Raw genomic sequence first — 1,153,433 nt, 5'->3', positions numbered from 1 at the left:
TCTCAAAGAGTATGAGTTTCCTGATTGGGACTGTTAATCTGATCCAATCAGGGAGCCCTGGCTGTCAGATAGGAACAGGAGGTGCAGGGAGTGGAGTGCATTATTTCTCCCTCCAACTCTATTTTGATTTAGTCCCTACCCTCCCCTTCACTGTTTTGATCACACAGCACTGCCCTTTGATGTGAAGGGCAGTGTTTGTCACTGACCACCCGGGTGTTTTCCTATCTTCCTGGTGGTGGAAATTGAATAAAGATTCGTGCACTTTGTGTCTTTCACTGTGTCTCACACCTGCACACACACACCATGGGGGCTGGGGGAAAAAATAAGCACTACCGCACTAAAAAAAAACAGGAGATTCCAGTTACGTTAGAGCTCGGGTGTCCTTGGAGAAGGAGCACGCGGTGTCAAGAAAGAAAAAAAAGGAACAGGAGGTGCAGGGAGTGGAGTGCATTATTTCTCCCTCCAACTCTATTTTGATTTAGTCCCTACCCTCCCCTTCACTGTTTTGATCACACAGCACTGCCCTTTGATGTGAAGGGTATTGTTTGTCACTGGCCACCCGGGTGTTTTCCTATCTTCCTGGAAATTGAATAAAGATTCGTGCACCTTGTGTCTCTCACTGTGTCTCACACCTACACACACACACCATGGGTGCTGGGGAAAAATAAACGCTACCGCAGTTAGGCGGTAGTGTGGGAGTTAAATTTAAAAATAAATAAATCTATATACTGATCAAAGAAAAATATAACCAGGAGGAGCATTGCCTTTTGATGTGAAGGGCAGTGCTTGTCACTGGCCACTTGGGTGTTTGCCTACCTTGAGAGAAAAAAAAAATAAAAAAAATAAACAGGGGATTTCACACAGCATTGTCAACAAAAAAGGAGTGTAAAGGCACTGCTTGTCACTGGCCACCTGGGTGTTTTTCCCTTTTGAGAGTTGGATCAGTGTGAGAGTGTGTGTACGTGCAAGGACTCCCCTCCTTAAAAGAAAAAAAAAGGAACAGGTGGTGGGCGCTGCAGGGAGTGGAGTGCATTATTTCTCCCTCCAACTCTATTTTGATTTAGTCCCTTCACTGTTTTTGATCACACAGCAATGCCCTTCGATGTGAAGGGCAGTGTTTGTCACTGGCCACTCGGGTGTTTTCCTATCTTCTTGGTATTGGAAATTGAATAAGGGCCCCAAGCCTCTGCCGCCCGACGACCCGAATTCGGGGCGTTCAAGGAAGGGGTGCGCCGAGGAAGGTACCGCCGGTGACCCTGGGGGTGGGGTCGCCGGGGGTTTGAGGCCAGTTGGCGGCGCCGGACCAGCCCCCATCCTCTCGGTGGGGGAGGGGTCGGTGACCGAGGGCGACCTCCCGGAGGAGGGTTCGGGATCGGTGGCGGACACCGGGGACGATGCGGACTCTGTCTGCAGTGACATTTTCGAATCCCAGGTGCCCCCCAACGATCTCCCCCTCATCCCTGTGTCTGGTTAAAGTTAACGGGACCCTAATGGCGCCCTTCGCTTTGGGAGGGGAGTGCGTCAAGGCTGCCCCCTGTCCGGCCAGCTGTATTCCCTGTGCGTGGAGCCTTTCCTGCGCCTCTTGCGGAGGAGGTTGTCAGGGCTGGTTCTGCGCAGTGTGGGCACGAGGGTGGTCCTCTCGGCCTACGCCGACGACGTGCTCCTCACTTTCACCGACCCGGCTGACCTGGGGAGGATGCGCGAGTGCCAGGCCAGGAGTGCCTGCCTTCCGCCAGAATCAACGGGGCCAAATGTTCCGGACTACTGGCCGGTCCGTGGCGGGTGGACTCCCTGCCGGAGGAGTTACGGGGGTTCAGCTGGAGTACCACCCATCTCCTCTACCTGGGGGTCTACCTCAGCCCGGCTGAGGAATCCTGGCCGGCCAACTGGCAGGAGCTGGAGGCCAAAGTCTGGGCTCGCCTAGGCCGCTGGACAGGGCTGCTCCGAGTGCTATCTTACAGGAGTCGAGTGCTGGTCATAAACCAGCTGGTGGCCGCCATGCTGTGGTACCGGCTGGTCACTTTGGTCCCTCCTCCTGGCTTTGTCGCTGACATCCAGAGAACGTTGGTCTACTTGTTCTGGGAAAAAAAGATGCACTGGGTCGCCGCGCAGGTTCTGAGTCTCCCTATTGAGGAGGGCGGTCAGTCGCTGGTGTGCGTCTGCACCCAGGTCGCGACGTTCCGCCTTCAACCTTGCGGCGATACCTTTACGTCAAGCCTCCTCCTAGGTGGTGCGCCCTGGCGACGTACTTTTTCTGCCAGGTGCGTAACCTCAACTACGACACGCAACTCCTGTTCGTCGACCGTGACAGTTTGGAGGTTGCCCTCAAGACGCTGCCTGTCTTTACCAGGACCTGATCACTGTCTGGAACACGGTCGAATCGTGCCGAGCCTACCCTCCGGCTGGAGTAGCGGCTGTCGTCAGGGAGCCGTTGCTCAGGAATTCGCACCTCCATACTCGCGGGTTCGAGTGGCTGTCGGAGGGGAGGGCCGTGGCGGTGAGGGTGACCAGGGCCGGGGACGTGCTGGGTGCCGGGGGCCTGGGCTGGACGCTGCCGCTGGACATAGCGAGCAGGGCAGCGGCAGATGTCCGATACGTGGCCACCGCCATCCGGCGCCTTAAAACGGCGGTGCTCGGACCAGACGTAGTGCACCAGTTGGAGGACGCTCAGGTGTGCGGTGGGATCCCGTCCGCGCTCACCCCAGCCCAGACGGAATTTCACATTGGCCCCAAGGTTCCATACTTCCCGCGGGAGCCCGTGCTCCACAACCTGAGCCGCCTCCGGAATTTTAATTTTATTCCCTTTCAGGAGGTAAAAAGGCGGGTCCTGTATAGACTGCTGCTGCACACCGTCCACCTCTTCTCCCTCATCCACCATCCGGACACGCCTTGGCGTGCCCATTTGCCACCGGGCGGTGGGGATCCCCAGTGGAGGGCTTTCTCTCGGGGATCTGGGGTGGAGGATGCTGCACGCAGCAGTCCCCTGCAACCGCAGATTGCGGTGGTTCACGGACTCCCAGCCCAACTGCTTGTTCTGTGGCGCTGTGGAGTCCGTGGACCATGTGTATATTGGGTGTGGGCGTTTGCACTCCCTTTTTGATTTTCTTAAAAATCTTCTCCTCTGCTTTTGGTTGCACTTCAGCCCCACGCTCCTGATCTTCGGGCACCCAGTACGGAGGAGGGAGGGCAGGTCTGAAGACCTCCTCGTGGGTCTGCTCCTGGGCCTGGCCAAACTGGCAATCAACAGGTCCAGGCAGCGGGCCGTGGAGGGGGTCGTTAGGGCCGACTGCCTGCCCCACTTCCGCGGTTATGTTAGAGCCCGGGTGTCCTTGGAGAAGGAGCACGCGGTGTCGACCAACACCCTGGAGTTGTTCAGGGAGAGGTGGGCGCTGCAAGGAGTGGAGTGCATCATTTCTCCCTCCAACTCTATTTTGATTTAGTACCTACCCTCCCCTTCACTGTTTTGATCACACAGCACTGCCCTTTGATGTGAAGGGCAGTGTTTGTCACTGGCCACCCAGGTGTTTTCCTATCTTCCTGGTGGTGGAAATTGAATAAAGATTCGTGCACCTTGTGTCTCTCACTGTGTCTCACACCTGCACACACACACCATGGGTGCTGGGGGAAAAAATAAGCACTACTGCAGTTAGGTGGGAGTAAGAAAAAAAACAAAAAAAAATAACAGGAGTGTCAGAAGTTCTGTTCGGTCTGAGAGAAAAAAAGTAAAGGGTTGTATGTTGACAGGATACTGGCCTCTGGAGCTTGATTAGATTAGATTAATTACAGTGTGGAAACAGGCCCAACAAGTCCACACTGACCCTCCGAAGAGCAACCCACCCAGACCCATTCCCCTACATTTACCCCTTCACCTAACACTACTGGCAATTTAGCATGGCCAATTCACCTAATATGCACGTTTTTGGACTGGGGGAGGAAACTGGAGGACCCGGAGGAAACCAACTCAGATACGGGGAGAATGTGCAAACTCCACACAGACAGTTGCCCGAGGCAGGAATTGAACCCGGGTCTCTGGCGCTGTGAGGCAGCAGTGCTAACCACTGTGCCACCCTTAGTTCGCTCTCCTTCTACGCACTTGGCTCTTTGACAAAGTTTTGACTCAGAATCTGCTCAACTTCCTTTGAAGTGCTTTAGAATGTTTTCCTTTGTTAGGGTGTGATACAGTTCCATGAATCTTACATTTTTTGTCTATGTCTAAGATGTATCAAGTTTTTGGTGGGTTTGTTGTTGAGGTCGAGCATGTTCTTTCATCATTTCTGGCTGAATCCACCCCATTAATCACCCACCCTGGCCCATGATATCCCTCATGGTTGCTTTCTACTCCCATGTTACCATGCACCATTCCCAGAATACCTTGCCACACAGCTGATATCTGCCAAAGACCAGCATGCCTTGTGCTTGTGCCATCTTTCAAAGTCCATTGTGCACCAGCCAAGCACAGTCAGTGTACAACTGTCCTGTATGTCCCTGGACATGGCAGATGGGGTGAAATGAGCAGCCTTTTGTAACTTGGAGATCCTACTGGATGGGCTGATGTTGACATGGCCTTTGTCCTCCCTCAGGTCTAGCAGCATAGGCCTCTAAAGCTAGAACATGCCAGCCTTGCCCGAGGTTGCCACTGGGTTGAAGCAATCTCACCTATCTGGAGGAATGCCTAGCACTGTGGGAGAAGGACAATGTCCTTTTCATCTCTGCCAGAATAAATGTGACCACGATAGCTCCGATGCACTCTGTTACTGTACTCATCTCCCATCAAGGCTCACGCTCTAACATTCTCACGGTTGTTTGCAGCATCTTCCCTCATTCACTGTCACCCAAACCAACCTCTGACACCATGAACCCTGCATGCCCTCTTCGCTGCCTATTCTCTTGAGCAGGACACGGCACATCAGAACCAATACTCGTCACTGTCCCATCCAGGAAAACAGATCAAAATAGTGCAGAAAGAGTCAGGATGGGCGGTGTGCTGTCCCCTCGCTTTGAAGAGAGGATCCTAATTCTGACTGCCCTGGGTCAGACCTGGACTGGTATTGGAGGCTGTCCTTGAGTTACTGTGCCAGAAGATCTGGCACAACATATTGAGTTGACTGGGACCTGCAGACAATTATGACAAGCTTCCTTGGCACTGTTAAACAGCATGGCAGGACAGCAGTAACACAAAGCCCAAACCTCTGTCTGAGGGAGCAAAACACAACATGAAAGGAAGGTAGGACAATGATAGCCAGTGTAGGCTCAGAGTGAGGGAGCACTGTGAGAGTGAGTGAGGAGCCTGGAGATACAGCCTGGCAAAATCACTGAACTGCACAAGTGTCCCTGAGCTTGCTGCAATGTTACAATGAGAGTTACTGGGGCAACCTGAGGTGCAACATTGAAATGTAGAACCACCTGGTAAGAGATATGGAAATATGTCATGTGAGTTTTCAAAAAGTGGCACATGTCAGATGCCCAATGTGCATGGATGTGGGAGCATGTAGCCAGTCCTGATAGAGGGAGCTCAGAACGTTGGTGCCCATGTTTGAAAATGGAAGTGGTTTGGAGCAAGCAGTGAGCTGAATCCATCGAATCATAGAACCCCTACAGTGCGGAAACAGCCCATTAGGCCCAACAAGTCCACATCGACTCTCCAAAGATTATCCCAGCCAAACCCATTCCCCTACCCTATTACTCACATTTGCCCCAACGAACACATCCCTGAACACTGTGGGCAATTTAGCATGACCAATTCACCTAACCTGCACATCTTTGAACTGTGTGACGAAACCCACACATACACAGGGAGTTCATACAAACACCACACAGGCAGTCACCCAAGGCTGGAATCAAACCTGGGCCCCTGACACTGTGAGGCAGCAGTGCTAACCACTGAGCCACTGTGCTGCCCTATCCACCAGGAGTTCTTTCCAGTTTCCATGTTGAAATTTCCCGACATTGAGTTTATTTGGTAAGTCTATTAAGATGGGAAGCTGAGTACTAATGAGGTGTGTTGTGCCATTCACTTGGAATTAAACAAGCTGTAATTGCCATTGACTGGCAACTCCATGCTGCCTCGTGAAAACCTCACCTAAAAGGTGGAGTGAGATGTTCCCATAAATTGTCATAACTATTACCCAATTCCACCACATATTTTGCCATAGCTCATGTATAATGCCACCCAAGAAATGATTGTCACCTCAGTTAGCTATGTTGGAAACTCTCAATCCAACTGATCTGAATAAGCTACTCCAAATGCTTTTCCAGGGCTGATTGGGAGCCTCAGCGTTAGACATGGCAACCATTTCCTCCATTCAATTCATTTGTGGAGGCCAGTTCTATTTGCTTTCAAATTCGCCAGTAGCAATTCTTGCCTTTCTGTCACTTTCGCTTTCACCAAAAGTGTATTTAAAGCTCACCTCTTTGACCGTGCATTCAACATCTTAACCTGTTTAACCCTTCTCATCTGCTGCTTGGAAACCATCTTCTCTCTTAGATTAGATTAGATTAGATTACTTACAGTGTGGAAACAGGCCCTTCAGCCCAACAAGTCCACACCGACCCGCCGAAGCGTAACCCACCCAGACCCATTCTCCTACATTTACCCCTTCACCCAACACTACGGGCAATTTAGCATGGCCAATTCACCTCACCTGCACATTTTCGGACCGTGGGAGGAAACTGGAGCACCCGGAGGAAACCCACGCAAACACGGGGAGAATGTGCAAACTCCACACAGAGAGTCACCTGAGGTGGGAATTGAACCCGGGTCTCTGGCACTGTGAGGCAGCAGTGCTAATCACTGTGCCACCGTGCCACCCACGATGCTCTTCTACTGATCATGTGTTAGCTAACAAATCTCACTTTCTCATCATCCCAGTGCTTGCTTATTTACAATAATTTTCATCCTTACTTTCAATTTATGCTGTAGTTTCACCATTCAACTCTGCCCCCATTTGAGTAACACTTACCTCAAACCCTTAAATCCTCACATATCTCAGCCACTTGTCTTCTTGCACTGTGTGTGGCTGTTTGTTACTTGTCAGATCTGATTCTTTGAGAATTTAAGTGGCCCAGTGAGTGTTACCACTTTCTAGTTTAACAAAAAGAGTTTTCTAATGCAGATGAAATGTCGTTTCTTGCATGTCTGCAATTACTTACAGGCTATAAGAATAGACGCTACATTACTACAAATGCTCTGAGGGGGAAGGTGGTCCTAACCTTTGATCTGTCCCCTCTGAGGTCCTCTTTTACTGTCTCATCAAGTCCCTGTTGCATTAATACTGTGGATGGTATTCATTGTACTCAATCTGGTGTGAACCCTTTAAAATCCTTCCATACACATGGACAATAACTCAGAACTCTATATAATATCCCCAATTGTAACTTTTTCCATTATTTGTGGCCATACCTTTATTTGCCTGGACCCTAAGAATTGTAATCCCCTCACTCGGCAGCATGGTCCCTCACAATGCCAGGGACCCAGGTTCGATTCCTGCCTCAGGCAACTGTCTGTGTCTACATGGGTTTCCTCCGGGTTCTTCAGCTTCCTCCCACAATCCAAAGATGTGCAGGTTAGATGAATTGGCCACACTACATTGCCCATAGTGTTCAGGGATGTGTAGGTTAGGTGCATTAATCAGGGGTAAATATAGGATAAAGGAATGAGTCTGGGTGGGATATTCTTCGGAGGGTCGGTGTGGACTTGTTAGGCTGAAGGGTCTGTTTCCATACATTCAGGATTCTAAATCTAATCAAACTAAACCTCTTTTCCTCCCTACTTCATTTCTTTCCCATAAGGCACTACTTTTGTGATCTATTGCCTCTTTATGTGACTGTATCATATATAATGCTCTCCAATGCTCCTGTAAAACAACACGGGACATTTCCTGACAATAAATCTGTCACTATTGTTGTAATGCTGCACTCTCCAGCATCTGCAGACCTCACTTTCTCCTCTTCAATGACTCTGCTGTTCTAAGTTTAAAAAAAGAAATCAAATTAGAAGGAACTTTCAAGAAGAATGTTAGAAAAATTACATAATACCTACTAACTGTTGTGTGACACTTTAAGGATGGTTGGTCAATCCACTCAGTGCAATATGGATGATGAAGTGGCTCAGTGATTAATGCTGCTGCCTCACAGCATCAGGATCCTGGGTTTGGTTCTAGCTTTGAGTAGTTGTCTGAGTGGGGTTCGTACATTCTTCCTGTGTCTGTGCTGGTTTCCTCCTACAGTCCAAAGAGGTGTAGGTTGGGTGGTTTGATCATGATAAATTGTCCAAGGATGTGTAGGTCAGCTGGATTAGTCATGGATATACAAGGGGGGTCTGGGTGGGATGTTCTTAAAAGGTCAGTGTGGACTTGATGGGCTGAATTGTGGTCTGCTTCCACACTACAAATATTCTATGATTTTAAATGTCAGACCATTGTATTGGAGCTCTATTTACTTTATAGAAGGCTAACTTAAATGAGGGCTTCCTGTTTAGAGTTGGAACTGGAATTTTTCAATTTGGAGACTCCAACATTGTAGCAATGACAGTGATGATTTCCACCACATTCCCACTGGAAAAGGAAAGAATCTTCAGGAACTTGCATAAGCTGCTCCTACACGGACTGTTCAAATCAATGGACCCACTGTGATGTAATTCTTTGAGGATCAGAAGGAGAGAAAAAGGTAAGAGGGATCATTTGGATTGTGAGGAAAAATGGAAGACAGGAAGTGAGAAAAAGAGTGAGCATGAAATGAGAACGGAACAGAGAAAGGGTGAAAGAAATGAGAAAGGAGAGTAAGACAGCTGGAGAGGAAGGGAACCAAAGTGAAATAAGGAAATATACATCAGGGGGAAAAAAAAGGACAGATCTCATCAAGTGAACAGAAGAAATGAATGAGGGAAAGAAAGAAATAAAAACAAGAAGTAAAGAATTGTTTTTTTTTTGGATTGGATTTAAAACAATTGGGAAAAACAGACTGAAAAGGAAAGGAATTTGAAAGAGAATGAAGGCAGTGACAGATAGGGGATGGAGAGGAGGGGGAAGTCGGACCACAAGAATGAGCAAATATGAGAGAGAAAAATAATGAGAGGAAAGTAGATAAGAAAGAAGAATAGAATTGAAAAGGAGTGCTTGAGGGGAAGAAAGACAATAAATTCTAATATCAAATATATATATTTGGAAATGAAACGTCAATAGTTTTCAATGTTCACACAGTTTGTTTACAGTTCCAGTCAGGCTGTCAATCAATTCTATATTATATCTAAAATTTACAGCTTTTCATCTGTATTAATTTCCTTTCCTGATTCTTGAGGTTTTAGAGATTGACCAGCCTTGCCAAGCATTGTTGGAAAGTTATAAAATGACTCAATTGCTGTTAGGTATTATAAATAAATGGTCTTACAAAGCAAAGATTGAGTAACTAACTAAAAACAGGGAGAGCGACTGGGGCCATTTTAATAAACATTTTCTATCGGTGAGATCTTTAGCATTGCTTGAAAATAATGGAGAGAAATGGCATGCAGGGAAATGTGGAAAAGGTAAGAGATTGGCATAGATATTAAACCCGTAATGAACTAAATGGTCTCATTCTGCTCCATAGTTCTATGATTCTGACATTCTGAGATTCTATGACAACAGGAACATGTGCAGCATATTTTTCTCAATGACTACAGAATTAGAAGCAGATTGTATATCAATTCAGAATTGATGTAGTTAACAATCACACAACACTAGGTTATAGTCCAACAGGTTTAATTGGAAGCACTAGCTTTTGGAGCATCACTCCTTCATCAGGTGGTAGTGGAGGGCACAATTGTAAGACACAGAATTTATATCAAAAGTTTACAGTGTGATGTAACTGAAATTATACATTGAAAAATACCTTGATTGTTTGTTAAGTCTCTCATCTGTTAGAAAGACCATGTTAGTTTCACTTCTTTCATATGTAAATCACAAAACATTTTTTTTAATTTACATTCTCAGATTAACTTTAACAATTGATATCAGCCTAGATAATGTGTTGAAGGTGTTCGCCCCCTATGTGCTGTTGTCTGTGCCCTGGTGTTGTGTGATTTTTAACTTTGTACACCCCAGTCCAACACTGGCATCTCCAAATCATGATGTAGTTAACGGAAGAGATTCCTGATTGGGACTGGGGATCAGTAAAGTTGTCTCCCCTTCTTTGGCATTCCGACAAAAATGTTCCACAGACTGTCCTTTATCATCACTTTCTGAATTGGCTGGATTGGCTGGATTGCTGATTTGTCATGCAGTCATCCTAATATTGCAGTTCAGTTCCTGAATGAGTCACCCTGAAAGGTCTAATTTGTCGATGTCACCTGAAGAGTAGTGACCCTCAGGCTAAACTCACCATCAGTTGTCATTGCTCTCATGAAAGAGTTACCCAGGCACCACTGGGATTCTGGCAGTTTTCACCATTCACGTCCTGAACCATGTTTCATTATCGTATGTTCATACTCTTCATTTGTTTGGCTCCTACCCTGATTTCTGGACGACCTTCTTATCTCTTTGATCTGCCTGTACATTTAGGAGGAAAATCCAGGTCTCACATTTCCATGAATAAGAGTGAGCTATTCAACCTCTTAAACATGTTCCACCATTGTTTGGATTGCAACAGTGCATTTGCTTGCTGTTAGCCCAGCTTCTGGGTGGCATGGTGGCTCAGTGGTTAGCACTGCTGCCTCACAGCACCAGGGTCCCAGGTTCGATTCCAGCCTTGGGGGACTGTCTGTGTGGAGTTTGCATATTCTCCCTGTGTCTGTGTGGGTTTGCCTCCCACAGTCCAAAGATGTGCAGGTCAGGTGAATTGGCCATGCTAAATTGCCTGTAGTGTTAGGAACATTAGTCAGAGGGCAATGGGTCTGGGTGGGTTACTCTACAGAGGGTCAGTGTGGACTGGTTGGGCCAAAGGGTCTGTTTCCACACTGTAGGGAATCTAATCTCACAAAATCTATTGGTCTCAGTCTTTATGAGTTCAATTAATCCAACGTTCTTGGGTCAATAAAAAAAATGCACACTTCCACTAGAGTTGCTGTGAAAATGTACTTCCTGATTTCACTGGGGTATTAAGGAGATATCCTTTTAACCTTGAATTCTGCCCATAAGACCATAATAGCCAATAAGATATAAAAGTAAAATTAGATCATTCGGCCCATTGAGTCTGCTTCACTATTCGATCATGGCCGAGATGTTTTTCAACTTCATTCTCCTGCCTTCCCCCATTAACTATTGATCCTCTTAACAATGAGAACCTATTTATTGCTGTCTTAAAGACACTACAGCCTTCTACAGTAATGGGTTCCACAGATTCACCACCCTCTGACTGAAGAAATTCCTCTTCATCTCAGTACTGAAGAGTCATACCTTAAGTCTGAGGCTCTGCACTTGGGTCTTAGTCTCTCTTGTCATCTGAATCATCTGATCCCCATCCACTCTATCCAGGCCTCCTTATTCTGTAAGTTTCAATGAGTTCCCCCTGATCAATGTTGGGTAAAATTCAATGACCTCATCAGTACATACAAACTGGACATTCTTGCTTCACTCTTTGATAACCCATGCACTATCTGTGACATGAGGGCTTAAGAGCTGTATTGCTAATGGTCAGGGATCATCATCAGTGATGTAGATCAGATGAAGCTGGTTCCTGAGAGAGAAAGGTTCTGACAAAACCCCATAATATTCTACCTGATAAAGCATATAGACAGCCAATGACTATTTGCTGCTTTGTAGCTATGAGGTTCCCAGCTCACTTTGTTTTTTTTATGTAAATACTTACCGAAGAAAACTCTTTCATTTTTTTAACAAAAACACAAACCAAAAGAATAAATGAAAAACAAAGTCATGAAAGTCCAAAAGTACAGAATAGTAGGAATAATATCGCACTTTTATGTTATATTACAATAACGTGAACAATAAACTGCTTACTATTCTCCAGATTGTAGTAGACTCTTATTTACTTTATTTAATCCAAACTAGCACAAACTTAAATTAAATTAAATAAATAACATTAAATTAAATTACAATCCACCAAAAGTAAATTCCACTACATTGTACTTTATTACATTACTCCAATCGCCACACCTCTATCAAGGCTTTCATCCAAGGGGACAACAGTGATTATACCTGTATTTACTCGGCCCCCCCGGGGTCCCTGGACAGCCATATATAGCCCTGGTGGCTATACAAAGGGCCTAATCAATACCGCCGACAGATCCATGTCTATATAATTTAGAAAGGGCCCCTATGTCTTAAGAAATTTCTCTGTTCTGTGGTGCACCATACTTGTCAGGTAATCCTGAGGGAAGTGCTCCAACACAAGTCTGCACCACCCTGCAAGACCTGGAGGCTTTTCTGATACCAAATTCATTAGGATGTCTTTCCTCGCACAGTGTGTCAGAATGTTGAATAATCTCCTCCCATGTTCATCCAAAAAGGGAAGCTTCAGTAGTACTAAGAGGAGGGTCACTGGATCCTCCCTAACTACCATTCCCAGGATTCCCAGCTCACTTCTATTGAAGAAATACAGATCCTAGCCATGACATCAATACCTAACTAACTCTTAATTCTAAGCACTACTCAATTCCAACTCATTCTTGCTACATGACCACCCAGTACTTTTAAAAGCAGTGACTTATAGACACAATTCTAAATCCCAGATCTCCACTTTAATGCCTTTCAATCCAACACAAATCCAAAGTCAGCATGCCCATGCTGTTAGGTGCATTCCCCTTACCTGTTGGCCCTCTCCTCACTCCCTCTGCCTTTTTGCAGGTTAGGTTAGTGTCTGATTTCTGTGAATGGTGGGGCACCAAAGGGGGCATCACCATCTATAACAACCTCAATTACTTTAAGAAAAAAATGATGGAAACCCTGTGCAGGAATCTCTACTTTTGTGTTTGGAAACATTACTATGTTTGAATCTCAGTGGCAATAAAATGTTAACCAAGCATGACAAGATGTTGTCTATTCAGTCAGCGCAGACTTCCACAGATATTGGTCTCTGGAGATGATGAGGAAAACATTCCTTAATCAGAGAATAACTGGGAATCAATGAAAAATGACACATAAGTCAAATATTTACATCACAACATTTCACAAAAAAATGCCAGGTTAATGCAAAGCAAAAGACAATTGCAGTATGGCAGGTGAGTAGTGACTGGTTGGCAAGTGGACTATGATTGGCTTTATCGTGGGAGATGCAGCAATTATAGTTTATTGACAGTTGGATTGCCAGGCAATGACTATCTCCAACAAGGGAGAATCAAACCAGGATATTCAACAGCATTACTGAATTCTTTGCTGTTAATATCCTGGGAGCTACCATTGACCAGAAACTGAACTTGACTAGTCAAATACTGTAAATACTGTGCCTACAAGAACAGCTCAAAGACTCAGAATCCTGCAGTAAGTAAATCACCTCTTCAAAATTTGTCCCTCTACGAGTTGCCCATCAAATGTGTGATGAGATACTCCCCACTTGCCTCTTGGTATAAATCCAACAACACTTAAGAAACTTGACACTATGCAGGACAAAAGCAGCTCAGTTGATTGGCACCATACTCACATACATCTAATCCTTCACCACCGATGCTCAGGAGCAGTAAAATAATTCATTGTTGTGGGCTCCGAGTAAACGCTTAGCAACTTTGAAAGTGATTTTGAAAATCCAAGAATCAACTTCTTCACAATTCTCCTGCATTATTTTCTGACTTTGATGTATCTAGTTATATGAAAGAGACAAAGACCAACCCTTAAATATGGGCAAGAGTTCCAACTCACTATAGGACCAGTCTATGGTACTTTTGGATAAGTCAGATCCCAGAATGAAATTTAGCTTGATAGATCATGTTATTTTAATTTTAGTTATTGAAACATCGTCACAAGTAGATGCCAAGTTTATTTCGCAAAAAAACAGATATTTATCGAACGTAGAACAGGCAGTACAGGCCCTTCAGCGCAGTACAAGCCCTTCAGCCCACGATGTTGCGTCAACCTGTGGAACCAATCTGAAGCCTATCTGTCTTACACTATTCTATTTTCATATATTTATCCAATGAACATTTAAATTCCCTTAAAGTTGGTGAGTCTATGACTGTTGCAGGCAGCACTATCCACACCCCTACTACTCTTTGAGTGAAGAAACTACCTATATCAATCACCCTCAATCACCATCCAAGGAAAAAGGCTCTCACTGTCCACCCTATCTAGCCCTCTGATTATCTTATATGTCTCAATTAAATCAATTCTCCACCTTCTTCTCTCCAACGGAAACAGTGTCAAGAGCTCAGCTTTTCCTCATGAGGCCCTTCCCTCCATATCAGGCAGCATCCTAGTAAATCTCCTCTGAATTCTTTCCAAAGCTTCTACATCCTTCCTATAATGCAGTGACCAGAACTGAATACTCCAACTGTGGCCACACCAGGGTTTTGTACAGCTGCAGCATGACCTTGTGGCTCTGAAACTCAATCGGTCTACCAATAAAAGCTAACACACTGTATGCCTTCTTAATAACCCTATCAACCTGGGTGGCATATACATGGGCATCATATAAAATATCATACAAAAGACAAAATAAAATTAATAAAGGTTATCTAGATATAGACTGCAGTTAGAAATAAGTTTAAAATGCACAGCAAAACCAACTTTCAATCTGTCCCCCATTACTTTAAAGTTATCCAACTCAAGATAAATTAAGTCTCACCGTATGAAAAAGATTTTACTCATCACATTAGTTTGCACATCACTTGAAATCTATGTCCTCTCATTCTTTTTCATTTGGGGACTGTTTCTCCCTATCTACTCTGTCCAGCTCACTCATGATTTTGAAAACCTCTATCAAATGTCCTGCCGGCCTTCTTCTCTTCAAGGAGAACAGACTAAACTCTTCAATCTATCCACATCACTGAAGTTTCTCAGTTCTGGAACCAATCTTGAAAATCACTTCTGTTTTTTTAAAATCATTCGTGAGGCGTGGGTGTGACTGGCTGGTCCTAACGGCCCTTGAGAAGGTGGTGCTGAGCTGTCTCCTCAAACCATTGCAGTTCACCTGCTGTGGGTTGACCCACAAAGCTGTTAGGGAGGGAATTCCAGGATTTTGACCCAGTGACAGTGACGGAACAGTGATATTTTCATGTCAGGATGGTAAGTAGCTTGGAGGAAACGTGCAGATGGTGGTGTTCTCATGTATCTGCTGCCCAGTGGTTATTGGTTTGGCAGGTGCTGTCCAAGGACCTTTGATGAATTTCTGCAGTGCATCTTGTAGGTAGTACATACTACTAATATGTACTAGCAGTATCAGTGGTGGATGGAGTGGATGACTGTGCCTAGCAAGCAAACTGCTTTGTCCTGGATGGTGTCAAGCTTTTTGAGTGTTGTTGGATCTGCACTCATCCAGACAAGTAGGAAGTATTCCATCACACTCCTGACTTGCACCTTGTAGATGATGAGCAGGCTTTGCTGAGGCAGGAGGTGAGTTATTTGCTGCAAAATTCCTAGCCATTGATCTGTTCGTATAGCCACTGTATTTATGTAGTGAGTCCAGTTGAGTTTCTTGTCAATACTCACTCCCAGGTTGTTTATAGTGTAGGATTCAGGGATAGTAACACCATTCAATGCCAAGGGGTGGGGATTAGATTATCTCTTATGGGTGATCATCTTAGACAGGCATTTGTGTGGCATGACTGTGAGTTGTCAGTCCTAGACTGGATATTGTCCAGATCTTGTTGCATTTAAACATGGACTGCTTCAGTATCTGAGGAGTTGTGAATGGTTCTGAACATTGTGTAATCATTGGTGAACAACCCCACTTCTGACCTTGTAATGGGGGAGGGGGGGTGGTGAAGATCATTGAGGAAGCAGCTAAAGACAATTGCGCCTAGGACACTACCCTGGGGAACTCCTACGGAGATGTCCTAGACATGAGATGACTGACCTAAAACAACCATGGTCATCTTCCTATTGCAAGGTATGACTCTAACTAGCAGAGACTTGGTCCATTGATACCCATTAATTTCAGTTTTGCTAGGGCTTCTTAATGCCAAATTTGGTTGAATGCAACCTTGATGTAAAGGGTTGTCACTCTCACCTCACATCTAAAGTTCAGTTCTTTTGTACATGTTTGAACCAAGGCTATAATGAGGTCAGGAGGTGAGTAGTCCTGGTGAAACCCAAATTGGACATCACTGAGCAGGTTATTGCTGAGCAGGTGCTGTTTGATAACATTATTGATGACACCTTCCATCACTTCACTGATGATCAAGAATAGACTGATGGGGTGTTAAATGGCTCGGTTAAATTTGTCCTTCTTTTTATGTACAGGAAGCACCTGGGCAATTTTCCACAATGTCAGGTAGATCTGAGAGGAAGTCAGATCACAGGCAGGAATCTGACTTGATAGGTCGCATTTTGATTTGTTTTGGTTTTAACAAAGCCACCTCTAGCTGAAACATTGAAACACCGCTGCAAGATTTGCTTTATATCTAATATTTATTAAAGTAAGAAATGAAGATAAAATAGAACAAAATTAACATCTAATTGTTAGGTAGTTCTTCAGAAGAAAACAGTTATGGCTTTTAACATCTATTTGAGCATTTATGGGTTAAAGGTGAAAATTCGACAATTGCACAGATATTTTCCCAACCTACGGAAATCTAATTTGGGATAGTTATTCTCACAAGCTAACTGTTAAGTGAGTCGTGGAAGGAAATTGTGTATCTGCTTCTGTTGCCTCATCTGAATGACATGCACTATTGAAAGCCCTGGGGCATAGGCAAGCAGATAAAATGTATTCCCTCTGAAAAGGTCACACATTTAACATTTATTCTCTTGTCCTACTCTTTCTACTCCACTGTCTTTTCATCTCCATCTTTCATACCATCTACTTTTCTCATATTCACTGATATTTATGAATTGAATTGAATTGAATTGAATTTATTGTCACGTGTACCGAGGCACAGTGAAAAGCTTTGCCTTCCGAGCAATACAGGCAGATCACAGAGTTAATTAACATAGATAAGTAAATAATAGATAAACGGAGGCAGAAACAAAAACACAGGTACAGGTGAATGTTAAGAGTTTGTGAGTCCATTCAGTATTCTAACAACAGTAGGGTAGAGACTGTTATGAAACCAGTTGGTGCGTGTGTTCAGGATTCTGTACCTTCTCCCCAATGGCAGAGTTTATAGAAACACATTGCCAGGGTGGGATGGATCTTTGAGAATGCTGGTGACCTTTCCTTGACAGCGGGCCTGGTAGATGGATTCTATAGATGGGAGGTTGGCCTTTGTGATTGTCCAGGCCGAGTTCACCACTCTCTGTAACCATCTCCGATCTTGAATGGTACAGTTGCCATACCAGGCAGTGATACATCCAGACAGAATGCTCTCGATGGCGCACTTATAAAAGTTGGCAAGGATATTCGCCATCATGCCAAATTTCCTCAGCTGCCTGAGGAAGAAGAGAAGTGTTACAGTGTTACAGTGAAGCATACAGTCGTGTTCAACTTTTTCATGCAAGGCAGCAGGTTAAGTACAGTGCCAGGGAGGAAAGCAATAAACTAGAATTAATTAATAATTTTGAAACCACATTAATAATTGGCAGAGATCATGAAGAGGTTGTTTTTATTTGCGTTTCAATTGCCGCGCATGAAAGTCTGAAAGTGTGTATTGTTGCATCGTGCAGTTTAACTTTCATGTGACTTCACTGAATGTAGAGTAATCCTTGCTCATTGCCCATCAGGATCAGGCACCAAATTTAAATAGTCAATTCTGTAATGATGCTGTGTGAGCTTTTCGTGAGAGGTGTTGAAGGGAATGTGTAAAGCTGTGGGAGTTCGACTAAGAAGTTGGTTTGTAAGTTTTTATTAGTTCTATATTTAAACACTCAATGAGGGTCAAAGAACACTTCAGCTTTCACAGAGCAATGATGAAATGAGGATGAGAGAAGCCTTCGTGAAGCTTTTCTACTTCCCCTACTCATGCATTATGAGTAGAAGAATTTTATGTAAATGTCCATGCAGCGAGCAGTATCTCTAGGTGTGATCTATATTCTATGACATTTTAATGAAGGTTCTTTTCTCCATAAACCTTATCACATCATTAAAAGCATGAGAAATGAATAATACATTCTGCATTTCATGTTTGTAACACACAAACTGGGGCATTGACCTATTTTAAGATCACCAGATCCCAACTAAAATTCTGATGTTCTGCTTCTCTACCTCCATCAGTGAATTGAAGTTGACCAGCTCCTGCAGCTTCACTCTTTCAAGTGAATTGGAGGGATAGCTGAGTTTGGTTATGCTCATACATCAAGATAATTCACTTCTACAGCAATCAAACTTGGAATTATTTTAGAAAATCTAAAGGAAGACCTGCATTAACACAGCGATTGTTGCAAACACAGGATGCATCCGCTGTGTTTTAAATTCAATGGAGCACATCTGACCTGGAGTCAGTTTCATAATATAGGAAGCTAATTCAGACACAGCAAGATCCCACAAAGAACAATGTGGTAATGACAAAATCATCTGTGTTTGTGATGCTTACTGAGGGATAAAGTTGACCAGGACTTTGCGAGAATTCCACCACTTTCCTTTCAAATAGTGTGGGGATTTTTTACATAGATGGGGCCTCGGTTTAACATCACACTGAAAAAATATGTCATAAAACAGCAATCCCTCAGTACATTCCAGCCTTGTTTTTGTGTGCAGTCTGTGGGGTAGGATCTGAAGGTTCACACATGAAGACTATCATTGGGAGAATATGAACTTATCAGTCAATGTGACTTTCCATTTGATGTGGTTAAAGGCAGAAGTGATTAAAGTTTGCAAATGGAAAGGCATGTGTGTTTGTCTATATGTGTATGTGTGTGTGCCTGTTTCTATAACATGCGCGTGTGTCTATGTGTTTACCTGCCTGTGAGTATCGAGCTTAATCCCCGCTGAAAGCACACAATGTTTGTGGAGAATGATTACAACACTCAGAGGGGAAATGACGGTCAAAGCTAATTTCAACAATTGTGGAATACTCTTGTGAAACAAAGTCTCTGGATGGGGAATGGATAAAGAAGCTGGTGGAATCCAATTGTAGCAAGGCCAAAGAGCATGCAACCCTGCCACAACAGCCACTGCAAGATGTGCCACAGTACCGGCATGGGTAACACCATTACACATGGGGGCACCTCCCATCATGTATGCAGCAGGTACTCATGTGACTCGGCCAACGTTGTCTATCTCATGCAGACAAGGATGCCCTGAGGCAATGGTACATTAGCGAGACCGAGCAGATGCTCCGATGGATGAATGGACACCGCACAACAATCAATAGACAGGAGTGTTCTCTCCCAGTCTGTCTTGGACATTCGGTCTCGGACCTTCGGGTGACTGTCCTTTAAGGCGGACTTCAGGACAAGCAGCAATGCAGAGTGGCTGAGCAGAAGCTGATAGCAAAATTCAGTACTCTTTGGAATGGTCTCAACCGGGACCTTGGTTTCATGTCACACTACAGGTGACCTCCTGCACCATGCACTCTCATACGCACACATGCACACATACGTACACAACACACACACATGCACACGCGCACACACATGTACACGCGCACATACACATACGCACACACACAGACCCTCTGTTCATACACAAGCTCTCTCACATATGCAGACACATACACGCCCCCGCACTCACACTGACACAGGCACCCTCTCACACATACTCCATCATACTCACACGCATTTAACCATGCTTGCACACACTCTATCACGAGCACTCACACCCACACGTGCATACTGACATGCACACTCACTATGTCGCTCCTACATGTGCACACATATAGGCCATGGGGTGAATTTGTTTTTGCAAAATTACATTTCGTTCTGCTCAAAAATGGCATGAGTCCATGTCACACTCTGTAAAATATACAGAGGGTTTGTCAGTCTGATGTAACATTGGGACACAGACAGACTTCACACCAATTGTTTAAAAACCGGAGACAACTTGAGAATATAATTGAAAAGAAGTTCTGGGATTTACATATCAAAGTACAGAAACCAACATATCCCATTATAAAAGATGGAAGTTTTAACCTAAGATTGTTTACTGAATCACTTCTCCATGACACTGGACTCCTTTGGCTATAAATTCTGTGAGCATGATCTTAATCTCCACAACCACCTGCTGTAGGAGCAGCACACCAAAAGCTAGTGCTTCCAAATAAACCTGTTAGACTATAACCTGGTGTTATGTGGTTTTTAACTTTAGAAACACATTTACAGTCTGATATACTCCCAGGAGATTACAAGTTCAGCCTGTGATGCATTCTCTCCCTTGGAAGCTTCTTGGACACCTTATCAGGTATGACTTGTTAAAATCTCTCACTCAGGCAGCTACTGCAATCGACTTTTGCCTCTATGTCCATTTGTGTTAAAGGCTGTAATTAAAGTTGAGATGTCCAGTGTTGATCAAGGATTATGATTCATCCTCATGACAGTATGTAGCTCCAGAAAGTGCCCAGAATGTATGTAAAATGCTGTCTTCATTCATCTTCACTTGGCGGAAAATCCTTCACATTAAAGGGAGCAAAAACCTTTATCTTGGCAAGATGTAGCAACATTTCATCAATGGTTAGCATGATGTAGAATAATCTCTTTAATGATTTATTATGATTCTTTGGATCTATGCATATTTTTAGCTTTCCAAGTTTTTCACTGCTCCCATGCTGTTAATTCCAACAGCAAGAGCTGTCACTTTCTTCAACATTCCCTCTTTTCCCAACTCTCTCATCTTGACTTTCAGGCTGGCCTTGAGGGCACCTGGAACACACCTTGACATGTGCTGATTTGGTTTCAGAGCCTCTTCAGAAGGCTTCCAAGACTAAATATCTGCCAAACAGAGAGTGGGCATAATGGTCAAGTTCATTCTAAAAGATTTAATAGCAGACCACTTGGAAAATAGAGACATGATTGGACAAAGTCAGCATAGACTTATGAAAGAGAAAAAGGTTTGAAAATCTACTGGAGTTCTTTGAGGGTGTAACTAGTGGAGTTAGTCATAAAGTTATATAGCATGGAAGCAGACCCTTCGACCAATCAATCAGATATCCTAACTTAATGTCGTCCCATTGCCAGCATTTGGCCCATATCCCTCTAAACCCTTCCTATTCATGTACCAATCCAGATGCCTTTTAAATGTTGTAATTGTACCAGCCTCCACCACTTCCTCTGGCAGCACATTCTATACACACACCACCCTCTGTGTGAGAATGCTACCCCTTAGGTCCCTTTTTAGTTGTTTCCCCTCTCGCTTAAACCTCTAGTTTTGGACACCCCCACCCTGGGGAAATGACCTTGTCTATTCACTTTATCCGTGCCCCTCATGATTTTATAAACTTCTACAAGATCACGCCTCAGCCTCTAGAGCTCCATGAAAAATAACTCCAGCGTATTCAGCCTCTCCCTATAGCTCAAAACCTCCAATCCATGATAAGGAGAAGGTAAGGAGAAGGATGTTGTTTATTTGAATTTTCAGAAGGCTTTTGATCAGGTCCCATGTAAGAGCACATAAAATGCTGTGCTTGGGATTTGGGGGCATTGAACGGACATGGATAGGGAACATGGGTAGAGAGCTGGTTGGCAGACAGGAAACAAGGAGGAGGCATAGACAGGTGCTTTTCTGAGGCACTGCGGGGATCAGTGCTTGGACCCCAGCTATTCACAATATATACTAATGACTTAAATGAGGGAACTAAATGTAATACCTCCAAGTGTACAGATCATACAAAGCCAGGTGGGAGGGTAAACTATGAGAAGGATGCAGAGATGCTTCAGTGTGATTTGGACAAGTTGAGTGAGTGACAGATGAAGTATAATGTGGTAAGATGTCATGTTATCCACAGTGGTAGCAAAAAGAGGAAGCAGATAATCACCTGAATGTGATAGATTCTGAAAGGAGTGGGATTGAACTGGCACTTGGATGTCCTTGGACACCAGTCACTGAAAATAAACATTGCAGGTGCAGCAGGTGGTCAAGAAAATTACTTGTATGTTGGCCTTCATAGTGAGAGGATTTGAAGACATAAACATGGATGTTTTACTACAATTGTAAAGGGCCTTGGTGAGACCACAGTTGGAGTGCAGTTTTGGTCTCCTTATCTGAGGAAGGATGTTTTGCCTGTGGAGTGAGTGCAATGAAGATTTGACAGACTGATCCCTGGGTTGATAGGACTGACATATGAAGAGAGACTGGATCATTTGGACTATATTCACCCATGTTCAGAAGAATGAAGGGGGAGCCTCATAGAAACTTAGAAAATTCTAACAGGACTAGATAGGTAAATGCAGGAAGGAAGTTCTCAATAAGCAGGGAATCAAGAAGCAAGGTCATAGTCTATGGATACAGGGTGGGCCAGTTAGGACTGCAATGAGGAGAGATTTCTTCCCACAGAATGTGGGGAGCCTGTGGAATTCTCTACCAAAGAAAGCAGTTGAGGCCAAAACATTGAACATTTTCAAGAAGGAGTTGATATAGTTCTTGGGGCTAAAGGGTTGAAAGGGTATGAGGGGAAAGAGCAGGAACAGGGTATTGAGTTGAATGATCAGCCATGATCATATTGAATCCCACAGTAGCCTTGAAGGGCAAAATGGCCAACTCCTGCTCCTACGTTTTTTTTGTTTTTTGTTCTGTTCGGCAGCCTAATGTCCTGCAATTATCTTACAAATTTATTCTGACACATGTAGGATTGTCTGCATTACTTAGACTTGTTTTAGCTGAGATGGAGTGGATTTTATTGAATATCTACTGTCTGGAAATTCAGATCTTCATTCTTCTCATTGGGCAATGGACTTTTAGTTTCATTTGATCCCTTGTAATGGTCATCGGTCCATCATGTAGCCTCAAGATTACTTTCAAGTGCTTCCTTTTTGAGGGATCATCCTGCATCACTCAACACAGGTCTTGGCAGCTCATGATGTTGCACTCATGGTGTAAGAGTCGCATGTTGAGGGTCTCATGGTGATGTAACATTTCACATTTATGCTCTCCTTCTGCAATAATTGTTCAAACAGTCACAAACCAATTATCACCTTAAGACCAGGTCAGAAGTCACACGACATAAGGTTATAGTCCAACAGGTTTATTTGAAATAACACGCTTTCAGTGTGCTGCTCCTTCACCAGGTAAAGTAAAGGGAAGCACACGTGCAGTGTTGTCTATCGCATACATTGCAGGCAAGGATGTCACGATGCATGGTATATTGGCGAGAGCATGCAGATGCTATGACAACAGGTGAATGGACAACATGCAACAGTCGCCAGACAGGACTGCTCCCTCCCAGTCGGGTAATATTTCAGCGGTCTGGGACATTCACCCTCCGATCTTCGGGTAAGCATTCTCCAAGGTGGCCTTCAAGATACGCGACAATGTAGAATCACCGAGCAGAAACTGATAGCTAAGTTCCATACTCATGAATACGGCCTCAACTGGGCTCTTAGGTTCATTTCGCGCTACATGTAACCCCACCAAACTGTTCTGTATTTGTAAAATCTTCCTTACTGCCCTGTTTTGACACCATCAACTTGTTATGATCTCTCGACCTTAATTAGCTTGTTCAGTTTTGGTTTACTTGTTACCTTTGGTTAGACCCTCAGCATGCGACTCTTAGACCTATTATGTTATTCGTATTTGTCTCAAGTGGCATCTTATTTTTAAGTTTTTGTAATTATCTCTCTCCTTCAATTAATCAGATTATAAGTCATCCCTTCATGCTATTCATAGAATCCCTACAGTGTGGAAACAGGCCAACAAGCCCACATCAACCCTCCGAAGAGTATCCCACACAAACCTGGACCCCTACCCTATTACTCTACATTTCCTCTGACTAATGCATCAACACATCCATGACACTATAATTTAGAATAACCAATTTACCTGACCTGCACATCTTTGGACTGTGGGAGGAAGCCGGAGCGTCTGGAGGAAACCCACGCAGTCACTGGGAGAACGTGCAAATTCCACACAGACTGTTTCCCGAGGTTGGAATCGCACCCAGGTCCCTGGCGCTGTGAGGCAGTAGCGCTAACCACTGAGCCACCGTGCTACTCTTATTGACACTTTACTCACACCATCTGACACTTTTGATCACCTGCAAAGACTTGTTATTCGGCCTGTTGACATTCCAGTCACATCATTTGTACCATCTTTTGATCTCTCTCTGCCTATAAATTCTATGTCAGTGTGCTTCCCTCCATTTCACCTGACGAAGGAGCAGCACTCTGAAAACCTGTGATTTCAAATAGATCTGTTGGACTATAACCTGGACATGTGATTTCTGACCTTGTCCACCCCAGTCCAACACTGGCACCTCCGCATCACCTTTGATGCCCACCTGTGGAGAGTGATTCACCACAATAAGGAAAGCCTAAACAGGTTGGGCCTGCATTGTCTGGAGTTTAGGACAGTCAAAGTTGACTAAACTGAAACATATAAGATCCTGAGGGGACTTGACTGGGTGGATGTCGAACGGATTTTACTGCTTGAGGAAACTTTTTTTTCTCTGAGGGTTGTGAGTCTTTGGAATTCCCTTCCTTAAAAAGCAGTGGATGCAGAATTTTTAAATACTTTACATCCAGAGGTACACAGATTCTTGATTACTGAGGGGAGGAAATATTATCAGGGATTTGCAGGAATGTAGATTTGAGGTTAAACTCAGATCAGCCCCGATCTTATTGAATGGGAGAGCAGGCTTGAAGCTTTTAGTGTCCCATTCTTGTTCCTTGTTTGCACGTTGGGATATAATTATCATTCTACTTCACCCCAGCAGCCTCATCATGCTTTCCTTCTCTTTCAAGTGGTCCCCTACATCATATTTAAATTCTGTAATCTGACCTTGATCCTGTTCCTGTCCCGTTTCAAATATTTCTTCTCTTCTTGAGCTTTTAGTTGTCCATCCCTAGTAGCCCTTGAACTGAAAGGTTTACTGGGGCATTTCAGAGGCAACTAGAACTAAACCACATTGCTGAGGGTCTGACCGAGTTAAGATGACTGATTTTTTTTGTGTATAAAGGACATTAGGAAAACCAAGGCTCTTTACGATAATCAACAATGGTTACATAGCTGGCAATTATTGTGTTTGGCAGCATGCAACAATTATAGTGGTGAGCAGACAGGATGATGCCTCTCTGTACTGTCTGGGTACAGGGGAAATCATACGTCGCAGATTTAGGACTGAATTGGGGAGGAATTTCTTCACCCAAAGGATTGTGAATCCATGGAATTCCTTGCCCAGTAAAGCAGCTGAGCCTATTTCTTTGAATGTTTCTTAAGGGAATGATAGATTTTTGAACAGTAAAGGAATTAAGACTTATGGTGAGCAAGCAGGTAAGTGGAGCTGAGTCCACAAAAAGATCAACCATGATCTTATTATATGGCAGAGCAGGTTTGAAGGGCCAGATGGTGTACTCCTGCTCCTAGTTCGTATATTCTTATCCTCTTATAAAAAAGCCTTATTGGATTGTCAGCCTCATGAATCCTGAGTGAACAACTGAAGGAGGGAATGAGAAAGGAATGGAGAGAGAGAGAGAGAATCAAACTGGGAGAAGAAGGAGAGAGAAACCTAGAGAAAGAGAGAGCAACAAACTGGGGAGGACTGGAGGATTGCAGTCAGCTTCCGATGTATGCTGTTGTACAATGTGATTTGTTCTCGGAGTTAGAACAGCTTTGATGCTCCTTCCTCAGCCTGGAGTCTGCAACTCCCTGAAGCTCTGTTCATGTGATGGAATCTGGAATCAGTTAAATTGAATTGAGGATTCGGCTTCATTTATTACTTATTGTGTGCTGTAAAATGTTATTAAATGTATTTGTTATTTTTGTAATTTGCTGCAAATTGTAAAATGTTATAAACTTTATTTATTTATATAATTTGCTGCAAGTTGGAAATTGTTATAAACTTGATTTGTTACTGATGTAATTTGCTGCAAATTGTAAATTGTTCCAAAATTGTAGGCATTTAATTAGAAGTTACTTACACCGATGGTATCTTTGATGAATTAATGGAATTTGCCTGGTGTTTTACATTGCAATCAATACTGGAGAATGAATACAGGAGAGCTTTTCTTTTTAAACAATACTTATCCTTCAATCTTTCTGTCATGTTGCAATCTTTCTTTGGTTTATAAATTAAATTATTCACTTAAACATGAAATGAAAAGTTAAATATTTTATTGAGACTTAATGGGAGTGAAACTCAAGGATGTTGTGATAATATTTGCAAACAACAGGAGGATGTCATTTGATTAAACATCAGATTATTCGTAATTATCTCATGATTGAATGCCATGTGACCAAATGTCCAGAATTTTGTCAGGCCAGAATTGACAGCCCTGGTGTGAGCTAAGGTCTCACCTCGCATGAAATCCCATCAATTTCATTAGGTATGTATTCACCATTTGGGAATAAAAGGAGTTGATTGAAAATGCTGCAGAAATCTGGAAAGATATAGAGATACAGGAAAGATATTGTGAAACTTGGGAGGGTTTAGTAAAGATTTATAAAGATGTTGCCAGGGTTGAAGAGTTTGACCTATGTTAAAAGGCTGAATAGGTTGGGGCTCTTTACTCTGGAGCACCGGAGGCTGAGGGGTGGCCTTATAGAAGTTTGTAAAATCATGAGGGGCATAGATAGGGTAAATAGTCAAGGTCTTTGTGGGCGGCACGGTGGCACAGTGGTTAGCACTGCTGCGTCACAGCGCCAGAGACCCAGGTTCAATTCCTGCCTCAGGCGACTGACTGTGTGGAGTTTGCCCATTCTCCCCGTGTCTGCGTGGGTTTCCTCCGGGTGCTCCGGTTTCCTCCCACAGTCCAAAGACGTGCAGGTCAGATGAATTGGCCATGCTAAATTGCCCGTAGTGTTAGGTAAGGGGTAGATGTAGGAGTATGGGTGTGTTGCACTTCGGAGGGGCGGTGTGGACTTGTTGAGCTGAAGGGCCTGTTTCCACACTGTAAGTAATCTAACCTAATCTAGTGTTTTTCCAGGATAAGGGAATCTAAAACTAGAAGCCATAGGTTTAAGGTGAGTGGGGAAAGATTTGAAAGAGAACTATGGGGCAATTTTTCACGCAGAGGGTGGTACGTGTATGGAATGAGCTGCTAAAGGAAGTGGTGGAGACTAGTACAATTACAACATTTAAAAAGCATCTGGATGGGTATATGAAAAGGATGGGTTTGGAGGGATATGGGTCAAATGCTGGCAAATGGGACTAGATTAATTTAGGATATCTGGTCAGCATGGATGAATTAGACCGAAGGGTCTGTTTTCATGCTGTATATCTCCAAGACACTATTTACATAACACCGTTCTGGTTCTGACCTGAAGCAGTTCGGATATCCATGGGGAAAAGTGTGCAGGAACCTGGAACCTATTTTGCAACCTGGAAGCTTACCTCTTCAGCACATTCATGAAAACTGATGGGATAGTATAATAAAAGGTGAGATAGGTCGTGAAGGGGCCATTTAGCCCAGCTCTTTGTAAAGATATTGGATAGGCTTGCAAGCTAAAAGACATTTGAAATGTCCATGTGTTTACAAGGTGGGTGCAATATTCATTTTAAAGTCACATGTCTTAAATATTTCCTTTGAGTTAGCATTCAGACAAATCATTGTACTGCTGCTGTTCTTTATTCACAGAAAATTCCACAAACATACAGACACAGAAAGGTGAATGTAATACTCCATGTGAGCATGCTCTTTTTAAAATCTTTGTATGGGATGTGAGTTTTGCTGGCAAGCGTTTGTTGTCCATCAGTCTTGCCCAACCATTTCTGAGGGCATTTAAGAGGCAACCACATTGCTGTGGGTCTGGAAACATCTGTCGGTCAGACCAGGTAAGAGCAGCAGATTTTCTCCCCAAAAGACATTAGTGAATTGAATGGGTTTTTAGACAAAATTTGGCAATGGTTATAAGGTTGCCATTAGGCTGGATTTTAATTATTGAATTCAAATTTCCCTATCTGTTATGATGAGATTCAAAGCCAGGTCCAAGGACACTTGCCTGTGGCTCTGGGTTGCTAGACAAGTGACATTACCACTGCATCATCACCTTGCCTGGGGTCTGCCATTGAACTATGCCAATACCCTCTGGCAAGGGCTGCCCTTGATCCAGAGGCAGGACATGCCAGACAGCGGCAGCACGGCACTGATTTGATACCCACAAGTCAGCTGCAACATTCAAATGACAAATGAATCTGAAAATGTTTTAAATCTTCTGACTATTTGAGACAGGGATTCGCTCCCTATCCCTGTTCCTGGCAGAATTCAATCATTTATGATTAAATCAGATCCACGGAGTAACCAACTTGCAGCCTCTGTAAATTGAAAGCCATAGGAATCCCACAAACGTAATTGTATATAAATCTCACCAGCAGTCATGTTTGGACAACAGTGAACAGAAGATTATAATATGTGAGAAGGAGCAATGTACACGACAGGAGCCACAATTTGCTGATTGCTGTTATGTTAACACCAGCACCATCTCATTTGTTTCAAATGAACTATAGCCGCTCTGAGATAACTCAATGGGAAAACCAAGCTGGTGTCAGCTTCAATTGTAAGCATCTTTACTCACTGTAGTGCAGTTCATGCCCTCGGAGAAGAGACCTGCATTTCTAATGACTGTAGTGGGTGGAATTTTCATTAGGGATTGTCTTGATCTCCCACAGAGACTGCAGTCAAAGATCAATGGAAAATAGTTTTCCAGCACCACTCTAATCTAGACTCTGGTTTCCAGCATCCGCAGTCCTTGTTTTTACCTGGCATTTCTTTGGGTTTAGTCCCAAGCTGTGGGAGGAGGATGGAAGGACATCTGTGGAAATTCTAGCCAAATCATGGAATGCTGCAATTAGTAAACTCAAACTGGGATAAATAATCTCTTGAGTAAGTTATCTTTTCTATGGTTCAAGATATAGGGCTTGTTCAAATCTCCACTGATCAGATCATGTTTAAAGTATACAGCAAGCTCCCAGGTTAAACTTTACTGTGGGCTTCAGGCTTTCCAAATTCAAGGATGTGAAAAGCATGTAGGCATTTTTGAAAGTGTTGCACCTGGATATGAGCCTGTTAATTCCAGGTAACATAGATTCATAGAGATGTACTGCACAGAAACAGACCCTTCGGTCCAACTCGTCCAGGCCGACCAGATATCCTAACCTAATCTAGTCCCATTTGCCAGCACTTGACCCATATCCCTCTAAACCCTTCCTATTCATATACCCATCCAGATACCTCTTAAATGTTTAAATTGTACCAGTCTCCACCACTTCCCCTGGCAGCTTATTCCACTCAAAGAGCTCTATTGATTTTCAATCCGCATTTGCCTCAAATTTTAAACCTTCACTTACATGTTCATTCCTTCCATGGCTTTCATCCTACATCTGCCTGTGTGTCCCCTCTGACGAGCAAACCTCTGAAAGCTCAGCATTCCTCTTCCTTTCATCTCTTATTGCCTCAGCTTTGATTCCTCACTTCAATATTGGGCTTCCTGTTCTTCGGCAGTCTGGCCCTCAAGCTTTGGAATTCCCACTTGCAAACTTTTTTCTTCACTCAAACTTTAAAATTTTCCTTAATTCACAATTCCTTATTCATCTGTCCCCCAAACACTCATAACACCCTGTGTGACCTTAAACTGCCTATGATTTGCCATTAGCCTACATCTCTGTGGACTGCCTTTAGAAATTTTCCTCGTTAGAGGTGATACATAATTCTTGTGGCAGCTTATGTGCTAAAGTCTCGAGAGAAGGTAGAGAGCAAATTGTTGTAAAGTGAAAGAGTAGATGAATGTGTCCTAACTAACCTTGACCAGTTTGTCGTGCCATTTTTAACTCAGGCATATTACACAGTAAGATAAACAAATGGGATAACAGTCAGGGCAAATGTCCAACACAATTTTATTGAACACTTTATCAAGAAAAAAACAACATTTATCAGACTTTATTTTGATTATACTTTATCAAACTCTATCAGGCAGTTCAGTAAACCGTCTTAAATCTCTAACAGTCTCAAAACTACACTATCTACTTCTGAGATGCACTTCAAAGGATTCAGTACACCCTATCCACAGGTTCCTGCTACTGTATTTGAATATTTGTCCGAAAGGACTGGTAATACTTTTTCAATAAGGCCACCAAAAGTTGTTCCTCAGTCTTTGAGGGTTAGCTGATCATTCAGGGTCTGCAGTTGTCGATGTGGGCTTCCACTCCTGCCTCAGGCTGGTTCTGTTCTTCAAGTCGTCTCACTGAGGTGGTCTTCTGGGTCTGGTCAGTCTGATGATACTCACCAAGCGGTACAAGGAGCTGGAGATGCTGTGGGCAGCTTGGCTGCCAGGTGAAGGCGCTCTCTGAAGGTGCTGTGGACGCAAGTGCAAAAGGCAGAGCAAGCTGGGTCACTAGTTTGACCCTTTCACCTCCTTCTTCATGGTTTGAAGTGTCCAGACCATTGAATATAGGAATTGGGATATCATGTTTTGGCTCTACAGGATATTGGTGAGGCCATTTTTAGATTATTGCATACAGTTCTGGTTGCCCTGCGACAGAAAGGATATTATTAAATTGGAGAGGGCACAGAAAAGATTTACAAGGATGTTGCTGGGAATGGAGGATTTCAGTTATCAGGACAGGCTGAATATGCCGGGACTTTATCCTCTGAAGCTTAGGAGGTTGAAGAGTGCCCTTTTAGAGGCGTGTAAAATCATACAAGGCATAGATAAGGTGAATAGCAAAGACCTTATCCCTCGGGGAGGGGAGTTCAAAACTAGAGGAAAGATTTTGGAATTTTTATCCACGCTCATGAAAAAATGTTAATATTTCTGTAACAATTCTGGAAAAATTGGTCACCTGACCACATTGATTCAAAGGTGAAAAGTCTTTGGTGAATGAAGGTTGATATTTAAGAAAAAATAATGTATTTTTGTTCACTTTGGCTACTTGGTTATGAATTTGTTTGAATTTCGAGTTACCAGGTTGCTAATTTGGATGGTTTGCTACTTGGTTAGTTGGTCAGTAGAGTGGTTACATTGTTAATAGTTGGAGCTATCACTGCTCATCCAGCTCTTCAGGAGCAGAGCTCTTTTGAAGACTACAATTCAGCAGTCAGGAATTGTTGGGAATATGTTTCTTGATGATATTTGATGCGCTCGTCCAGCAGTTTGCTGATGATTGGATTGAATTTTACAATGTACTCAGTGACTAGACTCGATTTGTATACTTCAAGCAACCAACTTCATTATCTTAAAGCATATAGCAATAAGGCTCTAGTCTTTTTACATAATGGCTGGTTCGTCTTTTTTATAGATGGATATCATGTTACCCTGTTGTTAATTCAAAAACAATCTCCAGCAATTTATTACTTTGCTTCATCAGCTCATTTTCCTTTATCGCTTGATGCTCTGTGCCAACTATCATCTTCACGTGGGCATTTATTTGTTTTGAACTCTGTGGAAATGCTGGCCTTTATTGCCCATCACCAATTCCCCTTTGAGTCATCCACACTGGCGTCCATCTTCTTGACATCGTCAGTGCCAATTCCTGCAAGTTTTCACAACTTAAGGCGTCTATGGCGTTCATTTATTTCTCCTGCTTTTTAAAATTCCTGTTTTGTAATGAAGTGTGCAACCTTGATGGTACTGGGTACATCAGTGGAGGCTTTCCAGTGCTGAAGAGTAATGATATTCTTTCAGAATGTCAGCAGCACAGAGAAGGAGGCTCATGCCTGACAGCCAGGCCCATGGCCCATACCATGGCACTAAGCAAGAAGGTCTGGAAAGGTGGACCCTTTATTTATTTCTTCATTTTCTGCCTTTATATTCTATTTTGGTTAATTTCCTGTGTTTTAGATGCTGCTGGAGTGTGGCAACACTTTTTGCTGTATTTTGAAACAAGATACAAGTGACAATAAATAAATGAAGTCAAATCGAGTTGAAATGTCTTTTGTAATTAGTACGAGGAAGACATGATCATTTTATTCGATTTTCTTTTGCTAAGTAGGAATTAGGAAAGCTAAAGGAAAGTTATCATTTTTCATGAGGGGAATTGAAGATAGAAGTATGAATATCATGCTTCAATTATACGGGACTTGGGGAAAGGCCACATCTGGGCCACTGTGCACCAATGTTGGTCATTGTGGTTCTGTTCGCCGAGTTGGGAATTTGTGTTGCAGGCGTTTCGTCCCCTGTCTAGGTTACATCCTCAGTGCTTGGGAGCCTCCTGTGAAGCGTTTCTGTGTTGCTTCCTCTGGCATTTATAATGATTTGTCTCTGCCGCTTCCGGTTGTCAGTTCCAGCTGTCCGCTGCAGTGGTCAGTATATTGGGTCCAGGTTGATGTGTTTGTTGATAGAATCCGTGGATGAGTGCCATGCCTCTAGGAATTCCCTGGCTGTACTCTGTTTGGCTTGCCCTATAATAGTAGTGTTGTCCCAGTCGAACCCATGTTGCTTGTCATCTGTGTGTGTGGCTACTAAGGATAGCTGGTCGTGTCGTTTTGTGGCTAGTTGGTGTTCATGGATACGGATCGTTAGCTGTTTTCCTGTATGTCCTATGTTGTGTTTTTTGCAGTCCTTGCATGGGATTTTATACACTATGTTGGTTTTGTTCATGTTGGGTATCGGATCCTTTGTCCTGGTGAGTTGTTGTCTGAGTGGCTGTTGGTTTGTGTGCCGTTATGAGTCCTAGTGGTCGTAGTAGTCTGGCTGTCAGTTCAGAAATGCTCTTGATGTATGGTAGTGTGGCTAGTCCTTTGGGTTGTGGTATGTCCTCATTCCATTGTCTTTCCCTTAGGCATCTGTTGACGAAATTGTGGGGGCATCCGTTTTTGGCGAATGCATTGTATAGGTGTTTTTCTCCCTCTTTTTGCAGTTCTGGTGTACTGCAGTGTGTTGTGGCCCTTTTGAACAGTGTCTTGATGAAACTTCTTTTGTGTGTGTTGGGGCGAGACAGGCCTACGGGCGAGAGACACTAAGACAAGCTAGGAAATGTGAATCCTGTGCCAACCGCCTAAGCGCCACATACGAACAACTCCGGTTCCTGCACGAATGCCGAAAGAATCAAATCCTCCCACCATGTGTCACTTACAGACCACCAGTCAACAACCCACAGGCCAGAGACACAGCCAGACAGAATGGATTCAGGATGATCCAGATAATGATTACAGGCGCACACAACAGACTACACAAATACAGACAAGAAATTGCGCGCCAAAAATCATTAATTTCAAAAGCCACCAATCAGGAATGGACCCGGACCATAGAACAGGCTGTCACCATAGGACAGAACAGGACCACACACCGCAAAAAAATGGCACTAAAAGAAAAAAGGCCAAACTAACACACAACAGAGAGGACACCACAACACACACCTGGGTTAGAAACCTCTCCCACAGACAGCTCACAGACACGGAAGGAACAATACTGGCCAAGGGACTCAACTACAACCACAGGGACGCCAAGACAGCAGACTTCCTAGCAGCACTAGAATGCACACTCAGGAACAATGGACTGACAGAAGAGACACAACAAACAGTGAGACAAAGTATCGTACCTCTGATAACAAGGAAAAGACAAACACATAACCTCAACACCAAGGAGAGGGAAGCACTAAAATCACTAAGAAATGATAAGAACATAATCATACTACCAGCAGACAAAGGCAGAATGACGGTCATCCTGGACAAAGCAGACTACATCCAAAAAGCGCGACAACTACTTGCAGATACCAACACCTACCAAAAGAGGGAGTTTGACCCCACCCCACAGCTCACCAATAGGATAAATAACACACTGAGGAATCTACAAAAAAACGGACAGATAACCAGGTCTGACCTACAGAGAATGAAACCTGAAAACAACACCACCTCCAGATTCTATGGATTACCTAAAGTGCACAAACCAGACATCCCATTCAGACCCATCGTATCGCTACCATCACACAAACTGGCTAAAGAACTACAACAGAAACTGAAACATCTGATCAGAGAATCCAGACACTCTATACAGTCAACACAGGAATTGTTGGACATCATCAGAAATATACACATAGACAAGGAAGAAACTATGGTCTCATTCGATGTAACGGCACTGTTCACCTCTATCGACAAAACCCTAGCCAGAGAAACAATAGCCAACCTGCTGGACATACAGAACAGACAACAAGATTGGGAACCTATCAACAAAGACTGCATACTCAAACTACTGGACCTGTGCCTCACAACACACTTCACATTCAACAACCAAATGTATGAACAAATCAACGGCACACCCATGGGCTCACCCATCTCTGGACTCATACCAGAAGCTGTAATGCAAAGATTAGAGCAAACAATCTGACCGCAAATTCAACCCAAACTCTGGGTCAGATATGTGGATGATACCTTTGTAATCATTAAAAACACAGAAATAGAAAACACACACCGGATCATCAACGCCACACTGACAGGAATCCGATTCACTAGAGAGGAAGAAAAGGACAACCAACTCCCATTCCGAGACGTGATGGTACAGAGAACACCGAACGGAGAATTCACCACAAAGGTATACAGGAAAGCCACACACACAGACCAAGTCCTAAATTACAAAAACAACCACCCCAACACACACAAAAGAAGTTGCATCAAGACACTGTTCAAAAGGGCCACAACACACTGCAGCACACCTGAACTGCAAAAAGAAGAAGAACACCTATACAATGTATTCGCCAAAAACGGATACTCGTGCAATTTCATCAACAGATGCCTAAGGGAAAGACAACAGAATGAGGACATGCCACAACCCAAAGGACTAGCCACACTACCATACATCAAGAACATTTCTGAACTGACAGCCAGACTACTGCAACCACTAGGACTCATAACAGCACACAAACCAACAGCCACTCTCAGACAACAACTCACCAGGACAAAGGACCCGATACCCAGCATGAGCAAAACCAACGTAGTGTACAAAATCCCATGCAAGGACTGCACAAAACATTACATAGGACAAACAGGAAGACGGCTAACGATCCGTATCCATGAACACCAACTAGCCACAAAACGACACGACCAGCTATCCTTCATAGCCACACACACAGATGACAAGCAACATGAATTCGACTGGGACAACACTACTATTATAGGACAAGCCAAGCAGAGAACAGCCAGGGAATTCCTAGAGACGTGGCACTCATCCACAGATTCTATCAACAAACACATCAACCTGGACCCAATATACCGGCCGCTACAGCGGACAGCTGGAACTGACAACCGGAAGCGGCAGAAACAAATCACTATAAATGCCGGAGGAAACATCACAGAAGCGCTTCACAGGAGGCTCCCAAGCACTGAGGATGTCACCTAGACAGGGGACGAAGCGTCTGCAACACAAATTCCCAGCTCGGCGAACAGAACCACAACAACGAGCACCCGAGCTACAAATTTTCTCACAAACTTTGAACAATGTTGGTCACCTTGTTAAACGAAAGATGTAAGCACATTGGAAGCAGTTCAGAACAAATAGCTTATCTTGTATGGAAAGTTTCGGACACGTTCGGTTTGTATTGGCTGGGGTTAGAAGAGTGAGAAGTGGCTTGTTTGAAGCAATTAAGATCCCTGAAAGATTTTTACCTGGACGGAGGTGGAGAGGATGGTTCCGTTTGTGGGACAGTCTTGAACTAAGGTTGACTGTTTGAAAATAAGGGTTGTCTGCTTGAGACAGAGATGGAACTCTGCTCCTCAGAAGGTGGTGAAAGTTGAATCTTCAAATATTTTTAACGCAGAGCTGGATCGGTTTTTGATAAGCGAGAGGGTGAAAGGTTACCAAAGTAGGCCGTGATTCTGGATTGATCATCTATGATCTTATTGGATGATGGAGAAAGCTTGAAAGAATGAATTATTTATTCCTGATCCAAATCTGCCTGTTCAAAGTCTACTACTGTATTAGCCATACTCCATAGATGGTCACAAGATGGCGGTGGTTAGGACTCCTGAGCCAGAATTCGTCCTCTCCAAACAATTTTCTTTTTTTTTTTTCTCTTTTTTTCATTCTTCTTAGTATTTTTTTTCCTACTTACCTTCTGGAGGGAGCTCAGTCATGGAGGCAGCAGCAGTGTTGACAGTGGCTGGGGCAACCAGAGCAGGAACTTTGCCAGATGGTCACAAGGAGATTGGTGTACCCGCGGAGAACTCTGGCAATCAGTGGAATCTTAGAAGTGGCTAGGGGCCCAGAGCACCACCAAGGAGGAACTCTGGTGGTGAGATATCAGCACGGAGGCAGGGGGTTCGAGAGATCGAGCTCAGTGCGAGAGAGAGATTGAGTTCTTGTGCAGAAAGTCCAGCGTAGAGCAATTATACAGGCATATTCCCTGTGGAAACTTGGAACTTTATATTTTATTTACTATGTAACACTGACAAGATCTGTAATGTTGAACTTTTAACTTCTTTCTTTACTTTTTATCTACGATTTTGTACCTAGGTAGCTTGTATTTTTGTTTCTTTATTCATTCAAGGGATGGGTGTGGCTAGCTAGGCAGCATTTATTGCCCATCCCTAATTGCCCAGAGGACACTTCAGAGTCAACCACATTGCTGTGGGCCTGGAGTCACATGTAGACCTGTTCAGGAAAGAATGGCAGTTTTCTTTCCTAAAGGACATTAGTGAATCAGATGTTTTTTTCCCAACATTCGACAACAGATTCATGGTCATCATTAGATTCTTAATTCCAGACATTTATTGAATTCAAATTCCACCATCTGCTGTGGCAGGATTTGAACCCGGGTCCCCGGAACATTACCTGGGTCTCTGGATTAACAATTTAGCGATAATACCGCTAGGCCATTATCTCTGCAAGATGCACCTAAAATGATGCTTTAAATTGTGACATTATAAACTTTTCTCATTGTATTCTTGTATCCCTGTACCTGAGTATATGTTACAATAAAACTTAATTCTAATTCCTTTGCTTACTACTCACTCACTGTTAGATAATGGAAGGAATTCCTCACCGATCTGTGCTGCAGAATCCAGTCCAATCTGTGACCCCCCCCCCTCCCTTTGTCATCATAAAGCTCCACCATAGATCTGATTCCACAAGACACTGTACCTTTGTTAAGAATGGAAGCAAATTGAAGCTAAAGCAATCAAGGGAGGAAAATCACAAGTCTTTTTCTGTTCAGATGGTAATGAATCTTTTATAATTAATATGAAAAGTTAATTGAATTGTTTGTGCTGTTCTGTCTGTCGTGCCATGTAAATGCAATGCCCCATCAATCACATCCCAGTAACACAGATTTAATTCCAATATTCATGAATACTTTTCAGGAAGGATTTCCCTCATCAGTAGGCAGTAAGATGGGCTGATCCTGAACATGTGTACACCAGGGAAAGACAATCAAGAGTGGGAAAATAAGAAAGATTATACATCAAAGGAAGCAACTAAATAATCAACTGGATTGAAAAATAATCCGTTTAGCAGCTACATTATTATGCTTTAGAAGAGAAAATAGGCAGAGCGTAGTTGGCTTGTTGTACAGAGACTGTTTCCTGTTGCAGAGCTGTGATGTGATTGGTCATGTGCAATCTATTTACTGGTGATGTTCTGTGAACCTGCAAATGTTGTTCACAAAAAGTTAAAACAGGAATTGAGGTCATTTGGCCCAACCATTCTCTGCCCATGTCATTTACCCATCGTGTGAGTAACCAGTTCTAATCACATTTATCTGACCTGTTCTTATCTTCTGACAACTCTTTTTCATCCATCCACCTTTACTGATTTTTTCTTAAATGTTCATAGTTATAACCCCTGGGTCTGGAAGTTAAGATCCACAATCTCATTGTATTTTGTATTTGATATCTCTCGCATTTGATGTCTCTTGCATATTAGTGCAAGATAGCAGACGATGGCATGTCCCTCCCAGATCGTCTCAATGCCTTCTATGCTCGCTTTGAGCAGAATTTTGGCGGAGAGGTAACATCTATTCTGACAGGTCCTGATGAATCTATCCCAACAGTCACTGCATCAGAGGTCAGATCAGTTTTCCTTCGTGTGAATCCAAGGAAAGTGATGGGACCAGACGGAGTACCGGGCCGCGCACTCAGGGCATGTGCAGATCAACTGGCAGAGGTTTTCTCAGACATCTTCAACCTCTCCCTGCAGCAGGTCACTGTCCCTGCCTGTTTCAATAGGGCAAACATCATCCCTGTGCCTAAGAAGGCTCATGCAGCATGTCTCAATGACTACCTCCCAGTGGCCCTAATTTTGATAGTCATGAAGTGTTTGAAAGGCTGGTCATGACATTAATCACCTCCAGCCTCCCCATAACTCTTGACCCACTGAAATTTTGAGAAAGTGAGGACTGCAGATGCTGGAGTAACAGAGTTGAAAAATGTGGTGCTGGAAAAACACAGCAGGCCAGGCAGCATCTAGGAGCAGGAGAATCAACGTTTCGGGCATAAGCCATTCCTGAAGAAGGGCTTATGCCTGAAACATCGATTCTCCTGCTCCTCGGATGCTGCCTGGCCTGCTGTGTTTTTCCAGCAATACATTTTTCAACCCACTGAAATTTGCCTATCGGACCAACAGATCCATGTCAGATGCCATATCATATGCCTTTCACTCCTCCTCAGAACATCTTGACACCAAGAACAGCTACGTAAGAATCCTACTCATTGACTACGGTTCATCCTTCAACGCTATTATCCCCTCGAGACTGATTGCTAAACTTAGCGATCTCGGACTAAGCCCCACTCTCTGCAACTGGATCCTCAGTTTCCTGACCCCCAGGCCACAATCAGTGAAGATTAGGGACAATATTTCATCCTCACTAACACTCAACACTGGAGCCCCCCGCCCCCCCAGGGGTGTGTACTCAGCCCCCTACTGTACTCACTGTATACCCATGGCTGTGTCGCCAAATACCAGACAAATGCCATTTACAAGTTCGCTGATGACACCACCATAGTCGGTTGAATCTCAGTTGGTGATGAAACAGACGGGAGGAGGAAGACCTGGAACACTGGTGCACTGAGAACAACCTAGCTCTCAATGCCAGCAAAACCAAGGAACTCATTATTGACTTTCATATTCCCCCCCCGACACATGAACAGCACAGAGGTGGAACGAGTGGAGAGTGTCAAGCTCCTGGGAGCGGTTATCCACAACAAGCTTTCTTGGACTCTTCATGTGGATGCACTGGTTACAAAGGCCCAACAACATCTCTTCTTCCTCAGGCAGCTGAGGAAATTTGGCATGACGGTGAATACCCTTGTCAACTTTCATAGGTGCGCCATCGAAAGCATTCTGTCTGGATGTATCACTACCTGGTACGGCAACTGTACCATTCAAAATCGGAGACAGTTATGAAGAGTGGTGAACTTGGCCCGGACAATCACAAAGGCCAACCTCCCATCTGTAGAATCCATCTACCAGGCCCGCTGTCAAGGAAAGGCAGCCAGCATTCTCAAAGATCCATCCCACCCTGGCAATGTTTTTCTACAACATCTACCATCGGAGAGGAGGTGCAGAAGCCTGACCAGTTGGTTTTGTAACAGTTTCTACCCGACTGTTAGAATACCGAAAGGACTCACAAACTCTTAACATCCGCCTGTACCTGTGTTTTTGCTTTTGCAGCTGATGTACCTATTATTTACTATCTATGCTACTTAACTCTGTGATCCACCTGTATTGCTCGCAAGACAAAGCTTTTCACTGTGCCTTGGTACACGTGACAATAAATTCAATTCAATTCAGTTTCATCTCTGGATTTTGTGTTTGTTTTTATTCATTTATAGGAAGTGGGTTTGACATTGCCAGTAACCTGAATTTAGAAGCTTTTGGTGATTTACATTCTTGAACCACTCATCAGACGCTACAACAAAAATCAACAAACAACAATGTATTTTCATGTGAGGATGGGGATAAGCTTGAAGATAAGCTTGATAATGTTTCTCTGTATCTGCTGTAGAGGTCGTTTTTCTCTTTATTCATTCACAGGATGGGGGCATCACAAGTTAAGATAGCATCTATTGCCCATCCCTAATTGCCTAGAGGGCAGTTAAGAGTCAACCGGGGGGAGGTGAGGGGGGTGGGGGTGGGTCTGGAGTCACATGTAGGCCAGCCCTAATAAGAATGGCATTTTCCTTCCCTAAATGACCAGATGGTTTCTTCTGATAATTGATAAAGGATTTGTGGTCACTATTTAGACTCTTAATTCCAGATTTTTATTGAATTCAAATTCCACCGTCCGCTATGGAGGATTCAAACTCATGTCCCCAGAACATTTCCAGGTCTTTGGATTGACGGTCCAGCAATAATATCACGAGGCCATTGCCTCCGATAGATTTAAAGAGACCAAAGGAGCAGCTTCAGTGAGTTGCTGCAATGCACCTTATGATGACACATGCTTTTTGACAGATCCCCACCAGAGTTCAGCTTGGTGAGAAATCCATCTGGCAGACTTCCTGGTTGCAACATGCAGGGCTGCTCAATCTACTCTGATCAAGGGGATTCACTGCATCGTCGAATGAGAAGAAGCTCCTGGTGTAAAGAAGATTTCTTTTTTTGCATGTCAGCAGCTAGGCACAAGTTACACTGTTATGATAGACAGTGGGTGGAATCCTTTCAGGTCTGAATAATACGGACTGTGGTGAGATTCATGGCAGAATTGCCCAAGAAATCCTAACTTTCAAGAACAGATGATTGCATCTTTTTAACATTTGAAAAAGGAAGACTGGTTAGCAAGGTTAGATCTCATAGAATACAGGGATACAGAACTGGCTCAAAGATAGAAGACAGAGTGTGGTGATGGAGGGTTGTTTTCCAGACTGGAGGCCTGTGACCAGTGGAGTGCCACAAGGATTGGTGCTGGGTCCACTATTTTTCATCATTTATATAAATGATTTTGATGTAAACATAAGAGGTATAGTTAGTAAGTTTGCAGATGAGACCAAAATTGGAGGTGCAGTAGACAGTGAAGTAGGTTACCTCAGATTACAATTGGATCTTGAGCAGCTGGAACAATGGGCTAAGAAGTGGCAGATGGCGTTTAATTCAGATAAATGCGAGGTGCTGCATTTTCGAAAGGCAAATCTGGGCAAGACTTATAAAGTGTATGGCAAAGTCCTAGGGAGTGTTGCTAAACAAAGAGACCTTGGAGTGCAGGCTCATAGCTCCTTGAAAGTAGAGTTGCAGGTAGATAGGATAGTGAAGAAGGCGTTTGGTATGCTTTCCTTTATTGTGTACAGAAGTTGGGAGGTCATGTTGGGGAATGGGTGGGTTGCGCTTCGGCGGGTCAGTGTGGACTTGTTGGGCCAAAGGGCCTGTTTCCACACTGTAAGTAATCTAATCTAATGTTGCGGCTGTGCAGGATATCAGTTAGGCCACTTTTGGAATATTGCATGCAATTCTGGTCTCCTTCCTATCGGAAGGATGCTGTGAAACTTGAAAGGGTTCAGAAAAGATTTACAAGGATGTTGCCTGGGTTGGAGGATTTGAGCTCTATGGACAGGCTGAATAGGTTGGGGCTGTTTTACTTGGAGCGTCGGAGGCTGAGGGTTGACCTCATTGAGATTTATAAATCATGAAGGGCATGGAAAAGATAAATAGACAAAGTATTTTCCCTGGGGTGTGGGAGTCCAGAACTAGAGGGCATAGTGAGTCAAGGTGACTTCAGCTCATTGCTGCCTGGGAACAGCATCAAACAGTATCTCAGGGAATGATCATGGGCACTGCACAGATGGATAATGGCATCAGACAGTTGCCAATCCCTTATGTTCCTAAAGCACCTTTCCAATCCACTTGAGAGAGTCTTAGAGTGCTGAGGCCTCCATTGTAGGGCCCACTGGCAGCCAGCATTGAGAGAGGAGGAGAACTTCCTCAAGGTAGGCATCCTTGCAAGAGGATTTGCAGTAAGGTTAAAATCAACTAGGCAAGCTCCTTGGATGCTGCCTGACCTGCTGTGCTTTTCCAGCACCACTCTGATCTAAACAGCCAGCATTGAGAGGCTGCTGCAAGGACATTTTATGCAGGGTCAGGCCCCCAGCACATGGATTGAACTGGGCTGCACCTCAGGGCTGCTCACTCGTTCACTTAACAAAACCTGCATGCTCTCAGCCTCGCTATGCTTAAACATCATGCCTGTTGGCATATTGACATTACGGCCAGAGAAAGGCTATCAATGCCACTGTGTCAAGGTGCAGATAGGCAATGTGTCAGCAGCAATTTGAAGCCGAGGTGGGGAAAATCTGTTGTGCGTATAAGTCTAACACCCTCAGCATGTACCAGCCACCTGTGCAGGAAACACACTGTCGGTGATTCAGCCTAACAGCCATGTCAGAAAGTGGATGGGAGATAGTCCTCAATCCTCAGTCAAGGGAGGGTCAACTGTCTGTGAGGGGGTTCTCAACACTCACATGCACATTCCGCACACAGTGCAGGGATTGGGCCATATTCAGTTGTCCACTCAGGCTGTGTAGGGAGTGGGCAGCGGTCAGTCTGGTCAGGCCAGCAGCTGCAATCAGGGGGGATCATGTGGCATCAGTCAGGGAGCAGGCAGGGCTCTGCTCCGTCATGTCCAGAGGCAGGTTTTCAAAGTTGCTCAGTGATCTGGGGTAAACACAGTCCTGGAAGTGTGCACACTAATCCTTGGGAGGGTTTGGAGGGGCGAGTAGGGACAGTGGGACTATGCGGGATGTGGAATAGCAGAGTCATGTTTTGGGTGGAAAAGCAGAGACATGCATGGACAGTGATGGGTGGGAATGTCCAGGTGGGTAGTAGACTACAGAAGGGGTTGGGTATTGGTTGTGCATACCATCATGACCTCTATACAGGGAGGGTAGAGCAGCAGGGTGGGCATCATCAGGGCTGAGGGACAAGGAGATAAAACGCAATGGGGTAGTGAAGGGAATGGGTGGAAATGAGCTGTTAGTGTGGAGCGAGGTGAAAGGTGACATGGAGGCTCTGGGATGTGGGAGGGATGATGGGAATGTGGGATTACCTGGTGATTAGCCGGACCCCAGTGCTGACGGTGTTCACCATGAGCTGTGTTCCTTGCATCATTAACTGTTCTCCTGACACTAACTGGAACTGGAAAGTGCCTGGACCAGTGCCCAGAGTGGGCACAGTCCATGTACCTTTGATGGGCAGAAGTGCGGGCTCTACATCCGCTGGACATTTCAAAATTACAAGAGCAAATTCAGGAAATGTGTCTTAAAACAGCGACATAACTTTTGTGATCATTTCATCGCCCATTTGGAATGCAGAGTAAGTGTATTTAGGCTTCAAATGCTGAATGAAGGTGATTTGCCCCATGTCACTGTTAAGTGTAAATCTAACATTGCCAGCTCAATGATGCTCACGTTAGCAGCAATGAATTAAAAAAGAGGCAACTGCTGGCCAATAACGACCCATCGATTGTGAAATTTCCAAAGGGGCTGTGGTGGGAGAGGAACCTCACTTTACCATCTGCCGTGTGAGTGTACTGATGGCCAGAACTGAATGTAATGGGAAGTTTCAGGATCGATGTGGCTCTGGGGTGGGAAGTGGTCTGAGTGGAGCCAATGCCCCCTTTTAATGGAATGTGTTGGTCACTCAGCCGGAATAGCAACTTCACCAAGTTGGTCACATCCTTTGAGCAGGGCCATGGGGGAGCAGCTGATGGAGCTGCTGAAGATGCTTAGACTGTTCTGGGGAGATGATCCTCTATACAGTCTGGGCAGAGTGTGCTGCATCATCCTGGTGTGCTGTGCCCTACACAATTGGTGCAGGCATTGAGCTGATGTGATGGACACTGAGGAGTTGGGTGTCATTTTCCGAGGAGGTGGAGGATGAGGACATTGAGGAGGAGGGAGCTCTCCCTGTCCATGTCAGAGCCCAACTGTGCTGGATGCTACAAACCAGACAGGAGCTACTGAGCCCCGGTTCCGGTCGCTGAGAGCTGGGTACAACAGACTATCATGGAATGTACAATCGCCACTGGGCATAGTGCCAGCGCATTGTGGAGGTGAACTGCAGTGACTGCTTGTTTTGTTAGTGTTCACCTTTGCTGTGTGTAAATAAAAGCTCATGTCTGGAATTGTCTGATTGTTTTTCTTGATCTAAGGTGCCCCCTAGTGGATGATGACAAGCTGGGGTCTCCAGTGGGCACTGAGGGCAGAGTAACAGCGTTTAAGAGAGTGTGACAAGACGGGATAGAGCTAAGGTCAGGGAAATTGTGTGACTGAATGTTGGGTGAGAGCAGCATGGCTTTGGGGGTGGTGCGCCAGGGCATGGCCGGTGATGGGCAACACCAGAATGGCAACATTTGTCTGGATACAGAGCAGCTTTTAAAAGGTGGCACAAGAACAAGGGACAATGGGATTTCAGTCAATGTCTGCTGTGTGGTGAGCTGTTCTGGGAATGATGTATGGTAAGAGGAAGCTAGAATCAGGTGAGAGGGAGACTATCAGTGTGGGGCGGATTTAGATAGTTGTTAAGACAAGTCAAGAAATCTCCATGATGCTTTTCATTGAAAAGCTTTCCAAACAACTCAACACTTTATCAAAACAAGTCAGATTTTGTGACTGAGACAAAGAAGATGATCTTAATGATGTGTCTTGCTCCTTCATGATCCAAACCTATTTCTCCACCTGTCTCCATGTGAGATCATTGTGTCATGTTTCAGTTAGCTCAGTTTGTTAGGTATCTGCTTTACAGTACAGAGTGATGCTAACAATCTAGATTCAATTCCTATACTGGCTGAGGTCACCATTTTAGACCTATTTGCTAACCATTGCCTGGGTTGTGGTGACCCTCAGCTAGATTCTCCATCCATCATCATCACTCTAATGAAAGAGTGTACTATGGTGTCTTCCAATTTCAAACTTCCAATTTCAAACTTATATAACAGCAGGCACTGCAGCCACTGTATCCTAATGATAGAGTGAGCGAATATCTAAGTTGCTGGATGGGCTGCCCACTGAGCAGATTATTTGTCCTTGATAATGTTGAGCCACTCAGCTGTTTTTGTTGCTGCGCTCATCCAGATAAGTGGAGCGTATTCAATCATTCTCCTGACTTGAGGATTGTAACTCATGGATAGGCTCTGGAGATTTAGTAGGTGAATTATTTGCTACAGAATTTCCAATGTCTAACCTGTTCACATTGTCACAGCATTATGAGACTGGTGCACTTATATTCCAGGAAAACAATAACCTCGGATAATGGAGTATTTGACAATGAAATTGAGATTGAATGTCAAGAGGAACTGGTAAGGATCTCTCTTGTTAAAAATAGTCATTGCCTGGTACTTTGGAGGGAGAAAAGTGTAAATGTGAAGTCCAGATCTTTGTGCATGTGGACATGAACTACTTCAATGAATGTCCACAACACGTCATTATCTGTGAGCATCCTCATTTCTGGCCTGATGGTAGAGGATTAGCCATTAATGAAGCAACTGAACTAGTTTGAGCACTGAGGAACTTCCTGCAACAACAAACAGAAGGTGAAACTATTGCTCCTTCAAGGAATTCAACCACTTCCTTTGATTTAAATGTGACTGCATCAGTGGAGAGTCTTTCACCCGCTATTCCCAAGGACATCAGTTTTATTCTAGAGTTCCCTGATGCCACACTCGACCAAATATTGGTTTGATGTCAGAGGCAGTCTCTCTTAGCTCTGTCTAGATTCAAGGGCCTGATGTTTACGAAGTTCAAAAGCATCTCCCTCATTATGAAAATGGGTCTGCAGGCCCAAATCTGGAAGTCATGAACATGGCGCTCACCATTTTCACTGACGGGCATGGAGGGGCAGGTTCGAATTTGCCCATCTGTGGTTTACAGAGGCAGCCACACAGTGCAACTGTGTAACAGGATCAGCCAGACTGTTTTGGGGGTGATCATGCACTTTAGAACAAGTAGGTAAATGATTCAAGCTACTAGAAACCATTGGAGAAATGGGATGCCATCTTGAAAAGAGAAGATGCAATTTTGGATATGGTCCTGGAACATCTTTGAGTGAGGTTAGGTACCTTCAGAAGAGGTAAGGCTCTGTTTGAGAGAAGTAAGGTGTCATTGGACTTGTTAAATGTAGACATGAATATACATAAACTGACTGGAAACATAAAGCTCATTGGAAATACCAAAAAGGAATTATCAAAAGGAACTATCGAAAGGCTGTCAAGGCATTTAAAACTTCTTCCCTTTAAATATTTGTAAGAATCAACTGCCAGTGGTTTTTAACAACTATCAATGTTTGCTGCTTTAAACTCTATCTGTGGACATAAGCTTGAGGTTGATCTTTGCTGGAGTGGTGTTGAATGACTGATTTCACAATCTCCTATTATCATAGTGAGGTTCCTCTCACTTCACAATTTGATTGACAGCCCCAAGTTCTTTGAAATGGAACCATGAATTGTAATGCTTGCTTTAATTGAGTCATAAAGCCATACAGCACAGAAACAGACCCCTGCTGCCCAACTTGTCCATGCCAATCACATATCTCAAACTTAACTCGTCTCATTTGCCTGTGTTTGGTCCATATCCCTCTAAACATTTTTTATTCATGTACCTGCCCAAATAGCTTTAAATGTTGTAATTGAACCCACCTCTTTAAATTTTGTAATTGTACCACTTCCTCTGGTACCTCATTCCATATTTGCAGTGCCATCTTTGGTAAAAGGCCTTGGCTGCTCACCCTGTCCATGCAAAAGTGAGGACTGCAGATACTAGAGATTTAGAGTCAAGACTGTGGTGCTGGAAAAGCACAGCAGGTCAGGCAGCATCCGAGGAGCAGGAGAATCAACGTTTCAGGAAAAAGCAATTCATCAGGATTCAGGGCTTTTGCCCGAAATGTCGATTTTCCTGCTCCTCGGATGCTGCCTGACCTGCTGTGCTTTCCATATGAGGACAGTCCTCAGCCTCTGATGCTCCCAGAGAAAAGTGTCCCAGCCTATCCAGCCTCTCCTTATAACTCAAACTCTCCAGTCTCAGTAACATCTTTGTAATTGTTTTTTTCTGCACATTTTCTAGTTTAACTAAAGCAATTTAAATGTGATGAATGGCTTATTGTCAATGACAGGGTTTTGTTTTAAATAGTGAATTCTTCAATAGCTCTTAAGAACTTTATTTCATCCCATCTCACCATTTCAATGGTGGATAATGGAAGTTGTAGGGTTTTTTGGTCTAAAACCATAGTAGGTTTCAGGGCAAAAGATGCTGGTTGCAGGTGGAGGTGGAGGTGGAACGGGCGGAGGGGGGGCGCGGGGGGTGGAGATGAATGGAAAGGCTTGAATTGATAGCAACTTTGCATAGGGCTCTAAAGGCCTATGGGTTTGATACAGCCTCATAGTTTAGCATGGAAGGTATGAGGACTCATGGAGTTGTGTAGAGAGTATGAGGTGACAAGAGGTGGTATGGATTGTCATGTGATGTTGAGTGAGATGGTGAGGACTAGAGGACTGTTTGTTTTCTTCCTTTCTTTCATACCTTTAACAAAGTGTCAGTCCATCAAGGCAGGCTCACCACCCAGCGGCCGCATTATCCTATGGTCACCCACAGCAACTCCCATTTTCATCTGTCCCCAGAATTAAATATTCAACCTGCTGTGGCATTTCCATCTGGGCAAGAGCTGAGGCTGTCATAAGGTCTGGAGTGGGTGATCCTGGAAGAATCCAAATTGAACACTGAGGAGCAGATTGACAGCACCTCCCATCATTCACTGGATGATTGAGATGGGCCAAAAATGGGCTAAGTTGGATCTGATCTCCTTTCTGTGTACTGCACATAATTGGATATTATATGTAAGTATTGTTGCTGTGTTGGGGCAGCTCAGCCTTGTCATTGTCATTCATGGGATGTTGGCATTGACAGTAACGCTTATATTCAATGCTCATCCCCAATTGCCCTTGTGCTGGATGCACAACTAGTTCTTAAGAGTAAGTCTTCAGAATTAGAGCTGAGATGTAATTGAGGTTCCTCGCTTTTATTGCATCCAATGCACATCACCATTTTTTTTCATGTTAGAGGGAGCAAATCACATTGTGTGATGATTGGTATCAATGCTGGTGAGACTTCAGGAGGAAGCTGAGCTGGATTATTAAATCCACATTTCTGTCTGTAAATAGTTTGCTTTTTGCAGCCACTTGCTGGGCTCCTCTGGCAAAGAAGGCAATGTTCAGAGGATCTGCTCCTTCTGTTAATTAGTGGTCAGTCTTCAGATCTTTGAAAGATCCTCAGCTAATGGAATCAAGACTGCTTCTAACAACCCTGTCTTGAGTTCTGGCAGCTATAGTCAGAACCCCTATAGTATAGAAGCAGTGTACATCGAATTCACACTGTTCCTCTGAAGAACATCCCTCCCCGACCCATCCCCTTACCATATCCCTGTAATTTCCATGGCTAATCCATCTAACCTATACATCCCTGGACTCTCTGGGCAACTTAACATGGCCAATCCACCTAACCTGCACATCTTTGGATTATGAGAGGAAACCCCATGCAGACTCAGGAAGAATGTGCAGATTCCACAGTGACCTGAAGCTAGGATCGAACCCAGGTCCCTGGCGCTGTGAGGCAGCAGTGCTAACCACTGAGTCACCATGCTACCCTCTCACCTGCAGAGGGAAGAGAAAGAGGAACAAAGTTCAACAAAGAAAGATAAAATAAATTTAAGAAGAGGGGATGGGTACTGGGGAAAAGAAGATGAAGATAATGCTCTAGTTTTAACTACAGGAGCCTCTGAATTCACTGATGATTGGTAACTATTGTAAAGGAGGGCAGTTTAACAACTTTCATTATCGACACACCATATGATGCATCACACAATTTTGGAGCTTAAGTTGAGTTTAGAATTCATTTGCCAGAAATTGACTATCAATACATTGGCCACACATGAAAAAGTGCATATTATATCAAGTTTTGTTTCAGTATGGTGACTGAGAAAGAGAGCTAATACAGTAGTATGGATTGCATTACACAGCAGGATTTTCTCTTGTTTAAATTCATGAAACAATTAAAGCAAATTCCCTATGTCTGCATGGGTTTCCTCTGGGTACGCTGGTTTCCTCCCACAGTCCAAAGGTGTGCAGTTTAGGTGAGTTGGCCATGCTGAATTGCCCATGGTGTTCAGGGATGTGTTGGTTAGGTGCGTTAGTCTGGGGTAAATGAGTCTGGGTAGGTTACTCTTCAGAGGGTCGGTGTGGACATGTTGGGACGAAGGGCCTGTTTCCACACTGTAGGGATTCTAATTCTAAAATAAAAGGGAAAAAACTTTTCAATTTAGGGAATAATTCTGATTTGGAATTGTCTGCCTGAAAAGGTGATGACAACAGATTCAAAGGGGGCTTTATTCTTTCAATGAGGTTTATTTAAGAACCATCAGCAGAAATGCTGTACTCCAAAAGGTAACCATTTTAAAAGCATTCAAGTTGACATTTTTATATGAGAGATTTATTTCAGTTTGCCATGTTCATATCCCACTGGGTATAGTCTTCCCATATTTCGACAGCCAATTCAAACCCAGTTACCTTTCAATCAATATCTCCATCACTTGAGACCTTGTTCCATTTGGTCTCAGGCATTCCTTTGGACAACATTAAATGATAACAGCCTTAATTTAGAAATAAGCTAAATTCCATTTAAGATGGAGATGAGGAGAACTTTTTGTCTTCCTGCGGGACTTGGGTCTTTGAAACTTTCTTCTGTGGAGCTGGTGGAGGTGAGGTCATTGGATATTTTTGAGGCGGAAGCAGAGAGATTCTTGATTCACACATTTATCAAGCATAGCTGGGAACGTGGAGTTCAGGCATAAATCTGTTTGAACGTTGAATGGTAGAGCAAGATTGAGAGACCGAATGGCCCACTTTTCCTACTCTGTGTGTTTGTGTATTTAATATCTGCTTGTTCTATATTACCATGTGCCTTGTATTAAGACTGTAAGACCATAAGAAATAAGAACAGAAAAAGACCATTCTGCCCCTTGAGCCTGCTCCACCATTCAAGAGGATCATGGCTGATCTGGCATTCTTCATGTCTACTTTCCTGTTCTTTCCCTATAGTCATTGATTCCCTGACTGATCAATAATCTATCTATCTCAGTCTTAAATATACATAAGGACTCTGCTCCCACAGTTCTCTGTGGTATTTACTTCCAAACACATACAACCCTCTGTGAGAAGAAATTCCCCTCATGTCACTTTTTAAATAGTGTCTATTATTTCAGGGACTATCCATTCCTTGTTTCTGTAACACAGTGAATAGTAAAAAGCCAGAATCATCACACAGGGCCATGGTTTTGTAATGTTGGATACATATCTTCAGTTTTCCAGATTGGTATGTGGGTAGTGTGGATAATCCAGACAGTATAAAGTTGAGTGGTATGGCACCAGCTTTCCAGATGAACATCCATGGCTCCATCACCTGTTTATACAATAGCTTTATGTTGGTCTGCTCAAATTATAGAGTGGTTACAGCATTGAAGGAGGATAATTAGCCCATCAAGCCCTAAGCCAATCTGGAAGAGCAATCTGACAAAAGAACATGAAATTTTGTAAATTTGACATCTAGTGAAAAAATTAATGGGAGGACCTAGCTTTAGGTCTGTCTCCCATGATATCCAACTTTACGACTTTACTACGTCCATATGGCATGATCACAGTGGGTGGTGTTTAGTGTACTCAATCAGGTATAACTCTTGTCACATACTTACTTCCAGACCCATCGGCAATACTCTTGCTCCTCGCTGACGTGGTGCAGTGCGAACAACCTCTCTCTCAAAACTAAAGAACAGATCATTGACTACAGAAAGAAAGTTGGATAACACACCCCATCTACTTCAACAGAAGTGAGGTTGAGAGGATGGAGAGCGTCAGGTTCCTCGGAGTGATGATAACCAACAACCTGTCCTGGAACCGCCCCCTCCCCCCCTTGTAGATGCGATGGTCAAGAAAACACAACAAGGCATCTTTTTCTTCAAGTGGCTCAGGAAATTTGGCATAAGGACCCTCACCAACTTCTACAGACGCACCATTGAAAGCATACTGTCTGAGTACGGCAATTGCTCTGTCTACGACCGATCTAAACTCCAGAAGTATGTGTGCACAGACCAGACCATCACAGAACCAACCATTGCCACAGAAAGGCTGCCAACATCATCAAAGATCCATCACACCCTGGTAATGATCTCCTACAACCTCTTCCATCAGGCAGAAGATACAGAAGCATGAACACATGTACCAGCAGGTTCAGGAACAGTGTGTTATTAGACTGATGAATGGAGTTTCTACTTTCAACTAATCTTACTAATGTTGACCTTGCCCAGTGCATTGTCCTGTGCAATGTAACCTGTATATTTCTGTCTGAGTTTTTCTCACCCTATGATCTGTATGTCCTTGCTTACTATGATCTGCCTATACTGCTCGTAAACAAAGCTTTTCACTGTACTGAGGTACATGTGACAATAAACCAAATCAAATCCTGGAGAATCTAGAAGAAAGCCTCCAGACAGGTGCTGATCATGCAGTCATTGGTTAACTATACAATACACAACAGCAGAGGCTGCATTTTCTCTGGGGAGCTCAGATCTGTAGCAACCAAAATCTTTAAATGTCCACTTAGATAGCTAGACTGATGCATCTGCATTGTCAGGAGTGCAGCCCTGTCTGATGCGTTTTAGATTTAACGCCCAGACTGAGAACACCATGGAAAGGAGGCTGGATCCTATACTTCCTGCAGGTTCCACCCTCCACCTTGCGCCTTACAAAACTGTCTGGGCTACCTGACTCAAAATGTCTAATGGGTTGGATGTTGTGGGATTTCAAGTGTCCATTCCACCTTGAAATAATAGTCTCTGCCACGTCTTTCCCAATAGTCCCAATGTCAGGATGCTCAACATGCCTCTCAGATACCACTACAAATGTGTCCAAGTAAAAGACACTGTTTGCTCCTGTAACTGCTGAATCCCTAATACAGGGCTCTCTTCACAATTGCAGGATATCCCACATTACAGCACAATAACTACTTTTTGTAGTATAGTTACTGTGGTTATATATTTGCTTAAATGTCCCACTTCACACAAATCTGTGATTTACATCCAACAGACAATTGGCTATCATTTTTTGATCTAACGTCACACAGATGGACAAACAAGAATACTTTCATTAACAATAAAGGCCAAGAAAGACAGATACTGGAAGTCTGAAACAAATCTGAAAAAAAAACAGTGCAGAAAGTGCTGGAGGAACATAACAGGTGTGACAGCACCTGTCGAGGTATGGAACAGAGTCAAACTTTCAAATTCAGTGATCCATGCACTCGAACTGCATACTTTCATCACAAATTGTTCCAGAATCAATTCGAACAAAGTCAAACATGAAATAACAGCACTGGCTCCCCACAACAGTTAGTCACTTGGCTTCATTTGCATTTTCGGAGGACTGCAAGTTTTTGTTAAAAGGGGTGGCACAGTGGCTCAGTGGTTACTACTGCTACCACAGCACCAGGGACACAGGTTCAATTCCAAACCTTAGGTAACTGTATGGTTTTCATGTTCTTCCTCTATCTGCATTGGATTCCTCTGGATGCTCCAGTTCCCCCCCCCATAGTCCAAAGATATGCAGGTTCAGTGGCTGAGCCATGGGAAATTACCCCATAGTGTCCAGAGATGGGCAGGCTACATGGATTAGCAATGGGAAATTCTGGGTTACAAGGTCTGATTGTGATGCTCAGTGGACGGTGAGGGTGGGCTCACTGGGCTCAATGGCCTGTTTCCATACTATAGGGATTCTATGATTTTAAGTACATTTCCCAAAGCTAGAAGGAAGGTATCTCAGTCATCATGCACAGAGAGAGTGTTGGAATCACTCCAAAACAATTTCCTGTGCTGTGTTGACAGGGCAATATTGGAAAGCGTTGAAAAAGAAAACCTAACACATCAAACAGGAACTATTCTATTTTCAACAACCTGTTGAATTTTTTTTAGGATTGGACAGATTTTAAGATGAGTCGAGAGTGTGGTGCTGGAAAAGCGCATCTAGTTAGGCAGCATCCGAGGAGCAGGAGAATCGACATCAGGAATTTCCTGATAAAGAGCTTATGCCCAAAAAATCATTAAACATTATTCAATCTGAACAATTTTTTCTTTTGTTATTACATTCTCACCATTTCAACAGCTCAGAAGCAGCCAAGATGTAAATGGTATTTAATCACCTCATTCAGTCTGTAGTCTATGATGCTCAATCTTCATCTCATTGCATATTCATCCCATTCTTTGTTTAAAGGCAATCATTAATCATCTTTAATGAACTGATTTTGGATAAAACTTTATTCAATATGTTCACTTGGTTAAGGAAAAGAAGGAAGCATATGTCAGGTATAGACAGGATAGATCGAGTGAATCCTTGGAAGAGTATAAAGAAAGTAGGAGTATACTTAAGAGGAAAGTCAGGAGGGCAAAACGGGGACATGAGATAGCTTTGGCAAATAGAATTAAGGAGAATCCAAAGGGTTTTTACAAATACATTCAGGACAAGGTGTCCCATGGGAGACTGATTAGCAAGGTTAGATCTCATGGAATACAGGGAGAACTAGCCATTTGGATACAGAACTGGCTCAAAAGTAGAAGACAGAGGGTAGTGGTGGAGGGTTGTTTTTCAGACTGGAGGCCTGTGACCAGTGGAGTGCCACATGGATCGGTGCTGGGACTTCTACTTTTTGTCATTTACATAAATGATTTGGATGCGAGCATAAGAGGTACAGTTAGCAAGTTTGCAGATGACACCAAAATTGGAGGTGAAGTGGACAGCGAAAAAGGTTACCTCAGATTAAAACAGGATCTGGACCAGATGGGCCAATGAGCTGAGAAGTGGCAGATGGAGTTTAATTCAGGTAAATGTGAGCTGTTGCATTTTGGGAAGACAAATCTTAGCAGGAATTATACACTTAATGGTAAGGTCCTAGGGAGTGTTGCTGAACAAAGAGACCTTGGAATGCAGGTTCATAGCTCCTTGAAAGTGGAGTCGCAGGTAGATAGGATAGTGAAGAAGGCGTTTGGTATGCTTTCCTTTATTGGTCAGAGTGTTGAGTACAAGAGTTGGGAGGTCATGTTGCGGCTGTACAGGACATTGGTTAGGCCACTGTTGGAATATTGCATGCAATTCTGGTCTCCTTCCTGTCAGAAAGATGTTGTGAAACCTGAAAGGGTTCAGAAAAGATTTACAAGAGTGTTGCCAGGGTTGGAGGATTTGAGCTACAGGGAGAGGCTGAACAGGCTGGGGCTGTTTTCCCTGGAACGTCGGAAGCTGAGGGGTGACCTTACAGAGGTTTACAAAATTATGAGGGGCATGAATAGGATAAATAGACAAAGTCTTTTCCCTGGGGTGGGGGAGTCCAGAACTAGAGGGCATAGGTTTAGGGTGAGAGTGGAAAGATATAAAAGAGACCTAAGGGGCAACTTTTTCACGCAGAGGGTGGTACGTGTATGGAATGAGCTGTCAGAGGATGTGGTGGAGGCTGGTACAATTGCAACATTTAAGAGGCATTTGGATGGGAAGGGTTTGGAGGGATATGGGCCGGGTGCTGTCAGGTGGGACTAGATTGGGTTGGGATATCTGGTCGGTATGGACGGGTTGGACCTTAGGGTCTGTTTCCATGCTGTACATCACTGTGGCTCTGTGACTATGTTGGGTTAATCTTGATTTATGTATTGTTGTTCATCTAGTCCATCTAAATAACAAAGAGCAAAGACCAATACAGCATGGGAACAGGCCCTTCAGCCCTCCAACCTGCACCAACACATTTTGCCCTTCTAAACTAAAACTGTGTTCAATTACAGGATCCGTATCCCTCCATTGCCGTCCTACTCATGCAATCTGACAGGTGTTTCTTGAATGCTGCTATTGTGTCTGCTTCCATCATCTTCTGTGCAAGCCAGGCAGCATCAGGAGGTGGAGAAGTCAACATTTCAAAACATTGACTCTTCCACCTCCTGATGCTGCCTGGCTTGCTACGTTCTTCCAGCCTTCTGCTTGTCTGTGTTAGATTCCAGCATCTACAGTTTTTTTGTCTCCACCATCTCCTCTGACCATGCGTTCCAGGCACTCACTATCTTTTGTGTGAAAAGCTGACCTTACACACCTTTTTTAAACTTTCCCCTGCACACCTTGAACCTGTGTCCCTTAGTAATTGACCCCTCCACCTGGGAAAAATGCCTCATACTTTCCACTCTATCCATGCCATTCACAATCTTATAAACTTCTATCAGATCGCCCCTCAACCTCTTGCGTTCCAGTGAAAATAAACCCAGTCTATTCCAACTTTCTTCATAGCTAAAGTCCCCCATACAAGGCCACATCCTGGTAAACCTTTTCTGTACCCTCTCCAAAGCATCCATGTCCTTCTGGTAGTGTGGTGATCAGAACTGTCCATATTATTCCAAATGTTGCCTAACTAAGGTTCTACAAAGCTGAAGCTAAAGACAAGCATAACTTGTCATCCTTACACTCAGTGCCCCTTCCAATGAAGACAAGCATGCCACAAGCCTTTTTTACTACCTTATCAACCTGCGCTTCGACCTTCAGTGATCTGAGAACCTGTACACCCAGATCCCTCTGCATATCGATGTTCCCTTGGGTTCTGCCATTCATATATCATTTCCAGTTATACTTGACCTTCCAAAATGCATCACCTCACATTTGTCCGGATTAAACTCCATCTGCCATTTTTCTGCCCATTGCCTCCAACTGATCTATATCCTGCTGTATCCTCTGACAATCCTGCTCACTATCTACAACTTCACCAATCTTTGTATCAACCACAAATGTAATACTTAGATCAGCTACATTTTCCTCTGAATCATTTATGTAGATCATGAACAGCAGAGGTCCCAGCACTGATCCCTGTGGAACACCCACTAGTCACAGATCTCCATTCTGAAAAGCATCCTTCCGCTCTACCCTTTGTCTCCTATCATGAAGCCAGTTCTCTATGCATCTTGTCAGCGCACCCCTGATACCATGTGACTTCACCTTTTTGTGCCAGTCTGCCATGAGGGACCTTGTCAAAGGTTTTACTGAAGACCATGTAGATAACATCAACTGTTTTTCTCTCATCAATCATCATTGTCACCTCCTCAAAAAACTCCTCCCCCCACATAAAACTATGCTTTCTTGTCTCGGTATCCCAGCTTGCCCAGGTTTGACAATGGACAGGGGAATTAGCAGGCTCGTGATTGCCAAAATAAACCCCAATACAAGTCTTTCCTCAATCTCCATCATAGTATACTCAGATGATTAATTTCATCTTCACATAAGTTCAAACATTCCACTGAATAAATAATAACATAAATTCTTTACCTCTTCACCTTGTCAGTGACTACCCTTTTAAAAGGGTGACCATACTTTGTCTGCTGTTGGATTCTAGATTGCTTCAGGAGCAATTACTGTCTGGTTAAGAGGTCGCCCGTGACACAAGGTTTCGCTTGTACTTTTTGGGCAAATTTAAAGCTTACCCACTCTATGGGTACACACCATTACGACCCCATGAGGTTCCACTGTTGACTGTTCATGTGAGTGACTCTGTATGTGCTCTCTCTAGAATCTTTTAAATCTGTCCACACCGTGCTATTTATACTCAGAGTTGCAGCTCAGTGACATCAACACAAGGTTGCTCCAGGGTCCAGCAGCCCTTATATGATGATGCTAATATTGGGCAGTGATGGTGGCAGAAGCTTTGGAACACCCTAAAAGATTTATGTTGCTATAAATGCTTTGAAAATACTCCCGCATTGCCATTATATAACCCATTTGTCTTTGACTATTCTAGCATCTCACTATTTTCCGAGACTGGAGTGGTGCATTTGATAAATACTGACAACCCCCCCATCACCTATAGTTCCTTCTTTATCTTTCCTGACTATTTTGGAGCCAAGGATATCAATTCCCATTCTTGCCCCTGCCTGAGTCAGGTTTCCATTATTCCCATTGTATCACAATTCTAAGCCTTGGTTTGTGCTATAGCTCACCAGAATTATTGCCAACACTCCCTGGGTGAAACCTTGTGAAGGCATTGGCATTGGCAGTGGGAAGCTGAAAAGAGTCCATTTTGCTTCTCTGCTGAAGGACCCACCACACCTTATGCAAATCTTGCATTTTCTGGACAGCGGTGGACATCCCCGGAATCAGGGAACCTTGGGATGTCTAGAGTTCCATTTGCTGAGAGTTGATGGCCACTGAGAGATTGGCAGCTCTTCTGTACTCAGTAGCCTTGCATACATCTTGATGGTGTAACTGTTATTGGATTCTGTCCTTGGACAAAGAGAAGACACTAATCTAGAAAGAGGATATGAAGACAGACGATTTAGACACTACGCGAGAGAGCCATGTTTGATAACCTACAGTGTACAGATATCGTTAACAGTGTGTTTCAGTTGCCTAGTAGCTGAAGAGTCTGTAGTGCGTGTGCAGCCACTGAGTCTGAGAGCCTTGAGACCAATATTTCAATGTGCTGGCAGCAGGACTGGCTAAAGCTGAAAATAAAACAACGGCTGCTGCCAAGGCCTCAGATCAAAGACACGATGGTGGCAGAAGAGCATGAGAGGTGAGCAATTGTGAGAGTGGCAGAAAGTGGGTTGGCATCAATGACAGGGATGTCCCTCAATGGTGAAACCATTCACAATGGTTAATCAGGCATCAGGAACCTCCTGACCCCAGACACCCACAAACAAATAAGTTTGGGTTTTCATGTTGTGCACTCTGAATGGTGGGGCTCCTCCATATCACTGAGTCACTAGGATAAGACATTAATCACCAAATCTTTCCATAATCTTTTATGCTCCAAGCAAAGGGGAAGTGCATGTGACTCCAGACACACAACAGTGTAGGTGATCTCTTAAAGGCCAGCCAAGCAATTAGGAATGGGCAATAAATTCTGGCCAAGCCAGAGATAGCCACATCTCATGAACAAGTTAATAAACTTAATGGGGGTAGGGATTGGTAAAAGTGCTGAGGTATGCCCATCCATGGATTAAATGACTACTCCATGTCTCCAAATTCACTATCATAGAGTCACAGTCATAGAGGTGTACAGCATGGAAACAGGTCCTTTGACCCAACTTCTGCATGCCATTTTCGCCATTAAACTAGGCCATTTGCCTGTATTGGATCCATATCTCTATCCCATCCATGTGCCTGTCCAAATGTTTCTTAAATGATGAAATTATACTCATCACCTCGAGTTCCAGACACTCACCACATTCTGTGTAAAAATTGCCTCTCTGGACCCTTTTGTATCTTTACCCTATCACCTATGCTCTCTAGTTTTAAACTCGCTACCATTGGGGAAAGCTGTTGGCCATCCATCTTATCTAGTCCTCTCATGATTTTATAGACATCTATAAGGTCATCCCTCAGTTTCCTACACTCCAGAGATAAAAAGTTCCCGCCTATCCAACCCCTCCTTATAACTCAAACGTTCCAGTCCAGGTGGCATCTGAGAAAATTATTTCTGCATTCTTTCTGGTTTAATAATATCCTTTTCTATAGTCAGGTGACCAGAACTACATGCAGTATTCCAAAGTCTTGTGCAGCTGCAACAAGAGGTCCCAACTTCGATACGCAATGCTCTGACCGATAAAGGCAAGCATGCCGAAAGCCTTCTTCTCCGCCCTGTCTACCTGCGACTCTACTCTCAATGAGCTATGAACTTGTACTTCTAGATCTCTTCATGCTATAACACTCCCCAGGGCCCTATCATTGATTTTATAAGTCGTGCCCTGGTTTGCCTTATCAAAATGCAATAACTTGCATTTATCCAAATTAAACTTCATCTGCCATTTCTCAGCCCACTGACCTACTTGATCAAGATCTCGCTGTATTCCTTCTTCACTGTCCACTATACCACCAATATTGATGTCATCTACTAACTATCAAACCATATCTCCTAAATTCTCATCCAAATCATTTATATAAATGATGAGTAAAAGTGGACCCCCACACACCGCTGGTCACAGGCCTCCAGCTTGAAATACAACCGTCTGCTACTGCTGACTTCTCCCATCAAGCTAATTTTGTATCCAATTGGATAGTTCTTTCTGGATCCCATGAGATTTAAGCTTGCTCAGCAAGCTACCATAGGCCTTGTTAAATTTCATGTAGACAACGTCTACTGCACTACCCTCTCCGTTCTACATTACCCCAGCAAATAACTCAATCGGATTCATAAGACACAATTTCCCATGCACAGAGCCATACTAACGATTCCAAATGAGTCCTTGCCTCTCTAAATGGCTGTGGATCCTATCTCTCAGAGAATCCTCTAATTACTTACTCACCATAGATGTAAGACTCACTTGTTTGTATATTGCAGGGGAGTGTGCGAGACTTTGCTCTTTATATAATATATACTGCAAAGCTGCCTTGCATCATGTCTGATTCGTTGTAATTCTGAGCTAATCTGTATTTAAGCATTAATTATCTAATCCGATCCTCAGTGCACCATGTTTCTCTAATGTCTCTTCCAGGTTTCGTTGCCCCTCAGCGAAATTAATTTAATTCCTGCCCACAGTGCAGGTTAAATATTCTAAGAGTTCTCCAAATTTGTAATCCCACTAGGGAGATGTGGTTGCAAGGAGTTCCGATCGGTAAAAACGTGGAGGTTCTTATTTCTATGACTCACTTTCCCTGAGGGCACAGCACTTTACTGAGACTGTGCGATTGACAACTTTGCACTTACCTTTTCAAAGTGGTTCGCACCAAATTAGTATGGTCTCATGTCAAAGTCAATGGAACTCAAGAATTAATTTTCCTCCACAGTGAATATCAAGAGAAACCGCTCAAAAGGGCAAAAAGCAATGAATTTGAAACCATTTGTGTCGCTTCAAATGTTTTGATGTAAGGACTGGGCAACTTGCCATATGGTTTTCAAGCTCTGCAAAGCCTACTAAGTCCCTGAAATGACAGGCAGTTACCATGCAGATGCTTTTATCAGGCATTAGACTCTTTGGAGATGTAATTAAGAGACCTAATGCCTGCGTGAATTTGTCTTTTCAAGGTTGGTTTGCTTTGAGGCAGCCAGTGTATTCACAGCTTGGTTCAGAAAAAGCCCAATTTTGGGATCGCCTGCAAAGCCTTTGTTTTATTCATTCCCAGGATGTCAGTGTTGCTGGCTGGGCCAGTATTTATTTCCTGTCTCCAGTTGTCCTTGAGAAGTAGTGGCGAGCTGTCCATGTGCTACAGGTAAACCTACAATGCCATTAGGGTGGGAGTTACAGGATAATGACCCAGTGACACTGAAGGAAAGGCAATATATTTCCAAGTCAGGAGGATGAGTGGCTTGGTGAGGAAGATGGAGGTACCTGCTGCCTTTGTCCTTCTGGACAATAGTGGTTGTGGGATTGGAAGGTGCTGTCAAATGATTTTGGTGAATTTCAGCAGTGCATCTTGAAGATGGCACACACTGTAGAGACTGTGTACTGGGTAGAGAGAATGCATGCTCATGAATGTGGTGCCAATCAGATTGGCTACATTGTCCTTCTTGTTGTTGGAACAGCATCCATCCATGAAAGTGGGGAGTGTTCCATCACATTCCTGACTTGTGCCTCATGGACGGTAGGTAGGCTTTGGGAGTCAGGATGTGAGTTACTCATTGCAGGAATCCTAATCTCTGACCTGCTGTATTTCTATAGCATTTATGTGGTTAGTCCAACTCAGTTTCTGGTCAACGGTAATCTCCAGGGTGTTAATAGTGGATGATTCAGTGATGGTAACACCAGTGATATCAAAAAGTAATGGTTAAATCCTCTATTTGGTGATGACCTTGTTGAGATCTTGGTGCATATGGACACAGATTGCTTCAGTACCTGAGGAGTCATGAATGGTACGAAATATTGTTTAATCATCAATGAACATCCCTCCGTCTGACATTATGATGGAGAGAATGTCATTGATACAACAACTGAAGGTTTTGGGCTTAGAACATTACCTTGAGGAACTCCTGCAGATATGTCCTGGAGCTGAGTTGCTTAACTTCCACAATCCATAGCAATAACTACAATAGGCTTCCTAACGGTCAAGCATGGCTCCAGTCTCCTCCAGTGAATTGTTTAATTGTTCACCACCTTTCACAACCAGATATGGCAGGATTATGGAGCTTAGATCTAATCTATTAATTATGTAATCACTTAGTTCTGACACTTGCATTCTGCTTCCACTGTTCAGTATGCATGTAATTTTATTTTGTAGCTTCACCAGGTTGACATCTCATTTTTAAATGTGCCTGGTGTTGCTCCTGACCTGCCTTCCTGCACTCTCCATTGAAACAAGGTAGATCCCTTGGATTGATAGTAATGGCTGAAAGGAGAGTGGGCCAAGCCTTGAATTTGCAGATTATGCTGGAGTACGATTCTGTTGCTGTCATTGACCCACAGTACCTCACGGATACCAAGTCTTGAGTTGTTACATCTGTTCAATATCATTTAGCATGTTGATAGCGCCACACAACTGATGGAGGGCATTTTCAATGTGAAGAAGGGACTTCTTCTCAAAAAGAACTATGCAGTGGTCACTTTCGCTGATACAGTCATGCTCAAATGCATCTGCAGCTGGTCAGATGAATAAGGATATGTTCTTCCTATTGTCGTTATCTCACCACTTGCTGTGGACTCAATCGAACAACAACATCCCTTAAGACCCCACAAAGCCTGATCAGTAGTGCTGTTGCTGAGTCACTCTTGGTGGTGGGCATTGAGATCCCTTTCTACACCCTTTCCATCCTTAGTGCTTCCTCCAAGAGTTGTTCAACATGGAGGAGTGCTGATTCATCAGCCAAGGGAGGGAAATACATGATAAACAGCAGAAGGGTGCCTTGCACATACTTGACCCGATGCTATGAGACATCATGGTGCTTGCATCAATGTTGAGGACTCTCAGGGAAATTCCCTCCCAACTATTTACTACTGTGCCTCTACCTCTGCTGGAAATGACCAGCCACTGGGACAGAACATATCTGAGGATGGTGATGGCGGTGTCTGGGACATTATCTCTAAGGTATGATTCTATGAGAATGATCATGTCAGGCTGTAGCTTGACTAGTCTGTGAGACAGCTCTCGCAGTTTTGGCACTAGCTCCCAGGCATTACTAAGGAAGGCTTCGCAGGGTCAAAATGCTGTTTCTGTTGCTGTTGTTTCCGGTGCCTAGGTTAATACCAGATGGTCCATCCAGTTTAATTCCTTTTAAGCTGTTAATATGACAGAGTTGCTTGCCAGGCAATTTCAGAGATCAATCAAGAGTCATCCACGTTCTCTGGGTCTGAAGGACCATGTATGCCAGACCAGATGAGGACAGCTGTTTCCATGCTGAAAGGATGTTAGTGAAAGAACTCTCCCAGTTGTCATCTTCTCTGAGGACTCTCACAGCATCACAAACATCAACACCAAGTGCCCAAGAACCAGCCTCTCCCATTGGCTCCAGGAGCTGCAACCACTGATCTCCTATCTCACACTCGGAGCTGACATTTCCCATTGTCCCAGGCCCAGGAGAGCCCCACTGCCATGATTTCTAAGCACCTCTCTTGGCTGTTCACTTGTGTCTCTAGTAATATTGTCTACTTCACAGCAGTGGGATTCTCAATCCCATATTAGGATTGATGTAGACCTCTTTGTGCTCTGCCCCAATGCCTTCCCAGCCTTCCACTCAGCCTTCCCAGCCACACCCCTCCCCACAGCACTCACCTCCCACTGACTTAATGACAAAGATTTGGCTAAAGCACTGCTGCCAATATCTTAGCTCTCACCACTCTATTCCCTTGTTATCTTGCGTGATGTACATAAAAGTAAAAGGGAATTGAGTTGTGAGGAGACTTACAAAGAGAAGAGGAGTGACTGAGGTAATGAACACAAACATGGTAGATGGAGCATAATGTGGGTAAGCGTAAGTATGTGATAAGAGGATCGGAAGAGATACATATTGAGATATTGGGAAAGGTTTCTGTCTGAAGTCCTTGAAGTCCTTGTATAAGGTCACTAACAGCTGGTTATGCGGGTGCATCGAGCACTTAGGAAGATAAATAGTTTGTTGTAAGAGGATTTTAGTCTGCAAGTAAAGGTATTTTGCTTCAATTGAATAGAATCTTGGTGAGATGAGATCTGGAGTATTGCATGCAGTTCTGATCTCCTTGCTGATGGATGGATATAGTTGCCACAGAGAGACAGCAGAAGAGATTCACAAGGCGGGTTCTTGAGATGGTGGGACTCTCCTATGAGGAGAGATTGAGTAGATTGGTCCTGTATTCTCCGGAGGTTAAAGAAATGAAAAGCGACCTCATTGAAACTTAGTAAATACTTAAAGGGCTGGCTTGAGTAAATGCAGAAAGGATGGCTGTTCCCTTGTTAGAGAGTTCTAGAAGAAGGGTGCACTGTCTCAGGTTAAGGGGCAAGCCATTAAGACTGAATGAGGAAGAATTTCTTTGAACATAATGTCATGAACCTTTGGAAACCTTTATCCCAAAGGGCTGTGGAATGCCAGTTATTGTATGTGTTCCAGATAGAGATCAATGGATTTATAGATCCTAATGACATCAAAGGAGATGGAGAATGTGTCAGAAAATGGAGGTGAAGTTAACAATCACAGAGTCATAGAATCCCTACAGTGTGGAAAAAGCCATTTGGCCCAAGTCCACACCAACCCTCTGAAGACTATCCCACCCAGACCCATTCCCCTCCTCTATTACTCTACATTTCCCCCGACTAATGCACGTAAACTTCACATCCCTGAACACTATGGGCAATTTAGCATGGCCAATTCACCTGATCTGCACATCCTTGGACTGTGGGAGGAAACCGGAGCACATAGAGAATATGCAAACTCCACACTGACAGTCGCACGAGGCTGGAATTAAACGAGGCTGGCAGTATTAACCACTGAGCCACTGTGCCTCCCATATCATCTAGAATGGCACAGCAGGCTCAAGGCTGAATGGCTTACTCCTGCTCCTGTTTTGATTTGATTTGATATTTCCACATTCATCTGAAGTTTATCCATGATTCAAATCCCTCCATGGCCTATACTGTCCTCCTGCTCCACATTCCACTGAGATATCTATTCTCATCTAATTCTGGCTTTTTCTGCATCCCTGATTTCAATCACTCTACCATCAATGTCCATGCCTTCAGTGCCTAGCTCCCAAGTTCTAGGACACCCTCACTCCACTTGTCTCTCTCTCTCTCTCTCCATATCACTTTTCTCCATTAAGGTATCCCTTAAAACCTACTGAGCCTTTGGTCAACTGACCTAATGTTACACTTCATGGCTCAGTATCATGTTTTGTTTTATAATGCTCCTGTGGAAGAATTTGGGGCTTTTCACGACATTAAAGGTGGCTTTCCATGTATAAGTTGTTCTTATAAAATTAAACTGAGGCCCTATTTACCTTCGGCTGCAGTTATATTTGAAGAAACAAAGAAGAATTTGTGCCAGCTAAATTTTTGCACCATCAGAAGTTGCTTTTCTTGTGCTCAACTCACCTGTTGCTCTGCCTCAGCTGCTGTCATTGTCCAGAAAAAAATGAGTGGCTGCAAGTCTGCAGCTTTTTTGAAGGGTTTTGGGATGTGATAAAGTGCTTTAAAAACACATTGAGTCTCAGGACTGAAACTCCCAAATAAATTAAAACTATTCTCACCTTTGTCAAATAGAGCCATGGAGATGTACAGCAAAGAAACAGACTCTTCAGTCCAAATTGTCCAGATATCCCACCCCAATCAAATCCCACCTGCTAGCACAGGCCCACATCCCCCTAAACCCTTCTTATTCATATACCCAACGAGATACCTCGTAACTGTTACAATCGTACTAGCCTCCACCACAACCTCTGGCAGCTCATTCCATACACGCACCACCGTCTGCATGAAAAAGTTGCTCCTTAGGTCTCTTTTATATCTTTCCCCTCTTACCCTCAACCTATGACCTCTAGTTCTGGACTCCCCCACGCCAAGGTAAAGCCTTTGTCTATTTATCCTATCCATGCCACCCATGATTTTATAAACCTCTATAAGATCACCCCTCAGTCCCCGACGCTCCAGGGAAAACAGCCCCAACCTGTTCAGCCTCTCCCTGTAGCTCAAATCCTCCAACCCTGGCAACATCCTTGTAAATCTTTTCTGAACCCTTTCAAGTTTCACAACATCTTTCTGAAAGGAAGGAGACCAGAATTGCACGCAATATTCCAACAGTGGCCTAACCAATGTCCTGTACAGCCGCAACATGACCTCCCAACTCCTGTACTCAATACTCGGACCAATAAAGGAAAGCACACCAAACGCCTTCTTCACTATCCTATCTACCTGTGGCTCTATTTTCAAGGAGCTATGAACCTGCACTCCAAGGTCTCTTTGTTCAGCAACACTCCCTAGGAACTTACCATTCACTTTATATGTCCTGCCCTGATTTGCTTTTCCAAAATGCAGCACCTAGTGTTTATCTAAATAAAACTCCATCTGCCACTCCTCAGCCCATTGGCCCATCTGATCAAGATCCCATTGTAATCTGAGGTAACCTCCTTCACTGTCCACTACACCTCCAATTTTGGTGTCATCTGCAAACTTACTAAATATACCTCCTATGTTCACATCCAAATCATTTATATAAATGATGAAAAGTAATGGACCCAGCATCAATCCTTGTGGCACTCCACTGGTCACAGGTCTCCAGTCTGAAAAACAAACCTCCACCACTACCGTCTGACAAGAGGTGATAAGAGCTGACTTGATGTATGTGTGGAAACATTGAATGATGGATTACTCACTATGGATTTACATTATGAAATCAATGCACTACATTCCTTTCTTTAATAAAACAAACTCTCACATGAGCCAATACTCAATATCTGCATCATAATACCAACAGTACAGCCAAGATAATGATCATGATGTGGATTGCTGGGAGCAGCTAAGGCCAGAATACAATAAATGTGTCTACTGTGGTGCAGTGATATTGTACCTACTTTGGGCCAGGTGGTATGGGTCTGGGTTCAAGTCCCATCTCCTCCAGAACTTCTCTGGGAAGGGTGATTAGAAAACATCTTCAACAAATGCATGGTCACCTTTCCTGGTAGTGATTGCTTTAAAAAATGCATTAAAATTTAAAAGTGTTTTCCTGGAAATATTGCAAACCAGTGAAAGCAATAATTGATTATTAATGGGAGCTGTACCCACTGCATATTAACAAAATGTGAGAACTTACAGAGCACCAGGAGAATGCGATCGGGCAAACTTCATTAGCTTTTCTGTTTTAGCCAAGAACTCTGACTTATAATCTAGTGTTTCGTGATTGTCACAAGCATCACCTCTTTCATTACAATTCAGGGACTTAAACTTTGCCCAGATACTTATAAGTGATGATGTAAATATTTTGGATCATAGCAAATGTTTTATGTTTCAGCATTATGGTGAAAAATTGACTGCTGATACCGATGGAACTGGTCACCTGGAGGCTTCCTATGGGCAACCAAGCAGTTCAAGGCTTCTGAGGAACTCATTTCACTGTTTTTGCCTGAAACAACTTGCAGGTAACTTTCACTGGGATAGTATATTTGGACAAGAGCTGGCAGATATGCCAATGAGGAGCAATGCCTAGTGTTAAACCCTGAATGTAGCATTCTAGAAGCAGTGATTGGGAATGAATGCCGTTGTGCTAGTTCCCATTCTCCAGCTGTTGTTAAAGGACTCTGGTGACCTTCCCAAGATGTGACAAACTGTTTTTATTTTCAGGTTTTGTGGAACTGGGAAGAGCCATGGCTCATAAAACATTTCTGCCATGCTGCCCACTGCCTTTTCCCCTTTCCTGGCACCCACTCCCTCTAGTTCACCAAACCTCATTTACACAGACATAGAGTCATAGAGGCCTACAGCATGAAAACAGGCCTTTTGGCCCAACTAGCCCATGTGGCCCAGTTTTCACAGTTTAAACTAGCCCCATTTGCCCGTGTTTGATCCATATCCCTCCATACCTATCTCATCCATGTACCTGTCTAAATTTTTCTTAAATGACAAAGTTGTACTTATTTCTACCACTACCTCTGGCAGTTCGTTCCAGGCACTCTGTGTGTAAAGTATTGTCCCTCTGGACCCTTTTGTAGCTCACCCCTCTCACCTTAAACCTACGCCCTCTAATTTTGACTGCTCCACAATGGGCAAAAGCTGCTTGCTATCTATCTTATCTACACCTCTTATAATTTTGTAGACGTCTATAAGGTCACTCCTCACTCTCCTCTGCTCTAGGGAAAAAACGTTCCAGCCTATCCAACTCTCCTTAAGCCCAGTGTACCATATGGTTTCCTCCTGAATGGGTGGTTGAGCTGCCCCTTGGTACCAAAAGGTTCACCAAGACAATGCTAGTGATGCCCAAGTCTGGCATAAACTTGTGGTACAATGCCAATGCTATGCTTGTTCAAGGTTGAACACAGGCGTATTCTTCACTCTGTCCCCTTTCCTTCTTCCCGGAAGCTTGTACCGAGTAATGGATATCAGGAATCCTCAATTCATTATCAACCTGCCTATTCCTCCCGTCCATGCCCCAGCAGATTATGGTGAATAGCTTAAAATCACAAACCGAGTCCCGTCCTCAGCCACAATCCACACATACTCCTATCCAGACAGATGCCAACCAAAGGCCAGGACTGGGCAATAACACTGTCTTGCTTTTGATAGAATCCTTAACCTTGCAAAATAACCTAAGGTGCTTCACAAGAGTAATAATAAATTAATAAAAGCATCCATCAAGCCACATAAGGACATACTAGAACATAGGAAATTGGAACAGCAATATGGCATTTAATAAGATTATGATTGAGTTTCAAATCCCTCTATCCTCTTTTAATCTAAAAATCTATCACACTCTGTCTTAAGTACACTCCATCTTAAGTACACTGAAACAAAGATCCACAGTGATAGAGAATTCGAAAGATTCATAGTCATCTCAGTGAAGACATTTCCCTTCATTTCAGTCCTAAACAATTGGCTCCTTTATCCTGAATCTTTGACCCCTGGACCTAAATTCTCTAACCAGGGATCATATATTCCAGCACATACCCTGTCCAGTCCCCTCAAAATCCTATCTGCTTTAATGAATTCACTTTGCATTGTTCTGAACTCCATAAAATATTAGATCATTCCACTCCATCTCTTCCCATAATACGGCCCTCTCTGCTTCAGTCAAGTTAGTGAACTTTGGTTGCACCCCGAAAATGCAAATACATCCTTCTCTAGATATCAACACCACAGCTGTCTAACACAGTCTTCCAGTTGTGTGTAGCTAATCTAGGTAAAAGTTCTGTGTGATGACAGTCAAAAATCCTTAAGCATTTAATCTATCCCATTGCAAGGAAGAAGAACATATAATTTACATTCCTAATCTCAGGCGACATTCCCATTTTAATTTCTGTGTTCTTTTCACAATACATAACCACATCTCTCTGCAAACTGAAAACAAAAAATTCTGGAAATCATGCTGGGTCATGCTACATCATTGGAGGGAGAGTTGGCTAACAGTTTGATTTCAGATGCTCTGATGAAGAGTCATCTAGGCTCAAAACATTAGCTTGTTCTCTCTCCACAGATGTTGCCTGATCCATTATGATCTCCAGTATTTGTTGTTTTCAGTACAGATTCCAGCATCTGCAGTAATTTGCTCCTACTCTCTGCACATTGACTTTAATCATTTCTCCATTTATGAAAAAAGTGTTTTTGAACTTCTTCCAGCAAAAATAAATAATTTCACATCATTCCACATTACACTCCATCTGCCACCTTCTTGCCTGCTTCACAAATCTATCTATCCCTTTGCAACCTCTTGTTCTTCTCACAAATTCCTTGCCCACATAGCTTGGTCTAGTCAGCAAACTTAGTTTCTTTTTCAAACTTAACAATTATAGATAATATGTGGTCCTAGCATTGATTGTGCAGCACCATACCAAAAACCCATTCATTTCAATGTAAGGGATTTTAGTTGAAAACTTCAGACCAGAAATGCCTGTGTAGTACCCTGAAAGGGTTATTTGAACCTGAGAAAGCTTGAGCTCAATTATGTGGTTAATCAAGGAAAAAAGTTATCAAATGATTAAGACAAAATTGAAAGAAACAGATAAGTCAAGCCCATAATTGAGAAATGAACTCTCCCTGGTGTTTGAGGACTGTAAAAAGGTGGTGTTGGATAGGTGGGATTTTTTCCTACTTTGTGTGTTGAAATCCTTCAAGTTGTGCTGTATGAAATAGTTTTGTTTAGTCAGTTATCTTCCTTTGTTTTGCATGATAAACTTTTGTTTTCTTATTAAAGCCAGATCAGCAGCATTGAGTGCTTATGTTTCAGTGAAAGATGACCTTGGGAAAAACATATCAGTCTATGACACAAAAAGAGAAATTGCTGGAAATACTCAGCAGGTCTGGCAGTATCTGTGGAGAGAAAGTAGAATTAAAGTTTCAGGTCCAGTGACTCTTCTTCAGAACTTCTGCCCCAACTCTGTTTATAGGTTTGCTGATGGCACTACCGTTATAGGTCAGATCTTAAACAATGACGAGATAGCGTGCTGGGAAGAGATTGAGAACTTGGCAGCATAGTGTAAAGACAGCAATCTCTCCATCAACGTCAGCAAAATAAAGGAGCTGGGCATTGACTTCACAAAGCAGAGTGGAAGGCACACACTTGTCTGTATCAATGAAGCTGAGATGGAGATGGTTAATAATGCCAAGTTCCTGGGGTAACAATCATCAATAATTTGTCCTGGTCCACTCAGATCAATGCAACAGTGAGAGAAAACACAGCAATGTCTCTACTTCCTCAGGAGGTGCAGGAAATACAGTATGTCCACAAAGTCTCTTATCAACTTTTATAAATGCACCCCAGAAAGCATCCTGTCTCGATGCATCACAGTGTGGTTTGGCAACTGTTCTTCCCAAGACCACAAAACCTGCAGAGAGTTGTGAAGTCAGCCCAGTCCGTTATGCAAACCAACCTTCCATCCATTAACTCTGTTGATACTGCCAGCTGTCTCAGGAAAGCAACCAACATAATCAAAGATCCTTCCCAGCCCGGTTATACGCTCGCCCAACCTCTTCTGTCAGGCAGAATGGATAAACGTTTGAATATATTTAAGAACAGATTCATGAACAGCTTCTTCCCTACTGTAATCAAACTTTGGAATTAACCTCTCAAAACTCTCTGTCTGCACCTTCTCTGTGGCTGTAACACTATACTCTGCACTCTGTTTTGCTACTTGATACACTTTTGTAAGGTTTAATCTACCTGTAGAGCATGCAAAACAACACTTCTCACTGTATCTGGATACATGTGACAACAATAAATCAAACCAAATCTTACTGGACCATAGGATTATTCTCTCATTGGACAGAGACAGTTGGTAATGTTTTAACCTGAGGGTCATCACACCTCAGATAAGGAGAGAGGTTGAGAAAGTGAAGTTAAGTGAGTGAGCAAAAATTTGTCAGATAATTCATAATAGAATATAATATGGGAAATGTGAGGTTATGCACTTCGGCTGGAAGAATAGAGGAGCTTAATATTTCCTCATGGCAAAAGACTGCAGAAACCTATAAAATAAAAGGGATTTGGGCGTCAATGTCCATGAATACCATAAAAGCTAGTATTCAAATTCAGCCGGTAAAAAGGAAGATAGAATGTTGTTTTTTTAAAGAAAATTAATTATAAAGGTAGAGAAGTTTTGCTGAAACTGTATAAGACATGAATCAGACAACAACTGCAATACTGTCAATAGTACCCATTTATCGAAGGAAAGATACATTGGCATTGGAAGAAATCTAGATAGAAGCATCACTTGCCTAATACTAGGTGTGCAGAAACTGTTTTATGAGAAAAGGTTGAGTCGATTAGGCCTGTACTTTAGAATGTAAAAGAATGAGAGGCTAACTTATTGAAACATATAAGATTCATAGAGAACTTGACAGTGTAGAAGTGTAAAAGTTCTTTCCCCTTGTGGGAGAGTCAAGGGCCAGAGGGTATCATCATAGATTAAGGTGTCGCACATTTAAGACAAAGATGAGGAGGAATATTTTCTCTCAAAGGGTAGTGCATTCATACTTCTCAAAGGCCTTCAGGTTGTGCCTATACATACTCCAGGTTTTAGAGCTGGATAGATTAGATTAAATTCCCTACACTGTGGAAACAGGCCCTTTGGCCCAACTAGTCCACACCGACCCTCTGAAGAGTAACCCACCCAGACCAACTTCCCTCTGACTAATGCACCTAACACAATGGGGAACTTAGCATGGCCAATTCACCTAACCTGCACATCTTTGGACTGTGGGATGAAACCAGAGCACCCGGAGGAAACCCATGCAGACATGAGGAGAATGTGCAAACTCCACATAGGCAGTCGCCCGAGGCTGGAATCAAACTAGGGACGCTGGTGCAGTGAGGCACCGTGCCACCCTCATATAGTACAGTTGCAAGGATGACTCCTCATACACAAGGGTCTTACTACCAGGGCAGATATCATGGTCATCGAAGACTCTCAGCCTTACAGATCAAAAAACAGTGCTCACAGATTAGATAAGAAATTGAGTTTCTGTAACCAAAGCAAATCATCTTTGGCTAGCTCAAGGAAGGCACTCGAACAAGAGGATGACAAAGGAAGTGTTTCGACGATTCCATAAGTGCTTCCCTCAGGAAGTGCAACATACACATCAATGCATGGGAGACTCTCGTTCAGAAGAAACTAATTTGAAGGAAGCTTCTGTATGAAGGGACACTATTCTTTGAGAACATACATCTGCAAGTGAATTTTCCAAAAGGAACCAGACAAAGGAATGTCAGTGATCTCCAGGCTAAAGACCCAATTTCACCTCCCGGAACACCTACCGAATGTGTGATGGGAGATGTGGCTCTGGGATCAGGCTCATCAGCCACACAAAAACATACCGAATCTATGATCAGTGATGTGGAATTTCCTTGGTAGGTAATCATACCCAATAGTAAGTGATTGCTGACGTTAGGCAGAATGGCTCTGGGTCTGTACACAATGGAGTTTAGAAGTAGCATGCAGGGCTCTGACTGAAAAATACAGAATACTGAAAGGCATGGATAAAGTGGATGCAGGAGAGATTAGGACCTGAGGGCACAACTCAGAGTGAAGGAACCAGCCTTTCGAACTGAGATGAGGAGGAATTTCTTCAGCCAGCGTGTGGTGAATCTGTGGAACTAATTATTGCTGAGGATTGTGGAGGCCAAGTCATTAAGTGGATTTTAGACAGAGGTAGAAAGGTCTTTAATTGGTAAGGGGATCAAGGGTTACTGGGAGAAGGCAGGAGAATGAGGTTGAGAAACATATCAACCATGATCAAACGGTGGGAGAGACTTAATGTGCTGAATGGCCTAAGTCTGCTCCTAAATCTTAAGGTCTTATGGATCAATGAATCTGTGGAATTCTTTACCACAGAGGGCTGTTAAAGCTGGGTCATTGAGTATATTCAAGACTATGATTAGATTTTTAATCAGTAATAGAATCAAGGATTTTGGAGATAAGACAGGATGGTGGAGCTGAGGATTATCAGATCAGCCATGATCTCATTGAAAGGAGGAGCAAATGCGATAGTCTGAATGCCTAATTTTGTCCTATATACAATGGCCTAAAATCTTTGACTTCTGCGATCCTATTGTAGTTGCTCCTGTAACAGCAGGTATGTGGCTTTCCCAGGCCCAGTGACCTGCAAATGACCTGATGAGACAATGTGTGCCCCTGAACATTTCCTCTGGATCTTTGGCTGCACTGCCCAATGCTATATCCTTGGTTCACTAGGTTACAAGGCAAACAGACACACACATATCTGGTGTCGTGAAACAATCAACAGTGACCTGACTAAGGAGCTGCATCTCCTTATAAAGGGGAAGAATACAATACTGCTTTCACTACAGACAACCATGTCACTACTCAATGAGGAACTGAGGCTCCAACAAATGTTAGACCAATAAAAGTTAACAGCCACTAGAGTGGGATGAGAACCTTTAATTTCTACAGAAGTTGCTGCCAGATGAAATAAGTTGGAAAGTGGATGATTGTGGGAGAAGGCTTGCCATCAGCCTTGGATGATGTGAAGCATTCTAAGATGCCTGCCCCATAATGAAAGAATGAAAAATCCCAGAAACAATATATATTTATTGTCTTTACCAAATGTTATTTCCCATTCTAACTTCTTCTGGCTCTGCCTCTAATGAACTCATTTTGCATTTCTTCCTGCATTTGATTGTACTTTCTGATAGAAGCGCCTAAAATCTTCTAGTATTAGCTTTCTGCTAGTTTATTCTCAAGTTCTATTTTCTCCTTCCCAATATTATAAGGCTCTTTAAACTGAGTCTATCACATTAATCTCTTTGATTCACCACGGATGGTTAATTTTTTTGAATGGAAATGTTATTTTGCAATTGAATGCAGGTTCATTGAAAATTATGAGACATTTCTTTAAATGTTCAGCATTGCTCATCTGCCATTATACCTTGTAATCTACTTTCCAAAACTTTCCCCTGCAGCGACATAGTTAGTTTTATTGAAGTATAACCCTCTCGCTTTAAGTTTGACTATGTCACAGCGCCAGAGACCCGGGTTCAATTCCCGCCTCAGGCGAATGTCTGTGTGGAGTTTGCACGTTCTTCCCGTGTCGGCGTGGGTTTCCTCCGGGTGCTCCGGTTTCCTCCCACAGTCCAAAGATGTGCAGGTCAGGTGAATTGGCCATGCTAAATTGCCCGTAGTGTTAGGTAAGGGGTAAATGTAGGGGTCTGGATGGGTTGCACTTCGGCGGGGCGGTGTGGACTTGTTGGGCCGAAGGGCCTGTTTCCACACTGTAAGTAATCTAATCTAATCTATGTCACTCTCAAACTCAATATCACACTATGATCGCTCTTTTTTTTGAGAATATTCCAGTGGACATCATTATCAAAACCAGATCCACAATGCAGGAGTAAATTACTGTGGATGCTGGAAATCTGACATAGAGTCAGAGGATGTTGGAGTTACTCAGACAGAATGGTTAGCGTTAATCTTTTAGACCCATATCCCTTTCTAAATAAATCACCATAGCCCCAGGTGGTTTTCATAGATCCTCTACAGCATGGAAGCAGACCATTTGACCCATTAAGTCCACACCAGCTCTCTGAAGAACATTCCACCCAGACCCACCCTGTTCCTGTAACCCTGCATTTCCCATGTCTAATCCTCCTAGCCTGCACATCCCTGGACACAATGGGCAATCCACTTAATCTGCACATCTTTGGACAGTGGGATAAAACTGGAATGTCCGGAAGAAACCACACAGACACAGGGAGAACGTGCAGGGAGATAGTCACCCGAGGTTGGAACCAAACCCAGGTCTCTCATGCTGTGAGGCAGCAGTGCTAACCACTGAGCCACTGTGCCACCCCTCATATTTTTCACATACCTTTTCAGGAAACTGCTGCAACTGTGTTCCATAAACTCATGTTGCAAACTAGTTTTGTCGATTTAATCAATACGAAGATTAGAGTGAGCCAAGACTTTGCAGTGCCCTTGTTTCAAGATCTTTTTATTTCTTGATTAATGTTCTATCCAACAAAATAGCAGCAGTGAAGGTGCTCAGAAAAACCCACTGTGCATTTATCCCTTATTATGCTTTATTTCTGTGCATCCCAATTTTATTTCCTGTACCTCCAAACTTAAATTCTTCTCCTCTACTGTCCTTATTTCATTTTTTTTTTATTATCAGTGTTAACCTTATCCTCCTACACCATTTTGTCTGTCTCCTTGAAATAACTATCTGGAATATTTAGTTCCCAACTTTGCTCCTTATGCAATCATGTCTCTATAATGGTAATTATATGAATCACATTTATCTCGATTTGTGCCATTAATTTATCTAAATTGTTATGAATGCCTCATGTATTCAGATTAAAGAATCCTTTAATTTTAATACTTTATAATTTTCCCCTAGTTTGACCTTCTTCACTGATGCCCAACTGTGTTTCAAATTTTTCTCCCTTCCTGTCACACTCTAATTATCTTTAGTCAAACTGTAACCTTGAATTTTCTCTTCAGCTTTATAAATGTCTCCACATCGGATCCTGGTCTTTTTAAAGTTTTAATGTTTTATTTAAACTTATCATCTCATCTACTGTCCCAAAATTTGCTAGCACGCTGGTCCCAGTCCAGTTTAAATGTAGCCCCTATCAATAGAATTCTTCATACTGAATGCCCTGTGAATCAAAGTCCCAGCATCCTATACTAATCTTTAAGCATTCAATTCTCTGAATTACTTGATTATGTTCCAGCTGGCATTTGGTTCAGGTGGCACTCCAGAGGTTATTCCTTTTTTGAGGCTCTGCTTTTGGTTATTAACTCTTCAAGTTCTCTCTGTGAAGCATCAGTCCTGGTTTCACCCATGTTGTATTTGGCTGGTACAGTGGTCAGCACTACTGCTCCTCAGCACCAGACCTTCGGTTTCAATTCTGCTTTCAGGTGACTGTCTGTGTGGAGTTTGTGTATTCTCCCCATGTCAGCATGGTCTTTCCTTTGGACGCTCGGGTTTCCTCCCACTGTCCAAAGATGTGCAAGTTAGGTGGGGCTGGCCATGTTAAATTGCTCATGATGTGCAGGTTAGGTAGATTAGGGAAATGCTGGATTACAGGGATACAGTAGGGAGCTGGGTTTAGGTGGGATGCTCTTCAGAGTGTTGGTGTGGACTCAACGGGTTGAATAGTCTACTTCCACACTTTAGAGATTACATGTTTCTAATTGGGCCATAATAACTCCCTGTTCTATTCCAAATCTTCTAGAGCTGTGAGAATGTGCCTTTCACCTTTAAAAGTCTCTGAATACGCAATCATGGTCTACACACACAGTACCTATTCCCCTGAACAGGTGGTCCCCTATCCTCACCAAATTCCTTTACATTGCGCCAACTTGAATGGCGTCCTGAACTGTGCTCATCAGTTTGATCATCCATCTCACAAATCTTGCTTTGTCCACATGAGGAGCAACAATATTGAATTGCTACATTAGGCCAAAGGCTGAGGTTCCCCTGGCGCTGAGATCTGGGATTCCCATACCTGCCTGACTCGCAGTTACATTTAATGCAACATTGCCTCCAGCAGGGTGTTTTACCCAGTGTGGCAATGCTTATATTATCCATCATAACATAATAAACTGCATGTGGATATTAAAAATTCCAACAGATGCTCATTACAGCTAACTATTACATTCAAATAATACATACCTCTGACATCTCAATGTCTGGCTAACATGAAACCAATATGTTATAATGGAGGAAAATGCTTCCAAGTAGCATGCCATTTTGAAATGTCTGAGGTAAGATGGAGTATGACATCTTTATGCCCTCACGTCACATGCTGTGATATATTATTGCTGTTCTGAGCTGTCTGTTACAGATATATTCACATATTGATAATAAAACATAGCACAACAACACTTTCCTTTCCCTAATTGCTAACCAGGTCTGCGACAACTCATAATATATGTATGTGACTGTCTTCTGGATCAAGTCATCAGGTAACACATTAACATCTCTGTTAACTTCGAATGTCTCTATCTCAGGTTCCGTTCATCCACTGTCGGCACTTAGCATCAATGTGGTTCACTGGGATGTTCATGCTTTCCACGAGCCAGAGTTGGTAAAATGCCATCTGCACATATATCAACCCTTATATCACGGGATCATATTGGTATAATTAGTTTCTCTGTGTATTCTACTTAACATTAATTATTTTTGCAAATAGAATTGCATTTTGCAAGTTAGATATATGCTTGCAACATGAACTAGAATGAGTATTAAAGGCAGAAAGTTCTCCCTCCTTCCATCTCTGCGCTGAGTTCCGACTGACACCAAATTTCCCATCTTTGCAATGTGCTCTGATGTGCCCACGTTTTTCTGGTTTTTTTGGAATTAGCTTGAAGGAGCAATAGAGAGGCATTGAGGCTTCTAGAGGTTTCATCCAGAGACTGGGGCCTTGCCGGCTGAAAGTGGACTTTCCAATGATGCAGTCATAAAAACTGAGGATGCACAAAAGGTTAGAATTGAACAAGTGTATGAAACCTCAGAAAGCTGTAGGGCTGTATGACAAAGGATAAGATCATAGATCTCCAAGGTCATTAATGAAAACAAAGAATAAGTCCGGAGGTGTTGATGGTCCAGACATTTATGTAGGACAGACAGATCGGGGGATGGATGAGAATTGTAGAGTTTGGATCCAGGCAGGAGTATAAAAACATTTTACAGAGGGTAATGAATGGGAGGGAAGCTAGGAAAACATTGGAATAATCCAGATTAGACTAGTCCAAGTACTCACATAGATTTGATCCTCATAGTTCATAAAAGATTTAGAAACTTTTGGGAAAGAGTGAAAAGAAGACCTTGTAAAGGTAATTCAGCACTCAGAACATGCAACTGTAAGAGGCCTGATGAGGAGGAATGGATCCTCAGGGTGCAGGAATATGGGGCAGATTTGCCAAAGACAGTAAGAATGACACTCTGTCTGTTGAAATCACTGGCCAAATCCCAGCGACTGGGGGACTGAGACCAATTTGTCCACTTAAAGTACTCAGTTAGTGGATGGGTAGAAAGACTGACCCTGACAATTCATGCACCCTGATTCTTGGGCCATCTTTTCTTGAGAATGAAGAATACTGAGAGATGACCGAGAACCTGTTTAAATAATGAAAACATTTGCAAATGTATTCATGAGGAAGATAGATTGAATTTAACGTCTATCGCAGGATTGGACATTTGTGAAGGGAAGGTGGGGGATTGTATTTGTTGTACAGTGGTGTGGGCAGGTAGAGAGTCTCGCACTTCATCGGCAGGGTGCATGAATTGTCAGGGTCAGTCTTTCTACCCATCCACTAACTGAGTACTTTAAGTGGACAAATTGGTCTCAGTCCCCCAGTCGCTGGGATTTGGCCAGTGATTTCAACAGGCAGAGTGTCATTCTTACTATCTTTGGCAAATCTGCCCCATATTCCTGGACCCTGAGGATCCATTCCTCCTCATCAGGCCTCTTACAGTGCCTGCAGTGGCCACCAATCCTGGTGGCACTGTTGATACTAAGGAGCTGCCAGCATATTGATTGGGCAGTACCTCTTAAAGGTTTGAGATCCAAGAACCCTCGCATTGATCAGGACTCCTAAGGGCCATGAATCACATCATGTTTCCCAGGAATAGCCATGGCAGGGTTATCATTTGACCTGAGGTGATAGAAAAGCCCATCACTGTGACCACTACCTCCAAGCCAAGTCTTCTGATTCTAGGACAGTTCAAAACTAGGGGCTGTAACTATAAGGTGGGCACTTATAAGCTCAATTGTGTACTCAAAGAGAGTTGAGAACACACAATTAGCTTCTCCACAATAATGAGGGAGTGACATAGCACTAATATCACTGAACTAGTCATTATGAATCTCAAGATAATGCTTTAGAGGACTCAGTTTTAATCCTGCCACAGCGGATGGTCAAATTTGAATTCATTCTAAAATAATCTGATGGAATGGCAATCCTGTAGCTACTTTCAATTGACATTAAAAATATGCCATCTGATTCATTAATGCTCTTTAGGGAAGGAAATCAGCCTGGTCTGGCCTACATGCGACTCCAGAGCCACAGCAATGTAGTTGACTCTTAACAGGCCTCTGAGCAATGAATGAGGAGAAAGTGAGGTCTGCAGATGCTGGAGATCAGAGCTGGAAATGTGTTGCTGGAAAAGCGCAGCAGGTCAGGCAGCATCCAGGGAACAGGAGAATCGACGTTTCGGGCATAAGCCCTTCTTCAGGAATTCCTGAAGAAGGGCTTATGCCCGAAACGTCGATTCTCCTGTTCCCTGGATGCTGCCTGACCTGCTGCGCTTTTCCAGCAACACATTTCCAGCTCTGAGCAATGAATGCTGACCTTGCCAGTGATGCTAACACCGTATGAATTACATACAATGTAAGTATGGCTGAGGGGAACATTGTCAATGTATTTTAAGGGAAAGCTAATGAGGGAGAAAAGAATAAAAAGAGGTGACTATAAAATTAAATGCAGTAAATCGAGTGGGAGGAGGTTTGTGTGGGGAATGAACACTGACATGTTCCCGTTAGCTTGAATAGTCACTTTTTTTAATCTTGCAAATTTTATGTAACTCCAACTCTGATGAATTGGCTGGTTTACTAATATAGTTTTTAACTTACAACTGGCTACATTCCTTTCATAGAACTCATCTCCTGATCTCTCAGCCTGGGGCTGGAAGGGAAAAGCAGAGCCCAAAGTTGTGTCTGCAAATCTCATGATAATTTACCATTGTCTATTAGTGCCTCTGTCTTTGTGTTTGAACTCCAGGGGTTGATAACACTGCTGATCACTATTTTTAACTTGTATATTAACTGCAGCCTATACCCATTAGGATCCCGCTGAACAAATGTTAGTGCCACTTTACGCTATATAGTTCCAGGGAAAGCTTGACTAAATCACATCAGCATAAATCACAAAAGTGCCAGCAACCCATTAAAAAAGCATAACATTGTCATCGGCTCAGGATTTATCTTTACTTGACACTATCTTCAACACCAAATGAAAGCTAACACATTGGAGGCCAACTGCTTTATTAATCTCATTTTGATAATGATATACATTTTCATGGTGATGTTATTCTCTGCACTGACTCCATTTCTAGTTCGCTGCTCTCCAGAAAGCTTTGATCCTGCATCTCAGGGCCTACATCAATAATCCCTGGGTCACAGCTGTCTGAAAAACACATCAGGAATTCCTTCCAATAACTCCCTTTGCTGTGGGCAACATCCTGAGGCCTCAGGCCATTGGTTTGCAGTGGGGTAACTGCTCAAACTCTCAGTTGACATGGCAAGTTAAAATGAGGCCAGGGCCTCAAATTGATGGGGACCTCTTTTCTACTGACCAACTACTTTGTCTTATGAAAGGCTCACTACAAAGTTAAAATCAAAGTGATGATATGGGTATTGTATATAGGATCATCATAGATAGAATCCCTACAGCATGGAAACAGGCCATTTAGTCCAATAATTCCATACCGTCATTCCGAAGAGCATCCCACCCTGACTCACTCCCCTGTAACCCTGCATTTCCCATGACTAATCCATCTAACCTATGAATCCCTATTAAACAGAACCAATTTAGCATCACCAATCCACCTAACCTGCACACCTTTGGACTGTGGGACTGAAGCATCCATAGGAAACCCATGCAGACACAGGGTCTGCATGGGAAAATGTGCAAATTCCACACTGGCCACTACCCGAGACTGGTATTGAACCCATGTACCTGGCACTGTGAGGTAGCAGTGCTAACCACTGAGCCACTATGCCACTGTGAATCCACCTTTGTGAAAATAGGAGGGGGAATATTAATACCTGTGCGAAACATTTGGCTGGCAGAAAGGAGATGAGTACCAGTGTTATTTGGCACTTGCATTGTCAATGTGCCAACATATTCATTTGGCATTACACGTCATGATGAGTATGTCAGTAAACCTTTAAGAAACACAGTTACATCAGTCTCACCACTGCATCATAGAGTGTGACCTCAGGTTTAAAATTCTCTTGCTCCATCTCATCCCAAAGACACTTGCGGGCGGCACGGCGGCACGGTGGCACAGTGGTTAGCACTGCTGCCTCACAGCGCCAGAGACCCGGGTTCAATTCCCACCTCAGGCGACTGACTGTGTGGAGTTTGCACGTTCTCCCCGTGTCTGCATGGGTTTCTTCCGGGTGCTCCGGTTTCCTCCCACAGTCCAAAGATGTGCAGGGCCAGGTGAATTGGCCATTCTAAATTGCCCGTTAGGTAAGGGGTAAATGTAGGGGTATGGGTGGGTTTCGCTTCGGTGGGTCGGTGTGGACTTGTTTCCACACTGTAATGTAATGTAATCTAATCTAATCTAAATCTAAAGCATGACACTCTACCGAAATCCCATTGCTATTTTGTAATATATTAATAATAGCCCAGATGTTTGGGTATCTGAGAAATGTAATGTCTGTATATAGTAATTAATTGCAATAAAAGTCTGATTTTTCAATACCATGATATCCATGCCTAGTTTCTTATATTATAAGAGAAAACAAAGGTCTGTTGGATCCAAACTCACATGATTATCATCATGCCTGTCTCCATAAGTTCTTCTCAGATACTCTGCCACTCCAATTCCTACCAAAACATTTACTACTGTGTGACCTTCCTGCCATCCAAATGTGGATCAAACTTTGACTCCCTCCTAGATCAGCTATCAGCTTCCCTGTCACACTCATCACACTGTGAAGTCTTAATGAAACCTCCCCTGGCCACTTCTACCTTCCAGCATTACCCTGCCCAGAAAACCAGGGTGATAGCAATAAAAACAATCATCAGACCACTGTCACTTTACTCCTCTGAATCTTTTCCTTTTAACACCTTGCCTTGTGCTACTGTGCTCCTATTAAGTCTTCATGTGTCATATTTCCCACTGAGATATTTCCACTGACTTCCTCCCGAACTCTCTGTCCTTTCTATGGCTACATTGTCAATCCTCTTATCATCTTATCTACTTCAGCTACATCTCGTCTAATGTCTCTAACAAAACACGATGGTCTCTCCTTGAATTCTTTGAACTGCCTGACTCTTAACCCCTCTACCCCCTTCCCTAAAAACTGCTCTGCACTTCCATCACTTGGACATTGTTTTCATTTGCTGCTTTTGTGCTGCCAACTTGTTAATCACAGATAAAGCCACCCCTATATCATTCGCCTATATTTTCCCATACTCTCCGGTCTACTTCACTCTCTATCTTTTGTCGTGGCAAAACAAATTTTCCTCAATTCAGTTTTAGTATTTTTTTACAGTGCTGTGTCTACAAGAATAAATAAAAAGCTGTAAGTTCTGCAGGGAATAACATGTCTTCGATCTCCCAAATACTTGTTGACCATCTATAAGGCATAAGTCGGGAGTGTGATGGAACATTTTACACTTGCCTGGTTAAGTACAGCTCAAAGAACACATAAGAAACTTTACAAAGCAGCCCACTTGACTTGAACCCCATCCACGACCTTCAATATTCACTCCTTCCGCACCAACACACAGTGGCTGGAGCGTTTGCCTCTACAACTTACATTGTAACAACCCAACAGCACCCTCCAAATCCACAACCAAGACCATCGAAATGACAAGAGCAGCAGGTACTTGGGAGCACAAGCTCCCCTGAAAATATATCTGTTGCTAGGTCAAAATCCGGGAACTCTCTTCCCAACAACATTGTGAGTGTACCTTCACACCAATGACGTAGTTGTTCAAGAAGACAGCTCACCATCACTTTCTCCAGGGCAATTAATGCTGGGAAATGTCTGAGCCAGTGGTGCCCACATACCATGGACAAATATAGAATTTTCGTGTAGAATTTGGCTCTTCCTTTGCTGTAATACCTCTGCAGTCGAGTATCTGTGAAATCACAAGCCCTTCTCCATTTTTGATGCTCCTATCCTTGTAAATCTCTTTTGGTATCACTATGAGCAGTGCCCTGACACAGCCTCTATTCTGTGCCTTAGTACATCCAAGGTACAAAACTTGAATATTTATGATAGTGATACAATAATTAAAGCAGATAATGTTGGGCAAATTAAAAAAAGGCAGCAGTTCAAGTCTAACAGCGATATTTTTCAGCAGACTTCACTACGGCTTCAAAGGACAGGAGTTCCTTCATTAAAACTGCAATAAATGGAATAATCCAATAAAGCCATGAAGAAAAGTGGGGATCTGCCATTAAAGATGGAAAAGGTGGGGAAACACCTCAGTATAACAGCAAAGTGCAGGAGAACCAGCATCACCACCAAGTAAAAAGCTTCGAAGCAGACAAAAAGTTCTGAGCACATGTAGCTTTCCAAAAGGCTCTGTAGCATTGAGCCAAGAGGTCTAGGTTGAAGTCCCACCTGCCTCAGAAATGTTTCATAACACACCTGAACAGCCTTATTAAAACTATGTGCATCCTTGGAGCGCTTGTAAAACCTAATAACATCCCTATCGCTTAACCAGGAGACTCAAGTTCAAGTCCTATGTGCCCTAGAATTGTATAATAACATCTTTGAACAAGTCGATTAAAAAATATTAGTATATTGGAAGGAAGATTTATTTTTGAAGATGGGCCAAATAGAGCACTTCTTAAAGTATAGAATAGCTGGACAGTAAATCAGAAACTAAACAAATAAATGCACTTCTATATACAATTCTGAGTAAAGCAGATTATGTCATAGCACATCAAGAGGTGACAGAGGTAATAGACACATTCAAAGAGATAGTTAAAGGCTTTGAAAATAATTCCATACTCTGAACTAATAAAACAAGTGAAAGAACAAGATTTAAAAGAAGAGTTCAGCAAGTAAGGGAATTCATAGATGATTTTATTAGATTAGATTAGATTAGATTACTTACAGTGTGGAAACAGGCCCTTCGGCCCAACAAGTCCACACCGACCCGCTGAAGCGCAATCCACCCAGACCCATTCCCCTACATGTACCCTTCACCTAACACTACCGGCAATTTAGAATGGCCAATTCACCTAACCTGCACATTTTTGGACTGTGGGAGGAAACCAGAGCACCTGGAGGAAACCCACACAGACTCGGGGAGAATGTGCAAACTCCACACAGTCAGTCGCCTGATCTCTACAAATTAATTGGAAAGATGTAACTATGGTAACTTCAATTCAGAATTCATGAGAGACTGAATTGTTTTAGATTTTACTGCTAAATCTCTGTCAGATTAACTACTGACCAAAGAAAATCTGACTCACTTTAGCTCAGTAGCTGAATGCAACAGTGATGCAGAAGCAATCTAGCACTTATTACTAAAGGAACAAAGTATAAAATTAGGAACTATGGCCGCAACTGTACAAGGTATTAGTGAGACCACACCAAATGAATTGCATTCAGTTTGGTCTGCTTACTTGAGGAGGGTGGTAGTTGAATTGGAGTTGAATTAAGTTCAGAGGAGGTACACTAGATTGATTCTAAAGATGAGGGTTTTGTCATATGAGGAAAGATTGACCCCATTTAGGCTTATAGTCTCTGTCGTTTCAAAGAATGACATGTAATTGAAGTGGATCAGATGCTAAAGGGGAGTGTCAACAATGTAGACATAGAAAGGATATTTCCACATGTGAGGTAATCTAGGATGAGAAGTCAGAATTTTAGGCTAAGAAGATAAATCGCTTCTCTCAAGGGTCATAAATCTCTGCAATTTGCTACCCTGGAGTGTGGAGGATGGTGGGATACGGAGTAAATTTAAAAAGGAGATAGCCAGATGTTTAATTATTATTGGATTTGAGAGTTACAGAGAATGGAGAGGAAAGTGAAGTTGAGGCTGAAATGAGATCAGCCATGATCAAATCAAATAACAGAGCCAGCTCAAGGAGCTGAATCAAGTATTTTTGCTCTTTATCCCTATGGCTCTGGAAAACCAACCTTGGCACAGGACAGTATTAGAATCCATTCAATTCTTAGGCTACAGAACCACAAAAGACATAGAAATAATCCACTGCAGCAGTTTGTATCTGCTGCAGACACCAAACATACTTGCTCAAGCTGTGGAGCAAAGAAACCTCACAGTGAAGAACAATGCCCAGCTATTAAAAACCGGATACTTTTATTGTGAAACAAATCATTATCTTCATTAAATTTGCTAAGAAGGACTCAGCCATAGAAAATCAAAAGCCCAAAAAACTGCCAACACAAAAGGTAAATGAAATAGAACAATCTCCAGTAGAAGACAATCGCAAAGAATTTCTGAGAGAATAGGAGTTTTTGCCTTTTTTTCCCAGGAGTTGGGTTTCACTGGCCAGGCCAGCATTTATTGCCCATTCCTAATTGACCAGAGGGAAATTAAGAGTCAAAGACATTGCTGTGGGTCTAGAATCACATGTCGACCAGACCCAAGTAAGGATAGCAGCTTCTTTCCCTTAAGGACATTAGTGAGCCAGATGGGTTTTTCTGACATTCAGCAATGGATTCATGGCCATTATTAGACTTTCAATTCCAGATTTTGTATTGAATTCATATTCCCCCATCGACGGTGACGGGATTCAAAGCTTGGCATCCCGAGACGGTATCAGGGTCTCTGGGTGATAATACCACAAGGCCATCACCATCAGACCAGCGTCCCTAATGCAGCATATTGGCAAAGTGATGTTTATGTCAATGGGTGTTGCATGAATTACAACCACATACTGGAAATAATGTTTTTAGATAGTAAGCCTTGGGCTGAGACACGCAGTAGCCATAACTAATGGAAGTCCATCGATATTGTCCACGGGACATCAAATATATATTAAAGAAATGCTGGGAGGCAGCATAGATCTTGCAGCTGCTCCTGGGATTGCAGACTTAGTTAAAGATTTATTATTGTTTTATTACAGTTATTACAGTTACATTTGGATAAGTACATGAATAGGAAAGGTTTACAGGGATATGAGCCAGGAGCAGGCAGGTGGACTAGTTAAATTTGGAAATATGTTAAGCATGGACTGGTTGGACCAAATGGTCTGTTTCCATGCTGTATGATTCTATGACTCCATATGTTACAAGCAGCTGTCCAATTTAAATGACACCATATAGGAGAAAAATCATATACCTACTTCGCAACCAGGAACTGTCACTCAAAGAAGAAAGACTTCAACCTTATTCGAAAAGTAGAAGATATTTTATTACAAAAGATAACTGATAAAAAAAACGGTTCTTTAAGTTCATGGTGAAACTTAAAACAATATGATAGATTCCCTTGTGATTAGTTACATTCGTATAAGAAATTTGTTTCAGACCATCAACGAGATGGAAAACTCTGCATTTCACTGGCATCAGCTTTGAAGCGAGTTTGAACTCTTCAAGAAAGCAATGTTCATGAGGGAAAAAACAAGTAAAGTGACAGCCAGTAAGCATATAATCCATTCAGACAATTGAAATATTTGCAACTGAATTAGCTCAGATTACATCACAGTGTAGTAAACAACAAGTTGTGGCAGATTCAAGTCTGATGCCAGATGCTGAGGTAGAGAGAGAAATTCAAGTAGAACATCTGAACTGCTTATCCCCCACAGGAGGATAACAGAGTTCACACCGAGAAAGAACAAATTTACAAGACATGGAACTGTGGAAGTGAAAATATTGGTTTCACAAATAATTCAGTCATTGAGGGCAAATGAGAAAGTGCAGACTAATCGATAGGTTGAAGTCATAGCTCTACATTCTTTAGCATAGATCGGCAGGAATATCGATGATGTGGTGCAAACAGCTCCATGGAAACCAGCAGTAAGAAGGAACCAACAATCCAAAGATGTAAGATGTTTCAAGAAAAAAAGGTCTTCCACAGCAGTAAGTAATCAAAGATCCTCCAGTTTAGAAACAACATCTGACCACAAACTGTCAGGAAGACGATGAAAGACAATTATTTTCTCTCTAACAAACTAACATTTTTCTAGATAAAAACCGAAAGAACTGCAGATGCTGTAAATCAGAAACAAAAGCAGAAATTGCTGGAAAAGCTCAGCAGGTTTGGCAGCATCTGTGGAGAGAAATCAGAGGAAAGGTCACTCGATCCGAAATGATTTCTCTCCACAGATGCTGCCAAACCTGCTGAGCTTTTCCAGCAACTTCTGACTTTGTTACCATTTCACTAAGTCTAAAAAGAACATGTTCAGGGAGATTTGTGAAATCTTTGGATTGTCCTAACTTGCAGAGGCAAATTTTTGAGGGATCGTGGAGCAAGTGGTAAATGTAATTAAATAAACAACAGTAACAATAATGCCAGGCAAATCATGCTGAAGCCCCATGAAATCACGTGGCATTGTGCCAAACATGGCGAGGAACCGCCTGCCAATTATTACATAGCTGATCACCCCTCAGCTGATGAATCAGTCCTCCATTTGGGGACCAAGCACGGAGGGTGACAAGGGCACAGAACATACTTTGGGTCAACGATGTCAAATGTCCATTTTCTGGTGCCATCACAAGGAGTGTCCTGGTAGCACCATTACTGACTGAGCTGTCCGAGTGCTAAAGGATGTAATTGTTAGACTGAGTGTGCACAGGAGTGAGGGAATGAACAAAAGGGCAAAAATCTTGCTTTCACTAATTTACCTGTTGTAAATAAACCTTGACTGTATTGTTTGGAATGAAAAAGCACAGCAGGTCAGGCAGCATCTGAAGAGCAGGAGAGTCAATGTTTCGGGCACAAGCCCTTCATTAGGCATGTAGGGGGACGGGTGCTGCTGAGAAACAAATAGGAGGTTGGGGGTGGGGCAGGGGGGAAGGTAGCTAGGAAAGCAGCGGGGAAGGTGACAGGTAGATGCAAGTGGGGGCGATTGTGATAGGTAGGTGGGGAGGGTGGAGTGGATAGGTGGGAAGGAAGATGGACAGGTGGGACAGGTCAAGAGGAGAGTGCCGAGTTGGAGGGTTGGCTTGAGGGTGAGTTGGGGGATGGGATGTAGTGCAGTAGACATTGATGCCATGTGTTTGGAAGGTCCCAAGTTGGATGATGAAGCATTTGTCCTCCAGTTGTCAGGTGACCTGGATTTGATGGTGGAGGAGGCCCTAGATGTGTGCATGTCCTTGGGAGAATGGGAGGGGGAGTTGAAGTGGTTGGCCACAGGGCAGTGGGGTTGTTTGGTGTGTGTTCCTAGAGATGTTCACTGAAATGCTCCATGAGTTGGCGTCCTGTCTCCCCAATGTAAAGGAGACCACATTGAAAGCAACAGACATGGTAGATGAGATGGTTGGTGCGCAGGAAAATCTCTGCTGGATGTGAAAAGATCCTTTGGAGATTTTCCTACATATCTATCCACCTCATCTACTGTGCCCCTTGCTCTCAATGTGGTCACCTCTACATCAGGGAGACAGGACGCCAACTCGCTGAGAGTTTCAGAGAACATCTCTGGGACACACGCACCAAACAACTCCACCACCTCGTGGCCAACCACTTCAACTCCCTCTCTCATTCCACCAAGGACATGCAAGTTCTGGGCCTTCTCCACTGCCAAATCAAAGCCACCCAATGACTGGAGGAAGAAAGCCTCATCTTCTGCCTTGGAACCCTTCAACCACACGGCATCAACATTGACTTCACTAGTTTTCATATCTCCCCTCCCCCACCTCATCCAAGATCCAACCCTCCAACTCAGCACCACCCTCTTGACCCGTCCTACTTTCTATCTTCCTTCCCACCTATCTGCTCCACCATCCCCACTGACTTACCAACATCACACCCAACCTGCATCCACCAATTGCCTTCCCAACTACCTCCCCACCAGCCAGACCCCCACCATCTTATTGATTTATTTGCCTCCCCCCGCATTCCTGATGAAGAGCTTATGCCTCAAACGTCAATTGTCCTACTTCTCGGATGCTGCCTGACCTGCTGTGCTTTTCCAGCACCACACTTTTTGATTCTGACTCTCCACCATTTGTAGTCCTCACTTGCTCTGCTTGGAATGACTACCATACAGTTCTGGTAGAGGCGAAGTCCTGCCTTCACTTTGAAGATGCCATTTATTGTTTTGGGTGGCACAACCATGGCACTGAGCAGACAGAATTGTAGCAGATCTAGCTACTAAATACTGGACATCCATGAGGTACCATAGACCATCCGCCACAGCAGAAATATATTAAGCCACAATCATTAACCTCATGGTCCGGTATATCCCACACTCTACCATGTCATCTAGCTAGGAGATCAACTCTGAGACAATGAAAAGTGCAGAAGGGCATGTGTAGAGCAGCATGAGTAATATGTGGAATGGAGGTATCAACAGTAACTACAGGACCAAACAGTACAAGCAATAGGCAATGTCAGGCAATCTCACAATCAATGGATCATACCTAAGCTCTGCAGTCCTGTGACATACTACTTTGAATGGTAGTGGATAATCGAACAACGTAATTAAAAGAGGAGTTTCCAAAATATTCTCATCGTTGATGGTGCAGCCCAGCACAATTGTGAAAGGGACATGGCAGAGGCATTTGCAATACCACAGATGTGGCCAGTGGAAGATCCATCTTGGCCTTTTTCTGTTGTCCACAGCATTACAGATGCTAGTCTTCATCCAATTCAATTCACTCCATATGATATCAAGAAACAGCTGAAGATTTGCACACTGTAAAAGTGATGGACTCTGACAATATTCCAGTGATACAAGTGAAGGAGTGTGCTCCCGGATCATCTATTCTCCGAGTCAAGCTGTTCCTGTGCAACTTCAAAGCTGGCACCTACACAGCAATTTTTTAAAAATTGGCCCATAAAACCTATACAAAAGGAAACAAGATAAATTAAATATTGCCAATTACCATCCCAGCAGTATACTTTGATCTTCGACAAAAGGGATGTGATATTGTAGCTGCATTATCACAGGACCATTAATCCAGAGACCCAGGTAATGTCCTCAGAAGGTGAGTTCAAATCCCATCGTGGCAGATGGTGAAGATTGAATTCGGTAATGATTTGGAGTTAAGAGTCTTTGATAACCATGAAACTGTTCTCGATTGTTTAAAAAAACCTATTTAGTTCATTAAAGACCTTTAGGGAAGGAAATCTGCCAACCTTGTCTAGTCTGGCCTACAATGTGAGTCCAGATTGACAGCAATGCGGTTGATTCTTTAATGCCCTCTGGGCAAGTAGTGATTGGCAATAAATACTGGTCTACCGATGATAACCACATTACATCAATGAATTTCAAGAAGTGAGGGAAGATGTTGCTGACAATGCTATCATGGAGCACTTACTCATTAATAACCTGCATATCGATGCTGAGTTTGTGTTTCACCAGGGCCACTAGCTCCTGACCTCATTATAGCCTTGGACACAAAGACTGAATCCAAAAAGGACATGAGGTTGACTGCCCTTGACATTAAGTCCACATTTGACCAAGTGTGTCATCATGTAGCCCATAACTGGAGTCAATGGGATTCAGGAGATGATTGGAGTCATACCTGGCATAGACGAATATGGCTGTGGTTGCTGGAGACAGTCATCTCAGTTCCAGGATATTTCTGCAGCAGTTTTTCAAAGCAGTGTCCTAGGCCCAACCATCTTTAGCTGCTTCATTAACGACCTTTTCTCCATCATAAATTCAAAGTTTTGCTGATTTTTGCTGTACAATGCACCATTCACAGCTGAAAATGTGTTGCTGGAAAAGCGCAGCAGGTCAGGCAGCATCCAAGGAACAGGAGAATCGACGTTTTGGGCATAAGCCCTTCTTCAGGAATGAGGAAAGTGTGTCCAGCAGGCTAAGATAAAAGGTAGGGAGGAGGGACTTGGGGGAGGGGCGTTGGAATTGCGATAGGTGGAGGGAGGTCAAGGTGAGGGTGATAGGCCGGAGTGGGGTGGGGGCAGAGAGGTCAGGAAGAAAATTGCAGGTTAGGAAGGAGGTGCTGAGTTCGAGGGATTTGACTGAGACAAGGTGGGGGGAGGGGAAATGAGGAAACTGGAGAAATCTGAGTTCATCCCTTGTGGTTGGAGGGTTCCCAGGCAGAAGATGAGGCGCTCTTCCTCCAACCGTCGTGTTGCCATGGTCTGGCGATGGAGGAGTCCAAGGACCTGCATGTCCTTGGTGGAGTGGGAGGGGGAGTTAAAGTGTTGGGCTACGGGGTGGTTGGGTTGGTTGCATCTGCAGTCCTCACTTTTTCCTCGACCATTCACAGCTGCTCAAGTACTGAAGCAGTTTGCATCTAAATGTGGCAAGACCTCGACAGCATTCAAGCGTTAGGTGATAAGTGCTCAGTTTTGTACCACACAAGTGCCAGATATTGACCATTTTCCACAGTGAAACTTGAACTGTAAAGCCTCGACATTCAATGCCATTTTCATACATTTTATCCCTGACTATGGATGTCCTGGGGCGTCCCACTGGGTAGAACCTAACTGACTCCGTTATATAAAAGCAATGGTTACAAGACCAGGTCAGAGGCTACAAATCTGTAACTCACAACTTGACATTCTAAAGCCAATTGTCCTCTACAAAATCAAAGTCAGGAATGTGGTGAATGCTGTGAACTTACCTGGATGGCTGCAACTCCAACAACACTTAGGAAGCCATCAACAACATGCAGGACAAGGTTTTCTGTTGATTTTTATCCCATCTAACACCTTCAACATTCACTCCCTTTACCCCTTGACGTACAATAAAAGGACCATCAACAAGTTTCTCTGTAGTAACTCATTAATGTCCTTTGACAGATTATGCATAGAAACAAAGAAACTTAGAAAATAGGTACAGGAGTAGGCCATTTGAGCTTGCTCCATCATTCAAAATGATCATCCCACTCAATATCCTGTTCCCACTTTCTCCCCAAACCTTTAGCACTAAGAACTATATCTAATCCTTCTTGAAAACATTCAATGTTTTGGCCTCATGTGGCCAAAATTTTATGTGGCAGAGAATTCCATAGGCTCTCCCCTCTCTGGGTGAAGACATTTCTCCTCATGTAAGTCCGAAAAGGCCTATCCCGTATCCTTAGGTTACGACCCCGGGGTCTGGACTTCCCGGTCATTAGGAACACCCTTCCTGCATTTACCTTATCTGCTCCTGTTGGAATCTTGTAGGTTTCTAAGAAATAGCCCCTCATACTTCTAAACTCCAGTGAATATAATCCTAGGAGAAAAGTGAGGACTGCAGATGCTGAAGATCAGAGCCGAAAATGTGTTGCTGGAAAAGCGCAGCAGGTCAGGCAGCATCCAAGGAGCAGGAGAATCGACGTTTCGGGCATGAGTCCTTCTTCAGGAAAGGCTGAAGAAGGGCTCATGCCCGAAGCGTCGATTCTCCTGCTCCTTGAATGCTGCCTGACCTGCTGCGCTTTTCCAGCAACACATTTTCAACTCTGAATATAGTCCTAACCAATTCAGTGTCACTTCATATGTCAGTCCTACCAAGCTAGAAGGCAAAGGGCAGTAGATGTATGGTAACTCTACTACCCTTGAGGTGCCCTGAGAGACAAACAAGTGAACTCTATCAACCACTTTCCTTTGTGGTAGATGTAATTAAACCATGGAGATTTTTTCTCCAAATCTCACACCATCCTCATTTGGAACGATATTGCTATTCCTTCACTACCACTGGGTGGGAATCCTAAACTCCTTTCCCACCAGCATATGGATTCTCTTCCGCTGAAAGTGGTTGAGGTCAAAAACATTGAATGTTTTTCAAGAAGGTGTTAGATATAATTCTTCGCGCGAAAGGGATCAAACAGTGTGGGGACAAAACACAAACAGGAAACTGTGGATGCATAAAAAGCACAGAGGTTCAAATAGGCAACTCCCACCTTCTCAAGAGCAGTTTGGAATGGCCTTAAATGTGGTCTAGCTAACAACACACATATTCCATGAAAGAAAAATTAAAATCACGTGTTATGGTGTGGTACTGATAAATGAAAGCCTAAGACATTAAGTTTAAAACCATTGTAAATGAACCAAATACGTAAATTATGTGTGATTCTCATAAGTCATCCCACGCTATTCTGTGCTGACGTTTTTCAGACCTACTGAACAATAATCAAGCTTTAGATACATAAATATCAAACTGAAACTATTCATGTTTCTGTAGTAAATAGTTAATGTCCCTATGAGTTATTGCTCTCTTTGCTCCCCATATTAAACAGACTGATCTGCTGCCGTCCCTTGCTGCTGATAAGATTTCACCAGCCTGAGACTGTCATTCCTCATGGATTTTATTGCTTCAGCTTCAGTTTGAAAGAACTGCTGCTTCCCCTACAACTCTGACAGGACTTTTACAATCAAAGCACTTTGCAAAAATTCGACACGGAGCAATAGAAAATATGCCAAGAAGGTTGGCCAAGAGCTTGGTCAAAGACGTAACTCATTATGACATGTCATACAGAAGGAGGGGGGGGGTATCAATACAGTTTAAAGAGCAAATGCAGGATGGAAGTGGCGAGAAGTGTTCCATTTAGAAGCCCAGAGTAAGGACAACTGAGAGTTTGAGAGGGAAGTAGGAATTTCAGAGCTGAAAGATCCATGACACCATGAGACGTAGGAATAGAAATAAGGCCATTTGACCCATAAAGTCTGTTTCAACATTTGATAAAATTATGCGTACAGTTCTGGTTGCCACATGAGCAAAAGGATGTGGATGCTTTGGAAAGGGTGCAGAGGAGGTTCACCAGGATATTGACTGGAGGTGCTAGCTCTGAAGAGAGGTTGATTGGATTAGAATTATTTTCATTACATAGGTGGAGGTTGAGGGGGGAACCTGATTGTGGTCTACAAAGTCACGAGAGGTTGGATAGCAAGAAGCTTTTTCGCTGAGTGGGGAACTCAATTACTAGGAGTTCATGGTGAGAGGGGAAATGTTTAAGGGAGATATGAATGGCAAATTCTTCACGCGGAGTGTGATGGGTGCCTGGAATGCGTTGTCAGTGGAGGTGGTAGAGGTGATCAAAAAATCGTCATTTAGGTTGCATCTAGACAGATACATGAATGGGTAGGGAACAGGGATACAGATCCTTAGAAAATAGGCAACAGAGGATCTGGATCAGTGCAGGCTTGGGGGGCTTAAGGGCCTGTACTTGTGCTGTAATATTCTCCGTTCTTTATGACAGAGACAGGAACACATTGACCTGAATTTGAATAGAAGGGCTAAAAGTTAATTTTAAAACGTTAGAATACTGGGGAAATGGGCATCTCTAGAGGATAAGAGGAAGCTGATCCCACATAAAGATGATATTATCAAGAACAAAGTACATATGAGAAAGAGGATGAGGTCAAGAATGGGTTCATTGAAGACATGAGATGCTGAAAGGCAGTCATTGGTTTTGATGATGCAGCAATGATCACGTGATCAAAAAGGAGCTTTGTGGAAATGAAAAAAATGGAATAGATTTGCATCATTTTTTTTGGGAGCTTGTTGCACGCAAGCATTATTCATAAGGCAACTGTGTGAATCCAGTGCAACATTAACTTTGGAAACCTAAAATAATTCCATCTTTATGTTATAAACATGACTGGACGTCTATGCCTCTTACTTCAAAATTGTTTTGTTGCAGTAACCTGATTGTTTAATTCTTGACAGTGTAAAAAGGCTTAAGGAAAGATTTTTTTTTTCCTTACAAAAGTAGAATTTAATTAATCAGTAGTATTCTGTCAAGTCATTCCATAATGCTTCAGAAAGTGTCTCCCAATACTCTGAGGAGATTAAGTCCATTGTTTTCCCTGCCTATTCAAATTTTCTTCCTGTTGGTCTGTTACTGAGCTCCATCCAGCTTTGATCCAAACTGTTTCTAACTATGGCATAGTCTTTGACCCAGGGTTGAGCATTAAATGTCAGATCCACTCCATGGACAAAATCAAACCAATTTTATTTCCATAAAATAATAATTTATCTCTACTATAGAGCAAAGAGTCATCTATACCATCGAATACCTACAGTGTGGAACAGGCCATTCAGCTCATTGAGTCCATACCAAACCTCCAAAGACCATCCACCCAGATCCACTTCCCTATCCCATAACCCTGCCCATCTACCTACACTGCACAATTTAGCATGGCCAATCCACCTAACCCACACATTATTAGACTATGGGAGGAAACTAGAGCATCCAGAGGAAACCCAGACAGTCACACAGAAAGCATATAAATTCCACACAGACAATTGCCCAAGAGTGGAATTAAACCTGGATCCTTTGTGCCGTGGGGAAGCAGTGCTAACCACTGAGTCACTGTACCAATACCACTAATCGTTAGTATCCAATTGATAAGTAACCACCAATAATTACTGAGTAAATGAGTAAGGAGTTATGTCATGACAATATCAGGTAACATGGGACAGAGACTTGATGGAAATAAGTACAAGTGAACTCTGTTCTAACTGTTGTACTAGCACCTTTAACATAATATCCCTTTAAGAACGCAACACACAAATATACCAAATGTTATCACATAGCCACAGGCCACAGTCTCTCTGCACTGTAGCACTCAAGGGACAGGCTATGTCTGGAGATTACTCTATACCGTTTGAGTAAGTTTAGCTATAAATAAACCTGTCAGACATTTTCAAGTGAACAGAATGCATGTACCTCACTGTGTTATATTTAGATAACACCAGAATATTATTGCATATTACACAACTGGGACTTTTTCTGCTAAAAAGTGGAGAACAGAGAAATAAACAGGCTTACAGGCTTAAAGACCGACGGGAACAGTAGCGAAAACAAAAACGATCGTTATTCAGAAGTTTTCACAATACAGAATGCAGAAGGAAATGAGATTTCTTCACAAACTATATCTCTGAATTGACCAGTTCATGCAGCCAGCTGCTTCAAACCCATCCTCTCTAAAGGCTACTTCAAATGTGAACAGCCATCAGACCTCAGTCCCACACTGAATTAAAATAAAAACACATGCCTAGAATGAAAACACAGAAAATAAAATTTAGTGTGCTATATTTAGGAACAGTGCAAACCAAGAGAATATTTTTTTAAATGATTTTAAAGTTAAGAAGTAGAAAGCAGCATAAAGTATGTTGTTGAAAACACTAAAGAAATGCACAAAATTCAATAAAAAGTGAAAAGACAAGGAACAGCAAAAGGATGAATAGTAAATTCCCCACTGTGTGCAGGCACCGTGATCTATCCATGTTCAACATTTTAAAACAAAGAATGCAGCTTATCTTCATTGACCAAGTGGGTGTCAAACTGAAAAACCAAAGAACTCCAGATGCTTGTCATCAGAAACAAAAGCAGAAATTGGAGAAACTCAGCAGGTCTGGCAGTATCTGTAGAGAGAAAGCAGAGTTAATGTTTCTGGTCCCGTGACCATACCTTAGATTGTGAAAATACTCAAGTTGGTTGTAACAGAAGGCTGTACAGAATCAAGAGGACCAGAAAGATCCCAAAAATGTATGGAAGATGCCAAAACCTCACCTGCATTAACAGTCAACTTTACAATTCATTGCTTTGAATTGTTGCACAATGGGTACAAACCTCAGGAATCAACAAATCAATTCATCAGCAGAGACCAGGATAGAACATAGAACATAGAAGAATACAGCGCAGTACAGGCCCTTCGGCCCGCGATGTTGCACCGATCCAAGCCCACCTAACCTACACTAGCCCACTATCCTCCATATGCCTATCCAATGCCCGCTTAAATGCCCATAATGAGGGAGAGTCCACCACTGCTACTGGCAGGGCATTTCATGAACTCACGACTCGCTGAGTAAAGAACCTACCCCTAACATTTGTCCTATACCTACCCCCCCTTAATTTAAAGCTATGCCCCCTCGTAATAGCTGACTCCATACGAGGAAAAAGATTCTCACTGTCGACCCTATCTAAACCCCTAATCATCTTGTACACCTCTATCAAGTCACCCCTAAACCTTCTTTTCTCCAATGAAAACAAGCCCAAGTGCCTCAGCCTTTCCTCATACGATCTTTCTACCATACCAGGCAACATCCTGGTAAACCTCCTCTGCACCCGTTCCAGTGCCTCCACATTCTTCCTATAATATGGCGACCAAAACTGCACACAATACTCCAGATGCGGCCGCACCAGAGTCTTATACAACTGCAACATGACCTCAGTACTCCGGAACTCAATTCCTCTACCAATAAAAGCCAGTACGCCATATGCCTTCTTCATCACACTATTTACCTGGGTGGCAACTTTCAAAGATCTGTGTACATGGACACCAAGATCCCTCTGCTCATCCACACTACCAAATATCCGACCATTAGCCCAGTACCCCATCTTTTGATTACTCTTACCAAAGTGAATCACCTCACACTTAGCTACATTGAACTCCATTTGCCACCTTTCTGCCCAGTTCTGCAGCTTATCTATATCCCGCTGTAACCTGCCATATCCTTCCTCACTGTCTACAACTCCTCCGACTTTCGTATCATCCGCAAACTTGCTCACCCAACCTTCTAACCCCTCCTCCAGGTCATTTATAAAAATGACAAACAGCAATGGTCCCAAAACAGATCCTTGCGGAACACCACTAGTGACGGCACTCCAAGATGAACCTTTGCCATCAACTACTACCCTCTGTCTTCTTCCAACCAGCCAACTCCTAATCCAAACCTCCAACTCACCCTCAATGCCATACCTCCGTATTTTTTGCAGTAGTCTACCATGGGGAACCTTATCAAACGCCTTACTAAAATCCATATACACCACATCTACCACTTTCCCCTCGTCCACCTCCTTAGTCACCTTCTCAAAGAATTCAATAAGGTTTGTGAGGCACGACCTGCCCTTCACAAAATCATGCTGACTATCCTTGATCACATTATTCCTATCCAGATGTTCATAAATCCTATCCCTTACAATTCTCTCTAAGATTTTGCCCACAACAGAAGTGAGACTCACCTAGTTACTAGGGTTACTAGGGTTATCCCTACTCCCCTTCTTGAACAAGGGAACCACATTTGCTAGCCTCCAATCTTCTAGCACTACTCCTGTAGACAACGAGGACATAAAAATCAAGGCCAATGGCTCTGCAATCTCCTCCCTTGCTTCCCAGAGAATCCTAGGATAAATGCCATCAGGCCCAGGGGACTTATCTATTTTCACCCTTTCCAGAATTTCCAGCACCTCTTCTCTACATACCTCAAAGCCATCCATTCTACTTAATTGTGACTCAGTACTCCCATTGACAACAATGTCCTGTTCCTGATTGAATACTGACGAAAAGTATTCATTCAGTGTCTCCCAAATCTCTTCAGCCTGCACACGCAACTTCCCACTACTATCCTTGACTGGACCTATTCCTACCCTAGTCATTCTTTTATTCCTGACATACCTATAGAAAGCCTTAGGGTTTTCCCTAATCCTACCAACTAAGGACCTTTCATGTCCCCTCCTTGCTGCTCTTAGCTCTCTCTTCAGGTCCTTCCTGGCTACCTTATAACTCTCAATCGCCCCAATTGAACCTTCACGCCTCATCTTTACATAGGCCGCCCTCTTCCCTTTAACAAGGGATTCCAATTCCTTATTAAACCACGGCTCCCTCACAAGACCCTTTCCTCCCTGCCTGACAGGTACATACTTATCAAGGACACTCAATAGTTGCTCCTTGACCAAGCTCCACATATCAATTACGCCCTTGCCTTGAAGCTTACTTTTCCAAGCCACACATCCTAAGTCATGGCTCACCGCATCATAATTTCCCTGCCCCCATCTATAACTCTTGCCCTGTAGTGCACACTTATCCCTCTCCATCACTAGAGTAAAAGTCACCGAATTGTGGTCACTGTCCCCAAAGTGCTCACCTACCTCTAATTCTAACACCTGGCCTGGTTCATTACCCAGAACCAAATCCAGTATGGAATCATCACAACTAATGGGACTTTTCAGAAACTGAGCTTTTGGACTGGCCTTTTGGTTTTGGTGATTGGTTCAATCCTTGAAGTGCTTCATAAAACACTTCACCTGACCAAGGAGCAGTTCTTCAAAAGCTTGTGATTTCAAATAGACCTGTTGGACCATAACCTGGTGTCGGGTGACTTCTGACTTGCTTCAAAAATACTTCTTCTGAAAAAAGAAAGAACTCAGCATGATGGCAGAAAGCATAAAGCCATTGTAGCTGGAAAACACCTTGTCAGCATTTCATAGAATCATTATAGCGCATAAAGAGGACATTCAGCTGATCCTCTGAAGAACAGCCCAGCAAAACCAACCCTTTCCTGATATTTACCATGGCCAATGGACCTAACCTGCACATCCTTGGACGGCAGGAGGAAACTAGAGCACATAGCAGAAACCTACTGAAGGCTGGGATTGAACCCAGGTCCCAGGCACTGTGAGACAGCAATGCTAACCACTGTGTTGCCCAATTTCATGCAGCAAGTAGTGGTTGCTGCAGCCAGGACATGCAAAGCAAGACAGTTGCATGAGAAGTGCAGTCTATCACAACCACTGTGAAGTGATCCTGTGTTCAAGAAAGGAGGACATTGGATCTCTCTGTATATGAAATCTGGTTTCAAAGCTGTATCTGGAAGCAACAGCAGGAAACAACCAATAGGAAGACAGGCACAACATGAGGGCATCAGCAGCACGGAATGTGTCAGGGAGCTGCATAAGTGTAGGCCGATGCATGCAGTTCACAGCAAGACAGACCTGAGACAAGACCCAGAGTGGAACAACTTGCAACCAGAGGACAAATAGCTTTTCTACACAGTGAATGTAATGTATTGTGTGGGTGGAGTCAACCAACAAAATGTCATCATCACACTCAGTACCATTTATCAAAACCAAGGCTGACACAGGAGCAAATACAAATATTGTTAAAACTGAATAGCACAACCAGCAACTGATAAATTAACTACATACACTCAACAGTCAACTGTCTCTTGCATTGATCCATTAACAATGCAATGTAACTGTGGCCAGTATCACATGGAAACCATAAATACTTTAGTTGGCAGACAAGTGGCAAGCAGTATAACTCCCAGCATGCGTAGCTCTCAACACTGTGACTGTCCATGGGATCAACCAAATCAACCTGGAAGCAGAAGGACCAAAGTGCCTAGTCCAACAATTATACCTGAACTGGTTTGACACTACAGGAAATTTCAAAATCAGGGTCATATTAACCACAGGGAAGCTGCAATGACACGTGAATCATCATACAAACTGGTGCAGTTAAATTATATGCATATTAAAGAAGGATTGTACCACCCTCAACTGAGGATCCCTCACTACAGTTGTTGACAAGGCCCTCAGCCATGTCTGACCTATCTCCCACACTTAGGCCCTCACCCTATCTCTTTCCTCCCACAACAGCAATAGGGTCCCCTTCATCCTCAGCTACTATCTCACCAGCATTCACATCCAAATGAACATGAGCGCCCATCTGTACCACTTCCAGTGGCAAGCCACCACCACCAGACACATGAATGTAAACTGATGCACACATTTATGGGTGAAGGAATTGAATGCTATATCTCACACTAAGCTGAGTGGCAGTGTGCACTGTGAGAAGGATGCTGAGAGGCTGCAGGATGACTTGGACTGACTGGCTGAGTGGACAAATACTTGGCAAATGTAACATAGTGTGAATAAACATGATATTAACTACTTTGGTCACAAAAATAGGAAGACTAGTTTATTATCTGAATGGTGGCAGTCTAGAAAAAGGGCAGGTGCAACAAGACCTGGGTGCCATGGTGGAACAGTTGCTGAAGATTGTCATGCAGATGCAGCAGGTGGTGAGGAATGCTGGCCTTCAGAACGAGAGGATTTGAGTATCGGAGCAAGGATATCTTGCTGCGGTTATATAGAGCCTTGGTGAGACCACACCTTGAGTATTGTATGCAGTTTGGTGTCCTTACTGAGGCAATCCAGCGAAGGTTTACCAGACTGATTCCCTGGATGGCAGCATTGACATATGAAGAACCATTGGATCAACTGAGCTTGTATTTGCTCTAATTTAGAAGAATGAGAAGGGAACCTGTAGAAACATATAAAGTCCTGTTGGGACTGGGCAGGCTAGGTGCAACTTCCTGATGTTGGGGAAGTCCAGAACTAGAGGTCACAGTCTAAGTATAGGGAGTAAGCCATTCAGGACTGAGATGAGGAAGACATTCTTCACTCACAGAGTTGTGAACCTGTGGAACCTGGGGCCAGTTCATTAGATATATTCAAGAGGGGAATGGACCTGGCCCTTGCACCTAAAGGAATCAAGAGTTATGAGGAGAGGATGGGAATGGGATGCTGAGATTGCATGATCAGCCGTGCTTACATTGAATGGTGGTGCAGGCTCGAAGGGCTGAATGGTCTACTCCTGCATCTATTTTCTATGTTTCTATGCCACTTGGCCACCAGGAGGCAAATTGTAAGGGCAGCTGAGTGATTGGTGCAGACAGCATCACAGGAGACCCAGACTTCAACTCTTTTGAACAATGAACTCCAATCTACCCACCCAGGAACTTTCTGGAATGTAGGGGACCCGAGACAGGCCAAGTAAGTGTAGTACTGGTATAAGCTGAACTGAAGGTACTGTTGTAGCAACTGTGGAAATGAACAAAGAGGTGCCAGCCACAAATGCTCACAGTGGAAGGGAGAACGCCCAACTCGAACCACTAAAAGCTATGAATGTGGCAACACTGGTCATTTTAAAATGATAGATCTCTCAAGGAAGTCTGTGTTTAAAGAACACTACTCAAGGGCTATACTTTTCTTGGAGCAATCACAGAGAAAGACAACCAAGACTGGAGTGCTAACATTTTAGTCAATAATCATACAAGCATCAGATTAGACACTCTAGCCAGAGTCACTGTTCTGTCTGAAGACTTAAATGGCTACAAAATATGACAATACAGCCTTTACCTCATAAATTGTTAAGAATATGCACCAAAGGCCAAAGAAAAATGCAAAATTTGTCCAAAATGTCAAAGCTTTCACAAACTTGAGGTTCCCCCAAATGCTACTTCAGCTCAGCTTTCAAGCTGCTGTAACTTCTCTGAAGATATTTTTCATGCACAGACTTCCCAAGATTGTCCCTCTGACATTGGGTCATAGTACACAAATCTGTGTTACCAGTTTCAGAATAGTTTCTACTAGTCTTCCACTCATTCCTCATCTGACTCAAGCCCCCAGAGCTAACTATTAACAAGTTTCCTAGACCTGTCGCAGTTTATCTGTCATTGAAACTCTTATGCTTCCCTGTGTTACCTTAACTATTCCAATACAGTCATGTCTTCCAGTCTGCATAAATTAAAGCTCATTCAAAACTCTGCTGCCTGCGCCCTAAGCAATACTAAGACTCCTTCAAATGTACATACAAATTTGCAATCACAGAATCACAGAACCCCTATATTGTGGAAGCAGGCCATTCAGTCCATCAAGTCAACACAACCCTCTGTATAGCATCCCACCTAGGTCCAAATCCCTGACCTATCCCTGTAACCCTGCACTTCCCATGGCTAATTCATCTAACCTACTCATCCCGAGACACAATGGGCAATTTAGCATGCCAATCCATCTAACCTACACATCTTTGGACTGTGGGCGGAAACCAAGTAGACATAGGGAAAATGTACAAACTCCATCAAGACAGTCACCGAAGGGTGGAATTCAACCCAGGTCCCTGACGCTGTGAGGCAGCAGCACCAACAAATAAGCCACTATGCCATGCAATGCGGAACAGGAGCAAGGCAGTTTGAACCTGATCCACCACTCATTAAGATAATTTCTGATGGTGGCTCCAATACCACTTGAGTTTCTTGTTAGTCAAGAGTCTATCTTCCACTGCCTTAAAAAATATTGAATGTCCCTTCCTCATCTGCACACTAACAAAGAGCATTCCAAAGGATAGACTCACAGTTTTCTGAGCGGGAATGGGCTGTAGATTGATTAGCTCAGTTGGATTGATTACTGGATTGTGATGTATAATAAAACTGGCAGTGTATGTTCGCTCCCTGGTCCAGCTGCCATTGTTCATGAAGGACTCTGCCTTCTCAGCTGATAAACCTACAGCTGTGGAATGGGGTGCAAACACTGTTTAGTCAACTGGCTCCTTCTAATGGAGGCAGAAACTTTATGGGCTATAGCACCTGACCTTAAATGAAAACAAAATTCTGATCTTCAAGATAAATGGGAGATCCATTATTTCTAAACTGTATCCTCTAGCTGTAGTTTCTGCAACAAGAGAACATATTCCTCAACATCCACCTTTTAGTATTACCCCACTACTTGCTGAGCGACATTTAACTTCTCATGAGGGAGTGTCTCTGTTGTAAAATTCTAATTTATCTAATTCAAACAAGGCCTCAACAAGCTCCTTCCCACTTCTAGTTAAATCTCCTCCACTGGCCTCACAGAATTTTGGGCTCCTTCAATTCTGGGCTCTTGTCTATGAAGCAATTACTCTGTACTAACCCCTTACCAATTTCAGTTATGTTAGCCCTAAACACTGGCGTTCTATCTCCAAACCTCTTCTCCTTTAAGGCACTCCTTAAATTTTACATTTTTGCCCAAGCTCTCTGTCACCTGCCCTGATGTAATCCTCTTATGCAATCTGTCAAATGTTTTGGCTAATTGAGTTCCTGTGAGTTTCTTGTGACAGCTTACCATGATGAAGGTGGTGCATGAAATAGTATAGTTGCCGACTGTTGTGCTGTATAAATGATTAGCAGGCTGCTATCAAAGCCTTCACAGCTCTATTTTAACAGAGGCAATAACCACTTTATCATAAATTGATTCATTGCTCTGTTAAAATACCCAAGGGATACATTTGTCCATGGCTGTTCAGCATTTATCCAATAACATCAACAACACTAATTTGCTGTCTGTAGCACTGAATGAATGAATTGGTGACATCTACCTATGGTTGGCATTATCTGTTAGTGTATAGTCAAAGCACCTTGATCCCTTTGATTCTTTCTGTGCACCAAAGGTCAAATGTCACGACTTGTTTGTCTGCCCAACTCACTAAAGCATTGGGACCTGTTGTTAAACCTCCCTTGCGCCAATCACATATGGCAGTGATAACCTTCTGAAAAGGTTGAATATTTCATGCTTGCCTATTCTGTTTTACTAATCCGATGAAGATCCTATTTATTCCAGTAGCAGTGTCTATCATCTGAGAGGGGCCAGAATAAAGCTTCTTATAAATCTGAGCAACTTTTTAAATCCATATTGTTATATTTCCTGCAGATTATATTCCTTGAATGCTTTGATCAAAGTAACTAATGGCCTCAGAATAATCATGCCAGGGACTACCCCAGTGTTCACAAGAATTCTGTTTAAATGAAATAACATTGGCAGTCTGTCTGCCACAACAAGGACCATTAATATCATTCACAACTTTTCATGCACGGTCACGATTCCCGTTTCCAGGCAGAGACAAAGGTTCTGCTCACAAGCTTCATTTCACCTGATGCTGTAGGTGAAGAGAAGCTGTAATATAACTGGTAACAGTGTGGAAATGGAATAAGTGCAGGAGTGACCGAATTGAAATCTCCCAAATTATCAAGGGTTTTCTTCAGGGCCAGCTGAGGGAAGATGTTTCCACTTGCAAAGGAATTTGAAAAGTAGCAGATGTTATGTAAGATAGTGGCTAATGAATGCAGAAAGAACTAGAAGAGAAGCAGCTTTATCCAGAGAGAGAGGTTAATGTGATACTCATTACCTCTGGGAGTAGTTGAGATAAATTGCAGCTATATAAAGGAAAACTGACACAGGTTGAATCTTACCATATTTTAGCATAACATAGAGTTTCAGGAAGGGTTTTTCTTGCAAAGCTAATTTCTCACATAATCATCTCCAACCTACCTTATTTAATACCTGCTACACCCAATAGAGCTACTCAGGTTCCCAATCTTTAAAAGGTTATAGTGCACTCAGACAAGTAACTTTGGCTTGCACCTGAACTGGAGGGGTACCAATATCCTGGGCGGGAGGTTTGCCCAGAGCTCTTCGGGAGGGTTTAAACTAGTTTGGCAGGGGGATGGGAACTGGAGCTACAGATCAGAGGATGGAGTAGCTGATGAACAGGCAAATACAGCGTGCAGAGAGCGCAGGAAGGATAGACAGTTGATAGGGCAAAGTTGCAGTCAGAGTGTCTATTTTAATGCAAGAAGTGCCAGGAATAAGGGTGATGAACTTAGAGCGTGGAGCTAAGATGTTGTGATCATTACAGAAACGTGGATATCAAAGGGGCAGGAGACAGTTGATTCCTGATGAAGGGCTTATGCTCAAAATGTCGATTCTCCTGCTTGTTGGATGTTGCCTGACCTGCTGTGCTTTTCCAGCATCACACTCTCGACTCTATCACAGGGGCAGGAATGATTTTGTTGGTTGTTCTGGGGTTTAGATGTTTCAAAAGGAATAGGGAGAGAGGCAAAAGAAGTGGGGGAATGGCATTGCTATTCAGAGATACCATCAGAGCTGCAAAAAGGGAGGTCGTTGAGGAGGGTTTGTCTATTGAGTCATTATGAGTGGAAGTCAGAAACTAGAAAGGAGCAGTCACTTTATTGGGAGTTTTCTACAGACCCCAAGTAGCAACAGAGACATGGAGGAGCAGATTGGGAGGCAGATTTTGGAAAGATGCAGAAGTGACAGAGTTGTGGGTGACTTCAACTTCCCTAATATTGATTGGAACCTTCTTCGTGCAAATAGTTTGAATGGAGCAGATTTTGTCAGGTGTATCCAAGAAGGATTCCTGACTCAATATGTAGATAGGCTGACTAGAGGGGAGGCCATGTTGGATTTGGTGCTGGGCAAAAAACAGGTCGAGTGTCAGATCTCTTAGTGGGAGAGTGTGTCAGTGATAGGGATCACAACTCCCTGACCTTTACTATACCGTGGAGAGGGATAGGAGAAGATGGTGTGGGAAAGTATTTAATTGGTGAGGAGGAATTACAATGTTATTAGGCAGGAAGTGTGGAGCATAAATTGGGAACAGATGTTCTCAGGGAAATGCACGACAGACATGTAGAGGTTGCTTAGGGAGCACTTGCTGCTCGTGCTGGATAGCTTTGTCCCACTGAGGCAACGAAGGGATGGTAGGGTGAAGGAACCTTGGGTGACAAGAGATGTGGAACATCTAGTCAAGAGGAGAAGGAAATTTACTTAAGGTTGAGGGAGCAAGGATCAGACAGGGCTCTGGAGGGTTACAAGTTAGCCCGGAAGGAACTGAAGAGTGGACTGAGAAGAGTTAGAAATGGGCATGAAAAAGCTTTAGTGGATAGGATTAAGGAAAACCCCAAAGCGTTCTAACTTATGCGAGAAACAAGAAGATGGCCAGAGTGAGGGTAGGGCTGATCAGGGATAGTGGAGGGAACTTATGCCTCGAGTTGGAGCAGGTGGGGTAGGTCCTTAATAAGTACTTTATTTCAGTATTCACCATTGAGAGAGATCTTATTGTTTGTGAGGACAGCATGAAACAGGCTGTTACACTTGAACAGATTGATGTTAAGAAGGAGGATGTGCTGGAAAGTTTGAAAAACCTAAGGATAGATAAGTCCCCTGGGCCAGATGGGATATAACCAAGATTTTTTTCAGGCAGTGAGGGAAAGAGATTGCTGCACCTTTGGTGATTATCGTTGCCTCCTCACTGTCCACTGGCGTAGTACCAGATGATTGGAGGGTGGCAAATGCTATTCTCTTGTGAGGAAAGGGAATGGGGATAATCATGGGAATTACAGACCAGTCAGTATTATGTCAGTGTTGGGCAAATTATTGGAGAGGATTCTGAGAGAAAGGATTTATGATTATTTGGAAAAGCATAGCTTGATTAGAAATAGTCAGCATGGCTTTGTGAGGGGCAGATCATGCCTCAAAAAATCTTATTGAATTCTTTCAGGATTGACAAAACACATTGATGAAGGTAGAGCAGTTGATGTGATGTACATGGATTTTAGCAAGACGTTATATCATGTTCCCCATGTTAGGCTCATTCAGAAAATAAGGAGGCATGGAATACAGAGAAATCTGGCTGTCTGGATACAAAATTAGCTGGCCATTAGAAGACAGAAGGTGGTAGTAGATGGAAGGTATTCAGCCTGGAGCTCGGTGACCAGTGGTGTTCTCTTGGACCTCTGCTCTTTGTGATTTTTATAAATGACTTGGATGAGGAAGTGGAAGGGTGGGTTAATACGTTTGATGATGACATGAAGTTGTGGATAGTGTGGAGGTCTGTTGTTGGTTGCAACAGGACATTGACAGGATGCAGAACTGGGCTGAGAAGTGGCAGAAGGGGGCTCAACCTGGAAAAGTGTGAAGTGATTCATTTTGGAAGGTCAAATGTGAATTCGCATTACAAAATTAAAGGCAGGATTCTTCGCAGTGTTGTGGAACAGTGGGCTTTTAGGGTCCACGTCCACAGATCCCTCAAAGTTACCACCCAAATTGATAGGGTTGTTAAGGTGTATGGCTTTCATTAGCAGGGAGATTGAATTTAAAAGCTGTGAGGTTATGCTGCAGCTCTATAGAGCCCTGGTTAGGCCACATTTGGAATATTGTGTTCGGCTCTGTTTGCCTGATTATAGGAAGGATGTGGAAGCTTTCAGGAGAGTGCAGAGGAGATTTACCAGGATGCTGACTGAACTGGAAGGCAGATCTTATGAAGAAAGGTTGAGAGAGCTAGGGCTTTTTCATTAGAGCAAATAAAGATGAGAGGTGACTTAATAGAGGTGTACGAGAAGATGAAAGTCCATAGACAGAGTGGATAGCCAGATACTTATTCCCAGGGCGGAAATTTCGATCACGAGGGGGCAAAATCTTAAGGTAATTGGAGGAAGGTTTAGTGGAGATGTCAGAGGCAGGTTCTTTACACAGAGAGTGGTGGGTGTGTGGAATGCCTTGCCTGCAATGATAGTAGTATCAGATACATTAGGAACATTTAAGCAACTCTTGTTTAGGCATATGGATGATAGGAAAATGAAGGGTATATAGCTTAGCTTGATCTTAGAGTAGGACAAAAGGTTGGCACAACATCGAGGGCTGAAGGGTCTGTACTGTGCTGTACTCTTTTATGTTCTACATTTTATGTTCAATGCAGAGCTGTTCTTCACAGGGGATTACCAACGAGCACCTTTCACCGAACAGAGACAACATGACTGATGCTTCCTCGCACAAGTAACGGTCTATCTTTTTATAATTCATTCATGGGATGTGGGTGTCATTGACATCTTTTGCCCATCCCTAATTTTAAGAGTCAACCACATTGTTGATGGTCTGGAATCATTTTTAAGACAGACGAGGAGCCTACCTTAACCCAACATTTTTGTTCAATGTGGGACCGACAATGTGGCAGAATCCTACTGCCTGGACTACATGAGAAAACTAAATGAACCGGTGTAACTTAGCAACAGGAAATGGCCAATAGTCACATCCATTTGAAATGATGGCTAAAACTGGGGTGTGACATGTTGCAATCTGACAATGAAGGCAATGAAAGGACTTGTCTTGACTTTGACATTGGACCTGAGAGTGTTCCACCACTCGTGGCAAAGAGAGAGAATGAAGCTAAGTGCTGCAAGACTCCCCCAGCCCACACACCCTTAAAAGGCATCATTATATGGACCAGAGTGTCTCCTGACTCTTACAGATCAGGAGTAGATTGACTCTGTACATACCCCAATGGATCCTGGGAGGTTTTGCATTTGCTATGTACATTTTAGATATTAAGGACCAAAGTATATTAAGGATGTAACTCAGACCCTAACTTTGGGGCGGCATGGTGGCTCAGTGGTTAACACTGCTGCCTGTCAGCGCCAGGAACCCAGGTTCAATTCCTGCCTCAGGTGACCGTCTGTGTGGAGTTTGCACATTCTCCCCGTGTCTGCGTGGGTTTGCTCTGGGTGCTCCAGTTTCCTCCCACAGTCCAAAGTTGTGCAAATTAGGTGAATTGCCCATGCTAAATTGCCGGTAGTGTTAGGTGCATTAGTCAGAGGGGAATGGGTCTGGGTGGGTTGCTCTTCAGAAAGTCGGTGTGGACTTGTTGGGTTGAAGGGCCTGTTTCCACACTGTAGGGAATCTAATCTGTTTCTCAGTTTAAAGGCAAGTACCAGGCATTGCATCCTGGATGCAATTCAATTGCTCAAAGTACCAGGCTTGAAGCAAAGCACACGTTATTCATACAATCCAGTTAAAATATAAGAAAAGAAGGGAGAATTGGGATAACAACTCTATTGAAAGTCTTTACAGAATAATCAATTATTTATCTACTAAACAGTAATTGTTCCAGTATATTAACATCCTAGAAACACATCCTTGGCAAAGGCAAATTCAGTAAAATAGATGATCTCACAGGCAATTCTCTAGGCCAGGAGGAAAAACATCAAGAGAAATCTCTGAGAGAGAGAGCACCAGGAAGACATATACTGCAGTTTCCAAAGATCACCCCGATCATTTCTGCTTCACAGAAATTTCTACCTGCAATTTCCAAACCCAATTGACATAGTCAACATTTTCCTATTCATTGCCCAGTATTTGTACTCTACATTCTTTTACACCATATGGGTTTTGTACACATGGCCATGTGATGGCAAGTGATGTGAACCTGAACTATGTAAAGTACCTGATTGATGCAATTGTCTTTGAAGGTCCTCCCCATTATGCACATGTTTGGGCCATCAATCTGACCTGAACCCTGCCCATCCTGGATGTAGGTAGCAGCCATTCTCCAAGCGCAGGCCACTATAGCTAATGGCAGATCACAGAAACAATGCAGGTCATACTGAGCAACATGTAACTTTGTGATCAGTTAAAATGCGGCTGAGGAGTTAAGGAGGAGGGATTGCCCCTATCTACATCAATGGAGCTGAGGTTGAGAGTATCAAGTTCCTGGGAGTGATGATCACCAACAATCTGTCATGGACCATCCATGTTGATGTGATGGTCAAAAATGCCAACGGTTCCCCTTCTTCCTCATGAGGCTAAGGAAATCTGGCATGTCCATAAGGATGCTCGCCAAGTTTTATAGATGCACCATAGAAAGCATACTATCTGGATGCGTCATAACTTGTTGCATCAACTGCTCTGCCCAGGACCGTAAGAAACTACAGAGTCGTGAGCACAACCCTGTAATGGATCAGGCCAGACCCCACAAAACATTTCAAGAAGGAAGCCTAGATGCTAGCTTTACAAGTTGTTTTGAGCAGATGCAGAGTGGATATTCCGGGATTGATGCAGCTGGTCAAAACCTCTTGATTTTAAACAAAACAGAGCTTACTTACAGAGTACTGAATGAAACACAAACAAAAGAGAAGAGAATGCAGAATGACTTAACTTATCCGAAAACTCAACAGGCTATCTAAACTTAATTATGCTATTCCAAATGCCTGCAACCGTCCCCATAAACACTCCCTTGGTGAAAAGGTAAAATCAGACACATCAGAACCTAGACATTTGTGACCCCTTTCAAAAACAAACCAACGACTGAATAATCTTGTCAAAGGAGTGGCATCATCACACCTCCCCCGTTAAAACACAATTAGCCATTAATATCCAAAGATGGCTTCATTTTAGAACCTCTCGTCTTGTACATTAAAACGCTAGTACACCACAACATATGCATTACATTGACTATAAACTACATTCTGTTTCAGTCCGTTTACTCCTGCCACCAAATACCTCCACTTCTAATATAAGTCTTGACAATATGTCAGCAATCACGGTTCCTGTCCTGGCACATGCACAATTTTCAAATTGATTGGCTATAACAACAAGCTCCATCTAAACAGTCTGGAATTCTTGTCCTTAAATTTCTCCATAAACATCAATGCGTTATGGTCAGTGTATACTATTGTCTCAGATACATTACTGGTAACATAAACATTGAAATGTCACGCCAACACCAATTTCAAAGTCTCCTCTCATCTGTCGAATATTTCTCCTGATGAATTTTCAACTTCCTGGAGAAATACCCAATAGGTCTTTCTATTTTCTCGCCGTCTTCCCTGTAAGAGCACAGCACTGACACCCACATCTCTCACACCGACAGCCACCTTGAATGGCTTTGTATAATTAGGTGGGGTTAACACTGGGGCAGTGGTTAACACAGCGGTCAGGTTGTTAAGTGCCTTCTGACAGCCTGCTGTCCACTGAAACTTCTTGCCTTTCTTTAGTAATTCAGTGAGTGGAGCAGCCACCCTGCTAAAATTTGGTACAAATTCATGAGAAAATCTACTCAATCCCAGGAACCTTGGTACTGCTGTTTTGGTCGATGGTATGGGAAACTCTCACAATTACTTTTGTTTTTGCATTCTAAGGGGTCATTTGCCCATGTCCAATATCATGGCCCAGGAAGGTGACTTGGGCTTTAGCAAATTCACTTTTAGCCCGGTTTATCACCAAGTCTGGGTGATAGTGAGGACTGCAGATGCTGGAGATTAGAGTTGAGAGTGTGGTGCTGGAAAAACACAGTAGGTCAGGCAGCATCCGAGGAGCAGGAAAATTGACATTTTTGGCAAAATCCCTTTGTCAGTAATGAGGTCTTCTTGATGAAAAGCTTTGGCCCAAAACGTTGATTTTCCTGCTCCTCAGATGATGCCTGACCTGCTGTGCTTTTCCAGCACCACATACTCGACACATATCATCAAGTTTGCCTCTCAAAGTCAATCGAACAATTCAGATAAATGTTGCAAATGTTCCTTCCACGTATGACTAAAGATCACCCAATCATCTATATATGACATAATTGGGTAACCTGGAAATGACTTTATTGGTTAGTCTCTGAAATGTGGCACGCACATTTTTCTTACCAAAAGGCATTACTTCAAATTTATACAGTCCATGTGGTGTTCTATGTTTGATCTTTCAGACAAAGGTACCTGCCAGTATCCTCTGAGCAAACACAACTTAGAAATATAAGTTGCTTGTCCAACCTTTTCAACACAGACATCCAAACACGAAATCGGATATGCAGCAGTCTTTGTAACTGCATTGACTTTGCAATAGTCGACACATAACCGATGGTTACCATCTGGTTTTGGCACCGTTACAATGGCTGAGCTCCAATCACTGTAGGTCACTTTGATTATGTCATCTTGGAGCATGCATTCAATCTCCTTTTGAACCTGTGCCAACTTTAGAGGGTTATACCGATAAGGATGTTGCTTAATCAGAACAGCATCTCCTATATCTACATCATGCATAATTAGGTTAGTACTTCCCAGCTTATTTCCACATATCTACCAGTACAATAGTAATAACTTTTCCAGGTCATTTGGATTTTTCTTTGCAAGGTAACTCAATAATTTATCCCAATTTTTAACAACTTCCTCATTGTCCAATTTAATTTGAGTAGTGTCCAATTCAGAATCCTCTGAACTTAGCTCTTCACTCTGCGTTGTAACCAATAACAGTCTTGTTTTGCTTTCCTTTCCTGTAAAAATATCTTTTGAGCATATTCCCATGTATGAGATGTCCTTCTATCTAGAGTCCACATCAAATAGTTTACCTCACTCAATTTCCTTTCAACTCGATAAGGTCCACTAAACCTTGCCATTGTTGGAAGTAACACTAATACCTTATCTGCAACAGCGAAATTGTGAGTTTTTGATTTCTTGTCTGCTTCCTTTTTTATTGTACACTGTGATACTTTTAAATGCTGTTAGCCAACTCCCCACTCTATTTAATCATTCCCTAAAATCTGACATATAGTTCAAATGTGTGGGCTCTGAGCTCTGATCGACTAATTTTTTCTTAATCAATTTTAGTGACCGTCTCACTTCATGCCCAAAAACTAATTCAAATAGATTGAATTTGGTCAATTCAATTGGGTGTATCTCTGATCGCAAAAAGAACAAATGGATTTCCGTTATTCCAATCATCTGGATAGTCTTTACTATAAGCCCTCAACATTGTCTTTAATGTCTGATCCCAACTTTCTTTTGCTCCCTGTGATGCTGGATGGCACACAGTAGATTTAAATTGATTTATTCCTAAACTGTCCATAACTTTCTGGAATAATCTTGAGGTAAAATTTGACACATGATTTGATTGTATCTCTGTGGATAATCTATATCTAGTGAAAAATGTAAGTAACTCGTCTACAATCCTTTTTGCTGTGATATTGTATAATGGAACAGCCTCTGGAAATCTAGTGGACACATCTATTATTGTTAACAAATACTGATTCCCACTTTTTTTTTAGGTTATGGTCCTATGCAATCAATTAAGACTATTGTAAAAGGTTCCTCAAGTGCAGGAATAGCTATTAAATGTGTGGGTTTTAATGCTCCCTGTGGTTTTCCAATTCCCTGACATGTATGACATGTCTGGCAAAATTTAATTACATCCTTGTGCAGTCCAGGCCTGTAAAAATGTTTTTATATTTCAGCTTGAGGTTTTCTTACCCCTAAATGACCTCCTATTGGTCATTCATGCACCACCCACAACACCTCCTTTCTATAACACACTGGCTATATGACTTGATGAACTTCTACCCATTTCTCATCTGAATATGTGATGGTCTCCATTTCCTCATTAAGATGTCATTTTTAAGGTAGTAACATTCAGGGATATATTTGTATTCTTCTTCCGTGTATGCCTTTTGATACAATTGCTTTAAATTTTCATCTTCTGCTCTAACTCAGTTAATTTATCTGAGCTAAAGATTTCTACTTTGTCAGCCATTTGTACCTGTTTTGTGTCAACCATTTGATCAAACATGGTCTCTGCTAATTCCACTTCAACTATACTCCTTGGTCTCTCCTGTTTCAACAGGTGACTTTGTGACCTTCAGAATAGTCCTTCAGCAGTACATATCTCCTCACCTTTCAACATCAAATATCGAGACGATCCTGTGTCTCTTAATATTGTAACCTCTTTACCTACTTCTCCTGATCCGTGTGAATAAACTTTACCTTCTCAAGTACGTGGTTTAAGAAGATCTGACACTTCCTTCTTAAACAACCTCTGACCAGGTTGTACATTTTGGTGCAGCTTGTCAGTCTCCACTGTGCTTTCCATTATTACTCCAACAAAATTCACTGGCTTACCCTATTTTCCTATATCTGGCTTCACTCTGCTTTTTTTAATCCACCAACACTGTGATTTCACATGGCCTACTCTATTGCAGTGAAAACGTCAGATCTTTTTAAGGTCTCTTCGCTTTCCACTTCAAGGGTTTCCTTTGTACCCTGTTGTAAGTTAACCTTATGACGTTCACCAGGATCTACCTTTCCCTCACCATGTGAGGATTTCTCTTTTTCCAAATTTCTATCCCTCATGGATTGAAACTGATGTTGGAAGCCAAACTTTGATTTATGAACCCACTCATAATCATCAGCCACTTCAGCTGCTAACCTTGCTGTTTTAACTCTCTTCTCTTCCACATGAATTCTCACTACTTTAGGAAGTGAATTTTTGAACTCCTCCAAAATAATCATCTCTCTAAGACCTTCATAGGTTTGCACTGTTTTTAATGCCCTTGGCCATCTATCAAAATTACTTTGCTTGATCCTTTCAAACTCAATATAGATTTGACCAGGGTCTCTCCTTAGATTCCTGAAATATTGTCTGCAGGCTTCTGGCACAAGCTCATATGCACTTAAGATGGCTTTCTTCACCTCCTCCTACTCTCCAGATACCTCCTCTGATAGTGATGTGAATACTCACTAGCTCTACCTATAAGTTTTGTTTGGATCAACAAAACCCACATGGTCACTGGCAACTGCAGTTGTTTAGCCACCTTTGTAAATGGGATGAAAACGTCTTCCTCATTCTTCTCATCAAATTGAGGCAATGCTTGAATATATGTAAACAGATTCTCACCAAGTCTTTGGCTACCTCTCTTCCTAACTCAGCTTACTTTCAGCCTTCATCTCCATCCTTTTCAGCTGACATTCCTGTCTAAGTGCCAATTTCTGAAGTTCAAACTCTCTCTCTTTCTTCCTTTCCTCTCTCTCTCTCCTTCTCTCTCTCTCTTTCTTTTTGTTCTGTTCAAGGGATTGATTATTTTTCTCTTTCCTCTGTTACGGCCTTCCTCTTCTTTTATTTTGTTCAAATAAAAACTTCTCTCCCTTTCTTTATCTTCTAACTCCTGTTGCCTCACTTGCAATTTTGATTTTTCCAACTCCACTGCACTCCTCTGTTTCCCTGATAGACCCAAGCGTTTGACCAACTCCATTATAATTTTAGCTTTCCTTTTGTCCCTGGTTATACCCAATTCTAACCTGTTTGTTAATTAAAAAGTATATCCTTCCTCTGTCTTTCTAAACATTCTGTCAAATTTGGGAAGCATCTTCAAACCCCAGAACCTCTTGAAAGCAATGTTAAGAGCCATTTCCAAAGTTCCAAATGGCTTTTCCAGCATATTTAAAAGTTGAGCTATTTTGATAATTCCCACATCTTTTTTGGGAGACACTGGTAATTTTAGTTCCAGCCCGGTTGCTAATTCCAGTAGTTTTGTCATGTTCACCTTTTGTAAAACCCCCAAAGTCACTTCTTCCAACCTGAGAAAACCCTTAGTGTCTGATAATGTCATTACTACACCAAGAACTGTTTAAACCAACCGAATTCAACACCCAGAACAAAACATATTAACAATTACTACTCACTGCCTGTGAATCCAGCAACCCTAATCCCAAATCAGAACTATTGAACAAATCCCGCAAAGAGCTCCCAATCTGTTATGCACCAGACCAGACCCTCTCAAAATATTTCGAGAAGGAATCCCAGAGCCAAACTTTTCTTGTTGTTTTGAGCAGGTGTAGAGTGGATACCTCAGGAGTGATGCAGCTGCTCAAAACCCCTCGGTTTTAAATGAAACAGAACTTACTCACAGAGTACCGAATGAAACACAAACACGAACAGAATACAGAATAACTTAATCTCACCAAAAACCCAACAGACTATCCCAACTTAATGATGCTGTTCCAAATGCCTGCAACAGTCCCCATAAATGCCCCCGAGCAAAAAGGTTAAATCAGACACATCAGAACGTACATGTTTATGACTCCTCTCAAAAAAACAAGGACAGAATAACCTTGTCAAACGAGCAGTGTCATCACAGCCCAGACCATCATGCAAGGCAATCTTCCATCCATTGACTCCATCATACATCATGATGCCACAGAAGCTGAAAACGTTTGAGCTCAATCATGTGGTTAATCAAGGAAAAAAGTTTTTTTTTAGATTAGATTACTTTACAGTGTGGAAACAGGCCCTTCGGCCCAACAAGTCCACACCGACCCGCCGAAGCGCAAATCACCCATACCCCTACATTTTACCCCTTACCTAACACTACGGACAATTTAGCATGGCCAATTCACCTGACCTGCACATCTTTGGAACTGTGGGAGGAAACCGGAGCACCCGGAGGAAACCCACACAGACACGGGGAGAATGTGCAAACTCCACACAGTCAGTCGCCTGAGGCAGGAACTGAACCCGGGTCTCTGGCGCTGTGAGGCAGCAGTGCTAACCACTGTGCCACCGTGCCGCCCACTAAGTTATCAAAGGCTTAAGACCAAAACTGAAAGAAACAGATAAGTCAAGCCCATAATTGTGGTTGAGAAATGAACTCTCCCTGGTGTTTGAGGACTGTAAAAAGGTGGTGTTGGGATACGTGGGATTATGTCTTACTTTGAGTTTTGAAATCTTTTAAGCTGTGCTATATTAAATAGTTTTGTTTAGTCAGTTATCTTCCTTTCTTTTGCATGATAAACTTTTGTTTTCTTGTTAAAGCCAGATCAGCAGCATTGAGTGCTTATGTTTCAGTGAAAGACGACCTTGTTGAAAGCAAAGTATGATCTATCAAATCAGTCTATGACACAAAAACAGAATTTGCTGGAAAAACTCAGCATGCCTGGCAGTATCTGTGGAGAGAAAGCAGGATTAAAGTTTCAGGTCCAGTGACTCTTCTTTAGAACTTCCGCCTCAACTCTGTTTATAGGTTTGCTGATGGCACTACCGTTATAGGTCAGATCTTAAACAATGACGAGATAGCGTGCTGGGAAGAGATTGAGTACCTGGCAGCATAGTGTAAAGACAGCAATCTCTCCATCAACGTCAGCAAAATAAAGGAGCTGGGCATTGACTTCACAAAGCAGAGTCTGCATCAATGGAGCTGAGATGGAGATGGTTGATAATGTCAAGTTCCTGGGAGTAACAATCATCAATAATTTGTCCTGGTCTACACAAGTGAGGGAAAACACAACAATGTCTCCACTTCCTCAGGAAGCTAAAGAAACTTGGTATGTACACAAAGGTTCCGAACAATTTTTCTAAATGCACCCTAGAAAGCATCCTGTCTGGATGCATCAAAGTGTGGTACAGCAACTGCTCTTCCCAAGACCGCAAGAAACTGCAGAGAGTCGTGAACACAGCCCAGTCCATCACACAAACCAGTCTTCCTTCCATTGACTCGATCAATACTTCCTACTGTCTCAGAAAAACAACAAATATCATCAAATATCCTTCCCACCCCAATCATAACCTCTTCTAATCTATTCTGTCAAACAGAAGATATAGAATCTTGAACACCAACAGGTTCTTCCTTGCTGATACTAGACTTCTGAATGGACCTTTCAAATTTCAACTCTAATGTTGATCTTGCTTTTTGTGCATCTTCTTTGCAGCTTTGACTTTGTGTTCCTCCCTCTGTTCTATCATCTAATTATCTATGTTTGCTATGATCTGCCTGTACTGCACATAAAACAAAGCTTTTCACTGTGCTAAGGTACATGTGACAATAATAATAAATCAAATCAAATCAAATCAAATAAAACATTAAAAAGCAAGGCAAAGCAGGGGCATTCATGGAGGTGTTAAATGAATGAGAGCAAATGAGCAACCCTGAGATGCAGTTTAGTCCAGGCAGTGAACTGAATACAAGTCCTGTGAATAAAGTGTCCTTTGCCCTAGCTTTCTAATGATAGTTGCTGGGGCATCCTAAAGTACAGTATGACAGTGAAGAAGCATTAGTGGACGGAAGCTATGCTATGATGATGTGAAGGCACCCACACACATTAGATGCCAACATCTGTGGACATGTGGTGTCCGTGGCCACTGCCCTAAGACATAGGTGCCCAATGTCTGAGATGGTGATGTGCAGGAGCAAGCCATGAGTGGGGCCTGACTATTAGAACATAGAACATAGAACAGTACAGCACAGAACAGGCCCTTCAGCCCACGATGTTGTGCCGACCACTGATCCTCATGTACGCACCCTCAAATTTCTGTGACCATATGCATGTCCAAGAGTCTCTTATATGTCCCCAATGACCCTGCCTCCACAACTGCTGCTGGCAACGCATTCCATGCTCTCACAACTCTCTGTGTAAAGAACCCACCTCTGACATCCCCTCTATACTTTCCTCCAACCAGCTTAAAACTATGACCCCTCGTGTTAGTCATTTCTGCCCTGGGAAATAATCTCTGGCTATCGACTCTATCTATGCCTCTCATTATCTTGTATACCTCAATTAGGTCCCCTCTTCTCCTCCTTTTCTCCAATGAAAAAAGTCCGAGCTCAGTCAACCTCTCCTCATAAGATAAGCCCTCCAGTCCAGGCAGCAACCTGGTAAACCTCCTCTGAACCCTCTCCAAAGCATCCACATCTTTCCTATAATAGGGCGACCAGAACTGGATGCAGTATTCCAAGTGCGGTCTAACCAAAGTTTTATAGAGCTGCAACAAGATCTCACGATTCTTAAACTCAATCCCCCTGTTAATGAAAGCCAAAACACCAAATGCTTTCTGAACAACCCTGTCCACTTGGGTGGTCATTTTAAGGGATCTATGTACCTGCACACCAAGATCCCTCTGTTCCTCCACACTGACAAGAATCCTATCCTTAATTCTGTACTCAGTTTTCAAATTCGACCTTCCAAAATGCATCACCTCGCATTTATCCAGGTTGAACTCCATCTGCCACCTCTCAGCCCATCTCTGCATCCTGTCAATGTCCCACTGCAGCCTACAACAGCCCTCTATACTGTCAACGACACCTCCAACCTTTGTGTCATCTGCAAACTTGCTGACCCATCCTGCAATCCCCTCATCCAAGTCATTAATAAAAATTACAAACAATAGTGGCCCAAGGACAGAGCCCTGTGGAACACCACTCACCACAGACTTCCAGGCAGAAAATTTTCCTTCTACTACCACTCGCTGTCTTCTGTTGGCCAGCCAATTCTGTATCCAGACAGCTAAGTTCCCCTGTATCCCATTCCCCCTGACCTTCTGAATGAGCCTACCATGGGGAACCTGATCAAATGCCTTGCTGAAGTCCATATACACCACATCCACAGCTCGACCCTCATCAACTTTTCTAGTCACATCCTCAAATAACTCGATAAGGTTTGTGAGGCATGACCTGGCCCTCACAAAGCCGTGTTGACTGCATTTAATCAAGCCATGCTCTTCCAGATGGTCATAAATCCTATCCCTCAGAATCCTTTCTAACACCTTGCAGATGACAGACGTGAGACTGACTGGTCTGTAATTACTGGGGATTTCCTTATCTCCTTTCTTGAAGAGAGGAATTACATTTGCCTCTCTCCAGTCCTCAGGTATAACTCCAGTGGAGAGCGAGGATGAAAAGATCTTCGCAAGTGGCGAAGAAATTGTATTTCTTGTTTCCCAAAGCAGCCGAGGACAAACCTGGTCCGGGCCTGGTGACTTGTCAATCTTAATGTTTGACAAAAATTTCAGCACATCAGCTTCCTCTATCTCTGTCCATTCCAGCATGCACACCTGCTCTTCAAATATTTCATTCACTACAAAGTTTGTTTCTTTCATAAAGACAGAAGCAAAAAACTCATTTAGGGCTTCCCCTACCTCCTCAGACTCCACACACAAATTCCCTATGCTATTCCTGATCGGCCCTACTCTTTCTTTGACCATTCTCTTATTCCTCACATAAGTATAAAATGCCTTTGTGTTCTCCCTAATCCGTTCTGCCAAGCCTTTCTCGTGCCCCCTCCTGGCTCTCCTCAGACCATTTTTAAGCTCCTTCCTCGCCTGCCTGTAATCCTGTAGAGCTGAGCTTGACCCTAGCTTCCTCCACCTTACGTAAGCTACCTTTTTCCTTTTGACGAGAAGCTCCACCGCTCTCGTCATCCAAGGTTCCTTTATCTTACCCCTTCTTGCCTGTCTCAGAGGGACATATTTATTCATCACTTGCAACAACTGTTCCTTAAACAGTCTCCACATGTCTATCGTGCCTTTACCATGGAACAATTGCTCCCAATCCATGCTTCCTAACTCATGTCTAATCGCATCATAGTTTCCTCTTCCCCAATTAAATATCCTCCCATTTTGCCTAATCCTCTCCTTCTCCATAGCTATGTAGAATGTGAGACAGTTGTGGTCACTATCACCAAAATGCTCTCCCACCACAAGATCTGATACCTGCCCCGGCTCGTTTCCGAGCACCAAGTCTAGAATGGCCTCTCCCCTCGTCGGCCTGTCAACGTACTGAGTATTATGTTGAAATTTTTGAGCATCTAGTTTCTATCTGGCGGGTGGTAGAACAGACAGAGCATTTTTAATGAGGTGAGATGAATGAATAATCGAGGTGATCATGAGCGATAGATAATCCCAAATAATACTCACTGCTCACTAGCAAGACTTTTGTCTTGTTATCCAGAATCTGTTTGGAAAAATTAAACTTGTTGCTCCCAATGACTAGAAAAGCCTCACTCAACTTCTCACATGGATCTCCCAGATTTCTTACCAATAGCCATGCCACCCATTGCATGGGATGATTCAGTCCCTGATAAACATTTTCTGTCGAGAACCTCTTCCTTTTCAGCAGCTCTGTAACTATATGCAACCTCTGCCTTTAACTTCTGTTTGGTTTTGAGACAATTCTATCTCTTTTCAGTTGCCACCTCTACAATATCCAATCTTGTTTTTAAATTGTCAGACCTTGAATTTATTTTTTTTTTCATTTCTTCTCAATGTGCTGGTTAATCTTATTACTGTAAAGGTATTTTAAATTTGTTCCATTTCACTATTGTTTTAATTCACTTGTCCTTTAAACATATGTTATTGTATTTAATGGTGTTGTTTTATATTGAATTATTGTAGAGTTTGCCAGATTCTGTAATATAGCAATATTGCAGTATTTCCTTTATTTGCCAGTTTTTAAAATTCTGCATTCCAGAAATACTGTATGGAATTCTTTAATACTGCTTTAAATTACATTACTGGCTTTCAAAGGTAATTTCCTGCTTTCAATCTAATTTCACATCTGCTTCTTTGTCATACTGTACCTTTGCACTGGTTTACTGGGTTATCAAGACTGTACCTGGATTATCCAACCACTTTCCCACCTTTCCTCGGATGTTCCCACTTTCTGCAGCCAAGTCAAAGTTCTCATACTACTACTCCTAAGTAAAGTGGATTCTTCCTACTCTTTGGAGATTTTTCTGCACAATTATCTTGCAAACTCCTGCTGAAATCACAGCTTAATTTCAAATTCCAAACTTTTAAAATTTTTAATTTTAATTTCACCCAAATTTTCTTCTTCTCTTTAACTGTAATTTCTTTAAATTTGCTCATTTTCAATTTAAGTCAAATCTGACATCCTGATCCAAACTTTTTCTTGACCTTTCATTGTCCCTTACAGCTGCCTGTCACGGACTCTAATGTCAATGGTCGTGATAGTTATTTTGAGGAGTGGGAACACTGTTTTACACACATTTGCTTTTTCTTGTGGTCTTTGTATCATTTTGCATGATGTCATTTCCGTTCCCTCAGAGATTTCTAACTTTGTCTCCTGGAATCTTCAGTTGTTCCTTACAGAACCTCCTTTACTTAAGCATCTGTATTTTCGAAGCATGCTTAGCTTTTCTGTCTTTTACAAGCCCATGCTCTTGGTCCAATGAGTCCTAACAACTTCTGAAATTTTTTTTTGAGAGAGCTGTGCTGGTCTTTTTGCTTCTTCAAGTGACTACTACTGTCTCTCTTCATCAGTGGCATTGCTCTTAATATGGCAAACTCACTTCCTTATTTTTTTTGGGCATTTGAGATATTTTTTCTCTTCCATGCTGGGATCTGCACTGCTGTAGCCAGATGCCTTGTAGCACTTACCACCTGTAACTATGTGTGGTGCTGACTTGCTGTCAAATATAATTTGCTGCCCAGATTCTCTTTTGTCTTTGCTTTTTCTTGGGTATATCTAGTGATGAGTGATAGAGAAAACAACATTTCAAATATCCACAGAAGAATTGTTGTGAAATAATTAGCTTGTTGCAAGGGGAAACAATAGCTTATGGTATTATAGAACATATAGCATAGAACAGTACAGGCCCTTCTGCCCTGGATGCTGTGCTGGCCTTTTATCCGACTCACTGGACTGTTAGCCAAAGACTCAAGTAATGTTCTGAGGACCTGGGTTTGAATCCCACCACAGCAGATGCCGAAATTTGAATTGCGTAAAAATTCTGGAAATAACCATCTGATAGTGAACCTGAATCCATTGTCAATGGTCGGAAAAACCCATCTGGTTCACTAATGCCCATTAGAGAAGGAAACTGCCATTCTTTATTGGTGAGGCCTACGTGTAACCCCAGACACACAGCAATGTAATTGATGCTTAATTCCCTCAGGGCAATTAGGGATGGGCAATAAATGCCAGCCTAGCCAGTGATGTCCTCACCTACAAATGAATAAAACAAAAAGATAACAGTATGAATAACTCCATTAATTCTTGGTATGACCACTAGGATCTGAGAGAGCTGGCATCGATGCATCTGCCAGAGAGGAACTGTATGAGACATCAGTAGAATGGTTGGAACGAAGGTATCATGAATTTAACCCCTTCAGAACCAATACCTTATTAAACACAATACATCACTCACACAAAAAAACTGCATTGCTACATGAATCCCAAATCAGCTCAATAATTTCTTTTTCTCCCCCTCTTCAAGCCCAAGACAATTTAAAAGAAAACATATTTCTGCTCAAACAACAAAATCATCACAGCTGCAATACTTTTTAAAACATTCAATTCTTATGAAAATTACTCAATGTAAAAACCCAGCCTGCTTTGGTGGTGCAACTGGAGAATGCAATCATCTGTTAACCAAAAGGTTGGCAGCTCGAGAAAATCCAGGGATGGCGTTTCTGGTGTTTTACCCAGACAGGGTCCTCTTTTAGAAAAGAGAGAGCTTTCATTCAGAGTGGACATGGTAAAGGGAGATTTCACCATCCTTTTCCAACATATTTTTCAGCTCTGATCTCCAGCATCTGCAGTCCTCACTTTCTCCAAACTGGATCATGCCGACCAAAATGTCCATCCACACAAACCCCATTTCCCTGTTGGCCCATATCCTGCTGATCCTTTTCTATCCATGTATTTGTCCAATTGCCTTTTAAGTTATCGAGTCATAGCGTCCTATAGTACGGAGACAGGCCGTTTGGCCCAAACTGGATCATGTGTTGCTGGAAAAGCGCAGCAGGTCAGGCAGCATCCAAGGAGCAGGAGAATCGATGTTTCAGGCATAAGCCCTTCTTCCTGAAGAAGGACTTATGCCCGAAACGTCGATTCTCCTGCTCCTTGGATGCTGCCTGACCTGCTGCGCTTTTCCAGCAACATATTTTTCAGCTCTGATCTCCAGCATCTGCAGTCCTCACTTTCTCCAAACTGGATCATGCCGACCAAAATGTCCATCCACACAAACCCCATTTCCCTGTTGGCCCATATCCTGCTGATCCTTTTCTATCCATGTATTTGTCCAATTGCCTTTTAAGTGTTGTTAACGTACCCACCTCAACCACTTCCACTGGCCAATCATTCCATATGGGTACCACCCTCTGTGTAAAAAAAGTTGCCCCTCAGGTTCCCTTGTATTCTTTCCCCTCTAACTTTAAACTGATGCCCCTTGTCATCAATTTCCCAACCCTGGGAAAAAGACTGAGTGCATTCAACCTGTCCATGCCTCTCATGATCTTAAGGTCCTCCATAAGATCACCTCTCAGTCTGCTACGCTCTAAAGAAAAAAAGCCTAGTTTGTCCAACCTCTCCCTGTAACTCAGGAGATGGGTGTCGTTCTCAATGAACATTTCTCCTCTGTGTTTACAATGGAGAAAGACATGAAGACTTGGGAACTTGGGGAAGTTAGGGGTCATATCTCGGGGACAGTCCATACCACAGTAGAGGAGGTGTTGGATGTATTAGAATGTATGAAAGTGGATAAATCTCCTGGTCCTAAACAGGTATATCCAAGAACACTGCAAGAGGCTAGAGAAAAAAATTGCAGAAGCCCTGGCTGATGTTTTTGCATCATTAGCCATGGGTGAGGTCCCAGAAGACTGGTGGGTAGTGAATATTGTGGCACTATTCAAGAAAGGTTGCAAAGAAAAACCTGGGAACTATAGACTAGTAAGTTTAATATCTATGGTCAGTACATTACTTGAGAAGATGCTGAGAGATAAGATATGCATGCATTTGGAAAGTCAAGGTTTGATTAAGAGTAGTCAGTGTTTGTGCGTGGGAGATCATGCCTCACAAATTGTTAGAGTTTGTTGTTGACGTAACCAGGAAGGTTGATGAGAACAGAGTGGCAGTCTATTTGGATTTCAGTCAGACCTTTGATAAGGTTCCACATGGTAGGCTGCTCTGGAAGGTTAGATCACATGGAATCCAGGGTGAGCTGACAAATTGGACTCAAATTTGGCTTGATGGTAGAAAGCAGAGGGTAACAGTGGGAGGATGCTTGTCGGACTGGAGCCCTGTGACTAGTGGAGTGCCTCAGGGGTCAGTGCTGGGCCCATTGCTGTTTGTTATCGATATCAATCATTTGGAAAAGAATGTATAAGGCATGATTAGTAATTTTTGCCGATGGTTCTAAGTAGGTGGTATCGTGGACAGTGAGAAAGGTTATCAGATATTGCAGCAGGACCTTGATCTGCTGGGGAAGTGGCCAAGAAATGGCAAATGAAGTTTTATATAGATATGTGTGAGATCTTGCATTTTGGAAAGTCAAACCAAGGTAGGAGTTTCATGGTGAATGGTAGGGCCTCAAGGAGTGTAGTGGAACAGAGGGACCTTGGAGTTCAGGTGTATGGTTCTCTGAAAGTGGAGTCACAGGTAGACAGGGCAATGAAAAAAGCTTTTGACACACTGGTATTCATCAATCAGGGCACTGAGTATAGAAGTGCCTGAAGATATCCAAATTATCCACATAACTGAAGCCTTCAGTCCTAACAGCTCTTTATCCATGTATTGAACTACACTACCTTCGCATTCCTATCCTCACTGGTGTATGGATCAGGAAGTAATCCCAAGATTAAAACCTTGGATGTCCTGCTTTGCAGCTTCCTACCCAATTCCCAGAACACTTCTCGCAGGGCTGATCTCTCTTTAAATAACAATAAAAAAACACATTCAACAGGAGTGAATATTAATGAATATTTCAAAATCAGAGTTCGATTATGATATCAATAGATATTCAAATACAATTTAATCTCCCCTAGTCCACCCCATTTACATTTTGTCATGATTGTAACACAGCAAAGCAGGTGGGCCTCATAGAATATGAGTTCCCTGATTGGGGCTGTTAATCAGTTCTAATCAGGGAGCTATAGCTGACAGATATAAGCAGAAGTGTCAGACATCTTGTTCACTGTGAGAGCTGGCTCTGAGGGAGCTGGATCAGTGTCAAGGACTTAACAACTGTCAATAATTTGCATTAGAATTAGATATTATTGTCGCGTTTATTCAAGTATAGGAATACATGAATCTGGTGAAACGTGTACAAAGTCATCATTCTCCAGCGTCACCATGGTTACAAAATCAGAGTCTTAAAAAACAAGCAGCCGAAATTAATGAATACCAAAAGGTAGGAAAAATGTCCAGATCTCAAAGTCTAAGTCTTATCTCCATAAAAGTGTTTGGAATCCCAGGCCGAGCCACAGCCTGGAGCCTTGGTCAGTCTGTGAATCCCACATTGATCACTGGGAGGAGCTGTGTTCCTGCTGCTGCTGCCTCCAATGGCTGGAGGAGCCTTGCCCCCACTGTCACCCCATTGTTCCCGAATGCCAGAACGGCATCCTTGCCACCACCTCCAATCGCCGGGAGAAACTGCATCTGCCTTCCCCCCCGCAGACTGCCAGGAGCTGCCACCATTTCACTCACAACCCGCTCTCGCTGCTGTGCTGATACTGCTGATTAACCCAGCAGAACAGGCATTAAAGAAAAGAATAACGAGAAAAAAAGGCTAGTGCAGAGCCAGGGACCCGGGTTTGATTCCACCCTTGGGTGACTGTCTGTGTGCAGATCGCATGTTCTCCCTATGTCTGTGTGGGTTTCCTCCCACAGTCCAAAGATGCCTAGGACAGGTGGAATGGTCGTGCTAAATTACCCATAGTGCCAAGTGATGTGCAGGCTCAGTGGTTTAGCCTGGGATAGAGTAGGGGCATGGGTCTGGGTGGGATGCTCTTCAGAGAATCGGTGTGGACTCAATTGACCAAATGGCCTGTAGGGATTCGATGGAGGAAAATCAGGCACAAGCTAAAAGGAAACGAAGCGGGCCAGCCCCAGGCTCAGGAGCCCACACACAGCTCTGCTATTCTGCCACCAGCTACTGAAAATAAAAGGTGACTTGGTGATGGAAAACCAACCTCTGTGGAGTTATTTCACATTTTCTTAGTGGCACCAAGGTAAGTGACATATTTGTTGTTTTCCTTGTTTCTATTGTTGCGACTGCTGGCAATTGAAAGCAGCAAACCAAACTAATCATATTTCATAAGACTACAGCTTTCTGAGTTACAGTTGTGTAAAGTGATTTCGTACTTTTTTAACATTCTGAAGGATCCCTGAGATATCGGGAAGGATGCAGCAAGCAGGCCGACGTTGCTTAGAAACAAAAATAATATTTAGTGAAACTATTAGGAAAAATGGAGGCCACAACAGATGTGATAAATGTCTGGGTGCCACATCTTAGACTGAAAGAGAAATAAGATTGGATTAATAAGATTGGTTAAGAAACAGACGGAAGCATATGTCAGGTATAGATAGGACAGATTGAGTGAATCCTCAGAAGAGTATAAAGGCAGTAAGAGTATACTTAAGAGGGAAATCAGGAGGGTAAAAAGGGGACATGAGATAGCTTTGGCAAATAGAATTAAGGAGAATCCAAAGGGTTTTTAAAAATACATTAAGGAGAAAAGGGTAATAAGGGAGAAAATAGGGCCCCTCAAAGATCAGCAAGGTGGCCTTTGTGTGGAGCCACAGAAAATGGGGGAGATACTAAATTAGTATTTTGCATCAGTATTTACTATGGAAAAGAATATGGAAGATATAGACTGTAGGGAAATAGATGGTGACACCTTGCAAAATGTCCATATTACAGAGGAGGAAGTGCCGGATGTCTTGAAACGCATAAAAGTGGATAAATCCACCGGACCTGATCAGGTGTACCTTAGAATTCTATGGGAACCTAGAGAAGTGATTGCTGGGCCTCTTGCTGAGACATTTGTATCATTGATAGCCACAGGTGAGGTGCCAGAAGATTGGAGGTTGGTTAAGGTGGTGCCACTATTTGAGAAGGGTGGTAAGGACAAGCCAGGGAAATATAGACCAGTGAGCCTGACGTCAGTGGTAGGCAAGTTGTTGGAGGGTACCCTGAGGGAAAGGATGTACATGTATTTGTAAAGACAAGGACATATTAGGGAGAGTCAACATGGCTTTGTGTGTGGGAAATCATGTCTCACAAACTTGATTGAGATTTTTGAAGAAGTAACAAGGAGGATTGATGAGGGCAGAGCAGTAGATGTGATCTATATGGACTTCAGTAAGGCATTCAACAAGGTTCCCCATGGGAGACTGGTTAGCAAGGTTAGATATCACGGAATACAGGGAGGACTAGCCATTTGGATACAGAACTGGCTCAAAGGTAGAAGACGACGATAGTGGTGGAGGGTTGTTTTTCAGACTGGAGGACTGTGACCAGTGGAGTGCCACAAGGATCGATGCTGGGACCTCTACTTTTTTGTCATTTATATAAATGATTTGGATGTGAGCATAAAAGGTACAGTTATTAAGTTTGCAGATGACACCAAAATTGGAGGTGTAGTGGACAGCGAAGAGGGTTACCGCAGATTAAAATAGGATCTTAGCCAGATGGGCCAATGGAGTAAGAAGTGGCAGATGGAGTTTAATTTAGATAAATGTGAGGTGCTTCATTTGGGAAAGCAAATCTTAGCAGGTCTTATACACTTAATGGTAAGGTACGAGGGAGTGTTGCTGAACAAAGAGACCTTGGAGTGTAGGTTCATAGCTCCTTGCAAGTGGAGTCGTAGGTAGATAGGATAGTGAAGAAGGTGTATGGTATGCTTTCCTCTATTTGGTCAAAGTATTGAGTACAGGAGTTGGGAGGTCATGTTGCGGCTGTACAGGATATTGGTTAGGCCACTGTGGAACATTGCGTGCAATTCTGGTCTCCTTCCTATCAGAAAGATGTTGTGAAACTTGAAAGGGTTCAGAAAAGATTTACAAGAAATTTGCTAGGGTTGGAGGATTTGAGCTACAAGGAGAGGCTGAACAGGCTGGGGCTGTTTTCCTTGGAGCATCAGAGGCTGAGGGGTGACATTATAGAGGTTTACAAAATTATGAGGGGCATGGATAGGATAAATAGACAAAGTCTTTTCCATGGGGTTGGGGAGTCCAGAACTAGAGGGCATAGGTTTAAGGTGAGAGGGGAAAGATATAAAAGAGACTTAAGGGACAACATTTTCACACATGGGGTGGTGCGAGTATGGAATGAGCTGCCAGAGGATGTGGTGGAGGCTGGTACAATTGCAACATTTTAAAGGCATTTGGATGGGTATATGAATAGGAAGAGTTTGGAGGGATATGGACCGGGTGCTGGCAAGTGGGACTAGATTGGGTTGGGCTATCTGTTCGGCATGGACAGGTTGGACTGAAGGGTCTGTTTCCATGCTGTACATCTCTATGACTCTGAAATAGATCAAAGTTCAAAATGGTGGATGGCAAAAAGGCAGATTGAGAAATTTAGTGAACTGAAATGGGTCAAAGAGAATCCTCTGTCTGATTAAGGTCGATGAGGATGAAAACTAATCTGAAAACTGCATCATGGGGCAGGAACTATTCCATTTCAGCTACATGGCAAATTATTAGCCAAATATTTGGGGACTGCAGAATATGTTCAATGAAATTATGAAGGGCACCAGTGGTTTGAGTTTACTCTGAGCATATTCTATCACTGCCCGATTCATACTTTCAATTCAGCAGATTCAAGGAAAATGGTAATGAAAGGGTTGATAGTAATCCAGAAGTCTGGCCCAATATTCTGAAAACATGAGCTCAAATACTACCAGAGAACCTGCTGAATTTAAATTCAGAGAAAGAAACAAATCTGGATTTAAAAACCTATCAGTAATGGTGAGCATGTAACAATCTGATTGTTTTAAAATCCATCTGGTTCACTAATCAAATAACTTTCAAGAAAGAAAATCCCCTACCCTATCCAATTCTGATAAACGTGTAATTCCTGATCGACTGTGATGTGTTTAATTTGCGAGAATGATATCAGGACTGCAATGACGTGGAGCAGCAGTCACTGTACTACTTTAGAATAGAGATGTCTGTGATTCAATAAAGATATTCGAAATTATTCAGGGTTTTGAACAAAAAAAGCGGAGAAATCATTTCTGGTGGCAAATGAATCGGTAATCAGAGGAAACAGATTTAAGATAATTGACAATAGAATCAGATGTGAGATGGGGAGAATTATTTCTATGCAATGAATTGTTATGATCTGGAATGCAGTGTCTGAATGGATGGTGGAAGCAGTTACAATAATTACTTTCAAAAGGAAATTGGATAATGCTTGAAGGAAAAAAGATTTGCAGTGCAATGGGGAAAGAGCAGGTAAATGGGATTAATTAGGTTGCTCTTACAAGGAGTTGGCACATGCATGGTGTGGCAAATTATCACCCTGTGATGTTTCTGTCTTTGACTCTGCATATTGTGTGGGTACATTGTTGAACGAGCAATAAAGGTATTAGGTGGAATCTGATGTTGCCATTATATCGGAAAGTGGGAAGGGGGGAGAGTGAAAGTGACTTCCTGCACTTGATTCTGTGACATTGATGACTCAGAGCAATATGTGGGTGACAATAAGCAGAAGTGTAAGACGTTGGACGTAGCAGGCTGTGGCAATAGCTGTTTTAATCATATTCTTTTTCCGATAATCTGTGCAACTAGATTCAGAATGTTTCTGTTGCTGCAATATTATGGGCAGGTGAAGACCACAGGAATGTTGAGAGAAGCCAGCATGAGAAATCTTGACATTGTTGGAAATGTTCAGTGTTAACATGAACTTCCAGAGTGTCACATCACTTCCGCACTCTATTTTCATCCAGGTTACACAGGAGTGTGAAGTTTAAGTCTGCCGAGTGAATCAGACTTTGAACCATGGGAAAGACATGAGATACCCTTCCAGAAGAACTGCATGTTTGATCCCATTGCCATCTGTTCCAACAGTGCCCTTGCTAGTTGACCCTCCGGTTAAATTTACCATCAGCCGTTGCTCTCTCTGTAGTGAGGGAGCAGCCAGATTGCTCTTTGCATCTGTCGTGATTTTACCTTTGTTCGTGCCACACAGACTGATGGATTAGATTATCCCAGTCTTAACCAAGATAGTAGGGCTAAAGCTATGGTTAAGGTTAGGTTTAGGGTCAGGGTAAGGGTTGGGTTTAGGTTAAGGGTTAGATTGAGGGTTAGAATTAGGGTTAAAGTTAGGTTTAAGGTTAGGTTTATGTTAGAATTAGGGTGAGGGTTAGGGTTAGAGGTAGGGTTAGGTTTAGGGTTATGGTTAAGTTTAGGGTTAGGGTAAGGTTTAGGGTGAGAGTTAGGATTTGAATTACGGTTAGGCTTAGGGTTAAGGTTAGGTTTATGGTTGGAGTTAGGGTGAGGGTTAGCATTAGGTTTCGGGTTAGTGTTAGGTTAAGGGTTCAGTCAAGCTCTAAATGTTCGGTGCTGCTTGAGTTCACCTGCAATAATCTTCTAAATTGTGCTCCATAAAGACTGCATCTCTTCAGAAGTTCCTTGTGGTGACGATATTATAGAGGACATGGAAGGTCAATCCATACAGTGATTCATAATTGTCTCTTCTGAACATTAAACACAAATAAAATGATTTGTGTCAGTTTACAAATCTGGTGTTGTTATCAATATTTGTGAGGTGAGAGGAAAGCTGAGGAAAGCAATCAGATTGTGATGTTATGGACTGTTTGTTGCTGGTGAAATGGGAATGGGAGGAATCATTGGCATTAATCACCCTTAGAGGAGTCTGTAAGAGAGGTTTCGCTGAGGTGCTGGTGGTGCATAATTTTCCTGTTGCGTCAAGTAATACACTTTAAAGGGTTAATCTGTAAGCTAAGGATATATAACGCAACCCCTTGTGGACCATTATGCAATTAGAACTAGGTAAAAACAATGACTGCAGATGCTGGAAACCAGATTCTGGATCAGTGGTGCTGGAAGAGCACAGCAGTTCAGGCAGCATCCAAGGAGCTTCGAAATCGACGTTTCGGGCAAAAGCCCTTCATCAGGAATAAAGGCAGTGAGCCTGAGTGTGGAGAGATAAGCTAGAGGAGGGTGGGGGTGGGGAGAAAGTAGCATAGAGTACAATGGGTGAGTAGGGGAGGGGATGAAGGTGATAGTCAGGGAGGAGAGGGTGGAGTGGATAGGTGGAAAAGGAGATAGGCAGGTAGGACAAGTCCGGACAAGTCATGGGGACAGTGCTGAGCTGGAAGTTTAGAACTAGGGTGAGGTGGGGGAAGGGGAAATGAGGAAACTGTTGAAGTTCACATTGATGCCCTGGGGTTGAAGTGTTCCGAGGCGGAAGATGAGGCGTTCTTCCTCCAGGCGTCTGGTGGTGAGGGAGCAGCGGTGAAGGAGACCCAGGACCTCCATGTCCTCGGCAGAGTGGGAGGGGGATTTGAAATGTTGGGCCACAGGGCGCCTGGAGAAAGAACGCCTCATCTTCCGCCTCGGAGCACTTCAACCCCAGGGCATCAATGTGGACTTCAATAGTTTCCTCATTTCCCCTTCCCCCACCTCACCCTAGTTCTAAACTTCCAACTCAGCACTGTCCCCATGACCTGTCCGGCCTTGTCCTACCTGCCTATCTCCTTTTCCACCTATCCACTCCACCCTCTCCTCCCTGACCTATCGCCTTCATCCCCTCCCCCACTCACCCATTGTACTCTATGCTACTTTCTCCCCACCCCCACCCTCCTCTAGCTTATCTCTCCACGCTCCAGGCTCACTGCCTTTATTCCTGATGAAGGGCTTTTGCCCGAAACGTCGATTTCGAAGCTCCTTGGATGCGCTGTGCTCTTCCAGCACCACTAATCCAGAATGCAATTAGAACTAGTTGGAGTCTGGCATGATCTATTTTTGGCGATTGATATGTTTTATCTATCTGTTGTTAATAATAATTAATATAACCTGTGTTTAGTTACTGAGATGTAATAAACTGCATTCCATATCTAAGACAAGAACCGTTTTTGCTGAGATTTAATTGTGGTTGATCCTTCACCACACACTCCAAAGCACAGCCTCAGACGAGCACAACAAGATGAGTGAGAGCACTTTACTCCAACCACATGATTGCTATCTAGGGCCTTCTTGTCACTGCTTAACTGTTTTTGTTCCTCCCCTTCATCGTGTGACCCTACTTCCAATTTTCATGATACCCAAGACAATGGCTACAAAGTGTTTCAGTGTCGAGCACCTGACCACAAACCAGAATCCTTAGTGAAGCTGACCTACAAAGTTTCCTGTGGACAGATCAGGTTGTGGACGTTTTGCTTATATATGATGATTGCTGTGCCCAGTTATTTATCTGGTCACAGCATTGTGTTTACTGTCGGCCTATGGTGCAGGCCTGAGCTCCTGACTGGAATTGTGAAGCATGCCCAAGGTGGGATGAGTCTTTTTCTCAGTTGTCTGTTTGTTTCCTGACGGCCTGACTGAAATCAAGACACATGATAAATAAACGATTCATGACTGTCCTCCAGAAATGATACATACCTCATAATGCACCCAGTACCTGTGATTCTGGGCTGCCTCTCCATTGAGGCAGTAGCATGCTTTTGTATTGTTAGAAATACCAGGCTTGTGATTGAGAGCACACAAGCAATGCATAATTAGTGACACCCATACCCTAGTGAAACTTGGCGCAAATGTGTACTACAGATGCTGGAGATTAGAGTCAAGAGTGTGGTCCTGGAAAAGCACATGTTCCTCGGATGTTGGCTGACCTGCTGTGCTTTTCCAGCACCACACTCTTGACCCTAGAGAAACTTGGAATTCAGTCCAAACCTAATGCTTTTACATCCTTTCTCACTCAGTTCACGGACAAACAGATATTTGTGTTCTGTCATACTGCACAGAGAAAGAACCAGTGCCAGTATGGTGGGCTGAATGACCTCCTGCATCATAACAATTCTGAGATTCTCTCAAAGGAGACTCTGTGATTTTCCAGACCCAGTGGATCATGAAATGGCACTGATTGGAAGGAATTGGTTGAAGAAGAATTATGATTGACAGTGTGAAGGTGAGTGGGCAGTTCTGGCTGTGCCTCGGTTCAAAGTTGCTGTTGTGGCTGCAGTAGGTAATGTCTTGCATTCATAGCCTCCCTGTTGAAGCAAAGAGATTGCTCCTGAGATATGAGAAGTGGCCCACAAAAAGGTGCTGGCCTTCTGCATAGTGATATCCCTGAACTCCCAGCTCCACCTGCCCTTTCCTGACATCTCCCACACCCTCCAATTGCTGGCCTACCAGACAATCTGCAATGAAATTGTTCTGGGGGCAGCTGTATGCAAATCTACACCAGTGTAAAATCGAACAAGAACTAATATTTTTCCTACAAACAAATAGCAAATATATCTGTAAATTATCCAAACAATGTTGAGGTATAAAATATAGATTCATTACAGATTTGCACAACTCGTGTTCCACTCTAATAAATGATGATTAAAATTAAGTCTACATGCTAGAAATAGATTTTAAAATTCCATTGGATTAGATGATGAGCTTCATACTAAAAATTAATTACCCGGAACTCAAAAAAATATAAAACTGACAGTTTTCTCTCTTCACCAGTATATTACTAATGCAGAACCTGTTGGGATTAAAGAGGTCCCATTTATCTAATGTATCAATGTGAAAGTCTGTTTACACAGACGTACTTCAATGATAAGACACTCTTTTGCTCCTCTCATCTGTTCCTTGTTGTTCCTCCCCATGGGCAGAACCTGCCAAGGAACTGAAGAATGTGGGCATTGGTGAGGATCTAACGAGATTGGCAGCAAAGAGACTCCTGTCGTGAAGAGTGGAACGTCCCATTTGCCATCAGTGATGAACAATGAAATGAAATTCTCACTTGTGAGTGTTGAGAGATCTATTTGCTGCATTGACATTCTGATTATGAACATCTTGTTTCATTGATGTACAGTTTCCTATTAAATAAAAACCAAAAGGACTGTGGATGCTGAAATTCAGAAACATGAAATAGAAATTGCTGGAAAAGCTCAGCAGGTCTGGCAGCATCTGTGGAAAGAGATCAGAGTTAATGTTTTGGGTCGAGTGACCGTTATTCAGTTCTGAGCAAGGCTCACTCAGCCTGAAACGTTAACTCTGATTTCTCTCCATAAATGCTGCCAGACCTGCTGAGCTTTTCCAGCAATTTCTATTTCATGTTTCTGATTTTCAGCCTCCACAGTTCTTTCGGTTTTTATTTCTATTTTTGTTGCAGTTTCCTATCCTCCAACTTGCTGGATAGAGACGATCACAATTCCCAATATGCGAAAGTCAGAGCCATTCCCTGGTGACTCCAGATCATCACGTGCTCTTACAGACCTCCACCATCAGTCACCACCATCCCAGCGTCAAGCATAAGGTCAGTGCGTCTTGACCAGCACCATCTTCAGCTCCCTGTAAGCAAAATAGGAAGTGCTGGCTTATACCTATACCTCTGCCTGTGAGAGGGGGAGAATTCAATGAGTGGGCACCACATGGACGTAAAGCATAGGTAATGAAGTTAATTTGGGAAGAAAGCATGAAAAAAGTCACTCGGAGTCACTGAAAGAAACCCTCCATGAAAATTGTTACATTTCACACTTAGCCAGGTTCTGGGTCGATTCGTCCTTCTGTAACTCTCTCTGATATACGTGGGCACACATCACAGAATTGCAGAAGTGTTACAGTGTAGAAGGAGACTTTTTGACCCACTATGCTTGCACTGGCTCTCCAAACAAGCATCGTTCCTAGTGCCAATCTTCCCATATCATCGCACTCTACTTCTATCCAAACAATTATCCAATACCTTAATTGAATCCGCCTCCACCACTTTTCCACAAAGTATTCCATTCTCTACTTGTAGTGTGAAACAAACACAGAAGTTGCTGGAAAAGCTCAGCAGATCCGGCAGCATCTGTGAAGAGAAATGAGAGTTAATATTTCGGGTCCGGTGACCCTTCCTCAGAACACCAGTGTGAACAAGTTTTTTTATTATAGCATCTTAGGACTTTGCAGAATGAGGTCACTTGACCCATCATCTCTGTACTGGCTCCTGAAAGAGCTATCAACGAGCCCGATTCTCCAGCCCAATCTCTATAGCATACTAAACTTTTCACTTTCAAATATATATCCAGCTGTTTGGTGAAACCTCCTCTGGAGTCCACTTCCACCTCTTTCCAGGCAGCACATTCCAAATTCTAACAACTCTCTGAGGAACTCAATTTCTCCTCATCCCACTCCTAGCTCTCTTGTTGACAATCTTGAAATTGTGTCCCTTAGTTACTCCCATACCAACTAGTGGAAAGAGAAAATCTTTCTTATGCTGCTAAAACTGTTCATCATTTTGAACACCTCAATAAGATGTGTCACCTCTTAATCTTCTCTGCTCTGAGGAGAATGAGCCAAATTTCTCTAATCTTTCCCTGTATGTAAAATAGTAAATATCCTTTAAACTCTCTCCAGGGCTTTAACGTCCTTTTTTTAAATTAAGGTGCTCAGAACTGAACATAACACTCTGAATGTGGTCTGACCAATGATTTGTCAAGGTAATCATATTACCCTTGCTTCTTTTGCGCATCATTTTAAATCCAAGTCCTCTCATTCTTTTTTCTTTTACGAATGGGAACAGTTTCTCTCTATTTACTCCGTGCACTGCATTCATGACTTTGAGAAGCTCTCTCAAATTTCCTCTCAGCTTTTTAAATCTATCATCATGAGTGAAGTTTCTTATAAATCCTTTCTGTACTGTCTCCGATGCATTTCTATAATGTGATGCCCACAGTTGTGCACAATACTCCAACTGATGTCTAACAAGTGTCTTATACAAGTTCAACATCACCTACTTACTCTTGCACTCTATGATGCTATAAATAAAGCCAAAAGCATTATATGCATCATTTACTGCACTCTTCACCTGTCCTCCCACCTTCAATGAGTTATGTATATGCAGCCAGGACCCTCTGTTCCAATATTCCCTTTAGAATTGTACCCCTATTTTACATGGTCCTTTAATGTTCTTCTGAACAAAGTGCATCTCCTCACAATTCTTTGCTTTCAACGCCATGATCACCTTTCTGCCCACTCCACTGTCAATGTCCTTCGGGAGTTCCATGTGATCCTTCTTGCAGTTTACAGTACTTCTAAGTTTTGTACCATTTGCAAACTTTCAACTGTCGAGGAGAAAGTGAGGTCTGCAGATGCTGGAGATCAAAGTTGAAACTTTATTGCTGGAACAGCACAGCAGGTCAGGCAGCATTCAGGGAACAGGAGATTCGACATTTCGGGCACAGGCCCTTCTTCAGGAATGACTGAAGAAGGGCCTGTGCCCGAAAGGTCGAATCTCCTGTTCCCTGGATGCTGCCTGACCTGCTGTGCTGTTCCAGCAATAACGTTTCAAACTTTCAACTGTACCTCCTTCAACAGTAAGCCAACATGAGAAATGACATAAAACCATGTGACACACATATGATGTCAAGGGAAGGCTGTGTGTTGCTTTTTAGGCATTACTCCTGGTCTCCTACATTCCCTCTCATTTATCAAGATGTTCCACAAAAATGAGAGACACTGAGATTTGCATTTGCATTGCATCTTTTATGATCTTAAGATTTCCCATGGTGCTTGATAGCCTTTGAAGTACTTTTGAAATGTAGGACCATAAGAACAGAAGACATAGGAGCAGAAATTAGGCCATTTGGCTCATCAATTCTGCTCTGTCATTCAGTCATTTTCCCACTTTCTCCCCAGAACCTTTGATCCACTTGGCAACCAAGAACTCATCTATCTCTGTTTAAATATCCTCAATGACCTGGCCTCCACAGCCTTCTGTGGCAATGAATTCCACAGATTCACCACTCTCTAGCTGAAGAAGTTTCTCCTGATCTCTGTTCTAAATGGTCTTACCTTTATTCTAAGAATATGCCCATGGGTCCTGGTCTCTCCTGCCAATGGAAACATCTTCCCAAAGTCCATTCTGTCCTGACCATTCAGTATTCTGTAAGTCTCAATCAGATCCCCCATCATCCTTCTAAACATCATCGAGTATAGAGCCAGAGTCCTCAAACATCCCTCATATGTTCGGCCTTTCATGCCTGGGATCATTCTGGTGAATCTCCTCTGAACTCATTCCAGGGCCAAATACATCTTTCCTGGGGCATGGGGCCTAAAATTGCTCACAATTCTCTAAATGTGGTCTAACACGAGCCTTATAAAGCCTCGGAAACACATCCCTGCTTTAATATTCCAGTCCTTTCAAGATGAATGACAACATTGTATTTGCCTTCCTAACTACTGACTCAACCTGCAAGTACACCTTAAGAGAAACCTGGACTAGAACTCTCAAGTCCCTTTGCACTTCAGAATTCTGTATTTTTTCCCCATTTAGAAAATAGTCCAGGTCTCTATTCTTCCTACCAAAGTTCATGACCTCCCACTTTCCCATATTTATTTCAGCTGCCATTTCTTTGCCTACTCTCCTATCCTGACTAAATCTTTCTGCAGCCTCCCTGCCTCCTCAATACTACCTGCCCCTCCCCCATCTTGGTAATCTGCAAATTTAGCCAGAATGCCCTCTCTTCATTCATCCAGATCATTAATATACAAAGTGAAAAGTTGTAGTACCAACACCTACCCTTGTGGAATGTCACTAGTCATCGGCTTCCATCCTGAGAAGGACCCTTATATCCCCACTCTCTGCCTTCTGCTCGGCAGCCAATCGTCTATCTTTAGTACCGTGCCTCTTAGGGAGGGAGTTTTTAAAGGAAAGTGTGTCCAGCAGGCTAAGATAAAAGGTAGGGAGGAGGGACTTGGGGGAGGGGTTTTGGAAATGCGATAGGTGAAGGGAAGTCAAGCCCTTTCTGAAGAAGGGTTATGCCCGAAACATCGATTCTCCTGTTCCTTGGATGCTGCCTGACCTGCTGCGCTTTTCCAGCAACACATTTTCAGTACCGTGCCTCTTAGTCAGCAGCCTCCTGTACAGCACCTTCTCAAAGGCCTTCTGGAAGTCCACATAGATAACATCCATTGGCTCACCTTGGTCTAACCTGCTTATTACCTCATCAAAGAATTCTACCAGATTTTTCAGGCATGACTCCCCTTGATGAAACCATGCTGATTTTGTCCTGTTATCTATACACTTCCAAGTATTCAGAAATCTCATCTTTCACAATAAACGTCAAAACCTTACCAGTGACTGAGGTCAGGGTGATTGGCCTGTAAGTTCCCTTCTTAGCAAGCTTAGCAAGGATTAAAAATGGCATGAGATCTCAGACCCTTGTTATGCTCCTCTTGCTCAATGTGGGAGCTCAGGAACGCGGCTGATGCCCCTAACTCCTTCACGTGCAAGACATATGTCCAGCTGCAGCTCTTGTTATACCACATGACAGCTCTGGAGCTGCAGATGGACACGCTTTGGAGCATACACGATGCTGAGGGTATCGTGGATAGCATGTTTCGCAAATTGGTCACACTGCAGATTAGGATTACTGAGGGAGAAAGGGGATGGGTGACCAAAAGGCAGAGAAAGAGCAGGAAGGCAGTAAAGGTGTTCCCTGCGGTTATCTCCCTCCAAAACAGGTATACCGTTTTGGATACTGTTGGGGGAGATGGCTCACCAGGAGAAGGCAGCAGTAGCCAGGATCATGGCACCATGGCTGGCTCTGCTGTACAGAAGGGTTGGAAAAAGATTAGAAGGGCTATAGTCACATGGGAGTCAATTGTAAGGGGAGTAGACAAGCGGTTCTGTGGTCGCAAACCAGACTCCCGAATGGTATGTTGCGTCTCAGGTGCATGGGTCAGGCATGTTCCAGATTGACTGCAGAAAATTCTCAAGGGGGAGGGTGGGCAGAAAGTTGTCATGGTGCATGTAGGCACCAATGATATTGGTAATAAATGGGATGAGGTCCTACAAGAAACAGTTAGAGAGTCCAGAAGCAAGTTAAAAAGTAGGACTCAGAGGTAGTGATGTCAGGATTGCTACCAGTGCCACATGTGAGTCAGAGTAGAAATGAAAGAATAGGCAGGATGAATGTGTGGCTTGAGAGATGGCGCAGGAGGGAGGGGTTCAGATTTTTGGGTATTGGGACCGGTTCTGGGGGAGGTGGGACCATTACAAATCATACGGTCTGCACGTGGATCGGACTGGAACTTGGGGGTGCTTTTGCTAACGCTGTTGGGGAGGGTTTAAGCGAGCAAGAGATAGAGGTACAATTATATAAACAGATTATGGAAAGAATTCGGAGCAACAGGGTGGTAATGATGGGAGATTTTAATTTTCCCAACATTGACTGAGATTTGCTTAGTATTAGAGGTTTGGATGCAACAGAATTTGTGAGGAGCATCCAGGACGGTTTTCTAGAGCAGTATGTAAATAGTCCAACTTGGGAAGGGGCCATACTGGACCTGGTGTTGGGAATGAGCCTGGTCAGGTGGCTGAAGTTTCAGTAGGGGATTACTTTGGGAGTAGTGACTGCAATTCTGTAAGTTTTGGAATACTCATGGACAAAGACGAGAGTGATTCGAAAGGAAGTATACTTAACTGGTTGAAGGCCAACTATAGCAAAAATCAGGAGGAGCTGGGGAATGTGGATTGGGAGCAGCAGCTTGAAGGGAAATCCATATTCCATATGTGGGAACCTTAATGAAAGGTTGACTAGAATTCAGGGGATGTATGCTCTTGTGAAAATAAGGGATAGAGATGGCAAGATTAGGAAACCATAGATGACAGGTGAAATTGTGAAGCTAGCTAAGAGGAAAAAGGATACAGACATAAAGTCTCGGTGACTGAAGACGGATGAAGCTTTGGAAGAATATCGGGAATGTAGGACCAATCTGAAATGAGGAATTAAGAGGACTAAAAGAGGCCATGAAATATCTTTAGCAAACAGAATTAAGGAAAACCCCAAAGTCTTTTATTCATATTTAAGGAGCAAGAGGGTAACTGAAGAAAGGGTTGGCCCACTCAAGAATAAAGGAGGAAAGATATAGGTGGAATCAGCGAAAATGGGTGAGATTCTTAATGAGAACTTTCTATCGCATTCATCGAGGAGAGGAACATGGCGGCTGTTGAGGTTAGGGATAGATCTTTGATTACTTGAGGTCAAGTCAGCATAAGGAGGGAGGAAGTGTTGGGTATTCTAAAAGGCATTAAGCTGGACAAGTCCCCAGGTCCAGATATCCCAGGTTCCTGAGGGAGGCAAGAGAGGAAATAACTCGGGCTTTGCAGCATCCTTGAACATGGATGAGGTACCGGAGGACTGGAGAATTGCTAATGTTGCCCTCTTGTTTAAGGAGGCGCGCAGAGATAATTCAGGTAATTACAGACCTGTGAGCCTGACGTTAGTAGTAGGGAAGCTACTGGAAAAGATAGCAAGGGATAGGCTATATACCCATTTGGAAGAAAATGAGCTTATTAGTGTTAGGCAACATGGCTTTGTGCAGGGAAGATTATGTCTTACAAATCTAATAGAATTCTTTGAAGAGTTGACAAAGTTGATTGATGAGGGAAGGGATGTAGACGTCATATACACAGATTTCAGTAAGGCGTTTGATAAAGTTCCCCATGGTAGGCTGATGAAGAAAGTGAAGTCGCATGGGATCCAGGATGTTCCAGCTGGATGGATAGAGAACTGGCTCAGCAGGAGGAGACAGAGTGTAATAGTGAAAGAGAGCTTCTCAAAATGGAGAACTGTGACCAGTAGTGTACGACATGGATCTGTGCTTGGACCACTGTTGTTTGTGATATCCATAAATGATTTGGAGAAATGTGTAGATTGCATAATTAGCAAGTTTGCAGATGACACTAATGTTGGCAGAGTAGCAGATAGTGAAGGGGACTGTCAGACAATACAGCAGAATATAGATAGATTGGAGAGTTGGGCAGAGAAATGGCAAATGGAGTTCAATCCAGGCAAATGTGAGGTGATGCATTTTTGAAGATCCAATTCAAAACCAAACTATGCAGTAAATGGAAAAGTCCTGCGAAAATTTATGTGCAGAGAAATCTGGGTGTCCAGGTCCGTTGTTCCCTGAAGGTAGCAATGCAGGGTCAATAGAGTGATCAAGATGGCATACAGTATGTTTTTCTTCATCAGACGGGGTATTAAGTACAGGAGTTGGGAGATCATGTTACAGTTGTATAGCACTTTGGTTCAGCCAAATTTGGAATATTGCATATAGTCCTCGTTGCCACACTCCCAAAAGGATGTGGATGGTTTGGAGAGGGTGCAGAGGAGGTTCACCAGAATGTTGCCTGGTGTGGAGGATGCGAACTATGAGGATAGTTTGAGTAAATTAGGATTATTTTGATTGGAAAGAAGAAGGTTGAGGGGGGATCTGATTGAGGCCGACAAAGTCAAGAGAGGTGTAGGCAGGGTGGATAGCAAGATTTTTTCCCAGAGTGGGGGATTGAATTACCCATGAGTCATGAGTTCAAAGTGGGAGGGGAAAAGTTTGGAGAGACATGCATGGAAAGTTCTTTACGCAGAGGGTGGTGGGTGCCTGGAATGTGTTGCCAGCGGAGGTGATAAGGGAGGGAATGATAGCATCATTGAAGATGCATCTGGATAGGTACATGAATGGGCAGGGAGCAGAGAGATACAGATTGTTAGAAAATAGGCGACAGGTTTAGATGAATGATCTGGATTGGTGCAGGTTTGGAGGGCTGAAGGGCCTGTACCTGTGCTGTAATATTCTTTGTTCTTTGTCTTTTGCCTTTCTATCATTTTAATTGGGGGGACAGGGTTTACATAAACAATTTTCCAGTCCTCTGGAACCCTTCCTGACTCCAGCGACACCTGGAAGAACACTGCTAGAGTCTGCACTATCTCTTTGGGTATCTCCTTCAGAACTCCAGTGTGTAGCCCATATGGTCCAAGAGATTTATCCACTTTCATACCTTTCAGTCTTTGTAGCACCTTCTCTGTGGTGATGGCCACCATACTCATATCTGCCCCCTAACTGTCTTTAATTTTTTTGATATTTTTCATGTCTTCCACCCCGAGGACTGATAAAAATCAATTATTGAGTTCCTCAGCCATTTCTTTGTTCCCAATTACTATTACTCCAGCATCATTTTCCAATGGCCCAATGTCCACTTTTGCATCTGTTTTGTCCTTTATATATCAAAAGAAACTCTTGTAATCTTCTCTAACATTACTGGCTAGCTTACCCTCATATTTAATCTTGTCCCTCCTTATTTCTTTCTTTGTTACCCTCTGTTGGTCTTTGTAAGCTTACCAATCCTCTGGCTTCCCACTGCCTCTCACCACATTACAGAGGAACCTCAATTATCCGAATATCAATTATCCGAATATCAATTATCAGAATATCGGATTATCCGAAGGAGATCTCAGGGTCCCGATAGAAACATTGCGTCAAAGACGTATTTCCAACAGTGATAGAGTCTTTTGTTTACAGGTACAATGATTAAAAACGAGCTCAGCTCACTGAAATGCTGCTGAGAACAGCCCTGGACAGTCCTGGATGGTCTCTAAAATGACTAACCTCCTGCGCTCTCTCTCTCTCTCCCCACACACTTTCCCTGAGTTCTACACGGGGACATAGCCTAAACCCACCCTCCCCCCTCTGCCCCCAGATAGTCTCTCTAACATTGTTCTGTACAGGGCAGAGGTGGAATTTGTCAAAACGTTTCGGTAAAATGTTGTGTGTGTGGCTGCATGCGTGTGTGCGTGTATGTGTGTGTCTGTGTGCATGCACTATTTGGAGACTTACACCACAAAGGCAGCAGCAGTGTTACTGTTGGTGTATAGTTCGGCTGTCCCGGGGTGGGGAGAGGACAGCTGGCGGGTTGGGGAGGAGGGGGGGCGTGGTTTGGCCGGGGGTCGGGGGTGCGGACAAGGGTTGGACGGTGGCTGGGGTTGGGGGGTGGATGGGGGAGCCGAGGTTGGATGGGTTCGGGGCGGGTGGGGTTTGGAGGGGTGGGGTGGGAGCGGACAGGGTTTGGGGGCGCGGTGTTGGGGGCAGGGGCTCACGCGCAGTGTGATGCTGTCTAGTCTCCTGAATGGGGAGCAGACATCACAGAAAACTCCGAGCCCCAAAGGAAATCAATTAACTGAATAATCAATTATCTGAACAAAATAGTGCCCGCCCATCTCATTCGGATAATTGAGGTTCCTCTGTACATGTTTTCTGTTTTGCTTTTATGCTGTCTCTGACTTCCCTGATCAGTCATGGTTGCCTCATCCTCCCTTTAGAATGCATCTTTTTCCTCGGGATGAGTTTTTGCCGTGTCTCTTGAATTACTCCTAGAAACTCCTGCCTTTGCTGTTCCACTGTCTTCCTTGTAAGTCTCCTCTCCCAGTCAATTCTGGTCAGCTCCTCCCTCATGCCTGTAGTTGCCTTTATTCAACTGTAATACCGTTACATCTGATTCTAGCCTCTCCCTCTCAAATGCAATCATATTATGATCACTGCCACCGAAGGGCTCCTTCACCTTCAGCTGCCTTATCAAGTCTGCCTAATGGCACAACACCTAATCCAGTATTGCCTGTTCCCTAGTAGGCTCCATCACAAGCTGCTCCAAAAAGCCATCACATAGACGTTCCACAAATTCCTTTTCTTGTGATCTGCTACCAACTGGTTTTTCCAGCTCACCTGTCTACTGAAATCTTCCATGATCACTGTAACTATGTAGTCACAGTGAAAAGCACAGCAGCTAATTTGTGCACTCCAAGTTCCCAAAAAGAACAATGAGATACTAAACTAGATCCTTTGTTTGGGATAAAATATAAATATTAGTTTGAACATTGAGGTGAATGCCTCTTACAAATAGTTTCATGGGATTCTTCAAGTCTAATTTAGACAGTAGGTGTGATCTTGGTTTAACCGTTGAGCTAAAAGCAGTACCTCTGGCAGGAGACTCCTTTACTGCTGCTGAGGGACATTCGATTATGTTTTGTGCTCAAGTTTCTACAGTGATTTGAACCTACACCACCATGCTCAGAGACAAGAGTCCTGCCTACACAGCCTTGACAGATCCCCTGAAAATTTACTTCCAGCACGTTGGTGATCACAAGCAGTTTCTGATACAGACGAGAATGGCTGTCTGGAGCTCTCACACCCAAAACGCTGGGAATGATGAGCAGTCAAATAAAATTTTAAGAAGGCGAGTTCATGGATTTTCATTAAGTTGTGACATTGTGGAATAGGGAGCATAAATGGTGCAGATGTTACTGACTCGCAGATGAAGCTGGAGACTTACTCATCGAGTGCTAAGACTGGAAATGCAGTCACTGCATTTCTGTTGTACTCTCAATAGAGAGCTTATAAAACTTATGCTGATAAGTACACTCATCCAGATCAGTACAGTATCATCATTATGTTGTTCATTCTATATTTTCATTCAATCAGTATGCGTATCTATATAGATGTGATGTTTTGAACAAGCCATCGAGAATCTGATTATTACGTTATGTACCATTCATTCATTTTCACTTTCAATCCACACAGAAATAGCATACTAAGACTCCCTGAGCTCTCTCCCACAGTCCTCAATTCTCAACAACACCAAGAATATAGACTCCACTATATTTTTAAAATGTGCTACAGTGCTTTAAACAAAAGGGAGTGAAGGGGAGCAATTAGACAGATAATGAGTTGTAGGGAAAGAAACAGTCATAGAAAGTAATTAAATTCAAAGAAAACAGTCTGAAACACGGTGACTGTATAATTTATACCTTGGATCTCTAGAGACATAGTATTACTTTCCTCAGACTGGCTCTTTTGTTTTGTGGCTGTCTGTATCATGTAGACTTTTTTGTCGGGTTTTACACTGCAAGGCTTGGTGAACTTTCTTGCTCTGTTTTACCAAATTCTCTACATTACTTACCTCCCCTGCTTCTATGGTATCCAATTTCTGCCCCAGCTCTCTACATGTCATTACCAGAGCAACTCACTACTCAGTGATATCCACTGAAGCGGGAACATCCCCTGTGGCTGCACCATCTTTTAAAAAAATGTTACTGTGCACCCAGACAACTACTGGCATCCTGAAGGTCCCATTCTCGGTCAAAACCATTTGCATAAGATGTCAGAGAAAGGGAAAATGGTACCGCGATTCTCTATCACCTCAGGTCTTGGTTGAGTGGTGGTGCAACAAAAAGGACTGCCAGAGGACACGATGCCCACAGACCCTGCCAGGTCAGGGGTCACTACCTGGTTCAGTGTCATCTCAAGGCTGTGAAAAATTTGCCAACATTCTAGAAAGAAGATCAATTACTTTCTCTACTCTACCAGGGTAAGGGGCACACTCTTCTGCTCGCTATCTCACTCTGTCTCTGCCACTGCACACCCTCCCATCAAGCTTAGACCTTGTCACGCTCACGATTACCTGCGGCACCTTCCATCACATGTCCTTTCCCCAACACCACTTCACACCTGCCCCCAACCTCAAAATCACCAGTGAACAACTTCCTACCCCATTAACATGCATGTCCTCTGTGCTGCCTCCTCAGTTGTTTGGTACATCTCACCAGCAGTACTACCAGCCATGCCACCCACTGTAATCTCACTCATCCCCCCTGTTCACGTTACAGAAGAAGATAGCACACAAGAGGACAGAGACTAGCTCTACAGTTGGAAAACACTCAACATTTGTGTCCTCTATCCCTCACAGGGTCAGAACTCTGACCCTCCCAGGTAAAGACTGGAACCATTCCTGTGGGGATGTAGATACATATTTTGTGCAAAATGTGTCAGAACCACTATGCATTCTTCTTCCTCTCCTAATAATCTCAGTATCACTCTCCATAATTCCACAACGTCTCTAACCATTGACCATGATGTCTTCTCTCTCTCCTCCTTGTAGGTTCTGACAGTCTCTCTCCTGTAGTTCAGCCTTCCCAGTCATGCATCTCCTGCTTGCAGATCAATGTTGTAGTGTATCCTTGCCCACTCGCAGAGACTGAACTGCCTCCTCGCAATGTCTACGGAGAAACGCCCAATTCCAAAGATGTGTCCTACTCGATTGCTGAGGTTGAGAGTACCAAGGCCTCAGCGCAAGCATCCGACAGCCCCTAACGCAGATACTGACACGTCGAGGGGACCTGTCAATACAGAGAGCAGAGCACAGTCTGGTGTATCATCTCACAGTGACAGCTCCACAGCTGGTCAAGGAAGAAATGACCAGGCCATTGGCACTTGGAGACATGCCAGAGACAAGGCCCCTGCTCAGTCCCAGGTAGGAGAGGAGCCTGCGGTGTCAGTAAGCAGGAACTTTGCCTGCATCCACAGGGAGGGACAGGAACAGCAGACAGGAATGTGGGAGTCAATGACTCTCAATGGCCTCCTCCACCACGAAACCGTTACGATCCGATGCCTGGAGGAAGAATGCCTCATCTTCCACCTTGGGACCCTCCGACCACATGGGTTCAATGTGATTTCACCAGTTTCCTCATTCACCCTCCCCACACCTTATCTCAGCTCCAACCTTACAACTCTATATCGCCCTCTTGACCTGTCCTACCTGTCCATCTTCCTTCCCACCTAACCACTCCACCCTGCTCCCTGACCTATCACCACAACCCCCCACCTTCATCTACCAATCACATTCCCAGCTACCTTCCCCCCAGCCCCACATCCCTCCCATTTATCTCTCAGCTCCCTTGGGCCACCACCTCATTCCTGATGAAGAGCTTATGCTCGAAACGTTGATTGCCCTGCTCCACGGATGCTGCCTGACTGGTTGTGCTTTTCCAGCACCACACTCTTCGACTCAATGTGCAGAAGCTGAAGGAGGCAGTGAGTCATGTGACCCTCTGTCTGCCTTCATGGACAGGTTAGTGGTTGCCATGGAGAGCTAAGCATAGCACCCTCAGGTTCTGCTGGGCAGAAACACACACACCACCCTCCATCCCACAGCCACTGGTGCTCAGGACCAAGGGCATGGTGACAGGAGTCTGGAACCTGGTGTGCACTCCAGGTGCCCCCTCCTCATTTGGTGACAGGGGAATGAAGATTCCCTGACAGTTCAGCACCAGGCAGTTCTCAGTAGAACGTGGACCCACAAATATTTGGCATTTTTACTTGGGCACTGCAGTGATGGTTGAGCCCTCCACCTGCACCCTCCCTGATCCATTTGACCCTTGGAAATTCAAGCTGAGGGGGGTCAACTTGCCTCAGGCAAGTCTAGCTGGGGTTAGACACAAGCAGGCCCATTAGATTAGATTAGATTAGATTAGATTAGATTAGATTAGATTAGATTAGATTAGATTACTTACAGTGTGGAAACAGGCCCTTCGGCCCAACAAGTCGGGGGACGTTAAGTGAGTAAATGTAAAGACAGCAAGCAAGCATCCCGGAGCTACAGCCTTGTCCAATCTACAAGGTGGGACCCTATACCTGTGAGCAATGTATTCCCACTGCAGCATTTCAATACATCTTCCTGGTGTGCCCTGCAATACAACTCTGTGCTTCCACAGCTCACTGCCAGTGCAGAGGAGAGACATCAGGATGGCCCTGACATGTTGGCTGATGCCACAGAAGAAGGGCACTTTTCGGTAATATTTGTTGTGTGTGGCCTGGGCTATGGTTTGTTCACAGACAATATGGAGATTGTTCAGAATAAATAGCGAGCTGAATTTCCCTGAGTACCTGCTCTGGTTTGTTCATTGAGTTTTCCCGATGTTAAGCTTTTTTTGATGATTTTGGAAAATGGGAGGCTGAATACCAATAAGGTCAGTTGTGACATTAACAAGGCTTTTGACAAAAGTTAATCTCCATCAAATGGGATCTCGCTGCTGTGTTGAAAGAATCTCACTACATAGCTTGTGAAAATCACACAAATTGATCTTGATGTTGAGATGGGCCTCACTGCAATTAGTGCCTGACTCTCCCACACATCCCTCCACAGCCCACATCACTCAAACAGGTTCCACCTTATGTGTGTAGTGGATTTTATTCCCAATGCTGTAAAACATCTAAACCATACTTTAGCTCTGGCATCCAACTCTTCCTGAAGCAAGCTTTACTAACCTCTGAATCCAAACAATGTCTTAAACAATCAAGCACAATGGGCACCAATAGTAAACAGCCTGATACAATCAAACACAGAAAATTTAAAAAAAGCTGTTGTATTTTACATGTTAAATTGGTGGAGGTCAGAGAGGAAATAGCAGTTGGAGGAGAAGGGTGTGTGGAGTTGGGAGATGTGATGATCTGACCATAATCTTTCAAATACACCTTTATATGGGGGATATTCCATAAGATTGGAGGGTTGTCAAATTAATAAATCTGTTCAGAAGGAGATAGATATTCATTGATGACATTCAAGGTTATTTAAGGTAAACCACAACATTCCAGAGGCATAATACAGAAGAACGTTAGAACTCACTGAGATGACTTATACCATATTATATTACATGAAACCAATGTAGTTTTTTAGAAGGAAAGTAAATCTAAAGGGGAGTATTGACAGAAGGAATTATTCTTTTGATAAAGCACATTTGATAAATTCCCATCTAAGAGGCTCACTGGAAATGCTGGCATATTATAATTCTGGCATGGTAGTGAGGAGAGCCTGACTGCTGGAAAATGAAGCTGGTGTAAGGTCAGAATTAGGAGATCAGTTCCGTAAAGGTAAGTAAACAGTAAAGTAAACAGTAGTGTTTCCCCATGACCATTATTAGAATCTTCCAATTTCAGGCTCGGGACTTTGTATAAACAACAGAATGTCAGAATTTGCATCTCATTTACTTTTGAAGAGGCCTGTCAAACAATTCAGAAAGAGATAAACTGAGTAGTGGTTTGGGAAGGTAGATATAAGATGATATACTTATACTTAGGTTGGTATGGTGGCTCAGTGTTTAACGCTGCTGCCTCACAGCATCAGGGCCCAGGTTTGATTCCACCCTCAGGTGACTGTGTGGAGGTAGCACGTTCTCCCCCTTGTCTGTGTGTGTTTCTTTCGAGTGCTCCGGTTTCCTCCCACAGTCCAAAGATATGCAAATTAGGCAGATTGACCATGCTAAATTGACTATAATGTCTAGGGATGTACAGACTGAGTGGATTAGACATGAGAAATGCAGGGTTACAGACACTGGGGAAGGGTCTGGATGTAATGCTCTTTGGAGTGTTGGTGTAGATTCAGTTGGCCAAATGGCCTGCTTCTGTGCCATAGAAATTCTATCATCTCATGAGGCAAATTAATAAGGAAAACATTTTCCTGGCCCACAAACATTCACTGTGCCCAAACCTGATAGATTGTTCCATTTTAATGACCCAATTTTCCCTGCCCCAAGCCGAGGCTCCATGCCTGACCTCTCTGAGTCCCAGAAAGTCACCAGCTCAAGTGGCAATGACTGTGATTGTTGAGCCTTGTTTGCTAATGTCTAACAGGCCAGTTAACTCCAGCACATGTCTGGACTCCCTGCACACAAATAAAGCAATCTTTCATCAAGGCCGCTCATCAATAATGTTTGACAGATGAACAGCTGAAGTTGGAGCATTTGAAATATGTTCTCTCACCTCATTTAAATCCCTATCTTTGGTTTGCAGCTGGTGTAAATGGGGTTAGCTAATCCCTGCCACCCACCTGTTGTCTAAGGCACTGGGTCTCAAATGAGTTAATTCGCTTCTTAACTTGAGCTCCACAAACCCTGATGATGTTACACACTGTCACTGGATGGAAATAGTGAGCTCTACTCTGGCTTTCATAGGGAGCAAAGGTACTCCCAAAATCCTCATGATTACACCTGACCAATTTTAGTTTTTATACACTTATTCGGTACCTATTGTTATTATTCCTTGTTATCTAAGAGCAGTGCCTCTTCTGTAGATACTGTACAGTGGAGCATCCTCTACACTAGTCACAAGATAGACACAAGAACAAGGAGGATGGGTGACAGTGAGCTACCATGAACAACCCTTACCCAGGATTATGTGCTGGTAGAGGTAGCAAATAGCCTAAAGTACTGCGAGTGGTCATCTAGGAGAAAGATTCAAGTGTTACCAGTGGATAGTTGCAGAGTGTGGATGAGTAGCACACTAGCCACTGTGCCAGCAGAAAGCGTCTGCAGGCCAAGAGCTGCCGTGTGACTTATTATGATGGTTGACATATGGCGCACACAGAGAACTGCTGCAGTATGAATACATCATGATGTTGCCATGGTATCCATCATAGAGCTGAATGACATGCAGTCTGGCATGGGGCCACACACCCACTGCATGGTGTAATAGTGGAATCTCTTTTGGTTCAAGCATTTGACACATTCTGTCAGCAAAATGTATATGCAGGCAATTGTAAGCTGCAATGAGGAGAACTCGGGAACCTTGCAATTCCCTACATTCATGCTGGTTGTTACTGGAAAAAGCTGTCTGCCTTTGCCTGGAGAGCCTCAGTAGTCCCTCCTATGTAAGAGTCCATTGTAAACTGGTAGTTATTGCTGATAGCTTATAAAAGTCACTTCAACAGCCACATGCGAAATAATTCTTATCCTGCTCATTATAACTGAACCATGATCAGATTTCAGGGATAGGTTCTTATTGAAGCATTTGTTTGTCTGGGCATTGTTCCTTCATGATCGAGGGCTGATTTGATCTCTCGCTGAGATCCTTTCTCACTCATCTCCTCCTCCCTCTTCAAGCACCATATTCTAATCTGTGCAATCTCTGTTCATTCTCTCAGTCATGTTTTATTGTAGAAAGATACTCATGACTGAAGGTAATATTTTTTGTTTAGTCATGGAATATGAGCTAGGAAACAAACATTTAATCCCTATTCTCTACAAAATTGACGGTGTACCATTTCAAATTCAATAGAACAATTGAAAGAATCAAAATGCAATCATTTAGCAACAAGGACATGAAATCAAACAGCAACCATCTTGAAAGTAGTTAGCCCATAAAATCATTTTGGGATGTGGGCTGGGGTTACTTCACTTTGCTTAATATCCTGTTCAGATTTTTAAGGTGAGATACCATCCACTGGAAGGTGCAATTCCAAAGTAGCAACACTGACTACAAATCAATTGATGCAACAATCTGTTGATTTAGTTTTCTGCCAATAGTTATTAGGCGTGCACGCTAAGCCATTTACAAGGAAGGTGCCTGGGACACATCCCTTTGGAAGTTGGTGGGGGTGGATTACAGACACAGTCTTGGATGTTTGAACAGGCTTGTATCTCAAAATGATAACTGTCAATCCCAATTCCATTGCCAGTGAGTACCTAGTTAAAAAGGTACATTTTAAAAATGGTCAATTCAGGCCAGGAATCGCAAGTTGAGAACTATATACAAACTTCCCCTTACAACTGATATTGTGTTGTTTTTAGCAAATGTAACATGTTGGAAGGCACAAGAATAAATTGCTCCTTTGGAGAATCTGTCTTTGGCTCATTAAAACTGTTGCAAGTGCACTGCAGACGTCCCTGTTAATAAAACCATTTAGTTTGCACTTTGGCTTCCCTTTTCTTCCCCATAGCTTTTGCCAACTGCAATTCATCCTTTACAACAGAAGAACCTATTATCAGCAAGAGCCAAGCCATTAGCTGAGAGTTAGAAGAGACTGGTGACAGTGACAGGGACTCATAACCCTGTAATAGGTGCAATTCGCATGGCTAGCTCTAAATAGAGATCAAATTGAAATTGTAGGAGCAACACAAGACCATTACCATACAACATAAACCTAAATTGGAACTTTTGAATCATTGATATGAGTGCACAAATCGACCAAACGAGTTCATTATTTTTTATGTTTTGGAAAAAAGAGGAAATTCCATGGCTTCCTCTTCTACATCCATCAGATACTTTAGTTCATCCAAAACCTAATCAGAGCACTGTCTCCTTCACTTCTCAGCCTGGAGTGTTCGTTTCCCAACAGAGGTGTGGAAATGCCCCAGATTTAGAACTCTCACCTTGTTTCCTCCTTGTACCTCGCTACCCACCCACCCTCATCCCCATACCCCCACCCCCGCACCACTCCCACACTACTCTGTAACATCCTCCAGGGCTATAACTCTCTGAAAAGTTATCCCGTGTTAAAATCACTGGTGTTAGTTCTGCTTCAACTGATAGCACCTTCTCGTCTAAGTGACAACCTTACAGTGTTCACTTTCCATTTGAACACATCATCTGGTTGGGTCTTCCTGTGAAATGCAGTGCTGCCTTTGGGAGTGAAAGGATATTTCTCTAACTTGGATATAAAAGATCCCATGGTGGTATTTTGAAGAAAATCAGCAAAAGTGGTCCCCAGTGCTTTGGTTCATGTTTACTTTTCAATCAGCATCACAGAATAAGGATCGTGTTGCTGTTTATGTGTTCCAGCTGCCACAATCCGGACTCTACAATAATAACTGCACTTCAAAAGTACACCATCAGTGTTATTGTGCTTTGACACTTCCAAAAGTGCTTTAGAATTGCATGTCTTTATTTTATAAAAGAACATATAAAGTCGCAACATTAAGTGGTGTACAGGAATGTCATTAGACAAGCAATGCAGAGCCCTAATGCTGACGTGACATGGGTTAAATCCCATCACGGCAGATCATAGCATTTGCTTTCAATAATAAGGCAGAAAACAATTGTCTAATGGTGACCATGCAGTCACTGTCATTTGTCCTAAAAACGTATTTGGTTTATGAGTACCCTTTTTGAAAACAAAATCTGCCATCCTTACCGATCTGACCCATATTGGACTTCAAACCCACAGCAATATTGTTTACTTTAAACTGCTCTCTAGGCAATTACGATAGATTACAAATGCTGTCCCAGCCAGCGACATCCACATTTCATGAACAAGTTTGAAAAATTATTTATAGAACCACTCAAGCTTGTTCTATCATTCAATATAGTCACTGTTAAACAATCCCAGTTACCTCCTGACCCCATTTCCCTTGATTTCCTTTGTGCCAAAAACATCCATCAATCTAACCCTTGGATCCAGTAACTTTGGTTTTCATTCAACGATGTGCCCTTTACAAAGGTAACTGGGAATGTGCATCATTGGCTGGGCCAGTGTTTATTGACCATCCCTATTTGCTCTTGAGAGGATGGTGGTGAGCTGCTATTTTGAATCACTGCAGTCCATGTGCTGTCGGTAGACCCACAATGCTCCTGGGGAGTGAATTCAAAGATTTAGATCCATTAACAGTGAAGGAAAAGTGAAATATTTGCAAGTCTGGACAGTGAGTGGCTTGGAGGGAAACTTCCAGGTGCTGATGTTCTCATGTATCGGTTGCCTTTGCTCTTCTACAAGGAAGTGGTCATGAATTTGAAAGGTGCGTCTGAGAAGCCTTGCTGAAGTCTTGCAATTCATCTTGTAGATAATACACACTGCAGCTCAAGAATGTTGGTGGTGGAGGGAGTGATACTTGCTAGAGAGTCATAGAGTCATAGAGTGCTATAGCACAGAGACAGGCCTTTTGGCCTGAACTGGTCGATGCCGACTAAAATGTCCATCCACGCTAACTCCATTTCCCTGCTCTTGGCCCATATCCTTCCAAACCTTTCCTATCCATGTATTTGTCCAAATGTGTTTTAAATGTTGTTAATGTACCCACCTCAACCACTTTTGCTGGCAGCTCATTCAACATGCGTACCACCCTCTGTGTAAAAATGTTGCCTCTCAGTTCCCCTTTTATTCTTTCCTCTCTAATCTTCAACTGACATCCTCTAGTGCTTGATTCCCCAAACCTGGGAAAAAAGACTGAGTGCATTCACCCTTTCCATGCCTCTTATGATCTTAAACACTTCCATAGAATCCCCTCTCAGTCTTCTATGCTCTAAAGAAAAAATTCCTATCTTGTCCAACCACTCCCTATAACTCAGTAGCTTGAGTCCTGGCAACATCTTTGTTAATTCCTTCTGTACTCTTTCCAGTTCAGTAACATCCTTCCTATAGCAAGGTGATCAAAACTGAACACAATATTCCAAGTGCAGCCTCACCAGTGTCATGTACAACTACAGGGAGAAAGTGAGGTCTGCAGACGCTGGAGATCAAAGCTGAAACTTTATTGCTGGAACAGCACAGCAGGTCAGGCAGCATCTAGGGAACAGAAGATTCGACGTTTCGGGCACATGCCCTCTTACAAGGATGCCTTCCTTGAAGAAGCTCTCTGCCTCTCTCTATAAAGATGAAGGGCATGTGCCCGAAACGTCGAATCTTCTGTTCCCTAGATGCTGCCTGACCTGCTGTGCTGTTCCAGCAATAAAGTTTCAGCATGTACAACTACAACATAACTTCCCAACTTCGATACTCAATGTCCTGACTAATGATGGCCAGTGTGCCAAAAGCCTTCTTCACTGCCCTGTCTACCTGTGATTCCACTTTCAGAGAACCGTGCACCTGAACTCCAAGGTCCCTCTGTTCCACTACACTCCTCCAGGCCCTACCATTTACCATGAAACTCCTACCTTGATTTGAATTTCCAAAATACAATACCTCACACTTACTGATATTAAACTCCATTTGCCATTTCTTGACCACTTCCCCAACTGGTCAAGGTCCTACTGCAATTTCTGATAACTTTCCTCACCATCTACAATACCACCTATTTTAGTGTCATCTGCAACCTTACTAATCATACCTTGGACATTCTCATCCAAATCATTGATATCGATAACAAATAGTAATGGACCCAGCACCGATCCCTGAGGCACTCCACTTGTCACAGGCCTCCAGACCGGCAAGCATCCTTCCCTCTGCTTCCTACCATCGAATCAATTGTGTATCCAATTTGCCAGCTCTCCCTGGATTTCATGCGATTTAATCTTCCAGAGAAGCTTACCATTTTAACCTTATCAAAGGCCTTACTGAAATCCACATGAACTACATCTACCACCCTGCCATCGTCAACCTTCCTGGTGAATGTGATGGCAAACAAGTGGGCTGCTCAGGATTGGCTGGTTATTTGGTGGATGGCTGCTCAGTGGCTAGTCATTCTGGAAATGGTGTGTACTAAGATGGGTTTGGAATCACGCAATTGCAAATAGAGGTAAGCGTTCTTGAAAATACCATTCCCTAATTCTTCAGCGACATTGTAGCCAAATTGCACTGCTGAAACACGCTTTATATGAGAACCACCTGTATGTTTGATAATTTGTAAGTATATAAGAATCACAAAATCTTACACATCTCTTTCAATTCATCCAATTCCAATTCAAACAATTAAATATGCCAATTTTTAAGTCATTATTTTGCTTAGAAATTGATTCAATTGTGCTTTGATTACTTCAGCAGAACCTATTTTCACTGCATTGCATGACAGTTTGTTCCATACGTCAGTGACATTGCATTTGAAAAATATACTCCTGATAGGACACATAGCTGCAACATCTTCACATTGCCTCCATTACCCTGCTGGTTTTTTTTGCTGAAGATGCTTTATCATGCCTGTCGTTTTTCAGACATTCCGATGAATCCGCAGAAAATCTTGTGCAGCACACCCACTTTTTTACAATGCCTCCAGTCAGCAGATCTTCATCCAATATCGTCCCAGAATTCCCAGGCTCCTATTTGGAATTTTTTGAACAACTGACACAATTTTACCTATTTCCTGGTCATTGAATGGTGTTCCTGAAACTAGAGGAGAGCACAACTCGTTTACTTTGAATTTCGTGCTAACTTCTCATGAGCTGATCAGACTGCTCCTTTCTCACTCTGTTTTACATGTTTCCTTCCACAACTTTTATCCTTTTCAAAGGTTATAGTCTCTGCCTCAATAACTTTAAAAGTTGAATTTCATTTATGTAATTCATGGATTTAGTGTATAATCTGACTAGAAGCAAAGAAACGGGTATTGAGTTGACTAATTTCTTGCTGAATCGTAAAAAGCAATGGTGGAATAAGAGTCAGGACACCAGATGATCAAACCATTGTCTAAGTGTCAAGCATCTGTAGATTTTATTTTTGTGAGAAGTGACCAGAAGTGACATTATGACTGGAACATTTTCCATTAGAAAGTGAACCGATTTGCTAAAATTATTTCACATGACATTCCAACCTCCTGCAAGATTCATGGCAGAAATTCACCCCATTCCTACACAGTCACTGGGTTAAAATCCTGGAACTCCCTCACCAACAGCGTTGTGGGTACACCTTTAGCATATGGACTGCAGTGATTCAAGAAGACAGCTCACCTCACCTTCTCAAGGACATCTAGGTATGGGCAATAAGTACTGACCCAGTCAGTGGCACCCACATCCCGTGAATTAGTATTTGAAATATGGTCACTCAGGCAAGAGTGAGATCCCATTCCCTGCTGTGGGGCAATGCACAGACCATTTTGCAGCCAATGCCCTGGTGGGAGACTTTGAACCATTCGAATAAGTATAACTATTAGACTTAACTCCTTCTCCAGATGGCAATAAATCTCCTGCAAATGTTGACTTGTGAAGGGAAACATTCTAACTCAGATGTTAGGGTTTGGAGAAGAATTAAAGCAGTTGGATTCTGACCTGTTGGGGAAAAGAAACATTTGAAGTTCCCTGGATGAATTTGAAGATTACGAACGGAATTGGCAAACTGTTCTGGACACATTATTCACTGCAGTGAAGGACTCAGAGCCGGGGAACAGAACTTAAATCCAACAAGAAAGCAGGCTGCTTGAGAAAGATAATGGAGCTGTGGATGATACTACCTCTCAAATTGTGACCAGCCCACAGTATAAAGATGATTATTAGCCTCAAACGAAAACTCCTAATTTGCAAAAAAAGTAATTTGGACTTGTAAAAGGTCAAAAGCAGCAGATTTCATTATCTACTTTAAAAATAATCATAAAAGCTATTCTGAGGCACTTACCATCTGAAAAGCCATCAAACCAGCCGAATGAAAGTGATGTAAGCCAGGTAATATACAGCTATACTTTCAAAGTAGGAAAAGGACTCTCCTGACATACCCCACATTCGTTTCCAACTTCAAATTCACCTGAACATTAATCTCTTGACAATTCAAATCCTAAGAAGCCTTGCAACTTACTGAAATTCTTGTTTTCACACTAAAGCATCCACTCATCTAAGAATCTGGTTAAATAATTCCAGATGATAACCATATTGTTCTTCCCTCAATCTGAATTGAAAATATTTTTGTGATCCTGTTGTGTTTTAATTATCTGGGGTAGACATGTCCTGATAAATAATCTTCTTTTTAAATTCACAAAAGCTTACTACTGGCATTAGTTAAATTGTAATGGACAACTTTTGTGGGTAAGAAAGCCTACTAAACTCACGTGCAAAAACATTTTAATTGCAAACAACAATCAAATACATCAGTATGGATTTTCATCAAGTCAGGAAGACTTGAGAGCTGTTTAGAAAAGGCCAGTGGGTGCCAATTCTGGGACCTCTGACTCCATTCACAATTAACACTAACCCTATCACAGAGTTCAGATTATGCTTTTCAATTCTCAGGGCTGTGTTTTTTAAGTAAGTGGGTCCCTTTGGGCTGTAAGCCAACAAATTGCGCTCCCAACCTGGACAACGTGCTGGTGGGATAACTATCCTACACCTTCATAATTTTCATTGACTCAGGTCTGCTTTTAAAGAGGTATGATTCAGTGGAGATGTCTCAAACCATAATCTGCATGAGGGTACCTCTTAAAGGTAAATTCAAAATATCTTCCTTGTGCCCTCAGGCCTCCTTCTGCTCCCCTGTCCTCTCATGCATCTCTACTCACTTACCCAGGGTCATGTCAAGGTACAGTATCCATTCCAACTGAGAATCCATCACAGCACTAGGCTGAGAGCCCAGAAATCCGTTAAGGCATTAAAGCATCTAGACCCCAGTGAAAACACTGCTTGATCAGTAACTCCAATTCTCTGATGCTTCCTGTCAATTGCACAATTACTCAAAAGTAAGAGGTATCATGTCCTTGCAGTTTCTATTATTGACACTGTAGAGGCCCTGAATGATTGATATGTTTATTGTTACATAATAGGTGAAAAGTAAGAAAAGCAATTACATATCCTACCATCCATGCCAGGTTCCTTATTCCCATGCAGTGTATGGTGAATGGTCGGGGCAGTGTCATAGCCTTTAATGAGGAGCATGACGATCTGTTGGAGATGGATAAGAGGCCATAGCCTTCCAGGGGGCACGTGGGGTCTAGCAGGTTGGGGCTAGTGGTATACCTTGGGAAAGAGGGAGCATACGATGGTTCAATTGTTAGCAGCACTGCCTCATACCGCCAGGGAGTTGGGTTTGATTCCATCCTCGGACGAAAGTCTTTGTGGAGTTTGCATATTCTCCCTGTGTGTGCATGGGTTTCCTCCCACAGTCCAAAGAGGTTAGGAGGATTGGCTGTGATAAATTGCCAATTGTGTCCAGGGATGTGCAGGCTAGGTGGTTTAGTCATGGGAAATGCAGGGTGACAGGGATGGGGTTCTGGGTGGGATGGTCTTCGAAGGGTCAGTGTGAACTTGATGGGCCAAGTGGCCTGCTTGCACAGTATAGGGCTTCTATGAGGAGGAAAGGAAGAGCTTGGAATGTGGTTAGGAGGAACTGTGCAGCTGCATTGGAGGTGAATGAGGTGGCACAAGGGGACGAGAGAGTTTGTTGGGGGTGATGCAGTATAAAAGTTGAGGTCTTACACACTTTTCATTACAATGAGGACACAGCCCAAACATTCAGCTCCAGCACTCGGCAGCTTTTGTGACTGCCTCTGGCGTCTTTTCTCGGTCAGCTGGCCAGACTGCAGCCCCCTAAACACATCCCCGAACCCCAGTCTCGAGCTAAAAGCGACAAAGTGAAAATCCAGGTCATTCCTCTGTCCATTTCCATGACAAAAAGACTTCAGGATGAGCAAAACAATCAGGGAGATGTGGAAAGAAGGTGATGTGTTAGGGATGAGAACAGTTAAAAAGTGAGAGGGATATTGAGCCAAATTACCATTCCCCATCACGATAAATCACACTGTAAAACCTCCAGTGATTACACTCGGATCAATACAGCAAGCAATAACTTTCCCCAACATGACTTCTAATGAAGCAATGTTTGTTATTGTTGATTAAGATCTGTGTACTGATGTATCGGAGCTTGTTTCGCAGAATGCTCATTTTAATCTTTCTTTCATTCCACAAAACACATAGAATGTGCAGTCTCCAGTAATAAAATGCATGAAATGTTCCACCATTTGAATAATTTATTCACCATTTTTAATGCTTCATTGAAGAAAAGGAATAATGAACAGGGAGATGAACTGAGCGAAAAGCATTCCAGGCATGAGGGTTTGATCATGGATTGAGTTTGTTGGAGACTCCTTCATCTTCCTGCCCCATATTTCAACCCTGTAAAAAAATATTTTGCATTTATGTAGCGCCATTGACATGCTGAAATTTCCTGAAGCATTTCATTGGCCTGCTGTCAAATAAAATGTAGGCACTAAGCCTCTGATGCATTAGGACAGGTGGCCAGGCACTTGATCAAAGCTATAAGTTTGAAAGAAAATGTAAAGGGAGAAAGTAATGCAAAGAGGTGGGAGGTTTAAAGAGGGAATAGCTGAGTTTTGGCTCCAGTGGTTGAAGACCAATAGTGAAGTGGTTCAAAACGGGAAGGTACAAAGAGATCAGAGATGGGAGGGCACAGTTACACAGTAAACCATTCAGCCCTTCACGTCCCACCGCCATTCAGTATGATCATGGTTAATCAATTACCTCGGTCAGGCTTGAGTTTTCCATCTCTCCATTGGCCATGGGTGACATTCAACATTTGAAGTCTTATTTCCTGCTCAACTAACAGGGCAGTCCTTGAAATGCCTCACTAGGAGATAGGAATCTCAATGAAGTCTAATGATAAATCAAAGAGCACGTATGAGAGGATCAGGCTCAGCTCTGACACTCCTCCTATTCAAAGATCATGGTCACGTGCTGAGCTTATCGTTGAAGAGTGGAGGGGAGGGGACTGATATCTGTCAGACCATGCCCAGCTTAAAATCAACCTTTTCGGAAGACGAGACAAGAGAATGAGAAAAGCAACTGGGACAGAAATGCAAATTAATTGAGTTGATCAGACAACAAGCTGTCCTCCCTCCCTCCAGCTCTGAATGTGAGGCTATGAAGATTATCACCTTGAATGCACACTGATGAATATAATAAGGTAAGAAAATGTGAATTCCATCAATCAGGAGAATTTAAATTATTTATAATTTAGGAGGATTTCACACATTTATTCTGATTTGCTTTTTTCTATGATTAATTTTGCAGCAGTGTATTTGTGGCACAGAATTTGGATCATTATGCTCATACTGAATTGCCATTATCTGGACTCTCCTGCAGGACACAACAGAGAAAATGTCAAGATGTGTCCAGGGCTGTCACAGACCACAAAACCTCATCAAAAAGCAGCTGAAGAGCAGGCAAACGAAGAGAATGAAGATTAGGAAAAAGAGCAAGAGAAAAGACAAACATTATAGATTTCTTAAGGATGGTCTAGTCCTGAAGAACATATCCAAATGAAATACTTGTATCATTCTCTCAACAAATCCACTAACTGGCCAAAGTCCACGAACTGGTTAAAACCATCCCTATGACACCTCACTGTGTTGAAGAAAGGTCACTGCACTCAAAACGTCAGCTATGCTTTCTCTCCACAGATGCTGCCAAATCTTCTGAGTTTTTCCAGCAATTTATGCTTTTGATTTTGTTGTTCTCTCTCTCTCTGGGCTCCAACACCACCTTTCATTTACTCCTCCCCACTTCCCTCCCCCCGCCCGGTACCTCAGCAAGCACACTAACCTTTCCTGGTTACAAGCAGTTCTGAAGAAGGACCATTGGACATGAAGCATTAACTCTGCTTCCTCTTCATAGATGTTGCCAGATTTCTGAATTTCTCCAGTATTTCCTAGGTATTTTTGCATATTTTTCCCTGGGAGTATCATGTGTCACAGTAAGAGATTTGAAACTGAGTTAATGATCTGACAGGGTGACAGTGCTGCTTTCATACCTTCATGCTGTTGATGGGAATAGTGTGCAGTATTGGAAGGAGTTGCAAACTGATTCATAGCCTGATGTGCTATAGTTGAGCCTCCTACCATTGTAGTAACTATCTGGATACCAGCCAATAGTTTGAGTATTCTGATACACTGGGTGGATTTTGTCATCTGCCAACATCAAAACAATTAGCAATCTGTGTGACATACTGAAATGACCCTATGACCCTCTCCATTGCTTATTTCCAGCTCTGTGTTTCACCTCTTGTATCTCAGTTTGGTTACAGCTCGCTGTAACTCAGGTATTCAGGAGGATTCATCTGAGCCACTCAGGATTTTAATGAATCAACTGAAATTCCTGATTAAATTTTGTTTGTTTAAATATTGATTGATATACAGTAGTGGTATTATTAATTAATTCCATGATTTATTAATGCTTCATTTCAAATGGTGCCTTTCTTAAAATTTGATTGTTAACCTTTCTTAATTCATACAGACATATAGTTAAAAATTGGCTTAATTTTAAATAATATACTCAGTCTCTGTGTTATGACAGGAAGGAATTTGTCAGCTGCATTGCGTACCACAAAAACACTTCATATCATCACCACCTCAAGCTCAAAAATTACAGAATCCATCTGGAAACTATGCAGAAGTTTGATCTGATTTTATGTATTCGGCTCTGGAATTTAAATATGAAAAATCCAGTCCTTTGCATTAAACGTGGTTTTAAATGCACAACAGAGGCTGCTGATTGTGAAGGAGTAAATTAAAATGAGGCTTCTTTAACAAATCATATCCACAATTTATCAAAAGCAGAAATAAAATCTAAGGTTGCTGATGTGTGTTAACGATGGCTCACTTGACAGAACATTTGCCGCTATTTCTGATAATTAAATTTTAAATCTCACTTCAAGAGGCAAGCTCAGAAGTCCAGGTTTTTGACCCAGTGTAGTGCTGGGGCAATGCAACATTGTCAAAGATTCTTTCTTTGAGGTGCGGTGATAAATCTGTCTGCCACCATGAAGTGGTTGCATAGGATAGCCTGGCAATGTTTAGACAAGTTTGGGGAAGTTGTGAAATAAAAACAGATAGTGCCAGGGAAATTCAGCAGGTGTTGACAGCACCTGTGGAGAGACAAATAGAACTAACATCTTGTGTCCAATGACTCTTCTTCAGAATTGAAGGAAGCTGAAAAATTGTGTTTCTTTTAATCTGTTTGTGCTGACAAGGTGGGAGGAGCAGTGATTGGAACAGAGTGCTCAAAGGAAAAGGCAATGGGAGTACTTATGGTAGTTAACTATACATAGAAGCAACGTAGGTCTGAATAGTGGGAATGAGGCTAGCTCTGCTGAGGACAATCCCATGCCATTGAGAAACTATAGGGAGAAGGGGGGAATGGGTAGGGTAACCAAGATAGAGTAGAGAGTTCATGCTCTGAAGTTGTTGAACTCAGTGTTGAGTTCTGAAGTCAGCAAAGTGATTAAATAGAAAATGAGGTGTGGTTCCTTCAACTTGCGTCAGGTTTCATTGGAGCACTACAGCAGGCTGAGGACGGAAATGTTAGCATTTAGCGACAGACAGAATGGTGCACACTTAACAACTTGTTGGAGGAGGAGGCTACACAAATATTGTCTTCCTCAGCACATCAGTACAAAATGAAGTACTGAAACAATCTCTTCAGTTCATAATCATTCATGCCGAGTGGATGATCCACCTCAACCTCCTCTGGGCGCCCTAGTATCACAGATGCCATTTTTCAACCAACTTGATTCCTTCCATGTGATATCACAAAATGGTTGGAAATACTGGATAGAACAAAGAACAAGGAAAATTACAGCACAGGAACAGGCCCTCCAAGCCTGCACCAGTCCAGATCCTCTATAGAAACCTATTGCCTATTTTCTAAGGGTCTGTATCCCTTTATTCCCTGCACATTCACTTTGGAGACCCCTGGATGGCCTTGGGTAGACTTCAGCAGCGACCTTCACTCGGGATCGTCACTGTTGCTCCCCGGAATTATAACCTGTCCTATATTATGATCTAGTCTCTCCAGGTCCAAAAAAGGTTCAATTCTCATTGTGACACCCTTTTGGATTCCCAAATCACCACCACCCTGCCAGGATGGATCTTTCTGTGTCCAAAGTCAGATATTGTCAGCTGTGGCTGGAAGTGTGTCCAGAAAATTTAAAAGCATAACAGACTCTTCCAGAGGCAAGACCACTAGCGGTGTATCTGGGAGGCGGCTCAATGCATCTGCATTATTACTTTGCCTCCCGCATGGCGTTCAACTAGTAATTACATGCATTTAGAATTAGAGCTCTCTGCTGAATTCAGCCTGAAGTTATGGGTGGCACTGCTTTGGCCTTTTCCATTATTATGACAAATGTACACAATGTAAAGGAATTGGTGGAGCTTCCTGACTCTAAATATGACTAGATTAGATTACCTAAAGCATGGAAACAGGCCCTTTGGCCCAACAAGTCTATACTGACCCTCCAAAGAGTAATCCACCTCCCTCTCATTAATGCACCTAACATGAAAGGCAATTTAGCATGGCCAATTCACCTGACCTGCACATTTTTGGACTGTGGGAGGAAACGGGAGCAAACCCGCACAGACATGGGGAAAATGTGCAAACTCCACACAGACAGTCACCGAGGCTGGAATCGAACCTGGGTCCCTGACACTGTGAGGCAGCAGAGCTACCATGCCACCCTATGACTGCCAAACATTCCTTCTTTATCTGGATGGTATTGTATTCTCTATTGTATTTACACTCTGCATTAGCCAAAACCCTGGTTGCATGCGCTACTGGGCATTCCTCTCCACTGGGCCACCTATGAGTTAATACTACCCTGATGCCATGCAGGGTGGCATTGCATGTCAATATCCGATCTCACTTGGGATCATAGTGTGCCAACACCAGAAGGAATGATAGCTGTTTCTTCACCTCCGTGAAGACTATGGCTCGGTGACACAACCATTTCCAATACTGACCCTTTTTAAAGTGTTTTTTTAATATAGAAGTGCTAGGAAGGAGGCCAGGTTATGTATGAACTTTCTGGAATAACTCAGCAGCCCAGGGGAAAATCTAAGCTCTGGTACAGACTTGGGAGCCTTTGATCACCCTCATGATGTGCAGCCCAGATGTAATATAATCCAAATGTAATCCAGCCTTGTCGACTCTGTTGCCCAAGTAGGTCAGTTGGGGTGCCTGGCGCGCACATTTTCCCTCAGGTGTACACCCATGTGGGAGAAACCTCGAAGGACTATGCCCAAGTTCTCTTGCTGCACCTTATTGGTCTTCCCTATTATTAGCAGGTCATCTAGAGAAATGGCGACCTGAGGTAGATCTTGTAAAATGTTCTCCATTTTACTGAAAAACTGCACAGGCTGACGATATTCCAAGTGGCAGTCTTGTCATCGGTACAAACCATTATGGGGTTATCGCATGCTTCTGAGAATCCTCATGTCACCACAACTGGAAGTACACATGTTCAGCTTCGTGAAGGACAGCGTCCCCAGTCCCTCCAAAATGGCAAATGGTTAGCCATTTATTTAAAATCTCCACAAAGGTGAACTGACCCATTGGACTTCACAGTCAGTAATACCAGTGCTGCCCATTCTGCAAACTGGACTGATTGAATGATTCCTTCACTTTCCAGCTTTCTGATTTCTGCCCCTACTTTTACTCATAAGGCAAATGATAGTGGACAGGCCTTTCAGAATTGTAGATTTGCTTCCTGGTCAACATACAAGGTGGCCTTGACCCCTTTGGTGTCCCTGGACACTCTTGAAGAACATCTGGCTATTTAATTAGGACTCCACTCAGGTGGCCATTTTCTTATCGAACAATGTTAAGCCAATCTGGGTGAATCTTTCTCAAACAAGCTTGAGCCTGAGTCTTTCAGTACAATCAATGGGAACTGAATCAGCTGCTTCTTAAAAGACTGCAACCACAGTTGTACCCGCAATCTGTAAAGTTCCCCCAATATAGCTTCTCAGTTTAGCCAAGGCCTTGCACAAATATAAGGACTGGAGTCCACAGTGAATTCTGTTAAAGACTGGTTCTGCACTTACAGAAATGGTCACGTTGACCTCCATTAGAACCAGGTGACCATGTAACTAGACATTTATTTTGATTGGTTCAGGTGTGGATGTCACTAAGAAATTTGGCTGTTCCAAACCAGATGTAGGTGAACTCTCCAGGGTGTGTATTCTCCTGCATACTGGCCTATGGTGTGAATTTAGGTCTGGTGGGAGTCTTTTACAGTCTTGAGTCTGTATACCAGCAGAAAACACAATGGCTTGCCAGCACAGATCCTGAAGAAAATTTTAAACATTTGGCCAAGGCTTGGCTTTGTTTTGGGGTCTTGCCATGGGCTGACCTATATGTCCTGAGTGAGACAATACAATACAATTGCAATTTGAAATCCCTGATTGTGGCTATTAACCTGGAACAATCAGGGAGCCCTGGCTGACAGATATGAGGAGGAGTTTAGAGTTTCTGGTCACTCTGAGAGCTGGCTCTAAGAAGCCAGGCTAGTGTTAAGTACTATGCACGTGTAAATAAAGTGTGACTTGGTGACAGGATACTGGCTTCTGTGAAGTTATATCAAATGTGATGGGAGAAAATAAAATGTTCTTGAAGAAATTCACTTGCAACAGTCATCTTTGAGTTAAGTTAAACATTTCTGGCATCATGTCATTATATGAGAAGCTTCACTCATTCAATCCTGCCATCAAAGATTGAGCCCAGTGCATGGAAAGAATGGGTTACTTTTTCTGATAAATAACATAGTGGCAAATAAAAGGCAATGAGTAACTCTCCTGACAATTCACAGGTATTTTTTTCAGTTATTAGGAGCCTCACATTTCCTGAGGGACCAGATACTAAGATTTGATAGATTTAGTCATGGAACATTTGATCCCTCTAATTCTGAGACACTATCAGTTTTACTCAGCAGTTCGAGAACCAAGGGAACCCATGCTGGAGGTTAAGATGACTGCCAGAGGCATGTGACTTTGATTTAACCCATCATGAGATGTTGATATATGGGATTAATATTGTAACCATGTAGAAACACCTACTAACTGAAACCCAAATAGACTTCAAACAGACAACTGGCTTTGTCACTGAAAAATGCAACAAGTGGAGCAAATGAGTTACCGGGTATTCCGATGGAAGTGGACAGCCTCACTAGTCTGACTGAGCTTGGGGAACACTATTTCACTGAGGCAATTGCATAGCTCTGTCAATATGAAGCATTTGAAACCAAACATCTGAACTGACAGCACAAATAGAAATTAATAAGAGCAATCTATGAAACATTAGAGAGATGTAGTTGGGGGAGGACGAGAATTGGCTCCTGAATTTTGAAGAAACGGGGCATTTGGAAGAACAAGAAAGTAGGGGAAGGTGGAGAGGTGGTTCTGTTAGTTAATGATATTGCTAGGACAATACAGAATTAAGGAGCTAAGTTCAGGAAACTGAGATGAGCAAAACGTTTAGTTAGACATAAGATATGATAAATAATCTCCTTGGGTTACCTTGGGTCAAACAGTGTGGGATCTCACTGTGTTACTGTGTGTCAGACAGTGTGGGATAACTCTGTGTCACTGTGGCTCAGACAGTGTGGGATATCTCTGTGTCACTGTGTGTCAGACAGTGTGGGATATCTCCGTGTCACTGTGGCTCAGATAGTGTGGGATATCTCTATGTCACTGTGGCTCAGACAGTGTGAGATATCTCTGTGTTACTGTGGATCAGAGAGTGTGGGATCTCCCTGTGTTAATGTGGGTCAGACAGTGTGGGATATCTCCGTGTTACTGTGGGTCAGACAGTGTGGGATATCTCTGTGTTACTGTGGGTCAGATACTGTTGGATATCTCTGTGTTAATGTGGGTCAGACAGTGTGGAATATCTCCGTGTCACTGTGGCTCAGACAGTGTGGGATATCTCTGTGTCACTGTGTGTCAGACAGTGTGGGATATCTCTGTGTTACTGTGGGTCAGACAGTGCGGGATATCTCCGTGTCACTGTGGCTCAGATAGTGTGGGATATCTCTACGTCACTGTGGCTCAGACAGTGTGAGATATCTCTGTGTTACTGTGGATCAGAGAGTGTGGGATCTCCCTGTGTTAATGTGGGTCAGACAGTGTGGGATCTCCCTGTGTTACTGTGGGTCAGACAGTGTGGGATCTCCCTGTGTTAATGTGGGTCAGACAATGTGGGATCTCCCTGTGTTACTGTGGGTCAGACAGTGTGGGATCTCCCTGTGTTACTGTGGGTCAGACAGTGTGGGATATCTCCGTGTCACTGTGGGTCAGAGAGTGTGGGATCTCCCTGTGTTAATGTGGGTCAGACAGTGTGGGATATCTCTGTGTTACTGTGGGTCAGACAGTGTGGGATATCTCCGTGTCACTGTGGGTCAGAGAGTGTGGGATCTCCCTGTGTTAATGTGGGTCAGACAGTGTGGGATCTCCCTGTGTCACTGTGGGAGCTCCCTGTGTTACTATGGGTCAGACAGTATGGGATCTCCCTGTGTTACTGTGGGTCAGACAGTGTGGGATCTCCCTGTGTTACTGTGGGTCAGACAGTGTGGGATCTCCCTGTGTTACTGTGGGTCAGACAGTGTGGCATATCTCTGTGTTACTGTGGGTCAGAGAGTGTGGGATCTCCCTGTGTTAATGTGGGTCAGACAGTGTGGGATCTCCCTGTGTTACTGTGGGTCAGACAGTGTGGGATATCTCTGTGTTACTGTGGGTCAGAGAGTGTGGGATCTCTGTGTTACTGTGGGTCAGATAGTGTGGGATCTCCCTGTGTTACTGTGGGTCAGACAGTGTGGGATATCTCTGTGTTACTGTGGGTCAGACAGTGTGGGATATCTCTGTGTTACTATGGGTCAGACAGTGTGGGATCTCCCTGTGTTACTATGGGTCAGACAGTGTGGGGCTCCCTGTGTTAATGAGGATCAGAGAGTGTGGGATCTCTGTGTTACTGTGGGTCAGACAGTGTGGGATCTCCCTGTGTTACTATGGGTCAGACAGTGTGGGGCTCCCTGTGTTAATGTGGGTCAGAGAGTGTGGGATCTCTGTGTTACTGTGGGTCAGACAGTGTGGGATCTCCCTGTGTTACTATGGGTCAGACAGTGTGGGGCTCCCTGTGTTAATGTGGGTCAGACAGTGTGGGATATCTCTGTGTTACTATGGGTCAGACAGTGTGGGATCTCCCTGTGTTACTATGGGTCAGACAGTGTGGGGCTCCCTGTGTTAATGTGGGTCAGAGAGTGTGGGATCTCTGTGTTACTGTGGGTCAGACAGTGTGGGATCTCTCTGTGTTACTATGGGTCAGACAGTGTGGGGCTCCCTGTGTCACTGTGGGAGCTCCCTGTGTTACTATGGGTCAGACAGTGTGGGATCTCCCTGTGTTACTGTGGGTCAGACAGTGTGGGATCTCCCTGTGTTACTGTGGGTCAGAGAGTGTGGGATCTCTGTGTTACTGTGGGTCAGATAGTGTGGGATCTCCCTGTGTTACTATGGGTCAGACAGTGTGGGATATTTCTGTGTTACTATGGGTCAGACAGTGTGGGATCTCCCTGTGTTACTATGGGTCAGACAGTGTGGGGCTCCCTGTGTTACTGTGGGTCAGACAGTGTGGGATCTCCCTGTGTTACTATGGGTCAGACAGTATGGGATCTCCCTGTGTTACTATGGGTCAGACAGTGTGGGATATTTCTGTGTTACTATGGGTCAGACAGTGTGGGATCTCCCTGTGTTACTATGGGTCAGACAGTGTGGGGCTCCCTGTGTCACTGTGGGAGCTCCCTGTGTTACTATGGGTCAGACAGGGGTCAGACAGTGTGGGGCTCCCTGTGTCACTGTGGGAGCTCCCTGTGTTACTATGGGTCAGACAGTGTGGGATCTCCCTGTGTTACTATGGGTCAGACAGTGTGGGGCTCCCTGTGTTAATGTGGGTCAGAGAGTGTGGGATCTCTGTGTTACTGTGGGTCAGAGAGTGTGGGATCTCCCTGTGTTACTATGGGTCAGACAGTATGGGATCTCCCTGTGTTAATGTGGGTCAGACAGTGTGGGATATCTCTGTGTTACTATGGGTCAGACAGTGTGGGATCTCCCTGTGTTACTATGGGTCAGACAGTATGGGATCTCTCTGTGTCACTGTGGGTCAGAGAGTGTGGGATCTCCCTGTGTTAATGTGGGTCAAACAGTGTGGGAGCTCCCTGTGTTCATGTGGGTCAGATAGCGTGGGATCTCCCTGTGTAATTGTGGGTCAGAGAGTGTGGGATCTCCCTGTGTTACTGCGGGATCTCCCTGTGTTACTGTGAGTGAATCATTTGGGGTCTGAGTGACTTGGTTACAGAAGCATAGAATCCCTATAGAATGGAATCAGGCCATTTGGCCCAACAAATCCACACTGACCCTCCAAAGAGTAACCCACCCAGTCCCATTATTAGTTTGCATTTACCCATAAGAAATGCACCTATACTCCATATCCCTGGACACTATGGGCAATTTAGCATGGCCAGTTCACCTAGCCTGCACATTAGATTAGATTACTATTAGATTACTTACATTTTAGATTACTTACAGTGTGGAAACAGGCCCTTTGGCCCAACAAGTCCACACCGACCCGCCGAAGCACAACCCACCCAGACCCATTCCCCTACATTTACCCCTGCACCTAACACTACGGGCAATTTAGCATGGCCAATTCACCTAACCTGCACATTTTTGGACTGTGGGAGGAAACTGGAGCACCCGGAGGAAACCCACGCAGACACGGGGAGAACGTGCAAACTCCACACAGACAGTCGCCTGAGGCGGGAATCGAACCTAGTCCCTGGCACTGAGAGGCAACAGTGCTAACCACTGAGCTACCATGTTGCACTTATAGTAAAGTGATTGGGAGAATCGAAATCTGGTGAAGTCCAACTCAATGTCAACCTCACCTTTCATTTTGTGCCTTTCAAAGATAAGTGTTGTGGTGAGATTCTTGCTTGGCCATGGTGAGATGCCAATTCACTCTGATTATTGCTTGTTAAACACCTCGTCAACTTGCCCTCATTAATATTCAGCTTTCTATCTTCCCAAACTTCTCAAACAGTCAAACATTCTCAATATCCAGCGTGGGACCTGATAGATTCAGATCATGCGTGATCCAAATGCCATCCATATTTCCCAACAGCGAAACCTGCAGCCCCTCAGCACGTTCACTGGGCACCAGCCTCAAGTACCATTCTTGAAAAATGTGGTGCTGGAAAAACACAGCAGGCCAGGCATCATAGATTCCTGAAGAAGGGCTTATGCCCAAAACGTCGATTCTCCAGCTCCTCGGATGCTGCCTGGCCTGCTGTGTTTTTCCAGCACCATGTTTTTCAACTCTGGTACTCCAGCATCTGCAGTCCTCATTTTCTTCAAGTACCATTCTTCCAAGGATGGTGCAATCAACTATCATGACCTTCCTAGCACTGCTCTCACTCACTTAGCGCTTGCCTGCAGCATCCTACCTTTCCTTATATGGCTCTGGAGGCACCTATTATTCAGGGGATCTTGGCATAAGAAGTCAGAGGCAGCCTATGTCAAGGGAATTGGCTCAGTCAGATATGAGTTGGGGTCTTCTTGGTCAGGGAGTCTGTGCCTCAACAGTCCAGGGAGTGGGTCATGGTCAGATTACCAGGTCTGCTATCAGGAGCTAAGAAGAAAGTGGAGGGAACCAAGGACAGTTTGCTGTGGGACTAAACCTTGCCAGGTTTATCTTTGAGAAGCAGCAAAGGGGGCAGAACAATTATTAATGGTGGTAGCAGCATTTACCAGACGGGCTATGGTAAAGCGTGGCAGTGAAGCATTATTGCGGGATGGAGTGTTGCCCCCAGTTACGAGCACACTGGTTTCAAGGAGGAGGTAATGAATGATGCCCACAGACACAGTCATCGCATGTGCCAGGGTCTGGGTATGAAGGGTGGGTAGGTGTCAGCACATATAGACGGTGAGTTGGGGATGTGTGCAGTCTGTGGGGCTAATGGGATGGACTACCCAAGAAGGGGATAGAGATCTTTGGAGCTCACTGACACTATCAGGCTGAGGTCAGAAGCCACGAGTCAAACAGTACTCACTGTCGCCTCCCATTGGACTGGATGTCAAAAACGCGCAATGAGGGATGAAAATGGTTTTGAGCTCAGTGGAAGTGGGTGGGGTAAGTGACCTGATCTATGAGGGGGGGCGGCTTGTAGCAAACACTGCTCCATTGGGCTTTTGGAAGGAGGAGAGTACATTGGTCACAGGTTCATGCAATGTGCAGCATACAGGCTGCCTACTCCCTGGCATTGTTACACCTCCCTGGCACAGACGGAGTCCAACATTTGGGATACTGAATGAGGACGTACACTGATGTCACATGACCCAATGCTACATGTACACATTGTTCCTCCTGCTTTCTGATGGTGTAGTAGGCTCTCAGTGTGGACCCCAATCTGTAGAGCCTTATCTATGGCCCTGAGTGTTAGCAGATGGCAGCACGGTGGCTGATTGGCTAGCCCTGCTGTCTCGCAGCACCAGGGACCTGGGTTCAATTCCAGCCTCGGGTGACTGCCCACATTGTAGAGTTTGCATTCTCCCTGTGTCTGCGTGAGTTTCCTCCTGGTGCTCAGGTTTCCTCCCACAGTCCAAAGATGTGCAGGTTAGGTGGATTGGCCATTCTAAATTGCCCATAGTGTCCAGGGATATGTAGGCTAGGTGGGGTAATTATGGGATATGCAGGGTTACAGGGACAGGATAAGGGGGTGAGTCTGAGTGGGATGCTCTTCGGCAGGTCGGTGTGCACTTGATGGGCTGAATGGCCTGCTTCAGGTATCCTATGAGATGGTGCGAAGATGCAGGCAGACCCACACACAAGTGAAAGTTAATATCAGGATCAGAAGGGGCCATACAGGGTGGAGGTGGAAGGCCTGCCCAGCTCCTGAGCTGGTCCTGAGTGACAAGCACAGTGGGACCCAGTGTGCTGGTCCTCCTCTAGCTTGGTGCCTCCTGTCATCATTGTGTGCCCTTTTAAGAACGTTACTGTACCTTTGTCATAGACACCAATGGGTGGGCACTGAGGGGATTGGACCTAGTTCTACTCAATGACAAGTTGTGGGAATGCGTGTGGTAAGATGGGGTGAAGTCTGATGTAAGAGGTGCCATAGCATTTGGGATAAGTAATTAATGAGATGAATTTGATAAAATGGGACATGACCCATAGTGAATAAACCCTTAAAAAACATTGACAGAACCCGGACACAGTCAGGAAATCTTAAGATTTAACGTGTGCGTCAAACGGATTCGCCTGTAATATTGGGGGACAGGCATTCTGACGTTGTTGTGGTAAAGTTAACAATGTCACGCTGTTAATGTCACAACCAGACCATGAAATTTGCAGATTTGAATTGTCACCATTTACTGCTAAGTAAATCGGGTTAATTACTGGAGTTTGAAATTTTACACAACCCTCCCGAAATGATGTCCCCTGTATTGGCAGAGGAGGGAGGAGGTCAACATATGGGTCAAAGGGTATGGCATCTTAGGAACAAAATACTGAATAGACCTGCGTCACTGATTCACAGATATCCAATTATAGTGATGCAAAAGATGTGACTTGTGTCCCTCTGAGAGGAAAGAGACCAGGCTATTCATCCGTCTCCCTTTGCATCTACAATAGATTTGCCAAGTACGTTTCTCTGAGAGCGGAACTCCTTTAAGCTCCATTTAGCTGAAGGATGCCTTCATTTCTAATGTAGTTCACTCCCTCTCCTTGGACTTGTAGATATTGAAATGGGGATTATGGAAAGTCGAGGTGACTAAGCAAGTGTGACATTCAGTCAAGATTGGAAATGAGCCCTAATATATTTCATATTCTATAGTCTCAAGAAAGATGTATCCATTAGAAGAAAGGCGTTATTTAAAAGGAGAGAGAGGCACAAAGAGCTCGCTTGTATTTCCTGATGGACCATTACATTTACCAGCTATCCATCATCGCTGACATTACACACACCCACAAACATATTACAGTTTCATTTTGCATCGCCTACACAGCTACACTCATGCTGTCCCAGGGAAATTGCTCCACCCTGCGTCATGGCAAGATTAGCAGCTCCTCTCTCCACAGCCTCTTTAGTCAAATCAGTGATTGGCAAAAGGCTTTGTGGATTTGCATTCAAATCACTTGCTCTGCATATTGGCTGCTTAAGAGATTCTAGGTCATTGAGCAGCCCTTCTACTGGGAGAGTACCATTCAGAAGCGCTGTTATACTTTCGCTTCTGGGACTTGCCACATGAAAAAGCACCAGAACAGGAGGAGGCCACTCAGCCCATTATGACCTTGCTGGCTAACTATAAGAGCTGAAAATGTGTTGTCGGAAAAGCGCAGCAGGTCAGGCAGCATCCAAGGAACAGGAGAATCGACGTTTCGGGCATAAGCCCTTCTTCAGGCTTATGCCCGAAATGTCGATTCTCCTGTTCCTTGGATGCTGCCTGACCTGCTGTGCTTTTCTAGCAACACATTTTCATCTCTGATCTCCAGCATCTGCAGTCCTCATTTTCTCCTGGCTAACTATAAGAGCAATTCAGCTGGTCCAAATTCCCTAGTTTTTCACTATAGTCCTGGAAACCTTCACTTCAGAAAAAGCTAGACGCTCTCTGGGCAGTCCGAAACCTGCTGAGCTTCCAGCTGACGGAGTCGATCCCGACTGAGTGTTGCAGACTGGCAGATTCCAAGGTCCAGGACTACGTGTTGAGGGACGCGCTGAAGCTTGGGGCAGCTGCCGCCAAGGCGCGGTGGGGAAAGCCCACCATGTAACGTCTGCCTGCCTAACGAAGAACAGGGGGCCCACGCAGTCATTTGGGCTCTGCTGACGTCTCAGCAGAACAGCTGGATAGTAAATGTACAGACATGTATATAGGAAAAATAAATTTCGATGTCTGTATGTTAAACAATGTAATGCGTGCACAAGAATGGCATGACTGATTGTATAGAGATCCAAATAATTTTATGAATAAACTATATTTTTGAAATAAAAAAAATTCTGAAAATCATGATATAGATGTATGTCCACCACTCTGTTAGTGGGCCATGCATTCTACATCCAAATCACTCACCACATTGACAAAAAACATGTTTTCTTCTGTTTGCTCTGATGCTTTCGCCTTTCATCTTGGCAGAATGTTTTTAATCAACATTAGAAAAACCAACATCAGTTTTCCCCTTGAATTGGTATTTTTTTGCGAATTGTCCCAGTAAGTACAAGATGAAAAACTTCTGATAAAATTCGTCTTTCAGAAACACCAAGAGAATTGTATCAAGTTTTAGGAGGGCACAGACAGGGGGGAATGGATGGATGCAGGGTGGTTGAAATTTAGTGGAGAGAACAATGAAGAATTTTGAGAGCTATTAAAATCTAAGCAATATAATTTTTAAGCTAGTGTATGAATAGTGAAACCTGGAGGTGCCTGTACACAATTCTTTCAAAGTGGAAAGAGAAATGGAGAATGGAATAGTTTCACAGAGGCTGGTATTTTGTCACAAGGTGCATAATACTTGACACTGACCCAGCTTCCTCAGAGCCAGCTCTCAGAGTGAATGGAATCTCTGACACTGTTTATATCTGTCAGGCAGGGCTCCCTGATTAGACCAGGTTAATAACTTCAATCAGGGAACTCATATTTTAGGAGGTCTACCTGGCTGACCTTCTTACAATCAATAAGGAGAGGACTTAATAATCAGATAATACACTTCGTTTTACAGTAGATACAGAGTTAACACTAAGCCACTGTGCTGCCAAGGACCCAAGTTTGATTCCACCCTAGGGTGACTGTCTTTGTTAAGTTTGAATGTTCTCCCTTTGGCTGCATGGGTTTCCTCTGAATGCTCCAGTTTCCTCCCTCAGTCTAAAAATGTGCAGATTAGATGGTTTGGCCGTATTAAATTACCCATATTGTCCAGGGATGTGTAGGGTAGGTGAGTTAGCTATGGAAAATGTGGGGTTACGGGGATAGGGTAAGGTGGTGGCTCTGGGTGGGGTGATCTTTGGAGGGTCAGAGTGGACTTGATGGGCCAAACAGCCTGCTTCCACACTGTTGGGATCCTATGAGTCTATAAACCTGATCTGGTGTATTGTGATTCCCTTCAAGCCAAGATGATAAGAAGGACTTCAATAGGTATGTTCAGAACCATAAGGGTTTGGTTGAAGTAAATGTAGACAAACTAGTTCCCTTGGTAGGAGAGTTCAGGCAGAATTAATTTCCCAAAGAACCAGAAATTACCATTTTGTCCTTTACCCAACAAATTGTTGTGATCTGGAATGCATTTCCTGAAGAATTAATTAATCAGATTCAAAAATAAAATTCAAAAATCAATTAGATAATAGTGTGGGGAAGATCTTGAAGTGTTATGGGTTAAGAATGTGAAGGTGGAGCTAGTGTGATATGTTGACAATGGAGGTAACTCAGGTCTGATGAGCTGGTTGGTTTCTTTCTGCCTTCTATCATTCTGAGGGTGGATGATTATTTAGGACCTGTTTTAGTAAAGCCAAGGAAGCATAAAGGCCTCTTTACCTTGACAACTGTTTAGTCTCTTCACTAAAATAACTGCCCACAGTTCATATAGATCTTTCAGTCTGGAATTTAGCAAATCTGCAGTGGTGCTGTCATACTTTAGGACCCCATTGCAGACAACATGTGAATTGAAATTGCTCCTTCCATTCAGTTGGATTTCAATTTGTTAAGAATAAAATGGAGGGTTTGAGATATAAGGAGTGGTTGGGCAGGTTGGGGCTATTTTCACTGGAGCATAGGAGGTTGAGGCATGACCTTGTAAAGGTTTACAACACATGAGAGGTATGGATAAGGTAAATGGCAGATGTCTTTTCCTGAGGGTGGGGGATTTCAAGTCTTTTTTTGGAGTGACAGGAGAAAGATTTTAAAAAGACGTGACGTAGAAAGTAGTGCAGGTGTGGAATGAATTTCCAGGAGAGATGTTGGATGCGGATATGACTTTTGAAAGACATTTGGATAAGTACTTGAGTAGGAAAGGTTTGAAGGGATATGGGCCAAGTGCAGGCAGGTTGACCTAGGTTAGTTTGAGATTATGGTCAGCATGGAAAGGTTGGACTAACGGGTCTGTTTCCATGCTGATTGACTGTATGACACTATAACAGGTCGACCTCATATAAACATTCCAAGCCCCCTCTGAAGAAGACCTTCTGTGTGAGTGTGAACAGATTGTCAATAGGAAGTGCAGGCCACAGATCATGATGCCTTGAGATGCACATTAAGGTTCCAAATGATAGCTTTGAGACTGAGTGAAGAGTCAGCATAATGGGAAATGGAGAATAAGCTCAGATCTATATGTTCTCAGCGGAACTACACCTTCACCTGCACCTGTGACAGCACGTCCAGGCCTGACTAGTCAGCAGCAGATCCGCAATCAGTGAACACAACATTCCAAAACTCTTCGCCGGTGAAGAATAGTAAAGAAAAAAATTACATCAAGTGAAATGGAGACAACTTTGGAAAAGTAGCCTTGATATAAATGCTTCTCCATGATCTACTGAAATGACAGAACAGTCTTAATGAGTTGAATGGCCTATTCCTTTTCCCATGTTCCTATGTGTGGACAGGATATCCTGCCCAGGTCAAGGAAAAGCAGCTTATTGTGGAACTCTGTAACTGCACTATACAAGTCATACAGATGGGGAACACTTTTAATAGTCCTAAATATATTACAGTGTAGCTTGGTCACCATATCACGGTGGCTCAGTGGTTAGCACTGCTGCCTCACAGCACCACGGTCCCAGGTTTGATTCCAGCCTTGGGTGACTGTCTGTGTGGAGTTTGCACATTCTCCCTGTGCCTGTGTGGATTTCCTCTAGGTGCTGGGCTTTCCTCCCACAGTCCAAAGACATGCAGGTTGGCTGAATTGACCATGCTAAATTGCCCATAGTCAGAGGGAAATGGGTCTGGGTGGGTTACTCTTTGGAGGATCAATGTGGACTTGTTGGGCCGAAGGGCCTGTTTCCACACTGTAGGGAATCTAATCATACCTTCTATGTACTGATAATATAAAGTGCACTTTGCCTTTTTTAATTGAACTATCATTTACCTATTAATTGATGTTTAATGTGCATTGCTTCTGATTCATGTTGAAGTACAAGTCAGTAAAACTGAACTCTTATTGGCAACTTCTTCCTTTGGGGGTCCTTTAGTAAATTTAACTCCCCATAGGGATCGTAACAATAGTGAAAGATTATATCTTCCAGTTGATTCACTGACAAAGGGATGCAGTCTGAGGATTCTCATTCATATAATAAAGGGGAAAATTAGAAGCAAGGTTTTCACAGAGTGTTATTTGATCCACACTTGTGATTCAGTTAACTCACAATCCTGGCACAGACTACACGGATTTAAAGGTTATAACATTCAGAGAACTAGAATATTACGCTTTAACTCCGATTTATCTTGATATCTGTGATTTTTTTGCTTCTATCCATCAAGCCCCATGTTTGATAGCATTTGCAGCCTGCCCATAGTGCTGGCCATATGAATCACTCTATTGCATTTTTTGAGGGTCTCCCTGTATTGTAATAAGCACTTCAGGCACTGCAAGAAACATAATCATTTTTCTGATGTTTTAATAGTGCTTTTATGAGCATTTTTTCTTAAATTTATTCTCACAGAGACCTTACTCTGTGTTATCTGTATCATTTAACAGATTTTTATAGCTAAGTACAAGTCACATTAAAAATTAAAAATCTACCCTGCTTGCAGCTCCTTAAACATACTCTCCCTGATGTGCATGATTGATGGTAAAGTGAGTTGAGACTTTTAATTTCAAGGCACAAAGAAGGAATAAGCTGGTATGGGTTCAATATTTCCTTGGACCTTGATAGTTCATGCTGATTTATGGCACTTTGAGTTCAGGCATGTTCCGATGAGAATGCGAGAACATCAGGCCATTTTTGTCACGATGGGAAATGATCAGAGCTTTGGGTGAGCTTTCAGGGATATGCAAATGAAGACAATTTCAAGTTTGGAATGCTTGATTAATCAGGTTGAGACATGGACAGTTGTTGGAATATGGGATTTCTTGACAGCAAAATAATTGAGGTAAAGACAATTGTGTCTTACAAGGAAAAGCCACTAATATGCATGCAATGACAGGAAGGCTGCTGATGCAATGATAGTGTTCCAAGCTACAAGGCAGCAGGCTTGGGTTTAAGTTGATTGATTTAGTATTGTCACATGCACCGAGATACAGTGAAAGGTGTTGTCTGGCGTGCTATATAGGCAGGTCATACCATACAGCGGAGCAAAACAGGGTGCAGGATGCAATGTTACAGCGCAGAGAAGATGCAGAGAGAGAGAGATGAACATTAACATTTGAGAGGATCTGTTCAAAAGTCTGATAACAGTGGGGAAGAAGCTGTTCTTGAATCTGTTTATACATGCATTCAAACTGTTGTATCTTCTGTCTGATGGAAGAGGGTGGAAAAGTAAATACCAGAGTGGGAGGGCTATTTGATTATGTGGGTTGCTTTCCTGAGGCAGTGGGAAGTAGAGATGGAGTCAATGGATGGAAGGCTGGATCACGTAATGGACTGGGCTGCGTTCATGACTTTCCATAGTTTCTTATGGTCTCAGGAACAGCAGTTGCCAAACCATGTTGATGCTTTCGATGGTGCACCTATAAAAATTGGTAAGAGTCCAACTGTGGACATCTTGAAGTTCCTTAGCTTCTTGAGGAAGTAAAGATGCTGTTGAGCTTTCTTGACCGTCGTGCCAAATTGGTGGACCAGGACAAATTGTCGATGATTGTCACTCCCAGGAACTTGACGCTGTCGCCCATCTCCACCTCAGTTCCATTGATGCAGACAGAGCTGTGCCCTCCACTCCACTTCCTGAAGTCATTGACCAGCTCCTTCATTTTGCTGATGTTGATGGAAATTTGTTGTTGTTTTACACCATGCTGCTAAGCTCTGAATTTCAGTCCTGCCTGCTCCAGAGATGCATCACACCATGTCTGAACAAATGTCACCACGGCAGAACAGATCGAGAGGGAGCGTGCAGTATTGTAGAATTTGTTTAGGATGTAATTCGCAAAGAGCCCATACTAAAACAATTGGCCAAGTGCCTTCGTGGGCTATGAACCTGCACAGTTCCACTCAAGGTTGAAATTGGTAAAGAGGAATCAGCTGTGAATTCATGTGCAGGTGAATATAAATGAGCATGTAATGATGTGCTGGCATTGTGCATGCAGATGCTAATTTTCTACTATTTTGTTTGCTTGCCCTTACTAACCGGCTGTTAGTGGTTGCCAGGCACTGTCCAAACATAAATCAATCTAATGAGATTGTGAGATTAGACTGTCACTGAAGTTTCCATTTTGTTTGTTGCTGGTTACACTGAAGAGTTGGAAGAGTTGCAAGACTATCGCTGTGTTGTTGTCTTGGCCTCACTCTTACCAACCGCAGCATCCGAGGAGCGGGAGAATTGACGTTTCCGGCATAAGCTCCTTCATCATCAGTATCACAACAGACTGTTGTTCATTTAGCAGAAAGAGAAAGACTACTGGAGTTCAAACTATGAAAGGATTAGCTCTGGTGAATAAAGCATCAAACAAAAGATGTTTTCCATCCTAAACTTAGAATTAGCAGAGAAATCGAAATAGTGAAAAGTTGGAGCGTACTCCCAAAAGACTGTTGGATGTAGAGACTCCATTGAAATTTTTAAACTCTAAGATCTGTGGACCTTTCTTGGGTAAGAATTCCCCTATCAACATCAACTGACCAGAGACTAATGTGTTCTATCCAGATAAATACTGGGGCCATAAAAGCAGCTCAGTGGCTATAAATCTTGTAGCAAGGAACTCACCTTCAGTATCCCCAAAACCTCTCCACCATCTACAAGCATATGCCAGGGGTCTGATGGTATACTGTCAAATTGCCTAGATCATTGGAACTCCAGCAACACTCAAGAAATTCAAAACCATCCAGGGCAAAGTAGTCAAATTGACTGGCAACCCATCAAATATTTTGAACATTCATTCCACCATTAATGGATTGTAGCAGCAGTGTACCCCAGCTACAAAACACACTGCAGAAATTTGCCAAGGCTCCTTCAAATACACTATTTGAACCCATGATCTATCTTACCTAGAAGAACAAGACCAATGGGAACACCACTATCTGCAAGTTCCCCTCCACACTATCCTGACTTAGACATATGTCTTGTTCCTTCATTCCTGTTGATCAAAATTCCTGGAATTCCTTCCTCAAACGTTGCTATAAATTCTATGATTCCATAAACTACCTACACTGAGTGGCATGAGTTCAAGCAGGCAATTCACCACCAGTTCTGCAGGGCAAACAGAAATGAGCAATAAGTGCTTGCTTATCCCATGAACAAATTAAAATGGATTTGAAAGCAGAGCTGAGTGACTGCAGTTGAGGTACACATCAGATATGATTGAATTGTACATCGGATCAGAATGGAGGCTAATTGCTAAGTCCCAGTCAGCAACATGAAGCTAGATGTGCCTTTGTCTTCAACTTCAGGTTGTCAATAACACATCAATACAACAGGCTGAATGGCCTGATCCCGTTCTTCATTTCTATCTTGCAAAATTGGCCAGAATTCACATAGGAAATCATAGCGAGATCAGTGAATCCGCCACAAATAAAGCATAAACAATCAAATAATTTATGGCAAGAAAGTGATACATGTGGGACTGACGCACGTTAATGGACAATTTGCCCTTTTAGCTCTCAGAAAATGGAACTTGCTGTCATTCTCCTCTTGACTGTCAAGAAATTGCTGGATTCACACCATAAATATAAATTAAACTTGCTGCAGAAACTTTGAGCTTTCATCTCACAATGTAAGGATCTTATTAATGGGATAATTTATGTTTGCAATTGTGGTCCACTTTGAAACTAGTTCACAATTTATGGAAATTATTCCACAAATGCCAGAAATAAAAGTACTAGGATGGAAGCTAGACTGGAGAAGTAATAACAGCAAGTCTCCTTCACAAGGGAAAAAGACAATAGAACTGAAAGGAAGCAAGGAGACAACTGATTATAACTTTTTTTCTCAATAGGACTCAAGTGTTGCTAATTGAGAATAAACAAGCCAGAAGTTGGGTAGTAAAGAACAAAATGGTCCTGGGGAGGAGAGGGGAAGATCGCCAAATTTGATTTTCTGTGAGTGCTGTAAAATATATATATTGCATATTGGCAGCTGCTGCACTTGTCCCTGAATTAATAAATTCAGCATGAATTTTAAAAACACACTCTGTATCCTGAGTAGGAAGCTGTCTGATTCATATTTCTAGCTGTCAAGATCCATCGACAAAAACAACTTAAAAATCACACATTCTCCTTGCTAAGCATTCTATTCTTAAATTTCATTGATAACAGTGACAGACAAATGGTATCGTCATTCAGCAAGTTCCCAGGTGCCGTCTCAATCTTGCTGTGCTATTAAAAGCTTGTATTTTGAGAAATTTCCAGGGCAAAAGTCATTGGTACAGAGGGGCCAAAATAAACATCAACCTAATAATACAGATAATGTTCATCTAGTCAAAAGTGGCCATTGGCAGGCAGTTTATTCCTATGTATATTGTGTACAACCAATACCATTACTGGTCATTACTAACCATTAATTTAGCTAGTATTCATATTTCTAAAGTCTTTGTAAAGCCTCCAACTCAAACACTTCAGTTTACACATCTTTATTGGCACTTTCAAATACTTTATGTGACCCACGTGCATCAAGATAGTCATGTACAGTCAGATGCATATGAATAACGTTATCTATTCAAAACATGACTGAAATGCAACTTGAAGAGTCGGGGACACAGAATGGATACGGTGCTTGAGTGAGACCTGGGGTAGAATTGGCGCATACCTCAGAGGCATGGGAAATTGTAAGAATGTTGGAAGAATTTGGTGAGTATGAGGGAAAATCAGATTTTCACATTAAGAGAAGTTTTCATTTTCCCTTGGAGATTCAAAACTTGAGTCCTGAATCTCACTAATGAGCAGTGACTACCTTTTCTTCCATGCATCTGCGGCTCATTATTGACTGATCTCACCTAATTTCTGTGCAGCTTCTAATTTCTATGCAGCTCCCAGTTCTCCCCTTCTTCCCTGGGAAACTAAAATATGCTTGGAATGAAAACCAGAGTGGTTACTTGCTGGCACAGCTCATTGTTTGCTTCTCCAGACTAATATCCAGCTGTACTGTCACTGCCATTTCCCTATACGTTCCATGGACTCATCAGCTTCCACCCGTCGTCTAAATAAGTTGGCTTTGCCAAACCACCAATCCCAAAATTTGACTGTTCTCAGACCAACTCATATATCACTTCAGCCCTTTAGGATTTCCTTTTAGAAATAAATCCCTACGCAGGATTCATCTTAAAACTTTTAGATGATTTTCTTAGCACTAACTCTATTTCCGCTGATTGGAGATTGCCAGGATCTCGAGCTTGTATTGCTCTTTAGCTCATAGGCTCTTTGCTGCTAACTTATAGCTATCAGTCTCTGTTACTTGCATTGCTGAACAATGCAGAGAGAGAGGCAGTGAGACCATATAGTCAAGAGGGTGGGCTTGTTGATGTTCAGCACTTGGCTACAACAATGTCACACCCACAGCATGTGCTTCAACCAAAAGGAAATGTCTGAAAGTCAGGTGGGACCAAGTGAAGTGAAGAGGGGACTCTGTTGTCAATCAGTGCATTACACCATACTTATTCAAGAAACATATCCAGTCCCAGTCAGCCAAGGGATGAACATATTGATGGTGATTGATCCAACCAGAATCCACTTTGTTCAGTGGACTGGGCCATACTTTGTCGAGGCTGTTCTCCCAGGGTCAGTAGGGCGCTTGGCTACGTTCAGTCTTGAGAGTTAATATATTAAGAGTCAGGAAGCTTGTCAGAGGGTAGTCCTTCAAAGTCTTTGGGCAAGGCCTCAAGTTTGGGAATGAAGTTCATTGGACTGGTGAGCTGAGGGTATGTTGGAGGTGAAAGGTGGTGCAATTCAGAAAGAAGGGTGGGATCTAATGGAGTATGGATGGGAATGGGAAGCTGTGTGGAGAATTCATAGAATCCCTACAATATGGAAACAAGCCACTCAGCCCAACAAGCCCACATCGATCCTCCAAAGAGTAACCCACACAGACCCATTCCTCTAACCTATTACTCTAAATTTCCCCTGACTAATGCACCTAACCTACATATCCCTGAATACTTATGGGCAATTTAGCATGGCCAATTCACCTAATCTTCACATCTTTGGACTGTGGGAGGAAACCGCAGCACCCAGAAGAAACCCGTGCAGACACAGGGAGAATGTACAAGCTCCACACAGACAGTCACCTGAGGCTGGAATTGAATCTGGGTCCCTGGCGCTGTGAGGCAGCAGGGCTAACCACTGAGCACGTTGTGGGAGAGGGCAGCCTTCTCACAATCCACAATCTCCCTGGCCCCATTAGGTGGATAGCAAACAGTTGGCAAGGGCAAAGTGAATGATTGCTTTTCTTTTCTGGGCAAAATATAATCATTTGAAAGTGATGGGCAATGGCATTAATTATACATTCACTGATTGTGTAATGCCATTTATTTGCATCGAAATGGATTTCATTAAAAGGGCAATAATGTTTTGCAAAAACTGATATTAAAAATCAAGTAATTATGATCATTATATGCTTTGTGTAATTTGACCCCCTATCACCCAAGTTAAGTCAAGCTGTGCAGGCATAAACATATATGTTTTACGTGGTTTTGCCATTTCTGCTTGACTTTTCATACCTGATGCTGGAACACGTAGCTTCAGAGCTGTTACATTCTCATAACTAACTGTAAATAGAATAAAGAACAAGAAACAAAAAACACTACACCATAGGAATAAGCCCTTCAGCCCTCCAAGCCTGTGCCAACACATTTTGCCCTTCCATATTAAAGCTGTCTTCATTTACAGGATCCATATCCCTCTATTCCCTTCCGATTCATGATCCGTAGTGTTCAAGAGGTGCGATTATGCTGAAGAAGGTCCTGAATTATAAAGCTTTATAAAGCTCTGGTTAGGCCCCATTTAGAATACTGTGTCCAGTTTTGGGCCCCACACCTCAGGAAGGACATACTGGCACTGGAGCGTGTCCAGCAGAGATTCACATGGATGATCCCTGGAATGGTAGACCTAACATACGATGAACGGCTGAGGATCCTGGGATTGTATTTGTTAGAGTTTAGAAGGTTGAGGGGAGATCTAATAGAAACTTACAAGATAATGCATAGCTTAGAAAGGGTGGACACTAGGAAATTGTTTCCGTCAGGCGGAGATACTAGGACTGGTGGGCACAGCCTTAGAATTAGAGGGGGTCAATTTAGAATGGAAATGAGGAGACATTTTGTCAGCCAGAGAGTGGTGGGCCTGTGGAATTCACTGCCACAGAGCGCAGTGGAGGCCAGGAAGTTAAACGTCTTCAAGGCAGAGATTGATAAATTCTTAATCTCGCAAGGAATTAAGGGCTACGGGGAGAGTGCAGGAAAGTGGCGTTGAAGTGCCCATCAACCATGATTGAAAGGCGGAGTGGACTCGATGGGCCAAATGGCCTTACTTCCACTCCTATTTCTTATGTTCTTATGGTCTTATGGAATTTAACTCGCTCAACATAGATCCACAACATACATCTGGGTAAAGTTGTATAGTTCATGTATCGAGTCATATATGGGCTGAAGAGATGCTTGCAGTGGGAAAGGGAGAGTTCAGTTGTCAGTAATGTTTATGGTGTAAGAGCAGCTAGAGCCAAAATATAAAAGCAGACTTTAAAAGTAATAACCTCTGGATTATTATCTGAGCCAGGAGCAAATTAGCAGAGAGTAAATAAGATTAGAGAGGTGAATGTGTGATTTAAAAACTATTGTGGGAGAAATGTTTTTTAATTCATAGGGCTCATGTAAGTGGGAGCTATACCTTTTAAGAGTCTTCACTGAACCATACCAGGACCAATATTCTCTCTAATCCTGTAACTAAATCAGTATAGAGGGAATATATTAAACAGTGGGGAGATGTGATTGTGTGAGGTGAGATGAGATACATCAAAGTCTAATAACAAGCTGATAGAGCACAGAAGAATTTGGTTTGAAATAAAGAGGAAAGGAACAGAACATAAAAAAAGTTCTCTGCACTAACAGATAAAACCGAAAATAGTGAAAATGACAGCATTCAGTTAGGAGGAAAGAATGAAGAAACTATCCCAATTTCTTCAAGCAGTTCCATAGTGCCAAGCCGGGACAAGGTTGTTCTGGGTCTTATAAAGCACAATGAGACAAGATTGAGCAATTACTTTGTGGTAAAGGAGCCTGCCGGTGACAGCAATCATAACATGATGACATTTCAGGTTGAGTTTGTCGTTGAGAAGTTTGGGACCGAGATTAGCATTTTGAAGCTGAATGAAGGCAATTTAGAAAGGCATGAATGCTGAGGTGGTGAAATTATATCGAGAAACAAGGTTAAAATGTAGGACAGTACAATCGCAGTGATAGGCTTTTAAGGAGCTATTTAATAACATTCAATGAAGATTTATCCCAGTGAGAAAGAAAGGCTCTTTAGGAAGGCTGCAACTCTGTGGTTAAGTGTAATATCAAATTGGAAGAGATAGAAAAGGCATGTAAAAAAGGCACTATTATAATAATCACAGGAAACTTCAATTTGCAGGTAGACTGGAAAATGAGGTTGGTAACGGATCCCAAGGAATTTTTTTTTATTTTTAAGATTTCCCTACAGTGTGGAATCAGGACCTTCGGCCCAACAAGTCCACACTGACCCTCCGAAGAGTAACCCACCTTGACCCATTTCCCTCTGACTAATATACCTAACACTATGTGCAATTTAGCATGGCCAATTCACCTGACCTGCTCATCTTTGGACTGTGGGAGGAAACCCATGTAGACACAAGGAGAGCAAACTCCACACAGACTGTCATCCGAGGCTGGAATTGAACCCGGGTGCTTGGCGCTGTGAGGCAGCTGTTCTGACCCCTGAACCACCGTGCTAACCACTGAACCACCATGCCAACCACTGAACTACCATGCTAACCACTGAACCACCATGCCAACCACTGAACTACCATGCTAACCACTGAACCACCATGCCAACCCCTGTGACTGACTGTCACCCATTCCTTCGTCTGCCCAGTGTCTGTTTTCTCGCTCTCTCTCTCTCTCTGGCCTCCATCTCCACCTATTGTTTGCTCCTCCCCTCACCTCATCTTCAGCATATATACCAACCTTTTCCAAGCTACAATCAGTTCTGAAGAAGGGTCACTGAATGCGAAAGGTTAACTCTGCTTTCTCTGCTGACATTCTGTTGCTAGCAGTGGTGGTGGAAGCAGAGTCATAAGGGACATTTAAGCAACTGCTGGACACGCACATAGACAGCAGTGAATTGAGAGGTACGTAAGTTAGGTAATTTTATTTTAGACTAGGATTAATCCTCAGTACAACAGCATGGGCCGAAGGGCCTGTTCTGTACCTTTCTATGTTTTATGTCCTACTGGCATTTTCTGCTTTTTTTTTCTGATTTCCAGCATCTACGAGTCTTTGGTTTTTCATGCAAGGATTTCATGGAATCTCTACAAGGTGTTTTTTTTTTGGAGAAGTTTATGGTGGAGCCCACGAAGGAATAGACAATTCTGGATGACGTGATGTGCAATGAGTCAGACTTGATTGGGGATTGAACGTTGAAGGAACCACCAGGGGGCAGTGACCATAATATGATAGAGTTGACCCTGCAGCTTGCGAAGGAGAAGCTGGAATCAGATGTAACGGTATTACAATTGAGTAAAGGTACATACAAAGACACGAGGAAGGAGCTGGCCAGAATTGGTTAGAAGGAGAGCTTAGCAGAGATGATGGTGCAACAGCAACGGCAGGGGTCTCTGAGGGTAATTTGGGAGGCACAGCAGAAATTCATCCCAAGGAAGAAGAAATATACTGAGGACCACAGCTGACAAGGGAAGTCAGGCACAGCGTAAAAGCAAAAGAAAAAGCACACAATATGGTGAAGATTAGCAGGAAGTCAGAGAATTTGGAAACCTTTAAAAATCAGCAGAGGATAAATAAAAAAACAATAAGGGGACAGCAGTTGAAATATGACGGTAAGCTAATTAGTAATTTAAAAGAAAGTTGCAAGAGTTCTTTTAGATATATAAAAGGGAAACGAGAGATAAGAGTGAACATTGGACCACTGGAAAATGAGGCTGCAGAACTAGTAATAGGGAACAAAGAATTGGCAGAGGAACTGAATAAGAACTTCACACAAGATTTTCATGAGAGTCAGAGGCAGAGGTGATCTTAGTGGCCAACATGAAGGAAAAGCTCCTAGGGAAGCTGAAAGGTCTGAAGGTGGTTAAATCACCAGGGCAAGATTGACTACAACCCAGAGTTCTGAAAGGGATAGCTGAGGAGATTGTAGTGGTGGTGATCTTTCAGGAATCACTGGAGTCAGGGAATGTCCCAGAAGACTGGAAAATGGCTAACTTAACACACATGTTTAAGAAGGGAGAGAGGCAGAAGACAAGAAACTATCGGTAAGTTAGCCTGACCTTGGTCATTTGTAAGATTATAGAGTCTAATCTTAAGAATGAGATTGCAGAGTACTTGCAAGTGCATGATGTGATCGGGTTGAGTCAGCCCGGCTTCATCAAGGGGAGGCTATAGCTGATAAATCTGTTAGAATTCTTTGAGAATGTAGCAATCAAAATAAGCAATGTAATACCTTGGATAAAGTATTGTAATCAAACATAAAGCGGAGAGAAAAGGAAAGGTTTATTTTTAGGTTGTCAAGCTGTAACTTGTGGAGAGCCACAAGAATTAGTGCTAGAACTACAACTGTTTACAATCTATCAATGTTTTGGTGAAGAAAAAGGACTTATGGCTTACTTTATTGACATTCATTCACTTTACTTCGCTCACTTTGTCAGAAAGAATAGAGGGGATGAATATTATTTGAATGGACAACGACTGCAAAAAGCTACAGCGCAGAGGGATCTGGGAATCCTTGTGCATGAATCACAAAAAGCTAGCATCTACCGTGAAGAGTTTTGGGCCCCTTACCTAAGGAAAGATAAACTGCACTGGGGTCAGTCCAGAGAAGGTTCACTAAGTTGATACCAGGACTGTTTTGTGAGGAAAGGTTGATTAAGATGAGCCTGCACTCACTGGAGTTTCGGAGAATGAGAGACAATCTTATTAAAATGTAAAACTTTTTCGGGGAGTTGTCAGGGTTGATGTAAAAAGAGTGTTTCCCTCAGCCAGTATCTGGCCAGAGGGCAAAATGTCAGAATGAGGAGTTGTATATTTAAGATAGAGATAAGGAGGTATTTCCTCTCTCAAATTGTAGTGAACCTGTGGAATGTTTACTGAAGAAAATCAATTGATTTGAATCAATTTAGGGAGTTAATCTCAAATAAAAAAAAACAAACATTTGTATTTGTAGCACCATATCAAGGCAGCTAGACCTTTAACAACCCTTGTGAACATACAGAACCCTACTGTGATACTGATGGGTTGTGCAAAGTAATCCATAACAATACTATAATGATAATACATATGGTGAGGTCAACATTTAACTATTGAAACTCTCAGCACTCCATTTTTTCAACTCATAGGGGCCAGGTGGCAGCTTGGTTTGAATTTTTAAAGGGGATTGAAATAACTTGAAAACTTGTCAATTCCAGAGAGCTTATCTCTTTTTGTCAGTAGTTAGGTCCACTCTAAACATTCTTAACTGACACAAGATTTGGAGATGCCGGAGTTGGACTGGGGTGTACAAAGTTAAAAATCACACAACACCAGGTTATAGTCCAACAGGTTTAATTGGAAGCACTAGCAAACACCTGATGAAGGAGCAGCGCTTTGAAAGCTAGTGCTTCCAAATGAACCTGTTGGACTATAACCTGGTGTTGTGTGATTTTTAACTTTAGCTAACACAATTTGGCATAAGAGTCCTGCTTCAGAGACAAGGGGTTTGTTTGAGCTCAAATAGCTCAGCTAAATTTGGGTTTCCCATAGGTTGCAGTCCTGCTCCACTAACACTTACCCCTTCCCCCAACACTGATGGCAGTTAGCTATCAGCTACTGAATTCCAGCTCCAAATCTGCCCACCATTTTTAAAGTCCAAATTCTCTACAACGCTGAGAATTTAGGCCAGTGAGTGGGTGGTCAATGGATCGACAATCAGCTATTGAGACTCCCCAATTCATCTGAATCTTGACTCGCTACCACATCCCATGTTCTTTTCTATTGTCAGGACACTCTTAATATCTTGCAAGCCTAGCCTCCAGGGGTGCAACCGTGAGATCTGAAAGTGAGAAAACGGTGACCTAAGCCAGTGGCCAATGCATCCTCACTTGATAGACAATCAAACAATTCTTATTATCACTCAAAGAAATATTAAGCCTCAAGTTTGTTTTAAAGGTTTGGCATTTTACATTTGAACACCATTGACTTTGACACTAAGTGGAAAATGTTTGTGTTAATACTAAGAACAGATCGCAGGAAATTCTTTGCTTCAGTCAATGTATTTTTTTCCTTGGAATAATACATGACTAAATTTCAGATATCTGATGCAGTGATTATCAGCAAATCAAGGAGAGGGTTTCAACTCAGAGTAGTCTTCTGCCATATAAACAGCCATTGCCTGTGGCAGAGGAACACCATGACGATTTGTAAATATGATTATTGACTTCAGAATTCTAATGTATAATGTAGATGGTGGCTGGAATAATAATACCAAAGGATGTAAACTGCACTAGAAGGAGTGTTAAATTGAAAACTAATCTACAGAAATACTATTTCAATGAACAAGTTCCAAATCCATTGAGCACACTTACTGTGGAGACCGTGGAAGCAGATAATATTCGATTGATTCAAATGTAAATGATATATTTCATAAAGTATTTCTTTGGAATAGATACATAAGCAACTGGAGACATGGCAACATACAGGTGATATAGGATCTATAGTAAATAAGTTCCCCCTCAGCATTGGGGTTTTATTGTGTCTGGGTGTTTAATAGCATAATTGATAGATTGCTGTGGTTAGTGACTAACTCGTTTGTCAAAACAATTACTTTTGTAAATGTTTTTCTAATCAACCTTTTCAGAGGTGATACTACACAACTCCGGAGCAGGTGAGATTTGAACCCAGGCCTCCTGGCTCAGAAATTGAGACAATACCACTGCAGTTGAAACTTTATTGCTGGAACAGCACAGCAGGTCAGGCAGCATCCAGGGAACAGGAGATTCGACGTTTCGGGCACAGGCCCTTCCTCAGGAATGAGCAGAGAGTGTTCAGCAGGAGAAGATAAAAGGTAGGGAGGAGGGACTTGGAGGAGGGGCGTTGGAAATGTGATAGGTGGAAAGAGGTCAAGGTGAGGGTGATAGGTCGGAGTAGGATGGAGGCGGAGAGGTCAAGAAGAAGACTGTAGGTCAGGAAGGCGGTGCCGGGCTGGAGGGATTCGGCTGAGACAAGGTGGGGGGAGGGGGGATGAAGAAACTGGTGAAGTCCAAGTTCATCCCCTGTGGTTGGAGGGTTCCCAGTCGGAAGATAAGACGCTCCTCCTCCGACCGTCGCGTTGTTGTGGTTTGGCGGTGGATGAGTCCAATGACCTGCATATCCTCGGTGGAGTGGGAGGGGGAGTTGAAATGCTGTGCTACAGGGTGGTTGGGTTGGTTCGTCCGGGTGGCCCAGAGGTGCTCTCTGAATCGCTCCGCAAGTAGGCGGCCTGTCTCCCGAATATAGAGGAGGCCACACCGGCTGCAGCGGATGCAGTAGATGATGTGGGTGGAGGTGCAGGTGAATCTGTGGCGGATATGGAAGTTTCCTTTGGGGCCTTGGAGAGAAGTGAGGGGGGAGGTGTGGGCGCAAGTGTTGCACCTCCTGCGGTTGCAAGGGAAGGTGCCGGGAGTGGAGGTTGGGTCGGTGGGGGGTGTGGATCTGACAAGGGAGTCGCGGAGGGAGTGGTCTCTACGGAAAGCTGATAGGGGAGGGGAGGGAAATATATCCTTGGTGCTGGGGTCTGTTTGGAGGTGGCGGAAGTGATGGCGGATGATGCGCTGTACATGGAGATTGGTGGGGTGGTAGGTGAGGACCAGTGGGGTTCTGTCCTGGTGGCGGTTGGAGGGGCAGGGCTCAAGGGCGGAGGAGCGGGAAGTGGAGGAGATGCGGTGGAGGGCACCGTCGACCAAGTCGGGGGGGAAATTGCGGTCCTTGAAGAAGGAGGCCATCTGTGTTGTACGTATTTTGAACTGGTCCTCCTGGGAGCAGATGCGGCGGAGACGAAGGAATTGGGAGAATGGGATGGCGTTTTTACAGGGGGCAGGATGGGAGGAGGTGTAGTTCAGGTAGCTGTGGGAGTCGGTTGGTTTGTAGTAGATGTCCGTGTTGATTTGGTCGCCTGAGATAGAAACAGAAAGGTCTAGGAAGGGGAGGGAGGAGTCCGAGACTGTCCAGGTGAATTTGAGGTTGGGGTGGAAGGTGTTAGTGTAGTGGATGAACTGTTCAACCTCCTCGTGGGAGCACGAGGTAGCGCCGATACAGTCATCAATGTAGCGAAGGAAAAGATGGGGGGTGGGGCCAGTGTAGTTGCGGAAGATGGATTGTTCCACATACCCTACGAAGAGGCAGGCATAGGTGGGGCCCATGCGGCTGCCCATGGCTACTCCTTTTGTTTGGAGAAAGTGGGAGGATTGGAAAGAAAAGTTGTTCAGGGTGAGGACCAGTTCGGTCAGTCGAGTTCCGCAACTACACTGGCCCCACCCCCCATCTTTTCCTTCGCTACATTGATGACTGTATCGGCGCTACCTCGTGCTCCCACGAGGAGGTTGAACAGTTCATCCACTACACTAACACCTTCCACCCCAACCTCAAATTCACCTGGACAGTCTCGGACTCCTCCCTCCCCTTCCTAGACCTTTCTGTTTCTATCTCAGGCGACCAAATCAACACGGACATCTACTACAAACCAACCGACTCCCACAGCTACCTGGACTACACCTCCTCCCATCCTGCCCCCTGTAAAAACGCCATCCCATTCTCCCAATTCCTTCGTCTCCGCCGCATCTGCTCCCAGGAGGACCAGTTCAAAATACGTACAACACAGATGGCCTCCTTCTTCAAGGACCGCAATTTCCCCCCCGACGTGGTCGACGGTGCCCTCCACCGCATCTCCTCCACTTCCCGCTCCTCCGCCCTTGAGCCCTGCCCCTCCAACCGCCACCAGGACAGAACCCCACTGGTCCTCACCTACCACCCCACCAATCTCCATGTACAGCGCATCATCCGCCGTCACTTCCGCCACCTCCAAACAGACCCCAGCACCAAGGATATATTTCCCTCCCCTCCCCTATCAGCTTTCCGTAGAGACCACTCCCTCCGCGACTCCCTTGTCAGATCCACACCCCCCACCGACCCAACCACCACTCCCGGCACCTTCCCTTGCAACCGCAGGAGGTGCAACACTTGCGCCCACACCTCCCCCCTCACTTCTCTCCAAGGCCCCAAAGGAAACTTCCATATCCGCCACAGATTCACCTGCACCTCCACCCACATCATCTACTGCATCCGCTGCAGCCGGTGTGGCCTCCTCTATATTCGGGAGACAGGCCGCCTACTTGCGGAGCGATTCAGAGAGCACCTCTGGGCCACCCGGACGAACCAACCCAACCACCCTGTAGCACAGCATTTCAACTCCCCCTCCCACTCCACCGAGGATATGCAGGTCATTGGACTCATCCACCGCCAAACCACAACAACGCGACGGTCGGAGGAGGAGCGTCTTATCTTCCGACTGGGAACCCTCCAACCACAGGGGATGAACTTGGACTTCACCAGTTTCTTCATCCCCCCTCCCCCCACCTTGTCTCAGCCGAATCCCTCCAGCCCGGCACCACCTTCCTGACCTGCAGTCTTCTTCTTGACCTCTCCGCCTCCATCCTTCTCCGACCTATCACCCTCACCTTGATCTCTTTCCACCTATCACATTTCCAACGCCCCTCCTCCAAGTCCCTCCTCCCTACCTTTTATCTTCTCCTGCTGAACACTCTCTGCTCATTCCTGAGGAAGGGCCTGTGCCCGAAACGTCGAATCTCCTGTTCCCTGGATGCTGCCTGACCTGCTGTGCTGTTCCAGCAATAAAGTTTCAACTTTGATCTCCAGCATCTGCAGACCTCACTTTCTCCACAATACCACTGCAGCTCAACTTTGTTTCACAACACTGATTAATCAAACAGTTAAAGGTGAATCAAATGGATCTTGTCCTGTTTACATCTCATAGGTCCTATCCTCATTGTTGGGTCATATATGAAAGCTGTAGGACACCTTACCACTCATTGAGATTAGGGTGTATACCTGAATGTGATGCAGGCATGTTGTGCCTGACCTGATTCCTAAATAGAAAGCGACCATAGCTGTTGCTGTACAGGTCACAGGCATCCTTAAGAATAATTGCGATTTCCTTGAGGGTTTGTGAAGGAATATTTCCATTATGGTATCAAATATGGATGGCCCAAGTCCATCCATGAGCATCCAGTTAGAAACCCATTGCTCTTTATTACATTCCCCTCAATCAAAGTTTCAAATTGAACCTCAATTGCATCTTATGATATAATTTTATCCTTAAATAGTATATTGCGTTACTTTTATTTTATTGTAACGATACCTTTTGATCGTGGTGCTTTGCAAGATAATGACTTGTTACTGCCACTCATTGCTTTTAGTGCAATACTCAAACCTCAATCAGATCAGTTTAATAATGTTCTGGATTTTGGATTAGTGGTGCTGGAAGAGCACAGCAGTTCAGGCAGCATCCGAGGAGCAGCAAAATCGACGTTTCGGGCAAAAGCCCCTCATCAGGAATAAAGTTCTGGAGTGTTCCAGTAACATGTTTTGTTTTGCTCTCTCTCTCTTGTTCAATAAGCATGCTCAAAGCCAGAAGTGTGTCCCTTCCTTACAGGAGCAATGTAGCATGCACAGTCACTTTTCCAAGTGCAACCGCACAGTCAGTCACAAACAGGAAACACACAACTGACTGCTGCAGGCATCAAATCTGCTGCTTTGACACATAATCCATCCTCAATTCCTTCGAGTACTAACTAAAAAGAGTAGTAGCCTTCCATTGCGAAGATGTATGTTGATGAAACTCTGGCACACATCGGATTTAAGAATCTTTATGCACATGAACAGAACCTTGGCTGCTGCAAGTCTGAAATAATGACGAACCGAGCTGGAGATGCTCAGGTGGTCAGGCAGCAAAGGACAGAGCCAACGTTTCAGATCAGCAACCTTTGCAAGAGGTTTTAAGCCATTGAAGGGGGAGGGGGCAGGAACAATAAAAGAAGGAACAACAAGGTCGTTCAAGAATCTTTATTGAACTCAGTGAGACAATGAGCTGCAACTATCCAATAAAAAGAGTCAAATCGAAAAATCTTTGTTATGCATTGAACGTAAAATGTATTGATGGTGCCAAATGTCATCAGTCTTGACTTAGTGGGAGCCCTCAGAAGGTCATAAATTCCATCTCAACACCAGAGATTTAAGTTTATAATCTAGATTGACATTTCAGTGCCATACTGAGGCTGACTGAACTGTAAGAGGAGTCACTTTACAGATGAAATGTTAAACTGAGACCCACCCCACTTGTTCACTTAGGAAGACAAAAACATTCCTCTGGTATTATCTGTGGAAGAATAGGAGGGCTCTTCTCATGTCTTGGCTTGGAGAGATGGTATATGATGGCAACCCCCCCCCCCCCCCCCCACCTCCAAAAGCAATGTTTTGACATCAGTTTGAGATTGTTTTTTTTCCAGTTGAAAGCACACAGCATTGAGTATCTCATTCATCCAATAGTCATAAAAAAGCAACTGTAGTTGTCATATGTTATCATGTCTGTCTTTTTTGGTTATATTAATCCATAGGTTTATGATTAAGGGATTGTCAAACCACAAGTTGAGTATAAATTTTTGTATCACATGTATAGACCTCGTGCTCACTTGTCAGATTGAAGTACTCTGTGTCTTATCCTATCCACGTTCTGTCAGCCTTTATCAATTTATTGGATACTCATTGTTTTGTTTATATTTCAGGCATTTGCCAGAATCTTTACTCACTCTGATAAACTCTACCTGGAACACTTTTCAATGTTGACTCTCATCCTGAGTAGCGTCAGTACCAGCTATGTGATATTGTCTTCATCTGGGGGAGGTCAGAAAGACCATTCCCTATTTGCCATTTGTCCAGTACCCCAGTTCATTTCAACCATTTCTCAAGCTGTTCTTTATTAATGAATGAAGAGTTTCTTTTTTTTTAATCATATTGCCCAGATCCTCCATCATTCAGTGCGAATGATACATACAGGCCATGCTTTAACCTTCTTGTAAAGTCTGCAAACTTGCTATTCCAGTTTATTTATTTTTTTCTGAATCTTCACCAGCTTTCTCTCACCAATTCTCCTGTTGACAGTAATGCATGTCGATTCTCCCTCCGGTTATCACTGCCTTGATGATTCATGTTCGCCAATAACCCTTTTAATTGCCTCTTTGCTGCCTCATCATGCTCCCAGATCAATTCGCTTTGCTCCTGCTGACCCTGTTATGACTCTGAAACCAGCTATTCTGCCAACACTGGCAGCTGATTCACCTTCCACCCTCGGCCCTCTTCTTAACTTTTGGTTTCTGTTTCCTATTTCTTAATATGAAATTCTGTCATCACTCTACCACCATTTATCTCTTCATTGCAAATAGCTCGCTTCACTTAGTCCAGATGGCAGATTCAAACTCATGTTAAACACAACAAATATGATTTTAAAATGCATTATTCTGTTATATTCCTGATGCGATCTCTTTTAATCCATTCACATTTGGGATTTGCTGTTGTTTCCTGGAAGTAGTGTTTGATGTTTTGGTTTCACAGTTATTTTTAACTGCACCGAAGAGATCACATTGTCCATCCCTCCCTTGCCGTCACAGCCTATGTTTCTCCTTCCCTTTTCTCTCATTTTCATAACCAATTTTCTGTCTGGGTCAGGGGATAGCCCATCACAGCAGATTCGGGAGAGATTCCCTGCTCGCTGTTGGTATGAAAGTTCCACTCAATTCAGTGAAGTCAGGACTCTTTCCACATTACTGTCAAATTCTGTTTTTGTAAGGCTATAACACAATTAATCACAGGTTTATAACTATTACGTAGTGGTGGAATTTGTTGTCATAAACTAACATTGCCTTGCGTAGGTTTGGTTAGCTCAGTTGACTGGATGGCTGGTTTGTGATGCAAAGTGACACCAATAGTCCCATTCCAACTCTGGCTGAAGTTACTGTGAAGATCTTACCTAACCTGACAGATGGTGACTTTCAGGTTAAAGCACCACCAGTGTCTCTCTCCAACAACAGATCAGCCCTCCAGGACAGTAAGAGCATGATGACTATACTTTACTTCCTCAGGTTGACTGTTTCACATTTGGACCTATATTTTGTTACGTACAGTGTCTCCTTGCCATCAACAATTGGTTCTCAGCAGATTTCATTGCAATACAATCCTGGTCTCAATGTCCAGACAGAGTCAAGTTCCAATCCTCACTTATTCCTGTTTCTATCCTCACAGCAAGCTTCTTTTGATAATTCCTGGTGAATTGAACCTAATAACTGAGAAAATCCTAACTTGAAACATGTTCTATTTATATTTAATTTGACTCCCTCTGATATGTACCAGTATATTCCACTCTACCTGAATCAGTTCAAAGTTGATTTCTCTGTGATGAATGTATCAGTGTCTTGATCATATTTTTTAAAAAGTCTCACTATCCTTGAAAGCAGCAATTTTAAGTCATGCTGTAGACAATAACTGCCTGGGACCAATTCAGTGCAAATTTGACATGTGCTTTTGCATGCTTGCTGTCTAACATGTAATATTTCATATTTGTATGTACAGTGCTCTGCCTGTAGTACATCACAATTGTTATCTAATTCAATCGATTTAGTTTTTCAGCCGAACTTCTCAAACTGTAAGGCAGTGGGGTGAGGGGTTAATACTGGTGACTCATGAATGGACAGTGAACAGAGGGATACAGACCTTGTGTAGATGTGACTGGCTTAGAATGGCATCATGGTCAGTACAGGCATAGTGGACCGAAGGGCCTATACCTGTGCTGTACTGTTCCATGTATTTTTTTATTAGATTAGATTCCCTACAGTATGGAAACAGGCCCTTTGGCCCAACAAGTCCACATTAACCCTCTAAAGAGTAACCCACCCAGCCCCATTCCTCTCCTCTATATTTACCCCTGATTAGGGTTCCAATGTCTCATGAAGTGGTCAGGCTACCAAATGATCAGAGGACACCAACATTAACACTTGCAGGAGAAAGCTAACAATTTACCATTCTTAATGACGCTAAATTCACGATGTGCATTGAAACCTGTTTGATGTCTTGCTGCATTCCAGTTTTTTAACAAGATCAATGTAAGAAAAAAAAATTTACTTTACATTTTGTAACTGGTAGCCTGAATCATCCTGAGTTTCATTCGTTTTACACCGAAGTTACCATTGCATCTCATAGAGTCATACAGTCATAGAATCATACAGAACAGAAACAGACCCTTTGGTCCAATCAGTCCATGCCTACTAAGTTTCCCAAACTAAACTAGTCCCAGCATTTGATGCATATCCCCCTAAACCTTTCCTTTTCATACATCAGACCAAATATCTTTTAAATGTTGTAATTGTACCTGCATCTACCACTTCTTCTGGCAAGTCAATCCACATACAAACTATTGTCTGTGTGAAAAAGTTGCCTCTCAGATCCTTTTTAAATCTTTCTCCTCACTTTAAAAGTATGCCGTCTAGCTTTGAACTTCCATACGCTAAGGAAAAGAACGTTGCTATTCACCTTGTCTATACCCCTCGTGATCTTATAAAACTCTATAAGGTCACCCGTAAACCTCCTGCACTCCAGTGAAAAATGTCCCAGTCTAGCCAGCCTATCCTTATAACCCAAACCCTACAGACCTGACAATGTCCTTGTAAATCTTTTCTGCATCTTCTCCATTTTAATAATATCTTTCCTTTAGCAAGGCAACCAGAATTGTCCACAGTTGTCCAATAGTAGCCTCACCAACATTCTGCACAACCTCCGATACTCAATAGCTTCAGCAATGACAGCAGAAGTGCTGAACGCCTTCGTAACCTGCCTATCTGTGATGCAACTTTCAAAGAACAATGTACCTGAACTCTTAGGTATCGCTGTGGCACAGTGGTTAGCACTGCTGCCAGAGACCTAGGTTCAATTCCTGCCTCAAGCAACTGTCTGTGTGGAGTTTGCATATTCTCCCCTCGTCTGTGTGGGTTTCTTCCGGGTGCTCAGGTTTCCTCCTACAGTCCAAAAATGTGCAGGTTAGGTGAATTGGCCGTGCTAAATTGTCTGTAGTGTTAGGTGAAGGGGTAAATGTAGAGGAATGGGTCTGGGTGTGTTGCTTTTTGGAGGGTCAGTGTGGACTTGTTGGGCCAAAGGGCCTGTTTCCACACTGTAAGTAATCTATTTGGCAACACTACCCAGGGCCATACAATTAACTGTATAAGTCCTGCCCTTTTTCATTCTACCAAAATGCAACACCTCTCATTTATCCAAATTGAACTTCATCTGCCACTCCTCAGCCAATGGTCCAATTGATCAAGACTTCTTAGAAAACCTTTTTTCACTGTCCACTACTCTAAATATTTTGGTGTCATCCGCAAACTTACTAACTATGCTTCCTAACTATACTAACCCTCTGTCTCTTACTGACAAACTAAATTTGTATCAAATTGGCAAGGTCTCCCTCAATCCCATATGATCTAACCTTACTAAACAATCTGCCACGCAGAACCTGGTCAAAAGATTTCCGAAAGTCCATGTAGACGATGTCTATTGCTCTGTCCTCATCTATGTTTTTGGTCACATTCTCTAAGTTTGTCAGACATGATTTCACATGCACAAAACCATGCTGACTATTCTTAATCAGTCCTTGTCTCTCTAAACGTATGGAAATCCTGTCTCTCAGAATCCTCTCCAACAATATCCCCACCTGTGACGTCAGTCTCATCAGTCGATAGTTCCTCGGCTTCTCCTTATAGCCGTTCTTAATAAAAGCACAACATTATCTCATTCATGACTCCTGGAAGAGCTTTATTATCCAACACAATATCCCCATAACACCTTTAAAGAATAGATCAAACACTTGTAGAGGTTTCATTACATTGTTAGTTTAAATTTTACATAAATTAATCTCCTTTTGGATGGTTATCCCACAAAATAACCCATTAAATTGTGCCTGAATGCATGTTATAATTTCAAAGTAATCTCAAATGCAAATAGCAATCTTGCTGGACTGACAGGTCTTGTTGAAGTTTAATTTTATATCCCCACAAAGCTTTCTTTAATACTCAGGAACTACCAAAGCTGCACATTAGCTGTAATGAAGATTTGTTTATCCCCTGAAATAAAGGTTAAGTTTCCATGCTTGATTGTTTGAAGCAATCGGTCATATCTTTAGAACATAATAATTATAATGTCAGATATATTTATAACTCCAAATAATGCCATGCCCGGTTCCTTTTACATTCAAAGCAGAATCACTTATAGTTAACTTGGGGGTAACTTCCTCTGCTCCACATAAAGCAAAAGACTCTTTATGGCTTAAACAGATTCTTTGAAAAGCAAGGCCTTTAGTCCAAATTATAATTAATTTGTGCTACTTGACACAGATAGTGTCTTAAATTCTTAAAATGGATGGCTCGTTTGCTATATTATCAACTTCTGAGTGGTGGGGGGAAACGATGGTTCCTGATTAAAAGGAAATGAAACTGAGAAATTGTAATTCTGCTTAAAAGCGTTTTATTTTTCAACTTCAGATTTCCTTCTGTTACTGTGGGGAAATAGCTATTCAAATTTAAGGAATTAAAATTTACGTTCAGCAATATGGAATTAGTTGCCCGGTGAATTTAAGACAACCTGTCAGCAGAAAGGGTTAACTCCTTTACAATCTGAGAGTAGTTGGAACACAACATTTTCAGACGCTTCAGTGACACTTCACCTCAACGCATTTCTCAACTGGAAAAGGACCAAAATCATTTTCCAGCTCCATATCCAATCTTTTAACCTTGCACACCATTTCCTGCTGCAATTAATTTCAGAAAGAAATTTCAGCTTCTGCTTCACTTCTCGTTTTGATAAGATGAAAACAGGTGCAGTCTGAGGAATTTAAAATGTTGATCGCCAAAAGAAACAATAACAGAAATTGCTGGAAAAGGTTGGTGAAATAACTCCATGAAGGTTGTTATCCCATCACCAAGTCATCATTTATTTACATGTGCATGTTACATGACACTCACCCTGCTAGATCAGAGTCAGCTCTCAGAGTGAACAGAACACCTGACACTCCTGTTTATATCTTCAACCAGGGTTTCCTAACTGGATGAGATATACAGCCCCAATCAGGGAACTCATATTCTATGAGGTCCACCTGGCTGGCCTCATTCCAAACGTGACATCCCTCCCTCTCTAAGTCCTGGGACATGAGTCCATTCTTTTCCTGTAGCTTCTCCTGGGGTGTTTTCACAACAGGTCCAGTTAATCCGATTCTGCCTTGGATGCTGGTAACGTGTACAGGAACATAGCCTGCCTCTACTCCCCTGAAAGTCTTGGCTGAAATTCATTCTCTTCTTGAGGCAGTAAAGGTATTGTGACTGTAACATCTCCCATGCCCATTCTCATCCTCAGAGGTTTCTTCAAAACTAGCTAGAGGGGATGAACCCATGGGTTCTGACAGCCTTTCTGGATGTTCTGAGGGGCTGGGTGTGTTTTTCACTTGTACCGTTTGTGTGGTTGCAGTTTTTATGTGATCCATGTGCTTGTTCAGGTCTACCTCTCAGAACTGAGCTTTGTAGGTCACGTGACCTGCTCTCACGTCCACCATGCCTCTTACCCATACAGTGCCATTCCTATGATTTTGACACCAACTTCGTCCTCTGAAGTAAATTACCTCTCTCATTAAATTGAGACTTGTGTCTGGGATTGGGATTCCAGATGCCATTTCACCCTCCCTCCCGCAGTGTCCAGATGATCAGATTTATCCTGGTGCAGAATCTTCTCCCCAGTCGCAACTCGGCTGGAGCTATCCCTGTGATTGTGTGACGGCTGATCCATAATAGAACAAAAAACAAAAAAGAAAGAAAATTACAGCACAGGAACAGGCCCTTCGGCCCTCCAAGCCTGCACTGATCCAGTTCCTCTACCTAAACCTGTTGCCTATTTTCTAAGCATCTGTATCCCTCTGTTCCCTGGTCATTCACGTATCTGTCTCAATACATCTTCAATGATGCTATCGTGCACGCCTCTATCACATCGGCTGGCAACACATTCCAGACATCCACCATCCTCTGCATAAAGAACATTCCACACATATCCCCCTTAAACTTTTCTCCTCTCACCCTGAATTTGTGACCCCTAGTAATTGAGTTCCCCCACTCTGGGACAAAGCTTCTTGCTATCCACCCTGTCTATACCTCTCATGATTTTGTAAACTTCAATTAGGTCCCACCTCCACCTTCATCTTTCTAATGAAAATAACCTAATTTAGTCAACCTCTCTTCATGGCTAGCACCCATCATACCAGGAAACATCCTGGCGAACCTCTTCTGCACCCTCTCCAAAGCATCCACATTCTTTTGGTAATGTGGTGACCAGAACTGTACTCAGTATTCCAAATGTGGCCAAATCAAAGTCCTATGCAACTGCAACATTACCTGCCAATTCTTGTACTCAATACCCTGTCCGATAAAGGATAGCTGTATGCCTTCTTGATCACTCCATTGACCTGCATTGCCACCTTCAGGGTACAATGGACCTGAACACCCAGATCTCTCTGTGCATCAATTTTCCCCAGGGGTTTTCCATTTACCGTATAATTTGCTCGAGAATTGGATCTTCCAAAATGCATCACCTCGCATTTGCCTGGATTGAACTCCATCTGCCATTTCACTGCCCAACTCTCCAATCTATCTATATTCTGCTGCATCCTTTGACAGTCCCCTTCACTATCTGCTACTATGTCAAGCTTAGTGTCATCTGTAAACTTGCTAATCAGACCACTATACCTTCTTCCACATCATTTACATATATCACAAACAACAGTTATCCCAACACGGATCCTTGTGGAACACCACAGGTCACAGTTCTCCATTTTGAGAAACTCCCTTCCACTACTACTCTCTGTCTCCTGCTGCTCAGCCAGTTCTCTACCCATTTAGTTAGTATACACCCTGAACCCCATGTGACTTCACTTTCTCCATCAGCCTGCCATGGGGAACCTTATCAAACACCTTACTGAAGTCCATGTATATGACATCTACAGCTCTTCCCTCATCAATCAATTTTGTCACTTCCTCAAAGAATTCTATTAATTTAGTAAGACATGATATTCCCAGCACAAAACCATGCTGCCTATCACTGATAAGCCCATTTTCTTCCAAATGTAGATAGATCCTATCCTTCAGTGTCTTCTCCAGTAGCTTCTCTACCACTGATGTCAGGCTCACCAGTCTATAATTACCTGCATTATCCCTGCTACCCTCCTTAAACAACATTAACAATTCTCCAGTCCTCCGGGACCTCACCCGTGTTCAAGGATACATCAAAGATATCTGTTAAGGCCCCAACTATTTCTTCTCTCGCTTCCCTCAGTAACCTGGGATAGATCCTGTCTGAAACTAGGGACTTGTCCACTTTCATGCCTTTTAGAATACCAAACACTTCATCCCTCCTTATGCTAACTCGACCTGGAGTAATCAAACATCTATTCCTAATATCAACATCCATCATATCCCTCTCCTCAGTGAATACCAATGCAAAGTGCTCATTAAGAATCTCACCCATTTTTGCTGACGCCACACATAACTTACCTACGTTGTCCTTGAGTGGTCAACCCTTTCTCCAGTTACCCTTTTCCTCCTTATATATGAATAAAAGGCTTTGGGATTTTCCTTTACCCTGTATGGTAAAGATACTCTATGACCTCTTTTAGCCTTCTTAATTCCTCATTTCAGATTGGTCCTACATTCCTGATATTCTTCCAAAGCTTTGTTTGTTTCCAATCATTTACACCTTACGTATGCTTCCTTGTTCCTCTTAGCTCGTCTCACAATTTTACCTGTCATCCATGGTTCCCTAATCTTGCCATTTCTATCCATCATTTTCAGAGGGATATAGCACAGTACAGGCCCTTTGGCCCACTTTATTGTGCCAAGCATTTATCTTAATCTAAGATCTACCTAACTTACACACCCCTCAATTTACTGCCGTTCATGTGCTTGTCCAGCAGTCGCATAAATATCCCTAATGCCTCGGTCTCTACTACCACCGCGGGCAATGCATTTCACGCACCCACCACTTTCTGCATAAAAAATTACCTCTGACATTTCCCCTATTCCTTCCTCCAATCACCTTAAAGTTATGACCCCTCATTACAGCCATTTCTGCTCTGGAGAAGAGTCTCTGGTTATCTAATCTATCTATGTCTCTCATTACTTTGTACACCTCTATCAAGTCACCTCTCTTCCTTCTTCTCTCCAGTGTGAAAAGCCTGCGCTCACTCAACCTCTCTTCATAAGACATGCCCTCCAATCCAGGCAGCATCCTGGTAAATGTCCTCTGCACACCTGTAAAGCAGTTACATCCTTCCTATAATGAGGCGACCAGAACTGGACACAATATTCCAAGTGTAGTCTAACCAGTGTTTCATAGAGCTGCAGCAAAACCTCACGGCTCCTAAACTCCATGCCCCTGTTAATGAAACCTAAAACACCATATGTCTTCTTAACAACCCTATCAACTTGGGTGGCAACTTTGAAGGATCTAGGGACATGGGCCCCAAGATCCCTCTGTTCCTCCACGCTGCCAAGAATCATGTCTTTAATCCTGTATTCAGCATTCAAAATCGACCTTCCAAAATGAATCACATTGCATTTATCCAGGTTGAACTCCATCTGCCACTTCTCAGCCCATCTCTGCATCATGACAATGTCTTGTCACCTGCAACAGCCTTCGACACTATCTACAACACCACCTTTGTGTCATCAGCAAACCTACTAACACTACCCTTCCACTTCTTTATCCAAATCATTTATACAAACCAGAAAGAGTAGCAGCCCAAGAAAAGATCCCTGTGGGACACCACTGGTCACTGACCTCCAGGCAGAATACATTCCTTCCATTACCACTCGCAATCTTCTTTCACCTAGCCAATTCTGTATCCAGACATCCACATTTCCCTGTATCCTATACCTCCTAACTTTCTGAATTATTGTCCTGCACCTTAATCAACCTCTTTTTAAAAGCCTCCCACATATAAAATGTCGATTTACCCTCAAACAGCTACATTCCCGATATTCTTCCAAAGCTTCGTTTGTTTTCCACATTCCCCAGCTCCTGCCAAATTTTGCTATCATTGCCCTTCCCCCAATTTAGCACTCTTCCTTGAGAACCACTCTCATCTTTGTCCATGAGTATTCTAAAACATACAGAATTGTGATCACTATTCCCAAAGTAATCCCCTACTGAAACTTCAGCAACCTGGCTGGGCTCATTCCCCAACACCAGGTCCAGTAGGGCACCTTCTCAAGTTGGAGTATTTATATACTGCTCTTCAAAACCGTCCTGGATGTTCCTTACAAATTCTGCTCCATCTAAACCCCTAACATGAAGTAAATCTCAGTCAATGTTGGGAAAATTGAAATCTCCTATCACCGCCACCCTGTTGCTCCTACATCTTTCCATAATCTGTCTGCATATTTGTACCTCCACCTCACGCTCACTGTTGGGAGGCCTGTAGTACAGCCCCAACATTGTTATCTCACCCTTCCTATTTCTGAGCTCCACTCATATTGCCTCACTGCTTGAGTCTTCCATAGCCCCCTCCTTCAGCACAGCTGTGATATCCTCTCTGACTAGTAATGTAACTCCACCACCCCTTTTCCCTCCCTCTCTATCCCGCCTGAAGCATCGATATATTGGGATATTTAATTGCCAATCTTGCCCTTCCCTGAGCCAAGTCTCAGTAATAACAATAATATCGTACTTCCAGGTACTAATCCAAGCCCTAAGTTCATCTGCCTTACCTACTATATTTCTCGCATTAAAACACATGCACCTCAGACCACCCATCCCTCTGTATTCATCATCTGCTCCCTGCCTACTCTTCCTGTTAGTCACACTGACTTCATTATCTAGTTCCTTACCAGCTTTAGTTCCTACCTCCTTATTGTCCTCTAACCTCCTCATTTGATACCCATCTCTCTGCTACATTAGTTTAAACCCTCCCCAATAGCATTAGCAAAAACACTCGCAAGGACATTGGTTCCAGTCCAGCCCAGGTTTGGACCGTCCAATTTGTAATGGTCCCACCTATCCCAGAACCAGTCCCAATGTATGAAAAATCTGAACCCCCCCACCTCCTGCACCATCCTCTCAAGCCACACATTCATCCTGCCTATTCTTTCATTTCTACTCTGACTCACACATGGCACTGGTAGCAATCCTGAGATTACTATCTCTAAGGTCTTACTTTTTAACTTGGCTCTCAACTCCCTAAATACTGCTTATAGGACCTCATCCCAATTTTTTTACCTATGTCATTGGTGCCTATATGTACCACGACAACTGGCTGTTCACCCTCCTCCTTCAGGATGTTCTGCAGCCACTGCCCAATTATATTAGTTCACTCACCTTCCCAGAGTGCAATTTGACCACTCCCACTCAGCTCCTTACTCTCACTGCTCCTACTGCTGCTGCAACATGGACGCCGCTGAATCCACAAGGTAAGTATTTAAATGGGAAATTTATCTTCCCAGCAAGCCCCTGGTCCTCGCTCTCACTGGTCCCACAGATGCTGCAAAACTGGTTTTGATTAGGAACCAGGACAGTTTGCTATTGAGTGAAGCTGCAGGCTGTTTCTTGAATCCTGCCTTCAAAGTTTGGAACACTTTTCCCGCCACACCATTGGACAATGGATGGTATGGAGCTGTCATTATATGCCGAATGCTATTCAACTTTCGGAAATACTCAAATTCCCTGCTGGTAAATAATGCCCTGTTGATTGTGACCAACACATCCAGGAGTCCACGTATTGCAAAAGATACTCACAACTTTTCAATTATCATCTTGTGTTTGATGACTGAAGTCTGTGCGCATCCACCCACTTTAAATGGGCATCCACAATGACTAGGAACGTGGAGCCCATTAAAGGACCGGCATAGTTGAAGTGAAACTGAGTCCAGGCTTTACCCAGCCATTCTGACGAATGTGAGGGAGCTGCTGGTCGTGATTTTGTTTGTTCTTGTTGGCACTCTGGGCCCTACCAATGCAGCGATCCAATCCTGGCCACCAGACACAACTTCTCGCCAACGTCTTCATTTTGGACATCCCTGGATGACTCTGGTGAAGTTTAGCGAATATCCAGTGGCACCCTTTACTTGGGACAATCACGTTTGCTCCCTGTAATAGTATTCCATTCTCTACAATGATCTGGTCTCACTGGGTCCAGCAAGGTTACAATTCTGGGTTGTTGTGACAGCCCTTTGGTTTCCCCCATCACTACCAGCTGTTTCAGTTTTGCTCGGGCGGAATCTTTACATGTCCACGGCCTGATATTGTCAGCAGTGACCGGAAGGGTCTCCAGAAAGTTTAAAACTAGAATGGACTCTTCCAGTGGCATCATCACAGGTGGTATATCTGACAGTGGGAGGCAGCTCATGGAGCCTGCATTTGTCACTTGTTCTCCCAGATGGTGTTCCAACATATATTTGTATGCACTCAGAATAAGAACCGACCACTGAATTCAGCCTGAAGGTATGGGCAGCATAACCCTGACTTCATTGAGGATCCCTTGCTGGGATTTGTAGTCCATTACTATTACACATTTCCTTCAGAAAGGTATTGGTGGAACATTCTCACACTGAAGGTGACCACCGAACCGCCCTTTTCTATTTGGGCATATCTAATTCGACAAGCAGAAGTCCAGGAAGTATACATTATTGAGCGTTCCTGTCTGCTGGGCCACCGGTGAGTCAACACTATCCCAATAGCGTACAAGGAGACATCGCATGTCAGCGCCACATCTCGCTTGTGATCATAGTGAGCCAACACCTTCGATGACGATAACTGCTTCTTCACTTCCCTAAAGGCTACACCTTGGCTGCAAGACTATTTCCAAGGCTGACCCTCTCTCAGTAGGGTGTGAGGATGCAGGCCAGGGTACATACGAATTTTCCGTAATGATCCACAAACCCAAAGAAAGACCTAAGCTCCCACTCTGAGCCACTAACGGCCCCCATTAGAGTCTATTCATTTTCCTAGGCTAATTGTTATGCACTCCTATGCCTAGCTAACTGTTCTTCCCTCCTCTTTTGCTCTATCTCTGCCTTCATTTGCACCTTATCCTCTCCCCCACCCTATCTTCTGCATCAAACCCAACATTTTCATAGCTATCATCAGTTCTGAGGAAGGGCCTCTCAACCTGAAATATTAACTTTGATTTCTCTCCATAGATGCTGCCAAACTTGCTGAGCTTTTCCAGCAATTTCTGTTTTTGATTCTGATTTTCAGCATCTGCAGCTCTTTAGGTTTTTACAACCAAAAGAAATGGGTGCACATTAACTTTAACCATTCAAAGAAACCATTCTGTGGTAGAATCCAATGATTTGGATGAGAATATAGGAAGCATGGTATGGAAGTTTGTGGATGATATCAAGATAGTTGGCAGTGAAGAATGTTATCTAAGATCACAAAGGGATCTTCATCAAACTGGCCAATGTGCTGACGAGTGGCAGATGGAATTTAATGTAGATGAATGTGAAGTGTTGCACTTTGGAAAGACAAAATAGAGCAGGATTTTTACACCAAATGGTCAGGCCCAGGTGAGTATTATTAAATGGAGAGACCAAAGGGTTCAAGTACATCGGTCTTTGAAAGTCATTTCACAGGTAGACAGGGTGGTGAAGAAGGCTTTGGCACTCTTGCTATCATTGGTTGAAGTATTGAGTATTGGAGTTGGAATGTCATGTTGTACAGGACATTAGTGAGGCCACTTTTGGAGTACTGTGTATAATCTGGTCACCCTGCTATAGAAAGGATATTATTAAATTGGGAAGAGTACAGAAAAGATTTACAAGGATGTTACTGGGATTGGAGAGTTTGGCTGAAAAGGAGAGGCTGGATAGGCTGGGACAATTTTCCCTGGAACATAGAATGTTGAGGGGAACCTTGTGGAAGTTTATGTGGGACATCGATAAGGTGGATAGCAAGGTCTTTTCCTTAAGGTAGGGGAGTTCAAAACTAGGGAATATATTTTTAAGGTGAGAGGAGAAAGATTTAAAAAGGACATGAGGGGCAGCTTTTTCACACAGAGGACAGTGCATTTATGGAATGAATTGCTCGGAAATAGTGGAAGCAGGTACAATTACAACATTTAGAAGACATTTGGACTGATACATGAATAGGAATAGGAATTGGAGGAATATGGGCCAAGCACAGGAAAATGGAACTAGATTAATTTCAGATACCTCCTTAGCATGGGGTGATTTGGACCAAAAGGTTTGTTTGTGTGTTGTGTGATGCTCTGACTCTATAACAGACCTTCAGCTGTTGCTAATGAGCATTAGACCTTTTGTATAAGCCACAGGTGGAACCTAAATCTGCAACTGAAGATAGAAAAGAGAAAGACTCTTTCAATGTTAATCTTGTCTTCTTCCAGTAGAGATGAATTAGTTTTTCTCTTCCTTCTCAACCCAATTTATAGCTCCCAATTAAACAAAATACAACATGTTGGCTCAGTGGTTAGCATTGCTGCCTCACAAGACCAGGTACCTGGGTTCGATTCCACTCTCAGGCAACTATCTGTGTGGAGTTTGCATGTGTCTGCATGGGTTTCCTCTGGGTGCTCTGGTTTCCTCCTACAGTCCAAAGATGTGAAGGTTAGGGGGATTGGCTATGGGAAATGAAGGGTGACTAGGGTGCGGTGCAGGTTCTGGTGAGATGCTTTTTGGGTGATTGGTTCAGACTCAATGGGTCAAATGGCCTCTTTCCACACGGTAGAGATTCTATGATCTGATATTTTTTTTAAATGCAATGGAGAAACTCACCATCTGTGGGAAGAGATTAAACATTGCAAGTTGAAAGTAACCTTTCTTCTGGATTCAGTGGTGGTAGAAACCTAGAATTATAGAGATATTAATCTCATTCAGCTCTTGTGTTTTGCTTTGATTACTTCTACTTTATCAAAATCTTAATGGGAAGAATCGGTCACAGTAGAAGGCTATCCTGAATCCAGGTAGAAACCAGGAGCAGAATAATGCAATTTTTCCCCTTGAGCCTGTATTCTACCATTCCAAGAGATTGTAGCTGAGCTGTAACCAGCTCCATATTGCCTTCTTTGCTCCATATCCTTTCATACCAAAGGTGAGCAAAATTCTACCTTGGATGAAATTTCATAATTGTGGTAGCATCAGCCCATTAGTGGAAATGAGTTTCAAACTCCACACCGCCGTCTCCCCAGCCTCACATACAAAGGTGTTTCCCACTCCCTGGCTTAGATGATACATCCTAGACATGGCAGACTCAATGGACAGAAGGACCTCTTCTGTATTGTGTGACTCTATAACCGCAGCACGGTGGCTCAGTGGTTATCACTGCTACCTCACAATGTCAGGGACCCGGACTTGATTTCGCCCTCAGGTGACTATCTGTGTAGAGATCTTCCCCCGTCTGCGTGGGTTTCCCCCGGTTTCTCCGGTTTCCTCCCACAGTCCAACGATGTACAGGTTAAGTGGATTGGCCAGGCTAAATTACCCCTTAATGTCTGAGTGGACTAGCCATGGGAAATGCAGGGTTTCAGGGATGGATTAGAGGGAGTGGATTTGGTTGGGATGCTCTTCAGAGAGTCAGTGTCAACTCAATGGACCGAATGGTCTGCTTCCAAATTGTAGGCATTCTATGATGACTGAGATTCTCTAAAATATAGAAGGGTTGCTTTCTGCTGATGTGAACTGCGATCTGATCCTGACCACTGCAATCAAACCAGCCCTTAAACATTCTAATATTTGGGGAACACAATCCTAGTTTGTTTGAAATGTCATTGTAATTTAACATTTCAACTATCATTCTGGAACAAGTACCCTTGAAAGTTGATATGTTCTTTGATGTGTTTTGTTCCCAGGACTACTCACAGTAACTCCATGTGTTACCTAGAAATATAGGAATCAGGAGCAGGAATAGCCTATTTGACTCATCAAACCTCCTGTACCATTGAAACTGACCATGGCTGACCATTCAACTAAGGGTCCTGTTCCTGCTTCCTTCTCATGCCTTTTCATTGCTTTAGCCCTAAGAACTCAATCCAACTCCTTGAAAACATTCAACATTTTCACCTCAAATACTTGCTGTGGTACAGAATTCAGCAGGCTCACCATTTGCTGAGGAAAGAAGTTTCTCCTTACCTTTGTCCTAAATGGCCTGTCCTGTATCCTTAGATTTGTGATGCTTTGTTCTGGACCGCCTAATCTCTGGGAATATCCTTTCCTACAATAGAGTCATAGAGGTGTACAGCACAGAAACAGACCCTTCGGTCCAACTTGTCCCAAATCAACCTAGTCCCACCTGCCAGCACCCGGCCCATATCCCTCCAAACCCTTCCTATTCATATACCCATCCAAATGCCTTTTAAATGGTGCAATCATGCCAGCCTCCACCACTTCCTCTGGCAGCTTATTCCATACACGTACCACCCTCTGCATGAAAAGGTTGCCCCTGAGGTCTCTCTTATATCTTTCCCCTCTCACCCTAAACCTATGCCCTCTAGTTTTGGACTCACCCTCCCCAGGAAAAAGACTTTGTCTATTTATCCTACCCATGTCCCTCATGATTCTATAAACCTGCACTCAGCCTCTGACACCCCAGGGAAAACAGCCCCAGCCTGTTCAGCCTCTCCCTATAGCTCAAGTCCTCCAACCCTGGCAACATCCTTGTAAATCTTTTCTGAACCCTTTCAGGTTTCACAACATCTTTTGGATAGGAAGGAGACCAGAATTGCACCCAATATTCCAACAGTGGCCTAACCAATGTCCTGTACAGCTGCAACATGACCTCCCAACTCCTGTACTCAATGCTCTAACGAATAAAGGAAAGCATGCAAAACGCCTTCTTCATTATCCTATTTACCTGTGATTCCACTTTCAAGGAGCTATGAACCTGCACTCCAAGGTCTCTTTGTTCAAAGCCGTGTTTTGTCGTGTTATTTCTATACAGAGCTTTGTATAGTTCTTGAATAATGTTTATCCTTTTATTTTTAATCCTCTGCATTTAAAGGCCAATATGCAATTATTCTTTTTAGACTCCTAGAGATGTACAGCATGGAAACAGGCCCTTCGGTCCAACGCGCCCATGCTGACTAGATATCCTAAATTAATCTTGTTCTGTTTGCCAGCATTTGGTCCACATCTACCTGAGCACTTCCTATTCATATACCCATCCAGATGCTGTTTAAAGTTAGTAATTGTACAAAACTCCACGACATCCTCTGGTAGCTTGTTCCATACATGCATCACTCTCTCTATGAAAAAGCTACCCCTTAGCTCCCTTTTCACCTTAAACCTATGCCCTCTAATTGGGGATTCCCTTACCCTGAGGAAAAGACCTTGGATGTTCACCCAATCCATGATTTTATAAACCTCTGTAAGGACACCCCTCAACCTCTAACACTCCAGAAAATATAGTCCCAACCTATTCTCTATAGCTCAAACCCTCTAATGCTGGCAACATTCTTGTAAATTTTTGATTAAATGTCCATGACATTTAAAATCATTTCTAGGTATTGAGCTCCCAATTTTCACCACCACTTCTGGTATTTTACCATTTAGAAACAATCCTTTTCTATCCTTCCTAAATTCAACACAGATCATCTCACATTTATCCACTTTGAAATTCATTTGCCACCGTTTTGCCCATTTACTTCATCTATTTATATCTTTGTAATTTTGGGTTTCCACTTACAAAGCATTATGACTCCATGTCTGTTCATAGTGCAAAGAATGACATCAATGTCAGTAGTAAGCATTCAATCTGATTTTAAAAAGGCCACACATTCTTGATCTAAATGGTATAGTAGTTTGTTTAACCCTGATTCAATTAAAATAAAATGTCTGAAGAGTTCAAATTAAATTCCTACCAGAAACCATAGCAACTATAACCTCTAAACTGAAGCTTACCTCCTGGAAAACAAACTCTTTAATCCTTTATAGTTACATGAGCACCTTTTACTTAAAGTGTAATGCAAAGCCTTCCTCAATTATGGATACACAATTGCAAACTGAAATGAATATAAATTAGTGTTATTCACACTGCCATGCAATTTAGAAATGTTAATCCTGTTATGGGTTATGGACTCAAAATGCCAAAATATTATGTGATATTCCCGAGCTGCCAGCCGATAAAACATTCACACCTTAGGAAATATGTGCTTTAAATTAATAAAAAGGGGAAAAAAAAGTGCTGTAACCATTTTTGGTCTCACAGCCAACCTACACTGGTTATGGCTTTTACTTTTTTTCTTTCCTATCTCTTGTGACACATCACTCTGGGTTTTTGTATCCTGGTTTTTCTTTAAGTGTTATCAAACAACCAGACTGTTTTTTTCATTTCTTTAATTTTTTTCTTCATTTCGCTATTCTGTAACTGAGGATATTTTAATGTATTCTGTATCTAAGATGGCAACGTGCTTCTCTGACATTAGTTACAACATAACTAATCTGTAACCAAAGAAGCTGTACCGAGGTACGTTTGTACCTAAGATGGCACTGTAAATAGCGACTTATAAACTTTTCACTATACTCATTTGAGTACATGTGACAATAAAGCCAACTCATTCATTCATTGCACTTAATTGTAAATCCTACATAAGGAAAAAACTGTTTCCCCTTCTCAAAAATTCCTTTAATCCAACACTTCTAAACATAATTTCTGGCTCACCACCTCCATGATAGAGCACCTTTAAAAGAAAAAGAAAAAAAAACCCTCTCATTTATTTCACACTTTTCATGACAGTGAGACTTCCCAAATGAAATATGCTTGGTGTGCAGTCACTATTGTAGGAAATGCAGCAGCCACCTTGTGCACAACAATATGATTTAGAATCAAACAGTTTTATTGATGAGAGTTTGATTCAGGGATGAATGTTGACCAGGCAACACAAGAGAGACCTCAAAGGTTTTTGTCCTCTCTTCCAAACTGCAGTATCAAACAGAACAATACTTCCTCAGTGAATTTGTTAAGTGTGTACAAGAAAACTTTCTGAATCACTATGTGGATGTACATACCAGAGAAGGTGCAAAGCATGACCTATGCTTGGGAAATAAGGCAGGACATGTGATTGAGGTGTCGTGGGGGAGAACTTTGGGGCCAGTGACCATAATTCTATTAGTTTTTATACAGTCATGGAAAAAGATAGACAGGATCTAAAATTGGAGAATGACCAATTTTGGAAGTATCAGGCAAGTTGATTGGGGCAGATGTTCACAGGTAAAGGGACAGCTGAGAAATGGGAAACCGTCAAAAATGAGGTGAGAGTCCAGAGACTGTATGTTCCTGTCAGGGCAAAAGGCAAGGCTGGTAAGTGTAGGGAATGCTGGATGAATGGAGAAATTGACGGTTTGATTAAGAAAAGACGGAAGCATGTGTCAGGTATAGACAGTAGAGATCGTGTGAATCCTTAGAAGAGTATAAAGGCAGAGTGTACTCAAGAGGGAAATCAGGAGAGTAAAAAGGGGATATTAGATAGCTATGGCAAATAGAGTTAAGGAGAATCCAAAGCGATTTTATAAATACATTAAGGACAAAAGGGTAACTAGGGACAGAATAGGACTCCGCAAAGATCAGCAAGGCAGCTATAGAACCGCTGGAAATGGGGTAGATATTAAACGAGTATTTTGCATCAGAATTTACTGTGGAGAAGGACATGGAAGATACAGTATGTGGGGAAATAGATAGTGACATCTTGAAAAATGTCAATATTACAGAGGAGGAGGTGCTGGTTGTCTTAAATGCATAAAAGTGGATAAATTCCCAGGACCAGCTCAGGTATACTCTGTGGGAAGCTAGGGAAGTGATTGCTAAGCCCCTAGCTGAGATATTTGTATGCTTGATAATCACAGGTGAGGTGCTGGAAGATTGGAGGTTGGCTATTTAAGAAAGGTGGTAAGGAAAAGCCTGGGATCTATAGACCAGTGAGATAGACATCAGTGGTGGGAAAGTTGGTGGAGGGAATCCTGAGGGACAGGATTTATGTGCATTTGGAAAGGCAAGGACTAATTAAAGTTAATCAGCATGGCTTTGTGCTTAAGAAATTATGTCTCACAAACTTGATTGAGCTTTTTGAAGAAGTAATGAAGAGGATTGATGAGGGCAGAGCAGTGGATGTGATCTATATGGACTTCAGTAAGACTTTCAAAAAGGTTCCCCATGGGAGACTGGTTAGCAAGGTTAGATCATATAGAATATAGGGACAACTAGCCATTTGAATACAGAACTGGCTCGAAGGTAGACATCAGAGGGTGGTGGTGGAGGATTGCTTTTCACACTGGAGACTGGTAACCAATGCTGTGCCACAAGGATGGATGCTGGGTCCATTGCTTTTCATCATTTATATGAATGATTTGGGTGTGAACATGGGAAGTATAGTTAGTAAATTTGTAGCTGACACCAAAATTGGATGTGTAGTGGACAGCGAAGAAGGTTACCTCAGAGTACAATGAGATCTTGATCAGATGGACTAATGGGTTGAGGAGTGTCAGATGGAGTTTAATTTAAATAAATGTGAGGTGCTGCATTTTGGAAAGATAAATCAGGGCAGGATTTATACACTTAATGGTAAGACCCTGGGGAGTGTTGCTAAACAAAGAGACCTTGGCATGCAGGTTCATAGTTCCTTGAAAATGGAGTCGCAGGTAGATAGGATAGTGAAGAAGGCATTTAGTATGCTTTCCTTTTATTGGTCAGAGTATTGAGTACAGGAGTTAGGAGGTCATCTTGTAGCTATACAGGACGTTGGTTAGGTCACTTTCGGAATATTGTGTGCAATTCTAGTCTCCCTCCTATAGTAAGGATGTTGTGAAACTTGAAAGGTTCAGAAAAGATTTACAAAGGTGTTGCCAGGGTTGGAGGATTTGAGCTATAGGGAGAGGCTGAATAGACTGGGGCTGTTTTCCTGCAGCATCGGAGGGTGAGGGGTGACTTTACAGAGGTTTATAAAATCATGAGGGGCATGCATAGGGTAAATAGACAAGGTCTTTTCCCTGGAGTGGGGGAGTCCAGAACTAGAGGGCATAGGCTTAGGGTGAGAGAGAAAACATTTAAAACATTTTCACGCAAAAAATGATGCGTGTATGGAATGAGCTGCCAGAGGAAGTGGCGGAGACTGGGTACAATTACAACATTTAAAAGGCATCTGGCTGGGTACATGAATAGGAAAGGGTTTAGAGGGATATGTGCCAGGTGCCAGCAAATGGGACTAGATTAATTTAGGATATCTGGATGAGTTGGACCAAAGGGTCTATTTCCATGCTGTACACCTCTATGACTCTTTGACTCTATTGCACTGAAATTGTCAGCCTGTATATATAGTTTCAAAAAGACCATCGGTGTTCATATGCCAGTTTATTTGCAATACAGCAGTGTTTGGTCCTCTCCAATTTGGTCTCAACTTTTATTCAAAGTATCATGTGCCAGTATTTCTTCTCTCACCAAAATATCTGATTTCTATAATGGATAGAGTAACATTAAAAGAATATACAGCATTGGTATTCTTTAACAAGCTGAATGACTCACCTGCACGTGTCTTCCTTTTGCTGTCTAGATGTAGCACAGCCCAGTGTCACCCCTTTTGATTTTCAAACAGACACCACTTCAGTTCAATGTGTGGCTTGCCAAGTGTTCTATAACAGAATCGGCAAATAAAAATACATAACATCGGTTATTGTGACATCAGGAGAAGAGAGAAAGAAGCATATAAAGAGATGGTCCTGGACACTATAATAGACAGTTATGTTCAGCTGTAAAGTGATGTAAGTAAAGAGTATTACAATATTGGAGAAAGTAAAAGAGTCATACTCTAGGATTAGAATAAACAAGAGATTCTAGAAACCAAGATTGATAACTAATACAAGCCAGCAACCTGTAAGTGTGTAATTGTGTGTGTATAAGAAGCTGATAAACACTGGAAGAGAAGTGTTTGAGCAAACTCCAAGTCCCCACTTTTAGTGAGAGTTTTATTTCAGTTAATTTTACTCCATAATTCCCATGACCCTCTTACATGACTAATAAGTCCCCATATATGTACAAGTAATTCACATCCAATTATACCTTAATGTATCCATCAGCTGTTTCTTCATTCTATGCATCAGATTTGATTTGATATACTTTTCTTAGATTTCTTACAATGTGGAAACAGGCCCTTCAGCCCAACAAGTCCACACTGACCCTCTGAAGAGCAACCCACCCAGACCCATTCCCCTACATTTACCCCTTCACCTAACACTATGGGCAATTTAGCATGGCCAATTCACCTAACCTGCACATTATTGGACTGTGGGAGCAAACCGGAGCACCCGGAGGAAACCCACGTAGACACGAGGAGAATGTGCAAACGCCACACAGTCAGTTGCCTGAGGTGGGAATTGAACCCGGGCCTCTGGCACTGTGAGGCAGCAGTGCTAACCACTGTGGCATATTGTTGTCACATGTACCTAAGTACAGCGAAAAGTTTTGTTTTGTGAGCAGTACAGGCAGACCATAGTAAGCAAGGACACACGGATTATAGGGTGCTCAGAGTGAGGCATGTAGGGTGATGGCAGTACAGAAGGTGCACAAAGCAAGATCAGCATTACCAGGATCAACATTATTTGAAGTTAGAGAGATCCATTCATCAGTCTAATAACATCAGGGAAGGAGCTGCTCTCAAACCTACTGATTCATGTGTTCAAGCTTCTGTATTTTCTGCTTGACATAAGAGGTTGGAAGAGAATACTACCAGGGTGGGAGGGGTTTTTGATGACATTGGCAGCCTTTCTGTGGCAATGAGAAATATGGATGGAGTCCATGGATGGGAGGTTAGCTTCCATGATGGTCTGAACTGTGTACATAACCTTTTGTAGTTTCTTAAAGATTTCGGCAGAGCAGTCACTGTACCAGGCATTTATTCCACCCGGACAGCGTGCTTTCTATGGTACATCTGTAAAGAGTTGTGAGGGTCCCTATGGACAGTCTGAATTTCCTGAGCCACCTGAAGAAGAGACATTGTTGCGCCTTCTTGACTGTAACTACAAGGACAGATAGTCAGCTATTGTCTCTCCTAGGAACTTGATGATCTCAACCCTCTCCACCCAGACCTTTTGATGTATAACATGTTCCATTTTATCTTTAAGTAAGTTAGTATGCATTATGTTAAAAAAAACACAACATATTACAACCCCTTTATTATTTTTCCTTTGCACCATTAAAGTTCTGTGCATCCTTTTTCCAGTATGTCCAGCTCTTAGAACTTGCTCCTTTCTCCATAAAGCAATCAGACTGCTGCTATCCTCCCATTTCAATGTAGGGATTTCTCCACTCTTCAGCCTCTGTTTTAAAACTGTGATGTTGATCCTCAGCCCTTTTTCATTCACACATTACATTGAAAGTTATCCCACAGTGATTTATTACTAAAGTAACACTCAGTTGGTATTTCTGCTGAATCTATTTTTAGAACTTCTTCCAATATTTTTGCAAAGATAAATGCCACATTTACCTCCTTAACAAAAGTGAGGATTTCTGCTGCTAATGATCTTGACTGTTTTGATCTTTGTAGCTTCCCAAACTAAACGACAAAATTTACCTCCTTTGCCCACAGGAAAAGAAATATAAATCATCTGGTACTTGAATGCACAGTGAGTTGCATTCCTGGCATCACCAAATGATGCAAATTTCAAAACACAATGCTTTATTTTGGATATTTCCAGTGTTTTTATCACAGGAACATTTCACACCTTGGCACTTTTCATAGTTTCCTAATTCCAAATACTTCAAAACTGGATTTATACTTGTTTAGGCCCAGGACTGGAACCTGTGATGCTGGAGACCACTGGCAGAAACCAAGGTAGATCCTCTACTTGGCACGTCTGGATGAAGATCATTGTCAATGCTGCAACCTTATCTTCTACACTGATGCGCTGTGTTGCCTCATAGATGAGGATGGATATATTTGAGGAGTCCTCTTCTCCAGTGAGCTGTTTTATTGTCCACCACTAGTTATGACAGAATGTGGCAGGATGGCAGAGCTTAAATCTGATCCATTGGTTGTGGGATCGATTTTTTTAAAAATTATTCATTTGTGTACTGTGGGCATCACTAGTTGGCCAGCATTTATTACCCATCCCTAGCTGGCCTTGAGCAGGTGGTGGTGAACTGCCTTCTCGAACCACTGCAGTCCACCTGCTATTGGTTGACCCATGTTGTCATTGAGGAGAGAATTCCAGGATATTGACCCAGTGACAGTGAAGGGATATATTTCCAAGTCAGGATGGTGAGTGGCTTGGAGGGGAACTTAAAGGTGGTAGTGTTTCCATGTATCTGCTGTCCTTGTCATCCTAGATGGAAGTGGTCATGTGTTGGGAAGGTGCTGTCTGAAGTTCTTCAGTGAATCTCTACAGAGTATCTTGTAGCTGTACACCATGCTGCTACTGAACATTGGTGAAGAAGGGAGTGAATGCTTGCAGATGTGATGACAATCAAGTAGACTGCTTTGTCCAGGATGGTGTCAAGCTTCTTGAGTGTTGTTGTACAGTCTGTACCCATCCAGGCAAGTTGGGAGTACTCCATTACACTTCTGTTAGATGGTGGACAGGCTTTGGGGAGTACGAGGAGAAAGTGAGGACTGCAGATGCTGGAGATCAGAGATGAAAATGTGTTGCTGGAAAAGCGCAGCAGGTCAGGCAGCATCCAAGGAGCAAGAGAATCGACGTTTCGGGCATAAGCCCTTCTTCAGGAATGAGGAAAGTGTGTCCAGCAGGCTAAGATAAAAGGTAGGGAGGAGGGAGTTGGGGGAGGAGCATTGTAAATGCGATAGGTGGAAGGAGGTTAAGGTGAGGGTGACAAGGTGAGGGTGATAGGCCGGAATGGGAGTGGGGGCGGAGAGGTCAGGAAGAAGATTGCAGGTTAGGAAGGCGGTGCTGAGTTCGAGGGATTTGACTGAGACAAGGTGGGGGGAGGGGAAATGAGGAAACTGGAGAAATCTGAGTTCATCCCTTGTGGTTGGAGGGTTCCTAGGCAGAAGATGAGGCGCTCTTCCTCCAACCGTCGTGTTGCTATGGTCTGGCGATGGAGGAGTCCAAGGACCTGCATGTCCTTGGTGGAGTGGGAGTTGAAGTGTTGAGCCACGGGGTGGTTGGGTTGGTTGGTCCGGGTGTCCCAGAGGTGTTCTCTGAAACGTTCCGCATGTAGGCGGCCTGTCTCCCCAATATAGAGGAGGCCACATCGGGTGCAGCGGATGCAGTAAATGATGTGTGTGGAGGTGCAGGTGAATTTGTGGCGGATATGGAAGGATCCCTTGGGGCCTTGGAGGGAAGTAAGGGGGGAGGTGTGGGCGCAAGTTTTCCATTTCTTGCGGTTGCAGGGGAAGGTACCTGGAGTGGAGGTTGGGTTGGTGGGGGGTGTGGACCTGACGAGGGAGTCACGGAGCGAGTGGTCTTTTTGGAACACTGATAGGGGAGGTGAGGGAGATATATCCCTGGTGGTGGGGTCCGTTTGTAAGTGGCAGAAATGATGACGGATGATATGCTGTATATGGAGGTTAGTGGGATGGTAGGTGAGGACCAGTGGGGTTCTGTCCTGGTGGCAGTTGGAGGGGCGGGGCTCAAGGACGGAGGAGCGGGAAGTGGGAGAGATGTGGTGGAGGGCATCGTCGATCACGTCTGGGGGGGAAATTGTTGTCTTTGAAGAAGGAGGCCATCTGGGTTGTACGGATTTGGAACTGGTCCTCCTGGGAGCAGATGCGGCGGAGACGAAGGAATTGGGAATATGGAATGGCGTTTTTACAGGGGGCAGGGTGGGAGGAGGTGTAGTCTAGGTAGCTGTGGGAGTCGGTCGGTTTATAGTAAATGTCCGTGTTGATTCGGTCGCCCGAGATAGAAATGGAAAGGTCTAGGAAGGGGAGGGAGGAGTCTGAGATGGTCCAGGTGAATTTGAGGTCGGGGTGGAAGGTGTTGGTAAAGGGGATGAACTGTTCAACCTCCTCGTGGGAGCACGAGGCAGCGCCGATACAGTCATCGATGTAGTGGAGGAAAAGGTGGGGGGTGGTGCCAGTCCTCAGCACAGGCCTCACCTTCATTCCCCTACGCTCCCGGATTAACGAGTTCAACACGCGGCGTGACATCGAACAATTCTTCCACCGCCTTTGCCTCCGTGCCTACTTCTTCAACCAGGACTCTCGCCCACCCTCTGATGACCCCTTTTCAGGCCTCCAACACACCCCATCCACCTGGACACCCCGTGCTGGCCTCTTACCCGTCCTCAATCTCTTCCAATAACTTGAATAACTTGAATACCTCTAGTATTCAACTAGAGGTGCCAACTAGTCCATTTAGTTTCATTTCTTGAAGCTGTATTTTACTTAACAGAATGAAGCCATTTCAGAGGGCAGTTACAAACAACTATTTTGCTGTGGGTTTAGAGTCACATGAAGTCCAGACCAGCTAACAATGGTAGCTTCCTCCCCCAAACAGCATTAGTGAACTGATCAGCTTTTCCCTTGACAATTGACGCAGTTCCATGGTCATCATTAGACTCTTATTTCTAGATTTTTTTTTAATGAATTCAAATCCCACCATCTGCCATGGTGAGATTCGTACCTCGGCCTCCAGAATATTACTTGGATGTCTGGATTAATAGTCTATGGGATAAAATCATTTGGCTTAGTCCCCTTACACCTTGGTCCTCTAGGTTTTCTTTAAAACTTCTTATCATTAGTCTTTAATTCTCATTAGGAGTTACATCTTGATCAGATTTGCTTCTCTCTAATAGAGTTTGGTGTCCCTATCTGGTACTTCTGTATGTATCTCAAATTCTTTTTAGCTTTGTAATTCTTATTGGTTGGCATCTTCTATTAACTTGATTTCTAGTTTGTTTCTGAGTACAGAAACTGAAAGGAAGCTCTTGCAGGCCTGGTCCCTCATGTATTATGGATGTGGGAGTGACAAAGAAGAACCAGAGCAAGAATCAGAATGTCAGGGAGTTCAAGAAAGTAGCTGTGAAGAGATTGAAATTTCTGGACACTGTGGCAGATTGAGTTCAGTGTAAGCAAGTGTGAGCTTATCCATTTTAAACTGAAAAAAAAATCAAACAGGGTATTTTCAAGATAGTCTGAAGTTAAAGACAATGGGTTCAGCAGCATTGATTTTGAAAATATCATGAGCAGGTGCAGAAAATAATCGAGAAAGCTCATCAAAGGCTGGCCTTTACATCTAAAGGAGTGGAATATAGAGTTGTAGGCATTATGCTGCAATTATACAAAACCCAGGTTAGACCCCACTTGGAGTATTGTGAGGAGATCTGGGAATCACGCCTTGGGAAGGATGTTTTGGATCTGGAGAGAGTTAAACACAGGTTTACAAGACTGATACCTGAACTTCAGGGGTTAAGTTATGAGGAGCTATTATATATTAGGCCTATTTCTCTAGAACTTCGAAGGTTAATTGATGGTCTGACAGAGGTATTCAAGTTATTAACAAATAAAGAAAGGTAGATTAAAGATAAAGATTAAAGATAAGGTGGGCGGCACAGTGGTACAATGGTCAGCACTGCTGCCTCATAGCGCCACAGACCCAGGTTCAATTCCCACCTCAGGCGACTGACTGTGTGGAGTTTGCACATTCTCCCTCTGCGTGGGTTTGCTCCAGTTTCCTCCATGTGCAGGTTAGGTGAATTGGCCATGCTAAATTGCCCGTAGCGTTAGGTGAAGGGGTAAATGTAGGGGAATGGGTCTGGATGGGTTGCGCTTCGGTGGGTTGGTGTGGACTTGTTGGGCCAAATGGCCTGTTTCCACACTGTAAGTAATCTAATGTTTCTCCTTTTGGGGATTCTAGAACTAGAGGGCTAGTCTGAGGATTAATGCCAACCATTTAGGAGATGTTAGGAAGCACTTCTACACAAAAGGGTGTTAGACGTTTGGCACACTCTTCCAATGGACATAAGATCAGTTGTTAATTTTAAATTTGAGATTGACACAGTTTTGTTAAGCAAAGGCATTAAGGGATATGGGCCAAAGGCAGATCTGGAGTTAAACCACGGATTGGCCATAACCTCATTGAAGAGCAGAATAGACTTGAGGAGCTGATGGCTTACTCCTGTTTCTATCTTCTTATGTTCCTGACTGTTACAAAGAGAAGAAATAAATTGTGAATGATGGAGGTGTGACCACCAGGAAGGGGGAGGACAAGAGGAAGGCTTAATAGCAGACAAGTCTAGTCGCAAGAGACACACGTGCAGGGAGATTGGAACAGTAGAACATCAGAACAGGAGCAGTAGCTGAAAATTCAGCCACTTGAGCCTTTAATATGATCATAACTGAACTCACTGGGCTTCAACTCCACTTTGCTGCCTGCTCTTTATAACCCCTCAACCCGGGACTAATTACCAAACTGTCTTTCTCCTCCTTAAATTTACTTAATGTCTCATCATCTACTGCATTCTGGGGGAGTGAAAGCCACAGGTTCATCACATTTTGTGAGCAACAATTCCTCCCCAACTCCATTTAAATCTGCCCTCTCATTCTAAATGACCCCAAATGAGGAGACATTCTCTCTATGTCTACATTGTCAATGCCTTTTAATTTCTTATATACTTCAATTAGATCTCCCCTCATTCTTCTAAACTCCAGTGAGTATCAGCCTAAACAGCTCAATCTCTCTTTATTAGGCAAATCCTATATCTCTGGAATCAATCTAGTTACCTTTGAACTGCCTCCAGTGCAACTACATCCTTCTTCAAGTAAAGGAACTAAAGTCATCCTCATGACTCCAGCTGCTGTCTCATTAATGCCTTGTACACTTGCAACAACACTTCCCGACTTTTATATTCTATTTCATTCGCAATAAATGACAAGATTCCATTTGCCTCCATTATTAGTTGCCATACCTGAAGATGAGTTTTCTATGATTCATGCACCCAGATCCCTCTGCACCAAAGCACTCTAACATTTCTCTTCATTCAGATGATAAGTTGCCTTTCTATTCCTCTGACCAAAATGAATTACCTCACACTTATCCACGTTAAACTTCATCTGCCAAACTTTGGAAAAGTTAGGATGATTGACAGGTGCTGAGGGAGAAAGATGATTAATCTGAAAGTCACATTGGAGAAGCTTAAAGAAGTGATTTCAATGATATATTTCAGGTGATGTTGTTTATTAGAGCACCAAAATAAAAGTGTGGGTATCAGAGCTTTGTAATCGAAGTGTTTTAATGCAATGCAAATGCTTGTCTGAACACCTCCTTTCTATCTTGATGGAGTTGTTAGCCCATAACCCCCTCAACTGTGACAGAGATCCAGGTTTTAAAGATTTAGTCAGTGAAAAGTGAGAAATTGAGATCATGTGCACAATGGATGTGCAATCTAATTAAAGGAAAGGAATGTGGAACTATCATTAAAATAATAGTTTGGGAATGTTGAGTCGATAGCTTCCTTCGCGCAATTAAGGAATAAAGTGAAAGAACCCTGGAGTTCGTGAAGGGAAGATCCATCAACCACAATACAGATGCTACATTTTGAGAGGGAAATTGATCACTATGAACATAGTAAAAGAAAATTTATGCATCTGCAAGAAAAATGCAGTAAAACAGGTTGTCCATTAGAATGTCAAAAATGGGAATAAAATGCAAAAGGTAGAGCAACAGAATTAATTAGAATCATTTGAGGATGAAATAGGAATCAATAGGGAAAAAAATAGATAGAATATAGTTGACGTTCAGGAAGGCATTTGATAAGGTACCAAATTAGGCTACTTAATAAGAGCTTGTACATTGGAGATAGTGTATGACTATGGATACAGGACTGGTTAACGTAAGACGGAAGTGGGATAAGGAAAAGTTTTTTTCAGGATAGTAGCCTGTAACCATTGCTGGGCAATGCTCCCTCTCAGTCATGGGGTTGGTCTGAGGATCCACACACAGAGATCCATGTACAGATTTTGTTCACGGCATTAACTTCCATTTCTGGAATTTGGTGTTGCATATGGACCTGGGAGGTCTGCTCAGAAGGTGGGACTATTGGTGTTGGGGCCACTCTGATATTATGCTGTCTCACCCCAAAAGGGAAAAACAACCTTTCTACACCTACCCTGCTGTGTCCCCTAAGAGTTTTATATGTTTCAATAAAATCACTTCTCATTTTTCTAAACTGCAATGAGTGGATCAACCCCTCCTCACAAGACAGTGTTCCATATCTGGGATCAGCCTTGTGATCCTTCTCTGCAGTCCATCCAATAAAGTATATCTATCCTTCGGTAAGGGGGCCAACTGTTCATTGTATTCCAGTTGTGGTCTGACTGGTGTATAGCTTTAGCAAGGCATCCTTATTTTAATGTTATAATCTCTTTGAAATAATGAGTAGCATCCTATTTGTCTTTGCTATTACCTGCTGAACTTGGATACTAGATTTTTGTGATTTACACATGAGGTTTTCTAAATCCCTCTGTGCTGCAGCTTTCTGCAGTCTTTCTCTGCTTAAATAATATTTATTTTTCCAACATTTTATTTCATCTGCCAAGTTTATGCCCACTCACTTGTGTCTCTTCTTGGGACTAGAGGGCATAATATCAGAGTAAGGAGTTACACATTTATACAGAGCTGAGCACAAATTTCTTCTCTCAGAGTGAATGTGTAGAATTCTTCACCAAAGTGCTGTTGGGGTTGAGTTTTTAAAAATATATTCAAGACTGACATATGCACATTTTTAATTAGTAAGGGAGTCAAGTGTTATGGTAAAAAAATGAAAGTGGAGATGTAGACTATCAGTTCATTGAGGGGTGAAGCTGACTTGATGGGCTGAATGGTCATGCTGTTTTCCTACATCTTATGGTCTTATGTTTGAACACCTACTTCTGCTAATAAGATTTGTTCTAATGGTTTGTGATCTCTTTCTGGAGGAGCGTTCACACTAGGATTCACTGTTGGAGCTTCCACTGCAGCTTCTTGCCTTCCATCTTTGTATTGTTCCCAATCCATGGACCTGACTTACTGTCCCCCAGACTGCATTATTAATCTAGTTTTTATATTTCCAGTGGCCTTCCCTACTTACATTAGTTACAATGAGTTGCCTTCTGGTAAATATTTGATTTCAATATCTGCTTTGGACAGTTCTTTTTCAATGGCCTTATAATGACCATTAGAACTAATCCATTTCTCAAACAAACTGTCAGTTGCAGCAGTCTGATCCTCATAGCTGTGCAATATTTGAGCATGAGCAAAGAGAAGACCTTTTAGAACAGAGATGAGGAAACACTTCTTCAGCCAGACTGTGACAAATCTATGGAATTCATTGGCATAGAAGGCAGTTGAGGTCAGGTCATTGAGTATATTTAAGACTGAGATAGATAGGTTCTTGAGTATCAAGGATTATAAGGAGAAAGTGGGAGAATAGGATTAAGAAATGCATCAGCCATGATTGAATGGTGGAGCAGACTCGATGGGCTGAATGACCTAATTTCTGCCTCTATATCTTATGGTCTTATGGTCATATAGGTACTGACTCCTCATTATTTTTGATAACTTCTTCAGATTCTGCACATTTTCAATGAATACAGAGCAATCTGAACAGTCTGATTCCCTGCTCGCTATTTCATTACTTAAAGGCCATATGCCTAAATATTATGTTGACATTTGCACAATTATTTTTAAATTCAAGGTTAACAAATTCCCCTATTATCAGTAATAAATGTTGCGAGTTGTTCAAGTGTGATCTCTATCCATTCTTCCGTTAGTTTAATTCATAACTATTTTCTTATCGTTACTATGTATTATTATTGACTGACATAATCATATTTCCAAATGTACAAAATGAAAAATGATTTTTGTTTCCTTATTCCATACATGTACTTTTTCCAACTTTACCAACACCATGCTCAGGGCCCTTTTCTCTTGTAATAAACCATATCTCTCTGAAATCAGTTTCCAATGGTCTCACCTTATACCTGAGGGCTTGCCAAATTTGATAAGACTTAAGCTTTAATGAAAGCCTTTCTGCCTGTTGGCAGTGTATCCAAAGGCTCTGACAAAGTAACACTAATTGTCTCCCCTTTCTAAACTGGGGGATGATCACTTATTAACTGATGAGACTTTAGGTTTCCTATCAAATACTGAGAGTGACTATAGCCTCTCACCATCTGCAACAGACTTTTAGCATGTACATCCCGCACCAGCGCAGACAATAATTTACACTTTGGCTGATCTGCCAAAATTTTACAAACCATTTCATTTATTATTGGATAGTTTCATTCACATATCCCATTGCTCAAAGGGCTTTCTATTGCCATATAGCCAATTGCTATGTTCATATTTGTACACATATCTCGAAATTCAGCATTAACAAATTTGCCATTATCCGTGCGGACTGTCGTGAATAGTCCAAGCACAAAAGCTATCCACTTTTCCATTTCATTATGCACAATTATTTTCTTAACTTTACTATGTTTAATATGCTGACTGTCAAAATCGAGTTGCCAAATGTACAAAATGTAATTTTTTTCTTTACTCCATAAAATGTAATTTTTTTTTCTCTTTACTCCATACCCTAATCAATTTCCCATTATCTTGTTGAAATATCCTGCTGAGGGTAATCATCACTGTTTTCAAAGATTTAAATACGCTACCATTGTCCCCGATTCAGAAATCTCAAAATGCTTAACTTAATCCAGATCGAGGTAACATTGAAGCCAGTCTACTGCACGCACATATGATCCACTATGTAATACTACACAGTTGAAAGGCTCTACCAGCAACATATTCATCACTGGGTTGAAACTTCATTTGGCCAATACAGTAAAACTATTTTTGATCTATATCTCTACCTTCTTCCTCTGAATCCTTTGTATCCTGTTAAATTTCAAATACTATACTGTACCATTTTAGACAGTTCATGTCACAATGGTACTTTAAATCACATCTGAAACATCAATTAACTACATTCAACAGATTTGGTGTTTCATTTTCATCTAATTAACCACAAATTCATAAAATCCCTACTGTGTGGGAGCAGGCCATTTAGCAGATGGAGTCCACACCAACCCTCCCCAGAGCACATGACCAGGCCTACCCCATCTCTGTAACCCTGCATTTCCCATGGGCAATCTACCTAACCTGCACACTATTGGACTGTGGGAAGAAGTCCACACTGACCCAGGGAGAATGTACAAGCTCCACACAACCAGTTGCCCAAGGGTGGGATCAAAGCCAGGTCCCTGGTGCTGTGAGGCCACAGTGCTAACCACAGAGCCACCACATCACCCTTCCATCCCTTCAATTCTCAAAATTATCAATAGTATTTCTCTCTTTATTTCTCGAAATTGCAGTTCTCTTTTAATACCGTGGCTTGTATTTAGACAATCTCTAGAACTTGTTAATATTGTGCCCTACAGTTTCCCTTGTATTGCTGATTATTATAAATGTTGTTGGAAACAAATGCTTTCCTAGGAGATTTTTTTAAGTGCTTTCAATATTTGCTGCCACTATGGATGCTAATCTATAGATTTAGCTCTGACGAAAATGGAAGTCTGTCCACACTTGAGACTTTGGCACAGCCCAATAACTTCAATAATTTGAATGCCAGCACATATTGAGGAACTTCCAGGTGAAATCGCTGCAGTCTGACTTGCAGTGGACTGAATTTCCAGCCAAGGTCTCAGCCTATCTAGCCTCTCCTTATAACTCAAACTCTCAATTCCCAGCAACATCTTGGTATTTTCTTTTGAATCTCTTCAGCTTAATGATATCTTTCTTATAACAGGGTGACCAGAACTGGATGCTCTACTCCAGAAGAGGCGACATCAACATTCTATATGACTTCAACATGATGTCCCAATTTCAGTATTCAACACTGACCAATGAAGGCAAGCATGCTAAATGCCTTCTTAACAAACCCTGTCCACATGTGACACAACCTTGAAAGAACTGTGTACCTAAACCCCTAGGTCTCTCTGTTCTACAACACTACCCAGGGACCTACTTTTAATTTAAAAATGTGTTGCTGGAAAAGCACAGCAGGTCAGGCAGCATCCAAGAAGAAGGAGAATCGACGTTTCGGGCATAAGCCCTTCTTCAGGAATTATGCCCGAAACGTCGATTCTCCTTCTCCTTGGATACTGCCTGACCTGCTGCGCTTTTCCAACAACACATTTTTAAGCTCTGATCTCCAGCATCTGCAGTCCTCACTTTCACCTACTTTTAATTATATACACCCTGTCCTTGTTTGTTTTATCAAAATGCAATATCTCTAATATTTCTGGAGCTATGATGATTTATTTTAAAACACAGTACCTGAGAGAGACCTTGAGTATATTTTTTTCATTAAATGAATATTACAGTAAACAATAGAAACTAATACCTCTCAGGTAGAAGAGAGGTATTATTTTGACTTAGGAAAAGCAGCAATAGTTTGAAGAAATCTCTTTTTTCTGCAGTTTGCAGGGGTCTTGACTGAAGTTGGGTATGCAAGACGGTTGATCCTGAAGAAGGGAGCAAGTTTAGAATTATTAACATATAGATTACCTCACTGAAAGGAGTTAGTTTGGAAATTCCAAACCAGAAATGCTTGGTTAAAACATTGAAGAGCTTATTTGAAGCTGAGAAAGTCTAAAATTGGTTGTATGAAGACTCAGTGAAGAAACTATTAGATTCTCAACACAAGAAATAGAAGCTAAAATTAGTTTAAGCTCCATAGATGTGATATCAGTAAATAGAGAACAGTTCAACAAAAGAATGCTATTGGGAATAATGGAATTGCATTTCACCATTTGTTTTAAAATCTTTAAACTGGTGTCAATAATTTGGTTTCTTCTATTTTTTTCTTAATTTCTTCTAAGGAATAAATGCTTATGTTTCAGTGAAGAGCTACCTTGGTAAACCAAAAGGGAAAAAAAGATTTGTTCAGCCAGATTTCAGTTTAGGATCTGACTTGGTCAGTAATATCATCAGAAGGGATTTTAATACTTTGCATTGGCTAGTCACATGTTAGCTTATGTAGGTAAATGTTATCTTTCTCCTCTCAGGATTTGTTTATGTATTTCCTTGGTTCTTGCTTCCACCATACTTTAAATAGTTTTCTCCGATATTGAATCTTCCTTGGATGCAATAAAACTGACAGAGCTTTGTCAATAATTCCAGCAACAATTTTGTTTCTCATGAATTTCAATTTCAAAGCTTCTTAAACAGTTTTTCATTTATCAGTTGAGGTTATTAATTGTATTATCTTCAGATTCCCCTGAATGTGAAACACATTTGTTAAATCTTGCACTTTTATATCTTCCCAGAATGCAGTAATTATCAAAAGCTGCCAGTAGTTCTTTAAAACAATCTGTGTTTTTGTTTATACCTTGACAATTTTTAATATCATCAGCTGTATGATGGACTGAATTCAATAATTTATCTATTTGTGTAGTTCATTTTGAAGCAATTTGTCAACTTCACAAATGTTTTCTCCAAGTTGCTTAATCTTAAACTATGTTTGGACATTCCCATTTCTGATATTAAATCTTAATGGCACTATTGTTTCTTCTACCATTATTTATTCATATCACTTTGAAGCTGTGACAAATTCTGTAACAGCTAAATGCTGATGTTATTTTTGATTGTCCTTCTACAGAGAGGCAGTGACCTAGTGGTATAATTGCTAAACTGTTAATCCAGTGACCCAGGTAATGTTGTGGGAACTTGGGTTTGAATCCCACCATGGCAGATAGTCAAATTTCAATTCAATAAAAATCTGGGATTAAGAGTGGACTGATGATCATGCAGACACACGAGGACACCACCAGCCGCAAGTTTTCCCCAAGTTAAACATCATCCTGATTTGGAAATATATTCCCATTCCTTCACTATTGCTGGGTCAATATCCTTTTGTAAGGAACTCTACCTCACAACACTGTGGGTGTTCCTACACCCCAACAACTCCCATTAGGGAGTGTTGGAAAATACCATTTGGTTCACCAATGCCCTTTAGGGAAGGAACATAAAAACTAGAAGCAGGAGTAGGCCGTCTGGTCCTTCGAGCCTGCTCCGCCAGTCAATAAGATCATGACTAATCTTTTCATGGACTCAGATCCACTTACCTGCCCTCTCAAAGTATCCCTTCATTCCTTTATTGTTCAAAACAAAATCTATCAGAGCTTTAAAAACATCTACTGAAGTAACATCAACTTCTTCAGGCAGGGAATTCTATAGATTTACAGTCCTCTTGCTGAAAAAGTTCCTTCTCAATTCAGTCCGAAATCTGCTCCCCCTAATTTTGAGGCTGTGCCCTTTTGTCTTTGTTTCATGCACCAGTGGAAAGGTCCTCTCTACTTCTATCTTATCTATTCCCTTTATAATTGTATGTGTTTCTATAAGATCCCCCCTCATTCTTCTAAATTCCAATGAATATAATCCCAGTCTACTCAGTCTGTCCTCATAAGCCAAACCTCTCAACTCCGGAGTCAACCTAGTGAACCTCCTCTGCATCCGCTCCAGTGCCAGTACATCCTTTCTCAAGTAAGGAGATCAAAACAACACACAGTACTCCAGGTGTGGCCTCATCACCTGGAACATAACCTCCCTGGTGCAGCTGCAACATAACCTCCCTGGTTTTAAACTCAATCCCTTTAGCAATGAAGGACAAAATTCCTTTTGCCTTCCTCATTATTTGTTGTACCTGCAGACCAACTTTTTGCGATTCATGCACAAGGACACCCAGGTCCCTCTGCATAGCAGCTTGCTGCAACTTCTTACCATTCAAGAAATAATCCTTTTTACTGTTACTCCTACCAAAATGGATGAGTTTACATTTATTAACATTGTATTCCATCTGCCAGACCTTTACCCACTCACTTAAAGTATCTATGTTCCTCTGCAAAGTTTCACAGTTCTTAGATTAGATTAGATTAGATTAGATTACTTACAGTGTGGAAACAGGCCCTTCGGCCCAACAAGTCCACACCGATCCGCCGAAGCGCAACCCACCCATACCCCTACATTTACCCCTTACCTAACACTATGGGCAATTTAGCATGGCCAATTCACCTGACCTGCACATCTTTGGACTGTGGGAGGAAACCGGAGCACCCGGAGGAAACCCACGCAGACATGGGGAGAACGTGCAAACTCCACACAGTCAGTCGCCTGAGGCGGGAATTGAACCCGGGTCTTTAGCGCTGTGAGGCAGCAGTGCTAACCACTGTGCCACCGTGCCGCCCACAAAGGACCTGGGTGTCCTTGTGCATGAATCGCAAAAGGATGGCCTGCAGGTACAACAAATAATGAGGAAGGCAAAAGGAATTTTGTCCTTCTCTGCACACTTTGCTCTGACACTCATCTTAGTGTCATCTACAAACGTAGGAACACTACACGTGGTTCCCAACTTCAAATCATCTATGTAAATTGTGAATAATTGTAGTTACAAACTGATCCCTGAGGCACACTACTTGTCACCACGAGCCAGAATAGCACTAATACATCCCTACACTTTGCTTCTTATTAGTCAACCAATCATCCATCTATGCTAATATTTTCCCTGTAACACCATGCATCTGTGTCTTATGCAGCAGCCTGTTGTGTGGCACCTTGCTGAAGGCCTTTTGGAAATCTAGGTACTCCACATCTACTGGGTTCCCATTGTCCACCTTGCTTGTGACACCTTCATAGAATTCCAAAAGATCTGTTAAGTATGACCTGCCCTTCATGAACCCATGCTGCATCGGCCCAACAGGACAATTTATATCGAGATGCCTTGCTATTTCTTCCTCAATAATAGACTCAAGCATCTTCCCCACTACAGAGGTTAAGCTAACCAACATATAATTCCCCATCTTCTGTCTACCTCCCTTTTTAAACAGTGGCGTCAAATTTGTTGTTTTCTAATCTGCTGGAACTGCCCCAGAGCCCAGTGAAGTTTGGAAAATTACCACCAGTGCACTTGCTATTTCTCCCGCAATCTCTTTTAGTAGCCTGGAATGCATTCCATCAGGTCCAGGAGACTTAGTTATCCTTAGCTCCATTAGCTTGCCCAACACTACCTCTTCCATAATTACGATTGTTTCCAGACACTCACCTACCTTTGTCTCTTTGTCAATTACTGGCATGTTATTAGTGTCTGCCACTGTGAAGACTGACACAAAATACCTGTTCAGTGCCTTGGCCATCTCATCATATCCCATAACTAAATGCCCCTTCCCATCCTCTAAAGGACCAAGGTTTACTTAAGCCACTCTTTTTTGTTTTATATATTTATAGAAACTTCTGCTATCTGTCTTTATATTCTGCGCTAGTTTTTTTTCTCATGTTCTGTCTTACATTTCATTATAGCTCTTTTAGTGGCTTTCTATTGACCTTTAAAGTTTTCCCAATCTTCTAGTTTCCCACTGATGCGGGCCACTCTGTATGCCTTCTCTTTCAATTTGATAGCCTGCCTTATTTCCTTGGACACCCATGGCAGATTACCCCTTTTCTTACAGCCATCCTTCCCTGGTGTGGACTACATGTGACTCCACATCCATAATGGTGTGATTGATTCTTAACTGCTATCTGTGAGAGGCAATAAGTGCTTGCTGAACCAGTGATGCTTTCATCCCATACGAATAAAAAGAATAGTTAAATAGAAATAGATAAGTGCTGATGACTTTCAATCCTTGAACTTGGCACTGAAGAAATACTCATTTAAAGATCTTAAACTCAAATATTTAAACTCTATATAATAACAATATTATACAGTTCTTTATGCCTGTGATGTTTTAAGCATTATATGAAGCAAAGCCTGTAGTATTTTCTTCCAATAAAGCTTGATGTTCTGTCTTACAACAATGCTGCTGTATTTTAGTCTTTTGTTCGTCAGATATGGCATCATTGGCTAGGCCATCATTTATTACCCATTCATTATTGCCTTGGAGAAAGTGGGGTGAACAACTTTCTTGAACTGCGACAGTTCTTGGGGTGTAGGGATGCCAGCAGTGTTGTTAAATGGAGTTCGTTACAAAAGGATATTGACCCAGCAGTAGTGAAGGAATGGGAATATATTTCCAAGTCAGGATGGTGTTTGGCTTGGGAAAACTTGCAGCTCGTAGTGTTCTTAAGTATGTGCTTTATTTGTCTTTCTCATTGCAGAGCTTGCAGGGTTGGAAGGTGCTGTCAAAGAAGCCTGGGAAAGTTTTGCAGTGCATCTTAATGGTAAGGTCCTAGGTAGTGTTGCTGAACAAAGAGACCTTGGAGTGCAGGTTCATAGCTCCTTGAAAGTGGAGTCACAAGTAGATAGGATAGTGAAGAAGGTGTTTGGTATGCTTTCCTTTATTGGTCAGAGTATTGAGTACAGGGGTTGGGAGGTCATGTTGCGGCTGTACAAGATATTGGTTAGGCCACTGTTGGAATATTGCATGCAATTCTGGTCTCCTTCCTATCGGAAAGATGTTGTGAAACTTGAAAGGGTTTAGAAAAGATTTATAAGGATGTTGCCAAGTTTGGAGGATTTGAGCTATAGGGAGAGGTTGAACAGGCTGGGGCTGATTTCCCTGGAGCGTCAGAGGTTGAAGTGTGACCTTATAGAAGTTTATAAAATCATGAGGGGCATGGATAGGATAAATAGACAAAGTCGTTTCCCTGGGGTTGGGGAGTCCAGAACTAGAGGGCATAGGTTTAGGGTGAGAGGGGAAAGATATAAAAGAGACCTAAGGGGCAACTTTTTCACACACGGGATGGTACGTGTATGGAATGAGCTGCCAGAGGAAGTGGTGGAAGGTGGTACAATTGCAACACTTAAAAAGCATTTGGATGGGTATATGAATAGGAAGGGTTTGGAGGGATATGGGCTGGGTGCTGGCAGGTGGGACTAGATTGCGTTGGGATATCTGGTCGGCATGGACGGGTTGGACTGAAGGGTCAGTTTCCATGCTGTACATCTCTATGACTCTATCTTGTACATAGTACACATTGTTGCTACTGTGCATTGGTTATGAGGCTGCATGACACCTTTGATCTAAAAATTCCTTTGAAAAACAAAATAAGACCTTGGCATTATTCAAATGGTGTGTCTATGTGTGTGTGCCTGTGTGTGTCTCTGTGTGCGTGTCTGTATGTGTATCTGTGTCTGTGTGGGTTTCTGTGTGTGTGTGTCTGTGTGTGTCTCTGTGTGCATGTCTGTATGTGTATCTGTGTCAGTGTGGGTTTCTGTGTGTGTGTGTCTGTGTGTGCGAGTGTATTTGTGTGGGCATGTGTGTGTATGTATGTGTGTCTGTGTGTGTGTGCCTGTGTGTGTCTCTGTGTGCGTGTCTGTATGTGTATCTGTGTCTGTGTGGGTTTCTGTGTGTGTGTGTCTGTGTGTGCGAGTGTATCTGTCTGTGTGCGAGTGTATCTGTGTGGGCATGTGTGTGTATGTATGTGTGTCTGTGTGTGTGTGCCTGTGTGTGTCTCTGTGTGTGTGTCTGTATGTGTGTCTGTGTCTGTGTGGGTTTCTGAGTGTGTGTCTGTGTGTGCCAGTGTATCTGTCTGTGTGTGAGTGTATCTGTGTGCACATGTGTATATATGCGTGTATGTAAAATGCTGACTGGCATATTATTTGCCTTTCCTGCTTTCTCGGGAATGAGAAGAATGCCATTTGAAGATGAAGGTGTCATTCCAAGCTGATGTATATAATGGGATATATTGCTGAAGCAGGAACACTTCTCTGCTGGTTAATCAATGAGCAAGGTCAGGTGTTTAAAATATCAAGTTAAATTAGAGATCCAATTAATACCTGACGATTAACACCTAATTGTGTGAAGGGATCCTGTTCTCAGGACAAGGTTGGAAAGAGCGCAATTTGTTGATGAGGATGAGAAACTTTCTGTGATTTAATTAAGTGTCTTTGATAATTCACTTCTGTAACACTTTCTCATTTCCTTCTGCAACTGTCCCTCAGCCTCATGATATAATTGACAGATATGGCAAGAGCGAAACTACAGACAAAATAGCATGCTATGAGATGATTTTCAATTCAATTATGGAGCTTGAGTGTGTCTGGCAATACTAGTTGGTTGTTATCACAGAATCATACAGGATAGAAGAAGCCCTTTGACCTATTCATACTGTACTGCTGAAAATACATTCCAAGCTACAATATTCCCACTTTCCCACACCAGGCCCAAATGTTATGGCATTTCAAGTCCTCATCTAAGTACTTTAGAATTTAGAATTTATTTCATATGTATTTTTACAAGAAAAATATAATGAAAAGTGTTCTCAGTCAACCAAACGTGGCGCCTATAATGGCAGGAATCATGGTAAAATCATAAGTTACAAAATTAAGTAAATATAAGACAAGTTAGTTAAAGTCCATTTTAAGGCTCCTGGTCTCAAAGAAAGCCGATCCAAGATGAGAATAACACGCCGGGACACAAACCAAAACACCGGGACACAAACTAAAATGCCAGGACACAAACCGAAACACCGGGATGCAAACTGAAATATTGGGATGCCAACCGAAACGCCGGGATGCAAACCGAAATGCCGGGACGCAAACCGAAATGCCGGGACACAAACCGAAATGCCGGGACACAAACCGAAATGCCAGGACACAAACCGAAACGCCAGGACACAAACCGAAACACTGAGATGCAAACCGAAATGCCGGGAAACAAACCGAAACGCCGGGACACAAACCGAAACACTGGGACTCAAACTGAAATGCCGGGACACAAACCGAAATGCCGGGACACAAACCGAAATGCCGGGACACAAACCGAAACGCCGGGACACAAACCGAAACACTGGGACTCAAACTGAAACGCCGGGACACAAACCAAAATGCCGGGACACAAACCGAAACGGCGGGACGAAAATCGAAACGCCGGGACACAAACCGAAACGCCAGGACGCCACTCCATCTCGTCGAAATCCTCTAAAGAAAAGCCACCGGCAAGAACACCACTTTAAAAAAAATGCTGGAATGTGGGATTGTTGGGTACCGACAGATAAAATAATGTGCCGACACATCGGGGCACCGAGCTGGAATCACTCACCAGTGATTAAGATTTGAGCCAGACAGCTGTTGAGATCACAAACCGGGACAACCACTCCAACAGAGACTGCTCCACAGGGCAAGGTTAACGCATTGGGAAAGACCATCCCTTTGGACTGCTGGAGGCAACTACTGCTTAGGAGAGGCTCATGGCTGAATCTTTTCAAATGAATCAGCGGTGTATTTGATGTTATCTATTCAACCTATACTAACTGAAAAACATTAAAAATAGAAAAAAGATAAAGGAAAATGGAAAGGCGACCGGAGTATATAACCAACATGCTCCTGGGCTGAGGAGGTAATTCTTCTGTAATTCTTCTGCATTCTTGTGCAATCCGCGTTATAGAACAATCACATTTAAGAAACAGCGCTTAAAGTGTTGGCACTGTAATCGCATTATGGCCAACACACGTTTTAAAAGTTTGCAATTTAGAAACAGTGTCCCCAGTTCGAAAAATTGCCTTACAGCAAATTTGTATTAACAGAATGCATGCTATAGCAGAACGACGTGTACGCTGCTACTCCATCGTTGTTGTGAGGTTACCCATCTCAACTTTCCTCCCAGCCAATGCATTCCATAAGCCCAGCAACCTCTGGGTGAATTTTCTTTTCTTCAAGTCCCCTCTAAACTTCCTGCCTTTCACCTTTAATTATTCCCCTGCCTTGTTATTGACCCTATTTATGTCTAAGGGGAACAGCTGCTTTCGATTCACTATGTCCATGCCCCTCATACATCTCATACACCTCATCAGGACCCCCTCAACCTTCTCTGCTTCAAAGTAAACAACCCAAGCTTACACAGCCGTTCTGCATTGGTCTTTGAGAAGGGAATAGTTAGCCACCTCATTAGAAAGCTTAGGCACACCGCAGTGTTGTTATGAAGGAAGTTCAGGATTTTGACCCAGTGACAGTGAAGGAATAAGTCGGGATACTAGGTCGGGACGGTATGTGGCTTGGTGGTGTTCCCATCAGCTGCTCTTGCTTTATTAGGTTTTGTATTGGGATTGGGATTAGGATTAGGATTGGGATTGGGATTGGGAGAGGGTTTGGGAGAGGGATTGGGATTGGATTGAGAGGTGTTATCGAAGGAGCTTTTGTGATTAGCTGCAATGTATCTGCTACACAATGGTACCACTGTGCACAGGGTGGCAAAGGGAGTGAATACTTAAAGAGGTAGGAGGGATGGCAATCAGAGTGATTTGTTTGTCCTGGATGATGCTGAGTCTCTTGAGGGTTAGTGCAGCCATCATTCAGGGAACTCCTGACTTGTGTTTCACAGATGTGGATACATTTTTGGAAAGTTTGGAGACTCATTGCAGAACTCCCAATCATCTTTGCTTACAAAAGTGATTTGATTACATATCTGGGGCAGTGCACTGGAAATGAAGCTGCAATATCCCGAGAGTCATCACAATGGCATACAAATTTAATTAACAGCTGGGACCCATCACCACGATTTCTGCTGGTGTGCTGTACACCAAAGCTTGATCAGATCCAGCACCAAGGGTGTATTGCTGGGAAAGCGCGGCAGGTCAGGCAGCATCCGAAGAGCAGGAGAATCGACGTTTCGGGCATAAGCCCTTCATCAAGAATGAGGCTTGTGGGCCGGGGCTGAGAGATAAATGGGAGGGGGGTGGGGTTTGTGGAAAGGTAGCTGAGAAAGCGATAGGTGGATGAAGGTGAGAGAGATGTTGATAGGTCAGAGGGGGCAGTGATGGACAGGTCCGGAGGGCAGAGCCGAGTTGGAGGCTTGGGACTGGGATAATGTGGGGGGAGCGGAAATTAGGAAGCTGTTGAAATCCACATTTATCCAGAGTGGTTGCAGGGTTCTAAGGCAGAATATGAGGCATTCTTCCTCCAGGCGTCGGGTGCTAATGGTTTGGTGGTGCATGTCCTTCATAGAGTGAGAGGAGGTGTTGAAGTGTTCAGCCACAGGGCAGTGGGGTTGGTGGGTGTGGGTGTCCCAGAGATGTTCTCTGAAACAATCTGCAAGAAGGCATCCTGTCTCCTCGATGTAGAGCAGACCACAATATCTGCAACAGATGCAGTAGATGACATTTGTAGAAGTACAGGTAAATTTCTGACGGATTTGGAAGGATCCCTTGGGCCCTTGGTCAGAGGTGAGAGGAGTGGTGTGGGTGCAGGTTTTGCACTTCCTGTGGTGGCAGGGGAAGGTGCCAGGAGTGGGGTGTGGGCTGGTGGGGGATGTGCACCTGACAGGGGAGTTGCAGAGGGAATGGTCTCTCCGTAATCCTGATAGGGGAGGGGAGGGAAATATACCTTTGGTGATGGAGTTCATTTGGAGGTAGCGGAAGTGGCAGAGGATGATGCAATATATACAGAGGTTGGTGGGGTGGAAGGTGAGGACCAGGAGAGTTCTGTCTTTGTTGTCTTGGAGACGGTGTGGTTCAAGGGCAGTGGTGCGTGAAGTGAAGGAGATGCGCTGGAGGGCACCGTCAACCACGTGGGGAGGGAAGATATGATCATGAAGAAGGAGGCCATCTTGGACTTTCTGAGGTGGAATTGGTCCTCCTGGGAACAGATGCAGCAGTGGCGGAGGAATTGGGAATAAGGGATGGCGTACCTCCTGTAAAAACATCATCCCTTATTCCCAATTCCTCCGCCTCTGCTGCATCTGTTCCCAGGAGGACCAATTCCACCTCAGAAAGTTCCAAATGGCCTTCTTCGTCCATGATCGCAACTTCCCTTCCCACATGGTTGATGATGCCCTCCAGCACATCTCCTCCACTTCATGCACCACCGCCCTTGAACCCCACCTCTCCCAACGCAACAATGCAGAACGCCCCTTATTCTCAACTTCCAACTCACCAACCTCTGCATGCATTGCATCATCCTCCGCCACTTCCGCTACCTCCAAACGAACCAAAGATATATTTCCCCTCCTACCCCTATCAGCCTTCCGGAGAGACCATTCCACCTGCTACTCCCTCGTCAGGTCCACGTCCCCCCCCCCCCCCCCCCCCCCCCCCCACCCCCCCCGCCCCCCCACAAGGCCACACCACACTCCTGGCACCTTTTCCTGCCACCACACGAAGTGCAAAACCTGCACCCATACCACTCCCCTCAACTCTGTCCAAGGCCCCAAGGGATCCTTCCACATCTGTCAGAAATTTACCTGCACCTGTACCAGTGTCATCTACTGCACTTGTTGCAGATAGTGTGGTCTCCTTTATGTCGAGGGGACAGGACATCTTCTTGCAGATTGTTTCAGAGAACATCTCTGGAACACCTGCACCCACCAACCCCACCACCCTGGGGCTGAAAACTTCAACTCCCCCTCCCACTCCATCAAGGACATGCAGGATCTGGGCCTCCTCCACCGCCAAACCGTCACCACCCAACGCCTGGAGGAAGAACGCCTCATATTCCGTCTTGGGACCCTGTAACCACATGGGACAAATGTGGGTTTCCACAGCTTCCTCATTTCCCCCCCCCCCCACATTATCCCAGTCCCAAGCCTCCAACTCAGCATCGCCCTCCAGACCCATCCATCACTGACCTATCACCATCTCCCTCACCTTCATCCACCTATCGCTTTCTCAGCTACCTTTCCACAAACCCCACCCCCCTCCCATTTATCTCTCAGTCCCGGCCTTCAAGCCTCATTCCTGATGAAGGGCTTATGCCCGAAACGTCAATTCTCCAGCTCCTTGAATGCTGTCTGACCTGTTGTGCTTTCCCAACAACACACTCTCGACTCTGATCTCCAGCATCTGCTGACCTCACTTTCTCCCAGATCCAGCACCAAGAGATAAAAGAGAGAAACTCATGAAAATTGAAAGTTAAGGAGTCAGGTAGAAAGGATGCTTGGATGGTTTCAGTAAGGTTGGGGTTGTGGAAGAGAGAGATCAAACAGTTATGTGGGAACACATTAGAACACATAGGGGCAGCATGATGGCTCAGTGGTTAGCCCTGCTGCTTCACACCAGCCCTGATGAAAAGTTCCAACCTGAAATGTTGATTCCCTCCCTCCTCTGATGTTGCCTGACCTGCTGTGCTTTTTTCAGCTCAACTCTTTATGGAAGAGAGAGATCAAACAGTTGTGTGGGAACACATTAGAACACATAGGGGCGGCAAAGTGGCACAGTGGTTAGCACTGCTGCCTCACAGCGCTAGCGACCCGGGTTCAATTCCTGTCTTGAGCAGGTATCTGTGTGGAGTTTGCACATTGTCCCCGTGTCTGCATTGGTTTCCTCCGGGTGCTCCAGTTTCCTCCCACAGTCCAAAGATGTGCAAGTTAGGTGAATTGGCCATACTAAATTGCCCGTAGTGTTAGGTGAAGGGATAAATGTAGGGGAATGGGTAGAACATAGAAAAATACAGTACAGTACAGGCCCTTTGGCCCTCGATGTTGCGCCGATCCAAGCCCACCTAACCTACACTAGCCCACTATCCTCCATATGCCTATCCAATGCCCGTTTAAATGCCCATAAAGAGGGAGAGTCCACCACTGCTACTGGCAGGGCATTCCATGAACTCACGACTCGCTGAGTAAAGAACCTACCCCTAACATCTGTCCTATACCTACCACCCCTTAATTTAAAGCTATGCCCCCTTGTAATAGCTGACTCCATACGTGGAAAAAGGTTCTCATGGTCAACCCTATCTAAACCCCTAATCATCTTGTACACCTCTATCAAGTCACCCCTAAACCTTCTTTTCTCCAATGAAAACAGCAAACCCATCCAGGGTCTGGATGGGTTACTCTTCGGAGGGTAGGTGTGGACTTGTTGGGCCGAAGGGCCTGTTTCCACACTGTCAGTAATCTAATCTAATCATTACTCTTTATCCACTCACAGCACCAGAGGCCCAGCTTCAATTCCATCCTCAAATGTGTGTCTGTGTGGAGTTTGTAAATTCTCCCTGTGTCTTGGCGGGTTTCCCCCAGGTACTCTGGTTTCCTCCCACAGTCCAAGATGTGCAGGTTAGGTGGATTGGCCATGGGAAATGCAAGGTTACAGGGATGGGATAGGTCTGGGTGGGATTCTCTTCGGAGGGTCAGTGTGGACATGATGGGCTGAATGGGTTACTTCCACAATGTAGGGATACTGTAAACATGCTGAGACTCTCATTGGGGTCAATCAGGATTAACCAAGAAGATTGAAGTCAAATCTAAAAGGAGATCTGGAAGTCGATTTTTTTTTTCAGGCACTTTCTTCAGCTCACAAAGACCCTGACACCTTCAGAACAGATAACCTGCTCAAAAGAGTCAGTCAATGTCAGAGGGATCAGAAGGTCAAAATGATTGTCAATGCTCTTGCCACTGCTTCGTTTTGATTGGTTTTGAACATCTGAAATCAGGGCCAGAGTTTCCATGGGTGAATAAAAAAGCAAACTCTTTATTTTCTTGACATGTTGCTCAGTTTATTAGACAGATAAAATCTCAGTACAGATGTGAGGCTTAAAATTATTCTGAAAATATCAAGGCTTCCTGATTCCTGTTGATTTCCAATACAGGCAGATATTTTCAATCATTGATTTATTTTTGAGAAGTAGAGATCTGTGTTGATTTCCCTAAGAGCTCACTCCCCACCAAACCTCTTAATAAATCACTGCTATGGAAAATAGAACAGGAAGTATATTTTTCTTGTATTTTATCATGGAGAGTAGGCACTCATTGAATCAAATAGAATGTCAAATAACAGGAGACATCTGAGCTCAAAAGCACTTTTCATCCAGAAAGTTTGTATCAAGGTGTTTCCCAGGAGTGTAATGGAAATCAAATAGCAAGTCGAAGTGGGACATTTTAGCAGTAGTGACAAAATACTTGCTCAAAGACATTTATTTGAGGAAGAACCTTAAAGGAAGAGAGATCTTAAGCAAGGAGTACAAGAGCACAACTGACAAAACAAGTGGCCATGCACAAAAACCCAGAGAGGAATGTTATAAATAGGAACGAAAATGGAAGATTTGCACCTTGAACCTGCCTCATCATTCAATAAGATCATGACTAATCTTCTACTTCACCCATTCAGAAAGAAAATCGTACTGGACCCACTGAAGGCAAATCCCCAGACTGGAGGCCAGTTCCCAGACTGGAGGCCAGTTCCCAGACTGGAGGCCAGTTCCCAGACTGGAGGCCAGTTCCCAGACTGGAGGCCAGTTCCCAGACTGGAGGCCAGTTCCCAGACTGGAGGCCAGTTCCCAGACTGGAGGCCATCATGAGGAGGCGAGGTCTCTTTGTGAACTGATGGAAAAGCCTAAAAGTTCATGTAGTCTGGAGAGTTGGTCTGGTGTGGTCTGGAGTTTAGGTGCTGGCACAGACTGGTGTGGAAGAACTGTACATTTTGTACTTTCTTCAATGTTTTTATTTTCCTTTTTATTCTGATGCAGACTTTTTTTTTCTATTTTGCATCAAATACTTAAATCTCTGTACCTAGGTGTCTTGTACCTAAGACGGTGCTGTTAAGTGTGGATTGTAAACTTTTCACTACTTGTTTGTGTACATGTGACAATAAAGCTCATTCAATTGAATTCAATTCCATTATGGATTAACACTGCTTTATCTCTACAATTTCTGCCAGACCTATTGAGTTTCTCCAGATCATTCTGCTTTTGCTTCTAGGTCATCATCAAAATTCCACATTATTCTCAATTTCCTGATGCCCGGAAAGTCTGTCTGTCCCAAGATCATAAGACCCAGGAACAGAGGTAGGCTATCCAGCTTACCAATGCTTTCTTAGTGAATGAAATCATGGCTAATCTAATAATCATCACCTCACGTTTTGTAGAATTCCTGCAGTGTAGAAACAGGCCATTCGGCCCAACAGGTCCACACTGACCCATTAAAGACTAACCCAACCAAACCCATTACTCTACATTTACCCCTAACTAACACACCTAACCTACACATCCCTGAACACTGTGGGCAATTTAGCATGGCCAATTCATCTAGCCTGCACATCTTTGGATTGTGGGAGGAAACCCACACAGATACAGAGAGAATGCACAAACTCCACACCAACAGTTGCCCGAGGCAGGAATCGAACGTGGGTCCCTGGCGCTATGAGGCAGAAGTACTGACCGCAGTGGTTAGCGCTGCTGCCTCACAGTGGTTTCCTGCCCTTATTCCCATAATCCTTGATTCCCTTCTGATTAAAACCTGTGTACCTCAGCTTTGAACATACTTACCCAACCAGCCTCAACAGCCCTCTGTGGTAAAGAATTCCAGTGATTCACTACCCTCCGCGAGAAGAAATTCCTCCACATTTCCAGTTGAAAGGGCCATCTGTTATTCACAGCCCCAGGTCCTAGACTCTCCCACAAGGGGAAACAACATTTCCACACTGATGCTGTCAAATCCCCTAAAAAAATCTTTATTTCAATAAGGTCATCTCTCATTCTTCTAAATTCCAATGAATACAGGCTCAACACGCTTAATGTCTCTTCATAAGACATCCCCTCCATACCTGGTATGCCAAATGCTGGCAAATGGGACTAGATTTATTTAGGACACCTGGTCAGCATGAATAAGTTGGACTGAAGGGTCTGTTTCCATGCTGCATAACTCTATGGCTATACAACACTCTATAAGTGAACTATCTCTGTACTGTGTCCAATGTCAATATATCTTTTTCTCATATAAGGGACCTAAAGTTATTCAGTCTTCCAGCTGTGCTCTGGTCAATGTCTTGTGTAGATTTAACAAAAGATCTCTACTCTTATATTGGACTCCCCAATACTGGCTGAACTTGAGTGTCGGCTTTTTGTGATTCATGGACAAGAACTCTCAAATCTCTCTATAATGCAGCTTTCTGCAATCTTTCTCTACTGAAATAATACTTGGTTCCAATCTTCCCACCAAACTTCACGTTTTCTCACATTGCATTCCATTTGCCAATGTTATGCCCATTTGCTTAACCTGTCTTTATCCCTGTGCAGACTCTTTGTGTCATCCTCACCAGTTGCTTTCCCAGCTATTTTGGTGTCATTCACAAACATGATAATAGCAAATTCACTTGCCTCCTCCAAGTCATTCGCATATATTTTAAATAATTGAGGCATCAGCACTGATCCTTGTGGCACTCCATCCTGAAAATGCTCTCTCATCCCAACTCTCAGTTTGCTTTTAGTCAATCCATGCTGAGATGCTACCTCCAACACTATGGGCTTTTACTTAATCAGTAGACTTATGAGTCATGAATAGATTCAGTGACTGCATACGCCCAGTAAAAGTTAAGAATTTTGATGATTTAAAACCCATAGAGTGAATAAATATCTGCTCATCTGAGTCTGAAATGATCAATCCCTTATTTAAATCTCTTTGTCAGTGGAGTGTTTTTCTCAGCATTTATGTTTTAAGAGTCTATTCATTTAATTTGATTGTTGCTCACTCCTGTAAATTCTGGTTAATATAAGTCTAGTCTTTCATTACATAACTGGATCTTGGATCTGAAAACATCCTCATAAACATCTTGTTTCTTTCTAATACCATGCTTTTATCCTTCCTTACCATTTGTGCCAGCATTGAACACAATACAACAATTGTGGCTTAACTATGTTTAGTAACGCTTCAGCAGAATGTCCTTGTTTTTGTATTCTATGCTTCTTCTTCTTATGCCAAGTCTTTTTAACAACTTTAACAACTTGTCCTGCCACCTTCAAGGATTTATGTACATATGCCCTCAGGTCTCTCTCTTGCTGCATGTCCTGAAAAGTGGTACCATTTAGCTTATATTTCTAGACCCTCACTGATCCCATAAGATTAATCACATTGCACTTTTCTGTTATAAGTTTCATATACAGCTTGGAAACAGACCCCGGGTTGTGCCTACCAAACATCCCAATCTGACCTAGTCCCATTTTCCAGTATTTAAGAGGAGATAATGGCCTAGTGGTATTATTGCTGGACTGTTAATCCAGAGACCCTGATAATGTTCTGGGACTGCATTTGAATCCTACCAGGGGGGAGGTCAATAAAAATCTGGAGTCTAATTATGACCACAAATTGATTGTTGGAAAAAATCATCTGGTTCACTAATATCCTTTAGATAAGGAAGCTACCTTGCCTGGTTTGGCCTACATGTGACTCTAGACTCACAGCAATATGATTGACAATGTGACTGCTCCGTGGGCAATTAAGGATGGGCAATAAATACTGTCCTAGCCAGTGATACCCACATACTGTGAATGAATTTTTGAAGAATTGGTGCATATTCCTCTAAATCCTTCCTATCTATGTGCCCATCTACATGCCTTTTAAATGTTACAATTGTACCAGCCTCCACCACTTCCTCTGGCAGCTCATTCCATGCACACACCACTCTGTGTGTGAAAAAGTTGCCCCTAAAAATTTTTTAAATCCTGCCCCTCTCACCTGAAACCTATGCCCTCTAGTTTTGGACTACTTGTTCATTTGTGTAATTTGTCCATGTCCTCTTAAAGCCTGTTACTATTCTCATTGTTTATTACAGTTCAAGATCTCTTTCATTTGCAAGCTGACAAAACATGACCCACAAATCCACATCCAGCTCATAAATATATTAAAAATAGCAGTGGTCTTAATATCAGCCTCTGAGCACACCACAATGTAAACCGAAATAGGTATTTTCAAAATAGGTTGAAGCTATGGACAATCTTTCCATGAATCTATAGGGAAAATAAAGGCAGGCAGATAAGAGGAGTACCTAATGGATGATGAAAACTCAAGATGTTAATCTGTCTTCTCCCTTTATAGATGTTGAAAGAGCTGACGTGTGTTTCTCACATTTCCTGTCCTTTCTCTCAATGCAACTTGCATTGATATCCAATAGATCAGCAGTAAAACGCTGCTCAGCCCCATCAACTTGTTCAAAGCTTGTCAACAATATGCAACATTGCACACAGAAATCCAAAGTGAAACTCTAAAGTGTAAAGCAGAGAATTTGCATTCATACAACAATGACCCATTGCATCTGAAAGCCAATGAAGTACATTTTAAAAAGAAAAAAAATCTCTGCTGCAATGTCGAAAACAAGGAATCCAATTTGCCTGAACAGGTTCCCACAAAAACAAAACCACAATGACCAAATAGATTGTTTTAGTGTTGTTAAGGGAAGGATAGCATTTTTAAAAAAAAATAGGAATGTGCAGACTTTTATGTCCACCCATGAAAGCAGACAGCGTAAGGCACCTCTGACACAGACAATATTCTTTCAGTATTGCCTTGATGTTTCAACCATGGTTATACACCTGGAGTGGAGTTTCAACTTATACTTTCAACTCAGAATGCTTCCTGTGATCAAAGTCTAGCAAGATTTGCAGCTAGAACTGACCTGTATTCATGAATTGGACGTATTGTATTGAGGCTTACAGATTTTACAACTCTGAAATCATTTCTTTTTCTTTGAAGGGAACTTCTCGTGGGCTTCTTTTCTGCTATTGGGAGCTCTGTTTTTATTCTCAATAATGGGCAGCACAGTGGCTCAATGGTTAGCACTGCTGCATCACAGTGCCAATGAATCCAGGTTCAATTCCAGCCTCAGGTGACTGTATGGAGTTTACATGCTCTCCCCGTGTCTGCGTGGGCTTCCTCTGGGTGCTCTGGTTTCCTCCTTCAGTCTAAAGATGTGCGAAGGAGCAGCATTTCAAAAGCTTGTGATTTGAAATAAACCTGTTGGACTGTAACCTAGTGTTGTGAATTCCAACCTTATCCAGTCTAGTGTCAGCAGGTCCTCATCAAAGATGTGCAGATTATTTGGATTGGCTGTGATAAATTGTCCAGGGATGTGCAGGCTAAGTGGAATAGCCATGGGAAATGCAGGGTTGCAGGGATGGGGAGGTTCTGGGTGGGATGCTCTTCAGAGGGATAGTGTGGACTTGATCGACTAAATGGTCTGCTTCCACACTATATACAGATTCGATAATCAATTAAATGATGTAGTCAGGTGATAACAATACCTGCTATATTCATATTAACCTTGGAATATTTGGATTCTATACAAAGCCAGAATTAAAATAATTCATCAATATCTTTGATAATTAGCCATGCTCCATTAAACACTATTCCGCAACACAGAACAAAATCATTAATTTCTTAAAAACACAGTACTTTAACTGGCACAAGACAAGATACGTAAATAATAACAACTGTTTTAAAATTAACATAAAGGCAGTCACCCTCAACATATCTTTCATAGACTGGTGAGGTAACAGCTCGTAAGTTTTCATTGCACATACACAAAGCTGAAACATTATAATTAAATAGATGATACCTATGTTACTGCACCTGAACTTTCAATCACAGATTTAATTTTAACAGGTGATACACAGTGTTCTTTACAAGAGTGCCGTTACAGTTTTCCCATATAGTTATTTCTGAACTTTTATAACATTACGCTAGAGGCTCCATATTTATTTGCAAGGAATTCGCTACCTTCAGTGATTTCATGTTTTAATGGCAGCCAGTTCTGGGAGTTTTTTTTAGCTTGACAGGTTTATAACTGTTCTTTCAACTTTGTTGCCTCCCTTTTTGCAGCTTGCTCTCTGTCGCTGCAGCTATAGGTGATAATCAGCAGGAAGTTTCTTTGCTCATGTTTAACCCGACCTATTGTGACTCAATAGGTTTCAAAGTCAATGTTGAGAACTCCCTGGACAACTCCCTCTTGACATTGTGCCACAATATTTCTGTGACCGTACTCAGGAACATTGATGGTGAGGTCTGCGATAATGGTTATAAGATATGATTTAGTCAGTAAGGCTATGTCAGACTGTTCCTTGACATTTCTTAATATTGTATCACGGCCCAGAATGACCATAAGTAGCATCAAGGAATCCCAATAACATTTAAATCAGTAGAATTTTCTCCAATTGAAGTTACATCTAATATAAAGAAAGAAGTTTGAGGCTAATCATTCAATCCCAGGACATAATTGTGGGTCTTCCTCAGTGTCGATAATTTCTTATGAAATTGCTCAAAGATGTTATTAACTTCTGCAGTAGGTAGGACTGGAACCTAGCCCCTTCTGGCTCAGTGGTAAGTACATTACCACTGCACAACAAGAGCCTGTCCTTTCACAGGGTGGTGTCCCAGGTTGAACTACCTTCAGCTGCTTCATCAATGACCTTCTTTCCACTGAAAAATGAGAAGTCGGGATGTTAGCTAATGATTGCACAGTGTTCAGCACCATTTATAACCCGTCAGATATCATTGTAATCTGTAACAAAACTGAAATTACTGGAAAAACTCAGAAGTTCTGGCAGCTTCTGTGGACAGAAATCAGATTTAATATTTTGGTTCCAGTGACCCTTCTTCAGAAGAGTTCTGACGACTTGACCAGAAATATTAACTCTGATAATCTCTCCACAGGTGCTGCCAGACCTGCTGGGTTTTTCCAGTGATTTTGTTTTTATTTCTGAGTTCCAGCATTTGTCGTTCTTTGTTTTTTTTAATCAAGGTAATCCGTGTCTCTCTGCAGCAAGACCTGAACAACATCCATTCTTGGGCTGACAATTGGCAAGTAGCAAAGTAATATTTGAGCTATATAGGTGTCAGGGGATAGCCATTTCCAACAAGTGAAAATCACATTTTTTCCACTTGACATTCACTGGTATTAATATCAATGAATCCTTCATTAGCACCATCGTCAAGTGTGAGCATTGTCCAGAAGTTAAACCAGACCAATCTTATGAATAACATAACTACAAAAGGTGGTCAGAGGCTTGGATTTCTGTGATGAGTAGTCCAGCTCCTGTTCTTTGGTTCAAATTATAGATTGGACCAACAACACTGTAAAAGACAAATCTGTTTAATTAACAGGAGCCAGTCAGTTTGGGAACTGGTCTCCTTGCTGCATGTCATTTAAAATTACAGTCAGTCAGACATGAGTGGATATATCCTCACTAAACCTTTGCAAATATATCTTCAGCCCCGTCTGAAAGAGTTCAATTTCTGTTCACATGAAGTCGTATTCTTACTTATTTATGAGATGTGGCACTTGCTGACAGGCTGATCACTAATTGCTCATCTTTAACTGTTCTTTCAAAAAACTGACAATAGCCACCATCTGGTACTATAGTCAATACAGTGTGAGTAATTACACGACCCTGTTTTAAAATGAGTTTGAGGGTTCGAAACCAGTGACAGTGAAGAAATGGTGATATTGTTCCAAGTCAGTATGACCTGAAACTTGCAGGAGAACGTGAATTTGGTAGTGTTCCCATGCTCCTGTCCTTCTCGCTCAAAGAGATCATGAGTTGGAACGTGCAAGCCGAGGAGTCTTGGCCTGTTAGAGATGATACAATGATTAAGACTGGAACTTTCAGTGATACCCTCAAGGCCTCACTGACAAAGTGCAGTATTTCCACAGGCACCTGGAAATCACTGGCCCCAGATCACCCAAAGTGGAGGTGGAGCATCTGGGAATACATTGAGCACCTCGAAACTAGCTGTTGGTAAAATGCGGAAGCCAGTCAAAAATAGCAAAAGGAACGTGATGCCACACCAACGCCCCTCCCACCCATTTCTGAGACCACCAACTATCCCAAGTGTTTCAGGCCTGCAGATGCCACATCGGTCTGTACAGCCGCCTATGGACTCACCCTAAGAGTGGAAGAGAGGCATCTTCATCGACGAGGGACTACCGATGATGATGACAAATTTTTAAAGTGGTTGTAGATGCGGTGCTGATCAGGCTAGTTGTTCTGTACTGTGTGATGAGAAGCTGCTTGAGTGCTGCACTCATCAGGCAAGATGGGAGTATTGGATCACCCTTTGCTTTTGCGTCTTGAAGATAGTCATTATTCCTCATTATTGACCTGGTATTGTAGCCAGTGTATTTACATATAAGCTTCAGTTAAATGTCTGGTCAATGAGTAACCCCAAGGATGTTGCCTGTAGGAGATGGGGTGATGGTAATGCCATTGAATGTTTGGGGAACATGGTTAGATTATTTCTTGCGGCTGGTGCTCATCGATATTACTCAGTGGTTCATTAGGTTATTTCAGAGGGAAGAGTCAACCACATTACACTGAGGTCTGGTGTCACATCTAAGCCAGATATTTAAGATTGCAAATTCCTTAAGTACATGTTGGACTAGATGAGTTTTTTTAATGACAATCCAGTCATTTTGCGATCATGACTGAGACTAGTTTCTTTATTTTGTTTCTTTTGTTTTATTCATTCATATGGACATTAATGGCGAAGACAAACTTGGGAAGATGGTTCATAAGACCATAAGACACAGGAGCAGAATTAGGCCATTCGGCCCATCGAGTCTGCTCCCCCATTTGATCAGGGCTGATATACTCCTCACCCCCATTTTCCTGCCTTCTCTCCATAGCCCTTCAACCCATTACCAATTAAAATTCTGTCTAACTCCTCCTTAAATTTACTCACTGCCCCAGCATCCACCACACTTTGAGGTAGTGACTTCCACAGATTCACAATTATTTGGGAGAAGTAATTTCTCTTTAACTCTGTTTTCAATTTGCTACCCCATTTCCTAAGACCATGACCTCTTGTCCTAGAATACCCCAGAGGAGGAAGAATCCTAAAACATCTATTTTATCCACATCTTTTAAGATTCAAGATACTTGAATACCTCAACTTGGTCTCCCCTCATTCTTCTAAATGGTGAGTTGGTAATGGTTCATTGCCTTCTTGAACTGCTGTAGTGCAGATGGTATGGGCACATTTTGAGCCTAGAAGGGAGGTATGCATCAAGGTCCAGTATCTGGGCTTCTGAGCCATCAAGGGCTCGCTGCATTCTGACTGAGTGATGGCTGACTGAACTTGATTCAGCGGTTGGGTCCATGGGACTTGGGCCTAGTCCTGGAGTAGCCCTGGAGCCTGTGATTTCTGCCCCGTCCTTACATGTGCCCACAATATTGATAGGGAGAGAGTTCCACTACTTTGTCCCAGTAACACTGAAGGAACAACTATAGTTCGAGCTTTATAAATTTGTTGAGTGAAAGTCCGACAGCCGCAATGTCAGGATTTGGACAATTTGGCCAGACCACTGGCCTGTTCTGAGGCAGATGGAGTTGGGGTAGTGTTAACCCAGAGCACATAAAATACTGAGACTGAGCATTCGAATGGACTGCAGAATTTTAGAAATGACAGGAGATGTCTTCACATGAAATAAGGCCTCACTCTTATAAAATGAAATAATAAACTAAACTTGTGGCAGGAAAATTAAAGGGACTGATCATACATAAAATAAAATTTTATATGACAAAAATCCTTTAAGTGTGTAATTGCTTCATGTCAGCTGCTGCTGTTATTAATCCCTCTCTTCATATTTATAACAGCAATTCCCATGTAAACATGTCACGATGAATTTACACTTGTTTCCTTCAATGGAGGTGCTGCAGAGCTTCTGCTGATGAATAGTTATCATTGCAGTTATGACACGCTGATAGAGGCAATTCCCATTATAAATGTGGCCAAAAGGACTTATAACCTGGTCTAATTAAATCTTGATTGCCAAAGTGATAATCTGAAAGATCAGCTCGCCTATCATAAAATTGGAATTGAATTGTGACAGTGCTCTTTTGGTAGGGTTAACATTGTGAGGTTTTCCGTAATGTATAGGGAGGTTGTTTCCACTGGTAGTTGAAATGAGATTTGGGGTCAAATGCCCAGAATAAGGGGGGGAGCAGATTTAGGACTGAGTTGAGGAGGAACTGCCTCACCCAAAGGGTTGTGAATCTGTTGAATTCCCCGTCCAGTGAAGCAGTTGAGGGTACTTCATTGAATGTTTTTGAGGTAAAGATAGATTTTTGAACAGGAAGGGAATTAAGGGTTATGGTGAGTGGGTGGGTAAGTGGAGCTAAGTCCATGGAAAGATCAGCAATGATCTTGTTGAATGACGGACCAGGCTCAAAGGGCCAGACAGCTTACTCCTGCTCCTAGTTCTTATGTTCTCATTTCCAATTCGCTCAACTGTCTTGCCAGGAAAAGAACAAGTCAGGGGAATCACATTTGATCAGGGAATGTAGTTGAATTATGATTTTGTTGTAAGAGTAGCACTGAATTCACTTGGGCTTCCTGCTGCTGTGCCTGTCATATCTACATCAGAAGTAAAGTGGAGACATCCCACTCTGTCCCCATCGATCTACTTAAACTGGGGTCCATTGCAATCCCGACGTAGAAACAAACACAGAGAATGCTGGAGAAACTCATTGTGTCTGGCAGCATCTGTGGAAAAAGAAACAGTGCCTTCACTCCAGTTTTTCTGATGTGCTGTCCCTCTCTCCACAGATGCTGCCAGACACAGTGAGTTTCTCCAGCATTCTCTGTGTTTGTTTCTATGTCGGGATTGTAATGGGTTGGCACGGTGGCTCAGTGGTTAGCACTGCAGGCTCACAGCACCAGGGTCCCAGATTCGATTCCAGCCTCGGGCGACTGTCTGTGTGGAGTTTGCACATTCTCCCTGTGTCTGCGTGGGTTTCCTCCGGGTGCTCCGGTTTCTTCCCACAGTCCAAAGATGTGCAGGTCAGGTGAATTGGCCATGCTGGGTGGCACGGTGGCAGTGGGTGGCACGGTGGCACAGTGGTTAGCACTGCTGCTTCACAGCGCTTAAGACCCGGGTTCAATTCCCGCCTCAGGCGACTGACTGTGTGGAGTTTGCACGTTCTCCCCATGTCTGCATGGGTTTCCTCCGGGTGCTCCGGTTTCCTCCCATAGTCCAAAGATGTGCAGGTTAGGTGAAGTGGCCATGCTAAATTGCCCGTAGTGTTAGGTAAGGGGTAAATGTAGGGGTATGGGTGGGTTGCGCTTCGGCGGGGCGGTGTGGACTTGTTAGGCCGAAGGGCCTGTTTCCACACTGTAAGTAATCTAATCTAATCTAATCTAAATTGCCCGTAGTGTTAGGTGCATTAGTTAGAGGGAAATGGGTCTGGGTGGGTTACTCTTCGGAGGGGTTGGTGTGGACTGGTTGGGCCGAAGGGCCTGTTTCCATACTGTAGGGAATCTAGTCATCTAGACCTGTTGAATTTCTCCATGTTTGTTTTATATTTCTAACATCTAAAGTATCTTCCTTTTAAGTGAAAAAATGTCCTTGAATCTTTCACAATGAAACATAATTGTTCTTTTCTCTGCTCTTGCAGCAGAATTGGAGACAGAAAGCAGATTTAAGGAAATTCTCACTGGTTTATGACTGAAAACTGTCAATGACTTCCTGGAGCTACTTGCACCCCGACTGTTACAGTGCTGTCACAAGTGCAGAACAAAGTTGGTTTACAAATTTCAATAGGATTCCCCTTCCCTTCTACTAATGCTAGAAAGCTAGATCCAGGGAAATTCCTAACCATTGAGGAAAGGAAGCAAACTGGTTTCCTGATTGGATGCATTGCTGACTCTACAATGCCTTAACAAGGGGAACTGTCACCTTGGGGGAGTAATTATAATCATCAAACCACAAATTATCAAATCAATATCGAAGATAACAATTTGTAAACTGGCCATCATGTTTTCAAATTATAATAGTGACAACATGTCAGAATCTTAAAGCATCCAGAGACACGGGAGGTTGTGAAAGATGCTGAATCAGTGCAGCTGTTACTTTTTTCCTTGTAGATGGTATACACTGCTGTTACTGAGCACTGGTGGCCGAATGACTGATTGCTTGTGAACCTGGTGTCAATTGAGTGACTGTTTTGTCCTTGATGGTATCAAGCTTCTTGAGTGTGACTGAAGCTACACTTAGTCAAGCAAGCGGGAAGTATTCCATCACATGCCAGACTTGTGCTTTGTCGGTGGTGGGCAGGATTTGGGGTATCAGGAGGTGAGTTACTCACTGCAGGATTCTTAGCTTCTGACTTGCTCTGGTGCACACTGTATTTGTACAGAGTCATAAAGATCTCAGCCTTGAAGAGATCCGTTGAGCTGCAGCATTCATTGCTTTTTGGAGAGAGTGTTCCACAGTTCTGTTACCAGTTGTATGAAAAAGTGATTCTTGACATCAGACCTGAATGACCTAACTCTAATTTAAAGCTACAGCCCCTTTCTTTTCTGGGCTCTGCCTCCAGAGAAAACAATATCTCATTTTGTGTGGAATACCTCAATTAGGTCTCTTACCAAACTTTTACATTTAAGGATACCTCTTCTCATAAACTATTCAATGCAAGCATATCCTACATCCATGTAATCAACATCAATGAAGTTTACAAGTATCCCTAGCCAATACCAATCACAACATAGAAAGGGAAGGTGAAAAATAAAAAGTGATACATTGGTACAAATGAGATTTGAAGGGGATGAGAACAGAACCAGGGAATATAAACTGAAAACATCTATCAACAAATAGAAGCCGCAGTGGGAAACATTTACAACAGTGATCAATGAAGTGCGAAAAATATATTTCTCATTAAAAGACAAGAATGGACTAGCCAGTAATGACACACCATGGAAGAATAAAGAGTTATGAGCAACATTAAAACGGTGAGAAAGGTATTTGTTAATTACATGGACAACAAAGACAAGCAGGGTTCAAGGGAATATGGCAGAAGAAAGAAGTCAAAAGCAGCAACGAATTTAATGAAGGAATAAAGAAGATGAAAAGTTTTCTCCAGACGCATAAGTGACAAAAAAATGTCAGAATACGGAGAGCATAATTAAGCAATGCACAAGATAAAGTCAGAGCTATTGACAGCAACATTTTACAAATGTGAATAGATCGTAGAACAGTACAGCGCAGTACAGGCCCTTCGGCCCTCAATGTTGCACCAACCTGTAAAACCAATCTGAAGCCCATCTAACCTACACTATTCCATTATCATCCATATATTTATCCAATGACCATTTAAATGCCCTGAAAGTTGGCGAGTCCAGTACTGTTGCAGGCAGGGCATTCCATGGCCTTACTCCTCTCTGAGTAAAGTACCTACCTCTGACATCTGTCCTATATCTATCACCCCTCAGTTTAAAGCTATGTCCCCTCTTCATGCTAGCCATCACTACCTGAGGAAAAAGGCTCTCACTGTCCACCCTATCTCACCCTCTGATTATCTTATATGTCTCTACTAATTCACTTCTTAACCTCCTTCTCTCTAATGAAAACAGCCTCAAGTCCCTCAGTCTTTCCTCATAAGACATTTCCTCCATACCATGTAATATCCTAGTAAATCTCCTCTGCACCCTTTCAAACGCTTCACAATACTCCAAGTGTGGTCACACCAGAGTTTTGTAAAGCTGCAGTATGACCTCATTGCCATTTTATCCTCATCCACATGTTTGGTCACCTTCCCAAAAAACTCAATAAGGTTTGTGAAGCACGACCTACCCATCACAAAATCGTGTTGACTATCCTTAATCAAATTATTCCTTTCTAGATGATTATAAATACTATCTCTAATAATCCTTATCAACAATACCCACTACCAAAGTCAGGCTCACTGGTCTATAATTACCAGGATTGTCTCTACTCCCCCTCTTGAACAAGGATTTGCTATCCTCCAGTCTTCTGGCACTATTCCTATAGACAATGACGACATAAAGATCAAAGCCAAAGGATCTGCAATCTTCTCCCTGGCTTCCCAGAGAATCCTAGGATAAATCCCATCCAGCCCAAGGACATTTCTATTTTCACACTTTCCAGAATTGCTAACACATCCTCCTTGTGAACCTCAATCCCATCTAATCAAATAGCATGTATCTCAGTACTCTCCTTGACAACATTGTCTATTTCTTGTGTGAATATGAATGGAAAATATTCATTTAATGCCTCTCTTATCTCTTCAGACTCCACACACAATTTCCCATTACTGTCCTTGACTCACCCTAATCTTACTCCATACTTTTATTCCTGATATACCCATAGAAAACTTTAGGGTTTTCCTTGATCCTACCTGCCAAAGACTTCTCATGTCGCCTCCTGGCTCTTCTTAGCTCTCTCTTTCGGTCCTTCCTGGCTAAATTGTAACTCTCAAGCACCCGAACTGAGCCTTCACGACTCATCTTTACATAAGCCTCCTTCTTTCTCTTGACAAGAGATTCAACTTCTTTTTCCTGAAGAAGGGCTAATGCCCGAAACGTCGATTCTCCTGTTCCCTAGATGCTGCCTGACCTGCTGCGCTTTTCCAGCAACACATTTCCATCATTCAACTTCTTTTGTAAATCACGGCTCTCTCGTTCGATCACTTCCTCCCACCTGACAGGTACATCCTTATTAAGGGCACATAGCAGTTCCTTGAATAAGCTCCATATTTCAATTGTGTCCATTCCCTGCAGTTTCCTTTCACATCCTATGCATCCTAAATCTTGCCTAATCGCATCATAATTGCTTTTCCCACAGCTATAACTCTTGCCCTGCATTATATACCTAACCCTTTCGATCACTAAAATAAACTTAACCGAGTTTGCTCACTATCACCAAAATGCTCACCTACCTCCAAATCTAACACCTAGATTACCCAGTACCAAATCTAATGTGGCCTCGCCCTTTGTTGGCCTGTTTACATACTGTGTCAGGAAACCATTCTGCACATATTGGACAAAAACTGACTCATCTAAGGTATGCCTGTCCTCGGATGCTGCCTGAATTGCTGTGCTCTTCCAGCACCACTGATCCAGAATCTGGTTTCCAGCATCTGCAGTCATTGTTTTTACCATAGCATTTCCAGTCAATATTAGGAAAGTTAAAGTTCCTCCATAAAAACTATCCTGTTACTCTCGCTCCTATCCAGGATCATCTTTGCAATCCTTTTCTCTACATCTCTTGAACTTTTTGGAGGCCTATAGAAAACTCCCAACAGGGTGGCCACTTCTTTCCTGTTTCTAACCTCAGCCCAAATTACCTCAGTAGACAAGTCCTCATCAAACATTCTTTCTACCACCGTAATACTATCCTTGACTAACAATGCCACACCTCCCCGTCTTTTACCCCCTTCCCTATTCTTACTGAAACATCTGAATCCTGGAACGTGCAACAACCATTCCTATCCGTGCCCTATACATGTCTCTGAAATGGCCACAACATCAAAGTCCCAGGTACCAACCCATGCTACAAGTTCACCCACCTTATTCTGGATGACCTGGCATTGAAATGGACACACTTCAAACCATCTTCCTGCTTGCTGATACACTCTGCGAACTTCAAACCTTATTCCTGACCTCAATACTCTCAACCTCCTGTACACTGGTTCCTACCCCCCTGCTGAATTATTTTAAACCCTCCCAAAGAGCATGAGCAAATTTACCCCCCAGTAGCCCTCTGGTTCAAGTATAGGCCATCTCACCTCTCCCAGAATGAGCCCCAATTATTCAGGTATCTGAATCCCACCCTCCTGCACCACCCCTGTAGCCACGTGCTCGACTCCTCTCTCTCCTTATTCCTCTCCTCACTAGCACACGGCATGGGCAACAAACCAGAGATAACAACTCTGTTTGTTCTAGCTCTAAGCTTCCAACTTAGCTCCCTGAATTTCTACCTTAAATCCCCGTCACTCTTTCTACCAATGTTGTTAGTGCCTATGTGGACCACAACTTTTGGCTGCTACCCCTCCCCCTCAAGGATCCCGAAAATTTGATCTGAGACATCAAGAACTCTGGCACCTGGGAGGCAACCGTGAGTCTCTCTCATTCTCACAGAATCTCCTATCTGTCCCCCTAACTATGGAGTCCCCAAAGACTAATGCTCTGCTCATCGCTCCTCTTTCCTTCTGAGCAACAGGGACAGAATCTGCACCAGAGATCTGTACCCCATGGCTTACCCCTGGTAAGCCATTCCCCGCAACATTATCCAAACTGGTATATTTGTTATTGAGGAGAACGACCACAGACGATCCCTGCACTGTCTGTCTGTTCCCATTCCATCCCAAGACTGCAACACATCTACTTTCTTCCTGTACCTGAGGTGTGACTACCTCTCTGTAACTCCTCTCAATAACCCCCTCTACCTCCCGAATGATCCAAAGTTCATCCATCTCCAGCTTCCCTCACACTGTTTCCAAGGAGCTGGATTTGGGTGCACTTCCTGCAGATAAAGTACAATAAAATCATGATACAACAAATCGTAGGGGCGTGGCCACAAATTTGTGAGAAGCAGAATTTGAGATAGCTCTGGTTTGCTGACAGACATCCTCCGTGTAAAAAGAAAATGAAAACAAAGTGCCATTGTAAACATATGAAAAATGGTTGTGTTTCAATTTGTTCACATCATGCAATCACCTGACCTCTTACAGTAAAAGAATTTGGAAAAGGTTGGGAGTTATCCCATATTATGTTCTGCTCAGCATGCTGTCTTTGGACAACGCTGATACAGACTTTCAAATCATCAATGTTATCAAAACTGTTTTCGTTGTTTACATGAGGCTGTGGGAAGCCTAGGAGCATCTCCATGGCCTTTCCCCAGATGGGTGAGTGGGTGAGCATTCACCATATGCTTTGGGTTTATCCCTCTCCTAGGTTGAGGAGCATACTACAGCTGTAATTGGCTTGGAAAGCATACAGTATTGTTCACCTCAGTTTAATTTTCCATGGTTTTCTCTGCTGCCTCCCACGGGTGTCCAATATCATTGGGTTGGTCAGCCTCATCCTTTTGGTCCCATATCGTACACAGAGCTAGCCTATCTTTTGTCACCTATCTTCTGTCACCATCTTCTGCACATTCTTCATCCCTGTTTCTTATTGATGAGTTTGTTAACTGAAGGGGTCAGTTGTGCGTTTACAAATTCTTAATCACCCCTTGATTTGGAGATTGGCTATGGCATTAGGAGACAAGACTATTAGATTGATACTCAGAAGCCAAAGATATTATTGTCCTTGCTGCAGTTGCCTGGAATGATGATAGCCTTTCTTTTATTTTGTTGATATATTTTATCCATATTCCTGATTTTCACCTCAACAATACATAGGGACATCCAGACAGTTGTGTTCGCCTCTTAGAGAAAGATGGTGTCTTGACATTTTTTGGACTTCCCTATCACAAAGCAGTAAGGGTTGGAGCTTTTATCCCTGGAGCATCAGAAGCTGAGGGGGTGACATTATCGTGGTTTATAAAATCATGAGGGACACAGATAGGGTGAATGGCTAAGTCTTTTGCCCCAGGGTAGGCGAATCCAAATCTAGAGATCTTAGATTTAAGGTGAGAGAGGAAAGATTTAAAAGGACCTAAGGTGCAACTTTTTTCACGCAGAAGGAGGTGCATGCATGAAATGAGCTGCCAGAGGAGGTGATGGAGGCTGGGACAGTTACAACATTTGAAGGGTATCTGTGAAAACTTTAAAAAGCATTAAAGAACCGCAAAGCAAACAATAAAGAAAGGAAAGATAGATTATGAATGTAAACTAATATAAAATATAAAAACAGGTAGGAAACATTTTTATAAATATATAAAATGGAAATGGGTGGCTAAAGTGGATGTAGGTCCCTTGCAGGATGAGAAAGGGGAATTAATACTGGGCAATACTGAAACAGCCGAGGCCTTGAATAATAATTTTGTGTCAGTCTTCACAGTGGAAGATGTGTCTGGCATGCCAAAGCATGATGTTAAGAATACAATGGGAAGTGAGGATCTCAGTTCAATTATTATCACTAAAGAGGTAGTGTTGAGCAATCTTGAAGGTCTCAAGCTAGATAAGTCCCCTGGTCCTGATGGAATGCATACTAGGGTGCTGAAAGAAATAGCGGAACTTATAGTCAATACATTCTTGGTAATTGTCAAACCTTCAGTGGACTCCGGGCAGGTCCCAACAGATTGGAAGACAGCAAATGTCACGCTGCTGTTTAAAAAAGGGTGTAGGCAAAAGGCAGGTAATTATATGCCAGTTAGCTTAACATATGTAGTCAGGAAAATGCTGGATAGAAAGGGTTCCATCAGGCAGACACAGCATGGATTCAGAAAGGAAAGGTCATGTTTGACAAACTTATTGGAGTTATTTGAGGATGTACCAAGCGTGGTGAATGGAGGAGAATAGGTGGATGTTACCTACCTGGATTTCCAGAAGGGATTCGACAAAGTGCTGCATAAAAGACTTATTCTATAAGATAAGAATGCATGGAGTTGTGGTGCATGTACTAGCTTGGATAGAGGATGGGTTAACCAATAGAAAGCAGAGAGTTGGGATCAATAGATGTTTGATGGAAATGTGTTGCTGGAAAAGCGCAGCGTCAGGCAGCATCTAGGGAACAGGAGAATCGACGTTTCGGGCATTAGCCCTTCTTCAGGCCCGCCTACTTGCGGAGCGTTTCAGGGAACACCTCTGGGACGCCTACTTGCGGAGCGTTTCAGGGAACACCTCTGGGACGGGCCGCCTACTTGCGGAGCGTTTCAGGGAACACCTCTGGGACGGGCCGCCTACTTGCGGAGCGTTTCAGGGAACACCTCTGGGACGGGCCGCCTACTTGCGGAGCGTTTTAGGGAACAGCTCTGGGACGGGCCGCCTACTTGCGGAGCGTTTCAGGGAACACCTCTGGGACACCCGGACCAACCAACCCAACCACCCTGTAGCTCAACATTTCAATTCCCCCTCCCACTCCACCAAGGATATGCAGGTCTTTGGACTCCTCCATCGTCAGACCACAGCGAAACGACGGTTGGAGGAAGAACGCCTCATCTTCCGGCTAGGAACCCTCCAACCACAAGGGATGAACTCGGATTTCACCAGTTTCCTCATTTCCCCTCCCCCCAGCCTGTCTCAGTCAAATCCATCAAATTCAGCACCGCCTTCCTAACCTGCAATCTTCTTCCCGACCTCTCCGCCCCCACCCCAGTCTGACCTATCACCCTCACCTTGACCTCTTTCCACCTATCACATTTCCTGAGAATGCAACTTTTTTTAAAAAAGGTTTTGTGATTTACACATGAAAGAAGTGGAACTATCACTGTATTCTAACAGATGAAAGGCTTAACTGACAATCAATTTTTCAATGTATAATTTCAGTTACTTCACACTGTAAATTTTTGCTATAAATTCTGTGTGTTACGATCGAGCCCTCCACTATCACCTGATGAAGGAGTGTCGCTCCGAAAGCTACTGTGCTTCCAATTAAACCTGTTGGACTATAACCTGATGTCATGTAATCTTTAACTTTGTACACCCCGGTCCAACACCAGCATCTCCAAATCATAGATTTAGGACAGAGGTGAGGAGGAACTGCTTTTCCCAGAGAATAATGAATCTACAGAATTCTCTGGCCAAGGAAGCAGCTTCATTAATCATAATCAAGACACAGTGAGATGGGTTTTTGCATGGTAGAGGAATTAAGGGTGATGGCAATAATGCAGGTAGGAGGAGCTGAGACAATGGATAGATCAGCCATGATCTTAATGAATGGCAGAGCAGGCTCGACGGGCCAAATGGCCTACACCTGCTTCTATTACTATGAAACTATGAAACGATGGATAGTTACATGGATAGAAAGAGTTTAGAGGGACATGGGCCAAATGATAGCATATGGGACTAGATTAATTTAGGCTATCTGGTCGGCATGGATGAGTTAAGTTGAAGGGTCTGATATCTTGCTGTCTATCTCTACAGCTGTATGACTCTAAATAGAAGCTTTTCAGTGCCATCCATGTTGGCGTAGGTCATAACAATGACACGTTCCCTTCTTTACTTTCCATAATTAAAGATCAATCTCGTAAAAGATAGTCAAATACTCATCACAAACATCCCTTGATGCATACTCATTTAAGACATCGATGAGACCTTTGAGCAGCTAATCATCTGTCAGTGCTGCCATAGCTGCACTCCTTCGCTGTTTACTATGTAGCCGACTATGCCCATCCTGATCTTGAATCAGTCTGGTCATCCACTATTACAAAAGAATTCTTTGTGGCATGGCCTCTTTGCCAGGGAAATGCCCCTTACCTACAAGATTGGATGGGAAGTGGGAATGTTTTCTGCTTGAGTGCATTGAACCATATGAGGACAGTTTCTACAACTTTAGCATAGACAGCTGTTTTCATCTTCTTTGGTGGACAGAATGCGAGCTTGTTGGACTGTTCCATGGTGTTCCCCTTGTGCTTCAGAATAGTTGGCAACCGCAATGGTGGAATCTTTAATGTTGTCTGCTCTTCCCTTCACATGAGTATTTTCCACTTGCTGTGTCCACTTCATTTTGTCTGTAATCAACACCCTGTCACAGATAGGTTTAGCCACACTAAATTTTACACACCATTATGGCCTAATTCCATTCCAATTGGCTGATGAAGGGTTTATGCCTTAAATGTTGACTCTCCTGCTCCTCGAATGATGCCCTGGCCTGCTGTGCTTTTCCAGCACCACACTCTTGACTCTGATGGCCAGCATCTGCAGTCCTCACTTTCTGCAGTGAAAATGTAAAGGATCTCTTAAAATCCTGAATTAAGACAAATTGACTTTTAATTGTAGAATGTTGTGGACTGTCTCAGCTGCTGTCAAAATATAAGCAGAATTTGCAGGGCTGGTTGTTGGATTTGGACTGGCCTGAAATCTCAGTGAGATGGAAGTGCTTCATAAAAAATGTTACTTTTTCTCAGCTCTGTGATTGCAGGGTAAGTAAACAAATTCAAGGAAGAGCTTTGTCATTGAAATAATGTTGATTTAACACAGCATAGAGGAGTTATGTGCTGTACTGAGTTCCCTTTACATTCATTTAACCTGTTTTTATTCAACCATTATTTTAAAGCGGTAATGATTAGATTCCCTACAGTCTGAAAACAGGCCTTTCGGCCCAACAAGTCCATACCAACCCTCTGAAGAGTAATCCACCCAGACCCATATTCACCCCTGACTATGGGCAATTTAGCATGACCAATTCACCTAACCTGCATGTCTTTGGATTGTGGGAGGAAACCGGAGGACCCTGAGGAAACCTACACAGACACGGGGAGAATGTGCAAACTCCACACAGACAGTTACCCAGAGCAGGAATCGAAGCTGGGTCCCTGGCGCTGTGAGGCAGCAGTGCTAATCACTGAGCCACCGTGCCACCCTGTTATGGTCACTATTTCCTCATTTCTAATCAGTGTAATAATTTCATCCCTTCTATTCTAAACCTTTCCAAGTATATTAATCCTGCAATGTTTAACTGTCAGGCTTCTTATTTCTGTAGCCAATGTAAGGGGTTAATACATTTGGTCATCATTTGCAAATTTGGGAGTGAGCCTATTTATGGTGGTCATGGAAACTGTTTGTGGCTTTTACCCTCCCTGAGACAGGATGATAGGCCTCTAAGATGAGCTAGCCAATATGAAGACTAGCAGTTTGTTTTTAGTTCAGTAGTGATCCCCCAGACCAGAAGCAAGACTGGCCCAAACTCTCACAGCCATGCCACATCCAGTGGCAGCAAGGTGAGGGATATGAGGGTCCATTAATCAACCAAATTTCTATTCCATTGCTTTTCTTAATCTGAGTTTTATTCTCATCTTCTCATTTTTTTTTTACTATTTTCAACAACTGCTGACTCCCCTATACCCCACATCCAATCTGTACCCTCCCTGGACCCTGCCACCCACCTGTCTTAATGGTTTAACCTTCTTTGAACAAGGTCAGAATTAAACATGAGAGGCACACTTTCCTCCAATAGGATTTCTCTCCTCCTATCGTCAACCATGTGGAGCACTGATCTTTCTTGGAGAAGCATCTAGATCCCCTCCAAGACTCTGCTTCCAACAAAAATGCTCTTTGTTTCCGGATCCAGTCATTAACTTTGGTTGATTACACCTTTTAAATCATTAATTCCAAATTAACTTCTGAAAGTTGTTAGCTTCAGGACGCACTCTTTCCATTCTTCAGGAGAAAACGGTCAGCAGCCCCACACGAAGAAATGGTGAATGAACCAATTTCGCATTGTCCAACAGCTAATGTGAGTGTTACAGACAGTCAATGGATTCCTTTTAGAAAAGGGATGTTGGCATATACAGTTTTTATTATATGTTCCAATGTGTCCATTGAAAAGGCTCGAGGAAGCCAAGTTTATGAATGTCTGCACTGTGTCATGATGGTGGCTGCTCCCACAGTACCTAGGTATAAAGTAGGAAAATAAAGAAGTAAAGTTAAAATTTCAATAGTTTTCATAAAGTGCTTAGCCATGTTGGGCTCCCGTTCTCTACAAGGGCTCGATTTCCTCCCGTTTGGCTCACTCTCCAGGAGACCTGGATCTGCCTGCTCAGCAGCCGTCACAGATGCTGGGGCATCCTCATTGCTGCAGTGGGCTCACACTTCCTGCATTGTGCTCAATCTCCAACCATCAAAGTCCTTGCTCTAGTTCCCCCAGCTGCTGCCATGCTGACCTCTAGCTGACACCCAAAATCCCAATCCCGAACCACCACCCCCCCCCGAAACCTGCTGTTGTCATGCTCCGAATCTGATGAAGCTGTGATGCTGTGGCCTCCAATGTTTCCATGACCAAGTTCTCTCCAGAAGTTTAAAAGAAATAAAAAAGCAAAACAAAAAGCAAAATGAGAAAAGAAGAAGAAAAAGAAATTAAAGAGAAAGAAAAGTGGACAGAGTGAAGGACCCTACTCCGCCACTGCCATCTTTATGTAATGGAATCAGATTGTCATGTAATGTGCATGTGTGTGGAGGTGCGTCAGCATGTCTGTGTGTGTGAGTGGCTGGGTGTGTGTGGGTGTGTCTGTGTATGTGCGTGTGCGTGTCTCTGTGTCTGTGTGTGTGAGTGGCTGGGTGTGTGTGGGTGTGTCTGTGTATGTGCGTGTGCGTGTCTCTGTGTGAGTGGCTGGGTGTGTGTGGGTGTGTCTGTGTATGTGCGTGTGCGTGTCTCTGTGTCTGTGTGTGTGAGTGGCTGGGTGTGTGTGGGTGTGTCTGTGTATGTGCGTGTGCGTGTCTCTGTGTCTGTGTGTGTGAGTGGCTGGGTGTGTGTTGGTGTGTCTGTGTATGTGCGTGTGCGTGTCTCTGTGTCTGTGTGTGTGTGTGGCTGGGTGTGTGTGGGTGTGTCTGTGTATGTGCGTGTGCGTGTCTCTGTGTCTGTGTGTGTGTGAGTGGCTGGGTGTGTGTTGGTGTGTCTGTGTATGTGCGTGTGCGTGTCTCTGTGTCTGTGTGTGTGTGTGGCTGGGTGTGTGTGGGTGTGTCTGTGTATGTGCGTGTGCGTGTCTCTGTGTCTGTGTGTGTGTGTGTGAGTGGCTGGGTGTGTGTGGGTGTGTCTGTGTATGTGCGTGTGCGTGTCTCTGTGTCTGTGTGTGTGTGTGAGTGGCTGGGTGTGTGTGGGTGTGTCTGTGTATGTGCGTGTGCGTGTCTCTGTGTCTGTGTGTGTGAGTGGCTGGGTGTGTGTGGGTGTGTCTGTGTATGTGCGTGTGCGTGTCTCTGTGTCTGTGTGTGTGAGTGGCTGGGTGTGTGTGGGTGTGTCTGTGTATGTGCGTGTGCGTGTCTCTGTGTCTGTGTCTGTGTGTGAGTGTCTATGTTTGTGCGTGTGTGTCTGTGTGTTGTGGTATGAGTAGTGGGGATCTTTTACTTGAGAGACAAGGACCTGTACTACAGATCACCAAAGTCTATGCCTCATCTCAGGGATTAAGTGAAATTATATTTACATTTTCTTCCATCTGCTGTACGCCACTTGTTCTCTTCACTGTTCCTCTGCCACATATAAACACAACTTTCCTTTTTCTTTCAATTCTGAAGAAGAGTCTCACTGGATTCAGAACAGAATCCCTGTAGTGTGGAAACAAGCCCTTTGGCCCACTAAATCCACACTAATGCTCCAAAGATTAACCCATCCTCCTACCCTATATTTACCTCTTACTAATGCCCCTAACCTACTCATCCCTGAACACTACGGGCAATTTGCCACAGCCAATTCTCCAAACCTGCACATTTCTGGACTGTGGTAGGGAACCAGAGGGAACCCACACAGACACAGGGAGAACATAGAAACTCCCTCAGACAGTGGCCTGAGGTGGGAATTGAACCCGTGTTGCTGGCACTGGGTGGCAGCAGCAATAACCACTGAACCACCGCGCCGCTTGATGTGTCAATGCTGTTTATCTCCCCACAGATGCTGCTAGACCTGCTGAGTTTTTCCAGCATTCTCTGTCTTTGTTTCAGTATTGCAGAATCTGCAATATTTTACTTTTATTTGAGATGTTTCTGAAGCTCAGTGTTGTTGGATCACGATGTATAACACATAGTCAATAGAATTTGATCTAAAATGTACAGTGCACGGTGAACAAGATTACGATCTGAAGTTGTTGCATTCAATGCACATTATGCTCTTCATCAGCTAACTAGTTAAGTGATGAAAAGCCCTTTTTTATAGGGCTAGGAGGAAACTAAATTAATCCAGAAAAACAATATGAGGAGCTCCTACACAGATTCCCCCATCACACAGTGCCAAAAACAGATTCCACCTTGTGTCTTTTACGTTGGGACACCCTGCAGTTTACCAGCTCAGTAGGAACAAGCCCCTCAAAATGAGCTCCCTGACTCCCTAGAACTGCGAGTTGCTTATCCTGCTGATAGTCTTCCGATATTTCATCATCTTGCTTCCAAGCTTTCTCTCTGCCTCATTCTGTATGTCTCTCACTCTCTCAACATTTTCTGGCATTCAATCACACTAATACACACAAACAAATGTTCCAAAGCTTGAGCTGTGATTGGCATGCAATTCCCTTATTTAAGTCTTTAGGTCCCTGCACTCTCTCCCACCCATCCATGGGGAGTTGTCGAAGAGGTCAACATCATGAGGCTAGAAACATGCACCACACACACACACACACACACACACACGTGCGCGCACGCACACAAACACACGCGCACACAAACACACACGCACACAAACACACGCACACACAAACACACACACACTTACTATATCAGTTCACACAACTCAGTTGAGAGTAAAATCTGTACAATAATTTACCCTTCGACTCAGCAAACCCACCAAAATTTGAGAGGAGATTGCTTTAGTTAAAAAACCTCAGTCAAAATATGAAGCATGTGGGGCAACATGGTGGCTCAATGGTTAGGATGAGTTCAATTACAGCCTTGGGTGACTGACCATGCAGAGTTTGCACATTCTCCCCATGTCTACATGGGTTTTCTTCCATAGTCCAAAAATGTGCAGGTTAACTGGATTAGCAAAATGCAGGGTTACAGAGGAGGTGTGGGTCTGGGTGGGATGCTCCTTGCAGGGTCGGTGTGGAGTCGATGGACTGAATGGTCTGCTTCCACACTGTAGGAATTCTAAGAGTTGCACAATGGAATTAGGCTTATAATAAATATGCTCTTTCTGTCTTAGTGAAGAAGAGGAGCAAATTAATGTCTCCGTGGAGAGACAGGAAGCACAGATATTTGTTAGAGTGAAAATAGATGTTTTAAAAATGAGGTGTTAACTACATTAGCATCACTCAAAATGAACAAGTCACCAATTCCAACTGGGATGGTAGTTGGTTGCTGAGGAAAGCACAGAAGAAGATCGAAAAACTCCCATCAACAGGTTTCAATTTTCCTTGCAATATGGGAATGGTATCAGAGTACTTGTGGTTCCAAATATTACAATCCAGTTCAAATGGGGTGGATGGTGTGAGAGATACACTTGTTAATTACAGGCCAAACAGATAATATCAGTGATGGAAAAATTACTAAAATTCATTACAGCGGAGAATATTAATCCTTGCTTGAAGAAGGCTAGGTTAATGAGGGATAGCCAGCATCTAAAAATTAGGGGAAAGAGTCAGAAATGTCTTCATTTTATATTGTAGATTGGAGTAGATTTAACAGTCTTTGTGCAATAAAACAAAGGAAAGACTCCTCCATTCTTCTCTATCATGCAAGCATAACAAGCATTGGCGAAACAGTCCTCTGGGTTCTTCATCTGAAGATAAAACCATTTAAAGATAATGTCCACTGAGAGCTAAGTATACTACATCTCACTTATCTTCCTGCTACTGATGAATAAATCATGGAACGTTTATAACCTGACAAGATATGCAATGATTGACATATTTAAGAAGTAAATGTACATGCACATTATATCACAATAATGACAAAATGATTATCATCAACAAAATTATGAAGAATGGATGTACTTTGCATTTCTATACTTCCCACTGCCTCGCGAGAACTGCCAACAGCCCTCCCACCCCGGTTACTATCTTCCACCCTCTTTGTTCAGGCAGAAGATATAAAAGTTTGAATACGTGTACCCACAAATTCAAGAACAGCTTCTTCCCCACTGTGACAGACTTTTGAATGGACCTCGTTAATGTAATAATGATCTCTCTCTGCCCCTTCTCAGTAACTATAACACTGTATTCTACACTCTGTTCTGTTACCCATATGCACTTGTGTTGTACAATCTGCCTACAAAGCACCTAAGACAACAGTTTGTTGTACTTCAGTAGATAAATCAAATCAAATTAAACAGAACCACATTGGGGGGCATCAACAATGTTTCTATCCGATAATAGCGGGAATTGACTAATAAAGGTTTCAGAGAGATGGGGTTATAAACACTGTGCTCATGATTGTCACAGTTTAAAGTTCATTCATCAATACACTTTGTGAAATCAATCATACAGCGATGCATGAAATGCTGTAATAAATTTCATAGAATCGAAATACAGAAAAGGTCCTTCAGCCCATTGAGTCTATATTGCCAAAAATACGCTACTATCCACAGTCGTCCTACATTCCCACACTAGGCCTATGGCCTTCAATGTTATGACATTTCCAGTGCTCATCCAAGTACTTTTTAAAGGTTGTGAGGTTTGCTGCCTGAACTACCCTCCCAGGCAGTGCATTCCAGATCCCCACCATCCCCACGGAGAATAGATTTCTCTTCAAATCCCCTCTGAACTCCTGCCTTTTACTTTCAAATTATTCCCTCTTGATAATCAAATTCAACTAAAGGGCACAGCTTCTTACTATTCACCCTTCCCATGCCCCTCAGAATCTCATAAATCTCTACCATGTTCTCCCTCAAACTTCTCTGCTGCAAAAGAAACAACTTGAGCTTTTCCAACCTTTCTTCATCACTGAAATATTCCATTCCAGGCAACTTCTGGATGAATGTGTTTTGTGCCCCCTCAAATGCAATCACATCTTTCCTGTAGTGTGGTGGGCCAGAACTGCATACAGTACTCCAACTATGGCCTGACCAAAATTTTCAAACATGAACCACTCCCCCCCACAACTATGATTGATAAAGGTAATTGTCCCTTTGCCTTCTTAACTGCCCTAGCAACCTGTTCTGCCACCTTCAGGGACCTGTGGAAAAGATCACACTCTTCCTGTGAGTATCCTTATCTGATAATATTGTTCACAGGTTGACCAAACTACGAGCATGGACAGTTCATGCAAAGAATTCACTCCAGATGCTTGGAAGATAGGGACCTTTTCAGTAGATCTCTGGGTGAAATTTCAAATTGCCTCCTTTTCAATGCGATAGTCCTTCGGCTGCAAAACTTACTGCAATTAGTTGCACTTATTCTGCACACGTTGATGAGTTTTCAGCAAAACTGAAGTCTTCATGGATCTTCTGAGCATGCTGACGTTCAGGCCATCTGAGACAGAATATAGTTCAGGAAATTTAAAAGGTGAGGTCTTAACGCAAAGATCCTGATCACAGTATAACAGGATTTACTAAACAGTCAAGGTTCGTGTTTCATCACTAATCATAATTAGATATTTCTAAGTAGTTCAGAAATGTGACGACACACCCGCGGAGAAGGTGAGATTGAACCCGGGTCTCCCATCTCAGCAGTAAGGGGTACTGCCATCGTGCCACATTTAATCAAAATTAAGCAAAAAAATCTCAAACTCTGAGCAGTTGAATTAATTATGACCTTGATGATTCTAGAGAAGTCCATTGTGGGAGATAGAGAGCTGGGTGGTCATAATGTAAATGATGATGGCACACTTTACAGAATTATCTCATCCATGGGTGAATTATGTAGTGTGTGTACTCAGGAGGATATGCCACAGGGGTCTCATGAATGGACGACTATGACAATTGTGAGAGATGCAGGAAAAGTGATTGACTATTTGAAATGCTGATTGAATACTCAGAATGATGATCATTAAAATAAAGCTTATGGAATGACAGAATGGCTGAAAGAGTAATGAGTGAGAAAATGCAGTGCCAGTCAGAACACTAAGTCTGGAAGTGACTGTTGAAAGTGATCACACAGCAGATGATTGAGTCTTTAATAGTGCAAGAGAGAAAACTTAGTCATAACCCTGGCAGACATATACGTGCAAGCAGATTTTATACCATGAATAGATTAAATGATGAAAAGTCTCACAGCAAGAGCTAAAAGCAAAAGTCCTCAAGCGCACGATATTCTGATGGCTGCTTATAAACTTAATGATGAACTAATTAGAGAAACAAAACAACAGAGTTAGCAATGGGAAAGATTGTGGACTTTATTCTGAGAGCAAGGGTTAACCAGCATTGTCACATGGGTGGATTCACACTGGGAAATTCCCTATCAGTGAGACTTACAAAGCTAAAACTAAATTAGTTGTGAGGGGTTTTGAAGTGCAGCTGGGGATACAGCTATTACAGTGAGTTATCCTAGATCATAATCATGTTGCCATTCTTAGCTGAGTCAAAGAATATGAAATTTGTCATTTTTAGTGAGGCTTTGAATGCTAATCTTCTTGATGGGTATTCAAGTGCAGCTGGGTTTATAATATTTCTATTTAGTAATCACTAACACAATGTAGACTTATGAACTGTAATTGTCAACTTATAAAAGCCACTGTAAATCTGAAATGGGTATTTTCCTGTAAAATAACAAGGTCAGGTGACCAGTCTCCTCCCCTGCACATGTAACTGTAAGAACAATGAGCTAATTTTCATGTCTGGACAAGTCTTGGTAAAGTCTGGAAAATGCCAACAACCCTTCCTGTGAGAATTGATATGTTTCTCAAACAAATTAAAAACAATTTATTTGCAAGATTGTGGCAGCTGAGACGATTCCAGACTTGAAATCCAGAATCAAGAGTGTGAAAAACCTTGTTTTATCAAGGTGAATGATATCAGGATTCTATTGTCTAATACTGACCTCCTAACAGAAACCATTAGAATGAAAAGTGAATCTATACTACATGACTGAGACAAGGCTCCTGATTTTCACCATGATGTTTCCACCATACTAAAATTGTTAAAATGATTTGGGAATCACAAGCCCTGCCCCAGAATCCACCATATTCATTTTCATGGGGTTGAGACTGGGGGCAGTCTATAGTTCAGACATGCACAATTCTCAAAGGACGCTGGTCATTTAAATGACCAGTTGCCTCCACAATGACCAGACTTCGATATACCTGGTTTCTGGAACCTGGAATGGGAAAATTAGACTTGATAAGAGTAAATCTGTTCAGTGAATTCCATTGGACAGTTACGGTACACCAATGGATTTTTGATATGGTCCCAACAGAACATGGGTTGAGGGTCAGGGATGGGGTGTTGAATCTTTACTTCAGGGTCAGGAATCTCTTTGTATTGTGAACTGAGGAGGGAATTGTGTGCAAAATGCCAACTCGTCAGAACATGTGAAACAAATGTCAAAAAGCATTGACCTGCTGAGCAAGGGGGAGTGACAAATATGTCAACAAGTGTCAGGATCTGTGAAAACATGTCAAAATATGTAGTTATGAATGAGAATTGTATTCACACTGTGATGCAGTCTGTAATTTAATAATTATAAGTAGTGGGACAATACTTTTTTCGCTGTTGCATGGGTACTTGTCTTTATGCAATGAAGTGGCATGATGTGTGAAGGTGCAAAGAGTGGCAGGGAAAATACAAATTAATATTACCACGAGACTATTAATCCAGAGATGCAGGTAATGTGCTGGGGACCTGGTTCAAATCCTCCTACACAGATGGTGGAATTTGAATTCAATAAAAATCTCAAATTAAGAGTCCAATACAATTCAATATGGAATAGGCCCATTGGCTGACCAAGCCTTTGCCAATTCTAACCCTTATTTAGACCTGCTACTTATTGTCCACCTGCAATTTCTAACCCTCTGTCCATATCCCATGACGACTATGAATCCATCGCCAATTGTTGGGAAAAACTCATCTGGTTCACTAATGTCCTTTAGGGAAGGAAACTATCTTCCTTCCTTGGTCTGGTCTACATATCACTCCATAGAAATTTCACACAGAGAGGAGTGTATAAATGGAATGAGAAACTGGTAGGCACAGTTACAACATTTAAAAGACATTTGAATAAGTACATGAATAGGAAAGGTTTAAGGGGGATATGGGCCAAATACCGGTATGACTCTATGACTCTACAATGTGGTTGACTCTTCTCTCTGGGCGGTTAGGGATGGACAATAAATGCTATCCTAGTTAGTGAAGTCCTCATCCTGCAAATGAAAAAATAAAGTGTTAACTCAAATATGTCAACAAGTATCAGGACCTGTAAGGAAATGTCAAAATATGTATTTATAAATGAGAATTGTATTCACATTGTAATGTAGTCTGTAATATAATAATTTAAATAATGAGACAATACTTTTTTCGCTGTGTGCATGGATATTTGTCAATATGCAATGAAGTGGTATTGTATGTGAAGGCACAGAGTGACCGAGAAAATAGGAATTGATTTGGCTTAGTTAGGAGGGATCAAGGTTTTGCATGGGTTGACATGAATTGGGACATGGAGAGATTGTGCGTGTGAGGCAGGTGTATGGGTGGAGTGCTGAAGAAATTGTGACAATACTATGGCTTTTTTTTAACAAGAGGATTTAAGGCAGAGGTAGCAAGCAGTCTTTGTAGAGCTACTGGAGTAAGCAGTTTCTGAGATCTTGGGTAGATATTTTAGAATTGGAACACTGAAGCAGTCTGAATAGGTGGGGTCAAGCTCCCAGAAAATCGGGATTTTTAGTTTTTTAAAAGTTTTTCAGTGGCAGTTATTGCTGGGGTCTCAGCAGTGTTTGGAAGCTGCTATACTCTCTCTCAGAGTTTTCTCCTGGTGTTGTTTCTCCTACTGCAGGAGTTGCATATAAGACAATCTATAGTTCTGAATTGGCCTTTGCCAGGGATGTGCGAAGGGTAGTTGAAGGTGGGGGAAGAAGATGGTAGGTCAGAGAGGAGGATGGAGCAGATAGGTGGGAATGCAGATGGACAGGTAGGACAGTTCAAGAGGATGGTACCAAGTTTGAGAGTTGGATCTGGGATAAGGTGGGGGGACAGGAAATGAGGAAACTGGTGAAATCCACATTGATCCCATGTAGTTGGAGGATTCCAACTCAGCCTTCCAACTCAGCACCACCCTCTTGACCTGTCCTGCCTGTGCACCTTCCTTCCCACCTATCCGTCCCCTCTCCTCTCTGACCTATCACCTTCACCCCCATCTTCATCTACCTATCGCTTTCCCAGCTAGTTTCCCCCCAGCTCCACCCACCTCCCATTTATTTCTCAGCCCCTCTGGGCCATAAGCCTCATTCCTGATGAAGTGCTTGTACTCAAAATGTCAACTCTCCTTCTCCTCGGATGCTGCCTGACCGGCTGTGCTTTTTCAGCGACACACTCTTTGACTTTGATCTCCAGCATCTGCAGTCCTCAATTTCTCCAAGCAATGTTGTCAGGCAACTTTCCAAAAATGTGGGCTGATGAAGACAGTGACAGAGTGCCTTTCTAGGAATTATGCTGAATAGTTATTTTAGCAGACTCTTATTTTCAGTATGGTGTGTTGATTGATGCAGAGCCCCAACTGCTCATTGAATGGAAATGTTAAGATCATAAGACCATAAGACATAGGAGCGGAAGTAAGGCCATTCGGCCCATCGAGTCCACTCCGCCATTCAATCATGGCTGATGGGCATTTCAACTCCACTTACCCGCATTCTCCCCGTAGCCCTTAATTCCTTGTGACCTCAAGAATTTATCAATTTCTGCCTTGAAGACATTTAGTGTCCCAGCCTCCACTGCACTCTGTGGCAATGAATTCCACAGGCCCACCAGTCTCTGGCTGAAGAAATGTCTCCGCAGTTCTGTTCTGAATTTACCCCCTCTAATTCTAAGGCTCTGTCCACGGGTCCGAGTCTCCTCGCCTAACAGAAACAATTTCCTCGCGTCCACCCTCTCCAATTCATGTATTATCTTGTAAGTTTCTATTAGATCTCCCCTTAATCTTCTAAACTCCAATGAATACAATCATTAACAATTGTTAATGTAAATATTAAGCAGATAAAGGTAAACTCTTGAAATGCTCTTTTCAAACAAAACATTAAGCACGTGAATGAAGGTTTTGTTTTCATAAAGGATTAGTTGAAGCAATTTCAGTGTTTTGGTTTTTCTTTTCTGTATCGATGGATGCATTAATTTCAATAAACTGAAAATTTCACCTTCCAACAGGTACCTCTTGAGTTACACTTATGCTGGATTTTAAGTAAATTGGCATGGAAATGGAGGGACTAAAGGTGGTAGATGGGGGGGGCATGAGTTGGCAGCAAGTTGGTACAGGAACTATAAATGGCCACAGGAATCATTGAGGGCATATGTCAAATAGAGGTCCATGTGGGCATAATGGGCATAAAGTGACATGGGGAGCATGTGAGGACATGGGGATGGTTACAAGGGCATAGATTTTCATGAATCAAACATGGAGAGTTAGGAGCGTAATGGGAGGTGAAAGCTGAGGCAGATGTTTTCCATTTCAACCTTTATTTTTAAACTTTGAAAGAACAGTGTTAGAGACTCAAGGTCATCAGTATACCAAGGGAGTTAGAAGCCTCCTTGGTTATTCCCGGGTCACCCAAACTATTCCCATTCTAGCTTTCTTCTTTGGGAAGTCTTTGTGGTGATTTAAAAGGTTGGATTTGCAAAGCTGGGATTTCTCCTCTTACCCGACCTGAAAACAAAAATTAGGGGCAGGTTTTCTGTACAGTAACAGGCAGGAATTATCCATGTCAATTAATGGATAATAAGGGAATTGGCATGGACATGGAGGGTCTAAGAGGGGTAGGTCGGGTGCATGAGTTGGCAGCAAGTTGGTGCAGGACCTATAAATGGTCCCTCTTAAGGGACACTAACTCTTAAATACATTTAGGCAGAGACTTGACTTAGCCTTGAACTCTTTACCTGAGGAACCAGACCAATGCTATCGCACCTTGACCAAGGTTTGGAAAGAGAAATATGCTACTGTGAAGATAAAACATCAGCAACATCCTTCTAAACTCAGATTTTTTTCCATTGGACAAAAGGTCTGCATCATTTCATCACCCCAGGAAGAAACAAATGAAACAAAGAACTCTTGAAGTCACGAATTCTAAATACATATTATTTCTGCAATCACAATCTTTTCCTCTGTGTGTGTGTGGCTGTGTTAATGAGAGAGTATGTGCAGTCTTTTCTTTACACTTGCCTGTCCCTGATAATTAAAGTACTGAGAAGTAAAAATAATTTTATTTAAAAAAGCACTGGATTCAGACAGTAGCCATGTAAAAGTAGAATGGATCTGCTGATTATTACCTTGTCACAACCATGGCATGGGTGTGAATGAAATTATTGCCCTTTAACATGGGAAACTAATAATCCAGCTTTTTAAAAAACACAGTTGTTATAAGTACCTTAGCTGCTGAAACACTGGTCCCTATAAGTACAGTGACAATGGGATGCAGTATGTTAAATTCTATGCAATGAATGAGATTTTATGCAATGAATTTACTGAAGATCATAAAGATACTGAAGATACTCAGTGCATGTTATGTTGACAATGGTTCACAGTCAGATAACAAACACACTATGCAAAATGTGAACGAGAAAAGATTACGGATTAACCTTCTAGACTTGAAATAAAATGCTGGCTACAAAATGAATAGATGGCAATAAGCCATGAACTGTTAGATTGTTTTATAAAATAAAGTGGATGCTATAAGAATTTGTAACTTGGAATGTAATGTATTTTACAGAATATAAAGTTTTTGATTTGATTTATTGTTGTCTCATGTAACTAGGTACAGTGAAAAGTTTTATTTTGTGTGCATTACAGGCGGATCATAATATACAAGGACATACGGATCATGGGATGATGGAACAGAATGAGGAATACAATGTTACAGCTGCACAGGATATGTATAAAAGCAATACCAACATTAGATTTGAAATTTGAGAGGTCCATTCAGCAGTCTCATGATGGCATGGAAGAAGCTGTTCTTGAACTTGTTGGTATGTATGTTTAAGCTTGAGTATTAGAGTAAGGACTGAGATTGCTGCAGTTATACAGGGCCATGGTGAGGCCACACCCTAAATAATGTGTGCAGTTTTGGTCTCCTATTCTGAGGGAAGACACTCTTGTTTTTGAGGGAATCCAGCAAAGGTTCACCAGACTAATTCCCGGATGACAGGACTGACATATGAGGATAGATTGGATCAATTGGGCTTGTCCCTGCTGGAATTCAGAAGAATTGAGGAGGATCTCACAGAAACATATAAAAGCCTGATGGAAGTGGACAAGCTAGATATGGGAAGAATGTTTCCAATGCTGGGGAAGTTCAGGACTAAGAGTCACAGAATAAGAATAAGGGGCAAGTCATTTAGGATGGAAATGAGGAAGAATTTCTTCACTCAGAGAGTTGTGAACTTGGGGATCACAGAAAACTGCTGGGGGCCAATTCATGAGATATATTCAAAAGGGAGCTGCATGTGGCCCTTGTGGCTAAAGGGATAGAGGGGTATGGAGAGAAAGTGGGTGTGGGAGACTGAGATTGCATGATCAGCCATGATCATATTGAATGGTGTTGCAGGCTCAAAGGGCTGATTGGCCTACTCCTACATCTATTTTCTGGATTCCCATATATCTTCTACCTGTTGGGAGAGGTTGAAAGAGATTATCACCGGAGTGGGAGGGGTCTTTGATGACATTGGCTGCTTTTCTGCAGAAACAAGAACTGTAGATGGAGTTGATGGATGTGAGATTGGCTTCTGTAATGGTCTGGACTGTGTTCACAACTTCCTGTAGTTTTTTTACAATCCTAGGCAGAGTAGTTACTGTACCAAGTTGCTATGCCGTCAGAATGCTTTTGCTGGTATATCTGTAAAAGTTGGTGAAGATCCTTATGGACATGCCCAATTTCCTTAGCCTCCTTTTGACTTAATTTATTTTGAAATTGTGGTTGGGCATACAATCACATTTCTTTAAAGAGAGAGAGAAGCAAATCTACTAGAGGTCATAGAGTCATAGAACCATAGACATGTATAGCATGGAAACAGACCATTTGGTCCAACTCATCCTTGTTGTCCCCCAGATATCCTAACCTAGTCTGGTCCTATTTGCGAACACCTGGCCCATATCCCTCCAAACCCTTCCTATTCATATACCCATCTAGATGTTTGTTAAATGCTGTAATTGTACCAGCCTCCAACACTTCCTCTGCCAGTTCATTCCATACATGCACCACCCTCTGCATGAAAACTTTGCCCCTTAGGTCCCTTTTAAATCTTTCCCCTCACAACCTAAATCATTGCCCCTAGTTCTAGACTCCCCCACTCCAGGGAAAAGATCTTGTCTATTTACCCTATCCATGCTCCTCATTATTTTATAAACCTCTACAATGTCACCCTTCAGCATCTGAAGCTTCGAGGAAAACAGCCTCAACCTATTCAGACTTTCCCGATAGCTCAAACCCTTTAGCCCTGGCAACATCCTAGTAAATCTTTTCTGAACCCTTTCATGTTTCACAATATCCTTGTTTTAAGGGGGAGGCCAGAATAGCACACAATTTTCTAAAAGTGGCATAACCAATGTGTTGCACAGCCGGAACATGATCTCTCAATTCCTATGCTCAATGCCCTTACCAATAAAGGAAAACATACCAAGCACCTTTTTCAATACCCTATCTACCTGTGACTCTACTTTCAAGGAGCTATGAACCTGCACTGCAAGGTCTCTTTGTTCAGTAACACTCCCCAGGATCATACCATTAAGTATATAAGTTCTGACCTGGTTTAGCTTTCCAAAATGCAGCATCTCACATTTACCTAAATTAAACTCCATCTGCCACTGCTCGGTCCATTGATCATTTGATCAATATCCCATTGTACACTTAAGGTAACCTTCTTTGCTGTCCACTACACCTCAAATTTTGCTGTCATCTGCAAATTTACTAATTATACCTCCTACGTTCACATCCAAATCATTTATATAAAGGACAAAAAGTCGTGGACCCAGCACCAATCCTTGTGGCACTCCACTGGTAATAGGCCTCCAATCTGAAAAGCAACCTCTACCACCACTCTCTGTCTTCTACCTTAGAGCCAGTTCTGTATCCAAATGGCTAGTTCTCCCTCTATTCCATGTGACTGAACCTTGCTAACCAGTCTCCCATAAGGAACATTGTCAAACTTATTACTGAAGTCCATATAGATCACACCCTCGCTCTGCCCTCATCAATCTTCTTTGTTACTTCTTCAAAAAACTCGTCAAGTTTGTGAGACATGATTTCCCACACACAAAGCTATGTTGACTATCCCTAATCAGCCCTTGCCTTTCCAAATACATGTACATCCTGCCCCTCACGATTCCCTCCAACAACTTGCCCACCACCGACGTCAGGCTCACTGGACTATTGTTCCCTGGCTTGTCCTTACCACCCTTCTTAAACAGTGGCACCATGTTAGCCAACCTCCAGTCTTTCAGCACCTCACCTGTTATTATCGATGATCAAAATATCTCAGCAAGGGACCCAGCAATCACTTCCTTAGCTTTCACAGATTTCTAGGGTACACCTGATCAGGTCCTGGCGATTTATCCACCTTTTTGCATTTTAAGATGTCCAACACCTCATCCTCTGTAATATGAATATTTTTCAAGACATTACCATCTACTTCCACACTTTCTCTCTCTTCCATATCCTTCTCCACAATAAACACTGAAGCAAAATACTCGTTTCGTATCTCCTCCACCTCCTGCGGTTCCACCAATAGGCCGCTTTGCTGATCTTTGAGTGGCCCTATTCTCTCCCCAGTTACCCTTTTCTCCTTAATTTATTTATAAAACCCCTTTGGATTCTCCTTAACCCTATTTCCCAAAGCTATCTCGTGTACTCTTTTTGCCCTCCTTATTTCCCTCTTAAGTATACTCCTACTATCTTTATATTCTTCAAAGAATTCACTCAATCCTTGCTGTTAATTCCTGACAGGTGCCTCCTTCTCTTTCTTGACTAAAAGCTCAATTTTTATAGTCATCCAGCATTCCCCACACCTACCAGCCCTGCCTTGCACCCTAACAGTAATATACTGTCTCCAGACTCTCGTTATCTCATTTTGAAAGCTTCTCATTTTCCAGCCATCCCTTTACCAGCGAACATCCGCCCCCAATCAACTTTTGAAAGTTCTTGCCTAATACAGTCAAAATTTGCCTTCCTCCAATTTAGAACTGAATCAGAAACTTTTCTTGTCCACACGCAACAAATTCCTCTCCATCTAAACCCTTAACACTCTGGCAGTCCCATTCTATGTTTGGAAAGTTAAACTCCCTTCCATTACTTCACTATTACTCTTACAGATAACTGAGATCTTCTTCCAAATTCATTTCTCAATTTCCTATTGGCTTTCTTATTTCTCAGTTCCACCCAACTAATTTCCCTGAATGTATTCCCAGGAATATCTTCCATAAGTGCTGCTGTAATGTTATCCCCTACCAAGAGTGCCATTCCCCCTCCTCTTTTACCCCACTTTCTATACTTCCTGTAGCATTTGTATCCTGGAACATTAAGCTACCAGTCCTGTCCACATCCCTGAGCCACGTATTATGCTATCCCAGTCCCGTGTTTCTAACCATGCTCTGAATTCATGTGCCTTTCCCGTTAGGCTTCTTGCAATGAATAAATGCAATTTAATTTATCAGTCCTACCTTGTTCTCTGCTTTATTCCTACCTACCCTGACTGTTTGACTTGCTCGTTTTCCCAACTGTATCAGTCGCAGACCGATCTCTTTCCTCACCACCCACCCCACCCCAACCTTACACGTTTAAATCCTCCCAAGAAACTCTAGCAAATCACCCTGTTAGCTTATTATTATATTGGCTCCCTTCCAATTCAGGTGCAATCCGTCCTTCTTGTACAGGTCACTTCTACCCCAGAAGGGATTCCAATGATCCAAGAATGTGAACCTTTCACTCCTGCACCAGCTCCTCAGCCATGCATTCATTTGCTCTATCCTCCTATTCCTACCTTCACTAGCTCATGGCACCAGGAGTAATCCAGATATTACTACTCTTGAGGACCTCTATATTCTCCCTTCAGAATCTCATCTTTTTTCCTTACTACATCATTGGTTCCAATGAGTACAATGACCTCTTACTGGTCCCACTCAGTTTTGAGAATATTCTGCACTGTCTCAGAGATATCCTTGATCCTGGCACCAGGGAGGCAACACACCATTCTGATTACTCGCTGTCAGCCACAGAAACATCTGCCTGTGTCTCTGACTAGAGAATCTCCCATCACAATCGATCTCTTGGAACCTGACGTACCCCTCATTACATTAGAGCCAGTCTTAGTATCAGAAACTAAATTCATGCTAAATTTCCCTGAGAGTCCATCACCCCCTACATTTTCCAAAACAGCATACTTGTTTGACATGGGGATAGCCACAGGAAACTCCTGCACTACCTGCCTACCCTTCCTATCTTTTCAGTAGCTAACCCATCTACCTGACTGTATCTGCGGTTTATCCCCTTTCCTATAATTGCCATCCATCACACCCCCATCTCCTGTAAATTCCTCATTACCTCTAACTGCCGCTTCAACTGATTCATACGATCTGATAGGATTTGCAACCAAAGATACTTACTGCAAACATAGTCATCGGTAACATGGAAATTCTCCCTAACCTCCCACATCCAACAGGAAGAGCATATCACTCTACTAAAAGGCCATCTTTGCACCTTAACAATCTACAGACTAGAAAACACACAGTCTTACTGCTCTAAAACATTGCTCCAGGCTAACTTAGTACCCGTGTTTTATATTTTTTAATTTTAATCAAGAGACATATCTCAATAAAACATCTAAGCAAAAAGAACTCTCTCTACTCACTATCGTAGATTTACAAAAAAGAACAGCAAGGTTACACTTTAAAACTATGTACTTATCCACTCCCATGCAATGAGCTCTTCCACACAGGTTCCTCCAAGGTCAGCTGTGATTTTTGCTGTTTGTTAATGTTTCTTAGATGCACTCTGTTGTCCAGAAGTACTTGAACTCAAACAGCAAAGGCATTAGCTGTGCAGATTCACTGCTGTCTCATTTGATTCACTGACCATGTGGTCTCTACCTTTGCCTCTCTTTCTCCTTTTTAAAGACTCTTAGTTTTGATCTTTTTTCCCCAAAGTTCCAACACAATGCGACAGCTTATAAAACAGTAATCAAGGAAATCAGCTCCAACACTTAAAATACCTCCAAAAAGAGGCCGCAATTTTTCCCATCCTCCATTTTGGATTACCCAGAATCCTTTTAGTGAGAGCTAACTGTGGATTCCTTTATTCTTCCCTAAATGCACATAGACTGGAACTGTGGTTGTTGAGTTCAGCGATAAGTTTTTCATTGTGCATCATTTGGCTAGCGAGAGTACAATTTGAAGTTTACAGATAATATATAACTTGACAGCATAGCAGACACACTAGTTGAATAGACAGGCACATGCGATTTAATACAGATAATTGCGAAGTAGTGTATTTTGGAATGAACAGCATGAAGAAGCTGATCTAAATGCTACTAGTTTGATTCAGGTACATAAGCAAAGGGATCCAGGGTTGCACATCAAACACTTTTGAAATTGGCAGGGTAAGATAATCAGGCATTTAGTGAAACAGAAATCTAATTGGCTTTGCAAATAGTGTTACATAACATAAAAACCAGAGGTTGACAATAAATTTATGGAATTCAAATATGGAATATAATATTTAATTCTGATGAACTGCAATGCAAGAAGAGTGCTAAGGCCACAGAGAAGGAACAACAGGAGGCTTACCACTGTGATACTAGGACTGAGGGCCTCGAGTTAAGTAGAGAGGTTAATGAAACTAGGATTGTTCTTTTTATAGCAGAGAGGATGATGGGAAACCTAACAGATCAATTCAAAATTCTTAGCAGTTTTCACAAAGCCAGTAGGGAGAATATATTTCCATGACCAAATGGGGCAATAAATAAATCGATTTGAGGTAATTGGTATGAGAATGAAAAGATAAGTTAGGAGACTTTTCTTTGTGGACAACTGGTTCTTAAGTTTTGAAATCCATTCCTTGAGAATGTGGTGCAGTCAAGTTTCATTGGAGCTTTCCCAAAGTATTTGGTCCTATACTTAACTAATCAACAACATTTTGGGGTGAAAGTTGTGATGCAGGAATAAATTGGATAGCTCTTTCGAGGAGTTGGCACAGGCATAATGGACCAAATGGTGCCTGTCTATACAGAATGTGCCATGATTCTATGATTTTATCTTGGGTCTGAAGTTTTCAGTCACAACCACGGTAGTTTTATGAGGGACAATAAACGGAGGGCTCTAAGGTGTTCTCCCGTTTCATGTTTAGCCTAATTGTATTACACTACAAATTATTATTTCATTACCACAGATTTTATGTTACTTAGGCCTCCCTTGAGCCAATCTGTGCAACAACAGTGTCAGTTAAAATTCCAGTGCCAACTGTATTCTAAGTCTCTGGTTGAACTCTCATCACAAACTTTGCACCAAGTGAGATGTGAGTTTTATAGCTACCTGTTCACAGTTAAATGCAGGTAGCAAAACCAATGATCAAACAGAAACATAATATCGAAAGTCAGATTTAATTGAAGTTAAACTCCCAAAAACAGTTGAGTTTAGATGTTAAAATTCAAAAGCTCTGAAACAGGTACCTGGCTTGCACAATATACACAGAATTTGGGCAATTGAAGGGTGACCAGTTGGTTTACAATACTTTTGTTGGTAATGTAAATAATATTACACTTCAATTCATAGAATTATAGAATCCCTACAGTGTAGAAGCATGTCACTCGGCCCATCAAGTTCACATCGACTCTCTGAAGAGCATCCTACCCAGACCCACCCCCTACTCTTTCCCTGTAACCCTGCTTTTCCCATGGCTAACCCATCTAATCTGCACACCCCTGGACACTTTGGGCAATTTATATGGACAATCCAACTAACCTGCACATCTTTGGACTGATTGTCTTAATTTTAACATTTGTTTTATTTGTTACTTATTTCAACTAGTTTCCAGGCCTCATTTTCACCATTACATTCTGGAGGGGATAAGGTCTAATACATTTGAATTGTTTTTACAGCATACTTGTGGTCCTGTCGGAACTGGAATGTTTACTCCCCATCACGTTAACCGCCGTGCAGGGTTCATCACCCTCCAGAAATTTGTCTACTCACTGAGCAAACTTTGACACTTACCCAAATACCATCAGAATGCCTTGTCTCCTCTCCACATCCAACCCGCCAAAGGAAAGGCAATCACCATGACTGTCATCACCAGCAGAATCCCTGGACAACAACAGATGCTTTCTCACTAGCTTATTCATTAACTTTGAGCTTGAATTAAAGTTCAAAAACAGTATGAATAGAACTACTTGTGAATCCCAGAGCATGGCAAGGTCTAGTTCCTGAGAAGAGATGTCTCTTGCTGCATTTCTGATAACAGTAAACTCACAACATCGGAAATTGAGGCAATGGAAGAGACAGACTGTGTACTGTATTGTATGCATTCTGTATCATGAACAGTGTGTGATATACACTACACATTGCTGCAGGAGTTTCTCATTGCAGTACCCTAAGTCCAACCATCTTTATGTGCTTCATCAATGTCTTTCCCCCATCCTAAGGCCAGAAATTGGGATGTTTATTAACAATCACACAGCATTCAATTACATTCATAGTTCCTCAAATGCTGTCAGGAGTGGGTTGGGTGGTTTGCCTGGTTGTCTGTAGCACAGACTACATTCAAAGAGCTCAACATTTCCCAGGACAAAGCTGTCAGTTTTATTGAAACCCCTCCCACCAACTACAACATCAATTCAACTGGATTTGCCGCAGAAACACAGTGGCTATAGGAACAGGTCAGAAGCAAGGAATATCACCTCCTGACTCCCCAAAGCCTGTCCACCATCTACAAGGCACAGGTCAGGAGTGTGATGGAATATTTCCCACTTCTTGAGCGGGTGCAGCCCCAACAATACTCAAGAAACTTGACACCATCCACAGCCTGCTTGATTGGTATCACATCCACAGGCATCTGTTCCCTCCACCACCGATGCTCAGCAACAGGAGTGTGTTATTCACCAAAGATCCTCAGAAAGCACTTTCTAAACCCACAACCACTTCCATCTAGAAGGACAAGGGCAGTAGGTACATGGGAATGCCAAGACCTCAAGTTCCCCACCAAGCTGCTCACCATCCTGACATGGAAATTTATTGCTGTTCCTTCACTGGGTCAAAATCCTCGAACTCCCTTTCAAAGGCAATTTGGGTCTTCATACAACACATAGATTACAGCTGTTCAAGAAGGCAGCTCACCATCACCTTCTCAAAGGCAACTAAGGACAGGCAATAAATGCTGGCCAGCCAGCGACATTCACATCCCATGAGTGAATTAAAAAATCAAACTCCCTCGATCATCTGGGCACAGTGGTAGCAGTGTGTGCCATCAGCAAGTCATCTTTGGCAGCACTTTTCAAACCAGCTGCCACATAGATGCACAACATCAACAGATATCAGGAAATATCCCATAACCTGTAAATTCCCCATCAAAACCATTCACCATCCTGACTCAGAACCATAATAGTGTTCTTTCACTCTCCCTGGATCAAAATCCTAGAACTCCTTCCCTAATAGCAGTCTTCACTTTACTATTTCCTGGCACCATGAATGTCATCAGTGTACAAACTGCAATATTAATATGTTACATTTCCAATTGAATGGACAATCTGATTTATCTTCCACTAATAGCAAAAGTTTGTTGAAGGAGGTATTGTCCAGCTCAGCTGTATATAAAAATATTTTCACACACGTCTCTAGTGCTTTCACACCTCACCCAAGTCAATCATTAGGTGATGATTATATTCATCTCCAAGGAAATATGTGAGTGCCCTCCTGATTATCAAGGAGAAAGTGAGGACTGCAGATGCTGGAGATCAGAGCTGAAAATGTGTTGCTGCCCTCCTGATTATCGACAATGTAAGTGGTCCCAGTGAGAACATTAGCTTTTCTGCAGCAATCTTTAATAATTTCATCCAGTCTGAAAGCCATGCATTTCATTTCCCTCTGTTTGGAAGAAGCTGATGAAATTGTGAAGTTATTTCTATTTTACTCTGTTTTGCCATTTTGTGACATAGTTATGGAGAGGAGGTCTTTTTTATTGCAGAGCGGATATTACTGAAACAAATAGCCAACTTATTTCATTGTGGTACAGAGTGTCATACAACCCCACAGGGAGACACAGGGTGACATACACACACACACGCTCACATACACACATACGCATGGACATAACGTGATACACACACTCACTCACTCACAGGTACGTGGACTGACACACCTGCACAAGAACACAATGTGACACACGTACCCTCTATGCGTGGACCGCGACCAAACACATACCTGCGCAGGAACATAATGTGCTACACACACTACACACACACTCCAATGGGACACATTAGTCTGAATCTTACCAGATATTGGCCAAGGTTCACTTCTGGTAAATTTCATGGAGGGTTTCTCTCTGTGAGGCCCACTGTGTTTTCTCACATTATTATCCTGAACTCACCTCATTAACCATGCACCAAATCCCCATGGCACCGTACTCATTCCAACCAGCTACTTGCTGCAGATGGAAGTACTCAACATTATCTGAAGCCTGAGAATTGTCCCCGAGGTTGCAGATGAGGGTAATTTTATACCGTACTGTGTGTGGACAATGTCCTGAGGGAATAATGATGGACAAAGAGGCCATCTCCATTTCTCAGAACTGCCAGAGGATGCCATAGCATGGACCCTGGCAACCTGGCCCAATGTTACCTCCCAGATCTGTGCAAGCTCACTGACGTGTAGAAATGCCCAGGAATAGAAAGAGGTCAATGACCTTCATCACTTGGTTAGGGTAAGTGCCACCATCTTTTCTCTGCTGCCTCACACTCATTCTATCTCTGCTACTGCACCCACCAACCACTAACACTCACACTTTACCACTATTTCTGTTGCATTTAATATCTTCTCCCACGTGCACTTACACATCAATACCAATCTGTAATCATTTTTGAAAGAATTTATATCAATTGGAAAGGGAGAAATTATAACTTTCTTGACTCTTAAGAATACATATTATCTATCAACACTTGACCTGGAAGCAGTACCAATAGGAAAGATATTAACAAAGAGCTGCGTATATGGCAGACACAAGGAGAGCTGCAACAATGCAAGTACAGTGTAGGCACATCAACAAGGATTTATAATGTAAGGGGCTAAAAGAAAGACAGAACGCTTAGGACAAGCTTATGAATTTAATAACATTGCAGCTTTACTTCAGTTTCTACAACGTTGACCAGATGATGAGTGTTCTATAAAGGAGGCTTGTTGGAATCTTTACTATCAAGTATGTAATGAATCTAACTTGGTAGGCTCTGCAGGAGTGTGTCATTTTTGGTAATAAATGCCTCAAGAGGACTGGGATAAAATGAAGCTACCATCATAGGTAACCTAAGGACAAGAGGGGGAAATAGCACTTGGTGGGTAATCCAGAGACTGAGGCAAATGCTGTAGAAATATGGTTCAAAATCCTCCATGGTAGCTGGTGGAATTTAAATTTAGATCATAAAAAATCTGGAATTGAAATTTAGTGTCAAAAATGACAACCGTGAATCCATAATCAATTTCATAAAAACAAGTCTGATTCACTGATATATTTTAGCAGAGAAAATCTGCTATCCTTACCTTGTCTGATCTGTATATGATTCCCCATCCATAGCAATGTTGTTAATGCTTAACTTGGTCTGAAATATCTTAATTAGCCATTCAGTTCAAGGGTAATTAACACAGACAACAAATGCTGGTTCTATCAGTGATGCCTATGTCCCATCAAAGAATGAAAAACAATTTGATTGAGAGAAACATGAGATCCTGTATTCTGGAGGCAAAGGTAGAAAGATATGATATTTCACATGGTACTACATTTGTATGGGGTACAATGTGAATGCAGCAAAGCATATGAAAACACTTTTGTTGTATTTCATATTCCACATATAATTTGTAGCTGGTACCAACCATAGTTTAGATTAGAGTAGTAATTTGCATTTATTATGCATCAGTTCTAATCTGTGCAATCTTCAGAAGCCAATAGCCTAGTGGTTTTATCGCGGGACTATTAATCCATTGACCCAGGTAATGTCCTAGGGACCTGGGTTCAAATCTCACCATAACAGATTGGGGAATTTGAATTGAATAAAACAAAATGGAATTAAGAGTTTAATGATGACCATGAATCCATTGTTGATTGTTGGGGGAAACCCATTTGGTTATCTAATGTCATCCTTATCTGGCCTACATTGATTTCAGACCCACAGCAATGTAGTTGACTCTTAATTGCCCTTTGGCATTTTGGGATGGACAATAAAAACTGGCCTAACCAGCAATTACCTCATTCTGTGAATGAATTTTTAAAAGGAGAAAGTTTAATAAAAAATTGTCAGCAATTTCTTCATTTGAGGGCAATTTGGTCAAGTTTGTTGTTTTGGTTTCCTTTCTCATGGAGACTTTAACATTTGCTGTGTGTATAGTCTTTAACTGAGACTAATTTAATCACTCTGGCTGTGTCAAGGCCTAACCATCTGACTTGTAGTCTTATGGTGCTTTTCCAAGCAATACAAGCTAAAGTCTATATGCATTGCTTATGGAAAGAAAGAATTTCAGCAAATACATTGTGGGAGCTAGTCCAACAACATTTCAGTGTAAGACAAATGGGACAAGTGATGACCATGATAAATATCTTTCCAAAGCCTACAAGCTCAAATGAAGTTAATCTGACTTTAGATGGATTAACAAACAAATGAAAAAGTGAGCTAAAGCTTACAATGCTATCTCACAACACCAGCACATCAAAGAGGACAGTCATACCGTTGAGACAGATGCAAGAAATTGCATGCACACATTTCAAGAAAGCCCTTTTATTTGGTACTGAAGTGTTGGCAACACTGGCAGGGATGGTGAGCTCTCTTCCCAGAAAGACATTAGTTCTATTTTTCTGAGAACCCCCTGCTTCTCATGGTCACTCAATCTAGTGGCTGAACACAAATGACCAGATTTATTGTATTCAATCATGTGACCTCATAGAATGCTACCTGAACTCATAATCACTCAATTCACTCATCCTTTCCCGGCTCAAGTCTTCCTCTACAGAACTTGAGCTTAACAAGAAAAATGTGTTTATAGAGTCATAGAGTTACACAGCACAGAAATAGACGCTTCTGTACAACTCATCCACACTGACCAGATTTCCTGACTGAAAAGTGTTCCATTTGTCTTCATTTGGCCTATATCCCTTTAAACCTTTCCCATTCATGTACCTGTCCAAATGTCTTTTAAAAGTTGTAATTGTATCCACCTCTACCACTTCCTCTGGCAGTTCATTCCAAATGCAAATCACTCTCAGGTCCTTTTTAACTCTTTTCCCTCTCACCTTGAACCTATGCCCTCTAGTTTTGGATTCCCTTACCCTGGGGAAAAGTTCTTGGCTGCCTTTCCGCATGTACCATCCCACCAACCTCCAAATCCAATTTTCACAACCAGCAGTCTGACCCCACCACCAAACAGATGTTTCCTTCTCCACCTTATCTGCTTTCTGTAGGGACCGTTCACTCCGTGACTCCTCATCAGTCTCACATTGCCCTCCAACCCCTCCTCCATCCCAGCACCTTTCCCAGCAACTGCAGGAAGTGCAACACCTACCCCATACTTCCTCTTTCGGTTCCAAACAATAATTCCAAATCCAGCAGAGATTCACCTGCACTTTCTTCTAACCTGGTCTACTGTGTCCATTGCTCCCGATGTGGTCTCCTCTACATCGGACAGACCAAGCGCAAACTCAGGGACCAGTTCGTGGAGAATCTGCACACTGTATGCTCCAATCACCACCACATTCCACTTGTCAGCCATTTCAACTCCCCCTCCCATTCTGCTGGTGACATGTCCATCCTGGGCCTCCTCCACTGCCAAAACAAAGCCACACACAAACTGGAGGAACAATATCTCATATTCCCCCATGGGAGCTTATGGTCAATTGGCCTGAACATAGAGCTTCAAACTCTCCTCACCCCTAACCTCGTCCGATATCCAGCCCTCCCTCTCCTCCCCACCTTCTTTACCTGACCTACCTGTCCATCTTCCTTCTCATCTATTCACTCCACCCTTCCCATTGACCAATCACAATAACACCTTACCTGCATCTACCTATCACCATCCCCCCTACCTTTCCTGCATCCACTTATCACCATTCCCCTACCTTTCCCACAGCCCCATTCTCCTTCCTCTATTTATTTCTCAGCTCCCACTCCACTCCCCAATCCTGACGAAGGGCCCCAACCCAAAACATCAATTTTCCTGCTCCTCGGATGCCACCTGACCCGCTGTGCCCTTCCAGCTCCTATTGACTCTGACTTCCAGCATCTGCAGTCCTTACGCTTTCTTGACTGTTCATTTTATGATTTTATAAACCTCTAAATGGTCACCACTCAACCTCCTATAGTCCAAGGAAAATAATCCCAGCCTTTTCAGCTTCTCCCTATAGCTTAAACCCTCCACACTCAGTAACATGCTTGTCAATCTTGTTTGCAGCATTTCCTGTTTAATAATATTTTTCTTATTGCATTTCTGTACAAACAGAGTAAAAGAATGATATGAACTTGCGGATGAGCACAAAGTGAAAAATATTCACAATAATCATTTCCTCCAAATGCTCATACATGGCAATGACAGGAGTTAATACCTTCCCTAGAAGAGATGCACCAAATAAAATGGATGAGTTCCTTATGAAGGAAATGGACATCCAGCGCAGAATAAATGCACTCAAACTAAGTAAATGGAATTTAAAGCACAGTGTGAGAGATCCAGGCAGGTGTAGGTTATGTGGTTGGGAGAGACAGTTGTTAAATAACAGATGATGAAGATCATGAGGGAGTTGATGGACAAATAGGAGTTGGTAATACAGACAGTTCTGATATAATGTGATAACTCTGTTCTTGTGCAATCTCGTGTAATAAGAAAATCGCACAATAGCTACACCATTTAAACCAGCTGGGCTAGAATCACATTATAGCCAATATGGGTAGGGAAAGTTCGTGTTCTACAAATAATGGCCTAAATTCTTCAATCGCATTTAAGCCAATTTGCTTTGAAGAAACATGTATTATGGCTGTGGGTTGTAAGCAGTTTAACATAGGATCTGTAATAGAAAGGGAAACAAAATAGCAACTACAGGCACATTAGTTTTATTCCCACTTCTCACAAAGTTACTTCTCAACAAAAGTTTTTTGTTGTTTTTTTTTAAACTTACTTACCTTCCTGAGCGAGCTCAGTCGTGGAGACAGCAATGGCGATGGCATCACAGCTTCATCAGATATGGAGCATGGCAGCAGCTGGCAGCCTGGAATGGGACTTTGACGGTCGGAGATCTAGTCCAATGAGGGAAGAGCGAGCCCTAGGCGGCAATGAGGGAGGTCTCCTGGGTATCTGCAGCAGTGAGAGCAGGCAACCCCAGGTCTCTCACAGAGCGGGCCAAAGCAGAGTAAAACGAGGCCTTGTAGAGAGTGTGAGCTCAGCATGGTGAAGCAATTAAGAAAAATCTTTTAACTTTATTTCTTTATTTTTCTGTTTGATCCTAAGAAAGACTGTGATGTTTTACTTTTACCTTTTTTTCACTTTATACCTAAGATTTTGTGCCTAGGTTGATGGCTTCAGGAGTGACGACACCATATACTTTTCACTGTGCTCCTGTACTTCATATATGAGTATACGTGACAATAAAATCTAATTCTAATTCTGATTCTGATTTTAAAAATGTTCATCCAAGTATTAGAACGTGAGGATCATCTCTGCCTCATTAGCCCAGTTCACGTTGGTCAGCATGGAGATATTTTTCAAAACTGCCGCAGAAATCTGCCAGAGCTTTTCAAGGAAGTGACAACTCATGCCCTATGACTGCTGGATGCTATAAATCTAAAATAAAAACAGAATATGATGCAAATACACAGCAGATCTGGAAACAGAAACAGAGTTAGTGTTTCAGGTTGACAATTTGTCATCAGAACAGGTCATGTTACAAATGGAACCAGTTTTAATCTCATGAAAGGGGGTAGGTGAAGAAAGTAAAAGCAAAGGGAAAGGCCTCTGGGTGGAAGTTAAAAGAGTTGAAATGAAATTCAAACAGGCATTGCTAGAGAAACTCAGCAGGTCTTGTGGCATCTGAGAGGAGAATAACAGAGTTAATATTTTGAGGCCAAAATGATTTTTTCGGGAGAGTTACTCTGATGCTTTCTGTTTATTTTTCAGATCTCTGGGATTTGCAGTACTTTGATATCATTTGAGAGCGGCTATAAAGCAATTTTCTGATAACATGGGACCACACAGGAACAGAACTATCGTGTTATATCAGAACTGACTGTATTACCACCTCTTAGATGCTCATCAACTGCAGTACATCTGCAAAGCTGATGGCAGGTTCAAAAAGCTGGTCACACTGAAACTGAAAGACCTGGAAGCAGATGGAAACGGGTGAAGGCCAGGTCATCCAGGAGGAACTGCAGGAGACCCCTGGATCTGTTTTGGAAGTTGGTGGGGGCACTGGTCCCTCAAAGGAGTGCAGACAGGGTCACGCTAATGGCCTTGAAAGCTCGACTATATAGGAGTGAAGGAAGCAGAAAAGAGGAGCAGTGGTGATAGGGGATTGATCAGTTTGGGAAGGGGGCAACTGTGTCTATGGCTGTACATGTGGCTCTAGGATGGAATGTTGCCTCCCCATTGCCAAAGTCAAGGATGTCACAAAATATCTGCAGGATATGTTTTGGAAGTAGAATCTTCACAATGTAGAAATAATAGTCTACATTGGTACCAATGACTTGGCCAGGATGAGAGATGTGGTCCTCTAATCAAAATTAAGGGAGTCGGGTACAGAATTAGCACATTAGACTTCAAATGTGCTAATCTCTGGATTATTCCTTATTACAAAAGAAGTACAAAGATATATTTATAATGCTGACAAATGTGTGGCTGGAAAGGAAATACAAGAGGGCCGTCTTTACATTCCTGGGACACTGGGATTGTCTCTCAGGGAGATGGTCCTTGTATAAGATAGGCAGGTTACATCTGAACAGAGTTGGAACTGAGGTCCTTACAGGGCGTTGTTTTGCTGTTGGGAAAGCTTTGTGGGAACATTGAGAGAATATTAAAAAGGACTACCAGTTGCATAAAACACTTAGAGAGTGGATGCTTTCATAAAGAGAATAGAAAGTCAATGGGTGAGGTGGGAGTAATGGAAAATGGAAAATGGAAATCAGGGTTACTGTGCATATATGTGAATACATGGAATACAGTTAATAAGCCTAGGGAGTAACAGGTTCCGATTATTAGAATATGACGTTGTGGAGAGAACAGAGATGTGGAAGAGTAGCAAATATGATGTGAGCATTTTACAAAGTGAGTAGCTAGGATATGGAATAAATTGCCTGGAAATCTGGTGGAGGCAGGTTCAATTGAGGCATTCAATGTGTTTCATCTTCCAATATTCAAGAGTATTGGGGAAAAGCTGGCAAGTGGCACTCACTCATAATGTTCATTGGAGAGCTGCAGACAGCATGGGCCAAATAGCATTCTTCTGTGCTCTAACAAATCTGTGACAAAATAGTACCAGATCAAAGGAAATGGTATTGGGAGAAATTTCCAAAGAGCTGTGTCTAGAGGAGGTGTGAATGTCAGAATGATGAACAGCTGCTGTCTGAATGCAAATACAAGGAGGACGAAAAACAAAACTACAAAACACAAGGAACAAAATGGATGCAGATATGATAATCTGAAATGGTGAGGCCTGAAACTGTGAGAAGCCTAATTTAAAGATGAGATGCTATCCCTTGAGATTATATTGATCTTCATTAGAACACAGGAATCCTAGAATGGTGAGTCAGTGTGAGAGCATGGCTTAGAATTAAAGCTAAGTACTCTGAACGTCAAGATAATACATGTTTCGTCTCGTAGTCTTTCTTCTCCTGTTCCATTGAGTTCAGCTGGTACAACATTGGCCATCTCAATTTCTCTGCCCCCTTCACCTGCACCCCCCCCCCCCCCCCCTTTTTAAGCTGTTTCCCCCGCGCTTGCTGTGCTTCCAGAGATCTCCGATATAAATCTTCAATATCACAATTTGCTGAATAATAGTTTTAAATATCTTCAGTTATTACATCTGCTGTTAATCACTACCTTTATAGTTTGGTGACATCCTTCTTACTAATTCCTCTGTGAAGATACTTGAACTTTTACTTTCCTGCATATTATATATGCTTTTATTTAATGTGAGGAATATATACTGGTCTACTCGATATTTATAGATTTACATCAAATTAATTTAGCTTTAACCTTCTTTCTTGTCATTCTGAAGAAATCATATTGAACTCAAAATGTTGGCTGTTTCTCTCTTCAGTGATGCTGCCAGACTACCTGAGCTTTTCCAGCTATTCCTATTTTGATTTTAAATTTTCAGCATCCATAGTTATTTGCTCTCATTTCTCATCTAAAACGCTTCCATCTAGTAAGATTTGACAACTACTTTCCTTGAGTCTTCACTGATGTTAGAATGTCGAAAAGTCTTTCAATCTGATGTCAATATCACTGTGGCATTGTTTTTCAATATGGCTCAGATCTGATAACACAATGGTCACTCATGTACAAATGTGCCCTAAACTACACAGAGATCAGAGATTGGATTTCTCCCTTCCAATCTGTTAAAGATTTTAACTAGTAGCTTTCCTCCATATTTTGTTTTGTCCCTTCTTATTGTTTAACTTTTAAAGCTTTTGCAATGCTTTGGTTTATCATTTATCTTTTCATTTCTTTTTTTAATTTAGTACAGTCCTCAATTTCATAGGTAGACCATGGTCAGTTCATCCTTTCCTAGAATCTTTCGCCCTCATTGGGATAAATGTTTCTTCTTGCTAAGGCTGATTGGAAGGAAGATCAAAGTGACAAGAAAGTATAGGTTGCACTGCCATGCCCTTGGATGGGTTTGAAGAATATCCTTACTCCCCAATTCATCCGAAATTCCAAATTAATTCTGTGTCAATGAAGTTTCTCAAACAGCTATCACTTGCTGTAGATGTGGTCACCATGGATCCCACTCACATTCACTCACATACTACAGCTGCAATGCAGCACCTTAACTGTACTCTTCAGCTGCATAGCTGTCTCCTGATTTAAATCATTTGGACAATCAAAAGAGACATGGAAGAAATACCCAACTATCACCAATCATGGGCCTACTCTTCTCTTTATGAAGTGCTGTCTCTGTGCTCTTACGTTGTTTGAGAAGCTGCTAAACCCACTCTCTCCTGCTGTTCAGGAAGCTGCTGATTACACTCTCTCTCTCTGTCTCTCTCTGTCTCTCTCTCTCACTCTCTCTCTCACATGGTCATTATGAAGCTGCTGTCCTTTTACTCCAAATGGCAGGGAATAGCCTGTTCAGAGAACTTGTCATCTTCTATTGTTTTATTGTACTCAGTTCTTTTCTAATTCTTTAGTGGGATGCAGGCATTTTCAGCAAAACCTTTGACAAAATGGAAATCAGCATTTTAGAAATGTAACGGTCCATCTTAATAAAGCAACCCTTCCTACTAACCTGTCCATTAACTGAAACTTGCATCCCTTTAACTGAAATTTAAGACTAAAGTTTCACCTGTTTTGAAAATATTAATTAGTTTGAGTTTGTTCCTGAAAACGTCTGCTGGCAAATCAGCACTTTATCGCTAAAATTTCCATCACTTATGTTTTAATATTCCTTTTGACATGAACCAAAACAAGTTCCTACATTAATTGCCTTGATCTCTGTGAGCTGATCCAAATGAGATGCAATTTTGGTTAATCATGGCCTGGTCTCCTGAGCAGATCTCATTGTGCCTGTGCTTGATCCTTTTGGGCTATCCAACTAATCCCACACCCTACTCATGCCCCTTGCACAGTAGAATTTTCTTTTCAAGTACTTAACAAACTATCTTCTCAATGTTATTTTTGAGTCCACCTCACCATTCTTTCAAGCCATTCCTGGATGTTCAAATGTACACTTCTTCATGCTGCTTCTGATTTTCTATCCAATCACTATCAATCTGTGCCCCCTGGTTACCAATCCTTCTGCCAATGAAAACAGATTCTCCTTATCTGTTTTACGATAACAATTCATTATTTTGAACGTTTCTATCAAATGCCCTCTTTAACTTCTGTGCTGTGCGAGAAAATCTTACCACAGTTCTTCATCCAGAGCACTATTCCAGTCAACATTTTCTACATTTATTCCTAAATATTAATATCTTTCCCAAAGTGTTCTGCTGAATGCCGTACTCCAGCTGACATCCAACCAGAGTGTGATGAAATGTGAAGGGGATCCTTTGTTTTCCGAAATTATTCCTCTGTTAATAAAGTCTTGAATTTCATTTGTTTTGTTTTTGAACAGATTTCTCAACTACTTCTGTTACCTTCAAAGATTGTTGTGCGTACAACCCCGGCTTTTCCATTTGGCAACTGAATTGGCATTTTACTAACGGGCTTATTTTGACACCCTTCATTCTTCTGTGTTTGTCACATGCCTGGCTATTTCACCATCCGACTTATGTCCTCCAAAGGCTGTTACTATCCTCGTCATTGTCGTCTCCATTTGTGAGGTTTGCATTGTCAGCAAGTATTGAAAGTTTACTTTCTGTAGCCAAGGACCAGGCAATGGATATCTAGCAAAAAGAGCAGAGGCTCTAATACCAATGTCAAGAACATGCCCCTCCAGCCTGAAAAAGCTTCATTCACCTCAACTCCCAGCTTTCTATCCCATAGCTAATTTTGCAACCATGCTCCCACTATCCCTTTAATCCCATGGGTTCTAACTCTGCTAACAAGTCCATCATCTGATGGTTTGTCAAAGACCTTTTTAAAGGTTGTATGAACAACCACAAATCTTGTTTAGCAAAAAGGATTTGTCTTTAATAAATCAGCGTTATCTTTTATTTAATGCGCTAGCCTTTCCAAACAGAAATTAATTTTATTCGTATTGATGAGCACGATTTTCTGCTCCCAGAGGAGTGTGAGAATTTAATCTGGCAAGTGTCCAAGATTCAGATAATCGGCATCGAGATAGACTTTAGCAATTAAATTACCCCTCCTCAAAGCTGAATGAAGCTTTTTGCCACCAGGTACCTTCATTAATTCTACAACACCCTGGAATTAACTCAGCCTTTGCAATTAACTTCTTCCCAATTGGGATATTTGACGCTTCAGATACTTGACTCTACATAACAGGTATATTGCTGGTGATTTTGCCTTCAGTCTGGGTTAATTGTCTCCTTCTAGCAAAACACTTTGTAAATGTTCATTGTCTTCATTTTTACTATAACTGCGGTATGCAGGTCGCAGGGGATTAAAGCATGATGTGTTCCCGAGCCTTCACGGAAACCAACCAGAGAACACCAACAGAGCAGCTTGTGCTTCAGAAGTGGCAACTTAGCACAGAACACAAACAAGCAGCTTGTGGCTGTAGGGCACAGTAAAGCATCAATGTAGAATGAGGCGCACATGTGGCTAAAGAGCTCAGTGCTTTGCCAAGATCAGAGGAGCCAAGAACCTGAATGTCATCACAAGACCAATAGCCACAGCCACTATGTCCTGTAGCACCCTGGGCAAATGATGTGTGGAGAAATAAATCTATACTGTCTGCATTGGCTTTACTATAAATAAACATTATCAGTGTCCGCGACTGTGAAACAAAATGTTTGTTCAACTCTTTGCCATGTCCTGGATCCCCATTATTACTTCTCCAGCTTCTGTTCTCTAAGTTTGTTTTCATATATTTAAAGAAGCACTTAATGTCTATTTTTATATTACTCGCTGTCTGTTGTCATACTTTATTTTCTTGCAATTTATTAATTTTTTTGGTAATTTCCCTATTTTTAAAGCCATCTTGATTCGATGATTCATTACTAATCTTTGCTAGGTTGTATGTGTTTTGCTTATTCTATTTTGATACTGGCCTTAACTTCTCCAGTTAAGCATGGTCAATTTAACCCCCCTTCCTAGAATGTTTTTTCTCATGCGAGTGTAGAGTGTATCACGGCTGTAAGTTATGAGCATTCTTTTATCAACCATCTTTTTTGACAAATGCCTTTCCCAGTCTGCCCCATCCAACTCTGCCCATATTCATTTATAATTGCCCTTAATTAAGTCCAGCACAATTGTTTCAAACCCAAGCTCCTCACTCTCAAACCGAATGCTAAATTCTACCATGATATGTTCATTGGTCCCTTATTCTGAGTTAATTTATTAAATCTGCTTCATTACACATTACCAAATCCAACATAGCCTGATTACTAGTTGGATTCACAACATATTGTTCTTGGAAACTGTTCGGAATATATTGACAAATTCCTCCTAATGGCTACGATGGCCGATCTTTGGATTTTCTTAATCGACATGAAGGTTACAGTCACCACAAGTAATGTGCTAACATTTTTGTATGCCTCCCTTATCTCCTGATTTGATCACTGTTCCATACAGTAGCTGCTGTTTGGAGTCTATAGGCTATACCCATCAGTCTCTCCCCCTTATTATTTCTTACCTTTAACCATATAGATCCTGCATCATCTGATTGAAGATAATTTCTTGCCAATATATTAATTCAATCTTGTACTCACAAAGACACCCACCCTCCATCTGTCACTTTCTGACAATGCTTTTGAAAGGTCACATACCCCTGAATAGAATCATAGAGTCATAGAGTTGTACTGCATGGGGACAAACTCTTCAGTCTAATGTGTCCATGCCAACCAGATATCCTAAGTTAATCTAGTCACATTTGCCAGCCTTTGGCCCAAATCCCTCTCAACCATTCCTATTCAGATGTCTTTAAATGTTGTAATATTACCAGCCTCCAACATTTCCTCTGGTAGCTCATTCTTTACATGCACCACCCTTTAGATGAAAAAGGTGCCCCTGAGGCCCCTTTTATATCTTCCTCCTCTCACCTTAAACCTATGCCTCTCAGTTTGGCTTCCTCTGCCTTCAGAATAAGACCTTGTCTATTTATCCTATCCATGCCCCTCATGATTTTATAAACCTCTATAAGATCACCCAGCAGTCTCCAATTCTCCAGGGAAAATAGCCCTAGTACTGGGAGCAGCACGGTGGCTCAGTGGTTAGCACTGCTGCCTCACAGCGCTAGGCACCCAAGCTTGATTCCAGCCTTGGGGTACTGTTTATGTGGAGTTTGCACATTCTCCCCATGTTTGCATGGGTTCCCTCTGGGTGCTCTGGTTGCCTCCCCAATCCAAAGATGTCCAGGTTAGGTGAATTGGGCATTACTAAATTGCCTATAGTGTGGGTTAGGTGCATTAGTCAGCGGTAAATGTACAGTAATGGGGTTGGGGAATGAGTCTGGATAGGATACTTTTCAGAGGGTTGTTGTGGACTTGTTGTGCAAAATGGCTTGTCTCCACAATGTAGGGATTCTATGATTCCATGATACTCAGCCTCTCCCTATTGCTAAAACCCACCAAACATGGCAGCACCCTTGTAAATCCTTTCAGAACCCTTTCAAGTTTAGTTAGTTTCCAATTTCAATCTCCTTGTTCTATCTGTAAAATCATACTGATTATTCTTTATTTGTGCAATTAGTTCATTTATTTATTCTGAATAATATGTTCATTCAAGTAAAGAGCTATTAATTTTGCTTTTTTTTTATTCTCAGCTCCCTTTTTGACTCTATTTGCTGCTTCTTTTTATACCAGTACACTCTATCATTTGGTGTACCACCCTGCATACCATTGTCACTTTGGTTATCCTGCAATGTTGCCACATCCTTTTGCTTTGCAAGCCTATGTTTACATCCTTCCTGAACACTCTGAATGTAATTCATTTACAGTCTTAGTTATTTGATTCACCAGAACACTGGTCCCAGCATAAAAGCCCGCCCTATCAGGACAGTCCCCTGGTACTCGTGCCAGTGCCTGACGAACTGAAGCCCATTTCATCCAATCAATCTTTAAATCATTTAACTCCTTTTAATGCATTTAACACCTCTACTTTACCTCCGGTATGCTAATTTGCCATTGCTAAGGAAGCAATCCTGAGATTATCACCCTATTAAAAGGACGTTCTGCATTTTAGTTTAGCCCCTAACTGTTCAAAATCTTTCAGCGGAACCTTCTTTCCATTCTCCTCAATGTCATTAATAACTTTGTGGATAACAGCAACAGGATTCATTTCTCCCAACTCCATGTAACTCTTCAGCCTTAAGGAGATGTCCTTAACCCTGACAACGGGTAGGTAACACCGCCTTTAGGATTTAAATGCATGGCTGCAGAGAACAGTGTCCATTCCCTCGAATTATACAGTCCCCTGCCATTACTATCTTTCTATTCCCCCCTCCCCCAAATTGAATGGATCTGTGTACCATAATGCTGCCGTCAAGCTTCTCATCCTCCGTACAGGTGTTATTCTCATCCACACCCTTGAAGACCCTTATTACTGTTGTATAATTGCAGGGACTGAGACTCACTGAAAGCTATCCTTTGGGTCCCTATACCTGTTTCACCTACAATCACATTATCCTGCCCTTGATCACAGGCCAAGTTTGAATTACCTAACTTAGGAAGTCTGCCTGCCTCTTAAAGAAGGGCTTATGCCCAAAACATCAATTCTCCTGCTCCTCGGATGCTGCCTGACCTGCTGTGCTTTTCTAGCTTTTCCAGCACCACACCTTTCAACTCTTGAAGCAAAACGTGCACATAATATTCTCCTCCCTGATGCAGCGCAATGTCTGCAGTTCAGATTCTAGATCCTCAATCAGATCCAACATTACACAAGTATTTGCACTTGTTACAAATATGTTCACTGTAGATTATCTGCTGATTAAATTACCTGTAGATTATTGATATCCAGCAACTCCTATATCCTGCAACTGCAACATATCCTGCCGTTTCTGTTGTTATTAATTAAAATCACTCCAGTATCCCTGTTATTTTCACTTTATTGTACTTTTCCATTTTTTATAGCATGCTTATGCAAATCTTGTAACTAACCATGTCTTTGAAAGAAAAGAAAAAAGACAAGAGATCTGAACGTAAACTGAAAACTTGAAATACTCAACAAACAGCTGCTTTGCTCAGTCAAAAAACGACCATTCTTTCCTTCCTTTGCTGAATTCCTTGAAACACTTTGCTTCTGCACTTTATTATAACCCTACTTAAAACTTGCAACCGCTAACTTTAAAACTGCCAAATTTCTCTTTAAGCAAACTACAAATTACTTTCTAAACAACAAATTGAAGACATAACACTTGCGTACCCAGTAAAAGCATGCACTCACTCCAAGGATGATCCAGATTCCTGATGTACAGCAGTGTTCATTCACTTCAAAGTAACAAAAGTAGAAAATCCAAACTGGTCATATAACCCTCAAGGGTAGAAGCAGCAGCCAAGATACAATAACATTTCCAAAAGTTTACACTCTACTGAAAATAGAAGAAAATAATGATTCTTCATAAACTGAGTATCTCCAAGCTGACCAAGTCCATATGGTGGATTCAAAGCCATGCTATCAACAGAGGATATTCATAACTTCAAGTTCTGTTGGAAGACAGTCACATGTTGAATAATGAAAATAGCTACCTAAATTCAAGCGTTCAGGAACAGCACAAAATTCACAAAACAAGCACGGAAACAAGTTTTAACCAAAAATACAAAAGGAACACTGGACACAGAGGTGAAAGTATGCCAGAAGTGCACAAGTTAGAATATAAAGTATAAAGATAAGGCAAAGATTGGAGAACACAGCTGAAGACATATTCAGTGTTCCCATTGTCATGAGATTACTTAAACATTCTTCTCCATCAATAGTGTCTAAAAATACAAAACAACAGTAGAAAGATGCAAATGAGATCCAACAACAAAAATTAGAAGTTCACCAATGTCTTATTGGAATTCAAATTTTTCAACAAAGTATGCAGCTACTGTACACAGACCAAGGGATTGTTGAATTAGTTAACCAAGCTGTATAAACATTGACAGTACGTGAGAATTGGGACATGGTGTATGGTCAACCATTTTGGACCTGAGTGAACAGGAGTAAGAAGATCCCAAAAGAGATGGAAAGTGCACGAAAATCAGTTGCATGTAAAAGTCAATTTTAGAATTCATTGCTTAGAATTGATGCCCTACACATAGCAGTGATAAGCATCAATAGATCAATTTGTCTTGCATGATTGTGATTTTTCAGTCACTTAGCAAGAAATATCATTGGTGATGGCCTTTACACCACTTGAAGTGTTCCAAAAAGCCATCTTGGATAAAATGGTCACAGTGTGAATCACTGCGACGAGATGGCAGAAAATACAAACTGGTGGAGCCGGACTAGGTGTAGCAAACAGTATCGGTATTGCAGCCAGGCCAGGAAAACAAACAAGCTGGTGGTGACCAATCACACCCACTTCACAGCTGACCTGAACACCAAGATCCATGTCAGAAATGTGGTACAAAAGGTTACTGGGCTCATGTGTGCAAGAAAACTAGCTGTAATAATGCTGCCAGAGGATAGAACAGGGTGCAACCAAACAGAAGAGAGGTGCAGTATGATGGCAATAGCAACAAGGAATACATCAGGGACCTGTGCAAAGGTAAACTGATGCACACAATATAGAGTTGGACAGCCTTGAAACAAGATCCAGAGTGGAACGATTTCTAAACAGAGATAAACAGGCTACAGACTGGCAGAGTTCACAGTCTACATGTTCCTGTGAAGATGGAAAGCAAGTTTGACAGGAATAGGGAACCCTGTATGGCAAGAGGTATTGAGGCTTTGACCAGAAAAAAGAAGGGCATGTGGCTTGGATACGGCAGCTGGGATCAATGGAATCCCTGGAGGTGTACGAGAATACAGGAGTTTACTAAAGGAGGAAATCAGATGAAAAGGGGGCATGAGATAGCCTTGGCGAAGAATATTAGGGTGAATCCAACTAGGTTCTAAATTATACTAAAGGAAGAAGAATAACTAGAGAGACACCAAAGTGAACATGCACGTGTAGAACTGCAGGAAATGGGTGAGGTCTTCAATAAATATTTCTCCTCTGTGTTTACCATGAAAAAAGACATGAAGATTTGCAAACTTGGGGAAGTTAGTGGTCATACTTTGGGGACAGTCCAGATCATGGTAGAGAAGGTTTTGGTATGAAGGTGGATAAGTCAAGAACACTGCAAAGGGCGAGAGAAGAAATTACAGGGGTCTTGGCTGATACTTTTACATCATCGTTAGCCATGACAGAGGTCCCAGAAGATGGGAGGGTAGTGAATGTTGCACCCTTATTGAAGAAGGGCTGCCAAGAGAACCCTGGGAACGATAGACCAGTAAGCCTCATGTCTGTGGGAGGCAAATTACTAAAGAAGATTCTGAAAGGTAAGGTACACATGCATTTGGAAAGCCAGAATTTGATTAGGTGAAGTCAGCATGACTTTGTGTGTGGGAGATCATGCTTCACAAATTTGTTAGAGGTCTTTGATGAAGTGACCAGGAAGGTTGATGAGGGCAGGGCGGTAGATGTAGTCTATGTAGATTTCAGATTAAGGTTCCACAAAGTAGGCGGCTCTGGAAGGTTAGATCGCATGGAATCCTGGAGGAGCTGCCAAATTAGATACACAATTGGCTTGATGGTACGAAGCAGAGGGTAATAGTGGAAGGATGTTTGCCAGACTGGAGGTCTGGAACTAGTGGAGTGCCTCAAGGCTCGATGTTGGGCCCATTGCTGTTTCTTGTCTAAATTAATGATTTAAATGAAAATGTTCAAAGCATGATTTGTAAGTTTGCAGATGACACTAAAATAGGCGGTATTTTGGACAATAAGGAAGGTTGCAGCAGGACCTTGATCAGCTGGTGAAGTGGGCTGAGGAATGGCAAATGGAGTTTAATATCGGTAAGTGTGAGGTCTTGCATTTTGGAAAGTCAAATCAAGGTAGGAGTTTCATGGTGAATGGTCGGGCCTGAAGGGGTGTAGTGGAACAGAGCGATTTTGGATTTCAGGTTCACTGTTCTCTAAAAGTGGAGTCTCAGGGTGACAAGGCAGTGAAGAAGGCTTTTGACACACTGGCCTTCATCAGTCAGGACATTGAGTATAGAAGCTGGGAAGTTATGTTGCAGTTGTACGGGATGCTGGTGAGGTCACACTTAGAGTATTGTGTTCAGTTTTGGCCACCTTGTTATAGCAAGGCTGTTATCAAACTGGAAAGAGTGCAGAAGAACTTTACAAGGATGTTGCCATAGCTCAACGGTCTGAGTTATAAGGAGAGGTTGGACAAGCTGTGACTTTTTTCTGTATAGCGCAGGAGACTGAGGGGGATCTTATAGAAGTGTTTAAGATCATGAGAGGCATGGAAAGGGTGAATGCACTCAGTCTTTTTTCCCGGGTTGGGGAATCGAGGACTAGAGGGCATCAATTTAAGTTTAGAAGGAGAGAATAAAAGGGAACCTGAGGGGCAATGTTTTTACACAGAGAGAGTAACGCATATGGGATGAGCTGCCAGCTGAAATGGTAAATTAACAACATTTAACATCATTTAAAAAGACTTTCCACAAGGGTAATAGAATGCACTGTGAAGACAAATTCAACCAATTCAAAACTCTTTCCACAATCAATTTCATTCGCTCAAAGAGAACTGGCAAATATACACTTAAAACCCAGAAGATGTGGAAGTGAGTATAAATATCTCAGCAGTCTGAATTCTGAAAGACAATGTCTTAGGTGTTGGATCTCAGTAATACAACTGAGAACTGCTAAATTTTGGCATATAATGGATCACCAGTTCCTTCTATTACTACACTAACACTGCAATGCAGCCAAGACAATTCAGCTTGCAAACCAAATATTCTACCTGGTAAACATGGTTGCCATCAGGGGCTGGACTACTAGTTTGTAAAGGTCTCAACATTTTTGCCCTTCAAGTACCCATGGCAGCAGGAGAGACCAAGAACACTCTGATCCTAGACTTCCTAAGTGGTTGCGAAGATCAAGAAGGTACAACGCCTCTTCTTCCTCAGGTGGCTTAGGAAATTCAGCATGTCCATACGGACCCTCACCAACTTTTATAGATGTACCATAGAAAGCATTCTATCCGGCTGCATAACAGTCTGGTACAGCACCTGCTCTGTCCAAGACCGTAAGAAACTACAGAAGTTTGTGCGTACAGCCCAGAACATCACGGAAGATAACCTCCCATCCATGGATTCCATTTACACTTCCCATTGCCACAGAAAGGTTGCCAACATCATCAAAGACCCCTCCTGACCCACAACGCTTCCCACCTCTTCCATAAGGCACAAGATACACATGCATCAGCAGGTTCAATAACAGCATCTTCTTTGCCATTATTAGACTTCTGAAAGGACTCTCTAACTTCAAATAACGTTGATCGTGCTTTGTGCACCTCTTGTGTAGCAGTAACCTTGTATGACCCGCTCTGTCTAAGTACTTTATGATCCGTACGTCCTTGTTTGATATGATCTGCCTGTCCTGCTCACAAAATAAACTTTTTGCTGTATTTAGGTACATGTGACTACAATATATCAAATTAAATCAAACTGTTGAGTCAATCAGGATTTACAATGCAAGTTTGAAAACACAGAAAGCATTAAAGGCCTCTATTGTACCTCAGGGACATGCAATTCTTTCAGTCCATGCTCCCAGGGAGTGCAGCACTCAGAAGCGAGTAAAGCTCAAGTACAAACAGGATGATTTGGAATACAGCAGTATTACAAATAAAGATGCAGATGTTGCCCTGGGTCTACAAAATAAACAGCATGCATGCTGACGTGGAAGATCTACTGAGAGTTGATCTATTGCATTATGAACAGAACAAATGTGATCAGTTCAGTCAGAAACAGCTAATGACTCACAATGGAAGGATCTGTGGAAATGTATCATTAAAGGATGACCTGACATGATAAAGGAGCGAAGAAGATATTGTTGACATTGTAGAGATGATCTAAGTATCTCCAGGTGAGTTACCTTCAAGGAAAACAAATATTTGGTGCCCTCAGCTCTCTGCTTGGAATAATTTTAACAACATCCTAATATATGGGAATACAGCAGATGAGACAACTAGCACAGGATACTGTCTATTGGGTAGGGAATCGATGGTGACATCAAAGCACTCATGAGAATGTGCAATGTGCAATGCACACCAGAGCCAACAGTCACACGACACACAGAACATTTACACCTTCCTGAAATTCCATCAGCTTTTTGGACCAAAACCATCATAGATCTCTTCACTGTGAATGGGAGATGGCTTCATCTTAGTCAGTGATTACTATTTCTTTCAATTTCCATTTGTCAGACAGGAAAATAACATTTCAAATGTCCATGGGAGACACATTGAGTGCATCTGAAGATATCATTTCTGACAATGAGTCAAAGTATACTGGCAGATGTTTCAGGAATATTATCAATGAAGCAATGTAAAATAATTTACTTGAAGAGTAAGATAACAAACTAGGATTTTCATGTCACCATGTTGCACTTCAGAGCTACACCTGGATATAGAGTTACCATCGCCAGTAGAGATTATGTTCTGTAGGTAAGTGAGAATGATCCTGCCAAGCCACCAAGTATCTAAATTTTCTGAAATGCAAGATATGGAGTGGCGGATTGGCTAAATTCTTAGCAATGCTGCCTCACAGCACTACGGACCTGGGTTTGATTCCAGCCTCAGGTGGCAGTGTGCATGCAGTTTGCACATTCTCCCTGTGTCTGCTTCAGGGAAGGAATTAACAAAGACCTGAAGCTTTGTTTCTGAATGCATGTATATAGAAGGCTCATTTACATGCTGAAGAGCAATGTTTTGGAGTGATTTTGGTTTTGGATCAACTTCTTTCCTTCGACTAGGATTTAACTGTCTGTATGTTTCTAAAAGGCTTTTGGATTTGCTTCTACCTTAGCTGCTAATCTGTTCTTTCCTTTTGGCTTCTCTTTCTGCTTTTTAGATTATTTGCTGGACTTTGTGTCTTCAACTCAGTTCTTCAGTCCATTTTGAATGTCATAAAGTTTCTGCTCTCATCTTTACTTCGAACTTTTCATCATCCAATGAGATTTTGATTTGGATGGTCTATCTTTCCTCCAGGAATATACTTACTCTATACCCAGAGCTTTTCTTCTTTGAAGGCCTCCCATTAATTAAATAGAACTTGAATCCATTTTTAAACTTCATGCACTTGTGCCAGATACCTTTTCAGCTCACTGAAATTGACCTTCTCGTTCAAAATTATTATGTTTTCTTGTATCTTGTCATGTTCTGTAATTTTTCCATAACCCTGTGTCGTAAACCTCACTTTCTCCAAATGCTCTTCCACTTAAACAGATGGCACCTTCTTCCTTTCCATCTCCAGAATGGGATCCAGAACTGCTCCCTTCCATTTTTGGTTGGTTAATCACTGATCAAGAGAGTTCATATGCACATTTCCAGAATTCCTCTCCCTCTTTGCATGTTATGCTGTAAGCATCACAGCTTGAATTAGAATTGTTATATCTCACCCATCATCCCTATTATCACTATAATTCACTTTACAATGCCCTGCACAACATTACTTCAAGTTAACATCATATTCCAATTAGAACCCTGCATTAAATTGCATTACTACCATTTTGAATTAACATTGCCAAAGCAGGAGAACTGCAGAATTTTGGTCTGACTCATGTTATATAGTTCAAAATGAAGCTCTAGTATATTCATTTGCAACTGTTGCTGATTTTGTTTCACTGACTGCCCATTCCTCCCTGTCTTGGAATTAAGTGTCTCTTATTGTCACTACTTCCAAAGCTCTTGTGACAATTTGTGTCTGCAATTCACTAGTGTGTCACAATTGTCAATTACGGATGGGCAAGAAATACTGACTCAGGTAGTGAAGCCTGTATTCCAAATCTAAATAAAAACAAGGTCTGATGTCCTTTAGTGCGAGATTTAGTAGCTCGGAGCAGATCTAAAGTTGGTGACCTCTAAATGGCTCCAAGTGTCATGTGCGGGTGAATGTAAGCATTATGTAGGGAGAAGAGCTTCAGATTCCTGAAGTAGCATTGGGGTTGAAAGGAGCCATTCAACAAAGTCAGGATAAATGTCCTCAACAAGTGGGTATATCTAATTATTTTGGAAGGTAGTGTTACGACATTAGGATTGACATTTATGCACACACTGCAAATCTATCTTTGCCTCTTATTTGCTGTCTATGAGATCAATTATATTTGTGAATTACCATTTACTTTGGTGCTTTTCTCTCTCAGTCCTCTCTCTACTTTATTTCTCCTTTCTCGGGTCAATCCTAGTGTCGTAACACTACCTTCCAAAATAATTAGATATACCCACTTGTTGAGGACATTTATCCTGACTTTGTTGAATGGCTCCTTTCAACCCCAATGCAACTTCAGGAATCTGAAGCTCTTCTCCCTACATAATGCTTACATTCACCCGCACATGACACTTGGAGCCATTTAGAGGTCACCAACTTTAGATCTGCTCCGAGCTGCTAAATCTCGCACTAAAGGACATCAGACCTTGTTTTTATTTAGATTTGGAATACAGGCTTCACTACCTGAGTCAGTATTTCTTGCCCATCCGTAATTGACCTGGTGAAGGTATTGGTGTCGCCTCCCTCTGAAACCACTGCTGTCCTTGGAATGTAGGCTCATCCATAGTGCTGGTGGGTGAAGAGGTATAGGACTTTTACCTGTTGACAGCAAAGGAACGGCAATATGTTTCCAAGTCGCGATGGTGAGTGATTAGGAGAGGAATCCACAGCTCGTGGTGTTCCATGCAATCCTTCCCTTGTCCTTCTGGGTGGCAGAGTTTTGGAGTGTATTGCTGCATTAGCTTTGGTGAGTTACTGCAGTGCATCTTGTTGATGGTATGCCCTACTGCTACTGAGTGTCGGGGGGGAGAAAATGCATGTTTGTGGATGTGGTGCCAATCAAGCCAACTGATGTATCCTGGATGCTTCAAACTTCTTGAGCGTTGTTGTACACCCACTAAGCAGAGAGTATTCTATCAGACTCCCGACTTGTGCATTGTAGCTGGTGGACAACTTATGGGAAATCTGGAGATGAGTTACACATTACAGAATTCCAGGCCTCTGACTTGCACTTGTAACTAATGTATTTGTATGGATAGCCCAGTTCAGTTTCTGGCCAATGGTAATCCCCAGGGTGTTGATAATGGGGGATTCAGTGATAGTAAATCCACTGACTCTCAAGAGATACTGGTTAGATTCTCTCTTGTTGGAGATGACCAACTACTTGGCTTTAAGAAAAGAAACTCACTTTACACTTACCCTATAGTTAAATTTAAATCCAGTTTAACTTTAAATCCATTGGAAAATTTAACAGAATAACTGATTATTTAACTACTAAAAAGCAACTATTAATTTGTAACATCTTATAAATACACTGTTGGTAAAGGCAAAGGGGTAAGACAAAGGGTGAAGGGGTTTGCTTTTTAATCAACAACTTGTCATGCATGGATCTCCAGCATCTGCAGTCCTCACTTTCTCCTAGATGAATTTACGATATACAGGATACACTACAGAAATTCAACAAGGCTCCTTTGATAGCATTTTTCAAACCGCAAATATTACTATCTAGAAAGACAATTGCAGCAGATACATGGGAATGGCACCACCTGAAAATAACCCTCAAAGCCACTCCCCACCCTGTTAAGGACTAGACAAAATCCCCTTTAAATATATCAAGGAGAAAGCCTGGACCATAACTTGCATCTTATTTATAGTCAAGTGTAAGGTACTGCTCCAGATGTAATTCGATTGGTTAAACTACTTGGCTTTAAGAAAAGAAACTCACTTTACACTTACCCTACAGTTAAATTTAAATCCAGTTTAACTTTAAATCCATTGGAAAACTTAACAGAATAACAGATTATTTAACTACTAAAAAGCAACTATTAATTTGTAACATCTTATAAATACACTGTCGGTAAAGGCAAAGGGGTAAGACAAAGGGTGAAGGGGTTTGCTTTTTAATCAACAACTTGTGATGTATGGACATTGCAACACTGGGCAGCCATCGCTCCCCAAACCTTGAATTCCTCACCATCAAATGCCACCTCTTCTATCTACCACAGGAATTTACTGCTGCTATACTAACTGCTGTGTGCATCCCACCACAAGCAAAAGTTGAGGAAGCTTTGAGCTGTACTCCATCACTAACACCCTGGAGACAGAACACCCCGAGGCCCTGTTTATTGTGACTGGCGACTTCAAACAAGCCACTCTAAGGAATGTGTTGCCCAAGTACCACCAGAACATTACCTGCTCCACCAGGGGCTCGAACATTTTAGACCACTGCTCCACCCACTGTGAAAGATGCCTACCGCTCCATCCCCCACCCTCCTTTCGGGAACTCCGACCACAATGCCGTGTTTCTTCTCCCGGCTTACAGGCAAAAGCTCGAGCAGGAGACCTCCTCGCGGATACAGGCCCAGTGTTGGTCGGAGGAGGCAGAGGATCACCTCCGGTGCTGTCTGGAATTGGCTGATTGGACCATGTTCAAACAGTCAGCAGGTACCTTGGACGGGTACGCCAACACCATCACAGACTTTATCAGCAAGTGTGTGGAGGACTGTATTCCGAGGAAGTCAATCCGGGTGTTCCTCAACAGGACATACAGAACCTGCTAGCGGGCGTGAGGCATTCAGATGAAGAGACCCACTCAAATATAAAGAATCCAAGTATGACCCTAGCAGAGCCATTAAGACAGCCAAGGACCAATAGCAATCCAAACTAGAGACTGAGACAGACATCCGGTGACAATGGCAAGGACTGAATGACATTAAAGGTTCTAAACAGAGACAGTGCAAAATAGCAGAAGATGACACATCCCTCCCAGATCATCTCAATGCCTTCTATGCTCGCTTTGAGCAGAATTTCAGCAGAGAAGTAATACTTATTCCGACAAGTCCTGACGAATCTATCCCAACAGTCACTGCAGCAGAGGTCAGATCAGTTTTCCTTCATGTAAATCCAAGGAAAGTGATGGGACCAGACGGAGTATCAGGCCGTGCACTCCGAGCACGCACAGATCAACTGGCAGAGGTTTTCTCGGACATCTTCAATCTCTCCCTACAGCAGGCCACTGTCCCTCCCTGTTTCAGGAGGGCCAACATCATCCCTGTGCCTAACAAGGCTCATGCAGCATGTCTCAATGACTACCACTCAGTGGCTCTAACTTCGGTGGTCATGAAGTGCTTTGAAAGGCTGGTCATAGCATTAATCAACTCCAGCCTCTCCATTACTCTTGGCCTACTCCAATTGGTCTATCGGACCAACAGATCCACATCAGATGCCATATCACGTGCCCTTCACTCCTCCCTCGAACATCTTGACCCCAAGAACAGCTACGTAAGAATCTGACTCATTGACTACAGTTCAGCCTTCAACACTATTATCCCCCTGAGACTGATTACTAAACTTAGTGATCTCGGACTAAGCCCCAACTCTCTGCAACTGGATCCTCAGTTTCCTGACCCACAGGCCACAATCAGTGAAGATTGGGGTCAAAATTTCATCCTCACTAACACTCAAGACTGGAGTCCCCCAAGGGTGCGTACTCAGCCCCCAACTGTACTCACTGAATACCCATGACTGTGTCGCCAAATACCAGACTAATGCCATTTACAAGTTTGCTGATGACACCACCATAGTTGATCGAATCTCAGATGGCGACGAAAAGGACTACAGACGGGAGGTGGAAGACCGGGGAAAATGGTGCACTGAGAACAACCTAACTCTCAATGCCGGCAAAACCAAGTAACTCATTATTGACTTTCAGCAGGATGTTACTCATGCCCGGCAAAAGTGAGGACTGCAGATGCTGGAGATCAGAGTCTAGATTAGAGCGGTGCTGGAAAAGCACAGCAGGTCAGGCAGCATCCAAGGTAGCAGAAAAATCGATGTTTCAGGCAAAAGCCCTTAATCAGGAATGACTCATTACTTATGCCGTCCTACACAGAGGTGGTACGAGTGGAGGGTGTCGAGCTCCAAGAAGTGGTTATCCACAACAAGTTTTCTTGGAGTCTTCATGTGGATGCACTGGTTACAAAGGCTCTACAACATCTCTTCTTCCTCAGGCAGCTGAGGAAATTTGGCATGATGGTGAATACCCTTGCCAACCTTCATACGTGCACCTTCGAGAGCATTCTGTCTGGATGTATCACTACCTGGTATGGCAACTGTACCACTCAAGAACGGAGATGGTTACAGGGAGTGATGAACTCAGCCCAGACAATCACAAAGGCCAACCTCCCATCTGTAGAATCCATCTACCAGGCCCGCTGTCAAGGAAAGGCCACCAACATTCTTAAAGATCCATCCCACCCTGGCAATGTTTTTATACAACTTCTACCATCGGGGAAGCCTGAACACATGCACCAGCCAGTTTTGAAACAGTTTCTACCCTACTGTTGTTAGAATACAGAATGGACTCACAAATTCTTAACATTCGTATGCATCTGTGATTTTGTTTTTGCCGATGTTTACCTACTATTTGCTTATCTATGTTACTTAACTCTGTGATCTGCCTGTATTGCTCAGAAGACAAGGCTTTTCACAGTGCCTCGGTATACATGACAGTAAATTCAATTCAATTCAATTCAGTAAAATAGATTGTCTCACATGCAACTCTGCAGTCCAGGATGAAAGAACCCCAAAAGAACTTCTGATAGAGAGAGGGAATCCCTCTCTTTTTGCTGTGCCTGAGAGAGATGTAACAGCTCCCACAGCCAACTTCAAAATTTCAACTAGTACTCAAAACTAAACACTGGCTCTGTGGGAGCTTGACTCCACCCATTCAGGCTGTTTCTATTGTTCAAACTTTAAAAAAATCCCAATGCCTCACAAACTGTTTACCTTATTGGCTTGGAACAGATCACCCAATACCTATGGCTCAAAACCTGCCTTCAAGAAAAATACAAAATACACCTCTGAAAACCATAATATCATCAGTGATTCTATGATTCCATGAATCCTGACTTGGAAATATGTCACTGTTCCTTCAGTGTCACTGGGTCAAATCCTGGAAACTCTTCCAAACAGCATTGTGGGTCTACTTACAGCAGATCGGAAAGGCTGAAGAAGGGCTTATGCCCGAAACGTCGATTCTCCTGTTCTCTGGATGCTGCCTGACCTGCTGCGCTTTTCCAGCAACACATTTTCGGCTCTGATCTCCAGCATCTGCAGACCTCACTTTCTCCTACTTACAGCAGATGAACTGCAATGGTTCAAGAAGGCATCTCACCACCACCTTCTCAAGCAGCAACTCGGGATAGGCAATAAATGTTGGCCCAGCCAATGACATTCACATCCAATGAATGAATTAAAAAACCCAGATCTATAACCTTATTCATTAGTCTATTATGGGTAACTTGCTACAGGTCTTTTGACAGCCCAGATTATTACCATTGTCTATTACAGCACATTACATTACCATTGTCTAAACTCTGTGCTGTCTGGTCAAAAAAATTCAATAAAGTTGGTTAAGCAAAGTCTTCCCTTTTGAAACTCATGTCATCTATTCTTTATTATACTACTCATTCCTAGCTGTCCTTCTATACACTCCATTAGTGGGGACTATATTGTTTACCCTACCACTGATGTTCTGTAACTTCCTTAAAAATCACACAACACCAGGTTATAGTCCAACAGGTTTAATTGGAAGCACACTAGCTTTCGGAGCGTCGCTCTTTCATCAGGCAACGCTCCAAAAGCTCATGTGCTTCCAATTAAACCTGTTGGACTATAACCTGGTGTTGTGTGATTTTTAACCTTGTACACCCCAGTCCAACACCGGCATCTCCAAATCCTGCAATTTCCTGAAATTGTTTTCCATTATTAAAGGAAGGTATGAACAGGAATAGCCCATACAGCCCCTCAAGCTTGTTTCACCATTCAATGAGATCATGGATGATCTATTCTATTCATCATTACTTCCCCTTTGAGTTGCTAATTTTATTTGCCCAAGCTCAGCACCTCAATATCACTTTTCTCCAATCAACGTATTTGTAAAGCTTTTTCATGGATGTGGCTATTATTTCTCATCCCAAATTACTCAGGGTGCAGTTAGGATTCAGCCATATTTCTGTGGATCTGGAGTCACATGTAGCCAGACCAGTCCAAATTCTTGCCTGGAATGGCATTATGAACTAGATGGATTTTTATGACTGTCAACAATGATTACATAATTTCTGTTCAGTTAACAATCTTTTTTATTCCAGATTATTTTATGGAATTCAAATTTTATCATCAGCCATGACGGAATTTCAACCCATCACTGCAGAACATTAGTTTGAGGTTATCACTTATGTCCAGTGACATTACCACTACACCAACACTTCCCTCAAAACTAATTCTTGTTGACCTTCATCATATTTTTGCCTTTCTGTATCATCGTCTTAAAACATATTATGTTATAATCACTATTGTCTTGATGTTCCAATTTTTATTTCTCTTACCTGTCATGGTTCATTTCTCAATTATGAGATTCAGTCATGAATATTCCCTTGAATTTTATGTATTAATCAATTAATCTCTGAGCAATTGAAATCTCATATGATTATCATTCATTATTTTTTACTTAATTCCCTAACTCACTTGTACATTTCTTCCTACATCTCCCTTTCGCTATTAGGTGCTTTGCAGACTGCACCTATTACAATGACATATGCTTAATTACTTCTTGTTCTTAAGCTTATAAATTCTATTTTCGTCTTACTAACAGTGGTGTCCCTTTTTTCCCTGCTGCCATTGTGTGATCCTGAATAAGTACTCCACCGCCCCCATCTTCCCTCTACATATCTTATACCCTGCAATGTTTAATTCTCAATCTTGATTTTTCTGTTGCCAAGCCTGAGTAATTCCTAATATTTATGCTTTCTGACAATGCATAATTGGCTCCAGCTCCACTATTTTCCCCAGACCTTGTGCACATTGCTGCAAAAGCATTCAAACTCTTTTTAATCCGATTTCCTTTCAATTGATATTAAATCAACTTATAAGACTCCTGTTCTGTAACTTTACTTATTAACTCACCGTTAATGTCTTTCCTTAGTTTATTCTTTTCTATACTCTCCTGTCCTGTATTATTCATGGTTAAGCTGCTGGCATATCTTTCACATGTCACTTGGAGATCTATGCCCATTGCTCCATAACAGACCCAAAAACGTGACAAACTTTGGGAAGCATAAATTGAATTACAAGCCTTCCCAAACCCATAGATTATGAGAGCTGGGAGGTTGTGTTAGAGCTGTACATAACTTTGGTTAGGCCACAATTGGAACATTGTGTGTAGACATGTTAGGGATTACTGGGATTAGGCAACAGAAAAATAAAAATTAAGAATTAAACATTGCAGAGCATAAGATATGGTGGGAACATATTGAAATCCATAACATGATGAATGTTGAGATTAGAGATGGAAGTTTGTTTACTCTGGATCCAATTGACATAAGGAGAGAAGATGTGTTGGGTAAGCTCAAGGATATTAAGGTGGACAAATCCCCAGGACTGTTTGGGAGCTATCCCAGGTTGCTGAGGGAAGCGAGAGAAGAAATAGCTGGGGCCCTCTTAGACATCTTTGTAGCATCCTTAAATACAGGTGAAGTACAGGTGAGGGTTGCTCATGTTGTCCCCCTGTACAAGAAGGGCAACAGGGAAATTCCAGATAATGACAGAAACATGAGCCTGACGTTGGTAGTGGGAAAGTTGCTGGAGAAGGTACTGAGGGTTAAAATCTATTTACATTTAGAAAAGAATGGGCTTATCAGTAACAGGCAACATGGTTTTGTGTGGGGGTGGTTATGCCTTACCAACATAATAGAGTTCTTTGAGGAAGTGACCAAGTTGATGGATGAAGGAAGGGCTGTAGATGTAATATATATGGACTTTATAAGGCATTTAATAAGGTTCCCCATGGTAACCTAATGGAGAAAGTGAAATCACATTGTGTGCAGGGAGTTCTAGCTAGGTGGATAAAGAACTGGTTGAGCAACAAGAGACAAAGAGTACAAGTTGAAGGGAGTTTCTCAAAATGGAGAAAGGTGCCCAGTAGTGTTCCACAGGGATCAGTGCTGGGGCCACTGTTGTTTGCGATATTCATAAATGATCTGGAAAAGAGCATTGTTGGTCTGACCAGTGTAAGTTTGCAGATGACACGAAGATTGGTGGAGTAGCAGAAAGCATAGGGGACTATCAAAGAATACAGGAGAATATAGATAGACTGGAGAGTTGGGCAGAGAAGTGGCAGATAGAGTTCAATCCAGGTAAATGTGAGGTGATGCATTTTGGGAAGTCTAATTCTATACTGTAAATGGAAGAGCCTTGGGAAAATTGATGAGCAGAGAGATCTGGGAGTTCAGGTCCATTGTACCCTGAAGGTTGCTGTACAGGTGGATAAAGTAGTCAAGAAGGCATATGGTATGCTTGCCTTCATCGGATGGGGTATTGAGTATAATAGCGGTCAGGTCATGTTAAAATTGTACCAGACTTTGGTTTGGCCTCATTTAGAATTCTGCATACAGTTCTTGTCACCACCAAAGATGTGGACAGTTTGGAGAGGGTGCAGAAAAGGTTTATGGGGGCGTGGCTTGGTATTGAAGGTGCTAGCTGTGAAGAGAGATTGAGTACGTTAGGATTGTTTTCTTTAGAGAAAAGGAGATTGAGGGGGGACCTGATTGAGGTCTACAAAATCATGAAGGGTGTAGACTGGGTGGATCGATATAAGCTATTTTCATGGTGAAGGATACAATAACAAGAGGTCACACGTTCAAGGTGAGAGGTGAAAAGTTTAAGTGGGATATACATGCGGCAACTACTTTACACAGAGGATGATAGGTGCCTGGAATGCGTTGCCAGCAGAAGTAGTAGAGGCAGGCACGGTAGGTTCATTTAAGGTGCGTCTGGACAGATGCATGAGTAGGTGGGGAGCAGAGAGATAAATATGCTTAGGAATTGGGTGACAGGTTTAGACAGTGGATTTGGATCAGCTCAGGCTTGGAGGGCTGAAGGGCCTGTTACTGGCTGTAAAGTTTCTTTAGGTGAACGTGGGTACTGCAGATGCTGGAGATTAGAGGGGCGCTGGAATAGCACAGCAGGTCAGGCAGCATCTGAGGAGCAGGAAAATCAACATTTCAGGCAAAATGAGCTCATTCTCGATGAAGGGCTTTTGCCCGAAATGTTGATTTTCCTGCTCCTCGGATGCTGCCTGACCTGCTGTGCTTTTCCAGCACCACACTAATTTTGACTGTAAATTTTCTTGTTCTTTGTTCCATCTGTAGAGAATTAATGGAGGGAAAATGGTCACAGGGCTAGAAGAAAGATATGATTGCACTGGATGGAGTGCAAAGGAGCTTCACCAGGATATTGCCTGGGATACAGCTATAGAGAGATTTCTGATTTCTTTGGAGCAGAGTTTGAGGAGAGACTTGAGGGAGGTGTTTAAGAGGAAGAACATGACAGAATGAATAGAAAGCAACTATTCCTCTTAGTCGAAACATCAATAACAAAGGTATATAATTTTAAAGTGAATTTCAAGTGGTTAAGAGGGCATTTGAGGGGAAACCTTTTCACCCAGTAGGTGGTGGGGCTCCAGAATGCACTGCCTAGGAGGGTAGTTGAGGTGGGAATCATCGCAAGATTTAAAACATACTTGGATCAGCTTTGAATCGCTATACATTGAAGGCTATGGACATCATGCAGGAAAGTGAGACTGGTGTAGATAGTAATGTATTTTTGGTATTCTAGGCTCTCTCCTATACTGTGTAATTCTCTGATTTTATGATATCATTAAATCCAGCAGTGTGACATGGGTCAGTCACTTTACAGATGGAGAGTAGACCGGAAAGTCAAAAGTCCACCTGTTTTTTATAAAAAAAAATATAAAATTGCTTGTTCATGTAGTGAAAAGATTGATTGACCAGATTGGTATTTCAGATTTTGTCCTCCCTACAGAGCCTACCCGACAGGCAGGTACTAACATTGCCAGGTATCTAAGGGCAAATTGCATGTTTAAAAAGCATGAGTCTATGTTGGAGAGGTTGGAGACAGTAGATAAAACTGTATGAGTTTCATGGAGTGGGCACCATCACTCCATTCTATCAATGAAACATCATAAGTGTCAGGGCCAGAAGTTAGCATTCCTGGGGCTGACTGTTCCTAGAATTCCTACCCATTGAAGCAGACCATTGAAACCATCAAGTCCACACTAACTCTCCAAAGAGCATCACATCTCGATCCACCCCATCCCTGTAACCCTGCATTTCCCATAGTTGACCCACCTAACCTTCACATCCCTGCATATTGTGCGCAATTTACTGTGGCCAATCTACCTTACCCGCACATCTTTGAATTATGAGAGGAAACCAGAGCATCCGGAGGAAACTCACGCAAAAACGGGGAGAATGTGTAAATTCCCACAGTCATCCGAGGGTGGAATCAAAGCCAGGTCCCTTATGCTGTGAGGCAGCAGTGTGAACCATTGAGCCATCATGCCATGGCTGAAGGCAATGTGGCCAATAGCTATCTAGATCCTCAGGAGTGGATTCTCCAATGAGATGGAAGTCAGGAAGAGGAATAGGGAAGATGGTAGCTTGCTGCAGATAGCCTTTGGCTGGTCAACTGGGCACTGAGGAAGCTGGTGCTGCAGCTAAGCTGACCATGCCCAAGCCAGGGGGTGCAGAGGAATTTATCCTGATGTGTCTACAATCAAGGCTCAACTACTTACAGTTGTCCATGTGCCAGAACTGCAGATGCCTTTGTGCAGCACGGTGGCACAGTGGTTAGCCGGGTCCAATTCCTGCCTCAGGTGACTGTCTGTGTGGAGTTTGCACATTCTCCCCATGTCTGTGTGGGTTTCCTCCGGGTACTCCAGTTTCCTCCCACAGTCCAAAAATGTGTGGGCTAGGTGAATTGGCCGTGCTAAATTGCACGTAGTATTAGGTGAAGGGGTAAATGTAGGGGAATGGGTCTGAGTGGGTGCGCTTCGACTGGTCAGTGTGGACTTGTTGGGCCAAAGGGCCTGTTTCCACAATGTAAGTAATCTAATCTAATCTAAAAAAAAGATTGTCATGTCTCTTTGTAAAATTGTGCGGGGGTGTTGAGATTTACCTCAAAACTGGCTGGGAGTCTGCCCAATGCAAGTCATGCTCAAGGCCCTATATCTGAATCTCAGGCCAGGGCAGGGGTCATCTGGAATTTGGCAGGTCAATGCAGAGTGCAGCACTGGTTGTAACACATGCTTTATACGAGACAGCTGCAGAGTCCACCATTCAACCACTGAGCCAAGTTTAGCAAGAAAAGCCAGAAGATTTCGTGCCCTAGCAGGTACAATAGATTGCAACCCAGTGTCAATTATAAGGCATTTGTTGGTCAGGCAGAGGCCTTCATAAGTCATAAGGGGTTTCAATCACAGAATTTCACTGTGATCACCACCAGAGAGCTCTGCAGCTCTGTGCACGGTACCCCAGGAGTAATCATGTGTCCTATGTCTTCTCCAGTCTCAGACAACAATACTTTTCACCTCAGCATCACTGTTAGGAGACAGGAGGTCTCCACTCAGGGAATGGTGACTGATGCCAGTAAGAAATGCAAAAGCTGTGGCAGATCTAAGCTGCAATCAGAGGCTCACAGCACCAGAGCCAGCTATCGTCTGCGTACATTGAGATTTCATTGCCTGGATAGAACTGTTGATGCTATGCAGCATACAATTGTGTCACTACCCAACTGGTGCGCTAAGGGGCAAGAAACTGCTGATGAAGAGCTGGTGAAGATTCGGATACAGAGCAGGATGCTGGGGGACAAACACCAACAGGTTGCACTCAAGGCAGGCCCTGACCATACAGGCAACCAAGGACCAGACGCTCAGTAGGGTTTAATCATGAGGTGGCTCACTTGACAAGGCAGTGGTGGTGGAACTTAACTTGGAAAGTCTTGTTTCAGCAGAGGGAAAGAACCTCATCCATCTCAAGCCTTTCTATCTCTGGGCTTTTCAGCCTGGTCTATTCTTCAAAAAAAATGGACATTCAATTTAAGGTCAAAGTAAAATCTTACAAAGAATGGACAAATATCTGAAATACATCAAATGTAATGGCAATTCTCATCCGTGCTCACATGTTTGTGTTTATATTGTCTACCTAAATCAATAGCAAGTGCTCCCTGTCACTTTCAACAGAGCTGGGAAAAGGCTGCATCCTCTCTGTCTTTCCCTTTGCCAGTGATTAGATTAGATTAGATTAGATTACAGTGTGGAAACAGGCCCTTCGGCCCAATAAGTCTACACCGACCAGCCGAAGCGCAACCCACCCATACCCCTACCCCTACATTTACCCCTTACCTAACACTATGGGCAATTTAGCATGGCCAATTCACCTGACCTGCACATCTTTGGACTGTGGGAGGAAACCGGAGCACCCGGAGGAAACCCACGCAGACACGGGGAGAACATGCAAACTCCACACAGTCAGTCGCCTGAGGCGGGAATTGAACCCGGGTCTCTGGCGCTGTGAGGCAGCAGTGCGAACCACTGTGCCACCGTGCCGCCCACTAAAGGAAATGGATTAGTAAATTTGCGGATGACACTAACTTTGGTGGAGTTGTGGATAGTGCTGAAGAATGTTGCAGGTTACAGAGGGGTATAAGCAACAGAGTTGGGCTGAGAGGTGGCAATGGAATTTAATGTGGAAAAGTGTGAGGTGATTCACTTTGGAAGAAGCAACAGGAATACAGAGTACTGGGCTGAAGGCAAGGTTCTTGGTAGTGTAGATGAGCAGTGAGATCTCGAACGTCCATGTATATAGATCCCTGAAAGTTGCCACCCAAATTTATAGGATTATTAAGCAGGCATATGGTGTGTTAGCTTTTATTGGTTGAGGGACTGAGTTTCGGAGCCATGAGATCATGCTACAGCTGTACAAAACCCTGGTGTGGCCACACTCGGAGTATTGAGTACAGTCCTGATCACTGCATTATAGGAAGGATATGGAAGGTTTGGAAAGGTTGAGAAGGTTGACGAGGACTTTGCCTGGTATGGAGGGAAATTCTTATGAGGAAAGGCTGATGGACTTGAGGTGTTTCCGTTAGTGAGAAGAAGATTGAGAGGTGACTTAGTCGAGACATATAAGATAATCATTGGGTTAGATAGGGTGGATAATGACAGCCTTTTTCCTCAGATGGTGATGGCTAGCATGAGGGGATATAGCTTTAAATTGAGGAGTAAAAGATATGTCAGAGGTCGTTTCTTTACTCAGAGAGTAGTGGGGGTGTAGAACGCACTGCCTGCAACAGTCGTCGATTCACCAACCTTAAGGGCATTTAAATTGTCATTGGATAAACATGTGGATGAAAATGGAGTCGTGTAGGATAGATAGGTTTCAGATTGGTTCCACAGGTCAGTGCAACATCGAGGGCCTGTACTGCGATGTATATTCAGTGTTCTATGCTGACTTAAACAAAGAATGAAGACAGATTGGACCTTTTCTAATGTAGGAGGAGAAAGTGAGGACTGCAGATGCTGGAGATCAGAGCTGAAAATGTGTTGCTGGAAAAGCGCAGCAGGTCAGGCAGCATCCAAGGAACAGGAGAATCGACGTTTCGGGCATAAGCCCTTCTTCAGGTTTCCTAAAGAAGGGCTTATGCCTGAAACGTCGATTCTCCTGTTCCTTGGATGCTGCCTGACCTGCTGCGCTTTTCCAGCAACACATTTTCAGCCCTTTTCTAATGTAACCAAGATCAAAAAGACAAAGGAAGCATGTGTAAGGTTTCAGAAACTAAAATCAGATAAGGACCTTAAGGAAATAAAGGAAGCAGGAAAGATCTTAAACAAGGAATTATGAGGGCTAGAAGGGATCATGAAATGTTCTGGTAAGTAGGTTTAAAGATAATCTCATGGCATGGTATACATATATTAGGAGCAAGACGATGAATAGGGGAAGGGTAGGTCCACTCAAGGGCAAAGGACGGAACCTATCCATGGAGCCAGAGAAAGTCAGGGAGGCCTTTAATCAGTACTTTGCATTGGTTTTCACTGAGCACGTGGTCCCTCTCTATTGCAGAAACGAACCTGGTCATCAAGGGGATGAGGTACTCTCAGTGTTGCTACACGAGGCACAGGTCTGGCCCGTTGTCTGCTCCTGTGCCAAAGAGATCAGCGTTTTGCTTTTTCTTATTGCGAACTGCAAGTCAAGCTGGAAATGCTATTGCTATGCCAATCACTGCGCCCCAGCCCTTCAGAGCAGCTTAAACGAGTGGCTGTGGTGGGCATGTGCCTTTGCAAACAAGTTCTAGATGGAGATGTAAGTTATTTTTGTTGAGGTTCATCCAAGCAATGCCAAGAAGCTGGACCCTTCACAGGCTGTATAATGAGACAAATATCAACTTTGCATGGAGAACCATGAGGGACACTCATTGGTTTACCAGAAACACGCTGGTTTTTCAGTCCATAGTGTTGCCTTAACCGAGTATTATGGTCTGACACATTTCAAATTCCAGGAGAAGATGCTGATGAATGCTACCAGGCTTGGGCAACTTCTGTGCAGGTGCAATAGAGAAAGGTCAATGTCCAAGCCTTTCAGACACATGCGCTGCACCTAGGGCCTGGGATATATAATATCCCTCACACTACATTTGTTTCACAAAGAAGTTATGGTGTAAATCAAGACTACCAAAAATGAAACATTTTGAGTGGAAAGATTTATGTCATTTACTCTTTCTGCAATTTGTAATTTGAAATATATTCCCTTGGGCTGCATACCAGATGTGGAATAAATATGAAGTTTGTTACAATTGTACATTACATTTACACGCAAAGTTGTGATATCCAACTTGAAATGCTAAAACTATGTTTATTTTGCAAGTTTTATGAATAAGGTATTTTTCTTTTTAAATCACATGATAAAAGACCAAACATCTCATTCCCTTCTTGTCAAGCCACTCGCTGTTAAATCTCAGTTTACAAGGTGTTGAACAGAAAATCAGCAAACATCTTCAGCAGCCATTTTTTTTATACTGGACTCGGCTGTTCTTACAAGTCACCAACGCTCGCCAGAGGAGTCAGAATGCACACAAGGGAAAGACCACAGCACCTTGTAGTCTGAATGCACACGTCCCCTGTCCTTGCTAAGGTGCACATTTCCCCCTGAGGTCTCTGTCAGCTCTCATGTAATCCCATCTTGAGCCTTCTTGCCAACCCCAGAGGCTTGTCACCTCTGACTCAGCATTAACTCACACTGCGCCACTCCACCAAGTTTCAGCGTGCTGGTTTAACACAGTCTCCAGCATCTGCTCTGGTAATTGTGCAGTGGGCAGTTCAAGTGTCTCACATTCTCCAGCCACACATGATCTCACCACAGTATGAGTACTTGAGTTGTGCTTGCATAGAATGAGATGCGGGGATGGTGCACCCTCTGAGATTTCTATCCCCTCGTCAGTCTTCAGGGAAAGTCCTTTCCCCTGTGGGTGCCTGCTGCATGCATTGTTGGAGCTGTTGCTTGAAACAGAATGAGCCATGAATAAAACCTGGGATCCCATTTGCTGTCAATCACACATGGAACATCTCAAAAGTTGCTTCTTGCCTTCCAATCCCTTACACAGAATGATCTCACAACCTTCCTCAATCCGTATTAAACAGGACATTGGATTTTATTTTTTGGATAGTAATAGTGTTGAGGGAAATGGTGAAAAGGCAGGAGATTGGCATTAGGTCATACAGCCTGACTGGATATTAGAGGCAGTGCTGACCCAATGACCCCATTGGCCTTCTTCTGACCATAATAATTCTGTGATTCTGTGAACTGCCTTATACTGTGCCTGAAGCTCTGTCACCTGTAAGACCAGATTCTGGAAAGTGGGATAGGAATGTGTGGGTAGCTTCTTCAGCCAGAGCAGACCCAGTGGACTGAATGGCGTCTTTCTGCATTGTAACCTTTTGATGGACCTAAGGTCCTCATGCATACCTTCCACCTTCCACCCCTCACACGAACTCCAGCTTCTTCACAGCCAATGGTGCTGCCATCTAGTGTATGTTGCAAGGCAGACAATAGTTGGTTCCAAAGGAAAGCTAAGCTGACAGCTCCTCACTAGTCCCTGACTTCACCCTGATTTTATGGGTCCATTTCCCTTCGACAGAAAGAGGAAAACAAATCACTCACCAACTCGCCACCTTTGAGAAAGGACCACTTCCAGCAACTGGCATGACTCCCACTTCAGCTCCTTCATCACCATCTCCCCCCAAATCTACATCATTCACTCTTTGTGCCAATCAAGGTTAACACCACATACCCAAGGAATATTTCAGAATCCTATTAGAATCATAGAATCATAGAGATGTACAGCATGAAAACAGACCCTTTATCCAACCCATCCATGCCGACCAGATATCCCAACCCAATCTAGTCTCATCTGCCAGCACCTGGTCCCTATCCCTCCAAACCCTTCCTATTCATATACCCATCCAAATGCCTCTTAAATGTTGCAATTGTACCAGCCTCCACCACTTATTGGCTGTCATTAGGCTCATCACCCACACAACTTCCCAAATGTGCTCCTGCTACGTGGTTAATAATTAGCCGTCAACATCACTGAATGAACAAAATCATTTAGTTACACCCCATGTCTGCGTAGGTTTCCTCTGAGTGCTTCAGTTTCCTCCCGCAATCCAAAGATGTGCAGATTAGGTGAATTGGCCATTTTAAGTTGTCCCATAGTGTTCAGGGATACATAAGTTAGGTGCATTAGTCAGGGTTAAATATAGGGTAGGTGCAATGAGTCTGGGTGGGTTACTCTTCGGAGGGTCGGTGTTGGGCCGAAGGGCCTGTTTCCACATTGTAGGGATTCTATAATTCTATGATTCTGCCATACTAAGTCTGTGATTCTGTGAACTGCCTTATACTGTGTCTGAAGCCCTGTCACCTGTAAGACCAGATTCTGGGATAGGAATGGGTGGGTAGCTTCTTCAGCCAGAGCAGACACAATGAGCTGAATGGCGTCTTTCTGCATCGTAACTTTTTGATGGCTCTAGGTCCACATGCATACCTTCCACCCTCCACCCCTCGCACAAACTCAAACTTGAGGTTCTACCCTCTCGATGAATCCTCACCTTTGCCATCTCCAGCCAAATTCGTGGCTTCCATCTGGAAGGTTTCCTTTTTCTACCTTGAAGCATGCGTACATTATACTTGTCAGTGATGGACAGGGCACACAGGCGGTCACTGTCGAACATTGGGGCACCACACTGTCAGTGTGTTTTCTATGTGAGACTTGGCTTCAGGTGAACCAGTGGAAGTGGCACCCACTTCTATCATTGCCAACTTAACCACAATTGTTGCCCACAGAACTGACTGAACAATGCTATCAAACATTTCAATGTCAGGTTAGATACTCATTTGAGATCTTAGCCCTTTCATACTGCCATCAGACATCTAGCCATTGGGGTATAATTTGCCAGGATTGTAACTGATTGGCCACCAGTCCCATTGTGTGTGTTTGTGTGTGTGTGTGGTGGGTTGGTGGAGACATTAATTGACTGCCTGCACTTAGTGAGGCTGGGAAGAGTCTGTTGGCTGATAGCATGAGGGCTGTGAACTTTTATTCCAAATTACCTTAATCCACCGGGTTTTCTCCGGCTAACAGTATCCCAAGCAGGTCCAACAACGGAATATATCAGATGCTCTTTATTAAAGCAAACTACACAACATAAAACACTCTAAAACTCTTATCCATATTGTGCTTGTAGGTAAACATGGATGTGTCTGAGGATCAGACCAGAACAGGTGATCAGCCTACTCTGTCCGAACTTCCAGCAGCTGACTTCCATTCTGAACTAGTAACTATCTCTTTGAAACAAGCTTTCTTTATGTGCTTTTTGTACAAGGAAACTGTTTATTCGAACCTTGACATTGTCCAGTCTCCAGCAAATGACAGTTTGACCAAAAGTGTGTCACTTACCATGGCTAGTTTGATTAATTGCTCATTAACACTTGGTTGTGTCTCCCTGGAAAGAGGCTTATCCCTTAGCCTTAATGAACTTTGACCTGAGCTTTAACTTGCTCGTGATGTTTATCACTTTACACCGTATCCTCAAACATATCATATTTACACAGCACAATTCTATGACAGTCACAAATTTAGCTGATTAATCATCCATATCATCACATCTGAGTCACTGACTCTGTTTTGAACAAAACTTCACCTTTTGCAGTTACTATGGCAGTTCAGTCCATTGTTGTGAAGTTACAATACTCAGAGTTACAATTTAAACTTGCACACACATTCCTTCAGTAAAACACAGAAACATTTAAAAACCACTGACCTTTCTAATCATTCGCCCATCACCAGCTTCATTTTCTTTTCCTTCTCATTCATTTAATACCATCTAATTTCATTTAACTTCATTTTGGCTAATTCTGCAAATTTTAGGTTAATGTCTATTGCTTATGATTCCACTGTGGAAGTTCCCCTCCTGCCAGGTAATCTAACCTAACAAATTCAAAAGTGTTCAAGGTTTGCGGTAAGATTTGTAGCTCGGTTGTCATGGTTGTGGGTATTTTTGCTGAGCTGGGAAGTTGATTTGCAGATGTATCAACCCCTGTCCAGGCAACATCTTCAGTGCTTTGGAGCCTCCTGTGAAGTGCTGCTGTACTGTGCCTTCTGGAATTTATTCCTACTACTTCCGATTACTGGTTCCAGTTGCTCGTTGTAGTGGCCGGTATATTGGGTCCTGGTCTATGTGTTTGATGATGGAGTCCGTGGATGGGTGCCATGCTTCTCCGGCTGTCCTCTGTTTGGCTTGTCCTATGATCGTTGTGTTGTCCCAGTCGAATTTGTGGTCCCTGTCATCTGTGTGTGTGGCTACTAGGGACAGCTGGTTGTGGCGATTAGTGGCTAGTTGGTGTTTGTGGACACGGATTGATAGTTGTCTGCCTATTTGTCCTATACAGTGTTTCATGTAGTGTTTGCATGGAATCCTGTAAGTTATGTTAGTCTTGCACAGGATGGGTATAGGGTCTTTTGTTCTGGTGAGTTGTTGTCTGAGCGTGGCTGTCATGACTTCAAGCAGTCAGAGAAGTCTGGCTGTCAGTTCCGAGGCATTTTTTTATGTAATGCACCACAAAACTGGACAGGACAGCCACACACACTGATCAGGTCCTGACCTACAACAGCAACCACCTGAACACACACACACATGAGAAGCTGCATTCGGATCCTGTTCAAAAGAGCTACAACACACTGCAGCACACGTGAGCTATGACGAGAAGAACACCTCCACAGAGTATTCGCAAAGAACGTATATCCCCGTAACTTCGTCCGCAGATGCCTGACAGATGAACAATGCAATGAGGACATGCCGCAACCTAACACACTAACCACACTACAAGATAGAAAACATCTTGGAACTGACAGCTAGACTTCTCCACCCACTGGGATCCATGACAGCCCATAAACCAACAACCATGCTCAGACAACAACTCAACAGGACAAAAAACCTTATACCCATCATGACCAAGACTATTGTAATTTATAGGATTCCACGCAAAGACTGCATGCAACACTATATCAGACAAACAGGCAAATAACTAGCAATCCACATCCGCCATCTAACCACTAAACGCCATGACCAGCTGTCCCTAGTAGCCACATACACTGATGACGGGAGCACAAATTCGAACACAACAATCATAGGACAAGCCAAACAGAGGCCAGCCAGAGAATCCCTGGAAGCATGACACTCATCCATGGGCTCCATCAACAAACACATTGACCTGGACTCTATATACCAGCCACTGTAACGAACAAGTGGAACTGGCAATCAGAAGTAGCAGGAACGGAGCCAAATAAATTCCAGAAAGCACAGTACAGCAGGGCTTCACAGGAGGTTCCAAAGTACTGACGGTATCACCTAGACAGGGGATGAAACGTCTGCAAATCAAATCCAAAAGTGACTCATTTCTCCTTGATGTGGAGGTGCCAACGTTGTTCTGGGGTAGACAAAGTTAAAAATCACACAACACCAGGTTATAGTCCAACAGGTTTATTTGGAAGTACAAGCTTTTGGAACGCTGCTCCTTCATCAGGTAGCTAATGGGGCAGGATCATGGGAAACAGATCAAAGTGTCATACAACTGATGTGATGTATTGAACAAACCTAGATTGCTGTCAAGTCTATAATCACTTAGAGTGTGAATGCATATTTCAAGTGATTAATATGTAAATTCTAGAATTTCTTCCAAGCCACTGTCCCGAGACAACTTAAAGTTTTATAAAAAAAACTTCAGGATATACAACAAAACAGAGTCATCAGGCAGAAGCTGATAGCCAAATTCAGTATCCATGACGACGGCCTCAAGCGGGACCTTAGGTTCATGTTACACTACAGGGGACCCCACTACATTATACACTCACACACAATTACATATACACATACACAAATCTATTGGGTGAATTATTTGCATTTGTGGATTTGTATTTGCAAATACATTCTATTTTGTTCAAAAATCACACAATCTGTAGGCACTCAGTCCATGTGACATTTTATAAATTCTTACTTTGGAAATAGAACCAGTCTGACTCAAGGTTGGGATGCAATCAGACTCTAACTTCACACCTTTAATTCATTGTCTGAGCTGATATGCCACTTTCTTTTATAAAACCTTGAGTTATGTCGGGTCTGTGATCGAAAGACATTCTGAGATTTATATATTAATTACTCGAAACCTGCATCCCCATTCTAAGCGAGTAAAGACTTAACAAAGATCGAGGTTTGTTTCGTACATCGCATCGGTTGTATGATACTTTGATCTTTTGCTCTAAATTCTGTGTCCTATGATCCTGCCCACTAGCTACCTGATGAGGGAGCAGCGCTCCAAAAGCTTGTACTTTCAAACAAATCTATTGCACTATAACCTGATGTTGTGTGGTTTTTAAGTCATTTCTCCTGAGCACATTGGCCTTACCACATATGCTGTCTCAGATTACTGTTGGACTGTATCCCAAGCCATTCCAGGGAACTTCCTAACTTGATTACCAACCTGAAATATTAGCTCTGCTTCTCTCTCCAGAGATGTTTCCTGGTTTGCTGATGATTGCCTTCATGTTCTGTCTTTGTTTTAGATTTGCAAGATCTTCCATATTTTGTTTTTGGTATTTCCCAATTCCATTAGCAATCACCTTTGGATGAACTTGTCAGACACAAACATTACTCTTCAGCTCCGAAAGCAAGAACTTCATTAGGAAATGTCCTCCAGTTATTCACAAATATTAATTTTGCCTTCCGACAGAGAAAATGAAGCAAGAACTGGCAGCCATTAAAGAAACCAAATTTCAATAATCAATGGCAATTTGGAATTGACAGACAACAATGTGAAAATCTCCCTTCAAGCCTCTGAACAAGTACAGGAAACTGAGAAAATGTTTTGAATTTGTGATTGTCTTGTGATTCTCGGAAAAATCCAAGACACGATGCATTTGTCTTTTAATTGCATATGTGGTGCTTCAACTTTAAAAAAGACACCAGAGTTCAATCTTGCTCTCTTAGCACTATCCTCCAGAAGTCGTAGTGATTTGACTGTCTTAAAGAATGCTGGTTGCATATTGAAAGATGGACTTGCCAAATAACAATGTCTGATTATTTACACTTTTTTCATGTTCTCCTTGCTTTATTCAACTTAGAGATGAAGCAAATTGAACAATTCCCTGATCCCTGGTGGCTAGTTGAGCATGTTTGACAACAAGAGATAGATATACCTGTTGTACTGCTGTTGGTTTGAGAAATAACCTAACTAAGCTGGAAATTATCCAATTCACTCATTGTAGTGAACATATTTGTGTAAGTAACCCAAGAGTTCAATATTGAATAATGGAACTTAGCAAGGGACTAATGGAAGATTTGTCATGGAGGCCGTTCAAGTCCAGCAAATATTTCAAATCTACTCACCACTTCAGGTCACCACAAATAACCTGCCCAAGAGCAAGCAGTTTATTGTATTTAGAACACGCGTAGTAATATTGCAAGATATCCATGTTTTGGCAAAGGTTCTATCTTGTACTTGCTTACTGAAGCATATCCATCACATAGTGACAGTTCATAGACCACATACTGAAAGCATATGCATCATATTCTATCAGCAATTGCTTTCAAAATCATTCTCAGCACAAGGGATTTTCTGGCAAGGCCCACCCTGAATTGTTTTGGAGAAGGTGGTGGTGAGCTGCCTACTCAAATGTGGTGTTCTTAGACTCACCATGCTATTTTGATGGTTCCTTGATTTTGATCTTGCAAAGCAATGGAGATTATTTCTAAGTCAGGATAGTGAATAGCTTGGTGGAGAACCTGCAGGTATGGTGTTCACATGTATCTGCTGTCCTTGAACTTCTTTGTTTGAGATTTGCAAGATCTTCCTTTTTTTGGTACTTCCCAATTCCACTAGCAATCACCTTTGGATGAACTTGTAAGACACAAATGTTACACTTCAGTTCTGAAAGCAAGTGCTTTATCAGGAAATGTCCTCTAGTTATTCCATGGCAGTCATGGGTTTTAAAGCAGCATTGTTGAATTTCTGCAGTGTATATTGTAGATGATACACACTGCTGTCATAATATGCCATTGGCAGAGCAAATACATGTTGAATATAGTGAATCTAGTGACAATCAACTGGGTTGCTTTGTCCAGGATGGTTTTGAGCTTCTTGAGTGTTATTGGAGCTGTACTTGTTCAGGCATGTGGGGAGTATTCCATCACACTCTTGACTCGTGTCTTGTAAATAGTGAATAGGCTTTGAGGAGCAAAGTAGTGAGTTACTCACTGCAGAATCACCAGCCTTTGATGTACGTTCATAGCTACAGCATTTATTTTGCTGGTCAAGTTTAATTTCTGGTCAATACCTCCAGGATGTTTACAGTGAAAGAATCAGCAATTGTAATGTTCATGAATGTTAAGGGATTATAGTTAGATTCTCTCTTATTGGAGATAGTTGTTGCCTGGCACTTATGTGGCTTGAGGTTTACTTGCCATGTATCAACCCAAGCCTGAATATTGTCCAAGTCTTGCTTAATTTGCAACAATGAACATGCCCACCTGAGAACTCACAATGAAGGGAATTTTATTGATGAAACAACTGAAGATGGTTGAGCCAAGGACACTATCATGAAGAACTCCTGCAGGGATGTCTTGGAGCTGAGGTGATTAGCCTGCAAATACAACACCTTTTTTTCTTTTGTGTCAGAAATGATTCCAACCAATGGAAAGTTTTGCTGCCGAATCCCATTGAATCAAATATCGTTAAAGTATAGTTAAAGCTCCTTCACCATTTGATTGCAGCATTGTTGTCCATGTTTAGATCAGTGTTGTATGTCAAGTAGTCCTGGCAAAATGCAGACTGAGCATCAGTGAGCAGGTTATTATTGAAGGATTGCCCTTTGATTACACAATGGATAGCATCTTCCATCAATTTGTTAATGATTGAGTAATGACTGGTGGGGTAATGAACCAGGTTAAATTTGTTCTTTTTTTCTTCGAGCGAGGACATTCCTGCGTAATTGTAAAAAGGGAGTTTTCCCAGTTCATGAGGCCATGCATTTAATTGGAGTACAGTTCAACTGCTGAAGGTGGGATGTCATAGTTATCCTGCTTTGAGATGCTACATCTGTTTAAAATCTGACCCTTTCAATGTGGAAGACAAGTATCCCCAATGTGAAGACAGAACTTTGTCTCCACAGGAACTGTACAGTGGTCATTCTTACTGACAATGACATGGACAGATGCACTTGCCCCCAGCAGATTAGTATGGATGAAGTTAAGTATGTTTTTCTCTCTTGCTGCTTCCCTCACAAATTACCACAGACCATGTCTAGCAACTATGTCCTTTAACACTTGACTAGCTTGGCCAATAACAGTACTGCTGTGTAACTGTTGGTTATGGACATTTAACTTCCCATCTAAAGTTTATCCTGTGACCTTGCAATAATCAGTACATGACATGATTTTCAACTTGGAAGAGTACTGAGGGGGTGTGATGGGTGGTGATCAGCAGGAGGTTTCCCTGCCCCATATTTTACCTGACAATATGAGACTCCATCAGAACCAGTATCAGCATTAAATATTCCCTGGGCAACTCTCTCCTCGTAGTATACCACTGTGCCACCACCTCTGGTGGATCCACCCTGTCAGTTGGACAAGACATATCTATGGATTGTGATAGTGGTGTTTGTTACATTATCTGGAAGGTATAATTCTATGCGGACAACCATGACAGACAGTTGCTGGAATTGTCTCTGAGATAGATCTCCCAACTACTAGATATCAGTAAGGAGAACCTTGAAGATTCAATAGGGCCATGTGTTCCATTTCCGCTTCTGGTAATCTTTGTCAAATTCGTTCCTTGATTAGACTTCATTCCGATTATGTACAGGGACTGACTTGTTAGGCCATTTTTAGGGGCATTTAGAAATCAATCACATTGCTATAGGTGCAGAACCACATATAAGCCAGATAAAGGTAGCAGATTAGCTTTTCTTGAAGGACATCAGTGAACCAGATGGGTTTCTGCAGCAATTGCTATTGGTACCATGGTCACCTCAAGACTAACTCATAATTATTAAGTGAATTTAAAGTTCATTGTTCACTATGGAGGTATATGTACCTCTATCCACGGGCATTGTTTGTGTGTCTGCAGTATTGCAGTACTGATATAGTCACACCACCATGCCACATGTATATAGCACTTACTTACAGTCTGTAGACCACATACCCAGACTTTTATCCTCACATTAAAAGAAATATACCACATATTGGTAGTGTAGTCATTATATGCTGACGGAATGCATACCACATACTGACAATATATACACCAACTATTGCGAGGACGTTCATAGCACACAGACTGAAATGAGACCATAAGCTATCTTACATTACAGTAATTGTACCACAAGCAATTGACTTCACATACACTATGTCCTATGATGTACATATTGCATCAACAGCATATACAGCAAACATTGACAGTACACGTGGCCTCTGATATATAATATATATATATATATATATATATATATAAACTGCCTACCACTGCATATTTACCAAACTCTGTTGGTTTATGCACATCATTTGATTATACATATCACAATGACAGTCTACACACCATCCTTCACTCCTTTTAAGACATCTATTCTTCATCTCCTTCACTGATAATCACCTATGGCAATAACTTTCGACTCTATTTGTTGCTGCAAATTTTCTATTTCTATCTTATGCCCTCAGTGACTTCTGAACCCAATTTTAGACATTTGCCTTCATCTTATTCATAAGACCGGGAAGAACATTAATGTTCAATAAACTAGAAGTCATTACCCTTTAAAACACGGGTTTAAAGTGCACAGTTTGATCTGCTTTACAATTGTACATTTTCGATTAATTTACTTAAAATCTTCTAGTATAGCATTTCTAAATGCTCCATAATATTGTGCCTGATCGCATTTCATTATCCCAGATTAGATTAGAAAGCAAATGTCAGTTACCCAGTCCTTTTTGTGATGAGTACCGGAATACGATTAGACTAACCTGATATTGTTAGACCAACAGGAATTGTCAATATGAAACACATTCTAAACTAAAATTACATCGAGCAGAAGCCATCTGGACTGGACACTTTTTTTAATGTTACTTAACAGTTATACATCTCAATATCACAAAATCGCTACAATGTGGAAACAGGCCATTTGACCCAACAAGTCCCTCCGAAAAGTCACTGACCCAAACCTATTCCCCTAACTAATGCACATAGCCTACACATCCCTGGACACTATGGGCAATTTACCTAACCTGTACTTTGGATCAGGGGAGGAAACCCACACAGACACAGGGAAAATGTGCAAACTCCACACAGACAGCTGCCTGAGGCTGGACTTGAACCCGGGTCCCTGGCATTATGAGGCAACAGTGCTAACCACTGAGCCACCATGCTGCCCCAAATAGTAATCTCAGAATGCTTGCAATTACTTTTGCAGTAATTTCTCCTGTCCTGCCAATTTCCCAAGCATCTGTCTCAGTCTCAGAGGGGAAAAAGACTGAGTGGGATAAATCAGTGGTTAAACTTTACCTGCTCAACATGCTGCGATTTCTTTCAACCTGTTGATCTGATCTTAAAACTTGAACACTTCAGGATCATTTCCTTGCACCAACCTTTTCTCTGCTCAGGGATGACTGGATGTCTATGGTGTGGAGGTGCTGGTGTGTTATATTTCATTTAAAGAATCCAGGAGCACTACAGACATTGTTGTCTAGAGCGATAGGCAGTGAGGATAGGACTGAAAATGTGTTGCTGGAACAGCGCAGCAGGTCAGGCAGCATCCAGGGAACAGGAGAATTGACGTTTCGGGCATAAGCCCTTCTTCAGGAAATTCCTGAAGAAGGGCTTATGCCCGAAACGTCGATTCTCCTGTTCCCTGGATGCTGCCTGACCTGCTGCGCTGTTCCAGCAACACATTTTCAGCTCTGATCTCCAGCATCTGCAGACCTCACTTTCTCCAGTGAGGATAGGACCTCAAACACTCTTCCCCTGACGCAACTGAGCAGAACTCTCAGCTGTTCTTATTACCCTTACCCTTGTCACAGAGTCATTGAGTCATACAGCACATGTGTTGGAATGATTTACAAGTTGATATTCAGCACATTTTGGACACCTTATAAATAAACATTCCTTGGTTGTCAAGTCATGCACAGAGACTTGAATCCAGAACAGCAAGGACGACCAGAGGTGTCATAGACTTTATGTCTGTGAAGAACTTCCATATTGAAATAATTGCTCAGATGTCATATCCTGTCACCAAATCATCCTTTATTTACTTGTACACAGTACACTGACTGTAGCCAGCCAGCTCGGAGTCAGTCCCCTGAACTGAGGAAATTCTGAATTCCCTGTTTACCTTGGTCAGCCAGGGATTCCGGATTTGCCTAGATCAAGGATCTCATAGTGAATGAGATCCACCTGCTTCCAATCACTACACATATACAAAATATCAACTGGTGCTAATCGTGCAGCAAATACTCACTGTTTAAAGCAATAGTCCCTTATAGCATGGTCGGTGTACCGACAGCATATGGACAAAATGGTTCAAGAAAACGGCTGCACGTCTCCTTCTCAAAGGCCATTAAAGTTTGTCATTGAATATAAGGCTGTGGGAGCTGCTTTGACAAAGCAATCCATTTCCACAGGATTTGCAACTCCGTCCAAACTTGCAGATGAAATCCCAGAGGAAGTGACACAGAAATATTGCAAAAAGGCTGAGATAAAATTTGGAAATGAACTACAACTAGAGATAAAATTTAATGGATGCAAGTGAAAGGATTGCATATTAGAATGAAAAATGGTTATTATATTTATACTATAGATGGTGCAGGAATCATTAAAACTAAAGTACAAAGAGGTCTGTGTTGATAGTAACTTTGGTATTTAACCTGTCAAATCAGTCTGGAGCAGCAATAAATGAAATATATTTCTGAACTTAAATCAGTATATGTAATTTTGAGGATATATTGTTTAAAATACACAGTGCTCTGGCCTGAGCTACAGAAGGCATGGAGCCAAAGTTTGTGCCCACAACACAAGGGATACAGTCAAGCCAGTGATGTGAAGATCCAGGTGCTGGAAGATTGAGAAGAGACTCAAAAACTGGGCACTTTCAACCTTGAGCAGTGGCGAGTAAGAGGAACTATATGAGTTCCTGAACAGAAAGCCAAACGTATAGGTTATGGATTACTTCATGAGCAAGGAATCACAGAACCAAAACAATGAAAAGCCAATTTAGGAAGGATATCAGGAAACAATTCAACATTCAGAATCATTCCTACAACTGGTTTTCATAGAATCATAGAATTTTAAAGAACAGACGGAAGCCAATTGACCTATTTTGTCTGTACAAGCTCCCAAAAGAGTTAGCCAGCTCGTCTAATTCGGTAAAAATAATGACTGCAGATGCTGGAAACCAGATTCTGGATTAGAGTGGTGCTGGAAAAGCACAGCAGTTCAGGAAGCATCCAAGGAGCAGGAGAATCAACATTTCCTGATGAAGGGCTTTTGCCCAAAACATCGATTTTCCTGCTCCTCGGATGCTGCCTGAACTGCTGTGCTTTTCCAGCACCACTCTAATCCAGGAGCTAGTCTAATTCTCCAGCCCTATAGCCACAGCACACTAAATTAATCATTTCCAAATATATATGCAGCTCTCTTTTGAAACGTTCCATGGAAATGGCTTCCACCACTCGCCCAAGCACCACATTCCACATCTTAACAACTCTGAGTTAAGAAGTTTTTCCTCATCTCACTCCTGCTTCTCTTTCTGACAATCTTGAAATTGCAATTGCTAGTTATTGACATACCAGCTAATGAAAACAAGCTATCCTTTATTACCCTATCAAAATTACCATTTTGAACTCCTCCATAAGGTCACTCTTTATCTTCTCTGCTCCAAGGAGAATAAACTCAATCTCTCAATTCTTTTCTTGTATTTAAAATGTCTCATTCCTGGTATCATTCTAGTAAATCTCCTTTGCACTCACTTATGGCTTTAACATCCCTCATTAAATAAAGTGCCCAGACCTGAACACAATACTCCAAATGTAGTCTGACCAATAATTTGTAGAGGTGTAGCATCACTTCCTTGCTTTTATACTTGATGTCTCTTTTTATAAACTAAAGGATCTCTTCAGCTTTCTTAACTGTTTCAACTTGCCTGGCCACCTTCAGGGATTCCTGATGAAGGGCTTATGCCCGAAACATCGACTTTCCTGCTCCTTGGATGCTGCCTGACCTGCTGTGCTTTTCTAGCACCTCCCTTTTCGACTCTGATTTCTCCATCAACTGCAGTCCTCACTTTCTCCACCTTCGGAAAATTATGACCTTGACCCATGAAGTCGCTCTGCTCCTATACTCCTCTCAATTAAGCCTGAATGGTCTGTCCATATTCGAGGCAAGTCCCAATGTTTCCATGGTTATGAGAACCAGTATGGAAGAATACACGGTTTGATTGCAGTGCTGTTCATCCGAAAGTGTTGGATTCAATCAATGCAAGTCCCTACGAGTAGTTCTCATGTATTTTTAGGCAATCGGATTTGTTCAACTTAGCAACACTATACTAGTGGTGACCCCCAGGGATCAGATGAACTCCAGTTTCATTCACTGGCTACATCTAGGATCTAGACAATAGGATCAAAGTAGCGTTAGTAAACCTGTCGCTTACAATAAAATCAGTACCAGGGCTAAGACGTTGGAGGAGTAATTTTAGAACAAAATAATGTGGGCATGGTCAAAGAGTGTGCACTTCATTTAGGTAAATATAATGGCAGGAAATGTAGGTCAGGCCAATACAGAATCTACATCTCACTAAAACAGAAATTGCTGGAGAAACTCAGTAGGTCTGGCAGCATCTGAAGAGAGAAACAGAGTTAACAGTTCAGGTCCGGTGACCCCCCTTCACTACAGAATTTATGTACCATTTTCAGGGAATAATACTGAAATCAGTTGAAAGAGGAATAGATTTATACAATATTGTGCGTAGGTCACTGATGCTTTGTAGAAAATGATAAGAAACTGAACAGGGTATTTGTATTCTCAGAGCCAATCAAAGAACACCATGTAGTTATTATACCAGTCAGTAGTCAGACCAGACTACTGTGGATTATATCAATTATATCAAATTGTGGATTATATCAATGCACGGGGGCAGGTAAAGGGAAGAGAATTCTCTTTTAAAGAACTTCAGACACACAAAAAGAATCAAGAACGTTAGTCTATTTATTAGACAGCAAGGTGCACTTAGAGGTTAACCAGTAAATGTTTATAAACAAAAGGGCTTGGTAATGTACATACGAAGAGATCATTCCAGTTGTATAGGTTGGAAGGCCTACAACATTCATGAATCTAATACAGATTTCTCTCTCCTAGTTCTCAAACACATTAACAATATGTGTGTTGGCTGCAAACACTCTGCATTCAGGAGGTAGCCAGGCTGGTTGCTGACTGGGACAAAGATCAAAGCATATAGATTAGATTCCCTACAGTGTGGAAACAGGCCCTTCAGCCCAAGAAGTCCACACTGACCCACCAAAGAGTAACCCACCCAGACCCATTTCCCTCTGACTAATGCACCTAACACTATAGGCAAATCAGAATGGCCAATTCACCCGAGCTGCACATCTTTGGACTGTGGGATGAAACTGGAGCACCCGGAGAAGACCCATGCAGACATGGGGAAAATATGCAAACTCCACACAGACAGATACCCGAGGCTGGAATCGAACCGAGGTCCATGGCGCTGTGAGGCAGCAGTCCTAACCACTGAGCCACCGTAACACCCAATAGAAATGCATTTAGAGATAAAACATAATCCATGTGATTGTTTCTGATTGCCTGGGGAGTTTGGAGAGGAAATATTCTCCCAGAACGTAGCAAATGTTGTACCCTAATACAAGAAAGGCTTCAAAGAAAAATGTGGGAACGATAGACCAGTAAGCCTAGCATCTGTAGTAGGTAAGTTATCTGAGAAGATTCTGAGAGATAAGATATGCATGCATTTGGTAAGACAAGGTTTGATCATGAACAGTCAGCATAGCTTTGTGTATGGGAGATATGCCTTACAAACTTGTTGGAGTTCTTTGATGCAGTGAGCAGGATGGTTGACGAAGGCCAGGCAGTAGATGTAGCCAGTAAGGATTTCAGTAAGGCCTTTAATAAGGTTCCACATGGTAGGCTGCTCTAGAAGGTTAGATTGCATGGAACCCAGTGAGAGTTGACAAATTTGATACACAATTGGCTTGATGATAGGAAGCAGAGGGTAATAGTGGAAGCACACTTGTTGGACTGGAGACCTGTGACTAGTGGAATGCCTCAGGGGGTCAGTTGTAGGCCCATTGCTGTTTGTTGTCCATACCAGTGATTTTGATGAAAATATACAAAGCATAATTAGTAACTTTGCAGATGACACTAAAATAGGCGATATCATGGACAGTGAGGAAGATTATCAGAAATTATGGCAGGAGCTTGATCAGCTGGGGAAGTGGGCTGAGAAATGGTGAATGGAGTTTAATATAGATAAGTGTGAGGTCTTACATTTTAGAAAATCAAATCAAGGTAGGAGTTTCATGGTAAATGGTGGGGCCTGGAGGAGTGTAGTGGAACAGAGGGACCTTGGAGTTCAGATGCATGATTCTCTGAAAGTGGAGTCACTGGTAGACAGGACAGTGAAGAAGGCTTTTGGCACACTGACCTTCATCAGTTCAGGGCATTGAGCATAGAAGTTGGGAAGTTATGTTGTAGTTGTACATGATGTTGGTGAGGCTGCACTTGAAGCATTATGTTAACTTTTGGTCACCGTGCTGTAGGAAGGATGTTATTAAACTCGAAAGGGCATAGAAGAAATTTACAATGATGCGGTCAGGATTCACGGATCTGAGTTATAGGGAGAGGTTGTACAAACTAGGACCTCTTTCTTTCGAATGAGATTAAGGGCCGGAGAGGGGGGGAGGGGATCCTATAAAAGTGTATAAAATCATGAGACACATGGATAAGGTGTCCTTCTCCCAGGGTTGGGGAATCAAAGACAAGACGGCATCAGTTTAAGGTTAGAGGGGAAAGAATAAATGAGAACCTGAGGGGCAACTTTTTTACACAGAGGGTGGTACTCATATGGAATGAGCTGCCAGCGGAAGTTGTTGATGTGGGTACATTAACAACATTGAAAAAAGCATTTGGACAAATCCATGGATAGGAAAGGTTTAGAAGGATATGGGCCAAGTGCAGGGAAACAAGGTTAGCATGGATGGACATTTTGTTCGGAATGGACCAGTTTTTGCCAAAGGGCCTGTCTCTGTGCTGTAGGACTCTATGACTTTATAACTCTTTAATCCATAAAATGTATTAAGGTGGGGGGTGGGGGGTGGTTGTGTGAAGAGATATGGATGCTGTCGCCATAGGAACATAAGATCAGGAGTAGAACATTCAGCCCTTTGAATCATCTCTGCTATGCCAGATCATGGCTGATCATCCACTTCAGAGGCACTTCTCTGCAGTATCACCATTCTTTAAAGTCATTAATAAATAGAAGCCTATCAATCACTGTCTGGAACTTGATTAATGATTCTCTTCCTCCAGGGAAGAGAATTCTAAATATTCACCAACATCTGACCGAGAGCATTCTTCCTCATCTCAGTAGTTAATGGCTTACCATTCATTCTAAGGGCCTGTGTTCCCTGGTTCTAGATTCCACTGCCGAGGAAAATATCATTTCTGCATCCACTCTGCTCATTTGAGAATTTTATAAGTTTCTAAAGGACTGGCTTTCATTCTTCTTAACTGGAGAGAAAGCAGTTCCAGTCTCCTCGATCTCTCCTCACAGGACAGCACCACAATCACTGGAATTAGCCTGGTGAATCTCACTGCACTTTGGCAAATGCATCCTTTCTTCGGTAAGGGGATCAGAACTGCACACAATTTACATGGAGCCATTTCATCAGTGTTGTAGACAATTAGAGCTAGATTTCTTTGCTCATTCATTTTTCCTACTTTTCATAAAAATTAACATACGGCCTGCCTACGATCATGTGGAGGGTGGCTTGGTGGCCCAAATGCACTTTTCCTGTGCTTCACTATCACATATTACCAGGCAATGAGTGGATCAAAGCCAAGGAAATCAAAATGGATGAATTCCTAGTGAATGCATGAAATGTTCCTGTAAAATAATCCTGGATATTTTTTTTAAAAATTCAGTTCCACTGGTTGGGCTTGGGTAGACAATTGACGGATCCAATGAACTTTTTAAATCTAGCATCACAAATAATCACAGCCACCCTCATTCACCTTGTTGTACTCTACCCCTTCCATTGAGGTAAATAGGATCTGTTCAGGACCAAGGTTATGCTTTCCAATGATTTAATGCTTCATTCACCATCCAAGTTCTTTAATTTATTTCTCTCATACTGTATTACAGTCCAACCAGCCATTGGTCTTCATCAATGGACATAGGCAGACAATATCTCCTCACTTCTCATTTACTCACTACTATGGAGATGCCTTGATTGGCTCCTCTTTCTTACACTTGCCAGCTCCTCATCTTGAGGTTGATGCATGTTTCTTGGTACTACCATATCTCTGGAATTTTGGATCAGTTCCTTGTACGTTGCAAAAAAGCACCAGGTTTTCCTCACATTGCTCACATGATGGCACACTTCTTATTGAGTCAGAAGGTCATGGGTCAAGTTCCATTCTTGCACAAAGTTCACCGCAGGATTGTCACACTGTCCGAGGTCCTGTCTTTCAGTCGAGGCTCAACACTAATTCCTTGTCTGCTCTGTCATCTGGCTGTTAATCATCCCATGGCTCTAGTTGGAAGAAGACTAATGGGAGGGAAGGTCCCATTCAAAAAATGTATTCCTCATCTAGTGCAAACAAGATATAATCTGTTTGTTATTTTTCTGCTGTTTGGAGGACATTATATTCTAATAAGAACTACACTCTTAATGTACTTCATTGACCAATGAGACAGCCTGAGGCATTAAAGTCACTCTATAAATGCATTTTATTCTTTCTTTTCAAATCTATAGTTCAGAAGATTAGGAACATTCCAAACAAACTCAAATGGCAAAATGGTGCTTCCTCCCAGCATGCCATGTTCCTGTTTCCCTCTTGGAATTTGCAGCAATGACTGGCCCTTGTGGAACCAATGACAGTGCAGCAACCCACGCAGCAAGCAATACTCCAACTAATATACTGTCTTGAATATCAAAGATACTTTTCTCCCATATGTTTCCAGTATGTTAGAGTGCACGCAGTTAAAAAAACTCTTCATATATTAAAATGATTGGCTCTTCATTGTAATTTGTTCAATTCATATAATATTTGAAAGATGTCCTTACTTAGACTAAAGAGAATTTTGACGGATGCAAATGATTTGATTCTAATATCCACAGGTATCCACAACTTTTTCTGCCTGCTGTATTTGATCAAATCCAAAGCACACAATACTTTTTCATCAATCAAAAACCAAGAAGCAAACATACTACTCCAGATAGAAACATAACCTTGTCAATCACAAATCAGGCTTAAACCTCTCTCTATAACTTGTTAATTAAAACTTTAGATCTTTATAAAGCTATATAATGCAAATACTGTCAGCGCTGACTCATTATGGTATGACAAATGCTATTGTGAACAAGATACCAGAGAGGAAATGTTGCCTTTAAAATAACAGATGCCAACCTGTTATTCATGTTGTCTCCCTTGATTTACTTCCTACCTCCAAACTGTCTTGGTTACCTCGTTTCACAATGTGACAGTGCCAAGAGGCACGGATTATGTAAGCTGCGTAGCTCAGCAAATAAATAAACAACAGCTCTGATAGAAGGTCATCAGCCTGAAATATTCACTTTATTTCTCTCTCCACAGTTCCTGCCACATCCTCAACTTTCTGCTTTTTTATCAATTTCTTTGCCTGTAGTGTTTGCTTTGGAATTAAACAAATAAATTGATTTGTTTTGCTATATTACGAATGCACACTCTTTGACTATCAGATGCTGGGGTGGGACAAACCAGGGAGCAATGACTGGACCCAATGCACCACAAAATTTTTTTCATCCCTGCAGTTCAAAACTAACTTGACTGCAATAAAACCTTACCCATGTGCAAATAGTGATAGTGTCCCTACATCTGAACCAGGAGGCCTGGGTTCACGTTCCATCTCATAGAGTCATAGAAATGAACAGCACAAAACAGAGCCTTTGGTCCAACCTGTCCATGCCAACCAGATCACCCAAATCAATCTAATCCCATTTGCCAGCACTTGGTCCATAACTTTCTAAACCCTTCTTATTCATTTGCCCAACCAGATGTCTTCTATATGTTGTAATTGTACCAGACTCCACCACTTCCTCTGGCAGCTTGTTCCATACATGTGGCATGCTTTGCATGAAAAAGTTACCCCTTAGGTCCCTTTTAGGTCTTTACCCTCTCACCTTAAACTTTTGCCGTCTAGTTTTGGACTCCCATAGCCTGGGAAAAAGACCTCAGCTATTCTTCCTATTGATGCCCCTCATGGTTATATAAAATTTCTATAAGGTCACCTCTCAGCCTCTGATGCTCCATGGAAAACAGCCCTGGCCAGTTCAGCCTCCCCCTATAGCTCAAATCCTCCAACCTTAGCAACTGTCCTGTAAATCTTTTCTGAACTCTTTCAAGTTTCACAACATCCTTTCTATAGCAGGGAGACAAGAATTGCACACAATGTTTCAAAAGTGGCCTAACCAATGCTGTTCAGTCACAGCATGACCTCCCAACTCCTATAGGAGAAAGTGAGGTCTGCAGATGCTGGAGATCAGAGCTGAAAATGTGTTGCTGGAAACGCGCAGCAGGTCAGGCAGCATCTAAGGAGCAGGAGAATCGACGTTTTGGGCATGAGCCCTTCTTCAGGAATGAGGAAAGTGTGCCCAGCAGGCTAAGATAAAAGGTAGGGAGGAGGGACTTGGGGGAGGGGTGTTGGAAATGCGATAGGTCGAAGGAGGTTAAGGTGAGGGTGATAGGCTGGAGAGAGGGTGGAGGCGGAGAGGTCAGGAAGAAGATTGCAGGTTAGGAAGGTGGTGCTGAGTTTGAGGGTTGGGACTGAGACAAGGTGGGGGAGGGGAAATGAGGAAACTGGAGAAATCTGAGTTCATCCCTTGTGGTTGGAGGGTTCCTATCATTTACTGCATCCGCTGCACCCGATGTGGCCTCCTCTATATTGGGGAGACAGGCCGCCTACTTGCGGAACGTTTCAGAGAACACCTCTGGGACACCCGGACCAACCAACCCAACCATCCCGTGGCTCAACACTTCAACTCCCCCTCCCACTCCACCAAGGACATGCAGGTCCTTGGACTCCTCCATCGCCAGACCATAGCAACACGATGGCTGGAGGAAGGGCACCTCATCTTCCGCCTAGGAACCCTCCAACCACAAGGGATGAACTCAGAGTTCTCCAGTTTCCTCATTTCCCCTCCTCCCACCTTGTCTCAGTCCCAACCCTCGAACTCAGCACCACCTTCCTAACATGCAATTTTCTTCCTGACCTCTCTGCCCCCACCCCCACTCCAACCTATCACCCTCACCTTAACCTCCTTCCACCTATCGCATTTCCAACGCCCCTCCCCCAAGTCTCTCCTCCCTACCTTTTATCTTAGCCTGCTGGGCACACTTTCCTCATTCCTGAAGAAGGGCTCATGCCCAAAACGTCGATTCTCCTGCCCTTTGGATGCTGCCTGACCTGCTGCGCTTTTCCAGCAACACATTTTCAGCTCCCAATTCCTATACTCAACATAAAGATAAGCATACTAAATACGTTCTTCACTATCCTGTCTACCTGTGATTCCATTTTCAAGAAGCTGCAATCCAAGATCTCTTTGTTCAGCAGCATCCACAACCCTCTCGGTATGTGTATAAATCCTGCCCTGGTTTGCCTTTCCGAAATGCAGCACCTCACATTTATTTCAATAAAACTCCTTGGCCCATCAGCCAATTGATCAAGGTCCCATAGTACACTGAGATAACCTTCTTTGCTGTTTGTTACACCACAAATTTTGGTGTCACCTGCAAACTTGCTAACCATCACATCCAAAATCACAGGCCTCCAGTCTCAAAAGCAACCCTCTATCATCACCCTCTGTCTCCTACCTTCAAGCCTGTTCTGTATCCAAATGGCTAGTTATCACTGTATTTGTCAGCGTTTTGGCCCATATCCCTCCAAATGCTTCCTATTCATATACCCACCCAGATGCCTTTTAAATGCTATAATTGTACCAGCCTCCACTACTTCCTCTGGCAGCTCTTTCTATACATGCACCACCTTCTGTGTGAAAAACCTGCCCGTCAGGTCCCTTTTAATCTTGCCCGTCTCACTCTAAACCTATGTTCTCTAATTTTGGACCCCCCTAGCCTGGGAAAAAGACCTTGGCTATTCATCCTGCCCATGCCCCTGATTTTACACACCTTGATAAGGTTATTCCACAGCCTCCGATGCTCCAGGAGAAATAACCCCAGTCTATTAACCTGCTCCAGAAGCATATAATAACATCTCTCACAGGTTGATTAGAAAATATTTACAACAAGGGGAGGGAGTCTCACATGGAGAAGAGACATTAGGTAGAGGAGAGCTTTAAGAACTTTGTATTATAACAGATAAACTATGGCGGGGCAGGTAAGAGTTTTGGAGTATGGGGAATAATGGAGACTGAGGAAGAGGCAAGATCAGGAAAGCTGGATGACTCCAGTCGCAATGGAAGATAGAGGTGGTTGCAGAACAAGGAAGGGATTAGGCAACCAGGGAGCTATTGATGTTAGACAAAAGTTTGCCATTGAGATATGCAGGAGAGGTGCACAGGGTCTAAAGGAAAAAAATAGTCGAGTGGTGTAATCACTGGACTATTAATCCTGAGACCCAGGTAATATTCTGGGGACCCAGGTTCAAATCCTACTATGACAGATGGTGGAATTTGAATTTGATAAAAGAAAGCCTGGAATTCAGAGTCCAATGATTTAATTGTTGGAGAAACCCATTTAGTTTTCTTAAGTCTTTCAGAAAGGGAAAATGCCATCTGAACTATATGTGACTCCAGACCCACAGCAATATGATTGACTCTTAAACTGCACCTGTGGGCACTTAGGGATGGGAAGTAAATGCAGGCCCAGCCAGTGACACCCTCATTCCATGAATGAATTTTTAAAAAATGAAATCAGTGAAGTTTGATGACCAGAAATAGGGAAACATCAAACCAGATTGAATCCTAACCTACCCCATTTCATATTCCATTGAATTCATGAGAATCCAAAATCCAACCCAAACTAACCAATGCTCTCCATGCAGCTTAGGTTAAAATTGAGGCTTTGGCGTGGTGCTAATTGTGAATGATGGAATTTTATTGTGTTACAATTGATGCATGGAAACACTTTTATTGTCAGCGGTTTCTGATTTTGCCGATCATCCTGTTAGATTTGCTGCTTCCCTTGGCAGTACAAGGGTGACATTCTGTAAAGGGAGAAACTAATCACTCTGAGATTACTGATGGAGGGTTAAGTCGCAAGCACCACTCGAAAAATAATGATGGATGGAAAATGGATTCTTTTTTCATCTCAGGAGAAAATGAGAAACAGGAGAAAAATCACAAGTGGTAGAATGACTGAACAAGGCTCTGAAAACTGCACAATGACTAAGAGGAACTGTTCTGAAATATATAAAGGAATAGTTATTGGCTGAGATTCAATATAAGGTTGTTATCACTAAAAGCAATTGGGATCTAAGGAGCATTTTGAGTGCTTTTGATCATGAGTGAAAATAGAATACTTTAAACAACAGAGCTCCAATGTAAGGACATGTTTAGAATCTTGTACAAATTGAACAAATTGCATTGAAGAGCCAGTCATTTTTATTTATATTTTTCTTCACTGTACTCAATGGAAACTTGCACTAGAAGAACCTCACTAATTCTCTTGCAAATAGTGCATGGGATCTTTTACAGCTACCTTAAAAACTAGACAGGGCAACTGTTAAGTACTTCTGAGAGACAGGACCTCCAACGGTGTGATAAACCTGCAGCGAACTTTCTGCTCAAGCCTCTCGGAATGGAACATATACCCATGACGTTCCAGCTGATTAAGAAGGGTGCCACCAACTGTGCCAAGTGGGCAATGTTAGCAAAGGCTGGTGTATTTATTTGCAATGAACAAGGAACTGATCCAATATTCCTGACCCAGATCTCAGTTTGTTGCCAGGGAGAGGGATGGAGTGGGTGGTTAATTAATCACACCCTAGCAGATGGTGAAATTGAACTTTAATAAAATATCTAGAATTAAAAGCTAACCTAATGCAGATAACAGAACCATTGTCGATTTACATAAATGAACATTTGTCTCACTAATATCACTGTCTGCACTGACCTACAGGTACCTCTGGATCTGCAGCAATGTAATTAACTCTTAACCACCCGCTGAAATGACTCAAGCAAGTCACTCATTTCAAGGACAGTTAGGGATGGACAACAATAGCAGACTTTGCCAGTGATGTCCATACCTTAGAGTAATACAGCATGGAAACAATATCTTCAGTCCAATTAGTCTATGCCGACCATAATTCCAAACTAAATGAATCCCATCTGCCTGCGATTGATCCTTATCCCTTCAAGGAGGAGAAAGTGAGGTCTGCAGATGCTGGAGATCAGAGCTGGAAATGTGTTGCTGGAAAAGCGCAGCAGGTCAGGCAGCATCCAGGGAACAGGAGAATCGACGTTTCGGGCATAAGCCCTTCCTGAAGAAGGGCTTATGCCCGAAACGTCGATTCTCCTGTTCCCTGGATGCTGCCTGACCTGCTGCGCTTTTCCAGCAACACATTTCCAGCCCTTATCCCTTCAAACCTTTCTCCTTCATGTACTTATCGAAATGTTTTTAAACGTTATAACTGTATCCGCATCCACCACTTCCTCTGGTAGTTCATTCCACACACAAACCACTCTTTGTGTAAAAGAAGTTGCTCCTCAGGTCCTTTTTAAATCTTTCTCTTCTCACCTTAAAAATATGCCCCTAGTCATGCGATCCCTAACCATAGGGAAAAGACACCTGCTGTTCAACTTATCTAAACCCCTCATGATTTTATAAATCTCGATAATGTCACCCCTTAATCTCCTACACTCCAGTAAAAAAGGTTCCAGCCTCTCCCCATAACTCAGACCCTCCATTCCCAGCAATATCCTGATAAATCTTTCCCAAACTCTCTCCAATATCCTTCCTATAACAAGGTGGCCAGAACTGGACACAGTACTCTAGAAGAGGCCTCACTGACGTTCTTTACAACATGACTTCCCAACTCCTATACTCAAAGGTCTGAGCAATGAAGGCAAGTGTACTAAATGCCTTCTTCACCACCCTGCCTACATGCAACACAAACTTCAAGGAGTTATGTACCTGAACTGTTGCTGGCCCTGGGCCTCCTCCACCATTACTCCCTCACCACCCAACGCCTAAAGGAAGAACGCCTCATCTTCCGCCTCGCAACACTTCAACCCCATGGCATCAATGTGGATTTCACCAGTTTCCTCATTTCCCCTTCCCCCACCTCATCCCAGCTCCAGCCTTCCAGCTCAGCACTGCCCTCATGACTTGTCCTACCTGCCTATCTTCCTTTCCACCTATCCACTCCACCCTCCTCTCTGACCTATCACCTTCATCCCCATCCCCATTTACCCATTGTACTCTTTGCTACCATCCCCCACCCTCCTCTCTGACCTATCACCTCCATCCCCACCCCCATTCACCCATTGTACTCTATGCTACTTTCTCCCCACCCCCACCCCCCTCTCATTTATCTCTCCACCCTGCAGGCACCCTGCCTCTATTCCTGATGAAGGGCTTTTGCCCGAAACATCGATTTTCCTGCTCCTCGGATGCTGCCTGAACTGCTGTGCTTTTCCAGCATCACTCTAATCTAGGCTATGTACCTGAATCCTCAGGTCTCTCTGCTCGCCAACAACACCCAAGTCCCTACTTTTAATTGTTTACATCCAGCTCTTGTTTGTTTTACCAAATTATAATACCTTATACTTATCCAAATTAAACTCCATCTGCCATTCATCCGAAAATTGACTCAATTGATCAAGATCTCTTTATATTCTTAGACCACCTTCTTCATTGTCCAACAGAGCACATATCCTATAAATTTTGTTTTAAAAGGTAAGAAGTGGAGTTTGGAGCAGGGATTGAAAACAATTATTTCAGATTTCCCAATGTTTAGAACATAAAATGTAGAACAGTACAGCAGAGTACAGGCCCTTCAGCCCTCGATGTTGTGCTGGCCTTTTATCCTTCTCTGAGATCAAACTAACCTACATACCCTTCATTGTACTATCTTCTGTGCTTATCCAAGAGCAGCTTAAATGTCCCTAATGTATCTGACTCTACTACCACTGCTGGCAGTGCATTCCATGCACCAACCACTCTCTGTGTAAAGAACCTACCTCTGACATCTCCCCTGAATCTTCCTCCAATCTCCTTAAAATTATGCCTCCTCGTGAAAGCCATTTTCACCCTGGGAAAAAGTCTCTGGCTATCCACTCTATCCATGACTCCCAATATCTTGTACACCTTTATCAAGTCACCTCTCATCCTTCTTCTCTCCAATGAGAAAAGCCCTAGCTCCCTCAACTTTCCATCATAAGGCATGCCCTTCAGTCTAGGCAGCATCCTGGCAAATCTCCTCTGCACCCTCTCCAAAGCTTCCACATCTTTCCTATAATGAGGTGGCCAGAACTGAACACAAAATTCCAAATGTGGTTAATCAGGCTCTATAGAGCTGCAGCATAAGCTCGCGGCTTTTTACTCAATCCTCCTGCTAATGAAAGCAACACAACATACACCTTCTTAACAACTCAATCAACTTGGGTGGCAACTTTGAGGGATCTATAAACATAGACCCCAGATCCCTCTCTTACTCCACACTGCCAAGAATTTTGCCTTTAACCCTGTATTCTGCATTCAAATTTGACCTTCCAAAGTGCATCACTTCACACTTTTCCAGGTTGAACTCCATCTGACACTTATCAGCCCAGCTCTGCATCCTGTCAATGTCCCACTGCAACCTACAACAGCCCTCCATACTCTCCACAACTCCATCAACCTTTGTGTCATTGGCAAACTTACTTACCCACCCATTCCATTTCCTCTTCCAAGTCATTCATAAAAATCACAAAGAGCAGAGGTCCCAGAACAGATCCCTGCAAAACACGATGAGTCACTCGAGCTCCACACTGAATACTTTCCATTTACTGCTACCCTCTGTCTTCTACGGACTAGCCAATTCTGTATCCAGACAGACAGGTTTCCCTGTATCCCTTGCCTCCTCACTTTTTGAATGAGCCTACCATGGGGAACGTTATCAAACACCTTACTAAAATCCAGGTTCACTACATCCACTGCTCTGCCTTCATCACATCCTCAAAGAATTCAATGAGGTTTGTGAGAGATGACCTGCCCCTCACAAAGCCATGCTGACTATCTCTAATTAAGATATGGTTTTCCAATTACTCATAAATCCTGCTTCTCAGGAAACTTTCTGATACTTTGCCCACCATTGATATAAGACTGACTGGTCTGTAATTCCTCAAATTAGCCCTATTCCCTTTCTTGAACAAGGGAATACCATTTGCCACCCTGCAATCATCTGGCACTACTCCAGTGAACAGTGAGGATGTAAAGATCATCACCAAAGGTAGAGCAATCTCTTCCCTCACTTCCTGTAGTATTCTAGAGTATATCCCACCTGGCCTAGGGCATTTGTTTAGTTGAAAGAAATATCTGCTAATCAGTGCTGAATATTGGACAAGATAATCTGACAATAGACAAGTGGGTGGGGCAGCACGGTGGCTCAGTGGTTAGCACTGTTACCTCACAGTGCCAGGGAACTGGGTTCAATTCCCATCTCAGGTGACTGTGTGGAGTTTGCACATTCTCCCTGAGTCTGTGTGGGTTTCCTCTGGGTGCTCCAGTTTCCTCCCACAGTCACAAGTAGTGTTGTGGTTCTGTTCGCCAAGCTGGGAATTTGTGTTGCAGACGTTTCGTCCCCTGTCTAGGTGACATCCTCAGTGCTTGGGAGCCTCCTGTGAAGTGCTTCTGTGAACTTTCCTCCGGCATTTGTAGTGGTTTGAATCTGCCGCTTCCGGTTGTCAGTTCCAGCTGTCCATTGCAGTGGTCGGTATATTGGGTCCAGGTCGATGTGCTTATTGATTGAATCTGTGGATGAGTGCCATGCCTCTAGGAATTCCCTGGCTGTTCTCTGTTTGGCTTGTCCTATAATAGTAGTGTTGTCCCAGTCGAATTCATGTTGCTTGTCATCTGCGTGTGTGGCTACTAAGGATAGCTGGTCGTGGCATTTCGTGGCTAGTTGGTGTTCATGGATACGGATCGTTAGCTGTCTTCCTGTTTGTTCTATGTAGTGTTTTGTGCAGTCCTTGCATGGGATTTTGTACACTACGTTGGTTTTGCTCATGCTGGGTATCGGGTCCTTCGTTCTGGTGAGTTGTTGTCTGAGAGTGGCTGTTGGTTTGTGTGCTGTTATGAGTTCTAGTGGTCGCAGTAGTCTGGCTGTCAGTTCGGAAATGCTCTTGATGTATGGTAGTGTGGCTAGTCCTTTGGGTTGCGGCATGTCCTTGTTCCGTTATCTTTCCCTTAGGCATCTGTTGATGAAATTGCGGGGGTATCCGTTTTTGGCGAATACATTGTACAGGTGTTCTTCTTCCTCTTTTTGCAGTTCTGGTGTACTGCAGTGTGTTATGGCCCTTTTGAATAGTGTCTTGATGCAACTTCTTTTGTGTGTGTTGGGGTGGTTGCTTTCGTAGTTCAGGACTTGGTCTGTGTGTGTGGCTTTCCTGTATACCTTTGTGGTGAATTCTCCGTTAGGTGTTCTCTGTACCATCACGTCTAGGAATGGGAGTTGGTTGTCCTTTTCTTCCTCTCTAGTGAATCGGATTCCTGTGAGTGTGGCGTTGATGATCAAAACCAATGTAGTGTACAAAATCACATGCTAGGACTGCACAAAACACTACATAGGACAAATAGGAAGACAGCTAACGATCCGCATCCATGAACACCAACTAGCCACGAAACGACACGACCAGCTATCCTTAGTAGCCACACACGCAGATGACAAGCAACATGAATTTGACTGGGACAACACTACTATTATAGGACAAGCCAAACAGAGAACAGCCAGAGAATTCCTAGAGGCATTGCACTCATCCACAGATTCAATCAATAAGCACATCGACCTGGACCCAATTTACCGACCACTGCAACGGACAGCTGGAACTGACAGCCGGAAACGGCAGGCACAAATCACTATAAACGCCGGAGGAAACATCACAGAAGCGCTTCACAGGAGGTTCCCAAGCACTGAGGATGTCACCTAGACAGGGGACGAAATGCCTGCAACACAAATTCCCAGCTCGGCGAACAGAACCACAACAACGAGCACCCGAGCTACAAATCTTCTCACAAACATTGAACAAGTATTTGCAGGTCAGGTGCACTGGCCCTGCTAAATTGCCCCTAATGTTAGGTGCATTAGTCAGAGGGAAATGGGTCTGGATGGGTTACTCTTTGAAAGGTCGGTGCGAATTAGTTGGGCCAAATGCCCTGTTTCCACACTGTAGAGAATCTAATCTAAAGGAAAGCTGGCTGTTGTCAGTATACATGTGGATGGTGAGACTATGTTCCTGGATGTTGTCGCCAACATTAAAGATGCAATTTTCAACTCAAAGAGGAACATCACAGAGTGTTTTTGATATCGAGTTACACTTGCTCTTTTGTGAAATGCTTCAATGAGTTTTGGTTGATGTTTTTCACTCTGCAGTCCAGTGTAACACTTGGAACCATTTTGTCAGAATCACTCTGATTTGATTGGCATCTCTGTGAACTGCAGATAAAAAGCAATAATTTGCAATTTTCTGTCCCAGGTATTTAATGCTCAAGTTAAGTAGGATAGCAGATCAACATTACTGAAAATGTAGTGAGACAGAGAACAGTTATGATGTTGAAAAGACCAGGATTTCTTTATTCCTGCTCATGTAGATCAGCTCAGAATGGGTAAGGCCAGCGAGAGGTCATGAACGTTTACAGCATGGAAACAGACCCTTTGGCCCAACTTGTTCATGCTGCCCAGTTTTCACAATTGCCATTATGTTCCCCATGTTTGGACACAAAGATCTGTCAGACTGATCACTCACAATCACAATCTGACTTTGATGGGAAGTGTGTAAATGTGTCTGAAGGATCACAATTCTATCAGGATTGAGTGTGTTTTGCTTCTATTCTCATAGATTAGATTAGATTAGATTACTTACAGTGTGGAAACAGGCCCTTCGGCCCAACAAGTCCACACCGCCCCGCCGAAGCGCAACCCACCCATACTCCTACATCTACCCCTTACCTAACACTACGGGCAATTTAGCATGGCCAATTCACCTGACCTGCACGGAGCACCCGGAGGAAACCCACGCAGACACGGGGAGAATGTGCAAACTCCACACAGTCAGTCGCCTGAGGCGGGAATTGAACCCGGGTCTCTGGCGCTGTGAGGCAGCAGTGCTAACCACTGTGCCACCGTGCCGCCCACAAAGATGTTTTCACTGCTCAAATGTTACAGGGTCTGAGATAAGAAATGGCAAAATAAATTCATCAAGTTATCAGGATCCATACTCCTTATTCAGGTTTGCATTGTCAATCCAACTGATTCCAAACTGTTGTACTATATTAGATCAGAGAATCCCAACAGTATGGAAACAGGCCCTTCAGCCCAACAAGTCCACACCGACCCTCCAAAGGGTATCCCACAATGACCCATTCCCCTACCCTATATTTAAACCTGAGTAATGCACCTAACAAACACACCCCTGAACACAGTGAGCAATTTACAATGGTCAGTTCACTTAACCTGCATATCCTTTGGATTGTGGGAGGAAACCGGAGCACCTGAAGGAACCCCACGCAGACACGGGGAGAATGTGTGGACTCCACACAGACAGTCACCCAAGGCTGGAATCGAACCCAGATCCTTGTTGCTGTGAGGCAGTAGTGCTAACCACTGAGCCATCATGCCACCCTTAACTCTTCTTGTTGCTCTCATAAGTGAAAGACTAAGTCAACAAACACAGGCCTTTACTGGAAATGATCAAGAACAGAACTTTTGAAGGAAATGTTTCAGAATGAATGACAGCAGAGCTAAGAGGTTTAATTGTGAGGGTGAGTTCAATCGACATGATTGGTATTGGAGCAGCAGTCGCTGTCAGATCAGTGTTTTCATGTAAACTTTCTTACCTTGCCCCTTATCTAACAGACCCATATCCAGATGTTGAATTAGGCAGAAAGGGACTTTCAAAATTTACAAGGGTTTTATGGAAAATCTCTAGCTTTTGCAAATGTACACTGAAGAAGAACCTAGCTTTTATCTTTCTATTTTGAAAAAGGCGCCACCAAATCACCCAACGAACTAATTAATGCACACCAATGGACAAACAGTGTCACAGCATACAAAAGACAAAAAGGGCAGGGAAACAAGGGAATGAACTAAATCAAAACAGAGTCAGTGGTGGAAAAACTGCACCCCAGCCCTCACAGTGTCTAGTTCTCTCTTAAAGTTGGTTGACACCTCAGCTTCCCTCACCAAGGATACTAGCAACGAAAGTAGCCATGGAAGACTTGCAGAGGAAAAAGCTCTTTCGTTTCTCTTAAAAAAACATCTCTAAATCCCTCAATTAACAAATTAAAACAAAGAACAAATCACAAGCACTACCCAACAGAGGCAATATAGAGTCATAGAGATATACATCACAGAAAGAGAGCCTTTGGTCCAACTTTCCATGCCAACCAGATATCCTAAATTAACCTAGTCCCATTTGCCAGCATTTGGCCCATATCCCTCCAAACCCGTCCTATTCATGTACCCATCCAGATGCCATTTAAATGTTGTAATTGTACCAGCCTCCACCACTTCCTCTGGCAGCTCATTCCATACACGTATCACCCTCTGTGTGAGAAGGTTGCCCCTTAGGTCCCTTTTAAATTTTTCCCCTCTCACCTTAAACTTATGCCCTCTACTTCTGGACTTCCCCACTCCAGGGAAAAGACCTTGCCTATTTACTCTATGCCCCTCATGATTTTATAAACCTCTATACTGACACCCCTCAACCTGCTAGACTCCAGGGAAAATAGTCCCAGTTTATTCCACCTCTCCCTCACAACATCCTTCTTATAGCAGGGAGACCAGAATTGCACACAATATTCCAAAGGTGGCCTAACCAATGACCTGTACAGCCAAAAGGAAGTGTAAGAATAAAAAGAGGGAACTATAGAGGAACCTCAATTATCTGGCATTCGATTATCCAAATATCAGATTATCTGACAAGATCGCAATGTCCCGATGCTCGGCTAAACTATATTATCCAGCATTCTAATTTGATTATCGAATGAAATACTCCCCGCCATGTCCTTTGGACAATTGAGGTTCTTCTGTAAATCAAAATAGTGCTGGAAGGCGACATAATGCACTCGCAAATCCCATATTATCCACATGGTGGTGGGCAAGTTGTTGGAGGGAATCCTGAGGGACAGGTTGTACATGTATTTGGAAAGGCAAGGACTGATTAGGGATAGTCAACATGACTTTGTGCGTGGGAAATCATGTCTCACAAACTTGATTGAGTTTTTTGAAGAAGTAACAAAGAGGTTTGATGAGGGCAGGGTGGTAGATGATCTATATGGACTTCAGTAAGGCGTTCGACAAGGTTCCCCATGGGATACTGGTTAGCAAGGTTAGATCTCATGGAATACAGGGGGAACCCACCATTTGGATACAGAACTGGCTCAAAGGTAGAAGACAGAGGGTGGCGGTGGAGGGTTTTTTCAGACTGGAGGCCTGTGACCAGTGGAGTGCCACAAGGATCGGTGCTGAGTCCACTACTTTTCATCATTTATATAAATGATTTGGATGTGAGCATAAGAGGTACAGTTAGTAAGTTTGCTGATGACACCAAAATTGAAGGTGTAGTAGACGGTGAAGAAGGTTACCTTAGATTACTACGGGATCTTGACCAGATGGGCCAATGGGCCGAGAAGTGGCAGATGGAGTTCAATTCAGATAAATGCGAGGTGCTGCATTTTGGGAAAGGCAAATCTTAGCAGGACTTATACACTTAATGGGAAGGTCTTCGGGAGCATTGCTGAACAAAGAGACCTTGGAGTGCAGGTTCATAGCTCCTTGAAAGTGGAATCTCAGGTAGATAGGATAGTGAAGAAGGTGTTTGGTATGCTTTCCTTTATTGGTCAGAGTATTGAGTACGGGAGTTGGGAGGTCATGTTGCAGCTGTGCAGGACATTGGTTAGGCCACTGTTGGAATATTGCATGCAATTCTGGTTTGCTTCCTATCGGAAAGATGTTGTGAAACTTAAATGGGTTCTGAAAAGACTTACAAGGATGTTGCCAGGATTGGAGGGTTTGAGCTACAGGGAGAGGTTGAATAGGCGAGGGACTGTTTTCCCTGGAGGGTTGGAGGCTGAGGGGTGACCTTAAAAAGGTTTAGAAAATCATGAGGGGCATGGATAGGATGAATAGACAAAGTCTTTTCCCTGCGGTGGGAGAGTCCAAAAGTAGAGGGCATAGGTTTAGGGTGAGAGAGGAAAGATATAATAGAGCCCTAAGAGGCAACCTTTTCATGCAGAGGGTGGCATGTGAATGGAATGAGCTGCCAGAGGATGTGGTGGAGGCTGGTACAATTGCAGCATTTAAAAGGTATCTGGATGGGTATATGAATAGGAAGGGTTTGGAGGGATATGGGGCGGGTGCTGGCAGGTGGGTCCAGATTGGGTTGGGATATCTGGTCGGCATGGACAGGTTGGACCGAAGGGTCTGTTTCCATGCTGAACATCTCTATGACTCTATGACCTCTCTCTAATGGCTTTGAGGGTGTTAGTGTGAACCCAGATCTTATGTTTATGTTCTTTTCTTTCTGTTCTCAGATGCTAATATGCACCTCTGGATTTTTTTTAAACCATTACCACATCACCCTGTTACTAAATAAAAGAATAGCTACCAAACAGTACCCGTTAAAAATAGTGGAACAATAACAAATATAGTGGCGGAGAGGGACAGAGAGGTAACACACTCCATTCCCATGGTGTAATGGGTGCTGATTGGCTTATTGCACGTCAGCCCCCCTAGTTCTGACACTGCGCTTACGTAGTGAGGTGTGGTCTGGTGAAAAACACAGGAGGCAGATGCTTCAGAGAAGATGGTTTGCTCTCTTTCTTTTCCTGAGTCTGTGACTCACTGCGACTAGCTGTGGCTGATTCTCTCCACTCTGGCCGAACCTCTCTCTGAATCCAACGTCCCTTAGAAATCAGCGTTCCCCAGTTGTACCAACTGTCGGTTCCCCTTATCTCCCACTAAACCTGGATTTCATTAATGAGCTGTTGTTCTTCCTCTCAGGATTGAATAGCCTCCTGATTATTAGATGAGGTGTGAATGGCTTTCTGATTAAATTAAATGTGTTCTTGATAGCTTTGAATGTCCAGTGTTTCTCTTGGGTGGGTGTATGTTAAAGTTTTACAAGTGGTGTGAAGATTTTCACATTCAAAGGCAAGCAGGTGTGCATGTAGTGCAACGATGTGGAATGTTCAGTATCACTATGTCCGAGCAAATTGATGAAAAGTTGAATGGTTTTGTATTTTTGTAGTTTGCTCTGCAGGCTGGTGTTCATTGCCTTTAGCTGACATGTTTGTGGGGGTCTTCCTTTAGCTTAACAAGCATAAACCCTGTTCCAGACAGCTGCCTGTAGGCTTGCCTATTGCCTCGTCTGTCTCAGCCAGAGACCTCAGTGAAGCTTAGTTCAAATGTGAATTTCACAAACTCGTGCCCCAATTTCAAAGGGTTTTAGTCCACGATATCTGATGAGGATTTTTGCTCCACCTCACAATGGTGCCCAAATCGATCTGGAAACTTTGAGAGCGTTGGTGGACCCTGTGTACTCCCCCTCCAAGGATACCTGAACAGAAGTGTAGCCACTGAAGAGGGTCGGTCAATCAGGAATGATGACCCCCCTCCATGGGCTGATGCCTGGACCTGTTAATGGTTACTTTTGACAGGCCCAGGAGCAGGCCCATGAGGAAATCCTCTAAATTGCCTGCCTCTCCACACTGGGTGTTCCAGTATCATACAGTTTTTCTTTAATATCTGGAAGCATTGTCACATACACACACCTAACAGCTATTCCCACAACCAAATTACCTGTGGTATGTTTCATTCTTTAATATCCAGAAGTACTCGTCAACTTAACTGAACATTTATTTTTCATTACCAAGGCACCCATTGTATTTTGTCATCTATTCAACATGCCCAGTAAGTCACCTGTGTTCCATTTGTTCAATTGACATGCACAGCCCATTAAGGGTAACAGACTCAGCTCTAGTTTTTCTTTTCTGTTTTTTCTTTCAGAAGTGTTCCCATACGCAACTGAATTTTTTTCTCCCCATCATCAAATCGCTGTGATATTTTTTCATAAGTTAGCCATCACCAGCAAATCATCCATGTTTTCAATTCAATAAGTCATATACAAAACCTCTTAAGGGCAATGTGAACCTCAAAGGTAGGGAGAGCTGGAAGAGGTGAAATCAAAATGGCATTAGAAGGGGAGATAAAGCATTTTGTATCTGCCATAGAGCCCAGCTCTCTCTGACATAGACAGGCAGGAGGCTGGAAGAACACAGCTGGCCAGGCAACATCAGGAAGTGGAGAAGTCGACATTTGGGGTGTAACCCTTCTTCAGGACTGGGGGTGGGTGGGGGGAGCTGCAGATAAAGTGGGTGGTGGGAGTGGGGATAAGTGAAGACACGTAGATGGTATGACCTGGTTGATCAAAGGGAGGAATGATCTGGTTGGTGGCAGGGACCAAATAGAAGAGAGGGGGAGGGGCTCTGAAGGGAGTCAGGGGTTGGGAAGGAAGTCGAGTTGAAATTGGAGAACTCAATGTTGAGTCCTCCAGACAGTAGGTTGGACTTTTATTACAAATCCACAGACTCCCATAACCATCTGGACTACACCTCCTCTCAATCAGTATCCTGCAAGAACTCATCCCATTCTTCCAATTCCTCCGCCTGCGCTGCATCTGCTCAGGCAAGAAAACTTTCTACTCGCGAGCTTCCCAGATGCCCACTGACTTTGAACAACGTACTTTCCTTCCCCCCCATCATCCAGACAGTCCTCCACTGCACCAGCTCCATTCCCCATTCTTCTGCTCTAACCCTGTTCCCCACAAATGCAATAAAGACAGAGTCCTCCTTGTCCTCACCTATCACCCCACCAGTCTCTGAATCCAACGCATAATTCTTAAACTCTTCGGCCAACTCCAAGTAGACCCCACCACTCCAAGAACATCTTCCCCTCCCTACCCATCTCTGCCTTCCGCAAGGACTGTTCCCTTTGACTGTCCTTGGTTTCCGCCACTCTCCCCACTGACCCCCTCCCCCTCCAAACCCCCGGTACCTTCCCCTGCAACCGGAAAAGATGCAAAACCTGCTAGTACACCACCCGCCCTCACCCTCCATCCAGGGCCCCAAACAATCCTTCCAGGTGAGACAGAGGTTCACATGCCTCTCCTCCAACATAGTTTACTGCATCAGGTGCTCCCGATGTGGTCTTCTCTATATCGGGGAGACCGAACGTAAACTTAGGGAATGGCTCACTGAGCATCGCAACCGGGCCCACAGGAGCCGCCCATTTCAATTACTCCAACCACTCCCTTTCCAACACGACCATTCTTGGCCTCCTTCATTGCCAAAATGAACTACAGCGCAAAATGGAGGAACAACACCTCACCTTCCACCTGGGCAGCCTACAGTCTGGAGGACTCAACATTGAATCCTCCAATTTAAAATAACCTCCCTCCCCATCCCTCAACTCCCTTCCCAGCCCCTCCCCATCCCTTCCACTGCCTCCTGCCACTAACCAGATTCATTCCTTCCATTGACCAACCAGGTTGTACCCTCTATCTGTCTTCACCTGTCCCCACTTCACCACCCTGCCCCCACCACCGTCTTTATCTGCAGCTCCCCTTACACCCACCCCTAGTCCTAAAGAAAGGTTAGACCTGAAACATTGACTTCTCCACCTCCTGATGCTGCCTGGCGTGCTGTGTTCTTCTATCCTCCTGATTGTCTACCTTGGATTCCAGCATCTGCAGTGTTTTTGACTCTAACCTAGCTCTCTCTGAAGGCATTGAGAGTATTGGTGGACACGGCATAAATGTGTGTGCCCAGCTCTTGAACGTTAAGAAGTCCAATGTGAATAAGCTACTGTCAGTGACTGTTTAGTTTGACCCTTGAAAAGATTAAGGCATGGCAGATGGAGTTTAATTTGTATAAATGTGAAGCATTACATTTTGGTAAAACAAACAAGGGCTGGACTTACTTAATTAAAAGTTTAAAAGGAGTGCCGAAGTCATGTTGAGGTTGTACAGGACATTGCTGAGGCCTCTTCTGGAATACTGTGTCCAGTTCTGGTCGCCCTGTTATAGGAACGATATAGTCAAGCTGGAGAGGATTCAGAAAAAACATTACCAGGATGTTGCCGGGAATGGAAAGTTTGAACTAGAGGGAGAGGCTGCATAAACTGGGACTTTTTTCACGGGAGTGCAGGAGATTGAGGAATGACCTTAAACAGGTTTATAAGTTCATGAGGGGTATAGGTAATAGCGGGTGTCTTTTCCCTATTGTGGGGGATTACAAGACTGGCTGGAATATTTTTAAGGTGAGAGAAGTAAGATCTAAAAAAGACATAAGGGGCAACAATTTTACATAGATCATGTGTGGATAGAATTTCCAGGGAAAATGAATTGGTGCAGAGTTGTCTAAGCAGATGAATAAGGAAGAAAGTTTTGGAGGGATATGGGCCGAGCACAGGCAGATGGGACTAGTTTAGTCAGGGATTATGGTCAGTATGGGCTAGTTGGATCGAAGGGTCTGTTTCCGTGCTGTATGACTCTATGACTCTATGGCCAGGTGTGTGCAGGGGTAGAGTGGCATGTATAATGAGAATTATAGCTGCAAGTGGTTGGGTGAGGGAGTAAACTGCCAGGTGTATGACACAGTAGAGTGCCAGGCAGGTGTGGGGTAAAGGAGGCAAGGGGTTAAGGGGAAAGGTGTTTCGTGGATGAGAGAGTTGGGAAGCGTGTTGGGTGTTTGGTCATCAGGTGAAGTGTTAGAGTGGACTCCTGGACCCAGACTTGTATGTCCAGACTGCTCTACACAGGGTTGAGAATGTGTTGCTGGAAAAGCGCAGCAGGTCAGGCAGCATCCAAGGAGCAAGAAAATCGACGTTTCAGGCTGGAACCCTTCATCAGGAATGTGCCTGGGAGCCTTGGGGGTGGAGAGATAAATGGGAGAGGGGGTGGGGCTGGGAGAAGGTAGCTGAGAGTGCAATAAATGGATGGAGGTGGGGGAGAAGGTGTTAGGTCGGAGGGGAGATGGTACGGATAGGTGGGAAGGAAGATTGACAAATGGGACAAGTCATGAGGGCTGTGTTGAGCTGGCAGATTGGAACTGCTCTACACAGGGATTGTGACCCATTGAGTCTGGTGAAGTCAATGTGAGTCATGGGGAGTGTGTTGAGGGTTGTGGATGATGCAACAGAGATCATATCAGGGAGGGTCAAGAGGTCTCGGCAGGCTGTTGTAGCAGGTCTGGGGCATCAACGTGGGAATGCAGTGATGAGTTGGGTGAGATGGCGAGTTCGGTTTTATAGTTACCCTGGAGTTATGACAGGTTCCTTTCTGTCTAACATTGCCTGGGAAACATCAGGTAGGCAAGTCAGAATTCTCTAGAGTCTCTGAATCTTACTCAAAGTTGGAAACCATTGTCGAGTGTGCCAGATGCCAGGTAATTGCCCATTGGGAGTTTAACTCTGTTGTGTATTCCTGGGTAGTCAATGTGTGGAGTTTCGGAGCGATGATGCAGTCCATCTTTTAGGTTTTGTTGTAGCAACAGCAGGAGAAGAGGATCTCTGCTTCTATCTCCTTCAGTGTCGAAGATTGCTGGGCAGTCGAATTGCAGCATTCGAAACGACAAAGGTCCTTAAATAAAATGTAAAGATGTTATTTTCACAACTGGAGAATCCAAAGTAAAAGTTTGTCACTTTCCGTGGGAGCCAGGGCATTCAATGGGGATATCAGGAACTAAATCAAACAAAGGGTTAAGAAAATTGCAAACAGGCCACTGAAGCTGAGGTCAATTGAAAAAGCAAAAAATGAAACTGTGTACGGTTGGGCAGACATTTGGGGTCAATTGGAACCAAGGCTGGTTATGGTCCACAGTCTAATTGAATGAGAGAATCATCTCAGTGATTCCATGGTCTCCTTCTGTTGCTGCGTCCTCAGCTGGAGAAATATTTATTTAGTTCCTTATATTAACCATGTGGTCTTTGATTGACAATTTCTCTACCCATAGACTTACTGTGAAACATATCATTCAATTGATTAAACTGGTGGCTCAGGATTGTCAAGAGTGGTCTCCTGCTTTTGATGTATTCAATATCCCTTCACACTTAAATCGTGAATCTACATTTTAAATCACTCTCAATTCACTTGATGTCAGTTGCAATCCAATGATATCATTGATGTGGCAGCACTTTGTCTTTACCTGAATAATGTTTCAATACCTTCTTGTTAAAGTGAGGGGTAGTGTTTTGTTGAACATACCAATACTGCAGGGACAGACCAGCACTGTCACAACATGCATTCCCCTTTCACTGGAGCATGTTCAGCCTGTGACCGACATAAGATCAACTGTCCACTTAGATGTCACCCAGTACTTCATGTCTCAAGAATTGACAGTAAGCACCTCCAATAGCTTTGTTCTCTGGCAATGAAAGCCCCCTTTGAGTTTTTGTACCTTACTACTCATCAAACTTATTCCCGTGTAACATTCACCCTTGCCTTTGACTTGAAATTCAATTGTCAGATCAAGTGTGTATATTTCAGTAACTATCTTCCTGTACCCAGACTCCCATACACAGAACTCTGTACCCAGACCCCTGTACCCAGACTCCTGTACACTGACTCCTGAACACTGACCCCTGTATCCAGACTCCTGTACACTGACCCCTGTACACAGACTCCTGTACACTGACTCCTGTACCCAGACTGCAGTACACTGACTCCTGTACACAGACTCCTGTACACTGACTCCTGTACACTGATCCCTGTACCCAGACTCCTGTACACTGACTCCTGTACGCAGACTCCTGTACGAAGTTTCCTGTACCCAGACTCCTGTACATTGATCCCTGTACCCAGACTCCTGTACACTGATCCCTGTACCCAGACTCCTGTACACTGACTCCTGTACCCAGACTCCTGTATGAAGTTTCCTGTACACGGACTCCAGTACTCGGACTCCTGTACACTAGCTCCTGTACCCAGACTCCTGTACCCAGACTCCTGTACACTGACCCCTATACCCAGACTCCTGTACGAAGTTTCCTGTACACGGACTCCAGTACTCAGACTCCTGTACACTGATCCCTGTACCCAGACTCCTGTACACTAGCTCCTGTACCCAGACTCCTGTACACTGACCCATGTACCCAGACTCCTGTACGAAGTTTCTTGTACACGGACTCCAGTACTCAGACTCCTGTACACTGATCCCTGTACCCAGACTCCTGTACACTAGCTCCTGTACACAGACTCCTGTACCCAGACTCCTGTACACTGACTCCTGTACCCAGACTCCTGTACGAAGTTTGCTGTACACGGACTCCTGTACACTAGCTCCTGTACCCAGACTCCTGTACACGGACTCCAGTACTCAGACTCCTGGACACTGATCCCTGTATCCAGACTCCTATACACTGATCCCTGTACACTGATCCCTGTACACTAGCTCCTGTACACTAGCTCCTGTACCCAGACTCCTGTACACTGACTCCTGTACCCAGACTCCTGTACGAAGTTTGCTGTACACGGACTCCAGTACTCGGACTCCTGTACACTAGCTCCTGTACCCAGACTCCTGTACCCAGACTCCTGTACACTGATCCCTGTGACCAGACTCCTGTACACTAGCTCCTGTACCCAGACTCCTGTACTCAGACTCCTGTACACTGATCCCTGTACCCAGACTCCTGTACACTAGCTCCTGTACCCAGACTCCTGTACACAGACTCCTGTACCCAGACTCCTGTACACTGACTCCTGTACCCAGACTCCTGTACGAAGTTTGCTGTACACGGACTCCTGTACACTACTCCTGTACCCAGACTCCTGTACACGGACTCCAGTACTCAGACTCCTGGACACTGATCCCTGTACCCAGACTCCTGTACACTGATCCCTGTACACTGATCCCTGTACACTAGCTCCTGTACAATAGCTCCTGTACCCAGACTCCTGTACACTGACTCCTGTACCCAGACTCCTGTACGAAGTTTGCTGTACAGGGACTCCAGTACTCGGACTCCTGTACACTAGCTCCTGTACCCAGACTCCTGTACCCAGACTCCTGTACACTGATCCCTGTGACCAGACTCCTGTACACTAGCTCCTGTACCCAGACTCCTGTACTCAGACTCCTGTACACTGATCCCTGTACCCAGACTCCTGTACACTAGCTCCTGTACCCAGACTCCTGTACACTGACTCCTGTACCCAGACTCCTGTACGAAGTTTCTTGAAAACAGACTCCAGTACTCAGACTCCTGTACACTAGCTCCTGTACCCAGACGCTTGTACCCAGACTCCTGTACCCAGACTCCTGTACACTGATCCCTGTACCCAGACTCCTGTACCCAGACTCCTGTACACTGATCCCTGTACCCAGACTCCTGTACCCAGACTCCTGTACACTGATCCCTGTACTCAGACTCCTGTACCCAGACTCCTGTACCCAGACTCCTGTACACTGATCCCTGTACCCAGACTCCTGTACCCAGACTCCCGTACACTGATCCCTGTACCCAGACTCCTGTACTCAGACTCCTGTACACTGATCCCTGTACCCAGACTCCTGTACCCAGACTCCTGAACACAGATCCCTGTACCCAGACTCCTGTACACTGATCCCTGTACCCAGACTCCTGTACCCAGACTCCTGTACACTGATCCCTGTACCCAAACTCTTGTACACTGATCCCTGTACCCAGACCCCTGTACCCAGACTCCTGTACATTGACTCCTGTATCCAGACTCCTGTATGAAGTTTCCTGTACACGGACTCCAGTACTCAGATTCTTGTACCCAGACCCTTGTACCCAGACTCCTGTACACTGACTCCTGGACCCAGAGGAGAAAGTGAGGACTGCAGATGCTGGAGATCAGAGCTGAAAATGTGTTGCTGGAAAAGCGCAGCAGGTCAGGCACATCCAAGGAGCAGGAGAATCAACCTTTTAGGGCATGAACCCTTCTTCAGGAATCCTGAAGAAGGCTCATGTCTGAAACATCGATTCTCCTGCTCCTTTGATGCTGCCTGACCTGCTGCGCTTTTCCAGCAACACATTTTCAGTCCTGTACCCAGACTCCTGTATACAGACCCCTGTACCCAGACTCCTGTACACTGACTCGTGTACGAAGTTTCCTGTACACAACCTCCAATACCCAGCTGCCTGCACCCAGATTCCTGTATCCAGACTCCTGTACTCGGACTCCTGTACACTGACTCCTGTACACAGATTCCTGCACACTGACTCCTGTATGAAGTCTCCTGTACACAGATTCCTGTACCTGGACTCCTGTACACTGACTCCTATACAAAGTTTCCTCTACATAGTTTCCTGTACACAACCTCCAATACCCAGCTGCCTGCACCCAGATTCCTGTACCCAGACTCCATACACAGACTTCTGTACACTGACTCCTGTACGAAGACTTCTGTACACAGACTCTTGTACACAGTCTCCTGCACCCAGTCTCCTGGACACAGTCTCCTGAATGTGGACTTCTCTCTATGGTCAGGGACAAATGCTGTTGTATGTGGGCTCCTATACCCACACTCCTGTATGTATGTTCCTACACTCAGGCTCTTGTCATAGAGTCATAGAGATATACAGCACTGAAACAGACCCTTCAGTCCAACTGGTCCATGCCTACCATATATCTTAATCTAACCTAGTCCCATTTGTCAGCACCCGGCCCACCTCCCTCCAAACCCTTCCTATTCATATATCAATCCAGATGTCTTTCAAATGCTGTGATTGTACCAGCCTCCACCACTTCCTCTGGCAGCTCATTCCATACATGCACCACCCCCTATGTGAAAACGTTGCCCCTTAGGTTTCTTTTATATCTTTCCCCTCTCACCCTAAAACGATGCCCTCTAGTTATAGACTCCCCTGCTTCAGGGAAAAGACTTTGTCTATTTATCCTATCCATGCCCCTCATGATTTTATAAACGTCTATAATGTCACCCCTCAGCCTCCGAAATTCCAGGGATAACAGTCCAAGTCCCAATAGCTCAAATCCTCCACCCCTGGCAACATTCTTGTAAATCTTTTCGGAACCCTTTCAAGTTTCACAACATCCTTCTAATAGTAAGGAAACCAGAATTGCACACAATATTCCAACAGTGGCCTAACAAATGACCTCTACAGCCATAACGTGACTTCCCAACTCCTGTACTCAATATTCTGACCAATAAAGGAAAGCATACCAAATGTCTTCTTCACTATCCTACCTGAGACTCCACTTCCAAGGAGCTATGATCCTGCACTCCAATGTCTCTTTGTTCAGCAACACTCACTAGGACCTTACCATTAAGTGTATAAGTCCTGCTAAGATTTGCTTTCCCAAAATGCAGCACCTCACATTTTTCCAAAGTAACTCCATCGGCCACTCCTCAGCCCATCGGCCCATCTGATCAAGATCCCATTGTAATCTGAGGTAACTTCTTCGCTGTCCACTTTTGGTGTGGACCACCACCAATTTTGGTGTCATCTGCAAACTTACTAGCTATACTTCCTATGTTCACATCGAAATCACTTCTGTAAATGAAGAAAAGTAGTGGATCCAGCACTGATCTTTGTGGCACTCCACTGGTCACAGGCCTCCAGTCTGAAAATCCAATCCACCACCACCCTCTATTTTCTACCTTCGAGCCAGTTTTGTAACTAACTGGCTAGTTCTCCCTGTATTCCATGAAATTTAACCTTGCTAACCAGTCTCCCATGGGGAACCTTGTCGAATGCCTTACTGAAGTCCATGCAGATCACATCCACCGCTCTGTCCTCATCAATCTTCTTTGTTACTTCTTCAAAAAACTGAATCAAGTTTGTGAGACATGATTTCCCACGCACAAAGCCATGTTGACTATCCCTAATCAGTCCTTGCCTTTCCAAATACATGTACATCCTGTCCATCATGATTCACTCCAACAACTTGCTCACCATCGATGTCAGGCTCACCGGTCTATAGTTCCCTGGCTTTTCCTTACCGCCTTTCTTAAATAGTGGCACATAGTTAGCCAACCTCCAGTCTTCTGGCACCTCACTATGACATTGATGATGCAAATATCTCAGCAAGGGGTCCAGAAATCATTCCACTAACTTCCAACAGAGTTCCAGGGTACACCTGATCAGGTCCTTTATCCACCTTTATGTATCCAGCACCACCCCCTCTGTAATATGGACATCTTTCAAGGTGTCACAATCTCGTTCTCCACATTCTATATCTTCCATGTTCTTCTCCACAATAAACACTGATGCAAAATACTCATTTAGTATCTCCCCCATCTCCTGCGGTTCCACACATAGGCTGCCTTGCTGATCTTTGAGGGCCCTATTCCCTCTCTAGTAACCCTTTTGTCTTGAATGGAGATGTTTCTATGCAGGCTTTGTTAACTTGAGTCTGGTCTGCACATTAACTTACATAAGCTCCTATACACAAGCTACTTCATCCAGGCTACTGTACACCTACTTCTGTATGCAGTCCCCTGTACACTGTCTACTGTACGCTGTCACCTGTACACTGTCCACTATACACTGTCTCCTCTATATTGTCTCCTCTAAGCTGTCTCCTGTATGCTGTCTCCTGTACACTGTTTCCTGTATGCAGTCTCTTGTTCGCAGTCTTCTGTACGTAGTCGCCTGTACACTGCCTCTTGTAGCTTGTCTCCTCTATGCTGTCTCATCTACTCTGTCACCTGTACACTGTCTCCTCTATGCTATCTCTTGTACGCAGTCTTTTTTACACTATATCCTGTAAAGTGTCTCCTGTACGTAGTCTCTTGTACCCTGTCTCCTGTATACTGTCTCCTGTACGCTGTCTCCGCTACACTGCCTCCTGTACGCTGTCTCCGCTACACTGCCTCCTGTACGCTGTCTCCTCTACACTGTCTCCTGTTTGGTTGTCTTCTGTACACTGCCTCCTGTACTTAGTTTCCTGCATGCTGTCTCCTGTACACTGACTCCTCTACGCAGTCTCCTGTATGCAGTCACCTATACACTGTCCACTGTACACTGTCCACTGTACACTGTCTCCTGTACACTGTCTGCTGTATGTAGTCTCCTGTACGCTGTCTCCTGTACACTGTCTCCTGTGCACTATCTCCTGTATGCTGTCTCCTGTACACAGTCTCCTGTATGCTGTCTCTTGTACGTAGTCTCATGTATGCAGTCTCCTGTATTGTGTCCCCTGTAAAATGTTTCCTGTACACTGTCTCCTGTATGCAGACTCCCATACACTGTCTCCTGTACACTGTCCAGTGTACACTGTCTCCTGTATGTAGTCTCCAGTACACACTCACCTTTAAACAGTCTCCTGTATGCAGACTCCCATACACTGTCTCTTGTACACTGTCCAGTGTACACTGTCTCCTGTATGTAGGCTCTAGTACACACTCTCTAGTACACAGTCTCCTGTATGCTGTCTCCTGTATTTAGTCCCCACATGCAGTCTCCTGTACACTGTCTCCTATATTGTGTCTCCTGTACACAGTCTCCTGTACGCAGTCTTCTGTATTGTGTCTCCTGTACACTGACTCCTGTAAGCTGTCTCCTGTACGCTGTCTCCTTTACACTGTCTCCTGTACACGGTCTTCTGTACATGGTCTCCTGTACATGGTCTCCTCTATGCTGCCTCCTTTACAATATCTCCTGCACACTGTATACTGTACACTGTCTCCTGTACACTGTCTCCTATACGCAGTCTCCTGTATGCTGTCTCCTGTACGCTGTCTCCTGTACACTGTCTCCTGTATTGTGTCTCCTGTACAAAGTCTCCTGTACACAGTCTCCTGTATTGTGTCTCCTGTAAGCTGTCTCCTGTATGCTGCCTCCTGTACGCTGTCTCCTGTACGCTGTCTCCTATACACTGTCTCCTGCACATGGTCTCCTGTACACTGTCTCTTATACGTAGTCTCCTGTACACTGTCTCCTGTGCACTGCCTCCTGCATGCTGTCTCCTGTACGCTATGTTCTGTGCACTGTCCCCTGGACACAGTCTCCTGTACGCTGTCTGCTGTTTGCTTCTCCTATACGTTGTCTCCTGTACACTGTCTCCCATATAATGTGTCCTGTACAATGTCCAGTGTACACTGTCTCCTGTATATAGTCTCCAGTACACACTCCCCTGTACACAGTCTCCTGTATGCTATCTTCTGTACGCTGTCGCCTGTACACGGTCTCTTGTACACTGTCTCCTGTACACTGTCTCCTGTATGCAGTCTCCTATACACTGTCTCCTGTACACTGTCTCCTGTACACTGTCTCTTGTGCACTGTCTCCTGTATGCTGTCTCCTATACACTGTCTCCTGTACGTTGTCTCCTGTACACTGTCTCCTGTGCACTGTCTCCTGTATGCTGTCTCCTATACACTGTCTCCTGTACACTGTCTCCTGTACAAGGTCTCCTCTACGCTGTCACCTTTACACTGTCTCCTGTACGCTGTCGCCTGTACACGGTCTCCTGTACACTGTCGCCTGTGTACTGCCTCCTGTGCACAGTCTCCTGTTCACTGTCTTCTGCATGCTGTCTCCTGTACACTGTCTCCTGTATGCTGTCTTCTGTACACTGTCCCCTGGACACAGTCTCCTGTGCACTGTCTCCTGTGCACTGTCTCCTGTACGATGTCTCCTATACACTGTCTCTTGTACATTGTCTCCTGTACACTGTCTTCTGTTTACTGTCCCCTGGACACAGTCTCCTGTGCACTGTCTCCTGTGCACTGTCTCCTGTACGCTGTCACCTATATACTGTCTCCTGCACACTGTCTTCTGTGCACTTTCTCCTGTGCACTGTCTCCTGTACGCTGTCTCCTATACACTGTCTCCTGTCCGTTGTCTCCTGTGCACTGTCTCCTGTACACTGTCTCCTGTTTACTGTCTCCTGTGCACTGTCTCCTGTACACTGTCTCCTATATGCTGTCTCCTATACACTGTCTCCTGTACGTTGTCTCCTGTACACTGTCTCCTGTACATTGTCTCCTGTACGCTGTCTCCTGTGCACTGTCTCCTGTGCACTGTCTCCAATTCACTGTCTCCTGCATGTTGTCTCCTGTACATTGTCTTCTGCACACTGTCTCCTGTGCACTGTTTCCTGTAGCTGTCTTCTGTGCACTGTCTCCTGTACACAGTCTCCTGTACGCTGTCTCCTGTACACTGTCTTCTGTACACTGTCCCCTGGACACAGTCTCCTGTGCACTGTCTCCTGTATGCTGTCTCTTATACACTGTCTCCTGTACGTTGTCTCCTGTACACTGTCTCCTGTGCACTGTCTCCTGTATGCTGTCTCCTATACACTGTCTCCTGTACACTGTCTCCTGTACAAGGTCTCCTCTACGCTGTCACCTTTACACTGTCTCCTGTACGCTGTCACCTGTACACGGTCTCCTGTGTACTGCCTCCTGTGCACAGTCTCCTGTTCACTGTCTTCTGCATGCTGTCTCCTGTACACTGTCTCCTGTATGCTGTCTTCTGTACACTGTCCCCTGGACACAGTCTCCTGTGCACTGTCTCCTGTGCACTGTCTCCTGTACGATGTCTCCTATACACTGTCTCTTGTACATTGTCTCCTGTACACTGTCTTCTGTTTACTGTCCCCTGGACACAGTCTCCTGTGCACTGTCTCCTGTGCACTGTCTCCTGTACGCTGTCACCTATATACTGTCTCCTGCACGCTGTCTTCTGTGCACTTTCTCCTGCGCACTGTCTCCTGTGCACTGTCTCCTGTACACTGTCTCCTATACACTGTCTCCTGTCCGTTGTCTCCTGTGCACTGTCTCCTGTACACTGTCTCCTGTTTACTGTCTCCTGTGCACTGTCTCCTGTACACTGTCTCCTGTACGCTGTCTCCTATACATTGTCTCCTGTACATCGTCTCCTGTATGCTGTCTCCTGTGCACTGTCTCCTATACACTTTCTCCTGTACACTATCTCCTGGACACTGTCTCCTCTTCACTGTCTCCTGCATATTGTCTCCTGTACATTGTCTCCTGTACGCAGTCTCCTGTGCACTGCCTCCTGTGCACTGTCTCCTGTACACTATCTCCTGTGCACTGTCTCCTGTACACTGTCTCCTGTACACAGTGTGCTCTACACTCTCTCCTATACGCTCTCTGCTGTACGCAGTCTCCTGTGCACTGCCTCCTGTGCACTGTCTCCTGTACACTATCTCCTGTACACTGTCTCCTATACACTGTCTCCTATACACTATTGCCTCTATATTGTCCCCTGGACACAGTCTCCTGCAAGCTGTCTCCTGTACACAGTATCCTGCATGCTATCTCCTGTGTGCTGTCTCCTGTGCGCTGTCTCCTATACACTATCTCCTGTACACTATCCCCTGTGCACTGTCTCCTGTACACTGCCTCCTGCATGCTGTCTCCTGTACACTGTCTTCTGTGCATTGTCTCCTGTACACTGTCCTGTGTACTCTGTCCAGTGAACACTGTCTCCTGTATGTAGTCTCCAGTACACACTCTCCTGTACACTGTCTCCTGTATGCTGTCTCCTGTACACTGTCTCCTGTATGATGTCTCCAGTATTTAGTCCCCCATATGCAGTCTACTGTACACTGTCTCCTGTACGCTATCTCCTCCACACTATCTCCTGTACACAATCTCCTGTACACAGCCTCCTGTATGCAGTCTCCTGTAATGTGTCTTCTGTTCATTGTCTGCTGTATGTAGTCTCCAGTACACTGTCTCCTATATACTGTCTCCTCCACACTGTCTCCTGTACTCTGTCTCCTGTACACTGCCTCCTGTACGCAGTCTCCTGTACACTGTCTCCTGTACATTGCCTGCTGTACGTAGTCTCCTGTACCCTGTCTCCTCTACGCTGTCTCCTGTGCATAGTCTCTTGCACACTGTCTCCTGTATACTGTCCACTGTACACCATCTCCTATACATTGTCTGCAGTACATAGTCTCCCGTACACTGTCTCCCATATGCTGCCTCTTATATGCTGTCTCTTGTATGCAGTCTCCTGTACACTGCTTACTGTGCACTTTCTCCTTCACGTAGTCTCCTGTATGTAGTCTCCTGTACACTGTTTCCTTTATGCTGTCTCTTCTATGCTGTCTCCTGTACACTCTCTTCTGTAAAGTGTCTCCTATACGTAGTCTCCTGTACAATGTCGCTTGTACGCTGTCTCCTTTATACTGTCTGCTGTACGTGGTCGCTTGTATTGTGTCTCCAGTACACTGTCTACTGTACACTGTCTCCTGCACACTGTCTCCTCTACACTGTCTCCTGTATGCTGTCTCCTATATACTGTCTCCTGTACACAGTCTCCTGTGCAGTCTCCTGTACATAGTCTCCTGTACATAGAAGGCAGCGTACAGGACACAGCATACAGGAGACAATGTAAAGGAGGCAGCGAGAAAGGGACAGCATACAAGCGACAGTGTCTGCTGTATGCTGTCACCTGTACGTAGTTTCCTGTATTGTGTCTCCTGTACTCTGTCTCCTGCACATTGTCTCCTGTACGCTGGCTTCTGTATGCTGTTGCTTGTACGTAGTCTCCTGTATGCTGTCGACTGTACGCTGTCTCCTGTACGCTGTCGCCTGTACACTGTCACCTTTCAAATGTCTCCTGTATGCTGTCACCTGTACGCTATCTCCTGTATTGTGTCTGCTGTTGTCTGTTTCCTGTACGTCGTCTCCTGTACGCTGGCTCCTGTATGCTGTCTCTTGTGCGTAGTCTCCTATATGCTGTCTTCTGTATGCTGTCTTCTGTACGCTGTCTCCTGTACACTGTCTTGTGTACACGGTCTCCTGTACATGGTCTCCTCTACGCTGTCTCTTTACACTATCTCCTGCACACTCTCTACTGTACACTGTCTCCCATACATTGTCTGCTGTACACTGTCTCCTGTACGGTCTCTCCTGTACGCTGTCTTCTATACACTGTCCCCTGGACACAGTCTCCTGTATGCTGTCTTCTGTACGCTGTCTCCTGTACACTGTCTTGTGTACACGGTCTCCTGTACACAGTCTCCTCTACGCTGTCTCCTTTACACGCTCTCCTGCACACTGTCTCCTGTACAATGTCTCCTATATGTAGTCTCCTGTACACTGTCTCCTGTACACTGTCTCCTATACGTAGTCTCCTGTACACTGTCTCCTGTGCACTGCCTTCCGCATGCTGTCTCCTGTATGCTGTCTACTGTACACTGACCCTGGACACAGTCTCTTGTACACTGTCTGCTATATGCTGTCTCCTATACACTGTCTCCTGTACACTGCATCCTGTGCACTGTCTCCTGTGCACTGTCTCCGGTACAACGTCTCCTGTATGCTGTCTCCAGTATTTAGTCCCCTGTATGTAGTCTCCAGTACACTGTCTGCTGTACACTGTCTCCTCTACGCTGTCTCCTGTACGCTGTCTCCTCTACACAGTCTCCTGTACACTGTCTCGTGTACATTGTCCACTGTACACTATCTCCTGTAGATTGCCTGCTGTACGTAGTCTCCTGTACCCTGTCACCTCTCTGCTGTCTCCTCTACGCTGTCTCCTCTCTGCTGTCTCCTTTACACAGTCTCCTGTACACTGTCTCCTCTACACTGTCTCCTGTATGCTGTCTCCTGTACACTGTCTCCTGTATTCTGTCTCCTGTAGTCTGTCTCCTGTATGTCATCTCCTGTACGCTGGCTCCTGTATGCTGTCTCTTATTCGTAGTCTCCTGTATGCTGTCGTCTGTGCGCTGTCTCCTGCACGCTGTCTCCTGTACACAGTCTCCTGTACATAGTGTCCAGTACACGGTCTCCTGTACATAGTCTCCTCTACGCTGTTTCCTTTACACTGTCTCCTTTACACTGTCTCCTGTATGCTGTCTCCTGTACGCTATCTCCTGTATTGTGTCTCCTATAGTCTGTCTCTAAAACATCGTCTCCTGTACACTGTCTCCTGTGCACTGCCTTCTGCATGCTCTCCCCTGTATGCTGTCTTCTGTGCACTGTCCCCCGTACGCAGTCTCCTGTACACTGTATGCTGTCTATTCCACACTGTCTCCTGTACACAGTCTCCTTTATTATTTCTCCTGTACACAGCCCCATGTACGCAGTCTCCTGTATTGTACCTCCTGTACATTGTCTGCTGTACGTAGTCACCAGTACACTGTCTCCTGTATACTGTCTTCTCTACACTGTCTCCTGTACATTGTCTCCTGTACACAGTCTCCTGTACGCTGTCTCCTCTACACTTTCTCCTGTACACAGTCTCCTGTACGCTGTCTCCTGTACACAGTCTGCTGTATGCTGTCTCATATACACTGTCTCCTGTACGCTGCCTGCTGTACACAGTCTCCTGTTCACTGTCTCCTGTTCGCTGTCTCCTGTACGCTGTCTTCTATGCACTGTCTCTTGTAAACTGTCTCCGATACGTAGTCTCCTTTACACTGTCTCCTGTGCACTGCCGCCTGCATGCTGTCTCCTGTATGCTGTTTTCTGTACACTGTCTCCTGTGCACTGTCTCCTGTACACTGTCCAGTGTACACTATCTCCTGTATGTAGTCTCCAGTGCACTCTCTCCTGTACACTGTCTCCTGTATGCTGTCTCCTGTACACTGTCTCCTGTATGCTGCCTCCAGTATTTAGTCCCCCGTACGCAGTCTCCTGTACACTGTCTCCTGTATGCTGTCTACTCCCCACTGTCTCCTGTACACAGTCTCCTTTATTGTGTCTCCTGTACACAGCCCCATGTACGCAGTCTCCTGTATTGTACCTCCTGTACATTATCTGCTTTACGTAGTCTCCAGTACACTGTCTCCTGTATACTGTCTTCTCTACACTGTCTCCTGTACGCTGTCTCCTGTACACTGTCTCCTGTACGCTGTCTCCTCTACACTGTCTCCTCTACACTGTCTCCTGTACACAGTGTCCATTATGCTGTTTCCTGTACACTGTCTCCTGTACAACGTCTCCGGTTCACTGCCTGCTGCTCACTGTCTCCTGTATGCTGTCACCTGTACACTGTCTGCTGTACACGTCTCCTCTACACTGTCTTCTGTATGCTCTCTCCTGTACACTGTCTCCTGTAAGCTGTCTCCTGTATGCTGTCTTCTGTACACTGTCCCCTGGACACAGTCTCCTGTACGCTGTCTGCTGTATGCTGTCTCCTATACACTGCCGCCTGTACACTGTCCAGTGTACACTGTCTCCTGTATATAGTCTCCAGTACACACTCTCCTGTACACTATCTACTGTATGCTGTCTTCTGTACGCTGTCTCCTCTACACAGTCTACTGAACACTGTCTCCTGTACACTGTCTTTTGTACATTGTCTGCTGTAAGTAGTCTCCAGTACACTGTCTGCTGTACACGTCTCCTCTACACTGTCTTCTGTATGCTCTCTCCTGTACACTGTCTCCTGTAAGCTGTCTCCTGTATGCTGCCTTCTGTACACTGTCCCCTGGACACAGTCTCCTGTACGCTGTCTGCTGTATGCTGTCTCCTATACACTGTCACCTGTACACTGTCCAGTGTACACTGTCTCCTGTATATAGTCTCCAGTACACACTCTCCTGTACACTATCTACTGTATGCTGTCTTCTGTACGCTGTCTCCTCTACACAGTCTACTGAACACTGTCTCCTGTACACTGTCTTTTGTACATTGTCTGCTGTAAGTAGTCTCCAGTACACTGTCTGCTGTACACGTCTCCTCTACGCTGTCTTCTGTATGCTCTCTCCTGTACACTGTCTCCTGTAAGCTGTCTCCTGTATGCTGTCTTCTGTACACTGTCCCCTGGACACAGTCTCCTGAACGCTGTCTGCTGTATGCTGTCTCCTATACACTGTCGCCTGTACACAGTCCAGTGTACACTGTCTCCTGTATATAGTCTCCAGTACACACTCTCCTGTACACTATCTACTGTATGCTGTCTTCTGTACGCTGTCTCCTGTACGCTATCTCCTCTACACTGTCTTGTGTACACGGTCTCCTGTACATGGTCTCCTCTACGCTGTCTCTTTACACTATCTCCTGCACACTCTTTACTGTACACTGTCTCCCATACATTGTCTGCTGTACACTGTCTCCTGTACGGTCTCTCCTGTACGCTGTCTTCTGTACACTGTCCCCTGGACACAGTCTCCTGTACGTTGTCTTCTGTACACTGTCTCCTGTACACGGTCTCCTCTACGCTGTCTCCTTTACACTCTCTCCTGCACACTGTCTCCTGTACAATGTCTCCTATATGTAGTCTCCTGTACACTGTCTCCTGTACACCGTCTCCTATACGTAGTCTCCTGTACACTGTCTCCTGTGCACTGCCTTCTGCATGCTGTCTCCTGTATGCTGTCTACTGTACACTGACCCTGGACACAGTCTCCTGTACACTGTCTGCTATATGCTGCCTCCTATACACTGTCTCCTGTACACTGTCTCCTGTGCACTGTCTCCGGTACACCGTCTCCTGTATGCTGTCTCCAGTATTTAGTCCCCCGTACGCAGTCTCCTGTACACTGCCTCCTGTACGCTGTCACCTCTACACAGTCTCCTGTATGCAGTCTCCTGTACACTTACCCCTGTACATTGTCTGCTGTACGTAGTGTCCAGTACACTGTCTGCTGTACACTGTCTCCTCTACACTATCTCCTGTACAATGTCTCCTATATGTAGTCTCCTGTACACTGTCTCCTGTACACCGTCTCCTATACGTAGTCTCCTGTACACTGTCTCCTGTGCACTGCCTTCCGCATGCTGTCTCCTGTATGCTGTCTACTGTACACTGACCCTGGATACAGTCTCTTGTACACTGTCTGCTATATGCTGTCTCCTATACACTGTCTCCTGTACACTGTCTCCTGTGCACTGTCTCCTATGCACTGTCTCCGGTACAACGTCTCCTGTATGCTGTCTCCAGTATTTAGTCCCCTGTATGTAGTCTCCAGTACACTGTCTGCTGTACACTGTCTCCTCTACGCTGTCTCCTGTACGCTGTCTCCTCTACACAGTCTCCTGTACACTGTCTCGTGTACATTGTCCACTGTACACTATCTCCTGTAGATTGCCTGCTGTACGTAGTCTCCTGTACCCTGTCACCTCTCTGCTGTCTCCTCTACGCTGTCTCCTCTCTGCTGTCTCCTTTACACAGTCTCCTGTACACTGTCTCCTCTACACTGTCTCCTGTATGCTGTCTCCTGTACACTGTCTCCTGTATTCTGTCTCCTGTAGTCTGTCTCCTGTATGTCATCTCCTGTACGCTGGCTCCTGTATGCTGTCTCTTATTCGTAGTCTCCTGTATGCTGTCGTCTGTGCGCTGTCTCCTGCACGCTGTCTCCTGTACACAGTCTCCTGTACATAGTGTCCAGTACACGGTCTCCTGTACATAGTCTCCTGTACGCTGTTTCCTTTACACTGTCTCCTTTACACTGTCTCCTGTATGCTGTCTCCTGTACGCTATCTCCTGTATTGTGTCTCCTATAGTCTGTCTCTAAAACATCGTCTCCTGTACACTGTCTCCTGTGCACTGCCTTCTGCATGCTCTCCCCTGTATGCTGTCTTCTGTGCACTGTCCCCCGTACGCAGTCTCCTGTACACTGTATGCTGTCTATTCCACACTGTCTCCTGTACACAGTCTCCTTTATTATTTCTCCTGTACACAGCCCCATGTACGCAGTCTCCTGTATTGTACCTCCTGTACATTGTCTGCTGTACGTAGTCACCAGTACACTGTCTCCTGTATACTGTCTTCTCTACACTGTCTCCTGTACGTTGTCTCCTGTACACAGTCTCCTGTACGCTGTCTCCTCTACACTTTCTCCTGTACACAGTCTCCTGTACGCTGTCTCCTGTACACAGTCTGCTGTATGCTGTCTCATATACACTGTCTCCTGTACGCTGCCTGCTGTACACAGTCTCCTGTTCACTGTCTCCTGTTCGCTGTCTCCTGTACGCTGTCTTCTATGCACTGTCTCTTGTAAACTGTCTCCGATACGTAGTCTCCTTTACACTGTCTCCTGTGCACTGCCGCCTGCATGCTGTCTCCTGTATGCTGTTTTCTGTACACTGTCTCCTGTGCACTGTCTCCTGTACACTGTCCAGTGTACACTATCTCCTGTATGTAGTCTCCAGTGCACTCTCTCCTGTACACTGTCTCCTGTATGCTGTCTCCTGTACACTGTCTCCTGTATGCTGCCTCCAGTATTTAGTCCCCCGTACGCAGTCTCCTGTACACTGTCTCCTGTATGCTGTCTACTCCCCACTGTCTCCTGTACACAGTCTCCTTTATTGTGTCTCCTGTACACAGCCCCATGTACGCAGTCTCCTGTATTGTACCTCCTGTACATTATCTGCTTTACGTAGTCTCCAGTACACTGTCTCCTGTATACTGTCTTCTCTACACTGTCTCCTGTACGCTGTCTCCTGTACACTGTCTCCTGTACGCTGTCTCCTCTACACTGTCTCCTCTACACTGTCTCCTGTACACAGTGTCCATTATGCTGTTTCCTGTACACTGTCTCCTGTACAACGTCTCCGGTTCACTGCCTGCTGCTCACTGTCTCCTGTATGCTGTCACCTGTACACTGTCTGCTGTACACGTCTCCTCTACACTGTCTTCTGTATGATCTCTCCTGTACACTGTCTCCTGTAAGCTGTCTCCTGTATGCTGTCTTCTGTACACTGTCCCCTGGACACAGTCTCCTGTACGCTGTCTGCTGTATGCTGTCTCCTATACACTGCCGCCTGTACACTGTCCAGTGTACACTGTCTCCTGTATATAGTCTCCAGTACACACTCTCCTGTACACTATCTACTGTATGCTGTCTTCTGTACGCTGTCTCCTCTACACAGTCTACTGAACACTGTCTCCTGTACACTGTCTTTTGTACATTGTCTGCTGTAAGTAGTCTCCAGTACACTGTCTGCTGTACACGTCTCCTCTACACTGTCTTCTGTATGCTCTCTCCTGTACACTGTCTCCTGTAAGCTGTCTCCTGTATGCTGTCTTCTGTACACTGTCCCCTGGACACAGTCTCCTGTACGCTGTCTGCTGTATGCTGTCTCCTATACACTGTCACCTGTACACTGTCCAGTGTACACTGTCTCCTGTATATAGTCTCCAGTACACACTCTCCTGTACACTATCTACTGTATGCTGTCTTCTGTACGCTGTCTCCTCTACACAGTCTACTGAACACTGTCTCCTGTACACTGTCTTTTGTACATTGTCTGCTGTAAGTAGTCTCCAGTACACTGTCTGCTGTACACGTCTCCTCTACGCTGTCTTCTGTATGCTCTCTCCTGTACACTGTCTCCTGTAAGCTGTCTCCTGTATGCTGTCTTCTGTACACTGTCCCCTGGACACAGTCTCCTGAACGCTGTCTGCTGTATGCTGTCTCCTATACACTGTCGCCTGTACACAGTCCAGTGTACACTGTCTCCTGTATATAGTCTCCAGTACACACTCTCCTGTACACTATCTACTGTATGCTGTCTTCTGTACGCTGTCTCCTGTACGCTATCTCCTCTACACTGTCTTGTGTACACGGTCTCCTGTACATGGTCTCCTCTACGCTGTCTCTTTACACTATCTCCTGCACACTCTTTACTGTACACTGTCTCCCATACATTGTCTGCTGTACACTGTCTCCTGTACGGTCTCTCCTGTACGCTGTCTTCTGTACACTGTCCCCTGGACACAGTCTCCTGTACGTTGTCTTCTGTACACTGTCTCCTGTACACGGTCTCCTCTACGCTGTCTCCTTTACACTCTCTCCTGCACACTGTCTCCTGTACAATGTCTCCTATATGTAGTCTCCTGTACACTGTCTCCTGTACACCGTCTCCTATACGTAGTCTCCTGTACACTGTCTCCTGTGCACTGCCTTCTGCATGCTGTCTCCTGTATGCTGTCTACTGTACACTGACCCTGGACACAGTCTCCTGTACACTGTCTGCTATATGCTGCCTCCTATACACTGTCTCCTGTACACTGTCTCCTGTGCACTGTCTCCGGTACACCGTCTCCTGTATGCTGTCTCCAGTATTTAGTCCCCCGTACGCAGTCTCCTGTACACTGCCTCCTGTACGCTGTCACCTCTACACAGTCTCCTGTATGCAGTCTCCTGTACACTTACCCCTGTACATTGTCTGCTGTACGTAGTGTCCAGTACACTGTCTGCTGTACACTGTCTCCTCTACACTATCTCCTGTACAATGTCTCCTATATGTAGTCTCCTGTACACTGTCTCCTGTACACCGTCTCCTATACGTAGTCTCCTGTACACTGTCTCCTGTGCACTGCCTTCCGCATGCTGTCTCCTGTATGCTGTCTACTGTACACTGACCCTGGATACAGTCTCTTGTACACTGTCTGCTATATGCTGTCTCCTATACACTGTCTCCTGTACACTGTCTCCTGTGCACTGTCTCCTATGCACTGTCTCCGGTACAACGTCTCCTGTATGCTGTCTCCAGTATTTAGTCCCCTGTATGTAGTCTCCAGTACACTGTCTGCTGTACACTGTCTCCTCTACGCTGTCTCCTGTACGCTGTCTCCTCTACACAGTCTCCTGTACACTGTCTCGTGTACATTGTCCACTGTACACTATCTCCTGTAGATTGCCTGCTGTACGTAGTCTCCTGTACCCTGTCACCTCTCTGCTGTCTCCTCTACGCTGTCTCCTCTATGCTGTCTCCTTTACATAGTCTCCTGTACACTGTCTCCTCTACACTGTCTCCTGTATACAGTCTCCTGTACACTGTCTCCTGTACGTAGTCTCCTATACCCTGTCTCCTCTCTGCTGTCTCCTTTACGCTGTCTCTTTTACACTGTCTCCTGTACACTGTCTCCTGTATGCTGTCTCCTGTACACTGTCTCCTGTATTCTGTCTCCTGTACTCTGTCTCCTGTATGTCGTCTCCTGTATGCTGGCTCCTGTATGCTGTCTCTTATTCATAGTCTCCTGTATGCTGTCGTCTGTGCGCTGTCTCCTGCACGCTGTCTCCTGTACACAGTCTCCTGTACATGGTGTCCAGTACACGGTCTCCTGTACATAGTCTCCTCTACGCTGTTTCCTTTACACTGTCTCCTTTACACTGCCTCCTGTATGCTGTCTCCTGTACGCTATCTCCTGTATTGTGTCTCCTGTAGTCTGTCTCCAAAACATCGTCTCCTGTACGCTGGCTCATGTATGCTGTCTCTTGTGCGTAGTCTCCTGTATGCTGTCTTCTGTATGCTGTCGGCTGTACGCTGTCTCCTGTACACTGTCTCCTGTACAGGGTCTCCTGTACATGGCCTTCTCTACGCTGTCTCCTTTACACTATCTCCTGCACACTCTCTACTGTACACTGTCTCCTATACATAGTCTCTTGTACGCTGTCTCCTGTACGATGTCTCCTGTATGCTGTCTTCTGTACACTGCCGCCTGGACACAGTCTCCTGTACGCTGTCACCTTTACACACTCTCCTGTACTCTATCTCCTGCACACTGTCTCCTGTACAATGTCTCCTATACGTAGTCTCCTGTACAATGTCTCCTGTGCACTGCCTTCTGCATGCTCTCTCCTGTATGCAGTCTTCTGTGCACTGTCCAGTGTACACTATCTCCTGTATGTAGTCTCCAGTGCACTCTCTCCTGTACACAGTCTCCTGTATGCTGTCTCCTGTACACTGTCTCCTGTATACTGCCTCCAGTATTTAGTCCCCCGTACGCAGTCTCCTGTACACTGTCTCCTGTATGCTGTCTACTCCACACTGTCTCCTGTACACAGTCTCCTTTATTGTGTCTCCTGTACACAGCCCCATGTACGCAGTCTCCTGTATAGTACCTCCTGTACATTGTCTGCTGTACATAGTCTCCAGTACACTGTCTCCTGTATACTGTCTTCTCTACACTGTCTCCTGTACGTTGTCTCCTGTACACTGTCTCCTGTACGCTGTCTCCTCTACACTGTCTCCTGTACACAGTCTCCTGTACGCTGTCTCCTGTACATAGTCTGCTGTATGCTGTCTCATATACACTGTCTCCTGTACGCTGCCTGCTGTACACAGTCTCCTGTTCACTGTCTCCTGTTCACTGTCTCCTGTTCGCTGTCTCCTGTATGCTGTCTCCTGTATGCTGTCTTCTATGCACTGTCTCTTGTACACTGTCTCCGATACGTAGTCTCCTTTACACTGTCTCCTGTGCACTGCCGCCTGCATGCTGTCTCCTATACACTGTCTCCTGTACACTGTCTCCTGTGCACTGTCTCCTGTACACTGTCCAGTGTACACTATCTCCTGTATGTAGTCTCCAGTACACTCTCTCCTGTACACTGTCTCCTGTATGCTGTCTCCAGTATTTAGTCCCCCGTATGCAGTCTCCTGTACACTGTCTCCTGTATGCTGTCTACTCCACACTGTCTCCTGTACGCAGTCTCCTTTATTGTGTCTCCTGTACACAGCCCCATGTACGCAGTCTCCTGTATTGTACCTTCTGTACATTGTCTGCTTTACATAGTCTCCAGTACACTGTCTCCTGTATACTGTCTTCTCTACACTGTCTCCTGTACACTGTCTCCTGTACACTGTCTCCTGTACGCTGTCTCCTCTACACTGTCTCCTGTACGCTGTCTCCTGTACACTGTCTCCTGTACGCTGTCTCCTCTACACTGTCTCCTGTACACTGTCTCCTGTACGCTGTCTCCTGTACACAGTCTGCTGTATGCTGTCTCCTGTACGCTGTCTCCTGTACGCTGCCTGCTGTACGTAGTCTCCTGTTCACTGTCTCCTGTTCGCTGTCTCCTGTACACTGTCTCCTGTACGCTGTCTCCTCTACACTGTCTCCGATACGTAGTCTCCTTTGCACTGTCTCCTGTGCACTGCCGCCTGCATGCTGTCTCCTGTATGCTGTTTTCTGTACACTGTCTCCTGTACGCTGTCTCCTCTACACTGTCTCCTGTACACAGTCTCCTGTACACAGTGTCCATTATGCTGTCTCCTGTACGCTGTCTCCTGTACAATGTCTCCGATTCACTGCCTGCTGCTCACTGTCTCCTGTATGCTGTCTCCTGTACACTGTCCCCTGGACACAGTCTCCTGTACGCTGTCTGCTGTATGCTGTCTCCTATACACTGTCGCCTGTACACTGTCCAGTGTACACTGTCTCCTGTATATAGTCTCCAGTACACACTCTCCTGTACACTATCTACTGTATGCTGTCTTCTGTACGCTGTCTCCTCAACACAGTCTATTGAACACTGTCTCCTGTACACTGTCTTTTGTACATTGTCTGCTGTAAGTAGTCTCCAGTACACTGTCTGCTGTACACGTCTCCTCTACACTGTCTTCTGTATGCTCTCTCCTGTACACTGTCTCCTGTAAGCTGTCTCCTGTATGCTGTCTTCTGTACACTGTCCTCTGGACACAGTCTCCTGTACGCTGTCTGCTGTATGCTGTCTCCTATACACTGTCACCTGTACACTGTCCAATGTACACTGTCGCCTGTACACTGTCCAATGTACACTGTCTCCTGTATGTAGTCTCCAGTACACACTCTCCTGTACACTGTATACTGTATGCTGTCTTCTGTATGCTGTCTCCTCTACACAGTCTCCTGTACGCAGTGTCCTGTGCACTGTCTCCTGTACATTGTCTGCTGTACGTAGTCTCCAGTACACTGTCTGCTGTACACTGTCTCCTCTACACTGTCTCCTGTATGCTGTCTCCTGTACACTGTCTCCTGTACGCTGTCCCTTGGACACAGTCTCCTGTACATAGTCTCCTGTATGCTGTCTCCTATATGCTGCCTCCTGTACGCTGTCTCATTTATGCTGTCTCCTATACGCTATCTCCTGTGCACCATCTCCTATACGCGGTCTCCTGTAAGCTGTCTTCTGTACACTGTCCCCTGGACCAGACTCCTGTATGCTATCTCCGGTATACTGCCTCCGATACACTGTCTCCTCTATATTGTTCCCTGGACACAGTCTCCTGCATGCTGTCTCCTGTACACAGTCTCGTATACGCTATCTCCCGTGCGCTGTCTCCTGTGCGCTGTATCCTGTAAACTGTCTCCTGTACACTGTCTCCCGCACGCTGTCTCTTGTACGCCTCTCCTATAGGCTGTCTGCTGTATGCTGTCTCCTGTATGCTGTCTCTTGTACGCTTCTCCTATACGCTGTCTCCTGTATGCTGTCTCTTGTATGCTGTCTCCTGGACACAGTCTCCTGTACACAGTGTCCTTTACGCTATCTCCTGCATGCTGTCTCCTGGACACTGTCCCCTGTACAATGTCTCCAGTTCACTGTCTGCTGTACACTGTCTCCTGTATGCTGTCTCCTGTACGCAGTCTTCTGTACACTGTCCCCTGGACACAGTCTCCTGTGCACTGTCTCCTGTATACTATCTCCTGTACTCTGTCTCCTGTACGCTGCCTCCTGTACACAGTGTGATCTATGCTCTCTGCTATACGCTGTCTGCTGTTTGCTGTCTCCTGTACACTGTTTCCTGTACGCTGTCTACTGTACACTGTCACCTAAACACAGTCTCCTGTACACAGTGTCCTGTATGCTGTCTCCTGTACACTGTCTCCTATAGACTATCTCCAATAGACTATCTCCTGTGCACTGTCTCCTGTTCAATGTTTCCTGCATACATGCTCCTGTACACTGTCTCCTGTACATTGTCTCCTGTACGCTGTCTCCTGTACGCTGTCTTCTGTACGCTGTCTTCTGTACACTGTCCCCAGGACACAGTCTCCTGTACACAATGTCCTGTATGCTGCCTCCTGTATGCTGTCTTCTGTACACTGTCCCCAGGACACAGTGCCTGTGCACTATCTCCTGTGCACTGTCTCCTGTACACTGTCTCCTATACACTGTCTCCTGTACACTATATCCTGTGCACTGTCTCCTGTACACTGTCTCCTGTACGTTGTCTCCTGTACGCTGTCTCCTGTACGTTTACTCCTGTACGCTGTCTCCTGTACACTGACTCCTGTACGCTGTCTCCTGTACACAGTGTCCTGTACACTGTCTCCTGTACACTGTCTCCTGTATGCTGTCTCCTGTATGTAGTCTCCTGTACACAGTCTCCTGTATGCTGTCTTCTGTACACTGTCTCCTGTACACGGTCTCCTCTACGCTGTCTCCTTTACACTATCTCCTGCACACTGTCTCCTGTACACTGTCTCTCATACGTAGTCTCCTGTACACTGTCTCCTGTATGCTGTCTCCTGTACACTGTCTCCTGGACACAGTCTCCTGTACACAGTGTCCTTTACGCTGTCTCCTGTACGCTGTCTCCTGTACACAGTCTGCTGTATGCTGTCTCCTGTACGCTGTCTCCTGTACGCTGCCTGCTGTACGTAGTCTCCTGTTCACTGTCTCCTGTTCGCTGTCTCCTGTACGCTGTCTCCTGTGCACTGTCTCTTGTACACTGTCTCCGATACGTAGTCTCCTTTGCACTGTCTCCTGTGCACTGCCGCCTGCATGCTGTCTCCTGTATGCTGTTTTCTGTACACTGTCTCCTGTACGCTGTCTCCTCTACACTGTCTCCTGTACACAGTCTCCTGTACACAGTGTCCATTATGCTGTCTCCTGTACGCTGTCTCCTGTACAATGTCTCCGATTCACTGCCTGCTGCTCACTGTCTCCTGTATGCTGTCTCCTGTACACTGTCCCCTGGACACAGTCTCCTGTACGCTGTCTGCTGTCTCCTATACACTGTCGCCTGTACACTGTCCAGTGTACACTGTCTCCTGTATATAGTCTCCAGTACACACTCTCCTGTACACTATCTACTGTATGCTGTCTTCTGTACGCTGTCTCCTCAACACAGTCTATTGAACACTGTCTCCTGTACACTGTCTTTTGTACATTGTATGCTGTAAGTAGTCTCCAGTACACTGTCTGCTGTACACGTCTCCTCTACACTGTCTTCTGTATGCTCTCTCCTGTACACTGTCTCCTGTAAGCTGTCTCCTGTATGCTGTCTTCTGTACACTGTCCTCTGGACACAGTCTCCTGTACGCTGTCTGCTGTATGCTGTCTCCTATACACTGTCACCTGTACACTGTCCAATGTACACTGTCGCCTGTACACTGTCCAATGTACACTGTCTCCTGTATGTAGTCTCCAGTACACACTCTCCTGTACACTGTATACTGTATGCTGTCTTCTGTATGCTGTCTCCTCTACACAGTCTCCTGTACGCAGTGTCCTGTGCACTGTCTCCTGTACATTGTCTGCTGTACGTAGTCTCCAGTACACTGTCTGCTGTACACTGTCTCCTCTACACTGTCTGCTGTATGCTGTCTCCTGTACACTGTCTCCTGTACGCTGTCCCTTGGACACAGTCTCCTGTACATAGTCTCCTGTATGCTGTCTCCTATATGCTGCCTCCTGTACGCTGTCTCATTTATGCTGTCTCCTATACGCTATCTCCTCTGCACCATCTCCTATACGCTGTCTCCTGTAAGCTGTCTTCTGTACACTGTCCCCTGGACCAGACTCCTGTATGCTATCTCCGGTATACTGCCTCCGATACACTGTCTCCTCTATATTGTTCCCTGGACACAGTCTCCTGCATGCTGTCTCCTGTACACAGTCTCGTATACGCTATCTCCCGTGCGCTGTCTCCTGTGCGCTGTATCCTGTAAACTGTCTCCTGTACACTGTCTCCCGCACGCTGTCTCTTGTACGCCTCTCCTATAGGCTGTCTGCTGTATGCTGTCTCCTGTATGCTGTCTCTTGTACGCTTCTCCTGTACGCTGTCTCCTGTATGCTGTCTCTTGTATGCTGTCTCCTGGACACAGTCTCCTGTACACAGTGTCCTTTACGCTATCTCCTGCATGCTGTCTCCTGGACACTGTCCCCTGTACAATGTCTCCAGTTCACTGTCTGCTGTACACTGTCTCCTGTATGCTGTCTCCTGTACGCAGTCTTCTGTACACTGTCCCCTGGACACAGTCTCCTGTGCACTGTCTCCTGTATACTATCTCCTGTACTCTGTCTCCTGTACGCTGCCTCCTGTACACAGTGTGATCTATGCTCTCTGCTATACGCTGTCTGCTGTTTGCTGTCTCCTGTACACAATCTCCTGTACACTATCTCCTGCACACTGTCTCCTGTACACTGTCTCTCATACGTAGTCTCCTGTACACTGTCTCCTGTATGCTGTCTCCTGTACACTGTCTCCTGGACACAGTCTCCTGTACACAGTGTCCTGTATGCTGTCTCCTGTACACTGTCTCCTATAGACTATCTCCAATAGACTATCTCCTGTGCACTGTCTCCTGTTCAATGTTTCCTGCATACATGCTCCTGTACACTGTCTCCTGTACATTGTCTCCTGTACGCTGTCTCCTGTACGCTGTCTTCTGTACGCTGTCTTCTGTACACTGTCCCCAGGACACAGTCTCCTGTACACAATGTCCTATATGCTGCCTCCTGTATGCTGTCTTCTGTACACTGTCCCCAAGACACAGTGCCTGTGCACTATCTCCTGTGCACTGTCTCCTGTACACTGTCTCCTATACACTGTCTCCTGTACACTATATCCTGTGCACTGTCTCCTGTACACTGTCTCCTGTACGTTGTCTCCTGTACGCTGTCTCCTGTACGTTTACTCCTGTACGCTGTCTCCTGTACACTGACTCCTGTACGCTGTCTCCTGTACACAGTGTCCTGTACACTGTCTCCTGTACACTGTCTCCTGTATGCTGTCTCCTGTATGTAGTCTCCTGTACACAGTCTCCTGTATGCTGTCTTCTGTACACTGTCTCCTGTACACGGTCTCCTCTACGCTGTCTCCTTTACACTATCTCCTGCACACTGTCTCCTGTACACTGTCTCTCATACGTAGTCTCCTGTACACTGTCTCCTGTATGCTGTCTCCTGTACACTGTCTCCTGGACACAGTCTCCTGTACACAGTGTCCTTTACGCTGTCTCCTGTATGCTGTCCTCTGTATGCTGTCCCTTGGACACAGTCTCCTGTACACAGTGCCCTGTATGCTGTCTCATGTACGCTGCCTCCTGTATGCTGTCTCATCTACACGGTCTCCTGTACACAGTCTCCTGTACATGGTCTCCACTACGCTGTCTCCTTTACACAATCTTCTGCACACTGTCTCCTGTACATTGTCTCTAGTACACTGTCTCCTATACATTGTCTCCTGTGCACTGTCTCCTGTATGCTGTCTCCTATACGTAGTCTCCTGTACACAGTCTCCTGTATGCTGTCTTCTGTACACTGTCTCCTGTACACGATCTCCTCTACGCTGTCTCCTTTACACTATCTCCTGCACACTGTCTCCTGTACACTGTCTCCTATATGTAGTCTCCTGTACACTATCTCCTGTGCACTGCCTCCTGCATAATGTCTCCTGTATGCTGTCTTCTGTACACTGTCCCCTGGACATAGTCTCCTGTGCACTGTCTGCTGTATGCTGTCTCCTGTACACTGTCTCCTGTATGTTGTCTCTGCACACTGTCTCCTGTACAATGTCTCCTGAACACTGTCACCCGTACACTGTCTCATGTACACTATCTCCAGTACACTGTCTCCTGTACGCTGCCTCCTATACGTAGTCTCCTGTACACTGTCTCCTGTGCACTGCCTCCTGTATGCTGTCTTCTGTACACTGTCCCCTGGACACAGTCTCCTGTACACTGTCTGCTGTATGCTGTCTCATACATTGTCTCCTGTACACTATCTCCTGTGCACTGTCTCCTGTACACTGTCCAGTGTACACTGTATCCTGTATGCTGTCTCCTGTACACTGTCTTCTGTATGATGTCTCCAGTATTTAGTCCCCCGTACGCAGTTCTCCTGTACACTGTCTCCTATACACTTTCTCCTGTACACTATCTCCTGTACACTGTCTCCTATACACTGTCTCCTGTACACTATATCCTGTGCACTGTCTCCTGTACGTTGCCTCCTATACGTAGTATCCTGTACACTGTCTCCTGTGCACTGCCTCCTGCATGCTGTCTCCTGTATGCTGTCTTCTGTACACTGTCCCCTGGACACAGTCTCCTGTACACTGTCTGCTGTATGCTGTCCCATACACTGTCTCCTGTACACTGTCTCCTGTACACTATCTCCTGTACGCTCTCTCCTGTACGCTGTCTCCTGTATGCTGTCTCCTGTACACTGTCTTCTGTATGATGTCTCCAGTATTTAGTCCCCCGTACGCAGTTCTCCTGTGCACTGTCTCCTGTACACTATCTCCTGTACACTGTCTCCTGTATGCTGTCTCCTATACACTGTCTTCTGTACGCTGCCTCCTGTACACTGTCTCCTGTACGCTGTCTCCTGTACACTGTCTCCTGTATGCTGTCTCCTGTATGGTGTCTTTGTACACTGTCTCCTGTACAATGTCTCCTGAACACTCACTCCTGAACACTGTCACCTGTACACTGTCTCATGTACACTATCTCCTGTACACTGTCTTCTGTATACAGTGTGCTCTACGCTCTCTCCTGTACGCTGTCTCCTGTATGCTGTCTCCTGTACACTGTTTCCTGTACGCTGTCTACTGTACACTGTCACCTGACCACAGTCTCCTGTACACAGTGTCCTGTATGCTGTCTCCTGTACACTGTCTCCTATAGACTATCTCCAATAGACTATCTCCTGTGCACTGTCTCCTGTTCAATGTTTCCTGCATACATGCTCCTGTACACTGTCTCCTGTACATTGTCTCCTGTACGCTGTCTCCTGTACGCTGTCTTCTGTACGCTGTCTTCTGTACACTGTCTTCTGTACACTGTCCCCAGGACACAGTCTCCTGTACACAATGTCCTGTATGCTGCCTCCTGTATGCTGTCTTCTGTACACTGTCCCCAGGACACAGTGCCTGTGCACTATCTCCTGTGCACTGTCTCCTGTACACTGTCTCCTATACACTGTTCCTGTACACTATATCCTGTGCACTGTCTCCTGTACACTGTCTCCTGTACGTTGTCTCCTGTACGCTGTCTCCTGTACGTTTACTCCTGTACGCTGTCTCCTGTACACAGTGTCCTGTACGCTGTCTCCTGTACCCTGTCTCATATACACTGTCTCCTGTAGACTATCTCCTGTGCACTGTCTCCTGTCCACTGTTTCCTGCATGCATGCTCCTGTACACTGCCTCCTGTACACTGTCTCCTGTATGCTGTCTCCTGTACGCTGTCTTCTATACACTGTCCCCTGGACACAGTCTCCTGTGCACTGTCTCCTGTATGCTGTTTCCTGTATACTGTTTCCTGTACGCTGTCTTCTGTACACTATCCCCTGGACGCAGTCTCCTGTACACTATCTCCTGTACACTTCCTCCTGTACACTGTCTCTTGTGCACTGTCTCCTGTACACTTGTCTCCTGTACTTTGTCTCCTGTACGCTGTCTCCTGTGCACTGTCTCCTGTGCACTGACACCTGTACACTACCTCCTGTGCACTGTCTCCTGTTCACTGACACCTGCATGCTGTCTCCTGTACGCTGTCTCCTGTACGCTGTCTTCTGTACACTGTCCCCTGGGCACAGTCTCCTGTGTACTGTCTCCTGTATGCTGTCTCCTGTGCACTGTCTCCTATACACTGTCTCCTGTACACTACCTCCTCTACACTGTCTCCTCTACACTGTCTCCTGTACGCTGTCTCCTGTACACTGTCTCCTGTGTGCTGTCTCCTGTACACTGTCTCCAGTACACTGTCTCCTGTATGCTGTCTCCTGTATGCAGTCTCTTGTACGAGTCTCCTGTACACTCTCTCCTGCACACTGTCTCCTGTACATTGCCTGCTGTACGTAGTCTCCTTACCCTGTCTCCTCTACGCTGTCTCCTGTACGTAGTCTCCTGTACACTGTCTCCTGTATACTGTTCACTGTACACTATCTCTTGTACATTGTCTGCTCTACGTAGTCTTTTGTATACTGTCTCCCATATGCTGCCTCTTTTATGCTATCTCCTGTACGCAGTCTCCTGTACACTGCTTACTGTGCACTATCTCCTGCACGTACTCTCCTATACATAGTCTCCTGTACACTGTTTCCTTTATGCTGTCTCTTCTACACTGTCTCCTGTACACTCTCTCCTGTAAAGTGTCTCCTGTACGTAGTCTCCTATACAGTGTCTCTTGTAGGGTGTCTCCTTTATACTGTCTGCTGTACGTGGTTGCCTGTATAGTGTCTCATGTACACTGTCTACTGTACACTATCTCCTGTACACAGTCTCCTATACGTAGTCTCCTGTACACTGTCTCCTGTGCACTGCCTCCTGCAAAGTGTCTCCTGTATGCTATCTCCTGTGCACTGTCTCCTGTTCATTGTCCCTTGCATGCTGTCTCCTGTACACTGTCTCCTGTAGCTTGTCTCCTCTATGCTGTCTCATCTATTCTGTCGCCTGTACACTGTCTCCTCTAGGATATCTCTTGTACGCAGTCTCCTGTACACGTCTCTTATACACTATCTCCTGTAAAGTACAGTCGCTCTTGTACACTGTCTCCTGGATGTAGTCTCCTGTGCGCAGTCTCCTGTACACTGTCTCTTCTATGCCGTCTCCTCTATGCCATCTCCTCCACGCGGTCTCCTGTACGCAGTCTCCTGTACACTGTCCACTGTACACTGTCTCCTGTACATTGTCTGCTGTACATAGTTTCCTGTACACTGTCTCCTGTATGCTGTCTCCTCTTCACTGTGTCCTGTACGCAGTCTCCTGTATTGCCTTTCCTGTATTGTATCTCCTGTATGCTGTCTCCTGTACACTATCTTCTGTATGTAGTCTCCTGTATGCAGTCTCCCGTGTGCAGTCTCCTGTACTGTGTTTCCTGTACACAGTCTCCTGTAAAGTGTCTCCTCTACACTGTCTCCTGTATGCTGTCTCTTGTACATTGTCTCCTGTATGTAGTCTCCTGTGCGCAGTCTCCTGTATTGTGTTTCCTGTACACAGTCTCCTGTACACAATGTCCTGTAAACTGTCCACTGTCTCCTGTATATTGTCTTCTGGATGTAGTCTCCAGTACACTGTCGCCAGTACACTGTCTCCTGTATTCTGTCTCCTGGATGTAGTCTCCCATATGCAGTCTCCTGGACACTGTTTCCTGTACGCTGTCTCCTATACACTGTCCCCTGTATGTTGTCTCCTGTACCCTGTCTCCTGTGCACTGTCTCCTGTGCACTGTGCTGAAAATGTGTTGCTGGAAAAGTGCAGCAGGTCAGGCAGCATCCAAGGAACAGGAGAATCGACGTTTCAGGCATAAGCCCTTCTTCAGGAAGAAGAAGGGCTTATGCCCAAAACGTCGATTCTCCTGTTCCTTGGATGCTGCCTGACCTGCTGCGCTTTTCCAGTAACACATTTTCAGCTCTGATCTCCAGCATTTGCATCCCTCCCTTTTTCCTCCTGTGCACTGTCTCCAGTTCACTGTCTCCAGCATGCTGTCTCCTGTACACTGTTTCCTGTACGCTGTCTTCTGTGCACTGTCTCCTGTACACTGTCTCCTGTACGCTGTCTCCTGTACACTGTCCCCTGGGACACAGTCTCCTTTGCACTGTCTCCTGTGCAATGTCTCCTGTATGTTGTCTCCTGTACGCTGTCTGCTGTACACTATCTCCTGCGCACAGTCTCCTATACACTGTCTTCTGTACACAGTGTGCTCTACACTCTCTCCTATACGCTGTCTGCTGTATGCTGTCTCCTATACACTGTCTCCTCTTCACTGTCTCCTGCATACTGTCTCCTGTACACTGTCTCCTGTACACAGTGTCCAGTATGCTGTCTCCAATATGCTATCGCCTATAAGCTATCTCCTGTGCACTGCCTCCTATACGCTGTCTCCTGTAAGCTGTCTTCTGTACACTGTCCCCTGTACACAGTCTCCTGTACGCGCTCTCCTGTACGCTGTCTCCTGTGCACTGTTTCTTGTACGCTGTCTTCTGTACACTGTCTCCTGTATGCTGTCTTCTGTACACTCTCCCATGGACATAGTCTCCTGTACACAGTGTACTATACGCTGTCTCCTGTACACTGTCTCCTGTACGCTGTCTCCTATACACTGTCTCCTGTAGACTATCTCCTGTGCACTGTCTCCTGCATGCTGTCTCCTGTACGCTGTCTCCTGTACGCTATCTCCTGTGCACTATCTCCTGTATGCTGTCTCTTATACACTGTCTCCTGTACGTTGTCTCCTATACACTGTCTCCTGTACACTGTCTCCTGTACACCATCTCCTGTGCACTGTCTCCTGTACACTGTCTCCTATATGCTGTCTCCTATACACTGTCTCCTGTACGTTGTCTCCTGTACACTGTCTCCTGTACATTGTCTCCTGTACGCTGTCTCCTGTGCACTGTCTCCTGTGCACTGTCTCCAATTCACTGTCTCCTGCATGTTGTCTCCTGTACATTGTCTTCTGCACACTGTCTCCTGTGCACTGTTTCCTGTAGCTGTCTTCTGTGCACTGTCTCCTGTACACAGTCTCCTGTACGCTGTCTCCTGTACACTGTCTTCTGTACACTGTCCCCTGGACACAGTCTCCTGTGCACTGTCTCCTGTATGCTGTCTCTTATACACTGTCTCCTGTACATTGTCTCCTGTACACTGTCTCCTGTGCACTGTCTCCTGTACGCTGTCTCCTATACACTGTCTCCTGTAGACTATCTCCTGTGCACTGTCTCCTGAATGCTGTCTCTTATACACTGTCTCCTGTACGTTGTCTCCTGTACACTGTCTCCTGTATGCTGTCTCCTATACACTGTCTCCTGTACACTGTCTCCTGTACACCATCTCCTGTGCACTGTCTCCTGTAAACTGTCTCCTGTATGCTGTCTCCTACACACTGTCTCCTGTACGTTGTCTCCTGTACACTGTCTCCTGTACATTGTCTCCTGTACGCTGTCTCCTGTGCACTGTCTCCTGTGCACGGTCTCCAATTCACTGTCTCCTGCATGTTGTCTCCTGTACATTATCTTCTGCACACTGTCTCCTGTGCACTGTTTCCTGCAGCTGTCTTCTGTGCACTGTCTCCTGTACACAGTCTCCTGTACGCTGTCTCCTGTACACTGTCTTCTGTACACTGTCCCCTGGACACAGTCTCCTTTGCACTGTCTCCTGTGCACTGTCTCCTGTGCACTGTTTCCTGTACACTGTCTCCTCTACATTGTCTCCTGTTCGCTGTCTCCTGTACGCTGTCTCTGTATGCTCTCTCCTGTGCACTGTCTCCTGTACACTGTCTCCTGTACACAGTGTGCTCTACACTCTCTCCTATACGCTGTCTGCTGTGTGCTGTCTCCTGTACACTGTCTCCTCTTCACTGTCTCCTGCATACTGTCTCCTGTACATGCATCTCCTGTGCATTGTCCCCTGTACGCTGTCTCCTGTATGGTGTCTTCTGTACACTGTCCCTTGGACACAGTCTCCTGTACAAAGTGTCCTGTATACTGTCTCCTGCACGCTGCCTCCTGTATGCTGTCTCCTAAATGCTATCTCCTGTGCACTGCCTCCTATACTCCTGTAAGCTATTTTCTGTTCACTGCGCCCTGGACACAGACTCCTGTACGCTATCTCCTGTACACAGTTTGATCTACGCTGTCTCTGACACGCTGTCTGCTGTACGCTGTCTCCTGTACACTGTCTCCTGTACGCTCTCTCCTGTACACAGTGTCCTGTATGCTGTCTCCTGTACACTATCTCCTGTATGCTGTCCCCTTTACACAGTCTCCTGTACACTATCTCCTGTGCACTGTCTCCTGTACACTGTGTCCTGTACGTTGTCTCCTGTACGCTATCTCCTGTACATTGTCTCCTGTACACTGTCTCCTGTGCACTGTCTCCTGTACACTACCTCCTGTGCACTGTCTCCTGCTCACTGACTCCTGCATGCTGTCTCCTGTACACTGTCTTCTGTACACTGAACCCTGAACACAGTCTCCTGTGCGCTGTCCCCTGTGCACTGTCTCCTATACAGTGTCTCCTGTACACTATCTCCTGTACACTGTCTCCTGAACGTTGTCTCCTGGACGCTGTCTGCTGTATGCTGCTCTCATGTACACTGTCTCCTGTGCGCTGTCTCCTGTGCACTGTCTGCTGTATGCTGCCTCATATAGACTGTCTCCTGTACACTGTCTCCAGTTCGCTGTCTCCTGTATGCTCTCTCCTGTGCACTGTCTCTGATACACTGTCTCCTGTATACAGTGTGCTCTACACTCTCTCCTATATGCTGTCTGCTGTATGCTATCTCCTGCGCACTGCCTCCTATACGCTGTCTCCTGTCTGCTGTCTTCTGTACACTCTCCCCTGGACACAGACTCTTGTACGCTATCTCCTGTACACAGTCTCCTATACACTGTCTCCTCTATATTGTCCCCTGGACACAGTCTCCTGCATGCTGTCTCCTGTACACAGTCTCCTGTACGCTATCTCCTGTAAACTTATCCTGTACACTGTCTCCTGTGCACTGTCTCCTGTACGCTGTCTCCTGTACGCTGTCTCCTCTATGCTGTCTCCTGTACGCTGCCTCCTCTATGCTGTCTCCTGTACGCTGTCTCCTGTACGCTGTCTCCTGTACAATGTCTCCTGAACACTTTTTCCTGAACACTGTCACCCGTACACTGTCTCATGTACACAGTGTCCTGTACACAGTGTCCTGTACGCTGTCTCCTTTATGCTGTCTCCTGTACACTGTCTTCTGTACGCTGTCTCCTGTACACTCTCCCCTCTATGCTGTCTCCTGTATGCTGTCTCCTGTACAATGTCTCCTGAACACTCTCTCCTGAACACTGTCACCTGTATGCTGTCTCATGTACACTGTCTCCTGTACAGTGTCCTGTACGCTGTCTCCTGTATGCTGTCTCATGTACACTGTCTCCTGTGCGCTGTCTCCTGTGCACTGTCTGCTGTATGCTGTCTCATATACACTGTATGCTCTCTGTACACTGTCTGCTGTACACTGTCTCCTGTACACTGTCTGCTGTACACTGTCTCCTGTATGCTGTCTCCTGTACACTGTCTCCTGGACACAGTCTACTGTACAGTGTCCTTTACGCTGTCTCCTGTATGCTGTCTTCTGCACGCTGTCCCTTGAACACAGTCTCATGTACACAGTGTCCTGTATGCTGTATCATGTATGCTTCCTCCTAAATGCTGTCTCCTATACGCTGTCTTCTATACAATATCTCCTGTGCTCTACTTCCTATACGCTGAGTTGAAACTTTATTGCTGGAACAGCACAGCAGGTCAGGCAGCATCCAGGGAACAGGAGATTCGACGTTTCGGGCACAGGCCCTTCTTCAGGATTCCTGAAGAAGGGCCTGTGCCCGAAACGTCGAATCTCCTGTTCCCTGGATGCTGCCTGACCTGCTGTGCTGTTCCAGCAATAAAGTTTCAACTTTGATCTCCAGCATCTGCAGACCTCACTTTCTCCCTTCCTATACGCTGACTCCTGTACGCTGTCTCCTGTACACTGTCCCCTGGACACGGTCTCCTGTGTACTGTCTCCTATACACTGTCTCCTGTATACTGTCCCCTGGACACAGTCTCCTGTATGCTGTCTCCTGTACACTGTCTTCTGTACACTGTCTCCTCTACGCTGTCTCCTGTATGCTGTCTCTGTGCAGTGTCTCCTGTACAATGTCTCACCACACTCTCTCCTGAACACTGGCACCTGTACACTGTCTCATGTACAAGGTCTCCTGTACACAGTGTCCTGTACGCTGTTTCCCGTACACTGTCTCCTGTACACTGTCTCCTGGACACAATCTCCTGTACACAGTGTCCTTTATGCTGTCACATGTACGCTGCCTCATGTATGCTGTCTCCTGTACACTGTCTCCTGGACACAATCTCCTGTACACAGTGTCCTTTACGCTGTCGCATGTACGCTGCCTCCTGTACGCTGTCTCCTGTACACTGTCTGCTGGACACAGTCTCCTGTACACAGTGTCCTTTACACTGTCTCCTGTATACTGTCTTCTGTACGCTGACCCTTGGACACAATCTCCTGTACACAGTGTCCTTTATGCTGTCGCATGTACGCTGCCTCCTGTATGCTGTCTCCTATACGCTGTCTCCTGTACACTGTCTCCTGTACACGGTCTCCTGTACACGGTCTCCTGTACATGGTCTCCACTATACTGTCTCCTTTACACTATCTTCTGCACACTGTCTCCTATACATTGTCTCCTGTGCACTGTCTCCTGTATGCTGTCTGCTGTATGCTGTCCCTTGGACACAATCTCCTGTACACAGTGTCCTTTATGCTGTCGCATGTACTCTGCCTCCTGTATGCTGTCTCCTGTATACAGTGTACTCTACACTCTCTCCTATACGCTGTCTCCTGTCTGCTGTCTTCTGTACACTGTCCCTTGGACACAGACTCCTGTACACGGTCTCCTGTACACAGTCTCCTGTACATGGTCTCTGCTATGCTGTCACCTTTACACTATCTTCTGCACACTGTCTCCTGTACACTGTCTCCTATACATTGTCTCCTGTGCACTGTCTCCTGTACACTGTCTCCTATACGTAGTCTCCTGTACACTGTTTCCTGGACACTATCTCCTGCACACGGATTCCTGTACACTGTCCCCTATACATAGTCTCCAGTACACTGTCTCCTGTACACGGTCTCCTGTACATGGTCTCTGCTATGCTGTCACCTTTACACTATCTTCTGCACACTGTCTCCTGTACACTGTCTCCTATACATTGTCTCCTGTGCACTGTCTCCTGTACACTGTCTCCTATATGTAGTCTCCTGTACGCTGTTTCCTGGACACTATCTCCTGCACACGGATTCCTGTACACTGTCCCCTATACATAGTCTCCAGTACACTGTCTCCTGTGCACTGCCTCCTGCATGCTTTCTCCTGTATCCTGTCTTCTGTACACTGTCCCCTGGACACAGTCTCCTGTACGTTGTCTGCTGTATGCTGTCTCATATACACTGTCTCCTGTACAATGTCTCCTGTGCACAGTCTCCTCTACACTGTCCAGTGTACACTGTTCAGTGTACACTGTCTCCTGTATGTAGTCTCCAGAACACACTCTTCTGTACACTGTCTCCTGTATTGTGTCTCCTGGACACAGCCTCCTGTATTGTGTCTCCTGTACACAGCCTCCTTTACGCAGTCTCCTGTATGCTGTCTCCTGTACATTGTCTGCTGTACGTAGTCTCCAGTACACTGTCTCCTGTATACTGTCTCCTCTACACTGTCTCCTGTACGCTGTCTCCTGTACACTGTCTCCTATACGCTGTCTCCTCTACGCTGTCTGCTGTACACAGTCTCCTGTATGCTCTCTCCATTATGCTCTCTTCTGTGCACTGTCTCCTGTACACTGTCTCCTGTATACAGTATACTCTACACTCTCTCCTATATACTGTCTGCTGTATGCTATCTCCTGCGCACTGCCTGCTATACGCTGTCTACTGTCTGCTGTCATCTGTACACTGTCCCCTGGAGACAGACTCCTGTACGCTATCTCCTGTACACAGTCTCCTCTATATTGTCCCCTGGACACAGTCTCCTGCATGCTGTCTCCTGTACACAGTCTCCAGTACACTATCTCCTGTGCGCTGTCTCCTGTGCGCTGTCTCCTGTAAACTGTCTCCTGTACACTGTCTCCTGTGCACTGTCTCCTCTACGCTGTCTCCTATACACTATCTCCTGTACACTGTCTCCTGCATGCAGTCTCCTGTACACTGTCTCCTCTATGCTGTCTCCTGTATGCTGTCTCCTGTATGCTGTCTCTGTACACTGTCTCCTGTACAATGTCTCCTGAACACTCTCTCCTGAACACTGTCACCCGTACACTGTCTCATGTACACTGTCTCCTGTACACAGTGTCCTGTACGCTGTCTCCTGTACACTGTCTCCTGTATGCTGTCTCCTGTGCATTGTCTTCTGTACACTGTCTCCTGTACACTGTCTATTCTACGCTGTCTCCTGCACGCTGTCTCCTGTACCCTGTCTCCTGGACGCTGTCTTCTGTACACTGTCTCCTGGACACAGTCTCCTGTACACAGTGTCCTTTATACTGTCTCCTGTATACTGTCTTCTGTACGCTGACCCTTGGACACAATCTCTTGTACGCAGTGCCCTTTATGCTGTCGCATGTACGCTGCCTCCTGTATGCTGTCTCCTATACGCTGTCTCCTGTACACTGTCTCCTGTACACGGTCTCCTGTACATGGTCTCCACTATACTGTCTCCTTTACACTATCTTCTGCACATTGTCTCCTATACATTGTCTCCTGTGCACTGTCTCCTGTATGCTGTCTGCTGTATGCTGTCCCTTGGACACAATCTCCTGTACACAGTGTACATGCTGTCGCATGTACTCTGCCTCCTGTATTCTGTCTCCTGTATACAGTGTGCTCTACACTCTCTCCTATACGCTGTCTCCTGTCTGCTGTCTTCTGTACACTGTCCCTTGGACACAGACTCCTGTACACGGTCTCCTGTACACAGTCTCCTGTACATGGTCTCTGCTATGCTGTCACCTTTACACTATCTTCTGCACACTGTCTCCTGTACACTGTCTCCTATACATTGTCTCCTGTGCACTGTCTCCTGTACACTGTCTCCTATACGTAGTCTCCTGTACGCTGTTTCCTGGACACTATCTCCTGCACACGGATTCCTGTACACTGTCCCCTATACATAGTCTCCAGTACGTTGTCTGCTGTATGCTGTCTCATATACACTGTCTCCTGTACAATGTCTCCTGTGCACAGTCTCCTCTACACTGTCCAGTGTACACTGTCCAGTGTACACTGTCTCCTGTATGTAGTCTCCAGAACAAACTCTACTGTACACTGTCTCCTGTATTGTGTCTCCTGTACACAGCCTCCTGTATTGTGTCTCCTGTACACAGCCTCCTGTACGCAGTCTCCTGTATGCTGTCTCCTGTACATTGTCTGCTGTACGTAGTCTCCAGTACACTGTCTCCTGTATACTGTCTCCTCTACACTGTCTCCTGTACGCTGTCTCCTGTACACTGTCTCCTATACGCTGTCTCCTCTACGCTGTCTGCTGTACACAGTCTCCTGTATGCTCTCTCCATTATGCTCTCTTCTGTGCACTGTCTCCTGTGTACAGTATGCTCTACACTCTCTCCTATATACTGTCTGCTGTATGCTATCTCCTGCGCACTGCCTGCTATACGCTGTCTACTGTCTGCTGTCTTCTGTACACTGTCCCCTGGAGACAGACTCCTGTACGCTATCTCCTGTACACAGTCTCCTCTATATTGTCCCCTGGACACAGTCTCCTGCATGCTGTCTCCTGTACACAGTCTCCTCTATATTGTCCCCTGGACACAGTCTCCTGTATGCTGTCTCCTGTACACAGTCTCCAGTACACTATCTCCTGTGCGCTGTCTCCTGTGCGCTGTCTCCTGTAAACTGTCTCCTGTACACTGTCTCCTGTGCACTGTCTCCTCTACGCTGTCTCCTATACACTATCTCCTGTACACTGTCTCCTGCATGCTGTCTCCTGTACACTGTCTCCTCTACGCTGTCTCCTGTATGCTGTCTCCTGTATGCTGTCTCTGTACACTGTCTCCTGTACAATGTCTCCTGAACACTCTCTCCTGAACACTGTCACCCGTACACTGTCTCATGTACACTGTCTCCTGTACACAGTGTCCTGTACGCTGTCTCCTGTACACTGTCTCCTGTATGCTGTCTCCTGTGCATTGTCTTCTGTACACTGTCTCCTGTACACTGTCTATTCTACGCTGTCTCCTGCACGCTGTCTCCTGTACCCTGTCTCCTGGACACTGTCTCCTGTACACTGCCTCCTGGACACAGTCTCTTGTACAGTGTCCTTTACGCTGTCTCCTGTATGCTGTCTTCTGTACGCTGTCCCTTGGACACAGTCTCCTGTACACAGTGTCCTGTATGCTGTCTCATGTACGCTGCCTCCTGTATGCTGCCTCCTATATGCTGTCTCCTATACGCTATCTTCTGTGCACTACTTCCTATACGCTGACTCCTCTACGCTGTCACCTGTACTGTCCCCTGGACACAGTCTCCTGTGTACTGTCTCCTATACACTGTCTCCTGTATACTGAACCCTGGACACAGTCTCCTGTATGCTGTCTCCTCTACGCTGTCTCCTGTACAATGTCTCCTCTACGCTGTTTCCTGTTTGCTGTCTTCTGTATGCTGTCCCTTGGACACAGTCTTCTGTACACAGTGTCCTGTATGCTGTCTCATGTACGCTGCCTCCTGTATGCTGTCTCCTATACGCTGTCTCCTATACAGTATCTCCTGTGCACTACTTCCTATTCGCTGACTCCTGTACGCTGTCTCCTGTACTATCCCCTGGACACAGTATCCTGTGTACTGTCTCCTACACACTGTCTCCTCTTTACTGTCCCCTGGACACAGTCTCCTGTATGCTGCACGGTGGCACAGTGGTTAGCACTGCTGCCTCACAGCGCCAGAGACCCGGGTTCAATTCCCGACTCAGGCGACTGACTGTGTGGAGTTTGCACGTTCTCCCCGTGTCTGCGTGGGTTTCCTCCGGGTGCTCCGGTTTCCTCCCACAGTCCAAAGATGTGCAGGTCAGGTGAATTGGCCATGCTAAATTGCCCGTAGTGTTAGGTAAGGGGTAAATGTCGGGGAATGGGTGGGTTGCGCTTCGGCGGGTCGGTGTGGACTTGTTGGGCCGAAGGGCCTGTTTCCACACTGTAAGTAATCGAATCTAATCTAATCTAATCTAATCTAATCTGTCTCCTGTACACTGTCTCCTGTACGCTGCCTCCTGTATGTTGTCTCTGTGCACTGTCTCCTGTACAATATCTCCCGAACACTCTTCTCCTGAACACTGTCACGTACACTGTCTCATGTACAAGCTCTCCTGTACACTGTCACTTGTACGCTGTCTCCTGTACACTGTCTCCTGGACACAAACTCCTGTACACAGTGTCCTTTACGCTGTCTCCTGTATGCTGTCTTCTGTACGCTGTCCCTTGGACACAGTCTCCTGTAAACAGTGGCCTGTATGCTGTCTCCTATACGCTGTCTACTATACGCTATCTCCTGTGCACTACTTCCAATACGCCGACTCATGTACGCTGTCCCCTGGAAACAGTTCCTGTGTACTGTCTCCTATTCACTGTCTCCTATATACAGTCCCCTGGACACAGTCTCCTGCATGCTGTCTCCTGTACGCTATCTCTTGTACGCTATCTCCTGTATGCTGTTTCTGTACGCTGTCTTCTGTGCACTGCCTCCTGTACACTGTCCCCTGGACACAGTCTCCTGTATGCTGTCTCCTGTTCAGTGTCTCCAGTACGCTGTCACTTGTACGCTGTCTCCTGTACACTATCTCCTATACCCTGTCTCCTATACACTGTCTCCTGTACACAATCTCCTGTGCACTGTCTCCTCTATGCTGTCTCATATACACTGTCTCCTGCGGGCTGTCTGCTGTGCACTGTCTCCTATACGCCGTCTCCTGTATGTTATCTTCTGTATGCTATCTCCTGTACACTAACTCCTGTCCACTGCCTCCTGTACACTGTATCCTGTACACTGTCTCCTGTACACTGTCTCCTGTGCACTGTCTCCTGTACGCTGTCTTCTGTACAGTGTCTCCTGTACGCTGTCTTCTGTACGCTGTCTTCTGTACGCTGTCTCCTGTATGCTGTCTTCTGTACGCTGTCTTCTGTACAGTGTCTCCTGTACGCTGTCGTCTGTACGCTGTCTCCTGTGCACTGTCCCCTGGACACAGTCTCCTGTATGCTGTCTCCTGTTCACTGTCTCCAGTACACAGTCACTTATACGCTGTCTCCTGTACTCTATCTCCTATACACTGTCTCCTGTACACAATCTCCTGTGCACTGTCTCCTCTATGCTGTCTCATATACACTGTCTCCTGGGGGCTGTCTGCTGTGCACAGTCTCCTGTGCGTTGTCTCCTGTACGCTGTCTCCTGTACACTGTCTCCTATACGCCGTCTTCTGTATGTTATCTTCTATATGCTATCTCCTGTACACTAACTCCTGTCCACTGCCTCCTATACACTGTATCCTGTACGCTGTCTCCTGTACACTGTCTCCTGTACACTGTCTCCTGTACACTATCTCCTATACGCCGTCTCCTGTATGTTATCTTCTGTATGCTATCTCCTGTACACTAACTCCTGTCTACTGCCTCCTGTACACTGTATCCTGTATGCTGTCTCCTGTACACTGTCTCCTGTGCTGTCTTCTGTACGCTGTCTCCTATATGCCATCTCCTGTACGCTGTCTCTTGTACGCTATCTCCTATATGCTGTCTCCTGTACGCTGTCTTCTGTACGCTGTCTTTTGTACAGTGTCTCCTGTACGCTGTCATCTGTACGCTGTCTCCTGTGCACTGTTCCCTGGACACTAACTCCTGTCCACTGCCTCCTGTACACTGTATCCTGTATGCTGTCTCCTGTACACTGTCTCCTGGACACAGTCTCCTGTATGCTGTCTCCTGTACACTGTCTCCTGAACACTGTCTCCTCTATGCTGCCTCCTGTATGCTGTCTCCTACATGATGTCTCTGTGCACTGTCTCCTGTATGCTATCTCCTGCATGCTGTCTCTGTGCACTGTCTCCTGTACAATATCTCCCAAACACTCTTCTCCTGAACACTGTCACGTACACTGTCTCATGTACAAGCTCTCCTGTACACAATGTCCTGTACGCTGTTTCCTGTACACTGTCTCCTGGACACAATCTCCTGTACACAGTGTCCTTTACGCTGTCTCCTGTATGCTGTCTCCTATATGCTGTCCACTATACGCTATCTCCTGTGCACTACTTCCAATACGCCGACTCATGTACGCTGTCCCCTGGACACAGTCTCCTGTATACTGTCTCCTATTCACTGTCTCCTATATACAATCCCCTGGACACAGTCTCCTGCATGCTGTCTCCTGTACGCTATCTCTTGTACGCTATCTCCTGTACGCTGTCTCCTGTACGCTGTCTCCTGTACACTGTCTCCTATACGCCGTCTCCTGTATGTTATCTTCTGTATGCTATCTCCTGTACACTAACTCCTGTCTACTGCCTCCTGTACACTGTATCCTGTACGCTGTCTCCTGTACACTGTCTCCTGTGCACTGTCTCCTGTACGCTGTCTCCTATATGCCATCTCCTGTACGCTATCTCTTGTACGCTATCTCCTATACGCTGTCTTCTGTACAGTGTCTCCTGTACGCTGTCATCTGTACGCTGTCTCCTGTGCACTGTTCCCTGGACACAGTCTCCTGTATGCTGTCTCCTGTATGCTGTCTCCTGTTCACTGTCTCCAGTACACTGTCACTTGTACGCTGTCTACTGTACGCTATCTCCTATACCCTGTCTCCTATATACTGTCTCCTGTACACAATCTCATGTGCACTGTCTCCTCTATGCTGTCTCATATACACTGTCTCCTGGGGGCTGTCTGCTGTGCACAGTCTCCTGTGCGTTGTCTCCTGTACGCTGTCTCCTGTACACTGTCTCCTATACGCCGTCTCCTGTATGTTATCTTCTATATGCTATCTCCTGTACACTAACTCCTGTCCACTGCCTCCTCTACGCTGCCTCCTGTATGCTGTCTCCTGCATGATGTCTCTGTGCACTGTCTCCTGTATGCTGTCTCCTGCATGATGTCTCTGTGCACTGTCTCCTGTACAATGTCTCCCGAACACTCTTCTCCTGAACACTGTCACGTACACTGTCTCATGTACAAGCTCTCCTGTACACAATGTCCTGTACGCTGTGTCCTGTACACTGTCTCTGGGACACAATCTCCTGTACACAGTGTCCTTTACGCTGTCTCCTGTATGCTGTCTCCTATACGCTGTCTACTATACGCTATCTCCTGTGCACTACTTCCAATACGCCGACTCATGTACGCTGTCCCCTGGACACAGTCTCCTGTGTTCTGTCTCCTATTCACTGTCTCCTATATACAGTCCCCTGGACACAGTCTCCTGCATGCTGTCTCCTGTAAACTATCTCTTGTACACTATCTCCTGTATGCTGTCTCCTGTACGCTGTCTTCTGTACAGTGTCTCCTGTACACTGTCTTCTGTATGCTGTCTCCTGTGCACTGCCTCCTGTACACTGTCCCCTGGACACAGTCTCCTGTATGCTGTCTCCTCTATGCTGTCTCCTGTTCACTGTCTCCAGTACACTGTCACTTGTACGCTGTCTCCTGTACACTATCTCCTATACCCTGTCTCCTATACACTGTCTCCTGTACACAATCTCCTGTGCACTGTCTCCTCTATGCTGTCTCATATACACTGTCTCCTGCGGACTGTCTCCAGTACACTGTCACTTGTACGCTGTCTACTGTACGCTATCTCCTATACCCTGTCTCCTATATACTGTCTCCTGTACACAATCTCATGTGCACTGTCTCCTCTATGCTGTCTCATATCCACTGTCTCCTGCAGGCTGTCTCCTGTGCACTGTCTTCTGTGCGCTGTCTCCTGTACGCTGTCTCCTGTACACTGTCTGCTATACGCCGTCTCCTATATGTTATCTTCTGTATGCTATCTCCTGTACACTAACTCCTGTCCACTGCCTCCTATACACTGTATCCTGTACGCTGTCTCCTGTGCACTGTCTCCTGTACGCTGTCTCCTATACGCCATCTCCTGTACGCTGTCTCGTGTACGCTATCTCCTGTACGCTGTCTCCTGTACGCTGTCTTCTGTACGCTGTCTTCTGTACAGTGTCTCCTGTACGCTGTCTTCTGTACGCTGTCTCCTGTGCACTGTCCCCTGGACACAGTCTCCTGTATGCTGTCTCCTGTTCACTGTCTCCAGTACACAGTCACTTGTACGCTGTCTCCTGTACGCTATCTCCTATACCCTGTCTCCTGTACACAATCTCCTGTGCACTGTCTCCTCTATGCTGTCTCATATACACTGTCTCCTGTGGGCTGTCTCCTGTACACTGTCTCCTGTACACTGTCTCCTATACGCCGTCTCCTGTATGTTATCTTATGTATGCTATCTCCTGTACACTAACTCCTGTCCACTGCCTCCTGTACACTGTATCCTGTATGCTGTCTCCTGTACACTGTCCCCTGGACACAGTCTCCTGTATGCTGTCTCCTGTACACTGTCTCCTCTACGCTGCCTCCTGTATGCTGTCTCCTGCATGATGTCTCTGTGCACTGTCTCCTGTATGCTGTCTCCTGTATGCTGTCTCCTGCATGATGTCTCTGTGCACTGTCTCCTGTACAATATCTCCCGAACACTCTTCTCCTGTACACTGTCACGTACACTGTCTCATGTACAAGCTCTCCTGTACACAATGTCTTGTACGCTGTGTCCTGTACACTGTCTCCGGGACACAATCTCCTGTACACAGTGTCCTTTACGCTGTCTCCTGTATGCTGTCTCCTATACGCTGTCTACTATACACTATCTCCTGTGCACTACTTCCAATACGCCGACTCATGTACGCTGTCCCCTGGACACAGTCTCCTGTGTACTGTCTCCTATTCACTGTCTCCTATATACAGTCCCCTGGACACAGTCTCCTGCATGCTGTCTCCTGTACACTATCTCTTGTACACTATCTCTTGTACGCTATCTCCTGTATGCTGTCTCCTGTACGCTGTCTTCTGTACAGTGTCTCCTGTACGCTGTCTTCTGTACGCTGTCTCCTGTGCACTGCCTCCTGTACACTGTCCCCTGGACACAGTCTCCTGTATGCTGTCTCCTCTATGCTGTCTCCTGTTCACTGTCTCCAGTACGCTGTCACTTGTACGCTGTCTCCTGTACACTATCTCCGATACCCTGTCTCCTATATACTGTCTCCTGTACACAATCGCCTGTGCACTGTCTCCTCTATGCTGTCTCATATACACTGTCTCCTGCGGGCTGTCTCCTGTGCACTGTCTTCTGTGCGCTGTCTCCTGTACACTGTCTCCTATACGCCGTCTCCTGTATGTTATCTTCTGTATGCTATCTCCTGTACAATAACTCCTGTCCACTGCCTCCTGTACACTGTATCCTGTACGCTGTCTCCTGTACACTGTCTCCTGTGCACTGTCTCCGGTACGCTGTCTCCTATACGCTGTATCCTGTACGCTGTCTTCTATACGCTGTCTTCTGTACAGTGTCTCCTGTACGCTGTCTTCTGTAAGCTGTCTCCTGTGCACTGTCTCCTATACGCCGTCTCCTGTATGTTATCTTCTGTATGCTATCTCCTGTACACTAACTCCTGTCTATTGCCTCCTGTGCACTGTATCCTGTACGCTGTCTCCTGTACACTGTCTCCTGTGCACTGTCTCCTGTACGCTGTCTCCTATATGCCATCTCCTGTACGCTGTCTCTTGTACGCTATCTCCTATACGCTGTCTCCTGTACGCTGTCTTCTGTACGCTGTCTTTTGTACAGTGTCTCCTGTACGCTGTCATCTGTACGCTGTCTCCTGTGCACTGTTCCCTGGACACAGTCTCCTGTATGCTGTCTCCTGTATGCTGTCTCCTGTTCACTGTCTCCAGTACACTGTCACTTGTACGCTGTCTACTGTACGCTATCTCCTATACCCTGTCTCCTATATACTGTCTCCTGTACACAATCTCATGTGCACTGTCTCCTCTATGCTGTCTCATATACACTGTCTCCTGGGGGCTGTCTGCTGTGCACAGTCGCCTGTGCGCTGTCTCCTGTACGCTGTCTCCTGTACACTGTCTCCTATACGCCGTCTCCTGTATGTTATCTTCTATATGCTATCTCCTGTACACTAACTCCTGTCCACTGCCTCCTATACACTGTATCCTGTACGCTGTCTCCTGTACACTGTCTCCTGTGCACTGTCTCCTGTACGCTGTCTCCTATACGCCGTCTCCTGTACGCTGTCTCTTGTACGCTATCTCCTGTACGCTGTCTCCTGTACGCTGTCTTCTGTACGCTGTCTTCTGTACAGTGTCTCCTGTACGCTGTCTTCTGTACGCTGTCTCCTGTGCACTGTCCCCTGGACACAGTCTCCTGTATGCTGTCTCCTGTTCACTGTCTCCAGTACACAGTCACTTGTACGCTGTCTCCTGTACGCTATCTCCTATACCCTGTCTCCTGTACACAATCTCCTGTGCACTGTCTCCTCTATGCTGTCTCATATACACTGTCTCCTGTGGGCTGTCTCCTGTACACTGTCTCCTGTACACTGTCTCCTATACGCCATCTCCTGTATGTTATCTTCTGTATGCTATCTCCTGTACACTAACTCCTGTACACTGTATCCTGTATGCTGTCTCCTGTACACTGTCCCCTGGACACAGTCTCCTGTATGCTGTCTCCTGTACACTGTCTCCTCTACGCTGCCTCCTGTATGCTGTCTCCTGCATGATGTCTCTGTGCACTGTCTCCTGTATGCTGTCTCCTGCATGCTGTCTCTGTGCACTGTCTCCTGTACAATATCTCCCGAACACTCTTCTCCTGAACACTGTCACGTACACTGCCTCATGTACAAGCTCTCCTGTACACAATGTCCTGTACGCTGTGTCCTGTACACTGTCTCCAGGACACAATCTCCTGTACACAGTGTCCTTTACGCTGTCTCCTGTATGCTGTCTCCTATACGCTGTCTACTATACGCTATCTCCTGTGCACTACTTCCAATACGCCGACTCATGTACGCTGTCCCCTGGACACAGTCTCCTGTATGCTGTCTCCTCTATGCTGTCTCCAGTACGCTGTCACTTGTACGCTGTCTCCTGTACACTATCTCCTATACCCTGTCTCCTATACACTGTCTCCTGTTCACAATCTCCTGTGCACTGTCTCCTCTATGCTGTCTCATATACACTGTCTCCTGCGGGCTGTCTCCTGTGCACTGTCTTCTGTGTGCTGTCTCCTGTACGCTGTCTCCTGTACACTGTCTCCTGTACACTGTCTCCTATACGCCATCTCCTGTATGTTATCTTCTGTATGCTATCTCCTGTACACTAACTCCTGTCCACTGCCTCCTGTACACTGTAACCTGTACGCTGTCTCCTGTACACTGTCTCCTGTGCACTGTCTCCTGTACGCTGTCTCCTATACGCCGTCTCCTGTACGCTGTCTTCTGTACAGTGTCTCCTGTACGCTGTCTTCTGTACGCTGTCTCCTGTGCACTGTTCCCTGGACACAGTCTCCTGTATGCTGTCTCTTGTATGCTGTCTCCTGTTCACTGTCTCCTGTACACTGTCTCCTGAACACTGTCTCCTCTACGCTGCCTCCTGTATGCTATCTCCTGCATGCTGTCTCTGTGCACTGTCTCCTGTATGCTGTCTCCTGCATGCTGTCTCTGTGCACTGTCTCCTGTACAATATCTCCCGAACACTCTTCTCCTGAACACTGTCACGTACACTGCCTCATGTACAATCTATCCTGTACACAGTGTCCTGTACGTTGTCTCCTGTATACTGTCTCCTGGACACAATCTCTTGTACACATTGTCCTTTACGCTGTCTCCTGGATGCTGTCTCCTATATGCTGTCTACTATACGCTATCTCCTGTGCACTACTTCCAATACGCCGACTCATGTACACTGTCCCCGGACACAGTCTCCTGTGTACTGTCTCCTATTCACAGTCTCCTATATACAGTCCCCTGGAGACAGTCTCCTGCATGCTGTGTCCTGTATGCTATCTCTTGTACACTATCTCCTGTACGCTGTCTCCTGTACGCTGTTTCTGTACGTTGTCTTCTGTACAGTGTCTCCTGTACGCTGTCTTCTGTACGCTGTCTCCTGTGCACTGCCTCCTGTACACTGTCCCCTGGACACAGTCTCCTGTATGCTGTCTCCTCTATGCTGTCTCCTGTTCACTGTCTCCAGTACGCTGTCACTTGTACGCTGTCTCCTGTACACTATCTCCTATACCCTGTCTCCTATATATTGTCTCCTGTACACAATCTCCTGTGCACTGTCTCCTCTATGCTGTCTCATATACACTGTCTCCTGCGGGCTGTCTCCTGTGCACTGTCTTCTGTGCGCTGTCTCCTGTACGCTGTCTCCTGTGCACTGTCTCCTGTACACTGTCTCCTATACGCTGTCTCCTGTATGTTATTTTCTGTATGCTATCTCCTGTACAATAACTCCTCTCCACTGCCTCCTGTACACTGTATCCTGTACACTGTCTCCTGTACACTGTCTCCTGTGCACCATCTCCTGTACGCTGTCTTCTGTCCGCTGTCTTCTGTACAGTGTCTCCTGTACGCTGTCTTCTGTACACTGTCTCCTGTGCACTGCCTCCTGTACACTGTCCCCTGGACACAGTCTCCTGTATGCTGTCTCCTGTATGCTGTCTCCTGTTCACTGTCTCCAGTACACTGTCACTTGTATGCTGTCTCCTGTACACTATCTCCTATACCCTGTCTCCTATACACTGTCTCCTGTACACAATCTCCTGTGCACTGTCTCCTCTATGCTGTCTCATATCCACTGTCTCCTGCAGGCTGTCTCCTGTGCACTGTCTTCTGTGCGCTGTCTCCTGTACGCTGTCTCCTGTACACTGTCTCCTATACACCGTCTCCTATATGTTATCTTCTGTATGCTATCTCCTGTACACTAACTCCTGTCCACTGCCTCCTGTACACTGTATCCTGTACGCTATCTCCTGTACACTGTCTCCTGTGCACTGTCTCCTGTACGCTGTCTCTTGTACGCTATCTCCTATACGCTGTCTCCTGTACGCTGTCTTCTGTACGCTGTCTTCTGTACAGTGTCTCCTGTACGCTGTCTTCTGTATGCTGTGTCCTGTGCACTGTCCCCTGGACACAGTCTCCTGTATGCTGTCTCCTCTATGCTGTCTCCTGTTCACTGTCTCCAGTACACTGTAACCTGTACGCTGTCTCCTGTACACTGTCTCCTGTGCACTGTCTCCTGTACACTGTCTCCTATACGCCGTCTCCTGTGTGTTATCTTCTGTATGCTATCTCCTGTACACTAACTCCTGTCCACTGCCTCCTGTACACTGTATCCTGTACGCTGTCTCCTGTACACTGTCTCCTGAACACAGTCTCCTGTGTACTGTCTCCTATACACTGTCTCTTGTATACTGTCCCCTGGACACAGTCTCCTGTATGCTGTCTCCTGTACACTGTCTCCTATACACTGTCTCCTCTATGCTGCCTCCTGTATGCTGTCTCCTGCATGCTGTGTCTGTGCACTGTCTCCTGTGCGCTGTCTCCTGTACACTGTCTCCTGTGCGCTGTCTCCTGTATGCTGTCTCCTGTACACTGTCTCCTGTACACTGTCTCCTATACGCCGTCTCCTGTATGTTATCTTCTGTATGCTATCTCCTGTACACTAACTCCTGTCCACTGCCTCCTGTACACTGTATCCTGTATGCTGTCTCCTGTTCACTGTCTCCTGTGCACTGTCTCCTGTACGCTGTCTCCTATACGCCGTCTCCTGTACGCTATCTTCTGTACGCTGTCTCCTATACACTATCTCCTGTACGCTGTCTCCTGTACACCATCTCCTGTATGCTCTCTCCGTACACTATCTCCTGTACACTTTATCCTAAAGGCTGTCTCCTGTACGCGCTCTCATGTATGCTCTCTCTGTACACTGTCTCCTGTATGCTGTCTCCTGTACATTGTCTTCTGTGCGCTGTCTCCTGTACACTGTCTCCTGTACAATGTCTCCTGAACATTCTCTCCTGAACATTCTCTCCTGAACATTGTCACCTGTACACTGTCTCCTGTACAATGTCTCCTGAACATTCTCTCCTGAACATTGTCACCTGTACACTGTCTCTTGTACACTGTCTCCTGTACATTGTCTCCTGGACCCTGTCTCCTGTACACTGCCTCCTGGACACAGTCTCTTGTACAGTGTCCTTTACACTGTCTCCTGTATGCTGTCTTCTGTACGCTGTCCCTTGGACACAGTCTCCTGTACACAGTGTCCTGTATGCTGTCTCATGTATGCTGCCTCCTGTATGCTGTCTCCTGTATGCTGTCTCTGTGCAGTGTCTCCTGTACAATATCTCCTGAACACTCTCTCCTGAACACTGTCACCTGTACAGTGTCTCATGTACAAGGTCTCCTGTACACAGTGTCCTGTACACTGTCTCCTGTACACTGTCTCCTGGACACAATCTCCTGTACACAGTGTCCTTTATGCTATCTCCTGTATGCTGCCTTCTGTACGCTGTCCCTTGGACACAGTCTCCTGTACACAGTGTCCATTATGCTGTCTCCTATATGCTGTCTCCTATACGCTATCTCCTGTGCACTACTTCCAATACGCCGACTCATGTACGCTGTCCCCTGGACACAGTCTCCTGTGTACTGTCTCCTATTCACTGTCTCCTATATATAGTCCCCTGGACACAGTCTCCTGCATGCTGTCTCTTGTACTCTATCTCTTGTACGCTATCTCCTGTACGCTGTCTCCTGTACGCTGTCTTCTGTACAGTGTCTCCTGTACGCTGTCTTCTGTACGCTGTCTCCTGTGCACTGCTTCCTGTACACTGTCCCGTGGACACAGTCTCCTGTATGCTGTCTCCTATACGCTGTCTCCTGTACACTATCTCCTGTACACTGTCTCCTGTACACTGTCACCTGTACGCAGTCTCCTGTACGCTATCTCCTATACGCTGTCTCCTATACACTGTCTACTGTACACTATCTCCTGTACACTGTCTCCTCTATGCTGTCGTATATACACTGTCTCATATACACTGTCTCCTGTGCACTGTCTCCTGTGCGCTGTCTCATGTGCACTATCTCCTGTATGCTGTCTCCTATACGCTGTCTCCTGTATGTTATCTTCTGTATGCTATCTCCTGTACACTAACTCCTGTACACTGCCTCCTGTACACTGTCTCCTGTACGCTGTCTCCTGAACACAGTCTCCTGTACACTATCTCCTGTACACTATCTCCTGTACACTGTCTCCTGTACACTATCTCCTGTATACTGTCTCCTGTACGCTGTCTCCTGTATGCTGTCTCCTGTGCACTGTCTCCTGTACACTGTCTCCTGAACACAGTCTCCTGAACACAGTCTCCTGAACACTATCTCCTTTACACAGTCTCCTGAACACAGTCTCCTGTACACTATCTCCTGAACACAGCCTCCTGTACGCTGTCTACTGTACGCTGTCTCCTGTACACTATCTCCTTTACACTGTCTCCTATACGCTGTCTCCTGTACGCTGTCTCCTGTACACTATCTCCTTCACACTGTCTCCTGAACACAGTCTCCTGTACACTATCTCCTGTACACTGTCTCCTGTACACAGTCTCCTGTACGCTGTCTCCTGTACACTATCTCCTGTACACTATCTCCTGTACACTGTCTCCTGTACACAGTCTCCTGTACGCTGTCTCCTGTACACTATCTCCTGTACACTGTCTCCTGTACACTATCTCCTGTACACTATCTCCTGTACACTATTTCCTGTGCACTGTCTCCTGTTCAATGTTTCCTGCATGCATACTCCTGTACACTGTCTCCTGTACATTGTCTCCTGTACACTGTCTCCTGTACGCTGTCTTCTGTACACTGTCCCCAGGACACAGTCTCCTGTGCACTGTCTCCTGTACGCTGTCTCCTGTACACTATCTCCTGTACACTGTCTCCTGTACGCTGTCTCCTGTACGCTGTCTCCTGTACACTATTTCCTGGACACTGTCTCCTGTACGCTGTCTCCTGTACGCTGTCTCCTGTACACTGTCTCCTGTACACTATCTCCTGAACACAGTCTCCTGTATACTGTCTCCTGTACACAATCTCCTGTACACTATCTCCTGTACACTGTCTCACGTACGCTGTCTCCTGTACACAGTGTCCTGCCTCCAGGATTTCCCATGCTTTGCGATGGGAAATCTGCAGTGGTAGCTGTTGAAGTGGGCTTCTAGAATAATTCTCATTTTGATAAATATTGATGCTTCTCTGAGAGAGTCTAGCAAAAAAACAATTTAGTGAAAAGGAAAGCCTCTGTCAGGGCAGTGAGACCAAATTGGACAGATCTTGGACAGAGCCAGCAGAAGTGTAATGGGCTGACTGGTCTCAGCATGTGACTTTACAATTCTCTCTGTGGTGCAGTTCAACACAAATAAGGACAATAGAATATCTGTCAAACACAACGAAATAAATCATATTTATGTGAGCAATGTGGTGTTTACTGGGAGATATCATTGATAGTCAGAGTGAAATGAGATCTTTAAGCTTCTAATGTTCATCATGGTGAACACAACGATATTACTAATGGATTTTTAAATCCCATAGTTACTTGCCTGAAGACATCTTCTCTGCAGCAAATGGGCTTCAGATTGCCCCCAACGACACCACCTCCTGTGCTTTCCGACACTAACAGCACTCCGTGACTCAGTTCCTTGGAGTGAAATGAATTCAAAGTCAGCTTGCCTGTTAAGTGGGAATGCCTGTTCGGAACACCAGCTGTGAGAGAGTGAGAACTCAATCTTTAGCATAAAGCAGTTACTCATCTTAGCCAGCCTCAACCTCCGCTGGAGATTCAAATCACATCAGTGGCCACTGTGAGCATCTTTAACCGTCGCAGTGCCAAGAACACTCTAGGCATCACATTGAGCAGAGCGTGAGGGAATAGTCGTGTGAGAGACACAAACTCACAAATCAACTGTTAAGGGGATCTGGGAGGAAGCTGGATAATCTGTGCTGGCTTCTGACTCCCCAAAGTTTCAGGTGGGCTGCCTGATCAGCCCTTGCAAGGACAGGGTTCGCATCACATGGTTCGGTCAAGACCGAGGGTAGGGAATACTTTGACTCCTCATTGGGGGTTGGGGTCAGCTGTTGCTAATTCATTTTTCACATTTCAAGGTGGAAGTCCCTGTCTTTATCGAGAAACAGCACACCTTTCATAGGCACGCTGAGGTATCATTGTGCAATGAAGCAGAAATTTGTTGATGCTGCCTCTATTTTACAAACATTTAATTTCTTTAATTCTTGTATGGGATGCAGGCATCACTGGTAAGGCAAGCACCTGTTACTTTGTTGGCCTTGAACTTTTCAATGTCAACCCCATTTATATGAGTCTACAGTCATATGCAGGCCAGACCAGTGTAAGTCACCTCTCATACTCATCCTTCTTCGTTCCAATGAGAAAGGCCTTAGCTCCCTCAACCTTCCTTCATTAGACATACCCTCCAATCCAGGCCGCGTCCTGCTAAATCTCCTCTGCACCCTCTCTAAAGTTTCCAAATCTTTTCTGTGATAAGGTGACCAGAACTGAACACAATATTCCAAGTATGGTCTAGCCAAGTCTCTATAGAGCTGCCGCATAACCTCACGGCTCTTAAACTCAATCCCTCTGCTAATGAAAGCCAACACACCATATGTGTTCTTAACAACCTGGGTGGCAACTTTGAGGGATCTATGGACATGGACCCCAAGATTCCTTTGTTCCTCCACACTGCCAAGAATCCTGCTCTTAACCCTGTATTCTGCATTCAAATTTGACCTCGCAAAGTGAATCACTTCATACTTTTCCAGATTAAACTCCATCTGCCACTTAACAGCCTAGCTCTACATCCTATCAATGTTCTATTGCAACCTACAACAGCCCTCCACACTATCCACAACTCCACCAACCTTTGTGGCATCGGCAAACTTACTAACTCACCCTTCCACTTCCTCATCCAAGTCATTTATAAAAATCATAGAAAGCAGCGGTCCCAGAACTGATCCCTGCAGAACATCATTGGTCACCAAGTTCCAAGCTGAATACTTTCCATGTACTACCATCGTCTGTCTTTGATTGGCTAGTCAATTCTGTATCCAGGCAGCTAAATTCCCCTTTGTCCCATGCTTCATTACTTTCTGAAGGAGCCTACCATGAGGAACCTTATCAAACGCCTTGCTAAAATCCATGTACACCATATCCACTGCTCTACCTTCAACTACGTGTTTTGTCACATCCTTAAATAATTCATTAGGATTTGTGAGGCATGATCTGCCCCTCGCAAAGCCATGTTGACTATGTCTGATCAAACTATGCTTTTCCGAAGGGGAGCTAAGATGGTGGCGCTCCAGAAAGATCGTGTTACAGAGCTCTGTATCACATCGCAAGCGGGACAAAGTCCTAACTCACCCTTCCCGGTTCACTGTAATATCCTAGGACTCTGGAAAGGTTGTGGAGTCCCAGGAAACTGTTAAAGAATAACTTACTTCAGTTTTCGGAGTCCAGGGGTGCCAAAGAAGGGAGCAGGTATGTCCAAGGCCAGGCTCGCGGCCCAGCCTGCAGGATCCGTGGACTGGATTTCTGACCAGATCCTGGTAACGGAGCTCACAAAACCTTGCAAGATGCTGGGTAAATAGATAGAGGAGAAGCTGGCTCTGATCTCTGTCATGCTGCGGAAGCATGAACAGCAGCTGGGAGACCTCAAGAAAAGGATGGATGAGATAAAACACTGAGTCGCATTAGTGGAAACTGATACCGGATCCTCCAAGGATAGGGTCCAGGCCCTGGAGACGCAGGTCTGTAATTTGCTTGACTAGTTTGATGTCCTCAAGAACAGGGGCAGGAGAAAAATTTTTGGATTGTCGGTCTGCTGGAGGGTAAAGAAGGTGAGCAGCCGATGAAGTTTCTTGAGAACTAGTTGCCAAAATTCCTTAACTTGGAGTTTGGAATGGGAAGCTTGAAGATTGAGAGGGCTCACCGGGTCATGGTGTGGAGATCAGGTCTGGACCAATGTCCTCATCCTGTCTTGGTGTGGTTTCATCATTATAGAGATAAGGAGAGAATTGTGGAAGGTTCCAGAATCCAGGGGAAGGATGCAAAGGCCCTAGTTTACGAGGATTCTAAGATCATGTTCTTCTAGGACTTCTCAGCAGCAGTGATCCAGAAAAGAAAATCTGATGATGGGATCAAGAAAGGACTGAGTGAGCTCAGGATCCGGTACTCTCTGAGGTATCCGGCGGTTCTTCGGAACACCTTAAATGGATCTGTCCATCTCTTTGACACATCGGAGAAGACAAGAGACTTTATGGACAAATTATCTTAATCTGAAGAATTGAGCATGTACAAATAGTATTGTTGTTTGGGTATGTCTCTACTTTTCTTTAAAAAAAGAGAGGGAGTCTGGTCGGGGCTTTCATTTCCTTTTTTTATTTGGTAATAATCTGGTCTAAACTATGCTTTTGGAGGCAGCTAGGATGTTTACTTTCAATTTCAAAGTTAAGTTTTACCAAAGGATGGGAGGGATACTTACTTTTTATCAAACTTTCTTTGTTCACATTGTAATTTTATGATGTATTTTCTTTCTTTGCTGCTTGTTTTTGTGGTGTGGCTCTAGTTAGGAGGAGGGAAAATGGTTGGGATGGCTAGATGCCTACTTACAGGCAGTTTGTTCCTGGTTCAGATATTTAAATACCCTGGCTGCTGTATTGGCAGTGGGATGGGAAGTTGGGATTTGGGATGTGTAGGTGCCCCCTTTGGGTGGGGGCTGAATTCCCCTATTCAGCATCATTGGTGCTTTATAGGTTGGTTTGCTTTTTGTTTTTTGTTGTTTGTAGTCTGTGATAGACCTGTAGGTTTGTTAACTGCAGGGTGTTTAGTTTATGTAGTTTTTATGATCGATGGATCTTGTGACACTAAAGCTTGGCAATTTGTAATTCAAGTTCCTCCTCACTGGAACTTAAATGTTACTTCAGAAAGTTATGGCTAATGACTTGATTAAATGGTGTACCTGGAACATCAAGGGGAGTCACTCACCAATTAAGAGGAAGAAGGGTCTCAGAAAGGAAAAGGTAGATATTGCTTTATTACAGGGGACACACATGGATGATGGGGAGCATTTGAAACTACAGCAGAATGGCTTTGATCAAGTTTACTTTTCATCTTTTAATACCAGAAATAGGGGAGTGGCTATATTTGTTAGGAGGAATCTCCCATTTAAGTTACTAGAGTGTGTTAAAGACACACACGGGAGGTTTGTAATTCTCAAAGCCCTGATAAACGGGAAGAATATGGTGTTTTAAATGTTTACTGCCCTCCGGCCAATCCCCTTCTGGTAGAAGAGTTCTCGAAATTGATCAGTCTTGAGTCTTGGCGTATCTTCACCGGGGGAGATTTTGATTGTCTTATGGATCCCACATAGACAGGTTGCTCAAAGGCCCCTGAAATCCTCCATGCAAACTAAATAATTAATGGATCAGCGTGTGGAGTTAGGGATGGTGGATGTCTGGAGGCGTCTCCACCTATAAGCAGGGATTTTACGTTTTTTTTCCAGTCCACACAGATGTCACACCAGGATTGATTCTTTTTCTGACCCCCGTGGCAGCCCTGGACTTGGTGGCATCTTGTACAATTGGTAATATTACCATCTCCGATCACACTCCAGTGTACTTCTTGGTTAAGATTAAGGACGCTATAGTGGGCCCGAGGCACTGGCATATGGATCCCTTTATCTTTAAGGATAATAAGTTTGTGGAGTACTTCTCTAAGGAATTTAGGGCGTTCCTCAACATTAATTCATTCTCGGCTAGTAGCCTGGCCATTCTTTGGGAAACTAACAGAGCAAAGAAGGAGCTTACTTTCGCAAAACAGAGGTTGTATGAGCATGGTGACAAATCGGGTAAGTACCTAGCATATCTCACCAGGGAAAAGAGTGCCCCTCAAGCAATTACATCGATGAGGGAAGGTTCTGGGAACCTAACATGTGATTCTAATAAGATCAATGCAGCATTTTCTGAATTACTCTGAATTATACCAACCTGAGGATTGTGAGGAGGGGTGGGCCAAGATGGAGTCCTTTTTCAAGGGTCTGGAGCTTCCAATTGTGACCCTCGAACAAGAGTCTTTTCTCAATGCTCCCTTAGCAGAGCAAGAGGTACAAGAGGTTGTGAAGCAGCTTCAGAGTGGAATGGCACCCAATCCTGATGGACTTCCCAGTGAATTCTGTAAGGAATTTATAAACATATTGTCAGGCCTGATGTTCAACAAGTTCAATGACTCATACAGCCATGATCGTCTCCCGTCATCTCTAAGAGGCCAATATTTCTCTTATTCTTAAAAAAAGGGAAGGACCCGGAAGATAGTGCTTCCTACAGGCCCATTTCAATCTTAAATATTGATTTTAAAATCCTCTCTAAGACACTCCAGCGTTAAGGCTGGAAACTGTGTTACCTTCTATTGTCAAAGAGAACCAGGCAGGCTTCATAAAGGGCAGCAGATCCTCCAATAATGTTAGGAGGCTACTTAATGTAATTCAAGCATGTCATCAACAGTCAATACAGAGATTGGTGATTTCTCTAGATGCAGAGAAGGCACTTGACTGAGTTGAGTGGCCGTACATTTTCTATACTCTAGAGCGGTTTGGCTTGGGCGAAGCCTTTATAAGATGGGTAATGGTTCTCTACAGTGACTCTCTTGTGGTCATCACCAATAAGATACAATCAAGCAATTTTAGTATTTTAGGGGCAGCTGGCAGAGCTGTCTCCTTTCATCACTGCTTTTTACATTGGTGATTGAACCATTGGCAGAGGCAGTTTGTAAGGATCCCAATATATCGACTTCAGAAGTAGCGTCAAAATTACATAAGATTTCACTGCACTCTGACAATGTCTTCTTTTTTTTACATCCCGCAGTTTCAGTGCATTGCGTGATACAATGCGTCAGCTCGTGTGGCACCTTTTTGGGCTACAAGATTAATTTTGCAAAATTCGAGGCCATGCCTATGGGTGGTCTTACGAAGGTGCTGGGTCTTGAGGGTGAATCTCAGCTCCCATTTTGTGGTCACAGTGGGGGTTTTATGTATTTGGGCATATTCATCACTCCGGCTCTTGATCAATTGTTTAAAGCTAAGTTTGTTCTATTATTCAACAAAATCAAACAAGACCTTTAAAGATGGAGGCACTTCCGGTCTCATGGTTAGATCAGATAGCTCTTATTAAGATGAATGTTCTCCCCTCTTTGTTGTATCCTATACGAATGCTACGATAAGCAAACGCTCAGGAGACTGAACAGCTGGTTCAGTTCTTTTATTTGGCATCATAAGCGGCACCTTATTAAATTAGCTAAACTGCAATTGTCTTACAGATTGGGGAATGGATCTCCCAGACATTAAAAACTATCAACTATGCTCGCTTTTTTCTTATGTGAGTGATTGGGCTTGTGGGGACCATCTTTCAATATGGTTGGACATTGAAACCCCTCAGGCAAAGTGCCACCTTTCTAGCTTGCTGTGTTTGGACAAAATGAGGACAGTTACGGAATATTGCTATAACGCAATATTTATCAATACAGTTAAAGCATGGAGGGCAATTCAGTAGAGCGGAGGCAATATTGGCACAAATCTTTCCTTACACCTATAGTGGGTATGCCTGGTTTTCAAACAGGGATGATGGATTCAGGATTCAAACATTGGGCAGCTAGGGGTGTGTCTTGCACGGGTGATTTATTTGAGGGAGACACAATGATGTCTTTTGATCAGTTAGCACAGAAATACGAGCTACCTAGCAGGGACTTCTTTCATTCTTTTCAAGTTAGAGATTTTATTTAAAAAAAGACTTCACTTTTGACTGATCCCTACAAATCCGACATAGAGAAGAGGCTGCTCAGTATGAAGAGTACACTTTCTGTCAGCACTTTACATCATCAATTGGGAAGTGGCTCCTCAGAAGAGTTTGATCAACTCTGCAGGGTGTGGGAGAGACAGCTAGGTGTTAAAGTCTCCTCAGAGGCATGGGGGGATATTTGGAAAATGCAAGAAAGATATCAATTTGCAACAGGACCCATGCTTTACAGTTGAAGATTCTCCATAGGGTCCACTTGGCTCCGGATCATTTGTCAAAATTTGAACCAGGATTATCTTCAACACGTCCCAAGTGTAAAGTTAGTGTGGGCACTCTTACCCATTGCCTCTGGTCCTGTGGCAAGCTTCAAACATACTGGAGCGCTATGGCAGGTGCAATGCAGAGGATTTTGGGTGTAAGGGTGGAGAAAGACCCAATCTCTCTTCTTCTTGGCCTGACTAGTGTATCCCCTGTAGATGCGCATAAGAGAAAACTTTTCGACATCCTCACATTTTGTGCAAGAAAGAATATCTTGTTATATTGGGTATCCAAAAATCTCCTGGGCCTGTTGAGTTGGCAGAAGATTGTGATGGAGCATAACCCCATGGATTTTCTCACAAGTATGGCACACCACAAAACTGAGAATTTCTATAAGACATGGCAGCCCTTTTTGAACTACTTGGACACAGATTTGTCTGCCACACTAATAAGGATTTTTATATAGCCATAATGATTGTGTTTTACGAGTCTCATATCCAGAGAGGGGGAACAGCGAGCGTATGAATATGTGAAAATTAATGCTCTCGATATTCAAGCATTAGTGTTTTGTTTTGCTGTGCTGTATTATTACTATTTATTGTTTGCTGTTAGTTATTATTTATTTAGTTCAGTAGTTAGTTGGGTTTTAAAAATATTTTTATACATTTGTACATGAGGGAGGTTTGGGATTTTAATTTTTTTGTGTTCTTTCTTTGTATTGTTTGGTATTTGTTGTAATATTTAAAAATCTATTTTTCAATATAAATATATATATATTATATATATATACATTTTTAAAAACTATGCTTTTCCAAATAATTATAAATCCTGTCTTTCAGAATCCTCTCCAATAATTTGCCTACCACTAATATAAGACTGACTGGTCTGTAAATCCCTGGGTTATCCCTATTCCTTTCTTGGGAAAGGGAACAATATTTGCCACCCTCCAATCATCTGTCACTACTCCAGTGAACAGTGAGGACTCAAAGGACATTGCCAACGGCGCAGCAATCTCTTCCTTCACTTGCTGCTGTAGTCTTGTGTATTTCCCGTCTGGCTCAGGGGACTTCTCAATTCTCATGTTTTTCAAAATTTGCAACATATCCTCCTCCTTAACATCAACCTGTTCGAGTATATCAGCCTTTTTTACGCTGTCCTCAAAAACGACAAGGTCCCTCTCAGTAGTGAATACTGAAGAAAAGTATTCATTAAGGACCTCCCCAACCTGCTCCAACTCCAGGCACAAGTTCCCTCCACTACCCCTGATCAGCTGTACCCTCTCTCTGGCCATCCTCTTGTTCTTCACATAAGTTTAGAATGCCTTTGGGCTCTCCTTAACCTATCTACAAGGCTTTATCATGCCCCCTTCGAGCTCCTCTAATCTATTCTTGGCAGTTCTTTCCTGGCAACCTTGTAAGCCTCCAGAGCCCTTCTGATCCTGCCTCCTTAACCTTCACTAAACCTCCTTCTTCCTCTTGACTAGATGTTCCACATCTCTTGTCATCCAAGGTTCCTTCACCCAACTATCCCTTCCTTGCCTCAGTGGGACTAACCTATCCAGCATTCGCAGCAAGTTCTTCTTAAACAACTTCTGTCGTATTTTTCCTGAGAATATCTGTTCCCAATTTATGCTCCACAGTTCCTGTCTAATAGCATTGTAATTCCCCCTCCCCCAATTAAATACTTTCCCATACCATTTTCTCTTATCATTCTCCATGGTATAGTAAAGGTGGGGGAGTTGTGTTCACTATCATCAAAATGCTGTCCCACCAAGAGATCTGACTCCTGACCTAGTTCATTGCCAAGCACCAGATCCAATATGGTCTCCCCTCCAGTCAGCCTATCGACATATTGAGTCAGGAATCCTTCCTGGACACATCTGACAAAATCTGCTCCATCCAAACTATTTGAGCTAAGGAGGCTCCATTCTGTATTAGGGGAGTTGAAGTCACCCATGACAACAACCCTGCTACATCTGTACCTTTCCAAAATCTGCCTTCAAATCTGCTCCTCCGTGTCTCTATTGTGATTGGTGCATGTGTGAAAACTCCCAAGAAAGTGACTGCTCTTTTCCTGTTTCTGACTCCCACCCATACTAACTCTGTCAAAAAGCTCACCTTGACAACCTCTCTTTTTGCAGCTGTGATACTGTCCCTGCTTAGCAATGCCACTCCCCACCTCTTCTACCTCCCTCCCTAATCCTTTTGAAATATTTATACCTGAGAACATCCAACAACCATTCCTGCCCCTATGATATCCAAGTCTCTGTAATGGCCACAACATCGTAGTTCCAAGTACTGATCCATGTTCTAAGGTCATCACCTTTATTCCTGACATTGCTTGCATTAAAATAGACACACTTCAAACCCACCACACTCACTGCAACTTTGCCCTATCAACTGTCTATCCTTCCTCACAGATTCTCTGCACACTGTACCTGCCCTTTCACCAGCTACCCCATCTTCTGCTCCATGGCTCCTGTTCCTATCCCCCTGTCAAACTAGTTTAAACCCTCCCAAAGAGCTCTGACAAACCTCTCAATCAGGATATTGGTGTTCCTCTAGTTCAGGTGCAACTCATCCTCCTTCCACTGGTCCCACCTTCCCCAGAAGGAATCCCAATGATCCACATGTCTGAAGCCTCCCTGCTACACCTGCCCTGCAGCTACCTGTTCAGCTTCACTCGCTCTCTTTTCCTAGCCTCACTAGCCCGTGGCACTGGTAGCAATCCTGAGATTACTACGCTGCTCGTCCTTTTAGCTTCCAACCTAACTCCCCATATTCACGTTTCAGACCCTCATCCCTTTTCCTAGCTATGTCATTCCTACCAAGTGTATAACGACTTCTGGCTGCTCACTCTCCCCCTTAAGAATCCTGTAGACTCAATACGAGGCATCCCTGACCCTGGCACCCGGGAGACAACATACCATCCGGGAGTTTTGTTCACGACCTTAGAATCTCCTGTCTATTCCTCTCACCATTGAATATCTTATCACTATCACTCTCCTATTCACCCCCATTCCCTCATGAGCCACAGAGCCAAGTTCAGTGCCAGGACCTGGCCGCTGTGGCTTTCCCCTGGTAGGTCATCCCCCTCAACAGCATCCAAAGTGGTATACTGATTATTGAAGGGAACGGCCACAGGGGGTCCCTGCATTGTCTGCCTATTCCCTTTCCCTCTCCTGACGGTCATCCAGCTACCTTTAACTGTAACTTAGTATGACTACCTCCCTACAACTCCTCTCTATCACCCCCTCAGACTCCCAAACGATCTGAAGTTCATCCAGCTCCAGCTCCAGTTCCCGAACGCTGGAGGAGCTGGAGTTGGGTGCACTTCCCACAGGTGAAGTCAGCAGGGACATTAGTGAGGAGCCTTACCTCCCACATCCTGCAAGAGGAACATGCACCCGCCCTTGCTTCCATCCCCTCTGGTCTAAATTGCCAAAGAGATTTTTAAAAAATGACCTTACCAACCCTCCACACGGAATCTTTTTTTTGGTTAGAGGAGAAGGATGGGTGAGAGACCCTATTTGAGTAGTTTCGGGATTAGTCACTGCCTGAATATATATTATTCACTTACCCAACAGTCCCCGTGTCAGCTTCTGCTCCAGTTCAGCCTTCGCTCCACTGATTCACCAGGTAAGTATTTAATATTCTAACTTTCCTTCCCGGCTGCCCCCTGGCCCGTGCTCTCTCAACTCCCACTACTGAAATGGAGGAATACAGATTGGCATTATTAGGCACATTAGCAGTGTGCTGCCCCACAGTAGATACCGTGATCAATATCAGTGGCATCACGATCAGTATTACTAGCCCCATAAGCAATACTGGGCCCATGATCAATATTACTGGTAACGTGACCAACTTTACTAGTGTCGGGACTCTCTTTATCTGCCGATTTGATTTATTACTGTGACATGCAATGAGGTACAGTGAAAGGTATTGTCTTTAGTACTTTATAGGCACATCGTAGTGCATCAAGGTAACAGCACAAAGTGCAGACAATGTTACAGCTACTGTGAAGGCGCAGAGAGAGAGATCAACATTCTGATAACAGCGTGGAAGAAGCTGTTCTTACATCTATTTATATTTGTTCACAAGTTTTTATATTCTCTATCCGAGAGGGTAGAAGAGAGTATAGGGGTCTTTGATTAGTGAGAAGTATAGATGGTGTCACTAGATGGAAGTTGAAAAGTGTGGTGTTGGAAAAGTGCAGTAGGCCAGGCAGCATCCGTGGAGCAGGAGAATCGATGTTTCGGGCATAAGCCCTTCTTCAGGAATCTTATGCCAGAAATGTCGATTCTCCTGCTCCCCGGATGCTGCCTGGCCTGCTGCGCTTTTCCAGCACCACACTTTTCAGCTCTGGTCTCCAGCATCTGCAGTCCTCACTTTCTTCTAGTCACTGGATGGGAGGCTGGTTTGTGTGATAGACAGGGCTGTGTTTACAACTGTTCTTTCTTTCCAGTTCGGCAGTTAGACCCACCATTGTTCTGCCATTCTCACATACCAATCATTGAATCTGCACTAGCAACACTCTTTCCCCTCCAGCTCTCCCCCCCACCCCACACACCCCATTGAATAAATGCTGCCCTGTCCATGCTTTTCGTCAGCTCTGATGAAGAGTCACCTAAACTCAAGACATTAGCTTGTTGTCTCTCCAGGAAAGCTGCCTGACCTGCTGTGATTTCTGACATGTTTTGTTTTCAGTACAGATTCTGGCATCTGCAGTAAATTGCTCCTGTTTGTAGCTTCAGTTTGTCTTGGGGAGAGCAGTTGCCATACTACACTGTAATGCATCCAGATAAGATACTTTCTAGGGTCCATCTCCAAAAATTTGTCAGAGTCTTTATGGACAAACTAAATTACTGTAGCCTCCTGGAAGAAGTAGAGGCATTGGTGTATTTTCTTGACCATAATGTAAATGTGGTGGAGCCAGGACAGATTGTTGGTAATGGTCACTCTTAGGAACATGATAGTCTCAACCATCTCCACCTCAGCACCATTGATGTAGACAGGGGCGTGTCCTCCACTCCACTTCCTGAAGTCAATGACCAGCTCCTTCATTTTGCTGACATTGATGGAGAGGTTGGTGTCTTTACACTATGCTGCAAAGCACTCTATTTCCTTCCTACACTCTGGCTCCTCATTGTTTGAGATCTGATCTACAACGTTGATTATCAGCAAACTTGTAAACGTAGTTGGCCACACAGTCGTATGTGTGTGAGGAGTAAAGTAGGAGGTTGAGTATGCGGCCTTGCAGGGCATCAAATGTGAAGGATTATTGTGGAGGCGGTGTTGTTGTCTATCCTCATGGACTGCAGTCGGTTGGTCAGGAAGTCGAAAATCCAGTTACAGGTGGGACAGCAGAGACTTAACTCCTGGAGTGTGGAATTATGGTGCTTGAAGGCAGAGCTGTAGTCAATAAGTGGGAGGCTGATACAGGTATCCTTGTTATCCAAATGTTCCAGTGATGAGTATAGGGCCAGGGAGATGGCACCTGCTGTGGACTTGTTGCGCTCGTAGGTGAATTGCGAGGGACCAAGGCAATCTGGAAGGCTGGAGTTAATGTGAGCCATGACCAATCTCTCAAAGCATTGGGGGTTAGTCATTGAGGCACTCTGCATGATTTTAATTTTTGGCACTGGTCTCAAATTCCATAATACATTAGTCTTTTATTGATGTACTACGGCTGTTGTTCTTCCCATTGGAAAATGACGGTGAGCTGTCTTCTTGCATTTCATTTGGTGTAGGCACACCTACAAATGCTGTTAGGGACAGCATTGCAGGATTTGACTCAGTGACAATGAAGGAAAACAGTCAGAACGGTGAACGGCTCAGAGGGGAACTTGCAAATGATGGTGATCCAATGTTATGGCTGGGCTTGACTTTCCAGTTTGTTCAGGACTCCTGCACACGTATCATGTCTGCTTCATTATTTGAGAAGCTGCAAATGGTGCTTGAACATTATGTAATCATCAGTGAACATTCCTATATCACACCTTATGACAGAGGGAAGGTCATGCATGAAAGGTCATCCTTAAATGATCAACACAACAAAGTCACTCATAAAAAAAGATTGCAGGTTAAGTAGAAACCTCTCCTCTAACTGCAGAGAATGTGAAAGCTGCTCCCAACAGGAGTAATTGATATGAATAATAGAGCTGCAGCTGAGGTGAGACTTGACAAGCACGTGAGGGAGAAGAGAATAAAAGGATATGTTGATGAGGGTAGGGTGAATATATTGTGAGAAAGCTTGTCTAGGGCATAAACATGGACATTTTGGCCAAATGGCCTATTTTTGTGCTTTATATGCTGCAGCATTGTGGCTCTGACCCTTCATGGCTATTGGAAATTCATCAGTGACACACTGACTGGTTAACATCTCCACCTATGTTTGCAGTTTGCAAACTCAGTTGAGAAAGATAGATCTGAGGCAATAAAATAAAAATAGACACCTTCAATGTGTTAATTATTGACATTGCATATTTGAATTATTCGACATGATTTTAATTTCTGCTTGTACATTTACAATACAAAGAAGGAATCTTAAATGCATATACAGTGTGTGAGCTTTGCTATCAATTATTATTACACGTAAATTCTGCTTTATCATTGGAGGCGTTGGTGGCACAGTGGCTGGATGAGTAATTCAGAGGGCACAGGTTCAAAACCTACCATGGGAGCTGGCAGAACTTGAATTCAAATGATTACAAGCTGCGAAATTGAAAGGTAATCCCAGTAATGGCCACCATGAAAGTATAATCAGTTGTTGTAAAATTTAAATGATTCACTGCGAAACTTGCCATTGTTACCACCAGATCCTCATTGGTGTGGTTCATTCAGCACTCTGAAATGGCCTAGCAAGGCAATTAGGTATGCATGACAAATACTGGCTTACTTAGTGATGTCCACAACTCATAAAATAATACATTTCTTTAAAATACAGGCACTTTGCATTTAGCACAAGTCCATCACAATTCAGAAGTGCCAAAACCATTTAAAAAATTGAAAGAATACTATTATTTCCTGGTGGCTTTCATCATATTGACACCTTCCCAATAACAGGGTAACAGACTACAGACAGTCTTGAGGAAAATGGGAAAATAAAATGAAACAGTGATGCAGAACAGCAATGGGGAGCATTTAAAAAGATGTTCAACAAAAAGGGCAAAAATATTATTCCACTTAGAAACGAGAATAAACTACCAAGCAATAATAAAGTGACAGGGAAAAAGTGAGAGCTAAGAATAAAGGAGTACAATAATTATATGAACAGTTGGGAAGAGCAATGACTGGGGAGAATACAAGGGATTAAAAAGGATGTCCGACAAAAAGGAAAGGAGAAAAAAACAATGAAATTAAATTACAACGGCTAATGAAGTAAAATAGGAAAATATTCTAGAGGCATAGAAATCTTTTTAAAAAGTGAGGATGTGAATTGTGCCCCTAAGGTATAGATAAGGTGAAATTGAAGGCAATGACAGCAAGATGACAGGAATATGAAAGAAATTGTTTGTTTCAGTAATTGCTGGAAAGATAAATGCAATGAATGTCTCTTTGGAAGGTATGATTAGAAATGGCATAATTACATTTACAATTAAAAGTGGAAGTATTTGAAAAATTCATCAAACTCAAAGAGAAACGCCCCTGGCCTGGACAAATCACATCTTTGTATGTTAACATAATTGTGGAAAAGAGCAGGGAATAATTACAAAGACATAAAACATTTATTGAAAAAGGTATCATTTCAGAGGACCAGTAGATAGCTAATATTTAAGAAGGGCGATTGAACATATTCAAGAAAGTATGAACCAGTCAGCGTAACATTGGTGGCACAAATGGTCATAGAACCTTGGCTAAAGGAGAAAATTGAAAAACATCTCAAAACCAAGACTGTGGAAAGGAATACTGAAGAGCAAGTTCAAAAGGGAAAATATTTCTTGCCAACCTCATTGAATTCAACCTCATCTTGCTTCTTTATTCAAAGGGTGGTAAGGGTGTGGAACGCCCTGTCTGCCAATGTAGTTAACTCAGCCACATTAGGGAGATTGAAACAATCCTTTGTTAAGCACATGGATAATGATTGAATAGTGTAAGGGGATTGGCTTAGATTAGTTCACAGGTTGGCACAACATCTATGGCCAAAGGACCTGTTCTGCACTGTATTGTTCTATGTTTTATGTTCAAATTATTTGAGAAAGGAAAAAAGAGAGGAGGTAAGGCCAACACAGTAGATATAATATATCTAAATGAGCAAAATGTATTTGATAAGTTAATGCAATTGCACATGACAAAACGTGCCGAGTCAGGGTGACAGGTGACATAGAATTATACAAGTAGGAGCAGGTGTGGTTTGTTCAGCCCTCTGAACTTGCTCCTTGATTCCAAGTATCATGTCTATTATCCAACTCCCTGTAGAAGTGTGGATAGCCCATTGACTGTAAGATGGAAAACAATATTACTAATTACATTTATTCAAAATGTAGATGATAGAAATGGCTCCTACAAGGATCTACACCGGGACCACTACTAATCATAGTTTATATTAATCATTTAGACTGATTGCTAAATGTGAAAAATTGCTAAGCAAGACATTAAATTAAAGCCTTTGGCTTGAGTTCCAGTCCTGATGAGTGCAATCCCAAAGGTTCAACTTCATGACTCTTTCTACCAATATTCAAGACCTCTATCAAGCAGTTGATTCTAAACTTACATAAACCAAAGTTAGCAAAGTGCTAGATAGGCAATACTGAAGAGAACTGCAACAAAGTAAAAAGAGGCAATAATAAGTAGACGTATAATTGGGAAGTAAATTTTAGCAAAGGTAACTGTGGAGTATTAAATTTTGGGAAGAAAAATGAAGAGGTAGCATATTATTTTAAAAATAAGAACCTACATGGAACAGAAGAATGAAGGGATCTGGGAGAACAAATACATTAATCAGCAAAACTGGTGGCATGGGTAATAAAGTCACTAAATCAAACAAATCACTAACCTTTATTCCAAGAGGAGTAGAATTGCAAAGTAGGAAAGTTATACTAAATCTGGAGCAAGTCTTGGCGCACACACACACACACACACCCCTACATCTATTTCCAGTCACCCTATTATAAAAATGCCATAGAACTACTGGAGACAACTGCATGATGATTTATAAAGAATTATACCAGAATTGTAAAGTTATACCCACTTGGAAAAAAGAACAAGCTGTTTCACTTTTCTATTAACCAGAAGGCTGAGAGGTGAGCTGACACAGCTAATTAAAATTTGAAAGGTTTTGAACGAGTGGGCAGAGAATGCAAGTTGCATTTGTGGGAAAGGGGCCAACAATATAAGACAGCCATCAAGAAATCAAATAGTGATTCAGGAATAAGCATGTGGGATTCGCTAGTATAGGGAGTGACTGAGATGTATATTATAGATGTATTTAATGGGAGGTCTTATGGGAAGAGAATTATAAAGGGCGTTGTTGGTAGATTTAGTTGAGGACAAACAGAAGATTTCATTACAGCATTAATGTTGACAGGAATTTGTTTGGCTGAATGGACATATTCTAAGTTGAATATTCAATGTAAATTCTTGCAGTTTCTTGATTGGTACCCTTTGAGTGCATCAGAAGATCTCCCTACCATGAGTACTTCAGCAAACTGACTTAGAGACACAGGCCAAGTCAAACACAACTCTGAATTTGGAGTCGAACATCACAAGTAAGCTACCATTGATAAACCTGATGGAAATCAGTTAACTAATTTTTGGTGCCCTAAATTCACTTTTATTAAAGAGGCTGAGAAAATTCAGCTGAGACTTTCCAATATCTTTGTGAATACCAGGTCTATGACCATTAGGCTGGCACCAGGTTTTGGTCGTGCAACCTTCTAATTCAGTTGAGATCAAGAGAACATTCTCGGGGATAAATGAAAATAAATGGAAAATGCTGGAACTGTTGAAATAGAACTAGGAAGCAGTACAAATACCCAGCAGGGTGATTACCATCGTAGAGAAAAATGGAGCAAACAGTCAGTTCTGACAAAAGATCAGACATAAATCGTTAGCCAGCTTTCTTCTTTCGGATGTTGACAGATGTTCAAGGTTCGGTTCTTATTTATAATTTACTCCTTGAATCAATAAGGTTGGTGAACATTGAAAATCAGATGTCATAGATTTATTAAGTCAGCAGTACCGGCAGTAGTGCTTAAATGTAGACTTAAAAAGACAGAACTTAAAAGCTGATCCTGACAATTTAATTCAGTTACTCAATGGTGTCACAGTTTTGTACAAGTTAATCAAACCTTATTGAATACTAGATACCTACACACAGCCCCCCCAGTTTCCACACCTTTTTCTTGCCCTCTCTACATGACAATTCACTTATTTCTGCATTTTCAGACAGAATAATCAATGAGTGACAGCCTCACAATATGGTGAATTTCAATTAGCTTGTCCCTCATCAATAGTTTGTTTTTTTTGCTTAACGAGTTATTTTTCTATGGTGTTAACGAGACCATTTACTTATTTATCTTGTCAATAGTATTACACTTGTTGCACATAATTGCTGTTCTACCAAGCAAAACTTTTAATTATAAGTATGTCTTTGATCCAATGCCATTCCACACAAGTCAATTGCTTGCTGCAACAGAAACCCCAATTAAATAGGTTGATGCACATTCAGATGGTAACCTTTGCACACCTATCTGTCTTTCCTGTACTTGTTACCAATTGATTAAAGTTCTCTGATATATTTGAATAATTACAGAATAAAGTCTTACAGGGGTGATTAAACTGACCATTACTTGAAGGTCAGTCTTAGTTCAACAGTTCAGTATTTTTTGCTTCAACATTAACTAAAGGTTAATACTCCTAAGATATCTGCAATCTCAGTGGGCATCAGGAAGGTTTGGTTTTTTTTATCTGATGTGCACTCCGATCATTCTCAGTTTTACTTCATAAATGGAGAAATATCAGTGTTGCCTTGATCTTAGTAGCAGTTGAGGGTCTTAATCAGGAGATTGGTTTAAGGTCCCACTTCAACTCAAGCGTGCAACTTAGACTGATATTTCACTGCAATCATGAGAAAATGCTGTACTGTCTGATGTGTTCACTGTTGAAGGAAATGTCAAACCAAAGCCAGGCCTGGACTGTTTGAGCAACAGCAGGGATTTTCACTCAATTAGCATCCGCAAGATAGAGATTCTCTGACTGTGTTTCTACCTGTGTGAGATTTTATTTTAACAATTCTCAGGATTTGGGCATCAGTATGAATGCCAACTTGTCTCTCGATGACCGAGTATGATACAACTGACTGATTTATTAGCCCATGATAGAGGCAAGGTTAGAGTGAATTACATAGCTATGGCACTGAAATCACATATAGATCGGGTCAATACATTTCCTTACTGCAAGGGAATTAATGAGCCGATTGGTTTTCCACAGCAAGCCAGGCAGCACCAGGAGGTGGAGAAGTCAACATTTCATGTATAACCCTTCTTGAGGACTAGGGGTGGTGTACTGGGAGCTATAAATAAAGTGGGTGGCAGAGGCAGGGTGCTGAATTGACAAATCTGCTGGTACACCAACTATCCTCACCTCCGTCCAGGGCCCCAAACAGTCCTTCCAGGGGAGACAGAGGTTCACCTACCTCTCCTCCAATGAGTTGACTGTATCAGGTGCTCCCGATGTGGTCTTCTCTACATGGGGGAGATCAAACATAAGCTGAGAGAATGGTCCTCTGAGCATCTCGGGTGGGCCGGTAGGGGTCAAACAGACCTCCCAGTCACTGTCCATTTTCATTCTCCTTCCCATTCCCTTTCCAACATGACCATCCTTGGCCTCCTCCATTGCCACAATGAACCACACTCCAAATTGGAGGAACAACACCTCATCTTCTGCCTGGACAGCCTACAGTGCGGAAGACACAACATTAAGTTCTCCAGTTTCAAAAAACCTCCCTTCCCATCACCTGAATCCTTTCCCAGCCCCGCCCCATCCCTTTCACTCCTCCCTGCCACCAACCGGATTCATTCCTCCCATTGACCAATCAGGTTGTACCCTCTACCCATCGCCACCTATCCCCACTTCACCAACCTGGCCCCGCCACCCCCTTTATCTGCAGCTCCCCTTACACCCACCCTCAGTCCTGAAGAAGGTTTACACCCGAAACATTGACTTCTCCACCTCCTGGTGCTGCCTGGCTTGGTGTGTCCTTCCAACCTCCTGCCTGTCAACTTTGGATTCCAGCATCTGCAGATTTTTTTTTTGTCTCTAACCAAATTGGTTTTCCACAACAATTTTCACATTCACTTTTGTCCATTTAATTACGCAATTTTAAAATGGAATTCAAATTCCCAAACCACCAAGGAAGAAACTGAACTCCCATTCTTTGGAATTCTTGTATGATAATCAATACAAATTGGACTTGAAATGTTGCCCCAGGAGATAACTGGGTCAGACTCAGGATTCTACATTGAACTACATAAGCAGCTGTATTTGAGCAGCAGAGCTCAAGGAAAGAAATAAATCTGTGGAAACAACAGCAAGAACTTTCTCTCCCTCCCTGTTTCTCAGAAGACAGCACTAGTGATAAAGGAATTTATAGAAATAACCATTCAGAGAGAGCTCAACAATATCTACAAATCTCACCTTTGCTGATGATATGAATAGTTAAATATTTGTGGTCTCAAGGTAAATATCTTACACCTCAAAGATTCAAAGTACTTTTAAACATGTCAGCACAAGGCTGGATAACGCCTTGCATGTAGACAGTAAATTTCAGAACATGGGCCTGTCAATCAATGTTCTCCAGGACTGACAGTGCACGAGAGTCTACAATAAAGAAATGCAGGTTTCTCTGGGTATTGTGAAATTGTAGATTGCAGGGATAAGGTAGGGGAATGCTCTGGAGAGATTTGGAAACAAGGATCAAACCTTTGAAATCAAAACAATGCTTGACTGGGAGCCAAGGTAGATCAGCAAGCAATCCCCATTTTATCTATAGGTGTTGTAATCATATTATTTTTACTGGAACAGCATTGATAGGGGAATGGGACAGCATGCAAGTTACAATATTACAGCAGCGTTTTGGATAACAGATAATATTTGGGTGACCAGCCAGGAATATATGAGAATAATCACGTCTAAGAGTCATGAAAAAAATAGATGTGAGTTTCAGCAGCAGCTGAGCTGAGACAGGGCAACATCAAGCGATGTCACATGGGTGGAAAAAGACAACCATAGTGAAGGCATGAATATGAGGCCACCATCACAACCTCTGATCTTATGATGGAAGAAAGGTAATCGATGAAGCAGCTGAAGATAGTTGGGTGTCGAACACTACCCTGAGGAACTCCTGCAGAGATGTCCAGTGGCTAAAATGATTGACCTCCAACAACCACAACCGTCCTCAGTTTTTTCTGCATATATTCCAACCAATGTCGAAATTCCAGCCGATGTTCATTGATATCAGTTTTGTTTGGGATCTTTGCTTACACAATCAGTCAAATTTGACCTTGAAGGCGAAGATAATTGCTCTCACTGATGGAATTTGTTTTCTTTTGTTTGACTAGGTTATAATGAGTTCAAGAACCTAATGATCCTCATAGTTCCCAAACTGAGCTATGGTGAGCAAGTAATATTCTCACTTGATGGCACTATCAACATCACATTTTATGAATTTGCTGTTAATTAAGAATAAACTGAAACAGACTATATCCATTGGTATTTAGCAAATATCTACCAATCATTCATCAAGGTTCAGTCCAATAATATGGACCTTTTATTTGAAATTAACACGATATATACAGACAATGGTAATGGGGCGGCAATGTATACACATCTGATCTGCAGTACTGCTTACAGAGTCATGGGATTATACACCACATCTTGTTTTGTGATGGATAGTGATGGTCAGAAATTTAGATTAGAGTCCCTACAGTATGAAACAGGCCCTTCGGCCCAACAAGTCCACTCTGACATTCTGAAGAGTAACCCACCCAGATTTATTCCCCTGCCCTATATTTACCCCTGATTAATGAACCTAACACTACAGGCAATTTACCATGGCCAACTCACCTGATCTGCACATTTTTGGACTGTGGGAGGAAACCAGAGCACCTGGAGGAAACCCACGCAGACACTGGGAGAATGTGCAAACTTCACACAGACAGTGGCCCAAGGCAGGAATGAAACCTGGGTCCTTGGCACTGTGAGGCAGCAATGCTAACCATTGAGCCACCGTGCCGCCCTAATTTATAAAATGCAATCTTAAAAATACATGTACACACACTTCAGACTTAGATTGATAAATGGTATGTAAAATCTGCACAATTCCAGTGGCAAGAATTGACTACTTTCTCAAAGAGAGAAGCTAACAATTTCCTGCTTCACACTCAACAGAGTAATATTTGCTAAACTATGCACCATCAATCTGATTTCCTTAGAGATGCTAATCAAAGGATAAGTATTGTCCACTGCCCCAGAACTAGCATATGTTCTTCTTCAGAATTATACCATGGGATCATTCACAGACAGCACAGATGTGTGGATTGAGTTTAATATCTCATCTGAAAGATGTCACCTCCAACAGTCTCGCATTCACCCAGTACTGCACTGGAGTGTTACATGGAAATTTATGTTGGATTCTGCCATGGATTCAGCTTTTACACAGAACCTGCTGGCTGAAGTGTGGAAGTGCTACCAACGGAGCATTGTATTTCTGCAGATACAATGTCATCCATTTGGTTCAGGTTACAAAGAGGTACCTGAGGTCTGATTGAATTGATTTTTTTTGAGTTGCATTGAAAATTGATATTTTTCAGTAAACATCAGTAAAGATCCTGTACTGGATCTTTCGATATTTTATGAACTTGTACACTGTTTTCTGGGACTTGTGTGTATGAACAACTAAATCACTGTGCTCCTTTCAGTTACAAGGCCCTCAGCATTGAGAAAATATTGGAACTTCCTTTCTGAAGCTCAATGTGGATAACGTTGTCATCAAGCACAGGTTTTCCTGCTCAGTCAATTTATGTCTCTTGGTAACTTTCTGCTCCAATCTTCACAATCTACTGCCTGTTCGAACTTTGTACCATATGTTTGTATCTCTCTCTGTTTATCCAGCCAGCAAAATGAAAAAGAAAAAGCTTAAGGGTTTTAGAATAACTTTACTATAATAATCCTACTTATGGAAATCCCAATGGCAAAGGATCCGATTTTTCAAACTAAATCAATACGATTTTGGTTCACTCATGGGATATGGGCATCAGTGACTGGGCCAGCATTTATTACCCATCACCATTTGCTTTTGAGAAGTTGCCTTCCTGAACTGCTGTCATCCATTTGGTATAGGTCAATGCACAATGTCATTCGGGACAGAATTCGCTAATGTAGCACTGAAGGAACAACATATATTTCCAAGTCAGCATGGAGAATTGCTTGAAGGGAAACTTACAGGTGGTGCTTTTCTCATGTATCTGTTGTGCTTATCCTTCTAGATGGTAGTGGTCATAGGTTTGGAAAGATCTTGGTGAATCTCTCTAGTGTTTCTTGGAGATTGTACACTCTGCTGTTAATAAGTGGCAGTGGTAGAGGACTGAATATTTGTGTTATGGTGGCAAACAAGCTGGTTGCTTTGTCCCAGATGTATCAAGCTTCTTGTGTGTTGGTGGAGCTGCCCTATCCAGGCATGTGGGGGTAGTCCATCAAACTCCTGACTTGTGCCTTGCAGATGGTGCACAGCAGGGAGTTACTCACTGCAAGATTCCTGGCCAACAAAGTGCTCTTATAATTGCCATATTTATACTGGCGACTTGTCCATTTCAGTTCCTGGGTATGTAATCTCCAGGATGTCAATACTGGGTGATTCAGTAATGGTGATACCAATGAATGGCAAGGAGTATTGGTTCGATTCTCTCTTGTTGGTCATTACTTACCACATTTCAACTTCAGCCCAGATATTGTCCAGATCTTGTTGCAGTTGGACATGGACTACTTCAGTATCTGAGGAAACATGAATGGTGCAGTCATCAGAAAACATCTTCGTTTCTGACCTTATGATGAAGGAAGGTCATTGATGAAGCACCTGAAGATGTTGGGCCAAGGAAACCACCCAGGGAACTTCTGCAGGGATGTCTGGAGCTGAAATGACTGACTCCAACAACCATGACCTTCTTATATGCCAGATGTGACACCGACCAGTAAAGAGTTTTACTCTGATTCCCAGTGATTCCAGATTTGCCAGGGCTCTTTGATACCACACTTGATTGAATGTAGCCTTGATGTCAAGGGCTGTCACTCTTCTTTATCTCTGGAATTCAGCTCTTTTGTCCATGTTTGACCCAAGATTGTAATGAGATCCAGAGCTGAGTGGCCCTAGTGAAACCAACACAGGGCATCACTGAGCAGGTTATTGCTGAGCAAGGTTATTCACTGATGATCAAGAGTAGACCGATGGAATGGTAATTGGTAGGGTTGGATTTATCCTACATTTTGTGTCCAGGACATACATGGGCAATTTTCAAGTAGCTGCCACTTTTATAACTGTGCTGGAATATCTAGGGGTACAGCAAGTGCTGAAGCACATGTCTTCAATACTATTGCCAGAATGTTGTCAGGGCTCATAGCATTTTGCACAACCAGTACCTCTAACCATTGCTTCACATCTTGTGGAGAGAATCAAATTGGCTGAAGACTGGAACTAAGGATGTTGAGGACCATGAGAGGAAATCAAGATGGATCATCTATTCGGCACTTTTGGTTGAAGATTGCTATTAATGCCTCAACCTTGTCTTTTCTACTGATGTATTGGACTGCCCCACTACTGAGGATAGTACAATAAATTATTTGGTTATAAAGGAATTTGGTGGTATAGTGGTAATACCACTAATCTAGTAATGCAGAGGGTCAGCCTAATGCTCTCTTGGGAAATATGTTCAATTCAGATCATGGCAGCTAGTGGAATTGCATTCTGATGATGAAATGTGGAAAAAAAGGCTTATTCCAAAATGGTGTCCATGGCAATTCTCATCAAAGGGAACAGCAATTTATATGGCATGAAAGGAAGGTTCTGATTGGTTGGCACCTGGACTTTGATTGGTTGAGGCATTGTCATAAAGAATACACCGGGATACAGTGAACTGACAAACCATTTTACAAGTCGAGTTTGATTGCTGTTCCCTTTGAGATTTGATATTCTTGCAATTGGGTCACTTCCATGGCTGGCCACCTTGTTGCGATAGAGAGGCTTTAGTGATCTTTTGATTTGAGAGCGATGCTGTCGGAAGTACTCAGCTCCTGGCATGGTGACCCGTAGCAATAAGGGCAAAGGGGAGGAACCAAACAAAACACAATCTGAAACAAGTCCTCAATGCCAATCCAGGTGGAAGTTACTTGTGTAATATCAATGGCTGTGATGGCGGATGTAGGTTTCAACAATCCAGGGAACCCCAGTCATCAAGGCCACTGGAACTGGATCTACCTGCTCTCAAGAACTTGTGTCTGCTGATGTGTGGCAGTATTCTCTCGTCAAACGATGTCCCACACAATGCACCTATCTAGATGTTTTCAAATCCTCTTCTGAGTCCATGACAAAAGGTTTTGGCAGTATATATCTTTGCAGCAATAGTCAAGATGCACTGTCTAGATTTCTTAACAAAATAACATGATGTTCCATTCAAACTGGTTGTTTCTTTACTTTTGATGCAACAACCAGGCAAACACAGCTGCCATAAACACCTTGAGGTAAAGACCTTCTTCTGCCAGGGCTGAGGATTTTGAAAGAGTTTGATTCAAAATGGGATTGATCCCAGTCAAGTCTCAGAAATTTGGGGAAGTGGTCAGAACCATTAGGTAGCAGAGTGGCAAAATGGTGATCTTCAGTGTGAGTCACACACCTGCACATACCAGCAGGACATCTCTGTCCTATAATGAAATATGGCTCATTGTGCCACTCAATAATCAAGGGGTTCAGATCAGCTACAATTAAACAGGCAACATGCATTTCATTCTGATAGAGTCATCGAATCAGAGTCATAGAGTCATATGGAAGAAAATGACCCTTCAGTCCTAAAAGTCCAAACAGACCACATTCCCAAACTAATCTAGTCCCACCTGCCTATGTTTGGCCCCATCCCTCCAAATCCTTCCTATTTGTGAACTTACCCAAATACCTTTTAAACATTTTAACTACTACTCACATCCATCACTTCCTCTGGCAATTCATTCCACACACAAACCACTCTCTGTGTAAAAGAAAGTTGCCCCTCGTTATGTTTAAATGTTTTTCTTCTCACCTTAAAAGAATGCCCCCTAATTTTGAACACCCCCACCCTACGGATTAGACCTATGTCATTCACCATATCTATGTCCCTCATGATTTTATAAATCTCAATAAAGTAAATAGACAATAGACAATAGGTGCAGGTGTAGGCCATTCTGCCCTTCGAGCCAGCACCACCATTCATTATGATCATGGCTGATCATCCTCAACCAGTATCCTGTTCCTGCCTTATCTCCATAACCCTTGATCCCACTAACCTTAAGAGCTCTATCCAACTCTTTCTTGAAAGTATCCAGAGACTTGGCCTCCACAGCCTTCTGGGGCAGAGCATTCCACACACCCACCACTCTCTGGGTGAAGATGTTTCTCCTCAACTCTGTTCTAAATGGCCTACCCCTTTTTTTAAAGTGTGTCCTCTAGTTCGGGACTCACCCATCAGCGGAAACATGCTTCCTGCCTCCAGAGTGTCCAATCCTTTAATAATCTTATACGTCTCAATCAGATCCCCTCTCACCCTTCTAAACTCAAGGGTATACAAGCACAGTTGCTCCAACCTTTCAACGTAAGATAGTCCCGCCATTCCAGGAATTGACCTTGTGAACCTACACTGCACTCCCTCAATAGCCAGAATGTTTTTTCTCAAATTTGGAGACCAAAACTGCACACAATATTCCAGGTGCGGTCTCACCAGGGCCCTGTACAGCTGCAGAAGAACCTCTTTGCTTCTATACTCAATCCCTCTTGTTATGAAGGCCAGCATGCTATTAGCTTTCTTCACTGCCTGCTGTACCTGCATGCTTACTTTCATTGACTGATGTACAAGAACATCTAGATCTCGTTGTACTGCCCCTTTACCTAACTTGACTCCATTTAGGTAGTAATCTGCCTTCCTGTTCTTGCCACCAAAGTGGATAACCATACATTTTTCCACATTAAACTGCATCTGCCATGCATCTGTCCACTCACCCAGCCTGTCCAGGTCACCCTGTAATCTCCTAACATCCTCCTCACATTTCACCCTGCCACCCAGCTCTGTATCATCAGCAAATTTGCTAATGTTACAAGTAATACCATCTTCTATATCATTAATATATATTGTAAAAAGCTGCGGTCCCAGCACTGATCCCTGCGGTACCCCACTGCTCACCGCCTGCCATTCTGAAAGGGAGCCATTTATCACTACTTTTTGTTTCCTGTCAGCCAACCAATTTTCAATCCAAGTCAGTACTTTGCCCCCAATACCATGCGCCCTAATTTTGCTCACTAACCTCCTATGTGGGACTTTATCAAAGGCTTTCTGAAAGTCCAGGTACACTTCATCCACTGGATCTCCCTTGTCCATCTTCAGAGTTGCATCCTCAAAAAATTCCAGAAGATTAGTCAAGCATGATTTCCCCTTCATAAATCCATGCTGACTCTGACCTATCCTGTTACTGCTATCCAGATGTGTCGTAATTTCATCCTTTATAATTGACTCCAGCATCTTTCCCACCACTGAGGTCAGACTAACTGGTCTATAATTCCCTGCTTTCTCTCTCCCTCCTTTCTTAAAAAGTGGGGCAACATTAGCCACCCTCCAATCCGCAGGAACTGATCCTGAATCTATAGAACATTGGAAAATGATCACCAATGCATTCCCGATTTCTAGAGTACCCTGGGATGTAGACCATCAGGTCCCAGGGACTTATCAGCCTTCAGACCCAACAGTCTCTCCAACACCAATTCCTGGCAAACATAAATTCCCTTCAGTTCAAGTCCTTCAGCCACTGTTACCTCAGGGAGATTGCTTGTGTCTTCCCCAGTGAACACAGATCTGAAGTACCAATTCAACTCTTCTGCCATTTCTTTGTTCCCTGTAATATATTCACCCGTTGCTGTCTTCAAGGGCCCAATTTTAGTCTTAACCATTTTTTTTCCTTTCACATCCCTAAAAAAGCTTTTACTATTATCCTTTATATCATTGGCCAGTTTACCTTCATACCTCATTTTTTTCTCTGCGTATTCCCTTCTTAGTAATCCTCTGTTGTTCTTTAAAAGCTTCCCAGTCCTCCGTTTTCCCACTCAATTTTGCTGTGTTATACTTTTTCTCTTTTGACTTTATATGATTCTTAACTTCCCTCGTCAGCCACAGCCACCCATGCCTCCTCCTAGGATCTTTCTTCCTTTTTGGAATGAACTGATCCTGCATCTTCTGCATTATATCCAGAAATATCTGCCATTGTTGTCCCACTGCCATCCCTGCTAGGATATTGCACCATTGAGCTTTGGCCAGCTCCTCCCTCATAGCTCCATAGTTCCCTTTATTCAACTGAAATATTGTCACTCCTGATTGTACCCTCTCCCTTTCAAATTGCAGATTAAAGCTTATTGTATTATGGTCACTACCTCCTAATGGCTCCTTCACTTCGAGGTCCCTGATCAAATCCGGTTTGTTGCACAACACCAGATCCAGAATTGCCTTCTCCATGGTAGGCTCCAGCACCTGCTGTTCTAAGAATCCATCTCGGAGGCACTCCACAAACTCTCTTTCTTGGGGTCCAATACCATCCTGATTCCCCCAGTCTACCTGCATGTTGAAATCCCCCATAACAGCTGTAGTAACATCTTTGCAACAGGCCAATTTCAGCTCCTGATTCAACTTACACCCTACATCCAGACTACTGTTTGGGGACCTGCAGTTAACTCCCATGAGAGTCTTTCTACCCTTAGAATTTCTCAGCTCTATCCATATTGACTCTACATCCCCTGATTCTAGGTCCTCCCATGCAAGGGACTAAATACCATTCTTTACCAACAGGGTCACCCCACCCCCTCTGCCCGTCAGTCTGTCCTTACGATAGCACATATAGCCTTGTATATTCATTTCCCAGGCCCTATCCACTTGAAGCCACGTCTCCGTTATCCCCACAACATCGTAACTGCCAATTTCCAAATGAGCCTCAAGCTCATCCATCTTATTTCTAATGCTTCGTGCATTCATATATAATATTTTTAATTTGTTACTGCCCTCACCCTTCCTATCAATCCCTATTTCACTCAATCTTATGGCATGATCCCTTTTTGAGTTTTCTGCTCCATTGATACCATTGTCTTTCTCGACTTCTCTTGTTCTAACTTTCCCAGCCACACATTCAAGTCCATTATCTCTCTGTTCCTGGCCTCACCAGCCCAAGAAACTGGAAGCAAACCGGAGATAACCACCCTGGACATCCTGCTTTTCAGCTTTCTTCCAAGTTCTCCAAAGTCCCGCTGCAGAATGTCCCTCTTCTTCTTCCCGACATCATTTGTGCCGACATGTACCACCACCTCTGGCTCTTCACCTTCGCCCTTGAGGATTTACTGCACTCTGTCTGTGATGTCCTAATCCTGGCACTAGGAAGGCAACACACGATCCTCAAATCCCGCTTGTTGCCACAGAAACCCCGTTCAGTTCTTCTCACTATGGAGTCCCCTATTACTACGGCTCTGTGTGATGTCTGACTCCTCGGCTCTGCCTCCACGCCAACTTTTGATTGGCAGACCTGACTGCCTCACGGACTGGCAGTGTCGTCTGTCTCTACTGTTTCCAAAAGATTCAACCTGTTCCTGACAGGTACTTCCCCCAGGGTCTCTTGCACTTGTCTCCTCTCCGCCTTCCTCACCGTCTTCTCCCTTCTTCTCTCTTCTGGTATGGTCGGTGTAATAACCTCGCTGAAGGTCCTGTCGAGAAAGATCTCGTTCTCTCGGATGAGCCTGAGCTTTTAAAGAACAACAGAGGATAACTAAGAACACATCTACTTAAATAACAGTCACTCACCTTCCCAACCGCCTCTGCGCTCCGACTTCACTTTTGCCCAACTCCCACCACTCTCTGCTGCAAGAAGTCACCCCTCAACAACCTCCTACACTCTAGTGAAAAAAGTCCCAGTCTTTCCAGTCTATTTTTATATCTCAAATCCACCATTCCCAGCAACATCCTGGTAAATCCGTTTTGAACCTCTCCAATTTAATAATAGCCTTCCCTTAACAGGGCAGCCAGAACTGGGCACGCTGCTGCAGAAGATCCCTGGAGAGATGGAGGATGAACGGTGATCTTATAGAAGTTTATAAAATCATGAGGGGCATGGATAGGGTGAATAGCCAAGGGCTTTACCTCAGGGTAAAGGAGTTCAAAACAAGACGGCATAGGTTTAAGGTGAGAAGGAGAAAGATATTAAAGGGACCTGAGGGGTAACATTTTCACGCAGAGGGTGATGCATGTATAGCATGAATGGCTACAGGAAGTGGTGGAGGCTGGTACAATTACAACATTTAAAAGGCATCTGAATGGGTAAATGAATAAGAAGGGGTTAGAGGGATATGGGCTAAATGCGGACAACTGGGACAAGATTAATTTAGAACATCTGGTCAGCATGGATGAGTTGGACCGAAGAGTCTGTTTCCATATTATATAGCTCTATGAGTCTAAGTCGTCTCACCAATATCTTGAACAATCTCAACATGACATTCCCAACTCCTACCCTCAAAGGTCTGGGCAATGAAGGCAAGCCTTCTAAATGCCTTCTTGACCACCCTGTCTACATGTGTCATAAACATCCAAGAATTACGTACAGAACCCATAGGTCTCTTTGTTCTACAACACTATCCAGTAACCGACCGTATAAGTCCAACTCTTGCTTGTTTTAACAAAATGCAATACCGCACATTTATCCAAATTAAACTCCATCTACTACTCCTCAGCCAATTAACCCAAGCGATCAAGATCTCTTTGTAATCTTAGATAACCTTCTTCATTGTCCACTATACTACTAATTTTGGTGTAATCTGCAAACTTACTAACCACGCCTCCTAAACTCTCATCCAAATAATTTCTGTAAATGACAAATAAAGGAGACCCAATACAATCCCTATGGAACTCACAAGCCTTCAGTCTGATAAACAGCCCTCCACCATCACCCTGTGTCTCCTCCCATTAAGCTAATTTTGTATCCAATTGGCAAGCTCATCCTGAATCCCATGTGATCTAAGTGATCTAACTTTATTAATTAGTCTATCATGCAGAACCTTGAACCTAAGTACAAGTAAACAACATCTACTGTTCTGCCCTCATCATTCATTTTGGCCACTTCATTAAAAAAGCTCAATCAAGTTTGCAAGACATGATTTTCCTCACACAAAGCCGTCCTGACTATTCCTAATCAATTCTCACCTCTCCAAATGCATGTAATTCCTGCCTTTTGGAATCACCTCCAAAAACGTACCCACACCAATCTTGCTGAACACATTTTTGAATTCATTATAATGCAAATGAATTAATTGTGCAAGACATGAAAACAGCTGCACATGCTCCATTTTTAATAATGGTTGGAATCATGGAAATGCTTTGAATGTGGGCAATGGCTTTTTTTCAAAAACCTATCTTAACAGTGTGTGTGAGAGAGAGAGACAAGCAAAGACAGTGAATGAGAGACACAAAGGAGCAGGAAAGAATGATTGAAAGTAAAATGGAGAATGAAACAGACTTAATCCTCCAGACTGTTTTATAGTTTGGGCGTTTTCTGCAATTCTCTGGTGTATTTCATTAACTCTCTACAGTGCGGGAGGAGGCCAATCGGCCCATTAAGTCCACACTGACCCTCCAAAGACCACATCATCCAGACCCACCCCCCCTACCTATTGTTGTAAATAATTCACCCAGCCTGATCATCCTTGGACACCATTGGCAATTTAGCATGGCTAATCCATCTAACCTGCACATCTTTGGACTGTGGGAGGAAACTCACGCAGACACAGGGAGAATATGCAAACTCCACACAGGCAGTCACATGAGGCTGGAATTGAACATGGGTCCCTGGTTATGTGAGGAAGCCGTGCTAACCACTGAGCTACCATTTAATCTAGTTTATTTTTGGTTTCGCTCAAGGAAAACCCTCAGTTGCTCAAGCCTTCCAATCTAATCTAGTATGTAGCTATTCACCAGCAAGGTGGAGCTGCTGCAGGCTTTAGTTAGGCCACAGCTGGAATACTGTGTGCAGTTCTGATCTCCACATGATAGGAACAATGTGACTGCACTGGATGGGGTACAGAGGGGAATCATCAGGATGTTGTCTGGAATGGACCACTTCAGCTGAAGAGAGGCTGGATAAACCTGGGTTGTTTTCTTTGGAGCAGAGAACGTCGATGAGTGACCTGACTGAGGTGTATAAGATTATGAGGGGCATGGACAAGTGGACAGAAAGTCACAGTTTCCCTTGGTTAAGGATGAACAGGGGGTCATAATTTTAAAGTGAAAAATAGAGGATGATGGGAATCTGAAATGTACTACCTGGGTGGGAAGTCGAGGCAGCCTTTAAAAAGTACTTGGATAAGCTCTTGAAATGCCATAACGTTGAAAACTTTGGGCTGAGTGTGGGAAAGTGGGACTAGCATAGTCTGAGTATACTATTGGCAATTTAAATCCAATAAGCTAAAACGCCTCTTCTGTACTGTACAGTTCTGAGATGCCCAGTTTTATTTTTGATCTGGAACTATCCCTTAAAGAGGCTGCTTACAAAACATGGTGAAATAGCCCACAACACTCCAGTCAAAATCTCTCAGTCTGGGTCAGAATCCTGTTTCTGGATCAGACACAAAGTCATGCAGGTTCTTTATTGCAATGATTTGGCCCCACCCTCTGATGGAGGATACCGCAGAAATCATGAAAGGCAGCAATCTCTGCATAGACGAGAAGTCACACCCCCTTACAATGGCACTAGATGTTGTACTGTGGAAAAGATGCAGAGAGAAGACATGTGTGTGTGGTAAGTGGAAGAGAATAGAATGACACACAGGGAGGGGTGAAGAGATAGAGTAGCAATTATGAGAGGTGGGCAAGGATAATTGCCCTTTAGGAGATTAAACGTACCAGGGTAATTACTGCATTGTCAGCATGTCAGAGCTTCTAAGAGATGGGGGAGAAATTCTTTCGGAAACGGTACCTCTCCTGCTGATGTCAATGTGAAGGGCAGAGTAAGTGGAAGGAATGTCTGAGATGCAGAAACTGCCCATCAGGGACCAGGAAAGCTCAGGTTTGACTCCCAGGTTCTGAGACTGTGCACTACAGATAGTAAATGTTCCTGTCTCTAGGTCTTTGGAATGGGGTCCACAGTCCAACAGAAACAGGCTCCAATCTGAATGCACCTCCTACCACCTCTATAGAAATTTTGGGTCTTATTTGTTTGGCTCTTGATGGAACTTGGTTTGATGTCGTACCTCTCATGGCCATCTTACAGCCAGTCATGTAATTTTGAACTGTTATAAAGCCACTGTTATAAAGTGGCAAAGATAGCAGCTGTACAGCAAGATTCCACAAACTAGGCTATTAGGTGCTGGATAATTATTGGTCTGAACACCAGTTTATCCCAGAATGTGTATCCCAGAACATCCTGCTGAGTGGCCAGTTGGATTTCAGTCTGATAGACAAAACCGCAGACACAATAGTAACAAGCTTTCATGTTACACCATTGGAAAGAGATATTGTGCTCCAAGCTCCTGGTAACAACAAAATCCCTCAACCTACAACTAGCAGCTCAGAAGGGTGAGTGCTAACCTGTTGACCCACAACTGAGATTGCTTCACTCTGCAGTTGAGAACAAGAACCCAATCGAGTTGACTCTACTTTCTGGTTGGGCCTACCATTGAGACTTTCACTCCTCCCTTGGCTAGGAATTGTGCATTCACCAGAAAGATGTGATCCTCCTGATCCTCCAGTAAGAGAAGACAATGGCCGAGTGGTATTATCACTGAACTGCTAATTCAGAGACCCAGGCAATGTTCTGGGGGCCTGGGTTTGAATCCTGCTGTGGCAGATGGTAGAATTTGAATTCAATAAACATCTGGAGTAAAGAGTCAAATGATGACTCTGAATCCATTGTTGAATGTCAGGAAAAACCCATCTGGTTCAATCATCTCCTTCAGTGAAACTGCCATCCTTACCTGGTCTGGCCTACATGTGACTCCAGACCCACAGCAATGCAGTTGACTCTTAACTGGCCTCTAGGTAATTAGGGATAGGTAATAAATGCTGGCCTAGCTAGTGATGCCCTCATCCGTGAATGAATTAAAATATTCCATCACATTTAATCACCTGGGAAGAGCCTGTTTGACTGTATCCACAAGGTGAGCCAGACTCTAACATTTCTGTCTGACCTGATGCTAAATTGTCCATCCTTTGGCCAGTGGCTTGCTTGATATGCGATGACTCTTAATGTTGAAAAATGTGTTGCTGGAAAAGCGCAGCAGGTCAGGCAGCATCCAAGGAGCAGGAGAATCGACGTTTCGGGCATAAGCCTTTCTTCAGGGCTTATGCCCGAAACGTCGATTCTCCTGTTCCTTGGATGCTGCCTGGCCTGCTGCGCTTTTTCAGCAACACATTTTTCAGCTCTGATCTCCAGCATCTGCAGTCCTCACTTTCTTCTGGATGACTCTTAATGTCCCAATTAGTATTCTATTCTCTCTCGCAATATTTATAAGTAGGACCATTGGTTCTATCTGTAACTTGATGTTTTTTGTTGTGCTAAATTAGCAACATGGTTGATGCATTTACAAAGGAACAGGCTTTGTTAAAATGTCCTCAGAATACTTTGGCACAAGACAATTAAATATTACACTCTAAATGGGTGCACAGAGAAACTTGATAGTTATTGAAAGCTATTCATCAAACTGTACTTCAGACAATTATCCAACAGATCCACCATATGTGTTTGCAGAGTTGAAAGCTCCTTCTCATCTCTCTTCTCTCTGTTAGTATGTCTCTATGCGTCCTCATGCTCAGCATTCACAGCTCAGGTTGGTTGTGCATACTGTAACAAAAGGTATCTGCTTCCTTGTTCTCCTTCTTAATCTGTAGATGCACTGACCCGCTGAATCATCAATGACCAAACTTGTCAAATGCTAACTGCACACTGCAATTAACAGAATAGTGACAGGTGAATCCCATGATTACTAATCTGGTAATTGGGTTGCAATGAATATTTAAATCAAAAACAGAAGAAATATTGCACGTAGAAATAAGTAGAAGACAGAGCGCAAAGGAAGCACCAGAAACAATTGATAGGTAGAAAAGGAAAGTTTATAAATGTTTAATTTATAAATGTAGAAAGCTAATTTCTAGACTATAATTCTATAATTTGTAACATGTTAATTAAGAATAAAATAAAACTACAATAATTTTTAGGATAATGTAATTATAATGCTTTACAGTCTATCTCCCATTATATGAAACAGGTCTTGAAGACGTGTTGAATTATCCAGTAATTCAAATTAAGCAATGTGATGGCACAGATGAGGAATTTAGTGCTAAAATCTTAAAATTAGAAGGAATTCAAAAGACAGTGTACATTTAGATAAATAGGGAGATTCAATTGCATTGCCATGGCCTTCGGGGCTATGAAAATGGGATTTGTGTGATCAGAATAAAACAAAGGACTGTGAATCAGCAAAACTACCACTTTCCCCCAGCTGCTATCAGTTCTGAACAGGGATCACTGGACCTGAAATGTTAACTCTGCCTTCTGTGCACAGATGTTGCCAGAACGGCTGAGCTTCTCCTGCAATTTCTGTTTTTGTTTGTGTGATCAGATCTTTGTTGACTGGTCTGGATGTGGATGGGCCAAATGGCCTGCATCTGTGCAGTCAATGTCCACGATTCTATGAGCTCACAACATTATCTTCTTATGCTGCGACTTTTGAGCTGATACCTGTTAGAAATGTGACTGTCCCAGGAAGGACAAGGTTCCTTGGAACAAGAAGCGGTTTGGATGGATTTCAAAAGCCCAATGACTTGTTCAATGAGAAAGAATAATTCACTCCTTTTATCATTGGGAACAATCGGTGAGATTGATGGGGATGAAGCATCAATTATCACTTCAGATAAGCAGACATCATCTGAAAGTTGGCTTATTGCCTGATCAGGGGTCACTTGTTGGTAATATCTGTGTTGGTAACAGGCCGAGAACTCTGACAATAAACACTGCGTGCGTGAGAGAAATGCAGGTGAAAGCAGTAGCAGCAGAGAAAAGGTGACTTGCAACGAGTGTCTGTGATCCAGGAGGAGCCATTGGTTTATTAGTGGAGTGACGGCACTATGATGAAGCTGCCATAATGGTAACATATGCTGTTAATCAGACAGCAGCTGTTTCCCATTGAAATAATGGAATTCTATTTACATTACATTGGGACACAATTGCAATCCAGACTGCAGGCATTTAACTTTGAAATGAGTTTCATTAATAACAGTTCAGAAAGGCCTGCGCTATGAAGAAAATTAGTTTCAACTCTTCTCCCAACCCCCACCTTGTCTATAGCTAACACAAATCATTCATTATTATCCTCAGTAGTGTACATCTTGGAGTGACACAGGTATAAATATGGGAACAGTTATGCCAGCACTTATTATCAATCTCTAATTGTCTGGAGGGCAGTTAAGAGTCAACCACATAACTGTGGATCTGGAGTCACTTGGAGGCTAGACCAGGTAAGGATGGCAGTTCCTTCCCTAAAGGGAACCAGATGGGATTTTCCAGCAATTGGCAATGGATTGCCAGCGGAGTCACCATTAGACTCTTAATTCCACCACATGCTGTGGCGTGATTCAATCCCAGGCCCTCAGATCATTGCCTGGCTCCCCGGATTAACAGTCCAGTGTTAATACTACCAGGCATTGCCTACCCTATAGAATATATGAAACAACAAAGTAAATGTGGTCTGAGGAAGAAATATCACAAAAATGTGCACTTATCCCTTGCTTTCTCTTTTTTTTAATCTTCACACTTATAAATTCAAAATTCTCAAAAATACAATGAGAGGAGAGACAATAAAATATCCAGCCAGCATAGTTCATATAGTAACTTCAAGTTCAGACATCAACACTACCCCTTTGCCCCACAGCAGAAGGGGAAAGGTTGATGAATAGGCACATTCATCTGGTAGTAAGCTTTCACTCCCAACTATTTCACAGAATCCCATTTATGGAAAGAAGGAAAGAACCCTTATTTGTAAAGTCCTTTACTGTGAATGGATTATTCTTGGAGTCTGTTAATTGTTGATCTATGAGTCAATTTGCAAACAGTGAGGTCACATAAACAGCAAATGAATGATGAAATGCAAACAGTCTGCTTTTGTTGGTGTTGGCTGTGAGGAAGGAGTTGGTCCATTAAACCATGCAGAATCACTGCTCCTTTCAAATACTGCAGATCATTGTTTTCATTCATTCATTCAGAGGATGTGGGCACACATTCATTCCATCCTAACTGATCTCAAGAAGGAACTGGTCAGTCGCCACTTGAACTATTGCAGCTTGTCATGGCGATTTCAATCTATAGAACATGGAAGCTAAATGTCAACCATGTTGTTTTGTGTCAGATGTCACATATGGGCCGGACCAGGTAAACATAGCAAACTTCGTCCCAAAAGATGTTAGAGAATTCAACATTGCATCCAACAATCAATTTCATTCCCTTCTCTTGTGAAATTAGAACAAGGCTTGAGACAAAAGGGAGTCAAAATCTTCTATCAACTCTGAACTTCCAACAATTTGGGCACTGCCATTTCACATCAGAGATGGAAAGACTCCTTTTGAATCCAGAAGTGAATTTTGATAAATAAGTAGGATGGGGTTCCATTGAGGTAAAATAGAGAAAATAGAACCAGGAGTGGATCATTTAGTCAATGGGTCATAGTCAAAAAGTGTGTACAGCCAGTCATGCAGTATCTGAGGAGCAGGAGAATAGACAATTTGAGAATAAGCTCTTCATCATATTCCTGATGGAGAGCTTGTACTCAAAACGTCAACTCTCCTGTCCCTCGGATGCCGCCTGACCGCTGTGCTTTTCCCGCACCACACCTTTTGACTCAGATCTCCAGCATCTGCAGTCCTCACTTTTTCCCAAAGAGTCATATTATCATACAGCACTGAAACAGACCCTTTGGTCCAACCAGCCCATGCCAACCATAATCCCAAACTAAACTAGTCCCACTTGCCTGCTTCTGGCACATATCCCTCCAAACATTTCTTATTCATGAACTTAACCAAATGTTTTTAAATGTTGCAACTCTACCTGCATCCACCACTTCCTCTTTAAGTTCATTCTACACACAAACCACTCTCTGTGTTGCCCCTCATGTCTTTTTTAAATCTTTCTCCTCTCACCTTGAAAATATGCTCCCAGTCTTGAAATGATTAGATTAGATTCCCTACAGTGTGGAAACAGACCCTTCGGCCCAACAAGTCCACACCGACCCTCCGATGAGCAACCCACCCAGATCCATTCCCCTATGTTTACCCCTGACTAATGCAACTAACACTACAGGCAATTTAGCATGGCCAATTCACCTAACCTGCACATCTTTGTGACTGTGGGAGGAAACCCATGCAGACACGGGGAGAATGTGCAAACTCTACACGGACAATTTCCCGAGATAGGGATTGAACCCGAGTCCCTGGTACTGTGAGGCAGCAGTGCTAACCACTGAGCCATCATGTGGCCCCATTTCTTCTGCTCCTCAGATGCTACCTCCCTAGCTGTGCTTTTCCAGCACCACACTCTCGACTATAAACTTTTAACCCTATGTCGTGATTGCATACTCTCTTTTGACTCCATCATGGAATATAATTTTTTTTAATTATAGAATCCCTAGAGTGTGGAAATAAGCCTTTAGGTCCAACACATCCACACCGACCCTCCAAACAGCATCCCAACTAAACCAATTCCCCTGCATTTACCCCTGACTAATGCACATAATCTACACATCCCTGAACACTGTTAGCAATTTAGCATGGCCAATTCACCTAATCTGCACATCCCTGGATTGTGGGAGGAAACCAGCGCACTTGGAGGAAACCCAAGTAAACAAGGGGAAGGCATCTGCAAACTCCATATAGACAGGTGCCTGAGGCTGGAATCGATCCCAGGTCCCTGGCGCTGTGAGGCAGCAGTGCTAACCACTGAGCCACCATGCCACCCCACCCTCAGGAAAAGACACCTGCCATTTACCCTTATCTATACCCATAACGATTTTATAAAGCTCCGATGTTCCGGTGCAAAAGGTGCCAGTCTCTCCAACCTCTCCCTATAACTCAAATCCCCATTTCCAGCAACATCTTGCTAAATCTTTTCTGAACCCTCAGCAGCTTATTAATATCCTCCTTATTACCGTCTTTTAAGACTGCTTAGCAGGTAGTTGGTTCCTAATTGCTATTTTTGTCTGCTGTCCTAAGTGGAAGACTGGTGATGCTTTTCCTGCCAAGTTAACACTGTTAGCATTGTTAGATCCAAGGTTGCAGGTAAGTTTGTAAATTGTTTTACAAACTAGGAAGCTCCTGATGCATTTACCTTGTCTCTGTGCTCAATGCGTCAGGTTATCAGGCTTCCATCCTGCTGCCAAACAGCAGTTGCTTTGCTAGTCAGTCGGGGTTGGGGAGTCAGTTTGCAGTACGTGCATGAGGCCTGTGAGAAATGAACTGGCTACGTGACCTTTAAGCATTTGAAACCAAGCAGTTCACGATGATCGATTCTGTACAGTGTCACATGGTTGAGTAGCATACAGTAAGGGATCAGTTAGTCAATCCAACTTGTAAGCAAGTCAGCCAGGTAGGTCTGAAAAATAAAACCAGGGGCCTTAGGTTGGAGAGAGTTGTGGGGTGATGTTGAAGGTACAGGGCCTTCTTTCATCTATTAACCTTTTGGGCCATCGAGCCTCGAGCACTGACATCCTGCTTGAGCAGCCAGGAGGAAGATGCCTCCGTGTATCTGGTGGCATCCTCCCTGCGCTGCTCAGGCAGGCATCAGAACACATGTGGCTTCTCAGCACGGAGGGATAGCCTTGCCATTCGCAAAATGCTAACAGCCCATAAAAAAGCTCCACATCCAGCACCCTTCATCCCCTTGTACAATCCTCTGACAGAACCAGGGAGACATTCTGAAGCTGCTTCCTGTGATTTAATCAATACCCCGATCCTCCAGACCAGCACAATCCAGACCAGCACCTCTGTTTATCTCTGCACAGGTTTTGTTGAGTGTTTCTGGCATTTTTTATATCATTTCAATCCCTGTTAACTGCTGCTATAATTGCTGCATAATACACTCTGGGGTTAAGAATATTGCACATTCAGGCAATGACTTGTATGGATACTTATACCAATAACTTCCTGCTGCATTCTTCTTGAGATTTTCCTTAACCCTGCCAATACCAATTTGCCAACCAATGGAGACAGAAGGCATGGTATTGGCAGATTGTCCAATCATGTCCTTCCAGAAAAACATGGGCTAAAGGCCATGTAAATCTGAGTGGAACTTTATTGTTACATTTCCTTTGGGCATCCAAGAGGCTCTGATACAGTTTTTACTGTGATGAAATGAGCATCCAGCTCACATATCCATGTTGTAGGACTCCATTTTCAATGTAGTTTAGGTGCAGCTGGGTGATGGATGTGCTGCAACTGTCCCCTTTCATTCGGATCAAAGTGAGAGACTGCCCAAGGCAGAAGCATTGTCACCACCTCCTCTCTTTGAGCACTGACTTATAGCTGGCTTGCCCCTGAGTTGCCAGTTCCCCAGCACCTGTTCCTGCTCAGTGAATGCTCAGCAACTCACTTCAATAGTACTATTGAAGCCCAAACCGTATGTTAACTTGGGCATCTCAATGCTGACTTCGGACTAATTGGGATAATAACCACTTCTCCAATTTCATGCCCCTGATGGGTGAATATTCAAAGGCACATCCATCCTATCCTTTATTGTTCACTTTCCATAATCTCCCATATTTTGGACATTAGAATTAGAATTAGGTTTACTGTCACTAGTAATCAAGTGCAGGGATACAGCAGCACAGTGGAAAGTGTACAAAGCCACCATTCCCGGTGCCATCTTAGGTCCAAAGGTACCTAGGTGCAAAATCTTAGGCACAATGTCAAAAAAAAGAAGATATGAAATTACAGATTCAACATTACAGACTTTTTAAAATGCTTAGCCATGCTAGCCTCACAATCTCCACAAGGGCTCGATCTCCTCCGTACTGGCCTCCTTTACCATAATGGGCTCCCCCTTCCTCACACTGGCACAATCTCACTCATGCCTGACTTCATCTGAGATGCTGGGAGACCTCTGGCTGCCCACTCTCACCACCATCGCCAGGAGACCTCTCTTGTCACCACACTGGCTCGATCTCCTCCACACTGCACAAACATGCTCTCCACAGAAGGTACGTTGATTAAAGCAAGAAAAAAAAGAGCAGTGAAAGAAGATTTTTTAAAAATCAAGCTGATAGAACAGATGTGCTCCAGGCCGAAGCCCACATGCTGCACTGCTGTTCTGCCGCCATCTTGAATTAGAAATGCACTGTTAACCAGCCCTGTCTCAATGTTTGAACATTCCTTAATATTTCTAATCTTTCCATCCAGTGAATCTTCATTGTATTCTTTACATGGACCTTTCTGGAAAGAGGTATCCAAACTATCCACAATAAAATCCAGTTGCAATGAACTGGCGTCTCAGGCAGCTCCCTTTTTTGATATTTGCTATGGTCAGCAAGTACGAAAATAAGAGACAAAACAGATTTTGTTCTGATCTAGTTTGAGAGGCCATGTGGTTTCAAACGCAAAATATGAGGCACCAAACATGAGAAATTAAGTGTCAGAACTTCAGGGTTGAATCAAACTTTTTACTATGAAAATTTGAAAACACAAACACAAATAATAATGACTGTGTACTGAACAGGTAAGAAATTGATTCTAAACCATATACATGATATGTACAACTTAGACTCTAACATTCAGAATTAATATGAAGTAAGTAAACACACAAACTATGGTCATATACCAGACAGACCATAGTTTAATGGTTGATGTGCTCAAGACAGATGCTCGTGATACAGTGGGTCTTCAAATCTCAGTAAATTTCTGACTCCTTTGCAAGGGATTCCAATTTTTCAATTTCACTGATCTCACCTTGGAATTGCCTCTCTTCCTTTCCAACCTGTACTGCTTTAACAATTGCTCACATCTTGATAGCTCATCTCTTCTGAGATTGAGTTTCCTAGACTCCCTGAGAGTACTCGCAGGCATCTAATTCCTTGCATACTTTCTGCTGGTATCAAACAATTGAATGCAAACTGATCATCAGTGAGGAAGCTATTGCCATGTAAGTAATTGTCAATAGCAATATTGACGGTATCCCCCGTTACTTTACTCATGTTGATTTGACCACATTGGACATATCCTGTTTTTGTGTGGACAGAGCATACCTGAACAATTTTCCACATTGTTAAGTAGCTGCCAGTATTGTGACACTATTGGAAGAGCTTGGCTAAAGGCATAGCTGGTTATGTTGTCAGTTCCAAACTGGGATATTGTCAGAGGCCACACCTCTCCTCTGCATCAATGTGATTACCGGTGACTTGATATCAAATAGCATGAATGAAAGTATGAGAAAACTAGCTTCTACGATTGTGGAAACTTGAGATGAAGGCTGAGATCATCCATCAGGCTCCACCATCATTGATGATGTGGATGTTGGTGGACTCACGTGTTGTTCATTCTGACACATTGACAATTGGATGTGTAGGAAAGCAGAGCTCAGAACTGAAACATTGGTTATAGCATCACTAAAAACTGTTAACAGCATGCTCTCCTCACTAACAAACATGCACATATTCTTCACCTGGTTGGCACCTCATTTTTACCTATTCCTGATTCTGTGACTGGCATGATGTCCCACATTCCTCATTTAACTATCATTGATTGCCCAGGTTTGATGAAAGGGGTACAGTGGAGAATATGTCAGGCTGTGAGGTTACAGATTTGGTTGAATATAATTCTACTGCCGTTGGTGCCCCATAGTACCTCATGGATGACCAGTCTTGAGTTATTAGTTCTGTTCTGAAGCTATTCATTTAACAAGGCTGTACAGCCATGTAACACAATGGAGAGTGTTCTCAGTATGAATAGGGGACTTCACGTCCATGAGGGCTATACAGTGGCCACTCCTACCAATACCATCTTTATCAATGGAAATGATAATAGATAGATTGGTGAGGATCGGATAGTCAATTTATTCCATTTGTCAGTTCTCACACAACTTACTGCAAGACCAATGGCTCAATGGTCAACACTGCTGCCTCATAGCACCAGGGACCCGGGTTCAATTCCCGTCTGGGGCAACAGTCTGTGTGGAGTTTGCACATTCTCCCCATGTCTGCGTGGGTTTCTCCAGGTGCTCCGGTTTCCTCCCTCAGTCCAAGGATGTGCAGGCTAGGTGAATTGGCCGTGCTAAGTTGTCCGTAGTGTTTGCATCAGACAGTAAATGTAGGGGAATGGGTCTGGGTGGGTTGCTCTTCGGAGGGTTGGTGTGGACTTGTTGGGCCAAAGGGCCTGTTTCCACACTGTGGGGAATCTAATCTAAGCAGTTTGGCAGATACATGTCGTTCAAAACTTGACCAGCTCAGTCAGTGCCCTTATCATCTCAGGGCTTCTTTCAAGTGGTGTGCAATTTGAAGGAGTGCTAATTCATCAGCTGAAACGGTGGCTGGATAGGGATGAGATAGAAGTTGGAATGGGAGATAGAAATCAGCATGAGATCTCTTTGTCCATTTCTGATCTGATTCCATTTGATCAATGTTGATGCATTTCAGCACCAGTTACTATCTCCATTGCAAGATGGTGCACAGGAGAACGCTCCATCTGGAGCTCATCTGCTCCACCTATTCTGCCCACTCATCTTCTTCCTTTCTTCTTTCTTTCCTGTTTTTCATCTTTCTAGTGTTTGTTTTCTTCTTCTCCTCCTTCTTTTCTTCCTTTTGACTCCCAGCCTTCAACAATACTTCTGGCCACTGGAAATATCCAGGGAGGAGCGGCAATCTCCAGCCTCCAGTGAATGACAATCCCCGGCCTCTGGTGATGACTCCCAGCCTGGTGCAGTGACCTGCTGTCGCGGCCTCCCAGTGTGGCCCCCTGCAGTGGCCTCCTCCCATAGAGGCCTTTCAACGTGATATGGCAACTTCCTGGTCTCCTGCAATAGCCTCCTCCTGTCAGGTCTCCTGATGTGGTGTGGTGACGTCCTGCAGTGATCTCCTTCCGTAGGGGCCTTCTGGTCTCCTGCAATAGTCTCCTACTTTCAGACCTCCCAGCATGGCGTGTCACCAGCACAGTGTGGAGCCAGGGCCTGGTGTGGACTGGAAGCTAAGTGCCAGCATGGTCTACTGTAGTGAAATCTTTTCTGTAAGGCTGAACATTTTATTTCTGTAATAAATCTTGTAATTAAAAAAAAGCTGTGCTTTTGTATTTTTATATCTAAGTCATTGCTGTAATTGGCGATGTATAAACTATTTACTACACTCAATGAGTACATGTGACAATAAAGGCTATTCTATTCTATTCTAATCACCATCCATTTTGAGACCATTGTGGCAGCGGAACAGGAAATGGTCTGGGATTATGATGGATGAACTTGGGACATTGATTGTGCAGTATCACCACATTGGACTCGTGCTTGACTCGTCTACTGAATGGTAAACCCAATGTTGGTGTGAACGCCCAGATGTTTATGATGAAAATTTGCAGTATTAACTGTAGGATGTACTTTGGTATGTTTAGTGCCAAAGTCAATATGGGATGATCCATTAAGTTTCAATAGTTGCAGTAGCTATGCCAGTTCAGAGTGAAAGTGAACCACATTTCTGTGGGTCTTGAGTTATACATGGGTCTCAATGTGTGAGAATAGTAAATTTCCTTCCCTGAAGAACATTGCTGAACCAGATGAGTTTTATTGAAATCCAATAGTTGCATGGTCATTACAGCTGACATTAACTTTCTAATTCTGGAAGTATTTAATTAACTGAGTCTAGATTTCCTAGCTGCTATTGTGGGAATGTGAACTACTGTCTTTAAATCTTTTCCCCAGCCACCTTGATCACTAATTCAGTTACTCCAATTTGGAGTTGTCTTATGTTGCAGCAGAAAGCATTTTGCCTTTGAGTCAGAAGATTTTTTTAATATTTATTTATGGGACGGGGGCAGCACTGGCTAGGCATTTATTCCTCATCCCTTGTTTCCCAGAAGCCAATTAAGAGTCAACCACAGTGTTGTGATTGTGGAGTCACATATATGCTAAACCAGAATAAGGATGCTAGTTTCCTTCCACCATAGTGAATCAGGTGGGTCTTCATCAACAACTGACAATAATTACATAGTCTTAGTTAGACTGTTAATCCCAAAATGAAAAAGAAATCTGAATTCAAATTCCATCATGGCAGATCATGGACATAGTCTAACGTTAATACCACTAAGGCATCGCCTCACCTAAAGAGCTCAAGTCCCACTTTAAGACCAGTAGACCAAGGAAGGTGTGCTCATAATGTGATCAAACAGGTTTAAGATCAATTTATAAATCCTTCATGACACCAATGTCAGATGGTAAGAGTAGGGAAGATTTCTGATCAGCCTGAAGAAGTTTACTGTGCCATAGCTCCAGATTGCTTTGTGTTTGTCACCACAGCAACTTAGCCTTCCTTGGTGAACTGTCATGATGACTTCATTTTGCTGGGCTGCTCTCGAGTCATGAAAGGCACTGCACAAATCAAAATTATTTCTTATACATTGCATTGGATCAGCAGCCCAGATTACATATGCACAAACAGGAGTGTAATTTGAATCCATTATCCTCTGACTTAGAAATGGTAGTGCCCAGCAACTGAGCCGAGCTGACATTTGTGTGACCTTGATATTAATGACCATGTGAAGTACTGACCTATTTTCCACCCTGATAGTGGGATCTGCCAGGTTAATATGTAAGCTCCACAGAATAGGATGACCCAACAGTGGGGCCTGTTTCTGAACAGGACAGGCTAATTGTCATTATGCAGTGGGAGACCTCAACTGGTTAATAAATTGACCTGGAATGTGAAAGGGAAGGTCAGTGTAAATTCAGTCATAACTTTCAAAAGCAATCTGGATATGTACATACAAATGAAGCAGTTGCACAGGCATGGAGACAGGGAATTGGACTAATTAGGCAGTTCTTTCAAAGGACTTCCATGAAGGACCTAATGATTTTCTTCAATGCTGTAATATTTTATCAACTTTTATTCCTCCTTTATATTTTCAAAGGACATTGCCATCACTGATAAGACCAGCATTTGTTGTCCATCTCCAATTGCCCTGCGTTTAAACTATTGCCCTCCAAACCTTTCTTATTCATGTACTTATCCAAATCGACAGAGTCATAGAGTCTTACAGCATGCAATCAGTCCAACTATCAGTCAGTAAGAACAGCATATTTCCTATTTGTACCATTGATAATGAAGATTTTCATGTCCACTATCTCTGAGAATTTTGAATTGCAGGTTTTTATAATTCAATTATTTTCTGGTTCTCCAGTCGGACTTTAGCAAGCATTCCCAGAAAGTGGACCTCTGGATTGTTATTCCAGTAATGTTACCTCTACACCGCCACAGATTCTGAATTGTCTCCTGACCACCATTGGTACTTCTGGATTTGAGACATTGTGAGTGATATGAACACTTACTGCGTTTGGAAGAAGCAGCTTAAGGTGATTGTTTTAGCAGAGAGACCTTATTAATAAATTAGCTGGCAAATGTATTTCAGAAATACATTGATTATCTGAGTGCAAGTATTCCGTAGGATCATTTCAAGGCCATTGTGTTCACAAAGCACATGAGTATAATTTGATTGCGTCAGTCAGCTTCTTCTACTGTAGAGTAATAGGTGATGCACTAATCAACATAGAACTATCTAATATCATCGAGATCACAGCATTACACAGGCAGTGCAAACACCTACTGTGTCATCTAATACCCAAATTCCTCCTTAATCATCACCAGTCTGTTGGCTACCTGGTTCAACAGGGCTAAACGATTCCTATGCTATGATGCTGATTGTTTCCTGGAATTGTAACAAGTTGAAACTGGAATAAAAATACAAAGAGGTGTGAATCTCTAAAAGCTAAAGGACGAATCACAAAGCTGGACAGGTTCCAGAATTCATGCCCATATTCACTGTTTTCATAGAATAGAGAGGCAAACAAACAAATGGAGAGACAGATTATGGACAGACTATGGATTGAACTGTACAGCTCAAAGAGGTCGCTCCAAAAGTAGTTTGCCTGAAACATTTATCTACGTTTCAGGATGGTGGCATTGGAGTAGGCAGCATCCAGACTCCCTTCCATCTGCCTTTTGCTTTCTTTTTCTTATTTTCTTGTTTTTATTTTCTCTAATTTTTCTTTAGTTTTGTTTTAGAAAGCTAAAGCAGAAGCCTAGAGCAGAGTGGGACAGCCAGTGGGCTGGAGGCCTGGAGCAGTGGGACAGCCAGTGGGATGGAGGCCTGGAGCAGAGTGGGACAGCCAGTGGGCTGGAGGCCTGGAGCAGAGTGGGACAGCCGGTGGGCTTGAGGCCTGGAGCAGAGTGGGACAGCCTGTGGGCTGGAGGCCTGGAGCAGAGTGGGACAGCCAGTGGGCTGGAGGACTAGAGCAGAGTGGGACAGCGAGTGGGCTGGAGGCCTAGAGCAGAGTGGGACAGCCAGTGGGCTGGAGGCCTGGAGCAGGGTGGGACAGCCAGTGGGTTGGAGGCCTGGAGCAGAGTGGAACAGCCAGTGGGCTGGAGGCCTGGAGCAGGGTGGGACAGCCAGTGGGCTGGAGGCCTGGAGCAGGATGGGACAGCCAATGGACCGGAGGCCTGGAGCAGAGTGGAACAGCCAGTGGGCTGGAGGACTAGAGCAGAGTGGGACAGCGAGTGGGCTGGAGGCCTAGAGCAGAGTGGGACAGCCAGTGGGCTGGAGGCCTAGAGCAGAGTTGGACAGCCAGTGGGTTGGAGGCCTGGAGCAGAGTGGGACAGCCAGTGGGCTGGAGGCCTGGAGCAGGGTGGGACAGCCAGTGGGCTGGAGGCCTGGAGCAGTGTGGGACAGCCAGTGGGCTGGAGGCCTAGAGCAGAGTGGGACAGCCAGTGGGCTGAAGGCCTAGAGCAGAGTGGGACAGCCAGTGGGCTGGAGGTCTGGAGCAGAGTGGGATAGACAGTGGGCTGGAGGCCTAGAGCAGAGTGGGACAGCCAGTGGGCTGGAGGCCTAGAGCAGAGTGGGACAGCCAGAGGCCTGGAGGCCTGGAGCAGGGTGGGACAGCCAGTGGGCTGGAGGCCTGGAGCAGGATGGGACAGCCAGTGGGCTGGAGGCCTGGAGCAGAGTGGGACAGCCAGTGGGTTGGAGGCCTAGAGCAGAGTGGGACAGCCGGTGGGCTGGAGGCCTGGAGCAGGGTGGGACAGCCAGTGGGCTGGAGGCCTAGAGCAGAGTGGGACAGCCTGTGGGCTGGAGGCCTGGAGCAGGATGGGACAGCCAGTGGGCTGGAGGCCTAGAGCAGAGTGGGAGAGCCAGTGGGCTGGAGGTCTGGAGCAGAGTGGAACAGACAGTGGGCTGGAGGCCTGGAGCAGAGTGGGACAGCCAGTGGGCTGGAGGCCTGGAGCAGAGTGGGAGAGCCAGTGGGCTGGAGGTCTGGAGCAGGATGGGACAGCCAGTGGGCTGGAGGGCTGGAGCAGGGTGGGATAGCCAGTGGGCTGGAGGCCAGGAGCAGAGTGGGAAAGCCTGTGGGCTGGAGGCCTAGAGCAGAGTGGGACAGCCAGTGGGCTGGAGGCCTAGAGCAGGGTGGGACAGCCAGTGGACTGGAGGCCTGGAGCAGGGTGGGACAGCAAGTGGGCTTGAGGCCTGGAGCAGAGTGGGACAGCCAGTGGGCTGGAGGCCTGAAGCAGAGTGGGACAGCCAGTGGGCTGGAGGCCTGGAGCAGAGTGGGACAGCCAGTGGGCTGGAGGCCTGGAGCAGAGTAGGACAGCCAGTGGGCTGGAGGCCTGGAGCAGAGTGGGACAGCCAATGGGCTGGAGGTCTGGAGCAGGATAGGACAACCAATGGGCTGGAGGTCTGGAGCAGGGTGGGACAGCCAGTGGGCTGGAGGCCTGGAGCAGAGTGGGAGAGCCAGTGGGCTGGAGGCCTAGAGCAGAGTGGGACAGCCAGTGGGCTGGAGGCCTAGAGCAGAGTGGGACAGCCGGTGGGCTGGAGGCCTGGAGCAGGATGGGACAGCCAGTGGGCTGGAGGCCTGGAACAGAGTGGGACAGCCAGTAGGCTGGAGGCCCAGAGCAGAGTGGGACAGCCAGTGGGCTGGAGGCCTGGAGCAGGGTGGGACAGCCAGAGGGCTGGAGGCCTGGAGCAGGGTGGGACAGCCAGTGGGCTGGAGGCCTGGAACAGGGTGGGACAGCCAGTGGGCTGGAGGCCTGGCTCAGAGTGGGACAGCCAGTGGGGTGGAGGCCTGGAACAGGGTGGGACAGCCAGTGGGCTGGAGGCCTAGAGCAGAGTGGGACAGCCAGTGGGCTGGAGGTCTGGAGCAGAGTGGAACAGCCAGTGGGCTGGAGGCCTGGAGCAGAGTGGGACAGTCACTGGGCTGGACGCCTGGAGCAGAGTGAGACAGCCAGTGGGCTGGAGGCCTGGAGCAGTGTGGGAGAGCCAGTGGGCTGGAGGTCTGGAGCAGGATGGGACAGCCAGTGGGCTGGAGGCCTAGAGCAGAGTGGGACAGCCAGTGGGCTGGAGGCCTGGAGCAGAGTGGGAGAGCCAGTGGGCTGGAGGTCTGGAGCAGGGTGGGACAGCCAGTGGGCTGGAGGCCTGGAGCAGGATGGGACAGCCAATGGGCTGGAGGCCTGGAGAAGAGTGGGACATCCAGTGGACTCGAGGCCGGGAACAGAGTGGGAGAGCAAGTGGGCTGGAGGTCTGGAGCAGGATGGGACAGCCAGTTGGCTGGAGGGCTGGAGCAGGGTGGGATAGCTAGTGGGCTGGAGGCCAGGAGCAGAGTGGGAAAGCCTGTGGGCTGGAGGCCTGGAGCAGGGTGGGACAGCCAGTGGACTGGAGGCCTGGAGCAGGATGGGACAGCCAATGGGCTGGAGGCCTGGAGAAGAGTGGGACAGTCACTGGGCTGGACGCCTGGAGCAGAGTGAGACAGCCAGTGGGCTGGAGGCCTGGAGCAGTGTGGGAGAGCCAGTGGGCTGGAGGTCTGGAGCAGGATGGGACAGCCAGTGGGCTGGAGGCCTAGAGCAGAGTGGGACAGCCAGTGGGCTGGAGGCCTGGAGCAGAGTGGGAGAGCCAGTGGGCTGGAGGTCTGGAGCAGGGTGGGACAGCCAGTGGGCTGGAGGCCTGGAGCAGGATGGGACAGCCAGTGGGCTGGAGGCCTGGAGCAGGGTGGGACAGCCAGTGGGCTGGAGGCCTGGAGCAGGATGGGACAGCCAATGTGCTGGAGGCCTGGAGCAGAGTAGGACAGCCAGTGGGCTGGAGGCCTGGAGCAGAGTGGGACAGCCAATGGGCTGGAGGTCTAGAGCAGGATAGGACAACCAATGGGCTGGAGGTCTGGAACAGGGTGGGACAGCCAGTGGGCTTGAGACCTGGAGCAGAGTGGGACATCCAGTGGGCTGGAGGTCTGGAGCAGAGTGGGACAGCCAGTGGGCTGGAGGTCTGGAGCAGGGTGGGACAGCCAGTGGTCTGGAGGCCCGGAGCAGAGTTGGACAGCCATTGGGCTGGAGGCCTGGAGCAGGGTGGCACAGCCAATGGGCTGGAGGTCTGGAGCAGGATGGGACAGCCAGTGGGCTCGGGGACTGGAGCAGGGTGGGACAGCCAGTGGGCTGCAGGTCCGGAGCAGAGTGGGACAGCCAGTGGGCTGGAGGCCTGGAGCAGAGTGGGACAGCCAGTGGGCTGGAGGCCTGGAGCTGGGTGGGACAGCCAGTGGGCTGGAGGCCCAGAGTGGAGCAGGAATGGTTGTTGGACTGGGGACAGGCGCAGGCAGTCATTTTGTGAACCCACTCAGACAATATGTGGAAGCCCCTTGCATTGATCTACTGCAGGCACCATATAGAAAAACTGTAATGTTTATCTTTTTAACATCATTTCTTATTATTCTAACTTGTACTATGAATAACTGTATTGTAATGTAACTTTTATTTATTCATTTCTCTATTTTGTATTTAAGATTTGTATCTAGGTACTTTGTACCTAAGATAGAGCCATGTGGGGTGACATTGCAAACTTTTCACTGTACTTCTGTACTTGAATGCATGTGAAAATAAACCTAATTCTAATTTTAATCCTAAAAATATGGCTGCTGGTCAATGCATATCATCCCTCCCGTAAATTAAGTCGCTGCTGCTGCTGCTGCTGCTGCTGCAGCTTGAAGCTAATTCTGCCAATTGACCTGTTGTCAGGATACTCCATAATTGTTTGTTTTACCCCATCCTCAAACATCGACAGGAACTCATCAGCATCTGCTTTGTACCATTCATCATCCAACCAAGCCTAGATCAGGCTATCATCCACTTTGTCCACAAGAAGAGGCCTCAAATGACATCTCAGTTTGGATCAAATAACTGAAATATTGACATTTTATTTTCTGAATGTTGCATTTGTAAGAATCCTTTTTACTCCTGCAGTTTCAATCAACTCTTCATTTGTCTTATGGTCAGTGAATGGAATTTTTCGCCTGCGCCTTGTGATCCACATTTCAAAGGCTCTGATTTGTTTTCAATAGATCACAACATATTGTCCAGATTTCTGAGGCAGACAGAAAAGTGTAACAGTGATATAAAAATGGAAAATAAATGACTTGGCCCAGATAATGGAACAGGTAATAGTAGTGACATCTAGTGGGAAAATAATTGAATGCTTAATTGAATCAGGTATTCAGAATATAATCTCATTGTCCCTTTGATAATTATTCCACTCTTATTTGCTTCAAGCTTTTCCATGAACATCCTGTGCAGCTGATATTGATGCTGACAGCTGGCAATATACACAGTGGAACAGTTTGGCTGCAGAGGGGAGGCGAGTCCTGCAGTATGATTGCTGAGGTTTCACAGATCTCAGCTGGCCTCAGTCTTTGATATATAGAACTCCAAATTGAAATGTTTGAATCAGACTGATGTCCCTATACATTAAGTGAAATACGTGAGTGGGCTGTTTTTGTACACCAGATTGTATGAATTGGAAATGTGTTTTTCAGGCTAGGCTAGAATTGTAGGCAAGTGGCTATTTTCATCCTCGGTTAATAGAGTATTCCAGTAGGTAAGGTTGTGGTGCATATAAGTACAAAGAATGATTGACTTACCAATTTTGGCTCACTTGTACATTCTGAGTAGTTCAAAACATTGCCATGCACCTGCATGATGTGAAACTGTTGTGTACATAATTTCAGTTTTTGCGATGAATATGAATCTGTCAAGCACTTTGTTCTTCATGAATGTGGTTCAGGCTGGTGTGTTTGCATTTTATTGAATGTTGGATTTAGGTGACTATCTGCTGGCTCCCTTCTGTAGTGGCTGAGTTTGGGTTGGGTTAATCAGTTTTCCGTTAGATTCAGGTCGAGTTTCAAAGGCTCTCTGGACTGGACTTCAGCTCCTCTGTGTTTGAATGTGCTACTTCTGTGCAGGATAAACAAATTGCTGGATATATTTGGCACAGACTGTACATGTTGCTGGAGCTAATACAGAGGTGTTTTCATTACTATATAGTACTCTCCCAGTGCACCTGCCAAGGAAGGTATTGCCATCTCACTGTGCCCACCAGGGAGGGCATTGCCCTCTCAGTTTGCTCACCAGGGATTTATTACCCTCTCAATATAGCCACTAGGAAGGGTATTACCCTCAGTGTGCCCATCAGGGTGTGGTGACTGTTCTGAATTTCTGAGCAGAGTTTGGGAATGAGCTCAGGATGTTTAGGCAATGCTGGACAGTGAATGCTTGCAATGTATGGTCTAGATTCAGGGCCCATGAAAAATTGGTGCTGCTGGAAGAGTGTGGTTTGGAGTTGTTTTCTACTGGCCATTCAACTACTTTGTCGGGATCAGCGTTCCATGTGCTGTTTGCGAGGGGAACATCGCTGGGCTATTTGTTGAGTGGAGTGGGTTTGGTATGGCTGGTGACATCTGTGTGACGGTGAGTTTGAATTGCTTTGTAATACTTTGGTTGGGTTTGTTTGGCTTGTTTAGAGCTGGCTGTGACCACTTGTATATGTTTGAGTGGTTTCATGGCCAAGTGGTGACTTGTTTTGGGTTAATAGTGGTCTTGGTTTATTGAGGCTGAACTCTGCAATTGCTGATAATGTTGAAAGATGAGGTTTTTATTGAGTCGGTATAATGAGTTAACTGGGTTTAAAGTGCCTTGTAGTGGGGGTGTTGATTATATCATGGAACCCCACAGTGTAGAAAGAGGCCATTCATCACACTGGGTCTGTGCCAACCCTCAGAAGAGCATCCCACCTAGACTTAGCACCTCCCCTACTCTATCCCCTTGATTCCACATTACCTAATCCATCTAGCGTACACATAGGACACTATGGGCAATTTATCATGGCCAATACACCTAACATGCACATCATTGGACTGTGGGAGGAAACTGGTGCACCCAAAGGAAACACATGCAGACACAGGGAAAGTGTGCAAACTCCACACAGGTAGTTGCCCAAGTCTTGAATTGAACCCAGGTCCCTGGTGCTATGAGACAACAGTGCTAACCACTGAGCCTGTGCCAGTTTCTTCGAGTTGCTCTGTGTTGCGCACATTAGACTGGGCATGCGAGATTCCTATCTGCTAATGACGACTGGGTGCTTATGAGGTGTGCTATCCTTAGCATTTGCTGGATATAGGGGCATTTGTGTTTCCAATACTGATTCACATGAACAGGTCAGTCCTGGGTGTGACAGGTACAGTGCAGATGAGTTAGGAAGGAGGCATATACCTTACCTTAGGTTGACTGAATTTTCCGTCGCACCATTAACGATATTAGCATCACCCTACGTCAAGTTGCCTGTGCTGGGTAAAGGCAGAGACTGTAGCACTGTCCAGTGCCAGGTTGGCACAGGGAAAGTGTGGGTGACTCTGGCACTGTGGTTTGCTTAGTGCTGGGTCTGATTGGTGTACGTGGAGGGTGAGGAGCTGGTACTGTGGGCGGGGTTGTCTCTGCTGGATCTGAATGACTCTCGGTGAGGAGATGGTGCTGAACCGAGGCAAGAGCGGAGACGGGAGCAGGACAGCGGCGAGAGAGCAGTGACTACAGGCGAGCAGATCCTGAGAGAGTGCGGGGAGAGAGAGAGAGAGAGAGAGAGGAATCGCACGGGGAGCGCAGGCAGCAGCTGCAAGGATCGGCGAGCAGAGCACACTCTCTCAGCCCCGGCTATGAGGCCGGTCCTCCCGCTGTTCATCGCCTTACTCCTGCGGGAAGGTAAGAGGCTGGCCGGAGCTGATACACTGCCTGCTTCCTTTAGCTCCAATGTACTGTATTCCTCGTGTTGATCTTCGCTGCTGTGGTTTCTGATCTTTGCTGTTGCTGGGAGCTATGACTGTGTACAGTGACAATAACTCCTGTTATCCTACCTGTTGTTGGTGTGGAGGGTGTGTTTTGGGAAGAAATTGTTAGTTTCTTTTTAATACCGCCCAGAAGTGAGGATATTACCCTCTCAGTGTATCCCCGGGAAAAGGAATTAACCTTTCAATACGCACATCAGGGAAGTTATTACCCTGTCAGTCTGGTGGGGCATATTACCCTGTCAGTCTACCCAGCAATAGGGTATATTACCCTGTCACTCTGCCCCACAGTGGGGTATATTACCCTGTCAGTCTGCCCCACAGTGGGGTATATTACCCTCTCAGTCTGCCCCACAGTGGGGTATATTACCCTGTCAGTCTACCCAGCAATAGGGTATATTACCCTGTCACTCTGCCCCACAGTGGGGTATATTACCCTGTCAGTCTGCCCCACAGTGGGGTATATTACCCTGTCAGTCTGCCCCACAGTGGGGTATATTACCCTGTCACTCTGCCCACAGTGGGGTATATTACCCTGTCAGTCTGCCCCACAGTGGGGTATATTACCCTCTCAGTCTGCCCCACAGTGGGGTATATTACCCTCTCAGTCTGCCCCAAAGTGGGGTATATTACCCTGTCAGACTGTCCCACAGTGGGGTATATTACCCTATCAGTCTGCCCCACAGTGGGGTATATTACCCTGTCAGTCTGTTCCACAGTGGGGTATATTACCCTGTCAGTCTGCCCCACAGTGGGGTATATTACCCTGTCAGTCTGTTCCACAGTGGGGTATATTACCCTGTCAGTCTGCCCCACAGTGGGATATATTACCCTGTCAGTCTGCCCCAGAGTGGGGTATATTACCCTGTCAGGGCCTGGTGATTATTCCGAATCGCTGCTCAGGGTTTGGGAATGAGTTCCCATGTTTGCGAAAGACTTTCCCGAGAGCGCGAGTGAGCTCCAGGCTTTGGGAATGACTCGATGCGCAGAATGACAGCTCGGTCTTCCCAGGGAAAGTTTCCCTCTTCAGAATGGAGCTGCGCACCGGAATGCAGTGCACAGCGAGTGGGAGAGAGTGAGGGGTTAGCTGCAGCCTGCGGGCTCCTCGGCGTTCCAGAGGACCACAGAGAGGGAGACAGAGAGGGAGACAGAGACCGGGGACTGAATGGTGTGGTCTAGCAGCAGAGGGGAGTGGTCTCTCCGTCAGACTCAATACCATCAAACAGCCAGCAATTCAGTTAGGGACAGACCCTGGCAAGAAAATGATGCTTTCACAGCAAAAGTAACGTGTGTGTGTGTCTGTCTGTCTCTGTGTGTATCTGTCTCTGTATGTGTGTGTCTGTGTGTGCGTGCGTGTGTTTCACACACTCGGCTGTTCCCTTCAAAGAGCAGAATTCAAAGTGTGAAAGGCGAGGAGATGGAAGTCGCAGCTTTACCAGGCACTTTTCACCAGCTTAAAGTGGGTGAGATACTCACAGCGAGTGCCGCTCACTGACTGGGGTGAAAACCAAGCCTGAGTTGTTGCAGACTTGTCCTGCACCTCTCGGTGCGAATCCGACATTGAGCTGAAAATTGTGGCGGCGACGGTGCATTGAAAATATGGGAATAATTCGGATTTTCTATCTCCCCCGCCCCCGGGTCTGTGAGTGTGTGTGTGTCTCAAAGTGTGTGTGTGTGACAGAGAGTGTGTGTTTGAGAGTGTGTGTGTCAGAGAGAGAATGTTTGAGTGTGTGTTTGAGAGTGTGTGAGACAGATTGTGTGTGTGAGAGAATATTAGTGTGTGTGTGAGAGAGTGTGTATCTGTGTCTGTGTGTATCTGTATGTATGTGTGTTGTGCGTGTCTGTGTATGTACGTGCGTCTGTGTCAGTGTATGTGTCTGTGTGTGTGTGAGAGAGAGAGAGAGACCCCGTAGTATTTGCAATGCGGGCGTTTTGACTGCGATCGTGTGCAGCTGAAGGTTCCATAGTGTCATGTTGATACAGGAACATCGAAAATTAGCAACAAAAAAGCACCCAGCAATACCACTAGACAGCCAGGCATCGTCGGTGAGTGCCTGCAGAGAGCTGTCTGATACAGGGGTGCGGTGTTAGGAAGATACAAGGATGGTCACTACTGTGAGTCTCTTTTTTTTGGACAGGAGTTAGTTCCATTGTCCGTGTTAAATGGGAACTTGGACACTCCCTGTGCCTACCATCTCCGTTCACATCAGGGTCTGGGCTTGTTCCCACACCTGTTCCTCTGTTATCCCCACATTCGGTTCTGACAACAGGGACAGCAGATGTCCCCAGGGTCTCACCCCCAGTCGCTGCGCTGGGCGAAGACCCCACAGACCTTGTATACCGCGCATTCGGTTTGCAGCAAACACACGGATGATCATTCCGGCTTCTGGGCCTCCCGCAAGCTTCGCTGCTCCCTCTCGGTTAGGACACTGCTCATTATCAGAGACACTGGGTTCACTGAGATCACTGATTACTGCCTGGAGATCCCCAGCACTGGATCTCCTCTGCTGCTGGCGAGACTACCAACATGGGAGCCCAGACTGACTGCCTGCTGTTCAACAATGGGAGGAATCACACTGAGTCTGACCCTGATCTCACTCCATTTCCACATCGATGCATTTTGGAGGAAGTTTGTTGTTTGGTGATTTTTATTTTCGAAAAGCGGAAGGTTTTATCTCCTCCCAATCTGGAAGTGATTAGATTTAGATTAGATTCCCTACAGTGTGAAATCAGACCCTTCGGCCCAACCAGTCCACACCAACCCTCCGAAGAGTAACCCACCCAGATCCATTTCCCTCCCACTAACGCACCTAACACTATGGGTAATTTAGCATGGCCAACTCACCTGACCTGCACATCTTTGGATTGTGGGAGGAAACCAGAGCACCCGGAGGAAACCCACTCAGACACAGGGCGAATGTGCAAGCTCCACACAGACAGTTGACCGAGGCTGGAATCCAACCCGGGTGCCTGGCGCTGTGAGGCAGCAGTGCTAACCACTGAGCCCGTGATGGGCCGAACTGCCCCAAATGCTGTGACAGTTGTAAGAAAATCCAAACGAAGTATTTCGATCTGAAAATCACAAAATCACTTGTCACCATTTGCAGGTTGCACTATAAGGGGCATCAGTCTGTTATAATATTCTGTATACCTATCTCACTTGGGACATATAGCCCACTATGGGAGCTGTGGTTAGATCAGAGGGTAGCTGGTGTTATGGTTATGTCAAGGGACTAGTTCCCCTCAAAACAAAATCAATTCACGTGTCTTTCCTCAGTAACAATAGCCATGCATTAACCAAATTGTGATGAAAACGCAGTTGGTGTATTGATGTCTCTACCTGGTTTAATGTCTCAAAGCCTCCCGTCCTGTGTCTCCTTTCTGACCTTCCGACGTTACCTAGCAAGCTATTCAATTGTATCGTCGTTTTCACAGGACACCTAGCTCTGCCCAAACAACTCTAACCCTGAGAATGTTTTAGAAAAAGAAACAGCGCAAAGTACATCTCTCAACCTGCGCGGTCCGCATCACCTGAGTGTAAATACACCCAAAGGAAACACACAGATTGTGAATGAGGGGCACAGATAGACAGCTGCACTCAGACACACACACACAGCTAAACACACAAGTACACACACATACGCAGCTATATCCACACACATATACACACAGATACAGCTACACACAAATACACACAGCTACGCTCACACATACACACACATACACATAGCTGCATACATACACACAGCTACATACACATACACAGACATACACACAGCTACACACACATATACACACTACACTAACATACTTTACATACACAGCTACACACAGCTACATACACATACACAGACATACACACAGCTACACACACATACACACAGCTACACTAACATACTTTACATACACAGCTACACACAAAGCTACACAGAAAAAACTATACACACAGCTACACACGCATACACACAGTAACATACAGACAGCTACACACTTTCATTTACACATATACAAACACACCCACACTCATACACACTCTTACACACCCACTCACACACTCAAACACATTCAAACACATAACCACAATCTCACACACATATACGCATACACATTCGTACACATGCATACACACTTACATATATACACACACTGACTGATTCACTCTCACATACAGTCTTTCACACAGACGTACACACATTCACTTAAACGCACAGAATTTCACATCCACAGAACCGCAAACATGCATGCACTCACATACGCATATGCACACATACTGTTACACACTCGCTGATTCACTCACATGCACATATGTATTCTCTCAAAGTGTCACACGTGCAGTGTTGCACACATACTCATACACACACTTAATCACTTGCATAAACATACTGTCTCACACATACATAGTCACACACAGTTGTATACACACGCATAACCACACAAACACACAATGATACATATGCTCACACCCGCAACCCTCTCTCTTACACACAGTCATACACGCACACAAACTCACGTACATCTTCACACACTCCCATGCCCACTATACCTTAACACATATAGGAATTAGAACTGGGAGATTGTCATAGCAAGCAATAATAGTGTCCGGAAGATATAAGCCTTGAATGATGAAAGTAGAGTGTACACGTGTTAACTAACGAAGGGTAGGAGGCGAGGATAACGTCGGCAGGACGCTTCAGATGTAGCTCTGATCACGGGAAGGACTGCAAAGGGGTTCCTCTGACTTTGTGAGCAAGCCGAGCTATGTCAGCAGCGGTGACAGGGTGAGCCAGATCAGTAACTGAGTGACCGGATCAGCACTGAGAGATCTCCAACAGCTGCTCTCTTCCTCCAGCAATAATACCGCCTCTAATCCGCTAATCCTCGCCTCTAATCCACTAATCCCTGCAATCTGCTTCTCTCAGATTCTCAGAGACTCATCCCGCAGCAGTCTCGCCTTGCCTTGGGCTAAAACTTGCTCCTCCAGAGGATTCTACACTATTTTACATGTCATCTTGAATTAGTCCAAGACCTTGTAATGAAATATTTATAATTGTCTCATCAGAATCCATACAAATTTTAATCAAAGCATCTGCAACATTCTATAAAAATGATTTGAAACATGTTATCATGGGAATAAATAGTAAAAGTGTAACATTATAAAATAGCAGGAATATTAAAAGTAATTTATAATTTTGATCAAATTTATGATACTTGGGACACGCTTATCCTCACAGATTTTGAATTGCTAGCAACTCTTTCAATCTTTTTTGTTTGTTGGGTTTTTTTTATTAACCCCGTGAGCGCAATGATTTCGGATCGCACAGTGAGCAAAGCCTGTTCCTTTGTAAATTCGTTGTTAGTCTCATTTTTCAGCGAAACAAATGCAAATGGGCTTTTTGAACAAGCTTTTGAGTTAGATTTTCCTCTGTAAATGCATAATCCAGTTTTGGTTCCTTCTGCTCTCCCTGCTCCAGTTTGAAGGTTTGTATGATAGGATGCTTTTCTTTTCCCAGACCATAGCGACAGCAGGGCTTAAACTGCTAAAGTACAGATTGAAATAGACTGCGCCGCTTCAGTTTAGGAGGTTGCTGGATGCCCTCATGGAAGCGTCCTAAATGCTAAAAAAAAGGATTTAAAAGGTTAAACACAATGCCTCCAGGACAGCAATCTTTAAATTTGAAACAAGCTATTTAATCAGGAGAGTTTTCGTTTGTTGTACAAAAAATCATGACTATCTTGAATTCCCTCTCCCCAAAAAGACTGTGGAGACGGAGGTCAATTGAAATGTCCAAGGTTAAGATTGATTGGGTTTTATTTTGTTGTTCAGTGAAGGGATTTGGAGGAAAAACAGGTAAATGGAACTGAGGTACAGCTCAGCCATGGTTAAACAGCTTCTCAGGACTGAGGAGCCCTCTCCTGCTCCTTTTTCAACTTTTCCCCATTTCAGCTCGATTGGAGTGAGGAGAATTCCCTCACAAAATCAGCCCCCCCCCCCCCCCCCCACACATGGCCCAGCTACAATGGACAGCTCCACAAGCGCATTGAAGTCCTTACGTTAATAAGATAGCACCGATTTCAAAGGTGAATCCTTTCCCCGGCTATTTCAGCACACCTCAGTGTAGGTGTAGGTTACGGTGATCAAGCGGGTGGACAAGTTGTGTTCTGCTTTCACTCAAAACCCCATACTAAATAATACGTTTAACGTTTTGTTGCAAAGATGACAATATATAATGCCTTGGTTTAATTTTCTAGAAATTAATTTCAGGACTCATTAAAATGTACTCATCAAAATTGATTTCGGCTTTTGAAGATCCATTATGATAAAATGTAATTGTATTTGACTGAGCAGTTCACTTGAGTATATGGCTCTGAACTGATTTATATTGAAAATGCCACAACAGTTAGTAAATACGCGATCTGGTACACTGGAGAAACAACTTTCTTGTGCCACTATGTTGCATTATTCCAAACAGATCCCCACTAATGGATTACTGATTGACTTGTATACACTGTTAAGTGGGTGAACATAGATCCATTTTGTGCACTGCAAGATCCCAGTAACGCAAGAGAGATGGAGAACCAAATAATCTGTTTGTAGTTGTATTGCCCAGAACACTAGAGAACTGTCCTGCATTTCATACCATTTACACCAACCCAAGCAGATGAATAGGGCATTCAGATCCTTGGCTTCATAGCTATGTGAAAGATGGAACAGAGCAGCACTCTCCCTCAAGATTCAGCCTCTCAAAGAGGCCTTGAAGTCAGAAGCAAAATTGGTACTAAATGGTCAAGGTAACTATGACATCGAATGAAAATAAAATACTGTGGATGCTGGAAGTCTGAAATAAAATCAGGAAGCATGGAGAAACTCAGCATATCTGTGGAGAGAGAAACAGAATTAATGTTTGCATTCAGTATGATTCTTCTTTGGAAGTGGTGAACTATAATGCCAAGCCAGGCAGACCCTCAGATCCAGGGTTTGAACTCTACAGGTGGGTGCTCTCATTCTTAGCTGTGGGTCAGTGGATAGGTTTCTTAGCTCTTTCTCAGAGGTTCTTAACTCAAATGCCACATGAAACATTTGAGCGTGAACATCTGATGCAATTTACACAGAACCCCTGTAGTGCTGAAAGAGGCAGTTTGGCCAATGTTGTTTGCAGCAGCCCTTCAAAGAGTATTTCACCCAAACCAACTCCCACCATAGGCTCTGTAACCCTGCATTTCCCATGATTAATCCACCTAACCTGCACATCACTGGACTGCGGGAGGAAACCGGAGCACCCGGAGAAAAGCCACACAGACTTGGGGAGAATATTGTGATAAACTTTTAAAAGCTTATTTTGTTCTTTGTTTTTTTTTTGAAGCGAGGTTGTAAAGGCAGAGGTACTGAAGAGTCTAATTTAACAAAGGGAGATGAGTAGCCAGTTCTCCCAGTTGAGGATTTTTCCAGTTTATGTTTGAGTTGTAGCAGTCAAGATGTGTGAGTCCAAGAGAGTTTCAGTAAAGGATTCATCTGACTTTCTCTGCAATCTCTCTCTTGATGTTCCTGCCTCCAGCCTGTAAGAAACTAGGTTTGAATTTATCATTTTTGCCAAGGGGTGTGTTCATGGATGTTAATAATTGCTCTATCTGGTTGGTTAAGTTTTCCCATAGTTAAGTGATTCTAAATGCTGCTTTCTTTTGCTTGTGTTTCTACTGTACTGTTTAAATAAATTCTGTTTTGCTTAAAGCCCATTGTTTGACCCGCTGCATAACACATGGAACACCCACTTCACATCTGCCTTTAAATAAGACAAAGTTAGGGTTTAGGCTGCCTTCTTAAACTATTTTGAGTGGGTCTGGCCCAGTCTATAAAAGCTTGTTGAAGATGTGTCTTTATTTCTAGTGAGATATTATTAATCTGAGGCTCTGGCTTCTCTCTTCAGTGAACCAAAAGGATCTTGTGGTGCAATACAAAGATAACAGGGAAATTATTCTTCAACATTTACCTCTCAATCAACATTGCTAACCACAAAATTTAGATTGTTGTTGCAGAATCTTAGTAATGTACAACATGAAGGATTCATTCCTTACATCACAGCAATGGCCACACTTGAAAAGTGCTTAAATTTAAAGCACCCAAGGCTGTCATGACATCACAAAGGCACTTTATAAACACAGATATAGATTTTCTTTTAACCAGGCAGCAACTGTGGTGGTACAATTGTCCTTATCAATGCTGAATCTAAGAAGTCAAATTCTACCAGGATTTTGGTGATTGACTCTATCAGTGAATCCTCATGAGAAATCCAGAGGTGTGGATTTGAAACCAGGAGTGGATTAAGGCTTGGCTCTGAAACCTTCAATATCGAACAACCTGCCAACATTCACTGTTCAAAATCACACAAAGAGTAAATGGAGTTGAGTGAGATGCTGCAGAGTTGTTGATGACAAATTATAGAGCTGCTGACAGTCTGCCTTTTCTGTTCTGGAAGTCTCTGATGAAGGTACTAATTGCATTCTGTATAAAACTGCGACAGCACCAAATCCTCTCACAATAAACTGCACTGGGAATGAGTGATTTTTGGAAGATAAAACAGGCAGCAGTTAATTGGTAAGAGACATTGCCATCTCTAAAAGAGGACTGGATGGTGATAAGGTGTTGTTAGAGAGGGAGAATCACACCAAGCTGTTCACACATGTCCCCACATTCACCTTCACTAAAAATTGATCATTCTGCCATTATTTGCCTCCCCAGCCTCAGAAATTAACTTTCTCACATCTCCATAATCTCACTCTCACTCAATTCCCCCACCCTCATCCATTCAATCTTCCCACCCACACTCAGTCCGCTCACCCTCAACACTGTCATCCAAACTCAGTCTCTTCACCCTTACTTACATTCCATGCCCTCACCCAGACCCATACACAATTCCCACACTCTCACTCCCACTAAATTCTCTCACTCACACTGTATTCCTTCATTTAATACCCCTCACATGCACATTCCATCACCTCATACTCAGCCATTCTCAATCCTGCCTTGCTTGTCTGACATTGATTGCTGCTTCCCCTTTCTCCCCATGAGTGAAAGTCTATTTAGTTACTTCTTTGAGGAATATGCTGCCATCTTCTTACATCTATTCATGCCACCTTTATACCTTATTGTTCTAATTTGCCATTACCTCACCAATAACTACTTTTCATTTCTTTTTTATCTTATCCATTTGATGTAAATGTAAAGCCATTTGAGGCACCATTCCAAATTGTGAATACCATTCACCAAATCTCTGCAGTCTCATTTACATACTTGAGTATGAGTGGTGTGTGATAATTATTAGTGGAGAGATCTGGCTAATTTCTCACATTATCAACCATAGGCAAGTTTTTAACTGCTGCCTACCCTGACTTTAACGACATAAGCAGAGAAGTCATGGATCTTCACAATACTTGTCCATATTGATTCAATAAATAAATAAAGCAAGACATGAATTTATTTAGAATCCATTATTGCCTCAGTGCACTCTACAGTACAGCCCATGAAACCAGTGGGAGCAAATAACAGAGCCAGAATGTAGAAAATACAACAATCAATTTGCACACAGCAAGCTCCAAAATTATCAGTGAAATCGAAACCCAAACAGTTTGGATTCACAATGTCAGCCAAGACACAAAAGAAAATACCCAAGCTATTTTTCAAATTATGAAATGAAACCTTTAATGGTCACCTGAAGGGAAAATAGATTCTGATTTAAAATCTCACCTGAAAGCTGCCATCTTGCTTGGTACTGGGATCAAGGAGGTGTGTCTTCTTACAGATGAAATGTTAAACTGATGATTGTTTGCTTGAAGACCAGCCCAAGATATGGACTGGAAAATGTCTGAAACCCACAGCCTTCTAAATAAGAGCTCACCCAACTGAACTGCAGCTGACACTCACTATGACAGAAGTATTTTGCTCATCGAACCACTCTGGTCCCATAGCAATCGTCAAGTCATGATGTATGGAGGTCATTTGACCCATTAAGTTCGTGCCAGCTCTCTGTGGAGTAATCCGGTCAGTGCTAATCCACTGCTCTTTTCTCCAGCCTTGAACACTTTGTCAAGATCCTATCCAATTTCCTTTTGAAAGAAGTGATTTTCTCTGCTTCCAATCTGTTTGTTGGTAACAAGTTCCAGCTTATTACCATTGGCTGCACAAAATGGTTCTTCCTCATATCTCCACGGCATCTTTTGTTTAAAATCTGAAACCTGAGTCCTGTAGTCTTTAAACCATAAACTGATAGAAAAAAAACTTTATTTGTCCTTCCTAGTCGCCTCTACCAATTCACCCTTCATTTCATTTTTCTCTGAAAAAAAAAGCCCATTTTCATCAACCTAATCTCTGAACCAAAATCCTTCATCTCTGGTACCATTCTGATAAATATCCTTTGCATTCTCTCTGGAACCGTCATATTCTTCCAAAGTACATGTACTTTATTCATGGCTGAACCAAAGATGCAAAAAGGTTCAGCATTAGCATTTGTTCTCAATGCCTCTATTTATGAAGTTTAGGATCCCATATGCTTTACTAATGACTCTGTCAATTTGTCCTGCTACATTTGAAGATTTATGTACATGAATTGCCAGGTCTTTCTGTCCCTGCACTCTCCTTAGGAAGTCATTATGTCTATATTGCTTTCCCTATCCCTTCTGTCAAGATGCAGCACCTCACACTTCCCTGTATCAAGTTCCATCTGCTATCTGTCTGTCTATTCTGTTAGTCTATCTATGTCCTGTTGCAATTGATTGACATTTTCCTTAATGTGTGTTACATTTATATGTTTGGTATCTTTGCCAAATTTTGAAATGTCACCCTCTATTCCAAAATCTAGGTCATTATGTAAGCAAATTCAACAGTCATGCTAGCGTTGAACCTTGAAAAACATCACTGTTTACCAACCAGCAGTCTGAAAAAAGTAACTGTTTACAGTGACCCTGATGGTGTCTGTCCTTCACCCAATAGTTATCCAGTTGGATACTGATTTTCGTGTCACACAAGTTGCAATTTTGCTGACCAGCTTGTTATATGGTACCTTGACAGAAATTTCTTAAAATCCACATAATAAAACATTTGCTACATTCTTACATTAAACTTCTCTTACTTAGTCAAAAGAAAAGAATAGCTAATGTATAATATGTATCATACAAAATCATGCTTTCGTCTTTCATTCAGTCAAACTCCCCACATGTATATATCATAGCATCCCTACAGTGTGGAAATAGGCCCTTCAGCCCAACAAGTCCACACCAACGAGTGACCCACCCCCCTATATTTACCCCTGACTAATCAACCTAACCTACACAACCCTGATCACTATGGACAATTTAGCATAGCCAAACCACCTACCCCACACATCTTTGGACTGTGGGAGGAAACCCATGCAGACACAGGGTGAATGTGCAAATTCCATGCAGTCACCTGAGGCAGGAATTGAACCCAGGTCTCTGGCACTGTGAGGCAGTAGCGCTAACCACTGAGCTACCATGCCACCATGTGTGTAGATTTCCTCAATTATTACTCATCAGTGGTGCTAAACTGGCTGATGTATAGATAGCAGGAATGTCCTCCCATACTCTCTTGAATAAGGGTGCCATATTTGCCACATTCTAATCTTTAAGGTTGGAATGTTTTGGTAAGCCCTTTCATTTTCTCTACCATCAATTCCCTTATCAATCTGGGGCTTAAGAGATCTGACCATGTAAGAACAGGTAATTCAGCTCCCCTCTTTATGACTACCTCCCTGAAGTTTGCAACAAATATCTTTATTGTTTTTTAGCACACAGCTCTCACACTTCAATTAAAGTGTGGTACTCATCAAAACTAAGAAATCACAAGAACCATAAGAAATTTACAAGGCTTTCTTGAGTGAAATAATATAGAATCATATTGGCCATAAACTGCAAGAACAAATCATAAAACACAACATCAAATGCATACACAGACACAGGTAATATGTTTTAAAAAGGAGAGAATATCTTGTATGGGTTGGAAGGAAAAAGACTAAATTTATAGGGTTTAATTGTCCTGAGAGTTCTTAAGGAGTTAAATTTGTAACATCGATCATAGTCGTTTAATAAAATGTATCCTCAACATTGGTGATTTGTAGATAATTTGGAGTTCTTGGTGAATGTCTGTTTTCCACTTTGTTTTCTCACTAGATGTTGTCTGAGTAATATTGAGAGGTTGAGACTTCACATTCTGTTGTTACAAATTCATTTGTCCTTCTCTCTGTTCTACTGCTCAAGACAGATATTGAAATATGATTGAAAACATCAAATACTGGAGATCACAGCAGGTCAGGCAGCATTCATGGAGAGAAAGCAGGCTAACATTTCAAGTCCAGATGACTCTTCATCAAACATTTGCTCTATCTTCATCAATGTTGCTTAACCTGCTGTGATTGTCAGTATATTTTTCAGTACAGATTCCAACATCTGTATTCATTTGCTCCCACACTGAAATATGATTCATTTGTATATTCCCAAGTCTAGCTGAATGGTTGCAGGCAACAGTTAATGGGCAAGCAATGCACTTATTATTTAAGTGTGAATTAAATAGTGGACATAAATTTACCTCAGTTGCCTGGTTTCAGTTGTTTGAGATAAAATATTCATTTCAGTTCAGAAAGTTTTGTCTTCTTCCATGTGGATCCCTTCAGCTCACCTTAATCTACGACAGTGACAGTTAGTTCATGCTAGTATTTTCTCTTTTCTTAAAAACTGCATTTGTTCATGAAAGGTTTCAGGGATCACAGGGATAATTGAAAAGTCCTTTTTTTACCACAATCATATCACTAAGCTTGTCAGACCAGGTGATTTATCCACTTAAAACACAACCAAGCATTCCAGTAAAGCCTGCTGTCAATTTTCATCTCTTTCATTGTCACTGCATTTCCACTAATACTGATATTTTATCCCCTTGGTTAGTAGATATCGGTATAAAGTACATTACTCTTCAAGCATTCCATCCTTGTTCAGCACTTCTTGCACATATCACCTTTTCTGGTTCAAATAGACCTGGACTCTTGCAACCCATTTACTATCTACATATTGATAAAATATTTTTGGGTACTTTTAATGATATCAAGCATTCTATTATCATGTTCTACTTTGATTAGATTAGATTACAGTGTGGAAACAGGCCCTTCGGCCCAATAAGTCCACATCGACCCGCCGAAGCGCAACCCACCCATACCCCTACATTTACCCCTTACCTAACACTATGGGCAATTTTAGTATGGCCAATTCACCTGACCTGCACATCTTTGGACTGTGGGAGGAAACTAGAGCACCCGGAGGAAACCCACGCAGACACGGGGAGAACGTGCAAACTCCACACAGTCAGTCGCCTGAGGCGGGAATTGAACCAGGATCTCTGGCGCTGTGAGGCAGCAGTGCTAACCACTGGGCCACCGTGCTGCCCACAGTCTTTGACAATCTTGTTTTTTCTCATTCCCCCTTTAACTTATTACTTTTTACATGTTCCTCACTTGAAATTTGCTTCTTACACCTACTTTTCAAAATTGCATTCTATTGTCAACCTTCCCTGGCTTCCAAGGTACTCCGACATTACTTCACTTGCCTTTCTGTCTTGCTAGAATGTACCTATCCTATTTCACCAAAGTTGCACTCTTAAGGATACTTGTTGTAATTTTTGGGTTTCAGTGTTTAAATTCCTGATGTCTTTGAATCTTCTGCTTTTGTTTTTTAATCTGTCGGTTGTTGTGTGTGTTTAATGAGTCTCCTTGAGGAGCTCAGTAAGTTTACAATACTTTTACTGCACAGTTCCCGGGTGAAGCCAGCCCATGTCAAAGATCAAAGGCTCCTTTGTCAGTTGGCTGTAAAGATCAAAGCTAAAGCGAGCTTAGGCAATGTCAGGCCAGCTCCACATCCAAACAAAAATAGGGAGTTTGACATTAATTGACACTAAGTCAGCAATCTGATTCAGAGGATGAAAAGGGCAACTGAGGTGGACATCAAATCTGATTATGACACACCAAATGTCACTTTATCTTGAGGTCAATGGCGTAAGGAAGAATTTTACTCTGTGAACTACACTGTCACCAGGCCAATGCAGGAATCTATGTGTTCCCATTAATAAAGAAGCTGACTTAAACTCAGACCTTGAAAATGATTTGGACTCCTGATTATCACATGAATATGGTAAATAGTGAAGGTCCTTTCCCAGGATAAGGGAGTCCAGAACTAGAGAGCATAGGTTTAAGGTGAGAGGGGAAAGATTTAAAAGGGACCTAAAGGGCAACGGTTTCACACAGAGGGTGGTACGTGTATGGAATGAGCGGCCAGAGGAAGTGGTGGAGCCTGGTACAATTTAACAACATTTAAAAAGCATCTGGATGAGAATATGAATAGGAAGGGTTTAGATGGATATGAACCAAATGCTGGCTTTGGGACTAGATTAATTTAGGATATCTGGTTGGCATGGGTGAGATGGACTGAAGGATCTGTTTCTGTGCTGTACATCTCTATGGCTCTATGAATCTATGGTCTAAGACCAGACCAGTCTGGATCCCCAAGAGGACTCCACTTGGTCTGGGATTGAATAGATCCACCTGGGGATATGAGCAGATTGTTAGATTGTTCATTGTAGATGGCCTAGGAGCTGAGACTCCTGTCTTTAAAAGTCCATCCTATGTTTTACACCCAGTGCCCTTAATGAGGTGATGAAGACCTCCTTGCAAAGTCTTCAAGGACCATTGCCATTACACTTGGAGCTGAGATGTCTTAACTCTTCAGTCAAGCTTGCAGCAATTTGGCTAACAAACACCCTCTAGTGCACCGAGCAAGCAGGGCCACAAAGTCTTTTTGGGCCACAAAATTTAACTTCTGGTAACATCTAGGTCTTTATGCCTGAAAATCTTAAAGAGGACTGATTGTTTCTTCCAGTATTGCCCTTCTGACAAAGTTAAAGGGCTACAGAGATAGGGTTGGGAAGTGGGACTAGCTGGGTAGCTTTTTCAGGAGTAGGGACAGGCACAATGGGTCAAATGGCCTCCTTCTGTACTGTCAAATTCCATAATTCTATAAAGATCTATCATCCTAAAGTACCAAATTGTGACGACCAACACAATGAGCTTCCTTGATCCATAATCCTGTATTCAGTTTCAATATTGAGATATAAGAACTAATATGAATGGGGCCAACAGCTGAGGCATACTTTCTGCACCAGAATGGGCTGGATTAAGATCAGCAGGAGGACCTCTGACTACTGCTTTACTTCCCACATCGAGAAAGCCAATTGTAGTCCTGATTGCCATGAGCTAATTTGCACAGAACAAAGGTCAAACCTGCCACCAGCAGACTTGTCTTTACTGATCTGACCATTGGAAGACTGCGAGCTGAGAGACACCTACACCATTTAGAACATAGAACACAGAGCAGTACAACACAATACAGGCCCTTCAGCCCTTGATGTTATACTGACCTTTTATCCTACCCAAAGATCAGACTAACCTACATACACTTCATTTTACTATCAACCATGTGCCCATCCAAGAGTTTCTTAAATGTCCTTAATGTCTCTGACCCTACTATCACTGCTGGCAGTGCATTATGTGTACCCACCACTCTCTGAGTAAAGAAACTACCTCTGACATCTCCCCTAAACTTTCCTCGTGATTGCCATTTCCACCCTGGGAAAAAGTCTCTGACTAATCACTCTATGCCTCTCATCATCTTGTACACCTCTATCAAGTCACCTCTCATCCTTCTTCACTCCAATAAGAAAAACCCTAGCTCCCTCAAACTTTCTTCATAAGAAATGCCCTTCAGTCTAGGCAGCATCCTGGTAAATCTCCTCTGCACCATCTCTAAAGCTTCCACATCTTTTCTATGATGAGATTCTTTAATACTGTGGGGCTGGATTTTACGTTTACACCCTTCACCCACAGTGGTGTGTTTGAAAAGGGAAGAGGGTTGGGGGGAGCAATGCATAAAAAGTATCATGTGGCCATCTTGCCAAGCCTCAACCTGTCTCCCACTTTACATGGGTTCAATGCCAGTATTGGAGACCCTACCTACTCTTGAGCTAATAAAGGCCCTTGAGTGGTTATTATTGGCCACTTAAATATTTCGTTACATTTTTGCCACCATTTATCTCTATGGAGGAGGAGGCAGGTAGCTGCAGCTTTTTTCTGGGAGAGTTGGTGTCAGGTAACAGGATGGAGACCTACTTCGGAGATCTTTTGTGCCCATTGTGCCCTTGCCAAGCTCTTCACCCTCCTACATACCTTTCCCTGGTCTCTCAAACCCCAATACCCTCTCCCACTTGCCATGCTGGAGTCTGCTAACCAGATCCTGTTGATTCCCTGGACTCCATAATCTCCTCTCTTCTTTGAGAAGTTGCCATGGTCACCACTAAGATCTTGTCATGTTGCGAGACAGTCAACATTTTGGCCGGTGTCCTCTCAACTAACCTTCTGGTGGGAAAATCGGGGAGGGGGGGATGTTACAGAGAAAACAATGCTCATGAAAACTAATCCTATATCTGCAGCCATAATGATATTCCTCCCCAACACAGAAAAGGGGATGAAACAGCTGGAGGCAAGAAAAATAAACAGTGATACTTGGAAATGAATGTACTGGTCATACCGAAGCACAATGTTGGAATATGAGTCAGACCAGTGTGCATCATTCACAGGTTTTACTGGTTTTTCCTTTCGGAGAGTTTCCACTTTTCCTTTTAACAATGTTCTCAACATCAGTTGATCTTTCACAGCAAAGCTTAGTAGAGCTTGGGATTTTCAGCCTGTCCAGTTGCTCTCAGACCATTTCTTGAAGTTGGCAAAGGTTATCAATTCAGGCACTTGTAAACTGCTGAGGGGCAGTTATGTATCTCTGTACTTCTCAAGGCAGGAGTGAGGGAGCACTGCACAGCCTGTGGAAATTATTTGTCATGAAAAAGTTGTTTGGTGCAACTGAATGAAGAGCCATTAAGTTCTCCCAGTATCCCAGATGACATTTCCTTTCAGATTTCACCAAGACAAACAAGTAGTTTCTTTAACAAAATGAGAAGTTACTGGAAAGCTCAACAGATCTGCTCAACATCTGCAGACAGAAAGCAGAGTTAATGTTTTGGGTCCAGTGATCCTTGCTCAGAATGGTTTCTTTACCTCATTGTGGGATCCTTCTCTGATTTCCAATAGTTTCTGCATGATTAGATGCAATGTACTCCAAAAGCTGCACATTGTGAAATCCTTTGAGATGTGATGAAGCACTGCACAAACTCAAGTTCATTCTATCTCTCCCAGCTGGCATGAAATCAATAACATTGCAAATTTGCCAACTGTGGTCTGACGAGTGATTATTTTCTAAAGTGAATTAATTCCAAAGGAGCCGTGTTCCTGCTCCCTCACCAGGTTTGGGAGCTATTTGTTGTTTTTTTAAATCTCTAAGTCTTTTCTTCATTCCTTCTATCCCAATGCCACAGTTTCCCTTGAGAGAATTCTATTTCACTGATAATGGCTGCTGTTTCTTAACACACAGAAATGGTGCTTGCACATTTGTGAGCTGCAAACTGCAACCAAATTGGTGGAGATTTGGAAGCAGCAACCAAATCTTTTAGTAATTTCTCATCAACCTGTTTCAGAGACGACATCACACATCACTGGAGCTGGTGGAACTAGAACCTCCTGGTCCACAGATAAGGACACTGCCACTGCGTCATGAAAGTCCTCCCAAATCCCTTATAATTAGACTCCTTAAAGACCCTATCTGGTGTACAGGCTGAGCAATGAGGAATGGCCTGAGGGAAAAAGCCTTCTACAAAATACCATTTGGGAATTTTGCCCATTGTAGTATTCCTCCTGATTTTTATCAAAATCCTTGATGAAGAGGCTTGGAATGGCAGGGAACATCCAACATCACAACTAATATCCCAATTATTAACATTTAATCCTCATCAAGTATCTTAGAAATCAAGGTGACTGTTTCTAATGGCATTATCCCAAATGGACAGTCTATCCTCACCCAAAGAACGATACTTATGACTAGAATCTATGAATCCCTACAGTGTGGAAAGAGGCCGTTCAGCCCAGTGATTCCACACTGACTCTCTGAAGAACATCTGACTTTGACCTTCCCCCATAACCCTGCATTTTCCCATGGCTAACCTACATAGCCTGCACATCCCTGGCCAAATCATCCAGTCTGTATAGCTTTAGACTGGGGGAAGAAACTGGTGAAAACAAATACAGACCATGAGGAGAATGTGCAAACTCTACACTGGCAGTCACCTGGGGTTGGAATCAAACTCAGGTCCCTTGCACTTTGAGGCAGCAGTGCTAACCACTAAGCCACCATGCTGCACTAGGAGATATGGATGTAAGGTTTGGGGTAAGAGATGCAGAAGGACTGGAACTTGTTATATAAGACAGTTAGGACTTGTTAGAGTTCCCTGATGTCACAAAGTACGTACGACACACCCGGATATAAAGGATTGTTCCTAGGAGAAGCTAGCCAGTTCTCCAAGTGTCTGAACTGGTTCCTGAGTAATTGTTCATAATGTTAACAGTGTGGAGCTAATGTAGTATTTAGTTTAGCCTGATGTCTCACAAAACACATAAATTGATCTTAGATATAATGTAAGTGGTCGTTAAGTATTTTTGAAATAACCTGTTTACCGTTCAAGATTATAGAACTATCTTCTGCCTAAAACATAATTCCCCGCATGGTATAGCAGCCTATACTAATTTCAGCTGAAGGAGTGTAGAGGGTAGCAAAGCTGCTCAAGTTATCTCGGATCATATTCACCATTCAATCAGAACTAACTGTTGACAAAGGTCGTGGGAAGTGTAAATAATTAGTGATTTAAAAGTAAATCAGGTGGTCACCTGAAGGAAGTAAATATACAGGGATATAGCAGAAGAATCGGACTGATGCGTTACTCTAGGAAGAATTAGCATTGACTTGAAGGGTCAATTGTTCTGATTTTGTGAGTCGAAGACTCAGGAGGTTCCCAGAGCAGGTCACTGCCGTCGGGACTAAGAGTCTTGTTTATTTGTTTGAATGTGGGCGAGATGATTAGAAAGTCACTGAAGAATTTTTATTATTAGTCAGTCCAGTAATTCAGGAAATGCATGAAAGCATGGGACCAGGCCAAGTTTATCCTCATCCAAAATGTCTGCAGAGTTCTCCCAATCCCATCATAAGGTTCAGCAAGATTTCAGCAAAATAAGGTGGTGGCACAGTGGCTCAGAGGTTAACACTGCTACCTCACACCACCAGGGACCTGGGCTCAATTCCAGCTTTGGACAACTGTCTGTGTAGAGTTTGCATATTTTCTTCATGTCTGCGTGGGTTTCCTCCAGGTGCTCCAGTTTTCTCCCGTGGTCCAAAGATATGCAGGTTAGGGGAACTAGCCATGCTAAATTGCCCATAGTTTCCAGGGATGTGAAGGTTAGGGGGATATGCCATTGGAAATTCAGGGTTCTAGGGATAGGGATGGGGAAGGGTCAGACAGTCATTCTGGACTTGATGGGCTGAATGGCCTGCTTCCACACTGTAGGGATTCGATGATTCCTACAGTTGATGGCAGTTTCCCTCGATCACTAACTCCGATTCTGCTGCTGAAGGAATTCTGGGCACTTGCATTCACACTGGAAATGGAAGAGCTGCAGAGAAAATTCATTCCCCTTGATCTTTCAAAGCAGAGTATCTGAAACATTGGCACTATAGACATTGGTTTGTGTCAACGCAAGCTGACGTTGGACCTTGGGCCTCATTTATATGAGACTATGTATTTGAAGGAAGTTAAAAATCACACAACACCAGGTTATAGTCCAACAGGTTTAATTGGAAGCCAATTAAACCTGTTGGACTATAACCTGGTGTTGTGTGATTTTTAACTTTGTACACCCCAGTCCAACACCGGCATCTCCAAATCATGACTACTATATTTGAAGGAAAACATTATCTTGTTAGGCCTGGCCTATAAGGTTCCTTTTAAGGGTCATTAGCTAGCAGTGCGTTTTATTGATTGTAAGTAGCTGCATTCAGGGCAATTGCTGCAATGACACTGCAAACACACAGTGGGAACTTGACTTATTAATGGAAGGGGAGTTGGATTTGCATCTGTTTCATTAATACAATGGATAGTATATGCCAATGTACTATTACGGCCAATCTGCTTCAAGCTCCATCTTGCAAATAAAAATAACACAAGATACCATTGATTTTAGACTGTAATTTTAATGTAAGGAAATATTAGAAAAAACGTTAATCATTCTTTTTCAACAGTTTTAAAAATATTTCCAGCTTTACTAATGACTATTGCTTTGTTAATAAAAGTTCATGTCTACTGCTTTTATTGTCGAAATGAAACATATTTATGTTTGTGAGCAGTGAAATTCTTCAAACAACAATAACAAGCCTCCAACTATTTCACAGGCGAGTGATATTCAATCAGCAAATTGCAAATTGCAAAGAAACTCAACAGGAAATATAACAGTCATCAAAAATATTTGTTTTAAAAAATCAGAGATAACAGTTGCAGTCCGCGAGCAAACCCCATGATAGTGAACTTTCTCATTTCATTTAGGAACTGTCAAGGAATTTTGATGAGAGTTGAGTCTCACTAAATGTAAATGGAAAGATCAAAACATTTCCCTATTGTTCTGAACAGATCTGAAATGAAACAGAACTTCTCTGTAGCTGGAGCGTTGGGATTTGTTTACAACTGCACAATGTTGGCTTCAGCTCTTGAAACAATGAGACCATTTCAATGAAAATGACAATCAGATTGCTGTCTTCTATTTTCCTATTATTTCTCGGTGACTTTTTTTTGAATGAAGTCGAAGTCCTTCTGTTTGTTATCTCAATCCAACCTCTCCACCCTCAAAAGCAATGATTTAACTATTGCACAGTACTGCTCATCTCCGCATTAACTCAGCTGCGGTGGCAGTGGATTCGGTCAGGACTGCTGGACAGCAATGTTCCCTTGAATGATTGCTGTTTCTGGGTGATCTGTACAGTATGCAGCCACATACCCAAGGATAATAGAGCGTGCACAGCTTACAGGTGGTGTTGCTGAAGTAGTCTTGCTGCACTGCACCCTGTAGATAATCCACTCTGCAATGGAAGTGGAGAGGATGGATTTTTAAACCAAGGGTTGGGTGTGCTGATTAACCAGACTACTGTCCAAGATGATATTAAGTGCCTTTGAGAGTTATTGCAAGTAGAGATTACTCAGTCACAGTGACAGCTCGAAAGTGGTGCAACGACTTTCAGTTGAGCCACTGGTTGCAGGATATCCAGCCTATGACCAGCTCTAGTTGGTGTGACATGTCATAGAATGCCTACAGTGTGGTAGCAGGCCATTCATCCCATCAAGTCCACACTACCCCTTCAAAGATCAGCCCATCCAGACCCATCCCCCGACCCTACCCCATCCACCTAGCCTGCACACTATGGGCAATTCAGCATGGCCAATCCACCCAATCAGCACATTTCCAGACAGTAGGAGGAAACCGGAGCATCCAAAGGAAACCTGTGCAGACACGGGGAGAATGTGCAAACTCCACACAGACAGTCACCTGAGGCTAGAATTGAACCCATGCCTCTGGGTGCTGTGAGGCAGCAGTGCTAACCACTGAGCCACCATGCTGTCTCAATTTGATCCCATTCAGTTTCAGGTGAATGTCAGTCACCAGGATTTGGAGGTTGAGCCATTGAGCAATGGTAATGCCATTAAATGATAAGGGAAGGTGATTACACCTTGTCTTTTTGCAGGTGGCAAAAGTTGATACTTGTACATCATGAATGTCACTTCTCATTTGATGCTGTTTAACATGGTCACGATTACTTCAGTATCTGAGGAATGGAACATTATGCATTCACCAGTAATCACCTCCACAAAGGCCTATTAATGGATAGGAGGTCATTGATGAAGCTTGGACACTGTTGTAAACAAGTCCAGCCATGATGTACTGGGACTGAAGTGTATGGCCCTAAATGACCACATCCATCCTCCTTTGTGCAAGGTGTGACTCCAGTCATCATCCTCATTCTGATTGATTTCAATTTTGCCAGAGCTCTATGATGCCACAAACAATGAAACACTGACTTGAAATCAAGGGTATTCACTCTCACCACCTCTGCAGTTCAGCTCTTTTGTTCATGTTTAAACCTAGACTTCAGTGAGATATGGAGTTAGATGCATTTATTGAATCCAAAATGAGTTTCAGTGGCAAGTTAGTGATGAGTAAATGCTACTTGTAAACACGGTTAATTGTTCCTTTCATCATGTTGTGGTGGATAAAGATGGGACTGATAGGGAGGTTAGCTTTAGACCTATGTAAACATAACCACTTAGCCATCAAGACTGTCCAAACATTTAACCAGATTATGGTTAATCTGTCTCTTAGTTTCATTAGTCTGCCTTGCTTCCATATCCCTTAATACCCCATTGAATCCTTTAATCAATTTAATCACCTGAACCAGATCCCACCCTTATTTTCTGTACTCAAGGCTAGTTGACATAACCTAGTTTATTAACTTAACTGTTTGTGGTAGTTATCGTTCTGTTGACTGAATCCATCAAAGTCTATTACATCCTTCCCAAGGTGTGTTGCCCAGAGCTGAATTTTAATTACTGCCATGGTTTAACCAGAGCTATGTGCAAATGTAGCACAGCTCTTGTGCCTTGCGAAGAAAGCTAAGTTTGATTACCCTTTAGATTTGCAACTGTCTGTGCCTACACTAGAAATATTTCAGCCATTGTAAAGTTCCTAGATTAGGCATCATTGTGAGAATACTTTAAATGATTTGGTCTTTTTTTAAAAATTAGGAAATATTGGATAATTCTCCAATTGATAAGTAATTGTTGATGCTGTAGCATTGAAGGTCAGTGTAGCTGCTATTTATAGATAATTGGACTTTAACACTGTGACCAAGATGCCATTGAACCAAATGTCTACAGAATAACTGATCATCAGACTCCTCAAAGCACAATACTGCTAATGAAGTAATTCCAGTGTAGAAACATAAAACCACAGAAAATAGGCAAGGAAGGCTATTCGGGCCATCAAGCCTGCATTATCATTCAATGTGATCATAGCTGATCATGCAATCTCAGTATCCCACTCCCACTTTTTCTCCATACACTTCAATCTCTTTAGCCGCAAGGGCCATGTCCAGCTCCCTGAACATATCTAACAATCTGATGTCAACAGCTTCCTGTGAGAGAGAATTCCATGGGTTCACAACTGTCTGAGTGAAGAAATATTTCCTCATCTTATTCCTGAATGGTTTACACTTTATTCTTGTACTGTGATCCATAGTTCTGGACCTCCCTAATATTGGGGCATTCTTCCCGTATCTAGCCTGCCCAGTCCCATCAGGATCTTATATGTTTATATGAGATTGCCCCCTCATTCTTCTAACTTCCAGTGAGCACAAGCCAGTCGATCCAGTCTTTCCTCATACGTCAGTCTAGCCATCCCAGGAATCAGTCTGGTGAACTATCTTTGGACTCCCTCAATAGATTAGATTAGATTCCCTTCCCTACAGTATGGAAAAAGGCCCTTCGGCCCAGCAAGTCCACACTGACCTTCCGCAGAAAAACCCACCGAGACCCATTTACCTCTGACTAATGCACCTAACACTATGAGCAATTTAGCATGGCCAATTTACCTAATCTGCACATCTTTGGACTGTGGGAGGAAACTGGAGCACTCGGAGAAAGCCCACGCAGACACGGGGAGATTGTGCAAACTCCACACAGACAGTTGCGCAAGGCAGGAATTGAACCCAGGGTCCCTGGCGCTGTGAGATAGCAGTGCTAACCACTGAGCCACTGTGCCACTCTAATGTCCTTCCTCAGACTAGAAAACCAAAACTGCACACAATATTCAAGGTGTGGCCTCACCAAGACCCTGCATAACTGCAGTGTAGTCACTGTTGAAGGAAGCATTGCAACCAGTTTGTTCATAGTAAGCTCACACCAATAGCAGTGTGACAATGATTGAACTAATCTGTTTCTATCTGAGGAACCAGGGATAGATAATGGATAGGACATTATGGAGAACTCCCTTGCATCTCTTTAACTGGAATTTCTCAAATCCACTGTTATAGCAATCGGGGTTTTGGTTTACTATCTCACCTTGGGACAACACCTCTCACAGTGTGGCAGTCTCTCAGCTTTGCAGCTTAGAGTTTATGACCTTGAACACATAACGTTTGCTGACATCCAAAGCAAACACATCCCTCTGAGTTGCAGCTGACACTCAGGAAGGAGGTACTGTCAACATAAACCCCATGAGTTGCTGTTGAGCCTCCTGTAGATATTCTCTCCTGGAGCCACAGCGAAGCTATGGGTTGTACAGGGATTGAAAGTTAAATCAAGTTGTTTCATTATACACCACACCTCCTCATCATGTGTCATGTTTCACCACATTTTAGATAAGTGGTAATTAGATGTAATTATTCATTTTAAATAGGGATGATATTGATGCACAAATTGCCAGTGATATCACTAAGAACCAGTTTTTATCTCAGTCTCTTTCCTTCTTCTCATGATAGTGTACCCATGAATAGCTTGGAGAACTGAGCTAAAGCCATGTAGACAATCTGCATTTTGATCTTCAGTGTCACTGAAGTTCTGAGCGAGAAGAGTATTTATCTTAAAAGGTGAAAACAGTTCTAAATTTATGAAAGGTCTGTTGAAGGTCTTGGTGAGATGTTTTTGAAAATCAATAATATTTCTCAAATGTTTTACTCTGAATAGCAATGAGTTTAGATGCAATAAACACTGAGATCGGTATTTCTCAATAGTGCTACACATTACCTCTGTTAAAACACTTTCAACAGAAGAATCTCAAGCAAATTGCCAGCAAGTTCTGAAAACAGGGAGCACATAGTCACACGTTGTCCTAACACATAGTCACCATTCCTCCATTGCCACTGGGTCAAAGTCTTGGAGTTCTGTCTGAAACAGCAAAGTGGTAACAATTTCACAACACAAACGACAAGACATTCAGAAAGGTCCAATGCTACCTTCACTAGCAACAACCAACAGACAATAAATTCCAGTGGCACCTATGTCATACGATTAGATTCCCTACAGTGTGCAACCAGGCCCTTCGGCCCAACCAGTCCACACTGACCCTCCAAAGAGTAACCCAACCAGACCCATTTCCCTCTGACTAATGCACCTAACACTATGGGAAATTTAGCATGGCCAATCCACCTGACCTGCACATCTTTGGACTGTGGGAGGAAACCGGAGCACCCAGAAGAAACACACGCAGACACAGGGAGAATGTGCAAACTCCACACAGACAGTCACCCAAGGCTGGAATTGAGCATGGGACCCTGCTGCTGTGAGGCAGCAGTGCTGACCACTGAGCCACCGTGCCGCCCCAAAGATTGATCATTAATAAATTCACACTTTGAACTCTTTTCCAGCCTTTTGGCTCCTTCCTTGTCCAAACCTCCTGGCTTTTTTTTGTGTTGTAGGAACAAAGGGATAATCATAAGTTATTGATGAAAGGTCCCTGTGCCATTATATAGTCTGCATGGTTAATGTGTGATGCCTGTTATTTGTGTGTTTTTTATTCATTCGTGAATGTGGATGTTATTGTTTAAGCCACATTTATTGTCCATCCCTAATTACCCTGGAGAAAGTGGTGGATATCTGTCTTTATGAATTGCCACAGTCGTTAGGATCCAGAAAAACCCACTGTGCTGTTAGGGAAAGGATTCTAGGATTTGATCTAGCAACAGTGAAGGAGTGTTCAATATATTTCCACGTCAGGATATTGTATGGCTTGGAAGGAATCTTTTAGCTAGTGTTCGCATATGCCTGTAGACTTGGTCCTTCTAGGTGGCAAGGGTTGCAATTTTGGAAGGTGCTATCAGAGGAGCCTTGGCGAGTTGCTGCAGTATACCATGATGATGATACATACAGCTTCCACTATGAATTAATGGTGAAAGGCATGAATGTACAAGTTGATGGAAGGGGTGCTAATCAATATTCATTCTTTGTGCTTGATGGTGTTGAGATTCTTGAACATTGTTGGAGCTGCACTCACCCAAGAAAGTGGAGACTTTTCCATCAGACTCCTGACTTGTGCCCTGTCAATGATGGACAGACAGGAGATGAATTTCCTGTCAGTGAATCCCAAGCCTCTGACCAATAGCTACAGGATTTTAATGGTTGATCCAGTTCAGGTTCATGTCAATGGTAACACCCAGGATGTATTTCCCTGTGGTGGTACTGGTTTCAACTGTGGTACCACGGGAGGCTTAATTACTGCTGGTGGTGTTGGCAAGTTTCTCCAGTTTCTTGTTCTTGGTGCGCGTGTAGGTGCCTCGTCTGCTTGGTGGTGTCTCATCGCTGTTCCACTCTCTCCTGAGTGCAAGCTGACAATATGGACTCTATCTCTATTTCAAGATTGTAGCATCTACTGTAGGGTTAGTGTACGAGATGATTGAGGCAAGTGCGAGAGGTGCAAAGGCAGAGTTTTCAGTGGAATCTGTGTTATAAATCAACTTGAGTTGGCTCGTGATCTGTAGTCCTTTCAGGATCTTCTCTACTTTCTTGCAACACTGTAGAAACTTGATGTCTATGTCAATATGCACAATCTTTTCGGAGATCCTCTCCACTTTGAGCCAGCAGTTTGTAATGTCGATGGTAGCCATGATGTGGAGGTGCTGACACCTCTACCCCAGGACGTTGATAGGAGAGTTTGCTATGATAGTAATACATTGCTTGTATTGATTAGATTCTGTCTTATTTTGAGGTGATCATTGTCTGACACTTGTTGGGTCTAGATGTTGTTCACCACTTACCAGCCCAATATAGAACATTGGCCAGGTCTAGCTGAACATGAATATGAGCTAGTTATAACTCCAACTACTGTGCTTTGCCCTCTGTCACTGTTCTGTGCATTCTTTCAACATGCTGTGCACTTTATTGGTATCTTCTAAATGGTTTCTAATTAACCTGTTCAGCGAAGTTATTACACACTTCTGGAACAGGTAGAACTTGAACCCAGGCATCCTGAAGTAGGGACACTATTACTGTGCCACAGGAGATCTTACTGATGAGTTCTATGCTTTATTAATGTACTGTGCTACCACTGTGCTGTACCCTCTGTTAGTGTTCTGTACTCTCTGTTACTGTGTTGCACCCTCTGCCACTGTGCTCTGTCATTTTTTTCAGCAAAGCAATCATTGCTGCAAATCAGTACAAATTACTGTAAGTGATGTTTTGAGAGGTTTCCGAAAATCGTGTTTAATTCCTATATAAATGCTAGTCTTGTCTTTTCCTCTGTTCAGAAGTGTGACAAGAAATTGAGAAATCAATGCAGTCAGAGTTGGCAGCCTTGACAGCCAATGATGGTCATTAGACTAGGTGTCTATTGCTGGTCTGTTGAATTATGGAGTTCCTTGTGGCCTTTTTTGAGTTAAAATTGTTCAAGATCAACTGTTCAATAACTGCTCAATAACTTGAAAGAAACGGGCATTGCTTCTCCAGCATTAACCACAATTAAGGATGGAAGTCCACCTTAATATTGCAATCAGGGAAATAGTTGCATTGATTTAAAAAATCCAAAGTGTTTTATAATAAAATATTTTTGAAATGTTGTTCATTGCCTTGAATTAGTGTGTTTATATACCATGAATAACAATGGAACAGCTGATCATTTTGCCAGATTTTAGTGGGGTATGGCTTAGTTGGGTATGGCTTTTAGGGCAGTTGCATGTTCCTCCTGCAGAATGTGGTAGGTGAGAGACATGACACATGTAGGTGGGGCAGTGACAGGATGTAGTAAATCTATCAGGAAGGTTTTTCAAGTGGTGCAACAAAGGGATCAGTTAAAGTGTGTCTGCTTTAATGCAAGGAGTGTCAGAAATAAGAGTGATGAACTTAGAGCATGGATCAGTACTTGGGGCTACGATGTTGTGGCCATAATGGAGACGTGGGCTTCACAGGGACAGGAATGGTTGCTAGATGTTCCAGAGTTTAGAATGTTTAAAAAGAACAGGGAGGGTGGAAATAAAGTGGGGAGTGCAGCATATGCTAATCAGAGAGTGCATCACAGCTACAGAAACAAAGATTGTTGAGGAAGATTTGTCCACTGAGTCAGTATGGGTGGAAGTTAGGAACAGCATGAGAGCAGCCACCTCATGGGGGTTTTCTACAAATCCCCTAATAGCAGTAGGGAGATTGAAGATCTCATAAGCTAACAGATTTTGGAAAAATGCAGATGTAACCGGGTTGCTGTTACGGGTGACTTTAATTTTCCCAATATTGACTGGAACATCCTTAGTGCTGATGGTTTGGATGGAGCCATTTTTGTCAGGTGTGTTCAGGAGGGCTTCCTTACTCAGTATGTGGACAGGCCGTTGAGGAGAGAGGCCATTTTGGAGTGGTGCTTGGTAATGAACCAGACAGGTGTTAGATCTCACGGTGGGAAAACACTTTGATGATAGTGACCATAACTGCCTCACGTTTACCATAGCCTTGGAGAGGGAAAGGAGCAATTATCAAGGGAAGATATTTAATTGGGGAAAAGGAAATTATGACGCTATCAGAAAGGGGTTGGGAAGTACAGATTGGGAGCAATTGTTCCACGGAAAGGGCACCAGACATGTGGGCACCCTTTAAGGAGCAGTTGTTGCAAGTAATGCACCAATTTGTTCCTCTGAGACAAGCAGGAAGGGGTATGATTAAGGAGCTTTGGATGACGAGAACAGAGGAGCTTCTCGTCAAAAGGAAGGCAGCTTACGTAAGGTGGAGGAAGCAAGGTTCTAGCACAGCTTTAGAGAATTACAGACTTAGTGGGAGGAGAGCCAGGATGGGGCACAAAAAAGGCTTGGCAGGAAGGATTAGGGAGAACCCAAAGGCATTTTAGTCATACATGAGGAATAAGAGAATGATCACAGGGAAGGGAGGGCCAATCAGGGATAGTGTGCATGAAATGTGAGCAGATACGGGAAGCCCTAAATGAGTTTTTTTGCTTCTGTTTTCACTAAGGAAAGGGAGCTTGTTGTGAATGAGAACTTTGAGGAGCAAGGAAACAGGCTTGAACAGATCAAGATTGAGGAGGTTGACGTGCTGGAAAATTTGGCAAACATTAAGATTGATAAATCCCAGGGCCAGACCAGATTGCTCCAGGAAGAGAGAAAGGGGGTTGCAAAGCTGCTGGTGAAGATCTTTGCCTCCTCACTCTCCACTGGAGTCATACCGGAGGATTGGAGGGAGGCGAATGCTGTTCCTCTTTTTAAGAGGGGAATAAGGAAATCCCTGGCAATTACAGACCAAACAGTCTTATGTCTGTGGTCAGCAAGGTTTTGGAAAGAATTCTGTGGGACATGATTTATGTCTATTGGAAAAGCATAGCATGATTATAGACAGTCAGCATGGCTTAGTGAGGGACAGGTCATGCCTCACAAATCTTATTGAGTTCTTTGTGGAGGTGACAAGACAGGTGGATGAAGATTGAGCAGTGGATGTGATGTATGGACTTCAGCAAGGCATTTGATAAGGTTCGCCATGGTAAGCTCATTCATAAAGTCAGGAAGTATGGGATACAGGGAGATTTGGCTCTCTGGATTCAGAATTAGTTGGCTGACAGAAGGCAGAGTGTGGTTGTAGATGGAAAGCATTCTGCCTGGAGGTCAGTGGTGATTGGTGTCCCACAGGGCTCTGTTCTTGGGCCTCTGCTCTTTGTAGCTTTTATAAACGACTTGGATGAGGAGGTTGAGGGGGGGGTTAGTAAATTTGCCAATGACACAAAGGTTGGAGGTGCTGTTGATAGTATCGGTTGACTGCAGTGTGACATCGACAGGTTGCAGAGCTGGGCTGAGAAATGGCAGATAGAGTTCAACCTGGATAGATGCGAAGTGATGCTTTTTGGAAGTCAAACTTGAATGCTGAATATAGGGTTAAAGACAGGATTCTTGGCAATGTGGAGGAACAGAAAGATCTTAGTGGGCAAGTGAATAGATCCCTCAAAGTTGCCACCCAAGTGGATAGGGCTGTTAACCAAGTATATCATGTTTTGGCTTTTGTTAACTGGGGGATCAGGTTTAAGAGCCGTGAGGCTTTGCTGTAGCTCTACAAGACCCTGGTGAGACCACACTTGGAATTTTGTGTCCAGTTCTGGTCGCCCTATTATAGAAAAGATACGGAGGTTTTGGAGAGAGTGCAAAGGAGGTTTGCCAGGATGTTGCTTGGACTAGAGAGCTTGTCTTACGAAGACAGGTGGACTAAGCTTAGACTTTTCTCTCTGGAGAGAAAGAGGAAGAGAGGTGACCTGATCGAGGTATACAAGATAATGAGAGGCATGGGTGGCGTCAATAGCCAGAGACTTTTCCCCAGGGCAGGATTGACTGGCATGAGGGGTCATAGTTCTAAGATATTAGGAGGAAGGTAGAGAGGAGAGGTTAGAAGTAGATTCTTTACGCAGAGAGTTGTGAATGCATGGAATGCGTTGCCAGCGATGGTGGTGGAAGCAGAATCATTAAGGATGTTTAAGTGACTGCTGGACATACACATGGATAGCAGTGAATAGAGGGGTGCATAGGTTAGGTTATTTTATTTTAGATTAGGAATAATCCTCGGCACATCATTGTGGGCCGAAGGGCCTGTTCTGTGCTGTACTTTTCTATGTTTTATGTTCTGTGTTCTATGCTTTAAGTGCTAGCTAAAGGGTAATGTTTGGCTGGGATATGAGGGAGAACACTCCTCTGTCTTTCAAACATACTACTGGATCTCACCAGCACCTTGTACAGTTACAGTAAAACGTCCCTACACTTATACTTCAGTCTTCTTGAAATAAGGACGAATATTCCATGAGTCTTCCTGATTAACTGCTGCACCTGTGTGCTGGCTTTCTATGTTTCATGTACAAGTACCCTGAAGATCCTTTGGGTTACAGCTTTCTGTAGTTTTTCCCATTTAATAATACTGAGCAGATCATTGAACATGTCAGTGGAAGCTACTGCTAATGTTAATATTAGGAATCTGACAATTGATTCAAGATTCTTAGCTTTGCAGATTGACTCTGCCTGTGTTGTTCTGATTCCTCTTGACCTTTACTGAATTTCCTCATTTAATCTGACAGAGAGTTCTTTTGTTGGCCCGTTTCATTTTGTGTGGCGTGCTAGCTTATTCATACCCAGCATTCAGAGTCAAGGATTCCCTTTCACTGCAACATAGACGTGACTAGAGCTAGTGTGGAAGAACAGTGGGATTTTGGGGTCCGTGTACATAGATCCCTCAAAGTTGCCACCCAAGTTGATAGGATTGTTAAGAAGGCGCATGTTGTTTTGGCTTTCATTATCAGGGGAATTGAGTTTAAGAGCTATGAGGTTTTGCTGCAGCTCAATAAAACCCTAGTTAGACCACACTTGGAATATTGTGTCCAGTTCTGGTCGCCTCATTATAGGAAGGATGTAGATGCTTTAGAGAGGATGCAGAGGACATTTACAGGATACTGCCTGGATTGGAGAGCTTGTCTTATGAAGAGATGCTGAGTGAGCTCAGGCTTTTCACACTGGAGAGAAGAAGGAAGAGAGGTGACTTGATAGAGGTGTACATGGTAATGAGAGGCATAGATAGAGTAGATAGCCAGAGACTTTTCCCCAGGAAAGAAATAGCTGTCATGAGGGGCCATCATTTCAAGGTGATTAGAGGAAGGTTTAGGGGAGCTATCAGAGGTAGGTTCTTTACACAGAGAGTGGTGGGTGAGTGGAACTCACTGTCAGCAGTGATAGTAGAGTCAGAGACATTAGGGACATTTAAGGGACTGTTAGACAAGAATATGGATGGCAGTAAATTAAGGGGTGTATAGGTTAGGTTGATCTTAGATTAAGATAAATGCTCAGCATAGCATCATGGGCTGAAGGGCCTGGACTGTGCTATACTGTTCTATGTTCTATGTTCTAAATTGAAGTTGACAACATTGGTCCTACAAATGCACACATGAGAATCTCAGGCTCACAAACCCATTCCAGTCAAATTGAAATTACCCTTTTTCCTTTATGTATTTTTAAAGGGAAGACACTAAATGTGTTTGTCGTTTGGGGCAAATTTCATGGGGCGTGACTTGTTATTGGGGAGGGAGTTGTCAGACTCTCACTGTCTTTGCAGTCACAAAAGATCACAGTCCAGTCTGTTTTGACATTCCTCCTTCCCTTTTGAAGGGCTGTTGTTCTGTTTGCATCTTTAGGTGTGACATGTCTTTTTTTTTTGCTCGATCTAAACAGCGGTTTTAAAAAAAAGGTTTTCAAATTCTAAGCTAAGCGTCTCTGTCATCCTTTGGGGTTCTGACCTATGCCCACAACATGATGCAATGAAGACAGGTGTGTGTGTGTGTGTGATGCGATGCCGGAGTATTGCGCTTTGAAATGTTTGGGAGACTGAGTGACGTTAAAAGTTCGCCAGTTCAGAGTTTTATGAGCTGGAATGAAGAATGATTGAATGATTTATTTCCTCTCAATTTATTGCTTTTCTCTCAAGATATTAGCTTGTGCTTAGTCTAGCTGCAGACAGACCGTTAACCATCTACTACCTTATCCAAGAAAAATTCTTTCACACAAAGTCAGTCAGAGACTACTCAGCAAAGGAAGGGATCACACCTAGGCTGAATGCTGTCTGTATTCAACTTAACATACACAATAGTGATCAGAGGCTAGGATATTGGCCCAGTTTTCATTTCAATGAAGTCGGAGCACAATGGAGATGAATCATGTATTTCTCCCCCTTTTGATTGACTGAAGTAAGCTAACTTACTGCAGACTACTGATGGAATCTACAGCCTGTGAACAATGGCATGAGAAATTGGTTTTAAGGCCTGCGACGTGAGACCTGAAACTTTGGAGCTGGAGTCAAGGAATTTGGACCTGGCATTTGGAGCCTGGGATCTAGGGCCTGTGGATCCTGGGGTCTAGGATCTGAGGCTTGGGACTTTGGTGTCTAGGGCTTGGGGGTGTCTGGGAAATAGGGTTTGGCACCTAGGATCTGGGGCATGAGGTGTTGTAGCCAGTGAATAAAGTCTGCTTTTACAATTGTTAATTGAACATTCGAATAATTCAGAAACTTTAACTGCACCAAGTACTGAATCTCATGTGTAATGGGAAGTCTGGGAAAGAGATTAGAATGTGTTGAATTGAATTGAATAAATCCAATTTCCAGCACCCAATCCCATCTCAATGAAGAAAGAATCTTCCTGGGCAGTTTTTAAGCATCTTCTGAACACAGAAAGACATTCTGCTGGTGTTTGAGGGGCAGAATGGCCTATACTGTTCCCATCAATATTGCCTTGGGATTCAACCGTCTCACTGCAACTTTCCCCTAAAATGTTAGCATGAGAAACAAATTAAAATGTGGGCCAGATTTCACTGCTAAAGGTAGACATTTAGTTGTGTTAAAACAAAAAAAGAAAGACTTATTACTGCTCCCAAAGCATTTCAAAATGCTTTGCAGACATGAATTACTTTGACATGCAGCACTAGCAGTTATACAGACAAATGCTGCAGTAAACTCCATGCATATCAGGATTGCACAGGCAACCGTCAGATAAATTACCGATTGATCCTTTATTGCTGAATCTCAGATGTTGGCATGACACAAAAACAGCACGTAGAATGTGGAACAAAAAAGAGGAAATTGCTTTTATTTTAGTGACCCTCGCAACCTCTGGGCATCCCTCTGCATGTCACACCCAATGAAGTATTTTTGAAGAATAGCCTCTGCTGAAATCAAGGTGGATGCGGCTAAAATTCAGCTCAAGCCACCTGTACAGGTAGGGGCCATTGTCCAGCTGTGACTAACCAACCCTCTTTCAACAGCACCTTCCAAACCCATGACCACTAACACATAGAAGGACAAGGGCAGCAGATAAATGAGAACACCTCCCCTTACAAGTGTCCCTCCACTCACCAACCTGACTTGGAAAACATATCACAGTTCCTTCAGTAATACTTGGTCAAAACCCTGCAGTCTCTCCAAAACAGTCTTTTGGATCCTCAAACACTAAAGACCACAATACTTTGAGATGCAGCTCAGCACGACCTTCTCAAGGTTAATTATGACCTGTCCAGTGATGCCCACATCCCATGAAAGAACAACACTGTCTCCAAGGGAACTGGTTTGACAAAATGAAACGTTGTGCCTAAGTTTTAATTCACTAGTGGTGCTCTCACGCATGCACTACATAAAAACATACAAGGGCCCTGGAATCCTATGAGAGAAGAGGTGAGCACTTAAGGAAACAGCCATCAATGTTGCTTCCCAGTTTGTGTCAGGTCTCCCCAATTCCCTTGAGGGTGCCTGCTGGTCTCCAGGCTGCAATGGACACAGGAGACTGGGTGAACTACTGTCAAATCCCAGGAACAAGAACTGGGAAAGCCATTGGCATTCTGAGTCAGGTTTGATATAGATATGTTGTTTGGTGTTTTTTCGGCTGCTGCCTTGAGAAAAGAGGCAAGCCAAGCAATTCAACCCCATCACCGCAGTGATTTGATCATTTATAGGTACTCTGGATATTAGCTGGCCATAGTTCAAACCCACACAGCCTCAGGAGCTATTTCAAGGTTATTTAATAAACCTGCACTATTCAGCAATCTAAAAGTCAGTGAGGAACTTCATGTCAGGCAAGATAATTCACTTAGTTGATAAGAACTACAAGTTAAATGTTTTTTTTTAAATTAGAGTCTGTAAACTATTCATCATGCTCTTGTTTGCAGGTAAACATCAAATTAATTTACTGCTACTTCCTTTCATTTTACACTCACTGTTCATTAAATAAATCTGGTAATAAATCTGAAAATGATCTCTGCATTATTATGGTCTCCGAAAATATTCTGAGATTCAGTAGACATGAGAGTTAGTTCCAGTATTTAGAGGCACAGAGTATTTATTCATTAATCTCGTATTACAGCTGCAGTTTAACTGAATATTAGGAGGCAGTGGAGACACTCAAAGTTGTGGGGACCTACATCTTCCCCATGAGAACTACAGCTATGATACATAAGATAGAGTAAGGATGATCACACTCAACCATATGGCAAGCATGGTGTTTCGTTAATGCCACATTAATCTGACAGTCATTGAGCATGGTAATCATTTACACAGCTGACACAGTTTAGGGTGGTGGTTGATGGGAAATATTCATTCTGGAGTTCAATTACTAGTGTTGTCCCGCAATAATCTGTTTTGAGTCCACTGTTGTTTGTCAGTTTTTATAAATGACCTGGATGAGGGCATAGAAGGATTAGTTAGTAAACTTGCCGATGACACTAAGGTCAGCAGGGTTGTGGATAGTGACAAAGGATGTTGTAAGGTTACAGAGAGACATAGATAAGCTGCAGAGCTGGGCTGAGAGGTGGCAAATGGAATTTAATGTGGAGAAATGTGAGGTGATTCACTTTGAAAGGAGCAACAGGAATAAAGAGTACTGGGCTAATGGTAAGATTCTTGGTAGTGTAGATGCGCAGAGAGATCTCGGTGTCCAGATACATATATCCCTGAAAGTTGCCATTGAGGTTCATAGCTTCTTAAGAAGGCATACAGTGTGTTAGCTTTTATTGGTAAATGGATTGAGTTTTAGAGTTACGAGGTCATGTTGCAGCTTTACAAAACTCTAGTGTGGCCACATTTGGAGTATTGCATACAGTTCTGGTCACTACATTATAGGAAGGATGTGGAAGCTTTGGAAAGGGTTCAGAGAATATTCACTAGGATGTTGCCTGGTATGGAGGGAAGGTCTTACGAGGAAAGGCTGAGGGCCTCAAGGCTGTTTTTGTTTGAGAGAAGAAGGTTGAGAGGTGACTTAAATGAGACATGTAAGACATCAGAGGGTTAGATAGGGTGGAAAGTGAGAGCCTTTTTCCTCGGATGGTGATGGCTAGCACGAGGGGACATAGCTTTAAATTGAGGGATGATAGATTTAGGACAGATGTCAGAGGTAGTTTCTTTACTCAGAGAGTGGTAGGGCATGGAACACACTGCCTGCAATAGTAGTAGACTCACCAACTTTAATGGCATTTAAATGGTCATTGGATAGAAATATGGAATAGTGTAGGTTAGATGGGCTTCAGATTGGTTCCACAGGTTTTTTTTTAGATTTTTAGATTAGATTACATTACGGAAACAGGCCCTTCGGCCCAACAAGTCCACACCGACCCGCCGAAGCGAAACCCACCCATACCCCTACATTTACCCCTTACCTAACACTACGGGCAATTTAGCATGGCCAATTCACCTGACCTGCACATCTTTTGGATTGTGGGAGGAAACCAGAGCACCCGGAGGAAACCCACGCAGACACGGGGAGAACGTGCAAACTCCACACAGTCAGTTGCCTGATGCGGGAATTGAACTTGGGTCTCCGGTGCTGTGAGGCAGCAGTGCTAACCACTGTGCCATCATGCCGCCCACAAAGTCGAGGTGCAAAGTCGAGGGCTGAAGGGCCTGTACTGCCCTGTAATGTTCTGTGTTCTGTGTTCTATTTTAATCCAGTTCTTCTTAAACTGGAAGCTCTAAATGTCTTATCCAAGTCATGACTACCTGTGCCTCAAGGTGGTGGGTTCAAAGGTCAGATTATTATTTACAAGTCCCTCCATATCACTCATCCTGCCTCATTCATCTTCATCTCTCTGTATATCAGCCTATAGTCTCTGTCCCAGAATGCTTTACTTCTTGTCCTTCATATCCAGGCAACATTTTGCAAAGCAGCCCTAGCAAATCTGGAATCAGTAGGAATCAGGAGGAAAGCTGTCCATTAGTTGCTGTTATACTCGCCACAAATGAAGATGGTTGTGGTTGTCATCTCAGTGGCCAGTCATCTCTGCTTCAGGACATCTGTGGAGGAGTTCCTCAGGGTAGTGTCTTAAACCTAACCATTGTTGTTCCTTCACTGTCATTGAGTTAAGGTTCTGGAACTCCTTTCCGAACAGTAACACTTACACATCAGTTCAGGAAAGCAGCTTGCTCTGACCCCTCAGGTAAAAGAGAGATGGGCAACAAATGTCAATCTTGCCAGTGATGTCCACAAAGAATGATAGCATAAAAAAAACATAGGGTTTCCCCTCACCCCTCACTCTTTTGTTCTCCAAATAGACTTCCTCTTACCTAGTTAACTACCACCATGCAATCATTCAATCATTCTACTCTTAGAATCTTGATCTCATTTTATATTTGTACCTGAGATTTTGAACCTCGGTATGTTTGTGCCTAAGATGGTGCCAGGACATTAAAATCTAATTCTAATTCTAATTCCTTCAACATTGCATTCTTTATGACTATCAATAACCTTCATAATTGACATAACTCTTTTGCATTCCACTGCACTTTTGGTTCCCCCAGGCTAACATCTGTTCACCTTCAGAGTCCCTTTCTCCTGTTCAACAGCTGCAATGTGCAGATGCAAATCCCTGTTGCTGTTGAAAGTAGTCAGTGACCAACCTTACCTGTACTCATCCTAAATGCATCTCTTAACATTCTGTCAGCATGGACCATACTGGGGGCGTATGAGGGAGACACCGCCTTGGTACACCAACCATGATGTAGACTACAACACATTCTACAACTGGCTTCTCAAGAACGAATTGCCTTTGGTACATGCATCCAATTCCTAGTTGAATCTCTTCTGTTTCTGCTGTGGTTCATAATCCTTCAAGTGCCAGTCTACAGAACTCTACAGTGAAGTTATCTTGCAAATCAACACGTTGAAACATGTCTCCATTCAAGGATGACTGTAGTTAAAATAAAACGAGCGATTTCATAAAAAAGATACCCGCACTGAACAAGAACAAATAGCAATGTTATTAAATGTTATTCGGATGGGATAAACACTATTTTTTCTTCCTGGAGAATGACAAGAATTCATTGGAAAGAATTGACTGTGGGCACAATAAGGCTCTTATTTCAATGTCTGTGCATGTTTCTTAAAAATACCTGGTTTAATAGGAACTGAAGGGGTGCAGAGTCAGTCTGCATGATTTACTTTCTTAAATATTAGTGTTTGCAAAATGGACACGGTCTCTCAGTTAAAGATGATCATCTGTCCCCCATCCATTAAAAATAGTTGAGCATTTGCCTTTGAAAAATTGGTCTTAAGGCTGAAGAATCCTGTAGTTCCCTTTCTCCATCCCTGTACCTTTTCCTTTTCCCTTTTAGAGTGGACTTTAGAATTCACATCTTATTTCAAATCTTGGTCACTTCTCCTCACATTGCTTTCTGTGGCTTGGTTGTCACACATTGTTGGATAAATTCTCTGGGAAATGATTTGGAATGTTTCACTATCCTATAGGTGTTACAGAAATGAAAGATGCTGCTGGGCTTTGCTTTATCAGAGCTAACGAATTGTAAAGGAGATTTTGGGAAAGAAGCAACCAACGAGCATTTGATGTCATTGGCTGTAATGAATGAAGCCAATTGCAGCATGTCTATGGCAATGACTCTATGCCAGATCTCTGACAGATAACAAGCTACTTAATAAATGTTACAAAGTTCATTACTCTGAATGTGAACTGTTCCATTGTATCAGAGGTTAGCTGAACACAAACAGAGAAAGCCATGAGAATGAAAGAAAATGTGTAAGATAAGGAGCACAATAATAATTTATAAATGTAGCCATAATAAACAGCAACATCATTTATTGTTCAGAGAGGTACGTTTTACTAGCTATCTTAAAGAAGGTGATAGAGTTAGCGAGGTGGAGCAGTTTAGGAGGAACAACCCAGAGATATTTAAGTCTCAGTCAACTCTCAGACTAGCACAGGCTGTCTAATGAGCAAGAAAGAAGCTCACATTTAAAAATATATTCCAACAAGCTTTTACTCTCACCCAGCAATGTTAACAAGGATGTAGTGAGCGAGGTGGAAGTGAAAACAATGGGGTTATACAATTTGCATCGTGCAAACCATGATGGGAGGGAGAAGGTGATAGGAGGCCGCGACATGAGGCACACGCTGAGGTCACCCAGCTCCCATTGGGAATGAAGATTAAGCACCGCACTGTTGTGACCTATCATCTGTCATAGACTCCATATGTCATAGAGATATACAACCTGTAAACAGACCATTCAGCCCATTCGTCCACGCCAACCAGATATCTAAAATAAATCTAGTCCCATTTGCCAGCACTTGGTCCATATCCCTCTAAACCCTTCCTGATCATGTGCCAATCCAGCTTTTTAAGTGACGTAATTGCACTAGCCTCTACCACTTCCTCTGGTAGCTCATTCCATACACACACCACTTTCTGGGTGAAAATGTTGCCCCTTAGGTCTCTCTTAAATCTTTTCTCTCTCACGTTAAACCTATGGCCTCTAGATCTGGATTCCCCCAACTCAGGAAAAAGATTTTGTTGATTTACCTTACCCATGCCTCTCATGATTTTATAAACCTCTCTAAGGTCACCCAGGAGAAAGTGAGAACTGCAAATGCTGGAGAGTCAAAGTCGAAAAATGTAGTGCTGGAAAAACATAGCTGGACATGCGACATCTGAGGAGCAGAGGAGTCGATGTTTCGAGCATGAGGTCTTCATCAGGAATGACCTGATGAAGAGCTGTTTCCTGATGAAGAGCTCATACTCAAACGTCGACTTTTCTGTTCCTCGGATGCTGCCTGACCAGCTGTGTTTCTCCAGCACCACACTTTTTGACTCAATAAGGTCACCCCTCAGCCTTCGATGCTTCAAGGAAAACAGCCCCAGCCTATTCAGCCTCTCCCTATTACTCCAATTCTCCAACCCTGACAACATCCTTGTAAATCTTTTCTGAACCCTTTCAAGTTTCACAACATCCTTCCTATAGCTGGGTGACCAGAACTGCTTGCAGCATTCCAATAGTCCTGCACTCCCTTTGGTGGTTGGGCATTGATGAATCAGAGGTATTTAGGAGTGTGGAGATCAGAACACAAATAGATCATCCATGATTGAATTGAATAGTTGAGCAGGCTTGAAGGGATGAAGGTCTAGTGGGCTGTTAATTTGTATGAATGTTCAGAATTGTAAACCATTTTTAGTCTAATAACAGATGCAAATGACATTCATGTATCTGATGTTGTGACTCCAACACCAGTAAAGTAGATTGAGAGAAGATATTAGAGTGATGAAGAGAGAGGAGCCTTTAACACTGCACTAGAGAGCTGTGTTTAGTAACTTGTAATGTACAGAAGTAAATAAAAGAGTGTTACAGCACAGGAGGACAGGTAGAGCCTTATTTAAAGATAAGAACCCAATAGATCAGCATCAACACATGTGTAGACATGCACATGTAGGAATCACCTGATGAAGGAGCGTCGCTCCGAAAGCTAGTGTGCTTCCAATTAAACCTGTTGGACTATAACCTGGTGTTGTTTGATTTTTAACTTTATTCAGGAATATGTAGTCTAGGTGCATTAGTCAGGGTTAAACCTAGATTAGTAGCTGTAGAGGAATAGGTCTGGTTGAGATACTCTTCGGAGGGTCAGTGTGGACTTGTTGGGCAAAATGGCCTGTTTCCAGACTGTCGAGATTTTAATTCTTTCCAAACCAGTTAGGGGCATTGATTTAAAATTAGGGGTCACCCTTTACAGTCAGAGATCAGGAGAACTTTTATTTTATCTCTCAGAGAGTTGTACAACTTTGGAACCTTCTTACTCAGGAGGTAGTAGGCGGTGGAGCTGGGCGCATTGAAGTTTTTTTAGTTGAAGTAGATAGATTGTTTTTCAGGAAGTGAATAAAGGATTATCAGAGGTATGTAGGAGTGTAAGATCAGAACACAAATAGATCATCCGTGATCGAATTGAATAGTTGAGCAGGCTTGAAGGGATGAAGGTCTAGTGGGCTGTTAATTTGTATGAATGTTCAGATCTTCATTCCTGTGGATGTGCCCAACAACAAAGCCACCTCTGTTCCTGGAAGTCACTAGTTGATGACAGAGAATAATAGTGACACTCCCCTTGTGGGCAACACTATGATGCCCAGTGGCTATTTTGGCTTGACAACAGACACAGAACCTGGAAGCAAAAGCCCACAATGTCATTGGGGTAGTTCACGCACGCGTTTTATGGCAGAACCTGCCTCTCACAAAGTTGCCTCTTCATCCATCAGTGAACGATTGATTGGGAATGGCTCTTTCTGCAAGAAGACCAACAAGCTTCAGAACCACCAAAGAGCATTTTGCATCAAGTTGATGATCTTCAACAGCAGTTGGTGTATGTCTTGGAACTATCTGCATAACACAGTGTTGCACATCACAATATGGTACGGAGGGCACTAGCTAGGAAGAGAGGTTGAGTAGATTAGGATTATTTTCATTAGAAAGACAGAGGTTGAGGGGGGAGCTGATTGAGGTCTACAAAATCATGAGAGGTGTAGACAGGGTGGGGAGCAAGAAGCTTTTTCCCAGAGTGGGGAACTCAATTATTGGGGGTCACAAGTTCAAGGTGAGAGGGGAAAGGTGTGAGGGAGATATGCGTGGTAAGTTCTTCATGCAGAGGGTGGTGGGTGCCAGTGGTAGAGGCGGGTACGATGGCTTCATTTAAGATGTATCTAGACAGATATATGAATGGGCAGGGAGCAGAGGGATACAGATCCTTAGAAAATAGGCAACAAGTTTAGATAGAGGATCCGGATCAGCGCAGGCTTGGAGGGCCAAAGGGCCCAATCCTGTGCTGTAATTTTCTTTGTTCTTTGTTCTAATAATGATCAGAATGAACTTTTATTCACAGACCTTCTTTGCAAAGTTACACTCAATAAGGAGGTAGGCAACAGTCTGTTCCCCACAACTGATAACTTGTCAGCATCAGGTGGCAGCACTGAGACTTTGACTGTGTCTTAACAGATCTGATGGGGAGGGTGATTCTCCCCTATCAGCCAATCTGCATCTCAATGCTTATTTGAATGTTTGAGCAAAGAGCAATTCTATGAAACGACTTTGACAGTCTTCTCAGGGAATGATTATTCAGTGTTGTTTTGGAGAAGTGGAAAACATCACGGACAAAATCAAGATTTCATGCTCCCAAGTAACATCCCAACATTTTATACTCGCGTCAATTATAACTTGTCATTCATATTTGTCAAAACCTCTTTAGAAGCAGCTTCAAAATGCAGTCAATTTTTATTCACTCGTGGAATATGGGTGTCGCTGGGTGGCTAACATTTACTGCCTATCTCGAGTAGCCCTTGAGAAGGTCGTGGTGAGCTGCCTTCTTGAACCACTGCAGTCCATGTGCTGTAGGTTGACCCACAACGCCCTTAGGGAGGGAATTCCAGGCATTTGACCCAGCGACACTGAAGGAACGATGATATATTTCCAAGTCATCATGGGGAGTGGCTTACAGGGGAATTTGCAGGGTGTGGTGTTCCCACGTATCTGCTGCCCTAGATGGAAGTGGTTATGGGTTTGGAAGGTGATATCTCAAGATCTTTGGTGAATTTCTGCTGTGCGTCTTATAGATAGTACACATTGCTGCTACTGAATGTCGGTGTGGAGGGAGTGAATACTTGTGGATGTAGTGCCAATCAGGTACACTGCTTTGCCTTGGATAGTGGCAAGCTTTACCCATTCAGACAAGTGGGGAGTATTCCAAAACTCTCCTGACTTGAGCCTTGTAGTTAGTGGACAGGCTTTGGGGTATCAGAAGTTGAGTTACTTATCACAGTATTCCTAACCTTGGAGATCTGAACATCAACATTGCACAGTTACTTTCCCTCTCATGCCTTCTGAATGTCTAATCTCTCCTTTCTTGTCTCTCTCTTTCCCCTCTTTCTGTGGTTGTTAATTTTCAGCTATTAACCTGCCACAAGACATATCAATTTCCCTGTGGGATGTTCCACATCCAGTTTATGCAGGTGTTGGTCACAGTGCTGAAACTGTCAGGCCTGCTTTCAGTTAATGATGGTCTATTGACCAATCTTCTTCTAAATGAATCAACTCAGGATTTTCCAATGACTCTCAATGTAAGGTAAATTTATAACACCCATTTCAGTATAAAGATAGAAAGATCCAACATAAATAAACCATTGAACCTCGGATGAGGCAGAGAAGTCTCCAACACCACAATTACTCATCAAACTCTCCAGTGCTTGAGCTAGTGCCCCATAGCCACATGCCCTGAGGAATGCAGCTATGATCCTAAGTTGCTATCCTGCATCGTGTAAGCTATGTTACGATTCCCATAGAAATCAATGCATTTTAAAAAGACATTTGAATTTCTCATGCATGGCTGGAAGAATAACCCAGCAAGATTACAAGTTTTAAAACTTTCACTGTAACATAAATTCAAAACCAACATTGTCAAAACACAATAAAAAACCAGAAGATCTGTGGATGTTGGAAATCAGAAGCAAAAACAGAAACTGTTGGAAAAGCTCAGCAGGTCTGGCAGCATCTGTGCAGTGAAAGCAGAGTTAACATTTCGGCACTTTCTGTGTTGCTAATGATTCAACCAAACAGCAATGCTTTCACAAGAACAAAATGATCATTTAAATCATCTTGATGCTGAAACCTGAAGACCACTAGATTCAGCATGAAAGCCACCAGACTACCAATTGAAGATGTTTTCCTATTCAGAGATATTATGACACACCCTGGGACAGATGGGACTTGAACTGGGCTTCCTGGCCTGAAGGTTGGGACACTACCACAACAGCCCTTCCAAAGAAACAGAATTAAATCTGTTTGACTTTTATGGATCCTAATTTGGTCAAATAATCCTTTCCCACTCAGGTAGGGTGTGTGTGTGTGTGAATTAGAGTGTGTATGCATGTATATGTGTGTGTGTGTACAAGTGTGTGGCATGTCTGTCTATGAGATAGCATATGTCTGTTTTTTTCTGTATTAAACTCAAGAAAATTTGTCAGCTTGGTTATTTTATGATCACATCACTTAAACAGTTAAGTACTCCATTGTCAAATGTATCCTTTGAAAAACAAATCTGTCACAGTCTAATGAGCCAGCCAACCTGTCTTCACCTGGCCAGGACAGGATTGAGTAGGTTGGAGAATTACCTTCCATTGACCATCCTCCAGCTTGGCTCAAGCATGTGCTGATTGCTCTCCAACCCTCCCTCTGGCTCTCCTTCCCTTCCTCCCTCCCTCCTTGTCTTACTGCATCCCTTCCTCATTTTTTCTCTCCGTACTTGCCTCTCCTTCTCCTTCCATCCCTTTTGCTGTCATCTCTAGTTTGTTTATCGTAATGATGTCATTAAATTACATGCTACTCTGAAATTCCCTTTTTCACTCCTGCTAAACTGCTAAGAAACCACTGCACATTGTTCCTGTCAAACTGAAAACGGAAAAATCAGGGACTCTTCAAGTTACTTTGTGTGCAATCATGAATATTTATGACTGTGCAGCAAAGCCAGCATGTGCCCATAATGAGATTAATGCTTTGTTATGGTCTCCATGTGTTTCATTGCTCTTTTTATACCTTTTGATGTGAAACTGTAATGCAGTATTTATAATAGTGTTGGGTATCAAACAAAGCAAGCCTTTTTTTCATTTGTCTTTGTGCTGCATAGCAAGCTTCCTGCTATCTCTGGCGCTCAACCTATATGTAGCTGCTGTCCTACTTCAGCGGGCCCTGTCCTAAAAGGAATTCTAAACCGTTTTATTCCACTAATATGACAAAAGTAAACTTCCTTCATTCACTCATCTTTTTTTTCTTTGTCTGTCTCTGCCTGTTAGTTCTCTCTACCGTTCTCTTATTGTTTGACCTTTTGTTTTCTTTTCTTTTTCTGGCTCTCAGTCTTATTGACCATTTGCAAGGGGGTGAAGGAAGGGATTGGGATTTATTCACTGCTCACAGGCAGTCAGTGAGGGATGGGGCTAAGAATTACTCCCAAGGCACAATTCAGATTGGGAGTCTTAGCTCATTTCTTGTTCAAGAGTGAATGGAATGGAAATTCGGAGCCTTAAACAGTATATGGCAATTTAGCAACGGCCGATCCACTCAACCTGCACACCTTTGGACTGTGAGAGGAAATCCACACAGACACGGGGAGAATGTGCAAACTCCACACAGACAGTGACCCGAGGGTGAAATTGAACCTGAGTCCTTGGCCCCGAACGCAGCAGTGCTAACCACTGAGTCACTTGGAATAGGTTTGTAATATGGATTGTAGTAAGTCGCTGAGCTACAGGCATGATTTGCAACAAAGGAGTATGATGCAGCAGTAGAATGGAAACACGCATCCAATGGAGGGTGGGTTGGGCACTTAATATTCATGGAAAGAGGTTTTCGAAAGTAAAGGAAAACAATCAAAGAACAGGATGGCTGTATTGACAATAGATACTGTGTCAGCACATGCTGAGGGTTCAAAGAGTCTATTTGCTTAATATTCAGAAACAACAGCAGAGACACAAGGAGCTCTTGTGGCAGGGTGGGCGGCATCTCTCCCCTAATGCAGAAGCTTCAGGTTTCTCCCACACGCAGGACAAAGGGATTTTGATGAATTGGCCAAACAGGTTGGACCTGCCAATCTATCCAATACATGTAAGCAGCAGACAGCAAGAGCACAGGAGATTCCTAGTTGCCCATGTGATGGAAAGCATTCATGGAATGTTTATAGATATCCGGAACATTTCCAGTAGACATGATGGGCTGAATAGCCTCTTCATGTGCTGTTTGATCTGACAAGGATTGTTCTTTACAAAATGTTCTCAGGACTAGTTTGAAAACAAAGGCCCACAGCTTCCCCTCAGTGTGACAAGAATGATAACTCTAACATACAACAGCTTAATTGGCAAAGTTTAATCCAGGAGGCTGTGATTGTCCAGACAACCAGTCCCATTGCAGAGGATAATTATTAGGGTTTATTGAACATCCATCACCAGCTAGAAAGTCAACAGAAAATTAACTACCATGTCTATAGAATCTCTGGTGTTTGAAATGAAATTAATTAGCAATCACTCATGAATAAGGATGGTGGGCTGTGCAGATGGATTGTCTCCAGGAACTATCACCAGACTATCCAATCTAAAGTCGCTACACATGGCTGCAGCCAGATAAATAACATCGTGTCGGCTAAGTGACTGTGCAATTAATCTGCATAATACCATCCATTCTTCGTTTGCTGAAATCAGCTACCTTAGATTTACACCCATTAACGTTAGCTCTCAGAGTCCCCTATGCTTCATCATGTGTTTCATGCAGTCCACGATTCCGGGCTGACAAGGGAAAAGCTCTGTAAGATCCCTGATCACTATTCTGAACTCATGCCAGAAAATACATGTGTTCCTGCACACTCGGGATGACGACAGGGTCAAATCTCTCTGTGACTTCCCACTGTTTGCTAACAGCCACTTTTCACTCCAGAGTACTGGTCAATTGAGGAAGACACAAGAGAATTTGTTGAAGCTATCAGCAGAGAAGCAGGCCACTCAGCCTAACTGGTCTGGACTGATGTTTATGCTTCAGATAAGCTCTGTGCAATTTAATTCCCTCTTCCAATTCTGCCCCTTTATTCGTCTATCCCATGTTCCTTCCTGCTTGTGTCAAGCTTCTTGACAAATATTTAATGTTCTCTCCTTCCATTTGTGATCAAGTTCAATGTCCTCATCTCTGCCTGTGTGAAGAAATTCCTCCTTTATTATTTATGTAATTTGTTAGAGACCATCTTTCACATTTATAGCCTCTTGTTCTGGATTCATTCACCAGTGCAAATGGTTTCTTCACCCTCACACTTTGAATCACTGCATTATTCTTAACACTCTTGCTGAAAAAAAAGACATTTTGTCAAAGTTTTCTGTCTTGGATTTATTGGGGCAATTTGCAAGAATATCATCTTAAGGGATAAGCCAGCGCTCAGACTGATTGGGAGGACGTTTGGATCAGGTTTCCCTTGCCAACACGTTTCCTCTTAACAAGCTCAATTGACTGTTAATTATTTATCGCCGAAAGTGAGGGCTGCAGATGCTACACATTGCAGTCGAGAGTGTGGTGCTGGAAAAGCACAGCAGGTTAGGCAGCAACCGAGGAGCAGAAGAATCAACATTTCAGCAAAAGTCCTTCATCAGGAATGAGGCTGTGAGCTAAGGGGGTGGTGAGAAGTGCAAAACTTGCGCCCACACCTCCCCTCCTCACCTCTGTCCAAGGCCCCAAAGGAGCCTTCCACACCCATCAGAGTTTTCCCTACACTTCCACACGTTATTTATTATATCTGTTGCTCCCGATGCAGTCTCCTCTACACTGGGGAAACAAGACACCTACTCGCAGAGCGCTTCACAGAACCTCTCCGGGACAGCCACACCAATCAACTCCACCACCCCATGGCCGAATACTTCGACCTCCCCTCCCACTCCACCAAGGACATGCAGGTCCTAGGCCTCCTCCATCGCCACACCCTAACCACCCAATACCTGGAGGAAGAACGCTTCATTTTCTGCGTTGGGACCCTCCAACCACATGGCATAAATGTGGATTTCACCAGTTTCCTCATTTCCCCTCCCCCAATCTCATCCCAGTTCCAACCTTCCAACTCGGCACCGCCCTCATGACCTACCCTACCTATTCATCTTCCTTCTCACTTATCTGCTCCACCTTCCTCTCTTACCCCCCACCTCTATCTTCTTATCGCACTCTCAGCTACCTTCCCCCCAATCCCACCCCCTCCCATTTATCTCTCCACCCCCTTGGCACACAGCCTCATTCCTGATGAAGGGCTTTTGCCCGAAACATCAATTCTCCTGCTCCTCAGATGCTGCCTGCCCTGCTGTGCTTTTCCAGCACCACACTCTCGACTATAAATTATCTATGTATGTATGGTGGGCAGGCTGGCAATTTCAAGCACCCATCCGCCCATTATGTTACAGCAGCAAGATAGAGATTAAGTGGGAAGTCAGCAGGGTGGGTGCCCTCATTGAAAACACCTTTTAAAATCAAGCCCTGAGATTAGAAATGCAGTAAAAATGGTAATAGCGGCCTGGTGAAAATGCTTCTGCTTTGAACATACTTGATAGAGATATTGTGATCCAACCAGTTTGTGAAAGGTATGTTTGGGGTGATGAACTTGATTTTATGACAGTTATGACAAAGAAAACATTTGTTGTTAGTTCATGCCTGTTGTTTTGCATCAATTTAAATCGTACAGATTTAATAAATTAATGTTGTCCTTGTACATTGTGGCTTCAATGTCAGTGGAAAGTTCATCATTGAAGATTTTGGTGAACTCTTCTTATTCTGCTTCTGTGTGAGTTCAATACCACGCATGTTAATTTAAATTTAGAATCACAGAATCCCTACAGCATGGAACCAGGCCATTCAGCCCATCAAATCCACATCAATCCTCTCAAGAGCACCTAATGCATGTTCATGAGGGTAAAAAAGAGACCCTAAAAACCAAAACATAGCTCATCAAAATCCAAAACTGACCTTTGAGAAAATCTCAAGAAGAGCTCTCAAGAAAAACAATATTTATGCCTGATTGAACTTTTGTTTGTGGTGAATGTGACTGGGGCATTAGTATTATGATGTAACCTGTATTTCCCCACATTTCTTATCACAAATGGAAGTTCAATATCAGGTTCTGCACTGTTCAAACTAACCACTTCTCTGTTGTCGAGGCTTCTATCAAAGGCTTGTGGGCTGAATTTTAAGTAGTCAGTACTGGACCCACAGCTTGTGGAAGTTAAGCTGTCGTGTTATCAAATGCAGCCTTCGCCAGCCAATGCTTGTAATTAAACAGAATGAGTAAACACAGAATTTGAAAGAGCAATGCATGAGTTACACAATGTGTGCTTACATCTTTTACAGAGAATATTACAGCATTAAAAGAGACCATTTGACCTGACTGATCTAATGCAATCCCAGACAGTGGTTATGCAGCACACAATCATCCTCCCACTCTTCTCAACTATGAACATAATCTCAATCTGACTCTCTCTCAAGCTTCCCCTTAAAATCTCAAACTTCTTCCACTGACCAATGAGATGCCATGAAAGATCCATGAATTACCCAGTGGCCCTCCCCCACCAGCTTTTACTTTCCAGCATAAAACAAAACATTTTAAAATCATTCTTTTACTACATGTCATCCATTTATACTGAACAGAAAATTATATACATTTCCGTGTGATAAGTATTAATACAAAAGAATAAATTTATTTGAAACATTGAAATCATCAAAACAACCTTATTTTGAGAAGCTAATACTTACCTTCCATCTATAACATGAATCAACTAAAATCAATACAAACATAAACTCTGGATAAATGCGGGGTATTGCATTTTGGTACAACAAACAGGGATAGGACTTACACAATTAGTAGCATTGTAGAACAGAGGGACCGAGGGGTTCAGGGACATAAGTCTTTGAAGTTTACGTCACATATGGACAAGGTGGTTAAAAAAGCATTTAGGTCACATGCCTTCATTGGTCAGTCCTTTGAGTATAGGAGTTGAGAAGTCATGTCGAGGTTGTACAGGACATTGGTGAGGCCTCTTCTGGAGAACTGTGACGAGTTCTGGCTGCCCTGTTATAGGAAGGATGTTATTCAGCTGGACAGTGTTCAAGAAGAGATTTACCAAGATGTCGTCAGGTATGGAAGGTTTGAGTTATAAAGAAAGGTTGTATAGGCTGGGACATTTTTCACTGGAGCATTGAGAGGTGACTGTACAAAAGTTTATAAGACCATGAGGAATGTAGATAAGGTTGATAGAGTCATAGAGTCATAGGATCCTACAATATGGAGTCAGGCCCTTTGGCCCAAACTGGTCCATGCTGACCAAAATGTCCATCCACACTAACCCCATTTACCTGCACTTGGCGCACATCAATATAATCATTCCCTACCCACGTATTTGTTCAAATGCCTTTTAAATGTCATTAATGTACCTGCCTCAACCACTTCCACTGGCAGCTCATTCCATATGCATACCACCCTCTGTGTAAAAACGTTGCCCCTCAGGTTTCCCCTCTAACCTTAATGTCTTCTCGTCCTTTAATTGCCAACTCTGGGAAAAAGACTGAGTCCATTCACCCTATCCATGTCTCTCACGTTCTTATACACTTCTGTAAGATCCCCCTCAGTCACCTACGCTCTGAAGAAAAATATCCTAGTTTGTTCAACCTGTGCTTTTAACTCAGACCATTGACTCCAGGCAACATTTTTGTAAATTTCTTCTGCATTCTTTCCCATTTAATAACATCCTTCCTCTAGCAAGGCGACCAAAACTGAACACAATACTCAAGTGCGGCTTCACCAACATCCTGTACAACTGCAACATAAATTCCCAACTCCTATACTCAATGCCCTGACTGATGAAGACCAGTGTGTCAAAAGCCTTCTTCATTGCCCTTTTTTATTTAATTCAAATTTCATCACCTGCCATGATGGAATTTGAATCCATGTTCCCCAGAACTTTAGCCTGGGGTTCTGCATTACTAACCTAGTAACATCACCACTCCACCACCATGTTGATACCTTACATTGAACGAATGGACAATATTCTATCATTTCAGCGTTTTTGAGGTTCCCTATTTATCACACTTCTTTAATGCAATTTAGTCTTGGCAGATGGGATTTTTAAAAATAATTTTTCATGAATGTGGGTGTGGCTGGCTAAGCCAGCAATTATTAACATCCCTAATTGCTGTGGAGAAGGTGATGGTGAACTACCTTCCTGAACCATTGCTGTCCCCAGTTCACGTACTCCGAGATGTTACCGTACCTGGAGTAACACCAATGATGTCGCATAAATACATTCAGCAGTTTTGCAATGAAGGCGTCTGTCTGATTTGCCTTTAGTAAGACAGCCACAAGTTGTAGATGACTAGCTTTCGCACAGTTCTACTCCTTGCCAGAGTACTTTCCTCCCCCCATATAGCTGTGCATCAAAGTGAATAAGGCAGCATGTAGAAGCCAGGGGAAATTCACCACCAACTGGCGGGAAGAGTTCATATTGACCTCAAGTATTTACACAGTGTCATACCAGGGTCAAAGAGTGGGCCTGTTGAGGACCATTGGAAAAGCCCTCCATTGTGTGCACTGAATATGTACAGCTATAGTTAAAACAGAAAATCCAGCTACCCAGCAACAGGAGATTTGACAATTCCCTCAGCACTTTGGAAGTGATTGTACAAAACAGAACATTTCAGAATACAAAGCCTAAAGATTCAAATTGCAGTTTTGCCTGGTAGTGTACAAGGACAAAAGATTGCACATTGTTCCATGTTGCAAAGTTTTGTTAAGATCCAGTCTATATCCAGTCTATATACTTCATTGCCTGGAGTAGTTTTTTTTCTACAGTGTGTATGAAATCTCCTTTTAGCTTTAAACTTGTAAACCTACAGTACAGGAGGAAACCATTTAATCTTTTGTGCTTGTACATATCCCTTAGATGGTAGTCATGCCTAATTCACATCCTTGCTTTTTGTGTAAAGCCTGGCAAATCCTTGCACTGAAGTGTCTGTCCCACTCTCTTCTAAGTTTATTTATGGAATTGGAATCGTTTAGCTTTTCGGGGGGACATATAGAATCCAAACAAATCTCTGAATGAAAAATAATTCTCCTCCATTTCCCTTTCAACCAATGATGATAGTCATTTAGCAGAGGGGATTTTATTTCCTTTCTTAATTTGCCAGTTGTTATGGACCAGATCAAATCCCCTTGAAATTTATTAAGAGGATAACATAGACCCTAGCATTTTCTTATTTTAAAGTCAATTTAAGGCATTGTATTTCAGAAGCAATTCAAATGGTTGAACTATTCAACTTTAAGCAAACACACTTTATTTTTACACTCCAGTTAACATATAGACAAAATAAAATGAAAAGAAAAGAGTTGGCTTACCTGTAACTATACTGAATTGCTTAACAAAATAATATATAAACTGCTACTAAAGAACTGTTCCTATATAGTAACATCCCATAAACATACCTTTGGCAAAGGCAAATTCTGTCAAATAGATTGTCTTATGCAATTCTGGCAGCAGGAAGAAAACCCCAACTTTTAGCTCTAACAGAGAGAGGAATAAGAACTTCCACACCCAGCTTCAAGTTTCCAGCAACTGCTGAAAGCTAAAACTAAAAACCCTGGTTCTGAAACAGCTTGAGCCACCCAGTTAGGCTGCTTCCATTGTTCCACTTTAAGAAAAAAACCCAAGGCCTCACAAGCTGTTGACTTTATTAACTTTGAAACAGACTGCTTGCCACCTCTGTCTTAACTTTCCTTCACAATAAAAACCAGGACAAAATGCATGTTTTATAGCAATTGTAGCATCACACAATGCTCTCACCCTTCATAATTAGGAATACCTCTATTAGGTTTTAATTGTTTTATGTTTCAAAGAGGGCAGTTCAAGATATTCTACCATTGTTTCATAATTGAATTGACTTCTTTGTGTCCTCTTTAAAATGATTTCATCTTTCCTGATGTGCACCGCTCCAACAAAGCTGAGGAACATTGGAACACAGTGTTTAGAATCAGGAGTAGGCCATTTGGCCCCTCAAACCTGCTCCACTATTCAACCATTGTTGATCTGGTTATAGTATGGACTCTAGTTTCCAATCTGCTCCGATAACGCTTGCCTTCTTTGTTTGTCAGAAATCTATCTGGTAGAACTTGAGTAGCCTTTAATGACCCAGTCTGTGCTGCTTTCTGGGCAAGAAATCTCCACAGGTTAATGACCCTCTCAAAGAGAAAATTCTTCTCATCTCCATTTTAAAAGGGAGGTTTCTTAATCTTCCATTTGTGTTCCCCAATTCTGAAGCCTAACCAATAATTTATAAAGTTCCAGAATGATATTTTTCTTTTTATATCTGAATCTTCCATTTGTCAACTCAGTAATGCATATGGATTTTTAGTTATCTCAATATCTTGATTAGGTTAGATCACAAGGTTTGTGAAGGTTTGTAGCTCAGGTTGAGGTTTAGGGTGTAGGTTTGCTCGCTGAGCTGTAGGTTTGATACCCAGACTTTTCATTACCTGGCTAGGTAACATCATTACTTGGAGGTTGCCATTGATGATGTTACCTAGCCAGGTAATGAAACGTCTGGATATCAAACCTACAGCTCAGCGAGCAAACCTACACCCTAAATTAGGTTAGATTCCCTACAGTATGGAAATGGGCCCTTCGGCCCAACAAGTCCACACCGACCCTCCGAAGATTAACCCACCAAGACCCATTCCCCTACATTTACCCCTGACTAATGTACCTAACACTACGATCTTGTCTTGTCATCTTTAATAATTTGCATACATGGAAGCCAAGTTTATCTAAATTTTACCAAATTTAATAAAGAAGTAAAGTTTACACTCTTATCCATGTTGTCTATCTCTAAATTATATAATTCAGAAATCTAATGGCTACATTTCAATTAAACTTGGTATACAGATAGGAGATACCCAAGGAAATATTGATATATTTATGGTGAAGCCACAGATTTTTCAAAGAACCTCTTAACTTTTGGACAGAAATTATTTTTTGCATCTGTTCTTCTGTGTAGAGCTGGCATGGTGGTTTAGTGGTTAGCACTGCTGCCTCACAGCATCAGGGACCCAAGTTCAATTCCACCCTCGATCAACTGTCTGTGTGGAGTTTGCACATTCTCCCTGTGTCTGCATGGGTTTCCTCCAGGTGCTCTGGTTTCCTCCCACAGTCCAAAGATGTGCAGGTTAGGTGGATTAGCCATGGAAATGCAGGTTTACAGGGATAGGGTAGGATAAGGCATTTGGTAGGATGCTCTTCAGTGGGTTGGTGTGGACTTGATGGGCTGGGTGGCTAAGGTAAAACTCCCACACTACTCCTTCTCCACTCCCAAACACATGTCCATCCTCACTGTCACTTACTACTAACTTTGGCATTATTCTGGCATTACCTTAGGCATTGCAATAGCATTAGTCCAGGCAATGCCATCAATTCAAATCTGCCACAAAACTTGACACCCAAGAAAGCTCTTTCAGATCCTATCACATCCAGCATCCCCAGGTCTAGCCCCAATTCTCTCTGAAGCATTGCATTACAGTAAGAAAACATTTGGGAAACATTGTCTTAAGGTGTGCAAGCTTCCTCAGATTTCTTTCCATTCTTTTTATTTCTCCTGGGTCTTAAACTCTTTTTGAAACCTCCACCACATTGCTTGACATCTGAGGAAGTGTCACCAGACCCGAAGCGTGAACTCTGATTTCTCTCCAAAGATGCTGCCAGACCTGCTGAACCTTTCCAGCAATTTCTGTTTTTGTTTTAGAACAAATTAGTATTATTTTACAATATATTAAGATTTTTGAGGTTTCAACTTTTATACATTTACTTTCTTGGGTGCAAAGTTTTGTGACAGATATGAATTGATGGCATTGCCTGGACTAATGCTACTGCAATGCCTAAGGTAATGCCAGAATAATGCCAAAGTTAGTAGTTTGGTAAATGCTGGATTGGGAGCTAGGGTTCTGCCTTTGGTAAGAGTTGGGAGAATACTGGAGTTACATTTACCTAACATTTATTGTACTGACCAACACATGCCTTGCTGTGCAATCTCCAGTGCTAGATGGCACCCTGGTGCATGATCTACCTATCTCCCAGCTCACTGAATAGAAGATTAGAATTCCTACAGTGTGGAAACAGGCCATTTGGCCCAACAAGTCCACACCAATTCTCCGAAGAGTAGCTCATCCAGGCCCATTCCCCTTCCCTATATTTACCCCGATTAATACACCAAACACTACAGGCAATTTGGATTGTGAGAAGAAACTGGAGCACCCAGAGGAAATCCATACAGACACAGGGAGAATGTGCAAAGTCCACACTGACAGTCGCCCGAGGTAGGGACCGAACCTGGGTCCCTGGCTCTGTGAGACAGCAGTGCTAAACACTGAACCACCATGCAGCCCACTGGGCCCCTGACACCAGCCCTGAAACTGTATACAATTATGCTGCATTCACACAAAAACTGAATGCACCAGAATTTTCTGCAAGCCCTTAAATCAATGGAATGCTTTATCTTGCCTCTCCCTGCAATCTAATCAAGCTCGTTATCTCCACCTATCTCTCTATACATTCCTGGCTTTCTGTTATACTCACTTGACCTTGATAGTGGACATTTTTGGGTTCTGACCCTTCAACTGGAACTCAGAAAGTAAAAACAAAACAACAGTAAGTCTCATTGGGTGAGAGGCTACTCGAATTGTATGCAATTATTCTTCTGTTTTTTTATTGCTGTCAGATCATTGAGCTTCGGTTTGTGAAGGCAAATTTATTTTCCTTTACGTGTCTGGGCAAAGATATCAGTTCTAATTCAAAGTTAGCAGTGATGTTGCATTATTAGCTTGCAGTCAGAAATTCTTGTATGTGTGCTATAGCACCATTTTGAGCTGATCTCACCGAAATGATAGCCATTACAAACTAGGTCTGAAAGAATCAGCATGTCAAGGACGGTAACAATCTCATTCTGATAGATTTTGTGACGGGGATCTGAATTTCTCCCCATGATGGTCCCGATCCATCCATCCCCTGACAGCATGATTCCTGACTCTGGACCACGTCTGTGGTGTGCTGTGTTGCCATAGCAGTGTGCTGTTACACTCTCCAAAATAAGGCCATCTAGAAATGTGTGGAATTGAAGACGGTGAGACTCCAAAAGGAAGCATCAGGAAAGAAGCCGTAGGCAAGAGAGGAGGAGGAATCGGAGGAAGAGACCCGCCGGACGAAGAGCTAGCAAAGGTGGGCAAAGGGCTTGCAAGGATCCCATCAATGCCAAGTTTCTCTCAATTCAAGATCATTTCAACAGAACCCACTTTCTTCCCAGTTGAAGTGCAGGACATGCAAGGGAGTTGGAAATACCTGCACTGTCACATGTATGGATGTCAGAATCTGGAATATCTAGCTGCCAACCACCATTTCAGGAGGTATATGAACCCAGGTGTTTATCTGTCAACGCAGAGAGATATGCTATTATTCTTCCTCCGGATTCGGAATTTTCTATTTCAGCAGCAGCAAACAGAGTCCCACACATGTGGTGAACAATTATATTGTGCAATTAAAGTAAAATAGTCTTGTTTTTTCCTTCCAGAGAAAGATGATTATATTCATCATCTGGACTGTGTGGTAGGGTTCCAACACCGAATGCTGAGACCGAGCTGTATTTGGAAGGTTCTGCTGCAAAACAGGACAAGATATAACAGCCAACTGAGTTTGGACAAGATGCTAGATGGTGATTTTCTCTGCTTGAATTTTCTCCCTGCCTGACATCCATGCCATTTTTGTAGGAGCCCACATTGCTTTTTAATTTGGTCATTCCAAGTGCATCTTGTGCAACCCTGTCCCAGGACTCAAGGCTGAGATCAATAGCTCTGAAGTGAAGCATTCACGGTATCTTTGTCGTGTTTCCTTTGATCCTGGTGAAAGTGCAGCCCAACCTCTAACCCTTCCTAGAAGATTTACTTTGTTAAGTCAGTGTAAGTCATTCCGTCAACAGGACCAGTCTAACTCAGGTCTCACTGTCAGTGCCTGCCATACATGTTCAGAAGCACACCTCTGTATCTGGAACTTTGTCTTGCCATTGTCACTTAAATTATTGAGAATGAAACAGTTAATCTGAGTTGAGTCGATCCTTCACCCACATATATAATGCAGCAACTGCATATAGCTTTAGGCAGCTCGGGGCAGTTTGGGACATTTGGAGTTTGAATTCCACTTGAGATACAAATGCTTAACAAATCTCTTGTTAACAATAGCTAACACATCTCAGAATTAATTACAGCTGTATGTAGTTACTTGTATACAGTTACTGAGATATGTGGCCACATTGTATACCAATCACAAGCCACACATTATTGGTACTTAACCAGAGGAAGAAAAACACAGGGATACATTGACATGAATGTACCAGAGTGCCAGTTGGAAGCATGCAAGATGAGTTGGACCAATATTTCGCACTCACAAGCTTCACTGGTTTGTTCTTCTGATAGGCATCTCATCATCTATTTTATCATCTAATTTAATTAAATGCTTAAATTAAAGCAGTTCAAAGGGAAGTAATGGATGTAAAATGACCCGCGTTGTGTCACATGTGAAGTTATGGCCCTTCCCTGCAACTTCTGGGAAAAGAGCTACCCTCCTTCACAGTGTCCAATATCAGATCCAGGCCAACATTAGGGGAATGAGGATCCAACCTCAGGCTCTCATGATGCTCATCTCACCATGGTGCTGTAGAAGGCTTTGCTACAAGCTGCAGGCCTCTCCCGTGGACCACTAGCATCCTGGGCAATGGCTGCCATGGTGAATCATCTGATCCATCTCCAATGAGCCCCATGGAGAGGGGACTGTTGTCTCCATATCAATTTGAGACACTTCCCTGTGAAACTCTGGCTGGGAGGATTTATGACTTGAAAAGAAATCCACACCCTGTATTCCATCCCTGTAGGTTAAAAATCCAATCCATTATTCCAAAGTGCAACATGGGTCAAGTGCTGGATAATGGAAATCGAATAGTTAGGTTGTTTACAACGGGATTACAATGGGATCTTGATCAGATGGGCCATTGGGCTGAGAAGTGGCAGATGGAGTTTAATTTAGATTAATGTAAAGTGCTGCATTTTGATAAAGCAAATCAGAGCAGGACATACACACCTGATGGTAAGATCCTCGGGAGTATTGCTAAACAAAGAGACCTTGGAATGCGGGTTCATAGATCCTTTAAAGTAAAGTCACAGGTAGATAGGATAGCAAAGAAGGTGTTTGCTATGCTTTCTTTTATTGGTCAGAGTATTGAGTACAGGAGTTGGGAGGTCATGTTGCAGCTGTACAGGACATTAGTTAGGCCACTGTTGGAATAATGTGTGCAATTCTGGTCTCCTTCCTATTGGAAGGATGTTGTGAAACTTGAAAGGGTTCAGAAAAGATTTACAAGGATGTTGCCAGAGTTGGAGGATTTGAGCTACTGGGAGAGGCTGAATAGGCTGAGGATGTTTTCCCTGGAGTGTTGGAGGTTGAAGGGTGACCTTATAGAGGTTTATAAAATTACGAGGGGCATGGATAGGATAAATAGACAAGGTCTTTTCCCTGAAGTGGGGGAGTCCAGAACTAGAGGGCATAGGTTTAGGGTGAGAGGGGAAAGATTTAAAAGAGACCTAAGGGGCAACATGCAGAGTTGGTGTGTTTATGGAAAGAGCTGCCAGTGAAGTGATGGAGGCTGGTACAATTACAACATTTAAAAGACAGATGGATGGGTATATGAATAGAAAGGGTTCAGAGGGATATGGGCCAAGTGCTGACAAATGGGACTAGATTGGGTTAGGATATCTGGTTGGCTTGGACGGATTGGACTGAAGGGTCTTTTTTTGTGTTGTATATCTCTATGACTCTATGACTCTATACATGGTAATGGAAATTGAATAGTTAGGTTGTTCATTTTGACTGGCACACACCCAAAAGTCCGAAAGCCCTTTCCCTGTGCTGTAGATTCTATGACATATTATATTGAAATCTGTGTCCATCTGTCCAAGATCAGAGAGATTATTCAACAAACACAGAGAATGCTGAAGAGAGAAACAGCGTTACTGTTTCAAGTCCAGTAGAACTCTCCTGTAGAGAATCTATGGGCCCTGCTTGCAAAGCATCAAAGTTGAGACTATTCAATTGTAACTCAAGTTTCTTCTTGACTTGGAATTGGAAAGATCTGTGATTGTAGTTGTGTTCATTGAGGTGAGATAATGTTTGAGCTATACTATGGTAAGCTAACAACATCACTCTCATGTTATGCACACTGCCCAACACAATCTCCCACTGCAGCCGTTAGCAATTCTGAGTTGTATCAGCTAATGAAAGGATTGTTTATCAAACGGACCAACACTGACATTGAAAAGTCTTTGTCTATTGTGTTGTCTTCAGGATTTTATTCAATGGTAAAACAGCCACAGAAAAGGAGCAACATGCCATGTTTCTGATATGTTAACTATCATGACTGGATATTTCTACCAATTGCTCCTCTCCCCATCCTCTCAGCTACCCTTGTCATGCAATCTGTTGGAAAAGGAAAAATAAACTGAAAAATTCAATAATCAAAGAAAAGTTTATTCTGGAAACTTTCTATCCAATCTCCTCAATTGATCAAATGATAATCCTCATGAGGACAAGTATCAAGTTGGGTTGTACTCTTGTCAATGCAGAGATCCCATTGCATTATGTCAAAGAAGAATGTTGGATTTCTCCCTGAAATCCTGAACAATATTTACCCCTCAAACAACACTGAGAGCTTGCCATGAGCAAATTGCTTCACATTGTTCCTACATTACAACAGTGACCACTCTATGTCTGTGACTAACATGATGTTAAAATGCTTGAGACATCCATTGATCATGAAAGACAGCATGTAAGTGAAGTCGTTATTTTTGCTTTCAGCTCAGAAACTACGTTATAACACATTAACACTTTATGAACCCCAAACAAACAGCATTTGGAAAATTAAAATTCCTGATCAGCACTCCAGAAGAATAAAAATGAGGATGAACTGACATGAATGTGAAATGGAACCATGATGCAGAAACATGAGAAATTGGTGGGATGGGGAGGGTATTCATTTCTTGAAGCTTAGTCCTCTGTTCAATGAGATCATGAGTGATCTATATCTCACTTGCCACCTTTGCTCCATATCCTTTAAAAGAGCTGTTGGTAAATTATATTAATGTCTTGAATGAACAGACCAAGAAGACTGTGACCACAGTTGGAGTACTGCGTACAATTCTGGTCACCACATTATAGGAAGGATGTGGAAACATTGGAAAGGGTGCTGATGAGATTTACCCAGATGTTGTCTGGTAAAGGTCTTATGAGGAGAAAGTGAGGACTGCAAATGCTGGAGACCAGAGCTTAAAAATGTGTTGCTGGAAAAGCGCAGCAGGTCAAGCAGCATCAAAGGAGCAGGAGAATCGATGTTTTGGGCATAAGCCCTTCTTCAGGAAAGGTCTTATGAGGAAAGGCAGAGGGACTTGAGGCTGTTTTCATGAGAGAGAAGAAGGTTGAGAGGTGACTTAATTGAGACATATAAGATAATCAGAGGGTTAGATAGGGTGGGCAGTGAGATGGTGATGGCTAGCACGAGGGGACATAGCTTTAAACTGAGGGGTGATAGATATAGGACAGATGTCAGAGATAGCTTCTTTACTCAGAGAGTAGCAGGGGCGTGGAATAGCCTGCTGGCAACAGTAGTAGACTTGCTAACTTTAAGGGCATTTAAATGGTTATTGGATAAATATATGGATGAAAATGGAATAGTGTAGGACATATAGGCTTCAGATTGCTTCCACAGGTCAGAACAACATCGAGGGCCGAAGGGCCTGTACTGTGCTGTAATGTTCTATATACTTATGTTTTAATGCATTCAAGTTTGCTGGCAGTGAGGAGGCACAAACAGTATGTTAAGGGATCTAGAGGTATATAAGTGCTTGGCAAGAAAAAAAAAGGAGTGTAATACAGAGACATTCGAAATTACTCACTCGGATAGAAAGAAGAAAGAAACAGATTTTGTTTTAAGAAATTAGAGACTTGTGAATTTTTGTATTTGGATGACCTTGTGCATAAATCAGCAAAGCTGAAGAAAGCAACAAGTGTTGTAAATGGTCCATTGACCTTTACTGTAAAGGCATTGGAGTGTAAGAGTAGGATCTCTTAATGCAACTGTAAAGGACTATATGAAAAGACAGAGTATAAAACGAAAGTACTGGAGAAACTCCGGCAGCATCTGTGGAGAGAGAAACGAGTGTCCTCTCTGCATCGATCTAATCGATTTAACATACAATCAGCTTGACAGGAATCATAATCTCAGGAAAAGACTTTGGATATTTAGGAAATTTCTTGACTCTGTGAATTAAGAGTCATTGGAGCTCTTTACCTCAGAGAGCTGTGGTCGGTTGTCATTGAATACATTCAAGAATAAAATTGATAGATTATTCAGCACTAAGTGAACCAAAGGATATGGAAATAGGTCAGGAAAGTGAATTGATGTTGAAATTTAGTCATGTCCTTGCTGAGTAGTTGAGCAGACTCAAGGGATCAGATGGCCTTTCCCAGCTTTCAATTGTTATGCTCCAAAATTTAACAAAAAAAAACTATTGTTCCCAGCCTTGAATCCTTCAGTTCAGACCCAACATTTACAGCAGATAGGACGTAAATTGACAGAAATAATACTCTCTCACTTCACTCCTGAATGGTCTTGCTCCAAGTTTAAGATGGTGTCCCTTCATTCTTGATTCCCCCCCTGAAAAGAATAGTTTCTCTTTTCCTTCCCTTGTAATATTTTAAACATCTCAATCAGATCACCCTCTAACCCTCTACAGTGAAAGTTATTCTGCAGGAAGGTAAAAAACATGAGTCATACACATCCTGGTGTTATTGATCCATGCCAGCTGCAGCCTGCCACTCATGCATTGATCTCTGTAGATACCGCAGATGATGTTCAGTACAGAAATTACCGACACCCTGGGTACAGTCCATCATTGTGTGAGACAGACCAAAGCAAATTTATACAACCCGTCCTCATAATCTAACCCTCTAGGTCCAGGTATCCTTTTAGTGAACCTTGCTGCTAGGCCAATATACTAAGAAGTCAGACCCAGGGCAGAACTCAGTGCCGCGGATCACAACACTCAGACATGATAAAATGTGGTTTTAATTACAGTTGTCCCGACAGTACAGCAGCTCTGAAGCTAATAGGTTGAGTGGTGCAGGCCACAGTATAAATTGCTTATGTTAATTAAACACTAATATAGTTTTATCAAATGATCTAACCTGGTTTAATGAGAGAAATTAAAGTGCAATGCAGTGGGTGTCGTTAATTTGCAAGAAAATGTCTCAATTACATCCAATGTGCATACATTAAATAAGTTACAATTCTCCAAAGAAAATATTGTTTTGATGTCATTTGGCTGGCAATCAGTAAGGTATATCTAAATTGGATTTTTTTCTTTCACAATTCAAATGAGTAGTACAGCACTCCCAGTACCTTAATGTGGTACAGAGACAGACTGTGGTGTTGTTGATCAGGGTGCAGTGCTTTCAGTGGAATTGCATTGTATGGACCCTGCATATTTCCCTATTGGTCTGAGCTGTCAGCGTTTGATGAGTGAGGAGACGAGTGGAGGATGAAATAAAAGCCAGTCAGGCTGGCCTGTTGAATATGAATGTTATTTGACGTGATGTAAGGGTTGTGGTGCCCTCCAGAGCTAAATACTGAGAGTGAGATTAGACAGGGGAATACTGTGTCAACATGAATAAGGTGGGATAGTAAACTGAACTGACCGCTGCGGTATACTAACGCAAGGGGCTACGCAATTGTGACTAATTTCTGGCTGATTCTGTCTGCCAGCACAGTCAGTTCCTGTCAAATGCATAGCTGATTTTTTCACATCTCTCCTTCGCTATTAAGAATAGTCACTGAGCAGAGATTTGCACTGAAGTATTACTTTGGCAGCATGTTCATCCGTCGCAACCCATTTATTACTGTAAATTTTTAAATCCTCCAATTATGCCTTATATTATGTATTCCACCTGCCTTTCTGGGAGTCTTAATTGCTTTGCCTCAGTAACGTGTCGGCATCTGAGTGCAGACATTATTCACAGAAAGCCTGCATGAGGAGAGAGGGTGATTAACTACCCACGTACTAGTCCTTTCTCCACTGAGGTGAACGTATTGCCTGGTCCCTATCGGCACTGGGAAGGCATCGGTTGGAAAACTGGTGCAGGTGAAAATCCAGTCTTATTAAGAAAGAGCAAGAAGCTGGTTTCCCTTTATAGTGATAAACTGTACAGAACATAGAACAGGCCCTTCAGCCCATAATGTTGTGCAGAACATGACACCAAATTAAACTAATCCCTTCTGCCTGCCCTCAGTCCATATCTCTCCATTCTTTGCATATTCATGTGCTTATCTAAAAGTCCTTTAAATGTCCCTATCTGCCTCCACCACCAACCCTGGCAGTGCATTTCTGAATCTGTGCAAAAGACTTGCCTCTCACATCTTCTTTGAACTTTCCCCCTCTCACCTTAAATGCATGCCTCTAGGTTAGATGTTTCAACTCTGGGAAAAATATTCCCACCGTCAACCCTATCTATTCATCTCATAAATTTATAGTCTCCCATCAGCTTCTGCCACTCCAGAGAAAGCCTCTCCTTATAGCTCATACCCTCTAATCCAGGCAGCACCATGGTAAACCTCTTCTGCACCCTCTCCAAAACCTTCAATTCCTTACAGTAATGTGGTGACCAGAACTGAGTGCAGTACTCTAAGTGTGGCCTCACCAAAGTCTTAGGAAACTTGTATCTCCATAATTAACAACAGGGTGACAAAAACCAAAAAAAAAAAGTTGATGATGCCAAAGCAGTGCAGTCATACAGGGAACAATGATTTCAGAGTTGAGAGTGTGGTGCTGGAAAAGCACAGCTGGTCAGGCAGCATCTGAGGATCAGGTGAATTGACATTTTGGGCATAAGGTCTTCATCAGGAAGGTGCTTATACACAAAACATTGATTCTCCTGCTCCTCAGATGCTGCCTGACCTGCTGTGCTTTTCCAGCACCGCACTCTCAACTCTGATTTTCTGGCCAAATGGCTTAGCTCAAGTTTGAAGATTATAGATTCCATCATCAGAGAGAAATAATTACTCCACACCTACCTTACCAAATCATTTTTTTATTCATTCATGGGATGAGGGCATCGCTGCATAGATCGGTATTTATTACCCAGAGGACAGTTGACTATCAACGACACTGGAGTCACATGTAGGCCAGACCAGGTAAGGTTGACAATAGTGAGCCAGATGGATTTTTTTTCTGTCAACAGTTTTGACAACATTAGACTCTGAATGCTATGCATTCATTGAATTCAAATTTTACTATCTGCTGTGGTGCGATTCAAACCAGGGTCCCCAGGACATTCCCTAGGTCTCTGGATTAACTGTCCAGTAACCATAGTCATTAGGCCATCACCTCCTCCTTTTAAACATAGCAATCAGATTGCCCCACAATCTTCTATACTTGAGGGAATTTTATGTTACGTTTATGCAAAATGTCCTCATAATTAAGCCCGGTTGATTGAACTGAAGCTTATTTTTTTGCCCCTTCCCCCCTCACCCCATATGAGCTCCCCCACTTATTCAGAAGCTAATGCTTCTGATTGGGGTACAGTTGACCCCTCTGAATAACTCACCCATGTGCCCATTCTTTATGCATAAACCATGTGCTGACCTGGTAGTCCATGAGAACCCACACTGATGGATGCCAGCCAGTGCCAGGTTAGTGTGTTAGTCTGGACTTGGGGGCAAGAAGAAAGATCGTTGAATTAATGTGCTCAGTTACTGCCAATTGTTTCCTAGCATATTTTGTTTTGTGTATGAACGAGAGATCAAAGCAGCTTGAGGTGGATTTAATTTAATCTGCATGTAATTCACTTCAAGATGAACAGAATGGAATGGGTGAATTTACATTCTAAAGAGCTCACAAGTTCAGAGTGTATTGTGGTCTACATATCAGGACCATTTAGGGATATGCATGAAGTGTTGTGATGAGCTAAGATTTTGCACACTGAAACTAATTTGGGCAAATTCTTGCTTAGTGTGCAGTGCCATTATTGAACAGACACAACCAGAGGAGAACTGTGGCTGGATCCCTGAGATTGTCATAGCAGCATAGAGTCACAGAACACGGAAATCGTCCCTTCGATCCAACATGCTCACGCCAACCAGTCATCCCAACCTGGCCTAGTCCCATTTGCCCGCATTTGGCCCATATCCCTCTTAGCCCTTCCTACTCAAATACCCCTCCAGATGTCTTTAAAATGTTCTAGTTGTATCTGCCTCCGACACTTTCTCTGGCAGCTCCATACATGCACCAGCCTCTGCATGAAAAAGTTACCCTTCAATTCCTTTTTAAAATTTTTACAAGGATGTTGCCAGAACTGGAGGGTTTGAGTTATCAGGAAAAACTGAATAATTTGGCTGGTTTCCCTGGAGCATCAGAAGCTGAGGGGTGACCTTACAAGGGTTTATAAAATCATGAGGGACGTGGATAGGGTGAATAGCCAAGGTCTTTCTCTTAGGGTGAGAGGTTCCAAAGCTAGAGGGCATAGGATTATGGTGAGAGAGAATTTAAAAAGGCATCACAATGATCATGAGTTAGATTGTGACAGAGAAAATCAACCTTTCTGGAAATCCAACTTTCCCATCTGCTCACAACAGAAGTGAACCCTGTCCATGGTCCTGACCCCAACATAACTCCTTTCCAGTATAAGAGAGGGACTTGCTGACAAAAACTCTCAACTTGCCTTTCATACCCTGATTTATTGGGCTTTTGTCCCACTGTCCTTCTGGCGTTGGAGGTTTTGTTCTGATTTAATTATATCCTGCTTAATTATCCTCAAAAATCTGTTTTTTGTCCCCAACTGTGAATAATCTAAGCTTTCTTCTTCCTCAGTGCTGCCCACCCCTCTTGCATTCATGTCTGTTGTTGATACCTTGCTGGAAATGGATTGATAAGATTCATGGGATATTGCATTCTTATTGCACCATGTAGCTATGGAGATGAGAGAGGGCGTAATAGATGCCTCCAGGTTCGGAAATACTTTTGTCCCAGGTGTCAGGTTTTTAATTCTTTTGACAGTTGCCAATCCTTTGGGATTATCTTGGAATCTACTGTTTTGGAGATTAATCACCTGGACACTGTGGTGCCAAAACTGGGAGGAAGGTGACAAGGACAAGAATTATGTTTTATTTATCATTTTTCTTTAATGAGTTACAAACAAGGTTGGAAAAAGGACTGGCAGCGGATAAACCTCCAGCTTGAAAATGAAATAAGTGTTTTTTTTTTTCTCAGTGTCTGCAAGGAGAGACTGCTTTCACTGACAGGAGGAGTAGTAACCAGGAGATACAGAATGAAGATAATTGACAAACAAACCAGGCCAGGAGATGGGGAGAGATTTTTTCCATTATGATCATGGTGACACAGGGGCTTGGATTTGATTCTAGCTGCAGGTGACTGTCTGTGTGGAGTTTGCACATTCTTTCTATGTTTGTGTGGGTTTTATCTGGGTTCTCTGGTTTTTGTGGTTCTGTTCGCCAAGCTGGAAATTTTTGTTGCAAACATTTCGTCCCTTGTCTAGGTGACATCCTCAGTGCTTGGGAGCCTCCTGTGAAGCGCTTCTGTGGTGTTTCCTCCGGCATTTATAGTGGTCTGTCCCTGCCGCTTCCGATTGGCAGTTTCAGCTGTCCGCTGCAGTGGCCGGTATATTGGGTCCAGGTCGATGTGTTTGTTGATGGAGTTTGTGGATGAGTGCCATGCTTCTAGGAATTCCCTGGCTGTTCTTTGTTTGGCTTGCCCTATAATGGTAGTGTTGTCCCAGCCGAAGTCATGTTGCTTGTCGTCTGTGTGTGTGGCTACTAAGGATAGCTGGAACGAGGACATGCCGCAACCCAAAGGACTAGCCACACTACCATACATCAGGAGCATTTCAGAACTGACAGCCAGACTACTGTGACCACTAGGACGTATAACAGCACACAAACCAACAGCCACCCTCAGACAACAACTCACCAGAACGAAGGACCCGATACCCAGCATGAGCAAAACTAATGTAGTGTACAAAATCCCATGCAAGGACTGCACAAAACACTATATAGGACAAACAGGAAGACAGCTAACGATCCGCATCCATGAACATCAACTAGCCATGAAACGCCACGACCAGCTATCCTTAGTAGCCACACACGCAGACGACAAGCAACATGAATTCGACTGGGACAACACTACCATTATAGGGCAAGCCAAACAAAGAACAGCCAGGGAATTCCTAGAGGCATGGCACTCATCCACAAATTCCATCAACAAGCACATCGACCTGGACCCAATATACCGGCCACTACAGCGGACAGCTGAAACTGACAACCGGAAGCGGCAGGGACAGGCCACTATAAATGCCAGAGGAAACATCACAGAAGCGCTTCACAGGAGGCTCCCAAGCACTGAGGATGTCACCTAGACAAGGGACGAAACGTTTGCAACAAAAATTTCCAGCTCAGCGAACAGAACCACAACAACAAGCACCCGAGCTACAAATCTTCACCCAAACTTCTCTGGTTTCCTTCTGCAGTTCAAAGATGTGCAGCTTTGGTGGATTGGCTATGTTAAATTGCCCCATAGTGTTCACACATGTGAAGGCTAGGTGGGTTAAGTGGAAATGCAGTGTTACAAGAATAAAATAGTGGGATGGGTCTGGGTGGGATGGTCTTTAGTGGGTCTGTGTAGACCCGATGGGTCGAATGACCTGATTCCACACTGAGAGGATTCTATGATCAATGTACAGTGTGAAGATGTGTTAATTCAATAATAGCTGTATAAAGAGATTTCATTGATATTTGAAAAGGTTAAGACATTTGGGGTTTAGAGGAAATGGCAGGGGAGTGAGATTAATTGGATAACATTCTCAAAGAGTCAGCACACATATAATGGGCCAAATAGCCATCTCCTTTGCTATAAGGTGCTGTGCATATATTTTGACAGCAAACTCAATAGCCACCTGATATACTGTCCTTCATGTAATCATTCCTTATTTGATCATAGAGGGCATTATGCCCTGGTCCACTCCTGTCTTCACACTGTCCCATTTACTAGATAAATCTTTCCAATAGAAGAATTTGCTACATTTTTGTGTTTTTTAGCGTTGACATGTTGAGCTGATTCACACTGACATTAGTGAACCAAACTATATCACTGATGTTGCCCTCTCAAGACCCTCCAATTCACATGAGAAGAAAGGTAGTCCAATAATATCCTTTCCCAAATGAATATGCCCAGCATATTCACTCAAAGCAGCTCTACTAACCAAGATGTGTCATGCATACACCTGACACCAAGCTCACAAATCAATTCTTGTATGTAAACCTAGTAATGGTGAGGTGCTGCAAAGGGGGCAGTGGAAAAGCTTTCGGGATGTCTTCAGAGTATCTCCAAAGAGGTCAAACATTCCCATTGACTCATGGAAGACACTGGCTTGTGATCAACCAAAATGGAAATATATTATTTGGGAAGGTACCAAATTCATCAAGAGAAAGCACTGCAGATGCTCTAAATCAGAAACAAAATCAGATGTTGTTGGAAAAGCTCAGCAGATCTGTCAAAATCTGTGGAGAAAAATCAGAGTTAACATTTCAGATTGAGTGGTCCTTACTCAGAAGTTAACTTCATCAAGAGACTTTGTCAGGGTCACTTAGATGTGATAAAACCTTCAACATTAGGTAGCAATGGTGAGGGAGCATGTTGAGAAGGGAAGCTCAAGTAGTTGCTCCAAGACTTCCAACAACAGATGGCGATGGTGAGGGAGGGCAGCTGGAGCAATTGACTGGATTATATCTGGAAAATAGAGTGAATTTCGGGAAAGGCGGCCTCATGGGAATAAGAAGTAGAGAAAGGATTTCATAACCCAGTATAAACCCACAGGCTTAATTTCATGTAAATGGTGGAAATATTTAATTTATTTTTTAATCTTAGTCTTCCTCCACACAAATTCAATAACGAATCCTATCTTAATGGCCTTTGGGCCTTAAATCGCATTGCTGGCATATTGAGCAAGATTCTACTGTATAGAGATCAGGCCATGATGGACAAAATTGGGTCCAAAAGAGAAATATTGGGAAAGAAAATATTGAACAATTGCATGACTGACAAGACTGACTTTCCAATTAGCATACAGGGTACTCCTACAAATTGAGGTAATCACAGGTTGGCATAAGATCCAGAATGTGTGGTACCCTGAAGTATTAATAGTTGGCTGGAGACACGTGATCATACCTACGTTGTTGAATCAACAGTTGGAGGACAGCATCAGAAAACTGTTGACAGAGTGAAATTGCTTGAGGCTTGGAGCCTGGTGCATGACATGGAGGCAAGTGGCTCACTTTGCAGTGTTACAGAACATAAAGTATACCTGTATGATAGCTTGTCTAAAGTTAAGTTAGATAGCAACGTCAAATCCTGCAGCATCCTGTGGGTTTTGAATCCGAGGGTACATCCAGTTTCTAAGGATCTACATTCACCCTGGAGAATGGAGTGCGGGGAGAAACGAACATATGATTCCTGGAGACCTGACTGATCTAGATCCCAAAATTGGCTGACCCACCACAGAGCCTAGATCCCTTGGAAAGTCAGGACGGGTAAAAAAATTGGGAAGGTGCTGTCGAATGAATGCTGGAAATCACCCCAATCCTTAACATTTGCTGAGACCGGTGATACAAGAAGAAAGTACTGCCAATAATCTGAACTCAAACATTCTAGCCATCCTGCTCCAGTTGATTTCGCTAATCGTACATCTGTTTAGCAAACGGTCATTCTGTGCTACCTGTCGTTGCTATGACGGCAAGTTTCATACTGGAATGTCTGTAATGCAGCCTCCAGCAGCAGGTGGCAATAGTGAGGGAGGGCAGTGAGCAGGAGAACTTGAGCAGTTGTTCCCACAAGTGACAGAGTCTGCACACTAGATTGATAAGTCATCTCAAAATCCACCAAAATCAGAGCACACAAATATCATCCTTGATTCCATGGGATTGCCTAAAATGCAGAAAAAAACTCATTGTTCTCTTACGGCTGAGTGGGCAATCATCCATAAATGTCTAGATCCTTGTTCATGTTTAGTGGTTGCAGCTCCTGACAGTTAAATGTTGTTCACTCTGACATTGTAAGAGAAGCTAGTATGAAGAACCAATGATCCTACATTACTATACTGCCTTTCATGACCCTAGGATGTCCCAAAGTCTTTTACAGTATATGAAGTGTTTCTGAAGTGTAGAGACCATTGTACTGTCGAAATCTATTATGGAATTCACACTCAATGAGATAATTAGATTTTTAAAAGTGAATGAATAACTATGTTTCTTTGGGGCTTGGACAAAGTAAAGCAAATGGAATGCGTTTTTAAAAATATTCTGCTATTTTCTCATTTGATTCAGAGAGGAAGGCAAGATTCACTCCTGTCCCAGGATCATTATGGCTAAGGGAGGCCATTCAGACCATCTTCAATCATCCTTCCGCACAAAGTTGTACAACATCTCCCTGTGTCTAAGAATACTGGGCTAGGTGAGATACCTGACAGGTGAAATGGGTTTGTCATTGGGAAAGGTGGGCTTGAGTTCATGGAAGTAAAAGACTTACTGCAGATAGTACAACATACAATCTACACCTGGTGACCAGGTGTGTGGGCCAGTGTAGGGTCTGGAAAAGGAGATTAATGTTTCTAAATAGAACTCTCAGTGAGTTTACTATCAACATGAGGTTTCTGTGGCTACAAAAGAAGTTTGAAAAATGAAAAACACAAGAAATTAGCAATGGGAATGACCAACAACTACTCCTTATATTTAATGTGGTGCCTTAAATGGAACATCCTGGATGCCTCATTCGAGAACAAAGCGTGACAACGAACTGCATAGGGAGATATTAGGGTAGAGGTTTCAAGGTTTAATCAAAGAGATATGTTCTAAAGTCACAAAACCCATTCTGTCAGCTAGTACTTGCTCTAATCCTGATCTCCCAGTGCTTAAGATTCACCTACTTTCCAGATAATACTCTCGAGAGGTTTAGTTGTCAAAAAGAACTAACAAAATAGGGACTTAAGAAAAGTTGAGGTGAAGGAGAAATTGAAGTGTACAGTCAGGAGCGTGACAAGCTATTGAAATGTTTTACTGGTACTATTATGTATTTAGTTCTGACTTCTATTTGCCTTCCCCTCAGTCCACTCTCAGAGGCAAAGGCCCATTCATTCAACAGGAACTAGAGGTAAATCTTGGCCTTGTGTTGTAGTACAAAACGTTTCTCCCAAAATTTATGTTTCAATTGGCTTCACTGGGCATGAGGAATAAATGTGAAGCAGATTGTCTGTGTACTGCTATCGCCCAAAGTCAAAAGGTCAACCCCACTGTACCTGCATCACCTCTCCTGCCAACAACCTTGGACCAATCTCCCCCAGTTTCAATAACATTCATCTAATTTGTTTTGCACAGGCTGTGTTGAGGATGGGAATCAGATTGATGTGCTGCCTGCTGGGCGCACTGGAGGGCAAACTGGTTTATTTATTACTTACTACCAGTCAGAAGAATCTGCATACTGCTTTTCATTAAAATTATCTGAAGAGCTGCGTGACCTAGACCATCAGCCTACACCTTCAATCACATCAAGGTGCCACAGAAATCTGCAACACTTGGGTATAGTTCCTTGTCAAAACCAACAAATTCTTTTCACTCCATTCAAAACACAGTTGACTCCCAACTTCCAGGCATTGACACATGATTGCAAGAATATTTGGCAGGAGTAGGGCATTCGGCCTTGTAAGCTCGGTGTATCATCCATGTCTGATGTGATTGTGGCCTCATCTCCACTTTCCCATCTGCCCCATAATCCTCCACTTTCTTATCCAAAAATATAAATCATGCAGCTTTGAGTAAATTCGATGTCTCAGCCTCAATTACGCTCTGGGGAAGAGAAAGAAAATTCTCCTCATCTGCATCTTAAATGGATGAAATCTTGTGATTAACTTACATCTGGACACTCTCAGAGGGAGAAACATGATCTCAAAACCACTTTGTCATGACCCCTTTGAATCTTGTATGTTTCAACTTGATCATCTCTTGCTCTTTGAAACTTTAATGGACATAGGTTCAAACTTTGTCTACAAGTTAATCCCTACATCCCAGGAATCTTTCAACTGATGTAATAGCATTCCATCTTAAGTAAGGATTATATACCATACTCCAGATGTGGTCTCACGATTGTGAGTAAGGCTATGTACAGCTGTCGCCTCCTATTTTGAAACTGCAGTCCCCCTGCAATAAATGAGAATGTTCCATTAATGTTCCTAACCACGTGTTGCACCTGCATGCTAATATTTTGTGCTTCATGCATTGGGACATCTTTCTGTACTGCAGAGCAATCCCTATCCATTTAAATAAGACGCTATGTTTCTATGCCATATTACTCTATGATTCTATGACTAGTGTGTAAAATTGTGAGCAGCATAGATAGGATGAACGCATATAGTCTTTTCCCAGGGATGGTGATTTAAAAACTAGGCGGCATAAGTTTAAGGTGAGAGGGGAAATATTTAAGAAGGAATTGGGGGGCACTTGCTTCACTCAGAGAGTGGTGTATGTATGGAATGGGCTGCCAGAGAAAGTGTTTGAGGCTGTTGCAATAGCAACATTTTTTTAAAAATGGCTAGGTACATGGATGGGAAGGGTTTCGAGGGATATGGACCAAATGCGGTCAATTGGAGCTAGCTGTGTGGGCACTATGGTCAGCATGGACCAGTTTGGGTCAAAGTGCCTGTTTCCATGCTGTATTACTCTGTGACTCTTGACTACTTTTCTATTGTCCCTGCAAAAATGGGCAAGTTCACTTCTCTCCACATGATATACCATCTGCCATTGTTTTGCCCACCCAGTTCTAAGACCTGATAGTAAATCCCTGGGCACACCAGGAGTCCCCACTGCATGTCCATGTATTACATGCATTCAGAATTGTGTCCTTCTCCCTGTCAGCATTTCCACACTAATTGAAACTCATTTATGAATGGCCCTCAAAGATTCCGAGTTAGAATCAGGTTAGTCTGGACCAGGTGTTGTGCTTCCCTGTAATGCATTTTGAGATATGGTTTTGATTGTCTCCAGCCTTGAGTAAAGTTGCCCTAGTTTTACCAGGCCAGAGAACTACTTTCTCATTAGAGAGGGACAGAGGTGACTCATGGTGGTTAAACCTGAGGGTCACCATGCTCTAGGCAAGGAGAGAATTTGAGAAGGAGAGTCCTTCATAGTAACTTCAGTTGATATGGGAACTGAAGGCACACTATTTGAAACAGTCTGCATTGCAAACCAGTCATCCAGCCAATTGAACTAACTGACCCCACTGTCCAACCCACACATGCACACACAGCCTAACTGGCAAAGAATTCCAGTCAACATCCTGCCATTATTCAAGTGCCAGAGTTTTAACCATAAACTGATGGGCATTGCCTTGTGTGAGCGTACTCATGTTGACATCTTCTGTATCTTGAGGAAACCCAATGCAGATGCCACTGCCAGAATAAACCAGAACTGAGGATTCCACAGGGAAGATTGACTCACTGGCCACATAATAAGAGTACACTACACATGGCCACTTGGTGATACAGAGTTTGGACATTGTTGATAAAAGAAACATACTGTTGAAGCTTTTAATCATGCACTCATCAGGGAAGAATCACGAGAGTCTACCAAACCTCCAGGGGGACAACAATTTATGCGACATGAGAAGAGGTTGCTGATTGGTTGGAAAGTTAAGTCATAGAGATATACAGCATGGAAACAGACCCTTCAGTCCAACTCACCCATGTCGACTAGATATCCTATATTCATATAGTCCCATTTATCAGCATTTGGCCTTTAACCCTCTAAACCCTTCCTATTCATACATTCGTCCACATGTTTTTTAAATCTTGTAATTGTACCAGCCTCCACCACTTCCTCTTGCAGCTCATTCCATACACTCACCACCCTCTGCATGAAAAAGTTGCCCCTTAGGTCTCTTTTATATCTTTCTCTTCTCACATCAAACCTATGCTGAAAAAGATGTTGCTGGTAAAGCGCAGCACGTCAGGCAGCATCCAAGGAGCAGGAGAATCGACGTTTCGGGCATAAGCCCTTCTTCAGGAATTCCTGAAGAAGGGCTTATGCCCAAAACGTCGATTCTCCTGCTCCTTGGATGCTGCCTGACCTGCTGCGCTTTTCCAGCAAGACATTTTTCGGCTCTGATCTCCAGCATCTGCAGTCCTCACTTTCTCCTAGTTGATTTAAACCTATGCCCTCTAGTTTTGGACTCCCCCACCCCAGGGAAAGGACTTTACCTATTTACCCGATCCATGCCCCTCATGATTTTATAAACCTCTATAAGTTCACCCCTCAGCTTCTGACACTCCACAGAACATAGCCCCAGCCTATTCATCCTGTCTGTGTAGCTCAAACCCTCCAACACTAGCAATATCCTCATCAAACCTTGTTGAACCCTTTTACGTTTTGCAACGTTCTGCCTAATAAGATGTGTTTCTATGGAGTAGAAGCAATGGAGTCCACTTGCTAACCCGTCAGCACTCTCTTCTCACCCAATGTAAATTTCTGTCCCTTTTGAAATATGTTACTCTCAAAATTCTGTTTTGATAAATACAGGACAAAAAATAACAACAAATCTTGTTGCATGCATGAATGGAGAAACATTTTAAAATGAGCCATCCTGCTGATGTCCTTCGCATAGAAAAACAGGATCAAAATTGAGGTGGATAACTTTGGTGCTAAAGGAAGCTAGATATACATGTGAGGGAGAAAGGTACAGAAAGATGTGATTTCATGTTTGATTCAGTAAGGTGGGAGGAGGTTTGTATAAAGCATAGATCCACGAAGCCACATTGTTTCCCTACAAATTAAAGGCTGTTCATCATTGTAGAATTTTCCAAAAATTAGGGCAGGCTCTTTACTTTGGAACTGTGCTAGTTCAGATAGATACCATTAACACTTTCAGAACCATAGAAAGACTTGAATAAACTATAATAAATGGGGAGAAAAATGTCCACATTACACCATTTGCTGGTAGGACTGTAGGTCACTATCTAGGGCTGGCTTCAATTATACCAGTGGAGAAATATGCGCTGGGTGAAATCATAGAATCCCTTCAGTGTGGAAACAGGCCATTCAGCCCATCCAGTCCACATCGACCCTCAGAAGACTAACCCATCCAGACCCTTTCCCTAACCCTATTACTCTACATTTGCCACTGATCAATGCACCTAACCTAATATCCCTGAACACTACAGGCAATTTAGCATGGCTGATTCACCTAACCTGCACATCTTTGGACTGTGGGAGGAAACTGGAGCTCCCAGAGGAAACCCACGCAAACAAGGGGAGAATGTGCAAACTCCGCACAGTCGCTTGAGGCTTGAATTGAACCCAGGTCTCTGGCGCTGTGAGGCGGCAATGCTAACCACTGAGCTACCTTGCTGCTCCAATAAATTGAGTGTAAATTCCACCAGCTGTAATGCTGGGATTTGTGCCTATGTCCCAGGGCTTTGGGCTGGGCCTCCAGATTAGTAGCCCAGTGATATAACCATTATGCCACCATTTCCACCAGTTTGTTTTGCAGTACTGTCTGTTCCCAGGGATCCATCTTAAACTGCCACTTGATACAAATCTCTCCTCCAAAGAGATATAGCAGCACAAACAGGTCTGCTCAGACCTACAGTGCTAGGTTAGATGCAAAAGGTATCGGGATAATTTTCTGACATTGCACCGTTGGTGACTTGTCACATTCAATAAACACAGATGAATGAAAATGGTCATCATGCAGCACCTGAACACATACTCCTTCTGACCAAAGTTTCTGCTGAGTGAGCATCAAGAAGCAAATTGCACTTTATTATCTTTTTTGATAATGACAGCACCAATTTAATAGATTAGCAGCAAAAGTGGGAACTATGAATATGTACAACTTTGTTATTGATATAACTATGGGAGGAGGTTCATGTGCAATGGCAGCACTGTAATAGAATAGTTGCCCTGAATGGCCTGGTTCTGTCCTTTAAAGTTTTATGGAGTTGACTGTATGGAGCAGGATGAACTCCACACCCAAAAAACTAAGAGAAATATATGTTTTCCATAAAGGGACTTTTATATTGCCCTACTCAAATTGAAGATCTTTATTAGGGATCCTTTACTGTCATTCCAATAATTTGTAATCATGCCAGCAGACTATTTCAGTCCCTTTGGAAATCAGCATGAACTTGCAAAACTTTTCCCCCTAAAATTTGGACCCTGCTCCAATTCTTTGCCTTTTTTCCCTTTCTTCCAGGAGCTGGATGCCATGAGGCACCACCTCCCCCCCCTCTCTCTCTCTTCCAAAAGTAATAGGAAGTTATGCTGGCCTTCGATCTCCTGCTGAAAGAATGCCTCAAGGACTCTACAGATCAAAACACTTTGCCTTCTTTGTAGTAGTATCTAGAAGAAAGCAGAGAGGGAAAAAGAGAGCGAGAGAAGAGGGCACAACAGAATTTAGAACTACTTCTGAAAGTTCTCAGCATGAAGAGCTTCCACATCCAGACTGCACAAATATTGGTGTTAAACATGCAAACACCTTTGGATGCAAAACATGAAGTGAATCCCCTTGGGTCAGTGTTCATTCGGTTCAGTGATAGCACAGAGCTTGATGAACAACATGTTCATTGCTTTAATGTTGCTGACTGACAGTGCAACAACCGCATGACTGATGAGGAACTTCAGAACAAATTCCATTTCAAATGAACTGTTCATTTGTTATGCGTGTTGCCTTTTATTTCTAAGCATTTTCTACACTCAGAGGATTGCTCAATTTGTATTTCTCCTCACCGTCTGGAATTGCAGATCAAATCCGGCGCTCACTTCATCCCACCATTCATGACTGTGTCTTCAATCATTTGAGCCCTTAGCTCTGTAATTCTCTCCTTAATCCTCTGCTTTGTCCTTTCAGGCACTTCTGAAGAGCTACCTCTATAACCAAGCATTTGATCTTCTGTCCTAACATCTGCATGAGTGCTTTGGTGTTAGATTTTTCTCTGGATCTCACTCCTGTGAAACACTTTGAGAAGCTTTACTTCAAGTTGTTGTGGCTCAGTGGTGAAGATGTTACAATAAATGTCAATGTCTGTGAATCAGGGAGGAACTTTCTGAGAGTCTGCTGCTGCCATTTTTTTTTATGGACTGGTGTCAGGTAAGGGACATAGAACATAGAACGTAGAACATAGAACAATACAGCACAGAACAGGCCCTTCGGCCCACGATGTTGTGCCAAACATTTGTCCTAGCTTAAGCACCCATCCATGTACCTATCCAATTGCTGCTTAAAGGTCGCCAATGATTCTGACTCTGCCACTCCCACAGGCAGCGCATTCCATGCCCCCACCACTCTCTGGGTAAAGAACCTACCCCTGACTTCCACCCTTCACCTTAAATTTATGTCCCACTGCCTCTCCTGGCGAAGTGATCTGTTAGCTTTTACCACCCAGGTTCACATGTGACCATCTGGGTGGGGTTTCAAAGGCTGGATGGCAAACTTCAAGTCTTCATCAAGTTCATCATCTTCACTGAGTGTGGAAGGGAGTGTGAGAAATTGGAGATCAGAGATGCATGTGTACTATATTGACTGTAGTTCCATTACTTCTCAGAGCAGGTCTGCTTGCCAGAAATAGGGCTTTGAATCATAGATAAGCAGGCAGTAAATGTTGTTGCAATCCACGGGCCTCTAGAGAGAAATTATGTTTCTCACATGAAATGAGAGCAGAGTTCTGGTTTACTTTCTTTGTAGTCGCTGGTAATATTATAGTTGCATCTGCTAGATCCAACCATCTTCAACAACTTTATCAAAGGCCTTGCTTCCATCATAAAATATGAAATGGGAAATTTCTCTGCATAATATTTTCAACTCCTCAGACACTGAAGCAGACCATGTTCATATACAGTGTCATGGCCATAATTTATAGCATCGGATTACCTATGGATACATCGCATTTTAAATTACACTGTGTTTTTTTTAAAGAGGAGAGATACAGACCAACAAATTACTGTGGATGTGTAAATTCATTGGCTGTCTGGGGAAAGAGTCCCTGGAGAGTTAAACCAGAGAAGCAACCCACCATACAGCTACTGGGAAGCTCTGGCCATGTCAATCATAATGCCAATGAAAGACTTCTGTTTCGAAGACCTGCTACTGTACACAGACCTTTAAGGTCCCCTTAACAGCTACATAAACATTACAGGGAAGAGTGCTGACAAGGTGTCAAGGAAGCTTCAAAGGGATGGATTCAAAGCAGGAAAAATGTGTACAAGCTGATATATATTCACCTGGGAGGTATTTCAGAATATGAGAGTGGTGGGAGTAAAGACAGAAATCTGTACGAGAGACATGTTCCTTTTCAAGAACAAAACCTTTTCAAACTGATCTGTGTACTTCAATGGAAGAGGTACATTAGTTAGTTGTTGTACATCTGTGAATTTGCCTAGAATCAAGCTCAAGGGTGCTGCTTAACTCACAGTCAAAGAAACATCCACTAGTCACCCCTGCATTGCAAGTAAAGGATTGTCTCACTCTGGGGGCTAGAAAACAGCTAGTCAGCATGCCAGTGAGAAAGAAACAGGACAACTGAAGGAATCTCTTGTTCTCAGTGTTACCAGTCACTGTCAAAAGGAAACAAGACAAAAGAGTTTCAACTAACTTAATCAAGAATCCCAAATTGACTATCTAAATTTGAGCACTCCTCTATCAACTCCTCAAGAATGATCCAGAGATTTATCAGTACTTTTAACTTTTATCGCTTTTTTTAACTAATTTCTCATTTCTAATTTATATGTTTGTGTGACTATCTCTTCTCAGATTTAGTAACAAATTTACTTTTTTGATTGTTAAGAAATCCTGGTTAAATTAGTTACTTTTAAATCATCAATTCATTTGGGCTAGGAGTGAAGTATACCCAAGGGAGTGAATCCTTTGTAAATTAACCTTATTGCAATCAAATGAGAGGGTGAGAGTTGAAATGAAGGGAGCCAGTTCTTCCTCCTTGCCCAGGAGTTTTACAATTTGGTGTATCATGTCTGAAATCACGGTGGCATGGTGGCACAGTGGTTAGCACTGCTGCCTCACAGCGCCAGACACCTGGGTTCAATTCCCGCCTCGGGCAACTGTCTGTGTGGAGTTTGCACATTCTCCCTGTGTCTGCGTGGGTTTCCTCCAGGTGCTCCGGTTTCCTCCCACAGTCCAAAGATGTGCAGGTTAGGTGAATTGGCCATGTGCAATTGCCAGTGTCAGGTGAAGGGGTAAATGTAGGGGATTGCTCTTGGTGGGTTGCTCTTCGGAGGGTCTGTTTCCACACTGTAAGTAAACTAATCATAACTTGAAAAACAGCATCCAGGGTCTGGCTATAAGAGCAGAAAGACTTGGACAGCATTCTGATTTAAGCTAAAAAAAAACAAGTAACATTTGTGCCATAGAAATAACAGACAATGACCATCTCCAACATGCAAATGTTTAACCCTCGTCCTTTGACGTTCAATGGCATTACCATTGCTGAACCTCTCACTACCAATATCTTGATGACTGCCATTGGCCTGAAACTTGATCGGGCCAATTCTCCGATTGAAAGCACAGGGCAGAGGCTAGGAAGTCTTGCTATTTGCTACCTGTCTTCAAAAGCCTGCTACCATCCAATAAACAAATTGACTCAATTGACACTCATCCATTACCTTCAATATTCACTCCCTTCACTATCAATATTCAATGCCAGCAGTGTGCACAATCTACAAGATGTACTACAGTCACTCACTAAGTCTCCTTTGACAGCACATTTCAAACCCATAACCTCTATCACCTAGAGGGACAAGAACAGCAAGTGCAGGGGAACACGACCACATATGGGTTCCCCTCCAAGCTAGACACCATCCTCATTGGAACTCAACCACAATCATCATTAATAAGTATGACTATGCACTGAGAAAGCTCCATGTCACTGGTCATGGGTTTTTTGGTTCCTGTGTGGCTAATGAGATCATTCCTAGAGCTCGATCTCCCAACATATACTGAGCAGGTGTTTTCTGGAGATGGGGTTGATCATTGGCCTTGAGATCCCTGGCATTCCTTTCTCCAGTTCCTTTTCTGTATTTGCTCCTGTCCGCAAGTGTTCTCAAAGAATTGTGTACCTTCATACATGGAGGAAGATGTAGTTTGCCTCATTAGCAAGTTTGCAGATGACACTAAGATTGGTGGAGTAGCAGATAGTGAAGGGGACTGTCAGAAAATACAGCAGAATATAGATAGATTAGAGAGTTGGGCAGATAAATCGCAGATGGAGTTCAATCCGGACAAATGCGAGATGATGCATTTTGGAAGATTCAATTCAAGACTAAACTATACAGTAAATGGAAAAGTCCTGGGGAAAATTGATGTACAGATAGATCTAGGTGTTCAGGGCCATTGTTCCCTGAAGGTGGCAATGCAGGTTAGTAGAGTGATCAAGAAGATATATGACATGCTTTCCTTCATTGGATGGGGTATTGAGTACAAGAGTTGACAGGTTATGTTACAGTTGTATAAGACTTTGGTTCAGCCACATTTGGAATACAGTAGCGCCTTGACTTACGAACTTAATTCATTCCGGGACCCTGTTCACGAACCGAAAAGTTTGCGAACTGAATCAATTTTTCCCATTGTTCGGATAGTATAAGAGTGCTTGGACGTAGCAACAAATGCTGTTTACAGCACACGTGCCAAAGACGAACTGAATGAGATCACGCAGGGACCGAGAGCTTTTGCATTCAGAGCACGTGTAGCAAAGCAGAACAATGAAACCACGTGGTCGCACACGGGCTTTTTGCGTTCGTACCTTGAATTTCGTACGTACGCTGAAGCAAAATTTTACGTACAAACCTGTTCATAAACCAATTTGTTCATGAATGGGGTCGTTCGTATGCCGAGGTGCTACTGTACTGTGTACAGTTCTGGTCGCAAAGGATGTGGATGCTTTGGAGAGGGTGCAGAGGAGGTTCCCCAGGATGTTGCCTGATATGGAGGGTGCTAGCTATGAGGAGAGGTTGAGTAGATTAGGATTATTTTCATTGGAAAGACGGAGGTTGGGGGGGACCTGATTGAGGCCTACAAAATCATGAGCGATATAGACAGAGTGGATAGCAAGGAGATTTTTCCCAGAGTGGGGGACTCAATTGCTAGGGGTCATGAGTTCAAAGTGGGAGGGGGAAAATTTAAGGGAGATATGCATGGAAAGTTCTTCACACAGATGGTGGTGGGTGCCTGGAACACATTGCCAGTGGAGGTGGTAGGGGAGTGAATGATAGCATCAGTTAAGATGTATCTAGACAGACACAAGAATGGGCAGGGAGCAGAGGGATGCAGATCCTTAGAAAATAGGCAGCAGATTTAGAAAGAGGATCTGGATAGGTGCAGGCTTGAAGGGTGAAGGGCCTGTTCCTGTGCTGTAATTTTCTTTGTTCTTTGTTCACTCCGAGTTGGTTTTGTCTGAATGAAAGTTTCTCATGCATTCACATCTGTATTGCATTTCCTCAGGGAAGCCTTCAAGGGGGGTCTTTGAAATGCTTCCTTTGTCCTTCTTTTGTTCAGGTGCCTTCTTGGAGCTGGGTGAAGATTATTCTCGTTGGTAGTCAGAACTCAGATATCCTAAGCATATGGCTGGCCCAGTAGAGTTGGTTTCAGATGGTCATGGCCTCAATATTGGTGCTATTGGCTATTACAAAGATTCTAATATTAGCACGCCTGTCCTTCTTGCTGGTGTGGAGAATCCATCTGAAACAACATTGGTGAGAATTCTCCATGGCCTTGAGGTGGCGTCTATACGTAGTCCACATTTCATCTCAAACAGTTGGGCGGATGACTGCTTTATACACAAGTGGCTTGATATCAGAATGGATGTCATGTCCGTCGAAGACCCTCATCCTTAGGGTTAGGGTTAGGGTTAGGGTTAGGCAGCATTGCAGATTGCATGTAATTTTGAATTTCTGTATTGATATCAGCCTTAAATTCCCAGAAAAGGGAAATGTTCCCTGCTAAGGAGGATTTCTTCATTGATCTTAATGGACAGATGGACCAGAACTTGACCTGGGAAAGATTGGGAAAGGAATTGAATCTTTTTGAGGTTGAGGCTGAGACCAATTCTTCCATGAAAGCATTAAGCTGGGCTTGAAGATTCTCCTCTGAGAAAGCAGAAGTGACATTGTCATCCTTAGGTACCACAACTGAGGGTGCTCTTGTTTTCCTCTTGAATTTAATCTGGATTTACATTACCATTAACTCACTGTTACTGGGTCAAAATCCTGGAATGCCATTCCTCACAGCATTGTGGATGCCCTTACATCCCTGAAATGCCACTGTTCAAAGTAACATCTCACCACAACCTTTTCCAATGCAATGAGGATTTGACAATGAATTCTGAACAAGCCAGCACTGCACACTTTCCATGAGATAGGAAAAGAATCTTTGACTGTAAAGTGTGTATTTTGTCTATCATTAGATATCCCTTGAGTTGCAGAGCTTCTTAAAGCACACTTTTCATCTCTTATAACATTTAATCATACTGTTGTGGGCTATAAAGCTATTTCTTCAACTATGGGATGCTATCTGATATTATGATGACACTGGCTCTTATATCAACATTAAGATTGGTGAGATGTATATTGAAAATGCATCTTCTTGCCAAAATGCTCAGCTTGGATCATTTATTTTCCCCTCAGAATAGTTTTAGCTTTTCTTCTCTCATAACATGTTCTACATCTTAACATCTTTGCGTGAGTAGCTGTTTGACCTTTTGGTGCTTTGGTGCTTTTGGTCTTACTTCTGCCTATTTTTCTGCCATTATCTTTTGTTTTACAGATGAAGCATTTTTTTTTAATAGCTAGGTGGTGCTTGATGCCTGTGAGATTTACTTGCTCTATAACAGTGACACTGATAGTTGGTATTTACTGTCTGACTTATTCTCCTGTACAGTACTTCTTATGCTGCTCTTTAGGATTTTGTAACTTAAGTACTGAATGGATTCTACCAATTTTCTGTGACAAGGTTCATTCCCTTTTCTGAGGTTTGCTCCGTGTTCCTTCTAGACTTCTGTTTCATCTGAAAGCCTTTTTACAGAGTCAAATCTCTCGACTGTCACAAATCTGACAAATGCTTACCAGTAATTCCAACAACAATTCCACTTCTTATGAATTCCAACTTCAAATTTCCGCAATTTTTTTTCATTGATTGATATAGATCATTAGTGTAATTATCAATGCATTTCCCGTAATGCTAAACGCTTCTATAACATCTTGCTTTTTTGAGAATTGTATTTATTCTTGTTAAAAGTTTGTAGAATTTTAAGAAAAATGTCTGTTGCACTTTGTATGCTGTTCAAAGCTAGCAACATCAGGTATCCTTTTAATTGAATGCAGTAGTCCATTTATTTATTCAGCTCCTGATTTAATATCCAATTTGAACACAATTCTGTATCCTAAGAATTGCTTGCTCCAAAATGTCTAATTCTGTGTCAAACACAACCCATTTCTGAATGTAAATCTTCATGGAGTACTATTTCTGCTGTCATTTCTTCCGATATTTATTGGAATATTTATTTTCCTTTCTTTAAAAGATTTTAATTCTGCAATTTTATTCTCCTTACTTTGAAGAATTTAAATTCTGTAGTGTAGCAAAGCAGATACTGCATACTGCAGTACTGGATTTTTTCCCCCCCATGTTTATGCAGTCAAAACAGTTGATTTCCACCTTCTTTGAGAGGACAATGAATGATTCCGGCACTTGCACAGCCAAATAAATGATTACTGTTCTTTATAACAGCTTTATCAAATAAATTCTGCATCCTGCATCTTTAAAAACAACTCATTTTTGTAATGGCTTTATACTGAATGAGTCCTGCTCTTTGTGGCGCAATAAGATTAATTCTGTTCTCTTTAACAGTTTCTCCTAGGTGATTCGTGCTGTCTGCAGCACTACCACTAATTCCTATCGATTTGATTTCTTTCCTGGCTGACTTCTGCCGTCTGCAATCCTAATAAATTATTTTTGTTTTTACTGTGTTTTAAATAATGGATCTCTTGCTTTCTTCTGTAACCTCAATAGTCTCCTAACTTTCTTTTTCCTATAGTCTTTGTTTGCATGAGCTTCTAAATTGCCTCATATCACTTTAATTCAGGCTCCGCAATATTCCCATGGCTGCAACCTCCATTTAAAGTTACTTCTGCGTTCCTTGATTTCATTCCTTATAGTGCCTGTCTTCAAGGCAGAAATGTTCGCTTTCAGCTGTAAGTACTCTACTTAGTGTCTAGCTTTTTCAGCCTGTTTTTAAAGTTTTTCCCTTTACCCATCAGGGATTTAGCTTCACTAATAGATCCTCTGATGTGGCTTCACTTTTCAGCTAAACGTTGACTAAAGATCGCTTCCACAGATCACTAACTGCAATCTGTAACTGCCAAGCCTGGCTTGTGTTCCAACTGGACATGACATCTAAATAACACCTCCTTCTTCATGCCCCTTACTTGGTTTGGAATGTTTTTTAACCCCTTAGTTATACACTCTATCTTGTTAAATCTGGCCACGAGTTGGGTTTCTGCCGGAGATGGAATGATCTATTTTTCTAGCTGCTGACCTCTTACACGAGCTGTCTTCTTAAAACTTTGACTGTAACTGAGCAGACTGGGACTGTATTCACAGGAATTTGGAAGAATGAGGGAGCATCTTAAGGAAACATGTAAAATTATGAAGGGAATAGATGGAAGCAGGGAGATTGTTCCCACTGCTGGGTGAAACTACAACGAGGGTGGCATATTCTCAAAATAAGGCAGAGCAAATTTAGAACTGAGTTGAAGAGGAGCTTCTTCACCCAAAGGGTTATGTATCCGTGGAAGCAGTTGAGGTTACATCATTGGACGTATTTAAGGCAAAGTTAGATAGTATTTTGAAAAGTGAAGAAATTACTGGTGAGCAGCAGATAAGTGAAGCTGAGTCCACAAAAAGGTCAGCCATTATCTTATTGAATGACAGAGAAGGGTTGATGGGCCAGATGGTCTACTCACGCTCCTAGTTCCTTTGTTCTTCTATTCTTGTGTTTCTCACTGGAAGCCATACCACTGCTCGCAATATCGTATCATCTATCCTTATCACAGTCAGCTTAGTGAAAGATGCATCTGATAGATTAACTGTTTTCCTCCTCCTTTGTGATCAAATCTAATGGGCCTGACTGGTCTACCGTAATTGAGATAAACTACTCAGTACTCCAATGAAAAGACTCTCTTATGTTAATCAAGGTGTGGCTTACTGCATGATAGCTGTCAGGTACAAGATACATTGGAATGATGGACGTCGTTATGAAGAATTTGATGAGATCTAGATGAAACATCTGTTTCCTTTGAGATCCAGAGCTGTTATCCCATGCAGCTTGAGTTGAGATAACTTCATATAAGGTGGTTGTTAATGCACTCCTCCACCTGAACCATTTCAGACCAGATTGCCTTATATAACAGTGATCAGTTTTTATTTTGTCTCCTCCCCAGCAGTACATGTTCAATAGATATTGATGTTTGACTCTAAGTACAAAGTCTGCTGAAGACTCCTTTATTCACACATTATGCTGTGCAGAGACTTCTCACCATTTCAAAACATTGATGGATACAACATCTTAATTTACGGGAAGACTAGCCTCAGAAGTCATACAATGTGAATAATTTGGAATACATCAGGGGTTAAAGTTTCATTCGAAAGTTTAAAGTGTTTGAGAGATGTTACAAATTATCCTTGTGGTAAAAATGCATTAAATAAATCAAACTTTTGAATAATAAAATCACTGAATGTATTTGGCAGCCAGCATCAAGGTTCGGCTCATTCTGTTATCAGGCATGTGCAGGAATGCAATTGGCTATATATTCTGTGCGATGAGAATAAGCCTGTAAATGGGGAAGGAACTGGTTGATATTACAGTGAGCAGACGTCAGTCAGGAAGAATGTGAAATCATCTGAACAACAAGCACAGGAACAGATCAGGTAGTTATTCACCAGCCCTCCCAAGCTCACACAATCAATTGGGAGAGGCAGAGTTCCAGTTGGTGCATGAGACCAGGACTGCGTAATGTATTTGTTTACTGCAAGTCACACAGACTTTACCACTAGAATGCATTCCATTCCCATGTAGTAACAATGTAGTATTAATTCCTCTCCCCACATGTTGCAGAAGCAATGTTTCAAGCTCGATTCCATTAGTTATATTGTAGACCCCAGTCATCTGTCTGTATTGGTGCCAGTGCAGGATCTGTCCATAAGATGGAGGAGCAGAAATAGAATATTTGGCCCATTTCGTCAACTCTGTCATTCATTGAGATCATTGGTACAGTGTAGCCTCAGTCAGATAACCTTCAACTCCACTTTTGTACCTGTTTCCCCATAACTTTTGACTCCCTAAACTAATAAAAGCTGTCCATTTTAACCTGAATGTACTGAACAATGCAGCCTCTACAACACTCTACAGCAAAGAACGCCACATCTTTCCTCTTCTCTGTCCTGACTGGGTAAACATTGACTTTGATATAATGCCCTGTGGTCCTAGACTCTCTCTCGGAATTAACCTCTCCACATCCACCCTGTCAAGCTCCCTAGGTATCTTATCTATTTTAATAATGTCACTTCTCGTTCTTCTAAGCTCCAATAACTGCAATCCAAACCTATTCAATCTCTTTTCATAAGAATGTCCCTCCATACCCAGGACCAACCCAGTGAACCTCCCTGGACTTCCCCAATGCCATTAACTTTTCCTTCGAAAAAGGTACCAAAACTATTCACAATATTCTGCGTGTGGTCTGACTCTGCCTTGTATAGTTTTAGTAAGGTTCTCTATTTGATTTGATTGATTTGATTTATTATTGACATCTGTACTATGATACAGTGAGAAGTATTGTATTGAGTGTGAACCAGACAAATCATACCCTACATAAGTACATCAGGGTAATAGAACAGAATGTAGATTACAGTGTTATAGCTACAGAGAAGGTGCAGGGAAACATTAGCTCTAATTTATGAGAGGTCTGTTCATAAGTCTGATAACAACGGGGAAGAGCTGTTCTTAAATCCGTTGGCACGTTCTTTCAAATTTTTGAATCTTCTGCCCAATGATAGAGGATGGAAGAGAGTGTAACTGGTGACAAGTGGTGTAACGCAAGGCTCAGGGTTGAGACCACAACTTTTAACTTTATACATTAACGATCTACACGAAGGAACTGAGGGCATTCTGGCTATGTTTGCTGACAATTTAAAGATAGGTAAAGGGACAGGTAGCATTGAGGAGGCGGGGAGAACATAGAACATAGAACAATACAGGACAGAACAGGCCCTTCGGCCCATGATGTTGTGCCGAACATTTGTCCTAGCTTAAGCACCCATCCATGCTGCAGAAGGATTTAGGCAGGTTAGGAGCGAGGACAAAGAAGTGTTGGATGGAGTAGAATATGGAAAAGCGTGAGGTCATGCACTTTGGTAGGAAGAATAGAGGCGTGAATTGTTTTCTAAATGAGGTGAAAATTCAGAAGTCTGAAGTGCAAGAGACTTTAAAGTTCTCGTTCAGGATTCTTGCAGGTTGAGTCAGTAGTTAGGAAGGCAAATGTAATGTTGATATTTATTTTGAGAGGACTTGCACATAAAAACAGGAATGTACTTTTGAGTCTCTGTAAGGCTCTGGTTAGATCACATTTGGAGTATTGTGCACAGTTTTGGGCCCCATGTCTCAGGAAGGATGTACTGGCCCTGGAGCATGTTCAGAGGAGGATCACGAGAATGGTCCCAGGAATGAAAAGCTTAACATATGAGGAATGTTTAAGGACTCTGGATCTATACTCAAGGGAGCTTAGAAGAATGAGGGGGAATCTAATTGAAACTTAGAGAATACCGAATGATCTGTACAGAGTGGATTTTGGGAAGATGTTTGCATTAGTAGGAGAGACTAGGACCTAAGGGCATAGTCTTAGAGTAAAAAGCAGACCTTTTAGAATGGAGATGAGGAGAAACGTCTTCAGCCAGAGAGTGGTGAATCTATGGAATTCACTGCCACTGAAGGCTGTGGAAGTGAGGTCATTGAATATTTGAGACTGTGATAGATAGGTTATTGAGTATCAAAGTGATCAAGGGTTATGGGGAGAAAGTGGAAGAATGGGGTCAAGAAACTTATCAGCCACAATTGAATGGCGGAGCAGACTTGATGGGCTGAATGGTCTAATTTCTGCTCCCGTATCTTATGGTCTTCTGGTCTTGTGCCCCCTTATCTCAATTGTTATCCTCAATAGTTACCCAATTCGCTATTCATTCTCAGACAGCATCCCCACCACCATGGGCTTTTATAAAGTAGCCTAAAATGCAGCCCTATGATTGTATTAGTGCAGCGTAGGGTCAGTCTTGTGATCGTATTAGAGGTAGGACTTTGGCTGTTGTCATAGAATCATAGAGTCATAGAGATGTACAGTATGGAAACAGACCCTTCGGTCCAACCCGTCCATGCCGACCAGATATCCCAACCCAATCTCGTCTCACCTGCCAGCACCCAGCTCATATCCCTCCAAACCCTTCCTATTCATATACCCACCCAGATGCCTTTTAAATGTTGTAATTGTACCAGCCTCCACCACTTCCTCTGGCAGCTCATTCCATACACGTACCACCCTCTACCTGAAAAAGTTGCACCATAGGTACCTTTTAAATCTTGCCCCTAAACCTATGCCCTCTAGGTCTGACCTCTCCCACCCCAGGGAAAATATTTTTTCTATTTATCCTATCCATGCCCCTCATGATTTTATAAACCTCTCTAAGGTCACCCCTTAGCCTCTGACGCTCCAGGGAAAACAGCCCCAGTCTATTCAACCTTTCCCTATAGCTCAAATCGTCCAACCCTGGCAACATCCTTGTAAATCTCCAGAGATAGATCCTGGAACCAGTGTGACTGTGTTCCAAGATGTTGAATCATACACTTCTCAGTCTGTATTTGGTGAAGTGTCAGGCCGCATCCTTGTATTGTAGCTTTGAAGTTTCCAGACCCAGCCTGGTGTGTTGTTTTTTGGGTGCAGCATTGGACTCTGTTTTATGTGCTTTATTCAGACAGTACAGGAACTCCCCTTTTGTATGAACGTTGTTCAGATTCTAGACTCCCATCTACTTATGGTGCATATGTAAGTTATGCTGATGGCATTCAATCCAAGCAATGATGGGCAGATGATTATCTTCTGGCCCTTTGTCCTATTATGATATCATTTGTCACAAAATGTATATTCCCAAAACATTTATAAATGCAAACATTCATCTGTTTTTCTCATTGATTGGATGTGGATATCATTGGCTTGACCAACATTTCTTGTCTATTTTTATTTGCTCAGACAGCAGCTAAAGAATAGTTCACATTGCTGTGAGTCTGGGCTAACGTGGAAGCTAGACCAGGAAAAACAGCTAATTTCTTTCTCTGAAGGGCAGGAGTGAACCAGATGGATTTTTATGACAATTGACATTGATTACCTAAGCTAGTGGTTTATACTGAATTTTAATTGGATTCAAATTTCACCATCTGCCATGGTGAGATATGAGCCCATGAACCCAGCTCATTAAGGCTGGAGTTCTGAATAAGTAACATGTCAATGCCACTACACTACCACCTAGAATCATAGAAACCCTATACCAAGGAAACAGGACATTCGGCCCAACAAGTCCACACTGACCCTCCAAAGAGTAACCCTCCGAGATCCATCCTCCTCCCCATTACTCTACATTTACCCCTGACTAATGCACCTAACCTACACATCACTGAACACTATGGGCAATTTAGCATGGCTAATTCACCTAATCTGTACATCCCTGAACACTATGGGCAATTTAATATGGCCAATTCACCTAACCTGCACATCTTTGGATTGGACTCTGACTGGACTATGCACCAAACTCTACTTTCCTCATGAAAAATCAGATCAATCTGAACCATCTCTGATGACAATTCCACAGGCTTGTGAATCATTGAAAAAAAAAATCCTCCTTAAACAAAACAGAAATTGCTGGAAAAGCTCAGCAGGTCTGGCAGCAAGATCAGAGTTAACATTTTGATTCGAGTGACCCTTCCACAGAACTGTCCTAAGGAAAGTTCACTCAACCTGAAACATTAACTCTAATGTCTCTCCAATAATGCTGCCAGACCTGCAATTTCTATTTTGTTTTGGATTTACAGCATCTACAGTTCTTTCAGTTTTTATTTAGAATTCTCCTCATCTCTGTTTAGACCCTTATTTTTACACATTGTTGCCTTGTACTTTTTATTGTGATTTTCTAGCACAAAATTAAAAACAAATTTTAAAAAGAACAGACCAATCTGGCTAATGCCACTTTGAGTATTCTGGGTGATTAAACCTGAACCAGATCATGTCTGGGCGGCACGGTGGCACAGTGGTTAGCACTGCTGCCTCACAGCGCCAGAGACCCGGGTTCAATTCCCTCCTCAGGCGACTGACTGTGTGGAGTTTGCACGTTCTCCCCGTGTCTGCGTGGGTTTCCTCCGGGTGCTCCGGTTTCCTCCCACAATCCAAAGATGTGCAGGGTCAGGTGAATTGGCCACACTAAATTGCCCGTAGTGTTAGGTAAGGGGTAAATGTAGGGGTATGGGTGGGTTTCGCTTCGGCGGGTCGGTGTGGACTTGTTGGGCCGAAGGGCCTGTTTCCACACTGTAATGTAATCTAATCTAATGTCGATCCTGAGCACCAATTGAGGCGTGATTGATATGTGTCAACCATTAGATAAATTCAGCAGTTTAGCATTCACTGTGCAAAATGACACTATGCTCCAGATGTTCTGACGAATGAACCTTTGTCTGATATCGAACTTAGATCGGGTCTCAGACAATTTAAATTGTGGCCTTTTAGATCTTACAAACCTATTTAACTGGAAGAAACAGTTACAATCTATTCCATTTTTCATTTTACAAGCTTCAATCATGTCATTTCCAAACTTCTTCCAAACTACAAGTGTTTTAGCCCTCTCTTGATGCTTTAATTTTGGCATCAGCTTATGGGTGTCTCTGAGTCCTTTCCAAAGCCTCCAAATGAGGAGACCACAATTAGACAAAGTATTCTAAGTGAAACCAAATCAAGGTTTTGTATAGAATACATTGTCTTCTCTCATAAATAACTGCTCTTAGAGGATACCTCAAGTTTCTATTTTCTCTATTTTATTCCTTCCCAGAAATGCTAAGGTACATTTAAAGATCCTTGCACCAGAATGTCCAGATCTCCTTCTTTCTTCACCTTCGTGAATGGCTTTCCCCAAAGCTTGTCAGAAAGTTGAACATTCACTCTGCCTAATGATGCCATATCCAAGTTAAACATCATTTACCAGTCAGCAGTTCAAACACTAACACATCAAGCTCCCCCTGTATCATTGCTTGCATACCAACACCCACAGAGATCTTAGCTCCTGACCTTACCTAAGTAATGTATTCATCTTTTTTTAACATTATTGGTCTTTTTAATTAAAATTATTAAATATTAATTGTCAAGTACTCTCTTCAAGAGCATTCATTTAATCTTTCTGCCATACCAACTAACATCTTTGTAACCTATCCTTGAACATCTGTTAATGGCTCTGTGCAGTCTTTGACAGTTCTCTCACTCTTCAGATAACTGAAAAAGCTTTTCCCATTATTTCCACAATCGTCGGCAATTCACATTTTCATTAGTCTTTTAAATGTTCAATAGCTGCTTTCGTTTTCTTTAGCTGCTCACTGTATTCAACTCTGGTTATTTGAGAATTAGATGCCTTTGATGCATAGAACCATTTCTGTTTACATCTTATTTGTCTTTCTACATAACTAGGCAACTAATGGGCTTTTACTTAGCAGTTCTTTTACCTTTGGCTGTACATTTGTCTCACATTCATTGCCTTGTTCTTAAACTCTTTCTGTTATATTCTGCATTGGTCTCACCACCACTCTGGCATGTAAGAATCCTGGCAAATCCCCACATTGGGTTTTCTTGCTAATTAACTTAAATTAATTTAAGTACTGTGACTGAGTATATACTCCTTTAATTTCATTGTGACACTATATTTTATACCGATCTATATTTTAAATTTGATTTGTGATACTCTTTATCTAAATGCAGCTGAGAGTTGACTTGATGGAAAATTGTGGTTTAGATTTTGATTGACCAAATGTCTTTGACCCTGAAGGTCTGGAATAGAACCAAATTGTAAAAAGATAAACTTCAGCAGAAATTGAGTTGAATTCACAAGCACATGAGCTGGCTGTGTGAAGACTGGAAAAACAAAATCTTCTCAAAAGTCCAGATAAGCAGCAGAGTGCTGGACTCTGAGAAAAGGCACTTGTGTATCAACTGTTTAGAAGCTGATTGATTTCTAATTAATTTATAATTTATATTGATTCACGAATCTGAGTTTGAGATGATTTTTGAGAGCTCAGCCTGTCTTGGACAGGCAAATGGAAGTGACCTCTTCAGTAATTGCACCATTCAAATGGTAGTGAGGTCATGATTGGTCTGAACCAGTCTCCATAGACTTCCTTGGGGAAAGAAAGTATCAGAGAAGATTCCCAGTGTATACAAAATGTAGTGGTTCCATGTTTTGTATTGAGTAATGTACAGCCTGGGGCATAAACAGGGACTTGCTACTTTAAGATTGCACCTCCACCCAGGCCTTAATGGTATTGCTGTTGTTGTTTGATATTCCTTCAGAAACATTAGTTTGTACCCTCGCTGTAGTATATATATAGCTCAGTCACCTGTGATATATTGATACAGACCCGGAAGCATTCCCACATTTTGAATTGTTGCTGGCTAGAACCCAGTCCATTGTACTGTATTGATGCAGCACGATATCTAGTCCCACGCTTGTACCAGTGCAGTGCAGGACCCAGTTCCTCATGTTGCTTTGTTGTAGTGATGTATTAATTCTAAAACACTGTATGAGATAATTCTCAGACCTAGTCCACATATTGTGCTCTCATTGTCCTGTTACATTGCAGGACTCGGCCTCATAGCTAGTTTTGTGCAATCTAGAACCCAATGCCATTGGTTATATTTATAATGTTTAAATCCCCAGTTCCAAGTGCTACATTGTGCAATATAGGATGCCATAGATATTGAGGGTCATGCTGTAATAGTGATGCAGAATTTACTCTCACATGTTGTACTGGACCAATATAGACACAGCCCAACTTAGATTGATGAAGTGTGGGACACCATTTTATTCATTATATTATTGCCGTCTCGGATCCATTGACATGACACAAATTGATGCTTCAAGGAATTTTTCTGCCTGTTCATGAAAAATAAGAATCATCAGCAAGGCCAGCATTTATTACCAATACATAATTGTTCCTGAAGGGATGGTGGTGAGCTGTCTTCTTACATCAGTGCATTCTGTGCAGGATCGGTAAACCCATAATGCTGTTCAGAAAGGTGTTGTACAATTTTCTTGTGAGAAAAGTTATAGTTCACAGAGAAGAAGAACATAGAGTCACTGAAGCATGTAGCATAGGGGCAGCATGATGGCTCAGTGGTTAGTGCTGATGCCTAACAGCGCCAGGGACAATGGTTCGATTCCAGCCTCAGGCAACTGTCTGTGTGAAGTTTGCATATTCTCCCTGTGTTTTTGTGGGTTTCCTCCCACAATCTAAAGATGTGCAGGTTAGAGTGAATTGGCCATGCTAAATTGCCCATAGTGTTCAGGGATGTGTAGGTTAGGTGCATTAGTCATGGGAAATGTAGAATAATAGGGTAGGGGAATGGGTCTGGGTGGGTTACTCTTCAGACGGTTGGTGTGGACTGGTTGGGCCAAAGGGCCTGTTTCCACACTATAGGGATTCTATGATATGAGCGCAAAAACAGACCCTTTGGTCCAATTTGTCCATGTCAACCAGATAACCTAAATTAATCTAGTCCCATTTGCCAGCACTAGGTCCATATCCCTCTAAGCCCTTCCTATTCAAAAACCCATCCAGATGCCTTTGAAACGTTGCAATTATACCAGCCTCCACCACCTCCTCTGGCAGCTCATTCCATACATGCACCTCCCTTTGCATGAAAGCGTTGCCCTTTAGGTCCCTTTTAAACTTTTCCTCTCTCACCCTAAACCTATGGCCTCTAGCTTTGGACTCCCCTACCCTGGGAAAAATACCTTGGCTGTTCACCATATCCATGACCCTCATGATTTTATAAGCTGCTATAAAGTCATCTCTCATCTTCTGATGCTCCAGGGAAAATAGCCCCAGACTATTCAGCCTCTCCCAGTAGTTTTAAGCCCTCCAATCTTGGCCACAAATATTTTCTGAACCCTTTCAAGTTTCACAACATCTTTCCTAGATAAGGAACCAGAATGGCACACAATATTCCAAAGGTAGCCTTACCAACGTGACCTACAACCACAACATGACCTCCCAACTCTGATACTCAATCCACTGACTAATAAAGACAAACATACCAAACACGTTCTTCACTACCCTGTATATTTGAGACTCCATTTTCAAGGAATTATGAACGTGTACCTCAACCTCTCTTTGTTCAGCAACACTCCCCAGGACCTTACAATTTAGTCTATAAATCCTGCCTGACTTGCCTTATCAAAATCAGCACCCCATATTTCAGTAGCAAAATGGATGAGGAAAATTGAATGAAGAATACGAAACAGAGTGATGGACATGTTTCAGGCTGGAAGAAGATTTGTAGTTGTCTTCTCAAAGGGTCACTATGTTCCTTTGCTTTTTTTTTGATCTGTATAAATGCTCTGGATCTTAATGTGCAGAGGATAATTTCAAAGACTTGCAGACAACACAAAGCTTCAGAGCATTGTAAACTGTGAAAAGAACTGTGTAGAACTCTTAAAGAAGGTAAACAAGTTGGTAGAATGGGCAGAGGTGGCAGATGAAGATCAATATGGAGAAGCGTGAGATGGATGTCATTTGGTGTGAAGAACATAAAGCAACATTACACAATAAAGAAAGACATAGATGTGTATGTGCCTAAGTTGTTAAAGCTGGCATAACCCCCAGAGAGAGCTGTAACTAAAGTATATCATATTCTAGGCTTCACGAAGAGAGCCATAGAGTATTGAGGAAAGAGCTTATGGAGAACTTATATAAGGCACTGGCTAAGCAGAAATTTAAATGTTGTGTATTGTTCTGAATGCCAGAATTTCGAAAGGATGGGACCTCATTAGAAAGAATACAGAAGGAGTTTACAACATTGGTTCCAGGAACAAGAAACTTCAATTTTGTAGTTAGATTGGAAAAGTTTGGGCTTGGTAAGGAGAAGGCTAAGAGGAGATTTGATGAAACCTTTCACAATTATAGGCAGAGGAGATAGCGAGAATAGGTTTCTGCTTGTAAAAGGATTAAGAAACAAGGGGCATAGGTTTCAAGTGTTTGCAAAAAGACTAAATGTGAGGTTTTTAACACAGTGAGTAATTAGGGTGTGAAATGCATTGCCTGGAAATGTAGCAGAGGCAGGTTTAATTGAAGCAGTCAAGAGGCATTCAGATGATTATTGAAATTGAAACAATGTACAAGGGGATTGGGAAAACAGCACTAAGTCAAAATGCTCAGTGCCAGTGCAGACTTCACAAGTAGATTGGCCTCTTTCTGTACCATTACTGTAATTCTGTAATTCTGATCCAGTGATGGAGACAGAACAGTGATCCAATTCTAAATGAGGATGGTTTGTGATTTTGTGAGGAAGCTGCTGATGGAAAATACTATCAAAGGAGCTTTGGTGAGTTACTGCAATGCACCTTGATGCACTTAGTTGCCACTGTGCATCAGTTAATGTTTAAGGCGCTGGATGATGAGCCAATCAACTTGGTGTCTTTTGGTCTCAATGTTGCTGAGCTTCTTGAGTGTTGTTAGAACTGCACTCATCCAGGCAAGTGGAGAAAATCTATCACATCCCTGATTTATGCCTTGTACATATAGAAGGTTTGGAGAATCAGAAGGTGAGTTACTCACCAAAAAATTCCTTGTTTCCTAACCTGTTCTTGGAGTCACTGTAGTCTTTTTTTGTATCTTTGGGAAAATATGCTATGTACAATGTCATATCGTCAGTATACCTTTCAGAGACGTGCTCACGGTATCAGAACACTGATTCTTTCATTGCATGTGACTTGAGGAAGTATCTTTCCTCAGAATCATTTGAAGCATGACACACTGCTGGAAGATTGCTGCTCTGTGTAACTTACTAGCTTAATGTTAGCCCAGGCATTAGCACGGCTGAAAAGACTGTAGTGACTGTATATAATAACCAACTCTAATAAACATCTGTCAGATTCTTCAATATTGCACAATATCCATGCTCAGTTTCTTATGTTACATAAGCATCTCCATATCAGGTAAAACACTCTATTGGAGGCAAAATAACATCAAAGCACAATATGTTTTGGTCTCCTTACTTAGAAGAGATCTAGGTAGACACAGTGTTACAAAAGTTCAATTTCATACATTCCTGAGATGAGATGTCTTCTAATGAGGCATAGACTAGATTAACTCATTTCATAGAATCAGAGAATCACCAAATCCCTACAGTGTGGAAGCAGGCCTTTCAGTCCATCGAGTCCAAATTGACGCAACCAATCCACCCCTGTCCTATCCTTGTAACCCTGCATTTCCCATGGTTAATCCACCTAATCTAAACATCCTATGGGCAATTTAGCATGACCAATCCACCTAACCTGACATGTTTGGACTGCAGGAAGAAACTGGAGGAAGTTAATGCAGAAATTATCACAGTAAGAGGTGAATTTATTGAAATGTTTACATTTCTTAGAGCACTTGATAGGATAAAGGCTGGGACGTGATTTTCCCTAACTGGAGAGACTGGGGTTATGGGATCCCGGTCACAGGAGAAACAGCCAGTCATTTCAAACAGAGATTACAAGAAATGTCTTCACTCAAGGGATTGTGAATCGTTGGAGGACTCCACATAATGAGGTTTGGAAGCTCTGTGTATAATTATATTCAAGGTTGTGATTGATAGGTTCTTAAGAACTAAGCAATGAAAGAATGTGGAGATTATGTGGGGAGGTGGAGCTGGTACGCAGCCATGATCTTATAAAATAGCAAGCAGGCTTAAGCACGTTATGACCAACACCTGATGCTTCTTACAATTTTATGTAGTCCAGGATCAGTTCCACGTGTTTTATTCTTGCTGTATAAGATTATTTAAAAGATGTTGCATTGATGCAGGGAACACCTATAGCCTGTGTGTTATTAATGAATCTAGGACCTAACATTACTACTTGTGCAGTGTGCTTGTGCATTTTGATGTCTCATGGTGTATAACACAGGCTCGGCCCTAATTTCAGAACATTTATTCGAGAAATCATACCTTCAGCAGAAATGTTTGGTCTTCTTGCCACAGAGGGCTGTGGGTCAGAGTCTTTGTGTATATTGAAGGCTGAGATAGAGGGACTCTTGATCAACAGAGTTACAGGGAAAATACAGCAAAGGAATGTTGGATCAGCCATGACCCTTTGAATGGCAGAGCAGGTTTGAGGGGCCGAATGGCCTTCTCCTGTTCCTATTTCTTATGGCCTTATACTCTTGTGCAGTACTGAAGGAATGCAGCACTTGTCAAAGCTATAGTCTTTCAGAAGAAGACATTAAACTGAAACCCAAACTCTCCTTTGAAGTGAATGTAATCTGAAAGAACCTAGAGCATTTTTTAGAAGAGGAATTGGGTTAGGGTTAGGTTTAGGCTTAAGGTTAGGATTAGAGTTAGGTCTATGCAACCTAGCTCAATGTTTATCTCTCAAACCACATAATCAAAAATGGGAGTTTGCTGTGTGCAGATTAATTGTTGCACTTCCCACATGACAAAGTGACTATTCTTCAATCATACCTCACTGACAGAGCACGTTCGGATGCACGACAGTTATCACATAAATGCGAGTCCCTTGTCGAAGTTCCTTTGAAATTTTCCAAAAAATGGTAAAATGATTGTTTCTGAGTGTCCATCAGTTGCTATTTCCTTCTTGCTTGCGAAGTGGATGGTACATGTGAAACGCCATCAGCCGCTCTCTCCATCATTCAGTCGTATTGATGTTCACTGGGAGGCAGCAGCGTTTCTGTGTTAAGTTTAATTATTAAATTGACAGTTTCGACATTCGGTCGATTTAGTATTCCTACAAATTACGGTGATGTAACTGCTAAGGAACAGCTCCATGTGTCTCATAAAAAGGAGCTAGAGATAAATTATAGCAGCTTTATAACACAGATGATGCCAGAGATTCAGAGACTGCTGTAGCCTGTGAGAATGTTGATCCACTGAAGGAATTTGCATTGTTCTATCTTCAGGGTAGAATACCCTGGATAAACCTCCCAATATGCTAAGGATTTATCAAGAGGCATAGATTTCCAGGTTTCATTTTTCTTTCAGAAACGATGGTTTGTTCAGAAATCTCTGAACAAAGTGCCACAGTGCAGGGTGCTAACAGGCTGCTAAAGAGCAGAGAAGCAAGAAGAACCTGCAGTCATGTGATACTAAATTGATGTTCTTGTATTCTGTAGTCGTCAGGGGAAGAAGGTAAGAGTTGTGAGATCATTGTGTGGGGGGAAAGAGAACAGGACAGGTTTCAAGCAGTAAATGAAAACTGAAAGAACTGTGGATGCTGTAAACAAAACCAGAAATTGCTGGAAAAGCTCAGCAGCTCTGGCAGCATCAGTGGAGAGAAATCAGAGTGACCCTTCATGAGGATTTCCCTCCACAGATGCTGCCAGACTCACTGAACTTTTCCAGCAATTTCTGATTTTGTTTCGGGTCTCAAGCGGTCTTGATTTAAACTCAATGGAGATAATTTAGATTCAATGAACAGTCACCTGTTTTACATCTTCTTAGTACAAGTCACTTCAATGGAAATAAAATTTCAGAGGAATATAAAACTGGAAACTAATTTGCTAGGAATCCCCTTTCAGCAGACAGCAAAGGCTAAAATACACTCCAAGACTATGTCAGAACCTCAACTGTATTTGAGGAAGGGCCAAAGAGAAATTATCTCAGGAGTGCTGATGCTCATATCGCTAATAGAAAGAAAATGCTTACATTTATAAAGTTAAAAATCACACAACACCAGGTTATTGAGCAACAGGTATAATTGGAAGCACACTAGCTTTCAGAGCGTCGCTCCTTCATCAGCTGGTACCACCTGATGAAGGAGTGTCGCTCCGAAAGCTACTGTGCTTCCAATTAAACCTGTTGGACTATAACCTGGTGTTGTGTGATTTTTAACTTTGTGTACCCCAGTCCAACACCGGCATCTCCAAATCATTATATTTATAAAGGGAATTTCAGAACCTGAGGCTGTGCTGGAGTATCTCAATACCATTCTAAAATGTGTACCTCTGCTACATACACCCTCCTTAAATTTTCCTTTCCGACAATGATAACATTATCACTACAATCACTGCTGTAATGCAAGGGAAAAGAACAGCAAGGATAGCAAGCAATCTGCATTTTCCCTGGAGTCTCCATGACACAACCAAGCATGAAAACCCTCTATGAAAAACCAAAGGGGCAATAAACGCATTGAGTTTCCTTTCAAATGTTTTATGCCACAATGATAACATCACTGGGACAGATCACTGTGTGGAGCGTTAGGAGAAGAATGATCAAGGTATGAAACTTTCAAGAATACGTCCAACAAAGTTAGTGAACCCTAACAAAAAGTCTTCAAAATCAGTGAAGTAACAAAATATTGCATTTCTGTTTGAGTCAACAATACTTTCCAGGATAATAATACCATGGGAACTTTGGACAATAATATCATGGCAATTTTGGCATCCAGCAACAAAACAACAGGTATCAGCTTAATATCTTATCCAAAAGATGGCAATTCCAATAGTTGAATTTAGTAAACCATTCAGAACACATAAACACAAGAAATAGGAACTGGAGTAGGCCATTCGGCCCCTCCAACCTGCTGTGACACTTGATAAAAACCTGGCTAATCTCAGTGTTGTCTCAACTCCATGTTTCTGTTCGTCCCCTGTAATACTTGACTTCCTTGTCAATCTAACTCGAATTGCAGCCTCTTCTTTTTCTTCAGCTTCTGCCTCTAGTTCAGTGCCTTGAAGTCTATCTCTAAGCAATCCCTACCACCACTGAACTTCCCTTCAGGTATTTTTCCCAACCTCTGCATTGGATTGTCACTATCGCCTTATTGTGGGCTGTCACTGGTCACTAACCTCTGGCCTCTCGTTCTGTGGCTCTAATATGCACTGCTACGATGTAGTAATATGAGATCAGCATTATGTTTTATTGAGCATAGCTGCAGTCAGAGGATGATATGAGAGGACGTCTAATTGAATGCCTTACTTCACAAACCCAGGCTTGAGTTCCTTCTGACCTGACATCATTACAAGTAGGTCCCTTTGCACATGCTCAGTAGTTACACCCATGGTATGCAAGAACTAGGAGCAGGTACAAACTATTCAGATCCCCAAGTCTCCTGTGTTATTCAATAAGGTTGATCTCATTGTGGCCTCAGCTCCCATTTCCTGACTGCACATCCCATTGCCATTGACCTCTTGCTGATCATGAATCTGTCTAACATAACCTTGAATATAATCAAAAATGTAGCCTTCTCTAACAACACTCCAAGAGAAGAAAAAGATCTCCTGTATTCTGTTAATTGGTGCCTCCCTAATATTTAAAGCAGTGTCCCCTACTTCTAGACTCACTCACAAGAGGAAGCATCCTCTCAGCATCCACTAATGGTTTGCTTGATAATGAAAATTGACTGGACTGTACCTCCACTGAACTGTTTCTGTTCTTTATAACTAATATCAAGAAATATTCCGATCCCAGTTTTCCCTTGGCCACAGAGCTCAAATTGACTATCTCATTGGTCTGAATGTAATTACTTGCCAGTGGTGCCAGTCAAATAGCTTGCAGCCATAAATTGATGAGGCACATGCATGAATAATGGACTCATGAGTGAGTTACTAGCAATAATGGAATCAGATCCAAGTGGATGGGATGGAAACAAAGGAGAGAAATTAAAGAAACTTTGAACTGAAAGGATTCACATTAACTAAAATTGATTGTGAACTACAAGCCTGCAGGAAATGAAAACCTGTTGAAAGAATTCACAAATGTCTGTTCTGCAGATTCTCCTTTGTGTAGTGCTGCACCGCGCTTGACTGTGATACAATGACAACTCAGGACTGGAACTCCAAGGCACCGCTTCAACTACCCTGCTTATTTGTTGCTCTATTTTCAGCACATTACTGACAGCCCAGTGGGTTAGCTCTCCCTCACTTCCCTACAACCTGCTATTATGCTTTACTTGAGTGTTTGGATAAATACATATTACATGCATTGGAGCTTTGTGATGAGCTTCAGTTCTTTGAAAAGGAAGCTTTTTCAGAGACACCTTCCTTTCTGTGGTCTTACAAAGACTGTATTTAAAGTTTTCAGAAATCATTACCTGCTGTTTCTTTAACGATAATAGGAATAGATCTGTATCTGTATAAATAATACTTTCTTGGACATCATGTCACACCAGTGGCACATTTCACCTGGCGATTGGATGGCTTATTTGTTGTTCTGTTTTCTTAACCTCTGGATTTGGGCCATTCAACCAGCCCCATGATGTAAATTTGAATTCCTTTGTTTCACTTCAGTTCTTTCTTCCTCGTAATCTCTGTTGCCAGCTCAGACTCAGACTGGGTCACAGCTTTACAAATGGAAGCAGCTTCCCACTCTGCTTCCAAGTTGCCCAGCTGCAGTCAACTGTTCGACAGCCAGAGGCATCGCCTGATCCTGACCTTCCAAGTAAGAAGGTGCTTTACATACAGTTGCCAGGGGAGACTTTGGACAGCGACTGGAGTGAGACTATTGAATGGCTATAGTTTTGTTTTCAGTCACAAAGGCACAAAACCTCACTATAGCAGCCCCATTACTGTTTAATACAGAGTGCGATCATGTATGTCTAGTCGGATTGGTGTTTCGGTATGATACATGAGGGACACGTGGGAAATGTGTGTGCATGTGCGTACATTTGTGCATGAGTGTGTGGGGGTGCGTGTGTGCATGGATGTGTAGGTGTGTGTGTATGTGTGCGCGCGAGCATGCATGTATGTGTGTGTGTATGTGCATGTGTGTGTGTGATGAGTCTCTCTCTCTCGAATATGGGTATGATTATTCTTTACTTGGTTCTGAAGATGTGGTCAACATTATGACCCCTTCCTATTTGCCCCACGTGGTGTGATTTTCTCAGCCATTTTGGAGGGCAGTTCAGAGTCAACTAGATTGCTGTGGGTCTGGTGTCATATCTAGACCAGGCCAGGTAAGGATGACCGATTTTCTTTCCCAAAGGACTTTAGTGAACCCAATAGGTTTGTGTGCAGGACTGACATATTTGGGGGTGCTGTGCAGGATTGAGCATGTGCACTTGATGCGTGATTGAATGTGTGCATCTTTGTGAGTGTTTTTGGGTCTGTATGATGGATGGATTTGCTTGAGATATATTGGTGGTTTGGTTAGTGTGCTAGTTGGGATATGGGTGACAACAACTTTTATTTATATTGTGCCTTTAATGTAATGGAACATACTAAGACACTTCACTGGAGCATTGTCAAAAGATAACCAAAAATTTGATCACAGAGGTAGATTTTAAGGATCATCTTAAGGGAGGTTAGAGAGAGAAAGAGATAGAGAGTTTCATGGAGAATCCAGAGTTTAATGGAGGCCTGGTCATTAATATCAAAGATCAAATCTACACCAAGTATAGGTAACTCAGGGCTGTGGAACTGAGGGGAGATTACAGAGTAAAGGAAGAGAGAAGCTATGGTGGCAGTTTAAAACAAGAATGAGAATTTTAAATTCTAGACATCATTAAAATAAGATCCACTGTGGGTAATGAAGCAGAATATTGTTGTGCAAATAGGACTTGCTTCAAGTTAGAAGTTGAGTTTTGAAAGACCTCAGGATTATGGAGAGTAGAACAAAGAACAAAGAATAATACAGCACAGGAACAGGGCCTTTGGCCCTCCAAACCTGTGCTGACACATTTTCACACTAAAACTATCTTCACTTCCAGGATCCATATCCTGCTATTCGCTTCCTTTTCATGTGTTTGTCCAAGTGCTCCTTGCATGCTTCTGTTGTGTCTCCTTCTACCACCTCGTCTGACACACACCAGGACCTCACCACCCTTTGTGTGTAAAACCTCCCATCTCTTTCAAATATTATCCCCACCTTCCCTCACCGGAAGTTGAGGTGGAAAAAGACAGTTTTTGTGACGGCACAAATATGTAGTCAGAAGTTCATTTTGCGACCCAGCCATCGATGGTTGTCAATTAGGGGATGGAGTCGATATCAAGTGAATGGGGTTTACAGTGTGATCTGAAGACAATGACTTCAGTGTTTCCAATATTAGGTTGAAAAAAAATCTCTATTCATCCAGTTCTGAATGTCAGACAAGCAGTCTAATCATTGAGAGAGAGAAGGAGGGGAGGAATGGTGAGTTCGAGAGACAGAGCTGGATGCTCTGGAAACTGAGGAGCCATGTTGTGCATACCAGGGGTAATGATGTGGGAGTAGGAAGTGAACTCATGTTGAGTGATTCTCTGTTTATGACTTGATGGATATATCTAGGCAGGTGAATATAATCCTATTTTGTTGGATACATTGGAGAGGAAAGAAACATTGGCAATGGGGCATTAGCCTGCAAGGGCAAGGTGGGAGTGTCTTTTTGAGGGAGCAGTAATGGCACAAATTGCTCTTTAAAATCAATGACTGTATTGTTGACTAATTTTTTTCCAAGAGTTTCAAGGGTGGCACGGTGGTTCAGTGGTTAGCACTGCTGCCTCACAGCGCCAGAGACCTGGGTTCGGTTCCTGCCTCAGGCGACTGTCTGTGTGGAATTTGTATATTCTCCCCGTGTCTGCGTGGGTTTCCTCTGGGTGTTCCAGTTCCCTCCCACAATCCAAAGGTGTGCAGATTAGGTGAATTGGCCATGCTAAATTGCCCATAGTGTTAGATGCATTAGTCAGGGGTAGGGTAGGCAAATGGATCTGGGTGGGTTACACTTCAGAGGGTTAGTGTGGACCTGTTGGGCTGAAGGGCCTGTTTCCATACAATAGGTAATCTAATCCATGTTCCAATCCCTTCGATAGCTTTCTACCACTGCTGAACCAGTTTCTATCAAAATCAGAATTGACATCCTTTGTGATTGTGACTAAGGTGCGTTTTCTCACCTTGTTATTCTTGGTCTGTCTTCAGCCTTTGATACAGCTGACTACAGTATCTTCCTTCAAATATCCCTGCTATTTTCCAGTATGGTGCAACTTCACTCACCTAATTCCATTCTTATCTATCAAATTGTAATTGATAAATTGTTTTTCTAGAACTACTACATTACTTTTCTTTAATCAATTCACAGAATTTGTAAGTCTCTGGCTGGGCCAGCATTTACTACCAGTTCCTTATTGTCCAGAGGGCAATTGTGAGTCAATCACATTGTTACAGGTCTGGAATCACAGGCCAGACCAGGTGAGGATGGATGATTTCCTTCCCTGAAGGACATAATAAACCAGATTTTTTTTTTGTTTTCCTAATAATCAATAACTGTTTCATTGTCAACATCAGACTCTTACTTTCAGATTATTATTGAATTTGAATCCCACCATCTGCCATGGCAGGATTCAAACCCATGTCCCCAGATCATTACCTGGGTCTTTGGATTAACAATCCAGCGATATCACCACCAGGGTGTTATCTCCCCATCTTTAATATTCCATTACCACCTTTCTTTGTTCCCACGTTCCCACATTTTCAAATAACATGTCACCTCAAAACAACATTATCTGAAATCAAACATCAATATTCGAATGTACACTGATGATGAGTTTTGAGAAGATTTGTAGCTCAGGTTGAGGTTCTGGACGTAGGCTTGCTCGCTGAGCTGGAAGGTTCATTTCCAGATGTTTCGTCACCCAACTAGGTAACATCTTCAGTGGGCCTCCGGGCGAAGCGTCACCTAGTAGGGTGACGAAACGTCTGGAAATAAATCTTCCAGCTCAGCGAGCAAACCTACATCCATACAGTAATGACATAGCCCACTACCTCTCCTTTCCTCCACTGTTTCTGAAGGAAAGGGAACAACATTCATAGAATCATAGATTCCCTACAGTGTGGAAGCAGGCAATTTGACCCATCCAGTTCACATCAAATTGACCACACTCAAACATCTACACTTGAGGAGGACCTACTGTTAACAATATCAGCACAAATGGGAACCAGGGCTGGGAGGTAGGTGGGGAATGGTTTAGTAAAGATAGGAAGAAGGTGATTGGTTTCTTGCAAAAGACAAGCTCAGAGAGGCCAGGAGGACAGATAGGACAGAAATTTAAATGAATGCTTGAAATGTCAGTACATTCAAAGCTAGTGTTGGCTATGGAACTAGTGTAGATTTAGTGTCGCTTTGATGATACAGACTTGATGGGCTGATTCTATGGTTCTAAGTTTCTAGAGGATGTTCAGGGTGAGGGCAGGGGAGAATTGCCTGCAAAGTACAACCTGTTTGGCCAGTGGATGAGCACAAACTGGCAGAGAGAGCTGATCAGATGGCCTCAGTCTTTGAGACAAAACTTCTCACACATGTTATTGGCAATAAGAGTGTAGGAGGAAGGGGAGAGAGGTTTAAGAAGATAAACTACAGTCGAGAAAAAGATCAAGAAAATAGCTTTACAATTCTGAATTATCCTCAAATAGTGAGCAGTTTTGGCAACAAAGTGCTGGTGATGGGTGGCTAAACCTGTGATCCACTATAGATGCTCTAGTTTGTATTCCATCGACTTAAGGGAACAATGGTGAGGCTTTATGACCAAGTACAATAACCAGGGTTTGAGAATATAGGGCATCAATGTGGATTTGGGGTTTCAAAGATTTTGTTGGAAATGTATTACTGCACATTCAACAATTACCAAATTGTGGGTTTTATACTGATACCAGGTGTAAGTGCATGGTACATGGGTAGTATATATAGATGTGTAGTTGTGAGAGAGTGTGCGAAGTATCAGATTGTGTGTGTGAGTGTTTGTGAGTGTGTGTCTCTATGTTGAGACTGTGTTCATGTGTGTGTGTTTGTGTGTTTATGAAGAGGTTTGCAAATCTTGGCATCATAGTAAAACTGGAATATTAACATTCAGCTTCCATCATCTGATTTTAAGACCTGAGAATTTCACAGTGTAGAAATTACACTGTGGTGTTAAATAGCTGCTATAATCATCTGACAAGTCCAGATGACCCATGTGGCATATATGAAACTGGAAGCATTGAAATCATCATTTTAATCAAGAGGCACTGATACACAGTGAGGTGTCAAGAAATCCATACTTCTTGTTTTAACCATACTGTTGGATAGATTTACATACTGGACAGAGGGTGATTACTGGAGGAAGGTACAGACAATTGAGCTAGACTTAGAACACACAAATGTGGGTGTCTCTTCTCTGCAACCAAAAGTCAGTTCCTTGGTTTTTGAGGAGCAAAGCAGAGAGAAAGCAGCATGGACTGATAACTGCAATGATACTGAAGGGTCTTTTCTACCTACCCCTCCCCCCCCCCCACCACCACCTCTCTCTCTAGACCTCAAAAACTAGTACTGGGTAAAAAAGCAACTCGGGACAACAGTTCACTGAGATCTCAAGATCTATAAGCTTTGCAACTTTTTTTTATGTCTACGTTTTTACTGTCATATTTTTACTATTTTGGGTTACCAGGCAAGAAAATTCATTGAAGAAAATCCAGAATCAGCTGTTTTATTTCAATCTATTTAACAAAGTTTAAATTGAAGTTTGGCAGCTGCATAGAAAAAGGGAAATGAACAGTGTTTGCTGTGACTGAATGAGGGCAGAGTGGGTGAGTTGTTGAAAGGAGAGTAGCTGATCACCCCTCCTCATCTGATCATAACAGTGTTTGTACAGATATTACTTATTTCTGTTGTGTTTGTGGGGAATATATGGCAGATGTGCAGAAACGTCCTTCTCGGCGGTGAAGGTAACAGGTTTGGAAAGTGCTGTTGAAGGAGCCATGGTCAGTTGCTCCAGTGCATTTTATAGATAATACAGATGTATATGTGTGTATGATGTGTTTGAGGATGTTTAAGAAGGGAAGAGTGGGTATGCAGGTTGTTTGGAATGAGAAACTATCCCATTCATTACTGTGTCTTCAGTTCCCTATAGACTCCAAGTTTCCTGCAGAAACTCAATATCTCTCGACATGACTCAATTAAAGCATTCCTTAAAGCCCACCTCTTTAACTAAACATCTTAAAGCCCACTTCTTTAACTAAACATCTTGTCATCTTCTCTAAAATCACCTTATGCAACTCCATGCATCATTTGTTATTTTTAATACTCTGTGAAATACTTAGCGCATTTATTCATTAAATATTCTGAACGGATCCAAGTTCTTGTTAAGCTTAAAAACCCTTTGAATATCTCTCTTTCTTTCCTTTCCCCCTACCTTCCATTAAAACTCTCCTTTACTCCTTCACTTTAGCTCACTTGGTTGCACACTCAACTCTGCCTCACAGTCCATGCCTCACACCAAAGTATGAATGCATTAATTCAAGCTGATACTCCAGTGTAGAGCCAAACAAGTGCTGTAGTCTTGCACTGTCCGAATAATATCTTTTAAAATGAGATGTTAAACTGAGGGTCTATTTGTTTGTGTGAGTGGATACAAAAGATGCCTTTGGCATACTTTTTACTAGGAGAAAGTGAGGACCCCAAATGCTGGAGATCAGAGCTGAAAATGTGTTGCTGGAAAAACGCAGCAGGTCAGGCAGCATCCAAGGAGCAGGAGAATCGACATTTCGGGCATGAGCCCTTCTTCAGGAATTCCTGAAGAAGGGCTCATGCCCGAAAAATCGATTCTCCTGCTCCTTGGATGCTGCCTGACCTGCTGCACTTTTCCAGCAACACATTTTCAACACTTTTTACTAGACCAGGGCAGTTATTTCTGATGTCTTGGTTCAATATTTGTTCCTCAAATTAATTATCTTCAACATTCACTCCCTCCATTATCGATGGTCAGCAGTATTGGGAAACTATCGATAAAATGCACTGGAGCAATTCACCAAGGCTTATACAACAGCACCTTCGAAACCTGTCACCTCTGCCAAAGTCCTGGACCTCCCTTACTAGCGGCATTGTGGCTGTCCCTACTCTGCAAATACTACAGCATTTCAATAACCAGCTCACTACCACTTTTTCAAGGGCAACAAGGAATATGCAATGAATGTGATCTAATTGGAGATGCCTACTGTCCATGAACAAGTAAATGAAAACAGCATTGTATAAACAAATTATCTGGTCTTTATCATATTGCTGTTTGTGGGATTTTACTATATTCACAATGGCTGCTATTTTTCCAATGTTAAAACAGTGACTAATATCAAAAGTACATCACTCGCTGTAAAGCACTTTGAAGAATTCAGTGTCATGACCGGTGTGATATAAATGCAAGCCTTTCTTTCCCACATCTCTGCACTGCTCCTTCACTCTCTTTCACCTCCCCTCCCTCTCTTTTTCTTGGTTTCTCCCCCTCTACTCTCTCCTTTTTCTCTTTCTTACTAATTTGCTCCTTCCCTCATTTCCTCAGTAACAGCCTCCTGTAATGTTTGAGATACTAACATATTTCACATTGCTGTGACACATTTCTGAATGAACATTCAAGATTTTCTATTACTCTTGATGTATATTCACCTGCTGCACCAATCTTCCTTGTTTTATTCTCAAATCAATTTGTTCTGGTGCCTCTTAATGTACCACCTACAGAGCTGGATGAATATTCTGCTTCCATGCACACTCTCTCAATGGTTTAAAATATCTGAAGTGTCATTCTCTTTCCAATAGCCAACCACAGACACAAGCTTATGCTCATACAAAATCTATTTTCCTCTTAATCTGCTTCTCTCAAAAGAAACCCAGGTCTTTAAACCTCAGTGGAGAGAGTGAGGTCTGCAGACGCTGGAGATCAAAGCTGAAACTTTATTGCTGGAACAGCACAGCAGGTCAGGCAGCATCTAGGGAACAGAAGATTCGACGTTTCGGGCACATGCCCTTCTTCAGGAATGAGCAGAGAGTGTTCAGCAGGAGAAGATAAAAGGTAGGGAGGAGGGATTTGGAGGAGGGGGGTTGGAAATGTGATAGGTGGAAAGAGGTCAAGGTGAGGGTGATAGGTCGGAGTAGGGTGGAGGCGGAGAGGTCAAGAAGAAGACTGCAGGTCAGGAAGGCGGTGCCGGGCTGGAGGGATTCGGCTGAGACAAGGTGGGGGGAGGGGGGATGAAGAAACTGGTGAAGTCCAAGTTCATCCCCTGTGGTTGGAGGGTTCCCAGTCGGAAGATAAGACGCTCCTCCTCCGACCGTCGCGTTGTTGTGGTTTGGCGGTGGATGAGTCCAATGACCTGCATATCCTCGGTGGAGTGGGAGGGGGAGTTGAAATGCTGTGCTACAGGGTGATTGGGTTGGTTCGTCCGGGTGGCCCAGAGGTGCTCTCTGTAAACCTCAGTGCCTAACTGAGAGTCTTATGTTAAGGAATTATCAGACCTACTGACAGAACAGTTTAACACAGCGTAGCTTTTTTGTCAATAATGGGGTAACTTTTCAACCCTTACCTATCAACAATAATTGTCAGAATCAGTTGCCCATGTTACTCTTTTTGGAACTCATGGTGGGTGTAACTGTCCTGAGCCCATCTTCCTCCAGGCAGAATCCAACTAACACAACCCCTGGTGTATCAACAATTGCAAATACGCTAAGAGGTCATGTTACAGCTCTACTGGACATTGCTGAGGCCATTTTTGGAATACTGCATTCAATTCTGGCCTACCTGCTGTAGGAACGATGTTGTGAAGCTTCAAAGGGTTCAGAAAAGCTTTACAAAGATGTTATCAGGGGTTGGAGGATTTGAGCTATAGAGAGAGGCGGAATAGGCTGGTGCTCTTTTCCCTTGGATTCTGGGAGTGTGACCTTATAGAGGTTAATAAAATCATGAGGGGCGTGGATAGGGTGAATAGCCAGGGTCTTTTCCCCGGGGTGGCGGAGTCCAAAACTAGAGGACATAAGTTTAAGGTGAGAGGGGAAAGACTTAAAAGTGACCTAAGGGGCAACATTTTCCTGCAGAGGGTAGTGCGTGTATAGAATGAGCCGCCAGAGGAGGTGCTTTCGGTGGGTACAATTACAACATTTAAAAGACACCTGGATGGCTATATGAAAAGGAAGGGTTTAGTGGGATATGGGCCAAATGCTGGCAAATGGAATTAGATTTATTTTGGATCCCTGGTTGGCATGGACATGTTGGACCGAAGGGTCTGTTTTCATGCTGCACATCTCTATGATTCTATGACTCTACCTTCAAGTGTCTCCTTTCGCTGCCATTTCACTGACCAGTATCCTCCTCATCAAGTCATTGGCAGAGCAACAATTGACAGGTTAGCAATGCTGCCTCACAGCACCAGGGTCCCAGGTTCGATTCCAGCCTGGGGGCGAGTTTGCACACCCTCCCTGTGTCTGCATGGGTTTCCTCCGGGTGCTCCGGTTTCTTCCCACAATCCAAAGATGTGCAGGTCAGGTGAATTGGCCATGCTAAATTGCCCATAGTGTTAGGTGCGTTAGTCAGAGGGAAATGGGTCTGGGTGGGTTACTCTTCGGAGGATCGGTGTGGACTGGTTGGGCCAAAGAGCCTGTTTCCACACTGTAGGGAATCTAGTCTAATCTAATCTAATGGTCTCCACCAATAAGGAGCTTTTATGCTCAATCATTTCTGTAAATGATATCTTTGCCCAATTGCCTCTTTTCACTGCCATTGCTTCAAGGTGGGAGAGAAAGTAAGTCTTCCTGCATACACTTCAAAAAAAGACAGAACAAAGGCTAAGTAAAATCAAATGAGACCAACTATTGTCAAATTATAGTTAACACGGAAAAGTAATTATGTGCATATATTTGCATTAATTACCATAGTTATCATGTTTATGCAAATAAATCTATAAATAGCATAATTCCCCAGTTGCTGATTGAAGAAAACAACATATTTTAAGTGGAGATAAGACGGATGTGGTAGCTGTGTGGGGTATTCCACATTAGAAGGTGTGATGATGCAAGTTCTAAGTACAGAGAACTAATCCACTTTTTTGTGAGAGTGCTTATTATCCTGTCAGGAGCTTTTCAGAAACATTGAGAATAGAATACAGAGCTGTGACTCAGGCCAATTTCAGCTGAGCTGAGGTTCAGGCTGCTGCTTCACTTAATAGAAAGTTAAAAGTTGTTGTGTTGACCTTCAGGTAACGAAACAGGAAAGTTGACAAACTTTCCTCATATGGTGTTCCAGTGTAAGGTAAAGGGTCAATATGACCTAAACCACGATTATTACTAGTTTCATCTGAAGGTTGTGGATGCTAGGATCAGTTTCAAGATTGAGCTTTTTGTTGGGTAAGGGTTGTTGCCATTTCAGACTCTGTCGTGCTGCTGCTGTTGACTCCATGGCTCATAGACATTTGCAGCACAGAAGGAGGCCTTTGGGCCTATTATCTCAATGCTGGTCAACAAAGATCTGACTGAAATACTCCAATTTTTCATCTTTTTGGCCATAGTTCTGAAAACTGGCAACACAAGTAAATACTACTGAAACATTATGAGAATTTCTGACTCAAATATCCTTTCTGCAGTTGGTTCCAGACTTGCAGCACCCTCTGAGTGAAAAAGAAATTCATGTCATGTTTCTCCTTATCTTTCTAGCCCTTACCTGAAATCTCTGCTGGCCACAAACATTGATGTTCTCACAGGCAATGTGATAACTAAGGCCTCTGAGACAGGTCAGGTCAGGATAGTGAGAGCTTACATCACCCATCCCATCTGAAGTCTGAATGCTGTCAATATTAAGCAAACTTATGGCCTCTTCTCTGGTTAACATTTTTTTTTTAAATTGAGATATCTGATACCACCAGGTTATTCAATAGTCTTTGTGATACTTGCCGAGAAACCTGCAAGTTTATTCTTGTTAAAACCTCTAATGCTTTCCTCATCTACACGTAAGTTCTCATCTTTTTACCAAGCTCTTGAACATGTATAATTGCATTTCTATATTTTAAGACATTCAGCTCCAAGATATGAACAGTGCTAGCAAAGCCATTATTTGTTGTCTACCCCTCGTTGTCCTTGACACAATCAGCTTCATCTTGAACTGCTGCTGTCTGTGTGGAGTGGGCATTCCTCCTTTGCTGTTGACATTTCCAGCAACTTTCTGGTTATAACTTCAGCAACAGTGATCTGACAGATGGAAGCCTGCATTGCTAGTTTGACTCTCAGCCTAGAGGGACGTGCTCTTTGATATCCTCCATCCAAACTTTTCTCTGTTTTGTTTTTGTGGATATTTAAAGATGGAAGTAACAACATCTTTATCTGACACATTCCTCTTGAAGATCTGTTAGCAAACCTGGGAATAAATTCAAGAATGGGTATTAATTCTTGTCAAGTGCTGTTGACTTTTTGTTCTTCCTCTTCCGGTCTCTGTCTGAAGGCAGGTCTTTGGTGATGATTCATTGAACCATGGAGAGGTTCTGGGAATTTTTTTTTTTGTGACTGGAATGAGGGACTCTATCTAGGCCAAAATGGTGATTAATCCCTCTGCTGGCGTGAAGCTGTTCCTTTCACTAGCTGGCTAGCCGACTGCACCCATCCTCCCCAATCCTTTTGCACTGTGAAAATAAAATACTGCAGATGTTCAAATTCTGAAAGGAAAACTCCAAATGCCGGTAAATACTCAGCAGAATCAGCAGAAACAGAATTAACAATTCTATTCAATGTCAGATCTGCTCTAGCAACGGACCATCAACCCTGAAACACTCAACTCTGTTTCTCCCTTTGAATTGCTGTCTGACCTGCTGAGTGCTTTCAGCATTTTGTGTTTTTATTCCCTCCACAATTCTTTGTCCAGATTTTGACATTCCAAAAAGGGAAATATGGAGTTGCTGCATATTAAAAATCCTGATGTCTCAAAGGATTAAGAATATAGAATATTTTATACAAATTGCCTTTTATTAAATGTATTTATTCTCCTAAGAATGTGCCTGTGAATCTTTTTGAACCAATGGAGTTAATGTGGGGAAGGTAATCTTATTGAGCTCAATTTTGACTCAATAGTGATGAACAAATAGTGATGTGTGGTCTATCTTCATAGCTTTACAATTGAAGCTGTCATCTAATAAATTTTGTAGAATCATAGAATCCCTACAGTGTGGAAGCAGGCCATTTAGCCCATCAAATCTGAACCATGAAATTTGTTTTGTGATTTATATTCATGAAAATTGTTCTTGTTGAGTTAAATGTCTTAACCTAACTGAATCAAATGGAACACTTTCGCATTTCTGGCATCTCACGATAAAGCAACTCCCCAAATACTGTTCTGAGGAAGGGTCACCAAAATGTTAACTCTGATTTCAGACAGCAACTTCTGTTTTTGTCCCCTTTGTACAGTGCTGACTGCTTCCCACATGAGGAAGGTGAGAGCTTGTTATTTACAGAGTCACCTCTACACTGTTAGGATGTCTCTAAACACTTTAACACAGGGTGATGAAGGGCTTGTGCCCGAAACGTCAATTCTCCTGCTCCTCGGATACTGCTTGACCTGCTGTCTTTTCCAGCACCATACTCTCAAGCCTTATTGATCTGTGTTGCTACTTATTGTGATTTGTGCGTTTGTATTTCCAGATGCCTTTGTTCCTCATGCTGATTTATATTTCTAATTTCCAAATAATTTATTACTTCTTATTGTAATGTAATTCCATGCATTTGTCCTTGTTAAAAATAATTTACTGTTGATATGCCCATTCTGAAAGTTTGTTTACGCCCTTCTTTAATGTGCTGTGCTTGTCCTCTGTATTGACGATTGCATCCATTTTGGTGTCTTTGACAAATTTCAAAATTGTGATTTTTATTTCAAATAGTAAATTGTTAATGTGAATTGTGAACAGCAGTGGCCCCATTATCAATCCATGTAAAACACCATTTCCTAACTTCTACCACTCTGAATAAATCCCCATTATTGCCACTTTTCTCCAATCCTTTTTGACTACTTGTCCACAGATTGTGTGTGTTTTTGGTCTTATTTGTGAAGCCATTATGGATGGTTGAATGCCAAAATGTTATCAATCTTGTTTGGTGAATTAGGTGACATGGCGACTCAGTGGTTAACACTGTGGCCTCACTCCACCAGGGACCCGGGTTTGAGTCCATTCTCGAATGACTACGTGGAATTTGAGTAGTCTGGCAATCATTTCTGAGATGTCTACGAAGAGTAGAAGAAAATCACCTATACAGTGCATTCTGAAAGAATGGATACCCAATGAACACAGTCGATCATTTTCTCAGCAACAAACTCAAACAAGCAGACAAGACATGTCCAGAAACCTGAGTCACTCTCCCCTACATTAAAGACTTATCGGAAATTACTGCCAGACTACTCACACCTTTTATGGCAACGTGGTAGCCCACAAACTCACCAACACACTAAAACAGCAGCTAATGAACTTGAAATACCCTATACAGACAACAAGCAAAACCAATATCATTTACAAAATACCATGTAAGAACTGTAACAAACACTATGTTGGACAAACAGGCAGACAAGTAGACCCAAAAGGCATAACCCACTCTCACTAGTATCCTTACATACGGGTGAGGAAGGACACCACTTCAAGTGGGACAGCGTATCCATCCTAGGACAGGCCAAACAGAGGCACAGATGAGAATTGCTAGAGGCATGGCATTCCAACTGGAACTCTATCAACAAACACACTGACTTGGATCCCATTTACCACCCCCTGAGAAAAAAAACAGGAAATGACATCACCAAAAGAAATAACATCATCCCAGGAGATGCCATCACCAACCCAAGGAAACCCAAACACATAAAAAGAAAGCAGGCTATACCACCAGTGCTTCATCCGGGGGCACACTAAAGATGTTACTTAGCATGGTGACGATACATCTGAAAACGAACCTTCCAGCTCAGCAAGCAAACCTACACCCAGAACCTCAACCTGAGCTACAACTCTTCTCAAAACTCCCTGTTTTGTAGTGTCCAGGGATGTGGAGGCTGGGCGGACTGGTAAATGCTGACTTTTAAGGATAGGGCAGGGTTGCAGAGCTGGGTCCGAGTGGGATGCTCATCAGATCAGATCCATTGAGCCAAATAGCCTCTTTCTGCACTTTAGGGATTCTATGAATTAGTTTCTGTGACCTCTTTAAAAGATTCAACAGAGTCATTCAAAAAGGAGTTCTCTTATGAAACAATACAGAGTACTGTCACTTACATGAGAGGCTCTGACAGAAACTCTAAGTTCAAATCCAATACAAATACTTGTTGGCTGTGGAGGTTAGCTTATTCCCATTCCTTTATTCCTCTGTAATGTGGTGAGCAGGTTGATTGTCAGGGCGCTAATACTTCTGAGATGCTTCAGGGCACATGATAAAAGTGAGCGAGTCTCCTGATCAGCCGTCCTGCAGAAGGCAACGGGGCAACTTTTTCACGCAGAGGGTGGTGCGTGTATGGAATGAGCTGCCAGAGGAAGTGGTGGAGGCTGGTACAATTGCAACATTTAAAATTAGATGGGTATATGAATAGGAAGGGTTTGGAGGGATATGGGCCGGGTGCTGGCAGTTGGGACTAGATTGGGTTGGGATATCTGGTCGGCATGGACGGGTTGGATGGGCTGTACATCTCTATGACTTCATGACTCTGTGTGTGGTTTGAAATAGAAATCCACGGTCCAAATCTTGGAACGGACGAAGTCAGAAAAGACCCAGACACATGGTTTATGTTTGTATTCCAGTTTTAGGCACTGACTTTGGGAAGAATGTAAAACATTTGCTAGAATGATTCCAAGGATGGGAGCCTGAAGTTACAGAGAGAGATTAGAATTAGAATTTAGAATTAGAATTTGCTTTATTGGAGAAGCTGAGAGTGAGGTTGAGGAAGGATTTGATAGAATTGGTCAAACAAAATGAGGGAACTGCTTTGCGTAGACGAGGAGAAACTGTTTCCATTGGTGGAAGGGTCAAGAAATAGAAGATGCTGATTTGAAGTGTTTTGTAAAAGTAACAATGATGAGGTAAGGTAAAAGTTGGTTTACACAGCAAATTGTTAGAATCTGGAAGGCACTGCCTGAGCATATGGTGAAGCAGATGTCATCAGGCTTTAAATAGAAGCTTGGATAATTATCTGATCAGAAAACATTTATAGGATGATAAATGAATTGTGGCTAGCAACTTGTTGAAAGGCAGCACAGTTGTGATGGGCTGAATAGCCTCCTTATGTGCTTTAACCATTTGACGATTTTATTCTATGGTTCTAAATATTCTTCAATTCTCCCTTTTATTAGCGAATCATTTGCTACTTTTGCAAATCACTTTAAAACTGCACGCTTGGTGCTTTATCCTTTTCTAAGTGATGGCATAATGTTAATGTCACCGGACTATTAATACAGTACCCCAGGCTAATATTCTGGGAACATGGGTTTGGGCACAACAAATGCAGATGGTGAAATTTGAATCAGATAAAAGTTTGGAATTAAAGAAAGACAGCCTAATGGTGACCATACTGTCACTGTCAGTCGTAAAAACCCATCTGGGCCAATAATGCTCTTTTGGGAAGGAAATTTGTCAACTGACTTACATATGACCCAAAATAATATGAATGATTCTGAGCAATTAAGAGATGGAGAATAAATGCTTGCCGAGCAGGGTAGAAGTATAGAGTCATAGAGACATACAGCATGGAAATAGACCTTTCAGTCCAACTTATCCATGCTGACCAAGTTTCTCAAACTAAACTAAGGCCACTTGCCTGTATTTGGTACATATCCCTCTAAACCTTCCATATTCAGGTGCCTGTCAAAATGTCTTTTAAATGGGGGAACTGTACTGGCATCTACCACTTCCTCTGGCAGTTCATTCCACACAGGTCCCAGCCCCTTTGTGAAAAAGCTGCACCTCAGGTCCCTTTTAAATCTTTCTCCTTTCACATTAAAAATATGTCCCTTTGTTTTAAACTTCTCTATCCTAGGGAAAAAAAACCTTTTGATATTCACCTTATCTATGGCCCTCAGTCTTGTGGGTAAATAGCAGAATTAATCAGATTGAAATTTGATTAATTTAGTTCTTTTTATTTTGAATTGAAAGATCTCCAGAATATTCCAGAACCCCAAGGGTGGGTTTGCAGTCAGGGTAATGGCACTTCAGAATTTTGTTGCTGATTTTCCTGCCACTTAGCTGCCTTAACAATTAACAGTTACCCCATGACCCTCTTACAACTTTTAAGTCAATGGGAAGAGGTCAATAACCTGCTTGGGCCTACAGAAGGAAAAGGATGGTGAAGTGCTCCCTGCTTTTCTGATGGGAGACCCATCCAGGGCCTGACTTCCTTTCACTCTCCCCATCCCCAGTTTCATGAACCCCTCTCCACACCCTGACCTATACAGTATGTGCCCATAACTTGCTCATGCCTCAGCCTCACCCCTCACGTCCTAGGATCATAGAATCCCCTACAGTGCAGAAAGAGGTCATTCAGCCTATTGATTCTGCATTGACTTTCCTGTTTTGGTTGCCCCAAGAGTTCCCTTCATTCGTATCCCCCCACCGACACCTCCACTTCATACTTACCTTTCATAAGGTTCACCAGGCTCTTTGTTTTCTCTGACTGGTTGCTGTCCCCATGGGGACCAGAGAACTGCTGACCAATCAGATTATTCCTGCCAGTGATAGAAGGTCCATCTCCTGCCAATGCATTATCCTCAGTGCACTAACTGGCTGTGGGTCAGCCATCTGGAATAGTTAAACTTCTCGCTCGATGTTTCAACAGACATGTGAGGCACCACTCCATCATCTAAATTCAGCCTCACATTTCTAAACACACCATCAAATCTTATTGCTCCACATCTGGTTTTGTGGTAAATGCTGAAGTAAAATAATGGTTCATACTTTATACTTCTGCCATTTCTTTATATTTGCCTGTGATCTTATCCTGTCCTTCATTAAAAAGCCCGGCTCCTGTTACAGCTGTCCTTTTTTAAAATTTATGTGCCTGCAGTATGTTATATAATTTTATGGTTCTTGAGAATTTAATTTTATGGCTCCTCTTTGACCTTCTAACTGGTTTCTCACCTTCTCTTTCAGTTTCTTTATTTTTTCCCCACATCATACTGCTGTCCACAGAACTCACTCTTTGTCTTTACTGTTAAGTATTTTCTTATGCCTTTCTTCAGCTATGTGTTGTCATCAGTATTTAGCTTTCTTTCCCTTTTAAAAAAAATTATTCAAATTACTTTTCCTATACTCTACTGAAAAATGTTTTAACTGTTTCCTATTTTCTCCATCCACTACTATAGGTCATAAAGGGGTCAGGAGGAGTTGTGGGGTGATGAGGTCAAGCAGGCTGTCAGTGTGTGTAGGGAAAGAAACTGAAATCGAATATCACTGATCATAAATAAGAGGAGTCCAAGGATAGATGATTGGAGATTACCAGGGACAATAGCTCTGAGATAAGAAGACCGGCCCTCAATGGTGATTCCCTGGTTGTGAATCATTAAATAAAAATAGGGATAGGTGAGAATAGTCCCTCCCAGTTCGGTGACAGTGAGGAACTTTTGAGGAGTTTAATGCCATCTGCTATGTCAAACCTTGCAGGCTAGTCGAGAAAAATGGGGAAGGGATGCAATAACTCCACATAGGCCAGTTTTCACAGAATCATAGAATCCCAACAGTTTGCAAACAGGCCATTTGGCCCAACAAATCCACACTGACCCTCCGAAGAGCAACCCACCCAGACCCATTCCTCTACCCTATTATTTTACATTTACCTCTGATTAATGCTACTAACTTACACATCCCTGAACACTATGGGCAATTTCCCATGGCCAATTCTTCTAACCTGCACATCTTTGGATTGTGGGAGGAAACTGGAGCATCTGGAGGAAACCCATGAAAATACAGGGAGAATAACAGTAACCCAAGGTTGAAATCGAACCCGGGTACCTGGCACTGTGAGGCAGCAGTGCTAACCACTGAGCCACGTGCCACTCCAAAGTGGAACCAAGTCACCCTTCAGTTACACATGAACAGTTCTTCGCTTTCATCAGCTATCAGATTGTCAGCATCTCTGATACTCCTGTATGTATTTGTCAGCCAGGGCTTCTTGATTGGGCCAGGTTAACATCCCCAATCAGGGAACTCATATTCTATGATGGCCACCTGGCTGAGCTCGTTACAATCTCTACAGGGGGGAGTTTGCCTTTGCCCGTATTAGAGAGGAGGTCATTTGCGACTGATAAGTGCTGTTTCAATGTGACTCCAAAGATGTTATTATTGGACTTCCAAAGTTGTTAATACTATATGTGGTGCCAAATTTTATTTAAATGTCTGAGGGTTGTGGAACTAAACAGTGTAGTATTGAAGAGCTGTGAATTGGGTGGGCTGTAAAACCAAAGTGCTGCTGACTCGTTCTGATGAAAGAAGCACAGAGAATGCTGAAGAAAATCAGCAGGTCTGGCAGCATTCATGGAGAGAGAAGCAGAGTTAACGTCTTGAGTCTGGGAAGACTCTTCTTTGGCACTGAAATGTCCTGATTTGAGATTCCACTCATGGCAAAGTATTAATAGTGGCAGATGTGGATCAGAAAATTGGATATGCTGTCTTAGGGACCATTTTGCTTTTGACCTGGTTTTCTGGTGCAACAAGGATATTATCAGTTCATGGAGACAGCCAAGGCCTTCACAATGCCTCTTAAAGCAATAATTGAGGCTAATGCTTTGTTGACTCAGACTTTGCTAAAACATACTTTCTGTTCATTAAGGCTTTTCCTCCTGTAGCACAAAATGCAGCCAACCAAATGGATTATCCACATAATTCTGAGTCAGTTTTGCTGAAAAAAAGCATATTTGATCAAATCTTGCACTCATCACGACAATTTGCAAAACAAACAATGGAAAGGGAAAATAACATTTATACTGTATACTGTTGTCTTTCCTTTACATTGGTCCTTCTTGCAAATTTTCTTGATCAATGCAAGATGTAAAGCTTAGCAAAAAAAGTACCATCACTATGATAAAGCTGGAAAGATAGGAGCCAATTTATCTTGAGCCGTATGGCACAGGCAGTATAACATGTGGCAACAGAATTTACTCTGGTAATGCTAGTTAAGGTTATGAATGTTAGTCAGGCTTGCTTCTTGCTCTTCATCAAATAAGAATAAGGATCCTTTGCTGTACAGTTGAGATCTTGGTAAGATGTCTCATCCAAAAAACAGCACCTCCAAAATGCAGTACTCCCTAAGCATTGTAATCCACTGTAGTGTCTGGCTGCATCATTTGTCCATGTCTGTAGAGTGGGACTTGAAGCTGCAGACTTCCTGACTCAGAGTGCTACTGATTGACCACATTCTCACAGATTGTGAAGATTGTTTTTTAGCGTCTGGTCAGTTACTTGGCAGAGCACACTGCCCAATGTTGTACAACTGTACTGATATGGTCAGCAATCCACTCCATCAGAACAATGCCAACATGTTCAGATGGAAATCTAACTCATTGCCTTCCATTTCAAAGATATTATAAAGGGGTTGCTTAAATCCATCAATTATGATAATGATGCAAACTATTTATAGACACCTGTAAGCTTTTATTCCCACTTTCCCTGATCTGACAAGTGTACTCTGGATATCTGCAACCGAAACCAATTCTAACGATGGAATATCCCCAAAGTTCTTTATTAGAATAAATACATCACAAAAATGAACGCAAAAATCTTACTTATGCAATGCTTATAATCACAAGGCTTCTATATGATAGACTTGTCCAATGATCCAAACAGAACAGCTGATCAGCCTGCTCCATTGCAACTTCTAGCTAAAAACCTCTTGACCCCAGAGCGAGTTTTTTTTCTCTCTGTGAAGCAATCTTGTTTTCTACTCTTTCCATACAAAGGAACAATGCATTTACACTCTTGATGCTATCCAGTCTCCAGCAAATGACCAGTTTGATGGTTGTCTAAAATCACAATCATTTCCATGTTGTTTTGATAAATTAATTCATTAAGACTTACTTGTTTGTGTCTCCTTGTAAAGAGGCTTTCCAAATTCAACTTAGCTTGTGCTTCCCATTCACCACTTTTATGTCATCTAATCAACAGCATGATAGTTACACAACATACTTCCATGACAATCACAAATTCAGCTGATCAAGAGTCCACATTGTCACATCAGATTCAATGTTTGAATAAAACCTCTGCTTTTCCAATGTGACTGCGTCACTCAGTTCAGTCCATTACAGTTGGGTTACATTGTTTGAAGTAATAAAATATATAAATTTCTTCAGGAAAACAGAAACATTTTAAAGCCTTTCTAATCATTCGGTCATTACCAGGCGACATGTTTTCCTTCTCATTTAATTTCACATCATTTTGTCTAACCCAACAAATTGTAGATTAATATCTGCACACCCAGGCTCATTAAATGACAGCAAATTCCCTCTCTACTGATTTTCTGAGCTCTCAGTGGAAACTCAGTACTTTTGAGAAAATGTTTTTCTGCAGTTACACCTTCATTGGTTTGAGCTTCCTATAGTTGATCATGGAAATCCCTCTAAGCCTCTCATTATCCCGGCTTGGAAATATACCACCATTCTTTCAGTGTTATTCGGGCAAATTCCTGTGACTCCTCTTTAGTGGAATTGTGAGTCAATCTACAGAACATGGACTTTAGCGGTACATGAAGGCAGCTCACTATCACCTTCTCAAGGGTAACTAGAGACAGGAAATACACGCTGACCCATCCAGCAATGGTCACGTCCCACAAGCGAATAAAAAACACCCCTCATTCTATCATGCTGTCACTTTGAATTAATCTCACCCAATGATATACATTTATATGAGATATTTTCACAGTCATTCATCACAGACTTGAAGAATGTAGAAAACTCCTCATTTGCCCATCTGAAGGTAGGCTGAATAGGCTGCTAAAGTATTGCTTGGATTGAAAACAAAATATGCTGAAGATCACAGCAGGTCAGACAGCATCCGTGGAGAGGAGAGCAAGCTAACGTTTTGAGTTTAGATGACTCTTCATCAGAGCTGATGTGAAGTGAGGAGGGGGCAGCATTTATGCTAAAGTTAGGGGGTATGTGGAGTGCTGGAGCAGAGAGGCTAGGATAATATGGATGTGGTGCAGGCATACTATCTCAATAGCATCTGTCCATAGGAATTGCCTAAAGGCCTTTGGCTTAGAAGAGAGTCATCTTACTTCACTGCGCTTTGGACATCAGTATTTCTGAAGCACATCATCAAAATCAGTCCGATTTAAACATGCCCTCTGTGCACATGCAACAATGATAACCCCGTGCTTACTCCCCTTGCACTGAACAATTATGTATATGCAAGTTAGAAGCGTGAGTAGTACAGAGTTGAGAGTATAGTACTGGAAAAGCACAGCCGGTCAGGCAGTATCCGAGGAGCAGGAGAATTGTTGTTTCGGACAGAAGCCCTTCAGCTGGAATATCTGGCTTGAGTAGTACAGCCTGAGAGCATTCTGGAATGCCGACTCTCACCTTTCCTGACCTGTGCTCACTTGAGCCATGTGTAAACTTGCCCCTTGTTTTGCTGTATTTGCACATTTAGGAAATATGAGGAAGCCATTCCAATATCATTGTCAACATCCCCTTCAACAAAAAGAACCAAATTAATTTAACTAATCATTCATCTCATTGATCTTTTTGGAATTTACTTTGAATAAAACTATTCACCCACATTACCAGATTTCCAAGTAGTTGATACTGGAGTAAGGACAGGCTGAGAAGCTCATATGTGAATCTTGGTCTTTCTTTGCGATATAATTTTCATCAGAGACTGGAGAGGACATCACATTGGTTCATATCTTCCTCTGTTGTCTTATACTTCCTGGTTACCTGTAATGATGATGTTTACTGACAGCACTAATTACACTCAAAAATAAAATGCAGGCACTAACCGTTTATAATTATTCAGTCAAGGGATTTGTTTTATTGCTTTTTGTTAAATTGAGTTTGATGTTTTCAAAGATTGACATCAATCTGGTCAACAGTCTTGGGGTCTGCCAGAATCAGCCCTGAGAGAGATGGTAAAACATGTCCAGCCTGTCAGGTTGCTGTTAGCTGTCATAATAGGCATGTCTTTCATTTACCAATGATAAACATTATGGTGCTGTGGTGCAAACATTTACCCTGTATATGTGCAATCACCTAATTTGATCACACAGTACTGTTCATTTGGATAAGATGTGGGGAGTTGGTTTGAAACTGTACCATGCAGATAAAATCAGGACAGGCTTCCAGAGTATTTACCTACTGGGAAATGCCCAGGTCCATCTCAAACTAATATCTCAAACAGATGGTTAAGTGTGTTCTGGAGAGAGTCAGATTTGTTGGAATCTAATGTTATAAAGTAGGATGCATGACTGAAGAACAAAGATAACACCTTTCTTTTAATTCACTCAAATGATGCAAGGTCAGTATTTATTGCCCATTTCCAGTTGCCTTTGCGAAGGCGGAAGCGAACCAATTTCTTGATCCAATGAAGTCCCTGTGTTGCAATTACACAAATAGTGCTGTTAGGAGTGCTGAAGGAACTACAGTACAGTCCCATGTGAGGATGATGAGTAACTTTAAGGGGAACTAGCAAGTGGTTATGTTCCATGTATCTGTTGCCCTTATCCTTCCAAATGCTAGAGGTCACAAGTTAGGAATGGTCAAAGAATTGGAGGACAGAGAATGTTAGGATCTTGAAAACGTACCAAGCTGAAAGAAACTATGTTTGTCTATCTGCTTTATCTCAAAAGTATGTCATTACAACTTTTTAACTCCTTAATCCTTTGCCTAATCCTTTTGAATTTGTAGGTTCCAATCACGTGTTCAACTAATGTGCTCTGCATAGAATGTGTTTGGGGCTTGAGTTTATTGCCCCTAGCTGCAAAACTTGTGAATTTATAAAACTGATTATTAGGATTTAAATTATTTATATTCCTTTGCATCTTCGATCACTCTGAGATATTCCCTTGAGTATGGAAGGCTAAAGGATAAGGTAATTGATGTGTTTAAGATGGTTAGAGGATTTGACAGAGAAACTCTTGTGGGGGCTGGGTAGGAAGTGATGATGGGTGTCCAGAACTGGGCATATAAAATTAGGTTCAGGCTATTCAGGGATGACATCAGGATGTTCATTCAAAATGTCCTTGAAATTTTAAGCACTCTTGTGAAATTGTTGAGGTTGCAGGGCTCAACTGAATATTTCAAAATGGAGCCTGATCTTTGTTTAGTAAAAATATAAAGGATTATGGGACCAAAATGGGTAGATGGTGCTAAAGTGCAGATCAATCATGATCCAATTAATTGTCAGAACAAACTCTCAGAGCTATGTTGCCATATGTTCTGACGTGTCCAAGCTTTCTCTTTTATTATACATATTCCCAGTTTCATTGCCTCTCCTAACAGTTGGATTGTCCTTCTCTATACACTATTCAATTCTATTACTGTACAAAAAAAAACAGAGTTGCTACTTTTCTTGGAGTAATAAGAGTAGCTGTCCTTCACACGTCTTTGAATCATTTTTGGCTATATTTTAAAGATGTAAAAAGGCTACATCTGAAGACATTTCTTTCCTTTCAATTCCCCACTGTTGCCAAGTGATTAGAAAGTACACAAAATGTGTATGGTAGGTCACAACAAATGAAACTGAAGTACTCTGATACTGGAAGTTTGAAACAAAAATAAAAAAAAAATGTTGTAGAAAAGATTTAAAAGCAAAGAAAAGGCTCAGAGGGACATAACTAGAAGTAACAGGAATGAAGGACTTATGTTCTGAGGAGTAGCTGGGCTGCATTTCAGGGAAGCAGAGAATAATTGGATTTAATGGGTTTCAGAATTTTGTTGAATTCAGCTAAAATAGATAGGTTTCCATCGGAAAGAAGCAGAGATCAAAGATTTAGTGCAATTGGGAAACAAGGAGAATTTCCTCCTGCTATGTGTTATGATCTAGAATGTACTACCAGAAAGGGTGGTGAAGCAAATTCAACAGTAACTTTCAAAAAAACAATTGGATAGATACTTGCAATGAAAGAAAAGAGCAGGGCTATTAGATTAACTGGTAGCACTTTCAATGAATTGGCAGAGGGAAGGGAGGATAGATGGCTTCCTTTTATGCTGTAAAGTTGTGCACTGGAGTTCAGCGGGATCGGGTTAACATTTCAAATCGATGGCCTTCCCTCAGAGCTTTTGGCCATGATCAGCCATTGACCTGAAATGTTTGGTTGATTTTCTGAAGTGTAGTCAACAAATGGGCACCCAGATAATTTCTGAGACCCAACTCCACCAGGTCCCTGCTCCACTCCAAAGAGAAATCTTCTTCACTGGGGTTATTGATCTCAGTTGGCATTGTAGCAAACTTCACCAAGTAAGTCATTGAAACTTCAGTAATGGCTCACTGAATGACATATTGTTTACAAATAGAGAAGATAACCAAATTGGGTGGAATGTATTCTTGGAAGTTTAATCCGTCTGACCCAACCTTAACAATTTTGTTCATGTGACATTATCTTGGAATAGAAATTGGGAAGGCTGTGAGCTTGATATTTTGTTAATGGTGCCAAAGCATCAGAACCCCCCCCCCCCCCCCCCTTACATTACAAGGAGCAAAGTCAGATCTTGAATGGTCTTTGCCAAAGAAAGAAGGCTGCATATCTGTAGATGTGAAGACTAAAGGCTTGTTCAAACAGCCAAATCAGAGCTAAGGTATACAATCCCACAGGGCCTGCTAATATTCACTGACCCTGAGGTGAGCCTCATAGCCATGATTGAGCAAACATCAGACTATTCACTTTCACTGAATTCTCTTTGAAATGTTGTTGTGTCTCCTTCCTTAGGCCCATTAATCAGCTCCAGCAGCAGTAAGAACCAGAGATGGACTCCAGTCCCTGATTTTGCAGTTATGCCCACACCTATTCCTGATGCTGGCAACAACTGAAAATCCAGCCTATACGATGAAGTGTTTCTCTCTTCATCGATCCTGTCCAACTTTTCCAAAATTCTTGTCCCAATGTATCTGAATGAGTACATGAATAGGGAGGGTTAGGGGGATATGGGCAAGTGCTGGCAAATGGAACCAGATTAATTTAGGATATCTGATCAGCATGGACGAGTTGAACTGAAGGGTCTATTTCAAACCTATGACCCTAAACGTTTGAAGAACATGTTTTGCAGAATTTTTGTTTTGACTCTGGTGCTTAGTACTAGCTCATAATGATATCCTTAGACTTACACACTTCAGTTCAGGTTCTCATTCCTGAATTTGTTAACCACTTACTCACATTGTGCTTCCCTTATATATTCTCCAAAATCTCTCTTTTGTGGTCTAACCTTTCAACTAAATACAAGACTGGTTATATTCCCGCTTCTGCCCAACTTTCAGCATTTTGTGTTATCCAGTTTGAACATCAGCAATCACGTTCTCAATCCAAGCAGCAAATCTCCCTCTTTGTGTTTGCACAGTTTCAGGAATCTCAGGTGTTAGTTCACAGCGCTGTAGGCAGCCAAGAATTCTGGGAGCAACCAGGCCTCATGGATGTCACATGATTTTAAAATTGGAGGCCTTGGCCTCTAGAGATTGAGAAAGATAGATGGGATTAGAAAATGGAGAAATTGAAGCTCATGATGGTAAAACACCTACTGAAAATTCAAACACTGAAGTGAGTAGTTAATGGGTAATGTGCCAATAGGTGGAAAAAGTTGAACCGCACAGCAGTAAATTTGACAAAATGAATTTAAAATAGTTTATGAAGCAGCCTAGAAGATGTGAGTGGTGGTTGTGTCCATTCCTATCTTCTGCATCTTGCTGATGTTGCCATGGCAGTAAACTACGATCACCATGAGAAATATTATCCACTCTTCACCATTTTAGCCAAGCTGAGACAGGCACAGTGAGAGATCTTTATTGTGATTATCAGTCTCATTTGCCAATGCAATTAATGTCTCTAAGTAAGAAGGTGCAGTGATTTAGTCACTGACTACATGTTAAGTACAGATGGATAAAATGGCTGATTCTGGTAGAATGTAGTCTTGGAGATTTTATCACTGTGACCAAACCCTATGTTCCCACCATGGTCTGTCCCACAGATTAAAGTGCACTGCTTTCTCAAATTAAGTGGCATTCTGTGTTCCCTAAATGAATAATTCTTGAGAGTTATTCAAGCAGTCTTTGTCCTATCTTCAATAGATCTCTAACTGATGAAGTGGAATCATTCAAAGAAAATTTAAACAAAAACAGCACTATATTTTTTTAATGTCCTAGTGATCTTTTGCTAATGTTTTTACATCTTTCTGGGGATTAATCTTCTTGGACACTCCAAGCTGATACTGGAGAGGCAGTGACCCTTGGTAGAGTGAATGGTCCATAATACAAAACAATTAGATTCAAAACCAGAAATCCCGACTCAATAGCACACACTAATAAAATTCAACTGTAAGGGAGACCAGCAATGGTAGTGACAGGAAAAGTCCACGGGCAGATACAACACCATCAATCACTTGACAGACAGCCATATTTCAACTGCCAGTGAGCTGCAGTTAATTAATGTTCATATTCTCCTCAATGTCGTGCTCACAGAGCCTTTGATGTCAGGATTTTTCTATCTCTGAGATGAAGTTTTGTCTTTCCCATTTATTAGTGAACCTTTCCAGCATTTTTCTGATGTAGCTCAGGATGTTAGAATTTGAATCTCTTGGATCGTGAAATTGGTTTTGACTAAAGGCAGACACAGAAATAGATAGATAAACAACTCATAAGGAGTACTGAGGAATTGGAGGTTGCAAAGAGGAAAGTAAACTGGAATGTTCACACACTCTCCAGGGCATGCTGATTTCCATTTTGGTATCTTATAATGGTTCTGAAGGATTTAATATTCATGTTACTTTCTACTGATTCTATTCTTCTGTCTCACTCCATTTCTCTTTTTATGGTTTTCTATTTGTCTTGCCAAAGTGGACAAATTCATATTTTCCCACGCTATGCTCCATCTGTCAAATTTTGCACACTTTATCTGTGTCTTTCTGCAGATGCCTTATATCATCTTCAAAAGTACCTTCACATCCATCTTTGTGTCAGCAGCCTGATATTCAGCTCCTTCATTCAGGCCATGAATATGAAATATAAACAGTTGAGGCCCCAAAGCTGTTCCTGCAGTGATTAGATGTCTACCATATTAGGTTACCCCTTGCAACATAAGCTCATGTTGTGTAGTTGTATCCCTTAATGTGGCACCTTGTTGAATGGAGTTCCTTCTGAAATTCTTAGTACACCACATCCACAGGCTTCTCTTTATCCCTGTTATTTGTTACTTCCTCAAAGAATTATAATAAATTAATCAACCATGTAGACTTTGCCTAGTACATGAAAATTTTCTAAGTGTCTTGTTATAACCTCTTTAATCATATATTCCGCCATTTTTCTGATGGCAGTTGTTAGGCAAATTCTCTCCTTCCACCCAATTATCTGTCCAGGATTCCCTCAAGGTTCCATTAGATTTTCATTGAGCTATTGATATTTTTGCTCTTACCCCATAAAGAAATTTTCTTTCTCGATCTCACTTCCTGTAACAACAGTTCAACATTCATATCTGGTCATATCCAGTAATTGGTTTCAGATTGGAGATGTGCCTAAGAGAGTAACTCCCTTGGTTTTTATGCCACTAAAACAATGTTTAAGATCAATGTTTATTATCATGTTGATGATAGTAAAATAAAGGATGTGCAGGTTAGTTTGATCTTATAATAGGATAGAAAACAGGTCAGCACAACATTGAGTGCCAAAGGGCCTGATCTGTACTGTTCCATGTTCCATGTTCTATGTTCTATGCTCTATCCAACTGTTTCAGTTTTCATAAGATTTACAGTGCAAGATTATTTCCTGCCATGAGTGCACTCAAGTCAATTGACTCATGGTACATGGGCACATCACTCAAGAAATTAAATCAGCTCCTGCAGAGGTTGGGCTCTCTGGGTTGGAATACGTTGGGACTTCATGCCCATGATGTCACAAAATGCTTTCCTGTCAGCTGAACACCTGAACTGGGAGCACCCACAGATGAAAATATTAGGAGCAAATTACTGCAGCTGCTGGAATCTGGGGTACTGAAAGCAAAATGTGCTGGAGATCACAACGGGTCAGATAGCATCCATAGAGAGAGAGAGAATGCTCATGTATCCAGTCTTCATCAGAGCTGGTTTCATTTAAGCTTTGATGAACAGCCATCGAGACTGGAAACGTTAGCTTGTTCTCTGTTCATGGATGCTGCCTGCCCCACTGTGATTTCCAGCATTTTTTGTTTTCAGATAAATATTAAAGGAGGTTATACGGGTTGCAACAGGTGCGGCAACTAATTTCCAGATAGATGCTTTGCAACACAATGGACCCCTTCATGTAATTTTATCATCAATTGAATGGAGAATTGGGCAGGATATGTAATGGACGATTGATCTGCTGCAGTCTGTTTGCCGCCAATACATTTGCATTCAGCCCAGACTGATTATGATGTCCTTCTAAAATGTTACAGTCTCATAAGCTTTGCTTCCTATCTTTTGAAATGCACTCATCTTTTCTCCCTCATGCTCCTGCCATGGTCAGTTCAGCAGGATGCCCTTTTGACAAGGGTGCAGCAAAAGTATTGTTGACTCACGGTTTCCTACGGAGAGAGATGTACGTTTCTGATGGAAATCAAGGAATGAAAAAGACCCTTGTGTTTCATACTCTCCCTGTCTTTTATAATGAGGCTGTCAATCAATCATGATCTTAGTCAGAATGATATTTTGACTTGTGAGAATAGCACAGGTTCCTGTCATTTTCTTATAATTACAGTGACAAGGAGATGGAAAAATCCCCAAAGAATGTTAATGAGATAGTAAGCTCACATTGTCAGGGATAACTATGTTAACACTTTAATATCTGCAGTCACAGCCTGTTGTTTGGAATATGTCACTGTGCAAACCTTACTGTATTGTCACAAAGCACCAGCATTAACATAACACTTTGATATGTCGCATATGGTCAACATTCTGAATGGAATAGTCCTAGTACAATTAAATAATGTTATCTCATTACCATACTACTGTCATGGTAATATAATTCCTCCAAAGTATTATAATTCACAAAAAAGGCATTTAAATAATTGTCTTCGCGAAAACAGGATAAGTCCTTTTTTTGAACCTTCTTGTTTGAAGACACTGCCATGCACATTAAAATCTATCCAAGCATTCAGGCTGTGCTCTGTTCCCTCGCTCAGTTAATTTTACAAAGCATGTCAGTCAACGTTCAATCACTACTCAAGAAGGTGGATGCTTTAGAAAGTCGATCATCAGTTTCTCTATTTGAAAGGGGGAAGACAGAGAGAAAGTGTTTTGTCTTCATTGTCTCCATCTTGAACCTAGAAAGGTATACTCACGGAACCCAATGCTAATTGCATAGAAGAATGTGCATTTACATAACATTCATGACATTAGGATACTCCAAAGTGACATCCAAATAATTAAGCACTCTTGAAATCAAATCACTCTTGCAATGTTGATAATGCAGGGGGCAGTACTTCATTAGCCACAAATTGTTGTCCTGAGATCATGGAAGACTGAGCTGAAATGTACGTTTTGTCCTTCTTCCCAGGACACTAACTGTTCTCCATGGCTATACCCAAGAAAATGAGATATTTTTCTTTCTCTATAGGTTAAGTTTTGGTTTTGTTTTGCTGCCCATAGCACACTAATGCTGCTGTCTCGTATCTTGTTTCTACAAACTCCAGGAATATAAATTAGAGTCTAGCAAGCCAAAGGAACTAATGTATGCCAGAGTCTTGCTTCCTGCTCAACAAAAGAGAGTTCAATATGAAAATATCAATTGAATAGAGAATCAGTGGTGTCAATCAGCTGGATACTGTTCTTAATAGCAGGTTTAACAAGACATGAATTGTCTGTTACCACAGATTATATTCAGTGCATTGGAATAACATCCAAGTTCATTGTTAAACTATGAATGGTTATTACCCTATGATTGTTGTAACAGATACAATTGCCATATATTTTTCATCTCAGTATTTCTTCAGTGAAAGAAAGGCCATTGGAAGCAGGCTTAATAATAACGTTCAGAAGGAAATTGAGTAAATGTTTGAAGGACAGAAAAATTGAGACTAATGGGGTAAAATATAGGGAAATGGAATTCAATTGAATTGCTCTTTGGAAGATCTAGTTGAAGTTGTACTATGTCACACAATCAGAAAATCATTATATCTTTCAGAGACACTGTATGTCAGTGTACCATTAAGTGATATATTCACATTATCATCACACCTTCATAGCATGTATCCTGAGGTATACAGGTCTCAGACTTAGCATGGACCACTTGAAGCATGACATGCTGATGATAGTGTGGTGCTCTCTGTAAATGAATAGATTAATATTAGCCTGGAGACATGTGTGTCTTTGAGTCTGAGATTTGTATATAACACTGGGCTTTAATTAATATTCAGTTGTATTCTTCAATACCACATTACCGCTGTCACAAATGGTTACATTTTCTAAGTGTGGTGCAGTGGTGGTGTCCCATCCTCTGGGCCAGAATGTCCTGGTTCATGTCCCATCTGCCACATCTATGAAGTGGCTGATTAAAAATAAAACGCCAACAGATTTCTTGTTGGGTTCTTCAGCACTCTTCAGGGGAGGGCTCTTGTCACATCACGCCTATACCCCTTCATCTAAACCAGGAGTCCCAGGTTCCAGTCCCACTTGTTCCAGATGTATATCATAACATCTCTGAACTGGTTGATTAAAAATATAAAATTCACAACTAATCCATCTCCATCAATTTTCCAAAACAGACAAAACAATGTGGATGTTGGAAACCTGAAGTGATTGGGCTCCTGAACTCAGGGCTTTTCTTTTTCTCTTTACCTTTTCTCGATTTTATTGACCTTTTTAGCTATTTGCCTTTTTTTGATGGGCTCAGCAGCGCAGGCGAGGTGGGTCCAGCGAGGGATTCGTGGTGGCAGCCACAGTGGCAGTGCATTGGATGGTCTGGTACAGAGCTCATGGTGAGGACAGTGCTGATGGGCCTGGCACAGAGCTCATGGTGAGGACAGTGCTGATGGGCCTGGCACAGAACTCATGGTGGGGACGATGCTGATGGGCCTGACACAGAGCTCATGGTGGGGATGGTGCTGATGGGCCTGACACAGAGCTCATGGTGGGGATGATGCTGATGGGCCTGGCACAGAGCTCATGGTGGGGACGATGCTGATGGGCCTGGCACAGAGCTCATGGTGAGGACTGTGCTGATGGGCCTGGCATAGAGCTCATGGTGAGGACGATGTTGATGGGCCTGACACAGAGCTCATGGTGGGGATGGTGTTGATGGGCCTGGCACAGAGCTCATGGTAAGGACGGTGCTGATGGGCCTGGCACAGAGTTCATGGTGGGGATGGTGCTGATGGGCCTGGCACAGAGCTCATGGTGAGGACAGAACCTGAAGCAAGAAGGAAATGTTAAGATTAACACTTTGGCTGTATTTTCTGCCTTTATTTTCTGTGTTGTGCTGTATTTTCTGCGATTTTCTACGCAGAATATTGGCCAAACTAAACAACACGTTTCACACTAATTGTAATGGATAAATCTAGACTAAACACTGGAGAAACTCAGCAGGTCTGACAGCATCTCTGGAGAGACAAACAGAGTTAATGACCTGACGAGTTTCTCCAGAATTTTCTGTTTTTCTTCCATCAGTTTCATGTTGGGTGATTTTAAAGCTGTTAATTTACCTGTTTAATGCTAAACAGATTTATCAGTTTATTTATAGCTGGATCCTTGGTTTGGTTGAGAGGATATTCAAAGGCAAGGTAATCACTTGGTGGGAGATGACACATCAAATAATGAAGTACAAGACATGTTAGCATTAATCTTGTAGTGGACAGGTGGAGAACCATTCTGAATTAAAGCAGCAAATCAAATATGAAAACATAAACATGCAACATATGAAGTAACCTTGTGTACTGTTAACAAAGAAGAAGGAAGAGAGAGAGTTATAGGCCATCTTTATTCGTGTGTCAGGAAAAATTTATTGATTGGTGAGGAGTTTGACCTTTGCTGGAAAAGCCTTGACTGTGTTCCTATTTCAGACACTAAAGGGAAGGCAATGGTCTCATGTTATTATTGCTAGACTATTAATCCAGAGACCTAGGTAATATTCTGGGGACCTGGGTTTGATGGTAGAATTTGAATTTAACAAAAATCTCGAATTAAAAGTCTAATGATGACCATTACCATTGTCAACTGTCAGGGAAATCCATTTGGCTCGCTTATGTCTTTCAGGGAAATAAAAATGCTTGGTCTGGCCTACACGTGACTCCAGCCCTCCATCAATGTAGCTGACACTCAACTGCCCTCTGGACAATTATGGCAATGAATGCTGGCCTAGCCAGTGATGCCCATATCCTGTGTATGAATAAAAAAAGCATGATGCCAGTGAATTAATTCTCTGAAGATCTCTGCACTCTTCCAATTCTGGTCCCATTGTGTGCAAGAAGTTTTCCTAGTTCCACAATTGGCTAATGTGCCTTTAATTGCCTAGTCTCTCAACATTGGAATTTCCTCTTTACAATTCTCTGCGTGACTATCTCTCCTCTTGTACAACACTCCTCAAAACCAGTCTTTCTTTTCACTTGTTCGTGGGTTGTGGACTTTTCTGGCTCGACCACCATTTGTTGCTTGTCTTGGATTGCCCTTCACAGAGTAGTAGTGAGTTGCCTTCTTGAGCCACAACAGTCCCAGGTGGGGAAGATGTACCCAAGTGCTGGGAGGAAGGGAGTTCTGGGACTTTTAGCCAATGGCAGTGAAGAACGGCAATATAGTTCCAAGTCAAGATGGCATCTGGCTTTGAGGGGAATTTGCAGGCGTTGGTGTGGTATTCTCCTTGTCATCTCCTTCCCATGCTTGTCAGCTTGGTGGTACCTGTCTCGGGTTTGAATAGTGCTATCAAAAGAACATCGTGGAATTGCCGCAGTGAATATTGTTGATGGTCCCTACTGCTGATGCTGAGATAAATATTGACCTCTCTCACCAAATCTCTGTCTATGGCTCGATGTCAACTCTTGCTGGTAAATGCCTTCAGATGTTTAACTGCATCAAAAGCAAGCTTGCTCCTGGCCAAGAGAGACAATTAGAAACGGAGAATGCTGGGAATACTGAACAGACCAAGTGGTATCTGCAGAGAGAGAGAATCCGAGTTAATGGCACTAGAGTTAATATTCCAAGAAGTCAGATTGCCACTCAGCACCTACAATTTGTGTTTAGGCCTGAGTATCACAGTTTTTACTGGAAGTGAAATTCTCAACTCATTCAGTTGTGCAGAATACACCCAAAACGAAGATTTCCATCATAGAGACAGCTAGCGAAGGAATGTCAAACCTTGTCCCAATTTTCACAATTGGAGTTGGCCTGATTTAAGTACAGGCAGGCACTTTGACCCATGTATATGTATGTAAACGTAGGGTTAGGGTGGCAGCTGGTTAAGGGATTAGTTTGTCAGGCAAGCAGGATGGCATGTGGGTACGGTAGGTGCGGGGTCGATTGGGGGATTTGGCGTCATGTACTGCAGTCGGGATATTAGTGCAGGAGAAACATCAGGTCCAGTGAGGGAGAGCTGTCATCGGGTTTGGTGGAGGTGGAGGGGGGGGGGGGTGTTGTCAGGTCCGGCAAAGAAGAGGTTTCAGATCCAGTGGGTAGGATGGGAAAATCAGTTCTGGTAGAGAATATGGTGTCAAATCAGGGTAGAACATCTTATTAAATCCAATGAATTGGTTTTCAGGGTGAGGTGGTTATGGCATGTGGATTTCAGGGGTGGTGAATCAGTTGAATGGTTACTTAGGCAAAGGACTGGTTTTTAATCATAGAATAACTACAGTGTGAAAACAGGTCATTTAGCCCAACAAGTCCACACTGACCGTCCAGGGACTATCCCACCCAGACCAATGCACTTGACTTACATATTATGGGCAATTTATCAAGGCCAACCCACCTCACTTGCACATCTGTAGCCTATGGGAGGAAACTGGAGCACCTGAAGGAAACCTACACAGACACAGAGAGGACGTGCAAAGATCACACAGGCAGTTGCCTGAGGCTGGAATTGAATCTGGGTCCCCAGCACTGTAAGGCAACAGGCCTAACCCCTGAGCCACCATGTCACACTAACTTCAAACCTCTCCTGGATAATCATGAACTTAAATGAAACAAAATATACTGAATTCTCCAACTTTAATGGATTCTTTTGGAGTGCTCTAGATGTAGGATAACTGTCCAACACATCTTCAAATTCTCAGGTAATTCCTGCATCTAGAATTCTGCACAGTCTTGATGCAAAATTCCAGTCTGCCCTGCTCCAGTGTATTCTGGTCATTGGAATATTTGAACCCAAATTTCAGGTCTCTGACTTTTAACCTAAACTAGTTTTAATTAAAGACAGACACAACTTGGAAGGATAGGAAAGAACAAAGGAAGGGTCTTTGATTTGGTGAAAGGCAGAAATAGTTAAATAACAAAGAGGTGGTAATGTAAGGCAAAAGAAGTGGCGATAGGATCAATAAAACGATGATGAGATGTAAATAATTGAATCATCACAAACAGATGGTTGTGTGAAGAAAAGTGGAAAGTGTTTCTGATTTGAAATTGCTGAATACTAGGTCTGGTCTACTGAGTTAGTAAAGCGACCAACAATATAGCTCGTACCAGAGTTTACATTAGTCTGTATTTGTATCATGTAAGAGATCAAGAACAGAGAGGTCTTCAACATTTTACAATTGATGTAAATGACATAGATGAAGGGACAGAACTCTGGTTGCAAAATGCTGACACAAAGATTAGTAGGAATATAAACTGTAGAGAAGATATAAGAAAGCTATAAAAAAAACATTTGGAACAGTTGAGTGAGTGGGCAAAGATCTGACAAATGTGAGGAAATATGAAATTCCCCATTTTGGCAGGAAGAATAAAAAGCATATCATTGAAATGTTGAGAGTTTGCAGAGCTCTGAGACAGATCTGGGTATCCTTGTACATGAATTATAATAGGAGAGCATGCAGATACAGCTAAAAGAAAATATTGCTTATTGTGAGGGAAATTGAATGCAAGATAGGGAAGTTACGTTTCAGGGCATTGCTGAGAAACATCTGGAGTACTGTATATAGTCTTGGCTTCCTTATTTAAAGAAGAGTACAAGTACATTGGAAGCAGTTCAGAGAAGGTTTATGAGACTAATCAGTGGAATGGGTGGGAGATGTTAGGAGAAAAGGTTGGACAGACTAGGCTAGAGCTTAAATGCATAAGAGACAATTTGATCAAAACTAGATTCTGAGAGGTCTTGACAGAATGTTGGTAAAAAGAAAGCTTTCTCTTCAAGAGCATCTAAAACTAGAGTTGTGTTCAAAATAGGGGGCTGCCCATTTAAGAAAGGAATGAGAATTTTTTTCAGAGGGTTGTGAGTCTTTGGAACAATTTTCCTCAGAAGGCAATAGAAGCAGAGTTTTCATGTATTTTTTAAGATCGAGTTGGATTAGCAAGAGTCAAGAATTACTCACCTCGGTATGAATGTAGATTAATCAGATCAGCCACGTTCTTATTGAATGACAAAGCGGAAATGAGGGACTGATTGGCCTATCTCTACTAACTTATGTTTGCATGTTCATATGTAGAAATAGGGCAATGGATTAAAATGACAAGCCATCATCATAAGACTCATGCTTGCAGACTGAATGAAGATGTTCAAGAAAGCAATTACCCAACATTCAGTTGGTCTCTCTACTGTAGGGCTGACTGCATTGTGGGCATGGAATATAGACTATTAACTTGAAAGAATACATGTAGAGCATTAATTCATGCAGCAATGAGAGTAGAATCATTGGAACTGGATAGAATTAAGGGTTTCATCAATCCCAAGAAAGAGTAATCTCTAATTTAGGAGTAAGTTATACCAGAAACAATGGTATGGAAGGTGACATTGTTAGAATGGATTCAAAAGAGAAAGAAAACCTTGGAGAATGGAGTGGAGTCCTGACAGGTCGAGAGTTGGAAGATGGATGAAGATAGCTGTGGGAGTCAGTGGTCTTACAGGTGACAATGGTCAATATTCCTGCCCAAACAAATGGAAACAGAGACCAGAGGGAGAGGTTAGAAATGGAAAATGTGAAAGTAAGCCAAGTAAAATTCATGAAACCTTCCAATTCAGGCAAAAAGCAAGAAATTATACCAATATAGTCATCAATGAACTGGAAAAGAAGTGAGCAGAGACCTGAGCAGAATTGGAATTAAAAAAAAATGTTCCAATGACCCCATGAAAAGGCAGGCATAGCTAAGACACAAACAGGTTGCTGCAAACACTTTTTACTTGGCAGGAGTGAGAAGATTCAGAGGCAATGTTTAAGATGCAGCAGCTGCCAATGTGTTTTGTAATGTACACTGAGATGAAATTATGTATTGGTGAGTGACCTGCTTGCAGATAGACCTTGGCTGAACAATAAGCTTCACTTCAACTGTCATGGAAAATCAGTGAGGTGCTCCTTCGTGCTGTGAAAGTTGGTGGAATGTCACAAATACACTGAGGCAAAGAGGTTTCAGAAAATGTTTCTACCAGTGATCGACTCCATAAACAACATACGTTATCTCAAAGTACAGCTTGGCACTCTTTTTCCTGCCTATTGATTTTCTCCTATTTCCTTTTGCTGAAATAGTCATGATTATTGTTGCTATCTGTTCCAGTTGATGCTGATAATGGAGATGCTTTTCTGAATACGCGTCAGAGGAATGATACTCAGAGAGCACCTGTGATTTCTTTATAAAGGCACCAGTGGGTGAGCTTAGACTGACCCCCAACCTAGATACCATTACTTGGCTGTAGAGTTGTGAGAGACACCTGAAACAATCCAAACCTTTGTTTATCTGACATTCAATGTTTATGATGTAGTAGCATCGTGGTAATATCTTTGAACCAATGAACCAGACGCCTAAGTTGTTTTTTTATATTTGTTCATCATAGAATCAAAATTGTCATAGTTCAGAAGGAGGATATACAGACCATCATGCCTGCACCAACTCTATCACTTAGTGCCAATCCACTGCTTTTTCCCTGCACATAGAATCCCTACAATGTAGAGGCAGGCCATTCAGCCCATTGAGTTGAGACTGACCCTCCAACCAGCATTCTACCCACACCCACTCCATTATTGTATCCTGTAACCTTGCATTTCCCATGAATAGTCCACCTAGGCTCCAAATCTACAGGCAGTTTAACATGGCTAATCCACCTAACCTGCATATCTTTGGACTGAGGGAGGAAACCACAGCACCCGGAGGAAACCCTGGAAGAACTTGCAAATTTCACACAGTTTCCCGAGGGTGGAATCTGGGTCCCTGGCACTATGAGACAGCATTGCTAACCACTGAGGCATTGTGCCACCCAATTTCAATCCAGTAATCATCCAATATCCTGTTCAATGCTTCAATTGAGCCTATCTCCACCACATTTCCAGGCAGTGCCTGAATTACTGGTTGTGTGAAAGGATTTTTTTCTTATGTTGGACTCGCTTCATTGTTATATTACTTTACATCAATCTTTTACCAGCAGGAACAGCTTCTCCATATCTCCTCCATCTAACCCTCTCATGATTTTGAATTGTACACAAGCGTCACTGATTAGGCCAGAATTCATTCAACATTGCTCCAAATCAGGATGGTGTGTGGCTTGAAGGGGTACTTGCAGGTGGTGATGTTCCAATGTATCTGCTGACCTTGGCATTCATGGTAATAAAGGTCAGGGGTTTGTCATGCTGTTGAAAGTGGCCTCGGGTAATGCAATGGGGAAATGGATTCAAATGCACTGAACTTTAATTCGGTTAGTTAAATTTGGAATGGAAAACTAGCCTCAGTGTTAGTGGGCATAACACCAATTAATTGTTGCACAAACCCATCTGGTCCTCTAATGACCCTTTAGAGAAAAACATCTGCCATCCTTACCCTGCCTGAACTATGTGTGAATCTAGACCCACAGCAAAACTGATCAAAATCTATTGCCTCTACAATGGACTCGAATACCATACAGTTCAAGGACAGTTAAGAATGGCAACAAATGCTGGCCCACAGCCAGCAATCCCTACGTTCCCTGGGAAAGTTACAAACAAAAGCTACATCCTCAGCTGACAGCCATCGCTCTCAGAGTAACACTTTTTTCTCTGTGGGTGAAGAATTTGTAATCAAGCCTGAAATCTAATCTGGCTCTTTGATGTCAAACTGAAGGAGTGCTGCACTGTCAGAGGCATCATCAATTTGGTAAGAGGTCAGTCCTGAGCCTGTGTCTTCACTCTGATGAATTAAAGATATATTCTACTTCAGGATTTTGAAGAAGAGCAGGGGATTTCCTCCTAGTGTTCCAGTTAATATGTATCCCTTAGCCAACGTCAACAAAAAAGGAGTCCTTTACAATTTCTAATAATTGGGATTTTGCTCTGTGAAAAATAACTGCTGAATTTCCCTACATTAAAAAGATTGGTTGCACTTCAAAAGGCCTTTATTATCAGTAAAAAGATTTGATGAAGGGTGCAAGAAATGATGAAGGGTGCAAGTTCTTTCATTAGCCTAGCCCCGGGAAATTGGTAGGGATCAAGAATGGGAATTCTGAATGATTTCTCCTCTCAATTCATTGGTTAGTCAGCTTAATAATAACACCCTTATTCAACACCCAGGTCATATTAACAAATACAACATTGACTGAAGAGATGAACAATGGAAAGTGCCAGGTTTCAATTATCCTCTGTGTTGGCATGACTGATCCTATTTAGGGCATCAGTGGAGGTGAGCTACAATGAGCTGAAAATGTGTTGCTGGAAAAGCGCAGCAGGTCAGGCAGCATCCAGGGAACAGGAGAATCGACGTTTCGGGCATAAGCCCTTCTTCAGGAAGCTGAAGAAGGGCTACAATGACCCTACTCTTCTCCAATTTAGGAAGGTGAACATCCTTACAGCTTAAAGGATATACAGATGTCACACTATTAAAGCATTGATATTGCTTTGTGAGATGCTCTGATCGCTGATTTAAACTGCATCATTATTGACAGAGAACTTAGAATCTATCACCATTCATAATAAGAAAGGTGAAAAATGAAACTCACTAAATTCCTTAACTTATTCTGACAATGTGCCATTGATTTTTTAAAAAGGGCAACAATTTACTTCTCTCTCAATATTTGCTTTAAACTTAGAATTTTACTGTATGGTTGGCCGGTTTTTCAAAAGAAAACATTCCTGTAATAAATTGTGTCTCAGCGCCAGGAGGAGTGAAAAATGATCATTCATTGATTGTGGCAGAATCGCTAACTCAAATGCAATGGAGTTTTGAGTGACTTATAGTCATAAACTTCCTGTTTTTCTACCCCTCATAGCTTACACTGAATGAATGATCTCAAATTGTCTAGCTATTGATTTTTATTTAGTTTTATTTTGCTTGCCTGTTGACAGATAACAAATGCTTTAATACTCCTTATTATGACATGACTCTCCATCTCTCTCAACAATTTCTGGTATCTCATAAAGCTCTTCAGAGGGGTTAAATATTAAACATGTTTGATACCTGGAAACCTCAGAGTTAACCCCTAATGTAGCTATCTGTCCAACAATGCTCTCAACCTGGACTAAGATGGATGAATGAGGAAGTTGAGGTTTTTGCATAAACTTTGTGGAGATACTGAAGATGTTGAGAAGAGAAGAGGAAGTAATCACAGAGCGACACAGTCATCTGGATCAGGGTCTTGGGTAATGATGGCTGAGTTAAGCTTGCTAACATTGAAATATCAAATCGGAGAAATTTTATGGCACAGCTGCAGAATGTTCGGCCCATCATGTCTATGCTGGTTTGGAAGGAATAAAGCACCTAATTACCCTTTCCTGTTCTTGGTCCATACACCCATAGGATATAGCATTTATGAGGAAGATTTCTGTTGTATTAGTCTTTCCCTGAATGAGTTCCAGATCCACACCATTCTCTCGGTGAAAAAAAAATCACTCCTCAACTCCCTTCATTTACAAATTACTTTGAACCTAATTCTATATTCATCAATCATTCTGTTAATGGATATGACTCCTTCCTATACATTCCAACTAGAGCCCTCAGAGTTTTGTACATTTGAATTATATTTCTCTCCAGGCACCTCCATGCCTCAGCCCAGCATTTTTGACTTGTCCCCATAACTAAAATTCTCCACTCCTGATCAGATCCTTAGAAAAGTGTGCTGCTTGCTGTCCAGTGTATGACTCTGCACTGTACAGATACCTTCTGCTTAAAGCACACTTTCATTTTAGAGTGATTTGTAAATAACAGCACTGAATAGCACTGCCTGTATCTTCAGGTTTGTATGGTTACAATGCATCTGCCAAGAACTATAATGAAACTGTGCATGCTCCATTTGTTTCTAGAAACACACTGCTGCTTCACTCAGTCCTCTTGCTCTCTCTTTCTTCCAGCATCACCCTCCCTTCACTCATTACTTCCCTCTCCTGACTCCCTTTCCCTCGTCCAACCCCCCCACTTCACTCCCCCCAGATCTACTCACCTGCTTTCCATTCGTTGCCTCTCTCATCGGCCTGCTCCCGTGTAAACGTCAAAAATACTCCCTTCCTCGAGCTTATGATTAAGTCCTCAAAAATGTCTGTCAAGCTTCTCGACATAACCTGCCCTTAAAAAAAGTCCTGCTTTTGTCTTTGAGAATTTATCCTAATACTGTGCCCATTATTGAGGTTTTGCTGCTGGCATGTATCTAGTCAGCCTATCCCTTCCCTTTTAAACAACAGCGCAATGTTGGTGTCTTCTAGTCCTGAGGCATTATGCCTGCAGCAAGAGAAAATGGAGAAATGCAGACCAGAGCCTTTGTTGTTTAATCCATTCAACCAAGCCTGATGATTTATCTAATAAACCTTTCAACACTTCATCTCTCACTATGTTTACCCCACCCAAAATATTGCACACTGCTCCAACCCCTTCTTAACTACAAATGACTCTCTTTTATGGACAGATATAACCCTTCATTGGAGCTCTTGCCCATGTTTTCTGCCTCACAGGTTCCTTTTAAGTGTTCATGGTGCCTATTTTTTCACAGTGCCGTTCTATCTAACAGACTCAATCCTTAAAATTAAATTCAAAACTAATTCTTCTTTTGTCACACTGTATATTGAAGTAAAAGCTCCTCTGAATGCATTTTATTTCTTTTTTTCCATTTTGCATTGATATTATCCAATTGAATATTAAGGTAGTCAAAATAACTCATTATTATCCTAATGTGTTTGCATCCCTCAGTACTTTGAACTATATTCGCCCTTCCATTCCCCTCAGAATATTTGAAGATATATTGTTTACTCTCAGCTGTGTGGTTCCCCTTTGTAGTTTCATGTAATGCTGCTCAAATAGTATTCCTTCTCACAGCTGTAATTCTTCCTTTCAAACAATATTGGCACAGCCCCATTTCTATCCGTAACTAGCTGTTTGAAAATAATTTTACCATTCATGCCATACTTTAAGCTCTACCATTATTGCTTTCCTGGTAATCTTCCTAACTCCCTCATCAAAAAAGCTGAGCCACCCAAACTGTTGTGGTCTTCCGTCTGGTTGTATATCTCAAAAGAATCGTTACCTCCTCCCGTATCCAACACCAGTTAGACAATGAGCAGGCTTGGAGAAAGTGAGAACTGCAATTGCTGGAGGTCAGAGTCGAGAGTGTGGTGCTGGAAAAGTACAGCAGGTCAGGCAGCATCTGAGGAGCAGGAGAATTGACATTTCGGGAATAAGCCTTCAGTGAGAAGGCTTGCATGGCCCTCCCTGTTTGATTGATTGCTACTCATTCCATCTCTATCTGCACAATGTTAAGCTGCAGTATGAATTCATCTGTAAATGTATTATCCTTTAGACTGCTTATCAATCATTGACTGAAGCAGAAATTAGGAGTCAGTTTCTCTTCCACAGCTCTTTCCTGCATTTCATTGTTGAATACAAATAATGGTCTATCCACTTTCTGTTTTCCTCTTATTATGAATTAACCCTTTTTTTAAAACCCACCACCAAATCACCCAATTGAACTATAAAGCAAGCACTGCTTATACGGGGCAGTGCAAAAATGGCAAAATTAAGGAAGACTGGGAAGAGAGGGAGGGGATTAAATTAAAACAGAATTGGACGGGAAGATAATATACTCCAAGCCCCATAGTGTCCACCTCTCTCTGATGGCTTTGAGGGTATTGTTGGCACCATGTCCTCCTTCACTGAGGTCACCTGGCATGAACAGAGAAAACTAACCCTCCATAACCATCAACTGGTCTTATTCTCTCTGATGCATAGCCTGGCTCATTTTTGAAGATGCCATGATTTACCACATTCCCACTCCTCATCTAGCTCTCAGCCTCACAGGTGAACAGGATTGGCACCAATTACTGCTCAAGATCTGAAACCCAGAGGTCAAGTAGCAATAGCTGATGATACTTCTTACAAATGGGGTTATCTTGGACAAGTCAAATGAGCTGCAGTTCTTCCTCGGCAATATATGCACCATCAGTGGGGCAAAGATGTCCTGCTGAGCCTGTACTCATTAGGCTATCAAATGAACAAACGTCTTTGTCCATCTCAGAGAGGAAATAGAAGATAAATGCAACATTTAGCAACCAGTCTGCTGTCCTGTGATGCCTATCCTTGATGTGTCACTTCCATTCAGATCTGTGCTGTCACCTGGAACTTCTGTTTTGCTCTCTCTGTTCTTAACTTCGAGGTTTTTTTTTAGTCATTTCCATTACATTTGTTTTAGCTTTGTTTTGAGGTCCATTAACTTGAATCTTTACCTGTCCCATGACCACTGGAGCACCAGTCCCCCTTTCCCTCTCTTCACTGAAATCTAAATTGCACCAAATTCCCAACTTTTACAATCTGTGTACAATAACCTTCGCTTTATGATGTTTCTGTGCATCAGCAAATACTGCTAACTCTGGGCCACTGGGACAAGTGCTGATTCAGATTCCTGCTCACAGTAATCAGTGCCTATTCAGACAGTCATATATGGTTGATTGATAGTTGACTGAGCTGAAAATATGTTGCTGGAAAAGCGCAGCAGGTCAGGCAGCATCCAAGGAGCAGGAGAATCGACGTTTCGGGCATGAGCCCTTCTTTCAGGAATGAGGAAAGTGTGCCAAGCAGGCTAAGATAAAAGGTAGGGAGGAGAGAGTTGGGGGAGGGGCGTTGGAAATGCGATAGGTGGAAGGAGGTTAAGATGAGGATGATAAGGTGAGGATGATAGGCCAGAGTGGGGGTGGGGGCGGAGAGGTCAGGAAGAAGATTGCAGGTTCGGAAGGTGATGCTGAGTTCGAGGGTTGGAACTGAGACAAGGTGGGGGGAGGGGAAATGAGGAAACTGGAGAAATCTGAGTTCATCCCTTGTGGTTGGAGGGTTCCTAGGCAGAAGATGAGGCGCTCTTCCTCCAGCCATCGTGTTGCTATGGTCTAGCGATGGAGGAGTCCAAGGACCTGCATGTCCTTGGTGTAGTGGGAGGGGGAGTTGAAGTGTTGAGCCATGGGGTGGTTGGGGTGGTTGGGTTGGTTGGTCCAGGTGTCCCAGAGGTGTTCTCTGAAACGTTCCGCAAGTAGGCAGCCTGTCGCCTCAATATAGAGGAGGCCACATCAGGTGCAGCGGATGCAGTAAATGATGTGTGTGGAGGTGCAGGTGAATCTGTGGCGGATATGGAAGTATCCCCTGGGGCCTTGGAGGGAAGTAAGGGGGAAGGTGTGGGCGCAAGTTTTGCATTTCCTACAGTTGCAGGGGAAGGTGCTGGGAGTGGAGGTTGGGTTGTAGGGGGTGTGGACCTGACGAGGGAGTAACAGAGGGAGTGATCTTTTCGGAACGCTGATAGGAGAGGGGAGGGAAATATATTCCTGGTGGTGGGATCCGTTTGGAGTTGGCGGAAATGACGACGGATGATACGATGTATATGGAGGTTGGTGGGATGGTAGGTGAGGACCAGTGGGGTTCTGTCCTGGATTCCGCCACAAATTCACCTGCACCTCCACACACATCATTTACTGCATCCGCTGCACCTGATGTGGCCTCCTCTATATTGGGGAGACAGGCCGCCTACTTGCAGAACGTTTCAGAGAACACCTCTGGGACACCTGGACCAACCAACCCAACCACCCCGTGGCTCAACACTTCAACTCCCCCACCCACTACACCAAGGGCATGCAGGTCCTTGGACTCCTCCGTCACCAGACCATAGCAACACGATGGCTGGAGGAAGAGCGCCTCATCTTCTGCCTAGGAACCCTCCAACCACAAGGGATGAACTCAGATTTCTCCAGTTTCCTCATTTCCCCTCCCCCACCTTGTCTCAGTCCCAACCCTCGAACTCAGCACCACCTTCTTAACCTGCAATCTTCTTCCTGACCTCTCCACCCCCACCCCCACTCCGGCCTATCACCCTCACCTTATCACCCTCACCTTAACCTCCTTCCACCTATCGCATTTCCAACGCTCCTCCCCCAAGTCCTTCCTCCCTACCTTTTATCTTAGCCTGCTTGGCACACTTTCCTCATTCCTGAAAAAGGGCTAATGCCCGAAACGTTGATTCTCCTGCTCTTTGGATGCTGTCTGACCTGCTGCGCTTTTCCAGTAACACATTTTCAGCTCTGATCTCCAGCATCTGCAGTCCTCACTTTCTCCTGATAGTTGACTGACACTGAAAGGCAGTTTCTGCTATGTTTTGACTACGTTGCAATTCCTTATACATTTTACTTGTTAAAGTTTTATGTTAAGTTGCGAAAGTTAAACCAAAAGCTAAAAAAAAATGCAAATTAGGTTCTGCTTCGGCCTAATGCTGTCAAAATGACTGACCAGAGCACCACTTCAATTTTCCAATATTTCATTCCATTGAAAGGCAAACAGTGGCCACTCTTGGTTGGGTTCCGAGGGAGAAGCTTGAGTTTGAAGTATTACTGGTCAGTCAGATTTTGTCATAGTGAGTTGATCGATCTGGTATTCTTGAAGGTTGATGTTATTTGAATTGAATGGCTTTCTTCACCCAAACCCATCATGTGACCTCTCTCTGCAGCTCAAAGCAACTACAATCTGAAAAATATAAAGCCAATTACTTTCATTTCTCAAAAGAAAGTTTGCATCTCTGCAGTACCTAAGAAATAAGAAAAGGATGATCACCTTATTGGGATTGTATTATAGACCCCCACTAATAGTCAGAGGGAAATTGAGAAACAAACTTGTAAGGAGATCTCAGCTATCTGTAAGAATAATAGGGTAGTTCTGGTAGGGGATTTTAACTTTCCAAACATCGACTGGGACTGCCATAGTGTTAAAGGTTTAGATGGAGATGAATTTCTTAAGTCTGATTCAGTATGTGGATGTACCTACGAGAGAAGGTGCAAAACTTGACCTATTCTTGGGTGTCAGTGGGGGAGCATATTGGGGCCAGCGACCATAATTCATTTAGTAATGGATAGACCAGATCTAAAAGTTGAAGTTCTAAATTGGAGAAAGGCTAATTTTGACAGTATTAGGCAAGAACTTTCAAAAGCTGATTGGAGGCAGATGTTCACAGGTAAAGGGACAGCTGGAAAATGGGAAGCCTTCAGAAATGAGATAACAAGAATCCAGAGAAAGTATGTTCCTGTCAGGGTGAAAGGGAAGGCTGGTAGGTATAGGGAATGCTGGATGACTAAAGAAATTGAGGGTTTGGTTAAGAAAAAGAAGGAAACATATGTCAGGTATAGACAGGATAGTTCAAGTGAATCCTTAGAAGAGTATAAAGGAAGTAGGACTATACTTAAGAGGGAAATCAGGAGGGCAAAAAGGGGACATGAGATAGCTTTGGCAAATAGAATTAAGGAGAATCCAAAGGGCTTTTACAAATATATTAAGGACAAAAGGGTAACTAGGGAGAGAATACGGCCCCTCAAAGATCAGCAAGGTGGCCTTTGTGTGGAGCCATAGAAAATGGGGGAGATACTAAATGAATATTTTGCATCAATATTTACTGTGGAAAAGGATATGGAAGATATAGACTGTAGGTAAATAGATGGTGACATCTTGCAAAATGTCCAGATTACAGAGGAGGAAGTGCTGGATGTCTTGAAACGGTTAAAGGTGGATAAATCCCCAGGACCTGATCAGGTGTACCCGAGAACTCTGTGGGAAGCTAGAGAAGTGATTGCTCGGCCTCTTGCTGAGATATTTGTATCATCGATAGTCACAGGTGAGGTGCTGGAAGACTGGAGGTTGGCAAACGTGGTGCCACTGTTTAAGAAGGGCAGTAAAGACAAGCCAGGGAACTATTGGCCTGTGAGCCTGACCTCAGTGGTGAGCAAGTTGTTGGAGGGAATCCTGAGGGACAGGGTGTACATGTATTTGGAAAGGCAAGGACTGATTGGGATAGTCAACATGGCTTTGTGCATGGGAAATCATGTCTCACAAACTTGATTGAGTTTTTTGAAGAAGTAATAAAGAAGATTGATGAGGGCAGAGCAGTAGATGTGATCCATATGGACTTCAGTAAGGTGTTCGACAAGGTTCCCCATGAGAGACTGATTAGCAAGGTTAGATCTCATGGAATACAGGGATAACTAGCCATTTGGATACAGAACTGGCTCAAAGGTAGAAGACAGAGGGTAGTGGTGGAGGGTTGTTTTTCAGACTGGAGGCCTGTGACCAGTGGAGTGCCACAAGGATCGGTGCTGGGTCCTCTACTTTTTGTCATTTACAAAAATTATTTGGTTGCGAGCATAAGAGGAACAGTTAGTAAGTTTGCAGATGACACCAAAATTGGAGGTGTAGTGGACAGCGAAGAGGGTTACCTCAGATTACAACAAGATCTAGACCAGATGGGCCAATGGGCTGAGAAATGGGCTGAGTTTAATTCAAATAAATGCGAGGTGCTGCATTTTGGGAAAGCAAATCTTAGCAGGACTTATACACTTAATGGTAAGGTCCTAGGGAGTGTTGCTGAACAAAGAGACGTTGGAGTGCAGGTTCATAGCTCCTTGAAAGTGGAGTCGCAGGTAGATAGGATAGTGAAGAAGGCGTTTGGTATGCTTTCCTTTATTGGTCAGAGTATTGACTACAGGAGTTGGGAGGTCATGTTGGTTAGGCCACTGTTGGAATATTGAGTGTAATTCTGGTCTCCTTCCTATTTGAAAGATGTTGTGAAACTAGAAATGGTTCAGAAAAGATTTACAAGGATGTTGCCAGGGTTGGAGGATTTGAGCTATAGGGAGAGGCTGAACAGGCTGGGCTGTTTTCCCTGGAGCATCGGAGGCTGAGAGGTGACCTGATAGAGGTTTACAAAATCATGAGGGGCATGGATAGGATAAATAGGCAAACTCTTTTCCCTGGGGTGGGGGAGTCCAGAACTAGAGTCCAGAATGGGCGGCACGGTGGCACAGTGGTTAGCACTGCTGCCTCACAGCGCCAGAGACCCGGGTTCAATTCCCGACTCAGGCGACTGACTGTGTGGAGTTTGCACATTCTCCCCGTGTCTGTGTGGGTTTCCTCCGGGTGCTCCGGTTTCCTCCCACAGTCCAAAGATGTGCAGGTCAGGTGAATTGGCCATGCTAAATTGCCCGTAGTGTTGGGTAGGGGGGTAAATGTAGGGGAATGGGTGGGTTGCGCTTCGGCGGGTGGGTGTGGACTTGTTGGGCTGAAGGGCCTGTTTCCACACTGTAAGTAATCAAGAGTGCATAGATTTAAGGTGAGAAGGGAAAGATATAAAAGAGACCTAAGGGGCAACCTTTTCACACAGAGGGTGGTACATGTGTGGAATGAGCTGCCAGAGGATGTGGTGGAGGCTGGTACAATTGCAACATTTAAGAGGCATTTGGATGGGTATACGAATAGGAAGGGTTTGGAGGGATATGGGCCGAGTGCTAGCAGGTGGGACTAGATTGGGTTGGGATATCAGGTCTGTATGGACGGGTTGGACCGAAGGGTCTGTTTCCATGCTGTATGTCTCTATGACTCTATGTCTCTACCTTCCACATTCCCAATGTCCTAAAGAGCTTCTCAGCCATTAAGAATTTTTGACAAATTGCAGCAAAAAAGTATTACAACTTTGTAACAGTGGCTAACATTTGATTGACTGTCCCTAGTTGCCCTTGAGAAGGTAATGAACTGCCATCTTGAACTGCTGCAGTCCATGTGCTGTAGTTGACCCACAATGCCCTTAGGGAGGGAATTCCAATCTGTCAACATTTTTTTGACTGTTACTCATCAGGACAGATGCAAGCATGCCAAATTTCAAAGGGAACAACAATTTAGATTGCAAGAGAACTGGGAGCTTAGTGCTTGGCAGGTCAACTCTTATTCGCTAAGACATTACCATGGAGAATGCATCAGAGAACTATTGTCCAAATGCTTTAGTTTGTTTAAACACATCAATGAATTAGCATCTGTTTGAGCAAGAACACAGCTCTTCTCATTCAGCCAGAGCTCTGCGACAGCCAGTGTTGATTCTGAGGTCACAATCTTAACATTTCAGCTTGCAACTCTACTCAAGGTCCTAACTCTTGGAAGCCCCAGGGTTAATGACTCCCCAAATGATCCCAAGGTGAAAAGAGGGAAACCATGAGGATAGTTTGTATAGCATGGGCCATTATTCTTTTGTAATAATAAATAAGGTGCAATCTGACTGAGGTGTTTCAGACAATTCAAGATCTTCATAAGGTAGCTAGACAAAGATAATTTTCTTTGATGGAGCATTTATCTTAAATTAGAGCTGGGCCACCCTGGGTGCTGTCAAGAGGCATGTTCTCACACAAAAGGTATTTAAAATCTGGAACAATCTGTCAGAACAAGCTGATGAGATCACTCAACTGAAAATTTCAAAATTGAGATTGATAGTTTTTATTTGAGAATATAAGGTTCAGTGCTCAGAAAATCCCAAGCTAAACCTTTCTGTCTCTTTACCTTGCTTTCTTTAAGAACTCTGATGAGCATACTTCATCAAACAAACATCTGAGCAGTTATTCCAATATCTCCGCAGTATCAATTTTTGTCTGAGAATTCCGCTTTGAAGCACGTTTGGACATTTGACTTCACTATTGATCCAAATAAATGCAAATTGATCTTGTTATGGAAATGGAATCAAAGCAAGTTGACAAACGTAAGATACAGAAATAGAAACAGAAATTATTGGAGAATGTCAGTACCTCCAGCAGCTTATGTTTATAGTGAAAAGTCCAAATAAAAGTTATATCAGGATGTTAACTCTGTTTCTCTCCCCACAGACCTACTGAGTTTCTCCATAATTTTCTGTTTTTATTTCAGATCTCCAGCATCCACAGTACTTTGCTTTTAATTTAAGGAACAGAGCAGTTATGATATAAACGAATGATGAAACAGGCTTGAGGGGTTATAGAGTCATACAGCACGGAAACAGACCCTTTGGTCCAGCCAATCCATGCCGATCATAACCCAAAACTGAACTAGTCCTACCTGCCTGCACTTGGCCCATATCCCTCCAAACATTTCTTATTCATGTATTTATCTAAATATCTCTTAAACTTTGTATCTGTACCCGCATCCATCACTTCATCTGGAAGTTCATTCCATGCAAAAACCACTCTCTGTTTAAAAAAAATTACCCCTCATGCCTTTTTCAATCTTTCTCCTCTTGCCTTAAAAATATGCTAAGTAACTCAGTAGCTCACAGTAACTCAGTGGCTAGCATTGCTGCCTCACAGCACTAGGGACCCAGGTTCGATTCCAGCCTTGGACGACTGTCTGGGTGGAGTTTGCACATTCTTCCCGTGTCTGCGTGGGTTTCCTCCGGGTGCTCCGGTTTCCTCCCACAGTCCAAAGGCATGCAGATTAGATGCATTAGCCATGCTAAATTGCCCATAGTATTCAGGGATGTGTAGGTTAGGTGCATTAGTCATGGGTAAATATAGGATAATAGGGTAAGGGAATGGGTCTGATCTTCAGAGGATCAGTGTGGACTTGTTGGGCCGAAGGGCCTGTTTCCACACTGTAGCAATTCTATGATAACCCATAAATCTCTCTGTTTTACTGAATAACTTCCTCTTGTCCCTATGACTAGTTATCGCTACAGGCCTGTGAACACTTAGCTTAAATTGAGGTTAGTAGATGTCAAATTTTCTGATATTTCCCTTCCTACAGTAAATAAACCATTGGCTGATGTGAATTTGTTGTGTTTGAAGACCACTCAGACGGAACTATTCCTTGGCTCATTCTGAAAGAGTTTTCTAACAAATGCGTGAGATTCATGTTATCAGAAGTTATTCTTCAGCACATCATGTGGTGTTAAACAAATACTTCACGAAATTGGTACTTACAGAGGTTCATCTGCTTCAGAAACAGATTTGGACATTGAGGGACAAGAGCGGGTAGGACAGGTTCAACTCAGAAACAAGCAGCAAGCAGAACATGTTGGTGTGATGGGATTCTCGATGTTTATCACCACGTGTGGAAATCTGATTTTAATTTGAGTATTTTAAAGTCAATGCAAGCAGCAAGGGATCATTTACCTAGTTGAAACCAGGGCATGAAGTAACAGAGCATGGCTATAACAGAAATTGGCTCATGCAAACTGCTTTCAGCAAACACTCACAGGGTGTGACATCGACAGGAGATGACAAATTCCTTTACTACGATGGATACGAACTGGTTGATTATAGGAATACAAAGAACAAAGGGAGATGACTCCTGAATCAATTAGCAGGAGTGTTAGAAGTGTAACAATTATTCCTTTTCTCTGCACTGTACAGAGGTCAGACGCTGTCTGCTAGACAGTCCAACTTTGGTCAATGATTTGATTTTTCCAGTTCTGTTTGAGTCCTGGTCTCTAAACAAATCTGCTGATTCTTCGATCAAAGCAGATGTCAAATGGTGGAGGTCAAGTGTGGACATGAGCTCTGCCAGTGACCTCTTGGGTTGTGGCTTCAGATTTTACCTCCTTTGTCCCTTCATGAAGAGAGAATGGATCATCCTTGATCCAGTTCTTCCTTTGCATTAGTCTGTGGTTTGGCCTGAAGAAAATCGACAGTTGAGATCGAGACCCTAAATGAATATGGTGTGTTTAGGTTTCTATTGTATTTGTTCTGTATTTGAAAAGTCAATAGTGAATGCAATTTCCTAATCCTTTGCTTTGATTTTCATTCAGGAAAGTGATGGTTTTGTGCAGCTTTGTGTTTCTCCTAGAGGAAAAAATTGGATTACAAGTGACCTCAAAGCTGTTTGCATCACTCCTACTTTAACTTCATGGAAACTCAATTTATGTGGAATGTGTAAAGTTAACATGCACCCGACAAAAGTACAATGGTAGTCCATGGGCAATGTAGTGGCTCAGTGGTTAGCACTGCTACATCACAGCACCAGGGACCTGGGTTTGATTCTACTCTTAGGTGGAGTTTGTACATTCTCCCCTTGTCTGCATGGGTTTCCTCCGGATGCTCCAGTTTCCTCCCACAGTCCAAAGATGTGCAAGTCAGGTGGATTGGCCATGGGTCATGCAGGGTTACAAGAATAGGGATTCAATGAGGACTCGATGGGCTGAATGGCCTGCTGCCACACTGTAGGGATTCTGTTTGCAGCTTAGAGATTATTCCAGTCATACTGTCATTTTTTAAAAAAATCCTTCCCTTCTTAAAGTTTATGGCGGATACTTCAAGTTACATTGCAGACCAACTTAGAAATCATAAAATCCCTCCAGCATGAGAACAGGCCATTCAACCAAACAAGTACACAGCAACTCTCCAACCAGCATCCCACCCAGATTTACCTCCTATGCCATCCTTGCACTTCCCATGGAAAATCCACCTCATCTCCACATCCAGGACACAATGGGCAATTTCCCACGGCCAATCCCCCTAACCTGCACATCATTGCACTGTTGGAGGAAACTGAAGCACCTGGAGGAAACCCATGCAGACACAGGGAGAATGTGCAAACTCCACACAGATAGTCTCCAAATGAATTGAATCCAAGTCCCTCGTGCTGTGAGGCAGCTGTGCTAATCACTGAGCCACCAGGCCATCCATTAATACGCCCTTCCTATACAAAGGCTTCGGATATTGCTCAATAGATATTTTCCTAACTAATCGAAAATTCAACCCCACACCGGTACAAAAGAAAATAATTTATACAGCATAATTCATGGTCCCAGGATATGTTTTATAAGCAGTGAAGTACAGTTTGAAATTACGCCTGTTCTAAAAGTAAGGAGATTTGTGCAGTTGTACAGGACATTGGTAAAATCACATGTGGAGTAGATTGTTTGGCTTCCTTATTTATGAAAGTCCCTTATTGCATTGAAAGCAGAGTAGAGAAACTTCACCTATTAATTCCTGGGATGTGGGCATTATCTTGAGGATACATCTTTTGGAGTTCAGAAGCAAGAAAGTCTACCTTACGGAAATGAGTATGATGGGGTGGATCTTAGGAAGAGGTCTCCACTTGTGAGAAAGATTAGAACTAAAGAACACAGCTTAAAAACTGAGTCTTCCATCTAAGATAGAAATGAGGAGAATTTTGTTTCCTTTCAGAGGGTTATTGACTTTGAAAATCTCTTCCCCTGTGAGCTGTAGTGGCAGATCATCAACTACTTTTTAAGACAGAAGTGGATAATGTTTTAATAATGAGGGAGTTAAAGGATACTAAGAGTAGATAAGAGAGTGTAATCAAGGCTACAGTCAGATCAGTCAGGATCTTAAGTGTCATGGGGACACTTGGTCTCCTCCTGCTACTACTTCATATGTACACATGTATGTTTGTGTGGAAAAAGTGAGGACTACAGATGCTGGAGATCAGAGCTGAAAAATGTGTTGCTGGAAAAGCGCAGCAGGTCAGGCAGCATCAAAGGAGCAGGAGAATCGATGTTTCGGGCATAAGCCCTTCTTCAGGAAGAAAGACTTATGCCCGAAACGTCGATTCTCCTGCTCCTTTGATGCTGCCTGACCTGCTGCACTTTTCCAGCAACGCATTTTTCAGCCCATGTATGTTTGTGTGCTCATGTGTAAGCGCCAATAGGCTATGACCTAGTGGTATTGTTGCTAAACTACTAATCTAGAGACCCAGGTAATATCTTGGAGACTTGGGTTCGACTCCCACCAAGGCAGATGGAATTTAATAAAAATCTGGGAGTACTAATTTAATGATGACCATGAAACAGTTGCTGTTGTCAGGAAAATTTGCAAATGTGGTTCACTAATGCCCTTTAGGGAAATCTGTTATCCTCATTTGGTCTGGGTCTGGCCTATATCTAACTCCAGATCCACAGCAATGTGGATCAACTCTTAACTGTCAGGAGAAAGTGAGGACTGCAGATGCTGGAGATCAGAGTCGAGAGTGTGGTGCTGGAAAAGCACAGCAGGTCAGGCAGCATCCAAAGAGCAGGAGAATCGATGTTTTGGCATCAGCTCATTCCTGATGAAGGGCTTATGACTGATGCGGCGATTCTCCTGCTCCTTGGATGCTGCCTGACCTGCTGTGCTTTACTAGCACCACACTCTCAACTCTTAACTGCCCTCTGGGACATTTAGGACCGGGCAATACTTGCTGGTCCAGCTGTGATGCTCACATCCCTTGAATGAATAAAGAAACTTATGCAAATAATCAAAGAGCGATGAGATATGTGATCAGCTTATCAGTTTTGGTGAAGTTGGTTGAGGCTAGACTATTCACCTTGAATGGAGTAATCTTGAGGTAGCCTGTGGTGTGTAAAGAGCGGTTCTTGGCTGTTGCTGATTTGGTGATATATATCTTACCGTTGTTGATTCTCCATTGATTTGTTTTATTGTTGTCACATGCACTGAGATACAGTGAAAAGTATTGTATTGTGTGCCAGCCAGACAAATCATACCTTACATAGTACATTAGGTAAATAGAATAGAATGCAGCAAATAGTGTTACAGCTACAGAAAAGGTGCAGAGAAAGATCAACTCTTATATATGAGAAGTCCACTCATTGCTCTGATAACACCGGGGCAGAAGCTGTTCTTGAATCTGTTGGTAATTTATTTCAAAGTTTTGAATCTTCTGCATGGAGGAAGAGGGTGTAAGAGAGTATAATGGGGATATGAGGGGTCTTTGTTTTTGTTGGCTGCTTTCATGAGGCAGTACAATGCTTTTCACTGTATCTCGGTACATGTGACAGCAAAAAATCATTTCAAATCAGATCAAATCACTTAGGGATGGCCAGTGTGGGATCCTCCTCTGCAGCCTGACAACCTCCCCAATTAGAGATGGCAACTGGCCAGCAGACAGAGACAGGAAGGGACACCAATGAGACTGTTTAAGTTATCAGCACTGTCCATATGATTCTGAACAATGAATCATGGAGATTACCCTGTCAATGAGAGTATGAAGAGGTCTGATTTGTCTCCACCTCACTCCCCAATTTCTCCCCCCAGTATGTTCCTGAGCCTATCCAGTCTAAAGTGAGACTGGAAGAAAAGGAATGGCTTCCTTTGTACAACAGCAAATTGCATTTATATGGTGCCTTAAAGCAGGGAAACAATAACAGTATCATGTAAAATTGAATACTGAGTAACCTACAGACATACTAAAACAGTTTCAATGGAATTATGAGAGGTATCAGATGGAGTGTTTGATGAGGAAATTCCAGACCTTGCAGTAGACAGGGACAGCAATGGGCATGGAGTAAATAGGAGATAGCACAGAGTTTCCAATGGGAGGAATACAGATATCTCAGAGGTTTGTGGCTGGAGGAGGACTGGGAACGGCGCAACCATGGAAAGACTTGAAGGAAGAAGATGATTTTAAAATGGAGACATTATCAGTTAGGGAAGTATGGGAGTGATAAGTGGGATGGGACTGGATCTCGACATCAGAGGGAAAAGCAGAGATAAAATTGATGTACTACGCAGAGGGTGACAAAGTACAACAGTCAAGCAAAAGGCAACTGACTGTGTGCAATTAATAGAGGCATGTGGTGTAGAAAGCTGCAGAAACAAGCTGAAGAAAATAGGGAATGCAAACCCTGCGAAAAAAGCGTAACATAACCCATTAATATATTTAATATGTAACAATTCAAAAGGAATGTTATAGGCTGGAACAGGAATGTAATGAATGTAATATTGATTCTTCCAAACTTGCAAAATGTGAACACATTTAAGTAACCAATATTTGAAAGGATTCTGTTTGTACAGGCTAATTCTATCCATAATCTGTCCATCAAGACTATGTAACGGTTCCTCTAGTTCTACCCACGCACTGAATATTTCATTTAAGAATGCTTTGTCATGGCAGTTATTTTGAGCTCAGTTAATTCTTCAGATGAATGAGGAAAATCAATGTATAAAGGTACAGGTTACTGAAACCTCCAGAGGCCATTGATTTAGACAGGACAATACAGAGCCTTTTAATTTAACAGTATGTTGTTTGTGGCAATCATTTCAGAATCTATCATCCGTTAGTCAAATTGCTAACACTTGTGTGTGAGAGCCGCTATTAATCATTGTGTCTTAATTCCTTCTGTGCTGCATTCCATTCAAAGGTCTTTGAAGTGCTTGTCTACTAGCTACTGCCCGTGGGGCTGTGAGACTCCAGTTTATAGGCTATCCATTACACACTGTACATATGTAAATTATTGTTCACAGTGAAATGTGATCAAATTGAATTTTGCTTTGATGGAGATTACTCCCTGAAGGTCTTCCAAGTTTCAAGCTACTTGCAAGGTCGCAGTGCAAACAGTGATGTATTTGATATTTCCAGGGTAATTTTTTTCTGACACGGCATGTCACTGGCATTTTGGTCATCTTTGCGAAATACATACAAAGTCCTTGCTTTGTTCAGTTTTTAATTAAGATCCGCAGGTTAAGGTTCACAGTGCAGCACATTGACAAGAAGAGATGACTGGCAGTTCCTGTGGAGGCATCAGGCGTGAACTGAAATTTGAAGGGATGGTACGATGGGCCATCGTTTGTGGTTCAGAGAAGCTACAAGTTAGAATCAGAAGCAGTGCACCAAATCTTGACGAGAAATACACAGCATAAATTTATCAATCCTAACTTCTGGTCATGAGGGCACATGAATCGCAACACTTCTGACTATCCAGATCGAGGAAAACATTTGTTTCCTCAATCTCTTCTGAATGAATTCAACACTAATTGCGTCATTCTTTCCTTCTCAAAGCTGTCGGCTTTGCATTCAGCAAGAGTAGCTGCCAGTGTGGCTGCACGTGGCACATATAAAGACAGGCTTCATGTTAAAGTGAGGGTGCACAAAAACATTGCCACAATGGAAATTCTTGAAAATGGTGACAGCAGAGTGGATGGTTGAAGCAGGCTGTCACCTGCGGTGCTGAATTCATTCATCGTGACATTGAGGAAGAGAAGAGACTTCATGTTTGCAACCAGGAACTGCTGAAGAGGCACTCTCAGAAGATATTGGGAGCAGGAGTCTGGACATGTGAAGCTGAGAGTAATGGCTTGGAGACACTTGGATCTCACGTGATGGTTGAGGTTAATGTTTGCATCATCACGGGTCATTAGAGGAAAATGTAGAGTTGGGATTACGATACCAGTCTTAAGTGAACTGCAGGTCAGAAGTGGGTACTACAGATGCTGGAGATTTAATAAAGATGAGAGTGGTCCTGGAAAAGCACAGCAGGTCAGGCAGCATCCAAGGAGCAGGAAAATTGATGTTTCAGGCAAAAGCCCTTCATCAGGATTTTCCTGCTCCTCGGATGCTGCCTGACCTGCTGTGCTTTTCCAGCACCACTCTAATCTTAAGTGAACTGCAGTCATGATGAAAATGTGTGTTGAACAAAGATGCTTCATTTACCAGTTCACTGGAGGGTGACGTGATTAGACAGTGCTGTTGTACTAATGCCAACAGGTACCTTAATAGGGCAGTGTCTAGGAGAATGCTGATGACAATGTAGACTGAGAAGCTCAATGCAATGACTGGTCTGTCAGACGACCTTCTGACAAGGTCAGAGAGTATGATATGTTTGGCTCCAACTTGACAGACGATATGTCACAGAGTTTAACCTCTCCACAGCCTTTGTGCCATTTCCTTGCCACTGCTACCACATTCATGTTACAACCTTTCTGTCCACAGGTCACTACCCCTCTGTTTTAACCTTGGGGGGAGGCACCCTTAGCTGAGAGACAGAAATAAACTTTTAGTCTCACTTTTAATTCTGAGTGGTGCTTTAGCCCCGTGAAGACCTTGGTACAAGATGGCTGTAAAGAGCAGTGCTCCTGAAAATAAAAGGAGATAGGTCCATGGAATGAAGATTAAGTGTTGATTAAAAATCAGATAAAAATCCAGAAGTGGTTATTTAAACTGAGTGCAGTGAAGCTCAAGTCTGAGATAGCTTGAGGTTATCTCTGGTTTAAAAATGGACTTAAGCCAAATGACTTAAGTCTTCTGAGCGGTTAGATGCAGGGAAACTAAGTGAGTGCTTGATGAGTGATGTTTTGGTACTGTACAAAGATTGTTTTGCTTCTGTTCAATTCATAGAGAAGTGTTTAGGGATTATAATTTTTCTGTTTAAAATCTTTGCATTTGTGTTATAAGTAGGTAGGGCAGATTGTTCTATTTTTGTCTACATTCCTTTTGCAACAAACTTCAGTTTCACTGTTAAAGCAAAATCAGCAGCATTGCAGAGCAGGGGCCTGAACAATGTTGTGCTGAAAACATGTGATGCTGCTGGATTGTTCTTCTTCAAAATAACTGTCTCTCTTCAAGGAAAGTTGCACTGAACAAGACTTTGGAATTTCAAACATTTGAAAGTGGAATGTCAGGGCAGACAGAGGAGTCAAGATTATGAGTTCGAAACCAGAGGTATGAGTGGAGGAGAGGTGGGTGTACAGGGTGAAACAAGACAGTTCAACATCATCCCAGCAGATCACCACAGGCAATGTTGAGGAGCGTATGGAAACCACAAGCCTGAGAGATCAATGCCTGGAGTCTGGGCTTGAGGGTTTGGCAGCAGTGCCATAAATGTAGTGACCTCACTTAGCCACTTATGGTCTATATCGAAGAGATGGTTCTCAACATCATGAGGAGCAATTATGTCAACTTCCATGATATCCGGTGTCACTGAGAGCATTGAGGGTGATGATGCATTCCTTCCTTGTGCCTCCTCCTGGTAGGCGAATAAAGCATCTCCAACATTGATCTGGTATTCACAGCCACCAGATCAGATTGTGATGGGATTGGCACATTGTGAATTACCAAGGCACCAACCAGTCACCACCTGCTGTTGTCCTCTAAGATTTATGAAGTGCCATGAGCTGTGACTGTGAGATCAATGTTGGAGACGTTTTAATGACATACCAGCAGGAGGCAGTCCTCATGGTCAAACTGGATCATTGTGGGGTCAGCTTCTGTTGAGGTCAGTTGCTGAGGTAAGGCCATAGTGGAATTGGTTGATAAGGTTGGGTCATGGTGGGGTTGGTTAGCGAGGTTAGGTCATGATGGTGGTTAGTTAGTGAGGTTAGGTCATGTAGTGCTTGGTTGGTAATGTTAGGTCATGGTGAGGTTGATTGTGAGGTTGGGTCATGGTGGAGTTGGTTGGTGTTGTCAGATCACAGTTGGATTTTTCATGATAGGGTTGGATTGTGGGATTAGTTGGTGGAGTCAGGTTAGTGGTGGTGTCATTGTGGAGTCAGGATATGGTTGCATCAGGTCATGTTGAGATTGTTTGGTGAGATCAGGTTACAGTGGGGTTGGGCTTTACCAGGTTTGCTTGTAGGGTTGCTTTTGGCATTTTGAAATGACACAGTTAATTGGCAGTCCAGGATCAGGTCTCAGTGGGGTCAGTGAGTTGTGGGGTCAGGTTACGGTCAGGGCATAGCTAGATGAAGCAGAGGCCATTCACCCTTACACAATCTTGTGGCGGCAGCATGAGAACTACAGAGTCCAGGATCTCCATGAACTCTTCCTTTGGCCTAAGCAGCAGTTGTTGGCTGCCATGCAGGCTGGTGCAGACTATGACAGCTACACGGTCCTTCCCTCACTTTCTCCATTCCACTTTTCATCTTCAAACATGAAACAGGTATCTGACAAAACATGGTGAAACAGGGTTTTAATATGTTCAGTAACTGGGGGAGACCATTTTGAAACCAACATTACATATGTGCCTGTAATTTCGCACTCTGATGGATTCTATTTGTGCTATTAGTTGGCACAGTCATATGGCAAGCTCGCACAGGTTTGGATAATTCAGAGTTACCATTCCAGGTTTTTGGCTTATCATAGCTATCGATCTTTCAATTTCTTATTCTATTGGCGTTATGAGTGATCTGAATTTGACCCACAACATCACCTTTATGCTCTGGGTTAGCACACTGTCCTTTCCCTTGTAGAGGGCAGGATCAATCAAGGTCCAGGCTAATGGAACTAAGTAGTCCTCATCCTCAGTCTCTACTGACAATCACTATCAAGAATGGATTTTTTTCAGACAATGTCAGTTCCTGAAAGGACATTAAAAAAAAACTACAAATTATGGAACATGAACTGTGGAAAGTAGTTTGGCAGTTTGAAGGCCAGGAGGACAATAGTCAAACAAAATGGAATCACTTAGTTCATCAGGAGACACTCCGCAAAGTGTAGAAATACCAAACTTTGTTTCTTTCTCAGTCCAGGAGGGTCTGACTCAAGTGTGCCTAATTTTTGTTCATGTGTCAGGGAGGACAACGGTGGGACATTTCCACGTTAGCAAATCTGACCCATGGGATTCTTGCCCAGAATATCTGATTTCCAATCTGGGGTGATGTAGTTCATTTGGATGTGGGCCACGTGACATTGGAATGAGAGCAGGGACTGTGGATGTGGACTGGGTACAAAATCAGCCCGCTTGTACAGGCACTGTACTGTCGTTCAATTTAAAAAAAACCCACTGAAACCAAAACCACCCCTCCAGCTCACCTCTCTGGCAGTTCCCCCTTCTAAACTCTCTCCATGCCAATTCATGCCACACTAGCCACCCCCATTCTCTCTTTACCAATCTGGGTCAATACACCCATCCCTGGCACTTTTGAAACTTAGTATCAATGCAGTACCAACTTATACCATCCCTTCTACTCCACCAACTATTCTTCACATACCCACTCCATGCCAAATCTCCTCCTATCCATCATCCTGTTGTAAAATACATTTCTGCATTTATTGACATTACCTGTAACACCTCACTGGGGTAGTGTGCATGAAATCAAGTTCCATTATTCCCCATGTTGTCGCACTAATGAAAGATTCTACAAAAGCATACAATAGTTTCCTACTGCACCTGTCTTTCAAATTAAGGTTGACAGAAAGCATTCAGCAGGTTACTATACTGAACAAGAATTACTCTTTGTGACAAATACACCAACACTAGCTACAGATAAACAATTATAAACCAACTGCCTTTAACTCTACCAGTTAGAACTCTAACCCCCTAATAAACCCCCGATACACACGCATAAAGCCAGACACAGACCGGAAAATATACACAAGTGTTGTTTGTGCTGGAAAAGACTGGGAAAGAAAGGCCACTCGATGGCCCCTGTTCACAGGGTTCATTGAGAATGATCCTTTATGCTTGTTTGGACTTGCTGCTCCTTCATCATTCTTCTCCATATACTTACTTGCCAGAGCAAGTGATGGATTAATGCTTATAAATGTTTCTAACTTCCTGGTGAAAAGTTACACCTTGCATCAAGTGCTGAAGGAGGAACGAACCAAATTTCTTCAGCCTTGAGGTGGTTTTCACTGCAGAGAAGAAAGCCAGCACCTTTCCCTTCAGTGATCTGTGGATTCTCGCTGATATTTCACACCCACAAGCTGTTCAGCAGTTTGGGAGCCAACCATGTAGTTCGTGGCAGTTTGTCTTTGTCATTAATACCTGGTTACCATTTTACAACCCAATCAGCTATTGGTTGCCAGCCAAATCTTTATTTGAATGCAACTACCCCCGGCTAGAGCTTGTTTGTTTGCATAATAGCTGTGTAAACAGCACTTATAATGAGGGTCAAGTAATTTTTTTTCAAAGAAAGGAACAATCCTTCAACAATTTCTGATTTTAGAACAGTCTTTTTCCTATTTAAGTCTAGAATCAAATATATCAATAAAATTAAATAAAGCTTCCTTTATTGTTAAAGAAATATTCTTACTGACAAATTAAATCATACATTGAAATTAGCTGAAAATCAGTTGATCTGTTGTGAAAAACATTTATATTCAAAGCTCGTTGACTCTTTTAACAGTTACTTGGCAATTTGTCAGCTTTCTGTCAATTTGACAATTTTTTGGCAGCTCTGATGGTTCTCTGACAATTTGATAGTTCTTTTGACAGCTTTCATAGTTCAAATGGTTATGCATTTTTTTAAAAATTAATTTGAACAGTTCCAAGTGGAACCTGACTGCCCTTCATATCCACCCACGTTCCAACAAATTTAACTGACCCATCCCTCTCCCACAAATGAAAATATTCTGGAACATATCGAGAGAGGTAACTAAGCAAAATCCTGCCAATCCAATGTAGATTCAAGGAATGATACCAGCTCTGACCAAGTCAGCTCCATGTACTTCGGGTTCTAGACAGTGGACACAGCAAAATGAAATTTAATTGAAGACAGAAGAACATTTAAATGGACTCCTGACTTTGTGAACAATGCATACATGAAGACCTGGCTGCTTCCAAGAAAATGGTATGTTTAGAGGTGGGATCTCAAATCATTTGGGAATTTTAGCCATGCCCTTTTGAAAGAATTAGTCAATTAGTTCCAGTCCTCTGCTCCTTTCCTATCACTTTGCACATTTTCCTTCTGCAAATATTTATTCAATTATTTTTTGAAAGTTCCTCTTGAACTTATTTCCATTGCCCTTTCATCAGACTCCAATCTCAGCAAGTCATTGTGGAAAGGCTTTGCCTCAACTTATCTTCTGGTCCTTCTCCCGTTAACCTCCTCCTTCAGTTCCCAGCACTTCAGCGATTGGAATAATTACTTTCTCCAGCATTATTTTGAACAAAATCAGAAATTGCTAGAAAAGCTCAGCAGGTCTGGCACGTCTATAGAGCGCCTTACTTTGAACAGCTCTGTCAAATCTCAGCTTTATGGAGAACTAGGTTCTCCAGTCTATCTACATAAGCAAAGTCTTTCAATCCTGCCCTCTATTCCATTAAATCTTTTCTGTACTTTCTGCATGATGTTGACATCTTCCAAATGTGTGATGCTGTAGTTGGCTGTAATTATCCAACAGTGGTATTTCAATAGGTTTATTAAAAAAGCATAATTTCCTTGCTTATCACTTTACATTCTTCCAAATAAATCCAAGAATCATCAAAACTTATCACCTTCTAATACTTCCAATGACCTGAGTAGATACATCCGCTAACCTTTCTGTTCCTGCACCCCTTTTGATGTTTCATCAGTAATCAGTAATCATCATTCTAAACCTCAAAATGAATTGTATTACACTTCTCTACCATTAATTTCATCTGGCTTGTGGTCATCCATCCCACCATTCTGTCTGTGTCTTCCCAGTGTCTGTTGTCATTCTCCTATTTTTCTACCTTTTGTATCATCAGCAAAGTTCTCAATCATTAACAGAACCAAAAAGAGCAGTATCATGCTTCCACGGAGTACACAAAGTAGTTCCTGCCACGTTCCCTAAACAACGCCCCCCCCTCCACAGTCCAATACCCTTTCTACCACAGCACCACCTAACCCCCTTCAACTCATGCCTCAATCCTGGTTGCACTCCGCTTTCTGTCCTGCAGTCACCCAGCCACCATCCCTTCATCCATACGGGTTTCAATTTTGTTAAGTAAGTTTATCAAGAACTTTCTCATAAAACGTATTTTACAAGTCAAATTCCAGATTACATTATTCGCACTTCCCAATTCCCTATCAAAGATCTCAATCCAATCAGTTTATTAGATCTCAGTCCAATCAACACAATATCCCTTTAACTGGTTTAGCCAGTTTACATTTGCTAGCTAATATTTTCCAAGTGACAAGTAATGTTGTCCTTGATTTACTCCCTCAATGTTTACTTACCTAAACTACCCTTGAAAAGGAGTAGTTTTAGGCTGACTGCTCTATCATTGCCACATTTGTTTCCTCTCTCCTTTTCTGGTCATGAGTCTTTGCAACAATTGCAATAGATCACTCCAGGATTAGCAGACCCTCCAAACTTCACCCTCTCATGTCTCCTGTATCCCTTAGCAATCCAGGATGAATCCTAACAGAAACAGACGGCATTCCTACTTTTCTCACAACTAAATCTCCTCTTTATCTACTCTTATTATACAATTCATTTAATGCCTCTTCATTTAATGCTACACTGGAAACAGCCTCTTATTTCATGAGGACAGTTGCCAATCTCTCAATTAATGCTCAGCCTCACCGTCTGTCTCCTTTTAGTCTTTTTGGCCCCAAACCAGATGAATTTTCCTTTATCTAAATTTTCACAAGTAAATTAAAAAATCAAGCACTTTTGTTTAAAAAAAAACAATTACACTTCCCTCAAATTATCAGGAATGGCTTTCTGCATTTGAAGTCATTAAAGCAGCAGTTGACGATCTCTGTGGCTTGAAGAGAATTCACTGTGAATCCAAAGTCAGAGAAATTATCGGAACATAGCAATACTGCTGCATTAGAATGGAGAAAGCAACACCACTACACATGAAAGGACAGTGAAACTACTGCACTGGAATGGACAGTGACGCTGCTGCACTGGAATGGATAGTGACACACTGCACCGGAACAGATAGTGACACTGCTGCACTGGAATGGGCAGTGAGAAGCTGCACTGGAATGGACAGTGACACTACTGCACTGGAATGGACAGTGACATTATTGCACTGGATTGAACAGTGACACTGCTGCACTGGATGGACAATGACACTATTGCACTGGAATGGACAGTGACACACTGCACTGGAATGGACAGTGACACTGCTGCACTGGAATGGACAGTGACACTACTGCACTGGAATGGACAGTGACCCTGCTACACTGGAATGGACAGTGACACTACTGCACTGGAATGGACAGTGACACTGCTGCACTGGAATGGTCAATGACACTACTGCACTGGAACAGATAGTGACACTATTGCACTGGAATGGTCAATGACACTACTGCACTGGGACAGATAGTGACACTACTGCACTGGAATGGACAGTGAGAAGCTGCACTGGAATGGACAATGACACTACCGCAATGGAATGGATAGTGACACACAGCACTGGAATGGACAGTGACACTACTGCACTGGAACAGATAGTGACACTATTTCACTGGAATGATCAATGACACTACTGCACTGGAACAGATAGTGACACTATTGCACTGGAATGGACAGTGACACACTGCACTGGAATAGATAGTGACACTACTGCACTGGAATAGACAGTGACAAGCTGCACTGGAATGGACAATGACATTACTGCACTGGAATGGACAGTGACACACTGCACTGGAATGGACAGTGGCACTGCTGCACTGGAACAGATAGTGGCACTGCTGCACTGGAATGGACAGTGACACTGCTGCACTGGAATGGACAGTGACACACTGCACTAGATTGGACAGTGACACTGCTGCACTGGAATGGACAATGACACTGCTGCACTGGAATGGACAGCGACACACTGCACTGGAATGGACAGCGACACACTGCACTGGAATGGACAGTGAGACTACTGCATGGAATGGACAGTGACACTGTTGCACTGGAATGGACAGTGTCACTACTGCACTGGAATGGACAGTGACACTACTGCACTGGAATGGACAGTGACACTACTGTACTCGAATGGACAGTGATACTGCTGCACTGGAATGGACAGTGACATGCTGCACTGGAACAAATAGTGACACTCTGCACTGGAATGGACATTGATACTCTATACTGGAACAAATAGTGACACGCTGCACTGGAATGGACTGTGACACTACTGCACTGGAATGGACAGTGACACACTGCACTGGATTGGACAGTGACACTGCTGCACTGGAATGGGCAGTGACACACTGCACTGGAATGGACAATGACTCTACTGTACTGGAACGGATAGTGACATTGCTGCATTGGAATGGACAGTGACACACTGCACTGGATTGGACAGTGACACTGCTGCACTGGAATGGGCAGTGACACACTGCACTGGAATGGACAATGACTCTACTGTACTGGAACGGATAGTGACATTGCTGCATTGGAATGTACAGTGACACACTGCACTGGATTGGACAGTGACACTGCTGCACTGGAATAGACAATGACACTGCTGCACTGGAATGGACAGTGACACACTGCACTGGAATGGACAGTGACACTACTGCACTGGAATGGACAGTGACACACTGCACTGGAATGGACAGTGACACTACTGCACTGGAATGGACAGTGACACTACTGTACTGGAATGGACAGTGACACTACTGCACTGGAATGAACAGTGACACTACTGCACTGGAATGGACAGTGACACTGCTGCACTGGAATGTACAGTGACACTACTGCACTGGAATGGACAGTGACACACTGCACTGGAATGGACAGTGACACTACTGCACTGGAATGAACAGTGACACTGCTGCACTGGAATGGACAGTGACACACTGCACTGGAATGGACAGTGACACACTGCACTGGAATGGACAGTGACACTACTGTACTGGAATGGACAGTGACACTACTGCACTAGAATGGACAGTGATACTGCTGCACTGGGATGGACAGTGACACTATTGAACTGGAATGGACAATGACACTAATGCACTGGAATGGGCAGTGACACGCTGCACTGGAACAAATAGTGACACTCTGCACTTGAACGGACATTGATACTCTGCACTGGAACAAATAGTGACACGCTGCACTGGAATGGACAGTGACACTCTGCACTGGAACAAATCATGACACCCTGCACTGGAATGGCCAGTGATACTCTGCACTAGAATGGACGGTGACACGCTGCACTGGAACAGATAGTGACACCCTGCACTGGAATGGACAGTGATACTCTGCACTAGAATGGACAGTGACACTCTGCACTGGAATGGACAGTGACACTCTGCACTGGAATGGACAGTGATACTCTGCACTGGAATAGACAGTGACATTACTGCACTGAAATAGACTGTGATATTGGGATAGACTGTAACTGTTTGACATTGAAACCTGAGAACAAGACAACCAAACCAGATTGCACATCCACACTGCTGCATGGGAACTGACTGTGACTCTGGGGCTAACAGTAATATCACAACCATGAGGTTTGTTCGAACGATTTTTAAATACTGAATCCATTGAGATTTTATCCTTATCATTTGAGGACCTAAGCCACATCCATGTCAGGAACCGTCTTGTGTTTAGCATTCTTTTTGTGGCTGGATCCCTGATAGTGTTTTCCAAATAAATCTCCAGGACCTCAAGGATGCCCTCGTGAATGAAGTGGGAAAAGCAATAATCATCCCCAGCATTTAAAGGAGGTTTGGTGATGCCCTGGGTATTATCCTGAAGAACTTTACAGTGCCACTTAGCATTGCCTTTACCAATACCTTTAGCGTCTTCACCTCAAGTAGATGTACCATACAAACACGAACGACTATAATTGCACAGCATTGTTGCAATTCTCACTGAAATGAGTCACACCAATTATGCTATTATTGGCAGCAGCCTTCTCTCCATGAGATCAGAAACAGATAAAAATTGATAACTTTTCACAACATTGGTTGATGTTTCTTCCTTCAGATGTCTGGACCCGTGGAAATCCATGTTTGTTTTTTTTTCTCTTTAAACCAAAAAGATTTGGAAATGTTAAATCACATTACATATTTAGATTCTGCCTCTGTTAACTCTCTGCAGCTTACATACTGCAGTGGGGGGTCCAGTTAATAACCAAATCAACAGAAAGTATGCCTACAGTTTTCCTGGGTTCAGGGACTAATAAGGAAAATAAATGGCAAAATAGATGAATATAACAGCAACCAAACAGAAGATTTCAGTGAAAATTTAAATTATTCTAACATTTAGAACATCACCTGCTGGATGGCAAGATTGGGGGGAGGGCGGGGGAGGGGAGTGGGGCTGCATTCCCTTTATCTTCTCAATACTTCCAATGGCGAGAATCTACTCCTATAAACCACAATCTAAAATCATATAATAGCGGGAAAATAGAAGACCATTCAGCCCACAAAGCTTCTGCTGGCTCATCAAAGAGCATTCTATTTTTTTCTCACTCTTCCTATTTTCCCCCACGTTCCTGCACTATTTTTCTTCTTAAGTTATTCACTTCAGAAAACAACTCATCAATTTCTGTCCAGCATTCCATCAGCCAGTGCATTCCAAGTTCGAAGCACTGGCTGCAGAAGGTGTTTTGGCTCTAGCTCTTGAAGGCATTAAATCTGTGCTCACTGCGATTCTTCAGCCACTGAAAACAGTTTTAATGTATTTATTCTATCAAAGCCCTTGGTTATTTTAATCACTGCTGTCAAACTCCACTGATCTTTGTCTGGCATGAGTCACTCCTTCTGTGACTTTTAAGGAGTCACATAACTGTCAACCTTTATCCCAAGATTCATTATAGTAAATATCTTCTGCACTCTTTTCAGATCCTTTGTACTCTTCCTAACTTATGATGTCTAGAATTGGACACAGTTTCCCAACTTGGGGCCACATCTGTTACTGTATTTATTTATATTGTCCTGTTCTATTCTCAGTGGAAGAGAATGAGCTGCCTCAAGGATGAAAATAGTGCATTCAGGTAACTGAGCACGAGGACACAAAAACTAGGAGCAGGAATAGGTCATTGAGCCGATGAGTTGACTCTGCCATTTGATAAGGTTATGGCTGATCTTATTGTAGTCTCAACTCCACCTTCCCGTCAGTCCTCCAATAAACCTTGTCTCCCTTGTCAATGTCAAAATGGGTGGCACTGGAAAAGCACAGCACGTCAGGCAGTATTCCTTCATCAGGAATGGCTTCATCAGGCTTATGTCCAAAACATTGACTCTCCTGCTCCTCGGGTACTGCTTCACGTGCTGTGCTTTTCCAGCGCTACCCTTTTCGACTCTGACTCCAGTCCTCACTTTCTCCTCTCCCTTATCAATCAAAATCAGCCTAATTCAGCCTTCAATGTATTTAGTGACCCCCATCTCCACTGTTCTGTAGGGAATAGAATTCCAAAAAGTTTTGTAAGGAGTCAGAAGAAATTCTCCTTATCTCTGTCTTAAATGGGAGATGACTACATTTTGAACGGTGCCCCTAAGTTTTGCATTCCCCCATCAGGAGAAACATATTTTTAGTACCCACGTTGTCCTCTCAGGATGTTATATGTTACAAAAAGATCAATTCTCATTTTTCTAAACTCTGATATGTTTAAGCCTAAACTGTTTCACTTTTCCTAAAAACTAATCTCCTCATGGCTGGAATCAGTTGAGTAAACTTTCTGCGACCTTACTTGAAGTGCAGTTGTATTTTTCTTAAGTTAAGTAACCAAAATTGTACAAGATATACCAAATGTGATTGAACTAAACAACAGCACCAACACATTCCGTTTTTTTTTAACTGATCCTGATACCTGCATATGAACCTTTTTTTGTGGTTCATGCTGCTGTGAATGAAAGGAAAGCACTTTCTCTCTCTGGTCCCACTGCTACGTGAACATAAATTCAATAGTTATAACCAGTTCCTGTTGTGGGCAAATGGATGTTTTCTCCACAAAATTATTGATTTATTCTAAAACAAATTTAAATCAGTGAAAATGGAGAATTAGTTACCACAGACTGTGGAAAGGGCAATGTTTACTTTTTTAAATAGCTTAGAGCACACACACACTCACAAACACACACACACACACACGGGATTTAATCGGCAGGGATTTGTATTGGGAAATTAAAAAAACACTCTTAGCCAATAATCATTAGCTTTTACAGTCATAGAGCCACACAGCATGTTGCTTTAAATCTTCAGTAAGTGCAGTTAAGACAAACATGTTTTGGTAAAGGTAATAGTGCGACCAAGGGAAAAGCAGTAAAACTTGCGCATGATACACAAATTTAACTCATTTAGTTTACCACAAAATAGAAATCTATTCCCAATATGTTTGGTCCCAAATTTCCTGCTTTTTAATGACCTTTCCCTCAGCTTTCTAGATGGACAGATCTAGGCGCACCCTAGGTTATCGAGTCATCGAGCACAGAAGCAGACCATTCAGTCCAACCAGACCGTGCCAAACATAATCCCAAACTAAACTAGTCCCATCTTCCTGCTCCTTTCCCATGTCCCTTCAAACCTTTCCTATTTATGTACTTATCTAGATGTCTTTTAAATATTGGAATTATGTTCACATCCACCACTTCCTTTGGGAGCTCATTCTACCTTCTGTATAAATCTTTGCCTCTCATATGTGTTTTAAATTTCTCTCCTCTCACCTTAAAAATGTGGCCCCTAGTTTTGAAATCCTTGATTCTTGGCAAAAGACAGCTACCATTAACTCTATCTATACCCCTCATTATTTTATAAACTCCTATAAGGCCTTCTCTCAACCTCCTGCACTCCAATGCAAAAAGTCCCAGCCTATCCAGCCTTTCTTCATAAGTCAAATCTTCCATACCCGGCAACATCCTGGTTAATCTCTTCTGAACACTTTCCAGGTTAATAATATCTTTCTTATAACTGGGTGACAAGGACAGTACACAGTATTCCAGATGAGGACTGGAAAAGGTGTGAAATATTCCAATGGCAATTGATCAGGTGTTCTGGCACACCCAGGCTGATCACTAGACACATGCAGCTGTATCTGGGGTCTTGGCAGATGCAACTTGCTCAGGAAACACCATTCTGAGAAGTTCTTTGGCCATAATTTGAAGAGGATAATTTTTACACTGGATTCACAGAGCAAGGGTGGTTCAGAAACGAGAGAGAAAGAGAGATGAGCTGGTCAGCCTTTCCTCAATGGAATTTTCCTCCAACTGAAAACTAAATAATCTTCAAACAAAATACTTTTGAAACAATATTGCTGTAAAACCCAGGCCAAAACTCTCTTGTGTTTTTTTCTAGAATGAAGCAAGTAGCTGCAGTCAGGTATTTTCCACAGATGGCTTCTTAAACAATAGTTCCAAAGAGAGCTTTCAGTCACTCTGACAAAAGAAAACAATCCAGGTATTTACATAAAAATTGAAATAAATAATTTCTTCACAATGCACCAAAACTTAAACCTTAAAAGATATTAATTATAAAGCCTTCACAATGACATAGATTCCTCTGTACTGCAGATTTCTAAAGTTTCTCTCCAGTTAAGTAAAATTCTGTTTTTCTATTCTTCCTGCTAAAATGGACAAGGTTACACTTTCCCACGTCATATACATTATACAATTTTGTCTCCCCACTCAAAGAGCCAATCTAAATCGCTCCAAAAGGAGGAACAGGGAGTGAGTGCTACAGAGCTGGTACAGGTTTTACGACACAGGTAAACCCTCCTGCTTAATCTAAACCAGCAACACAGAAAAGATTTATCCCTTGCAGTAAGTTGTGAAAATTCAAGAGGCCAAGAACTATTTAAAGTAAAAATAATTTTATTTCTTAAAGTAGAACAGAGAATAATTAACTAACAACTATTTACAACTCCTTCCTCTAATCTGTCTTTTACTTTCCCTTCTATAATATTAGTCCAATAAAAGCCCTGATTAAGATTTACTGAAAAATTCAAATTTCAAAACCAGCCAGCTGTTGAATCTTCCTTCATAGATTTGCTCTGCAGGTCATTGTTGATGCTTTTTTTCTCTGTGCAAACTCCTTCTCTAAACAGGTCCCTCTCAGAGAGTTCTCACTAGCAGCCTACATCTGTTGGTTGTTTAGCAGTTCTCCCTCAACTGTTCAATTTTCCCCTGTCTTATACACCCAAAGCATCGAATAGTGTCATTGGCTTTTAATATTGTTAATGTACTCAATTCAAACTTGATTTGAGTTTGGTTTTTTGGGGGGTATAATTTAAACTGATTGGCCTAACTCAAATTTGCTTTTATCTTCAGGCAACCAGCTACCCCAGCTGCTGCACCACATGTTATTTTGTATCTTATTCAGAACATTTGGTGCTGTCAGGTAGTTCTGGTGCTTTTAACTCTCTTAAATGTACAGTACAGCACATCTTCATAACAGCCACCCCTTAAGAAAAAATGAATCATCATAATGAAAAGATGGCTTCATTTTTTTTCTATTCTTTAAACACATTACCCTAACATAGTTATAATTTTAATCTAAATTCATCTTAACTTCTTCCCATGTAAGTGTTTATAGGTATATTACATTAAATAAATACAAATTTCATCTAAACGTTATCAGTTAAAAACGCGATAACGCTTCTGCGATTACATTCTTACAACCTGCAATATGTATGATTTTTAAATTAAAAGTCTGTAACATAAGACTTCAACAAAATAGTCTCATATTGATGTCTTTAAAGCATTTAAGAATATAAGTGGATTGTGATCCATGTACACAGCTGTCTCCGAAACATTGTTCATGACTTACACATTACAATATTGTTCGGCCAGAACTAAACTCAAGAGTTCTTTTTTGATAGTGGAGTATTTCCTCTGGTAGATGTTTATCTTCTTTGAAAAGTAACCAACTGGTAGTTCAATCTGATCCTCATCTTCCTGTGGGATTACAGCTCCTAGTATCGATGGCAACTTTAAAAGGTTTTGCAAAGTTTAGTGTAGATAAAACTGGTTTGGTGGTTAATGTTGATTTTAAATGGTCGAATGCCTCCTGGCATTGCTCTGTCCACCGAAACTTTGTGTTGTTCTTGAGCAAATCAGCTAACCGTGCCACTACACTGCTGAGGTTTGGAACAAACTTCTGTTAGAATCCACTAGTCCTAAGAATCAAAGCACCACTTTCTTCGAGGTTGGTCGTGGAAATTCCTCGATGGCTTTCGTCTTTGCGTTCCGTGGGGTCAACCTTCCAAGACTGATGTCATGTCCCAAAAACATCACTTCTGCTTTCCTGAATGCAGTTTTATTTAAGTTGATCACCAGTTTTAATTCTCGTAGTCATTCAAAGAACTCTGCCAACTGTACCATATGATCTGTCTGGCTTTGAAAGGATTAAGCTGATAGGGGTGTTGTTTTAACGGAGCAGTATTCCCTATTTCTATCTCATGTACAATAGCATTCGTCCCCTGCATCTGTTTCTTATATATATCCTTATACTATAGTAACAATACGTTCAACTGTGTTCTATGCTCCTGAGACAGATAGCTCACTAACTTATCCCACTCCTCAAGGACTTCTTCATTTTTAAATCTATTTTGAGACACCTCAAAATCCACATCATCTGGATTTGATTCCTCACTCTGCAGGGCAGTAACTAACACCAATTTCTCCAGTTCTTTCTCTCTAGTATAATATGGTTTCAACATGTTCACATGACATACCCAATACCTTTTTCTTCTATCTGGCATCTTTACTGGATAGTTCACCTGATTCAACTTTTTACTCAATTTGATAGGGACTACTAAACCTGGCTTTGAAGGAACCTCCTATCACTGGTAACAGTAATAACATGTAATTCTCGCGGGAAAATGTCCGAGTTTCAGAGTTTTTATCTGCCACCTGCTTCATTCTATGTTGTGCCCTCTTTCGGTGCTGTTTAGCTAACTCGCCTACTTGACTTAGTCTCTCCCTCACCTCCGATAAATAATCTAAGTGTGAGATATCTGACTTTGATCCTGCCAATTTTTAAAAAATTAATTTCAAAGGGCCTCTCACTTCATGCCCGAATATTAACTCGAAGGGAGTGAACTGAGTAGATTCATTTGGGTCATCTCTAATGGCAAACAATACAAATGGGATATCGTTATCCCAATCTTTCGGGTAACCCTGACAGTATGCTCTCAACATGGTCTTCAAAGTCTGATGCCACCTTTCTAAAGCTCCCTGGGATTCAGGATGATACACACTGGAATTAAAATGCTGTATACCTAAGCAATACATAACCTTCTTAAACAGCCTAGCAGTAAAATTTGACCTTTGGTCCAACTGAATCTCCCTTGGGCTTCTTTTATGTCTGGTGGTAAATTCTTGCCAGTGTACTCTACTCTTGGTTTCATAGTGTAGGATCACCCCTTCTCCCAACTACTATCCCTCACAGGATAAACCTCTGGCCAGAAGCTTGTCTTCTGCACCAACATGCACTAATCTGCTAATTCTGTTGCCATTTTCACTTCCTGAACTTCCTGTTCTTCCACGTGAATTCTTACCATCTCTGCAAGTGAGTTTTTAAACACCTCCAGCAGAATAATCTCTTTTAGAGCCTCAAAGGTCTTATCTATTTTCAAAGCACACACCCATCGATCAAAATGACTATGTTTAATTCTTTCGAACTCGATGTAAGTCTGACTTGGTTTCTTCTTTGTGTTTCTGAACCACTGTCTATATGCTTCTGGTACCAATGCATGAACACTTAAAATAGCCTGTTTAACCTCTTCATAATCTCTTGACACCTCATCTGACAGTGCGGCAAATACCTCACTGGCTCTGCTTACCAGTTTTGTACAAACTAGCATTACCCATAAATCCTCAGACCACTCCATGTACCTAGGCAATTTTTCAAATTAAATAAAGAAGGCTCCAACATCTTTCTCATCAAAATATGGCAGCGTTCTAACATATTTATACACATCACTACCTCCTCTTTTAATCTCCATCCTGTTAACTTGACTTTGCTGACTAAGTCACAACTTCTCAAGTTCAAATTCTCTCTCTTTTTATCCTTCCTTTTCTTTTCTCTCTCTTTCATTCTCCTTTTCTTTTCTTTTTTTGCTCTGTCTTTCTTCTCTCTCTTTGCTCAACTAAGAACCTTCTCCCTCTCTTCTCTCTCTTCTCTCTATCTTTCTCTCTCTCTGTCTCTCTCTGTGTCTCTCTCTCACTCTCTCTCTCCCTCGCTCTGTTTGTCTTCTAACTCCATTTTCCTCAATAGTAATTTTGTTTTTTCTACCTCTACTGCATTTGCCTGTTTCTCTGACACACCTATGTATTTGAATAACTCCCTTACAATTTCAGTTTTACTTTTGTCCTTGATTAAACTCAAATCTAACTTCTTTGCTAATTCTAAAAGTATGGCTTTTTCCTTTCTTTCTAAACTTCCTTGGCAAATTTGAGAATCATCTTCAAATCCCAGAACCTCTTTAGCAATTTTAAGAGCCATTTCTCTCATTTTTAATTTAATCAACCACAAGTCACTAAAATTAAACAATTGTCTCAGCTACATTTTATTTAAAGATCTAGGGCATTAACTTGCAAGTGTTTAAATCTACTGCGCTTTTTCGTATCCCAAATCTATTCAAATCTATCTAAACCTGTTCAAATCATAAATCCAAGACCCAAACTGTTCAAATCGCAGACAAAAACCCCCCAAACTGCTCAAATCATGGACGAGCCCACAGACTGTTATGACACAGGGTAAACCCTCCCGCTTAATTTTAACCAGCAACACACAAAAGATTTATTCCATGCAGTAATCTGTGAAAGTTTGAGAGGCCAAGAACTATTAAAAGTAAAATTAACAATTTTATTTCTTAAAGTAGAACAGAGAATAATTACCTAACAACTATTTAGAATTCCTTCCTCTAACCTATCTTTTACTTTCCCTTCCATAGTTCTAGTCTGATAAAACTCCCAATTAAGATTTACTGAAAAATTCAAATTTCAAAACCAGCCAACTGTCATATCTTTACAGATTTGCTCTCCAGGTCGGTGTTGATGTTTTTCTCTGTGCAAACTCCTTCTCTAAACAGGTCCCTCTCAGAGAGTTCTCACTAGCAGCCGTCATCTGTTGGTCTTTTGGTAGTTCTTCATTTTGGAAGGTCAAATTTGAATGCTGAATGCAGGGTTAACAACAGGATTCTTAGCAATATGGATGAACAGCGGGATCTTGGTGTCCGTGTACATACATCCCTCAAAGTTGCCACCCAAGTTGGTTGGGTTATTAAGAAGGCATTGGCGTTTTGGTTTTCATTAATGGGGGATTGAGTTTAAGAGCCGCTTATTCTGGTTCTGTATAGATTTAGACTTTATTGTCATGTGTACTCTAGTACAGGAGTACAGGAATACAGTGAAAATATATAATGTGCCATCTTAGGTACAAAGGTATCTAGTTACAAAAATCTCAGATACAAAATAATAAAAGAAACACAGTCAAAAAGTTTACTTTACAGACATTCATAAAATAAATTGAAAAATAAAGAAATTAGGTAATAATTAACATTAAAGTAATTCTTAATATAAACTAGAAAAGCTCATTCTTCCCACGTCTGTCCGTAATGTCATCACCGCTGCTTCTGCTGCTGAAGTTGACATTTCTGATCTCCTCCTGCTGCCTCTGGAACATGCCTGGGCAGGACCCACTCACTGCCTCTGATCGCACGATCTTTGGCAAATTACCTTGGCAATTATTGCCATAATCCTAACCACAGCATTTTAAATTTCATAATTTTTTTCAGTGGCTTACAATCACATCCGAATATTACAGGGTTAAATACACCATTGAGCAAGAAATCCAGAATGACATTCCCAATCCACAATTTAGGGAGTTGTGCAGAGAGTTGAGAGTGTTCAGATGAGATTGTAAACTGGTTTTCGGTGAATGTAAAAGGTTCCCTTGACACCGTTTGAAGAAAAGCAGAGACATTTGCCCAACATTCTAGTCAAAAATGATCTGGAAAGTAACATAATTAAAACCAGATTATCAAGCCATTTATCTCGTTGATTGTTATTGTGTGTTTTCCAACATCACAGCATTAAGCAAACATCAGGAGCATTGATCTAAAAGGGCTTTGGGGCATGTGCGAGTTATAATAAGTGCTACAAATGCAAGCGTTTCCTTCTGAATTTCAATGAAATCCTCCCCCAGTCTCCTTCTCTACAGATTATAAACCATGATTTCAACAACAATGTGCATTTATTTAGCATTTTTAAAAGTGAAATGTAATAAAATGCCACTGAGCACTTTAATATCCAATATAGGTAGTCACATATAATTGCGATCTCAGTTATCTGTTGTGCAATTAGCTCACTAAGGAAAATGAATTTATATTACAATGGCACGAAGGTGACCAGTCTCACAATTAGTGCACTGGGGCCTCAGTTCTGCACTACATTGACCCATGAATGAGAAATGCAATAGAGAGCCATATATATAAGTTTGCTAATAATTGGTATTGGTAATGTGCTAATACTATAGACAGAAGCGTAAAATTGTAGAAAGACTTTGATAAATTATTGAAGTGTGAAAATGTAATCATGGTATACATAAAAAATAATTATCAAGGTTAATAGAATGTTAGCCTTTGAAACTGAAAGAGTGGAATATAAAGGACAGAGGTTTTGCTACAGGTATGCAAACTCTACTGGAATAATATCGGGAGTACTGTGTGGAGTATCGGACACTCCACGTTACCAAGGAGGTATTAGCCTTGGAAAGAGAGCAACACAGATTTTACAGAATATACCATCAGTCAAATCTTAGAAAAAACTGAGAAATTGATTAAGCCATGCTTGTGCTCCTTGGAATAGATAATGTTAAGAGGTGAGTTGTTCAAGAAATTAATAAGATAGTTCAAGAGGAATTATTCTGACGAATGGGAAAGTCGAGGACAAGGGGCATAATCTTAGAATAAGAACCAGTCTTTCAGGAGAGCAGTTGAAAAATCGTTTTTCATGCAAAGGGAAATAGAATTGTAGAACATTGTCTCACAAAAAGCAGCAGCTTAAACATTCAAGGGAGTTGGAAGGATTTAGGATCAGCCATTATTTTGACAAGTGGCAGAACAGTCTCAAGGATCACTTTAATTTTTATGCAGAACATGGGTATAATTGCCAATGCTGCCATTTCTTGCCATTTTAATTAGTTGCCCTTGGGAAAGTGGTGTTGGGTCATCATTGGAAACACTACAGTCCCTGTGGTCAAGGTACTCTTTTGATTCTGTTTGAAGGTAAGTTCCAGGATTTTAATCCAGCAACTGTAAAGAAATGGAGATATGGTTCCAAATTAGGATGATGTAGAACTTAAAGATGGTGATGGTCGGAATGGTGAACTTTCAGGTGGTATTCCCATGCTTCTCTGCCCTTGATCCTTGAGTTGGGAGAGACCACTAATTTTTAAAAAGTTCTGTCAGCGGGCCCCTGGTGACTGGGCACCAATATAACATTTTTTCAAAGCTCTTCTTGAGAGTTTCTGAAGGACTTTTTTTTACTTTGTGTGACTACTGTTAAATTTACAGAGTCCTTTTCATTCTCACTACCTCATTTATTAGAGGATGCAACTACCTACGATACACATTCGGTATTTATGTTGGAACTTGAGAGTTTTTGGTCACACAGAAACAGAATTGGAAGAATTCATCAGCATTCTCAATAAATATTAATCTTCCATTGTAACTAAAGCCACCACGCACAAGTCACCACAATTTTAAAATTAGTACAAGACGATAGGCAAAAGTTAGTATTCCATTTATCAAAATATCTAACATGCACATCTACAAACAAGAAGCTGTTAGCCTAAACAGATCGTCCACAGACCAGTGAGGTCACAGTTAATATTGATCCATTGTATATGCACAAAGTGGGAAAGACACAGGCGGTGTAGTGGCTCAGTGGTTAGCAGTGCAGCTGCACAATGCTGGAGACCTCGATTCAATTCTAGCCTTGGGTGACTGCCCGTGTGGAGTTCACACAATTTCCCTGTGCCTGCGTGGCTTCCTCCAGGTTGCTCTGGTTACCTCCCTCAGATCAAGTTCGGTGGATTGGCCATGCTCAATTGTATGTAGCATCACAGGAACATGCAGGCTCGTCATGTTAGCCATGGGAAATGCAGGGCTATAGATTGGGGTTGGATCGGGCTGAATGATCTCTATCTGCACTGTACAGATTCTGTGATTTAGTAGCAGCACCTACACTTTTCACTGCATCTCAGATTTAAATTTAACCATTAACAAAGTATTACGATAGAAATATCCACTAGGTGTTTTGCCTTCTTCTTTCCCCTCCTTGCAAGCTCCCCCTTCCTCTCACTGCCATTGTATCAGCTCCCAATATGCCCATTTGATGTGTCCCTCTTTCATTCACTTTCTCTCCCTCTCTCAGTCTCACCATCCCTCCTCCATACCCCATCAACATCCCAATGTTGCCTGTTTCTCCCGCTAAAAAAGCCCTTGCAGTCTTTCACTGAATCTCCTTTAGAGCATAAGATATAGAAGCAGGATTAGGTCATTTGGCTCATTAAGTCAGCTCCACCATTTGTACCAAAATTTAAGAGAGGCTGCAAGGAAAAACCTGGGAACTATAGACCAGTGAGCCTGACATCAGCTGGGGGTAGATTGTTGGAGGGGATTCTGAGAAATAGGATCTACATGCATTTGGAAAGGCAAGGACTGGTCAGGGATACTCAGCATGGATTTGTATGTGGGAAATCATGTCTCTCAAACTTGTTTGAGATTTTTGAAGAGGTAAGCAAGAAGATAGATAAAGGCAGAATGGTAGATGTTGTCTACTTTGACTTTAGCAAGGTCTTTGGCAAGGTTCTGCATGGTTGACTAGTTAGTAAGATTAGATCACATGGCAGCCAGGGAGAGCTAGTCAATTTGATTCAAAATTGGCTTGCCAGTAGGAGAGAGAGAGGGCAATGGGAGAGGATTGCTGTTTATCCTGGAAGCCTGTGACCAGTGGTATGCTGTAAGGGTCGGTGTTGGGTCCACTGTTGTTCGTCATTCATATAAGTGAATTGGATGAGAATATAAGATACCCAGTTAGTAAATTTGCAGAGGACACCAAAATTGATGGTATAGTGGATAGTGAAGAAGATTATCAAAGAGTACAACAGGATCTTTATCAACTGGGCCAGTGGGCTATGGAATGACAGGTGGAGTTTAATTTAGATAAATGCAAGGTGTTGCATTTTGATAAGACAAACCAGAGCAAACACAGTTAATAGTTGATCTCTGGGAAATGTTGTCAAACAGATAGAGCTGGGGGTTCATGTGCATAGTTCCTTGAAAGTGACATCATAGGTAGGGTGGTGGTGAAGGCGTTTAGCATGCTTGCCTTTATAAATCAGAGCACTGAGTACAGGAGTTGGGATATTATGTCACAGTACAGCCTTAACAATGTACAAGGCATTGTTAAGGCTATTTATGGAGTATTGCATACAATGCTTTGGGAAGAATGTTATTAAACTGGAAAGGATACTAAAAGGATTTATAAGGATGTTATGGAGAGTGGAGGGTTTGAGTTATAAGGAAAGGCTAGATAGGCTAGGAATGGTTTCATTGGAGTGAAGGAGGTGAAGGGGTGACATTATAGAGGTTGATATAATTATGAGGGACATAGATAAGGTGAATAACCAAGGTCTTTTCCCCAGGGTAGGAGTCCAAAACTAGATGGCATAGGTTTAAGGTCAGAGGGGAAAAATTTAAAAGAGAACTGGGAGGTAACTTTTTCATACAGAGCATGGTACATATATGGAACAAGCTGCCAGAGGAAGTAATTGAGGCAAATACAATTACAACATTTAAGAGATATTTGGGTAAGTACATGGATAGGAAAGGTTTTATGGGATGTGGACCAAATGCAGGTAAATGGGGCTAATTCAGTTTAGGAAACCTGGTCGTCATTGAAGAGTTGGGCTAAAGGGTCTATTTCTGTGCTGTATGACTCTATGACTCTAGTGAAAATATATTCTCCACTTCCATTCTGTCCAGGTCTCTTAGTGTTCTGTAAGTTTCAGTGAGATCTCACTCATCTTTATAAACTCTATCAAATACAGACCCAGAATGATCAATTACTCCTCACATGACAAACCCTTCATTCCCAGGATCATTCTTATAAACCATTTGTAATCCTCCAAGAGCAGAGCAGAACATCCACTCACAGATACAGGATCCAAACTGCTCACAATATTCCAAATATGATCTAATCAGAATCTTATACAACCTCAGCAGTACATCTCTGCTTTTGCATTCTCGCCCTCTTGGATTTGCCTTCCTAACTGCCAACTAAGCCTGCATGTTAACATTGGAAGAATCCTGAACACAGGCTCCCAAGTCCCTTTGTGATTCAGATTTCTGAAGCCTTGCCCCATTTAGAAAATTATCTATGCCTCTGTTCTTCCTACCAAAATGCATAAACATATATGTACCCACATTGTATTCCATCTGCCACTTTTTTGCCCACTGCCCTAGCCTGTCCAAGTTCTTCTGCAGCCTCTCTTCTTCCTCAACATTACCTGTCCCTCCACCTATCTTTGTATCATCTACAAACTTAACAACAATGCCGTCAGTTCCTGGTGTAAATAGTTATGGTCCCAACGCTGACCCCTGCAGAACTCTACTAGTCACCAGCTGCCATCCAGAAAAAGACAGAATGAACCTTACTCTCTGCCTTCTCCTCTTTCCATGCCAATACCTTGTCCCTAACACCATGGGTTCTGATCTTATTTTGCAGTCTCCTGTCAAAGACCTTCTGAAAATCTGAATAGATTACACCTTGGCTCTCCTTTGTCTGAAGTTCTCATTACCTCCTCAAAACTTTGTCAGGCATGATGCTTCCTTGACAAAGCTGTGCTGCATCAGCTCTATTTTACCATGCACTTCCAAGTGCTCTGCAATTTCATCCTTAATAACGTACTCTAAAACCTTCTTAATGATCAGGCTAACAGCCTGTAGTTTCCTGTCTTCTGTCTCCCTCCCTTCTTAAATTTAGGTGTTGCTTTAGCCATTTCCAGTCCTCAGTAACTCCAGTGATTCCTGAAAGATCACCACCAATGCTTTTGTATTCTCCCCACTATCTCCTTTAAGTCTCTCGGGTGTAGTCCATCTGGTCCAGGAAGTTTATCCACCTTCAGACGTTTCAGCTTCCCGATCATTGTCTCCTTAGTGATGACCACTACACTTACCTCTGCCCCCTGACCCTTTTGAAGTTCTGTTATGCTGTTGGTGTGTTCCACCACCAAGACTGATACAAAGTATCTATTCAGTGCTTACTTTTATTTGCTTCCTGCTACTATTTCTCCAGCCTCAATTTCTGATGGTCCAATGTTCATACCTGCCTCACTTTTACCTCTTACATATCCAAAATATGACTTTCAATTCTTCTTGTATATTAATAGCTAGCTTAACCTCATATTTCCTCTTCTCCCCCCTTGTTGCTTTATTGTCCTCTGCAAGTTTTTCAAGGCTTCCCACTAGTTTGCACCACATTGTTTGCTTTTCATTTTGCTTCAATGCTGCCCCTGACTGTCTTTGTCAGCCATGGCTGTCTCATTCTCCTTTCAGTACGCTTTTTCTTCCTTGGGATGAATTCCTGCTGTGCCTTCCAAACTACCCCGAGAAACTCCTGCTATTGTTGCCCCACTATCTTCCCTGCCAGAGTCCCCTTCTAATCAACTCTGGCCAGCTCCTCCCTCATGTATTAGTAGTTGCCTTTAATAGTTTCAACACCAGCAACAAAGGGGGCAGAAGAAGAAATATGAGGGTAAGCTAGCTATTAACATATAAGAAGATTGAAAGCGATATTTTCAACATCATTACATCTGCTTCCAGCTTCTGCCTCTCAAACTGCAGCGTGAATTCTATCATATTATGGTGACTGCCCCCTAGGAGTTTCTTCACCTTAAGTTCCCTAATCAAATTTACTTCCGTTAACATCACCAAATCCAGAATTGCCTATTCCCTGATCGGTTCTATTACAAGCAAATCCAAGAAAACATCTTGTAACCATTGCATAAATTCCTTCCTTGGGATCTGATACACCCTGACTTACCCCATCCACCTGCTCATTGAAGTCCCCCATGATTATTGTAATAGTGCGTTTCTTAAATGCCTTTTCTATCTCCTGATTTATTTTCTTCTCCACATCCTGACTACTGCTAGGAGGCCTGTACACAACACCCTTCAGGGTCTTTTTCCCATTGTAGTTCCTCAATACCACCCACACAGATTGTATCTCTTCTAATTCAATATTGCTTCTTGCGATCAATTTATTTTTTTGCTAACAGGGCAACCCTGTTATACCTGAAGTTAGATTCCTGACACTTGCCATACTCTCTGTCCTATTACATCTTCTGGAAACTTTAGTAACCTCTGTTGCGCCGACCTGTGAAGCCAATCTGAAGCGTATCTAACCTACACGATTCCATTGTCATCCATGTATTTGTCCGATGACCATTTAAATGCCCTTAAAGTTGGTGAGATTATCATTGCTGCAGGCAGGGCTTTTCACGCCCTTACTACTCTCTGAGTAAAGAACCTATCCCTGCCATCTGTCCTATATCTATCACCCCTCAGTTTAAAGCTATGTCCCCTCATGCTTGCCATCACCATCTGAGGAAAAAGGCTCTCACTGTCCACCCAATCTAGCCCTCTGATTATCTTACATGTAGCTATGAAGTCACCTCATAACCTTCTTCTCTCTAACAAAAACAGACACTCCCATCCTCCTCAGACAATCTTCCTCTCCTTTCAATCACATGTTTCCTTAAATATTTCATTCCCAGCCCTTATCTCCTTGCAGCCTCATCGTACTTGCTCATTTCAATCAGTGTTACAAACTTGTATCATATACTGCATGCATTTAAGCACAACACCCTCATTCCTGGACTGACTTCTCACAGTTGTCCCCTTATCTAATGTGCCTGAAGTTAGATTCCTGACTCTTTCCATACTCCCTGTTCTATTACTTCTCCTGGAAACTTTAGTAACCTCTACTTGATCCTCTCCCCATACCTTTAATCTTTTCTATCATTTTCTACCCACCGACCCTCCCCCTCAACTCCTACTATTTAGTTTAATGTGCTATTCACAGCCTTGTTATGCAATTCACCAGGACACTGGTCCCAACATGATTCAGGTGGAGTCCATCCCATCAGAACAGCTCCCTCCTTCCCCAGTAATGATGCCAATGTCACATGAATTCAAACCAGTTTCTCCCACACTAATCTTTGAGCCATGCATGTGCCTCTTTAATCTTTTCAATGTTGTTCCAATTAGCTCATGACTCAGATAGTAATCCAGAGATTATTAACTTTTAGGTTTTGCTTTCTAATTTAGCCCTGAACTGTTAATTTGCCCTCAGGAGACACTGAATCACAACAACTGGATCTTTCCCCACCACTCCAGGCTCCTCTGCAGGCCAGATGAGACATCCTGAACCCAGGCAGCAGGCAGGCAACACAGTCTTCAGGACTCTCAATCCTGGCCACAGAGAACCGTACCTATTCCATGACTATACTATCTCCAATTACTACCTCATGATCAGTTTGCTCATCCTCCCTACAGCTCCCATTCTCACCCTCATGGGGAGCAAGAAGCTCAAACCTGTTAGACAAGCTCAAGAGCCGAAACTCCTTCAGCACTACCTCCTGGCTGCTTGTACTTGCCTCATTGTTAAGCACACTGTCCTGTCCCTGACCAATGACAGAATTCAAGGTCGTTAAACTAAGGGGTGTGACTGATGCAAAACCGCCTTTCCAAGTGAGACAGAGGTTCACCTGTCTCTCCTCCAACCTAGTTCACTATATCTTCTGCTCCCGATGTGGCCTTCTCTACACTGGGGAGACCAAACATAAACTAAGAGAATGTTTTACTGAGCATCTCAGCCGGCCCCGTAAGAGCCAACCTGACCCCTGGTTTCACTCATTTCAATTCTCCTTCCCATTCCTCTCCCACCTGACCATCCCTAATCTCGTCCATTGCCACAGCAAATCACTCTCCCAATCCCTTTCCAGGCCTGCCTCCTCCCTTCCATCCCTCCAACTGACCCTTTCCTCCAGCTACCTCGTCAGATCAGCCAACAACATCATACCCACCACCTGTATTCACCTCACCACTCTGCCCCTCTCCCCACCCATAACTCTTCCCCCCGCTTTATCTGCAGCTCCCCCTCCACCCAGCCCCAGTCCTGAAGAAGGGTTATATCCAAAACATCGACTTCTCCACTTCCTGATTCTGCCTGGCTTGCTGTGTTCTTCCAACCTCCTGCTTGTCTACTATCCTGAAACACAGCATCCAGGTAACTCTCCCTCAACCTTGGTGTGTCACAGTGTTTGAACCTCAAACTCCAGCTTATCAACTCTGAGCTAGAGTTCCTCAAGCAACCAACACATGTTACAGTTGTCACTGTGAACCACAATGGAGCCCATTAGCTCCCATGTCATAGAACATAGAACATTACAGTGCAGTACAGGCCCTTCATCCCTCGATACTGTGCCAACCTGTGAAACCAACCTGAAGCCCATCTAACCTACACTATTCCATTATCATCTATACATTTATCCAATGACTATTTAAATGCCCTTAAAGTTGGCGAGTCTACCACTATTACAGGCAAGGCGTTCCACATCCTTACCACTCTCTGAGTAAAAACCTATCCCTGACGTCTGTCCTACATTTATCACCCCTCAATTTAAAGCTATGTCCCCTCATGATAGCCATCACCGTTCGAGGAAAAAGTCTTTCACTCATACCCTATCTAATCCTCTGATCATCTTGCATATCTCTATTAAGTCACCTCTTAACCTTCTTTTCTCTAATGAAAACAGCCTAAAATCCTTCAATCTTTCCTCATAAGATCTTTCCACCGCACCAGGCACCATCCTGGTAAATCTCCTCTGCACCCTTTCCAATGCTTCCACATCCTTCCTATAATCCGGTGACCAGAACTGTATGTAATACTCCAAGTGCAGCCTCGCCAGAGCTTTTACAGTTGCAACATGACCTCATGGCCCCAAAACTCAGCCCCTCCACCAATAAAAGCTAACACACTGTATGCCTTCTTAACAACCCTATCAACCTCGTTGGAAATTTCAGAGGTCTATGTACATGGACACCAAGATCTCTTGATTCATCTACACTACAAAGAATCTTGCCATTAGCCTAGTACTTTTTATTCCTGTTACTCCTTTAAAAGTAAATCTTCTCACACTTTTCAGCATTACCCTCCATTTGCCACCTCTCAGCCCAGCTCTGCAGGTTATCTTTGTCCCTTTGTAAGCTGCAAAATCCTTCCTCACTGTCCACAACTCCACCGGCTTTAATGTCATCCACAAATTCCTTCTACACCCTCATCTTGGTCATTTATAAAAATGATAAACAACAGCGGCCCCAAAACAGATCCTTGGGGTACACCGCTCATAACTGAACTCCAGGATGAACATTTCTCATCAACCACCACCCTCTGTCTTCTTTCAGCTAGCCAATTTCTGATCCAAACTGTGAAATCACCCTCAATCCCATGTGTCCACATTTTCTGCAACAGCCTACCATGGGGAACCTTATCAAACACCTTACTGAAATCCATTTACACCACCTCAACTGCTTTACCCTCATCCACCTGTTTGGTCACCTTCTCAAAGAACTCAATAAGTTTTGTGAGGTATGACCTACCCTTCACAAAACCGTGTTGAATATCCCTAATCAAATTATTCATTTCTAGATTATTATAAATCCTGTCCCTTATAATTCTTTCCAACACTTTACCCACAACCAAAGTCAGGCTCACTGGTCTATTGTTACCAGGGTTGTCTCTACTCCCATTCTTGAACAAGGAGACAACATTTGCTATCCTCCAGTCTTCTGGCACTATTCCTGTAGACAATGACAACATAACAATCTAAGCCTAACGCTCTGCAATCTCTACGATAGCTTCCCAGAGAATCCATGATAAATCCCATCTATCCAGAGGACTTATCTGTTTTCACACTTTCCAGAACTGCTAACACCTCCTCCCCTCAAACTTAATCCCATCTAGTCTAATATCCTGTATCTCATTATTCTCCTCAATAACATTGTCTTTTTCCCATGTGAATATTGACAAAAAATATTCATTTAATGCCTCTCCTATCTCTTTGGATTCCACGCACAACTTCCCATTGCTGTCCTTGACAGGCCCTAATCTTACTCTCATCATTGTTTTATTCCTGATATACCTATAAAAAGCTTTAGGATTTTCCTTGATCCTACCTGCCAATGACTTCTCATGTCCCCTCCTGGCTCTTCTTAGTTCTCTCTTTGGGTCCTTCCTGGCTAACTTGCAACACTCAAGTGCCCGAACTGAGCCTTCACATTTCATTTTTACATAAGACTCCTTCTTCCTCTTGACAAGAGGTTCAACTTCTTTAGTAAACCACGGCTCCCTCGCTTGACCACTTCCTCCCTGTCTGACAGGTACATACCTATCAAGGACACGTAGTAGCTGTTCTTTGAATTAGCTCCACATTTCAATTGTGCCCATTCCCTGCAGTTTCCTTCCCCATCCTATGCATCCTAAATCTTGCCTAATTGCATCACAATTACATTCCCCCCGCTATAACTCTTGCATTGCGGTATATACCTATTCCTTTTCATCACCAAAGTAAACTTAACCAAATTGTGGTCACTATCACCAATTGCTCACTTACCTCCAAAATCTAACACCTACTGGTTCATTACCCAGTACCAAAGCCAATGTGGTCTGCATACATTGGGCAAAAATTGACCCAACTAAAGTACTCTATCGCAATTCCAGTCAATATTAGGAAAGTTAAAGCTCCCCCATAACAACGACCCTGTTACTTTTGCTCCTAACCAAAATCATCTTTGCAATCCTTTCCTCTACAGTTCTGGAACTTTTTGGACGCCTATAGAAAACTCCCAACAGGGTGGCCTCTCCTTTCCTGTTTCTAACCTCAGCCTATACTACCTCAGTAGACAAGTCCTCATCAAATGTCTGTTTTGCCGGTGTAATACTGTCCTTGACTAACACTGTCACACCTTCCCTCTTTTACCACTTCCCCTATTCTTAATGAAACATCTAAACCCCAGAACCTGCAACAACCATTCCTGTCCATGTCTCCAAAATTGCCACAACATTGAAGTCTCAGGTACCAAACCATGCTGCAAGTTCACCCATCTTGTACCAGATGCTCCTGGCATTGAAGCAGACACACTTCAACCCACTTTCCTGCTCGCTAGTAGACTCCTGAGACCTTATTCATGACCTTACTACTCTAAACCTCCTGTACACTGGAGCCACAATTAAGTTTCCTGTCCCTTTGCTGAGTTAGTTTAAATCCACCTGAAGAGCATGAGCAAACCTGCTCCCCAGGATATTGATTCCCCTCTGGTTCAGGTATTGACCATCCTGTTTGTAGAGGTCCCACCTACCGCAGAATGAGCCCCAATTATCGAGGAATTCAGCATCCCCCTCCTGCACCATCCCCGTAGCCACATGTTCAACTCCTCTCTCTCCCTATTCCTCAGCTCGCTAGCACGTGGCTTGGGTAACTAACCTGAGATAACAAACCAGAGATAACAACTCTGTTTGTTCTAGCTCTAAGCTTCCACCTTAGCTTCCTGAATTTCTGCCTTAAATCCCCATCCCTTATCCTACCTATGTTGTTGGTGCTATGAGGACCATGACTTGGGGCTGCTCCTCCTTCCCCCTTAAGGATCCAAAAACACAATCCAAGACATAACCATTACCATTGATCTCTCAGAGTTCAAAACTCTTTCTAACATCTTCTGGAAAGTAAACAATGACAGCCTCTGCTGGCCTCTGGGGCTGATATTTCAATGACTCATGACTCTCTGAGAGGATCACTGAATCCCAGCATTTCCACAGAGCAGAAGGAAGCTAATCAGCCCTTCATGTTTGAGCATGCTTTCCCAATGAGCAATGTGCAGAGTGCCAGTCTCCTCATTCTCCCCCAATCCTGCACCATTTTTTATTTCTTTTCTGATAATACACTGATTACCTCTTGAAAGTCTCAATTGGCCCAACATCAATCACCCTCTCAGACAGCACATTGTGTTCTTAGCCACTCTCTATGTGAGAAGGCTTTGTTTCATTGCATTTTCTGACAACTACCCTAAATCTGTGTTGGCTCACTCTTAATCCTCCCACCAACTTGAACAGATTTTCCTGGTCCAAATGGTTTTTGCCACTAGCAAATCTCTTCTCAAATTCTCTTCAAGGAGAACAGTGCCAAAGTCTCCAGTTTATCTTCGTGACCAAAATCTGTCATCACTGTAGCTGTTTTCATGACTAGTGCCTGTATACTCTCTCATGCCTTCCTAGTGTTCCTGAGATGTCTGGTCCAGAAATGAATGCAACACTGCATGAGCTGACGCTGAAGTAGTGTTTTATCCAGATTATTCAGAATAACCTCCTTGTTCTTGCATTCTCTCCCATGATTAATAAAGTCTAAAGTAAGGACTGAACATGCCTTATTTGGAAATAACAATCAGAAAATGAAAATTAGGATTCTTTGGACTTTTCTGTAAATCAAAGGAAAAGTGAAACTGTCCTTTTGCTGAAACACTTGGCATCAGGGGAGGTTTTGCAGGAGCTGTTACCCAGTAAGAGCTAATGGGTTGGTCATAAATGGCAATTCATCACAGAACTGAGAGGAGAAAGAACATTTGAGAACCAGACCTCAGAAGATCCTGTCAACAAACTCTCTCTCTGTGTCTCTCTCTCCCTCATGCGCGCGCGAACACACCCACGCACACACACGTGTGCATGCACATGCTTATATTCCGTGAGTGGAAAAGAAATGACAATTGCAAACTTTGCAAAAAGAAAGTTTTACCAAGATCTCGATCCAGTTGACAAGCATCACCATTGTTAACAACAACATGAGATCATTGCCAAAAAAGCAAAAACAAACCATCAGAAAGTTACTTTATTTTTCTTTGTGATTTGGACTGTGACCCACAAACCTTGTGTCTTTCCGTTCCCTTTGTTCCTGCAAAAACTGAATAATTTGTCTTGTCTATCTAATGTATGATCGAATTAAAGGGGAAATAATTTCAGTTTGCACATTAGTAACTAGTAATCTATTTTGTGAAATGTTGAGAATGAAATCGTAATAATAAACAGATTTTTTGCTTTCTCATTCATTGATGAAATCTGGTGTGAATTTCTTTCTCTCAGCCAATGGTCACAGCCAGGCAGTAGCCATTCTAGTAACTAAATTGATTGTTGGTCACACCTGTGATAACTTGTGGAGAGGGAAGAGTGGGACTTGATTTCCAGTACACTACTCCTAACTAGGATCATGACACTAAGATGATGCGTGTTTTGTTAACTACACCTTTAACTTGTCCTGCAACCTTCATTGTTTAATGCACATAATCTCTTTGGTCCCTTTGTTCCTGTACACCCTTTAGTGTGGTAAGAAGTTCCTCCATAACTCTACCTTAAATGCAAAATCTATTATTTTGACATATTGCCTCAGTTCCTACATTATTTCACAAGGGGAAGACCTTTCAGTATTTACCCTTCTCGGAACTATCTATGTTTCAGTGAGATCACCCCTCATTATTTTGGAACTCCAGGGAATAGAGGCCCATGCTTTCCTCACAAGAAATCTCTTTCAATGCAGGAGTCGATCCACTGAAGTTATTCTGCACCACCTGGAATGCAAATTTATCCCACCTTAAAGAGATTAGAACTGGACACAGTCTTTCCTGGAGATGCTGTTTCCTGAATGCCCTGGATAGATATAATGGCAGGACTTCATTGTTTTTACACTCTAGACAGCGGACAGCTGAAACTGACAACCGGAAGCGGCAGGGACAGACCACTATAAACACCGGAGGAAACATCAAAGAAGCGCTTCGCAGGAGGCTCCCAAGCACTGATGATGTCGCCTAGCCAGGGGACGAAACGTTTGCAACAAAAACTTCCAGCTCGGCGAACAGAACCACAACAACGAGCACCCGAGCTACAAATCTTCGCACAAACTTTGAACTCTATCCCCCTGCAAGAAAAGCCAACACTGTGTCTGTCTTCCAGATTACCTACAGGCTGACCTTGAACGTTTCATGTGCAAGCGCATTTGCATCCATATGTACTGCAAACTCACTGTGTCTTCCTCACAACTTGTTTTCCTACCCATCTTTGTACAGTCAGAGAATTTGACTATAATGCAAAATTCCTTCATCCAAGTCAATAATATTGATTGTAAATATTGAGGCCCCAGCACAGATCCCTGTGGTACCTAATTGGCTGTTGTTTTTCAAACTGAGAATGATCTATTTATTCCTAAGTCTGTTTCTGGCAATTTGCTAATCCTCAGCCCATGTTAATAGACTACCATTAGCAACTGTTGCTCTTATTTTGTGCTGTAACCTTTTATGCAATGATAGGATTTCAAAAGGAAGCAAAAATGGATCATCCCTCCAGCATTTCTGACAGATGCTAATTGGTTTACTCCTGCTCCTCTGTTCCTCGATTCTGTATGACTGCTGTTCAAGACAGTGTGATTATTTCTGCATAAAATTTATTTAAACTCTTGCAATGTCTCCTGCTAATCTACATCGTAAAGCAAATAATACTTTTAAAAATTTATTTTGGGATGTAGGCTTTGCTAGTTGGGCCAACATTTATTGCTGGTTCCCAGTTGCTCATGAGAAGGTACTGGTGAGTTGCCTTATTGAAATGCAGTCCATTTGGTGTTTGGGAACAGTGATATATTTCCACGTCAGGATCGTGAGTGACTTGGAGGGGAACTTGCAAGTGATGGTGTTCACATTTAGCTTCTGCCTCGTCCTTTGAGATGGTTATGGAAGTGGGTTTTGCAGTTTTTGTTCAAGGAGCCTTGGTGACTTTCTGCAGTGAATCTTGTAGATAGTACACACTGCTACTACTGAGCCTCAGTGATGGAGAGACTGAATGTTTGTGAAAGTGGTGTCAATCCAGTAGGTTGTTTTGTCCTTTTAAGTGTTGCTGGAGCTGTACCCATCCAGGCAAATGAGCAATATTCCATCACACTCCTGACATGTGCCTTGTAGATGTTAGACAAGTGAGGTGAGTTACTCACTGCAGGATTCTTAGCATTTGACCTGCCTTTAAGCTATTGTATTTCTATGGCTAGCCCTATTCAGTTTATGGTCAATGACAACCCATTGTATCTGATATCCTTGATTGTTATCAATTAGTTGAATTGAAAAAGTGCTTTATTTTATAGTTGCAAAGTAATGAGGCATAGTAAGAAGCCTAAAAATATATTGAATATAACTAAAATACTTTGAGATTCAGCCAAAGATGCAAGATGCTTGAGATACAGCCAAAGAGCTCTAAGAGTCTGAAAAAAGTTTGCAATACAGTAATGACTCTTATGAAATACTAAAGATTCATGCGATACCATCAAGACTCTTAAGATGCAAAAACCCTTGAGGTACTGTGAGGATACTTGAGAAGGATCGCAGTGCAAATTTTGTTTTCTCAGTAACAGAAGCACATTAAGTGAACACTCAATAATCACACTCATTAACAAAAAGATATATATGGCCCTTGTCTCATTCTGCATTCCTCCATATTTATCACACAAAATAAATCACTGTTCCATGTAATCAGCTTTGTGCGGTACAGAGAAGTGTTGCAGCAGTCCATCAATACGTATAACAGGACAGAGGGATCCATCATTGCAATGGGTAGAATAACCAGGCATGTGTACATCAGTACTGCCTGGACAACTCAATCCAATCAATGAACAATAAATGCAATTAGTTACCTGGTTCTAGAATTTCAGATGGCTGGATTGTCAGATCTGGAGAGAATTTGACAATCTGTCAGTGTTTGAGGAGATGCTGTAGAAAAAGCTTTGCCTCTACTATACCTGTTCTGGGATGGTGTACACAACCATGCAGAAACCATTATGAATTTATCCTTCTCTAGAATTGCTTGGGAAACTGAGTGAGAAGCCTTCCTCTGTATCTATCCTGCATTGCATCTAATCTGTGAGCATCTGAATGGCTGACCTATTCAAATAAGGCAGTAATGACGGTATAATGTTTTCTATCATTACTGCTTCAGCGGCACATAATGTTGTTGATGACTACACAATAGTTCTGGCAAATGAGTAATACATAATACAAATTTAATTACTTCACTGGTCAGTGAAACTGATTATCCGTCAACACTTCTACAACAGCAGATTCTTCCATATTTATGGAGGGCTGCATTGTTAGAGATGCTGTCTTTGTGGCTGTGATATTCAACCAAGTGTCAATCTATCCTCTCAGGTGAATGTAGAAGATACCATGGTGATGAAGAGCAGTAGAATCCTCCTAGGTGTCCTGGCCAATATTTATCCCTCAACCTACATCCTTAAACAAGATTATCAAAACCGGTATGTCATTGGTAATTGTGGGATATTGCTTTGCTCAAATTAGCTGCAGCTACATTATAATTTTTCAGGTGATTTTGGAACTTCCCTTGTTCTGGAAGGTGATGGACAAGTGCATGTTCCACAGCACTTTTATTGCCCTCACTAGACAGGCAATTCAGGTTCAGGGTTCTGGGTCCAAATCCCACCACGGCAGATGATGAAGGCTTTGTTCAATACAAAATCTGGAATTAAAATACTTATGATTACCATGAAACAAAAGCCAATGATCATTATAGCTATCTAACAACATTCAGGTCAAGAAGCTGACATTTTGCTTGGCCTGAACTACATGTGACTCCAGGCCCACAGCAATATGGTTAACCCTCTGAAATAGCCTAGAAAGCCACTTGATTGTATCTAAGGGAAACCAGGAATGGATTATAATTGCTGATCCAGCCAGCAATGAGAGGAAACAGAAAATTAAATTTTTGGGAAAATGCCCACCTGTTTAAATCACAGCAGTTGCCCAATCCCTGAACACTGACCGTTGCCCACTGCTCTCATCACCAAATATCAACATTTCATAGATAAAGTGGCTGAGCTTTCTTCAATTAAGTGTTTTCCCTTGTTTGTTAGCAGGTTCTCCAGCCTGCTCACTCACAGTTGGCTTTTCAAATAAATTCCTGGTAGTTCCTCACTGGTCATTCACATTTCCTAATGAATTCACTTGCGAATTGTTACCTCCTCAACTCAGACTTGCTGCTGTTTTGCCTTGAAGTCAACACAGCGACATGCTTCACAATTACGTGAGTGATTACATGAGTACTTCAGCAATGCTATTCTCATCCATATTCTCTCTTCTTAAAGTGTAACACATATCTGAGGCCAATTTTCCCAATTACACAGTAAAGTGGCCAGAGAAACCTGTTTTTAAAATTCAGTCATTCACAGGATTTATGGGCGGCACGGTGGCACAGTGGTTAGCACTGCTGCCTCACAGCGCCAGAGACCCGGGTTCAATTCCCGTCTCAGGCGACTGACTGTGTGGAGTTTGCACGTTCTCCCCGTGTCTGCGTGGGTTTCCTCCGGGTGCTCCGGTTTCCTCCCACAGTCCAAAGATGTGCAGGTCAGGTGAATTGGCCATGCTAAATTGTCAGTAGTGTTAGGTAAGGGATAAATGTAGGAGTATGGGTGGGTTGCGCTTCGGCGGGGCGGTGTGGACTTGTTGGGCCGAAGGGCCTGTTTCCACACTGTAAGTAATCTAGGATCTGGCCGTCACTGGCCACGTCAGCATTTATTGCCCAGAGGGCAGTGAAGTGTCAACTAAATTGCTGTAGGTCTGGAGTCACATGTAGGCCAGACCACGTGTGAGCAAAAGATTCCATTCCCTAAAGGGCATGAGTGAATCAAATTAGTTTTTTTTCCTGACAATCAACAATGTTTGATGGTCATCATTAAGACTCCTAATTCCCAATGACAGAATACAAAATCTACATCTGCTTAGGCAGAATTCAAACACAGATGTCCAGTACATTACCAGGTCTCTAGCTTAACAGTCTAGTGATAATACCAACAGGCCATCACCTCCCCTGATTGACTTTTATTCACATTATCACCCAAGTGGGGATGGAGAAAATGATGGACTTTGTGTGCAGATTTAGGGCAGCTCAGAGAGAGGCCTTCAGTTGAACGAATGTTTGACAGGGCAGTCTTGGTTGCATACAGTTATGTGATGTTCCAAACCCCCTGAAATGATGGGTTTATGCCCGAAATGTCGATTTTCCTGCTCCTCGGATGCTGCCCGACTGGCTGTGCATTTCCAGCAGCACACTGTAATGATGTCCAATTCAAGTGATTGCCATCGCCCATTTGACCTCCTGGCATGCTTCACTTTTACCTTTGCTCAAGTTGACAAATTATTAATTGCAACTCTGCTTCGGTCGCAGTCACCAGTGAACGGAGACGACACTCATGTTTAAGTTTTCTTGCAGAATGCTGCCACGTTCACTTGTACTTGAGACACACTGAGAAATGTCAGACATCTGACATCATGGTGCATGCACTAGTCAGGGTGAAAGGACAGCAAGAGATAATTCTGGTCGGCCGTCAAAGGGAAGGGTGCAAAAAGGATTTACAAGGATGTTCACAAGACTGGAAGGTTTGAGTTATAAAGAGAGGTTGGACAGGTTTGCCTCGAGCAAGTATGAATGGCTCATGTCCAGCTTTGTGAGGGGCAGACCTCCCTGCCAGTTTTGTGCATAAATCCTCTATCTGAAGGATTAGGTGTTAATTCAGCTTCAAAAAGCAGTTCACTATTTATTTACAATCCCCACAACGATTGGTACGACCAGTGCTGCCCATTCCACAAACCTCACTGCTTTGATGATTCCTTTGCTTTCTGATTTCTGCCTGTACCTTTACCCATAAGGCAAATGGTACCTGGCAGGCCTTGCAGAATCATGGAATTCCTTCATGGTCAACATGTGAGGTGGCCTTGGCTGCTTTGATAGTGCCTAGACCTTCCTGAAAAACTTGCATGTACTTAATCAGGGCTTCACTCAGGTGGCCACTTTCCAATTGAAAAATGTTGAGCCAATTTGGGAGAATCTTTTTCAACCAATTTCACCCCATCAAGCTTGGGCCCAAGTCTTTCACTGCACTCAGTGGTAATGAACCAATTGCTTCTCATAAGAGACCACAACCAAAGTTGTACCCTTAACCTACAAAGGTTCCCTGGTATTGGTTCTCAGTTTGGCTGAGGCCTTGCACAAACGTAAAGGCTAAGTCCAGGCTGAATTTTGTTAATGACTGGTTCTGCGATTACTGAAATGGCCGCACTAGTATCGACTTCCATTAGAACTGGGTGACCATTTAACCAGATGTTCTTTTTGATTAGTTTTGATTTGGATATTGCTAAACAATTTAACTGTTCCAAACCAGATGTAGTTGGACTTTCTTGGGTGTGCACGCTTCTTGTTTTGACTAATGAGCTTTCTTATTCAATTTAGGTCTAGTGGGAGTTTTTTTGCTGTCTCAAGTCTGCATTTATAATTGTTTGCTGGCCTAGATGCTGAAGCAAATGTCAATTGTTTGGCTGAGGCTTGGCTTTGGTTTGGAGTTTTACAGTGGTTTAACTTAGAGTCCATCTGTTCAGGATATGTCCTGGGTGAGGTATTCAATTGTCTTTGCCCAAGTGATGTTCCCCAAGTTCAGTCAGTTTAATTTTAAAGACACAACATATGCTTTCTGTACATACAAACAGCTGCTTACCATTGTCCTGCTCATGTTTCAACTTGAGTACAAATCGATTTGCAAACAGACTCCAGAATGGAGTTTGTGGACAACCTGGGGACTGCCTGTATATTCCTGAGTCCTAATATTCAATATTTTGCTTTGGTTTCTGATGGGTCAGTGTATTCCAATATATTAGACATGAGCAGAAGGAGCTCATTAGGAATCCAGGTGAGCCTAATTGGATATCCAATTAGCCATTTCATAGAATAATTCACAGACGCAATTGTTGCTTATGTGATCACATTGCTGCCAGTTATGAAGTATTAATCTGAACTTTAATCTTTAACATGAGGTTGGTTGAGATTATTAAAGCGGCTGACTTCCTTGGCGACTGAATGGTTGCTGATGTTTGTTGAATAAATGTCGAGATGTGAATGAGATTTACCTCAGGGATCTCAGGCATTTTCTATTAAAATGAATACCAGTGACAAAATTACTGTGTCTGGTCAGTAATTTTGATTGGAGGAATCTGTGGTCTGTAATGATCCCTTGTTTCTATCCTACAAAACACGTCTGTCATTTGGTTACATTCTTTCCTCTGGTGTTTTTTGACGTAATTAATATTGTAATGGGATTGTCCTTCTCAGATTCCATACTCCCTTGTGCGTCATCAGTGTATTCAATGAAGATTTACTATACTGTCTATTTGATACTTTGCAAGAATCTTAAACCTGCCAACTTCTCTCTGTTTCCCTTTTGCTCCCACATTCTCTAGGATTTGATAATTTAATCTGGGTATCGCCCAGTAAATATCTCTTGCATTACCTCAATTCTTCCTTCCAGTGTTTGTTAACGTCCTCACCATCTTTGATGAGTTTTCTCAATATAAAAGCAAGACCTGCCCCTTTTAAAACCTCAGAACACTCGACAGCATTTTTAAAAAGTCAGCCACTGCTGTAATGTGGAAAAAGGCAACCAGTTTGTGCTTAGCAACCTGTCATATGTCACGATAATTCATTTATCTGACAGGACCTGAGGGATAAATGTAGGACACTGAAGAAAAGGCCCTTGTTCTCCTTTAAAATAATGCATTTGACATCTTTTATCTTCAACTTAGAGGGAGGATGAGGGGTCAGTTTAATACTTGTTCTGCAAAATAGCAGCTTTGACAATGTAACACTCCCTCAGTACCGCATTCGAATGTGAGCTGAGAATTTTAATTAAGTGTTAAAGAAATGGAGTTCAATCTAGAAGTGAACACTACCCAGTGAGCCTTACAGTGTTATTGAAAAAGACTTATTCCTGTATCACTGCAGTAGAAACATCATTAATGTGCATTGCAATGGTGGCGCAATGGTTAGTTTCTGTCCGTAATGATAAATTAATAGGATTAAAGAACATTGTGATTACCGGTATGTTGCTTCTAAAAGGACAACTCACTCCTGCCTACAATTACTGATGAACTAAAAAATTTACATACTATAATGGTTTCCTTTGTGTTTTCATGAACAGATCTGACAAACCGTATGTAACTAACCCACCAGGGTATTTAAACAGTTGGAAATCCTCATTCAGTTCAGAATGCAGCAACACCAGGCAGCCCTTGGCATGTCGTCCTGCAATTGGCACATCACTGTAGCAGATTGCTGCAGGTTTTGTACTTCAGAAATCGACTAGCTTTAGTTTGAACAGAATCAATCCATAAACAAAAGGACAGACTCGCATTTCTACTGTGCCTTCCTCAATCTGAGGACATCAAAAACGCTTTAATTTGAGCCGATGGGTCATTTCAAGATTATGGACAATGTCAGAATGTATGAAATATGTTAGCCTATTTAAATACAGTAAGTTCCCCGAAGACAGTAATGCGATCATCTTTTTATCATATCAATTAAATATTAGCAGGATCTCAGGAAGAATGCCCCACTCTTCTTCCACATAGTCCTCTGATATATTTTGTGATTCTGCCCAAAGGATGGCACCTCGGGCAGTGCAGCACCTCCTCAACACTGCACTCCCCCTCGGCAGCTTAGGTTCTGTGCCCAACTCTCGGGATTGGAACTTGACCCCAAGACCTGTGGATTTGGAGGTGAGAGCTCTTCCCAGTGAGCCAATATTCATGTCCTCCTTCCCAGTGAGCCAATATTCATGTCCTCCTTTCATTGGCTTTATTTTTCCCTCTTTGATAGTCTTACATAAGCTGTCAATCTTTGGGTGTGAGGTTGGACAGTGATGGTAATGACCATTTGATTGAGAATGGTGGTACCTTCACAAAACACGCAACCAAATTAGCAAGACATGACCTTGCCATAACCACTTCACACTGACTGACCTGAATTAATTTGAGCTTTTCTTAATAATGCTTTGTACTGATTCTTAAAAATGTTTCCAATACTTTGCCCACAATTGCAGTTATGCTCACTGGTCTTTCCTGACTAAGACTATCCCTTTATACCTTCCAGCATGAAGCCTGTAGAACTGGAAAATAATAACCAGAGCCCATCTCTCCTTGCTTTTTTTTAACAACGTGGAATACATTACATCTGAACTGCTGATTCAAGGATGTTAATTTTTCCCTCACTATATTTATTCAATCCAATATATCAGGTATTTCTTCCTTAAACTATAATGCCTGGTATGTTCTTTCTTTAAAATCAATTTGAATAAAATAGATAATGATACTGGCATTATGCAATCTCTACAGTGTAGAAAGAGGCCATTTGGCCCATCAAGCTTAAACTGACCCTCTGAACAGCAACCCACCCAGACCCTGCATTTAGCTAATCCACCGGGCCTGTACATCCCTCAGCTATCGAGCATGGCCAACTCATCCAACCTGCATATTATTGGACTGTGGGAGGGAACCTATGCAGATACTTGGAGAATGTGCAAATGCCACACAGTCGCCCGAGGGTGGAATCAAACCCAGGTCCATGGTGCTGGAGGCAGCAGTGCTATCCACTGAGCCACCATTCTGCCCCATATTGCTGGCTGGATGCCAGCAGGAATATTCAAACTAATTTTATTGAACTATGTTTCAAAATCACAAGGATATACTGATAGCTGGTAAACAGCTGGCTAACACCATGGAGGGCCCATCAATGAAAAAAATACAAACTTGCAAATTGATTTACTTTAATTTGATTGAATTCTTATTTTATAATGACTGACAGAAGCTGCAGCCTCTCAATTCAGTTTGTGTTTTACCATTTAAACTACAGAACAATGGTGTCATCCATTCTCTTTCTTACTTTAAACCATGAGATCAAGGTATAAATGCCCACTTCTCGGCATGATACCCATAACGCTGAATTATTCATACTAGCCTTGGCCTTCAATATTTCCTTGTTTCCTTTGATCCACAGAAAATTACTGGTCTCTTCCTGCCAGGGGCTTCTGTCTTTATCTTTATAAAAAACAAACATAACCTGACTAGGAGACACGAGACCATGTCAATGTTACTCGCAATACCCTTGTCTCTGTTCTAAACTATAATGCTGATGAGACGCTAAAGGGGTAAAACAAAATGTTGACCTACACCAGCTGTTCACCAAGGAATACATAAGGTAAACCTTTCTACCCCTCTGTGTTCTGAACCTGTGGCAATCAGATAGTGGTTACTCCCTCCATGGTCAGGCTTGTGAGAGGTTAGAGAGGATGACACCATCATGGACAAAAATGTAGAAACGTAGAAAATAGGATCAGAAATAGGCCATTCAGCCCTTTGAACCTGCTACACTACTCAAGATGGCTGATCATCTAACTCAATATCTTATTCCTGCTTCTTCCCCTCTTAACTGTAGAGAAGGATGTCTAATTCCTCCCTGAAACATCGAATGTCTTGGCCTCAACTAATTTCTGTATCAGAAAATTCCAGAGGTTCACCACCCTCTGGGTAAAGAAATTCCTCCTCATTTCAGTTCCTCTGAATTGTATCCAGATGAACTTTTTAAATGGTCAAAATCCCCTAACCATTCCCTATATAGCTAAGCAGCTGTATCACCTTGTATCACGGGTGGAACTTCACACAGTTTCAAGGAATCTCATTTCTCTGATCATGATAATGTCCTCATTGAATCAAAAGAAGTTCCAGAGTATTTTAATGAGATTCCTCCTGCGAGTCCCCTCACAATCTGAGTTATTGCTACTATTGGCTTTGCCACTGTGCCCTTATAATTGTGGATTTTGTGATCATTTCATTGCACTTATCCTCACAACGATAGCAGCACACAAAACACTTCACACGGTGGTTCCTGTTAAGTGCTTGCTTACACGACTGAGTTGACTTAACTATTTTCCACTCACTTAAACATTGTATTCCCACAAAGATCAAGTTCATAAATTCAATACGAACCAATCTGACTTAGATATATCATTCCTTTAATTCTTTCTTACAGTACAACTATATTTGTAATATGCAACCAAACGTTAATCGATGACATTGTTAGTTTAGTCCTTATTACATTAAGAATTTTCTTTATCTCCTCCTTGAATACTTTCCATTGTTCTGACATTGATTTACCTTCAAATAGTTATTTCCAGTCTCTTAGCTCAGTAAAATTAGCCTTTTTCTCATTTAAGATACCTACTCCTGGTTTGTCTTTATCTTTTGCCATAACTAAAATAAATCTAACTGAATTATGATCGCTAATACCAAAATTCTCTCCCACTGCTTTCCCTTCAAACTTCCCAGTTCCATTCCCGCAAACTAAGTTCAGATCTGTTCTTTCTCGATGCACTGGTTAAAATGACCCACCCAAATGCGTTTTGAGAATTCTATTCCCTAACGTTTAGAATAACAAGAATTGTGATTTTAGACTCCCTGCTGATGCGGACAACTCAACAATGAAGTCTGACAGCACACAGAAATCAAAATAGCATAAAATCAACCTCTTATCTGCATTGAACTTGCATGCCATTGGCATTCTAAGTATTGGCCCCATTTTCGAGTTAATACAATTTAGCCTCTCTTAACTCAATCTGTCAAGAGTCAAAACAAGAAGCACTTAGTCATGCAAATAAAAGTGGGAAAGTGCAGATCTGCACTGATTTAATGGAATGATGGACAAGGCAAAGGAGTTCAAGATCTACTGCTGTACCATCAGAATGTTTGAAAGGAAATCAGACATTGAAGTACAGTCATCAGAGCATGAGATTTTTCTCTCCTCCAGCACTGGCCACGCATTGATTATCAATCCACTGCTCTCCAATGACTTATCTGGTACTTCCCAGGATGTCATTTCAGACCACAAAAGGCACAGGTTCCATTCTAAAGCCTCTCTTGATGTGGTTGCTATTAGCCCACCTGTATCACCAATTCAGGAACATCCCTCTGAAGTTGCCAATAACCTCTTGCTACAATTCACCTGCAGACTGGCATCCTTTGAACAATGACACATCCCAACAGAGAACAAGCTGCGAGTCTAAGAGAATATGGGACACCTGAGACTGCAAAACCCAAGCAATGAGAATATCAGTCTCAAGGACTAATGACAGTGATTTAAAGATTCTGCACCACTCCTTTTGTGTCTCGGGTACTTTATCATTTACAGAAGATAAGATTTGGAGTACACTATATGTGAGTAACTTGAGATATGGCATGCGTTTAGTGTACAATAATTTGGAGAGATTGATGACTTTCAGACTTTGATTCCCAAAGCTCTCCACCACTGAAATCTTCCTCACCACATGCCCTGGTCTGTGGTCTGTTAGTTTGTAGAAATTGATTACTTATATTAGTCAATGACACCATTATCATTGCATCATGTGACTATCAGGATGGTAGGATGCAAACGCATCTTTGCTTTCCATTGCAACCAACAATTCTGATTCCCGGTGCCATCTCACGGTACAGCTCCAGTCCCCATCCATAGGGTTATCCTGTATTCTTCCAGAAATCTGAGAAGGAAGTAATCTTTTGTCCCATTCATGATTGCAATGGACTTACAGACAAACAGACAAGGAGGACGAGTGGCAACTCAGCCCTTCAAGTCTGTTCAGCAATTCAATAAGATTATGGCTGATCTGATTTTGACCTCAACTCTACATTCCCCAATAAGCTTTTATCCCTTTAAAACTACTGAAAGGTTTTCCACCCACTGCTTTTTGATGAAGGGAATTCCAAAGAAATAGAGTTAACTCTAATTGTACCTTGAGGCTCGACTTCACCAGGAATACATGTCAACAGATTTGGAATCCAATCCATCGATTGATTCCTGATGAGAATGCAATGTTTTGTGTTTTGTTGGTGGGTTAAAAAGTGGGCTATTCACTGCAGTGTGCTGGATAATGAGCCGTGTTGTTGGGGGGCCAGCTGTGATGGTGACTGTTGATCCATTCCTGACAGCCACTTTCTCTCTCTTTCCTGGGCTGCAACCGTTGCCAGGGTAAAAGCAGCAGACGATTTTATCGGCAGTTGTTGCAGTTGTTGGGTAAAGGCAGGGAGATGGGCAGCAGATGGATGAAGTCAAACCAAGAGGACGCCTCATTAGCTGTGTTCCCACTCATCGATTCCACAGCTGTCGTAAAGAAGATAAACAACCCAGATGAAGTTATTCTGCTCCAGATTTTCATCAGAACTGGCAGAACGTTGCCAAAGAAGCTGCAAACTTAATTCCTCTTGGCAATTCTTCCAGTCCAACAGTCTGTGCATCTCTTTGAATTTCTTTTTCCACCTCCTTCATGTCGTCCTGCCACTAGCCAAATGTCCCAGTTTCAGTTCACTGACCCTTCACTGTAAGTGTTCATCTGTAGAAATGAATTGACAATGATTTACTTTGATTTACTTGGTTATGGTGTAGCCGTCTCCGGGATCAGCAGTTTCACCCAGTGCATTGTTTGCCAACATCATGCTGACCTATCGCACACATTGTCTTCCCATCATAGAGCGATATCTAAATTCACTCTGTGACATTGTCAGGAGCATCTTCATGACTTCAAACTGACTGCCTTTTACAGTCGTCTGTCATGCCCAAGGCATGCCTCTGCCAATGAAGGCATCGATGAGTCATCATCGGCCATCCTTCACAGACCACGATGACTCTCTTCCGCTTTCAGAGTGAGTCTGGAGGTGACTGTACAGACCGATGCAGCTACTGCAGGGTCTGTTACACTTGGGTTAAATGGTGGTCTCAGGGAAGGGGTGGGTGAGATGTTGGTGTGGCAGTATGCTCCTTTTCACGGTTTTTGCCTGGTTTCCATTTTTTCTTGATGGCAAGTCTCGAGGTGTCTTCCTAGACGCTCCTACACCACTTTGAATGGTCTTGGGCCAGTGATTCCCAGGTATCTGTTGAGTAGTTGAGTAGAAACAGGGAATACGATTAGGCCACTTGGCCTTCAAGCCTGCTCCGCAATCATTAAGATCATGGCTGATCTGAATTTAACTTCGACTCCATCTTCCCCTCTCCCCGATAATCTTTCATCCCCTTGGTAATCAAGAATCTATCTAACTCTGCCTTCAAAATGCAGCGGGACTTCAATTATCTGAACGAGATGGGCGGGCACTATTTCATTTGGACAATCAATTATTCGGTTAATCGATTAAATGCCTTTCTTCTGGGGCTCGGAGCTTTCTGTTCTGTCAGCTCCTTGTTCAGGAGACAAGGCAGCAGCACACCGTGTCCCTGCCCCCTTCCAACACCGCCCCCCCCCCCCCCCGTCTGCCCCCACAACCGTGTTCAACACCACCCCCCCCCCCCCGGTCCACCACTGTCCCCCCCCATCCAACCCCCAAACCTGTCCAATACTGCCCCCCTATCGGCCCCCCCCCCCCCCCACACTGTCCATCACCGCCCTGTGCCCCCCCCTCCACAACACCCCCTTCCCCCCATCCCCCGGGCACCCCCACCCTCTCTGGGGCAGCTGGGCTGGAAACCAACAACAAGACTGCTGCTGCTGCTGCTGCTGCCTTAGTGGGGTAAGTCTCCAAATAGCACACACACACACACACACAGCCGCAGCCATGCGCACAACGTTTTACTGCACCTTTTTGACAGGTTCCACTTCTGCCCTGTAAATAACAATGTTGGTCAGATAATCTGGGGAAGGCAGGTCTAGGGTACACCCCTGTGTAGAACTCCAGGGAAAGTGTGGGGAGAGAGAGAAGGTGGGCAGTCAGTCAGTTGGAGACGGTGCCTGTTTAATCACTGTAAACAAAAGATTCTATCACTGTTGGAGACACGTCTTTGATGTAATGTTTCTATCGGGACCTCGAGATCTCCTTCGGATAATCTGATTTTCGGATAACTGATATTCGGATAATTGAGGTTCCTCTGTACTTAAAGATTCTACATCGACTGCCTTTTCCGCAAGGGAATTCCAGAGACTCACAACCTGCTGGGAGAAAGAAATTATGACCCTCGTTCTAGATTCTTCCACAAGAGGCACCACATTTTCAACATTCACATGGTCAAGGCCCCTTAGGGTTTTACAAGTTTCAATTGAGTCACCTCTGACCTTCAGAACACAGGCCTAGTCTGTCCAGCATTTCCCAATAAAGTAATCCACTCATTTCAGATATTAGTCTAGTAAACTTTCTCTAAACCAATTCCAGTGCATTAACATTGTTCTGTAAGCACAGTGCCCGGTGCTGTACACAGTACTTTAGATACAGCCTCACCAATGTCCTGTAGTGACAAGCCATTCAGGAGAAAGTGTTAGCAATCAGAAGATGTACAATTCAGTTTTGATAACATGGTAATCACACACATTTGGTAACATGACAATCACACACATTTGGTAACATGACAATCACACACATTTGACACATTTTTTCCTGACAAGATAGTCAGAATAAAGAAGGAACTTACATTTAGACAGAACTTCTCATGATTTTAAGACCTCCCAAAGCACTACATAGCTTCTGAAATTATTTTGAAATAAAACAAGAGAATGCAAGAGGAATTCAGCAAGTCTGGCTGCATCTGTGAAGAAAGAAACAGAGTTAATGCTTCAAATCCAGTATGACTGTTCTCTTGAAGAAGTCTTCTGTGGAAGTAATTTAAACATTTTGTCACTGTTGCAGAAAGTGGAGTAGGAAAACTGTGTAAAGCAAGCTGCAACTAACATGGTGACCAAAACCTGGTGACCTGGAGATTATCTGCTTCTTACGGTATTGCTTCAGAAAGTCTGAATATCAATCTTAGATCAATAAGGACAGTCACTTCTGATTAATTACCAAATTTCTCATATTTGAGGCTTATGTCCTGACTCACAATTTTAGTTTTTGTTTCATTCGCTTCTGCATGCATGAACTCTTCCCAGCTGTGTTCCACCCCATACTTAAGTCTACTATACAAACCTGGTCAGATACCAAAATGTCCCTTAGCTTATGAGCAAAAGCTGGTCTCCTTGCCCATTAATTTAAACATCATATTGAACTAATGAGCAGTTTCTTGCTGATGCTATAAATATTGTCCAGGATTCTGCAATAACTCTCCCTTGAAGATATTTTATACCCAGCTGAGATGATCAAAAAGGCCTCAATTTAATGTCTCACCCAAAAGGATGGCACTTTTGGCAATGCCAAAATCCCCTCAGTCCCATTCTGCCATTTCAGCTTCTCAATTACCAGCCATGCGATTTGAAGCCAACGTTTTTGACTCAGAATGGACAGTGCTGTCCACTGAAGCACAATTGGCAGAGAAACAAAGGAACTAATTCTTCTATAATAGTGCCAGGTTGGTTCCTTGGGTTCTCCAGTCTATGCTTTACCTGCACCAACCTGCCTCGAGACTGAAAATCACCTGTCAGTAGCTCAGTGAGAGTGATATTCAGACTTTCGGAAGCAATATCACGAGAAGCAGAAAGTCTCCTAAACCCTGTCCGAGTTGACAAGGTGCTGATGTGTTCTGTATCTACACTGCTATCAACAGCTCTCATTTCAAAGCTGCAGGCACCTTAGTGGGATTTGATTCTGGCAGTAAATTGGGAATTATTTTAAAGAAAACTTGCATTTACCTGATGCCATTCATAACTTTAGAACAACCCAAAATCCATTACAATCAATTAAGTACTTTGGAAAGGTACTCTTTGTTATAATGTAGGAAACATGACAAGCTGCAATTGATAGTACCAGATAATCTGTGTTTTTTTTTGTAATCTTGTTAAATGATATATGTTGACCAGGACACCTGGGGTTTTCCTCTATACTTTTAAATAGTACCATTGAATCTTTATAATCCACCAGGGATGGTTGATATAGCTTCAGTTTTCGGCTCATCCAAAGGACGACACCTCTGAGAGTGTAACACTCCCTCAGAATTGTATTGATGTGTCGGCCTGGATTTCTGTGCACAAGTTTCAGAACTCAGAAAAAAACAATCACTGAGCCACAAGGTGTGAAATGAGTGAGATAAAAACCCAAGTTTAAAACCGAAACAAAACAAAGATATGTGGGTGTTGGAAATCAGAAACAAAAACAGAAATTGCTGGCGAAACTCAGCAGGTCTGTAGAGCGAAAGAGGAGTTAATGTTCAAGAATAAAGCCCCCGCATCCAAAAGCTGCTGCCAGACCTATTGAATTTCTCCAGCCATTTCCACTTTTGGCTAAGATTAAAGTCTTGGTTTCATCTCTCCCTCATTCTCTCAATGTCCTCTTTAAAGAAATTTTAAAGTGACACTCTATTTGACTAAGTTTGTTCTGAAGCTCAACTTTTCTCCTTCTCTATGGATTCACCATCCTCAGAAATGCACAGCACTCTCTCATCAATCCAAACAATGATCATTCTTTAAATCTGAACTTCAAACGTAAGTTCCATGGAGATTTGGACCCATTGTTTTGTAGTGTCATGGTTAAACTCACAGAGAGTAAAAATCAAAAGGTCATGAGTTTCAGCGTTTGATTCACTTTTCAGGCAATTTAGGGGAAGGAGTATGCAGATTTAGGGATGGAGCATGTAGATTTGGGGATGGAGTATGCAGATTTTACAAATGAGGGATTAAGGTTAGAGAGAAAAATCCTGTGATAATTAACCAAACAAATTCAGAGGTATATTCTCATATAGCCATGACATTTCTTTGACTTGAAAGGAATGGACTATGTTTATTTGGCACTTTATTATATATGCAGGGCATCCCAAAGTTCTTCATAGACAATGAATGTACCTTTGAAATATAGGGTTTTGTAGTCAAAACAGTCAGCAGTTTGGATGTAAGTCCCAGAGATAGTGAGTAAGTTGAGTTTTGAGTTGTTCTTTTGCTGGTTGAGGAAGGAATGGTGGCTAAGACACTATCAATGCTATCGGCTTTTCCTCCATTGGGGTCTACTTAATGTATTTCAATAAGACAACAGCTACAAGCAAGCAGCTAATATGTCCCAGCACAAAATTACAATCAGACCACTTGCTACGCTACCATTCTGTTCTCAATCATCAGCAAAGAGATGAAAGGGGTCATCGATAATACTATCAGTTGGGCCTCACTCAACAATAACTTGCTCACTGACACTCAGTTTGGATTTCACCAGGGCCACTCAGCTCTTGATGTCATTCCAGTCTAAATATGGACTGGAGAACTAAGCTCAAGATGGAACATGCTGGAGGCTGCATTTGCAATTGCATTTGACTGAGCGTGACTTCAAGTGGCCCTGGCAAAATTGATAAAAATGAGGATCTTTCTGTTGGCTAAAGTCACGCTTAGCATAAAGGAAGGTCAAGGTCATTACACCAGAACATGCGAACTTGGTGTGAGCTTACCACCTGGGTTAAAGCACTCTCAGCCATCTGAAGGAACGCCCAGCACTGTAGGACAGTCAACGTCTTTTATCACCCTGCCAGTGTAACTGCCCCCATGATACCTCACATTCACTGTATCTCTGCTGCTGTATCCAGGTCCCATCAAAGATCATATTCTTCCACTCTCATTAATACCTGCAGCACCTTTGCTGCTAGCTTCCCCAGTCCTACCACCCAGGCATCACAAACCCTGCATGCCCTCTGTGGTGCCTATTCATTCACTTGGGACACCATCCCCCCTGCACCAACTGTGTCACCCACTTTCATTTCCACTAATACCTGCCTTGTCACCCGAAAAGGACAGAAAGACGAAGGACAAGTGATGTCCTGACCAACATATGGCTCATTACCCTTTAAATGCCCCTCTAGCTGGCTGACCATTCACAAGCTGTCGAAGGCTGCCCATCACTCACTGTATCCCAGGGCTCCCTGATCTAAAACTATTTTCTTGACTTGACTAAAGCCATGAAAAGCTTTGTTCCTCTGTGTCCACGCTAAATGGCAAATCAATATCGAAGTAAGCTCAGAGTCTCTGGCTCAGGGGCCAAAGTGCACAATGGAAAGGAAAGGCAGGGATGCTGTGAGCATCCAAGTAGGCTGAAAGTGAGTGAGCATTAAGACAGCAAGTGAGCCGACCAGAGATGCAGTCTGGCCCAGTCCAAGAGCTGGATGCTTGTTCATGAGCACACAGTGACCTAGCTACAGCACTACAATTAAAATTTGCAGGTACAATTGGGAGTATAGTGATACGTTGCAGGTCCGTGCTACAAGTGGATCAAGTGTGTGTCATGGAAGTTGTTAAGAGGTACTGATGCATATCAAATGCCAATATGTGTGGATGTGGGGTGCATGTCACCAGTGCCCTTGGAGGAAGTCCTGAAATGTTGGGGCATAGGGTCCCACATAGAGCAATTTCAGAGCAAGTGACAAATTTTATTCATCAGGTACAGACTTTGCATCTCGAGTTTCCACGATATCTAGCTTGTTTAACATGTTCAGTAAGATTAGAAACTGAATATTAATGAGGCAAATTGGACCATCAATAAGGTGTTTAATATAAAAAGATTTTCTCTGAATTGGCAACATACCAGCTCTCACTGTGCTGATTGTGAAAAGTATAAAAGATGGAGCAACACATTAAGATCAGTCTCATTGGATTTCTGTCTGATTTTTGTCACAAATTTTGCCGCAGCCTACATCAATCTGCCTCTATAATATTCCACCCCTGATATAGGTGCCCCTCAAAGAGTTACAGAAGCTGAGGAAATGTTTTGCGGCAATGTGCTGCTGTCTGCAGTGTGGTGAGATTGAAGTGTTCGGTAAGGGAGTGCAGGCAATGAAGGCACTAATAACATGCAACTGTCTTCATTTCTCAGCTCCTGACAGGCTAATACCACGCAGTTAGCCCTGTCAATGTCTGCAGTCTCTGACTGCTCTGACAGAACAAGGCTGTCAGGATCAGACTAAGTGACAGCCAATATAGGGGGTGTTGGGTGGGATCTGGTTCAGGTACAATGCTGTCCCTGGTGAAAGCCTACCACAGTCCTCACAGAACTCCAGTCCAAGGTGCAAGTTGTCTATATATGTCTCCTAGCTTGTCAATCATACAGACAGAGGTCTAAAGGACAGCTGGTATGGGAAATGGAAATGTCATAGCTGGTGCAAAACTATTTGAATTAAAGAATGCTGTCAGGCCAGAGGAGCGAGACACTGGAAGCTTTACATTCTGTCTAGCCTGTATCCTACCTGACCTGCAATGTTTGATAACAGAATGCAAAGGGAACTTACAACTTCATCTCACGGGTACTATACCTTATTGGAGAATATTTGAAGGTACTAAGCAGAGGCAACTTACCTGTAGCTAACCTTGCCATTCCTGACCTCAGAGTGCTTGATGTGAATGCTGAGAGGAAGCTGTACTCTGTAACTAACCCCACACCATAACCTGGATCTCAAAGTGTTTGAGGGACAGCTTAGAGGGAGTTTTACTCTGTAGTACTGCAAGCACCTATCTTCAGAGTGTTGGGCGATGTAATAGCACAATGTTCTCAAGATGTCAATTATTTAGACGCACAGATGGAGATAAATGGATATAAGCTAACTGACAATATGAGATATGGTTGTGGGGTAAAAAAGACTGGGATCTGAATACTGAAAGATATTCAACATTTAAGAAGGAAAAGCAAACGCAAAAAAAGAGGTAGCATTGTGCCAAATATAAGGGTGGGATCAGGATATTAATAAGGGAGGGGCTCAGATCAAAATAACAAAGTGTGGAATCTATTCTGGTGGAGCTAAAAATATCAAGGGTCAGCAAATAATGGTAGGAGTTGTTTATAGGCAATTAAGACATAGTCATAGAATGGGCATGGTTTGATCAAGAGATTAATTAGACATGTAGTATGGATTATACAATAATCCCAGGTGACATCATAAATATTGGATATTCTAATGAGCACTAAAGGTGCCATGTGTGGCAACATTATCCACTTTTCACTATACTTCTGTACTTGAATACACATAACAATAAATTCTAAATCTAATGTCATGGAGGATGAGTTTCTAAAGTATTAGCTAGAACATTTGAAAAACAATCCAGACAGCAGGCTAATTTATATCTACTAATATGTCATGAAAAAGGGCTCGTGAATAGTTTTGTAAAAGAACCTTAAGGAACCATAATATGACAAAGATTTATATTATGTTTTCAAGTGAAGCAGTTCCATCTGAAGCCCTCATGTTAAATTTGAACAAAGGAAATTATAAAAATGTGAGGGGCAAACTGACTGAGCTGGATTGAAAAATTACATTAAAAGGTATAATAGTTCTTAGGCAATAAATAGTCTTTAAAGAATTATTACATAGTTTCCAGCAATTGTACATTATTTCAAGGTGTAACCTCGCGCCCCCCCCCCACCCCCAAAGAGGTGAGCCAACCATTTCAGCCAAAAGAGAGCTAACAAATAAATTTCAGGACTGTTTCAGGTTAAAAGAAAGCATTTACAACATGCCAGAATAGTGGTAAAGATTAGGATTAAATGTATTTTAGAATATAACAACAAAGGACTGAGAAAACTGATAAAGAAAATTCCATTGGAACATAGAAAATAGAACATTTCAGCGTACCACAAGCCCTTCGGCCTTCGATGTTGCGCTAACCTGTGGAACCAATCTGAAGTCTATCTATCCTACACCATTCCATTTTCACCTATGAGTTGACCCAATGACCATTTAAATGCCCTTAAAGTTGGCAAGTCTACTACTGTTGCAGGCAGTGCATTCCACGCCCCTACTACTCTGTAAAGAACCTACCTCTGACATCTGTCCTTTATCTATCACCCATCACTTTAAAGCTATGTCCCCTCGTGCTAGCCATCACCATCTGAGGAAACAGGCTCTCACTGTCCACCCTATCTAACCCTCTGATTATCTTGTATATCTCAATTGAGTCACCTCTCAACCTTCTTCTTTCTAACGAAAACAGCCTCGAGTCCCTCAGCCTTTTCTCATAAAGCCTTCCCTCCATACCAGGCAACATCCCAGTAAATCTCCTCTGAACTCTTTCCAAAGCTTCCACATCCTTCCTATAATGCGGTGACCAGAACTCTACACAATACTCCAAGTGCAGCTGCACCAGAGTATTGTACAGTCGCCGCATGATCTCATGGCTCCGAAACTCAATCCCTCTACCAATAAAAGCTAACATACCCTATGCTTTCTTAATAACCCTGTCAATCTGGGATTTCCAGGATCTATGTATATGGACACTGAGATCTCTCTGCTCATTTACACTGAGGAAGACACAAAATACTGCCAGAATTAGAGATCCAAGTTAGTAAGGAAAATGAGGAATTGAAGATACTTAGTTTGTATTGGAGAAAGAAAGACAGAGATTGATAAGATTTTGGACTTGATATCTTACTACTTAAAGTATTTAAAAAGGTAGCTATAGAGATGTTTGGTGATCATCTTCCAAAATTTTATAGATCCTGAAATGGCTCATGTGGACTGGAAAATAACAAATATCACCCCACTATTTGAGAATGGTCAGAAAGAGGAAATGGGGAACTTCAGGTCTGTTAACTTTATATCATTCCTAGTGAAATGGTGTCATTTATTATAAAGTCCATAATAAATGGACACTTGTAGAATATTGTCCTGCTCTAGCACAGTCAGCATGACTTTGTGAATGAGAAATCTTGCTTGATGAACCTGCTGGAGTAATTGAGGATATTGCTAACAGGATTGAAAAAGGGGTGGGTGAAGGTGCAGCAGGTAATATGGAAGGCAAATGGAATTTTGGCATTTGTTGTGAGACAATTAGAATACAGAAGTGGTGGTCGGAGGGTCATTACTGCAACTGTACAAGGCATTAATGAGACAGAACCTGGAGTATTGCATGGAATTGGGTTCCCCTTCCTTGAGGAGAGACGGAGTTGACTTAGAGGCAATTCCTTGGAGGTTGACTAGATTGTTTCCGGAGCTGATACATTTGTCTTATGAAGAAGGATTGGACTGTGTAGGCCTATAATCTTTGGAATTTGCGAGAATGAGAGGAGATCTAAATAAGTTGAAACTTTATTGCTGGAACAGCACAGCAGGTCAGGCAGCATCCAGGGAACAGGAGATTCGACGTTTCGGGCACAGGCCCTTCTTCAGGAAAGATATATAAGATGCGACAGGGGATTGACAATGTAAACGTAGAGAGGATGCTTCCTCATGTGAGATGATCTAGACTGGGAGGTTATAGGGGAGGGGGAGAAATTACTGCTTAAAAAGGGTTATGAATCTGTGTAACTCATTACCTCAGAGTGCAGTGAATTCCAGAGCATTAAGTACATTTAAGGAGGAGATTGACAGATTCTTAATTAGTAATGGCAGAAAACTGAAATGGATGACAAGTTGGGATCAGCCATGATCATAGAGTCCGTATTGTGCAGAAACAGGTCATTTAGCCCACAACTCCACACTGACCTTCTGAAGAGTAACCCGCCCAGACCCATTCCCCTTCCTGTATTACTCTACATTTATCCCTGACTAATGCACCTAACCTGCACATCCCTGAACACTATGGGCAATTTAGCATGGTCAATCTACCTAACCTGCACACCTTTGGATTGTGGGAGGAAACCAGAGCACCCGGAGGAAACCCACGCAGAGACGGGGAGAATGTGCAAACTCCACACAGACAGTTGCCCAGGAGTGGAATTGAATCCAGTTCTCTGGTGCTTTGAGAAAACAATGCTATTCACTGAGCCACCGTGCCGCCCATGATATTAAATGGCAGAGCAGGTTTGAGAGGTTGTGTCACCAACTTCTGTTTCTATTCTTATATTCTTATGAATGCAGTATACTTGGATTTTCAGAACGTTTTTGATAAAATCACCCACATAATTGGTTCGCAAAAATTAAAACACATGGGTGAGTCAGTAATGGGCTGACATTAAGGATTGGATAACATGCAGAAAATAGAGAGAAAATGGCAGAACATGCAGAAAATGGCCCACTCATGTATCTATGTTCCAATGACAAATATTAAAGAGGGAGCTTACTCAGCATCTAACCTTGCTGCACCTTCCCTGAAAGTGTTTGATGGGGACACTGCGAGAGATCTTTACTCTGTATCTAATGCCATGCTGTTCCTATCCTGGGAGTGTTTCAGAAAAAACTGGGGAAGCCTTAATGTGCCTACTCTCTTGAGAAACTGATGGGGACAACGAGCATCAAGTACATTGTAAATCTGACAGCCTCTTTTGGTGAACACAGCTGAAAGGAGGAAGGGAACAGATAGAAAATCAAAAGAATAAACACAGTTCTGCAAGGGTGTCAATTCATTCCCTTGAAATATCATGAAGTGGATGCCCATGGCAGCTATAAGCATCCTCCGGTCACCCGCAGTCCCCCAAAATGTAGAAATGATTCTAGAATTTCCTCAGTTATTTTTCTCCAGCCTTCAGGGAGCCCCAGGAAGAAACGAAAACAGAAATTGCTGGAAAAGCTCAGCATGTCTGCAAGCATCTGTGGACAGCAATCAGCATTAATGTCCAATGACCCTTTCCTCAGGACTACAGCCCAGACAGCACTGTTTCTGTGGAACAATCCCTAGAGAGAGTAATGGTGTCCAAGAGAGGGTGGAATAAAGAATTGATGAAGAATAGTTGAACTTACTTTCATTTGTTTTTCTTTCAAATCATTGCAGTCAAGGACATGTCTGCAAGCTGCTAATTGTGCAGGCAGATCCCCAGACACGTTGTATTCTAATCCGAGCACAGGAGAATGTAGCACAATGGAACTTATGATCGATTAATCAATTGATTGCAGTGTCAGGCGGGAAAGGAGCCTCATATCTAGAACTCCGTGGGTCTGGCACATAAGCTGTAAATGAAGCTGTCTTTCATGATGGGAAATAGCACCCGTCTCACTCCATTTCTTACCAAGTCCTTTCCAAGTCTTGCATGCAAATACCTCACACTTAAACCGAGCATGACTACGCTGGTGATCAGTCGTCATGATGAAGTGATTATTCATGAGGACAGGTGCGGGAGTCATTGAAAGATCATTGCAATGTGGTCGAGCTGAAATCCATTATTGCTCGGTGAGACAGAATGTCTCTGTCAGGCTGAGATGTGAGTACCGTGGATGATGGTGAAATCAAGACTGACTTTAGCTGCGATGAGAACCAGGGAGATAATGTGTGACAGTCACCACCAGTGACAGTCTTCATGGTGAGTGACAGTCCAAAGCAGTGCGCAAGAGAGAGGTAATGGATGCCATCGGGACATGGAAACAAGCTAAAGCTGTAGTGCCAAAGGCAATCACCTGGTTAATAAAGTAGGCACGAAAGGAGGTAAGAACCTGCATTTATGTGGCACCATTCACAAATTCAGAGCATCCCAGAGAGCTTTCTAGTCAGTTCAGAACTTAACGGCTCAGACATATCGTCATTGGTGCAACGTAGGAAACACGATAATGTACACACCAAGATCCACAAACAGCAGTGAGATACATGATCAGATAATGCCAAAATTGTGAGCCAGTGTTGCAGCACAAACCTTTACAGAGCAAGGGGACTCCAACCTGTGTAATCTTTTAAATATTCCTTTCACAGAAAGGGGGCATTGTTAGCTAGGCTGGCATTTATTGCCCATCCCTAATTGCCCTTGAGAAGATGCTAATGAGCTGAGCTGATAACACAACCTGTGAAGCTGAAGAGAAGGGACATTTTAGAGGGATTCAATTAACTTCATTGCTCCTGGGTTTGGGAGCGGGATAAGTCAGCAAAAGGATCCCCTTCCTAATCACAATCCATTCAACGCCTCTGAGAAATGCCCATTTGTGAATGTTCAGTGCCAATATATGTGTTGTGACTCCCATCAATGAGCAGCCATTGAGGGCAAAACAGCAGAAAATGATCAGCTGTGTCGAAGCTGTCTGTGTCTTTATGAAACAGGAAGGAGCATAGTCAGTTAACCAGAGGGACCATTTTCCTCCTATTTTTCTCTCCCTTCCACTCTTTCTCTTCATCAACAATGACTGGTGCCATCCTGGATTGTTCCCCACAAGAGGATCAAGCTGACCATTGTGTTTCTCAGTAAAGAACTGAGGACAGTTGTAAACACATCAGTCATCATTGTTTTCTGTTGCAGAACAGGCCCTAGAAGGGGAGTAGACAGCAGCCTCTCTGACAGTCTGTGATATATTTGTTTAGATAGTGTGGTACTGAGAGTGCCACAGAAAATTAATCTCAGTGAGCACTGAGAGATTGCAGCACCAATCTCACCATCCTGCCTTTGTATAGCAGCAACAGCTGGCATTGAGCCCAGAATCTTTTCAGACTTGCCATTAATTAACTCACTATTTATTAGCAATTCTTATACATTTTAGATGCACAAATACTGCAAAAAATCATTGAGAATATAAAGCAATTGTTCATCATTCAGGTATCCAATATTCTACAGATTAACCATCTAATCCCTCAATTAGATTCTTGTGTGTTGCTCGCTATTGGCTGACCGTTATTCTCTCCTAACTCAATGGATCCCTCCAGTTAGATTCAGCCTGTAACTTATTCCCAGGAACCTGTTCTATCCATGAGCCCTGAATCCATTGATTAGATTCCTACATGTAGCTCACCATTGATTAACTTATTTTCATAGAACATGGAACACAAAACAGTACAGCACAGTACAGGCCCTTTGGCCCTCGATGTTGTGCCAATCTTTAATCCTACTCTAAGATCAGACTAATCTACATACCCTTCATTGTACAATCTTTCATTTGTGTATCCAAGAGTCGCTTAAATGTCCCTAATGTATCCGACTCTACTACCACCGCCGGCAGTGCATTCCATACACCCACCACTCACTGTGTAAAGAACCTACCTCTGACATCTCCCCTGAATCTTCCTCCAATCACCTTAAAATTATGCCTCCTTGCAATAGACATTTTCACCTTGGGAAAAAGTCTCTGGCTTTCACTCTATCTATGCATCTCATCATCCTGTGCATCTCTATCAAGCCACCTCTCAGCCTTCTTCACTCCAATGAGAAAAGCCCTAGCTCCCTCGACCTTTATTCATAAGGCATGCCTTCCAGTCCAGGCAGCATCCTAGTAAGTCGCCTGTCCACCCTCTCTAACCAGGCAATCAGAACTGAACACAATATTCCAAGTGTGGTCTAACCAGGGCTTTGTAGAGCTGCAGTATGACCTCACAGCTCTTAAACTCAATCCCCCTGCTAATGAAAGCCAACACACCATATGCCTTCTTAACAACCCTATCAACTTGGGTGGCACTTAGAAGACTCTATGGACTTTGACTCCAAGAATCCCTCTGTTCCTCCACATTGTCAAAAATCCTGCCTTTAACCTATAATCTGTATTCAAATTCGACCTTCAAAATGGATTCACTTCACACTTTTCCAGGTTGAACTCCATCTGCCACTTCTCAGCCCAGTTCTGCATCCTGTCAATGTCCTGTTACAACCTACAACAGCCCTTCACACTATCCATAACTCCACCAACCTTTGTGTTCTCGGCAAATTTACTAACCCACCCTTTTACTTCCTTATCCAAGTCATTAATAAAATAATCACAAAGAGCAGAGATCCCAAAACAGATCCATTCAGGACACCACTGGTCACCAAGCTCCAGGCTCAATACTTTCCATCTTACCACCTTCTATTGGTCAGCTAGTTCTGTATCGGGATAGCCAAATTTCCTTATATCCCATACTTCCTTATTTTCAGTTGAACGCTTTGTGAATTCCTTGCTTAGATTCTGGTCTGTAATGTACTCCAAGCTATCTGTTATTCTGTAAATCTTCCCTGAATCCCTCGGTTAGATTTCACTTTGTAATTCACTCCCTGGTATAAATGATTTCCTGCATTAGATTCCAGCCTGTAATTCACTCCCAGGAACGTGTTATTCTACAGAAAAAAAATACCTGAACCCCTCAATTACTCTCTGCTAGATACTATTTTCTTATATATATAAGCAACCCCAATGATAAGAGTTCACTAAAGAAGCATGTGGTATGTTTTTAGATTCAGTGTGGGGATGATATCCACCTCTGTGAAGATGGTGGTGTAATGGTAATGTCACTGAACTAATAATCCAAACCCCAGGTAATGTTCTGGGGACATGGTTTTGAACCCAGCATGGCAGATCGTGAAATTTTAATACAATAAGATCAGGAATTGGAAAACTAGCCTATGACTGTCATAAAAAAATCCCATCTGTTTCCCTTGTGTCCTTTAGGGGAGGAAATCTGCCATCCTTACTGTTCTGATTCCAGATCCACACAAATGTGACTGACTTTTAACTGTCCTCTGAAATAGCCTAGAGAACCATTCAGTTCAAAGGCAACTAAAGATGGCTAATTAATACTGGACTGTTCAGTGACACCCACATCCAATCATCATTAAGGTGAAAGTGAGGACTGCAGATGCTGGAGATTAGAGTCAAGATTAGAATGGTGCTGGAAAAGCACAGCAGTTCAGGCAGCATCCGAGGAGCAGGAAAATCAATGTTTTATGCAAAATTCCTGATGAAGGGCTTTTGTCCGAAATCTTGATCTTCCTGCTCCTTGGATGCTGTCTGACCTGTTGTGCTTTTCCAGCGCCACTGTAATCTTGACAGCAATCGTCATTGCTTGAGTGGAGCAGGAAGAGAAGTTTGCATTACATATAGACAGGGTGGTTAAGAAGGTGATTAGCTTGCTTGCCTTCATTGGTCAGTCCTTTGCTTATAGAAGTTGGGCCATTATGTTGAAGTTGTACAGGGTGTTGGTAAGGCCTTTCTGGAGTATTGAGTCCAGTTCTGCTCTCCCTGTTAAAGGATGGACATTATTAAGCTGGACAGGGTTCAGAAGAGATTTGCAAGGATGTTGGCGCCAATGCAGAGTTTCAGTTATCAGGAAAGGTTGGATAGGATGGGAGTTTATTTTCACTGGAGCAAAGGAGGTTGAGAGGTAATCTAATAGAGGTTTATTAAAAAATGAGGGGTACGGTTAAGATGAATGGCTTTTCCCTAGGATGGGGACTTCAAGACTAGGTGCATATTTTTCAGGTAAGAGGAGAAAGATTTGAAAAGGATATAAGGTGCAACCATTTCACACAGAGAGTGGTTCGCATGTAGAATGAACTTCCAGAGGAACTGATGGATGTGGATGCAGTTACAACATTAAAAAGACATTTAAATAAGTACATGAACAAGAAAGGTTTGGAAGGAGATGGACCAAGTGCAAGCAGGTGGGATTAGTTTAGTTTGGGACTATAGTTGGCACGGACAGATTGGACCGGAGGGTCTGTTTCCAGGTTGTATCACCCTATGACTCAATGAAAATCTGGGTGTTATGAGTAAAACCAATTGTAAGAAAAGTTGGAATTTTCTTTCAGTGCTTTTGTCTCCCTGTGGTTTCAGCTTTCTGTCTTGCAGTCTGCCCAGATGAAATTAAAGCCCTCAATCTGCAAAGTCAAAATCCTGCCACCCCCCAACTGCGGCTTATGCATATTATTGAGTTCTCACTGACTGAAGGGGCATGATACACAGTAACTCAGCACCTGAGCAGAATAAATGAGTTTTGATTCATGCACTGCAAACCACAACTTCAATCAGGGGCTTGAACTGAGAAAATCTGAGCCTCTGACTCACATTTTGATCCTGTGGAGCTGCTCCACAGGAAAGACAATGGTTCCGGCTGTGATTTCTATTCTTGTGTCCTGGGGGAGGTTTTGTTGATTTCAAATATAGGTTTTTTGCAAGATTCAGCCTTAGGATAACAAGCCTTATAACTACAAAACTCTTGTTTGAACACCACTATCCAGTTTCCCCAGTGTGCCCCTTCAAACAGGAGCTGAAATTTTATTAAGAGCAAAGAAAGATGAAACTGGTACTAATGTAGTGGCACCTCTCACATTATTAGAACATCTCAAAGCACTTCCTGGGCATTACATTTGTTTGGAAATGTAGTCACTGTCGCTAGGTCAGAAAGGTTGATGTGCGCTAATGTCACTGAACTAATAAAACAGTGGAGCCCAGGCTAAAACACTGGGTTTCAGATTTCCACCATCTGCAGTATTTTATTTCTATAAAACTCTGGGGATGTGGGTTCCAATCCTACCACAGCAGCTGGAAGAATTTAAGCTTCATTGGTAAAATCTGGAATTGAGTTAATAAAGTTTCAGTTTCGATGACCATTGAAACATTGTTGATTATCATAAAAACACAGCTGGTTCACTGATATCCTTCAGAAGAGGAACTCTGCTGTCTTCACCAGTTTGAAGTACACGTGACTCCAGACACTCAACAACATGGTTCGCTCTTAATCGTATCTCTCATTTCGCAAACCACTCAGTTCAAAGCAATTGGGGATCAGCAGCAAATGCTGGCCTCACAAACACATCCAATAAACCATAGAAACCCAACAGTGTGGAAACAGGCCATTTGGTCCATCGAGTCAACACTGCCTCTCTGAAGAGCATTCCACCCTGACCCACCTCTATAACCCTGCATTTCCCATGGCTAGCCCATCTAGTCTGCACATCCCTGAACACTATGAAGCAGTTTAGCATGGCTAATCTATCTAACCTGTACAACTTTGAACTGTGGGAGGAAACCAGAGCAACCCCATGCAGTCACAGGGAGAATGTGTAACTGCACGCACAAAGTCGCCCGAGGGTGGAATCAAACACAGTTCCCTGGTGCTGTGACGCAGCAGTGCTCACCACTGAGCCACTGTGCTGTGCATCATTGCATTCAGGCAAAGTAATGTCTCAGGAACAGTGAATGAGATTAATAACCAGATCATTTGTTTTTAAGAATGTAGTTGAAGGAGGAATGCTGGTCAAGACATCACATGATTTCCTTGTATTTTATTGTACGGCAGCATTAAATGCTTTACATTTATCTAAACAGAACCTTGATTTAGCTTCTCAACTACAACAACAGTGCAGCACTCCCTCAGTGTTGCAGATGCCTGCAAGCTCAAGTGCTAGAAAGGGGCTAATCCCAAGCTTCCTGAGGGAACTGTTCAATCAGTTGCACCACAACTCACACACAGTTGCACCAGGCGAGTTGCATCTCTTACAGTCATAGAGTCATAGAGACGTACATCACGGAAACAGACCCTTCGGTCCAACTCGTCTATGCCAACCAGATATCCTTACCTAACCTAGTTGCATTTGCCAGCACTTGGCCCAAATCCTTCTAAACCCTTCCTATTCGTATGCCCATCCAGATGCCTTTTAAATGCTGCAATTGTACCAGCCTCCACCACTTCCTCTGGCAACTCATTCCACCCTCTGCATGAAAATGTTGCCCTTCAGGTCCCTTTTATATCTTTCCCCTCTCACCCTAAACCTATGCCATCTAGTTTTAACTCCTCTATCCTGTGAAAAAGACCTTGTCTTTTTAACGTATCTGTGCCCCTCATGATTTTATAAACCTCCATAAGGTCACTCCTCAGCCTCCGACACTCCAGGGAAAACAACCCCAGCCTATTCAATCTCTCCCTATAGCTCAAATCCTCCAACCCTGGCAACATCTTGTAAATCTTTTCTGAACCCTTTCACGTTTTACAGCATTGTTCCTCAAGCAGGACAAGGAGAATTGAATGAAGTATTTGTTCGAAGATTTGTTGCTTCTCTGTCCTGACTCCCCATTCAAAGAGTTGGTCACTGCCAAGGCTTTGGGTTTGGCTACAAAGCCACTCTATATCTCCCATCCCCAACAATCCTGCCACCCCTCATCCATCACCAAGACCAGCAAGCATTGAATATGTTTGGGATCATATGCTGTGTAATATGTAACATACCATTTACTCCAAAGGGGTGTAAAATTGTTGTGGTGAGAAACTGGTGTCTGATCTCAGTGGAAGAGATAGTATAGGAGCAAATTACTGCAGATGCTGGATCTGTACCTAAAACAAAAAATGCTGGGAATCACAGCAGGTCAGGCAGTATCAGTGGAGACAGCAAGCTAATGTTTCAAGTCTAGATGATTCTTCATCAGAGCTGAAATTAAATGTGGAGAGGGCAGCATTTATGATTAGATTCCCTACAGTGCAGAAACCAGCCCTTCGGCCCAACCAGTCCACACTGACCCTCCAAAGAGTAACCCACCCAGACCCTTTTCCCTCCCACTAATGCACTTAACACTACGGGCAATTTAGCATGGCCAATTCTCCTAACTTGCGCAACTTTGGACTGTGGGAGGAAACCAAAGCATCTGGAGGAAACCCACGCAGACACAGGGAGAATGTGCAAACTCCACACAGACAGCCATCTGAGGCTGGAATTGAACCTGGGACCCTGGTGCTGTGAGGCAGCAGTGCTAACCACTGAGCCACCGTGCCGCCCATACAATAGTTGGGCGGAGGGGGGAAGAGGTGGTGGAGTGCTGGAGGAACAAGGATGCTGATAGTGCAGATGAAGTGATCTGAACATGAGAATGGTAGAACAGTGGTGTGTCTAACTGCCAAACTGGAAAGAGCAGATAGTCCCACTGGAGTGGGAAGTGGAGAGATGACATGGTGACCGAGAATATAACAAGGCTAAAATAAAGGGAAGCAATGGGAGTGAGTTCACAATCTGAAGGCATTGAACTCAACAATAAGTCCAATGTTGCCAAGATTGGAGAGTTTGAGCTATAGATAGAGGCTGAATAGACTGGGGCTGTTTTCCCTGGAATCCCGGGGGCTAACGGATGACCTTATAGAGATATACAAAATCGTGAGGCGCATGGATAGGATAAACAGATAAAGTCTTTTCCCCAGGGTGAGGGAGTCCAGAAGTAGAGGGCATAGATTTAGGGTGAGATGGAAAAGATACAAAAGAGACCTAAGTAGCAACCTTTTCACACAGAGGGTGGTACGTGTATGGAATGAGCAGCCAGAGGAAGTGGTTGAGGCTGGTATAATTGAAACATGTAAAACATATCTGAATGGGTATATGAATAAGAAGGGTTTGGAGGGATATGGGCCGTGTGCTGACAAATGGGACTAGACTAGGTTAAGATATCTGGTCAGCGTGAATGAATTGGACTGAAGGGTCTGCTTCCGTGCTGTACATCTCTATGACTCTACGACCCGCAAAGAAGCAAGAGCGGAGTGAGGAAAATCGTTTTCACTTAGCGAGTAGTTAGGGTTTGGAAGGCACTGCCTTGAAGTATGGTGGAGACAGGTTCATTTGAGGCATTCAAGAGGCCAAGAGATTTTTTTTTTAGATTACATTACATTACATTACAGTGTGGAAACAGGCCCTTCGGCCCAACAAGTCCACACCGACCCGCCGAAGCGCAACCCACCCATACCCCTACATTTACCCCTTACCTAACACTACGGGCAATTTAGCATGGCCAATTCACCTGACCTGCACATCGTTGGACTGTGGGAGGAAACTGGAGCACCCGGAGGAAACCTACGCAGACAGGGGGAGAATGTGCAAACTCCACACAGTCAGTCGCTTGAGGCGGGAAATGAACCTTGGTCTCCGGTGCTGTGAGACAGCAGTGCTAACCACTGTGCCACCGTGCCGCCCACAACTGGTTATTTGGATAAAAATGATGTGCAAGAGACAAAAGGCTGGAGATTGGCACTTGTTAATGATGCTCATTTAATGAGCCAGACCAGACACAAGGGGCTGAATAGCCACCTTCTGTGCTGTAACAATTCTGTGCTTCTGAACCCACTCCATTTCCCATCAAGGACCAATTAAAATCATGTATGAGTGGCAAAGGTTGTTCCTACAAAAGAAGAAAAAACCATGTCCCAGTTAATGTTCAAAAAAAGCATGATTCAATACCTCAGCATCTACATTTTTGTGATAAATTAATGAGCCTCTTCCTTTGGTATTGCTATCACCAGTTCAGATCTGGCAACTTGCTTTAGGTCCGGCAACTTTCTTCATGCTCCAATAGCACTGCTTACTGTCAGCTCACTGTATTACCTCGACCAGATGCCTGAGGCATAGAGTTGCCTTGTGGTGACAGCAATCTAATGCGGAGGGCTTGTAGGAAAGGGTGACTGTGGAGACGGTGTGAGATGGACTTAGGGAAGGGAAGTGTGATCAGGTGCATGAGACCTTGGACAACTTTCCCAGATTTAATACAAAATATCTGAGAGAGCACAAATCACCACATTGGCTGGCTGTGCATTTTCCCTCTGCACCTATAATGAATTGAAAGAAACAAATAATATCTGAGCGAATGGGAGCTTGGAATGGCTTTAATTTTTCACTTTTACAGTGAACTTTAGTGTAATGTTTTGATAATGGCAGAATTTTCCATAGTTTTACGACTCATTTCGGAAGAGCTTTTCATTTGTAAACTTGTTTTTTCTTACGACTAGTCACTGGGGAGGACCAGAACTTCAGAAGATCCCGAACTTTCTTTGTTGAATCCCTCTCCTTTAGTTGGTTGCAAAGAAGTTAAAAAATAATCCCTTCCCTTATGGATGGCTTCTCCAAGCACAACTATATTTATGTTTATAAAGAAGCCAATTTAGCCAGATTTCCTTGAGTTAAAGAAAGAATGGCTTTATCTGCTATGGAATAGAAAGAGAATAAAATATGATAAGCGCACATATGGATTAGAAATAAGTGGTGAATCTAATTAGAAAAGAATATACGGCTCCTCATGGTGAATAGATGTGCAAGATTGCAGGCATTGAGGTGTGTGATTCTGTAGCACTGACTTTGGTAGTTGAGTAGTTGTTTGTAGATCCTTTGTTCTTCATTAGGCTAAAAGGAATTTTCCAGATTCCTTTAAGAGTGGCTTTGCTGATGACTTGTTTTCACTAATCAGAGATAGAGCACTGCCAACACACGCAGTATGTCTAGTGGAAATTCTCAGCTGTGCCCCTTCACCAGGTACTTCAACACCTTGGAACTCCAGCCACAGGCTACCTAACTAACACTCCAGCTCACGGAGACCAGCCCTTGAAATTGTTTTTTGACCATGTTTCCTTCAGTAAAATGTTTCAGGTCCAGTGACCCTTCCTCAGAACCCTTCCTCTGAGGAAGGATGATGTGTCTCTTCTTATGATTTCTCTTCACAGATGCGGCGAGATTTGATGAGCTTTTCCAACAACTTCTGTTGTTGTTTATATTTATTTAATGGCATCTCTCCCGCGCTGCCTGAGGCACCCTTGACATTCTTCAGGTATGATATTCCACTGTTCTGTCTCAGGACACAAGGTGTAGAGATTGTAATAAGGTCAGTCAGGTGAACCTCATAGAATGTGAATTCCCTGAATGGGGAGTTCCAATCAGGGAGCCTTGACTGACAGATATAATCAGGAATGAGAATACAAGCACTATCACTGTTATGTGGTAGTGTTGGGGGGGAGAGCAGTGGGGGGAACTATAACCAGGAGATTAGAATCTCCTCAGTCTGGGGGACTGACTCTGTGCTGTCTGAGTGACAGTGTGTTCCTGCTGGTTTCGAGGAGCAGAGTTTCTTTTTCTTTCCCCCCAAAAAAATAAACAAGAGTGTCAGACTTCCTGGTCACTGGGAGAGCTGGCTCAGAGGGAACTAGATCAATGTCAAGGACTGTCCATGTGTAAATAAAGGCTGAGTTGGTGACGGGATACCAGTCTCTATTTCAAAAGTCATCAACACAGAGATTTTAAACAGCTCTTCAAATTGTATTCTCAGTTAATGTTTGGCTTGTATGTCTTTCTTTTAAAAGCACTTGAATATTCAATTAGGATAATGATCCACTTCCTTGCCATGTTAGAGTGTTTCGTAATATGGTTTTTCACGGATTAAATGATGCTGATGGAAGACCCTATGAATTCAGGCCCATGGTCACCTGTGCAGACCTTGGGACAGTTACCTGCCAATGACTGAATTTAGTTGCTGCAATCTCCTGCAGATAAATCGGGGTCATTTTTGGATATTTGCAATTGGCAACAAACAGCTCTTTGGATGATTGTCTGTCCCTAAACTGTGACACTTGTGACTGCTCGCTGACCGATCCATTCCCCAAATCCCTCTGCGCTATAACCAACCATTCCTCTGTTCTCTTTTCTTGTCTGATATACCTTCCTAAATGTTCCGTTCTTCTGCCTAAGCCACCTCCCTTCCTTTTCCTTACATTAATGGCACAAGTATGAACTTAGAGCCTGGGTGTCATTGCCTTTTAACAGTGAAGCAGCGTAACAAGCTTGCACTATCTTATCTCACCCTGAACTCTAATGGGGCGTATATTGAATTCATTATGTGCACCTGTAATGATGAAAGTTGTTCTGAACTGTCCTTCACAAACCGATGTATTGGCAATTGGTGCACTTTCAATTCTGTTTTCCAATGGATAGCTGTAACCCAATGCCCACCCCCACACCCCCCCAGCCCAGGCAGTTGCCAGACAGGAACCTACCTATAATGCCTGAGGACAACTGAGTGCATCAGCAAGAGAGCATATTACTCTCATTTGATGTGTGTAACACTGGAATGCCAGGCTTTCAAGTATAGCGGCAGACCAGTAGATTTCATGCTCTAATATTGAAGTACAGTCGGTTCTGCTATTATATGGAAATTCCGTTCTCATGCAAACCCGTGTTATAAGAAAATTGCATAACAGCAGCACCAATTAAACTAATAAGACCAGATTCGTGTTATAACCAATACATGCTGAAACAGTTGGCGCTTTAGGAACAGTGCCCCAATTTGTCTCCTGTGGCACAGCGAATTCACATTAACAAAACACGTGTTATGGCAGAACGACATTACACATTATAAGCTGCAGGGAGGCATCTGTGTGGCCAAGTGTGGGATATCGGAATGGGCCAGCAGTAAGTATTGGATTGGTGAAAAGATGACTTGCTGTGGCAACAATATATGAATATCAAATCTCCACAGCTTCCCTAAGTAGCAGAGAATGGTTTTGGCCTGACTTCAAAGGACCAGGATTTAAAGATTTTTTTGTGAACAAAGAATAAACTTGCAGTTTTAACAAGGAAACATTTGAATGCGTTTCATCAATCATGAGCCCATGAAATTTCAGAAAAGTCCCTGAATTCAACACTCATTCGTCATTTAGAATAGCCCTTGTAATGAGGAAAAAAGGGATATCTGAAAATATGTTCCATTGTTAATTAGTTGCTTTCAGCTCTGGTATTGAAAGTTGACAATTGCTGGTTCTGTCACGTTTATCATGTGGGCGTACTGAGTGCGTAACAGTGCATACCTGACCCTCACTGAACATGTTAAGATTATAACTCTCCTAATAAGTGTAACAGACTGCACAGTAGAATCATAGAGTTGTACAGCACAGAAACAGACTCTTTAGTCCAACTCGTTCACACTAACCAGATATCCCAATCTGACTTAGCCTGGTTTGCCAGCACTTGGCCCACATCATTCTAAGCTCTTCCTATTCATATACCCATCCAGATGCCTTTTAAATGTTGTAATTGTACCGGCCTCCACCACTTCCTCTGGCAACTCATTCTACACATGTATCACCCTCTGCATGAAAACGTTATTTCCCAGGTCCTTTTTAAATCTTTCCCCTCTCACCTTAAACTTGTATCCCCTTATTTTGGACTCTCTACCCTAGGAAAAAGACCCTGGTTATTCACTCTCTTCATGGGCCTCATGATTATATAAACCTCAATAAAGTCACCCAGCAGCCTCTTACAGTCGAGCGAAAATAGCCCCAGACCTATTCAGCCTCTCCCTATAACTTGTTCTGAAGTTGTGTAGAGTAATTATAGATTAGGCTGCAGGAAGTTAGAATTTGGTGTTTGTAAAATTGTAAAATGGGGACTGCATGGTCCCTTTAAAGGATTATGTGTTTTTCCATGCTTAGAGATTCAAAATGGATGTCTGTAAAAAGGCAGCAAGTGCACATACAGCCCCCAAATTGAAATATTTGTATTGAAAGTCCATGCAATTAACAGGCCAGCAGCAGTTTTTACCAAGATAATAGGCTTTTGAATTCAACCAATCAATTTGAACTAGGTACTTAGGTACCAAAATCTTATTAAATTTAAATCTGATGGTTCTGACAACATAGGACAAATCCTATTGTAAAAAATATTGATATGTCATCAAGGGTATAAAAGAAGGAGCCAGTTGGACAAAGACCCCAGAGCAAGGTGCCACCCGCCAGGACTAACAGCCCTCAGCTCTCAAGAGAGAATCACTAGTTCGCACTGCCTCATCAATGTCTCAGAGAAAACACCATCTAAATAACAATGGTGCCAATGAAGGAGAAGGCACAGAACATTCCGGAAGACACGTAACCTGGCTGTAATTTCGAGAGACTAAATTCTACGTTTTTATAAATGAGTCAGACTTGTATTTATTGAAACAGCATACCATTAGAATCTTGCTTTATTCAGGAATAGTTAGTAGCAAGAAGGGATTTAGGCAGTTTGTTAACAGCTTAGTTAATTTGTCCACTGCTAGAGTTAGATAATTAATTTGTTAGTTGCTGATTTTTAAAGTGAGTGTCAGGGATTTACTTTATTTAACCACTAGAAGTTCCTGTAAAGCAGTTTACACCACTTTTCACACACCTTTTATAGGTGAGGTGTTCCTGTTTGGGTGTTTCAGTTTTTAGTCCTCAGCTGAGGAGTCAGCCTTTGCTTAAAAGCAAATTCAAATTCTCCAGTCCCAGCAACATCCTTATAAATATTTTCTGTACCTTCTCAAGTTTAACAACATCCTTCCTATCTAAGGGTGACTAGAATTGTATGCCTTATTCTAAAATTGGCCTCACCAATATCCTGTATATCTGCAACATGGCATCCCAGCTCCTACACTCTGTGTTCAGACTAACAAAAGCAAGTGTGCCAAATGTGTTCTTCACCACCATGTCTACCTGAAACTTCACTTTCAAGGAACTGTACACCTGCACCCCCAGGCCTCTTTGTTAGGCAGTGTTCCCTCGGGCCATACCATTAACTGTAGAAGTCCTGCCCTGGTTTGCTTTCCCAAAATTCAACACCTCACTTTTATCTAAATTAAGCTCCATCTGCCACTCCTCAGCCCATTAGACAATCTGACCAAGGTTCAACTATACTCTAAGATGATAATCTTCACTGTCCACTGCACCATTTATTTTGGTAGTGATGTTCTCCATAGTCTAAGTTTATCTAATAAGTGCATTGATATATGCTTTGGAATTGTATCAGAAAGTTGAGAAGAAAACTAAGGTTAACCACCTATTCATTGATCTTACATAATGTAAAGGAAGAAATTCATTGAAATATTCATGCTTCTTGCAATGTAAGCATCACATCTAGAATGGAAAGACAACTTGCAGAATGTAGCATAAGCCAGTATTTATTGCGGTTGCTTAGCAACTCAATATCACGAGTTCATAAACTGACAGCATCGATTTATTGAATTTAATAAAGAAAACAATTTATGGGTTGGCAACTGAACAAATGCAGATGAAAACTGTCATAGATAAAAATGCAACTGATTCACTAAAGGCCCTTCAGAGAAGGGAAGTTTTCTGTGATTCTGATCCCACGTTATATGGAATGAAAATGTAATACCTGTCCACAACCCACTGATATATAATAAAAACAATGCTACAGAGGAGAGAAGGTTAAAGGGGAGATGTAATCGAGACATTTAAAATGGTGATCGTTTAAAAATATTTGCATCTAGCTGGGTATCTTCACCTGATGTCACAGTGCTAATGTTACTCCATACAACAGAAGACTCTAGAGCATGGGTAACATGGTATTGAAAGACTCAACAGATATTTATTCCAGTTCACTCATATGTGCAAATATTCCAATCACAGGCACTTCAGTGTCTGGTCAATACCGAGTTATTTGATTGCAAACCAAGTGCCCAATTACAGCAATGTGTCATGCTTCAGGCAGCCTGAGGTAAGATGAGTCTGAGATCTTTTTGCCTCCAGATCACATGCTGTAGTGATCTTATCCTGAGCTTATCTCTTAAAGGTATACTGCATATTAACTGTGTGAGATAACACAACAGAAACAATTTAATTGTAGGGAAAGATGATAAGCCAAATTCACATATTTAAAATAGGGATACAGTGGAAAACTGCTTATGCCAATAGATTACTAATCCAGAACAGGGGTCCCTGGTTACAAAGGTTTAAATACCACTATTGTAATTTGAATTCACCAAAAATTTGGAATTGAAAGCCAACTTGATTCTCATATTTGATATTCTTATTTCATAACTGGAAAGTCAGTCCTGTCTGCCTTGCGGTCGTTTAATGTTTTTCTTCTCAACATTTCTCTGTCAGTCTCTTGGACTCCATCTTGAATGGCTGCTTAGTCTCATGTGATGCTCAGCTCTCCCCACTCGTTGACCTGACAATCTCCATCAGAAGATGAGGGGAGCCATCTGAAAATTATTACTCCCTTCCTAAAGAGTTCGACAGCCATCGTTCAATCTTCGTGTCTCTCAAATTTCAAGCCAATCCTTGGCATGAAGAATACTCCAATGCTCTCAGCCCACCCCCACATAGCAAACTCAACATCACCCCCAACTCACCCTGGAAGTGTGTTGGACAAAGCCCCTTCAGGAATTGACTATAAGAGTCTGTAATGTATTGTAACAAAAGCACTTGATCAGAGACACAAGGAGACTAAGCTTGGACAACGTTATGTGTCATGAAGTATTCCCATAACTGTAAATATATTGCAGTAAAATCTATGTGTTTTGCAGTCTGCAGTCTTTAACAATCATTGAAACTTTGTAATGCAACATCACAATAACATATAGTCTATCTCTCGTTTGGCAACACTGACCTTCCATTGGCCACTATGTAACTCTGCCTGATTCTTACTAATTTACTCAGGAGTTATCACTTTTACCCTGAGCTCTGGCCTGCGTTCGTGGCCACGTAAAATGAACGAAACCTATTCATTACTGTTACTTTGTGGACAATATTCCTCCTTCGGCCATTACTGTGGTAACTCTTCAGGGAAGAAGGATGGAAAATAAGACCAAGTGAGGCTTTCGGACTAGATAGATGAAAAATGTGTAGATGATTCTGATGGTGGCACCGTGACATGGTAAGTGAGTACTGCAGATGCTGGAGATTAGAGTCAAGATTAGTGTGGTGTTGGAAAAGCACAGCAGGTCAGGCAGCATCCAAGGAGTAGGAAAAATGACATTTCGGGCAGGAGCACTTCATCAGGAATGACACACTTACAGATTCCTGATGAAAGGCTCCTGCCCGAAACATCAATTTTCCTGCTCCTTAGATGCTTCCTGACCTGCTGTGCTTTTCCAGCACTGCTCTAATCTTGACTATTTCACAGGCATGCCAAGGCAACCTTGCTAACGAATGTGATATTGGTGTTTTGCTAATCTGCTTGCCATCCCTCACAACACGAGCAGAATTCCAATCCCCAAAGGCACCAGAAGCTCCCTCCCCTGAGAGTATTGGAGCCTTCAAAGGTAATGATTTCCTCGGAGTGGGTTTGCTTCTCATCAGCATTGTGCAGCCGTTTATCCTGGAAGAAGATGAAGGGAAGGATGGTATCTGAGGAGTGCCAAGGGCACAGCAGATCTGTGGGAAATTTGATCCTGATACAATGGAAGAAGAGCTTTCAGCACTGTGCTTCCTGACAAAAACTGGGAAGCCACATCGCTTGCTGCCAAGTTAGCAAAGGCTTTGTCAAACTGCATTATGAAAGATAAATTGCTGAGGTTAATTGTGCTTAAAAAGGATGACAGGTATGTTGGTGTGCAGGGTGAACCTGGAAGCAAAGGAAGGGTATCCAATGTGTTGGCCCCGATCCTGGTGAAGGTATTGTATTTCTTGGACATTGGTTGATAGTCACAGGGTGAGAAAGCTGGCCCTCATTGACTTCATCCGGGTGGCACTGGAAATAGTCCTGGCAGGACACCCAGAAGTTTGTGCCTTGTTAATTCAATTTCTTCACGAAAAGCAGAAAGGTCTGAATGAGAAAAAAAATGCTGTGTTCTTCTTCTGCATCCATGCCACACGCTGCTGCTTTGTTTGGTTACTGAGTCCTATTGATTCCTGCTGTAGGTCTTCTTGAAAAATAGGAGAAGAATTTGAATGACGTATATGGTGACGTTCTATGAGAGGGTCAGCCATCAGTACTTCCTTACTGCTTCACTGATAACTCAACCTGTCATTTTAATGGTAGCATTCTGCAAAACTGCACTCAGTTTCTACTGAAATTATCCCAATTACAGTGTGAAGACTACACAAATGCCCCAGAAACTATAGTGCAAATGCCACTCTGGATCTCCAGTAGCTTCCATTCCATTTTCACTCTAAAGAACCTTATCCTTAGATTCACTTCCATTCTGGAATCAAACCCCCCACCCCCCTGGGTCCAAACTCCAACAGTATCACTTTAAAAAACGAAGGAAAAGAAAATGGCTTGGACCGAGCACAATTCTGAAAAGCACTGGGCACCTGATGCTGTTATGTGATAAATCAGTTGCCTTTCTTTTCCACAGCAACATCCAACCAAAGGCAATAGGATGGACAACCAGTCATTCTTTCTTCAGTTATACGTTGTGGATGCTGCTGGCAAGACCAGCGTTTATTGTCCTGGAGAAGGTGGTGGTAAGATACCTTCAGTCCGTGTGGTGCAGGTACACCAATAATCCTGTTACAGACTGAATTCCAGGCTCTTCACCCGATCACGGTGCGGGCATGATAAAATGAACAAAAATGGAGAATGCTGGAGAAACTCAGCAGGTCTGGTATCATCTGTGTTGAGAAAATAGATTAACGTTTTGAATCCAATGTCCTTTCTTCAGAATGCTGTTGGAATGCTGATATAGTTTCAAGCCAGCATGATGTGTGGTTTGGGAGGAACTTGAAGGTAATGGAAGGTGTTTGTTACCCTTGTTCTTCTAGGTAGTTTCGGTTGTGGGTTTGGCAGGTAGTGTCAAAGGAACCTGGGTGAGTTACTGCAATGCCTTATGTCAATGGTGCTCATTGGGACACAATGCCTCTTTACATTTGTACTGGAGGAAGTGAATGTTTAGGACAGTGAACGTATAAACCGGGTACTTCGTCCTGGATGGTGCCAAGCTTCTTGAGTGTTGTCAGAGCTCCCAGCAGACAGGGAATACTTCATTATATTCCGAACTTGTGCCTTGTAAATATAAGACAGGTTTTAGGAAGTTAGGGAGCATGTTACCCACATGTGAGTTAATTCCCTGTCTCTGACTTGTTCTTGTTGCTAAATATTACTTGATAGTTCAGGTACATTTCTGTTCAGTAGGAGACCCCCAGGAATTGTTGTGGGTGTTTCAAACTGGTGATTTGAATGTCAAATGAGATGTTTAAATTCTCTCTTGTTGATGATGGCTACTGGCTGGTATTTGTCTGGTGTGAGTGCTATGTCCCAATTATCAGCCCAAAATTAAATGTTGTCCAGGTTTTTGAATATGGGCACAGACATGAGAAGTCATGAATGGTGTCAAACATTGTATATTCTTCAGAAACTATTCCCATTTCTGACCTAATAGTGGAGGGAAGGACATTGATGAAGTAGCTGAAGATTTTTGGAGCAAGGCCATTACTTTGAGGAACTCCTGTGACACTTGCACTGTCCTGGGAGTGAGATGACTGATCTCCAACAAATATATCTGTCTTCCTTTCTGCTAAGTATGACTCTAAGCAGTAGAGAGCTTTACCCCTTGGTTCCCATTCATTTCAATTTTGCTCAGTCTCCTTGATCTCACACTCAATTAAATCTTGGCTTTGTATCAAGGGCAGTCACTCTCACCTCACCTCTGGAATCAAGCTCTTTTTGTCAATGTTGAGACCAAGGCTAAATTGAGGTTTGCAAAGGAGTGTACAGGCAGAGCTGGTTGACAAGTTCTGGTGGTGATAATTCTGCAGAGTATGTTAGTAAGCTCATTGTGTAATTATTACCATCCATCTGAACCAGCAGGACAGGCAGCTGGACGTTGTCTTAATGACTGTTGTGAAACACGGAACTCTGTATCCCCCGAGGGAAGAACACAGAGAAAAAAAAATCAAACAAATGAAATAATAATGAGAGTTAAAGGAGTTACAGATTATGGATGCAGAGTCTAACTGCTTTGAAATCATAAATCACACAGTGTACAGAGAGGACTTTCGGTTCATTGTATATATGCTAGCTCTTTGAAATAGCTCTCCAATTAGAAACAGACCACCTGCTGTTTCCCCATAACTCTCCAAATATTTAACCAATTCTATCTTGAGTGACATGACTGAATCTGCTTTCACTACCTTTCAGCCATGCAACCCTGATTATAACAACTGGCAGCAAAAAAGGTAATGTCCCTCATCTACCTTTTGCCCATTATTTTAAATCTGCGCCATTTTATTACTGTCTGCCTGCCACTGGAAACTTAATTGTCAAAATCCTTCATTGTTTTGAGCATTTCCATTCAAACTTTCCTCATCCTTCTATAATCCCACTTCTCTAATCTCTCCACATCACTCAATTTCATCATTCCCAACATTTCTGTTACCCTGTTGGAATTATTTAAGAGGAGTGGAATTATTATTCATAAGTCCATGAGAGAGGGACGTCACTTTCAAGGGCAGCAGTTTATATAATGAGTAACCATCCTGAGGCTGATTGAATGGTTTTGATACTATTTCAGGGGACAGTTCAGATTCCCTGCTACAGTCAAGTATCTGGCTGTGAGTCTGGAGTCACATATTGGCCAGACTGGCAGATAACCTTCCAAAGGCCTTGTTAGTCAAGGATAGTATAACGGTGGCTGAGAGAATTTTTGACAAGGACTCATCTACTGAGGTAGTGTGGGCTGAGGTTAGAAACAGGAGAGGAGAGGTCACACTGCTTGGAGTTTTTTTACAGACCTCCGCAGAGTTCCAGGAGATGGAAGAAAGGATTAACAAAATTATTCTGGGTAGGAATGAAAGGAACAGGGTGGTCATTATGGGGGTCTTTAACTTTCCCAACATTGACTGGAAATGCTATAACTCTGGTATGTCGGATGGATCAGTTTATGTCCAATGTGTACAGGAGGGTTTCCTGACACAGTATGTCGAAGGGCCAACAAGAGGGGAGGCCCCACTGGATCTGGCGCTTGGTAATGAACCAGGCCAGGTGTTTGATTTAGTTGTGGGTGAGCACTTTGGAGAGAGTGACCATAATTTAGTCATGTTTAGTTTAGCAATGGAAAGGGCTAGGTACATGCCACAGGTCAAGAGTTATCGATGGGACAAGGGCAATTATAATGCGATTAGGCAAGAATTAGGATGCATAGAATGAGGTAGCAAAATGCAGGGGATGCAGACAATGGAAATGTGGAGCTGGTTTAAGGAACAGATATTGTGTGTCCTTGATAGGTATGTCCCTGTCAGGCAGGGAGGAAGTGATAAGGTAAGGGAACTGTGGTTTACAACAGAAATTGCATCTCTTGTTAAGCAGAAGGAGTCTTATGTGTTGATGAGGCAAGATGGTACAGATGGGGCGATGGAGAGTTACAGGTCAGGTAGGAAGCATTTAAAGAGAGAGTTAGGAAGAGCAAAGAGAGGACATGAGCAGTCTTTAGCAATAGAATAAAGGAGAACCCTAAAGCTTTCTATGGGTATGTGAGGAATAAAAGGATGATTAGGGCAGGAATAGGGCCAGTCAAAGACAGAAGTGGGAAGTTGAGTGTTGACCCTGTGGAGATCAGAGCGGTGCTAAATGAACATTTCTCATCAGTTTTCACTGCAGGAAAAGGAGAATATTGTAGAGGAGAAGAATGAGGTATAAGATATTAGACTAGAAAGGATCGAGGTTAGTTACGAACAGGTGTTATCAATTCTAGGAGTGAAAGTAGACAAGTCCCCTGGGCCAGATGGGATTTATCCGAGGATTCTCTGGGAAGCTTGAGAGGTGATAGTAGAGCCTTTGTCTTTGATATTTGAGTCATCATTGTCTACAGGTTTAGTACCTAAGGACTGGAGGATTGCAAATGTTGTGCCCTTGTTCAAGAAGAGCAGCAGAGATTACCCTGGTGAGCCTTACTTCTGTTGTAGGAAAGGTTTTGGAAAGGATTATAAGAGAGAAGATTTATAATCATCTAGCAAGCAACAATTTGAATTCAGATGGTCAACATGGTTTCATCAAGGGAAGGTCGTGTCTCACAAACCTCATTGAGTTTTTTGAGAAGGTGACCAAGCATGTAGATGAGGGTAGGGCAGTTTACATGGTATACATGGACTTCAGTAAAACCTTTGATAAGGTTCCACATGGTAGGCTGTTAGAGAAATTGCAGAGACATAGAATTGAGAGTGATTTAGCAGTTTGGATTAGAAACTAGCTTTCTGAAAGAAGGCAGCGTGTGGTGGTTAATGGAAAATATTCAGCCTGGAGTCTGGTTACTAGTGGTGTGCCACAAGGACCTGTTTTGGGACCAAAGCTATTTGTCATTTTTATAAAATATGTAGACGCAGGCATAGGTAGATGGATTAGTAAATTTGCAGACAACACTAAAGTCGGTGGAGTAGTGGACAGTTTGGAAGAATGTTACAGGTTGCAGGGGGACTTGGATAAACTGCAGAATTGGGCTGAGAGGTGGCAAATGAAGTTCAATGCAGCTAACTGTGAGGTGATGCACTTTGGGAAGAATAACAGGAAGGCAGAGTACTGGGTCAATGGAAAGATTTGTGGTAGTGTGGATGTGCAGAGGGATCTTGGAGTCCATGTGCACAAATCTTGAAAGTTGCCACCCAGGTGGATAGTGCTGTTAAGAAGGCATACGGTGTGTTAGATTTCATTGGTAGAGGGATTGAGTTCCAGAACCACAATGTCATTCTGCAACTGTACAAAACACTAGTGCGGCCACACTTGGAATATTGTGTACAGTTCTGGTCCCCATATTTCGGGAAGGATGTGGAAGCAGAGGAGATTTACCAGGATGTTGCCTGGTCTGGAGGGAAGGTCTTATGAGGAAAGGCTGAGAGACTTGTGTCTGTTCTCATTGGAAAGAAGAAGGCTAAGAGGGGATTTGATAGAAACATACACGATGATCAGAGGATTAGATAGGGTGGACAGTGAAAGTCTTTTTCCTAGGATGATGACATCAGCTTGTACGAGGGGGCATAACTACAATTTGAGGGGTGATAGATTTAGGACAGATGTCTGAGGCAGGTTCTGAACACAGAGAGTGGTAAGGGCGTGGAATGCCCTTCCTGCTAATTTAGTCAACTCAGCCACATTAGGGAGATTTAAACAATCCTTAGACAAGCAGATGGATGATTTTGGAATAGTGTAGGGGGACGAGCTGAGAATAGTTCACAGGTCAGCGCAACATCAAGGGCCGAAGGGCCTGTTCTGTGCTGTATTGTTCTATGTTCTATGTTCTAAGGATCATTCCTGAACCAGATGGGTTTTTATGACAATGAAATAGACAGTAGTATTTTAAAGGCAGATTGAGTATATTTACTGAAAATATTTTTGACAACTGTCTCTGTAGATTAGTATTCTGAGTGTCCAGATTACCAGTTCACAAAGATAATTACAATGTAAACTGCAACAACGTCTTTTGATTTATACTCGGTGTGGCACTGTTCTGCTGCCTTATAAACCAATAGATTGTGAAGACCTGGCTGTTCCAGACCCTGAGGGCACCTGCAGCATATTCAGAATCCAGGTGATATTCATTGCTTTATTACTATTGTTGTGAACGGGGCCAGACCACCCAAAACACTCTTAAGCAGGCAGCCCCAGACCATAACTTTGCAATTTGTTTCAGTAAATGTGCAGTGAGAATTACCCAGATTAAGTTAGCTAGGTTGATTACTAGATTTTAAAACAGACAAAATTTATTCACAAAATTACACAATGAAACACAAAGAACAGAATAAAGAACCCCTACAGAACTCAACGTATCCAACTAGAATTAATTATGTTGTTCCAAATAAACACAACAGTCCCAATAAGCAAACTCCCTTTAAAAACCAACATAAATGGAACACTTGCTTTCAGGTTAAAGTTGAAGGGCAGAAAGAGAGAGCGAGGGAGTTTCCATACAGCTCCCTGTTGAACTTCTAACCAGCTCAAGACTGAACTAAAACTGCCCAGCTCAGCCAAACGCTGACCACTCCCCTTTCATTATACAGATCACTTCTAAAACATGATCACTTTGGCCTGAAGGAGAAAGTGAGGTCTGCAGATGCTGGAGATCAGAGCTGAAAATGTGTTGCTGGAAAAGCGCAGCAGGTCAGGCAGCATCCAAGGAGCAGGAGAATCGACGTTTCGGGCATGAGCCCTTCTTCAGGAGTGAGGAAAGTGTGTCCAGCAGGCTAAGATAAAAGGTAGGGAGGAGGGACTTGGGGGAGGGGCGTTGGAAATGCGATAGGTGGAAGGAGGTTAAGGTGAGGGTGATAGGCCAGAGTGGGGGTAGGGGCGGAGAGGTCAGGAAGAAGATTGCAGGTTAGGAAGGTGGTGCTGAGTTCGAGGCCCTCGATCTCTTCATAACCAACTGCCGCCGCGACATTAACCGCCTCAACCTCTCCACCCCTCTCACTCACTCCAACCTCTCACCCTCGGAACGTGCAGCCCTCCACTCCCTCCGTTCCAACCTCAACCTCACTATCAAACCAGCAGACAAGGGAGGCGTGGTAGTAGTTTGGCGCACCGACATTTACACCGCTGAGGCTAAACACCAGCTTGCGGACACCTCCTCTTTCTGCCCCCTTGACCATGACCCCACCTCCCATCACCAAACCATCATCTTCCAGACCGTCCATAACCTCATCACCTCGGGGGATCTCCCATCCACCGCCTCCAACCTCATAGTCCCACAACCCCGCACCGCCCGCTTCTACCTCCTGCCCAAAATCCACAAACCTGACTGCCCCGGCCGACCCATTGTCTCAGCCTGCTCCTGCCCCACCGAACTCATCTCTGCGTACCTCGACACGGTCCTGTCCCCCTTAGTCCAAGAACTCCCCACCTACGTTCGGGACACCATCCACGCCCTCCACCTCCTCCATGATTTTCGCTTCCCCGGTCCCCAACGCCTTATTTTCACCATGGACATCCAGTCCCTGTACACCTCCATCCCCCATCACGAAGGACTCAAAGCACTCCGCTTCTTCCTTTCCCGCCGTACCACCCAGTACCCTTCCACCGACACCCTCCTTCGACTGACCGAACTGGTCCTCACCCTGAACAACTTCTCTTTCCAATCCTCCCACTTCCTCCAAACCAAAGGAGTAGCCATGGGCACCCGCATGGCCCCCAGCTATGCCTGCCTCTTCGTAGGATATGAGGAACAGTCCATTTTCCGCAGCTACACTGGCACCACCCCCACATTTTCCTCTGCTACATCAATGACTGTATCGGCGCTGCCTCGTGCTCCCATGAGGAGGTTGAACAGTTCATCCACTTTACCAACACCTTCCACCCCAACCTCAAATTTATCTGGACTGTCTCAAACCCCTCCCTCTGCTTCCTAGACCTTTCCATTTCTATCTCGGGCGACCGAATCAACACGGGCATTTACTATAAACCGACCAACTCCCACAGCTACCTAGACTACACCTCCTCCCATCCTGCACCCTGTTAAAACGCCATCCCATATTTCCAATTCCTTTGCCTCCGCTGCATCTGCTCCCAGGAGGACCAGTTCCAAATCCGTACAACCCAGATGGCCTCCTTCTTCAAAGACCGCAATTTCCCCCCAAACGTCATCGACGATGCTCTCCACCGCATGTCCTCCACTTCCCGCTCCTCCGCCCTTGAGCCCCGCCCCTCCAATCACCACCAGGACAGAACCCCACTGGTCCTCACCTACCACCCCACCAACCACCATATACATCATATCATCCGTCGTCATTTGCGCTACCTCCAAACGGACCCCACCACCAGGGATATATTTCCCTCCCCTCCCCTATCAGCGTTCCGAAAAGACCACTCCCTCCGTGACTCCCTCGTCAGGTCTACACCCCCCACCAACCCAACCTCCACTCCCGGCACCTTCCCCTGAAACCGCAAGAAATGCAAAACTTGCACCCACACCTTCCCCCTTACTTCCCTCCAAGGCCCCCAGGGATCTTTCCATATCTGCCACAAATTCACCTGCACCTCCACACACATCATTTACTGCATCCGCTGCACCCGATGTGGCCTCCTCTATATTGGGGAGACAGGCCGCCTACTTGCGGAACATTTCAGAGAACACCTCTGGGACACCCGGACCAACCAACCCAACCACCCCGTGGCTCAACACTTCAACTCCCCCTCCCGCTCCACCAAGGACATGCAGGTCCTTGGACTCCTCCATCGCCAGACCATAGCAACACGACGGCTGGAGAAAGAGAGCCTCATCTTCCACCTAGAAACCCTCCAACCACAACGGATGAACTCAGATTTCTCCAGTTTCCTCATTTCCCCTCCCCGCACTTTGTCTCAGTCCCAACCCTCGAACTCAGCACCACCTTCCTAACCTGCAATCTTCTTCCTGACCTCTCCGCCCCTACCACCACTCTGGCCTATCACCCTCACCTTAACATCCTTCCATCTATCGCATTTCCAACGCCCCTCCCCCAAGTCCCTCCTCCCTACCTTTTATCTTAGCCTGCTGGACACACTTTCCTCACTCCTGAAGAAGGGCCCATGCCCGAAACGTCGATTCTCCTGCTCCTTGGATGGTGCCTGACCTGCTGCGCTTTTCCAGCAACACATTTTCAGCACTTTGGCCTGAAGTCTCATCTGTTTACATATAAACAAGAGGCCTCTCAAAATCCTTTTCAGCTCTGTACCAAACCAGACTGATCGGAGCCCGGCCTGGTTTACTGCCCCTCTGAAAAGAATCAAGGCCAGAATCTCCTTGAGCCAAGGAACAGTTTTAGAAAAACAAGGACTAGCTTTATGACACTATGAATCACTTTCTGAACGTAAGAAGCTAAGTATTATGGATAATAACAAGCTCTTTGTATGAGGTTGTGAAAGTAGTGCTAACATTGAAAATGTTAACAATGTTAATGCAACTGTTCTTCACATGGAAAATATATGTGTGTGCACATGAACATGTGAGGATGCGCACATGTATGCAAATGCACATGGCTATGTCAATGTGTATGCATGCACATGCATGTACAACCATCAAATCATAGAAACATTGGAGTGCCTGTCGGACAAATTAACAAACAGCAAAATTCCAAGCTGACCTAGGAGGAACCTGTGTGGGAGAGCTCAAGCACAGGAACAGATAAGTGCATAGTTCTTATGTGTAATCTTGCTGTAAATCTGCAATAGTCAGTAGAGTGGGTTCTTTCTTGATTATATGTCTTATTGAGATCTGTCTCTTGATTAAACTTTAAAAACATAAGCCATAAGTATTAAATTAGCTTGATTTAACACTATTTTAGAGCAATTAGACGGTGCTATTTTCTGGGTCTGCAGATTGTGAAGGAACAAAGATGGCCTTTAGTAGCGTGATATGCTCTTCCTGTCAGATGTCGGAGATTAGGGAGAGTTTTCATGTTACAGATGATTATGTCTTCAGGAAGTGTCTTTGGTTGCAAATCCTCTCAGATCACATTGATTGGTTGGAGTGGCCATTATAGGCAATGAGGAATTTACAAGTGAGAAGGAGTGTGATGGATGGCAGTTATAGGAAAGGAGAAAAGCTTCAGATACCATCAGGTAGATGGGTTAACTTCAGGAAAGTTAGGATGGGTAGGCAGGTAGTACAGGAGTCTCCTGTGGCTATCCCCATTTACAACAAGTGATTGATTCTGATCTAGTCGCTAGTCAGGGGCACAGACAGACATTTCTGCGACTGCAGCAAGAAATCAGAATGGTGTGCTGCCTCTCTGGTGCCAGGATCAAAGCTATCTCAGAGAGGGTGCAGAATATTCTCAAAGGGGAGAGGACCCAGAAGGAGGTCATTGTACACATTGGAACCAATGACATAGTAAGGAAAAAGGATGATATTCTGAAGGGAGAATATAGGAAGTTAGGCAGGAATTTAGAAAGGAGGTCCTCAGGAATATAATATCTATATTACTCAAGTTGCTATGAGCTAGTAAGGGTAGGAATAAGAGGATAGAACAAATGAATGCGTGGCTGAGGAGCTGATACAGGAGAGAAGAGTTCACATTTTTGGATCATTTGAATCTCCTCTGGGTAGATGTGACCTGTGTAAGAAGGACGGATTGCACCTAAATTAGAAGGGGAATAATATACTCACAGGGAGATTTGCTAGACTTACTCAGGAGGATTTAAACTAGTAAGGTGGGGGGATGGGAATCAATGAGATGGTGAGGAAAGAAATCAATCTGAGACTGGTACAGTCGGGAAAAGGAGTGAGTCAAATACTCAGGGCAGGCAGGAACAAAGCAGAGAACAAGGTAGGACTGATAAATTAAACTGCATTTACTTCAATGCAAGAGGCCTAAGGGAAGGTAGGTGAACTCAGGGCATAGTTGTGTCCAATCCAGCTCCTGCCTAATTTTGATATAATTGGCCTTGGCCCAGTTCAGTACTCTTCCCATAGCACCACTCTCATCTTTGTCTACGAGTATTCTAAAACTTACAAAATTGTGGTCACTGTTCCCAAAGAAATCCCCCACCGCAACTTCTACCACCTGTTCTCACTCATTCACCAATACCAGATCCAATATGGCCCCTTCCCTCATCAGACTATTGACATACTGTTCGAGAAAACTCTCCTGCACGCTTCTTACAAATTCTACCCCATCCAGGCTTCTGACACTAAGAATATCCCAGTCAATGTTGGGAAAATTAAAATCTCCCATCACCACTACCCTATTGCCTCTACATCTTTCCATAATCTGTTTACCTATTTGTTCTTCTACGTCACGATCACTGTTGGGAGGCCTGTAGTACAGCCCCAACAATGTAACTACACCCTTCTTATTTCTCAGCTTCACCCATAATGCCTCACTGCCCAACCCTACATCGTGTCCTCCTCTAGCACAGCTGTGATATCATCCCTGGCCAACAATGCAACTCCACCCTTCCTTTTATTTCCCTTCCTGTCCTGTCTGAAGCGTCTATATCCTGGAACGTTTAATTGCCAATTATGCCCTACCTTCAGCCAAGTCTCTGTGACTGCAATAATGTCATACTCCCAGGAACCAATCCAAGCCCTAAGTTCATCTGCCTTACACATTATACTCCTTGCATTAAAGTAGATGCTTTTCAGGCCACCAGTTCTTTTACACTTATCCACTCTCTGCCTATTCTTCCCTTTATTAGTGATAGCTTCATAATTCTTACAGTCTCCAGTCTCCACCTCGCTGCCTACTTGTTTTCTCTTCTGGTTCCCAGCCCTCTGCCACATTAGTTTAAAACCTCCCCAAAAGCAGTAGCAAAAACTCCCCCAAGGACATTGGTTCCAGTCTGGTTCAGATGTAGACTGTCCCTTTTGTAATAGTCCCACCTTCCCCCGAACTGGTCCCAATGTCCAACAAATCTGAACCCCTACCTCTTACACCATCCCGCAAGCCACGTGTTCATCCTGCCTATTTTTTCATTTCTTCATTGGCTAGCACATGGCACTGGTAGCAATCCTGAGATCACTAGCTTTGAGGTCGTCCTCTTTAACTTCTCTCCTAGTTCCCTGAACTCTGCTTTCAGGACCTCATCTCGATTTTTTACTTATATCATTGGTGCCTATGTGCACCACAACAACTGGCTGTTCACCCTCCCCTTTCAGAATGCTCTGCAGCCGATCAGTGACATTCCTGACCTGAGCATCTGGAAGGCAACATACCATCCAGGAGTCTCGTTTTCGGCTACAGAATTGTCTATTTACTCCCCTTGCCATAGAATCCTCTATGACTATGGCCCTACGGATCTTTTTTCCCATCCTTCTGAATGGCATTGCTTGCCACAGTGCCATGACCCTGGCAGCTGCTGCCCTCGCCTGGTGAGCCATCTTCCCCCAATAGTATCCAAAATGGTATAGCTGTTTTGGAGGGAGATGACCACCGGGGACACCTGCACTGGCTTCCTACTCTTCTTCTGCCTTTTGGTCACTCATTCAGTGTCTCCCTCAGCAATTCTAACCTGCGGTGTGACCAGTTCACTAAACGTGTTATCCACGACTTCCTCAGCATCGCGGATGCTCCACAGCAAGTCCATCCACAGCTCCAGAGCCGTCATGTGGTCAAACAAGAGCTGCAGCTGGACACACATCTTGCAAGTGTAAGAGTCAGGAACATCAGCTACGTCATGGAACTCCCACATCAAGCAAGAGGCACAATCTACAGGTCTGAGGTTCTCTGTCATTGTAAGCTTAGCTTTATATCAACTAACTAAAACCAAACAATGCACTTAAATATATGAAAAAGAAAGAAAAAGAAGGAAGGTAAGTAATTAAGCAGTTTCCTGACCTTCCCAGCACCCTCCTGGTCTCCACGTCACCTCTGCTGTGTCTCCCGCTGTTGCCAGACAGGGAGATATTAGGGAGGATATTCCTGGAATTACATCCAGGAAAGTTATTCAGGTGGAACTGAGAAATAAGAAAGGGATGATCACCTTACTGGGATTGTATTATAGTCAGCGGAAAATTGAGAAACAAATTTGTAAGGAGATCTCAGTTATCTGTACGAATAATAGGATGGTTATGGTAGAGGATTTTAACTTTCCAAACATTGACTGGGACTGCCATAGTGTTAAAGGTTTAGATGGAAAGGAATTTGTTAACTGTGTACAAAACAAAATCTGTTTCATTATGTGGATGTTCCAACTGGAGAAGGTGCAAAATTTACCTTGTCTTGGGAAATAAGGCAGGGCAGGTAACTGGGGTGTCAGTTGGGGAGCACTTTGGAGCCAGCGACCATAATTCTATTAGTTTCAAAATAGTGATGGACAAGGATAGACCAGATCTAAAAGTTGAAGTTCGAAATTGGAAAGAGCTTAATTTTGACAGTATTAGGCAAGAACTTTCAAAAGCTGATTGGGGGGCAGATGTTCACAGGTAAAGAGACGGTTAGAAAATGGGAAGCCTTCAGAAATGAGATAACGAGAGTCCAGAGAAAGAATAGTCCTGTTGGGGTGAAAGGAAAAGCTGGTAGGTATAGGGAATGCTGGATGACTAAAGAAATTGAGATTATGGTTAAGAAAAAGAGGGAATCATATGCAGATCTAGTCAGGTCAGATCAAGTGAATCCTTAGTCAAGTATAAAGGCAGTAGGAGTATACTTAAGTGGGAAATCAGGAGGGGAAAAGGGGGACATGAGATAGTTTTGGCAAAAAGGATTTAAGGAGTATCCAAAGGGATTTTATAAATACATTAAGGGCAAAGGGTAACTTGAGAGAGAATAGGGCCTCTCAAAGATCGGCAAGGCGGCCTATGTGTGGAGCTGCAGGAGATGGGCGAAATACTAAATCAGTATTTTGCCTCAGTGTTTACTGTGGAGAAGGACATGGAAGCTATAGAATGTGGGGAAATAGATGGTGACATCTTGAAAAATGTGCATATTACACAGGAGGAGGTGCTGGATGTCTTAAAATGCATAAAAGTGGATAATTCCCCAGGACCTGATCGGGTGTATCTTAGAATTCTGTGGGAAGCTAGGGAACTGAGTGCTGGGGTCCTTGCTGAGATATTTGTATCATCGATAGTCGTAAGTGTGGTGCTGGAAGACTAGAGGTTGGCTAACATGGTGCCACCATTTAAGAAAGGTAGTAAGTAACAGCCAGACCGGTGAGCCTGACGTTGGTGTTGGGAAGTTGTTGGAGGAAATCCTGAGGGACAGGATTTACATGTTTTGGAAAGGCAAGGAATGATTAGGGATAGTCTGCACGTTTTGCGTGTGGGAAATCATGTTTCATGAACTTGATTGAGTTTTTTGATGAAGTAACAAAGAGGATTGATGAGGGTAGTGCAGTAGATGTGATCAGTATGGACGTCAGTAAGACGTTCAAAAAGATTCTTCATGGGAGACTAGTTAGCAAGGTTAGATCTCATGGAGTGGAGGGAGAACTAGCCATTTAGATACAGAACTGGCTTGAAGGTAGAAGACAGAGAGTGGTGATAGAGAGTTGTTTCTCAGATTGAAGGCCTGTGACCAGTGGAGTGCCACAAGGATCGGTGCTGGGTGCACTACTTTTCATCATTTATATAAATGATTTGAATGTGAACATAGGAGATATAGTTTGTAAGTTTGCAGATGACACCAAAATTGGAGGTATAGTGGACAGCAAAGAAGGTTACCTCAGATTACAACGGGATATTGATCAGATGGGCCAATGGGATGAGAAGTGGGCAGACGGAGTTTAATTTAAATAAATGTGAGGTGCTGCATTTTGGAAAAACAAATCAGGGCAGGACTTATACATTTAATGGTAATGTCCTAGGGAGTGTTGCTGAAGAAAGAAACCTTGGAGTGCAGGTTCATAGCTCCTTGAAAGTGGGGTCGCAGGCAGATAGAATAATGACGAAGGCATTTGAAATGCTTTCCTTTATTACTCAGAGCATTGAGTACAGAAGTTGGGATGTCATGTTGCGGCTGCACAGGACATTGTTTTTGCCACTTTGGGAATATTGCGTGCAATTTTGGTCTCCTTCCTATCAGAAGGATGTTGTGAAGCTTGAAAGGATTCAGAAAAGATTTACAAGGATGTTGCCAGGTTTGGAGGATTTGAGCTATAGGGAGAGGTTGAAGGCCGCTCCCTGGAGCGTTGGAGGCTGAGGGGTGACCTTACAGAGGTTTATAAAATCATGAGAGGCATGGATAGGATAAATAGACAAAGACTTTTCCCTGGGGTGGAGGAGTCCAGGACTAAAGGGCATAGGTTTAGGGTGAGAGGGAAAAGATATAAATTGGACTCAAGGGGCAACCTTTTCACACAGAGGATGGTGCGTGGATGGAATGAGCTGCCAGCGGAAGTGGTGGAGGCTGGTACAATCACAGCATTTAAAAGGCATCGGGATGGGTATATGAATAGAAGAAGTGTAGAGGAATATGGGCCAAGTGCTAGCAAATGGGACTAGATTAGTTTAGGATATCTGGTTAACATGGACTGAAGGATCTGTTTCCATGCTGTACATCTTAAATGATACTGTATAGAAGGAGGCTATTTGGCCCATCTTGTTCATGCTGACATGTGTAGGTGTGTCTTGTAAATCCTTTGCTGATCTCAGCAAGACATCTGTGTCCTTCTCAGGATGAACTTTCATTTATATCATGCCTCTCATAAACTTTGAATGTCCTTAATTGTGTTCCAGTAAATTAACTTGCAGGTAGATAGGACAGTGAATAAGATGGTTGGTACTCTTGCCTTTATTGGTCAGTGAATTGAGTATAGGTGTTGGGAGGTCATGCTGTGGCTGTACAGAACATTGATTAGGTCATTTTGAAGTATTGTTGCAATTCTGGTCTCCCTGCTAAATGAAGGATGTTGTGAAACTCGAAAGGTTCAGAGAAGATTTACAAGGATGTTGCCAGAGTTGGAGGGTTTGAGCTGTAGAGCGAGGCTGAATAGATTGGGGCTATTTTCCCTGGAGCGTCGGAGGCTGAGGGGCAACCTTATAGAGTTTATAGAATCGTGAGGGGCATGGATCGGGTGAATAGACAAGGTCTTTTCTCCAGGGTGGGCAAGTCCAGAACTAGAGGGCACAGGTCTAGGGTGAGAGCGGAAAAATTTAGAAGGGACCTAAGGGGCAACTTTTTCATGTGGAGGATGGTGCGTGTATGGAATGAGTTGATAGAGGAAGTGGTGGAAGCTGGTACAATTACAACATTTAAAAGGCATCTGAATCGGTATATGAATAGAAATGGTTTCGTGGGATATAGACAAAGTGCTGGCAAATGGGACTAGATTATGTTAAGATATCTGGTCTATATGGACACTTTGGACCAAGGGGTCTGTTTCCGTGCTGTACATCTCTGTGACTCTATGATTAACTCCTTTGCAAACATCAACATTGCAATTTTGGAAGCACATCAGTTGACTATGCAGAGCAAGTTCCCAGGAATAATGTAAATAACCAGATCACTTGGTTTGATGTCGATTGAGAGATAAAACTATGGCCAGGCCATTAGGTGAATTTGCTAATCTTTGGCCAAAAGATCCAGGATGACTTATTCATATAATGAAAGAGAAGGCCAGCCTATGTTTGACATCTTTTTTTTTAATTTGGATTGATCATGAACCTCATTAAGACAAAAAAGAACTAGAGTGAGGACGGGATTACTTTGGAACAGGTTGCTAAGTTTGTCTGTTTGGATAAATGGTGACCGAAGACAGCAGGTGCGATGCTGTAGATGGAAGAGTCGAGATAGCCAGGATGAAGGATGTATTAACAAGAAAATGCAAACTTGTACAAGAATAACAGGATGCTACATTCCATCCACTTTCCTGTCTATCTTAAAAAAACTGGACAAAAACTGGACAAAACTTGAAAATCTATGGATAAAAACAGAGACTTTGCAATGTAGGTCCTATAATATACGCTTCCATACACAGACTCTAAAACAAAAACAGAGGTGATTGAAATTGCAAGAACAAGAAGAACTCTTAAAAGGTAATCCCTGCGATGTGGAAACAGGCCATTTGGCCTATTGAGACCACACTATACCATCTCACCCCCTGAAGAGCATGCCACTCTTTTACCCTATCCCTGGAACCCTGAATTTCCCATGGCTATCTCACCTAGTCTGTATATCCCGAGACACTATGGGCAATTTAGCATGCTGATCTACCTAACCTGCACATCTTTGGACTGTGGGAGGAAACTGGAGCAGCCAGAGGAAACCCACACAGACACAGGAAGAATGCTCAAACTCTATTTAGACAGTTGCCTGAGGGTAGAATCAAACCTGAGTCTCTGGAACTGTGAGGCAACAATGCTAACCACTGAAGCACCATGCCAAAATGTCATGCCAAAATGTATTTTGGCCATTTAATCAGAGCTGAAAAGCTATAAAGATCTCTTTTTGAAGACAAAGTGGAGGGGAGCAGAATGGGGCGTTGCCCAAGCATAGTTGGATAATAGATGTCACAGAGTGGTTGTAAATGAGTGCCAGTGGATGTGAGAGTATGCTGTGGAAAGCTGTGGCAGGTCTCAGCACGAACTGCAACAGGATTCTGAGTTGAAATGAATTATTTTTGGAAGTACTCAACTCTCCATTATTCTTGAGTGCTTTGCAGTCAGTCATTAGGTGCCCTCTGATTACACTTGATCTCCTGGTTTTAGATAATCCAGCAACATTTCTCTGCAGGAGCAAGAAGAGTTGATTTTTACAACAGGATGTGGCCAGTTGTCACAGAGTTATGGGTGAAGCAGTGATTATAAAGGAATCATTGTACCAGTAAGGTGCTTAAGTACAGAAATAAATCTTGATTTCCAGACAAATTGAATCCTTTAATTATTCTTTACAACCAAGGAGCTTGGAAATCTATCCAGGATTATTACTTGGGCACTTAATTAAATGCTTTTCAAGACAATTGCCTATTTGTCTGAAGCCTGGACTTCAAAAGCCTGCACTTTATGCTTCTTGAAGAGCAGGGACAATAGATAGTGCAAAAGTGCCTTGTGACACACTTAGCAGTGAAGACCAGCCTAGACTCCATACAAATAGAGCCACAGAGCTTTCTGGTTTTCTTTTACATTTCTGCATACGTGGTGACAGTGTGGATGCCTTTATACAACCAACTCTGATATTTTTCTCTAAATCAACCCCGTTGGGTATGTTATAACACATATCATGTAACTGGCACTCCTGGCTCAGAGGCAGGACACTACCACTTCACCCCAAGAGTCTGACCAACTCAGTAATTAATGACTTCATTAGCGAATGAATTATCTGGGATCTGTGATGGTATCATGACTGAAAATAAGTTGAGAAGGACGTTTGGGAAACCCATGCTGACAAAAACTGAGCAAACATCAGCGTACGGGGAATGGCTCCATAATCATTTAGTTAAATAATTAACCAGCTCTTGCTTCAAAGCCTGTGGTTGTTTTTTAGCTAGGACTGCAGCAAAAGAATTACTGCATTCTTCGAACTGCCATTCCATGATCAGATGCTAACTAAAGCCCGACAGTCAATTCTGGTGAAAGAAAACCGAAAGAACTGTGAATACTGTAAATCAGAAACAAAAACAGAAATTGCTGGAAAAGTTCAGCGGGTCTGGCAGCACATGTGCAGAGAAATTAGAGTTCTAACCTTAACTCTGAATTCTCTCCACAGATGCTGCCAGACCTGCTGAGCTTTTCCAGCAATTTGTGTTTGTGTAGCCAATTCTGATGACTCAGAGAAGCAATACAAATTGGCACCAGTGAACAAAAGACTTCTGCCAATGTCATATCTAGTGCCGCTTGCTTATACTGTCTCACAGAAAATAAATTTACCTTTGTCCACCCCACTGACCTTTGTGGGGGGCATTGTTGAACTACAGTTTTTGGCTACACAACTATGACTGCGGGTCTAAATAATGTGTAATAATTGAGGACCTTTGAGACAATTTTGAGAGAAAGGATGAGATACTTTAACTGAAACTTTTCTTTAGGGATTAAAAATTTAGCTGTAACCAATAGGAAAACTGGTAGTCAACCTCTTCTCTGGCCTGAAGCATGGGAAGCTAAACCTTCTCTGATTGTAATTAACTGGAGCGTTGGCCTGCTGCAGCACCATGCAAGATGGGAGAGGTTTGGGTACTGTCATCCTTTTTTGAGCCAATGTCAGCTCCACTGTTGCAATAAGGTTTCAGCTGGAGGGCAGGCATTCTCAATACATTCAGCCACAACATGCCTTTTATAAACCTTTCAGACTACTCTAACTTTGGCTGTTAATTAAATTCAGACAGTGTCGTGGATGGAACATTTTACTCATTGCAAGAATATGATTAATTTGTTTCTAATTTTTCTTTCTCAATTTATCTATTTTTTGCCTTTTCTTAAGAAAGGTCTTACATTTCTCTCATTCTTTGGCACATTTCCAAAGACCTCAGTACATTTCCTATCTCCTCCCCAACTTCCATTGAGTTCTGGGATCTCAGGAGTTCCAGGGTTTTGACTGAGTGACATTGAAGGAACCATGATATATGTCCATGTCAGGAAGGCACGTGACGTTGAGAGGAATTTGGAGCTCCCATGTATCTTGTCCTTGGTGGTAGAGGTTGCAGGGTTGGGAGGTGCTGTCACAGAAGACTTGGCTGATTGCTGCTGTTCATCCTGTAGAAAAAAAAACACACTACAACCAAAAGTGAGTGGAGATAGTGAGGACTGCAGACACTGGAAGTCAGCATCAATAAAATGCAGGACTAGAAAGGCACATCAGGTCATGCAGTGTCCAAGGAGTGGGAAAGTCAATGTTTCAGGTCAGGACCCTTCATCAGGACTGGGAAGAGGGAAGAGGGCTGAGAAAGAGCTACAGAGAGAGGGGTGAGGCTGGGGGAAAGGTAGGTGGGATGGTGGTCTGCTGTGCCTTTCCAGCCCCACGTTATCAATGGTAATGAGTGGTGCTGGACAGTGCAATAGGAAGTAATCGGGCCTGTGATACTGTGTTCTCTTTGAACATTCATCAGCATTAGAGCTACCGACTTTCTCGAAAGTATAAAATAACTTTCTTTTCAAGAATATTCCTTATGAATTCTTAATTTTTAGTGCTTCACCGGAGACTCACACTGATAATGTTACCGTGTCATGTTGACGAAACATCTGAAAACAAACCTTCCAGCTCAGCGATCTAACTTACAGACTTAATTCTTAAATCTGTATGAAGGTTCTTGCTAAAGCCCCCTCCTATTGATCATCAAGTTTTTTTTTCTCCTCAAATATTTTTCATTCACATTTCTGTACAATTTGGTGAAAGATAAGGGAATAATTATTCAGTATCTTCTTCCAGGATGAGGAGGTAATGAGAGCAAAACATATAGGTTTCCAGAGAGGACAGCTATACATTCAGGGAATTAACAGACAGTCGTTCAGGAAATGGATAGACAGACATTCAGGGAATGGGTAGGCATATACTCAGCGAATGGACAGACTCTGAAGGGAATAGCAACTGTTTAAGCTCATAATTGAACAGAGTATCGAACTCTCCCCACACTCAGTCGAGTCTTAACAAAGCTGATAGCTGTTCAACGTCCTCAGATGGACTCACAGTTATTCATTGTAGCTTAACCCGAGGGTATTGTAAGCCATACTAATTTGCATAAATGGGATTTCATCTCATTATTGGAACCCATGTTGATGTAAAGAGCCCTCTGTCTTTGAAAACATTGTGTTCCTCGTGTTTTCATGGCAGTATCTGTCTGATGTGTATTATCCTTATCTCAGCTACTTTGAGAAAGCTCCTCCTGTTGTTGTGCAGTATTCCCTGTAGTCACCTGTCCAACTGCAGGAGAAATTTTCCCAAAGAGGTTGAACAAGCTTTGATGAAAGTCCCTGGGAATCTTGAGCCCTCCAGCTATAGGTCTAATACTTTTTTTATTTCTCACTGGTCAAACTGTGAGAATATCAATAATCACCTGTATGTTTGATCTCAGCTCAGTGTCTTGCTCTTTTCCACAAAAAAGATTTGGAAGGTTATAGGGCATGGTGACAATACAATGACAGGTATCGGTTGGAAATTGAAACCAAGCCCCAAATTTTCAAGATAAGCAATTGTTCTGTCAAAGTATAATCATATACTTTAAGTATGATACAATCAAGGACTGTCAAATAATTAATCTCTTGTGCACATCAACATGTCAATTATCACTTGATTTGTTTGGACTTGTCTTCAGTTCTATTGTGCTTCAGGTTATCATTAACATTTGCCAGTTTGTGCTTTAATTACTGATTTATGGGTTGACAGATGAGTTTTGATGCTTAATGTTAGGCCTTTGATCATAAGATTCAATATCTCAAGGCTACTGCAGTGAGCTTACTGCAGAAATGACTTTGAAATAGATTTCTACAGATGCCTTAGAATTTGAAATGACAAGTTCACACTGTTCCTTATTTTCACTTGCTTTTGATAGGGTTATTAACATATTGTACTCTCGTCTTGACACAGAAAAATCTCACCTAATTATTGTTTAGGTGTTCTCTTTAAGACATGTACCACACCATCTTATTTCAGTGAAAGGACAAAGGAGATTCACACTGTATGATTTGCATTAATTGCAAGTGCTAATATTGTGGGAGACAAAGTAAGCATCAATTCCTTACACTTCCTCACCACATCGAATAAAAGGAATGAGAGGACAGAAGGGAGACTTACAATGCACAGTGCTACTGCTCCCTCACTAACTTGAACAACCTGTTCTCATGGCAGACCCCTTCCATTTCCCTTGTTCTGTTTGTCCTGATTCACTTCCTATTCAAATGATGGACAAAGTTAAAAATCACACAACATCTGCTCCTCCACATCATATTCAAACGATAGTCACTTCCTCACTCGCTGCTGTGACAAGTGAGCATTCCATTGAAAAATGTAGTTCATTGCTGACAATTGGACATTACATACAGTACGTAACCACTGTATAAAACTGCCCTTCTCCTCCTGCTTTTCTCCTTGATACTTGTTATGCTTCTGAATTTGGAATCATTGCCAAACTTTAACATTGTTCCTCTTGCATTAGTGTTCATATTGTTTCTGAAAATGGAAATGAAAAGAGAAGTTGGGAGTTGGGAGGTCATGTTGTGGTTGTACAGGACATTGGTTTGGCCACTTTATTGCGTACAATTCTGGTCTCCTTCCTGACGGAAGGTTACCGAAAAGATTGACAAGGATGTTGACAACGTTGGACGATTTGAGCTATAGGGAGAGATTGAATAGGCTGGGGCTGTTTTCCCTGGAGCATTGGAGGCTGAGGGATGACCTTATAGAGGTTTATAAAATCATGAGGGGCATGGATAGGGTAAATAGACAAGGTCTTTTCCCTGGGGTCAGGGAGTCCAGAACAAGAAGGCATAGGTTTAGGGTGAGAGGGGAAAGATATAAAAGAGACCTAAGGGGCAACGTTTTCACACAGAGTGTGGTATGTGTATGGAATGAGCTGCCAGGAAAGTGGTGGAGGCTAACACAATTGCAAAATTTAAAAGGCATCTGGATGGGTATATGAATACCCATTTTTAGAGGGATATGGGCCGGGTGCTGGCAGGTGGGATTAGATTGTTTTGGGATATCTGGTCGGCATAGATGGGTTGGACTGAAGGGTCTGTTTCCCTGCTGAACATCTCTATGGCTCTATGACTCTAAATGGATATGCCAACACAATGAAAGAAAGTCAATAACCTGAAACATTAATTCTATTTCTCTCCATAATGCTGCATGACCTGTTGAGTTTTCCAGCATTTTGTTTTAAGAATGAGAGCTCTGGTTAACAGCATCATGTTATATTAAAAAAAAGACTTGCATTTAAATAATGCTTGGCATGGCTACCAGATGTCTCAAAGCGCTTTATAGCAAATGAAATATTTCTTGTCGTCAACTCACTATCATAATGTAGAAAACACAACAGACAATTTAGACTCAACAAACTCCCACAAAGAGCAGCATAATTATGTTCTGACAAGCCGTGTTTTGTGAAGTTGATTAAGAATAAATATTTGCTAGCATACCAGGGATAACTCCCCTGTGTTTTCTACAAAATAGCACCATGAGACTCCATCCCTCACCACTGCAAGCAGGTACATTAGGACACAATTTAATCTGTTATCTACAGCACTGTGGCGTTGGCAGTGCACCATTCCCTCAGTACTGAATTAGAGAGTCGGCCTGAATTATGGGCTGAAACAGAGTGGATCGTGAACCTGAAGCTTTGAGACTCAGAAGTGAATGCAACCAACAGAGTTATATCTGATTCGTGCAGTACTGTTTATGGAATCCAGTTAAACCTGAATTGAATATAGACTCTCTGAAGGGTTAATATGAAGACTCCTGGAGTTTGTTCTGTGACACTTTACACTCTAGGGAAACTTACCGTACACTGATGGTCATCTTTACTGTCCACCTAATGTCTCCTGTACAGCAGACAAATGTCAAAGGTGTTACTGACACCATGATCATATTTTCTTAGATGTGTGTGCTCTATAAAGTGCCCAGAGGTGACAGAGACCTTCTGGGTGCAGACGATAAGGCACAAATCGACAGCATGAAAGCTTTTCACTGCAGCAAACCTCTTCTACCTCTGGATGAGCTGTCCCCAGTCTCAATGTTTTGTGGTGATTACTAAAGGGCAGCTTGTCTTGTGAAGCAGAGGGAGCAGTCATCTGGGTCAGTCATCTGTAGCTCCTCCCATTCCACAAGCATTATAAAGAGAAAACACTGCAGATGCTGGAAATCTGGAATAAAACCAGAAATGCTAGAACTACTTCTTGGCTCTGATAGCTGAAGTGAAAGTGAAGAAGTCGAACTATTAGCTGGAATTTTATAAAAGGCAAGAAATGCCCCTCTCTCGGTTGAAGGGTGATGGCTCAACATGCCTCTGCTTGGTCAGGAAAGCCAACATTTCAGCCCTTCATTGGCTCAGGGTGAGATTTTCTCTCTACAGGAAGGAGATACCCCCCCCCCCCCCCCCTCCCCACATAGCTCCAGGGGCAGGGCAACTGCACATCACTGGAAAACGGACACATCTTCATTCCACAGCACCAGGCATTGAAGTCAGTCTAAGGATTTCCCTGGGGCCAGCATTGCCAACCTCTCTGGGGTCATGCAGCCATAGCATTAGTTACAGCACAGAGAGAGACCCTTCAGCCCATTGCACCCATGTTAGTCACTGCTGCCTCACAGCGCCAGAGACCCGGGTTCAATTCCCGCCTCAGGTGACTGACTGTGCGGAGTTTGCACGTTCTCCCCGTGTCTGCGTGAGTTTCCTCCGGGTGCTCCGGTTTCCTCCCACAGTCCAAAGATGTGCAGGTCAGGTGAATTGGCCATGCTAAATTGCCCGTAGTGTTAGGTAAGGGGTAAATGTAGGGGTATGGGTGGGTTGCGCTTCAGCGGGGCGGTGTGGACTTGTTGGGCCGAAGGGCCTGTTTCCACACTGTAAGTAATCTAATCTAATCTAATCTATTCTAAATTCATTTTCCAGCCCATCGCCTTGCATGATATGGTGTTCCAAGAACTCATCTAAATACATTTTGAAAATTCCCGCTTCAATAATTAATTTAAGCAGTGAGTCCCAAATACTCACTACCTTCTGGGTGAAATTTTCCTTACTCAAATCTCTTCTAACCTTCTGTTCCTTACATTATAACTGTGCCCTCTGGTGATTGACCCCTTAACTGAGGGAAAATGCTTTTCCCCATCTGTCTCTGTCTATGCCCCTCAGAATTTTGAACACTCCAATCAGGTCTTCCTCAGCCTATAAAGAGTTTCTCCATAACTAAATTGCTCTAGCCCAGGTTACATCCCCATGAACCTCCTCTGCACCTTCTTTAGGGCAATCATATTCTTCTGATAGTGTGGAAATGCACACAGAACTCCAGTTGCGGCCTCACTCACATTATGTGCAGCTCCAGCATAACTTTCTTGCTCTTGTATTCAATGTCTTGATGAATAAAGGCAAATATCCCCAATGCATTGTTAACTACCTTATCACCTGTCCAGCTGTTTTCAAAGATCTATGTAACTTTCCAAGGTCCTACTGTTGAACATGTACTCCCTTGCCTTGTTAGTCTTTCCAAAATACATCACCTCACACTTTTCAGGATTAAATTCCATTTGTTACTGTTCAGGCCATCTTTATTGTTCTCATCCTCCTCCCAGTTTGCCGCACCACCAATTTTCATGTCATCTGTGAACCCACTGATCATAGGTCCTATATCCATGTCTATACCGTTAATGTACACAACAAACAGCAAAGAACCTCTGCTTCCTGCCATTAAGCCAATTAAAGATCCAATTTGCCAAATTACCCTGGAGCCTGGGGTTTTTGCATTCTTAACATATTCTCCCATGTGAGACCTTGTAAAAAGCATAAGTGAAGTCCACATAGACTGCATCCACTGTACTACCCTTATCCACATATCTAGTCTCTTCCTCAAAAACCTACCTGATATGAACTTCCTCTAACAAAGCCATGCTGACTTTACTTGAGTAATCTCTGCCTCACCAAGTGGGGATTAATTCTGTCCCTCAGAATTTTTTTCTAGTTGTTTCCTGACATAGATATTGGACTCATGGACAAGTAGTTTCCTGATTTATCTCTATCATCCTCCCTGTAGGTCATGTTCAGGGGCAGTGGAGAGGTATCATGGTACTTGCAAGTGGTGGTGCCATAGTGCATGGTCTTCTCTACTGGGCACAGAGAAACTCTCTCTCTGCCCAAAAACTGCACTGTAGCAATGTCAGGTGAACTAGAACCTCCCACCTTTGGTGAAATACCAGTTCTGTTCGGCAGAAAGAGGCACAATGCTACCGCCATGGTATACAAATTTGCCACAGCCTGCCCTTCCTCCCTTTTTCCTTGCCAGCTTTCTACTGGGGGGCAGTGGGTCTATAAAATGCTTCTGAATATTTCAGATCTGGGACCTGATAAAAACGTGTAGATGTGAAATGTTCACTAATTTCTTTCTTCCCAAGTGATGCCAGACTTGCTGCACAATTTCAACATTTTCTGCTCTTATTTTATCCAAATAAAAATCAGTTAAATCATTATCTTCACAGCAGCTGACAAACACAAATGAGTGGATCATCAAACTCATGCTGTTGTCCTTATTGAACCCAGCTGCACCAATATTTAGCTCCAAAAACTCCTGCAAAATCAACACATTGTTTCTGAGTGGATGAAAAGCATTGCCCCACCTGTTATTCTGACTCCCTTCAGCCTTGAGTACCACCTTCCAAACCCACTAACTACTCCATCTAGAAGGACAGGCGAACCCACACCTCATGGGCTTCAGACGTTTCAGAAAGAAACTCACCAGCACCTCCATATGGACATTCAGAGATGGGCAACAAATGTTGGCCTTACCAGCAACATTCATAGCCCACAAAGTCATGACAACAATAGAAAATCTAAAATCATTAGCTTGGATGGAAAGCAGAGCGCTGCACTGGGTCAGACATGCAAGGGCTGACCTAAGTAGCTATCTCAATATTTGGGATGACATTGTCGTGCAGTGGTCACAGGTTGAACTCCATGGATGTGAAAAGCTTGGCTTCATTCCAAGTTGACTTGTTGATGACTTGTTGTAATTTATGTAGTACCATTAAACCTGGTTACTGATGGGGTGCTCAGAGAGACTAACACCTGATGAGTGGCTATTCTCTAAATTCTGTGATGTCTGGGTCAACAGCAAATACAGTGAAAACCTTGATATAACAATTGCTATCATCTATTGTAACAGCCACCTCATCCCAGGATTCAGTACATGCTTTGTTTAGCATGAAAAACAGCCTTTCAATTTTTTAAAATAAATCAGTAGAAAACCAATCAGCGTACATTGAACAATTAACTTTCCACCTTTGTTTTCTGGATATGTTAATTTTGCAGTAACATTTTACAAAATGTGTTTGGTTTGAAACTAGCTTTGATTCAGAACTCAATGCAGCAAGCCTTTTCTTAACTTTCTCGTCTATCTACTCCCTGGATATTTGCTCAGTGTCTCGAAGGAGTTTATTTCTCACTGGCTTTAGTGCAGGAATGAGGAGCACCCTCACTGATGTGACTCTCCTGCCCTTTTCCTGTTCTCTAAGAGCAGCCAATTCAGCTTGGAGAGAGGAGAAGATCCTGTCAGTGTATTACCAGTTAGGTGTGGTCTGTAGATTTCAGATGAGAAGACAGATGTTGGGTGCGAAGGACTGCATTTTGAAGATTCCTTGATGACTGTGGTGCCTGTACTTCACTTTTGGGCCAGTATGGTGGCCAAGGGGTTAGCTCTGCTGTCTCACAGTGCCAGGGAATTGGGTTTGATTCCAATGCTGGTTGACTGTCTCTGTGGATTTTGCACATTCTCCATGTATCTCTGTGCGGTTCCTCCGTTAGTCCAAAGGTGTGCAGGTAAAGTGGATTGGCCATGGTAAATTGCCCATGGTACCCAAGGATGAGTAGGTTAAGTGGATTAGCCATGGATTTGCTGGGTTATAGGGTACGTGAGCTTGAGTGGGATGTCCTTCAAAGGGTTCGTGTAGACTTGATGGGCAGAGTGGCCAGCTTTCACATGTAGGAATCCTATAATTCTATCTTTGAGGTTCTCAAGCCCCATGTGGCTAGGTATTAGTGTGTATCTAACTCAAACAGCCCTCCCCGCTTCATGATTGAGGAAGAAACCCAAGCTGCACAATGTCAGTTCTTCCATCAATTCAATGCATCATCTTTAATTTACTCCAGTGCTGCTGTGTAATAGCTCGAGCTTGTGTAAGATCCTTTAGGTTGGCCTCAGTCTTCTTAATATCTCCCCCATCTCTATCCTATCATCTTGAAGGGCCCGTGTGGACAACGGTGAGTTGGAAGCAGCCAATTTATCTGGCTTCACTCTCATGTCAACCACAGCATCGCTCTCACCTCTGAAACTAAAGCTCGTGGATTCAAGTTCCAAGGTCCCAAGTGCAAAATCTTGACTGACATTCCAGTGTTGTGCTGGGGGACTACTGCAGTGTCAGGTGTTCTGATGGGGCATGAAACCGACATTCCTATTTCCCAGCAAAGTGCCGAAGAAATTCTGCAGGTCTGCTGCCATCAGTGGAGAGAGAAACAGAGTGAATGTTTCGAGTCCAGTCTGACCATCTTTGGGAAGAACAGTTCTCCCAATTGTCCTCTTGATTGGATTTTTAAAAATCCTTTGTCATTATTTTGGAAAGCAGAGGAATTCCTCCCGGTGTCCTGGCCAATATTTAGCAACTTCAATCAAACAGACGATCATGGCATTATTGTAATTCTGATTGTGGAACCTAGCTATACTGATCATTGGAAGAGTGACTTCACTTCAAAGTTTGTTTATTGACTGTGTTTGGGGATCAACTTAGGTTGAAAAAGTTAATATGGAAACTCAAGACTTTCTTTTTCATCTTGCCTATCTGTTGACCTGCAAGTAAAGGAGCTGGTCATTTGCCCATTTACAGAGTTTCCACCTTTAATTGAACATTCTCCAATACTGTCTTAGCTCGTCTGAAAGATGTGTTTTATTAGTGCACAGCTATAAATCTGATAATTGATACAAAGGTGTAAGATGCACTTTCTAATTATTCGGAATCCTGCTGGTGTTGCTGGAAGCTGTTGTACAGGAAATGGTGCACAAGTCCAAACTACAACACCCACTTGCAGCTTGTACCTTCATTAACTTTCTATTGAGTGTGAGATCCAGCATAATCAGAATAATCAATAGCATTGTTGGATGAGTCTGAGACAGAAATTCATTTTAAATCTTGCTCCTTAAATTTTTGAGTCTTCAGTACTGAATTTTGATAAATAATCGAGTGCAGTACTGCCAGAGGTGATGTCCTTCACATGAATCATTAAACTAAGGTCTCATCTGCCTTGTCAGCTGCTAGTGAAAAGGTACAATTTCTAAGAGGGCCAGGTGAGATCTCCGCAGTGTCCATGTCATTAATTATACCTGCACCAAACAGACAGTTTACACCTTATCTATTACTTGGTGGTGGTCACTTGTTGCTGAGAAATTGGTTGCAAAGCTTTCTAATTTACAGCAGTGAACACATTTCAAGGGCACCATCAAACTATTTGAGACTTTCTGGGTTCATGAAAGGTGTTAAGGACAAGACTTTTTTCCTCTTCTATTTATCTTTATAGCTTAGTTCAGATGTTGTACCAATGTGCAAAATATTTGTATATTTGACAGATACCAACACTGGCCAAGGTAGCATCATAAAACTACCCTTTACCCTCCTGTGCCCGGTAGCAGGCTGACAAACAGATGTTTATGCTTAAAATGTTTCAAGTGGTCATAGAGAGAGCGAGGTGCATTTGTTTGCTTTCTTTTGTGTTATAAACTGGTGTTCATGTGTTAAAAGAACATTGAACCTTGTGTGAATATGTTCAGGGAAAGTAACTGCAAAACTTTAAACATGCAATCAATTACACTGAGTTTCATTCTGGGATCTGACTTGTCCGATATCACCATCAGCTGGCACCATAGTATCTGGAACAGCATTAGCAAGATCAACGACTCCACCCCCGACCCCCGAACCCCATCTCAACACCCGTTAAAAAAAAACAGCATTTTTTGAAATAGTTTGCTTATTTTCAACAAACCAAGTACAGACCAAGGTTCCCTTACAGGAAAATAAAATTCAGGATGAGAGAGGTTATTATCAATTTGCAGAGCTTGGGTTTTGAGAGCCTGTGGAGGGAGGAAAGCCTCTGTTGGTAGAGGTGAAAACAAGGTGATGAGCAATGAGTCGAACCTTGTCTGATGACACTTGTTTTCTTCAGAATTAGCTTTTATTAGTGGCAGGGGTCTAATGTGCACCACAGGTACCTGTTTTTTCCCATTACTGTGTTTGGTTAAAGGTTAATTTGATAATTTTGCACTTAGTGAACAACTGCTATTCTTGTCAACATTAATTTCCGGGCCATTATCTTCAAAACAAAAAATTGAAAGGTAAAATAAATTAATCTGTGTCCAATATTGATGGGTTTCTCATTAATATTTTTAGACACATTTAACACTAATACAGCTAAAATTGGTAGAGTAGAAATTCATCTTGAATGGTATAAAATAGTCTTCTTACAAAGTTAAAGATGACACCACACCAGGTTATTGTCCAAAAGTTTTATTTGAAAATGCAAGCTTTTGGAGCATTGCACCTTCGCCAGGTAGCTCAGCATCAGAAAGCTTTTACTGTAAAATAAACCTGCTGGACTATAACCTGGTGTTATGTCATTTTTAACTTTATCAACACCAGCACCAGCACCTCCACACCTACCCTACAAAGGCTGCCTGTTCATCCCCAATCAATGATGCACGTTAGTTATTGTCGAGTTGATGAAACAACCCAACTTGTTTCATGCCAGTACATGAGATGGATTTATACAACACCAGGTTGGCATGAATGCAATCAGTTCTCTATCTGTGTCAGTATACTACTCCCAATCCTATTTTAGAGTCATAGCTGTACACCACAGAAACAGACCCTTCGGTCCATCTTGTCCATGCCGACCAGCTATCCTAACTTAATCTAGTCCCATTTGTTAGCATTTTGCCCATATCCCTCTTAACCCTTCCTATTCATATACCCATCCAGATGCCTTTTAAATGCTGTAATTGTACCAGCCTCCACCACTTCCTCTGGCAGCTCATTCCATACATGCACCGCTCTCTGCATGAAAAAGTTGCCACATAGGTCTCTTTTAAATCTTTCCCCTCTCTTAAACCTATGGCCTTTAGTTTTGGACTCCCTTACCCTGGAGAAAAGAGCTTGACTATTCACCCTATTCATACTCCTTATGTCTTACAATCAGAGGTAATTCTGTTCTTTAATTTTATATGCTAGTTTCTTATGACGGACCTGATTGTAAGCTTTCTAAAAGTCCAAGTAAACCATATCTACTGGCTCCCACTTATTAACTTAACTGGTTATATCCTCAAAACATTCCAGTAGTTTATTGAGCATTATTTCCATTTCAGAAAGCCAGACTGACTACATCCAATCACGTCACTATTTTCCAAGTGCTCTGCTATTAAATCTTTTATAATGGACTCCAATATTTTCCCACAAGCAATATTGGGATAACTGCTTTATAATTACCTGTTTTCACTCTATCTTCATTTTTAAATAGTGGGGCTACATTAGCTCTCTCCAATCCAGAGAAACAACATCAAGAAGCTTGACACTATTCAGAGCAAAGTCACCCACTTGGTTTGCACTTTTGTCAACAAACATGCTTTTGGTAATACCCTTAAAAAAATCTCAAAACAAAGTTCATCAAACGCGATTTCCCATTTATAAAACCATGCTATGTTCAATCAGATCATTATTACCCCCTGAGCTTTTCCACAATCGTGCCATTGGATAAGAACATAAGAAATTGGAGCAGGAGTTGGCCATCTGCCCATCGAGCCTGCTCCACCATTCAATAAGTTGATGACTGATCCTTTTGTGGACTCAACTCCACTTACCCGCCCACTCACCAGAGCCCTTAATTCCTTTACTGTTCAAAAATCTATCTATCTTTGCCTTAAGAGGTTACGAGGTAGTTTCAACTGCTTCACTGGGCAGAGAATCACAACTCTTTGGGAGAAAAAAGTTTGTCCTGAACTCAACCCTACATCTACTGCCCTTATTTTGAGGCTATACCCTTGTTTAACCCACCAGTCAAAATAACCACCCTGTTTCTGCCTTACCCATTTCCTTCATAATTTTATGTTTCTATAAAATTGCCCCTTCTAAATACTAATGATTATAGTCCCAGTCTATCCAATCTCTCCTCATAAACCAACCCTCTCAACTCTGGAATCAACCTTCTAAATCTCTTTTGCATCTCCTCCAATCCTAGTGCCAGGATCTTTAACTGAAAGGCAAGAGGGAGCCAAACTTCACCTGAAAGATAGAATATCTGATGATGTGGCACTCTATCAGTGATTATTTGAATATCAATTGAGATTATGTGCTCAATCTCTGGGCTTGGTTTTAAATCCTTTAGCAATGGAAGTGCAACTGAACCACAGCAGATACTTAAGGCTAATTGCTGGAACTGAACACTTGTTATGTCAATGTACAGGCAGATGTGAGACAGGAAGAAACTAATATTTCCCCTGGGTTTTGAAGGAAGTAAATCACCATTGTGCTTCTTTGTAATTCCACACTTTTTTGACCAAACTTCCTTTCCCCCAACAATATTTATTTATTAATCTTTATTTAGGTGTGATTCCACCAATGTTATTTTAAAGTACTCAGAAATTATAATCAGATATTAAGGTGCGTTGTGCATAACTTGAATGATGAGGATAGATCGAAGACATTGGGACTGTCCTCCTTGGAGAGAAGGTGGCAAAGAGGAGATTTGATAGAAGTTTTCAAAATCATGAGCATAAAAAAAGGTTTGGTCAGGAGGAGCCATTCTCGCTTGTGAAAGGAACAAGAACAATCGGGCATTGATTTAAAATGGTGTGCACAAGAAGCAAGTGTAATTTGGGAAAAGCCTTTTTCACTCCAAGAGTAATTAGGGTCTGGAATGCACTGCCTGGAAATATGGTTGAGGCAGATTCATTTGAGGCAGTCAAGAGGAAATTGGATGATTATTTGGATATAAATATTGTGCTAGGGTACAGAGGAAGACCTGGGGATTGGAACTCGGTAATGATTTTCGTTTGGAGAACCACTGCAGATTTAATGGGCTGAATGGCCTCCTTTTCACTGTAATAATATTGAGATTCTGGTTCTGTCATCAAACATATCCAAAAGGTGTGAATACTCAGGTATCCTGCAAGTTTGGGGCGACACATGCAGAGAAACAGGATGTGTATTGAACTAGATTCCTAGATGTGGGCCTGAATCTGAGCTCTTCTGCTATCACTATTATGGAACCACATCACGAGGGACTCTTTCCTGTCAACCACTAATATTTCAATGTTTTGTTTTCAATTCCAATCACATCTTCTCAAAAATATTTCTCCTGTTGAAAAAATAATAAAAATTATTTCTCTAATCGAATGTGTCCAGTTCTGGTCGCCCAGTTATAAAAAGGATATTATTAAGCTGGACAGAGTTCAGAAGAGATTTACCAGGATATTGCTGGGTATAGAAGTTTGAGTTATAAAGGCGGATAGGCTGGGATTTATTTGAGTGGAACAAAGAAGATTGAGACTTTATAGAAATTTATAAAATAATGAGGGATATAGTTAGAGTTAATGGAAATTGTCTTTTTGCCTAGGATGGGAGACTTCAAGAATAGGGGGCACATTTTTAAGATATAGGACATGAGGGACAAAATTTTACACAGAGGGTGGTTCACATGTGAAATGAACTGCCTGAGGAAATGGTGGATTTGGGTACAATTACAATGTTTAAAAGACATTTGGATAAGTACATGAAAAGGAAAAGTTTGGAGGGAAATGGCCAGGAGCAGCAGGTATGACTAGTTTAGTTTGTGCTTATGTTCAGCATAGGCTGGTTGGACCAAACAATCTGTTTCTGTGCTGTATGACTCTATGACTCCGTGACTACAAATTCTGCATCTCAGGGTGCATCTAGATCTGTGTGTCTCAAAGGCCCAACCTGAGGGAAAGACCATTAAAGACCAGGAATTTTGGAACCAAACATATTGAAAATACTAGATTTCCATTCTGTGGTAAACTAGATGAGTCAGACAATTGCGTATCATTCACAAGTTTCACTGCAACATTACCTTTACCTGGGCATGTTTGGCTTAACTACAGTTGCTGAATATTTTTAAGAAACATGAAGAAAATTTTCATAATTCTACAAATATTTCTGAATTAAAGGTTTACCTCCCAGACTTATAGTTGATTTGAATACAGAATTGTTTCCCTAAGGATTGTTCTAATGGAACTGTGCGCTTTTAATGCCTGTTTAAATGTCTAACTTCTAAAATACTGCAGTGATTATTTCAGAAAGAATGCGTACATAATGGTTTGTGCTGTCAGAGTCCCAGCTGTGATGGTGACTGTTTAACAGTTACCAACAACACCCACTCTCTGTCCCGGATTGCTAAGGCTGGAAGTGATAAACAATGCTGATTGCTGTTGCTAGGCCCTGGCCTGCAATGGCTGATGGGTAATGGAAGAAGATGGGCAGCAGATGGGAGATTTCAAATCAAGGGAATGCTTCATTAGTTGTATTCCTGTGCATCAATTCCACAGCTGTGGAAAGATGCAACACAAATGGAACTATCTTTCAGTGTTTCTCTCCTTCAAGGATCCAAAGACCATTCCTTTAACTCCACCAGCTGGCTTCAAACATCACTTCCTCTTTGCCTGTGAGGTTGGCTGATTATGTACGAGTCACAGGCTAAGGGAGATACACTTTCACATTATTGATTTGATCCAACCATATTTCAACTTCAGATTAGCAGAGACTGAAGGTTGATCTATCCAAAGTGTTTAACATAATCAGGGGATTGGATATGGTGGATGCAGAAAAGCTATCTGCTCGAATGGTGGAATTTAGAACAAGGAGACATTATTTTAAAATTAGAGACAAACAATTTTAAGACTGAAATTAGGAAGTATTTTATTTGTGTAGAGGTTCGTAACCTGAAACTCTGCATAAAATCTGGAAATATAAAATTATTGAAGACAATCTGAACTTAGATTGCAAGATTCTTTTAGGTGAGGGTAAAGGAATTCAAGAGGAGGTCTTGTGGTGCAGTGAGTAGTGCCCCTATCTCTGAGACAGAAGCTCTATGTTTATGTCCGACTCTAGGGCTTGGCTGAGATAACTTTGATGGCTAGGTGGTCATGTCACTGCACTGGTAATCTACAAGTCCAGGATAGTGTTTGAGGGACATGCGTTCACATTCTAACATATCAATGAGTGAGATTTAAATACAATGAATAAAAATCTGGAATTGAAAGCTTGTCTCAATAATAGTGATCATGGCAAATTTCACCAATTGTTGTTAAAAACCCATCCAGTTCTCTAATACCCTTCAGGGAAGACTGTCATTTTTACATGAGACCAAAATGCTGCAGTGCTGGAAATCTGAAATAAAAACAGAAAGTGCTGGAGAAACCCAGCATTGGTAGCATGAACAATTTGAGTCCAGTTTGAGTCCAGTATGATCTCCCTTTGGAAGTCCCTTTGGAAGTCAAAGGATTCTAGCCTCAAATTGTTAACTGCTTCTCTTTCTACAGCCACTGCCAGATCTTTAAGTTTCTCCTGTACTTTCTGTTTATAAATCATATATACATGGTCTGACCTACAACTTATTCCAGCCTGACAATGATGTGGTTGACTCCAAATTGTCCTCCAAAATGAACTGGCACGCCTCATAATCAGAGGCAGACAACAACTTCTGCCTTTGTCAGCAATGCCCACATTCCATAAATGGATGGATGGATGGATGGATGAAGCTACAAAGGGATCATTATCCTGACTTGGAATCATTTTATCATTGTCATTTTGTCAAAACCCTGGAACTCCCTCCCTAACATCACTTTGGCTGTTCAAGCACTGCAGCAGTTCAGAAAAGCATCTCATCACCACCTTCTCCAGGACAGAGAGGAATAGACAATAAACGCTGGACAAGCCAGTGACACCCACATCTCATGAAGAAATAATAAAAACATTCAATGCTTGGGCAAAAATCTGAGAAATGGAGTACAAATTGGGAAAATGAAAAATTATCCGTTTTGGCAGAAAGAAGAATAAGTAGCATGCTGTGTAGATAGCGAGGAATTGCAGAGCCTTGAGCTTTGAGCTGCAATGGGAGTTGGTTATCTTAGTATAGAGGCACAGCAAGTAAGGCAAGTGGAAGTAATGCCTAGTCAGCCATTACTGACTACAGAGCTTGCAAATGTGTCTGTTTCTGTATAAGAAAAGGCATAAGGAGGACAACATATTACCCTCGATGAACAAGCTGAAGAAGAACATGGAGATGTAAAGAAAAGCAGAAAATGGAGGGGAAGCTCAGATCAACGATGAAGAAAAGTTTTACAGAAACAGCTCTAGTGTCTGGCTGTCCAGATTCTATTCCAATCTTGTTGTGAGCTTTACAAAGATACTATTGCTGTGCTTCAGTACATATGCATCTGTGTGTGCACCTGTACACAGGTGTGTGTGTGCCTGTGTCTACGGGCATATGTATGTGTGTGTGGGCATGCATTTACCTGTGTTTATGTACGCATCTGTGTGTGACTATCTATGTGTGTGCATGTGCATATGTGTTTGTATATCACTGTGAATGTTTCAAACCACTCTAAGTCTTGAAAATTAATCCTGTCTCCCCTTCAACAAATGATGCCAGATCTGCTGAGTTTCTCCAGCAGTTTCTACTTTTATTACATGAAATAAAAATCCTATGGGGAGTGCCTTAAAATAGGAACTTGGAAAGAATTAGTTTGGGATTATACACAGTCTGAATGAAAATAATGATGGTACCAGGCAGTACCGGGTCCGGAGAACATTGTCCCTGTGAGCAATCATTCTTCAGTTCCGTGACAACCAGTGAAGTATTGAAGCTGACACTTTTTAAATCTCTTTGAATCATCCCTGAACATTATTGTCACTGAGTTACAGATGTGCTCAGTGAAGGAGAAGCACAACACTTACAGGTAAGTGAAGCGTTTGCGAGTCTTTCTGCTGCCCATTCAGTTTTTTTTCGGCTGCAGTCAGACTGCAAAGCCAGCCGGAGACTGATACTCATACTGACTGAATCTAGAATCCCTACAGTGCGGCAAGAGGCCCTTCGGCCCAACAAATCCACACTGACCCTCTGAAGAGTAACCAACCCAGACCCATTCCCGCTATATTTACCCCTGCCTAATGTACCTAACCTACACATCCTGAACACTATGAGCAATTTAGCATGGCCAATTGACCTTACCTGCATGTCTTTGGATTGTGGGAGGAAACCAGAGCACTCGGAGGAAACCCATGCATTTCCCTGTGCCGCAGACGTCCTTCTCCAGAACTGAAAAACACAATCCATGCTGACACTTCAGCATCTGGAGTTGGAGTTCTGGAATGTTGGAAGTGCTTTACAGGTGAGAAATTAAACCAAAGCACATGACCAACTTCCAAATCTGTGACAATTACCATCTAGAAAGACAAGTGCAATAGATACATGGAAACACCACCACCTGCATGCCCCCCTCCAACCACTCTCCATCCTGACTTTGAAATACTTTGGCGGTCCCAGAATCCCAAACATCCCCTCCTAACAGCATTGTAGGGACACAGGCAGCACTTGGACTGTAGTGGTTTAAGAAGGTGGCTCACGACCACCTTCTCAAGGGCAATTTAGAATGGACCATAAATGCTGGTCACCACATTCCCTGAATGAATAGGGGAAAACAAATCTGCCACTATTTTGAACAAAATCAGAGGAATTCTCTCCAATATCCTGGCCAACATTTATCCTGCAATGACATCACTGAGCATAAGACTAAGCAATCTATTCTGACAAAGGGTCAGGCTTGAAACTTTAACACTGTTTCTATCCAGATGTTTCACTGTACATTTGCTCCTGCACTTTCTGTATTTGTTATCACTAAGCATAGATTACCTAGTCAGTATCTCATTGCTCTTTATGGGATCTAGCTGTGCAGAAATTGCCTGCGCCACTTCTTAAATTGCAGCCAGAACTGAACATTAAAGGTACTTGAGTGGTTATTAGTGGTTTTGGGACATCCTGAGGTAGTAATTGGTGATATGCAAATGCAAGTTGCTTCTTTGTTATTGCCACTGCTCCAATTGCATTGGCAATTCTGGGCTGGTTACTTCCTCGTTGGTATTCAAGAGCTGTTTACATTGCTTATTCCCCTCACATCAGGTCCTGTGTAATGTCAATTGCACGCAGCTTAACAGAAGCATGTGAAGAAAATTATTTCACGATAAAGCATCGAGATACCTCAGAAATTAACATGAAAAATAAAGATGTGAGTGTCATTATCTATAAGAGAAGCTGAAATTGAGAAAAGAAGATGAAATGGATTGGAGTGTTCCACTTCATAAGTATGTTATGCGAATAAGAAGAGTCAAATGGATAATTATTGCAGTTATACAACTCAGTTAAAACGTGGGAAAGCTGTCCTTCCTCTATGTATGGGTCACAGGGTCCCCACAGTACTTAAGGATTACTACTTCCTTGTCCAGCAGGACACATATTTTGCTATTTACTTACCACACACCAGACTTTCAGAGGACCAGCTTTGTAGTGTTGTGTCGGGTGATATCTACCCTTTCACTTTCTATTTCATGCCTTGGTTAGTTTTCTGAAGCACCCTATCAACTTTCTCTGAGCTGCCTTTTCAGTGTTTGTTCATAACTGTTCCTATCCAATTGAGTATCTTGAGAAAACACTTGATGTTCAATGTATCAAGGTTCTACTTGGTTATGTTTGTCACATGCAAAGGATTTAGGGGCATAAAACAAAGAGTATGTTGTGTAGTGCAATGGGTAACATCCTTGTCTCTGATTTGGAACCTTTGGGCTCAAGTCCCAATCCAAGACATGTTGGTTCCACAAGGAGCATTCATGCCACAGTTCACCAGTTTGATAGTCAGCCTGCCAGTCCTTCCAGTAATTCCCAAAGGGAGGAATCAGGATACAAAATAAAGGAACAGTGATATACAAATGAGACTTTGTCAGTGTACAGCTTTCACTTTGAGGGAAGTTAAATGTAAGAATTCACCCCTTTCCATGGGCTCTCATAGACAACTGCAATGATTAAACACATTATAATGTCACTATTGATGAATATGGATGGTATTGGAGCTTGAGTTTCTGATGTACTGCTCATAGTGTAAGTGGGAACATAATGGCCTGCATAGAGGTTTGACTAGCTAATGGCAAGAAGAAACTGGACACAAATGGACAATTTTCAAAATTTTAAAAATTCACTCATGGAATGTGGGCATTACTGGCAAGGCCAGCATTTATTGTCCTTCCCTAATCACCCAGTGGGCAGTTAAGCGTCACCCACAATGCTGTGAGTCTGAGTCACATATCAGGTAAAGATGACAGATTTCCTTCCCTAAGGGCATTAGAGAACCATATGAATTTTCCTGACAATTGACAATGGTTTCATGGTCATCATTAGACCCTTAAATCCAGATTCTTTAATAAATTCAAGTTCATGGCGAGATTTGAACCTGGGTACCTGGAACATCAGCTGAGTTTCTGGATTAATACCATGAGGCTATTGCCTCCTCAGGTTGGCAAGAGATAACAGGGTGCCATAGGGATCACTGTTGGCACCTCAACTTTTTACAATTTATATAAATAACTTATGTAAAGGGACTGAAGGAATGATTGTTAAATTTGTAGATGACTCAAATATTGTTCAGAAAGTAAGCTTTGAAGATCAGATAAAGACACTATGAAGAGATATAAGTTAGGTGAGTGGGCAAGGACCTGGAAAATTGAGTAGAAGTGTGAAATTGTCTATTTTGGTAGAAAGAATGAACACAAGTAGAGTATAACTAAATGTTGAGAGATTTCAGAGCTCTAAGAGTCAGAGTGCATTAATCACAGCAGGTAAGTAGGAAAGTTAATATATTGCTCTGTTTTCTTCTGAAGGGAATTGAACACAGAAGTAGGGAGGTTATGCTTCAGTTACAGGTGTCCAGGGCATTGTTGAAGTCACAGCTGGAATGCCATGTACTGTACTAGTTTCCTTATTTAAAGACAGTATAAATACAGCCATTCACCTCCCACATTGCAGAAATTCACCAAGGCTTCTGAGACAACACCTTCTAAACCCATTTCAAAGGACAAGAGCAGCAGGCATATGGCGGTGAGCTATGCTCATGAACCACTGCAGTCCATTTGGTGTAGACAACCCGACAACGTAGTTAGGAAGGGAATTCCAGGACCCTGCGACACTGAAGGAACAGTGATATATTTCCATGTCAGAATGGTGAGTGGCTTGGAGGGGAACTTGCACATGGTGTTGTTCCCATACCAGCTGCTGTTGCCCTTTGAGATGATAGTTGGTCTGAATTTGGAAGGTTCTAAGAAGCCTTGGTGAATTTCTGCAATGCAGCTGTGGATGGTACACACTGCTGCCACTGTGCATTGGTGGTGGAGGGAATGAATGGTGTGATGTGGTGCCAATCAAGCTGCCTGCTTTGTCCGGGATGGTATCGGGTTTTATGAGTGTTGTTGCAGCTGCACCCATCCAGGCAAGCAGGAAGTTCCATCACACTCCGGACTTGTGCCTTGTAGATGGTGGACAGACTTTGGGGAATCAGGAGGTGAATTCCTTGAAGCAGGATTCCTAACTTCTGACCTGCTCTTATCTTGTAGTCCAGTTCCCTTTCAGGTCAATGGTTGATAGTGGAGGATTCAGCGATAGTGATGCTATTGAATATCGAGAGGCGATGTCTACATTATTTCTTGTTGGGGAGGGTCAGTGCGACACAATTGTTACTTGTCAACCCAAGCCTAGATGTTGTTGCATTTGGACAGTAACTGAGGAGTCATGAATGGGCTTCTCTTGTCTTTTGAAAAGAGGTTAGACAGAATAGACCTGTGTCTGCTGGAATTTAGAAGAGTGGGGCAGAGTGGGTTGATTTGATTGAAACCCCTGTGGGGGCATGACAAGGCTGTATGTGGAAGGGATGACTCCTTTTGTGGGAGGATTGGAACCAAAGTTCTTATAATGTTTCTTGCCAGCTCTGACAGCATGTTCACTGCCATCAATCATTCGTACTGGTCTTCACCAAATTTATTGGTGGTAGTCAAAGTGGGAAAGGATGTCCACACAATGTATTCAACAGAAGGTAGGCCCAGTCTTCATTAACAAATAAAAGTTCATTAGGTTATGGAGTTTCATTACACCTAATATATCAGGCTCAACAAGAGTAAGGATACATTCCTACATCAGCAACACAATGTTCACAACAAGTGAAGCAATACATAACTATCAGAGCGAAGCCTGGTTAGCTCCTCCCAGCAGCTGTCCTTCATTTCCTGATTGATGGAGCTTATCCTGAGATGTCAATTGGCCTTTTCAGTTGCTGATTGCCTTATACTGCGGCACAGTGACTCAGTGGTTAGCACTGCTGCCTCCAAGGACCTGGATTCGATTCCAGCCTTGTAGGGGCTGTCTATGTGGACTTTGCACATTCTCCCTGACTCTGTGTGGATTTCCTTCAGGTGCCCCAGTTTCCTCCTGCATTACGAAGATGTGCAGGTCAGGTGGATTGGTCAGTTAAATTATCCAGTGCCCAAAGATGAGCAGGTTGGGTAGATTAGCCAGAGGAAATGCAGGATTGCAGGGATAGGATAAGGGATTGGTCTGGGTGGGATGCTCTGCCACGGGTTGGTGTGGATTATTGAGCCAAATGGCCTGCTTCTGAATGGTTTCTATGAAACAACTGCTTAAAATTAAGGGCTCATCCATTTGAGACTTGTTTTTTATCACAAGGTGCCACAAGTCTTTGAAACTCTCTTCTTCACAAAGTGGTGGAAGCCAAGTCTTTGAATACTTTTAAGACAAAGGTAGGTAGTTTCTTGTTGACCAAGGGGGTGACAGGTTATTGATAGAGGTAGGAATGTGGAGTTATCAGATCAGCCATGATCTTATTGAATGGCAGGGCAGGCTAGAGGGGCTGAATAGCCTGCTCCTAGTTCCCATGTTACTAAGGAGATGAGAGGACTAAAGTTGTTTTAGTATGAGACCAGTGGAGATGATCTGGCAGCTTGAAAGGGTGCTCATTGAATTGCATGGACATTCCTGCAGATTTCACAGGATCACAGTTCTTATCTTCCCTCTGCTGTCTGCCTTAAATTCTTTTTTGTGTCTGTTCTGAGTCTTGGCCAACATGAAGTCTATAGCTGCACTTACCAAACCCCCTTTTCCTTCCCTCTCCCTGCCTTTGAACAGATTGTGGCAAGTTACGATTGCATTTTTGTGCTGAGGGACTTGGCAGCTTTCTTAGTAACAGTGACTGAATAAACCAGAGCAAGCACAAAGCTGCACACAGTTGCATTTATCTGGGATAGAGCATCTGTAGAAGCAGTTTGTGTTTCCAAATAGTGGAGAAGACAAGTCTCGATCATGTCACAGATGATGAACATCAGCAGGTTGATTTGTTGCATCTGCTTCCAAAAAAACAGGCAGTGGATGGTGCGAAAAGCTTTATCTGTTGTCTGGGTTCAACTTGCCTCGCTGTGCTGAGCATATTTTCGAAAACATGTCCAAGTTCTCCACAGTTTTGGCTTTCTGGTGGCCTAGCTCTTGTTCTCACTGTATTCAGCTAAACATTTTGATTATTTCTGGCTGTTTTGAGACTGAGAAAGCACTGCAGGGCAGATGCTGCACATATTGACAGACTCGACAGTGTCATTGGTGTGTAAACATGAGGCAAGACAACACAGCTGAGACCCACTCGAGCATCCCTTCAGCACACCTGAGCTACATCTGCCAGTTCATCGGGTCTCCTCACCCTGATGCACTTTACATTCATTCAACAGTGCCCTGGGGGTTGTTGAGATGGATGTCGACAATGAAGGCCATTCATGTTATCAATTTAGAATACCCCATGGTTTTCACATTGCAGCTTCCAACTGTTTCTGAAATGAAGATCAGAAATACCAAATATACTTGTTTTTAGTACGTTAATTATCAATTCACAGGTGAAAGGTATTGTTGACTTAAGTACTTAGAGCACTTAACAAGAGGGACTGCTGGGAAACTGGGTGGCTGGATCAGACACAGAATTAGGTATCACTGCATTCTGCGCTCAATCTATTATCAAGGAATGTGTTAATGTCCAGTTCTATCATCAAATGGTCTTGAATTGGATTAACAACATTGGAAGCCAAAAATAATGCTCAGCAGGTCAGACCGCATCTGCAGAGAGGTAAATATTTCAAGTTTGTAATCTTTCTTTTGATCAGGTGGCCTTTCCACAATGTGAGTTCCCAGGTAGTGATCAGTGCTGGGACCTCTGTTGTTTGTAATATATATCAACAATCAATGCTGGGACTCTATATATATATATATATATATATATATACGATTTGGAGGAGAAGGTGGGTGATCTGCTTAGTAACTCTGTGGATGACACAAAGATTAGGGGAGCTACAGATAGTGAGAAGAAACGTCAGAGTATACAGCAGGATACAGGTAGGCTAGACACTTGGGTGGAGAAATGGCAGATGGAATTTAATCAGGACAAATGCATCATTATTTATTTTGGAAGGTATAATGCAGGATAAAAGTATACAGAAAATGGCAAGACTCTTAGAAGTATCGATGCATAGAGGGACCCAGGTGTACAGGTCCACAGTTCCCTAAACGTGGCAGCACAAGTGGATAAGGTGATCAAAAGAGGCAGAAGGCATGCTTGTCTTCATTGGTTGGGGTGTAGAAAATAAAATTTTTTAATTCATATGGCAGCTGTATAGAACTTTAGTTAGGCCATATTTGGAAGATTGCATACAGTTCTGGTTACCACATTCCTTAAAACCATAAGACAGAGGAGCAGTTTAGGCAATTTGGCCAATGTGTTTGCTCCACCATTTGATCTTGACTGATATGTTTCTCAACTCCATTCTCCAGCTTTCTCCCTGTAACCCTTCATTCCCTTACCAACCAAGAGCATTTCAATGGCTCCAGCAACACAAGGCCACAGCCAAGTTGCCCACCCTCCATACAGTTCCTTTCATCTATACAAGCTGCAATAACATTGAACCGGTCAGACAGTTCCAACGGTTGAGTCTCCAATATTGCTACCTCCTGGATTTCTATACTCATCTCACTCACTGTCAAACCCTCATCAAATCCTGTGTCCCTGATCACAGGCCAAAGCTAAAGTATCTAGACTAAAGGGTGTGACTGGGTCCTGGAACAGTGTCGAGGTAACAAACGTTTCTTCCTCAGCTGCATTTCATTAGCTGAACCTCAGACCTCAGTGTATCAACTTGAAGCTGGTGTTTCTTGTACAATGGATGGTGAGGGAAGGGGCTGAGCAGGGCAGCTTTAGCAGGTTAATGGACTCGCTTTAGAGGGAAGTGTCTTTGGGAGAAGGAGGCTAGATGGAGAAATGGATCAGAAAGGTGAAGGGCTTGCAGATTAGAATAACATTCTCGGGAGTCTCAAGTAGGAGTGACTGGCAGTAACTTTGTGAGTGTGTGAAAGCGATTTGGACTGGTATGTTAAAAGGAAAGGTTCAGAGAGATATGGGCCAAATGGGACTACTTTAGTTTGGGAAACCTGGTTGGCATAAACGAGATGGACTGGAGGGTCTGCTTCCATGCTGCATGACTCCATGACTTGCTCAACCAGATGTAAATCACAAGCTTATTTCCAAGAAATACTGTGCCTTCCATACTTAACCATGATTTCCCTTCATGGTTATAATAGCCTGATATCAATGGATTAGAGAATCCCTGATACATGATTTTTGGGCCAACTGCATGTTCAAATCTCGATGTTAGACTCAAACTTCAGGCATCTACTGGAGATGTGGTTGTTATGGATCACACTGCATGCCATAGCTGCATTTGCAGTGTTGTGAAACCTTGCTTTTCTTCTGCGAGTAGCTTTCTGACCTGTTTTGTATTGAGAATCCTGCGCTTACAATTTGTTAGGAGTGTGCTAGAGAGAGAGGAGTGGGAAGGGGGAAGGTGGCTCTGCTGTCCTCAGTCTGCTGCTTAGGGGCTTCCTATCATCCCATACACTGACTGAAAATGTAATTGCTGAGCATTTGACAGATGTCAGTAAAGACCATTTTCCAGGAGTATTGGTTAATCCCAAAAATGTCTGTCTGAGTTAAGCACTGTTGAAAAGCCTTGAAGGCAAAGATTGATGAAATTGCTCACTGAAGACAGCTGATGGACCTCTGTGTTAATCAGGGTGGAAATACCGTATTCTATGCCACTTAACAGCACTGACACATCAATCACATTGAAAATGGCAAGGAGCTGGCACTTTCCTGAAAGTGGCACTGACCTATTCATTGATCCGTGAAGTTTTGCCATAATTAAATGATTTTTGAGATAAGCGACACACAGAAAAGGAAGAAAGCCAGTGAACTTAAATAAAGTCTTATGTTGATGTAGCCCCTTATCATTTAGATTGCTGTTGTTGTAGAGCCTAAAATATAATCCTTGTGTCAAATCTCTGAAGTAACAAACCAACAAGGCTTAATACTTTGGTTTTGACAATATTCTGTTACTGCTATTTACAAAGGGGATTTTGCATCTCCACTGTGCTTTTTATTACCTCAGGACATCCCAATGTCATTTACAGTGAATGGACAGCAGTGCAAGAAACAAGCAGCCAATTTGCTTACAACGTACTCCTGCAAGCTAACAGTATTCAGTATAATCTATTCATTTGAGATAAATACTGATCAGGACATCAAAGAAAATTCCTCTGCTCGTCTTCCAATAGTGCCCTGGGTGTTTTATATCCCCTGAGAGGACAGCCGAGTCTAGAGTTTAATGACTCAAATGAGGGAATGTCATGACTGGCAGTGCAGCACTGCCTCAGCATTGAAGCATCTGTCTGGATTTTGTGTGTTTCTGTAGTGAGACTTGAACCCATGATGATATGACTCAAACTCATACGCACAAATCTGATAGGAGGGCCCTAAGCCTTATCTGTATTCACTGCATTCAGCCGTTACTCAATACCGTGCAAATGAGTCAATGTAACTGAAGACAGACATCTGTTGTGCTGGGAACCACAGTGGGAGGCTGAGGTGGATCAACTACTCAGCACTTCTGGCTGGAGATTTTGCACATGCCTTACCTTATCTTTGGCACTGATGCATTAGAATCTCCCGTCATTGAAGATGGAGATGTTCATGAAGATTCTGGTGAGATTTTTAATTATCCACCACTATTCATAGTTTGATGTGTGGCAGGACTGTAAAGCTTTGATCTAACCTGTGCATTGGGGAATGCTTTGCTCTGTCTGTTGCACAGTTTATTGCGTATTTACTAGGTTAGCACTTCATTTTCAGTTACGCCTGGAGCTAGTCCTGATATGGTCTCATACATTCCTAGTGAACCAGGGTGGGTCCCCTGGCTTATGGGTAATGGGAGGGTGGGGGAATAAGCCAGATTATGCTTGAGTAAAATTCAACAGATAAATTGGTGAGGATGAGGTCAAATGGAGTCCTCAGTGACTGGGGGCATAGATTTAAAGTAAGAGGCAGGAGGTTCGGAGGGAAAATGTTTTCATCTAGTGGTGGTGGGAATTTGGAACTCGCTGCCTGTAGATAGAGCTAGAAATCCTCATAACATTTAGGAGTTATTTAGATATACAATTGTGATGCCAAGGCATACAAGACCAAGTGATGGAAAATTGGATTTGAAAAGTTAGGCTTTTTCTTTACCAGTCCTGGCTTGATGGCCCGAAGAGACGTTAACTGTGCAGTAGATCTCGATGATTCTAGTAGGTTTCTCCCTTCACTATCTATCAGAAACCCCAGTTCAGGGCTCGATCAATAGTTGGTGCAACCACGTTGTTCTTTGACACTGACAACTTCACCTTGAGAACATTCGGAGCCTGAAATTTGTTTGAGTAGTGCCATCTGAATAGGTACTGCAGGGCAATACTGCTGGCTCTGGGAGGGGCGGGCTGGGGTAAGAGATAGCTGGATGGGATGTTGGAGGCTCATCATTGCACATGGTTGTACAATGGGCACTGATCCCTCCCCAGTGGGCACAGGAGGCTTCAATTTGCCGATGTCCTGATTTGGGCAATGCATGTGCAAACAGTGAGCAAACTCCAAAAATAACAAGTATGTCACAAGAGTGGGGCCAGAATGTCAGCAGTCATTTGGCACAGGTCCATGTGCCTGAATTGGAGGAAGTTGGGAGCAGTGAAAGCTGGGTATGAGGCTGCAACGTTGCATGAGATTGGCTGACTGCTAACCGAGGCTCTGAGAGTACCGAGTGTAGGAGCACATTGAACAGTGCAAGAGGTTGGTGCATTGTCAATTGGAGCTGCCATGCTTTTGCTGACCTTGACCATCCAGGTGAGGTCATTAGATTTCTTGAGGCACCAGATCCAGGTGCTTGGTTCCAGATCTTGGGAGTTGATCTCCCTGATCAACTCTTCCAAGGATATTCCCTGGGAGTATCCTGATTCCCTGTGGAGCTATCACATCTCTCATCTTGCCTACCTCTCATGCTAACACCTCCAGTATCACATCTGCCAATCTAAATCCACCCTCTGCCCTGGTGTTCAGGTTTCTGCACAGCCTGAATGAGCAGAGCTGATTTGTAAAGTCTTCAAATGTTCTGTAAAATGGAGCAGACCATTTTATTGTCAACTCTAATGCCGGTGAAGAACAAACCATGATCTTTATTTTCAGATACTCCTACTGTCTTCAAGAACGTCCTCCCCTTCACTAACCTTGCTCCAGTTTTACTTATTTTTTAAGTTAAATCCCAGCTATTTTGTTCAGTACAGGTTTTGTCTAAAATGACATTTTACCTTAAAAAGAACATACTGGTTAGGCATATGGTCAGTTACAATACAGCTTTGCAACCTACCCCCATCCAAGCCCAACCACCAAGCCCTCCTTTTCATTTTCCTTCATATGCATAGATTGTAGATTCTGCAGACAGTGGTGCAGAAGGGGGAGCAGCTCAAACAAACGTTGTAATCACAAAGTCAAGATGGCCTCGCCAAGCTTGTCAAACTGAACACAAAGACACACACAGAAGGTGGAATTTGCAATCTCCATATCCCAGAAATCAGATTATCCATTTTCTCGACCTCTGTGCCCTCACTACACTTGGAGTTTTTTCCACACAGTATTCAGCACGGTGGACCATGATTCACCCACCAAGGCAGAGCAGTCAGGAGGAAGTAGCAGAAGAATTGCTAGCCCATATTTCACCTAAAGCTTGACATGAATCTTCACAGATTTGCAGACTCCCTCCTGACTGTCCAGCACTCTGCACCCTCCCTTCCACTCCCCTTTCTCTTTACACCAACTCATTGGCTGTCAATCTTCCCAGTTCAGCCTGAAGCCTCCAGGAGATGTTGATCAGCCTGGGGGTAAAATCATAGGAGTGTTTAAAAGAGTTTATTTCAACATCTTTTTGATTGTTTTTGCTTATTGTTATAAAAAGTTTGGAGATGACAAAGAAAGTCTGCTTGATTGACAATCAAGAAAGATTCTTTTCCATCCACAGTTGAATCACTCTTAAATGTTTTGTCCAAAATCAGCCTTGCAACCCCAATTGCATACTCCCTCACCGGTCCAACTCTTCCTGTAGCCTCCCTCACCGGTCCAACTCTTTCTGTAGCCTCCCTCACTGGTCCAACACTTCCTGTAGCCTCCCTCACCGGTCCAACTCTTTCTGTAGCCTCCCTCACTGGTCCAACTCTTCCTGTAGCCTCCCTCACCAGTCCAACTCTCCTTGCCTCAGAAGGTAAACAGAAGGCCCCAAACTCTTCTCCTCCAGCCTCAAGTATGTGCTCCCTTCCACGATCTGACACTTCTTGCGCCCAGGACGTGTCAATTGGAGGGAGAAGACAGGACATAACAAGGATGGATATGTTGCATTGAGTGGGTTGGAACTGGGCTGGGAGACCGAGTGATGGGATATTTTGGGACAAAGGTTCCAGTGCACACTGAACCAGGGTTGCCAACCCAACAGGCACCATGTTGTTCAGGAGCAATCACCCATCCACTGACTCTATAGACCAGTGCAACTCACATTCCACCTGAGGAGATATTTCTATATGATTACCCGTCACTGGTGATTACAAGGGCTGGGGAATTGACATAAGGCTTTGTGCTTGGCTGGCTGCTTTCACAGAGCAATAATACCATTTATCACATTCAGGCAGTGAGCAGCAGCCATTGCCAACTGGTCATCAGGGAAAATAACCAGTGTGAAATTTTTCTGTCATCAAAAGAAATTGCAAAAGCTTTCTGTGAAATTCAGACTGAATCAGCATCTCCTGGGCTATAACAAAAAGCTCAAAACTGCGGTTGCTGGAGAGCTGAAATTACAAACAGAAAATGCTAGAAATGTTCAGTGGGTTGGGCGCTGTCTGTGGAGAGGCAAACAAATTTACACCTCAGCCTGAAAAACTCTCATTCAATTCATAAATAAAATGGTCTCTGAGCCAAACTTAAATTGGGCAGCATGGTCGAAATTAATAGCCAGTTTCTTCTTCAATTTGCAAGATAACATAATTCATGACCTGTTTAGAAATGGTCAGGTGGTGCAATTTTATTAGAATGAGATTTTATGTGAAAAAATACTAATTTTAATAAGATTGTCCTCTCTCCAGGTGAGAAGAAACTGATTGAAAAATCACTGAAAATGTCTTCAGTAAAGTATACTGAAACATTTGGATGCGAGCATAAGAGGTACACTTAGTAAGTTTGCAGATGACATCAAAATTGGAGGTGTAGTGGACAGCGAAGAAGTTTACCTCAGTTTACAATGGGATCTTGATCAGATGGGCCAATGGGCTGAGGAGTGGCAGATGGAGTTTAATTCAGATAATTGGTAGGTGCTGCATTTTGAGAAAGCAAATCTTAGCAGGACTTATACACTTAATAGTAGGGTCCCAGGGAGTGTTGCTGAACAAAGAGACCTTGGAGTGCAAGTTCATAGCTCCTTGAAAGTTGAGTCGCAGGTAGATAGGACAGTGAAGAAGGTGTTTGGTATAAAAGCAAATTACTGCGGATGGTGGAATCTGAAATCAAAAGAGAAAATGCTGGAAAATCTCAGCAGGTCTGGCAGCATCTGTAAGGAGAGAAAAGAGCTGACGTCTCGAGTCTAACTGACCTCTTTGTCAAGCTTTGACAAAGGGTCATTTTAGACTCGAAACATCAGCTCTTTTTTTCTCCTTACAGAGGCTGCCAGACAAGGTGTTTGGTATGCTTTCTTTTATTGGTCAGAGTACTGAGTACAGGAGTTGGGAGGTCATGTTGTGGCTGTACAGGACCTTGGATAGGCTACTTTTGGAATATTGCGTGCAATTCTGGTCTCTTTCTTATTGGAAGGATGTTGTGAAACTTGAAAATGTTCAGAAAAGATCCACAAGGATGTTGCCAGGGTTGGAGGATTTGAGCTATAGGGAGAGGTTGAATATGCTGGGGTTTTCCCTGGAGCGTCGGAGGCTGAGGGGTGACCTTATAGAGGTTTACAAAATCATGAGGATAAATAGACAGCCTTTTCCCGGGGGGTGGGGAAGTCCAGAATTCGAGGGCATGGGTTTAGGGTGAGAGGGGAAAGTAATAAAAGAGACCTAAGGGTCAACCTCTTCACGCAGAGGGTGGTACATGTATGGAATGAGCTGCCAGAGGAAGTGGTGGAGGCTGGTACAATTGCAACATTTAAAAGACATCTGAATGGGTATATGATTAGGAAGGGTTAGGAGGGATGTGGGCCAAGTGCTGGCAGGCAGGACTAGATTGTTAAAAATCACACAACACCAGGTTATAGTCCAACAGGTTTAATTGGAAGCACACTAGCTTCCAAATCATGAGGATTAGATTGGGTTAGGATATCTGGTCGGTATGAACAAGGTGGACAGAAGGGTCTGTTTCCGTGCTGTACACCTCTGACTCTATGACTTAGTATTTTTATTGCTGGACACTGGTCAATTTCTTAGTAAATTAAATATTAAAGTCATGGCAGACTTTTAAAATGTGTTTCTAGTCCTTACGTGCTTAAAAATGTAAATTCTAAAGTCTCCTAAAACGTTTTGTTTTAAAAAGGGAGCGGCACGGTAGCTCAGTGGTTATCTCTGCTACCTCACAGCACTAGGGTCCCAAGTTCGATTCCAGCTTTGGGCAGCTGTCTGTGTGGAGTTTGCACATTCGCCCCGTGTCTGTGTGGATTTCCTCCAGGTGCTCTGGTTTCCTCCCACAATCTAAAGATGTGCAGGTTAGGTGAATTGTCTATGCTAAATTGCCCATAGTGTTAGGTGCGTTAGTCAGAGGGAAATGGGTCTGGGTGGGTGACTCTTCGGAGGGTTGTTGTGAACTGGTTGGGTCGAAGAGCCTGTTTCCTCACTGTAGGGAATCTAATCTAATCTAAATCAGCACAACTGAGTGACACCTCATACTAATGATTCAACGATGGGCCACATTGATTTGGGCCCAACTGAATGTTGAACCAGAATTAAACATGACCACAACTGGATTTCGGCAGTGTGTTTAACATTCTGGAACCGTCTCTGCTGGCTTGGCCGAAAGTGCCCCTTTGGTGTTGACAAGACTGGCGTTGACAGGAGAAGATTCACATCCATGAAATCCATCCTCCCATTCATTCTGGTTTGACGTAAGTTGAATGCCTTTCAGCTGTGCTGCTTGTATGAAATCCTGGATGTTACAGCATCAGCAAAGGATACATGATGATCAAAATTGTCCACAGGACAGCATGATGGACAGACAACTAAGAGTGCCAGAGAATGCCCTTCTCCTCCTGGATATACGCGCAGAGTGGCTATAGAATAGACATCACCCCCAGATGAAAAACAAGGATGGGGCTGGTCAAAGAAAACCTGACAAAGCCCATATCAGGAGGGTCTTCAACAGCAGGATATGGCCTGGGCTGGAACGAAAGAGATTGCGATAGATTTGGACCATTGAGGGTCTCTTTCTACCCATTTCCCCAGAAAGCAGACAACAAATTAAAGTGAAATAAGTCTCTACTCTGCAAACTGCTGGCTGCTTGCTGGGGTAAGATACAGAATCCCACTGTCCCTCCACTGTGCCTATCAAATTACCCTTCTCCATATGTGACACAAAATATTGGTGTGATTTCTTTCTTGTGTGCATTGTTGCAGAGATGCCTTCCTGATCACCCTTTTTGGATCTGCAACAAGATGCTGTTAGTTCACACCCCGATCAAACTTTGTTGATTGATACAGCAATTCAGCTGCATATGGCATCACAGGGAAGTCCAATTCTGCCAACATTTCACAGGGTCCACAGGATCGCCAGCAAAAGCAGGACCGCAGGCAACCCCACTCTAGCAGCTGCTTTCAGTCCTTGTATTAACAGTAATTCAGTAAACAATTACAGACCAGGGGAGGACATGAACTATTTAACGGATTAACCCACTCTTCATTTGGAGACTTCAGGTCATATAGTACAACCTGTAAGGTTACTGCAAGTTCTTAAAGTATAAGTTTCTATTGAGCAAACTGTACTATATACCAGTCCTTTGACCGCATAATGTCTATTGGCATTTTATTTAGTTTGTTCAGGGGATTCCAGCATCACTGGCTCAACCAGCATTTAAATATCCAATCTGTAAATATGACTTTCTAGATTTCAGAGAACAGTTAAAAATGGACCACATTGCTGTGGGTCTGGAGTCACATGTAGTGTGACTAGGTAATGACAACATGATTTTTTTTCCCCAAAGGGCATCATTACACCAGATAAGTTTTCACAACCTTTGGCAAATATTACATGGTTAGGTTTAATTTTCCATTCCCGATATTTATAAATTTCAAATTGTACTTGGTGAGATTGTTAGCTTGGGTTACTATTCCAGTGACATTACCACCACAACATCTCCCTTTTGTACATTATATGCATGATAACAGAACTTATAATCCCTACAGTGTGGAAACTTTGACCCAACCAGTCCACGTTGACCCTCTGAAGAGTAACCCACCCAGACCCATTCCCCTACCCGACATTTCCCCTGACTAATGCACCTAACCTACACATCCCTGAACACTATGGGCAATTTAACATGGCCAACCCACCTGACCTGCACATCTTTAGACTGTGGGAGGAAACTCATGCAGACACGGGGAGAATGTGCAAGCTCCCTACAGACAGTCACCCGAGGTTGGAATCAAACCCAGGTCCCTGGGGCTGTGAGGCAGCAGTGTTAACCACTGAGCCACCAAGTACTTGAAGTTGTTAATTATATTCCTGTATGTTCAGAATTACCTTAAATTTTCCAAGACACTTCAGGGAGAGGAAGGTATTTTCTTTGCCCTTGCCATTTGAGATGCTATTTAAGACAAACAAAAACTGCAGATGCTGGATTCCAAGGAGACTGGAAGAACACAGCACGACATTCTACTCCTAAGCATCCCAGATGTCTACCTATTTTGAACAACGTGCTTTCCCTCCCTCTGTCATCCACCGCACCATCGCTATTCCCCTTTTCACTGCTCTAAACACCCCCTCTAAATGCAACAATGTTTGCTGGAGCATAGGAGATTGAGCGATGACCTTATGGAGCTTTATAAAATCAGGAGGGGTATAGATAAGATGAATGACAAGCATCATTTCCTGAGAGTTCAAAACCAGAGGGCATATTTTAAGGTGAGAGGAGAAAGATTTAAAAAGTAGCTGAGAGGCAAACCTTTTAACACAGAAACTAGTTCGTGTGGAATAAACGTCCAGAGAAAATCTTGGATGCAGGGTACAATGACAATGTTTAAAAGATGTTTAGATAAGTTCATGAATAGGAACTATTTGGAGGGATATGGATCAAATGCTGGCAGGAACTAGTTTAGTTTGGAACATGGTCAGCATGGTCTAGTTAGTCTGAAGGGTCTGTTTCCCGGCTGTATGACTCAGTAACTCAATGATTCTCTGGCAGTCACACAGCCTATTTAACAGGTTACTGCATCATAATTTCTTGTCTATGAATGTCCCTTGGGTGTTTGACGGAAGCTGCTTAGCATGCCAATCTCCACAGGAAATAAATTAAAGAGGGGAGAGGTTAGGAGAATGGTTTTGATGCAGAGGATTATTAAGACACAGAATGTCTTGCCAAAAACACTGAGAAAGAAGCTTTTGTGCAGTTTTTGGAAGGAATTAAGTGGCCCAGTAGCTTAGCCTTTCACCTCAGAGTTACAAGACTGGATTCAACTCCTCTCAGTAATACAGATTGACTCCAACGAGTACTGAGCTGTTGGAAGTGTTGTCCTTCAAATAAGGTGCAAAATTGCGAGTCTGATTGCCCTTGTTGGTGACATAAAAAAGACCTCAGCACTATTTAACTATGACAAGGGCTGTTCTCTCCTGTGTCCTGGTCAATAATTATTCCTCAATTAAAAATGGATTGTCTACTCACTATAGATCCCCAAGTTTAGGGATCTTGCTGTGCGCAGATTGCCTTCTGCATTTCAAGCACTGCTACACAGGAACTGTGTTCTGTCCTGAAAGGCGCTATCAAATGTCCGTCCTTTCTTCATTTCAAAAGAATAATTTAGAAAGGAGATTAGAAATCATGGATCGCTCTTTCAAGAAGTGGATAAAGATTTACTGGGTCACTAAAGCAAACAGTTTAATTTGTTTTACATTTAATTGTATATTTTAACATAATGTAATGTCTCAAGGCACTTCTAGGTTGTACTGTGCTCTAAGGCAGCAGTATTAAAGTTGATCAGGGCTATATACACGAGTTCCTCTGGATGTCTGACTAACAAACACTCAAACTTATGAACAATATCCCACACAGGGGTATATTGATATTAATTTGAAAGATTCGATGGGCAAACATTTGTTTAAAGTTATGAATGGCTTTTACATATTATATTGTTATGTTCTGACCTGCATACTTTTAGACATACACAAAAATAGAACCCATTTGTAACCTGGTGAATTCAGTTGATTTGATTTAAGCTTCATTGTCATGTGTACTTGAATACAGGAATATAGTGAAAAATGTGCAATGTCGCCAAACACGACACCAACTTTGATACAAAGATACCTAGGTACAAAATCTTAAATACAAATTGTAAAATAGAGAAACAAAGTTAAAAGTAAAGCACACCATTTTTGGTATAAGTAGAAAAATAAAGTTAAATGTTAACATTACAGTCCTTCCTAGTTTTAAGTGGAAAAATAAAGGAATAAAGGTAAAAATTCAACAGTCTTTCTTAAGTGCACTCCCTGTAAGGGCTCAGTCTCCTATCCTTTGGCCCACTCTCTGGGAAACCTCAGGCTTCTTGCTCTCGATGCCTCTGGGGGAGCTCCCTCACCTACAGATGGATGGTTGGAATGTAAGGTTTTTTTGGAACTTCAGATAACTGATCTTTGGCTTATTATAATTTGGCTGGTTTTAGTGTTAGGGCAGGTATTGATTGTGACTACAGTTTTTACAGCTGGCAGCATGATAATGTCGCAGTACCGTTGGCTGCTTATTGAATTGTAACATCCAGGTGGTCAGCAGGAAGGAGCAGGCACTGAATGTTACATAGAGGATAAAAGCCATCTGGGTGCAATTAAAATAGCTGCAATCTAGTTGAGGGTTTCAGCCTCTGTGTTGTACAACAGAATAGCCATGTTATTATTTGGTACTTATAGCATGTAATGCAATTGAGAACTCCAGATGGTTTCCACACTGAAAAGGCTCTGGTTGCCCTTATCAGGCTCCTCAATGTCCCATAAATGTGATGAGTAGCTATCTGTCCATTTTGTCACACCACCATAGTCCAACTTGGGCAATGATGTACCAGATGAGAGGGGCTGAGGGGAAGAGCTGTCAATAATATAATTAAAAAGGAACAATAAAATGATTCACTTTTCACGGATTGTCTTTCACAACTACCAGACATCCCAGAGTACATCATCTCAAATTTTTTGAAGTGTAGGAATTGTGCGAGCCAGAGTGCACTGTGAGTGTGGTCTGTCAGTTGGATTATAGTCGTTCAAGAAAGCAGCTCATTATCAAATCAGGTTTAGCCTCTGCCAGTAATGCTCATACCCAATGAAAGAATAAAGGAAACATCCTGTATATACTAATGTGATAATAATCTGATGGTCTGGGCTTTAGTGGTGGTGTTGAGAAAATAAATATTAGTCTGAAATCATTCATATCCATATCAGAATCCTGGATGAAGTTGCATGTGAAAGATGGCACACAAGGCAATGCAGACATCCTCAGTACTACACTGAAGTACTTTGAAGATTGATCCTGAGAGTTCCGCTCTGTATGAAGATACAGTTACCCTCGGATTTATCCAATATTCTAAAACGTGTGTTTCTTGTGTGCCTGTTTGATGGTGTGGGCCTGTATGTGCTTGACTGTATCTATATGTATGTAAGTGAGTTCCCTGTGTGTATGTGTGAGTAAGTATTTGAATGTGTGAGTGTACCTGTACATGTGAGATTGGTTTAGCTCAAAGTTTGGGAGAAGATTTGTAGCTTGGGTGCTCGTTGTTGTGGTTCTGTTCGCCGAGCTGGGAATGTGTTGCAGATGTTTCGTCCCCTGTCTAGGTGACATCCTCAGTACTTGGGAGCCTCCTGTGAAGCGCTTCTGTAATGTTTCCTCTGGCATTTATAGTGATTTGTACCTGCCGCTTCCGGTTGTCAGTTCCAGCTGTCCGCTGCAGTGGCTGGTATACATCAAGAGCATTTCCGAACTGACAGCCAGACTACTGTGACCACTAGGACTCATAACAGTTCACAAACCAACAGCCACTCTCAGACAATAACTCACCAGGACGAAGGACCCGATACCCAGCATTAGCAAAACCAACGTAGTGTACAAAATCCCATGCAAGGACTGCACAAAACACTACATAGGACAAACAGGAAGACAGCTAATGATCTGCATCCATGAACACCAGCTAGCCACGAAACTACACGACCAGCTATCCTTAGTAGCCACACATGCAGATGACAAGCAACATGAGTTCGACTGGGACAACACTACTATTATAGGACAAGCCAAACAGAGAACAGCCAGGGAATTCCTAGAGGCATGGCACTCATCCACAGATTCAATCAATAAGCACATCGACCTGGACCCAATATACCGACCACTGCAACGGACAGCTGGAACTGACAACCGGAAGCGGCAGATACAAATCACTATAAATGCCGGAGGAAACATCACAGAAGCGCTTCACAGGAGGCTCCCAAGCACTGAGGATGTCACCGAGACAGGGGACAAAACGTCTGCAACACAAATTTGGTGAACAATACCACACATTGGTTTAGCTCAGTTGGCTGGATGGTTACTGAGTGATGCCAACAGCATGAGTTCACTTCCCATTGCTGGCTGAGATGACTAAGAAGGACTTTCCTTCTCAGCCGCTCCTCTCACCTGAGACATGGTGGTCCTCGGGTTAAACTGCCACCAGGTTTCTCTCTCATGAGAGAGCAGCCCTATGGTCTGCTAAGAATAGGGCGACACAAAACAAACTATGTCAATGAGATTTACCCTGTGTGAGTGAGTGTTTGTTTGTCTGGGTGTGTGTGAGTGTACAAGTGAGTGAAAGCTATGCTGTGCCTGTTTGTTTGCCACATTTTCTGACCAGTGCTGGAATCATTGTGAGAGAGTGATGTCCGCTACATTGATGACTGCATTGGCGCCACCTCGTGCTCCCGTGAGGAGGTTCAGCAATTCATCAACTTCATCCACCACATTCCACCCTGACCTTAAATTTACCTGGACCATCTCTGACACCTCCCTCCCCTTCCTGGACCTCTCCTCCCCATTAATGACGACCGACTTGATACCGACATTTTTTTACAAACCCATCGACTCCCACAGCTACCTGGATTGCACCTCTTCCCACCCTACCTCCTGCAAAAATGCCATCTCATATTCCCAATTCCTCCGCCTCCGTCGCATCTGCTCCCAGGAGGACCAGTTCCACCACAGAACGCACCAGATGGCCTCCTTCTTTAGAGACCGCAATTTCCCTTCCCACGTGGTTAAAGATGCCCTCCAACGCATCTTGTTCACATCCCGCACCTCCGCCCTCAGAGCCCCACTCCTCCAACCATAACAAGGACAGAACCCCCCCGGTGCTCATCTTCCACCCTACCAACCTTCGCATAAACCAAATCATCCGACGACATTTCCGCCACCTCCAAACAGACCCCACCACCAGGGATATATTTCCGTCCCCAACCCTTTCCGCCTTCAGCAAAGACCATTCTCCGTGGCTACCTGGTCAGGTCCACTCCCCCCAACAACCCACCCTCCCATCCTGGCACCTTCCCCTGCCACCGCATAAATTGCAAAACCTGCGCCCACACCACCTCCCTCACCACCACCCAAAGCCCCAAAGGAGCTTTCCACATCCATCAAAGTTTTAGCTGCACATCCACCAATATCATTTATTGTATCCATTGCTCCCGATGCAGTCTCCTGTACATTGGGGAGACTGGACGTCTCCTAGCAGAGCACTTTAGGGAACATCTCTGGGACACCCGCACCAATCAACCACACTGCCCTGTGGCCCAACATTTCAACTCCCCCATCCACTCAGCCGAGGACATGGAGGTCCTGGGCCTCCTTCACCACCGCTCGCTCACCACCTGATGCCTGGAAGAACGCCTCATCTTCCGCCTCGGAACACTTCAACCCCAGGCCATCAATGTGGACTTCACCAGTTTCCTCATTTTCCCTTCCCGCACCTCACCCCAGCTCCAAACTTCTAGATCAGCACTGTCCCCATGACTTGTCCTACCTGCCTATCTTCCCTTCCACCTATCCACTCCACCCTCCTCTCTGACCTAGCACTTTCATCCCCACCCCCATTCACCCATTGTACTCTATGCTACTTTCTCCCCACCCCCACCCTCCTCTCATTTATCTCTCCACCCTGCAGGCATTCTGCCTCTATTCCTGATGAAGGGCTTTTGCCCGAAACGTCGATGCTGCCTGAACTGCTGTGCTTTTCCAGCACCACTCTAGTCGAGAACCAATTCCTGCTGTACAATGACTGGCATATAGCAATATCAAGGACATATCACATGTCTGCATGTTTCAGTACTTCAACTATTCTGATCGGGGGCATCATTCACACTGTATCACCAGGGTAACATTCCTCTAAGGTGATACTGCTGTTTCAAGCTAACAAGTGTCTTCCTCACCTGGATTTCTAAGCTGTAAGAATGTTCCTGTGATAGGAAATGGTGCCTTGCACCTATGACTCCATGCAGAGTTTGGATCTACACCTTCCCTTGATGTGTTGTGCCAACTTAACAGAGCTAAAAGCTGGTTGAAAAAATTCCTTATTTTGTTGAAGTTTGATGGGCGTCGTCAATTTTGTCCTTGGTGGGCTGTGATGAAGCTGAAAACCGAGTTGACATTCATGGTTACAATTTGTTTCCGATTATCCAATATTGGGATCCAGGAGCAAAATATTGTGCAATGCTGGAAACCTGAAAGAAAATTACACACTGTTGAAAATGCATACAGATCTGATCATATCTGTGGAGAGAGAAAAGGTCAGATCAATAACACTTATCAGAACAACACTGGGCTGTCTAATGTCCCAAAAGTCTCAGAATGCCACAATTGTAAGGAAAGTGAATTGTTTTTGCAATGGTCATGCATAACAATTCGAGTAATTCACAAAGACCAAATTTACATTTGACCAAGTTCTATCTTGTGAGTTGGAATGGTTCATTACCTGGAGACCTGTGATGAAGCCAACAGGCACCCTACTTTAATAAAACCGAGCACTCCGGTTTCCTCCAACAGTTCAAAGACGAGCAGGGTAGGTGGATTAGCATTGGGAAATGCAGGGCTACAGGGATAAAGTAATAGGGTGGGTGTAGGTAGGATGTTCTTCAGAGGGTTGGTATGAACTCAATGGGATGAATGGCCAGCTTCCATACTGCAGGAATTCTATGATTCTATGAAAAGCAGAGTATTGAGGATACTGGAGATCTGACATAAAACAGAAAGTGATGAAAAAACTGAGCAGATCTGGCAGCAACTTTGAGAGAGAAACAGAGATGTTTCAAGTCCAATATAATTCTTCCACAGAACTTCAGCTTTCCCTACACCTTTCTACTATATTTTCCAAGGCCAGAAGCAGAGTCATATTAGATTTAAAATGTTAACTCTGTTTCTTTCTCCCCGGACCTGCTGAGTTTCTTCAACACTCTCTGCTTTTATTTCAGGCATCATACTTTAAGCATTTTCATGCTCTGTTGAGATCCTTGCCTGACATACATTGTCACGTCTACAGACACAACCTTTTGTGCCAATGTTTGTTAAGTTGCAGCTGACATTAATTCCTTCTGCAATGCGGCTGGGTTTATGGATTGCAACCCCCTTGGTATCAGATCACCTTGGACAGTTAGTTGATCTCACAACTCAAAGTAGAAGTGAAGAGAATCAGACACCACTTGATTGACCCCAGACCACCTCAATCTTTGTGTACCTCAGCTCTGGGGTTGTATATACCTTTGATACATATAAAATGACCAACCTATTATATATCAATGCTGTCCCAAGTCCAGATGACTTTGATAAGTTTTTCTTTGATATGCTTCAACAAACATTGGCACAGAAGGTTTTTGGACTAAGTCTAAGTGGTTTTGTTATTTCTGACAGATGTAGGAGAAACACACAAAGATATTGAAGAAACCCAAGCAATCTCTGGATTCCATCAGATATAAGGATCTTGAAACCCATTTGGTGACATTCCCTACAGTCTACTTCCTATAGTAACAGGTCCTATACATGAAACTTCTTGACTAAAATGTTCAATTTCTTTTAATGTTTAGCATAGCATGATACTTACTACGTCAATGTGGAAAAGGTCCAAGCTTTTCTAACAACTTTGAATCTCTTCAAATAGTTCTTCAAACCTACACCACAAAATCAGCTGCAATGGCACCTGTCCCTCAAAACCCTTCAACTGATGTGTGAACCTTGCATTGACAGACTTCTTGAGTGATCCCAAATGATAAACACCTTTGACAGTATTGACCACATGATGTAGGAATGTTCTAACCTCCTCACCATCCCTTGAAACCCTTGCTCCAAAACCTATTTCAGGCCATTGAAGATGAAGACTTGAGCAGACCATACAAACACAGCTGTATATACATTAGTTAGGAGAGGATAATACTCTCACTTTACAGCTCTATTTAGGTTCTAAGTAGATTTGGAGTGAGATTTTCATCTAAGAAATGGCCACAATGCCGGGATTGTTGTCGGAGTGATACTGTACTGGCTGAACAGAAAAGACCATTAGAACTATGAGCAGGAGTTGGAAATTCAGCCCCTCAAGTGTGTACCGCCATTTGCTAATGATCATGGCTGATCTCATCTTGGCCCCACCTCTCTTTTCCTGCTCACTTGACATAACTCTAACCACAACACACAGAATTTTGTTCAGTCCATTCCTTAAAGCCACTGGCACATCGCAGAGCACTTTTTGACCTGATCTCCAGCCTTGTTGAGTCTGAGTACTTTCTCTCAACTCCTTCTGTCCCCACACATAATGGCCAAGGATGCTTTACTATTAAACTGATTTGTAGTCATTGATTGCATATATCAATCATGTATACATATAGCTCTAGGGTGAGGGAACCAATAAGAGTGAAAATCCTATCAGTTCTTGCACTTTCCAACTTACCTCACCATGACAGCATCTATAAGAGTGACAATCCACAATTCTTGTGAAGTTTAAGTTCCTCCTTCTTATTGAGAATACCCTCCATTGTCTTGTGTGGCACGATCACCATGTTAAATGGAAAAGAATTCGAACAAATCTAGCACTCAAAAGTGGACATCCATGTTGGACATTAGCAGCAACAGATTTGCATTCAACCAAACCTCTTGCAACTTCTTGGCCCAGCATATCCCCACTCCACCATTATTCCCTCGCCAGGAAATCAACAGTGGTTCACTAAACAATGTAGGAGATCCAGCCACAAGCAGTACCAGGCATACACAAAAAAAAAGATGTTAAGCACAAGCCAAAAGCTGGAAGTGGCATTCAATGTACAGAATTAAGTGCTTCCACAAGCAATTTTTCAAATCTGCAATCTTGCTACATTGAGTGGTGAACAATTAAATGGTGGTGAACTGGAGGAGAAAGCTCCATAGTTATCCTTTCAGTGATGACATAGGGCTGCACATCAGTGTAAAAGACAAGGTTGAAGTAGTTGCTTACACCTTCAGCCAGAAGTATCCAGTTGATGATCTCCCCCTGAGGACCTCAGCACCGTAGATACCAGTGCTTAGTAAATCTGATTCACTCCATGTAATATGAAGAACCTGCTACAAACGCTAGATACTGCAAAGGCTATGAGCGCTGGAAACATGCCAGCAACAGAATTGAAGGCTTATGCTCCAGAAATAGCTGCGCCACTGGCCAAGCTGTTCAAGTACAGCCATTGCACTGGCATCTACTTGGTAATGTGGAAACAAAAACAGGTATGCCCTGTTCAATACAGGCAGGACAAATCCAATCTGGCCAATTAGTGCTTCATCATCCTACTCTTCTCATTCACCACTGAAGTGATGAAAATTGCTATTGACGGTGCTATCAAGCATTGCTGTCACATACACAACAAGATGCTGCTCACTATGGTCAGTTTTGGACCTAATAGGATCACTTGCTTCCTGATCTTAACATATATCTGGTCCAAACATAGTCAAAAGAGCTAAACTCAGAAGAGGAGACATTCTGAAGTCAGCCATGTCTATATGCAGTAAGACCTAATAATATCCGAGTTTGGGGTGACAAATGGCAAGTACGATGCTTGCCACATAAGTGCTTGGCAATTATCATCTTCAAAAAGAGAAAATATCACTGTTGTGGTTCTGTTCGCTGAGCTGGGAATTTGTGTTGCAGACGTTTCGTCCCCTGTCTAGGTGACATCCTCAGTGCTTGGGAGCCTCCTGTGAAGCGCTTCTGTGATGTTTCCTCCGGCATTTATAGTGGTTTGTCTCTGCCGCTTCCGGTTGTCAGTTCCAGCTGTCCGCTGCAGTGGCCTGTTTGTCTTATGTCGTGTTTTGTGCAGAAATAGAGAACACACCGGATCATCAACACCACACTCACAGGAATCCGATTCACTAGAGAGGAAGGAAAGGACAACCAACTCCCATTCCTAGACGTGATGGTACAGAGAACACCTAATGGAGAATTCACCACTAAGGTACACAGGAAAGCCACACACACAGACCAAGTCCTAAACTACGAAAGCAACCACCCCAACACACACAAAAGAAGCTGCATCAAGACACTGTTCAAAAGGGCCATAACACACTGCAGTACACCAGAACTGCAAAAAGAGGAAGAAGAACACCACTATAATGTATTCGCCAAAAACGGATACCCCCGAAATTTCATCAACAGATGCCTAAGGGAAAGACAACGGAATGAGGACATGCCACAACCTAAAGGACTAGCCACACTACCAAACATCAAGAACATTTCTGAACTGACAGCCAGACTACTACGACCACTAGGACTCATAACAGCACACAAACCAACAGCCACTCTCAGACAACAACTCACCAGGACGAAGGACCCGATACCCAGCATTAGCAAAACCAACGTAGTGTACAAAATCCCATGCAAGGACTGCACAAAACACTACATAGAACAAACAGGATGACAGCTAACGGTCCGCATCCATGAACACCAACTAACCACGAAACGACATGACCAGCTATCCTTAGTAGCCACACACTCAGATGACAAGCAACATGAGTTCGACTGGGACAACACGACTATTATAGGACAAGCCAAACAGAGAACAGCCAGGGAATTCTTAGAGGCATGACGCTCATCCACAGATTCAATCAATAAGCACATCGACCTGGACCCAATATACCGGCCACTGCAGCGGACAGCTGGAACTGACAACCGAAAGCGGCAGGTACAAATCACTATAAATGCCGGAGGAAACATCACAGAAGCGCTTCACAGGAGGGTCCCAAGCACTGAGGATGTCACCTAGACAGGGGACGAAACGTCTGCAACACAAATTCCCAGTTCGGCGAACAGAACCACAACAACGAGCACCTGAGCTACAAATCTTCTCCCAAACTTTGAAGAAAATATCACTATTGGGCCTTGATCTTCATTGGTATTATCATCACTGAATCCCCACCATTGAAATCCTGGGGGTTACCATTGATCAGAAACTGAACTCAACTCATCATTCAAATACAGTGGCAACCAGACCAGGTCAGAGGGTAGGAATACTGTTGGAAGTAACTCACCTCCTGACTTCCCAAAGTCTGTCCACCACGTACAAGGCACAAGTCAAGAGTTTTTAGGAATACTCCTGGATGACTACAGTTCCAACAATGCTCAAGAAACTCGATGCTATCCAAGACAAAGCAGCCAGCCTGAATGCCACCTTATTCTCTGACATGAACATGCACTCCCTCCATCATTAACACAGTGGCAATTTATGCGTTTGATACATCAATCTTGATAAGATTGTTTTGATAGTATCTTCCAAAACCCATAACTCCTACTAGCTGAAAGAACAAATGCAACAGCTACATGAGAACCATGACCACTTCTTTGAGCCACACACCACCCTGACTTTTGCCATTCCTTCAGTATCACTGAAATCCTGGAATGCTATTCCTAAAATGATAGGAACATCTGCACCAGATAGATTGCAGCAGTTCATGTGGGTGGCTCACCATCACATTTTCAAGGGCAAATAGGATAGGACACAAATTCTGGTTGTCAGCTGTGCTCCCATTCCATGAAAGAATAAAACAGAATTGTATTTTAATGATACGCAACCTCCAGGCAGTCCTTCCTCAGCTGCAGAGGTTATATATTTGTATTCCTCACTATATGATAGCCCTGATTACAGTTATAGTCATCACTTTGGACCAGAATTCATACTTGTCATCTAATGAAGAGATATAACCCATCATAAGCCATTTCATTAATATGGTCACACTATCTTTGCTGGCATAAAGTGTTGCTCTCTGTCCTCGGTGAAACAGAATCATTTCAGATTATGCCCTGGATCTAATTGATTTCTTAGATAGCTACCAGACTTTATCTTATATGCATCATACTTTGAGTCAACCAAGCCAGTTAGATGGAATTTAAGTTGGATAAATACATTTTGGAAATACAGGTAAGGATAGGACTTATACAATTAACAGTAGAGCCCTGGTTAGTGTTGTAGAACAGAGAGATCTTTGAAATTTCCATCACAAATAGACAGTGTGGGTAAGAAGGCATTTAGCATGTTTGCTTTCAATGCTCAGACCTTTGAGAATAGGATTGGGACATCATGTTGAGGTTGTACAGGACGTAGGTGAGGCCTCTTCTGGAGTATGGTGTGCAGTTCTGCTTACCTTGTTATAGGAAGGATATTATTAAACTGGAGAGAGTTCAGAGAATATTTACCAGGATGTTGCCAAGAATATTGGTGGGGGGGGTGTTGAGTTATAAAAATAGATGAGAAGACTGTAACTTCTTTCACTGGAACTTAGGAGGTTGAGGGGTGACTTTATTAAGATTTACAAAATCATGAGGGGGAAAAGAAAAGGTGAATGACAAGGGTCTTTTCCTTAGAGTGGGAGATTTCAAAACTAGGAGTCATATTTTTCAGGTGAGAGGAGAAAGGTTTAAAAAAGACATGAGGAGTCGTTTGTGTGTTGAACAAACTGCCAGACAAGTGGTGGATGCAGATCCAGTTACAACATTTAAAAGACATTTAGTTAAGTTCATGAATAGGAAAGGTTTGGAGTGCAGGTAGGTAGCACTAGTTGTTTGAGAACATAATCGGTGTGTTCTGGTTGGACAGTAAGCCTGTTTCTGTGCTGAATGACTGTATGCCTCTATGACTTGATAAGACTAACTTCATTGATGGCACAGTCTTCTTTCATCCTTGGTTTGTCTTCTACTATTGAGCTGTCTTTGTGTGCAAGCAACTTGCAATGAAATGGTTCCTCTATTTGTACTCATCGTGTGTCTTCACAAAGGCTGGATATAATATACGGCTATCCTGTCAAAGTTTTATTTCTCTATGGTTCCAGCATGTACAAGCCTTTAGGGATTCCACAAGCTTGTCTCAGTTTTGCCTTGGGCTTTCTTCAACTGCATGGACTACACTCACACTCCATCTATTCAAGTCCCTGATTACATTCAGTTGAACCACTATTGCTTTCACCCTTGTGATAAATTTCATCTGTCTTCATCAAAAATGGATTAGCCTCTCTCACCCTCTTGGATCCACATTTCCAGCAATGCATTAAACACTGGGTATCACTTTCAGCAATTACATTGCTGAACTCACATCCTTCTCCAAACTTTGGGAGTACCGCACTGTTATTTATAATCAGTCTGCTTGGACATACTATGACATGCTTCCAGTGTGAATGTGAATTGAACCCCATCCTTTGGGCCTGCACCACGAAAGGTCATGAAGTTCCACCAACATCCTGCGATCTCCTGTTGAATTGCTGTCTCTTTAAAGGAAGATTAGAGTCATCGAAAGTCATAGAGATCTACTGTACAGAAACAGCCCTTCGGCCCATCATGTCTGTGCTTGTATTTGACAATATTGAGCAGGGTTTTTTTTTCTCCTTCTTGTATCAGTCTGCAATCTTGACAAGTCTGACCATGTTGAGTAGACTTCATGTTCTTGTTCACCTAGATGTATCAACACTTGCATTTGTTCCAAGTTGACAACCACTTCATGATTTGTCCAGACCTATTTTACTTTTGGGGGGCATTTGCATTGTGCATTTTTGGGTCTTGAGGTAATGGCAGAGTACCCCTTGACACCATTATACACCCTTCACTTTTCATGTAACATTCAAACTCAAACTCGACTGAATTGTGTGTCAAAATAGAATACGATGCTTTAGTCGATCTTTACAGCAGCTCATATCAAATGTCAATACCTCTTTATACAGTAAGTATAGCCTTGAGTTGCTGTAAGTGGTGTCAAGGTATTATTTATGTTTATTAAATGACAAGTAAAGTGACAGTGATTTCCAAGAGTAACAGCTACTACTTACTAAATCAGAGAGATTACAAAAGAATGATCATTCACATGTGCAAATACACTCAGCGTGCATCTTGGATAACACCGACCTCTATTTAAATGTTTAATTGGCATTCCCACTGCAGGAAGCTATCTAGCAGGACTATTCATAGGACAGAGACTCCACAATGCATGTACTTAATCAGTTTCCTGGCAGCTCCAAGTTTATTATAAAATTTTAGAACTGATGTCAGAGGGAGGTCGCACCAAACAAATTTGATTGACTTTTTCGAGTAGGGGACCAGGCATGTAGATTGTGATAATACAATTGATGTGGTTTACATGGATTTCAGCAAGATCTTCAACAAAGTCCCTCAGGGGAAGCTAATAGTGTCGGCAAAAGAACATGGGATACAAGGTAACTTGGCAAGTTAGATGTAAAATTGCCTTCATGAGAGAGGGTGGCAGTTGAAGTTATTTGTGTCACTGGAGCATAGCATCCAATGGCATACCACAGGGATTGGTGCTGGGTCGCTATTGTTCATGATATTCATATATGATGAGATGAGAATACGTGGGGAAAAATATGTAAGTTTGTGAATGACACAACCACTGGCCAGGTTGTTGACAGTGAAGTGGAAAGTACAGAATGATATAGACAGATGACAGATCAGTGACAGATAGAATTTAACCCTGACAAGCATGAGGTCACACACTTCAGAAGAACTAACAAGACAAATGAGGATAAAAAGAATGGCAGGACACTTAGAGGCTCAGAAGAACAGCTGGATCTTGGAGTTCTTCTCCATATGTCCCTGAATGCAGCTGGGCATGTTAATCAGAAAGTTAAGAAGGCATGTGGGATACCTTCCTTTGTCAATCGAGGCAGAGGCAGAACAGGGAGGTCATATTAGAGTTGTATAGGGGTTTAGTTAGATCACAGCTGGAGTACTGTATTTAATTCTGGTCACCACATTGTAGGAGGGATGTGACTGCTCTGTGGGAGGTTCACCAGGATGTTGTCTGGGATGAGCATCTTAGCTGTGAAGAGAGGTTGGATAAGGTCTGGTGGCAGAGAAGGTTGAGAAGTGACCTGTTAGAGGTATATAAGATTAGCAGTGTCATAGGAAGACGCTGTTCCTGTTAGTTGAAGGATCAATAACGAATGGGGCATAATTTTAAGGTGAAAGGCAGGAGGTTTGGAGGAGACTTGAAAAATCTGAGGGGTCTGAATGTTCTGCCTGGGAGGGTACTGGATGCAGGTAAACTCAAAACCTTTAAACAATACTTGGATGAGCTGTTGAAATGTCATGACATTTGAGGCTATGAGCCTAATGTTGGAAAGTGAGACTAGTGTAGATTGACTGTATTGATGAGTTATGAGAAGATTTGTAGCTCATGTTGAGGTTCTTGCTCACTGAGCTGGAAGGTTTGTTTTCAGACATTTCATCACCATACTATGTAACATCATCAGTGAGCCTCCAGTGAAGCAGTGGTGATATGGCCCACTTTTTGTTTATGTGTTTAGGTTTCGTTGGATTGGTGATGTCAGTTCCCTGTGGTGATGTCATTTCCTGTTCTTTTTCTCAGGGTTAATAAAAGGGATCCAAGTCAATGTGTTTGTTGATAGAGTTACATTTGGAATGCCATACTTCTAGGAATTCTCATGCATGTCTCTGTTTGGCCTGTCCTAGGATGGATGTGTTGTCCCAGTTGAAGTGGTGTCCTTCCTCAGCTGTATGTAAAGATACTAGTGAGAATGGGTCATGTCTTTTTGTGGCTCGTTGATGTCCATGTACCTGGTGGCTGGTTTTCTGCCTGTTTGTCCAATGTAGTGTTTGTTACAGTTCTTGCAAGGTATTTTGTAAATGACATTAGTTTTGCTTGTTGTCTGTATAGGGACTTTCAGGTTCATTAGCTGCTGCTTTAGTGTGTTGGTGGGTTTGTGGGCTGCCATGATGCCAAGAAGTCTGAGTAGTTTGGCAGTCATTTCCGAGGTGTCTTTGATGTAGGGGAGAGTGGCTAGGGTTTCTGGACGAGTTTTGTCTGCTTGTTTGAGTTTGTTGCTGAAAAATCGGTGGACTGTGTTCCTTGGGTACCTGTCCTTTTTGAATACACTGAATAGGTGATTTTCCTCTGCTCTTTGTAGTTCCTTGGTGCTGCAGTGTGTGATGATTCATTGAAATAATGTTCTAATGCAGCTTCGTTTGTGGATGTTGTGAATGATTGCTTCTGTCGTTGAGTATTCAGTCCGTATGTGTTGTTTTCCTGTAGATGCTGGTTTGAAGTTCCCCATTAGCTGTTCGCTCTACTATGACATCTAGGAATGGCAGTTTGTTGTTGTTTTCCTCCTCTTTAGTGGATTTTATGCCAGTAAGGATACTGAGAAAAAAACAGAAAAATGACATCAGCATAGGAAATGACATCAGCACAGGAAATTACATCACCAACCTGAGGAAACCTAAACACATAAATAAAAAGCAGGCCATAGCATCAGTGCTTCACCGGAGGCTCACTGATGATGTTACCTAGTATGGTGGCGAAACGCTTGAAAACAAGCTTTTCAGCTCAGCTAGCAAACCTACATCCAGATTGAGTGTATTTTTGGTGGTAAAGACTTGCTGGGCCAAAAAGGTATTCTCAGTATTGTATGTCTCAATAATTAAAATATTAATCCAAGATGGGAAAAATTTCTGGCTGTAAGAGCTGCTCCTATTTTTGAGGTATTTTAGGTGTTGGAGGTGATTTCCTCTAATTCCAGAAGCAGCAATTACTGTTTTATATGCTGTTGCATTGTTTTTTTGGAAAAAAAGTCAAATCAACAGCAGTTTTAAAAGGGAGAAGAGCAGACAAAGGAAGCACATGGTGAGGACAGTGCAGGAGAGAGACAGAGAGAGAGAGAACCTGCACAGTTACCGCGTTTGCTGTTTTGAATTTGTGTGTCGCTGGACAGCGGAGTGCATCTGGGAAAATTAACAAACAGTGAAATTCACAACTAATCTTGGAGGAACTGTTGTGTGAGGTTCACAGCACAGCATCAGATAAGTTAATTGTTGTTTTAAGTCTGTCCAAGAGAAAGGCTGTATTAGTGAGTACAGTGGGTTCTGTCTTGATTATATGTTTTTGGAGATAAGTCTCTTGATTAAACTTAAAATACAAGTCATAGCTATTAATTTAACCTGGGGCAGTGTTTATAGAGGAATAAGACGGTGTTATTTTCTGGGTCTGTAGATTGTGAAGGAGCAAAACTGACCTTTGCAGTGATATGTACTTCTTGTCAGATGTGGGAGTTTAAAGAGAGTTTAAGGATTACTGCAGATTATATCTGCCATAAATGCTGTTGGACACAAATCTTATCAGATTGAGTGGATCGGTTGGAGAGACAAATAGAAGCGATGAGGAATTTGCAACAGCTACGGTATGTGATGGATGGCAGTTATAGAAAGGGGGGAAATCTCAGATACAGTCACATAGATGGGTTAACTCCAGGAAGGTTAAGAGAGGTAGGCAGCTAGAGCAGGAGTCTTTTGTGGATATACCCATTTCAAACAGGTATACTGTTTTGGAAAATGTAGGAGGTGATGGATTCTCAGGGGAATGTAGCACAAACAGCCAAGTGGCTCTAATGCAACGAGGGTGCGTCGGCTTCCAAGAGATCAATTGTGTTAGGGGATTCTGTAGTCCGAGGTACAGACAGACGTTTCTGTGGCCAGCAGAAAAAAATCAGAATGGTGTGTTGTTTCCCTGGTGCCAGGATCAAGGATGTCTCAGAGAGGGTGCAGAATGTTCTCAAGGGGAGAGGGGCCAGCAGGAGGTCATTGTCCACATTGGAGCCAACGGCAAAGGGAAAAGGTTGAGATTCTGAAGAGAGATTACTGAGTTAGGCAGAAATTTTAAAAAGAGGTCCTCAAGGGTAGTAATATCTGGATTACTCCCAGTGCTACGAGCTGGTAAGGGCAGGAATAGGAGGATAGAGCAGACGAAAGCATGGCTGAGGAGCTGGTGTATGGGAGAAGGATTCACATTTTTGGATCATTGGAATCTCTTTTGGGGTAGAAGTGACCTGTACAAGAAGGACGGATTGCACCTAAATTGGAAGAGGACTAATATACTGGCAGGGAAATTTGCTAGAACTGCTTGGGAGTTCTAGTAAGGTGGGGGGGTAGGACCCAGGGAGATAGTGAGGAAAGAGATCGATCTGAGACGGGTACCGCTGAGAACAGAAGTGAGTCAAACAGTCAGGGCAGGCAGGGACAAGATAGGACTAATAAATTAAACTGCATTTATTTCAATGCAAGGGGCCTAACAGGGAAGGCAGATGAACTCAGGGCATGGTTAGGAACATGGGACTGGGATATCATAGCAATTACAGAAACATGGCTCAGGGATGGGCAGGACTGGCAGCTTAATGTTCCAGGATACAAATGCTACACGAAGGATAGAAAGGGAGGCAAGGAAGGAAGGGGAGTGGCATTTTTGATAAGGGATAGCATTACAGCTGTGCTGGGGGAGGATATTCCTGGAAATACATCCAGGAAAGTTATTTGGGTGGAACTGAGAAATAAGAAAGGGATGATCACCTTATTGGGATTGTATTATAGACCCCCCTAATAGTCAGAGGGATATTGAGAAACAAACTTGGAAAGAGATCTCAACTATCTGTAAGAATAATAGGGTGGTTATGGTGAGGAATTTTAACATCCAATCATCGACTGGGACTGCCATAGTGTTAAAGGTTTAGATGGAGAGGAATTTCTTAAGTGTGTACAAGACAATTTTCTGATTCAGTATGTGGATGTACCTACTAGAGAAGGTGCAAAACTTGACCTACTCTTCGGAAATAAGGCAGGGCAAGTGACTGAGGTGTCAGTGGGGGAGCATTTTGGGGCCATAATTCTATTTGTTTTAAAATAGTGATGGAAAAGAATAGACCAGATCTAAAAGTTGAAGTTCTAAATTGGAGAAAGGCCAATTTTGACAGTATTAGGCAAGAATTTTCGAAAGCTGATTGGAGGCAGATGTTCGCAGGTAAAGGGACGGCTGGAAAATGGGAAGTCTTCAGAAATGAGATAACAAGAATCCAGAGAAAGTATATTCCTGTCAGGGTGAAAGGGAAGGCTGGTAACTAGAGGGAATGCTGGATGACTAAAGAAATTGAGGGTTTGGTTAAGAAAAAGAAGGAAGCATATGTCAGGTATAGACAGGACAGATCGAGTGAATCCTTAGAAGAATATAAAGTAAGTAGGAGTATACATAAGAGGGAAATCAGGAGGGCAAAACGGGGACATGAAATAGCTTTGGCAAATAGAATTAAGGAGAATCCAAAGGGTTTTTACAAATATATTAAGGACAAAAGGGTAACTAGGGAGAGAAGAGGGCCCCTCTAAGATCAGCAAGGCGGCCTTTGTGTAAAGCCACAGAAAGTGGGGGAGATACTAAATTAATATTTTGAATCAGTATTTACTGTGGGAAAGGATATGGAAGGGAAATAGATGGTGACTTCTTGCAAAATGTCCAGATTACAGAGGAGAAAGTGGTGGATGTCTTGAAACAGTTAAAGGTGGATAAAACTCCAGGACCTGATCAGGTATACCCGAGAACACTGTGGGAAGCTAGAGAAGTGATTGCTGGGCCTCTTGCTAAGATATTTGTATCATCGGTAGTCACAGGTGAGGTGCCGGAAGATTGGAGGTTGGCAAACGTGGTGCCACTGTTTAAGAAGGGTGGTAAGGACAAGCCAGGGAACTATAGACCAGTGAGCCTGACCTCAGTGGTAGGCAAGTTGTTGGAGGGAATTCTGAGCGACAGAATGTACATGAATTTGGAAAGGCAAGGACTAATTGGGGATAGTCAACATGGCTTTGTACATGGGAAATCATGCCTCACAAACTTGATTGAGTTTTTTGAAGAAGTAACAAAGAAGATTGATAAGGGCAGAGCAGTAGATGTGATCTATATGGACTTCAGTAAGGCGTTCAACAAGTTTCCCCATGGGACACTGATTAGCAAGGTTAGATCTCATGGAATACAGGGAGAACTAGACATTTGGATACAGAACTGGCTCAAAGGTAGAAGACGGAGGGTTGTTTTTCAGACTGGAGGCCTGTGACCAGTGGAGTGCCACAAGGATCGGTGCTGGGTCCTCTACTTTTTGCCATTTACATAAATGATTTGGATGCGAGCATAAGAGGTACAGTTGGTAAATTTGCAGATGACACCAAAATTTGAGGTGTAGTGGACAGCGAAGATGGTTACCTCAGGTTACAACAGGATCTGGACAAGATGGGCCAATGGGCTGAGAAGTGGCAGATGGAGTTAAATTCAGATAAATGCAAGGTGCTGCATTTTGGGAAAGCAAATCTTAGCAGGACTTATACACTTAATGGTAAGGTCCTAGGGAGTGTTGCTGAACAAAGAGACCTTGGAGTGCAGGTTCATAGGTCCTTGAAAGTGGAGTGGCAGGTAGATAAGATAGTAAAGAAGGCGTTTGGCATGCTTTCCTTTATTGGTCAGAGTATTGAGTACAGGAGTTGGGAGGTCATGTTGCTGCTGTACAGGACATTGGTCAGGCCACTTTTGGAATATTGCGTGCAATTCTGGTCTCCTTCCTAGCGGAAAGATGTTGTGAAACTTGAAAGGGTTCAGAAAAGATTTACAAGGATGTTGCCAGGGTTGGAGGATCTGAGCTACAGGGAGAGGCTGAACAGGCTGGGGCTGTTTTCCCTGGAGCGTCAGAGGCTGAGGGGTGACTTCATAGAGGTTTACAAAATTATGAGGGGCATGGATAGGATAAATAGACAGTCTTTTCCCTGGGGTGGGGGAGTCCAGAACTAGAGGGCATAGGTTTAGGGTGAGAGGGGAACAATATAAAAGAGACCTCAGGGGCAACTTTTTCACTCAGAGGGTGGTACGTGTATGGATTGAGCTGCCAGAGGTTGTGGTAGAGGCTGGTACAATTGACACATTTAAGAGGCATTTGGATGGGTATATGAATAGGAAGGGTTTGGAGGGATATGGGCCGGTTGCTGGCAGGTGGGACTAGATTGGGTTGGGATATCTGGTCGGCATGGACAGGTTGGACCGAAGGGTCTGTTTCCATGCTGTCTCTATGACTCTAAGTCATTTAGATAAGTCACACTTCCAGCTTATATCTAATTCACTCCACCCAGAAACTAACTCACTCTGTCCCAGTGTCTAGCACACTCTATCCAGTGACCATCTAACTTCCTGAATGTTCATCTCACTGCACTGATGTCCATCATTCTATGTATGCATCCACTTTTGTGTTTCCTCCTGTGTTTCTGTGCATCTGTACGTGTCTGGGTGTGTCAGTGTGTGACTGTATTTGTGAATGTCTGTTTGCAAAATGGTGGAATCTGTGGTTTTGAGCTTTGAAGTTTTGAGCAAGATTGTAACTAAGACTCAAGCAGAAACTTCAACTAATGAATAGGAAACTGAGTTTCCAAGTTTTTCGGAAAGTTACAGCTACAACTGAAAGGGAAGAATTGAGGAAACTAACATTAGTTTAGACAAAAAGACACAGAGACCAGATCTTCGGTCCCAGTGATACAGTATTAGTAAGTTGAAAATGATTGAGGCTGGATCCAAGATCTCAGAATAGGCAAAACAAAATTGTAATAGTAATTTCTCTTACTTGAAGATAGGCAGAATACATAAATACTATCAAGACAATTGTGAGCCGAGCTAAGGAGATTCTGCAGAGGTATGCCAGTTTGATGAAGACCACACCCATGAACTCAGTCTTATTTTGGTGCTGCTATTCAATGACTTCTAGCTAAATCCTCAAAGTCAAAGAACTGATATCCAAAGGGAAAAGGTTCAGCGCTCAGAAGGTCTCTGAGGCTGAAAATATTACTATATGTACTGAAAAGACTTGCTAATAAATCTGAGAGATTTATCTTTATTGTATCTGCCAATTAAAGTATAATTTATAGGTGATATTGACTGCAATCTTCCTATCAAATCATGTTTCATTTAGTTTGACTTTGTGTTGATTATTGGAGTGAAAGTTATAGAATCATAGAATCCCACAGTGTGGAAACAGGTCCTTCGGCCCAACAAGTTCACACCAACCCTCCGAAGAGTAACCCTCCCAAACCTATTTCCCTACCCTATTACTCTGCATTTCCCCTGACTAATACACCTAGTCTACACACCCCGAACACTATGGGCAACTTAGCCTGGCCAACTCACCCCAACCTGTACATCTTTGGGCGTGAGAGGAAACCAGAGCTCCCAGAGGAAACCCACGCAGACACAAGGAGAATGTCCAAACTCCACACAGACAGTCGCCCAAGGCAGGAATCAAACCTGGGTCAAACTATTGTTGTGAGGCAGCAGTGCTAACCACTGAGCCACTGCACCGCCAGCTTTCTGAAAAGTGGGATCTTTTCTACTGAGGTTCTCAGGGGGCCATTCAGTAAATTTGGTTTTTGTGTATTGTTAGCCTTGTCAGGTGTGTGTGTGTGTATGTATGTGTGCGCGTGTATGTGTGCACCCGTCGTGTGTGGGTGGTGTCAACTGGTTTCTTACTTTCCTTACACACCTCCAATGTACTGACCCAGACAGCTTACAGACACCAGGCACAGATCTATCAGTCCCCTTACTCCTGCACCCTTTGCCGGACTTAATGTCCCACTTTTCCCATCACTGTACCAGGATATTCTCCCCCCTAATCCCGCTACCAGCCCCCCTCCACCTGGCTCCAGTCCTAATAGACTTGATTCTCCCCTTCACCCTCTCGAAGCTGACCCCTTTGACCCCTGGCCAAAACTCATCTCCTTCTCTGGACCCAGTCTTCCCTTCCGCTGCTACTTCTTCTGCTCTCTGTCTGTTTACCCAGGAACTAGTTCCACCTTCCCTAACTCCAAACTTTACCCTACCCCTCACCTCACACTCATCCTCTCCTGACACCCATTGGACAAGATTTCTCCTATCCGAACCAATATACCCTCAACACTGCATCACCTACCTTGTCCCCTTACACCGTGGCACCCTATCCTTTTTTGCACCCTACTCACCTGGCATCTGACCCCGTACCCGTCTGGCACTTTACTCACCCAGCACCCTAACCTCTTGCTCACCCTACATACAGCAGCTATCAGAATGTTTGTCTGGGATTCTGGGCTTTTACATTTCAGAACACAACAGCTGGCTGCTGTGAAAGAGGAGAAAGTTTGCTCTTCTTTGACAGTTCTATGTGATGAGAAAGCTGCAAGAATGGAAGTATGGCTCCGCATTTCTGAGGGTGCAGGGAGTGGAATCTTCTCTCAGGACGATGGAGCTAACCTCCTTTCATGAAAAGGAGGAAGCGAGGACTGCAGATGCTGGAAATCAGAGTTGAAAACACATCCCCCAGCCCAACTCCCCTACATTTATCTCTCAGCCCCTCTCCCTCCTTATTCCTGATGAAAGGTTTATGCCCGAAATGTTGATTCTCCTGCTCCTCGGATGCCTGACCTGCTGTGCTTTTCCAGCGCCACACTTTTCAGCTCCTGTCATGAAAGGAAGGGTGTGGGGAAGCATGTGTGAAATCACCACAGGTAGGAAAATTCAGCCCCATATTCCTTTCTCACCAGTACTCAAGATTGGGATCACCAAGAGACATCCTTTTGAACTTGTGCATTAGGTTTTACTCAGTGTTTGACAGAGATCTAATTCCCTTGCTTCCTCACAGTTCCTAGCCTCATGAAAAACTTCTGATGTCTTCGAGTAGAATATATCACACCTCCTGCAAATTGAACTAATCTCTCACAGTTTTCCATTCCTCAATCAAATATTTTGGCAGAGCCATTGATAAACTAATCATTGTTAAAAAGACACTGTACATCTTTCTCCCAATGTTGGTATAATTTCTTGAGTTAAGTATTTTCTGATGTGAATGAGGTTTGAACATTACAAGCAGGATTAGAGCATTTGAAAGCTCAACTAGGGAGAGAAGAGGGCCCCTCTAAGATCAGCAAGGCGGCCTTTGTGTAAAGCCACAGAAAGTGGGGGAGATACTAAATTAATATTTTGAATCAGTATTTACTGTGGGAAAGGATATGGAAGGGAAATAGATGGTGACTTCTTGCAAAATGTCCAGATTACAGAGGAGAAAGTGGTGGATGTCTTGAAACAGTTAAAGGTGGATAAAACTCCAGGACCTGATCAGGTATACCCGAGAACACTGTGGGAAGCTAGAGAAGTGATTGCTGGGCCTCTTGCTAAGATATTTGTATCATCGGTAGTCACAGGTGAGGTGCCGGAAGATTGGAGGTTGGCAAACGTGCTGCCACTGTTTAAGAAGGGTGGTAAGGACAAGCCAGGGAACTATAGACCAGTGAGCCTGACCTCAGTGGTAGGCAAGTTGTTGGAGGGAATTCTGAGCGACAGAATGTACATGAATTTGGAAAGGCAAGGACTAATTGGGGATAGTCAACATGGCTTTGTACGTGGGAAATCATGCCTCACAAACTTGATTGAGTTTTTTGAAGAAGTAACAAAGAAGATTGATAAGGGCAGAGCAGTAGATGTGATCTATATGGATTTCAGTAAGGCGTTCAACAAGTTTCCCCATGGGATACTGATTAGCAAGGTTAGATCTCATGGAATACAGGGAGAACTAGACATTTGGATACAGAACTGGCTCAAAGGTAGAAGACGGAGGGTTGTTTTTCAGACTGGAGGCCTGTGACCAGTGGAGTGCCACAAGGATCGGTGCTGGGTCCTCTACTTTTTTCCATTTACATAAATGATTTGGATGCGAGCATAAGAGGTACAGTTGGTAAATTTGCAGATGACACCAAAATTTGAGGTGTAGTGGACAGCGAAGATGGTTACCTCAGGTTACAACAGGATCTGGACAAGATGGGCCAATGGGCTGAGAAGTGGCAGATGGAGTTAAATTCAGATAAATGCAAGGTGCTGCATTTTGGGAAAGCAAATCTTAGCAGGACTTATACACTTAATGGTAAGGTCCTAGGGAGTGTTGCTGAACAAAGAGACCTTGGAGTGCAGGTTCATAGGTCCTTGAAAGTGGAGTGGCAGGTAGATAAGATAGTAAAGAAGGCGTTTGGCATGCTTTCCTTTATTGGTCAGAGTATTGAGTACAGGAGTTGGGAGGTCATGTTGCTGCTGTACAGGACATTGGTCAGGCCACTTTTGGAATATTGCGTGCAATTCTGGTCTTCCTAGCGGAAAGATGTTGTGAAACTTGAAAGGGTTCAGAAAAGATTTACAAGGATGTTGCCAGGGTTGGAGGATCTGAGCTACAGGGAGAGGCTGAACAGGCTGGGGCTGTTTTCCCTGGAGCGTCAGAGGCTGAGGGGTGACTTCATAGAGGTTTACAAAATTATGAGGGGCATGGATAGGATAAATAGACAGTCTTTTCCCTGGGGTGGGGGAGTCCAGAACTAGAGGGCATAGGTTTAGGGTGAGAGGGGAACAATATAAAAGAGACCTCAGGGGCAACTTTTTCACTCAGAGGGTGGTACGTGTATGGATTGAGCTGCCAGAGGTTGTGGTGGAGGCTGGTACAATTGACACATTTAAGAGGCATTTGGATGGGTATATGAATAGGAAGGGTTTGGAGGGATATGGGCCGATTGCTGGCAGGTGGGACTAGATTGGGTTGGGATATCTGGTCGGCATGGACAGGTTGGACCGAAGGGTCTGTTTCCATGCTGTCTCTATGACTCTAAGTCATTTAGATAAGTCACACTTCCAGCTTATATCTAATTCACTCCACCCAGAAACTAACTCACTCTGTCCCAGTGTCTAGCACACTCTATCCAGTGACCATCTAACTTCCTGAATGTTCATCTCACTGCACTGATGTCCATCATTCTATGTATGCATCCACTTTTGTGTTTCCTCCTGTGTTTCTGTGCATCTGTACGTGTCTGGGTGTGTCAGTGTGTGACTGTATTTGTGAATGTCTGTTTGCAAAATGGTGGAATCTGTGGTTTTGAGCTTTGAAGTTTTGAGCAAGATTGTAACTAAGACTCAAGCAGAAACTTCAACTAATGAATAGGAAACTGAGTTTCCAAGTTTTTCGGAAAGTTACAGCTACAACTGAAAGGGAAGAATTGAGGAAACTAACATTAGTTTAGACAAAAAGACACAGAGACCAGATCTTCGGTCCCAGTGATACAGTATTAGTAAGTTGAAAATGATTGAGGCTGGATCCAAGATCTCAGAATAGGCAAAACAAAATTGTAATAGTAATTTCTCTTACTTGAAGATAGGCAGAATACATAAATACTATCAAGACAATTGTGAGCCGAGCTAAGGAGATTCTGCAGAGGTATGCCAGTTTGATGAAGACCACACCCATGAACTCAGTCTTATTTTGGTGCTGCTATTCAATGACTTCTAGCTAAATCCTCAAAGTCAAAGAACTGATATCCAAAGGGAAAAGGTTCAGCGCTCAGAAGGTCTCTGAGGCTGAAAATATTACCATATGTACTGAAAAGACTTGCTAATAAATCTGAGAGATTTATCTTTATTGTATCTGCCAATTAAAGTATAATTTATAGGTGATATTGACTGCAATCTTCCTATCAAATCATGTTTCATTTAGTTTGACTTTGTGTTGATTATTGGAGTGAAAGTTATAGAATCATAGAATCCCACAGTGTGGAAACAGGTCCTTCGGCCCAACAAGTTCACACCAACCCTCCAAAGAGTAACCCTCCCAAACCTATTTCCCTACCCTATTACTCTGCATTTCCCCTGACTAATACACCTAGTCTACACACCCCGAACACTATGGGCAACTTAGCCTGGCCAACTCACCCCAACCTGTACATCTTTGGGCGTGAGAGGAAACCAGAGCTCCCAGAGGAAACCCACGCAGACACAAGGAGAATGTCCAAACTCCACACAGACAGTCGCCCAAGGCAGGAATCAAACCTGGGTCAAACTATTGTTGTGAGGCAGCAGTGCTAACCACTGAGCCACTGCACCGCCAGCTTTCTGAAAAGTGGGATCTTTTCTACTGAGGTTCTCAGGGGGCCATTCAGTAAATTTGGTTTTTGTGTATTGTTAGCCTTGTCAGGTGTGTGTGTGTGTATGTATGTGTGCGCGTGTATGTGTGCACCCGTCGTGTGTGGGTGGTGTCAACTGGTTTCTTACTTTCCTTACACACCTCCAATGTACTGACCCAGACAGCTTACAGACACCAGGCACAGATCTATCAGTCCCCTTACTCCTGCACCCTTTGCCGGACTTAATGTCCCACTTTTCCCATCACTGTACCAGGATATTCTCCCCCCTAATCCCGCTACCAGCCCCCCTCCACCTGGCTCCAGTCCTAATAGACTTGATTCTCCCCTTCACCCTCTCGAAGCTGACCCCTTTGACCCCTGGCCAAAACTCATCTCCTTCTCTGGACCCAGTCTTCCCTTCCGCTGCTACTTCTTCTGCTCTCTGTCTGTTTACCCAGGAACTAGTTCCACCTTCCCTAACTCCAAACTTTACCCTACCCCTCACCTCACACTCATCCTCTCCTGACACCCATTGGACAAGATTTCTCCTATCCGAACCAATATACCCTCAACACTGCATCACCTACCTTGTCCCCTTACACCGTGGCACCCTATCCTTTTTTGCACCCTACTCACCTGGCATCTGACCCCGTACCCGTCTGGCACTTTACTCACCCAGCACCCTAACCTCTTGCTCACCCTACATACAGCAGCTATCAGAATGTTTGTCTGGGATTCTGGGCTTTTACATTTCAGAACACAACAGCTGGCTGCTGTGAAAGAGGAGAAAGTTTGCTCTTCTTTGACAGTTCTATGTGATGAGAAAGCTGCAAGAATGGAAGTATGGCTCCGCATTTCTGAGGGTGCAGGGAGTGGAATCTTCTCTCAGGACGATGGAGCTAACCTCCTTTCATGAAAAGGAGGAAGCGAGGACTGCAGATGCTGGAAATCAGAGTTGAAAACACATCCCCCAGCCCAACTCCCCTACATTTATCTCTCAGCCCCTCTCCCTCCTTATTCCTGATGAAAGGTTTATGCCCGAAATGTTGATTCTCCTGCTCCTCGGATGCCTGACCTGCTGTGCTTTTCCAGCGCCACACTTTTCAGCTCCTGTCATGAAAGGAAGGGTGTGGGGAAGCATGTGTGAAATCACCACAGGTAGGAAAATTCAGCCCCATATTCCTTTCTCACCAGTACTCAAGATTGGGATCACCAAGAGACATCCTTTTGAACTTGTGCATTAGGTTTTACTCAGTGTTTGACAGAGATCTAATTCCCTTGCTTCCTCACAGTTCCTAGCCTCATGAAAAACTTCTGATGTCTTCGAGTAGAATATATCACACCTCCTGCAAATTGAACTAATCTCTCACAGTTTTCCATTCCTCAATCAAATATTTTGGCAGAGCCATTGATAAACTAATCATTGTTAAAAAGACACTGTACATCTTTCTCCCAATGTTGGTATAATTTCTTGAGTTAAGTATTTTCTGATGTGAATGAGGTTTGAACATTACAAGCAGGATTAGAGCATTTGAAAGCTCAAGTTTAGTCCTCCATTCAATAAGATTATGGCTGATCTGATTATTCCATATTCCCATATATCCTCCATAAGCTTTACCCTCCTTGCTCATTAAAAGGTAATCTATCTCTTTTTTTTAAGTATTCAAAGAATCTGCTCCCATCGCCTTTTGATGAATGAGATCCAAAGATTCACCACAATACCTCTCCCCAAGAGAAAAAAATGATTTTTTATCACTGTCTTAAATAGGAAGACTCGTATTTCCTTACTTTCACACAATCAGTGATTCAGGTCTGGAATGCATTACCTGGAGGTATGGTGGAGGCAGTTGAAACCAGTTATTCACAATGATGGTTGAAATAGAAATCTTGGCTTGGACTTTCCAACGACAAGACAGTCTTTATTCCACGGTAGATGGGATCCCTGTGAAATCCCTGTTGCAAAGAAATTGCTGGAATATTGAAGTCCAAAAGCTTCTATTTAAATGAGAAGATTCAGAGGGTTCAGTTAAAATTAAATAAAATTGTTACTTAGAAAAAGCTAGATTGATAAGTGTCAAGAGTGTGGAACTGGGAAAAGCACAGTCGGTCAGGCAGCATCCGAGGAGCAGGAGAGTCAACGTTTTGGGCAAGAAACCTTCATCAGGAATGAGGCTTATGAGCCGAAGGCATGGACAGATAAATTGGGGGAGGGGGGGGGGTTATGGGGAAAGGTAGCAGAGAGTGCGATAGGTAGATGGAGGTGGGGGTAATGGTAATAGGTCAGAGAGGAGGGTGGAGAGGTAGGACAGGTCATGACGGCAGTGCCGGGTTGGAAGGTTGGAAGTGGGGTAAGGTGGAAGGAGGGGAAATGCGGAAACTGATGAAGTCCACATTGATGCCGTGTGGTTGGAGGGTCCCGACGCGGAAGATGAGGCGTTCCTCCTCCAGGCGTCAGGTGGTTAGGGTTTGGTGATGGAGGAGACCCAGGACCTACATGTCCTTGGCGGAGTGTGAGGGGGAGTTGGAGTGTTCGGCCGGGGGGACGGTGGGGTTAGTTGGTGTGGATGTCCCAGAGATGTTCTCCGAATCGCTCTGCAAGTAGGAGTCCTATATTTTCTACAAACCCACCAACTCCCACAGCTACATAGATTACAACTCCTCCCACCCTGCCCCCTGTAAAAACATTACTCTTATTCCCAATTCCTCTGCCTTCACCGCATCTGCTCTCAGGAGGACCAGTTCCACCACACAATAGACTAAATGGCCTCTTCTTTAAAAAACCCAATTTCCCCTCTCACGTGGTCAATGATGCCCTCCAGTACATCTCATCTACTTACCACACCTCTGCCCTCGAACTCCACCCCTCAACCATAACAAGGACAAAAACCCCCCAGTCCTCACCTTCCACCCAACCAACTTCCCCATATATTGCAAATAGACCCCATCACCATCACCAGAGATATATATTCCCTTCCCACCCCTATCCACTTTCCGCCAAGACTGTTCCCTCCGCGACTACCTGGTCAGGTCCACGCCCCCTAACAACCCACCTTCCCGCCTGGCATCTTCCCCTGCCACCATAGGAATTGCAGAACCTTTGCCCACACTTCCCCCCTCTCCTCCATCCAAGGCCCCAAAGAAGTCTTCCACATCCATCAATGTTTCACCTGTACATCCACAAATGTCATTTATTGTATCTGTTGCTCCCGATGTGGTCTCCTTTATATCAGGGAGACAGGACTCCTACTTGCAGAGTGCTTCAGAGAACATCTCTGGGACAGCTGCGCCAACCAGCCCCACCGCCCCCCGGCCGAAAACTTCAACTCCCTCTTCCACACCACCAAGGACATGTAGGTCCTGGGCCTCTTCCATCACCACATCCTAACCACCTGACGCCTGGAGAAAGAACATTTCACCTTCCGCCTTTGGACCCTCCAACCACATGGCATTAATGTGGACTTCACCAGTTTTCTCATTTTCCCCTTCCCCCAAATTATCCCAGTTCCAACCTTCCAACTCGACACCACCCTGTCCTACCTGTTCATCTTCCTTCCCACCTATCCGCTTCACCCTCCTCTCCAACCTATCACCATTACCCCCACCTACATCTACCTATTGCACTCTCAGCTACATCCCCCCCAGACAACCCCCTCCCATTTATCTCTCCACCCCCTCGGCTCACAAGCCTCATTGCTGAAGAAGGGCTCTTGCCTGAAACATCGATTCTCCTGGTCCTCGGATGCTGCCTGACCTGCTGTGCTTTTCCAGCACCACATTTTTGTCTCTGATCTCCAGCACCTGCAGTCCTCACTTTCTCCTAGATTGTTAAGTATCTCATCCAATACCTGAGTAACCATTTCACTGACCCCTCACATGCGCCTAATTACACTTCTCCCAGAACACTTACAAACGTAAGAAGCTGACACAACACCACGAGGGATCTGATTCCCCCTTGCCCAATTCTACACCTGGCCCCCTTTCCCCATTCAACACCCGAACACCATTTCCCCACCACAAGACCCAAACCCTAACTCCCTTCCTCACCCCCGCAGCCCAAAGGACCAGACCCCAATACATATGCCAATGCCAGCGTATCACCCAATACATAAACTCTATATTGACGCTGCTCGAGTTATCAATACTCACTGCATCTATTTTTGCCCTGGATCAAATTGGCATTCAGGAGAACCCACAGTCTGTTATTGCAATATGTCACCTGCCCTACAACCTTTACTGCCTCTTAGTTTAGTAATTGATTCAGTTTGTTAAACTATTCAATATTCAACATATGAATATCCAATATAATTATAATATTATAATTAGTACAATAGTTAACTCGTCAATAAATTAATTTTTCTTTTCACTACCACTATACATCAGCCTTAGAATCTTATAAACATTTTCACTTAATGATTAAAAATGTACAAATATTTCTTATTTCCCTTCTGCTAGAATCTCTTACATAATTTTAAGTCAGGTAATTACCTTTGTTAAAAAGTGTATTTTTCTCACTTGCTGCACTTTATACACAGGTGTATAATCAGCCCATGATTTTCCTGAGCTATTGCTGTTGTTTTCATTTGCAAAGTTAACATTTTGAAGTTATAACAGTAACAGCACACTCTGCTATTTCTCCCAGGTAAGGTTGCCAATCGTCCTGCACTGTACCAGTCTTCTCCCACATGAAGAGCTAATCTCTCAGATATTCCTGTGAGAGGCTTGGAATGTTTTACCATTTCCATCCACTGGACACTTAACAAGGATGCAATGGGGGGGATCCAAGATGGCGGCGACCCAGTAAGACTGAGTCTATAGTGCTCCTCCCAAGACTTGGGCACAGTGGGTCACCTACCCCCTACCAAGCTCACCAAATCATTTATAAATCATTTATAATAGTTTAGTAACTCAATTAGTTGTGTAATATCACATTTAAGCAACTTTATCCTAAGTTAAAATGACTAAAGGGAAGGGAGCCCGCAGCTCTCAGCAAGCAGGAACCCCTCCCCCACACTCTCCAGCTGCAGCAGAGGCGTCCACAGCCGCCCCGGGGGACCTACCAACAGTAGCAAGTCTTGCAGAAATGCTTTCCAAGCTTGACTCGAAGATCGATGCCTTTATCGTCGAATCCAGAAATCGTTGGGAGTCGCTCTCGGCCGCGCTGCAGAAGCACGACCGTGAAATTGAAGAAATTCAATGCCGAGTCGGAGGGGCGGAGTTAAAGGCCGCGACCTCGGAGACAACCGCTCAATCGGCCGTGGATCAGGTCCGGACTCTCGAGCAGCGAGTCCGGACCTTGGAAAATCATATTGACGACCTCGATAATCGAGGTCGTCGAAAAAATATTCGTTTGCTGGGCTTTCCCGAACGGGAAGAGGAAGGCCAGCTTACAGCATTCCTGGAGCAGTGGCTGCCACAACTTTTAAATCTGCAAGCTGGATCAGGCCAGGTAAGGGTGGAATGGGCCTACCGGGTAGCAATACGCGGGCCTGGCTCGAACCAGTGCCCACGCCCGGTCCTGTTCCGGCTGCAGAGCTACAGGGAGAGGCAGATACTCCTAGAAGCCTCTAGAAATCTCGGAAAAGACCCCCAAGCTATGATCTACAAAGGATCCAAGATCATGCTATTTCAGGACTTTTCCCTGGCTCTGGTTCGAAAGAGGAAGGCATTCGACGAGACGAAGAAGCGTTTAAGGAACTTAAATGTTCAGTACTCCTTACGCTACCCAGCGATGTTACGTTTTAACCATGAAGGATCCGTATATAACTTTGGATCACCAGAAAAGGCTAAGGAATTCTTGGACTCTCTTAGATAAACTGTAGGACATAATGGATGTTGGTCTGCCTTTCCCCCCCTCCCCCCGCTTTGGTTTATATCCCCTCCCTTTTCTTTTTCTTACCTTACTGCTTAATATTATCATGGGGGGTGGGGAGAGGGATTTGATTTTCTCCCCCCCCCCCCCCCCCCTTGGAGTTGTTTTCTGTTATTATTTTATGTATATATGAGGGATGTATGTATATGTGTGTGTGTGTGTATGTATGTATATATATATATATATGTGTATGTGTATGTATATATATGTATATATATATAAGCTGGGGGATTTGGTTAATGTTGGTGGGGGGAGGTGGTTACCTTATTCGATTTTACCTCTGTCTTTAGGAGCGGGGTTGTTTTTCCCTTCGTTATTTTGTATTATCATATTTAATTATTATTTGTTGAACTGGTAATTTTATAGTTATATGTTTATATATGGTATTAACATTACCAAATATACCCAGGTGTTGGTAGGGGTGGGGGTGGGGTGCTCACTGTTAACTCTAGCTTTGTATTATATTTGAATTTTCCTCATTTTATTGAGGAGTGCCTGGGTCAAGGGTGGGGCATTGGTTGGGAGAGGATATGAGGGATTTTTGGAGAGGAAGTGACGCCCCCTGGGAACAAGGGGGAAAGTCTCCACTTAGATACATTTTATATTTTTTTTATTTAGAAATAGTTTTTTACTGTATTGTTGTGGGTGTATTAAAGAGGCTTTATTTTTGTAAATTTTACATGTTCCATGCTCGGGATGTTCTGGATAGGGTTCCCCCTCCCGAGGGGTCTCGGATTGGCCCAGAGGATTATGGTTGATCAGTCGGTTAAGTGGTGCACCTGGAATGTCAAGGGGAGTAATTCGCCACTTAAAAGGAAGAAAATATTATCAAATCTTAAGAAGGAAAGAGTTGATATAGCTCTCCTACAGGAGACACACCTGTCAGATAAAGAACACTTGAAATTACGACAGGGCGGATTTGATCAGGACTTTTTTTCTTCTTTTAGCTCAAAAAGCAGGGGAGTTGTTATTCTTGTTCGGAAGAATTTCCCTTTCAAAATCCTAAAGCAGATAAAAGACGAATCTGGACGATATATCTTGATTAAAGCCCTCATAAATGGAGAGGAATATGGGATTTTAAATTTGTACTGCCCCCCCCGGCACACCCCTTTAAATTTATAACGGAAGCCTTTTCAAAATTGATGGCTTTTGATGCCCGTCATATAATTATAGGGGGAGACTTTAATTATATTATGGATCCGGAAATAGACAGGATTCCTAAGAGTACTGCAGGAGTATCTCCCAGATCTAGACAATTGATGGATCTGAACAAAGAATTAGGAATAGTAGATGTATGGAGATGTCTTCATCCACAGGGTAGAGATTTTTCTTTCTACTCTAATCCACATAAATGTCATACCAGAATTGATATGTTTTTTGCCCCCTCGATTTTTTTTAAATTCCATATCATCCTGTAAAATAGGTAATATAGCAATTTCTGACCACGCTGCTGTATATATGGAAACTAAGGCGAGGAACAGTGGGACATCCCCTCGGCATTGGCGTATGGACCCCTTCTTAATGAAAGATAGTAAATTTGTAAAGTACTTCTCTCAAGAATTTAAAACTTTTTTAGAAATTAATTCAGGTACAGCTAGCAACCCGTCAATGATGTGGGAGACCATCAAAGCTTACACGCGAGGCTTGATCATCTCCTACTCAGCGACCCAGAAGAAATTAAAGGGAGAACAACAGCGTCTGCTTGAAGCCCGCTTAAAAGCGGCTGAAACAGCATACACTGATAGACCTTCTATTATTAAATTGCAAAGGATTACAGCTCTTAGGACAGCTCTAAATACTACACTTACTCAAACGGCTAAGAGGGAAATATTATTTGCAAAGCAAAGGTTATATGAATATGGCGACAAACCGGGTAGATACTTAGCATTTCTTGCAAAGAAAAAAAAGGCCCCTCAGACTATTATGTCTATCAAGGAAAGTACGGGTATTTTGACTCATGATCATAAAAAGATTAATGCGACCTTTAGAGAATTCTATTCTGAGTTATATAAATCACAGGATTGTGAAGATAGGACGAAGAGGATGCAGTCATTTTTTAAAAATTTGACTTTTCCAGACCTAACTCCGGAACAAGTATCGGTCCTAAATGCTCCTCTTACACCCCAAGAAATAGTTGATGCAATTAGGCACCTTCAAAATGGTAAGGCGCCGGGCCCAGATGGCTTTCAAGCTGAATTCTATAAAGAATTTACAGAAATACTGGTTGGTCCACTTATGGACATGTATAACTATGCATATAGTCAGGGCTGTCTCCCGCCTTCGCTGAAAGAGGCAAATATCTCTCTTATCCTTAAAAAAGGAAAGGACCAGAAGATTGTACATCATACAGACCAATATCCTTGCTAAATGTAGATTTTAAAATCTTCTCTAAAACCTTAGCACTGAGATTAGAAAGGATACTGCCACATATTATAAAGGAGGATCAGACGGGGTTTATTAAGGGCCGTAGATCATCCAATAATGTTAGAAGGGCTCTGAATATGATTCAAGCTTGTCATCAGGGAAAGATACCAGGAGTAGTGGTCTCATTAGACGCGGAAAAGGCATTTGATAGGGTCGAATGGTCATATTTGTTTTACACATTGGAGAGGTTTGGTGTTGGACAGGTGTTTACCAAATGGATCTCAACATTGTATAGTGATCCCAAAGCAGTTGTGGTTACCAATGGATTAGGCTCGGATAGCTTCAGTGTGGGTAGGGGCTGCCGTCAGGGATGTCCCCTCTCGCATTGTTATTCACGCTAATAATTGAACCACTAGCAGAAGCTATACGAGCTGATCCTAATATAGTGGCCCCAAGGATTGGTACAGGTAAACATAAAATTACCCTTTATGCAGATGATGTTCTTCTATTCCTCAGTAACCCTTTGATGTCCATACCTCGCTTAATCCAAGTTATTAATACATTTAGTGCATTCTCAGGCTATAAAATTAATTTTTCAAAATCGGAGGCTATGCCAATGGGTGGCCTTGCTGTGATACCCCGCTTAGCGGACGGTTCCCTTTTTCCCTTTCGCTGGTCCCTGGAGGGTTTCTTATATTTAGGCATTTTTATTACTCCAGTATTTGGTCAGTTGTATAAGGCTAATTTTGTGTATTTATTGGAAAGGATAAGGCAGGACCTCCAGCGATGGGGAGACCTGCCAATTTCCTGGTTGGGTAGAATAGCATTAATCAAAATGAATATCCTGCCCCGTCTCCTATATCCTATGAGAATGCTTCCAGTGATGCTGCCGAGGACGGCTTTATGTAAATTATACGGCTGGCTGAGTTCCTTTATCTGGAATCATAGGCGGCCCCTCATTAAGCTGAAGAAGCTACAGCTTCCACAGGCAAGGGGTGGATTGGACTTCCCAGATTTTAGGAAATATCAATTAAGTTCCCTATTAAGTTACATAGCTGATTGGGTCTTGTCTGATCCACAATCAATCTGGTTGGACATCGAGGCTTCTCAAGTAAAATACCCACTTATTAACCTTTTATTCTCAGACAAGAGGAAAATCATTACAGATCACTGTAAAAACTCTATAATACTGAATACAATCAAGGCTTGGAATATAATGCGGCAAAATGAGGGTAATTCACATAAAACATCCCCCTATGCACCGATAGTGGGAGCATGGGGATTCCAACCGGGGTTAACAGATGCCACTTTTAAACTCTGGAGATCCAGGGGTATCTCATGTCTCGGGGATTTATTTAAAGATGGGGTCCTGATGTCTTTCGGACAGCTGCGTCAGAAATTCGGATTACCCAATGGAGACCTCTTTCGATACTTCCAAATTCGAGATTATATACAGAAGAAGACTACGTTATTAGATAGTTTTTATAAATCCGATAGAGAATGTAGTGTCCTACGACCAGTGGGGGTATCTTCCGTCAGTACTATTTATCATTTACTACATGATGAAGTATCGGGAGATATGGATAATCTGCTTAAAACATGGGATCAGGATCTGGGACTAGAAATCTCCACAGAAATGTGGAATGATATCTGGGAAAATGCTAGAAGAATTACTATTTGTAACAGAACCCAGGCTATCCAGCTGAAGATACTTCGTAGGGCCCATATAGCACCGGTTCGATTGGCAAAATTTAAGGCAGGAGCATCTCCAATGTGTCCTAAATGCAAAATAGAGGTGGGCACTCTTGTACATTGCTTATGGACCTGTCATAAGATCCGTAGATATTGGACTAAAGTAGCAAGTACCCTGACAGAAATTTTAGGAACGGAAATAAAAGTGGATCCCGTATCTCTCCTCTTGGGCTTTTCAAACTTTCCCTCCCTGGACACGTACGGGAAGAGACTATTTTCTATTCTTTCTTTCTGTGCAAGGAAAAATATTTTGATGAACTGGGTGGCGGAGGGCCCCCCTGGACCTTCAAATTGGCACAGACTAATTATGGAATGTATTCCCCTTGACTTCCTTACAAATATGGTGCACCGAAAGACCGAATTATTTTATAAAATATGGCAGCACTTTTTGAATTACATAAATACAGATATTTCGGCTATCCTAACAAGGGCTTTTATTTAATTGAGATTACAAACCTGGCTGGTCCGCGGCCCCTCGGGGGAGGAATCCCGCACGAATACGGGTTTTATCATATCTGATGCTAACACATCCCGAGCATGTAAGAGACTTAAATATACACCCTGGTTAGTTGTAGGTTAGATTAGTAGATAGTTGAGTTTTGTTTGTTTGTTTTTTTTTCTTTTCGGTTTTTTTTTGTTGTTTTGTTTTTTTTTTGTCAAATTTTGGCTATTGTATATTTGAGCTAATTGTATATCAATGTTTATATCTGAGAGTTTTGTTTATTTTTGTAAACTTGTAAAAATGTTAAATTTCTAATAAAAATATCTATAAAAAAAAAACAAGGATGCAATGTATTCCGAATACAATATGTCCCCGGCACATGCATATTTCAATAACTCCATGTGATAGAGTGATTCCTGGTGTGTAGAGAATGTGTATTGTAGCCATCAGAACTGAATGGTAACTGTGAGGATTGATGTATTGGCTGGTTACTGGTGACAGTGTGTGAATATGGTGGTTGGATTTGGAGGTTATGTGATGGATTTGGACAGGTACATGAATAGGAAAGGTTTAGAGGGATATGGGCCAAACGAGGCAAAGGAGACTACTTTAGTTTGGGAAACCTGGATGATATTGGACAAGTTGGACCAAAGGATCTGTTTCTGTGTTGTGTGACTCCATGACTCTATGAGGACTGCCATGGACCAGTTGGGCCAAAAGGATGCATTCTGTGTCAATATCTGATGTATTTATATGTTATGCAAGTATTGCACCATCTGGTACTTCACTCTGGAGCAGCAGTTAACTCAAGGACAATCAATATCCTCCTGCCTTTGAAGCATTGGCATCTGTTGAAACAATTAAAATCACAATAATATAACAATAAAGAAAAAAATCATTACAAGATTGAGAGGGATTTGGGTGTTGGTTGAGTGCAATACTTTGAGAAGTGCTAAGTGGTGTAATGACTTGGAAGTGCCATTGTTGGTCTGGGGTGTACAAAATTAACAATCACACAAAACCAGGTTGTAGTTGAACAGGTTTATTTGGAAGCACTAGCTTTCGGAGCGCCACTCCTTAACCGTCTGATGAAGGAGCAGTGCTCTGAAAGCTAGTGCCTCCAAATAAACCTGTTGGACTATAACCTGGTGTTGCGTGATTATTAACTAAATGGTGCAATGTATACCATAGGGAGAGTTGGGGACAGAAATAGGAAGATTTTTACTTGCAGAGCAATTTTTGTATTCCTGAAAACACTCGCGTGCACCTTGAATGCACACATATACAGATCTATGCACACACCAAACATTGGAGCAAAATTGCAGATGCAACCTGGGCACCAGATCAACTTCTTTGCAAACTGACATTCCCCCCCACCCAGGCAAAATCAGACAAGAGTAACGCTTCAGGGAAATGCAGCTCACTGATTCAGACTACCAACTGTCTGATAGACTGAGCTCCACTCCATCACTCCACATCTCGGAATCACACAGAGTTGTAGATTCCAGCAACAACGTACAAAAATAGATCTATAGGAGACAACTGAAGAACAAGAGCATGAAAATGGAAATAAAATAACTAACTGAATAGCTTGACTTCATAGTTTGGCAAGCATGTGGTTTTCTCTTTGATTTTCTCCACAGTACTCCTGTCCTGAGAGCATTGCTGGGTGCTGGGAATCTATTCCTCTCATGCCATGTTGAATGATGAGTGTCAATAGGTTACTTGCGGCATCACAGCCAAATCCAACCTTGTCTCAAGCTGACAGTATCCTGTGGAGTTTACTGGGGAGAAATGGGGAATAGGAATCCCTTCACAACTTTCCCTCACTACTCTGTGAACTGCTTTATCAGTTGTGTTGTCTGAATGATTGGGATCATCAAACTATTCAGTGTAGGATTTAGACTCGGGAGATTGGTATCTGACCAGTGTGAGCCTTGACTGAAAGGTGAGGAGTAAGAGTAGTTCTGAGGAAGGGTCACTCAACCTGAAACGTTAATTCTGATTTCCCTCCACAGATGCTGTCAAACCTGCTGAGCTTCGCCAGCAATTTCTGTTTTTGTTTCTGATTTATAGCATCTGAAGTTCTGTCATTTTTTTTTTGGGTACAGATGATTGGCCAAAATACCAAGTGAAAAATGAGGAGACGTTTTGTTTTCATGTGGTGAATTGCCATGACCCGGAATAGACATCGTGAAGTGGATCCAGAAGCAGATTTGATCATAATTTTAAAAATTAAACTGGTTTTATGGCTAAAAAGGAATGAGTTGTAGAATGATGGAAATCGCTCAAGGAGAGAAGACTTGGTCTATATCCAATTAATCCTTCTATATACTCTCGAGTGTCCCTGTGTCCATGTTTAGGATGGAGATCAGAACATTTCACAGAACTCAAATAATGATCCCATAAAGGATCTGCCATAAATTCCCTACATCTACTTTCTAATTCTATCTCTCGAGAATGGCTTGTTAAGTTTCTTTCATGAGTTATGGGTGTCACTAGCTAGGCCGGTACCTATTATCTACACCTAATTGCCCTTGGGACTGTGGTGCTGAGCTGCCTCTTTGAATTGGTGCAATCATTGTGATGTACGGACACCCCCACAACGTTGTCTGGAAGGGAACTCTAGAGGTTTCACCCAGTGATATTGAAAACAGGATGGTGTATGATTTGGAGGGGAGATTGCAAGTGGTGGAGCTCAAATACATCCACAGTCCTTGCATTTTCATTAGGGGCAAAGTACTGAGCAAATTATTGGAACTCAAGGCAGCCAACTTTCTAGGGCCTCAGGGCCTACATCCTAGGGTCTGAAAGGTAGTGACAGTAGAGATAGTGGATATTGATTATGATATTCCAAAATTCCACAGATTCTGAAAGGGTTCAGTGTATTAAAAAATGCTAATGCAGCACCCTTTTTCGAAAAGGAAGAGAGGCAGAAAGTGTGAAACTAGTTCAAGGTCTGTCATTCGGAAATGGTTGTAATCCATTATTAAGAAAGTAGTAATGGGGCATTTGGAAAGTCAAATACGATTTATCAGAATCAGCATGGTTTATTGAAGAATAAATTGAGTTTCACTAATTTGCTAGTACTCTTTCAAGATGAAGATGAAAAGTACAGAATAGGGATCCTGTAGATGCAGTACATCTGGACTTCCAGAAGGCATTTGATAAGGTGCCATACAAAAGGTTAATATGCAAGGTAAGGTCACATGAGGCGAGGTGTGATATTTTAGCTTGGGCAGAGCACTAGATAACTAATAGAAAACAAAGTTGGTTTAAATGGGTCTTTTCCCAGTTGGCATGATGTACTTAGTGGGATGTGACATGGTTTGATCCTTGGAGTCCCACCATTTCCAATCTAAAGAAGTAACCTTTACAAAATTTATTCATCTGTGGGATGTGGGCATCGTTGGCAGGCCTGCATTTATTACCCATGCCTAGTTGCCCTTGAGAAGGTTGTGGTGAGCTGCCTTCTTGAACATAGCAAATAGGTGGAAAGTAAGTTATAATGAAGAAATAAGACATTTACAAATGGATATGTATAAATTAGGTGAATGGGCATTTTTTTCTAAAGGGATGGATTTAAAAGTGGGGAAGTGTCATTGCAATTGTACAAGGCATTGGTGAGACTGCATCTGAAGACCTGCGTACAGTCTTCGTCTTGAGAAAGGATGTAATTGCAGTGGAGGTAATTCAGAGAAAGTTCACAAGATTTATTCCAGAGATGCAAGTCTTGTCTAGTGAGAAGCGTTTGTGTGGTTTAGGTTATACTCGCTCAAGTTTTAAAGGATAAATGATCTAACTGAGATGTATAAGATACTAAAGGAGATTGATGGAGTAGAGATTGAGTGGATGTTTCCTTTTGTAGGGCAATCTAGAATGAGAGGTAATAGTTTTAGGCTAAGAGGTATCAAATTTAAATCAGGAAGAAGAACTGCTTCTCTCAAGGGGCCATGACTCTGTGGAATTCACTACTCTAGATTGCATTGGATGCAGGGACATTGAATAACTTTTAAGGAGGAGATAGACATATTTTTAATTAGTAATGGATTAAAGAGATATGAGGACTAGGAAGGAAAGGGAGGTCAGGCATGATGGTATTATATGGCACAGCAGATTAAGGGCCTGAATTCCCTCTTCCTGCTCCTAGTTCTTATGCTCTTATGTTCTAGGTAGTAGAGGTAATGGTTATAAAAGGTATTGTCAAAGAAGCTTTGGTGAGTTAGTGCAATGCAATGTATAGGTGGTACATACTGCTGCCATTAGCATGGATGGTGAAGAGAATAAATATTGAATCCAGTGGATGGTATGTCAACCTAATGGATACTTTGTCCTGGATGGAGTTGAGCTTCTTAAGTGTTGTTGGAGCTGCACTTATCCAGGCAAGTAGAGAGAGCTCCATCACACTCCAGACTTGTGGCTTGTAGATAGTGGACCGGATTTGGGAAGTCAGGAAGTGAGTAACTCACTGCAGAATTCTCAGACTGTGACTCATTCTTGTAGCCGCTATGATATCGCTAATTCCAGTTCAATTTATGGTCAATAATAAACTCCCGGACTCAATGGGACTCACTAATGGTAATTCAATTCAACATCAAGAGAAGGGGGCTGGATTCTCTCATTGGAAATGATCACTGTCTGGCATTTATGTGTATGTGGCTATGTTAACAAGACTGACACTCACAACATAGGCAATCCAATGTCAGCCATTATGTAAAAAAAGGCTTAAGAACAGAAAACAGCAAGTCATGGTAAGGGTTGTTTTTAAGATACTGGTCTTCCCAAGGTTCAGTGGAAGGACCATTACTTTTCTGATATATAGAAATTTTTTGGATATTGGAATGGGGGGATAAAATTTAAAAGTTGACCACTGATGCCAAAATTGAAGGTGTGGCATGCTATAGAGATGATATCAGTTGACTGCTGCAGGACAACAGAATGGGCAGGCAAATGGACTTTAGAAAGCGAGAGGTGATGCCTTTTGGGGAAGGCAGTATTGAATTAATGACATGGATTTAAAGATAGTGCAGGACCGAGAGACATGGTGGTGCACATGCATTGATCAATGAATATGGCTGGACATATCAGAAAGTAGCTAACAAGGCAAATGGGATCCTGAACTTCACAATTAGTACTTATAATGAAACTTTATAAAACTACAATGAGAGTATTGTGTCCAGTTCTTGTCACCCCATATTTTCGGAAGTATGTAAGGCTTTGAGATGGTGCAGAGGAGATGTAAGAGAATGCTACCAAGAGGAGAGAGTTCAGCTATGAGATTATATTGGAGAAGCTGGGGCATTTTTCTTGAAGTAAAGGAGATTAAACATAGATTTTATGTACAGTAAATCCACACTTAAAGTCACAGCTGTGCACTCAAAATTGTAACCTTAAATGAAACATTTTTTTAAGTGGAACAGATTTTTCAAAATAGAATTATATTTTAGAAAACTGCCACAATTTGCAATATTAAAAATTACACAACACCAGGTTATAGTCCAACAGGTTTATTTGGAAATTTAAGCATTCGGAGTGCTGCTCCTTCATCAGGCAACTGTGGAGTAAGATCATCAGACTTATGATCCTGCTTCATAGTTACCTGATGAAGGAACAGCGCTCTGAAAGCAAGTATTTCCAAATAAACCTGTTGGACTATAACCTGATGTTGTGTAATTTTTAACTTTGTCCACCCCAGTTCAACACAAGGACCTCCACATCACAATTTTCAATGTTTAATCACATTTTGATCTGTTCTTCCCACCAGGCCATGCTTCCTCGTTTACCCTACAGCCTGAGGACAGAGTTGTAGTCGCAGGACACCCAGTCACATTGTCCTGTGCAGTCGCAGGGTATCATGGGATTGTCCTGTGGACAAAGGATGGCCTGGGATTGGGAGTCGAGAAGCAACTGCCAGGTAAGGAGCTGACACTGTGGTTTGGCTTTGGGCACTCCAGGGTACAGTGATGTTTTAACTACTGCGAGATGACAGTCAGTTAATCACAGCGAGTAATTACATACGTCCATGGAAACATAAAAAGTCAGAGCAGGATTAGGCCATTTGACCCCTCAAGCCTCTTCTGTCATTCAGTACGATCATGGCTGATCATCCAACTCAATACCCTAATCCTGCCTTTCCCCCATCCCTTGATCCATTTAGCCACAAAAATTATATTTACTTCCTTTGTGAAAAGACCTCAATCGCCTTCTGTGGTAGTGAATTCCACCGGCTTGCCGCTCTCAGGGTGAAGATACTTCTCCTCATTTCAGTACTGATCCAGAAACAACTCAGCAGAGTTGATGATCTGTTGTGAGGTGTTAGCAAGTACTGAATGATAAATGAATGTGTTGTGCATTTAGGATCTGGTTCCCGGCTCAGGCCCATTCAATATCTTCACTAACTAAAGCAGGGGAATAATAAGGATGTATCATTGAGAAATCTGCTTGGATAGAGACTGGTGGTTTCATTAAAAAACCCTCAAATGTTCATCCTGACAGGCACCTTCTTCCCCCAACAATGGGAAGGGAAAGAGAGTCACCATTATCCAAGTGGATAATTCTTCACTGTCAGTCAAGAACAAAATATTGATCCACTACCAAAATGATATTTGCAATAAATAAGTGTTTAAGGAGTGTGAGAGAAGACACTGTGTTGTAATGCAGTGCGATTCTTCTATTTTGTTTGCATAACTGCTAACCCTACATTTTTGGAGACTCCGACAAAGTGTGTTGAGTTCCAGTCCAAATTCAAACCTGGTGGACAATGGAATGTTCGCCGAAAGATAAAGGGGAGATGCATGAACTGACAGAGAAAAGGTATGGGGAATGGAACTATGCAGCTAGTGAAGGAAAATATATGCAGTTCCTCCAGTTGTTAAGGCTGACTGTGAGTTGATCATAAGAGTAGAGTTTACAGGTCAAACTAGAATGACTCCCAGTTGGATTAATACATCAATATGAGATTTGTTAAGGGAATCACTGGGCATGGAGCAGTGAAATTCTAAACAAATCTTCTAACGTCGCAAACCTGTTTAACAGACAAACACTGTTTGATGTGCACAATAATCAATGACTTAGTAATCATTCTTATTAAAACACATTAATTAGTGTTTGGAGAAGTTGCAGTTTCTATCTCCTATTATTACCCTGTAGGACTAAATACTGTCAATAGAATTCTGCAGTGATGAGTCAATGTAACAGAGTTGACCCAAGTGGTGTAAAGCAGCTTTTGTTGGTTTTGTGACAGCCATGGCTCAGTTCGTTACATCTCTCAATCATAAGATTTCTCAGTTAATTTCCCTCTCCAGGGCTTGAGCTTAAAAAATTAAGGGTGACTATACAGTGCCCTACTGAGCGAATGCTACTAATGCCAAAGGTGCTATCTTTCAGATGAGACAGAAACCAAGACCTGCTCAGTGAACGGTCATAAAATCTCACCTATGACTGAATCCTAGAGTCATAGAGATGTACAGCACTGAAACAGACCCTTCGATCCTACTGTCCATGCCAACCAGATATCCTAACCTAATCTAGTCCCATTGTCAGCACTTAGCCCATATTCCTCTAAACCCTTCCTATTCATATACCCATCCAGATGTCTTTTAAATGTTGTAATTGTCCCAGCTTCCACTCCTTCCTCTGGCAGCTCATTCCATACACGCACCACCCTCTGTGTGAAAATGTTGATCCCTTAAGTCCCTTTTATATCTTCCCTTCTCACCCTAAATCTATGCCCTCTAGTTCTGGACTCCCACACCCGAGGGAAATGAGCTTGTCTATTTATCCTATATGCCCCTCATGATTTTATAAACTTATGTAAGGTCACCTGTCAGCCTCTGACACTCCAGGGAAAACAGTCCCAGCCTATTCAGCCTCTCCTTATTGCTCAAATTCTTCAACCCTGGCAACATCTTTGTAAATCTTTTCTGAACCCTTTCAAGTTTCACAACATCTTTCTGATAAGGAGACCAGGATTGCACGCAATATTCAGAGGCTTTGAAGAAAAGCAGGCAAATTTTCCCTGATGTCTTGTCAAATATATACTCAGTAATCAACATAATTAAAAGTACAGATTACCCCATTGGTATCACATTGCTGCTCACGGGAGTTTAACGCATGCAAAGCCAGCCGCATTTCTGACATTGCAATGATGATGATGTTAAAAAAAACCATGATGTGGAGGTGCCAGTGTTGGATTGGGGTGGGCAAAGTCAGAAATCCCACGAAGGACTTGACCTGATGAAGGAGCTCCACTCAGAAAGCTTGTGATTTCAAATAAACCTGTTGGAGTATAACCTGGTGTTGTGTGACTTCTGATGAGGTTAAAAAGCACTTTCATGCTGCCACACTTGCTGAGGTTCTCCAACAATTTGTGTTTTTGTTTCAGATCTTCAACATCCACAGTTCTTTGTTTTACTAAAAAGCACTCTATGGCTATGAAGCCCCTGCCTGTGAAAAGTGCTTTATAAATACATGTCCTTCAATCTGATTATTTTTTATCAGGTTTTCTGTTAACTGTGAATTAAACAAATTCCAGTCCATGTGCCATGCCCAGAGCTGAACTGAAAGTAATTTTACTTCTTTTTCTCTCTTGCAGGTTTTCCACGTTATTCCATTGTGGGAGACCATGCAGCTGGCGAATACAGCCTTCGCATCGATAAAGCAGAACTTATTGATGATGCAGTGTACGAATGTCAGGCAACACACGCAGCCCTGCGATCCCAACCTGCTCGGCTGACAGTACTGAGTAAGTTGTGCATGTGTGCACTGTATATGCCTGCAGACTGCAGCATACTGGCAACATGTGGTTGTAAGGAGCCTGCTGTTCAGTCAGGATGAGTTCAAAGGCAGTATTGTGAATCTGAATTGAAGCTTAGTTCAAGATCCCTACTGTTACAGGACTTCAAAGTAATTGATTGCTCAGTTGCTTTGAGACCACTCTGAAAAAACCTGATAAGGCACTTTATAAACTTAAGTCTTTTTATATTATCCATATACTTGAGCCAAATTTATAAAATGAAGTTAACACACATTTTACGCATTCACATATCCGCGTCCAGAGACACACACATTTGCACACACATATATACGGCTGTTCCTGCTTTTACTAATTAAAGCCTGGGGCACCCGACTGAGCTTGAGTACATAGCTACAATAGTAAGTTGGGGCCCATATAAATTGCTGACAAATTGAAACATTTGTGCATATTTCCACAGAACGAATCATGAAGTTGAAAGACATTTTACTGCCCAATTCACACAATGTAGACTCCCAAATTATTTCCAAGCTAAGAAGTACATATTTGTGCTTACTTCTGTAAAACCACCACCTTACTTTCTGAATGTCTGTCCACTGCCCTAGCTCTGAGCCAGGAGCCCTGGGTTCAAGTCTCACCTACTCCAGAGGGGTGGAATAGTATCTCTGAATGGATTGCTTGAAAATATCTCCAGAAGGTCAGTGTAGACTCAGTGGCCTGATTGGTCTCTTTCTGCATTGTAGGGATACTGTTATTTGCAACATCCACCAACAGTCACAGCTGAAACCTGCTATCCCTCGGCTATAAATGTCCGTGGGAAAAATTCCTGATGAAGGGCTTATGCCCGAAACGTCGATTCTTCTGCTCCAGTGATGCTGCCTGACTGGCTGTGCTTTTCCAGCATCACACTTTCGACTATAAATTTTTGACCCTCTGTCATGATTGCATGCTCTCTTTTGATTCCATCATGGATTTTATTTTAATTATAGAATTCCTACAGTGTGGAAACAGGCCCTTAGGTCCAACAAGTCTACACTGACTCTCTGAAGAGCATCCCACCCAGATTCATTCCCTCTGCATCCCTGAACACTATTGGCAAATTAGCATGGCCAATTCACCTAATCTGCATATGTTTGGATTGTGGGAGGAAACCAGACCACCTGGAGGAAACCCATGCAGACACAGGGAAATGTGCAAACTCCACACAGACTGAGACTGGATTCGATCCCAGGTCCCTGGAGCTGTGAGACAGCAGTGCTAACCGCTGAGCCACCGTGCCACCACATTATGGCTGTTGCTGGCTTGGGCAGCAGTGTAAGAAGGTAGTGGTGAGTTGTTTCCTTGAAACATTGCAATGCATGTGGCATCAGTATGCCCACTGCTGTTTTAGGGAGGAAAGAGCTAACTGGAATTGTAAGGCAGCACTTTGGAAATTTGTGAAGGAAGGGAAACCAACTGTAATAACTGCCCAAATCTTAGTTATGGTTAATGACATCCAGCACTCTGATCAAAGTGAAGTAATCAGCACTTTCCTTTTTATGTCCAGGGACTGTTTTAAGGAAAGCAGAGTCACAGTACATATCTACTTGTTTTCAGCCAAAATGATGCTGCCTGTACTATGCACCATAAATAACCCCAAGTGTCAACATAAGTATCAATGATTGGCACATGATCAAATACAAAAAGAAGTTAAAAAATGCTTTCTTGTCGCATTGAGCACTAAAGCTTTAAATAAAATGCTATTCACATTTTATTCCAAGAATGCAATTTTGAAGATTTTTCTTTTGTAGTTTTACAAATAATACTGTTTCATATGTTCTGCGAAATTTGCAAAATCATCTGCAAAATCCACTCCTATACATAAACACCCACACGCAGGACAAACCTAGCTTATTTGGAGCTTTGGATGCAGGAATTTATGAGCATGCTTCGAATATTGGTTAATGAAGGGAGCAAAACAGTGAATGAGAGTTTGTGAAGCCAGGGGCATCACAGTGCATGCTGGCTGGTAAACAGCACTAACATTGACCAATAAGTTGTTTTGTGCAAAAGTAGCAGCAAAACTCAAAGTGTGAGACATTAATCACACAGTACAATTTAGTATATGTGAAGCCAACACACTTTAAAGAGTTGTAATACTTGAATATAGCTGATATATTTTGTTAAAACTTATCTTGCACTCATTAGGATAATTCACAACAAATACCAATTCAATTGCATTAGAGGAGAGTTCTTATTGGTTGGAATTGGCGTCCAATTAATAGAAGCATTGTCATAGAAATTGCACCTTTTAACAATGACTGGTAGTTAACTGCCAAGATTTATTTAAATTTTAAATAACTCAGGTTGACTATGATTGATCAAGACATTTCCCTGAGAAATGAACAGAGAATGGTTGTCACTTACTTTATTGCATGGAACTGGGACAATGGATGTGCATGTTCTTTGCAAATAATAGGGTCCTTGGTATTGACATATTAAGCTCTAAATCTGTGTAGATACACCACACCGTGAACCTAACTGACAATCTGAAATTGGCTCTCAATGTGATTCTTTGTATATTCAGGATTATTTAGCCAACATTATCCAATTTCAGAATCACATCTAATGTGATCAGTTTTGTGAATGCAGGCTATTTGGGAACATTCTTGTATGCTGTATGAGAGGGAAAGATTGAGGCCTGCAGGTCACTGTGATATTATTAACCATTTGTTGAGTTCCTTCCTTCATTCTACCCTCGACTGTGGGAGATGGACTAGAAAGACCTGGAAAGGCAGGATTGAGATCTTGAAGACCTCGAGAGATGTTGATAGTTGTAATGATTCAATTGGTTCAGTAAGGCAGCCGTTCTCTGTCCATCCTGATGTGTAATTGATCCCAAGTCTCAATGAGGTGGTCTAATGAGTCACTGAACAATCTTTACAGAGGAACAACTCAGCATCATCTCAGGATAACTAAAAAATAATCATTTCTTTACTTTAATTACTTTATTTGCAATGGGATCTTGAGGTACGTAAAATGATTGCTTTGTTCACAAATTTAAAAACAGAGTGTTTTCTGATATTCTAAAATTCTGATTATGAGGTTCTTTCCAGTTGCCAGTTCTTTCTTTCTTATGAATATACTTAGGCTTCTGTCACTCGTGCTTAAAAACCATCTGAGTCAGCGCTCAGTGCAACTTTGTGGGAGTGAATAGTCCAATTTTAGTAATATTAGGCAATAGTATTTGTAAATTTTGCTGCTGTAAATCTGATCTGATTTTCTCATGAAGATCACTTCAGATTTACCTTCATGCTCCTCTTAGCCAGGGAGCTGGTGTTAGTTCACCCCAATCTGTGATGTTGGATTAAACTGCCTTAACAGGTTCTTTAAAATCTGATCAAAATGAATACAACAGAACACACATACTTTGATATAAAGCAAATTTACTAGCTTAAACTACTTTAGATATATTCAAATAAGTGAGTATGACATCTTATCATTCAGTTACAGCTGTCACTTGGAGCTCAAACTCACTTTCCATGGCACCATTTATGAACCAGGTCCAATGGTGAAGTCCAAAGATCTGTGGGAAGTCCCAAACTTAAAAATAGGCAGAATTTGATGGTGTGTGCTGAATTGCCCAATCTCTCACTTTTAATCCACTAAGTATTCTTCCCAACCATTCCTTTCTGCTCGGTTATTACAAATAAGTCCAGGTAACCTTGCAAAACAGCCTGTTCTCATGCCGAGCCAATTAATTGCTTCTTGCCATTTCCTATTAACTCTTTGTTAATGGGAGATATAACATCTCAGAATGCCAACGTGGCTCGCTTAAACCTTCTTTGGGGTTACTGTTGCAGTTGCACCCAGGAAAGCTGATGTTCTGTGGGTGCACACAATGCTCTAATTTTTTGCTCAGTTTAAACTTCATTGAGTTTATTTTGTGAATTACCTTTCCCAGTGTGGAGCTTCACACATTGAGGGCATTAGGGAAAGTACCCAGGAATGCTAGGGGTGAGGGTCAGCATGATTTTCCAGCATAGAACTGCAGCTGGAATTCAATGCCAGGGCTGAGTTGGAATCATGACTGTGAGAAGTCCATTCTAATTTAATCAAAATTTTATTATGTATCTCTGTGTTCTGCGGTTCCTGCTTACACATTTCACAGGAAACAGACAAAGCTGTGTGATTCTTCTTGCAGTGATTTCTTTTTCCCTTTCAAGAGATTATCTTCCCCTCTCTATAGGTGAGTCTAATCCTCTCAGCTCTTCATTCCTAATTAGTTTACCTCTCCTCATCTGGCTGCTTTCCAAACTGGCTCCCTTTTGGCTTTTTGTGAAGCTCTTTGTCCCTTTGCTTTCAACTAATCTGCCTGGCCACTGTCTCTGCAAGTTGCGTATCCATTTCATGTGAATTTTTTTTTCACTTCTTCTTTCACACTGACCTGAAAGTGAAGGATGAAGTAACTGGCAGTCCAATCCCACCAGGGAAAACATGGTGCCTGTCGGGAAGAGTGCATTGTGGGATAGCGCAGGTTGTGAACAGAAAATGCCGCTGTTGCATTCCATTCAAACATTGGATCGGAGGTTCGCCAGTTTGTTTACCTTTGTGACAAGAGTCTTTATTTGAAAGCAAACTTCCTTTAATGGTACTTTGCCCACCCAGAATGGCACACGGACTTTTTTATAATGTGAGCTGGGTAATCTGGAATATTCTGCCCAACAGGACAGTGGGAGCAGATTCAGCAGTAAGCTGCAAAGGGAATTGGATTAAAAAAAATATACAAAGTTGTGAAACAGCCCAGATTGTTACACAAGTCAACTTTCCATCCATTGATTCCATCTAAACCTCAATGTTTCAGAAAGACAACCAACATCATCAAAGACCCCTCCTACCTTAGTTATAATTTCTTCCAACCTCTGTCATCAGGCGAAGACACAAAAGCTTTAAACACATGTACCAAAAGATTCAAGAACAGCTTTTTCCCCGCTATTGCTAGACTTCTGAATAAACTTCTCAAATTTCAAATCTAATGTTGATCTTGCTTTTCGTGTAATGTCTTTGCAGCTGCAACTTTGTATTCCTCGCTCTGTTCTATGAGCTTTGTATGTTATAATCTGCCTGTGCTGCTTGTAAAACAAAACATTTCACTATACTTGGGTACATGTGACAATAATAAATCAAATCAAATCAAAGGGAAAGAGAAAGATGCAGGGGTTTAAGGAAACAGCATTAAATGCAACTAATTGGATAACTCTATAAAAGAGCAAGCACACACAACAGACTGAATGGCCTCAGTCTACATGATCCTTGAAGTCTGCTTCACTGATGAAGCATCGACCTTCAATTCTTGTTTTTGCATGGTGGGGGACTTAGGGTTTCTATTCACAGAATTATATCAATCAAGGCGAATTCACCACTCATACCTGTGTGGGCTGTTATTGTATATTAGTCACAAATGTATAGAGTAACTCTGTTGGGAAGCTCCAAGACAGAAAGTTGTAGCACAGTATCCTATAACAGGATGTGAGGCTTCCATCAAGCTTCACACTTTGGTACAGTGCTGCATAATCAACAATACTGAACCCAAGGTCATATTGGTTTAAGCTGGTGGCAGAACTGGGGATAAACAATCCATTGGTATTTTGCAATAAGCAGGGTATTCTCTTCATGCCTTGACACCACAATTCCCCTTCACAAGCAGAGTGCATTATGTTCTCTAGTTGTGACAGATGTAGAAAATGGCATCTGCAATTCACTGAGCTTTGTTATATTCAAAAGGCATTTGCGACTTTTCTGAGAGATAGGCTCAAACTCTAGTCACTGAACAGGTTCCCTACCATAATTACCGGGGAATCAATGCTCTGTATTTATTCCTGCAACAGTCTTGAGCTTACACCTAAAAAAGATGGTGAATGAGACTAACTGGTCTGATTCATCTTGTAGACATTTGTTCTAATTAACCTGTTCAGAAATGTTATGATACACGTTTGGAGCAGGTGGGACTTGAACCCAGGCCTCCTGGTCCATAGAAAGAGACACGTTTGCTACACAGTAGGAGACCTTGTGATCCATTTTAGTGTTTCAGATTGGAGTGCTAGTCATACAAGATTGACAATTTCCAAATATTATTGATTTTTTTTTCACACCAAGCAAAGTTATCACCAGGCAGAAGGTTGCATCTGAAGATTATCCCTGATACTTAAGTTGATGTTGAGTTTCTGAAACACTCTCACTTATAGTCCACTTGTTTTTCAACTGTACAAAAGTATCTTTGTATAAAGTTGGAAATGTCATGTGTCATATACGCGTAGTACCAGTTTATTCCAAGTGCCTAGATCCATACTCTAACAGTTATTTAGTTTCTCCCAGGCTGCTTTTGTCTCCCCCAGGTGCTTAGAATCACAGAATCCCTAACGTGTGGAAGCATGCCATTCAGCCCATCAAGTCCATGCTGACCCACCGAAAAGCATCCCACACAGACCCACCCCACTACCATATCCATATGACCTGCATTTCCCATGGCCAATCCAGCTGCCCTGAACATCTATGGACACAATGGGCAATTTAGCATGGCTAATCCACCTAATTCAGTGTGGGAGAAAACTTGAGCACCTGGAGAAAACCCACACAGGCATGAGGAGAATGTGGAAATTCCACACAGACAGTCGCCCAGGGCTGGAATCAAACCGGGTTCCTGGTGCTGTGAAGGAGCAGTGCTAACCATTGAGCGACTGTGGTTGTGACCCTCAGGCAGTCCTCACTACTACTTCCTGCCATTAAGGCCACCGTTATCTTCCTCGAGATTTTGTTTTTGTTTATTTTAAATTTTCCAGCTTAAATGGAACACTACCAGACATCTGTCTCACCCAACACATCAATCAATTGAATTAGGCCTGAAGACAGTGGAACCTATGACTGCTCGATTATATGTCAGTTACAAATATTATTGCATTTGCCTCATAAAAGGCCAGGTCTCTTTTTGATGAGAATTGTTGCTTGTGGGCTCCATGTTAGATTGCATCATTACTAATAGAGTCAGTGAGTTACACAACAGGGAAATAGACCCTTCAGTCCAACTCGTCCATGCTGACCAAGTTTCCCAATCTAAACTAGTCCCACATGCATAGAGGCAGAGCAGACCTGGTCCTAATGTAGGTGAAACAGGCAAAACAGAGATGGCATGAACTTTGGTTCTACTATCAACCTATAATAATGTATTGAAATTGGTTCAATCACTCAAGTTAACTCAGTTGCATCCCCAAGTTCTTGGCAATATCTTTAGTGGGTGGAATAATCCCCAAGCCAGAGGTGTTTCTACAACAGAAACCAGTGGGATCATTAATTTGGGATGGGTTGGGCCCATAATGGAGGATTACAGTCACTGGGACTGCAGCTTCTCTGGGCCTGCGTGCTGGGGCCTAGGGTGGGGCCACATTGCTGAGGCTGATAATGGAGGATTCTGAGCTTGGGTCAGGTGCTAGGGACCTGAACCCGAAGCAGCACTATGTCCCATAATTTCAGTCGCGGGCCCGGTGGGAGGGAGGGTGACCTTCAATAGGATATATAAAGAGTAAACTGCAATTCAGGAGCCCGTGACTGTAGACTGGGCAACTGCCAGACAATCTGGGGCGGTTAGAATTCTCTAATTGAGTTCTGACAAAGCATTTAACTCTCCACAGCCATTTGCTTAAATTGGGTTAGAGACAAAAAAACTGCAGATGTTAGAATTCAAGGCCAACAAGCAGGAGGCTGGAAGAACACAGCAAGCCAGGCAGCATCAGGAGATGGAGTAGTCAATGTTTAGGGTGTAATACTTCTTCAGGACTGGGGGTGGGTGTAAGAGGAGCTGCAGATAAAGGGGAGGGTGAGGGGGTGGTGAGTGAGGGGGTGGATAGATGAATACAGATAGTGGGGACGACCTGGTTGGTAGACGGGAAGAATGAATCTGTTGGTAGCTGGAAGAAAGGGTTGGTCAGAAGAATGGGAGGGGGGCAAGAGCTGGGAAAGGAGTCGAGGGATGGGTTATTTGAAATTGGAAAACTCAGTGTTGAGTCCTCTGGGCTGTAGGTGCCCAAATGGAAGATGAGGTGTTGTTCTTCCAGTTTGCAGACTGATTCGCTGTGACAATGGAGGAGGCAGAGGATGGTCATGTTGGAAAGGGGGTGGAAAGGGGAATTAAAATGGTGGTGACTGGGAGGTCAGGTCCAACTGTCCTTATAACTCAAACCCTCCAGTCACAGTAACATTCTTATAAATCTTTTCTGCACTGTCTCCATTTTAATAATTCCTTCCTTTGCAGAGCAACCAGAATGCTCCACTTGAGATTCTCCCATCTTTTCTGTTCTAGATCCACTATTGAAAACACCTGGTCCCTCCTCCCTCATAAATTTATCCAACTTCCCATTAAATGCCTATGAACAATTCACGGTAATCACCCACTGTGATAGCAGATTCCATTTGTTCTTTATGTAAATAAGGTTCCATTTGGATTTCTTGGTGATTGTCTTATAACATTATGCTTTACAGAAGTTTTCTCTCCCATGAAAATGAACATCTCTACCCTTTAATATCTGAGCATGCATCTCATCAGCTCCAAATGACTTACCAGTATTTAGCCTCATCGTTTCCCTAGCATATTTTCTCAAGTGATAGTTATTGTATTTATTTCCTTTGCTTTTGCCCTTGAATATTTAATAATTTTTAGAATGCTATTAGTGTGTTCAGCTGCTGCAAAGTAGCAAAGTATTCATTCAACTTCTGGGTCATTTCCTAATTCTCCAGTCTTCTTTACCCCAACATCATTCACTACTAGGCCTAACTTCACTTTGGCTTCTCTACTCCTTTTCATATAGTTAAAGAAGCTCTTCATGTCTGTTTTTATTATTTTCAAGTTTACCCTCAAAGTTTTTGTTATCTCAGTTTTTTGGATACCTTTTATTAGTTTTTAAACTTCCACATTCTTTAATTTTATTCATTAGTCTATCATGGGAAGTTTATTGAAGTTCTGTTCAAAATACAGATATTGCATTACCATTGCGTATTCTGTCAGTAATGTCCTAAAAAATTCAGTAAGATTGGTCAAGCAAGATTTTCTCCATTGAAGTCCAGGCTGAGTAATCTTACGTTTCTTATTTCTAAAGATTCTTCTATTCTATCCTTTAATTTGGATTCCATTACTTTTCCATTGCTGGTGTTAAGCTGACTGGTCTATAACTCCCTGGGCAGGTACTGTTCCCCTTGTTAAATATAATAAATATTTTACCTATCTGCCAGTTCTCTGGCACTGCATTTTTTTTCTAACAAATTGTAGAAGATGAGTCATGAAGTCTTTGCTATCTCTTCCCTAAATACTTTTAAAATTCAATCCAAGTGGGCCAGGAGATTTGTCCTCTCTGTGTTTGTTCAGTTTATTCAATACATCCTTTTCAAAAAATGTAAATGTACTTATTCCTTACTTTATCATTCACTGTCAGTCAATCTGTTCTACTTTTGTGGTAAATTTGGAAGCAAAATAATTATTAATGTTTCTGCCTTTTCTCTATCATTGCTGGTGGCATTATCCTGTCTATCCCCTTATTGTCCTATTTCCACGCAGCATTCATTTTTATATTGAGCTGGCTATAAAATATTTTTTATATTCCTAGATAATTTAATAGCTCTTCTATTGTCTTCCTAATTATATTTTTCCTTGACTTCTCTCCTAACCTCTTGATATTCTCTTTTATCTGTCTACATACATAATGTCAGTATTTTTTCTCCCCCCTCAATTGTTTCCCCATGTCTTTATTCATCTATAGACTTTCCACCAGTGTTTAGATTGCTCTTTCCTTTGTAGAGTATAATTTCTGTGCACTCTGTTGAACACTATTTTAAATGCTGCCCGGTATTGTTCTACATCACTGTCTGCTGATGTGTATGCCTATTCTAATGCCACAATTATGGTTAAAACCTCTCAAATGCTTCTTCAAACTATTGACATTTTTTGTCATAATTATGTCTTACTTTATCATTATCTTAAAGTGCATTATATTGTGGTGGCATGATGGCTAGCACTGCTGCCTTACAGCACCAGAGACTCTCAGGTGACTGTGTGGAGCTTGCACATCCTCCTGAGTCTGCATGAGTTTCGCTGAGTACTCCTATTTCTTCCCACAGTTCAAAGATGTGCAAGTTAGGTGGACTGGCCATGTTAAATTACCCATAGTGTTCAGGGATATGTCGGTTAGGTGCATTAGTCATGGAAGTGCCGGGTTACAGGGATAGTGTAGGGAGATGGGTCTGGGTGGGATGCTTTTCGCAGGATCGGTATGAATTTGTTGTTTTCACACTGTAGGAATTCTATGGAAAATAACCTCTAGGGAAAATTATGATCACCATTGTTTAGAGCTTTCTTTGCGTTCACTTTTCCTAGCTAACCTGGAGTGTTATGGAATGATCTTCCAACTCATGTTAATTTCCTCATTTGGATTTCTTTTTTCGACCTTCCCTTTGTAGCTACACAGGTTAATGCCTTTCTCCAGCTCCTTTTCACAGGACTTACACAGCAGGCTCTGCCTTCAAGGTTATTGTTTGTCTGCCACTCTCCTCTTTACAGAGTCCATCTTTAACCTGCTCATCCGCTCTAATTCAGCCTTATCACTAACTTCCTCTTCCTGCAAGATTGTGGAACCTCCAGCTGTGTGTTCATCTCTCCCAAATCTCCCCTGCTCCCACCACAGAAACTGTCTAAAATCACAGACAGTGCCTTTTGTGAGTGTAACTGCATGTGTTATCCCTCTTTGTACTGTGTGATCTTTCAGTGACATTTAGCACTGTTGACCATGCTAATCACACGATTCATCGACTCATCCAGCACAGAAGGTGGCCATTGTACCTGCGCCAACTCTGCAAAAGCTGTCCAATTTCCTTTTGAAAGTTATTATTAAATCGGTTTCTACTAACCTTTCAGGCAAAGCACCATAAATCATAACAGTTTGCAGCATGAACAAAATTCTCGGTCTCCCTCCTGTAACGAGTAACAACTAAAAAGCAGATTATGGGGTCATTTTATTGCTGTTTATGGGATCTTACTGTCCATATTTTGCCTGCCTTGCTTCCTAGAACAATAACTGCGTTTAAGGTATTTCATCGGCTGCTGAATACTTTAGGACTCCCATTGTCATGTCACTCACTGTAGTAAAGTAATTAAACTTTGGGCTTTGGAGTTGTCTCAACCAGTATCCAGCCAGCTTATTGTGCCAGTATTTAATTAAATACAGTGCCATCCATTGTACAGCAAAGCTGGAGCTATGGTCAAATTTCATCATTAACAGATACAAGTTGCTGTTCCTTGTGGAAACTGCCAACCATTCCATTATAAGAGCAATTACTGCAGAAGCTGGAATCTGTACTAAAAACAAGAAAATGCTGGAGATCACAATGGGTCAGGCAGCATCCATGGAGAGAGAGCAAGTTAATGCTTCGAGTCGAGATGACTCTTCATGACCCACTGCCTGACACAGTGATCTCCAGCATTTTTTTGTTTTCAGCATCCATTTCATTATGCTTTGAATTGTTGAGTTGAATCCCTAGTTACTTGGACAATGTTCCCAAATAGGCTGGGCAACAAATACTGGCCTAGCCAGTGACACTCATCCCATGACTGTGTAACACAATTGCCATTGGCTCTCAGGGATTGCCCTTGAGTCAATTTGGACTATTGTCCCATACTAAACTGCATTCCTCAAAAAGAAGCTCAGTATTTGAGCATTCGTCTGGTGATTTCTAGTCATTTATTTCATTGCTGTTTGTGCAGATTTTCTGTTTGCAAATTAGCGGCCACATTTCCTTTTTTATAACAGTGATTGCATTTCAAATGTGTTTTGTTGGCTCTAAAGGTTTTTGGGAAGTTTTGATGATGTAAAAGGTGCAAAATAAAAGCAAGTGCTTTCGTCTTAAAATCTGGTGGTTATCTGCCCAGTGTTCAGTAGTTAAAATTAGGAATTCATTAAAGCGAGCATACAAGCTATGCAGATCAATAGCAACCTTTGTTTTACATAGAGCCACCCTATCAGAATACTAAATCTAGATCTGGTGCAATGATATACATTATTATCCTCCATAATGTTTAGTTGTCTTAGAAGTACTACCGCATCTTATCTTGTTGAAGCATACAAAATTCTAATGGAATTCATTATAATATATATGCAAAAAGTGTGTTCCCTAACTGGGGTTTCTAGAATCTGAGAACAAAGTAAAAGATAAAGATATTTAGGACTGAGATAAGGTAAAATTTCTTCTGAGAGTGCGGAATCTTTGGAATTGTGTTGAAGGCTCTTTATATATTATTATTGCTTGAGAGCTCAGGTTCTAAATTGGAAAAACATTGTGATGCTTCAAGTTTAGATTATATTTTTATTTTGTGTGTGTAAAAGAGGAAGGCATTGCTTTTAGTTTTGTATTAGATTTGTTCTGTGAATGGTACTGGGATGTCTGAATATGTTCTGTCTACATGCATTGTAATGAGTTATTTAAATCCCAGCGATAAACAATTCAGCGCATTCGAAAATAAAGGATGAGAGGAAAAAAAATTGCTGGGCCTAAACCTAGAAATATAGACAAAATGACCAGGAGTAGGCCACTTGGCCCTTTGAGCCCATTCCACCATGCTGTATGACCATGGCTGGCCATCCAACTCAATATCTTGTTCCTGTTTTCTCCACACTCCTTTTGATCCCTTTAGCTCTAAGAATTATATTTAACTTCTTCTTGAAGATGTTCATTTTTTTGTCCTCAACCACTTTCTATGGCCGAGAATTCCACAGGCTTTCCACTCTCTGGGTGAAGAAATTTCTCTTCCTCTTTGTCCTAAGTTGACTATGCCATTTCCTTAGGCTGTAATTCCTGATTCTGGACTTCCCGGTCAATGGGAATATCCTTTCTGCCTTTATCCTATCTCGTGCTAATGCTGGAATTTTAAAGGTTTCTATGAGATTTCACTTCCAGCGACACACATACAGCAATACAGCAAGTCAAAACAAGTCAAATAAAGTCAGTCAGTGTATGGGTTCATTCAGCGAGAAGGAATAACCTAAACTTTGATGAAAAGGAAACTAATTACCACTGTGCCACTGAACAAGGAGCTTTAGCATAGATGCAGAGACAAACCTCACTGAAGTTTGAATATCTGTAAGATTATTGATAACCAAAATGGTTGGATGTTTCTTTCTGACATTTTCAATGAGACCATTTCAAATAGTTGTTACACAGTTAACATAGTTTTTTCTCTTTTGTCTCATAAACTTATATGTTCTTTTGTTCATGGTTCACTTTTTTCTTTTATATAATAAACATTTATGTCCTTTTGTTTAAAGAACATTGGCAGCCTCTTGTGAATATGTTCAATGACTGACCACCTTGGTTAACAACAAGCAAAAAGAAAAGTTAAAGTCTATCAAGCCAGGTCTTAGAGAAAACCAACTTGTATTACCAATTTATATCTGGGACTATAACAGAATTCTCTACCACAGAAGAATATGAACACGCAGTCATTGAGTATACTCAAGAATGAGGTTGAGTTTTTTTATATGTATAAAATGTCAAGGGTTATGATGATGTTGAGAGATATGGCATTGAAGTAGAGGATCAGCCACAATCTTATTGAATGGTGGATATGTTTGATAAGCTGAGTGACCAACTATTAATCCCAGTTTGTATGGTGCTATGGTACCCAAGTTTGGGTGATGTATTATGATATATTTTTAAAAATAAGAATATTATTATGATGGCACCCTTTGCCAGACAGTTTATTGTGGAGTGCAATTAAGACAATTCCTCTTAATGGTCATTATAAGAATCAAAATCATTGTCATATCAATTGCTTTTATTGATTCATGGAATTAAACAGACTTGACTGATTGGGTTGCTCTTGAATAAGATGGTAAATCTTGAATTTTAATGCCCTTCATGAAGTAAATTGTGGCTATAAGCCCTCCACAAGAATACATGCTGCTTACAACCAGTTTCAAGTGCCCATTAATTTGAGAGCAGCCTAGTGCCTCTGAAGAGTACTGGCTGAGAGGCAGAGATAGCTCATGTATCTCAATCATGTTGAATAGGAGTGTCTGGTCTGCTGGTTCAAGTGATTGAGATGCTGCCTGTGAGCTGGAGGGATGTAATGATCACGGCTGCTAACTGGGGTTTGTCTGATCCCAAAACCCAGGTAAAACTTCTGGAATCGTATACAGTTATTGCATGTAGTCATTGCAAATATGTGGTCTGTGGTTCACTAAGGCTAAAATATGACACAGAATGTTTCTCCTCTTGCCTCCAGTCAGCTAAGCAGAGCTAATCGAAAAGCACTGATCATGAAATTTTCTTTCAGCAATGTTATCTGATTTTTAAAATTAACCTGAGTTACTGTATGCTGTTGGAAGTAGAGCCAGCATGTCCCTGACTGATAAAGAAAGCAAGAATTTATATTTCTGCAGTCTTTCACAAACTTAAGATGGCTCAAAGCACTTTACAGCAAATAAAATACTGGTTATTGAAATATACTCACTGTTTTAACATGTAGGAAGCCAATTTGTCCACAAACAAGCTCCCACAAGACTAAACTTGATAACGAACTGATAATATGTTCTTTTTCAGCAATGACAATTGATGATGGCAGCTCTATGAAGGATTCTAAGGGACTATAATCTGTGAGAAATTTAAATAAGGATTCATTAAGAAAAGCCAGCACAGATTTGTTCAAAGCAAATTGAGTTTAACCTAACTTGATTGTGCGTTTTTATGAGATAACAGAATGGGTTGATGAGGATAATGCAACTAATGGGGAGAACGTGGGAGCAAAAGGCATTTCATAAAGAGTAACATAATACATTCGGCAGCAAGGTTTCAGCCCGTGCAATAAAAAGGACAGTCGCAGCATGACTGAGTGACAGGCAACCATGAGTAATGATGAATATTTGCTTTTTGAAATGGATGGAGGTATTTTATGATCAAAAAAACCATCAGAAATAGGTGCAGAGTAGGCCATTCAGCCCATCGAGTATGCTCCACCATTCAATGAGATCATGCCTGATCTGTTAATCCTTAACTTCACTTTCCTGCCTTTTCCTGAGAACCTTTGATTCCTTGACTGATTTCAAATGTTTATCTCAGCCTTGAACATACATTGCAGTGCTCTGCAGTAAAGAATCCACAGATTCACAAATTGCTCTTCATCTCTATCTTAAATGGGTGACTCCTTATTCTGAAATGACACTCTCTGGTCCTAAACTCTCTCACACAAGGGAACCAACCTACCTTGTTATGTGCTCTAAGAATCTTGTCTGCTTCAAGAATGTTACCTTTCAATCTTCTAACCTTCAACAAAATTACAGCCCGAACCTACTCAGTCTCTCCTCATAAGACATTCCCCCTATATTTGGGATCAATTTAGTGAATCTTATCTGGATAGAACATAGAACATAGAACAATACAGCACAGAACAGGCCCTTCGGCCCACAATGTTGTGCCGAACATTTGTCCTAGCTTAAGCACCCATCCATGTACCTATCCAATTGCCGCAAAAAGGTCACCAAAGATTCTGACTCTACCACTCCCACAGGCAGCGCATTCCATGCCCCCACTACTCTCTGGGTAAAGAACCCACCCCTGACATCTCCCCTATACCTTCCACCTTAAATTTATGTCCCCTTGTAACACTCTGTTGCACCCGGGGAAAAAGTTTCTGACTGTCTACTCTATCTATTCCTCTGATCATCTTATAAACCTCTATCAAGTCACCCCTCATCCTTCGCCGTTCCAACGAGAAAAGGCCTAGCACTCTCATACTATCGTCGTACGACCTATTCTCCATTCCAGGCAACATCCTGGTAAATCTTCTCTGCACCCTCTCCAAAGCTTCCACATCTTTCCTAAAGTGAGGCGACCAGAACTGCACACAGTACTCCAAATGTGGCCTAACCAAAGTCCTGTACAGTTGCAACATCACTTCACGACTCTTGAATTCAATCTCTCTGCTAATGAACGCTAATACACCATAGACCTTCTTACAAGCTCTATCCACCTGAGTGGCAACTTTCAAAGATCTATGAACATAGACCCCAAGATCCCTCTGTTCCTCCACCTCACTAAGAACCCTACCATTAACCCTGTATTCCGCATTCTTATTTGTCTTTCCAAAATGGACAACCTCACACTTGGCAGGGTTGAACTCCATCTGCCACTCCTCAGCCCAGCTCTGCATCATATCTAAGTCTCTTTGCAGCCGACAACAGCCCTCCTCACTATCCACAACTCCACCAATCTTCGTATCATCTGCAAATTTACTGACCCACCCTTCGACTCCCTCATCCAAGTCATTAATAAAAATTACAAACAGCAGAGGACCCAGAACTGATCCCTGCGGAACTCCACTTGTAACTGGGCTCCAGGCTGAATATTTGCCATCTACCACCACTCTCTGACTTCGACCGGTTAGCCAGTTTTCTATCCAATTGGCCAAATTTCCCTCTATCCCATGCCTCCTGACTTTCCGCATAAGCCTACCATGGGGAACCTTATCAAATGCCTTACTAAAATCCATGTATACTTCATCCACTGCTCTACCCTCATCCACATGCTTGGTCACCTCCTCAAAGAATTCAATAAGACTTGTAAGGCAAGACCTACCCTTCACAAATCCGTGCTGGCTGTCCCTAATCAAGCAGTGTCTTTCCAGATACTCATAAATCCTATCCCTCAGTACCCTTTCCATTACTTTGCCTACCACCGAAGTAAGACTAACTGGCCTGTAATTCCCGGGGTTATCCCTATTCCCTTTTTTGAACAGGGGCACAACATTCGCCACTCTCCAGTCCCCTGGTACCACCCCCGTTGACAGTGAATAGCTGCCAATGCCAGTATTTCTTTCCCAAGATAACTGGCTCAGAACTGTTCATAGTAATTATGTCTATTGCCTGGCTAGTGCCTTTCATAGTTCTAGCAAGACGTCCCTATTTTCATCTTACATTCCCTTTGAAATAAGCATGTTCCATTTGCTTTCTGTATTACCCACTGAACTTAAATGTTAGCTTTATTTTTGTAATTTATGCACCAAGACTCCTGAATCTGCAGCCTTTCCGCATTTAAATAATATTAAGCTCCTCCATTCTTCCTGCCAAATAGAATAATCTCCTACTTTTCCACATTATATTCCATCTGCCAAATTTCTTCCTACTTGCTTAACCTGTCTATATCCCTCTGGAGACCCTTTGTGTCATCTTCAGCATTGGCCTTCCTGCCTATTTTTGCATCATCCATAAACTTGACAATAGTACATTCACTTTCCTCATCCAAGTCATTAATATATCTGACAAATAATTGCAGTCCCAGCACTAATCCCTGTGGCATACCACTCAGTACAGATTGCCATCCTGAAAATGCTCAGTTTGTCCCAACTCCCTGCAATCTATTAGTTAGCCAATTTTCCACTAATGCTAATACAATATGTCCAATATCATGGGCTCTTATTTTATTAGGAACTCAATGCATGGTACCTTATCCAACTCCTTCTGAAAATTCCATTAAATTTCACTCATGGCTTCCCCTTTATGTTATATATGGTCCGCCAGGAGTCAATACTAAGACTTCTACTTTTCTTGATACATATTAAGCTTGGATAAGTCAGACATGTGATTTCAAAATTTGCAGTTTGATTTAAAGCATTTGGTATTGCTTTGTGAATTGCGTGGATGGTAATAGACTTCAAGAGGATAGAGACAGGCTGGTGGGATCGGGCAGACACACAGCAAATGAAACTTGAGAAATGTGATGTGAAACACCTTGATAGGAAGAATGAGGAGAGGTGATGTAAAATAAAGCACACTGGTTTATACACAGTACAGGAACAGAGAGACCTGAGGGTCTGTAAGCATGGATTGTTGAAGGTGTCATTCAGTTGAAAAAGTGATTAAAATGAAAACTGGGTTCTATGGCTACAAAAATAGAGGAATAGATTACAAAAGTAAGCAAGTTATGTTGAACATTCCTGAAACTTTACCGTGATCTCAAGTTAACAAGGTGGATAACCTCACATTTCTCCAGAGTATACTTCACCTGCCATGCATTTACCCACTCACACAACCTGTCCAAATCACAATGCACCGTATCTGCATCCTCCTCATAGCTCACCCTTCCACCCAAGCTTTGCATAATCTGCAAATTTTAAGATATTAAAGTTAGTTTTCTTATCTAAATCGTTTAAATATATTTTGAATTGCTGGGCTCTGACGACCAAGCTCTGCTGTACCAAAACTAGTCACTGCCTGCCATTTGAAAAAAGACCCATTAATTCTCTCTCTTTGTCTCCTGAATGCTAACCAATTTTCTATCCATTTCAAGACACTACCCTCAAACCCATGCACTTTAATTATATACATTATTCGCTTCTATGAGACTTTGATGAAAGCTTTCTGAAAATCTAAATAAACCACGTCCACCTGCTCCCCCAATCAACTCTACTAGCTACATCCTTGATTAATTCTAGTAGATTTGTCAAGCATGATTTCCCTTTTGTATATTCATGCTGATTGTGTCTGATTCTACAACAGTTTTCTAAGTGTTCTGTTATAAAATTCTTGATAGTGGACTCCAGTATCTTCCCCATTCCCGATGTCAGGCTCATTGGTCTATAATTCCATTTTTTCTCAATTTCCCTTTTTAGGTAGTGGGTTTGTATTAGCTATTCTCCAATCTATGGGAAGTATTCCACAGTCTAAAGAGTATCAGATGATGACCACCAACTTATTCACTATTTCTAGGGCACTTCCTTCAGTATTCTGGGACATATCTTATTAGGCCCTGGGGATTTATTAACCTTCAATGGATGATTAAATATATTGAGGTTCTAGTCAAGAATAAAAAAGAATCATATATTAGATACAGATAACTGGGTTCAAATTAATCTCTTGAATAAAGAGTATAAAGATTGTCGGGGTATTCTTCAAATGGAGGTGAGGAAGGCAAAGCAAGGATATGAGATTGCCTAGGGAAATCGATTGAGGATAACCCAAGGAGTACAAGTACGTTAAGAGCAAAAGAACAACTAGCAAGAGAGTAGGCCCCCTGAAAGATCAAAGAGCTCATCTTTGTGTTGAACCTCAGGAGATGGAAGAGACAACAAATGAATATTTTGTATCAGTTTTTACTGTGGAAAAAGAAATGGAGGCTAGAGAACTCAGAAAAATAAATATTGATGTTTTAAAAATAGCTCAGATTACAGAAGACGAAGTGCTGGAGGTCTTCGAAATGATAAAGGTGAATAAATCTCTGGGACCTGATCTAATGTATCCCAGGGCACTTGTGGGAAGTTAGAGAGGAAACTGTGGGCCCTCTTGTCGAAATATTTGCATCATCTATAACTACGAGTGAGCTGCCAGATGACTGGAACATGGCTAACGCGGTGCCTTTGTTTTAGAAAGGATGTAAAGAGAAGCATGGAAAGTATAGACTGTGAGTCTGACATCAGTGGTGGGTAAATTGTTGAATGCATTTCTGAAAGATAGGATTTATATGCATTCAGAGAGGCAAGGATTGATTAGGGGTAGTCAGAATGGTTTTGAGAGAGGGACATTATGTCTCACAAATTTGATTGAATTTTTAAGGAAGTAACCAAGAAGATTGATAATGCAGAGCAATAGACATTGTTTACTTGGACTTTAGTAAAGTCTAAGACAAAGTTCTGGGAAAGTAGGCTAATTGATAAAGTTAGATCACTTGGGATTCAAAGTGATCTTGCCAATTGGATACAAAATTGGCTTAACAGCAGGAGATAGAAAATGGTGGTAGAGGGTTGTTTTTCATACTGGAGGCTTGTGACCAGCAGTGTTCCACAGGGATCAGTCCTAGGTCCACTTCTGTTTATCATTTACATAAATGATTTAGATGAAAATATAGAAGGCAGGTTAGTGAGCTTGCAGATGACATCAAAAGGTGGTATAGTGGACACTGAAGAACGTTATCTAAGATTACAAAGAGATCTTGATCAATTGGGTCAATGGCTGAGGAGTGGCAGATGGAGTTTAATTTGGATAAATGTGAGGTATTGTAATTTGGTAAAACAAACAAAGGCAGGAATGATATATTTAAAATTATGGCCTTGAGTGGTGTTGTGGAGGAGACCTAGGGGGTTCAAGTACATTAATTTTTTTAATTTTGCATCACAAGTAGACAGGATGGTGAAGAAGGCATTTAGTATGATTGCCTTCATTGCTTAGACCTTTGAATATGGGAGTTGGGACATTAATGTTGAGGTTGTACAGACGATGATGAGGCCTCTTTTGGAGTGCCGTGTCCAGTTCTGGTCTCCCTGTTATGCGATGAACATTGTTAAGCTGGAGAGGGTTCAGAAGAGATTAACTAGAATGTTGCCAGGAACAGAGGGTTTGAGTTATAAGAAGAGGTGGATGGGCTGGAAATCTTTTCACTGGAGCATAGGAGGTTGAGGGGTGACCTTTATAAAGATTTATAAAATCATGAAAGGTATAAATAAGGTGAATGGCAGCTGTCTTTTTCTTAGGCTGGGCGATTTCAAGACTAGAGGCCATATTTTTTAAACAGAGACTATGTGGAATGAACTTCTAGAGGATGTTGTGGATGAGGGTACAGATACAACATGCAAAAGACATTTAGATAAGTATATGAAGAGGGAAGATTTTGGAGGATATGGGCCAAGCACAGGCAGGTAAGACTAGTTTAGTTTGAGATTATTGTCAGCATGGACTGGTTGGACCAAAGTGCCTGTTTCTGTGCTATATGACTCTATGATTCAACCCCATCAATTTCTCCAATACCATTTCTCTACTAATATCGATTTGCTTCAGTTTCTCCCTCTCACTAGACCCCTGTTTTTTACATCATTTCTGATGCATTATCCGTATCCTAATGTGAAGCAAAGTACAATTTGAGTTTGTCAGGCATTTCTTCGTTCCTATTATGAATTACTTCATTCTGACTGTAAAGGACCTATATTAGTTTTCACAATTTTTTTTTCTCGTTACATACCTATAGAAACTTTTACAGTCAGTTCTTATACTCTGGCCAGCTTACTCTCATAATCTATTTTCCCCATCTTAATCAATCCCTTGGTCCTCCTTTGTTGGCTTCCAAACTATTCCTGATCCTCAGGTGTATTGTTTTTTTCTTGCCAAATTGTATGTCTCTTTTTTTCAATCTAATATTATCTCTAATTTCTCTCATAAGCCATGGTTTAACTATTGGTCTCTTTGCACTCTTGTGCCAGACAGGAAAAAAAATGTTTTCAGGATGCATTGTAGCCAATTCACACCTCATACTATTGTAGTTTCCCTTAAAACTCAGGACACTAATCACAAAATCAACAACTTCACTCTTCATCCTCATAGAAAATTCTGTTATATTACAGTCACTTATCCACAATGGGTCTCTCACAACTGCATTGCCAATTATTTCTTTCTCATTGCATCATACCCACTCTCAGTGGCTTGTTCTTCAGTTGATTCCCCAACATATTGGTCAAAAAAATACAAGGTCATGTTGTATAGACTCTAGGAATTTCTCCTCTATGGTATTGTCATTAATTTGATTTGCCCAATTTATATGTAGATTAAAGTCATCCATAATTGTTGATGCCCCTTTAATGCATGCATCTCTGATTTTGTGTTGAATGTCACTCTCAACATCACTCCTATCAAAAATACAGCACACTAGGGAGTAGGTAAGGGAGCGGGACTGGCTCTTTCAGAGAACCAGCAAAGATAAGCCAGGTTACTGCAGTTTGGTGGCTGTCTTTTGACCAGTGCAGATGCAATGGGCTCAACGATCTTTTTCCGAGCTTTATATCTCTTTATGGTTGAATGACACTGAAATAGCCTTTCTCTGTGCTATAACCATTCAATGATTCTATGTTTCTATTTTGGCCAGGACTGCACAGAATGTAAACACACCTGTGCTCAATCTGCTGTAAGTCTGAACTGCATTAATTCATAACACTTACACAAATACTGCAAATCCAGAATATGCACTGAGCCAGAGGGATTATCGGAGGGATTTGTACTTGATTCCTGGATACTGCAGGTGCATTGAAGGAGAAACCAGTTCAGTGGGCTCCGAGAAGTGTTTGAAAAACACACACTAACTTCCAGAATACATCACCTTACAATAAACAAGGTCAGAGGTCATTAAATGTGTAGAAAACCATTTATCTAAAGTAAAAGGAGCTGCTTCTTTTTAGAATGTTACTCTATTCTGTGCAAACTACTTATGAAATCACATTGCAAATGGTAGCTGAATAAAGAGAAGGGTGTGTAGGTGCAGGAGCAAAAAAAAAAGAGACTGAATTATGAAGAGGAACTGATGAAACTAAACTGGCCATCACTTGTATAGAAGAATATTGAGAAGGGGCAGAATCCACTTCTTTAAAACACTGAGCACACAGAAAACGGAGAGCACCAAGATTATTAAAGCTGGTCTCTGAGCAGTGAGCTAGGGACATCCAACAACAGCAAAAAGAAGACCAGTCAAAATTTCATTCCCCAACAGATGGCAATGTGAGCCAAATTCTTATCTGGTGCGTATTTAGAATATTAAAAAAAAACAGATGCAATATTCATATATTAATGAGGCGAAAAATAAGGAGAAGAAACATATGTGTAGTCAAATGTTTAGTGAGCCACACAGGTTTCAGGATTGCTGAGATAATGGAGATGTCATTTCATACAATTCTAATGTCTAAGATAGCATCAGATCCCCGGATTTACTTACAAAATGAACTAATGTAGTTTGAGAGTTGGCTACTATCTAAGGTGAAAGAAGAAGCCTGTGGTTTGGGGTAGGTCCCCCACTTGGAAGCATTGTGATGACACAGAGAGACCCTGTTCTGCACTTTGCATCTACATACCTGGGAAAATACTGCCGGAAAATGTGAGAACGAGGAACTCTCCATCAATCTCTTCTGCCAGAAGACTGATTATTCCTGAAGTAACAACTAGCTGATGTGACTGGTGCAGCAATGATAGTGAGACCTTGCTACTTTGTAGACTTATGGTTTGATCACTATACTGGCTGAGTGAAGGACATCTGTTGGAATAATAGGACATCGGTTGGAATAATAGGACATCGGTTGGAATAATAGGTCATCTGTTGGAATAATAGGTCATTTGTTGGAATAATAGGTCATTTGTTGGAATAATAGGTATATCTGTTAGAATAATAGGACATCTGTTGGAATAATAGGACATCTGTTGGAATAATAGGTCATCTGTTGGAATAATAGGACATCTGTTGGAATAACAGGACATCAGTTGGAATAATAGGTTATCTGTTGGAATAAAAGGTCATCTGTTGGATTAATAGGTCATCAGTTGGAATAATAGGACATCTGTTGGAATAATAGGTAATTTGTTGGAATAATAGGTCATTTGTTGGAATAATAGGTAATCTGTTGGAATAATAGGACATCTGTTGGAATAATAGGTCATCTGTTGGAATAATAGGACATTTGTTGGAATAATAGGTCACTTCCACATCTCAACTTCATTCTTTCTCCTGTCTACATAATGTTGAAATATGGGCCAACTCCCTTATTCAACAGAATAACTAACAAAGAAAAATGTCTAAACATTTTCTTGTACCAACCTGACTTAGTATTGTTACACCGACACACTGATAGGTGCATTTACACTCACAGAGACAGTCAAAGAAATAGGTATTCTATGACATACCAGGATGCTTGTAGGCACTTTCCCTCACTTCCATGCAGTCATCAGCTTTTGAAAGTTTAAAGTCAGGTATTGGTATCCTCAGAGACATAATGTATTCAGCCTTAAACTCAGGGACCTGAATGATACTAGTCCTGTTGTTTTTAAATCAACTATTGAATTTGTATGATATAAATGTGAAAGTCTGATTGATATCATTGGGAGCTAGTTGGACTGTCCTAGATTCCTGGCTCTCCATGGAAAAGCACTGAAAACAGTTTGTGATGGATACTCCCATTTTTCTGAAATCGCTACTTTTCAGCAAGAATTTCAGGAGTGTTGAAGTTCTGGGCAGAGGACTTCTGGGGGCCAGCTAATCACAAAGTCAATGCCATTGCTCCTTATAAGGGCAGCCAGACAAACTGCAGAAAAATATTCCTTATTATAATTCTTAAAAATGATTGACACGTCCTCGAGACCTCAATTTTCAATGAAAGGGACTACGTTTTGCTTGTTTTATACTGGGTGTTATAGATCTGACATTTTTAGTATGAGCTGTCGATTTGATTGAACACTTTCATCTTAGAATCCCAGTTCGACACAAGGCTTTATTTGCACTAGAGTAAATTCCATATCACTTCGACTGAATTAGAAGTATTTGCTCTCTCGGACAGAAATATTTAGCTTACATTATGTGAGTCTGGTCTGTATGTTGAGTCCCATATGGATAGCTCAATTTAAATATTAAAAATCAAAGATTGGAATAACTTCTAACAGAAACACAAGAGTGTGGTCTAGACATTTTCAGTTCATAGTCAACTGTAACCCAGACACACAAACAAAAGCCCCTCCACAAAACAAAATATTAGAACAAATGAGACATAACACAAAACAAAAGCCATACTAGAATTGTGGGGATCAGAACCAGAAAAAAATACACTATTTGAAGCTTAACAAGAGCTATATAGGTTCAGCATTACTTTCCTGGTTCTCTACTGAACGTCTTTATTTCTGGAACTTTAGATCCTTTGTGTTTACTAACCACTCCATCACTGAGTCCTGCCACCCACGAATATCTTTCCATGTGCACCTCAAGGTCCCTCTGCTCCTGCAAACTCTTTAGAACTATGTCATTAAGTCTATATTACATCTCACTATCCCTTCTGCCAAACTGCATCACCTCACACTTCTCTGTATCAAATTCTATCCACCACTGGCTTACCCATTCCACTCACCTACCTATGTCCTCTTAGACCAAAACAACATAAGGTACAGGAACAGAATTAGGCCATTCAGCTCATCAAGTCTGCTCTGTCATTTGATCATGGCTGATATGTTTTTCAACCCCATTCTCCTGCCATCTCCCTGAAACCCTTAATCCCCTTACCAATCAAGGACCTATCGATATCTGACTTAATTACACTCAATGACTCTACGGCAATGAGTTCCACACAGTCATCACCCTCTGACTGAAGAAATTCCTCATTTCAGTTCTAAAGAGTTGTTCCTTCATTTTGAAGGTGTGCCCTCGGGTCCTAGTCTCTCCTACCAGTGAAAACATCTGCTCCATGTCCACTGTATGCAGGCCTGTCAGTAATTTGTGAGTTTTAATCAGATCCGTCCTCATTCTTCTAAACTCTATCAATTACAGAGTCAGAGTCCTCAATCGCTTCTTGCATGACAAGCTGTTCTTCTCTGGATTTACATTTTCATAAAACCTCTTCTGGATCACCCAACACCCACACCCCCAAAAGACCAGCATATCTTTGCTTAGATAAAGTGCCCACAACTGGCCATGACACTTACCTCTGCCCCTGAATCTTTTAAAGATCTGGAATGCTTCTTTTGGCTTCCGTTGTGAAAACAGATGCAGTTCCTTTGCATTTCCTTGTTACCCATTACTACTTCTCCAGCCCCATTTTCCAGTGGTTCAGTGTCCACTCTTGCCTTTCTCTTACCTTTCAGATATCTAAATAAATTCTTGCAATCTTCTTTTATACTACTAGCTAGCTTACTTTCATATTTAATGTACTCCTGCGTATTGCTTTTCTAGTTATCCACCACTGATTTTTAAAGCCTTCCCAATTCTCTGGCTTCTCATTAATCTTCGCCACATAATCTGTGTTTACTTCTGCATTTATCCTGTCTTTGACTTTCCCTCATCATCCTCCCTCTCATGTGTGTCTTCTTCCTTGGGATGAATTTCTGTTGTGCCTCCTGAATTACCCCCAGAAACTCCTACCATTGCTGCTCCACCAACTTCCCTGCTAGTCACTCCCTCCATTCAACTCCAGCCAGTTCTTCCCTCATGTCCTTGTATTGTAGTTACCTTTAATTAATTGCAACACTGTTCATCTGATTAAATCTTCTCTCTCTCAAAGTGCAGTGGTAAATTCTATCATATTATGGTCACTACCTCCTCAGAGTTCCTTCAGCTTAAGTTCCCTAATCAAGTCTGCCTCATTACATATCACTAAATCCATAAACTGCTCCAAAGAAATCATCTCATAGATACTCCACAAATTCCTTTTCTTATGTTCTGCTACCAATCTGATGTTCCCAGTCCACCAGCATATTGAACTTCCTTGTGATGCTTGTAACAGTGCCTTTCTTACGTGTCTTTTCTATCTCCTGATTTATTTTCTTCCCCACATTCTGACTATTGCCAGGAGACCTGTACATAATTCCCATCAGCGTCTTTTTCCCTTTATAGTTCCTCAACCACCCACACAGATTCTAAGCCTTTCAACTGTGTATCATTTCTTGTTGTAGAGTTAATTTGATTTCTTACTAACGAGGTAACCCCACCCCCTCTGCGCACCTGGTTGTCCTTTCCAGTGTATCCTTGGATATTTAGTTCCCAGTCCTGATCCCCTTGCAGCCACGTCTCTGTGATACTTGTAACATCATACCTGTCAATTTCAATCTGCACTACAAGCTCATTTACCTTGTTTCATTTACTGTGTGCAACACCCTCAGTCCTGCCCCCCTTCCCCTGACCTGTTGTGCCTGAAGTTACATTTCTGACTCTCTCCATCTTCTCTGTCCTATTATGTGTTCTGGATACTTTGACCTCTGCTGAGCACCCTGCCACTTTTAATCATTTCCATATTTCTCCATGCAACTGAACCACACCCCTTATTTAGTTTAAAACCCTATCCACTGCCCTAGTTATGTAATTCACCAGGATTCTGGTCCCAGCATGAATCAGGTGGAGCCCATCCCATCGGAACATCTCCCTCCTTCCCCAGAACTGATGCCAATGTCCCATGAATTCAAACTTGTTTCTCCCACACTAATCTTTGAGCCACATGTTTATCTCTTGAATCTTGTGGATTAATTTTCTCATGATTCAGACAGTAATTCAGAGATCATTACCTCTTTGGTTCTGCTTTTTAATTTAGCCCCTAACTGCTCATATTCCCTCAGTAGAACTTCTTTCCTCTTTCTATCCTACATCATTGGTACCTACGTGAACCACAACAACTTATCTTTCCCCTCCCACTCCAGGTTCCTCTGCAGCCCAGATGAGATATCCTGAACCCAGGCACCAGGCAGGCAACACAGCCTTTAGGACGCTTCATCCTGCCCCCAGAGAATAATGTCTATTCCTCAGACTATACTGTCCTCAATTTGCAACTGCATTTCTCTTTTCTCCCCCTTTTTAATGTTTCCCTGTACCTGTGGTGCTATGGTCAGTTTGCTCATCTTCCCTATAATCTCTACTCTCATTCACACCAGCAGCAAGAATCTCAAGCCAGCAGCAAGAATCTCAAACCTGTTAGATATGCTCAAAAACTGAGGCTCCTTCAGCACTACCTCCTGGATCCCTCAACCTGCCTCGCTCATAGTCACACCCATCTTTCCATGACCACTGACTAAATTTAAGTTAGTTAGTCTAAGGGTTGTAATTGCTTCTGAACCACAGCATCCAGGTCACTCTCATCCTCCCTGATATTTCACAGTGTTTGAAGCTCAGACTCTAGTTCATCATCACTGAGCCAGAGTTCCTCAAGCTACCAATACTTGCTACAGATGTGGTCACTGTGAACCATAATGGGGTCCTCCAGCTCTCACACTGTGCAGTTAAAACTCATTGCCTGGCCCAGCATCTCCCTTACGTATTTTGTTCTTCATTTGATTTTTAAAAAAATTCCTATTAGTCTTTTAATTTGTTACTTATAAATATTTCCCATATTGACCCTCAGTCTGAAAATAACCAATTTTCAATAAAGGAGGTCAATAAAGATTCAAGGTGGAGAACAGAAAAATCTGTGAGTGTAAGAGCTCCTCCTTTTTTGAGGTATTTTCAGTGTTGGAGCTGATTTCCTTGAATTCAACGAGCAGTAATTGCTGTTTCATAAGCTGTTGCAATGTTTTGTAATTTTGGGGAAAAAAAATCAAAACAATGGCACTTTAAAAAGCAGGAAGAGAGACAAAGGCAATGGCCACATGGGAAGGGCATAAAATGGAGAAATAAAGCTGCACTGCTCTCTGGCCCAGCAGTAATCTGCAGCAGCTGACTGCCTCTGCTGCTTGGTTTCAAGCATCTCTGGACATTGGAGTTTGTCTAAGAAAATTTAACAAACGGCAAAAATCACAACTGACATTGGAGAAACCTGTGTGGGGGAGTTCACAGCAGGGAAACAGCTAAGTGGCTAGTTTTTAAAATTTAACCTCACTGTTCTTTTTTGTAAATCTATAATAATGAGTAGAGTGGGTTCTTTTTTGATTATATGTTTTTATTGAGATCTGTCTCTTGATTAAACTTGAAAAACATAAAAACATAGTTCCTAAGTTAGTCTGGAGCAGTGTTTTTAGAGCATTAAACCTGTTCGATTTCCTGAGTCTGCAGATCGTTAAAGTGCAAAGATGGCCGTTAGTAGAGTGATGTGCTTTTCCTGTTGAATTTGGGAGAGTTTCCATGTTACTGATGATTATGTCTGCAGGAAGTGTCTTTGGTTGCAAATCATATCACATTGCATGGATCAGCAGTTAGGGGTAATAAGAAATTTACAGGAGCTAAGGGGTGTGATGGATGGCAGTTATAGGAAGGGAGAAAAACCATGGATACATTCAGGTAGATATGTTATCTCCAGGAAAGGTAGGAGACGAAGGCAGGTATTGCAGGTGTCTCCTGTGGCTATCCCCATTCTCAAACAAGTGTGCTATTTTGGAAAATGTCGGGGGTGTTGGGCTCTTGGACAATACAGCATTGACAGGCAGGTTTCTGGTACCGAGATTGGCTCTAATTGTCATGAGGGGTACGTCAGGTTTCAAGCAATCAATTGTGATAGGGGACCCTCTAGTCAGAGGCACAAACATTTCTACAGTCAACAGTGAGACATTAGAATGGTGTGTTGCCTCCCTGGTGCCAGGATCAAGGCTATCGCGGAGAGGGTGCGGAATATTCTCAAAGGGGAGAGGGTCCAGCAGGAGGTTATTGTACACATTGGAACTAACGACGTAGGACAAGAAAAGGATGAGATTCTGAGAAGAGAATGAAAGAAAGTTAGGCAAGAATTTAAAAAGGAGGTCCTCGAGGGTAGTAATATCTGGATTACTCTTGATATTATGAGCTAGTGAGGAGAGGAATAGGAGGATAGACCAAATGAATGCGTAGCTAAGGAGCTGGTAGAGGGGAGAAGTATTCACATTTTTGGATCATTGGAAACTCTTCTAGGATAGAAGTGATTTGAATAAGAAAGACAGATTGCACGTGAATTGAAAGTGAACTAATATACTGGAAGGGAGATTTGCTAGAGCTGCTCAGGAGGATTTAAACCAATAAGGTGGGACGGTGGGACCTAGGGAGATGGTGAGGAAAGACATCAATCTGAGGCGGGTACAGTTGGGGAAAGGAGCAAGTCAAACAGCCAGAGCAGACAGTAACAAAGCAGAGAATGAGGTAGGACTGATAAATTAAATTGCATTTATTTCAATGCAAGAGACCTCACAGGTAAGGCAGCTCAGGGCATAGTTGGGAAGATGGGACCGGGATATCATAGCAATAACAGAGACGTGGCACAGGGATGGACAGGAGTGGCAGCTTAATGTTCCTGGGTGCAGATGCTACAGAAAGGATAGAAAGGGGAACAAGTGAGGCAGGGAAGTGGTACTTAGATTAGGGATAACACCATGGCTGTACTTAGGGAGGATATTCCTGGGAATATATCTAGGGAAGCTATTTGGGTGGAAGTGAGAAATAAGAAATTATTGGGACTGTATTTTAGGCCCCCCAAAAGTCAACTGGAAATTGAGAAATAAACTTGTAAGGAGATCTCAGTTATCTGCAAGAATAATAGGGTGGTTATAGTCAGGGATTTTAACTTTCCAAACATAGACTGGAACTGCCATAGTGTGACTTGGATGAAAAAGAATTTGTTAAGTGTGTACAAAGAGAATTTTCTGATTAAATGGATGTACCTGTGAGAGGGAGTGCAAAATTTGACCTACTTTTCGGAAATAAGGAAGGGCAGGTGACTGAGGTATCAGTGGGGGAGCACTTTGGGACCAGTGACCATAATTCTATTAGATTTAAAATAGTGATAGAAAAGGATAGACTCTAAAAGTAAAAGTGCTAAACTGGAGGAAGGCCAATTTTGATGGTATTAGGCAAGATGTTTCATAGATTTATTGGAGGCGGATGTTTGCAGTTAATTGGATGGCTGGAAAATGGGAAGCCTTCAAAAATGAAATGATGACAGTCCAGAGATGGTACGTTCCTGTAAGGATGAAGGGCAAGGCTAGTAGGTGTAGGGAATGCTGGATGACTGGAGAAATTGAAGGTTTGGTCAAGAATAAGAAAGAAGCATATGTCAGGTATAGATAGCTGGGATCGAGTGATTCCTGAGAAGAATACAAAGGCAATGAGAGTATACTTAAGATGGAAATCAGATGGGCAAAAAAGGAACATGAGATTACTTTGACAAGTAGCGATAAGGTGAATCCAAACGGTTTCTACAAATACATTAAGGATAAAATGGTAATGAGGGAAAGAATAGGACGCGTTAAAGATCAGCAATTGGGCCTTTGTGTGGAGCCACAGAAGATGGGGGATTACTAAACAAGTATTTTACATCAGTGTTTACTGAGAAGGACATGCGAGGTAAAGAATGTGGGGAAATAGATGGTGACATTTTGGAAAATGTCCATATTATAGAGAAGGAGGTGCTGGGCATCTTAAAATGCACAAAGGTGGATAAATCCCCAGGACCTGATCAAGTGTACCCTAGAACTCTGTGGGAAGCGAGGGAAGTGATTGCTGAGCCCCTTGCTGAGATATATAGATCATCAATAGCAGGTTGACTAGCTTGGTGCCACTATTTAAGAAAGGTGGCAAGGAAGAGCCAGGGAATTATAGAGCAATGAGACTGACGTTGGTGGTGGGCAAGTTTGGGAGGGAATCCTGAGGGAATGGATTTACATGTATTTGGAAAGACAAGGACCGATTAGTTTTTGATGAGTTTTTTGAAGAAGTAGCGAAGTGGATTGATGAGGGCTGAGTGGAGGACGTTCGACTAGGTTCCTCGTGGGAGACTGGTTAGCAACGTTAGATCACATAGAATACAGGGAGAACTAGCCATTTGGATATAGAACTGGCTCAAAGGTATAAGACAGAGGGTGGTGGTGGAGGGTTGCCTTTCAGACTAGAGACCTATGATCAGTGGAGTGCCACAAAGATCGGTGCTGGGTCCTCTTTTTTCTGTTCTTTATATAAATGATTTGGATGTGAACATAGGAGGTATAGTTAGTAAGTTTGCAGATGACACCAAAATTGGAGGTGTAGCAGACAGTGAAGAAGGTTACCTCAGAGTACAACAGGATCTTGATCAGATGGACCAATGGGCTGAAAAGTGGCAGATGGAGTTTAATTTAGATAAATGTGAGGTGCCGCTTTTTGGAAATGCAAATCAGGGCAGGACTTACACACTTAATGGTAAAGGCCTGGGGAATGTTGCTGAACAAAGAGACCTTGGAATGCAGATCACACTTCCTTGAAAATGGAATCACAAGTAGATAGGATAGTGAAGAAGGAATTTGGTATACTTGCCTTTATTAGTCAGTACATTGACTATAGAAGTTGGGAGGTCATGTTGCAACTGCACAGGACATTGGTTAAGCCACTTTTGGAATACTGCGTGCAATTCTGGTTTCCCTAGTCTCGGAACAATGTTGTGAAACATGAAAGAGTTCAGAAGAGATTTGCAAGGCTGTTGCAAAAGTTGTAGAGTTTGAGCTCTAGGGAGAGGCTGAATAGGCTGGGGCTATTTTCCTTGGAGCATTGGAGGCTATGGGGTGACCTTATGGAGATTTATAAAATCATGATGGGCATGGATAGGGTAAATAGACAAGGTCTTTTCCCTGGAGTGGGGCAGTCCAAAATTCGAGGTCATAGGTTTAAGGTGAGAGGAGGAAGATTTCAAAGGGACCTAAAGGGCAACATTTTCACACACAGGGTGGTGCATTTATGGAATGAGTTGCCAGAGTGGAGGCTGGTACAATTACAACATTTATAAGGCACCTGGATGGGTATATGTGTAGGAACGGTTTGCAGGGATATGGGAGAAATGCTGGCAAATGGGACTAGATTAATTTACAATACCTGATCGGCATGGACGAGTCAGTCCGAAGGGTCTGTTTTTGTGCTGTACAACTCTGTGACTCTGAATTAGGAGCTATCACCAACCAATAAATTTACAGTTCATCTGTGATGACACTGTTTTGAGCTGAGCCCCTAACCCTGGGCTCCAATTTATCCAGTTAAAGCCCTTACAACATTTGAACCAAAAAATCAAGCAAGAAGTACGTCTTCTCCTCTGCACCAAATTTCCACACTGCCTCCAAATTCCCTGAATTGTATACTCGCTTGGGCGGTGTCCCACTCTGGATGTGAGCTCTCCTTCCTGATCATGCAAAATGTACTTGCAGGCAGTTTGTATCATTCTCTGTTTGTTACTCTTCCAAGTTTAGTATCATCAACAAATTGAATTTTTATTCCTTTTTCCAAGATCCATGAGATTTACATTTAGCAAAACACAAGCACTGGGGATTCTAACACTGACAGTTGAAAATCACTGCTATCTACTAGCCTCTAGTCTGAAAACTACCATTAACATCACTCAATATTTTCTCTCATTATGTCAATTTTTGAATCTAATTGGTCATTGTTTTATTCCATCCATTTGTTGTTATATATTATCGTTGTGAAAAGTGTGATAAATTTATTAGTCCAACTTGATTTGAATTTAACAACCATAAAACCATAAGATAAAAAAAAGGAGCAGGCCATTTGTCCCTTGAGTTTGCTTCACTATTCAATTGGATCACGACTGATCCAACATTCCTCACATCCATTTTCTTGTCCTTTCCCCATAACCCTTGATTCCCCGACTGGTAAGAATCTATCTCAACCATAAATATACGATAACTCAGTCCCACAACTCTCTGTGGAAGTTCCAAAGATTCTCAACTCTCTGAGAGAAGGAATTCCTCCTCATCTCCTCCTCAGGGTGGCATGGTGGCTCAGTTGTTAGCACTGCTGCCTCACAGCACTAGGGTCCCAGGTCCAATTCCAGCCTCGGGCGATCTGTGTGGAGTTTGCATGTTTGCCCTGTGTCTGTGTGGATTTCCTCCCACAGTCCAAAGATGTGCAGGCCAGGAGAATTGGTTGTGCTAAATTGCCATAGTGTTAGGTAATTTGTCAGAGGGAAATGGGTCAGGGTGGGTTACTCTTCAGAGGGTTGGTGTGGACTTGTTGGGACAAAGGGCCTGTTTCCATACTGTAGGGAATCTAATCTAATTTAAATCTTATAACTGATGTCCCTTTATTCTGAAACTATTCTCTCTGGTCCTTGACTCTCCCATGAGAGTCGGCAATTCCCCTGTCAGGACCTTTAAGGATCCTGCATGTTTCAATGAGATCACCTCTCATTCTTCTGAATTCCAAGGGGATGAGCCCCTCATAACATGATCCCTCCATACCAGGGATCATTCTAGTGGACCTTCCCTAAATTGTCTCCAATGAAATAACATATTTTCTTAAATAAAGAGATTTAAGATAGACCAGTTGTGTGAATGGTGCCACAAGCTGGCTTTTGATGTTGCTCATAAAGGACACTTACCCTAATGTTACAGAGGGGATCGTTTGCAGGTTTTCACTACTTTGTTGGAGACTGGGAGGAATTTGAGAATCTGCACTGATCATTTCATTCTGGCTGATATCCAGCTGATGAATCAATCATGTTTTGATTGGCTGGGAAACACAAGAATGAATCGGTCGATGCCATTTTTCACACACTTATGTTGACAAGCAGCGAGATGTAATTTCACTGGTGCAGATCATTCAATCAAGACACAGATTGTTGTAGGATGTTCATCTAAAGGTTTATACCTCTTCAAGCTAAAGGAAGTGTACATCTTGGACGGGAACCTGGAGAGTATTTGATCTAACTGAATGTACAGCAGCAGATGTGGGAACTGAGCAGTAAATTGGTATGAACTATATGACTGTCAAATGCAGATCATTTCACACTATGGCAAGCCAGGCCACCTCCATATATATGGTATTACTGCGGTATGTCTCATCATGCTGACAGCCTTGGCTGAGTGGGCATCATTCCTCACCCTGAGTTCACGTTGCACTCCAGTGTCTTGAGCATGTAATTCAGGTTTTTACTCCAGCGCAATACTGGAGTAAAATGTTCAATGTGAGTGTATCCCCCATTTCTCACAATGTGAGCTTTCCACACGCCCCTTGGTGAAATGAAGCATACACTGGGGTGACTGCTTCATAGAACACCTATGTTCTGTCTTGAGCTTCCAGTTGCCTGCCACTTCAACATACCTCCATGTTCTCTGAGTCAGGTTTGCTGCGGTGCTCCAGTGAAGCACAGTGCAAACTATAAGAATGGCTCCTCATTTTCCACTTGGGGATTCTAGAGTCTTCTGGACTCAATATTTTAGTTCAACAATGTTCAGGCTTAAGGCTATGTCCTTCTTCTATGTCCTTACCCCAACACCAGGCCTTGTTATCACATGGTCTGCTATTACTCACAACCCTTTGTTAGCCATTAATATCCCCATTAGCATATAATTATTCCCCTCGCCTGATTGTTATCAATTCCAGACATTCTTCTCTGTCTTTGGACTCCATCTCCACCTAATAGTTTATTCTTTACCCCTCCCCCACCCTACCTTCTGCATATAAACCCACAGTTTTCCTACTACCATCAGTTCTGAGGAAGAGTCACTGGATCCAAAACCTTTACTCTGACTTCTCTCCACAGATGCTGGTGAGCTTTTCCAGCAATTTCAGTTTTTTTGCTTCCCCTTCTTCACTCAGCCTGCCAGTCTCTCTTTACTCTTGTTCAGTGTGAGGGTCCCTCCCTCAGTATGAGGTAGTTCTGCCCTCCCACAATCAGATTGAGGGTCTTTCCATCTCCATCACCCAGTGTAAGGTCTCTTCCCCTCCCTTGCTGAGTGTGAGGGTCTCCCATCTCCTTCAATGTGAGGGTGCCTCTGCTCCCTCAATCAGGGTGTGAGTGCCCCCTCTCCCCTGCACACTGTCTGAGGGTCTACTGCCCATTTTCAGTCAGTGTGAGAGTGCCCTCCTCAGGCAGTTTCTGCACACTGTCCCTCCAGTGTGAGGATTTCTTCCTTACCTTTCCCCTTAGTATTCACATCTCACATAGATGAACTGCTCACACTGGGTTTCCATTGTGTTGACACAGCCTAGTTCTTATAATCTTAAAACCATCTATCTCATTTCATTTTAATTTGTCAGAATTGCAAATTTAATTTTCCACATACCAAATACGATAATTTAACAAACATAAGCTTATTCCATTCCAACTTCAAAGGTGGCAGAATATAAACTTAAGAAATCAAATTACAAAGTGCTTCACTGAGGTATAAAAATAACAGATTACAAATTGAGACACAAAAGTAGTTGCTGGGAACGGAGGATTTGATTTTTGAAAAAAAGACTGTGACTTTGTTCACTGGAGAGAAGGAGGTTGAGGTCTAGAAAATAATGAAGGGTATAGATAAGGTGAATGGCAGGGGTATTTCTAGACTAGGGGGCATAGTTTAAAGGTGAGATTGGAAAGATTTGCAAAAGACATGAAGGGCATTTTTTTTACACAGAGTGGTTCATGTGTAATGAACTTCCAGAGGAAGTGGTGAATGCAGGTGCAGGGACAGCATTTAAAAAACATTTGGATAAGTTCATGAATAAGAAATGTTCGGAGAGATATGAGCCAAGAGCAGGCAGGTAGGACTAGTTTAGTTTGGAATTACATTCAGCATGGACTAGTTGAACTAAAGGGTCTATTTCTGTGCTGTATGATTCTATGATTTTATAAATAAAATAAAGAACAGTAGGATGGAGAAAAAGCTTGGTCAAAGACGGGGAATCATATTGGGATTTCAAGTGGACAACTTTTGGAGGTTTAGGTCAGGATTTTGAGATCACTGCTTAGATGACCAAAGGCTGTCTATGTAAAGGGAGTAAAGGGAGTGTTTCAAGGGGCAGGAGGCACAGGACTGGGAGTTCTGATGCTGGAATGGTGGATGCAGATTGGAGAGACTTGCAGTGAAATGGTGGAGTAAGGTCATCAAGTGTTTCAAACACAAGGATAGGAAGCTCAAATACAAGACATTAAAGGACCATGCCAATGTATGCCATTGTACATAAGGACGAATATGTGAATTGGACATAAGATGGGTTCTGGATGAGCTGAAATTTACAGAGAGGGAAAAGATAGCAAAATGTCCGGGAAAAGGCAGAATTGAGGAGTTAAGGAACTATGTCTGTACAGAAATGAGTAAGTTAGTGGAAACGAGACAGTGTCTGAAGTTCAGCTCAGAATGGAATCAGGCGTGGACAGCTTTTCAACCTGTAAAAGTGGCTGAGGGCTGGAATGGGATCAATGGCAAAGGATCAATTAGTAGCATGGCCACTCAATGACAATGTGGGTTTTAAACGAGCTTTGGGACTTGGGCACATAAAACAAGATCAACACTACAGTGAGGCAGTTACTGTACCTACAAAGATGATGCTCCCTTACGGATCAGATATTAAATTGAGGGCCAATCTCCCTCATACAAGGATATAAAAGATCCCATGGCACTTCTTCACAGACGTTCAATGAAGATATCCTTGGTGTGCTGACCAATTTTTATCTTTCAATCAAACATCAGAAAAATTAGGTCACTGTCCCATTGCTATTTGTGGGAGCTTGCTGTCCATATTTTGGCTGCTGAATTTCCTTCATTGCAACAGTGGAAATACTTCAAAAGTACATAAATCAAACCAAAATATTGCAGATGTTGTAAATCTGAAATAAAAACATGAAGTGCTGGGGTAACACAGCAGGCCTGGCAGTACTTGTAGAGAGAAAAACAGAATTAACCTTTCGAGTACAAAGAGTCCTCTGTGATACTATGGAAATACTGCCAGACATGCTGATTTTCTCCAGCATGTTCTGTTTTTATTTCAAAAATGTGTTATTGACTGGCAAGCATTATGGGATGTTGTGAAAGACCCTGTATAAATGCACATCTTTCTTTCTCTCCAAGCACAAAGTGAACAGCATCCTATTAAAATATACAACTTGACACTGCATGACAAGCTAAAATGCACATTTGGGATATTTAATCAATGATGCAAGTTTTTGGTAGCTGGAAATCATGACTGTAGGAAGTAATTGCAAAAGGTCTGTTATTGATCAGTGTCATTTTAAGTTCCTGTTGAAAAGAAAGGTTAATACATCATTGAAATAGACATCGGGATTCAAAGTGCAATCTATCGATTTCAAGCAAAAATATTAAAACTTTTATAATAATGAGTGCAAGAGTTAAAGTAATTTACAAAATCAAAGACAAAAAAAGGTTTTGGGAACAGGAAGGTAAATTCTAGCTTTGAGTTCACACTAATCTGTCTAGCCTGGCTTAGTCAGGTTATATTTAGAATCACGTTAAAAGATGTGGTGTCATAATCTTCACAGCAAGTTAAGTCCAAGAAAAATGCAGAGAGCAGCAGCAATCTCTATACATGCCATTTTCTTTGACCTCTTGTCAACCAGGAGGGATTATGGAGCATCCTCCTTAAATATGGCTCACCATAGAAACCTGATACCATGCTCTGCTGAACACAATAAGCAAGCTGTGATCCCGATCAGTGAAAACATCACAGACACAATATGTGTGAAAATTGGGAGTTAACCAAGTCTTCTAATAGCACTAATATCTTCTCCATCTTTTAATTAATATGAGATGTGGATGTTACTGGCTAGGACATTATTTATTGTCTATTCCTAGTTCCCCTGCAGAAGGTGGTGGTGAGCTGCCTTGTTGAAGTGTTGCAGTTCTAGGGGTGTTGGGAGACCCAGTGTGCTTCTAACAAGGTATTTTGATTATCTTCCTGGTTGCAACATTCCATCCCATATCTATAAGACTTCCCATCGGAATGCAACTACACTACAGAACAAAGGAGGAACATTTTAATCTGCATCATCTTCAGTTCAGAGCCAATATTACCCTAACCTCTGTCATCAAGCTGCACTGTGCAGGGAACACTTGACTGTGCCTGCACTCTGAAACCAAGCTGCATACCATCTTTGATGCATTCACAGTGAATAATGAGAGAATTGACTTAGGCTAAACAGTGAGAAGGCAGCATTCCTGCACTATCTGTTCCTTCCATACAACACACTGTCTTCCGACAATCAGAATCCACAACAAACCACTAGTCAACGTGAATCCATTCTCATACCTTGGGATCATTCTTTTAATAAGGATGAAATAACTCCAGAGAGGCCAATATCCCATCACCAAGTCAACCCTTATTTAACAAATGGACAGTTCTTCGTCAATAGTACTGCCTCATACAGTTAGGTACCAGGGCATCAGTATCACTGACACTCAGTTTTTTATGTTAGCCAGGGCTTCCTGATTGGACCAGATTAACTGCCCCAATTGTGGTCCTCATATTAAAAAAGGTCCAGCTGACTGACCTCATTATCGTCACTATATAGGATAGATAGTGATGATGATATTTAAGATCACCTCCAGTGTTTCAGAGCAGCTTTTGAGGAACAGAGTGTTTGATGGCAAAGATTTCAAATTCTGGTACAAAGATTATGGTCCACAGGGTATTCGTGCTACCTGCCCTCTTTATCTATACATCACAGACAATGGGCAGCAGACATCGCAAATCTCTGGAGAACTATAACTCAGTGTCTCACAAAATCTGACAAATCTCCTGGCAGGTTAGATGCTTATTATCGGTGTCCTCTCTCAGGACACAGTCCTGGCATCAAGGTTGATACGATTTGATTTATTACTGTCACGTGTACTAAGGTACAGTGAAACATGTTGCCTCATGTGCTTTACCACAGATTGTACGATACATCGAGGGCCGAAGCGCCTGTACTGCGCTGTAATGTTCTATAGAAGTGCATCAGGGTAACAGAACAAAGTGCAGGGTACAATGTTACAGCTGCCAAGAAGGTGCAGAGAGAGATCAACATTAACATTAAAGAAGTCCATTCAAAAGTCTGATAACAGCGGGAAAGAAGCTGTTCTTGAATTTGATATATACACATAAACTTTTATATCTTCTGCCCAATAGAAGAGGGTGGAAGAGCGTATAACCGGGGTGGGCGGGGTCTCTGACGGTGTTGGTTGCTTTCCCAGGACAGAGGGAAGTATCAATGGAGTCAATGGATGGAAGGCTGGTTTGCATGATGGACTGCGCTGTGTTCACAACACTCTATAGTTTCTTGTGGTCTTGGGAAGACCATTTGTCATACCACAGTGGGGGTATGCATCTAGTTTGGATGTTTACCAGATGTATCTATAAAAAAAAGTTGCAGTAAATATCTACATTGGACAGGCCATATCATCGACATGCCTAAGCTTCAACATGATAGGTGGTTACCCAGAGAATATCCCTCATTATGTCCTCCAAAGTCTCCCTGAAAAATCTGGTAGCGATGTAGTGGCAATGTCACTAGGCTATTAATCCAGAGTTCCAAACTAATTAGCAATAGAGAGGCAGACAGATATTTTGATGCCTATCAGTCTGACTGGGACAGTTTTATTCTAATTTTTTTAATGATTATACTTGAATAGTAGAATGCTGAAGTGATGTGGGCCATGGGTCTGAATCCCACGATGGCAAATGCTACATGGTTTCTATTAGGCTAACTTTTAATTCTAAATTCAATTTAAATCTTGAATTAAAAGTTAGCCTTATGGGGACCATATAGATTAGAATAGCCTGTATTGTTATGAATACTCAGTAAATATAGTGAAAAGTTTATATGTCACCAATTACAGCACCAATACAAACTACAATCAATTCTCAGAAATACCCACCTGGTTTGCAAATATCCTTTGGGGAAGGACACATGTCTGGCCTATGTGGGGATCCAGACCTGCAGTAATACATTTGGAAATAGATCTTGGCTATTCACCCGATCCATGCCGCTCATGATGTTATAAACCTCTACAAGGTCACCCCGCAACCTGTGATGCTTCAGGGGAGAAAGGCCCCAGCCTATTCGGTCTCTCCAAATCAGAGGGAGTATTGGTCCTGAGACCCCACAGTTGACTCTTAGAGTGTAAACTTTGGTGTGTGCTTGTAGTCACAGTCCTGTCCATTGGTTCAGCAATACCACACTGCTGCAGTCAGACTGGCAGCCCCTGACATGGTACCTCTCCCTGATCAAGGGGTGGAACCACAAATTGATGATGGCATATGGATCCCTGACCTTCCAAGTGACAGAAGGGGAAATCCCAGAATCCTCAAAATCCTGGTCATGGCAGTCATGTGTAATTATACCTGGCAAATCAGGTGGTGGGGAGTTCTCAGGTGGAAAAGGTAGCACAGATCAACAAGCAAAATGGATTAGAGTAACAGTCAACAATTGTACTTTCTGCGTTACAGGTGAAGAGGTCTGCTTTATTAATTCATGAGATGTGGGTTTCACTAGACCGGCATTTATTATCCATCCCTTCATGTGGTTAAAACGCAACCACATTGTTGTGGGTCTGGAGTCACATATAGGCCAAACCAGGTAAAGATGGCAGATTTCTTCCTGAAAGGACATTAATGAATCAAAAGTAATTAAACCAGGAAACACATTTTTAATTGTCACCAAAATATTGCGTAAAAGGATAGATGTAGGATTTGTGACCAAAGTAAATGTTCTGTACACGAACACATGGAGCACAGAGTAAGGGAACTAATTGAAGGAATTCTGGTGCAAATTCAAATATGACGTTATTATACATGACAAAAGAATAGCAGGACCATGAATTAAATTTGCCCAGTTTGGAGGTCTACAGAAAAGACAAGGTAAACGGTAAAATTGGAGGGGTCCCCTGAAGGATTAATGATGAAATTACTTCAATGATGAAAAGATAGAACAAGGGGTTGGCAGCTGTAGAATAGAATAGGCCCCCATGATAGCAGCTGAGAAGAAATAGATTGTGGAAATACCAAGAGTAGATGAGCGTGGGTAAAGGAAAAAGGGTTTTCATGGAAGATTTTAAGTTTCATCCTAACTGCGAATAGCAACATACTGAGTATGTCGAGAAATGTTTTTTGTGGTAACATGAACTGACAAGAGGCATTATACCATAAATGTAGAAAATTCTAGAAATGTTCAGCAAAACTGGCAGAAAGAATGTAGAAAGAGTAAAGTTCAGGCTTCAGGTCAATGACCTTTCATCTGAACTCTTTTTACTTCAGATTTCCAATATGTACAATAATTTATTCACATAAGGTGACATATCACATTAGACTTAGTCATAAGCAACAAGACAGATAGTTAACAGCTTCCTGATTGCATGAACATTTGCCTGATTGCAGTCACAATCAGATGGATTCATAGAATCCCTACAGTGTGGAAACAGACCATTTGCCCCAAACTGCTGCGCTTTTCCAGCAACACATTTTCAGCTCTGATCTCCAGCATCTGCAGTCCTCACTTTCTCCTCCTTGAATTAGATTTTGTCTTGGTTTAGAATATTGCTACAATTGCCACAAGAGTAATGGACCATTCTCTGACAAAATGTTTTAATAGGGAAAACATTGGATGTCTATTTAAACCTTTCAGCCGACTAGTTTATGAAATCATTAATATTGTGGTGTTTAAGATGTATGAATAAGAAAACTAACAGATACACACTCACCAGAAGCAAGCTGACCACTAGATGTAACTGAGTATTCAGAGTCAGGTTTCTGCCCTCTACACACTGCAAGTGTCTGGAATGGAGCTCAGACTTACTAACTTGGTCAGGCTTTAGGATATGGTGCCACCAGCACTCTCTAGAACTCTTGTTTGAGTTCTGCTAATATTCAGGCTTTTTTAAAAAGCTGTAGGATTGTTAAGTTTCAACATTTCAGCTGGAACTAGGCTTGAGAAGGTGAAGTGATCATGCAGGACTTACTGAAATAACGTTCTACAATTGAATTAATTAATGAATTTATAGCTCCTGCTTTGTGGCACCTGGTAGCTGAAACTATAAAAGATTGAGGGAACCATTTGTGCAAACACACGCTTCCTTAAAACAAAATATTCTAATGAGTCAAATAAACTGCCTTTCAGGAATTTGTTTCTAATTTAAGCTCCTGAATGGAGCAGATTGTAGAATGATTATCAAACTTTTGAATTTATTCTTCCAACAAACACTGATTCAAAAGCTTCTGCAATTAAAATAAAATGAGAGAATTTAGTTGGACTTTTTTCCCCCAATTATGTCTTCAGTCAATTTCAGGTACATTCCACACTCATGCAATGATTGAATTTAGCCTAAACAGGAGCATTGGTAAGTGAGGAAACAATGAGGTTACTAACAAACGTGTTGCACATTAAATAATATGAAGTTAGAATAACACTGACATTATTGTTGCAGCAGGCTCCTGAAGTTTTGAGAGACCATTCAATGCGGGGCCCAGGAGGAGGTAGGCCATAACCTCAGCAAGAGTCTTTTCATTAAAAAAAGTTTTCCTTTCCTTGCTGTGGCCAATACTGCCACAAGCAGCTCTTTCAAAAAGTTCCCCTTTTCAGCCAGTAACCATCCAGCAGTTCATTTTTTTCTCTCTCCTGTATTAAGCACACTGGATACTGCTTTATTATTCTCAAGCATATTGGATTAGTGAGGCTTCAAATTAAATAACGCGGAAATGGGGTTCCAGCAAGAATAGACTGTGATTGCACTAGTCACCAACGTAAGTGCTTATCAGCCTCTCAGCCCACTTTTTATTCATGCTGAGATGAATTATTGATTGACTGGTGTCTCATTAAGGATGAATCAGGAGCCCGATGAATAGCAGGCCAGTCACCATTTTATAGGTTGAGTTGAGAACTAGTCCACAATTTGGCATCAGGAAAGAAGAACTGGTGAAAAGAAAGAGGTGCTTTTGTTATAACCCTTCATCAGCAGAAGGTACATCATTAATTCCTGTCACCATACTTCAAACTAGAACTTTAAAATGAGTGGCCTATTCTCAAAGAATAAAGATTACTTATACCCTTACATTAATTTCATCACTTTACAATGGGAGGCTATTCTCCCATCCAAAGCCTGTCCTATGAGGTCAAACTCCCTGGCCTTGTTCCATTTCCCTTAATACCAACAAATGTCTATCAATCTCAACTTTTTAAAAAAATTAACAATTGGTGTAGCCTCAATTACCATCTGCAGAAGTGAGGCCTCACTGTTCAGCCATTCAAAATACCTACCCATGATTATAGCTCTGTTTGCTGCCACTCAGACCAATTTCCTAATCTACTCAATAATTTACCTTCAATACCATGAGCTTCAACTTGAGCCAACATTCTCTTTTAATTTATCAAATATCTTTAAGAAGTCATTGTATATAATATCCATATACATTTTCACTTTTCAATTCTTCAAGGCACTCGATCAGATTTATTAGGTATGACATGGCTTGACATATTGATGCTGGCTCTATCTGGCTAGATTAACATTTTTATGACTTTTAGCAGGTGACTTCAGTTATAGGTATTATCTGTTCAGTGATGCTACTCTACACCTCTGAGCAGGTGGGATTTGAATCCGGGATTCCTGGACCAGAGATAGTCATTAATTATAGACACCAGCTAACTGATCTATAATACTCTGATTTCCAACTCTCACTTCATTATGGAACAGAGTGATATCGAATTTAAAGGAATTGTTCCTGAAATGGGGAAACTTTAGGAAATTATAATTAGGGCACCTGTAATGTTTTCACCAGTTTTACAACAATGAAAAAAATGGGGATTTGTCACTCTTTGTTATATTGAAAATGCAAGTTTGTTTTCGCACTCCCTCTTCCTATCTGATCTCTAACCCTTTGCTGTTCATTGTATCTTGCCCCGTCACCAGAATCATAGAATTCCTACAGTGTGGAACCAAGTCATTTGGCCCATTGAGTCCATACCAACCCTCTGGAGAGAGCATTCCATCCAGACTCACTCCCCCATCCCATCCTTGTAACCTTGCACTTCCCAAGGCCAATCCACCTAACTTGCATATCTTTGAAATGTGGGAGTAAACAAGCATCCGATGGAAGCCTAACCAGAAACAGACATAATGTTCAAACTCCACACACAGTTGCCCAAGGATGGAATTGATTAGGGTCCCTGGCACTGTGAGGTAGCAGTGCTAGCTACTGAGCCACCGTGCTGCCCTTATTTTGTGCTATTATCTACCTTCCAGCAACTTTTTTTTGTTTCCTCACTTGCCAATGCTCCTGTTTAGGCTAACTTCAATCATTGCATGAGTGTGGAATGTACCTGAAATTGACTGAAAACATAATTGGGGAAAAAAGTCCAACTAAATTCTCTCATTTTATTTTAATTGCAGAAGCTTTTGAATCAGTGTTTGTTGGAAGAATAAAATCAAAAGTTTGATAATCATTCTACAATCTGCTCCATTCAGGAGCTTAAATTAGAAACAAATTCCTGAAAGGCAGTTTATTTGACTCATTAGAATATTTTATTTTAAAGAAACGTGTGTTTGCACAAATGGTTCCCTCAATCTTTTATAGTTTCAGCTACCAGGTGCCACAAAGCAGGAGCTATAAATTCATTAATTAATTCAATTGTAGAATGTTATTTCAGTAAGTCCTGCATGATCACTTCACCTTCTCAAGCCTAGTTCCAGCTGAAATGTTGAAACTTAACAGTCCTACAGCTTTTTAAGAAAGCCTGAATATTAGCAGAACTCAAACAAGAGTTCTGGAGAGTGCTGGTGGCACCATATCCTAAAGCCTGACCGAGTTCGTAAGTCTGAGCTCCATTCCAGACACTTGCAGTGTGTAGAGGGCAGAAACCTGACTCTGAATACTCAGTTAATCTAGTGGTCAGCTTGCTTCTGGTGAGTGTGTATCTGTTAGTTTTCTTATTCATACATCTTAAACACCACAATATTAATGATTTCATAAACTAGTCGGCTGAAAGGTTTAAATAGACATCCAATGTTTTCCCTATTAAAACATTTTGCCAGAGAATGGTCCATTACTCTTGTGGCCATTGTAGCAATATTCTAAACCAAGACAAAATCTAATTCAAGAAGGAGAAAGTGAGGACTGCAGATGCTGGAGATCAGAGCTGAAAGTGTGTTGTTGGAAAAGCGCAGCAGGTCAGGCAGCATCCAAGGAGCAGGAGAATCGACGTTTCGGGCATGAGCCTGAAGAAGGGCTTATGCCTGAAACGTCGATTCTCCTGCTCCTTGGATGCTGCCTGACCTGCTGCGATTTTCCAAAATCTAATTCAACACAATTCTCACTGCATTTAATCACTAGGAAAATGTTCCATTCTAAATCAAAATTTGCAGGTAAATTTGACCCCTTATCTAATTTCCCTGCTATTCCCTGATTTCACAAACTAAGCCCTTCCGTGGCGATCTAATTTAAATCTTGACATCTTCCTTTCTTTCTCTCGTCTTTTTCCCTCTCTGTGGAATTCAGATTAATTTCCCATTTTTCTTTCTGTACTTTCTCTTTCTTTGTCCATTTCATAAATCTGAGTTTTAATCACCTTGTTTACCAATTCAAGTTGCTTCATCTATTAAATTTGAACAAATTCAATCTGTTTTATATAGGCTAGTCTTTTTTTTACTCGAGCTTTAAACGTTGATTAAAAATCTCGACCATATTTGTTTTTGAAACACATACTTTTAACTCTAATGTCAGTATTTTTGTAATTGCTTTTAATTTAATCTTTGTTAGTTGGTGCAGGACAGCTTTAACTCCTCCTGGGTCCAAGCTATGGTGTGTGATACAGCTCTCTGGAATTCACTTTGAATCTCCTTAATATTCCTGCTATTCCCTGAGGTATGAATTTCTTGGATTTCTTCCAAAGGTTTCAGGTTAGGTGAGGTTCCAATACTCCTTCATGAATCAAGGCCGTAATGCTCAGGTCAAGCATAAGTCGTCTTGCTTAGTGACCTCAAATCAATACCACCCATGGTTTCCGAAAGCCATTTTCTACTGGATCCAGTTGCTATATAAGTCCTGATCGATAGTTGTTTCGCTACATCTCTACATTGTTCTGGACAAAACTTTCAACTGTCTGTTGCTATGACAAATCAAACACAAAACAAAAAATGATTGGAATGCCCCAGATGGAAATTTAAACAAAATATCTCTAGTTCCCAAAACTCTTCCTTTTTTTTCTGTCAAACCCTACAAATAATTTAAACTCCTTACTGAGATGTCCATACCCCACCAAGAAGCTCAGAGAGGGGTCAATCATGGTTTGGGATTTGGCACATTTTGATCTGACCTTGGTAAATAAACAAAAGAAGTTATAATTATCTTAGTTGTGCTTCAATGTCTCAAATCTGGTGATTTCATAATTTTAATTTCAATTCCCAGTTACCCTCCAAAATGTGAATCATATGATTAGATTTTGGAACACTAATTCCTAAGCTTTTTCATTTGTCACAACTATTTCATGTTGTGATGACTTGATTGTGCTTTATTACCATTTGGCATGCTTTCAGATGATTCCTAAATTGGAACACCTCTCAGTCAGTAACCTCTTATAGTGACAACCCATCCAGACTTAGAACATAGAAAAATACAGCACAGAACAGTCCCTTTGGTCCACGATGTTGTGCCGAGGTTTACTCCTAATGTAAAATATAGTAACTTAACCTACACACCCCTCAACTCACTGCTATCCATGTGCATGTCCAGCAGTCACTTAAATGTCCCCAATGGCTCTGCTTCCACCACCACAGCTGGCAACGCATTCCATGCATTCACAACTCTCTGCGTAAAGAACTTACCTCTGACGTCTGCTTTATACCTTCGTCCTAATATCTTCAAACTATGACTCCTCGTCCCAGTCAATCTATCTATTCCACTCATTATTTTGTACACCTCAGTCAGGTTTCCTCTCTTCCTCCTTCTCTCCAGAGAGAAAAGTCCAAGCTTATTCAACCTCTCTTCATAAGGTAAGCCCTCCAGTCCAGGCAGCATCCTGGTAAACCTTCTTTGTACCCTCTCCAAAGCCTGCGTATCTTTCCTATTGTAGGGTGACCAGAACTGGACACAATATTCCAAGTGTGTCTCACCAGGGACTTGTAAAGGTGCAGAAAAAACTTGCGGCTCTTAAACTTGATTCCCCTGTTAATGAAAGCCAAAACACCATATACTTTCTTAACAACCCTATCCACTTGGGTGGCAATTTTGAGGGATCTATGTACTTACACACCCAGATCCCTCTGTTCCTCCACATTGCCAAGAATCCTGTCTTTAATCCTATATTCAGCATTCGAGTTCGACCTTCCAAAATGCATCACTTCACAATTCAGCATTCGAGTTCGACCTTCCAAAATGCATCACTTCACATTTATCCAGGTTGAACTCCATCTGCCATTTCTCAGTCCAGCTCTGCATCCTGTCTATGTCGCGCTGCAGCCTGCAGTAGCCCTCTATACTATCAATGACACCTCCAACCTTTGTGCCATCTGCAAATTTACTAATCCACCCCTCAACCTCCTCATCCAAGTCATTTATAAAAAACTACAAAGAGCAGAGACCCAAGAACAGAGCCCTGTGGGACCTAACTCAACACTGACCTCTAGGCAGAACATTTTCCATCTACAACCACTCTCTGCCTTTTGTCAGCCAGTCAATTCTGAATCCAGATAGCCAAATCTCCCTGTATCCCATACTTCCTGACTTTATGAATGAGCCTACTTCTATTGTCTGCATTCTAGCCCATCCTGGTTTGTTCTTCTCCCCCATAACGCCTGTCCTCCCTGACCCAGACTGGTCCCAATCTTCAAATATCTCAACGTGCCTTCTGTTTTCTGAGAGAGCCTCACCCTTTACTCTGTGACTACTATCAAAATATCTCTGTTACACTCTGTTAATGATTATATGTATGAAACCAGCTTCTAAACCCATCCCTCCTTACACTCACTCTTTGATTGCCTGAAGTGCAGAGTCTTTGGAAACTATTTTTTTTAATATTGCACCTTTTCTACTTCAACTTCCTCTTTAAAACTCATTTCATTGACTAAGCATTCACCAACTTCCCAAGGTATTTGTTTTGACTTAATGCCGAGTTTCTTCATTTGAGATATGGTGGAGAACAGTCAATGCAGTACCCTTGTTCAGGAAGGGAGGAGGGGATAAACCAAGAAACGACAGGCCAATCCGTCTAACCTAGGGATTGGGAAAGGATTGGAAGCAATTTTGAGGTACGGAATGAATGTGCATTTGGAGAGGCAGGGATTCATCAAGAACGATCAGCATGATTTTCTTAAGGGGAGATCGTGTCTGGCCAATTTAACTGAGTTTTTCAAAGAGGTGACCGAGCAGATGGGTGAAGACGATCTACCTATGGGAGACTGATAGCAAAGGTAGGAGCCCATAGGAGCTAAGGACATTTTTCTAACTGGATCCAGCATTGACAGAGTGGTAGGAAACAAAGGGTCATGATCATGGTGTATTATTGTGACAGGAAACCTGTGTCTAGAGACAATCCCCAGGGATCAGTGGCCACTGTTACTTTAGGAAAATATAGACTTGAATGTAGGAAGGTGATCAGTACATTCAGAGGAGATACAAGAATTGGTGGGGTTCTAAATGGTGAGGAGGATAGCCTTAGATTAAGGAAAATCTAGACAGGCTGGTCAGATGGGAAATTGAATCTTCTGCTCTCAGGAGGAGCAATTCCTCTCCAGGACATCCCAGATGGCCTCCTATTTCAAGGACCACAGTTTCCCATCCCACATGGTCAATAATGGCCTCAAGTGCATCTCCTCCACTTCCCACACCGCTACTCTTGAACCCCACCCCTCAAGCCACAACAAGGATAAAACCCCTTGGTTCTCATGTTCCACCCCACTAATCTCTATATACAACTCATCATCCTCCGCCATTTCCGCCAGCTCCAGTCAGACCCCAACATCAGAGATATATTTCCCTCCCCATCCTTTTCAGCATTCCGCAGAGATCATTCCCTCTGCGACTCCCTCATTAGGTTCCCCCCCACCCACCCTCCATACTCGGCACCTTCCCTTGCCGCCTCAAGAAGTATAAAACCTGCACCACATTTCCCACTCACCTCCATCTCAGGCCACAAAGGATCCTTCCACATTCAGCAATGATTTTCCTGCACATCCAAACACCTCATCTACTGTTTCCATTGCTCTTGATTTGGTTTCGTCTACATTGGGAAGACAGGATGCCAACTCGCGGAGCGTTTCAGGGATCATCTCTGGGACACATACAATAAACAATCCCACTGCCCTGTGGCCAGTACTTCAACTCCCCCTCCCACTCAACCAAAGTCATGCAAGTCCTGGGCCTCCTCCACCATCAAATCCAAGCCACCCAACGCCTGGAGGAAGAACACCTTGGGACCCTCCAACCACACAGCATCAACCTCGATTTCATCAGTTTTCTCATCTCCCCTCCCCCCCCCCCCCCCCCGCCCCACCTCATCCCAGATCCAACTCTCCAACTCGGCACTGCCCTCTTGAACTGTCTTACCTGTCTATCTTCCTTCCCACCTATATGCTCTACTCTCCACTCCGACCATCACCCCCACATCCATTTACCTATTGCCTTCCCAGCTACCTTCCCTCCCAGCCCCACCCTTCCTCAGTCCCCTCCCCCCCGACATTCGTAATGAAGGGCTTATGCCTGAAACATCAACTCTCCTGCTCCTTGGATGCTGCCTGACCTGCTGTGCTTTTCCAGCACCACACTTGTCAACTTTGATCTCCAGCATCTGCAGTCCCCACTTTCTCCTCGGCTGGTCAGTTGGACTGATCAGTTGCATATGGAATTCAATCCAAATATAATGTGATGCATTTGGCCAGGAAAAAAAAAGGCGAGGGAATACATAATGAACAGTACAACCGTGGGAAACATTTAGGATCAGAGGTGCATGTATACTGGTTCCTTAAGATAGTGGGACTGGCTAAGAAGGCATATGCGATGCTTACCTTTATGAGCTGTGGAGTTTAAGAACACTGAGATTCTGTTAGAACTATACAAAACGCTGATTAAGCCACTGCTGGAGTGTTGTGGGAGGATCTGATAGCACTGAAGAGTGCAGAGAGATTTACCAGGATGTTCCCTGGGCTGAACAGATTCAGCAAAGAAGAGAAATTGGACAGACTGGGGGTGTTTTCCTTGGAGCAGAGGAGATTGACGAGAAACATGATTGAGATACACAGTATGATAAGGCGCACAGATAGAGTAGACAGGAAGGAGGAGAAAGTGAGTCTGCAGATGCTGGAGATCAAAGTTGAAACTTTATTGCTGGAACAGCACAGCAGGTCAGGCAGCATCCAGGGAACAGGAGATTCGACGTTTCGGGCACAGGCCCTTCTTCAGGAATCAGTGATGGGATCAGTGACCTGTGGCATCAATTTAAGGTGAGGGTTTAAAGGAGATGTGAGGAAAATCTTTTTCACCCAGAGGGTGGTATGAATCTGGAATGCACTGCCTGTTATAATAGTAGAAATAGAAACCTTCAAACATTTGATAATGTAGGAGGATTCTGGCTAATCCAAGATGAGGGACAGGGAAAAAAATTGTGGCTGTGAGAGCTGTTCCTTTTGGTGTTGGAGGTGTTTTCCTTGAACTCCAGGAATAGCAGTTACTGTTTTGTAAGCTGTTGCATTGTTTTGGAACTTTGGGGGACAAAAAGACAAAGGCAACTGTCACATGGTCAGAGAAAGAAACCTACACTGCTGTCTGACACAATAGTGAATCTGCACTGTTACTGCTGTTGTTTGAGTTCAAGTATCTCAGGACATCGGAGTGCATCTAGGAAAAATGAACAGTGAAATTCACAGCTGACCTTGGAGGAACCTGTGTAGGAAAGCTGAGGAGCTGATAAATGCATTGTTCTTACGTGTAACCTTACCATAAATCTACAATAGTGAGTAGGGTGGATTTTTTCTTGATTTTATGTTTTATTGAGATCTGTCTCTTGATTAACTTTTAAAAATATAAACCATAACGACTAAGTTTGCCTGGAGCTGTGTTTTTAGAGCTGTAAAACTGAGCTATTTTCTGAATCTGTAGATTGTGAAGGAGCAAAGATTAGATTAGATTAGATGATTTACAGTGTGGAAACAGGCCGTTCGGCCCAACAAGTCAACACTGACCCTCCAAAGAGCAACCTACCCAGACCCATTCCCCTACACCGAACACAATGGGTAATTTAGCATGGCCAATTCACCTAACATGCACATTTTTGGACTGTGGGAGGAAATCAGAGCACCCAGAGAAAACCCACGCAGACACAGGGAGAATGTGCAAACTCCACACAGACAGTTGCCTGAGGTGGGAATTGAACCCAGGTCTCTGGTGCTGTGAGGCAGCAGTGCTAACCACTGTACCACCGTGCTGCCCATGCTGGCCTTTACTAGAGTGATGTGCTCTTCCTATTGAATGTGGGAGTTTAGGGAGAGTTTCCCTGTTACAGTGTCTTTGGTTGTAAATCCTATCCAATCGCATGGATTGGTTGGAGTAGCAGTTGGAGGCAATGAGGAATTTATAGGAGCTAAGGGGTGTGATGGATGGCAATTATAGGAGGGGAGAAAAAAACACAGATAAAGTCAGGTAGATGAGTTATCTCCAGGAAGGGGAAACAGGTAGTGCAGGTGTCCCCTGTGGCTATCCCCATCTCAAACAAATATGCTGTTTTGGAAAATGTAGGCCGTGATGGACTCTCAAGAGAAAGTGGTACGAACCGCCAAGTTTTGGTACCTATACTGGCTCTAATGTAATGAGGAGTACATCAGGGTCCAAGACATTGGTAATGATAGGGGACTGTCTAGTCAGAGGCACAGATGTTTCCACAGCCAACAGTGAGACATCAGAATGGTGTGTTGCCTCCCTGGTACCAGGATCAAAGATACCTCAGAAGGGTGCAGAATATTCTCCAAGGGGAGAGGGACCAGCAGGAGATCATTGTACACATTGAAACTAACGACATAGGAAGAGAAAAGGATGAGATTCTGTAGGAAGAATGTAGAAAGTTAGGCAGGAATTTAAAAAGGAGGTCATCAAGGGTCGTAATATCTGGATTACTCCCACTGCTACGAGCTAGTGAGGGTAGGAGTAGGCGGAAAAAGCAGATAAATGCATGGCTGAGGAGCTGGTGCAAGAGAGAAGGCTTCACATTTTTGGATCATTGGAATCTCTTCTGGGGGAGAAGTGACCTATACAAGAAGGACCGATTGCATCTGAATTGGAAGAGGACTAATATACTCGAAGGGAGGTTTGCTAGAGCTGCTCGGGAAGATTTAAATCAGTAAGGTGGTGGTGGTGGTTGAGGGGGGGGGGGGGGCAGGTAGATAGTGAGGAACGAGATCAATCTGAGACTGATACAGTTGGGGAAAGGAGCAAGTCAAACAGACAGGGCAGGCAGGAGCAAAGCAGAGAACGAGGTCAGACTGATGAATTAAACTGCATTTATTTCAATGCAGAAGGCCTAACAGGGAAGGCAGATGAACTCAGGCCATTGTTAGGAACATGGGACTGGGATATCATAGCAATTACAGAAATATGGCTCAGGGATGGACAGGACTGGCAGCCTAATGTTCCAGGATACAAATGCTATAGGAAGGATGGAAAGGGAGGCAAGAGAGGAGGGAGAGTTGCATTTTTGATAAGGGATAACATTATGGCTATACTTAGGGAGGATATTCCTGGGAATAGATCCAGGGACGTTATTTGGGTAGAACTGAGAAATAAGAAAGAGATGATCACCTTATTAGGGACAAACAAATTTGTAAGGAGATTTCAGTTATTTCTAAGAATAATAGGGTGGTTATGGGAGGAGATTTTAACTTTCCAAACATAAATTGGGACTGTCACTGTGTTAAGGGCTGAGATGGAGAGGAATTTGTCAAGTGTGTACAAGATCTACGCTTGGGAAACAAGGCAGGACAGGTGACTGAAGTATCAGTGGAGGAGAACTTTGGGGCCACCGACCATAATTCTATTAGTGATAGTAGGGTTTGCTTCTGTGCTGTGTATCTCTGTGACTCTCAGTATTTAGATATGCTCGTGTGATGCCAAAGCATACAAGGCTGGAATATAGGTTGGAATCGTTAAGTGACTATTTTTGACTGGAACTGACACAATGGGCAGCAGGGCCTTATTCTATGCCATAGTTCTCTATCACTCTGTGACATTTTCTACGTTGAGGGTAATTTTACTTCCAAGGGTGATAGTGATACAATTACTTCTAATAGGTTAACATCTAATGGCCAGTTATTCAGACCTCTTACCACTACCAGCACTGTTTTACATGCAACTAATGTCTTTTCTTTGGCAAAACACTGCTAAAAATGTTTGATCTCAGTCAAATAACTATGAACAAAATCAAGGTATTTTCGTTAATTGACAAGAGTGCAGAAGAATAATACCTTTCTTACTGGATTAGAAATCTGAAAGATTTACCTCCTCGTCTGAAGCTATGTGTGTGTCACAGAGATGTACAGCATGGAAACAGACCCTTCGGTTCAACTCGTCCATGCCAACCAGAGATCCTTACCTAATCTAGTCCCATTTGCCAGCACTTGGCTCATATCCCTTGACACCCTTCATATTCTTATAAACATACAGATGCCTTTTAAATGTTATCCTTGTATCAGCCTCCACCTCTTCCTCTGGCAATTCGATCCATACACGCACCACCCTCTACATAAAAAAGTTGCCCCTTAGGTCCCTTTTATAGCTTTCCTCCTCACCCTAAACCTATGCCCTCTAGTTCTGGACTCCTCTACCCCAGGGAAAAGGCCTTGTCTATTTACCCTATCCATGCCCCTCATGATTTTATAAACCTCTATAAGATCACCCCTCAGCCTCTGACACTCCAGGGAAAATAGCCCCAGCCTATTCAGCCTCTCCCTATAGCTCAAACCCTCCAATCCTGGCAACAGCCTTGTAAATTTTTTCTGAACTCTTTCAAGTTTCACAACATCCTTCTGACAGGTGGAAGACCAGAACCACAATATTCCAAAAGTGACCTAACCAATGTCTTCCACAGCCTCAACATGACCTCCCAACTCCCAATGCTCTGATGAATAAAGGAAAGCACACCAAATGCCTTCTTCAATATCCTATCTACCTGCGATCTCACTTTCAAGGAACTAATAAATTATACTCCAAGGTCTTTTTATTCAGCAACACTCCCAAGGACCTTACCATTAAGTAATAAGTCCTGCTAAGATTTGCTTTCCCAAAATGTAGCACCTCACATTTATCTAAATTAAACTCCATCTGCCACTCGTTGACCCATTGGCCCATCTGATCAAGATCCCGTTGTACTCTGAAATGACTTTCTTCACTGTCAACTACACCTCCAATTTTGGTCTCATCTACAAATTTACAATCTATGCCTCCTATGTTCACATCCAAATCACTTATATAAATGATGAAAAGCAATGGACCCAGCACCGGTTCTTGTGGCACTCCACTGGTCACAGGCCTCCAGTCTGAAAGGCAACCCTCCACCACCATTCTCTGTCTTCTACCTTCGAACCAGTTCTGTATCCAAATGGCAGTTCTCCCTGTATTCCATATGATCTAACCTTGCTAACCAGTCGACCATGAGGCAGCTTGTTGAATGCCTTACTGAACTCCATATAGAGCACATCTACTGTTCTGCCCTCAACCATCCTCTTCCTTACTGCTTCAAAAAAAATCATCAAGTTAGTGAGACATGATTTTCCACACACAAAGCCATGCTGCCTATCTCTAATCTGACCTTGCCTTTCCAAATACACATGAATCCTGTCCCTCAGGATTCCCTCCAACAACTTAACCACCACTGATCTCAGGCTCACGGGTCCATAGTTCCCTGGCTTTTCCTTACCACCTTCCTTAACTGGTGGCACCATGTTAGCCAACCTCCACTCTTCAGGCACCTCACCTGTGACTACCAATGGTACAAATATCTCAGTAAGAGGCCCAACAATCACTTTCCTAGCTTCCCACAGAGTTCTAGGGTACATCTGATCAGGTCATGGGGATTCATCCACTTTTATGCGTTTCAAGACATCCAACACAACCTCCTGTGTAATATAGACATTTTTCAAGATGTCACCATCTATTTCCCTACATTGTATATCTTCCACATCCTTCTTCAGAGTAAACACTGTTGCAAAATACTCATTTAGTATCTCCCCCAGCTCCTGCAATTTCACACAAAGGCTGCCTTGCTGATCTTTGAGGGGCCCAATTCTCTCCCTCGTTACCCTTTTGTCCTTAAATGTATTTATAGAATCTCTTTAGATTCTCCTTAACCCTATTTTCCAAAGCTATCTCATATCCCCTTTTTGCCCTCCTGATTTCCATCTTAAGTATACTCCTTCTGCCTTTATACTCTTCTAAGGATTCACTCAATGTCTCTTTTCTATACCAGAGATGTATTTCCTCCTTTTTCTTAACCAAACCCTCAATTTCTCTAGTCATCCAGCATTCCCTACATCTACCACCTTTCCTTTCATCCGAAGAGGAATATACTGTCTTTGGACTCTCATTATCTCATTTTTGAAAGCTTCCCATTTTCCAGCCATCCCTTTACCTGCGAACATCTGCGCCCAACCAGCTTTTGAAAGTTCTTGCTTAATATAGACATTTTTCAAGATGTCACCATCTATTTCCCTACATTGTATATCTTCCACATCCTTCTTCAGAGTAAACACTGTTGCAAAATTGGCCTTTCTCCAATTTAGAAAATAGAACACAGAACATAGAACAGTACAGCACAGTACAGGCCCTTTGGCGCTTGACCTTGTGCCAGCCTTATATCTTACTCTAAGATCAGACTAATTTGCATACCCTTCATTGTACTAACTTCCATGTGCCTATCCAAGAGCGGCTTAAATGTCCCTAATATATCTGATTCTACTGTCACTGCCGGCAGTGCATTCTGCACACCCACCATTCTCTGAGTAAAGCACCTACCTCTGATATCTCCCCTAAACCTCCCTCCAATCACCTTAACATTATGCCACCTTGTGATAAACATTTCCACCTTGGGAAAAAGTCTCTGCCTATCCACTCTCTCCATGGCTCTCAACATCCTGTCCACCTCTATCAAGTCACCTCTCATCCTTCTTTGTTCCAATGAGAATAGCCTGAGCTCCCTCAACCTTTCTTCATAAGACATGCCCTCCAGGCAGCATCTTGGTAATGAGGCGACCAGAAATAAACACAATAATCCAAGTGTGGTCTCTCCAGGACTCTATAGAGCTGCAGCATAACCTCACAACTCTTAAACTCAGTCCCCCGGCTAATGAAAGCAAACACACCGTATGCCTTCTTAACAACCTGGGTGGCAACTTTGACGGATCTATGGACATGGAGCCCAAGATCCCTCTGTTCCTCTGCACTGCCAAGAATTTTGCCTTTAACTCTGTATTCTGCATTCAAAATTGAACTTCCAAAGTGAATGATTCACACTTTTCCAGGTTGAACTCCATCTGCCACTTATCAGCCCAGCTTTGCATCCTGTCAATGTCTCGTTGCAATCTACAACAGCCCTCCACACTACCCACAACTCCACCAACCTTTGTGTCATCGATAAACCTACTCATCTACCCTTCCACTTCCTCATCTAAGTCACTTATAAAAATCACAAAGAGCAGAGGTCCCAGGACAGATCCTTGTGAACACCACTGGTCACCGAGCTCCAGGCTAAATGCTTTCTGTCTACCACCACCCACTACCTTCTATGGACCAGCCAATTCTGTATGCAGACAGGTTTCCCTGTATCCCATGCCTCCTTACTTTCTAAATGAACTTACCACGGAGAACCTTATCAAACGCCTTGCTAAAATCTAGGTACACCACATCGACTGCTCCAGCTTCATCAACGTGTTTTATCACATTCTCAAAGAATTCAATAAGGTTTGTGAGGCACGACATGCCCCTCACAAAGCCATGCTGACTATCTCTAATCAAACTATGCTTTTCCAAGTAATCATAAATCCTGTCTCTCAGAATCCTCTCCAATACTTTGCCCACCACAGATGTAAGACTGACTGGTCAATAATTCCCAGATTATCCTATTTCCTTTGTTGAACAAGGGAATAACATTTGCACCCTCCAATCATCTGGCACTAACTCCAGTGGAGGGTGAGGATGCAAAGATCATCACCAAAGGCGCAGCAATCTCTTCCCTCATTTCTTGTAGTATCCTAGGGTGTGTCCCATCTGGCCCAAGGGATTTACCTATCCTTACATTTTTCAAAATCTTCAGCACATCCACCTTCCTAACATCAACCTTTCACGCTGTCCTCAGACACGTCAAGGTCCCTCTCAGTAGTGAATACTGAAGCAAAGTATTCATTAAGGCTCTCCCCTACTTCCTCTGACTCCAGGCGCAAGCTCCCTCCACTATCCCTGATCGGCCCTACCCTCACTTGTTCCTCACATAAATGTAGAATGCCTTAGGGTTTTCCTTAATCCCACCTGCTGAAACTTTTCATGCCCCCTTCTAGCTCTCCTAAGTCCATTCTTCAGTTCCTTCCTGGCTACCTTGTAACCCTCGAAAGCCCTGTCTGATCTTTGCCTCCTCAACCTTAAGTAAGCCTCCTTCTTCCCGTTGACTGGATGTTCCACATCCCTTGTCACCGAAGGTTCCTTCACCCTACCATCCCCTCCTTGCCTCAGTGGGACAAACTTATCCAGCACGATCAGCAGGTGTTCCCAAAACAATTTCTATATTTCTGTTGTGAAAGTTAGAACTTTAACTTTTAGATCTGATCTATCATTTTCCATCACTATTTTAAAACTAATAGAATCATGGCTGCTGGCCCAAAGTGCTCCCTCACTGACACGTCAGTCACCTGCCCTGCCTTATTTCCCAAGAGTCAGTCAAGTTTTGCACCTTCGCTTGTTGTATATCTACATACTGAATCAGAAACGTTTTGTGCACATGATTAACAAAATTCCTCTCCATCTAAACCCTTAACACTGTGTTGGAAAGTTAAAATCCCGTATCATAACCACCCTATTATTCTTACAGAGAACTGAGATCTCCTTACAAATTTGTTTCTCGATTTCCCTCTGACTATTAGGGGGTCTATAATACAATCAGAATAAGGTGATTATCCCTTTCTTATTTCTCAGATCCACCCAAATAACTTTCCTAGATGTATTCCCAGGAATATCCTCCCTAAGTACAACCGTAATGCTATCCCTTGCCAAAACCATCACTCTCCCTCCTCTCTTGCCTCCCTTTCTGTCCTTCCTGTAGCATTTGTATCCTGGAACATCAAGCTGCCAGTCCTGCCCAGCCCTGAGCCATGTTTCTGTAATTGCTATGATATCCCAGTCCCATGTTCCTAACCATGCCCTGAGTTCATCTGCCTTTCCTGTTAGGCCTTTCGTATTGAAATAAATGCAGTTTAATTTATCAGTCCTACTTCTTTCTTTGCTTTGTTCCTGCTTGCCCTGACTGTTTGACTCACTCCTTTTCCCAACTGCACCAGTCTCAGATTGATCTCTTTTCTCACTATCTCACTGGATCCCACTGCCCCCCCACCCCAACATTTTTCCTACTTTAAATCCTCCTGAGCAGCTCCAGCAAATCTCCCTGCCAGTTTATTAGTCCCCTTCCAATTCAGATAGAATCTATCCTTCTTGTACAGGTCACATCTACCCAGAGGAGATTCGAATGATCCAAAAACATGAACTCTTCTGCCCTGTACCAGCTCCTCAGCCACACCTGGTCTATCCTCTTATTCCTACCATTACTAGCTCATAGTACCAGGAGTAATCCAAATTTTACTACCCCCGAGGACCTCCTTATTAAATTCCTGCTTAACTTCGTGTATTCAGAAACTTTCTTCAGAATCTCATCCATTTCTGTTCCTATATCATTAGTTCCAATGTGTACAATGACCTCCTGCTGGCCCCTCTCCCCTTTGAGAACATGCTGCACCCTCTCTGAGATATCCTTGATTCTGGCAGCAGGGAGGCAACATACCATTCTAATTTCTTGCTGCTGGTTGTGGAAATATCAGCCTGTGCCTCTGATTAGAAAGTCCCCTATCACAATCAATCTCCTGGAACCTGATGTACCCCTCGTTACATTAGAGCCAGCTTCGATACCAGAAACTTGGCTCTTCGTGCTGCATTCCCCTGAGAGTCCATCACCCTCTACATTTTCAAAAACGATATACTTGTTTGAGATGGGGATAGCCACAGGAGATTCCTGAATTACCTGACTCTCTCTTCTACCTATCCTGGAGGTAACCCATTTACCTGACAATAAGTGCGGTTTATCTCCTTTCCTATAATTGCCATCCATCACACCCCCTAGCTGCCATAAATTCCTCATAGCCTCTAATTGTCGCTCCAATTGATCCATGTGATCTGATCAGATTTGCAACCAAACACACTTCCTGCAAACATAATCATCAGCAACATGGAAACTCTCCCTAAACCCCCACATCCGATAGGAAGAGCACATCAGTCAAGGTCATATTTGCACCTTAACAATCTACTGACCCAGAAAATAACACAGTCTTACTGTTCTAAAAACACTGCTCCAGGTGGGGTTATATTTTTAAAATTTTACAAGAGACAGATCTCAATAAAACATACAATCAAAAATAAACCCATTCACCTCATTATTGTGCATTTACAGCAAGATTACACTGAAAGATTATGCACTTATCTGTTCCTGTGCTGTGAGCTCTTCCATACAGGTTCCTCCAAGGTCAGCTGTGATTTTGCTGTTTTTAAAATTATTCCTAGAAGCACTGCGATGTCCTGAGACACTTGAACTCAAACAACAACGACAGTAACTGTGCAAGTTCACTGCTGTGTCAGACAGCACTGTAGGTTTCTTTCTCTGACCATATGGCCGCTGCCAGTCTTCCTCCTTTTTAAATTGCCATTGTTTCGATCTCCACGCTCCCCCCCCCCAGCTGCCAAAGTTGCAAAACAAAGCAACAGCTTATACAACAGTGATTGCTGCTCCTGGAGTTCGAGGAAATCACCTCCAATACTTAAAATACCTCAGTAAAGGAGCAGCTCTTAAAGCCACAATTTTTTGCTGTTCTCCATCTTGGATTACCCAGAATCCTCATCATGGTAGCTTTTATTTTAATTTGTTTTTGGGCTGTCAATGTCACTGGAGAGCCAGCATTTATTGTCCCTTGATCTGACTACTTTGTTAATGCCATTTCAGAGGGCAGTTAACTGTCAACCAAATCATGAGAGGCACAGGTAAGGTAAATAGCCAACAGCTTTTCCCCAAACTGGAGGGCATAGGTTTAAGGTGAAGAGAGAAGAGATACAAAAGGGTCCGGAGGGGCAATTTTTCCACACGAGGATGGGGAGTGTCTGTAACGGGCTACTGGGGCAGTGGTGGAGTCAAGTACAATTTTGTCATTTTAGAAATATTTGGACAGGTACATGGATGGGATAGATATGGAGGGATATGAACCAAATGCAAACAAATGGGACTTGACTAGTTGTGAAAACTGGACGGCATGGACAAGTTGGGCTAAAGGGTTTGATTCCTTGCATAAACCTCTCTGACTCTAAATTGCTGTGAGTCTGAAATCACACATTAAGCCAGACCAGGTTAAAATGAGAAACGTTGTTCTCCTAAGGACTTCAGTGAACCTGACTTTCTTTCTGAAATAAAAGACCCCATCTGTCCAGAGCATTTAGCCTGGGGTTCTGGATTAATAGTACAGTGATATTGCCACTATATCACTGCCTTTTAACAAAGGCAAGGAATTTAACTTTGAATAGGTTAATAAATCTGAAATCGAAACATGTCATTAATGCTGGCAGTCTTGAAATTAATTGGTGGTTATAAACACCCACTTCTCCAATGAAGAAAATCTGTGTCCTCTTTGTGTGATTCTAGACCTCATCAATGTAATCAAATCTAAATGCTAAATTCTTGATATGATCTGATAGCTCTCTACCTTAAGAGGTAATTGAAGTGTAAGAAGGCAGAAACATGTACAATTTAATATTATTAGTTTTGAGATGCTGTGCAAGAGCAATTTATTTTCTATAACTAACTCTCATGCAAAATAAGCAAGTAGAATCGGTGCTAACAGTTTTAAGCAAAGTGAAATGAAGGCTAGCATTGTCTAAGTTTTTAAGTGAGGCACCCAGCAAAGGGAGGAGGTCCTATGGTATCGTGGATAATACCTTGCTTCTCATCCAGAAACGTCAGGTCCAAATCCCAGAACAGGACTTGATGGCCAAGGTATGTGTGTTCATAATGCAGCCAAAGTGGGTGGAAGAATGTTTCACACATTTCCAGCCAGTAGAGAGATTGAAATCAAGAAATATATCTCTTCTTTAGAGAGGAGGTTCCATTGATTTGGTCAGTACTAAACCTCTCATTTCACATATTGTGTTGCTCTCTGTATTTTTGTTCAATTAATTTCTATTATTTCATCCTTCTTAATCTTAAATGAGATGTTAACAAATGTAATCATGTAATTAACCAGATATAAACAAGAAAGGAAGAGGTGCCTGCTCTGTGATGCGATTGAAACTAATTGGAACTCCAAACATCATTATGCAGAGCTCTAGACTACAACATGCATATAAACATTCAGATTGCCAACAGAACCCTGGACTCTTTGGGGAGCTGGTTGTCTTAATTAGCCAGACTGTTAGTGGGGATCATACTGGTGCTGACAGGGGTGCAATCCCATTTCTAGTTGGAGTAGATTCAGGATCTGCCTCCTTGTCCTACACATGCTGGAGATAATAGCTGAAGAACACAAGGAATGTCTCAGGAATTGCCATATGTTGAAGCTCCTGAATCCTCTGTATTTCCAGGGCAGCACACTTGTATAAGCAAACTTATAGACTATTTACACAATGAAGAGGATTTGTCTCATTTCCCGAATAAATGCCATTTGCCTATGAATTGCACATCTTCTTGCATTTTGGCACATACTGCTCACCAGTGTCGTGAATGGTGCTGAACATTTTGCAATCATCAGTGAACATCACTCTTAAAAAGGGCAGTGGATACCGGCACTGCTCACTATTTTATGAAAGGGTGGTTTCATCTTGGAAATCTCAAACTCAATGATAGCAACTCTATTTTTATGGCACTAGGCATGGTGGCTCAGTGGTGAGCACTGCAGCCTCACAGCGCCAGGGATCTGGGTTCAATTCTCGCCTTGGGCAACTGTCTGTGGAGTTTGTACATTCTCCCCTTGTCTGCGTGGGTTTCCTCCGGGTGCTCCGGTTTCCTCCCACAGTCCAAAGATGTGCAGGTTAGGTGAATGGGCCATGCTAAATTGCCCGTAGTGTTAGGTGCATTAGTCAGGGGTAAATGTAGGGGAATGGATCTGGGTGAGTTGCTCTTCAGAGGGTCGGTGTGGACTTGTTGGGCCGAAGGGCCTGTTTCCACACTGTAGGGAATCTAATCTAATCCTGCCATGTGAGGAAGGATGTCCACACAAACTCTTAGATAGAAGACAGCTTGATCTTGATTGAACAGTAAATATTTAAAACACAGCATTGCTAGATAGGTATATAACATCATAAGACCATTATATGTAGAAGCAGAAATAGACCATTCAGCTCATTGAGTTAGCTCTGCCATTCAATGAGATCATAGCTGATTTCCTCAATTGCACTTCCATGTCTTTTCCCCGTAATCCTTGATTCCTACTGATTTAAAATCTATGTAGCCTTGAATGAACCAACCTCTATTGCATTCTGTGGCAAAGAATTCCATCAATTCACGACTCTCAGGGAGAAGAAATTCCACCTCATCTCTGCCTTAAATGGTGACTCCCTTATTCTGAGGTTACACCCTAGCGTCCTAGACTCTCCCACAAGAGGAAACGACCTTTCTATATCTACTCTGTCAAGTCCCCTAAGAATCCTGAAAGTTTCAAAGTGGGCATCTCTCATTCTTCTAAACTCCAGTGAATATGGGCTACTCAACCTCTTCTCAAAAGACAGTCCTTCCATATCTAGGATCAGCCCAGTGAACCTTCTTTACACTGCCTCCAATACAGAATATCTTGGCATAGACAAGGGGACCAAAGCAGTTCTCCGTGGTCCATCTGCACATCCGTAATTATCTCATAAAAACTTTGGAACATATGAATCGGGAACAGAAGGAAATCACTTGACCCCATCTGCTATTCTGTAAGATCATGGCTGATCTGAATTCTCCACGTTCCCACCTTCAGCCACAATATCATAGTCAGTACACATTAGATTAGATTCCCTACAGTGTGGAAACAGGCCCTTCGGCCCAACCGGTCCACACCGATCCTCCAAAGAGCAACCCACCCAGATCCATTCCACTACATTCACCCCTGACTAATGCACCTAACACTACGGGCAATTTAGTATGGCCCATTCACCTAACCTGCACATCTTTGGACTGTGGGAGGAAACCGGACCACACGGAGGAAACCCATGCAGACACGGGGAGAACGTGCAAACTCCACACAGACAGTTGCCCAAGGTGGGAATTGAATCCAGGTCTCTGGCGCTGTGAGGCAGTAGCGCTAACCACTGAGCCACCGTGTTGCCCAGTATTTACTACTGTAAATAAATGTTAGTAACATTGAGGATGAACATTGAAGCAATATACCCCTCTGGTGAACACATAACATATATTCCTCCTTGGAACAGATCTTTATATCCTAATGGAGAGAGCCTTTTCTGTGATGTCAGTAAACTCTTGCAGGCATTGGCTGCCTCATACAATAATTCTCACTTCCAATCGTCTGAAAGAAGGAAGAATAAAGAGATTGAAGATGGTTGGCCCTTGAACACTACCTTGATGAACTCCTGGAGCAACAATGAGAGGCTGAGATAACTCACTTCCATCAACCACATACCTTCCTTGGCTCAGTATGGCTCCAGGTAGTGGATTGTTTAATCTCAATGAAGTCAATTTTTCTGGTGTTCTTTGGTCCTATACTCAAACTTGATATCAAAGAAAGTCACACTTACTTGACCTCTTCAATTCTGTTCTTTTGTTCATGCCTTGTTACTGGTGAGCAAGCATGGATTGCTAACACTGCTGGCAAGCACCTTCTATCACTTTTCTACTAGGGGACCCTGCAGTCTTCTGAACCCAATATCAAGTTCAACAGCTTAAGAACTTAGCACTCCCATGTCCTTACCCCAACCCTGGCACACCACATAATCTGCTATTACACACAACCCATTGGTAACCATTAACAGTCCCCATTAATAGCTATTCACCCTCTTTGCCAGATTGTTATCCACTCCTTTGTCTGTCCAACTGTCCTTCTCTCCCTTTGGGCTCTATCCCCACCTATCATTCACTCCTCATCCCCTTCCTCCACCCTATCTTCCGCATATAAATCTACACTTTCCTAGCTAGCATCAGTTCTGAGGAAGGGTCACTTTCTCAGAAATCACATTACTTCTGATTTCTCGCCAAGATGCTGCCAGACCTGCTGAGCTTTTCCAGCAATTTCTGTTTTTGTTTCTGATTTGCAACATCTGCAGCTCTTTCAGTTTCTACCTTCTATCACTTTGCTGATCAAAAGTGGACTGACGGGATCATGATCAGCTTGACTGAATCATCTGACATTTCTTGTGGGCTGGATTTTCCACTTTGTCAGATGTATGCCAGTATTTTAGCTGTTCTGGAACAACTTGGCGAGAGGCACTACTTGTTCATAATGACCTCAGAGAGTGCTGGAAAAACTCAGTAGGTTTTGCAGCATCTGTGGATAGAGAAAAATAAAGTTGATGTTTCAAGTCTGGCAGGACTCTTCTTCAGAACAGGAGTTCAGGAATACAATTTTTCAACAGCACAGTGGAGATATATCAGGCTTTGCTGTATCCAATGCACTTAATCATTTCTTGATATCACATGGAGTGAATCTCATTGGCTGAAGGCAAATATACCTGAAGATAGTATGATTTTCATAAATTTCATTTGGGATTCTCTCCACAGTATCTCTGTTTTTTATAATATGAATACTCTGCACAGTATTCCAAATGTGGTTTATTAGGTTGTAATCATATTTTCACATTAAAATTTTACATTTCAACTTTATCCCTCTAAAAATGAACCCCAGTGTTTGTTTGATTGTTGTTGGTATGGACAGATTGTAAGTTTTAAAACAAAATCTCTCTCCCTCTTCTCATACCTATACATTGCCTGAATAGCTCAGTCGGTAGAGCATCAGAGTTTTAATCTGAGTGTCCAGAGTTCAGGTTCCTGTTCAGTTGCTGTTTTAAGGGCTCAGTGGTTAGCACTGCTGCCTTAAAGTACTAGGGACCCGGGTTCAATTCCACCCTTGGGCAACTGTCTGTATGAAGGTTGCACATTCTCCCTGTGTCTGTGTGGGTTTCCTCCCACAATCCAAAGATGTGCAGGTTAGGTGGATTGGCCATGCTAAATTGCCCATAGCATTCAGGGATGTGCAGGCTAGGTGTTTTATTCAGGGGTAAATGTGGAGTAACAGGGTAAGGGAATGGGTCTGGGTGGGTTACTCTTTGGAGGGTCGGTGTGGACTTGGGCTGAAGGGCCTATTTCCATTCTGGTTCTTCTCTCTGATGGGCTGATTGATATTTAATTATTCCCTTTAATTTAACAACAAGGTTTATTTGCCCAGCACCCTCTGCTTCTTGAGTCTGACTTTGCAAAAGCCATAACTATGTTGTGGCAAAGTTAAACCAGAAATAAAGTTTATTTCACAACTCTTAGAGATGGGGGAAATCCAGCAACACAACTGTAGGACTCTAACCCTCCTAACTCTTATACTCTATGGCATACTCTATGGAAGCATGGCATTCCAACTGGAACTCTATCAACAAACACATCGAGTTAGACCCCATCTACCACCCCCTGAGAAAAGGAACAGCAAGTGGCTTCACCACAGGAAATAACATCAGCACAGGAAATGACATCACCAACCCAAAGAAACCCAAACATATAAATAAAAAGCAGAAATTTTCAGCATTTCTTCGCCTGAGGCCCACTGAAGATGTTACCTAGTAGGGTAACGAAATGTCTAGAAATGAACCTACCAGCTCAGTGAGCAAACCTACATCCAAAACCTCGACTTGAGCTACAAATCTTCTCAAAACTTGCTAAGAATATTATCTGTTCCAGCACCAATCCAAAAACTTGAACACAGAATCTGAGCTGACTCTCTAATGCAATAATGAGGAAATGCTACACTGTTGGATGGCGATGTCTCACAGATAAGTCATTGAATCAAAGGCCTGTCTATTCTCTCAGATAAACACAATGAATTTCAGGTCATGATTTGAAAAAGTACATACAAGCTTTCCCCAATATCGTGGTCAATATTTATCATTGTGTGACATCACACAAAAAAATCAAATTTCATTTTCACATCTCAAATCATCACAACAGAGCTGCACTTCAAAAGTATTTTGTTGACTGCAAATTGCTCTTGAAGTTATGAAGAATAGGTTTCCCTTCACTAGTTGCTAATGAGAAAGTGCTTTTATTCAGATACACTCACCTGACAGCACATCTGTCCATACAGGAATGGTTTATCATTAGTTGAGTACACGTTCGTCATGTCAACAGGAATTCAAGTTCACCCCAATGTTTTTATTCCATGTATCTCAATCAGTAATCAGAGCTGATTGATGATTAGGGATAAATTAATTTGAATCCTTAGAAGAGTATAAAGGCAGTAGGAATATACTTCGGGGGGAAATCAGGAGAGCAAAAAAGGGGACATGAGCTAGCTTTGGCAAATAGAATTAAAGAGAATCCAAAGAGTTTTTACAAATGCATTAAGGACAAAAGGGTAATTAGGGACAGAATAGGGCCCCTCAAAGATCAGCAAGGCGGTCTTCATGTGGAGCCGCAGAAAATGGGAGACATACTAAACGAGTATTTTGCATCAGTATTTACTGTGGAAAAGGATATGGAAGATTATAGAAAGTAGCAAAATAGATGGTGACACCTTGCAAAATGTCCATATTACAGAGGAGGAAGTGCTGGATGTCTTGAAACGTATAAAGGTGGATAAATCCCCAGGACCTGATCAGGTGTACCCTAGAACTCTGTGGGATGCGAGAGAAGTGATTGCTGGGCCTCTTGCTGAGATATTTGTATCATCGATAGTCACAGGCGAGGTGCCGGAAGAATGGAGGTTGGCTAACATGGTGCCACTCTTTAAGAAGGGTAGTAAGGACATGCCAGGCAACTCTAGACTGGTGAGTCTGACCTCGGTGGTGGGCAAGTTGTTGGAGTGAATCCTGAGGGACAGGATGTACATGTATTTGGAAAGGCAAGGACTGATTAGGGATAGTCAACATGGCTTCATGCGTTTGAAACCATGTCTCACAAACTATATTGAGTTTTCTGAAGAACAAAGAGGATTGATGAGGGCAGAGCAGTAGATGTGATCTATATGGACTTCAGAAAGGTGTTCGACAAGGTTCCCCATGGGAAACTGGTTAGCAAGGTTAGATCTCACGGAATACAGAGAGAACTCGCCATTTAGATACAGAACTGGCTCAAAGGTAGAAGACAGAGGGTGGTGGTGGAGGGTTGTTTTTCAGTGGAGGTCTGTGACCAGTGGACTGCAACAAGGATCGGTACTGGGTCCTCTACTTTTTGTCATTTATATAAATGATTTGGAAGTGAACTTAAGAGGTATAGTTAATAGGTTTGCAGATGACACCAAAATTGGAGGTGTAATGGACGCGAAGAAGGTTACCTTAGATTACAACAGGATCTGGACCAGATGGGCCAATGGGCTGAGAAGTGGCACATGGAGTTTAATTCAGATAAATGCAAGGTGCTGCATTTTGGGAATGCAAATCTTAGCAGGACTTATACACTTAATGGTAAGGTCCTAGGGAGTGTTGCTGAACAAAGACACCTTGGAGTGCAGGTTCATAGTTCCATGAAAGTGGAGTCACAGGTAGATAGGATAGTGAAGAAGGTGTTTGGTATGCTTTCTTTTATTGGTCAGAGTATTGAGTACAGGAGTTGGGACATCATGTTGCTGCTGTACAGGACATTGATCAGGCCACTGTTGGAATATTGCATGCAATTCTGGTCTCCTTCCTATCGGAAAGATGTTGTGAAACTTTAAAGGGTTCAGAAAAGATTTACAAGGATGTTGGAGGATCTGAGCTACAGGGAGAGGCTGAACAGGCTGGGCTGTTTTCCCTAAGTGTCGGAGGCTGAGGGGTGACCTTATAGAGGTTTACAAAATTATGAGGGGCATGGATAGGATAAGAAGACAAAGTATTTTCCCTGGGGTGGGGGAGTCCAGAACTAGAGGACAGAGGTTTAGGGTGAGAAGGGAAAGATATAAAAGAGACCCATAAGGCAACTTTTTCATGCAGAGGGTGGTACGTGCATGGAATGAGCTGCCAGAGGAAGTGGTGGAGGCTGGTACAATTGCAACATTTAAAAGGCATTCGGATGGGTATATGAATAGGAAGGGTTTGGAGGGATATGGGCGGGGTGCTGGCAAGTGGGACTAGATTGGGTTGGGATATTTGGTCGGCATGGACGGGTTGGACTGTTTCCATGCTGTACATCTCTATGACTCTATGACTATGACATTAAATAGCAGAACATGGGTATCTTACTAGTCCATACAATATTTCTAACAGAAAATTAATCAGGATATTTAATAGAAAGTGGGCAGGTATATTCTAGTTAATCTAGTGATTAGTGAAAAGTACTTTCATGAATATTATGCATTGTATACTAGATTAATGAGGATTAAACATGGTAAATAAAAGATCAGCTGAAGGAAGGATGTTGTGAAACTTGAAAGGGTTCAGAAAAGATGTACAAGGATGTTGCCAGGGTTGGAGGATTTGAGCTATAGGGAGAGGCTGAACAGTCTGGGGTTATTTTCCCAGGAGCGTCGGAGGCTGAGGAGTGACCTTATAGAGGTTTATAAAATCATGAGGGGCATGGCTAGCATGAATATCCATGGTCTTTTTCCCAGGGGAGGGGAGTCCAAAACTAGACAACATATGTTTAAGGTAGAAAGGGTGAGGTTTAAAAGAGACCTAAAGGACAACATTTTCATGCAAAGGGTGGTGTGTGTATGCAATGAGCTGCCAGAGGCAGTGGTGGAAGCTGGTATAATTACAACATTTAAAAGGCATCTGGGTGGGTATACGAATAGGAAGGGTTTAGAGGGATATGGCTGGCAAGTGGGACTAGATTAATTTAGGATATCTGGTCAGCATGGACAAGTTAGACCAAAGGATTTGTTTCTGTATTGTATAATCTCTAACTCTATGACTATTACTGGAGGATTAATATTGTATGTAGTATATCACATATTAAGGATTTTCTTTTAAATTGTTATTGCTTGTAAAGCGTTCAGTTATCAGCCATCCCTAGTTGCCTTGAGAAAGTGATGGTGGTGAGCTGTTTTCTTGAATTATTGTAGTCCATTTAGTGTAGGTGACTCCACAAAATTTCATCCCTTTTTTGAGACTTTCTAGCAGTTGGTAAAACTAAACGATTTGCTAGTTCTTGTTGCCAGTGGCTATTCCAGAGGGCAGTTAAGAGCTAACCATATTGCTGTGGTTCTGGAATCACGTGTAGACTGAGTAAGAATGGCAGGGTTCTTACCTGAAAGGACCATTCGTGTGAACTAGATGGGTTTTTGCAACAATACTGATTTAATCATGACCTTTCATAGAACATAGAACAATACAGTGCAGAACAGGCCCTTCAGCCATCGATGTTGCGCCGATCTGTGAACTAATCTAAGCCCATCCCCCTACACTATCCCATCATCATCCATATGCTTATCCAAGGATTGTTTAAATGTTCCTAATGTGGCTGAGTTAACTACACTGGCAGGCAGGGCATTCCATGCCCTTACCACTCTCTGAGTAAAGAACCTGCCTCTGACATCTGTCTTAAATCTGTCATCCCTCAATTTGTAGCTGTGCCCCCTCGTACAAGCTGACGTCATTATCTTAGGAAAAAGACTTTCACTGTCTACCCTATTTAATCCTCTGATCATCTTGTATGTCTCTATCAAATCCCCCTTAGCCTTCTTCTCTCCAATGAGAACAGACCCAAGTCTCTCAGCCTTTCCTCATAAGACCTTCACTCCAGACCAGGCAACATCCTGGTAAATCTCCTCTGCACCTTTTGCAATGCTTCCACATCCTTCCTGTAATGGGGCGATCAGAACTGTACACAATATTCCAAGTGCAGCCGCACTAGCGTTTTGTATAGTTGCAGCACGACATCACGGCTCCAGAACTCAATCCCTCTATCAATAAAACCTAACACACCGTATGCCTTCTTAACCGCAGTATCAACCCTGGGTGGCAACTTTCAGGGATCTATGTACATGGACTCCAACCCTCTGCACATCCACACTACCAAGAATCTTTTCATTGACCTAGTATTCTGGCTTCCTTTTATTCTTCCCAAAGTGAATCACCTCACATTTATCTGCATTGAACTCCATTTGCCACCTCTCAGCCCAATTCTGCAGTTTATCCAAGTCCCCCTGCAACCTGCAACATTCTTCCACACTGTCCACTACTCCACCAACTTTAGTGTCATCTGCAAACTTACTAATCCATCCACCTATGCCCGCATCTAAGTAATTTATAAAATTAACAAACAACAGTGGTCCCACAACAGATCCTTGTGGCACACCACTAGTTACCAGATTCCAGGCTATTTTCCATCAACCACCACTCGCTACCTTCTCACAGAAAGCCAGTTTCTAATCCAAACTGCTAAATCACACTCAATTCCATGCTTCTGCATTTTCTTCAGCCTACCATGTAGAACCTTATCAAAGGCCTTACTGAAGTCCATGTACACCACGTCAACTGCCCTACCTTCATCCACATGCTTGGTCACCTTTTCAAAAAACTCAATGAGGTTTGTGAGACATGACCTACCCTTAATAAAACCATGTTGAGTATCTGCAATCAAATTGTTGCTTGCTAGATGATTATAAATCCTATCTCTCACAATCCTTTCTAAAACTTTTCCTACAACAGACGTAAGGCTCACTGGTCTATAATTACCTGGGTCATCTCTGCTGCCCTTCTTGAACAAGGATACAACATTTGCAATCCTCCAGTCCTCTGCTACTAAACCTGTAGACAATGACCACTCAAAGCTCAAAGCCAAAGGCTCCAACACCTCCTCCCTAGCTTCCCAGAGAATCCTCGGATAAATCCCATCCGGCCCAGGGGTCTTCTCTACTTCCACTCCTTCTAGAATTGGTAACACCTCTTCCTTACTAACCTCGATCCTTTCTAGTTTAATATCCCATATCTCATTCTTCTCCCCTACAATATTCTCCTTTTCCTGAGTGAAAACTGATGAGAAATATTCATTTATCACCTCTCCGATCTCCACAGGGTCCACACACAACTTCCCACATCTGTCTTTGACTGGCCCTATTCCTACCCTGGTCATCCTTTTATTCCTCACATACCTATAGAAAGCTTTAGGGTTGTCTTTTATTCCAACTGCTAAAGACTGCTCATGTCCTCTCTATGCTCTTCTTAACTCTCTCTTTAAATTCTTCCTAGCTAATCTGTAACTCTGTATCGCCTCATCTGAACCATCTTGTCTCATCGTCATATAAGCCTCCTACTTCCGCTTAACAAGAGGTGCAATTTCTTTAGTAAAGGAAGGAGGTGTTGTATGTTCTAAAAGGCATTAAGGTAGACAAGTCCCCAGTTCCGGATGGGATCTATCCCAGGTTACTGAGGGAAGCAAAAGAGGAAATAGCTGGGGCTTTAACAGATATCTTTGCAGTATCCTTGAAAATGGGGGCGGTCTCAGAGGACTGGAGAATTGCTAATGTTGTCCCCTTATTTAAGAAGGGTAGCAGGGATAGTCTAAGTAATTACAGACATGTGAGCCTGATATCAGTGGTAAGGAAGCTACTGGAGAAGATACTAAGCGACAGGATATATACCCATTTGGAAGGAAATGGGCTTATCAGTGATAGGCAGCATGGTTTGTGCAGGGAAGGTCATGTCTTACAAACCTAACAGAATTCTTTAAAGAGGTGACAAAGTTGATTGATGAGGGAAAGGATGTAGATGTCATATACATGGACTTTAGTAAGGCATTTGATCAGGTTCCTCATGGTAGGCTGATGAAGAAGATGAAATCGCATGGGGTCCAGGGTATTCTAGCTAGATGGATAGAGAACTTGTTGGGCAATAGGAGACAGAGAGTAGTAGTGGAAGGGAGCTTCTCAAAATGGAGACCTGTGATCAATGGTATCCCACAGGGATCTGTGTTGGGACCACTGTTGTTTATGATATACATAAATGATTTGGAGGAAGGTGTAGATTGCCTAATTACCAAGTTTGCAGATGATACTAATGTTAGTGGAGTAGCTGATAGCGAAGGGGACTGTCAGAGATTACAGCAGAATATAGATAGATTGGAGAGTTGGGCAGAGAAAAGGCAGATGGAGTTCAATTCAGACAAATGCAAGGTGATGCATTTTGGAAGATCTAATTCAAGAGCGAACCATACAGTAAATGGAAAAGTCCTGGGGAAAACTGATGTACGGAGAGATCTGGGTGTTCAGGTCCATTGTTCCCTGAAGGTGGCAACACAGGTCAGTAGAGTGGTCAAGAAGGCATATGGCATGTTTTCCTTCATTGCACGGGGTATTGAGTACAAGAGTTGGCAGGTCATATTACAATTGTAAAAGACTTTGGTTCAGCCACATTTGGAACACTGCGTACAGTTCTGGTCACCACATTACCTATAGGATGTGGATGCTTTGGAGAGGGTGCAGAGGAGGTTCGCCAGGATGTTGCCTAGTATGGAGGATGTTAGCTATGGATAGATGTTGAGTAGATTAGGATTATTTTCATTGGACAGAAGGATGTTGAGGGGGGACCTGATTGAGGCCTTCAAAATCATGAGAGGTATAGATGGGGTGGATAGCAAGAAACTTTTTTCCCAGAGTGGGGGACTGAATTACTTGGGGTCATGAGTTCAAAGTGAGAGAGGAAACATTTAGTGGAGATATGTGTGGAAAGTTCTTCACGCAGAAGGTGGTGAGTGCCTAAAATGCGTTGCCAGTGGAGATGGTTGGGGAGGGATCGATAGCATCATTTAAAATACATGAATGGGCGGGGAGCAGAGGGATGCAGATCCTGAGAAGATAGGCGACAGGTTTAGATAGAGGATCTGGATCAGTGCAGGCTTGGAGGGCCGAAGGGCCTGTTCCTGTGTTGTAATGTTTTTTGTTCTTTGTATGTGACACATAAGTGTATACATGCAAAAACACTCTGATACTTACAACTTACACAGCCAAATATACATTCTAACTTACACAACACACACACAGGCACACACATTTACACACATGTACACTCAGAATTCTCTCATCGGTGCTTTCTCCTTCTGCCTTTGTTGCTGATTTTAGAATACTCAACTTTAATTCCAATAAGGCACAGAGAAAATCAAATAAGTAGGTCACCTGAATTATTTGAATTTGAGCAGACAACTGACCTCAGCACAACTGAAATGCTGTCACTTTTACACAATCCATTGACTCTGAGCAGATTCCCAGAACAAATGCAGAGTTACACTGCAAAGGAGCATTCTGTAAGGGGGATTCATTTGTTTCCAATACCGTGCAAAATCTGTAAGAAATCTTAGAAAGACAGCAGTTAAACCTATCAAAACACAAACACAACCGACAGTACGTTTTCATCAAGAAGAGAAAAAGAGAGAAATATGTAAAAATAGTCCTTTTAATTTTGCTCATTCTGGTGATTTTTGGTCTGCAGCAGTCTCACAGAAACTGTGGGCAATTTGAAACCGTACTGTTGATGGTAAGCCTGAAGAATATGTGTGAAATTACGGAAGAAAGCCATTCAGCCCATTGAGCTTGTGGAAGCCCTCTGTGATCGAAGCTTATTTAGTCCTTCTTCTTTGCTCTTTTTTTCCTGTAACTCTGCTGTTTTCTATTCAGGTAATTATTCAAATCCCTTTCAAAGATATAATTGAATCTGTCACCACCACAGTTGTAATATATTCAGATCACTGCCAAAAGAAAATATTTATCCTTGTATCCCATTTGGTTTGTTTGCCAATCAGTATAAATTAATTCCCTTTGCTTCTCAACCTTCCTTCCAACTGCAATAGTTTCTATCAACTCTGTCCCAACCTGTGATTATTTTAAATATCTCTTATCAAATCCCCTTCTCTTCCATAGAACATACAGGCCCATCAGCCCTCAATATTCGCCAACCTGTGAAACCAATCTGAAGCCCATCTATCCTACACTATTCCATTATCATCCATATATTTATCCAATGACCATTTAAATGCCCTGAAAGTTGGCAACTCTACTACTGTTCAGGCAGTGTGTTCCATGCCCCTACTGCTCTGAGTAAAGAAATTACCTCTGACATCTGTTCTACATCTATCACCCTTCAATTTAAAGCTATGTCCCCTCATGCTAGTCTTTACCAGCTGAGGATAAAAGCCTCTCACTGTCCACCCTATCTAATCCTCTGACCATCTTGCATGTCTCTGTTACCTCTTAACCTTGTTCTCTCTAATGAAAACAGCCTCAAGTCCCTCAGACGTTCCTCATAAGACCTTCCCCCCACACTAGGCAACATCCTAGTCAATCTCCTCCGCACCCTTTCCAAAGCATCCACATCCTTCCTATAATGCAGTGCCCAGAATTGTACGCAATACTCAAGTGCGGTTGCACCAGAGTTTTGTATAGCTGCAACATGACCTCATAGCTCCAAAACGCCATCCCTTTACCAATAAAAGCTAACACACTGTATACCTTCTTAACAACCCTATCAACCTGGGTAGCAACTTTCAGGGATCTATGCACATGGACACAGCAAGATCTCTCTGCTCATCCATACTACCAAGAATCTTACCATTAGCCCAGTACTCTTTATTCCTGTTACTCCTTCCAAAGGGAATCACCTCACACTTTTACATGTTAAACGCCATTTGCCACCTCTCAGCTCAGTTCTGCAGCTTATCAGGACAACTCATCCAGTCTATCCATGTAATTTTGATACCCCTCATCCCTGGAACAACAGCAAGATCTCAAATTACATTGACACCTCTCCAGCTTCAACTGAGCCCTGCCTGTTTGATGATCCATGCTTTCTGAAAGCTGTTCAGTCAAGACACTGCTTTGAATAAGATCTGAGTGAACACAGTTTGGCATGAATGAATGAATGAATGATTTATTGTTAATATATCGAGGAATGTGGTGCCATTTTGCGGTACAAAAGAATAAAAAGGAAGTACTTAAATAGACCTCTTCTTCATCGGCCAGGATCCCAAACGTGGCTCCAGGACTTCTGCAATGTCCCGGCTCCAGGCCTATCACAGCCGGGAGTCTCCGCTCTGCCATCACTGTAGTCAATGCCCCATCACCATTTCAAGAGTCAATGTATTGAGCCTCTGAGCCATGAGCAGATGACAGGGTACAGGGAATGGAAAAGGTGTAGAGGGCTTGTTGAGGGAGTGATGAGTTGCTTGGATCCCTTCTGGAGTACTGAGTGATCATAATGAAGGACAGCCCAACTTTGATGCTTTGTGTTGATGTTAGCTGGGGACCATTAGGCCTGAGCTACAACTGAACTAGGTGAAGAAATCAAACAAAATGAAGGAAGTTTCAACTTCCCAAAATGACCATAGTTATGGGTCTCAGTATGTCAGGCAGAATTTTGAAGTTTGTGATAAGAAGTTTCTGTAAGATAAGGATGCATCGTGTTAGGGGTAGAGTATTGGCATGGATAGAGGATTGGTTGACTAAAAGGAAGCAAAGAATGGGGATAAATGAGACTATTCTGGTTGGCAATCAGTGACTAGTGGAGTCCCTCAGGGATTGGTATTGGAACCACAATTATTTACAATTTATATAGATGATTTGGAGTTGGGGACCATGTGTAGTGTGTCAAAATGAGCTGATGACATGAAAATGAGTGGCAGTGCAAAGTGTGCAGAGGACTGTGAAACTTTGCAGAGGAACAGAGATACATTAAGTGAGTGGGCAAAGGTCTGGCAGACCGAATACAATTCTAGTAAATGTGAAATCATACATTTTGGTCGAGTAACAGCAAAATAGATTATTACCTGAATGGTAAAAAGTTGCAGCGTGCTGATTTGCAGAGGGACATGGATGTCCTTGTGCATGAATCACAGAAGATTGGTCTGCAGGTACAATAGGTAATTAAGAAGGCAAATGGAATTTTGTCCTTCATTGCTAGAGGGGTTGAGTTTAAAAGCAGAGAGGTAATGTTACAACTGTACAAGGTGCTGATGAGGCTGCACCTGGAGTACTGTGTGCAGTTTTGGTCCCCTTACTTAAGAAAGGATGTACTGACACTAGGGGGGGTGCAGAGGAGGATAATTAGGTTGATTCTGGAGTTGAGAGGGTTGGTTTACGAGTAGGCTGAGTAGATTGGGATTATATTCATTGGAATTTAGAAGATGAGTGGGGGTCTTATTGCAACATATAAAATTATGAAGGGAATTGATAAAATAGAAATAGATAGGATGTTTCCACTGGTAGGTGAGACTAGGACAAGAGGGCATGGCCTCAAGATTAGAGAAAATAGGCTTAGAACTGAACTGAGAAGGAACTTCTTCACCCAGAGGGTTGTTAATTTATGGAATTCCTTAACCAGGGAAGTAGCTGATGTTACTTCAGTAATCGCTTTTAAAACTAAGGTTTTGAAAAAATATAAAATTCAAAAACTTTTTTGAAAAATTAAGGAATTAAGGGATATGGTGAAAACGCGGTTAAGTGGAGCTGAATCCATGAAAAGATCAGCCATGATCTTATTGACTGGCGGAGCAGGCACGAAGGACCGGACGGCGTACTCCTGCTCCTAGTCCTTATGTGATATTATACTACAAAAAAAAAGCAAACAGCAAAGAGGATAATAACAAATGGCCATCCTAATGTAGTAAATGTGACTCTTTACAGCTAATCTGACACCAGTTTACTGCCTTCTCAAAGCAATTCTCTGTGGGTCAAGTTTAAACTTTGGATGACACTCTTTGCTATTCGGTCAGCCTACAGCCCTGAGGGTGAAAAGGCAGTAAAACTGACAAATGAGACATACTGGTTCAAACCATACACTTCAACATTGAGTTCCTGTACAACCAGTATGTTTATTTCCTAATACTGCTGATTATTTACTGTTTTTTCACTTTGTACCAGCCTAGGCAGGAGGTCATGCTAAAACTACACAAGGCACTACTCAGACCACAGCTGGAATATTATGAATAGCTTTGTCCCCTTATCTGAGGAAGCATATTCTGGCATTGGAAATAGTTCAGAGGGCGTTCACTAGGTTGGTACCAGATCAAGATAGACCGTCTTATTTGGACCGAATCAGAAGGCTGCTCTGTACTTATTGGAGTTTTGAAGAGTGAGAGGTGACTTGTAGACCTATAAGATTTGTAGGGTAGATGCAGGGAGGTTGTTAGACTCCATGATCAGAGGCATAATCTCAGAGTGAGGAGTTACTCAGTTAAGACAAGTGGATTTTTTTCTCGCAGTCAGTATGGAATCTGTGGAATTCTCTGTCGGCTTGGGTAGTTAAATATATTCAAGGCTGAGATAGACAGCAAGGGGATTGACAGTTATGGGAAAAAGGCAGGAAAGTAGAGTTTCGGATCTTCAGATCAGCCAAGATCTCACTAAATGACAGAGCAGACTCAAATGACCTATATCTGCTCCGAATCTTATGGTCATTGTTATACAAAGTAATATGTTGTATTTCTTTCTGGTTCATACGGATTGCAGTGTTGGGGGGTTGGAAACTATTCTCGTGGCAGAAACTGCCAATTCACTCAAATCTTTCAACTAAGATTTTGCAACAAACAGAGTGACTCCCTGGTGTCTTGTTACAGGAATTCATAGAAACATAGAATCATAGAATTTGGAAGCATCAGATGTCGAATTTGTGGTCTAACGATGGGGGTGCAGTTCATGTGGGTAATATCTTTTGTCAGCTGTCAAGAGGGTCATTCGTTATGTGTGTGTCAGGGGAAATCAACTCAGAGACTGAGTAATGGGATTGGAAAGAGAGAGGCCAGCTTGTTCCTGTCTATTTGACACATGAATCCCATGCAGTCTGAATGTGGACAGTGTGCAGTCGTCACTAAGATTGATGTCAAACCTTATTTGAGTCTTGGTCTAAGAAGATGAGGGTGTGTTGAGGACAGTTCAGAATCACTTATGATCATGGCAGGTTTCCATTATATTGCACCAAAGCTAACTATTTTCACGTTTGGTTATTGCCCATTTGAACTGGATAGTCTGACAGGATGCAGTGTTGTTTTGGTTACGCTCATCATCTGAATATGAGTTCAAAACCTGCATTGCCTTGGTTTCAAGTTTGCATTCATTCTAAAATATCTATACAATTAAGCTGCTTTCAGTAATAGTGACTGTGAAGCTGCCATACTGAGGTAAATTCTATGTTCTGTTTATTTAATGCCCTGTTGCGAAGAAAACATTGGGCAGAATCTTTTACAGGGCAGGGAAGAGTGATGGACAGCTCACAAGCACTAATCCCACCTCCCTCACCGTGCTGGTAGAAAGCCAGAAAACATTCAGCTGGCCCACAACCATTATGCACTGCAGGGGTTAGATCTGTGATGTGGAGGGGTCGGTGTTGGACTGGGATGGACAAAGTTAAAATTCACACAACACCAGCTTATGATCCAACAGGTTTATTTGAAAGTACAAGCTTATATCTGACTGCTCAGAATAATACCCCAGTCCAACACCGGCATCTCCAAATCAGAATAATACCAATCACTAGCTGATTAAATTGTCAGCATAGATGGTCTACACACATCATAGACTATTTTGGGCACTGGTTTTCACTGTGGACACACTTTTTGGATAATGAGTCCAGACACCCATTAATAGCATCATTTGCCCCCTCTTGCCTCACCTCTCCTTGCCCAAGGGTTTCCCCCTCATTGGGAAGATCTCCTGTTTGCTGGAGATGCTGGCCAATCTGATTGGTCAACAGTTCTGACAGTATGAGAGCTCACTAGTAGGTTTTTACAGAATACCAATTAATGCCAATGTAAAAGCAGACCCAGGTACGTTGGTGGGCATCAGGTGGATTGCATTCATCCACATTGAGGTGGAGGCGAAAGTGGTGAATGGATGGATTTTCAGGATGAAAGAAAAGGTAGGGTACCATTTTCTGAGTGTTGGATGTGCATAGGACACCACCCCCCCACCACCCTTCAAGCTAATAGTACTGTTCCTGTCACCATTTAAAAATAATTTTGATTAAACATGTTGCTCATAGAATCCCTACTGCCTGCCTGCGAACACCAACTCTATTATGGCACAGTAATATTGGGGTCAATGCAATCTCAACTGACCCTTCATTGTTTAATCATATAATCCCTACAGTGTGGAAGCAGGCCATTCAGCCCATTGAATCCACACCAACCATCCGAAGAGCATTGCACCCAAACCTACTGCATTCCCATCACCCTGCCTTTCCCATGGCCAATCCACCTAACTTGTACATCTTAGGACAGTGGGAGGAAATCAGAGCACCTGGAGGAAACCCATTCAGAATGAGGAGAATGTGCAATCTCTACACAGGTAGTTGCCTGAGGCTGGAATCGAACCTGGATCCCTGGTGCAATGAGACAGCAGTGCTAACCACTGAGCCACCGTGCCACCCAAGGCAGGAAAGCTGCCAATGTTGGCCCATCCCACGTCTGCATTATAGGTGTGAGCTTGGCAGCCTATGGGATGGTTGTGGGCTTGTCACCCACCCTACTTTACCTGGCCATTTCCCACCCCATCAGGAACATGGAGTGGAGCATTTAATAGCTAGCCCATACTGTCATGACCCAGTATAAACTCCATTCTGAGGTGGCACAGTGGCTCATTGGTTAACACTGTTGCCTCACAGCGCCAGGGACCTGGGGTTAATTCCACACTCAGGCGACTGTCTTTGTGGAGTTTGCATGTTCTCCCTGTGTTGGTCGGTTTACTGTGGGTGCTCTAGTTTCCTCTCACAATCCAAAGATGTGCAGGTTAGGTGGATTGACCATGTTAAATTGTCCCATAGTGCAGAGGGATATGTAAGCTAGGTGGATTAGTAGCTGAAAATGTGTTGCTGGAAAAGTGCAGCAGGTCAGGCAGCATCCAAGGAACAGGAGAATCGACGTTTCGGGCATAAGCCCTTCTCTTGTTCCTTGGATGCTGCCTGACCTGCTGCGCTTTTCCAGCAACACATTTTCAGCTCTGATCTCCAGCATCTGCAGCCCTCACTTTCTCCTAGGTGGATTAGTAGGATTACAGGGATAGGATATGGGGGGTGGATCTGGGTAGAATGCTGTTCAGAGGGTCAGTATGGACTTGATGGGCTGAAATGCCTGCTTCCACGCTGTTGGGGTTCTCTGATATGATCTGACTCCTGTTCTACTTGCCTGCTGTCAATGCTTACCTAACTAGTGAAGTGGTCCCTGAGGGGCCAAAGATCTTCCCACTAAAGGGACAACCCTAGGGCCAAGGTGGGGGGTTGGGGGCAGAGGATGTTAATCCCAAAGGAGCACATATCATAGGAATGACTTTTCAAGAATGTACCAGTTTGAAACTTTCCAAACTGGAATGCGAATACCATGTTGGTGACAGCAGAGAGTGGATCCCATCTGCTTCCAAAAGCAGTCTCCATCAGGTTCTCTTTGAAGCAAATTTCAAAAGAAGGTGAGGCTAGTGTCAGACTGCAAGCTCAGATGTAGCTGTTTATCACTCCATGTGGATGTAGCCTGTCAGAGTTATTGGAGCCACGTGTGTCAAAACAACAGATGTCTGCAGGCAGTGACTCAAACCAAACAGAAAGTTTGGAAAAAGAAACTGTTTCTTATTTGAATTTAAGAAATTTGACGAGGCCTCCAAACCCCTGTTCCAGAGGCATGTTCTCAGTAATGTGCCATTCAATTTTAAAGATCGAAAACAAAGTAGGTCAGGTAGTCATTCCACAATCCCCAGTATAATGGACCTGAGCATTCTTCCTGGGTCAGCACATTGGTTTTGTTAGCATCTGTGAGCATGTATTGCAGCAATTTAAGATCAGCCATAAAATTACTTTCAGAGAGAGGTCCCTGCTGTATTTTCAAATACAGACAGCATCAAGTGAGTTTGACAGGGATGTGCAGTTGGATAGGGGCAGGGAGATTGAGGCAGGTTGGTTTTTGTGTTGCTTGTTTGAAATACTAGACTCTGAAGGGGCTTGACAGAGTAGATGCTGAGAGATTCTTTCCCCTGGCTGGGGAATCTAGGACATAGGAACACAGTTTGCTGATAAAAGACCACTTAGAATTGAGATGAAAAATCCCCCTCACACAAAGCGTGCTGAATCCCTGGAATTCTCTCCCCTCAGGGTGGCACGGTGGCTCAGTGGTTAGCACTGCTGCCTCACTGCACCAGTGTCCCAGGTTCGATTCCAGCCGTGGGCGGCTGTCTGTGTGGAGTTTGCACATTTTCCCCGTGTCTGCGTGGGTTTCCTCCGGGTGCTCCGGTTTCCTCTCACATTCCAAAGATGTGCAGGTCAGGTGAATTGGCTATGCGAAATTGTCGATAGTTGTTCGGTGCATTAGTCAGAGGGGAAAATGGGTCTGGGTGGGTTACTCTTCGGAGGGTCGTTGTGGACTTGTAGGGCCGAATGGCCCGTTTCGACACTGTAGGTAATCTAATCTAATCTAATTTAATCAAGCCTGAGAAAGTGGTTATAAACAGATCATCTTTAGGGCCCATGCCTCAAAGTAGGCTCATTGGCCAAGAAAGCTGTCAGTCAGGGTGGTTGAAGGCCACCAACTTGGTGCTTAGATCATCCAGGTTTTCAAGCTAATTGGGCAATGAATACTGCAGTTTGAAACAACAATGACCATTGGTCAAGTTGGATGCACCAGACTCCCCAGTCTGTTTTTTTGCAGTTCTGAGGAAGGGTCACCAAATCCAAAACATTAACTCTGAATTTTCATCACAGATGCTGCCGGACCTGCTGAGCTTTTCCAGCAATTTCTGTCTTTGTTCCTGTCTTTTCTTTCTCCTGGTGGACTATTCTGTTGGATCTGGGCTGCACCTTGATGGAGAGCCAGGCACAGTAACCTGCAGCACCCAGAGCCTCACTTTGACGCTGGAAGAACCTCCCAAACCTCACGATGCCCTGTTCCATTTTGATCTGACATTGTCACCTTCCTCTCAGCGGTGTTCCGTGGTTGTTTGCTCCTTTCTCCTCCATCCCAGTGGCTCCACGCCCCAAACTGATCCCTTCCCTTTTTGATGTGTAAATGTGTGAGAAAGGGTTTGCATGTGTTAGTGTGTAAGGAAAGGTGTGAGAGAAAGGGAGAGGGACAGAGAGAGTCAGAGGGCAAGAGAATGTGAGGGAGATGGAGAGTGAAAGAGTGTGAGTGTGAGTGAGGGACAGAGTGTGAGAGCGTGTGTGTGAGGAAGAGATGTGGGTGGGGGGGGGGTGTGGAACAGGGGGGTAGTGAGGTTTGTACAACTCCTGAGATTGGTAGCGAGTGGATATTCACACATCATTCCCATCTTCCTCCCTCCATCCTCAAATTCTGCCCACACACTGGACTGAAGCAGGAGGAAAATCCAGGTTAATGCAGTCTTCTTTCAAGCCCCCCAATTTGCATTCTTTCAGCTTGGAATGTGGGCTACAAAAAGTGAATGCAAATTAAACCCAATTCCCGCATTTGACTCCGTCCCCTCCTCTGCCCTGACGACCAGGATTTGGGACTTAGTCTGCCTCTGTCTAGCTCTGCTTCTGAAGTTAAAAAGGAACAAAGGATGAATTAGTTATGTCAGCTTGTCACTTTTTAAATGGTCATTTTTTTTGTTAATTACTCATTGCGATTATTAATTTTGCTTAACAGTTTGTTTATGTTTTCTTCATATGGTGAACATGAATTTTATCAAATCATGATAATATTATGACAAACCAGATCTCAGGCAGCTGTTGCAAAATTTCTTGCTGAAGGGGAATGACAGACTCGCAAGAAACCGAATTGTGTTCTGGAAGTTTGGCAAAGGGTGTATTTTTGCTTGAGGAGAGATGGGAAGTGTGAGAACTACTCAGTCTGACAACATTGCACAGCATGAGAGAGAGAGGGAGAACTGTGACTCTTTACCAGAACTTGTGCAGATTGTGAACTTGAAACATTAATTCTGTTTCTCTCTCCACATATGCTTCCAAACCTGCTGAATGTTTCCAGCATTTTCGTTTTATACTTCAGATTTCCACCATCTTCCGCACTGTGCTCTCTTGTTTCCTGTTTGAAGCTCGGCATTTGCAAATGGAACTAGTATTAATTTAAAATTAGAAAATATGAATCACTCAACATAAAATATAATGTTTTCTATTTAGCATAGTGCAAGTCTATTGGATGTTGCTGCTTGGCAATTACATCGGGCCAGGTTCAAAGAAGTGGAACTGCACCCCCACTGCCGTGTTTGCCACCACTACCGCCCCCACCAATGTTACTCACCTGCATTCTGCTGACACGCCCCCCACAGATCCCACTGTCACCATTCCCGCCCCCCAGAACCCTGAGGGGAACACCACCCCTGCTCATGACTCTACCCCCATTCCCCCCCACCACCACACCCACTCCAGTTACAGGCTCTGCCCCCACTCCCAGCTCCACACCCACACCGGATCCCAGCTCCCAGCCCTGCCAAGTTTTCACCATCCCTCCAGACCTCCCCCTCACTGAGGACGAACGATCAGTCCTCAGCAAAGGACTCACCTTCATCCCCCTCCGCCCACACATCAATGAATTTAATACACGCCGTGATGTCAAACACTTCTTCCACCGCCTCCGAGCTTACTTTCACAATCAGGACTCCTGCCCACCTTCCGAGGACCCCTTCGCCCGCCTCCAACACACTGCATCCACCTGGACACCCCATGCTGGCCTATTACCCGCCCTCGACCTCTTCATTTCCAACTGCTGCTGGGACATTAACCGCCTCAACCTGTCTACCCCCCTCCCCCACTCCAACCTCTCACCCTCACAACACGTAGCCCTCCAATCCCTCTGCTCCAATCCCGACCGCACCATCAAGCCAGCAGATAAAGGGGGCGCAGTGGTAGTCTAGCGCACTGACCTCTACACCGCTAAAGCCAGACGCCAACTCAAGGACACCTCTTCCTACCGCCCCCTCAACCATGCCCCCACCTCCCATCACCAAACCATCATCTCTCAGACGATACAGAACCTCATCACCTCAGGAGATCTCCCACCCTCAGCTTCCAACGTCATAATCCAGGAAACCCGGCACTACCTGGTTCTACCTCCTTCCCAAGATCCACAAGACTGACCACCCTGGCCGACCCATTGTCTCAGCATGCTCCTGCCCCACTGAACTCATCTCTACCTACCTCGACACTGTCCTATCCCCTCTAGTCCAGGAACTCCCCACATACGTTCGAGACACCACCCACGCCCTCCACCTCCTCCAAGACTTCCATTTCCCCAGCCCCCAACGCCTCATCTTCACCATGGATATCCAGTCCCTCTACACCTCCATCCGCCATGACCAGGGCCTCCAAGCCCTCTGTTTCTTCCTCTCCCGACGTACCTTTCCACCAACACTTTCATTCGTTTGGCCGAACTGGTCCTCACCCTTAACAATTTCTCCTTCGAATCCTCCCACTTCCTCCAGACCAAAGGGGTAGCCATGGGCACACGTATGGGCCCCAGCTATGCCTGTCTCTTTGTTGGCTACGTAGAACAGTCCATCTTCCGTAATTACACCGGCACCACTCCCCACCTCTTCCTCCGCTACATTGATGACTGCATTGGCGCCACCTCGTGCTCCCGCGAGGAGGTTGAGCAATTCATCAACTTCACCAACACATTTCACCCTGACCTTAAATTTACCTGGACCATCTCTGACACCTCCCTCCCCTTCCTGGACCTCTCCATCTCCATTAATGACGACTGACTTGACACCGACATTTTTTACAAACCCACCGACTCCCACAGCTACCTGGATTACACCTCTCCCCACCCTACCTCCTGCAAAAATGCCATGCCATATTCCCAATTCCTCCACCTCCACCGTATCTGCTCCCAGGAGGACCAGTTCCACCACAGAACACACCAGATGGCCTCCTTCTTTAGAGACCGCAATTTCCCTTCCCACGTGGTTAAAGATGCCCTCCAACGCATCTCGTCCATATCCCGCACCTCCGCCCTCAGACCCCACCCCTCCAACCGTAACAAGGACAAAACACCCCTGGTGCTCACCTTCCACCCTACCAACCTTCGCCTAAACCAAATCACCCGCCGACATTTCTGCCACCTCCAAACGGACGCCACCACCAGGGATATATTTCCCTCCCCACCCGTTTTCGCCTTCCGCAAAGACTGTTCCCTCTGTGACTACCTGGTCAGGTCCACACCCACCTACAACCCACCCTCCCATCCTGGCACCTTCCCCTGTCACCGCAGGAATTGCAAAACCTGTGCCCATACCTCCTCCCTCACCTCCATCCAAGGCCCTAAACGAGCCTTCCACATCCATCAAAGTTTTACCTGCACATCCACCAATATCATTTATTGTATCTGTTGCTCCCTATGCGGTCTCCTCTACATTGGGGAGACTGGACGCCTCCTAGTAGAGCGCTTTAGGGAACATCTCCGGGACACCCGCACCAATCAACCACACATTTCAACTCCCCCCCCCCCCCACTCTGCTGAGGACATGGAGGTCCTGGGCCTCCTTCACCGCCGCTCCCTCACCACCCGACACCTGGAGGAAGAACGCCTCAACCCCAGGGCATCAATGTGGACTTCAACAGTTTCCTCATTTCCCCTTCCCCCACCTCACCCCAGTTCCAAACTTCCAGCTCAGCACTGTCCCCATGACTTGTCCTACCTGCCTATCTTCTTTTCCACCTATCCACTCCACCCTCCTCCCTGACCTATCACCTTCATCCCCTCCCCCACTCACCTATTGTACTCTATGCTACTTTCTCCCCACCCCCACCCTCCTCTCATTTATCTCTCCACCCTTCAGGCACTCTGCCTCTATTCCTGATGAAGGGCTTTTGTCCGAAACGTCGATTTTACTGCTCCTCGGATGCTGCCTGAATCCTAATCTAAAATAAAATAACCTATTCCCTCCTCAATTCACTGCTGTCCATGTGCATGTCCAGCAGTCGCTTAAATGTCCGTAATGACTTGCTTCCACCACCACCATTGCTGGCAACGCATTCCATGCATTCGCAACTCTCTGCATAAAGAAACTACCTCTGACGTCTCCTTTATACCTTCCTCCTAACACCTTTAAACTATGACCCTCGTGGCAGTCAATCCTGCCCTGGGGAAAAGTCTCTGGCTATCGACTCTATCCATTCCTCTCATTACCTTGTGGACCTCGATCAGGTCACCTCTCTTCTCCCTTCTCTCCAGAGAAAAAATCCGAGCTCAGTCAACCTCTCCACATAAGACAAGCCCTCTAGTCCAGGCAGCATCCTGGTAAACCTCCTTTACACCCTCTCCAAATCCTCCATATCTTTCCTAAAATAGGGTGACAAGAACTGGACACAATATTCCAAGTGTGGTCTCACCAGGGTTTTGTAGAGCTGCAGCACAATCTCGCGGCTCTTAAACTCGAGGCCCCTGTTGATGAAAGCCAAAACACCATATGCTTTTTTAACAATTTTTTGCCACTTGGGTGGCAACTTTGAGGGATCTATGCACTTGAGCACCAAGATCATACTGTTCCTCCATACTGCCAAGAATCCTGTCTTTAACCCTATATTCAGCATTTGAGTTTGAACTTCCAAAATGCATCACTTCACATTTATCCAGGCTGAACTCCATCTGCCATTTCTCAGCCCAGCTCTACATCCTGTCTATGTCGTGCTGCACCCTGCAATAGCCCTCGATACTATCAACAGTGCCTCCAACCTTTGTGTCATTGCCAAACCCACCCCTCAACCTCCTCATCCAAATCATTTATAAAAACTACAAAGAGCAGAGGCCCAAAAACAGAGCCCTACAGGACACCACTCACCACTGACCTCCAGGCAGAATACTTTCCATCTGCAACCACACTCTGCCCTCTGTCAGCCAACCAATTCTGAATCCAGAGAGCCAAATCTCCCTGTATCCCATGACTCCTGATTGAGCCTACTGTTTCAGGTACACCTCATCCACTGCTCGATCTTCGTCCACCTGTCTCGTCACCTCCTCAAAGAACTCAATAAGATTTGTGAGCCATGTCCTGCCCCTCACAAATCCATGCTGACTGCTTTTAATCATGTTATGCTTTTCCAAATAGTCATAAATCCTATCCCTCAGAATTCTTTCCAAAACCTTGCTGACCACAGACGTAAGACTGACTGGTTTGTAATTGCCAGGGATTTCCCTATTCCCCTCTTGAAAAGAGGAACAACATTCGCCTCCCTCCAACACTCCAGTACGTCTCCCGTGGAGAGTGAGGAAGCAAAGATCTTCGCCAGCAGCTTAGCAACCTCCTTTCTTGTTTCCTGGAGCAATGTAGGATAAATCTGGTCTGACCCTGAGGACTAATCAATTTTAATTTTTGCCAAAGTTTCCTGCACATCAACCTCCTCAATCTCGATCTGTTCAAGCCTGTTTCCCTACTCCTCAAAGTTCTCATTCACAACAAGGTCTCTTTTTTTAGTGAAAACTGAATCCAAAAACTCATTTAGGGCTTCCCTATCTGCTCAGGCTCCATGCAAAAGTTCCGTATGCTATACCTGATCGGCACTACCTTCCAGGAGAAAGTGAGGACTGCAGATGCTGGAGATCAGAGCTGAAAATGTGTTGCTGGAAAAGCGCAGCTGGAGAATCGACGTTTCGGGCATGAGTTCTTCTCCTGCTCCTTGGATGCTGCCTGACCTGCTGCGCTTTTCCAGCAACACATTTTCGGCACTACCTTCTCCCTGATCATTCTCTTATTCCTCAAGTATGAGTAAAATGCCTTTGGGTTCTCCCGAACCTTTCCTGCCAACCTTTTTCATGCTCCCTCCTGGCTCTTCTCAGTCCATTTTTGAGCTCCTTCCTAGTAAGCCTGTAATCCTCTAAAGCTGGGCTAGACTCTTGCTTCCTCTACCTTACGTAAGCGGCTTCTTCCTTTTGACAAGAACGTTCTCTGTTCTCATCATCCAAGGCTCCTTAATCTTACCCCTTCCTGCCTGTCTCAGAGCAATAAATTTGTGCATCACTCACAACAACTTCTCCTTAAACAGTCTCCACATGTCTATTGTGCCCTTTCTGTGGAACAATTGCTCCCAATCTGTACTTCCCAACCCCTATCTGATAGCCTCATAATTTCCTTTTCCTCAATTAAATATCTTCCCATGGTAACTGCTCCTTTCTCTCTCCGTTGTAGTCACTGTCACCAAAGTGTTCTCCCACCGCGAGGTCTGACACCTGTCCTGGCTCATTGCCAAGCACCAAATCCACAATAGCTTCTCCCCTCATCAGCCTGTCTATATACTGAGTAAGGAAACCCTCCTGAGCACACCTGACAAAAACGGCTCCATCCAAACCATCTGGACCCACTTAAAAACAATCACTTATCTACCCAGCAGCTCCTCTTCTTCTGCTCTCTGCTCCCGTCACCTGAACTCGAAGTTGTGGGCAATTGTCTGCTAAAGCCAGTCGTGTAAAATGTATCAAATCTCAGCTTTCAATAATCTTGATAAATAGAGACATGTTGGTCAAAAACATTAAAATTAATTAAAACAGTTTGAATCTCACTATGAATACAGCTCCCAGTACGAAACACTCGAAGGATATGGATAAGGGTGAAGGCAGTGGAATTGAGGACACCGAAGCAGGAGATCCAATGACTTCTCTTCTTAGCCCTGCTCTACCCAGGAGATTGCGGATACTTCATTGCTGAATATGTTTAAGGCTTGGTTAGACAGATTTTTGATCTCTTGGAAAATCAGAGGATGTCAGGTTTGGGCATCAAGACTTGAGCTAGACACTCTTTGTGTGTGTTAAAAATCAGCCGTGAATGACATGGGATGAATTGGTACTTCAGATCTGTGTTCACTGGGGAAGACACAAGCAATCTCCCTGAGGTAACAGTGGCTGAAGGACCTGAACTGAAGGGAATTTATATTTGCCAGGAATTGGTGTTGGAGAGACTGTTAGGTCTGAAGGTTGATAAGTCCCCGGGGCCTGATGGTCTACATCCCAGAGTACTGAAGGAGGTGGTTCGAGATATAGTAGATGTGTTGGCGATTATTTTCCAGAGTTTGATAGATTCAGGATCAGTTCCTGTGGATTGGAGGGTGGCTAATGTTGTACCACTTTTTAAGAAAGAAGCGAGAGAGAAAACAGGAAATTATAGACCAGTTAGTCTGACCTCAGTGGTGGGAAAGAGGCTGGAGTCAATTATAGAGGATGAAATTACGACACTTCTGGATAGCAGTAACAGGATAGGTCAGAGTCAGCATGGATTTATGAAGGGGAAATCATGCTTGACTAATCTTCTGGAATTTTTTGAGGATATAACTCTGAAGATGGACAAGGGAGATCCAGTGGATGTAGTGTACCTGGACTTTCAGAAAGGCTTTGATAAAGTCCCACATACGAGGTTAGTGAGCAACTTTAGGGCGCATGGTATTGGGGGCAAAGTACTGACTTGGATTGAAAATTGGTTGGCTGACAAGAAACAAAGAGTAGTGATAAACGGCTCCCTTTCGGAATGGCAGGCAGTGACCAGTGGGGTACCGCAGGGATCAGTGCTGGGACAGCAGCTTTTTACAATATATATTAATGATATAGAAGATGGTATTAATTGTAACATTATCAAATTTGCTGATGATACAAAGCTGGGTGGCAGGGTGAAATGTGAGGAGGATGTTAGGAGATTACAGGGTGACCTGGACAGGTTAGGTGAGTGGACAGATGCAGTTTAATGTGGATAAATGTATGGTTATCCACTTTGGTGGCAAGAACAGGAAGGCAGATTACTACCTAAATGGAGCCAAGTTAGGTAAAGGGGCAGTACAAAGAGATCTGGGTGTTCTTGTACATCAGTCAATGAAGGCAAGCGTACAGGTACAGCAGGTAGTGAAGGAAGCTAATAGCATGCTGGCCTTCAAAACAAGAGTGATTGAGTATAGAAGCAAAGAGGTTCTTCTGCAGCTATACAAGGCCCTGGTGAGACCGCACCTGGAATATTGTGTGCAGTTCTGGTCTCCAAATTTGAGGAAAGACATTCTGGCTATTGAGTGAGTGCAGCGTAGGTTCACGAGGTCAATTCCTGGAATGGCAGAACTATCTTATGTTGAAAGATTGGAGCGACTGAGCTTGTACACCCTGGCGTTTAGAAGACTGAGAGGGGATCTGATTGAGACGTATAAGATCATTAAAGGATTGAACAGTCTGGAGGCAGGAAACATGTTTCCACTGATGGGTGAGTCCCGAACCAGAGGACACAGCTTAAAAATAAGGGGTAAGCCATTTAGGATAGAGATGAGGAGAAACCTCTTCACCCAGAGAGTGGTGGCTGTGTGGAATGCTCTGCCCCAGAAAGCAGTGGAGGCCCAGTCTCTGGATTCGTTTAAGAAAGAGTTGGATAGAGCTCTCAAGGATAGTGGAATCAAGGGTTATGGAGATAAGGCAGGAACAGGATACTAATTGAGGATGATCAGCCATGATCATAATGAATGGTAGTGCAGGCTCGAAGGGCAAAATGGCCTACTCCTGCACTTATTGTCTATTGATGCTTAAGACACTACACAGTTCACTTCTGCTCTTATTTCTTGTCTTCATATGTTTCTATGACAACATAGTTAAGTCTAAAGTAAAAGACTGCGTATCACAATTCGCATCTTGCTTTTATAAAGTTAACTCTTGAGATATAATTTTTGCCGACATGTCTGGCATCTATTGTCCATGGTCTCCTCAGGAAAGTAATGGTGAGCCATTGTTTTGAACCACTTGAGCATGTGTGGTAAAGAGCTTCCCGTAAAGATGCTAGGTACAGTGCATCTGAACTCTGATTCTACATGGACAGTAAAGTTGCCAGAAAGCACCACTTTCTCATTGATGAGATGATAGCTGGTGGTTTTATCTGGGGGTCACTGTGCCTCATGTCAGGGGGAGGGTTTAGAAAGTAGGCCTTCATGATAACCTTAGTTGGTGCAGGAATTGAACCTGTGCTGTTGGCATCACTTTGTATTGAAAACTAGGCATCCAACCATCTGAGCTAGCTGATCCCATTTTCACAAAGAGCTAGTCGACTAGCATGTCATGGAGGCAGTGGCTGAATTATTCCCTAAAAGTCTCTGGAAAAAAAATCAACCATTGGGGTAACCAATCAAAAGACCATAAGGCATAGGAGCAGACAAAGGCTATTCAGACCATCAAGTCTGCTCTGTCATTTGATCACGGCTGGTACATTTCTTAACCAATTCTCCTGCCTTATCCCGGTAAACCTCGATCCCCTTCTTAATCAAGAAGCTACCTATCGCTGACTTAGGTGTTTAGAGAGAGTAGGTACTCAGCGTTGTGGTCAGGCAGGGACAGAGTGTGTGAGGGAGAAGATGTTGAAGAATAGCGAGATTAGGAGAACGCCCTTCATGGTAGGAGGTGGGTACAGTTGCAGAGAGAGAGAATATGAGGTGGTAGACATAATAATGTTACATTTCCTCCAATGGAGTGCAGAAGGTCATTGATCTTCCTGCATTTCTGGAATTGCTCACCATGAGGAGGGCACTGACCAGGCTCCCAGGGTCTAGTGGCACAGTCTCCTTTGCCACTCCTTATTTGCACTGTCCCCTAGGCCAGGACCTCCAGGCCCTTGTCAGAGATCTGCACACCAACTCTCTCCAAAATCTTTCAAATCTGTCCCTGAGCCAGTGTCAAAATGCCGCTCATCCTGGTGCAAGGTGAGCTTTTAAAAAATGGCATGGGCACAAGGGATTCTAGTCGTTTGGTCGATATCCTGTGAGTGGAAACTTGTTCCAGGAATGGTGAGTGATGGGATGAGGCTGAAATCAGATGTGAGGGACACCATGGGGTGGTTAGGTCACTAATAAGATGCTGAAAACGTGTTGCTGGAAAAGCGCAGCAGGTCAGGCAGCATCCAGGGAACAGGAGAATCGACATTTCGGGCATAAGCCCTTCTTCAGGAATGAGGGAAGTTTGTCCAGCAGGCTAAGATAAAAGGTAGGGAGGAGGGACTTGGGGAAGGGGCGTCGGAAATGTGATAGGTGGAAAGAGGTCAAGGTGAGGGTGATAGGTCAGACTGGGGTGGGGGCGGAGAGGTCAGGAAGAAGATTGCAAGTTAGGAAGGCGGTGCTGAATTCGATGGCTTTGACTGAGACAAGGTGGGGGTAGGGGAAATGAGGAAACTGGTGAAATCCGAGTTCATCCCTTGTGGTTGGAGGGTTCCTAGGCGGAAGATGAGGCGCTCTTCCTCCAACCGTCGTGTTGTTGCGGTCTGGCGATGGAGGAGTCCAAAGACCTGCATATCCTTGGTGGAGTGGGAGGGGGAGTTGAAGTGTTGAGCCACAGGGTGGTTGGGTTGGTTGGTCCGGGTGTCCCAGAGGTGTTCTCTGAAATGCTCCGCAAGTAGGCGGCCTGTCTCCCCAATATAGAGGAGGCCACATCGGGTGCAGCGGATGCAATAGATGATGTGTGTGGAGGTGCAGGTGAATCAGTGGCGGATATGGAAGTTTCCTTTGGGGCCTTGGAGGGAGGTGAGGGGGGAGGTGTGGACGCAAGTCTTGCACCTCCTGCGGTTGCAGGGGAAGGTGCCGGGAGTGGAGGTTGGGTTGGTGGGGGGTGTGGATCTGACGAGGGAGTCACGGAGGGAGTGGTCTTTACTGAATGCTGATAGGGGAGGGGAGGAAAATATATCCTTGGTGGTGGGGTCCGTTTGGAGGTGGCAGAAATGACGGCGGATGTTGCGCTGTACATGGAGATTGGTGGGGTGGTAGGTGAGGACCAGTGGGGTTTTGTCCTAGTGGCGGTTGGAGGGGCGGGGCTCAAGGGCGGAGGACGGGAAGTGGAAGAGATGTGGTGGAGGGCATCGTCGACCACGTCGGGGGGGAAATTGCGGTCCTTGAAGAAGGACGCCATCTGGGTTGTACGTCCAACCGCCACCAGGACAGAACCCCACTGGTCCTCACCTACCACCCCACCAATCTCCAAGTACAGCGCATTATGCGCCGTCATTTCCGCCACCTCCAAATGGACCCCACCACCAAGGATATATTTCCCTCCCCTCCCCTATCAGCATTCCGTAAAGACCACTCCCTCCATGACTCCCTCGTCAGATCCACACCCCCCACCAACCCAACCTCCACTCCCGGCACCTTCCCCTGCAACCGCAGGAGGTGCAAGACTTGCGCCCACACCTCCGCCCTCACCTCCCTCCAAGGCCCCAAAGGAAACTTCCATATCCGCTACAGATTCACCTGCACCTCCACACACATCATCTATTGCATCCTCTGCACCCGATGTGGCCTCCTCTATATTGGGGAAGACAGGCCGCCTACTTGCGGAGCGTTTCAGAGAACACCTCTGGGACACCCGGACCAAGCAACCCAACCACCCTGTGGCTCAACACTTCAACTCCCCCTCCCACTCCACCAAGGATATGCAGGTCTTTGGACTCCTCTATCGCCAGACCACAACAACACGACGGTTGGAGGAAGAGTGCCACATCTTCCGCCTAGGAACCCTCCAACCACAAGGGATGAACTCGGATTTCACCAGTTTCCTCATTTCCCCTCCCCCCACCTTGTCTCAGTCAAAGCCATCGAATTCAGCACCGCCTTCCTAACCTGCAATCTTCTTCCTGACCTCTCCGCCCCCACCCCAGTCTGACCTATCACCCTCCCCTTGACCTCTTTCCACCTATCATATTTCCGACGCCCCTCCCCCAAGTCCCTCCTCCCTACCTTTTATCTTAGCCTGCTGGACAAACTTCCCTCATTCCTGAAGAAGGGCTTATGCCCGAAACGTCGATTCTCCTGTTCCCTGGATGCTGCCTGACCTGCTGCGCTTTTCCAGCAAGACATTTTCAGCTCTGATCTCCAGCATCTGCAGACCTCACTTTCTCCATTAATAAGATGTATTTATTATGATCCGCTGAGAAATCTTACAGTCAGAAACTCTCCAAAACAACTTGACACAACTCGCATTTAGTTTGAAGAACATGAGATTCAGCTCCTCATTTCTGTTGACATCTTCGTAAATCTATTCTCTTTCAGACCTTTCCATGATTGGGTTCCTAAACGTGTACACAATACCCCAGATACTGTCTAATTTAAGAATGGACAAGTTAGCATTGTTTAATAATAAAGCGCAGAAGTTAGATGCCTCCTGGAAGCTATAGTAGTAGTTTGATGCATCAACCCAATAGCTCCCACTTCATTGCCTTTCCCCATAGCTAACAACACCTTGTATTTATATCATGCATTAAAACATCCCAAGACAATTCACAGCAGTTTTAAAAAAATGAAATATATAAAATAGATTTAAAGTGATCAATAAAAGAAGCAAGAATGATGAGAAGAAAACCCTTTACACACATCAAGGATGCACTGCCTGGAAATGCAGGGGAGGAACTTTCAACTGAGGCAATCGAAAGAGCCATTGGATAATTATTTGGATAGAAGTAGAGTCATACAGCATGGAAACAGACCCTACGGTCCAACCAATCAATGCTGACCATAAGCCCAAACTAAGGCGGTCCCACCTGCCTGCTTCTGGCTTATATCCCTTCAAACCTTTCCTATTCATGCACCTATCCAAACGTCTTTTAAATGTTGTAATTGTACCCACATCTACCACTTCCTCTGGAAATTCATTCCACACTCGAACCACTCTCTATGTAAAATATTTGCCCCTCATGTCTTCTTTACATCTCTCCTCTCAACTTAAAAAATGTGCCCCCATGTCTTGAAATCCCCCATCCAAGAGAAAAGACAACTACCATTAACTCTATCCATACCCCTTATTATTTTATAAACTTCTATAAGGTCAGCTCTCAACCTCCTATACTCCAGTGAGAAAAGTCCCAGCCTATCCAGATCATATGCAAGGTTACAGAGATAAAGCAGGAGATTGGCACTAGGTAATTTAATAAGCCAGGGCAGCCATGGGTTGTGAGGAATGAGATCCTCCTGCACGATAGCGCTTCTGTAAGATATACAAAGGAGATGTTTGGGAAAAGATGATCAAAAGCATACCTTAAAGAAGGAAGCTGAGGTCGAGAGATTTAGTATGGGAATTCCACAGCTTACACCTCAGGCAGCTGAAGGTTGAGCCACCAGTGATGAGGAGATTAAGAGTGAGGATAATTGGGGCTGGGTTAGAAAAAAATGTACATATTAGGGTGCAAGGCTGGAGATGACAATGATATCAAGCAGTGAGATTACAAAGGGATTGAAAACAGGGGCATGCATTTTAGCATCACGGAGTAACTTATACAGGAGCCAGTGTAGGTCAGTGAGCACAGGAGCTATGATGCAGTGGGATTCAAGTTTGAAATAATATGGACCACGGCGTTTTGCATAAATCCAAGATTCCAAAGGGTAGACCACAGAGTGCAAGCACAGAATGCAATGTGGTTATCAATTTTGCAGATAATAGAGGCACGAATGAAGGTTTCAACATCGGATAAGCTGTGGCAGGCATGAATTTAGGCAATATTGGTGGAGAACAAGCAGACGCGTGATGGAAATTCAGCTCAGAGTCAAATATGACACCAAGGTTGTGAACAGTCTGACTTGGCCTCAAGCAGTTGCTGAAGAGGACAGAATTAGTGACTGGAATTCCTGCCAGTGACTGAAGACAAAGTCTCAGGTCCTCTCAATATTTTATTGGTGGAAATTTCTGCAGCTACAAGACTAGATGTCAAATGAGCAGACTGACAGATGGAGAAGTCACAGAATGTGACAGAAAAATCTAATACAAGAAAAATGAGCTCGTTCTGTTAGGGATTAGGAGCGCATAGTCATACAGTCCTATTACTCTGTCCAGCGTTTGATGTCCCTGTTGTGATGGGAAAGTAAAACTGAACAAACAGAATAAACAGTCATTCTTCTCCAGGGAGGCAATGTGAAGCCAAAAGGAAATAAATCTGTCATGACATTCATCCCTGGTCTTGAGTCAGCACCTTCCAGCTCTGTGAACCCTGGAGCGAAGTGCGTGTGTTCATGTGAGGCAGTTCTGGAAGCATTGTGTATAATGAGGTGTTTACCCAACCCTGATATTCATGAAGCAATAATGTAACTTGCTGTTCAAAAATCTTGTGTCAGAAAAATCCCACTGCTGCACTAACTTGTCCCTGCCATTGCATCTGTCACGTTTGCAAAACACTTATTGAGCCAAAGTGAGAGTCACCCATGAAGACTGCCTCCCCTCTTGAATCTCCACTTGACTGTGGCAACAAGGACTGTGACAGAATATTTTGCTGGAGAGTATGTGTTGTGCCAGCTCTCCCAGCAGATCTCAGTCAGATTATCAGAATTCTCTCCCACTTCAATCTCTTGTATTTTTTTCTCTGCAACTTTAATTGTTGCTGCCTGTTTGTTTGACAGGCTGTTGATACCATCCATTCAGTTGAGAGAGGCTGAGAGATCACTGGGGCTGACGCATTGGAGAAGTACATAAGCAGAAAGAAGAACAGCCGGAAAGCTATTGTTGAAGGAGGGGTGTGCAACTCCCGCTGTTAACTGCAGCCTGACAAATGGCATCAGAAATTATGTGACCACTAGGCATTGGAATACTGTAGGGCCCGTTTCAAACATTCCAAGCTCCACAAGAGCTTGAAAACAGTTGGAGCCAGTGTCAGACCTCAGGCTATGGATGATGTATGTAACTGGTGTCTTACAGGACAGCACGGTGGCTTAGTGGATTGCATTGCTGCCTCACGGCATCAGGGACCTGAGTTTGACTCCGGCCTTTGGCGACTGTCTGTGTGAAGTTTGCACATTCTACCTGTGAGTGTGTGGGTTTCCTTCAGGTGCTCTGGTTTCAACCCACAGTCTAAAGCTGTGCAGGTTAGGTGGATTAGCCATGAAAAAGGCAGGGTTACAGGGATAGGAAAGGGGTTGGGCCTGGATGCGATGCTCTATGGAGGGTCAGTGTGTACTCCCTGGGCCGAATGGCCTGTTTCCACACTGTAGGGATTCTATATTAGTTTTTATGGAAAATTACATACCTCAACAGGGCTCTCCAAAATTTCAGCTGCTAACTATCCCTAACATGTTTGATCCTCTCAAATTACACCTTGAACAACAACCAGAAGGAATCTGAGGAATTTGATTTTGAAATTCCTGTTGTTTCTGTCTCCAGATTTAGAACTGCTTTCACTACATTGGATGATATAGAGCCGATGGCTGCAGTTTCCTTCGTCTCCCTTCTCCAGAACCCTCTGCCTCAGCCCCAGCCCATCTGCTGCTGAGACTCTCATTCATAATTTTATGATCTCCAGATGTGTCTCATTCCAAAGCTCTCTGCAGGCTGGCTCCCCATCTGCTTAGCTTCCTAAACTTAAAGTCAAGCAAAACTCCGCTGCATATATCTGAACACACTAAACTCTACTCACCCACCAATTCCGATTCACTGTCTTTACATGGCATCACTTGTGGGTAATGTCTCTGTTAAAATTCTGCTTCTCATAAATTCTCACACTTGCATACAAACCTCTTCGTATTGTCTCACCCCTAGCCCCTTCTGATCCGACTGCTGCCCTTTGAAAGCTCTACATTGCGAATCACATAAGCATTGCCAGACTGCCATTGTTCCATCATTGATGGCTGAGCCTTCGGTTACCAAAGCCCTCAATTCTGGAATTCCTCTCCCAACTTCTGCTGCTTTCCTCCTTTGAGATCTCACTTAAAACCTGTCTGTCTTGTATCTTCTTTGACTCAGTGTCAAGTTTGTCTGATGGAATCAGTGTGAAATGCAATCATTGAGAAACTAATTGAGACTTACCAATGCAAGTCATGTTGACTCTGTGTAAAATGCTGGCCATGCAAGAGTGGAAGCCAAGGGGAGAGTGCCAGAGTCCAGATTATAGGTCAGGTTATGATGTGGGACTGGATCAAGAAATGGACAATATTGTGACTAATATCAGATGACAGTGGTCAAAGCTGCAGGTGTGAGAATCTTTAACAATGACTTCCTGAAAATCATTTGTATGTTTTTATATCTGAGCCACTCTTGATGATGGATGTTGAAATCCCCCTCCCAAAATACATACATTCTACCCTCAGTGCCTCTTCTAAGTCATATTTATCAGCCAAGGGGTGGGGACAGAGGGAGTAGGTTATAACCAACATGAGGTTTCCTTGCCTTCATTTGACATGATGCCGTGCAATTTTATAGATTCTGATGTCAATGCTGACAACTCGCAGGGCAACTCCATGCTGACTCTATCCCGCTGTGCTCCCATCTCCAAAAGGTCTGTACTGCTGGTGAGACAGGAATGGTGATAGTGGTGTCTGGGACTCTAGCTGAGCTCTGATTCTTAGGGCCTGACTAGTTTGTGGGATAGCTCGGAAAATGTGTTGCTGGAAAAGCGCAGCAGGTCAGGCAGCATCCAAGGAACAGGAGATTTGACGTTTCGGGCATAAGCCCTTCTTCAGGAATGAGGAAGGTGTGCCCAGCAGGCGAAGATAAAAGGTAGGGAGGAGGGACTTGGGGGAGGGGCGTTGGAAATGCGATAGGTGGAAGGAGGTTAAGGTGAGGGTGATAGGCCGGAGTGGGATGGGGGCGGAGAGGTCAGGAAGAAGATTGCAGGTTAGGAAGGCGGTGCTGAGTTAGAGGGATTTGACTGAGACAAGGTGGGGGGAGGGGAAATAAGGAAACTGGAGAAATCTGAGTTCATCCCTTGTGGTTGGAGGGTTCCTATGCGGAAGATGAGGCACTCTTCCTCCAACCGTCGTGTTGCTATGGTCTGGCGATGGAGGAGTCCAAGGACCTGCATGTCCTTGGTGGAGTGGGAGGGGGAGTTGAAGTGTTGAGCCACAGGGTGGTTGGGTTGGTTGGTCCGGGTGTCCCAGAGGTGTTCTATGAACCGTTCCGCAAGTAGTCGGCCTGTCTCCCCAATATAGAGGAGGCCACATCGGGTGCAGCAGATACAATAGATAATGTGTGTGGAGGTGCAGGTGAATTTGTGGCGGATATGGAAGTATCCCTTGGGGCCTTGGAGGGAAGTAAGGGGGGAGGTGTGGGCGCAAGTTTTGCATTTCTTGCGGTTGCAGGGGAAGGTGCTGGGAGTGGAGGTTGGGTTGGTGGGGTGTGTGGACCTGACGAGGGAGTCACGGAGGGAGTGGTCTTTTCGGAATGCTGATAGGGGAGGGGAGGGAAATATATCCCTGGTGGTGGGGTCCGTTTGGAGGTGGCGGAAATGACGGCGGATGATCCGCTGTATATGGAGGTTGGTGGGGTGGTAGGTGAGGACCAGTGGGGTTCTGTCCTGGTGGCGGTTGGAGGGGCGGGGCTCAAGGGTGGAGGAGCGGGAAGTGGAAGAGATGCGGTGGAGGGCATCGTCGACCACGTCTGGGGAGAAATTGCGGTCCTTGAAGAAGGAGGCCATCTGGGTTGTACGGATTTGGAACTGGTCCTCCTGGGAGCAGATGCGGCGGAGACGAAGGAATTGGGAATATGGGATGGCGTTTTTACAGGGGGCAGGGTGGGAGGAGGTGTAGTCTAGGTAGCTGTGGGAGTCGGTCGGTTTATAGTAAATGTCCGTGTTGATTCGGTCGCCCGAGATAGAAATGGAAAGGTCTAGGAAGGGGAGGGAGGAGTCTGAGATGGTCCAGGTGAATTTGAGGTCGGGGTGGAAGGTGTTGGTAAAGTGGATGAACTGTTCAACTTCCTCGTGGGAGCACGAGGCAGCGCTGATACAGTCATCGATATAGCGGAGGAAAAGGTGGGGGATGGTGCCAGTGTAGCTGCGGAAGATGGACTGTTCCACATATCCTAGAAGAGGCAGGCATAGCTGGGGCCCATGCGGGTGCCCATGGCTACTCCTTTGGTTTGGAGGAAGTGGGAGGATTGGAAAGAGAAGTTGTTCAGGGTGAGGACCAGTTCAGTCAGTCGAAGGAGGGTGTCAGTGGAAGGGTACTGGTTGGTACGGCAGGAAAGGAAGAAGCGGAGGGCTTTGAGTCCTTCGTGATGGGGGATGGAGGTGTACAGGGACTGGATGTCCATGGCGAAGATAAGGCGTTGGGGACCGGGGGAGCGAAAATCATGGAGGAGGTGGAGGGCGTGGGTGGTGTCCCGAACGTAGGTGGGGAGTTCTTGGACTAAGGGAGACAGGACCATGTCGAGGTATGCAGAGATGAGTTCGGTGGGGCAGGAGCAGGCTGAGACAATGGGTCGGCTGGGGCAGTCAGGTTTGTGGATTTTGGGCAGGAGGTTAGAAACGGGCGGTGCGAGGTTGTGGGACTATGAGGTTGGAGGCGGTGGATGGGAGATCCCCTGAGTTGATGAGGTTATGGATGGTCTGGGATAGCGCTCCCAATTTTGGCAGTCAGAACTTTGCAAAGTCAAGAGGACCTTATGATTGTCAGTGTCATCTCTGATCCCCAAGTTGATACCAGGTCTTCTGTCCAAGTTCATTCCTTTTGGTTTGATGTTGCAGTTTTGATGTAACTGGGTGGCTAATTAGGCCATTTTATAAGATGATGAAGAGTAAGCCACTTTACTGTGGGTCTGAAGTCACATGTAAGTAAAGATGTAATTGAAGCCTACAAAATACAACTAAAATATAAAAGGATTTACAAGTTTGATATCACATTTTTAGGAACAGCTGGTCCTGCTCCTGGTATGACCTCCTGTACTCTTCAGTGAATAAGGTTCATCCCCTGGCTTAATGGTCATGGTTCGAGTGGGGGTATGTCGTGCCTTGAGATTGCAGATTGAGCTGAAGTAGGATTCAGCTGTTGTTGGTGGCCACAGTATCTCATGGATGTCCAGTCTTCAAAATCTGTCCCAATTAACAGTCAGCCACACACCATGATGGAGGGTATTATCAATGAGAAGAGGGGATTTTGTCTCCACAAGGATTGTGCGGTGGTCACTCTTAACAATACTGTCACGAACTGCTCCATCAGGTAGATTGGCATAGGTGAAGTCAAGTATATTTCTCCCTCTTGTTGGTTCCCTCACCACCTGCTACAGACCCAGTCTAGGAGCTATACCTTTTAGGACCTGACCAGCTTGATCACCAGTACTGGTGCCAAGCCACTCCTAGTGGTGGATATTGAAATCTCCCACTCTGAGGACATTGTGCATCTCAGCCACCCTCAGTGCCTCTGCCAAATGTTGTTCAACACAGAGAAGCACAGAGTTGTCAGCTGATAGAGGTTAGTAATCAGGTCTCCTTGGCTACGTTTAAATTGAAGCAATGAGACTTCATGGGGTCCGGAGTCATTGTCAAGGATTCCCAGGGCAGCTCCTTTCTGACTGTGTCCCGCCACCTCTGCTGGTCTGTCCTGCTGGTGGGGCATGACATACCCAGGGATGATGACGGTCGTATCTATGACATTGTCTATAAGATATGATTCCATGAGTATGACAATTGTTTGACTCGTCTGACAAATTATAATTTACAGATTAATCATCGACCCATTAAGCTAATTTAAGATGTACTTCATATGGCCATCAAGTCCTGAGCTGGAATTTGAACCTGGAGCTGCTGGTATTACTGATTGACCCACAAAAACCTTCCTCCTGGAGCATGGAGCAAGGGCAGAGTTGGAAAGTGATCTGACTGCATGGGCCTCTTGAATCTTAAAATACAAAGTATTCAAAGTTTGTACGAAGATTTGTAGCTCGGGTGCTCGTTGTTGTGGTTCTGTTCGCCGAGCTGGAAGTTTTTGTTGCAAACGTTTCGTCCCCTGGCTAGGCGACATCATCAGTGCTTGGGAGCCTCCTGCGAAGCGCTTCTTTGATGTTTCCTCCGGTGTTTATAGTGGTCTGTCCCTGCCGCTTCTGGTTGTCAGTTTCAGCTGTCCACTGTAGTGGTTGGTATATTGGGTCCAGGTCGACGTGTTTGTTGATGGAGTTTGTGGATGAATGCCATGCCTCTAGGAATTCCCTGGCTGTTCTCTGTCTGGCTTGCCCTATGATAGTAGTGTTGGCCCAGTCGAATTCATGTTGCCTGTTGTCTGCGTGTGTGGCTACTAAGGATAGCTGGTCGTGTTGTTTCGTGGCTAGTTGATGTTCATGTATGCGGATTGTTAGCTGTCTTCCTGTTTGTCCTATATAGTGTTTTGTGCAGTCCTTGCATGGTATTTTGTACACTACATTAGTTTTGCTCACTATAAATCACTATTAACACCGGAGGAAACATCAAAGAAGCGCTTCGCAGGAGGCTCCCAAGCACTGATGATGTCGCCTAGCCAAGGGACGAAACGTTTGCAACAAAAACTTCCAGCTCGGCGAACAGAACCACAACATACAAAGTATTTTTTAAATTTGGGTGGGGGGGTGGAACTTTCACTGCACTTCCTGTATCATTGAACTTTGTTACTTCCTCAAAAAAATCTCAATTAAATTTGTCAACACATTTGCTTTTCACAAATTCATTCCAGCTGCTATTAATTAACCTGTATCTGATCTCAGTGAGAATTCATTTCATTCCACAACAGTACTCTTCAGTGAAAACCAGGACACAATATTAATTTCATGTCTTCAACTCATCACAGGGAAATCTTTTACCGTTCCATTCAGCCTAACACACATTTAACTTTTAATGATTTTTGTGATCCAGACCACACTGTCGCATTTAGGTTAGTCTGAGTAACAGTTTCACTATTTTTAAAGTGGATACAACCAACTTGATCTTTCACAATTATGACTCCAACCAGGGGAAAGTTTCAGAGTCATGGAGATCTACAGCACAGTGAAAGGCCTGTTGCATTCATGTTCGTCAAAAACACCTACCCAAACTTACCCCTGATACCCATTGATTCCAGTTTTGCAAGGTCTTGATACCACGGTCAGTCAAATGCAGCTTTGATATCAAAGACTGTCACTCTCACCTCGCCTCAGCTCTTTTGTCCACATTTGAACCAAAGCTGTAATGAGATCAGGAGCTGAATGGCTCTGCTGGTGCCCAAACTGGGCGTCACTGAGCAGGTTATTGCTGAGCAGGTGCTGCTTAAAAGCACTGTTGATGTCACCTTCCATCATTTTACTGATGAGCGAGAGTAGACGGATGGGACGGTAAAGGGCCAGGTTGGATTTGTCCAGTTTTCTGTTTTCTTAGCAACTTTCCACATTGTCAGGTAGATTCCAGTGTTGTAGCTGTACTGGAAGAGCTTGGGTATGGAAACGGCAAGTTCTGGAGCACTGTTACTGAAATATTCTCAGGGCCGATAGACTTTGCAGTATCCAGAGATGGGTATTGAGGGCAAAACCTCCAAACTTAGAGATTTAGATGATACAAAGCTAGGAAGAATAGTGAAGTATGAGGACGATGTCAAGCACTTTCAGAGAAATGTGAGAGTGCATTTTGATAAAATTAGTATTGAGAGATATTACAAGCCTAATTGTACAACTTTGAGGGGAATACAGGAGCAGAGGGACATTGGGGTACATGTGCATGATTCTCTGAAGATGACCAGACAAGTTGAAACAGTTGTTAAGAAGGCTTATAGGATCCTTGGGTATGTAAATGCTACACATTTAGAAATCATTGGGCAGATCACATTTGGAATATTGTGTTCAGTTCTGGGCTCCTTATTTAAGGTAGGATATGAATGTCCCAGGGAGAATGTAAAGGAGATTTACTGGAATGAGGGATTTTGGATACAAGGAAAGACGAGGAAAACTGGGCATATTCTCCTTGGAGCAAAGAAGATTAAAATGTGACCTTATTGAGGTGTTCAAAATTATGAACAATTTTGAAAGGGTAAAAAATATTCTGTTTCCACTAGTTGGTATGTCAGTAACTAGGGTCATAATTTCAAACTGTCAGCAAGAGAGCAAGGAATGAGATGAGGAGGAATTTCTTTACTCAGAGAGTTGTAAGGATTCGGAATCCGCTGCCTGAGAGAGTGGCGGAGGCTGTTTCTGTAGCAGGTTTCAAAAGAGAGATTTATATCTCAAAGTATGAATTTAGAGGAATACAGAGATAGGGCTGGAGAATGGGGCTAGAATGAGGAGGTGCAGACACAATGGGCCAAATAGCCACCTCCTGTGCTGTAAAACTTTATGATTCCAGAACAGGCTGGAGGGTTGAATGGTTTCCTCCTGTTCATGATGTTATCATCTTTCTCTGTTTCTCGAGAGCTAGATGTACAAATAAAGTTATCAATAATTTTTGTAACATAAATTGAAACGTCTTCATTAGTCTTTCTCCACCAGTGACAGCCAAACCCATTGTGACTCTTCTTAGCATTGCTATTAGTTTCTTTAATTCAATCATAGTATACTAAGAGTTAAAAAAAAGTTCCCTCACGTAAATCATTTGTCCACTTATCAAAATTAGTGATTTTTCAGTCACTATTCTTGACAGAGGTGCCAAGATGCACAATACCGGTAAAAGTATGAAGTTTTCAGATACATGATTAATTAGTCACGTTTTTATTGAATTCAACTGAGAGTTAGTTAAATTCAGTGAACTTTCAGTTAGAGTGTTGAGGAAGTGGCATTCTGTGTCTCTGGGTTTAAGTCCCAAGAGCTGAAACATCAGAGCAGTACTGAGGGAGTGCTGCATTGTTTGAGGTGCTGATGTTAAGTTGAGATGCCCAATCATATGCTTGGAAGGGTGAAAATGAGTTGGGGAGTTAGCCCCATTATCCTGGCTAATATTGAACCTTCAACTAACACCACCAAAGAGCAGATTAAGGGCAAGTGGTGGTATAGTGATAGTGTCACCAAACCAATAACTGACAGAATCCTAGGCTGGTGCTCTGGCACATAGGTTCGATTCCCATCACAGCAAATAGTGAAATTTACTTCAATGAAAACTCTGGAATTAAAAGCTCGTTTAATTGTGACCATTGTCAGTTGTCTTAAATATCCATTTGGTTAATTAATGACTTAAAAAGGAATTGAAATCTGATACCCTTATTGTTTGGCCTAAATGTGACTCCAGATCCACAGTATCATTGTTTACTCTTCACAGCTTTATGAAATCTCCTCCAGAGGCGAACAGTGCAACTTGGAGTTAGGTAACTAATGTCAGTTTTGCTAGCTAAGACCACATCCCATACGAGAGTGTGGAGAAAAACGTATCTGGCCATTATCACATTGTTGAATGCGGGATCTTACTGTGGGTAAAATGGCTGTGATATTTCCTACATTAGTACAGTGAATGTACTTCTTCAGCTGTGAAGGACTTGAACGTTGGTGAAAAATGCTGTTTGTGCATTGCCTTCACTTGTTGCACCAAGCTCTACCTAATGCTTTCTTGTTCAGGCTGTCTGCAACTTGTAAAATAACTTGCAGTGTTAACTTTGAAGGTAAAAAGATGGCATTATAAAGAGCTTTTTTATATTTAATTTTCCATGGAACTATGAAGTTATTAGTTTTTTGATATGAAGAATCAATGAAAGAACTTGCCTATTTGTTTGTACATTTATTGTTTGTAATATTCATTTGGAGATGAAGCTTGAGATAAAATAATGGGTTTCTATTATTCTGCTTCTTCCTCCAATAGCCTTGGGAATACATGATAGAACCAATAGCTAAAAGGATTGAAACCAAAGTATTCTTACTTGCTAGTGTAGGCGTGTTATTTTACTTGTTTAGATATACAAACCTTTGAAACATTTGGAGGGCAAAATGAATGGGAATTCATCTGCAAGGGTAGTATGAAATACAGAAGGAAAAACAAGTATAAAGTGAAAAAAAATGTTGAGAAAATGTAAAAATAAAACAGTTGAAACTTATCTGAACTATCATATTGTAGGGTCATCCATGCTGTCACTGGAGGTACATTGTCAATCAAATGTGCACAGATGTATTAAACCTGTTATTGATTATTAGATTAAGCAAGCAACTTTATCCAATTATCCAGCCAGTGCCAACATAACAAGGTACTGCAACTTCCCAGAGTCAAGCCCCCTGGGGATCCAGAAAGTCATAAGTCATAACTCATATGGTGTTCCCTTAACCTGTGTTTCCATCTATCAATACCAATGAATGACACAGTCTCAATTGTGTGGCCAACAGCACAATGTGTTACAGCTCACCTCCGTGACAACTATTAGGATGTCTTCTCTTTTAGGAAAGCCAGTGCTCTCCCATTCTGAAAAGGATGTCTTAGTGTTCCTTTGGGAACTCCTCTGTTGCCATGATTGTCAATGCACATGTGACTGTCACACTGAGATCCATGAGATTACTAGTCATGACTGAGCACATCATTGGAATAATAAAGGTACACACTGACTGAAAGGTCCCTTGCAATGCTAATTATCTCTGGAAACGAACTATGGTCTCAGTCCAGCCCAATTCGGCCTCACCTTGATGCTTTAATCACAGAGCCTTTACATATGTTAGAGCCCATGGGGATGAAAAGAACAGCAAATGCCTGAAAATGTTGTGGAGAGTGGCATTCCACAAGCTCCAAGTGTTGTTTCACATCTCACAGTCAGTATGCCAGTAAGCCTTTGACAGACATGCCCATGATATCAACCAGTATATGACCTGAGCATATAAAGCTCTGTCTCCATCCTAACTGGGGCCACTTGAAACATGACATGCTGATGAAAGCATGCTTCTCTCTATAACTGAATAGCTTAATGGTAGCTCTGATACTGATGTGCCTGTGAATGAAATACTTGGAATAAATGTCTCTTAGGTCTTTTAATACCATGTCACCCACATCCTAGTTTCTTGTGTTTTGTGTGATAACATAAGCAATACTGCATCAGGTAAACATGCCTGACTGGAGGCGAATCACAGTTTGATGAGATGCAATTGTGCCATTCTAATCCAGGACACCTCCTTCTAACTTTCACCCTTAGCATTGTCTTAAAAATATGAGAATACGGGGAGGAACAAAGAACCTGATCCTTTGATCATTTTAAACACTTCAATTCACCCTGCCCTTATTTTGCCATCATTTTGAGCAGGCAGGTGGGACTAGTTTAGTTCGGGATAATGTTCGACATGGACTGGTTGACCTGAAGGATCTGTTTCCGTGCTGTATGACTCTATAACTGAGAGACTTTCCCACTACCAAAATCACCATGACGCTTTTTATGTTTGTTTTCATTTTTAAACACTAACCACCATCGTGTACCAATCAGATGATTACATGCAAAGTCCAAGGGCAATACAAACCATTGCAATGGTTTAGAGTCTATGCAGTGTCTTTATGAGTAAACTCTTTCAACTGCGGTACCCTTCAGGGGCTCTGTGCTGTAGTCCCTCCAAGGCCAGTATAACCTTTATCTGGGGTGCAGCACCTAGAACTGAAGACATGAATCCAGAAACGATCTTGTTGGAACTTTACAACTAAAGCTTAATTTTTACCCCTTCATATTTCAGCACCTTGAGAGAAAAACCCAACATTGATCAACATTTAAATCATTTATGGAGCTGCCCAGCAGCTTGTGAAAATTATTGTCAATGGATTCCTAGCTCTCTCTACCGCTCTACATTTGTGCTCTCCTTTCCTTTACAAAATACTCACATCTATCTTTCTTCAGTTGTAATCACTCCATAATTTGACCTTGAATGTCCTCTGAGATAAATTGAAGGAAGTGCACAAAACTATCAGCAATATTTTGCATATTTCAGCTCCCACTGCTTCTGTTGATTGTGCCAAAACTGTTAACAGCAGCAAAACAAGAAAGTTTGGCTCCCTATTCCTTCTTCAAAAATGTCATGAAATTTGAGGCCATGAGAGGAGCTCACTGTTCATGCCACTAATTCAAAGATTATCTCTACTCACTGTTGTCAATCTCATAACCAATTCCTTACCTTCGTCAAAGGATTAGCTCCAATTCCTTGCATTTCAATTTTTCTGAACAGTGCCTTATGTGCAACCATAGCAAGTGCTATGTGGAAATCCACATTAACAATACTCAAAAGTATCATTGAGCACAGGGCAAATATCACTGATTGTGGAGTTGTGAAACAGAAAGAGATCATGCTGGAAATAACGATCAGGATTGGTGCAATCTGTGAAGTAAGAAATAGAGGTGACATTTTGGATCTTTCTGATGAAAGGTCAGCAACCTGATTTGTTAATTCTTTACTTTTATTTGCTCTACAGATGAAGTCTAACCTGCTGATTATTTCCAGCAATTTTGGCTTTGTGTTTTGTTCTTATGAGCCAATTTAGAATGCCACTTCCTCAAGAAATTGAACTCAGTTAATTACATGACTTACCCTTAACTAATCAATGTTGGCTTTATTGAATCAGCTCATACTTTTCCAAGCGCTTAGTCAATCTGTGTCTCATAAAACATTCTAGTAAGTTTGCTACAACAGATGTTAGGTTAATAGGTTTGTAATTTTCTAGTTTATCTCTCCCATCTTCCTTAAATAATGGACTGACATTGGCAATTTGCCAAACCCAGGGAGTGTGTTTTGGAAGTTCATCTGAATCCGTTAAAATTTTTCACACCTATTTCTGTTAATACTCCCGGGTAGATTACCACCACAGTCTCCATTTCTTTCAGCAATAACCAGGGTTGTGTCAGACCTTTCCTAACATTAGTATCATATTTATTACTGGGAGAACCTTTAGAGTATATAGAGTTTCCTTATTAAAAGGAAATGAAGAAGGCAAAGAGGGGATATGAGACAGCCTTGGCAAATAAGGTTAATGATAATTCAAAAGATCCTACAAATACATTTAGAGCAGGAGAGCAACCAGAGAAAGAGTAGGACCCCTTGAAGACTAATGAGGTCAGGAGATGAGAGAGATATTAAATGCATATTTCGCCGCAGTTTTTATTGTTCTGATAAAATGGAGACTAGAGAAATAAACATTGAGGTTTTGAATACAGTTCACATTATAGAAGAGGAAAAGCTGGTTTTGCACTTCCTGCAGTGACAGGGGAAGGTGCCAGGAGTGGGGTGTGGGCTGGTAAGGGGCGTGGATCTGATGAGAAAGTTGTGGAGGAAATGGTCTCTCCAGAACACTGATAGGGGTGGGGAGGGAAATATATTTCTGGTGGTGGAGTCCATTTGTAGGTGGTGGAAGTGGCGGAGGATGATGTGATATATGTGGAAGTTGTTGGGGTGGAAGGTGAGAACCGGAGAGGTTAGGTCCTTGCTGCGTTGGGAGGGGTGGGGTTCAAGGGCAGTATTGCGGGAAGTGGAGGAGATGCGCTGGAGGGGCTGAAGGCATTTATTGGTCAGAGCACTGAGTATAGGAGTTGGGAGGTCATGTTGCAGCTGTACAGGACATTGGTTAGGTCATTTTTGGATAGTGCATGCAATTCTGGTCTCTTATTGGAAGGATGTTGTGAAATTTGAAAGGGTTCTGAGAAGATCTACAAGGATGTTGCCAAGGTTGGAGGATTTGAGCAACAGGGAGAGGTTGAATAGGCTGGGGCTGTTTTCCCTGGAGCATCGGTGGCTGAGGGGTGACCTTATAGAGGTTTATGAAATCATGAGGGGCATGGATAGGATAAATAGACAAAGTCTTTTCCCTGGGGTGGGGGAGTCCAGAACTAGAGGGCATAGGTTTAGGGTGAGAGGGGAAAGATATAAAGGGGAACTACAAGGGGCAATGTTTTCATGCAGAGGGTGGTGCGTGGATGGAATAAGCTGCCAGAGGAAGTAGTGGAGGCTGGTACAATTGCAGCATTTAAAAGGCATCTGGATAGGTATATGAATAAAGTTAAAAATCACACAACACCAGGTTATAGTTCAACAGGTTTATTTGGAAGCACTATCTTTCGGAGCACAGTTCCTTCATCAGGTAGTTGTGGATATTAAGATCATGTCCACAGAATTTACATCCAAAGGGGTCCAGTGTCATGGACATGTTATACAGTAAACAATCTTAGATTAAAAACTTTCATCTTTTATAATGGGATATGCTGGTTTCTGTTCTTTGATATGTAAATCCCAGAACCTTTTTAAAATTATATTCTCAAGATAGCTCAGCTTTTTAAACAATAGGTGTGAAGTCTGTCTGTGTCCCAATGCTACATCAGACTGACAAACCCTCTGTATAGTTTTACAGAGTTTGACATGGATTCATGCAGTTTTTGAGCAAAATAAAATATTATTCTGCAAAAACAAATTCACCCCATAGGCTTATATGTGTGAGCATGTCAGAGCAACAAAGTAAGTGTGTATGTCACTGTGCGCTTATGGGTGTGAGTGCATGTGACAGAGTGTGTGCAATCTTGGTTAAGTGTGTATAAGTGTGATGGGGTATGTGTGAGAGGGTGCCTCTGTCAGTGTGAGTGTAGGGGGTTGTATGTGCGTGTGCGTATGTATGTGTGTGTGTGTGTGAGAGAGAGAGAATGTATTGTGCAGTGGGGTCACCTGTAGTGTGGCATGAACCTAAGGTATCGGTTGAGGCCATCCCCATGGGGACCGAACTTTGCTATCAGCTCTTACAGCACATAGGATAGACCACGTTGGTCGAGTCACATGAGTACTTGCCGCATACATGGTGGGAGGTGTCCCCACGTGTCAACACTCTGACACGTCTTGTAGTGGCTGCCGTGACAGGGTTGTATAGTGTTGTCCTGAAGGCTGAGCAGTTTGCTACGAATCATGATCTGTTTAGATTTGGTGGTTCTTTAAAGATTACACAAGCACTTTATCACATATACTCACATCCACACGCACACACTCACATGCACACTCATTCTGTCGCTCCAACATGCTCACACATATAAGCTTATGGGATGAATTTGTTTTTGCAGAATTACATTTTATTTTGCTCAAAAACAACATGAGTCCATGTCAAGCTCTGTAAAATATACAGAGGGTTTGTCAGTCTGACGTAACATTGGGACACAGACAGACTTCACACCAATTGTTTAAAAGCTGAGCTATCTTGAGAATATAATTTAAAAGAAGTTTTGGGATTTACATATCAAAGAACAAAAACCAGCATATCCCATTAAAAAAGAGGAAAGTTTTGATCTAAGATTGTTTATTGTATAACATCTTCATGACGCTAGACTCTTTTGGCTATAAATTCTGTGAACACGACCTTAACCTTCACAACCACCTGATAAAAGAGCGGCGCTCCGAAAGCTAGTTCTTCCAAATAAACCTGTTGAACTATAACCTGGTGTTCAGTGATTTTTAACTTTGTCCATCCCAGTCCAACATTGGCACTTCCACCTCATGGTATATGAATAGGAAGGGTTTAGAGGAATATGGACCAAGTGCTGGCAAATGGGACTAGATTAAGTTGGCATAGATGAGTTGGACTGAAGGTCTGTTTCCATGCTCTACTGTTTCCCATGGGAGATGGTTAGCAAGGTTAGATTTCATGGAATATAAAAAGAACTAACCATTTGGATACAGAACTGGCTCAAAGGTGGAAGACAGATGGTTCTAGTGGTGGCTGAGTGGCAGGAAGGTGATGATTGAGGGGTGTTGTGACTGAAATCCAGTGTCCAATGGGATCCCACAGTGGTCAGTATTGGGGCCCTTGTGGGAGTTTAAATAAATGATTTAGACTTGAATGTAGGAGAGTTGACCAGTACATTTGTGGACGACACAAAAATGAGTGGGGTGGTAAAAGGTGAAGAGGTAAGCCTTAGATTACAGGAAAATTTAGCAAGGCTGGTCAGAAGGCTGATCACTGTCGAATGGAATCCTATCTGGATAAGTGTGAGGTGATGCACTTGGGCAGGACAAACAAGGCAAGGGAATACATGATGAGCGGTAGGACCCTGGGAAGCACCAAGGATCAGAGGGACCCTTAAGGTAGATGAACAGGTGGATAAAGTGGTTAAAAAATGCGTATGGGATCCTTATCTCTATTGGTCGAGGCATAGTTTAAGAGCAAGGAGGTTATGCTGGAACTGTGTAAACCATTGGTTAGGCCACAGATAGGGTATTGTGTGTAGTTCTGGAATCCAGGATGTTGCCTGGGCTGGAGAGTTTTAGTTATGAAGAAAGATTAGATAGAATGGAGCTGTTTTCCATAGAGCAGAGGAAATTGAGAGGGGACATGTTTGAGATGTATAAAATTATGAAGGCCATTGGCAAAGTAGACAGGAAGAAGCTTTCTGAAGCTTGATGGACGGTTCAGTGACCAAGAGCAGGAGGTTCAGAGGGAATGTGAGGAAAAGCTTTTTCACCCAGAGGGTGGTGGGAAGCTGGAACTCACTACCTGGAAGGGTGGTCGAGGCAGAACCCCTCATAATATTTAAGGATTTAAATGTACATTTGTGATGCCAGGACTATGGAGCAAGTGCAGGAAGATGGAAGTAGAATAGTTATATGGGGTAAATTTGGTTGGCATAGATTCAGTGGACTGAAGGACCTTTCTCCATACAGTCGACCTCCCTGACTGTATGACTAACATTATCATGGATATGATTCGGAGATGCCAGTGTTGGACTGGGGTGTACAAAGTTAAAAATCACACAACACCAGGTTATAGTCCAACAGGTTTAATTGGAAGCACACTAGCTTTCGGAGCGACGCTCCTTCATCAGGTGATTGTGGAGGGCTCGATCGTAACACAGAATTTATAGCAAAAATTTGTAGTGTGATGTAACTGAAATTATACATTGAAGAATTGATTGTCTATTAAGCCTTTCATCTGTTAGAATACAGTGATAGTTTCACTTCTTTCATGTGTAAATCACAAAACCCTTTTTTTTTAAAGTTGCATTCTCGGGTTAGCTGTTAACAATGGTGATAGCTAGACAATATGTTGAAGGTGTTAGCCCCCTGTGTTCTCTGTCTATGACCTGATGTTTAGATTGATTCCAATCTAAAAAGTGAGGCAACAGTTTTACATAAATTCATGCAGTTTTTGAGCTCAGAGTTCTACATGAATGTATGTGGTTTTTGAGCAAAGTGCAATGTAACTCTGAAAGTACCAAAAAAAATTCACCACATAAAATATATGCGTGCGTGTGGGTCTTTGTCTGTCTGTCTGGGGTGGGGAATCAATCTAAACATCAGGTCATAGACAGAGAACACAGGGGGCTAACACCTTCAACATATTGTCTAGCTATCACCATTGTTAACAGCTAACCCGAGAATGCAACTTTTAAAAAAAGGGTTTTGTGATTTACACATGAAAGAAGTGAAACTATCACTGTATTCTAACAGATGAAAGGCTTAACAGACAATCAATTCTTCAATGTATAATTTCAGTTACATCACACTACAAATTTCTGCTATACATTCTGTGTTACGATCGAGCCCTCCACAATCACCTGATGAAGGAGCGTCGTTCCGAAAGCTAGTGTGCTTCCAATTAAACCTGTTGGACTATAACCTGGTGTTGTGTGATTTTTAACATTATCATGGATACTTAGAGCATGTAAGGAGCTAATTTATCCCGTCTTATCAGTGCTGGCCTTTTGGAAAAACTGGTTTATTTGTTCTGCTCCCTTGCATCTTCACTGCAGTGCTATAAATTTCTTCTTCATATATTCAATTTCTTTCAAACATTTCTGCCTTTTTGACATTAAATTCCACATCATAACTGGCCATGTCAATATATTTATCCTCACATCCCCTCATATTCTATTGCTGATTATATTGACTTTCTTTTTTAGCCTGTCTATTTATTCATTCAAATCCTGTCAAATCTGCTGTCATTACGTTATTTGAGTCCAATTGACCCCAAATGCAAGTCGATTGTGAAATTATGCTGAAGCAAAGTGGCCTGTTTCTTTGAGCTCTGTCCCACTGTTACTGGGAAGTGAGAATATCACAATGTTGTTCAGGTTTAAAGGCCTTGGCTTGATACCTAGCAATCCATATACAGAATGAGGCCTGTCATTGCTACATTATAATTCCAGCTGTCAGGACAAGCCATGTGATTAGCTCTACAAAACTTATCAGCTGGGATATGCAGAGTGGAGAATTGCAGTGAAATCAGGATGAGCTTCAGGAAGGAGATGCTAATCAGAAGCGAATTTCAATCACCGGTCATTCACTTAATCAGCAGCAGACATCCTCCAGAGCAATGGAAGAATCGTACTTCGCAACTCTGCAATTTTAAGAAAACTGTATTAAATCTTTTCTCAGTTAACCGATGCAGTGTAATTCAAGTTTGAAAATGAGGAGCTGTGTGCCTGCTGCAGTAGTGGCATCATCAGTCAGTTTAAAAATCATCGGGCTGTGTCAGAGTGGGACAGTGTTCACATCTTCTACTTTTAACCAGCCGACAACTAAGCACAGAAAGACTCATTAATTAACACAGATTCAGGGGAAACACAAAAACACACTAAAAACTAGCAGGAGTAAGGCATTTGTCCCTTGGACTGTGCTCTGCCATTTGGATGATCATGGCTGATCATCCAACTCAGTACCTTGTTCCTGTTTTCTTTCCATAGCCTTTGATCTCTTTATCCTGAAGAATTATGTCCAGCCCATTCTTGAAAATGTTCAATGGTTTGGCCTCAACCAGTCCCTGAGTGAAGAAATTCTTCCTCATTCTCAATCCCTGATGGCCTACCCCATATCCTTAGACTGTGACCCCTGGTTCTATACTCCCCAGTCATTAGGAACTTCCTTCCCGTGTTTATCTTGTTAGACTTTTACAGGTTTCTGTGAGATTCCCACCACCTCCTCCAATTCTTCTAAACTCCAGTGAATATAGTCTTAACAAATCCAGTCTCTCTTCGTACATCAGTCCTGCCATGCCAGCAATCAGTCTGGTAAATCTTTGTTTCACTCCCTCCATCGCCAGAACATCCTTCCTTTGTATAGGGCCTTGTACAAATGCAGCAAAACATCCCTGCTCCTGTACTCAAATCCTCTCACTATGAAGGCTCACATACCTACCACACCTGCATGCTTACTTTCAGCAACTTACTTTCAGTGTACATGGACACCCAGGTCTCATTGTACATCCCCCTTTCCCAATTTATTACCATTCAGATTATAATCTACTTTACTCTTTGCGCTACTGAAGTGGATAACTTGACATTTCTCTATGTTACACTTCATTCTCCATGCATTTGCCCACTCACTCAACTTGTCCAAATCACACTGAAGCATCTCTGCATCCTCCTCACAGCTTTGTATTATGTGCTTGTGCATGGTCTTTTGTATTGTTTGCCATGAACAACATGTAATGTGCGTTAAGGATAACAAAAGGACACAGTCCATTACTCTATTACAGCCCCCCCCCCCCCATCAAAGTCTGTCCCATTAGTGTAATCTTATTCTCAAGAAGGCCACTCCCTTTTCATAGCTCTTTCATTGAATTCTTTCTATCACATGCTCTAATCTTCTCAGGTGGCCTTTCTCCAAATTCCAAAACTTTCCATTGAAGAATTTCTATCTAGTCCGGACATCATGAATAGCATTATGGAAATGAAAGTCTTTCCTCTGTTTGTCCCTGAGTGTGAATCTCTTTCCTTGTGAGTATCTAGGTGGATAGTCTTTATGTCTCTGTGATTATTTGGCTCTATATGTATCATTGTATCTGCTTCTGTATGTATTTACACATCGACTTCTATGCGTATCTTTGCAATTGCTTCTACATGCTTCTATTTCTATGTATGTATTTGTGTGTGATTTCAGTTTGTGTGTATATGTGTGTGATTCTGTTTCTGCACATGCCCATGTTTCTGTTTCTCTATGTATCCATGTTTGTTTCTGGTTCTGCGTGTATCCATGCTTCTGTTGCAGTGTGTATCCGTATGTTTCTGTGTGTATCCATGTTTCTGCATGAATCTGTTTTTGCATGTATCCATATGTTCCATTTCTGCGTGTGTTTGTGTGTGTGTTTATATGTATGTCTTTGTTTCTGTCTGTGTCTGTGTGTATCTCTCTATATCTGTCTGTATCTATGTGTATGTCACTGTTTCTATGTGTATTTGTGTTGTGTTCCTCTGATCATTATTTCGACAGTGCTTAATTCTACTCCTGTTCCTGCAGGTATCACCTTCAGTATTGCCATCTTGCTGTATGCTGAAATGAATTATGTGAATACTAGTTTACCAGAATGCTGGATAAGAGCATTGAAGCTGGTTTGCAGATCAGCCTAACTTCAGACCTAAAAATAAACAGTCTGACTTCTGACAGTCAATACAGTGGAGCCCAAGCTTCTCAGCAGTCACAATCACTTTTGTATGTGCACAATGCATCAGAGAGGTTCAAATCACCAGCCAGTGCTTTGCTGCCAGTCCGACGTGTCCATCACTTCCACAAAGCATTTATTTACTCAGCTGAATTAATCCATTTCAAAATAGAGCTCGGCTCTCCTCACAGGGTTGAGCAGATGGGTTTATGCGATTGGTCTCCACAAGGAAATCGAAGTCCAACAGATTCATTTGTTTCCCTGTGTAATGACAATTACTTGCTCTCCAAAAGCAATTCACTGCCAACAGCAAACTGATATAGTCTGAGCACGTTCCTGGGATGTGTAAGAAATATGCAGCTCATTCCTGACTTGAGGTTATTCTGAGCAACACCCCAGGTGAATCAAAAGGTTTTGCAAGATTGCATGACACATCCAACTTTGCTGGGTGTAAGGCTATCCAGTTGTTGGCCCAAGCAGTCTTCCTTTTAGAGTTACAGAGTTATTCCACACAGAAACAGACCCTTAGATCCAACTCGTTCATGCTGAGCAGATATCCTCAATAAATCTAGTCCTATTTGCCAGCACTTGGCCATATCCTTCTAAACCCCTAGAAAATGAACCGTCCAGCTCAACGAGCAAAGTTACATCCTAAACCATTCTATTAATATACCCATCCAAATGCATTTTAAATGTTAAAAATCACACAACACCAGGTTATAGTCCAACAGGTTTATTTGGAAGAACAAGTTTTCAGAGTACTGCTCCTTCGTCAGGTAGCTAATGGGGCAAGGTTATAGGACACAGAATTTATAGCAAAAGGTCATAGTGTCATACACTGATGTAATATATATCGAACAAACCTGATTGCTGTTAAGTCTTTATTGCTTCAGTGTATGACACTATGATCTTTTGCTATAAATTCTGTGTCCTATGCTCCTACTCCACTAGCTACCTGATGACGAAGCAGCGCTTCGAAAGCTGTACTTCCAAATAAACCTATTGGACTATAACATGGTGCTGTGTAATTTTTAACTTTGTCCACCCTAGTCCAACACTGGTTCCTGCACATAATTTTAAATGTTGTAATTGTACCAGCTTCCATCACTTCCTCTGGCAGCTCATTTCTGTGTGAAAAAGTTCTCGCTTTGGTCCCTGTTCACTCTTGCCCTTCTCACATTAAACCTATTTTTGAAAAATTCATTTGGGAACATCAAAAAGCTGAACAAGATATACAATAGATGTGATAGAGATGGAAAAGCTAGGAGAATAGAAATGAAGGGAGCAGGGCATGAGGATGTATACTCCAGGTAATTGTGGGAGTTGGTGGGTTTGTAATATTCTTGATGTGGAGGTGCCAGTATTGGACTTGGGTAGACAAAGTTAAAAATCATACAACACCAGGTTATAGCCCAACAGATTTATTTGGAAGTACAAGCTTTCAGAGCTTGTACAATTGTTCAATACATCGCATCAGTTGTATGACTCTTGATCTTTTATTACAAATTCTGTGTCCTATAATCTTGCCCCACTAGCTACCTGATGAAGGAGCAGTGCTCTGAAAGCTTGTACTTCCAAATAACTATAACCTGGTGTTGGGTGATTTTTTACTTTGTAATATTCTGTTTTTGTTTCTGTTTTGTTTCAGATTTCCAGCATTTGCAGATCTTTGGGTTTTGTTTTTAAATAAATGCTGGTGTTTCTGCTATGCTCAAAACTAAATTGTGTTCCTATGTTCTTATTGAGGTATCACTCAGCTCTCTCCCCACGCGACTCTAAACACTTTTGGACATGGTTGTCTCTTAACTTTCCTCTGAAATGGTTGAATAATTCACTCTGTTGTCTCAAACAGCCACAAATAATTATTTTGTCACTGGGTCAAAATCATGCAACTCCCTTGCTAAGACTGCATAGAGAGGTTATTATTAAGCTATAGAAGGTTCAGAAGAGATTTATGAGAATATTGTCGGGTATGGAAGATTTGAGTTATAAAGAAAGGCTGGATAAGTTGGGACATTTTTCACTGGAGGGTAGGAGGTTGAGAGGTGATCTTATAGAAGTTCATAAAATAATGAAGGGTATCGAGTTTTCCAGAGGCTGGGAATTTCAAGACTAAAGAGCATATTTAAAGGTTAGAGGAGAGAAATTTTAAAAATGGCATGAGGGCAATTTTTTTACACAGAGGGTGATTTGTGTGTGAAATGAACTTCCTGAGGAATTGGTAGATCTGGGTACAATTACAATGTTTAAAAGACATTTGGATAAGTACATGAATTGGAAATGTTTTGGACTGGGGTGGACAAAGTTAAAAATCACCACCTGGTGAAGAAGCAGTGCTTCAAAAGCGAGTGCTTCCAAATAAACCTGTTGGACTATAACCTGGTGTTATGTGATTTTTAACTAAATGAATTGGAAAGGTTTGGAGGGATATGGGTCAGGAGCAGGCAGGTAGGATTATATTCAGCATGACTAGTTGGACCAAAGATCTGTTTCTGTTCTATATAACTGTATGATGCTATGACTGAAAGTGCAGTGGTTCAACATGAAAGCTACCACCACCCTCTCTCTGGTAACTAGGAAAGAACAATAAATGAAGCCCTGCCTTTGATGCCCACATACCTCAAAAATCATTCCAAAATCATTTCCAAGTAATGTTGGGCTTTAAGATTTGAAGTCCATGTAATTGAACATATTGGACTTTTATAGCAAGGATAATGAGAGATCTGAAGCCTTTCAGAAAGGTGCCACTGAGCAAACTATCTACAAGCCGTGTACTCTATTTAAGATAAATTTAAAAAGAACGGCAGATGCTGGAGATCTGAAACAAAAACAGAAATTGCTGGTGAAATGGACCAGGTCTGATAGCATTTTGGAGAGAAAGCAGACTTAACATTTTGAAGCTGAACTGGTTCTGATGAAGAGTCGTTGGACTCAAAATGTTAACTCTGCGTTCTCCCCATTGATGCTGCCAGATTAGCCAAGTCTTGCCAGCAATTTCTGTTTTTACCCTTTCCAGAATGTCATTGTCTTTCATCTCCTGTTTTATGTGAAGCTGCTGTGTTACTCTCTAAACAGGAGGTGTAATGAGCCCCATTGCTCCAAAAGTGGAACAAAAGTGACAATGCGTTATTTCACAACCAAAATAGGCAAATTGTTTCTCTGTATTATTGTCATCCTTAATAAAAGACACTCACACCAAATTTCAATAATAATTTCTAAAAACACTAGTTTGTTAGAAACATATGTATTCTAAATTGGTGATAAAGTGATCAGTGAAGAAGGTTATCTAAGATTACAAAGGGATCTTGGTCAATTGAGTCAATGGGCTGAGGACTGGCAGATGGAGTTTAATTTGGATAAAAATGCGAAACCTGGCATTTTGGCAAAACAGCTGAAAATGTGTGGCTGAAAAAGCGCAGCAAGTCAGGCAGCATCCAAGGAGCAGGAGAATCGACGTTTCAGGCATGAGCCCTTCTTCAGGTCTTATTTTGGTAAAACAAACAAGGACAGGGCTTATACAATTAAAAGTAGGGCCCTGGATAGTGTTGTGGAACAGAGTGACGTAGGGCTTCAGGTACATGATTCTTTGAAGTTTGCATCACATATCCTGCCTAATCTTTATCTCAGAGTAAGTCAATGCCATTCACAGGTAATTTCTGAACAACTGCTTCTGTCTTGGTTCCAGACATTAAATCATTTCGAAGTGCATTTTGTGGGTATATACTCTCCACTAATTGCATTAATTAATACTGTGGCTTTCATTGCACTCTCTGGAAGGAACATTTTATCCTCCACTATCAAAAGAGCTTGAGTTAGCGTCTATATTATGGTTTGCATCACATGCAGACAAGGTGGTTAGAGGGCATTTAGCATGCTTGCCTTCGTTGCTCAGACCTTTTAGCAAAGGAGTTGGGGCATCATGCTATAGGAAAGATATTATTAAGCTAGAGAGTGTTCAGAAAGATTTACTAGGATGTTGCTAGAATAGAGTTATAAGGAGAGGCTAGGACTTTATTCGCTGAAGTGTAGGAGGTTAAAGGGTGACCTTATAAAGGTTTATAAAATCATGACAGGCATTCATCAGGTAAATGGCAGGTGTCTTTTTTCCCAAGGACAGGGGATTTCAAGATGAGGGGACATATTTTTAAGGTGAGAGAGAAAAATTTAAAAAAGACAAGAGAGGCAACTTTTTCACACAGTGTGGAATGGAGTGGAGGAAATAGCGGACGCAGGTAAAGTTACAACACTTAAAAGACATTTGGATAAGTACATGAATAAGAAATGTTTAGAAAGATATGGATCAAGTGGGGCCAGTTTTGTTTGAAATTGTGGTCAGCATAGACTGGTTGGACTGAAGGATCTGTATCCATGCTGTATGATTCTATAAGCATAACTAACTATGCAGAATTATATTCTCTTAATCTCAAACCCACACATTCACACAACAAACAAGATAATGCAGCTCAACAGAGACAAAATGGGATTTGTAAAAATAGAAAAAGTTTTGGCTACTCTATTATTTGCTTTGACTTCTGTTGATATACTTTGGCCATTGCACCGCGTACCACGGAAGAATAGCTGCAACTTGCTACTGTAACTGTGCCATCTCGTTAACTTCACTCAGGCTTTCTGTAATTATCAGCGAAGTTACAGTATTTGCTCCTGCCTAATCTTTACCTTGGAGCAAGTCAACCCCATTCACCTGTAATTTCTGAATAACTGTTTCTGTCACAGGTCCAGACATTAAATTATTTTCAAAGTGCATTTTGTACGAAAGAGTAGATATGTACTCTCCATTAATTGCATTAATTAATACATTGACTTTCATTGTGCTCTCTGGAAGAAAGGTTTTATACTTCTCTATCACAAGAGTCTGAGTTAGCTTCTATATTATTGCAGCTATGGTTTTAGCAATATCATTTGAGGAATAAGTTTTTGCTAGAGTGACAGAGGTTGAGGGGAGACCTTATAGAAGTATTTAAATCTTTGAGAGGCATGGATAGGTGGATAGTCAGATTCTTTATCTCAGGATGGAAATGTAAATACTAGGGGGAGCTGGTTTAAGGTGACGGGGAAAGGTTTGAAAGACATGTATGAGGCAAGTCTTTTACACAGAGGGTGGTGGGTACCTGGAACACGTTGCCAGGGGAGACAGTAGAAGCAGATTTGATAGCAACATTTAAGAAGCATTTATCAGACAAATGAATAAGCAGGGAAGAGAGGGATATGGACCATGTGCAGGCAGGTGGGAGTGGTTTAGAATGGCAGTCGGGTTGCACAAACAAAGTGGGCTGATGGAACCTGTTCTCATGCTGTAATGTTTTATGCTCTAATAAGGGATATTTTTTCCTCCAAGGTTAATCAGGGTAAAGCAGGGTTAACATTGGGTTTCATAGTTACAGCTGCAATTTGATCTTAAAGTGTAAAAACTGAAATTGCTGGCAAAACATTTATTGGAAGAAAGCAGAGTTAACATTTGGAGTCCAATGACTCTTCATCAGAATCAGTCTGGATTCAAAACATTTTCTCTCCAAAATGCTGCCAGACCTGTTCCGTTTCACCAACAGCTTCTATTTTTGTTTCAGATTTCCAGCATCCACTGTTCAATTTATTTATCTGAACTAGAGTACATGGCTTGTGGATGGTTTCCTCAGTGGCACCTTTCTGAAAGGCTTCAGATCTCTCATTGTGAAGCCCAATAAGTCCAATGGGTTTCCCTCCCAACTTCCAGCATTCTGAATAAAGATATCCCACTTTATTACAATGGAAAAACTTAGGCCTTTAGTTCTCACTTTTACCCTCAGCACCTTCTTTGCTGATCTGAAGAGGAATTCTTAGCTGCTTGTTTTTTAGAATGGTTACTTGCCTTTCTTTTGCTCTTCCAATATCTATGATTCTCGGGCTAATGGGAAGATGGAAAAAAATTGTTTAATTTTATGAATCAGCTCATACACATCAGCCATCCTTGTTGCCATCTAACTGCTGCAACCTTCTGGACTTGAACATAGGTCTTCATTACTGGAGGGGGTGAATTTTTTAATTCCTCTAAGGTAAGAATTCTAAGGGAGCTTCATATGTTGCTTCATATCCATACCCTATGGTCAAAATTGCTTTGCTTTATCCTCCCAAATTGAGCATGGATCTACTTTTGTTTCAAAACTTTTGTCTGCAGGCCTCAGGAACTTGCTTATATGTGCCAACAGTTCCCATTTTTATAGCCTCATACTCCTTTGAATCCTATTCTAATAGTGATATATAAACACCATGAGCTATACCTGTCAAACTGCTCTGTATGGTCAATGTCCAGTTATCCTACAGCCATTCCATCTGTTTTGTTACTCTTTTAAATGACATGAAGAGCCTCTCCATGTCCTCTTCCTCAAACTACAGTAGAGTATGAAAACGTTGAGACATTTCCTTCTTGGACTTTGGGAGGTGCTGGTGTTGGACTGTGATGGCTAAAGTCAGAAGTCACATGACACCAGGTTATAGTCCAAAAGATTTATTTGAAATCACAAGAGTTTGGAGCACAAGTCTTTTGTCAGATGACTCCACCTTATGAAGGAGCAGAGCTTCAAAAGCTTGTGATTTCAAAGGTGTCATGTGACTTCTGACTTTCCCTTATCAGAACCTTCTTGTACACCTGAGACCTCATTTATTTTAACTCCAGCTTTCTACGCCAGTCAAGCCTAGCTCTGGTCATTTCAGAGTTTTTAAGAGTTTGCAATGCGAGTTTCAGTTTCATAAGTTATTTTCTTTTTCTTCCTGATGTGCTATTTCTCCTTCCTCCGCTCAAGTAAAACCTTTAAGTTTTATTTCCCATTCGTAATTTTTAATTTACTTTTCCATTTCAAGCTCTGTTATTTCTATTTCATGCTCAAGCTGCTTTAACTGCAATTGACTTTGCACTGACTCACGTGACTCACCAGTTGGTGCACCTGGTCCCTCTTGTACTTCCACCAATCCCAAATCCTCTATTCGTACTTCAATTATCTGTGTCTTCTTAACTTTTACAAGAAATGCCACCACTATTATTTTGCTAATTCTATTAAGGTAGCCTTAGTCAAATCTTTTGAACCAATTATTTATCAACTCCACCTTAAAATAAAATTAGTAGTTAGCATATCTCCTTAACCTTAAAAAAAACTGCCTCCAATGTGAACATATGAGCATATAAACAAAGAACAAAAGTAGACCAATTAGTCCTTCAAGTCTGCTCTGTTATTCAGTAAGATTGTCAAGCATTAAACCCATCTCTTAAAACATTTTTTTTGGAAACAGTGATCGCATCTTCTTAAATTTTAAGATAGCTATGAATAAGGATAAGTTGGGACTTTGCGGGAAGGTAGTAAATTGGAGGAGGGAGAATTATGTCAGTATTAGGCAGGAGCTAGAGAGAGTTATTAGGGAGGAGTTTTTATTAAGCAAGCCCATATTTGACATGGTAGACTTGTTTAAAGACTTGCTGATCAGAGTTCAAAATCAGCATGTTTCATTAAGGAGGAAGGACAAGGATGGCAAGCTAAGGGACCCTTGGATAATAAGGGAGGTTGAGAGTTCAGTTACAAGGTGAAAAGAAGCATATATAAGGTTTAGGAAGCTAAACTCACATAGGGCCTGTGCGGAATATAAAGAAAACAGGAAAGAACCCAAGCAGGGAATTAGAAGAGCAAGATGGGGCCATGAAATGACCTTGGCAAGTAGGGTTAAAGAGAATCCCAAGGCATTCTATACATACATTAAAAACATGAGGATAACTAGGGAGAAGGTAGGACCATTCAAGAATAAAGGAGGGAACCTGTGCTTAGAGGCAGAGGATGAGGGTGAGATTCTAAATGAGTAATTTCTGTCAGTATTCACCCAGGAGAACGATATAGAGTCATAGAGATGTACAGCACGGAAACACACCCTTTAGTCCAACTCGTCCATGCCGACCAGATATTCTAACCTAATCTAAACCCTTTTGGCAGCACTTGGTCCAAATCCCTCTAGACTTTTCCTATTCATATGATCATATAGATGCCTTTTAGATGCAGCAATTGTATCAGCCTCCACTACTTTCTCTGGTAGCACATTCTATACATGCCCCAGCCTCTGCATGAAAAAGTTGCCCCTTAGGTCCCTTTTATATCTTTCCCCTCCTACCCTAGACCTATGCCATCTAGTTCTGGACTATATCACCCAAGGGAAAAGACTTTGTCTACTTATCCTATCTATGCCCCCCATGATTTTATAAACTTCTATAAGGTCACCTCTCACCCTCCGATGCTCCAGGGAAAACAGCCCCAGCCTATTCAATCTCTCCCTATAGCTCAAACCCTCCAACCCCTTGTAAACTTTTCAGAACCCTTTCAGGTTTCACAACATCCTTCCGATAGGAAGCAGACCAGAATTGCATGAAATATTCCAAAAGTGGCATAACTAATGTCCTGTACAGCCACAACATGACCTCCCAACTCCTACACTCAATACTCTGACCAATGTGGAAGGTAGTGAGATTTGTTTGAGCATGCTATTGTGCTATAGCATTTTGAGATCAAGAAAGAAGTGGTGTTGAGTCTCTTGACGAGCATTAAGGTGGAAAAGTCCCCAGGCCCCGATGGTATCTACCCCAGGTTATTGAGAGAGGCAAGACAAGAGATTGCTGGGGCCTTGGACAAGATCTTTGTATCTTCACTAGCCACTGGTGAGATCCTGGAGGACTGACAAGTAGTCAATGTTGTTTCTCTGTTCAAGAAGGGAAATAGGGATAATCCAGGAAACTATAGAAAGATGAGTCTCTCATTGGTGGTTGGGAAGCTATTGGAGAGAAATCTTAGGGATAGGACTTACGCATATTTGGAAAAGGATTGCCTTTGTGCAGGGTACGTCAAATTTTTCGAGACGGTGACAAAGGTGATCGATGAGGATAGAGCAGTGGATGTTGTTGACATAGATTTTAGTAAGGCTTTCGAGAAGGTTCTTCATGTAAGCTCATCCAGAAGATTACTTTGCATGGGATCCACGGTGACTTGTCCACATGGATTCAGAATTGGTTTGCCTATAGAATATAGGGGGAAGTGGCAGAAGAGCATTTTCCTGGCTGGAGGTCTGTGACTGGTGGTGTTCCACAGGAATCCATACTGGGACCTCTGCTGTTTGTGATATATATGAATGACTTGGATGAACATGTAAATGGGTGGGTTAGTATGTTTGCAGACAATACAAAGATCGGTGGAGTTGTGGATAGTTTAAAAGGCTGTCAAAGGATATAGCGAGATATAGATCAGATGCAGATATGGGCAGAGAAATGGCAGATGGAGTTTAATGCAGGTAAGCGTGAGGTGCTGCAGTTTGGGAGATATATAAGTATATAGTTGGTGGTAGGACCCTGACCAGCATTGATGTACATAGACTTTTGGTGGTGGTTGGGCATATTTAGAGGGCAGATAGCAACAGGTATGGGATCTTGGGGTTCAAGTACATAGCTCCCTGAAAGTGATCACACAATTAGATAAGGTGGTCAAGAAGGTGTATGGCATGCTTGACTTCATTGATCAGGGAATTAAGTACAAAAGTCAGATTCAAAACTTTAAATCGTCTCAGAGTCTTTGGACCATTAGCAAATAGAAATAATTTTTCTTTGAGCACAATATTTAAGCGTGTCCAAATATTGTACACTTCATTTTAGTCACATCTCCCCATGGTTTCCTTTGCTCCAAGAACAACCTCAAGTACTCAATCTCACTTTGTAGCTGAAGTACCCCATTTCCTAGAATCATTCTGGGTTTTCTTCTGTGCACTCTTAAGGATTTTCATATCAATCCTAAAGTAGTGCCTCTATTTAGGAACCCCAAGATCCCATATCTGTTGCTATCTGCCCTCTAAATATGCCCAACCACCACCAAAAATCTATGTACATTAACTCCAAGGTCCTTGTTTCCTTGCATAACCTCTACAATTGTGCCATTAAATCTGTATTGTTTCTCCTTTCTCCTTCTGCTAAAGTGCATCACCTCAGACATCTCTGACACTTTCCTTCGCATTCTGCTAATCCACCCATGGCACGTTATAGATCATTGGGATCACCCAGACTACCTGCCACACCCTGCATTTGGTTCAAATAAAAAAAACTTCACAATCCAATATTCAGGTCATCACACATCATTTAAAATGTATAAATAAACTCATTCACAATCATTTTCAATGAGTACCTGCTTAGTTTACAGCTTTATAAGACTTTGGTTAAGCCACTCTTAGAGTATGCATTCAGTTCTGGTCATCACATTACAGGAAGGATGTGCATGCTTTGGAGAGGGTGTAGAAGAGGTTCATCAGGATGCTGCCTGATTAGAGGGTATGAGCTATAAGAAGAGGCTAGAAAAACTAGACTTGTTTTCTCTGGAGCAGCGGAAGGGGAAACTTGATAGAAGTCTATAAAACGATGGGGTGCATAGATAGGGTTGATGGCCAGAATCTTTTTCCAGAGGTAAAATGTCTAATACTGGGGGGCATGCATTTAAGGTGAGAAGGGGAATGGTCAAAGGAGATGTAGGAGGGCAAATGTTTTAACAGACACTAGTAGGATTATAGAACGTGCTGCCACGGATGGTGGTTGAGGCAGATACAATATGGGCAGTTAAGGGACTTTTAGAGAAGCAAATGAATGTGGAGGGATATGGACCAAGGGCAGACAGAAGGATTAGTTTAATTTGGCATTACATGGGCTAAAGGGCCCATTCCTGTGCTGTACTGTTCTATGTTCCGTCTTCTAAAACCTTGTCTGGCCGAGCCTGCGCGTAGTCTTTTGGTAAACTATATATGAAGTTGCATGGAACCTCTTGAATTCAGGAATCATCCAAACCCTTTCATCTCTTCTTCCTTCCTTCACATAGTTACTGTGGTTCAATCCCACCATTTAGCACTTTACTATGAGTCTAGTTTTCACCTATCAGTACAATAAGTGCTAATCAACTATTTAACTAGAAGGGCATAAACATCCAGTTCCAATGCCATTCTTAATCAACATCAACACATTGCTGCATTCCAATCAGGATCACTGGATGGGGATTAGAAATAGAAGCTGATCCCTCCTTTCCATTACTCAGGATACTAAGGTTAGATATGATCTGAGCATTACCAGCTTTGCTGAGATCAGCCAAGAGGGCTCATGACTCAGTTTCACAGCTGGTTGCACATCCATGCACTGAGCCATTGAGAGCTCACGGTCAGTGTGAATTTGTAAGACCTCTCTTCAAACCGTAAAGCTTTTAAAACAAGAGCAGCAACTTCCATTTACATAGTACATTCCATTTCCCTGAAACCAGCACTTCCTCTGATTAAGCACAGTTTGAGACCAACTGCTGAATGGCTAATGACCAGAAGACTAGTCAAAGCAGCTTTAAGGAGCACCTTAAAGGTAGGTCGCGAGATGGTGAGGTTTGGGAAAGAATTCTTCAGTTTAGGGCTTAGATCATTGAAGGCATACCCACTCAAAATATATAGGAAAGAAAATGAGGGATTGAGAAAAAATTGGAGTTCAAGGAGCAGAAAGGCCTAGCAGGTTTGTAGTGCTGGAGGAGGGTACAGAGATTTGGGATGCTGGGGCCAGTGTAGAATCACAGAATCCCTATAGTGTGGAAGTAGGCCATTCAGCCCATTGAGTCCACACTAACCTTCCAAAGACTATCCCATCCAGATATACCCTACTGCCCTATTTCTATAACCCTGCATTGATCATAGCTAACTCATCTAGCCTGCACATCCCTGAACACTATGGGCAATTTAGCACTGCCAATCCCCCTAACCTGCACATCTTTGGACTGTGGGAAGAAATTAGAGCAGCAGGAGGAAACCCAGGGAGATGGACACAGGGAGAATGCACAAACTCCACACAGACAGTGCCCCGAGTCTGGAATCAAACCTGGGTTCTTGGTGCTGTGAGGCAGCAGTGCTAACCACTGAGCCACCGTGACCATGCCACTCCATGCTGGTGGTGAGAGGGTAGTTAATTGTGAAGCCACATAAAGCAAGATGAGAAATTTATAATGAATGTGTTCAGTTATCCACAGTATAGAACCCCGGTACCAGCGCACAGGATATTGGAAAAGATGCAGAAAGAGTCAGAATGTAGTGATTAGGTGATGTCACATTCTGAATCTGTCCAATATTCATTCAAACAAACAACTGTTTGATGATAGTTTGTGCTCGAATCTCTGTGCTGATTTCAGGATTCCACTCATTCTATCACTCAGACTGGGGTCAGTTGGCTAATAAAGTCACTGTATCGTTCAGACTGTTTATACCAGCAGGCGCACTGATGGCAAGCAGCAAGAGAGGGGATTCTAGGTTATCCGACAAAAACTGCCCTTGATCGGTGATTACAGCTCCTTCTCCAGCCATCCCCTGTCCTTTCTGAACGAGGTTATCCAATTAGTTCCTCACTCTGGACAGTTTTGTGCAGTGAGTTCACGTCCTCTGGGATCACTTAATTAGATCATTTTCAACATGGTTTACCTGATATTCTGCAATTAAATAGTTACCCAACATTCCGTAGTGAAAACTGACCGAGGGTCATCCAACCTAGTCTGGCATTGCGTCTCTTATTAAATTGCTTTCTTTAAAGTGCTAATCCCTTTATTGGATGTACTTTATTATCTCATTTTAGCACTTGGCCTAGCTCTTAGTTGAGAGTGACAGAACAGGCAACAATGAATCCCTTGCTGCCTGTCCAGTTGTGATATTGTGCTCTACATGACATCGCTAATGATTGTGGACAGCAGGATGTTGTCACTATCATTTAAAGTGCAGGATTCAGGGTTACACAGAGGAGTTCACAATGCTCTCAATTTGAGAGACATTTCCCGGAGAAAGTTAATCCTGCATGCAGAATAGCAACTTATCAAACTGCTCAGAACTATGTGTACTTTGCACCCTGCGGTTTAATCTGAAATTTTACAAAAGCAAATACTGGAACCATCTTGAACTAAGAACTCAAATTGTGGAAGAAATCAATAGCAATTTAACTTTTATGGTGGTGTTGGCCGAGGGTGAACTGTAAGCTAGGGTAGCAGGAGACCACCCAACTCCAGTGCTGTAGGTTTCACTATTTATACAACCTTCACTATTAATCCTGGGTGCATTTGTGTCAATGTGAGTTGTCTATTTGTGGGATAAACAAGAAAGCATGAGTGAACATGGAAGGAACGTTGATCTTTTGTGCTTCCTGATCTGACACAATTGATCAGCAGTGGAGGCAGGTTTGATTGAGGCATTCAAGAAGGAATTGGATTGTTATCTAAAAAAGAAGTGCTAAAGGCAGATGGCAGAAAAGTGACACTAGGTAAATTGCTTCAAAAGATACCATAGGCCAAATGGTCTCTTTTGTACTGTCACCAATCTGGAATTCTTATAATGATCCCAAGAGGAAAGTGGTCAATTTCATCCAAATGGGCTGTTGAGGAGCTTTGAAGAGGTGCAAACCTGAACTGTACAAAGGAAACATCATACTTAATGTGGTTTAAACATGTTCAATATTTTTGGCACCAATGGTAATAAGAAAATAGTTGGTGCCATGTTTCAGATATGGGTGGCAACAGAAATGGTGGAACAGGAATAGAACAGTATCAAGTATCTCCTTGGAATTAATGGTGGAAGGTTGGGATGAGCGTTGAAAGAATCTCAAGAGTTTTTAAAACTCACCTCATGCATGGAGAACAGTCCAGTGAAAAAGCTCCAAGGAAGCATTTGTTCAATCACTATCTGTCTGCTTCCAATTTACAAGGGAAGGTGGTGTTGGGGGGAATGCCCTGTCAGATGACCAGTGGTGGGAGAGTATAGGGTGAGCTTTTGGAGTCAGAAAATCATCTGAAGTACCTTATTCAATCAGAGTAAATAATGCCAGAGTTCACAATGGGTTAACACTCTCAGGTGAAGGAAGGAAGGAATTTGAGATAGCAGGAGAGAGAACAAAGTGAAAGGTTATGATGCCAACTGGATGCATATTTTAAAATATCAAGCATTTATCTGAAGGCATTTCAGAGTCTGTGTAATCACTTGATGCTACACGCAGCTCAGCAACCAGTCAGCTGTGTAATTGCAGTGTTCAAACATTACAACAAAAAGACAAATAGTTCACATCAGAAAGGTTTCATTACTTTCTAGAGGACTACTAATGTAATACTTTTGTTGCTGTTAGTGGAAGACTTGGTGTAATTGCCCTTTCCTACATTCGTCTCGATTTTCAGTGACATTTTTTGAAGTTTAAACTTTCAATAGTGTTGTTTGATTCAGAGACCAGACTTCCATCACTGGCTTCCTTGCTGCTGGTTGTCTACTCTGCCTGAACTTATTCCGGGATGTTTTGTCACATAACTACCTGCTTCAATCCTCCCTTGATCTCACTATTGCCATTTATGTCCTGTGTTACCATGCAAATTGAAACCTCAACTGATTCTCCACCATCAAATTGAATGAATCTTGATTATCAGCCAAATAGCAAATTTCCCAAAGTCCTATATTTTTATAAATAGTGAAGAAAAAATTCAATTTTAATCAGAAAAATAGGCTGTTTCTTTTAATGCTTCGTGACTCTTCTCCTTGGCTCATTCACTGCACTGTCCATGTGAACATTCTTCAATTCTTGTCACCCTTGGGAGAATCCTAAAAGGTCGGCAATGTACCTTGCTCCCTAAAATCTAGAACATTCCTCTTTGCTACCCATTTGTGTTCCTTTGGAAGATGCTTGGTTGGGGGCGGGGAGCAGGGAGGTTGAGGAAAAAAGTTTTGTTTCTGTATCTTGGCTGACTGGATAGATCTCATGATCTTGCAGGACTTCAGGAGACTATGAACACTTCACTGGACCACAATGAAATTGCCAGACAGATTTACTAATTGATATATGAACCACAATAATGACACATCATAGAGTTACAATAGTAGGAGAACTAACTAAATGTCCTTGGAATATTTAAGGAAAACAAAACTGTTACAAAACAGAGTAGACCCTTCTGCTAATTTAAACCAGACACACAGAAAAGCTCATCTCTCCTTGTAATCTGTTGAAGTACAGGTGATGAAGAGCTACCAAATCCCACTATTTAAAGAAATGATTAACAATTTATTCTTTAACTCCAAGATTAAATAAAATTAAACAACTATCTACATTGTAAACCTCCTATATCTTAACGAGTTATCTACCTCCCACTCTACAACTCCATACTGATCTAACAAATCCCCCTCTATTAAGTTTTACAAAAAAATTCAAATTTCAAACCCAATCAGCTGTGTCGATTCTCTTCTGAATTTTCCTCTGTAGATTTTTCTGGGTCTTTTCTTCGGTCTTCTGCTGTACAGGTTTCATATGAACAGGTACCTTTCAGACAGCAATTCTGTGGGCATTCTGTGGCTGTTGCTGCTCTTTAATGCTCTGGCTAACTGTTCAAAATGCCCGATTTTTATACCCCAAAACATGAAATTGTCTCATTGGATTGATGTCATCAAAACAATACAATTCAAATTCAATTGGATTTTGGTATCTTGGTGCATAATTAAAACTGATTGGCCAAATTTAAATTTGTTGTGTACCACAATAACTCAGCTCAGCTATTTGTTTCATAGCCAAATGTTACAATTTTAAATTTTCACAGTCTGTGCTTGTTAAGTTTTGCCAGCTTTCACTCTCTGTTAAAGGTGCAGTACACCTACAACTTTAGAACAGAAGGATGTTGTAAAACTTGAAAGGGTTCAGAAAAGATTCACAAGGATATTGCCAGGGTTTGAGCTATAGGGAGAGGCTGAACAGAATGGGGCTATTTTCCCTGAGAGTCAGAGGTTCAGGGTTTATAAAACATGAGGTATATGGATAAGGTAAATAGACAAGGTCGTTTCCCTGGGATGGAGGAGTCCAAAACTAGAGGACATAGGTTTAGGGTAAGAGGGGAAAATTTAAAAGGGACCTAAAGGACAACATTTTCATGCAGAGGGTGGTGCATGTATGGAATGAGCTGCCAGAGGAAATGGGGGAGGCTAGTACAATTGCAACATTTAAAAGGCATCTGGATGGGTGTTATGAAGATGTGGGTGTACTATACCTTTAAGAGAGTAAAAGCTAGTAGTGACAGCACCAAGTATTCTCAATAAGATACAATGTAACATACGTTCCAGCTACTGGGATAGCTAGTTGCCTGGAAACGACAAAACAGATTCGAATTCAGCCAATCAGTTTAAATTATACCCTGAGAAAAGACCAAATTCCAATCAAGTTTGAATTGAGTATATTGATAATCTTAAAAACCAATGACACAATCCGATGCTTTGGGGTATAAGACCGAGGAAAGTTGAACAGTTAGGAGGAGATCTGCCACCAGACCAACAGCTGTAGACTGCCAGTCAGAATTCTCTGAGAGGTGCCTGTCTAGAGAAGGAGTTTGCACAGAAAAAAACCTCAACACTGACCTGGGAAGCAAATCTACCGACCAAGATAAAGAGAAGATTCGACCAATGGCTGGTTTTAAAATTTGAAATTTTCTGTAAATCGTAATCGGGAGTTTTATCAGACTAGTATTATTGAAGGGAAGGTAACAGATAGGTTAGAGTAAGGAATTATAAATAATTGTTAGCTAATTATTCTCTGTTATACTTTAAGAAATAAAGTTGTTAATCTTTACTTTAAATAGTTCTTGGCCACTTGAATTTTTACAGATTACTGCATGGAATAAATTTTTTCTGTATTGCTGGTTTTAAATTAAGCAGAAGGGTTTACCCCGTGTTGCAACAATGGGTATATGAATAGGAAGGATATGGGCTAAATGCTGGCAAATAGGACTAGATTATTTTCGGATATCTGGTCAGCATGGTCGAGTAGGACCAATGAGTTTGTTTCTGTGCTGTACATCTCTATGACTCTATGATTCTATAATTGTACCTTCAGTATTGTACAGCAATAATAGACCGTAGCCTTTGGATAGATGTAATGTGAAGGTACCAGTGCTGTTCTGGGTGGGCAAAGTCAGATGTTACACTACACCAGGTTATAGAGCAACAGGTTTATTTGAAATCACAAGGTTTTGGAGCACTGCTGATGGTGACCTGACAAAGAAACAGGACTCTGAAAGCTTATGGTTTCAATTAAACCTGTTGGACTATAACCTGGTACTGTGTGATTCTAACTTTGGATAGATGATAAAGTTGAACAATCCTGGGAAAACCCAAATTTCAATAAAATGACTGGAACAAAGAAAATATAAATTACATGTCCCCATATTTCAAAAGGAGCAGCGACCACACATTCATCCAAACAACTCCCACCAGATACTTGTTTTGACTGGCCAATACATTGGCCAATCCTATTAAAATTAATTTATGTAGTTTTGCCTGCAGACCCAATTATTAACCCCTTACTTACGGTGAACAACATAAAAAACTAGAACCATGAATTCCAGAGCCAAAAGTCATTCATTTTTGGGACACTCAGTTCTGTGTATTTTCTGAGATTATACATGTAATATATCTTATGTCATGACAATAGACAATAGACAATAGGTGCAGGAGTAGGCCATTCAGCCCTTCGAGCCTGCACCGCCATTCAATATAATCATGGCTGATCATTCCTAATCAGTATCCTGTTCCTGCCTTATCTCCATAACCCTTGATTCCACTATCTTTGAGAGCTCTATCCAACTCTTTCTTAAATGAAAGAGTGGGCCTCCACTGCCCTCTGGGACACAGCATTCCACACAGCCACCACTCTCTGGGTGAAGAAGTTTCTCCTGAGCTCTGTCCTAAATGGTCTACCCCGTATTTTTAAGCTGTGTCCTCTGGTTCGGCACTCACCCATCAGTGGAAATATGTTTCCTACTGCCAGAGTGTCCAATCCTTTCAAAATCTTATACGTCTCAATCAGATCCCCTCTCAATCTTCGAAACTCAAGGGTATACAAGCCCAGTCGCTTCAGTCTTTCAGTGTAAGGTAATCCTGCCATTCGAGGAATTGACCTCGTGAACCTATGCTGCACTCCCTCAATAGCCAGAATGTCTTTTCTCAAATTTGGAGACCAGAACTGCACACAGTACTCCCGGTCTCACCAGGGCCATGTACAGCTGCAGAAGCACCGCTTTGCTTCTATACTCAATTCCTCTTGTTATGAAGGCCAGCATGCTATTAGGAGGCAGGTGCTCCAGGTAGCTGTGGGAGTCGGTCGATTTGATGGTCGGTTGGTCGGTCGGTTTCCCCCCCAACGTGGTCGACGATGCCCTCCACCGCATCTCTTCCACTTCCTGCTCCTCCGCCCTTGAGCCCCGCCCCTCCAACCGCCACCAGGACAGAACCCCACTGGTCCTCACCTACCACCCCACCAATCTCCATGTACAGCGCATCATCCGCCGTCATTTCCGCCACCTCCAAACCGACCCCACCACCAAGGATATATTTCCCTCCCCTCCCCTATCAGCATTCCGAAAAGACCACTCCCTCCGTGACTCCCTCGTCAGATCCACACCCCCCACCAACCCAACCTCCACTCCCGGCACCTTCCCCTGCAACCGCAGGAAGTGCAAGACTTGCGCCCACACCTCCCCCCTCACCTCCCTCCAAGGCCCCAAAGGAAACTTCCATATCCGCCACAGATTCACCTGCACCTCCACACACATCATTTATTGCATCCTCTGCACCCGATGTGGCCTCCTCTATATTGGGGAGACAGGCCGCCTACTTGCGGAGCGTTTCAGAGAACACCTCTGGGACACTCGGACCAACCAACCCAACCACCCTGTGGCTCAACACTTAAACTCCCCCTCCCACTCCACCAAGGATATGCAGGTCTTTGGACTCCTCCATCGCCAGACCACAACAACACAACGGTTGGAGGAAGAGCGCCTCATCTTCCGCCTAGGAACCCTCCAACCACAAGGGATGAACTCTGATTTCCCCTCCCCCCACCTTGTCTCAGTCAAATCCATCGAATTCAGCACCGCCTTCCTAACCTGCAATCTTCTTCCTGACCTCTCCGCCCCCACCCCAGTCTGACCTATCACCCTCACCTTGACCTCTTTCCACCTATCACATTTCCGACGCCCCTCCCCCAAGTCCCTCCTCGCTACCTTTTATCTTAGCCTGCTGGACAAACTTTCCTCATTCCTGAAGAAGGGCTTATGCCCGAAACGTCGATTCTCCTGTTCCCTGGATGCTGCCTGACCTGCTGCGCTTTTCCAGCAACACATTTTCAGCATGCTATTAGCCTTCTTCACTACCTGCTGTACTTGCATGCTAGCCTTCATTGACTGGTGTACAAGAACACCCAGATCTCTCTGTACTGCCCCTTTACATAAATTGATTCCATTGAGGTAGTAATCTGCCTTCCTGTTCTTGCTACCAAAGTGGATAACCATACATTTATCCACATTAAACTGCATCTGCCATGCATCTGCCCACACACCGAACTTGTCCAGGTCACCCTGTAATCTCCTAAAATCCTCATCACATTTCACCCTGCCACCCAGCATTGTATCATCAGCAAATTTGCTAATGTTATTGCTGATACCATCTTCTATATCATTAACATATATTGTAAAAAGCTGCGGTCCCAGCACGGATCCCTGCGGTACCCCACTGGTCACTGCTTGCCATTCCGAAATGGAGCCGTTTATCACTACCCTTTGTTTCCTATTAGCCAACCAATTTTCAATCCAATCTAGTACTTTGCCCCCAATACCATGAGCCCTAATTTTACTCACTAACCTCCTGTGTGGGACTTTATCAAAAGCTTTCTGAAAGTCCAGGTACACTACAACTACTGGATTTCCCTCGTCCAACTTCATAGTTACATCCTCAAAAAATTCAAGAAGATTAATCAAGCATGATTTCCCCTTCATAAATCCATGCTGACCCTGTCCTATCCTGTTACTACTATCCAGATGTGCAGTAATTTCATCCTTTATAATAGACTCCAGCATCTTTCCCACCACTGAGGTCAGATTAACTGGTCTATAATTTTCTGCTTTCTCTCACCCACCTTTCTTAAAAAGTGGTATAACATTAGCCACCCTCCAATCCTCAGGAACCGACCCCGAATCTATTGAACTCTGGAAAATAATCACCAACGCATCCACGATTTCCCAAGCCACCTCCTTCAGTACCCTGGGATGCAGACCATCAGGCCCCAGAGACTTATCAACCTTCAGACCTAACAGTCTCTCCAACACCAAATCCTGGCAAATATAAATTCCCTTAAGTTCAGGTCCTTCAGCCACTGTTACCTCAGGGAGATTGCTTGTGTCTTCCCCAGTGAACACAGATCTGAAGTACCCATTTAATTCCTCTGCCATTTCTTTGTTCCTAGTAATATATTCCCCTGTTTCTGTCTTCAAGGGCCCAATTTTTGTCCTAACCATTTTTTTGCCTTGCACATACCTAAAAAAGCTTTTACTATCCTCCTTAATATTCTTGGCCAGTTTACCTTCGTACCTCATTTTTCCTCTGCATATTTCTTTCTTAGTAATCCTCTGTTGCTCTTTAAAAGCTTCCCAGTCCTCAGTTTTCCCACTTATCTTTGCTATATTATACTTTTTCTCTTTTAACTTTATATGTTTCTTTACTTCCCTCGTCAGCCACGGCCGCCCATGCCTCCTCCTGGGATCTTTCTTCCTTTCAGGAATGAACTGATCCTGCAACTTCTGCATTATACACAGAAATATCCGCCATTGTTCCTCCACGGTTATCCTTGCTAAGGTATTGCACCATTGAACTTTGGCCAGCTCCTCCCTCATAGCTCCATAGTTCCCTTTATTCAACAGAAGTACTGTCACTTCCGACTGTACCCTCTCCCTCTCAAATTGCAGATTGAAGCTTATTGTATTATGGTCACTACTTCTCAATGGCTCCTTCACTTCGAGGTCTCTGACCAATTCTGGTTCGTTACACAATACCAGATCCAGAATTGCCTTCTCCCTGGTCGGCTCCAGCACCAGCTGCTCTAAGAATCCATCTCTGAGGCACTCCACAAAGTCTCTTTCTTGAGGCTCAATACCATCCTGATTCTCCCAGTCTACCTGCATGTTAAAATCCCCCATAACAACTGTAGTGACATCTTTGCGACAGGCCAATTTCAGCTCCTGATTTAACTTACATCCGACATCCAGACTACTGTTTGGGGGCCTGTAGATGACTCCCAAGAGGGTCTTTTTACCCTTAGTATTTCGAAGCTCTATCCACACTGACTCTACATCCCCTGATTCTAGATCCCCCCACGCAAGGGACTGAATATCGTCCCTTACCAACAAGGCCACCCCACCCCCTCTGCCCGTCTGTCTGTCCTTACGATAGCACGTGTAGCCTTGAATATTCATTTCCCAGGCCCTGTCCACTTGAAGCCACGTCTCAGTTATCCCCACAATATCGTATCTGCCAATTTCCAAAAGAGCCTCAAGCTCATCCATCTTATGTCTAATGCTTCGTGCATTCATGTATAGTATTTTTAATTTGTTACTGCTCTCACCCTTCCCACCAACCCTTATTTCACTCAACCTTACAGCATGATGCCTTTCCGAGTTTTCTGCCTCATTGATACAGTTGTCTTTCTTGACTTCTCTTGTTCTAACTTTCCCTTCAATTTCCTTTTTAAACATCCAGCTTGTCCCCTCCCCCCCGCTACTTAGTTTAAATGTAGCGGTGTTGCAGTAGAAAACCTGCCTGCCAGAATACTGGTCCCTAACCTATTAAGGTGCAAGCCGTCTCTCTTGTAGAATTTGTTTACCACAAAATATACCCCAGTGATCCAAGAACTTAAATCCTTGCTTCCTGCACCAGTTCCCCAGTCACACATTCAAGTCCATTATCTCCCTGTTTCTGGCCACACTAGCCCGAAGAACTGGAAGCAAACCGGAGATAACCACCTTGGAAGTCCTGCTTTTCAGCCTTCTTCCTAGTTCTCCGACGTCTCACTGTAGTATGTTCCTCCTCTTCTTCCCGACATCATTTGTGCCGACATGTACCACCACCTCTGGCTCTTCACCCTCATCCTTGAGGATTTCCTGCACTCTGTCCGCAATGTCTTTCACTCTAGCACCAGGAAGGCCACACACCATCCTTAAATCCCGTCTGCTGCCACAAAAACCCCGGTCAATTCCTCTCACGATGGAGTCCCCTATTTCCACGGCACTGTGCGATGTCCGACTCTTCCGCTCTGCCTCTGCGGCAACTTTTGATTGACAAACTTGGCTGCCTTGCGAACTGGCAGTGTCATCAGTATCTGTTTCCAAAAGCCTCAACTTGTTCCTGACAGGTACTTCTCCCGGGGTCTCTTGCACCTGTCTCCTCTCTGCCTTCCTCATCTTCTGCTCTCTTCTGCCATGATTGGTATAATAACATCGCTGAAGGTCTTGTCCATAAAGATCTCGTTCTCTCGGATGAGCCTAAGGTCTTCGAGTTCTTTCGTCAGCGCTGCAATATGCTTGGTCAATTGCTGAATGTGCACACATTTTCCACACATATACAAGCCGGACACACCAGAGTCGTTGACCTCCCACATCAAGCATGTAGCGCACTGAACCAGCTGGGCAGTCATGTCTTCACCCTCTTCAACTGTGGTGTAATCACTTCAGGGAGGAGAAAGTGAGGTCTGCAGATGCTGGAGATCAGAGATGGAAATGTGTTGCTGGAAAAGCACAGCAGGTCAGGCAGCATCTAGGGAACAGGAGGGCTAATGCCCGAAACGTCGATTCTCCTGTTCCCTAGATGCTGCCTGACCTGCTGCGCTTTTCCAGCAACACATTTCCATCTGTAATCACTTCACTCAACCTCCTTGTCAAAGATTCCTGAGCTGAAGCCTCACTCTTCAATCTAAACTTCCTTAGACCCTCTTTTTGTGGCACGTCTGTGGACTCTTAATTAAGGTTAGAGGAGGAGGGAGGGAGGGAGACCCTACTTTGTAGGACCTGGGGTTTAGAACACACCGAATCTAATAGTAATCACTTACCTTCCCGACCGGCTTTGCGCTCCGTCTGAACTTCCGCCCAGCTCCCGCCGCTCTCTGCTGCGAAAAGACCGTTGGCGTCGAGATAAGTTCTTTATATAGTAATCCCTTACCTTCCCGACCGGCTTTGCACTCCGTCTGAACTTCCGCCCAGCTCCCGCCGCTCTCTGCTTCCCGACCGGCTTTGCGCTCCGCCTGAACTTCCGCCCAGCTCCCGCCGCTCTCTGCTGCGAAAAGACCGTTGGCGTCGAGGTAAGTTCTTTATATAGTAATCCCTTACCTTCCCGACCGGCTTTGCGCTCCGTCTGAACTTCCGCCCAGCTCCCGCCGCTCTCTGCTGCGAAAAGACCGTTGGCGTTGAGGTAAGTTCTTTATATAGTAATCCCTTACCTTCCCGACCGGCTTTGCGCTCCGTCTGAACTTCCGCCCAGCTCCCCTGCTCTCTGCTGCAATGTATCTTACCACGTACAGCTCTCACATCATTTCGTCTATCACCTTTGTCTTTTTTTGAGTACCATATTGTCCTAAGGATAGGAAGATAAAATAGACATTAAGATATTGCTGATCCTGAAGAACCAAAAATATCCACCAATAGTTCGACATCGAGATTGTATTATCTCACCAGATCAAACATTTGAAAATCCAACTTATTGATTGGGATTGTCTGGCCTGTGGGCAGGGATCACTGTTCGGTGGATTGAGATGTCCTGTTTGAAGAACTGAGCTCATTGCCTGACTAATCAGATTCTCATATCTGATCATTCCAATCTGTCTGTCTCAGTTTCCCATATGTATTTTCATGTCGATAACTCTCAGCGTTCCTCATATTACCTTGTATATGAATAAGTGAAAACATGATGCACTAGGAGCAAGGAAATCCCAGAATCCATAGCTGCAATTAAAATCCTCTATGAGAAATATATAACAAACTTATTCACTATCAGAATTAATGGTGTCATTGTTTTACTCTGGATGAACATATGGAAGAGGGCAGAAATAGATCATTTGCCCATCATGACTGATCTGTTTGTGCTTCAATTTCCACATTTCCATTTACCTGTTTGATCCCCTTCCCTAACATGTAACTATCTACTTCTGTCGTAAAAATATTCAATTATCTTGCTTCCACTGCCTTATGAGTCAGGGGGGTTCCTGACCCTCTGAGAGAAAACCATCTCATCTCTGTCCTATAACAACAAGCTTCAATTTTAATATATTGCCCCCCCCCCCCCCCCCCAAACTCTGGGCAGACTCACATAAAGAAACATCTTTTCCATGTCCACCTTGTCAAGATCTTTCAGGATCTTATACATTTTAAATCATCTCTTACTCTTCCAAACTCCAGTGGAAGTGAGCTGCTCTGTTCAACTTGTTCTCATAAGACAACCCAATCCATAATTTACTTTGGTGAATTTCACAGCTATGTAAAAGAGATAGAGAGAGAGAAAAGACGTTGAGACAAATTCGGCATGTTGCATTTAGTCATGGACTGATCTGGTTTGAGGGAATGCCTCAGGATATGCGTCATGTTTTTGCGTCTCATCCCTCAGCTTTGCTGGATTTTAACAGTTACACTATGAAATTAATAAGACAGTGATTTAAAATTAATACCATAGAGTTAGCTCAGTTTCAGCTCTGAATGCATAACAGGGATGGCCACATTTTATCAACGTAATGACAGCCAAACATCATATTACACCAAGTACTGGAGCACATTGAAGCTTTAGGTGAGTTCTTAAAATAGCACACTCTAATCTTTTTTCTGAACAGAACATTCTCACACCAATAGTTCCCAATCCATGACAATTTCAGCCTTTCTAAATCAGCTAAGGCAGCAAATTTAATTATTCGTCCATGAACGGTATGATTTGTGAATAAAATGTTGTGGAAACGATTCATTTCATCTTGAATGTTAATTACATATCTTTTCTCCCAAAACATCTTTTGTGTGTGTTTAGGCTTTAGAAGATTGCAGCATAACTTGATGAATCCTAGTACCCTGTAAGTTGGAGCTAGTTGTTTGCTTAGTAAAATCACCCAACTGGGTAAAGACAGTCAGACTTGGGGATAGACTCTACGGATAATTTGAGAGGTGTAGTGATTGAAACTCTTTTGGGACCATCAGGCACTTTTAAAATTATGTTTCCTAGGCTTTCGTGCTTGCTATCCATGTCATTCCCTTATTTAATAGAATTGCTGACTCTATTAGGGCTCTCGCTCCTTTTGGGAAAGTCATCAGTCCAGAGGTTTGGTGAGGCAAATCATGGAAATGACCATTCTCTTCTACATGGCAGTGCCCAGTGTCAGCTGCAGCTGAATGGGTACCTATCTTGCCTGAGTTTATAAGTATAGTTTCAAGCTACACACCAAAGAACTCAGTACATCCATCCAGACTGGAACCAAGGGAGTGCTGCACTGTCAAATTTCTGCCTGCCATCTCAAGGAGCTGTACATGACTCCAGGACTCCATGTGGAAGAGGGAAGAGTTTGTTCTAGCCTACACTTATCCCTCAGCTGACGTCACTAAAAATAAGTCATCTCACTGTTTCTAGGAATTTCAGGAAAAATGGCTGCCAGTATCCTGCACTATAATGCTAACCATGTGTTAAGCAGCAACTGCAGTTTGTTGACTGTAAAGTATACTCGGACATTCTGGGCAGTGAAAACTGCTCCATAAATGAAAATTTGTTATCTTGAGGATATTATCTCAGGTGCAGGTCTGTCCCCATTTAACACTGGGGTACAGTACTGGTGGGGCAAGCCTGTCACTGTAAGACGCTGGGGTACAGTACTGATGGAGACAGGTCTGTCACTGTATAACATCAGGATACAGTACTGGTGGGGACAGGTCTGTCACTATATAACACTGGGGTACAACACTGATGGAGACAGGTCTGTCACTGTATAACATCGGGGTACAGTACTGGTGGGGACAGGTCTGTCACTGTATAACACTGGGGGACAGTACTGGTGGAGACAGGTCTGTCACTGTATTACACTGGGGTACAGTACTGGTGGAGACCATTCTGTCACTGTATAGCACTAGGGTATAGTACTAGTGCAGAAAGATCTGTCACTGTATAACATGGGTACAGCACTGATGGAGACAAGTCTGTCACTGTATAAGACAGGAGTATGGAGCTGATGGAGACAGGTCTGTCACTGTAAAACACTGGGGTATGTTACTGGTGGAGACCAGTCTATCACTGTATAAGACCGGGGTACAGTACTGATGGGGACAGGTCTATCACTGTATAACACTGGGGCACAGTACTGATGGAGACACGTCTGCCACTGTATAGCACTGGAGTACAGTACTGGTGGGGAAAGATCTGTCACTGTATACACTGGGGTACAATACTAGTGGAAATAGTCTGTCACTGTATAACACTAGGGTACAGTACTAGTGCGGAAAGGTCTGTCACTGTATAACATGGGTACAGCACTGATGGAGACAAGTTTGTCATTGTATAAGACCAGAGTACAGTACAGATGGGAACAGGTCTGTCACTGTAAAACACTGGGATACGTTACTGGTGGATACCAGTCTGTCACTGTATAAGACCAGGGTACAGTACTGATGGGGACAGGTCTGTCACTGCAAAACACTGGGATACATAACTGATGGCAACCGGTCTGTCACTGTATAACACTGCGGAACAGAACTGTAGGGACAGGTCCGTCGCTGCTTAACACTGCGTTACAGTACTTGTAGATAGAGGTCTGCTGCTGTATAATACTGGGATGCAATGCTGGTGGGGACAGATCTGTCACTGTATAACTCTGGGGTACAGTACTGGTAGATCGAGTTCTGTTGCTTTCTGACACTGTGCTACACTACTGGTGGGGACCAATCTGTCATTGTGTAACATTAAGGATATGTGTTCCAAATAAATAGGAGAAAGTAGTGGAACTGAATTTCAACCTACAGGTTCCTCAGGTATAAGTCCCTCATGCACTGGCCCTATATGTGAGTAAGGCCCATTGGCACAAATAGTTTTCCATGTGGAAATTGTTCAATGAATCCCAGCAGTCTACTGAATTGTGGAGGTTTTACTGCTTTGTCTTACAAAGTGAGTTCGGATAGGCTGTAATTCATTCCTGAAGAAGGGCTTATGCCCGAAACGTTGATTCTCCTGTTCCTTGGATGCTGCCTGACCTGCTGCACTTTTTCAGCAACACATTTTCAGCTGTAATTCAATCCTCAGCATTTTCTTTTCTGAGCTGAGGAAAACATCTTGGGGCATTTACAGCTGCCCTTTCTCTACCTTGGCTCCTTACTTTCCTTGTGGGGGTCACTTAGCTCAGTTGGCTGGATGGCTGGTTTGCAATGAGAGTGATGCTAACAGAGTGGATTCAATTCCTGCACCAGCTAAGGTTATTATGAAGAACTCTCCTTGACATCTTCTCACCTCACCTGAGGCGTGGTGACCCTCAGCTTAAAGTCATCCTTCTTTATGAGAGAGCAGCCCAATGGACTGATAGGACTATAGTAACTGTACTTGCCTTTAACTTGTCTTCATTATACTCTCCTACTATTTATCCTTCTCAGGTGTATAGGGATGATGCAAGAAGATTTTGTTTTATGGATCAGCTCATAATTGTCAGCTGTTGCTGCTGCCTGTCTTGCAACTGCAATTTTATCTTCAATGTTGGCTTTCATTACCAATGGTCAAGAATTTTAAACTCTTCTATGAGAAAGATTTCTCTGAAAGCTTATTTTTACTCCTAAAGCCTGCACCCAAAATCCATCATCAAAATCCCTTTTAAATCAATAGAGGGTTGCCCAGCCTGTACACTTAAATTTTGAAGCTTTTGCCTGTCTGCTTCAGGGACTACCTTACAGACTCCCAGGGTAGCCTTTATTACAGCAACTGGACTTGCCATATAAATACATTGGCAACAAGGGCTGGTCAGAGCTAGGAATACTACAATGAGTAACTTTCTTCCTGACTCCCCAAAGCCTGTCCACCATTTACAAGGCAGAAGTCAGGAGTATGATGGAATACTCCCCACTTGCCCAGTTAAGTGCAGCTCCAACAATACTCAAAGCTTGACACCATCCAGGACAAAGCAGCCACTTGATTGGCATCGCATCCACAAAGGTCAATTCTCTCCTCCACCAACCCTCAATTGCAGGAGTGTATTCTATCAAAGAGATGCCCTGCAGAAATTCATTAGAGATCATTGAGACAGCATCTTCCAAACTCGTGACCACTTCTAACTGGAAGCACAGCGGCAGCAGTTATATGGAAACATCACCACTTACACGTTCCCCTCCAAGGCACTCCCCACCCTATCTTGGAAATATATCACTGTCCCTTCACTGTTGTTAGGTCAAAATCCTGGAATTCCTTTCCTAATGGCATTGTGGGTTTATCTACAATACATGGACTATAGCGGTTCAAGAAGGCAGCTCACCACCTTCTCAAGGGCAACTAGTTGCTGGCTCAACTACTGAGACCCACATTCCATAAGTAAATAAAAAGAAATTGGAATCATGTTGCAACTATGATATGAGCTTGGTATTGGTCAGATGCCTTCCTCAATGGTCAGGAGTTTCATTCTTGTATTTTTGCGCTGTTTGTTTCAGTCCCTCCAGATAATCCAGTGATCAGCAGTGGGCCTGTCGTCAGCCTGAAAGTGGGAGATTCTCTGAACCTTACGTGTCGTGCAGATAACGCCAAGCCAGCAGCTGTCATCACATGGATCCGAGATGGAGAGCCATTGAAAGGAGCGACCTACATAAAGGTGAGAACAGCCGGCACCAACTTAGATACAAGCAGCGGCAATGCTGACTCCAGGATTTAGGCAGTTCAGTGGGATGCAATATTGGGATTGACTGGGACGAGGTAGAATGGAATGGAGCAGCTCAGATTGGGATGGGGTGGAAATGGTTTGATGTATGGGGTGAATGGGATGAGGATGGCTTGAATGGGATGGGTTCAGGTGAAATTGGGTTGAGGGAGATGGGTTGGGATGGCATTGGGGAGAGTCGTGGCTATGTGAATCTGGTTGATGAGGAGGAGGAAGGGGTGACGGGGGGCCTGGTGAAACTGAATGGGTTGGGATTGGTGTGTGGTGGGATGGAGTGGGTTGGGGTGGTGTGTGGTGGGATGGAGTGGGTTGGGGGTGTGGTGGGATGGAATGGATTGGGGTGGTGTGTGGTCAGATGGAGTGGATTGAGGTGGTGTGTGGTGGGATGGAGTGGGTTGGGGTGGTGTGTGGTGGAATAGAATGGGTTGAGGTGGTGTGTGACATGTCAGAATAGGTAGGAGTGGTGTGTGGTGGGATGGAGTGGGTTGAGGTGGTGTGTGGTTGGATGGAGTGGGTTGAGATGGTGTGAAGTGAGATGAAGTGGAGAGAGAGTGAGATGAAGGAGAGAGGAGGAATTAGCTGTGTTTTAGGTGAGTTAGTGTGACTGGCCGGGTTTTGATGGGTTGTTGGTGGCAGTAATAGCAATCTGACGACAGCAATCTAAAGGAAAGGTCACACTGACACCCTTCACTCCAACCTAGTAGCTGAAACAATCATGATGTGGTCAGAAATACAGAAAAATAGAAGACCTCTTAGCAATCCAATTGTGGACTAATACAGCACCTGTCTTTAATTACAGTTCATAAGTTAATCATTGTCTGAAGTAAGAGTGTAAAGCTGACACAGCTGAATGTAGCTGATTAAACAGCTCTCTCTCTCTAACTCATTTTAAAATTAAATTAACTTCCATCCTTCTCAGGTTTCCTTTCTCCATGAATTTAGTGCTCATCGAGGCGAGGGATGATTGTGCTGGAGAATGAGCTGTTCTCTATCCCAGCCCCCTGTCAAAAACCCAAACACAAACTGCGTGGTTTGAATGCTAAGGAAAGCTGTTTTTACATTGCTTGGGAAATAGGTCGCATCCCACACCTTAGAAGTGCTAATGCTATCCTTTTCCATTATCACAGCAGCCATTCTGTCAGCTACCTGAGATTATTGTACTTAAGGAAGGCCTGTGTTCACAAGGAATTATTCCTTGTTTATGTATGTCTTTTGACATCAGATAGTGTTAACTTCAAAACAAGATCATTAATTGGAAAGTACTTTTTCACATCAAGAGTAGTGGAGATCTGTATACCTCTTTCCCAGCCCCGAAAAGGCAATGAATGCTGGGATCTGAAAGATTTTGATTAGTAAGGGACATGTATCAAAGATGGTAAATAAAGGTGCACATCAATTCTAGAATGACAGGAGAAGCTCAAAGGAATGAAGGTGTTTTGTTCCAAAGTCCTTTTCTAGTTGCTGTTTAACCTCATTTGAAATGTAACTCGAATAGGTCTGGAGTTGGCAGGAGAATGTTCCATGATGCATCATTGAAGCAGAAATGGTAAAAATCAAACAGGGAAGCAAAATTGTAGTGAAAACTATAACCCTATCTCAGGTTGCAGTCTTTAACATAGCAATAATTCATCCAACTGTGTTGGAGCTTTGCAGAGTGACATTGTATGTATTTAGAATTATTGTACTCTTTTTAATGTTGATCTCCCAGCAAAAGTCTTCATTGCTGTCATTTTTGGAGATGGGAGGAGCCAACAATTAGTGAGGAGCAGAAGCCTGAGACTAACCACAAATATGAGCAAGTGAAGACAGCATTGAGTTGCATACATTACCCCTACCACACTCTGTTAACTCAATGTTATTACAGTTATACGCTCCTTCTTAACACTTTTCTCTGGTTGATGGTCTAACTATTCAGATGAAAAAAAAGTGTTTTATATTAACAGTTTCCATCTCACTGAGAAGGCTTTAAGTCAATCCAGATTCAATAATCTGCTTAGAAAATCCTACTTAAACTTTGACCGCTGTTACAAATAGCACCACAACAGCTGAGACAAACTATAACATCCTAAAACAATTCACACTATTCTAAATAAAATAACCCATAACTTACTTTAATAAAAAAAATTCAACCTCTCTCTCAAAGCTGACAGATTCTTGAAAAGATTCCAGAACCAGAACTATTTGTTCATTCTTTTTTAAATATATTGTCAACAGTGTTGTGATCAATTGAAGACAGATCAATTTTTGCCATCTCCTGGGCTTGTTTGCTTGTTTTTCATTTTTTAATATCTTGAAGTGCTCTTACATACAAAAATAAACTTCCTTTCCCTTCACCAAATCACTGTGCTTTCTTTCATCTATTAACCACCACTGATACATCACCCATGTTTTCCAGTTGAATAATGCAACTGGAAAGCCCATGCACATGCAAACCGTCAAAGGTGAGGGAGAGGGGGAAGGTGGTAAGTAAAAATGAGTTGAAATTGAAGATAAATGAGTCCACCCCCTAAGGTGCCCATATCTCTCTACTCTGAATTACTGGTGGACACTATGTGCTCCCTCTCCAAGGATACCCAAGCACGAATGTATATCCTGGGTTATTGTGAAAGAGATTAGCATGAGATCAATTCAAGTAAACTAATTTTTAAAAATTACTGACATGCACATATGAAAGGTTGTATGCACATGAATACAGATTATAGTAAAGAAAGATAGCTTGGACAAATTAGAGTCCATAAAAAGTAAAATTTCATACACTGTAATTTGTGACTCAGTTGGCTTCAGGATGAATTCTGAGTCTTAATGCTTCTAATTTAAAAATGTAAATGACTAGGTTTAAAACCGAAAGAACTGTGGATGCTGTAAATCAGAAACAAAAACAGAAATTGCTGGAAAAGCTCAGCAGGTCTGGCAGCATCTGTGGAGAGAAATCAGAGTTAATGTTTCAGGTCCTGTGACCCTTCCTCAGAACTGATGTTGTAGATGATTAGTTTTTTTTTAATCCATCTGGAAATATGAGTACTGGGTTGACTTCTTTTAAGAACTCTCTGCAGCATCATCCTGAACAATTATAAAAGCAAACTCAGCTGGAAACTTCTCAGGTGAGTTGGAGAAACAGGGAGGGAGCCCAAGTTATCCCATTTCAGGAGCTCCATAAGCTTTTGTCATCAGTTTTGCTGATAAAGATAAAAAGTGTTTGCTTATCATGTGACTGTCCTCTCTAAATGACCGTTAATTCAAACATAATCCAATTATAACCTGATTATAATCTCAGATTTTTGAATTTCTTTTCTCTGCCAGTATCCCACTATTCAGGTGATTTAGTTTAATGTCTGTTTCTAACCAGTGGTATATCTGGACATTGAACCATATTTCTTATTCTATTAGCACAATCAGAGTCCTCTGAAGTAATTGTCTTTGGGTTCTTCTTTGCTGCATTGCCAACTCCAAATCAATTGTTTTGAAATGTAGGATATATGGTAATGCAAACTAGCTGTTTATTTCAGATGTGATTTCAAGTCACTTTCATTTTTCAGCCTTTATATTCAATGTTTTGGGGTTTGTTGTGTTTTAAAATGGAGATACTATACAATATTTTTCACTGTATTTTGTAACAAAGCACACATGAATCAACAAATACGGAGGAACCTCGATTATCCGCATATCAATTATCCGAATTTTGGATTATTTGAAGATCTCAAGGTCCCAATAGAAACATTACATCAGAGAGGTATTTCAACACTGATAAGGGGGTGGTGTTGGTGGGGTGGGGCACAGATGAATGGAGTTGGGAGCAGACAGGGGATGGGGAGTGGACGTGGGCAGGATGGGAGGCAGACGAAGGTGGGGGTGGGGGCAGACGGGTGGGGCATGGGTAGATGGAGTTGGGGGCGTGGACGAGTTGGGGGGGGCGCAGACGGTTGGGGGGGGCGTGGGTGGATGGGTTTGGGGGATGGGACCAGGATGGAGGTGGATTGGTTGGGGGGGGCAAGGGCAGACAAGGAGCATGGGTGACGGGGCGTGGGTGGGGATGGACGGGTTTGGGGATGAGGGTGGATGGGGTTGAGGGATGGACAGGGGCTGGGGTGGGGCAGATGGGGGTCGGGGCGGACGAGAGCACGATAGGGGCAGACGGGGGGAGCAGGTGGAAGGTGTTGCGGGTGCGGACAGGGTTGGGGGGGGGCAAGGTGGGGACGGATGGGATGCGCGGTGGACAGGGTTGGGGGATGATGAGGACTGGGGTGGGGGCAGATGGGGGGCAGCGGGGGCTCACGCGCAGTGTGCTGCTGCCTAGTCTTCTTAACAGGGAGTGGGCTTAGCAACTGCTCGCTGTGTAAATCCCATCGAACTGATGGGGGTGGGTGGAGTTACAGCAATGTAACAAGTGTGTGTCTGCTCAGAAACAAACCCTGAGACAGAGATGGGGAGCAAGGTAGGCAGAGTGAGGAAAAAAGAAGTTTCAGAAAACTCCGAGCCCTAGAGGAGAGGCATTGAATCAATCAACCGAAGAATCAATTATCCAAACGAAATAGTGCCCACCCATCTCGTTCAGATAATTGAGGTTCCTCTGTCAATCAAATAAACCAAATCAAATAAAATGTAATTTTGTTCAAGGTCAATTCAGATTTTCAGGTGATGGGTTAAAAATCATTATTTAACCTTAGACACATCTTCAAGACAACAACCAAAGAGACCAATACATTAGTAGGGGGGAAACATTACCTCCACACAAGCTCAGGAGAGGGAAAGTGATTAGACTTAACTGAAGAGAACAATTTTTTGAACCATTTCCGAAACATTAGCTTTGTTTCTCTCTCCACAGAAGCTGCCAAAACTGATGAGTTTCTGCAGCATTTTGTTTTTATTTGCATTTATATTGCTCTTTTCATGTCATCGGGAGATTCCGAACAGCGTTATAGCCATGAAGAACTGTTGATGCGTAGTCACTGTTGTTATGTTGGCAAAAGTGGCAGCTGATTTGCTTAGAGCAAAATCACATTAACTGGGGAAATAATTTGTTTCTTTGACCGGTGCCATGGGATCTTTCATATCCATTAAAGAGCCAGATGGGATCTTGGTTTAATGTCTAAAAAAAAAGCTCTCTCTCAATACTGCACTGGAGTGTCAGCCTAGATAATAGCATAAAATACCGGAGTGAGACTTGAACCCATAGATGTTTAAAGCTCTTTTACTCAGATATTTAATAATAAGATTTCTAACTGCACAACAGAAAAGTTATATTATTGGAGCAGGAATGAGAAAAAATTGAGTTAATTCCATTCCAAAAGTTCTGAGAAGTGGCTTTAACAATGGAGGAGATATGTGGGTTCAAATGATACAGTGAAGGTAAGAATGTCAGTGTAAGATGTGGTCACCATCATTTGGACTTAGAAAAGACATGAGAGGTTGAGAGGGAGTCATGGCTTAGTGATTTTGCTGTTGTATTGTGATGAGAGTACTGACATTTTGCCATCTGAAGGACATTAATGAATATAAAGTGGAATTGACAACATAGGAGTGGGATTAGATGAAGAAAAGGAATGACCTTTGATATAGAGAAGAAAGAGAATGGCAAACAAGTCAAAGGCTTAGTCATCAAATACGGCACAAAGACAGAGCTTGGACAGGTGGATTTTGAAAAGTAGATGTAATCTTGAACACATAATGAATCTATTTACACATAAACTGACAGGAATTTTAAGGGACATTAGTTTTCCTGAATTTCGTGTTCTTTTCCTTTTTGTCTGAATTATGCTGCAGTTTGAACTAGTTGATTGCATCCTTACTAAAGATAATAAACAGTAAGTCATTATACTGAAGCTCAGAACAATCCTGATCCAGCCGAATATCTCCTAGTATCCAGCTCCACATTTTTCAGCATTCTTTGTGTTGTTTGTCTCCGTATCCTCAGAAGTGTTCTTCATTTCCCTCCACAGTTTCACACTGTCTATAATTACTGTGACATTGCAAAGTTTCTCTGTGCACATTATCAAGGGAAAGCTAGACAAAAAAATGTATACATTGCTTCTCAATATCTTAGGATGTCCCAAAGTGCTTGACAGTCAATGAGTACTAGTTGACAAACAATTACAAACATAAAGCAAGAAATACCACAGCTAATTAGGCCTCAGTACATTCCCACAGATAGAAAAACAAAAAAAAACAGAAAATTTGTTCTGATCTTCATCAGATTAGAGTCACAGGATTTTTTTAGATTGATTCACGAAATGTCGTCATTGCTGGCTGTGTTCAGAATTTATTGCACACACTGAATTGACTTTCAGAAGGTGGCGTTCTTGGATCACTGCAGTTCATGACGTTTAGGGACACCATCAGTACTGTTAGGAAGAGAATTCCAGGATTCTGACTCAATGATAGTGAAGGAATGGTGATATACAGAAGAACGCCCCAGACCACGTCGAACACCACTCTCCGCCCGCTCCCCAGCCAACCCCCCTAACCCTGTCCAACACTGCCCCTCCGCCTGCCCCCTGTGCACTCCCCACCCGGCCCCCAACCCCGTCCAACACCACCCGCCCCAAACCCCATCCAACACTGGCCACTCCGCCCATGCCCCTGCCCGCCACCTGTCCAATTCCCGCCTGCACCTTTATCCCGTTCCCCCCACCCACCCATACCCTGTCCAACACGGCGCTCCTGTCCACTTCCTCGCCCGCCCTCATGTCTGCTCCCCGCCCACCCCCAACTCCGTTTCCCCCAACTGGCCCAAACCCCGTCCAACACCGTGCCCCCGTCCGCTCCTCGTCTGCCCCCCCCCCCCCGTCCACTCCCCACCCGCACCCAGCCCCGTCTAACATCGCCCCCTCCAACATTGCCCGCGCTCCCCTCTCCACTCCCCACCTGCCCTCAACCCAGTCAAACACTGCCCCCCAACACCGCCTCTAATTACTATAGGAACACACTCAAATATATGAATTAGAAACAGAAATAAGCTACTTATCCCTTCAATTCTACTTGGCGATTCAATAATATCATGGCTGCTATGAGTACTCCATGTTCCAGCTTACTGCCATTCTTCTTCTCCTTACTGAAGAATCTCCAATGGTTCAAATCAAGCAAGTTTCTTTCTCCTGGATGTTGGTGACCTTCTTGAATGTTGCTGGAACTGTACTCATCCAGGCAAGTGGAGAGTATTACATCACACTCCTGACTTATGCCTTAAAGATGGTGAACAGACTGTGGGGAGTCAAGAGGTGAGTTACTCACTACAGGACTCCTAGTCTCTGATCTGCTTTTATGGCTACAGTATTTAAATGGCTAATCCAGTTCAGCTTCTGGTTAGTGTTAACATCCTAGGGCATTGATATTGAGGTGAAGCAATATTATCAAGATGTTTAGACAGTCTCTTTTTGGAAATGGCCATTGTTTGGCACTTGTGTGGTGTAAATGTTATTTATTACTTAGTGGCCTAAGGTTGAATGTTGTCCATTAGATATAGGACACATTGATACATACTAAAATCTTTTCAGTGAAATTACATCCTTTTAGGTTTACACCCAAGGTATCTCCAATGATTGTGCATTGTACCAGGGTTTTCAGTTTCTGGTACATTTTGAAGGCTTATCCATTTCTTTTAGATCCTTTGGAGGTGCTGACAGCCCGGATTATTTACTCAAATTGTTGGATTGGCTTTGGAGCCTACAATCTTCCAATACCAAGGCCAATGGGGACCCAACCAAACTTCTACTAATACTCAAATCACTTCCTCCACAGAGACTTCTGAAAGATGGGAAAAGAGAGAGTATAATCAGCAGTCTGCATGTCCCGCCATCAGAAATTGAAAATGGGCAACGTATCATCTGCAGAGCAAAGAACGCAGCGGTCCCAGAGGGCAGGGAAACAGAGGTCACGATCGATATCCAACGTGAGTTGTCTTTTCCAATTCTGATATTCCACTTTCCATATGTCATTGGCCATGAACGCAAACAATGCACCTTATCCAATGGGCCTCTGGGGTAGGTTTTCAGCTTCTGCCCAACATGCTGTCTTCTATCTATTGATGTGAGTAGAGATATAAAATCACTGCTGTCCATAATAGACAACTGAAATTCAGTGAAAACTAACATCAGGGGCTGAATTTCGTTTTCAAATGCCTAAAATATGAAATGGGCACTTACCTGATTTTCAAGATGCACACACAATTCATGACTGAATTTTCCAAGTTTTGCATTTTCAGAGTTCAGCTTTGCAGTGCAATGTACAATCCCCAGTGGTATATGGGAGGAGTGCTAAGGTGCATGTGGACTGGTTGAACTTCAATGATTGCTGCCCTGATCCTCACACTGTTAAAAGGATAACACTTCTGAGACCTATGCTCCTTCTATGCCCTCTCCATTCCCATCAGATTTCCTATATCCAATCAGAACACAATGCCACTCAATGCCTCCCATCGATCATAGAATCCCTGCAGTGTGGAAACAAGCCATTTGGCCCAACAAGTCCATACTGACCCTCCGAAGAATAGCCCACCCAGACCCATTCCCCTACCCCATTACTCTACATTTATCCCTGACTAATGCACCTAACCTACACATCCATGAACACTATGTGAAATTTAGCATGGCCAATTCACCTAACCTGCACATCTTTGGATTGTGGGAGGAAACTGGAGCACTCGGTGGAAACCCATGAAAACACAGAGTTAATGTGCAAACTCCACACAGACAATCACCCAAAACTGAAATCGAACCATGTCCCTGGCGCTGTGAGGCAGTAGTGCTAACCACGGAGTCACAGTGCCACCCCATTTATCCTCCATTGCCAAACAGTTAGTATCCTAGTTCTCAGAAGCCAGGCAATGGGAATTATTTTGAAAGCAAAGAAAAGAAACACTATTTCTACAGAAAGTAAGTTTAATCGCTTACATGGCAATTCAGGCGTGTAAACAAACAACTGTATACTCAGAAATCACATCAAATGTAAAGTATTCTATTTTCATTTCTTTAAACTGTCAAGCATTCACTTCAGTAGCTCTTTCAATGGACCAACTGCTGAACTGAAGGGATTCTTAGTACTTGGAACTCAGTGGTGTTCATAATAGCCACAGCTTCGAGACACAAAAAAAAGTTAAATATTTCCATTTCAAAGCCATTCCTTTAACAATCATATGTAAGGATGTTACCATCTCAGCTGATGTTATTTTTGGATTGAAATCTGACTTGATAGATCATATGCTTTCTTGATTTTATCAAGGTAGCTTTCACTGAAACACACACACACACAAAATGCCATAAATGCAGACTGAAATATAAAATTGAAGATACAAAATTAAAATAGAGTAAACCAAACTATTTATATGTAATACACATTTAAAAATGGTGATTCTCAGGGTAAATTATAATCACTCCTGTATAGTATTGATTCCAGATTTCTCTATCCTACATTGGGCTTAATTTAACTGTGGCTTTAGTTCCCCACCTTGATAATCTTATAGCCCCTTTCTGGAGCCATTCCATGCTGAGCTTTTACTTTCTCAGCTTCAAACAACTCCTTCAGGTCTGTAACCAAACACTTCTCGTCTGGAACTTTCAAACTAAGTTGCTTACACTGAGGTAATCTATTTCTTAACAGTGCTAAAACGTCTCCTTTCATCATGAAATACTGTTTTACACATCCAGCTTCAGTCAAACCTTTTGCAAAAACTGCCAACCTGAAATTTACAGCATGCATTTTTCCAAGCTGTGTGAGTCTCGCCAAGGTAATCACTAAACTATTTCAGACATACAGACCAAACTGTATGTGCCACTAACTCTTAACTGAATTCAGAAATTAATTATATTAAAACAGTGTTATTAAACAATATGCTATCAGCCATGAAGGAAGTTGATTGGGTAACAAAGGCAAGTATTGTGATATCACTTTATGGGAATAGGCAAAGATCTGATCAAGGAAGCAGGATAGAAAGAAGCATTAGACAAGCACCTAATTAATGTAGTGCGTTGTTCAGTTGTTGCTGTGAATAATGGTGGTTGCAGAATAGCTCAAGTAAATCTGTCTATCCTGTAATAGATCTCAAACTTACAGCATACCAATCAAGAATGGATGATTGGTGATAATGTAAAGGACTAACAAACCCAATATGGCGGCAGTGTTGTATGTTTGAAGACCGCAGCTCAAGATTTGGTGCAAGAGTTTGAGGCTGTACATTCACTGACGTTGTGCGAATCAGAGTTTCTATATAATTAGTACATTATTGATGTTACAGTCAAGTTAAGGACCAGCAGATTTAAAAACAAAATATGATTAGCCCATTTTAACCTATATCACCATGCTACAAAATTCCATATTTTTTAAAGAAAACAGAAATTATTACATATAAATGAGTGCAATAAAACAAGCACTATTAACTTGGCGCAAAGGAGCCTTAGCAAATCTAGGGTCAGTGGGAATCGAGAAAGGCTCTTTGCTGATTAGTAATATCTGACTGTAGGAAGGTGGTTATGGCTGTTGGAGATTAGTCTTCTAAGCTCCAGGACATCTCCACAGGAGTTCCTCAGGGAAGTGTCCGAGTCCCAGTGATCTTCAGCTGTGTCATCAAGACCTTCCCTCCATGATAAGATGAGAAGGGATGTTCCTGATGGTTATATAATGTTCAGCACCATTCACAACTCCTCAGATACAGCAGGGGTACATGTTCAAATGCAGAATGAACTGGACAATATTAAGGTTTGAGCTGACAAGAGGATCGTAACATTTGCACCATGCAAGTGGGAGGCAATAACCATCACAGGACAATATAACTACAATCCCTTCACATTCAATAACATTATCATCACCAAATGCCCCACCATCAGCATCCTGGGTATAACATTTGAATAGAAACATAACTGGATTCACTATATAAATGCAGTGGCTACAAGAGCAGCTAAGAGTCTAGGAATACTGTAGCAATTAATTTACCTTCCAAAGCATTTCCATCATGCACAAGGCACAAGTCAGTGAGTGTGATGGAATACTTCCTACTTGCCTGGATGGGTGCAGTTCAACACACTCAAGAAGCTTGACACCGTCCAAGTCATGCAGCCCACTTGATTGGCATCACATCCACAAACACCCACTCCCTCCACCACCAATGCTCAGTAGCAACAATGCGTACTATCTACAAGGCACATCATAGAAATTCACTAAACCTCCTTCAATAGCATCTTCCAAAATTGTTACCATCTAAGGACAATGGCAGCAGATACATGGGAACACCACCACCTGCAAATTCCTATCTAAGCTACTGATTTGCAAATCACCGTCCCGATTTGGAAATAAATCACTGTTCCTTCAACCTCACTGGATCAAAATCCTGGAACGCTGTCCTTAACAATAACAAAGAGGTATCAATACCATTGGTACTGTAACGGGTTGAAGAAAGCAGTTCACTACTACCTTTTCAAGAGCAATTAAGAATGGGCAATAAATGCTGCCCCCGCCATCAAAAGCCACTTTCCTCAATGAATAAACTAAACTTCACATATTTTGTGTTAAGTTTATTATACATTCAGGTTTACTTAGACCATAAGACATAGGAATGGAAGTAAGGCCATTTGGCCCATCGATTCCACTCTGCCACTTAGTCATGGCTGACGGGTGTTTCAATTCCACTTACCCGCACTCTCCCCTTAATTCCTTGTGAGATCAAGAATTTATCAATCTCTGCCTTGAAGACACCCAAAGTCCCAGCCTCCACTGTGCTCCATGGAATGAATTCAACAGGCGCACCACTCTCTAGTTGAAGAAATGTCTCCTCATTTCCATTCTAAATTGATCCCCTCTCATTTTAAGGCTATGCCCATGGGTCCTAGTCTCCCCACCTAACTGAAACAACTTCCCAGCATTCACCCTTTCTAAGCCATGCATTATCTTGTAAGTTTCTATTAGATCTCCCCTCAACCTTCTAAACTCTAATGAATACAATCCCAGGATCCTTAGCCATTCATCATATGTTAGGCCTACCATTCCAGGAATCATCTATGTGAATATCTGCTGGACATGTTCCATTGCCAGTATGTCCTTCCTGAGGTGTGGGACCCAAAATTGGACACAGTATTCTAAATGGGGCCTAACAAGAGCTTGATAAAGTCTGAGAAGCACATCGCTGCTTTTATATTCTAACCGTATTGAGATAAATGACAACATTACATTTGCTTTCTTAATCACGGACTCAACCTGCAAGTCAACCTTTAGAGAATTCTGGACGAGCATTCCCAGATCCCTTTGTACTTTGGCTTTATGAATTTTCTCACCGTTTAAAAAATCATCCATGCCTGTATTTTTTTCCCAAAGTGCAAGACCTCGCACTTGCTCACATTGAATTTCATCAGCCATTTCCTGGACCACTCTCCTAAACTGTCCAAATCTTTCTGCAGCCTTCCCATCTCCTCAGTACTACCTGCCTGTCCTCCTAACTTTGTATCATCGGCGAACTTCGCCAGAATGCCCCCTGTTCCTTCATCTAGATCATTAATGTATAAAGTGAACAACTGCGGCCCTAACACTGAACCCTGCGGGACCCCACTTGTTACCAACTGCCATTCCGAAAAAGAACCTTTTGTTCCAACTCGCTGCCTTCTATCAGACAGCCAATCCCCAATCCACGCCAATAGTTCACCTCAAATGCCATGAGCCCTCACCTTACTCAGCAACCTCCCACGAGGCACCTTATCAAAGGCCTTTTGGAAGTCTAGATAGATGACATCCACTGGGTTTTCCTGGTCTAACCTACTTGTTACCTCTTCAAAGAATATTTCTTATTTCCCTAAGATTTCTAGTATAAGACACAGCAATCTTCAAGTTATTTCCACATGTAGAAACCATTTATAAAACTGCCAATCCAATGAATATATGGATTAGAAACATAGACAGAGCGTTTGACCTCTCAACCCTGTTCTGCCATTCAATGAGGTCATATTTTTATGTTTCCAATTCCACATTCCAATTTATGACTAATAACTTTTGATTCCCTTACCTAACAGTAATCTATCACCACCTTAAAATCTCACAACATAGAGAGTGAAAAGATCCTCTCATTAGCATCCTCAAAGGGTGACCCCTTATTTTAAAATGGTGCTTCCCCCCCCCCCCCTGCTCTGGACTGACCCCTCAGAAGAAACATCCTTTCCACATCCACTTTGTCAAGACCATTCCAGATCATACCATCTTCAATCAAATACCCCTGACTTTTCTAAATTCAACTGGAAACAAGTCGAGTCTACACAAAGTTTCCCTGTAAGACAACCCACTAATTCCAGGTATCAATTTAATAAACCTCCTCTGAACCACCCCAATGTATTTACACCTTCTGGAGAATTCACCTCAGCTCTGGCTATTCTCAGAAGTAAACCTTCCATTTGGTCTCTTTAATTGTGGATGCATCAATCTCTTATAGATTCATAAAGTTGGACAATACAGAAACAGATCCTTTGGTCCAACTCGTCCACGCTAACCAGATATCCTAAAATAATCTAGTCCCTTTTGCCAGCATTTTGCCCATATCATTCTAAACCCTTCCTATTCATATACCCATGAAGATGCCTTATAAATGTTGTTATTGTGCCAGCCTCCACTCTGACAGCTCATTCCATACACACACTACCCTCTGCGTGAAACAGTTGCCCCTTAGGTCCCTTTTAAATCTTCCTCTTCTCACCTTAAACCTATGCCCTCTAGATTTTGACTCTTCTACCCTGGGGAATAGACTTTGGCTGTTCACCCTGTCCCTGCCCCTCATGATTTTATAAACCTCTATAAGGTCACGCCTCAGCCTCCGATGCTTCAGGGAAAACAGCCCCAGCCTACTCAGCCTCTCCCTATAGCTCAAACACTCCAACCCTGGCACCATCCTTGTAAATCTTTTCTGAACCCTTTAAAGTTTCACAACCTATAGCAGAGATACCAGAACTGCATGCAGTATTCCAAAAGTGGCCTAACCAATGTCCTGGACAGCTGCAACATATCCTCCCAATTCCTATATTCAATGTATTTACCAATAAAGACAAACATACCAAACGCTTCCTTCACTATCCTGTCAACCTGTGGCTATAGGTTCAAGGAACTATGAACTTGCACACCAAAGTCTCTTTGTTCAGCAATACTCCCCAGGACCTTACCATTCAGTGTATAAGTCCTGCCTGATTAGTCTTTCCAAAATGCAACATCTCATATTTATCTAAATTAAAGTCTATCTGCTGCTCCTCAGTCCATTGGCCCATCTGATTAAGATCTCGTTATACTTGGTAATCATTTTCAATGTTCATTATACCTCCAATTTTGGTGTCATCTGCAAACTTACTAACCGTATCGCCTATGTTCACATCCAAATCATTTATGTAAATAACAAAAAGCAGTGGACCCAGCACTGATCCTTGTAGCACACTGTGGTCCCTTGTTATTGTTACTTATTTATACTTCTATGCCGATTCAGCTGATTATTTCGCATTAAGACATTATGAGGCCTGTTATAGATTATCTTGCTAGCTTCAAACTGTGAATTATTCCAGTTCCTTTCCCTCACATGATTCAAACTTGGATTAAAATCCATCTGCAATATGCTCAGTATATTATTCAGTTTCACGGGCTTGCCTGATAAAAAGTCATTTACTTTGGCAATCTTTTCAGTGAGCTACATAACTATAGAACCGCATCAGGTCCAAACTGCAACGATAATCCTCTCTCAGTAAAAACTCAGATCAAATGAAGCCAGGCAGCCTTTTCTAAGCCCTAACTACTTCCAGGATAATGCAGTCTGCTCTGAGTTATTTTCAAACTAAACTTTAAATTAGTTATACCTCATTTAAAATTTCTTCTTTGATCATATGAAGAAAATGGGATTTACAATCTTTCGGAGACCACTGAATGCTTTTAAATTAACTTCGGTCTCACTCCTAAAACAAAAATCACCTTCTAGAATGTGCTTCTTTGCAAGCAGTTTAGACATCAGATTTCCTGATCTTCAGCTAAATAAACCCACCTGCTGTTTTAAGATCTTATTTTTCTAGCGGTTAAACATTTAAGTGTAATAGACTCTTGCTTTAATTGCATAAATCGCATTTCTACAGTTAAACTTTAATTCTTTAAAGTAAAACTTATATAATTAAACCCTATCAACCATGAACTAGATACTCACAACACAGAACAGTGAATACCTCATTTGTGGGATTGGTGATGGATGGGAACAATAAATTGGTTCAGGAGAGTTGTGCTATATAATCTGTTTTTCACTGGGCAGAACATGTGGGAAGGCCATTGATGAATCCTTAGGTGCCATTCCTGCACAAAGACAAAAGTAACATGCAAACAGGAAAACAGCGCCACCAGGATGTGTGGTTAAAAAGCTGATATGCAGCCAAACAAAAGCAAAATGAACAACTGATGAATCTCCCCGCAAAGTTGAGATGTTACAAACCCCCTACAGGTCGGAGGATCTATAAAAGATGAGGGAGTTAGTTACAAATTCATCATTTTGAACTGGAAGTCCACAGATTTCCAATACAAATTTCAGCTTTTAAAAGCAAGAGTGAAACTACACCTTGTCTTAGAAGCTAATTGACCAGACAGTGAAAATAAAGATAGCCATTGGAAATGCGGGCTGCATAAATGCAACACTTTGTACCTGTCTGATGAGGATCAGAAAGACCCTGTTGCACTGTGGAACATGCTAGATGGTCAGGTTGTGTGAAGATGAACATCAGTCTATGCTAATTATAGCTGACGTTTTACAGACACAAGAAACTATTGATCAGCTTGTCAGCAGGTGCTGTGATAAGATCAAGGAATACAATATTTCAGAAGCTGAAATGCTGAACAAATAACTGAGCCAGTTATAGCTTCAATGCCAGTTTATGGGAAAAAAATCACGATATTCACACATAAAGAGATGGGAGACAATATCAATCTTTTGAAGCTGGACAACAATACCTGTAAGTGTTGGTTGCAGCTACCAGTATTGGTATGGTAGCCAGGACACAGGCAAAGCATGTGGAAGGTGCAGTCTCCTGCATCCACCATGACGTTGTCTTGCATTCCTGAGGGGAGGCGAAGGCCTAGTCGTCGTAACATTGAACTTTTAATCTAGAGACCCAGGTAACGTTCTGGTGACCTGTGTTCAAATCCAGCCATGGCAGATGGTGAAATTTGAATTCAGTAAATAGCTGGAATTAAGAGTTTAATGATGACATGAATCTATTGCTGATTGTCGGGGAAAACCCCATCTGGTTCATTAATGTCCTTAAGGGAAGGAAACTGCCATCCTTATTGGGTCTGGCCTACATATAACTCCAGACCCAACAACCAGAGGTCACACAGGTACAGCGTTCCAAACATCCAACAGCATTAAGACGTCCTTAAAAAATGTTCAGCCAATTTATCACCAGATGACGACTAGATAATTGACTCATATAGTGAGCTGACATTCAGCGCAGTGAGCATCAAAGTATATTTTGGCTCAGTGATACCAACAGAAACCTTTACCACTTTTTCCAGGTTATATGCCATAGCTACAGGATCAGCATAATCTATATTCAGGGCATGCGTAAACATCTTTCCAGTTCACACACTGAATTCTATGCTCCAGCAGAAGTAGCAGGTGATGATTTGACCAATCAACACCACACAGACCGCATGCAGTTTGAGATCTATCACGCTCAAATGTCAATATAAAATATTCATCCAGTCACCCCAGATATTTTATATTGTAGACCTGACAGTAATCATTGCCAACCAGAGTGTAAAGACCTGGCCTTGATCACCATTCATGGTATCGTCAAGACAATGACAAAAATCTGAGACCACCATTCACAATCCTGTGCTTACACTGGCAGTTCACATCATCACCCAAATGGGCTGAAACACAATTTGAACTGAATATGTTTTCCCTTCCCCAAACTTACAAAGATTGCACTGTGGAACTAACACAGAAATACTATACAGCAAACATCTGGACAAACTTCCTTTATTTGTGTTGCCCCCAGAGTACACTGTCCATTACATGAATGTCATGGCAAAAATGATAGATGCCCATGACTGGCACCTAAGTAATGAATAGCTCAACCTGAACATTGGGCAGAAGGTTTAAGTAGAGCACTCAATAGGTGGTGCCCAGAATCCAGCAGAAATCATCAGCAGGTACCAACTGACATGAGAGTGTAATAAAACAAGTTAGATAGGTTTGTTCCACTGAGGCAAGGAATGATTTGGAGATGCCAGTGTTGGACTGGGGTGTACAAAGTTAAAAATCACACAACACCAGGGCACAGTCCAACAGGTTTAATTGGAAGCACTAGCTTTCCACCTGATGAAGGGGCAGCGCTCCGAAAGCTGTTGGACTATAACCTGGTGTTGTTTGATTTTTAATTTTGAGGCAAGGAAGGAATGGTAAGGTGAGGGAACCTTGGGTGACAAGAGATGTGGAACATCTAGTCAAGAGGAAGAAGGAAGCTGACTTAATGTTGAGGAAGCAAGGATTAGACAGGGCTCTACAGGCTTACAAGGTAGCCAGGAAAGAACTGAAGAATGGACTAGGAGAGCTGCAAGGGGGCATGATGCTATCCTTGATAGGATTAAGGAAAACCCAAGGTGTTCTACACTTATGTGAGGAACAAGAGAATGACCAGAGTGAGAGTAGGGCCAATCAGGGATAGTGGAGGGAACTTGTGCCCGGAGTCGGAGGAGGAGGGATGGTCCTTAATAAATAATTTGCTTCTGCATTCACTAGTGAGAGAGACTGTCTCGTTTGTGAGGACAGTGTGAAACAGGCTGATATGCTCGAACAGGTTGATATTAAGAAGGAGGATGTGGAAAATTTGGAAGACTTTAGAATGGATAAAACCCCTGGGTTGGATGGGATATACACAAGGTTTACAGGAAGCAAGGGAAGAGATTGCTGCGCCTTTGGCAATGATCTTTGCGTCCTCACTGTCCACGGGAGTATGCCACATAATTGGTGGGGGGGAGGGGTGACAAATGTTATTCCCTTGTTCAAGAAAGGGAATAGGGATAATTCTGGGGATTATAGACCAGTCAGTCTTACATCGGTGGTGGGCAAATTATTGGAGAGGATTCTGAGACACAGGATTTCTGATTATTTGGAAAAACATAGCTTGACTGGAGATAGTCAGCATGGTTTTGTGAGGGGCAGGTGACAAAACAGAGCAGATAATGTGGTATATCTGGATTTTAGCATGGCTTTTGATAAGGTTCCCCATGATAGCCTCATTCAGAAAGTAAAGAGGCATGGGATACAGAGAAATTTGGCTGTCTAGATACAGAATTGGGAGAAAGTGAGGACTGCAAATGCTGGATATCAGAATCAAGACTGGGGTGCTGGAAAAGCATAGCAGGTCAGCAGCATCCGAGAAGCAGGAGAATTAATGTTTTGGGAAAGAGCCGATGAAGGGCTCTTGCCCGAAACCTCAATTCTCATGCTCCTCAGATACTGCCTGACTTGCTGGGCTTTTCAAGCACCCCAGTCTGGATACAGGATTAGCTGGCCCTCAGAAGACAGAGGGTGGTAATAGATGTAAGGTATGTAGCCTGGAGGTCGGTGACCAGTGGTGTTCTGCAGGGATCTGTTCTGGGACCTCTTCTTTTATAAATGACTTGGATGAGGAAGTGGAAGAGTGGGTTAGTAAGTTTGCCGATGGCACGAAGGTTGACAGGGTTGTGAATAGTGTGGAGGGCTGTTATGGATTGCAACAGAACATTGAGAGTTGCAGAGCTGTGTTGAGAATTGGCAGATGCATTTCAACCTGGAAATGTGTGGAGTGATTCATTTTGGAAGGTTGAATTTGAATGCAGATTACAGGGTTAAAGGCAGGACTTGGCAGTATGGAGGGACAGACCCGCGAGGTTATGCTCTTTAAAGCCCTGGTTAGACAACACTTAGAATATTGTGTTCAGTTCTGGCCATTTCATTATAGGAAGGGTGTGAAGCTTTAGAGAGGGTGCAAAGGAGATTTCCCAGAATGTTGCCTGGACTGGAGGGCATGTCTTATGAACAAAGGTTGAGGGAGCTGGGGCTTTTCTCATTGAAGCAAAGAAGGAAGAGAGGTGACTTGATGGCGGTGTATAAAATGATGAGAGGCATAGGAAGAGTGGATAGCCAGAGACTTTTTCCAAGGGTGGAAATGGCTATCATGAGAGGGCATAATTTTAAGGTGATTGGAGGAAGGTTTAGGCGAAATGTCAAAGGTAGGTTCATTACACAGAAAGTGGTTGGTGCATGGAATGCATTGTCAGCGGTGGTAGTAGAGTCAGAGACATTAGGGACATTCAAGCGACTCTTGGAAAGCCACATGGTAATAGTAAAATGTAGGGTATGTACATTAGTTTGAACTTAGAGCAGGATAAATGTTCGGTATTACATTAAGGGCTAAAGGGCATGTACTATCCTGCACTGTTCTATGTTCTCTATGTGGTTGGTAAATTTACATAAATGATCCAAGAAACAATCGGGGGGAACAGAGGCCATATAGGTACTTGAAAATAGGGATTGGTTTTCTAGACCAGGAGGCAATTGTTGATTGGGATATACTTAAGTCTTTCCATTTTCAAATGTGCATGGTGTAGATCTATGGAATTGTAAATGGAATCAAACACTGCAGTGATAACTAACAATCCCATTTATGACTTAATAATGGAAAGATGGACAATGATGGAACAGATGAAGATGACTGGGTATGAGACACTGCCAGCAATTGTATGGTTAAGGATACTTTGTCTCCAACAGCCACGACTTCTTTCCTTTGTACTAAGCATAACTTTAACCAGTTGGAATTTACCCATAACATCCATTAATTTCAGGCTTACGAGCCTTCTTCGATTCAGCCAAACAATTCCTTTAGTGAAAGGCAGTTACCTTCAGGTCGCCTCTTGATTTCAGCTTCAGTCCATGTCTATACCATGGCCATAATGAGGTCTGGAACAGAATGTCCTTGGTGGATTCCAAACCATGTGTCAATGAGTAGATTATTGCTGTGGATGTGCTCCATTAGTACTATCAAAGACACCTTCCATCATATTGTTGATGTTTGGTACTAGATTGATCATGTGGTATTTGATCAGATTGGATTTTGTCTACTCTCTATGAACAGGACATACCTGGACAAGTTCATATTTTCCTATATATTCCTATCTATATCCCTATGTAAACTCCATACAGTTGTTCACAATTTACATTCTTATCTGTCTTTGTGTCATCAGCAAATTTAACAACAATACAGTCGATCCCTTCATTCAAGTCATTAATTGTGAATGGTTGAGACCATAGCACTGATCTCCATGGCACTCCACTTATCACATCTTGTCAACCTAAAAATGACCCATTTATGTCTATTTTTATTTCCTCTTCACTAAGTAATTGTTGATTTAAAAAGAGAGCAAGACAGAATACAGGCAACTGCAGACCTAATGGTCATCAGACATAGTCAGGAAGATGAAGCTGAGGCCATCAGCTCCAAACTTATTAAATGGCAAAGCAGGCTTAAGCAGCAAATTTTGAAAATGACCGATTTTAGACAGCCACCTTCTAATCCCTATTCTCCATCTTAATACTCAGCCTTAGGTTTTTCTGCTTTTAGGGTATTTAAGAGAGGACTCTATCACTTCATACATGGTACCTCCTTGCATCTTCTCTATGTTTCTAATACCATAAAATTCAGGAATCACATTTTTCCATTTCTCGATCAAATAAAACTTAAGGCATCAAGTCTCTCTTCATAGCTACATGTTCTTTCTTCACCTATGATGTCCTTTTTTGCATCTTCTCCAACTTGTAACATCTTTCTGGGATGGGATCAAAGGTGGCCAAAGAACTCCAAATGAGATCCATGCAAATCCTTAACATTAGCCTTTATTGACTGATCCAGCTAGCTCAGCACCTTGCTTTCATTCATGTGGCAGCAAAACTTTGATGGACTGGTTAAGGATTAGTAAACGATCAGTTTATCTGCATTGTTCAATGCTTTCAAGTCAGGATCTGCTCTTGTTTCCATTTCTGTACCTATGGTACAGTCATGATATCCTTCCTGTGATAGAAAGACCAAAACTTAATTCCGAATGAGGTCTGGCGGAAGTTTTATTTAAAACCCTGTTACAGTGGCTATTGTTTGGTTAAGAATGGTCCAGTCTTGTCTTGGTCACATCCTCCCGGCACTGCACTTCAATATTGTGAGACTGATCAGTAACTAATCAGTACAGCTGGAGTACATGTCAGTATATTTAACTGGCTTGGATTCCTGATCTCACCTTTGCCCTCAGTGTCCTTTCATGCAGAACTGGTAAAGATGACATTTACTGTCCATCTTTAATGACCTTGAAGATGTTGGTGTGTTGTTTTTTTGAGCTGCTGCAATCCATGTGGTGTAGGTATGCCATAATGCTGTTAGAGTAGGAGTTCCAGGATTGACACTGAAGGAACGGTGAAAAGTTTCCAAGTCAGGAAGGTGAATGGCTTGGAGGGGAGCTTGCAGGTGATGGCGTTCCCATGTATCTGCTGCCCTTGTGGGTTTGGAAGGTGATTCAAAGGTATGTTGGTAAGTTGCTGCAGTGTTTTCTGTAGTTAGCACATATGCTGTGAGTGTGCATCAGTGCTAGAGGATTTGAATGGTAAAGCTGGTGAATAGTATGAAAATGTGTTGCTGGAACAGCGCAGCAGGTCAGGCAGCATCCAGGGAACAGGAGAATCGACGTTTCGGGCATAAGCCCTTCTTCAGGAATCTAGGATTCCTGAAGAAGGGCTTATGCCCGAAACATCAATTCTCCTGTTCCCTGGATGCTGCCTGACCTGCTGTGCTGTTCCAGCAACACATTTTCAGCTCTGATCTCTAGCATCTGCAGACCTCACTTTCTCCTCGAAGATTCTAACCTAGATTCCTGAAGAAGGGCTTATGCCTGAAACATCGATTCTCCTGTTCCCTGGATGCTACCTGACCTGCTGCGCTGTTCCAGCAATACATTTTCAGCTCTGATCTCCAGCATCTGCAGACCTCACTTTCTCTTGGTGAATAGTATGCTGATTAAGAAGCTCCTTTGTCTAAGATGGTGTAAAGCCTCCTGAGAGTTGTTGGAGCTGTCCTCATTCAGACAATTAAAGAGCATTTCACATGAGTGATTTGTGCCTTGTAGGTAATAGTGAGACTTTGGGAGTTGGGAGCCTTTGACCATCTCTTGTTGCCACAACATTGAGCAACAAAGCAGAACGGTGCTGCAGGAAGAAGAGATGGAAGACTCTCATGTGGTGAGGGCAAATGCAACCACTCATTTAGCTGCCAGGAATACTTCAGGAGATGGTCTGATTCAGCTCATCTGAGGCAGTTCAGCCATTTGTACATTAATTCTGATCTCACTGTGCTTAACCCAAAATCCAAACACAATTGTCCTAGAATCAAAAATAAAACTCTCTTCATAGAGACATCTTTTCATCCTTCTGTTTTGCTACTGTCTGAGTGTTTTGTGCATGATGTGATAGTTCATTTTATCACTATGTAAATGAGATAGCCCCGTGTTTCTGGTGTCAATGATGAAGCTTACTGACAATGTGGAGATAACAGGGGGAGGCCACATGCTGGTCTTCTCCTGGGATTCTGCACTCTGTTTCACCTCCAGCGACAGAGAATAGAGAAGAGATTGCAAGAAAATATTTTTGGGGTGTGCGTGTGAGAGGTGGATGTGATGAGGGGGTCAGTGATGAATGATCAGGAGATGCCTGAAGCAAGCTGGATGGATGCACTTTGCAAGGTGTGGTTTTGGGTGGTGTTGTACAGGAAAAGGCTAAGGAAGGCAGAGTGAGGAGTTACGCACTTGAATTCACCCTGCCACACAATTTTCCTGCCCTGATTAGGGTACCTCTTGTTACATGGATCCCCTCTTCTTCCCAACTATAGGTGAAGAGCCTCTGATGCAAACAGTAATGGAGGGGAGATCACTGAATATTTTTAAGATGAAAGTAGGTAGATTCTGGTGAGGGAAGAGAGTCTGAAGTTTCCACTGATAAGTGGGATTGTGGAAGTCAAAACACAACCAGAGCAGCTATGATACTGTTGAACAACAGAGGGCCAAATGGCCTATTTCTGCTCCTGTGTTGCATGTTCATACTTTCCTTGCCAGACTGTAATGCCTACAGCATATGTCCATCTCGGCCTCTGAAATCTATGGTATAGTCTTTACAAGATAATGCATAATTTATCCATCTCCTAGTTCATTTCTGGAACGTCTGACTTGCCTCCACTCAGAGGGCTCCCTTTATATTGTGAAGCTGTTGATCACCATCACAGCTGTCTGTTCCTGTTGGCCAGACAATCTGGAGGTGGACTGAAATGTCATGTCAGAGTTAGAAAGCCACAGACAGAAGTGCTGTTGAATCCATTTGGTTCCCAACATGTTGTCAGTTCCCCTCACTGTGAGCTGGTCTGAATTTTAGCATTCAGTCCATGATGCCATCTTCACAGCTAACATTATCATCTAGCTTTGTATCATTCACAAAACACAGGCATATTATTCTGTCACTTTGCCTATTCATCAATATAGATTATAAATAATTGAGGTCCCACTATTGATGCTTGTGTCATTTACCCAATCCTTAATTTACACAGGTACATCAACTGCAACCCAGTGAGTTCTCATGTAGCAACCTTTCATTGCACTTTGCTAAATGTCTTTTGAAAATTCAAATATATTGCATCTGCTGGCTTCCCTTTATTTACTATGATAGTTAGATCTTCATAAAACTCCAATTGATTTGTCAAACATGATTTCCCTTTAATGAAAGCATGCCTAATAATGGTATGATTTTCAAAGTGCTCTGTTGGCATAGATTTAATAATGGATACTAGCATTTTCCCTCTGATAAGTGAAGTGAACTGCCTTAAAGTCCCCTGTTGTCTCTTTCTCTGCCATTAATTTATTAGGGATTTTTTAACGTTAGTTACTTCGGTTTCTCACTCTCCTTAGACCCTGAGGTATAACCATAATCCTCGCTAAATTGCTCAAAGTATCCACTTTGACAGCATGCAAAATCCTGGATAAACCAAACACTTTTTTCTGGATTGAGCCTTTGAATTTCAAGCTTTCAATCTTGATTTAAGTTCTGTTTAATAGGCAAAGGGAAAATATGACCTTTGCAGTTAAAAGCACATAAGTGGTAACTCCTTAAATTGTTTGCACTTTTTAACATTATCTATAGCCAGCCTGCAGTCATCTGATAATACTGTTGATTCATCTTTGAGCTTTGATTCATATCGGAAGCGAAACTTTCCCACCCATTGTCCTCTTTTCCACTATCACTTAGCTAGATCCACTTTAGCTTCCTCAATACATTCTCTTGTTAAAAGTGATTTCTTTTAGTGCCTTCCTCTACCTGAGATGTTGCTACTCTGTTTACAAAGCTAAATTGGTTTTTTTGAGTACAAATTGTTGAACGACTTCTCCATATATCCACTATCGTTTCTTTGCATTATAAATTTGTTTCTCTACCACAGGGTTCTTATCATTTCACTACTTTTTGAACAGTATCTTTATTCCTGCATTTTGTTAATCTGTACTCAACTCACCTACCCAGTTAACAGCTGCTACATGTCAGCTCATTTCCTTTTGAGATGTTGAATTTGTCGCCTGGGTGTTAGACAAAGCCTAGTGGATAGAATCCTCACACCTAAGTGAGGAGACCATGAGTTTCTGCAGAGATTTGACAGCAGCAACATTGCTCAATGGTTAGCATTGCTGTCTCACAGCACCAGGGATCCAGGTTCAATCCCAGTCTTGGTAACTGTCTGTGTGGAGTTTGCACGTTCTCCATGTGCCTGCAGAGGATTCTTCCAAGTGCTATGGTTTCCTTCCACAGTCTAAAGATGTGCAGTTTAGGTGGACTGGCCATGATAAACTATCCATAGTGTCCAGGGATGTGCAAGCTCGTTGGGTAAATCATGGCAAGTGCAGGATTACAGGGATAGGGTAAAGGGTGTGGGTCTGGGTGGGATGCTCTTTGGAGGGTCAGTGTGGACTCGATGGGCCAAATGGCCTGCTTCCACACTGTAGGGTTGCTTTGCTACACTATGATTCTTTGGTTTGAGCACAAAATTGAGGCTGACATCCAGTGATAAACTGAGGTAACTGCAGTGCTATCAAAGGTGTCGGCATCCATATGAAACGTTATACTAAGAACCTGTCTGCCTCTCAGGTGAACTTACAAGTCCCCGTGGAACTATTTCAATTACAACAGGAGATTTTAACTAGTATTCTTATCAGTTTTATCCTTCAATCAATAAAAGTAAAGCATTTTTTGGTCCATATCCCATTGCTAGCTTGGGATCTTGCTATGCGTAAATTATAAGAAACCTAGAAAATTCTATCAGACCATGATAAGCTAAATGTAGGAAGGATGTTCCCGATGACTAGGAGTTTAGAACCAGGGGTCACAGTCTGAGGATACAGGTGAGGCCATTTTGGACTGAAATTAAGAGAAGTTTCTTAACTGTTAAGTCTATAGAATTCTCTGCCACAGAAACTGGCCAAAACATTGAATGTTTTCAAGAGGAAGTTTGACATAATTTTTTTAGTGCTAAAGGGTTCAAAGGATATGGAGAGAAAGCAGAACAGAATCTTGAGTTGGATGATCAGCCATGATCATATTGAATGGCCGAATGGCTTATCTTGTCAATGTTTCTATGTCTCCTGCATCCCTGGCATCACTTACACATTAAGATGTACCTCACTGGTGTAACATAAATGCAGGTCTGTTTGTTCAGCTTTTTAAACTGATCAATGGACTGCTTATTACCCCAGATTTTACTGCAGATGCATATTTTAGGTTTTATCATTAAAAGTAATGAATAGACAAATCACTCAAAGTCTTTTTGCGAACTCAGCACAGGCTGACTGTTAATACCCTCTACCTACAGCAGAATATGTTACTCACTTAGGCAGAACCATCCAGACCAACGGAGATGGGTGTCAAGGAAGGATTGGGAACAAAATTGGAAACTTGCTTCGTTGTCGCTCCTTGATGCTGTGTACAAGCGATCTGTCCAGAAACTGGAACTATTGCATGGAGAAGGGTGGACAGCTAATTAGTGGCAAATACACACCCACTTGGAGGTAGATTAGTGAGGTTGGCAGCCTACTTGTGAAACGTTTCAGAGAACACCTCTGGGACACCCGGACCAACCAACCCAACCACCCCGTAGCTCAACACTTCAACTCCCCCTCCCACTCCACCAAGGACATGCAGGTCCTTGGACGCCTCCACCACCAGACCATGGTAACACGACGGTTGGAAGAGGAGCGCCTCATCTTGCGCCTGGGAACCCTCCAACCACAAGGGATGAACTCAGATTTCTCCAGTTTCCTCATTTCCCCTCCCCTCACCTTGTCTCAGTCAAATCCCTCGAACTCAGCACCGCCTTCCTAACCTGCAATCTTCTTCCTGACCTCTCCGCCCCCACCCCACTCCGGCCTATCACCCTCACCTTGACCTCCTTCCACCTATCGCATTTCCAACGCCCTTCCCCCAAGTCCCTCCTCCCTACCTTTTATCTTAGCCTGCTGGACACACCTTCCTCATTCCTGAAGAAGGGCTTATGCCCGAAACATCGATTCTCCTGCTCCTTGGATGCTGCCTGACCTGCTGCGCTTTTCCAGCAACACATTTTCAGCTCTGATCTCCAGCATCTGCAGTCCTCACTTTCTCCTCATTCCAATGACTGACAGGTGAACCTATTTAAATTGAAAATTGCCAGTTGCTGGAGACAGCCTTGTGACGTGGGGAACGGGCATTAATATGGTGGCTCATTGCTTAGCACTGCTGCCTCACAGCGCCAGGGACACGGGTTCAATTCCAGCCTCAGGCGACCGGTTGTCTGAAGTTTGTACATTCTCCCAGTGTCTGCGCGGGTTTCCTTCCGGTGCTCCGGTTTCCTCCCACAATCCAAAGATGTGCAGATTAGGTGAATTGGTCATGCTAAATTGCCCTGTAATGTTCAGGGATATGTAGGTTAGGTGCATTAGTCAGAGGTAAATGTTGAGTAATAGGGTAGGAGAATGGGTCCGGGTGGTGGGTCGGTGTGGACTTGTTGGGCCGAAGGGCCTGTTTCCACACTATAAGGATTCTATGATTCTATTCTATCTCCATTCAGGCAATGCCTCCATCTTAACGTGCCCTAGCAATTTCCATCCTGTATCAGCAAATCTCCAGGAAGGACTAGTGTCATTCAGAGCCCAGGCACTGGGATTGACACTCCTACCTGCCCTTCCTCTCTACTTAGATGGTGTATCAAAAGGTCATCAAAGGCAGTCAGAAATCTGACACCAATTGTGTTGGAATCAAGGGATGCTCCCAAAGCCAGAGGATCTTCGAATCGCAGGAGATTCTCAATTGATGTTTGTCCAGTTCCCTCACGTGTAAACTCAGCACAGCCTGCACAAGCTGTTTTGCTAATTATACTATCTATATTCATAGTTAAGACTTTACAAGTGATTATGTGATCTGACTTTTGACCTGAATTTTAAGATTTATGGTAATGTGCTCAGTCTGTGACCCTGGCCATTGTGCCTTCCTGAGCTCAGTAATCAGCAGTGTCACTCTCCAATCATCAGAACACAAGAGCTGAGACTGCCCATCTGCTTTTTGCCCTCCAATCCTAACAGGTATTCCAGCTGCTCCAAAATTTACATCCATGTAATAGGTTTCTGGAATTTTCCCAATGGGTCTTGCCCTTTGGGAGATGTGTCAATTAGAAAACAAAAGAAACAGCCTTCAGTTCAACATCAGTGCATGAAAATTTGTCAGGCTCAACTCCCTCAAGAATTTTGTTGGACTATAAGTGATGCATGTCAAGGTGCACAGGAAAACGAAAGATGAATAAATTTGGACTTTGCCAGTGAGGAGGGAGAAGTGGCTCATTCATTTGGGACGTGGTAACTGCAGCAAATAGAGAAAAAAAACTGAGGCAATTGGGCCGCAATTTCAATTCCCTGCTGAGGGAAGCTTGGGTATGATTTGAAAACCAACATGGCCCTGAGCCAGCTAAACATTCTAAGCCAGCAATTATAGAACATATTCAAGCTGGATTGCCCATTGTTAGGACGGTTCTCATCCATGGCAGATTTATACATGGTAGTCCCAGAAGAGCAGATAAGCTGAACATGGAAGAAATACTCCAAACTGAAAACAGAATTTGTTTGCAAATCTTGGACTGGTCTGAGGTTTCCATTATCAACATCGTAAAAAAATAAACCAAAAGCTTTACTGGTCCAACCACATTGACAATGTGGCAGTGAGAGCAAAGGTGAAGACTGGATACTCGATGATGAATGGCCTCCTGAGACCTTTACTGTTTAGGGACACAAGTAGGCCCTTTGATTTCCCCCTTACCTGCTTCCACTTTTGAAGCACTCAATTGTGATGGTGCATGGTAGTAAAGTAATTTGGTGAGACAAGTGAAGTAGCAAAGAAGACTCAAGAAACTTGGCACAATTCAGGACAGGGCAGTTTACTTAATGGCCCCTCATGCTATATATCCTCTATATACCACTAGTCACTATATACCCTCTCCACCAGTGGTATGCAGTAATTACAGTTTGTAATATCTTGACAAATTCACTGAGGTTATTTCAAAAGCATCTTCATTCACTCCAATCTCAACCACAATGAGGAATAAAAGCAGTACTGTTAATGTCTCAAAGTCTGCTCCAAGTCTCACACCAACCTGGCTTGGACATTTACAGCTAGTCCTTCATCACTACAATGTCAGGATCTTGAAAGATATTTTCAGCATCATTAGTACATGAACTGCAGTAATTCAAGGATAACAATTGAATTCAAGGAGAATAGACCATGTATATTCTTGATCCTCAGAATACCTGAAACCACATTGCCTGGCTCTTGTTGTGAAATGACCAATTTAAGTATCGCAAGTTGCCATGATGAACGTGAAAGAAATTACTAATGAATGATTTAAACAATTACTCATGTCCTATTTGGCACAAAAATAAAAGATAAAAGGTGGTCCAATCAAAAAAAAGGCATTGAGATAGAGGACTAGCCATGATCATACTGAATGGCAAGATCAGGTTCAAACGGCCAAATGGCGTACTTCTGTTCTGAGTGTCTATGAATCTTTTTCTTATTGTTCGAAGGACAGAAAGCTGGGATAACACCCCTGCTCTTTTTGAAGAAACTGCCTTGCAATCTTTTAAGACCACTTGAACAGCCAGAAAGCGGCTCGTACAATGTCTCTTCTGCAAGAAGGTGCCTCTGATAGTGCAGCACTCCCTCAATGTTAATGATGAGTCCGAGCTTAAAGATGGATGCTGATGGCCTGAAATGGGGCTTTTATCATGTCTTCACCCTGATTGTTTTGCTCAGGAACTTACAATGGACCAGTGCTTCAGAAAATGATGGAATGCTTATCATTTGAAAAAGCCCATGCGGGACATGAAAGCAAAGATAACGAGACTGTAGCTGATCCAAGAAGAAATACAGCTTCTGCAATTGAGGCTGAAATAGTGAGAGTTTGTAATAAGAGACAACCTATTACTTAAAATTATCTCTAACATTGCTGAAGAGATATGTTGCTTTTGTCAGGATAAACACAAGTACACCAAATTTCAAACAATAACAGCAGTTTATTTTACAGGATTTCATAGAATCCCTACAGTGTGGAAAGAGGCCATTCGGCACATCAACCCTTCAAACAGCCTACACCCAGCCCCTTACACTATCCTATCCCTACATTTAACATGGCCAATCCACCTAAGCCTGCACATTTTGGACTGTGGGAAACCGGAGCAACCAGAAGAAACCCATGCAGACACAGGGAGAATGTTCAAACTCCATAGACAGTTACCCGAGAGTGGAATCAAACTTGAGTCTCTGGCGCTCGGAGGCAGCAGTGCTAACCACTGAGCCACCATGCTGCCCTTTGTTAGCAAATCAACTCCAATTGATTAAGGCAATGCCATACAGAATGCAATGGGCAACAATAAGCTTCTCAGGCTCCAGGGTTATTCAAAAAAGGTACAAATGCTAAGTATATTCCCTTTGTAGAAAGCAGGTCGCTGTGTTGAAATGCTCGTTTCTTCGAGCAAGTGTAAATGCACTATGTCACAAGCTGATTATCTTAAGTTGGTTGTTAGTGGAACTATTAATATCCTCATCCATTAATTCTCATCCATTCCTTTGTCACTTATAGACGTGATTATTGCAATGCTTCAGTTCTGAAGATGGGTCATTATATTATTATATTACATATTACATTACAGTGTGGAAACAGGCCCTTCGGCCCAACAAGTCCACACCGACCCGCCGAAGCGAAACCCACCCATACCCCTACATTTACCTCTTACCTAACACTACGGGCAGTTTAGCATGGCCAATTCACCTGACCCTGCACATCTTTTGGATTGTGGGAGGAAACCGGAGCACCCGGAGGAAACCCACGCAGACACGGGGAGAACGTGCAAACTCCACACAGTCAGTCGCCTGAGGCGGGAAATGAACCCGGGTCTCAGGCGCTGTGAGGCAGCAGTGCTAACCACTGTGCCACCGTGCCGCCCACAAAGCTTTAACTCTTCTTTCTCTGCACAACTGCTGCCAGACCTGCTGAGTTTCTCCAGCGATTTCCATTTTTGCTATTTCAGTGCCATCCTGGCTGATCTCTCACCATGTTTTCTCTTCTAAATAAAATTTCTCCAAAACCCTACAGCCCACGCCTAAGTTCTGTTCACCCATATATTTTTTATTCATTCATTCCCAGGATGAGGGCATCACTGGATAGGCCAGCATTTATTGTCCATCCCTAATTTGCCCAGAGAGCAATTAAGAGTCAACTACATTGCTGTGGGTCTGGAGTCATGAGTAGGTCAGACCAGGTAAGGATGCAGAAAAAACAAAATTGCTGGGAAAGTTCAATGGGACTGACAGCATGTGTGGAGAGAAATCAGACATAATGTTTTGGGTCCAGTGACCCATCCTCAGAGCGGAAGGGTTCTGAGGAAGGGTCACTCGACCCAAAACATTAACTTTGATTTCTCTCCACAGATGCTGCCAAAACTGCTGAGCTTTTCCAGCAATTTCTGATTTTGTTTCTGATTCACAGCATCCACAGTTCTTTTTGTTTTTATCAAGTGAGGACGGTAGTTTCCTTCCCTAAAAGATATTAGTGAACCCTTTATTATTATCTCTTTCCATGGCTTGTTGTCAAATGTTGGTTAATAAAATTCTTCCACAATGCCATTGGATATTCTAATGAGTGAAAGGCACAGTTAAATGCATAATGATATTGAAAGTGTTTTTGTCCCTAACCTATAGTGGATTAAAGTAAATTCAGAAATGGCAGCAGCCTTTCTTCTGAAGTGTGTTGTGGAGTTCCACCCACTGTTCTGAAGTTGCTGCTATGTTCCAGTAACTTGGCAGGAGTTGAATACTTATTTCCATACCTCTGTACCACAACAAAATTCTTATGCAATAATTATGCTGAGTGGAGTTACACAGAGGCTGAGCAGCCCGCTGGGCCCCTGGCACATTATTAGCTTGTGCTGCATTGAGTCTCGATGTGATCAGAGGGGGAAATCTATCTTCTGAGTAACTGTTTAATATTAATGGAAAACAGATGTCAAATAGGACCACTGGGGATGAGAGTTGGAGAACCATCTGGCAGCTGAAAAATTTAAATACTGTGTGAAAACCACTTCCTTGCAAAGAATCCAGGATTGTACTAGAGGCACCTTTAGGAATGTTGTAAATATAGCTCATATTAAAGTGATAGAGCTTCTCTAAACAACATTCAATAGAGCTAACCTGTTCTGGCTATCAGATTTGATTCATTTGCATAATTGAAACAAAAACAGAGCGTTGAAGAAACTCAGCAGGTCTGCCAGCATCTGTAGAGAGAAAACAGAGTTAGTGTTTTAAGCTCAGTGACCCCTTCTCGAGTCCCTGTAGTGTTAAAGCAGACCATTGGGTATCAACTTAAAATTCCTCCAAACACGCACCAGTGGTCTTCTGCTGTTCGAGCTGCTCTTTTTCATCATGAGCCTGAAGCTTGGAATTGTATAATCCTCTGTACTCGGAGCAGGTGCTGGAAAGTAACCATTCAACGAGATCAAGTCAGCGGGATGATTATTTATGAGGAAGAGAAATCTTCCATCATATCATTTTTAAATGATTTTATTTTGGTTTCCAATGCCAAAGAATGCAGTACTGATCTTTTCAGACACACAGGTCTGGATTTTAAACCCACTACAGCCACCACACCCACTCCACCCGGTCGGGAAGTAATAATGAAAGTGATGAAAAGAAATTGGAACTCCTACAATTATTATCCATATAACCTCAAGCTACAACATGGAGTAAAGGTATGTGCTGCCACAGCAACCCGGGATCAATGGGGGCCAGTTGGTTAGACGGCTGGTGTGAATCAGAATGGTATCAACAGCATAGGGTTTGATCGTAGTTCTAGAGGGTGAACCTGTCTCTTTGCCGTACCCATGGTGTTATGGGTCAGAGGTGACATTAGGCAGAAATCTCAAGAGAAAGATTATGGTTAAATAGAAAAAGAAATGTAAAGTGATAGTGGGCACTGTTATAAAGCTGTAACAAAGGTGCAATGTTTGAGAAAGAGTAATGAAAGTGTTGCTTTGAATTTAGACTGTCTGTATCTGAACAAATGGTGACACCAGAAAGCTGATTTTTACAGGAAGTGAGAGGGTGCACTGTAGCACCTTCCCATTCCTGAAGAAGGGCCTGTGCCCGAAACGTCGAATCTCCTGTTCCCTGGATGCTGCCTGACCTGCTGTGCTGTTCCAGCAATAAAGTTTCAACTTTGATCTCCAGCATCTGCAGTCCTCACTTTCTCCAGGCCTCCTTCAACCCAACCTTCCAACTCATGGCCTCTACCATTTAGAAGGAAAGAGCAGCAGACATAAGAGTAAATCGTCATCACCAACAAATTCCCCTCAAGACAATTGGAACTATATTGCTTTTCTTTCACTGTCACTGGGTACAATTCCAGGGCAATGAGATAACAAACTGGGAAAGGATTGGGGTGTTGGAATAAGTATTTGCAGACTTCTGCTTATCACTCACACAAGGGTCATTAAGAAAGACGAAGGATGAAGGGAAGAGTGATTCTCAAACTCCTGTATCAGGTGCTGTTTGAAACCATCAAGGCGGGAGCTCAGGCACCTCGGAGTATGAAGCTGAACTGAGCACCTTAGAATATTACAGTGCCAGAGAGATAATGACTTGAAGGCAGGACCTCAATCTTTAGTAGTTTACTCCTCTAACTAAACACCGCCCCCCCCAACCCCAGCTTGTGTACATGTGTGGAGGGGAGAAGATTGGAATTTGATAATCTGAGTCTCTAAGATCACATGTGGATCAGTGTGAGGAGGAAGAAGGTGAGATGTGGGAGGGGCAGGAGGTGTGCGGTGGGTGTAGTGAGTTTAAAATCCAGGCCTGTGTGTCTGAAAAGAGCAGTACTGCATTCTATTGCATCAAAAACCAATTTTTTTTTAAATGATGTGGGTGCAAAATTTCTCTTCCTCATGAATAAACATCTCACTGACCTGATCTAATGGCTACTTTCCAGCATCTGCTCTAGCTGTGTCCAGAGAATTATAAAATTCCTAGCCTCAGGCTCATGATGAAAAAGAGCAGCTCTAACTGCAGCATACTCTAGCAGCCGACCATCAGATAAGAGCAGAGTCTATGGCCAATCTGGCACTGTGGGAATTCTCACATTGAGAATATTTTCACAACAGTGCTAGGATCACTCAATACGCAACATGAATATTCATCGGTCTTTGCCTCTGAGACGCGTTCAATCCCTGATGGAGTACTTAACGATGGATGAAAGTAGACAGACTACCAAACAATAGCAACAGACTGAAGTTCAATATTTTTGTATTCTCTATGAGGTATTTAAGTAATTTATAAAGCTATATTAATGAAGGGAAAACCCATTCCAACAATTTCATTCAGCCTGTCAATTATGTACAGGAACTAGACTCCTTTCCCTGAGTATTATCACAACACTTCAGTCCTCACACAGAAAAATTAGCACTCCAAATCACAACTCCATTTAGTAACTGAATGTACACACACTGCACAGCTGAACAGTTGAAACAAACTCCACATTTCCTCTTCCACAATAATCTCACCATGTGACTCCTCAAAGCCTGTTTACCATCTACAAGGCACAAGTTCAGGAGTGTGATGGAATGCTCCCCAATTGCCTCGATGGATGCAGCTCCAACAACACTCAAGAAGCTTGACATCATCCAGGACAAAGCAACCCATATAATGGCACTACATTCACCACATATGATATTCACTTGCTCCACTACAGATGCACAGTGGCAGTAGTATGTATCATCTGTACAATGCACTGCAAGAACCCACCAAAGCTTCTTTAAATTTACCTACCAAAGTCAACACTCCAAGCTATTTGGCCATCTTTGATTGTCACTGTATAAAAGCTGGAATTCAACATCCACATCCCTTCCAAACATGATCAGCAACACAAACTCAAGTAAAACATGAACATAATTGAAAATATGAGAGTTTTGTACATGAATCCATTTTATTTGTGTTGGTTTGTGAATGCACAACCTGGAGAGAACATCTTTGTGATACTGACACCACATGCAAGTTTCTCAAGAAAGCAGATCACCCCTGAACCGGGACTTCTGTGATGAGCTGCCAAAGTCCTGAAGAGCATAACTGCCAGATTAGACCTACAGCAGGTGGAGAGGGAAAAACCTAGTAAACCCCACCCTCATCTGTCCATGGCAGTACTGATCAAAGTGATAATTGCACAATCCCATCTTCACAATGAGACCACCATCCATTATCTTGGAGAATACTAAGTGTGCTACTTCACCACTGTGCTAAGTGAGATAGATTCAGGTTGCTACCCAGTCAGTCTACTCTCAATTGCGAAGAAAGTGATCAAAGGTATTGCTGACAGTGCAATTAAGCAGTGATATCTGCTCACTAATGCTCAGTTTGGGTTCTGCCAGGGCCACTTGGATCCTGAATTTATTGCAGTCATAGTCCAAACATGGACGAATGAGCTGAAATCTCTTGAGATGAGTGATGACCTTGACGTCAAGGTCACTCTCGAAAAGAAGCCTGAAGACAGTTGAATTGAATGGGAATCAAGGAAAAACTCTCTGCTGGTTGGAGTCATACCTGGAAAGATGACTGTGACTGTTGGACATCAGTTACCTCAATCCAAAGACATCTCTGCAGGAGTTCCTTGGGGTTGTGTCCTGGGCCCCATCCATCTTCAGCTGTTTTATCAATGACCTTCTCTCCATCATAAGATCAGAATTGAGATTATTGCAAAGTACCAAGTACTATTCACAGCTTCACAAATACTGAAACAGTCAACATCATATGCAGAAAAGCTGGACAACATTCAAAGTTGGGCTGATAACTGACAAGTGACATTTACGCCAACTAAGACATTGACCATCTCCAAAAAGAGAGAGAATTTACCAATTGCCCCTTAACATTCAATGGCATGAGCATCACTGAATCCTCCACTGTCAGCATCCTGAAGACTACCATTGATCAAAAAATGAACTGCACCAGCCAGATAAGTACTGAAGCAGCATAACTGCAGATCAGAGGCAAGGAATTCTGAAATAAGTAACTCACCTCCTGAGTCCCAAAACCCTGTCCACCATCTACAAGGCAAAAATTACGAGTGTAATGAAGTACTCCCCATTTGCCTGGAAGAGTGCAACTCCAGCACCGTTCAAGAAGCTCAATGCCATCCACAACAGAAGTGCTTCATCTAGCACTTTAAACATTTAATCTCTCTCTCACCAATGCAGTGGCAGCAGTTTGTACCATCTGCGAGATGTAATGCAGTTATTTGCCAAAGCTCTTCAGACACCATTGTTGAACTTTTCTTACAATCCAGATGGACAAGGGCAGCAGACATTGGGATCATTTCCACTTGCATGTGCCCATCCAAGCCACATACCATTCTGAGGTGGAAATATAAATCCATTCCTTCACTGTCGCTGGATTCAAATCCTGGGATGTGGAGCTGAGAATTAGATATAAATTTCCCTGAGTGGCTGGCTACAGACTGCTATCAACTGCACACAGGTGACAACACAAGCATAACCACAACAACCAGGACCTTTTATAAATCAATAATCTATTAATGTATAGCTGGTGTGAAACCATAGTAGATGCACATGCAGGTCTGCAGCAGTTTCCCTGTGAGCTGTCACGAATACTCCAGCAATTTGACATCCCAGAATTTTTCATTCCAGGAAGCAGACTTAACGGTTGGCTCATTGGAGATGAGGGATAATCACTTAAAAGGTAGCTCATGATCCCATTGTGGAATATCCACAAAGGAGGCACAAAGTGAGAGCCAGAAAACATCAGGCATGTCATTGAGCAAATTATTGGGATGTTGAAGATGGCTTTTCAGATTCCCAGAAAGGTTCAAACCTGTTCATCTATAATCACCAGCCGGGGTCTCTGGAGTAACTGTGGTGTGCTCCGAGCCACCCCCATTGCCAGGTTAACTTCATATTTGGATCTCTAAGATGCTAGAAAAACCCCAAAGTTCAATTTTAGGTGATTCATAGAGATGGACATCAGAAATGAAATCGTGCTGCCTGTTCTTACCTGTCCACCAACTATTCCCTCCTCCACTTCAATTTAAAAACCACAATCCTTCGACCACACATCCATTTGTTTTAGATCTGTTCAGTGAATCCTGGCAGGTATGAACTACTATCATGAAAGGGTGAGATAGTCCTCCAGAATGCAATAGAAGACAAGACATGTAAGTGGAGTTAACAGTAAATTTTATATAGGTACCAAAAAGGAAGTGCTGGAAATGCTCAGCAAAGTCTGACTGCATTTGTGGGAGAGAACATAACATTTCAGATTATTTCCTTTAAATGACAACTTGCAATTGGGGTCATAAATCTCAAATGTTAATTTAGTTTCTTTCTCCAGAGATGCTGCAAGACCTGCTGAGTATTTCTAGCATTTTCTCTGTCCATTTCAGATTTCCCTTGTCATCAAGCATTTTACTTTTTAATATATCTGCTATAAGAAAAGGAGACTTAGCAAAGCAATATTTCATTCAACAAACATTTATATGTGTGTATATATATGTTTTTATACTGAGCATTTCTCTTCTGTTTCCATCACTTCTGTGTGATGCATCTTATTCAGCAGATGTCGAAAATAATTCCTTAGATCCTTGCCCCGACTGCTGAGATACTCCTGCCCTTAGAGGTCTTAAGGGTGCCCTCTGTAGTGTGTTGGTATTTAGGGATAATGTCTGGACCAGCATGAGTAACATCTCTCACTCAGACATAATAAGAGATCACAGGGAAAACCAATTCAGAAAGCAGTATCGTGACTTCAGCACTTCGTCATGCTTCTGTCGAGTTATGTATTGTGACTTAATATATAATAAACTAGCTATTATTCAAACCTTTTGAAGATTGTGATTTTGATTTTATTGTCACATGTATTTTATAGAAAGAATACAATAAAGCACAGTGAAAAGCTTTCATTTCATGACACAGTCATTTTGAATAATTCAATAATTAGGAACAAAAAGAAAGATATACCCTGAAGAGAGTCCATTAGTCCTGAGCCAGCTTATTATCATCAGTGACTTGGCAATCTCTCTTAGTTAGAATAACCAAATGTGAAACACTGCCAAGAACTGTTCCAATTGCATCTTGGTAGGGGCAGGCTCAGCTGTTGAGTACAAGTTAGCATGTCACCTGCCTAACTGGGAAATTGGGAGAAAGTGAGGACTGCAGATGCTGGAGATCAGAGCTGAAAAATGTGTTGCTGGAAAAGCGCAGCAGGTTAGGCAGCATCTAAGGAGCAGGAGAATCTACGTTTCGGGCATTGGGTGAGAAGTGAGATTCCTTTGAGTGGAGTTTCCACTTCTATATCCTCACTTCTCATCATCTCTCTCATGGGCTAGTGCCACATCAGTCCTGGCACTCTCGGAGTGAGCAAATTATGACCATTACATGCCATAATGTAAGGCATCTCTCATCTTGTTAAAAGTAACAAAAATGTCTGTTTCTAAATTTTACAGTTATAGCCATGGCCTGCATGGAATCATCTGAGAACTATGCTTGAAGCTCCATTGTGATCTTTCTAGCTTTGTCAGACATTATTTTTGTCAGACCAACTCATTAGCAATGAAATGGGCACCTTTAGTTTAATTTTACTTTGGCTTGTTTACTCATGGAATGTGGGCATTTCTGGCTGGACCAACATTTATTGCCCATCGCTAATTGCCCTTAAGGTTGAAATTGGAGAGTTATGGCACATCTTGGATGTCTGACTAAGTTGCTCATGAAACCAGACTTTCATGCAAACGTCAACGCTTCACACCTACAACAGCCCCTGAATTGCAGCATCTTCTCTAACCTAACTAACCAAAATCATGTGTCCTAATTTAAAAACCATCTCAAGTGTTTCCATGCATTGTGAACTTTTTCATGTAGTTACAGAACATTGAACAGTACAGCACAGGAACAAGCCCTTTGGACAACGATGTTGGATCAAACATTATGCCAAGTTACACTAATCCCTTATGCCTGCCCATGGTCCATATCCTCAATTCCTTGATTAATCATGGGTTTATCTCAAAGCCCCTTAAACGCTCTATCATATTTGCCTTTACCACTACCCCAGGGAGAACATTCCAGGCATCCACCACTTTCTGTGAAAAATCCCTGCCCTTTACATCTCCTTTGAAATGTTCCCCTCTTACCTCTTATGATCCCAGCTGATGGTAATACTGGCCAAGATTCTGGAGTGAGACCTGGCTTCATAGGCCATAAATTTTATTATTACCATTTAAATACCATTGTGGTCAGTCTCTGAACATACTCACAAGTCATGATTTGGAGGTGCCGGTGTTGCACTGGGTGGGACAAAATTAAAAATCACACAACACCAAGTTATACTCCAACAGCTTTATTTGGAAGTAAAGCTTTTGGAGTACTGTTCCTTCATCAGTTAGCTGTGGGGCAGGACCATAAGACACAAAATTTACAGCAAAAGCTTAACTGAAATTATATATTGAGAAAACCTAGATTGCTTTTAGAATGGGTTGTAGGTTTTGGTCACACACATACTCTCTCTCACGCACACACACTCACATGCACAGACTCACACTCTCTCACTCTCTTTCATGCACGCACAAACACATACAAGTCCACGGGGTGAATTTGCATTTGCAGATACGTTCTATTTTGCTCAAAAAACATACAATCTGCAGGCAGTTAATGCCGACAGTCAATCCAAGTAATACTTGATCATTTTCTACTTTGGAAATAGAACCAGTCTGACTCAAGATTGGGATACAGACAGACTCTAACCTCACACCTTTAATGCATTGTTTGAGCTGAGATGTTATTTTTATTTATAAAACTTTAAGCTATCTTGAGAATGTCACTTAAAAGAAGTTCTGGGATTTACATATTAATGAACCAAAACCTGCAACCCATTCTAGAAGATGAAAGACTTAACAACAGTCTAGCTTTGTTCAATATTTCACTTCAGTTGCATGACACTATAGTCGTTTGCTATAAATTCTGTGTCTTATGATCCTGCTCCACAGTTACCTGACGAAGGAACAGCATTCCAAAAGCTAGTACTTGCATATAAACCTGTTGGACTATAACCTGGTGTTGTATGATTTTTAACTATACTCACAAGTGTCAGCTAATTTACAATCATAGAGATATACAGCATGGAAACAGATCCTTTGGTCTAATTCATCCATGCCACCAGATATCCTAATAAATAGAGTGCCATTTTTCAGCACTTGGCCCATATCTCTCTAAACCCTTCCTATTCATATACCCATCCAGATGCCTTTTAAATCTTGTAATTGTGCCAGGCTCCACACTCCACCAGTAGTTAGGAATGCAAATGCAATGATGGCATTTATTTTGAGAGGACTTGTGTATAAAAGCAGGGATATACCTCTGAGGCTGTATAAGACTCTGGTCAGGCCACATTTGGAGTACTGTGTGTAGCTTTTGGCCCCATATCTCAGAAAGGATGTACAGGTACTGGTCCTGGACGGTGTTCAGAGGAGATTCACAAAAATGGTCCCAGGAATGAACAGCCTAACATATCAGGAACATTTGAGGATTATGAGTCTGTACTTGATAGAGTTTGGAAGGATGAAGGGAGATATAATTGAAACTTATAAAATACTCAATGGCCTGGATTGAGTGGATGTTGGGAAGATGTTTCCATTGGTAGGAGGGACTAGGACCTGAAAGCACAGCCTTAGAGTAAATGGAAGACCTTTTAGAACAGATAAGGAGAAAGTTCTTCAGCCAGAGAGTGGTGACTCTATGGAATTCATAGCCTCAGAAGGCTGTGGAGGCCATGTCTTTGAGCATACTTATGACCGAGATAGATAGGTTGTTGATTGTAAAGGGGATCAAGGATTACAGGGAGAAAGTGAGAAAATGGGGTTCACAAACTTATCAGCCATGATTGAATGGCAGAGCAGACTCGATGGGCTGAATGGCCTACTTTCTGCTCCTATGTCTTGTGGTCTTACTTCCACTGGCAGCTCATTCCATACATGCATTACCATCTGCATGAAAAAGTTTCCCCTTATAACTCTTTTAAATCTCTTTCCTCTCACCTTAAACCTATGCCCTCCTGTTTTGGCCACTCCAGGGAAAAGACCTTGTCTATTTACCCTATCCATGCCCCTCATAATTTTATAAACATCCAAAAGGTCACCCCTCAGCCTCCGATGCTCCAGGGAAAATATCTTCAGGCTATTCAGCTCCTCCCGGTAACTCAAATCCTCCGACTGTGACAACATCCTTATAAATCTTTTCTGAGCCCTCTCAAGTTTTACAAAATTCTTCCTGTAGCAGGGATACCAGAATTGCATACTCCAATAGTGACCTAACCAATGTCCTCTACAGCCACAATATGACCTCCCATCTCCTACACTCAATCACTGACCAATAAAGGCACACATAACAAATGCCTTCTTCACTACCCTATCTACCTGTGACTTTTTTTTTGGAACTATGAACCTGCACTCCAAGGTCTCTTTGTTCAGCAACTCTCCCCAGCACCTTACCATTAAGTGTATAAGTCCTGCCCTAACTTGCCTTTCCAAAATGCAGCACCTTATATTTATCTAAATTAAAGTCCATCTGCCACTCCATAGCCCATTGGCCCATCTGATCAAGATCTCATTGTTGCTGAGATAATCTTCTTCTCTGTCCACTACACCTCCAATTTTGCAAACTTACTAATCTTAACTCCTATATTCACATCCAAATCATTTATATAAATGACAAAAAGCAATGAGCCCAGCACCGATCAATGTGGTACACTGCTGGTCACAAGCCTCCAGTCTGAAAAACAACCCTGCACAACCACCCTGTGTCTTCTACAGTTGAGCCAGTTCTGTTTCCAAGTAGCTAGTATTTTCTCACTTTCTCCCTGTAATCCTTGATCCCCTTTACAATCACACCCACACTCACACACACCCACACTCACACTCTGAAAAACAACCCTGCACAACCACCCTGTGTCTTCTACGGTTGAGCCAGTTCTGTTTCCAAGTAGCTAGTATTTGTAATAAAAGAACATTTTAGTTATGAAACACAAGCGAATATAATTGTTTTTTTTTTACATTTTAAGGGCTATTTGAAACTGTCTTATTGCAAATATCAGAAATAAAGATTCAACTCCTTTCCCCCACAACCACTTTATAGGCCAGTGAAGGGTTAACCTGTTTCTGCAATTAATGTAGGTTTTGCTCATTTTAATGAGTCTATATTTCCCAAATTGTCCAGAAGTCTATACAATTGACTTCCTTGTCACTGAACTGCCTAAAGATCTAATTTAATTGATTGAGAATTCATGATACAGGTTGGTAATTGCTTTTGCAGGCCACTCACTCGTTCAGAAAGTGAGAACTACACCATGGAATTGGAAACAATCTACCTCTTGTTTTGTATTCTTCCTGTAGACCCACCTCTGGTGAACCTTACTGTGGAGCCACAGCCTGTCCTGGAAGGAAGCACAGTGAGATTCCGATGCTCAGCCAAGGCAAATCCTGCAGTCAGCTTGTACAGGTATCAGGTCATTTCCAGCTGCGTTGATTTAACAATTAAAATGAGTCATATTAGCAAGCAGATGCAGTATAGAACTGAGTCACAAAGACCAGGGAAGGTCTGGAGTTCATAATCTACAATGCTTTTTATTCATTCACAAGTGTTGCTGCTAAAGTCACGATTAACTATCCATCCCAAAGTTCCATTGAGAAGATAGTGGGAATGAATTACACCTTTTTGACAAATGAGTGACTTGCTAAGCCATTTTAGAAGTCAGTTAAGCATTGACCAGTATAGAAATGGCAGATTCACCTTCCTAAAGAGCATTAGTGAACCAAATGGTCTTTTAGAACAATCCGTTAGTTTCAGAATTATTACGACTAATGCCTCTTCTTCCAGCTTTATTCGCTTGACCAAATTTAAGTTCCACATCTATCATGATGGCATTTGAACTCATATCTCTGTCTTTTGCTTCAGCATTCTGAATTATTAGTCTTTATCACAACCATGCTGCTGCTTAGTCCACTTAGGTTAAATAAATCAGCATTCTTGCTGATTATTGCTGACTAGTGACTGTCTGGTGAGCAGTGCCCTTGTAGGTATGGGAAATGGAGAAGAATTGGTTTGACTATCCTTTCCTACCCCACCCTCTAATCCCAGTTCATGCAAATAACCATTTGGACCAATTGGCATGGTACTAACACCAGCAGGAAACTGGGGAATATTGGAGTAGGAAGAAGAATAAAGCTGCAAGTACATAGTAGATTCATGCCTGAAAATTGTGTTTTTAAGTTGATATCTGTACTGGATAGCTTTGTTACCCAGTGTAGATGCTGAATTAGTTCACCCATTTTTTTTGCTTAATAAATATTTTTGATTCTTTTTAGCACTCACCTACAGCACAGATTAATTAAAGTAGTAAGAGTAGAAATTATGATACCAATTGTAATAATTTCTTGAGTGAAAATAAATTTTGTAACTGACTGCAAGAAAAATAATAAAACACACATAATTAACAGGCACATAAGCAAAGATATAAAGTTTAAAAAGGAAGAGTATCCAAGGCAAAAAGATCAAGGACACTTTAAAACAAAACTTATATCCTTGAGGGATTAGGTTTTAACCTGAAATCTGGTTTGTTTAATTATGTCTGCATTCTCAGCAGTGGTGAAATTTGTCAATATCCTTCAATTCTTAGCAAATGGGCATTTCTTAAATTTGCTTCAGCACTGGGTGTTGTTTTTTGAGTGAAAACTGAAACAGCGAGAGGGAAGAGGATCCTCAAATTCTGCACAAAAGCTGTTGACTGAAATACTTCCTGATAGAGTCATGTATTTTACTTTATTGTTTGTTTTTCAAACTAGATAATCTGCATGTGATGTCTTTCATTTTAATATATGAAACGTCCAGAAATGTCTAAATTAAACAGGACACCTGAGGGACTGCTTTCACTCAATTTGATGATATGTTAATTTCAATTCAGAATGTTGTGTGTTTATTGATTGGTTTCATGAACTTGTCTCAACCTGTTCAGGTGATTACTGCAATCACTGTAAGCCAGCACTTTTCCCTTTCTGGAAAACAGCTTTAGCCTATGAAAGGACCCAGGTATTAAAATAAGATGATGGCAGTCAAAAACTGATAATCTGTTTTTACCACTATCAAAATAATATGGTCAATGTTGGGAACGCAACATTTTTAAACCATCAGATCAGCCATGATCTCATTGAATGGTGGAGCAAACTCAGTGAGCTGAATGGCCTGCTTCACAGCCACTTTTAGAATATTGTGTACAATTCTGGTCACCTGTCTATAGGAAGGATGTTGTTAAACTTTAGAAGGTGCAGAAATAATTTACAAGGATGTTAACTGGAACTGGAGGGGTTGATTTAGAGGTTGAATAGGCTGGTGCTTTTTCCCCCTCGAGCGTCGGAGGCTGAGGGGTAACCTTATAGACGTTTATAAAATCATGAGGGGCACGAATGTGGTCCTTTTCCCAGGGTGGGGGCAATGATTTAAAAAGGTCCAAAGGGCAACTTTTTCACACAGAGGGTGGTGCATATATAAAATGAGCAGCCCGAGGAAGTGGTAGGGACAGCTTCAATTATAACATTGAAAAGGCATCTGGATGGGATATGAATAGGAAGGGTTTAGATGGATATGGGCCAAAGGCTGGCAAATGGGCCTAGGTCAAATTGGGATATCTGGTCAGTATGATTGAGTTGGACTGAAGGGTCTATTTCTGTGGTGTATCTATGACTCTACCTCTCATTGGTCTCAGAGGCTGGTGCAGGCTAAGTATTGTGGGACTAAAGCCAGATGTAGGCTTGAATATAGTGCTAAAAACAAGGACTGCAGATGCTGGAAACCAGATTCTAGATTAGAGTGGTGCTGGAAAAGCACAGCAGTTCAGGCAGCATCCGAGGAGCAGGAAAATCGACGTTTCGGGCAAAAGGTTTCCTCATTTCCCCTTTCCCCACCTCACCCCAGTTCCAAACTTCCAGCTCAGCACTGTCCCCATGACTTGTCCTACCTGCCTATCTTGCTTTCCACCTATCCCCTCCACCCTCCTCTTTGACCTATCACCTTCATCTCGACCCATTGTACTTTTTTTTAGATTAGATTAGATTACTTACAGTGTGGAAACAGGCCCTTCGGCCCAACAAGTCCACACCGACCCGCCGAAGCGTAACCCACCCAGACCCATTCTCCTACATTTACCCCTTCACCTAACACTACGGGCAATTTAGCATGGCCAATTCACCTAACCCCTGCACATTTTTTTTTGGATTGTGGGAGGAAACCGGAGCACCCGGAGGAAACCCACGCAGACACGGGGAGAATGTGCAAACTCCACACAGAGAGTCGCCTGAGGCGGGAATTGAACCCGGGTCTCTGGCGCTGTGAAGCAGCAGTGCTAACCACTGTGCTACCGTACCGTGCTACTTTCTCCCCACCCTCCTCTCATTTATCTCTCCACCCTGCAGGCACTCTGCCTCTATTCCTGATGAAGGGCTTTTGCCCAAAACGTCGATTTTCCTGCTCCTCGGATGCTGCCTGAACTGCTGTGCTTTTCCAGCACCACTCTAATCTTGAATATAGTGGTGTCAGGCTCCTTTGATGAAGAATAGTAGAATTACCGAGCTAATGAAGGGCAAATAACCTCATACATTGTTCATTTTAGTGTAAATATTTTTAATCAATTTGTTCAGACATGTTATGGCACAGTTTAAGTTTAGATTTAACAGAGGTCTTCAAATTTATGAGGGATCTGGGGCAGAGTAGATGGAGGAAAACTGTTTCCATTGGTAAGAGAGAGAGCACAACTTAATTAACAAAAGAAACAGGAGTGAAATAAGGAATACACGGCCAGAGAGCAAGGTGGAGGTGGATTCAATTGAAGCAATTTAGGTTTTAATCAACCTTGTCAGACATATTACAAAACACCTCTGGAGTAGGTGTAACCTGAATCTGAACCTTCTGGCCCAGAGCTAGGGACACTACCAAAGCACCACAGGAAACAAACACAAACAGTTTTATTTCTGTCTCACGCGCCATTAACTGTGGGAAGACAATAAAGAAGCAGAAAAATTGCTGAAGTATATGAAGCCTCAGTAGGCTAATGGGTTTGAGGTACAGATCAATCATGGGTTGAATGTCAGAACAAGTTTGAGATACTAAAATAAAACAAAGAACTGTGGATGCTGAAGATCTGACACAAAAACAAATTACTGGAGAAGCTCAGCAGGTCAGCAGGTGTGGTGAGAAAACAGAGTTAATATTTTTAGTCTGGTGACCTTTCTTCAGAACTGAGATGCTGACTGAGCCACTCCTGTACTTAGGATGCTGAACTAGCCTGCAGAGTCTGTAATGTTGGAAATTAATTACAGCTTTCCATTTGGAAAGGCAAATAGAGATCTGACCTGGGAATCCTGATCATACTATATTTAAATGGTCTTGAAAATTGAAAGCATCAACTGGAAGCAGAGCCTAGTGGGGAAGACAATAGAGCAACAATGGCAGGAGTTTCTGGGTGTAATTGAGTATACAGTACAGAGGTTCATCCCAAACAAAGATTATCCGGGAAGGGATGAGACAGTCATGGCTACCAAAGGAAGTCAGGAAATGTATCATAGAAAAAGAGAGAGCCTAAAGTGGGAAATCAGAACATTGGGAAGACTACAAAAACAAACAGAGGATAACAAAGAGAAAAATAAGGAAGGAAAGTATCAAATATGAAGGTACGTTAGCAAGTAATATTAGAAATGATAGAACAAGTTTACTTCAATCGTTAAGAAACAAACGAGAGGCAAAAGTAGAAATTGGGCCACTCCAAATTGATGCAGGAAGGCTAGTGATGGAAGACAAGGAAATAGCTGAAGAGCTTAATAAATACTTTGCGCCAGTCTTCACAGTGGAAGACATGAGTAATATCCCAACAATTAAGGAGAGTCAAGGGGCAGAGTTGCGTATGGTAACCATTACAAAAGAGAAAGTGCTAGAAAAGCTAAAAGGTCTAAAAATTGATAAATCTCTTGTCACCAGTGGGCTATATCCTAGAGTTCTGAGGGAGGTGGCTGAAAAAAAAGCAGAGGCATTGGTTGTGATTTTTCAAAAATCACTGGAGTCAGGGAAAGTCTCAGATGATTGAAAAATCACAGTTGTAACCCCCTTGTTCAAAAAAGGTTCAAGACAAAAGATGGAAAATTGCAGACCAATTTGCCTAATCTGGGTTGTAGGCAAAATTCTAGAATCCATCATTAAGGATGAGATTTCTAAATTCTTCGAAGTACAGGGTCGGACTAGAACAAGTCAGCATGGATTTAGGAAGGGAGGTCAGGCCTGACAAACCTGTTAGAATTCTTTGAAGAGGTGACGAGTAGGTTAGACCAGGGAAACTCAGTGAATATTATCTATCTAGACTTCCAAAGGGCCTATGATAAAGTGCCTCACGGTAGGCTGCTGAGTAAGGTGAAGGCCCATGGTGTTCGAGGTGAGCTATTGGTGTGGATTGAGGATTGGCTGTCTGACAGAAGGCAGAGAGTTGGGATAAAAGGTTCTTTTTCGGAATGGCAGCTAGTAACAAGTGGTGTCCCGCAGGATTCAGTATTGGGGCTGCAGCTGTTCACTTTATATATTAATTATCTGGCTGAGGGAACGGGGGCATTCTAGCGAAGATCGCCAATGATACGAAGTTAGACGGACAGGCAGGTAGTTCTGAGGAAGTGGGGAAGCTGCAGAAAGATTTAGACAGTTTAGGAGAGTGGTCCAAGAAATGGCTGATGAAATTCAACATGAGCAAATGCGAGGTCTTGGACTTTGGAAAAAAGAATACAGGCATAGGTTATTTTCTAAACAGTGAGAAAATTCATAAAGCCAATGTACAAAGGGATCTGGAAGTGCTAGTCCAGGATTCTCCAAAGGTTGACTTGCAGGTTGGGTCCACGGTTAAGAAAGCAAATGTAATGTTGTCTTTTATCACAAGAGGGTTGGAATATAAAAGTAGCGATGTGCTACTGAGACTTTATAAAGCTCTAGTTAGGCACCATTTAGAATATTGTGTCCAAGTTTGGGCCCCACACCTCAGGAAGGACATACTGGTACTGGAGCGTGTCCAGCAGAGATTCACACGGATGATCCCGGGAATAATAGGCCTAACATACAATGAATGGCTGAGGATCCTGGGATTGTATTCATTAGAGTTAGAAGGTTGAGGGGAGATCTAATAGAAACTTAGAAGATAATGCATGGCTTAGAAAGGGTGGATGGTGGAAATTTGTTTCTGTTAAGTAGGGAGACTAGAACCCAAGGGCACAGCCTAGAATTAGAGGGGGTCAATATAGAATGGAAATGAGGAGACATTTCTTCAGCCAGAGAGTGGTGGGCCTGTGGAATTCGTTGCCATGGAGCACAGTGGAGGCCGGGTCGTTAAATGTCTTCAAGGCAGAGATTGATAAATTTTTGATCTTGCAAGGAATTAAGGTCTATGGGGAGAGTTGAAATGGCCATCAGCCATGATTGAATGGCAGAGTGGACTTGATGGGCCGAATGGCGTTACTTCCACTCCTATGTCTTAGGTCTTTTGGTCACTGTGAGAGCGTGAGTGACAAAGAAGGGAGTGAAATATAGGAATAGTAAATCATTACATGGTGTGAGTATTCATCTCAGCTGGTGCAGATCAGTATTGGGGAGCTTCTTTTATTTTGTGATAAGTAACAAAAAGATGAAATCCAAGATGGAGCACGGGACAAATTTCTGGCTGTAACAGGCTACTACTTTTTTGAGGTATTTTAGGTGTTGGAGGTGATTTCCTCGAATTCCAGGAACAGCAATTACTGTTTTATATGCTGTTAGATTGTTTTGGAACTTTGAAAAAAAAAGTCAAAACAACAGCACAGGTAAAAGGGAGAAAGACAGACAAAGACAGCAAGCACATGGTCTGTAAGGGAGCGAGAGAAAGAAACCCACACTGCTAACTGACACAGCAGCAAATCTGTGCAGTTACTGCCTTTGCTGTTTGAATTCATGCATCGTTAGACATCGGAGTGTGTCTAGGAACACTTAATAAACAGCAAAATCCATAACTGATCTTGGAGGAACCTGTTTGGGAAAGGTCACAGCATAGAAACAGATGAGCAAATAGTTTTAAGTATAGCCGTGCTGTAAATCTACAATAGTAAGTAGAGTGGGTTCTTTCTTGATTATATGTTTTTTTAATTGGGATCTGTCTCTTGATTGAATTTTTAAAATATAAGCATAAATATTGTTAGCCTGCAGCAGTGTTTTGTAAAGGAATAAGACTGTGCTATTTTCTGGGTCTGCAGATTGGAAGGTGCAAAATGGCCTTTAATAGAGTGATATCTTGTCGGATGTGGGGGTTTTGGGAGAGTTTAAGGGCTACTGAGGATTATATCTGCAATAAACATCGTTGGTTGTAAATCCTGTCAGATCGAATAGATTGGTTGGAGCAACAGTTGGAGGCAAAGAGGAATTTACAAGAGCTAGGGGGTGTGATGGATAGCAGTTTTAGGAAGAGACAAAAGCCGCAGATACAGTCAGGTAGATGGGTTAACTCCAAGAAAGTTAGGAGAGATAGGCAGTTACTACGGGAGTCTTCTATGGCTATCCCCATTTCAAATAAGTATGCTGTTTTAGAAAATGTACAGGGTGCTAGACTCTCAGGGAAATGTAGCATGAACAGCTAAGTTTCAGGTAGCAAGACTAGCTTAAATGTAATGAGGGGTACATCAGGTTCCAAGTGATTGATTCTGTTAGGGGACTTCGAGGAGAAAGTGAGGTCTGCAGATGCTGGAGATCAAAGTTGAAACTTTATTGCTGGAACAGCACAGCAGGTCAGGCAGCATCCAGGGAACAGGAGATTCGACGTTTCGGGCACAGGCCCTTCTTCAGGAATGAGCAGAGAGTGTTCAGCAGGAGAAGATAAAAGGTAGGGAGGAGGGACTTGGAGGAGGGGAGTTGGAAATGTGATAGGTGGAAAGAGGTCAAGGTGAGGGTGATAGGTCGGAGTAGGATGGAGGCGGAGAGGTCAAGAAGAAGACTGCAGGTCAGGAAGGCGGTGCCGGGCTGGAGGGATCCGGCTGAGACAAGGTGGGGGGAGGGGGGATGAAGAAACTGGTGAAGTCCAAGTTCATCCCCTGCGGTTGGAGGGTTCCCAGTCGGAAGATAAGACGCTCCTCCTCCGACCGTCGGGTTGTTGTGGTTTGGCGGTGGATGAGTCCAATGACCTGCATATCCTCGGTGGAGTGGGAGGGGGGGTTGAAATGCTGTGCCACAGGTTGGTTGGGTTGGTTCGTCCGGGTGGCCCAGAGGTGCTCTCTGAATCGCTCCGCAAGTAGGCGGCCTGTCTCCCCAATATAGAGGAGGCCACACCGGCTGCAGCGGATGCAGTAGATGATGTGGGTGGAGGTGCAGGAGAATCTGTGGCGGATATGGAAGTTTCCCTTGGGGCCTTGGAGAGAAGTGAGGGGGGAGGTGTGGGCGCAAGTGTTGCACCTCCTGCGGTTGCAAGGGAAGGTGCCGGGAGTGGAGGTTGGGTCGGTGGGGGGTGTGGATCTGACAAGGGAGTCGCGGAGGGAGTGGTCTCTACGGAAAGCTGATAGGGGAGGGGAAGGAAATATATCCTTGGTGCTGGGGTCTGTTTGGAGGTGGCGGAAGTGACGGCGGATGATGCGCTGTACATGGAGATTGGTGGGGTGGTAGGTGAGGACCAGTGGGGTTCTGTCCTGGTGGCGGTTGGAGGGGCGGGGCTCAAGGGCGGAGGAGCGGGAAGTGGAGGAGATGCGGTGGCGGGCACCGTCGACCACGTCGGGGGGGAAATTGCGGTCCTTGAAGAAGGAGGCCATCTGTGTTGTACGTATTTTGAACTGGTCCTCCTGGGAGCAGATGCGGCGGAGACGAAGGAATTGGGAGAATGGGATGGCGTTTTTACAGGGGGCAGGATGGGAGGAGGTGTAGTCCAGGTAGCTGTGGGAGTCGGTTGGTTTGTAGTAGATGTCCGTGTTGATTCGGTCGCCTGAGATAGAAACAGAAGGACTCAAAGCACTCCGCTTCTTCCTTTCCCGCCGTACCACCCAGTACCCTTCCACCGACACCCTCCTTCGACTGACCGAACTGGTCCTCACCCTGAACAACTTTTCTTTCCAATCCTCCCACTTTCTCCAAACAAAAGGAGTAGCCATGGGCACCCGCATGGGCCCCAGCTATGCCTGCCTCTTCGTAGGGTATGTGGAACAATCCATCTTCCGCAACTACACTGGCCCCACCCCCCATCTTTTTCTTCGCTACATTGATGACTGTATCGGCGCTACCTCGTGCTCCCACGAGGAGGTTGAACAGTTCATCCATTACACTAACACCTTCCACCCCGACCTCAAATTCACCTGGACAGTCTCGGACTCCTCCCTCCCCTTCCTAGACCTTTCTGTTTCTATCTCAGGCGACCGAATCAACACGGACATCTACTACAAATCAACCGACTCCCACAGCTACCTGGACTACACCTCCTCCCATCCTGCCCCCTGTAAAAACGCCATCCCATTCTCCCAATTCCTTCGTCTCCGCCGCATCTGCTCCCAGGAGGACCAGTTCAAAATTCGTACAACACAGATGGCCTCCTTCCTCAAGGACCGCAATTTCCCCCCCGACGTGGTCGACGGTGCCCTCCACCGCATCTCCTCCACTTCCCGCTCCTCCGCCCTTGAGCCTCGCCCCTCCAACCGCCACCAGGACAGAACCCCACTGGTCCTCACCTACCACCCCACCAATCTCCATGTACAGCGCATCATCCACCGTCACTTCCGCCACCTCCAAACAGACCCCAGCAACAAGGATATATTTCCTTCCCCTCCCCTATCAGCTTTCCGTAGAGACCACTCCCTCCGCGACTCCCTTGTCAGATCCACACACCCCACAGACCCAACCTCCACTCCCGGCACCTTCCCTTGCAACCGCAGGAGGTGCAACACCTGCGCCCACACCTCCCCCCTCACTTCTCTCCAAGGCCCCAAGGGAAACTTCCATATCCGCCACAGATTCACCTGCACCTCCACCCACATCATCTACTGCATCCGCTGCAGCCGGTGTGGCCTCCTCTATATTGGGGAGACAGGCCGCCTACTTGCGGAGCGATTCAGAGAGCACCTCTGGGCCACCCGGACGAACCAACCCAACCAACCTGTGGCACAGCATTTCAACTCCCCCTCCCACTCCACCGAGGATATGCAGGTCATTGGACTCATCCACCGCCAAACCACAACAACCCGACGGTCGGAGGAGGAGCGTCTTATCTTCCGACTGGGAACCCTCCAACCGCAGGGGATGAACTTGGACTTCACCAGTTTCTTCATCCCCCCTCCCCCCACCTTGTCTCAGCCGGATCCCTCCAGCCCGGCACCGCCTTCCTGACCTGCAGTCTTCTTCTTGACCTCTCCGCCTCCATCCTACTCCGACCTATCACCCTCACCTTGACCTCTTTCCACCTATCACATTTCCAACTCCCCTCCTCCAAGTCCCTCCTCCCTACCTTTTATCTTCTCCTGCTGAACACTCTCTGCTCATTCCTGAAGAAGGGCCTGTGCCCGAAACGTCGAATCTCCTGTTCCCTGGATGCTGCCTGACCTGCTGTGCTGTTCCAGCAATAAAGTTTCAACTCTGTTAGGGGACTCTCTACTCAGGGGCACAGAATGACGTTTCTGTGGCTAGCAGCAAAAAATCTGAATGTTGCGTTGCCTCCCTGATGCCAGAATCAAGGATAACTCAGAGAGGGTGCAGAATGTTCTCAAGGGGGAGAGGGACCAGCAGGCGGTCATTGTGCACATTATTATCAACAACATAGGAAGGGAAAAGGATGAAATTCTGAAGGGAGATTATACAAAGTTAGGCAGGAATTAGTTAGGCTCGAGGGTAGTAATATCTGGATTACTACCAGTGCTACGAGCTAGTGAGGGTAGGAATAGGAGGATAGAGCAGATGAATGTGTGGCTGAAGGGCTGGTGTATAGGAGAAGGATTCACATTTTTGGATCATTGGAATCTCTTCCGAGGTCGAAGTGACCTGCACAAGAAGGATGGATTGCACCTGAATTAGAAGGGGACAAATATACTGGCAGAGAGATTTGCTGGAGCTGCTCGAGAAGATTTAAACTAGTAAGGAGGTGGGGTGGGGCCCAGGGAGATAGTGAGGAAAGAGATCAATCTGAGACTGGTACAGTTGAGGAAAGAAGCAAGTCAAACAGTCAGGGCAAGCAGGGGCAGAGCAGAGACCAAGGTAAATAATAATGATAAATTTAACTGCATTTATTTCAATGCAAAAGGCCTAACAGGGAAGGCAGATGAATTCAGGGAATGGTTAGGAACATGGGATTAGGATATCTCAGCAATTACAGAGACATGGCTCAGGGGTGAACAGGACTGGCAGCTTAATGTTCCAGGATACAAATGCTATAGGAAGGATAGAAAGGGAGGCAATAGAGGACAGGAAGTGGCATTTTTGATAAGGGATAGCATTACAGCTCTACTGAGGGAGGATATTCCCAGAAATACATCCAGGGAAGTTATTTGGGTGGAACTGAGAAATAAGAAAGGGATGATCAAATTATTGGGATTGTATTGTAGACACCCCCTAATAGTCAGCAGGAAATTGAGAAACAAATTTGTAAGGAGATTTCAGTTATCAGTAAGAATAATAGGGTGGTTATGGTAGGGGACTCTAACTTTCTAAAATATACTGGGACTACCATAGTGTTAAGGGTTTAGATGGAGAGGAATTTGTTAAGATTGCACAAGTACATTTTCTGAATCAGTTTGTGGATGTACCTACTACAGAAGGGGCAAAGTTTGACCTCCTCTTAGGAAATAAGGCAGGGCAGGTGACTGAGGTGTCAGTGGAGGAGCACTTTGGGGCCAGCGACCATAATTCTATTAGTTTTAAAATAGTGATGGAAGAGGATAGACCAGATCTAACAGTTGAAGTTCTAAATTGGAGGAAGGCTAATTTTGACAGTATTAGGCAAGAACTTTCGAAAGCTGATTGGGTGCAGATGTTCATAGTTAAATGGACGGCTGGAAAATGGGAAGCCTTCAGAAATGAAGTATCAAGAGTCCAGAGACAGTATATTCCTGTTAGGGTGAAAGGCAAGGATGGTAAGTGCAGGGAATGCTAGATGACTGAAGAAATTGAGTGTTTGGTTAAAAAAAAGAAGGACGCATATCTCATGTATAGACAGGAGAGATTGAGTGAATCCTTAGGAGAGTATAAAGGAAGTAGGAGTATACTTAAGAGGGAAATTAGGAGGGCAAAAAGGGGACATGAGAGAGCTTTGGCAAATAGAGTTAAGGAGAATCCAAAAGGTTTTTCCAAATACATTAAGGACAAAAGAGTGAATAGGGTCCCTCAAAGATCCGCAAGGTAGCCTTTGTGTGGAGCTGAGGGGATGGGGAAATACTAAACAAGCATTTTGCATCAGTGTTTACTGTGGAGAAGGATATGGAAGATATAGAATGCAGGAAAATATATGGTGATATCTTGAAAAATGTCTGTATTACAGAGGAGGAAGTGCTGGATGTCTTGAAATGCATGAAGGTGGCTAAATCCCCAGGGCCTGATCAGTGTACCCTAGAACTCTGTGGGAGGCAAGGGAAGTGATTGCTGGGCCCCTTGCTGAGATATTTGTATCATCGATAGTCACAGGTAAGGTGCCAGTAGTAGGGAGGTTGGCTAATGTAGTACCATTATTTAAGAAAGGTGGTAAGGACAAGCCAAGGAACTATAGACCGGTGAGCCTGATGTCAGTGGTGGGCAATCCTGAGGGACAAAATTTACATGTATTTGGAAAGGCAAGGACTGATTAGGGAGAGTCAACATGGCTTTGTGCATGGGAAACCATGTCTCACGAACTTGATTGAGTTTTTTGAAGAAGTAACAAAGAGGATTGATGAGGGCAGAGCGGTGGATATGATTTATATGGACTTCAGTAAGGCATTCGACAAGGTTCCCCATGGGAGACTGATTAGCAAGGTTAGATATCACAGAATGCAGGGAGAACTAGCCATTTAGATACAGAACTGGCTCGAACATAAAAGACAGAGGGTGGTGGTGGAGGGTTGTTTTTCAGATTGGAGGCCTGTGACCAGTGGAGTCCCACAAGGATCACTGCTGGATCCACGGCTTTTCGTCATTTTATATAAATGATTTGAATGTGAACATAGGAGTATAGTTCAGAAGTTTGCAGATGACACCAAAACTGGAGGTGTAGTTCACAGCAAAGAAGGTTACCTCAACTTACAACGGGATCTTGATCAGATGGGCCAATGGACTGAGGAGTAGCAGATGGAGTTTAATTCAGATAAATGTGAGGTGCTGCATATTGGCAAAGCAAATCATAGGAGAACTTTGACACTTTATGGTAAGGTCCTGGGGAGTGTTGCTGAACAAAGAAGCCTTGGAGTCTAGGTTCATAGCTCCTTGAAAGTAGAGTCACAGGTAAATAGGATCGTGAAGAAGGCATTTGCTATGCTTTCCTTTATTGGTCAGAGTATTGAGTACAGGAGTTGGGAGGTTGTGTTGCGGCTGTACAGGACATTGGTTAGGCCACTTTTGGAATATTGCAATTCTGATCTTGCTGGCAAATGGGACTACATTAGGTTGGGATATCTGGTGGGCATGGACGAGTTGGACCGAAGAGTCTATGTCCGTGCTGTACATCTCTATGACTCCAAGTACAGCAAACTACATGTGGATTACCCAGCCTAGATCAGTGGATGCTGCATATTCAATGATTTCTTAACAAACATTCAGAAAGGGAAGGGTTGAACAATTTGAAAAACAAGAAATAAAGTTAAAAAGCATTATGATGTTTCCAGCCCATTGGCTGTCCTCTCAATGCTCAGGCCTCCCACCCGCTGGCTGTCCTTTCATTGCTCAGGCCTCCAGCCCGTTGGCTTTCCCCTCAATGCTCAGGCCTCCCACCCACTGGCTTTCCCCTCAATGCTCAGGCCTCCCACCCACTGGTTGTCCTCTCATTGCTCAGGCCTCCAGCCCGCTGGCTGTCCCCTCAATGCTCAGGCCTCTCACCCGCTGACTGTCCCCTCATTGCTCAGGCCTTCCACTCGCTGGCTGTCCTCTCATTACTCAGGCCTCCAGCCTGCTGGCTGTCCCTCATTGCTCAGGCTTCCCACCCGCTGGCTGTCCCCTCATTACTCAGGCCTCCAGTCTGCTGGCTGTCCCCTCATTGCTCAGGCCTCCAGTCCGCTGGCTGTCCCCTTATTGCTCAGGCCTCCCACCTGCTGGCTTTCCCCTCAATGCTCAGACCTTCAGCCTGCTGGCTGTCCTCTCAATGCCCAGGCCTCCCACCCGCTGGCTGTCCCATCATTGCTCAGGCCTCCAGTCTGCTGGCTGTCCCCTCATTGCTCAGGCCTCCCACCCGCTGGTTGTCCTCCCATTGCTCAGGCCTCCAGTCTGCTGGCTTTCCCCTTAATGCTCAGGCCTCCCACCCGCTGGCTGTCCTCTCAATGCTCAGGCCTCCCACCCGCTGGCTGTCCTCTCATTGCTCAGGCCTCCCACCCGCTGGCTTTCCCCATTTTGCATAAGCCTTCAGCCCAAACAGTACAGCAGAAGAACAGGTATTCAGCCCACAAAGCCTGCATTGACATCTTTTGCCTTTTTGCAGTCTGTATCCCTCTATTCCCTCTCAGGCCTCCCGCCCACAAGCCTCATTCATAATGAAGGTCTTATGCCCGAAACATCGATTCACCTGCTCCTCGGATGCTGCCTGACCTGCTGTGCCTTTCCAGCACCAGACTGTCAACTCTCATCTCCAGCATCCTCACTTTCTCCAACTAAGGGTATCCCAGTCAAAATTGCTGAAGCTAAAATTATCCACCACAGAATTCTATTGATTTTACATTTTCCGTAATCTGGCCACATCTCCATTCTTCTATCACCCTCTGGCTGTTGGGAGGCCTGTAGTACAATCCCATCAAAATAACTGCACCCTTCCAGTTCCTAAGCTCGATCCATATGGCCTCTCTGGATGAGCGCTGCCTTTAGTACAGCTGTGATATTCTCCCTAATCAGTAATTCAACTCCCCCACTTCTTTTACATCCCTCTCTACTTCACTTGAAGCATCTAAATCCTGGAATGTTAAGCTGCTAGTCTTGTCCCTCTCTCAAACAAGTCTCTGTAATAGCTACAACATCATAGTTATATGTACTTATCCCAGCTCTAAGTTTTTCTGCCTTACTTGTCACACTCCTCGCATTGAAACAAATATTCTTCAGAAAGCCAGTCCCACCATATTCAGTAATTTCTCCCTCCTGTTCTTCATCTTAGCATTACTAGTTGCTAACTCCTTCTTGCTGACCTATTGGTGTGGTTCCCACCTACCTGCCATAGTCGTTTAAACCCTCCCAAGACAAATGTACAGCCATGACCTTCAATCAGCCTGGGCCCAGAACCTGAACACATCATTAAGCACAAGCATGAAGCTCATGTTTTCTGGGACCTTCTACTATCAGTATGGATATTCAGGGAGAAAGTTAGGACTGAGGATGCCGGCCAACAGAGACGAGAGTGTGGTGCTGGAAAAACACACCAGATCAGACAGCAGGAATGAAGCCTACTGAGATCCCTGTAGACAGAAGAGGAAAACTTCTTCAAGGTAGGCATACTTGGAAGAGGCTTCGCAGTAGGGTTGAAATCAACTAGGAGAAAGTGAAGACTGCAGATGCTAGAGATCAGAGTCGAGAGTGCAGTGCTGGAAAAGCACAGCAGGTCAGGCATTAGCCGAGGCACTGAGATCCTTGCAGAGAGGGAGAGAACTTCTTTAAGGTAGGCCTCATTCCTGATGAAAGGCTTATGACCCAAATGTCGATTCTCCCGCTCCTCGGATGCAGTATTGACATTCACACTGCTATTGCAAATTTGGATGCTGCTATACCCAGTCCGTACTTTGGCAAAAGTCCTGCTGTTTTAGTATATGTTTGCTAATTGTCAGGAATTTTCACATTAAAAATCAATGACTGCAGTATTGATGAAACCCTTCCAGTAGACTGGGGGCAGCCTCTAGCAAGGCCTTTAAGGGACAACTGGTTGGGCATTATACAATTCTGACTTCCTTGAATGCAGCTGACACACAGTAAACACAATTCAGAACAGCCATATTTTATACAGGGATCCATAAAATAGATACTAGGCACTGTAATTGCTTTGGGCAGACTCTGCCCACATCCCTTTAAACATTTCAGTGCTGAATGTATATCACAGAAAGAGTGCAGGCACTCCATCCACCATTAGAACGATTGTGATGTTCCCCAATATCAAAGTTATTAACAAATTCAAATGTGCAGGACAAAATGAAAGAGATTAAAAAGTGAGAGCTTTGCAAATCCCTGGTTAATCCTACAATTAAGGGACAAGGACTAAGTCAACACTTTGTCCTTAAGGTATCACGTGTAAAGTAATTTGAAGCCCAGATTGCTTTATCTTGAGTTGGGAAATACTGGCAAATGTACTTTGAGACAGGTGAGCACTGGCTTTGTAAGCCATCGCTGAGAGCTGCCTAACTCTCTTCTCTGGGAGCTCCCACATCCCCATTTGCCACAACAGAGAAGCATAGTGCAATGTTATGTAAATTATGCAAATAGTGCTTAATAAAGAATTAATTCACACATACATCATTGAAATCCTTGCAGGTTAAAGATTTGAATAAAATATCCAACAGAAAATCAGCTATTCAAAACCACATTGAAATAATAGTCAGGTTACATTTTTATTACTTTATTTTGAAAAGTTACTTGGTCGGATTTAGAATAGAAATGCTCAGAAAAGAAAATCTCTCGCTCTGTTTACTATGCTGCACAGGCGGTGGAATCAGATGAAGAGGCCTATAGCATAAGATGGTGGGAGTAGCTTTCAACAATAAAAAAAAATCAAATAAACTGTACAATGTAAGCTATATTGATTAACCCTCTAATTCTTCACATATCAATTCTTGTAACAAGGTCAATGTCTTCTCAGAGAAATCATTACCTTAAGGTAATTCAACACTGACCCAGGGCTAGTCACACTGTGATTGATCAGCACTGTCTGAGAGTCAGAAACACCGTGATTGGTCAGTACTGTCTTGGGCCAGTCACACCATCATTGATCAGCACTGTCCTGGGGTCAGACATACTGCGATTGGTCAGCATTGTCCTGGAGTTAGATATACTGTGATTGGACAGCATTGTCCTGGGGTCAGCACTGTCCTAGGGCCAGTCACATCATGATGTATCAAACTGTCAGACAATTCCTCAGTAAGACAGTATCCATGGGTGCCACCTGTTCACTATAAGCACCTTGCTATTTAAATCATGAATATAAAAGTGATTGCATTCTTCATAAAGTGTTGCCTTGAGCAGTCTGCACACAAAGTGAGTTGTTGCCGAGTCGTCTGGTATTGTGAATGCAGTTTCTCCCTAGATTCCTGCATACACATCATCTAAACCAAAAACACCTGGGACCAGGATATTTGCAGTTTGCCAATTGACCAACAACCCTTCATTTCACCTCCTGAGCCGTCACACAAGAACCAGAGGAGCCCATTCTGCCCCTCAAGCCAGTTCTACAGTAACAGCTACCATTCTGTCTTTCAAGCCTGTTACATTGGAACAAGGAGAAACCATTCTTTGAACCTGCTCACCTTAGCTTCATTTAGCAGCTGTTACTCCAAGTGTCTTGACACTTATACTGAATCATGTTTTTCATATTTATTTTGAAATTAAAGTTGAAAATGTATGTTCTGACTCCCCTACTAAATAACCTCGATTTAATTTTGAGATTACTTTCCTTTATTATGGATTTCCCCCACCAAAGGGAATAGTTACTCTGTTTCTGCCCTATCAAATCCTTTTGTAATTTTAAAATCTCAATCAGATTGTTCTTCAAATTTCTACACTAAGCATTACGTGTGTACAAAACAGCCTGTATCCAGAGCTTGAATAAACAACCTATACTTTGAGATTGAGCCATGCAGAGGTTCCACCTCTGGTTTATGCTTAATTAACAGAGTCAATCTAACTGCAGAGATGCTACAATTCATTGTCTGAATCTCTGATCTTGCAAGAGGAAAATTAGTGACCGTTCTAAAGACTAAAAGGCATTGTTTCAGAATAATGGGCCACTAATTTAAGATTGAGATGAGGAAGAAGTACTTCTCTCATAAGGCTGTCCATCTTTGGAACTCCTTGCAACATAGGGCTGTAGGGAGAGAGTCCTTGTGTATATTTAGGGCTGAGGTAGATTCTTGACCAGTTGGGGAATCAAGGGTTATGGGAAAATTTCAGGAATGTGGATGTAAGGAATGTCAGATCATGCGTGATACAACTGAATGTCAGAGCAGAACCGAGGGTCTTAGGAATGCTCAGAAAGCCTTCAATTCTGCTGTGACTGAGCCTCGTTACGAATTACTTTTCCCACATTTTCCCCCAATGACTGGACTGTGACATTTTGTGCATTCACTACCTAAGAGGAATCTGGTGAGTGAAGGCCCCCATTCCCTAGGCCTGCATATCAGTCATACACACAACAAGTGAGAAGGTCTGGAGAAGTCATACTGGACTCAAAACATTAACTCTCTCTCCACAGATGCTGTCACACCTGTTCAGTTTCTTTTTTCTGTTTATTTTTCAGTGTAAGGAGAGCTCCAGAGAGTTTGTTCCAGTTCTTCAGTTCAGACTGGACCTGTATTCTCCGAAGTTTAGAAAGATGTGAGATGATCCTATTGAAGTTCACAAAATTCTTAAAGATCTTGATAGGGTAGATACAGACAAGATGTGCTGGCCTGGCTGGGCAGTCTAGAACTAACGGACACAGTCTTAGATTAAGAAGTAGATCATTTAGAAATTTCTTTACTCAGAAGGTGGTGAATCTTTGGAATTCTCCACCCCTGAGGTTTGTGAATGATCAGTATGTTCAAGATAGAGATTGATAACTTTCTAGGTATCCATAGGATATGGGGGTAGTACAGAAACATTGAGCCAAGATGGATGATCAGCTATAACTTAGAATGGTGGAGCAGGGTCAAGTGCTGAGCGGCCTGTTCCTGCTCTTATATTCCCTCAGGTGTAGATCATCTCCTGTCAGACTGTTAAACCACGACCTCAAATGTTGTCTTTTATTGGAGGTCTCACTGCTTGAAAGTGAATTACATCCAGCTATTTAAAATAATCATGAAATATATTGTAAACATGATGGCTGCATACTTCAGTGTAGTTTGAATTTAGTGTGACTTGCCAAGGGCTTTCCAACATATTGGATTCAGTGGCTAGGGTTCAGTTATTGCATTTCTGTGCTATTTTTTAATGGAAGCAGTTATTAAAATTCATACAAATAAAATCCATATGGCACAGAAAAATTATTCAGATGACACTTTCATCCATAATTCAGACCTTTTATTCAGGCAAATATTAATGTGAATTATTGTCCCCATTATTTAGTTGACAATGTGAGAAGGGTTTAATAGATGACAGTACACCTCCCATTGCTAACTGGGGAATATATCATCACTGGATTGGGTACTGAGGTGCTGCTTTATTCAGTGCTCATTCTGGCTGGTATTCCCATTGTCTATGACAGGCTTCTGATAGTTTGATGGACTTTTCACTGCCTGCTTCAAGCCAATCTAACACAGAATAAGAGAGTTTAGGTCTGAGATGAAGCCAATGCTAACTGGCTAATGTAACCTACTACAGCAGTAGCAACTACTACAGCTGCCTTGGTGCTCCCAGGACAGATATAAAAAGAGAGAGCATTCATTAATAAAGCATTTTCATAACCTCAAGATACTCCCAAAACACTTTACAGACAATAAAGTCCTTTCAGAATGTCAGGCACTGCTTTGCAAACACAAAATGTGCTCAATTTAGGTGAGGGAGCCTAAGTTGTAGGTGACATATACCAAAAACAGACATAGTTTACATGTTTAACATACTCTCCAGACCAGCTTTCAGCCAGTCTGTCTCTAAGTTAGTAGTGCTGGCTCACTCCTCTACTACAACCACAGCACAAAGTTTGCCAGAGGGGGAAAAAAAATAACTGGAAAGAAATCAGTAATACTTTGAAATTAACAACCACGTCATACTGGAGCACTGTTTTAAGTATCCAAGCCAATTCAGACCTGTACGCATCATGCACACATTTTATTGGATTTTTCTTATGGGTTTGCTATGGGATCCACAACTGTATTCATATAGCACCTTTTATGCTGTCACAACATCCAGATATGCATGCAGCCATTTCCGGTCGATATGAAGGGTGAGGCTAGAGTGTAGGCAAGCAAATTCAAGAGAAAAGATTTCAGGCTGATGTTCTTATCAGCTTTTGGCTGTTTTGCCAGGAGTGGCCTGGGTCTAAGGTCAATAATCCACGTTTGGATGCCAATCAAGTTGAGTGACTTGTCACATTGTACATCACTGGTACTGGTAACCAGTGGCTATCCTGCACCTGCCAGCTCTACAGAACAATAAAAATGCAGCTTCAGAGAGGAAGGTGGGAGCTGCATGAGGACCATATACAGCTCCAGTGGTCACAGCAAGGTAATGGCAAGGTTGCTGTCTTACAATCCAACAGCTTTCACATTGAGCAAAAATTTCCAGGAGACTGATGTCTTTGACACTGTGGGATTAATGCAGTATATCTATTCTCTCCTGCTACTTTTGCCCTGTGTACTGATGGCGAGGGCTGTTAGCAATCTCTCCAGTGAACGGTGGGGCAAAGAGAGACTTTCCCCTCCAGATCCTGCCTGAAACCCCTTATTGGTGCCCAGCTCATCACCCATGTTCCTGGAGATTCAGCTGGTAGGCGCCATGTACAGTGAGCAGTTTTAGGAACTTGGTCAAGGTCACAGCCTCCCCAGTATTTTCAAAGTTGGAAAAGTTCAGCCCATCCTTTTAGGTCTCGACCTTTCACCAGAGATATTTTCTTGAAGTTGGTCAAGTGAATGATAATTGGCCTGGATACAAGGGCAATGTCAACTACCCATAAGTCATAGATGTCTCCAGCACAGAAAAGGTCCTTTGGCCCATTGAGTCTGCACTGACCTAATTATTTTAATCCCATTTTCCAGCACTTGGCCCATTGCCTTGTGTGCCTTGGTGTCACAAGGGAACATCTACGTACTTTTTAAATATTATGAGGGCTTCCGTCACTACCACCCTTATAGGCATGAGTTCTAGAATCCCAACTCCCCTTGGAAGAAAAATATTTCCTCATATCCCCTCTAAACATTCTACCCTTTACCTTAAATCTATGCCCTCTGGTCATTGATCCCTCCGCAGGGGAAAAATTTCTTCCTGTCTACTAACCTCATAACTACATCTCGGCTATATCTCCTCTGCTCCAGGGAAACAATCCCAGACTATCCAATTTCTCTTCATAACTAAAATTCTCCAGCCCAGGCATCATCCTGGTAAATCTCGTCTGCACCTTCTCTAGTGCAATCACATCGCTCCGACAATGTGGATTCGAGAACTGTACACAATATTCCAGCTGTGGCCTAATCGACGTTTTATACAGTTCCAGCATCATCTTTCTGCTCTTAAACTCTATGCTAAGGCTAATAAAGGTAAGTATACCATGTGCCTTTGTAACTACTTTATCCACTTGTCCCTCCACCTTGGTTCCTCCATGCTTCCCAGAGTCCTACTATTCATCATGTATTCCCTTGCCTCATTTGTCCTGCCCACCTATCTGGGTTGAATTCCATTTGCCACTAATTAATCCATCTGATCAGCCCATCTCTGTCCTTCTATAATCTAAGGTTATCCTCCTCACTATTTACCACACCACCAATTTTCATACCATCCAAGAACTTACTGATCAATCCTCCCATATTCAAATTTGAATCGTTCATATAAACCTGAAGCAGCAAGGGCCCCAACACTTACACCAATGGGACCCTTTTATAAATATCTAAAATGAAAAAGGTGGCTAAAGTTGAGTAGGTCCCTTGCAGGATGAGAAAGGGGAATTAATACTGGGCAATGCTGAAACAGCTGAAGCCTTGAATAACAATTTTGTGTCAGTCTTCACAGTGGAAGATGTGTCTGGCATGCCAAAGCATGATGTTAAGAATACAATGGGAGATGAGGATCTCAATTCAATTATTATCACTAAAGAAGTAGTGTTGAGCAATCTTGAGGGTCTAAAGGTAGATAAGTCCCCTGGTCCTGATGGAATGCATCCCAGGGTGCTGAAAGAAATAGCGGAAGTTATAGTCAATACATTCTTGGTAATTGTCCAAAATTCACTGGACTCCCGGCAGGTCCCAACAGACTGGAAGACAGCAAATGTCACGCTGCTGTTTAAAAAAGGGTGTAGGAGAAAGGCAGGGAACTATAGGCCAGTTAGCTTAACATATGTACTCAGGAAAATGCTGGAAGCTATCATTAAAGAAGAAATAGTGAGACATCTGGATAGAAAGGGATCCATCAGGCAGACACAGCATGGGTTCAGAAAGGAAAGATCATGTTTGACAAACTTATTGGAGTTATTTGAGGATGTAGCAAGCGTGGTGGATGGAGGAGAACAGGTGGATGTTATCTACCTGGATTTCCAGAAGGTGTTTGATCAGGTGCCACATAAAAGACTCATCTATAAGATAAGAATGTATGGAGCTATGGTGCATTTACTAGCTTGGATAGAGGATGGGTTAACCAATAGAAAGCAGAGAATTGGGATAAATGGGTGTTTCTCTAGTTGGAGATCAGTGGTGAAAGGGGTGCTGCGGGGGACAGCAACTGTTTATGATATATATATAAAAACAATTTGGAAGAGGAGACCGAGTGTAATGTACGCAAGCTTGCTAATGACACTAAATTGAGTGGAAAGGCAATCTGTGCAGAGAGATTTAGGTAAGTTAAGTGAGTGGGCAAGAGTCTGGCAGATGGAATACAATGTTGGTAAATGACAGATTATCCACTTTGGAAGTAAAAGTAATAAGTCAGAGCATTATTTAAACGGTGAAAGATTGCAACATGCTTTTGTGCAGAGAGACTTAGGAGTATTTGTACATGAATCGCTAAAGGTTGATTTGCAGGTGCAACAGGTAATCAGGAAGTCAAATGGAATATTGGTTTTCATTGCTGGGAGGTCTGAATTTAAGAGCAGGGAAGTTCTGCTGCAACTGTACAAATGTTGGTGAGGCCGCACCTGGAGTATTTTGCACAGTTCTGGTCTCCTTACTTGAGGAAGGAGGTACTGGCTTTCGAGGCGGTGCAGAGGAGGCTCACCAGGTTAATTCTGGAGGTGAGGGGGTTATCCAATAAAGAGAGGTTGAGCTGCCTAGGATTGTACTCGCTAGAATTTAGAAGAATGAGAGGGATCTTATAGAAACAAATAAAATGGTGAAAGGGATAGATAAGATAGAGGAAGGCAAGTTGTTTCCACTGGTGGGTGAGACTAGGACTCGGGGACATGGCCTCAAGATTAGGGGGAGTAGATTTAGGACAGAGATGAGGAGAAACTGCTTTTCCCAGGAAGTGGTGAATCTATGGAATTCTCTGCCCAAGGAAGCAATAGAGGCAGCTTCATTAAATATATTCAAGACACAGTTAGATTTTTTTTGCACGGTAGGGGAGTTAAGGGTTATGGGAATAATGTAGGTAGGAGGAGCTGAGACGATGAATAGATCAGCCAAGATCTTAATGAATGGCAGAGCAGGCTCGATGGGCCAAATGACCTACTCCTGTTTCTATTACTATGAAACAATGAAATAAACCATCGCCCTCCCTCAGCAAATTGTGGATCCAATTTGTTAAACTTCCTTAGATCCCATGAACTCTTACTGTTACTATCAGTCTCTCATGCAGGACATTATAAAATGCCTTTTTGAAGTCCAAGTAGACTACCTCAAAAGCCTTGCCCTCATCTACACACCTGGTTACCTCTTCCAAAAAATTTATTCAAGTTGATCAGATATAACCTCCCCTTAACAAAATCCAATTGTCCTTGATTAATCTCTGCCTCTCCAAGTGTAAATTAATTCTTCCTCTCAGAATTGCTTCCAATAGTTTCCTTACTTTTGAGGTCAGATTTACTGGCCTATAGTTTCATGGTTAATGCCTTGCTTCCTTCTTGAATAGCAATACCATATTGGCTCTCCTCCAGTCCTCTGGCATCTCTTCTGTGACCAGAGAGGAATTGTAAAAAAATTGCCAGCATCCTGTTCTTTCTTTCCTTGCCTCATATGCCAACCTGAAGTACATTTCATCCAGCCCTGGATATTCATCTACTTTTAATTTTGCCAGACCACTCAGAATCTGCTGTGCATGCTAATTTCTTTAAGTATGTTACTTTTCCTTGATTTCTATATCCATGTTGTCCCTCTCACTAGTGAACGCTGATTCTTTTAGAACCCTACCGATGTCTTCCAACTACATGCACATATTGCCACTGTGTTCCTTAATAGGCACTACCCTTCCCCAAGTTAGCCTTTTATCCTTCATGTACTTGTAAAAGTACATTAGAATTTCCTTTATTTTACCCCATTATTCTTTCATGCTCCCTTTTTAATTTCCTTTTTAAATTTCTTTGCGCATTCTATACTCCCAGACTTCTGGTGCTTTGGAGCCCTCGGTATTTGATCAGCATCAGGGGTTATTTTACATCCATTCTGAGAGGCAGAGGCATTCTCTATTTAATACCTCACCTAAAAGGTAGCACTTCCAATGATGCAGCACGCATGATAAATCGGACTTAGAACATAGAACATAGAAGAATACAGCGCAGTACAGGCCCTTCGGCCCGCGATGTTGCACCGATCCAAGCCCACCGAACCTACACTAGCCCACTATCCTCCATATGCCTATCCAATGCCCGCTTAAATGCCCATAATGAGGGAGAGTCCACCACTGCTACTGGCAGGGCATTCCATGAACTCACGACTCGCTGAGTAAAGAACCTACCCCTAACATCTGTCCTATACCTACCCCCTCTTAATTTAAAGCTATGCCCCCTTGTAATAGCTGACTCCATACGAGGAAAAAGATTCTCACTGTCGACCCTATCTAAACCCCTAATCATCTTATACACCTCTATCAAGTCACCCCTAAACCTTCTTTTCTCCAATGAAAACAACCCCAAGTGCCTCAGCCTTTCCTCATACGATCTTTCTACCATACCAGGCAACATCCTGGTAAACCTCCTCTGCACCCATTCCAGTGCCTCCACATCCTTCCTATAGTATGGCGACCAAAACTGCACACAATACTCCAGATGTGGCCGCACCAGAGTCTTATACAACTGCAACATGACCTCAGTACTCCGGAACTCAATTCCTCTACCAATAAAAGCCAGTACACCATATGCCTTCTTCACCGCACTATTTACCTGGGTGGCAACTTTCAAAGATCTGTGTACATGGACACCAAGATCCCTCTGCTCATCCACACTACCAAGTATCCGACCGTTAGCCCAGTACCCCATCTTTTTATTACTCTTACCAAAGTGAATCACCTCACACTTAGCTACATTGAACTCCATTTGCCACCTTTCTGCCCAGTTCTGCAGCTTATCTATATCCCACTGTAACCTGCCACATCCTTCCTCACTGTCTACAACTCCTCCGACTTTTGTATCATCCGCAAACTTGCTCACCCAACTTTCTAACCCCTCCTCCAGGTCATTTATAAAAATGACAAACAGCAATGGTCCCAAAACAGATCCTTGCGGAACACCGCTAGTGACGGCACTCCAAGATGAACCTTTGCCATCAACTACTACCCTCTGTCTTCTTCCAGCCAGCCAACTCCTAATCCAAACCTCCAACTCACCCTCAATGCCATACCTCCGTATTTTTTGCAGTAGTCTACCATGGGGAACCTTATCAAACGCCTTACTAAAATCCATATACACCACATCTACTGCTTTCCCCTCGTCCACCTCCTTAGTCACCTTCTCAAAGAATTCAATAAGGTTTGTGAGGCACGACCTGCCCTTCACAAAACCATGCTGACTATCCTTGATCACATTATTCCTATCCAGATGTTCATAAATCCTATCCCTTACAATTCTCTCTAAGATTTTGCCCACAACAGAAGTGAGACTCACCGGCCTATAATTACTAGGGTTATCCCAACTCTCCTTTTTGAACAAGGGAACCACATTTGCTAGCCTCCAATCTTCTGGCACTACTCCTGTAGACAACGAGGACATAAAAATTAAGGCCAATGGCTCTGCAATCTCCTCCCTTGCTTCCCAGAGAATCCTAGGATAAATGCCATCAGGCCCAGGGGACTTATCTATTTTCACCCTTTCCAGAATTTCCAACACCTCTTCTCTACATACCTCAAAGCCATCCATTCTACTTAATTGTGACTCAGTACTCACATTGACAACAATGTCCTGTTCCTGATTGAATACTGACGAAAAGTATTCATTCAGTGTCTCCCCAATCTCTTCAGCCTCCACACGCAACTTCCCACTACTATCCTTGACTGGACCTATTCCTACCCTAGTCATTCTTTTATTCCTGACATACCTATAGAAAGCCTTAGGGTTTTCCCTAATCCTACCAACTAAGGACCTTTCATGTCCCCTCCTTGCTGCTCTTGGCTCTCTCTTCAGGTCCTTCCTGGCTACCTTATAACTCTCAATCGCCCCAATTGAACCTTCACGCCTCATCTTTACATAGGCCGCCCTCTTCCATTTAACAAGGGATTCCAATTCCTTATTAAACCACGGCTCCCTCACACGACCCTTTCCTCCCTGCCTGACGGGCACATACTTATCAAGGACACTCAATAGTTGCTCCTTGAACAAGCTCCACATATCAATTACACCCTTGCCTTGAAGCTTACTTTTCCAGGCCACACATCCTAAGTCATGCCTCACAGCATCATAATTTCCCTGCCCCCATCTATAACTCTTGCCCTGTAGTGCACACTTATCCCTCTCCATCACTAGAGTAAAGGTCACCGAATTGTGGTCACTGTCTCCAAAGTGCTCACCTACCTCTAATTCTAACACCTGGCCTGGTTCATTACCCAGAACCAAATCCAGTATGGCCTCACCTCTTGTTGGCCTATCTACATATTGTGTCAGGAAACCCTCCTGCACACATTGGACAAACACTGACCCATCTAACGAACTTGAGCTATAGCTTTCCCAATTAATATCAGGAAAGTTAAAGTCCCCCATAACAACCACTCTATTACTTTCACTCTTCTCTTGAATCATCCTCGCAATCCTTTCTTCTTCGTTTCTAGGACTATTAGGAGGCCTGTAAAAAACTCCTAACAGGGTGACCTCACCTTTCCTATTCCTAACTTCAGCCCAAACTACCTCAGATGGCGAGTTTTCATCCATCGTCCTTTCCACAGCTGTAATACTATCTTTGACAAGCAATGCCACACCTCCCCCTCTTTTACCCCCACCTCTGACCCTACTAAAACATTTAAACCCTGGAACCTGCCACAGCCAATCCTGTCCCTGTTCTACCCATGTCTCCGTAATAGCCACAACATCGAAGTCCCAGGTACCAACCCACGCTGCAAGTTCACCTACCTTATTTCGTATACTTCTTGCATTGAAGTATACACACTTCAAACCAGTTTCCTGTTTACAGGCACCCTCCTTTGAAATTGATGCCATGTTCCTAACCTCCCTACACTCCAGGTCCTGCACCCTAAAGCTACAGTCTGGGTTCCCATGCCCCTGCAGAGTTAGTTTAAACCCCCCCCAAGAGCACTAGCAAACCTCCCACCAAGGATACTGGTGCCCCTCAGGTTCAGGTGTAGACCATCCTGTTTATAGAGGTCCCACCTTCCCCAGAAAGTACCCCAGTTATCCAAATACCGGAATCCTTCCCTCCTGCACCATCCCTGTAGCCACGCATTTAACTGTTCTCTCTCCCTATTCCTCGACTCTCTATCACGTGGCACGGGTAACAAACCAGAGACAACAACTCTGTTCGTTCTAACTCTGAGCTTCCAACCTAGCTCCCTGAAAGCCTTCCTAACATCCTCAGCGCTCCTCCTACCTATGTCATTGGTGCCAATGTGGACCACGACTTCGGGCTGCTCCCCCTCCCTCCCTCCCCCCCCCCCCCCCTCCCTCTCCCCCCTCCCCCCCTCCCTCTCCCCCCTCCCCCCCTCCCTTGTATCCATAACCTTCAGATATAGAGGTAAGAAAGCTGTCACTTACAGCTGGTACCATTGAAATTGAAAAAGAAAGAAATTGAATTGCTCTGCTTTATCCACTTGTTGACGGAACATAACTATCTTTGTTTGGGCCAGCATTTATTGCCTATCCCTTGTTGCCCTGATGAAGGTGATGGTAAGCTGTCTTCTTGAACTGCTGCAGTTCTTAAGGAATCGGTGCATTCACTGTGCTGTACAGAAAAACAGTGAAGAAACGGTAATGTATTTTCAAGTCAGGATGGTGAGTGGCTCGGAGCAGAACACACAAGTGGTGGTGCTACCCTTGTCCTTCTCAATGGTGGAGATCACAGTTTACAAGATGCTGGATGAATTATTGCCATGCATTTTATAAATAGCGCCACTAGTTTCTACTGTGCTTTGATGGTGGAAGGAGTGAATATTTGTGAACGTGGAACCAGTGATGCAAGTACCAAAGGGGTCAAGTTTCTTGAGTGTTATTGAAGCTGCATGCATCTGGGAAAGTGGGAAGTACTATCTCACACTTCCGACTTGTACCTCGTAAATAGTGGGCAGGTTTTGGGGAGTCAAGTGGTGAGTTACACACTGCAGTACTCCAAGCCTCTGACCTGTTCTTTGAGCCACTGTTTTTTATGAACTTGCCAAGTTCAGTTTCTGGTCAGTAGTCATTGCTGGGATTTTGCTGCAAGTGGAATCACCAACAATGATGCAGCTTAGTACCAAAAAGAAGTATTTTAATTTTTTTTTATCAATACACAATCTCTAAATGTCACAATGCGATGAACAGTCACTGTCCATCCTTTGAAAATGTAGTGATGAATGGTAACCTTGAACCTTGTGGGCTAGTGGAAGAGGGGTGAGCTTCACTAACGGCATTTTTTTGTTAGGAAGGAGTTTCAAGTTCTTTAGCTCGCAACATATAGTCAGGAGGGTGTATGGATTGGAGGGAAGTTTGCCAGTGGTGGTAGCTTCGTGCATCTGCTGCGCCTGTTCTTCTAGGTTGTAGAGATCACGAGTGGAAAGGTGCTTTTGAAAAAGCTTCAATGAGTTGTTGCAGTGCATCTTTAGATGTTATCCATTTTTGCCACTGTGTGCCAGTGGTGGAAGGAGTGAATATTTAAGCAAGAGAATGGTGTGCTAGTCAAGTGGCCTATTGTGCATCAAGCTTTTCTCAGTAGAGAGCGGCGCGAGCTGGGCGGAAGTGAGGTTGGAGCGCAGAGCTGGTCGGGAAGGTAAGTGATTGACATTTGAGTGGGTGTGTTCTAGACCCCAGACCCTACATAGTAGGGCCTCCCTCCCATCCTCGTCCTCTAACCTAACTTTAAAGTTCACAGGTAAGCTACTCAGTGTTCTTGCTTTGGAGACGAAGTGTAGAGTAATGGCAGCGCAGGCAGTGGAATGTTCCTCCTGCCGGATGTTTGAGGTAGGGGTGACCACTGATACTCCTGCCGACTTCATCTGCAGGAAATGCAGTCAGATTCTGCTCCTCACAGAACAAGTTAGGGAACTGGAACTGGAGTTGGATGAACTGAGGATTATTCGAGAGGCTGAGAAGGTGATAGATAGAAGCTACAGGGACATAGTTACGCCAGAGAACAGAGGTAGCTGGGTAACAGTTAGAGGTGGGAAGGGGAGGAAGCAGGCAGTGCAGGGATCCCCTGTAGTCCTTCCCCTAAACAATAGGTATACCGCTTTGGATACTGGTGGGGGGGACAGCCTAGCAGGGGTAAGCTGCAGTGACCGGGTCTGTGGCGTGAGGTCTGGCTCTGAGACTCAGAAGGGAAAGGGGGAGAGGAGGAGAGCGCTAGTTATAGGAGACTCTCTGGTTAAAGGGACGGACAGGCGATTCTGTGGGCATGGGCGAGACTCTCGGATGGTTTGTTGCCTCCCGGGTGCCAGGGTCCGAGACGTCTCGGACCGTGTCTTCAGAATCCTTAAGGGGGAGGGTGTGCAGCCAGAAGTCGTGGTGCACGTTGGCACCAACGACATGGGTAGGAAGAGAGGTGGGGAGGTCATTCAAGAGCTCAGGGAGTTAGGCTGGAAGCTGAAAGCTAGGACAGACAGAGTCGTCATCTCTGGGTTGTTGCCGGTGCCACGTGACAGTGAGGCAAGGAATAGGGAGAGAGTGCAGTTGAACACATGGCTGCAAGAATGGTGTAGGAGGGAGGGCTTCAGGTATTTGGACAATTGGACTGCATTCTGGGGAAGGTGGGACCTGTACAAGCAGGACGGGCACCAATATCCTGGGGGGTAGGTTTGCTAGCTATCTTCGGGGGGGGTTTAAACTAATTTGGCAGGGGGATGGGATCCGGACTTGTAGTCCAGTAAGTAGGCTAGCTGTTTGTCAGGATGTCTAAGTATGTGGGGAGGCTGTGAAGAAAGTAGCACTGACAGGGAATACTTGCGGACACAGATGGGTTCAAGTGCGTATACTTCAACGCAAGGAGTATCAGAAATAAGGTCGGTGAACTTAAGGCGTGGATAGGTACCTGGGACTACGATGTTATGGCCATCACGGAAACGTGGATAGAAGAGGGACAGGAATGGTTGTTGGAGGTTCCTGGTTACAGATGTTTCAGTAGGATAAGGGAGGGTGGTAAAAAAGGAGGGGGGGTGGCATTGCTAATTAGAAATGGTATAACAGCTGTAGAAAGGCAGTTCGAGGGGGATCTGCCTTTAGAGGTAGTATGGGCTGAAGTCAGAAATAGGAAAGGTGCAGTCACCTTGTTGGGTGTTTACTATAGGCCCCCCAATAGCAGCAGAGATGTGGAGAAACAGATTGGGAAACAGATTTTGGAAAGGTGCAGAAGCCACAGGGTAGTAGTCATGGGCGATTTCAACTTCCCAAATATTGACTGGAAGCTCTTTTGATCAAGTAGATTGGGTGGGGCAGTGTTTGTGCAGTGTGTCCAGGAAGCTTTTCTAACACAGTATGTAGATTGTCCGACCAGAGGGGAGGCCATTTTGGATTTGGTACTCGGTAATGAACCGGGACAAGTGATGGGCTTGTTAGTGGGTGAACATTTTGGTGATGGTGACCACAATTCTGTGACTTTCACCTTGGTTATGGAGAGAGATAGGTGCATGCAACAGGGTAGGTTTTACAATTGGGGGAAGGGTAATTATGATGCTGTAAGACAGGATCTGAGGAGCATAAGTTGGGAGTATAGGCTGTCGGGGAAGGATATCGTGGAAATGTGGAACTTTTTCAAGGAACAGATACGACGTGTCCTTGATATGTATGTACCGGTCAGGCAGGAAAGAAATGGTCGTGTGAGGGAACCTTGGTTGACGAGGGAGGTTGAATGTCTTGTAAAGAGGAAGAAGGAGGCTTACATAAGGTTGAGGAAACAGGGTTCAGACACAGCAGTGGAGGGATACAGGATAGCCAGAAGGGACCTGAAGAAAGGGATTAGGAGAGCCAAGAGAGGGCATGAAAAATCTTTGGCGGATAGGATCAAGGATAACCCAAAGGCATTTTATGCGTATGTGAGAAACATGAGAATGACGAGAACGAGGGTAGGTCCAATCAAGGACAGTAGTGGGAGACTGTGTATTGAGTCGGAAGAGATAGGAGAGGTCTTGAATGAGTACTTTTCTTCAGTATTTACGAATGAGAGGAACCGTATTGTTGAAGAGGAGAGTGTGAAATGGACTGGTAAGCTAGAGGAGATACATGTTAGGAAGGAAGATGTGTTGGACATTTTGAACAACTTGAGGATAGACAAGTCCCCCAGGCCTGATGGGATATATACTAGGATTATGTGGGAAGCAAGAGAGGAAATTGCAGTACCGTTGGCAATGATCTTTTCATCTTCACTGTCAACGGGGGTGGTACCAGGGGACTGGAGAGTGGTGAATGTTGTGCCCCTGTTCAAAAAAGGGAATAGGGATAACCCCGGGAATTACAGGCCAGTTAGTCTTACTTCGGTGGTAGGTAAAGTAATGGAAAGGGTACTGAGGGATAGGATTTATGAGTATCTGGAAAGGCACTGCTTGATTAGGGACAGCCAGCACGGATTTGTGAAGGGTAGGTCTTGCCTTACAAGTCTGATTGAATTCTTTGAGGAGGTGACCAAGCATGTGGATGAGGGTAGAGCAGTGGATGTAGTATACATGGATTTTAGTAAGGCATTTGATAAGGTTCCCCATGGTAGGCTTATGCGGAAAGTCAGGAGGCATGGGATAGAGGGAAATTTGGCCAATTGGATAGAAAACTGGCTAACCGGTCAAAGTCAGAGAGTGGTGGTAGATGGCAAATATTCAGCCTGGAGCCCAGTTACAAGTGGAGTTCCGCAGGGATCAGTTCTGGGTCCTCTGCTGTTCGTAATTTTTATTAATGACTTGGATGAGGGAGTCGAAGGGTGGGTCAGTAAATTTGCAGATGATACGAAGATAGGTGGAATTGTGGATAGTGAGGAGGGCTCTTGTCGGCTGCAAAGGGACTTGGATATGATGCAGAGCTGGGCTGAGGAGTGGCAGATTGAGTTCAACCCTGCCAAGTGTGAGGTTGTCCATTTTGGAAAGACAAATAAGAATGCGGAATACAGGGTTAACGGTAGGGTTCTTAGTGAGGTGGAGGAACAGAGGGATCTTGAGGTCTATGTTCATAGGTCTTTGAAAGTTGCCACTCAGGTGGATAGAGCTTGTAAGAAGGCCTATGGTGTATTAGCGTTCATTAGCAGAGGGATTGAATTCAAGAGTCGTGAAGTAATGTTGCAACTGTACAGGACTTTGGTTAGGCCACATTTGGAGTACTGTGTGCAGTTCTGGTCGCCTCACTTTAGGACAGATGTGGAAGCTTTGGAGAGGGTGCAGAGAAGATTTACCAGGATGTTGCCTGGAATGGAGAATAGGTCGTACGAGGATAGGTTGAGAGTGCTAGGCCTTTTCTCGTTGGAACGGCGAAGGATGAGGGGTGACTTGATAGAGGTTTATAAGATGATCAGAGGAATAGATAGAGTAGACAGTCAGAAACTTTTTCCCCGGGTACAACAGAGTGTTACAAGGGGACATAAATTTAAGGTAAAGGGTGGAAGGTATAGGGGAGATGTCAGGGGTGGGTTCTTTACCCAGAGAGTGGTGGGGGCATGGAATGCGCTGCCTGTGGGAGTGGTAGAGTCAGAATCTTTGGTGACCCTTAAGCGGCAATTGGATAGGTACATGGATGGGTGCTTAAGCTAGGACTAATGTTTGGCACAACATCGTGGGCCGAAGGGCCTGTTCTGTGCTGTATTGTTCTATGTTCTATGTAAGCTTCCTGAACATTGTTGGAGCGGCAATAATCTAGGCAAGTTGATGGTGTGCAAGGTGTTCCATCACACTCTAATCTTGTGTCTTGCAAATTGTGCATAAGTTGTGTGGAGTTGGGAGAAGACAGAATTCCCAGCCTCTGACCAGCTTTTGCAGCCATAGTATTGAGATGGCTGGTCCAGTCATTTTATGATGAATAAACACTCAGGATATTGACAGCACAAGATTGGACAATGGGAATGTCATAGAATGTCAAAGGGAGATGGTTAGATTCTCTCTTGTTAGAAATGAGCATTGTTGGGTACTTATGTAGTGTGAATGTTACTTGTCGCTTATCAACTCAAACCTGGATGTTGTCTTGTCTTAATAACTGTGGGAACAGATTGCTTCACTTTCTTAAGAATTGAAAATACTTTAAACTGAATGCAATAACTAGTAAACATCCCCACTCTGATGGAAAGGAGGTCATTGATGATGCAGCAGTAAGTGATTGGGCCTACAACACCACACCAAGGAATTCCCGCAGTGGTGCTTTGGGAATGACTTGGATGGCCTCCAGCTTGATGGTTTCAAATTGGAATGGCTAATTGAATCATTGCCAAAAATTAATTGTTCAAATGAGTGTCCATAAATATCCTACTGTCTTTCATTGCAGCAAAGATTCTGCATTTTCATTCATTGTTCAATAAAAACATGAAAAAATGGTTTCAGCTAACTCTATAACTCAGTGTCAGCCTAGCATATAGTCAAAAAGGAGGGAAAGGAAAAGGCATAGGTTGGATCTGGGTAGCAGAACCATGATGATAGAAACTGTGGCAGACACAAAAGGTTGAGGAGTTGTCTGAAAAAGGGGGAGGACAGTAATTATAGTGTAGCATGATGCAACCATCCAGGGAGACACTCAGAAATTCTTAGTGAGATCTGACTTTGCCAGTTCACCTCACCCAACATGGTGGTAACTGAAAAAGTTGGAGATTGTTTCTTGTTCTTTGTCCAGTTGTTAGAGTCTAGTCCTCAATCATTTAAATTGTCCTGTTTCTTGGATGCACTTGTTTCTAAAAATCATGTATAAATCATTGGAAAGTTATGTTCATAGCAGACACCATCACCACTGTTGCCAGGGTGCCTAAAGCTGGGCACATCATTTCAATGATGAGAAATGATAACATATAACACTAAGATATTCATTAACATGGCTAAAGTCAGAGCTAAATTAGATCTTTGTGACACCAAGTTTGAGAACAAAGATCAAGGTGTTTTTGGATCAGCAGCGAACATAAGTCAGTCAGCACTTTTTGGACTGTATTTGGGGCAAGTTAGGATATGGGCAGCATTTTTATAGTTCTGCTAAGAACACTATTCGACCAGTCTTCATAATCACACTTGAAGAAAGAACAGTTCTTCACTTGGAAAACTGTGACCAAGTTTCCTGAATGGCACCAGGGAGTAGGAGTCTAAGTTGTTGCAAGAATATGCTCAGAAAATGTATGCCAATGAGTTAGAAATCCATCTGGAACTTAATTTCAGCATCGCGAGAGATCTCCTGTTCCCTCGGTCACTGCTGCAGATGTCAGATCAGTCTTCCTGGGAGTCAACCCAAGGAAAGCAACAGGCCTGACCGAATACCTGCTGTGCAGGCCAACTGGTGGAGGTTTTCACCGAAATCGTCAACCTCTCCCTGCTGCAAACCAAAGTCCCCACCTGCTTCAAGAAGATCACCTTCATCCCCATACCTAAGAAAGCACATGCAATGGGCCTTAATGATTACCGCCCAATGGCTCTGACCTCAACATTCATGAAGTGTTTCAGAAGGCTGGTCATGGATCACATTAATTCCAGTCTCCCAGCCTGCTGCGATCCCCTACAATTTGCATACTGATGTATCCATGACATCCAAATCAATCAATCCTAGAACTGAAATTCTACCTTGCGTCGTCTTAAGTCTGGTCTTCAAATTCCTCCAGGGCCTTTTCTCCTCCCTACCTCTCTAATCTCCAACCCTACTGAGATCTCAGCTCTCCTCCTGCTTTCACATCTTGTACATCCCTTATTTCAAATACTTCACCAAATGCTGTGCTTTCCACTGTCTTGACCCTAACATGCTCCCTGATCCACTCATGTTGAGGATGTTCCTTCTTGGTCACCTGCTCCAAAATTTCCCTATGTTCATTGTTGTTTTGTTCTACTGCACAGATCTCAGAAAGGTGCTATACCTTTAGGACAGCTAGATAACCTCACTCTACATGACTCTATTAGAATCGTACTCCATCTTATCCTCTATAGAGTTATTTAGTCAGTTAACAGCAGCCAGTCAACTATGTGTATAACGTAATAGTAACATAACTAAGTACAGCACCCTGACTGTATGTGTAAAGAAAAGATTCATATTTTTGTCCATAATTAGTTGTTAATAAACTTCAAGAAATCTATCCCAATAAGAAGCTGAATCTTGTAGTATATGCACGTAGACTAACTTACAGAAAGTCATATCATACCAGTGTCAAATGTGGTTTTATAATGCTCCAGTGAAGCATCTTTGAGTGCTGAATTACATTAAAGATGCTATATTTGTTGGTGTAGCCACTTTTTAAATTTAGCATCTTGCTCTTAGAAACGAGACCCTCTAGCAGTATGAATGCTTGCTCTCAATATTTTTAAAATATAAAACTAAATCTGTTTGAATCATGGGGGAAGGGGGAATTCTAGTTAGGAAAGCTTGAAACAGCTGGTGACTCCTTGTTTCTCCCCAGTGGTTATGCCTGTTAGCCAGGCAATCAATAGTGTACAGCCAGGAGCTAGCACAAAGCGGCAGAGAAGGATTGTGATGTGGTCCATCCAGAAAACCACATGGTGGAGTGTCAGGGAAAGACAGCAAGAGAGAACAGATTGCAAAACGAAGAGATTGTGGCAAAAAGGGTGGTCAGAGGAGTACAAATTATAGAGCTGAGGGTTATTGTTGCAGATCAAGTATTGATGGGCAGATAGTGTGGAGAGAGGGGTACACTGTGTAGAGTCATTGATTAAGAAATTAGAGTCAAGTAAGATCAGGATGAAACTCCTGCTCCACAATCTGTGTGATAAATACACTCACATTATGAATGGTGACTTCTGGTAATTTTGAAAGATTATCAGGGTTGCTGGGAATGTGGGTTCGAGGTTACAATCAAATTAGCCATGATCTTATTGAATGGCAGAGTAGACTTGAGAGGTTCAATGGCCTACTCCTGCTCCTTGTTCATTTGTCTTGATATGTTTTACCCGCTGAGTTTTGTGAGGCCCCCAAATCCTGGTCAAAATGGGTTTAAGATGATATTTATTGGAGTTGAAGCACATAACCTGGATGAAAAATGTAACTAACTGCAAGTGGTGTGGTTTAGTTTGGTTATCCATACTCCCTCTGCTCACGGACGTGTGTGGATTTGAGAGAGAGTGAAAGAGAGAGAGAGATGGGGACTAACAGAAGACTAATTTTCATCCAACCCAAATACACCTATATTGGTAGGGGTAGGGGTAGGAGATTCAGATTTGCATGAAACATCCTTTACTTCCACCTTTTTGATGTTAAAATTTACAAATGAATATTCAACGATTTGAAATTAAGCGATTTGCTCCTTCAGATAGCCAATACAGACATGACAATCTGAATGGCCTCCATCTGTGCTATTCTGTCATCAATGCTGAAAACCTTGAACTGTGACCCTCCTAATTCCTCTTCTGCTCAGCTATTTATATTCAGTTTATGGACAGATATTCAAATGTGTAAAACAAACACCCGAGAAACACATCCCTTCACTGACTCTCCAGCTGCTCCTGCTTATTGCAGACGTCCATTTCCAGTAGCTGTGTCATGGGCTCAGTATGGAGTATGTGACAAATTGAGTCTCCAGCTTTGGTTGAACAAATTAAGAGAGATTGCATCATATGATCACTGGTCTCAAGCTATCCCACCACTGCTCACTCAGGTGACTATTGTCCATCCATTTCCACACCTTTTGAATTTTTCAAGCAAAAGGGCTCACAGAAAATGGAAGAAAAGGAGCATTTTCTTTAATGTCCCAATCATCCCATTCTGCTTTTGCTTAGAGCAGAGTTCAGATTAATCTTTCACTCCTGAAGCTATCAGGAAAGCCCAGCAGGATTAGTGACCCTGTCAATCGCTTCAAACATCACTAAGAAGGTGCTGACATGGACAGAGATGTGATCTTGTGACGTGGATGAACACATTAAAGCCTCCTGCGTGCCTCAGGGCCTGACCGATCAATTCAGACAGCAGCGTGATAAGGATTATTTGCCTGGAATACTGAGCCTGGGAACATTCTGAAATATCAGTCCCATGAAGGATGATCAGATCCTCATAACTGTCTCTCAAAGTCTCTTGATCTACACAACAAGAACGGTAACACGCTGTAACTGCTGCAAAGCAACACCTCATTAAAGGTGGCAATTCTTCAACAGAATACTGTTTGAAACTTCCTGAGCTGTCTTAAACTGCATGAGTCCATTTCTGGAGCTGCAAGACAACACCCATCCATCACCTGCCCTAAATTATCCTCAGCACAACATATTCATCATATTATACCAGTATACTCAGTTCATATTGTTTTGTCAGCCAAAATAATTGCGGATATTCTGAACTCTCTGTCCTCTAAAATCAATTTTATTCACATCAAAAGTACAGAGACTGTAATTAAGTGGTCACAAACTCAGAAAGTTAGGAGTGTGACATCAAAGCATGTGACAGGGAGTGTTACACTGATGGGTGTGACAGAGGGTGTTACAGTGAGGGGTGTGACAGGGACTGTTACAGTGATAGATGTGACAGATTGTTATCGTAAGGGATGTGGCAGAGTGTAACAGCAAGAAGCGTGGCATAGATAGTTGTCAGTGGGACATGTGACAGACAACATTACAGTGAGGGGTATGACAGAGTGTGTTACATTGGTGACCATAAGATAGAGGAGCAGAATTAGGCCATTTGGCCACTCTGGTCTTCTCAACCATTTGATCATGGCTGACACATTTCTCAAACTCAATCATCTGTCTTCTCCCATATTCCTTGATACCCTTACCAATCAAGAGCCTATCTCTCTGTCTTAAATACACTCAATGATTTGACCCCCATGGTCCTCTGCGGCAATGCGTTCCACAGAATGACCACCCTCTTTTTTTTTTCAATTTTACAATTACAATATTCAGGTCTTTAAAAGAGATCAGTAACAGAGAGTACTGCAGTGACAGACTGGAGTCTATCAGGGTGTAACAGTGAGGGCACATGTTACAACAGGCTGTTACAGTGAGGGAGCTAGGTATATCATGTTATTCTAGTGAGGGCTATTGCTTTAATGGAAGTGTGACAATAATATGAGATATTTCATAATGCTTCAGGTTTGTTCAGTCACTTGGTGATGTTGAAATTTGTTGTGTTTCAGATGGGCCAAGGGTGGTCAGTTGCTGAGAGGAGTTTTGGGTGAGACGTATGAGACAATTGTGGACTACACCTTCTTCACGGAGCCTGTATCTTGCGCTGTGTCTAACCCATTGGGAAGTACAAACATCAGCCGAACTGTCGACGTGTATTGTAAGGAATGTTTAACCTGTGCTTGTCATTCCCCAGTCTCCCAACGCTCAGCCATTTCCCAGTTTGTCTTGTTGATTGATGTGGGTGCTGCCAGTTAGACCAGCATTTTTGCCGATACTTAATGCCCAAGAGGCAGTTAAGAGTCAACGACTTTATTGTATATCCGGAGTTACATGTCGACCAGCAGTTAAAAATGGCAGATTTTCTTCCTAAAGTACCACCTGTTTTTTTATGACAATCAAAGGTGATTAGATAGTCACCAGTGATTTGTCCAGATTTTGACGGAATTCAATTTTCTCCATCTGCCATAGTGAGCTAAGGCCTGGGGTTCTGGGTTACTAGTCCAGTGAGATTACCATTGCACCACTGTCTGCCAAACTGGAAGATATTTGATGAGACGCTAGCTCCTTGATATCTGGGCATTATGTGTACACGTCACACTCATTGTAACATCACACTATTAAGTCATTGCCAGTGGTTTGGGGTGGAGCACAGTGGTTGTGATGGTAAACCATCAAAAGCTCAAATTGTGATTTGCACCCACCAGTCAGAGCCATTCTCATCTCCCACCATGGAGAGGAAGGTTCATCTTGAACAGACTCCAAGCAAATTGCTTTAATGCAGTTTTGAATTGAAATTAAAGATAACTGGGTTTTAAAGAAGCTGTGTCATATCTCCTCTTGTGTTTCAGTCAAATTTTATCTTATTACACTGTACTTTGGGATATGTTACTGCATTAAAAATGATATGAATACCAAGTTGTTTTTGGGATTTTGCTCAAGCTTAACTGAACATGTTTCATTTCCACTCATCTTTCCTCTCCATTTTCTCTGTGCAGTTGGTCCCCGGCTGACATCTGAGCCTCAGTCTCTTTCTGTGGACCTGGGTTCAAGTGCTATCTTTAACTGTGCCTGGACTGGAAATCCATCTCTCACTATTGTATGGATGAAACGAGGCTCTGGGGTGGTGAGTATAGGGATTGATACTAGCCAGTACATGGGAACATCACAGTGCCTGGTTGACCTGTTGATTTATTCTGCATCTGAGCTACTTGCAATACAAACTTCTCCTTAATCTAGTGAAACCAGGGGCTCTCTGCGATAGGACAGTTGTGAGAAATTCATTCTTCTCACTCATTCTTTGTGGACATTCTTTCCCCATTTTTTTCTTTTAAGTTGGATATTTGAGATTGAAATCTTTATTCTGAAGTCCTGATTAAACCTTGACGCCTGGCATTTGTAGTCTACTCTGTTTTCATTTTGAAAACATCTCTTCTAACATTCACTTCCTCCAAATTACAGATGGTGCAATAGCAATCACATGGGCCCCAGTTATGCCCTGCCTCTGTTTGGGATACATGCAACATTCCTTTTTCCAGTCCTATTCAGCTATGCATATCTCTTTTATGAAATGTTGATGAGTGTATCAATGCTATACACTGCTCCTGCCCAGAACTGGTAAAATTTATTAACTTTGTTTTCAATTTCAACACTCCTCTGACTTTCACACAGTCCACCTCTAATTCACCTCTTCCCTTCCTTGATTTCTCTGTCGTCTTGGATAGGTATTCAGTAATATTCAATCCAAACTCACTGACTCCCACAGCTACCTTAACTAGACTTCCACACACTCTGCTTCCCATAAGGACTCCATCCTATTCTCCTGATTTCTCCATCTCCATTGCACATGTTCTAATGACACAATTTTTTGCAGCTGCACTTTCCTTCCAGAAACATGATAAGAGTTTCCTTTGACTTCACCTTTCAATGCTTCAACTTCAGCATTGAGTGGATCATCTTCTGCCATTTCAACCATCTTTAGTTTAATGCTGTCACCAAACACATATTTCCATCCAGGCTTGTGTCGGTATCCCATAATGATCATTCCTTCTGCGATATCCTTGTCCATTCCCAGAACCCTAAAGGTTACATCTACTGCACCATTAGTAGAAGTAGATGTAACAAGATGTTCAAAGCCCCAAAAACTCCTTATTTGTACTTTTTCCAAGTTAGTTATTTGTATCCACAGCTCACAATAGGGTCTCCTTTACATTGGGTAGACCAAATATAGGCTGGGTGCTGTGTGCATATATACAGTGTTGTGAATTTGCCTGGTAGGTTATAGCTGTGGATCTGCAAACTGCACACACAGAAATTGGGACACTTTTTTACAATGTCCACTTTGCAACCTGTAATATGTTTTATTGTTTTAAAAAACCTGACCCAATCAATTAATCACTCCCTGGTGAATGATTGATTATTAGACCATTATTAATAATGTGGCTTCTTGAACAGTGGTTGAAAAAGGAATGTTGCATGTATCAAAAAGTGTGGTGTTAGAAAAGCACAGCCAGTCAGGCAGCATCTGAGGAGCAGGATAGTCGATGTTTTGAACATAAGCTATTCATGCTCAAAACGTCGACCCTCTTGCTCCTCGGATGCTGCCTGACTGACTGTGCTTTTCCAGCACCACACATTTTGACTCTGATCTCCAGCATCTGCAGTCCTCACTTTCTCCTGTGTTTCATGTATCGCACGCAAAGGCAGGGCATAACTGTGGTCAATGACTGTTCCTTGCAACACCTATAATTTGGAAGAAATGAATGGAATTGAAGGAGATGTTGTTCAAAATGAGAACAGAGTAGGACACGAATGCCAGGCAATCCAGTTGAGCCAGGACTTGAGAATGCTGATGAGGCCTATCTTGTTTGAACTATCAAGCAAGTTAATCTGCAGGTCAAATACATAGTCTTACGTCATGCTAAAGTGCATGAGAAAACCCTTGATATCTTTGTTTGTTACAGGGTAGGAGGGTATTGAAAATATAGCTTGCTGGTGAGCAGACAAATCCTTTTGTTAAGGCCAAGTTAACTCACCTTTAGAGGGAAGTGATCGGTGTGTGTGATGGATCAATACTAAGTAAGGGAAGGTCAAAGATATATTGTTAGAGTGTCCACAATATTCCTTAATTTAAATTGGGATACATTAGCCCTTCTAACAGAAATATATGTAAGACCACAGACCATAACATGTAGGCCATTCAGTCCATCAAATCTGTTCCAACATTCATTGAGATCATAGTTGATCTAACGACCCTCAATTTCACTTTCCTACTTTACCCCTTAATCCTGGATTTCTTTAAAGATTAAAAACAATTATGTCAATCTTTAGCATACTTAAAAGCAATCTCTACAGCTATTTGCATAAAGAATTTCACAGATTCACTACCCTCTGAGTGAAGAAAATCCTCCTTATGCTCGATTATGTTACAAAATAATCTTAAGAGCCTCGAGGTGTAGGTCAATGATCAGTTACTGGGCCAATGTTGGGAAAATCCACATCAGAAAAGATTCCAAGATAGCACTTCATGAGAATTCATCAGATATTTATACATTGGAAGTTACATAGACAGTACATTACTCAAATTTTGAAATGGTCTGTTTTAGACAAACACATTGATTTTTACATTTCCAGAAATGATAAGACACCTGTTACTTCTGGTCTCACCATTCCCTCTCTTCCATTGTACCAGCTTGACTCCACTCCGAAGGTTATGCTTCATTCTTATACTTGAGTAATATCATTGCTTTGTCTTTCTCGGTGTTGTACAGCATCACCTTCACATTCCATTCCAAATAAAGTGTCAGGGTTAATGCTGAATCAGGCACATTGCACATTCACAGAAATTTCTCTGATGTATCAACATGTTTATGCAATTTAAGTAATTTGATTTTTTAAACCTTTCTTGAATAAGGATAAATGAAAAATGAATATTAAATTATTTATATGATTATTACCTATGAAGTTAACTCAAACATTTCTTCCTCATTCTATTCCCAGCTGTAATTTCATGTGAACTTACAGGTTAGCTCATAGGAGTCCCACATTGCGCCCTAATACTCCTAATCTCTGTCTTGTTCTGCAATTGGTGCTTCTGGTCCGAGACCCTTCCACAAAGTGAAAACAACCTCTCTACAGCTACCCTGTCAGGTCCATTTAGAATCTTGTATCTTTCAATAAAGTTGCCACACATTCATCTAAATTCCATTGAGCACAGGCCCAACCTTCACACACTGTTCTCATAAGAAAATCCCTCCATGCCCTGGATGAAAATGATTAACAGTATTCAGAACTTGGTTTCTGTATTTGGTGTACCCAAGTGCAGAAAGGCAAGCTCTTAAGATTTGCTTAGTAATTGGGAGTCTCGGTCTCCATAGACGTAACACAAGAAGACTACAGCTGAAGAGCCAAAAGATCCCCAAAAGATTAGAAGACCAATTCAGAGTCAGATTAAACTTCTGTATCCATGAATTAGAATACATGCTATTGAGACAGAAAACTACATAAAACAGAGTGCATTTCATGAGCAGGTGCAAAGAAAATAGTTCATCACGTGATTTTTCTGATGGCGAGCCAACAGAATTGTTTACTTGCTATTGCTTCCACCCCCCTGGAAGCATAACAGAACAATTTTCCAAAAAAAATCAAAGACTTAAGGCATTGAAAAGCTACTGATGGGCACACATAAATACAAAACAATGCTCTCAGCTCAACAAAACTTACAGGTCCTAAGTATAAACCCAACAGTGGACACAATCACTAGAATACTAAAACATTGTGAGACATGTGGGAGGTTTTGCTTTCTGTATGCAGAAAGAAAATGCCCAACTTTCAATGCATTTGCAATGTAGCAGATAAGACCATTGACTCTGGAGCAAAGAGCAAAAAAACCACAAACAGCTGTGCATTGACCAAGCAAACCATACACGATGAGTATCTTTAATGCTGCAATAAAGACCATCTGGTATCCCATCAGATATGTAATATTGAAATGATCAACAAATCAGAATCTGATGATGGTCACAACAAGATAAAGAGTGATAAACACATTTCACACTGTCAATCTAGTGGAAATAAATCAATACCATCACACCATCCAAAGTGTTTACAGAAATTCAAATTGTCTGCCTCAGAAAATTGGTGAAGATTTATCACTGGCTAACATTGACACAGAACAAGTATCAATTTACCATCACTGAATTCTAAAAAAAAATCCATGTGCAAATAAGGGAAGCTATGATGAAACCTACTAATGTAAAACACAACATTTCAACAGTTCAATGAGCTGCACACAAAGGGCTGAAGTGCAAGTACCATCAATCTGCCTGGATGTCGCACACGTGCTACATCAGTGAAATTGATGGACCAAAAATTGCAGATACATAAGCACGTTGTGACCTTGCATTAGTCACAACTTATGGAATCAGTCAAACATCAGAGGCATATCAAAAACTACAGCAGATTATTCAATAAACATCTGCAGAACTAAATATTTGCAGAACACTTTCTTCTGTAGTAATGGAGGGGAAAACTCAATTCTGTGCTGTGGGGAATAAAACAAAAGATCAAGAGGAAAAAGCTGAAGGAGAAGAGCAAGGTCTGGAACAACTTGCATGTGAAAGATATCAAGCTCGGCATAAGCAGCTACAGAAACATTGGCTTGAGCTCAAAGTAATGCCAGAAAAACTGACAGACCTGCAAAAACACATTGAGATGCACAGTGCACACATTAAGGAGCTGCAAATCACTCATGAAACATTCCTTTTAGCAATAAATGTCGGCAATTATGTTCCAGTGAAAAATCTAGAACAGGATCTAGAGACAAGTGAAGTTGCAAGTGGAAGTGGAACACTTCATTAAAAGCAAAAAAAAGAGAAAAAAAACATTGAAAATGCTGAACACTTGTCAAAGCAGGATGTCAGAGCAGAAAATCCTAGATCAACAAAAACTAAAAATTGATAAGAGTTAGAAGAATCCATGCTGTAAAACAAGGAGCTTCAAAATAAACTGGAAGCTCTAAAGGCACTAAGCAGATGAAGATTTCAATCACTTAAAATAGTTTTGAAGATTGGTCAGTCAGTAGTTAATCTAGAGCAAACATGGCTGTAGTGCATCAGAGTAAACAAATTTTGAGGCAGCAACTGCAGTCCATGACAGGAAAAACTTGACAACACAAAGAGAAATGACTGATAATCTCATTAGTGACTGTGGAAATCAACAGCACATCCAGCCAGAGTCAGCATCAGGAGAACCTGAATGGATCAGCAAATTACCTGACATACAGACTCACTTGTTATTGTAAAGACTATATAAGGCCATAAGACATCGGAGCACAAATTATGCCATTCAGCCCATTGGGTATGCTCCACCATTCAATCATGGCTTATAAGTTTCTCCAGGGAGAAAGTGCAGATGCTGGAGATCAAAGCTGAAAATGTGTTGCTGGAAAAGCGCAGCAGGTCAGGCAGCATCCAAGGAACAGGAGAATCGACACCTACTGCGCTTTTCCAGCAACACATTTTCAACTTATAAGTTTCTCCACCCCATTCTCTGCTTTCTCCCCATAACACTTGATCCCCTTGATACTCAAGAACCTATTTAATACGATCTTATATATACTCAATGACATGGCCTCCACAGCCTTCTGTGGCAATGAATTCCATAGATTCAACACTCCTTGGCTAAAGAAACTTCTCTTTATGTCCATTCTAAAAAGGTCTTTCCTTTTTCTCCCCTACCAATGGAAGCATCTTCACAACATCCACTCTGTCCAGGCCATTCAGTATTCTGTATACTTCAATTCTATCACCCCTCATCCTTCTAAATTCCATCGAGAATAGATCCAGGGTCCTCAAGAGTTCCTCAGCTTTTCATTCCTGGGACCATTCTCGTGAACCTCCTCTCAACACATTCCAAGGCCAGTACATCTTTCCTGAGATATGGGGCCCAAAACTGCGCACAATACTCCAAATGTGGTCTGGCCAGAGCCTTATAAAGCCTCAAAGTACATTGCTGCTTTTATGGAGGAAGTGCTGGATGTCTTGAAACGGTTAAAGGTGGATAAATCCCCAGGACCTGATCAGGTGTACTCGAGAACTCTTTGGGAAGTTAGAGAAGTGATTGCTGGGCCTCCTGCAGAGATATTTGTATCATCGATAGTCACAGGTGAGGTGCCGGAAGACTGGAGGTTGGCAAACGTGGTGCCACTGTTTAAGAAGGGTGGTAAAGACAAGCCAGGGAACTATAGACCAGTGAGCCTGACCTCAGTGGTGGGCAAGTTGTTGGAGGGAATCCTGAGGAACAGGATGTACATGTATTTGGAAAGGCAAGGACTGATTAGGGATAGTCAACATGACTTTGTGCATGGGAAATCATGTCTCACAAACTTGATTGAATTTTTTGAAGAAGTAACAAAGAAGATTGATGAGGGCAGAGCAGTAGATGTGATCTATATGGACTTCAGTAAGGCATTTGACAAGGTTCCCCATGGGAGACTGATTAGCAAGGTTAGATCTCATGGAATACAGGGAGAACTAGCCATTTGGACACACACCGGCTCAAAGGTGGTGGTGGAGGGTTGTTTTTCAGACTGGAGGCCTGTGACCAATGGAGTGCCACAAGGATCGGTGCTGGGTCCTCTACTTTTTGTTATTTATATAAATGATTTGGATGCGGGCATAAGAGGTACAGTTAGTAAGTTTGCAGATGACACCAAAATTGGAGGTGTAGTGGACAGCGAAGAGGGTTACCTCAGATTACAACAGGTTCTGGACCAGATGGGCCAACGGGCTGAGAAGTGGCAGATGGAGTTTAATTCAGGTAAATGCGAGGTGCTGCATTTTGGGAAAGCAAATCTTAGCAGGACTTATACACTTAATGTAAGGTCCTAGGGATTTTTGCTGAACAAAGAGACCTTGGAGTGCAGGTCCATAGCTCCTTGAAAGTGAAGTCGCAGGTAGATAGGATAGTGAAGAAGGCATTTGATATGCTTTCCTTTATTGGTCAGAGTATTGAGTACAGGAGTTGGGAGGTCATGTTGCGGCTGTACAGGACATTGGTTAGGCCACTGTTGGAATATTGTGTGCAATTCTGGTCTCCTTCCTATCGGAAAGATGTTGTGAAACTTGAAAGGATTCAGAAAAGATTTACAAGGATGTTGCCAGGGTTGGAGGATTTGAGCTATAGGGAGAGGCTGAACAGGCTGGGGCTGTTTTCCCTGGAGCGTCGGAGTGACCTTATAGAGGTTGACAAAATTATGACAGGCATGGATAGAATAAATAGACAAAATCTTCTCCCACAGAGGATGGTACGTGTATGGAATGAGCTGCCAGAGGATGTGGTGGAGGCTGGTACAATTGTAACATTTAAGAGGCATTTGGATGGGTATATGAATAGGAACGGTTTGGAGGGATATGGGCCGAATGCTGGCACTAGATTGGGTTAGGATATCTGGTCGGTATGGAGGAAGTGAGGTCTGCAGATGCTGGAGATCAGAGCTGAAAATGTGTTGCTGGAAAAGCGCAGCAGGTCAGGCAGCATCCAGAGAACAGGAGAATCGACGTTTCGGGCACATTCCTGAAGAAGGGCTTATGCCCTATACGTCGATTCTCCTGTTCCTTGGATGCTGCCTGACCTGCTGCGCTTTTCCAGCAACACATTTTCATATCTGGTCGGCGTGAACAGGTTGGACCGAAGGGTCTGTTTCCATGCTGTACATCTATGACTAAGTATCAACATTGTATTTGCCTTCCTAACTACTGATTCAGTCTACAAGTTTACCATGACAGAATCCTGGACTAGAACTCCCAAGTCTCTTTGCACTTCAGACTTCTGAATTTTCTCCCTACTTAGAAAACAGTTCATGCCTCTATTCTTCTGACCAAAGTGCATGACGTCACAGTTTCCCACATTGTACTCACTCTCCTAATCTATCAATCCTTCTGCAGCCTCCCCGCCTCCTCAATGCTACCTGTCCATCTACCTATCTTAGTAACATCTGCAAACTTAGCCAGAATGCTCTTGGTTCCTTCAATCGTTAAAGCATAAAGTAAAAGTTGTGGTCCCAACACTGATCCTTGCGGGATACCACTTGTCACTGGCTGCCATCCTGAGAAGGATCCGTTTATCCCCACTCTACTTTCTGTCAGACAGCCAAACTTCTATCCATGCTAGCACCTTGCCTCGAACATCATAGGCCCTTATCTTACTCCAGGATTTAGGCTGATCAGTCTGTAATTTTCTGTATTTTGCCTTACTCCCTTTTTAAAGGGGTGTCAAGTTAGCGATTTTCCAGTCCTCTTCCTGATTCTGACGATTCCTCAAAGATCACAACTAACGCCTCCACTATCTCTTCAGCTATCTCCCTTAGAACTCTGGAGTCCAGTCCATCTGGTCCAGGGGATTTATCCACCTTCAGGCCATTCAGTTTTTCTAGCACTTTCTCTATGGTGACGGCCACCATACTCAGCTCTGCTCCCTCACTCACGTGAATCTTTGAGATATTCCTCACCCATTTTCTTGTTCCCCACTACTATCTCTCCAGCATCATTTTCAAGTGGCGCAATGTCCACTATTGCCTACCTTTTGCCCTTTACATATCTAAAGAAACTCTCAAGGTCTTCCTTTATATTACTGGCTAGCCTACACTCATATTTAGTCCTTACTTCTATTTTTATTGCCCTCTGTATTTCTTTGTAAGCTTCCCAATCCTCTGGTTTCCCACTGCATTTGGCCACATTATATGCTTTCTCTTTTGCTTTTATGCTATCCCAGACTTCCCTAGTCAGCCGTGATTGCCGCATCCTCCCTGTACCATGCTTCTTTTTCCTCAGAATGAATTCTGCTGTGTCTCCTGAATCACTCCTAGAAACTCTTGCCATTGCTGTTCTTCTGTCTTTCCTGCTAGGATCCTCTCCCAGTCAATTCTACCCAGCTCCTCCCTCATGACTCTATAGTTGCCTTTATTCAGCTGTAATACCATTACCTCCGATTCTATCTTCTCCCTCTTAAATTGCAGTTAATTCAATCATATTATGATCACTCCCTCCTTTCACCTTAAGCTCCCTTATCAAGCCTGCCTTATTGCACACAACTAAATCCAGTATTGCCTGTTCCCTCATGGGCTCTATCACAATCCGCTCCAAAATGCCATCTCATACACATTCCACAAATTCCTTTTCTTGCACTCCACTACCAAACTGATTTTCCCAGTCCACCTGCATATTGAAATCCCCCACGATCACAGTAATTTTGACTTTCCTACACACCTTTTCTATCTCCTGGTATATCTTGTACTCCAGCTCCTGATTATTGTTTGGAGGCCTATACATAACTCTAACAATGGTTCTTTTACCTTTGCGGTTCCTCAATTCTACCCACATATATTCTACACCATCTGACCCTACTTCGTTTCTTACTATTGATTTAATTTCATTACTTACTAATAAGGCAACCTCACCCCCTCTGCCCACCTGCCTATCTTTTTGATAGAATGTATGTCCTTGAGGCGAACACCCTTGCCAACTTTTATAAGTGTACCATCAAGAGCACTCTATCTGGATACATCACTACCTGGAATGGCAACTGTACCGTTCAAGATCGGAGACAGTTACAGAGAGTGGTGAACTCGGCCCGGACAATCACAAAGGCCAACCTCCCATCTATAGAATCCATCTACCAGGCCCACTGTCAAGGAAAGGCCGCCAACATTCTCAAAGATCCATCCCACCCTGGCAATGTTTTTCGACAACCGCTACGATCGGGGAGAAAGTGCAGAAGCCTGAACACACGCACCATCAGGTTTTGAAACAGTTTCTACCCTACTGTGTTAGAATACTGAATGGACTCACAACTCTTAACATTCGCCTGTACCTGTGTTTTTGTTTTTGCCACTGTTTACCTATTATTTACTTATCTATGCTACTTAACTCTGTGATCTGCCTGTATTGCTTGCAAGACAAAGCTTTTCATTGTGCCTCTGTACATGTGACAATAAATTCAATTTAAATCCAGTCCTGATCCCGTTGCAGCCACGTCTTTGTGATGTCTCACATCATACCTCACATCACTCTGTGCCACAAACTTATTTATGTTATTCCTTATACTGCATGCATCCAGATATAACACCTTCAGTCCTGCATTAACCATCCATCTTCTCATTGTCATTCATTCGTCCAGTGTGCTTGAGGTTTGATTGCTAACCCTTTCCATAAACTGTCTTATTTGTGTCTGTGAATGGCAACTGTACCATTCTCAGGAGAGATTTTAATAACCTCTCCTGAGTTCTGCACTCTTACCTCCTCCTTTAATTTGGGTTCTCTAATTTTCCCTATAACTGAACCCTCTCACCCTTTATTAGTTTAAAGCCCTGTCTACAATCCTCATTATGTGATTCATTAGGACCGGTCCCAGTACGATTCAGATGCAGGTCCCTTCTTCCCCAGTACTGGTGCCAATGTCCCATGAATTCAAACCTTTTTGTTGCATACTGACTTTGAGCCATGCATTTACCTGTTTAATCTTATTGACCCTGAGCCAATTAGCTCGTGGCTCAGGTAGTAATCCAGAGGTTATTACTTTTTTGGTTCTGCTTTTTAATTTAGCTCCTAGTTGTTCATGCTCCCTTAGCAGAACCTCTGCCCTAGTTTTATCTATGTCATGACCATGACCACTGGATCTTTACCTTACCACTCCAGTTCCTCTACAGCCCAGATGAGACATCCCAAACCCCAGCATCAGGCAGGCAGCACAATCTTCAGGACTAATGATCCTGGCCACAGAAAATAGTGTCTCTGCTTCCAACTATACTATCCCCAATTATAACATTTCTCTTCCCTCCTCCCACTTGAGTGGCTCCCTGCACCACAAATGCTGCAGTCAATCAGCTCATCCACCCTGCAGTCCCCATTTCCATCCATTCTTGAACCGGTTGGACAAGCTAAGTAGCTGAGCCTCCTACAACTCTGCCTCCGGGATCCTGCTTCGCTCACAACCACACCCTCCTGTCCCTGATCACTGGCCGAATTCGGGTTAATTAGTCTCCTGAAACACAGCATCCAGGTAACTGCCCTATCCCTGATGTGTCACAATGTTTGACGCTCAGAGTCCAGCTCATCAACTCTGAGCTGCAGTTCTTCCAGCAACCAATATTTACTACAGACATGGTCAGTGGGATCCACAATGGGGTCCACCAGATCCCACATCATGTGGAAGTTAAGTAAATAGTTAAGCTTCTTTTTGGATTGTTGGAGGATGTTGCTACCTGGCCTTTAAGATTGTTCACCTTTCAGGAAATCATATGCTATGGGTACATAATGTTAAAATTCTGTGTGAAATTAGTCCGTTGTAGGTCTGCAAGCTGCACACACACAAATAAGTTAGGTTGTAAAGTAAAACAAAGAATTCTGAGTACTGGAAATCTAAAACAATAACAGAAATTGCTGGCAAAAATTAGCAGGTTTGGCATCATCAGTAGGAAAAAAGCAGGGTGGCATGTTGGCACAGTGGTTAGCACTGCTGCCTCACAGCGCCAGGGACCCGGGTTCAATTCCCACCTTGGGCAACTGTCTGTGTGGAGTTTGCACATTCTCCCCTTGTCTGCATGGGTTTCCTCTGGGTGCTCTGGTTTCCTCCCACAGTCCAAAGATGTGCAGGTTAGGTGAATTGGCCAAGCTAAATTGCCCGTCGTGTTAGGTGAAGGGGTAAATGTAGGGGAATGGGTCTGGTGGATTGCTCTTCGGAGGGTCGGTGTGGACTTGTTGGGTCGAAGGGTCTGTTTCCACACTGTAAGTAATCTAATCTAATGTTTCGAGTCTGGTGACTCTTCATCAGAACTCAGCTATTGTCGCCATATCCTGAGAACAATACTCTGCTGTACATCGCCATATACACACTCTCGACCCCTCTCTCCACCAGCACCCGCCTCACGCGATCTCATAGATGTCCTGCCCCGAGTTCCACTTCATTCTCCAGCTTGTTCAACATTGTAGCAAATAACTTTATCTATTCCTTTCAGGCATTAAGGGACGCAAGCTGCAACAACTCCAAGATAACCTGCATCATCCTGGAACCTCTTGCTGCATCCCTTCCTTCTGCCTCAATCCTTTTTCATAACCCACCTCTTGTTAAGGTTTTACTATTCCTTCTAACCTTCTGCTCTCTTATGCTGAACATTCCGTACTCAGAAAAGGTCTTAATTTTATTTCTCTGCACCCATTTCTTTGGAAAGGTGTCCTCTCCCCGTCCCACAGATGCCTTCACCAGCCTCTAACACCCTCCTTTTACCTGGACCCCTCCCTCTAGCTGCTTACCTACAATTGAACTGTTTATCAAAAGTATCAACTTGACATTGTTCAGCTTAATTTCTCTGCGAATCACCTCACCTATGTGAACCATCTCCCTTCAAACTGAATACACTGCGTGCTCTCAGATTGAATCCTAACTTCACTGAAGCCAGTATCACATCACCACGTCACCCTTTATTTACATATGCTGAGTACATGGACACTGACCAGCTAGCTCAGAGCCAACCCCTAGAGTGAGCAGAACCCCAACACTCCTGTTTATATCTGTCAGTCACAGATCCCTGAGTGGCCCAGATTGTCAAACCCAATCAGGGATCTCATACTCAATGAGATGCAACTGGCCCTCATTCCAAGTAATCAAGCTTGTCAACCAGGGTAGTGCTATTGCTGACTAACGTACTGACCACTATATTGTAGAGGTTGAGCACCAGCTCTTGGACAGCTCCTCCTGTTGACCCTGGACCATAGCACTACTATTGAGCATCAGACCATCAGTACATGACTGTTATCAACTTCATCTCATCTGTGGATCTCTTTGTAATAGCCTCCCAGCCCAGTCCTCCAATCCAGTACAGTCTACATCCACAATCTTCTCAAAATCCACATACAGGACTGCCCTGGCAAACTGCCCTGTTTCTACCTGTTCCTATCCCATGAAACTTATTTCTTCCTACCTCGACTCAATTTTTCTCCTTTTGCCCAGTCCCTCCCACTTACATCTGTGATTCTTCTGACACTTTACATCAGTTCCAAAATCTCCAGTTCATGGTTTCCAACAGTGGTCCTCTTTCATCTTTGATGTGTAATCCCTTTACATCTATCCCCCATCAGGATGGTCTCAGGACTCCTCACTTCTTCTTGGAAAGAAGGCCTGAACTATCCTCTGCCTGGTTGGGTTTGTTCTCACCCTGAACAATTTCTCCTTTAACTCCTCTCACTTTGTGGATGTAGTTTTGCTCGTTGAGATGGAAGGTTCATTTTCAGACATTCCGTCACATATTAGGTAACATCTTCAGTGAGCCTCCGGATGAAGCACTGCTGATGATTCCTGCTTTTTACTTATATGTTTGGGTTTCTTTGGGTTGATGTCATTACCTGTTATTTTACTCAGTGGGCGGTAAATCGCGTCTAATTCAATGTGCTTGTTGATAGATTTCCAGTTGAAATGCCATGCTTCTCAGAATTCTCGTGCGTGTCTCTGTTTGGCTTGTCATAGAATGGATGTGTTGTCTCTGTCGAAGTGGTGTCCTTCCTCATCTGTGTGTAAGGATACTAATGAGAGAGGGTCATGTTATTTTGTGGCTAGTTGATGTTCATGTATCCTGGTGGCTAGTTTTCTGCCTGTTTGTTCAATGTAGTGTTTGTTACAGTCCTTAATAAAAGCAAATTACTGCGGACGCTGGAATCTGAAACCAAAAGAGAAAATGCTGGAAAATCTCAGCAGGTCTGGCAGCATCTGTCAGGAGAGAAAAGAGCTGACGTTTCAAGTCTAACTGACCCTTTGTCAAAGCTTTGACAAAGGGTCAGTTAGACTCGAAACGTCAGCTCTTTTCTCTCCTTACAGATGCTGCCAGACCTGCAGAGATTTTCCAGCATTTTCTCTTTTTGTTACAGTCCTTGCGCGGCATTTTGTAAACGACATTAGTTTTGCTTGTAGTCTGTATACGGTCTTTCAAATTCATTAGCTGCTGTTTTAGTGTGCTAGTGGGTTTGTGGGCTACCAGATTGTCAAGAGGTCTGAGTAATCTGGCAGTCATTTCTAAGATATCTTTGACATAGGGGAGAGTGGCTAGGGTTGCTGGACGCGTTTTGTATGCTTGTTTGGGTTTGTTGCTAAGAAATCTGCAGACTGTGTTCATTGGGTACCCGTTCTTTTGAATGCACTGTATAGGTGATTTTCCTCTGCTCTGCATAGTTTCTTTGTGCTGCTGTGTGTGGTGGCTCATTGGAATAATGTTCAGATGCAGCTTCATTTGTGGATGTTGGGATGATTGCTTTTGTAGTTAGTATTTGGCCCATGTTTGTTGTTTTCCTGTGGACGCTGGTTTGAAGTTCCCTATTGGAAAGTTCCTCATCAAAACTAGCATCTACAGGAAAACAACACATACAGACCAAATACTGAACAACAGAAGCAATCATCTCAATATCCACAAACGTAGCTGCATTAGAACCTTATTTCAACGAGCCACCACACATTGCAGCACAGAGAAACTACGCAGAGCGGAGGAAAATTATCTATACAGTATATTCAAAACGAATGGATGCCCAATGAGCACAGTCTACAGACTTCTCATCAACAAACCCAAACAAGCAGACAAAACATGTCCAAAAATGCTAGCCACTCACCCCTACATCAAAGACATCTCAGAAATGACTGCCAGACTATTCAAACACCTTCACATCATGGTAGCCCACAGACCCACTAACACACTAAACAGCAGCTAATGAAGTTGGAAGATCCTCTCCCAGACAACAAGCAAAACTAATGTCATTGACAAAATACCGTGCAAGGACTGTAACAAACACCACATTGGACAAACAGGCAGAAAACTAGCCATCAGAATACATGGTTAGATTAGATTAGATTGGCCCTTCAGCGCAACAAGTCCATACCGACCCGCGCAACCCACCCATACCCCTACATTTACCCCTTACCTAACACTACGGGCAATTTAGCATGGCCAATTCACCTGACCTGCACATCTTTGGACTGTGGGAGGAAACCGGAGCACCCGGAGGAAATGCACGCAGACACGGGGAGAACGTGCAAACTCCACACAGTCCGTCGCCTGAGCCGGGAATTGAACCCGGGTCTCAGGCGCTGTGAGGCAGCAGTGCTAACCACTGTGCCACCGTCAACTAGCCACAAAAGACATGACCCACTGTCACTAGTATCCTTACATACAGATGAGGAAGGACACCACTTCGACAGGACAACACATTCATCCTCAGACAAGCCAAACAGAGACACACACAAGAATGCCCAGAAGCATGGCATTCCAACCGGAACTTTATTAACAAACACATTAACTTGGACCCGATTTACCACCCCCTGAGAAAAATAACAGGAACTGACATCATCATAGGAAATGGCATCACCACAGGAAATGTCATCACCAACACAAAGAAACCCAAATATATAAATAGAAAGCAGGAATCATCAGCAGTGCTTCGTCCGAAGCCTCACTGAAGATGTTTCCTAGTATGGTGATGAAACATCTGAAAATGAACCTTCCAGCTCAGCAAGCAAACCTACATTCAGAACATCAACCTGATCCACAAATCTCCTCAAAACTCTCACTTTTTTCAGCTCAAAGATGTGGTCATGGGTACCTGTATGGGCCGAGTTATGCCTGTGTCTTGGTGGAGTGTGTGGAACATTCCTTGTTCCAAATGTACTCAGCCCCCCGCACACACCTCTTTCTCCAGTATGTTGGTGACATCATCACTGTGCTTCTGTTTCTCGTTCTGAACTGGAAAAATCTATCTTTTTTTTAGAAAGAAAATTCTGATGAGGAGTCAATAAATTTGAAACATTAACTCCATCTTATTCCCACCTATCATAACAGACCTGCTGAGTTTCACCAGCAATTTGTTTTCATTTTGCTGTAATGTCTACTTCATAACTTAGAATGTCACAGAGTCATACAACATAGAAATAGACCCTTCAGTCCAACTTATCCACGCCAACTAGGCATCCCAATTTGACCTGGTCTCATTTACCAGCATTTTGCCCATATCTCACTAAACCTTTCCTATTCATATACCCATCCAGATGCTTTTTAAATGTTGTAATTGCCTCCACCACTCTGCGGCAGCTGGTTCCATATATATGCACTGCCCTCTGAATGAAAAAATTGCCTGTAAATCTTTCTTCTCTCACCTTAAAAATCTCCCCCTAGGTTTGAACTCCCCACCCTAGGGAAAAGACCTTTGCTATTCCCCTTACCTATGCCCCTCATGAATTTATACACTTTTATAAAGTCACTGCTCAATCTCCTACCCTCCAGGGAAAAATGTCCCAACCTACCTAACTTCTCCTTATAATTCAAATCTTCCAGTTACTGTTTAAATAAATTAATCCTTGGAGTTAATCAATCCCTGACAAGTGATTGTTCATTAAACTACTATCATTAACATGACTGTCATGACTTCTCAGATTTCCTTTTCTTTGTCTCTCATGCATTTTCTAGTTTTAACTTTAACACAGGGCTCTCAGTCTCACCTTATTCATCAGGAAATATCCCAGACAGGATAATGGAGAGTTACTGCTGGTGCTTCCATTGTCCAGTAGTACAACAAATACCTTGTGTAGAAATGTAAGTAGAAGCTTGAACAAACAAGGTATTAAGTTTTGGTTGCGCAACCTTTAATAACTATAAACTATACACAGAAGCCTGATACAGCAGAGAATCACCTTTGCTCCTTGCACAGGTCCCAATCACATGTGATCAATTCCTTATGTACATGTTCAGCAGCTGTTGCTAGACTACAGGTACAAGTAACCCTTTACACTACACTCTCCCAAGTCTGTATTGCCACTGATTGTTTTCACAATTTATTTACCCACCTATACTTTGCAATGTTGATGCTGTTTAACTCTGACCTCTCCTCTCTGCTTCCTTTAGGTTCTCAGCAATGACAACATCATGACTCTAAAGGCTGTGGCCCAGGAGGATGCTGGGAAGTACGTGTGTAGGGCTGTTGTTCCACGAGTTGGTGCTGGGGAGAGGGAAGTCAGCCTGACAGTCAATGGTAAAATAATTTTGTACTCCTGGTTTACAAATCGATAATGTACTGCGTTTCCATATATTTATATACAATATACTAATGCATACACTGCATTCATACACAGAAAACTTACATATGCAGACTCACATATACTTGTGTACAAACAGACTCTCACAGCATTGCACATGTGTGAAGACATGCATAGGTGTATTTGCATACAATGTACACAAATATATAGACTCAAACACGCCAAAGAACACCTAAGCACAACAAATGCATGTGCACAAATACACACTTAAAATACACAGGCGGATGCTCATATGCACATATAGATGCACTTCATTGTAGTCATGTCTACACATAGATGGGAACGCATGTGCTTCATCACAACTGGCACTTAAGGGCAGGTTCAATTAAACTCTTGGAAAGGTTTACAGATGCACATGTACCTATTTACCAATATATACAGGCATGCACACGCACATCCCTGTGAATGAAACTGCATTCTTTATATCGACTTTTATCAGATGAAGAGAACATTGATGTTCAACAGGAACGCATTGTTGTATTGCAGTCTTTGGCACTATGAGGTTAGAAGCAATTCTGTTGTTGATTTTGGCACATTACTCATAGTTTCTCACTAATACTTCCAAAGAATGCTCGTCATCCTGCTTTCATTTGCAGAATCACTAGTCTAAGGCTTGAACACTTATGGGAAAATGTCATTTCATCAGTGTCCTCTGAAAAAAAGCTCTCCCTAAAGAAGGGAAAAATAAATAAAGTTGCACAGTTCAAATTCAGTCCAGAAAACAAAACATTACTTTCAGATTAAATCTGCAGAAAAATAATGGCATTCCTAGTGAACAAAATCAAACATGACCCGAAACCCTGACAGTTCACGTAATCAGACATGTACATCAACTTCCTCTACACTCCATTTCATATTTCAAAAAAGTCTCACAATTTTTGCTCACTGAAGTCAACAAAACAAAAAGAAAACCGCTTGTTACCTTTGAGAAAAAAATTGATGCAGGTTTGTTTGTTCCATACTGTGTGCAATTACCCTTTAAAATATTCATTAAAATGTAAATTTATTTTAATTAGACTGCTAATAATGAGCAATTATATTCAGTTTAATTATGTGCAGACTGTGCCCTGTTGTTGCTTGTTCCTTTGGAGAAGGTGTAATACAAGGAGGGCTGTGATGGATGAACTGTCTAATTTAATAAAGTTGTTTGATGAATTGTGTTTGTGAGTATATACATATATATAGAGCATGTGTGTATAAATATGCATATATACATATATGTGTATCTATAACATATGTGTGTGTATTCTTGTATGTTTGTGATTATATATGTTCATGCATATGTGCATACATGTGTATGATTTGTTTGTATTTTTGGTTTCAGGACCTCCCATCATCTCCAGCACACAAATGCAGCATGCTCTACAGGGCAAAAAAGGACAAATCAAATGTTTCATCCGGAGTACACCTCCACCTGACCGAATAGTAAGTGACTCAGCGAAATAGACACTTCCTCAAATGGACAAAATGGACATATTACTGTCTCTAAAATATCACCCTGCTTTTTCAGTTAAAGAAAACCTTTCCAATGCCTCAATGATTTTGTCAAGCAAAGAATTTAATTCAACTGGTAAGGAAAGTGCATGCATTTTGGTCTTGTGGTGCAGGTGGCAGTGTTCCTACCTCTGAAAGCTTTGCAGGTTCTACTCTGTGACTTAATTCCTAAGAAAAGTGCAGTCAAATAGATTGAACATTGACTTGTAAATCCTACCAACAGTGAATGACAGGCAGTTAAGAGTGGGAGAGATTCCTGGTCATCCATGTGAAGGAAAGAAATTGGAGCCTCCACCATCATAATCTGTAGCTCCAAGTTAAAATATGCACCTACAAGTGTATTATACCACAGCATTTTGGAATCCTGAGTGGACTGTAACCACTGCAACTACCATAATTGTAGTAAACTTGTAAGCCAAGTAACACACAGGGAGATTCCACAAATAAACAGAAGTACTCACTTAAAGTTCCCGAAAATCACACCTTTTAAATGAAACAATTTTAAAATCAATCATTCCCATAACATTCTCATCAAAACCAGAGTTAAGGCCTTTCAGACACTTCTTACCCAGAAGAAAACAAAGTACAAGTTGAAATACTTCACCACACACGTGGTACTGAGCATTCTGGATGAAATAACTTATTAAATAAAATAAAATTGTTGGTGGCACAGTGGTTAGCACTGCTGCCTCACAGCACCAGAGACCCGGGTTCAATTCCCGCCTCAGGTGATTGTGTGGAGTTTGCACATTCTCCCAGTGTCTGTGTGGGTTTGCTCCGGTTTCCTCCCACAGTCCAAAAATGTGCAGGTCAGGTGAATTGGCCATGCTAAATTGCCCGTAGTGTTAGGTGAAGGGGTAAATGTAGGGGAATGGGTCTGGGTGGGTTGTGCTTCGGTGGGTCAGTGTGGACTTGTTGGGCCAAAGGGCCTGTTTCCACACTGTAATCTAATAAAACGAAATATAAAAGCAATACTTTGGTTTTAGGCATTTCAGTATGTTTCTCAGCAGAGTAAAACATTCAAACAATATCAACTCAGGTGCAGCACTTTCCAACATATTTATAAATAAAATAACATTCAAAACAAAATAAAAAGAAAAATATTATAAATTATAACTTTAAATGTAAAAACTAAATGCATCAGCCTCCTGATTTTACATTGAACAAGCTCCATCTAGTGACAGACATTGATCAATGCAGGCAGCAGTTTCAGACTTCCAGGGACCTCAAGTTCAGCTAAGAGCAGAAATGGAGCCAGGCGAAGAGGACCCAATAGATCAAGACCCCAGTGGTGCCAAAGGCACTGAGGTGTTTGGAGGTGAGAATGGAAAATGGGGACAGGATATCAAGAGTTAAGCCTGGTACAGAATCAAGAGGGGCAATGATACCAATACAGCTGGAGAATTGCCATGTTTGCATGTGGAAAGTGCAAGCCACCAAACAAGAAAGGATGTTATAGCAACTTTAAATACTGACTGAGAAAACATTACTTGGAAACTCCTGTGGTGCAATCAGCTCTCTATTCTAAACATGAACCTCCAGTGTCTATTGCCACTACATTTTAAATGTTGCATTTATAGCTTTTGTTTTTTTTTAATATCTCTAATTTATAAATGTCTTGGAATGTACAATAATTCAACTTGTAATGTTTCATAAGACCATAAGACAAATGAGCATATGAAGGCCATTCAGCCCAGTAAGTCAATGCCACCATTCACTGAGATTACGGCGAAACTGATAAATCCTCATCTTCACTTTTCTGCCTTTTCCCCATAATCTTGGAACCCTTTATGGATTAAAAATCTCTCAACCTTCATACTCCTCTGCAATAAAAAATTCCACTGATTCAGTACCCTCTAAGAGAAATTACTTTTCATCTCTGTTTTAACTGGGCAACCTCTTACTCTGAGGTTATGCTGTCTGGTCCTAGACTTTCACACAAGGAGAAACAAACTCTCTCCATCTTCCCTGCAAAGCCCCCTAAGAAGCTTACATGTTTTAATAAGATCATCTCTCAATCTCTAATTACTCAATCTCTCCTCATAAGACAGTTCCTCCATACTAAGATCAACCTTGAGAACCTTCTCTGAACTGACACCAATGCCAATATACCTCTCCTTTGATAAAGGGATCAAAACTGTTTACGTTATTCTAATTGTAGTCAAATTAGTGCCTTGTATAGTTTTAGCAAGACCTCCCTATTTTTATACTCCATTCCCTTTGAAATAAAGGCCAACATTCCATTTGCCTTCCCTATTTCCTGCTGAACTTGGATTCCCAAACCTCTGTGATGCAGGTTTCTGCTGTCTTTTTCCATTTAGATAATACTCAACTCCACTATTCTTCCTGCCAAAGTTCACAATCTCACATTTCCTCATATTGCATTTCATCTGCCACGTCTTTGCAACTCATTTAATCTGTCTGTAGACTCATATCATCCTCAGCACATACCTTCTCATGTATTTTTGTGTCATCTGCAAACTTGGCGAAAAGACATTCACCTTCCTCATTCAAGTCGTTAATATATATTGTAAATAATTATGGCCCTCACACTAATCCCTTTGGTACTCTACTAGTTACATGTTGCCATCCTGAAAATGCCTGCCTTATTCCAACTTTGTCTTCTCTTAGTTAGTCAATCCTCTAGCCATGTTAATATTCTACCCCCAACACCATGGGCTCTTACTATGCTGTATACCCCTAACCATCACCCGTTCTGTGAAGATTAGGATTATTGAAGCTGATCAACAGTAAGTTAAAGGCAGATTTCTTGAGTCAAGAAGTCATTTTTTTTCACATCATCAGCTGGGTCAGGGCAGAAGAATAATGGGAAATCAGTGAACCCCGTGGAGTTGGTCCCCAGGGAAAACCATTGCCTTCAGCAGCACAACTGAGGAGAAAACTGAACCAGCAACGTGTTGGTCAGCAGAAAGTGAAGGTTATTTTTGAAGGGGGGGAACAGTATTTTTCTAAAGACCTATAATCTTTTAGAGTCTCCGCATTCCCATAAATTTAACTTCTTCAAATCCTAATTTTAATCTTTGCACCTGTGTTTTCAGTGTCTTAAACTCCCTGCACTGTAATCTCCAGAATTCTCCCTGTAAGGCTTCTCTACCTCCCTCTCCTATTTGAGGATGTTTCTTAAAATCTGACTTTTTGGCAAGCTTTTGGTCACTTTATCTGTTTGTGTGATGCAGTGTCAAATTTTCCTTAATAATTCACTTTAGTAGAATAATAGTGTTAAACATATAAATGAATATTGAACAATTCTTCCCGCATCACTTTCCTAAGTTGAATCATTCCTTTCCTTCTGTGTAACCCAAGTCACCACTGGTAATACAGCAGTGCAGAGAAAATTCGCTAACGTTTGCAAGGAAGAAAATAAACGAGAATGTAGTTTCCAGATGTACAATCCAATGCAGCACTATTGGTGAGAAACATCTGGTGCAGCCTGTACAGTGTGTGATTAGATATGTAGAACATGCAAAAGCTATATAGATACTCGATTTCTCATTAGTTCCTCAGCTAATGGCTTTTTTATTGCAGCAAGAAGCCTTTATGGATCAGCAGAAATAAACCTGAATCATTTCAGAAATGGGAATGAATGATTCAGTCTCTCAAATGTCAGCTGTGGGTTTCATGTTCATCGCACTGCTTTCAGCTTTGTACTGATTAATTTGAGCGGGCAAGAAAAATATGTGGGGATCCCTACTCTCAGGCTGCACATAATAGCAGAGTTGTGTGTGATTATTGACTGCAAGTGAAATTGTTGTCCAAAATGAATTACTGAGAAGTGCAGCAAACAGGGAAGCACAGAAGAAACAATAAGAGGTTTCTCTCAATGCATTATGCCAGTGATTGCTGGACGATACTCTTTGATGATGATGGACTGTCTATTGGGATAGTTTCCAGCTGCAGTTTCCAGTCCCTGGGTTTGTTTATTACATCGAAGTGATCAGTGGGAGATAGCTCAGAATAATGGCTGGCTACCCCTTTTTGGTTCAGCACTGTCAACTCACACTGGGCTGTGGTTTTACACTGAATTTAGGTTCATTCTTGGTTGACACGAAACTCAAAACTCTAGGTTTACTCTGAAAACTATGGATTCACTTTCGACTCAATGGTCTGGATTCACTCTGGGATAACTCTCAAAGTGACACTCTAGGTTCATTCTGGGTCTGATGTTATGGATGCACTCTTGATTCACTTTGGATTTGATACTCAGGATTCACACTGGGTGAACTGCCTCTATTTCTTTTGGGCTTTGTAAATTGACATGATTATGTTTAATTTTGAACCCTTTCTCACTGCAAGTTGCATGGTGAATCTCAAGCCAAAGTCCAGACTGAAGCAGAAATGCTGCACAGATATTTGCTCTCAACACAAAGGTTGTGCTAGAAATATCAGTAAATCATCCAGAATCACTTGTAGAGTCTTTGGACTTTGATCAGTTAATCCACAAACAATCTTTCATATCATATTTCCCCTTTTTGTGTTTGCACGTTCTCCCCATGTCTGCGTGGGTTTCCTCCGGGTGCTCCGGTTTCCAACCACAGTCCAAAGATGTGCAGGTCAGGTGAATTGGCCATGCTAAATTGCCCGTAGTATTAGATGTGTAGGGGTATGGGTGGGTTGCGCTTCGGCGGGGCGGTGTGGACTTGTTGGGCCGAAGGGCCTGTTTCCACACTGTAAGTAATCTAATCTAATTTCTTGTCAATAATCCTAGTTTCTCCAGGGTTGGGTAATAGTTCCACAGGCTTTGGACTCCTCACCTCTTTCATCATTCTTTATGGTCAGACTTAGATGGTAGCAAGTTTTGAGAACACTTGTAACACAGGTTGAGGTTCTGGATGTACGTTTGCTTACTGAGCTGGAAGGTTCGATTGCAGACGTTTCGTCACTATACTAGGTAACATCATCAGTGAGCCTCCAGATGAAGTGCTGGTGGCATCACCTACTTTTTATTTATGTTTAAGTTTCCTTGGGTTGGTGATGTCATTTCCTGTTATTTCTCAGGAGGTGGTAAATGGGATTCAAGTCAATGTGTTTGTTAATAGAGTTCCAGTTGGAATGTCATACTCAAAGGAATTCTTGTGCGTGTTTCTGTTTGGCTTGTCCTAGGATGGCTGTGTTGTCCCACTCAAAGTGGTGTCCTTCCTCATCTGTATGTAAGGATACTAGTGAGAGTGGCTCATGTCTTTTGTGGCTAGTTGATGTTCATGTATCCTGGTGGCTAGTTTTCTGTTTGTCCAATGTAGTGTTTGTTACAGTTCTTGCATTGTATTTTTTAAATGACATTACTTTTGCTTGTTGTCTGTATAGGGTCTTTCAAGTTCATTAGCTGCTGTTTTAGTGTGTTGGTGGGTTTGTGGGTTACCAGGATGCCAAGAGGTCTGAGTAGTCTGGCCGTCATTTCCAAGATGTCTTTGATGTAGGAGAGAGTGGCTAGGATTTCTGGACGTATTTTGTCCACTTGTTGGGGTTTGCTGCTGAGTAATCGACAAACTGTGTTCATTGGGTACCCGTTCTTTTTTAATACACTGTAGAGGTGATTTTCCTCTGCTCTGTGTAGTTCCTCTGGGCTACAGTGTGTGGTGGTTCATTGAAATAATGTTTTAATACAGCTTTGTTTGTGGATGTTGGGATGATTGCTTCCCAAGAAGCATATTACATATCTGTATCCTCCTCACAATACTCTCAAACTTTCCATATCCTGATTGTTGGAGAATGAACACAAGTTGGGAGATGGCTTTCAGAATTCTGCAGAAGTCCTAATAACATACTGAAATTACCTGGCAAGTTTAAACATTCAATGAATTGATCTCCACAACCTGAGACCTTCTGTGAATTACTCCATCCTTGATCTCAGCATCAAAGACTTTACATTAGTGATACTGATATCCTTATCAAAAAAATGTTATGGTAGTTAGTTTCTTTGATCCGTGAGGGAAATCTGACAATTGAGTCCTGCAACCAATTCCCCTAGTCACCCCCAACCTGTTCTAACCATCTGTCTCCTCCCCCACCACGATGAACTACCATTCATCCACCTCACCCACTCATTCACTACTAACCCATTTTTAACTTGTTTAAAAATCACCACAACAGGGCAGGTACTGATGTGAAAAGGGACTTGTCATAGAGTCATAAAGTCATTGAGATGTACAGTATGAAAACAGACCCTTCAGTCCAACTCATCCATGCCAATCAGATATCCTAAATTAATCTAGTCCTAATTTACAGCACTTGGCCCATATCCCTTAAACCCTTCCTATTCATATACCCACCCAGATGTCCTTTAAATGTTATAACTGTCCCAGCCTCCACCACTTCCTCTGGCATCTCATTCCATACACGCACCACCCTCTGCATGAAAAAGTTGCCCCTTAGGTCCCTTTTAAAGCTTTCCCCTCTCACCTTAAACCTATGCCCTCTAGTTTTGGACTCACCTACTTCAGGGAAAAGACCTTGTCTACTATCCTTATCTATGCCCCTCATGATTTTATAAACCTCTATAAAGGTAATCCCTCAGCCTCCGATGCTCCAGGATAAACAGACCCAGCCTATTCTGCCTCTTCCACTAACTCAAACTCTCCAACCCTGGCAACATTCTTGTGCTTAATGATATTTACTATCTGATGCCTGCATTGATCCTTTCAATACATCATCTAGAATCAGCAGTCCCAGTTGCAAAAATTACAAAAGGGTCGGTCCATGGAAATCTTCACAACCAGTGCCAATAAATTCAAAATCAATGCTGACTGGAAGATCTGGGTTGTTGTATCCTTGTCACAACTTCCTTGCCTACTAATCTTTGTAACATTAGCAAAATCGACAATATTCTCTGTCCTTTCATCCAATACAGATTGGAAATAGTTAAGCCCAAACACTGATACCCGTGGCACCTAAAGTTTCCAAATTTGAAAATATCCTGTTAGTCATGCAATCCATTAACAATGCTGACATATTGACCTCAATATTTTTATTTTTGTCTTGTCATAATCCAAATGCATAACATCTACTGCTTGGACCTATGTCTGCCCTGCTCAATACATCTTCAAAAGAATACTAATAAATTCAACAAAAAATATTTGCCTTTCCTAATTCCAGAGCTTAGGTTTTATGTAACTGAAGTGAAAAGCATAGAATGTTTAAAATCCCAGAGGCAGAAAGGTTGTTGGAACTTCATATCAACAAGTTGTACTATCCCTTCCTTTCGCTTTTCAGGAAATTGTTGATAGGTTATTTAACTAAGAGGCTTTTCATTGCAGCTGAGACTGTGGCCCACATCTGGGCTTTCCATTGAGGCCATTATCAGCAATCAACAGGAACCAGGAATCGTGTATTTTGCACAACCTCTTGTCTCCTGCAGATACTGGAGTTGGTGGTTCTGGGAACTCTCCTGAGGATCTCTTACAAGTCATTGCATTGCAGTGGAGAAGAAGGACATAGAGTGGACAGGGAGAAACTGTTCCTGCACTATAAATGGATTGAGAATTAGCACAGTTTCAAAGTATTTTGTAAAAGAAGCAAATATGATGTGGTCGTGATCAGTTTTAAGGCACTGCCTGGAAGTGTGGTGGAGGCAGCTTTGATCGAAGCATACAAGAAGGCATTATGGTAACTATAAAATCAATCTGCTCAGACACGCCTCCAGAGCAGGTGGGATGTCAATATGAACCTCCTGGCTGAAAGGTAGCGCACTACCATTGCATCACAAGAACTCTTAAAAAGATATTATATGATTATTTAAAGGAAACAATATGCAGGTTTTAGAGGAAAAAGACGGGAGATTGGTGCTGAACCAAAATGGTATGAGAGCCAGGGCAGACATGAAGGACCAAACTGCCTTTTTCTACGTTGTAACAATTCTGTGCTTCATTCAAGTGACTTTCTGGAGTAGGGGAAAGATCTCAGGTGGATTAGTCTTTGAAGATTTTATTTCCACCTGCATGCTCGAAGAGCTTAGGAATTAATCTCCCATTACAAATCTTCAACATTCTCCAAGCAGAATCCCAAATAGAATTGAGGCTCAATGCTGCATAATTATACAAAGAACATGAAATTTATTACAGCTTTCACAAGCTCAGGACATTCCAAACTGCTGCATAGCCAATTAAGCATGGTTACAGCTACTTCACTCTTAAGGCACTCTGGAATATTCTGGCAGGCCTGATGATCTTCGAAAGCAGATGATAATCTAATTTCTCCTTTTCTTCTATTGGATACACCTAGGCTTGGTCGTGGAAGGAGAACATTCTAGAATCAGGGACCTCGGGACGTTATACGGTGGAGACAGTAAGCATGGAGGAGGGTGTGATCTCCACACTGACCATCAGTAATATTGTGAGGGCAGACTTCCAAACAATTTACAACTGCACAGCTTGGAACAGCTTTGGTTCCGATACAGAAATTATTCGCTTGAAAGAACAAGGTAGGCCAGCAAGAGAACAATGAACTTGTGCACCTCAGTATTTGAATTCACCTGCCTTGTTTATTTCGAAGTGTTCATCCTACTTTTCACCTTTAAAACCACTTCTCTTTTATAATAACCCACCTATATTTGGGAACATAGAGTTGGAGGAGGTGGGAAGTGTCAAGTCCAGAGAGCTGTCAGGAGTCTGGGGATTTTTTGAGTGGGAACAATGGTGAGTTGGGTCTATTTAATAGTTACAGTAAGTATCTTATCCTCCAATCTTTCCTGTTTAGCTACTTAGCTTAAGTAAATCAGAACCCTCTAAAATCTGTCTTTTTAAATATTTAACCTACTTTTCCAATCAACCTGTTCAGAGATGAAATTATGTCATGTGGGACTTGAAGCCGGGTCTCCTGGTAGGGACACCACAAGAGGGCTGATAAAATCTCTGTCTTTAAAGGGTTTCAGGTGCCAATGAATAGCACATCAGAATTTTGAATTTCCCAGGTAGTTTCCTCAGAGTCAGCTATACTCAACTCTAGTCTGCACTGGTGTAATGACTCCCTGACCATTAAAACAAAATCTAAGTCTTCATTGCTGAATCTAATATCACTCTAATTCATCCCACTTCCTTCTTTATTTGCTTTCTTTCCTTAAATTTAATCAGTAGACAGAGCGTTGGACTCAACATTCATGAGGTCACAGGTGCCAATTCCCCTCATTGTGTGTTGATCCAGTATTTCCAGCAAGTAACAGCACAAGAATAATACAACCTGAATGTTGGAATAATCCAATAGATGGGATACCTCCGCTGCAATTTTCCAGGCTGTTGTCTCACTCCATCATGGTTGAAACCCTTGACTGTGCCTTCCTTACCTGGAGAGGCAGTTTCTTGAGTACTTGATTCTCCAGCATTGTTTCTTCCACCCAGTATCAGCTACATTTAATCTAAACCTCTGTGTCTATACAAAGTCACCTAAACCTATCACCCTATTATTAACCAACTCTAACTGGGACCTTATGCCTTAGATTATCATTTCAAGCTCTCCCTTCTTATACTCAGATAGTTCCTCCAACTCTTTTGGTCACTCTTCCCAGTGGTAAGCATTTATCTCAGCCCCAGACTGCACCTTGTGTTCTTCTTATTTAGATGGCTCAGATACCCACTCCAATTAAGACTTTTCTTCAACACCTTTCCACTCCACCCTGCCCGATAGATGTTAACATACCATACTTTTATCTGCTCCTGCCTTTAAATTATTCTGAAAATCTCACCTCTGGGTCTGTGTTTCTAGTTTCCCAGACTCCTCCCATCCTTTTTTGTTGGCTCTATCCCCATTCACTGTTTACAATGTTCTGAGTACCATTCTTCTGACAGCACCATGATTTAAAGACAAGTGCCCTTGTCATCTTCATTCACAGGCAGTTTGTGCAGCCTGCTCTGCTTCAGTAAACAGTAGTATGCGAATATATTTGTGAGCAGAAATTGAAAATCCCAAGGCCTTCCATCCAGAAACATGTTCTATACAATCCCGTCAGTTGGTTTATTTTAGCAGTAATCATTTTACGCTCAGATAACAAATATTTATCTGACTTATAGCTTGCCTACATCTTGGTTGTGTCTCATTTATCTTTTTCTGTTGCTTTATCAGACCTTCACAGATGCCAAATTTAATTTGCTGAGTGACTCTGTGGTTTAGGCAACAATTGAGCCTCTGGTCCTTCTTTCTATGGGCTTGAGTTCAAATCCAGCCTAGAAATAGGAAATGAAGGTCTCACTAAGTGAGTGTATGTTTAACATGCCAAGTTGTCTTTAAACTGGCAATCTTATTCCGTGAGCACTGGCCTTGAAATATGATTGAATTAGTGAAAACCCTGTGAGCTTGGGGCTGCCCACTCGCTCTGATTGATGCTGACCACAGTGTGAGTTCTGCACTTAGCCTACTTTCCCAGCATTGACACCTCTGAACTTGCTAATCCCCACACTTGATCTACTGAAGGATATACCAAATGGTTTAGTACTGTTAAGTACCAAGAAGATCCTAATCTGATCTGCAGTGAGGTTAGTCATCACAACTTTAACCAATGTGAGTGGTTTTGGTATCTCTGGATGAAAGAACACTAAGGCCTTCTTGACCTGCAATCTTCTTCCGGACCTCTCCGCCTCCACCCCCTCTCCAGCCTATCACCCTCACCTTAACCTCCTTCGACCTATCGCATTCCCAACGCCCCTCCCTGAAGTCCCTTCTCCCTACCTTTTATCTTAGCCTGCTTGGCACACCCTCTTCATTCCTGAAGAAGGGCTTATGCCCGAAACATCGATTCTCCTTCTCCTTTGATGCTGCCTGACCTACTGCGTTTTTCCAGCAACACATTTTTAAGCTCTGATCCCCAGCATCTGTAGTCCTCACTTTCACCCACCTTCGCTGCCTGGGTCCCACATGCAGAATTGATTTTGACATACTTCTTCAAATTTTTTTTGATGCCTCTTCAAAATGCCTCTTATCTTCTCATTATATTCTTTGCTCTATATCTGAATTATCTGATTTTAGAATCTTGCCTTGAAGAGATAAGGTTAAGATTGTTGAGAAGGATTGAAGTTTCTTGTATTGTCTTTTGTTATTTCTTCTCTGTTCAGGAGAAAAACTGATGATATCCCACTGTTAGCTCCAGGTGGACAAGGCTCCTGATGGGTGCCCATGCACACCCTAGAATTTCTATGTCATTCCACAATTCCAGGTCCAGTACAGCCTGCTGTCTGGTCAACTCTAGATTGAGTTGTTCTGAGGAACTATTCTGAAAACAGTCTATAAACTTCTTACCCAGGCCATCCTTGCTCATCTGATTTTTTCCAGTCTACATATAAATTAAGGCATTATTGCCATACCTTTCTGACAAACTCTCATTTTCTTTCCTTTTCACTAAATCCTGCTGTGTAGTTAAATATGAGGATTGTATACCACTCTCACAAATGGTAAGCTGTTACAATTTCTTACCTCTACTCAAATTGCATCTAAATCCTGGTTTCCTCAATTTCTATCATCCCTCTGTATTGTACTAATACTGTCCTTAACTGATTTTCATAGCTTCCTGTTCTTCCTAACTGTCCTGTGTACTTCAATATTCAGGTCCTAATCTATGTCAGCTATGCAGCTACATTTCTATAACTGTTACCAGATTGTGTTTTTGTATTTCTATCTGCACTATCTATTCATCTCTTTTATTTTATTCAAATACAGAGTTTAGTTTTGTCCTTTTATTACATTTGTATCTTAAATTTGTACTCTCTATGCCTTCCTATTACAGTCTGTTTACTATCTTCCAATATACTTAATCTATACCTAACCTCTTTCCTTGATCTATTTATGTCCTTGATACCTACATGGATCACAATGACTGGATTCTCTCCTTCACACTGCTGGGTCCTTTCCATCTCTTGGCACGTGCCAGTAACCCTGGCAGATAATACAACCAACTGGACTCACTCTTTAATGCAAAGGACAGCTTCAGTCCTCTTTACTATATAATCCTAGCCTACTGCTACATTTTTTTTGCTCCTCCCACAAACGGCTTTCTGTAACTCGGTCAATTAGCACATCCATCTTGTTGCTCCCAGTCTCATTCAAGTAAGCGCTAGGCACCTCAAACCTGTCAGACAATTGTAAAGAGACAAAAAAACTGCAGATGCTGGATTCCAATGTCGACAAGTAGGAGGCTGGAAGAACACAGCTTGCTAGGCAGCATCGGGGGTACAGAAGTCTGAGAATTGTAAAGACTAAGGATCCTATATCTCTAAGATCCCCACATCTGTTTCACTCTCAGTCGCATCTCCTATCCTTGCTCATTGAGTAAATCAGAAGACTCTATCCTAATGAGTGCCACTGCCACCTGAAATGAAGTCTCAGTAACATTCCTCCTCCCTGATTCATTGCAGTTCAGCCTGCAGCTCAGTCTGAGCCAGAAGTCTTGAGTAACAAACACTTGACCCAAATGTTCTTGCCCTAGATCAGCTTGGGTGAAGATGGCAGATTTCCAGAACCTAATGGACATGTTCCCCAACAATCAATGATAGTCTTGTGGTCACCAATAACTGAGACCAGCTATTCCAGATATATTATTTGAATTAAAGTTCCCCAGTTGCGATGGTAGAATTTGAACCGTTGTTCCCAGGCCATTAACCTGACCTCTGGATTATTACAATGATATTACCACTGTGCCATAATCTTCCTTTATGCAAGGTAAAGAATAATTACACTTGGCAAGAATGGTGAGGTCTTCAGTTCCCTACACATTGGGCTGTGCTCTCCATCATCATAGAACTAAAGCAGAGCAACAGCCACTGGCAAAAGCCAGAGGAGGATGCCTCATACCAACTTCATCCTGGGCAAGAAGTGCCTCTTATTCATGCTTAACTAATACATCAGCCATGCATTCATGGACAGATGTTTGAATGCACTTCCTGTCCACCATCTTACACATTTCACGGTACATCAATAACTTTGACAGTCTTTTGTTACCATCACTCTACTCATTCTGATGCAGGCTGTGCTTTATCCCAACAGAGGCGCTCTCACTGGCTGTTGTCATTGGCGTAGCAGTTGGTGCTGGAGTTGCATTCGTTGTTGTCTTGGCAACCATCACGGTTATCTGCTGCTCACGCTCCCAGAGAAGTAAGTGCCTATGTGGGATGTGAGCTTCTTATGATCAAAAGGTAAAACGCCCAATCCATGCATTCAGTATGAGGGCAAAACTATGGTGAGATGGAGTTCAATGTTGGCAAATGTGTGGATGTCTACAATACACAGAAAAGCAACAAATTATCGCATTTTATGAATGACATCAAACTAAGAACAGAAGTGAAGTCTGATTACATCCATAACCAGTTGGACAGGTATAAAAAACAATTGAAGGAGTGGTAGTTACAATTCAGTTTAACAGAGCATTAATCAGACCCTAAGGTGGAGAACTGTTCAGCTTTGCACGTAGTGCTCCAACAGCAATGTAGATTGGGTTTGGCTGCTGTACCAAAACCATCTGTTAGAGTGTTAAAATTATCAAGCAGGTTGCACAGATTCAGCTTGTGTTCCACTAAGCATAGAAGATTGAACAGTGGTCTCAGAGTTGCTTAAACTTTTAACCATATTCAGGTTATATACAGAGAAACTGGTGTGGGAATCATGAGTGAGTGATCATAATCTTTCTATTTGAGCTGGGCCATTCAAGAGTGAAATTGGAAGCACATTTTCCACACAAAAGCCAGAAAAATATGAATCCCAGAATGAAGAACTCATAACACTTGGAAATGGCTTAAGTCAGAAATGCAATTCCATTTTAATGTGGGCGAGATTTGTTCAGACTAGTACGAGTAAGTTTCAAGTATTCCTGGTTTTTTCCTTTTTCGGGGACACTTGGAGCTTTCAATAAATTCATTTTTGTTGGGTAAGGATATGAAAAAGTATGGAGCATGAGTAAGTCAGTGGAGTTGATGAGCAGACCAACCATGATTAAATGGAATCTTGGAGAAGCATCAAGAGACTCACTCCTGTTCCTATATTCCTATGTTTCCACAAACCCACCATCCCTCTTCCAGTCTTAACCTTCCAATTACACTCACCCACTCATTCAGCTATCTTACATGGTCTCAGCCTCCTTCCCAATCATAGCCAGGCCTTTCTTCAGAGATCCATCTTTCATCTCAGGCACGTCCACCTTTCCACCACATCTACCATTCAACCAAGCCTCTCAACTCCATGTCCTAACCATAACCAACAAAATGGGGCAGAAAGTAATTTGTACAAAGGCAGGTCGGTAATTTTGAACAATGTATTTGACTGCTGGAAACTGCAGAACTGAGGAGTCTGATGCCATTCACACGTGTTCGCACTTTGAAGGGACTACAGGCACACAATCAACAGTACCGCTCAGTTAAAATAAAAACCCATGAGCAAAAAAATTGGAAGCTAAAGATTTTGCAAGTAGTTGGTTGGAGTGCCGCTCACTTTAATATTCCAGAGTATTTCATTACAGCTCGAAAAAAACATTCATGGTGGATAACGAAAATCCCATCTGGTATACGTATTGACAATTGTCAAGTGAAGAGTTTTCTTCCATCCTTTACAAAGACTAACTGTCTAAGAGAGATTAAACCATTGAGACGGCATCACTTTCCTTTCATCAACAGAAAACGAAGTTCAGGTAATGTCTATCCAAATCCCACCTCTTGTGAATTATGATGTGTAACTGTAGAGTAGCTTCCTTCACATTGCTTATCAACATGATGAGATATTGTCTCCCCACAACACTTCACCAACTCACCTTGACTCCCCAAGCTTCTGCACTAGGTGGGCAATCTCATCTTGTCACCTCACAGCCTCAACCAGAAAACATTCAATGAGAGCATAAATCTTCACAGGTGGCAAGCATCAGTTGTTTTGACTTGGCCTCTTCAACTGCCAAAAGTCATGCTGACATCCCAAATTCACTGCAAATAATGTTCCATTGAATGTGTCTCTGTTATTGGTCCCTTGCTTTGAATCTCATCCTGCATTCTTCTCCTGTCCCTGCTGAAATCAAGACTCATCACATTGCCACCAACTCTTCCCCGTTGTTTATCAAGTGCTTGAAAATGTATGACTCCTTCCTCTTCACAAGTTTCTTTGCCCTTATATTCTATGGGTATTGTTTACAAGTGAGTTCTAGCGTCCTTGAAACAAAACTTCTTGAATCACCTTATTTTATCTTCCACGTTGGTTCTCTCCTCAGTTTCTTCAAATAATGGATGTATCTGCACATTTGTCATAGGTGACGTTGTCTGGTGTGGTTCAGTGTACAGCACTCTTGCTTCTGAGGTTGTGGTGTAAGCCTCAGTCCAATGGCTTGAATGCGACAGATCATGTGAGGGAGTGCAGCTCTGTTGGAGATACTGTCTTGCAGATGAGATGTTAAACTAAGGCCTGTCTGCCTAGCTGGATGGATGTAAAAGCTTGAATCAATAGATAGATGAAGCTAGAAAAGCACATCAGGTCAAGCAGTATTTGAGAAGCAGGGAAGTCCCTGCAGAAAGTGGACAGGATGGGGAAGGAAATATCTTTTTGATGGCGGCGTCTGATTATAGGTGGCAGAAATGTCACAGGACGATGAGTTGGATTGGGAGGTTGGTGGGGTGGTTCATGAGGACCAAAGAGACTCCTTATTGCGAGACCAAGGGGACCAAGGAATCCTTATTGTTGTTGGGGAAGGGGGTTTGAGGGCAGAAGTACGGGAAATGGAGATGCGATTGAGGGCATCCTTAATTACCAAGGAAGGTAAACTAGAAACCCTAAAATAGGAGGATATCTGGGGTATACTCGAGTAGAACAACTCATCCCCAGAGCAGATATGGAGGAATTGAGAGTACAAGATAGCATATTTGCAGGAGGGTAGGTGAGAGCAGGTGTAGTCAAGGTTGTTGTGGGTTTGACATGGATGTCAGTGGTGAGTCAGTTTCAGGAGTTGGAGGCTGAGAGATCCAGGAAGGGGAAGGAGGTGTCAGAAATGGTCCAGATTAATTTGAGGGTGGGATGGAAGGTGTTGAAGTTGAACTGCTCGAGCTCCTCCCAGGAGCACGAGGCAGCACTGATGCAGTCATCAATATAGATGAGAAAGAGATGAGGGGTGGTGCTGGTGTAGTTGTGGAAGAGGGACTGTTCCACGACTCCTACAAAGAGGCAAGCATAGCTTGAGCCCATGTGGGTGCCCAGGGCCACCCCTTTGGTTTGCAGGGAGTAGGAGGCATCAAACGAAAAATTGTTGAGGGTGAGGACCAGTTCTGCCAAGCGAATGAGAGTATCAGTGGAGGGGAACTGGTTGAGCCTATGGGAAAGGAAGAAGTGGAGGGCTTTTAGGCTGACTATGTGGGGGATCCAGGTGTAAAGGGCTGGTAGGTCCACGGTGAAGGTAAGGTGTTGGGGCCAGGGAATTGAAAGCTTTTTAAGAGGTGGAAGGAATGGGTTGTGTCACGAATGTGAGTAGGGAGTTCCTGAACAAAGGGGAAAGAACAGGGTCAAGGTAGGAGGAGATAAGCTCTGTGGGCCAGGAGTAGGCAGAGACAATGGATCCACCAGGGCAGTCAGGTTTATGGATTTTGGGTAGGAGATAGAAATGGGCGGTGCAGGGTTGGGGAACTATCAGGTTGCAGGCTGTGGACAGGGGATCTCCTGATATGATGAGGTTGTTATTGGTCTGGTGATGGCTTGGCGATCAGAGGTGGGATCATAAGTGAGTGGATGGTAGGAAGACGTTTCAGAAAGTTGGTGTCTTGTCTCAGCAATGCACAAGTCAGTGAGCCATACTACTGCCATATCCCCTCACCTTTAACAGTGAGGTTGGGGTCGGAGCAAAGGTAGCAGAGGACTGGGTGTTCCACTAGAGAGAGGCTGACGTAAGTGAGAGGGGTGAAGAGATTCAAGCGATTGATGTCACAGTGGCAGTTTGAGATGAAAGAGTCGAGGAAAGGTAGGAGGCCAGGACGAGGTGTCCAGGAGGATGGAATTTGCCATTGACAGGAGAAGGGGCCATTAGAGGGTGGGTTGGATTCTCATTCAAAGAAATAGGCGCAGAGACAAAGGAAAAAGAGCTCAACATCATGATGTGCGTGGAATTTGTTCACATGTGAGCATAGGGGGATGAAGGTGAGCCCTTTGCTGAGGACTGACAGTTCAGCCTCAGTGAGGGGGAGATCTAGGGTGATGATGAATACCTGGCAGGACTTAGGACTGGGGCTGAGTGTAGAGCTAGGGTGAGGAGTGGGAGTGGAGACTATATCAGGAATGGGTGTGCGTACTGGAGCGGTCACGTGGGCAGAAGCAGAACCCAGTTGTCAGTGATATTGGCAGTCACATGATCTTCGATGTTGGCAGAAGCAGCAGTCACAATCTATAGCAGTGATTGCAGCATCCATGTGGTCAATGATGCCAGACTGATCCTGGAGGTCAGATATGAGGTTAGAATGTTGAATGGTTGAAGAGATTTGTGTATGGAGTTAAGTATGAGAGAGTTTGGTGTATTACAGCATTTGATGTCTGGCAGAGCAGAGGAAAAGCATTTGTTGAGGGTGTGGATCCTTCTGAGAACAAAGTACAGTAGTGGTCCTCTGCAAATCTGGGAGACACAGGCTCTGAGCTGGGAGAAGGTGTCAGTGCATGGCAGAGAGCATGGAGCTGAGAATCTGCAGGGAGAAATGTTTGTTGAGGCACTATAGATAGCAATTGTCACAGTTGTGTCCAAATTGTGAAGGTGTGAAAATTATTTGGAGTCCTTGGGGGAATGAATCGGTTTCGTAAATAGGCAATGAGGAAGGTGACATGGCTCTAGTAGCGAAATTGCTTCAGAATGTGGTTGAAGAGCTTCAGGGCTGAGTAGACAACTAGGGGCTTGCAGTGGGAGAGAGACGCACTGACCTCTCTTTGGAGGAAGGAGGAAAACTTCTTTAAGGTGAGCATCCTTAGAACAGCCAGAGTCAATAGTCAAAATAGTCAGGCCGAAACCCATCATCAAACCCAGAAGTTCATTTGGGGTGGGGGGGGAGGTTGCTGGGGTAGGGTAGGTGGAATTATGATAGGTTTATTAATGCAGGTCATTGTGATTGGTCAATGGGAAGGGTAGAGCAGATAGCTGAGTAAGAAGGTGGACAGGTTAAGTCAGGTCAGGAGATGAGGGCTGGAAATGGGATAGGATGGGGGTGGAGGTTTTTTGATGCTAATGAAGTCAATATTGAGGCCATTGGGCTGTCAGCTCCCCAGGGGAAATATCAGGTATTGTTCCTCCAGATTACATCTCACCTTACTCTAACAGTGGAGGAGGCCAAGGATGGACATGTCGCCAGTGGAGTGGGAGTGAGAATTAAAATGGATGACAACCAGGAGGTTGGTTTGGTTGACTTATGCAGAGTGTGCTGATGCTCCACAAACTGGTCCCCAAGTCTGCGTTTGGGCTCCCCAATATAAAGGAGACCACATCAGAGCAAAGAATACAATATATCAGGTTGGATGAAGTGCAAGTGAATCCTGCTGGATCTGGAAGGATTATTTGGGGCCTTCGACAGAGGTAAGAGGGGAGATGTTGGGGCAGGTGCTGCACTTCCTATCGTTGCAGGGAAAGGTATCAGATGTGGTGAAGAAGTTGGTGGGGAATGTAGACTTTACAAGGGAGTTGCGGAATGAATAGTCCCTGCGGAAAGTGGACAGGGTGGGGAAGGAAATATCTTTTGCTTGTGCGTTCTGATTGTAGGTGTGGAAACGTCGGATGATGGTGCATTGGGATTCAGAGGTTGGTGGAGTGGTCAGTGAGGAGTAAGGGGACTATCCTTATTGTTGTTGGGGGGAAGGGTGTTTGAGAGCAGAAATGCAGGAAATGGAAGCGATGGGGTTGAGTGCATAATTAATTACCAAGGAGAGGAAACTTCAGTCCCTAAAGTAGGAGGGTATCTGGGATATCCTGGACTAGAACACCTCTTCCTGGGAACAGATTTGGCAAAGGCGAAGAATCGAGAGTATGGCTATGCAGGTATGATTTCAACAAGGAAGGAACACTTCCCCTCTGTCCTGGTCAATACTTATTCCTTGACCAAGACTGCAGAAACAGATTGTCTGGTCATAATCACATTACTGTTGATACGAGATTGCTGCATGAACAATGGCTGTCACACATTTTAGGTTAAAAAGCCAATAAAAACTGAATGTGTGGAGAAACTTAACATCTATGGAGAGTGAAGTAGAGTCAACATTTTGAGTCCGATATGAATCTCTTTCGGAAGTCATGAAAAGACATTGGTTGATGGTAAAATACTTTGGGAGGTCCTGAAGTTCTGAAAAAAATGGAAGAAATACAAGTCCCAGGCTCTTATTGTGTGGTGGTTGTCCCTACTTCTGGGTTAGGAGGTTCCAATTCAAATCACACTTGCCCTGGAGGTTTATCACAATATATTTGAAAAGGTGATAAACATATTTTCAGAAATACAAGTCCATGGTTGTTGCACAGAACTATGAAGCAGGGAATTTGGTTTATGAACAGTTAAACCAGTTACATATTTCACACCATATCCAATTCCTTTCTCGACTGTAGGTCTGCAGTTTCATCATTACTTAACCTTCTTTACCATCCAAAGCCAATTTATCCTCCTTTCCTTTGCAGTGTCAAATGGGTGGCACTGACACTGAAATATAAACAGGGTGAGCCCCTACCAGATCTCAAAATACTTGGGGGCAGTAGGCAAATTCACTCCCAAACTCCCCAAAACACCCAGGAACCTAAATCATGAGGGAGGCAGCCAGAGTTAAGAGACAAGTCACCCTCATAAGCAACATTCCATTGAAATTGTGTGGCTGAACATGCATGCAGCTTTACAGATTCCCCACACATTCACAGCACTGAACTCTGGTTTCAGAAGTGACTGCCACACATGGCCCCTGAATGTCCAGTCATAAGAAGAAAATGTAGAATGATCAGCATTGATGGATGAGCTGCTCCTCCAATGTCAGGCTGGATCACTCCCCTGCTTACTATTGACAGGTTGTTGTTTACAGCCTGGATCAATAGTGCATAGAGTAAGGCACTGAGAAAGAAAAGGAAGTTATGAGTTACCAACAGAGAAGCCTTTTTTCTGGGGTTTGAGTAGAGGGAAGCCCAAGGAAGGGGTGACTGACAATAGACAATAGACAATAGGTGCAGGAGTAGGCCATTCTGCCCTTCGAGCCTGCACCACCATTCAATATGATCATGGCTGATCATCCTTAATCAGTATCCTGTTCCTGCCTTATCTCCATAACCCTTGATTCCACAATCCTTGAGAGCTCTATCCAACTCTTTCTTAAATGAATCCAGAGACTAGGCCTCCACTGCCCTCTGGGACAGAGCATTCCACACAGCCACCACTCTCTGGGTGAAGAAGTTTCTCCTCATCTCTGTCCTAAATGGTCTACCCCGTATTTTTAAGTGTGTCCTCTGGTTCAGCACTCACCCATCAGCGGAAACATGTTTCCTGCCTCCACAGTGTCCAATCCTTTAATAATCTTATATGTCTCAATCAGATCCCCTCTCAGTCTTCTAAACGCAAGGGTATACAAGCCCAGTCAATCCAGTCTTTCAGTGTAAGGTAATCCGCCATTCCAGGAATTGACCTCGTGAACCTACGCTGCACTCCTTCAATAGCCAGAACGTCTTTCCTCAAATTTGGAGACCAGAACTGCACACAGTACTTCGGATGTGGTCTCACTAGGGCCCTGTACAGCTGCAGAAGAACCTCTTTGCTTCTATACTCAATCCCTCTTGTTATGAAGGCCAGCATGCTATTAGCCTTCTTCACTACTTGCTGTACCTGCATGCTTACCTTCATTGGCTGGTGTACAAGAACACCCAGATCTCTCTGTACTGCCCCTTTACCTAAATTGATTCCATTTAGGTAGTAATCTGCCTTCCTGTTCTTGCCACCAAAGTGGATAACCATTTATCCACATTAAACTGCATTTGCCATGCATCTGACCACTCGCCTAACTTGTCCAGGTCATCCTGTAATCTCCTAACATCCTCCTCACATTTCACCCTGCCACCCAGCTGAGTATCATCAGCAAATTTGCTAATGTTATTACCAATACTATCTTCTATATCATTAACATATATTGTAAAAAGCTGCGATCCCAGTACTGATCCCTGCGGTACCCCACTGGTCACCGCCTGCCATTCCGAAATGGAGCCGTTTATCACTACTCTTTGTTTCCTGTCAGCCAACCAACCTTTAATCCAAGTTAGTAATTTGCCCCCAATACCATGCGCCCTAATTTTGCTCACTAACCTCCTATGTGGGACTTTATCAAAAGCTTTCTGAAAGTCCAGGTACACTACATCTACTGGATCTCCCTCGTCCATCTTCAGAGTTACATCCTCAAAAAATTCCAGAAGATTAGTCAAGCATGATTTCCCCTTCATAAATCCATGCTGACCCTGACCTATCCTGTTACTACTATCCAAATGTGTCGTAATTTCATCCTTTATAATAGACTCCAGCATCTTTCCCACCACTGAGGTCAGACTAACTGGTCTATAATTTCCTGCTTTCTCTCTCCCACCCTTCTTAAAAAGTCGTATAACATTAGCCACCCTCCAATCCGCAGGAACTGATCCCGAATCTGTCGAAATCTGAAAAATAATCACCAACGCATCCACGATTTCTCAAGCCACCTCCTTCAGTACCCTGGGATGTAAACCATCAGGCCCCGGGGACTTATCAACCTTCAGGCCTGACAGTCTCTCCAACACCAATTCCTGGCAAATATAAATTCCCTTCAGTTCAGGTCCTTCAGCCACTGTTACCTCAGGGAGATTGCTTGTGTCTTCCCCAGTGAACACAGATCTGAAGTACCAATTCAATTCTTCTGCCATTTCTTTGTTCCCCGTAATATATTCCCCTGTTTCTGTCTTCAAGGGCCCAATTTTAGTCCTAACCATTTTTTTGCCTTTCACATACCTAAAAAAACTTTTACAATCCTCCTTTATATTATTGGCCAGTTTACCTTCGTACCTCATTTTTTCTCTGCGTATTTCCTTCTTAGTAATCCTCTGTTGTTCTTTAAAAGCTTCCCAGTCCTCCGTTTTCCCACTTATCTTTGCTATGTTATACTTTTTCTCTTTTAACTTTATATGTTTCTTAACTTCCCTTGTCAGCCACGGCCACCCATGCCTCCTCCTAGGATCTTTCTTCCTTTTTGGAATGAACTGATCCAGCAACTTCTGCATTATACACAGAAATATCCGCCATTGTTCCTCCACTGTCATCCCTGCTAAGGTATTGCACCATTGAACTTTGGCTAGCTCCTCCTTCATAGCTCCATAGTTCCCTTTATTCAACAGAAAAATTGTCACTTCCGATTGTACCCTCTCCCTCTCAAATTGCAGATTGAAGCTTATTGTATTATGTATTGCAGATTGAAGCTTATTGTATTATACTGAGATACTGGCATCAGGTAACCATCTGCTGGGTAAATGGGACTGCTGCTGTGAAGATGGGGGTTTGAAGAATGATGGGGAAGGAACAGAATGCATATGGGTTCCAAGGGATGTCAATGCTGTATGCAAGGTTGGGGTAGGGAAGATACTTCAAGAGGTGGTGTGCAGGATAGAAGGGATGATTGAGAGGTAGGCTGGGGTGTGGCCTGCCATGTTGCAGTAGAGGAGAAGAAAGTGTGGGGGAGAAGGAGACTGGAAACAAGAAAAAAAAGTCTTAAACCTATTAACAAAAACAACTCAGTTCACCCAGAGTTGTTAAAATCTGAAATCACCGAGATCATGAATTTCTTACAAATGACTGTGGAATCTCAAATTTAAAGCTACATATTTTGAGCAGCTATTAAATGGGGGGGAGGGGTGAGGGGATTTGTGGTTAATGTAATGAACATTTTGTCTATTGTTATATTTAAATCTGTGATTGAGATTCAAATAGCTGGTTGTAGCTCCCTTTAAAAATGTTCTCACTTTGTGAATCTTCAATGCAAATACTTTAACTTTGAAATCACCATTCTGTGGCAGGTGTGTTTAAGATGATAGTTTTTTTTAAGATTAGATTACTTCCTGTGTGGAAACAGGCCCTTCGGCCCAACAAGTCCACACCGACCTGCTTAAGCGCAATCCACCCATGCCCATTCCCCTACATTTACCCCTTCACCTAACACTATGGGCAATTTAGCATGGCCAATCCATCTAACCTGCACATTTTTGGATTGTGAGAGGAAACCGGAGGACTCGGAGGAAACCCACGCAGTCACGGGGAGAATGTGCAAACTCCACACAGAGAGTCGCCTGAGGTGGGAATTGAACTCGGGTCTCTGGCGCTGTGAGGCAGCAGTGCTAACCACTGTGCCACCGTGCTGCCCATTTTTGTGTGGAAGTGTGCATCAATGTTTTGAAAAAAAATAGTTGCTAACCTATGCTTGTTGTCTTTTGCCAAATGGGATGACAAATTAAGAAACAGAACTTCAAAGGTCATTTCTCTGTATTACTACCTGAGCTGTGTGCAAATAATTATAGGATAAATCAGATTAGGGAGACAAATGCATTACTCAAAGTCTGGTGTGGAAGAAGTAGATTCTAGTTTGCGGAGCTCTGACATCAATAAGGAAAGTGAGATCAGTGCTGATGGAATAGTCTCCACTTGAGCTGTGCTGGGGTCGGTGCTCTAGCCATCCACAAAACTTGGTAAGTAGAGAGGATTTTAAACTAAACAATGGGGGCAAGGAATCAAATTTGGAAATCTCTGGCAAGTCAGAGATGTGTCAAGGTCGAAGAGAAAGGTATTAAAAAAGAAATGATAAACAGACCATGAGAAGAATGGATAAAGAATAGAAATCTAAGAGTCATCCAACAGAGAAGTCTACAATTTACAAAAAATGTAAAAGCACATAGAATGTAGCATTGAAAAATAAATGGGTAAACTGAGTGAAAAAAACGAAATGTAATGTACGGTCTAGTAGACATTGCTGAGACATGGCTGCAGGATAACTTGAATCTTGCAGGGTGCAGGAAAGATAGAAAGGACAGGAAATTTAAAAAAAGTGCCAACTTTGTTAGTTAATAATGGCATTAGCACAAAAGAGACAGATGACCTAAGTTCAGAAAACTAGAATATAGAAACTGTTTAGGTCGAAATGGCAAATAATAAAAGCAAGAAGTCATTTGTGGGAGTTACGTACAAACACACTAACAGTAACCACATGGAAGAATAGAGGATTTTAAAAAATGAGAAATTATTGGAATGGCACAGCAATAATCATCTGAGATTATAATCCACATATAGAGTGATAGAACACAGAACAGTACAGCATGGAATAGGCCCTTCCATCCACAATGTCGTGCCGAGCATTTATCTCAATCTAAGATCAACCTAACCTACACACCCCTCAATTTACTGCCATCCATGTGCTTGTCTAGCAGTCGCTTAAATATCCCTAATGTCTCTGACTCTACTACCACCACTGGCAGTGCATTCCATGCACTGACCACTTTCCGTGAAAAGAACGTACCTCTGACATCTTCCCAAACCTTCCTCCAATCACTTTAAAATTATGAGCCCTCATGACAGCCATTTCTGCCCTGGGGAAAAGTCTCTGGCTATCTAATTTATCAATGCCTTTCATTACTTTTTACGCCTCTATCAAGTCACCACTCTTCCTACTTCTCTACAGTGTGAAAAGCCGAACTCATTCAACCTCCCTTCATAAGACAAGCCCTCCAATCCAGGCAGCAGCCTGGTAAATCCCCTCTGCACTCTCTCTAAAGCATCCACATCCTTCCTATAATGAGGCAACCAGAACTGGACACAATATTCCAAGTATGGTCTAACCAGGGTTTTATAGAGCTGCAGCAAAACCTTGTGGCTCTTAAACTCAATCCTAAAAATGTGTTGCTGGAAAAGCGCAGCAGGTCAGGCAGCATCCAAGGAACAGGAGAATCGACGTTTCGGGCATAAGCCCTTCTTCAGGAAAGGCCATTCCTGAAGAAGGGCTTATGCCCGAAACGTCGATTCTCCTGTTGCTTGGATGCTGCCTGACCTGCTGCGCTTTTCCAGCAACACATTTTCAGCTCTGATCTCCAGCATCTTCAGTCCTCACTTTCTCCTTAAACTCAATCCCCCTACTAATGAAAGCCAAAACACCATTCACCTTCTCAACAACCCTATCTACTTGAGTGGCAACTTAGAGGTATATACATGGACCCCAAGATCCTACTGTTCCTCTACACTGCCAAGAATCCTGTCTTTAACCATGTATTCTGCATTCAAATTCGATCTTCGAAAATGAATCATTTCACATTTATCCAGGTTGAACTCCATCTGCCACTTCTCAGTCCAGCTCTGCATCCTGTCAATGTCTTGTTATATTCGAAACATGTGGTGCTGGAAAAGCACAACTGGTCAGGCAACATCCAAGGAGCAGGAGAGTCGAAATTTTGAGCATGAGCTCTTCATCAGGAATGAGGAGGTAGCCCAAGGGGTCTGACAGGTAAATGGGTTGGTGGGGCGGGGGGAGTTGGGAGGAAGAGTAGCTGGGAATGCAATAGGTAGATGAAGATGGGGGGTGACGGTGATAGGTCGGGAGCGGATAGGTGGGAAGAAAGATATATGCAGTACTCACTTTCGCTAGGAAGAAAGATGGACACATCGGACAGTTCAAGAGGGCGATGTCAAGTTGGACGATTGCATTTGGGATAAGGTGGGGAAGGGGAAATGAGAAAACTAGTGAAACCGACATTGATCATGAGTGGTTGGAGGGTCCCAAGGCGGAAGAGGAGGCATTCTTCCTCCAGGCATTGGGTGGCTTGAGATAGACGTTGGAGGAGGCCCAGGACTTGCATGTCCATGGCAGAGTGGGAGGGGAGTTAAAGTCTTCAGCCACAGGGCGGTGGGGTTGTTTAGTGCATGTGTCCCAGAGATAGTTGTAAGGTTGGATCTGGGATAAGGTGGGGGAAGGGGAAATGAGGAAACTGGTGAAATTAAACCTACCAGCCTGTGGCCAAACACTTTAACTCCCCCTCCCATCCTGCTAAGGACATGCAAGTCCTAGGCATCCTCCACCGCCTACCTCTAGCCACTTGACGCCTGGAGGAAGAATGCCTCATCTTCCGCCTTGGGACCCTCCAACAACACAGGATCAATGTCAATTTCACCAGTTTTCTCATTTCCCCTCACCCCAACTTATTCCAGAACCAACCTTCCAACTCAGCACCACCCTCTTGAACTGTCCTACCTGTTCATCTTCCTTCCTACCTATCCATTCCACCCTCTTCTCCAACCTATCAACATCAGCCCCCACCTTCATCTACCTATTGCATTCCCAGCTACCTTCCCACCAGCCCTACCCCGCTTATCTCTCAGCTCCCTTCGGCCACCCCCTCATTCCTGATGAAGTGCTCATGCTTGAAACATTGACTCTCCTGCTCCTTGGATGCTGCCTGACCTGCTGTGCTTTTCCAGCACCACACTTTTCAACTGTGATCTCCAGCATCTGCAGTCCTCACTTTCTCCAATGTCTTGTTGTAGCCTGCAACAGCCCTCGACACTCTCTACAATACCACGACCTTTGTGTCATTTGATGCACAAAGATAAATGACAAGTTTATAGAACATTTTTTAGTAATCTCTTAGAAAGTTGCATGTTACAGTCAGAGGGTAGGCTAATATTGTATAATTAGATGGGATTAATGAATCATCTCAAGGTGAAGGTTGCTGTGACCATAATATCTTAAAATTTTACGATAACTTTTTTTAAAAATCGGAATTATGAGGACATAAAAGAAAATCTGGCTAAAGTGACTCGGCAAATTAGGTTAAGAAATGCAGTGACAGACATTTAAGGGGATATTTCAGAATACCAGAATCGATATATTTCAATGAGTGGGGAAATTTGCAAGGGATGGACCTACATCTGTGTTTAATTAAATGTTAAAGATACTGTCAAACTTTGTTTAAAAAGCACAAAATTGTGCAAAGACAGGTGGCTGGTTAGAAGATTGGGCACAAAATTTTAAAAAACAGCAAAAAGAGTACAAAGATAGCTGAACCTTGAAGAAGAAAACAGAGAGCAAAGTGAGCAAGGAAACAGTGGAAAATTGAACAAGCATTTTGCTTGAGTTTTCAGTTTTAACCAAGATACAACTCCAGCGACTATCGTCCTTACTGATCCAGTCTCTTAAACATGTCAGTCCTGCCATCCCAGGAATCAGTCTGGTAAGTCTTCATGGTACTCCCTCCATAGCCAGAATATTCTGATAAGGAGGAGTTTGTATGTTTTCACCAGGTCTATGTGGGTTCCTCTGGGAGTTGTGCAGGTTATGTGGATTGGCCATGCTAAATTGTCTATAATGTCCAGGCTAGGTGGATTAGCCATGGTAAATATGGAGTTATGGGGATGTGTGTGTGGGGGAGGGTGGGGGGTGTTGGGTCTTGGTGGAATGTTCTTTGGAGAATCAGTGCAGACTCGATGGGTTGAATGGCCTCTTTCTACACTGTAGCAATTCTATGAGATAAAAACTGCAAACCACATTCTAGGTGTGGTCTTACCAATGCCTTGTATTATTGCAACAAGACATCCTTACTCCTGTATTCAAATCATCTTGCTATGCTTATTTTCAGTAAATGATGTACAAACAAGGCCACCCGTGTCTCATTACATCTCCTCCTTTCCCAATTGCCATTCAGGTAATAATCTGCCTTCCTGTTTTTGTTATCAAAGTGGATAACCTCACATTTATTCAACTGACACTTCATCTGTCATTCATTTTCACAGTCACTTAACTTGCCCAAATCACTCTGAAGCACCTCTGCATACTCCTCACAACTCACCTTCCCACCCAGCTTTGTGCCATCTACAAACTTGGAAGTATTATATTTAGTTTTCTTAGCTAAACCATTAATATATATTGTGAATAGCTGGAGCACTGATCCCTTTAGTACCCTACTAGTCACTGCCTGCCACTCAGAAAAATATCTTTTCATTCCGACTCTCCAAATGCTTCCTGTCTGCTAATCAGTTCTCTATCCATGTCAGTACACTATCCCCAATTTAATACACTATAATGTTGCAAACTAGTCTCTTACAAGGGACCTTGCCGTTTAAGAAATTAATACTTACCTTGTATTCTGTGGTCTTAAGCTTCATGGTCAATTGGTAATTTTTGGGAATCTTGATGAATTATTCCAATCCTGCCTCTGTGAGAGTCCAAATCCTGATTTAGTCAACACAGCAAGATCTGCGTGCAGGTATTATTACTGGCTGACTGCAAAACCTAACAGTGGGTTAGAGAGAGTGGGAAAGGAGCCCCTGAAAATCAAAAATGAGTTCCCAAAAGTCAAGAAGCAGCCCTCAAGAAAATCTGAAGATTAACCCTCAAGATAAGAAATATGTTGGCTGGCCTCTTACCTTTGAACAAAGATCAGATTAGATTAGATTACAGTGTGGAAACAGGCCCTTCGGCCCAACAAGTCCACACCGACCCGCCGAAGCGAAACCCACCCCTACCCCTACATTTACCCCTTACCTAACACTACAGGCAACTTAGTATAGCCAATTCACCTGACGCTGCACATCTTTTGGATGGTGGGAGGAAACCGGAGCACCCGGAGGAAACCCACGCAGACACGGGGAGAACGTGCAAACTCCACACAGTCAGTCGCCTGAGGCGGGAATTGAACCCGGGTCTCTGGCGCTGTGAGGCAGCAGTGCTAACCACTGTGCCACCGTGCCGCCCATCAGTATAGCTCCATAAGGGTCTGTGCTATGGATGAGATTTGCTGTCAGTAGAAGGAGAGGGGTGAAGGTGATTTTCTCCTTTTCTGCCTTTTCCTTGGCTCCTCAGACTTTACCCAATAATGTAATCTGGGAACCCTCCCTTCCCCATGTCAGAGTACATTTCTGATAGCTAGTTACAGGAATCATAATTGAGAGAGGCCTGCATTTCCCTACGCTCTTGGCCAGCATATAGTGACTTGGTTTTATGTTTAGAAAAATATTGGTGAATCATACATTTGTTTACAACTCCTTGAATAAATAATGGGTTGAATTTCGCATTAGTAGTGTCACTGGGAACAGACCACCTGATAGTACAGTGATTGGGAGACCCAGGCTGCTCCCAGGCTGCAATCCTTAATACCAGTCATAGAGCACCAAGAGATGCCAGAGAAGTAGTGGAGATTGCGCAACATTTTCCATCAATTTATGTGCTTCCAAAAAGTCTTTGATTCCTTTTCCCTTGGTTTTAAATTCATGACAATTTGCGACCCAAAAAAGCTGTTGTCTAAGAATGGTTTCTTCTACACCGGAGTGAGTCCTTCACTTACCAGGACAGCAATGGAACATTCTTGAACAGAGCCAGGCAGACAGCCCACTACTTTCTCTGTGTAAAATCAGACTGAGGGCATGTTAGATGGGAAAGGTAACTGCAGAGATCCTGTCATTAAACTCTAATGCCTGTTTTTGTGATAATGAAAAGATTATTGGAAACAAAATGACAACTCATGAACATTACCACATCTCCAAAGTAGGGCCCCCAAGTAGAAGTCAAAGAGCACTCTAATCAGATCCCTCACCCAACTGCTCATGCCTATTATCTCCATCCTTTTCTTTTTCTTTAACATGTTTTCCTCGTGACTGTGGTCAGCCTTACAAAAGACATCTGATAAAGTTCCTAGAGAAAGGCCATCAGTAAAGTGGAATTCTTTGACAATACCTTGTAAGGCTTGGTATTAGGTGAGAAATTTCAAAAAAAAAAGAAAAGCAGATGGTACCTGTCAGCGGAGTTACACTAGCATTGGCTTGAGATGGATGAATAAGTGATTTGAATACAAAGCCCATGGTTGTTAGGGACATTAGCAACTTGGATTCAAAAATCCATTGCTATTTTGTCAAACTCACAAATGTTGTTAGACTAGAAAAGGCAACAGAATGAATGAGAGAGAATAGATCAGAACTCATACAACAGACTGTTCAAAATATGCTGGTGGTAGAAAAATGGCAGATAAATTGATTGCTGAGTTTATCATGTCCTGAACAAAGGAATGTCATGTTCTCCATGAATAATGATGAAAAGAACAATAGTCTATCAAGAAAGGAACCAGGCTCTTAATCATCTTGAGGTTCTGTATAAACAGCTGATGCAATGAATAAAGCCAAGATCATGCCTATAAGAGGTAAAAGACAGGGCACATCAACTGCTCTTACTAAACCCCAATTTCAGCATGGTGTCCAGTTCGAATTTGAGTTTGAGAATTGAAGCCTCAGTTATGAAGAAAGAGAGAAGGAATATTGATTTTTCAGCATTGAAAAGAGATACCAAATGTGATCCTTTCTGGATGTACAAGAAAATAAACAGGATAGACAGTGGGGTGAATTTCACAGAGACAATGGTGAGTCTCAGTCACCAGGTGGAGAGCTGTCAAAAAACCCACCTTGCTTTCTTTGAAGAAGACCCACAAAATTGCGAGACAATCAAGTGATTAACAGGCCAGTAGCAAGACTCCCAAGGTTCAGAGAACACCTGCCTGTGTAGACCTATCACAGGCTGGCAGCACTTCCACTCAGAAATGCCACCAGGAGATGAAGGTTGCTGCTGGAAATGCAGCAACTGGAGGCCTAGAGTCACAGAGCCAGTGAGGGCAGAGGTGAATGATAACAGGAGGGTTTCACATCATCAGAGCTACAGGTGAACCTCCCTCCACTCGGAAGCTGTATCTCTCAATTAGGCTTTAATGAACCAGAATTTCCATTCCACCATCCCAAAGACTACAAACAATCCACACAGTCATGCTCTCTTCATGGTTATAGGCTCGACTGCTAACAGAAGATGAGATCCTATCGCATTAATGTCCTATTTAAGGATCTGAATTGGTGGCAGGGCAGAAGACATATTCATGGACCTTTCTGTCGTGGACTTAACTGGGATGGAGGTGGGAGGATAGATGTCACTTCACTTGTCACCCTTCCTCCCAATTAAATGCCCACTGCTTCCAAATTCACCATGGGAGAAATCATAAAATACCTTTCACGGACAGAGGAAATAGACCAAAATAATTTTTAAAAATCCATCTGGTTGTAACTATCAAAATTTGCTTATGTAGTTACCCTCTTTTGAAGGATGGGCCTGTTGGGCTGAATTGCCTCTAGATGTGATGAGATGGTTATTACATGCCACAGATTTAACTTGTTTGTCACAGAGAAAACATATCAGATCTATGCTGGCTGTGAACTTACACCAAATCCTGTTTATCTATGCTCCCAGTAAAGGAACAACCCCATTTTCAACTTCTGATTATTTTCAATTCCTTCTGTACCTTCACCCCTCTCTATCACTGCAGCTTGCGGCACTCAGAGGTATCTGCACTCCTGTTAATTCTGGATGATTTTAATCAGTTTGCTACTAGTGGCCAAGCCTTTTTTTGTCTCAACCCTTAGTTTTGGTGCTCCCTACCTAAGCCTCTGTCTCACCACCTTGTTTTCCTCCTTTAATACATTTCTTAAAGCATTTGGCCAATTTTTTACTCATCTACCCGATTATCTCCTTATATAGCATTTGTCAAATTTTGTTAAAGTATAAATATAAATATAAATATTCAAAGTATAAATATCAGGAATCTGAACCAAACCATTCCCTGTTCCCTCTGGGACGTTTTTGTCAAAATTGACATCAAACAATTATTAACACGAACCTCTTATAATTTGTTGACAATTCAAACTTCAGTTTTCTTCCAACTTCCCTTATAATATACTCCCACGTCTTGTGCTGGTTCTCGTTGAGTCTTGCCTCAATACAAGCAGGCTTGCTTAAATCTAATAAACTCCCAGTGCAATGATAATGTGCTGACTCTACCATCCTTACTACTGAATGCAAGCTGTTTGATTGTGGCTGACTGGACTACACCTGAAGTCTGTTCCTAGGATTCAGATATGAGTTTGTGTTTAATGCCTGTGATTAAGACAGGTGTCTAACAGGAGGGGTAGGAAATTCCAATTCGAACCTCTTATGCATCCCCATGGTTTTTGCTCCTGAGAACATAGCTGTGAAATGTCTTGCAAGTTTTTACTAAATGTGCTGTGCAAATAAAAATTGTTGGTTTTGCTGATTTAAGTTTCAACTCAGGACTTTTTAAACTTTCTCAGCTCCTTCCTTCTATTTTTATAAGAGTTTCTCAGTAGAGACATGAAGCATGTCACATGGTGCGCTGAAATGGTATCTCTGAAACTTCGAACCATTTTCTCATGTTATTTAAACAAGGAGTAAGCAGAGACAAGCAAGACCACTTGCTAAGACCACTGTGTGCTTAGAATGTTAAAGACAAGAAACGAAGGTTGAGAAAATTGAACAGCTTATGAGCTGAGAGAATAATAACTATCCCTTGGAGCAATTGTCTGAGAATTGAAGCTCAAGAATGATGGAAATTTAGAAAAACCTGTATTGGGAGAAGAAGCTGTATCTGAAACAATGGGATTACAAAGATAGATTCCGACCACTGGATTCATCCTGATTGAAGAATCAACAAAGGCAATATGAGTTCCAGGGATAAGCAAAATTGCCCCAAAAGATTTTAAAGGCAATATGACAAGGATTCAGGCTAGGTCACCCTTCATGTGAACACAAAAGAAAGTAAATGAGTAAGATTAGAGATTGCTGGAGCATGGATTTACAAGGTCTGCAAAATCATCTTGCAAAAAAGATCTGAGGCACAAGGGAAATTAACTAAAATAACCTGTAATTGTAAACAAAATAAATTTGTTACAACCAAATTGTATGTGTGCAAATGTCAGAGAGAGAAACATTGTGAGTCTAAGAAAAATGATTATTCTTAATTGTTCAAGTTCTAGGGACCACCAATTAACAAGCTGTCAGCTAGAAAGGTGACAGCCATGTCTCAGTGGATATCTCTCTTATCTCTGGGTCAGAAGGTTGTTGGACACAATCCATATCTACAGACTTAAGCTCAACACTGATGCTGACACTGCAGTATAGCAGAGAGAAACTGTTACACTTCCAGAAGTGCTGTCTGTAGGATTAGATGTCAGATCAAGATCTTGCCTGTCCTGTCAGATGGACACAAAAAGTCCATGACACTATTTTGATGGAAAGCATGGGAGTTCTTCCTGGTGTTTAGATTGATATTTAACCTTCAAGCAATATCAAAAGCAGGTTATCTGGTAATTTTGAGGGAAGCAGGAGCATAGTAATATAGCCACTTAACTAGCGATCCAGAGACCAAGGCCAATGCTCCAGAGACACAAATTCAAACTGCACCTTAGCAGCTAGAGCAATTTAAATTCAACTAACAAATTCAAAACTTGTTTCAGCAATAATGACCATGATAACCACCATCAATTGTTGTAAAAACCTATCTCATTCAATCAGGGGTCAGTCAGCTCAGTTGGCTGGACAGCTGGTTTGTGATGAGAGTGACACCAATAGCATGGGCTCAATTCCTGTATCAGTTGATGTTACCATGAAAGGCTCATCTTCTCAACCTCCCAGTTGCTTGAAGAGTGATGAATTTTAGGTTAAACCACCACCAGTCATCTCTCAATGAGAGAGCAGCCCTATAGTCCAGTCAGAGTAAGGTGACTTTTACCTGATTTATTAACATTCTTTAGGAAGTGAAAGCTGGTATCCTTACACCATCTGGTCGACATATGACGTATGACGGCAGACCCATAGCAATATAGTTGACTCTTAGCTGCCTTCTAAAATAGACAAGCAAGCTACTCACTTTATGAGCAATGACAGATTTTAAATGTTGATCTTGCTAGTTTACCCACATCTCTTGAATTTATCATGTTGCTTGCAGGAGCCTGCTGTGAGCAAATTGGCTGCTAGGTTTCCTATATCAAAAGCAACTGCTTCAAAAATTACTTAATTAACTTTAGAGTGTCTCAGAACCTTCTCAGGCCATGACCAGACAATATAAAATTAAATGATTTCTTTAAATGATAAGCCAGGTTTACTGAACAGGAAACATAAATTAATATATCATAAATAAAAGCACACTATCATTTTAAGGATAAATCAGGTGTTCTTCCCAACAGTTCCATATCACAGCTTCTCCACGGAGTCTATTGTTATTAGGTTCAGCATAATGACTGAAAGAATGTCAGCCCACAATATACTCTCAAAAGCCTTTTAAGACCATTTTGGAGGCGACAACATTAAAAATGAAGTGTATCTTTCTGACTCCATTATCTGATCAGCCATCAATAGGATTTAAAACTGTATTTCCACACAAAATAATCAAACATATTCTCCAATAGATGAAACTAAACATCTTTACTAATGAGCAAACAAAGAATCACAATAAATGTAAATTCAGGTAGTACCGGCCTGTTCTTTCTTTTGAACTGTACACTAATTGGCTGAGTGTAATATATTAGAAATGGTATACTAAGACAGTATAGGTCATAGATGACAACATGTGCAACATTAAAGGGTTCACTGAGCATTGCTACAGCAGTGCCAGTGATTATGATAGATACCTTTAATTCCAACCCTTTACTTTCTGATGATGTAACAGGCACTGGGACTTTGGGACAAATATACTGGAGCATCCAATGGAGCATGAGGATCAATAATTATAATAATTACAACAGCTTTAACAGCACAACCAGACCATTTTGGAGGAGGCAACATTAAAAATGAAGTGTATCTTACTGACTCCATTATTTGATCAGCCATTAACAGGATTCAAAACTCTATTTCTACATAAAATATTCAAACATATTCTCCAAAAGATGAAACTAGACATTTTCACTCATGGGATGGAAATGTGTTGCTGGGAAAGCGCAGCAGGTCAGGCAGCATCTAGGGAACAGGAGAATCGACGTTTCGGGCATTAGCCCTTCTTCAGGAATGAGGAAAGTTGGTCCAGCAGGCTAAGATAAAAGATAGGGAGGAGGGACTTGGGGGAGGGGCGTCGGAAATGTGATAGGTGGAAAGAGGTCAAGGTGAGGGTGATAGGTCAGACTGGGGTGGGGGAGGAGAGGTCGGGAAGAAGATTGCAGGTTAGGAAGGCGGTGCTGAATTTGATGGATTTGACCGAGACAGGCTGGGGGGAGGGGAAATGAGGAAACTGGTGAAATCCGAGTTCATCCCTTGTGGTTGGAGGGTTCCTAGAGGTCGGGAAGAAGATTGCAGGTTAGGAAGGCGGTGCTGAATTTGATGGATTTGACTGAGACAGGCTGGGGGGAGGGGAAATGAGGAAACTGGTGAAATCCGAGTTCATCCCTTGTGGTTGGAGGGTTCCTAGTCGGCTAGGAACCCTCCAACCACAAGGGATGAACTCGGATTTCACCAGTTTCCTCATTTCCCCTCCCCCAGCCTGTCTGAGTCAAATCCATCAAATTCAGCACCGCCTTCCTAACCTGCAATCTTCTTCCCGACCTCTCCTCCCCCACCCCAGTCTGACCTATCACCCTCACCTTGACCTCTTTCCACCTATCACATTTCCGACGCCCCTCCCCCAAGTCCCTCCTCCCTATCTTTTATCTTAGCCTGCTGGACCAACTTTCCTCATTCCTGAAGAAGGGCTAATGCCCGAAACGTCGATTCTCCTGTTCCCTAGATGCTGCCTGACCTGCTGCGCTTTTCCAGCAACACATTTCCATCTCTGATCTCCAGCATCTGCAGACCTCACTTTCTCCTCATTTTCACTAATGGCTACAACCCAGTCTCTGATGTTTGTTTCAATGATGGAGATACCAGTGGGTGTAAGGACATGCGGCAGTGCCTCTGGTTCTGCTATCTCTAGTTGTGCACTTGCTTGTCCAACAATAGAAAGGGGAGTGTCGGGTGTAATCAATCTGGGTGATGTAGTTGTGATGGTAAAGTAGCTAGCAATGACATATAGAAACAAGGCTTGAATCAGCATGGGGGAATGAGGTGAAGCTGTGCCGATAACTGGATTGCCGAAATGTGATTGACTATTGTATGATGCATTGAGCAGTAGCTGAGGTTAGTAATACTAGTTCACTGACTTTGACAACTCATGTGACGTCATTGAATGTGTAGCAGCATCCCATCCAGGTCCATTAAGTTTGGCCCCTAGTATTGACCAGCAAGGATATCTAACCCCTGACCTCTAGCACTGACCAGCAACATTCTCTCTTTGTCTTTGCAGAAACCTTCTGTGCATGGTAGCCTCACTTGACCTTTCTGTAGGAAGGCCTGCCTTCCTCCAAAAACTGCCTCCAAAAACCTTGGAATCCCCTCTTTTCACATTATATCATTCGTCAGAGCTCTCCAACGTCTAAATCCTTTTCAGAACACTTCCTACATCTGCTACAACCACAGAACCTCATCCCAGCCCCTCCTTTAAGACTTTCAGGTTAGCTTCAACCCACACCAGTTTATCAGAGCTTTATGGATTTAAAATGTGTTAATCACTGGTTGCGTCCTGCAAACATTTGCACAAAGCATATATGCCACTGGTATCAGAGGCACAATCAGAGGGTAATCCCATATTCCAATATCCCATAAATATTCAGCTTCTATCCAATTTCATTTTATCTCCAGTATTCGTGCTACAATTGTCTCTGCTTCCTCTGGTTTAGTTTGTTTCTGGTGGCTTTCTTCCCTATACTTTCCTTTTCAGTTTTAAAGCATCCCCCATTAAAACTTTAAGCTTAAAGGAGAGCCATTAACGAGAAAACTCCTTGCAAGTGTCCAGTGTATTAATATTCAGCAAAACCTATGTACTTCTGGAGCAAATGTAAGTAATCACTCCATTAATACAACAGTGCAGAATCAGCATATATTCCAGCTGTTTCTGGACAATATGCTAAAAAGTGGAATTCCCTAAGCAAACAAAGAATCACAATCAATGTAAATTCAGGCAGTACTAGCCTTTTCTTTTTTTGAACTGTACACTAATTGGCTGCAGTGTAGTGTATTAGAATTGGCGTAGAGATACTATAGGTCATACATGACAACATGTGTAACATTGAATGGTTCACTGAGCATTGCTACAGCAGTGATTATGATAGGTATTTACAAACCTTTAATTCTACCCCTTTACTTCCTGATGATGTAACAGACTCTGGGATTTTGGGACAAATGTACTGGGGCATCCAATGGAGCATGAGGATCAATAATTACAACTAACAAGCTTTAATAGCACAAAGCAAACTGCTAAGTAGCGAAGTCCAGCTGCTCACTCAGCTATTTGATGTCCGACAGAATACGGTAAAGAATAGAGCTAAGAGCTATAATAAAGAAAATAAAGATAACGTGGGATCGGTAACTGTTCAAATCCCACTCCAAAGTATGTGATGTGTTGGGCACTGATTGATTGATCCATATACAGCCTAAACACAGACCTTTCCTTACGTACCATGCCGGAGGCTGCCTCCAGAACAGTGTAAAAATACTACAAGCAAATACTACACCTATTGTAAAAATTGTTGCCGTTTGAAATTTGACATTTTTTTAACTGTCCTGATGAATGCAAGACGTAAACCTACAGCAATGTGTCTCTATCAGCAACTGCTGAGTTCTACGCAACTACGCAACTATTGATTTTGGGACAGGACTACCACAGGTCATGAGCGGATAGGTGGGAAGGGAGATTAGCAGGTAGGACAGGTCATGAGGACAGTGCTGAGCTGGAAGGTTGGAGCTGAGGTAAGGTTGGGGGAGGGGAAATGAGGAAACTGGTGAAGTCCACATTGATGCACTGGGGTTGAAGTGTTCCGAGGCGGAAGATGAGGCGTTCTTCCTCCAGGCGTTGGGTAGTGAGGGAGTGGCAGTGGAGGAGGCCCAGGACCTGCATGTCCTCGGCAGAGTGGGAGGGGGAGTTAAAATGTTGGGCCACGGGCAGTGGGGTTGTTTGGTGCGGGTGTCCTGGAGATGTTCCCTGAAGTGCTCTGCGAGGAGGCGTCCAGTCTCCCAATGTAGAGCAGACCGCATCGGGAGCAAGGATACAATAAATGACATTGGTGGATGTGCTGGTGAAACTTTGATGGATGTGGAAGGCTCCTTTGGAGCTTTGAATGGAGGTGAGGGCAGAGGTGTGGGTGCAGGTTTTGCAATTCCTGCAGTGGCAGGGGAGGGTGCCAGGACGGGAGGGTGGACCTGACCAGGTAGTCACGGAGGGAACGGTCAATGGGTTTTGTTGAAATGAAATTTTCCAATCAAACTGTTGAGAGGTGTCATTACACATCTCTGGAGCAGATGAAATATGAATGCTAGCCTTCAGACACTAGCACTGCACTACAAAAACCCTACTAGTCCTGTTGAAGTGCTGGCAAACAATTGAGGGCAGCTGAAATTGATTGCCCATTCATTCCTCACTTCATTTAGTCAAGACATGCAAGATGTAACTCTGTCCCAAATAATAACTCCCATTTTGTCTATTGTTACTTCTACTTCAATAAGGTATTGCAGTTAGTTTGACAGACTTTCAGTTTGATGACATTCGTCTTGTTTATTCAGCCTTCTGAGTTCCAACATCTCCCCAACCCCCCCAATATCAACATCCATATGGGATGCACATGTTCACCTCTACACTCGCATTGTGTTTTATCCTCAGCACTTTATCATCCCTGGTCACTGCTGCGATTCTCTACCATCGCTTCTTTACTGCAATCACTGTTCATTTTGATAAGACAAACCTGGGCAGAACTTACACAATTAATGGTGGGGCCCTGGGGAGTGTTGTAGAACAGAGAGACTTAGTTAGTTAGCAAGTAGACAGGATGGTGAAGACGTCAGTAGGCACACTTGCCTTCATTGCTCAGACCACTGAATACAGGAGTTGGGATGTCATGTTGCAGTTGTACAGAGCATTAGTGAGACCACTTTTGGAGTACTGTATACGGTTCTGGTCTCCCTGCTTTAGGAAGGATATTATTAAATTGGAGAGGGTGTAGGAAAGATTAACAAGGATGTTACTGGGACTGAAGGATTTGAGTTATAAGGAGAGGCTGGATAGGCTGGGAGCATAGGCAATTAAAGGGTGACCTTATAGAGGTTTATAAAATCATGAGGGGCATAGATCAGGTAAATAGCAAAGGTCTTTTCTCCCATAGGCTGGGAGAGTTTGGGAGGGGGTGGGGCGCCTAGTGGTACTGTCGCTAGACTTTTAATTCAGAGACCTAGATAATGTTCTGGGGACCTGGGTTCAAATCCTGCCATGGCAGATGGTGTAATTTGAACTCAATAAAATCTGGAAGTAAGAATCAGTTGGTGGAAAAACCCATCTGGTTCACTAATGCCCTTTCGGGAAGGAATCTGCTGTCTTTACCCAGTCTGGCCTACATGCGATGCCAGACCCACAGCAATGTGGTTGATTCTTAACTGCCCTCCGGGCAATAAATGCTGGCTTGACCAGCAACATCTCATCCTGTGAATTAACGTTTAACAGGTCTAAAACTAGAGAGCATAATTATAAGGTGAGAGCAGAAAGACTTAAAAGGGATCTGAGGGGCAACATTTTCATACAGAGGTGGCGCATATGTGGAATGAACAACCAGAGCAAGTAGTAGATGTAGATACAGTTACAATATTTAAGACATTTGGACAGGTACATGAATAGGAAAATTTTAGAAAAATATGGACCAACCGCAGGCAAACGGGCTGGTTTAGTTTGGGAAAAGCGGTCTGCATGGATGGGTTGGACCAAAGGATCTGTTTCTGTATCATATGACTCTTTCTTAGAAGCTACTGGATCTCAAGGTCCCCCCTCCCCTCAGAAGCCACCAGAAATTCCTTGACAATTTCCACCCAACCCCACAAATCAACCACAAAGGAGCCATTTACACACCATATGTCAACTTTGAAACTCCCAAATACAACATACAGCAATCCCTACAACTATTCCCTCTAAATCACGAGCACCCCTCCTACAGACCAAGCCCAGGTGTGAGTTGGCGTCAATATGGATGACATTGGGCAGATCCTGCACCGCACTGGACTTATTTCAGGACAGCAAAACCCAGACATACTGGAGCCCAATCCCTAAATTAACTGGATCATACCCCCAAACATACAGTTGTAAGGTCAAAGCAGCAAGTAATGACCCCAGAGAGTATTGGCTGATACCCACAACTGCATATGTGGCTAATCTGGAAATGCACACAATTCTAGACTTTTTGTGTCAAGTGAAGTTTCACTGGGCCTATTTGCAAAGACTACACTGCACATGCATAGACAGGAGGCTTTATGTTGTAACGGGGTTCAGTTGTAAAGGGTAAGTGAATAGTAAGTGAGAAGATATTTGGAGGAGGGGATTTGTGTGGGGGGAATTAGAGGGGAATTCTAATGTGGAGCGAGACTGACCCACCGACCCTATTTAAATGTGGATGCACTGGTATCAGGAGACACAACTTTCCAGCTGCATTACTACATTTTGCTGTTGGGTTTCCGAATTATTGTGTTTCTTGATTGGCTATGAGTTAATTGTGAAATCGAAGTATATACCAGCAAGTTGTCATATTAATTACATAAGGATTGACTTCACAGCATCTGGTGACATATGTGACCCACCATGTGAACCTCATTACTGAAGGTTTCTCGATAGTGGCCATCTGATTTTTGGCCTCTTGCCTGATTGAGTTCATTTACATGGCCATTCTCACTGTGGTCAGGAGTGGACAATCCTGCTCATCACATCAGTAGATTAAGAATTTAGCCAAAAGAGGTAATCTTCAAAGGAACTTCAAAGGAGAAGTGGGGGGGGCTAGAGAGACAGCGGTACATAAGGCATTCAAGATTGTTCCATATTGCTGAACATTCCTTGTTTTGAGATCAAAACTCTGGACCTATACTCCTCAAAGCACATTCAGAGCATTTTCATCACATAGACTGCAGCAAGGTCACCATCAAGTTCTCAAAGAAAACTGGGATTAGCAACTAATGCTGATTCGAGAAGATATTCTCAATGCCATGAATGAAACAAATAAATAAATCTGTTCTAATTTAACCAAAGCTTCAGAAGCTTGTCTAGTTTTGTTTACAAACCCATTAGTGGCATTTGAAGCTTGGAATCTTCACCAAGAGGAATTACATCCCTGAGTGATGAGGAAAGGTTGAAAAACTTGGGTCTACAGGCATAGGCAGAGATAGATCACAAGAGAAGATACACACATACAGTAACTTAGCACGGCTTTCTGACTTTGCAGTTAATTGAGATCCCACCAGCAGCAGTAGCTGGTCTCAATGGCTCACTAGTTTTCATCTAGGTCCCATTAATGGTGGGAGGGAAATTCGTCAAGATACCAGAAAAATATTTCCTGCAGCAAAATATGTGAAGCATCATGGAGTAAATATTATCTGTGAAGCAACTTGTTCTTTAAACCAAAAACAGAATTCCCCCATTTATTTTAGCACAACCAAAGAAGCACACTTCATAGGTTAATGCTGAATTTTCTTTTAAGTAGATATTCAATTTTGCCAAAATCAGCCCGAAATGATTCTTAACCTTGATGGTTTACGTCTGTTCATTGTTTTTCATAACCTGGTAACTTCTAACTCCAGAACTGACTTTCAAGATAAGATCCCTCTGTTACAGGTCATGTGAATCTTCTAGCTTCATTTTAACTCTTCATGAACTTGTTGTTTTCAGCTGAGTGTGTGTTTTCACTAGCATTCCAACATAGTAAACCACAGAGATGTTCAACCTTCAGCAGCTCTCTTTGTCATTTGGAATTTGGCAGACTAACCTGTTCGTGATATATTTGTCTATAATCTTATATCGCAATTGATTACTCTGGATACTCACATCCAAAGCCTTTAACAATAGCAATAGGAATCATGAGTGTCTTGGATTCAGGTAACTATCCTCAAGAGCTCAACTATTTTTAATCTTGGAACTAAAATCACAACAGTTTACTATCAGCTTTTCTCAACAACTTTCTAGGAGTTTGCAGACTCAGCCCAACTACTGTTCACACACAGGTTGTTACCATTGTCTCTGGTGTAAGCACTTTGCATTCTCCTGCCCAGCAAAAGAGTCTGGGCTCACTTTAATCTTTAATAATCAAACTACGAACGCTTGTAAACATCAGAACAAATTACATGACCCTTTTCATTTTACCTTAAATTAGACATCATCCCAAAACATAAGAAGCTCATAAATCTCATAATTGTAACATTTTTCATCAAATGAACAACATGTAAAACAATGCTGCATCCCCTCAGTACTACAATATGGTAGTCAATCTAAAGTATGAAGATCATAGGTCCAATCTTGTAGAGGATAGCAAAGGATTAGAAAAAGGGAACTGCAGAAGACTGCATTAAATGAAAGTTTCATCAAAAGAAGTGTTAAAGCAGGAGAAAATAAATTTAGACTGGAGCCAGGAAGTCCATCAGAGTGTCCATTACTTAGTCTGTAGACTGGCAGATGATGGATTTAGGGTGGAGAGGTGTGGAAATCCATGTAATCATTTAAAAAGCGGTTTTTCAATTGTATATCCTTCTGTACACTAACCTGTACTCCATGCCTCTCAATGTTTGACTGCTCATTAATTCCTAAATATGACTGTTCAGTGGAGGAGATGTTTGATTTCTACGCTGTGGCTGTTTTTCAGATGGTAAAGGTGACGTCTCTGCGAAGAATGATATCCGTGTAGAGATAGTCCACAAAGATCATAATGGAACCCAGCAACCTGGAGAACAGACAACAATTAAAAAGGTGATGGTGAGTTCAGGACTTTTCCAGCAGCTGCTCTTATCCACATTCTTACTGACTTAATGGACAGAGGAACTGTTTATGTAATGTGATAACCACAAGAAGCACATGGTTCAGCTCCAGGGTCCAAGACCCCATCCTGTCTGTGATAAACTAACTGATCACAATCAGGATAGTGGTACACAACTGTGACAAGAGTTACAGAATAGAACACTAAGCCATGGTTCCTGCTTCTAAACACAAGTATAGTGAGAGCTCATATACTCGGTCTCTACTCAGTTACCATGCACACTCGGTATAAATGCACAGCTGCATAGTACACACAGAATGACAAGCTGTCCTACACTGCACAATTACAGAATGAGCACAGTTCCCACATTGCACACAGCATGAATACACAGTCTCACAGTGCACAGTGACAATAAGGACACATAGTTCCACAGTGCATACTGACAACATGAACATCTTCAATGTGTTAATGCCTCCAGAATACCACCATTGTATTGTGGTACTATCCATGTACTAAATGAGACAGACATTGAATACATCTATGTAGCTCTATAATGTTTACTTACAGTACAAATACAGAATTAAATTATATATTGATAGTATGAACACAATCCATAGAATACATGGTAGTATGAACAGAGTCTACAGAAAACATTGAAGTATCAAAGAAATTAAACCGGCGGAACCAACTGGCCTCAGTCTAGGCACTAGAAATGACAACAGCAAAAACAGCCATCACCCTGCAAAGTCCTCCTTACTAACATCTAGGGGTTACTGCCAAAATTGGGAGAGCCGTCTCAGATTAGTAAAACATCAGCTTCACAGCAAAATCATATCTGATAGACAATGTTCCAGATGCCACCATCACCATCCCCGGATATCTCCTTTCCCACTAGTAAGACAGGCCCAGCAGATGTTGTGACACACTGGTATTCTAAGAACAAAGAATGAAGAAAATTTACAGCCCAGGAACAGGCCCTTGAGCCCTCCAAGCCTGAGCCAATCCAAATCCTAACCATCTGCATCCCTCTGCCTCCCAGCTAGTCATGCATCTGCCCAGACCCACCTTAAACGAATCTACCGTGCCTGCCTCTACTACCTCTGCTGGCAACGCGTTCCAGGCAGCTACCATCCTCTGTGTAAAGTACTTGCCGCGTATTTGCCCCTTAAACTTTTCACCTCTCACCTTGAACACGTGACCTCTCGTTATTGAATCCTTCACCATGGGAAAAAGTTTATCTCTATCTACCCTGTCTATACCTTCATGATTTTGTAGACCTCAATCAGATCCCCCTCAATCTCCTCTTTTCTAATGAAAACAATCTTAACCTACTCAACCTCTCTTCGATAAGGTTCCCCACCGTAGGCTATTGTACAAAATGCGGAGGAATGGGATTGTGGGAGACATAGCAGTTTGGATCAGCAATTGGCTTACTGAAAGAAGACAGAGAGTGGTGATTGATGGGAAATGTTCATCCTGGAGTCCAGTTACCAGTGGTGTACTGCAAGGGTCGGTGTTGGGTCCACTGCTGTTCGTCATTTTTATAAACGACCTGGATGAGGGCATAGAAGGGTGGGTTAGTAAATTTGCAGATGACAGTAAGGTCGGTGGAGTTGTGGATAGTGACGAAGGATGTAGTAGGTTACAGAGAGACATAGATAAGCTGCAGAGTTGGGCTGAGAGGTGGCAAATGGAGTTTAATGCGGATAAGTGTGAGGTGATTCATTTTGGTCGGAGTAACCGGAATGCAAAGTACGGGGTTAATGGTAAGATTCTTGGTAGTGCAGATGAGCAGAGAGATCTCGGTGTCCAGGTACACAGATCCTTGAAAGTTGCCACCCAGGTTGACAGGGCTGTTAAGAAGGCATACAGTGTTTTAGCTTTTATTAATAAAGGGATCGAGTTCCAGAACCATGAGGTTATGCTACAGCTGTACAAAACTCTAGTGCAGCCGCACTTGGAGTATTGTGTACAGTTCTGGTCACCGCATTATAAGGAGGATGTGGAAGCTTTGGAAAGGATGCAGAGGAGATTTACTAGGATGTTGCCTGGTATGGAGGGAAGGTCTTACGAGGAAATGCTGAGGGACTTGAGGCTGTTTTCGTTAGAGAGAGGAAGGTTGAGAGGTGACTTAATAAAGACATATAAGATAATCAGAGGGTTAGATAGGGTGGACAGGGACAGCCTTTTTCCAAGAATGGTGACAGCGAGCACGAGGGGGCATAGCTTTAAATTGAGGGGTGATAGATATAGGACAGATGTCAGAGGTAGTTTCTTTACTCAGAGAGTAGTAAGGGTATGGAATGCTTTGCCTGCAACGGTAGTAGATTCGCTAACTTTAAGTACATTTAAGTCATCATTGGACAAGCATATGGACGTACATGGAATAGTGTAGGTTAGATGGGCTTCAGATTGGTATGACAGGACGGCGCAACATCAAGGGCCGAAGGGCCTCTACTGCGCTGTAATGTTCTATGTTCATAGTTAGCACCTTCCATACCAGGCAACATCCTCGTAAACCTTCTCTGTACCCTCTCCAAAGCATCCACATCCTTTTGGTAATGTGGCGACCAGAACTGTACACAGTATTCTAAATGCGGCCAAACCAAAGTCTGGTACAATTTTATCATGACCTGCCAGCTCTTATACTCAATACTCTGTCCAACGAAGGCCAGCATACCATATGCCTTCTTGACCACTCTATCCATTGTACCCTACAGCCACCTTCAGGGTACAATGGAACTGAACTCCCAGATCTCTGCTCATCAACTTTTCCCAAGGCTTTTCTGTTTACAATATAGTTCGCTCCAGAATTAGACTTCCCAAAATGCATCACCTCACATTTGCCTGGATTGAACTCCATCTGCCACTTCTCCGCCCTATCTATATTCTCCAGTCTATCTATATTCTCCTGTATTCTTTGACAGTTCCCCATGCTTTCTGCTACTCCACCAATCTTCGTGTCGTATGCAAACTTACTGATCAGACCAACAATGCCCTCTTCCAGATCAATGATGTATATTACAAACAACAGTGGCCCCAGCACTGATCCCTGTAGAACACCACTGGTCACCTTTCTCCATTTCGAGAAACTCCCTTCAACTATTACTCTGTCTCCTGTTGCTCAACCAGTTCTTTATCCACCTAGCTAGAACACCCTGCACACTATGTGACTTCACTTTCTCCATTAGTTTACCATGGGGAACCTTATCAAATGCCTTACTAAAGTCCATGTATATAACACTACAGCCCTTCCTTCATCTATCAACTTGGTCACTTCCTCAAAGAACTCTATTAAGTTGGTAAGGCACGATCTACCCTGCACAAAACCATATTGACTATCACTGATAAGCCATTTTGTTTCCAAATATAAATAGATTTTATCCCTCAGTACCTTCTCCAGCAACGTTCCCACCACTGACGTCAGGCTCACTGATCTGTAGTTAACTGGAATATCCCTACAACCCTTCTTGTACAGGGGGGCAACATGAGCAACCCTCCAATCCTCCGGCACCTCATCTGTGTTTCAGGATGCTACAAAGATATCTGTCAGGGCCCCTGCTATTTCCTCTCTCACCTCCCTCAGCAACCTGGGATAGATCCCATCTGGTCCTGGGGATTTGTCCATTTTAATATCCTTTAGCTTGCTCAACACATCTTCCCTCCCTATGTCAACATAATCCAGAGTAAACAAACTTCTATCTCTAATCTGAGCATTCATCACCTCCCGTTCCTCAGCGATCACTGATGTAAAATAATCATTGAGAATTTCACCCATCTTCTCAGGTTTGCCACACAACCTTCCTATCTTATCCTCTGGTGGACCAACTCTTTCTCTGGTTACCCTCTTGCTTCTTATATAAGAATAAAAGGCCTTGGGATTCTCCTTAATTCTGATTGCTAAAGTTATTTCATGACCCCTTTTAGCCCACTTGATTCCTCGTTTAAGATTGGTCTTAGTCTCCCGATATTCCACCAAGGCTCGTTCTGTTCTTAGCTGCCTGGACCTTATACACGCTTCCCTTTTCCTCTTGGCTAGTCGCACGATTTCTCCTGTCATCCACGGTTCATGAATCTTGCTTTTCCTATCCCTTGTTTTCAAAGGGACATGCCTATCCTGCACTATCTTCAACCTCTCTTTGAAAGCCTCCCACATATCAAATGTGGACTTTCCTTCAAATAGCTGTGTCCAATCCACATTTCCCAGCTCCTGCCTAATTTTGATATAATTGACCTTGGCCCACTCCTACACCATCTCTCATCTTTGTCTACAAGTATTCTGAAACTTACAGAACTGTGGTCACTATTCCCAAAGAAATCCTGGCTTGGCTCATTTCTCAACACTAGGTCCAATATGGTCCCTTCCCTTGTCGGACTATTGACATACTGCTCTAAAAACGTTTCTGGATGGCCCTTAGAAATCCTGCCCCATCCTGATCTCTGACACTAAGTGTATCCCAGTAAATGTTGGGAAAATTAAAATCTCCCATCACAACCACCCTGTTGCCTCTACATCTGTCCATAATCTGTTTGCCTATTTGTTCTTCTGCCTCACGCTCACTGTTGGGAGGCCTGTAGTACAGCCCCACCAATGTAACTACACCCTTCTTATTTCTCAGCTCCACCCATAACACCTCACTGCTCAAGCCCTTCATAGTGTCCTCCTTTAGCACAGTCGTAATATCATCCCTCACCAGCAATGCAACTCCTCCCCCCTTTTTACTTCCCTCCCTGTCCTGTCTGAAGCATCTATATCCTGGAACATTTAGTTGCCGATCATGCCCTTCCTTCAACCAAGTCTCTGTGATCACAATAACGTCATACTCCCAGGCACCAATCCAAGCCCTAAGTTCATTTGCCTTACCCACTATACTCCTTGCATTCAAGTATATGCACTTCAGGCCACTAGTTCTTTTGCGTTCATCTGCTCTCTGCCTACTCTTCCTCTTGGTAATGCTAACTTCGTGATCCTTACAGTCTCCAGCTTCCACCTCACTGTGTAGTAATCTTCTCTTCTGGATTCCAGCCCCCTGCCACATTAGTTAAAACCTCCCAACAGCAATAGCAAAAACTCCCCCAAGGACATTAGTTCCAGTCGGATTCAGGTGGAGACCATCCAATTTGTAATAGTCCCACCTTCCTTCAAACCGGTCCCAATGTCCACAAATCTGAACGCCTCCCTCCTAGACCATCCCTCAAGCAATGTGTTCATCCTGCCTATTCTTTCATTTCTACATTGGCTAGCACATGGCACTGGTAGCAATTCCAAGATCATTACCTTTGAGATTCACCTCTTTAGCTTCTCTCTTAGCTCCCTGAACTCTGCTTTCAGGACCTCATCTTGATTTTTTACTTATATCATTGGTGCCTATGTGCACTATGACAACTGGCTGTTCACCCTCCCCTTTCAGAATGCTCTGCAGCCGATCAGTGGTATCCCTGACCCAAGCACCTGGGAGGCAACATACCATCCAGGAGTCTCGTTTTCGGCTACAGAACCATCTATCTATTCCCCTTGCCATAGAATCCTCTATGACTATGGTCCTATGGGTCTTTTTTTCCCATCCTTCTGAACGGCAGTGCTTGCCACAGTGCCATGACCCTGGCAGCTGCTGCCATCCACTGATGAGCCATCTCCCCAACACTATCCAAAACGGTATACCTGTTTTGGAGGAAGATGACTGCAGGGGACACCTGCACTGCCTTCCTACTCTCTCTCTGCCTTTTGGTCACTCATTCACTGTCTCCCTCAGCAATTCTAGCCTGCGGTGTGACCAATTCACTAAAAATGCTATCCATGACCACCTCAGCATCGCGGATGCTCCACAGTGAGTCCATCCGCAACTCCAAAGTCGTCATACCGTCAAACAAGAGCTGCAGCTATATACACTTCTTGCAAGTGTAACATTCAGGAACATCAGCCATGTTCCTGAGTTCCCACATCAGGCAAGACCTGCATACCAGGGATCCGAGGTCCCCTGCCATTGTAAGCCTTAGATTTATATCAACTAACTAAAACCAAACAATGCACTTAAATGTATGAAAGAAAAGAAAGAAAAATAAATAAATCTTACCTTACAGAGTCCTTTCTCTTCTGGTTAGAGGAGGGTGAGCGGGAGGGAGATACTACGCATGTTTAGCCGCTGCCCAAATTTATACTAAGTCCTTATCTTCCCAGCAACCTCCTTGTCTCCAACTTCACCTCTGTTCTGTCTCCCGCTGCTTCCGGATAGGCAAAATGCCTGTCAATTGGGAGACAGTTGCCCTGGGACTCAACAACATGGCTCTGGACAAGTCTCATGGCAACAGGGTAAAAATGGGCAAGGAGACCTCTTGCTCATTCCCAGATACCATCTTCCCTCAGCTGATGAATCAGTACTCCACTAGGTTGAATAACACTTGGAGGAAGCACGGAGGGTGACAAAAATGCAGGTTGGGGATTGCAATGTCAACTACCAGGAGTAGCTTGACAACAGCATTACGATTGGGTCTGAAAGAACTTAGCTGCTAGGTTGCATTTGGGGCATATGGCAAAGGAACCAACAAGGGAAGAAACATATTTGACCTCATCCTCATCAATATGTTCATGGCGGTGTTAGTAAGAGTGACCACTGCACAGTCCTGATAGAGACAAAGCCCGATCTTCATACTGAGAATACCATCCATCATGCTGTATTCCACGATCACCATGTTAAATGGGACAGACATTGAACAGAACTAGCAACTCAAGATTTAAGGTGTTGTGAGATATGAACAGAATTGTATTCCAAAACAATCTGCAACATCATAGCCTGACATATCCCTCACTTTACCATTACCTTCAGTCCAGGTGATCAACCCTAGTTCAATGAAGGGTGCACAAGGGCATGCCAAGTGCAACACCAGGCATACCTAAAAATAAGGAGTCAACTGGGTGAAACTTCCAAATATGACTACATGCATACAAAACAACATAAGCAGCAAGTGATGGAGAGAGCTAAGCAATCCTGTAACCAATGGATCAAATCTAAGCTATGCAGTCCTGCTCCATCCAGTCATTAATGGTTATTGACAATTAAACAACTCATTGGAGGAGGAGGCTCAACAAATATCTCCATCCTCAAAGAGGATGCAAAAGATATGGTGAAGCATTCACAACAATCATCAGCCAGAAGTGCTGACTGGATGATCCATCTCAGCCTCCACCTGTGGTTGCCAGCATCACAGATGCCAATCTTCAGCTAATTCAATTCACTCCATGATATCAAGAAATGGTAAAGGCAATGGATACTGCAAAGGCTATGAGGCCTAACAACATTTCACAATAATAGAGAAGACTTGTGCTCCAAAACTTGCCACACCTAGCCAAGCCATCCCAGTATAGTAACGATATTGGCATCTACTCAACAATGTGGAAAATTACACACAAAAAGCTGGACAAAGCCAACATGGTCAATTATTGCCCCAGTCTCCTTTCGATCATTAATAATGTGATGAAAAGTGTCATCAATAGTGCTATCAAGCAGCATCTGCTTAGCAACTACCTGCTCACTGATGTTGAGTTTAGATTCCACCAGGGCCACTCAGCTTCTGACTTCATTACAACCTTAATTGAAACATGGTCAAAGAGTTGAATTCTACAGGTGAAATGAGTGACAGCCTTGATATCAAGGCTGCACTTGACCAAGTGTGGCATCAAGAATCCCAAGCAAAATAGAAATCATTGGGAATTGGGAAGAAACTCACTGCAGGTTGGAGTGACATCTGGCACATAGGAAGATGGTTGTGGTTGTTGTAGGTCAGTCATCTTTGCAGGAGGTCTTCAGACTAGTGTCCTTAACCCAACCATATTCAGCTCTTTCATCAATGAGCTTCCCTTCATAATAAGGTCAGAAGTAGGGATGTACACCAATAATTGCACAATGTTCAGCACCATTCACAACTCCTCAGATAATGAATCAGTCCATGTTCAAATGCATCAAGGTTTGGATAATATCCAGGCTTGTGCTGAAAAGTGGCAAGTAATGTTTGTGTCACAGAAATGCCAATGACCATCTCCAACAAGAGACAATCTAGACGTTCAATAGCAGTACCATCACCGATTTCCCCCACTATCAAAATTCCAAGGGTTACCATTGACCAGAAACTCAACTGGACTTGCCATATCAATATAGTAGCTACAAGAAAAGGTCAGAGGCTAGGAACACTGCAGCAAGTAACTCTCCTGACTCCCCAAGGCATGTCAACCATCTACAAGCCTTAAGTCAGGAGTGTGATGGAATACTCCCCACGTGCCTGGATGAGTACACATTGACAGTATGAACACAGTCCCAAAGTACACACTAACAACATATACATAATGCCAGACTGCACAATAACAGCATGAACACAGTCATATAGTACAAACTGACAGTATGAATACATAGTCCTACAACATTCAATGATAGTATGAACACAGTCCCTCAGTAGAAGTCTTTTGAATTACTGGGAATCAATTTCATATGTATATAATTCAGACACTTTTTTCAGTATTGCACATGAGGATCATATCACCTTGCACTACTCCACAGCCAATTTAATGGTTGGAACATAAGCCCACACTCACTTAGTCAACCATGCATCCTTACCATGCGGAGCCATTTCAAGACTTTTATACTAAACTTGTATCAAACTGTGTCTTGCTTGGCAGAATCTTGTTTCTGGCATTGGCGGTTCCTGATGCCATTTTACCATACATCCCCCTCCCCCCCACCCCACAGGTCCAGGATAATCAGACTTAACCTGGTGCCGTGGTGCAGAGTCTTTTAGAAAAACTCTACCAGTGCTATCCCTGTAGTTGCATATGGGGTGGTCCTTTATTCAAAAAAGAACTATGACAGTTTGGTATCTCATGAGGCTGTAGGCTGTTTCTTCAATCCAGCCTTCAAAGTTTGGACTGCTCTTTCTGCCAGGCCATTGAAAGATGGGTAATTAGGAGCTGTCCTTATATGTCGAATTCCAACTCATCCATGCTGACCAGATATCCTAAAAAGATCTCATCCCATTCGCTAGGATTTGGCCCATCTCTCTCTAAACCTTTTCTATTCATGCACCCATACAGATGCTTTATAAATGCTGTAATTGTACCACTTCCTTTGGTAGCTCAATCCAAAAACAAAACACCTCTGCATGGAAAGGTTGCCCTTCAGGTCCTTTTTAAATCTTTCCTCTCTCACCTTAAATCTATGCCCTCCAGTTTTATACTCTCCTGTCCTGGGAAAAAGACCTTGGCTATTCACCCCTCATGCCCCATATGATTTTATAAACCTCTATAAGATCACCTCTCAGCCTCCGATGGTCCAGGGATAAAAGCCCCAGCTTATTCAGCTGCTCCCTATTGATCAAACCATCCAAATCCAGCAACATTTTTCTAAATCTTTTCTGAATCAAGGGTACCAAACAAAGGCATGATGTAAGAAACCCTTATCCCTAAATGAAAGGTGACGGTTGCAAGTGAGTTTCTGCAGGATTGAGTTTCTTTACGCTCATTGGCACTGAAAGAATCCACAGAGGCCTGTATCCTATCACCAAGTCAGCCCTTATATACACATGAATAGTCCTTGACTTCCGTACTGCCTCATTTTGGGTCAGCTCTCAGAGTTACAGTATCTCTGGCACTCTCCTTTTTATCTGTCAGCCTGAACTCCCCAATTGTCCATATTAACAGCCTCAATCAGAGAACTCATATTCTATGATGTCCACCTGGCTGACCTCATTATAATCAAATATCAGTTATCCATAGATCTGAAGAACATATGTTAACCCAGTGCTGCCCCCATGTCGACTATTACTTCCAAGCCCTTCTGCTATAACCAATATTCATTTATCCTTTGTAGTTATTTTGATAAATGAATTTGGTGATAGCTTGACATGCATCCATGGCAGATAAGACTTGAAATTGCACCTTCTGGCACTGATGCAGGGACACTACCATAAAGTCAGAGTTATTCAGCATAGAAACAGGCCCATCAGCTCATCATGCCTATGTCAACCAACAACTGCCAAACTACACTAATTCCAATTACCTGGAATTGGTCCATAGTCTGCCATGCCCTAGCATTTTAAGTGCCTATCCATTTGCTTCTTAAATGTTGCGAGAATATATGCCTCCACCACCCTCTCAGGTAGAACATTCCATACTTCTACCACCTTCTGGGTGAAAAAAGATTTATCTCACATCCTTTCCAAACCACTTATTCTTCACCTTAATCTTGCGCCCTCTGGTCTCAGCTATACCCTGATATGGAGAAAAGATTTTCAAGATTTACCCTTATTATGCCTCTCATAATTTTGACTACCTCAATCAGATTGCGTCCCCACCCCCCCTCCTCAACATTTGTAGACATTACCACTCCACCAGTAGAGCCCTCCTAACCCTTTGTATTCTGTCAACGAAACAACTTTCTATCTGGGCTGTTGCATTTCTTCTTACTTCAGAAACATGAATTTTATAACAAGTCTCCTGAAAAGCAACCAATTAAACAGCTTCAAAGAAATTCATATGTACCAATATCCCCTCTTAGCTATCCTTTTCTGCAATCATCACAATTAAGTCTGTCAACTGAGTTTGCTTATAACAAAATTCTCCTGACTCTGCAATTATTCCATCAAACACAGACAATCAACATTCCCTCTCTGGTTCCATGCTTGGTGATAAACACATTGCTGCTGTTTCCAGCATTGACTTCCAGTTCTGGAAGAGGCTGCCATGCACAGACTGCTGAAGTCTATACAAAGGAAAAAAAATAAATTAATGGGAATGCTGGTAGGATGCTGATCCATTCACCTGCAACTTACACAAGGCAGTCAATGTGCTACATTCATCTCCCTCTTCATGAACTGTGATGGTCCATTGGTTACTCTCCATACTTTAATCACAGCAAAGAGTTACCAAGCTCATACTGGATTGATAGGGGTTATTTTAGTCGAAAATGTTAAAAAGGTTTATTTAACCAACTGATAACTTGCATTTACAGAGCAACATAGGTACACATCCTACTTGATTATGCTTCTCTTTGGAGTCCTCATGGCTGCTGTTCACATGGAGTTATCCTAGCCTTTGCCTCAATACCATACTCAGTTTTTTAAAGCAATAACACTACAAATATAGAACCAGGAGGTGATCTTCCTCTGGAAATCAATCAGATTGTAAGAGGTCTGCATATCGACAGCATTTAGTTACCTCTGAAGCACAACAATCAATATCCTTGTCTTACTAATCTAAATTGATCGCTGTCTTAGGCTAAAGAATTAGATTTTCTACTGCCTTTTATATTGAAGATCCTTCCTGATTTCTCATATGTCCTGACTGAAATTTTAAGTTTATTTTCCCTTGGTCTACACACTGCATTTTCCTCTCTTGAATACTCTTAAAGTTTTAAACTCCTCAATCTTCTCACCTTAAGAGACTCCAAAACAAGTTTAAGGAATCGTTCCTCATGATTAAAACATCCATTTCAGTTTCTTGATAAATTAGAAAGAAATTATGCTCAAAAACTCTTAAAACATGACAATTTGCAGAGATTTGAGTTGTGCTAAATGCAATTTGCACTTAAAATTCCCTTTTCTTACATACTAGTTTTGCTCATTTTGTGTGAATTTTGTTCAAAAGCCTTGTGTAGATGACTGTAAACTGGTATGTATATGGGTTCCTCCAAGCCCCAAGTGATATAGTATGAGTGAGGCAATATGTACCTTTCTGATCTAACTAGATGTGATAATATATTATCTCCATAAACATTTTTATTCCTCTATTATGGCAGCCCTCTCTTGCTTCACTGTTGTACTACGTAGTTTTACTACGTCTTGTGGCTGTAATGAAGCATTTCTAAAGAAACTTTCTATACCAGAATTGCACAACACTTCAAATTGCCCAATGATTATCTGTTTTCTGTGGCTCAGTTAGTAATTTTCCTAGCTGTCAACTGCCAGACTACATACATTTTCTTTCATGGGCCTCTTGTTTCTTTCTCCAAGCCTGCCCCATGGTATTCACATAGTGCAGTTGCTCAATCAGAACTGCAGTTTGTGTGTTATTTTCTATTCCCCCCAATCTTTATTAAGTCAGAAGTCACACCACTCCAGGTTATAGTCCAACATGTTCCTTTGTCAAGTGAAGTTACCCCAGCCTAACAATGGCATCCCCATATCACGCACTGTTTAAGGTATCGCTTTTTGCATAAGGGATCTTTGGCTTCATTTCATGCAAAATGCCTGGTCTATTAACCAGTTCAACTGAGATGTGGAACTATTTCTTCTCAACACCACTCCATAATGCAGTCTGCAGCATTAATACCACACCACTACTCACCATTTTGTACATATGGCATCTTTCAAGCTCAAATTAATCATGCGTAGATGAGGATAGCCACTATGCTTGTGTAACAGAAGAATCTTATTGAGTAAACATTATGAAGTTGACTACATTACCTCAAATATTTACAGGTCACATGAATATGACATAAGTACAGAGACTGTCAGGAGCACGTTCTCCTGCAAGTTCCTTTTTTATTCTGACCAAGTTCCTGTGTATCATTACCCTGCAAAATGATAATTTAAATTTAATGTTTCTTTTGAAACATCATTTATTTTTAAAATTTTAAAATATAGAAAGGAGGATTGGTGGTTTCAATCTACCTTAGCCACAGGCCACCATTGGTTGTTACCCTTAGCCTGATATGACAATTGAATGACCTAACCTTGATGAAGAAAAAAATCAGGAATTTATTGTCAAGAGGCTAGGACAAGATAAAAAAAAATGGATAATGATAATCATGTATTGGTTACAGATCGACAGAGGTGAGTTTGAGAAGGACCCGGTGCTGAAACAACTGGAAGTTCTCAAGGAAGAGGAAAAGGACTATCAGCACATTAAGGTTCAGCAAATAAACATTTCAGTATTCAATGTAATTTTAGTTCTCAAATTTATATTCATAGAAACTCTACTTTATTTGTGATCATCAGACTACTATCCCAGTTACAAGGAAGGGGAAGTGAATGCAGAGATGGTGGGGCAAATTGTTGAGAGGGGACCTTAATGCTGCCAGTGGCAGAACAGTGGTGCCAAGTGGCAAACTAAACCAATTACATGGGTATTTAAGGATTGTTTCCTGCAACTATGGACATTTTGCCCATGTCTGCAAGGAACTGCTGTAGTGATGGAACATTGTCAAGTGAATCCTAATGTCCTCCCATTGGGTTGCTGAATGCCTCCTCATTGATGCCATGGCTCATGGAAGGATTATATCCCTTCCACCATCTCCCTCCCCACCTCTGATGGCAATCGTTGCCTTGCAGAAACATGGTTACCAATGCTCAATCAATATATCCAATACACGAGGTCTTGGCGTCCACCAACATTACTCACCACCACTGAGCTCGCCATATAATTGATAGAGTCAAAACATGTGGTGCTAGAAAAACACATAGATCCTCTTCTTGGAACTGCAGTTAGGTGGCAAGGCTGAAGTATTGAGCTCAACACCCATCAGTTTTTGTTTTGGCAGGGGAGGGTTGTACTCAAAGTGCTCTGAAAGGGAAGGGGTACCTTGGCTGATTGCCAGAACAACAGCAATAATTGGACAAGTAGCCTATCAATCAAGATGGTCTATGCACCAAATAGTCTGCTTTGGATACTGCTAGAACATAAGTGATCTGGCACTTCCCAGACTATGACAAGTCATCTGGTTACTATATTTACATTTTGTTCCCATAGCAAGTCTCAGAGTGTGTTCTCAGAGACATGAGAAACAGTGAGAAATGAGAAAGGTCATCTTATTTTTCAATGACTTTCTGATGAAAAGAAACTCAGTAACAGAAGGAGGTTGCTGCACATCTTCCCAGATCTTTGGTTAGCTGACAATACGGCCATTGTGAGGTGCCCTCCAGTCTGTGCCAGCACTGAATAAGAGAATAGCTGATCTGGATAACAACACCATTTCCCCACATTAACTCCAGCTGAGACACTGACTATTACCCAGCAAAATCTATCAATTTCCATCTCAAAATAGGAAAAGAAATATCTGCATTTCTATCATACAGAGCCATTGGTACAATGCAGGAAATATGGTAGCCAATTTGCACACAGTAAGCTCCAAAGCATGAGATAATCACCAGATTACTTGTTTTAATGAATTTCCATGAGATCTGAGGAAAATCAACCTTATTGGTTCCCATATGTTAAGTGGGAGCGAAGGAACCATGCTGACCAAAAAATATTTATTTCTATAGTGCTAAAGTGCAACAAGAACTACGTTAGAAAAGAGATATTAATAATAGTAATTGTCCTCAACTGACATTATTAAAAATGGCAACCTGTCACCACATTGTTGTTTGTGACATTTTGCTATGAACAAAATGGCTGCCATATTTTCCTTTATTACAACACCAACTGCAATTCTCAAATATTTCATTGGCTGTAAGGTGCCTAGGGTTGTCAAGAGTTCATCAAAGGAGATAAAGAAATAAAAGATCTTTCAACACAAGCTCCATCTGCAGATCTTTAAACTCTTTGCTCCAAAGCTCACAAGACAAGGTGAACTGCAACCAAAGTCCATCAGCACAATGGATGCCTGATTAAGTATTGTCTGTCCTTTTCATGCCGTACATAAAAGACGTTTTTCATGTGCCAGTGCTCCCTCAAAGAGCACACGTCTCAATCGTTCAAATTGGAATTATTTTGTAAATGACGCAATTTCCTTTTACTCGCAGGATCCTACCAATGGCTATTATAGTGTCCGCACCTTCCCGGACCTGCGGCCAGCTGGCAACACCGCCACTGTGGGGTGCCCTCCTGACCAGAGGCCCAATGTGAAGCAGCGGGTGCCTACAGGGATGTCATTCTCCACCCTCTACACACAGCTGAGTGCGGCTAACCGCATGTACGAGTATGGGCAGCGTTTCGTGCTGGGCAATGGTAGCAGTTCCATTGAGCTGTGCGAGCGGGAGTATCAACGGGGCTCCATGAGTGACAGCAACTCCTTCCTGGACAACCAGTGCAACAGCAGTGTCAGTAGCAACAGCAAGCAGGACAGCTCAGTCCAGTTCGATGAGGCCAGCAAAGCCTCTGCCTCTTCCCACTACTCGCACTCCTCCTCACAGAATTCAGATTTAACACGGCCACTGCAGAGAAGGATGCAGACCCATGTCTAATCCCTGGACTGACAGCAACTTTGGCACTGTTAACTCCCAACTTTATGGCTTGGTTCTGCTCTTGAGCTTTCCCTCAGGGTGGGACCTTGAACAGACGCTTCCTCTTATGGTAGACACGTTATAGGCCAAGCTTCCCAATCCCCATCGATTTGGAACTGCAATATTGCCAAATGAAGTAGCCTAGGCATCGGAATTGTGAGAGACTCTTGTTCCCACTTATTCTTCCCTTTCTGGCTGAACCTATTGTGGGACAGTGTCCTGTAATAGCTAGGCTTAACCTAGCTGTGTTGATTGTTTGATAAAAACTAATTGATGTATCTTAGTCTGCCAATGACAGGCAAATCAAGCCCATCCAGTTCTTTAACATGTGTCAAGGATTAGCTATGTTGTGATTTTGATATAGCTTGTGGCCGTGGTGCCAGACTGAATTTTTCCACCCATCTCCCAGGCTTCCTGCAATCCTGGTTTGATCAGATCAGGTTCCGTGGCTCATTGTTAAAGCAGGAATTTACCTCTTAGCCGACCTGAAACATTGACAAGTGCACCAATCTTCATTTATTGGTTGCTGTTAGTGATGCTGTGGGCATCACAGAACGCAGGGGACTGTTCTTTAGGCTTCAGTCACCCCTGTACTGGTCTGCAAAATCAGTGCACAGCCAGAATGACGGTTACAGAGCTTAATGTGTGAGCTCCAGATTCTCCACAAATGACACAACAGTGATTAGGAAGGAGGGCAGAAAGGGGAGAAATGTGTTCTTCATGGTCTTCCTGCCCTCATAAGGCAAATTCGAAATAGAATGTCCAGCCAAAGCCATTCTTGTTGCAAAATTCAGTTTTTTTCCAGTCCCTCCCCTCATTCCCTGTTCTGTGCCTGTCTCATTCTACTGCCTTTCAGTTGGAGACTTGATCACTTCTTTTGGACAGTTAAATCCAGAAAAGCACATTTATCCTGCAACGTCACAGCCATCGTGTGATGCAAATGCTGGATCAACAAATAGGAGCTCAGCTCTTATACAAACAGATATTGGGCCCTGTGATCCTAGTTCTAGTGGATATATGGGCCCTGTGATCTACATCCTGTACAATCGGATACAAAGCCCTGAGATCCTGGCTTCCATGCACTCAGATACTGGGCCCTCCAGTCGTAGTTCCAGTACACCAGGTCCTAAGCCCTTTAATTGCCACTCCTGCACACACAGATACAGTGTTGGGCTGTGCCATCCTAGCCTCCCACACAGACATTGGGCTGTGCTATTTTAGGAAGATGAAATCCAGTTGGAATGCTTTGTCTCTGTCATATAGATGAGTTGTTGTGACACCATTATTGACAAAGCATTGGAAAACATGTACAAAATATGTAAATAACTTTTTATCATCCTGTACAGTGTACCAGAAGTTTCAGTGTTGTTTCTGTCACATTGATTAGTGCAACATCTTCACCTTAAGTAGACCACAGTGTAACATTCCAATATTGTGGAGCAGTAAACGTCCTTCACAACATGCCATGTTATTCAGGTAAATATATGGGCAATGCAACTGCCCTCTGTGTTAGTAGATTAGGAACCACACTGCCATGAAACTTTAAGAACTTGTGAAAGATTTATGTGAAGCATTGGTTACAGACAATGCATTTTTATAAGAATTTTTGAAATGATTTTAACATAGAATTGTATATGTGGTTGAGAGAGAGGTTAATGCCAGTGCACCCTCAACTATGGCTGAGAAATTGGGATCCTTAACTCTATCGGCAGTCCAGACGTTGAGGTCTTAAATCAGGTCCATAGCAACTTCTCGAATTTGACAATCAATCAGTGAATGCATACCTGGGACATTCTGTGGAAGACTGTACAGTGCACAGCACAACTTACTTCAAGAAAGACAAAACAAGAGCAAAATCAAAATATTCAAAATCCCCTACCATTTCAAAAGCAAAATAAATGAATTTTGTTTTGTAAGACTGGGAGTATTATTCTATCTATAACACCAAGCCTCCCAAGTTCCTAGGTCACTTCAGTCATGTCACTAAAGGAACTATACTTGGGCTTTGCTTCCTAGAGCAGTACATCTACATCCTAAAGTATAATTTCGATCCTGCCATTCCATCAGGAAAGAAGTTCGGGAGCCGGTAAAATACTTCCCCTTTCTTGCCAACTCCTTAACATCGACTTCTGTCAGTTTTGGTGGCAGTTGAGGCTCCTGTTAGTTTTCAAGGTTAGAATCCTATTAATAAATGTAAATCAGGGTCCTGTGATGCATATGGCACCACACTGGACCTCAGTCCCAATCCTGAGAGGGAAAGCTGATCCAAACTGTTGGAAATCTAGCAAGATGTAGATAAGATCATTTTTTTGAAAAGCCCTGCAGGAGGAAAGGGCATCTAGAGGACAATCTTTTCCCTCACTGCCCACCGCAGAAGGAAAAACCCACATAAAAATAGTAATTCTTGAAATGAATGTACTGGTTGTACTGCAGGCTCCTCCATTTAGAGTGAACAAGAGGAGTTGGAGCAGAGCCTCTTACTCACCAGTTTTACTATTTTTTTTTCTCCTCTGGGCAAACAGGCTCTCTTCTCCATAACCCTGTCTGCACTTGCCCTGCTGGACGTAACCAGTCTTATCTCAGCATTATTACACTGTCTCACTTCCACCTGATCTCCATCCTGCCCTCATACCATTTTCTGCCCAGAAGCTAATCAGGCCCGATCAACAATACCCTTTGAAGCTTTGACAAAGACTCTTGGTGCCAGATTGCCGGCTTGTGGCTAAGTGCTCAAACTCTTATCAGGAAGTTGTGGATTCACGTCCACTCCAGAGACATAAATAATGAACATAGGCATACATTACAGTGCTGTGAATGAGGAAGTGCTGCACAGTTGGAGGTCTGCCACTTGAAGGAAGCATTGAGCTGTCTCCTCAGGTAGAACCTAAATAATCTCACAGCACTATGTTAAAAAAGACCAGAGGAGTCGCTCCATTGTTCCGGCCAATATATATCTCTCAATCTACATCACTGAAAACAGATGACCTTGTAATTATTACATTGCTGTTTATTACATTGCTGTGCACAAATTGTCACATTTCCAATGCTAAACCAGTGACTGCCCTTCAAAAGTACTAAAGTGGCTGTAAAGTGCTTTGGGATGTTCTGATGTCGTGAATCTATATGCAATTCTGTCTTTCTTGGAAATAACTTTGACCGTCCGAAAGATTTGCACATTCTAGTGAAGCTCTTGTGATGAAATAAGCCCTCAAATCAATGTGGTAATAACCAATTGTTTTACAATTTCCAACACCTTCTAGAATCTTCCATCAAAGGAATAACAAAAGCCATTCAGAAGAAAAGGCAACAGAGTGTAACTCAAAAAGTTAAATACTGCTGGAAATCTAAAATAAAGACAGAAAATACTGAAAATATTCTGGTAGTGTCTGTGAGGAGAAAAATGATTCAGGACTCTGGTGTCTGATCAGAACAATTCCCAGTTTTGATAAAAAGATGCTAGTATAATTATTGCAATGCACTAACTCCCATTAGGAGGCTTTCTAATTTTGGGTTAATAATATGCAAGTACCAGACACATCAGCTGACAGGGTGTGCCTCTCTTCCCGAAGAAGGGCGACCTGACTTAAAAAATCTGTAAGCCTATAAAATGAGAAAAAAAAATCACATAATCTCGAATAAAACTCTTACTTCTTCATTGAAATGGGAGAGTATTTGGAGCAAAAGCTGTACCCACCATGCCACTCACACTCACATTCCCCCTTCTGAAAAGTTCATTTCTGTGCCCGTTGTCCCAGATTTTTGTGGACTAAATCAGTCAAGATAAAATGTCAATAAATTATGCAAATGAAAAATGTGGGAATCTGTTGTCACCCAGATCTATAAAAATAGACACATACTGTGGTTCTCCAGTCATCAACATGTTTATCAAGAAGCTGAAGGCAATTTTCCAGAATGCATTATTATGGCGCAATTCAAACCTCTTCCAAGGAACCACTTATCATTATGGCTTTCTTGGTTCTCAGAATACTGTGTCAAGTTACTATGGAGATGGGCTCTTTGCAAATGTGGGAACTCTACCACCTGGAAGGGTACAGGCAGCAGACATGTGGGAACATCACCACCTGAAAGTTCTCCTCTATATCACACGCTGCCTTGACTTAAAAAAAATTTCTTTTCCTTTACTGTTGCCGGATAAAAATATTGAATTTCCTCCCTCAGCAGTGTGACCGTGCCTTCACAAAAGAGACATCAGAAGGTGGCTCATCACCACTCCTCCAAGGGCAATTAGGGATGGGCAACATATGTGGATCCTGCCAGCTGTACTGAGAACCCAACAATTTAAAAAAAATACAGATGTGAACACTGACACCTGAGGACACCCTGAACTCCATTGAAATGCAAATGAATCAGATTCAGGAACCTTATTAGCTTCACAAAAGTCAAAGCTTTTCTAACTGATCCTGCACCTATCTCTTCAGCAGTTTAGTGTCCTTTCTTGCCAAACCAAAAGACACTGAGTTTGACAATAATCATGATTTTCTGGCCCTCTCCTCAGCTTGCAGCTTCATTGAAGGTGTAATTGTGAAGGAGAGAATAGTCTGATAGAGGTCCTGTTCATATCACTAGCAGACCTTTGAACGTAGCTACCCTTCCTCCTGGGATCATTTGAAATCCAGCTGCTAAGCCTCAGCCTGAAAGAAAGAGAGGATTGCATCTCATTATTGAGAGAAAAATTTACAATTTGATTTATTATATCATGACCATTCAAAGGCATTCAATAATAAGTATAATACCATATTAAATATAAATTTTACTGAAATACTTTTACCTTTTGGCAAAGATTGTAAGATTAGTATTTTCACAAGTGATGTCTAATCATTCAATTAGCACTGTGCCCTCCGCAATCTTAGAACATGTTAAAGAAATAAGTAGGAAATATCAATTTACCACAATTAAGTATAAAAACGTCATGAGACTGTGAATATTGTACAGTTGGCTAGTCAGAATCTGACACACAAATCTGAATAATCCTTCAAATGGGAGTTCATCAAAATCAAAGATGTTGACAGTACAGAATAAAACTACAACTATGTCATTATTATTCCATTTCCTTGCTCCATAACCACTGAGCAATTAAATTATTTCTTTTTCAAGTTTTATCCAATTCTTTTTTTAAAACTTTCCAGAGAATTTGCTTTCAATTTGTATAAAGCAGATCATAACTCCACATTATTAAACTTCTTTTTGTATTTCCTCATTATTATTTAATTTCCCAATTAAATATCTATCCTCTAATTCAATACTTATTGCCTCTTTCTCCCTATTTTCTTTAACAAAACCAGTGTCAATAATGATTTGGTATTAGACTGGGGTGTGCAAAGTTAAAAATCACACAACACCAGGCTATAGTCCAACAGGTTTATTTGGAAGCACTAGCCATCGGAGCACTGCTCTTTCATCAGGTGGTTGTGGAGAATAAGATTGTAAGACACAGAATTTGTAGCAAAGGTTTAAAGTGTGATGTAACTGAAATTATATATTGAAAAAGACCTGGATTGTTTGTTAAGTCTCTCATCTTTTAGAATGAACATGTTGGTTTCAGTTCTTTCTATGTAAATCGCAGAACTTTTTTTAAAAAGTTATTCTCAAGTGAACTTTAACAACTGGTGTCATGTCGGTCCAGATAATGTATTGAAGGTGTGAGCTTCCCTGTGAGGCTGTCTGTGCCACAATGGTCTAATCTAAAATCAGATTTACAGAATCTTACATGGATTCATGCAGTTTTTGAACAAAGTGAAATGTAATTCTGCAAGTACAAATTCACCCACAAACTTATATGTGTATGTGTGCATGTGGGTATGTGTATGTGTGCAGACAGACACACAGAGACTTCTATACACACTCTCACAGACGTATACCCTTTAAACTCAAATACACACTCTCTCTCACACTCAAAACCCCACCTTCCACATACACATGTGCACATATACACATATAAGTTTGTGGGGTAAATTTGTACTTGCAGAATTACATTTACTTTACTCAAAAACTGCATGAATCCATGTAAGATTCTGTAAATCTTTTTTTTAAAGAGTAGAATCAGTCTGACCATTGTGGTAGAGAGCTTCACAGGGAAGCTTACACCTTCAATGCATTATCTGGGCCGACATGACACCAATTGTTAAAGTTCACTTAAGAATGTAACTTTTAAAATAAAATGTTGGTATTTACATATGAAAGAATTGAAACCAATGTGGTCATTCTAAAAAATGAGAGACTTAACAAACAATCCAGGTCTTTTTCAATATATAATTTCAGTTACATCAGTGTAAATGTTTGCTATAAATTCTGTGTCTTACAGTCTCATACTCTACAACCACCTGATGGAGCAGCGCTCAGAAAACTAGTGCTTCCAAATAAACCTGTTGGACTATAACCTGGTGTTGTGATTTTTAACTCCCGATGCGGTCTCTTCTACATTGGAGAGACTGGATGCCTCCTCGCAGTGCGCTTCAGGGAACATCTCTGGGACACCTGCACCAATCAATCCTATTGCCCCGTGGCCCAATATTTCAAATCCCTCTCCCACTCTGCAGAGGACATGCAGGTCCTGGGTCTCCTCCACCGCCGCTTCCTCACCACCCGATGCCTGGAGGAAGAACGCCTCATCTTCTGCCTCGGAACACTTCAACCCCAGAGCATCAATGTGGACTTCACCTGTTTCCTCATTTCCCCTCCCCCCACCTCACCCCAGTTCCAACCTTGCAGCTTAGCACTGTCCTCATGACCTGTCCGACCTGCCAATCTCCCTTCCCACCTGTCCGCTCCACCCTCCCTTCTGACCCATCACCTCCATTTCCACTCCCATTCACCTATTGTACTCTTTGCTATCTTCTCCCCAGCCCCACCCCACCCCCATTTATCTCTCCACCTTGGGGGTTCCCTGCCTCCATTCCTGACGAAGGGCTTTTGCCCGAAACGTCGATTTTCCTGCTCCTCGGACGCTGCCTGACATGCTGTGCTTTTCCAGCACCACTCTGATCCAAACTCTGGTTTCCAGCATCTGCAGTCCTCACTTTTGCCTGCCTGATTTTTAACTCTGTAAATATTGAACACTTATGTTAAATGTCCCCTTGACCTTACCTGCACCAAAAAGATCTATCCCAAATTCTCCACGTTATTCTCTCAACCTTGGCACCATCCTGGTAAATATACCTTGTACATTGGTGAATTGAAAACATATCTAATCAGCCATGATTTTATTGAATGGCCGATCAGGCTTAAAAGGCTGAATGGCCTACTTGTTCTCCTAATTCAGGCACTCATATGTTTTCCAAAGTCTGAACTATGTGCTAAACTGGCTTTTCCGCTCTAGACACCCTCTTATTTTCTACTCTTGTTCTCATTCCATATCATTGTGGATTCCAGTTGTCATATTAGGGTCACAACTGTTTGGCTGAATCAGTGTGGAGGTGTGTGCATGGGCAAGCGGGGGGAGTATGCGTAGGGAAATTCTATGATATGACCTTGTCGGCACTGCTCTGATTCTAGACCTCTCAAATTAATGCTGTGGAGAAGGTACAGATGAGGTATACCAGGATGCTCCAGGGATTAGGTTATTCAGGTTATCCAGAGATTAGAGATTGCTCTCCCAAGAAAGGAAAGGTTTTGGGGGAGACTTAATAGATGTATTCAAAATTATGAAGTTTTGAATGATCAAATAAGAAGAACAAGCTATGACATTAAAGTCAGTAATCAGAAGTCATAGATTTAAAAGAATTGACAGAAGAATTGGAAGACAAATGGCGATAAGACACTAAAGCAAAGGAACTGTAGTAGGCCATTCAGTCTGCCCTGATCATGGTCGATCTGATTAGCCTCCATTTTACGTTTCCCCATAAACCTTAATTCCCTTATGAATTAAAATTGTGTATATCTCAGCCTTGAACATACTTAATGACCTAGTCCTCTGTAGTAAAGAATTCCTCAGATTCACAAGCCTCAGAGAGAAAGAAATTATTTATCATTGTCTTAAATGGATGACCCTTTACTCTGAGATCATGCCCTCTGGTCCTAGACTGTCCCACATTGCTGTCAATAAGGTTGTCTCTCATTCTTCTAAATTCCAATGAGCACAGGCTGAACTTACTCAATCCCTCCTCATAAGACAGTACCTTCATACCTGGGATCTTTTTCACACATCGGGTTTGTAGTGATTGAAACGCGGTCAACCAGGTGGGCCACATAGAATATGAAATTCCATGATTGAGGATGTTAATCTGGTTCAATCAGGGAGCCATGGGTGAAAAATATAAACAGGATTGCCAGGGTTTCTGTTCACTCCAGGAGCTAGCTCTGTGCTCGCTGGGTCAGTGTCATGTATCGTGCACATGTCAATAAAGAGTGACTTGGTGATACGATACTGGTCTTCATGGAGGTATTTCAGGGTTGTTATGATTTGAAAGGCACAACCTGACATCACAGGCAATCAGATCCCATAGGAAGTTTCAAAGACAAGCATGGACTTTGCAAGGGTGTTAATACAAGCCTCACTCCAATGACTTCTGCACAAAATACAGGCTGACCCTCGAATGCAGATTGTCAGTTGTGCCATTTCTTACAGCTCTCTCAGATGACAGTATTAGATATCAGAGCATTAATTTGAGAACTGATATTATCTCTTTATTGTCCTGGAAAATGTTTATCTCTCAACAATATTTAAAATGAAATTATTGGGATGTTATCTCATTGCTGTGGGATTTTGTCGTGTATAGATTGGTTGCCATGATAGCTACCTTTCTACTGGCTGTGCAATGGCTTCATGTCATGCCAAGGTTTTGAAAGGATTATAGAAATCCTTTCTTTCTCTTTTGCATTATGATCCAGGGTGCAGGATTGCACTGTTGCTCTAGTCTTCTTATTCCACGGATCACAACTTGAAATAACACTTTTCCTAGTTACAGAGATGATCCATTGCAATTAAATACACTGAATATTAAATGTTTTTTGAAAAGTTAAATCTCTGTGAAGTTTTTTGGACGGATTCACATTGAGAAATATTGCTAGATTTGCAATGTACCTCATCAAATGCACCTCAATAATGACTTTTTTTTTAGATTACATTAGATTACATTACAGTGTGGAAACAGGCCCTTCGGCCCAACATGTCCACACCGACCGGCCGAAGCGAAACCCACCCATACCCCTACATTTACCCCTTACCTAACACTACGGGTAATTTAGTATGGCCAATTCACCTGACCCTGCACATCTTTGGATTGTGGGAGGAAACCGGAGCACCCGGAGGAAACCCACGCAGACACGGGGAGAACGTGCAAACTCCACACAGTCAGTCGCCTGAGGAGGGAATTGAACCCGGGTCTCTGGCGCTGTGAGGCAGCAGTGCTAACCACTGTGCCACCGTGCCGCCCTTATTCCACCCCACCCCACCCCCCATGCATTCTTCATGTTAGATTCTAACGTCATCCTATGACAAGTAGAACAACTTGCCATTCAGCAGCTACCTGCCAAACCATCAGCATCCCTTTTGCCTGCACAATCTTTAAAAGGCCATTCTGCAACCAGACAAACATTGGCAATGCAGTGCTCCCCATCATCTCCAACATGACTGCATCGCAGTCACAAAGACATGTATGGGAACATCATGTACTACTAAGCAATCAAACAATTTCAAATATGAGCTTGTATTGATAGCCATCAAAAGGAAACATAAACAAAATCATAGCGGCTTCACGTCACCCCGTGAATGCAAACCATATTGTGGCAAAATGACCAACAACTCCTTAACACTCTATGATAGTCTGCTGTACCTAGCTCCCATTTAGTGAAGTGGATCTACTGCTAAGAAGACTGTTCCCATTCTCCCAGCTCATTAATATCCTCATTGCCACACTCTGTCCAGACTGTACTAGACAGGATTCCTCAACCTCTGATGCCCCACCTATTCTGAACAGTACAAGCAGTGAAACCACATCTTCAGCAGCCCTGTTTTCTGCTCTACTGTGATCTAGGTTGCAACATATGCAGCACTCTGGATCATCAGGGAATTCCACATACTGTAATGAGGCATGGTCGCAATTGGTTTTCCTTTTCTCCTAGTAACAACCTTCTAAGGCTCCCTGAACCCTCAAACACACCAGGTATATGAGAGTGCTCCAGGGTGTAGGAGTTGTCACAGCTGCCACGATAATGGATACACATCACAGAATACCATAATATTATTAGAATGGACACCCTGACTGTTGATGAATTCCACAGCATTGCAGTATGACCTTCTCAGTGCCGCGTGTATACAGTAAATGGTGCATTAAACTTGGGGAAAGTCATCTATGTTCCTGAATCCTACTGCACTGACCTCATCGTCGGGAAACAAAATGAGTCAGGGTGATCTTCCATTGCGGGCATCACTCACCATGCAGATGCATTGTAGGTACATGACTGAGAGATCCCACTCAGACTGAGTGAGCCGTCATTCCCTGGAAGGAACCAGTCACAGAGACACTCAAAGCTGCTGTCCCCTACACAGCCCCCGGGAGAAGATGGCCTCCCGTTCCTCGGGTCTATCTCCAGCATCTGTCACATTGCTGTCACAGTGTTCCAGGACAAACAAAGCCTGTATCAACACCATGCCTCACTCATCCTCAGGAAATGGAATTAGGAGCAAAAACTCTCTGCCACTCGTGGTCCTCAATATTGAGGGTCCCTGCAGCAGTGGATGCCTTCCTGGGCTGAGTTTCTTGTTTTCCATGGTAGCTTGTTGCTGCTCCAAGGCTTCCCTTTAGTCCCAAGCTTCCTCCCTGCACCTTCAATTTCTCAGGAAGGCAGCCACCAGCGATCAACATCCCCATAATAGCAAGACACAGGACTCTCAGTGGAAATGGTCTATGCTGGTAACACAAGGAGCAAAAGTTGTTTTTAGTCTCAGAGGAGTTATTGTTAGCATTGCCCGCAGGTAAGTGCTGCACACACTCCTCCCCAAAATGAGACGTACAGTAAGCTAATAACGCTTCAGCTTCAGCCTCAGCATGGACACCAAAATGGTGAAAATACCGCACCAGCTGAGAGTCCAAGACATTCCAAATTAATGGACAGCCTGCTGTGCTCTGACCCTAGTCCGATCTCAAACCCACATCAATCATGAATTCTTTCACTGCATTCAGTAGAGATAATCTTTGTACTTACAAAACAGATGAAAAAAAAGGTCTCCACCTCCTACATCTCCTTTGGAAATTGGATGATTAATGGTTCACCACTGGCCAGCGTTGGCCTCTTTTAACATCATCACTGCTAACTGTAGTATCATTGAGTTGTCAATGTTTGCAAGTGCCAACGATACGGAGCAATCTGCATTTAACCAGCATCTGAATGCTAAGTACCTTAGTGGGTGGCATGGTGGCACAGTGGTTAGCACTGCTGCCTCACAGCCCCAGAGACCCGGGTTCAATTCCCACCCTCAGGCGACTGACTGTGTGGAGTTTGCACATACTCCCCGTGTCTGCGTGGGTTTCCTCCGGGTGCTCCGGTTTCCTCCCACATTCCAAAGATGTGCAGGTCAGGTGAATTGGCCATGCTGAATTGCCCGTAGTGTTAGGTGAAGGGGTAAATGTAGAGTAATGGGTGGGTTGCACTTCGGCGGGTCGGTGTGGACATGTTGGGCCGAAGGGCCTGTTTCCACACTGTAATCTAATCTAATCTAATCTAAAAACTCTGTATGTATAGCAAATAAGCAACAAAATGATTTCTAATTAAATGCAGCTTTGGGTTGCAAATAGTTGCTTCATGTATTTGCCCTGTTGTCCTGCAATGTTGGATCCCATACTATCACCAATCAAGCTGGCACTTTGCCCCCATTGGTCTTTTCCCTGCCAATTTCTAGCTCCATTTTCCACCCAGAAAATGATAAGAGATTTCCCAAACTGTTTTTACTGGCTCTACAGCACTGACTCTTGTCCATACCTAAGGGTGTAACTGGACATATCTCCTGACCATGAGTAACCCAAACCAACAAATGATCATGGCCCAGCCCCTGAACTGTCTGCAGACTGTGCCTGTGAGACCTCTGGTGGTACCTCTGACAGAGAACCAACCCAGTTTGATACACTGATGACGAATGCACAGTACTTTCTTATTGGACCATTTGGTCGAATATGCATAGTGCAGCCTGTTTGCCACAAAGGTAGCTGGCATTTGCTGTAGGTATTATATTGGCATCTCTGTGTGCTGTGCAGCAAGACTTTTGTGCCCGTCAGACAAATCCCTATTGACACACATGACAAGCAGTCTCTCTTTATGTCTGCATTAAAGAGGACATCAGTATGGCAGTACTCATAGCCTTTGGCTCTGGCTGAATCGCCAATACAGAAACAGGCCTGGCAAGTCGTCAATGCTGCGAGTACGCAGGTAACTGCGATGTGAGCCAAACACTAAGACAGCAAGTGAGCAGCCCGAGATGGAGCCTGGTCCAAACTGTGTGCTGGATGTCTGTTCAAAGAGTGACAGTCATAGAGTCATAGGGATGAACAGCATGGAAAACAGACCCTTCAGTCCAACCCGTCCAGTTATCCTAACCCAATTTAGTCCCACCCGCCAGCACCTGGCCTTTATCCCTCCAAACCCTTCCTATTCATATACCCATCCAAATGTCTTTTAAATGTTGCAATTGTACCAGCCTCCACCACTTCCCCTGGCAGTTCATTCCATACATGTACCACCCTCTGCATGAAAAAGTTGCCCCTTTGGTCCTTTTTATATCTTTCCCCTCTCACCCTAAACCTATGCCCTCTTGTTCTGCACTCCCCCAACCCAGGGAAAATACTTTGTCTATTTATTCTATCCATGTCCCTCATGATTTTGTAAAGCTCTATAAGGTCACCCGTCAGCCTCCGACGCTCTGGGGAAAATAGCCTATTCAACCTCTCCCTAGACGTGATGGTACAGAGAACACCAAACGGAGAATTCACCACAAGAGTATACAGGAAAGCGACACACACAGACCAAGTCCTAAACTATGAAAGTAACCACCCCAACACACACAAACGAAGCTGCATCAGGACACTATTCAAAAGGGCCACAACACACTGCAGTACACCAGAACTGCAAAAAGAAGAAGAGGAACACCTATACAAGGTATTCGCCAAAAACGGATACCCGCGCAACTTCATCAACAGATGCCTAAGAAAAAGACCACGGAACGAGGACATACCACAACCAAAAGGACTAGCCACACTACCATACATCAGGAGCATCTCGGAACTGACAGCCAGACTACTGCGATCCCTAGGACTCATAACGGCACACAAACCAACAGCCACGCTCAGACAACAACTCACCAGAACGAAGGACCCGATACCCAACATGAACAAGACGAATGTAGTGTACAAAATACCATGCAAGGACTGCACTAATCACTATATAGGACAAACAGGAAGACAGCTAACAATCCGCATACATGAACATCAACTAGCCACGAAACGACACGACCAGCTATCCTTAGTAGCCACACACACAGACAACAAGCAAGATGAATTCGACTGGGACAACACTACTATCATAGGGCAAGCCAGACAGAGAACAGCCAGGGAATTCCGAGACGCATGGCATTCATCCACAAACTCCATCAACAAACACATCGACCTGGACCCAATATACCAACCACTACAGCGGACAGCTGAAACTGACAACCGGAAGCGGCAGGGACAGACCACTATAAACACCGAAGAAGCGCTTCGCAGGAGGCTCCCAAGCACTGATGATGTCGCCTAGCCAGGGGACGAAACGTTTGCAACAGTTATTTAGTGATTCTCCTGTCCCCACTTATATGAGATCAATCCCTTTTAGTGACATGAGGTCATTTTTGTCTGTAAGTGTTTTAATGATTAACATTTAGGTATTTTTGCAGCCAAGGAGATTTCATTTAAAAGAGCTTAAGAGAGGAATTAATTAGTTTTTATTTACATTGGGAGATTTTAGTATGTTAGTCTTTCTGATGGAAGATTCTGTTCTTGTTTTAATTTTCAGCTTAGGGAGAGACAGTTGTAGTTTGCAGAAACCTTTTTGTTTTTATTTCAGTTTGGGGAAGTTCTGCATAAGCCTTGACTGAAAATGGGTGTGTAGTTGGTCCTGAGAAAGTATGAAAATATTTTAGTTCTGCAAGAAAAAGATTACCTCTGAGTAAGGAGTTTAGTAATAGTTCAGAACTAGAGTGTATGGGTAAAATCCAAAACAGGTCATTTGAAGCCAACATAACTTCTGCTCAGGTGTATAAAAGCTCCAGGAAGAAGCTACCAGATTCTCCAGACTGGGAACTGAAGCCATGGTTTCAATCAAGCTTATAGAGGCAATGGCAGAGATATTTTCTAGTGATATATTGTAGAGGTTGCTTTTGGGATCTATAACTTAGTATTTTTGGATCTGTAAAAGGGGTGCTTTTGCAATCTGAAAAGCAGTATTTGGGGATTATATTTTTAAGATGTGTTTCAAAATCTTTACATGTATAATACATAGTTTAATGTATTCTATTTTATCATAATTTCTTCGTAAAATAAACTCCTATTTTATTGTTAAATCTAAATCTGAATATTGCATGCTTACATTTCAGTAAGAGATCACTTGGTTAAAATAAATAAAATCTCTATCAAGCCAGATTTTGGTCTGGCATTTGGCTTTTCCAGTAATAACATCAGCTGCGATCATAAAAATTGCAGGCTTTTGGTGGAATTTTTGAAATCATTGAACTTAAGAGGAATCTGTGTTTTTTTCAAATAACAGTTGTGTACTGGTTTTTGACAAAGCAATTGTATTGTGGTGAAGTTTACTACACAGAATTTGAAAATGGCTTTGAAAGTTGCTAAGAGTTTTCTGGAAGTTTAAGGTATAAAAATTGATTATTTAAATTTTTTGACAAAACTAAACTAAGAGAGTTAGCAAATAAAGTAAAAGTAGGATCTCATAAGGATAAGTTGCTAGAATTGGGAGGAAAGATACCATGACTAAAAATACCTAAGCTGCAGTTAGAAATGAAAAAAAAATTTTAAGAAGAGAAATAAACAGAGACTGATGGACATATAATAGCTCTGTAAAAGGAAAGATATTATTAAGCTAGAGAGGGTTCAGAAGAGATTTACAAAGATGTTGCTGGGAATGGAATGTTGGAGTTAGGTGGAGAGGCTGGATAAGCTTGGACATTTTTCACTAGACCTTAGGAGGTTGAAAGGTGACTTTTCAGACAGTTATAAAATCATGAGGGGAATAGATAAGGTACAGCATTTGATTTGTGTGAGGAGGATATATGTACAGTTATGTAATTTGAAAGACAGTCAGGTAAGTACACAAAAAAAGAAATGTTTGGAGGGACATGGGCCAATCGCAAGAAGGAGCGATGACCTCAGTTTGGGATTATGGACAGCATGGACTAGTTGGGCTGAAGAGTCTGTTTCTGTGCTGTATGTCTCTACATATTTAACAAAACTTGAAATAGAAAGGGAGGACAAATAGGAGATTGGAGTTTTAAGAAACTTGAACGTCAAAGAAATAGGGAAAATAAAGAACTTGAGCTAGCAGCAAAGAAGGATGTAAGAGGTACCAATTTTAGAGAACAGGTGCTTCCAATTGACAGTCACGAAGAAGGTGTGAGTCATTGCAAAAGGGGAGACATGTTGTGGACATGCACAGTTCGCAACTTCAGCATCTCACTGATCTGCAGGTTACAGGGTGAGGAAGGAAGGAACTTGCCATTTTCTGTGGAGAACAAGTAGAGGCTGTTGGCAATGATGACAGCATTCTTCTGCACTGGCTTTGCTAATCCAGTTGTTTTAGTCTGGCACCAACTGCTGAAGAAATGAGACCACTTTATTCAACAGAAGTTCATCTCAACTGTGGTGCGATGTCTGCTGAGCAGCTTATATACTCAAGAATCCGTTCATCGTTCCAGTGAGGTGTTCTTGTAAATAAAAATATTTAGAGAACAGATAAAAGGACACAAAAACAATAAAGGAGAAACGTGAGAACTAAAAAGTGATTATAAAGGAACATTTCTCTGTTGCAATATATTCAGAATATACTAAAGACTATTGTTAGAAGATAAATGGGATACTGATAGCAATAGTTAGAATGTCTAGGGAATAATCAGAAAAGTGGCAATCAGGAAATTAAAGTTCTAGGTACTAAAACTGCAGCAAAAAGTACAAGGTGAATATGTTTCCCTGGAATGCATTAAAAAAGGCAAGGGTAACTCAGGACAGCAATGAAAATTATTGCTTAAATATTAACAAGAAGAATCAGACACTGTTGGTTCTGAGTATTTTATCTCAAAAAAAGGGGAGAGATTTTCTTATGCTTCCAATCAAGAAGATATATTAATAAAGGTATTGAGACACACTAGAGTAAGTCTGTCACTGATGCTAGCTGATGATACTATTTGTCTTCAAAAAAAGGTCAATGCAGAAAAAAATTTTATTTGGAAGTATAGATGGAATCTTCATGACACCTCTTCTAACACTTGATTACTATTTAGGGAGCACAGACCTGTATTGCAGGACACACCAGCAACTAACATTGGAAAGGCTGCAGAAGGAAAATTTGGGTGTAGTTGCAGGCATACAGCTTATGGACTGGACAGGTAGCACCTTAGGGTTTCTTGTTTGCTCTCAGCACTTGCTCACTTCATGCCTATCTGCATGCTTACACCATCCTTGCCTTGCCTGTTATACCAATTAGCACACTCACAAAGCCAGCCTGCTTGAACCTGTTGATCAGCAGTCCTCAGTCATCTTGCTGCAATGTGCTACATCAATCTCACACCTACACATGTGCCAGCAGCTTACCGCCAATGACTCTGCATGTGCAGCAAGCAGACAGCCATGACGCAAAGTCTTAAGGGATCAACCTTCACCTAAGTCTATGGAAACATCCATCAGTTGGGGGGGTTCCAGCACAGTACATCAAGGGAAATCTCTGATACCAGTCCTGGGAAGTGACGATGATCAAGCATCTGGTCAAGATGTTCTCGGTCGAGGGTCAGTGCCTCTGCAGTCCAGGGAGTTGATTACAGTCAGCCCCGTAGTGCCATAACAGCTAATCCATGGTGTGGGCTTATGCAGTCAGGGAGATGCATATGCATCAGTCAGGGGTCTGGGCAGTTCTGGTCCAGAGTTGTCTAACTAAGTCACTCAAGGCACTGGCCATTGTCAGTCCAACAAAACTAAGAGAATAGGGAGATGTCTGCTGCAGGAAGGAGATTCAGGAACCAATTAGTGGAAATTTGTGACTACAGACTGGGAGGGTTTGACAATTGTGAAAAGAGGCAACTGTATTTGTAAGAGGGTGATACACTAGAACATGGATGAAAATGTGGTAGAGGAAGAAATTTATTCACGGTCAGGAACACCCTGGTATCAAGTAATGGCAGGAGGGGAAAGAGTAAATGCCCAGGCCAGGCATTTATCACCTCATATGCTATGTACTGGGGAAGAAGTAGGCAGGTGCAGGTTCAGGAGAAAGTGAGGTCTGCAAATGCTGGAGATCAGAGTAGAGAGTGTGTTGCTGGGAAAGCACAGCAGGTCAGGCAGCATCCAAGGAGCAGGAGAATCGACATTTCAGGCAAAAGCCCTTCATCAGGAATAAAGGCAGAGAGCCTGAAGGGTGGAGAGATAAGCTAGAGGAGGGTGGGGGTGGGGAGAAAGTAGCATAGAGTTACAATAGGTGAGTGGGGGAGGGGATGAAGGTGATAGGTCAGGGAGGAGGGGAGTGGATAGGTGGAAAAGATAGGCAGGTAGGACAAGTCATGGGGACAGTGCTGAGCTGGAATTACAATAGGTGAGTGGTAACAGTGAAGACATTGCTGGCACTTCAGGAGCTAATGAGAGAAGTCTGTTTATGTTGTGAGGAAGTTACCCCTCAAGGTGTCCCACATTTTCCTTCTGAAAGTCTGTCACTTAACCCCAACACATGCTGGTAGATGGGGAAGAAGTCACGCAGGCAACTGTAGACAAGGTTTGGGAGATTCAAACTTCATTGAAGATTATGAGTGACTAAGGCAAAGGCTGGAACATCATCTAAGGGATTCTAGGATAAGGAGAAATGCAAAATGAACTGGGGGGGGGGGGAAGAGAATAGGGGGGACACCACTAATGTGGTTTTATGGCTTTCACATGTGCCACCTCATTTTGATAATTTCATGCATTCTCTCCCTTATCATATCTGAGTTCAGGGTGTATTTTAGTTATGAAGTTGAGCTGAATGGGGGCTGATGTTGCCCTACATAGCATCCCAGACTGAGAGCCCACTAGTGTTTGTGCCACCTCTTGGTTAAGTTCACGTTGGTACTTGCTGCCTAGACCAGACAGTGAGCAAGATCAGGCTGTTAAAAGAAGCGTCAACTGTGGAGAAGTGAAGTACAAAGAGGTTCTCGCTACAGTTAAAAGGTCCCCGCCAGTGATAGAAAGAATTATTAGTAGTCATACGTAGGCTATTTGTACATTACACGGATTACCACTAGTTACACCATTAGTTAATGGTGCAATTACATTTCCTCCTACCTTAGGTAAACCATTAATACTTGTTCATAGAAAGTGAGCCCTCATTCTCATAACATCACAACAATTGCTGACATGTTATTGATTGCAAAGATTCTTAGTGAAAGGCATCAAATAACTATAAGGTAAACAGTGATATTTGCAGAGATAACATTTTCAAGCATCAACCTATCTACCAGGAATGCCTCCAATTAGATTTGGAAACCCTGATTAGAACACAACTCAAGCTTTTAAAACCAAGGGAATATAAGCAAGTTTATGTAATCCTTTTCAATTTTCCTGCTCCTCGGATGCTGTCTGACCTGATGTGCTTTTCCTGCACCACTCTAATCTAGATTCTGGTTTCCAGCATCTGCAGTCCTCACTTTTGCCCAGTTGATTTTAACCTTACTGTGAATCCTCTTGCAAGGGTGCCTACCTTGAAGAAGTTCTCCTACTCTCTCTACAAGAATCTCAGTTGAGTCTCTCTACTCTTCGCTACCTTCTCCCCCCTACCCCCCATTTATCTCTCCACCCTGGAGGCTCCCTGCCCCCATTCCTGATGAAGGGCTTTTGCCCAAAACATCGATTTTCCTGCTCCTCGGATGCTGCCTGACCTGCTGTGCTTTTCCAGCACCACTCTAATCTAGACTCTGGTTTTGCCATTGTCTTCTGGATGCAGGCTGACCAAAAAAATTCTCCTCAACTTACTGGTTAATAATCAACCTGTAAGTCACACTAAAACATACTTTTTTTATCCATCAAATCATGGAGTAGGCCTTGAGCCCAAAGTTTCCAGCCTTAGAAACAGAACTACCACTGATCTTGCCACAGGACTTCCACGCATATGCATTAGCTCTTAATTATGTTATATTCTCAAGTAATAGAATTTTAGCCCCAAAGATCTTGGTTTTCTGTATAATGTGTATTAGAACAAAAATCCTTCTTTTTCATTTGGTTTTGAGAGTGGGTTTAGTGGGAATGTTTAGTGATTTTTTTGTATTTCTTTTCTCAGTTAAAAGTCAGAAATACCAGTTGAAAACTGGGACAGCCATTCCTGCTGAATTCAGAACCATGACTAGCAACTAAGATCAGTATCATTATTGACAGTTCAATAATGTTAAAGTCTGTGGACAGTTTTCAATTCAGTTTGAACTTTGTAAAAGCTGGCTGTTGGGGCTTTAGTGATAGAATGGTGGTGCGCCTACCTCTGATCCAGGAAGCTGAGGTTCAAGTCCCACCTGTTCCAGACGTGTTCAACAACATCTGTGAACACGTTGATGACAAAACACCTAAAAGCTAGCCGTTTCCCTCCAACCCCATTTTAATTTAACCGTATCCTCTTTCCTAACTCTTCCCCTTTGTTATTGCTCCACTGTTCACTGGAGAAGTGCTTATAATTCATTAATTGTATTAGTGAAGTGAGTTACTTGGTGATGGTTTATTTCAAAAAAATATATAATGCATCTGGCTCTTGTGTTGTGTCTTATATTTGGTACACAGTGTATCTTTTACAGACATGTTCATGACATCCTTACCATAGCATGACATGTAGCCTGATGAATAAAGGTTTTAGTTTCCATCTTACTGGAACCATTTGCAACCTTACATACTAAAGAAAGAATGCCTTCAGTTTGTCCATGAATTTTAAAAATGTAGGAGCTGTAATAAATATCTAATCAGTATTTCGGAATATGAGACACACATCTATAGGAGCACACATTAACCCATTAGATGTGTAAACTGCACATGGTCAGGATGGAGGGATCACATCCAGAGTGAGACACAGCCCGAGTGGGCATATGGTCAGAGAATTTGGAGGTAGGGTGGGAATTCAATGCATGCTTGCTTTTTGGTTCATAGGTCTTTATACAAGATACATGAAGCCCATGACTGTGGTCTAGAAAAAACAATGTCATCACAGGAAAACGAAGTCTGTTGATTAGTAATAGCTATTAATAATATTTATTATAGGTTACTTTCATGAGAAATATTTACAGGTTTCAAGCTAAAAGACATGTTGGGAGTTTTTAAAAATAAATTCATAACTAGGTAAATAAATAGATATAGAGTCAAGGTGATGTGTTGTATCTGCATGATGTGAGAGCTCATGGACCCCATTCTCATTCACAGGGACCACATCTGGAGCAAATGTTGGTTGCAAAGAGTTGATAAGTTGGAGTCTCAGCTTTGAACACTGTAATACATCAGGGAGACAAAGAATTACCTGGATGCTGTGTTTCAGGAGGCAGTCACACCCCTTGGACTAATTACGTCACATTTGGTCAAGGATCAGGGCCAGAAAAGTGCGACTACAAACAAGACAAATAGAGGAATCCAGGAGTTAGTGCTAAAGGATCAGCCTTTCAGCTTGTCTAGGAGATTTGAGAATCTTGCTTTCTGTGTGGATGAGGACTGAAGCTGGAGGCAGGATGAGCAAACTGACGATAGCACCATGCTTCAGGAAGTCATTCAAGAGGAAGAGAAAAGAAAAAATATACTTGTCATTGAGGATATTACAGTCAGCGGAATAGACACTGTTCTCTGTGGCCAAGATCAAGAGTCCTGAGGTTGTGTTGCCTGTCTGGTGGCCATGTTCAGGAAATTGTATCTGGGCTGCCAAGAAATTGGGAGTGGGAGGTGAGAGATCCAGTTTTTATGGTCTACTTAGGTACCAATAATATAGATACAAAGAGGAAACAGGTTCTTCTGGGGAATATGAGCATCTAAGGACTAAATTAAAAAGTAGAATACAAAAAGATAATAATCTCCAAAATATTACCTCAGCCAGGAGCTAACTGGCATAGGGTCAACAAGATTAAAAAGGTAAATGCATGGCTCAAAGATTGGTGTGGGAGAATCTGGTTTGAATTCATGGGACATTGGCATCATTACTGGGGAAGAAGGAAGCAATTCTGATGGGATGGGTTCCATCTGAATCATGGTTGAACCAGAATCCTGCCAAACCACATAACTAGGGCTATAGATAGGGCTTTAAACTACATAATATGGGGTGGGATAGCTGTAGGGAAGGACGTTCATTAAGTTCAGAATGACAGTCCTTCCACAATAATATAATAAAGAAAAAAAGAAATTTGAGAAAAAGAAAGAATTTAAGACCAAATCCACTTAGTCCATGTCATGGCTCTGGGCTCAAGGGCCTGACACCCTCCAACATCACCACTCTATTGTAATTCTGGGCCGGAAGCACCATGATGTCAAAGAAAATGACACATTATGTTGCCTTTTCCCTGTGTTTTTAAGAAATCAAAACTTGTAAGAGCAAGTTTCAGCCACCAGAGGAAATTTGCATCAAATAACAAGCTTTACACACTCTGCATCAAAGCAATAGACCTAAAATTAAAATAACAGAACAGTAAGCCAAGCAAAATTAGGGAGAAAGCAAGCCAGATACTCTGCATCAATGACAAAAAAGCAAACATTTAGTTATGCATTAGATTGCAAGTTACACCTTCACTGAATTTGAAGTATTTAATAAACATATGCGACATATAGATTTCCCCTTTGACCCTGTTTTCAAACTTTTTTTATGTTCGCATATTTTTATCCTATCTAAGTATTATTGCCTGGTAAACTGCTCTGCAGTGCAGCCATACTCTCTTGCTCTGTGAGCATATATATCTCCTCTCCAGAACATTCCCCACCTCCAGTTGGTTTAAATCCCTCTTTACAGCCCTAGTTGTTCAATTTGCCATTGTTGGAATCAGGACGCTGGTGCCAGCATGATTCAAATGAAAGCTGTCCCACTGGAACAGCTCCCTTTTACCCCAGTTTTGGGGTCAGTGCCCTATGAACAGAAACCCATTCATCCAAAATGAATCTTTGAGTTACTCATTTAGTTGTGACTTTATTTACCCCAATCCAAATTGAATTCACAGAATTATTACCTTGGAGTTTCTGCCTTTTGGTTTAGTTCCTACTGTTCAAAACTCTTTCCTTTCTCATCCTATTAATGCTTTTGGTTCCAACATGGAAGCCAACAACCAATTATCTCCTCTCCCACTCAAAGTTCTTCTCTATACGTGAGAAGATATCTTTAACCCTGATACTGGGCAGGCAACGCAGCCTTCAGAACTAAAACTCACAGCTGCAGAAAATAGTATCTACCCCCTAATTATAAAGTCACCTTCCACTATTACATTCCTATTTCCACCCCCACTTGAAAGGCTCCATGTAGCATGGTGCCGTGGTCAGTTTACTAATCCTCCCTGCAGTCCCCATTCTTGTCCACAAACCTTGTAAGAGCTTCAAAACTGTGGGACACTTGCAAGGCTGAACCTGCTCAGAGTTATCCCTAAATTTGCCTCATCTGAATTCTCACATCTCTGTCCCTGATCACAAACTAAATGTGAAATATACATTCTGAAGGGTGTGACCACCACCTGAAGAAAAGTGTTCAAGTAACTCGACCCTCATTGATGTGATGTAATGTCTGGAGATTGAAAACTCTAAATCGTCAACCCGGACCCAAAGTTTCTTGAACTGCAAACAATGACTAGATAGAAACTCAGAGCAGAAGTAGGCTGCCCTTTTGGCTTCTCTGCCAGTCAACATGATCATGGCTAATCCTCTATTACATCACCATATTCCAGATTACTTTCCATATCCACAGATATCTTTAATATCAAAAAATTATCAATCTTTTTCTTGAATATCCTCAATAAAGTTAATTTTGCAGTTTCTTTGGCATTTAATTATTTTCCATTATAATTTTCCAAGTTTCTGATTGTAGCCGATGCAGAATTGTTTTTACTAATCTTTTCCTTATTACATAACTAAAAAAACTTTTATATTTCATGTTTATGTTTCTCATCCTGCTCCTTGTATATTCTATTTTTGTCTTAGTAGTTTCTGTGTCATCCTTTGCTGAATTCCAAATTACTCAAAATTCTCAGGCTTACTATTTTTTTGGCAACTTTATAAACATCTTCCTTTCATCTAATACAATCCTTCACTTCTCTTGTTATCCATATTTGGATCATCATTCCTGCTATTTTTGTTTAATTCATAAAAAGTATATAGGTTTGTTGCAAATCATGCATTAATTATTAGCTATCATCTGCCCGTCATCATAACTTTTTAAATGAAATTTCTTAAAAGCACCAAATCCAATTTGAGCCTCATTTCTTCATGATTTCTTTTAAAATTTAATTGCATAGTTTTAGACTGAACAACACCACTTTCATATGTAATATAAATTCTTTCACATTGTGGTCACTTTTCCCTCTTTGTTCCTTTCCAATGAAGTTCCTAACTAACCCTTACTCATTGCACAATAGAAGATCTAACCTTGTCCAGAAAATAATCTTGAATACATTCCAGGAATTTGCCACAGCATATTCAATGCTAATTCAATTTATATGTAGATGGAAGTCCTCCATGATTATTGTATTACCCTTGTCACACACACCTCTAAATTCCTGATTTACACTGTGCCATACAATATCACTACTGTTTGATGGACTATAAACAATCCTATCGATGTTTGCTGCTCCACGCTTTCTTAGCGCCACCCAAGATAAATCTACATTTTGACTTTCAATCTGAGATCCTCACTAATGCACTGATCTCATCCTTTGCTATTTATACTGCTTTTTTTTTGCTTATTCTTCTTAAATTCGAAGACCCTTGAACATTCAGGTCACAGCCTTGGTCACTCTACAGCCACATCAAATGTAATATCAATGAGATCATACCTCCTTAGTTCCACTTGTTCCATCAATTTTTCAACCCCATTGTGATTTCTATATGTATTCAGACAAAACGGTAGACATTAAAAAAAACATAAATCGAATCATTATTTGCTGGCACACTTAAAAGTTTGTGTGCTCTGTCCTTTGTACTATACACAGATTGTCAATTTCCTTGTCAATACTTTGCTCTCTTGCCTTGTCTTTAACTTAGCACATCTTGACACAATCGTTTCCTTGTCCCTCCACTAATTATTCTAAAATCCTCTCTACTGCCTTATTTATATAGCTTGCCAGAACTTGCCTTAGCCATTATTTAGATTAGATTAGATACAGTGTGGAAACAGGCCCTTCGGCCCAACAAGTCCACACCGACCCGCCGAAGTGCAACCCATCCAGACCCATTCTCCTACATTTACCCCATTCACCTAACACTATGGGCAATTTAGCTCGGCTAATTCACCTCACCTGCACATTTTTTTTGGACTGTGGGAAGAAACCGGAGCACCCGGAGGAAACCCACGCAGACTCGGGGAGAAAGTGCAAACTCCACACAGTCAGTCGCCTGAGGCGGGAATTGAACGCGGGTTTTTGGCGCTGTGAGGCTGCAGTGCTAACCACTGTGCCACCGTGCTGTCCAGTCCAACAGAACACCTCACATTTTCCAGTGGTACGTTAATTGAATACCAATTTTTGCACACCAATCACTAAGCCATGCATTTCCCTTTTGAATCTTAGTTATCATATGCCAATTTACTTGTGGAACAGATAATAATTCAAAAATAAATATCTTATCTCATAATATGCAGAACATCATTTCTAATCCTACTTGTGTTCAGATTCAAATCAGACTGGTGGCTATGTGGACCACAGAAATTAAATGCTTCCCTTCCAACTGGAAGTTAGGCTCCAGTTAGAGCAGATGCCCTGAAGCCTGGGCAGCCAACACCCCTTCTGGACTCATGCTCTTATTTGCAGAGAACTGTATCCATTCCATTACATTAAATACCTCACTTAAGTGTTACCCTGTACTATTGCACCATGGTCAGTTTACTCATCCACCCTTCACTCCCAAGTTTCATCCATTCAGACTGCAAGAGCACTGAGCCCAGTTTGAAAACTGCAAGAGCTGAGGCTCCACAATCATAATCTTCTCAAAACTTTTTCCTGCCTCATTCATAGTCACACCTTCCTATCCTTGAGCATGCACCCTATCCTAAGTTACGTGACCAGCGTTCAGGTTTTTTTTTCCCTGACCCGAAAGCATCATTGTATCTGCAGCTTGGCCTCCAGCTAAATGACTCTGAGACCAACTTCTTCCAGCGACATACACTTCCTGCAGAGGTGTTGCCTTTGGATCACATAAGTGTCCAGGAGCTCTCACGTTCTGTAACTACCACACATTACCTGCAGTGACATAATTTTAGTCTATCTAATTAATTATTTTACTGGTTAACTTTTAATTAATGGTTCTAGTCTTGTCTTTTCTAATGTTCTGATTATTTCAATGGAAGTGCTGCTTACTATGATTGAAATTCCTTTGTTAAGATAAATAGACATTACACACCAGTCTGTCTAATTAATAAGCTTTACTACAATTAATAAACCTTTCTATTACTAATAAAATTTGGAATTATTAAAATTTTCAAAGATATTGAGAATAGTACTTTTTCACACAACCAATAATCAGAATATAGAATGCACTACCTGAAATTCTGAAGGTAAGTTCAACTGAGGCATTTAAGAGGGCCATTGAACAATTACTTAAATAGAAATAATGTACAATGCTACAGGTAAAAAAGACAGAGGAAAGTGACACTAAGTTAGATGTTTGGAGAACCAGTTCAGACACAATAGGCAGAATTGCCTCCTTCTGACTCAGAACAATTCTGTGAATACCCACCAGCCAATCAACTATTTATTTTCCTGTTACCTAACACTGTAACTTTTCTTATAACACGTTAGTCCATTCTGCAGACACAGATTAGACTGGATAGAACAGCTCATGTGAGTGTTTCTAATTGTCTCCGGTTCCTCCTCTCTCTCATACCTCTTGCCGTTTTCTCTCTCACAGTCTGTGTGAGATAAGCCTTCTTTCGCAATATCTACATGAAATGCACAGTGATAACATTGCCTTTGGATGTGAAAATGGAAATTGCTGTTATTTTACTAAATTAATCATTAACTAAACCTGTTATTGTTAAACAGAATAATGAATTTAATTTCAAAATAATTTACAAAACTAATCGTGTCAAATTATAAATAGAGTTAGACAGACTTGGCAAGATATTTAATGGTATGTAAATTATATTAAGATACTCAGATGAGGGATGCTGTGTAATTAAATACTTGGAGTACATATAAAGGGAGACTGCTTGGAATGTGGATGGGAGGTAGAAGTCAGGCATAGATAACACTGTACTTTGGAAATAAAGGCACTATCAAGAAAAAAAAGATTCAATCTAGTTTCATTACTTACCACTTAGATTGAGATATGTTTATCTCAGTGCAGGCGATGTGCCATGAATGCAACATTTAAGAGTTTGGGGTCAGCATTGGGATCTAGACAGTCACATTTGCAGTAAACATTTGGATGTCAAGGAATGCCGCCTCTGAATTGCTGAACAAGAGTTCAAGTTGCATCAAAAAAGAGATAAGTTTTAACAACAGAAGGCAATCATAACCCTTAAGTCTAGTAGAAGTTTCCAGTTGGACAATGTTAAAAATCATACACCAGCTTATAGTCCAACAGGTTTATTTGGGAAGTATTAACTTTTGGAGCACTGCTCCTTCATCAAGTAGCTGTGGAGTAGGATCATAAGACACAGAATTTAAAGCAAAAGATCTCAGTGTCATGCAACTGAAACTATATATCTAAAAACCTAGACTGCTGTTAAATATTTCATCTTTTAGAATGGGTTGCAAGTTTTGGTTCATTAATATGTAAACACAGAACTTCTTTCCAGTCACATTCTCGAGACAACTTAAGGTTTTATTAAAAAAAGATGACATCGGAGCTCAGACAATGCATTAAAGGTTTGAGGTTAGAGTCTGTCTGTATCCCAATCTTGAGCCAGACTGGTTCTATTTCCAAAGTAGGAATTTATAAAATGTTACATGGATTGATTGCTTTCACTGACTGCTTGTAGATTGTGTGCTTTTTGAACAAAATACAGAGAAACTTTGATTATCCGAAGGAAATGGGTGGGAGTATGTTGTTTGGTTAATTGAATGCCAGATAATCAAATGCTGAATATCATAGTTTAGCAAAGCATCGGGAGCTTGTGATCTTGTCCAGATAATCAGAAATTCAGATAATCAAACGCTGGATAATCCAGGTTCCTCTGTAGAGTGTAGAACATTGTATATTATTTCTATTTAAGTAACTATATCTGCAATTACAATTCTGTAAATGCAAATTCATTGAACTTGGCTATCAGCCTCAGCTCCGTCACGCTGCGTTGTTGCGTATCCAAAAGTCTGCCTTGGAGGATGGTCACCCAAAGATCCTGTCTGGCGATTGTTGCGTAGTGTCCATTCATCTGTTGGCGCAGCGTCTGCTCGGTCTCGCCAATGTACCATGTCTCATGGCATCCTTGTCTGCAGGTATGAGATAGATAACATGGGCCGAGTCACACGAGTACCGGCCACATACATGATGGGTGGTGTCCCCACATGTAATGGTAGTATCCACGTCGATACTCTGACACGTCTTGCAGTGGTAGCCATGACAGGGTTGTACAGTGTTGTGGTCGGTGTTGTCCTAAAGGCTGGACAGTTTGCTGTGAACAATGGTGTGTGTATAAGGTTCAGTGGTTATTTAAAGGAGAGAAGTGGAAGTGTAGGGAAGGTCTTGACGAGATGCTCAATGTGTTGCAGACTATGAAGAACATGGTAAGTGCTAGGTTTTTTCAATGTATTGGTACAGTTGCATGACACTGAGATCTTTTATTATAAAATCTGTGTCTTACGATCCTGCTCCACAGCTACCTGATGAAGGAGCAGCGCTCTGAAAGCTAGTACTTAAAAACAAACCTGTTGGACTATAAGGTAGTGTTGTGTAATTTTTAATTTTGTTCACCGCAGTCAAATAACAGCACCTCCATATCAGTAAGAAAATGACTAGGATAGCTTCAGCTAAATAGATTTAACTAATCAGATTTTAACTGGCCTTCTGTCTGCAGGACACTTAGAAAGACAGGATACATCTCACATACTCATTGTTTGATGCAATGATGAATGTCACTTTACAACAGTTACATACTTGTAGAGTATAGGAGGTCACTGACCCTTCTATGGCTTTATATTTAGTTTTGCTTGCAGACCCCACTACTTCTAACCTCCTTTGCAGTCTCTGTCCATGCCACCTTGAAATTTTGTGTGATATTTTTCTGATGCCACAAGTGACAAACAGGACTTTGGTCATTCCCCAATGTTCCAGGAGGCAAAACCTCAGGGAGACTGTGAGGCCACCTACACTCTGTACTGAGCCATGTGGAGTGGAAGCTGGTGACCAGGATCAACTGGTGGGGAGGGTGCAGCAGCAGTTTGCAGGATCAATGTCTGGCAGCTGTTAAGCAGTTCCAGCTCAAAATCTTTCTGGAAGGTCATCAGATTAAAGCTGCTGGCTTGCAAGGAGTAGAGGTCTATCCAGATGCCATTTCAACCTGATGTCCAGACATTGGACCCTATGAGTTAGCAATGAGATTGGAGACTTCTTATTCACCTCTGGTCAGGTACCTTGGCTGTGCATAGATAATTGGTTCTGTGATACGTGATTCCATATGACCAACCAACCCACCTCCAAGAGGAAATGGCATTTCTGGTTTAATCGTCAGGACATTCACTACTAAAACAAGAGTCTGCCCCATGGGTAAACCAGCAAGAGATATAAACACAGATTGTAAATGTATCTACAGGTATTCAAGCAGGATGAGATTATATAAAGCAAACATGACCTCATTAAAGGCAGGGCAGGTAAGATACAATGGGGCACAAGGAAATGGCACAGAAATTTAATAAATGTTTTGTATCTGTCTTCATCTTAGAAATAATAGCTAATCAAGGGTCTAGTGCAAACAATGAACTTGAAAAAATCTATATAAACAACAAATACCCTGGATTTGACTTCCTACAACCTTTGCTTTTAAAAGGGGTTCCTCCTTGGACAGTGAATGCATTGGTTCTGATCTTCCATAATTCCCAATACTTTGATAATAGCATAACCTCACTAGCTAAGAAAGGATGGAGTCAAAAAATGAGAAACTATGGGGTATTTACCTCAGGGACATGGTAACAAAGCACTTTAAAAATCAGAATAGCTCAGATCATCTTGTCTCTCGGTAGTTGGAACACTACCATCCCACCTGGCACCCTATTCCCCACCCCCTTGGCACCCTACCACATCCACTATCCTAGAGCCTCAATTCTTCAGCCAGCCAACATCTCATCACTCAAACATCCAACACCACCACATCACTGACTTGCCACATTACCACACCCATCAACCTGGCACCCTATCCTCCACCCAGCTGACAGACTACTACTTATCCCTCTGCCATCACCCCATCACCTACCTGTCACCATACCACTTCCATCTGCCTGGCACCTGTACCCTTTGAGAAGATGTCACTCTACTCTGCACTGACTTGCCATCATATCCCATCACTTACCTCGCACGGGGGTTTCCTTCTACTAGGAGCTATTACAATGGTTTTAGATCCTTTAAATATGGAATATAACAGCTACTACTACAAAAGGTGGTGTGGTTTCTGCTGTGATCCACTTCACTGCTGTTTGCATGGTTTGCTGGGTTGCTTCTGGTACAAAGACTCCTACTCAGAAAATAGATTGGAAAATTCCTGGAAAGTCAGCAACTTGTTATTCAATCTAGGTGAGAAATAGGGATTCCAATCTATATCAAATGAATATGATAAAACAGTCAATATGGATTTTGAAAATTTCTGAAATTTTCTAAAAATCATATTTTAAAGGTCTGTTGAATGGAGGTGAGAGTTTTTTTTAAAAAGACCTAACAATTAGACTGGATTGTAGGAATCTTATTAAAACACCTTAAAATGAAATATGTTAAAGGTAAAAATAACATCAGAGGACCATAGGGATGCTCTCTCGTTAGAGAGAGACAAGTGGCGGTGAGTTTAACCCAAAGATCACCAAGCCAGGTGAAAGGAGGGGTTGAGAAGGCAGGACTTTCATGGTGACCACAACCCATACAGGAATTAATGCTGCTGTGATGAACAATTAGAATTTGACAATGCTTGAATTTCAATTTTTGTACAATATTTTAATTACAGTTTTACAAATGGAATCCACTGTGCAGTTACTGTACTGATTGTATTTTCACATTGGAGGCATATTTAAATTTGTATACGTAATCAAGAATATTTCGCATTTTTCCAGATCATTTCCTGCTGGGTTTAGTACTGTCTTTAAATGTTGTTTTTTTACAAATATTGAATACCTTGAACCTCTCATGCCTGAAGGAGAGCTGTCTTGCAAACCACGAGTATAGACATAGAAAGTGTTGAAAACATAAGTGACAAACATGTGAATGCTGCTTATTGAATCTTCAAAACACATTTAGTAATGAACCACACCAAAGGTTCTGATACCTGGCAGACAAACAACGCGACGCAGACATGCCACAACCTAACACACTAACCACTCTACCTTATATAAAAAAATCTCGGAATTGACAGCCAGACACCTCCGACAACTCGGATTTATGACAGCACATAAACCAACAGCCACGCCCAGACAACAATTCACCAGAACAAACGACCCAATAACCATCATGTGCAGGACAAACGTTGTGTACAAGATTCCATGCAGAGACTGCACAAAACACTATATAGGACAAACAGGCAGACAACTAGCCACTAAATGATACGACCAGCTATCCCTGGTATACACAACATACACAACAAGAACCACAACAATAATAGTACAAATCAAACAGAGAACAGCCAGAAAATTCCTAGATGCATGGCGTTCATCCACAGACTCCATCAATATACACATCGAGCTAGACCCAATATACTGACCACTGCAACAAACAACCAGATCCAACAACCGGAAGCAGCCGGGAACTAAACCAAATAAATTCCAACCAACACAGAACAGCAGCACCTCATAGGAGGCTCCAAAGCACTGAGAACATCACCTAGAAAGGAGACAAAAAGTCTGCAAACCAAATTCCCGGCTCAGCAAATATATCCACAACTGCAGGTTATTATATAAAAGTGAGACTGATAAGATTGGACAGAGATATATTAGCGTCTACTGATGATTCAAGGTTGTTGTAACTAGCAACATACCGCAAGGGGCAACATGTGCGCCTCAGCTATTTATCGGCTACATTTGCCAATACCCAGAAACATGAGTAACAGCAAAAACTCTGAAATAAAGAATGATAAAAACCTAACAAATCCTTAAAAATAAAATCAAAACATATAAGCGAAGAGAAAAATCTTAAACTTATCTTAAATTTGAAAAAAAATTGCTTTATTTTACATATGTGCTTTTAAAAGAAATCAGAGGTGAGTATGGGCGGTTGGAATTTATCATTGGATAGTTGATGCTTTCTTTATATAGGTGACGGAGTGTAACATATCTAAGTTTGTTGAGGATACAATGTTAGACAGAAAATCAGCAGTCAAGAAGATGCGGTGGGAAATAGATAATTTGAGTCAATGGACAACAAGTTGGCAGGTGTAACATTGTGTAGTCAAGCCTGAAATCATCCATTTTGGAGGAAAAATAATGCTTTTTGAATGACAAGAGACTGGAAATTATTTATATCCGGGGGTCTTGCACAACCTTGTATATTATGTTATCAAAAAGTTAACATGTAGGTACAAAAAGCAACTGGGTGGGTTAATGATGTATTTGTTACAAAACAATTGGCGTACAAGTGTAAAGGAATCACAAAAGAACATTATAAGGCATTCATGAAGTTAAATCTGGAGTGCTGTATCCAATTATGGTCACTACCTAAGGAAGGACATACTTGCCCTACAGAAAGTACAGCTAAGGTTCCCAGAATGTTAGGATAATACAATGAGGAGAAATTGAACAGACTTGGGGCTATTTCCTCTGGGGCTCAAACAAATAGTAGGCGCTCGAACTGAAGCACATAAAATTCTTGAGGCACTTGACAAGGTTGGCACTAGGAATATGTCTCACCTGGTTGGAGAATCCGGAGTTCACAGTTTGAGATAAGGAGGTTGCCATTTCAGGAAGAGAAGATTTCCTCACCTTAAAAGGTTGTTCATCTTTTGAATTCCCTACCCTAGGGAATTGTGGATATTCATTCATTGATGCATTCAAAACTGATGTTGATTTAAGGCTGCCAAGAGAACTAAGGAATATGGGGATAACACTGGAAGGTGCAGTTGAGACAAAGAATCAGTCTTGATATTGTTGAACAGTGGAGGAGGCTTCAATGGTCAAACAGATGATCCCAGTTCCCATTTCTTATGTTCATATTTTCACTTAACGTTTCCTTATGGAGATCAACACCAGTTTCTCCGCATGAATGAAATCCCTTACGTTTGGCAGTATTTCAGTAAATCTTCTTTGTACTTTCCCATAGAACTTTGGTAACAATCCTGAACAGGATGCTCAGGCATGAGCCTGACCAGTTTTATCAATATTAGAATTTTTGCTTTAAACCTTTATTTATAAATATTAGGATTTTGCAATTGTAGGTTTAAGCCTCACTGCACTGCATCACTAATGGAATACTGCACTTTTGAAAGGGCTGGATTTGATGGTCTCTTCCCACCATGCTGAAAGCTGTGCACTTATTTGACTAACGAATTTCAATACTGATAAATGTAAGTACAAAAAGAGCACAAGTAAAATACGACAGATGGCTATCTCCTCCAACTTTCTGCATGCCCCATCAAACAGTGGGGCTGGCAGGTGCAGAAATCAGTCCACCGCCCGTTATTTCTTTAACCATCTTTGGAATTTTACCATTTAACTTCAATGTGGGTCAATGATAAGCATGCCCTCCTTTGCATCACAAGCTTCACCATATGCACACTGCATGAATGTAAATGTTGCTAACAAGTCTAATTATGGTAGTTTACGTAGAACCTTTGGAAAGTTCGTCAAAATTATTTTGAGAGCAATGACCCCATCAACCCTCCCTGTTACCTCATTAATGAGCACGATCAAGCTAGTCAAATACAATTTTCTTTAACAAATCCAGCTTAGCCTTCCTTTAGAAGTGAATATTTTTCCAAGGGCCAATTACTTTACTTTAATCTGATTTACCAGTTCCTCATAATATGTGCATGTATTCCAGTAGCAATCACTTGCTAGGTCTACCATTTATCTACTATTTAGACACAGGAAAATTTGCACACAACACTTTAGGGAGGGTTGTCAACACAGAGAACTTGTGAAAAAATACTAAACAAGGCATTAAGGCTAAAAACTGGGCAATTAATTGATGAATGGATTTCAATGTTGACAAATATGAGATAGTTTATAAAAGAATAGTGAGGCCACATTGTGCCTAGATAATTATAGTCTAAGTTAAGTGACAGCAAAGGGATCTAGTGATTCACAAATTACTAAAAATAGTGACATTTGTGCATAAGGCCATAAGATAGAAAATAAAGAGCTGCTGATCATTTCAATGTAGTTAGATCTTGGTTACGTGCTTGACTTTTATGAAAACTGGATTAGTGGTGCTGGAAGAACACAGCAGTTCAGGCAGCATCCGAGGAGCAGTAAAATCGACGTTTCGGGCAAAAGCCCTTCCAGCACCACTAATCCAGAATCTGGTTTCCAGCATCTGCAGTCATTGTTTTTACCTTTTATGAAAACTGACCAGTTCTCAATTCTATGTTAAAGCAAAAGATAGGCAGACATTGGGAGATGCAAATAATAATCGACAAGAATTAAGAGGTTAGATCTACAACGAAAAATCAAAGAGGGTGGAGTTGTCTTCTCCATCATATAAAGGCTCAGGAGTGACTTCGGTAGGTTTTGATTTTACAAAGTGATCTTTTGGGATTGATTTGGAGATATACCCACTTATGGTTTTGTACATTTTACATATCTTGGAACAATAAGAAAGTAGGAGAAAGTGAGGTCTGCAGATGCTGGAGATCAGAGCTGAAAATGTGTTGCTGGAAAAGCGCAGCAGGTCAGGCAGCATCCAGGGAACAGGAGAATCGACGTTTCGGGCATAAGCCCTTCTTCAGGAATGAGGAAAGTTTGTCTAGCAGGCTAAGATAAAAGGTAGGGAGGAGGGACTTGGGGGAGGGGCATCGGAAATGTGATAGGTGGAAAGAGGTCAAGGTGAGGGTGATAGGTCAGACTGGGGTGGGGGCGGAGAGGTCATGAAGAAGATTGCAGGTTAGGAAGGCGGTGCTGAATTCAATGGATTTGACTGAGACAAGGTGGGGGGAGGGGAAATGAGGAAACTGGTGAAATCAGAGTTCATCCCTTGTGGTTGGAGGGTTCCTAGGCGGAAGATGAGGCGCTCTTCCTCTAACCGTCGTTTTGTTGTGGTCTGGCGATGGAGGAGTCCAAAGACCTGCATATCCTTGGTGGAGTGGGAGGGGGAATTGAAATGTTGAGCCACAGGGTGATTGGGTTGGTTGGTCCGGGTGTCCCAGAGGTGTTCTCTGAAACGCTCCGCAAGTAGCCGGCCTGTCTCCCCAATAAGAAAGTACACTGGTTTCTAAATCTGCAGAGCCTATACTATGCACTGTTTTAATCTGTCTACCTTTCTCAGAGTCAAAATGAAGGCTTAATCAATCTAGTATAATGAGCATTGTTAGTGTGTGTCTTATAACCAAACAAACACAGAACAATTGAGTTTGGGACTTACACACGTAAAATTTCAACCAATTTATGTAAGACAGAATTCAGGAAAAAAAATGCCTTGACCCAAAGAGTGGTTAAAATGGGGAACTCATTTAAGAAGTGGTTGAGTACTATACTACTGTATTTAAAGAAAATTAAGTACATGAGGGAGAAATGAATGTCAATAGAGTTTGATGAGTTATTGTGGGAAAGGCTGCTATGAAAAATAATTGCTGGTACACAGCATTTGGGTCAAATGATCTGCTTCTATGAAGTCATTTCTATCTAATTCAAGCCAATTTCTGTACATGAGGTAACCAGATTCACGCACAGCATGCGTTGGCTGGAGTGCTTGGGACTATCCTACTTGAATGACACTGCCAAGTCTGTTGTGAATGTTGCTATCTTGTTACAGTGGGAACAGTCTCAGATTGCTATGTAATTCAAACACACATGCATGATGCAAGTAAACATAACTTTGTGAATTTTCCCAGCAACATTTTGATTCCAAAATTCCAAAATGCCAGAAAGTCAGAAGAATTCTGGCTCAAAGTGTTATCTCAAATGCACACAGAAAACAAAACTAGTTGTAAACTTGGAAATTGCTTGGTGTAGTCAGACAATTTACATGCCAATTGTGAATACGGGATGGATTATCTTTTGGCAATGAATGATATACATGAAGTGAGTATGAATGTCATGCTGGGGCTACATAAAAAGCAGCTGGAAATGTGTTGCTGGAAAAGCGCAGCAGGTCAGGCAGCATCCAGGGAACAGGAGAATCGACGTTTCGGGCATAAGCCCTTCTTCAGGACTTATGCCCGAAATTCGGGCTTATTTTCATCCAAAGGTTTATCCAATGACCATTGGACCAGTAGTAGACTCGCCCTTAATGTTGGCGAGTCTACTACTGTTGCAGGCAATGCATTCCATGCCCCTTCTACTTTCTACTCTGACATCTGTCCTCTATCTATCACCCTTCAATTTAAAGCTATGTCCCTCATGCTAGCTATCACCATCCAAGGAAAGGGCTCTCACTGTCCACCCTATCTGACCCTCTGATTATCTTATATACCTCAATTAAGTCACCTTTCAAACTTCTCTCTAATGAAAACAGCCTCAAGTCCCTCAGCCTTTAGATTAGATTACTTACATTGTGGAAACAGGCCCTTCGGCCCAACAAGTCCACACCGACCTGCCGAAGCGCAACCCACCCATACCCCTACATTTACCCCTTACCTAACACTACGGACAATTTAGCATGGCCAATTCACCTGACCTGCACATCTTTGGACTGTGGGAGGAAACCGGAGCATCCGGAGAAAACCCACGCAGACACGGGGAGAATGTGCAAACTCCACACAGTCAGTCGCCTGAGGCAGGAAATGAACCCGGGTCTCTGCCACTGTGAGGCAGCAGTGCTAACCACTGTGCCACCGTGCTGCCCAAGGTCTTTCTTCATAAGACCTTCCCTCAATACCAGGCAAAATCTTAGTAAATTGCCTCTGAACTCTTTCCAAAGCTTCCACATCCTTCCTATAATTTGGTGACCAGAACTGTACGCAATACTCCAAAATGCGGTCGCATCAGAGTTTTGTACAGCTATTTGACCTGGCTTGTGCAAGCATGAGACATGTCTCAAGTCCTGTTTTGCATACTGGATACAGCTATTCTTGGAGCTGGTAGCTTATGACTTGTTGTAGTTTTCTCTTACCCAAGAGTGACTACTGTCTGAATCTATTGGGTTTCTACAAACATATTTATTTACATATTGTAATTATCTGTTTTCTCTGCAAATCTCTCCCTAGTACAGACTGTTCCATCCTTTCACATAGTTGTCACTGTTACATCATGCTATAGGTCACCATCTTATTACATTCACTCATATTCATGCTATGCCTACCTTGGGAGTGTTTGATGAGCACTCTGAAAGGACAAAACAGAAAAACTCAACAGGTCTGGCCAGCATCTGTAGAAAGAAGATTAGAGTGAATGTTTCAGGTTTAGTGACCTTTCACCAGAATGTTTATGCCCGAAACGTCGATTCTCCTGTTCCCTGGATGCTGCCTGACCTGCTGCGCTTTTCCAGCAACACATTTTCAGCTCTGATCTCCAGCATCTGCAGACCTCACTTTCTCCACCAGAATGTTTTGCCTTGTTAAGTCTGTCTGTAAACAGATTTCAATTAAATGTGGTGCCGAAATATGGTACAACCCAAAGCACTGATTAGACTTTTGTGAAGATGAAGATCTGCTATGGATCCTGAAAGACCTGTTAACATGAGGAGACAGAGTGACTTTTTATTAAAATGTTCATGCAGTGGTATACCCAGTGCCTAGAATTGCCAAATTTATTTTGAGGGGAAATAAGTCCACATTCTTGAAATTTGCAGTACTTCTATATGAAAAAGTTTCTAAGAAATGTCAATAGGATGGAAATTCAAAATTAGAATGATTCTATAATTATTAACAGATTTAAGTGAAACGGGCAGGTTCCAGATTTCAGCTGAAACTGGCAGAAGGTTCATTCTGTAGTGGTCAATCACTTCAGAAATCTGACAGCAGCAATCACACTACACGACCAGTCAATAAAATTAAAATTACGAAAAAACTGACTTATGGCAAATTTTAAGATTTGGCTTAAGGTGTTAGCCGGCTTTTGGAACACAAATAGAAAAGTTCCCCAAATTGTCGATCAAGACTATTGAGCTGACATAGCTTGCTACAAACTCTCGTTCCTAAAAATTGATATTTGGCCCGCAATGAAATTAAATGATTCTTACTGTCAGTATCTTTGTGCACGAAATAATGCACACCGGGAACTATCACCATTCACTGAGCATCAGCGGTATTCCGGTCAGGAGAGTCCGAGTGGTGGGTTGAATTATTATTCACTTCAGCAACAGTACAGAGATATTGAAATAGTTTGTGATTATTTCGCCAATTTCTAACAGGACATTCTCCTGTCTCCTCAAACTCAGCAAATTTACCGCCGGCATCTTGCGTAACGACAGCACAGCGCATGCGTTAAAAAGCCCGCGCTTTTGAAACGGACCTAACGGCTGGAGCGCGAGACCCAGCCCCTCCCCTACCCGCCAGCACCGAACTCCCTACAAACCTTCACTCCAAATCCCATTCCCACACTCTTCCCCTACTCCCCACACGCACTCACCCAAACACCCACTTCCCCAAACCTCAACTCTCCACACTCTCTGCCCACTCCCCATACTCTCCTTTCAAATTCCCAATCCCCACGCACTCACCCAAACACCCACTGCCCCCATTCTCACATACTCTCTGCCCACAAACTCCCCATACTCTTTCCTCCCCACACTTCCCACTCCCCATACTCTTTCCTCACCCTATACTTCCCCCCTACTCTCCATACTCTTTCCACCACTCCCCAAACTCTTTCTCCCTCACTCCCCATAATCTTCCCCCCACACTCCATACTTTTTCCACTTCCCATAATTCCCCCAATCCCCATACTCTTCCTCCCCCACTCCCCATACTCTTCCCCCTCCCCATTCTCTTCCCCCTCACTCGTAGAACAGTACAGGCCCTTCAGCCTTCAATGTTGTGCCAGCCTTTCATCCTACTCTTATACCTTTCATTATGCTGACTTCCATGTGCCTATCCAAGAGCCACTTAAATGTCCCGAATGTATCTGACTCTATCACCACTGCTGGCAGTGCATTTCAGCACCCACCACTCTCCAAGTAAAGAGGAGAAAGTGAGGTCTGCAGATAAAGAACCTACCTCTGACATCTCCCCTAAACCTTCCTCCAATTACCTTAAAATTATGTCCCCTTGTCATAGACATTTCTGCCTGGGAAAAAGTCTCTGACCATCCACTCTATCTATGCCTCTCGACATCTTGTACATCTCTATCAAGTCACCTCTCGTCCTTCTTCGCTCCAATGAGAAAAGCCCTAGTTGCCTCAGCCTTTCTTCATAAGACATACCCTCCAGTAAATCTCCTTTACACCCTCTTTAAAGCTTCCACATCTTTCCAGTAATGAAAGTTGACCGGAACTGAACACAATATTCCAAGTGTACTCTATAGAGCTGCAGCATAATCTCACGGCTCTTAAACTTAATCCTCCTGCTAATGAAAGGCAACACACCATACACCTTAACAAGCCTATCCACCTGGGTGGCAAATCTGATCGATCTCCCAAGATCCCTCTGTTTCTCCACACTGCCAAAAATCCTGCCTTTCACCCTCTACTCTGCATTCAGATTCAACCTTCCAAAGTGAATGACTTCACACTTTTCCAGGTTGAACTCCATCTGCCACTTATCAGTCCAATTCTGCAACCTGTCAATGTCTCATTGCAACTGACAACAGCCCTCCACACTATCCACAACTCCATCAAACTTCATGTCATTGGCAAACTTACTAATCCACCCTTCCACTTGCTCTTCCAAGTCATTTATAAAAATCACAAATAGCAGAGGTCCCAGAACCGATCCCTGTGGAACACCACTTGTCACCAAGCTCCAGGCTGAATATTGTCTAACTACCACTATCCTCTGTCTTCTGTGGGCCAACTAATTCTGTACTGAAAATGTGTTGCTGGAAAAGCGCTGCAGGTCAGGCATCCAAAACTTGGATGCTGCCTGACCTGCTGCGCTTTTCCAGCAACACATTTTCAGCTCTGATCTCCAGCATCTGCAGTCCTCACTTTCTCCAACTAATTCTGTATCCAAACAGACATGTTTCCCTGCATCCCATGCCTCCTTACTTTCTGAATGAGCCTTATCAAATGCCTTGCTAAAATCCAGATACACCACATCCACTATTCTACCTTCATCAACATGTTTTATCACATCCTCAAAGAATTCAATAAAGTTTGTGAAACATGACCTGCCCCTCACAAAGTCATGCTGACTATCTCTAATTAAACTCCAGTTTTCCAAGTAATTATAAATCTTGTGTCTCAGAATCCTTTCCAATACTTTGTACACCACTGACGTAAGACTGACTGGTCTGTAATTCCCAGGATTATCCTTATTCCCTTTCTTGAACAAGAGAATCACATTTGCCACCCTCCAATCATCTGGCATTACGCCAGTGGACAGTGAGGATGTAAAGCTCATCACCAAAGGCGCATCAATCTATTCCCTTGCTTCTTGTAGTAACCCGGGTATATCCCATCTGGCCCAGAGGATTTATCTATCCTTCCTTTTTCAAAATTTTCAGCACATCATCCTTCCTAATGTCAACCTGATCTAACATATCAGCCTGTTTCACGCTGTCCTCAGAAACATCAAGGTCCCTCTCAGTAGTGGGAAGCAAAGTATTTATTAAGGACCTCCCCTACCTCTTCCAACTCCAAGCGCAAGTTCTCTCCATTATCCCTGATCATCTCACTCTGGCTATTGTCTTGTTCCTCACAAAACTGTAGAATGCCTTGGGGTTTTCCTTAATCCTACCTGCTAATGATTTTTCATGCTCCCTTCTAGCTCTCCTAAGCTGAAAATATGTTGCTGGAGAAGCGCAGCAGGTCAGGCAGCATCCAGGGAACAGGAGAATCGACATTTCGGGCATAAGCCCTTCTTCAGGAATCCTGAAGAAGGGCTTATGCCCGAAACGTCGATTCTCCTGTTCCCTGGATACTGCCTGACCTGCTGCGCTTCTCCAACAACACATTTTCAGCTCTGATCTCCAGCATCTGCTGACCTCACTTTCTCCTCTAGCTCTCCTAAGTTCATTCTTCAGTTCCTTCCTGGCTATCTTGTAACCTTCTAAAGCCCTGTCTGATCGTTACCTCCTCAACCTTAAGTAAGCCTCCTTCTCCCTCTTGACTGGTTGTTCCATATCCCTTGTCACCTGAGGTTCTTTCAACCTACCATCCGTCCTTGCCTCAGTGGGTCAAACCTGTCCAGCATTATCATCAGGTGCCTCCTAAACAACCTCCACACTTCTGTTATGCATTTCCCTGAGAACACTTTAGGCACCCCAGTTGCTGCCTAATAACATTGTAATTCCCCCTCCCCCAATTAAATACTTTCCCATACAGTCTGCTCCTACTCCCATACTTTCCCTCCAAATCCCCACTTCCCACACACTGACTCTTCACCTACTCACCCAAACACCCACTTACCCCAAACCCCATTCTAACACACTCCCCTCAAGCCCCAACTCCAAACACTCTCTGCCCACTCCCCACAAACTCCCTAATCCCCATACTCTTCCCCCGCAACTCCCCATACTCACCTCCAAATCCAAACACCCACTTACCCCAAACCCCCATTCTCACAAACTCCCAAGTGCCAACTCCGCACACTTTCTGCCCATGCCCCACACATCCCCCCAACACCCACTCCCCATACTCTTTCCCACCCAACTCCCCACATACACCGTCCAAACCCACACTTCTCGCACTCTCCATACACTCCTTCCAACTCCCCATACAATCACTCCAAATCTCCATTCCCCACACACTCACCCCTCATGCACTCACCCAAATACCCACTCACCCCAAACCCCATTCTCAAACACTACCCCAAGCTCCAACTCTGCATATTCGCTGCCCACTTCCCCAGACCCCAGACTGCCAGTGCCCATTTAACCCCCCTTCCCAAGTACTCCATCCAAACCTTTACTCCTCACACTCCCCACACACCCCCTCCAAATCTCTACTCCTCACACACTCCCCCATTCCCACATTCTCCTCCCAACTCCCCACACACTCCCCAAAACACCAACTCCCCATACTCCCCTCCTCTCCCCACACACTCCCTCCAAATCCCCACTCCTCACACTCTCCCCCACCCCCAACTCCCCTCACACTCACTCCCCATACCCACTTTCCCCATTTCCCACACACTTTCCCAAACCACCACTCATTGCAACATAGGAACAGCAGTACACCATTCTGCCCTTCAAGCATGCTCCAACATTCAATAAGATCATTGTTGATCTGTGGCCTAACTCCAAATGCCAATCTTGTGCCCACATACTTTGATACCTTCACTTACTAAAAATTTGTCCATCTCAGATTTACATTTAACAATTGAATTAGCAGTGACCATTTGAGGAAGAGTTCTTTCAAACTTCCATGACCCTTTGTGTAGAGGTCCTTTCTAACACTCTCCCAAATGGCCTGGCCCTAATTCTTTAGAGGCAAAAGTGAGGACTGCAGATGCTGGAAACCAGAGTTTAGATCAGAGTGGTGCTGGAAAAGCACAGTAGGTCAGGCAGCATCCGAGGAGCAGGAAAATCAACATTTCAGGCAAAAGCCCTTCATCAGGAATAAAGCAGGAAGCCTGCAGGGTGGAGAGATAAATGGGGGAGGAGCTGGGGAGATGGTAGCAAAGAATACAATAGGTGACATGGTTGAAGATCTTCAGGGCAGAGGAGATGACTTGGGGTTTGCAGTGAGAGAGCGACTCGCTGAGATTCTTGTGGAGAGAGGAGGAGAACTTCTTCAAGGTACGCATCCTTGCAAGATGCCTAATTCTTTAGACTCTGCCCCTGTTCTAGAATTTTTAACCAGTTTATTTTTATCTACCCTGTCTTTCCTTGCTAATATCCTGAAGACTTCAATTAAATCACCCCTTAATCTTCTAAATGTTAGAGAATTAAGTCCTAATTTGTCTAATGTATCCTGATAATTTAACTTCTGAAGTCCAGATATCATCCTTGTAAACCATCATTGAATTCCTTCCAGGGCCAAAACATCCCTCCTAAAGTACAGTGCCCAGATCACAGTACTCCAAGTGGGGTCGAAATAAGGTTTTGTATAACTGCAGCAAAACATCTGCATCCCTATACTCCAGACTAGTATTCCATTAGCATTCTTGACTATTGTCTATGCCAATTTGTTGCATTTTAAGGGGCTATGCACCTGAATCCCCATTGGACATCCACTGTATTTAACTTTGTGCGTTCTAAGAAAAAAACATTATCTATCCTTTTTGATCAGAAATGTGTTACGAAGTTGAAGGTGTGTACTGTACCTTCAAGAGAGAATGAAAGCAGTTTAACTTGAATTTGGATTCATTGTTTTTGCCAACCTCGAACCAATGAGATTATCCAATGTTTGGGGTATAAAGAAGTAGGCATTTTGAGAGTTAGCCAGAGAGCAACCAACTGCCATTGTCAGAGTAACTGCCAGCAAAACACTCTCTATTGAAGGAACTTCTTTCATATGAAACATCTTTGTAGCAAAAAACCAAAGACGACCCAGGGAGATCTTCGACCGAAAGAAGACAGACACCAATGACGAGAGCTGCTGTCTGGTTTTGAAAATTAAGTTGATCTAATTTTAATAGGGGTTTTTATTGGATCAGTATATTCTTATAGAGTTGGAGGTAGATAACAAACCTTTAAGAGAAAGGGGGCTGAGAGTTGTAAATAGTTGTTGTTTAATGTTCACTTTTAGAGTTAACAAATAAAATTGATATTAGTTTCTTTTTATAGTGGAATTTGGGCCGTTCTCTGCACTCATACTTTAACAGATTACGAGGTGAAGTGAGCTTTTCTGTGTGTTTGGTTTAATTGACAGAAGGGTTCACCGCTGTGACATAATAAATGGATAACCTCACACTTGCTTGTATTAAAATCCATCTGGTATAGCTTTGCCCATTCACCTAATCAGTCAATATTCTCTTGTGGTTTTATGCTGTTGTCAACACCATCTACAAGGTTGCCCAGTTCTAAAACACCCACTCCCACACACTCCACACCCTCAACCCTACCAAACTCCACACTGCTCTCAAAGTCATTCTTGCTACTCCTACATTGTTCCCCAAATACTAACTCCCTACAGCACTCCCCAAATACTCACTCCTCACATACTCCTCACGAATCCCCAAACCATTCACACTTTCCTTAAACCCCCACTCTCCACGCATTCCACCAACCCCCAATCCTCTCACACTTGCACCAAATCCCCACACACTCTCCCACCCCCCAAGTCCTCACTCTCCCCACACACTCCTCCAAAATGCCAATTCCACTCAAACTGCCCTCTCCCCACACTATACACACCCTTCACATATCTCTCACTTACCCTCCATCAAGCTCTCAGTCCCCACCTTCCTTCTCCTCAAGCACCTTCCACCCTTCGCCTCCAGGTCTGTCCCTGCTCGCCAACACCCTGCCTCTCCTTTTCCCCCTCCTTTCCCCCTCTCCATCCACTCCCTCTCTTCCCCTCCCCGCTTCCCCTCCCCACCTCTTCTCCCCCATCTCCTCCCTCCTCCTCTCACCTCCTCACCCTCACCTCCACCTCCTGCCTCCCCCATCTCTCCTGACTCCCCCCACCTTCTCCCCTTACCCAGTCCCCTCACTCCATTCCGTCCTCTTTCCCCTATCCTCACTTACTCACCCTTCCTGTCTCCCCTCCTCTCCCTTTAATGCCTCCTTATTGCCCTCCTGCCCCTTCTCACACTCCTCCCACTCCACTTTCCCTCTACGCCCTCTCTTTACTGTCTCAACCTCCCGTTCCCGCCCTCTCACCCCTAATCCCTTACTTTACCCCCATGCCCCCTGCCTTTCCTTTCACTTTCCCCTTTCCCTCTGTACTTCTCTTCTCCTCTCCTCTCCTCTCCTCCCCCACCATTCACCATTCCTCATTCCTCATCCCTCCCTTACCTTCTCTCGCTCCCTCCCCTTTTCACTGACCTCCCTCCCTCCTTACTGACCTCCATTTCCCCTACTTGCTTTCTTTCCCTCTTCTTCCCATCTCCTCCTCATGATCCTTCACTATCCTCACAATCCACTTACTGTTTTATACGTCAACAGATTCTGTCATTTATTTTTCACCCCTTGTGTTAAAATTCAGATTTTCTCCAATGTCTGATGATGCTGCAATATTTCCATTTACCACTGTGTGGTGCTATTTGCCCATAGAATCATTGATGGCCATAGTACAGATGAGGCCATGAGACATTTTGCGCTAGCAAGAATAGCTAACTCTCCTACCCTTTCTATGTAACCCTACGAATATTGCCTCCACTGATGCCTATCCAATTTTCTTGGATACAGTTCACTCACACTCTAGGCCTCACCACTTGCTATTTAAATATAAGATTTCCTCACGTCACTGTTGGCTCTTTTGCGATTTACCTTAAATTGCGCTCTCTGTTTCTCTGCCTTTTCACCACTGGGAGTAGTTTCTCCATAGCTACTTTGTTTCAATAACTCATGATTTTGGACGTCATTTTTTTGGAATAGTGCCCTTGATTTTGTATTTCATCTCCACGTTTTACCTACCAAAGAATAACAATCAACGTTTTTCTGTACTGAATTTCATCTGCCTCTTGTCTGTTCATTCTACCAGCTTATGCCCTCTTGATGCTTATCACTATTCTCACAATTCACAATCCTTGCAATCTATCATTGGCATGTCCATGTTTTAGTGACCCACCAAAACAAACAAGAAAGGACAGTCACAGAAATTGTTGGAGAAACCCAACAGGTCTGGAGACATCTGTGGAGTGTGAATGAAAAACAGATCTACAGTTCTTTATCTATATAAGAAAGGACAATTGACTGCCTGTGAGTGCTAAGGGCCATGTCATATGACAGAGAAAGCTGACGGAAATTACTGATAGGGTAAAGCCTAATGGAGGCTGAGGTTACTGAGTTTGGAAAAGGGGATAGTTTTGACAATAATTCTCAAAAGGTCCAATGACTCCCTCTGTGTTGTGGCCACCAATGAGCAAACGGCACCACACAATGGTAATTGGCAATATTGCAGGAATACCCTGTTGTCTCCCAGAAAGGAAAACTAACCACCAGAATACAACAGTGAGGAACCCTCGAGAAAGATCATTGAGGCGGTTGTCAAAAAGTTTCGTTTGCATTTTATGGAATAACAGATCAGAGAATGAGCACATTCAGGACTCTATCCTCTTCAGCTGTGGAACAACTTGCTGTGCTTATTTACCCACACGCATCTCTGGTTTTATTGCATTCAATCTGAATCTACTGGTTGACAGACTATATATCAATGGCAGATTTCTTGGCATCCTTCATGAACCAGTTGGGTGTTTAGCAAAAAAAAAACAACCATCAGACCAGTTTCATAATTCCAGATTATATTAAATCAAATTTCACCATTTCCCAAGATGGATCAAACCTCCGACCCCAGAATGTTAACCTCGGGCTCTGGATTTCTAAACTAATGACATTGCCATTATGTCATTGTCTTTCCTTTATTTTATCAAAGCCATTCAACATTGACAAATCACCTTCTCATCTTTTATGCTCTAAAGAGAACCACCTAAAATTCTTCAATGGCAGAGTGATCAGCATTCTGCCATTTACAGGATTCTGTCGAAGGCATCCTTCTAAGATGTGAACTCTCAGAGTTGAACACAATGTTCCAGTTGACCTCTACAGTTTTAACAAAGGTTCCTTAGTTTCTATCCACGTATTAACTACTGAGAATCCTCCCTGGCATCCATCTCACAACTGACCATCCTTTTTTCTTTGTACCTCACTCCCTTCCTGTAGCTTAAAATCTTTGATATTTTTGTTATTCTTCAGTTCTGATGAAACGTCATCAACCTGAAATATTAACATTGTTTCCCAGATATTTCCTAATTTGTTGTGCTTTTTTCCGCTTTATCTTTTGTTCTCATCAAGTGTATTATCCTCAAATACTGTTTTAAATACTTCATTAAGGAGTTCAATCTCATTAGCCTTTAACAAATCTGTGCTAATTGCCATTCCAAATTCCAATTAATTTTAACCCTGATTATTCACTCTAAAATTTCCAGACCATTGATATAAAATAGCTAGCTTGAATTGTCCTATTTATTGTACTGTATCTTTTCAACTAAAGGTAAAAACTTCTATACAGGAGAATCGACGTTTCGGGCATAAGCCCTTCTTCAGGAAGGGCTTATGCCCGAAACGCCGATTCTCCTGTTCCTTGGATGCTGCCTGACCTGCTGCACTTTTCCAGCAGCACATTTTCAGCTCTGATCGCCAGCATCTGCAGACCTCACTTTCTCCTAAAAACTTCTGTAGTCTTCCAATGTTCTAACACTACCCAAGGCCATTGGCAATGTTACAGCCAGAACCTTCACAAGTTCCATCCTTACTTCTTTCAGTAACCAGGGATACATTTCACTTGGACCAGGTGATTTTTCTGAATCAAGGACTGTCAAGCTTTCAAGTTTGTTTTTTTAATGAAATCAGAATGGAAGGGAAATTATTGCTCTTTAACAAAGGCAGCTATGGAGCATTCAGCTAGTCCCCTTGCAGAAGAATTTTGCTTCTCAGCAGCTCACCGTTCCTGTGACTAAACAATTATTAGTTATCTGTACAAGATTCTTGACTCATGCTGACTGTGGAACATTTCTCTAAATGTCCCTTGTCCCTTGTATTCCTTCTTTTATAGATCAATTCTACACTTGCTTTTATTCTCTACTGCATTTTGAATCTCTCAGTTGTCATAAGCCTTGGCTTTTCCATCTTAATTTTAAGCAAAATGATATTGTGATTACTATTTTCCAAATGCTTCCCCCATTGTATGGTGCTCCAATTGCCCCACTTAATTTCCCTGAATTTAATTCAGCATCACATGCTCCTTTGTTATGTAGGAGTGATGCTGATCAAGAAACTATTGTCACTGATATTTCAGGAATTCCTACTCATTTATCCTTTCCCCAGCCAATACAAGGATAATTGAAGCCTTTTATTGCTCTTGTGTCTATCATTAATTAATCCACATATTTATTGTTCAATCTCCTTTCCACAATTGGTGACCTGTAGTATTCACCAGATTAAAACTCTACTGTTCTACATTTTAACAAGTTTTAGAAGTCTACTGTCTTATTCCAAGGACATCTCTGCAAGTTCCTCACGGGAATGTCCTTGGCTCAACCATCTTTAGCTGTTTCATCAATGATTTGGCCTCCATCAAAAGTCAGAAGTAGGAATGTTTGCTGATGATGACACAATTTTACAGTACAATTGGCGATTCTTGTGATACTGAAACAGTCCTTGTTCATATTCAGCAAAACTTGGACAATATGCAGGCTTCCATTGACAACTGAACTGATATGTGACAAGTAAAATTTACACCATACAAGTTCCAGGCCAATGACTAGAAATATATACGAACCAGTCATATAAATACAGAGACGACAAGAGCAGATCAGAGGGTAGGAATTCTGTAGTGGGCAATTCACCTCCTCACAATAACTGTTCACTATCTACAAGACACAAGTTACAATTGTGATGGAATTCCTTCCACTCAAGGAGCTTCATTAGTATTTGATTGGCACCGCATCCACAACCATTCATTCCCTCTATCACTAATGTTTAGTAGCAGCAGTGTATACCACCTACAAGGTGCATTGCAGTAATTCATGCAGTTTCCTTAGACAGTACCTTCCAAATCACGGACCTTTATTGTAAGGACAGAAGGTACATAGGAACAACTCCACCTGAAGTCTGTGAAGGGTCAACTATTCAAATCTGAGATTATGGGAGAAACACAAATCAAAGCAGATTGTGATCTGACTACAGTAAAGTTCTCACAAAGCTGTTCTTTTTTTGCATCAGATTTCCCAAGCTGGGAGTTGTGCTGTTGTATTTTCTCTGTCAGATATGAAAGCAAAGGAGTTAAAGTCACTTTCCTCGAATTGTTTTTTAACATCTACAAGATGTTTTATTAGAAAGGCAGTTAGATCAAAAGGTCTGATTAGTCAACTTGGCTTCACCTACTGACATGATAGTATGACATGATATCTGATTTTTTTTAAAAATTGTTCATTGGGTGTGGATGTTGCTAGCTGGTGGGTAGGATTCAAGGTGGCAAGGTAAATGATACAGTGTTTAGGATAGATCAGAGTTATTGACAGAAGTCATGTCAAGCAGGGGACATGGATAGGATAGGTTTAGAGGAATATGGGCCAAATGAAAGCAAATGGAATTAATTCAGTTTAGGAAACTCTGTCAGCATGGACTATTTGGGTAGAAGGGCCTGCTTCTGTACTGTATATTTCTCTATTGTTCTATTTTGTCAGCTTACACTGTAATGAAATGGGATGTCATGGACAAACAGCAGAGAATGTTATATACAAAATCAAATTGCTGGAGAAACACAGCAGGTCTGGCAGCATATGTAGAGAGAAAACCAGAGTTAATGTTTTAAGTCCAATGTTACTTTGTCAGAACTGAAATATCTGAGAAAAGGTGTTCACTGGTTTATGATAACTGTGCATCCAATAAGAATGACAGATGTTACCTCATAATGCATGATCTGGTGTAACACCTTCCTCATTGGAGTCAGCATCAAACTCACTCATAATTCCAGGTGTCATTATGTGGCATTTAACCTCTTTATCCTGAGCCTTTGGGTTGCATTAACTATATTTGGGGAATTTGGGGCCACAAATGAGTCTAAATTCTGAGTGCAGTCCATTCCGGTTCTGGAATCCTGCCATTGCCATTTAAAAATGCTGGTCACCATCTTTTGGCATTTAGACTGTAGTGTACCTAAACCTACATGAAATCCTTGCTCTTCCATCCACCATTTGTTCCAAACTAATTTCACACCCCTTATTTCCCATAATCTGCCTGTACAAGGCCTTCCAATCCTTTTCAATCCAAAGATTCATTACCTTTAGGATTGTATGTCATCTCTAACAATCACCACTAACACACAGAGATTTTCACTTTGACATTGTTGACATACTTATCTGTCCTTTTGCACCTCGGCCTTTGCTGATCACGATATTTAATTTTGGGCAGTATACGTATCCTTCCCCAAAGTTGTAGCCAGTATAATCGGAATATTTAGTTGAATTTGTCCCCAGAAAGCCCAGCCATTCTTCATCACAGAAGTACCAAACAGGTACGATCCCTGAATGTTTGCAAATGGTATGTTTGCCCTTATTTCAACTGTACAAGGTGTTGGTGAGACCAGAGTTGAGAGTGTGATGCTGGAAAAGCACAGCAGGTCAGGCAGCATCCTGATGAAGGGCTCCGGCCCAAAACATCGATTTTCCTGCTCCTTGGATGCTGTCTGACCTGCTGTGCTTTTCCAGGAACACGGTCTCAACTTTGACCTCCAGCATCTGCAGACCTCACTGTCTCCTCACTGGTGAGACCACATCTGGAGCCCTGTGAGCAGTTTTGGTTCCCTTATTGAAGGAAAGCTATCATTTCATTGGGCAGTTCAGAGAAGTTTTACAAGTTGACCCCTGGTATACAGGGTTTGTTATACAAGCAAAGGCTAAACAGATTGGGACTATTCTAAGTGGAGTTTAAAAAAATTGAGAGGTGGTGCCACTGAAACATAGGATTCTTAAAGGCCTTGATAGAGTAAATGCTGAGAGGATAATACCCCTCATGGAAGCATTAAGGACCAGACAACTAGTCTCAGAACACAGGGTCGCCAATTTAAGATTGTAATGAGGAGGGATTTCTTCTCTCAGTGGATTGAGTGTCTTTGGAACTCCTTGTTATGGGGAACTATGGGCTCGAGTCCTTGTGTATATTTAAGACTGAGATAGATCCCTTACAGTGTGGAAACAGACCCTTTGGCCCAACAAGTCCACACCACCTAGACCCATTTCCTTCTGACTAATGCACCTACCACTGTGGGCAATTTAGCATGGCCAATTCATCTAACCTGCACATCTTTGGACTGTGGGAGGAAACCGGGACACCCAGAGGATACCCACATAGACCCGGGGAGAATGTGCAAACTCCACACAGACAGTCATCCAAGGCTGGAATCGAACCTGGGACTCTGGTGCTGTCAGGCAGCAGCGCTAACCACTGAGCCACCGTGCCGCCACATAGCTAGATTCTTGATCAGTCAGATAATCAAGGGTTATGGGGAATGGGCAGGAATGTGGACATGAGGAATATCGGATCAGCCAAGATCCTAATGAATGGCAGGCTTGAGGAGATGAATGAGGAGACTATTCCTGTTCACATTTCTTCTGGTTTTATGGTCTTTGGACATCATTTACCCGCATTTTATCTAACTGCGCTACAATGGGCTTGGCTTCTCCCATGCATCCATCCATAAAAGATATCTTGCATTCCTTTCAATCCCCATGTGCTGCATCAATTAGGATGGTCAACACACTAAGTCACAGTGTGCACTGCATCCTGCACCACTATAGCACCACTATATGGTGGCTTCCCTCTACAGGTCAGCTTCTGGTTACACGCACATTTCCAAGTACCATTTTTCCTTTCCTTGAGGTTTGGATCTTTTGTGGCTCAAGAATAGTGGAGGAGGGTGTGCCATGGTTACCCTTGGTCAGAGTGTCTGACTATTCCTCCTTACCCCACTCTTTGAATCAATCACCATCGTCATCCCACTATATGGAAGGAAGGCTTTACGCTGATTAAATTCACAATTGCTCCCCAGTCTTCTTCTGTTTGGTTCTCTCTGGGATTATCGAGATTACACTGCAGAATATGAAACTATGTTATCCATTTTGGCAATTGTACTGCACATACCACATAATATCCATATCCACTATACTACACAATTCCTATACTTGATCAAACATCTGTTTAAATTGGAATATTTTATGATTTGAATGTCCCTGCCCTAGCCTATTTTCTGACTAGTGACCTGGTAACCAGGGGCTTTAACCTAACAAATAGTGGTGTGGGTTTTAGTTGTATGGAAAATTATGGAAAAAGGGGCTGAGCAGAGGTGATGAACATTCCTGGAACAAGCAATAGGAAGATTAGAATTTAACTTCAGGCACAACAGATATGAGGAAAACTACGAGAAGGGGGATGGTCAATGCAGGACTAATTGTTTTGAACTTAAATGCATACAGTATACAAAACAAGGTAAATGGCCTTGTAATACAGATTGGAATTGGCAGGTATGATGTTGTGAGTATCTCAGAGACATGGCTGAAAGGGGTCAGCATTGGAAACTAAATATCTAAGGATACACATCCTGTTGAAAGTACAGGCCGATGGGCCGGGGGGACAGTATTGCCTTTTTGGCACATTGTTGGTAAGTATTGGCACGCCTGCCTTCGTTGATCAGAACATTGTCTATAGGAGTTGGGACATCAGGTTGTAGCCGTACAGGACATTGGTGAGGCCACTTTTAGAATACTGCGTACAGTTCTGGTCACCCTTCTAAAGGAAGGATGTGGTTAAACTTAAGATGATGCAGGAAACATTTACAAGGATGTCAGGACTGGAGGGTTTGAGTTATAAGGAGACACTGAATAGGCTGGGACCTGTTTTTCTCTGGGGCATCAGAGGCTGAGATGTGTCCATATAGAGGTTTATAAAATCACAGGGGACATAGATAGGGTGAATAGCCAAGAATTTTTTTTCCTAGGGTGGGAGAGTCTAAAACCTAGAGGGCATAGGTTTAAAGTGAGAGGGGAAAAATTTATAAAAGTTTTCACGCAGAGGGTGTTGTATGTATGGAACAAACTGCCAAAAGAAGCTTTAGAGGTGGGTACAATAACAACATTTAAAAGAAATCTGGATGAGTATACAAATAGGAAAGGGTTAGAGGGATATGGGCCAAATGCTGGCGGATGGAAATAGGACAGACTTGGATGACTGGTCAGTGCAGACGAGTTGGACTGAAGAGTCTCCTTCTGTGCTCTAGGAGTCTAAGATTTTAGAGTCCGTTATTAAGGATCAGATTGCAGAGTACTTGGAAGTACATAGTGAATTATGGCTGAGTCAGCACAAGGGGAGACCATGCCTGAGAAATATGTTAAAATTCTTTGAGGAGGTAATGAACAAGTTAGACAAAGGAGAGCCAATGGACATGTTATATTTGAATTTCCAGAAAGTCTTTGACAAGGTGCTGTGCAGGAGGCTGCTAAATAAGGGTCCACAGTGTTAGGGGCAAGGTACTGGCATGGATAGAGGATTAGCTGACAGGCAGAAGGCAGAGATAGGGATGTTTCAGTCTCATTGGAGTCTTGAGGCTCGGCTGATGTTCACTAACCTGGGTCTTAACATAACACTTCTTTTTCTCTCCTCACCTCAGTTTTCCCCAGCATCTTGCATTGCCATAAGACAAACCAAAGTCCTGGTTCTGGATTATGTTCAGATCTGTTTATGAACTTTCTCATTCCAGGACCTCTGATTGGCTTCTTTGTAAGACTTTGAGCCACTGTCTCTACTGCCACCTCGAAAACTTTTTATTGTCCCTCAACTTTGTCCCTCTAGATTCCTGGCACTTTTCTCCCAATGCGCCTGACACTTCCTTTTACATCCTGTGACCTGAAATTGTAAGTGCTCTATCATATTCTGTGCTGTTTCTTTCTTTCCTACCTTTCAATACTTAAAACTTTCATCACCTGATTCACCAGACCTTATCGATTCTCTAACTCCTCTTTTCCTTTATCCAACTGCTTCACTTGCTCTATGAGAATCCGGTTTCCTTTTTGTAAACACAGTAAACAAACCAAAAGAAGAAAACACTACACGACCAGACACGATAGTGACCACAAACTGTACATCACTGACATAGCAGAAATGACTACCTGACTACTCAGACCCCTAGGGATCTTAGTGGTCCACAAACCAGTGAACACCTTCCACCAGCTCCTAACAAAGGTTAAAGACCTGACATCCACATCCAACAGAAGGAACATTATCTCCAAGAAAACTGTGGAAAATCACTACATAGGGCAAACAGGAAGAAAACTGTCCAAACGAGTACACAAACATCAGCTCACCACTGCCAGACACAACCAGCACTCTCTCATTTCCAACCACACAGGCAACAAAGAACACAAATTCAACTGGGACAATGTAAGTGTCTTAGCGAAGGCAAACAGAGACACACAAGAGAATTCCTTAAAGCCTGGCACTCCAAATGGAACTCAATCAATTGAACTGGACCCCATAAACAAATCACTCAGATACGGAACCGGAAGCACTAAAAAACCAGAGACACATAAATACCAGGCAGGACAGACTTAATTGAAGATGCACTAATGATGTCACCTAGCGAGGTGACAAAATGTCCGCAGAAAAACACACCAGCTCAGTGAACGAATCTATGACCTCATCCACAAGCCGAGCTACAAATCTTTTCAAAAATGTTAAACAGTAAACAACTATTTTAACAGTTGCTGCCAGTTGTCCACTCCACTGCCTTCTCCTGCTCACTTTGAC

General features: G+C 42.9%; 1 protein-coding gene and 1 pseudogene across 7 annotated transcripts; both read left to right on the top strand.

Moving 5' to 3' along the window:
* Window positions 1-466,208: 466,208 nt before the first annotated feature.
* Window positions 466,209-1,104,665, top strand: kirrel3a (kirre like nephrin family adhesion molecule 3a). Of its 7 annotated transcripts, none has more exons than XM_087976494.1 (16): window positions 466,209-466,593; window positions 793,254-793,403; window positions 796,083-796,232; window positions 941,164-941,321; window positions 949,122-949,272; window positions 983,426-983,531; window positions 1,021,865-1,022,013; window positions 1,022,852-1,022,979; window positions 1,039,783-1,039,909; window positions 1,041,298-1,041,398; window positions 1,049,703-1,049,901; window positions 1,054,446-1,054,553; window positions 1,055,911-1,056,078; window positions 1,083,959-1,084,062; window positions 1,096,876-1,096,992; window positions 1,098,797-1,104,665. In XM_087976494.1, exons 1-16 carry the CDS (start codon window positions 466,548-466,550, stop codon window positions 1,099,235-1,099,237), a joined length of 2,403 nt encoding a protein of 800 aa, XP_087832620.1. In that variant the 5' UTR covers window positions 466,209-466,547; the 3' UTR covers window positions 1,099,238-1,104,665. The 7 variants fall into 7 exon arrangements, with proteins under 7 accessions (XP_087832620.1, XP_043532847.2, XP_087832623.1 ...); XM_043676912.2 differs by having other exon boundaries at window positions 466,211-466,593; window positions 1,083,959-1,084,068; XM_087976496.1 differs by having other exon boundaries at window positions 466,217-466,593; window positions 1,096,876-1,096,962; window positions 1,098,797-1,103,179.
* Window positions 1,104,666-1,114,908: 10,243 nt separating this feature from the next.
* Window positions 1,114,909-1,115,097, top strand: LOC148142284 (cytochrome c oxidase subunit 7C, mitochondrial pseudogene; annotated as a pseudogene).
* Window positions 1,115,098-1,153,433: the final 38,336 nt, after the last annotated feature.

The sequence above is a fragment of the Chiloscyllium plagiosum genome, unplaced genomic scaffold, assembly GCF_037043375.1.
Source record: "Chiloscyllium plagiosum isolate Xiang-an unplaced genomic scaffold, Cpla_swu_hap1 HiC_scaffold_29, whole genome shotgun sequence".
NCBI classification, from domain to species: Eukaryota; Metazoa; Chordata; class Chondrichthyes; order Orectolobiformes; family Hemiscylliidae; genus Chiloscyllium; species Chiloscyllium plagiosum.
This window is presented reverse-complemented; position numbering and strand designations above follow the sequence as displayed.

Coding starts and splice junctions, on each gene's coding strand:
- kirrel3a (XM_043676912.2), top strand. CDS start 466,548: ATGAGGCCGGTCCTCCCGCTGTTCATCGCCTTACTCCTGCGGGAAG. Junction 466,594..793,253: donor CGCCTTACTCCTGCGGGAAG/GTAAGAGGCTGG, acceptor TCTTCCCACCAG/GCCATGCTTCCTCGTTTACC. Junction 796,233..941,163: donor TGCTCGGCTGACAGTACTGA/GTAAGTTGTGCA, acceptor TGTTTGTTTCAG/TCCCTCCAGATAATCCAGTG.